The sequence below is a fragment of the Panthera onca genome, chromosome A2 (genome assembly GCF_046562875.1).
Source record: "Panthera onca isolate mPanOnc1 chromosome A2, mPanOnc1 haplotype 2, whole genome shotgun sequence".
NCBI lineage: Eukaryota > Metazoa > Chordata > Mammalia > Carnivora > Felidae > Panthera > Panthera onca.
Window position 1 is genome coordinate 140,664,294 of NC_138340.1, and position 1,086,076 is coordinate 141,750,369.

Sequence of the window (1,086,076 nt, forward strand, 5' to 3'; positions counted from 1 at the left end):
TCTGGCTTCTTTCTGTGTTGTTTATCTGCTGACAACCCGTTAGTATGTCCTAAGCCCTGTTTCGGTCTTATGCTGTGTTTTCCGGGAGAAATGTCATCCACATCTAGAGTTTTAGTAACTAACTATATGCTATTAACTTAGAAAATTTATATTTGAAGTTCAACTCTTTCTCTCACGCTCTGTAAACAAGTATTCTAATGGACTTTTAAAGACAGAGGCACCTCAATTTCTCCACAAAAGGGCTCTTTTCCTACATCCTCTAGCTCAGTAAAGCCCAATTATCATCAGCTCAGTTTCCTTAGTAAAAACCTGGACATCAGCCTTGACCATCCCATTTTTCTTACCCAATATAACAAATCACCAATTCCTGGTAAGTTTGTCCTTTGAAGACATCTTCTTCTACTCAGTCTTACTGATTTGGCCCTAATTCTAGCTATTCTCTCCTTTTTCGTGGGATACTATAATGCTATCTAAATGGCCTTGCCTTCCTGCTGTCTTGTTCCGTCCAACATACATTCTACACACAACATCCCAGAACAATCTATTACAAATCTAAATAGAGTTTCACTCTCCTGCTTAAAATCATTCCCATTGCTTTTAGGATAAAGTCTAGAGTTCCAGGACTTCCTGACCCTTCCTGTTTGAAATCCCTGCCTTCCTCCTCAGTCTTATCTCTTGACTTCTCCCTTACGCCTCTCCTTTAACCATATTAAACACCTTTTAAAAGTTTATTGTTTGAACAGTGATTCCCAGATTTTTTGATTTTACATACCTGCAGTTTTAATTTTGCTAATTAAAAAAATAGGGTCGGGGCGCCTGGGTGGCTCAGTCGGTTAAGCGGCCGACTTCGGCTCAGGTCATGATCTCTCGCCGTCCGTGAGTTCGAGCCCCGCGTCAGGCTCTGTGCTGACAGCTCAGAGCCTGGAGCCTGCTTCAGATTCTGTGTCTCCCTGTCTCTGACCCTCCCCTGTTCATGCTCTCTCTGTCTCTGTCTCAAAAATAAATAAACGTTAAAAAAAAAAATTAAAAAAAAATAGGATCCTCTATTTTTAAAAAATTTATCATCGGGGCGCCTGGGTGGCGCAGTCGGTTAAGCGTCCGACTTCAGCCAGGTCACGATCTCGCGGTCCGTGAGTTCGAGCCCCGCGTCAGGCTCTGGGCTGATGGCTCAGAGCCTGGAGCCTGCTTCCGATTCTGTGTCTCCCTCTCTCTCTGCCCCTCCCCCGTTCATGCTCTGTCTCTCTCTGTCTCAAAAATAAATTAAAAAAAACGTTAAAAAAAAAATTAAAAAAAAAAAAAAATTTTATCATCTACTATCACTGTCATTTTATAAAAGAGGAGCCATTTTAACGCCAGGAAATCAATCGGCCTTAAACACAATTATTAAAATTGAATGACTTTAGCTTTTAAAAGATTTAACACACTGCCTTCGTTTCCTTGTTGATGGGTGAAAATTCACTGTGGCCCAACAAATACCTAAGGTCCTTTGTCTGGGAACCACTGTTGTAGAAACAGACAATGCTCTCTTATGCCTTGGCGTCTTTGCTTTTTTCTCTCTCTGTGCCTAGAATCTCTTTTCATTTCCTTCTTCCCCTCTCACCCCTTGTCCTAAGGTCTCAGCTTAGACGATCCTTCCTGTAGGATGGAGGGCCACAGCACAGCACTTTTCAGGCTGTATTAGAGGTGCCTCTGTTCACATCTGTCTGCCCCACTAGACTGGAAGCTCTATGAGAGGAGGGTCTATGTCTGTTTTGTTTTCCAACGTTTTCTTAGAGCCAAACACATTCCCTACAGCACAGAGAACGTTTGATAATTATTCGTTGAATATATTGAATGAGTAGGTTTTAGTATAAGACCCAGACAAAAATAATCCGTGACCTCATCACTATCATGGTAAAATGATAGTTTTGAGTCTCTGAATTGGTTATGTAACCTTAATCATGTAATTATCGAGATTTGTTTTTCTTAGATTTTAATAATATGTTTTTCTTATACTTATGTTTGTCTTTGGAGTTACTGTATTCTTTCAATAATAATACCTGATTGGTTTGTGAATTTTTCAAGTTGTATTTAGCTTTAGTTATCTTTCAAAGAGAAATAAGCCTGAAAAAAAACCCTGTGTGACTAGAGCTATAGTTTTCACCTCCTGTATTCCCCAGGGGATATATTTTATATAAATTAAAATGTAATTTATTTATTTATTTAATTCAAACTATAATCTTTTGTGTATAGTATTGCATGATTCCCTCCATTTTTCTCCTAGTTGTGGCTAAATGCATTGTTACTTGAAAGCATTGCTCTTAATCAATAAAAACTAATACTGGGGATGTAAGTCTGCTTTCTATTTCAGATATTCAGCAAACTAAAGCACTGACATTTCTTTAATGTATTCTTGTGTAAATACATTCAAAATACTTCGGATATTAAATAAACTCTAGTACAATAAAGCCGTGGCATTTTCTTTAGTGTATTTTATGTAACATATTCACAAAATATTTGAATGTAAAGATGGCATATGTTATAGGTTTTGCAAGTGGTTCTTTTGGTACTGGTACAGCAGGAGAAAGATGTATTCTATGAAACTGACACAATTGCTGTATCCAATTTTTTTTTTTTTCTTACGGTTTGAAGTTGTGCTAGCTGTGCTTTTGTTTTTGAGTGGCCTGGGTGGTAAGGGGAACTAATTTCTATCTAATTAGGACTCTGTTTCTCCTAGGATATGTCACTTTATCTGGAAGAGGGCAACAGCTGCTTCTCCCTGCTGAGGCTTAAGAGAAGCCAAACATTCTACAGTGGTGCCTGTTGAACCACTGTGGAATTGACATGATAGAGTTTTGGTGACATCGCCCCATGCTGCCAAGATGTACATGGTTGTTTTGGTCACTGTGGATTTTGTTTTGTATTCTACAGGGAGCCTGGAGGGAAAGGAGCAGCTCTGATCTCTCACTTGAGTGTGTTTTCTTTAGTTTCTCAGTAGGCAATCCTTAAAGAGTATTTCCATTTCTGACTTAAAATAATTGTATGAGCACATGGAAACCAAGTGCTTGCTGAAGAATGTGGTTCAATCATTTTCGCTGGTCACAGGACATGTTTCTAGGCAATAGGATGACCATGTAAAAGACGTGAGAAGGATTGCATTCATGTTGTACAGCAGATATTCATAGGTAACCCTCCCTTTGATGCAGGCTTTCAAAAAATCCGTATCTGTAGGTCAGACAGCATGGAGGCTACAAAACAAAAAAAATGGGGTCTTTTATGACACAGAGAACACACTTTAGCCTCGTCATTGACCTCTTGCCCCACATTCCGATCCACATTTTGGTTTCAAGTCACATTACTCTCATGCATATAGTCACCTTCTAAATCAGAAATTACTAAGGACATGTAAAAACTCTAAGCTGCTTCAAGTTTTTTGTGGGTCAAAATGAAACACTGCATGCATATATCTATACTTATATACAAACAGTACATATATAGGACATATACACATATGATATACACACATAGATACATACATACATATGTCGTAGTGTGGGATTTTAACAGTGCCATATGTGCAGGAGTTAAGAATATATACTTTGTAATCCCACAAACCTCATTTTGAACCAGGCTCCGCCAATTATTAGCTGCTTGATTTTGAACAAGCCATGAGATAAGTATATAAACACTACACCTAACCTAGAGTAAGAGCGTGTGCAACTCGAGCTGTCAGCATTATCACTACATAGTGGGAGAGCCAGAGCCAATGCTGCAAAAGCCAGGAATCTTGGTCTCATGATATGACTGCAGTTCGTCACGCTTACGCGTGAAAATATGAAAAATAAGGTTAGAGATGTGTATGGCATCTCACTACCATCTATAAATACTTTGAGAAAATTCACAGAATGAAAACAACAGAGGATTGGCCCAAGCACGCAGAACCCCTCCTCCACTTTTTCCTCGTAAATCCCTGATCATCAATTGTTGGGAAAGAAAGACTCCTCGGGGGAGAAGATGTGTAGAAAGAGTACTTATTTGACCTCAGTGGCCTGTGTTTTGCAACCTCAGGGAGTGCTAGAGATGTCTGGGGATTTGCTGTTTTTGGAAGGGGACAGTCTAGTAATTTGAATCTGGATACTGGGAGCGCCTGAGTTCTAATATCAGATTGGCCAGTGATTCCACCAGAGGCACTTGACGGGTACTCACATTCTGTGCTTGAGATTCCAGTAAACTGGGAACAGCCGTTTCTCCGGCCTTGGAGGTCTTCCATCCCAGATCTCCCAAAGGATTGGAGACAAAACTTCTTGGAAGCAGCCCATAGTGTTGAATAAGGTAGAAGGTGTGGAGGGTGCTAAATGTGGTACTTACCTTGGGACTGAGTGGGTGTGAGACACCAGTATCTGGTTCTTTCTGTTTGAGGCAAAGTCCATACTGCCTTCTCAAGGAAAGTAATTTTTTTTATGCCTTATAGAAGTCAAATACCTAGACATGACATTCAGCGGTCAACATTCCGTATATTCCTGAATGTCTGCATTCCCCTGATGGTCTAGTTACCCCAATTGGTTTAGTGTTGTTTCAATGAAGCGACAAGTTTAATCACCTTTGACTGGAGGATGGTAACATTTTCTTAGGTTTGGCTCATTGGAAGCCCCTCAACCTGGCTCAGCTCTGCACCCAGACCCTCCGTCAGGGTTCTGCCCTTCACAGTCATCCGAGGTGCCCAAGAGGCTAAATTGAATTTGTGGATTGGAGGATTCCCTGATTAAATCTGAACTTCAACTTTACTGAGTCTTACTTCCTACAGTGATTCTAGGATACCTGAAGACCCTCTCTTCAACAGGAAACAAAATCTTTTACTTGACAATCAAAAGTAAGGTTTAGAGTGCAAGTAAATTTAAAAGAAGTGGAATGACACTAAAACCTTACTAAATAACAGTCTTCAATAAGGAAACGGTGGTGAGAACCCCAAGTCTGTAGAAGGAAACCGGTAAATATTTCCTATTGATCGAAAGTTTAATCATTTGTTGTATGAAGGTAGAAAGAATCTTGAGAAACACCTAATTTATTTTAATACATTCTAGAAAGGCAACATCAATAACAATGCCTTTTATTTGTCCCGTGTTTTAGAGTTCACAAAGCATTCCACGTACATCATCTTACTTGATTTTTACAACTGTTTTGAGGAGCAGGTCAGGGAATGTGTTAATTATCGGCACTCTATAGATAGGGAAAGCAATCTTACAGTTAACTGAGGTAGTCAATACCAGAGCTAGGACTCAACGGGAAACTCCTGACTCCAAATCCCAAACTCTCACCACCCCATCATTTTTAGTTCAGATTAGGAGGGCATTGTTCATAATCGCCAAAAAGCGGAAACAATCTGAATGTCCCTAAACTGGGGAACGAATAAACACAGCATGGTTTACTATTTAGCAACATGCTACAACATGGATGAACCTGAAAAGCATCACATTAGGTGAAAGAAATCAGACACAAGAGAATACTATTGTATGAGTTCATGTATATAAAATGTCAAATATACAAAACAAATATATTGAGACAGAAAACAGATCAGTGGTTGCCTGGGGTTGGGTGTGGGAACAAAAGTTGACTGAGTGGGATCTCTGTGGGGCACCGGAAATGTTCTAACTTTACAATTTGGTGAATGTACTGAAAATAATCACTGAACTTCACACTGACAGTGAGTGAATTTTATGGTATATAAATTAATCTGAATAAATTGCTTAAAAAAAACAGGAGGTGCCTGCCTCTCACTGACAGGTGATGCCATGTTTACAGCTTCACTGAGGTAGCTCAGCTAAACAATGGAATCATCTGGCTCCGAGAAAAGCACTTGGTTCTTGTGTTCGGGGCACATGATTTATTAGTTTTGCTCTGCTGATAAGACCATTAAAAGCAGATGACACAGCATTCAAGGGCAGCACCATGTTCACTGCCTTCACCAGTCTTACTGGCTCTCAACCCAGGCAAACGCAGCCTTTCTGCCAACGTCTGACACTTTCATGCTGGTTGTGATATAGTTTTCCCACTTCTTCTTCTTATTGTTGTTGTTGTTGTTATTGCTATTTATAAAACATACAGAAACGTGCAGATTGGAGAGCTCAAAAAGTGAAGATTTCCTGTGCTATTAAGGGCATGAATTGGCAAAGAATCAGGTTACCAGTGGGTTGGGGCTTTTGTAACATCCTTGAAAACTAGCTCCGATTCTCTGGGGATGGGGGTGGGGGTGCAGTGAAAAGGAAAACAAGGAGGGGGGGGTGGCATTTGGAAATGAATGCCTGGGGAAAATGAGAGAAGGCAAACATTCAAAAGGCTCCGAATCTCACGAACACAGACTAATCATGGAAGTAAATTCAGTGAGGAACTGCGAGTCTGTGTGAAAAGACAGTGCCTTTGATTTTCATGAGAAAATTGCAAAAAAAAAAAAAAAGCTCAGTAACCAGATTATTGGGTACCATATTGGGTACACCGAGTTTCTATATTCCTCTACTTTCACACTGAATTTACCTTTCTAGCCCCTTTTCATAGCATGGGGTCAATTTTTTTCTGCCACTTCCCTGCAGGACTTGGAGTTTTCTAAAGTGACATCTGTCATGCACCTGAGTGGAGAGCCATCCCAAGGAAAAGATCCACGTATTGGGAGCTGACCTTTCACATTATTCTTCCCGATACTACAGTGAGCAAATCTGTCCAAAATGGTAATATCAACCCTCGAGGTTACAAATATCTAGCTGCTGAAATGAATGGAAGAGTCAGCCCTTCCAGATACCCCAAGCAAATTCCCTTTATTAGAACCTCACACAATACACATCAACTCTGTTCTTGTTGCCCAAGTAGAATTCCATACTCACGATCTGCCGTATAAAACGAAAGACCTGACTGATGAAGTTCAGCTACTCATTCCTCACTTGGGAGGTTTTTTCTGGAAATCTTTTTTTTTTTTTTTTTTGTCTTTATCATTTTAACATTATCAGTGTGTCTTTCTATTTGCTTGCATAGAACTCATTTTTACATGTTTGAATTAGTTCAACAAATGAAAATCGAACCTACTCTACATAAGGCGAAGCATCAGATGCTCTATTAAAAATTTCTTTCATCCATCTGTCTTTCGTTTCAGTACATTTTGAAATGACAAACGAGTAAATCTCAAAATGAGAAGCAGCTTGGACTTCTGATACATAACTACAATTATCACTTACTAACTGGGTATACTTGAGGAGATTTTTTTAAATCTCTCGGAACCTCAGAACCCATCATCCTTTGTAAAATGAAAGTAATAGTATCTATTTCACCAAGTGTTGCCTTCCACGCAGTAAATGGTAGCTGCTCACAATTAAACGGAGATCGTATTCGTACGCAAGACTGGCACATAGTATGCAAAAGCAGTTTGTAAACTACGAATGTTATACGATTACAAGATATTATTTTTATAAATAGCTCTAATAATTTTAAATTTGACTCATGCTCACTACCGTAAGCTGGCATAGCTTGGAGATTTGTTCGGCCACCGGGCTTCAGAGCGAAGACTTGATAAGGGTATTGCCAGCTCTCATCTGGACCCTGGGGCCTGTTTGGTTGTTGTCTGTGCAGAGCCTGACCTTTGCCTGACATTCCCCCCCGGGAGCCATCTGAGACGCTCCCAGCAGACACACAGAGAAGTCGGAAGCTTAACTTCCTAAGGGGTCATTACATTAGTTCTGCAGCCTGATGACAAGCCATCCGTAGGAAATGTTGAAAACCCAATTCCTTCTGTGTAAGTGGGAAATATGTTAGACCTAGCTCAGGAAGCAATCTTGCACCTGTACATTGAAAGAGATTAGATAAGCCTTCAAAAAAAAAAGAGGCAAGGATAGAGGGAGAGTAAAAGTGAGGAACAACTTGGTAACAATTGAAAGACGATTGACATTTGTGAGAATAAGAGAATTTCCAGTTTCCCAGTTCTGCAAATCACGTTATCGCATATGATTTCTGTTTCCTCATCAGCCAATTGAAGACACTTTCAATAAGCAAGGTCTCCACGAAATGAACAAGAATGCCATCATGAGACAGGAACACTTTAGTGGGCAGTTGGGCTTGTTCATTAGTTGGAGGCCATGCTCAGAAGCTTCTGGGCCCCTGTGAGTATTGGGGTTCACAAGAGTAGTGGGGTGTCGATGGTGTGGGGGGTGGGTAGAGAAGCTGGGTTACAAATACACAGCTCTTCTCTGTAAGCAGTTTCGGTAACCTGCTTAAGGTGAGCTCAGAAAAAAGAAGCTCAAATCACCTAACACCTCGTAGTTTGTCATGATTCTATTATTGCTGTGAATGCAGTCTCACCTTCATAACTAATTGTGTGTTTATAATGGCATATTGTTATTCTTAAAGAGGGCCTCAGCACTGTATAATCTTCAGGCTCTATAAAACTTGGATCCACTCCTGCCTACCATGCAATGTATCTGGTTTTGTTTTGTTTTTAGCCATACTTCTTGAACACCTAATAACTATGCTAAGTCTTGGTGACAGTCTGGGGCAGGCACGGGCCCTGCCCTTGGAGAAAACGCCTGTATGGCAAAGATGTCTTGAAACAAGACATCCCGGGTGGGATGCTGCATGGAATGCAGTTTGTGGGAGCTGGGAGAACTAAGCTGGCCTCGGGCATCGGGAGAAGCCCCTCCCTAAGTGTTACTTAAGATCTGAGCCTGTAGAAGAGAAAAAGGCATTCCAGGCACAGGGAGGAGGGAGGACAACGGCTTGATAATGACGGAGCAAGGGTGGTGAGTTCGGGAGCCCAGTGTGGCTTGGGTGTGAGAGTGGCAAGGAGTGACCCCAGTTGAAAGATGGAGGGGTCAACAAGTCTTGATCCTGGCGGGGGACTAGAAGGCATGTCAAAGATTCTGTCTCAAGGATAATGAGAGACATTCAAGGATTTTAAGCAGAGAATGACCCAATGAGATTTGTGTTTTTAAAAAGTTACTCTGTTAGGGCGCCTGGCTGGCTCAGTCGGTTGGGTTTGGGCATCTGACTTCAGCTCAGGTCATGATCTCACCGTTCATGAGTTAGAGCCCCGCACTGGGCTCTCCACTCTCAGTGAGGAGCCCGCTTCAGATCCTCTGTCTCCCTCTCCCTCTGCTCCCTTCCCCTGCTCGCTCTTTCTCTCAAAAATAAATAAACTTTAAAAAAAATTTCTTGAAGTTACTCTGTGAAGAGTACACTTATCTTGATGAGCACTGAGTAACGTATAGAAGTGTTGAATCACTACTGCACACCTGAAACTAATATCACACTCATGTTAAATATACCAGATTTAAAAAACAAAAAAAGTTACTCTGGCTATATTGTGAAAAGGGGGAAAATGTCAGTCTTCCAAGAAAACGAGGACAGCAGCTTAGATTCAAATGGAGATAAGGGGGAATAGTCAAAAATGAAGCAGGAATTCAAGAGCTGTTTGAAATCCAGAAGTCCAGGCCTTGTGATGGAATATGACCGTGTTGGTGAGAGGGAGCCAAAGGTAACACTCAGGCTCCAGCAACGAGATGGACAAGAAAGCCACTTTCAGAAATGTGGAAGGCTGGGTGTGGGGGAGGAGAGGCAGGAAAAGGGAAATCAGGATACTGGTTTGGGGCAGGTTGCGTTTTAGGTGCCAGTGAGACACCTGGATACAGATTTTCTAGGAAGTTCCATGAAACATTCTTGACCTTGAAGTTACAAATTTTAGCTCAGTAAAATAACATGTCATTGGGGTCCTTTCACAGCACTGAAACTACTCATATTAAATCTGTGACTGACAAAGGCCTGTTGTAGAATGAAGCAGAGGACTAGGGGAATCTATTTTATTAAATAGATTCATACAGGGGCGCCTGGATGGCTCAGTAGGTTAAGCGTTTGACTTCGGATCAGGTCATGATCTCACGGTTTCTGAGTTAGAGCCCCTCTTCAGGTTCTGTGCTAACAGCTCAGAGCCTAGAGCCTGCTTCAGATTCAGTGTCTTCCCCTCTCTCTGCCCCTCCCCTCTTGGGCTCTGTCTGTCTGTCTCTCTCAAAAATAAATAAACATTATAGAAAATAATAAAAGGGCAAACTATAGCTATGGGATACTGTTGAAGACTTCCATTTAACAGTAGACGATAATAAAGTCCAAATTCCTTGACACGGCCTTTCAAACAGAAAGTATTCAACATCTATATGCATCTACCATGATGGTGATGGCTGCTGAAAAAAAAAAAAAAGAATTGAGGCTGGGCGGCAAGATACCAAGGCATTGTATTGGAAATAGTAGATGAGCCAGGGTCTGTTTCTACCCATCTCTACCTCCTCTCCATCCCTTTATGGGATAATGCATGAGTTTTTGTTTTTATTTTTGCTTTCATACTCCCATGTATTTGCTCAGAGGCTGCTATCTCTGCCTGGAAAGCTCTTTATCAGCTTCTGTGCCTTCTCCAACTCCACCCACGTGGCCGCACTGTTTCTTCATCTGTACCCCACTTCTGTCCTTTTGCTGGCACCATGGATGAGCTGTCCCTGTGCTGTGTTACTGTCAGCTGTCTGCCTCTCTCCCAGGAGTGTGAGCTCCTGAGGGCAGGGACTAGCTCAATTTCTGTTTTTCTGTTCGTAATCCTAGCTTCCAACACAGTACCTGCCCACCCAGCAGGCACTTGGGTAAATGTGTGTTGAATAAACAAACAAATGATAGTATTTTCAGGGGGAAACCAAAAGAGAAAAAAGAATGAAAAAGGAAACTCTGTTTTCACTAAAAAGGAAATTGCCAATATAATGCAAAATCGTGTGTATGCAATTATGAATTGAGAACCATGGAAATAATTCTCCCCGTGATAGATATTTTTTTAACAAAAGATGCTAATTGTCAAAAGGCTTGTAGTATTATTGACTCTAAAAGCAATTCTATTCAAAAACACAATGTAATCAAGCAAAAACCCTGAAATAGAAAATGTTGATGCCTGGAACACATTTGATTTGATCTTTTTCCTCAAAGAGAAAGTTTTGTGGGTTTTTTTTCCCCTCAAGGTTGACAGGGCTGCAAAGCAATCTAAACTATTCATCATACTGTTAAGTCTGGCCAGGGTGAGGTGGCCATGTTTAATTGCTCAACAGAATTTCATCCAATGGATTTAAAGTTTGTGGAGATTACCCAGAGGGGGATCCAGTGAACTAAGATCATCTGTGAGCTGTGATTATTATGGCAATCAGAGTGATTAGTAGCATATACACAAAGATATCTAAGGACCATTGTTCTTAAGGTATTGTCCTTAAGACGCCCTAATTTTTTTTCCAGTGATGCTGTCATAGAGCAACACTCTTCCAGATTCATTTCCAAAGTCATTCATCAGCCATCCAAGATTTGGGAGAAGAAACTCACATGAGACTAAATTTATTCTGGATTGTTCCAGTGAGAAAACAAAAATATATGGGGTGATTTTTTTCAAGAGACCAGTTACAACACAATAGAAAACCATTGTTTTTAATGATTTGAGCTATCCAACAATGAAATGAATTTTTGCTAATGTATAATTTTCACTGAAAGTGTTCAAGCAAACTCTAGGTGACCACTTATGCAGTGATAGAGGACTTATGTATTTCAAAGTCCCTTTGAAAGCCTAGAATCTGATTCCAAGAATATCTCAGTAATTATTTTATAGTCACATCAAATATATATTACAATCTGCATGCATCAAGCCTTTACTTCTCCAGGTGTGTGCTCAAATGTCACCTTATTATAGAGATCTTACCTGCATGCAATATTATCCCCACAACCTTCTCTCTTCCCTGTTACCCTGTTCTATTTCTCTCCATAGAGCTGCCGGATATGGTTTGTATTTATTTGTTTATTTATATTATGTCTGTTTCCTCCAACTAAAGAATGTAAACTCCACAAAGGAAGGGATTTTGTTGGTTTTCTTCACTACTCTAACCCCAGCACCTAAATAGGAATCTGGCATAAAGTGTGTGTTTAATCAACTGTCAAATAAAAATAATATTAAAATGTTACAGAAAAATTAAACAAGGGAGGGGGGTGGACGGGAGAAAGAGGAAAAACACAATTCCACTATTTTTTTTGTACATAATTACATACCCCTTGTATTTTCTTCTCATCTCTTTGCTTTCAAAAAACACCTAGGTTTTTATACAGCTAAAGTCATTATTTTACCTAACATGTGTTATACAGCTGAATAACTCTCATCTCATTCACCAAATCTGGCTATTGTGATTTGATGTCATTTCCAAAAATCAAACCCATTTTCACATAAAAAAAAGTGTGTGACCAGTGAGGCTACACAAAAGGTATATGCTACAGCCCATAAAAAACCAACGAACTCACCATTTCTAATTTCATAATCATCACTCTCATCAGTATCATTGAAGAGTCATAGTTATTTTTGGAGGCAGAATACCATCATGAGTGAGTTAAGATCATATTAGCCAAAACATTCTTGCAAAAAAAAAAAAAAAAAGTTGGAGAACTTACAACGGGCACTACAAGTCCATAGCAATTAAGACAAGGCGGTATCTCATAAAAATAGACATATAGATCCATAGAACAGAACTGACTCTCCAAGAAACTAATCCTTACATTTATGGCCAATAAATTTTCCACAAAGGCACCAATGCAATTCAATAGGGGAAAGTATAGTCTTTTCCAAAAAAGTTGCTAAGCCAATCAGATATCTGTATGCAAAAAGATGAATTTAGACCCTCACCTTATACATATGCAAATATAAGTTGAAATGAGTAACAGCCCTAAATGTAAACACCTAAAACTATAGAACACTCAGAAAGAAAACATAAGAATGAGAATCTCTGATCTGGGATTAGGAACCATTTCTTAGATAACTCCAAGAATTCAAGCAGTAGACTCTTCAAAAGACACCAGTGTGGAAGAAAATATCTGCAAACCATACACTTGCTGAAGTCCTGAATATGTTATAGAACTCTTACAGACCAATAGTAACAAGGCGACCCAACTTAGAATGACTGTAAGATTTGTCCCAAAGAATACTTTATCGAGGTAAAAATAAACGCATGTAATGATGCTCAACATTACTAGTAATAAGAAGAACGAAAATTAAAACTTCAGTGAGACCTACTTAATACCCACTGAAATGGCTATAATCAGAAAGATGGGCAGGAACGAATTAGGAGGCAGAGAGACATCATGGCTGATGGGAACGTAACTGGAGGCAGCCATTTTGGAAAATAACTCTGCATTTTCTTGAAAAGTTAAATGTAAATATGCCATATAAGTCAGCAATTCTACTGCTACTATATACCCAAGAAAAATTAAAACATATGACTGCACAAAGACTTGCACATACATGTTCACAGCATTATTTACAACAGCCTAAACCTGGAAGTAACCCAAATACTCACCAATTGCAGAACGTAATAAACAAAGTATGGCATATTATGCATGTATTAATAAGTGTATATTTCTATGCATACACATTTTAACAGCTCTTTATATATCTGTCTGCTAAAATGATATATTGATGAACTCCTATAAAGTATGTATATATTTTTTCACACTCATAAGAATATGGACAAATATATAGATATAATTTCATGTTAGCATCCCTTCAGCTTTCAGCCCACACACCAATCTGGGTTCAAATTCTAGTTTCACCACTTTTTTAGCTCTGTGGCTGTGGGCTAGTTACTCAACCTCTCTGTGGCTGTACTGGTAAAATATGGATGACAAAATACACCTGACAGGACTGTGGGGTTAAATGAGATAAAAATATATAAAGTGCTTAGCACTAATAAACTATACCCAGCATTGTTATTTGTCTTTTTGGAGTTTTATTTGCAGATCTAGTTATGTACTAATACTTCTGAGTGAAGAGAAAGAAGCCATTTTGTGCAGTAGAGAAAGCCACTTCTGTACTTCCAGCTTCCAAGTTTTCACTTAATCTCTCAGAGCCTCAGTTGCCAAAATCTGTAAAGGAGGATAATCATCTCACGGGACTTGTTATGCTTTGTGGCTTGTAAACTGCAAAAACACAATGAAAGTTTAAGCCTCTATGTTATTATAGCCTTCTGTTACCATCAACGCCACCCACAATATGATTTTAGAAGAACCTGAACAACTGCTTATAGAGTGATGTGTAGTCATTTCTCAACCTCTGAGATTGTAATCAAAGAATCTTTTCATGGCCATGGTGGTGGGAGCAAGTCATTGTCAAAATAAATTTCATTCTCCTGTTGTTTGAATACAAAGTGAGGACTGTGTTACTCCCTATCTGCAACACTCCCTGCCTGTCCTCATGAGCTATCAGGCTCAGCTAAATATGTCCCTGGCCAGTATGTTAATAATCCCCGCTGGTTCTGAGACCTCCGTCCACCACCGATGTGACATTCTTTGTGTTCAAATGTCTAGCTGACGTCTGCTGCTTAAAACAGCCCATGCTTTCACCCCCTCTCTGCATTGTCACGGCCCTGTATCACCGCTCTTAAAAGGCCACTCTGAGCTCCAGTTGCTGACCAGCCTGCCTACTTGCCTCCCTGCCTGCTGCCGGCTGCCTTGAATGCCTGGTTCTCCAAGCTCCTTGTGGGTCTGACAAAGCAAGGACCATGTCTACCTTTGGCTACAGGAGAGGACTTAGCAAATATGAATCCATCGATGAGGATGAACTTCTCGCTTCCCTGTCAGCTGAGGAGCTGAAGGAGCTAGAGAGGGAGTTGGAAGACATTGAACCTGATCACAGCCTTCCCGTGGGGCTAAGGCAAAAGAGTCTGACCGAGAAAACCCCCACGGGGACATTCAGCAGAGAGGCACTGATGGCCTATTGGGAAAAGGAGTCCCAAAAACTCTTGGAGAAGGAGAGGCTGGGGGAGTGTGGAAAGGTAGGCTCTCGGGTTTTTTCCTTAGCTACTCCTACCCCCGACCCCCACCCCCAACCCGGGAACCTGTTTTCTCTAACTTTTTAGTCCTCTTCACTTTTCTTTCCTCATAACCCATTTGCACCTGCTACTGAACAATTCCTCAGGCCACCCGGGGAACATAATATGTAAAATTATTAGCTGGGATCCTTCGATTGACTTTTAGTCAATCAAGATGGCATTTTCAAGAGGAAAATAATTCACAAGCAAGGCATGGGTTTAGATATATTGCCAAACATAAGTCTAATTTCAGTTACAAATTAGATGTGGCATAGTGTGTGTGACATTACATATATATTGCAGTTAGGTAGATTTACTTCCTTCTATAAAGACAGAAGTGGGTACTCTGGTTGCTTTGACTGTAATGGTGACTACAGTAAAAATGATTCTTTTTTTTTTTTTTTTTCCAACACCGAAAAGTGAGCAGTGGTGGGAAATACGCAGGACTGAGAGCCAGGGGGCCTTATTTCGAGTCGCTGTGCTGTCCCTAAGTTGTTAGACCTTGAACAGATAGTCCATCTCTGCAGGCTTCTCTTTCCCACCTGTCCATTGAGGGAGTTGAATCTAGGGTTTCTTTTGTAAATCAAGAACCCCTTTGAGATTTTGATAAGTTCAAAACTTCTCCTGCAGATACTGTCCGTGTCTTGTGCATACACACACAACCTTTTACATGGCATTTCAAAATGACGACCTACATCCCGAAACCCACCTGGGGACCCAAGTTAAACATGCCTGAGTAGATAACCTCTAAGATTCCTTCCTGCTTTATAATGGTGATCCTGAGACCGGAAAATGTGCTTATATTAGAGCTCGGGTCTTTTAAGCTCTTGTGTTCTGCCCAGTAAACAGTTACTTCGGATTTGCCTTACAGATCGTTAAGAGAGGAAAGTTCAAAAGACTATGCTCTGGGAAAATAGCAATTTGAATACAGTATAATAAACTCCTGAACCTGTGCAATAACACAGGTCAGGAGCAACAGTTTAAAACCTGTGGGCTACACTAGAATCATCTAAAATCAAAATGGCCTGAATCCAATGGCAAAGACTTCCACAGTACTAATCTAGGCACTGTTAGATGATCTTGATGATAGGGTGTGTGGGCCACATTTGTAGCAAGATATGTGTGAGCCTTGTTCATGTCAATCATTGCGGGAAGGGCCACTGGGATCAAGCCAGGGTCTGCCAAGGCCACGGTGTCTGCCTGCACTGAGGGGTGGAAGGGGAAAGTGAAGCCAGGATTGGGCTGGTCAGTTTCTCCACAACTATGATTTTCAGAGGTCCTTTTCCCCTCCTCATGTGGGATTATGTGTCAAAAATCTGATAAAATATATAAAATATAACATTTTGATTATAGTTCTTAAAGAATTTCCTTGATAAAAAGATGAAAATTGCCACAGAATATCCAGGACAGATAGCTATCACAGCAGTAACCCAACAAAGGCATTTTCATGTCAGAATGTCTTTATATCTGTAGGAATCAAAGGGCAAAGCCTGTTGTCCGTTATGATGGAACCCGTCCTGATCCTGCCAAAGGTTTTGCTGATCCCTGCCAGGGGCTTATCAGCTCAATTAGAGAGGCTGTGTGTTGATGAACTTCGATTCCCTTCCGGGTAGTTAACTTTTCTGCCACTGCACTTTCCCAGCCGGCCAGCTGTCTCTGTAGTCACAAGGGGGGGCTGAGCAGAAGCCTCGGAGCCTATAAATCCATTCCCACACAGGACAAAGTTCAAGGCAGCTGGCAGGTGGGTAGGGGAGGGAGTGGCCATGTAAGTGAAGAACAGTGCAATATGGACCACAAGAAGGAGATGGGGGTCTTGGTTATCAGGCCATTGGCTTTGAAAGGCTTATGAAAACCATGTTCAACTCCTATTGAATGACAGCCTCTGTCCACTTGGGTTCACACAAACTTAGGCTGCATTAATCTCCAAGGGGCCTTGGAGGCCAGAGGGTCTAGCCCCCCCCCTAATTTGAGTATCTGCTGGGTCTCAGGCATAGGTGCCAATAAATTCACTCATATTATTTAGTTGAATTCTTACTCTTGCACATGAGAATTGAGACTAGGAGAGGTTAAGAAATTCAGTTGAAGTTAACAGTTTATTAGGAGAGGTGACATTCAGACTGAGGTCTGCTGATGCCAAGACCACGATTCTCAAATTGTGAGTACCCAACCCATCGGCATTACCCGGGAATTTCTTAGAACTGCTCATTCTAGGGCTCCCCCAGATCTCCTAGGAGTGGGGCCCAGCATTTTGTGGTCTCACAAGCCCCTTAGGTGATTATGGCACACACCACAGTTGAGGACCGCTCAACTATACTGAGACCTCTCAGAGGTTTACTGATTTGACTACAGTCAGCCAGCTCTTTAGGGGTAGACCCAGAACCAGAACCGAAAACCAAGCCTCTTGCCTCTTGTTCACGTAAAGATGCCAGGGAGGTGATCAGGAGACATGGTTGGCCACTACCTTCTTGTTGCCTTATTTATTCCCCGAGAGTGCCAACATTCATGTTCTCTCTACTAGCCCTCATGCCTTACCCCATCCCCACCTTCCCACCCCCCATTCTCACAAGGATCAAGGTTAACTCCAGAGCACTGGCAGATAGCAGACCTGGAACAGTGCAGTCAGTCCAAAAGCCAGATAACATAGGAAGTAGGCAAAGATTATTTTTTCATATCCTCTTAACTCCGTCTCCAGACACTTTTCTCCCTTCTGGTGTCTTTCTTTTAGGTGTCCCCCACCTAGGGTGGCTGGCTAACCATCTCAGATTGTCTGGGACTATCTAGATTTAAGAACTGAAAATCCTGCATCCTGGGAAACCTCTCAGTTCCAGATGACTGGGGACAGTCACCCACTGAGCACTGGACCTATCCTGTCAGCGGCTGGTAGCCAATGTCAATTTAGATCCGTTCAGCCAACAGATATTTATTGAACTCCTACTATATGCTAAACACTGCACTAGGTAAACAAAACAGACAGGATCCCTGTCCTTACCCAGTTAACAGTCTTTTGGGAAAAATGACAAACAAGTAATTAAAACAGGTACTTGGGGTGCCTCAGTGGCTCAGTCAGTTAAACTTCCGACTCTTGACTTTGGCTCAGGTCATGATCTCACGGTTCATAAGCTGACGGCAGGGAACCTACTTGGGATTCTCTCTCTCTCTCTCTCTCTCTCTCCTTCTCTCTCTGCCCCTTCCCCGCTCCGCTCTGTCTCTCTAAATAATAAATAAATTAATTAATTAATAAGTAAGTAAGTAAGTACTTCACTGGGGGAATTACAATGCCCTATATGGCAAGGATAATATGAGGGGATAATATGAGGAAGTGTCAAAGAAGGCTTTCTGGAAAAAGTGTCATTTAGATGTTACATTAAGACTCATTGCTGGATAACAGTTTCAGATATTGTCTCTCAGACACATTTTTGCTTGTTTGTTTTTATTTATTTATTTTTGAGACAGCACAAGCAGGGGAGGGGCAGAGAGAGGAGGACAGAGGATCTAAAGCTGGCTTTGCACCGACAGCACTGAGCCCGCCGCCAGGCTCGAACACAGGAACTGTGAGGTCATGCCTGAGTGGAAGTCGGACACTCCACCAACTGAGCCACCCAGGTGCCCCTCTCAGATACATCTTGAGGGGAAAACATCTCTTGCAGATAAGAGCCTGAAGGTCTTCCGGGGGATAGGGGATAACATGTAAGGCTGGCATGAAGGGCAGTTTACCTTAGATTTTGAGAAGGCCCCTTTCCTCCAAATACCGAAACAGCTAAAACTTCACACAAACACACACACACACACACACACACACACACACGCACGCACGTAGTATTTCCCATCTTCCTGCTCCTGAAGAAGTAAGTAAATAAAGACCGGATAACTATCCCAGGAGTGGCTGACCCCTTCCCCAGGCCATCGCTTGGTGCCTGCCACTCCAAACAAGTGGATAACTGGAGGCTATTTTGTGGTAGCAACTGGGCAAACAAACCTGGAGACGTGCACAGTGTTTTCCAAAGCTCATTCCACATGCCTCAGGCGGCAGGAGCCCTGGGGGGAAAGGGAGGGCTTGGGGCCTTAGAGGAGATAAAAGAAAGGGCTAAAAAGATAGCATTAGGGGAAATCAGACTCTGTTAGCAATTTCCAGAATTTTTTATTTTTTTTTAATCAGAAAAGATAGCAAGAAAAAGAGAAAGAAGGGGTCATTCAGGCTTCTTAGTACAAAGTCTTGTAAGCAGGAAAGCCAAAGATAGCATTGAGACTGTGTTTGCCTAAAAGTCTTTCATAATTGATACATGGTAAATAATTTAAGACCATGAGGCCGGGGCAATGGCTTGCTTCAAGATTTTCTACTGTTCTCTGCTGTTTCACGTGATGGTTGGAATCCAGTTAGGGCCAGGGGCCATTATCTTTCCCACCTGTTGTCTTCCGCAGTCCATCTCATTTAACCCTGCTTCAGCATGAGATTTCAAGTTGATTTGCTGCAAAGGGTGACCTGAATGTTTTTCTGCATCGAGCTAGGTTTTGACCTGCAGCTAAGAACAGCAGCCCTGCCCCCTCGGCTTCTCTTCCCCACAGCAGCAACAGGGACAGCGGCCACTCTCAGGTGGTGCGGGGCCTCTGAGACCCTGTGCCAGGCCCTACCCCAGAGGTAGGTTCTCGCTGGAGAAGCAAAGGATGCCGCTGCCTCTGGCTTCACTGAGACAAGCCGGGGCACAGAGCACTCCGTGGCTGTCGCAGCTGCTACTGGAGGCAAATCGGGGGAAGAATTTTTGAGCGTTCAGAAAGGGAATCCATTAACATGTGTATTTTCGTTGTCATTTGTTTCTTCGGGATGGAGAAATGAGGAAGGGCAGAGGAGTGATTCCAGAAGGGAGGGTTGAATTTGCTAAATTCTAAGTAAACAAGGAGTCACATAGTTCAGAGCAAGTTGTTAAAGAGAATGAGAAATGGATCAAGGGTTTTCCAAAGCTGAAGTTCTGACTCATTTATTCAAATTGACAAAATGATAGTAAATTTTAATACAGTGTGTTGAATTCTAGATATTTATGCTGCAGAAAACAAATGAAGTGTTTGTTTATAAAAGCTCTTGAAAGATATGCAATGAAAGGTTAACCCTGATCACCCCAACTAGAGAGGTCAGAAGCAAGAGAGTGGTCTTTTTTCCTTACATGCTTTTGTATTACTTGCCGTGTGTTATTTCCGTTTTTTATTTACTGAGATATAATTGACATATAACATTGTTTTGCTTTTAGATGTACAACATAGTGGTTTGATCTATTGCAAAACCATGTGTTACTTTTGTAAATTTTTTAAAAATGTGCTGACAAATGACCAATTTACTGATGCTACTGTGCTCTTCAGGTTGCAGAAGAAGACAAAGAAGAGAGTGAGGAAGAGCTTGTTTTCACTGGAACTAACAGTGAGATTTCTGAGGAGGTGTATACAGAAGAGGAGGAGGAGGAGGAAGAGGAGGAGGAGGAAGAGGAGGAAGAGGAAGGAACAGCTGAGAAGGAGAAAGGTATTAATGGAACTATAAATTATGATAGCACCGATTCTGATAACTCTAAGCCAAAGACATTTAAAAGTCAAATCGAAAACATAAATTTGACCAATGGCCACAGTGGAAGGAACACAGAGTCGCCAGCTGCCATTCACCCTTGCGGAAATCCTACCGTGATTGAGGATGCCTTGGAAAAGATAAGGAACGACGACCCTGACACCACAGAGGTCAACTTGAACAACATCGAGAACATCACGTCGCAGACCCTCGCCCGCTTCGCCGAGGCACTCAAGGGCAACACGGTGGTGAAGACCTTCAGTCTGGCCAACACACGCGCGGACGACAGCGCGGCCATGGCCATTGCAGAAATGCTCAAAGTCAACCGGTACATCACCAACGTCAACGTGGAGTCCAACTTTATCACAGGCAAGGGGATCCTGGCCATAATGCGGGCTCTGCAGCACAACACGGTGCTCACGGAGCTCCGCTTCCACAACCAGAGGCACATCATGGGCAGCCAGGTGGAGATGGAGATCGTCAAGCTGCTCAGGGAGAACACCACGCTGCTGAGACTGGGTTACCATTTTGAGCTCCCAGGACCAAGAATGAGCATGACGAGCCTCTTAACGAGAAATATGGATAAACAGAGGCAGAAGCGGATGCAGGAACAAAAACAGCAAGAGGGCTGTGATGGAGGAGCCAATCTTAGGACCAAAGTCTGGCAGAGAGGAACACCTGGCTCTTCCCCTCATGCATCTCCCAGGCACTCTCCCTGGTCATCCCCCAAACTCCCCAAGAAAGTCCAAACTGTGAGGAGGAGCCGCCCTCCATCTCCTGTGGTCCCACCCCCTCCTCCTCCCCCACCCCCCCCTCCTCCTCCTCCCCAAAAGCTGCCACCTCCTCCCCCACCCCCTCCTCCTCCACTCCCAGAGAAAAAACTCATCACTCGAAACATTGCAGAAGTCATCAAACAACAGGAGAGTGCCCAGCGGGCATTACAAAATGGACGGAAGAAGAAAAAAGGGAAAAAGGTTAAAAAACAGCCAAACAATATCCTAAAGGAAATTAAAAATTCCCTGAGGTCAGTGCAAGAGAAGAAAGTGGAAGACACTTCCCGACCTTCTACCCCACTGAGATCAGCTCATGAGAATCTCATGGAAGCTATTCGAGGAAGCAGCATAAAACAGCTAAGGCGGGTAAGTAACCCAAGAGCAGATTTGGGGCACGGATGTGGTAAGTGAGGGAGCCCCTATGACACGATGGTACCAAAGTCACCTCTCAACATATTTATTAATGTTTAAAATATTGCAGCATGCAAGAGCAAGCATCCACATTCGGAATTCCAGGAGCAGGTGACCAGTGGGCACATTTCCACTGGAGAATGAGCCTGGGCCACCTTCTTAGCATCTTGGTTCCAGAAGGGCCAGGCCTATTTTAAGGCACACCAATATATAAAAATCCTGATTTCCTTAATAAGAAAATCAGGGAATATAATCTATATTCCAAAAAAGATTATCACTTGTCAAAATTTTTACCACAAAGTTTCAGGTGATTTAAAACCTCATTTACAATATAGAGGCACCTGGGTGGCTCTGTAGGTTGAGCATCTGACTCTTGATTCCAGCTCAGGTCATGATCTCACGGTTTGTGGCATCAAGCTCCACGTCGGACTCTGTGCTGACAACTCGGAGCCTGCTTGGGATTCTCTCTCTGCCCCTCCCCAACTGGCGCATATGAGCCCTCTCTCTCAAAATAAATAAACTTTAAAAAATAATAAAAATACAAATAAACCTTAAAAATAAAACCTAATGTATCATATAAAAGTTGAATATCACACAGCAATAATCAATCTATATCTGAGGTAGTTTCAGAGAACACTGCTCGAGACGTGCCCTACAGATAGTTTTCGTTTTATCATTTGTGTTGTTTTATTGAAAGAGAATTCCCCATTCTTCTAGGTGGAAGTTCCAGAAGCTCTGCGATAAAAACATGATCTTGAGAAGAGGATGCAGAATCATTCAGCGGTATTAAATCGAATGCATTGTGACCTGTTTCTAAAGTACCTTCTTCAGTTTGAAATGTTTCCTGACTTTAAAAATAGCCTCACCCATTAATTCCAAGAAGAATTTTAAGAAACAATCAGCATGTTTCTTCTGTAAATATGAAAATAAACTACTTTTTTATGTTATGAGATTTGTATTGGCAAGAAGCAGTTTATTTAAAGATGCTCTTACATCCCTGGATGTGTTGGTAACTCCGAGCTGTTGTGAGTTAATGAAATGCGCTGTTATTTTTGTAATCCCAATAAATTTGGATTGAAGTTTTTGGGTTTTTTTAAAACAAACTAATTTTTGTGTGTTTGAGTTGATGCATATGTGAGGTGTGTATGTAACATTGCTAAATATTAAAAATATGACATTCTTACCCAAAAAGGGCTTGGGTCCTTAGCATTTTCCTTTCTTTGTTTTTTCACATCCAAGAAAATTCGATCAGAGCTCTTTCTAAAATGTCTGAAATCAAAAATTTTCTTCAAAGTCTTCTTGGTAGTGAGATAAAAGCTGTAGGAAACTTCCTGAAGTGGCCATCATCATCCTGGACGCACTGATGTTAGACCCATTCCCAAAAGGCTGATAGGTACCCAGGAGTCAATTCAATCATTTACAATTAAAGTCAACTATTTCCGGAGGAAAGAAAAAAAGTGAAGGAAAGCTTCTTGATAGAGGAAATCGTGTTAGGGGAATTCCTGGAAAATAAGCCCTGAATGCAGAGTTATCTTGTAGCCGACACTGAAGATTCACCTCTCAAAACTCCCTTTGAACTTTCCTTAGATGAGCCTTAGTCCAGTGGACCTCAGCCTTTGTGTGCCCTCCACAAACGGTGACATTGACGTCCTCGACACACATCTGGGGACAAAGGCACATGTATTTCTAATCCCCAAATATCACCTCCCTGTCACTCAAGGAAGACCTGAAATCAAATTAGAGAAAGACATATCCGAGATTTCCTTCATCTGGCTCCAGTGCTCCACTCCAACTTACGAAAGCTATAAATCTCTTCTAAAGTCCTTTGTCTTAACTATGATTAGCAGTGTTTCCTTTGTGTCCTACAGAGTCTAACAGTGGTCCTGGCAAAACTCTCCGGGCCACTCATTCAATAATTGTTTGCTCTACATACAAAGCTTTGGATTATCTTCAATCAAGCGGATTTTGTTTCACTAGAATATTTCTCCAATAGTTCTTGGGTCTGTTTCTTTTAGTCTGTTTCTATTGTTCTGCCGTTGTCTTACTCAGAGAGAACGGCCTATATAACCTCTGAAGGTGGGTGCCAGCGACCTCCGAGCTAGCTGGCTCCACGTGGGGAGCGGCTGACATCTTCTGAACTATCTACATTGTCTCATGAATATATTTCACGAAAACGTCAAAAGGGGCTGTCCCCATTTTAGAGATGAGGAAACCATTCCGGGAGGCAGCGGGCTCAAAGAAGTCAAGTTTGCACGTGACCATGCGTATCTCTGACTGTACAGCCTGGTCCCTTTGTACGTGACATCACCTCCCTGCTTCTCTCCAGACTCAAACCTCCTAAAGGGTCCCTGTTCTCACAACAGTGGTGGAGATTTCAGTTTCTACTTTCAGTGACTTCACTGTTTTTATTAGTGTTCACAATCATGCCCATTATTAATATGCAAACAAACAGAAAGCTAAAACGCAGGTTCTTAAAAGACGTGTGTCTGTGTGCGTGCGCACGTACATGTGTGTTTATTTAGAACAGAAAGCCAAGGCCAAACCTCTTTTCCCAACCCCTTTGTATGTGCATGAGAACAGGGCTCCTCTAAATTGGAAATACTTCCGACTTCATCATGATGAGGTCAAGGGGCAAACGGTTGCTGATAAATCAGGGTTGGTAAAACCACACATGAATCCCAGAAAGCCGGTGTGGAGAAATTCTCTGGAGTGAGGAGAAGAGGTTAGTGATCTCGGCGGCCGAGAGCCATATGGCTGGGGACACGGGCCAGGCCTTCTCACCAGAAGTGAGTGATTGGCAAACAGATATTCTGACCTTTGCATTTAAAAGTCTATGTTGCTAGGGATGCCTGGGTGGCTCAGTCAGCTGAGCATCCGACTTCGGCTCAGGTCACGATCTCACGGTTCCGTGCGTTCAAGCCCTGCATTGGACTTTGTGTTGATAGCATGGAGTCTGCTTGAGATTCTCTCTCTTTCTGCCCCTCTCCCACTTGTGTTCTCTCTCTCTCTCAAATAAATAAACATTTAAAAACAAATAAATAATAAACAAACAAACAATCAAACAAACAAATAAAATCTACCTTGCTGGAAATGTCTGGGCCCGAGGAGAGAGCGGCATGCACTTCCCGGGAACTTCACAAAATGTAAATAAAGACATGGACCCTCAGACTCAATCTACAAAACAAAATGTTATAAAGCCCATCACAACACAGGTGTGACAGGATCAGAAACTGAGTGGGTATATTTAGCATTCAGGAAAACCCTTTCTAGAATGTTGTTTCGGAATACAGTACTGTGAACGTTTGCGGTGTTAGGACTCTCTCCATTCAGCACAGGAGAGGGATTCTTAGTTTATCCTTCCTGCAAACTCATACGGTTTGAATGAACACTAATTAGTTCATCCTCTAACAAGAGCTTTCAGCTCACTGGGAGAAGAGCGTCCAAGGCCAGATGAAGTGTTTAGGCTGTGATTTATATTTGCACGTTAATCTCCTGAGGTACACATCATCCCGATTTGAAACAGAGCCAGGATGCTGCGTCTCACTCTGCTCCGAGAGCCGTGCTGCCACAGGTATTTAATAACTCAGTGTCAGCAGGATGTTGATTTAATACCTGCCCTGACGTAGTTGCTCTGAGTGAAAGGAGGAGGTACCAGGCTGCAAAAAGCCTATATTGAGACGCACCGAGGAATAGGGTAGATCCACTGGTTCTTGAGAAGGCCTCTTAGCCGCTTCCTTCCGGGACAAACTTAACACTCGCTTCTCTGTTTCTCTGAGGGTTGGGAAGTGGAGTTTTATTCTCATTAATGATCAAATAGCATGGTCTGAAAGGCTAAGAATTGATCTAAGAACTAGAAAACTCAGAAATATGGGGCCAACATTACTGTACTTAACGACTTCCACAAATATTTTCCACGTGCCTACCACGTTCCGGATACTTTTCTGGATGCTGAGGATAAAATCAGATAAAATCCTGGATGCTGAGGATGCTGAGGATAAAATCAGATAAAATCAGACAGAGATAAAATCCCTGTCCTCATGTACCTTACGTTTCTTTAAAAAAATTTTTTTTAAATGTTTTTAATTTAGTTTTGAGGAAGAGAGACAGAGTACAAGCAGAAGAGGAGCAGACAGAGGGAGACACAGAGCCTGAAGCAGGCTCCAGGTTCTGAGCTGTCAGCACAGAGACGGACGCGGGGCTCAAACTTGTGAACCGCGAGATCACGACCTGAGTGTAAGTCAGATGCTTAACCAACTGAGCCGCCCATCATGTACCTTACCTTCCAATCGAGGGAGTTTAATGCCGTTCCTGCAAGCATCATGTATTTCCTTACCAGATGCTTCCTGTGTTTAAGACCCTGTGCTCAATGCTGGGGAGACCAGGTTCAATTAGAAAGTGTCCTCCACCTCAAAGCAATGGGAATGCTGAGAAAACCATCCCTTCCCGAATCTGCGGCAAGAACAGAGTTAGAGGCAGGTGTAGGGTCCTGGGCGGGCACTGAGGAAGCCTAATCATCTAAAGTCAGTGTCAGCGAACTTTTTCTGTAAAGAACTAAGGAGTAAATATTTTAGACTTTCTGGGCCATTAGGTATCTGCCAAAGCTATTCAACCCTGCCCTGCGGGGCAAAAACAGCCACAGGCAATACAGAAGTGAGCAGAGCAGGTCTGTCTTCTAATAGGACTTTATTTATAGACACTCACATTTAAATTTCAGATAACATTCATGAGTTGTGAACTTTCCTCTTTTGATTTTTTCAACCATTGAAAAATGAAAACACTCTTCTTAGGTCACGGGCTGTACAAAAATAGACGTTAGGTGGATTTAACTTGTAAGCCACAGTTCACCATAGACCCTTGACCAAAAGCAGAGAAGGGGTCAAGAAGGACTTCTTAAGGAAGGTGACACATGAATTGGACTTTTAAAGAAGAGAGAAGGGGGCGCCTGAGTGGCTCAGTCGGTTGAGCGGCCGACTTCGGCTCAGGTCATGATCTCGAGGTCCGTGAGTTCGAGCCGTGCGTCGGGCTCTGTGCTGACAGCTCGGAGCCTGGAGCCTGCTTCTGTTTCTGTGTCTCCGTCTCTCTCTCTCTGCCCCTCCCCCATTCGTGCTCTGTTTCTCTCTGCCTTTCAAAAATGAATAAATGCGGGGCGCCTGGGTGGCGCAGTCGGTTAAGCGTCCGACTTCAGCCAGGTCACGATCTCGCGGTCCGTGAGTTCGAGCCCCACGTCAGGCTCTGGGCTGATGGCTCGGAGCCTGGAGCCTGTTTCCGATTCTGTGTCTCCCTCTCTCTCTGCCCCTTCCCCGTTCATGCTCTGTCTCTCTCTGTCCCAAAAATAAATAAAAAACGTTGAAAAAAAAATGAATAAATGCTAAATATATATACATACATATATATATTATACATACATATATACATATTATAGATATTAATACGTATTATGTAGATATATATATTATACATATTATATATATAAAAGAGAGAAGATGCCAGGCTAAAAAAAGGGTCACATGATGAAGTCAGGGAACAAGGAGGGATATTTAAGTTTGTGGAAACAGAGCAATCTAGAAAATAGTTGAAAATCATAGGGTTTAATGTAATTCTGTAAAAACAAGGATTTGGTCAAGAGTTAATATTTCAGTCTTTTTTTATAGTATTGATGATTTTGGTGAATTGAAAATATAACTATTGCATAGTTTCTGCATGGCCTACGTTTTTACAAAAATAGTCTGTGATCATTAAGAAAAATCAGAGTATACAGATAAGCAAAAGAACCTAAAGAATCCCCATAATCCTGCCCACACAGAACAACCCCTGATGACCCGTAGTGTATATGCTTTTAGATTCTCCTTGAAGCATATTTAAATATACACATTACTTTGTTTTCTACAAAAAGGGGAAGATAGCATACATACCTTTGTATAACCCACCATATTTTATGTGAGAAAGTTCAGTGACTGTTGGATAATTAGGTTATTTTGCTTAGTCCTCTGATGTTGGATATATAGTTTGTTTTAACCCATCCCTTTGAGTTATTCTGACTTGCAGCTCTTCCAAAAAGCCCTTACAAGAACTGATTGACTGAATGATTGGCAGCTAAAAAGCCATCTCCCAGATTGGGGTTGTGACCCATCATTGTGGTACACCCAAACTGGAAATTAGGTTTCAACCAAATTATCATGTTTACCAACTTTTTCGTGGCCAAATTATATGCCTATCTGAACCGCAGAGGCATGCATTAGTAAGATGTCTTTCAAAAACTTCATACTATTTTCTACTTATGAATAAAAAAAGCTGGGATGAACTGAGAGTTACAGAAGCCCAATCTGAGTGACTTAGTGCAAGCTAAGGAATGTGGACTTAATTATGAAAGTCTTGGGAGCATCAAAGAATTTCAAGAGGAGGAATGACATGATGTTTATAAAGGTTTTGAAAATATGACCTGTGTAACCAAGAGAAGGATGGATTCCGTGAGGTCCAGGCTTGTGGTAGGAAGACCAGTCGGGAGACCATTGCTATCATTTAAGAACAAAATGATACAGGGGTGCCTGGGTGGTTCAGTTGGTTAAGTGTCCGACTCTTGACTGACTCTTGACTTTGTCTCAGGTCATGATCTCACAGTCTGTGAGTTCGAGCCCCATGTCAGGCTCTGTGCTGACAGTGCAGAGCCTGCTTAGAATTCTCTCTCTCTCTCTCTCTCTCTCTCTCTCTCTCTCTCTCCACCTCTCTCTGCTCTTCTCTCTCTCTTTCAAAACAAATAAATAAACCAAAAAAAAAAAAAAGAAAGAATGAAACGACACAAATTTGAACTATGAACTCTGTGTAAGTGTAAAGGAATCAAAACAGAGCAGAGACTAAGGAAGCACATATTCCACAGAATTTAGTAACGGGCTAAACGTAGGGTGCAGGGGGCAACAAAAGAGAGGAGTCTGTGTCGACACTTGTGTTCCTGGCCGGGCCATTTGGGGGGATAGCAGTGCCACAGAGTGGGACAGGAATGCAGCCGAACAGGTGCTGGAGGAAGAAAATGACTTCGGTTTTAAATACATTGTGACGGAAGTGCCTGTCCGTTTGACTGTGTGGGCGGGTCTAGAATGATGGGGATGAGATTCCTACTGGAAATGGGGGCTTGGGGGGTCACATGGTATGAGTGGCATTTAGAGACGGCGGTTTGGGTGAGGACGGTCAGCGAGTGTGGAGACTGCAGAAGCATTCTGAGTGTAACCGGTCAGAAGGAGAGGAGAATTGTGTGGCAGAGCAGAGTTGCCCCAAGGAAGGTGCTGTCAGTGCCGTAAAATGTCTCAGCAAGTTTTGTCTCAGCCTGAAGGGGGTCACTTGAACTGGTGGTCTTGATGAGAGCAAATTCATGGGAGCAGTGGAGATGGAAATCGATTATAGGGCTAGGGTGGGACATTCTCCAAGATGAGTGTAGTTCAGTGTTTCACTAAAGGGTCTACTGCTGGTGGACGGCCAGAGGGTCCCCGGACCTCAGAAGAGAAAAGGCACATCCTCCTGGTATGTCATTTTCACTTGACATGAGAAATTAAAATTATATTTTAGACACACACACATACACACACGTAATCATTTTTACTTGATATGAAAAAAATATTTATATTATTTATATACTTATATATAAATTTATAGATATATGTCAAGTAAAAATGACGTGTATGTTTAGATATATATATATATATATATACACCCTGATTTTTGAAAGTTTGCATTATACCTCTTCACTTTTATGAAAGACCTATGTTAGTACCCATTTCCATCGACCAAAAGGAATCCAAAGAGGATTTTCATCTTTGAAAAAAACCCCAAAAACCCAAAACCGAGACTAGCATTCAGTGTTTTTTTTTTTTGCAGTGAGCTAGTTAAGGGGTAAAGCACACCTCAGGCTGCGAGAGGGCCCAGCCAAGACCCCTCACCAGGACCTGTGTTCAGCATCTCAGCACCAAGCCTCCATAGCTTTGAACCACGTCTGTGAGCATCTGTGCTTTATCTCAATTTATTTCGTGCATTTGTTAGGAAGTTGTGTGCCAGAAAAAACTAGGAGAGGTTATTTTTTGGATCTGGGAATACTCACAAATTTTTCCATACAAATTAAGTCATTGCTTCTTTGCTTTATGCCATTTCTGCTTATGGAATTTTTTATAGGAACACTCTAGGATAACTTTAGGGGGAAACTGCATGTATGTTCTAGATAAAGTCAGTTGGAAATCTCATTCCATCTCTGTGACAGGCCATGGTCTTCTGCAAGATTTCAGAGAATTCCTGGGATGGAGGAGAATTCCTCCTCATAGTTGTCTCTGGGTCCCTGCTCTGAGCCTGCATCTACCAAACCTATGATTTAATGGCCCTGGTGCAAATTATACTGACCTAATGTGGCGACTGACCCATGGCAATCAGCCCTCCTTCTTGATTTCCAAAGCCCCAACATTGCATGAAAATTGGGGAAACCAAGGAAGATTGATATTAGAGCAACACAAACGACTTCAAACCAAACATGAGACCTTACTGTTGTGAGAAGTCCTCTAACTTACCATCAGAGATTCCCTCCCCCCGCATGCCCCTGGCTATTTCATCCCACTTAATAGTCTGTGTTTTCTTGCTAGCGTATCACTTCCTTCCTCTTCTGTCATGCTTCTGCATCACTGCTGTCCCCCCTACATTACTTTCGGGAATTCAAGATTTGTTTCACTCTGTTATGCACAGCAAATTCAGCTCTCTCTGGTCCCATCCCAACGAGAAGTTCGGGTCTACCTTTGCACCTCCAAGCTAATTAGTGTGATGCAGATCCCATGAGCCCTTTATCTAACAGGAGCCACCCTAAAGTTATGGCTGTGAATAGAATTTCTCCCCCCTGGAAGATGCTATATGTTCTCCCAGAACAACACAAAAACCCTCATATAGTCACTCACAATCTATTATCTGGACTGTCGCTTCTGAACTGGTTTCTTCCTGACTGGTTGCTCTGCTTCCATTCCCACTCACCCCAACTTGCCTTTAACATGCTAGAGTGATTGATATTTGTCCAAAATGCAGTTCTGATCACAGCAGCCACCTGTTTGAAATTCTTCAGGGGTAGCTCATATTCTACAGAATAAAATTCAAATCCCTTTGCCTGGCAGACATGGCCCTGATGATCTCTCTGCCTCATTTCCACCGCTTGTCCACATGTGCTAACGCCGTCCTGAGCAACCTGCAGCTCCCTGAACAGGCGGTGGCCCCTCTTGACACACCCCTTTTCGCATACTTCTTACCTGCCTGGAATTCCCCTCCCACTCTTTAAATCTGGACAGCACCTAATTCATCCTGCAAGAGACCTTGAAAGACAAGTAGCTTATTGACCCAAGGAGATGGGAAAAAGGGCATCCTGCAGAAGAGCCTTGTTCTCCACAGTCTCCCCGGGTGACCTCATCCAAGCTGCTATCTTTAAATACTACTCATATCACATGACCTCCAAATCCTTACTGCCAGCACAAATAAACGCCCCCCGTGATTCTGTGCCCACACATTCACATTCAGACATGATGTATTTAAAACTGAACTCATCTTCCTCCTTCAATACCCACTCCTGTTATATTTCATTTTCCACAGTCTCACAATATATTTTGCTTTGTGCCGCGTACTATTTGTGTACATGTCTTAATCTTCCCACTGTCCTCCTGGACTATATATCCTGGAGACCAGAGACTATATCTTATCTTTATGCCTAATAAACAGCAAGCACTCAATACATGTATTTGAATAGATGGAGATATCAGCTACTCAGTGACAATGAGGAAGCAACGTGACAGTGTCTTCCCATCGTTCCTCCCGGAGTGGCCAACAGTGGGATGGGATCAAAAAGGAACATGGTTGGGAAATGAAGTTCTAGAGGAAGATTGGTCCCAGGTTTTAAGACAAGTCAGGACCTACACATGGAGGCTTAGGGGCTCCAAGGAGCACCCGATGATACCATTTCCTTTGTGAATATTGTAAGGCCAGAGTTCTAAGAATACTAGCATCCTCTCTTGATGCCTCTCCTCCCTCAAAGCCCCCATCCCTTTTCTCTGTGTGATCTGGGAGCAGAGGTCAGGCTATGGTCACGAGTGGCTGTGCAAGCTATTGTCAGGAGAGCATTGGGGCCAGCCAGGGACTGACACTGGAAAATGAAAAGTCCTGCTCTCTAAAAGAACCATCTTGAGGTAAAATTAGTATAATCTTTAAAACCCTAAAGACAAATTTGCAGTCTAAAGTGGAGGGTTTTACTCTGATACATTCTCTGTTTGCATATTAGCTATTCTGCAGTAATTTTCAGACGACTAACCACCTGTTCCGGATGGAAACATTGTGCAATTAGCTATATAACCTTTATTATAAACTAAACGGTTTCTTAGCAACACAGCTGTCATGGGGTTATATATTTTGGATTTTTAAAAATTAAACGTGTCATTGACAAACATACAAGCTGTGGTCCAAATACTGCTGTCACGAGCACAAACCGCTAAATTTCCTCTCCTCCTGAATGAAATCTCAGATGATCCATCTGAGTGATCACTGTTACATAAACACAAAAACAGATGATCAAAAGTCAGTGTCAGGTTGCACTCTGCAAACTGCCCTCCCTGAATTTATCTGGGATTAACTCCTCTTCGAGCCCGGGGCTGGGTGGTGGCGGCACGCAGATTAAAAACCCGTGAATCCATGTGAGCGAATAAACCGACGAGTGGCTGCTCAGAGGAACCCTTTGCAAACCCTTCAGCAAAATTGGGAACGTTAAACGACATTTTTTGGACATTTGGGGGGTTTTTTTTGAAGGAAGAGTCGGGGGGGGGGAACTGCATGTATTTATACATATTTATGATGGTCTTTTTAGAAGGTTTACCCTGGTTTTCTGCAGCTTTTGGTTCATCCACATGACAGCAGTGGGGGTTGTGGCTCCTACCCAGGACCAGCACAAAGCTGGAAACACCACATTCAGGAGGAGCAAGGTAATACATACCAACCCCCTCACTTATTTTTCTCTAAATGCTGCCAAGAATTTCTGGTGACTCTTTTCAGAGACACTCGTAGGACGTTTAACGGGAATCTTGATTTGTTAGGATGGAAAGCTATGCTTGTACTCAGAAGCTATCAGTGGTGAACGTTGTTTTTAATGGCATGCAAATTTTTTTAACATAAGCCAAAAAAAAAAAAAAAAGACAAAACAAAACCAGTTTTGCCTCCACATACGATATTCATAAGTGGGAAGTCACCATTGGGGTGGTAAAAACATGAAATACATGGAAAATGCGTAAGGAAAGGAGACGCACTGGCACAGGTCACTTCAAGTTCAGAGAGAGGACTCTGAGGTAATTCCAAATAAATCCTTGTGTCATCACTTATTAAGCATTTGGGATTACTCAAACGTGTTAGTTACCTAATCTAATATTTCAAATGGAAAAAAAAATATTTTAGTGCCGGTGGAAGGGGGGAAATGGGGGTTGGGGATGAGCAAACCAAAGATGAATGATAAAATACTATATTCTATCCATTGAATACTCCCAAAATATGAGACTGCACTGATCTCACAACGTGCCTTGGCTTGCTTTAGTGGCTGCTGGTTGAGCTGCATGATTATAACATATTTTCCTTTTGTTGAGTTTTGTGTGTGTGTGTGTGTGTGTGTGTGTGTGTTTTCCTGGAAAACAGAATGAAACAGTTCCCTTTGGACTTTTGCATGTGCATAAGGAGAACAATCCCAAGTCTTCTACTTTTGAAATAAAGCTATTGGAATAATATTTTTATTTTTTACCCAGACTATCACTGGTGACTTAATGCACGTGAGAGGCAGGGAACTCTAGTGGTTAAAGACACAGCCTCTGTATTAAAACAGACTTAAGTCTGTGGCTCAGCTCTGACAGATAACAGCTTTTTAACTTTGTGCAAACTGTTTAACGTGTCTCATTTCCCTTAGTTGAAAAATTGGGACAACTTCCTGAAGCAAAATATTTCATGCAGTGTCCAACACTTAGTAAGTGTCCTAATAAATACTGGTTAGTATTAAAATGGATGCTTTTAAACATGACTATTCTCAAAGGAAAAACATCTCAAAAGAAAAATATCTGGGGATGGAGTAAGCATGGCCATGAGGCTTTTGGAAGATCCCTTAGATGGCTTCGTTATCATCAAAAAGTAGCCCAGTCTGCAACTGGATGAGTGCCCACATTACAGTTCCCTTTGCAGAAGGGGACAGGGCTGGGCATGAATCCCTGAGGAAGTCAGAGAACTCTGGACACCGGGAAATGCAAACTAAGTGGTCAGGTGTTTGCTGTGCCCTCTGGGAAAAGTGCTTATGAGAAAAGCGTTCGTAACGATACTGGAATTGAAATTAAAACTTAATTTTAAAAAGTGAAAATAAAACAAAAACAAAAACAAAAACACTTGTATGGGCTGGTAAATGTATTGCCAATATTTGAAGATGTTCTTGCTATTACTTCCATGAAGTTCATTGGATCTTTGCTGGACTCCCTATTTCCCAATATCAACTCACAAGTTTCAAGAACACAAACATGCAAACCCAATCCTCTTCTGTGCATTGTATACTCCCAGATCTCTTAATTACCTGTCAATTACTGTTCATTTCAGTTTCCGGGGAGGAAAGTAGCAGGGAATGACAGAAACCATAGAACAAAAAATTGTATTGGGTAATTTCTAGGAGGGGTAAGCCCAAGGGAAATTGTTGCCACAATATTAAGAGAAAGAGTAAAGCTGGAGAGTGATTGAAGGGGACGATGCTTTCAAGAGAAACAGTACCTCAGATGGGGAAACAATCTCCATAATTTTCTGAAAATTGTTTCTTCTGCCGCCCTGTTCAACATGGTGCAGTGGTTTCTATCTTTGAGGTAGATGTTGTGAAAAATTGCCAATGGGAATTTAAGTCTGGAAACCAAATAACTTGAGAACAAATTTTCTATATTTTGAACTGGACATATTTTTGTTCCTCCAGAAGACTTGCCAGAACAGCTCTGGTAAGTCAATTAATACCACTGTCAAGGTCACATTAATTCAGGCCAGTTATTTTTGAAGAAACAGATAATAGTCTTTAGTATTGCTAGCACCTACACATCACTAAATAGTATGTTGGATATTGAGTCTACATGCCCAAAATTCCATGCCTAAGGGCTGGTTCTTTTTCCCAACTGTAAGGGGAAAAACAGCCATGGAGAGATCTTAACTTAGCACTGACAACTCTTGAAGGGTCAGTGATTTATTCAAACTCTTGCCATATTTACAAATTATACAGTAGCCCAAATTAACAACCCTGCTTTCATCAGCCTGCAGTCACCAAATCTTGAAACCAGCCTAAAACCAGCCCAGTCGAATCTTGAAACCATTCGACCCATTGCCAGTCTTGTGGATAATGATTATAAACATAAATCTTTTCCATATCTTTTTGTTTCTCCCAAATTTTCTCATTAGATGCTGAGTGCATTAATGTAAACTTTCTAAGAAACGTGATGGCTTCACGATGGCTAAAATGCTATTTCTCCACCTAAATGGAGCCAGCCAAGTACTTGTGCACTAATGTCTCCTCTTTGTACCTGGGCAGGTTGTTTCTAATTTCCACAGGTCAGGGTGGCTCCATAAATATTTGTATACATCAATATACGTAAATGTTCCTGCTCATGCACACCCATACAAAGACAATTTCTTTTTTTTTTTAATCTTTATTTTTGAGAGAGAGAGAGAGAGAAAGTAGGGGAGGAACAGAGAGAGAGGGAGACAGAATCCGAAGCAGGCTTCAGGCTCCCAACTGTCAGCACAGAGCCCAACGCAGGGCTTGAACTCAGGAACCATGAGTTCATGATCTGAGTCAAAGTCAGAAGCTTAACCAACTGAGCCACCCAGGCACCCCTAAAGACAATTTCTTAAATGACATTAATAATGTGGCTTCAAGGCTGCATCTCCAGTGACCTGCTAGAACAGACCTTGTATTTTTAGACAGGTCTGGAAGTGGCTCACATGGCCTCAACCATTGGTAGCCACACATGTGCGTCTCCAACATTTAGTGTCAAGGTTTTTCCAGTCTCCGTTCCTGTTTCACCAATGTGTGACTTTTGGCCACTCTTGTTATCAGTCATGAGCATACCTTCTATTCCTAAGCTGTTCCTAAGTGTCAAGGTAACTTAATAAACTACAAAAACCTGTTCAAAGCCGGCAGGGGAGGTGGAGAGCCTGATTTCTCAATGGGTCTTAGCATTATGTGGCCACATGAACTTTTATTATCTTAATCTAGAGATATATTAGTACAGAACAACAGATTTGTTTTATTCTGGGGTCTACTTCCAACTTACAGTAACAGTTTTTTTTTTAAATGTTTATTTTTGAGAGAGAGAGAGAGAGAGAGGGAGAGAGAGAGAGAAGAGTGCAAATGGGGGAAGGGCAGAGAGGGAGACACAGAATCCAAAGCAGGCTCCAAGCTCCAAGCTGTCAGCACAGAGCCCGACATGGGGCTGGAACTCACAAACCGTGAGATCATGACCTGAGCTGAAGTCGGACGCTTAACCGACTGAGCCACCCAGGCATCCTCAACTTACAGTAACAATAATCATTTTAAGTAGTTTGGCTAAGTTTTAGGATAATGATGCTTGCATTCAAGTGCACTCACCTAGTCATTCCAAAAATATGATGCCTGGGGATTTTTGAAGAGCCAGGAACTTGAGACAGGAGAACATTTCTTTCTGTTCCTGTTCCTACTTGCTTTATTCACCAATTAATATTTTAGATTAATGTTTTAATTTAATATTCATATTTTAAAAACTTGTGTATTTGAAAGCTTTCTGGGAAAAACTCTCAAAAAATTCCTTTAGTTTTTATACTGCCCATCCCTATCTTCAATTTTGTGGTGTATCTTATCAACGTGAAGATACAGCAATGGTTTCCAAGTGTGGAAAGATACTTGCTTTATTATGTCAACCGGTTTGTGTGTGGGGGGTCATTACTGCAATTCTAACTTAACACACATCACAAGCTAAGACCAAGATACAAAGGCACTGCTACATCTCAGTGTTAACCAGCCATGCAGTGGACAGAATACAACCACATTTCCCCCCTACAAGTTACCCTAGCTTCTCCAATGACCCACCAAATCCCATCTGTGTTAAAATGTCCATTAACGATTACAAGTAAGCTTTACAGAGTCAAAACTAAACTCAAACGCAAAATGTACTTGTGTCTCCCTACCCTTCTCAGCGGCATGATGTTTGGCTCTATTTAGATAGTTGGGAAATGAAGAAACATCTATGAAAAACATAGCGGCTCCCAACCAAACCAGGTTTTTTGTTATTCTGGAAAACCAAGTGATGGAAGTGGAAAGTGAGAGGAGGATGCTGGGAGGGCTCAGTGGTGCACAGAGCTCTGTGCATGGTCTCGTGGCACAAACCACATCAGGCTGACCCAGGGATAGTGGTTGTAAACTTTAGGGCTCTGGTGCTGGCCTGAAGCTATCATCCAGCTCAGAATCAACTCAAATTTCCTAAACGTTTTTAGGCAGCAGGTCCTAACACATTCTGTAGTGTCCAGCCATTCAACCAGGGGCAAACAAGGCCACCTAAATAGAAGCATAATGTGCTCCATTTACCGGTGGCTTGGTAAGAAGATGGTTGCAATCTAGGACTACGCTTATTAAATCAGACTCTCTCATAATCACTTACCTGTTAGTGTCAACTACATCACAACTTTTGTCAAATATCCACAGCAAAGTTCAGAAAAGTCTTTTAAAAAAGAAAAAAAAAAAGCAATTGAATTTTCCATTTGAAAAGGCTGGTATGGATTTGGAGCTGAATATACAACTCAGAAAAAGCTGGCCCTTCTACATTTATACCTTTGCTTAAACAAAACCAAATATCCTATTTTATCAACTTCTTTTTAACTGGGTATCACTCTTCAAAATGGAGATTTTAACACATTTAATTTTACTTGCTGAATGTTTACGCAATCCCAATCTTGAAACAAAAATCTGCTTGCAAATACATACTCTCCTATTTTCTGTCTCCTTAGACTCCCGCCCTAAAATGATAAAATAAAATAAATAAAAGTTGCCTCTTTTTAGGTTCAGAAGTGGAGTTAAGGAGCTAATTAGAGTTCTTCACAGATCACTACAGAACTGAGACATTGTGAACACCTTTGTTTCCCTATAGTTAACTGGACCTGGTGATGCCTTTTCCTTTCACTTGTCTCCTTCAACACCACAAACACCGGAATACAAGCTTTACTTCCCTGCCTCTTTTCCGGGAAGGGTGAAGTATATGCCACTAAATTCGAATCTCCCCTGTCTCACTAATAAGAAAACCAGGAAGGTGGATTTAAAGTGTCCAGTTTGTCCTTGTCCTCTTGGAAGAACTCCCGGTCTTTAAATTGACAGTGCAGCTGTTGACTGAAAATTATACAGAAAGATTAATACATTCTCAAGCTAATTTTTTGTCAGACAAGTTCAGTGTTAAGGGTTTACAAAATACGTCTAAAGTCAATACCTTTTACACCCATAAGAAACTAACAAAAATAAGTTGGATGTAGAATAAAAAGCTCTTTTTTTTTTTAACCCAGTACGAAACGACAGGAGTGTCCTGTGATGACCGAATGCTTGGACAATGTAGGGTGGCCACCATCATTGAGCCAAAATATGATCACATGCTTCAGAGTCAGAGGCCGGCTCCTCAAAGCAAGCCAGCTTTCCCAGGCAGAGACGGGAACAGGATGCTGGTAGCTTCTATCAACACCCAGATGACATGTGAGAAAGGGTAAAATCTGTAGCCATAAATCTTTCAGAAACAAAGTAAATCTGCAATTTGTTCATAATTTAAGAAAAATACAGAAGAATAAAACAGCATTAAGGCGCATGGAAAAGAGCAACTGAACCGGTAGCCTGATCTGAACTCTATTAGCTCCTTCTAACAGACCTCAGGCGAGCCCCCACCTTGATGAGACTTGGCTTCATGGAACCCGATGGTCTCCAGCTGTCTTTCAGTTGTGAAATAAGTGGTTTAGATTGAAGGAGGGAGGGGATCTGCTTCACCGCAATCATATTTTAATGTCCATCACCTGTTTAGTCTTAATAAACAATTGCTTAAATATGGTGATATTGATGCTTACGAATTCTTAGACTTAGGCTTTGATGAAAGTCTTCACACATGTGGCCATAACCAAGATACAACTGAATTTAGGTCGAGACATGCCATCCAGGCCAAGATAGAAAGTCATGTCAATATGACGCCTGGAACTTCCAGTTCCATAATGCAATCTGATACTGTTAAGATTAACTTCCTCTTGAGTAGAAAAATTTTTTGAAATCCTTACTAAAGTGTAAGAAATTTTTGTGGTTGTTACAAAATTAAGGGACTTCAAATTTACCGGAAATACCCCAATACACGAAATGATTGTGTGTTATCCATATCTTGATTTGTCAATCTTGATGGTGGTACATACGACCAGTTAAGACTTACACTGGATGTGTGTGAAATTAAATACTGCCTCAGTAGTTAGGATGACCACTGATGTATGTTAAAAAAAAAAAAAAAAAAAGCAGGAACAGCTGATTTATGTAGACATGTTTTGTAATAAAGCCAACATTTTTAGTGGTCTCCTTCACGCAATGGAGGATACCATGTTATCATATGTAGAAGCAAAGGCAGTCTTAGCATTAACAGCAAAGTATGTCCCCAAATTTTCATAAGAGCCACTTTATTACACCTTTTCCCAGTGGTTTCACTACAAAGGTTAAAAAATATCCACCAATGAGGAGCACCTGGGTGGCTCAGTCATGATCTCACGGTTCGTGGGTTCAAGCCCCACATCGGGGCTATCTGTTGTCAGCACAGCACCAGCTTTGGATTCTCCCTCTCTCCCCCTCTCTCTCTGCCTCTCCCCTGCTTGTGAGCTCTCTTTCAAAAATAAATATTTAAAAAAAAAAAATCATCAATGAAAGCCCAAGAGATTATGAGAATGCTGTGTTTAGTAGGAGGTAATATTTAACAATGTCAATAAAATAAGTGTGCCAAGTAAAAATTTTCTTTTCCATAGAGTTTTCTATTGTACTATAAATAGACTTTATCTCTATACTTGTCCTTTAAGAACTCCATTTCTAAAGGGCAGTAAGTTATTTCAGGAATTTCTCCTTTGATTAGATAAATATAATGTGACAAGCCCAATTCTGAGGCATTTGTCTCTTAAAAATCTGTTTTAAAGTTTGGTTAATACTTTCCTAAGTTTCACATTGTACGACAGAAAGGAATTTTTAATAGAACATATAAATTTGGCTAAAGCTCTTAGAAGGCGTTTTGTAGCATCCTACACACTAGATTCCACAGCTCAGTTTAATCTTCAGACACCCACTTGTGCCAGAGTCAGCAGAACAGCAAATTCTATTTCTCACAACTGAGGTTCCTGTTTAAAGTACCATCTTGATACCATTTATGAAGAACCATTGAAGTCCCACGTGAACTGCTACATCTGGCTTCCACCGAAATTACCGGTAAGCTTCAGCATCATTCTGATTTTAGGGAACCTCAACATTTTTGGTGTGCGAAAGAGCTGCGGTGTGACCTTGCGATGTGACTGCTCTGTGCCGCACGGCGGTGGCTTCCCGGGAGCTGCTGAGCAGCTGGCACGTTTCCCGGCAGAACAGGGAGGAACATTCTTTTGCTCACCGGTGTTTACTTCACGGCACACTCTCTCAGGGCGTGCGGTCTGCTGAACACTTCGACCGTCATCACTCACTGCGCCGTACCCTTACTCTAATCTACGGTTAAAATTTCTTTTTACCCATTTTATTAATCTCTTCACATAAATAAAGAAAAACGCTTTTTTCGCCTATTTGGGTCAAATTAATTTTATTATGCTCCATGATGAATTGCCACCAGTGCAATATCCTATCACTATACATTTCGAAAAAATTCACATACTAAACAAAATTTCAGTTGATAAATGGAAACGAATGATTGAAAAGTCTTTATGAATCTCACACATACAATATGTGGCTAGCTGAAATTGTCTATCACATAGCACTTAGATATAAAAAGCCTCATGCTAGTCTGTTAAATGCGAAGGCTGTCAGACAATCGTTTAGCTGCGGTGACCGTGGGAGGCTCTCAGACAAAGCACAGGTGTGGTGCCGCCCACAGAGAAGCTGGTGAACAAGCTGGTGGCTGGAACATGCGGCCTGCACACCCGCAGTGGGTTCAGTCTTCATGCCGGGACTGAACCCCACAGCTGCTGTGTTTCAGCCAATGGGAATTTAGACTTTGGGCAACAACAACAGAAAGGCTTTTTTTTTTCTTTAAGAAGAATGAACCTGATTACCTTTGGCAAATTTTATACCCATCTTACACGTTAAAAGTTGTGTTTCCAACTCAAGGAACTGATATCCTTTACTCAGAGCAGCTCCTGATAAATATAGATCACACCAAAGTTTGCCGGAAAACCCTGAATTCCTGGGCCAAAAGTTAAGAGAGATCTTAAATTGGCATTACCTTAAAGACATTTCCAGGATGTTTAAAATGTTTTTTTCAATAATGTCACAAAGAAAAAAAAATGAAAAATGTTGAATATTACTTAAAATAATTATAATGCTCTATTTACCATTTGCACAAATTCCTAATTCTATTGGTTAGTAGCTGTCCAGCCTCATCCACAGCAGACTCGGCGTCACTGAGCTCAAGCCACAGTAAAAATGAGAGTAAGCAGAAAAAGGTTTCCAGCAGCAGAGGGCACTGTTTTTGCAAGAAACAAAAAAGTCTAGAGTCTTTCCCGGGTTTAAATTACTCTTGCAAGAAAGGTAACATTCTTTGAATAACTTAACTATTTTACTGCACCACTTACTGCTTTCAGCAACAAAACCTTTTAAATTATTTCTTACGATAACTAGATGCATGATCACTAGAGATGATGTGATAACTGGTTAAAATTCAAGCCCTATCTTGCAGGTCCAGCCTGTCAAGATCATGCCAATACTAGATTTTGGTCGGTACAATTCTAGAGAGCTTAATTTTTAGTTGGATATTGTGATTATAGTAATGAAATACATTTGGAACTACATTCTGCATATGACTCAATGTGAGAAAAATACGTGTCTGTATTTAAATCAGATCATTTTTCTACCTAAAATTTAAAATAGGTAGGTATGATAATTAGCACTATAAATATGAAAAAAACAACACCTTCAGGCAGATTAGTGTATTGCAGAGAGGCAAGGAAACCCTAATTTTAAGACATCATTTAGTATACATAACAAATGTGCAGGTTGTAAAGTTTTATTTATTTATTTTAAATCTAGCATTCAGTTATGTCTCTCAAGAAATTTGACATTGGGACCACCAATCTTTTAAGAAAAATGCAACTGTTCACCTGACAGTTGACAAAAACCTTGAGAAATTATAAAAAAGAGAAAAATTTTAAATAGTGTACTAAGTTCAGCATTACAGTGTTTACCTTGGCCAGCTCAATTACATTTGTATGGTTGGTATTTCTGAATACCTCAACCCATACAGACTACCCGATAATTCCACATCATTTCCATAATGTTCTGATTTTATAGCGTACTTAACCAAAACTGAAGTAACCATTATGTATTGCCTCCTTCAGTTCATGGAGAATATTACCCCTAAAAATTCCCAAACTGCAAAAACTTAAATAACCATCGAAGATTGATACCAAAAATATTTTTAAATTTTTGCCAAAAAGAGCCTGCCACATTTGCTATAGCATAAAAATAATCTCAGTCAAGTACAGGTAAGCAAGGTCTCCTTAGGATCCCAGCCTCCACATACCGCTCTGTACAGGAACAGGCAATATTGCCGGAAGAGGAGTGTTACGGGTTTTCCCGACTAGGGCCTCTGTAGTGGTCTTCCGTAGAGCATCCTGCTACAATTTGAGAACCTGCATCGGTGTAGTGATGTCTAGAGAACCGTGCAATGTGTCTGCTTCAACATTCATGTAGCATGGTGTTCAAAATGGAGGGGCTAAATAAACTAAGGTCTGCATCACTTAAAAAAGAATGTAGTGCTATACTAGATTTTAATAAGAAAATTTAGGTACAGAAAAAGTAGGGTATGAAAATAGTGTTTTCCTTCTGGCATTATAACTAAATTACATTAAGGTTTTTGTCAGTCTCACATATAATATTTAAACTCCCTTGTTGATGGAATGACAAATATTCACAAATTTAAGTGAGCATCCTGGTGTAAACTTGCACACAATGACAGGGAGTAGCTTTGTAGAGGATTTTGACAAACCTTTACAGATTAAATGAGGTATTGCACAGATTAATAAAAAAAAAAAGCAAAAAAGGCAACAAAAATATACAGCAAATTGGTAGAACATTTACATGATAATTTTACAGAATCCATAGACAGAAAGTAGTGTTTAGTATTTCACCTTAAAAATATATATATAATATATAGATCAGTCTTCCCATTCATCATCGTCCTCAAAATCTTCTTCATCATCTTCATCCTCATCTTCATCTAAAAGAAAATCATCAAGTCAAACAATCAAAATATATGTATAAATAAAATAACATTACAGAATTCTTGGGTGATTTCTCCAATCATTTAACTTCTGACACACAAACCATTCCATTGACACACAAACCAATCGAGTGACCAGGGTAATTTAAGAGGAATCAAATAGAATACATATAAAGGGTATGATGGTCAGTTGAAGATTAGAACAGGAGTTAAGAAGTAAGTCCCTTAGTATCTATGTAAGGAATTTCAACTAGTGCTTCTTTATGTGTAAACCCTCATTTGGGTTGGTCTCTCTGAATTTTCACAGATCTCAAATCTAAGAAAGACCCATTTAATTGACTACCTTTAAAGAAAAGTTGTAAAACAAACAAACAAACAAACAAAAAAAAACCACCTGACTGAACAGATTGTTTGGCTAGCAATTCCACTTATAACTCCAGTGATAGGCAGGAAACTCACGGACACTGAGCCACTAAGGAAACAGAGCAGGCAGTCCAAATACTCAGTGTCCCTTTCTACCCTCCTATTCTCTCCTGAACTCAGTGACATTGCTTTTTCCAGATCACCAATGACCGACCATTGCTAAAACTAAAGCTTGACTTCCTGTTCTCATTTTCTTGACCGATCATACTTTTGACCCATATCCTGACTCCATCCTCCTTCAAACACTTCATGTGGCTTCTAAGATACTGCACTCTCCAGCCTTCAGAGCCTACTATAATCTCTTCTTCTCTATTTACATGCACTTCTTTAAGGATCCCAGCCAGTTCTGTAACTTTAAATACCATGCCTGTCTCAATGACATGCAAATTTCTATTACCAGTCCAGACCTCCTCCCTCAACTTCAGGCTCATAATCAAATGCCTGCACAACATCTACATTGAATTTTTAGTAAGTATCTCAAATTTAGTATTTACAAAAACCAAACTCCCGATCTTTCCTCTCAAACCTGCTCCTCCTAAATCTTATCCCACTCCATTAATGAAAATTTCACCCCTTTCATACTCAAGTCAAAAATCTTGGGAGTCATCCTTCACTTTCTTTTTTCTAAACTTCACTTCCAATCCATCAGCAAACCCAATTATTTCCTCATTCACAATATACCTAGTATCCAATCCCTGCTCACTGGGGCTACCAATCTCATTCAAACCTCTACTATCTCTTGCTTGGATCATTGCCATCCCTCTGCTAAGGACCTTCCAATGACTTCCCATTACATTCATGGCCTCCAAAGCCTTACTACTGGCCTCCTGTACCTCTTGTACTTCAATGCCTTACTATTCTTTCCCCCTCTTCCTTACTCAGCCATACTGACCTCATCATTATTCGTCAACCTCAGGAACTTTGCACTTGCTGTTCTTTCTACCGGAATGAACACACTTTCCCCAATTTTCTACATGGTTTACTCCTTGAACTCCTTTTGGTCTTTTCTCCAATGTCACTTCAGTTAGGCTCATCCTATTTCAAAATGAACTTCCCTCCTACAGCTACAAGTCCCTATATCTTCCTTTTCTGATTTATTTTTGCCCTTAGCACATATCACCGTTTAATATCTGTTTTTCTAATTTACTTTATTGTTGTCTCTCACTGAAATGCATGCTCCATGGAGGCAGGGATTTTTATTGTTTTTTAATTATTATCCTACAATAAATACCTACAGAATGAACTAGCCTATTCTATCTCTGTAACAGTGTTGGAATAAATAGGTCTATTTAAAGAAAATAAATATTAGCAATAGATCTTAGATATGACTCATGAATTCTCTCCATAAAACAAATAAAAAAATTGAGGTCCACAGTGAATAAATAATAATTCAATAAGAACAAAGATCAGATTCTAGTACAGCATGCTGGGGAAGCTCTTTAGTAAACCTCAAGCACTACATCAGCTAGACCAATTGCTTTCTCTTTTGAAAGTAACATCTATTTATATGGTGGTGTACATATGCTTAATAATGGCCTCAAAATAGGGAGAACTAGTTTATTCAAATAAACCTTTTAGAAAATGACAAAAAGGAGGACACAAAACACTTCAGGATTCTTTAGCAAACCCCAGAAAACCTAATTTCTCAGCCCAAATTCTTACAAATCAGGGAAACCTGAATTTCTCATGTCACAAGAATGTCACAGGAATGGGATCCAGAATGTCAAGCTTTGTTTAGAGGTTTGACAGGCATTCTATTAGTATTCCCAGCATAGGAAATGAAACTGCTACTTTTCTGAAGTTGTTCTTCCAATTTATGCTTATGGCTTTGGTGTACTAGAATCCATTCAGCATCAGATAGACTAATCATGGTGGCAAAAACTTTTAAAAATTTGCCCTAATATCCACATCAGTGTTATTCAATAGCAGGGGGAAAGCGAGCAAAGTCTACCATAAAATAAAAAGAAAACAGAACTTCAAATATTAAAATTAAATATAAATGTACTCATATAAATAAATATACCTGAAGAATGAATGGCTTTGCTCCTTTTCTGCATCACTTCCATTAATGCACCCACAATTCCTGAAGTGGGTGCAGGTGTTGGTGGTGTAGACTCTTGGCCATCAGATACCTTGGAAAGGAAAGTGAGCAAAATTTAGAACTAAATCCTTAGCAAACACTTTTTGTCTCCAGAAAGTCTTACTTTTTTAGAATCACTTCCTATTTAAAAAAAGAAAGGGGGGGGGGGGGAAAGAGCAAACAAGCCCAGGACAGGATTAACTAATTTAAGAAGAAATAAATTGTGCCTTAAAATAATTATTCAAAATATACATCCTCTCCTTAATGTATAAAGCCATCAACACATTTCCAAATTTAAAATAACAAACCTTTTCCTAAATAATACTTGCCTTTGCAGTTGGATTACTTCTGTTCATTCTAGAACATAAAACCTTAGCTGATGAAACTTTAAAACTATTATCAAGGATCAACATTTTATAAAAAATTAAGGTATATTCAGATTCTTAGAGTTGTTAGGTGAGAAGGACACTTAAGATATCTAAGAGCAACCGAAGAAACTTCTAATCTCCTAGAAAAACTCAGCTTCACCAATAAGCTTTATAACTTTGTATACTATATTTATAGTTCACATGGTACAAACTTACAAATATGTGTAATATATGTAGATATATTATTATAACTCAAAATGAACTTTCCTTCTCATAGCATATAACGTCTCTTCAAGGAGCTCGGCCAGGTAACTTTCAAAATGTACCTACCTCACAAGGCAACCACTATCCCTAACTAAAGTACTTCTATCTAGTATCAACTACTTTTGGGGTGGGGGAAACAATATCAAGGGGTCTCATTAAAGTCGAGTACCTATACAAAATACTCCAATTCCAACTCTCATTACAAAAGAGAAAATACAGGAAATCTGTAGAGATTCAGGAAAAAAAATACATAATTTGGAAATTACTGCTCTAAGTGTACTTTGACTAAAATGAGCAGTCATTTATCCAAAATAACTCATTTTGTTAATTTTGTCTCTGGACTTATGTGACCCATGTAAAGGTAGAATATTAGTATACTTAAAAATGAAATTGTACAGCTGTTTTACTTGGATTCTTATCATTTCCCAAAGAAAAACTACTTTTTTAGGACAAACTTTTTATTTTGGTCTTTACAGCTCTTCTAATACTACTTGTCTTTCTGGAGACTTAACAGGTCTTTTTCTTTTAAAAATATTCAAAGTAATTCCCCCATAAGATACTGATTCATTCATTACTATTTAGGTTTGGGGAGGCTGGGTATTAACTACTACTAGTATGGAAGTGCCACAAATGAAAAAGACAACAGAAACAGTTTCTGAGGTTTGAAGGTCAGCATGAGGCTCTCAAAGAAGTGTAGCAGCAGTAAGAAGAAACACTTAAGACACCCTTGAAGCAATGCGAGAATACACAGCAGAGACCACAGGAGCACAACACTGACACAAACACGTTTTTGAAGGTACTTACTTGGATGGTGCTATCCAAGGTACTATGAACATGGAACTCAAAATCTATGTAAGTGAATAGTTACACCCTTCCTGCCAACTGTGATCTTATGTTAGTCATATTCATCTGTGAATAAGTGATTTACATAGACTGTTTAAAGAAACATAGCTGGAGAAATTTCAACCACAGAACGGTTTTCTTAAAAAACGAGGTAAAGCTATGGACTCAGATCACATACAACATGCCAATAATTCACTGATTTATTCCTCTAGGATATTACTCTAAAATTAATTTTAAAAAGTGATTATTTAGGGGAAGAATGACCTACATTTAGAATAAAACATACTTTTCTCTCTAAAAGAAATGTAGAGAATGAAGAGAGTTGGGATGGGACGGGGAAGAAATGATGATGGGGAAAATAGGGAACTCAGTAATTTTTTTAATTAAGAAAAGAGGACAGACAAGGAGTGGGATTAAAAAAATGAGAACACAATTTAATTTATTAAAAATAACCCCTTATTAGTAACAGCAAATGAGAGAAAGCAATAAAAGTTGATTGTGCAAGAGAGAGGAAATAGACAAGAGAAACAAAAAGAGAAGTTATGAGTGGTAGATGCAGGAATGAGTGACCCTGAGTCTGAGGTAAAGTCCATTAAAGCCTGCTACTCACCTGGGCTGTGGTCATTTTTTTTTTTTTTTTTTTTTTACATAAATGTTTATTTATTTTTGAGAAAGAGAGAGAGAGAGAAAGTGCGTGAGAGAACGCGAGTGGGAAGTGGCAGAGAGAAAGGGAGACCGAGAATCCAAAGTGGGCGGCTCTGTGCTGACAGCAGAGAACTCCATGCAGGGCTTGAACTCCTGAACTGTGAGATCATGACCTGAGCCGAAGTTTGATGCTTAACTGACTGTGAGCTACCCAGGCACCCCTTTAATTTTGCCACTAATTCCTCCCACTAACAACTATTCGAAATTCTTCAACTGTTCCTGAGAACCCTTTAGTCTAAACTAAATGGGGAAAGGGAGCAGAGACAACTGCTCACAGGTTGATCACATGGCAAGAAAAGACCTAGATACATTTTAAAGATCAGAGTTTTTAAAATCTGTGCTATGCCAATGTTCAAGCGTTTCCATTCAGTCAGCTGTGTTCCCTACCCATCGTTCTCCTCCTAGCCAAGCGTCAGAGATTTAGTTACCATAATTCCCTACATCACAAAATCATTTTCAATTAGAATCTCCTTTCACCTTCATTTACTGCACAGAAAAATCCATCACCCTCACCAACCCGAAGCCCTGGAGAGCAAATGTTCCTCTTGGAACTGAGAGACCATAAGTAAAAGCTCAGGAGTATGTGATGTAGGCAATTTAGATTCTAGAAAAGGGGTCAGCAAACTATTGCCCATGGGTCAAATCTAGCTCATCCTGTTTTTGTAGAACTTTTAAAGTGAAAAACGATTTTTACATTTTTAAACGGTTGGAAGAAAATAAAAAGAATATTTGTGACATGTGAAAATTACATGAAATTCAAATTTCAGTGTCCATAAATAAAGCTTTATAGAACACAATCACGCCCAATTTTGCATCATGTATGCTGCTGCATTTGTAATATAAGGGCAAAGCTGAGTAGTTGTGACAGAGACCATACAGCCTGCAAGTCTAAAATATTTACCATTTGGTCGGTCCTTTAAAAAAAACCAGTTTGCCAACCTCTGCTCTAGAAGACTATATGATCACCTCTTCCAATACACAGGATCCAAAATTCTCTACCAACATTATCCAAAATTCTATTAGAACTCTTTCAAGTTTCTGCAGAGTCGGATTGTCTACGAATCTAAATTTCAGAACACAGAAACTTTACAATATTGTTTAGTTTTCATAAAGTTAATGGTATGAACTTACCAAGATGATTATAATTGGTTACAAGCAGGGCTTTTACTTCTCCACAGTTTAAAGATTTATCTTTAAATTCAAATAAATTTTATTCAGAAGTGAAGTCTAGAACACAGCAAACATACTATATATAATACTCCACTTACATGAAGTTCTAAGAACAGGCAACACTAATCTAACAGTGATTAAAAATCAGATTAGTGATTTTTTTTTTTTTTTTTTTTTTTGAGAGGGAGACAAATGGAAAGAGGCTGAGGGAACTTTTTCTGGGGTGATATTCTAATTATAGAAGTATGGGCTACGCAGGTATAGGGTATAAATGTGTGTGGTTCTAGTTTGTAAAAACATCAGAAATTCAATGGGTTAAACACCTGCATACCAAGGGAAAGAGCAAAAAATAAAGATTTTCCAAGTTGTCTCATAAATTACTTTAAAATTCGTTAGGACAGAGCGTCTAAACTGAAACGAACAGATTACTTACAGATTTCAGCTGAATACCCTGTCGTATCTGGTCTAAAAGTGCATCCCTTCCGGAGCAGGACACAGGTCGACTGTTCTGTTCCACCTTTTTTAGCTGAGCACCCTCTCTAATTTGATCCAAAAGAGCTGCTTTGCTTCCCGCAGGAGGTGGAACCTGATGGTCACCGTCAGAAGGGAGGCCAGGCGGAGGTGGCGGCCCCGGGGGAGGCGGGGGCGGAGGTGGCGGGGGCGGTGCCGCTGAGCCGGCCAACGACAGAGGTGGAGGCGGCGGCGGAGGCCCCGACGGTGCTGAGGAGGGAAGGGCTGGAGGCGGAGGAGGGTACATCCTATTTGGTGGCGGTGGAGGGGCTCCCACACCTGGCCTGGACGGAGGCGGTGGCGGAGGCGCGGCGGTGGGAGCTCTAGAAGGTGGTGGAGGAGGAGCGCCTCTCCCCCTGGCGGGAGGGGGCGGGGGGCCTGAGCTGTGCGGGGGTGGGGGGGGAGGAGGCGGCCCTCCCCTAGACGGCGGTGGCGGCGGTGGCGCTGAAATAAAAACAGAAAAAAGAAAGCGTGCTTTTCTCCGCCCCAAACATCACACTGAAGAAAAACTTACTTCAACACGTGTGAAAAGACACACGAGGGGGAAAAAAGGCCTCGTCTTTGTATTTTATTTTACAAGGACATGTGAGCACGGATGATAGAATTCTATTTGGGAATACTCCTCTAAAGACCACTTTTCCTGTTTTTCTTGAAAAATATTAGCTGAAACTGTAGAATCTAGTTTTGAGGAATCAGCACCACTTCTGAAGGTATGGGAATAAACACTTCCTTATATAATAAAAACATCACAAAATCAAATACTTTGGTCAATTAGCATTTAGCATTTCAATAAAAATTAATGGATACCTTCCCTCTTTAAAGAATTGAGTTTATTTAATTTATAAAATTAATTTACATGCGGAATAAAATAGCTGGTGTTGCATAACCTATCAGAATTTATTCAAGTTAATCTGAGTTAAACCCAAATTGAATTACTTTTTCTTTTAAAATTTAAAACTTTGTCACCTTACATTTATATTATATGGTCTATATTTTCTAAAAATATAGTATATGTTATAATGAAATATACTATAATATGTAATAATATATATAATATTCTATATTTCTAGAAGATGGTCATTAACTCTAGTGATGGCAGTAAAGGGAGGCTGGTTGCTCAAGTGAAATGTTCAACTACTTATTCGGGAGATGCAACCAACTATTAATAAATTAACTGAGAATTTCTACATTGAAAAACTGGACTAAGTTATTGATAAAATATTAATATTATTCTAGTATTAATGATTTTCCCATTCTTATTCTACTTTAATAAAAATAAGGAAAGAAATTCAAAGTACACATTTATTATTTTTGGAAGTATGATTTTACTAACAGTATGTACAAATTTACATAATAATGAACTTCATTATTTCTCCATTCAAAGACTGAAGAGGCAAATTAACTATTTTTAGGAGTAGAGAAATCCTAGAATTCATAAAAACTCTTTGTGTTTACTGATGTCTCCTTGTATACAAACTTTTACAAGTGAAATAATACATAGCTGCAAACAGGAGAGTTACCCTACTCAGATGTCGGCCACCACAGAGGGAAGTTCCTATGATTATATCAAGGCACCCTGGAGGTCTCAGTGTTGCAGGTTCATCCAATTTTCTCATTGGATCCAAAGTGAGGACACTTACACTAACCTTGCTAAAAGCAAAGTCTTTTTCTAACATATTTTGTAATAAAAGAACAAAACCAGGAGGATATGACATATATGTAATCTGTGTACTCTCTGAGTAAGACAGTACCTCAAATCCTTCAAGCAATTTTAATCAGGCTAAGGTTTCTATTTCAAATAGGTATGATTTACTTGTTTGTTAATCAAGAGGAAAATACCCACCCTATTCTACTTTAAAAAGTATTAGTAAATCATTTCTCATAGTCTCTTTGAGGACTCTGGATCCACAATCTTTTATATGTAAAATGATGTATTTCTTCAGTAGAGAGAATAAAAGTTCTTTCAAACTTGCAGTAAGTACATTTATTGGAATAATTTGGAGTCCAGCTATTACTCATTTAAACAGACATTAAATCACTGCCTAGGAAAAGGAAGCGTGAATTGATTGGGAGTAAATTACTACCTGGGTATAGCACAAGTTCAGCATCTCTACTGTCTTGAAAAGTGATGGAAAATGTCTCTATATTTTTGTGAGGAAAACATCTATTACCAACTTTGTTTTTTTATAGTCTGTATTATTTTTACATAAAAAGGTAAGTACGCAAAAGACATGTCATACCTGATGTAAGAATATGAAAGAATTAAAAGAGGGAAGTACGGATGGCACAATAGGAGTTAGGTTTAGATGCACAAAAATGTCTAAGTAGACATCACGCACCATCAAGAGAAAATCGGATGGCCTACAGACTTGCAAAACACTGAAAAGTCACCACAAACACCAGAATCAGAATGATAACAGTACTTAGATTTCTAAAAAATAAATGAAGTGAAACGTATGAAACAAAAGTTACAACAAATAAAACTGTTCTTACTATCAGAGTTTAGTTAAAAAGGAAGAAAGACACGGAAAAAAATCTTGTCTTGATGGTATACTACAAAAAAAAGCTCCTATACTTAAAAATAATTATTATTGCAGATCAATATTAAGAATAATAGGTTAACTAATTTTCTAGATATGTGATATTTATAGGATTGGGAAGCAGAAATTATAAAATATAAATATAACTAAGGTTTAAAAGAAATATAGTATTATATAAAATTCAGGAAACATTCAAGAACTTCTCTCATGCACCCTCCCCAAAGTAAAGCAAATAGAAAACTGCTATCTATTCAACACAAATTTAAACAACTCTGACTAGGCACGTATAGAACTAACTGTGTGTGTTTATGTTTAGCACCCCCTCCTTGACTCAAATTAATGTAAAAATCTAAGTACATTAGGTTCATAACATAGGTTACTGAAATGATGCTAAGTGTGAAAGGCAACCACTAGGAATGAGTATAATAAGCGACAATAAAAACAACAATGGTGCTGTGGTTAAGAGGTGTTTTTTAAAAATCCACAGAATTTCATTAGAATTGTCTAAACTATAGATGAAATATGAGCTCTGACTCATACAGAAATATATTTTTTTAATTTTACCATCTATGTGCCCAAAACATTAGTTTGAGTGAAGGGCAAAAAAACCTCATTGTATGTTTAGATTTGGAAGCAGGATAAATGAACTCTAGCTTCTCTGAAAATAAACATATCAAAGCATGCATAATTTAGAGCACTGGGTCAAATAACATCCCACATATATACCACTGCATTGTGGTGGACCTACACAGCAGATTATTATGAGTTAATGGCCTTCAAAGAACTGCACAGATACACACAAAATAGATTGGAAATCACAAGTCTACTACTTTTTATAAACCTGATTACATAATTTTATAAAATAAGTTTCAAGAGATTTGATTCAGTAGGTTTTACAAAATATATTTTTAAGACAACTTCATAAATTTCTCCTCTAATTTTTTATACTTCTGAACACATTATATGTTCTGCCTGAAAACATTTCCCTAACAAATCATTAATTTTTATTTTTTTATTATTTTTTATTTATTTTTTATTCTTTCTTTGAAAAATTTATCTTCCATAAAATCATTCTTTGGTGTCTAAAAGGTTCCCCATTGGGAGTTAGGTTCTTAAGTATGACAAGAATTTAACTTTGTTCCCAAAGCATGTTTTGTTTTTGTTTTTTTTGTTTATTTTTATTTTTGAGAGAGAGAGAGAGAGAGAGAGAGAGAGCTCGTGCAAGCATGAGCAGGGGAGGGGCAGAGAGCGAGGGAGACATAGAATCTGAAGCAGGCTCCAGGCTCCAAGCTGTCAGCTGTCAGCACAGAGCACGACATGGGGCTCAAACCCACAAACCGGAAGATCATGACCTGAGCTGAAGTTGGATGCTTATTGACTCAGCCACCCAGGCGGCCCACCCAAAGCATGTTTTTTAATGTCTGTGTATTTCTTTGGTTTTAAGTAATTCAATTAAGGAAAGATCTTGCCTAATTTGATGCTTTAAAAGCAGCTAGAATAATAAGCAGTCATAATAAAGTTTAAAAACCAAATCAGGGGTTGGGGGGTGGGAAAAATGGGAAATGGGCATTGAGGAAGGCACTTGGGATGAGCACTGGGTGTTGTATGTAAGTGATGAATCATGGGCATCTACTCCCGAAGCAAAGACTACACTGTATACACTGTATGTTAGCTAACTTGAAAATAAATTATTTAAAATAAACAAACATTGATATTTGTAACTTAAAAAAAAACAAAACAAATCCAATCAAGTTAATCTAGACAACCGTCAGTCACAGGTATTCAGGTGTGAGGGCACATATATGGGTAGCCCAGTAAAGGTCAAGAGTCATTTATAAATTTATAAATTCAGAGAGCTCAGAGAGATGCCAAGCAAAATCTGGTAATGTGAGGGTATGTGATAACCATGGAAAAAGAGAGTTGGGAAACACACTACCAATAAACGTGACTTACCCTGGGAGCATTTAAAAACAATAATGGTGCTATGCCCAAGATGTTTTTATTAAAAATCCATAGAGCCTGGAAATGTAATTTTTTCAAAAACTAAAACAAATTAGCATCATACTAATTTCAATGAAACTAACATTGTGTTTCTACAATAGCAATTTCTGACTATATACTTGTCTAAATATCTATTTCCACACTAGACTAAGTATCCTGAGTGGAAATGAGTGCTGGCATAATGTTTACTGAATATATGAATGAATGAAAGACTGAATGAACATCAGTACTGAAAAAGATACAAGTAAGTCAAATACCTAATTTAAAACGACAGTGAAATTCCTCAGAATACTTTGATAAAATGGAACTTTTGCTCTGTACACAAAAGCTAGATAGAAGAAAAGCAATCTCAAATGAATAAGGTGGCAAAGAGATGACTGTCATATTGGAAAATTCAGTTATTGAATTTACACTTTATTGTTCAATTAACATACAACTAAAACACAAGGTGCTTTAAATATCAGATCTTAAAAGGATGCAAATTAGTATACTCAAAGTACTAAATGATAAATTTTATTCTTTACCAAGAAAAAATGTTTGTATTTCAAAATAAATAATTTTCATTATTTATATCCTTGAAAATGCTTATATATTACTGATTAAACAATGATTATTTTTAAATTACTACTTCTGAGTTGTAATAAAAACAACTTTAATGGTGGTTTCTAAGATTTGTTAAATAAGATATTAGGCAACTATAAATTTTTATTCTAAAATAGAATAGCCAGAAGATTTTGTACGGATATTCATGAATTTAATATAAGACTTTTTAGTAAGAAAAACCTTGCCAAATGTTTTATTTTTTTTTCTAATTTTTTTTTTAATGTTTATTTACTTTTGAGAGAGGAGAGAGAGACAAAGCACAAGTGGCGGAGGGGCAGAGATAGAAGGAGACACAGAATCCGAAGCAGGCTCCAGGCTCTGAGCTGTCAGCACAGAGCCCGATGCGAAGCTCGAACTCTCAAACTGTGAGATCATGACCTGAGCCGAAGTCGGATGCTTAACCGACTGAGCCACCCAGGTGCCCCACCAAATCTTTTAGTTACATCAAAATAATGTAAAACAATACCAGGTCGAGTTAGTTATCTATAAATTCAAATATTCTGCTTACGGAAGGTTCATAGGAATGTGTATAGCTGTCTTCCATGAAACTGACCTCAAAACAGTCAAAAGAAAAAAAAAAGGATTACAATGCTTAAATGAAAAAATAAATTACCTTGCCTTCGTAGTTCATTTTTAACAGCTTCCACACCTCCTGTTTTTTCAATGAAGTCATATATAACTTTCGATGTTTCTCGGTCTTTAAGTTGTGCCTCTGAGATTCCACACATATCAAAAAGATTCTTCAATTCTGGATCCAAATTATTCAGCTACAACAAATAAAGTAACTAACTGTAAAATCGATCCCAATTTTTAAAAATAAGCATGATCAAATCTGATCCTCATCTTTGCCCTTTATGAAATTATTTTAAGTTGAAATATGGTTATTTATATTCCAACTAAACTTTCTTATTTAAATAAAACAGAAAAGGTAAGAACAAAGAATACATTTTTATTTTGTTTTGTTCCCTTCCTTCAAAAAGGGCATCTCATTTAGAGTTTTACTAACCCATTTATGATTCAAACATTTCCAATGTTCACCTATTCCTAAATAAGATTTAGATACATCACAAATAAACAAAAGAAGCAAATCAATTTGAAAATCTGAGGACAAGGACCTCCTTATAACCTCAGCACCCTGTACAGTGCCCAACACAAAGAAGCATTCAATAAATGTTGTAGAGTTAACACTGTAGTTATAACAAAAATAACCAGAAGGATTTTTGACCCCAATCACAAGTATTTCTCTTCAAAGTAATTTTTCCAAATCCTGATCATTTGGTCAACTGTGAAATACGTATTAATACTTAAGCAACCAAAAATACAGGTAAAATGTTAAAAAAACTTATTTTTGCCAGCAGTTTAACCTACCTTGCTCAGTGCTGTAAATTAAATAATGACGAAATTGCCAAGAAGAATAGAATGAAAAGACCTAGACAATTTAACAACTGGATAATTCAGAAATTGATTATTCTCCACTAATTTGGTATACATTCCCCAAAAACGATCAGCTAGCAGAAATAGTTTCTTTCTCTTGCTGGCAACACACAAGAATTTCACATTACAGTATATAAATCCAAGGAGTATAAAACCTTTGTCTTTAGAGACATAGCCATAAATGACTGAAGAATACGAAGGTTTCAAACCTCAGTAGTATATGTACATAAACACATTCAAATGAACGCCAGAATTCACAAAAATGAATAATAAAAATCTACACACAGGCCATAGCATTCCCACTTATTTAGAGCAATACTGTTTATGACTTGCAAAGATACTTACATCAAAGCCAGTATTTGGATCCCAACCAACATGTCCAATGTGCCTGAAGAAGTAGACAAAAATAAAATAAAAAATAGAAAATGCATAAAGAGCATTTAAAACATAACATACATCAAATCCAAACCACCCAATAAATTTTGGCCCTGAACTAATAGTTCTCACAGACATAACCACATTCAGGGGAAAACTGTATGATTCCAGCCCTGGCTACGCTACTGAGTCTTAACACCTTTGCACAATCTTTCTGAGCATCCATTTCCTCAACTGTCAAACTGTCATTAAGAATACGGGCATTTTATGGGGCGCCTGGGTGGGTCAGTCAGTTGAGCATCCAACTCTTCATTTTGGCTCAGGTCATGATCCCAGGGTTGTGGGACCGAGCCCCGCATCATTGGGCTCTGTAATGAGCGTGGAGCCTGCTTAGCATTCGCTCTCTCTTTTCTTCTGCCTCTCTCCCTAGCTGGAGCTCTCTCAAAAAAAGAAAAACAAACAAAAACAAAAACAAAACAACAAAAAAACCCCAAGAATTATATATATGAGAATATAAGAGTTTTGTCACGACCTAATGAAATGATGTATATGAAAATGCTTAAAATACATCAAAGAAATAGCAAAGGTTTGATGCCTACTATAGACTACATGTTTGTGTCCCCTAAAAATTCCTTTGTTGAAACCTAATTCCTAATGTGATGATATGTGGACGTGAGGATTTTAGGAGGTGATTATATTTTGAGGGTAGATCCCTCAAGAATGGGATTAGCACCCTTAGATAAAAGGCCCAAGAAGGCTTCCTTGCCCTCTTCCAAAATGTGAGGAAGACAGCTAGAAGACCACGCACGGTCTATGAACCAGGAAGAAGAATCTCACCAGACACTACATTTCGCCTGCCTCTTCCCAGTCTCCAGAGCTGTGAGAAATAAATTTCTGTTACTTATCAGCTACTCAGTCTATAGTATTCTTTTACAGCAGCCCAAATGGACTGAGACAGTGCCTTCAGGCAATTTCAAATACCATTTATAGAGAAAAAGTGAGAAATCACTATGTCCAACAATTATTTAAAGAAACAACTTCATCTAATTTTTCTTTACTGATGGGTAGAAAAGTAAATAAACAGTTAAGATACAGAGAAAGTCTACTGAGCCTTAAAAAACAAACAAACACCTCCCAACAAAATCTATAGCTAAAAAGGTACGCAAATGATAAATGTAAGGGTCCCCCCCCCACCACCAATAAGAAAACTAAATTTTCTAACAAGTTAAAAATCAAGAGCAGTAATGAGTAAATCAAAAGATAAGAAAAACAAAAGAACTCTCTTACTGGAAATTGCTTGGTGTTCCAATATCTGCCTTGGTTAATCTCTTCTTTTTTGTTTTTCCTTTTTTCTTTTCTTTGGTATGGGAGATGTTGTTGACTTGTGGACCATAAAATCTATTGGTTGTGATTTCTGGATTTTTTATGTCAACTGTTGCCATGGGTAGATTAGGACCTGCAAAACAATATGAAAGGAATATAACTTGAGATAACAATTATTACAATCCTAGTTTATAATTTGAATATCTTTCTCTGAAGTAGGACCGCTTCATTAATATAAATTATTTAAAATTTAAACTTGCATGTTAGTTTTTTGTAAATAAAGGATAAAGTACTTCCTAAATTTCAAAAGCCTATAATAAATTCTTAAACACATTAGCATAGATGTTATTTGAAAGCAAACTTGTATTTTTATAATATTAAATCCCTCGGGAAACACGTATTTTCAATAAGAATTTATATTTAATTGATCTAATCCCTTGAATTTGGACTACAATAGCCTGATACACATCACATCACTCCTTGGTAAAATGGTATATATCACATAACAAGGATAACAAAAGTAAAAAAAAAAAAAAAGTACATACTTCATTTTAAATCTGACAAAGAAATCTAGTCTTACTTCTTTGTTTCAACTTTATTAGCCCATGAGGGAACAAAGTAGTTTTACAATTATTAGTATTTTTTCCAAAACTACCATATTTAAATCCTGTAATATTTTCCCTATCATACATACACTTTGATTACCAGAAGTACAGGGCTCAAAAACAAAATGGGAACATTCGCAGAACACTCATCTTCCACAAGAATCAATAGTAAAAATACCTCGGGCACCTTCAGATACTATTAATAGCATCTTTAGGAGTGACACTAAATATACCATACAAAACCTGTCTGAAAATTCACGAAAATATTCGTGGCCTTAAAAGCACAATAGTCTAAATGAAAATGTATTCAATTTTAAAATTCCTTATAAATTTAACTAAAGAGCTTCACATGTTCCTTAGAGAGTCCATTTTAATATATGATTCTCTGACAAAACCACTTATCAGACTTAATTCCTTTGAGATGAGTAATGACAACTTTCAAAATGTTGTCTACAATGTAACCACTACTGTGCAGAGAAAGAGTTAACACAGTAGGCCTGAGCCTGCCATTCTTAGAGTGACCTGCTTGCAAGGTTGATGCTGAGCTGGCATCTGGAAACTGGGATTCCAAGAGGGTTCTCACCATTTCCTGATAGGATGGGCTCCTTGTGCCTCAACTATTTGTGCTGACAATGTGCTTAATGCTAAACACCTGCTTTCCTCCTGGGAGTCCAGAATCTCGGTATGTGCTAGACAGAGAATGACTACGTGAGTAGCGCCAGATAAACCCCAGGCACTGATCCCTAATCAGTTTCTCCTTTAGTCAACATTTCACATGTGCTGTAACAATTTTCACTGGAGGAATGATGTGCATCCCCTGTGACTCCAGTGGGAGAAGACGATCACAAAGTTGGGTGTGCTTTCCCTCAGACCTAACCCCATGTGTCTTTGTCTTTGCTGATTTTGTTTTATATCCTTTCACTGTGTGCTTGGTCCCGCTGAGTCCTTCTAGTAAATCAGCTAGGCTTTGATCTTGAGGATCCCCAACACAATCATAGAATAGCAACTGGAAATCCCAAGAAATTACAGGCTAATGTATATTAGGTAACAACTAATTGCCAATTTGACTCTAATTCTTCACTTGCAGTAAACAGCTCAAATGTATCCTATTCATTAAAGTTACCTGAAAGAACAATGTTTATCTAAGTGGGTAAATTATATATAACCCATTTTCTCTCTTTCAACTCTACTATTAAAGATAAAATACAGTTAAAATAAATTTATGAAAGCCATCTGCCACCTTATCAGACAAGCTGACAATCTGGAAAGATGCGTATTTTTAACGTCACCAAAATTCAGCTATTTTCCCTTCATATTCAAGGTCTACTTACATTTAGGTGTCTAAAAGTTCTACTTATATTTTCATATTAAATTCCATGGGAAGATGCCCATAAGTGGCAAGAAATAAAGAACTACTTATTTGAAAAAAATAAAAGCTAGTGAGTAAAATGGATAAAACCATTAAAATAAGCTGATTCAGTGTCAAGGAATAATCTAAAATAGCTGGATCAAAAATTAAAGGTTAGTTAAGCAATTAGGCTTATTAAATAGTAGATAAAGACTTAGGTTTTCAAATTTGTTCAGATAGCAGATTTCACAAAGTTTCACAAGTAGTTTCACAAAGGGACTAATCGAGAATAACCAGAATTTAAGTATTAGAGGTTAAATTGGTGTCATACACAAAGGCTTATCTAATGATGTTTTTATTTCTCATCCTTCTCTTTCTGCCTTCCCTCTTATAATTTGTCTTTACAAGTCAGTATCAGCAATACCATCCATGATAAGCTGTGGCAAAGCGCTATTTATTCTATCTTTATACTTAATACAATTCAAGACGTGACTTAAGACAGATTTAGGAGTATCAGAGTGAGGCACTCTCTTTAAAAATACCACCCCTCCCTGGGGCACCTGGGTAGCTCAGTCAGTTGAGCATCTGACTTCGGCTCAGGTCAGGATCTCATAGTTCGTGGGTTCGAGCCCCACGTCGGGCTCTGTGCCGACAGCTTGCTCAGAGCCTGGAGCCTGCTTCAGATTCTGCATCTCCTTCTCTCTGCCCCTCCCCTGCTCACACTCTGTCTCTCAAAAATAAAATAAATGTTTAAAAAAAATGTTTTTTAATACCACCCCTCCTGAAATAGGTGTTCAAATAGTAACTATAAAGGAACAGCCAGATTCACCATTAAAAAACAACAACAAAACTATTATTACTTTTTAGAAAAAAACAAAAATAAAAATATTTTTATGCTGCTTTGGGTTATATAAAAGTTATTATTATTTTGTGGATATTCTAAACAGTAAGTAGAGTTGGCTAAAGGGAAGTTTAATAGCTTAAATTATCCCAGCTAATAAATTCTTCTCTGGGAATTTTTAAAAAGTTAAGATTCTTGTAAGCCTGATTTGTAAGTCGCTAGAGAAAATAATTCAGCCATCTCTGAAGAAAGTTCAAGGATAAAGACAGGAAAAAAATATAAGTGGTATGTAGAATGAAAAAGTTTAACTCCTACTGTAGTCAGACTGTGTTTCCCCTCCTCTCTCTACCCCAAAATGAGATGTGGATATACTGTTATATGTCTGCCAAGCAGTTTATAAAGCCTTTGAATTAGCTATTTAGAATCATTACACGTGAATCTGATTAGTACCAGTTAAAATATTATTTAGTTAAGTCTACACAGGAAAATCTGAATTATAGCAATGTATAGGAAATTAGTATTAGCTAGGAAATTAGACTGTTTTCCTAAACTTTTCCTTTTATAGATGGAAAATTAAGGTGAAGAGTCAGGTGACCTATCAAAAGTCACACAACTGTGACAAAGGCAAAGGTGAACTCTGCAATCTTGGTTCCTGGTCCACTACCCTTTCTATTAACTACTATTGTACTTCCTACACTAATGTCAAACCATAAGGTGATTGATAATGCTAACTTTACAAATGTCACCGTATACAATTTCCTTACCAATTTATTAGTTCTCTTAGTTTATAAACAGTTTATTATTTAATAAATACTCACTAGTAACTTTCAAAATTTAGAAAAAAGTTTCCTACTATTCAAGGGAATGGGTACTTGGTTCTTTCTGTCGATAATAGTCATTTAGAGTTAGAAGGTGTTCAGAAATAAGTTTAAAATGGCATTCTAAAGCCCAATTAAATATTTGTTTCAAAAGTGACAGACTAAAAAAAGTAAAAACCTGTACAAGGCACAGAGTCATTTTTTAATAAAGGAAGGTTTATGGGAGATTTGGTAAGAGATTACAGAGATACTCTTAAATCACTTCTAGTAAAAAGTAATTTAATTCTTCCACTTACGAAATTATACTCATCCTAAGAACATATACTAAGTAAATATATAACGGAGGAGGCTGTTTCCGTTCTTTTTTTCAAAAAACAGTCAAATGATAAATTACCTTCTTCTGATTAAAGACAACTGTCACAGAAAAGGCTTCTTAATATTCTCACTGAACAGCATTTCTAGTTAATTTTAAAACTAAAAGAACAAACTAAAGTCCTCCCCTTAATTTCATAAAAAGCAGAGAACTCTCACCAAGGTAAAATAGTTGAGAAACACGTGGCCCAGAGGCCTCTGATGTCAAGCAGTCATGAAGCTGAGAACAAATCATTGGAAAGCGTCTAAGCTAAAAGGTGAGACTGACCAATAAAGAAAAAAGAAAGATGCACGGATTAAGAGTTAGTGAAGAAGACACTGAACTGCATTTCAGGAATATATGCTACTTGTACATAAAGTGTCTTTTTAATAGTTACAATTCGAGAAAAGCCTGCTAAACTGATAATCTAAACGAGGGTGGAAGTCAAAGCACCAGCATGGACATCGCAAGGTGGTTACGGTGTCCACTGCATCTGCTGGTCGGGCACCAAATGTAGAAAAGTAATATGCTGCCTCCAAAACAGCGGTCTCCACAGTGGGGAGAGCAAGACAAGGACTGCACATCAGGAAAAAACATTAAAACTTCTATTAATTTTTATTTCATCCTTTATTATGTAATATATTAATACCATATTATATGTACATTTTATAAAGAAATATACAAATATTGGTTAGTGCAATTTTGCCTTTTAATGGTACTATTTTTATAACTGTCATTTAATGAAAACAAGTTTGGGATCACTGCACCTAAGGGTAAAAACTACAGGTCTGAAGATTTCAAAGCAAGAGCAACTGCAGAGAAAGAAACTATATTTAATTATGAGTATCCTAACTAGAAGTAAGAAAATGGTGAGATACCACTGTCACATAAGGAATATCCAAATTCTTTGTATTCATGGATTAGGTGCCTTTTCGGAAGTATTTTTAAATGTACTGAAAAGATTAAAAATTTTAAAACCCCGTAAGGTATTTACACCCTTAACTTACATTATTTGTACAACGTCTACACTTTAAAACCTCAGGTTACTTTCCCCAAAGATGCCACTGTTAGGAAGCCTTCCCCCTGTATTCATACAAGCTGAATGCAGAATGCAGAATCACAGAATGCAGAATAATAAATGCAAAAAGATTAAAGTACTGAGGACACCAACAAGGGAGAGAATTCCAACACTGACGTAAAAGTTCACGGATGAAGGACTTCTGACGCGGCAGCTTCTGCCTCCCTTTGCCTCTGCCACATATTAGCCCCAGGACCTGGGGTACTGATTTATGTCTCAGTTTCTCTTTCAAAATCTTCTGGACATGGCACAGTGGTTCAGGGGGTGGGCTGTGGAGTTAGACTGCTTGAGACTGAATCCTGCCCTACCACTTAACTAGTTCTGTGCCCTTGAGAAAGTTACTCACCTGTGCCCCTGCTGCTCTCCTATAAAATGGAGATAACAGCAGCTACTTCGTAAGATTGCTGACAGCGCCTGGCTGGGAGTAAGTAGTCAGTAATAGGAGCTGGTATGATTATTGTTGTTATTGTCTTCATCGTGATAACTAATATTTACTAAGTACTATGCTAAGTACTTTGATTACTTCATTTAATCTCCAAAGAAGTCCTATAAATTAAGATTTCCATTTAAAGACAAAGTATATAAAATTTGGCACAAGATAAGCCCTAAGGCTACCTAAGGCAGCCATTTTTTTTTATTACAATAAGGTAAATAATCCAAACGGTCATACAGCAGTATTTGATTCATGTTTTTATATCAGGAAAACAAATTTAAGGATAAATTCAGAAAGCAATATATGTGTTTAAAAGAAACAAACCCTAACAATCACCAGTAGTTGTCATATATTAAGAACTCTGTATTATTTGTTTCCCTGAATAATCTATCTAAACTCTGATGAGAGGATGTGAGATGCTTTTAAAAGGAAAAAGTAGTATTCTCCATTATAGTGAAGGTTCCTAGAGCAATGGTTCTTTACCTTCACAGGATCGGGGACCCCATTTAAAGGTGATGAAAGCCCTGCATCCTCTCTCCCCAGAGAAAATATATACACTTAAAAATTTAACACACTATTTCAGAGATGCTTTATGGAGTCAAGGATGAGATCTCTGCCCTAAAGATCTGGGACTTTGTCCTTTTTATTTTAGTATTCTGCTTTTACTTTCTGGTATACATGTTTTGTTTGTTTTTTAAATGAAATCCACAACACTTCAAGTGTTCCTTATCAAATTAAGGAGGGTTAGATACAGCTACTATTAGCTCTAAACATACCATTAAAGTCAGTGTTCATTCTCCCAGGGGCTAATTTTGCATTACAAGCGTGAAATTATATTTTGAAATTAAAAAAAAGAAAAGACACATCTTAAAGTACGCAGACTGAATTTATCTTCCTTCTCTTCAAAGAAGATACTAAGTCAAGATTATAGTTTCTCAACTTAATCAGTTGTGAATACAGAATGAAGATATAATATTGACTGTCACCCTATGGAGACTTCCTTCATGCTACAAAAAAGTCAAAGAATAGTACATTTCTAAGACTCATCTTTGTTGTTTTAAAATAACACAATAAACTACAGTAGTTGATCACAGATACTAAACATTAAGTATTAATGTATGATATGTTTCTAAAAAGATTAAACTTTAACCTAAAATCTTCTTCATCAATAATTTGTATCAAAGAGCTTACCATTTGGGGGATCTCGTCTTTTCTCTGTTAGAAAATAAATTAAAATAACATTATTAGGCATATGTAATATAAAAATCAACATAAAATATTAATTCACCTAAACTCTGTCTTAATTCCTAAGTCAACGTACAGGTAGTTAAGAAAGATTTCTCTGAGGAACTGACATCTGAATAAACTAAGAGAGGGAACAACATATTTAAAGGCCCTAAGGAAAGAATAGCATGAAGGAACATCATGAAGCCTGGACTGGAATGAGCCAAGAGAAGAGTAAAAGGAGAGAAGTCAAAAGGAGACGGAGGGACTGGATCATGTAGGGTCCCACAGGTCAAGGAAGGAATATAGATTGTATTTTAGATATGATAGAAAGCTCTTATAGGGTTTCCAATAGGGCAAGTAACATAACCTAATCTATGTTTTTAAGTTAACTTTGGCTACTACGTGGAAAAGAGATCATAAGGGGCACCGGGTGGTAGTAGAAAGGCCAGTGAGGGAGTCAGGGTAGTCTAGATGACAGAAGATGGTGGCTTAGATTAGGGAGGCAGCAGCAGAGGTGGTGAGAAACAGATCCAGATTCTGTGTTTGAAGGAAGAGACAATGGACTCATGGATAGGATTTACAAGGGACCATGGTAAGCCAGAGTGGAACATTTTACCAAGTTGAGGAAGACTAGGAGAGGAGTCGGAATAGGTCTAATTGGGGTCAGGGAACATGGATCAAATGCTCTACTCAGATATGTTATGTTTGAAAGCTATTCTGATGTCAACTGAAGTAAATTAGTCTGAAGGTTGGGGGGAGGGGTCAGTAATACAGATAAAACTTTGGAAGGTTTCAGCATACGGACAGTTTTCAAGCTGCAGGACTGAGTGAAAGCATAAGGGTAATGAAAATACACAGAGATAACTGAGCACCGGGGTAGACCAAAATAATAACAAAGAACTACAGCAGATTAGGAAGGAATAAAACCAGGAGAACTACCAATCCTTTGTATTCATACTCTTACATACGAGGTCTGATATCATTTTAGATTTAAGAAATTCAAAGTGGCTGAAGAATTTTAAACAAATAGAATTTCCAGAGATTTTCTAATATAAAGTTGTCCAAAATTATAAGCGAAATACCCATAAATGATGATATAATAAAAATAATTAGCTTATAAATAGCCATAAACTAAAATTAATAGGATTTAACTGGAGGACAAGTGAGAAAATCCTGGCAATGGGAAACATAAATGTATTAACTCCATCTGGTGGTCTGATGAAGTAACTTTTTGAAACATTTGACGTAATCAAATTCTGTCTATATCAATGAATGTCAATCTCCCATTTCTCAGGTGATGTCACCTCTGCAACCAGAGGAAATACTTCTTAAAGTGATGACAACAGATATGGAAATATACTGAGATAAATATAAAGTTCAGAGTGTAAATTCTAAAAAGTAACTTAAAAATAAGACGGTATCCTGGCTTGAAAGCCATACATATGAAAAAAACGATGGCTTGGTTGAACAATGAATGGGAGGTACTAATGTGAGGTATTTGCTAAAACATTAGCAGGACAGTGTTTAATCAAATCAAGAGATGTGTTTTAGTATCATGGAACCAGTGAAACTACTTTTGGAGTACTGTGTTCAAATCTGAACCATCTGAAGAAGACATAAAAATCTACAGTGGATTCAGAGCTCAGTACTCAGGATGAGTCTATAAACTACATCATGTGATGAGTAAAAAACTGGAACTGGTTAAACTAAAGAAGTGAAGGAGTAAGAACACGATAGATGGCTTCCACTATTAAATGGCTACTGGGAGGAAAAGAAAACAGACTAATTTTTTGTTGCTCCAAAAGTCAGACTCCACGCATCTAAGTTAAAGAGAGGTGAAGCTGGAGTTTGACTTAGCATGAAGGACTACCCAAAGATGAATCAGCTGACTCCCTAATGTTGTGGTCTTTCTGCTTGTGAAACACCATGCTTAAATGCTTAGGAACTGCGTAAAAAGAAATTCCTATACCAGCTGAAGACACCTTTAAGTGACCTTCCTATTTCAAAGTCAATTAGTCTATATTTTAAGAAACATTTTTTACTCGCTTTGATTTGGAAACGCCACATATTTTGGCTAAAAGGAACCCCAGAAAGCCCCTGGCCGAGTACCACATGTCCCTGAAATAAGGTACTAAACCATAAATTATTCCATAGCTTTAAATTCTTCCCTAGCATGGAATCAAGTGGTAAATGTCCTTGATCCCAAAAAGAAGTAACAAAAAATAGGTCCCTAACAATTCTCCTATTTGCTCATTACAGTTAAGATATAAGAAGAAGGCAATAGTGAGCAACAGCTTACTTCATTTTATTCTCATTTTTACCTCACTTCCCTCTTGGAAATACATTAAAATACTAATGGAGAAGTATAAAATGGAATACATGATTTTACACTCCAGTTTTCCAGATCCAATGTCTTATTTTTTTCATGGCTTAGTCCCTCTTATTGGTAAAGCACATCCCTGAACACAGTGGTAACATGTACCCCCAGATATACAGAAAACTTTCAAGGAGCATATGGCATAGTTTTAAGGATATCTATTTGCTGATCTCGATACCCATATGTTATTTCTCCTAATACTGATTTGCTTAAAACGATGATTTTGGAGAGGTTCACCTTTCCTAATCACCCTTCTCCCACTTCCTAACAGGAACAGTAGACTGTTAACAAATATTTCTATACCAATAAATTTAAAGTTCTACACTATCTTGCATCATTCTCTAATTATCTTACATATATTAAAGTCTCATGAATTACACTGCGTTTCTCATGGTTTTATAATAGATAACATTAGGGACAAAATAGAGACAAAACAGTGTTTACAGATTATATTTGCAACGTGGCTTATTTGCTTCTAGGCTTGCCTAAAAAGTCTTTGTTCACAAAGTATTAAATATTCTAAGAATGTAAGAACAATGCCATAAAAACGCAAATTTAAGAGTCAGTATATATGGAATATTACCAACAAAAAAAGGTTATCAGAATGAGTTCTTCAGTAAACTGAAAAAAACTAGTTCTTAATATGCCTCTTAAGTAAGGATCATCACCTTTTTTATTTTTATTTTTTTGTAGAGGGGCAGAGAATAAACATTTTAGATTTTGTGTGTCATACAGTCTTTGTTGTAACTATCCAACTATTGTTGTGGCAAACAGGCAGCCACAGACATACTATACAGACAGTATGTAAGCCAATAAACATAGCTGTGTCTCACTAAAACTTCAGGTGGTGGGCCAGATCTGTCCCATGAGCCTTAGTTTGCCAGCTCCAGTTTCAAAGAATTAAAAAAAAAAAAAAAAAGGTTTACCAGATTTCCTTTGTCGCCGGCCCAACAAGTCTGTAACTGCTTTTCGGAATTTTTTTGCTTCTTCTTCATTGGCAAAATTAAGAGCAACTTGACAAGTCTGAAATATATATATATATTTTTTTTAGCAAAAAAGGTAAACAGCAAAAAACATGAATTTAGCTTTATTTAATGAAAATGTTGATAGCTAACAAAGTACATTTCTGAAGAAGGAAAGCTGACTTTACTAACAAAGATTCAGTTTACCTTAAAGTTTTAATTTTACCTGAAAAACCTAAGAATGCTAAAAGCACAGAAAAAGCAAAGTAAAAGACTACACTTAGAAAAGCTGCCTATCACAGTGGACACTCAAAATTAAATTGAATACTTTATCTTCAACAACAGCAAGAAAAGAAACAAAAAAATTTGATCCTTCAACAGAGCTCTATAAAATAATTTGGATTTTAGAAAAAGCAAATACCAGAAAAGTTGGTCAAATGCAGGCCAGCTCTATCTTTACTAGGCAATGTTTTTATTTTACAGCTTAACTGTAGGTATTATTTAAATTATAACTTTAATTCAGGTAAATTATTTAAAAACGTGGAAACACACTGACATTATTGATTATGGTACTTAATGCATACTTTTATATATTTACATATATTTATATTTTATTAAGAAAAATGTGGAAAACAATAGCTAGAGAAGAAAATATTTTTTGAAAAGATAGATCATCTAATCCAACCATCTTTTTTCTTATTATAGAAAATTTAGGAAATACAAATATGAAAATAAAGAAAATTAAAATCACCTATAATCTAGACACTCAGACAATCCCTGGGAGCATATGGTATGGAAATCCTTCTAACAATTTCCCCAAGTATATGCGATAAATTTTTGAAATTCTGTTCTCCCCCCTACACACATTTACTTTATTTTAGTACTCTCCTAAGTCACGAACTATTCTTTTACAAAATAACTTGAATGGCAATATAATATTCGATGTTTAAAAGATATCATGGATTAGTGGGCAATTCAGACTTCATTTTTACAGAAAACTAAATCCCAGAAAGATTAAGCTATCTGCCCAAAGACAAAAAGATGATGAAAACCAAATTTCTTTTCACGTAGCAAGTTATATTCACAGTACTCTTTGAAATCCTTTTTGTTTTTTTGGCCCTTTAAAATCGTAGCCATTTCCTCTTTACTATCTATGAAGATGCTTTTAAAAGTAAAATAATTCTTTTTATTTTATACAGTGTTTACATGGAAAGCTCATAGATGCTTTCCACAGACAAATGTAAAAACAATTACATTAAACAGGGCAATAAAAAAAAAAATATGACTTACATCTCCAGCGAAGGTATGAAAATATCCTCTAGGACTATTATATACAAAGTTATTGTATAGCTCTTGTTCCCACAATAGTTTCCCATCCTAGAAAACAACAGTTAAAATAAGAGTTAACAAAAAGATAATCTCTAGGAATAAACCAAAATAGATGACTCCTATTAAGCAAATTGTTTTTATTAATAATAGCTTTTACATGCACAGAAAACACAGATATGCATAAAATATATATAACATAATTTAATTGGTGTTTTCTTAATAAGAAAATAGTAAATTCTGGGTATTTCTTCCATAAAAACTATGTATCGAGTGAGCTTAATTCAGTATGCCAAGATACAATCTCCTTAGCCTGTATTCCCAAATACAGTTACCTGGTCAAATACGTAACTAGAACAGTTACTAGGTCATCAATGTCAGACAGAAGGAATAGAATACTGCTGTACATGCACTGATGATCAATGCCTAGTTCCACTGGCAATAGACCGTGTGCTATCAAACATTATAGGAACATTTCATGCTCTTTTCCTCAATTCTGTAAGATGCTGGGAGTGTCAAATATACCTTCTCTGTACTGTTCACTAACAGTCTTTGAACTCCTAAATTTTATACAGTGGCTCCCTAATACTACCAGTAAAAGTAGTGTCAATCATGTGCAGAAAAAGACTGATGATTAAGGTGCACCAAGGGTAAACTCTGGTTAGGAGAGCCATGGGTGACTGGATTGTCATATGTATGGCTGTAGTAGAGGACACAGAATTAACCTTAATACCAAAGGTGGCTAATTGCCAAGCATTCAGCAATGGTTATCTACAATTAGAAATCAGTAGTTAGAGGAAGATAAGTATTGCCCTATTCTGAAAGCAAAGTTCTACCTAGACCATGACTTAAAAATATTCAGAATTCACTATACACACAGGACCACCCATTCCTTTTCTCCTTGTGGAGTTATATGTGCACTTTACTTCTAAATAGTGCTTCTCATTGGTGATGAGAAGTATGTCAAAACAACTATGGGTTTCTTTCAAACTACTGAATGTTTGCCCATCCCCTAGAATCACTGCCATAGTTAAGCCACTGATAACAGGAGTACCCCACATCTCTCAGCTGTCTTGGAGTATGGAGAAGTGGATGCTAAGAAGCACTAAGTTATGAAGTACAGTAACTTAAATCTTACTTAATCTCAGGGAAACACTTTGCAATAGACGCAGATGGCTCTCGCATTTTATAAATAAATAAGCCAAGGCCCAGAGAAATTAAACATACAGAGGCTGACATACAATCTATCCGTAAGTATCATCCAGGAGAGTTCAAAGTCAATGTCTTTTGGGGTTTTTTGGTTATATTTATTGTCACATATAAATATTACAAAAGCCTACTTATAGAAAAGGTTTTAAAAGATAAATGGAGACTTCATCTCTGCAAAAAGGTAATTACTTCTATGGTAACTACAAGAAATGAATACCTGAGAATGGGCATCCAATCTAGAACAATGTGGATTTGTGTTTGAATGTGAGAGATACAAAGCTGTGAAAACGTAAACATACCTATGTTGAGAAACAACATAAGGAAAAATGGGTAGCAAATACATTATTATAGATACTGTATTATGCTTTAAGCCTAGGCTGAAGTAACTAACAGTACATACTAAACTAAAATACGCTTTTATAGTTCCTTGAAAGGACTTTATACTACTCTGTATGGGACAAGATGAAATAGAAGAGTATCATTAGAAAGAGAGCATGTAGGGAAAGCCCAAGATGTAAAAAGTATTAAACCATACATACAGGATAAACAAAAATTACATACGTAACATACATAAATATATGTAAAAATCGTAACTGAAATAAAAAACCTAAGCACCTACAGTTTAAAGTGGAAGCAAAACAAAACTCACCTTAATATCAAATATTCTTAAAAAATAAGATCTCTGTGGATTGTCCTTAACAAGACAAGCAACACCGCTGCACTTCTTTGACCACATACAGTTACGATCTGCTGCATATAACTGTACCACCGCTGAAGACATAGTCTGGAAAATGTAAAATTTATGGCCATTAGGTTCAAAATAACACTCAGATGACCTCAGCCCCTGCTGACATCCTGACTGCAACCTCATGAGAGACATGGAACCAGAACCACCCAGCTATGTTGCTTCTGAATTTGTGACTCATAGGAACAAGGGGATAATAAACATTTATTGTTACTTTTTGAAGAAATTACTTATTCAGTAATAAATAACACAATAACTATGCTAAAAATAACTATGGAAAGAAACATTTATTGCTGCTTAGAATGTATCAGAAACCGTGTTAAGCACTTTTAAATACACCTCCATTTAAATTTTATTACTAATTTCATTTTATGCTTGAGAACCTCAGAGTTAAAGGGATACATAATTTACTCCAAATCACACAGCTAACCGGCAGAGTTGAAATTCCAATCCAGGCAAGTTGTGACTTCGGATCCTGTACTTACTCCTTGCAAAATACAATAATCCCCAATCCCCCTTTATCCATGGGGAATACATTCCAAAACCCTCCAGTGGATAGCCTGAAACTGCCGATAGTAGCAAATCCCATATATACTATGTTTTTTTCCCCTGTGGATACATAGCTATGATAAAGTTTAATTTATAAATTAGGCACTGAGAGATTAACAACTAATAACACAACAGAACAATTACAACTATATACTGTAATGCACGTTATGTAAATGTGGTCTCTTACTCAAAATTATCTTATTGTACTATACTCATCCTTCTTGTGATGTGAGATGATAAAATGCCTATGTGAGGAAATGAAGTGGGGTAAAGGCATAGGTATTATGATGTAGCATTAGGCTACTACTGACCTTCTGACAATATGTCAGAAGGAGGATCATCCACTTCTAACCTGCAATTGACCTTGGGTAACTGAAACCATGGAAAGCAAAACCATGGGCAAAGGAGGACTACTACACTGTTTTCCAATAAAATGAACATTTAAGTAATGAAGTAGTAGTGTTAGTAAAGGTTGATGTCTGTATAGCAGTTAACTACTTTAGTATGGTACTAAATCAAACGAAAGCAAAATTTGTGGTTACTAAATTATAATGCTGGACACTTTGATCATACCATCCTGGAAGACAGATTCTAATATCACCTTTTTTAAAGATGGTAAAACTGAGGGAAAAAAGATATTAAGTGACTTGCACATGGCCACTTAGCTTGCAAGCTATACTGAAAACATGAAGAATTATTTGAGTGATCGTTGTACCAATTTTTCCAAGGATATAGCTAACTAGTACCCTTTCAGACATGTAAGAAAGAAGCTAATTGTTACATGCAAGGAACACAGCACATTAACTTCTACCACGTTGCCACCTCACTCATGACAGTAACATAAAATAATGGAAACTTTAGTTTAATTCTTTTTTTTTTTAAATTTTTTTAATGTTTATTTATTTTTGAGAGAGACAGAGACAGAATGCAAGTGGGTTAGGGGCAGAGAGAGAGCGAGACACAGAATCTGAAGCAGGCTCCAGGCTCTGGGCTGTCAGCAGAGCCAGATGCGGGGCTCGAACTCATGAGCTATGAGATCATGACCTGAGCCGAAGTCAGACACTCAACCGACTGAGCCACCCAGGCGCCCCAACTTTAGTTTAATTCTAAATTAAGTCTTTTTTTTAGGGGCACTTGGGTGGCTCAGTCAGTTAAGCATCCATCGACTTTGGCTCAGGCCATGATCTCACGGTTCGTGAGTTTGAGCCCTGCGTTGGGCTCTCTGCTGTCCGCACAGAGCCTGCTTAGTTTCCTCCGTCTCCCTCTCTCTCTGGCTCTCCCTCACTGGTTCAGTCTCTCTCTCTCTCTCTCTCTCTCTCTCTCCCTCTCTCTTCCTCTCTCTCTCCCTCCCTCCCTCAAAATAAATACACTTAAAAAAAATCTCCTTTAAGCTTTTAAATAAATAAATAAATAAATAAAGTTTCTTTTATAGTATAATCTAGGAAGTAACTATTCAATTTTAGTTTCTGTCAGAATGATACACCACACTTACAAATCCTCTGAAAGTAATAATCATGTTTTTGGGTCTAAATCTACTGATTTCAGGGGCACCTGGTGGCTCAGTCAGTTAAGCATCCAACTCCTGATTTCGGCTCAGGTCATGATCTCACGGCTTGTGAGATTGAGCCCCGCCACTGGGCTCTGTGCTAACAGAGCAGAACCTGCTTGCGACACTCTCTCTCTCCCTCTCTCTCTCTCTCTCTCTCTCTCTCCCCCTCTGCCCCTCACCTGCATGAGTGTCTCTCTCTCTCTCAAAATAAATAAACATTTAAATCTAGTGATTGCACTCCTAAATGGGAAATCAAGGAAATAATTTAAAATACCTCAAAAATTTGTTATTTTTATATAAATATGAAACAAAATGTTTATACGAATATACTAGTTACAGTTTTTTAAATAAAAGGAATTTAAAAACCAGAAGTAAGAGATGATTTAAGTAATTATAGTATACCAGTTCAATGAATACTGGTCATTATAAAAGGAAACAGACTATATTAGATTTAGAAATAAAGTTGTTTTGGGTTACCTAACTATGGCTGGGGAACTTTCAGACTCATATACACAGAGTTTATATATATTAGTTATAATAATAAAGTCAGAAATGTAAGATGAGTGTACTTTTGGGGAATCAAAATTGTATAAAGACTTTCCTAACTAACAGTGCTCCGTGTTATGTTTTTAACTTTTATAGACCACAAACTCATCTTTGAATTTCTGATAGTCACTGACAGCACACAAAGCAGCAAGAAAATTTCCACAAGAGCCATTAAAAAAATTATAAAGATAGTTTGAAACATATCAAATGTATATACTAGGATGCTGGGCTTAAAAAAGGACACTATGCCTTTGGCTTGCTCAAAGCATACTTTGTTCTTCTCCAAGTATAACACGTATCATTTTCTGCTTGGGCTCCCCGACCTCAAACTCCTAACACTGAAAACTTCAACCAAAAACAAATGGATTCTGCATATATGACCCAAAGGTATTAAAGAACAGACTGAAGGATTCAAAACTCAGATGAATAAATTTGTTTTCTAAGGCAAATTCATATAAATTACTGTCCTTTTAGTATGATGCTGTCAAAAGGCATTCATTTCTAAAAAGAAATTAGGAAACTAGATACCAAGAAAAAAATAAAAAAATCCTTTTACTTTTCTTTTTAACCAAAAAACAAGAAGTAACAGCTCAGAAAAGAAAAAAACGGATTATCAAATAGAGTCTGAAATTCCATTATGGAAATCCCCTTGCCAAATGACCAAACATTAACATGTAAAATGTATATGTGAACCTAAAAAAAAGTAACAAAAACTAAAAATCTACATTTAAACATTTATATAAATGTAAAACAAATTCTTAAAACATCTGCTTGAGAAATAAAGACCTGTGAAACAGTTTAATAGCATTCCACATAAACGTGGTTAGCAGAATAAACCTTATTCTAAAACAATTTATAGAATTTTAATACTGAAGAACCCACCTGTAATCAGAAGCTATTTTCAATAACTGGATTTTCAAATTTCTACTACAATCATACTGTCAGTATATGCCTCTTTCAGCCCTTTTTATCTTCAACTAGCAAAGTCTGAAAATTATATAAAGCCCTTTCTGATTAATTCAGGAAAATTATAGTAAATGCAAGAATAGCTTACACATATAAAATTTAATATATAAATGCTAGAAACATTAAAACAGTGACTATCCCTTAAGCCCTAGATTGACAGTGACTTAATTAAGCTTTTGAAAACATTCCTTCCATTCCTTTAAAGAAATTACAGCTATTCAACTCCGTTACATCTGGTCTCTCATAACTGAGAGGTATTATTGAAAAACAACCTGAGGACAAGTGCTTAGGAAAAGAAATCTATTTCTTATTAGCCCAATAATATTAGGGTTAAAATTTGTTAATTAAAAGGAAACAAGTAATATATCAGCTTTTGTAGAAACAGAACCTGTCCTATCATACACAGTCCTGATATTTCAGTACTAAGTTACTGAAATAACACATTCATCCTCAGAACTTTCATTGTCAAGAGCAGACAGAAGATAAAGGATGAACTCTGGGATGTGGATCTCTCCCACTGTCCTTCAATGGTGCACTTCTACCTCTCAGGCAGACTCTGCACCAGTCAAGAACTATTTCCCCAATTCCCTATGTTAAATGACTGGTTTTTTCCTTCACTTTTCTAGAGCACCTTCTTTCTGAATATCTTGTGTAAATCTTATTGTACCACAACTTATTCTAAAATAGACTAATTTGCTGTATTGATTATTCATTTTAGTGGACTGTAATTCCCTTAAGCACCTGAACGGTTTTGCAAGAATATATATATTTTCACTTCACCTACACTTTGCTCCAAGTAAGCAAACATTTGTTAAATTAAAAATTACATATTCTGATTTTGATACTAATACTATGATAATGTCCTTGATTTTAGGATACACATATGAAGCATTATAAAGGGGTATGATACCGGCAATTACTTTCAACTGGTTCTGAAAATAACTGTATATATATATATGTGTACATACATAAGACAGAAGAAACCCTAACGAAATGTCATAAATGCTTGACAAATCTGGATGAAGGATATGCAGGAATTCTTTGTACTATATTTGCAACTTTTCTGTAAGTATGAGATTAAAAAATTCTAAAGCCCAAATGATTCATAAAAGTGGAAGACTCTCAGCCTCCTTCCACAGCCATGAGTCTTGGGACGGTGGTTCTACCTGTACGTATACTAGCTACTACCACACTGACTCAAAACTAAGAAAATCACTACTTCTTCCAATTCCTTCTATACTCATACCAACGTTGTTACAGGGAGCTTCATCCTGAGTAAGAAAGACTTAAATCACAAAGATTCACCACTTCTATAGTTTACATTCTTTTCACATTATCAGAACGATCATGTTATATAACAGGTCAAAATAAGAATTTTAGACTAGGAAAACAGACGTTTCTTTTATTACAGGATCAGCTAATGACAGGGAAAAGACTGGAAGATACTAGGTCTTGTAGATCCTTGCCTGACCAACTGCCTACTTAGTACTAAGATGACTTAATAATGAACAACTGTCTACAAATATTATTTTAATAATCCAATAAATATACAATGTTGTTGAAGGAAATCATTTTTAAAGATATATTTTCAATTAATATCCAAGATAAACAGAGTATGGGGGGAAAAAAATCACAGGATTGAAAACATAAGTCTTTCCTATGGACATGATAGTCTAGATTAATAGCCAAAACACTCCAGCTTTTATGTGTGTGTGTGTGTGTGTGTGTGTGTGTGTGTGTATCCAAATTCCTAAAATCTAATCCAGGAAAATCCATCCTAAGTTTTCTTATTATATAAAACTGCTTTAAATGTTCCTAAATACTCTGACGATATATTCACATGAAATGACCCATTAGTATCATAAATATGAAATTTTGATATGAAACATAAAAGGAATTATAAAAGAAAAAGAAAAAATTTGGTTATACTTCAATTAAGAAATTAAAAATCATGTAAACGAGGAATTTGATTGAATTCTTATAATTGTTTAATTGTGCAGTGATTTCAAGGAGCAATTTTCTAAATAATTAAAGTATAACAATGCTTTAGTTACACAGCCACCTAAAAAACCCAACACAGAAACCAGCAATTTAAAAAAAATAGAAACAAGACTCCTGATTGCAAAGTATCAGTAAAAATTACCCAGGAAAAGAAAACACCAATAATTTACTCTGGAAAGGGCAGATTTTATCACCTGGTAATTTCCACAATGAGAAATAACCAGAAAGAGAAAGGAAAATAGAAAAAGGTAGAGATTAAAAAAGAATACATCAAAGACAGAAGACTCCACAAGAAACCGTAATTTTTAAAAAGCAAAGTTGGAGGATTAAAAGAGAAAGTGGACAAAAGCAGTAAGTAACAGAATCTCAAGTGTGTGTGTGTGTGTGTGTCTGTGTGTGTGTATAAAAGCCACAAGAAAACAGCTGCTGTCTTATGGATCAAGCAGAAATGGTGTTTTAGGCCTTAGTAGCTACTTAAGAAAACGACCATGCTAGGCATATTCATTTACCAAATGTTTACTGAGCACCTACTATGTACACGGAACTGTGATAAATGGGGGTGGGGGTGAATGAAAGTGAGGTCAAGCACAAAAATTTATTACAGACATGGTCCTCATGAAATGTGTTCTAATAGGCACAAAGACATTGTTAATGATTACAAATGCTATAAAGGAAAAATGCATCATACAGGAAAAATGTAAAACCTATCCAGCATGGGAAGGCTGCCCAAGAGTAACAATTTACCTGAAGGATGAAACTGAATGAGTCAGGCGAGCAAAGGGGTGGAGGGAAGAGGAGAGGAAATAGCATTCCACTGCAGACAGATCAACAAAGACCCTACCATGGGAAAGTGCTAATCTGAGTAGGTAAGAAAGAGAAGAGTGGCATGGAATGAAGTCACAGACTTCATATTAAAATATCATCAAACATGGCTCACCTCTGTGGTTTAGAGAGATAAACAGCCATGTGCAGTTTGGAGACTTTGTCTAGAGATGTAGTAGAGTGGTTTATCATTCCTATAATGGCTTTTGATGTCTCTTAGTATCTCAGTTCTGGTATACTCTTCTTCCCCACCCCCACACCCCGCCCAAGGACCCTGGGTTTGTCCATATGATTTGCTTTGAACAATAGAGCCTCAACAAATATAAGCAGAAGCTTGAAAACTACTTGTACGTAGTGGCTTGCCCTCCTGGAACTGCTGCCCTAAAATCTTGGGGTGAAAGACCATATGGAGAGCCGGCCCCATCATATTACCTGTCCTTGCCAAGCCTCGTTCCCACTGGACTGCCCACTGAATGCCACTGCATGAGTGAACATAGGTGACAAACTAGACACCCCACCAATCCACAGAATCATAAAATATAAATCAGTACTGCTTTTAAGTCACAAAGTTTTCAGGTGGTTTGTTTGCAGCAACATGTAGGAGATTATTTGAATATAATAATAACATAGTATAGATGGTTCTAGCTCCTTCCTCCATTTCATTTATACTGGACATGTGTTTAAAATTACCAGTAAAGTTTTCAGAAAAATTTTAATGTTTATTTATTTTTGAAGGAGAGACAGAGTGTGAGTGGGGAAGAGGCAGAGAGAGACACACACAGAATCTGAAGCAGGCTCCAGGCTCTGAGCTGTCAGCACAGAGCCCAACGCGGGGCTTGAACCCACAAGCTGCAAGATCATGACCTGAGCCGAAGTTGGACGCTCAACCAACTGAGCCACCCAGCACCCCAGAAATTTTGATCTATAAATCGTAAAAGTTTTAGAGCTCACTCTCACTATCAATGCACTTTCTTTTTTGGAATCATTGTTTAAATGCATTTTACATCCAAAAGCCTTACTAAAAGATATGTACTGGACAAGAGACTAAGCTCACTCACTAAACCAGTCATGGCCACACATCAATCTCATATGGTGTCTGTGATTTAAATTCATACATCAAAAAGCTGTAAATTATGTGGCAAAGATCTTTAGCATTACCTGCAATCAAAATTATAGATGCTAAAACCACAAATGGCAAAGTTTACATCCTCTTAGTTTTCTACTTGAAGGATAATCATATAAAGGTGAGAGGAATAGTGATCTCAATATAGACTGGGTTATGTTTGCAAATAGACAGGACACTGTAGTAGACGGGCAGCAAATAGGTGCAGCTTGCTCTCTTCTGCCTTTCCCTTCTCTGTAGCTTAAGTAGACATGCTTTAGGGAGTTTTTCTTCTTTCCTCTTCTGTGGGTTTCAATTTTTAGGGAATGAAGGTGCAGATGGGAAGGACGGTCCCAAGGATTACCACCTCAGCTGACCAAAGTTTAACAATTACCGGCTGCGCCCCAAGCTCTGGCAACAAGAAAATGCGGGCGCGCGCGTGTGTGTGTGTGTGTACAAAATACATTATAAAATATACAAAGTATATTATGCTATAATATAAAGTATGTTATATTTTAAGACCTAAGTATATTATACATTTTTATTATAAAATATATTTATTTATATATTATTAAATATATATTTTTTATTCTGCTACCACTTTCCTGCGCAAGTAACAGTTTGGGAAGAGAAGGTGGAAGGTTGTTACTTTGGTCACTGATAGGATTTCAGTGTTCCTGAACCCAGTATCATTTCACCATAAATTTATCCAGAGTATAATCCAATCCCTTCATTTTACAGAAGAGGTCAATTTATTTCTCAAAGTTCATATTGGTCAGCTCTGGATGAATTTCACAATCAGATGCTCATTTTATATTCACCACACACTACTCATTGATTTATCCCAGTTACTAATTTGTTAGATTTTTGACCTATCACATCTAAATGATTTTCAAAGAACTATATATCCTTAATATAATTTTATCCCTCTATTGATCTCATTTGGTTTACCTTATTTTGGAGGAGGGCAGGGGAAAGTCAGTGGCGGTAGCAAATAGAGGACTACTAGTGCATGAGAAAAAAGGATCTTTATGGAGAGAAAAACTTCAAACAGATGTAAGTTATACGACCTGGAGACATAAGCAGATTTACCAAGAAGCCAATTCATTTAAGTTTCAGAATCTTTTACTTGGAAGTGTCCCTTACAAAATTTGGTTTGTTCTCCTTTGGGGAGCACATGAAGGAGCAGCAACCCCAGCCACATGCTTAAGGGCTCCTCTGTAGCTATTCTTGGAGGTCATCCTGGTACTTCCATCAAGGATGCACTACCTCGACATCCGTCCAGCCCCAGCAAATAACCTGTCCCTCTTGGAACACAAAATGCTCCCAGACCCAATCTTTAACCCCAAGGAAAAGGTATGAATGACTGCTATTTAGCACCCTGCTGGGGTGGCACACTAAGACCAAACTTTGAACACTTCTGGGGAAAGGAGAGTGGTCCAGCCACCTAAGATCAAGAGCTGGAGTTTTTTCCCCAGGCAAGAAGCATCCTCTAAACAAAGTGAAGGAAATTAAAGATGTACCAGTAACTAGTTTAAGGAAACTTCTTTGAGCTTCACAACTATCAATATTTTGATCAAACATACTAGAGCAGGAGTCTTTTCTATAAAATACCAGATAGTTAATATTTTAGGCTTGTGGGCTCTTTGGCCTCTTTTATCTCTGCTGCCATAGCATGTGCAAAAGCAGCCATAGGTAATTTGGAGATGACTATGTTCCAATAAAACTTCATTTACCGACACAAGCAGGCTATAGTTTGCTAAGCCGTGTGCAAGAAGAAAGGATCTCTCTATAGAAAATACAAAATTGTTGTCATGTAAAGAGGTGCTCAATGAATAGATAGCCAAAATAAGTAGGAAAAAAAATATCAAGAAAGTGTATCAATTAATAGTAATAGAAATAAGTTATAATAATAAGCCATTTTTCTGGATTTTGTGATGTTTATGGTATTTTTTTTGTTGTTATCTTTTCTCATACTAAATCACCATTTTTATATTTAATTTTGGATTCTTTTTTTAAAGAGAACCCTTCCAAATTATGTAAGTTTCAGGCCACAAAACGTGGATCAGCCTTATTTGGAGTAACAATATAATGCACCAATTGCAGCAACAGGATTTTGTATCTAAAAAAAAAAAAAAAAAAAGAGCTAACTCAATATGTTCCTTTTGCCAAACCAAACTTAATGTAGTAACTTTTTAACATGCAGTGACTTTATCAACAGAAAAAAACTGCGGCTGAGCAACTTCAAAAAACCACTCAATAAAAAAAAGGTTTGAAAGGTCACTGGCAATGTGTGGGTCTAATGTGGATGGGTTGCAAGAGTCTTTATAGTTAACTTTCTACCCAAAGTAAGAATTCTTCACGTGATATTGTTAACAGACAATTAAATAACATTTGCTTGAATGCTTGCTCCAATGGAGAATTCACAACTTGAAGGGAAAAACTCTTATTCTTGAGCAACTCAGAAAATAGATACTGAACCTAAACCTGTTTTCCTGGCAATTCCCACCCACAGGTATTTAATCTTTAATCGTTCATTTAAATATCTGTTGAACATTTGCTATGTGACAGGCGCAGTGCTAGTTACTGTGGCTACAATGCTACAAAACTGGAGATGTAAACTATTCCCCCACTAATCACAGCATATCATATATGTGTAGTGGCAATAACATTTTCATTTTCATAAAGATGTGCCCCAACAACCCTACTTCTCAGGTCATCTCTTTTTCAGCAAGAATTTATTTTGGTCATTTCTCGTCTGACCTGATTTATGGATACCTTATCAGTCTGGTTGCCCTTATCAGTCTATAGGTACATGTGGTCTGACCAGTGCAGAATATTAGCGAAATGATGGAGGTGATAATTTGTTCCCAATCACAGAAAGAAATGCATGTGCCACCTCATTCTCACCTCTCACACTGTATACTGAAGACACAGGGCACCATCTTTCACTAATCAGTATCCTCTCTCATGTCCTGATTTTCCATTTCAGTTCTTTGCTCCCAAAGGCAAAACACCCTCTCTCACCCTCCCTTTACCTGGCTAATTCTGTTCACCTTTCAAACCTCAGTTCAGATGTCATCTATCATATCCCTTCCCTGACTCCCTCAAAAAGTGTTATAACTTAACCTACAGTTAATATCCTACTATTTATGAGAATAAGCAACATGAGCTTGCCTAACAAGGCACTTTAGTCCATTTCAGGAGGAAGCAGTTCCTCTTTTCACTAGGCCTTACCAAGAAGATTCTCTTCAAAAGTCAGTGGACTGGTTAGGTAATTAGACCCTCTCAAACTACACCAATGGTTAGGTTAAATATTTTTTAGTGGCCAGGAAATGCTAAAGAATAAAATGAAATCTAGAGTTAAAAAGTCTACAGGAGGGGGGCCTGGGTGGCTCAGTCGGTTAAGCACCTGACTTCGGCTCAGGTCATGATCTCGCAGTTCATGAGCTTGTGCCCCGCGTCGGGCTCTGTGCTGACAGCTCAGAGCCTGGAGCCTCTTAAGACTTCTTTGTCTGTCTGTCTGTCTGTCTGTCTGTCTCTCTCCCTCTCTCTCTGTGGCCCACCCCGGCTTGCACTCTGTCTCTATCTCTCTCAAAAATAAACAAACATTAAAAAAACATTTTTTTAAAGTCTATAGGAATCAAATATGCTGAGAAGTTCAAAGTTCATTAAAAAAAAAAAAAAAGCACAGAGAACACAGGGGCACCTGGGTGGCTCGGTCCCTTCAGTGTCCGACTTTGGCTCAAGTCATGATCTCACAGCTCGTGAGTTCAAACCCTGAGTTGGGCTCTGTGCTGACAGCTCGGAGCCTGGAGCCTGCTTCAAATTCTCTGTCTCCCTCTCTCTCTGCCCTCCCCTGGTTGTGTACGCTCTCTCGCTCTCTCTCTCGCTCTCTCTCTCTCGCAAACAAATAAACACTAAAAACAAAACAAAACACAGGGAACATAGTCAATACTATTATAACAACACTGTATGGTGACAGATGGTGACTACACTTTTGGTGGTGAGATATGTTGTACACTTGAAACTAACGTAATGCTATGTGTCAACTCTACTCAACATAAATGAATACTTGGAACAGGAAAAGTTACGATCTCTGACGTAACTAGTACCAGAGTTTCCCCACTAGTACACATCGCATTGGTACTAACAAAAATTCTCTGAAAGGAAGCCCACGTGAGCGTTTCCTGGACAGATCTGCCATAAGTCCGCTGCAGTAGAGCCCACATACTCAAAAAACTACAGGCAAAATATCTAAAAAATACTGAGATGAAAGGATCTAATAATTAGCAGGAATGAGAAATATTACATAAGCAAAGATAGCGTGACATACAGTATGAAAGAAGAGCTATAACTGATTCACAATAACCCCAAAAAAGTTAAGTCTTAACCATAATCAAAATGGATAAGTTCATCAGATGAAGCATGATAGGCAATTTGCATCCTGTAATAATGATGTATTTCTTTTGGAGCAAGAAAATATAGCAGAGTAAAATATATGGTACCTCAAATATTCACATAGGGACCTACTTTATCACATAGGAGTTAAAGTAAGTTCAGTAATGTGTTTGTTCTGTTGTACTAAACCACGGTAAAGAACTAACACATTTTAGAAAGACTTCCATCAAAATCAACAAAATATTTCAAATCTTACATTTATTAATTCAGATCTTCAGAACCTTAATATTATCCAAAATTACTCAGGCAACTCGAACTTTCTAGGTCATCAAGAAAAATACCCACACAACTCATTAAATAAACTACAATTTAGTTATACAATGAGATACAATACAGCTGCTAAAAAAATAAAAGAATGAAGAGGTTCTAAGTAATAAGGAAAAATCCTCAAGATACATTGTTATGTGAGAAAAAAGCAAGATGTAAAATGAAAGGTGTAGTATGTTAACATTTGTGCACAATAGCAAGAATCAATATTTGCCTAGTATGCATAAAACTCAAAATGGACACAGTTGCTACCTATTTTGTATATGCAAAGGTTTTTTGTGAGGGGAGGAAGGATGAGGCAAATGTAAGATAGCATGGAAGAGAAACTTTTCACTTTCATATATTTTGATTTTATACCATGTGAGTATTTGAGTTTTTCAAAAAATTAAATATTGATGTGAAAATACACACAAAAAAGAAAAAGACCCACTCAAGTCATATCATGGTAGAAGTCTGGGTGAAAAAAAGATCTTTGTGATCTAAAAACTGTAACCCAGGAAGAATTTCTCGCAGCTTTTAAGAAGCCTTCCTTTAAAAAAAAAAAAAAAAAAAAGTCATTTTTGAGAGAGCGAGAGAGCACATGGCAAAGAGAGAGGCAGACAGAGGATCCAAAGCAGGCTCTGTGCTGAAAGCGGAAAGTCCCACATGGGGCTTGAACTCACACACTGTGAGATCATGACCTAAGCCGGTCAGATACTTAACCGAATGAGCCACCCAGGCACCCCAAAAAGCCTTCCCTTAAAAATTAAGTGAACATTGCTGAAAATAACATACTATAATATCTAAAGGCATAAAGTAATAAAAAGGCAAACTTTGGCTATTATAAAAAGATAGCCTATGTCTGTAATGAAGGCCAAAGTCTATGGCTTCTTTCATAAACTTTCCCTTTGAGTCTTTTGAACTCTTAACATGATTAATCAAGACAGCAAGTTTAAATAAAATTCAGTCGGTTTTGTCTTCCATATTTGTTATTCTATATGCAGCAATTCATAATTATCCAAGCTTTTAAAGACAGTAATAAGGATGTGTATACATATTACATGTATTATATAATATAAATAGAAGTATATAAATTATGTGTAATATGTATACACATTTCTTTTGTACACATTATATATCATATATTATATATACACATATATATATACATACATTTAATTTGCTTGACTTCCATATGTACAATCAAGGTGGGGGAAGAACATGCAAAGAAATTAATCTGAGAGTAAATGGAATTTAAATTCAACATACAACCTAAAGACTTTAGATTCAAAATTTGAGACTCATACATGATGTGTAAGAATTATTAGAAAAGAAAAAAAAAAAGAGAGGCAAGAATCTTTCTTATTTTTTCAAAGATTTTATTTTTAAGTAATCTCTACACCCAGCCTGGGGCTTGAATTTACAACCCTGAGATCAAGAGACACATGTTCTACCGACTAAGCTGGCCAGGTGCCCCAAGGACCTTTCTAAGGTTGTTTTTAAGGTTTACACTTTACAGTAACCAGATCTATTATGGTGATCCTTTTGCCATGCATATAAATGTTGAATCATGATGCTGTATACCTAAAATATGATGCTGTATTTCAATTATGTTTCAATTAAAAATTTTATCCCTTGTTAACAACTTCAGACTTAAAATTATAGTGTTAAACATCAGTAATGATCTACTCAATAATTTGAAATCATTTAATAAACCAAATTTCATATACTTCCTCAGAAAGCTTAATGTTGCTAGTTTCAAAAGGCATTTTTTATTCAAAATGCATGAACCAATATTTCTAACTCCAGTTATCATTACTGAAACTGAATGAACATGCCTAACTAGATGTTCGATTGCAACCACTACAAAGGAGTAGGAAGCAGACTGTATTAAAATAAATGGTAGATCATGTTTTTTTTCTTTTAAAAGATTTTTATCATTAATAAACCATAAACTTGGGGGGCAGGGTTAAATGTTAGGATTTTATACAATTTAATTCTACTCTATAATGTTACACTAAGCACTATAAAGGCAAAAACAGCAAGCTAATAATTTTCTCTCTAAATGGAATGGGTGACTGGATCCCATGTACATATTTGGATACTTAAATGTTCTATGTTTTTAATGCATAAATTATTTGGGAAGAATTAATTTTGAGCCAAGGTGAGTGACTTAGGCAGGAGATGCCTAAGGCAGGAGGTGAAAAGATGCTACTAGACTCCTTTTCCTTCTGCTCTTTGGAGCTGCACTGTCTAATAAGGAGCTCACTAGCCACACACAGGTATTTAAAACTGAAAATTCAGTCCCTTTGTCTTACTAGCCACATTTCCAATGCTCAATAGCCATGGATGACTACTTATTAAATGGTACAAATGCAGAATACGTCCACCATCATGAAAAGTTCCATTGGATAGTACTGCTCTGGAAAATCCAAGGGAGAGATTTTATATAAATACTTTATTGGAATAAGACATAGAATTTATAAGGTCAGGAGTGGAACAGAGTTGGAATCATTAGACAAAGGAATATTCATAATAAAAAGAATAAAATCATATTTATTCCAAAATGTCTGGCTAACTAGAGACTCAATTTGAATACAGTATTAAATTCAATTTAACAGATATTTATTATATACTGAAAACAGAAAAATAATTAAGGGCTAGTCTCTGTCTCCAGTGACCTAATTAGGGAGATATGTTTTAAATGAATGCTACAAAATGAAAATGTACCAAATGAAATGTACCGAAATGAAAACAAAAATAAAGTGCTCTAGAAAGGCTGAGAAGCAAATGCTGAATTCTGACAGGGGACAAAGTAAGGGTAGAGAATCACAGATATCAGGGAAGAATAACGTGAGGACTAAAGCACAGATTCTGGGGTGGATTCCACCACTCACTTGCTAAGCGATTTTAGGTAATTATATACTCATCTTTCCAATCCATTTCCTGATCTGCAAAATGGGGATACTATTACTAACTTAATTTTGTGTTATAGAGTAAATTAGTTAATACATGTAAAGTGTTCTGAACAATTTCTTCATCATAGGGTGATTAAATTTAAATGAAATACAGAAAGTACTCAGAAAACTGCTTGTCATCGTATGTACTTCTTGAATGTTAACTATTATGATACTCACATTATCAGTTGCTATATTTCCAATCAGATCATTTTAAAGCTCTACTACTAGCTTACAGAAACTAGTAATTAGAGAACTAACATTTCCTGTTTTCAGCAAGTTGGTCAATTAAAAAATAAGGAGAACCAGAAAAAAAACCCAAGCCTGCGAAAACATGAAAGAAACCCTCACACCTCTACAGTCTGCAAATCTGGGATCAGAATTGTAACTAAAAACAACACCTTAGTACAGTAAATATTTTTTACAATGGCATCTAAAGCAGGTTTAGGTGAGTGACAGACCAAATAAATAATCATGTACTATATCTTAATAGAATTTTCACTAACTTTTATACACATGATAAACAGAACATAAGCAGGTACTGCCTGTCCCCCAACCCTAATACTTCTGGTATTAAAGACTCAGTTCCTTTCTCCAGGGACAAGCACCTGTGCTTATGCTCAATTAAGATTCTCTCCCTAAAATTTAGAATTCCAAACTGAGTCACAGGACTAACGGGTTGAGGGAAGAGATGACTGGAGTTGAGAGAAGTTCCACCAACTCCTGCTGTTGTTCTCAGAACTTCCCAGCCTCCTGCTGCTCCTGAAGTTTTATTGTTCAATTCTGTCCCGGATTCCATGGGATCCTCTGATAGCCAATAAATTCCTTTTTGCTTAAACCAGCCAGAACCAGTTTCTGTTATTTGTGCCAAAGAGCTTTAACTAACAATTGGTTTCTTAAAGTAAATATTAAGTAATTCTCATACCTCCAAGTTCTTAATGGAAATCAATGAGAAAAGACACTTTATTCACTATACATATATGCTATTATATGCAATCATATAAATGTGGAGCTGAATTCATACAGTACTTCCTTTGGCCTGATGTATTTTAATAGCCTGAGAGGACACTATTCTCCATAAATTCTTGACAATTATCTTTTAATATATAGATTCATGCTCAAAACGGAACAGGTTTCTCTTTGGTAAGAATAAAGGGCAACTTTTTGGCAAGGATTCAAACTCTTTCTTAACCTGCGGCAATTAACAACTTCACCTTTGCCTCCTGCTATTAACCCAAGATATAACAGATGGCAGCCAAATAATCTACAAATGCCCAAACATACTATATTTCTCATCTTAACTCATTATGTTCACTCTGCTGGAATATTATGTTTGAAACTTGTCAAACTCCATATACCTAGTTCAAATAGCACACTCTTAATCAAGTTTTTCCACTATGTCCTCAAACACTTCTCCCTCTGCATAATCCCATAACGTTTCATTTACACATCCAATGAAGGACATATCATTGACTGACTTGTGACAGGTCCCTACATAGGGTGTTTCGCCAATGCACCATTCATCCTCTGAAAACAAGGGCCATGTATTCTCCAATTATGTACACTTAGTCCCAGCACAGTATTTATATGCATTTTGCATTCATTCATTAGCTCAACTAAATTGAAAGGAGTGTCTTTCTTAGAATCATATTAATTATTGTTACAGTATTTTTAGAAGAATGACAACAGTTCTCTTCTTGGCACTTCAATCAATCATAAACATCTATATGACATGGTGAAAACCCCAAGTTAATGCATCCCCATTACTAATATTTTAAAGCCACCAATCACAGGAATTTGCTTCCACCTCAACCTCCATCCACAGAAGAGGGAGACAAGCCTTCCTTATCCTCCATCACTGAATTGACCTGGAACCTTTTTCATAATACCAATATAACACTGATCTGATTATTATAGCTTTATTATAAACCTTAAAAATCAGGTATGGTGGACCAACATTTTTCTTTTGTGGCTATTCTAGCTCCTCTCAATTTCCATCTAAATGTTATCTATTTATTTATTAAATTTTTAAATGTTTATTTATACTTTTTTTGTGGGGGGAGGGAGAGAGGGAGAGGGAGAGGGAGAGGGAGGGAGGGAGAGAGAGAGGGAGGGAGAGAGAGGGAGGGAGAGAGAGAGAGAGAGAGAGACAGACCAGACAGACAGAGAGAGAGGGAGACGAATTCCAAGCAGGCTCTGCACTGTCAGCACAGAGCCTGACGCAGGGCTTGAACTCCCACACTGTGAGATCATGACCTGAGCCAAGGTCAGAGGCTTACCAACTGAGCCACCCAGGTGCCCCTATACTTCAATTTTTTAATGTTTATTTATTTATTTAGAGAGAGAGCACGCATGAGAGAGCAAGAATGGGGGAGGGGCAGAGAGGGAGAGAGAGAATCCCAAACAGGTTCCATGCTGTGGCTATGAGCGCAGAGCCCAACGCAGAGCTCAGTCCCACAAACCATGAGATCATGACCTGAGCTGAAATCAAGAGTCAGATGCTTAACCAACTGAGTCAGGCACCTCTACCTCAACTGTTTTAAAAGTGAAAAAAATACCTTATTGTGATGAGTTTTTAAAACAAACCACCAAGCTAATTACTTCTATGTTTGATACAATCTTGTTTGCAAGGTGGCTAAATAAAGGGAAAGTTGCTACTAACAAATATTAATGCAACCTTCTTACTTGCTTTATTTGAAAAAACAAACCCGTAATATCCCACTTTATAAGGGAGATACATAAACTCTGATTGTAAAGTACCTTGTTGCATTTATCTTCTCATTCATTAACTTTCATTTTAAAATTGAGAAATCTCTAAACTTGGAAAAATAATACCCGAGATTCAGGAAAATCATACTTAAGAAATCACAACATTTTTTATGGAATTAAATTAATAATTATTGCTATTTGTATTTGTTTAATGTTACTTAGGACTACAAAGAATATACTAGATTGTCATAATAAAAGGCACAAATTATTGGTCAGTGCGATCTGACAAGATAAAATCCAATTTTAAATGCACTTATGCCAGGGCACCTGGGTGGCTCAGTCGGTTAAGCTTCTGACTTCAGTTCAGGTCATGATCTCACAGCTCACTGAGTTCAAGCCCTGCATCAGGCTCTGCGTTGAAGCTCAGAACCTGCAGCCTGCTTCGAATTCTGTGTCTCCCTCTCTCTCTGCCCCCCATACCCCCATTCGTGCTCTGTCTCTCTCAAAAATAAACATTAAAAAAAATTTTTTTTAAATGCACTTATCCCTTTAAGCAATTCTATTTCTTGGAAATTATCAAAGTAAAATAACAGATCAAGTGTGTGAAGATAGATGGAATATATGTATACACATACAAATGTTAGGGGGAATGTTAGAATAAAAAGAAAGAAAAGAAAAATAACTGTCTATTTCTAGGGAATTGGTCAAGCTTCTAGGATGTGCCCACTGAAAACAGTATACTTACTGACATGAAACAATGTCAATAAAAAAATAAACATCTGTGTTTGTCAGGGGGTGTTTGTTGAGAATAAGTACACATGTTCATTTACCATTCAATAATTCATGAAAACCAAAAGCTAGGAGGATATACACAAAAACATTAATAAGAATTAGTTCTGGATGATGGGGTTCATAGATGATTTCCATTTTTATCAATATTATTTTGAAAACTGCCTGAGTCTGCACTTAGAAATATAATGTGAATCACATAAGCAATTTCAAATTTTCTACTAGCCAATATATAAATTAAAAATGTGTAGAGGGGTACCTGGGTAGCTCAGTCAGTTAAGCATCTGACTTCAGCTCAGGTGATGATCTCATGGTTCATGAGTTCGAGCCCCACATCAGGATCTGTGCTGTCAGTTCGGAGCCTGGAGCCTGCTTCGGATTCTGTCTCCCTCTCCCTCTGCCCTTTCCCCACTAGTACTCTGTCTCTCTCTCTCTCTCTCTCTCTCTCTCTCTCTCAAAAGTAAATAAAACATTAAAAAAAATTTTTTAAATGTAATGAAATTAATTTTAACATATTTAACTGAATATATTTCTTAATTTGTAATTTCAGCATATAATCAATATTAAAATCTTTTTTTTTTTTTAAGTTTATTTATTTAAGCAAACTCTACACCCAACATGGGCTCGAACTCACAATCCTGAGACCAAGAGTCACATGTTCTTCTGACTGAGCCAGCCACGTGCCCCCACATCAAAATCTTTCTGTTTTTAAATATTTATTTTTGAGAAAGAGAAAGAGAGAGAGAGAGAAAGAGAGAGGGCGGGAGAAAGGGAGAGAGAGGAGACAGAGGATTGAAGGCAGCCTGCTTGCTAACAGCACAGAGCCCTATGCAAGGCGAAACCCATGAACCGCGAGATCATGACCATGACCTGAGCTAAAGTCAGACCCTTAACCGAATGAGCCACCCAGAAGCCCCTCAATATTAAAATCCTAATGAAATATTTTATTATTTTTTTGTACCAAGTCTTAGAAATAGAGTGTGCATCTCACATTTACTGCACATCTCAATTTGAACTAATGACACTTCAAGTGCTCAACAGACACATGTGGCTAATGGTCACCAGGCTCCATTATGGGACAATGCACTGTATTTTTAATGGGAAAGAAAAGTCATTTTTTAAATAATAAGTCACTTGACTGCTATCAGAGATCTTTTTCCAAAATCTAACACCTGAATATTACATAATATTTTGAGTTATTCAAACTGTTTCCTCGCATTCTGTGGAAAAATTGTTTTTAGAAATAAATAGGTTGGTCTGAGCTCAAGGAAGAGATACAACAATGTAAGAATTAAATAAAAATGTAGCACTAACAGAGCCTTCCAGGATATAGGTGGGTGTATGTATGCATAAAGCCAATTCCCTGATTTCCATATTTTCTAATAGTGAATTCCTGATGGTGAAATTGAATAAATATTAACTGATTAGCTATATACTGTCAGCATTATTTTCAGGTCTTTCAATGTGAAATTAAGATCATTCTGAGTATGTTTAATCAAATAAAGAATTAAAATAACTTATGCTTCTCAAACTTCTCTAAGTTCTCCTCAAAAATAATAAAAAGACCATAATCATTAGATGCATCAAACTTAGGCTTGAAAAATTAAGGATTCATTCAGGATGATTTCAAATAAACCTAAGAATTCTTATTGGAGGAATTTCCTCCCTCTACTGGAGGTAAGAATTGCATCAAATTTCTCTTCAAAAAACCACACAAACAAGAAGAGAAAGGTGTAAAACATTTAAAGTGCTAAAAGAGAAATGCACCAATCTACAATTCTGTATCCAGCATAATTATCCTCAAAAGTGGAAAAGTATTTTTTAAGACAAACAGAAATTGAGAGAATTTGTTCCTACTAGACAAGTAGTCTACTTGCAAGAGGTGCTAAAAGTTCCTTACGGTGAAGCAAATGATATAGGTCATTTGAATATACTTGAAAGAAAAAAGTTTTAGAGAAGGAATAAATGAAGGTTAAATAAAATCTTTTATTTTTCTTCTTTTTTTAATGTTTATTTATTTGTGTGTGTGTGTGAGAGAAGAGAGACAGACAGACAGACAGAGCATGAGTGGGAGAGGGGCAGAGAGAGCGGGAGACGCAGAATCTAAAACAGGCTCCAGGTTCTGAGCTGTCAGCATGGAGTCCGATGCAGGGCTCGAGCCCACAAATAGCAAGATCATGACCTGAGCCAAAGGCAGACGTTCAACCAACTGAGCCACCACAGTGCCCCTATTTTTCTTCTTTATAAATGCTTTAATAGGTAACAGCAACAATGTATTCAGTGATTATGGCTTATAGATCAGTGAAATGAATGACAGCAATATTATAAGGAATGACATAGAAGAACTGGGAGTTTTATGTTATAAAGTACTTCTACCACCCACAAGGCAATATAGTGTTACTGGAAACTGAACTTTGATTGATTATAAATATATATTGCACAATGGAGGAAAACCACTAAAAATTTTTTTAAAAAGTAAAAACGATTATGTTGAGAGGAAAGAAAATAGAATCATATAAAATGCTCAATTAAAACCAGGTGTGCCTGGATGGCTCAGTCGGTCAAGTGTCCAATTTCGGCTCTGGTCATGATCTCATGGTTCATGGGTCGAGCCCCACATCTGGCTCTGTGCTGACAGCTCAGAGCCTGAAGACTGCTTTGGATTTTGTATCTCCCTCTTTCACTGCTCTCCCCTCTCAAAGATACACATTAAAAAAAGAAAAAAGACAGATAAAGAAAGGAGAAAAAAAGGAACAAAGAACAAGGGCAACAAATAGAAAATTAACAATATAGTAGATATTAATCTAATTATATCAATAATTACTTTAAATGTAAATGGTCTAAATATGCCAATTAAAAGACAGAGACTATCAGAATGGATTTAAAAAAAAGAGCCAAGTACATGCTGTTTACAAAAAAATTTTTTTTTTTAATTATAAAGACACAGGCAATTAAAAGTAAAGGGATAGAGAAAAATATACTATGCTAACCCTAAATAAAAGAAAGCTATATTAATATTGGGCAAAGTGTGTTTCAGAGCAAGGAAAATTATCAGGTATAAGAGGGACATTATATAATGATAAGGAGACCATGTCTATAGGGAGATATAACAATACTTAATATGTTGCATTCAATAACAGAGCATGAAAATATGTGAGGCCAAAGCTGATAAAACTGCAAGGAGACATAGATGAATCCACTATTTAAGCTGGAGGCTTCAACTTTTAAACATAAAAGTACTAAGAAAACTGAGTAAATATTTTTGTAATTCTAAGCTAGCACATTATTAAATAAAAACTTGATATAACAGAAAAACTATTATATTTAACTTTACAAAACTTTAAAACCCCTGCAATGACCAGGAATACCAAATATGCTTTGTCAAAAGATAAATGACAAACTGCAAAAAAAAAAAATACTGTAATATACAATTACCATCTCTAAAGAATTCTTCAAATCACTAAGAAAAAACCCAATAGAAAAAGATTGTCTAAAAACAAAGAACAAACAATTCACAGAAGAAATATCTATCAACAGACATAAAAAGATGTTTAACTTCACCAAAAACTACAAACCAAACAGATATATATATTTTTTTTTTGGACCCGTGAATCTGTCAAAATGAAAATGAGTTTTAAATCCTAGTGTTGATGAGAATATATGGAGTTTAGAAACAACTGTTTTGGAAAACAATTCAGCAGTATATATTAACATTCTTAATGCTCATGCCCTCTGACATAATTTCTTAAGAATTTATTCAATAGAATTACTTCAAAAGGATACATAAAAATATGTATTTGAATGTTCATTGTATGTTTAGAAACACATATGTTTCTAAAGGCAAAAACTTGGAGAGAAAAAAAATACCTATTGCTCTGGGCTGAATTATGTCTACCTAAAAGATATGTTGAGGAGTTCCTGGGTGGCACAGTTGGTTAAGCGTCTGACTTCAGCTCAGGTCATGATCTCACAGTTAGCGGTTCCAGCCCCACGTTGGGCTCTGTACTGACAGCTCAGAGCCTGCAGCCTGCTTCAGATTCTGTGTCTCCCTCTTTGTCTGCCTCTCCCTCCACTTTCTCTCTCTCAAAAATAAACAAACATTAAAATATATATATATATATATTTTAACACCTGTATCTATGAATATGACCTTACTTGAAAAGAGGATCTTTACAAATGTAACCAAGTTAAGATGAGGTCATTAGGGTTGACATTAATCCAATGGCTGGCATTCTTATAAGAGAAGACACAGGTAAAGAACACCATGTGAATACATATGTAGAGATTAGAGTCGTGAGTAAAGCCAAGAAACATCAAGGATTGCCAGCAATGCCAGAAGCTAGGACAGAGGCATGGGATGAAGTCTCTCAGTGCCTCCAGGAGGAACCAACTCTGCTGACACCTTGATTTCAGAATGCTAACCTCCTAAGTGAGCAAGAATAAATTTTGCTTTTTATAAGCCATGCAGTTTGTGATACTTTGTTATGGCAGCCCCAGAAAACTAATACACCCACCAACAGAGATTAGTAAGTTACAAGAAACTCACAAAATAGAGGATGCAGTAATAAAAAGTATGCAACAGATACAAATGGACATGGAAACATATGAAATATATATTAATATACGTGAAAAAGTTAAGTTTCAGAACAGCATGTACAATACGAATTTTATGATAAAGAAAACATACCTCTCTGCCTCCAACTCCTCAATGAAACCCATCCTTCTCACATGCCGGCCAAGGCAAATATGGGTTAGACTACTTCCCTCTGCAATCTTGACCTGCGCTGACACCTTCACAGACTGAATTCACTCCCATGGCCTCAATAATCAACACTCTGCAAAGGATTCCAAAAGCTCTACTCCTACAATCTCTACTATCTTGCTATTACCATCAGGAGGTTCTGTTGTCATCTGGAATTCACACAGCCAACTGAATATTGCCATTCTTTCCTTCACAACATTGCCATTATATAACCTTGGGATGGCAACTAGATGTCATTCATCTATGTGAACCTGGACTGACTGGTAGTGGCTACCTGTACGATGCACTGAGTATTCATAGACCGCATCTGGACACAGCAGAAAAAGTGCTATCAGCAACAGGTAGTGTCCACCATGTGCACAAAGACCATGTTACTATCCCTCATAACCCTTTTTTTTGTTCTAGATGCTGCTACAATTCCGGTTCCTTAGCCAGGCCAGGTCAGCTGAGAGAATGAATAAGATGTTTAGTAAACTTTAAACTGTTACTTAATTATTCCCATTATGAATGTAATTTCTAATTTTCCCCATCTCTAGATCCTTCCTATCTTGATACTTTTTAATGAAAAATCTTTTTTTGCCTCTTTACTAGTAACTTAAGGACTAAAGTTTAACCTCTAAGTCTGAAGTTCAAGTTCTTCCAAAATCTGGCCTCAATTTACCCTTCAAACTTATCATTATGTTCTGAAACAAATACTATTCTCATTTCTAGCCAAGCCAGTCTATTCAATATTTCCTAACACTCCATGCCAATTTTCTACTCTAAACTTACACGTTTCCCTCTACTTGAACTCAGGTGGTTCCTTGCTTCTGACAAATTGTATACCATTTAAGGTCCTCATGTTCAAGGCCCACAATGATGCAGCAAATGCCACAGTAATATATCTATCTTTCCTATTATTTAATTTTTTATTATATGCTGGCTAGTGAAACATATCTTTTTATACAAGATTTTTGTCCTCCCCAGCTACTTAGGAAACAACATAGTTGTAAGAACTGAATCTTCCTACTCCCTCCATGTATTTGAAGATACTGGGGGAGTGTTAGCATCTCAATAAATCCTCAATACTTGACGATGATATTTCATTAATAAAAACCGTGGAAATTTGGATTTCTGATTAGCTTTATGTGTTGCATACAAATCAATTAGCTCCTTTACTATAATGAAAATTTCTCAAGTATTTAGGTATCCTCTGATATTTTATGGCAACATAAATTCACCATAGTGGAGGGAGAATTTCACTTAAATTTTTTTATTTTGGAACCAAAGACATGACAAATACACAATTTCACCTCTATTTTAAAACTTAAAAATACTACATAGTTTTAGCTTCTCCAAATCTAATATAAGGGTTTAACTGTAAAATGAAACTTGAAAAACATTTCATTGTCCAAAGATTACTGTGTGCTTGGCTTATGATAATTTCTGAACTCATATCATTTTTAACAGCAGTTTATATTCCTAGATGTCTTTCATATTTCCATTTTGTTTCAATTTATCTGGTATTTAATGAGTTCTCCTTTTACAAAGACATATTTCTATAGCAAATCTTCAGGTCAAGTTAAAAATAAGTTTAAAAAATCACTATAGCAGAGGAACCCCGGAGTCAAGGATACTGAGAAACTAAGTAAACTATCAGAAAGCCATAGTAATTGAACTATGAAGTTACTACACATCTTTCAATTGCTTCTATTTTCTAAAGGGTTTTTTTCTAAATATGCCTCTTCAACATTACTCTACACCCAATTATTTGGTCTCTTTAAAAAAGGGTCACAATTGGGGCGCCTGGGTGGCTCAGTCGGTTGAGCGTCCGACTTCAGCTCAGGTCACGATCTTGCGGTCCGTGAGTTCAAGCCCCGCGTCAGGCTCTGGGCTGGAGCCTGCTTCCGATTCTGTGTCTCCCCCTCTCTCTGCCCCTCCCCCGTTCATGCTCTGTCTCTCTCTGTCTCAAAAATAAATAAATGTTAAAAAAAAATAAATAAAAAAGGGTCACAATTCCGACATAACACATAAACTCCAAAGTGAAATTAATATTGTCTAAATAATCTCACTCTCCTATACTAATATTATAGTCACTAATCCTCCACTAATTTTATAATACTGACAGATACAATAGATAGAAACAGGATATATTTCTGTTATACTATATATACGAACAGAGTTAAGTATACTAAACGTTTCCTAATTACTAAACAATACTTAACCACTTAAAAATATTAGATTGTTCAGTCACACACCGATTAAGAGTTATATTTACAATTAACAATATATATTACTGTGGACAAGAATGTATGAACTTGTTTTGCTTCCCATCTTTACAGTGAAAGTGACCTCTATACTAATGCTGGGTTCTATAAAGTCCTAAAGAGACTAATTTATAATGAAGCCCAACTCTATCTACTCTTTTAAACCTCAACTTTGAATCAGTCTGTAAAATAACCAAGTTAGTTCACTATAACTGTTAAATCTAACACTTAAACTAAAAACGTTTTAAAAATCTTTATACCATTTTTTCACATGCTTCTCCAAACAGCCAGAACACTCTATATACATTATAGCATTATTCTCTGAAACCCTTAAGCAAGCCCATCTTACAAATCTAAACACTAAGGCTCTTACTGGTTGAGAAATTTCCCTATATTATAAGCTAAGAATAACAAGAAATAGGGGATTTATAGCCCAGATCTGCTGTATTCTTCTAAATCTCCTCCTATTTATAGTCTACCAGACAAGACACTTTTATACTCACCTTTTTCCTCTATACAAGGTTGCCCTTTCAGTTTTGCATATTCCAAATCCCAAATGTTAACCTTTTTTCTCTTTCCATACTCAAGGTGAAATACATTCTCGGCCCTAACTTCCCAGCAATGCTGTCTTAACTCAGGCCTTCATCAAAACAATGATCCATCTAGGCACCTCTCCCTGTAAACCTATTTAAGAATTTAGAACAGAAACAAAGTAACAGTTGGACAGCTACTCTTACCACCTATATTATTAGTTCAGCAGCTGACTTAAACCACATTGTTCTTATAAAGGAAGATTTAAGTCCAGATAAAACTTGCATCAGAAATTGAAGATTTTAACAACGTGATCAAGCAATGAGAAATGCTGAATGAGCTCGTAGGGAATAAATGAGTTAGCAACTATAATTAATAAGTATTCAGTGATCTGTATGCTAGATATTATAAAAATCATAGAAGACTACGTAGGTATAAGATCTAATCTTCCATAATTATATATAGGGTGAGAAAATAAAAAATCTAATGAAAGAATATAAGTAGGTTAAAACAAGTGCTCAGGAATCAAAAGAAATAAAGATTAAAGATGGTTAATAAAAATGGTTTTTTATGCACCACTAAATCTTGAAATAAACAAACTAGTTGAATGTGTCAGAGAAAAGCATCAGTCAACATTACCAACTTAATCCATTTGGACCACAGATGGTTGTAGAGAGGTAGTATGAGGTTTTATTTTTCCCAATCCTTAATTTCTTACTTATTCAGCACTATATATATTAAACTCCACTTGGCAAGATGGCATATACTCTAGAGAAAGTAAGCTAAATCACAGTACATGAAAAACAACAAAACTAACTACAAAACAAGACCCGATCTTGTTTTTAACTCTTCTTAACTGTTCTAAGAAAATACTACCAACTAATGAATTGCATCAGAACTATTTAGATAAAAGTATATAACATATATTGACATATCACATATAACTCAAATGAAACCTCAACTTTCACAAAATCTATTTTTTAAACTGTGGCAAAATAGATTTACTTAAGATTCACTTCTTCCATGAAACCAATCACCAATCTAGAGTTTAATATACAGACATATTTCCATTTAGTGAAGTATGTATGTTTCTGCATCCTTTTTCTGCTGGTGGTTACACCTGTCTTTAACCCAATTCTCATCCCTCACCTGCTATATGCAAGGGGAATGAAATCCTACTAGAGACTTTTTAAATGTCCTGGAATTCCCACCAGCAATGCCTTAATTCAGGCCCTCATCATATCTTATGGGGACTGCCGTAAATACCTACCCGATCTCCTTTGTCTCCACTGTTACTACCTTCAATCTGCCTTCTATAGTGCTTTCACCTTTCTCCCAAACTTTCTAAAAGTTGTATCTGATCTTGTGGTCCCCCACTAACTAGTGCAATACTTCCTCAACTGTATCTCTCTGACATCTATGAAATACACATTGATATCTTAACAGGTTAGAGAAAATCTGTAGTAAAACAACAACAAAAAAACCCAACTTCGTTTTAATTTAATCTTAACTCACAAAATATACATCCAAGATTGAAGGGAAACATATTAACATGTCAAATGTGTTTCAGGAATACCCTATCAGAAAACAGTAAACTTCAGCAGTGAGTCTCAAACTGTGATATATGTTAAAGTCTCCTGTTGACCTTACTAAAAATAGAAATGCCTGAGTTCCACCTCAGGCCTACTGAATATTATCTAGAGATTCGACCTAGCAGTATTTGCAATCTCCACAATATTTCTAATGCATACCTAAGTTTGAGAACCTAGGCAGAAACTCTCCTTGCTCCATAACAAACTATTAGTAGGTCCCAACTTTCCAAGCTGTTTCATTCCTCTCATCCACCTGGGAGTTACCTACCAATCTTAAATATTCAGGTATCACCCATTCTAAAAAACTCTCACTCATCCGCTCTCCCACTATTCTCTTTTAATCTCCTAAACTTTTACAAAAAATAACATCCATATACTTACGTATGGTCCTTCTAATCCACAAAACTACTCCATAAGACAGAATCCCTATTTTAGAAATAAGAAAACCAATTCTACCACAGGGAGTTAAAAACAAGACTTAAAAAAAAAAAACAAAAACTTGTTGTAAGTGACCATCTGAGTTTGAACTCTGGTGTGCTGACTACAAAGCGAAGACATTTTCCATTGAGACATGCAGCCTCCTACACATCACTCTGAAGTACTGACTTACTCATCAGCTTACACATTTGTTTCCCTTTTTAGACACAGTAAGCTCCTTGAGGGCAGGCATCAACCCTGATTTTGACCTCAACATTTAGTTACTCAATATATATGTGTTGAGTCACAGAAGGAATGCAGCTCCTCCAGAACTGGGCCTATAACTACTGTTTCATTTCTTGAATTCTTAGTTAGAGCTCTAAATACACTTCTTCCCTAACAAATTTGGTCTGACTTTTGACTTTTTCTTTTTATAAGACAATGTATTTCACTATTATTTTAAACTACAAAAAGCCACACAGTGGGCAAAGAGGAAAAAAAGGATTGTTCAAAAAACAATCGTTCGGGGGCACCTGGGTGGCTCAGTCGGTTAAGCGCCCGACTTCGGCTCAGGTCATGATCTCCTGTTTCATGAGTTCAAGCCCCACGTCAGGCTCTGTGCTGACAGCTCAGAGCCAGGAGCCTGTTTCGGATTCTGTGTCTCCCACTTGTGGTCCCCCACTTGTCCTCTCCCCCACAGGGAGAGTCTCTGCCCCTCCCTCCCATGCTTGTGCTCTCTGTCTCTCAAAAAATAAATAAATGTTAAAAAAAAATTTTTTTTTTAAAACAATCTTTCTTACTTTACTCTCAAAGAACTGGAGACTTCGAATATTAATCTTCACAAAAAATTTCATATCACAAGAGCAGGCCACTAAAGAGTGTGATTTTAAATGACAGAAATTCAAAAGGTAAAGGTGACTAGTAAGAGACAACATAAGGATATTGGGCACTGAATACGGACAGCGTATTCAGCAATCCACTTAAGCTAACCAGAAAGAAAGCTCTCTTTCTCAATCACAGTATTCTTTCAGATCTTTCATTCTGAAACGAGGAAACATTACAGGTAAGCATAAAGCAATCAGTCGGTGTACTCACGTTTAAATGTAATGTCCTTCCTGCCTAAAGTTAATGTGTCTGGTATGTCAAACAATACAACTACTTCCTTTCTGACACAGATTTCATAGCAAATGTAAATAAACTGGCAAAATTTAAAATTTTTCATTTGCAAATAATGTAACATTTGAAAACCTGGAGATTTTCATAAATCAAAAATATACAAAAATTGGTGCTGCTTTAAGAATCTTACACTCTAATTTTATCAGGTTTTGGTGGGGAAAAAAAGTGATAATTCCTTTAGCACCACTTTTTGAAACAAATCAGTAACAAGGGAAGAAACCATTCTGAAACAACATGATGTAGTGGAAAGCACAAGAGACTAGGCATCAGGAGTCCTGGTTTCTAGTTTTGGTTACATTCCTAAATTGATGTGTGACTTAGGGTTCACTGGCTCCGTTTTCTCATTTGTTTAAAAGGGGGGGGGGGGGAGGGGGCTTGGTTATCTTTAAAGTTATTTCTCAAAATACTGATATTAAGCCAGTCGTCTTATTTCATTCTTATCAGTAAAATGTAAAACACATTTGAATTAAATGTAATAATTCAATCTCCAACAGGATACAAGAGGTTGATTCCTATAAAGTTAACGATTAACTCATAGGGTAACTTTCCAGAAACTGTCCAATCCTAACCTCTTAAACAAGCAGGTGTAGCCCAGTTGGGCACTGCTAACAACAGTTGTGACTTTGCACTGCTCTGCTGACATTTCAGTCGGCGCTCCCCGGGTTCCTGTGGCACATGCTGTGCAGGTGCTAACACGCAAAGAGGGGAGAAAGGAACCCCAACAGCGTTTCAACAAAATCAGCCAGGGTCCAACCCAGCCACCGCAGTCAGATGCAGCCTGACAAGGCCTACACCACAGAGCAGAACCTCCCCACCCCCAGAAGTGCCAGCAGCCAATGTAATGAATGCTTCCGTCAACAACACACATTCCCCTTCCCACAGCAGAACTGCTTGCTCCCAACCAGCCATCTGGGGTTGGAACAGGCCGCACAGCACCAACCTAAGAATCACTCTCAGGCCCCAAAAGGCCAAGAACTACTAGAGATTGCGGTTCCCCTGCGCATGGTTGTGGGGAGAACAGCACCTCCTCCCACCAATGCAAAAAAAAAAAAAAAAAAAAAAAAAATCAGTGGGGAGGAGAGCAGAAACCAGGCCTGGTCGAGATTGCTGGAGAAATAAACGCTGTTTCTCTGCAATGGGGAGCAGAAGCATTTCCTGCTCTCATTCTGAACCGATGCACTAGACTTCACCCCCTCCTGAGATCCTAAACGGGGATTAAAAACAACATTCCGGTCCGCTTCATTCATATTTGGGCTTCATTCCTCGACCTACTCACTCCTGAAACCTCTGCCATTGTGAAAGGAGGTCCCCCCCCCTCCCCAGATCAAGCGGCAGGAGGTGAAGCGAGGGCCGGTACAGAGGCCCGGTTTTTAAGATCGAGGAGCTCGTGCAAGAATAAAATCCCCTTGTGGCCTGGGAGCAAAGTTTGAACCAGTAGCTAGGGCGCAGACCTGGGCCCGGCCAGGCAGGGTTCCAGGGCAGGCCTGCAGAGGTGACACTTCCCAGCTCACGGGCAACTTCGGGAGGCGGTGTCCGGCCGCCCCGGCCGGCACTGCCCAACACCCGGGGAGCCGGGCTGGCTGGAGGCCTGGCCGGGAGCCGGACCCTCCCCGCACCGCTCCCGCCTTCTTCCCCACTCCCACTTCCCGGCCCACAAGCCCGGGCCCGAGAGGTAACGTCAGGGGTGGCGACGCGGGTCTCGGCCACTGACCACACATTTCTTGCCGAGGAAAGTGAAGAGAGACTCGTTCTCCTGCGGGGTGAGCAGCAAGGACCCCACATTGGTGACCCTCCGCGGTGGAGGCGGCTGCTGCTGGCCGGAGCTCATGGTTTCGCCGGCTGGGTTGCGAGTCCAGGGCCGTCTCCGGAGAGTAGGCGAGTGCTCTTTCCCCTCTCGGTGACAGGGGCGGGAGGAGGGGAATCAGAGGCGCAGCATCTCGCAGCTCCTCGGGCGCGGGGAGGAGGAGGAGGCCACGGGGAGGAGGAGGCCACGGGAAGGAGGAGCCAACGGCAGGCCGCACAGAGAAAGGGAAGCTCCCAGCTCCCGCCCGGCGAGGCTCTGGCCGGATGGTCGTTGTCCTTGTACTCCGGCGACTGCGCTAAACTCCCAACTCCTCCTCCAACCCTTCTTCGGCGGCGGCGGCGGCAGCGGCGGCGGCGGTGGCGGCCGCACAATCCAACATGGCAGCGGGGGCGGACGAGACCACAGGACGCAGGACGCGGGGGAGCGCGCCGGAAACGCGCGGCTGCGGACCGGTCCCCGGAGGAGCTCCCCCCGCCAACCACGCCGCGGCCGGCCTCGCCGCGCCGGGCCAAGGCCCCGCCCCCTTCCGGCCGAGTCGCGGACCGCACGGTGAGACGCGGACTCCACGGTGAGACGCCGGGCGGGAGTTCCGCGTACCGGCCCACGGCTCTAGCCTCCTTCCTGCGGTGCTTGCGCCCGGTGGCAGCTGCCTGCACAAAAGAAGAGCCGCCCGCCCCTGTCCGCCCCTGTTCTGTGGACGCACACCTTTGCGAAGCGTCAGTGCAGACCCAGGTCCCCCTTCCCCGAATAGCTCTTATTTCTGGGGTGCGGAGGCCGGGCGTCTACACTGAGGGTTAAAAAGGTCTGGAATCTGGAGACAGAAGTGACGCTCTCCCCTGTGCTTCTCGGTGGTTTAGGTCAGAGCCGCAGGTGCCTGGGGTTTCTCAAACTTTGTCCAAACTTCAGCAGTGGAAGTGGAGGAACAAACAGGCCTCTCCCAGTATTGTGAAAGAGAGATCTTGCTGATGGATGCTACAAAAACCAAACGCACTTGGAAAAAAGATTTCTAGTCTTCGCCTAGAGTGTTGCGTGGGATACATGTATTTGTAACATTTAAATTCAAGCTCTTTTCTCTGAAGTACCCTGAACATATTTTTCCCCGTTTTGTGAATTGGAAAATATTCTTTTTCCCCTTCTCATGTTTTTTTCTCAGACCCCAAAGACCTTGTTTTCTTTTTATCCAAAACGAATATGCCCATTCAGGGATATTTCACAAATGGAAGTACGTTGTCTGATTTAATCCTTAGAAGTAAACCTCAAGAATTTTTGTTAAATGTGTATGCCTCAGAAAGTTAACTAAGATAACCCCCTTTGTTCAAGTAAATTAAGTACTAAACAAATGTAAAATGAAGTTTTGGACTAAGGAAATGATAAAGAATACCCCCTGCAGTACTAAGCATCTGACTTTGCCACTTTAAACTTTATTCATTTATTGTATAATCTCCATCACCAGGTTTACTAATGAATTTACATTCAATTTCAATAAACAAAAAAGTTACCATATGTTAAACTTAACATCCATGCTATGCCAAATGAAATTTGGTAAAACCATTTAATTTTAACATCTCTGATAGCTTCCAATACGAATCATCTATGTACTAATGAGACTTATAAGCAATTATCAACACACTTTGAAAATATAAAATTTTTAAATTATAGCTGCCCTTATGAAGCTAGCTAATAGGAATAAATCTAGAAAGGAAAATGAGATCTTGTAGTCCTGGGAGCCCTCATATAAAATATGGATATTTCAAAATTAAACTCTATTAATAATGTTAAGGGGAAAAGTGATTTAAGAAAATCAAACTGTAGGGATGCCTGGGTGGCTCAGTGGGTTGAGTGTCCGATTTTTGATTTGGGCTCAGTTCATAATCCCAGGGTCCTGGGATCAAGGCCTGCATTGGGCTCCACAATGAATATGGAGGCTGTTTAAGATTCTCTCTCTCTCTCTGCCTCTGCCCCTCTTCCCCCATGAGGCTCTCTCTCTCTCTCTCAACTTAAAAAAAAAAAAAGCTGACTTTTTATAAAATAATTAGGTTTAGGAAGCAGCAGAAATGTAAACCTGGAGTTGCCTCAGAATTACGAAGCCAACAAAATAAACCTAGACACTAAATCAGTTGTCTCTGGCATCAAAAGTGAGATTCCTATAAATTAAAACCACAGTGACAGCAGAAAGCACTACATATTCTTGACAAATAAGAGAAATTAGAATCTTAATATTGTCAAAACTGTGAACCAGGGTAGTAACAAATATAGGCTTCAGATCGGCCTAATTGTGAATTCTTGTTCTGCCATGCAGATATGTAATTTCATGGGCCTTAGACAAGTTGCTGCTCTGAGTCGGTTTCCTCATTTGTAAAATGAAAATAATTTCTATTTAATAAAGGTGTAGCATAGAGATAATTAAACCTACTTCAAAGTTGTAAAAGTTACCAACAAAGCGTATGTGAAAGACTTGACACGCAGTGGTTATTCAAATATTACTTGTTCATCATTGACCATCCTTGCCTGTGGTCTCCTTGCTTTCCCTTTGCCTAGGGTCTGCTTGCTTTCCCTTAACTAACAATCAAGAGTTGAGGTGAAATGTGTATTTTTATCTTTGTTCCGTCTAAGCCTAATAGGTCAAAAACTGTCCTTTGCATTTAGAACTCTATGCAGTTCTCCAAACATAGTGGTGAGTTGGGGGCATAATTTCTTTGTTCACAGAATTTCTAATTAGGCGATAGGTTATGCCACATGGACGATATATGTGCCAGTATGCCAAATTTACAAAACTTTTTAAAACTATCTAGAGACAGAATCATATTAGTTTCTGTAATTCTCTTTTCAATAGATAATATTTTATGCTATTATATTTTCTAATATTAATCTTATTAGTTAATAAAAGCTGAAAGCAATTTTTATGTGAGAATGCCAAATTTTAAAAGCTTATAGACCACCAAACTGTTTTGAAGATGGGGGAGAGAGATGTGGAAAAGAGCTATGGGAAAAAGCAGATGACTATGAGAGGCTAGTTGAAAGGACAGCAGCTATGACTTGAAGTATCTATCCCACGCTCAGACCTACTAGGTTCTAATCATTTCACAACCTCTTGGTAGCCTAGACTATTGTTTTCATTGTTTTTTTTTTCTTTCAGAAAATATTAAATGTCTTATCTAATTCTAGATGCAATTTTCCATTTGCCCTTGTTCTTTTTTGTTTAGAAATGATGATAGAAAATTATCACCACCGTAGACCTTTTTTTTTTCCCAAGTCCAAATCATTTCTTTAGCTTTGTCTCAGAACTTAAAATGTGGTTATTTTGTCCACAAAATTGCAACCTAAGTTCTTATTTTCTACTCCTTCATTGTTATTTTTTACTTTTCTTTGACCCTTTTCCAACTCCCTGTTCTTAAAATGTGGAAAATGCTAGTGTGAACATTACCTTGGAAATATGACTTCCTTACTCTTAGGAGCATGTGAACAAGCAATATTTGGGGTTTTCCCTTCTGACCATGCATACAAGGATTTTACTTTTCCATGTTCAGCCTGAGACCAAACAGCACCAGCTTGATTTGTTTCAAAGTCTTAGCAAGTTTCTTCTTTCATTCTTGATAGCATATCCTCTATTTGGCAGAACACAAGATATCTTTCTTTCTATTTTCTTTGGCAAGTTATTTTCTTATCTCAAATTCTTTTTACCCAGTTTGAGAGATTGGATTTGGTCCAGGAAATAAGGAGGATTCTATTTCCCTTCCACTAAGTGTCTTGAAGTTTATCAGCTAGGTTAAGAAGACCGTAAGGATTTTATTTTCATATATATACAAAATGCATATGCTGTATTAAAATGACTATGAATGTAAGTAAAAAGAAGACAATTCTTTAATTTCTTCCATTTGACTTTCCTTGACTCAGAATCTATTCTACTACTTTTATTTTCATCTTTCTTTGCTAGGATTCTTTAAGGTAAAGTCCTCACTTTAGCAGAAAACATTAGGGTAGCTTATGTATGGAAATGGAGGCGTATTTTCAGATAGATTCCCTGCCATTATCTTTATACTTTGCAAATTTCTCCTGTCCTGGTCCTTTGTTAATCCACTTTTCTTCTTTACAATTATCATTGTTTATGTACTGTTACAAGTCCTCTGAAACACCCTGTTCTCCTTGCTAATGTTAATAATTTAAAAATGTAGTGACACCCATCATTGTAGGGGTATGTGGAGGTAGCTGCATACTGGGATCAGTCGCATTCAGCAGCCAGCATAGCCATAATTACCAGTACTGACGTCCTGCTTGAGTTGGCAGACCTGGGTTATAGAGACAGAACAACAGCAAATCAGAATACCGCAGAGCTGATGAATGTCACTTCTACCATGCAACCTCCAAGTGCATTCGGTTTAAAATGTTCACGTTGAAAAATGTCTCTGTACATTTTCATGTAAATGTTGCATATAGCAATGTTTAAGAGAATTTGTCCTAGTACATCCTCTCGTTAGATGTTGAATGTTTTGTTTCTCATGAACTAAAATTATCTACTAAAAAATCTTAAAACAGTAAGCTAGCAAATGATTTTCCCTTCCCTCTTCCTTTTATATTCATTTTGAGTACAAGCCTCTCTGGGGCTTACTTTTTAAGAAATAGATAGCTTATTTACAATTTATTCTGATTTCTTATTGATGTTAGTAGAAAATTGCATTCTTATTCATGCTAGTAAATTACCAGTGATAGTCACTACCACTACATGGCATAGTCTCCACATACCTAATACATACCTTTATGGCAGAAATTATTTGAACAGCTAAGTATGTTATAGTTCCCAGGTTGCCACTTCCTGGCTTTTTCACCATGGTTCTCTGACGTTAATGAATATTCAGTGGCCCTCGGTTTAATTATTTCAGATGAGAAGGGAAAAACATTGGCTCCTTTATTATAATGTGCTCAATGTCAATCTACTTTGATTGAATTAGTAGGCAGCTTGGATACTTGTGATGATTTGACAATGTCATGTATCCCTATTACCTCACTAAAAGTATCAGGGTGAAGGATATGGTCTTTTCTATCATGTAACGCGTTGTTGTTGTTGTTGTTGTTGTTGTTGTTGTTATATTGGTCAGGTTTATTTGATTTTCTATTTCAATAATTTTTGTATTTTATTGCTCTCTTCTACTTCAGGCTTAGTAATTTGTAGTTCTTTTCCCATTTCAGAGTTGAAATCTAGGTTTGTTTATTTTTTTATGGAGATATAATTGACATTGATGTAATTTATGAATAGCTTCTTTGCCAATCCATTAAAATTGTAGTATGTCATTTTAATATATCATAATATGTTGTCAATGCCAGTGATATACAAATTTTCTATTTGGAAAATATAATTACTTTGTAAATGTCTGTCTCCTCCATTATTAGCCTGAAGGCTCTCTGAGAGCTGAGATCATGTCTTATTCATTTTGATATCTTCTTATTCTCAGCACTGAACCTATACAGTAATAAATGTATATTTCTAGATCAAATGATCACCTCTGATTCAAGGAACAATATATGAATACTTCTCATAAGTACAGAGATAGTTATACATGCTCTGAAATCAAGACAAGAAAACTCATTGCCTTATCCAAACTCTTCCACACAGTAATAATTATGTAGCATTCTAAGAGTGTCTGGAGAGAAAATACAATACCCAGAAATCTGCACACAACCTAGTGGGAGCAGGGAGAGGGCTTATAGCTCACAGCAATAGACAGAGGCGAACCCCATTGTAGGTGGCCCAGAAAACTAATTCAAGTCCAGAGCATGAAGTGATTTTTTTTCCCCCTGAGCAGTATCCAGGAACCTACCTAGTTCAGGAGAAATGTGGAGCCTGTTGTTAGGGATTTCTGAGAATAATAGGTTTTAGCATGAATCAATTGCTGGAAAAGTAAATCAAGGCCTGACCTGGTCTAGGAAGGCAACTCTGGAAGCAAGGAGAGTACCCAGGTGTCCTAAAAACTAGAATACGAACAAGGACCAGGACAAAAGGTCAGTAGACTGGCCATCCCTAGGGACTGGGTGAGATAGACCAGTAGTTCCCAAAACGTGGGTCCCTCAACCAGTGGCAATAAAATTACCTGGGAACTTGTTAGAAATACAAATTCTCAGGCTCGGTTCTTGAGTTAGAAACTGAGCCAGAAACAATGGGGGTAGAGCTCATCAGTCTACATTTTAAAAAGCCCACCTGGTGTTTATGATGGACTGACCTTCAAGAGGACATTCAGAGGGTTAAATTTACTTTTATCAACAACTACTTCCCTCCCCCTCCCCCAGCACATAAGAAATACAGCATTCTGTACACCATATCTGAATCCCATTCCTTTTGGGGGAGGGAACTATAAAAACCACTGGAGTTTATTCTCGTCAGTTTAAGGCATAGATAGTGTAGTATCTGTAGGCACAATGTCTTTATTGTTCACATCTGGCAAAACAGCTGCTAGGCCAAATGAATTAGTTATTCTAATCTGAGTTCTGATATTAACTAGCCATGTAATCTTAGTAAAGTCACTCGACTTCTGTATGCTTCCATTTCTGATTTATGAAATGAAAGGAATGAATTAATGATTGCTAAGGTCCTTTATAGCTTAAAACCATATAAAAAATTCATATTTTTGGTTTGAAAAGGCATCCAGCTTTTTTATTTATTTAATTTTTAAACATTTTATTTTATTTTATTTTTTTAATTTACATCCAAGTTAGTTAGCATGTAGTGCAACAATGATTTCAGAAGTAGATTCCTTAATGCCCCTTACCCATTTTGCCCATCCCCCCCCCCACAACCTCTTCATATTTAAGAGGCTCTTATGTTTTGTTCCCCTCCCTGTTTTTAAGTTAATTTTGCTTCCCTTCCCTTATGTTCATCTGTTTTGTATCTTAAAGTCTTCATATGAGTGAAGTCATATGATATTTGTCTTTCTCTGATGGACTAATTTTGCTTAGCATAATACCCTCCAGTTCCATCCACATAGTTGCAAATGGCAAGATTTCATTCTTTTTGATTGCCAAGTAATACTCCATTGTATATATATACCACATCTTCTTTATCCATTCATCCATCGATGGACATTTGGGCTCTTTCCATACTTTGGCTATTGTTGATAGTGCCGCTGTAAACATTGGGGTGCATGTGCCCCTTTGAAACAGCATACCTGTATCCCTTGGATAAATACCTAGTAGTGCAATTGCTGGGTCATAGGATAGTCCTATTTTTAATTTTTTCAGGACTTCCATACTGTTTTCCAGAGTGGCTGCACCAATTTGCATTCTCAGACTTTTTTAAAAGTAATGGATGGGGCACCTGGGTGGCTCAGTCAGTTGGGTGTCTGACTTCAGCTCAGGTCATGATCTCACTGTTTGTGAGTTTGAGCCCCGCATCAGGCTCTGAGCCTGGAGCCTGCTTTGGATTCTCCCTCTCTCTCTGCCTCTTCCCTCCCCTGCTCTTTCTCTCTTTCTATCTCCTTCAAACATAATAAATAAATAGTAAAAAAATTTTTAAAAACTCTCCCACCCTTAAAAAAAAAAGTAATGGGTAAAAAGGCAGTGTGTGAGAGAATATAAGCAATTTTTTGCATTATTATAAATGCCCTTTGGTGGTATAAAAATGAATATAGAAGCCCTATTATAAGTCCTCCTCTACTGCAAGAGGGGCTGGTAAGAATTTCAATGCCCTGAGCATAAAAATTCTACTTTTAATTATTTCAGCAAGAAAAGAGTAGCTAATTAGTGACTATGGTTTCATGGAAATAGCACTCTAATATGTATCATTTATATTCAAAACTGGATTGCATAAAACTTGATAATTACTAAATCAGTCATGCTTCTCAATTTCCCATGGCTGGGAGTTAATATTACTAGTTTTTTGTTTTTGTTTTTTTTTTTTAATAGATCAGGAAAAACATTGAATACTCACTAATTTAGCCAGAGCCAATGGTTATATTAGAATACATTCCTGATTCCCTGTTTGGAAATCATGAAGCCCAAATCATTGTGTTAGAGATGGAGGGGACCTTAGCAATTACGTAGTTCAAACTTCTCATTCATATATGCCCAAAAATGTAAAAAGCAAAAAAGTATAAGAGAATATGTGGATATACCAGCCAAAGGCAATACCAAATTTCTGGAGAAGGGAGCAAAAGTGAGTTATTAGCAGGCAACGCTTTCACCACTGGAAGCTATGTGCATGGACGGGCCGGGGGTTGGGGGGGAGGGGCGGGCAGGTACACCAACAGTATAGTTCCTTCCTGGAAAGTTTCTAAATCCATGACTTTTCCTTTGCACTCACAGCATGCCAGATAATAATTTCTAGATTTGTATGAGCTGAGATCCAGTTCACACTCTGTAGCCATGTCATGGGCCCTGACACCCAGAGGAGACGCTTTTTGCTAATTCCCACAAAAGCACCGAATGCACTAGTGACAGCCTAGAAGGTGCAAGTGAAAGGCCTCGGTAACTACTGCTCAGCAGGACAAGGAAGGCAATACTGACAAATGTTTAAGAAAAAATAACACTTGGGTACCAATTTTCCTTTCATCAAAGCCCAATCATTGTTTTTCTCTGTTTGGTAATCCATCCCCTAATCTTGATTTCACTTGTTACCAGGGATAAGTAAAAAACAATCATTTCTTAGTCTCTAAAGCATCTGGAGGCTTATATTTTGTTTGGGTTTTGACTCTTGCCCTAGGCTCTGACTCTATAGTACTGAAACCTCAGGGAAACTTCGGCAACCGAAAACCCACAGAGGGGCTCACATCTGTCATGGTTCAACTAAGGAATCATAAATTAAGTAATTAAGACAGAATGAATTTTACCCAGGATATTGTTTTCACAGGTGCTAGGCACACTGAAAAACCAAATAGGGGACAGCAGACACAGAGATTAGCAGTAACAAAAAGTCACTAGAATTTTGAGAGTGGAGGGACTAAGGGAGAGGGAAGAAGCAGAGATATCTAGAGGGAGCTGGCTCTTCAGCTGGCCTATTCAGTGGAAGCTCTCTACTGTCAGACAGGCCCTCTCAGGAAAGAGAAGGGAGAAATTTCCTGACTTCTCTCTTTCTCCAGTCCTCCAGTCCTGCAAGTGCCTTTCAGTAGCCAAACCAAGCTGAAAATCGGCTGGGTTGGAAGCCAGGAATTGTACCTTTGTAGGAGTCACCCCCTCACAGTACAGAACAGAACAGAACAGAACAGAGGAAGGCTGAGAAATTGTTTGACAGAAAATTCTCAAGAACAGGTATGATGTTATTTGCTAAAATAACCTTAGAAGGTTGCATGTAGACTTCTAAGTTCCCAGTCTCTGGGTCTCCTTCAGAGATAGCATGATATACATATTTCTAAATTCATTTTCTCCCGACTGGACTTTTCTCACTCAGAGTTTCTGCTCATAACTAGCTTTTACATAATTTACTGATAATCAGATTCCACATACTATCTTTATTCTTCTATATTTTCCCGTAATAGGTAACTGTTCTTCTTCAAAAGCTAATGTCCATACTGCTAAGTAGTGGTAGCTATTTTTTATATTTTGTGACCTTGCCCTTAAAAGGTCACGTCTAAGGTCTAAGACCCTTCTGAACATAGACAATTGGATCACAGCAGAACACCTAATCTCAGCTGGGCCGATCGAATTTGTTTCCTGAAATCTGGGAATCATATGTTCTAGATGTTAGTATGTGCGGATTGCATCAACTTAGGGCATATAAATGCAAGGAATGCGGGGAGGTCGTTTTCTACTGTGTACATGAAAGAAGAGAAAGCAATTTGCAGGGAGAAATCAGAATGAAGCCGACTTACAGAGAGAAGCACAGATGGGAGCTCGTAAGGCCCCCAGAGAGGGAGATCCAAGGAAGAGTAGCCTGCTTCTCTGTTAGTCATCCAGTTCCTAGTTGAGGCCCAGGATGGCTTCCTGCTCTTGGATACTGAGAGATAGGCCATTATCCTATATAAATAACTCTTTTTTGCCTTATTCGGGGGTGCGGGGTAGAGGGAGGGAGTGGGGGGTTCTATTTCTTGCGACTAAAAGATGGCCTAAATTAACATTTTAACTAGTTTAAACAAGGAGTTTAAAAATTGTTACATCTTTTCTTTTTCATGTTTCCTTTGCTTCTCCTTTAAGGTACTTAGGAAGATATGCACATGGAATACTGGTACTTTTTTTTCACCTGGTACGCTTCACACTGAAGCTATTGTATTTATATTCAGTTAAACTGGGGCTTTGAACCAGTGAAAGAGGAAAGCTCTAATAAGCATCAAAAGTGACTCGGTGTGTTGATTCAGTTCCTACATAATGACAGTATCTATATGCATGCACATTATAATGTTCTGACACACACGAGAGTGTGCCTCCCTGTCATAATTTCCTGTTTTAATGAAGGTCCACACAGCATCCCACATCTTCCCCAGGCTTTCCAAGCACCATTGGATGTACTGCGTTAGAAGAGACCATTGGCAGACCACCTCAGGCTAAACTTACTGGTGAGCCTTCTGTTACTCTTGGCTCCACTCCAAGATAGCAGTTTGCAACCACTGGATAAATAAATCGAAACGAGATGCTCAATTATATCTACTGGCATAACCATCCAAAGAGGTCCACCAAGCCTCGTTTTCTACTGGAAAGACGCGTTAGGAATGGCAACATGTTCTTTATTCTGAAGGAGATATTTTTACATGTCCTCTTGAGATGTCCCGGAGGCATCAGGCTTCTGTATTTGGTGGTATTCATTTCCCCATCACATTCATTAATCTGACCGAGGCACCTGGAATACTTGAAAACTCCCAATCTACAGGTCAGTTTCAGTGTCACGTTATTTTATGCAGTGAACTAGCACTCGCAGGATGAGACAAGAGGCAGAGAGACTGTCATTCATATTCTAAATTGGGAAACTAGCAGTGAAACAGCCCTACCTTATTGCCTATGGTTATTACAATCTAGAATCTATTGTGATTTTAGAAAGCTTTACAGCAGGGGTCAGAAAACTATGGCCAGGGCTCAATCTGGCCTGCTACCTGTTTTTGCAAATAAGGCTTTATTGGAACATAACCATGCTCATTCTTTTAAGTATTATCTATGACTGCTTTCATGGTATAAAAGCAGAGCTGAGTAGTTGCAAAAGAAACCTGTATAACCCACAAATCCTCAAATATTTACTATCTGGCCATGGACAAAAATAAGTTTGTCAACCCTTGTTCTGGGTAATTAAACATGTATATTTTTGCCATCAAATAATAGAGGTATGAAGAATTCAATAACTGTGAGATAGCATTGAATAAATTAACCAAAGAGAATGACAAACTCTAGTCTATAAATTCCTGCCTCAGAGCACAGCCTGATACTTGGGAACATTCTGTGATAATTCGGGGGGGGGGGGGAAATCTATCTTGGATCATTATAGGACTGAGTTAAGCAGAAGTGAAGTTCATAATTTCATCCAGGGTTGCTGAACTGACTTATGGATTAGACTATCTTAAATACTTTGTATTAAGATAGGGATGACCATTAAAATTACTTATGACAAAGAAACTCACTGGTTATTCTATTCTACATTTCTTATAAGAATCATTGAACTTAGGATGTTACCCCCCTTTTTTTTCTTTTTTACAACATAGCTCAAATTCTATCCTTCAAATGACGACAGAGGTAACTCAATACGCATTATGTCTGGCATCTGTATGCTCAGTGAAGCACAGCATTTTCTTCCTAAAACCTTCTGCTTTGTCACACTCTATACTTCTCTGTAAGCTTACTCCATCAGTGATTTACCCTCTTTCCTGTATTTTAAATATTTTCTTCTCCATTGGCTTTCTCCAGTGAATGTATAAATAGGCTCAAACATCTCTCAAATTAAAATTAAGATGACTTTGATTGTTTAGTTACTAACCTGTATCTCTCCTCTTCACAGTCAACCTTCTAAAAAGAGTGATACACATTCATTGCCTCCATTTCTTCCTTTCTCCTTCACTCATCAAGCAATGTGAGCTTGTTTCCACCCCTAACATGCCAGTGACTAAATTCACCAATATCTTAGTAACTACTAAATCCCCCCAAACATTCTTTAGTTATGTGACACGTTGGTAGAATTTGACATTTTCTCTGCTTTGCAGGCTCTCTACCATCAGCCAGTATGTTATCTCTCTCTCCTATTTGTGCAATCACTCTATATTCTCTATGGGCTCTGTGTCTTAAAAATATTGATCTACCCAGGGGATGCCTGGGTGGCCCAGTCGGTTAGGCGTCCGACTCTTGATTTCTGCTCAGGTCATGATCTCCCAGTTTGTGAGTTCAAGCCCTGCGTCGGGTTCTGTGCTGACGGTGCAGAGCCTGCTTGGGATTCTCTCTCTCCCCTCTCTCTCTGCCACTACCCTGCTTGCTCTCTCTCTCTCTCTCTCAAAAATAAATAAATAAACTTAAAAAATATATATTGATCCACCCAGAATTCTATCATTTTGCTTCTTTTCTTTGGCCTTGAATATTGTAGGAATCCAAACAAGACCTGGTGAATAGATTTTGTTAACCCTATTCACCTGAATCATATAAGCAGGCACGTATTGAGCATTTATTACATGCCAGGCACCTTATTGAGTGCTTTAGATACATTCCCATTTGATTTAATTTAATTCATTCCTGGCTTATGGGAAATATTTTTAACATCTCTTTTCACATTTAGACGACTTGCATGAGTCAGTGAGAGTAAAAGCTGACTCAAAGCTGGCTATTTTGACAGATGGCCTATGCCCTTAACAGTGACACTATGCATGTCCACGGCTTTTCACTACATCATCTTTGTGATTCTCATATATCTCTCCAGACTTCTCTCCTGAGGCCTAGATCAGTAGCTTCAACTGATAACCTCCTCCAAGTCATCATGTGCAAATCTGAACTCATGATCTTTGTTCCAAATCTTTCCTCTTCGGGTGTTCCCTATCTTAGTGAACAGCAACTGCCATCTACTCTTCCAGTCAGAAACTTCAAAACCACCCTGTTCTGTCCCTCACCCTGTCCCTGTCCCTGTCCTCTACACTCCAGTCACTGTAGCGCGTCAATTTTACCTTCTTTTAGCTCTCTATCCATTACCCCTTTTCGACTTCTTCTGCCTGTGTCCCCCATCAGGCCATTCTTGACAGCCTTACGAATATCCCTGTTTTTCAGTCTTCTGCCCTGCCCCCAATTCGTCCTGCAGGGTATTGCTAGCAAGCGAGGGAGAGAAGCTGACCATGTTCCCCTCCCTACTAAAATTCCTCAGGGGTTCCTCATCGCTCGCAGGGTAAGATGTAAGTTCCCTCACTCAGATGCAAAAGACCCTTTAGCGTCTCTCCCTTCCCACCTATCCAGCGTCATGCTCCGGTGGCTCCCCCTCCCCCACCCCTCACACCGCATGCTCAGTGCTCACAGCTGCCTAAACAGGCCGCGTTTCTTACACCCTATTCCCTCCGCTTGGAATGTCCTCTCTCCTGTTTCCTTGTTGGTCTGCGTGGCAAGCTTTCCTTCAACAACCAGGTCGAGTGTTTACCACTTTTGTGAAGCCTTTCCTGAATTTCCCAAGGGGAGGTGCCCCTTTCTCCTCTGTGCCCACATTGCAACTTGCATGCAATGCCAGTACAGCTTACAATGAATTAAATGTGTTTGTACTTGTTTCCTCAGTTGATTCGAACAACGTGGATCCTGTATTTTTACATGCATATGTAGATTTTTTTATATGCACGATCCCCTATTGCCTGGCACAGATCCTTAACAAATATTTGTTGATTAATGATTAAAGAAACATAAAAGGGAAGGGAGGAAAGAAAGGAAGGTAGAGAGAAACAAAAGGAGGACCCTTCAGAGTTGTAAGAAAAGACTCCAGATTCCTTGTAATTCTCTATCGCCTTTTCTTTTAAGTAATCTTGGCCCTGGAGTGTTTGGGTGGCTCAGTCGGTTAAGCTGCTGACTTTGGCTCAGGTCATGATCTCAGGGCTTCTGAGTTGGAACCCTGAGTCAGGCTCTTTGCTGACAGAGCCTGGAGCCTGTTTCAGATTCTGTGTCTCTCTCTCTCCTTCTCGCTCTCTCTCTCTCTCTGCCTTTCCTCCACCAGCATTCTCTCTCTCTCTCTGTCTCTCTCTCTCTCAAAAATAAATACACTTAAAAAAAAAGTTTAAATAATTTTGGCCCTCCCAGTGTTAAGTATCTGAATCATGACTAAGACTTCTGTTCTCACCCATTTGGATATAAATACTGAAGCCACCCTCTACAGCCAGGTAGGCTCCTTCTAAATTTTCCTCCTTATTGGAAGATCTTTTGCCAGCTACCAGCTTCTTCTCCAATCTTCTTTTTCTCAACACTCCTGATTACATAACAATTTCATAAACAAAGAAAGCAACATTTTCGTTTGAAAGTGGCAATGACTCAATAATAGCACCAGACTGACCAGGAATCATGTATTATATTTAAATAATTTGTCTGAATATATTTCTACTGCGTAAAAACACAACATCAAAGACTTAGAAACTAACCATTCTGAACAATTTATTCATCATTCAAAATATACATTAATCCAAAAACTTGTCAATTTCTCACGGAAATTTTGGCATTTTGTTTCCTTTCAATTTTTTTTAACGTTTATTTATTATTGAGAGACACAGAGACACAGAGCGTGAGCGGTGGAGGGGCAGAGAGAGAGGGAGACACAGAATCCGAAGCAGACTCCAGGCTCTGAGCTGTCAGCACAGAGCCCGACACGGGGCCTGAACCCACAAACCACGAGATCATGACCTGACCCGAAGTCGGTCGCTCAACCGACTGAGCCACCCAGACACCCCACATTTTGTTTCCTTTGAATTAACAAAGCTATATGTGATAAATAAAGTGAGTCGTCACTCTGAGGGTGAATGGAGACGATAACCAAGTGGTGATGTTGCCCATGTAAAACAATCTTTGGCACGTTGGGGTAGGGGTAGGGAAGACAGACCATGTCTGTATAGGTAAAGAGAGAAATTGACAGTATACAGTTGTCAAGGATGCAATGTGTTAGGCAGTTTTGCAAGTCAAGGGGTTAAAACGTAATCACTAGGTGGAGAAATCACTGCTCTTAACATACGACAGTACTGGGAATCCGTTAACTCGATGGGAAATACGGTCAGAAAGGAGATTACAGTTTCTTCCTCTAATATTTTGCACTTAATTCCCTTTTTAGTTTTCACACATTTCTCAAAAGTAGTATCTGCTAATGAAATAGTTTGTCTTTTCAAAATTAGCCCATGAGATAGCAAATATTTATGTAAGTAGACGAAAACATAACTTTTCAATATTTAAACGATCAAAAACTAAGACTTAAGGGAACAATTGCTTTTGCAGTCCCTCTTTCTGTGGTCAGCTTTCCTTCAGCTAATTCACTACCAAAATAGAGCAGGTCTTTATCTTAGTCTTCATATTTATTTAAACCAAGGCTATGACTGAAACAAACAATATTCTCTTCCTGTTTCCTTAGTGTAACAAAACATTGTCCCAAGGAGGTTTATTCTCTGGACATGCTCTCTCACTCTCTCCTGTAAGGTCAGGTTTCTTTTTTTCTTCTTTTCTTTCTTTTTCTTTTTTATCATTCTACTCTTCCTTTAGCTATTTTCATTTCCTTCCGGAGATACGCTTTCCAAGGCCAACTCCTGATATTTCTCTCATTTGCCTGTTGCTGTGGTTCCATGACATTACTTATTCTTCCTTCGACAGATTAAGTTTCCCACTCTCCAGCTTCTGTTCCTATAGTTCCCGAATGCAAGTATAGTTTGGATTACTAATAACTTTTATTCTGTCCTGAGGGAGGTTATGTTGATATCTTACCTATTATGAAAGGGTTCCTCATTGTAGTTGCTGCAGAACTCTTTGAATTACAAAAAGACTTTTCTCTTTCTTATCAACAATACTTGCCTTCCGTTCTTTTGATTTTCAAAGCATAGGAGTCTGTCCTCAATTAAAAATATAGAACATCAGTACTCCAAAACCACCTCAGGCAGCACAAACCATAATTTTTTGCTATATTCAGCTACTCTCAAAACCCAGTAAGACATGTGAGATTTAGAAAAGTTTTCACTGGAACTGCTCCCCATTGAAGTCCCTAGGGAACCTAACTTTTATTTTTTGCAGTAAATTCAATTCCCGGAGGCTACATAGTTGTACCATATTAACTTAAACCTCTTATGAGATCAGAATACACTAAGTTACAGTTTCAAATGCATTAAGTTACAGTTTAAAAACTCTTGACTTCAACAGAAGATTGTTATAAGAAAAAATATTATGAATCCACTTTTATATTGATTATAGAATTGTTGTTTGGGATATTTTTCTCAAGTAATAGGAGTTCGTAGCCTCTCTATAAAAGTGCTTACTGAGAAATTTCTTTTGGAATTTAGTTGCAGGGAATAGGCTCTTGGGAAATGTGGACACAATTTCTCTTTTCTGATAATAGCTGTAATGTATTTCTACCCCACCCTCAAAGTCCCCATCTGCCCCACCGCAGGCTAGTAGGATACTCAGGGGAAAATTTGGTACTCAGTCATATGCACTATCAATGTCTTTAAAATTTCTGACATGTGTATGATACCTTCATGATGTTTGCCGTTTGTTTCCTCGCCCTCCCAGAAAAATTTATATTCTCACCTTAATCAGATCATCTTTTTTTGCTTTAACAAATGTATTTTAAAAGAACGATTGAGTTTGATGTGGTAGGTACATTTTGAATTCATATTCAAATAAATAGTAAGCTATTAGGATAAAAAGTTATTATATGCCTCATGCTTACAAATCATCTCACATGCTATCAGTGGTATAATCATCATATATTGGAAAACATCAAACTGTGTTAAGTTCTAGGATTGACTTATTTTGGTTCTGATTTTCTATTTAACAACTTTATTGTAGATGTCTTTCGTTGCCTCAAAGTAACTTGCTAAAAGGGACTTGACCACAGATGGTAGAATTCTAAGTGCAATAAGTTTATGCAAAACAAAACAAAACAAAACAAAAAAAGACAAGTAGAAGAAGAAGGTGAAGTAGAAGGCGAAGAAGAAGGAGGAGGAGGATTGGGTTTTTGGTTCTCATAGTTGAAAAGTCTAAGATGGACTTCTTTTTTTTTTTTTCCTAAATGTTTATTTTTGAGAGAGAGAGAGAGAGAGAGCACGGAGAAGGGGCAGAGAGAGAGAGAGAGAGGATCCGAAGCAGGCTTTGCACTGACAGCAGACAGCATGATGCAGGGCTTGAACTCATGAACTGTGAGATCATGATCTGAGCTGAAGTCAGACACTTAACCTACTGAGCCACCCAGGTGCACCAAGATAGACTTCTTAAAGCTTAGCTGGATCTAGGGCTCATTGACGTCAGTGGGTCCCAGCCCTTTGTTATCCACGTTTCAACTTTATTCTATGTAGCTACAGTTCACAGGCAGGTTCTATCCATGCGCTGGCTCCCTGCAGCTCCAACACTTAGCACCTACCAGTTTAACGATTTCAAGAAAAACTCAACTGCTTTGTTCCTACAATCTGAACAGAAGTCTTCAGTCTGACTCTCATTGCCCCCAGGTTCATGTGCTCATTACTTAACCAATCACTGTGGCATGGAGGGTGCAGTGTTCTAACTGGTAAAGTTTGGACCAGGCACCCAGGGGAGATGGGTCAGTTCTACCCACACCATATATTCTTATAGAAAGGTAGATAGTTTCTGAGGTAAAAGAGAGGTGTGGTAAAAGAGCTGATATGAACTCAGTGTTTGTATTGGCTCATCCCAGGAAGACTTCTGGAGTTAAAATGGCTCTTTAGGGGCACCTGGGTGGCTCAGTTGGTTAAGCATCCAACACTCGATTTTGGCTCAGGTCATGATCTCACGGTTCATGAGTTTGAGTCCCGTGTCGGGCTCTGCACTGACAGTGTGGAGTCCGCTTGGAATTCTCTTTCTCTCCCTCTCTCTCTGCTCCTCCCCTGCTTGCTTGCACGTGCTCTCTCTCTCTCAAAATAAATAAATAAACCTTAAAATAAAATAAAATAAAATAGCCATTTAGAGTATTCCCACAATGACATCAATTAGTCACTGGATATAAACTACCACAGAAGGGACATGCCATTGGGTAGGATTGCTCTCTATAGTGGGAGCAATCCCTGGAGAGGCTGGCAGCTGAAAGCTGTCTGCCAATAGCCCTCCTAGGGGCTGGGGTCACAAGTCCTCCTGGGAGGAGGATCCGAGTGACTTGTCACAATGTCCCCACTGTCCCCACCGCACTTAACTGTCTCATGCAGAAGGTCATAAGATACAAATATACAAATACCTATCTACTTCATAGCTTATACAGTCCTTTTGCAAAGAATCTCATGGAGTATTATAGTTACCTCAAAACCTTAAGGGGAAGAGATCTGAAGGGAAAAAAAGTGACCATTTACTAAAATAAGGTAAAATGTGATAGGCAGATTTTTGGATTTCATAGACCAATGAAATTGTCCTTAAAAATTGAGATGACAAACATAAACTTACCACCTTCTATATTTACCAAGTAGGAATTTTTTTTTTCACACAGTCATTAAAGAGATAAGTTATTTGAAACTAAAAGTTAGGATGTAACCAACACCAGAATAAAGGACAATTTATGTTTAAATTAATATACCTTCATAAAAATGTACTACATTGTTATGTATCTTATTCATCATGGACAGGAGAGAAGTATGTCACCAGCTGTATGATTGTGGACTGGTATTTAGGAATCATTATCATATGTGAGATTAAAACCAACAAAAAACAAACAAACCCAAACAACCTACTATGGAGGTTCCTTGGTAGCACATCCGGGAAAACTTTGTAGGAAAGGTCACATTAAATCTGGACACTTCTGGAAAGCCAGGTAGCAGGGTGAGTCAGGGGAGAGGTTTCAGGTTAAGTGAAGAATGTGGGCAAAGACAAAGAGTAGGGCGCAATCACATAATGAAATGTAGTCATCCTGCTCAGGAGGGACATTAGTCATATAGAATAGGGTTGAGCAATGAAACTGAAGTATGTTGGGACTTGATTATTCAGTAAGCAGTCAGATATATTAGAGGTTTTGAACTAGGAATTTACGTGATTCGGTTTATGCTTTAGGAAAAATAACTTATTAGTAAATAGGCTTTACTTATGAAATATACTTAAAGTGGACCATATGGTAGAGAGTTTGTGTCTTGTTACAAGACTGTTGTTGTAGTCTGTGAAAAGTAAGAGGAAGAAGCAGATTAGGAATTTGGCCTTGAGAATATTAAGGAGGAAATGGATGTGGCAAATATGGTAGGAATAGAATCAACAAGATTTGGCAATGTATGGAATATGAGAGCTTAAGGAGAAGGAGGAGAATGAGAGTGGTAGTTTCATTAATAGAGAAAGAGAGTGAGCAAGAGAGAGACTTTGAAAAAAGATAAAAAGATCAGTTGCAGGCATCATAAATCTAAATATTCTGTGTTTAGAGACGGCTAAGAGACGGCTGGAGAGAAAGTCTATTTCTAAAAAAATGCTTCTTCTTTCATGCTATCATATTGTGAATTGTTCAGTGTCAACCAACGATAAATGAAAGCAGCCTTTGCTTTGCATGTTAACTGCATCTTGTGCAAATCAGAACTGCTTCCTCACTGCTCACTGAGATTGAATCTCCGTCAACACGGTATCATGCAAAGTGAGAGCTCCCTGCACATAGGTGAGCCTCCCTATTTTTTCTAACGTTTTATTTATTTTTTGAGAGCGTGCAAGCAGGGGAGGGGCAAAGAGAGAAGTGGACAGAGGATCCAAAGCGGGTGCTGCACTGACAGGCTGACAGCAGTGAGCCCGATGTGGAGCTGAAACTCACGAACCGCAAGATCATGACCGGAGCTGGAAACGAGACGCTCAACCGACTGAGCCACCCAGGTGCCCTGGGCCTCCTTATTTTTAACCCATGTTGTGATTATTGGCAAATTGCCCAGTTGATGTTTCATGACCACTGATGAAATGTATTGAATTTATTGCTTGTGCATCTGTGTCATTACCTCATAGATTCCTAGTTACTTTGCTCTGAAAAGGAGAGAAACCAAAGTGGCCGAATAGCAGGGGACTCTGTCACCTGCTGCCCTCACACATAATTCTATAGCCATTACTTATTTTGAAACTGTATTTGATTTCAGTCTACCTAAGTTTGCCTCATCATTCACAGATGTTTGTAATGCTGTATTTTTCCTCTATATGAATTCCAGAGGTAAAGTTATGCTATCATGTTTCACCTTTCCATTAGTATAGTAGTTGTAGTTTGGAAACTTTTGGTTGTTATAGTATTTTGGCGTTTTTGTTATGGGTACTTTGTACGTAATACCAACTACCTGGATTTAGAGAGAAGTCAGTGAGACCAGAAGCAGAGTGGGTTAGTGGGTAGGAGCCACGGTAACAGCAACATCCAGTCAGAGTGAAGGCAACAGTGGGCACCAACATGTAAAAGTGGGGCATCTCGGTGGGTGGCAAGAGCATAATGGGACATGTGATATCTGACATCTAGACGCAGTTGCCATCTGAGAGGCTGGTGCACAAATCATAGGCCTTCCAACAATGACAGTGATGTTTCTGGGACAAAATTTCAAACCCAGAGGCTTGAGTGTTAGGAATGGGCAACTAGGCAAAACATTGGGACTGAAGCTAAGGATTCAGGACAACACAGAGGTCCAATTATTTGAATTATGTGGTGTAAACATTGTGACTTACGGAATAGTAAATGAAACCAGTGGTGTGGTATCTTTGGAACAAAATCATAGAAAATTGGCCTAAAACCAGGCTTTGCCTAATGAAAGCTGCTTGGGTACTTACTGCCTGCAGTCAAAAGGAAGTGCCATGGGGTGGGCAGATCGAAGGGCCTAGAGGATGACCTGCCATGTGATGGCCTGATGGAAGCTGATAGCCGATGTCACAGTTTAAGAACTAGATTTGATGGCAGGCTATACAACATCTGTGAAAAAGAATTAACACCAACTACTGATGACACGCCATGACATCCCTCAGATTCATTGGTTGTCTTGATTTGGCTTTCTTCTTTTCTATGTCATTAGAGCCTATTTTCTCTCAGTAAAATATTTTTATGATGGTCTAAGTCTATTCTTGATTACGGATGCTACTGGAAGTCTTTAGTCTTTCTCGTGATTCTTGCTCAGACTTGTTCTTTGCTTTCTTGGATTGTACAATCAATTAAGAAGTTTTTGCTGTTAATAGAACAAATGGTCCATGTGCTCTCCTTGGATGAATTTCAGTTTGTTAACTTGCACAGGAAAGAAATTACACAAACTGTGCTTTATCAGATTTGAGTCTGGTTTTACATTTCATTTTTTATTTTAAAAATTTTTAACATTTATTTTTGAGAGACAGAGCATGAGCGGGGGCGGGGCAGAGAGAGAGGGAGATACAGAATCTGAAGCAGGATCCAGGCTCTGAGCTGTCAGCACAGAACCCGACACGGAGCTTGAACTCATGGGCCGTGAGATCATGACCTGAGCTGAGGTCAAACGCTTAACCGACCCAGCCACCCAGGCGCCCCTAGTTCTACATTTTAAAGACTAGGTATCTACTATTTCAGTTTCTTAGTAATTGTATTTAAGAATAATAAGTTTGCGGGGCACCTGGGTGGTTCCGTCGGTTGAGCGTCCGACTTTGGCTCAGGTCATGATCTCAGTTTGTGGGTTCAAGCCCCGCATCAGGCTCTGTGCTGACCGTTTGCTCTGACCTGGAGCCTGCTTCGGATTCTGTGCCTCCTCTCTCTTCCTCTCCCCCACTCACGCTTTGTCTCACTCTGTTTCTCAAAAATCAATAAATGTAAAAAAAAATTGTAAGAATAAGTTTGCTTTGTTATTCTTTTTAATTCTTTCCCTCTTTTAACGGAAAATTAAGATAAATATAACATGATTACTATGTGAAATTCCATTATTGGTTTGTAAATTTCATATTAAGTTGTACTAGTTCAATATTATACTAGTGCAAAAAAAAAAAAAAGACAACTACAGTGGGATTTGTATGCCCTGGGGGTAAATTTCATCACATAGAATGCTTTTACTTAGCATGTACTTTTCACATGCAATTAGCTTTCAGCAACTCAGTTTTACCTGTGTGTGTGTTCTTTTACATCAACCAACTCGTTGTTTGAGTCGGATCTTTACTGTTTGCTTTGCTTAAATCTCCCAAGCTTGTGATTCAGAGCTCACCAAAATCTCAGTCTAGATGAGAGTTTTTAATTGTTCAGATTGAGCTTTCTTCTTCTTTAGCAATGTTCGTTCTTTGTTTTAACCTCTCTCCTCAAGTTCTCTGCTCTTTATTAGTCAATTCATTTAGTCAGTCAATCAATAAATCTATATCCATCTGTTCATTCATCAGACACTTGTTTCAGACCATGCCATGTATGGCAGTTGGCTAAGCAGAGGAGAATCAAAGGTGAATGAGACTTGGCCTCATAAGCCGATTCTTGCCTCTATGCTTTGCTCACTCTGTGGCTTGCCCTTCAACCAGTGAGCGAACCCTACCAATTCTGACACTTTTCCTGCCAAATCTGTTCCTTGCTGCTCCTACCAGTCTCCATTAACATCACCTTAGATCAGATGTCTATTCTGTCTTTGGGATAACTGCAATTGCTAATTACTTGAACTCTCTTCCGATTCATATTCAACTCTGCAGTCAGAAGATCTTCCTGAAATGCAAGTCAGATCTTGTCACAAGCTACTCAAAATCCCTTCAGTAGCTTCCAGTCCCCTTACAGTGACGTCCAGATCATTACTGTTCTTTTCCGGATCTGGCTCAAGCATCTGCCTCATCCCTTGGCACTTCCTCCCTGAAACTCTGCAGTAACTTGAACATGTGCTCTTCTACCTTTGGGTCTTCTGATGAGCTTTCCCTTCTAACTCTTCACCTCGACATTCTTCATCTCCCCACTTCCTTCACCACCCTTTTCCTGGCTAATTCCAACACATACTTAATGTCTCAGCTTTGGTATCACCTACTTCTGGGTTAGGTATCTCTTCTATGTGTACCTTTGCCATGGCACTGAAACTGCTTCTCATCTTTTTCTGTTGCCATTTATATCCCTGTCATCTTGTTTTTTTTTTTTTTTTTTATGTTTATTTATTTTTGAAAGAGAGAGAGAGCAGGGGAGTGGCAGAGAAAGAGGGAGACGGGGGATCTGACGAAGGCTCTGCTCTGTCAGCACAGAGCCCAATGCGGGGCTCAAACTCACAAACCCTGAGATCATGACCTAAGCCAAAGTCTGATGTTTAACAGACTGAGCCACCCAGGTGCTCCCCTGTCTTCTTGTTTTTATGTCTCTTCTTGTCTTTATAAGAGACAGGGAAATGTCTATACCACTCCATATACCTGGAAACTAGCTTAAGTGCTTGCTACATCATATGCACTAAGTGCTTGTTGAATAAGTGGATGATTGAACAAGAGGACACCCCATCAAATATTTCAAGTGTTTTAAGAAAATACTTATAGGGGCACTTGGCTGGCTCAGTCAGTGGAGCGTGCCACTCAATCTCAGCTTTGTGAGTCTGAGCTCCAGGTTGGGTATAGATTACTTAAAATATTTTTTTAAATCTTTTACAAAAAGGAAATACTTATAAATATTTTTAAAAATGCCATTAGAGCCCATTTTTTATACTCCATACTAGGACAATAAATAGAAAATAACCAATGACTTGGTTGTTAGTTCTCACATCTGGAATAAGAGAAAAAGTAAATGTGGGAGCGGAGTCACTATGCTTTGTGTCATGTATAAAATGCCGAGTGCAGCCGATTTGTGACACGGACTTAGATTTAGACTTCTTAACTCGAATCTCTGGATTTCATTTTCTTTTTTCTCCCCATTAAATGACCCACAAAAGCAATCTCTCTCCCCTCTTTTAAAAATCATTCTCCACACCAGTCTTTAAAAATAGCATACTTCCCTAGGGAACTGAAATAAATGGAAAGCCACTAAACCAGGGGTGTAGAATCTGAAAATAGAGGGGACCACATTTACCTCAAGTTCAGGTGCATACTAGTCAAGCCACTTTATTGATCTAGAAAATTAGAGGTGTTGGATCACCTAGCACTTGGCGTTCTATAATACATTTTAAATAGGAGTTAATTTCCAAATTTTCAACTTCTATAAAAGTTGCACTAAAATACCGACTTCATAAAGTAAGGTATATTTCTATATGCCTCTGCATTTGAATTACCTTAGCTTGCATGTAAATCCTTCTATGACAGGAATCTCTGCTTTAAACTGGACTGGATCCACTGCAGGAATTTAGGCATAATTGGACATTTTTGAAAGCTAGTGGGATAAGTGTAAGAAGATCCTGATTTTTATGGATAGATTGTCATGAGGATTTTTGTTTTGCACTATCAGAAGTCGAGGAAGTTTTGTGCCTGGGTGCCTGGGAGCTAGAAATAAATGTTATGGTGGGCAACATGTCTCTTTCCTGACCTCTTATTAAATCAGAGCCTCTTGGGGGAGATGTGCTTTGGGTGGAAGCTGAAGAAGCATTTTCATAAGAGAAGACAAGGTTTGGGAGAATAACATTTTCTACAGTTCGTGGCGGGACACATTGCCACACAGGCACAATGAGTTGTTACCGGAATGTGGTACCATTTCTGATCCCTAAACTGAAGATTTAGGACACACTGAGAGACACAGCTGTTAACAGTGTGATCACATGGCCCTTCAAAGGGCTTCTCAAGGGAGATTGGAAAGGGGACTGGTGTGAACACGGGCAAGACACCCCTAGAGACTGAAAAAATACTGTGGTGAAGAATTTTGCAACAGACCATTGTTGCATGACGTACAAAGGAAAACAACAGGCTCATTAAATTTGATTAATTGTTATTAATAAAAACTCCTTTGTATCCCCAGGATGATGAGACCAAGGAAAACTTGGATTAAATTTACAAAAGGGTCACGTGGATGCAGTTTCTAAGCCATACGCTGCTATTGTGCTATTTTTATGGAAGAAACTTACCCATCATTCTCCCATCTCCTATGCATGCTCTGTGCAAAAGTGTAGCCACAGGCCATAATGGTCTGTTGAGTATTTGAAATGTGGCTGATCTAAATTGAAACATGCTATAAATGCAAAATACACACTGATTTCTGAGACTTAGTATGTTTCTTTTTACTTTTTAAAATGTAGCTACTAGAAAATTAAAAATCACATATATGGTTTGCATTATATTTCCATTGGATAAGGCTGCCCAATAATTCACATTTGGACACTAAATCATATGCCATTTATTTCACTTTTTAATTCATTCATGCAAAAATGTTTAGCTTGATAACATTATAAGGTCCTGGGAGGATAGGTTCTAAGTTTCTAATTTGTATTTTTCCAGATACTTAAAACAATGGTAGCATGTGATAGTTTTTACTTTATACTTGTTGATTTAAATTGATTTAAGAAGACTGTTTATTTCCATAAATCTGTGAACTACTTTCAGATTGTGCCCTAGATAAGTGCATTTTGATTATAAACAGAACTGTATTATAAAAAGTATTCAGTTCAGAAAATGTGCTAATGAATAACAGAATTATTTTAATTCCATCATGAGCTCATTTTTCCATTTCTTGTTTTATATTTTTTAAATGGAATTTCAAAAAAGAAATTAGGACAATCTTCTTCATTAATGTATTTATTTCCATAAGCTTTTGATAATTTAGTTTAAGTGAGAGGAATGTTAGTTGAATTTCTAAAATTCCAAATTATGATTTTTATTTTTAACTACTTATTTGAAAATAATTTTCCTGCAGAAGACTTGTAAGAACATACCCTTCTATCAGACTCATCATTTATATTTGCCACATTATATTATTGTATTTCTTTTTTTTTTTTTTTAATGTTTATTTATTTTTGACACAGAGAGAGAGAGAGAAACAGAGCATGAGCAGGGGAGGGGCAGAGAGAGAGAGTGAGACACAGAATCTGAAGCAGGCTCCAGGCTCTGAGCTGTCAGCACAGAGCCCGATGTAGCTCAAACTCACGAACTGCGAGATCATGACCTGAGCCGAAGTCAGGACGCTCAATCGACTGAGCCACCCAGGCGCCCCATATTATTGTATTTCTTTATCCCTCCCCCCCCCAAATACTTCAGTTAGTATTTCCTAAGAAAAAGAATATTCTCCTATAAAATCATAGCACAATGACCAAAGCCATGAAATTAACATAATTCAATGCAATTATCTATCATACAATGCATATTTAAATTTCACCAGTCATCTTTCTGTTATTCCTCCCTGCCCCACCCCAGTTTAGGGTCTGATTCAAGAACATGCATTGCATTCAACTGCCATGTGTTTTTTAGTTGCCTTTAATTGGGAACAGTTCCCATGTCTTTTTTTCTTCTTTCAAGGCAATGATATTTTTAAGGGTCTAAGCCAATTGTTTTATACTGTGTCCTTTGATGTGAGTTTCCAAGTGATTCGAAGCAGGTTATGAGTCTTCGGACAGTAGTACAGCATAAATGATGCTGTGATTTTCTCAGGCACCACATCAGGAGAACGTGGCAATGTCCCACTTTGGTGATATTAGCCTGGCAAATGTGGTGTCCTCTAGGTTTCTCCACTGTAAAATTGCAAATGCAATTGTAAAAAAAGTTACAGCTTTTAAAATTAATTTGCAATTCATAAATAATGAAGACAGAGATACTTCATCTATATATCTTGTTCTTCTTCAAATAGTCACCCAATTTTTAGTCTACATTGATGATTCTTACCTGAACTAACTATACTTCAAATTCAACCAAAACAGCATATCACAACAGATTTAATGCAGAAGAAGATAATGAGGATCCAGATGAATTCTTTCTAGCAGACACTAAGAGATTTGTAAAAGTGTACAATCATGCCACTCTTCTCACTAGTTTATTTGTGGTTAGAAAAATAAAGCTATTTCCATCCAAATATGTTATTCACATTAACAAGTTATGGGTTTATGATTCCACATTTCAACTAAACTTTATTGTTATTTAAAAATGGATGAAACAAAGGATACAGGAGTGCTGATACATAGGGGCACATGTACCCCACTGTTTACAGAAGCACTTTCAACAATAGCCAAATTATGGAAAGAGCCCAAATGTCCACCTACTGGTGAATGGATAAAGAAGATGTGGTTTATATATACAATGGAATACTACTTGGCAATGAGAAAAAATGGATTCATGCCATTTGCAGCAATGTGGATGGAACTGGAAGGTATTATGCTAAGTGAAATAAGTCAGTCAGAGAAAGACAGATATCATATGTTTTCACTCATATGTGGAACTGGAGAAACTTAACAGAAGAAGACCATGGGGGAAGGGAATGGGAAAAAAATAGTTACAAACAGAGAGGGAGGGAGGCAAACCAGAAGAGACTTGTAAGTACAGAGAACAAACTCAGGATAGACATAGGGGTGGGGAGGGGGAGAGGGGAAAATGGGTGATGGGCATTGAGGAGGGCCCTCACTTGCTGGGATGAGCACTGGGTGTTGCATGTAAGCAATGAATCACGGGAATCTACCTCCAAAACCAAGAGCACAGCGTACACACTGTATGTTAGCTAATTTGACAATAAATTATATTTTAAAAATAAAATAAAATAAAAAATAAAAATGAATTGGAAGGGGTACCTGGGTAGCTCAGTCAGTTAAGCATCCCACTTCAGCTCAGGTCATGATCTCATGTTAGTGAGTTGGAGCCCTGTGTTGGGTTCTGTGCTGAGAGCTGAGAGCTCGGAGCCTGCTTCAAATTCTGTGTCTCCCTCTCTCTCTGCCCCTCCCCTGCTCATACTCTGTCTCTGCCTCTCTCTCAAAAATAAATAAATAAATATTTTTTAAAAGATTTAAAAAAAAAGAAATAACATATTTCTAAATTTCTCGCTATTAATTTGTGACGTAGTAAACATAAATATACCTCATAAACCAAAGGTCTAGGAGATCCTCTACAAGTCTGAGAGTGTAAAGGGGCCTTGAGAACAAATCTAGTCTATCTTTTGGGGAAGGGTGTCTTCAGTATCAGCCGAAGTTTTTCCACGGAAAATCCTTATCTTTTAGAGGTGTGTAATGTAATATTGAGAGGTAAAATAATTCGATGTCTGAAATTTGCTTGAAAATAATACCATGACGATAATGGTAGGTGTCGTAGTGATGTGGACAGTTCCAGCAGCGGTGGTGACGAGGGTATAGATGAAATGAAACTGTGCTGTTAACTGTTGAAGCTGTGTGATTGCTACACGGAGGTTCATGATAAAGTCTTATTTTGACCAGGCTTGAAGATTTTCAAAACAAAAGTTGTTTTTAAAGGTTTCATCTCTGGATAAGCTTTTTAATGCTATGGATTTGGAGAGAATCAAGCTTAATTGCCTGAAATGTCATAATTATTTAAAACATGTTAATTATAGTTTCATAGATTTATGTAATACCTTTCTTCTGAAGGGTTCAAGCTGATTAACTTTGGCTGGTTTTTGAAACATGAATATTCATTATCTATTTCTTTGACATTTTGAACATCTTAGGGAAGTTTGCAAAGTAAGAACAAACACGTTGAGTACACATCGAACACTGTCGTTCCATAAGTAGTTTTGTATGTCTGGAATTAGCTGCAATAAGATAAATGCTGCTTGCATGAAGATTGTATTGTTCTCCTCCTAAAATGAGATAGATTTCAGTTTGGTTCTTGGTTCTGCCACTTTATACTACTTACCATGACATTAACAATAATAGACATAATATATAAACAAAGCCAAAATTTACTGATCTTAATATGTGACTGGTTTTGTGCTAAATCCTTACATTAGTTTATTCATTGAATCCTTACAACAATACTGTAAGTTACTTTAAATTTTTTTTTTTTTTTTTTTTTTTTTAACGATCTCTACACACAACATGGGGCTCGAACTCACCATCCCTGAGCCAAGAGTCTTGTGTTCTTCTGACTGAGCCAGCCAGGAACCCCACTTTAGGTTACTTTTGTTTAGTAAATAACCTGCCAGTACATATTTGCTAAGGAGAAGAGCAAAAATTGGAAGCTAGGGCACCAATCAGCATCTCTTCAATCCACTGCATTAAGTTGTCCTATCTTACCAGCTAACTGTCTTGGGTAAGTTATTTGACCTCATCCTTATTTTCCTCTTTTATAAAATAGGGATACAAATAGTAACTACCTCATAGGCACAAGGATTACATCAGATAAACAGATAACATACAATTGTACTCTAACCCCCTCTTAGAAATTTGTAATGTATACTAGCACTTGAGAAGTCATGTAAGAAAGAAAGTTGGTTAATTTTGTTTAACTCAATGTTTGCTAAGTTTACTTCATTATGGAGTTTCTTTGCTCCTGTAACACATACTAACATCCCACAGAACACACTTAAAATTAAACTATATGCAGAATTTTTCAAAGCTAGATTTTTGACTAATTGCTGCAGTTATTTTTATCATATTTAAATAAACACACAAAAGTTTTATGTAATAAACTTATTTGCCTTTTTCTAGAGTGTAAGTGACATGAGCAGATACCTGTTTAAAGAAATATTTTTCTTTTATTCATGATCAGAAAATCTGAGTTTCAGTTCTGAAATTCTGATTCAATTCAATAAATATTTATCATATGTCCTTTTTTTAAAACTTTTTTTAATTTATTTTTTATTTTTTTATTTTTTTTAAATTTTTTTTAACATTTATTTATTTTTGAGACAGGGAGAGACAGAGCATGAACGGAGGAGGGTCAGAGAGAGGGGGACACAGAATCCGAAACAGGCTCCAGGCTCCGAGATGTCAGCACAGAGCCCGACGCGGGGCTCGAACTCATGGACTGCAAGATCATGACCCGAGCCGAAGTCGGACGCTCAACTGACTGAGCCACCCAGGCGCCCCTAAAACTTTTTAAAAAATGTTTATTTATTTGCCTTGAGAGAGAGAGATAGAGAGAGAGAGATTGTGCACATGTGCGAGCAGGGGAGGGCCAGAGAGAGAGAGAAAGAGAATCCCAGGCAGGCTCTGAGCCAGACAAGGGGCTCAATCCCATGAACCTTGAGGTCATGATCTGAGCTGAAACCAAGAGTCGGATGCTTAACCAACTGAACCACCCAGGTATCCCTTTTGTATGTCTTTTATACATCAAGTGCTGGACTAATGCTGATAATCCAAAGATGAATTGGACGTGATAGTTATCTTCACATTGCACATAAATATATGGATTGATTTGCCTCCTCTATACAGGCACGTTCCTCTATTGTTGTTTGATTGGTTGTTTCTTTAAATAGTATTTCTGGGGGTGCCTGGGTGGGTTAGTCGGTTGAGCGACCAACTCTTGATTTCAGCTCAGGTCATCATCTCACGGTGGTAAGAGGTCGTGAGATCGAGCCCTGTATCGGGCTCTGTGCCAGGTGTGGAGCCTGCTTAAGATTCTCTCCCTCTGCCCCTCTCCTGCTTTCTCTCTCTCTCTCTCTCTCTCTCTCTCTCTCTATATATATATATAAAATATATAATACTATATATATATATATATATAGTATTTTTATAGTAATATATAATACTATATATATATATATATATATATATATATATATATATATATATAGTATTTTTGGTTAGTTCTTGCCACATTTCCAAAAGTGTATAAATGTTAGTGGAGTTAATCTAGTGGTAGAGCACAGATGATTGCATTAGGTGCTATAACACATAATGCATCGGTGCTCCCTCGAAAGGGAGGTATATGTAAAGTGATTTCCAAAGGTGGAAGGAGGTGTAAGACCAAAGACAAAGGCTGAGAAGTCCCGCTTGATAAGAAATAGTTTATTAAGAAGACTTACAAACAGAAGCGTGTCTTTCATGGCCACAAGATGAGATCTCCACAACCCCACCTCCCATAAGACATACTTTTATAGCCCTAGTGAGTACATACTGGGGGGACCACCTTAGAGGGGAATGTTTGAGAATAGGTCATAGTCATGTGTGTCATAGTCATATCTGCAGAGTAGATCAAGGACATTATGCTTTAAGTGTGTACTTAAGGGTGTGGTTAAACAGAAGAAAAGAATGGGGTGGGGGCGGTGCTGTGCTCAGAAGGCTTCAGGTCATAGAGCAGTCATTATCACAGTGGATTTGTCCAAGATGGTGTTAGTCTGGTTCACAAAACAGGTATAAATAAAGTGTCATTAAAAATCAGAGTAACTGCTCAACTTTACCCAATGTCACTGAAAAGGATTTTATTGAGGATGTGTTATGTGAGTGGAGAAAATTAAAATGCTGACAGACACAAGAGACAGAAGTATTTCTAGGCAAAGAGAATTGTACAAAGAAGTAATGCCAGAAAAGTCCACGTTTTACGCCAATAGGAGTAGGTAAGGGTGTCAGGCAAACAAATAGAAATATAAAAACATAATTGGGAACAAAATACGAAGGCTCTTTAAATATTATTTAAGGATTTTGAGGAAATTACCTGTGATTCTCATAAGTATGACTTTATGACATGGGTGAGGACACTTCAGTGTCAGAAGGCCAAATCTTTAAGATCCTGAAGAGGAACTTTCATGCGTGTGTTAAAGTTCTACCAAAGAGATAAAATATGCTAAATCACTACTGCGCACAATAGCATTCGGCCACTATCTTTCAATAAAATACTTGTCATAAACTATGTAATTATCCTGTTTTTTTTAAAGTATGTCCAGTTTTGATTTTTTTCAAATTGTTTAATTTCAGTCTATTTCTTAAAACAAGACAGCAAAGAAAAACTCAAAGAAAGCACACACACAATGAAAAAAATAAAATTAAAGTGTTGCCAGATGCATGAGTCCAACATATTAGTCAGAAACTTAGCAGAGTTGTGCACTACATAACGGCAATATCATAGGAGGTTTTAGAGACTCTTGGCGTGTTGGTAATTGAGAATCTTAACATTTTTCGCCAACAGAGAAACTGCTTAATTCAACTAGAAAGTGTGACATAAACCCAACACTGACCTCACTTAATGACTAGCCAAATAAAAACAGAAGTTTAGAGGTTTCACAGCTGCTGACAGAGTCCATGGAAAGAATTATTTTGGAATATTCTTACTGTTGCTAAAGAAGGAAACTAAAGAGGCCAGAAATAAGAAACCAGGAAGAAAACAAGCCTGTCAGCATTCAAAACTGATTACAAGGGAATTACTTTGTGGTTAAAAATCCACAGTGTTTCAGCAACTTTATTTAGGAATGTTTATCCCAGAGGACTTTCATTGCATGTATTTTGCTACAAATAAATTTGCTTACCTTAACTCCATAAAGAGCTTTATAAACCACAACTGGTTGGATTTGAATTTGCTAGCTTTCACAACTGCTACCAACTCCATTGAAAACCAAGAGGCTTTCAGGATGTGGGAGGGACCCTGGCAGTCACAGGGTCCAATTAGGTGGCTGTCCCTTTTGTTATGGTTCATATCTTAGAAGAAGTCAGATAATGAGCCCCAGCGCCCACCATTAGCAAGTAGGACCCTGTTAATTGTGTAGAGGGCCCTTATGATGAGTGTGACAAAAGGAAATATGGTGTTTTTCTAGCCTACACCAGTTAGACAGTTTATTTTCATTCTATCTTTTGCTTTAATACTTGTGGAATAAATAATTATTGAAAAATTTAATATAATGATTTCTTTGAACAAACAAAAGAATCTCTCACTTGGGTTGGATAACCAGATGCCTGTAATGTGGGGTAGTGGGCGGTACATCAGATGAGATTCAGGGGGCCTATGCTCCATTTTCTACTCATTTACTATTTGATTACCCTTGTCTAAGGCTAATGTCCTCAGTACCAGCTTCATCATATTTGTTTATTATTATTATTTTTAATGCTTATTTTTGGGAGACAGAGCAGGAAAGGGGCGGGGGTGGGGTGGGGTGACAGGGACAGAGGATCCAAGGCTGGCAATCTGCTGACAGCAGACAGCCCAATGTGAGGTTTGAACTCACAAATCGTGAGATCATGACTTGAGCCCAAGTCGGATGCTTAACTGACAGAGCTACCCTGGTGCCCCAGCCTCATCATCTTTAATATGGAGGTGATGATGACATATCATAATGATGTGGGGATCAAGAGAGATTATGTATCCCAAAGTAGCTCATTAAAGCAATAATTTGCTATGTTGCCTCAATTCTCCACCTTCCCATAAACACATCTTAACTTCTCATAGCTCCTTGAACTCAGAGTTAGATTAAGGCATGGCATGGACAAATTAAGCTGAGTGCCAACCTATAAAATTGCTGCACAGCCCTGGATTACATTGGAAGTATATTGCCAGATAATGCAGGCTTTGACCTGTCATCCTTGGCAAAGTGTACATTTCTGGTTTCCTTTCTGCCAAAAGAGGCATGCCTTCGAGCAGAAATAAAAATACAAAACTCCCCTTGCTAGAATTAGCTATCTATGCTGAGCTTTCTTTCAAACGAGCAGTTACAAACCAGCTACAATTCCAAGGACCAAAATGCAGGTCACAATGCTGCTTAATGGGGACATAATTCATCTTAAAAAAAAATTAATCTATGGATATGTATCCCACTAAGTTGTCACTTATTTTCAGAATATTGGCTATGCTTTGACCAGTAGAAGTCAATCGGTGAAGAAATTTGTTTCTATGTAAAATCTTTATAACTCTCCATACTCTCTAAATAGATGCTCAACAAGAAGTTTTTGTATATTAGTTAAAAGGGGTGCCAATTTGCCTGCCAACATTGCTTGGGTTTTCTCGCACTCGCTATACTTTTCCACATAGTTCCATCTACGTGCATGCTGTCTTTACACCACTTTGTTCACTACTCACCTTTTGAGTCAATTAAAAAATCAATTCCTATATGATACCTTCCTTTCCCCCTTAGTTCCCTAGAGGGAATTATGATATTTTCGTAATTCTAAGACATCAACTTTTTTTGGGTAAATCAAAACAAAACCAATAGAATATTAAAGATATGCATCAGTTAAAGACATGTTCCATCAGAAAAATGCTAAGGTGGTCAAACTAATTTTAACATCTAGAAAATACAGTAGTTGCTTATTCCTATGAGTATCTCTAGCACATAGAAGTATTTTAGTACTTCTCACACCATATATATTATAAGGGATGTAAATTTGCCACGTGAGACTTGGGTAAAACAAAAGTTGTATTACCTTATTTTAAAAAATCAAAATAAATCTTGCTCTGAAGTCTCTTCTCAACTCCTTTTATATAATGACCACAGAGCCCTTCTTCGAAATTGTTCATGATTCCTGGGGATATTATATAGATCATTCTACATCATCATAGAAGAAAGTATTTTTTTCCTTCCTTTCTTTTTTTTTTTTTTAAGTAGGCTTCATACCCAGCATGTAGCCCAACAGGGGGCTTGAACTCATGACCCTCAGATCAAGACCTGAGCTGACATCAAGAGTCGGGCACTTAACCAAATGAGCCACGCAGGTGCCCCATGGTGGAAAGGATTCTTGACTTGAGTTCATTCTAGTTACCGGGTTGTCTTGGCCACTGCTCAAGCCCATGGGACCTACCTGAAGGTAGGCTACTCTGTGGCTTGGGTAGTAACCTTTCTCCATGCTCAACTCAGACCCAAGGCCTGCAAGGACGCAGCTGTAGAGACTGAACCACCAGTCACTATGTGCATTCCTTATCAGTGATCCTGACACCTACTGGGATTCTGAATGGGAATAGGACCCTTGTCTCTACCCACCTCAGGAATTCAGTTCCAAACAATAATTCAATTCCTCTATCCGCTCCCCTTCTGAGATAACCCATTATAATCGTCTTCAATTGGCTTGAATCCCAAACAATTGAACTTCCTGAACAGTTCTCTTTGTGTTTATTGGGTGGGGGAGGGGCAAGTGCCATATAAAGAGAGAATGGACCTTACCTTTTGCGAGTTAGGAAAGGAGACCATTTATTTTACCATGGTGAACTGACAGGAGAGTACACTAAAAGTGATATTAAACAACAATCAAGATTTACCAGTAGGTTCGGTGTGTACCTCCATCACCTCCCAATAAACAGTGGTTATTTGGAGGGTAGGAGCTATGTTTTCTTCATGGATGGGTCTTTAGCATTCCACATAGTGCTACCATATGTTATCAGTCAATACTGGATCGATGAACTGCGTATAGTGTGAGAATCAATGAAATGAGAATAGTGTGTGAATTCTTGTCTTCTAGAGTAATTCTGGTTTTAGGAACTTTTAGCTGCATTAAAATGTAAAACTAGTTGAATAGAACTCAAGAACAAGGCTCTGTCCTCCAGTCATACCATTTTGATGAATTTTCCTCCAGAAGTACAAGGAATTTTGAATGTCAAACACACTAAATTGCAAATTTAAAATTCGTGGCTCTAAAATTGATTTCAGCTCAGGGCACCTGGCTGGCTCATTCAGTGGAGCGTGTGGCTTGGGGTTGGGGTTGTGAGTTCAAACCTCATGTTGGGTGTAGAGATTAATTAAAAATAAAAAAATATTTAAGATAAATAAATAAGTCAAAACAGATTTCAGCTCTGCTTTTCCCCCCTAAGAAGTCACTGTATCTCTGTGCCACTGTGTGTATTGACACAGTGTCAAGTTAGTAAAGTGTTCCAAATTTGGATGGAAAGTACACACTGTTCACTGAGGGCACAGAAGTATCTTTGAAAGTGAAATATTTGATGGGCACACAGACACTTGTACTTTGCTTTCATTACATATTTAGCAGGGAGTTCATATCAGTGACAGGAACATGCTATGGGAGAACAAGGAAGTACCTTGGTTACTGTACAGTCACTGGAGTACCCTTTAAAGCCCGAGTGACTTTACTACCTCTGCTCATAAAATTCCCTCATTTAAAATGTCATTTTAAGCCAACTTTCAAGCTTGTACCTAAATCTCCATGCAGCTACTGCTCATTCCTTTACTACCTAGTAAATTCTCAGCACCAGACCACTAACCATACATAAAAGATTATAGTCACTCTGATAGAAGTTTCTTATAGGACTTGTTATTGCACAAATTGGAGAGAATAACTTCAAGTTCAGAGACCAAAATGACCCACAAAGTTTTATTTATGCAGCATGTATTTATCAAGACACTTTAGGCAAGGATCTAGAGCAGGCTCTGATGAAAACCATGATTTATTAGTGACCCTCAAGAAGATTGTTATTTCTAGAGGTGGGAACAACAGAAACACAAATGACTATAATTCAGGACATAGTGTGATGAATACTAAAAGAGGAACGGAGTTCAAAGGAGGTAGTAACCACTTTCAGCTAGAGGAATTGGGCATTTCTGCATAGAAGGGTCATTAAACTGTGCCAAAAAGAATGGGTTACATCCCATTTGGACAAACAGTGATTGGGAAGGCAGGTCTAACGCAGGGAATGCCTTGAAGAAAGACACACACTCAGTCCCCGAGAGGCAAATCAGCTACTGGAACAATAGCAAACATTCTTGTTTCATCATATTTCCTACTTGGGTGTATTAAATGTTTATATTTCATATGAGTAATGGAAGATATTATTATGAAATATACTCTATATTTGCTCTATAGTAAAAAATTGACCAACCAACAATATGTAGAGAGTAAAATAGTACATTCTGAAGTTCCTTTGATTGCTTTCCACATTTTTCTTGTCAAAGTAAGTTCTTCATTCAGAGCAGCTATTTCATTAGTCAGCAATCTCCAGAGAAACAAAACCAGTAGGGTATGTGTGTGTGTGTGTGTGTGTGTGTGTGTGTATATGTGTTTATGTCAGATATACACATATGTATGTATACACACATTATGTATACCCCATATTGGTTGCAGAGAGAGATTTATTTCAAAGAATTGGCTCATAATAATGTAGGGGCAGGTAAGTATGCTATTTGAAGTGTTGATGGGCAGGCTGGCAATTCTTGCATGGGTTGACTATAACCCATATAGTCTTGACTCTGAAGTCAGTGTGGAGCCAACATTACCTTTTTTGGTGGGGTAGGGCTTCAGTTTTTTTCTTAAGGTCTTCAACTGATTGGATGGCCTACCCATGTTATGAAGGGTAATGTGCCTTACTCAAAGTCTACTGATTTAAATGATAATCACATCTAAAAACTACCTTCACAGCAACATCCAAACTGATGTTTGATGAAACAACAGATCACAATAGCCTAGTCAAGGTGATGCATAAATCATCATAGTTAACATGATCATGAAGATATTCCCACTAATGAAAAGAGGGAAAACAGTACCTTTCATTTGTTTACGGGCTTCATTATAGTTTTACAAAGATTTTTGCACATGTAATTTTAAAAACCCTGTAAGGAAAGAAGGGAGCATTATTACCAACAATTTCTAAATGACAAATCTGAGGCACAGAGAAATTAAGAATCTTGGAGGTTAAAGAGCTGGAAGTGGCTGGTGTCAGAAATAGAACTGATGTCTTCTGACTCATTATCCAATGGTCTTTCCATTGCACCATCTGCTAGTGTTCCAATCCAAATTCCTATAGCATTTACTATCTGTAATACCCTCTCCAAACTTAAAGATATCATTATTGATATATTCTATTTCTCCAACTAAATTTTAAGACATGCCTCTTTGTAAATAACCCTGTTATAGCCTACATATAATTAAATATCAGTAAGTATTTTTTAAAAATAAGAATGAATGGTGCTACACATCCTATTTATGCTGGGAGACAATCTGTTTACATAATGGATAAAAGACTCTTTGAATTAGTTTTCAAGTCATGCAGATGAAACTGTCACAGTGCTTTTTATAAGGTTGGCAAGTCTGAAAGGCCTAAATTCTTCATGTTAAGAAAGACTTTGAGTTGTATCAACACGGGCAAGTTGCTCAACTTCTAGGTCTAATTTCTTTATCTGTAAAAAGAGGATGATAATAGAACTTCAGGAATGTGTTGTGGGAATAGAGAGTTACTGCATATATAACAGGTATGAATAGTTCTGTGACACTCAAGGTGCAAGAGATGTCATGGTTCTTTATTTTCCAAATAAAACCATCTCCAAATTACAACTTAGCAACATCGATGAGTCCAATACCAGTTATTAACTGGGGTTTTCCTCATTGGAGCTTACGAAATGGCTTACATCTTCCTGGTTCTTGGTCATAGGATGGCTATTTCCCTCCTTGGCTCCATTTGGCTGCTACATACAGGGTTGTATCTACATACAGGCTGTTATCTCCAGAATGCAGAGTCCAGGCACTTGAGAAATCCACAATCCTCCCCATGTTTCAATTAAGGAATAAAATCCAGTGTAGGGCTACCTGCCCGAAGTCTCCATTTTCACCTCCCTTGGGACAGTCCAGTTTAATCTCTTTATTGGCTGAGAACTTTGCAATGAATCCTATTAAAACTCTCTCTCCGAAGATAAGGGGAATCTAGATTTCAAGGGCAAACAGCCATCTTGTCATCATTCTTTGGTGACAACAATAGAAAAAATTAAAATACTGATAAGTTTCTCAGTAAATCACACAGTTGCACAGGCAAATCACTTAGCATATATTAGCATATGTTAATTGCTCAATGTACGTTGCTTTTTATCATTATTGTTTGGAGTATTACAAATGCATAGTGACTGCTCCATTGAATCTTTTATATCTTGAGAAGCTTTAAGGTATAGGGGAAATTCCTGGCTTTTAGAGTCAAACAGCTCTGGTGTTGATTCCTGGCTCCGTCGTCTCTTATCTCTGTGAGCTTAGGTAAATTATTTTACCCAGCTTCAGTTTTTCTTTTGTAAAGTTAATTGTGTAGGCTAATTGCACATAACCCATATAGCCTTAGGCTTCACCTGCCAGGACATACAGTTGATATTCATAATAATATCCTGATTCTCAAGGCTTTGAGTCCACACCTGAGTGACCAGTAGAAAATTTGGTCTTTTGGTGGCAGCCCTTCCCATTAATTTATTCTGTCTGGGAAGCCCCGTGGGTGAAGGATTCTCATGTCCTTCATTCTCATGTCAGACCGCTAGGCTGCTGTTCTCATGCTTCTCTTTCCTTCTGAACAGTAGGGAAAATTCTTTAGAGTCCCATGATCAGAGATATTTCAATAGTTAGGTCCCCTGTGTCCCTGCGTTTTCCTTCCATAGCACTCTCAAGTTTAGGAGGAGAGGGGAAATGTCAGAGAAGATCGAGTACAGTCTTCTGCTGCCACTGCTCGCCTTGACATTCAGGCAAATGTTCTTCCATATGTTCTCATAGTTTCTAAGGTCCCTTTCTCTAGATCACCCTCCTTTGGGGAAGCTCAGTCCCCTAGATTGGTTTCTGGATGACTGAACACAACATGTGGACCAGGTTTGCGTTCTCTTCTACAGATATCCTGGGCCCGTGCAAAACAAGATGTGTGTCTAGACATCTGTTTCAGTCCTTAGGAGCATTCTGTGATGGTCACAAAGCCCCTGGAACATTTTGTCACACCAAGTTGTGCTATCAGGGGCAAAGAACCTTATGTCATGCTCCAACCTTGACCTACTGCAGAATATTCCTTTAAGCAACTAGTGTATGGTACACAGTAAGCTCTTAGTAAACATAATTCCCCTTTTGTCTTCTTTGCCTAAAAATGATTTGATGTATTTGCCAGATAGTTGACTATAAAACACATTTTATCTTTATGTCAAGCTAATTGTTTTTTTAAGTCTATTTATTTTGAGAGAAAGAGAGAGAGTGTGAGAGAAAGCAAGTGAGTGGGTTGGAGGGGGGGAGAGAGAGATAGAGGGAGAAAGAATCCTGAGCAGGCTCCATGTTGATAGCACAGAGCCTGATGCAGGGCTTGAATTCACAAACCATGAGATCATGACCTGAGCCACAAGCTAATTGTTTTTATAGTGAAAAAATCTGTGACCCAAAGTCCTCTGGGTCATGTTGTTAAGCAGAGCATCTCAGGACTTGGGAGCTTATTATCAATGCAGCCTACACATTGTAAGCATGACTGGCTTATTAGAATGTATAATGGCTACCGGGGAAGAGTCGCGGCCTTGTACCCTGGTGGAAGCCATTTCAGTTTGGACTCCTACAAGCAAATGGAATAAAACTAGTTCTTCAACTGCCTGTGACAGAGACACATAGGGTAGGATGCTCAGGTTAAGAATAAAATACCAAACAAATAAATAAAAACCTCCCCCACAGTTTATAAGTAAAGCAGGAAGTCAACTGTTTGCAAACTATATTGCAGGGAAATGAAGCCTCTATAAAGCCTTTATTTAGGTGAACTTTGAACCTGTGTCAATGCAAAGAATAAGTACTATTTAAAAATCCTTAGAAGGCACTGAAGAAAAGAAGTAACACACAGAATGGTGTGGGGGAGACATCATGGGAAAACAGAAAATGATTTGCAGAGCTGGGACAGTTGAGGAAGAGGTGTTCAGATCTGACCAAACCTGAGACTATTCCTTACATCATTCTGGTTTAAGGATTCTCACAAAGTCTTTAAGGAAGAAAATCTGGAAATTAATTTAAAAAATACACTTAGATGATGTTTATGGATATATTATGAGCCTTTCACATTATAATTTAATCTTTAAAACAACCACATGAAGTGCTATTGGTCCCATTTTTATAGATAAACAAATTGAGGCATAACTTGCCTCCAAACATAGGGCAAGAAACAGAGCCAGAATTAAAAGTCAGGGAGTCTTGATTAAAGATAGTGTTATCATATGATGTAGCAATTTCACTCCTAGGGCCTAGTAATTTTGTTCGGAGAGAAATGAAAACACATGTCCGCATAAAAATGGGTGCACTAACATTTATAGCAGCATTATTCATAATAGCCAAAAGGTGAAAATAATTCAAAAGTCCACTGATGAATGAATGAATAAACAAAATGTGGTATATCCGTACAAGGGAATGTTACTCAGCATACAAAGGAACCAAGTGCTGATCCATTCTATAACATGGATAAACTTTGAAAAAATACTGCTAAATGAAAGAAACCAGTTACAGAGACCACTTATTATATTATTCCATCTGTATGAAATACCCAAAATAGGCAACTCTGTAGAGACAGATAGTAAATTAGTAACTGCTTAGGGTGAGAGACATGGGACCTGGGAGCGATAGTTGAGGGATAACAGAGTCTCAGGGGGGGGAAAAAAAAAACCACCCAGGTAATCTGGTTCCAGAGTCTGGCATTTCAACCCCTGGGCTATGCCATCTTTCTTGACCCAGAAGCCGGCTGACCAGAGCTTTTTGCTGTGTATGCTCAGACATTTTAAAATAACTTATGGTTGGATACACATGGGGAGAAAGTCAACTAAAAAGAGACCTTAAAGAAGATTGGCTTGAGGAAGCTCAATGATAAATGGGTGGGTAGAGTTTTAACATCTGTCTGCTATGACTACTCCTGTACCCTTCCCTTCCTATTTTCTGTTGCTGCTTACCATCACAGAAAATGTGGGGTGAAAGTGTCAAGGTAGGATGCCAGAACAGATGTGCTACATTGCTGGTCTATTTCACTAAGTTAACCTTTTGAAAATGGCCAAATAGAACTCCAAGCTTGATCTCTCAAGGAAACAATTTGCAAGTTGTGAGACAATGTCAGCTAAGTAAACGGAACACAGATACCTCAAAACTGAAAAGCCGAAAATTTTTCTCCTGCCTTTGTCAAAAGATCTCACCTTTGATTTCTGGTACTGGCCAACAAACAGGTGTGAAGAAGGGCCCCCTGCTGGCCCTTGACTAATAAATTCTAAGTGAATTGGAGGCCTATACTCAGTGCCTTAGTCTGGCATGTGTAACTGTCTAAAATTACCAAAACAGGAGGCTCGTTGATGATGATAGTCTCAGGTTATAAATAATGCTCTCATCATTACCAAAGGCTGCTTTAATTAACCTGGGTTTCATGTGAACAACCACCAATCAGAAATGGTAATATGAAAAGTCACACACCTTGTATTTGTCCCTCTTTTCTCAGAAGAGGATTTCATTCCTCAAGTCTCAATTCTAAAGCTCCCAAAAAGCTTTCATTTGAAAACCTGATTATGTCTATGGTAATAATAATACTTTTCCAAAGTGCCCACACTTACACATTCAGTAATTCTCCATATTCTTTCCTTCTCACCCACCAGATGGTGCTACTTCCTTACATTTCCTAAAGATAACAACTTCCTTCTGAAGGAAGTTACTGCCCTAGGTTTTAGGTACCCTGGGTTCATATTCCAAAATTTGCAAATTTCTCTTATTCAACATCTCGTAATGTAATAAAGAATTTTGTAAATGGAAACCTGTTGGTTGTAATTGGAAAAAAAAAAAAAAACCACCTAGATGTTTGACTTTTAAATCACTGTTGTGTATTTAAACCAGAAGTAAGGTCAAGTGGCTACAGGAAAGTTGTGGTGACAGAAACCATGCGATCACCAGAGACACCCCCCACACCTTCTACTTGCATGGTATCTTATTCCTAATGGGAATAACAGGGGTAAGAGTAGATGTGTTCTTATCCCACAAACATTGCTTCATTAAAAACAAAATATATTACCCGCAATGATCTTAGAACTGTAACTTAGTCTTTAACAAAGGTTTACAGAGATCTTAGAATATTCTTCCCCAGTCACAAAACGTAAAGCAGTCTCTAAAATAAGGATAATATTTATCCTGAACCTACAAACAACCTTGGGAATGAAAGATCTGAGATTAGGAGGGGGTAAGCGTCTGGATGTGTGGATCAGTTCATAGGGCTGTGAAAGAGACAGATCAAACATTCCATTTGCTCTCCTCCATTTCCTGGCCTTCTTGCAATTAGAATGAGCACAAAGAACTAGTTCTGACCAGTGAAATAGTAGTGGATGTAAGTGTATTACTTGCAGGGTGAGGGAGTCAAAAGCCCATGCAAATTTCTCAAGTTTCTCTCTTCCCTTAACAAAGTACCTGAGGAAGCTGCATGTTCCGGATGGTGTAGCTAACAAGATGGTGACAGCTCCATTGGCCTGGATCCGTGTGTGGAGCAGAAAGTCTGCCAACTCATATGGGAGATGTGATGTGAACAAAAAATATATTTTTGTCGTATCAAGCTACTGAGATCTTGGGTTGACCGTAATCCTTGAGCATATGCCCAGAACAATGCTAGCATGTTTTTTGTTTTTTGTTTTTTGTTTTTTCTGCTCCACTGCTTTCTTCTATCATGTCTAAGCAATACATTACTTGATTCTGTTTCAGAGTATTTGCTTTTTGGGCTTTTGTTAGAATGTAGATTTTAAGTTGATCTGTGTTCATTTGCATTACCTACTGTGCTGAAATCCTTGACTGTTATTTTCCTCTCTCTATAAGGATTAGCTACAAAAATTTCAAGAGAAGGCATTTTAGCATGAGCTTTGTAGATAGAATGGTTAGAGTCCCAATAATGTAATTCGATAATTTGTGTTATAAGTTAAAAAGTAAAAAGGTCTTCATAAGTACCCATTTCTTCTTCCCTAAAATGGGAGGAACAAGATCACAGAACTTGTAAGTTTGATGCGATGATTGATTGAATCAGAAAATTATTATATTTTGAGTACTTTTTAAAAATTAATAATATAGTTTTCTTTTTGCTTTTCTGAGCCCATGACTTTCATCTTGGTTTTAAGGAGGCTTCCCTCTATGAATCTAAAATTTATCGTATGTGGAATACAAATAGAATAAATTAAAATTCTGCTTCTGATATCTAAAATGAATTGTGCAGCAAGATAACAGCCATGTTAGCTAAGTAGTTCTCTAGCGATGGAGAGATGTCACTCCTACCTAAGGCCGCCAGGCCTTCCCTGGGGTAAAACACACTCCCTTTTGAACTAAGGGGAACTGTGGCAAGAAGAAAAGAGTAAGAAAGCGGCAGTGAAGGCAGCAGATGTCTCTGTACTTTTCCCTCTCTGGGCTTTGGCTCTGGCCTAGAGCTGAGCACACAGAGAGTAGAGAGGTACTCTTTCTTCCTCTTCATCATTTGAGACTCTGGGAGGAAGCAACCATGCTGGCTGCCTTACACCAAGTTGAAGCACAGTCACCTAAAAATGAACTACGGTCAGGTAGCTTTCCTGGGCTGCCTTTGATCCTATGTAGTATATGCTGACCGCAAGTTATTGAGCATCTGACTGGAGAGCTTGCCAGGAGTCACCTTAGCAGAACAAGAGGCCTAGTGGCCAGGATTTTAGAGAATACTGGGACCAAATGAGAGGCACAGCCAGACCCAGAGCAGTGACCTGGACTAGTGGGAGATAATGAGACTTAGCCAGCAAGGGGTCACTACTGTGAGACCAGAGAAGCCAAATCACAGTTGCACCCAACTTAAACTTCAGCCTTAAATACCTCCAAAGGTAAGCAGTATCCTGGTAGATAAAGAATATTGCACTACAAACCAGAAGAAGCAAAGGACATTACCCTCAAGATCCTTGATCCTTCCTGGCTGCCGTGAGGTTGTTTAAGCTCCCCTCATGTAATCCCACATGAATGGACTCCATTCTTAGTGAGAGACGAAGAAGAATGAAGGAGGCCGTATGAGAGACTGAGCACTTTTATTCTATAGAAAGGAATATTACACTTTTAAAGATGTTGGGTTGGATTAAATTTAAATGCAATTAAACAATCAACTTGTTTATTAATTCAGAAGTAGGGGGTTCAAACTGAAGACCAAAATAGTTGTACACAAAGTAAAGTAATTACATCATACACGCACACACACACACACACACACACACACACACACACACACGTATATACACACACATATATTCATATATAATATATACATATACATACATTAATATATATAATATATACATATATACACATAAAACATATGTTTTATGTGTATATATTATATATATTTACATTATATGTAATTAATGTATACATGTAATTATGTATACACAATGTAATTACATACATGTAATATGTATACATATTTTAATAAATATGCATATATGTGTGTGTGTATATACACATATACATAAAATGTAATTGCTTTGTTTTGCCTACAACTGCTTTGGTCTTCAGTTTGAATCTCCTACATCTGGGTAGGAAAAAAAATACACAGCATAGTATGACTTAAGCCTATGACCCTGCTACACAGTGCTCATAATAAGTGTTTAATACATGTTGAATTAATGTTAAAGCTTCCAGAATACACAGCATCGCTTCGTGGATATTTAAGAAGCATATAAAATTTATTATGTAAAACAAGGAATTCCTGATTCCCACAATTCCGATTTACTCTTTCTCTGCCTTTTCCATGTCAGTAAATGGGCTCACCATTCAGCTAATTTCCTCAGTCTTCGGGTTTTTCCTTTTCTTTTATCTCCACATCCAACCCAGCAGGAACTCTTATTGGCTTTCTCATTAAATATGTGTTGACTCTATTCCTTTCTCTCCATCTCTGTTACATAAATTTAATCAAAACCAACCAGATTTCCATGTTTAATTTCTTAACAGTTCCCCTATCCATTCTATTTTCCCCCCAGAATATAGTCTTTTAAAATGTAATCTTTTAGAAACATAAAAGGAATCTTGTCAATCCCCTGCTTAAAATGCTTTCGTGACTTTTTATTACTTTTAAAATAAAATCTAAGCCTATTGCCTTTGTCAACAAAGCTCTGCATAGTTTGGTCTCTACTTGGCTCTCTAACTTCATCTCTTACCTCTTTCCTTCCTCAGAGGTTAAAACTGTACAGGACTCCTTGATATTTCTCAGTCATGCCAGAACTTCTGCACATGTCCTGTGTGTCTAGAATCCTCTTCCTCTGGATCTTTGCAAGACTAGCTCCTTTGCGGTCTATATACATCTCATCTCAAATATCACTTTAGAATTTTCTGACTATCCCAGTTATTCTTTATCAAATGTTTATCTTCGTTATAATGTTTTTCACAATCTATAATTCTTTTGATTTTTAAATTCTGCTGACCTGTTTATTGCCTGTGTTCCCCCAATAGACTATAAGCTCTGTGGGGGCAAGAATCTTGTCTATTCACTCTTGTATTCCCATCACCTAGAACTATTATCTGTACACAGAAGGCTCAATAAATATTTGCTGAAAGAAAAAGGAGGGATGGAAAAAAGGAAGGAAGGAAGGAAGAAAAAAAGATGTGCAAAAAAGAATGAAATGAAGTCCAAAATAAATATTTGCTGAAAGAAAAAGGGGGGATGGAAAAAGGAAGGAAGGAAGGAAAGAAAGAAAAAAAGATGTGCAAAAAAGAATGAAATGCTCCTAAGTCCAAGGGATTAATAAAGTTCATTTTGATAATGTAATATATCTTATTTTCTGCTATATAAATCAAGAATAAGCCATTTATTATTTATAATGAAACTTGAAGTTATTTGCTTTTTATAATCATTGTATATTCTGAAGTAATTTCATAAGAAATTTTATTAATCTTGGTTATTGAGTTGCTTCACCAAATTGAAACACAATCCATCATGTAATAGTGCTGTTTGTCAAATATTTTCAGCTTCCTGCCTTCAGGTACATGGTAGTAGGAATGTACTTGTGGTCCCTTTTTTGGTTGGGTGGGTCCATGTGACTGCTTCCAGCTAATGAGTAATGAGTGGTGATGGATGTGGTGTGTATCATTCCCAGACTGAAGCATAGAATTACTGATACAAGATGTTTCAAAGATTCGCTTTCTTCTGCCATGGGTTCACTGGATAACGTTGTAGTCTTTATGCTACTTTCATTATTATTTGTTCTTTAGATGTTTTTCTCTCAATAATTTATTAAATTTTGATGAATATAGGCATTTTTGCTTTACTTTGTAAAGCCATTACTTTGATATGCCTTGGAAATACATATATTTTAAATTTTTATTATTGAAGTATAGTTGACATATATTAGTTTCAAGTATACAGTATAGTGATTTGGTAATTCTGTCCATTAAGCAATGTTCGCCACAAAAAAGTGTATTGGAAATTCGATTCAATTCTTCATCACTCACTTATTCAGGAAACATCTACTATGTATCAGATACTCTCCCAGGCTCTTGGGATAGGTCAATGGACAAAACTGACTATGATGTTCACCCTTTTGAAGCTTGCATTATGAAGTCAGAGAGACAATAAATATGTTATTTAAGTAAATTAGATAGTATGTTGTAGGTAATAAATGCCATGAAAAGAGAAAATGTACAGGAAAATGGGAAGTCTAAGATTTGGACTAGGTGGTCAGGGTAGACCTCAACTGGCAGAGTAAAGTACACAGGCAATGTCTTGAAGAAGGTACAGGACTGAGCTGAACAGATAGATATCTGAGGCCAGGGTACTCCAAGCTAGAGTGGAATAGCTACAGCGACGATCCCCAATATTTTGGTCTCAGGACTCTTTTATGCTCTTAAAATAATGTTAAGGACCCTTTTGTTTTATTTTTGACCATTTAGTCCCATGAAAGGGTCCTGAGGACTTACAGAGATCCCTGGGTCATCCTTTGAGAACCACTGAGCTGGAGCAAAGGCTCTGAGAGAGTCTGATCTGTTGCCTGCTCTGTTGCAGGGACCTTGAGGATGCCAGTGTGACCAGAGAAAAGCCTAAGGGACAGAGACAGGAGAGGAGGTCAGAGAAGTGACTGTGATCAAATCACATAGGGTCTTCCAGGATACTGTAAAACCTAAATCTGTACCCAGAGGGACATGGGGATCATTTAAGAACTAGGAGCAGAAGAGCGGCATGATCTGACAAGTTTTTAAAAGGACATTGGGGCTGCTGTCTTGCAACTAGATGGGAAGAAGCAAGAGGACAAGATGAGAGACTTGTAAGAAGAAGCTACTATGGTGATCAGGTGAGGGCATCTACATTTGACAGTTAGCTCTAAATGCATCAATAAACCGATCACAGGCTCCTTCAGTACTATTAGATAATGCTGTTTCCCTCTAACTGGTTCACATTCAAGGTACTATTCTCTTCCTTTCCCTCATAGCCTTACATAAAGACATTGTTATTCCTTTTCCGTATTTTTGTTTGTTTGTTTTTCAAGTTTATTTATTTATTTTGAGAGAGAGAGGGAGAGGGAAAATCCCAACCAGGCTATGCGTTGTCGCTTGGAGCCCGACATGGCTCAAACTCACAAACCATGAGATCAAGACCTAAGCCAAAACTGAGTTGGACACAACCAGTGAGCCACCCAGGTGCCCTGACATTGTTATTCTTTAATCGCACATTTCCTTTCATTTTCTTGTTAAAAAGCAAAACAAAACAAAAATATTTATTTTTACAGCTCCTTGTTAGCCAATATTTTCAACTCCTACCGTTGTGTCAGCAGGCTCATTTTTCTGGATCTTTAAAAAAATATAATACTTTGCAAGGCAATTATGAACCCTTTTGTTAACATTTTTGTCAATCATTTCATTTATTCATTTGGCTCCATGCTTTTTGTTCTTTTTGTCAGACATATTTTTCTACAAATGAGTGTCTTGCATTTTAAACTAGGTCTGTCTTTGACTTCAATTCTAATATGAAATTTTTTTTCCTCAATTCATTTTTTGGTATGTGAATTCATTATAAAATAAAAATAAAAGTTTCCTTTCTTCTGGTATTTAAAAAATCAAATAATGGGGCACCTGGGTGGCTCAGATGGTTAAGCGTCCGACTTCAGCTCAGGTCATGATCTCACGGTCCGTGAGTTCGAGCCCCGCATCGGGCTCTGTGCTGACATCTCAGAGCCTGGAGCCCGTTTCAGATTCTGTGTCTCCCTCTCTCTCTCTCTGCCCCTCCCCTGTTCATGCTCTGTCTCTGTCTGTCTCAAATATAAATAAACGTTAAAAAAATTTAAAAAAAAAGCTTTTAAAAAATCAAATAAGTCTTATCTGTTATGATTTAATTAGAATGTAGTCACTCCAGTTCTCTGCATTTAAAAAATTATTTCTAGTGTAATATTCACCCACTTTAAATATCAATTTTTTTTTTTTTTTAATGTTTATTGGGGCTCCTGGGTGGCTTAGCTGGTTAAGGGTCCGACTTCAGTTCAGGTCATGATCTCATGATTCATGAGTTTAAGCCCCACATCAGGCTCTGTGCTGACAGCTCAGAGCCTGGAGCCTGGTTCAGATTCTGTGTCTCCCTCTCTCTCCCTCTCTCTCTCTCTCAAAAATAAACAAACATTAAAATAAATAAATAAGTAAATGTTTATTTTATTTAAGGGGGGAGGGCATAGAGAGAGGGGACAGAAGATCCGAAGCAGGCTCTGCACTGACAGTAGCGAGCCTGGTGCTGGACTTGAACTCATGAACCATGAGATCATGAGATCATGACCTGAGCTGAAGTCAGATGCTCAGCTGACTGAGCCACCCAATTGTCCCTCAATGTTATTTTGAAATGTAATTTATTATGCCACATTGTTCTCTATGCCTATTTCGTCCACTAGATTATAAACTCCTTGAAAAATGGGCTTCACTAATCTTCCTTTACACACCCTTATTTCCTTATCCCTTGTTGACTCATAAGAATATAATCAATTATGATATTTATTCCTATTATTTCTCATTCATTTCTGGCTTCCATACTGAGGCACTTGAAAAAAAAAAATTTAAGCAATCTCTATGCCCAATGTGGGGCTAGAACTTGCAACCCTGAGATCAAGAATCAGGGTTGACTGAGTCAGCTGGGTGCCCCTGCACTTGAAAAAAATTCATAAAACCAAGGAACATTTTTTAAAACTAAATTTTTAAAACCTTCTCAAAGTTAAGTGAAACCGAGGAGGGATGGAAATAGCATTGGGAATTATTAACCCAGAAAAGGGATTTTGGTCTATTTTCTATCTGTGGACCTTAACATTCTCTCAAAAATAGATGAAGTAGTCCAGTGCACTCATTAGCTTGAACTCATGATTGTGTGAGGCCTTTCTCTCATGGGAAGAATGAATAAAGAAGTACAAATCGGTTGAATGAAGATGGCTAACAATTCCACAATTAAAATTTAAAAATATACAAAAACTGCTTATTTCTAAGCAGTTTAAACTAACTCATATATAAAGTTAATCATACTATCAAATCTAATTGATGTCGTCAATTTTATTGCATGTCTGATTTTATATTTTTTTGTGATTTCATATTTCTCCATTTTGTAGGCTGAGCAGAAAGTATTATAAAGCTTCTTCCTTCCTTCCTCTCTGTCTCTTTCTTTCTTCAGACTGCATCCTCTCCCTCTTGCTCTCCCAAAGAAGAAAAGAACCAGTATCAATGGTGAATGGCAGTTGCAGAAACACCGAGAATCGGCTCTAGGCTCAGGAGAGATTGCTGTGTCTCCTGCTGGTGGTTTCCGGAGCTCTACACTTTCAGAGAAACTTCTCTAGTAACAAACTGTAGAAATGATCCTTGAAAGTATAGTCTTGGAAATTTATGGGTCTCTTGAATTTACACTGGGTAATTGCTACATATGTAGAGTGTCCATATAATTTATTGTCTAAATTGGGCCATTTTGAGAATTAAAAGGTGTCACTACTAATGATCGCCTGAGGACAGTGGGTATAAACTGTGACTGTCCCCAACAAACAGGTCACCCTATAGACGAGGTGTTAGGGGAGCACTTTTTTTCCCCCCAGCATTTTGTATCCTTGAGGGGAAGGAATTTCCAGAATAGTATGGGAGAAATACTTTTCTCTCTTTCTGCCTCTTCTCTTATCCCTCCCCAGGGGATGGGGAATGATTTTGCTGATTGATGAGTTTGGGAGAGGAAAACTGAGCATGTAATTTCCAAGTATGACTACTGCCAAAGCAACCAGTGTAATGCTCAAAACTTCTAAAAATAAAGATTTCTCCAGATGCTTGTTGCAGAAGTTTCTGACATTATATAAAATAATATATATATTTTGCTTGATAATTCTAATTTTAAATGTCCATATGGACTTTTGGAAAAACTAAATTTAAGCATATCCCTCTCTTCACCACAACTCCCTCTACTGTAAACCTTTTCATATGTTCAGGTAATATGTTCTTTTTAAAGGAAAGCTTTCCTATTTTTACACATCACCGAACACCTTCTCTGTTTCGGAGAATCCTCTGTTTAATTAAATTTAAATTGAACCCTTACTTTTTGCATCCACTACCTTTTTGATTTAGGCAACACATCAAGTTTCATCTACTTTATTTTGTGTATTCTTGAGCTACATTTATTATTAATCTACATTTTTAAAAAGATTTTATTTTTTTAAGCAATCTCTGTGCCCAACGTGGGGCTCAAACTTACAACTCCGAGATCAAGGGTTGCACGTTCCATGGACTGTGCTAGCTGGGCACCCCATCTTATTAATCTAAAATTTAAAATGTAACCCAGATTGTGGAGCCTAGGTTGGGAAGATTGTTTTGTTTTTTTCTTTTTTTAAAGACTTCCCTGTAAAAGAGTAGAGCTTAAGTGTGTTACTTTTGAGTACCCTATAGATCTTTCTCTGATACTGAACCTTTAATGCTAAAGACAGAATCAAAAGACACACTAAAGGCAACACTAAATATTAACAAATACCTGTTTTTCAACTGCTTGAAAAAGTGAGATGGCTTAATAAATAATCATGAAAGATTCAGTGCTCTTCCAAATATATATCTTTTGGATTAAGAAATGTCTACAATTGTTTATTGCTATATTACGCCTCTCTCTTAAATCTGTCAAAACCGACCTTGCTCTCATTTCAGGACTAGAAGACATCAAGTACTAGGACTCTGAATCGAGTGTCAGTCTCTTCCTTTAGCTCTTCAGGAGTAAATTCATTTGAGCAGCCCGAAGTTGAGAGGCTGGTACCATTTGAGCTTTCCTTCTTGAGAAGGAATCCTCCCTCCACTCCAGCTGAAGGAGCTTGAGCAAGAGGTACCAAGAGGGCACAGAGAGACTGACCTTGAGTCTAAGGAACAATATGCCTCCACTCAACTGATTTAGTCAGAAACCCCTGCATAGTTTGAAACTAGTCAGCATCTAACTCCCCCAGCAAGTTGCCTTTTCTTGGTTTTCATCTTCCACAGCTCATCACCTTCCTTAAATGCTTCTGGCCCCTCATCTTTAGGTCTGCAGTATCGTCCTTTTTGTTTTTTCTTTCTGTTGTTGGATATTTTCTCTCCTTCGATTTTGAGGTGATCCTCAAATTTCTATCTTCAGGTCTCCTCTCTTTCCTGTAGAGATTTCTCTCCTCACCACCACCTCAACAAAGAAGATTCCCAATTCTACACCAATAGAAAAATTCCCAACTGCCTGCTAGATGTCACCAACCTGAGATATCTACAGCTCAAAATGCAATGTCTGTTACCATTTATATATGCCTTTTGTCTCTCTTCCACTGTGTCTTTCTTTTTGCCATCCCCTCCATCCGGACTCCCATTACAATTTCAGCCTGCTAAACTCTTCTGGTAAGTTAAGCCTTAAATATCACCTCCAGCTCCAAGCTTATTCAGATTTTTTAAACCACATTTGATGTCTTCATGTTTTGAACTCACATGGCATTCCGGGTATGACTCAATTCAAAACTGATTTTCTTCCACATAATTTGTAGGTTATTTATATAATCATCTTATCCTCATACTATAGGTCATAATTTGCTCCTACTATACTATACACATGTTAAGACAATATAGCTTTTCCTTCTCTATAACTAGCTGATTATCCTCACAAGCCACCACCTACCTGGCATGAATAAAGCACAGAAATAAATGGCATATATGACATGACATTGTTTCTCTAAAGAAATGCATGAGTAGGGTTATATGCATATTTTTCCTGACTTCATCCACCACTGAGGATAAATGTTTCACATGTGAAATAATACAGAAAAATGCCAATGCTCCGAGATCCCTCATGGAGATGATCAACATTTCACACTGATTGCCCTCTCCAATTTTTACCTGTGGCTTCCTAGAGGAAGGGACAAGATTCTCGTATAATCAGCACTCTGCACTCCTTCTGTTCAAGGTCATGTGCTTTTACTTTATGACTTATTGTGTCAGTTTGCTCAAGGTTTTTTGCCCCTGCTCTTTTCTGTGTGGCCAGCAGTCTACTCCAGACCACTAAATACTGTTCCTTTTATCTCTCCCCAGGTAGCTGAGAAGCTTGCCTGAATTCCACAGGAGAATTGTAGGTCCTACAGCGGGAGGAAACAGTGCTTCCTCTTACCTCACAGCTCTTGTATCCAGAACATGCAGGCTCCTGAAGGCAGGAGTCAATGAGAGCCCAGGATCACACAATGACTTTGGATGCACCTATGGAAAGGGGCAAGAGTAGAGAAATCATAAGTCCATTTACATGGGTCTCCTATAATATATTTTAGTGAAGATAAATAACTTTCCTTCATAGCAGTCTTCCACAAGTTTTGAATCTTCTCTTTAATTATGTTTTCTAGCTGTTTCTTGCTGGTGAATAGAAATACATCTGACTTATATATTAATCTTATATCCAGCTACCTGATTGAAAGGAACAGCTTTGAATTCAAATGACAGCCCTGCCTTAGTTTAAAGCTAGGTTCTCTTTTCTGCTTATTATGGATCTTTGATAAGAAATACAATTGCTGAGAAGTCTGTTTTACAAGCATTGTGAGACCTTTCCTGTAACCCGCTGTGTAGTAGAATGGGCTGTAAAACTTCCTAAATGTAGTCTGATATGTAATGAAATAAGTGATTGTATACAAACTAACCGGCATTTCTCGCTTCTGTAAACCTGCTTGCTTAGCACATTCCTCACCTACCCCCTTCCCCCTTTCTTCCTCCCGCCACAAGTAAAAAAAACCTCCCCTGTGCTACTTGTCTCTGTCTATAAAAACGCTATACCAACCCTAATCGTGGCCTCTTGCGTCACCGGCGACGAGTGCGCAGAGGACCAGGTTCGAACCTGCAATAAACGACCCTTGCCGCTTGGCTTTGACTTACGACTCTGGTGGTCTTTTGTGGGAGGTTTTAGAACTTTGGGCATTACACTGATAAGCTCTATTTTTTCAATAATTTATATACCCTTTTGAGTTTTCTGCATAAGCAATAATGTCTGAGTGTGGCGGTTTCACTTTCTCCCTTCCAATTATTAGGTCTGTAAAAGCAGGGGAGTAAATGGAATTGCACTGTTGTAAGGTTATTACATTTGTGAAGCGGGGAATGTAGAATGTCAAGTGGAAAGTGATAATTGAAAAATGGGAAACAAACTGTTGGGTATAAAATGTAAAGTGTGAATAGCGACAATATCGATAGTAAATAGACACTGATGAGGTAAGTGATCCTAATGTTAGTCTTAGAACAAACATTAGCAATATAATAAAAAGAAATACAGTTAAGAAGCCAGTAGATGAAATGGAACGACAAAAAAATATTAAAGGAACCCAAAAGAAGGCAAGAAAGTCATAACAGATAAAAAAGATAAGATATAAAAGGAAAGCACGTAGCAATATCAGAGGCTTAAATCAACTATATTGATAATTACATTTTGTGCAAATGGGCTAAATGATGAGGTTTTGGGGTGATAGTGGGGTTTGTGGGGTCTGGAGCCGATGACCGAGAAAGAATTCTCGAAGACGTCTTTGGTGCAAAAGGGTGATTTTATTGAAGCACGGGGACAGGATCCGTGGGCAGAAAGAGCTGTCCTGGGACCATGAGGAGAGACTGGTTATACACTATGGGGTTGGGGGAGGAAAAGTTCAGAAGTTCAGAGATTTTAATATGCTAAGGAAGATTCCCAAGGTACTGGAGGCCTAGCTATTGTCAAGCTAAGGTTGTTTTTCCCTCTAGCAAAGCATTAACATTAAGACAGCAGGGAGTTCCTGGAGAAACGTTTTACTCTGCCAGCCTCAAGTATTTGTCAATGGGCCGCAGGTTCTAAGGAGATTTAATACTAACATTTCCTCCTGCCTTTGTTTCCCACATCATTATGGAGGGGTGGTGGAAACAGGTCCTGCAGACTGAGATCTCTATCAGTTAAAGGTTTGTTTTCCCCCTTTTCCTTTGTTCTTGGGCAGCCAGGAGTGCCTGAGGAATAGCAACACATCTCCCACCTGGGGGTGGGGGCGTTTGCGGCCTGTCAGCTTGCCTCAGGCTCCCTCCTCACTAAACACACCAGTTAAAAGGCAGATGTTGTCAGACTGGGTTAAAACAAGTCTCAACTGCATGCTGCCTGCAGGAGAAACATTTAATTAAATTAATTAATTAGAGAGAGAGGGAGAAACGGGCGGTGGGGGGTGGGGGGGGGGAGCGCAAGCAGGAGCGTGCACCAGAGCAGGAGAGGGCAGAGGGCGAGGAGAAAATCTAAGCAGACTCCACGCTCAGCATGAGCCAGATGCTCGGCTCCATCACGACCATGACATCATGACCTGAGCTGAAATCCAGACTTAGATGCTGAACTGACTGAGTCACCCAGACACCCCCGGGAGAAACCTTTTAAGTAAAAAGATGCAGAAAGGCTGGAAGTAAGAGGAAGGGAGAAGATATAGTACTTGGAGAACAGTAAGCAGAAGAAAGCTGGACTAGCCATATTAATATGAAACTAGGCTTCCTGACAAAGAGTATTAAAAAAGATAAAGAGGGTTGTTATATAAAAAGAACAAAAACCGGGAAGACTCAGCCCCAATCCAAAATATGCACCCACCTATGATGTTATGATTTATAATAAGAAATATATGTTTGATCTTCATCCTGTTTTTGTTACAGAGCTCCTAAAACCCTTGCAATTTCTTGGGGTGCCTGGGTGGCTCAGCCGGTTAAGGGTCCCACAACTGACAGAGAGGAGCCGGCTGGTATCCTTTCTCTTCCTCTCAGCCCCTCCCCCACTCCTGCTGGTGTACTCTCTCTCTCTCTCAAAAAATAAATAAGTAAAACCCTTGAAGTCCCCCCCCCCTCCACCCCCAGAGGGATAAAGGTGTCTCTTGTTATGTCGGTGAGGTGACCTCAGACGCACCTCTGGAAAGGGGCTGGTGACCTGGGAACCAGCCACTGCGCTCAGAGGGCTGGAGCTTTCCACCCAGTGTTTTTTAGAGACCAGTTCTCAAGGCTTCAGTTTGGTTTAAAAGCCTCAGCCAAGTGCTCCTTGTGTTTAAGAAATGGGAAGGGACAAAGTTGGTCCAGCTCTTCCATGGGCACTCCTTTAGTTGGTGGTCCTATGGATGTTCTATATGTACCTCTGCCCCTGGACATTTTGGTGGGAGAATAATATTAGTGTTGTTCTAAAGTGGCTCTAAAGCTGTGGTGGCCTACAGGCCAAGCAAACCAAAGTCTAACGCCTCAAGATAACAAAATTGAGACCTAAAGACAAACACATTACAGCCAGCTAGACCTTTAAGCTATAGCCAATCAATAATTGCCTTTCTCTGGGGCTCCTGGGTAGCTCAGTCCATTAAACATCCAACTTTGGCTCAGGTCATGATCTCAAGGTCTGTAAGTTCCAGCCCCACATCGGGCTCTGTGCTGACAGCTCAGAGCCTGGAGCCTGCTTCATGATTCCATGTCTCCCTCTCTCTTTGCATGCCCCACCCCCCCCACTCCCTCTCATGCTCTGGCTCTCTCTCTCTCTCTCTCAAAAATAAATAAACATTAAAAAAAAAAATTGTCTCGCTTTGCTTTCACCTTTTCCCTATAAAAGTCTCTACCAGAGCTCCTGTCAGTAGAGTTCTCCGTAAGCATTTCTGGCTTGGTGCTGCCCCATTCAAATTGGCTTTTGCTCAAATAAACTCAAACTATTTAATATGCCTCAGTTTATCTCTTAATAGTTCATGTAATATCTTTTCCCCAAATTTAAAGCCTATATGATAAAAAGCAATTTCCCTACTTATTTCTGGAAAAATTATTAAAACTCATAAGCTTTTTAGAGAATTTGTTACTTCCTTTTCTTTGGGCACAGACATTTAAATAATTTGAAATTGACCTACCTTGTTGTTTTATTCAAAATTGGAAATACAGGTGAATTTGAGCAAAAGACTCTAGTGAGTCTAATCTGATTTAATCATCCTCTTTCTTTTTTGGAAAACTATTACTATTTCTCTGAGAAAATAAAAACCATAAATAACCTGCAGGTAAAACAAAAGCAAAAACACAAAACCAATTTGAATGCCTTCAACAGGGCTCCAATTATCAGGCAAACAAGACCCTGGCTTGAGAGAAAATTTCATCTTTGCTTGGAATCCCCCACAACATATTTTAAGAGGCTCTATAGTATAGCTATAAAACCTTGTGGTTTTTAAGTTTTTAGTTCATTTATTTATTTACCTATTTATCTATCTATCTATTTATTTAAAGTAATCTCTACACTCAACGTGGGGCTCAAACTCACAACCTGGAGCTCAAGAGTCACATACTCTTCCAACTAAGCCAGCCAGGCGCCCCTAAACTTGTTGAAGTTGTAAACCCCAAAGAGATTTTTTTACTGGATCCTAATAATGCATTGTCATAATAAAGAGTGACTGGTGATTTTATCGTATGTTAAAAAAAAAAAACACAAGATTTTCTGTCATTGAGTGCAAAGAATGAAATGCCCAATCACACATGAATTTGGACTTTAAGTACACACACACACACACACACACACACACACACACACACACACCTATATTTAGAACCATCTTAATAAGTTTACATTTCAGTGGAAGAAAATGTATAACAAAAGCATGATAAAACCACATCTTTCTCACCTTTGACACAGTTCTTGGCAGAATTGAAAAAGAGGCTCACAGAACTTTGAATGCTATTGGCAAATGATGCCCTGTCCCCCTAATACTTTTCACTGCAAAAATCTAAGATACCAATGACAAGTAGGCTACCATTAAAACGGATTATTTACTTCTCTTTTAGAGTCTATCAGAACTCACTCCACCACCCCTTTGCTGCATAAAACCCCACTCCCAGGTTATTTTTATCACTTGTACTTTTCTCTCTGTACCTTCACATAGAGCCAAATTCACATCACTCCCTGAACCTGGCCAACTTGTCCGTCATGTCCTTTGTCACTTAAAATCTGTAATCAAGAAAATCCCCTAGATCATAAAATGATCCGAGCAGCCTCGGATCCGAGCTATCCTCCACCTAGTCCAGACCTTAACCCACGGCTTTTATAGAGTGAGGGGCATGGTAGTGAGATCAAAAGGTAGTTATCTAAAGCGGCACCACCTGTGCATGATAGGCTTTCTACTGATTCTCTAACGAGGAGCCTTCTGTGCACCATTTAAGGGGAGATCAGAGCAAGTCTTCCCACATTCCAGTCAGGGCTTACATTAGCATCCATGGGGCCTGGAACACGTAGCCCCAAGGGAGGTCATTGCATAGGCATGAACAAGATGGCGGGCCAAAGATGGAGTCTGTGTTGTCAGCGCACTACAAATTCAATGAACAAAAGCCAAAGTGTGTGTATGAATGTGTATGTATGTATGTATGTATGTATGTATAAATAAATAAATAAATAAATAAATAAATAAATTTAGGTCAGATTTATATTCTGAATGATAAAAATGGCTAGAAAATGGAATAAAATCTCAGTAAGCATTATGAAGAAACAATTAATTATATTCAAAAATTCACACTGTTTAATAATGCACAATTTTGTTACTGTAGTAGAAGTTCATTATAAAATGCATACTAGGGACCAAGATAATGCCAAAGTCTTTACAATCTTAGGGTGCGATTTTATGAGTTAACACATGATTTTGGTTGGTAACATTTCTTGTGTTTAATATATTAAAGAGAGCAAGAACTACACAAGAAGTAACATATGACTCTCAAAAAGATACTGAGTTTAATTACATCAGAGAAAAATTTGTGATTCCTTTATATAAAAAATATGTACATGATAAAATAATTTGGATATATAACTTCCAACTCTGCTGCTCGCAGAATGAGATCTCATTGGCTGGAATGCATCATTTATTAGGCAGTCCTTGTATTCTGGGAAGATTCTTTGGCAGTTTTTGGTCAACTGACTATTTAGAAGGGGTTTAGAGAGCCAGGTTTCATTTGAGATTTAACTGGTGAAAACACAGCCCAATTTCTTCAAGAGAAAACCATGAAGTTAAAGAACTAATAGGTTTTTAGGCTTCTTTATATACCTGAGAGAAGATAGCACCAAATCCATAATCAATAGCAGGTAAATGCCATGTATGTTTTCTATTTTAGCCTATGCTAATTCCAAAGGTGATTGCTATCTTTTACAAATAGACAAAATGAAGCAAAACCAATGGATAAACAAACGGACAAACACATCTTTGAGGCCAGTGCATTTCCAATAGCAAGCAAGGTATTGCTTACTGCTGGTATCATTTGTTATTTCTTTTATTCTAGTTAATATTTGTTAAAATATCAACATTTGTTAATTTTCAACAGGGCATGTCCTTGGTCACTTTGCCAGTAATCAATAAGGAGATAGGGCAATCCATTCCTGGCTCCCCTTACAACCAAAGTTACGTCTGTACAGGATGGTGTAGATCAATGTAGTCAGAATAATAGGAAATTAAAGCCAGAACATCTAGCATGTAGAGTTGGCATAGCTGAGAATATGTGTGAAAACTTTTACTTTAGTTTTTATTCACTGGATTTTGTTTTCATGTTTTCAGTGTTTTTTTTAAAAAAGCCTCATTTTTCTTCCCTTGGTTCAAATGAAACTATAAATTAATCCTAGAGAGCAATAGACATTATAAGTCTTAAAAAGAAATTGTTCTACCATTTAAAGAACAGCTTGAACACCATTGTGAGTTTACTTCATTTGCTACTCCCTGTGTAGTGTAAAACTAAAGAGACATTTGACTCCATTGTGTCTGATTTTTTTCCTCTTCTTGTTTTTAAGGAGACTGCTGTAATGGTGAAAGCTACAAGCCATGTATAACCTGTGGATGGCATGGTCGGGAGTGTTGTTGCCCTTGATCAAGTTCACTCATTCAGTCCTCAAACCAGTACTGCCCCCCGTGATCAAGAACCAACCTTTCAACATGTTCTGGGCTGCCCCAACGATGCAGTGTCAACATTTCTTCAACGTGGATTTGAATCTCCCATTATTTAATATTATAGCAAATCCTGTAGAGACTCAGAGGGGGTCAACAATTGCCATATTTTATCCAAATGAATTAGGGTATTATCCTTATTTCTCTCAAGATGGAAAACCCTTTAATGGAGGGATACCACAGAATATGAGTCTTTCTAAACACCTCAGGAAGACAGCTGATGACATTGCAAAAGTTGTCTCTTGGTGGAGATCGGAAGGTCTTGTTGTCATTGACTGGGAAAGCTGGAAACCCCAATGGGATAGAAATTGGGGCAAGAGAATAATATATAAAAACCACTCCTTAGCCTTCACTAGAAACCGCCATCCTGATTGGTCAGAAATGAAAGTGAAAACAATTGCTCAACAGGAATTTGAAAGTGCTGGAAGGAGTTTTATGAACACCACTCTCACATTGGCTTTAGAAATGAGACCAAAGTGTTTATGGGGCTTTTATCTCTACCCAGACTGCTACAATTATGATTATAGGACAAACCCACAGATCTACACAGGTAAATGCCCAAATGATGAAATTTCCCGCAATGACCAACTCCAGTGGCTATGGGAAAAAAGTACAGCACTTTATACGTCAATATATTTGGATAAAATATTGAAGTCAAGTTTAAATGCTTTGAAATTTGTTCATTATCGAGTTAGGGAAGCCATAAGGATCGCTGAGATGGCTAGACATGACTATATTTTGCCAGTTTTTATTTTTTCCAGACCATTTTATTTGCATAGTCTTGAAGCTTTGTCACAGGTAAGAAAAAGTATAGTCACTCACCTAAAAAATGGAAATTTGGTACAATGAGTATACAAAATCTGTGAAAAAAAATGTTTTAGGGTAATTATTTTCCCTTAATAACAGAACACTATTTTATTATTAAAGGTACATATTTCTTTAAATGTCAATCCAGTTCTGAAACAATATCACTGACAATTAGATGTTTACTTAGTTTTTATGTGTGTATGTATGTATGTATGTATGTATTTTCAAATGTTTATTTATTTTTGAGGGAGGCAGGGGGCAGGGAGAGGGAGGCAGGGGGCAGAGAGAGGATCCAAAGCAGGCTCTATGCTGATAGCAGAGAGCCGATGTGGGGCACAGGCTCACTAACTGTGAGATCATGATCTGAGCTGAAGTCTGACACTTAACCAACTGAGCTACCCAGGTGCCCCATGATGTTTACCTAGTTTTTTGGATGATGACTCTTATCAGCTTAGCATTTTCAGGGTTTTCCTGTAGAATAGTTGTCAAGCTTGAGTTAAATGATGTAACAGATTAATTTTAACCGTGGAGCAATTTCAGAATCAGCTTTTTAATATATAAGAGTAGCACCAATTTTGCAAATCTAAAAGGTATAGAATAAAGCGTGGGTAAAGTATTAATCAATTATAGTTTTTGTTATATTTCATTTTTATGTTTTAATTAAGTTCACTGAAAATAACATAGATTCTATTAATTTTATATTTAAGAGTCTACAATGTGATCTAGTGGCTAATATCAAGGCATTAAAAGTGGTTTATGCAAACAGACATTGCCTTAGAAATAACACAAAGTAGGAAGAACAAAGAGGTGGGAATGAGCTTGTTTGGAAGATAATGAGTTTGCAGACACTTGGAAGTGTTCAAGCTTTAGCTAGATTGTCATTTAGATAGGACATTATTGTAGGGATTCAATCACTGGGTAGATGACTAGATAAGAAAACCCTTAAATCTCCAGCCATACCTGTGGCTCACATTTCTGTGATTCCAGTGCCCAATACAGACACAGGGCCATTGGATAGACAATACACAGCTCATCTTATTAGACCACTTATGTTTGAGATGAGGGCATTTAAAAGCAGTATCAATTATTCCTCAAATATTTTAGAATAAAATCTATTGACCCAAACGCTATTGATTAGACTTGACATTTACATCGTTGAGGATTACTCAGTAATGGGTTGTTTATTCAATATGTTTAGGAGGAAAAGAGTATTAGCGTCTTGACAAAAAGTTGGAAGATTTCAGAGTTATCTAATCCACCTCTGACCCAAACATGGATTCTTTCTTATCTGGCCTCTGCTTCAACACTTTTTGATGGGCTCTCCCTATTCCAGAAGAAAAATTGCCGTTTGGGGACGATGTTAATTCCCAGAAAGTTCTTGAGTATGTTGAGTCTACTCTGCCCCTGGATAATTCACATCATTAAGTCTAATTCTACCTTCTGGTGTAACCTAGAATAAATCAAATCCTTCTTTGAAAAGTCAGTTCTTCAGGTATTTGAAGACATCAGTCATACCTAGCAGTCTTCTTGATAAGATATTCCTCAAGTAACAGATCTTTCGAATCATGTCACTTTCTCAAATCCTTTTGGGAAAAGACTAGGTTACATTTATTCATTCCAAAATTATTTATTGAGTGACTACAATGTGTCAGACATGATATGTTATTAATAATAATAATAGTAGAAACTGATAATAGTCCATACAGTGAGGTAGTTTCTCTTGATAGAAAATGAGAGAATGAGATGAACCACATTTTAATAAAAGTCTTTTTCATAACTGTCCCATTTTTGTACTATTAGACATCTGCCATAAATTATGGGCTACGTATCATCTCTGAGCTCTACTTTGGAAATCAATAGACCACATACTCGACTCATCAAAAGCTATAGAGTGGGGGCAGATGGGGAGAGAGAGAGAATCTTAAGCAGGGCTCTATCCCACCACCCTGGGATTGTGATCTGAGCCACAATCAAGAGTTGGACACTCAACCGACTGAGCCACACAGGTCCCCCTATACTGAAGCATTTTAATCCTATCCTGTTGCCTTCACATATCAAAAAATGAGATGGGTCTTTCTTACCTATTGTCTATATAACATAACTTTTCAATGAAATAATTTAAAATATCAGCTTTGCTTGATATATTCTTTCAGAGGTGTCTCAATTTAAGTGAGCGACTTGATTTATATTTAAGGAATGTGATATTAGTATAAGAGTGCATTATAATAGAAGGATGATTTCCTTTCTATTGGTATTACCTAGATAAATTGCAGACCACAAGCACTAGTGTTACTGGAGGTTTTCCGTAATGCAGGGAAGTTTTGCTGTGGCGTGGTCATCTTCTCAACCTTGTTTTTGAATACTGTGTCTTTGCACTGGATCTCTGGCTCTCCACACCTCGGAGGGAAGGGAAGAATGCAGGTTCCTTCATCTATCATTTCTCTGTTTCATCCTCCTTTATTCCCTGTTCCTTTGCTCTTGGTCTATAAACATGAACATAACCTCCTCCGTTTCTTGTCTTGGTGAATTATAATCTACTTAGTCACCCAGCTTGAGAGTCAAGCTCCTTTCTTTTTTCATTATCTAATAGGTATCCATCCAAATCCCTCTTCAGTCTGCCCCTCTGCTTTGCAAGGACCGACATGGCCTTTGTTGAGACCCTCATCATTTCTCATTGAGCAGTGTCCATCATCTCCTAATGGATGCCCCTTGCTATCTTCTTGGCTTCCCCTTCCAATACATGTGTTATGTGACAGCCAAAAGCATCTATCAAAGTTGCAAATTGGTGGCTTTCCAGTACTAAAACTTTTTTTGTAGTCAAGTCCTAATAATTTAAAATAGCCTAAAAGACTTTGTATTTAGATCCTATTTATATACAAAGATTCAGATGCCTTCCCTTCTTCCCCAGTCCCCTGTGCTTTACCATAGGAGTTATAGCAGTTCTCTGGGTGGACTATGTTTCTTTTCTACATGTGAACCTCTGCCCTTATTCTTCTACTGTACACCAAATTCTGCTCTCTCTAATCTATCTTATGAATTTGTACTCATTTCAAAAGACATATCTGAAATCTCACCTCCTGAAGAAAGCTTTTCCAGATTCTTCTATGTAGCATTAAGCAGTACCTCTAATCTATATGTCTAATAGGCCAATATAGAACTTAATTTGTTATACTATACTGACTTGATTTTTTTTATCACAGCAAACTTTGTTCTTTTTTTTAAAATTATTATTGTTCAGTGGTTAGAGGTAGTATAACATCAGAGTTGAGAGTTCCAGCAAATTATAATTAGTTGTCTTTATGTCTGTCTCAACCATCACACTAAAGTGCTTCCTTGAGGACAGGAACTAGAATCCATTCCATTTTTACATTCTCAGTGTCTAGTATATTGTCTGGAACATCATAAATATTTATCAAATAAAAGAAAGTCACCAAGGCAGAATTGCCTTTTCTAATAATTCTCTACAGTGCTTTGTTTCAGAAACAAGGATCACATTATCGATGTGTTTTTTACCACAATTGATGGGTTAAGTCTTATCACTGAAATGTCAATGACTCAGTTTGGCAGAAACTACTTGTGATACGTCTCTTTTTTAGGAAGATTTAGTACATACAATTGGCGAGAGTGCCGCATTGGGAGAGGCAGGAATAATACTGTGGGGAGGATACGAATACTCTGATTCAAAGGTAAGCAGTGATCTCTCCGTCAGCATCTTGAACATTTTCTAGATACTGTTTTTGCTTTCATTTTTCACATTAGAGCCGAATGGTTATTTGCTCAGATGACTCTAATGAAGTTCAAAGAGTATGGGGACGAACACTGTTTGAACACCTACTCTGTAGCAGCCACCGTGGTAAGTAGTAGTGTGGAAAGAGCACACGTTTTTGAATCAGACAGCCCTAAAGGAGAATTCCATTTTTACATTCTAGAAGTATACTCTTAGGCAAGTTAATTCACCTGAGTCTCAGTTTCTCCATCTTAAAAAAAAAAAAAAAAAAAAAGAGGGGCACCTGGGTGGCTCAGTCGGTTGGGCGTCCGACTTCAGCTCAGGTCATGATCTCACGGCTGGTGGATTCGAGCCCCACATGGGGCTCTGTGCTGACAGCTCAGAGCCTGGAGCCTGCTTTGGATTCTGTGTCTCCCTGTCTGTCTGCTCCTCCCCTGCTCACACTCTGTCTCTCTCTCTCTCTCAAAAATAAATAAACATTAAAAAAAAAAGATACTGAAATAAAGCCTACTCTGCAGGGATCAGTAGATGCAATGATACAATCTATATGTGAGAAAGATATAAATAATAAATTCAAAAAATAAGTATTTTTCATCCATACTAAAGAGGATAGATTTTTCTAAAAATGGTATTTTATTGCCATTTTCTCCATGATAGAAACTCTCATGGGAGGAAAAATATATGTATTATATTAACAATCTGCTCTTGTTAGTAATGCATACACAAAATAACTATGATTTTTCACAACCGACTTTTCGCATGGTCTATTGGTCGCCTGCTACATTGCCTAAGTGAAAACTCTGAACCACAGCTTTTCCTCACTTCCAGGTATTAACAGATAGTCTCATTTTTGGTTATTAAAACATCCAGTCTCCAACATACAAAAACAGCCAAACATCATTTGGCACGGAATGAGTTAGGACGATGGGGCTGTTAAGAGCAGGAGACGTGAAGTTGGGTCGTTTGGGGTCCAGGGCTCATGTTTTGTCACTTACTAGCCGTGTGACCTTGAGCAAGTCATCGACTTTACAATTTCTTTATCTGTAAAATGGGGGAAATAATAGTATATGTCTCACATGGTACGTGCCAAGTACATGTTTGCTATTATTATGTGGGTAAACATTTCCTACACCTCCTCCCCACACCGCAAGCTTAGGTCTTAGGTATGGGGAAGAGAAGTATGGGGCAAGTTCTTTGTTCATTTGCTTTAAAGATGGGTGTGGGAGACTGGGTCGGAAAGGATACAAAGTGGGCAATGTAATTTTTATTGATTTGGGGCATTTATGATGATTTTTGTCTTTTGAAGTTCTTCCCAAACAACTGCCACATAGGTACTGGCTCTTTCTTGCATGAGGGGTCGCTGGCGTTTGGTTAGAGACACCCTCCCGCCTTGCACGCAACTTGCACCCCCAGGGCTCTGCTCCTCAGGCATTGGAAAGCAGAGGCTGGCATATGCTCAGATGGGGAAGGCCGCCAGAGTTGCAGTCTGGGAAGAGGATCAGGAGATCAGATTGGAATGTGTTAAGTTTGAGATGCTTATGAGACATGCAGGTGGAGACGTCACATCAGTAGGTGGCTATGCAATTGGTTCAGGGATAAAGCCTGGGAGATACACATCTGGAGTTCTATTTAAAGCAAGGAGATGGGGTGAATGCTTCCAGCGAGGGTATAGCTATACGCAGTCTTAGCAAAGTCTGACCTACAATGTTTCTGCATATTAAGTATCAGTGTTGAAGATATTTCACAATTAAAGTTAAATTTAAAATAACCATACCATATTAATGCTGATGATCTTCCTCCTCAGCCTTACCAAATACAAAACTCCAAGTATTAATACCACCTGTATAAAAGAACCACATTTCAAGAGTGATCTAAATGCATCTCTGTTTTATTACAGAAGGCCTGCTTAACAGTGCAAAAGTCTATCCAAGGGCCATTGGGCCATTATGCAGTTAATGTGACATCTGCAGCCAAATTCTGCAGTCAAAGCCTATGTAACAATAATGGAAGGTGTGTCCGAAAAGCACCTGAGTCCTCCGCCTATCTGCATATGCCTGAAAGCAGCGCTAAGAAATACATCCTAAATAAGAGTTTCAGATTCGTCATTTCTCCAGCCGATAAACTGAAGACAGTAAAGGTCATGAAGAACGGGTTTGTGTGTCACTGTTATTACGGCTGGCATGGGGAATCCTGCCGGCAACACTCTTCAGATCTCTTGAGAGAGAAGAATAAGGCTCCTATGACTAACTTTAAATTTTCAGTGTTTCTCAGCATGACCTTATTTATCATTCTGTTGAATTTTGTTACCCCCTATTGCAATGCCAATTTTTCCTTGAAATACTGAAGAGTAGAAAATGCTGCTTTTTTCCCCTTTAATCTACTTCTAAATATTTATTGGCTTTAAAGTAAAAAAATATATATATATTTTTTAAGTGATCATTGGTTCCATTCCTGGATAGAGTGATTGTTTATTGGGTGCTTAGTTCATGCTGGGCACATGTGATAAGGAAGTGAACACACAAAAGTCCCTGACCTTGGGGAGCTTAGATTCTTGTAAGAAATTGAACAATAAATAAATACGTATATATCAAATGGTGATAAGTGCTATGGAAAAGAGTAAAGCAGGGTGAATGGATTAGGGGGTGTCAGGGAGCATGGAAAATTATATATAGAGTAGACAAATAAGCCCCTTGATGAGATGGCCTGAAGGCAGAAGAAGGAGTTGGCAAATACATCTGAGAAGAGCGACCTTGGAATGCGGAATAGGAAAGAGTAAAGACAAAAACCTTTCAAGGCACTTTGGTGGCTCAGTCAGTTAAGCATCTGACTTTCGTTCAGGTCAAGATCTCACGCCCCGTTGGGCTCTCTGTTGTCAACACAGAGCCCGCTTGGGATCCTTTGTCTCTCTCTCCCTGCCCCTTCCCTGCTCGAGTGCTCTCTCTTCTCTCAAAAATAAATAAACATTAAAACAACAACAACAACAACAACAACAAAACAACAACAACAACAACAACAACAACAAAACCTGTAAATGGGAGCAGATCTGGAGTGTTTCAGGACATCAGGAAGGCCAGTGTGACTGATGCAGGAAGAAAAGCAAACGCGGAATGGAGAGACAGGTCATTAACTTTATTTGAACTAAGAGTCTGAGCAAAGGTACTTCCTTTTTTTTAAATTAATAATTAATGAGAAACTTCTGGAGGAAAGCCAGTCAAATAAGATATAATATCTACATTAAAAAAAATAAATACACACTTAAATTGGATAGAAATAAGAGTATCTATTAGGATTAGATCGATATTGCTACAATGTTATTGAGAACTCCAATAATGTATAACAAATTGGAAAATTTGTAGTAAGGTCATATGGGATATGGAACAGACAATAACATGGGAGCTAAAGAAGCAACCATTATGTTCTAGCTTTTGTGTTCCATGGATTGGGAATTTCTAAAAAATTCAAGTGAACCCAGGATACTAAGTCATAGGGCAAAAGGGAATCTATACTGAATGCTGTAGGGTTCAATTTTATGAGAAATATCACTAGGGCTCTTAGTAATTGATTTGGCAATCATCCTTATCAGAAGGTAAGCCCTGTTAGATTCCCATAAAATGGAATTCATATAGGAAATTCTTTGATTTGATATTTGTTGGTTTAGTAAAGTATACTGTATCTAAGCAATTCATTTCCCTTCAGTTCTCAATGCATGGTAAGTCATTTGAAAAATTCATGGGGTCGGGGTGTCTGGGTGGTTCAGTTGGCTAAGTGTCCAGCTCTTGGTTTAGGCTCAGGTCATGATCTCACAGTTCTTGAGATCAAGTCCCACGTCGGGCTCTATGCTCACAGTGCAGATTCGTTCTCTCCCTCTCTCTCTGCCCCTCCCCTGCTTGTGCTCATTCTCTCTCTCTCAAAACAAATAAATGTTCAAAAATTTTTTTTGAAAAAAGAAAAATCTATGTGGTTACTTGGGCTGACCTCGTTACAATCCAGACCAATTTCTTTCATAAACAAAATGGGTTATAGTATCCCAAGTACTATTTCCCTTAGCTTAGAGAAAATATTTTTCTGTCTGACGCTCTCCAAATATTGCACTTTCACATGCACTTCATCTTGGTGTACATAAAGAGTGTGGATGGATAGATCACACTCAGATTCAGACTTCACTTGTTTGTGCATTTATTCATTCATTCACTTTCAGGAGAAGTAAAAGTTAAAGAGGCAGTGAAATAGAGTAAGTTAAATTTAGGGCTATTTGCTAAATTCCTCTATTTTGTTGGTATCCTGCTGCACCAAGGCTGACATTACAGTAATTGAATTCTTGTGCCTGAACAAGAAATGATTTTTACAACTATTCAAGGTGGCACTAAGCCCTGATAAGGAAAAGGGATGGCTCTTATCCTTTAGTGATAAGTTTTTCATCTTTATGATATCAGGGTTTTGATAGGCAATGAATTCCATTAAAGAAGGAAAAGGCATACATTAATAAATATCACCATTTGAAAATGAAGAAAATAAGATACGGAGAGAACGAGAGGTATAGCCAATTTTACCCACTAACCAGTGACTGCATCAAGTATAGGACACACATCACTGGTCTCTATTGTTTAAATTTGCAGTGCCTCCAAAATAATTAGGGCATAAGAAGAAGAATTAAGGTAGATGAGATAAAAAGGGAAAACATATAGAAAATACCTGGAAGAAAATAGGAAACATCCCAATCCTAGAACCCACAGATAATCATTTTATTCTTAATAAAAAACATTACACTTTATGTCACTTAAATTTAATAGCAAAAGAAACTAAAACTCAAGAAACTACCACATTTCTAATAGCCGATTCTTCAAAACTTTATTTTGTAAAAAAAAAAAATCTGCACAAGTTAAAACATATTAGGAAAAACATTTAATTTTGTTGTAATTTATTTTGGCTTGCATAATTTGGGTTTTCCAGACTATAACACTTTGTCAACTGTCTCATAAAAATGGGAAGTCATCAATCATGTCTGATCCAAAGACAAATAGGCACACCTCTATTTTTCTTCTTCTTCTTTTTTTTAAATTTAAATTCAAGTTAGTTGACATACAGTGTTGTCTTGGCTTCAGGAGTAGAACCCAATGATTCATCTATTACATAAGACACCCTGTGCTCTTCCTGAAAAGTGCCCTAGTAAATGCCCATCACCCATTTAACCCATCCCCCCACCCCACTTCCCCTCCAGAAGCCTTCAGTTTGTTCTCCATATTTAGGAAAGAGTCTCTTATGCTTAAATACAGAGAACAAACTGAGCGTCGCTGCCAGGGTGTTGGGTAGGGGGGATGGGCTAAATGGGTGAGGGGCATTAAGGAGGGCATTTGTTGGGATGAGCACTGGGTGTTATATGTAAGTGGTGAATCACTAGATTCTATTCTTGAAATCATGATTACACTATACGTTAACTAACTTGGATTTAAATTAAAAAAAATAATTTAAAAAGAGTTTCTTTTGGTTTGCTTCCCTCTCTGTTTTTATCTTATTTTTCCTTCCCTTCTCCTATGCTCATCTGTTGAGTTTCTCAAATTCCAAATATGAGTGAAATCAAATGTCTCCGACTGACTTATTTCACTTAGCATAATACCCTCTATTTCTATCCACGTTGTTGCAAATGACAGCATTTCATTTTTTTTTTATCACCGAGTGGTATTCCATTGTGTGTGTGTGTGTGTGTGTGTGTGTGTGTGTGTGTATATGTGTGTGTGTGTGTGTGTGTGTGTGTGTGTGTATACCTTATCTTCTTTATCCATTCATCGGTCGATGGACATTGGGCCCTTTCCATAATTTGGCTATTGTTGATAGTACCGCTATAAACATTGGGGTGCCTGTGCCCCTTGAATCAGCACTTTTGTATCCTTGGGATAAATTCCTAGTAATGCAATTGCTGGGTTGTAAGGTAGTTCTATTTTTAATTTTTTGATCACCTCCATACTGTTTTCCAGAGTATCTGCACAGAGTATCAGTGTTTGTATTCCCACAAACGCTGAGAAGAGGGTTCTCCCTTTTCTGCATCCTTGCCAACATCTGTTGTTTCCTGAGCTGTTAATTTTAGCCATTCTGATGGGTGTGAGGTGGTATCTCATTGTGGTTTTTGATTTGTATTTCCCTGATGATGAGTGATGTTGAGCATCTTTTCATGTGCCTGTTAGTCATCTGGATGTCTTCTTTGGAAAAGTGTCTGTTCATATCTTCTGCCCATTTCTTCACTGGATTATTTGTTTTTTGGGGTGTTGAGTTTGGTAAATTCTTCATCTGATATGTCATTTGAAAATATCTTTTTCCATTCCATCGGTTGCCTTTTAGTTTTGTTGTTTCCTTTGCTGTGCGGAGGCTCTTTATCATGATGAGATTCCAATAGCTCATTTTTCTTTTTATTTCCCTTGGCTCTAGAGACATGTCAAATAAGAAGTTGCTGCAGCCTAGGTTGAAGATATTGCTGCCCATTTTCTACTGTAGGATTTTGATGGGTTCTCGTCTCACATTTAGGTCTTAATTTTTTTTTATATTTATTTATTTCTGAGACAGAGACAGAGCATGAGCAGGGGAGGGACAGAGAGAGAGGGAGACACAGAATCAGAAGCAGGCTCTAGGCTCTGAGCTGTCAGCACAGAGCCCAACACGGGGCTTGAACTCACAAACCATGAGATCATGACCTGAGCCGAAGTCGGTCGCTCAACCGACTGAGCCACCCAGGTGCCCCATCTATTTTTCTTATAAAAGATCAAAACTTAAACTCTATTCCTGTGCTATAATGCTCTAAGAGACATTAATAAAGGATATATCTGTGAGCAAAACAGCGTATAAATTCTATAAATCACATTAGTAAATGAAATATGTTTTCCAAGATGGTTAGTAGTCACTGTTAGAAACCCTGAAAGTGACCATCCCTCTACTGAATTGCCTAAACAATGACCCTTTGTCTGATTAGAGCAGTGTTATGTGTTACCTCCCATTAATTGTTAAAAAATCACAGTATCTTTTATTTGGACACAATTTTTTGATCAGACACTTGTTTTTCCCCCACTTTCTTAATTGTTTCACCTCACAATCAGAAGCAGAATGTCATAATTATACTGGGTCTTAATAAATTTTTGTCATCATCTTTATTTAAAAAAATTTTTTTTAACGTTTATTGAGACAGAGAGAGACAGAGCATGAACGGGGGAGACTCAGAGAGAGGGAGACACAGAATCTGAAACAGGTTCCAGGCTCCGAGCTGTCAGCACAGAGCCTGACGCGGGGCTCAAACTCACGGACCGCGAGATCATGACCTGAGCCGAAGTCGGCCACTTAACCGATTGAGCCACCCAGGCGCCCCGTTATCTTTATTTTAAATTGGATATATTCTTTATTTTTAGCTTTCTCTTTTAGAGTCTCACCTTCAGCTCAGGATAATTTTCTTTCATTATTTTTCAGTGGCTTCCTTTTTTCCATACTCTTCTATCCACTTATGAAATTACTATTAGATGGATCTTAGTTCTAGATCTGTACTCAATGTTGTTTTCCTTTCGTGTATTCTAAGTCTTTGTCTTTTTTCTTTGTATTATAGATTCACTCACCTTTTCTTCTAGAATACTAGTTTAATTTTCATCATATTTTGACACTCAAATTTTTAATTCCAAAGAACTCTTTTTTTGTGTGTCTGTAATGAAATTGCTCCTTTTTCATAGCAGCCTTGTTTTGGTTTGTGTATTTGGTAGCTTCCTGGATCTCTCTGAGAATGTCAATTAGATTAAAAAAAAAATTTTTTTAAATGTTTATTTTTGAAGGAGAGAGAGAGACAAAGTGTGAGTGGGGGAGGGGCAGAGAGAGAGGGAGACACAGAATCCGAAGGAGGCTCCAGGCTCTGAGCTGTCAGCACAGAGCCCAATGCGGGGCTTGAACTCACAAACCGGAAGATCATGACCTGAGCCGAAGTCGGGCGCTCAACAAACTGAGCCACCCAGGCGCCCCAATTAGATTTTTTTAATTGTTGCTCTTCTTATACATTTTATTCTGTTCTACTTTCCCTAAGATCAATTGTTCCTTTTATTAATTTCATACTGTTCATGTGTATCAAATGTTTGGTGGTCTTTGATCATCTATTTATATTCATGAAGGACCAGAGCAACTGAAAGACTGTCATAGGGATTTCCCCTCTCCGTGTGTGTTTGGACATATTTACTCAACAGGGTTCTTAGGTTGAATGGGAGGGTGGACTGTATGCAGACAGTTAAAGGGGCTAAGGCATGTTGACAAGTCAGATGCCATCTGGAGCATGTGAAAAGAAAACAGGCAGGTTGGTAGACCCTCACAATGATCAAAGTAAGGAGAAACTTAACATGAAAGAGGAATGTAATTCTTCTTGGGTTGAGCAGCCTTTCCTTTTTTTATCCCCTCCATGCCCACTGCGGAGACCAGTTCGGCTCTGCTTTTGTATTTGGTCCAATTGCCAAACTCTGAAACCTTCCTAGGAAGATCTTTCTTTGATTTTAAATGTCCTGGGGTCAAGGGGTGCCTGGCTAGTTCCTTTGGAAGAGCATGCGACTCTTGATCTCAAGATTGTGAGTTCAAGCCCCACATTGGGTGTAGAGATCACTCAAACAAACAAACCTAAAAAAATAAAGTCTACATAGTCTGGGAAGTTGAGTGGCCTCACCAGTTCTGCTATACTGGAAGAAATATTTTATTGATTGCTCTGATAATTAGTCCTCAACATGCTTCTTTTTTTGGATCTGTTGTCACTGTACTTAGGGTTTCTCTCTCCAATGGAAGGAACAGCTCATACCTCTGCAATAACTTTCTACTATTTTTTTTCTTTTAATTTAAATTTCTGATTCAATTCAATCTGTTTTCAGCCTTTGGGTCATGTCACCATTTCTTGTTTTCAGCTTTATGCGATATTTTTTCTTTCTTTCTTCTTATTATTTTTTAAATGTTTATTTAATTTTGAGAGAGAGAGAGCAGGAGTAGGGGAGGGGCAGAGAGAGAGGGAGACACAGAATCCGAGGCACGCTCCAGGCTCCGAGGTGTCAGCACAGATTCCGATGTGGGGCTTGAACTCACAAACCGTGAGATCATGACGTGAGCTAAAGTCAGATGCTTAACTGAGCCACCCAGAGGCCCCATATACTATTTTTTTTCTAAGGACGTATGCTGAAAATGATGCAGTAAATATATGTGCTTAGTGCATCATCTTGAACTATTTGTTCTAGTAAATTCATGTTATATTTACTCAGGATGATAGTTAATGACTTACCAAGAGTTAATTATTCCATTATGATCAAAGACAGCCCATTAGAATCTATTTTTTAAATAATATACATTGTAGTACACAAAGCACTTGATCTCCTATTTTCTCTTTAATCTGGAAATCTTTTAAGTATAGTTTTCTTTACCTCTCTATTTTCCAACTAAAGTTTCAATCAAAGGTTCTTCTTAAGTCAGTGAATTTAAGTTGGGTATTTTCAGAAAGCAATGGTCATTTATACCAATATGCTTTTAAGACAGTCTGAGTTTGGTTATAAAGAGATTTAATGCAACCCTCCAGTTTAACTTGGAGGACTGAGTCACCCCTGTAATGACATGTTTCTCTGAGCCACCACAGGCATCCTTTGCCACTCAACCTCTGCTTGGCATCAGGTGACTAAAGGGCCAGCAGCAAACAAAAGCAAAGGTAAAATATACTTTTTGTTCTGTTGGAAAAAATTTAAGGACTGTTTTTAAAAATATGCTTTCTTAGGGGACTTAGAAGAAAACTAATTTTGTTTTATTTCTTGGAATACCCCAATTTCTTTTCTGGCCTAACTTTATTTACTTTTCAAATATTGTACCTTTCAAAATGTGAGCTTGCTTTTACGAAGCTAACACTGTACAAAATACATTTGTCACTGACAGTTATAAGTTAAATTTCAGTTAGTTTTTTATTATACACTTGTTTTTGAAAATGATTGCCATGTTAATGACTATTCAAGGCTTGCTTCATTTCTCCTCTACATGCATAATTTCTTTGAAAAGCACCTTTTTGCAATATGTTGGGTTATCATAACCTAATACTTAACTCACAATAGCATCAGAATGTGTTCCTCAGAGTAGATTAGAAAACTAACTGTAAATAAGGCACAGGAATGTATGGCTTTATGACTGAGCTACAATTTTAATATTTTTTTATAACTGATAGCTGTGAAGGATTCCTCAAGCTAACTTTATATACCTAAATGGTTTTATTTAGACTATAAGAGCATTTCTTTATTGGATAAAGATTTTATTTTATTTTATTTTTTAAAGATTTTATTTTTGCATAGTTTTTAGTGAAGGATATTTTTAAAGATCTGTTCCATTGTTATCGTATCTACACTGATGGGCAGTATTAGAGAACTTATTTGGAAAAAGAATTCAGTTTTAAGGAAATATATGACATTTAAAAGGGTTCAGAAAATGGATTTTTTCATATAAATAGGTTTTTTCTTTCCAAATACTGATAAAGAGAATGAATACTTAGAGATGATAATCAAAAGATATTTCCAATAAGGAAATCTCTTAGCAATTGGGCAAAGGATATACACATAGATAGACAGATTTAGATTTTCCAGAAAAGAAAGAACAAGTACCAAAACAATATAAGAAAGATAAATCATAAACCATTTAATGTAGAGAGAGAAAGCTTTAAAGTCAAGAAATTTCCTAATGATGAAGAAAAAATTTGTCTACTTCACTGGCTACATATATCAAAGGTAAGATAAAAGATTTGAAGAATTATGAGCTGAATAACATAGTGTAATAAAATTTGGTATCTCTAACCTCTTTGCCAGTTCCTGAATCTAGATACTGATGTTGATTTATTTCAGCCTAGTTTGTAAATCAGAATCCAGTTTGATGATGGAGGGAAGATATCATGTTGAAGTGTTCACAGATTTTTAACATTTAAGTGGAGTCATGAGAAAAGAGTTGAAAAGATGCTAAATGGAAAAAGTTAAAAAAAAAACTTTAGAAAATAACAAGTTATAAAAAATTCATGTGCAGAGATTCAGAGTTCATATTCTTTACGATTTTTTGAGAGTTATGATACCTACCATATTTTCTTAGCAATAAACTTTGTGAACCTGGTTCTTTCTCGGAAAAAGCTTCATCAAGTTCAGTAAAGTTATACTTACATCATCATCTATAATTACTTGTTTGTTGAACTGTTAGTCTCCTTAGGGTAGCACATTCCTTGAATTTTTCAACATGTAATAGAAGTGTAGATGCTGCGAATTTCTGACAGGAACAGTTTCCAGTTGTCTTTTTTTCACAGAATGAAGTCTTTTAAGTGAGCACAGGCCCAGTGCCCATAATTGGTCCAAATAAATGAGTTCCATGTTCCGTCTTATCAAGAATATTTGAAAACAACACATCTCACTCTTCAAGGAGCTCTATTTCTTAGACCTATTATACTGGGTGGCTCAAGAATTGGTTGGAATTGCTCTACCTCTGTCATAGGCATTCCAGAACAACCTCACTTGATCCTTAGTCCAACCCAGAACCTGCAATTGGAACATTTCTGAATTTCCTCATTGTAATAGGAGACCCTTTCAAGGTTACATTTGGAAATTAAAATCTATTTCCAAACATTTTCAAGTTATATGGTTTGCAAAATTAGATAGCAATTGATGGCTTTCATTAAATAAACTTATTTTTAAAAAATTAAAAAATCTTTGTATGAAAAAGTATCAGTTTATCATTAACTACCATTAATGCAGAAACTCAACTTTCTTTACCAATATGCAAATGTAACACAGTTCTCATATCATGTGAATGGATAACCAAAGTAGAGGACACATTCTCTAATGATCTGTTTAAAATGCATGCAAATTATTGATTAGTTAGATACTGTATTTGGTGTTTCAACAGTTTGTTATTATTTTTTTAGGAAACAAAGCATAATCCACTTGGTTGCACAATAATTACTACATACTATCTGTTACTTAAACCTGATGGAGATTAGCCTAACTGGCACAGCCCATTGCAACATCAAGAGTTTCATCATCATCCAGCAGGTGTATCTGTAGTGAAAGCCTAGTGCCTTGGAAGAAGATAAGAGATAGCTACATAGCTGATCATACAAGATCCAAACCTAAAGAGTAAAGAAAAATACATGCAAACATGATTTCACAAGCTCTTGCTTTCCTCATGTGCCACAATCTTTTTAGATAGCTTAATTTTAATGAGTTTGACAGTTTGTGTTCAGGTTTACCAAAGGTTGATGGAGATATTTCAGGTAGGAAACATTAGTTGCCATGTCAGTGGGCACTACAAACTCAGGTGTGATTCAGTTGAGTACCAGGAGATCAGACCACAGTGGTGAGAAGTCCAGAGAGCAATTCAATTCAGAGAGATCTTGGGCAGAAAATCTGTCCTGTGTGGCAATGTCAGCAAGAGGGTTATAGAGTTGCAGAGAGGCATGAGGGGAGGGGTGGTGGGCAAGATTCCATCCCATATTCATAAATTTTAAAGATTAGAATTTAAGTTCATAATTTTAATTTTCAACAGCCAACACTTTATGTAGCTCATAAGCAGAAAACAGACATCTATACTGTGTTTGGATTTATAATATACAATCATTATTCATCATCATCATCCCCCCAAAAGACAGTATTGTGACACATTGGAAAGACTAATTGAAACAACAATAGTAAAAACTGAATATGACAGACAATGAAACTTGTTCTAGTGTGTTGATAATGGTAACTAGCCCTGGAGTCTAAGATTTTGAGCTCTGCTTCATACTGGCTTCTGTTATACGACCTCTGAAATGTCCTTATTTTGTGTTGTAAAATAGCCCAAAAGGATAGTTGGACAAAATTTTGTAAAAGCAGTAAGATTTGAGAAAGTATTTATTAGAAAGAAGTGTGAGGAAGAATAAAAAGGAATAAAAATAATGCCAGGAACATTTGAAGAATTAGAAAAAAAAACTGTCAGAATTTAAGCTTTGTCAGAAAGGTATAACTGGATAAAATACAATGGAATTAAAGTGCTTAAGAAATCCAAGGAAAAATGATCTGAAGTTGAATAGGTAAAATCCACCCTCCTGAGTTATTTATAATTAGGTTGGATAATTTTCCAAAACTACAACATAGTCAAGGAAAGAAGAAGAACCAAAGCATCTTTTTCATATTCAGTCCCTCCAAGTACTTTTATGGTTGTGACTGGAGTTTTGCACCGTTTACAATCAGAGAAGTCCTATTTCTCTATAGCATCTTTTTCCACTTGTAAGAAATAATGTACTCATATTGTGCACAGCATTTTGTGGTGCGTAATACTACTAATCAATTTCTTCAAGCCAATCTTCTGTGTTTCTACTGAACATCTACTAAACCATTAACCACCATTAGTTTTTCTTTACCATAGATAATTAACCAAGCTATAATTAGCTCTTAATACCCACATGTCAGTATACAGTGGTAACTTAAAGTGTTGGCTGATGGTGTTTACCTCAACTACAAATAAAGGGGGGAGGGGACTTTCTTATTTCCTAAAAAGGGCTTTTCTTGCCAGATTTCAGAAAAGCATACCTTTTCTCAAATAACTTGATAAAAAAATGATCTATGTAATAAAATCCAACTCAGATGTTAACTTTTCAGGAAGCCATGCCTGATTCCCTATAATCAGAATCAGTTTATATCTTCTTCTTTTTTTTTGTTTCAAGAGAGCTCTATTATTTTTTGATTCAAATAATGGTTTTGAATAACTGCTTCATCAACATAGGACAAGAGTCTCAGAAGTTGCCACTCAAAGAAATATCATCCACTTTTTCCCCTCAGCCACCAGCTCTCCTTTCTGGAGACAAGCAACATAATTAATCCTTGAGTGTCCCTCCAGATATATTTCTTAGTACTCAAACTATATACATATACATGAACAAATAAATATAAATACAAATATAAGTATATCCCTTTCTCAGAAAAATAATGGCAGTATTCTATACACATCTTATTTCTTAAAAATGTTAAATATATGTATGAATATGTATATAAAACAAATATATACCTTAAAGAATAATTATGGTATCTGGTGAATATCCATGTCAATATGTAGAAACAACTTCATTCTTTGTATAGTTGCATAATATTCCATTGGGTAGAAGCCCACAGTTTCACAACTTCTGAATAATGGACATTCGATTCCAAACTTGATGATTATGGGCAATGCTGCAATGAATAACATGGAAGCAGAATTTCCAGGTAAAAAGTTTTGTGCATTTGTAATTCAGATAGAAATTTCCAGTTTTCCGTTTCCTTTGGGAATGCACCATGGTCATTTACTCTTTCCTCATTACAAACAATTTGGAGTCTGTGCCTGCACATTTTACCTTGCTCAGATTTTTACCTTGTTAAAATATGTATGCTATACAGAGAGATGGGTGTCATTTGTAAAAAAGCCAGTCCAACCTTAGTTTCCAAGACATTCCTGTCACAACTCAGGCAGGATATAAAATTAAGCCATTAAATTAAATTAAAATATTGTGATCTGACTACAACCTTTGGTGTCTCACATGCCTGCAGCTTCCACTCCAATCTTGTGCCCTGACATTCAGACCAAGTATGTGAAGAATCCAGGTCAAACTCTCCTGTGTAAGTATGACTCCTGTCCCCAGGCCTGGGGTTCTGCCTCAGCTCCCCTTCCCTAGTTTCTGTTTGTTTACCCTGCCTAATATCCCAGTTCTTCCAGTCAATGACTTGGGTCATATCTTGGAGGAAGGGGGTGTTGTAAGTTATCATCTTGACTATGGACATTGAAAGGACTTATGTAACATTTCACAGACCACTAGATTGATTTACTGTTCACAAACATTAATTAGAAAGCTGAAGATTCAAATTAACCTAATGTTATTTTAAGGAGCTTAGTTAAAAACAGGTTGACAGAGGGAACATTTTATACAAAACGTGGTCCTGAGACTTTGTGTGCTTTTCCAAGAAAGCTGTTGATCTTGGCTGCAAGAAATTTTAAGTCCTAAAGGAAAGTAATACTTTTTTGACAAAGACTAAGTATATACACTCTTGCATAAGGACAATTATACTCTCTTTCAGATAACATTTCATAAAATGCAAATTGTTCTTGCTTCATAAAAAAAAGTGGCCTTTCCCACTGAAGAGCGAATTTTCCATGAGCAAGAGCGACACTGAAATAGTCATTTTTATATACTCACAAAACTTAAGTTTATCTTTTAGGAAATGAGGGAAGAGAAGGGAAGTGGTTTTATACAATCAAGATAGTCCAGTAGTTTTAAATTTTGTTCAGACGGAGGGACATCAGTGCTCTTTGATGTAACACAAAATAGAGTTATAATAAAACTCAGTACCTAATGATGAATTGTGGGACTTACAGGATATCATCATAGAGTGGATTCTATTTAAATCAATGGCACTGAGTTTTTAAGAAAAATGTAGGGGAAAAACTTAATTGAGAAACTTCTATCCATCAAAGTGTATTTTTTCTCCTGCTGGAACAGCCAATTTTCACAATGTTGATATTTCATGAGAAGAATTTAAGAACCATCAGGATAAGACACCAGTTGACAATCAGACTAAGGCAGGAACATCCTTCAGAGGGAAAAACAGAAGCCTATTATTGGCGTTTGCTTTAATAAGCTTTTATTAAAAGCAGATTAACAATTAGTTTTGCAGAGCTGAGGGTACAGCTTTGAACTCAGTGGCCGTGCTGTAGCTTCCATTCGATAAATATTTATGCTTATAGTTCTATTATTAGCAAAATATCACTTTGGCCAACCCTTTCCTCAAAGGTTTGGAAATAAAACATTGCATTTTTAAATTTCCAAAAAAACGGGGTTCATTGGGATCCCCATTTAGGGATTAGGACTTTGAGGATACCTTTTTAAACCTTATGGATTTAGAGGCAGACACTTGGCACCTTAAAGGTTTTGATAAAAAAAATCTCAATATCATGAAAAAAAGAAGAGTTGTAGATTTGGAAAATTAATTCCTTTCACAAATACATTACTGGATGGGTGTGTATGTTTTTCAAAGCATTCCCAGAGTATTCCCCTCTATTTAGAATTTGGAGTTGCAATCACAATTAAACGCAAACTAGCAGGATTAATTTATAGATTTATAATATTATTAGTTTTCATTGTGGCGATCATTAAAAACACCGTGAACTTCTGAATATCTGGATTCCACGACATTCATCTGTGTTCCGGATTATTCCAAGAGTCTCCTTATCGGCTTCTGCTGCTTCTCTCTTGTGCCCTTTCCCTTTCAGGCTGGCCTCAACACAGCAGCCAGAGGAATCCAGTTAAGGCCAGTTCAGACCAGGTCGTTCTTCTCTCAAACCTTTCTAATTCTTTCCCATCACACGTAGAGTGAAAGCCAGAGTCCCAACAAGGCCCTACAAGACCCTGTCTCTTACCTCTCTCTTTTATCCAGTCACCGGGTTGTTTGAAGTTTTTCAAACAGGGCAGAGATCCTCCTGCTTCAGGGCCTTTGCATTTGTGTTCCTCCCATGCTTTCCCAAACTTCCAGGCTTACTCCTTTTCTCTTTCAGATCAGTGAAGCCTTCCCATCTAAAATGAATCCTGCTTTATTTTTTTCTCTGCCGTTACCACCTTCCAAGGTACTATCTACTTTATTTACTCATCTTGTTTATTGTCTGTCTCCCCTGCAAAGATTCAAGCCTTGTAGGGCAGGGGTTTTTGTTTGCTTTGATCAGTATTCCTAGGACTTAGGGTGGGAACCTGGTTTATAGAAGGTGCTCAATAAAAATTTCCCGAATGCTCAGTAGTGTCTTTACACAGGTGTCAATGCCCCGAAGACTGCTGGGAACGCACCTACAGTTAACTGGGTTGGGTTTATTACGGGTTCCAGCAAGGGAAAATGCCCAGCATGAGAAACTGTGAGGTTGCTCAGTAAGAGGGTTGTCAGCAAGAGCCTATGACAGAACTCAGGATTTAGCTGAGTGACCTGGCAGAAGGTCTAAGAAAATGGAGATTTTCTCCATATTGGATGTTGTCAGAAAGCAAGCACATATCCATACTTGGGTAAGGAATAGCAGTCATTCCGGCAACAGGAGAGAAGGATGTTTGATATTTTATGGGTTGCACAGTGACCTTGTTTTTATGTGTGCTTGGACAAAATGAAAAAGTGGCCTTGCTCTGTCTCATTTTATTACAGTCTGAGATTAAACTTGTGTGAGGTCGGTATTCTGTGAAATTGTTTGTCTAATAGGGGAATAACACGACATAGTTCTAAGTGCCTCCAGTTTCTGAAATCTGGATGTTGCTTTTTTTTTTTTTTTTTTTTTTAACGTGTCACAAGCAACTAAACTTTTGTGGGGAAGGAGTGAGAGGGGAAATAGTAAATGGAGGATAGAAACTTCTCTGCAGACTCTTGTATCTGCACATGGCACGCCTGTCTCTCTCAAGGGCCCCCCCCCCCTTCTTCACCATCCTTCACTGTCAGGATGGGGGAACCATAATGAGGTAAGGGTTGAGGCCTGCTTGATATAAGGCGGTCCCCACTTTTCTGTTATTTTTTCATATTCTCCTTTAGTGGGCTAAGAAGAGCAGAACTGCGAAGCTGAGTCAGAGTAGTTTCAGCTAAACCTTCCTCACTATGGCTCTTCTCTCCAGCAGGGCACGGGTCTGAGGAGAAAACCACCTCCCATTACCCTCAAGGTTTCAGGGATGTGCCACTCTGCTGGGAATCATTTGTTCAGGGGCCTTCAAAATGTCTTCGCAGAAGTTTCCCTGTGGAAGGAAGGGAACCAGTTCTTCATACATGTTCCCAGAACAAACCCTGTTCCTATGAAGAGAAAACTGGTGATAAAATTTAGGGGAGAAGTCCAAGTGACACTCCTCACTCATCCCCACCCCAAATATCTTGCCAACTCTTCCTAAAATTCCAGCAATTAGAGATGTGCTTAAAGAAGCAGACCTTTCTGGGTAGATTGCAAGAGGGGGGGAGGAAGAGAGAAAAGGAAGGTTGCTGTTGGTGACTCATGTTTAAGGGTGGGTAATTGCACAGACTGTTACGCTGTCATGACTGGTCGAGATACAGGTAGAGCTCAGTGGGGATTTGGGTGGCACGGGCAGGATGAACTAAAGGGGGTCCAGAGGAGTTCTGAAGCAAAGGGCATGTTAGGAGGGAAGGCATGCGTAGGTTCCCTGGTGAAAGGGTGGGTAAGCAGGCAGCCAATGGCTGCATAATGGGGGCAGGGGACCAAAAAACTTTCCAGAGGTGCCAAGTGAAGGGATCTCCTCCCAGAAAGCCATGTTTAATTAGGAGAGTGACAGGGGGTGTACCAGCACCGTGACCTGCCTGCGTGGGAAGCAGAAAGCTGACACATACAGCAAGCAGAAGACACAGGCACTGAACTTTCCTTACTTACCTTGCCCGTATTTGCTGTGTAATCCGTACATTTGATTAGGAGTTTGGCCTGCCACCTGCCATGGAGCGTGTACCTTCCAGTAACCAGAATAAGGGGAATAATAATGTTCCAGGATAAGGAGAAAAGAATAACTTGGTAACTTTGTAATGAATGGGTGAAAATTTGCAGGCAGTAATGAGGGGGCTGACCAAAGGGGAAACAATAATCAGTGGAAAGCTATGTTTTGAATAAAACCCAAAGCAGAAAGTGAGTGTCTGATAGGTTGTGTATATATATATATATATATATATGTGTGTGTGTGTGTGTGTGTGTGTGTGTATATATATATATATATATACATACACTTTTTTTTGGTATACATTTATAGCCTTCTCTAACATGAGCTGAATTTTACGTTTAAATAAAAGCTTTTTCTCCCCTATTAATGAACACATCTGCAAGTAAATCCATTTTTCTTATCCTAAGGCAGAATATAATAAAAAATCAAAGAAAAAGGACATTTTAAAGGACCACGATTCTTGTTGTATGCATAAAATTATATCCTCTTGAAAATACTGTTCTCTTCAAATAAGAATTTATACCTTCAGTGTGACATATTTCAAGTTACTAAGATAAGCAATCTTATCCATCTTCGTGTTGTGGAGGAACACATATTTATTCAATTCACAGATGAAGAAAATACCTCCATAATTCTTAAAAACTTATATATATATACATATATATACACACATATTTTAATGTTTATTTTTTATTTTTGAGAGAGACAGTGTGAGTGGGGGAGGTGCAGAGAAAGAGAGGGTCAGAGGATCTGAAGTGGGCTTTGCACTGACAACAGGGATCCTGATGAGAGGCTCGAACCCACCAACTGAGAGATCTTGCCCTGAGCCAAAAGTCAGGTAGCTCAACTGACTGAGATACCTAGGTGCCCCCAAACTGATATTTTGCTTATATCCATTTATTTAGCACTTCTTAAACGTCTTTGAATAAAGTTTTACACATTATTTTAGTAACTGGTCTGTTCAGGTTTTCTATTTTTCATAAATCATTTTAAATTTTGGCTTGCCTCAGTGTCCTAGGTCTCACAAATGCTATACGGTTTAGCTGGTGACATCTAGCGGCTAAAAATGATAATTACATACAATATGCAGCACACCGCTTTGCGGACGGAAATACTCAAAAGCCACAGATTCCATGGAAAAAAACCTCCGTCAGCCAGACTTCCTGGTTGTAACGAACCAAAACAAAACCTCACTGACGAGCAGAGAAGTGCTGTCCCATAAGGACAATCCTGCCACTTAACACCAACACCATGGATAGCAGGTTCCGAATGCCCCTGAGAGGCCATTTATGGACGCCGGAATTTCTGGCCCCACCACCTTTCAGGCTTTTTGATTCCCAAGATCTCAATTCAAAGTCCAGAGTAGGATGGATCCTGACTGCGATTGCATATCAGCACCCTAGCTGCAAGGAAGGCTGGGAAAGCATCTCAACATTTTTGGCTTAGTGAGATAATACAAAGTTATTATAAGATTAAATGAGATGAATTTTTTATAAAGTACTTAAGCTTAAGGCCTAGGATTTGATGACTTTTCAAAAATGATAATGGGTATAATTTTACATTTTTATTTGATCATAAGCTTTTTCAAGAGCAACCACAAGTGAATAACCACATCTTATTCACTTTGTATTCTGGGCATAGGGTCTGAAGTTCCATGAATTTTTATTGAATTGCATTGCTTGCCCCTGAATGGAAACTCAGTCACTACACTTGCTTCTGTATCTCAATTTATGTATAGTCGTCTTTAAAATCTAATAATCTACCAGTATTTGAGTCTTTTTCCTCAAAATTATCACTAATAGAAAATTACTTCTCCCTACAGGTCTTCCACAGTACCTTAAGGCGGAAGATAAGGTTTTATCTTATCATGAAAGTATTATCGGAAGGACAATTAAGGTTTTGTGTTGTTCAACCAATACATCTCACATCATGGCTGCTCATATTCTTTATTCTGAAGTCTATCTCTTCTCTAAAACCTGCCCGACTTCCAATTTATCAAAGGAAACCTTTTATAGCTGCTTGGAATGCTCCAACGGATCAGTGTTTGATAAAATACAATATAAGACTAAATTTGAAAATGTTTCAGGTGATTGGAAGCCCACTGGCCAAGGCCAGGGGACAAAATGTCACCATATTTTACGTCAACAGATTGGGATACTATCCATGGTATACATCACAGGGGGTTCCCATTAATGGGGGTCTCCCTCAGAACATAAGTTTGCAAGTACATCTAGAGAAAGCTGGCCAAGATATTAATTATTACATCCCTGCTGAAGATTTCAGTGGACTTGCTGTTATCGACTGGGAATATTGGCGACCCCAGTGGGCCCGTAACTGGAACACAAAAGACGTCTACAGACAGAAGTCAAGAAAGCTGATTTCTGATATGCAAGAGAATGTATCAACTACTGATATTGAATATTTAGCCAAAGCAACATTTGAAGAAAGTGCAAAAGCTTTCATGAAGGAAACCATCGAATTGGGAATGAAGAGTAGACCCAAGGGCCTATGGGGTTATTATTTATATCCTGATTGCCACAATTATAATGTTTATGCCCCGAATTATACTGGGTCATGCCCGGAAGAGGAAGTGTTGAGAAACAATGAGCTCTCTTGGCTCTGGAATAGCAGTGCTGCTTTGTATCCTTCTATTGGTGTCAAAAAATCTCTCGGAGACAACGAAAACATTTTGCGCTTCTCGCAATTTCGGGTGCACGAATCCATGAGGATCTCCACCATGACATCCCACGATTACGCTCTGCCTGTGTTCGTTTACACAAGGCTAGGCTACAGGGAGGAACCTTTATTTTTTCTTTCTAAGGTAAGACACCCCTTGCTGAGGGTGGGGGGGATTTCCTCCCTAACTCTAAAAGAAACATTTCTTTTGTTAATTATGTTCATTGAAGAATTCCCAATTAGTGGTCTTTTAGAAAGGAGCCTAATTCTTTGACTAGCCATCCTCTTAGACTCTTTACTTATGCAAACTGAATTTTAATGATCTTATTTAGAATTATTCTTTTAAGGAACATAGTATGGAGGGAAGGTTTAAAGGTGATAACAACTATTATTGCCTCCTCCCCAGCTTTGATGACCGTCCCTCGCTATTGGCCTTTATTGAAACGGTTGGTGGCAAACAGGCTGGGAAATCAGGGAGGATGTTTTAAAATGGAATAATTTGGGGCCCCTGGGTAGCTCAGTTGGTTAAGTGTCCGCCTTTGGCTCAGGTCATGATCTCCCGGTTTGTGAGTTTGAGCCCGGCTTCAGGCTCTGTGCTGACATCTTGGAGCCTGGAGCCTGCTTCAGATTCTCTATGTCCCCGACTCTCTCTGCCCCTACCCCCACTCACACTCTGTCTCTCTCTCTCTCTCAAAAATAAATAGGGGTGCCTGGGTGGCTCAGTTGGTTGAGTGTCCAACTTCGGCTCAGGTCATGATCTCGCAGTTCGTGAGTTCGAGCCCCGCGTGGGGCTCTGTGCTGACAACTCAGAGCCTGGAACCTGCTTCAGATTCTCTGTCTCTGGCTCTCTCTGCCCCTTCCCCCACTCACACTCTGTCTCTCAAAAAATGAATAAACGTTAAAAAATAAAATGGAATACTTTGCTCACACATGTGGAAGTGTAATTGGAAGCATTCTTGCTTCTGGCCTCACCATCTAAGGTCAAGAGAAAAAAAAAAGTTTTTCTTTTCATGTATAATACCAGTTTTCATAAAAGGTGTGAGGCACAACAATGCGAATATATGTAACACTACTGAATTTTACCTTTAGAAATGGTTTGGGTAATAAATTTTATATGTGTCTGTTTACCATAATTAATAATTTTTTTAAACTGAAAAAAGTTTTTTCAAGAGGCTTAAGGGTGAATCTGCAAAAATAGGTGGCTCTATGGATTTAGCCCTCCCCTTGCCCCCCCCCCCCCCCCCCCCCCCCCCCGCCCGGCCAATCAGGTGGGAGATGTGTGATAGTCCTCAGGCACTCCTGGCTGCCCAAGAACAAAGGAAAGGGGGAAAACAAAGGGTTAACTGATAGAGTTTATAGTCTGCAGGACCTAAGTCTCCATCACCCCTCCATAGTGATGTGGGAAACACAGGCAGGAGGAAATGGCAGATAGAACTAAATTTCCTTATAACCTGCAGCCCATTGACAAATACTTGAGGCTGGCAGAGTAAAACTTTCTCCAGGAACTCCCTGCTGTCTTAATGCTAATGCTTTCCTAAAGGGAAAAACAGCCTTAGCTTGACAATAGCTAGGCCTCCAGTATCCTGGGAATCTTCTTTAGCATATGAAAATCTCACTGGAAACTTCCCCAGGACTTCCCCCCACCCCCAATTCCATAGTATATAACCAGTCTCTCCTCATGGTCCTGGGGCAGCAACTCTTTCTGCCCATGGATCCTGTCCCTGTGCTTTAATAAAATCACCTTTCTGTACCAAAGACATCTTCAAGAATTCTTTCTTGGTCATTGGCTCCGGACCCCACGAACCCCACTGTCACCCCCAAAAAACCTCATCATTACCCACAAACCATAAGGGTAACTTTTAAAATAGATGAATTTTCAGCCCAATTTCTCTCCCTTTTTCTCCCTTTGCTACTGTAGTCACTCAAATGGAAACTTCTAGAGATAAAAATCTAAAAGTGGATGCCACTCTAATGGTTGGACTTGGGCAATTATGTGTAAACTTTCTATGATAAGAAAACTGGAGACTTGTTCAGGCTTTCACATGGGTATTTTAAGATATTACTGGGTACTATGAGTTTATCACACTTCTTCCTTTCCCACCATTACAAGTTTCAATTCACCAACGTGTATTAAGATATAAAGATGTTCTGAGTGTGAGATATCTAAAGGAGGAGGCTCAGGACATACCCAGGTGAGGGCTTTAGCATGACCACTAGGCATGTATGGTGCCTTTATTTTTATTTATTTATTTATTTTTTAACGTTTTATTTTATTTTTGGGACAGAGAGAGACAGAGCATGAACGGGGGAGGGGCAGAGAGAGAGGGAGACACAGAATCAGAAGCAGGCTCCAGGCTCTGAGCCATCAGCCCAGAGCCTGGCCCAGAGCCTGACGCGGGGCTCGAACTCACGGACCGCGAGATTGTGACCTGAGCCGAAGTCGGTCGCTTAACCAACTGAGCCACCCAGACGCCCCATGGTGCCTTTAGAGAGTACAGCTTAATCCTCAGAGGAGGAAAAGATGCGATGTATCAGGATTTGGTAGATGCTATGCCTTGGATGCCATTAATGAGACGAGTAAGGGAAAAAAAATCTCTATTGTGAACTGGTATTTGTACTTCCCAGAAAAGTCAGCAACAAATGATCAAGGATGATAGGAAATCAGTACTGCCTGGTAGGTTTACAAAGTTATCTAGATCTTTACAAAATAGTCTTGACCCTGGAGCTTAAATACTACTTTCTTCTATGAAACTTCATTTCATTTTCTATATTTGGCTCAAACAAGTTTCTATCTTTAGTGATAATAAATTCACTTTTGGAAGAAACAACAAACTTTAAGGGACAAAGTGTTCATTTCAAAAGATTAATTTAGACTATTGGTACATTCTGCACAGTCTGTAAACCTAGATAAGTTTCCTTGAGTAGGCACAGCCTCAGAAATACTTGTTCTAAGTAAAGAAGGAACAACAGTTAGGGTCTCATCTAGCAACAGTTCTCTTTGGCAGTCCCAGGACTCATTCTTTATCATTCTGAAAACTTTCGGAATGGCAAGGTATTTCCAAATGTTTTAAACCCTCAATTTACCCACCATTTTACTGTATTCTCCATAAAAATTCTGCCCACAAATTTTTAAAAACCTGACATTCATTTATACCAAATCATAAGTGACTAATAATGGCTTCCATGTCCAATCCTCTCAAAGATATCTGCACTGTATTCTTTTTAAGATTATTTATTTATTTTTGAGAGAGAGCGAGAGAGAGAATGAGTGGGGAAGGGGCAGAGAGAGAGAGGGCAGAGGACCCAAAGTGGGCTCCGTGCTGACAACAGAGAGCCTGATGTGGGGCTCGAAACCATGAACCATGAGATTATGACCTGAGCTGAAGTCAGACGCTTAACGGACCAAGCCACCCAGGCACCACAAAGATATTTTAGTTTTAAGTAATCTTTACACCCACTGTAGGACTCGAACTTAAAACCCTGAGATCAAGAGTTGTATGCTCCACTGACTGAACCAGCCAGGCACCTAGATATCCACACTTTAGAGTGTGTGTGTATGTGTGTGTTTGTACATGTGTACACACACATATACAGTAAAACCTTGGATTGTAGGTAACTTGTTCTGTGAGTGTTCCTCAAGACAAGCAAACTTTTCTAATAAATTTTAACTTGATAAACGAGTGATGTCTTGCCATACGAGTAGTACATGATGCCCAACTTCATATGATCACAACTGAGCCAATGGGTCTCTCTCTCTCTCTCTCTCAGTCTCTCTCTCTCTCTCTCTCTCTCTGCAGGGATGTGGGCAGTCATTTCCCATGCTCCGATGGTCGGTCTCAGGCTGCGTTGTTTGGCAGAAATCAGTGATTTTTCAGAACGTTGGAAGGTGCCCACAACTGGCACTGGTGTATTTTTCGTCAGTTCAATGTACCTATGGACAGTTCTTTGCTTTTCCCTTCAAGAGTAAGCTTAGGAATGCTTTGCTTCATTCTAGGTCAGGCTACCTGCAGATAGAGACCATTTCCTCTGCTGCCTTATTTCCAGTTACATTAAATAGAACATATGGCAAGAATTTATTAATACTAAACTATAGTCAACATCCATTAGTGATGGTGCAAGTCGTCCTACACAATAACCTTCGTCTCTCTGGAGGGTTTGATATACAAGTGCTTTGGATTACAAGCATGTTTCTGGAAAGAATTATGCTTGCAAACCAAGGTTTTACTATAGTTAGGATTAGAAAAACAATTTATCAATAAGTAGCAAATTTCTTAAGCTGTCAGACCTCAGTGCCTCATTGTTTTAATCTATAAAATGGGACAGTATTACCTGCCCTACCTACCTATCAGGAGTATTATGAAAATCAAATGAGAACATTGTATATGAAAATTTGAGGCGCTACAAAAATATATGTGGTAGAGCTGTCACTTTTGAACAGGTACTGAAGCCTTAAACTCGGAAAGGGAATATGTAGGAATGGAATCTCAGTCAGCAGCCATTGCTTGATGGGATGACATAGGGGCAGTTAGCACCTTATTTCACATGAAAGATTGCCTATGCTACTTACATCTACACAACCTAAATATAACTTGATGCTATGTTTTAAAAAATAATGAAAGGACTTTGCTTGACTAATAGATTTAAAGATGTTTTTCTCTAAAATTAATTAACCTTCCCTCTGCTGGTGCACCAAGGGAAGCTCATTAGTGATGTTCCAGTTCCCCACAGTGGGCACCTTCCTTACATGCACTGTGCTGAGCATCAGGCAATGAAACCCGAGTATGGAGAAAACACTAGGACCTGGCCTGGAAGATTTGTTGCTGTTACATCATGCACTATTGTCTTATTTCTTCTTTTGTATGACATCCCTCATGTGGCTCATGCTCTCATGTGGTCCCTGTGTATTCCCAGAGGCATCTTACCTGTGACTTCCCTCACTGAAAAGTACCCTTGCTCTTTTGGTCCTCAAACATAGCTGCTCTGTGATTCATTCAACACCCTGCTCTCAGCTAGGTGACAGTGGGCTAATTTGGTAGACAAATTTGCATTAATATCTGGCATTGACTCCTCATCTCCAGTCAACATGTGCATGAAGACTTGCCATTTTGAATCCCTTCCAATAAACTCTACTCTGATAATGATGCTAAAGGACACATTGGGAAGAAACTAACATTCCCAACTGATAATCAACTTGGGAAGGTGTGGGTTTCACCACAAACACCTGCAGCTTCCTTACTTGCTGAGTATGGATCAATAACTATCAATATGAAATGCAAATGCTGTGTCTCCCTCTTTCCTCTGATAACAATGCTTTAACCCAAAGGAATTCATGGGAGATTTGGGGTTTCCAGCTCAGCATGGTAAGAAGCTTGGACGTTGCCACTCCATCCTAAAAAGTAAAAAGCAAAACAAACTGAAAAATCAACCCCTCTTAGATTCAAAGAGAAGTGAGGACACAGAGCCAATTGCTGCCCTCAAAGTTAGGCAGATAGGTGAGTATAGAGAATCACAGCTTATTAGGTCAGAAACCTCTGTGGGGACCACTGCCAGAGTTGGGAAACCTGAACTATAATTGACGAATTGCTGGAGGCTCAGTGTGAAGTCCAGGGGACTCAGTCATGGGTAGGGGGGATATACTTTTGTGAGTTCTACCTCCAAAAGCTTATCAAGTACTCACAGTGAATATCACAGAAAAATCTCATGCATCTCGTAGGGAGGAGGAGGAAAAGAACCATTTTGAATACTTGAGAGCCTTTTGTTCTTTTTTGTTGTTGCTGTAAGTTTTTTAAAATTTATTTTGAGGAAGACAGAGAGAGCAGGGGACAGGCAGAGAGAGAATCCCAAGTAGGCTCCTTGCTGACATGAGGCTTGATCTCAGGAACTGTGAGATCATGACCTGAGCTGAAATCAAGAGTCGGATGCTTAACCAACTGAGCCACCCAGCTGCCCCAGAGCCTTTTATTCTTGTTAACAAGGTCTGCCATCAGGAGAAGCTATTTTAACCAGAGCCAAACCCCCTGGGGACTTACCAGAGACTAAGTGAACTAGGGGAAGGGAAATACTCAACTCTAGTTGGCTCTAGTCTTCCACTAGGGAGAAGGCAAATGCCCTGCTCTAACCCCATCCTACCTGAGAAGGGGGAAACATAACTGATCCGCTTGTGAATTTCACAGTCCAGAGGCAAAAGCTCACTAAAAGACTGAGACTTAATCATAGGACTATAGAACCCTTCCATTCCCCCTACATCTTACTAGCACATTACTAAGTGCCTATTTATAGCAGTTCCTTTTATGAGCTATTTGCCTATCAAGAAAAGATTAAATCATGTCTAGCCATCAAAAAAAAAAAAAAAAAAAAAAAGCTACAAGACATTCTAAAAGGCAAAAACAGAATTCGAAGAGACAGAGCAAGCATCAGAACCAGACTCAGCTATGGCAGGGATGTTGGAATTATCAGACTGGAAACTTAAATCAACTGTAATGAACATACAAAGGGCTCTAATGGATAAAGTAGAAAGCATGCAAAAACAGGTGGGCAATGTAAGCACAGAGATGGAAATTCTAAGGAAGAATCAAAAAGAAATGCTAGAGATCAAAAACACTGTAATAGAAATGAAGAATGTCTTTGACGAGTTTATTTAGTAGACTGCACATGGCTGGGGAAAGACTTTCTGAGCCAAAGGATATCTCAATAGAAACCTCCAAAACTTAAAAGCAAAGAGAACAAAGACTGAAAAAAACTGGAAGAGTCAAGAACTAAGACACCTGGAAAGGGTGTAACATACAGGTAACAGGAATTCATGGAAGGCCATTGGGAGATTTTGACCCCTCTGATTACATCGTGTGAATATGGCTTCATTGCATTCAAAGTGAGTGGAGGGAGGAGTCCTACTCCATTATATCTTTGCCAAAGGAGGCAATGGACACGGACCCAGTAGAGTACTCCTTCTGGGCACCACGTGGCTGGCTCCTCCTCTGTCCTATATTCATCATATCATAGATAATCTTCAAAACCATTTCACTTCCGCTAACTCATTAGAGCCTCATGAAACTCCTTCCTTTCTTGTTATGTCAGGTCTGACCTATTCAGCAGACACTGTGGTCACAGAAATGGAAACAGATGTGAGCCTGAAAGAGAAATTAGTTCAAACCAAAATCTCTTCCTTTTTTGAAGATTTCCAGGGAAAAAAAAAACTTAAAAAAATGAGATTGTAAAGACTTCAATTTGAGTGGACTATAAGAGTGTCAGATAAGATTTATCTCTCAAGTGTCGATATTAATATAAAATGCCCCAGGTAAAATTCAATTATAAAGTTCTGGTTTTATTTCCCACCAAATCATCCAGTTACATTTTCCAGCATATAATTGGTGGAAATTCATCCTTGGAGTAAAAGGTGAATGCTTAGTATCTTTTTTTGTTTTTTAAAGTTTATTTATTTATTTTGAGACAGAGACAGAGAATGACAACAGGGTCCGCACTCTCAGCACAGAGCTCGACCACACGGGGCTTGAACTCACGAACTGTGAGATCATGACCCACACCAAAATCACGAGTTGGATGCCTAACTGACGGAGCCACCCAGGCACCCCTGAATGCTTAGTATCTTAAACAGTGGGAGAGTATACTATAATTTAGTAACTTTATTTAGGAAGCCTACCATAGGAACTTAAATTAGAAAAACAACTGTTAGGGAAAAATCCTTTATATGATGGCCAACAGGACTGATAAGGAAATTTCAGTCCCTGCCTGAAGACTTCCCTTCCAGGTTCTTGTTCCCACCCTGTTTGCCTCAGGCACCAAATTACTACTAATGAGGAATGCAGAAGTAACAGACGGTAAATTGTCCCCTCTGTTGATGCTCTGGGCTCAAACGTCTGGAGAATGATCTCCTCTGAGCCCACCAGTGTAAAATAAACCTCCTCCTGCCTTCCAAGATCTCTGAATGCTGCTTGGTTCTTCTGCCGGGTGATCCAGACCAGTTCCCGTAACACAACTTCATACCTTTAAATCCTAATTTCCTTCTGAAATGGCCTTGCTTCATGTTAATCTTTAAACACTAAAACAATAATCTTTTAGGATTACAAAACCCAAATACCCCTGGTGAGATTCTATTCTTGTTTACCTTAACCATATTAAGAAAAAGGCCACGACTAGATGAATCACAAATAAGGCCCATTAAATCAGATACTTTGAAATGATACACAAATAATTTCAGAGACCAAATATAAGGGCTGGACCAAATCAGAGCCTGCAGGTCCTTAATACTATGTTACTTTGCCTGGCCTTGGGATCCAAGTGACACAAAACCCCTCTGAGTCACTGCGGGGGGGGGGGGGGGGGGGGGAAGTTCTCAGGAAGGGGAGGGGGGCGTTGCACACTGGAAAGAGAATTTAGCCAAAAGGAAGGTGAGGTATTCTTCACATTTAGAGAAGCAAACACTTTTGTAACACTCTGGGTCATGTACATAAGGCTGGTTTGTGTGCACGTGCCCCTAGTTGACTTCGATTAAACAGCTTCTGGTGGCTATTTACAGGCTGATTGTCATCGAAATAGTATCTTGTTTGGCAAAATGCAAGTTCTTCTTCAAAAATATTTAACATTTTTCCATATGATTATGGAGTGTAATTTTTGAGCCTTGGTTCATTCAATATGTGTGTTACTCTAAGAAAGTGGAGAATAAGGATGCTTGGCTGGCTCAGTTGGTGAAGTGTGCAACCCTTGATCTCAGGATTGTGAATTCGAGCCCCACGGGTGTAGAAATTACTTAAAAATAAAGTCTTAAAAAGAGTGGAAAATCATCCTATTATAATGAACTCAGCCTCCAACCCTAATCCCTGGCACGCTGTTTTATATCCAAATGAATAATAAACTCTACTCTCTTCAATCTAGCAAGATCTAATCAGTACTATCGGAGAAAGTGCTGCCTTGGGAGCTGCAGGCATTGTTATCTGGGGAGACATGAACTTAACTTCATCTGAGGTAAGGCAGTACCTCAAAGGCATAGTTAATATTATTTAAAGTATTTGTTCTTTTCTTCTAGAGCTAATTCCAGTTGGAACTCTCCTGGCTCCCACAATAAACCAGCTTTAGAATTAAAGTCCGAATCGGTGCCCAACACATAGAAGGTGCTCAATAATATTATTAACATTTGTTAAGATAGTAATCAGAATACTGACATTTTTTAACCATTCATTTATAGGCTACGATTGTGCTAAATGCTCTTTGTTTTGGACTTAGTTACTTACTGGTCATAATAACCCTTATGAGGTAGGGCCTACCATCCTCATTTATAGAGGAAGACACAAGAGAGGAAATCCAACTAGAGTAACATCTAGTTAGGCTAGTTAATGGTGAAGCTGGCATTAACCAGAGTTTGACTCCGAAGCCCTTCCATTTAACTACTATTAAATGTGCTATATCCTATTTTGAGAAGAAGGAACAGATGGTATCTTTTTAATCTCCACATTGAACGTATTTGTCCTCTATGGGGAAATTAGCTAAAAATTAAGAGCGTTTAAAATGAGATTTATATGTCTCTTCAAATTTCTCCCAGTTCACATCTTACTTACTCGAAGAAGTCTTCCTAGTTTTCCCCAATTCACATTAGTCACAATCTCTTCTGTATTTCCAGATGTTGTTTGTTTATATCTCTATAGTGTGATACATTTTCCTGGAATTGTAGTACTTGTACCCTCAAAACTTTGTTAAATTGAATTTTTTGCAAGTTCATGATGAGCTGATATTATTCTTAGAATTTCAAAGGCTCAGCTTGTTGCTGCCAAGATATCTTTCATGAAGCTGTGATAATATAAGGTTAGGTCTCCTCTGTCCAATAGGAGAATTAGGTAGAAATGGGGAGAAGGAATTCCTGACTCTCCAGGTGTGATAGTTCTCCTCCAGCCCATATGACTCACGAGAAGCACTTCATCAGGAAGTTTAATGCAGGAAGTGCATAAACCAGGTGGTCTCTGTTTAGAACACATAATGGAATCACAAAAAAATGATCTGGTCATCCTTCTAAGCTTTCTTGTGTTTGAATTGTATACACAAATTCTAGAAGTCTAGAACCCAGGGAAGTTGATATTTGAGCATAATTAACAGGAAAATCCAGGAAGCTACAGGTTGACAATAAATCGGTAGAATATGAGGATTCAGGTTCCTACACAACCATGAAAGGTACCACAACACCCAAAAGGTGGCCAGAGGACAGCAGCTGTGGCATGATTTCTAATTTAGGTTTGTTCTTTTTTTTCACATGCATTAACTTGGGAGCTAGAGGGAGAAAAAGATGTAAATTGGAAGCAGGCAAGGTCATTATATGCTGACCCTGGGGCCCATTTGCAAGTTCAGTTGCTTAGCCCCTAGTGTAACAAATGTTCCATCTCCTGCCCCTTGGACCTTTCATCTTTTCTGATCTAGATCCCCTGTGTTACAGCACCTGAGCCTAAGAGATCAACCACTGGCGCCAAGATGTTAGGTGTCACTCGAGTCCAAAGAACTGCCTCGTGGGCATAGATGTTCTAACCCTCCCGGTGCCAGAAAGAACACTAAACCCGTTTGTTTCTGCATTTCTAGGGTAACTGTACAAAGGTGAAGCAGTATGTGAGCTCTGACTTAGGGCGCTACATAGTCAACGTGACCAGAGCTGCTGAGGTATGCAGCCTTCACCTCTGCCAGAGTAACGGGAGATGCATAAGGAAGATATGGAACTCTCCGGATTACCTTCACTTGAACCCTGCAAATTACCACATAGAAGCCTCCGAGGATGGAGAATTTACTGTGAAAGGAAAAGCATCTGATACAGACCTGGAAGTGATGGAGGAGAAATTTTCCTGTCACTGTTATCAGGGATACGAAGGAGCTGACTGCAGAGAAACGAAGACGCTGGATGGCTGCTCTGGGGTTTTCTCTTTTTCCGGCTCACTGATAACACTATGCCTGCTGGTTTTAGCAGGTTATCAAAGCAGTTGGTTGTGAGATAATTGAGTTTAAAGGGAATTGTATGGCCTGTAATCACTCAGAGAAGAGAGGAAACTTAGGACAGTTTTTTTCTCTTATGAAATCCATTGAGAAGTATCATAAGTAGACATTATGTATGTCACTTAACATAAGCAGGAACATGCTGCTTTATTTGACTCCGATTTGGCTGAGAAACCAGATCCAGGAATAAAATCAATGCACTCTTCTTCATTACTGGAATGTTTAAGTTGTGTTTAAACCGGAGCTAGTATATTTTAGTCTTTATATGAACATGTGTGTGTGTGTGTGTGTGTGTACACACATATATTTAATTATTGGTTTCAAAGACTGTTTTTTCTGGCTAGCAATTTATTTAAAAAAAATTTTTTTAATCTTTATTTTTGAGAAAGAGAGAGACAGAGTGTGAGCAGGGGAGGGGCACAGAGAGAGGGAGACACAGAATTCGAAGCAGGCTCCAGGCTCCGAGCTGTCAGCACAGAGCCCAATGCGGGGCTCGAACTCATGAAACGTGAGTCCATGACCTGAGCCAAAGTCGGACGCTCAACCGACTGAGCCACCCAGGCGCCCCTCTGGCTAGCAATTCATTAAGGACAGATTACTAATTATCTGATTCAACAAAAGAGGACACTGCAGGGTATGAACTGGTCACTCAGTCTACTGAAGAGGACCAAATGCAGAGTGTCTGTTCCAGCCTTACGTTCACACTGGGCTTCTCTTCCCCACCTGAGCTCACTGAGCACAGAACCAGGTCCTGGTGTGACTTCTCATAAGGGTGCAGAGATTGAGGCAAGGGGAGCTGTTCCCAATTCATTACAAAGCCGTCTCTTCTAATATGGTGCTTCTCTCACCCACTATGAGTCCTTCTCTTACAGACCCTGGCAATGTAAATACTGTGAAAGGCTTCAGAATAGTATCCACACTTGCCTAGACTGACATTGCTCTAGATCCAGAAATTGATGTTTTGCTAATAAAAAGGTGGTTTGTGTCTTTGCGAGCAAAAGTCATCACTAAAAGAAATATTTAATAAACAGTTAAGAGACCTAGAAGTGCTATTGGGAAGGGGTCCTACCAATAAATATTTGATATTTTGACCCCATATATAAGTTTTGAGCAGTGTGGTTATAAGGTCAATTTGAACTTAATTTGAATCGTGGTTTCATTACCCATCTGGACGTGTGACTCTGGGCAAGTTATTTATATTTCCCATTTTCTTGCTGACATTTGATAATATAATTCTCACCTCAGTGAATTATTCTGCAGAGTAAATGGAATAGCATGTCCCATGCATACTTTGGCTCTTAATAGATGTTGCTAATCTTCAAGTATCTCCCTTGATCACCAAAGTAATGGAAACACTTATGATAACACAGGGTCTTGGGTAGTTTCCTCTTTCTGATGTTATGTTCTGTTTATAACCACTTATGCACTGTGTTCTCTTGAGAGGCATGTACAATTGATAGGATTTCCTTCCCCTGGAGAAAATCTCCTCCGAAGGTAAACCCAAGATAGGTATGATGCTATTTTGGAGGCATGAGAATTGATTTAGCCTCCTGCTCCACTTCTTCTCCCTTTCTAGAAACATTTGCAGCCCAGGTGTGCTGTTTGAATTCCAGGTCCAGCTTGTCAAAGTTACCGACATGGTTAGGGTCCAATTTCTAAATGTGAAATACAAACAAAATGACATAAAAACCTTTTATAATACTATGAATTAAAAATATCATTGCACAGATTAACTTCTTTTTTTAATTTTTTTTTAAATGTTTATTCATTTTTGAAGGAGAGAGAGACCAAACATGAGCGGGGGAGGGGCAGAGAAAGACGGAGACACAGAATTCAAAGCAGGCTCCAGGCTCTGAGTTGTCAGCACAGAGCCTGACACGGGGCTCGAACTCATGAACCATGAGATCATGACCTGAGCTGAAGTCGGTCGCTTAATCGACTAAGCCACCCAGGCGCCCCACACAGATTAACTTCTTAAAAATTAAGATTTTTTCCAAATCAAAGTTGATATAATCACATAATAGAAAATTTGGAAAATAGAAAAAATAAGGGAGGTCACCAATAATCACTGTAACATATATTGGCAACTTTTGGTATATTTCTTTTTAGCATTTCTTCTAAAGACTTTTTTTACATGATTGTAATAATGACATATGCATAATTTTACATCCTGTGCTTTTCACTTAACCATGTTGTAAGTAGTTTTCATGCTATTTCATAATCCTCACCGATATTATTTGAGTATCATCTTTAAAGCCACAGAATAGTCTGTCAACTGAATGTGGAAAAATTTAATCAACAATTTGCCTTAAGTTTTAAGTTTAAAAAATTTTTTTTTAACATTTATTTATTTTTGAGACAGAGAGAGACAGAGCATGAACGGGGGAGGGGCAGAGAGAGAGGGAGACACAGAATCGGAAGCAGGCTCCAGGCTCTGAGTCATCAGCCCAAAGCTGGACGCGGGGCTTGAACTCATGGACCGTGAGATCGTGACCTGAGCTGAAGTCAGACGCTCAAACGACTGAGCCACCCAGGTGCCCCAAGTTTTAAGGTTTAAATGTCAAGCTTTTACTACTTAGCCACCTAATCAGAGAATATTTCCCAGATTACCCTCCTAATTCATTCATTCACCTAATATTCAGTTTTTACATTAATCAATTTATTAAGCATTACTCATCAGGTACTATTGAAACATATCCTTGAACAAAACAAAGAACTTTGTCTTCTTAGAACTTACATCTAGATGGACATTAAACATACCAATTAGCAATTTAAAATATTTTTTAAGTTTAAAAAAAATTTTTTTTTGAGAGAGAGAAAGTGGGGGGAGGGGGAGAGAGAATCCCAAGCAGGCTCCATGCTGTCAGCACAGAGCCCGTTGTGGGGCTCGAACTCATGAACTGTGAGATCATGACTTGAGCTGAAATCAAGAGTTGGATCCTTGCTGACTCAGCCACCCAGGTGTGCCCCGTTAGGAAATTTATATTAGATATGAAATCTATGGGGAATAAAAGAGAGAGCAGAGTGGGGAAGGATGGGATTTTTCATGTATTGAGCCTCACTGAGCAGATCCTGTGTGAATGAGAGAGAATTAGCTATGAGGATGTTTGGGGGAACAGTATTTCAGGCAAATGAATCAGCTGGTACACATTTGATAGCTGGTGTGGTGTATTCAAGGAAGAGCAAAGAAGGCACTAGGGCTGGATCTTCTCTTCACCATTAACTTCCTTTTATTTTTTGGTTGGTAGCATTTATCACCATCTGACATAGTGTATATGACATATTTGTCTCTTTCTTTCTTCCCTTACTAGAATGTAAACTAGAAAAATGACAACTTCATTGTGTTCAGTATTTGCTAGAACACTACTTGCTACAGTGCCTACCGCATAGTATATGTCCAATAAGTATTCTGAGTTTTTTTCTTAAATTTATTGAAGTACTCCCTACACCTCATGTGGGGCTCGAACTCATGACCCTGAGTCTGAGTCACATGCTCTTCCAAGTGAGCCAGCCAGGTGCCCCCCAGAATTAATGAATCAATCAATGATTCAGAAATCTGAATCAGTGGAAGCAATATATTTGTCATAAGTTTTTTTTTTAATTCTGCACATTAATAGTAAGTTATTGCAAAGCCATACTTAAGCATTAGTGTTCTATTCTAATCCTAGCACATTAGCCTCTGAAATCTGTAGTTTAACTCCACTGTGAAGATCTCAGGCCTGAAGAGAATAAATCGCTTGGCAAAGTCAAAGAGTCAGTTTGTAAAAGAACCCAATCTGGGGGTTAGGGGATGAGTGAAATAGGTGATAAGCATCAAAGAGTACACTTATTACGATGGGCACTGAATAATGTATAAAATTGTTGGATCACTATATTGTATACCTGAAACTAATATAACACTGTATTTTAACTCTACTGGAATTAAAATTAAAAACTTAAAAAAAAAAAGAAAGAATACTTCCCACACCCCCAGCAAAAAACAATAACACACAAAAAAAATGCCCAATCCAGAATCCGAGTTGCCTAATTTTCTTTCACCATAACTGGTTGTAATGGAATCCAAATATATTCATTCAGCTTTGATTATGAATTCAACGCATTTCAAAAAATTAATTTGGGCTACTATTGCTAATTATGTTCAATCAAACTCCAGGTATTCCAGTTTTAGATACTCTGTTTAATTTGACTCACTTCTGGAAAGGAAATATACATCCTGAGCTGCTTTAATGACCACAGCTTCTTTAGATTGTCCTAACTTCCCTTTACGGAAACAACAAAGTACTTAGCCTCTCTAATCTGCCATATTCTTTTATAAAAGGAAGATAATAATGGTATCTTTTGTCTTTTTATACAGATGTAATGAAATCAAGTACATAAAATACTTAGCATAAAACCTGGCACATAAAAAATCCCTAGCAAATGTTAGCTATTATTATCAAGTACTTTCAATATTGCTTCCCATAAAAACTGTGATAGGCAATATTATCTCTATTTTGAAGTAGAGTTATGTATGATTTAGAGTATTGAAATGACTAACTTAATATCACAAAGAAGTATCGAAGCCTGAACCCTTTTTAAGGAAATTTAAAGTAGTTATCTTTTCATCAGATCTCAGCAGAATACAGAAGACTTATTTCTACCAAGTTTATTTTTACTAATTTACGGGGATACATAAATTACAAGCATACTGATTCTGTTTTCAGATAATCCATGCTTTTTTTGACCCCATGTAGGAAAACTGTTAAAGTAACCAATCTACTAGCAACGTACCCTTAGCTTGCATAGTCTAAATATCTAAATGCCATTTACCTATAAAAGAAACCAGCGTCTCTTAGGAGAATGTCTGATTCTAGGTCTAAGACAGGAAATGTACAAAATCTGAAACATCTTGTTATACCATTAAGCAAGGATGCTATCAAGGATCACTAGACTTGTATCATAAATACTCACTAGCCAACATAAAGTCTTCTGCTGCCAAAGGTGGGAAAATTCAAGAATCACTAAAGAAATAACTGCAATGGATTGAAATGCATGAAATGTATTTAAATCCATGAGGTCAAAGAGATATTAAAGAAAAACCTTCATTGACTGCTTTGAAGGATGTTAAGGAACCAACCTATTATTCTGAAAACTGGTAAATAACAGGAAAGAATCAACCATTTATTGAGCTATTTCCTATATGAACTCTATATACCTCAGGGTGACCAAATAATGGAAGAGGGAAATTTTCTTTTTGAAGCCAACGAATGAAGAAGGCATGATAAAATTAGAATATAACCATTTTGCGATTCCTAATGAATTACTGGCTCAGGCACAGATCATCAATGGCTGCTAATATCATGAAAAGAGATAAAGCCAGACATTACCTACCACCTAACTGAAGTATATAACACTAGCTAAGAACAAATCCTTCCAGAAATCAAACAGAAATCTAATCAGCCTTCTACCAATTCACAGGAAGCATAAGGAACAAAGGAAAATGCAGAACAACATGACAGGGATATAAAGATCAAAATTCATATCCTAGGGAGCTTTGTAGGACAAATAATCCGGTTTTATCAACAAATACATTGTGAAGGAAAAAAAAAGGAGAAAGAGCCAATATGTATATCAACATGGGCTTGTTAAATGAATTATAGTAGATTTATACAATGGGATAACATTCAGCTTTAAAAGGGAATGAGGAAGTTCTCTGTAGGCTGATGTCAAAAGACGTTTAAAATACAGTTGTCTTGTTTAGGCTTCTTTTTGACTTCTGTCTAATCACATTGGAGGAAACTCATGATCTTATACATTAGCAATGTATTTCCAACCACATTTTAGAAAGACTTCCTGGAGACAGCTAAACTAATCTAAAGTTTCTTAAGGTCTAGTAGGTATTGTACTCTGAGGTATACAAACACAAGGGCCATAAGTGATTGACCATCTAAACTCAAGGAAATGATAATATCATCAAGAAAAGGGAAACAGAATAAACCATTATTAAGCCATGTACCTCAAATAAAAGTAATATATATATATCTATCAATATTTTTTAGAAATTTGCTTATTCTAAATTTGGAGTGGCAGCTCTATTATGTTATATTTTAAAATGATAGAATAAAATTTAATAACAGGAAAAATAAATACTGTGTCAAAGTGAATGTTAATATTGTGCTTTTTGTTTCTACTAGAGAACTAAATGTAAACACTTGCTGCTTCCTTTGTCTTTAAGGTTAATTTTAAGAACTTGGAAAATTTTTAACGTTGCTGAATATCCGTTTACGAACTTGATACTTTGTTCTTCTCTGCAGAGCCAGGAACCATCAATTTTTCACTTCAAATATCCCTTTTATTATGCAAACTTAGAACTCTGTTCTTTGTGTCTGGAAAGTAAAAGTCTTAGGTCTTCATTGAGAACACTTACTCCATTTTGTTCTACTAAGATACTAAGAGAAGTAATTTTATGCATTCAAATTTATTGATACCCCCAAATAACTTATAATTCCTTTGTCAAGGAAAAATAGATAATAAATGTACTACATGTTGGAATGTGTTTGCACTCCTAAGTATAAGAGCATGCTATACTCTCACTTAGGAGCATTTACTCATTTTAATTTGTGTGTATTCTTATAATCTATATTTCCCCCGGGATATATGAAATCTGCCCTTCCCCCTTTTTAAAAATATTAATTTATTTTGTCCTTTGGAGGCAGATAGTGCAAGACTGCTCTACAAAGTGCACAGGGGCTAAGAATCTTAAGACTCGCTACTTGATCATCTTAAGACGGTAGGTGATATTCTAGCTATCACATCTGAATTCCAGGCAGCCCAACGGAAGAAAATCCAAAGAAGAAATAAAGCAAACACAATAAATCTCCTTTAGAATATTTCCCAGAAACTGTCTGGGGAATACCTGTTTATATCCTTTGGCAGAATTTGTTCAGTTGACCCCGTCCAACTGCAAGGAAGACAGAAATGTGGTCTTATTTCTGACAGCCATTTGGCTAGTTTAAAATCTATTACTATTAAAAAAGAGAACAGGAGATTGGAGAATAACGGACAGTCTATGCCACTCTTATATCCTGTACAATGGACACTTTTTTCATTCCATTTTCTTTTCCCCCTGTTCACCAAATCTTCCTGAACAGTGGGGACTATCTTGTTCACCATTGTATCTCTAGGCCAAACTCAGACCAGGCACATAGGAGGTACTTGAAAAATGTTTGTTAAAACAGAGAATAATAATTCAGTTTTTCCTAGCCAGAGATGCATGTTAAAATCACTTGGGGAGCCATCCCAAAACAAGTACTCCTGGGCCTACCACCTCCTGTGGAGTCAGAAGTCTTGAGCTGACATCATATTCTGAAAAAGCTTCCCAATCAACTATAATGTGTATTCCTAGTGAGAAAAACATTAAAATATATAATAAGAGAAGAAAAAGTAATGTAATCTTTAAAAAAGAAACAAAAACATTAATTGGTATTCTGCTTCACATCCTAAGTGGTAGAGACAGAAAATAGATTGTTCTTAGGGATTGTGAGAGCCGTGATGCTGGGATGCCTGTCTGTCCCTCCTTCCTTCTTCTTTCTCCCTCTTTCTTCTTTCTTTTCTCCTTTCCTTTCCTTTTACCTTCTCTTCTTCTAGTTAAATTGGCATTTCTGTCCAGTATTTTAGTTCTTTTCACTTTAATTTCCCTAATTAAACATCATTATTATTTTTATTAAATATGGACATAGTTTGATTAGATTTACTTACATATTGACCTTTTATTCCCTCATTTTACTATTTTATATATCAAACTTCTGTCTAGGATTACTTTCCTTTTTACCGAGGATCATTTTTTATAGCTCCATTAGTGAAAGTCGACTGGTGGAGAACTCTCTGGGTTTTTAATTTGTTAATTTCTTAATTTTACCCTTAATGTAGAAAGATAGTCTTAGTGGGTATAAAAGTATAAATGGATAGTTATTTTCCCTTAAGATTTTTGTAGATCTTTATCATAGTTTTCTATTGTTTTGGGGGATAAAAAACTTCTTTCTATCCAATTGCCTTCCTTTGTAAGTAATCTGGCCCATTTTACAATGTTATGTCTCGTTTTGGAGTTCTATAGTTTTGTTTAGTGTTTTTTTTTTCCTGCTTATCCTGTTTATCATTTGATAGTCTTTTGCTTAATCATTTTTATGATTCCATATTTTTACTTTTTAGTATTTAATTTTTACTTTATTTAGTACTTAATATTTGATAGTTATAATTCCTTGAACATTAAGAGATTCTATATCTGTTTTTTTTTTTAATTCTTGCTAACCTCAGTAATATTAGCTTGTTATTTGTGTGTTCGGTAAGTTTTGAGAATGAATCCATATTTTGTTGATTTTAGTCTGTGAGAATTTTAAGTGTCAAAATTTGGGTTGCTTTCCTCTAGAGAAGAGAAGATTTTTTTAAAAATTTTTTAATTTTTTTTTATTTTTGAGACAGAGAGAGACAGAGCATCAGCAGGGGAGGGGCAGAGAGAGAGGGAGACACAGAATCTGAAGCAGGCTCCAGGCTCCAAGCTGTCAGCACAGAGCCTGATGCGGGGCTCGAACTCACGGACCGTGAGATCATGACCTGAGCCAAAGTTGGACGCCCAACCGACTGAGCCACCCAGGCGCCCTGAGAAGATTTTTTTAAATTATACAACTTGAGATATAATTCACATCTTATACAATTCATCAATTTTTTTTTTTTTTTTTTTTTTTTTTTTTTTGAGACAGAGAGAGACAGAGCATGAACGGGGGAGGGGCAGAGAGAGAGGGAGACACAGAACCGGAAGCAGGCTCCAGGCTCCGAGCCATCAGCCCAGAGCCCCACGCGGGGCTCAAACTCAGGGACTGCGAGATCGTGACCTGAGCTGAAGTCGGACACTCAACCGACTGAGCCACCCAGGCGCCCCTACAATTCATCAATTTAATTTGTTATTTGTTATTTGTTATCATCAATTTAAAGCATCCATGTCAATGGTCTTTACTATAGTCACAGAGTTGTGCATTAATCACCCCATTAAATTTTAGAGCATTTTTATCACCCCACAAAACCCCCAAGCCCATTAGCAGTCAGTATTCATTTTTCCCCAATCCCTCCCCTCCAACCCCAGGGAACATGCACATGCCTGAGAGTGGCAGGTGGAAGAAAGCAGCCCTAAATTGGGTAATGCTCTGTCCTAGAGAAGTGTTTGTCACTAAAAGAGTCATGAGTCTTTCAAATGTTCTCAGCTTGATACTTACAAGATAAAATTTTACTTCACAAGAGGTAAAAGCAAGACCTTTCCTTAGTGGAGCCTATATCTTCCAAGAAGAAATAGTGTGAGATGCTAATGAGAGTCAATATCAGGGGCTATTTTCCAGTTGCTCCAGAAATGCAGCAAAGACGTTCTTTATTAACAATGCTAATAAAGCAAGGCTAAATTTAGCAAGGCTAAATTCTGTGTTCCTTAACCAAGATTAAGCATCCTCTTTTCAATCCATTGCCTCTTTTCATAGACTCCCAAGATCTAACCTATAGTTACTTATTTGGCCTTCAACTTATTGAAAACTGACTTTTCCCATAACTTTGGCACCATCAGGTTTGATTGTGAAAATCCAGGAAGAGGTGAGGGAAAGGAGAAAAAAAATTATCCATGAATAATCATTAGTGACTAGGTCACGTTGGACTAAATTGTCCTGATTAGGTGGATTTCTTGTGTTGCTTAGTTTTATAATTAATCACAAGTAAATAATAAGAGATTTCCACATTGAAATGTTGGGTTTAAACTTCTCTATTTTTTCCTTTTGTTGACCCTTGACCCACATATTATTAATAGACACTGGAAATGCCACACAGATCCCCAAGGTCCCTTACATAATTTGTTGTGCATCCCCCCTTCCATATTCAGTATGCTTTCCATCCTCACTCCTTCCCGTTCAGTGTGGTTTTGCTTCCCACAGCCCTTCATTGGATCCTCTGTGTGAGCAGGCTTATACTGCCCTCCTCAGGAGCTTATTGAAATTACACCATTTTTGTCTACATCTCCTTTCTTCTGTTTCTTTCATTCTCTTGAGTGCCTTTTCCTGTGAAAACTTCCTTAATAAATCACTGCACAAGAAACCTTATCTTGGGTTAGCTTCTAGGGAATCTAACCTGAAATCTTTTTGCTCTCCAAATATTTAGAGTCAAGCATAAAAAAAGGAAGTTTGCCTTTTACATGGAAGCAGTATCACAGACAAGTTTAAAATACAAATTGGAGAACACATTTAGAACATGTGGGACTCCTGGAGTGGCTCAGTTTGTTAAGTGTCTGACTCTTGATTTTGGCTGGGATCATGATCTTGTAGTTCCTGGAATGGAGCCCTGTGCTGAGCTCTGCACTGACAGCATGGAGCCTGCTTGGGATTCTCTTTCCCTTCTGCTCTCTGCCCCTCCCCTCTCACACACACACATGTGCTTGTGCATGCATGTGCACTCTCTCTCTCTCTCTCAAAATAAGTAAAGATTTGAAATAATAAAAAATAAATAAAATAAATAAAATTGAACTTTCCTAAAAAAAGTGCTCTCTTTAAAGGACACTTAAGCAAATGAATTCAAAACAACCCAAACCTAACATGGGAAAAGGACATAGACAGAAAATCACAGCAAAGAAACTATGAAATGTCTCAGTTTTTCAGAATAAAAGAAATAGCGATTCAAGTGACAATGAGATACCACTTTTGCATTACTTAGATTGGCAAAGCCTTTGCAAAGCGTAATAACATAGTGTTAGCTTGGATGTGGAGAAATCAGCCTTCTTAATTTTTGGAGGGAGTGTTAACTGTTAACTGATACAATATCTTTAAGAGTCCACATTATATATTAACTTGAAAATGGACAAACCTTGCCTTTTCAACCCTGATTATTTTTCTCATTCTTCTTTTTGAATTCTGTAATAACATTTGCTTTAGTCTCAATATTTGTGTCCCTTAAAAATTCATATGTTGAAATACTAATAGCCAGTGTGATTGTATTAGGAGGTGGGTCTTGTATTAGGAGGTACATGTATGAGGTCATGAGTTCTCATGAATGGGATTAATGCCCTTATTAATGCCCTAATGGGAAAAGACCCCACAGAGCCTGCTCACCTTCTTCCACCATGTAAGGATACAAAGAGAAGTCTGCAATCTGGAAGACAGCCCACACCCAACTATGCTGGCATCTAGATCTTAGACTTCCTGCCTTGAGAACTGTAAGAAATAAATTGTTGTTGTACATAAGGTACTGTGTGGTATTTTGTTAGAGCAACCCAAATGGATTAAAACAGTATTTATCGCTCTAAAATTGTCTCTTTATTTACTTGCTTATTGTCTCCTCGCACTAAATGCAAACTCCGAAGAGCTTGTCCCTTGTCCTCCCTAAGTCCTACATGGTGTCCTCCATGCCCGTGCTTCACATATAATAAATGCTCCATTTAAAAGAGTTGAATTTGGGCTTTTGAATGCTCAGTCTGCAGAGCATGTGACTCTTGATCTCGGGGTTCTAAGTTCGAGCCTCATGTTGGGTGTGGAGATTACTTAAAAATAAGATCTCTAAAATAGAAAATAAAATAAAATAAAATAAAATAAAATAAAATAAAATAAAATAAAATAAAATAGTTTAAGCAATAAATTAAGTAATCAGCACCTATGGTATAGCTTGAGATGCCCCAGTGACTCTAGGGCATCTCAATATTCTTCTGTGATGTCTGAAATTCTCACTGGGGCAAATAATGAAGACACTAAGGGAGCCTATTAAACTATTATATCATGAAAATCTAAGAAGTAAATTAGCTAAGGAGTTGGAGCAAGAGACTGAGGTTGTGGGCCAGGTAAGATCAGAATCATGAAGTAGATCTTAATTAATTGCAAGCAAGTGGATGGCAGACTTTGGCAGCAGTGTGGAAAGCCTTACTTAGGTTGTAGAGATGATAACCAAGAGAAGATTTAAGATAAAGTACAGAGGAGAAACCAGAATTGAAACCAAAGCAGATAGAGTATTACAGTGTTCACCAGAATGTTCTAAGCAGAGAAGTGAAAAACAGTGAAAACCAGAAGTGAAAACCAGGGCATAGGGGAATATCCTTTAGTCATCAGAACACATCAAGCAGTGAGAAGCAGTGGGTTATAGTCCAAGCCTAGAGAGACCAGGCAGCCTGTGAGTGCAGGTCCAGAGGAGTTATGGGGAACCCACGACATTATTTCCGGGTGAAGAAGGGGAGGCATTGGAAGTGCCAGCCAGTTTAGGCAAATTATGACAAAAATATTGGAGACTCCCTAGTTTTGTCACCAGTAAGAATATAGAAGGGGCCAGGGTTGAGGTATGCAACAATTCTATTCCTTCTGCTGGTACCCTATATTGACTACAGACAGCAATGCTACTAGAGACTGAGGGTTTCTGGACACAGTCTAGTTTTAGTCAAACCTCTGGTTTGGTACCTTGGTTCAAGCCACACCTCTTTGGGCTCTTTCTAGAGTTCTCTCCTTCAGATGTTAAAATTTGATTCTAAATCTTTGAAGATAGCCAGAAACATCTCACACATCACCCCAGGTAGCTTTTTGATGAAACAAATCTCTTGAACTGAAGAACCCACCTGGCCTCACAGCAACTGGTTTACCTTCCTCCTTTGAACTGCTGAGCTAAGGCCCTCCAAGACTTTGGCAACAGAGTAGATATGGCTCTGAAATCAGAACCTAAGGGATTCAACTGAGACTTGCTTGCCTGAGGAGGGGGAAGTGAGTAGTATCTATAAAACAGGGACAACACTTGTGCCTACTACCTCTTAGGGTTATTATTAGGAAGAGATGTGTTAATAAGTATAGCGTGTCTGAGAGAGAGAAGGGAAGAAGGGAGAGGGTGGGAAGGAAAGGATGAAAATGAAAATGTAGTGTTTATTTAACTGTCTTCTCAGATTTGAGACTGAGGCTAGACTCAAGCCACTGGCCCTTTGTCCTCTGTTTCCTCAACATACTTTAAATGACAAAAATGCGTAGGCTTGGTACTGATGAGCCCATAATTCGCCCATTCCACTCTCTGTTCCCGAGAAAGTTACATGACAAAGATATACTTAAATTTATCACTGTTGGCAAAATTAGAAGGTAACATACATTAACCAGGAAGTAAAAGACCACCATAAATAGTTCAAATTTACCTCTAATTTAGGGAAAGTGTCAGTCTTTTAGTCTAAAGGACTTCTAACTTCTTAGGTCCTGCGATATGCAAAGTTTGTAACTATGAACACAGCATTTCCATTTTCCTGTTCAAAACTGAGCAAATGAAGTAAAAATATAGAACCTAATTGCCACATTTATCTAATCATCTGGAGTAAGTGAACAAAAAACAATAGCTGTGCAAAAATATTAATCAAAGAGTACCCATTCTGTTAAACTTCCCTAAACCAAAGCAAGCTGGTGGTTTAGAAGTCAGAGGTCTGACTGCAACGAGGTCTAACTAACTGCATACCTTTAAGGATACTTAGATTGGACTTGAATTCCTTTTTCTCAAGTGAGGTTGATTCTAATAGCAAAGTATAATGATTAATTATGCCAGTGGAACGATATCCATATCTACATACTGTACTAGACAATTAAAATATTCAGTTTCCCTCCTCAGAAAATATCCTCTTTCATATTTTCATCTCCATAATAATAGTGACTTGTCCAGCAAAAAGCAAGAGCTTCAGAATTAGCTAGAACTGGGTTGGTGGGCAAGTTATTTAATTTTTGCTAATGCTTACTTCCTCATTTAGAAAATGAGGATGATAATTCTTACCCCAGAGTGTTATGGAGACATTTGAATGCCATAATTAATTGTTTATTAAAAATCCTTAAATGACTTCATAATTCATTATTGATTATCTGATTTTAGAGACTTGGTTGAAACTGCTTTCTTGTAAACAGTCTCTTCATGACATTTTAATTAGAGGCTTGCTCTACTTAGGTTAACATTTAAGATATAACAAATACTGCACATTTGTTTAAAGCAGTTTAGGCACCCAATAAATACTACTTGTATCTTGGATTTTTAAAGTTGTAGCTATTGCATATTAGGAATTAAAAACAAATGAGCCATACTCAATTGAATAAAAACAGTATTTTGGGGGGCACCTGGGTGGCTCAGTCAGTTAAGCATCCGACTTCAGCTCAGGTCATGATCTCGCGGTTCATGGGTTCGAGCCCCGCATCCGGCTCTGTGCTGACAGCTCAGAGCCTGGAGCCTGCTTTGGATTCTGTGTCTCCCTCTCTCTCTACCCCTCTCCCGCTCATGCTCTGCTTCTCTCTCAAAAATAAACATTAAAATAATTTAAAAATATTAACAAATAAATAAAAACAGTATTTTTTCCCTCAAAATTATAAATATTCATTGAGTAACTAAAGTACTAATTATATTCAACCTCAAGAGACTCACTGCCCTTTAATTATGTTGACAAGTGAACCTGTGCCTTGGAAGTTTCTTTTTGAATCTTTGAAGTTATCTCGTTATCTGTTTGTTTTGTGTGTGTTTGGTTTTTTTTCAGCAAAAGAGTAGGTTTCATAAAGATCTTGTCACCATCCCCCGACCTCACACTTGGCCCATCCCCCAACCTCATAGTTGGTCACAACTCTTCAAAAATTCTGAAGCAGAATTTCTGATGCCGAAATTCTGTTTTCCCCATTCTCTCAGAATTCCATTTTTTCTTGTGCCGTCTTCCAGGAGGTGAGTCTCAGGGACACTCCCATCCCGTCATAAAGTAGCCAGATCCTTCGTTGCCAGTCACTCTGATTTCCTGTTTCCCTTGTCTCAGGTGAGAATCCTAGGGCACTTCTGTGCTCTCCTCGGTTCTCGGTGAAGAAGTACAACTGCTGCCTGCTCTTCTCATTTTCAAGGGTAAATGTGCTCAGGTTTTTATGGACTAGTGTAGGGGGACAGAAAGAACTATAAATATTAATGAATCCTTATAATGGCATTACAAGGTTGACTTTGCAGCTAATTTTTCTTTTCGGATAGCACCTGTCACACATTTTGATATATGTGATGTACTAGATGTATTTGTTTATTTTCGTAACAACAGCAGTAATGGTTATTAATGATTACTCGTATTCTCCTAGATGTGGTAAACATGCTAACAGCCAAAAGAAATTTGATGCTGAGTAATAATTTGTTAATTAACTATTGCTTCTTTGAGTTTTGGGACCCGATCTGCCTCCTCTTCTGTGAAGTGGAAGCAGAGCTAGCTGGTTTGGCCAAACTGATGCATAACCAGCAAACGTTGTAGAGATGTCTGCATTCTACGCTAATAATTGGTTTTGCTATTCTTTGTTTTAAATGTCACTTATTCTTGTGTCACTTACTTATTCCACTCATCCAATTTAAACGGTCCGGATAAATGACATTTGACAAGGTAGAAAAATATTTCCATCGGGCTGAGGGAAGAGTTTGAAGGCTGAGCTTGAATAGGTTGCTTTCCGAGTGGACTCCTCCACAAGATGCCAAGAAGCAATCACAGGCGAATTCATGCAAGGCACAGTAACGGCCAGAGCCAGTTGATCTGCTGGTAGAGTCATGATCCGGGAGACTTTCTCATGCAGGTTCCCTCGCAGAATGTGCTGGGTGCTGATGAATGCCATTGGTAAGGCACGGCCACGTCATCGGATGTGGCTCCACTGTGGTATGAATTTGTTGAGTGTCTCACTTCCACCAACCTAAACAATTCCATAATGCTCACATATTTAGAGTAAAAAATAACTTTTTTTTCAGTTTCCTAGAGAAGCTTTCATGTTGAAAGGTCTATGAATCATTAAATAGACCTTGGACTTTGCCTCCTTTTGTCATGCTTTTCCCTGCCTTTCATATAGAGGAGGGTGGAGGCAAGGGATAATATTAATAATAACAGGAACAACTTACTTTTTTTTTTTTTTTTTTGGTATTTACTATGTGTCAGGTCTCAGGGAGGAACAAGAAATTGCCTTTACCCTGTTAGATTCTATGCCTGGAGCCTATAAATTGAACTGACAAAAGACAGATTAACGGGAGAAAAACATACAAACCTTAGTTAATATTTTTACATGTACATGGGAGACTTCATGGTAGTTTAGTCACTTATAAACGTTTCTTTGAGGAGTCTTCAGACAGATTGGATTCTTTTCTGGTTGCTGAAGAGATTAAATTAATGAGATCGGAGAACTTGACCAAGGCCACTTAATAAGAAAGGGCCTGTTCTTGGTATTCAAAACCCAAGTGTGTCAGACTCCAAAGCTTTTGCTATCAGAGTGGCTTGATCCATTCCACAGTAAAAAATACATTTTCTACTGAGACCCAGTGTACACATATGTAAGTATATAACAGATGGAAAACGGTTCATAAAATAATATCCTTCTACATGTGATGATGGTATTCTGGTGATTCCTATTCTGACCTGCCCTATTCTATCCTACCCCAGTCATTCCACTCTAGTCTGTTTCACTTATTTATTTATTTATTTTTAGAAAAGTGCTCATTACAACCAATTAAATCAGTTTTATGGCCCACTAATAGTCTGTGGCCTGCACTTTGGGAAAAACATGTGAGGAATAGGCTTACCCAACATCACTTTCTTGGATAATCATGTTCACAACTACTCTCCTAAAATGCACAGGACTGCTTAGGTGATGTTTTAGCCTTTGTTCTGCCGTGCGTTTTTGTAATTATGCTTTGGCCACAGGTGGCCTCAGTGTGGAGGCGTTATCTGAGCTTCCCTATTTCCTTGAACTAGAAGCATGTGATCTCCTCTGAGGCCAAGTGGCAGCAGCCTCCCAACCTATAGGTGAAGATAAGGGGCCGATATCATTTTAAGGACAACTTTCACGGAGTTTCTAAAATTTGAAGTAAATTTTGCTGCTATGACTCTTCCTCTTACCTTCTGTCATTTTTTACATTCTTTCGAGGAGAGGTAGAGTCCTGTTACACCCCCAAACTTCTCCGTATCGTCTAAAAATTTCAATATCCACAGTAAACATTTCTTTGGCATTCTAGGACTAGGAATTCACAATCCCTAAATTTTTCTAGCGATACTCCTAATCTAATTATATATACTGGCTTTTCTGGTTGCTGTAAGTCAAAAACAACTGTCTCCACACCAGACTACAGCTGTGTTTCTTATAGTTTGGGGTAAATGCAAATGAACCATAATAAGCAAAATTTCATAACATAGGTAGTCCAGCAGAAATAATATGCAAGTCTAGATTTTACAAGCTTCCTGTAAAAACTACTTCATAGGGAGTGAGATTGATCTAGGTATTACCAGTATATCTTTCAAGAGTTAATACCTAAAGATTGAATAATGTGAATCTTCCAGCTCTCGCATAGTAGAGCTAAAAGTGGAAACAACGTCTCAATCCTTTTTCTGGATCTGGGCTCCTTAACCCCTTGGCTGTGGGTGTCACTGGCCTTCTGGTCCCATTGGCAGATGAAAGACTGTTAAGATAGAAAGAAAAAAGTTAAAAGTGAATGTATGAATTAAAAAAAAATTTTTTAATGTTTTTATTAGGAGCCTGCTATCTCACTAGGTGCCAAATATCTTAAATTGATAAGAAGGAAAATAATTGTCATATTGTCTTCCGAAACTGAGCTCGTATCTTGTTCCTTTTTTAAAAAAAAATTTTAATGTTTATTTACTTTTGAGAGGGCGAGAGACAGAGTGTGAGCAGGAGAGGAACAGAGAGAGAGGGAGACACAGAACCAGAAGCAGGCAACAGGCTCTGAGCTGTCCGCACAGCTGTCAGCTGTTTGTGTTAGACTATAGCGCTCACTTCGGCAGCACGTATACTAAATCGTATTAGACCATAGTGGCCACTTGGTTCTTTGATATAATCCCATGTGTAGATTTAGTAACTATAACTTTGACAATTCAGAGAAATAAAACCCAAAAGTCATTTGACTGGTCCAGGAAGAGAAACATTGGTTACTGCTAACAGAAGACCAAATGTGAACTCATAGCTCACGTTGTAGCTAGGATACCTTTGTGAACTTCATTGCGCGAGTCACCAGTAATCACAGAGGTACTTGGTACTCCTAAACTTTGACTTGATTGGTACTAAGGCCTTTTGCCTATTTTGCTAGGCAGCCGAGACATTGCAATTACAGGGAACTAGGGCTGGTCCCAGGTTTATGATGGTGGGATATTGGGTTGATGGCATGTCAGGCATTACCAAGCTCAGTCTGGGGCTTGGCAAGTGGCATTGCAGAGAGGATCTCTAGCAAAGCTATTGTGTTTTAACCAGCCTCTAGAATTTAGAGACTCTTTAAGACTTTATTCAATTATTCCAGTACTTAATTTCAGTCATATCTGGGTGTGTCAGTGCCTCATGCTTGGCTATAGAAGACATAATTGTCTTCTGAGTAATGTTTGAACTCTGTGGCTTCTGGATGCTATGCTTCATTTTTTGTTTGAACATTTTCATTTTAAAGTGGTACCATAAGCCATAATTTTGAATTTACTGAGATTCCAAGTACATTGAGTTCATTTACTTAGTTAAATGATTAACTCATCAAGCATGCATAGTAGTGGGGACTGACAAAGATTCTCTCTTGACTATGATAATCATGCTCATTGAACTCTCTTTTTGACTAAGTCTCAAACGCTGCTGAGTTTCTGCATCCTTCCCTGTAGAAGCTAGTTCTAGTAAGAATCCTGTTAAGTCAGTTTAGCAAGAATTCCCATCCTTCACATCTGGTCACCTGGGATATCTGATTAGGTCTCCTAGTTTCTACTATCCTCCAGGTGATGCCTGATTACCCTGGTCTGCCTTTAGCAAGAATCCTGTTAGGTCAGTTTAGCCAAAATCTTCCCTTACCCCAGATGTTCCCTCAGTAATTTTCCATCCACCGCTCCCTCCCCCCCCCCCCCCCATTTTGCTCCATGGCCGTAAAGTCCCACTTTTTCTTGTTGTATTTGGAATTGAGTCCAGTTCGATACTGAGGTCTCTTTCTCTTACTGCTCTGGTATTTTCTTTGCTGGCTTTGTAAATTCTGGATGATACATTTTGATTTTTGTTTGAACATCTTCATTTTAAAGTGTCCCCATTGGCCGTAATTTTGAGTTTATTGAAATTCAGAGTATATCAAATTTATTTATTTAATTAACGAGCTCATGTATATATCTATTGAGTATCAATTAAGTGGCTTGGAAATTTGAACAACAACCTAATCTTACAATTAAGGGTACATTGTATACATTCTTTCATAAGGTCTCTGGGGTCTACAAAGATATTTTGGACACAGAATGTCATTATAGGTCCATTCATGTTCTTTCCAAAGGAATTTTCTTCTTAGAATAAGATGAATTACTTTCTTATTTTCAATTAAACACTTTTGGTATTAAGCTATCTTGCATCTTCAAAGCTGAAATATTAATATCTTTTATAACATATCAATATAACTTGCTTAAGGCTTCAACATTTAGAATTCATGCTTAATCATGCTGTGGTTTTCTGGCTTCTGAGATGTATTACTTTCTAATTATATCATGGCTCAACAGGACAGACTTTTATCGCATAAAATGAACATGTATAAATTATATCTCTATGCTTTACTATATCAATTAAATAAAATTTGATTTGGGGAACTGCTTTTGAGAGATTTTGTTATTTATTTGGCTCTCTTTTTTACTCTTCTCCCCTCTCCCTTCCCACCCTCGGGAAAGGAGCAGGCTTCAGGAAACTAGTGTTTTCCTATAAGTAACAAATGTCAAACATGGCTTTCTCTATCACTTTGAAAACATTAATGCTAATTCATTTTAATTTTGTAAGGAGAAATTACTTTTCCAGTAGATGCTGTACTTCCTTGAAACCAGTTCATTCTTCATCTATACTAGACTACGGGAAATCTTTCATTAATTCAAACAAATGCTTAACAGTCAAAACAACTGCAGTTAGGACTTGTTTTACCATTGGGTTCTTAAACTCATTTCAAATGTTAATAAAAAATTTATGGCATTTTTACATAAATTTTCCATCCTTACCAATCCTTTTTGTTGCTATAAGGCACTTGAATTTTCTGGGATTCAACACACACACACAGGTCCTCCTCCCTCCATCACACAACATCTTAAAACATTAAGTATTTCCTTTTTTAAAAAAAATTTTAATGTTTATTTATTTTTGAGAGAGAGAGAGAGAATGAGAGACAGAGCAAGAGCAGGGGAGGAGCAGAGAGAGAGGGAGACACAGAATGTGAAGCAGGCTCCAGGCTCTGAGCTGTCAGCCTGGAGCCTGATGTGGGGCTTGAACTCATGAACAGTGAGATCATGACCCGAGCTGAAATCAGATGCTTAACCAACGGAGCCACCCAGGAGCCCCAAGTCTTTCCTTTTTAAAGGTTTATTTATTTTTGAGAGAGAGACAGACAGACAGATTATGAGTAGGGGAGAGACAGAGGGAGAGTGAGAGCCAGAATCCAAAGCAGGCTCCAGGATCTGAGTTGTCTGCATAGAGCCTGATGTGGGGCTTGAACCCATGAACCATAAGATCATGACCTGAGCTGAAGTCGGATGCTTAACAGACTGATACCCAGGTGCACTGAGATTAAGTCGTTCCTTAATTGACTGGGTGAAGAGTTCCTTTTTCTTACCCAACATGCTGAATAGTGAAGAGTATTTAGGTTTTTCTGGAGCAATTTCTGACCTGCTGACATTTCAGAGGAAAATTTTAAAATTTTGCTTCAAAAATAAGTTGTCTGTTTTTCTTTCCACTGCATAGCCCTATAAAGTGTCTGTGAAAAAGAATTAGAAGTTCTGTAATGTGCCTGTTTTTAAAACTACCTCTTTAGTAGAGGTAGTTTGACACTTAGTGCTTAGTAGTGGATAAATGGACTAAGAATGAACAATTTCTGGGGCGCCTGGGTGGCCCAGTCGGTTAACCGTCCGACTTCTAGCTCAGATCATGATCTCACAGTTCGTGGTTTCGGGCCCCATGTCGGGCTCTGTGCTGACAGCTCAGAGCTTGAAGCCTGCTTCGGATCCTCTGTCTCCTTCTCTCTGCCCCTCCCCTGCTAACACTCTTTCTCTCTCTCAAAAAATAAATAAACATTAAAAAAATTTAAAAAACTAAAAAAAGAATGAGCAATTTCTTTTTCTTTGTTTTTTAGAAGATTTTATTGTCAAGTAATCTCTATACCCAATGTGATGCTCAAATTTACAACCCCAAGATCAAGAGTCATGTGTTCCACCAACTGAGCCAGGTAGGGGCCCCAAGAATGAGTAATTTCTTTAGCCTTGAGGAGCTCCAGCCTGTGCAAAAATTATCTGTGGGAGACACTGACAAAGTTAAGACAAAAGTAGCAGAAGGAACCAAAGGACAAGAATAATAATGATAATACTGAAAACACTAATACTAATACTAATAAAGGGAAAGGGGAAGAAGGAGTTGATTGAATGCCTCCAAAACTAGTATGAACTTCTCTTGTTTCATCAAGTGAATCATCATATCTACTTCTGGCCAAGTGATTTATTAGACATAGCTTAGTAAGAAATTTCCTAGAAAAAAAATCTTGCTTGAAGGCGCCTTTCTTTGCTGAAAGCATGAATAAATTTTTGCTGCAAGAGAAGAAAACTGCACATGGATTTTTCTGCTTGGGGGATATTATGTTGGTCTCTTAAGTTTGCTCAGAACTCAGCTTAGATTACTATAACTTGTAACTGGAGGTACAAGTCAGCCTTTGAGTTGAAATTAGAGACCAAGTAGAACTTCAGAAATGATACACAGCCTATGAAATGTAATTAGTATACAAAGGCTACAAAAAGAATAAATTTGGGGCTGGGAGCTAACTCGAAGTTTTGCTTTGTACTTTTCATGTTAAAGAATGATTTCCAAAGTATTTATGGAGGTAATTTAGATACATTAAAGTTACCTTTAGCATCCTGAGGCTAGGGGCTATTTGATGAGTATTGTCACAATGCATGTGTCATGTTCAGTTGTTCTGGGGACAGTAGGGTAATGGGGAGTGAGGAGGTGCCGTGGAAAGACATCTTAAGCCGTGGGGCTCTCCATCTTTTCCCCTCCCTTCAGTTCTCATTTGCTTTCACCGAAGTTATAATCTTGGCTTTATCAGTATTTGTCCACATTTCTGACTTTTCACCTTTATATTTATAATAATAATTTATATTCAAAATCTATAATAATTTTAATAGTAAGAGAATTGCATCCAAATTCAGTTCTTGGGCTGTCTGAGTGGCTCAGTCAGTTAAATGTCCGGCTCTTGATCTCAGCTCAGATCTTGGTCTCAGTGTCATGAGTTTAAGACCCAAGTTGGGCTTGTAGCCTACTAAAAAAAAGTAAATAAGAATATCAGACAAGAGGTGTCCAAAGACAGCCCTGTGACTGACTTCTACATCTATTAATTATGATTTTCTAGAAACAAAGCATTTGTTCTGGAAATAAAGCATTTGTTGTGGAAGAGCAGATCTTACAATTAAGCCAAGAAATGTAGCTGTTTTGTTTGATTTTTTCTGTCTGTGACTTTCTTCTCCTTACCTCAAAAATTCCAACTACTAAGTCCTTCAAAAAGTAAAACAAGAACCCCTTGAACAAGCATCCTAGCGAATAAACAGTAAGAAGGTGGGTGGTTCTTTTTCTCTTTCCACTAAAGAGAAGCTGAGCTTCAAATCTGTTCTGGCAAGATTCTGGCATTAAATTTTTTTCTCTCCCAGTTTTTACTTGAAAAACTATATGGTAGTTGAATGAAAGAAAGTTAGAAGATCAAAAATATGTAGGGGCGCCTTGGTGGCTCAGTCGGTTAAGCGTCCAACTTTGGCTCAGGTCATGATCTCATAGCTTGTGACTTGGAGCCTTGTATTGGACTCTGTGCTGACAGCTCAGAGCCTGGAGCCTACTTCGGATTCTGGGTCTCCCTCTCTCTCTGCCCTTCCCCTGCTTGAGCTCTCTCTCTCTCTCTCAAAAATAAACATTAAAAAATTTTTAAAAAATCCCATAATTATTTAAGCATCTCATCATTGGGGATTGAAGTTGCTTTTAATATTTTCTCATGTCACAAATGCCACAATACATAGTGGTTAATAATACACTGTAAGTGTCTGTACCTACCTACATAGTTTTCATTACAAAATAATTTTGGACTAATTATCAGATAAAACATTCCTGGCTCAAAGGTTTAGCTAGCATGTGTTCCAGTGATAAAATTTCTTTACAGCAAGAATAAGAATTAATTAAATAGGATTTGGGGTGTAGTCAAATCTTGAGCTTTTAAATTTATTCTAAGACAAAATGATTTTTTAAAGGAATGTTAAATACTTGCCAATGCTTTAGGAAGACATTAAAACCAACAGGCTTCTGGCCTGGACACTACTGAAGACAAGTTTGGTGGTTGGCCTATGAAAGGACTTCTGGGTAAATATTACTGTTAGGAATTAGGGGGATATCAAAGGCTTAGCAGGAGTGCTTTAAAAGGGCAATTATTCAGACAATGAGCAAGTAGGACACTTGAGAAGCAATCTCATAAGTATAAATTGAGAACAAGCCTTATACATACTAGTGGAGAGATGCTAATTATCTGGAGTTAAGTCAGGTAAGATTTTTCTAGGGAGATGAGATTCCTGTGTTACGTCCCTACTAGATGCTCTAAATAACAGATGTTTTCTAGATGCTAACCCAGGTCTTCTCCAGTTCTGTGCCCCTAGGCTTTGTCCAGAGATGTATGAAGAAGAGTTAAATTTGTTTCATAAAAAAATTTACATATTTTTGTACCTACACATAAATTGTGTGTGTGTGTACACAGACGTCTATGAATATGTATGTCTTTTATTTAACCTTTTACTCAATTTACTTTCTCTTGTACTAACACAATAATGCAATTCCATAGTTTCTGTCTTCCTCTCCCTTTTTCTCTCCACAGAAGGGGGTCCTGCACTCCATGCCTACACCTTTTTATCTCCCCTTGTTCACATACACCTCGATCCCACCAAGCTGTCTCCCAACACCTGTGGAGATCCTTCTGCCACTCCACAGATGGATTTTCTGGGTGTTCCAAGTGATCTGACCTCAATACAACTGTGTTTGAGAGGAAATCCCAGTCCCCCTATTTCCCCACCATCTTAACTCCTCCTCTATTCAATTTACTTTGAGATATGATGGAGCACTATTCCAAATAACACTTAAATTTGTTCCTCAGTAGGAGACTTTGGTTAATTCAATAGTTTCAAGCACACTTTTGATCTATTACTTCTGGCAGAAGTGACTCTACCTGCCCCCCTTCAGGAAAAAAAAAAAAAAAAAAAAGAAATCTCATGATTCAATGAAAGGTTGTTTTCAAATTTTGACCTGCCACTATAAAGTGGTCTTTCAAGAAATAACAAACCCAAATGAGAAGTTCAACTGAAATTAATTTTTATTTAACAGGCTTTTGCTAAGATATTGCTTGACACAGCATTCTGTACAAGTAGGAAGGCAAAATAAAAACAGCCACATTCACTTCTCTGTAGGCTCAGTAATGATCAGGGTAGATGAGACGAATGTCAGCTATTACAGGATTTGTATCCTACAGAAGAGAAAGTAACTTTATTGACTCAAACACAAGATCCCTCCATCTTCAAAAATTGAATTAAACTCCTGCACTTAATGTTAAGAGCTTGGTAAAGTTTACAGTCTCTGATACAGAAACATCAGGTAACAATATATTCTATATTTTCTTTTTTTTTTTCAGTTATAGATGAAACAACTTGCAAAACATTCTTGAAACACGAAGCAAGAAGAGTAATATTTAAAAGTAACATGATCATTATACGTCTTTATCCATCAATGTGGCTTCATTCCACTATCTCTTTTCTGTGCTTATATCTTGCATGAAATATTGGATAAGCCAAAGTGCGTAGGAAGAAATTTTCATAGTCATTCATCTCTGCAATGGGAATGCTCACGTTCAAGCGTATCTTCTTTAGGAGCTTTGTGGAGTCCAGTGGAGCAACACAGGCAGTGTTTACCTTCCTTCTGATTCCGTGTTGCTTGACTCAGGATTTCACAGCACCCCCTTTAATCCCAACTATTTCTTTCCTCTGGGGCTGGAATGTCCCAACTGAACGTTGTGCTACACAGTTTAATGTGCAGCTAGATCTGAGCCTTTTCTCTATAACAGGAAGCCCCCTAAAAAGTGCCACTGGACAAGCCATTACATTATTTTATGCTGATAGACTTGGTTACTATCCTCACGTAAGTGAAAAGACTGGCCAAAGTATACACGGAGGAATCCCTCAGTTGGGATCCCTACAAAAGCACTTGCACAAAGCCAAGAATGACATTTCCCATTACATAGAAACAGAAGGTGTGGGCTTGGCTGTCATTGACTGGGAAAACTGGAGGCCTATCTGGGCAAGAAACTGGAAACCTAAAGATATTTACAAGCGTCTGTCTATTGAATTGGTTCAGCATCAACATGTACAACTTAATGACACAGAAGCAGCCGAGAGAGCCAAAGTAGATTTTGAAAACGCAGGAAAGTGTTTCATGCTAAAGACTTTAAAATTGGGAAAATCCCTTCGGCCAAATTATTTATGGGGTTACTATCTTTTTCCTGATTGTTACAATCATAATATTAAGAACCCCAGTTACGATGGAAGTTGCCCTGATGTAGAATATAAAAGAAATGATGAGCTCAACTGGTTGTGGAATGAAAGCACGGCCCTTTTCCCATCCATTTATTTGAATAGCAAATTCAAATCTTCTCCAAATGCCTCTCTCTTTGTCCGTAATCGTGTTCAGGAAGCCATTCGGGTTTCTAAAGTATCCAGTGCTAAACAGCCACTTCCGGTTTTTGTCTATACCCGTCCAGTTTTTACTGACTTGGATTTAAAATATCTTTCTGAGGTGAGTAAATCAAGGTGTAAGGGCTATGAATCAGTGTTCACAAATGGTGTTTAGGGAATTCAACATTATTTTTGAAGGGAGTGAAATTTGGCTTTAAATATCCTTTAGGAATATGCACACAGGTGGTAGTTCTGCATTATTATGTGAATGCAAAATAAGAATATATTTCATTTTAGTGTAATCATATAATATCTTAGCAACAATGAAAAAACTAGATAGCACAGACGATGTAGTAATTCAGTTCCCTTTCTTTTTATTTCATGGGTCTGCCCTTTTGTCAATAAGCAATTAAAATAATAACAGAAAAATCTATTTTTGTTATAGTAGGGTAGTGGTGGCATGAAAGATAGAAATAAATAGTGGGAAAATATTTAAATTATTGCTTTGATGTTACTGTCCTATGCATAACATTTCTATTTTATTTCTGTTAACTCTTTCTGTCACTTTGCCAGGGTGACCTCGTGAATACAATCGGTGAAACTGTTTCTCTGGGTGTCTCTGGAATGATAATATGGGGAAGTCTCAATTTCAGCCAAAATGTGGTAAGTTTAATTGATAGGAAATCGATGAAAACATTTCTACTTCTAATGTTCTTGAGAATCGTGGTGGTACTGAATCATGAAATCAGTACTGTGCTTGGCACATAGTAATGGGTGCTCAATTAATACTGGTTGCATCAAACTATCCTTCATTTGCGTGGTTATGTTATATGGCAGAAAGCATTGTACCTGTTTTCCAGTGAGGAAACAGAAATTCAGTGAAATTTATTCAAGTTCTCTAGGCTATCTGCCTAGTAAGTAGCAAAAACAGGACTACAGTCTCAGTTTTCTGACATAGTGTGTTTTTCTGCATTGTACTGTGACATCCCTCTCCTCAAAAAAACCTGTGAGCTAGTCAATGAAAGAATAGTCAGTTCATTCATTCATTCATTCCAGTTTATTAGGCACTTACTTTACTTCCTCATTTAGTCATTCAATGGCAGTTTATTACAGGGGTCAGCAGATGATGACCATGGACCAACTCTGACCTAGTACTTGCTTTTGTACAGCTCAAGGGCCAAGAATGATTTTTACCTTTTTATTTTTATTATTTTTTTTCTGAAGACTATGCAAAATTTAATAGAAAGAAAATGTTTCTATGCCCTGCAAAAAGAAAAGTGTGAAGATACAGGAAGCAAAATGTTTAAAAGTATAGGTGACTTAAATATATATATATATATATATATATATATATATATGCATATATATATATTAATGTTTATTTATTTCTGAGACAGAGAGAGACAGAGCATGAGTGGGGGAGGCGCAGAGAGAGAGGAAGACACAGAATCAGAAGCAGGCTCCAGGCTCTGAGCTGTCAGCACAGAGCCCGACGCAGGGCTCAAACTCACAAACCGTGAGATCATGACCTGAGCTGAAGTCGGTAGCTCAACTGACTGAGCCACCCAGGCACCCTGAGGTGACTTAAATGTTTTTCTTTACACTCAACTATATTTTCCTTTTTTTATCATTTATTTTTTAAAATTTAAATCCAAGTTAGTTAATATATAGTGTAATAATGATTTTAGGAATAGAATTTAGTGATTCATGTAACACCTCGTACTCATCTCAACAATTGTCCTCCTTAATGCCTATTGCCCATTTAGCCCACCCCCCAACTCAACACCCCCTCCAGCAACCCTCAGTTTGTTCTTTGTATTGAAGAGTCTCTTATGGTTTGTTTCTCTGTTTTTATATTATTTTTGCTTCCCTTCCCTTATGTTAATCTGTTTTGTATCTTAAATTCCACATATGACTGAAATATGATACTTGTCTTTCTCTGACTTATTTTGCTTAGCATAATACACTCTCACTCCATCCACATTGTTGCAAATGGCAAGATTTCATTCTTTTTGATTGCCAAATAATATTCCATTGTATATATATACACCACTCCTCTTTATCCATTCATTAGTTGATGGACATTTGGGCTCTTTCCATACTTTGGGCATTGTTGATAGTGGTGCTATAAACATTGGGGTGCATGTACCCCTTTGAAAGAGCACTCCTGTATCCTTTGGATAAATACCTAATAGTGAAATTGCTAGGTAAGAGAATAGTTCTATTTTTAATATTTTGAGGAACCTCCATACTGTTTTCCAGAGTTTTGCACCAGTTTGTATTCCCACCAGCATTGCAAAATAGTTCCTCTCTCTCTGCATTCTCCCCAACATTCGTTGTTGCCTGAGTTGTTCATTTTAGCCATTCTGACAGGTGTAAGGTGGTATCTCATTGTGGTTTTGATTTGTATTTCCCTGATGATGGGTGACGTTGAGCATTTTTTCATGTGTCTGTTAGCCATCTGGATGTGTTCTTTGGAAAATTGTCTATTCATGTCTTTTGCCCATTTATTCATTGGATTATCTGGTTTTTGGATGTTGAGTTTGTAAGTTCCTTATAGATTTTGGATACTAACCCTTTGTCTGGTATGTCATTTGCAAATATCTTCTCCCATTCTGTCAGTTGCCTTTTAGTTTTGCTGATTGTTTCCTTCGCTGTGCAGAAGCTTTTTCTCTTGATGAGGTCCCAATAGTTCATTTTTTGCTTTTGTTTCCCTTGCCTCTGGAGACATGCCAAGTAAGAAGTTGCTGCGGCCAAGGTCAAAGAGGTTGTTGCCTGTTTTCTCCTCTAGGATTTTGATGGCTTCCTGTATTACATTTAGGTCTTTCATTCATTTTGAGTTTATTTTTGTGTATGGTATAAGAAGTGGTCCAGGTTCATTCTTCTGCATGTCACTGTCCAGTTTTCCCAACACCATTTGCTAAAGAGACCCTTTTTTCCAAAGGGTATTCTTTCTTGTTTTGTCAAAGATTAGTTGGCTATACAGTTGTTGGTCCATTTATGGGTTCTCTATTCTGTTCCATTGATATTTGTGTCTCTTCTTGTGCCATACCATACTGTCTGGATGATTACAGCTTTGTAATACATCTTTAAGTCCAGAATTGTGATGCCTCCAGCTTAGTTTCCTTTTTCAGGATTGCTTTGGCTAATTCAGGGTCTTTTCTGGTTCCATACAAATTTTAGGATTGTTTGTTCTAGCTCTGTGAAGAATGCTGGTGTTATTTTGATAGGGATGGCATTGAATATGTAGATTGTTTTGGGTAGTATCAGCATTTTAACAATATTTGTTCTTCCCATCCATGAACATGGAACGTTTTCCATTTTTGGTGTCTTCTTTGATTTCTTTCATAAGCTTTCTACAGTTTTCAGTGTATAGATTTTTCACCCCTTTGGTTAGCTTTGTTCCTAAGTATTTTTTGTTTTTTGGTGCAATTGTAAACGGTATTGATTCCTTGATTTCTTTCTGTTGCTTCATCATTGGTGCATAGAAATGCAACCTATTTCTGTACGTTGATTTTATATCCTGCAACTTTGCTGAATTCATGTATCAGTTCTAGCAGTTTTTTTGTGGAATCTTTTGGGTTTTCCACATGCAATATCATGTCATCTGCAAAGAGTGAAAGTTGGACTTCCTCCTGGCCTATTTGGATGACTTTTATTTCTTTGTGTTATCTGATTGCTGAAGCTAGGACTTCCAACATTGTGTTGAATAACAGTGGTGAGAGTGGACATCCTTGTCATGTTCCTGACCTTAGGAGGAAAGCTCTCAGTTTTTCCCCATTGAGGATGATATTAGCGATGGGTCTTTCATATATGGCCTTTATGATCTTGAGGTATGATCCTTCTAGCCATACTTTCTTGAGGCTTTTTATCAAGAAAGGTTGCTGTATTATGTCAAGTGCTTTTTCAGCATCTATTGAGAAGATCATGAGGTTCTTATCCTTTCTTTAATTAATGTGATGTATTGCATTGATTGATTTGTGGATATTGAACCAGCCCTGCATCCTAGGAATAAATCCCATTTGATTGTGGTGAGTAATTCTTTTAATGTATTGTTGGATCTGGTTTGCTAGTATATTGTTGAGAATTGTCAAATCCATGTTCATCCTGGAAATTGGTTTGTAGTTCCCCTTTTTAATGGGGACTTTGTCTGGTTTTGGAATCAAGATAATGCTGGTCTCATAGAATGGGTCTGGAAGTTTTTCTTCCATTTCTATTTTTTGGAAAATCTTCAAAAGAATAAGTGCTAACTCTTCTTTAAATGTTTGGTACAATTCCCCTGGAAAGCCATCCAGCTCTGGACTCTTGTTTGTTGGGAGATTTAAAAAAATTTTTTTATACATTTATTTATTTTTGATAGAGACAAAGCACAAGTGGGGGAGGGGCAGAGAGAGAAGGAGACACAGAATCCGAAGCAGGCTCCAGGCTCTGAGCTGTCAGCACACAGCCTGACACGGGGCTTGATCTCACAAACTGTGAGATCATCACCTGTGCTGAAGTCAGACGCTCAACCTACTGAGCCACCCAGGTGCCCCTGTTGGGAGATTTTTGATTATTGATTCAATTTCTTTACTGGCTATGGGTCAGCTCAAATTTTCTATTTAATCCTGTTTCAGTTTTGGTAGTTTATGTTTCTAGGAAATTGTCTGTTTCTCCCAGATTGCCTAATTTGTTGACATATAATTGCTCATAATATTCTTTTGTTATTGTTTGTATTTCTGCAGTGTTGGTTGTGATCTCTCCTCTTTCCTGTGTGATTTTATTTATTTGGGTCTTTTCCTTTTTCTTTTTGATCATACTGGCTAGTGGTTTATCAATTTTGTTAATTCTTTCAAAGAACCAGCTCCTGGTTTCATTGATCTATTCTATTGTTTTGTTTAATTTTGTTTTTTGATATCATTGATTTCTGCTCTAATCTTTATTATTTCCCTTCTTCTGCTGGTTTTGGGATTTATTTGCTGTTATTTTTCCAGCTCTTTTAGGTGTAAGATTAGTTTGTATATTTAAGACCTTTCTTCCTATTTTAGGAAGGCCTGGATTGCTATATACTTCCCTCTTATGACTGCCTTTGCTACATCCCAGAGGTTTTTGGCAGTCATGTTTTCATTTTCATTGGCTTCCATGTACTTTTAAATTTCCTCTTTAATTTCTTGGTTAACCCATTCATTCTTTAGTAGGATGTTCTTTAATCTCCAAGTATTCATGGTCTTTCCAAATTTTTTCCTGTGGTTGCTTTTGAGTTTCAAAGCATTGTGTTCTGAAAATATGCAAGGTATGATCTCAATCTTTTTGTACTTGTTGAGGACTGATTTGTGACCCACTATATGTCTATTCTGGAGAATGTTCCATGTGCACTCGAGATGAATGCGTATTTTGTTCTTTACTATGGAATGTCCTGAATATATCTGTTAAGTCCATCCAGTCCAGTGTGTCATTCAGAGTCATTCAGAGTTTTATTGTTGATTTTATGCTTAGATGATCTGTCTGTTGCTGTAAGTGGGATGTTGAAGGCCTCTACTATTATGGTATTATTATCAATGAGTTTCTTTATGTTTATGATTAATTGATTTACATATTTGGGTGTTCCCATTGGGGGCATAAATATTTACAATTATTAGATCTTTTTGGTGAATAGACCCCTTAATTATGATAAAATGCCCTTCTTCATCTCTTGTCAGTCTTTATTTTAAAACCTAGTTGGTCTCATAGAAGTATGGCTACTCCAGCTTTCTTTTGATGACCATTAGCATAATAGATGGTTCTCCATCCTCTTAGTTTCAATCTGCAGGTGTCTTTAGGTCTAAAATGAGTCTCTTGTAAGCAGCATATAGATGGGTCTTGTTTTCTTATCCATTCTAATACTCTGTGTCTTTTGATTGGACCGTTTAGTCCATTGACAGAGTGAGTACTGAAAGCCATTGTGTTGCCTGTTGAGTTGGTGTTTCTGGTGATGTTGTCTGGTCCTTTCTAGTCTTTGTTGATTTTGGTCTTTTTTGTTTTGTTTTGTCTTTTCTCCACGCAAAGCATCCCCCTTAAAATTTCTTGCAGGGCTGGTTGAGTGATCATGAACCCCTTTAGTTTTTGTTTGTCTGGGAAACTCTTTATCTTTCCTTCTGTTTTGAGTGACAGCCTTCCTGGATAAAGGATAAAGGAAATATTCTTGGCTGCATACTTTTCCAATTCAGCATGTTGAATATATCTTGACATTCCTTTCTGGATTGCAAGTTTCTGTGGATAGGTCTGATGCACACCTGATCTGTCTTCCCTTATAGGTTAAGGTGTTCCCCCCCCCCCCCCCCCCCACTGTTCATAATTCTTTCCTTGTCTGTGTATTTTGTGAATTTGACTGTGATATGCCTTGGTGATGCTCAGTTTTTGTTGAATCTAATGGGAGTTCTCTGTGCTTCTTGGATTTTGATGTCTGTGTTCTTCCCCAGATTAGGAAAGTTTTCTACTATAATTTGTTCACATAAACCTTCTGCCCTTTTTTCTCTCTCTTTATCTTTTGCGATTCCTATGATTCAGATATTATTCTTTTTTAATAAGTCACTGAGTTCTCTAAGTTTTGTATCGTGATCTTTTGCCCTTGTTTCCCTCTTTTTTCCTACTTCTTTATTCTCCATAATTCTATTTTGTAAATCTATGATTCACTGCTCTGCTTAGTCCATCTTTGTTGTTGTGGCATCCATTTGAGATTGCATCTCAGTTATAGCATTTTTAATTTTGTCCCGACTAGATTTTATTTATCTCCACAGAAGGGGAGTCTATGCTTTTTTTAAACCCTAGCTAGTATTCTTATTATCATGGTTCTAAATTCTAGTTCAGATATCTTGCTTATATCTGTGTTGATTAAGTCCCTGGCTCTCATTTCTTCCTTGTCTTTCTTGTGGGGTGAATTCCTTCATTTTGTCATTTTGGAGGAAGGAAAAAATAAAATAAAATTAAAATTAAATAATTAAAAACAAAACAAAAAAATCAAATAAAGGAAACTAGATTCTGGGTGAGTTTTGGTCTGCTTATTGAAAAAAATCTTGATAGAATAGAGAAAAAAGGGAAAGAAAAGGAAGAAAAGGTAAGAAAAAATTTAAAAATTAAAAAAAATTATATAATAAAATAAAATGAAATAAAGAGAATGAAATGGAATAAAAAATTTTAAAATAAAAAATAAAGTAAAAAAATATTTTTCTCTTTTTGTCAAGTTCTGTGGCTCAAGTTATGCAATTTTTTGTATTAATCCTCAGATCAATTTCCTAGGTGTTCAAAATGGTTTGGTGCTGATCTGGCTGCATTTCAGGGACAAGACAGTTTCAGGGTCTCCATGCTGCTCCACCATCTATCCCCATTATTAATTAAAAATTTTTTTTTAATGTTTATTTTTTGATAGAGACAGAGTGCAAGCGGGAGAGGGGCAGAGAGAGAGGGAGACACAGAATCTGAAGCAGGCTCCAGACTCTGAGCTGTCTGCACAGAGCTCGACATAGGGCTTGAGCTCACAAACCATGAGATCATGACCTGGGCTGAAGTTGGATGCTCAACCGACTGAGCCACCTGAGTGCTCCCCCCGTCATTATTAATTTTTTAAATGTTTATTTTTGAGAGAGAGAGAGAGAGAGAGAGCGAGCATGAATGGGGAGGAGCAGAGAGAGATGGAGACACAGAATTTGAAGCAGGCTCCAGGCTCTGTGCTGACAGCTCAGGACCCACAAACAGTGAGATCATGATCTAAGCTGAAGTTGGACACTTAACTGACTGAGCCACCCAGACACCCTTGATTTTAACCTTTTTAAATGGATGGGGGAAAAAAGCCCCAAAGGAACAGTATTTATAAGAGATGAAAATTATGCAAGATTTAAATTTTAGTGCATTATCAGTAAAGTTTTATTAGAACGTAGTCATGCTCCTTAGTTTATGTGTTATGGCTGCTTTTGCAGTGCCAATAAATAATTGAAGAGCTATGGCAGAGACTGTATCATTCAAAACGCTGAACTATTTACTGTCTGTCCCTTTACAGAATACTTTTGCTGACCCTTGGGTTATTGAACATCTCTTATGATTAATGCCAGATAATTGTTTAGGTGCTAAAAATATAGTAGAGAACGAAGCAAACTCCCTTCACCATGGAGCTGCATCCTCACAAGTGGATATACAACATAGAGAGGATACATCAGGTAGTGATAAACATAATAAAGAACAATGAAGCAGTGTAGGCAGGATACAGAGAGATAAAATGGTGTTATGGGGCAGTCTGATGAGGTGCTGTTGGAGCAGAGATCTGATGGAAATCAGGGACCAAGTCTCTGGATGCCTGGGGGTGGTAAGTGCAATAACCTTCAGGCTGGAATGTGCTTGCCAAGGAAGACCCAGGAGGTCAGTGTGACTGGAGTGCAGTGAGCAAGGAAGACAGAGGTAAGAGGTGTGGTCAAGTGAGAGGCAGAGCGTTGGATATAGGGCTTCCTAGGCCACCATGTGGCTTTTACTCTGAGATGGAAGGCCACTAGGAGGTTTGAGCAGAAGAGTTGCAATCTCTGGCAAACATTTCTTAGCTGAGTTGAAGATTGATGGTAGCGGGGCAGGAGAGGGAGAAGGGAGAGCAGGTTGTTGATGGCTTGCACCACAGGTGCTGGCATGTGTTTTAAATATAACCTAACAGTAGAACAGAGAGGATTGACTGAGGGATCAGGTGACAAGGATAGATAAGAGAAGTGGTTAAGATGACTCCCAGGCTTTTGGCTTGAAGGAGTTGCCTTTGAGATGGGAAAGACTTTAGTAAAATGGTTTGGTGGGGGTTGGGCAGAGAGGAAAGAGCCGGGAGTGGCAAGAGGGTGCATAGGCAATTGGGAATTACTTTTTAGAAATATTACCAAATTGTTCGAAACTCCTCTAAGGGAGAGGAAAAGGAAGTCTTATTTTCCACAGGTTATATTTAGTATTGTCTATTTTAGGTAAAGTTCTGAGTAAAACTTGTTCCATTAGGAAAAACATGTCTATTTTTGTTCAGTATAGATGAGTTGTATTCATTTTCTCCTAATGCATTTCTTTAGTTCAAAAAGCCTTTAACTGTCATCACCTAATCCTTTTCCCGCTTCCTTTATTTTCAACTTCGTTTAATTCTCTGTAGCAGGTCTTTCTCCCCCACCTCTTCAATCCTCTTGAGTCAAAACAGGAGTAAAGCTGTCGTCTGGACACTGCTGAATTGGAGCTGAACTTTTTCTTCTCTAACAGATGTGGAAATACTAGCCATGTAGGTGCCAGGGAGAACATCCCATGAAGTTCACGACCCAGGGTCTTCTCCTAGGATCTACAGAGAAGAGACTTTATACGGCACTCTAAGACCAGAAGAGACCTTTTGATCTTTTGTCCTTCAGATAGACTCGTTATATTGCTACTTCATTTATAAAAGTACTCAATAGTAGTCACCTTTATGAGAATCTTTCAAGGTAATCTGAACGCTTCTACCTATGTGGTAGAACTCTGTTATCTCTGACTTGATCACCCATAAAGAGAAATAACATAAAATATAAGTTTGGAGAAAGGTATATGTCCCTTTTGCAAATAGTTCATGTCAGAAAATTATTTAAAAATTATAATTTTCCCGAATATATTGTAATTTTCAGTCACTGTTTCTGAAACCTTTAAACTCTTTTCTCAAGGATCTTATTAATTCTATGATGGAATCACTTATAAATTCTCCATACTACTTACATTTTTTTTTTTTTTTTTGAGAACTGAGAACTCCACCCTTAATCCGATGAGGAATGAATCAGGCATTCCCCAATTATTAGTATGGTGTGACATACTATTTAATTGTCACCCCTGTTTTTTTTTTTATTGCACTTTAATATTAGATTTACATTGTTCTACATGACTGTCAGATCATCTTCAGTTTTAGTCATACAGGGACAGTTCTTCAACTTAAATATGGTTATTTTTACCTAATGACACTGCCTTGAAATTATCCCCTGTGGACTTTGTTTTATGTATTTCTGCTACTTTCCCCAATTTATGATTATTTTGAATGATTCTGAATGTTAGTTCTATCATTACTTCCACTTTTTTTCTATGCCATTTGTAGTCAATAGAATCATGGATTACTTGTCTTATTTCCTCTGATTCACTGGCAACTGGAGAAACTGGTAATTGCAGGTTTAATGACTAAAAGTGACTTAAAACGATTGTTATTCGATGTAAGCAAACTATTTCCTTCTATTCCATTTTGTTAGATCCAGTGGTGTGCCAGGCAGCTCCTACTGGTCCCAGCTCATGAGACCTGATTGTTAAATATTCAGAAATTTTGTGAACTGATTGTTAAACACAATCATTATTAAAAATTAAATTATAAAGACTTAGAATGAAATTAATTACATTAAAAACAAAAGTAACAAATACTCAAAATGTATCAGTTACGTACTTCACTTTATTATCATCCATCCTGTTGAGGTTATGTACGTCTGTTGCATCTGTATAAGCAGAAAAGGTATGTACCAGTGTGCTTCTCCTCACCATACTTCCATTCTGTATGCTTGATTCCCAATTCTTCACTCAGTGATTTCAGGTTGATAGCTTAAAATTGGCCATGGTATATGTGTTTGCACCATGGATATTGACAAACTCTAAAAACCAGGTCCTATCTTTTAGAAAGCTAGTTTTAGATCCTTCCAAAGACTACATCTTGTGTGCGCGAATGATTCTCAAACCGTTCTCATCCTTCACTCCTCTTTTTGCCCAGCTCTGGTCTCTTAGGTCACCCAGACCGTTTTCTGAACTCTGTAAATTCTCCTATATCTTGGCCCTGGGGATACAGTGTTGAAGAATTTTGACAAAGTGTCTGCAATCATGGAGCTTATATTAAAGTTGGAGGGATAGAAACCATACACAAACAAGAAAAATATTTGATGTGATAAGTACTATGGAGAGAATTAAAATAGATATAAGTAGATAGGAAAGGTGTCTGAGTTTCAATTAAAGCTGCAGTCTGATCGACAAGATTAAGTGACCGTGCTAAACATTAGAGGAAAGAGCGCTCCAAGCAGGGGGGACAAGTAAGTGCAGTTTGAAACGAATGTGCCATGCTTATGAAACAACTAGTATGCCTAAGGCAGAGTGGGTAAGGGAGGGGCGCTCAAGAGGAAGGAAGGGTTACCTCACACCAGGCTGTATATAAGTTGGAAGAAGTTGAATTTTATTCTAAACACCATGCAAAACTAGGATTAAGAAGAGGTTTTCTATTGCTGCCATAATAGTGACAACATGCTTGGTTTAAACAGGAGAGAATTATTATGCTACAGTTCTATAGGTCAAAAGTCCAGCATGGATCTGAAGGGGCTAAAATCCAAATGTTCGTAGGGTTGCATTCCTTTCTAGGGGAGGAGCCTCACTTGCTCATTGGGGCTGTTGGTAGAATTCATTTCCTCATGGTTGCAGCAAGGAGATGTCTATTTCTGGCTGGCTATGGCTAAGGGTCATTTCCAGTTTCTAGAGGCCACTACATTCTTTAGCTCTTGACCCTGTCCTCTATCTGCAAAGCCAGCAATGCTGGGTTGAGTCTCCTTTACCTTGGAATTTGTTCTCTTTCTTCCATCTCATTTTTTTAATCCCCACTGGAAAATTTTCTACATTTTTAAGGACTCATTGATTAGATTGAGCCCATCCAGATAACTCGGGATAATCTCTCCATCTCGAGGTCCATACTCTTTTTTTTCTTTTCTTTTCTTTTTTTTTTTTTTTTTAATTTTTTTTTAACGTTTATTTATTTTTGAGACAGAGCATGAACCAGGGAGGGTCAGAGAGAGGGAGACACAGAATCTGAAACAGGCTCCAGGCTCCGAGCCGTCAGCATAGAGCCCAACGCGGGACCGGACTCACGGACCGCGAGATCATGACCTGAGCCGAAGTTGGCCGCCCAACCGACTGAGCCACCCATGCGCCCCTCTTTTTTTTCTTAATGTTTATTTTTGAGAGGGAGAGAGAGAGAGAGAAGGAGAGAGAGAGTGAGCACATGAGCAGGGGAGGAGCAAAGAAAGAGGGAGACAGAGGATCCAAAGTGGGCTCTATGCTGACAACAGAGAGCTCACAAGGGGCTTGAACTCACAAACCGTGAGATCATGACCTAAGCCAAAGCCGGACACTTAACCTACTGAGCCACCCAGGTGCCCCTCAAGGTTCACACGCTTATCTGTGAGTCATGTCTGTAATGTTCCTTTTGTCATGTGCGGTAATAATCACAGTATCCAAGGCAATAGGGTATAGACATTCTTGGAAGACCCTATTCTTCCTACCATCTATGGCATCATCTCAAGGAAGATAACAAGAAATAGATTCAAATGGAAGCTGCCAAGATTCTTCGACTCGCCTTCTGACCTACCACCACCACTTCCTTTGGTCTGCTGGGGACTGGCATAGCCAGCTCACTCGACGAAACTGCGGATCATGAAAGAAAGTGACTATCTTCTGTGTTTTTAAAAAGACAGTGTCCCAGTTTTAGAACGCACCAGTCTCGAGATGAATCATTTTCATTACTCATCACGCGTGCTCTGACAAATACGTATATTTGTAAAAGAGCTGTCATAATTCACCCGTAACATTTAATATAAAGTATACTCAGTTGAACCCGTTTAGTTGTTTTGAGTTAGCAGTTGAGAAACCTCTCTTTCTCATTCTGTTTAAACTTGTCCCACAAATATGAATCTTATTATATCTATTTATAATTTATTCAGGGCTAACCAATGACATATACTGGGCCTCATGCTAAGCACTTTCATATACATTGTATGTTTCCATCTTCACAACAACCATATGAGGTACCTGCTATAATTATCCTTATTTTACAAATGATGAAGCTGAAGCATAGCCAGGTTAATTGACTTGTTGATTGATAGGAAACCAAGACTTAGAAAGCTTGAGAGAGTCCCGAGGTCATACAGCTAGTCATTAATAGAACTGTGACCAGTCAGGGAAGAGGGGCCTCAGAGACCATTTTCTGACCACTTGCTCTGCCATCCTGCCCCATTAGTTTCTGAATTATTGAAGAAGTCCAAGGCTAGGTTAAAGTTAAGGTTCGACTGGTCAGTTATTCAGCGACATGAAATGGCACGTGAAACTTACCTACAAAAGTACAAAACAGTTGGCACAATCTCGCTCGAGAGGGTAAAAAAGATAAACTATTTCCTACCTCTTGCTGGGTCTTGTTTTATCATGTTTCCTTAGAAACCGCTTACACAGTGAATTAATCCACGTCTGAGCTAACTTGTCCCTTGATATTCTAACCTTCTTATAATTTTACAGCAATCTTGCACAGAGCTTGACAGTTACATGAAGAATACGTTGAATCCTTACTTAATCAATGTCACCCTAGCAGCCAAAATGTGTAACCAAGTGCTTTGCCAGGAGCGAGGAGTGTGTGCAAGGAAAAATTGGAATTCAAGCGACTATCTTCACCTGAACCCAGTCAGTTTTACTATTCAACTTGAGAAAAGTGGAAACTACACAGTGCATGGGAAACCCACACTTGAAGACCTGCAGGAATTTTCCAACAAATTTTATTGCCTTTGTTATGCCAATGTCAACTGTAAGGAGAGAGCTGATATGGCTAAGATTCATACCGTTAAAGTATGTATGGCTGAAGATATCTGTATAGATGCATTTCTAAATGCAGAACCCAGCGATTACCATTCTAGGTGGAAGAAACATGACACTCTCGGCAATATCTTATCCTCCATCCTACCTTCCACAGCATCTCCATGTGTTCCTAGTCAAGATCTCAGTAGGTGCCGCAAAGCCAGATTTCTAGCTAGAGAAACTAGAGCCGACTCCACCCAAGTGGGCTATTAGATTGTATACATTCAAAACAGAACAAAACAAAAATAAACAACCTCTTCAAGTACAAGTTCAGTGCTTATTAAATTTTCTATCTACATACATTGTTTTAATATATTTCACATTTATATACATACATATTTTAATTTTTTAATATTATTCATTTTTGAGAGAGAGATGGTGAGAGGCAGAGAGAGAGGGAGACACAGAATCCAAAGCAGGCTCCAGGCTCTGAGCTGGCAGCACAGAGCCCGATGCAGGGCTTGAACCTACAAACTGTGAGATCATGACCTGAGCTAAAGTCAGATGCTTAACCAACTGAGCCACCCAGATGCCCCTCACATTTTTATATTTAGTAGTTTAGCTAGCTTAGATTATTTTTTTGGGCAAGTGATAATGCCTATATACTGGAAAATCTATATTTAAAATGTGAATCAAAACTCATGGCCAAGATAGTATTTTGATTTTATGAGCACAGATTGCTTTTTTCGTGATTAAATTGAACTTGTGATTATTATTAATTGCTAAACAAAGGATATGTTGGCTAGCACCTTTAATTTTCAAAATTGTAGTCAGGATAGTGTTACTTCTAAATCCATTGATATCACATTTTGATTTTGGAAATCAAAATAGAATATTCGTTATTAATGTTACAGAGAATTTGTTTTGTAAGATGATATCCAACTTTGTATTATTATTATTTTTTTTAGTGTTCATTTACTTTTGAGAGAGAGAGAGAGAGGGAGAGAGAGAGAGAGAGAGACAGAGCATGAGTAGGGGAGGGGCAGAGAGGGACGGAGACAGAGGATCCGAAGCAGGCTCTGGGCTCTGAGCCGCCAGCACAGAGGCCGATGCGGGACTCGAACTCACGGACTGCGAGAGCATTACCTGAGCCGAAGTCGGATGCTTAACCGATTGAGACACCCAGGTGCCCCCCAACTTTGTATCTTCTAATTGCCATGAATCTATAGCAAATATCTTACATACGGAGAATGTATATGTAGAAGTAACAGCTATCTGCTATATTCTTGGCTCAATCTATCAAAGACTGAATGTAAGGCCTATAACACTTAGAGGCCATTTTTCCACTGAGACAAGTGAAGATTTAAATAATGCCATTTCACTGCAAATGAATGTCTTTATAAGTAGTTTGTAATTTGTAATAAACATGTCAAGAAATTATTATGGTAATAAACTATCTTTTTAGAAAGTTTTTATTTATTTATTTTGAGAGACAGAGCACAAGAAGGCAGAGAGAGAGAGGGAGAGAGAGACGATCCCAAGCAGGCTTCACACTGTCAGGACAGAGCCCAATCTGGGGCTCGAACTCCCAAACAGGGAGATCATGACTTGAGCCTAAATCACAGTCGGGCGCTTAACCGACTGAGCTACCCAGGTGCCCTGGTAATAAACTTTATCTTTTAAAATGTAATATCTTAAGTGTATTTGTCTGTCTTAAGCACAGAACTACGGATTTTAGCCATTTCATCTTGACAGTTTGTTCAAGTTATGCTTTATAAAAAGGTAACCTTTAAACAGTGATTATCCTGTCAACTTGGTACATGGTTTAATAGGTATTCAGTACAAGTATAAACAATAGGCTTATTTTCTTTCATTCATGATGGTCTTTGATAATCTTGTGTGCTTAAATGGCCTTATTTCATCTGAGTGTGCATTCCCATCCTTCATGAAGTATTTACTGAGTGTTTACTCCCTGCCAGGCTTGGTATTAAGTGTCACAGATTTAAGGTGAAATAGCATGGCTCTTGCATCAGTGAGTTTGTCATCTATTTGAAGAAGACAGATATTGACAGTGGGAAATGACAACACAGTCTGTGATAAATGCTATTATGGAAGTTCAGCATGCTCTGGCGTACAAATAAGAATTTGGAGGTGCCAGAGGAAAAATTCAAGGATGTCATGAAAGAAATGATGTGTCCACTACTCAGAAGACTGAAGAACGGTTAGAGTGGGGGCACAAGACAAAAAGAACTTCGGAAAGACTGAGTGTAGTTTTTACCGTGGCATACAGTAGATGATGACCAAATGGTGAAATCTTTTGTCTGCCAAACGAAAATTTGGACTTTACAAGGAAGACACTCCCAGACTTCTTAACCTGCCCTGTTTTTCCATGCCTACCTATCACAGTATGCTACATTTATCTGTTTTTACTCTCCATCACCTCCCTATAATGTAAGCATCATGAGGGCAGCTGTTTGGCCTACTTTCCTCTGGTGAACAGTAGCTGGGACTTAGTAGGGACCCACTAATTATGTATTAAACAAATAAAAGCCAATGGGGAACCACGAAAGAATTTTTAAAAGTGTCCTTTTATTAAATTCTTATTTATTTTAAAAAATATTTTAAGTTTTATTTATTTTGAGAGACAGAGAGAAAGCGAGAGCATGCATGAGCAGGGGAAGGGCAGAGAGAGAGAGAAAGAGAGGGAGAGAGAGAATCCCAACAGGCTCTGGGCCGGCAGCACAGAAACTGATGAGGGGCTCGAACTCACGAACTGTGAGACAGTGACCTGAGCCAAAATCACAAGTCGGACACTTAACTGACTGAGCCACCCAGGCACCCCACCACTAAAGAATTTTAAGTGCGGGAGTTGTCATGGCCGCTTTTCACAACGTAGGCCCTCTTGGACCAATGTTGCCCTTTTTCTTAGCTCTGTCTTTTATTCTCGCCTCCAATCACAATTCTATTGTCAAAACCATGTTTTCATAAGTAAACCATGAAAAGAGACAATTTGATAATGATCTGGGAAGGATACTCTATATGGACTAGTTTACTTAGAATACATAAATGGCTTTCAGATGATCAGGACTTAGAAAGAATGGAGGCTGCAAGACAAATTGGAAAAGGCATGGATTCTGGAGTTGGACAGTTGTAAGGGCAAATCCCAGCCTCCAACATTTATTTACTCACTATACAAGCCTGAGGGAACTAACCTTCTATTCTATATAATGGCAATGCTATATACTTTTGAGGATTCTTGAAAGGATTGACTAATATAATACACAGAAAGTATTTGGCCTCAGAACTAATTGTGTAAGTGTCTGTAGGAGGAAGGAGGTGGATATGTTTTTATTGGATGTGGGAAGGTATCTGTATTGCTGTTGTCAAGTGGAATGTCAAAACTGTAGACTTCTTCCATAGCAGACTTGGCCATGAACCCAGTAAGAAAAGAGACCACTAAACAGAAAAAGAGAGTTAGCAGGAACAATTTATGTAATACACAACTTTATATACGATCGGGTTTACAGAAGCAAAGTTGGATTTCCTCTTAGATCCCGTATTTTCACTAAGGATCCTGTTTGTATCTGAGACACAAATGGTATCCCTGCTCTTCAGGAACTTGCACACTGATAGGGATGATAGATATGTCAACCGAAATTGTCCATAGAATGTGGACTATACAAACATTTTAAAGATGGGAGAGCTATAGAAACATAGTTTCATCCTGTTAGCACAATATGCTAAAGGAATTGAGCAAGGTAGCTTCAAAAGATGCAGAATTCATTTGTTAGATACAGATTGCATCCCTAAACTCTCAAGTGTCATACAAAACCAGTCTCACAGGTACAGCAGAGAGCTTAGTTTCGAAGTTATTAAAGAAGGTACCTGCTTTTATTTTTGAAAGTGAACTGGAAAGGAGTACGGATATAAAGTAGACCATTTGGTTTATTATATAGATACATTCTATATTGTTGGAAGAAAGCAGACGTTTGCTAAGAGATCATGAGTAGGAATTTAAGGGTACTTGCTGAGTAGTGATGAAGACAGGAAATGGTGTTTAAAAAAAGAAAAAAGCTCTTGGGGTGCCTGGGTGGCTCAGTCGGTTGAGCTTCTGACCTTTGATTTCAGCTCAGGTTATGATCTCACAACCATGGGATCTAGTCCCACATTGGGCTCTGCACTGGATATGAAGCCTACATGAGATTCTCTCTCTCCTTCTCCCTCTGCCCCTCCCCTGCTTACATGCGCATGCCCCCTCCCCTCTCAAAAAATAAAATAAAATTTAAAATTAAAAAAAAAACTCTTGGTAGTGAACTTTGGATAAATATATCCATCCAGGAGAATTCATTGTTGGATTCAATATAGCAAACATTTGCTGACATAAAAGTGGCTAACAGGAAAAATGACATCCCATAGGAGTGATTAGGACAAAACAAAGAGTAGAAGTCCACAAAATGAGAAATATTTCCTTAATGCTCATCTTTATTAATGAGGTAGTCATGAAAGAAATTACTTTCCCCAATTTTTCTATAAATTGGCTGCTGGTAAAGTAATAGTGATCTTTAGATGGCGTCTGACCTATTAAGGAAGAGGACAGTTGGGTACATATTATTTTGTGTAGATATTTGAGGACTATGAGACATTTATTTGCCATGTAACTTCGCACTGCAATGGAAGAGTGACTTCTGGCCTATATCCCTTCCACCCCACTCCCAGCTAAACTCAGTGAAGGCAAAGTATGTGCTTTGGATACTGTGACGTAGCATAATTCTTGGTACAGGGAAGGTGCTCGATAAAAAGCTGAAAAAATGCAGGGGCGCCTGGGTGGCCCAGTCAGTTGAGCATCTGACCGTGTCTCAAGTTACGATCTAGACTTCAGCTTAGGTCATGATCTCACAGCTTGTGAGCTTGAGCCAGCGTTGGGCTCTGTGCTGACAGCTCAGAGCCTGGAGGTTGTTTCAGATTCTTTGTCTCCCTCTTTCTCTCTGCTTCTCCCCCTTTTGTGCTTTTTCTCAAAAACAAACACAAACCAAACAAACAAAAAAACCAAAACAAATGCTTTTCTCTTTGTTCATAATGATATGTTTTCTCTTTGTTTTTTTCTCCTTTGTTTGCAACCAAAGAGAGAGGGAAGGGAGGAGGTGGAGAGAGAAGGTGGGAGAGAAGAAAAAAACTCATCTGCCCAGATGTCACAAATGTCACAAATGTCATTGCCTCTTCTTGCCTCAGACTTCCTTTAAGAAGTAAAAAGGATGAAGCCTCAAAATGGTGGTATTGTTTGGGATGTGTCAAATCCAATCTGCTGTGTACTCACAGGTTATAGTACAAAGTCACTAAGATCTTAGGGTAAACTCTTTGAGGCATTAAATTTCCTGTAAGGAAAAAGGAAAGTTTTTTGTGATAGATCTTACTTCTGTATGACTAAACTCTGTTTAACATTTGATTCAAGATGGAGCTGTAAAAGTACTCAAAATGATTCAAATTATTATTGCACATTTTTAAGCTTCAATAATTAAAAAAAAATTTTTTTTAAGTCACAGGCAGTTAATCTTTCTATGACTAGATTAGGAGGGGGAAAAAAATGAAGACCCACTGGTAGCAGGAAGAAGCAAGAGACTTCTAGGGTCTGGCATTTGATGAGATAGATCTTTAGGTGCCATGCATTTCCATTGTTTTTCCACGGCGGAACATTCAGCAGAGAGAGCACGCATGCCTGAAGCCAGGTTACTCTCATGTTCCGCAACGATGTTGTTTGCAGGGTTTTTATTGCCACATAGTTGGCCGTGCCCCCAGACAAATGGGTGCTGGTCTGTTTCTCCCAGATCTTTATCCCAGTCTCCATCCCAAGGAGGACACTGCTATTTGCTCTCAGCCAGAGAGCAAGGTTCCTGGTTTGGTTGACAACATCCTGCTCAATATGACTTTTATCGTCATAGCTCTAGATATGATGACTGATTTCGCCAGATGTACCTGGTGGCGAGCACTGAAGGGAGAAGTCAAAATGGTCGAAACCATTTTGCTTTCGACATCAGGATGATTCTTTCTGCACTTGATAAGAGGGTAAGGAATCCTTTAGGCCCTGATCTGGTGGTTTTTATCTCAGGGGGATTGTCATAGCTTTTCATGGTCCAGGGAATAGATGTAAATTTCTTCCAGGTTGGAAATGAAGGAGCTGAATCCAAGGGCTGGGCGGAGACACGCTCTGCCTACAGTCAGTCCCTTTCTCCTCACATCCGGGCCCCAGCAACGCTCACTTCCATCCTGGATGTTAGCAGGTGGGGACCTCACTTCCTGTAGCTCTAATAACTTTTTTTTTAAAGTTTATTTATTTGATAAAGGAGGTGGATGGACAGAGAGAGGGAGATGGAATCCCAAGCAGGCTCCACACTGTCAGCGTGGAGCCCAATGCAGGACTTGAACCCACAAACTGGGAGGTCATGACCTGAGCTGAAACCAAGAGCTGATGGCGTAACAAACTGAGCCACCCAGGTGCCCTTCATAATTTTGTTAAATAGAATCACTTGTACAGTCTTTTATATTATGTTGTTCTAAAATCCTTTTTGTTCTTACAAAGTCATTGCTGCTTATGGTGAAATAATACAAAATTACACAGTGGAAAACTAAAAGTCCTCTTCCCTCCTCTCTCTACCAGTGATAACTCCCGGTTACAGTTTCTTCTATGTAATTCCAGAAATTTCCTAGAAATGTAAAAGCGAATGTGCGTGTATACTGTTAAAAGATAAACTGAGGCATATTAAAAATTGTAAGAGTTTATTTGAGCAAAAACTGATTCAAATCGGGCAGCACCAAACCAGAGTGGTTAGGAGGGCTCTGCAGACAAGGACCAGGGGAAAGACTCATACAGAGAACAGAAGGGAAGCAACGAAAGGAAATTATTGATTGGCTAAAGCTTTATGCCTATTGGCTGTTTATGACTGGTTGTCCCTAGTGTTTTAATTTTGTGACTTTGAGGCATCTGTAGGTTTAGATTTTGGTTTGCCTCTATAGGCTGCCACCGCAATGGAGCCACATCAGTCTAAGGGCATTTTTGTTTAATTTGACAATATATTTAACATAAATAGGCCTATGGTGTCCACAATGGTCTACAACTTGCTTTTCCCACATGACAATGTATTTGGAGTATCTGTAGTAACCACAATGTGCTTCACTGTACCCTATCTGGCAATTCTTTTCAAATTCTTATTGTTGGATGTTTCATTTTCTCAAGATTTTGTCTCCTCTGTCAAAAATGTAGTTAGCATTTGTATGTATGTGTGTGTGTGTGTGTGTGTATGTATCGGCACACTTTTGCCAGGCTGACGTGGAATTGCTAATGCAAAGGGTATGTGCATTTCCACGTAGACAGACACTGCAGAATTCTCTTCTAACACGTCTGTTTCAACGAAGGAACTCAGCAATAGCGAATGAGACAAAGAAAGTTTTCCTTCCCAACACTGGGCATTGTCAAGTTCTGTCGTTACCAATCATTCATAAACTTGGTTCTTAAATACTAAAGTTCATGTTTTTTCATAGTTTGTTAAGGGCATTCTTTTTTCGTGCCAAGACATTTCTTTCTTTCTTTTTTTTTTTTTAAAGAGTAAAGCTCATTTTGTTTCTCATTTATGCCCAGACTCTATTTTAGGAGATTGTTGCCATTTCTGAAAATGAACACAGACTTTCTCAGACATCAACCAATTATAATATGAAACAGGAAACCAAAGACCAGGTTTTAAAAGAACACTTTATTTCTTTTGCCTATTATTTTTCATGGGGTATTTGGCTTTAATGATTGTTAGTATATTTTAAAAGTACATTAGTCACGAAGAGCTACAAATTCCTCTACCCACTGAATCTCATTGTTTTCATGAGCTATACAGCCGTATGAAGTTTTGGCAAATAACTCTTTTGTAAGAAGTATCTTTTAAATAAAATAAGACAGTTTTTCATGGGAAGCCTAACCCCTAGTAGGAAGATACAAGAATAAGCTAATCCCAGTTTAAACATTAGCAAGTTGTTGACTTTGGGTTAGTCCCTTGCCTTCTCTGACTTTGTTTCCTCAAATGTGAAAAGCCAGTTTTTGAGAAGACTAGAAAAAAATAAACACAAGTTAGCTAGTGCAGTGCTTGTCATCAGAATGGTAGCTACTTGGAAAGTGATCGTTATTTATCTGAAGGCTTTATATAAGATCCTGAGTTTTCCCTCTATTAGATGATTTAGAGTTTACACTTGGAATCTAAGACTGGCTTTAAAATTTTCATTTTGAGGAGTATTATATTCAATAAGACGTATTTATAATTGTTCTTTACTTAAAAAGGATAAGTAGGTTTGATTTGATTGAAAACAAATTGCCTACCTCTGGCACAGTGAGTTATTAGGCCAATATGCAACTATTATCAGAAAAAAATTAATACATCTAGGAGTTTCTGTCTTTTGACTGATGTGCTGTGTTTCCAACTAGACCCTATAAAATTTTAACACATTGTGTTAATCCAACTTTGTTCACTTACTTGGTTTCCAATTATTTCATCACTACAACACATTTTTAATAACAAACTTCAGAGTAGAAGGTAGCACATACAGTTTTTACTGAAATCTATTTCTTCCCCCACACCAACTTGCTAATCCTAAATAATAGATATAAGGACAAGGATGGGCTTGGGTTAATATATAGTTATGTAACTTTTGGAGAACATATCATTATGGATTACTTTATTTTTCTCTTAATTGAAGATCAGAGAAAAGATTTCTGGGTCAGCCATTTTATAAAAGTAGAAAAAATCATTAAGATTATAGTATGTAGTATATACATATTTTTGAAAGTTGAACAGCCAAAGGTATACTTTCTGCATCATATACAAAACTTAAATCCTTGAATGGTGAGAGATTTCAGTGACTAAAGATTTTAGTAATGTCTCATTCCCATTTGATGTTAAGAACTAGCTTTCCTGAAATTGTCAATCACTGCCCTATCACTCTTCATAAATAAGAAGAGCGTCCATTTGTTATTCAATATTTAATTATATGTTTTACACACAACTGCCCATTTATTTATTTATTTATTTATTTATTTATTTTTGCATGAGGAAACAGAGCCTTAGATTAAGTGCTTCTCCATCGTCACATAGGTACAGCTGCAAAGAAGACCCTGGTGACTTTGACTTCCAAGCCTGTGCATTCTGCCATTACACAATACTGCTCTCCCGTCAGGTTAGGAGATGAAATAACAGTACGTAGAACTTAGGGCTGCTTCCGATTTCTTCTTTTTACTCCGCAGCACCATCTACCAACTACTGAGAATTTTTCTGAGTGCTCGACCCAGAGCGCAGGTGATCAAGGGGCACTCAGTTTCATCTGTACTTTCAATATGTAACTTCTATGGATTAAATGGGAAACTGGCATTCAAGGAAAGAGGGAGACTGGATAGGCTACCACAAGTTTGCCTCATCCTGACGTTCGTGACACACAGTGATAAACTGTACATTTTCAGCAGCAGAGGCAGGCGCGTAACCGTGTCAATCCCAAGGCCTTTTTAACAATTCCATCTCTATGTCCTTGAAGCTTTTGGTTTCAGAGAAGAGAAATGATAACTGGTCACACGCTAGTCCATTATGTCACCAGGAGAAAACCAGTCATTTTATCTTTCAGATAGAACATGAGGTATGAAGATGCTAAAAACAGAATATAAATAATTGCTGGCATGTGGTTGCTTTAGAAGTTTTATGTCTTTGAGAGATGATTTTCTAAAAATTTGCTTACTTATAAAACTGATTTTCAAGCGATTTTATTTTTCTTCAAGTAACAAATTTAATTTGGTGAGTATTTTGGCAGGGAGAGAAATGGTGGGTGGGAAAGTTAGTGATCATATCTTCCTGTGATCGTTTTATGTATTCCCGGTGGATAAGCTGAGCAATATTTTAAAATGTAGACTCTAATATACTAGTCGTGAAACAACATGGTGTATGAGAGAGACCGAAAGAGAGACAGAGACAGAGAGACAAAGAGAGATGGTGGGAAAGTAAGTGGTCAGAGACTGAGACAGGGATGGAAGGATAGCAGGATGAAGAGAGCAACAGAAGATTAGTCAAGTTCAGGGAAGTATGGGACTTGGTAGGAGGGGGAGTTGAGGCTGGAGAGGTAGATAGCAGTCATATATGAGGGTCTTCTGGGCTATGCTAATGGACCCCAAGTTAATCTTTTAGGCAGCATTGAAACGGTCAGATTTGTATTTTACATCTGTAGAGAATGCCTGTGTGGTTCAGTCGGCTGAGCGTCCGAGTGTCCAACTGTTGGAGATCAGGTCACGATTTCAAAGTTCATGACCGGAGCTCCACATGGGGCCCCGTGCTGACAGTGCTGCGGAGCCTGCTTGGGATTCTCTCTCTCTTCCTCTCTCTCAAAATGAATAAATAAACTTAAAAACAAATCCGTGGAGAAGGTGAGGTAAGGAGATACGGGCTCTTTGAGCCTAGAGGCAGAAAACCAGTTGGAAGGCTGTTGCTATTATCTAGAGCAGAGACGATGACGTCTTGAACTTCAAGGGAAGTTTCAGGGATGGAGAGAAGAGGATAGAAATAGAAATCAATAGATTGCTGGGGTGTGGGAAGGTTAGGGAAAACAAGGAATCTGATGTGACACCAGGTTTCTCGCTGGGCTATATGCCACCCACTCCCAAGAAAGGAGCAGGGATGGTGAGCAGTGTGGGGACTCGTTTGAGCATGTTGCATCTGAGGTGACTGTGAGGTATCCAGAGAGTTTTGTTGTTGTTGTTGTTTTCATTTTGTTTTTATTAATTTTTTAATGTTTATTTATTTTTGAGAGAGAGAGAGAGAGAGAGCAGGGGAGGGGCAGAGAGAGAGGAAGACACAGAATCTAATGCAAGTTCCAGGCTCTGAGCTGTCAGCACAGAATCTGATGTGGGGCTCAAAGCCATGAACTATGAGATCCTGACCTGAGCCGAAGTCAAACGCTTAGCTGACTGAGTCACCCAGGCACCCCTTTATTTTTGTTTTTAAGCCATACGATTTGGAAGCTCAAGGGAGAAAAGAAGGGCTGTGTCATTAATAAATAATAATAATAGTCGGAGAGATACAGTATGCCTAATATTTTGAGAAGATAGTGTCTGGAGTCAGACTACCTGAGTAATGAAGAACCATCATTTACTGACTGTGTGAGTTTGAGCAAGTTGCATAATTTCTCTGTGCCTTAGTTTCCTCATCTGTTGTGAGAATTAAATGAGTCGATACATGTAAAGCTTTTAGATCAGTGTTGGGCACATAGTAAGTACCATATACCGGTTTGTTGTATTGTTGTTATTTTTAACTCAGCTCTCATTTATTGCACACTTGCTCTGGGCCACACCTATGCTGAGAACTTAGAGGCAGTTTCTCGCTCACGCTCCATAACACCCTGTGATGGTGATACTGTTGCGTTCTAAAGAAACTCAGACCTCAGGAAGGCTGATCAGATTGCCCAAAGCAACCTACAAGAAGTAAAGGGCACAGCCAGGATGCAAACTCAAGCCTGAAGCACAACAGGAGTCCAAGGCCATTAAGGTGATACCTGAAACCATGAGAGGGTATAAAGGGAGAGGAGCCAGGAAACACCCACATTCCTCCAGAGGTGGGAATAGGGGCAGAGAAAAGCAACTGACGACTTGCTGTGCAAAAAGCAGAAGCAGGTTAGCCAAGTCGATTGTAGCCGGAGCCCAATAAAGTAAGGATTTACTTTTCAGGCTGCTTTTATAATTCCTCCTTTTCCTCTACCCCTCACATTGAGATTTTACATTTTACACTTCTGTGCATGAAAAAAAATTACTAATTAGACACACAAATCTTGACTCCTATACCAGAGGCATCACGTTATCTGATAGACTTAAAGTATGATGGAAGAACTTAAAACTTTGAAGCTCTGAGCTGCTGATCTATGTTAGAGCTGAAGAGCTTTCTCCTTCCTTAGGCGGTGGTCATAGGGATTAATAATCCTATCTGCCTCTGTGTCCCAGTTCAGTGTTACTTCCAGGGTCCCCCTAGCCTATTTTCATGGTCTTTGTCTGGAGTTCCTGGGATTTATTCTGTATATATGTTCTAGCTTGCTAGGGCTGCCCTAACAAAGCACTGCAGAGTAGGTGGTTTAAACAACAGAAATTTATTTCACCACAGTTCTGAAGGATAGAAGTCCCGGGTCAAGGAGTCCACAGGATTCGTTTCCTCCAAGAGGCATAAGAGATAGGTCTGTTCCAGGTCTCTCTCCTTGACTTGTAAATGGCCATCCTCTCCCCGTGTCTTCCATCCATCCTGTATGTGTTCAAATTTCCTCTTTGTGAGGATGCTAGTCATATTGGATTAGAAGCCACCCTAGTGATCTCATTTTAACTCGATTACCTCTGCAAGGACCTTGTCTACAAATAAAGTCACATTCCGAGGTACTGGGGTGGGACTTCAATATATGAATTTCGAAGGGACATAATATGGCCCACGAAAATATCAGTATCCTAATGATGTTTACTTTAATTGTTAAAGACTTTGACTTTGAATCCAGTATGGAAATGCAGTACAAGTAAAAAAAAAAAAAAAACATATTCTCCCCCACCATTTTGTAGTATCAACGAAAGGAAACAAATTTTCATTTTACATCCTCCCAGTCAGATTTTCCTTTTCCAGGCCATAAGATATTTAATACAGAAGCTTTCTTCCTTGTCTTGATGAGGAATAGAGATTTGCCCTCAGTTTTAAAATTAATTTTCACGAGTGTACCTGCCCATTCAGCCAACTCTGTCTCTTGTGGTCAACATCCTTTAGGGAATGGGAAAACCATAACTACCATGACCAACATTCTGGGCATTAATTGCAGTCACTCTCCCAGGTGCTGTGGAAAGGGGGGCAGATTATAAAGATTCTCTGACCTCAAGATATGTTTAACTTCATGCTATTATTCTTAACCCTTTTTGTATCATAGAGGCTTTGGGAATCTGGTGAAAGCTAGCTTTTCTTCTCAGATATTTATATACAACGAGAAACAAAATTATGGATATAGCTGCTTTTGTTGCATTAGATCAAAACACTTTTATAAAGAATTGTGCCCTTTCCATCCTCCTTTACATGCAAAATTAATTTCAGGCAACTTTCTAAAAAAATAGGAAGAAGGAAAGAAAGAAATCCAATGTGTGCAAATAAAATTAAACCATAAAGTTTTTCTTTGCTAAAAAATAAACTTCAATGAGAAGGCATCTCTCCCATGGCTTGAATGAGAAGCTGAAATTACTGAATAGGGTCTGGCGTGATGTCTAGGTACCTTTCTGTAGACTTTCTGCTTTGACGGGAACACAGGCTGAAAAGCTGTGCTCACAATGGCATGTTGTGGCAAACAGAATCAGTTCATGTTCACAAAAGACACAGTGGGCTTATCGTAAGAGAACGCCAAGATATTCCAAGATTATCTGACGTGGATAGTGGATTTATGTTGTTTAATTTCCACCGGCTTCACGTCACTGAGTTTCGTCTTCAGCAACGGAATGCTGTTGATGTCAGCAAAGGGAAGATTAAGAGTTCATGTTTCAATTTTCAGGTTGTCTGATCAGAAGTACTTTAAAGAGTTGCGGGGTTTCAAGTTGTCAGCATATTTCTGTATCACAGATTTGTAAAAGAGAAGGAGTTCATATTCTGCTTTCATTTCATGAGAAAACATTTTGAAAAGGCAATGATTCAAGGCACCAGCATTAACAAAGTTGATACCTTACCATAGACAAGCAGGGCCAGAGAAAGCAATGGGTGTAGAACTTACTGCATAAAGATTCTTCCTCTAAGCTGTGTCACAAGCACCACAGATGTTCTGTCTATTCACAAAGTGCCCAACGAGTTATATTTGCAGAAGAAACTTCTCAGCATTTCAAAGATATTGATGGATTTGAAATTTCTGAATGGACTTGCTAAATAGGAGTTTATTTTTGAAGGCATCAGCTGGCTGCATAAAGCAGCTTCCAATTCCTCCATTGGATGCCTCGAAACATTATTTTTAAAAAGTCGACCATCATGGAATAATTTCATTTTTTTGGAGGTACTGCTTTAACCTGTCTCCTTTGCCCCAAACCATATACTAACTTGACCATTTTGGGGGTACACAGATTTTACCATTTACTTTGTTGTTATTTTAAGAGCAGGCTGATTCATTAGGGCCCACCCAATTTTGGTAAAGTCTTGACTTTTCAACCCTAGTCTTCTTTTCTTAGAAAAGATCTACACTTGCAAGTTTTTGGAAGAAAAATTATGAGATACTAGTCCTGCATTTTTGTTTTCGCATTCCTTCCACTGACAAGAAGTCATCCTGCCAAAACAACTCGGGCTGTGGTGTTCTGTCACACGTAGGAGGAAGCAGAGCCAAAAAATATTTGGTATTTCTTCCTTATTATTTTCTTTGACATTTTCTAACTTAAGCCAATCCTGATGTAAACAAAGGCAGATGCTCATCATCATAATGGCAGGGCACATATTTTAATTCCTACCAGTGGAAAGCTGTTCTGACATATGCCAACACTGATGAGGATACAGGGCATGTCTATAGGAGCAGCCATAATAGACACAGAAATAATGTATTCACTAAGGTGTTTGGGGGGAAAAATCACATAAAAATTACTGTTGTGTGTGCGTTTCTGTCCCAGTGTACGTTCAAATGCATATCCATGTGCCTGATTCACAGACCTCCCTCTGATGCCCCCGCCATAGACCCCAGGTTAAGAGTGCTGGCATAAATGAGTGGGCCGTATCTTCAACGAAACCCCAAATCCAGTGTGAGTCCAATGGTGGGAGAGACCCACTTTCCTGGTAGTCTTAGAAAAGACCTCATAAGTCCCCAAGAAGATAACATTGGAGCTACAACTTGAAGACTGAGCAGCAGTTTATTAGGGTGAGAAGAGGACCAAGATAGAAACTGAAAAGGGAAATGCCATAACCGGGGAAGTTCCGGTAGTGCTTGTGGATGACTCTAAGAAGCTAAGGGTTGTGTTGGAAATGTTTAGCTATCAAGACAGAGAAAACTACTCAGGCTTGAATTTGAACTCTGCTATTTTTCTACATGACCCTGCATAACTTTTGTAATCTCCTTTTACCTCCATCTCCTCGTTTTTGATAATGGGATGGCAGATGAAAGTCAGCATGTGCTGGTACCTTGTATTTGTCCAAATAGGATTTCTTTCAACCCTCCTTGCCACACCAAGTTTATGGACACCCGATGAAAGGGGATACAGCCACCCTTCCCTTCATTTAGGGTAAATAGCGATAGTAATAATAGTTTTGGTAATTCTAATAGCTGGAATAGAACGAGCCTATACTCTGTGCACGTGTTGTATTAAGTGTGTTGCATGCATCATCACGTTTCACTTCATAACATCTGAGGGTAGCAGCTGTCATCGTGTCCATGATGAGGAAACTGAGGTTTAGATAGGTTGAGACATAGCTGGAATTCCTCAGATAGCAGACATAGAGCCAGCCTTATGCCAGGCTCTTTCCTCAACCTACCCTGTTTTAAATTTCCTCCTAAGCTAGTCTTCTTCAATTATGTTCAGTGAGCTCCAATTATGTCCAATGTGCCTGGACACACCCTCTCTGGTCAGCCTCTCAGGCTGATGCTTCCCTTGGATGGTCTAGTCACATTTGATTGACTTCTTTCCATGAGGCTGCTTCTCAGACCATCCTGGCTGCACACACCTCTGTGTGCAAGTGACACATGTCACCACTTGACCTGGCTGCAGGTCCTTATGTGTCTGTGAGAGGGAATTCAACGCACTGCTGAGCTACTGTCAAGACCAAGTAAAATACTTTCTCCTGGAACATGCTAGAAACGAGTGCCGCTGTTACCGCCGAGTGACATAAAATTGTGTTAAGCAAAAGCTGTGACTGCCCCGGGTCTCACTTGTATGTTGAGAAAATTGAGCATGGGGGAGGACAGAGAACAAGAGCGGGGAAAAAGGAACAGCAAAAAATAAAACATTTTCTAAAATGGTGCTCATGGTATGGAGGCTAGGTGCTTCTCTGGGATCTATACACACACATGGTGGGTTTCTTTTAATTTCTTTTAAGGAATTTTGTCAGGTTATAATCAACTAGGGAGCTTGTCCTGCCTGAGGGAAATGACTCCAGTTGGAGCTAGTTTGACTTCACTGTTTACATTTCTGAATTTCCTCCCTTATATCTTCCTCTGTCAATGAACTTATCTACCCAGCTCAAGGTTATAGGAAGAAAGTATCTTACTTGATATCTTAGTCTCTTTGGGCTGTTATAATAGAATTCCATGGGCTGGGTAGCTTATAAACAACATAAATTTATTGCCCACAGCTCTGGAGGCTGGGAAACCCAAGATCAATGCACCTGCATGGTCATGTTTTGGTGAGGGCCTCTTCCTGGTTCACAACTGGCCCCTCCTCTCTGTGTCTTCACATGGTGGAAAGACTAGGGAATCTCTCTGGAACTTCTTTTATCAACACACTAATTTCATTCACGAGGGCTCCACTCTCATGAGCTAAGCAACTCCCAAAGGCCTCATCTACTAATCTCAATCTGTGGGGGAGTTAGGATTTCCCCATCTGAGATGCAGGGGGACACAAGCATTCAAACCATGGCAGCTAATTTCTGCCATTTTTGTTTATTTAGGTTGATTCTGTGAAGTAATATGGTAAAGAGTAATAAGGAACAGAAGCAGAAGATTGATCTTGGGGCCTGCCAGCCTCAACTTCCTGACCACCCCACCACTCTCAAGATTTGGGCTAAGGGTGCCGTCAGCCACAGCCCTGTAAACCTCTTGGACTCATTCCTGATTCCAATTTGAAAACTGTCTTATGCTCTCTGCCACGGTGGATGTAATCTTTCTTCCTGCTGAAGATAGTATATTGCAAGTCACCCAGATGGACCTTCTGGGTAGCATCATCTGCTTTTCTTAGTGTCCCTCAACCACGTTTTGACTATACAATATATTTGGGGCTAGACTGTATGTCACAGGAAAAGTTACAGATATAAATGAGCAAGTTACTTCTTTCAACCAAACAACCGAAGAGAAACTTCTGCCTGAAATCTCATAGATCACGTCTTTACCATAAAAAAAAAATACTCATGTGAGCTCTTGCCTATATTAACCATCGGATTTCCTACATGAAAGCCTCTAAATGAGAAATTCAGAACAAAGGAACTGCTACATTTATGTTCGCAGCGCTGTGGACACAAGACGGAACACAGTGCTACCAGCTCCTTGCATTATGGCCGCCTTTGAAGTGACAGCTGACGACAGCTTCATCTCAGTCCGTTCCTACCCCGAGGAAGTCGTTTCAAAAGCCCAGTCACAGGAGCTTGTTACGCGCTGCCATGTTTACGATGATAATGCGCAGCCACGCTGTCAAGGCTGCTTCCTCTGCCCGAGACCAGGCAGGTTCTCAAAAGCACCTCAGGAACTTGTCACGAGTCCTCGCAAATCCCCCGTGAAGTGGAACATTTTTCATCTTCCTCCCAGCAGGAGGTCAAACATTTGTGTGCCTTGTTTAAGGTCACAGAGAAAGAGAAAGGCAGAGAGAGCCAGAGCAGAAGGAAAGAACTGAGCGTGATGTTGGACCAATCTCGACTAGCCCCACAGAGTCAAGGAGGTGAGCACAGGTGGGATGCAGCAAGGCTGGAGGTGGTTTTCACAGTGACGATGTTGCAATTCAGGGGACAGGGATGCTGGAAGTATGTCCTGTGTCTTTCCTTGAGCTGAGAAGGCATCAGAGAACGGGGTGGGATGAGGAAGAAAGCGGGATCTGTCCTGGCGGGGTACAGGGCACAAAGAGACACCAGGGCTGAATGTTAAGTGATGGGGATCGCAGGGTGCCAAGTAGGAAAAGAGGCAGGGAAAGGTTTGTTTGGGGCCTGGGTCTTCATTTGTGTGGATGAGTGAATGACGACATGGACAGGTCAATACCATTGAAAGAAAAGTTTACTGTTACTCCCAGTTCTACTAGAAACAAGAGGCACGGCTCACACACATGGACACGTGAGGAACAGGAGGTTTGTGTTGGGAAGCAGAGGCAGGAGTGGGTGTGGGTGGGGGAACGCTTAGGTCGTGGCCTTTGTTGGGGTTTCTGTGGGAAAGGCAAGGCAGGACAGGGTCAAGAGTTTGTAATAGGCCATTTTTGTCAGGCTTGGGGATATATGGGTGGTCTCCAGCTCCTGGGTGACTCAATTGGTTAAGCATCTGACTTTGGCTCAGATCAGGATCTCACAGTTTGTGCGTTCGAGCCCCACATTGGGCTCTGTGCTGATAGCGTGGAGCCTGCTTGGGATTCTCTCTCTCTACGCGCCACCCCACCCCCCCTCCTCCCTCCCTCTATCTCAAAATAAGTAAAACTTAAATAAAAAAAAAGATTTATAGGGGTGGTCTCTAGTTGCCTGGTACCTGGCCCTGGTACGATTAAGACAGAGGAATATCGCCCGCTGGGGTGTGCAGACCAGATAGAGGAGAGAAAGCTTTGGATTGCTTCATTTGCTTATCAAATAGCATGCCCTTTGCTGTCTCTAGGAATTGGCTAGCCCTGGGAGGAGCAGTCTCTCCCCAGCCAGAGAGGTGTTTCAAGATGTCAATACGTGATAATACACAGAAAATTAAAAAAACATGATTAATATACCACTACCTTGGATTTATCAGGGAGGAATTACTTAGTATTTGTGGCAACCATTTCTTCTCTAATAAAAAGATGTTAATAAATGTCTTATGTGACACACACGATTATCATGAGAACAAAATAAGGTAATGGATAGTAGATGGAAAACACTTCAGAGAGTGAAAAGGTCATGATTTGACATAAGATGTCAGGGTCTTCCAGAGAGTCTCCCTCCTCCACCCCGTGCTGTCATCAGGAGGCTCTGCCCAAGATAAAACAGCCCTTTGCTAGCCATCACACATGGCACCTGGGAAAGTAACCACCCCCGCCCAAATTAATTCTATCCATCTGAAGATGTGTCACGGCAACTCACAAGTCCATCAAATGAAGATATATATCTAAATGGAGCAAAATGTGAAGAAAAGAGGAGACGTACGGCTAACTCTACTATTCTTGTTGCATAGCTAGCTAGCATGGCTATGAATCAGGCAAATGCAGGTTTAAGATCTGGATCACACTTCTGAACACTTCTGGACCCCAGGTAAATGTCAACTCCTGTCTACGCCTCTTTCACCAGTACAATCAAGAAATTCTGATGAGGATAACATGAGCGAAAGCATGACAGAATTTAGTGAGATGCTTGGCATACAGGAAGTGCTCCCTGATGATAATAATAATATTAATAATAATTACTAACTCATTAGCTGATTTATTATCATTAGGGTTATTCCTCACTTAGTTTGTATATAACTTCTACTTTATCACTGCTAATAATTTCCTCAAATTATATTTCCTGGGTGAAGTTTGTTATTCCCATTTAATAAACATTGAGTGCTTTAGGATTAAAGATATGTATTTTAAGATCAGTGAAGACCTGGAAATTCCCACCCTCAGTTCCTAGAGGGTGGGAAGAGTTGCCAGCCATCCCCTAAATGTGGAGGATGTCATCCATATTAGGAATCTGCTCAACTACATTCCAATCTCTAAGAAAATTATTCCATTAGAAGCACATTCTCTATAATACATTTGTTTCTTTTTCAGAGATCATTTCTAACTTGATAGCTCATTATTTTCCCCTCTCGTGATCTTACAACAATGACACTCCACAAAGTAGTTTCCTTACAGGTGTCCCACAGCCCATCTTTGTACCCCTGTGGGGACTCTGAAGACTAACACTTGACCAAGGAATGCCTTTGTTATTGGCCAATGTACGTGTGAAGTCTGTGTTTTATTTTTCCATCAAACTCAAAAGGGAATGCAGTAATACATATTCCCTAGAGAGATGAGATCAAAACAATAAGTTCTATAGTTTGTTGAACATGTGAACTATTACATTTTTCATATCATTATTATTATTGAGAGAGAAAGAGAGAGCATGCATGTGAGAGGCAGGAGGAGGAGAGGGAGAGAGAGAGAGAGAGAGAGAGAGAGAGGATCTTAAGGAGGCGCCACGCCCGATGCAGGGGCATGAACGGTGAGATCATGACCTGAGCCGAAATCAAGAATTGGACACCGAAACTACTGAGCCACCCAGGTGCCCCTAAAATGTTCATTTTAAGGTCAAAGCAGATTATAGAATATAATTCCTACTAAAAACTTTAATGTGAGAAAATTCAGCAGGAAAAAACAGCTCTGAAGAAAAGTTACAATTCATCAAATTGCATAGGGTTGGTTTAGGTTATAGAAGTAAGGTAAATAAAAAAATAAGGATAAATAAAAAAAACTTAAAAGACATCTGATAAACAAAGTAATGGGAATTACCTAAAAAATAAAACAAATTTTATCTGGAATAAGATTAGTATACTAATAAATGTCCTCCTTAATAGAAATATGTAGAGTTGCATCAGGTAATTTTTTTTAGCTGAAATTCAGTGATTCTTTTGGATCACCTGTAGCTTACAGCTCTATCAGTTCCTAATTACTTCCACAATTGATGATTATTACTATAATTTTCTTTTTTCCTTTTTATAATAATTGTCTTATTGAAGTATAGCATACATTCAGAAAAATCTACAATCTACAGTTCAAAGAATCTATAGTTCAAAGCATTCTCACACAGAAACACCTTTGTGTTTTTGTCCAGTCACTGTCCTCTTCATCAAAGGTCATCACTGTATGGCTGTTATCATCATAGATTTGTTTTTCTACTTTATAATTTTATAAAAGTATACCCTTTTGTGGCTGCCTTTCTCTGCTCTGAACATTATTTTTGTGAGATTCATTCAGTGTTATAGTGGTAGTTTGTTAATTTTCATTGTTGTATAATATTCTATGGTATGACTATCATATTCACGATACTATATTAACTACACTATACTATATAATCTCACTAATTTATGTAATTAACCACTCCTATGTTATATCTAGGAGAAATGTGTAGAATGTGCACCAAAGAATGGGTTCCAATATGCCCATTAGAAGCACTAATCCAGCCTAAATGCCTATCAGCATATTTTCTTCCCGTCTGGTGGCTTGCACTTTTCCTCTCTTAATGGGTATTTTTAAAAATCAGAAGTTTATAATTTTTCCCTTATTTTCAAATTTAAATTTTAGTTAGTTAACATACAGTGCAATATTGGTTTCAGAAGTAGAATTCAATGATTCATCACTTACATACAACACCCAGTGCTCATTATAACAAGTGCCCTCCTTAATACCCATTACCCATCTAGCCCATCTCTCACCCACTCCCTCCATCAACCCTCAGTTTGTTCTCTATGACTAAGAGTCTCTTGTGGTTTGTTTCCCCTCTTTTCTCTTTTCCACCTCCCCTTCCATATGTCCATCTGTTTTGTTTTTTTTAATTCCACACATGAGTGAAATCATATGGTATTTGTCTTTCTCTGATTGATTTATTTCACTTAGCATAATACATTCTAGCTCCATCCATGTCATGCAAAGTACAAGAGTTCATTCTTTTTTATGGGTTTATATATATATATATATATATATATATATATGCCACTTCTTCTTTATCCATTCATTATTCAATGGATATTTGGGCTCTCCCCATACTTTGGCTATTGTTGATAATGCTGCTATAAAAATTGGGGTGCATGTGCCCCTTTGAATTTGTATTTTTGTATCCTTTGGGCAAATACCTAATAGTGCAATACCTGGATCGTAGGGTAGTTTTATTTTTAGTTTTTTGAAGAACCTCCATACTATTCTCAGGAGTGGCTGCACCTGTTTGTATTTCCACCAACAGTGCAAGAGGGTTTCCCCTTTTTCTGCATCTTCACCAACACCTGTTGTTTCTTGTGCAAATTTTAGCCATTCTGACAGATGTGAGGTGGTACCTCATTGTGGTGTTGATTGGTATTTCCCTGATGATGAGTGATGTTGAGCATCTTTTCATGCATCTGTCAGCCAACTGGATGTCTTTGGAAAAGTGTATATTCATGTCTTCTGTCCATTTCTTAACTGGGTTATTTGTTTTTTGAGTGTTGAGTATGATAAGTTCTTTATAGATTTTGGATAGCAACCCTTTATCTGGTATATTGTTTGCAAATATCTTCTCCCATTCCGTAGGCTCCCCTTTAGTTTTGTTGAAGAAGTTCCTAATTTTAATGTAGCCTGATTTATCAATCGTTTTCTTTAAGGATAGTGCCTTTTCTGTCCTGCTTAAGAAATCTTTGCCTAGACCAGGGTCATCAATAAATTCTGTTAACTTCTAGAATTTTTATTGTTTTAATTCTCGTATTTAGACTTGCCATCTCCCTAGATTTTATTATTTTCTATGGTGAAAAGTAGGGTCAAGATTAATTGGATATCCTTTATAGATGTACAATTTAATGTTTATTTATTTTTGAGACACAGAGACGGTGTGATCAGGGAAGGGTCAGAGAGAGAGGAAGACATAGCATCCAAAGCAGGCTCCAGGCCCTGAGCTGTCAGCACAGAGCCCAACGTGGGGCTTGAACTCACGAACCGTGAGATCATGACCTGAGCTGAAGTCGGCCGCTCAACAGACAGCCACACAGGCGCCCCAATAGATATACAATTTAACTAGCACCATTTATTAAGGCCATTGTTCCTCAGTGTCACCTTATCCTACTGGTTGTGAATAGTGCTAACCAAGTGGAGTAAAACCTGAGAAGAATGTTTCCTTTTCCATCACATATACATCTTCATGTTAAGTGTCTGGAATCTATGATACAAAATTTCTCTAAATTTTTGTTGTTGTTAAGGCAGACTTTTTAAGATGCATTTAATGATCTTTAAACCAAGGCCACTACGAGATTCAACCAGCCTTGGATTTTTGCCATAGTCTCAAGAAAGCAACTTAAATTGGTTTTTGTTTTCCTTTTTTCTTTTTTTTTTTTTTTTAATTTTTTTTTCAACGTTTTTAATTTATTTTTGGGACAGAGAGAGACAGAGCATGAACGGGGGAGGGGCAGAGAGAGAGGGAGACACAGAATCGGAAACAGGCTCCAGGCTCCGAGCCATCAGCCCAGAGCCTGACGCGGGGCTCGAACTCACAGACCGCAAGATCGTGACCTGGCTGAAGTCGGACGCTTAACCGACTGCGCCACCCAGGCGCCCCTCCTTTTTTCTTTTTAAATAGTTGTCAGGAAATGAAAGGGATAATGCTTGAGGTCAAACTTCTTCCCCAAGATAAGATATTTTTGCTGAAAAAATCTGTACTTCCATAAAAAGAAAAAAAAAAAAGCAGACTTCTCACTGAAGTGTAATTAGCAACATGGAACTGGAAGGTGTTTGTTTCTTAGGTTATTAAAAAAGATTTAATTTCTTTTAAATTTATTTTTTAAAATGTTTGTTTATTTATTTATTTATTTATTTATTTATTTAGAGAGCAAGCAGGAGAAGGGCAGACAGTAAGAGAGAAAGAGAATTCCAAGTAGGCCTCGCACTGCCAGCACAGAGCCCGACCCGGGGCTCGATCTCACGAACCATGAGGTCATGACCTGAGCTGAAACCAAGAATCTGATGCTTAACCGACTGAGCCACCCAGGTGCCCCTGAAAAAATTTAATTTGTAAAAAAAGCCTTGATTTTCAAGTTTCAAAAAAATTGCACACTTTGCTCAGGTGTCAGGAGAGGCAGCCTCACAGGTTGACAGAGTTGAAGGATACTGGGTTCTGAGCCAAGCTCCAGATTTCCCATTCCTGCTTTGTCACTAGATATTTTTTGCTACTCGTTTTCATTTCTCCCTTCATACAATTAAGTGATCCTGGTCAGTACTTTTTTTTCCTGCTGTGACTGTGTTTCATTGTGCAACCTACACGGATGTACATGCCTGTCACCATGTCACAGTCTGGCCCCTGTTCATTACTTTCGTTACCCTTATTTAGGAAGCTTTCCTGAAGGCAAGACAATAAAAGGCTGCTACAAAGGAATAAACTTTCATCCTCTGTAACTTACCAAACATAATTTTCAAGTCACTACTATTAAAAACTCACTCATAACCACATTAAGCTGAGAAGTTAGAATAGCCTATAATTCCTCATGAACGCTTTTTTTTTTTTTTTCTCAATTTTTGCTACCCCAAACCCTAGACACTATTGGCTTTTCTTGCAGTACAAAGAGTGCTTTCTTCCAGTAATTCTCAGGAAATGTGAAGTTCCTCCTCCATGTCCTCAGTTACTTCCACCTTGTAACCAATGGCAGGTATTTATTTGTCAAGAACTTAAAGGCTAAATTTCTGATTCTGAGACAGTGAAATTAATTTACAACTCGTAACACCATATTTCATTGAATCGAATACTCTGTCTTTGTAAGATGCAACATCATTTTAAGTTCCAGTAAGAAAGAAAAAAAAGTTCTCCATTAAACCATAAATGATCAATTGTAAGACCTACCATATTAAAAAATATTAACATGCATAAAAATGTCTTGGAATCTATGAAATACAATAATCATATTAGTTCTCCAATTAAATGATTTGCTGAATCATATCCAAGAAAAAAATAGAGGTAAGAGCATGGTAGCTCCCAAACTCTGCTGTTTGTTAGAAATACAGGGTGGAGGGGCGCCTGGGTGGCGCAGTCGGTTAAGCGTCCGACTTCAGCCAGGTCACGATCTCGCGGTCCGTGAGTTCGAGCCCCGCGTCAGGCTCTGGGCTGATGGCTCGGAGCCTGGAGCCTGTTTCCGATTCTGTGTCTCCCTCTCTCTCTGCCCCTCCCCCGTTCATGCTCTGTCTCTCTCTGTCCCAAAAATAAAAAACGTTGAAAAAAAAATTAAAAAAAAAAAAAAAGAAATACAGGGTGGAGGGCACCTGGGTGGCTCAGTCAGACTCTTGATTTGGGCTCAGGTCATGATCCCAGGGTCGTGGGATTGAGCCCTGCACTGGGCTTCATGCTGAGCATGGAGCATGCTGAGCTGTCAGCACAGAGCCTGATGTGGGGCTTGAACTCATGGACCGTGAGATCATGACCTGAGCCGAAGTCAGACACTTAACCGACTGAGCCACCTAGGCGCCCCTGACCGATTATTCTTCTTTCTATTTTTCAAGAACTATTACTAAGTTAACAAGAATGATATAAACATAGTGTACTGTAAGTACAGCAAGTCATTTGATAAGCTTCCTATGATATCCTTGAGGACTTGATGATGAAATATGTACTGGATAATATGAAGTGAATTCATATCAAAGTGGATCAAAAAGTGGGGTTTTATCCTTGACCCTATCTTATTTATCTTTCTCACAAATGATTTGATTGAAAACATAATAACACGTTTGTCCAATTGGAATGTGACCAAGGCTAAGAGAGCTCACGAGCACTACAATCAAACTAAGATTGGCTGTATGATCTTGACATGCTGAACATCAGGGGAAAAAAAAAACTTTAATTGAAAAACTGTGAGCTTTAATCTGGGGGCACCTGGGTGGCTTAGTCAGTTAAGTGTCCAACTTCAGCTCAGGTCATGATCTCACAGTTTGTGAGTTCAAGCCCAGCATCTGGCTTTCTGCTGTCAGCACTGAGCCTGCTTTGGATCCTCTGTCTCCCTCTCTCTCTGCCCCTCCCCTGCTCACTCTCTCTCTCTCAAAAATAAATAAAAACATTTTAAAAATATATAAGCCAAACTGGTATAGTATATGTATAGCTGAGATGTCTGAAAAGCTCTTGAGCATTTTAACTGATTTGAACTTTATCATTATTATAAGGTATAATGTAACTGTTGAAAAGCTAAAAGTATTAGCATGCTGCCAGGAAGCTCACCAGCTCCCTTAATAGAATAACTAATTCCCCAGGCTTGGCAGTAGACAGAGAGTCTCCAGATAGAAATGAGCAGTGGGACGTCACAGCCTTTCTCTTACCCTTTAAGAGATTACACTGGTACTAGGGCACCTGGGTGGCTCAGTCGTTTGAGCATCAGACTCTTCACTTCGGCTCAGGTCATGATCTCGAGGTTCATGAACCTGAGCCCCGTGCTGGGCTCTGCGCTGACAGCCCAGGGCCTGCCTAGGATTCTCTCTCTCTCAAAAATAAGTAAATAAACATTAAAAAAAAGAAGAGATTACACTGGTACCAACAGCCGTACCCTATATATCCTTACTCTGGCACAAGCTATAATTTAATGAAAGGTGCTAGAAAACTGGAGAGAATTTGCACACAAAGACTACCTTACACAATCAGCCTCTGGGAATGGCTTTTTTTTAATAGCAGAACCTTGGCTCACCTCAGGATCCCAGGTGGGGGTGACCCCCTCCCTACCCAGCCATAACATTGGGTTTCCTCGCTAACCGTGCAGTTGCCTTCCTGTGCACTAATTTCCCCAACAACAAAGAGTCCTCCAAACACTTCTAAAGACCCCACGTGGAGTGAGGAAGATGGTCCATTTCTTTCTCATCATAGATCCCTTTCCCAGGGCTTAATTTTACTCCCTGGATGTGTCTTTTCCATTAACTATTGATATTGGGAACGACTACCTCATCACAGTGAGGCCCTGATTTCTACTCTTGTGATTGGCATGAGAGCACACTTTGGCTTTACAAGGACAACTGTGTCATAACACAATAGTCCAACGTTAGTACGAGATACACACATATGGGCAGGGCAGGGTTGTCTTTTCTAACAAACCATAATATTATCTGCAATATTTGATTTTGCAGTACACCAAATCTTGAGCGTTATATTCAGTTTCTGAGTATCAAAAAGAGAGACTTTGACAAACTGCGGTGTTTCCCAAAGAAGAAGCTCAGTTTGAAGAAATTGGAGGAGTGAAGCTTGCATGGTAACCAGGGAGATGATAGCTTTGTTTAAATTCCATTTAGTTGAAGAAACACCTGAAGGATGTCTGAACTTAAGGTTTCTTTCCTCTCAAAGATCTCTGACTCTCGACTTCTTCTATGTTGTTCTAGACAGAAGTGTGAAGACCACTGGTATAAGATACAGGGAAGCCGACTCTGGTTCAATATGATTAAAAACAAAAACTCAAATACCTAGAATTTCCCCCATAAAAAAGACTGCCTTATGATGTGTGCTGTCTATTGTTTCAACTATCTTAAGAATTCTCTTGGAAGAAGAACTGGTTACTGAGTGGTAAATAGGGCAGCGTCTGCAGCTGGATGGCTTAGATCGAATCCTAGATCCACCACTTACTACTTGTGACCTTGGGCATGTTGTTCAAACTCTATTTCTCAATATCTTTGGCTGTGTCATGTGAATAACAATAAGGTTGTTAGGGGGATAAAATGAGCTATAATTGACAAATTCTTGGAACAATGGACGGAAGATATTAAACACAGTAATTGCTGGGTGTTACCATTTTCAACGTTTCTGACATTCTTCACAGATAAGAAAAACTTCATTAATATAATACTCAGACAGGTCAAATGCTGGCTGATGCGTTTCTTTGGCTGTGTGCTATGATTTAAATACCAATTTAGTAGAAATAAGGAAAAGACATTAAATCATTTGATGCTTTTATAAAAAAATTTATAATTTGGTGCATTTTAGGTGACTTTGAGTTATGTTTGGTTTAGCATTCAAAAAAAAATTAAGTACAAGAGTAGTAAATACATGAGATCATGACCTGAGCCAAAATAAAAAGTCGGACGCTTAACCAACTGAGTCACCCAGGCACCCCTGAAATAACACTTTTAAAAAATACTGAGTGACACAAGTTTCTCTGCACCACATCTCTTTTATATCAACCCTACATCTACAGGTTAGCAGTGTTTACATTTCTGTTCTTTTTCACTTGTATATATGTTGCTTACATATGAAAATGAGCTTATTATCATAGAATTGTTTTCTGAATTATTTTTAAATTGTGTACTCAATGAAGGCAAAAGGAAATGTTGAGGAAATGATGCCATATTTTAAGTCAGGAAAGCTATGTCAGATAATCCTTTTCTTTCAATTAAAAAAATGTTCTTGATATGCATAACATTTTCCTTCATCTTCATTGAAGATAATGTAGCATGTAAATTATATAAGTAACACTAGCATCAATAATGAGTATTTATTTAGTGCTTATCATATATTGGTAAGATCTTGGGCTTAGTGTTTATTCTACGTTATTATTCTAACAAAATCCCTAGAATAGTCCTGGTTAAAAAGAAAACCAGAGGCCCAAAATGGAGTCACTTGTGCTAGGTCATGGCACCAAACCAAATTAGGTTAATACCTATCCTAACTGCAATTTCAATCACTGCTCAAAATGTACTCTTAAATAGGTCAGTCAGGAATTTTCTGGTCAGCATCGATAAGGTAGTCTGTCACATGGACCCTTCTTTGATCACCCAAAGCGAGATGAGGTAATCCACCCTGTAAGACCTTTTTGCCACCAAAGGAGGGTGACCACACCTGAAATAATCCTTCTTCCTTTTTGTGATTTCCTTGTTGTGGCTTTAAAAACCTCTCCCTTTCTATAGCCCTTTGGAGCTCCCCTCTACTTGTTCAATGCTGCCTGATCCATGAATTAATTAATAAAACCACGAGATCTTTAAAATTTTCAGTTGAATTTTTATTATTTGACTCCTGTGAGGTAACTCTTATTACCGCGTGTCATAGGTAAGGAAACAGAAACACGGATTACAGATGTCGGTAAACAGCAGAACTACAATTCTAACCCATGTCAGCCTCAAACCAAAATTTTGCTGTTTAACTTGTCACTGTTCCCAAGTATGCATGGCACAGTTGTAAAATGCAAGATCATTTTGGATAGTATGAACATAAACATTTTTTATTTTAAGAATTGTGTATTTATTTTAAAGCATTTATTTTACTTTTTTATTAAAAAAATTTTTTTAATGTTTATATTTTTGAGACAGAGAGACAGAGCATGAGCAGGGGAGGGGCGAGAGAGGGAGACACAGAATCTGAAGCAGGCTCCAGGCTCCAAGCTGTCAGCACAGAGACTGACACGGGGCTCGAACTCACAGAGTGTGAGATCATGACCTGAGCTGAAGTTGGACACTCAACCGACTGAGCCACCAGGTGCCCCTAAGGCATTTATTTTAAAGACCTACTTCTCAGTAGGTCTCATGAGATGTAAGGGTACTGATCAAGAAAGAAAAGGATCCTGACATTGGAATGGTGACATCTGGGAATATTTAAGGAAAGCTAAACCTCAAAGTGGCCTAGAATCACTCAACTTTTCTCTTCTCTGTTTTGAGGGAATAATTCTAATCCCTGGCTTTGCTGGAAATAGCTAACCATTTCCCCCTTATTAAGAAGGTGATGGCTCTTAACTAGTTTTAAGAATATGAATTTACAGAGCCTCACAGATAAAATGTAGATTTAGATTACAAAAAAAGAAAAGTTACAGCCAGAATTGACTGATTTATATTCTTAAAAATCTTAGTTGTTTCCTATATTCCTCCAGTGTAATAATTATTTCTCAGAAGCTGCTGTGGTAAGTTACAGTCTTAGCTCCTGATCCCTTGACTTCAAAAAGAAGACCGTATAGCAGGGGAGTCAGAAAATAACCCAATAATTTCCCAGCCAATATAAAATGGCATTTGTGACATATACGTCAACGGATGGCCTGCTGGTCTATGAACAGCTATAATAGGTTTGCCTTATTCAAGGGAAAATATTCCCCGATGGGTTAGAGGGAATAGAAGCAGGAACAAGCATTCTAAGTAGGCAAAATAACATGTGTAGAAACACTGCACACACAAAATAGCATGCACACACACTATGGTGGCAGGGATAATTCAAGAAAGGGCTTTATAGAGGTCTTAAGGTAGAGAGGGCAGTTGGAACAAGGAGGCACGATATGAGACTAGCTTTGTTAAAGAGACTTCCCTTCAGTGGTAAATCTTATTCTTCAAATTTCAACTAACATTTTAATTGCAATGTTTTGTTTTAATTGCACTTAGGTTTTTTAAATTTTATTTTATTATTTAAATTTATATCCAAGTTAGCATATAGTGCAACAATGATTTCAGGAGTAGATTCCTTAATGCCCCTTATCCATTTAGCCGAACCCCCCTCCCACACCCCCGCCAGTAACCCTATGTTTGTTCTCCATATTTAAGATTTTCTTATGTTTTGTCCCCCTCCCTGTTTTTATATTATTTTTGTTTCCCTTCCCTTATGTTCATCTGTTCTGTGTCTTAAAGTCCTCATATAAGTGAAGTCATATAATATTTGTCTTTCTCTGACTAATTTCGCTTAGCATAATAACCTCTAGTTCCATCCACGTAGTTGCACGTGGCAAGATTTCATTCTTTTTGATTGCCGAGTAATACTCCATTGAATATATATACCACATCTTCTTCATCCATTCATCCATCAATGGACATTTGGGCTCTTTCCATACTTTGGCTATTGTTGATAGTGCTGCTATAAACATGGGGGTGCATGTGTCCCTTCAAAACAGCATACCTATATCCCTTGGATAAATACCTAGTAGTGCACTTGCTGGGTCGTAGGGTAGTTCTATTTTTAATTTTTTGAGGAACCTCCATACTGTTTTCTAGAGTGGCTGCACCAGCTTGCATTCCCACCAACAATGCAAAAGAGATCCTCTTTCTCTGCATCCTCACCAACATCTGTTGTTGCCCAAGCTGTTAATGTTAGCCATTCTGACAGGTATCTCATGGTGGTTTTGATTTGTATTTCCCTGATGATGAGTGATGTTGAGCATTTTTTCATGTGTCGGTTGCTCATCTGGATGTCTTCTTTGGAGAAGTGTCTATTCATGTCTTTTGTCCATCTCTTCACTGGATTTTTTGTTTTTTGGGTGTTGAGTTTGATCAGTTCTTTATAGATTTTGGATACTAACCCTTTATCTGATATGCCATTTGAAAATGTCTTCTCCCATTCTGTCGGTTGCCTTTTAGTTTTGCTGATTGTTTCCTTTGCTGTGCAGAAGCTTTTTATTTTGATGAGGTCCCAATAGTTCATTTTTGCTTTTGTTTCCCTTGCCTCCAGAGATGTGTTGAGTAAGAAGTTGCTATGGCCAAGGTCAAAGAGGTTTTTGCCTGCTTTCTCCTCAAGGATTTTGATGGCTTCCTGTCTTACATATAGGTGTTTCACCCATTTTTAATTTATTGTTGTGTATGGTGTAAGAAAGTGGTCCAGGTTCATTCTTCTGCATGTCACTGCCCAGTTTTCCTAGCACCACTTGCTGAAGAGACTGTCTTTATTCCATTGGATATTCTTTCCTGATTAGTCAAAGATTAGTTGGCCACACATTTGTGGGTCCATTTCTGGGTTCTCTATTCTACTCCATTGATCTGTTTGTTCTTGTGCCAGGACCATACTGTCTTGATGATTACAGCTTTGTAGTATAGCTAAAAGTTTGGGATTCTGATGCTCCTGCTTTGGTTTTCTTTTTCAAGATTGCTTTGGCTATTTGGGGTCTTTTCTGGTTCCTTACAAATTTTAGGATTATTTGTTCTAACTCTGTGAAGAATGCTGGTGTTATTTTGATAGGGATTGCATTGAATATGTAGATTGCTTTGAGTAGTATTGACATTTTAACAATATTTGTTCTTCCTATCCAGGAGCATGGAATCTTTTTCCATTTTTTGTATCTTCAATTTTTTTCATAAGCTTTCTATACTTTTCAGTGTATAGATTTTTCACCTCTTTGGTTGGATTTATTCCTAGGTATTTTATGGTTTTTGGTGCAATTGTGAAGGGGATCGATTCCTTGATTTCTCTTTCTGTTGCTTCATTGTTGGTGTATAGGAATGCAACTGATTTCTTTGCATTGATTTTATATCCTGAAACTTTGTTGAATTCATGAATCGGTTCTAGCAGTTTTTTGGTGGAATCTTTTGGGTTTTCCATGTAGAGTATCATGTCATCTGCAAAGAGTGGAAGTTTGACCTCCTCCTGGCCAATTTGGATGCCTTTTATTTCTTTGTGTTGTCTGCAGAGACTAAGACTTCCAATACTATGTTGAATAACAGTGGTGAGAGTGGACATCCCTGTCATGTTCCTGATCTTAGGGGGAAAGTTCTCAGTTTTCCCCCATTGAGGATGATATTAGCATTGGGTCTTTTGTATATGGCTTTTATGATCATGAGGTATGATCCTTCTATCCCTACTTTATTGAAGGTTTTTATCAAGAAAGGATGTTGTATTTTATCAAATGCTTTCTCTGCATCTATTGAGAGGATCATATGGTTCTTGTCCTTTCTTTTACTGATGTGATGAATCACATTAATTGTTTTACGGATATTGAAGCAGCCCTGCATCCCAGGTATAAATCCCACTTGGTTGTGGTGAATACTTGTTTTAATGTATTGTTGGATCTGGTTGGCTAATATCTTGTTGAGGATTTTTGCATCCATGTTCATCAGGGAAATTGGTCTATAGTTCTCCTTTTTAGTGGGGTCTCTGTCTGGTCTTGGAATCAAGGTAATGCTGGCTTCATAGAAAGAGTTTGGAAGTTTTCCTTCCATTTCTATTTTTTGGAACAGCTTCAAGAGAATAGGTGTTAACTCTTCCTTAAATGTCTGGTAGAATTCCCCTGGAAATTCATCTGGCCCTGGACTCTTGTTTTTTGGGAGATTTTTGATTACTAATTTGATTTCTTTACTGGCTATAAATCTGTTCAAATTTTCTATTTCTTCTTGTTTCAGTTTTGGTAGTGTATATGTTTCTAGGAATTTGTCCATTTCTTCCAGATTGCCCATTTTATTGGCGTATAATTACTCATAATATTCTCTTATTATTGTTTTTATTTCTGCTGTGTTGGTTGTGATCTCTCCTTTTTCATTCTTGATTTTATTTATTTGGGTCCTTTCCTTTTTCTTTTTGATCAAACTGGCTAGTGGTTTATCAATTTTGTTAATTCTTTCAAAGAACCAGCTTCTGGTTTCATTGATTGCACTTAATTTTTTTTAAGGTTACCTTTTGGGTACTAAGAATACTTGTTTTCCTTTTACTGTAGTAATATTAATTTTTTTTTGATCAGTTTATTTAAAAACAGAGTAAGCTTTAATAATTTCATAATCAATATGATTATAGAGGTGCATAGGTTTTGAAAAAACCAGGAAGGTGGCATGGACAATGACTTCAGATTGACCAACTCTTTTTTTTCTTTAAAGTTTATTTATTTATTTTGAGAGAGAGAGAAAGTTCATGTCAGGGAAGAGTGAGAGAGAGGGAAAGAGAGAGAAAGAATCCCAAGCAGGCTCCTCACTGTCAGTGCACGGCCTGATGCGGGGCTTGAATCCATGAAATGTTGGGTCATGACCTAAGCTGAAGTCAGATGCTTAAATGACTGAGCCACCCAGGTGCCCCACCCTGAGAAAGTTTATACTAGGCCAGTGTTTGGCAAATTATGGCCCTTGCGCCAAATACACTCCTCCTTTTGTAAATAGCCTATCATTGGAACACAGTCAAACCCATTCAGTTATTATTGCCGATGGCTGCTTTCCCTCACACTGGCAGAGCTGAGTAGTTGAGACAGACAGTATAGCCTGAAAACCTAGAATACCTACTATCCAGACTTTGATAGAAAAAACTTGCTGACCTATCTACCAACCAAGCTATACTTGTAAAGCATTTTTGAAAACTTAGCAATCAGTATACTCATGACACAGATACATTTAACAGCTCAACTGCCCTTTCACTATGCTTGTCCCTTTTCTATATTCAAGACAGTTAAGTGCCTTTCTACAGGGCAGGAGCATTCCAGGACACCTAAGGCTGGAGGCCATGGGAGAACACTGGGCTATTATGAGAGTTTCTTTGTTTGCTGTCTGACAGGATGGATTCTGTCTTCTGCTCAAATTCTGTTTGATCAGAAACACTGAGGCATAATAAAAGGAACAGATGAATTACTGAGGCCCTGAGGCTCCACTAAAGATTAGAGTAAAACTTGAACTTCAAAGGATCCTGGCGAAGAGGGAAGGTCGACAGCTTTGAACTCTCAATGGGGATGAGGCAGGGGACTTGGGACGAGGGAAGGTGGAAACCATCATTCCTAAATGAGCTTTTGCAGAGCAGTGTGGGGATTACTTCATGTGCAGGTCAAGGCTCTGCCACACGCTGGGTTCATGTTCTTTTTCAGCCTAACAAAGATACTCTGACTAGGTCTTCCATGATGAGGGTTCTCACCAGAGAACATTTCTCCTGGTGACCTGTGCGTGTCCTGTGAACGGGCGCAGGCATATCTCTGCATTACAGCTAGTTAATGTTAGGAGCTCTTGCTGTGTCCGGAGCCCTGTTTCCAGAATTCCACATCTGTTATCTCACTTCCTCCTTACATGGACCCCGTGAAGCAAATACTACTATTATCGCCATTTTACAAAGGCAGGTGCGGAAGGACAGGGGGATTTAGTAACTTGCTCAACATCACATAGCTGGCAGTTGGCAGAGTGGGGATTGGAGCCCAGGATTTGCCACCACTGCTTCTATTCTGACCTGTGCGTCCTGGTGAAGGCACAGTGTAAAGCCACACTCCCGTGCTTTGGAGAAAGAGGTCTTTTTTGAAGAAGTGAATATCAGTATGTCCCTGAAGAAGAGACAGGGGTCTGGGCCAGAAGCTGGGATGAGGAAGGTTGGCCTTGGAAAGGCTAAAGAAGGAATTCCTGTCCCCACACTTGGTCCTTTTCCCTCTTCAGATAAGATTTTTAGGGAGGCAGAAGTTTATTTTTTATATGTTTTTTTGAAATGTTTATTTATTTTGAGAGAGAATGGGACAGTGTGAGCAGGGGAGGGGAAGAGAGAGAGAGAGGGATGGGAGAATACCAAGCAGGCTCTGTGTTATTAGTGCAGAGCCTGCCTCCAGTCTACTCCCAACTGCGAGATCATGACCCAAGCTGAAATCAAGAGTCAGACACTTAACTGACTGAGCCACTCAGGCACCCCAGGAAGCAGAGGTTTAAACATTAGCTCTTGGGTGCAGACTGCCAGTCAGCCCCCCATGTGGAAACAAGGCGTTGAACAAAGACATTTTAGGTGAACCAACGGGGAGCTATTGGAGATTTTCAAATAAAGGACTAATATATGTGCTTAAAAAAAAAAAAAAAGAGGGGAGCCTAGGTGTCTCAGTTAGTTGAGCCGCCAACTCTTGATTTCAGCTCAGGTCATGATCCCAGGATTGTGAGATCAAGCCCCATGTCAGGCTCTGTGCTGACAGTGTGGAGCCTGCTTGGGATTCTCTCTCTCTCTGCCCCTCTCCCCAGCTTGTGTGCTCTCTCTCTCTCTCTCAAAAAAAAAAAAAACCAAACAAACAAAACACACAACAAAACAAAACAAGCCCTGCGGCTTTGTTGAAGATATACTGGAGGGAGGAATGTAGGAGACCTGAGTGGAGTCAAGTACACACAGTTGCAAACGTGCACAAAAGAGGAACCGGGAGAGCACGGTGTTGGTGCCATGGCCGCCCTTGCCGTGGGGAGGTCAGGTAAGACGTGACTGCCTGGCTACCAATTTGGTCACTTGGAGGTCTTTGGTGACCTTACAAGAGTATTTCCATGAACAGTGGAGACAAAACCTCATTGGAGTGGATTCACCAGAGAATGAACTGTGAACATGTAGACTGCAGGGTGGAGACTTTGTTCTCAGAGGAGTCTTGTCGTGAAGGGAACAGGCAATGAGTAGACACAGTTGTGAAGTCCCGGGGCATTTTATTTTGTCTTCTTTATCTTATTTTTTTTTAAAAGAAGGGTGCTATTCAAGTATGTCAACTGGTAAGTATGATCTAGTGGAGACAGAAAATTTGATGACACGGGAGGTAAGGGGATTACTGTAGGAGCAAAATCCTTGAAGTTTATAAGAAGTGGTCAGGGACAATGCACCAGTGAGGGGTTGGCCGTATCCTGGAACCCAGATGTTTACTCTTAAAAATAGGAGGAAAGCCAGACTATGTGGATTTGTAAATGTAGGGAGGCTGATAGTTTGGTTGATAGCAGGGAGGAAGATAAGAACGCTTTCATCCGACTGCCTCTATTTTCTTAGTGCCTAAGAAGCAAGGTCACCATCTGATGAGAAAATAGGAGAACGGGTATCAGGAGAAGGGGTATCAGAGCTTTGAGGAAACAGGAGGAGCTATGTGTGATACTGTGATTCATAGTAAGATATATATGTTTGGTCTTTCCCCCATTTCTGGAACAAAGTTCCTAAAATCCTTGGAATTTCCTAAGTGATGAGAGCAACCAACGTGTCTCTTATTATGTTAATGAGGTGACTTTTGGAAATTGCCTCGGGATGTAGGGATGGGGGCTGGTTACCAGGAGAACCCACTCTGTGGTGAGAGGGTTGAGGGACAGCACTGGAGATTGAATCAACGACCAGTGGTTTAATCAATCCTGTCTATTTAATGAAGCCTTCATAAAACCCCCGAACTATAAGATTTGAGAGCTTCCAGGTCGGTGAACTCATGGAGATTAGGGGAGAGCGGCATGCTTTGAGAGGGCATGGCATTTCTGGCCTCCCTCCATACCTTGCCCGGTGCATTCTTCCATCTGGTGCTCCCGAGTTATATCCTATTATAATAAACCACTGATCTAGTAAGCAGAATGTTTCTCTAAGTTCTGAGAGCTGCTCTAGCAAATTAATCAAACCTGAGGAGGAGGTCATTGGAACGTCTGATCTTATAGCCAGTTAGAAGCACAGGTGACAATCTGGGCTTGTGACTGGCATCTGCAGGGGGGTGGGGTGAGGGCAAGCCCTCAATCTGTGGAATCTAATGCTATCTTTGGGTAGATAGTGTCAGAATTAAGTTAAATTATACTGAATTTTCAGACACCCTGCTGGTGTCCCAAGAATTGCTTGTGGTGTTGCAGAAGCCTCCCCACCCCCCCATCTTGGAATTGAGTCCAGAAACACAAAAGATTATAAAATAGTAAGAGAACTACATGTCTAGGGAAAGTATTTGTATTGCCTGCCAGCATTGGGGTGCACTTGAATTCTGAGTGCTAAACTAAATATCAGTCCTTTTAGCTCCTTTCTCCCTATCATCAGCTGCTGGATGATGGAATAGACACAGCAGAATTTTCCAGGTTTTTGGAGTTTTGGAAAGATGTACAAGAGAGAGACAAGCAAGGGAGAGAAGGTTATACGCATGTGAGGGAAACCAGAATATGTCACCTCAAAATATCCCTCTTTGACATAAAATTTTTTTTCAGGCTGACAGCAATTAAGAAGTAGTAAATGTAGAAAAAGTTCCCCCTTTTCTACCCAAAGGCAGGAAATAAATTTTCCTTTTGTTGGAGACAGACTTTTATCAATCCAAAGACTAGAGAAATCTACAAATAGATTTTGTTAAACAAACCCTTATCTTTCTAATTGCTTCTTTGCCATTTACTACCTGAAACCCCCACCCCTTTGTTTTGTCCGTTCCTTGCAAGCTTGTTTCTTTGTCTAAAAGGTATAAAAGCTTCCTGCTCTGGTCATTTCTGTAAGAAAATATATTTCTGCTGTTTTAAGCCAACAAGTTTCTAGTGATTTATTACAGTAGCCCTAGGAAACTGATGTAGTCATATTATTATTAATCTAAGGATCCTTTATTTTAGCCTGACTAAATGGTAAGCAAGTCTAAATGTGATTACACAGCACAGTTGAACGTGGGCATTTCTCGTGCTCCAGGATTCCGGAGAAGGGAAGGGGGAATGGACTTCTTGCATGCGGAACAGATGGTGCAAAATCAGTAACTGAAACACACTTTCCTATCTTTTTTAAAGAAGTTTTATTTATTTATTTTAGTAATCTCTACACCCAATGTGGGGCTTGAACTCGTGATCCTGAGACCAAGAGTCACATGCTCTTCCGACTGAGCTGGCCAGAGGCCCCCAAACACACTTTTATAGCTTAAGGACCTCAACAGTTTTAGACGTTACGTCTTGCTCTCTTAGTGCACACCAGTGGTTTTCAACATGGGGAGAGTGCTGCTGGCCTCTAGTAGATAGAGCAGCGATGAGGTTAACATCCTACAGTGCACAGAGTAGTCTCCCACGACAAAGACTTACGTGGCCCAAAATGTCTGAAGTGCTAATGTTGAGAAATTTGAGGGTAAATATAAATATATTCCAGTTGCTCCTTCCTTTCAACTTAGCACGATTTTTGTTTATATCAGTACTCAGCATTGAAATTATCTTGACTGTTTACTGTTGAGCCGAGTCATGTACTATGTGGTTCCTTTTTATATAACTTTTGCTTTTCATGAAGGTGATCATTGACTCCTTTCTTTTTCATTTATATATTTTTCTTCATAACTACCATTAAATCCTCCTACAGCCTCAATTAGTCTCTCAGTATAATTTCTACATTGTCAAACTTGCCAATTAGTGCAAAGTTCTTTTTCTCCCAGAGAAGCTGCTTTCCGGAGCCTCCCGTTTTTATGTTCCAAGTTAGAAAAGGCTGCAAAACGGGCTCAGAGAGATTAAACGGGCAGAGGTCACACAGCTAGTCTGTGGCAGAGGTGGGACTCAAACCCAGGCACGGCAATCTGTCCCTTGCATTTCTTATTGGTGTCTGTTTGGATTGTCTGTGGGGCTCTCTGAACGGGTGGAGGTTGGCAGCCCAGGTGGCGAAAGATTCACCCAACGCAGAACAAAAGAGACAGAAGTGTATTGAATATACAGCAAGGGAGCGGTTGGCAGAGCAGTAAAGGAGAGACCGTCCGCAATGAGGTGGTGGTGAGGGGCCACAATTATAGGGTGGGGTGAGGGAATAAGGGAAGGTATGGAATTAACCCTATTTTGGTAAGCTTGGGAACTGCGCCTGGTTTAATTGGTGAGCTGTGGCCTACGGCTATTTAGAGATGGGTTGCTTAATAAGCCCCTTTGCACTGTCTGTTTGCATGTAGCTCAGTGGTGGCTGTGGCCCCTTTTTCCTACTCAGGTTTCCATCGTGCAAGCTGGTTGCCTGCAAGTGGCCTCTACATTAGCTATTGCCGAAAGGATGGTGTGCAACCAACCGTCCCCAAACTCAGTGCCTCAAGAAGCAATTATGTATTATTTCTCATGTGTCTGCGGATGGCTGGGGTTAGCTAGGGTTATCTGGGGCAGCTCATCAGCGGCTGATGGGCTCCATTTACCTACAAGCTGGCCCAGGCATGTTCTCCTGTCGACAGCAAAAGTGCAGGAAAACAAACCGAATTGTACAAGTGCTTTCCAGCCTCTGACGATCACATCCTCCTAATCTCCCATTGATCAAAGCAAGCCGCATGGCCAAGCCCAAAGTCAAGGGTCAGAAAAGTTCAGGATACCCATGAGGGTAGGGTGGGGGGAGCAAATATTAATTAACAATAGTTGTAGCTACCACGTTGGCTAACTAGTAAGATACATAAATGACAAGAAACTCTTATCAAAATATCTAATGATGAATATACATCAGTTGAGATGTTGAAATCAGTTGAGATGTCTCAATTAGTTGCTTTTTGCTAAACACAAGCAATTTCTTTAGTCTTAACCATGAATTTTCACAGAAAATATGTAAGCATTCAAAGCATATTGATGAGAACAAAGGCAAGAAAAATGCAGTTTGAATTAAATCTCCTTACAGCTTGCAGCCCATGGACAGGCACCTAAAACATACAGAGCATGACCTTCTTCAGGGAGCTCTGGCTGCCTTAGTGCCTTCATGTTTTTCATTAAAGACTCAAAGTAACCTGATCTTAACAGCAGCTGCCCCTCAAGGTCCTAAAAGGGTCAAAATGGCCTAGAAAGTTACTTTATGTCTATCCCCTCCCTCCACAAACTTACAAGTATATCATCAGTCACTCCTTGCAATCCCAGGAAAGCTCTTCCTGCCCACACTTCCCATCCCTGTGCTATAACAAAATCACCTGTTTGCACCAAAAACGTCTCAAGAATTCTTTTACAGCCGTTCACTCTCGAACCCCAAACTTCCACTTTTTATCAATATTGCAATGCAGTATTGAATGTATCAAAACACTTCAATCTGATTTGCTTATTTGCTTTCTTGTTCTCTTTTGTAGTTTTTGAAATTTGCACACCTAAATGGGAATACCCATTTGAAAATACAATGTTATAGACAACGAAACTGAACTAACTTCTTTGAACTTTAAAGTAGAACACTGGGGTGCCTGGGTGGCTCAGTTGGTTAAGTAACCAACTCTTGATTTTGGCTCAGGTCATTGTCTCATGGTTTGTGAGTGTTGGGCTCTGTGCTGACCACTGGGAGCCTTCTTGGGTTCTCTCTCTCCCTCTCTCCGCCCCTCCCCCACTTGCATGCTCTTACATACTCTCTCTCAAAAGAAATAAACTTAAAAAATAATAAAGTACAGCATTAAAGTATATTGCTCTCAGACTACATTAATATTTGAATGATAAAAATTCACAAATAATTAATATTCCTAGAATTAAACCATATCCATACTCTATAAACTTATAACAGCATATTTTAAAAATATGCTACTATAATGTGCTAATGTAACCATTGCTTAGGGACCACTGAATGATAAACACATTGGAAAAGAAAACAGGGACGTTTTAAAAGATGAAAGACTTGCAAATTTCTGTTTGAAAATTTTAAGCAAATTACTTTCAGGTACATGCTTATCTATTAAAAAATGTTAAAGAGTTCAACTGTATAAACCCCTTAATATACCTTGCGAAGTAATCAAAAGAACCCCTAGACCAAAACAAGAAAGTTATTAATATATATTTTTATGTATTATGTTTATATTATCATTTATTAGGTAATATTATGTAATTTTTCTACGATGCTGTATTTGTTTTAATGCGGATGTCTTTTAACTCTGAGATAACAGATAAGAAAGACAAGTAGAAAAACAGTGTTTCTATACAACCATAAAACCAGTCAGAGATATATTCTATTACTAAATCCTTCCCTCTTTCTTGTTTGTACTGCTACAGCCCACGGCTGAATGGGTTTTTCACTCTTTGTTTCCCCCCATGTGGAAGTAGGTCAGGTACCAGGACTTTCCCCTGTTGGAACTCCCGTGGAGGTTGAGAAACTGGAGAACGGGGTCGGTCTGCAAGTAGGCTCAGAGTCAGATCACACACATACTTACGGGGGTAGAAAATTAGGGTCCACTGAAGGAGTCATAGCCATCTGTGCCCTCCTGAAAAGTGCCCTTAACACAGGCCTGCTCGTAGTGCTTTCTTGCAAGCGGCAATTAGGAGACCTGTCTTCCCTCTCCTGCTGAAAACACACGCTCTGAAACCTCGTGTGCAGCAGCCTGAGGGCGGGTAATACAACAGCGGGAGCAGACAGACCGCGCACCCGGCCCGGAAGTGCCGCTTCTGCTTATTTGCTGACCCCAGGTCCTGGAACTTGCCAGCCCCAGACTTTAAATCCTGCTATTTCTTCCTGGGAGCAGATCGAAATCGCCCCGATCTGCGTTGTGTAGAGATTCCTTATAAAGCCACTTAATTTACAATTGTTGCTTTGTGTCTCTCAGTCGCTGTGAAAATATTAGGGTATTTGTGCTAATGAAAGGATTTTCTCACAGCCGCCAATTTCTGGGGAGTGAGCCAAGGAATGACCCCGGAGCGCCCAGTGCCCCTCCAGGGATCAGGTTTGTGACCTCAGGTGGCCCAGGATGAGTCGGTTTCCATTCACAGATACTTTGAGGTGCTCTCCAACCTCACCCCATTCTGAACCACAAACTTACAAGGTTGTTAGGCACCTTTGGTCTTTAAACACACACAATATACACACAGCCCTTTAAAAGAGGAGGGAAGCCAGCATCTGGCAAAATGAATGTGTGGTAAAATTAAAAACAGGAAAAATAAATTATGCCAGCTATTTGTTTTAAACAGAATACAGTAAAGTCATGGCGAGTTTTTACACGTGGCAACTCTGTCAGTCTTGACACTACTACATTTTAAGACAAAAATATTAGACAAAAATATGAAGATAATCATGGGGATATAACATACAGCATGGTGACTGTATTGCATATTTGAAACTTGCTAAGAGACTAAATCTTACAAGTCCTCACCACAAGATGTAACTTGTAACTATATACATGTTAACTAGAGTTACCTAGTAACTCCTATGTATTTACAATATAAACAGATAGTGAATCATGTTGTACACCTGAAACTAATATAATGTTGTATGTCAGAAAGAAAGAGAAGGAAGGGAGGGAGGAAGAGAAAGAAAGAGAAGGGAAAGAATGAGGATGACACACTGTTTCATCTGGCACATGATTAAGACTAAAAATTTTGCCATCCCAGCCCCTCCAATCCTTCCTCTACCACACCCACTGAGTCTCCAGAACCTACCTTCCAAATAACTGTCCTGTCCACTCTGCCACAGCCTTACTCAGACCCTCAGTATTTCTTACCTGGATTATCACAGCGACCTCCTGGTTTCACTATTCTCCCCCACTGCTGATCAGACTAATCCTCTAAAATCCATATCTGCTTACAGACAGTTCACTCTCTCGTTTCGATTAAACATCCATAGGATGAATCAAATCTTGGCATAGAATACACATCTCTAAATAGCCTGACCCCTATTCCGGCCTTTAAAAAAAATTTTTTTTTAAATGTTTATTTTGAGAGAGAGAGAGAAAGAGAGAGAGCACGCGCAAGTGGGGGAGGGACAGAGAGAGAGGGAGACACAGAATCCGAAGCAGGCTCCAGCTGTCAGCACAGAGCCTGATGAGGGGCTCAAACTCAGGAGCTGTGAGCTCATGACCTACTGAGCCACCCAGGCACCCCCACCCCGATTCCAGTCTTACCCTGTAGCCACTCCTACCAGATTCCCTGCCTCTCTACCTCTGATGGGAGTGTCTCAGCTCTCCATTCCCATCCCAGTCAGGTGTCTATCCATATGCTTGATTAAGGACAGAATTTTGTGAAGGATGCAGCTACCTACTTCCTTGTGGTTATAGTGAAAGGGTACTTAATACCTACTGTCATCAATGAACTGGGAAGGACAGCATAATTCCAATCAGACTTTAAAGGAAGTCTTAACAAGCGTGGAATTTTGAGATAAATAAATGTATCATTTATGCAGGTTTCCTTTGTTTTAAGCCTAATCCCAATAGGTAAAAAATATACTTAAAAGTATCTATTTTTTATATGAAATTTATTGTCAAATTGGTTTCCATACAACACCCAGTGCTCATCCCAACAGGTGCCCTCTTCAATACCCCTCACCCACCCTTCCCTTCCTCCCACCCCCCCATCAACCCTCAGTTTATTCTCAGATTTTAAGAGTCACTTATGGTTTGGCTCTCTAACTTTTTTTTTCCTTCCCCTCCCCCATGGTCTTCGGTTAAGTTTCTCAGGATCCACATAAGAGTGAAAACATATGGTATCTGTCTTTCTCTGTAGGACTTATTTCACTTAGCATAACACTCTCCAGTTCCATCCATGTTCCTACAAAAGGCCATATTTCCTTCTTTCTCATTGCCATGTAGTATTCCATTGTGTATATAAACCACAATTTCTTTATCCATTCATCGGTTGATGGACCTTTAGGCTCTTTGCATAATTTGGCTATTGTTGAGAGTGCTGCTATAAACATTGGGGTACAAGTGCTCCTATGCATCAGCACTCCTCGATCCTTTGGGTAAATTCCTAGCAGTGCTACTGCTGGGTCATAGGGTAGGTCTATTTTTAACTTTTTGAGGAACCTCCACACCGTTTTCCAGAGCAGCTGCACCAGTTTGCATTCCCACCAACAATGCAAGAGGGTTCCCGTTTCTCCATATCCTCTCCAGCATCTATAGTCTCCTGATTTGTTCATTTTGGCCACTCTGACTGGCGTGAGGTGATATCTGAGTGTGGTTTTGATTTGTATTTCTCTGATGAGGAGCGACGTTGAGCATCTTTTCATGTGCCTGTTGGCCATCCGGATGTCTTCTTTAGAGAAGTGTCTATTCATGTTTTCTGACCATTTCTTCACTGGATTATTTGTTTTTCGGGTGTGGAGTTTGGTGAGTTCTTTATAGATTTTGGATACTAGCCCTTTGTCTGATATGTCATTTGCAAATATCTTTTCCCATTCCGTTCGGTTGCCTTTTAGTTTTGTTGATTGTTTCCTTTGCAGTGCAGAAGCTTTTTATCTTCATGAGGTCCCAATAGTTCATTTTTTATTTTAATTCCCTTGCCTTTGGGGATATGTCAAGTAAGAAATTGCTGCAGTTGAGGTCAGAGAGATTTTTTCCTGCTTTCTCCTCTAGGGTTTTGATGGTTTCCCGTCTCACATTCAGGTCCTTTATCCATTTTGAGTTTATTTTTGTGAATGGTGTGAGAAAGTGGTCTAGTTTCAACCTTCTGCATGTTGCTGTCCAGTTCTCCCAGCACCATTTGTTAAAGAGACTGTCTTTTTTCCATTGGATGTTCTTTCCTGCTTTGTCAAAGATGAGTTGGCCATACGTTTGTGGGTCTAGTTCTGGGGTTTCTATTCTATTCCATTGGTCTATGTGTCTGTTTTTGTGCCAATACCATGCTGTCTTGATATTACAGCTTTGTAGTAGAGGCTAAAGTCTGGGGTTGTGATGCCTCCCGCTTTGGTCTTCTTCAATATTAAAAAGTATCTATTAAGAAGGGCCTCTGGGCATTGGAATTAAGTTAGATGTGGCCCATGGGTGGTAGGGACAATGGGGAGGAAAGAGAAAAGTACTGTCTCCTACACAACAGAGAAGCCACAGCAAAGGCTAATGCTCTTGGTTAGTGTGGTTTATGGAATAATTTTTCATCCCTGATAAATCATAGCTAAATCTTCCTCTCTAGGGGTTCCTGGCTCAGTCGACTGAACAGCAGACTCTTGATTTCAGCTCAGGTCATGATCCCAGGCTCATGGGATCAAGCCCTGCTTTGGGCTCTGCCTTCAGCATGAAGCCAGCTTGGGATTCTCTCTCTCTCCCTCTGCCCCTCTCCCCTCTAGCTCACACCCTCTATCTCACTCTTTCTCTAATAAATAAAGTGAAAAAAAATTAAATCTCCCCCTCTAATTTGAAGCCAGTTTTTAAAGGGAAGTGAATTGAAGAGTTAGTTTACACATTTACATGCTCAATTTACAATTTACCTACACAATCTCCCTGCACAAATTTTGTATCACCATTTATTTGCTCAATAAAAGAAGAATTCAAGGAGGACTGAGCACAAAAAGACAAGATTAATCAAAACCTCCATTTATCTGGATGCCAATAGGGACTGACCCCACAGGAGAGGGTCATTCGTTAATCAAACAGTAACTGATCACGGTGGGGCCCAAGTGTTTGGTACCATATCTAGTTGAGTAAATTCTACAGACAACACCTAAGAGGGAGAAGGGGGCAGGGAGAATAGATGGCCAACAACAGAGGAAAGTCTTTAAAAAGAAAGAGATTAAGGGTATTGGGTAGCGGGATGGGCTAAATGGGTAAAGGGCATTAAGGGGGCCCTTGTTGGGATGAGTACTGGGTGTTACATGTGAGTGGTGAATCACTAGATTCTATTCCTGAAATCATTATTACACTATATGTTAACTAACTTGGATTTAAATTAAAAAAAAAATGTGATAAACTACTGATGTATACCAAAAAAAAAAAAAAAGAAGAAGAAGGAAGGAAGAAAGAAAGAAAAATGAAAATATCAACAACAACAACAACAAAAAGAGATTAGGAGATTATGGGACTCTAAAAAAGCACCATCAGATATAGGGAAGGACATCCTATTGTTTCCGAACACTGATGGGCTTTCTTTACACCTTCTTCTTTCACTCTAGTCCCATACACTCACTGATAAGTGAAACTTACACTTACACTCCTTTCCTTCTAATGCACAAAATCTTATATTTGAATTTCAACGTTTTGGTTTCCTAAGAGCTTTACGGTAAGTTGATACAGAGGATTTTGCTTTAATTTCAAGCTTATACAGTTTATTTTTTTCATTCTTTTATTCTCTCCTAGTGTCCTCCCAGGTTCATAAGGAGCATAAGAAATGCAGTGGTAAGAAGAGCTTCTATAATGCTAAGCTCAGGTCAGACATGCAGCTGTATCTCCACTGAAACCACTGCCTGTTTTGTGTGACAGTTTTGTTTAGATAAAGCCACAATTTAAAGCACCAAGCTCTTCCAAAAAACAATGTATGAAGACTGGAAATTGCAGAAGTGTATTGCTGACACTTACATGAAAGAAACTTACAGAAATTCCCACAAAAGAGAAGAAAAAATTATCACGGATATTAAATAATGAATAAACATAAAATAAGGATGATACCTTGTGTTTATAGCTCAACGCAACTATAAAACTGAAACACATCTATACACTAATATAAAGCAAACCATAAAACAATAACAAAAAATAATTCAATATGATGGATGATATAGCTTTGCTGAAAGTCAGCTGCAGGTATTGGGTCTATAATGGGAAGATGTAGCTCCTGATATTGTCCTCTAAGTTTAGCCCTTTTAGTGTAGATATTGAGCGGTATGGACACTGGGGTTAGGGAGATAATGTAGAAGATTCTTATAGTACATTCATTCCTGTTCCCTCTGGAGGCTGAGGGAATAGAAAGGAATTAATGCAAATGACAAGTTCAGAGGAGTTTCTTGACTTTCTTGACCCCCTCACTGCACATAAGGTATGCAAGAAGGAGGAATCCAAGCCACTCCTAAATTTTGAGAAGCTGTTTGAATACTATTGAAATCGCGGGCAAAAGCCATGCTTTTCTTGCAGAGTTACCAACAGTAAGATGATCAGAGTGAACCATGGCATAGGCTGACTGTTAGTTGATATATTTAGGGCAACCTTTTCCCAAGTGTATTTTGTGAGAGGCCAAAACACAAAACAAATGTTCTGTTGGCCCGCACTGTTACAGAGTAGAGTTGACTATCAAATTATTTATCAACATTAGTGCTTTAGTGAATGCGCCTATTCAAGAAAGTTTGGTATTGGAAAAGAAAGTGGTTTTGTAGAAAGGCCATTTTGAATAGCTCACTTCAAGCGCTGACCTTTTCCATTTTGAGAAGTTTCTATTGACCTCCTGAAATGATTTGGGGGCAGTAAGTTGACCCTTGACAGAATTTCTTACCATTAAATTAAACATATTAGCTCCAAAATATGATTTGTGTCATAAAGTTTAAAAATCTGGAATTTATTTATCCACGAAGATTCCACCTAGCTGCCTCAACAAGAAGTTTTCACTCAGACTATTTCTAGTGTTTTGGGAAGGCTGATACTTTTAACACCAAGGGTGACTCAGAGGATGTGTCCCCTTACTGTACTGTGCTTTAATTGAAGAAAGAACATACTGAACATTTAAGCTGCAAACAGTTCCTAGGAGATCACCTTTCCTTCTGATATTGTGTCTAAATTGCCTGATTTGCACGCAGCTTCCAAAGTAATATATGAGTTTCTGGATTAAAAAACATTCTTTCCTTTGGCTAAAAAAAACAAAATACCTTTGTTATTTATGTTTTCGATTTTATGCCATCAAAAGCAAAGCATCACGTTGGCAAGCATATCTGGAGTTATTTATAGATCATCTAGAAATAATATTAGGAATTCATGTTTCTGAAATGGAAATGAACACCCTATAGACTTAATGGAAATGTGATTACCCAGCAAAAGTTGTAATACATTGAAAACTGATTTTGTACTCTCGAATACCATTGGTCAACTATTTTAAACACCAATCTTAAAATATATTGTATGAAATTAAGTGAATTGGCTCTGAGTAGCATTGCCCTTTAAAGCCTCTGTGTCAACTTGCAGAAAGCCCTGGAGACACAGTGTCTACGATCCAATGTTTCCAGACAGCTAATTTTCTGGGTAACAAGTAGACTCTGGAGAAAAAAAATAAAAATGGGGAGGTGCTCACTTAGAAATCTGTGTATAAATACTAAGAAAGGTTAAGATTAGGCATGGACAAAATAGAACTTATCTCTAGAGAGAATAAAAACCAGTGATGATTGGTTTACATAACTATGGAGGGATTAAGCAAACAAGATCGTCCTTTTTTCAGAGTCTTCCCCCCGCCCCTCGAAAAGTCATACTGCCTTGGACTTTCTGAGAGACTGATGTGTTGCTTAAAAAAATGCTGAAATGAAGTTTCATTCCTGTTCCTGAGTAGCTGGGTGGCAGATAGATTTCAATGATTTCATCTATGAGCTGTAGATTAATAATAATAGTAATAACAACAACCACCATACAGGGTCATTGTGGGAATTAGGAGAGAATATATGCCATGGACTGGATTTATCGACCTCCCCCCCCCCCCCACCTTAAGTTAATATGTTGAAGCCCTAACCCCCCATGTAACTATATCTGGAAATAGGGCCTTCAGGGAGGTAATTAAACTTAAATGTGGTCATAAGGTTAGGACCCGATCTTGAAAGGATTAGTGTCCTTATAAAAAGAGACAACAGAGTCCTTGCTCTCTCTCTGGCACGTGAGGACACAGTGAGAAGGCACCGATTTGCAAGCCAGGAAGAGACCTCTCACTAGAAACCAATCCTGCTGGACTTCTAGTCTCCAGAACAGAGAAAGTGAATTTCTTCTGTTGTTTAAGCCAACCAGTCTATGGTGTTTTGTTATGGCAGCCAGAGCTGGCAAATACAATAAGGTAGGGTTATCAAGGGGAGGATCCATATCAGACTTGCTTGGTTTTTTAATACCAGAGCATTCTCAGTGCCCTTTCTATAGTAGATACTCAATAAATTTTTACTGAACAAACGAGTACACAATTGAATCAAAATTACAAAAGTTAATCAATAGACATGCATTTGAATTCTCTTTGAGTAGAACTGGTTTCAGATGCTTTCTCTGGGTTCTTTATTGTATTGCATAAATTGGGCAGCAGGTACATTTCGTGTAATGCCAATCTGGGTTCTTTTTCCTTCTCTACCTGTCCCTTTTCCTTCACCTCCTCTGTTTTCCTCCACTTACCTAGGTAGGTTTTTAGAGAATGCAGCTTGGGATCCAGACTGCCTGGGTCCAAATCCTGGCTCTACTGCCTGCGGCCTCAGGCAAGATGTTTAACTCCTGCATGTGCCAATAATAGCATATGTAAAAACGCAGATTATTACAGTACCTATGATTGGGTTGCTGTGGAAATTAAACAAACTGATACATGTCATGCTTGGAAAACAAATGGTGAGGGAAGCCTGGGTGGCTCAGTCGGTTAAGCGTCTGACTTCTGCTCAGGTCATGATCTCACGGTTCATGAGTTTAAGCCCCGCGTCGGGCTCTGTGCTGACAGCTCAAAGCCTGGAGCCTGCTTCAATTCTGTGTCTCCCTCTCTCTCTGCTCCTCCCTCACTCACACTCTGTCTGTCTGTCTCTCTCTCACAAATACATAAACATTAAAAAAAATTAAAAAAAAAAGAAAACAAATGGTGAGCTCTCATCAAGGTTGGTAGTTATCAATTATTCCTAATCATGCTGTAATAAGACCTTATATGCCTTTCCTCTTTTCTACCTTCAATCTCTGTCCTGGTTCCTTCCCACCAACATTTTATATATGCAAAAACATCCCAATTTAGAAGATAAACATTGTTCCTTGAGCCCTTACCCCTCTTTGGCTACAGGCCAGTCCTTTCCCTCTACTTTATAGCCACTTTTAAGACAAGTCACATATGCCATTGTCATCATTTTCCCAAGCGGCACTCAGTATATTTCAGTTGAACATCCTCCTATCCCTGCCTATACTCCCCCATCCTGAATATCTTGGAATACAATGGTCATTGATTCTGTTTTTCATTTGCTTTAATTTCAAGTGGAATTGGATACCAAACATATCCTCCTTCTCCTTCTCTCTTCTGTTGTTGGCCAGACCCCATTCTTTGGCTCTCCTGCCTCTGTGACCATTTGTCCCCCCATCTCTTGAAGGTTTCTTCTTTACACTGGCTTTCAGACGTCCTCAAGGCTCTGAGTCTACATCCACTTCACGGCCAACTGCATCCGTACCTCTTCCTCTACCTGCACAACCATCCTATCACCACACTCTGTCTGTTGAGCCTCTTCAATGTCTCTCTGATTTATGCATGTAAATCCATCTCCACCATCAGTCCTGGCGCAGCCCACCATATACCCCTCGCTGTTTTTATATTACAGCCTCATAACTGGGTTTTTCTAACTTTCATCTTGTCCTCTCTTGGTTTTCATTCAAAAATGCAGAGTGGATCAGTTCTTTGTCTGCTTAAATCCTCTAAGTAACTTGTCAACACCCTCAGGAAATGGTCCCCCTCCTCTAATGTACCCACAAGGTTTCCAGACCCGCCTTCTGCCCACCTTTCTGACGTCAGCCCTCACTCACCCCTCTACTATTCTCCTAATCCAGATTCCATGGGTTTTGAGTTACTCAGTGTTCTGATACTCACTTTTGCCAGGACTTTGAGCATCCTAGACCCTCTTCCTAGAGTCTCCCCACTACGCTTTCCAGTCCAGGTGGCTTCCCTGTTATTTCCTCCAACAGCATTTTTCTGTAACACAAACTTTTGTTTTCAAATCTGTATTCTTTGCTCCATGAGAAAGAGAATTATCTATGTCTTATTTACCTTTTAACACAATACACATTTAAGTATTTGTTGAATAGGTGAATGAATGAATTCTCCTCAATTTTCCTTATGCTCATTTTTAATCCTTTGGTCCAAATATTTTGATCTGTATGATAGTTAATTTTATGTGTCAGCTTGACTGGGCCAAGGATGCCTGGGTATCTGGTCCAGTATTCTGAGCATTTCAGTGAGGGTGTTTGGGGATGAATTTAATATTTAAATCAATAGACGGGGTAAAGCAGATTGTCCTTCCTAATGTGGTTGGGCCTCATCCAATCAGTTGAAGGCCTGAATAGAACAAAAAGACTGACCTTCTCTAAATAAGAGGAAATTCTTCTTGCCTCACTGCTTTCTAGCTGGGACATTGGTATTTTCTTGTCTTCAGACTCAAATTGAAGCATCAGCTCTTCCTGGATCTTAAGCGTGCCAGTCTTGAACTGAAACTATACTATTGATTCTCGTGGTTCTTAGGCCTTTGGGCTCAAACTAGAACCTGTAATATTGCCTGTGCTGGGTCTCCAGCCAGCAGACTCACCCTGCAGGTCTCAGGACTTGTCAGCTTCCATAACTGTGTGATCCAATTCTTATAATAAACCTCTTTGTCTATGTATCTATCTATCTATCTATCTATCTATCTATCTATCCATCATCTATCTATATCTATCTATCTAGATATAGATCTCCTATTGGCTCTGTTTCTCTGAAGAACCCTGACTGACAATCTGCCAATAATATTTGGAGTTGGAAATATAGCAAGAAGTGAATCAGATACAAAGATAATAAAACATAAATGTTTACCACCTGCCACTAGCAGCAATTTTCTAAATATTACCAATTTTGAATTTATTTATTTATTTATTTAATTTTGAGAGAGAGGGAGAAAGCGTAAGTGGGGGAGGGGCAGTGAAAGGGAGAGAGAGAATCTTAAGCAGGCTCCATGCTGCCAGTGGCGAACCCAACACGGGGCTTGATCCCATGAACTGAGATCATGATCTGAGCCTAAACCAAGAATCGGGTGCTTAACCGACTAAGCCACCCAGGCACTCCTGAATTTTATTTTTTATTTTCATTCAAAAGTTGCCAAAATCCAGAAGGTCATCGTCAAAAACAGTGAAAATCAAGAGACATCAATAAGTTGCAAATTGAGCACATCAGTCTTTAGGGAAGTGTCCTGCATTAATACATATACTGCCCGTGAGTTCATGTGCACATCAGTTGTTTTTAATTCGTATTTCCAAAAGAACATTTCAAACTTATGTTCTCTGAACAGCCTACAAGTTTTAAAAATCTATAATGTAGCTAAAGCCTCTTATAAAGAACCACCTGAGTTCTGCACTTGACAAAAGTAGTTGCTGAATAGAAGAGGGAAAAATTGAGAGATTAAGCAACTCCTATCTTTTTTCTAGGCACATGGTAAGTCTTGTGTATGTTCCATAAATTAATGTCCTGTTGAAATCCCAGTTGCCACCTGGCACATTCCTGATTCCTGTTGCCACTATTGAATTGTCTGGCATGAGAATTCAGATAAGTTCATCATGACACCGACAAAATCTGAGCACCCGCTCTGTGCTAGGTTCTTTGCTAGGTGGGGAGAAAACATGAAGAATAACATATGCCTGCTCTTGAAAGAAGAGTAGGAACATAGAAAGAATGAAGAAAATGAAGAGCGAATTCAATGGTAGATTTTCTGGTCTTTACTCTATTTGCCTTCATTTCTTTCTCACTCACCTTTAAGACAAATCATGGTGTTTGGGAATAGCACAGATCCATGCCAATTATTTTTATATGAATGTGCAGGTGCATAAAGGGATCACTGGCCAAATGGCAGTTTACAGGAAAGAGATTTAGGAAAGAGATTTAGTGGAAATAACTACTATGATGTAAACTTTTAGAGATTTAACTGTATTTGTTCCAATACAGTTGGAACAATAAAGTGGTCTGAGCTGCTAAAAAAGCTAACAGTGCTTAATGTTGTTCCCATTTGCAGAAATAAAATGTCCTGATCAAAATAGGTAATAATTTCCCAATTGTATACTTTATTATCTATTGCTGAAAGATTTTGGAAATTTTGCCTGGAGTAAAACAATTAAAACACATCTGGGAACTTTCTTCAAACCTTTGGTCCTCTTCTATGAATGACAAATTGGAAAAATGTGTGAAAATGACATGTGTGTCTTATTGTTAAGAACTTTCCAGCAACTAAAACTACAGAATGAAGAAATGGATTGGCCTGGGAGATCTGAGTAAGTACAATAATCTCTATCACTGGATGTGAGCAAGAATACAGTGGAAGGACACCTGTAAAAGATGATTTAGAAGGAATTATTCTATTGTTTGGGAGTTGAATTAGATGACTTTTAGTTCTGTCCTCGAGCTTTGAAGTTCCATGATTTCAGATTTTAGTAAGTTGTAGACTGTTTACCTATCCCATGGGTAGACCCTCCAAAGGCACATTATTAAAATTCTTATAGCATGTCCAATAATATCATTACACATGCACACAAAATCAATTCAGAAATTTTGTTGAATAATTATTAACGCAACAAAGGGTACACTTTGGTACTCGATCATACCTATGGTATGTGGTATTTCACAAGTTTAGCTTTTTCTTTGTAATTCAAATTGTACATGATATAAAGACTAAGAATACCGTTTATAATCTGAATTATTTTAGCCACAGAAAAATAATCCATGGGCTCTCTATCCCTTCCACTGTATCTTCTATTTCTGTCTTTTTTATTCTTTTGTTTCTGTCTTGTTTTGTTTGTTGAAAATATCATCATTACAAGTAAGTGCAATGATAGATTTTGTTAAATGCTTGCTTTTAAGTACTTGGGATCTGAGTACTTGCTCCAATGTACTCCAGGGAATGCTTTCATTTATTTTATCTTCCTGTCCATTCATTGTTTCTAATAAAAGGTTAAGACCAAAATAGTTCTCCTTCAGAAATGTACAAGAGCATATTTCATTTAACTTTAGTTCATAAAAGTTAGTGGAAATAACTACTATGATGTAAACTTTCTGCATATTCTTCTCAATGTTATTTTTCTCCAACAACAACTACTTTTCAAATATTTAAAGTTCTGAATCTGAGATCCCGTGAGACTAGCTCAGTTTTTATCATGGATATTAATAGTATGTTAATAAAATATCTCAGATGTAATAGAAATGCCTGTTGGAATCCCATCAAAAGTGGGGCTAGTTCTCTCTTTAATATATAATTCTCTTTTTTTGATTGGGACAGTTGATCTATGACATCTTTCATCCTTCCTGACTAGCTACTTGCTTCTGTGACTCCTTTGGCCTCTCAGTTTCTTTCTTTTTATTTATTTTTAATTTTTAAAATATTTATTTATTTTTGAGAGAGAGAGAGAGAGAGAGACAAAGCATGAGTCAGCAAGGGGCAGAGAGAGAGGAAGACACAGAATCTGAAGCAGGCTCCAGGCTCTGAGCTATCAGTACAGAGCCCGTCGCAGGGCTTGAACCCACAAAGCATGAGATCATGACCTGAGCCAAAGTCGGATGCTTAACCGCCTGAGCCACCCAGTACTCCCTCAATTCCTTTCTTAATGCAGCTGTTTAGGTCAGTCAGAGGAAGCTACCAGGAAACTCCCTGGATGTCCCTACCAGTTGACATCCTGAGCAACAACCAAAGACAAGACTTTTTCTGGGTCCAACCAGATTGAGACGCCAGTGAACCAAGCAGGGTCCCTTACTATTTCATCTTCTACTCCTCTACCTGAAGGCAATGTTTCTTTTTTTCTTCTTTTTATGAAGTAATGTCAATTACTGTCAAAGTTCTCAAAGCCCAGCTGCTTAGGCTCTGTGAAGGAAGCATCATTAGAAAAGATATAAGACCATATGTATCACGATGAAAGAAACATTGATTATTTTTTAATGATGAGAAAATAGTCTTATAAAATGTTTCATTGCAATACACCAGCAGGATGAGTGATCTATAGCTCCTGAAAGCTTTGAAAAGTCTTGTTCCTTCACTGATAGTGAGGTTTATCAGCTCAGCTGTTGACAGCTTACCCTGTATTCGGTCTTTGCATGAAAAACATAATTAATACTGCCTTGAATAGTCCAAGCTGAGTTGAGAAACCATCTGTCAGAGATGTTGTCAGAAATTCCTGCCTTGGATGGAAGGCTGGATGTTATTAACTCTTATGGTTTCTTTCAACCCTTGATTCTCCTTAATCATGATAAAGATACACTTTTTCCAAATGGGAAAGTTGGTCCATGTGATGTTTTGATTCTAATGGAATTGTTAAAAGATGAAAATAAAATCTTTCTGTAAGTCAAAGATCATTCCCTTACTCTCACCCTCTCTTTCTCTCTAACGATTGTCTAAGAATTGACCATTTCTGCAGAGAAATTTAAAAATTGAGGGAAAAAAGTCTTTGTGTGTATATTATCTTTGTATTAAGAGAAAAAATCTCTAGGGAAGAACTTCTCTATACTCATCCCAGGTTAATTTATAATTTGGGGTGCTAGTGTCTGGAAAGCGACTGCCTATGTGACAGCTTCATGCTTCAATGTTAAAAATCAGAATGGGGCCGATTCTAGTGAATAGAGGTCCACACAAACAGTTGCTGTTTTTGTTGGTTCCTCTGGTACCAAGTCTAAGAATAGGAAAAAAAAAAAAAAAACAAACTGGCAACACAACAGAAACCATCTTTTCCTTCAGCATAAACTGAGGCATGTGTTTCATGGAGGAGGGGAAGAGTGTTTCTTCTTACTTTCCTTCAGTAAAAGAGCTTAGTTCCATTAAGCAATGTTGGAAAATATATTGGAGATAGTATATTTAAAATTAATTTAAAAGGTAATGTCTTTTTAATGCCTTTTAATATAAACAAAAATTGATTTTATTAAAATGCTTTCAGATATTACGATACAATGATTTATCACTCCAAGTCTGGAGCATAACTTCCTTTCCAAGTATATTGATTTTTAAATGTATTTGGGAAGTGGGAAAAGAACCAGAACAGTCTACCAAAATTCTTCACTCTCGCACTTAAACAGAACCAGGCCCATTACGTTAATGGAGTCTATTTCAAAACAGTACAGAAAAATTATTTTTTCAAAAGGATAGAATTAACAACTAGAAGTGTTTCTTAAACAACAAAGGACAGGTCATACTTTTCTAAGCTGTGTTTTGCTAAGTTGAAACATGAAATGTCAAACATTGATAATGTTCAAAGTTAAGTACACTGAGTCATTGAAATGTCTGAAATGTTGAAATGGATTATCAATGTTATTGGAGTCTTTACAGAACCTAGAAACTTCTATGTTCATTGTTAACATGAAAAATGTAAAAGGTTCTATTTCTCTCTTTAGATTCAGTGCCTAGATAGAACTGACTTAAAATTTAAAGCACTTTTAGAAGAAAATTTCAGGGCTGTAGAAGTTAAATATGGGGCAAAACCATACTTGTCCCTTTCCCCCCATGTTTTCTGTTAAGGACTTAATAGATGCTAAGGTGTTTAACTGAACTCAGAATAAATGTCTCTGCAAAAAATTGAATTTTAATTGTTGGGCTGTTTAGCTCTTACAGTGATGCTCATTCAGAACGCTATGTTAAATATGTAGCAGTAATTGTATGTGTTTTTCCTAGCTTGTGGTATAAGATATTATGTCTTTTGGTGTAATATTCTTATATCAAGATTATCTGACTTCAAATAAAGAACTCATTTCAGAGTGCTGCTTGAATATAAAGACTATCATCTGAGGATTAGAACTAGGCTGATTTTCAGTTATGCATCTTGGTATTCGCTCCATTGTTATTTTCCAGGGAATAAAAGGGCAACATGAAACAGCGGATTTGTTACTGGTGCCTGGCTTTGATGCGTCTTCCCCTGCACCTGTTAGTGGAAGGGAAGAGTGATACAAATTGTAAGGTGAAATCCACAGAAGATCCAAAATCAGCGGGGTCCGTAGAAAGAGGCATGACAGTGTTGCTGTTACGAACAGATGCTGGAGTACCGTGTACTTGGATTCAAGTCTAAATATTCAATAGCTGTATGTATGACTTGGGCAGTTACTTAAACTCTGCAGTTTGGAGTTTCAGGGTCTTCACTTGTAAGAGGAGGTTTGCTAGAGGTTTAAGTACGTGTGTGCGTGTGCGTGTGTGTGTGTGTGTGTGTGTGTGTATACATATATATGTATATAAATCTACACTTAAGATGTACATAATATTTTATATGTATGTATTATTTTATATATGGGTACACATTTACTTAAGATTATATATATCTTACTTAAAACTATATATATTTACTTCAGATTATATATATCTACTTAAGATGTATATATGATATATATTCATTTAAGATATATACATGGATATATACATATATTTACTTCAGATTTTATATATATAATAGAGCAACAACATCTTGGCAGGTGGTGTTACTTAAATATTATTATATTGACCTGTCACTTCTATAGCTGAACTGCTAATAAGTTAACACAATTGATTGATGTGATGGTTCTTTCCCTGTTTTTTCTTTGAAGTTTCAGTTACAGCAAAATGTCAATTAAGAAATTGAGTAAACATGTAATGAGATGCCCTACAGCAAGGTGCTGAGTTAATAGTCAGAATAATCACTTCCTGAGTACATATGAATGAAGTCTTTGTAGAACTAGCCGAGGGGCTGTTAATGGGCTTTTGTTTTAGAGATGATGGATTGATATTCCAGGGATAGGCCTGATGGGAACCCTCCTAGCCACTGCCTCTCATTGCCTAGTACTAAAACAGTAGCCTTGCAAAGAAGTATAGCCTCAAATTTATCAAAGCACTAAGCTTGAGATTCATAAGGACAAAGATTTTGTCTGTGTTGGGTTATTGCTGTATCTGCAGAATATAGACAAATGCTTTGCAAATAGTGGGTGCACAATAACTATTTCTTGAATGAACTGAATGAATGGAAACCTTGACCTTTTCTTTAAAAGAGGATTAACATGGGGTGCCTGGGTGGCTCAGCCGGCTACGCATCCAACTTCAGCTTGGGTCATGACCTAGAGGTTCATGAGTTTGAGCCCCATGTCAGGCTCCGTGCTGACAGCATGGAGCCTGGAACCTACTTCAGATTCTGTCTCCATCTCTCTGCCCCTCCCCTGCCGATGCTCTGTCTCTTTCTTTCTCAAATATAAAATAAAACACAAAACAATTTTTAAAATAGGATTAACAGGCTTTCTTTCTCACCTCTTGACAGATTTCTTACCCCAAGAATGCTGGCAAGCAGGAAAGCAGGGATGAGGAGCAGTAGAGTGCAGGAGAGGATATGAGTGCAAACCTGTACATTTAACAAGTATTCTAGAAGCCAAGGATGTGGTTAAACATTCACAGGAATGTGTGGTGTGGAGTGGTGCCACACTTCACTCAGATTCCGGTGTGTGTGTCACATTTGTATTACAAATATTTTGCTCAGTTTCTGACTAACTTTAGTGTCCATACTTAACACTTTGTCCACGCCAAGGCTTTCAGAAATCCTTTGTGGCCACATGTCATAAGCTGACGCTTTTACTTTCTGCAAACACTTAGCTTCCTTTCAATAGCTGCTCTTCAACTTTGACCAGCTAAAATATTCAGTGTGACACGATCCATTTCACAGGTAGGGCTGATTATCTTGCATTACTTATAAGTTACCTTGCAACCTCAGAGAATGGATTAAAAAATAACATTCTCAAAATTATTCCTGAAAACCATCTAAATACATATTCGTTTTTACTACCATAGCAAACATTTTCTGAAAACAGAAATAAGCCCCTTTCATAGTACAGATGAGCTAATAGTTTGAAGCAGAAACTATTCATTTGTACACACTGTAAGTTTTTCTAATTACGTTTGTAATAAAAACTGAGAAGGTATTAGTCATCCTTCGCTGAGCCACGCCCAATTCTACTTGTCTTTTCTCACTATAATAAAAACAACAAACAATCTTAAAGTACATTATTAATCGATTAGACATGATTTCTTAAAATGGTTTTTACCATCTCATTTAACTTTGGAGCTTCCAGACATTAATAACGAGTCACCATAAAGCTATCACGGATTTATAATGCACATTACCACATCAAGGTTTGGCCCCAAACCTCTGTGGGCCCAGAAGCAAAAAGAAAGATGTTTACAAGTGAGCCATAGCAGAAGTACACTGAAAACACGTATCTGTGGTCACGGTAAACAATTAGGCCAAAGGCGAGTATAATGAACATTTAGGTTCATTTTATTCCAAGGAATCGTTTCTATTCTTGAAGCTCCATGTAGCAAAAGTCCTTAGGGTTAGAACACTATTGAGTGGTATAACTTTGCTTGGACTTTGGGCATACAAGGTAAACATTTTACAACAAAAATTTACAGCCATAGATAACATAAAATCTAATCAATGTTAACACACTTGGCATTTAAGGCTAATCCACATTGGAAAACAATCATTTCCAGGATGGAGATCAAATATCTTAACACAGTGTCACCTGTCTGAGTTTAAAACTGTATCCATAGGATGTGTTTTCACATTTGTCAGTTTCTTTTTCACTTGTGTAGTAGAGGGAGGCACTTTAAGAGCTATTAACTGTAGTTTTAGAAGTACAAGATACTGAGTTTCAGCAGTGATTGGTAAGTATGGCAAGGAATTAAAATGAAATTGGATTAAAAAGAAAGTAAACAAACCATTAAATCAGAAAATTTCGCCAAATCTTGTAAAGATCACTGATTTCTGATCTGAATAACCTCCTCACTTAAAAAAAAAAAATTAGTAGTTATCACCCACATACGCCCCCAAAAGTGAACATACTACAGGTTCTGAAGTTAAGGTATGATGGTTTTACTGCTTGGGCTTGTAAGGGGTTTTCAATATTGACAAGTACTTTATGTCTTGAGCAGTATTTTGAAATATTGTATTATTATGCATAGGTTCCAAAGTGTCATAAAAACTAAAGGGTCCAATAAAACCTATTGTAAGAATTTAGTAAAACGTATAAAAATTAAAAGGCTAAAAAAACCCACTCCGTTTTAAACGTGTAAAAGGAAATCGAATTGCTTCGTGGGAATCCAGTGACTTTTGTTTTGTTTTGTTTTGTCTTATTTGGTCGGTAGGTACTGCACCCGCCACAACACGTTGGAGAGTAGGTCCTGGTACACACTAAGAAATATCCAACCAGGTAAATACATCAGGGTGATGAGGCCCATGAAATTGAGCGGGTAGTGAGAATAGTCCCAGGAACAAGCACCGCACATGCGGAGTCCCAGACCCCAGGACAACTCCCACACATAGACGAAGACCACGTAGATGGGCACCCGCTTCCAAGCGCTCCAGCCACGACTGCAGTGCAGGTGGAAGTAGAGCTTTTCCACCACAAAACTGCAGCTGCCATAAATAAAGAAGGACCAGAGCGACGTGTGGCCGCTGGTGGCCCCGTCTCCCTGCCCCAGTAAGTTAAAGAAGAAAGTGAAGAAGATCTCATCCAAAAAGCCGTGCATTCCGAAGAAAAGAAAGCGGAGCAGGTCCGGCAGCCCCTGACCGGAGGCTCCTCCGACGCCCCGAGTGTCTCGGGGTAGTCGCCTCCGGCCACCTGCAACCACAGGGGCCCGGGCGCCCAGAGGGGCGGGGGGCGCGCCGGGCCGATGCTGCGGCTGCTGCCGCTGCTCTGGCTGCCGCCGGTACCGCAAGCGCAGGAAGCGCTTCAGGAACACATGGCAGTGGTAGAGAGCCAGCACATACTGCAGCGCTAGGTCCAGTGTCCCCGGCGCCGCCGCACCCCGCGGTCCGCTGCGCAGGCCGAGCAGCAGCGCCTGGCCCGCCAGGGTCTGCAGCGCCACGTGGGCCGAGGGGTAGAGGAGAAAATTGAAGAGGAAGGCGCTGGGGCAGCGCCGCTGCTGCAGGTAGACCTTCTCCAGGGCGAAGTGGGTGAGCGAGTGCAGCAGGCAGCGGTAGGGCGAGGAGAAGCCCAGCATCCGGAGGTCCGGGCTGCTAGCGAAGCGCCGAGCCGCGGACACGAGCACGTCCAGGGTGATCCCGTGCATCCCGTAGAAGTAGAGGCGCATCCAGGCGGGCAGCGCAGCGCCGTCCGCCGGCGCTTCAGCAGTGGACAGCGGCCCCGGGTTGCTGGCGGCAGCCTCGCCTCCCCGCCCGCCGGGGGCCCCCGGACGCCGCGCGGCGCCGCTTCTGTGCGCCCGACCCTCGCCGCCCGCATCGCTGCCCGCCATGGGCTCGGAGGGTGCCCGGGCGCCCGAGCCCGCGCCGTCGCCGCCGCCGCCGCTGCAGGGTGCGCGGAGCTGCGGGGCGGAGGAGCCGAGCCCCGCGCCGCCTCCCGGCCGCTGCCGGCCCCCGGGGGGCGCGCAGGGTGCTCCGTCCCGGCCGCGGCCCGGTGGCAGCCGCAGCTGGTGCGCCCCGGAGACGCGCGGGCCGCCCGGCTCGCGCAGTACCCCCGCCGCGGCCCCACCGCGCTCTGCCCTCCGGTCCCGGGTGAGGTGCAGCCGGCCGGCGCCCGCGCTCACTTTGCGCGGCCTAACGCGCGCCGCGGCCCGGCGAGGGGCGGTGGCGCTGGGGCTGCAAGGAGAAATGCGGAGGCTGCTACAAACCCCGTCTCCTCCGCGCCTCAGCCCCGCCGCCTCTGCTGCAGCCTCTTGAAGCGTGAAGCGAGCAGTGACACCCCTTCCACGGGCCCTCCCCATGCCCCTCTCCGCCTGTCTCAACCCTCTCCCGCCTCGCAGTGCCCCCTCCCCGCTCCACCCTCCGAGCAGATCCCGCGGGGTCCGCAGGAGGAGAAGGCCGGGCCCTGCTTCTCCGCCCCCTTCCCCCGCGCTCTGCACCCAGGTCCCCAGTGGTGCAGGAGGCGTTTGCTCGCGCGGAGGCAGGAGCGGAGAAACACCTAACAGGTGTGACCGCGAGCTGATGGGCACTCCCTGTATCGCGGAAACCGGGGCCAGGGCCTGGCTGGCAGAGGCCAATGGCCTAGTGCCACAAACCAGAGGCCGGGCCTGAGACCAAACTGTGGTGCTGTATATTTAATGTTCTAATTCAAAGCCAGCTGTGACCCAGCCACAAAGAATAAACACGAGTGGGTGGAAACTGTCATGCCAGGGACAGGCTCAACAAACCCGAGGGACAAGTCTCAGGTAGCAGGCTCAACAAACCAGCCGCAAAACCAGAGATAAGGTTAGTTGCCCAAGTGACTGAGCAAGTACCATGAGGAGAAATAATAATGTTGTTAAAAAGCAGAGTTCAAATCTAAACATCTTCATGAGCACTTACTATATACAAGATGCTAAACACACTGGGAAAATAGAAGGTTGTGAGATGTACTCTCCAAGAAGTGTATAATCTAGTTGATATGACAATAATCTATCATACATGTCACAGGGCTCCTGGATGGCTCAGTTGGTTAAGCGGCTGACTCTTGATTTCACCTCAGGTCATGATCTCACGGTTTGTGAGATCGAGCCCCTCATTGGGCTCTGCACTGACATCCGGGAGCCTGCTTGGGATTCTCTCTCTTTCTCTCTCTGGCTGCTCCTCCCTCGCTTGTGCTCTCTCTCTCTCTCTCTCTCTCTCAAAATAAATAGACTAAAAAATATATTATTAACAAATCTATCATATCTGTGTAAAGCCTACTTATGATTATTATTAATAATAACTACTTATGATCGGCTAGTTGTACCTAGTTTCCCCTTATCTGCAGTTTTGCTTTCCAGGGTCTAGAAGCAGAAGATGTCCCTTCTGACATATCACCAGAAGGTCAGTAGTAGCCTAACATTATGTCATTCTCCTCACTCCCTCCCATCACACAGGCATTTTATCATCTCACATCATCAGGAGAAGAGGGAGTATGGTACAATAAGATATTTTGAGGGAGAGAAACCACATTCACATAGCTTTTATTATAGTATAATGTTATAGTTGTTCAATTATATTATTGTTGCTAATCTCCTACTGTGCTTAATTTATAAATTAAACTTTATCATAGGTAAGTATGTACAGGAAAAAACATAGTATATATAGTATATATACTCAATACTATGGAGTATATATTCAGGCATCCACTGGGGGTCTTGGAATGTATCCCCTATGGCTAAGGAGGGGGGGCTATTATACATACCAATAAATACATTTCTTTGAGTTGTTATTTTACTATAAAAACTCAATCCTGGGCCTAGCTTATCAGATACTAAAAACAAATGCATAATTGCTACTCCAGCAAGGGATGATAGCATAAATATAGCCATTCAAACATGCATACACTGATTTACTATACTAGAATTGTTTTCTAATAGTCAATTAAACTTCAAGGGCTCAGGTCATCTATTTATTCTAATTTTTATGTTTTAAAAAACTATTTTTGAGAAAGAGAGAGAGTGAGCTGGGAGGGGCAGAGAGAGAGAGAGAGAGAGAGAGAGAGAGAGACAAGAGAATTGCAAGCAGGCTCTGCACTGTCAGCACAGAGCCCGATAAAGGGCTCGAACTCATGAACTGTGAGATGGTGACCTGAGCGAAAACCAAGTTGGTCACTTAATGGCTGAGCCACCCAAGCACCCCATATTTCTTCTAATTTTTTGATGCAAGGGAAACCTTCAAAGATCAAATTCTATATTTCAGTCTCATTCATCCCAGGGAATGTAGGAAAATCTTTTGGATTAAACAAAAAATTAGATCTTCAGTTTCTGTATTTTTAACCTAAGCACTTAACAAAATTTCTGTTTTGTGTACCATACATATCTTATAATTATTCTATGTTTTTTTAAAATATTTTTGTCATGGCCTCTCCTTCATTACAACACTTCAAAATATATGAAACACTAACTTTTAAAAAAAAGTAGAAAAAAAGGATAAAAGGAAAAGTTTTTTAAAAAGGCATGAGACAAAGGACTAGAAGAAAGCTCATTGTATAAATTGCCATTAATTCTTTTCACTTATTGCCTCGTTTTGAAAAATGAGTATATTTTACCATTCTGAAAAGTTAGCCCACCAATGATACCAATCTTTGTTTCTGCTTTATCATCACATTGTTCTTTTGTTTTAAATGCTTCATTGCTGGGTTTCCAAAAGGAAAACTGTAGTACGGCTTTAATGATCCGCGATAATTTTATAATTTACAATCCTCACATCAAAATGATCATAAAACGCTAAAGGCATTTCTGTGTTGGTCTTTGCTACTGCAAACATTAGATACATCTGTAAACCCAGAAACTTATTGGGAATTGGTGGGCATGAGGATGAGGGGAGTTTAAAAGTACGGAACAGGAATCTACAATAAAATAACATCGGTTTGAGATTCCTTAGGTTAGAAAGCAGCCATTCAAAGAATGCTTTGAAACACTGTTCTTCATGGAAAATGGTCTTCTTTGACCTCAGGGACTATGAAGCTGTCTGAGTAACCATGTCTGTAGAGATATAACAATTCATGTGGAGCCAACGCTAACCTTACTGGGCTGGCGAGGTTGGCTCCAAATAGGTGCAGACCCAGGAGCCCAGTAGTTCCTGTGACCAGGGGGAGATATGCGAATAAGGAGAAGGGCCCTTTGGAGGATTATGATAATCTTCAGTGAATTGTTGCCTAGTGGCCACAGGGTCCTGATTGTAGTCTTTTAGATATATGGAATGCCTGAGACATTTCACTGCATACCAGAAGAACTAAAGGAAAGTGCATGGAGAGCACAGCATTTAGAAGAAAGCTTAAGGGAAGTCCAATAGGGTAAGGTATGAGCGTAATGACAGAGGAAACAGTAAAAGACAGCAGCCACATTAACAGTAGATATAAAAACCTTTCTTTCTATGGAGCAAATTATACACACACACACACACACACACGCGCGCGCGCATGCACACACCCCTCTTATATACTATAATCATCAGACTAAGAAGGAGGACATCCATCCAAGAAGGTTTGCAATTGCTGAATGCTGGCTCCCTACAAATACCACCAAAATAACCTGTTGCTAAGGCAAAACTGAGTTTGTTGCTTACCATGGTAAGGGAGCTTTCTTCCTTGACAAAGATTTAAGAGCATCTTGGAGCAGGAAGGATAATGTTGGACTATTTATGAAATTTTTGGATTTGGATTAAGATGAGTCTTTCAATACAAGGGCTTGATTAGAATTGGGTAATGATTATGATATAATGGTTTGGGACTGGGGGACATAGCAAGATGGGTGTTTTGAGGTGAGAGTTTCAAAAAGTGTTGAGAATAAATAATAAACTTCTATCTCTCTGGTCTAGAGCTTCCTAGAATAATAAAGTTGTGTTGATGAAGACAGTGGAAGTCATGTTCATGAAGGCAATCAAACAATAATGGCATGACCATATAGATAATAAGCTTTGAGGGATATATGATTTTGGGTTTGCACAGTCTAATGGTAAGGACCAGTTGGCATTTGAGGAGAATAATTTGAGTAAGGACAAGTAAAAGTAATGAAGAAGCAGACTGACGTTGAGTTTAGCTAAAATGATGCTCATCCCCAGTGGGGGGCAGAGGAAGGGAAAGAGGTTGATTGACAGTTTGATAAAAACACAGCTGTGTAAACTCTTTGTATGCATATGGCTATAGTTTCATATATTCTTTTTAAACTCCTTTTGTTATATACTACAGTTTTAAATTAAAGAATTCTTTTTAAAAATTTTTTTAAATGTTTATTTATTTTTGAGAGAGACAGAGACAGAATGTGAGTGGGTTAGGGGAAGAGAGAGAGGGAGACACCGAATCCGAAGCAGGCTCCATGTTCCGAGCTATCAGCACAGAGCCCGATGCAGGGCTCAAACTCACGAGCTGTGAGATCATGACCTGAGCCGAAGTTGGACGCTCAACTGACTGAGCCACCCAGGTGCCCCAAATCAAAGAATTCTTTAAAAAAATGTTTGCTCATTCATTCATTCATTCATTTAGAGAGCATGAGGGAGCTGGGGAGGGGCAGAGAGAGAAGGGGAGAGAGAGAATCTCAAGCAGCCTCTACGCTCAGCATGGAGCCCGACATGGAGCTCAATCCTAGGACTGTGAGATCATGACCTGAGCCAAAATCAAGAGTCAGATGCTTAACTTACTGAGCCACCCAGGCATCCCTGGCGAATTCTTTTTATATGTTCCTTAAACATCTGGGAGAGCAAATGAGCCATCAGGAGGCAACTAACAGATTATCAGTGCTCGTTGACAAGGACAGAAAGGTCAAATAGGAGCATGTAAATTTTTGACCATGCCACTGCTGAGGATCATCTGGGAAATCTTTCCTGTTGTTCCCATCGAATGTCTTTACGAAACTCGTTCTTTTTAACTGTACTCTTTTTACTCCTCTTTCTGATAATCAGATTAATAGGGGGTCATATTGATATCAGGAAAGTTTTCTTTTACAACTCCTCCTGGCAGCCCTTTATGTATTTTTATATTGTCAATTTAAATTTCAGGCCTTTTTTCTGTCCCAGAAATTTCTTAGAGCTCCTAGTTTTCGCCAGGAAACTGCCTCAGCTGAGGATTATTTCTGAGATTTTCCTGAGTGGGGCTCTTAAGGAACAGACTTTGAATAGATTCTTTTAATTCATAAAGCTTATAGAAAAACCCAACCAGTAACAAGTTGTTTTGGGAAAGCTTGCTTAAAAAATAAAATTTCACTTTGAGCAATATTCAAATCAGAAATACTCCCTTTGTGTAATCTTTGCCTGCTTGCCAGTGCCTCCCTTTGAATGCCCAAGGAGACTATTTTCCCCTCCCCACTTAATTCCATTGTGTTTTCAAAGGAAGCAGCTTATTTTGAATAATACTACTTGAGTCCATTGGTTAGGGTTTGTTGGTAAGAGAGATCATCACTGTTAATGGGTACTACTTAACGGGTACCTACATGTTAGCTGTGTACTTCACATATATTATCAGTATTTCATATAACTGTTCTCTTATTTTTTAACAGATATTTTCTGAGGCTCAGAAAAATTACTTGCTCAAGGTCTCAGCTAATAAATCAAAAGCAAAGCTATGCAGTCATTTCCACTTGACATCAAAGCTCATTTGCGATACACTGTGTTATCTCTTATGTTCTCACATTAAAGTCATCTTGAATGACTTGAAGTAGCAGATTTAATAAAAAAAAGATCAATTCTCTTTATAGTTCTAGTGGGCATTAATTTAAGAATCCCTAACCCTTCCCCAGCCACTCCATCCATTTGGTTATCATGCATTTAATTTTAATCATTAGTCTAGACGATCATTTCATATCTTTTTGTTATTGTTGTTCAGTACATGTACTTGTTTATTTCCCCCGCCTTTCTTCTGGGTTTCCTTACAAAATAGTAAAGGGCTATTTATTTGTACAAATGTGGCTAGATGGTCTAATGTGGAATAGAAGACAGAGGTCAGGAGAGCCTGGGTGGTTCAGTTGGTTAAGCGCCCGATTCTTGATTTTGGCTCAGGTCATGATCACGTGGTTCATCAGATTGAGCCCCACATCAGGCTCTGTGCTGGCAGCGTGGAGCCTGCTTGAGAGTCTCTCTCTCTCTCTCTCTCTCTCTCTCTCTCTGCCCCTCCCCTGCTATTGCTCTCTCCCTCTCTCTCTCTCTCTCTCTCTCTCTCAAAATAAATAAATAAACATAAAAAAAAAGATAGAAGTCAAATAACAGGAAAATAAATATGGAATGCAAATGTATTCCTGTGGGCTGTTAGTACATATTTCTAGATATTGAAGTTCAGCAAAATGACTCCTCTCTCCTGATCAGGGCTCAGGAGAGAGGAGTCATTTTCACTTAAATTCCAGAAGACAGATGAATGAGGCCCGAGTCAGTGCCATGGCCCAATAGCCTAGATTTCTTAGACCTTCGGGGGAGGGTGCAGTTCCTAGAACTCAGTGTACTGATTGCCTTTCTTAGCAAGGATGCTGGTTCTGTTTCCCGTCACCTGGCGACTAGCTAGTGGTTTTCTTGGTTAACTGTAGTTATTCTGCCTGACCCGTGTTTCTTCTGTGAGTGGTCATGTTGGTGACATATTGCTTTCTTCTGTGGTTGTCACTGCCACAACTCTTGCTTTAGAGAATATACACTTATTATATTTATATCCTATATAAATTTTGTTTATAATAACCAAATATAAACATATACTTAATTATATTTTTCTTCATTCGGCAAACGGTTATGGAGCACTTAGTGTGCAATACCTTATGTGCTATGCCTTGGACATAAAAAAAATGAAAATAGAAAAGTCTCCCCGCCTTGAAGTTTCAAGTATAGCTTACCACAAAAGATATACTTGCCTACTGAATAAATTAGAAATAAATAAAAGTAGAAAGTAAAACAAATACACATCCCCCATGATACCATAACCCATAGATAACCACTGTTAATATTTTGGTATGTAGCTTTTCAACAATATGATAGTATCACCACAAGGAGATTATATTATGCATTCCTTTTGTAATTTGGAATTTGCCCTTGTCACCTATTGGTGATTAGGGAGCATCTTTCTGTTTGATAATCTGCTACATCATAGGTTATGATGACAACCGATTCCTTTGTATAGACGACCCATAATTTGTTTAGCTAATCCCCATTTTTTTGCTAGTTAAGTTGTTTCCAAAAAAATGTGCTGATATGAGCTTCTATGTGACAAGCATTCCCTTAATTATCTTTTTCATATAGCCATATTTATTTACCTAGACTACATACCTTAAAGTTCAAATGGAGAATCAAAATGATACACATTTTCAGACTTTGGCTATTACTAAATAGCCCACCAGAAGCCTTGCTGGAAACTCTGAATACTTTTGTAGAATAAACATTTCCTTCTGATGGGACTAGGAAGTCATGGCTGGTGGGAGGTTGGCCTTATGGTAGAATCTTGGTGTTGAGAATGTATGTTTGGGGTGTGGCATGTGAGGGGTTGTACTGATTGGACAGTGATAAAAATACCTCTGAAAAAATCTAATATGATTAAAGAAAACAAATGTATTATTTTGAACGATATACTGTTACTTCTGTCTCCCCATGTGCAAAATTCCATCGCTCATCTCTCCCTCTGAAACAGATACTCCCCTCCCTCGTGTCCTCCATCCCTTGATATCATTGTATGTATACATACACACACTTTTGTGCCACTTATGCCATAGCCAAAGGATGATCGTTATGCTCAAGCATTTCACCATCTAGTAAGGGAGGTAGATAAATAAATACAGACCACAAAACTGAATAATACAAATTATGACAGAAGAAAAGCCTGAATGTATTTGCACACACAGGAGGGAAACCTGACTCTAATTAGGAAAAGTTTGTCTTTTAGGATCTTCCTGTTCTTCCAATATACTACCCTTGACTCCTTAATATCTCTCAGCCCCCATACTCAGCAGTTATTGTATACTGCCTGTTCATATTCTCCAGTATCTCTTTTAAAATATTTTTATGGTTTATTATCTCCTTTGCATTTCCAGTGCTATCACCCTTGTTCAGACCACTATCACCTCAGCCGGGACTATTCCAATAACATGTTAACGGATGTACCCAGCATAAGTTTCTCTATCCTCTTCCAATCTATCTTGGATAGATTGCTATCAGTGTAACCATCCTAAACCACGACTTTGAAGATTTCATTACCCTAATCAAAAACCTTCAAAAGATTTCCTTGACTTACAGCAGAACACCCAAGTTCCTTTTCCTGACCATCAAGATCAAATAGTGATTTACTTTCCCACCCTCATTTCTTGTACTCATCTTCAGTAACCTTCATCAGACCCCCTCCTACTTCAGTAAACCCTATCCATTTTCCAAGGCCTGCTCATATTAATATCCTTTATCAAGCTGGGCTGGACTTCACCTGCTTGACGTATTCTGGCTGTTGATGTATCACCTTGAACAATTTCATCATGTACTGCTTTTGTTGTTACCCTGAATTTTCAAAACGTCTCATGTCTATGTTTTGTCATATTGAAAACTCATTTGAATTACAAATACTGTCAGCATCTCTGTAGCTCCTAGCACAGAAACTTACACAGAGAAGAGATCATTCAACTTCTGTGGATTCTGATATTGATTTAAATGAGCTACTGTGTGGACATTCTTGACCTTTATTGATTAGATCATATAAACAAAATCTAGTAATATTAATATGAACTAGGTCATGTGTATTTCACTGATCCCTCCGTATTTTAATTTAATGACCAGAGCTAAGAATATCTGACTGAGCTCCCGCAAGCTCTTGTTCCATCTCTTCATCCTTTCCCCTTGCTAAGGAATGCTAGGGAGGGGAACACTCCTTTCTTTCTTACTACCAGGCTGCATAAATCCTTCTGTCATGGAACCCTCTTTCCTGGTATCTTTTTGTAGAAAATTATGGTGAAGGAGGGCAGAAAGGAAGAAGGAAGGTAAAAACATATGGAAACTTAAGGAGCAAGAGTGACTGTGTAGAACGTGTTACTTTCTACACAGTGTTTTACTTTCTACAAATGGCCCTCCCACCATTTCTTACTCTCACATAAATGGCAGACATAATTATTGCAGCATGTTTTTCTAGTAAGTCCAGAGTTTTGCCTTTGAATCCCATTCCACAGAATGATACAGGAAGACATCATCAATCAACAGGAGCTGGCAAGAAAAATGAATTGTACTTGGGCATTCCCATTCTAGAATGTACATGGGGCATTCAGGTCTGTTTAGATACATTAGATATATGGTAGTTTGCATTTATATACATACACTCTCATGATTGGGGTAATTATTCATTCTATTAAAGTTCTCTCCCTGGTAAGCAAACCTCACAGTAGAATTTTTGGAGATCACAAGGTTTCATAGACATTAAATGTGTTATTGTCTGAGTTACACACAACTATTTTTTAATATGTTATGGCACGAGGTGAGTTCTTTTTTGTGTTTAAGGTTAAAAAAATCATTGTTAGGAGCCAGAATAAACAATTAGCAAATAAATGGGTTAGCATTTGTGTGACATTCTTAAATTTTCAATCTTCAGCACTGAGTTTCAACAAATGTATTAGAATATCAGGTATTTATATTATAGCAGGGATCTAGGCTCAGTCAATGCAGTTATATATAGACAGATATTTTTTTCATTTGCATCGTACTTTATAATCTACAAAGTGCTTCCATACTTGTTTTTCTCATCAGTTCCTTGAAATAATGTGTGATAGGCAGGAAGTACTACTATTTACTGCTAGAGAAATTCCAAAATATGTACATTATATTTCAAGGGTTAAAATAATTCTTGGGGAGGCTGGGGTAGATGATTTTTGAATTTAGCCTTTATTTAATTTAAAAAACAAATAACATTGTGTGTCACCTATACTTTGATTAAAAATCCAGTATTTTCATATCTACAACATTTATAAGGTACAAAAGGCTATGCTGAGAAAATTTCCCTCGGATATCTGTCTCCTACCCACCCATTTTCCTTTGGAGCAATATTATTAGCTTATTGGTTGTCTATCCAGAGATATTCTATGCATATACTAATGAATAGAAGCCTCCTGTACCATTTTTTATGCAGATGCAAATATACAGTACACTTTATTATGCACCTTATCTTTTTTTATCTATTAACTTTGCATAGAAATCATTCCCAATCTATACATAAAGAATTCATCTCCAATTTTTATTTTACACAGCTAAGTAGTATTGCCTTGTTTGAGTGAATCACTATTTATCTCACCAGGCCTTTTACCAATGGGCATTTAAATATTTAAAATCTTGTCATGGTAAGAATGCTATAATATATGGCACTAAGTGGGCACATAGCACATTAATTCATGCTACACGTCCTTGTGAGAAGAAGACTTTCAGAACTATTTTTCAAATGCTTCCCATTTCTTTTCCAATAAACACAAATTTTACTTCTTAAAAAAATGCTACAATATATACAAACATAAAGATGGCCAACACACACACGAAAAGATGCTCAACATCACTAATCGCCAGCGAAATGCAAGTCATAACCATATGAGATATCACCTTACACCTGTCAGAATGGCTAACATCAAAAAGACAAGAAATAACAAGTAGTGACGAGGATGTGGATAAAAAGGAACACTTGTACACTGTTGGTGGGAACGTAAACTGGTACAGCCACTCTGGAAAACAGGATGGAGTTTCCTCAAAAAATTAAAAGAGAAATACCATATGATTCAATAATTCCACTATTAGGTATTCTCCAAAGAAAATGGAGACACTAAGTTGAAAAGATATTATGCTAAGTGAAATAAGTCAGTCAGAGAAAGACAGATATCATATTCCACTCATATGTCGAATTTGAGAAACTTAACAGAAGAGCATGGGGGAAGGGAAGGGGAAAAATAGTTTCAAACGGAGAGGGGGGCAAACCATAAGAGACTCCTAAATACAGAGAACAAACAGAGGGTTGATGGGGGGGGGGGGCGGCAGAGAAGAGGGGAAAGTGGGTGATGTGCATTGAGGAGGGCACTTTCTGGGATGAGCACTGGGTGTTGTATGTAAGTGATGGATCACAGGAATCTACTCCCAAAGCCAAGAGCACACTGTATACACTGCATGTTAGCCAACCTGACAATAAATTATATTAAAAAAAAGGATATATGCATCCCTGTGTTTACTGCAGCATTATTTACAATAGACATATCATGGAAGCAACCTAAGTGTCCATGGATAGATGAATGGATAAGGAAGACGTCTCACACACACACACACACACACACACACACACACACACACTGGATGCAGCCATAAAAAGGATGAGATTGCGCCATCTGAGACAAGATGGATGGACCTAGAGGGTATTACACTGAGTGAAATAAGTCAGACTGAGAAAGACAAATACTATATGATTTCATTCATATGTGGAATCTAATAAAAAGCAACAACAAAAGAGTAAACAAGCAAAAAACAGAATTAATCCTATAAATACAGAGAACAAACTGATGTTTTCAGAGAGAAGGAGGTCGGGGGATGAGCAAAATGGGGTAAGAAGAGTGGGAGACACAGGCTTCCAATTACGGATGAATAAGCCATGGGAATAAAAGGCACACGTAAGGAATACAGTCAAGGGTATTGTAGTAGCATCATATGGTGACAGATGGTAGCTATGCTCGTGAACATAGCATAATGTATAAACTTTTTGAATCAGTGTGTTGTACACCTGAAACAAATGTCACATTGTGTGTCAGTTATACTCACATAAAAAGAATTCTGCATTATAAAAGCCTTGAAACACAAGATCATTCACAATGTGGGAGTATATGACTTAAGGATAGAGAAGTGAAGCTACTGGTCAAAGGGTATATACGTTGGTAATTTTGAAAGATATTGCCAAATTGTTAGCCTAGGATATTGGGTCAATTTTCATTCCCATGAACAATTGTGTAAGGGCCTATTTCCACACAATCTTGTTGGTAATATTTTATTACATTTTTTGATACTTGCCAACTTGAGAAATGTAAAGTATTTCAATGGTAGTTTTAATTTTTAATGATAATATTTTCAGTACAGTGAGGCATTATGTCAAATATAGAAGAACTATTTCTCTTTCTTCTTCTGTAAACTATCTTCTCATATCCCTTTCCATTGGGATGACTGGTATTTTTTTTTTTTTTTTTCTGAGAGAGGGAGTGCGTGTGTGAGTGGGGGAGAAGGGCAGAGGGAGAGAGAATCTTAAGCAGTCTCCATGCTCAGTGCGGAGCCCAATGCAGGGCTCCACTCCGGGTGGGGTCCATGACCCTGGGATCATGACCTGAGCCAAAATCAGGAGTGGGACGCTCAACTAATGGAGCCTTCCAGGCACCACAAGGCAATAGGCCTTTTTTAATTTACTGACAGCAGTTTTTATGTATTAGGGAAATTCATTCTTTGTGTGATGCACAAGACTTTTGGATCTAAACTTCATGTTCCTACCATTATATTAAACAAATAAACAAAAAATCATTTTTAATGAGTGTCTCCGGAACTTGCAAATCTTTCACATAATTTATCTATTTGCGTGTAATGATATTCCCTTTGTATTTTTCCTGTAAGATTATTTCCTGTAAGATTATCTCTGCAATTAATTTACAGTGTTGATGAATTTCAACTTCCTTCAATTTTCCTTATTTCTGAAACATCTTTAGAGTACCTTCCAAAATCCTAATCTTACCTCTGAGTATTCGTTCTTAGCAGAAGGCATTTCCTTTTTCTGATTTTTTTTTACCCCAATATCTGGAAATAAATTAACTTATAAACTTCTAAATTTAGAATTTCACAGTAGCATAGATATTTCTTTTGAATCTGTTTGGGCACCTGAGTTTTCTGGGGGTGTGTGATAGCAAGTTGCACTCCCTGAGCTAACGCCTCTTCATATGTAATCCATGGCAATTGTGACATGTTGAATTTACCTCTGGAACATGGTGTTCTGGTTCCTCCCCCTTACTCAGTCTGTCCCAGAAAGAAACTATTGCACTGCTTTTTCCCATGCCCTCCTGTCCACGGATGAATTTTAGGGGATTATGGTTAGCCAAATACAAATTCTGAAAACATAAAGAACAGATTGTCATTGACAAACTCTTTGTTTTCAAGTTATTTATGTGGCTTTTCAGCAATAACACAAAGCTCTCTTTGTCTCTGAAAAACAGAAAGAACTTCTTAACTCACCAAGTATTTAAATCTACTCAATATGATGGGTGGGCTAATGCGTGAATCTTGGCCTGGTACAAAGCAAGTGCTGTGAAAAACTCATTCTCAAGCCATATACGCTGCTCAGTTTGCCACCATGAATGGTACTTAGGTAGAAGATTGAGAGGAATTAAAGAATGTTTAAAGATTTAGAATGGGAATAATTCAAGTAGTTGGGAAATTAAATCTATAATGAAAGGCAAAAGGACTCACGGTTATTTAGCCTGCAAAAGAGAAGTTTCCAGAAAACTTCAATAATGTGTTTTTCTAGGTCATACTATAAACATAGAAAGAATGGTACTTATGTGGTTTTTATTTGGGGATAAGAGAAAATAGGCACATGAGTGAGGAGAAAGAATATCGGTAAGAAACAAGATAACACTTTGATTGAATATGCTCCTCATTTGAAAAATAAGGATGTGCTCATTTCTCTACACATATTATAGTTTAATAAAAAGTTAAAAAAAAAAAGGAACGACTGATTTTTGTCTGTGTGTGATGCCTTTGGAATGGTCAGAGAGCTAGACAATTTGTTTAAGCTTAGTGATAATGAGTATGACCCCTGCCATCAGATTTCTTGGGTTAAATCCTAGCTCCACTTTTTTTTTATGTTTATTTTTGAGAGAGAGACAGAGTGCGAGTGGGGAGGGGCAGAGGGAGAGGGAGACACAGGATCCCAACCAGGCTCCAGGCTCTGAGCTGTCAGCACAGAGTCTGACTCAGGGCTTGAACTCATGAACTGTGAGATCATGACCTGAGCTGAAGTCGGCTCTTGGTGCTTAACCGACTGAGCTACCCAGGTGCCCATTCCTAGCTCCACTTCTTCCTGTTTGGGTGACCCTGGGGAAACCTCTCTCCTCATTTCTCTCAGCCGCATTCCTCATGTCTAAATTAGGTATAATGATAGTGTTGTTATGAGGGTTATATGAGATAATGTATATGCCCTAGTTATGATTTGGTTTTGTTTTCAAAGGTGGAACGTCTAAATATTAGTGGTCTAAACAGGAGACACAATATTTTTGTCTCCTGAATAATTCTCACTAGGTGCCTGGGGCTGATGTGGTGGCACACACTTCCTGGCATGCAGGCAGTAGCTCGTGTGGTCGCTGTACTATGGATGACTTCCATTTCTAAGGATCTATCTGTCTTAGCCATCTAGTCACTGTCTGCATTCTGGCAACAAGAAGGATAAGGAAGAGGCTTTTTTGAGAACACTTCCTTTTCCAGGCCATTGGTCAGAATTTAGTAGCATGATGACATCTAGCCAAGGAAGGTTGGGAAGCATAGTCTTTTTCCAAGTGGCTTTGTACCCAGCCACAAGTCATGGGTTCTCTTAGTATAGATAAAGAGGAATACAGTTGTTGAGGGAGGACAAATATTTGGAAACGGCTAGCAACTTCTGCCGCAGAGTACCGACCGCGTAGTACAGACTTCAGGAATAAATAAAAACTCTTAAGATTGCTATCATTGCAAACTCAGATTCATATATCCAGTATCCAATGAGCTGTTTTCATCTGGATGTTCCACAGGCAATACCAACTCAACATTTCTAAAAATGAAGTCATTCTATCACTTGATATTCCCTTTCTTCCACTGTTCTCCCTCTCAGAGGACATGTGTTCTGCCTTTCCTAGTCTTGGCTAATGGCTTGACCACCAATCCATTTTGGAGCCTTCCTCTGCTATCCCTTTTGCTTCACTCACTACATCTAATCAGTTTTGAAGACCTACCAATTCTCCTTGGGAAACGTCCCTTGGATATAACTTCTTTTCTTTACCCTCACTATTCATTACTTTAACTTCACAACTCTTCAGAATGGACTCAGAATAGGCACAACCAATAGCTTGCAATTCTAATTGAAACTCACAGTCGAGGCCCTCCCTAGTCTGACTCCCAGTTTGGTATTCAACTCAACATACCTTGCACACTTTGTAATCTGGTAAAAAAAAAAAAAAGCAAATACTTGTATTTTTATTGTTTTAGGCAACTTTTGAACAAAATGTTTATTTAATACAGGATTTAATTTAAAAAAATTTTTTTAACGTTTATTTATTTTTGAGACAGAGAGAGACAGAGCATGAACAGGGAAGGGTCAGAGAGAGGGAGACACAGAATCTGAAGGAGGCTCCAGGCTCTGAGCTGTCAGCACAGAGCCCGACGCGGGGCTCGAATGCACGGACCGCAAGATCATGACCTGAGCCGAAGTCGGATGCTTAACCGACTGAGCCACCCAGGTGCCCCATAATACAGGATTTAATTTTGAACAAAGGTCGTGATTAAAAAATCTACATAAGCATCTAGTTTTATATGTTGCAATCAATGCAAAATCAGAAGCACTTTTCTGAATGGGGCACCTCTATATGTGTCTCAACAAGTGAAACAGCTTCCCAGAAAATAAAAACCACGTACATTCTTTTCACTTATATTCACTTCTTTTACAATCTTCCCTCTAAAGCCTATAGATCCTCAGGAAAGTGAGAACATTTCAGAGATACCTACTTCTGCTCCAACGTTCCCCCCATACTTTGCTAAAGATTTGCACATGATCCGTAAGTGAATTAATCTCTTGTAATCAAAATAAACTTGCTTTGTAGGCAGTTGATCCCTAGCTATTTGGTTGTTATAAGTTCCTAACCACTCTTCTTTCTGGGCTGTTAAAAAATGTTGGGACTCTTCCTTTGCCATGACTTTGAATCCAGAGTTTAGAATCCGAATTATTGTGTCTGTCTTATTTCCTTAACCCAACAGTGTTTCAAAAGGCATTTCCATCAATGTAAGGGACCTAGTGCAGACTCCAGCTATATATATCTATACCTATGTATCTATATCTATATCTATATATCTATATATATCTATATATATACTTAACTAGGTGAGCATAAGAGTTAGGAAACTTTAGTTATCAAGTTTGGACTCTGGGGTTGGCAGGCTGTAATTCTAGCCCCATCACCTCTTGGTGATGTGACCTTCTGCAAGTTCCTTGGCACCCTGGTGCCTTTCTAGAAGGCAGGTTAGATCAGTTTTGTAATGCTCTTGGAGTCTTGCTTTTGTTTTAAGGATTAAGTGAGTTAATGTATGTCAAGCTCCAATGCCTGTGTTTATAGCAGATACCAATAAATGATAGAATCTCAGGTGCTTAATCCTTGAGTTCTATTTTAGTTTGCCAGATAAAATACAGGAAATACTCCAAACACTATCAAATGATAATATTATTGCTCCTTATGTTGCAGATGAGGAAATAGGCTTAGAATAGTTAGAATTTTCCCACTGTCATGGAGCAAGTAAATGGAAAAGCTGGAATCAGAACCCAGATCTGTCTGTGTTTCAATGCTGAACCCTTTCTACATTATCAGACACTTGTAAATTAAGGCTTGAATTTAGTTCGAAATTCCAATGGCTGTGTTTTCAGGGGACTAAAAGAAAAAATGTCAGCTGGTATTGAAATCGGTGTCTGTCAAACTCATGAATGCTTTAACTTACTCAGGTTCCCTTTTTTCCTCCCTCAGAATAGGCACAACCAATAGCTTGCAATTCTAATCGAAACTCACGCTAAATTATTTCTTTTTTGAATTATAGCCAATATTTCCCCTGATAATAAAAAAAGTCATTCTCTAATTTCTCATTCTTTTTATACAGTACAATGTGGTTGTTGTTATTATAATGATTGAGAATCCAGGTCTACCAATAATCAAAATATTACATTTATTGTGTATATATTACATGTCAAATGTGCCAAATGACCCATATATAATTTCATTTAACCCATTCAACAGTCATGGAATTGTTGCCCCAGGGGGGCATTTGGCAATGTCTGGAGAGAATTTGTTCCAAAGGTGCGGGCAGGTATGAACGTGTGTACCTGCATCTAAAGAACAGAGACCGGGTGTGATGAGAAACAACTTGCAAAGTGCAGGACAGCTCCTTACAACACAGAACTATGTGTCCAGAATGTCAGTATTGCAGAGGTCAGACACCCAGCTCTAAAGTATTACGACCCCTGTATTATAGACGGAGAAAGCTCAGAGAGGTTAAATAACTTGCCCAAGGTTATGTAGCCTGTAAATGAGACAGCCAGGCCTAGAACCTGGATATATTTAGCTCGGAGCCCATGTTTCCCCCCGTAGAGAGGCAAAGAGAATCTCAATTTAGAGAAGGTGAAGATTAGTACATATATACCGACGACCCTAAAATTATTTCAAGGGATAATTAAATGAAAATACCTGATTGTTAAGCGGAGTGTTTAGCAAAAGCTTCTGACCTTGCAATGATACCTGAAGTTAGTGTCTAGAGTGCTTGATATAGAGAACTAAAACTGTAATCATGTCAGGAAAAACGGAATCATTTTTTCTTTCATTTAATCACTTTCTTTTTTGTTTCTGAAAATGTTGTGGTTGGATGTTGAAGCTTGAGAAAAGACATGGGCAATCAGATAAAGTTATTCAGGTTTCCAGGAAAGAATATCATCAAAAAATGTTCCATCATGGCTTCACTAAAAATAGACACATTATAATGGATACAAAATTGATACCAAGAAAGGCTTGATATTATGGTGGTAAACTGCCCAAAATGCTAAACTATCTTCTAAATGAGTTAATTGTATTTTAGAACATATAAATAGAGCATCTGGCTTATCAAAAAACAGGACTGCCTGCTTATAGCCTTATTTGAAAGCTCATGCAAGCAATTTACAGAGACTAAACCTAAGTATTTTAGATTTTTGTTCACAACGAGGAAATAAGACTTCTCTGAACCATATCCATAGTACTTCCACAGTAGCAAGTGGCAATGGCTATACGGAATTTGAAGGAGAAGTCAGATGTTACTGCTATACTGTGGAACTTCGGGGGACAGGTGGCATAGTGATGTTTCCAACTGTAAGGCCGGGTGTGACTTTGAAGGTGATGTATTTAGACCAAGAAGGCTGCAAATGTAAATCCCTGATCCACCTGGATAAGTTCATGGTGCCCAACCAAGCATTTCCAGAAGACCTGATAGCTCATCTTTCAGAGAATTTACCAACATTAACACTTTTGCTTATTCTGTTTCCTCTAGACTGTAAGCTTGGGGAGGACGGGATTTGTGTCTCACTTCTACAGTATTAGAGATTTCCTTATCGAATTCCTGAATGTACAGGAGTTTTCTTTTCCAATACAGGTGGTTTAGTTAAAAGGGTTTGCAGATAATACAAAAGAGCACCTCCATGGGGGGTAAGTAGATATATAAGTAATTCATGTACCCAGAGAGATGCAAACTGAGATGATCGGAGAAAAAGGGCATAGACTGACATAAGAAGTGGAATAAAAAGCTAAAGATAGATTCCCAAGGAACATTCCTAGTGATAAGGCCACAAGAAAACAGCCCTATTTGAAGGTATTTTTTTGAACCCACCATAGTTCATAGAATAGGACATGAGCAGGAATGCCAACACTTCCTCTTTCCTCTGCCTAGATTATGCAGTTCTCACCTCCTCCAGTTGAGATGTACTCAAGAAAAAGAAATGACTTTGTGGCTATTTTGATTGTGACTTTTACTGTGTGTTGAAGAAGGTCATGAGAGAAGATGACCACCAGCTAGCTCTCCAGCTGAACCTGGGCAATCAGAGGCTCCTCACCGCCCCCTCTCCCCTTGGACGTTCTGTTCACTGTTTCCATAGTGGGAGCCGTTTCCAAGGATGTAGCCTTCAGAGAGTATCGTGCTGTTGAGACCGTCTAGACTGGATATGTGACTATTTAAGATTTTGGAGGGCAGGTCCAGAGATCTACTGTCTTGTGGCCACCCAAGACAAGCTTCGTAGATAAGCTCCCTTGCTTATTCAACCTGCCACCTACCAGTCCGGAGTGGTCTGCCTCTTCCTTGGCCTCTCCTTGCCCACTGCACCTTTTCATTTTGAAGTGAATGCACCTAGAATGTAAATAATTACTCTTGGGCAAGTTTTGATAGCTTCTGGTATTTGTAATGGTACACATTTTTAAACCTTTTTTTTTTTTTTTTTTCAACGTTTTTTATTCATTTTTGGGACAGAGAGAGACAGAGCATGAACGGGGGAGGGGCAGAGAGAGAGGGAGACACAGAATCGGAAACAGGCTCCAGGCTCCGAGCCATCAGCCCAGAGCCTGACGCGGGGCTCGAACTCACGGACCGCGAGATCGTGACCTGGCTGAAGTCGGACGCTTAACCGACTGCGCCACCCAGGCGCCCCTAAACCTTTTGATTCCTTAAGAATATTTTGCTTAAATAAGTTATGGGTACATTTCTGCTTGTTGGAAAATATTTTTAAGTTTACTTCATAAAAACTTGATCATTTATTTATAATATATTATTAGAATAACCCAATGCTTTGAGAAAAAAAAACCCCAAAAAGCATGATGAACACATGGAACTGAATTAAGGTATTCTATACTACAGCTCACTTGCCAAATCAGGTCGGTGTGGAAAGAAGGTCTTGGAACTTCTGAAATACGTGAGCAGGAAGAAGTCACTGAAAGGTGAAGTGTAATGGAATAGTAACCAGAACATCTTTTCTTAGCCTGCTCAATGTGTTAGAGCTACCTGAGAAGCTGTTTTCGCGGACTGTCATCTAGGTTTAGAGAAAACATAATGAGCCCAAGTAAATATGTCAGCAGCTAAATCTTGCAAAAGAATAGAGTTCAAGGGGTACACACTGTGCTGAGTGATGCATTCTACAAGCCAAGGGTAATTCCTTGGCTGAGCTTTGGTGTGACAGAGAGCTTTTCTCTGCTCTATGTAACAGACTTGCCACTGGCCATTGTTAATATCAGAATCTTGTCAAAACTAATTTTGCTTAAGAAAAACCTGCGCTTTTTGGAGTCATGAAGTGACTTGTTCAGGATCACACAATTGATTGGTTGCTCAGATACATCTCCGGGTTAGATGTTTGGCCTCCCAGTTTAGTTCTCTTGCTCCTACACTGTGAATCCTCTATAATGTGTCAAAGAATGACTAACAGAAAGAGAGATGAATAAATAGATACATTCCCACTCTGTGGGTTACAAGAAAAAAGTATGTGCTGTTTGGTGGGCTACAAAAAACTTACCTTAAAAACAAACAAACAAAACAAAATCAACCTTTATGGAGTTTTTAAGTACAGATCCACCTAAAGGTTTAAAGTTCAAGGAACCATGATGGTTACATTTTTAAAAATATCCTCACATGATCTCACAGTTCGTTGAGTTTAAACCCAGCACAGGGCTCTGTGTTGATGGCTCAGATTCTACTTCAGATTCTGTCTCTCTCTGCCCCTCCCCTGCTTGCTCTCTCTCTCTCTCAAAAATAAAGGTTAAAAAATTAAAAAAATAAAAATAAAAAATATCCTGAAATAACAGACTAAATACACACTAATAGCATGATAATGTATAGCTCACATAATTTGAAGGCTGGCATAAAAAAGTTAGTGCTATAGTTAAGGAATTTAGTATCTGTTGTATATGCATGTTTTATGACTCTACACAGGGAAAACAGAACTAAAAACAAACCCTAACCTATAACTCCAAAAGGAATAGCCCTGAAATATTTTGAAATATTGAAGTACATGGTCTCCTATTATTGGCGGTAGCTCAGCATCTTCTCTGAAGATACCCGGGTGTAACTTAACTAAGATTTAGAAAAAGAAATGTATAGGGGCGTCTGGGTGGCTCAGTAAGTTAAGTGTCTGACTTTGGCTCAGGTCATGATCTCGCAGTTCTTGGGTTCGAGCGCCGCATCGGGCTCTGTGCTGACAGCTCGGAGCCTGGAGCCTGCTTCAGATTCTGTCTCCCTCTCTCTCTCTCTGCCCTTCCCCCGGCTCGCACTCTGTGCCTCTCGGAAAATAAACACTAAAAAAAATTCAAAAAAAAATGTATAAAACATTAGGAGTATACCCAAAGAAAAGCCAGTAACTCTGTTCTATTTCACCCTATAAAATAGGAAAAGCAAAGGTCTGTTTTGCTGCCCTTTTAAATAGGACACCTGATCATAAAAGCTGAAAGGAAAAGAATAGTCCTAAGATGGGAAAACACCCAAAGGAGTTGATTCCTGTTTGATGTAAGTCCGTGTATTAGTTTTCTATCACTGCTGTAACAAATCACCACAAACATGGTGGAACAAAACAAAAATCTATCTTACAGTCCAGTGGGTTGGAAGTATGACATGGGTCTCCCTGGGCTAAAATCAAGGTGTCAACAGGAGTGCATTCTGCTCTGGAGTTTCCAGGGGAGAATCAGTTTCTAGAGGCTGCCCACATTTTTGGCATCTTCCTCCATCTCCAAAGCCAGCAATGTCGCTTCTCTCTGACTATTCCTCCTAGTCACATCTCCTCCTCTGCCTTCTCCTACTTTTAAAGACCCCGTGATTACATTGAGCCCACCTGGATAAGCCAGGATACTCTCCCCAACTCAAGATCCTGAACCTTAATCATATCTGCAAAGTTCCTTTCTGCCATGTAAGACAACATATTCACAGGATGTAGTCCTCACTGTGGGGCCATCGTTCAGTTTACCACAGTCCATGTAGTTAATATATTATACAGAACATTAAACAAAAAAAATTTTCATTGGAGCTCTGGTTGTTCATTTAAATATTACTTCAAATTAATATATGGACATGGTTAAAACAATAAAATTGTCCTGAAGGGTTTACCCTGACTGACACCTAATAACCCTTGCTGGAAGTTGCTACTTTTACAACTTCAGTTTTTAGTTATTCTGGTGTTTAGCTCCATGTCTCTAAATAAATCATGTCTAATGCGATTTCTTGACTTATCAACTTCGACACTTTCTGGTGTCACCCTGCTGGGAGTCATGAGGGTTTACCTCACACAACTCACACCTGTCATTATTCCTCATGGAACTTCCTAAGGAAGGGGGTATGGAGGTAAATCTGTCAGTGCTTTCAGACGGAAACGTTCTTTTTCATTCCTCCCACTAGATAAATGGTTTGGCTGGGTAGAGAATGCTAAGTTGGAAAAATCTTCCCACAAAACCTTGAAAACATCGCTGTAGTATTTGGTGCTGCTAATAGAACAAGGAAGAATCAATCCTTCTGATTCTACTTTCTGTGTACACAATCTTCTTTTCCCAGCCCTCTGTGGAAACTTTTAATATCTTTTAACCATTGGAGTCCCGAAGGTGCCCACGTGTAGTTCTTTCTTCTTAAATTCATACTATTGGTTGCATGGGGACCCTACCAAATTGGAGACAGGAGCCTTCTTTCATATCTGGAGAATTTACTTGTTTTAGTTCTTTGATAAATTGCTCTCATTTCTTTAGAATTCCTAATAATTAGACTTCCTGTATTGAGTCTCCATTTTGATGATCTTTTCTCTCATATTGTCCTCTCTTTGTTTCCTGTTGTTTTTAACCTCTTAGAGAGTGCCTGTGACCTATCTTTCAAATTTTCAATTAATTTTTTGATTTGGGAAATTATTCAATTAATTTCTGAAAGCGCCTTCTTGTTTGTTGTTCTTTTTTGTAACTTTGTATTCTTGGTCTCTGGATATAGTATTTTCTACCTAAGCACACTAACGCGGCTTTCTTCCACTTACTGAACATTCTTGGCTTAGGGGACAATTTTTCTATTTATCTTGGTCTTTCTCTGTTACACTGCATCCTTCCTGTCAGTTTTCTGGTGACCAATTGTTGTCCATTTATTTTTAAAACTGAGGGAATTATAAGGTTAACATGTACTCTGTATGTGAAAAGGTTTGTGGGCTGGAAATTTTACCTTATAGGGAGAAAGAGGTGAGCCAGTTACCTTTTCTTTTGGCCAATACCAGAAGGATGAGGACTTTGCTTTCTGGGCCCAGTGAAATGCCTGACTTCAGGTCATCCTGTGTGAGAAGATAGGTGTCTAAGTCCTGTACAGGTCTTCAGTTAATGCCCTATTTTCACGTCCACTTTCTCCTGCCCTTTCTTCTACCTGTCGTCTCCAATCCGAAGCATCTCCATTTCTGCTGGGTGAGTTGTTTCCTCTATCTGCTGAAGTCTCCTTCTCTCTTCTTTTGGGCTCTGGCTTCAGTACAAGGCATTCTTTCTCAATTTCCATATTCCAGAAATGTGTTAAAGTACTGGGTTTTGGATAGTCCCACTATTCTTTTAGTTATTGTGTTTTTATAATTTTAGATAATCCTTATTTTAATCTTATGGGGTACGCACAGGGCAAAAAGTTGAAAATGGGCTGAATTTGCCATTTTGTCCTAAAATATAATATATAATGTTTGGATGAAGTTGGTGGGGGAAAGCATAAGACCAGCTAGTAAAAATTTGTTAATGATTCTTAGATTTTATGTGGAAAGTAGAGAAGGGATAAGGACACACAGAAATAGCATCTTATGTGATTTGGACCCGTAGAATTCATGGGTGATACCTTGTTTTTCAGTCCTGCTATTCCCCTAATTTCCAATCAAATCAGAACTTTGATTCAAACACATCTAAGAATATAAAATCTCCTTTGATTTGGATTCTTTTGGTTTTTTAAGGCCCTTTTTCTATAGAGACTTCTCAGAATTGTGTGCAATAACCTCCAATCTGGTGTCTCAATTACAGTTTGATCAGAGAAGGAGACCCCCTACGAATGATATAAAATAGATTCATGGTAGCAATTAGACTGTACAAAGTGTAAGAGAATCTGGAGACACAAAGATCCAAAAGGTGAGGGTTGGAGGATCAGATAAACGTTGTTAATTATCTTAAAGGGAAACTGGTGAAGTAATATCTGGAAGTCCCCTCTGCACCCGTCTGTGGTGGGCCTGCAGTCAGGATAGATCAGGAGGACAAGGAAGCGGGAAAGAAATCTGGACCTGAAGTGAGGAAGGAAAGTGCGAACTGAGATCCACGGGGACAAAGTGGAACCCGAGAAGACAAATTGGAACTCATGTGGGGCAAAGGGAGCCCTGTTTGATGCTCATGACGTCTAATTGTGGCAATTTGGGTGACCTGAAGATGAACCTGGTGCCGTCTCACATTGTCGCACATGCACCTGGACTTGAATTCAGAAATCTAAAGAAGGATATGTGGTAGGAGCTGAGTCCCTGAGGACAGGCAGCATCTCCTAGTCAGGTGGGTGAGCAGGTCAGGGACAAGGTGCATAAACTGTAGCAGTGCGTGGGGGACAGTCTTAGTTCAGGCTGTCACCATTTATCAGTTAGACGTAATCAGGTCTGATATTTCTGTTGGATGTCCATGTGGACATGTTGGTGGAAAGTTGGGAGTTTGTGGCCAGAGAGCATAATAGTAGAATCTTAAGGTTTTTCAAATAGAAGATTTCCATGGTTGATAAGATTCAGAAAATAGAAGATTAAGATCACTAGGTTTTAGGAGATTAAGGAACCATGAATCTAGGACTTTAGCCTATTGGATAAGTCATCCAAATGGACATTGAAATCATACACTATGATGATGGGTATTTTGAAAGACTAGTGTCAAAAACATCTAAGGTAAGTATTGGCCAATGGCAACAGATGGCTGAGAATAAGGGCTGCATAGCATGCCTCAAAGGAGGAGAGGTTTGTTTCCTTTTATTAGAGAAAGGTAGAGAAGAAATACTTTAAAACTAACATGACGTGCTAGGGAATGCCATTTCTTCCCTAGTAAATAGCTTATTTTGTTTTCCTTTGGAGATATGAACTTCATGGAAGCCCTATTAAAATCAGACAGGGATAACTGGGCATAAACAAGGCATTGCCCTGGACAAATGGAATATACAGTCAATCTCTTTGTGCAGCAAGACGAGATTTAGTCTATCCCTGAGAGCATCTTTTCAGAGAAAACCTAATCATCTGGAAACACAGGAAACAAAATGTGATGATGTTCAGAATTCTCAGAGGTAGAATATTGAAATAATTGCCACTGGGTCTATGACCTGAGTTGTGAGTTTTTCAGAGCCACCATTGCTTCAAAAAGATCTAGATAAAATTAGCACGGAGAAGATTAGTTTAGGTTTTTGGATATTTGTTTCTGATGAGCATTCACTTGTTTGCTTATTAAACACTGTTACTGTATTTTTGTACAGCAAATGGGGAAATAAGTTAGAAATATGCTTAAGCATAAATAAGCTAGTAATACTTCTGATGAGGTATGGATTCATATCTGAAAAACCACAAAATATTACTGAAGCTGATGCTTATTATATTTACCTAAAAATTCAGATATTCAAATATATCGAAAAATCATATTATTCAAATATTACTCAAAATGAGATTACATCAGAATTACCCTTGGAAATGATAATTGAGAACTTATATTTTGCCTTTGGACCTACAGATAGAATAATATAGGTTCTGTTAATAATTCCTAAATTTAAATCTTGTTGAATAGGAGACCAAATATTTTCAAGTTCCCATAGTGTCACATATTTTTACTCTTCTAGGGAGCCGGAGATATTACAATTTAACCTTCAGTGCGTCATATGATATTTTCATTTAGAGATCTTTGCTTGGTATGTGGGGAAGGAAGCCTTACCAGGTTAAGAGAGAGTACCATTTACTTTTGGTTTTATTTTATTTTGTAGGTGTGCCCCAAATTTTGAAAAACAGAGTCTTTTATATTTAGTATAAAATTATAGTAACACCTTACCAATAACCTAAATCCTTTGGAACAGAGCCCTGAATTGGAATTATGCAGAAAAGGCTTCTAAGTTCTCTAAACAAATTTCACAAAGCCTCCACACTAAATCCATGCCCTTAACTACAACACCGAGTTTACTGACCTATCATTTTGTGTGAGTGTGTGTGTGTGTGTGTGTGTGTACCAGAGTATAAAAAACTTTATTTTCTCTATGAATAGAAAAATTAGGAACAAAAAACTAGAGGGAAGGCAAGGAGAGCTGATAAAAAAGGAGACAAATTTAATCTACATATATTTTAATGAGATCTATTCTTAATGAAGACTCTGAATCAGCAAGAAAAATTTAAATGATGTCCATGAGCTACTGCTTAATAAGGGTAAGATATAATTTCTTTTAGAAAGAATTCCATTAAAAAATCAGTATGGAGCACTTGGGTGGCTCAGTTGATTAATTGTCTGGCTCTTGCTTTTGGCTCAGGTCATGATCTCATGGTTTGGTTCGTGAGTTCGAGCCCCGTGTTGGGGTCTCCACTGAGCCTGCTTGGGATTCTCTCTCCCTTTCTCGCTGCCCCTCCCCCGCACACACTCTCTCAAAAGAAATAAATAAACATTTTTAAACAATCAGTATATATGTTTTAACAAGTTGTTGGTATTAAAGTTGTAGGCTTTACATTTGGGTAAAATTCACTGTCACTGACCACTTCATTCTCCTATAAAACTATATAAATGAAATGGTTTTATAGTATGAATTATGTGAAAGATAATACAAAATTATGCATATTATGTGATATGTAAGTATATAAAAATCTTTGTTGGTATAATTTCCCCCCAAAACAAATCTCTCTGGACATGAATACTTGAGACTGAGACTGATGAGGGAGAGTTTGGGAAAATACATAATTCTGGTTTTCTTGGCCTCAGGTTATAGGACTGTTTTTAGCTAGTGCTTATTTGAAGTGATAAGTGACGTCATTCTCTAGTATAGGAGTCTAGAAACGCTGATTCAGTATCACGTCCAAAGACATTTCCTTGGGAAGTTGATGAGGTTGAGCTGGGAAACAGCTGTAGTTATGCATAGAAAGTGGTGGATTAGCTGTTACAAGGCACTTTGGCGACTGAGGATTCATCAACATTTCAGTTATGAAGAAAAACAAAATAAGCAAATTGTTTCATGAGAAGTAACATATTACTGTACTCTCCTTCCTGCTTGCCCTTCTCATCTATGGATTATTAAAATTGAGTTGTTGGGGCGCCTGGGTGGCTCAGTCGGTTAAGCGGCTGACTTCGGCTCAGGTCATGATCTCGGGGTTCGTGAGTTCGAGCCCCGCGTCGGCTCTGTGCTGAGACCGCTCAGAGCGTGGAGCCTGTTTCAGATTCTGTGTCTCCCTCTCTCTGACCCTCCCCCGTTCATGCTCTGTCCCTCTCTCTGTCTCAAAAATAAATAAACGTTAAGAAAAAAAAAATGAGTTGTTAAAAACAACTTGGTCCCATCTTTGGGACCATGAAGAGAACAAGACAAGACTATAATAACTCCGGCCTGGGGCTAACATCGCCAGGATTCCATACTCCACACCAAACACATTCTTGTTGACAAATTTCTCTTCCCTCAAATTATGAATGAATCATTGAGTTGTTGGTATAACCTCTGAATCATTTTGCTGGTGTGAAAATATGCTGTTAGAGTTATTTACATTCCTTTCTTCCATTTCTTTTGGGTCGGGCTAGGGGAATCTGTGGACAGCAATTGGTTTCCCTCTGCTGAACCTTGTACTAGGATCGCTGCTTGGCTCTACTGCTGTTGAGATTTTATCAGCAGATCTACTTGGCCAGGTGCTTGTGGCTAATGAATACCATCTGCACAGTAGAGGGAATATCTTTCATTTTTGCAGATACACCAAGCCCTGGGGGCTGTGTGTAACATAAGCACTGGACTTCAGTCTCTAGTTATTCAATGACCTACCAAAGCTCTCAGAACTTCTTTCAGGTCTTAGGTGTTGTGGCCTCCCTGTTTTGCCTGGTGAGGTTCTTGCCATCATTTGTCTTGTGTCTTCAGGACACAAAGAAAGGAACAAGCAGGGGGTGAGAAGTGGGGGTGGGAAAGAGTTTGGAATGACACAAAACAACACATTCTTTTCTCGTCTGAATCTTAATATGGTGGAGGTGGAGTGATCTTAGTGATTGGTTGGAAGTGTTTTCAAATACCAGAGTGGCAACTCACATCTTTTTTTTTTTTTTTTTAAATTTAAATCCAAGTTAGTTAACATACAGTGTAATCATGATTTCAGGAATAGAATTTAGTGATTCATCACTTACATATAACACCCAGTGCTCATCCCAACAAGTGTTCTCCTTAATGCCCATCACCCATTTAGCCCATCTCCCCATCCAACACCCCTCCAGCAACCCTCAGTTTGTTCTCTATATTTAAGAGTCTCTTATTGTTTGTCTCCCTCTCTGTTTTTATATTATTTTTGCTTCCCTTCCCTTATGTTCATCTGTTTTGTATCTTAAATTCCACATACAAGTGAAATCATATATTTGTCTTTCTCTGACTGAATTATTTCACTTAGCATAATACACATTAGTTCCATCCACATTGTTGCAAATGGCAAGACTTCATTCTTTTTGATTGCCAACAACTACATCTTTCAAAAAATAAAGTACTGCTTTGCTGATTATTTGCTTATTATTTATTTGTTTGCTTTTGGTAAGGCAGAGGACATTATTGCTAATAATAACTTCTCACTTTCATTTCATCACCATTTTTTAAGTTTATTTATTTATTTTGAGAGAGAGAGAGAGAGAGAGAACATGTGAGTTCCAGCCCCCTTTCAGGCTCCACACCATCAGCATAGAGCCTGAGGTGGGCTTGAACTCACAAACCAGGAGATCATGACCTGAGCTGAAATCATGACCTGAGCCAAAATCAAGAGTCGGTCACTTAACTGACTGAGCCATCTGGGTGTCCCTCATTACTATTTCTTGAGTGGGAAAAGAAAGGAGCATAGTTACAGTTACTATGCTGGGAATTTCACATGCCTTGTCTTCTCCATACTGCAACCCGGAAGTGACTTACTGTTTCATAATTCTGCCTGAGCTGTTCTTCACTCCTTTCCTGTTTGGCAAAAGAAATCTGCTATTTCTTCAAAGCAGAGATCCAGTGTCACTTCCTTTCTACTAGCAGCTCTCCTCCCCCAACCCAGCAGAACTTTGCTCTTCTCAGTTCTTTATGATACCAGATGCTGCCAGTATGATGCTTATCACCGTATGTTTCAGTTGGGTATATGCAAATCTCTCCCTCCTACGAGAGGATGAGCTCTTCAAAGGCAGAAGCTCTCTTCACTGATATATAGACAGGGCCTCACAGAATGTCTATCTAGTTCTTGGTAATGCCTAACAGATATTAGTGTCAGAACCAGAACGGGTGCCAGTCTGATATTCTTAACACTATACCAAATTATTTCTGAAACAGAAATTAACCAACCAAACAACCAACCAACCCACGAAACAAAAAGAATAGTTGTTGACTTTATTACTGGTCTAATCTGCATCCTTTACTTAACTCAAGCATGGTTTTGAGCGTGGGTGTGTAGAACGTGGTTGGGGCAAGACAGGATAGAACATGTTTCTGAGCTTATATTTTCTGAGACTTCAGAATAAGTCACTTAAATCATAGAAATCTACATGATGAATACACTGTGAAACTTTTAAAAGTCAAAAAATACAGGCCTTTGAGATGAAAGGTGTGAGCTGTTGGGACATTAATAAGTGGAATGAATAATGAACATTGAAGGTACTGTACTTTTGTCAAAAGACTGGCTAAGAGAATCTGAAGGAATTTCTCTCTGTCCTTGTATAAAGCAATCTTTTTGTTTCTTCTTTTCCTCCCACCCTCCTCTCCTTCTGCTTTTCCTCCTCCTTCCCTTCCTCCTCCTCCTTCTTCTTGTCTCTATTTTATATGCTCTCTTTCCCTCCCTTTTTGTTCCTAGAAGTTTATTTTTAAGAAGTTGGCAATGACGATGGCAAGTCAGCAAATCGAATGAGGGGATGGTTATGGAGAAATTAGTGCACCTTAGACTATGACTATATGAGGAAAATATTTCTTACTTGTTTTTATTTTTCTGTGTTTCAAAATGCATTTATTTATTTTGTCCAGGCAATACGTTACATAGAGCAAAATTCAAAACTAGAGAAGGGAATATAGAGAAAAATCTTCCTCCCACATCTATCCCTTTAGTAGTCAGTCTCCTCTAGGCAGAAAGGCAAGATCAAGTTTCTTTTGTATCTTTTCAGAGATATTTTCTACATATACAAATAAACACTCACTCACACACAGATATTCCTTTCCTCCTCTTTTACATAAATGGAAGCACACATTTTGCACCTTAATTTTTCTGCAAATTATTTTTCTTTGATGGCTATAAGGCTTTCCACCATATGGATATATTATAATACATTTAGCTACTTATTCATTGATGGATATTTAGGTTGTTTCCAATATTATGTTGTTGCAAGTTATGCTAAGTAAATTACGTTGTACATATGCTGTTTCATACATGTTTAAGTATTTCTATATTCAAAGATGAAGAACTTCTAGGTCAAAGGGAATGATTTTGATAGGTGTTGCCAAAGTGCCCTCTGCTCTCCCTTCTCTCACAAGTGGTAGGTTTTAAAACTTTTTGATAATCCCCAGTATGATTCACAGGATTTCTATGAAGCATAATAATTTTTTATTAAATATTCCATTAGCTAATTATTAAGGCAAAAAGCATTTGCTTTTAGTGCTTTTATGATATTTAAATTTTAATAAAGTGCACAAATAAAAGAATCTATATTGGAGACCATGTCCAAAGAACTGGTTGAAAAGTAGAAAAAATAGAATTCAACTGGTTATTTTGTTGACATGATACTGAACCACTGATTTGAGGGTTTGTTTTACTGACTTGGCAAACATCATTTAGGCTTAGATTGAATTTCTTAATTTCATAGCAGTCCAGAAAAATATCATTTTATATCTGTTTATTTTCATAGTTACTTTCTATTTAATTCAATAAATATTACCTACCTAAAATGTGTTAGACAAGATTGGGAGATTCAAAGACAAATATGACAGTCTGCCAATTCAAGGGTTCGCAGTCTTATAAATGGCATTCAAACAGACTCCTTTTGGGGTGCCTGGGTGGCTCTGTCGGTTAAGTATCCGACTTCAGCTCAGGTCATGATCTCATGGCTCCTGAGTTCGAGCCCCACGTCGGGCTCTGTGCTGACAGCTTGGAACCTGGAGTCTTCTTTGTATTCTGTGCCTCCCTCTCCCTCTGCCCCTCTCTGCTTGTGCTCTGTCTCCCAAAAATGAAATAAACATTAAAAAATTTTTAAATAGACTTCTTTTTTTTTTAAGTTTATTTATTTTGAGAGACAGAGAAAGTGAGAAGAGAGAGAGAGAGGGAGAGAGCATCCCAAGCAGGCCCCACATGGTCAGTACAGAGCCCGACATGGGGCTGGAACCTACGAACCATGAGTTCATGACCTGAGCCAAAATCAAGAGTCCCACACTTAGCCTACTGAGCCACCCAGGCACTCCCATTTAAACAGCCTTCTAAAACATAGTTAGGAAATACGGAAAGCACTTGCTTGTCATTTTAAAGATGGCTATTAAGGAAATCACTGTCATAAAGAGGTGAAGAAAATCTCAACCAGGAAATTTATCTCCATTTCAACTGACCAATTGATAATTAGTCACAATTCTCTCCCTGGTGCTAAGGCAAACTGGATAACCTCTTTGAGTAGAGCAACATGAAGTGAGAGCTATAAAATGCTTCACTCCTTTTGGCCTGGTAATTGCTACAATTAGTCAATTTTCTTTTAATTTGGAAATGGTTGGTCAATTTAGCCTGATCAGTGAAATTATCTACTTTTAAGAGACCAAACAACTAGTTGAAAGATCAATGTTTTCAATTTTCATGTTGTAGCCTTGCACTGACCATGAAGCATACTATTCATGAATTAATATTTACTGTATGATCAGACTATAAACAGAATCATGGACACTTGAAACATATATTACACAATAGAAATTGTATGACATTGCTCTACTTAGTGAAGTTTTTGTGAAATCCCTTCTGTTGATTCAACATTAGATCTTAACTTCTTATGCAATGAATAATTTGTTCCATATTATGTGGTAAGAGTTTTGTCCCACAATTACATTGTAAATAGAAATTACAATTTATGATTTTTATAGTGTGCTATTGTTAATGTTGTGCAACTTTGATTTCAGTACTGTGCTTTCCTAGGGCCAGTTCAACCTTCTTATTTCAAAGCTCATGCACTGAACAAATACTAATTAGCACCTATTGTATGCCAAACTATATTTGGATATTAAGATAACAGCTGGGTATTGGGAGGTAGACCTTTTGTCATAGTGCAGAAGACAATAACAGATAAAAAAATAAGATAATTACAGATTTGGATAGCTATGATGAAGGAAACAACTAAGAGATGAGAGGAAATGTATCCAAAGCAACCACCAAATAGTCAGGGAAGGCCTCTGAGACGTTCGCAGTTGACCATGGATCAGGAGTTTGAGAATAAATGGGTTCTATGATTATTGGGAAGAGTCCTCTAGGCACAGATAATAAATGTTAAGCCAGGAAAAAGAGCTTGATCTTTTCTGGGAGAAAGATGAGAGCTCATGACTTATCTGGAGACACACTCCTACTTCATGCTAGAAGTCATAAGGCTCGCTTTGTGTAAAATCATCAAACACATCTGATTGAAGGTACAAGGGATTCATCATTCATCCAGGCCTTCACTTATTTAATATGTTTCCCTGGAAATACAAAAATCAAAACAGCAAAACCACTGCCTTGACATCTGGTATTTTCAGTGGTTAAATGACCTTTTAATAAGTTTGTGTTCTTATCATTTTCTTGATACTGAAATATGCACTTCATGAAGGATAAAACATGAAGATGAAGAAGGATAAAAGATGAAACATACAACGTTTGAATAATATTTTTCCTGGGTATAAAGAAGATTCTAATTGCCAATAGGTTATAAACTCTGACTTTTTAAAAGATTAATATGTAAATGGGACATCACACTATGTATTATGCTTTTCTTAGCCCCAGCTGAACCAGAGGTGGACATCTGATCCATGATGGACCAGGCAGATGATCCCTTACATGATGAATGGAGCTTAACCGGAGAGATTCAGTAGAGGGGGTGAAAGCCATTGCATGCCAAAGCAACAAACTACCTAAAATTTAGGGGGTATTAGAGAATCATATAATGCACAGAAAGTCAATTTGAAGAAAGTAGCAAGAAAATATGGCAAAAATGCAGAGAAGCAACATTAAGACCATGTGGCTCAATGAGAAACAGAGTGTGTGCTTCCAGATTTTCCAATCTCTATGTGTAGGATTGCTGTTAGATTCCCCCAATGGGATTCCTGCCATGGACACTTTAAAGCATGTGGGGCCCACATATCACAAACTCACACAAAAACAGTTACTTCACTAAAGAACTCAAGGATGCTTCTATCATTCAGTAGCTCCACACTGGCACAGCAAGACCCCAAATTCGGAACAGTCATTCCTGTGACTAGCACAATTCAGTCCTAATCAAAATGCTGCTCTCTATCTCCCGCCCTGTGTCCTTGCAATAAAGCAGCAGTGCCAGTTGTGACTTTGACATCAGAGGGAGCCACTGTTTCAGAATGTGGGCCAGATGGGGGAAGGTAGACGTTCTTGAGTAAGAGAAAAGACTGGCTTTCTTATCAAAGGTTTCTCTCAGCCAGTATGAATGCAATAGACTTCTGCACAAGAAAATGTCATTTACAATAGTGCAGGATGCATATTTTTTGTTTCTCTTCAAATATTCCAATTTGTGACTCCAGAGGAATTCACAAATTGCTATAGTATTTAGAACAGTTGTGCATGGTGGAAAAGGATCATTTTATAATATTAAACAATTCATATCCTATAGAAATGTATATAAATGTGAGTTATAATACACATATTGGTTTTTTTTTTTTTATATATATAACTGAGAGGTTCTAAATATTGTGAACAGAGCTGATGAAAACTGACATACAAGTTTGATGGATTGATGTTGTAGACTCTGGGTCTGGAGTTCTCTCTTGTCCAGCAAGAAAGCGGGACACAGGATTAAAAATGCAAGAAAGGCTAATGTCTGGGAGGAGACAAGAGCCCCGAGTAGGGACCTTGCTCCATTTTTATTAGTATCAGAAGGCTTACAAAAGTGGTGATGGACGTGCACAAAGAGACAATGAAATCGTGAACATTAACTTATGGGTGTGAGGGAAAGAGGGTTTTGAAGATATGCGGTGTGAGGGGCTTGGGTCAATATAAAACAAAATCCTGGCGCTGGGAGGAAGGTTGTTTACAGCAGACATGAGGCCCCCCTCCGTTTATCTAAACTGGCCTAGGGAACAAGAAAGAGCAAGCTACTTCAGGGTCAAAAAGGCACCTTTCTTTTGCTAATTACTCTGCTCTGGGAAGCTTCACCCTGCAACTGTTTATAGCCCTCTTTACCTGTTAACCTAATTTGGTCCTTCCTTCCTGTGAAAGCAGCTTTCTGCTATTGTACTAAATTGGTTGGGGGTGGGGGGACATTTCCGCCCTGAATACCTAATCTTGTTTACCTCATCTTGGATGTTTTCATCCCAAGATTCTCTATTCCTATACCTTTGTCCTATGGGGGGGGCTTTGCCCCATTTACCTAATCTTATTTACCTAATCTTGTTTACTCAAATTTGGGTGTGTACATCCTGTGGCTTTCTAATTCTTTATGCCTTGTAAACTCATCAGCGCAGGCTCAGGGAATTCCTAAGCTTATTCCCCATAGATTGATACTATACAATTAGTATATTTTGCAATATTTTTGTGGAATAATAATTTTCATATGCAATCCCATTACATTTTAAGTTATGGTATATAGAGTTCTTGGTTCATTTCTGAGTTACTGACACTTCGTGTTGTCACTGCCTCATAAGAACAAAGTTTGTCCAAGTAGAAACATACAAATGTATTATTTAAGAACTACAGTGACTCGAGAGTGGAGTGGTTGTCTAATTTAGCATTACCATTGATAAAACACAAATTAAGTGAACATTTGACTATGACGACATCATCAGCAATTTTGCTGGGACAAAAGAATTAATTTTGTAGAATATGTTATTTATTGCTTATATATGTCTTTATTAGTCATCCAAGCATCTGCCTACCAGCAATATACCCGGATATTTACAATTATAATTAAATTCATTTACATGTGATATGTTGCCAACTTTCAGTTACGCTAAACCATAGGTTTATGTTAAGAAAAAAATTGTTATCAGGTTTGTGAAGGAGAAGGATCAAACGTATCTTACTTAACAAACATATTAGTATTTTGACATCACCTTCAAATATTCACTCATATGGTATAGAAGTCTCCATTGTACTCTTGTGCCATGTGCTACAGATATCAGGGGCGGGCCTGCTGTGACCTACTTTTATTTTTTTCTCGTTGAGATTCCTGTTGTGTCATTTCTATGAGACTCCTATTGTATCCTTTTAACAATGCCCCAATTTTTTGACTTAGGCTGGTTTGAGTGGGTTTCAGTTTTTTGCACTACAGAGTCTTATCTAAGGCAGTCACAGAGGCACATTTCATTTCCCATGTAGAGGAAAAATAAATTGGTTCTCATTTGAATAAAAATCATGTGAACCACAGTTTACCAAATTCTGATCTTCTTTATCTGGAGCCTTTTTTAAGAAATCAAGACTTTTGAAAGAGACTAGTGATCCTGACAAATTTATTAGTACATACACTTCTGTTCTCTGACTATTTGGATTGATTTGAAGTGTGCTATAGGGATAGAACAGGCCAAAAAAAAAAAAAAAAGTTTTACAAAAAACAATAATTATACTTTGAATTCAGGTCCATCATTTTAATAGAGAAAACAGTCAGCTCAATGTATTACAGAGTATATTAAAAGCCAAAGTGACATTAACGGTACTTGACTCATACTTCAGACAGAAAACTAAATATAAACAACAGTAGAAAAGAACTTCGTGTAAAATATAAACACGGTTCAAAAAGAAATCTCAACTCTGTGTTTTGTTTTATTTGTTTTATTTAAGCACAAATTTCAAAGTGAAAACCCAAGAGAAACATTTCCTCTATTTATTTTCCTGGTTAAAACCAGATTGTTCACTGTTTGGAAAATGTCCTCTAATTTTGAGTCAGAGGATTCTTAGATCTGAAAAGATCTTTGTACAGTTCTCTAAATCCACCCTCTCACTTTAGAGAGGAGAAAATTGAGCTCAGAATGCTATACCAATTTGCTCAATGTTACCCAGACCATAAATGGAAGTTTAAAGTGTGCTTGTATTTTGGATTATTAAGTATACTCTTTGTACTTTCTTTAAATAAAAGAAAAAAAATTTTTAAAGTAATTACGAGAGAGAAGAAAGAGGGTTGATGACCAATTTTAGAATCCATTTCTGACCTTGTTATTCCTGAAGACATTACTGTGAGATCAAGAAGAGAAAGTTTAACCCAAGGGAAGTATCTTGGCATTAAATTCAGATTTGAACATATTTTGATTCCATCTAGCTCTGTGCATTCATTCAGATGTGAGGCAGATACTCAGATTCTGTCATTTGGTGCCTGAATGCCTGGAAAGGCAGTCTTGGTATGAAAAAGGGACGGAACTGTCGAAGTTTCGTGAAGCTTCATTTTTTTTGTGGAGTCACTATCTCAACCTCTTTCTTTTCCCTTCCTCCTCAGGGGAGTTAACCATTTTCATGAACTGTTTTATCACTTCCGTCTTTCCAAGGTGAATCCTTGCACATCTGCTTTGAAACCCCTCCATGGGTACCTTTTCGGGGACCTCATTTTTTCACACTTTTTGCTTGTCTCTCTCTAGGGGGTCTTTCCTGTCAACATTTGAATGTATTTCTATTTCTCCCATCATTAAATTCAAGCAAGCAAGCAATTTCCTCTGTCTCACCAAATGGATATTCCCTTCCGATTCCCTCTTTCTCCTCAGGACTAGGCTAACTTAAAGATAAATGTCTAATCCTGGTCTCCACTTGCTCACGCCCCACTCATTCCTTAATGTATTTCTTCTCGGGTTGGCCCTCCCTGACTCGCCTAACTCTAACTTCGAATCCTGAATTCCCTCACAGAAATTGCTCTCTACTGAAGTACCACTGGCTGCCTACGTGCTGAATCCCAAGGATCTTTTTCAGTCCTATCTGTCTCGGTCTATAGAAACACAGAATGTCACATCTAGGAAACAACTACATTGTCCCCTCCAGCCCCCTCAAATTGAGCATACAAAAACTGGAGCCATGAGACAAGGCATTCTCCTTGCCCACCACTCTCAGCAGCCCTTCCCTAGTGAAGGGAAAGAAATGAAATGTCATGTTGCCAGAAGACTCTTCTGAGTCTTCACTGTTCATCTGCCCGTCTCTCTACCAGAAGAAATAAATGAAAATTCATGATGCTGAAAGTGAAATGCTTTCAACGGGAGGCCAGAGGAGAACTGTTTTGTGGTTTGCATGCCTAATGAGTCTCATTCACGAGCTTTACGGTAGCTAGCTTTTAAAAACAGTGTGTGATTCTGGAATTTAAAAAATAATTTATTTTTACAAAGAAGAATAGATACCAAAGAACCAAGGAAGGTTTGACAGGAGTAAAATCCCTCTCTTAGTACCAGTGAGTTTCTGAAGCGGCCAATGCTCATACATCTGCATGAATGAATTGTAATTACGGACACAGTAAAGAACTGAAAGATGCCTCTTGTTGCAGATGTGATCTATCAGCCGGCTAGATGGCTTTCTGCTGGAAGAAGGAGCTGTCTGGTCAGCTTCCTTCCTCTCTCCTCACAAAGATGCTATTTTTAACCTTTTACTCGGGCCAGCCTGGATCTCCTCCTGTTCCAACTCAAGTACTTTTAATTTTCACACTCATCTGGTGTTTCTCAGCTTCAGGAATTAGGTCAGCATTTAAATTTAGAGCCACTCCTTATTTAAAAAGTTGAGAGGCACTGGAGCCACGTCAAGCCTTATCTCTGTGAAGCATTCTGACTCGCTCTTACCAGCACTATTTGAGAATATTCTCTGAAATGTCCTCAGCACTTGCGAATTCAGTTTGTGCCACCGATCAAACGTCTGCTCACATGTTGTCTTGGAGCTCTTTTGTAGTTTTTCTCCATTTAGGTACGTTTCTTGGCCCACTCGGCTCATAATTTCCGTGAAGAACTTGGAGTCTATCCAGAAAGATGAATGAATATGGGCAATTTACTTATCTTTCCTAAATCTTAATCTGCTCATCTCTCCAACGAGAGTACTATTACCTGCTTCACAGAATTGTTCTGAGGATTATATGTTCCCAGCGTACCTGGCACGTGGCGGGAATCTAACACATGTTGATTTCTTATCTCCCTCATTTCCTCTCTTCCCTCCCTTTCTCCCGAGCAGCACCTCTTTCTTACCGAGTCACCTTTGGTAGATGCTTCTTTGTACATTCTCATTAGGTGAATGGGTATTACCGTGGCAGATGAAAGTGGGCACTTATTTTGCACGGTTAACATCGAAAACTGTATGTATACCTTGGGATGAGTTGTTCTTTATGATTCAGCTAACTAGGTGTACTAAGCAAACTTTGAAATAATACAATAAATTATTAATCCAAATTAGAGAGTGGTAGACTAGAGCCCTGGATTCGTGCCCGGAGAATGGCACTGCCACGTTCTAGGCATATGGTCGCCTGGCTGGGACAATGACTTTTTGTACGTGTGCCAAAGAAAACTTAACAATATCTGTTGACATTCTATCCTTCCTTTGTTTTCCCATTATTGGATGACTTTACTGCTCTATCTTTTGTGTGTGTGTGTGTATGTATGTATTTTATCCTAACTTATGCCAAGTAAAACATTGCTGAGAAAATGAGCAAGATGAAGGAGAAGGTTTCTCTTGTTAGATGGTTTCATGAAGTGTTCGAGCTGAAGCCCTCTATGGGCTGCCCATGAGTAGAGGTTCACACCTTTATACTGAAGGCCCAGTTTTGTTTCTACTCATGTTTACACAATGTGAAACACTCAGCAAGGCAGAATCTCTGTGTATGTGGAGTGTGTTTATTCTCAGGGGTTCAGGAAGACACTGGCTGTCCTCCTACACAATAAATATCTGCCACTCAGCTGCCTTCCACATATATCTGGTTTGGCATTCCTGGTACTGAAATCCTCAGTAGATTGGTAGTGATAAGTAATTTGTATCTATAATAATTTATATCACCAGCCCTCTAAATAGATTGTATGGCTAGTGATCTAATTTCTAGGCGAAAGATTAGAAAGCTGAATGAATCTTCTCAAATATGCCCAGATAGTAACTAATGTTTTTTTGGGGAAAATCAATGATACTTTCTGAGAAATATTTTTCTACTTAACAAAGTAGGTAATGTGATCTAAATTATAAGACCATATATTATGATTATTGAATTTAATTCAGTTATTTTCAGACTGAGTGGAAAAGTAATCTCTAAACATTTTTTTTTGTTTTCACAACTAAACCCACATGCCAGTTGCTTACCATGGAGTTCATTGATAAGAGGCTGGGGATTACTCTACGAAGGCCACACTGAAACACAAACATGTGGGAAAATTTATTTAAGTCTCTTTCTGAGCACATTTACCTGGTTAATGGAACAGACTAGTGAGTTGCCACTTTGGATTCCTTAGTGGGATCAGATAAAGGATTGGTAAGCTTCAGTGGGGAAGGAATGAGCAGGGTCACATCAGGGAAAGGCTTTTTGAGGGCCTGGGAGGGGCACCTAAAACGAGGAGAGACAAACAAGACAGGCTTTGCTCATGTGCAGTTATACTAAAGGCCTAGTCCCTGCATCAGAGGAACCCAGCTGCTGGAAATTGGCATATGGTGGTGTAATAGTAAAGCAGAAAGGAAACTTCTCTGACAGGCAGGAATTATGGCTTGATCTGGGCTTTGCGTTAACCAGCTCTGATTCTGGACAAGCTATTATTTTGGATGAGCCTCTGTTTCCTCAGTTATAAAATAATTCGGTCAGGGGACTTAGGCCCCTCTTTCTACTGATAACATTCTATGATTCTAAGATTAGCTAATCCTTATACCACATTCTCTATATAATAAGAGCATTTCCCAAATTTCTAGGTAGAGCTGGGGAAATATCCACTGTTGTCTTCTGAAGATTGATGGTCTTAACTTTCAAGTAAATTTTGTATTTCCAAGTTGACTAGTGGCTCTGTGTCAGTTGACTTGTAGCTACCACTGCAGTAATGAGACATGATCTGAGAGTATTAAATATTATTCAGAAAATATATTTTCAGAAGCATTCTGCACAACTTTAAAATATCTCTATGTTTGGGGCACCTGGGTGGCTCAGTCAGTTAAGTGTCCAACTCTTGATTTTGGCTCAGCTTACGATCTCACAGTTGTGAGATTGAGCCCCATGTCGGGTTCCGGGCTGGGCACGGAGCCTCCCTGGGAGTCTCTCCTTCTCCCTCTCTCTCTGCCCCTCTTCCTCTACACCCTGCCCCCAAGATAAAAATAAAAATAAAGGAAATAAAATACCTCTACGTTTGGTAATTAGAAAATGCATTTCAGATCACTATTAACAATGATAAATTCTGACCTCAAAATTCTTAAAAAAAAAAAAAAGCTTGATAAGTTATTCTTACTGTGTTTTATAGTATACTTTCTTTTAACCTTGTAACTCTTGTTTTCACTAAAAGTGCTGATAGACTAATAAGTGGTTATACAATCGTATACCAAAAGTTCAAAACAAACTCTTTTTCTTATCTTATGGTTATGAAATCGCTTGTTCCTCCTGTTTGTTTGGTTTTATTAATAAATATTACTTATATTAAGAATTCATACACAATCCCCTGGGCTGATCATATGATACAATTCTACATTAAAAATTATCCCTGAATTGAACAAGAAAATTCAGAGTATATATATTAAATATTACCTTAGAGATGAAATGCATCATTTAAGTATGGAACTGAATCAAAAGAGATCTGAAATAGACATAGTAACCTACCTGAATGAAGTAACCTACCATACTTTCCATATGGAAAGTGCTAGAGGAAAAAGCTACAGTTTCCTAGATTGGAAGAAACATCAGCATCTGGTTATGCTACTGGCACAGGGAAAGAGGGGCCATATTTTTCTAATAGATTAAAATATTCAAAGGCATAGAAAATTCCCATAGATGAAGGAAATTTATATCCCACCAATTAAACCTGGATAGAAATTATTGCAGAGCCTGAGAGAGGAAATGCTAAAGGAATCAGTCATAAAGTATTACAGAACCACTTGGCCAAGTTTCTGGGCCCTATAGAAGACATTTCCTTTGACAACACTCCTGAAATGAAATAACATGTGGGGATTTCAACTGAAATGGAGCTCTACCAGGGGAGTGTGAACGAGAGTAGGGCAGTTTTTAGGAATTCAGTCCTTTTCTCTCTGTGGCATTAAGAAAAAAGAAATTGCAAGTGACCTGAAATTCAATGAGACAATGTGACTGTTTCAGTGAAAAAGTTCATCTGGTTCACAGCGGAAAAAAACTGAAATGAGAGTTTTGCTGAAACAAGCAACATTTATAATAACCACATGAGATATTTAAAAAGAGGAAAAAGAAAAGCATTCTAAATAATTCTAAGAAAATAAGATGTAGCCAGAAAAATCACGGCAATTCTTCACATGTTCCTCCTTGGGAGCAGGAAATCGTACCACAGCTAAGAGGGTTGGCAAGTGTGGACACGGCAGAGCCTCTGGGGCCTCTGCTCCTTTCCTGACCTAGCATTATACAGCCTGGAGGGCTGGTGGAGAAGGACAGAAAGCCGGTGGGCCCAGCTGACATCCATCTCTAATGCAACGACATTATTTTGTGTCTTCTAGTCTAGACTCCTCCCAGGTCAGAGACGAGAGTTTTAGGTACCAGGAATAGCAGTTCCAAAATGTTTAGGAATTGTTGATTAGAGAAAGACTTAAGAACAAACAACAATAACAAAGAATTCCATGTCTATTTAACATGATGAAGTTATAGCAAAACCTATTTTAAAATATGTGTTTTAAATGTAACTTAAATGTTATTCCTAGTCCGTAGAGGAATGTGGGATTAAGACCAGGTATGTTGGCTTCATCCCTTACCTGTCGATATTCCTCCGGGCTCTGTGCTGGATCCTATTATATTCCCCTCTCCACACTCTGGGCAATGCCAGGTAGCCCAGCACTTCAGTGAGCACATGCCTATCACCTTCAAATCTGTATTTCTCTCTCAGATCTCCCTGATGAGCTTTAATCACACAGTACACACCTGAAAGTTCATCATGGATGTCCTACAGGCAACTCAAACTTAATAAAATAAAGTCATCATCTATCCCTTCTAAACCAAACCCTTCACTAAATTTATAGCTCCTTTGCTGCTGTGTGGAAACCCTGATTATCAGTGTTTTGCTTCTCCTCCTGGTCCTCTACTTTCTTTTCCAATGCATAATTTAAATTACGTTTTTACTTTTCTCTTATTTGTATACTTTGTAAGCTACCTTACATCTCTATTATGGAACAGGAATAGGTAAAATAAAGAATAAAAGCGAAAACACTCTAAGGTGGCAGCGAGGGAGGGCACATTCACAAGGCAGAATGTTCTCTCCAGGAGATGGCGCTCACAGTGTATTTTTGCTTTTAGGTTTCTATGTTGAGAAAAATTTCACAAGTTTCTTATATAGAGAATTAATTCGAAACAGTATGATGCTTCATACTTTATCACTTGTAAGACGGTTCTCTGGGCTACCAAGACTTTACCTAATGACTTTGTGTCTTATTTGACAGATGTAGGTAGGGTTTGGGGGTGCAATTGCTAGAAGGAATGACATTTTTGATGAGGGAGATCTGAGATATAAGGTGAGAAGAAGTACACACCTAAAAGCTGTTCCAGTAAACAGAAGGTCATCATCTTATTACTACAGGGTGGGAAGCATACGAGCTGGAAAGCAGAAGAGAAGATAGAGACGTGGGGAGAGGACAGCTAACAACTGAACATATGCCGAGGGTTATCTGAAAAGCTCAAGTGGTAAAACCATATATTTCAAAGGCAATTACATAAAGTAGTCCTGGCACTTCACTTCTAAGATGTATGATCATAGGAAAGGTTTTTTTCCGCTCTGTTAGCCGACTTGTCTTTCAGAGTCACAAAGTTGAGCTAGATAATATCTATGGATACTACGGTTCTAAAATTCTATGACTGCCAAATAGAAGCACAGAGTAAGGGGGAAAAAGTAATTACAAGTTTAACTGAGGAAAGATACAGGCTGAGAGAGAGTCTTCATGCCTTATGAGAAGGTAACCTACTGGTTTTTCCACAGAAGTAGTTTGTGGATGGATCTTAACTCTTGGTCACTATTATTAACTCTGGCTTCATATTTGGTTCCCTGGGGAGAATTCTGAATTATTGCAATGGCTGGGCCTCACACAGATCAAGGAACCAGCATCCCTGGAGGTAGGCCTAGATTATCATTAGTTGTTAAAAAGTGCTCCAGGCAATTCTAAGAACCACTGATTAAGAACCACTGATCTAAAAAAACCTGGAAGATAGTAAAGCTAAAAACCTTTACTGGAGATAAACAACATTCCTCATACTTGAGAAAGATGTGGGCATAAGCCTAGAAGGGAAAAAGATACAAAAGAAAAAAAAATAAAAGAAGAAAGAGAGAGAAGATACAGACTATAAATCTGGGAAGAATAATAGGGTGTCAGCTGGTGGGGATCCTACCAACTCAATGTGTCACCACATTCGGAAAATTTAATCTAATGAAGACGATTGCTCCATTAAAGAAAGAAGAAGAAACATTTTCCTTCACCCTCCATTCCATACCTTCAGCTCTGTTATCACTGTTGGGAAATGAAAATCCTGAATGTGGGAAATGGTGGGAGTAAGAAATAACATAGCCATGTTTTTATAGCTCACATCATGTTATCTGGAATCTCTTCTCTTTCCAGATGGAAGGGCTAAGTTTAAGGCATCTCTGCAGACAGTCTTCTTTCTATGATCTCTTCCTTATTGAACCCTTTGTTGAATTTAAGGTTGCAAGTGACTCTTATGGTTCTCTACTTGATTTTAGTACTTTGTCCCAAATAAGTCTGCAGGGGTTTTTTTGTTTTGTTTTTTGTTTTTTGGTTTGTTTAGTATAAGGATCATTTTTATAGCCTTTTCTCTCAGATTGCTTGGCTCCATTTTGAATGAAGAGAAACTATTTGTTGCCTGGGTCATTGGACATGAGAGCACTAACAACAAAAATGTCATGTTGTGTATTTGTTTCTTTCTTTGTAAACACATAATATTGCTATTGTGGAAATCTCACTCTCTAGAAAGTTTATACTTGAGTAAGAATGCAGAGGAAAATGATAATGATCTGTCAGAGAAAACAGGATAAAAAAATTTCATTTAAAACACACACACACAAGTTTTATATACAATTTTAAGGGCTTCATTATGGTCTTGAAGCCATTCATGGATTTCTATTGGGCCCTGGAGGCGGGGGGTGGGGGGGGGGTGGATATACCCAAGAGGAATCTGGATTGGACATATGGACAAGTTAGTTGTTGTCTTTGACTTGTTAAATGAATATGCACTTACACGGTTTTGTATATATGAGTGAACTCTAAAAAAGGCACAGAAGAAGACTTGAGCAAATGAAGAAAAAAAAATCCCCTGTTCTTGGAAGGATGACTCACCATGATAAAGTTGTCAGTTTTTCCTTAAGTTATAATTTTAATTCAATTTAATAAAAATACCAGCAAATATTTAATGGAGTTAGACAAATTGATTTGAAAGTTTATATTAAAAAAATTCAGGAGTAGCCATAAAAACACTGTAAAGGTAAAACCATGAGATGGACTAGCTCTACCAGACATTAAAACACACCACAAAGTCACCATAATTAAATCAGCCCAGTGCTGGCTCTTGAATAGACAAAAAGACTAAAGGAATAGAACTGGAAAAATAAATCCCAAAACAGACACACTACATATGGGAATTAGTATAAGATAAAAGTGGCATCTCAAATTACTGTAGGAAAGATGGACTTTGTAGTAAATGGTACTGAGACAACTGGGTAACAATATGGAGAAAAACAAAATTAGATTTTAGACCTTATGCTTACATAAGAATAAATTCCTATATAATCTAACCATACTATACACAAGAATAAATGGAACAGGGATAAAGATAGATAGACAGATAGATAACCATACAAATAATAGAAGAGAACATAGGTAGATTATTCCCTAACCTCAGTATTAGAAAAGGCTTTCAAACTATTTTCAAAACCGAGAGGCCATAAATAAATTGATACATCTGACTACATAAAATAAAATTATTTGCATGCAAAAAAATACCTTTAACAAATTAAATGACAATTGAGGTTTTTGTGTGTAAAGAGATTGGAAATTGCCACTCTGTCTTAACAAGTAAAAAAACCGAACAGGCTGAAAAATCAACTCTTGAATTCTTAAGAGAAGTGAGGACACAGGGCAAATCCCCAAATTGGAGAGACAGTCACGTGAATACAAGGGGTCACAGCTCAGTCTTCTTAACTGAGACTCATTTTGCTTAACAAGGCCTGTCCTCAGGAAAACTAGTTAACCAGAGGCATCTTCCTGGGGTGTTATCAGAGACTAACCAATCTGGCGGAAGGGAAATACCCATTCCAGCCTACTCTAGTCATCGTCTCCTACCTAAAGGGGAAGAAAAAAAATGCTGAAAAATACTTTTGAAGTTTATAGTCCAGAAGTATAGGCTCGCTAAAAGATTGAGATCTAATCATCGGACTATAATATACCTCCCCTCCCCCCATAGTTTACCACCATAATACAAAAGGACTATTTATAGTAGTTCCTTTTATTTAGTGTATCACGTCCAGTTATCAAGAAAAAAATGACAAGGCATATCAAATGGCAAGAAATACAATTTGGAGAGAGAGAGCAAGCATCAGAACCAGTCATGACAGAGATGTTGGGATGGAAACAACTCTCTAGATGGGATGGGAATGTAAAGGGAGTATGGGAATTTAAAACAACTATGATTAATATGCCAAGGGCTTTAATGGATAGAGTAGACAGCATGCAAGAACAGATGGCACTATAAGTAAAGAGATGGAAATCTTGAGAAAGAACCAAAAAGAACTGCTAGAGATTTAAAAAAACAAAACAAAACAAAACACACTGTCAGAGAAATGAAGAATGACTTTGATGGGCTTATGAATAGACCGGATGTGGCTGAGAAGAGAATCTCTGAGCTCAAGGATATCGTTGTAGGAATCTTAAAAACTGAAAGTAAAAGAAATCAAAAACTGTAAAGACATAAAGGGCTGTGGGACAACTACAAAGTTATAATGTTCATGTGATGAGAACACAAGGAGAAGGAGGGAAAGAAACAGATGAAATATTTGAAACAATGATGGATTTACTCATATTAGTATCAGACATCAAACCACAGATCCAGTAATCTCAGAGAACATCAAACAATAAATGTAATAATAGTAATTATAATAATAATAATAATAAAATAATAATAGCAATAATCAAGTTAGGAATATTATATTCAAACTACAGAAAATCAAAGGTAAGGAAAAAAATCTTTAAAGAAGTTACAGGGAGAAAAAAATACCTTACTTACAGAGGAACCAAGATGAGAATTATATCAAACTTTCCTCTGAAACCATGCAAATAAGAAGAGAATGTATTGAAATATTAAAATATTGAGAGAAAAAAACCCCACCAACCTAGAATTCTGTACCCTGTGTAATTATCCTTTGAAAGTGAAGGAAAAATAAAGACTTTCTTAGACAAACAAAAATGGAGGGAGTTTGTTGCCAGCAAACTTGCCTTGCAAGAAATCTTAAAAGAAGATATTTAGAGAAAGGTAACATTATATAGGTCAAAAACTTGGTTCTGAAGAAAGGAAGAGCATTAAAGAAGGAGTAAGGGAAAAAAAGCTTTTCTTCTTCTTTTTTTAAAAAATTTTTAACATTTTTATTTATTATTGAGAGACAGACACAGAGCATGAGCAGGGGAGGGGCTGAGAGATGGAGAGACACAGAATCTGAAGCAGGCTCCAGGCTCTGAGCTGTCAGCACAGAGCCCGACATGGGGCCTGATCTCACAAACCATGAGATCATGACCTGAGCCAAAGTCAGACGCTTAACCAACTGAGCCACCCAGGTGCCCCATAAAGCTTTTATTATTCTTATTGCTAACAAATAAGAGTTTGTTCAAAATAATAATAGCAATGATGTATTCAATTATGTATGCTATGTGTATGTTATATATATGTATGCTTTATGTATGCTTATATATAAGAGGAATGAATGACAGCAATGATACAACTAATGAGAGGGAGAAATTAGGATTATTTTAATATTATAAAGTATTCACACTATCTGTGAAGTGGTATAGTGGTACTTGAAAATGGACTCTGATTAACTATAAATGTATACTGTGAACTCTAGGGCAACCACTAAAAAGTAAGAAAAAAAAGAAAGAAAGTATGACTGATATGTAAGAAAGGTGAAAAAAAACCCAAATGATATAAAACGCTCAGTTAAATCCACAAAAGGCAGAAAAAGAAATGGAAAACAAAAATAGGAACAACAAATAAATAGAGCAACAAATAAAAAAACCAACAAATACGGTAGATAAAAATTAGATAAAAATTAGAATGTATCTGCATGACATGAAAAATCTCTTTAACCTATTGCTTTTTAAAACTTACTAAATTGTGCTAACATTCACAGGGTTAAATTTTGAAAAATTCTCTTAATTCTAAATGATATAATATAGAAGATACAACATTGCAGTTTCAAGCACTTTTATCTGCAAATAACTTTTTAAGTGAATTTTTGAAATATGTATTTGGTTGACTATCAAATTGAGAACAAAGAATGTATATATATGTTAGAAAGAAACTTGAGGAATTTGGTAAGTTTCGGAAAAAGAGCTTTTATCTTCTAAAATCATCTAGGTAGGGGCGCCTGGATGGCTCAGGTGGTTAAGCATCGGACTCTTGATTTGGGCTCAGGTCATGATATCAAGGTTCGTGAGATCAAGCCCGGAATAGAGCTCCATGCTGACAGCCAGAGTCTGTTTGGGATTCTCTCTCTCCCTCTCTCTCTCTCCCTCTCTCCCTCACACATGTGTGCCCTCTCTCTCAAAATAAATAAACATTTAGAAAAAAATAAAATCTTTAAAATTATCCAGGTAAAAATGAATGAATTATGGGGTATAAACAAGTGTTTCAAAATCAGGGGCAGGGGTTTTCTTTCTTTCTTCCTTTTTTTGTGATAAAACTTGTAGCTGGCTATATTTTAAAAACTGTATTATTTTTTTTTAAATATAATTTATAGTCAAGTTGGCTAACATACAGTGTATATAGTGTGCTCTTGGTTTCAGGGATAGATTCCCACGATTCATCACTTACATACAACACCCAGTGCTCATCCCAACAAGTGCCCTCCTCAATGCCCATCATCCATTTTCCCCTCTGCCACTCTCCCCCTCTCCCCCCCATCAACCCTCAGTTTGTTCTCTGTATTTAAGAATCTCTTATGTTTTGCCTCCCTCTCTGTTCGAAACTATTTTTTCCCCTTCCCTTCCCTCAGGGTCTTCTGTTAAGTTTCTCAAGTTCCACATATGAGTGAAAACATATGATATCTGTCTTTCTCTGACTGACTTATTTCACTTAGCAAAATGCCCTCCAGCTCCATCCACGTTGCTACAAATGGCAGGATTTCATTCTTTCCCATTGCCAAGTAGTTTTCCACTGTATGTATATACCACATCTCCTTTACCCATTCATCAGTTGATGGACATTTAGGTTCTCTCCATAATTTGGCTACTGTTGAAAGCACTGCTAAAAACATTGGGGTACATGTGCCCCTATGAATCAGCGCTCCTGTATCCTTTGGATAAATTCCTAGTAGTGCTATTGCTGGGTTGTAGGGTAGTTTCAGGGGTTTTCTTTTGGACAGAAAATAACATTTTATGAAACAGTTAAGTGACAGTTTAAACAACACTACTTAGGCTATTTCAAAGGCTCTTTTCAATTGAACATAGTTGTTCAAATGGTCCCAATTCAAAAAGATGGTAGTTAAAATGAACCAATTTAGGTCTGACAAATATTGTTTTCAACTCTAGACATGTGTTAAAGTTGTTGATTTTAACACTAGATTGCCCCGTGGATGTAGTTACTTGGTTACCTTAACTACTTAAAACAAAACAAAACAAAACAAAAATCCATAGGTATATATGCTGAGAGAACATCTTTGAAAAACCTACCAAACAAAGGATTTTCCTTTTCATCTGGTATGATATTTGGATGCCGCAACAGGCAGTTATTTGGGTTTTTTTTTTAGATTATGAAGTATAAAGTTGGCCTATAATTAGAATGTATAAGCTCCATCTTGACCTCTATTCTGCAACACAAATTTATTTGCAGACACAGTGCAATATAATAACAACTACTAGTTGGCTTCCTCTTTCTTCTGTTTCTTTCATTAATTACAGAAATAGTTATAGGTGAACATTGGAAACTTAACACATAGTGGTTTTATTTATCATAGATGCATACTTAGCCCTCTGTAAACATGTAGTAGTCCTAAAGGTGAATATTCCTTGTTATTTTTCTTTCTCTTCTCCTTTGTGCTCAGCTACTACTGCTTTCACTATTTCATACTGGGTTTTAGACTTTAAACACGGTCTTTAACTTATGGCCTCACTTTCTCCCGCCCTTTGGACTAGGCATTTCCACCGGTATTCTGTCCTTGCTCCTTAGTTCTGTGTGAAGGACTCTGGCTTGGATTCATTTGACTACTATTTGAGAATTTTTTTCTGATTGCATACATACAGTCCTAAACTGGCTCCCTGCAATCCAAGTTGGTCTACCTGAGCTCATAGTGAAGGGAAGATTCTGCCCAGTGGGGTGAGTACAGAACCACTCAGTTAGTATTTTCTAGAGCATGAATATTAGTTTGGAAAAAAAAAAATGAATGTTCATTTCATTGTCAGCCTCTTCACTAGGACTAGCCTGATTATGTAACCAATTTAAAGGAACAGCCTCAGTACTGCTCTATCAGCCCTCACAAAGCTAGAGGCTCTATAAAAGTTAAGGTGTTGTAAGGCAGAGGTAGATGGCCCCAAATTCCAAATGTGAAAGTCCTCAGCTGGACCTTTTGAGGGAGAGAGTGCCAATGCTGCCACAATACGGTATCAGGACAAGCCACTCCAGACCTATTTCAGAACTAACACCTGGCACTGGAGAATCCATATCCCACCTAACATTACCTTTAAATCAGCAAATCTGTATTCCTGGGATTCCTAAGGGCTGATAAAAACCATAAGATTTGATAATAGAGATTCATTCATTCTGGCCTAAGAAACTCCAACTGAGATATTCCCAATATGAAAGAAAAATTTCACTGGATGCTTGTTAAAAATGGTAAGGAAGACTCTATTCAACCTATTGCAATGGGGGTCAATTCCATTGAAACAAAAGGCAGGAGAGTTTAGAAGCTCTGATGTAAGGTAGGGGAGGAGTACTGGAACACATTAAGGGGGAGGTCTGTTAGTGTGATTAGGCCATTTGTGTTTGCCAATCAGTGCTTATAAATTGGGCTTCCACTTTCTCACACAGACTTGGAGATACGGAAACTATCTTTCTAGATGTTTACATTTCTGGGAGAAGATTTACATCTCAAAGGCATAGAAAAAGAATTTACACTTGTCAATTTTCTAGAGTAAATCCTCTGAGTAAAGGGAAGTCAAGGGCCTATAGTCAGAAAGAAAGTGTCTAAAGTTAAAGTCAAGCTGAGAGGGTCATTAAGGGCATCTTGGTCAACAGGTGAGGGGAGTTCCAGTGAACCATGAAAGTACCCAGGAGAGAGGAAGTTTTAAGCCATTGGCAGACCCACAGAGGGAGAAGAGAATACCAAGTACCAGTCAGTTAAGAATTTCTTGCCCCCTTTCTTCTGTCTTGAGTTGGAATTGATGTTTTAACTGTTTTTATCCAATTCTGAAGAGTCTGGCCCAGAAGGCTTCTTGGTGGAAGAAGTGGAAAATCATGCCAAGTATTGAGCTTGTAGGTTAAGCCTAAAATAATACCCAACATTACTTTTTTCTCTCTGGTCCTCATCTGCCTTCCCCATTTATATATTTTCAGGTTGTATCTCACCCCTTCATTCTTCCAGACATCCTACTTATCCTGGAAGTCATCCAGCTTCTCTCCCTTCCCTTAGTCCACTCCACTGAAAACAGAATGAGATGTGATTTGAATTTATTATTTATTAAGTGTATGAATACAGTGAAGATATGATTAAGAAATATATAAGATATCATAATGTTAAATTTAAAGAAGTTTCTGGAAAGAAAGATTGAGGACTTGTTACTGCTGGAGTGGTTTGAGCCATTGGTGACTTTCAATTCAACATCACATGTTAGAGTAATAGCACAAAGCAGCTGATGTGTTTGGTCCTCTGGCTATAAACTCTACCAGTTTATGATGGGGTTTGGAGTGGTGGTGGGGTTTTGGAGCTGATGGCCAAGAAATAATTCTTGAAGACATCTTTGGTGAAAAAATGTGATTTTATTAAAGAATGGGGATGGGGCCATGGGTAGAAAGAGCTGCACTGGGGTTGTGAAGAGTGACTGGTTATATACTGTGGAGTTGGGGGAGGTAAAATCAAGAGGAAATTTCTTAAAGGAATTTCCATATGCTAAAGAAGACTCACAGGTTACTGGAGCTTTAGCTATTGTCAAGCTAAGGTTGCTTTTCCCTCTAGCAAAGCATTATCCTTAAGAGTAGTGAGATCCTGGAGATTAGGCTATTGATAAGATTGCCCATTTTTGTATTATTACTAAGATATTTGTAAACTGATGGAGACTCTATCAGTTTAACCATTTGTTTCTGTCCTTTCCTTTGTTCCTGGGCAGCTAGGAGTGCATGAGGAGTGTCACACATATCCTATCTGGGGGGATAGGTATGCTAGTTTGTGCTTTGCCCTCAGCTTGCCTTATGCTCCCTCATCAATTTATCCTTCTCTTCCCGGGGAAAAGCACTGGATATTAGGAAAGCCTAATGATGTCTAATACCATCTAAAGATAGTCTGGCCTGTCAAGTTGTATCAGGATATTAAAGGAGAAGGTTAATGATCCTTGATCTATTTCTTTTCTAAAGAAACAAAACCAACTCTGGAACAAACACAGGGACAAGGATCCTCTTGGTTGGCCCTGTCAACAACTATATGATGTAGATTTATTATTCCTATTTTATGGGTAAGAAAATTAGAACTTTGCAAGGTAAATATCATGTCCATTGCAAATGCTGCACTGGATCTGAACCTAATCAGATTATGGCAGAACCCCAACGTTAACCACATCACTATCCTGGGTCAGATACTCTTAAAGAAAAATATTGCACTGTACACTTGTTAAAAATGGCATGGAAGATTTTATTCAAGACTATTGCAATAGTGGGTTCAGACTATTGCAATACAGGAGAGAGATTCAACTTTGAATATAATTGGGACAAATGTGGCTGTACAGCCAATGGGTAAAGTGAGAGAGTGGATGGAAAATTACTAAGTGGAACTTTGTTAGGTGCCTAGGGTGAGAAGAAAGAGGAACTTGATTAGACATCAAGGGTAGAGGGAAAAGGATTTTGAATAGACATCAAGGGTGGGGATTCTTGATAAACTTGTTTAGCAGGATTCCTTGCTAAAACTGAGCTCAGCAGCCCAAAGTGAGAGGTGGGGGTGGAGGGAGGACCCAGGAGACTGACTAATTTTTGGTCAAAGTCCTTGTCAATGCAGTAGTGAATTAAACAGCTGAAGATATTAGAGTTTAGAAGGAAAAAATATGTACATAAAATTGCTTTTTAAGTCATGTTACATAGAAATTTAGTTAATTTGTATATTCTGTTTTATGATGATAGGCTTTGGAAAACTCTTGGGCCTCATTTCCCAGTCATCTTGTCCTAATTACATTACTTTTATTCACAAGAAATGATAATATCATTGTGATATGCAGGAGGGAGGTAAAGAGGAATAATGTAGAAATGTTTCATATTTTTTATTGCATTTCAATGTTTACTTCTTTCATATAGGTTATAGGGGAGCAAATATTACCACCCCAAGATGTGCCTTTTTGGTGTATTTTAAGTTGGTAATTTTTTTTAAGTTTGATTGATTTATTTATTTTTAAGTAATCTCTGCACCCAATGTGGGACTTGAACTCACAACCCTAAGATGAAGAGTCACATACTCTTCCAACTAAGCCAGATAGGCAACCTTTAGACTGGTTATTTTTTTTTTTTAATTTTTTTTTTAACGTTTATTTTTATTTTTGAGACAGAGAGAGACAGAGCATGAACGGGGGAGGGTCAGAGAGAGGGAGACACAGAATCTGAAACAGGCTCCAGGCTCTGAGCTGTCAGCACAGAGCCTGATGCGGGGCTTGAACTCACTGACCGTGAGATCATGACCTGAGCCGAAGTCGGCCGCTTAACCGACTGAGCCACCCAGGCGCCCTAGACTGGTTATTTTTAAGAAATTGCAGACACAAGAGAAGCTCTGAAAATTGAGTAGAAGTTACCGTTCTTTTAATGAGAGATTTACATGTATAGGAAATCTCCATTTGTAAGAGTGTCTCCCTCAGTACCAGAAAGATGGGGAAACTCTTAAATCTCTAGAAACTGTTATCAATGGAGAAGGCATGGGCTTAAATCTGGTAACAACCTTGCCCTTGTTTATTGTCCTTTTCCTGGTAACCTCCCGCAACTGACTCCCTATCCCCAACATTTTGCCCTTAGCTGGAGACTGTATTTAAGGTGATATCTTGGGCCATTTTGGGGAGTTATTCAGTTCTCCAGGGTCTCGTCCATGTATACAGGAGGTACACCTGTTATTAAACTTCATTTGATTTTCTCTTATTTTTCTGTTTCATGTTAATTTGATTCTTAGGCCAGCTAGAAGAACTTTGAAAGGCAGATAAAATTTTTTTCTTCCTCAATCAGGTACAACCCCATTGATGAGGGAGGATAAGACAAGCTAGGGGTAAAGTACAAGCTAACAAAACACCTCTCCACACCCCCCCCCCCCCCCCCACACCATACACACACACACACACACACACACACACACACACACACACACATAACCAGGTGGGATATGTGTGATATTTTCTGGACACTCCTGGCTGTACAAGAACAAAGGAAAGAAAAACAAATGGTTGACTGATAGAGATCACAGTCATGCAGGACAGGAGTCTCCTTCAGTTTATGGATAACTTAGTAAACTACAAGAAAAAGGCAATCTTATCCACAGCCTAATCTCCAGAAACCTATAGACTGTTTCCTGGAGCCCTAATATCACCCCCATCACGAAGTAAGAGGGTTTGTTTAAGTGCTTGTCATGGTGATGTGGGAAACAAAGGCAAATGAAAAATTAAATCCCCTACTTCCTACAGCCTCTTGATAAGTCCTTGAAACAGGCAGAGTGACCTCCCTCTAGGAGCTCTGCTGCCTCGATGATGACACTTTGCTAGGGGCAAAAGGGAATCTTGGATTAACATTATCCTGACCCCTCAGAATCCTGTGAGTCTCCTTAAACACATAAAAATTCCTTTGCAAATCTCCTTTATCTTTACCCCCCAAGTATATGTTGGCAATTATACTCCAAGTATATGGCCCCCTGATTTACATCTGAAGTTTCATGACTGAGGTTTTACTAAACATTAGTAGATGACATTTTCCTAACAACAGCTAGCCCCTCAAGGTCTTGGAAACCTTGCTTTCAAAACTCCTTAGACACTGATACTGTCCTTAACCCCCTCCCAACCTGAAGGTATATAACCAGTCACTCTTCACAACCCCAGTGTGGCTCTTCCTGCCCACAGGTCCTGTCCTGGTGCTTTAATAAAATCACCTTTTTACACCAAAGACGTCTTCAAGAATTCTTTCTTGGCTGTCAGCTCTGAACCCCACTATCACCCCAAACCCTCATCACCATTATCTGGATTCTGTGTCTATCTCGTATTTCCACCCTCCTTCCTTCCCATCCAACTTGATCTTTTTCTTTTTCTTCATTTCCAAATAGAGAAAAAAAGGAGACTTATTATTTCTTTTTATATCTAGAGTCCTAGTTTCAATTTTATTTTATTTTTTTCTCATAATTTTTAGGTTTTTAAAAATGTTAAGTTAGTTACTTTCCTTCTTTAAAATGTGTTATAGCAAGAGATAAACATACTCAACTATTTTAGGACATATGCAACTTTAAATTATCTGTGAAAGCCAGCTGAGATCTAGAAACATTGGTATGCAAGAGCATGTGCTATTCTGTGGATAGTCCAAAGAAGGACTATTTGGTTTCCAAAGGTCCTTCATAACATCCAGTCCTGAAACAACAAACATCCTTTTGCTCTTGAAACTGGTTCAGGACAGAATAGAAAGAACAAGGCCTGCTGGTTAGAGCATTGGAGGTAAGCCGACCATTTGCTCAACAAAGCAAGGCTTTACCTCTCCAAGGCGCTTTCATCTGAAAACTGGGTTTGGAACCAAGTAGAAACAGGCCCGCTCCAGTGGGATTCATCACTTCCTGGTTTCAGATGGGTACAAAGAATAGACTCTTTTGTGTTTTCCTGCTATTCACATTTTTAGTCAGATCCGAAACTCGAGGTGCGCTTCAATAATGATGGCTGGTACACATTTCCTTTTCTCCAACTGGGGATTCAGATTCTTATTTTCCCAGAGCAAGGTGAAACTGCTTTTCAACTCAGCACCCTAAAAGCTGATGCAAAATAATATGAAAGGAACAGTCCTTCATAATGAGAAAGATAATTGGAAACATACAGTCTCTGCTGCCCCCTCTGAATGCCCTGTAATTTTTTTTTTCTTGGCCTTTAAAAGCTCTGGGTTTCTTTCTGAGGACAGGGAATAGAAAGGGGAGCTCTTTAGCTATACAGATACCGCTAAAATCAGATAATTTGGCCTAACATGACGTTCAGAAAGCCATTTGTTCCCCCTATTCCCATTTTTGTGTAATTAGTGAGAACTGCATTGATTTACATATGTGTATTCTAGAAGTTTGAATACGGTGCTAATCATCAGAATAGACACGGTTTCATCTCTGCTGCCTTTTAAGAGTGGTCAGCCTCTTTTGAAACGGAAATAAAAAACACAAACTAAAACCAAAAACAAACCACAGACAGGCAAGTACTGTTTCTGCCTCCAAATGTGCATAACCGTCAAACTCCGTTTCCTGATCGGGCCTACCCTTTCAACAAACCCTGCATGTTATGACCACAAATGCACATTGTTTGTGTTCAGAAGTGAGTCTGGTCAACTTGAAGATGTGGATAAGAAGCTAAAAGCAGGGGACCACTAATGTTTGGGCCTAGCTCATGCCAGAACACTTTTAAAGACCATCAAATTCCATTTTCTTTGTAATGGAAGGCACAATATTCTATATCCGAAAGCCCTCTTAAAAGGCAATAGTTGAAGGAAAAGAGGTACTAATGTTGGAGGTGGGCATTCAGTTCTTTCTTATCACAATCTATTAAACACAAGAATCTAAAGATTGGGTCTTAATAAAAAAAACGAAAAACAGAAGAGTGAAAATAATGAAGGAATGATAGGTGGGTAGAAATCTAAATATTAAGTATATGCGCATCTGATTAAATGCTGTACAAGGTAGTAACTAAGAAAAAGATATATTGTCTGTCTTTGAGGACTTCTTGCATTCTAGGCACTAGTACAGAATAGAGGAAGTAAAAGGATAGCCTCGCTTGTTATTGTCGAAATGAATATTGGCAAAGTGAAACAATTTAAGTAAACAGTGTGATGTCTTTTATCCGAGGTAAAAAAAATCCATGGACTGGGGATTGCAGGGTCTAACAATCTGTGGCGCTCTTTTCCCAAGGGATTTTGGGCGAGGGCAAGTTTTATAGAGTTTTAGAAAAGGCAACTTTAAAAATGGCATGATTGACTAGGAGGACAGGGATTTCCTTATAGGGCGAGCAGACCCTATTTTCTAGGGCCAGATAAGCTAGCTAAAACCGAGTTGGAGGATTGTGCTTGGTGTATGTTAGGCTTCCTTGACAGTGAGGCATTTTCTCCACCTGCAGGCTGACTCAGGTGCAGGTTTGTGGCATGGGCTGGGCCGCTGGGGCAGCCTCCATTTTGTGGGTCCTGAGGTACACAAATTAGCTTTACGATCGTAAGTCCTGAAAAGCAGGTGAACAGTAAACTAGAATTGTTCATTCTCTCTTTCTCCCTCTGCTTCAATATCTGATTCCCTGCTCACCTCATCCCTGTCTTTAACAGCACGTCTAAGGCTTATCAGAACGTACACTGACCCAACAATACTTGAAGACATAGAAAAAGAGGTGGTTTTGTTTTTGTTTTTGTTTTTTATTTGTTTGATTTTGAAAGAGAGAGCGTGAGAGTGAGCAGGGGAGGGGCAGAGGGAGAGGGAGAGGGAGAGAATCTCAAACAGGCTTCACACCCAGCATGGAGCTGACCAGAGGCTCGATCTCATCATCCTGAGGTCACGCGTGACCTGAGCCAAAATAAAAAGTCAGGTGCTTAACGGACTGAGCCACCCAGGTGTCCAGAGGCTTTTTTTTTTTTTTTAACCAGCAAAACCAAGATACAACAATTGTATTGAAGAAAGAAGAACAAATGCATACATTCAACTTGTCAAGGCCTTTTATGACAAGACTGAAAATGGTGTTGACTTTTCTGAGGTTTTATTGTATTCTTTTGTTTGGAACCTATTCCCGTTTCTTTATTTTGCTCACTCTCTGGGCTGGTTTCCATGCATTAGGTAAAACCGCCACCTCTCCCAGTCTTGAAGGAGTGGCCTGCAGCGGGAGATAAACCTCACCGTTCAACATTGGCCTACCTCTTGGCTGTCCCTCCAACCTCAGTGACTGTCCCAGCGGCCAGTTTTGTCTTTAATGGCTCCCAGTGGTTGAGGGTGTGCTAACACCAGGGACCTGAAGGGGATGATCTCAGTCAGCACCTGGATTCAGGCTGATTGGAAGCCAGACCCTCAGGCAGTAAGTAGCTTTTAAAATATGCAAATACAGACAGTCAGTGGGGGCTGCAAGCTTAAGCCCCACTGGCCACCAGCGCTAGTGATCTACAGGGGTCCCTTGTGGTGCAGCTGCAAATATCCGGGCTCCAGACACGTGTATATAAGCTCCTGTCTGGGAGACAAGAGCCGGCTGTAGGGACGCGGAGAGCAAGAGTAGAGAACGCGCCCGCCAGGAAAGAAGAAAACAAAGGACGAAAAGATGGCACCTGCCAGTCTCCATCCTCAGAGAATACCCTAGCAGGCCCCCCAGTGTTGGTCCAATGCCTGCCCTTCAGGCAGACCCTCCAAGACAAGCGCAGGAGCCTCTCCCACCCGAACCCCAGGCCCAGTGGCAGGGCAGGAGAGTCCCCGCACACCAGCCACCTCTCAGGTCCTTAGAGCCCTGGGCTTCTGGTGGAGGCAAGTCGCCCTGGGTTTCAAAGCTGGGTGCTTTGAGGGCTCCTCTCTCAGGTGCGCGACTTAAAAGTCTGGGGGTGCCTGATGTGGGTTCACACTGTTGGGGTCCTGAGGGAGAAGCTCTGGGATCTGGGTGCCCTCCAGACTGTGGGTCCCGGCGCCACCGTGGGTGGGGTTTATGGCGAGGCTGTGTCCCAGCCTCTCCTACCTGCTTCTGCGTAAGCCTTCTCTGACTGTGGGATGCCCAGGAGCCGCTCAGCCCGCCGCTGCACCTGTAGCTTCAGATTCAGTACGTTCCATGGAGGAACTGAGTTCAGGATCCTCCTACCTCGCTGTCTTCAATCCCAACCGGGTGTTGATCTTTGAAGGCTGAAAATAGTAAATATGGAACAATTCAAAACAATTTAAAGTAACTATAGGCAAGGAAATTGGGTGAACATCTTCATGATTTCTACCAGATTTTCATGCCCAAGAGAGCCGTCTACCTGAAAGAGGTCTGGACTATATATTTATTTATTTATTTATTTATTTATTTATTTATTTATTTAACATGTATTTACTTTGAGAGCGTGTGTGCACCTGTGTACCTGCATGAACAGGAGAGGGGCAGAGAGAGAGGGAGAGAGAGAGACCTAAGCAGGCTCCGCACTGTCAGGTCAGAGCCAGTAGTGGGCTGGATCCCACAAACCATAATATCATGACCTGAGCTGAACTCAAGAGCCAGAGGCTTAACTGACTGAGCCACCCAGGCACCCCTGGACTAATCATTTAAAAATCCAAACCCAACTAAAGGAAACAATAGCTTTACAGTTAGTTCAAGCATTCACTGAATAAATTCTAGTGGTTAAAGAAACCACAACCCAAGAAGTATCATAGTTCTTGTACAAGGGCTTTTCTTTCAACGAGCATTTTTGTTGATGATAAATATCTAACAATACATAGTATTTGCTAAATGAATAAATCTTGAAGTTGTCTTATTTTTTATTTTTTTATTGCACAAATAATATATTTTGTTTGTGGATGTTACAGAGAAATACTATATATATATACATATATATGTATGTATATATGTACATATATATGTATGTATATATGTATATATATGTATGTATATATGTATATATACATATGTATGTATATATGTATATATATATGTATGTATATATGTATATATATACATACATATATATGTATGTATATATGTATATATATATACATACATACATATATATAATATATATATATATATATATTTGCATATTCTTTGGCATTTTCTGCTAACAGTGTGTGTGTGTGTGTGTGTGTATGTGTGTGTGCACATGCATGAAAGTAAGTTTTATTTTTTTCCTCTCCAATTTTTATATTTTTTTCCTCCAGTACAATTTGAATAGAAATGGGAAGGAAAGATATGCCTTTCTCATTTCTGATCTTAGAAAGTTTTCAACGTTTTGCCATTGAGCATGATATTTGCTATAGTTCTCTTCTTTTAATGCGGATCCTTTATCAAAATAAGGAAAATCTCTTCTATTTTTAGCTTCTGAGATTTTAAAATTTTATCATGAATTGATGTTGCATTAAATCAAATGCTTTATTTTCATTTACTGGAATGATCATATTATTTTTCTTCTTTAGTCTGTGTATTGGAAAGCCATTGTCACCATAAAATTGCAAATCACCCCAAAACTCAGTGATTTAAAACAACAATAACTTGTATCAGGTCTGTCAATATCTCACTGGCCAAAGTAACTGACTTGGCTTAGTTCTGGGTCAAAAGGAGGGAAATGCTTTCTGCCACCAGTGAGAGGAACTTCAAAATTTCATAACAAAGAACATGGATAGTGGGAGGGGTCAGTAAACAGATCTTCCACATTTCTCTTCTTGGCCACAATTATTTACAACCCTTTCCATGCAGAATACATTTATGCCCATCCAGGATCCCCAGAAGCTCACAATACATAGCAAGAGGCTTAAGATCAGATCAAGATGCTACTCCTCTTGATCTAGAGCCCTATAAACAAACAAACAAAAAGTCAAATTATCATCTCATTTGCAGGTAGCCTTGAACCATGGACTGGATAATCATAGTAAGTGCTCTCAGATAATGGGAGAAGGGAGGTATACAGCAATCTCTAGTCCAAGGCGATTCTGAAATTCCACTGGGAAAATGCTACCATCTTCTCTTACTTGGAGGTAGAAAATGTTACTTGACCAACCTACATTGCTATCTGAGAGTGGCTGTCCATCAAGTGTCTTTTTTGGCTCTTGCCTCTATGCTCTAGGAAGTCATTCCTTTGCCATTATCCTTCCTGGTTTCTGAGGAAAGGCATTAGAGAATATGCTTTGCGGGGGAGCAGGTGAGCAGTTTTATTGGCCTGTATACTGCCTCTGGAAAGTTGAGGACTAAGTTTTTAAAAATCTCCAACAGCATCAGTCCCTTTATCCCAGGCTAGTGACACTTTTGCTAATAGAGATCTATTTAGAAGGTTGTTGATTACCTTTGCATTTGATTTCACTCAACTCCTTTTGTCAAATGCTGCCCCTACAGTTCTTTTAAAGACATTTCTTGCTTTCTTTAGGCTTAATTATAGGTATTTTGGGTCTATCAGATTTCTATGGGCCCACATCCTTCAGCTTTCTAGAAGTCTTTTTATTCAGGTGGAAGGGTCTACTAGGTACCACCTTAAGTTTTTCATAGCTTTTAACAAAGGGCATGAATACTTCATCTTTGATTTGGTTTTTACTACCAAGCTTAATCAAATGGCCACGGTCTTGATTTAATCTCCCCCAGCCCCATCACAATTTGAAAATCTACTCTCTGAACAGGTATAGATGAAAGACAGTTTTATTTTTCAGCATAGTAAATTCTGGGCTCTTTATATACCTTTTAAAGTCTGCTTGTACACTGGCCAGTTCTTTTCTGAATTTATCTTTGCTTCGTAGTGTCTTTTTTGTACAAGGAAAAGGGATAAGCTGAAGCTTTGAACATCCTTCCTGAAAAACATCTTTCCCAAGACTACACGTTAATTTGGTACACTTAAAAAAAAAGTTTCTTTTGAGAGAGAGAGGGAGAAAGAGAGAGAGACAGCATGTGGACATGCACACACACAAGTGGGGGAGGGGCAGAGAGAGAATCCCAAGCAGGTTCCACACTGTCAGTGCAGAACCAGATGTGGGGTTCAAACTCATGAACCCTCAAACTCACGAACCATGAGATCATGACCAGAGCGGAAATCAGGAGTCAGACGCTTAACCAAACTGAGCTATACAGGCACCCCTCATTAGGTACAGTTTTCATCTTGCATGTTATACTAGGCAACAATTTTGCCATTATGTAACATAGGTCATCATTTTTTTTTTTAGTGTCCTGTATTAATAACTTTGTCATTTTTCAAGACTCATAACATTTTTCTCACTTTCCACTATCTGGTTCTAAAACAATGCTATATATACTGGCAGCATTCATTTCTATTTTGGCTAACTATTGCCATAACAATGCTGCCAATAAACCATCCTGAAACTCAACGCCTTAAACAGCAATCATTTATTGTTACAGGTCTCCAGGTCAGCTGGAACAGCTCTGCTCATATGTTTGTCAGACTCATCCTGGGACCAGGGGTCTAGTCTGAGCATGTTCTTCTAATGTTGATGGCAGATACTAGATATCAAGTCCACTCACTTGAACCATTTCAAGTCTCTGCCCCTCCCATCCCATCACTACTAACATTTCATTGGCCAGAAAAATCACTTTGAGCTCAAAGTTAAAAAGAAAGGAAATGCATTCCTAACTAATGTAGTGGAAGGAAATGCAAATTTAAATGACCAAGGGCATGGATACAAAGAGGTGAAGGAAGAGTTGAGGCAATAATACACTCTACTATGTTCTGTTAATGTGGTGAATTACATTAATTTTTCATGTCCATGTTAAATTGGCCATGTTAAAATATTACTTGCATTCCTAGAATAACCTCAATTTTGTCCTAATAGATTATACTCTTTTCATTTGCCTGGATTTGATGTGTTAATATTTTGTTTCAGAGTTTGAACTTATTTTCCTGAAACACTGAGTGGTTTGTTTTTTTCTTTTTAATGCCAGTTTTTAATATTAAGATACTTTTGGCCTCAAAAAATGAATTGGAAGGGTTTTCCTACTTGTCTATATTCTGAGTGTGTATAAGGTTGGTGTTGTTTCTTACATGTTTGGTAGAATTTATTAATAAAGTCATGCATACGTGGTGATTATTTTTGTGAAAAGCTTTCAACTATGGTTTGAATTTATTTAAATTTTTTTTTAATGTTTATTTATTTTTGAAAGAGAGAGCATGAACAGAGGAGGGGCAGAGAGAGAGGGGCACAGATGATCCAAAGCAGGCTCTGCACGCTGACTGCAGTAAGCCTGACACTGGACTTGACTCACAAACTGTGAGTTCATGACTTGAGCCAAATTCAGATGCTCAGGCACCCGATGTTTTGTTGTTTCTATTTATTTATTTTGAGAGAGAGAGAGAGAGAGAGAGAAGAGGAGAGAGAGAATCCTAAACAGGCTCTGGGCTGTCAGTGTGAAGCCCTATTCGGGTCTTGACCTCATGAACCGTGAGATCACACCCTGAGTCAAAATCAAGAGCCAGATGCTTAACTGACTGAGCCAGGCACCCCTGAATTTATTTAATTTTACCCAGATATTCACTTTCTCCTTGTGTAAGGTTTGTTTGACATTTGTGCTTTTCTAGAAATGTTTCATTTTATGTAATTTTTCAAATTTATGGGGAGAAGTTGACATCATTGTATCCTTTTAATGTTTGTAGGACCAAAAGTTATTCTTCATATTGATGTTTTCTGCCATCTCCCTTTCTCTCTTACTGTAATGCCTGAAGTTCCAAAACCTCCCACAAAAGACCACCAGAGTCGTAAGTCAAAGCCAAGCGGCAAGGGTCGTTTATTGCAGGTTCGAACCTGGTCCTCTGTGCACTCGTCGCCGGTGACACAAGAGGCCACGAATAGGGTTGGTATAGCGTTTTTATAGACAGAGACAAATAGCACAGGGGAGGTTTTTACTTGTGGCGAGAGGAAGAAAGGGGGAAGGGGGTAGGTGAGGAATGTGCTAAGCAAGCAGGTTTACAGAAGCGAGAAATGCCGGTTAGTTTGTATACAATCACTCATTCCATTACATATCAGACTACATTTAGGAAGTTTTACAGCCCATTCTACAGTGGGTTACAATCAGGAAAGGTCTCACAATGCTCATAGTAAACAGCAAGCAAAACAAACTTCTCAGCAATTGTATTTTTTATCAAACATCCATAATAAGCAGAAAAGAGAACCTAGCTTTAAACTAAGGCGGGGCTGTCATTTGGATTCAAAGCTGTTCCTTTCATTACACTTCACCACCTCCTATTGTTACTATCTCTTCTATCTTGTCTTGCATTTGCTTTACAGAAGCAGTTGTTTCAGCCAGAGTTTTGTATTCAAGGGGATATATTTTGTCAGATTTTTCATTCGCTTTATGCCAATATTTTTGTGGTGAGTGCTCTTTATCTACTTTTACTTTTCTTATTCTTTTCTTCCTTTGTTCTTGGGGTATCTTCTAAAAAAGATTTTCTTCTGGCTTCATTTTGATCACTTATCTTTAAATGAGTTGAGATTAATTTCCTATAGCAATGACTTGAGAAGGATGGGTGGTCCCAGAGCCATGTTTCAGTTTTGTAGGCATTTTCCCTATGCTCTTGCCTTTTCATAAGTGAATAGTCCTAGTCTTTACTTCTTCCCAGTCAATAGACATCAAGAGCTATATGTCTACTTACCATTCAAAATGTTTCTTCTCTTCTTGCAAATATGGCTTATGTGTATGATTCCATTTTAACTCTCTTCTGCTCATTAGAACCAAACTGGAATAACCGAAGCTCTCATCTCTAGTGTGCTTGTGGTCATGTTAATTCTAGTTTTGTACCTGAGATCTTGATGCACACATCAAGATGCACTCTGGAGATGTGTATGTACTTTGACTCTTTTCTGCTAACACAAGATTCTTGTCTTAATTCTTCCTCATAACCCTAATGCACTTTCCTGCTTTTGACCCCTCTTTCACCTTTTTCATCTTGTTAAATTTGGGGAAAATTAATTATTTTGCTAATTTTTTGCTAATGCATATTGTTTCTTTTTTCTTATTCTCCTTGTTGCATTTAGCTTTCTTTCTAAAAGGATAAAGGAAAATGCCAATTTTACAGAATTAATCAAAAGTATGGACTGTGTTGATACGTGCCAGAATTTGTTTGAAGCAATCTTTTGTTCGTGGTCTTGAGGTCAAATCCTGTGCTCTTTTCTCATTAATGCACAACAGTTGGCCTCAGGTGGATTAGAGACCGACTGTTTCGGTAGATCTAAACAAATCCAAATCCATTTTTGAAAAACATGATTTAGAATGAGTTTTCCAATAAAAAGAAAGAAGCATCATTTTTGCATTTGAAGAATTCTTTCCATATCTATCTATCCAGCCATTTATATGTATCACAACTCTTTTACAATAATATGATAATAAAGAACAAGAAATGAGTATTGGTAGTTAAAACATTAGATATATATTAGTTGAGATCCTAGAGTAGACAGAAAACTGTATGATGTAGCCCTGAGGAGGAGAAAATATATATAGATGGTATCAAACTAACATAGGGAAATGGTAGAGTAGATCTCAACAGTAGGACCAGGCTATCCGAGGTCTAATCCCATCTCTGTTCTGTCCCAGCTGTGTGCCTTGAGGAAGTGACTTAACCTCTCTGTGTTCTCATTTGTAAAGATGAAGAAACAGTAGCATCTCTCTGATAACGTTGTTGAATTGATATATGTGGGGAGCCTAGAATAGTATGTGGCATATACTAAGCATTCAATAGATGCTTACTATTATTGTGTGACAGTTGACCTTATGCAAAATTCTTCACAAGTCAAAATAGTTTTTTTTTGTGATACATATAAACTTATGCCTACATTTCCTCAGCTAGATGGTAGTTTTGTATGCACGAAATGGAGAACAGATTGGCAGACTTTTGTAGTTTTAATTATACTTTTGCTGTATATTATTATTTTACAGTTACTTGCTTTCAATTTCTCACAATTTAAGGTAATTCTGACTTCATAAAAAGGATTTTTTTATAAAAAAATTATTATTATTTTTTAATGTTTATTTATTATTGAGAGACAGAGAGACACTGAGCATGAGCAGGGAAGGGGCAGAGAGAGGGAGACACAGAATCTGAAGCAGGCTGTAGGCTCTGAGCTGTCAGCACAGAGCCCGATGCGGGGCTTGAACTCACGGACCGCGAGATCATGACCTGAGCTGAAGTCATATGCTCAACCAACTGAGCCACTCAGGTGCCCCAAAAGGATTTTTTTTAGAGAGCTTGTGCTAATCAATTGCTGTACATGAAGCATATAGTCTCTAGTTTTCAGAAGATCAGAGAATCTGGTCTTTGTTCAGGGCATACCCACCATGTACACTGTTCATTGACGAATACTTCCAAACCCAAGGGGCCCAGCTGTGTGCTATCTTCTTCAAGAAACTTTCCCAAACCCCTGCAGGATGGTAAGTCTCTCACAGTAGTGCTCTAGCTTACAGCTGCAAATAAGCTAATCCCCTAAGAAAGCGACCTAAACAATGGTGGTACTAAAGCATACAAAAGTTCTAGAGAGGGGTAGCTCCATGATGGGCTCAACAGCGTTCTGCTATTATTGAGGGTCCGCCTTTTCACCTTATTATCCTCATAGTACTGCGTGAGTCTAAGGACCCTGTGGAATATTGCTAGATAAAAACTCAAGGTCTTCCCTCTTCTAATTCTTTTTTTTTAACTAACAGAATGACAGTTTTATTTGCAAAGACTACTTGTCTAGCTTAAAAAAAAATGTCAAAGGAAGTCCCCTTGGACGTCACTGACATCCAAATGGATTCTGTAAAATACCACTGCTTTTTTTTTTAATGCCCACAGATATTCCCTGGAACATTTTGGGGGCTTGGATTTCATTATAAAAGTGATTCATGCTCAAAGATAAAAACTATTAGGGTGGAAAATCTTAAAAGTAAAAATTAAAAATTATCTCCCCTGATCCACTCCTACACTCCCAATTTCTACTCTCCGTTCAGTTAACTTCAGTTAACAGTTTCTTGTATATTCTTTAAATGACATTATTTTAAAATGTCTTTTATTTGCTGCATAAGTTCTTTCTTAGCCTTTTATTTTTCTATTACAACCACCCCAGTTCCTTTACTCGTCTATATATTCTGAGGTAGGTAGGCTAGAAATCACTTTTGGAATGCTACAGAGACATTGGCTGTCTTTATCAAAGACAATATGTTCATTTAGGAAAAGAATTTGAATGAACAAGATTCGCTTTTGAAACGCTAAAACCTGTGACGATTATAGTTGTAATGACGATGGTGCACGTATGTGCATTTTTGTGAATAGATTACTGTCATTTCACCACTATATTATCCATTATTAATAACTATGGCAGTGAGATGCGCTGGTCAGTCACAGATTTTGTAAATGGTCTGCCACCTTTAGTGGCAAGTAATATTTTATTTTTTGTCGTAGCACAAAAGGTATGAGTGATATCCTTTCACTGACACATATAAAGCAAGATGTGAGATTTTAAAAATGCAAAGCATGTCTTGGGTACATGTGCTGGAAGATTACGGCGGAGAAAAATGACCGAGGCTAATGCGTTTGAAGCTTGCTATAAAGTACAATATACTCTAAGGTAGGACTGTTTTGGATTTCTTCCAAGCCATTTATTTCTAAAGAACCATAAGAACCTTATTAAATAGGGGTTATCCTGGGCAGTGTTATAATGTCCTTTTAAGTCTCAGCTTACTTTTCCCACATAGTTCTCCCTTTCCTCCAGAGACTATTTTATCCAGTCCTTCCGGAGCTCCCACACTGTTTCTCCTTCCCACTAGTCTAAAGGCACTAGTATTCATTTACTTCTTAAGTCACCATGTTTGGATCCCATCTCTTACTCTGAGTAGACAAGGTGTCTTTCACCTTAAATCCTTAATTAAAGGAATATACACCATTCTTGAAGGAGCTGGAAGTTTCTGAGCCCTTTAAACCTCACTCTACCAGCCGAGAAGAAAGACGATCCTCCGTTTAATACATTGTCATTTCAAAGACAGTCACGCAGAGAGCATTTTAGTGAGGTTCCTCATTGATGGTCAGTCCCAAACTTTTTGCTTATACTCAAGTAACTTGGTAAAGAACACCAAGGAAAAACACGTTAATTTTTTTAGTGGCCTGACAGACTTTCGTTTTGAAGATTCCGTCACACCCAAGTCTTACTGTGGTTAACTGTTTAACTTCCTGCTTCCTGCTTTGAAAAGATGAAGTCCCCTCGGCCATGGTTTCGGCCTTCGGTTGGTAAAGGTGCTTTGGCAGTGAGCTGATGATAGAGCCACAGCAAAACATGGCAAAGCACAGCGCTGTAATGACTGCCAATCTTCGACACCCTAGTTGGGTCTGTTTGCCATTATTCTAGAGTGTGAAATAATTTCAAACTTCATTCACAAGTAAGGGGCAGTGGAAAAACACTGTTGTGAAATAAGAGACACCATGATAAGGTGTCTCAGATCCTCCAAAAGGGGGTTTCGCTACTATTATGCATCTTTTCTGGGCTTGAGATACAGTAGGTGTTTCTTTAGGATCTTAGATTCAATCAGCGACGTTTATGATGCTTTTCAGAGTTTTGTAATGTACTTGAACTACCTAATAACCTTATTTATGGGAAACGGTTTTCTTGTTATCTATCCAAAGTCTACCTAATGATTTTTCAGTAGGTATCTTTGTGTGACTATCTTTTTTGAGAATTTAAATGGTTATTTCATAACTCTTATTATTATATATAATCATTTGACTAAGTGTCAGAAAGGACTTAAAAGGAGAGCGGATGACATAAAAAGGAAGTTAGACACTGGAGTGACTCCACTAACTTTTAACATTTGACTAAGATAATATCCCAGTATTAAAGTATGGGTTAGTCAGTTTTCTGTATGAGAGAAGCTCACTCATTAGTCTCATCTCCTTACCTGGTAAAGTATACACTGAGATTCTAAACACAAGTGCTCTGGAATTCACTATTATTTTCAGTAATAAAAAATTCCATTTAGGGGCGCCTGGGTGGCGCAGTCGGTTAAGCGTCCAACTTCAGCCAGGTCACGATCTCGCGGTCCGTGAGTTCGAGCCCCGCGTCAGGCTCTGGGCTGATGGCTCGGAGCCTGGAGCCTGTTTCCGATTCTGTGTCTCCCTCTCTCTCTGCCCCTCCCCGGTTCATGCTCTGTCTCTCTCTGTCCCAAAAATAAATAAAAAAAAGTTGAAAAAAAAAATTAAAAAAAAAAAAAAATTCCATTTAGAAAATGTGCTTATGTGTTTTTATGTTCCTTTATTCAGCAATTTCCTTTCCTTTTAGGATAATAATCACTCATTTGTGAAACCAAATTCAGTGTAGTTGAAGACAGCTTTCTTCAGTATGTCTTCCCATTGTCAAAATCTTTTTGTGTGTGTATGAAGGTAATAAAAATGGCTAAAATAATGATTTGCTGAAGAGCACCTGGGTGGCTCAGTCGGTTAAGCGTCTGACTCTTGACTTTGGCTCGGGTCATAGCCTCATGGTTCATGGGTTCGAGCCTGCATCATGGTCTGCACTGACAGTGCAGAGCCTGCGTGGCATCCTCTCTCTCCCAAGCTCTCTGCCCCTCCCCGCTCACATGCTTGCTCTCTCTCTCTCTCTCTCTCAAAATTAATAAACTTAAAATACATAAATAAATAAGTAAATAAAAGAATGATATATGGAAAAGAAAAAGAAAGAAAGAAAAGAGAAAAAGCAAGCAAACAAGTTCTGATGTAAAATCTACATTAGACTTAACTTTTTTTCCAGTTTATAGTCATAGCAAATGTTACCCAGAAATATCAGCTTTGTATTGTAATCCAACCAACATCTTTGGGAAGAAATGTGACCTGGATGAAAGCGAAGAATGCTGATGGCAAACTGGAATGGCAGGTTTTCAGGATGTTTTTGATTAAACATTTGCCCCGAGAATAAGCGACTATATCTCTCTGTTCTCCAGGACACTCAGATCGGCAATGCTGTGTGTGTTAAGACTACTAAACCAGCCACTGGGCAGATGCTGGCCCTCCCAGGGAAAAATCTGCAATTGATTCAAACAAAAGATTATTTGGACTAATAAAATGTACTAATGCACTAATGTAGTGGCCAGAGTACAGTTTTCTTCTTCTTCTTCTTCTTCTTCTTCTTCTTCTTCTTCTTCTTCTTCTTCTTCTTCTTCTTCTTCTTCTTCTTCTTCTTCTTCCCTTCTTCCCCTAAAAGTATCTCACTTTTTAGCTGGTAGAAGGTCTATAGCTAAGTAACAAGAAGCAATCCACTATTAAATGAACTAAACAAGGAGGCCATTAGACTGATGTCGATCTTGCACCGTGATGGCTTACAGAAGCAAACCAAATGCTGAGCCTGTAAATGCCTCCAGATTACAAAATCAAAATGCTAAGGACAACCAATCACAAACAGCCAACTAGGCTCTAAGCTATAGCCCATCTACTAATTTCCTTTCTTTGCTTCCACATTTTCTCTGCAGTAAGTCCTTCCCCTGGTTCCTGTTGGCAGAGTGCTTCGAACCACGTTTGGAATCGACTTTTGCTCAAAATAAACCCTCAAAAATTTTAATGTGCCTCATATTACCTTTTGACATTACCTAAAGTCAAGAAGGGATGGGGATGATTAAAAATACAGGGACTTTTATAAGATCCAAATGCAGGAAGTACAGCTAGTCCTCCCTGGAACTGAAAAGGAGAAAATAATCAAGCCTCTTTCTGTCTCCCTGTCTCTTTCTGTCTTTATTGTTAGCTCTGTCTCTGTCTCTGTCCTACATATACACACGTGCACACAGACACACACACGTCCTTTGTCTTGGATGTATATTGGCTTCATTCTTTTCTTTTTACAGATTGGCTACTTAGGCTTAATTCCCAGGTCCATCTGGTCTTTTAGTTCAAGTTTTCATACAGCTAATGAAACCTCTGTGTCCCTATTTTTAGATTCTAGGAAGAGAGGATCATTATGGCCCTGGATGTGACATCCATACTGAGCCCAGAGTCCCTGAGTCTATATTCTGGCACAGATGACCAGCTGTGTGGTCTTAAATATGTCATTTTGTCAATCTGGGTTGCAGTTTGGGGATCCAGGCATGGGGAGAGGCAGCCAAATTAGAGGTAAAGGCCTGAGCCAGTCCGAGTAGGGTGGAGGAGAAAGCAGGGGTGGACAGGAAGTTCATTCTCTATCTCCATCTCTGCTTTGAACTTTGGAGCTTCATTTTTAGAATCACCCTAAGAGACTGTACCAGATACACAAAGAAACAATTTTCTTTTCTTTGTGGGTACTCTTTCCTCACCTCTGCCCTTTCCTATTTCCCTCGATTCATTTCCTCCTCCTCTTTCCTTCGTTTGCCTTTTAACAACAAACCACAGTCTGAGGATTGCCAAAGATAGACGCTGGTGCCTGTGTTAGAGACCAGGAGAGAAGGCTGAAGAGCAGGAGGAGGTTAGGAGGCCAACCCAAGCCTGGAAGTCTGGCTCACAGCGTGTGGGGAGGCAGCCTCACGGTCTATTTCTATGGTAGCTATTACTGGGCTTGTGGATATGAGCAAATGCCAGTTTTGACCAGCTCTGCTTGTATTATTCCTGTGAACAAGACAACTCTACTCCACAAATGGAGATGTCTAAAGCAACCAATTTAAATTAATAGTCAAAACAAATAATAAGATAAATACCCCCTGCTTATTTAAAAAAAATACAGTAGTCCAAGTTGATAGTATGGAGTTTTTAACTGATTTCTGTTAGTCAGTTATAAAAATTTCAGTCATTAGGAAGTAGAGGCAGCCTGTAGTCTGAAGGACCAAACTATCTATCTATCTACCTTTCTTTCTTTTCTTTCTTTCTTCCTTTTCTTTCCTTTCCTTTTCTTTCTTTTCTTTCTTTCTTTCTTTCTTTCTTTCTTTCTTTCTTTCTTTCTATATTTGATACCCTTGTTAAAAACAAATCCATCTCATTCTTTTATAATCATATTCCATGCTTATTGGCCTGGGCCAGAATCAACTTCAAATGCTACTTTTTTTTATTATACATTCTCATTATGGTTTGTTAATATGGATCTAATATACACTGCATTCCATGCTACGTTGACTTATATGTTAGTGAGACTGTCATAATTTATTTATTCTACAAAGTGTTTATAAGATATTCATGTTTACATATTAGTATTTACATCACAGGAGTCTATGTTTAGTGCTAGTATTCAAAATCTAGGAGAAAAATGATTCCTGCGGTATTTCACTTTTAAAGTGGTGTATACTAATTAATATATGGTACTACATGTGTTTTGTAAGCAGAAACCAGAGAAAAGCAGGTCACGCATCCTTTTTACTATTGTATTCATTCATGTACAATATGAAATCACTGTGTCTCATATTTATTAATTTATTTCAAAACAGAAACAAAACCAACCTTGCGATCTTGCCAAAGAAACTGAAACAAGTTTCTTCTTGGAAGGGACTGGATTTGAGTAAATAAAGTTTATTATGCTGTCCTTCAGCCCATGGCCAAATCATCCACAACCCTGCCTCTCCAATAGTTACAATGATTTGAACCTTTCTATGGCCAGAATCCAAACCGCTTCTTTGTTAACACTGTAGTGGGAGACATGTAAAGCCATTTAGGACTATGGTGGATACTGACTTGAATTGATTCTGTGAGATTATTTATTCAAATTATCTTTGAATGAAGGCAATGCAAAAAAATGTTTTGTTTTATTTTTTCAAAAAAATGTTTTAACTGCCTGTGACACTAAGACCTATAAACTGTTACGTAAGTGTAATTAATCTGACTTTAAAAAAAAAGGGAATCTACCTGTATAAACTAATAGTAGGTGGCAGGAATAAACAACTTTCTTTCTTTTTATTTTTTATTTGAGAGAGAGAGAGAGAGAGAGTGAAAGAGAATACAAGCAGGGGAGAGGGATAGAGGGAGAAAGAGAGAGGGAAAGAGAGAGAGTGAGAGAAAGACAGAGAGAGAGAGAGAGAGAGAATCTTGAGCAGGCTCCATACTCAACACTGAGCCAAAGGGGGGCTGGGGCTCGATCCCAAAACGCTGGGATCATGACCTGAGCCGAAATCAAGACTCGGATGCTCAACGGACTGAGCCCAGAACAACCCAGGGCACCCAAGTGCCCCAGAACAACTTCCTTTCAGTAATTTACAGTATGAATTAAGTTTCAGTGTTAAGAGTGAATGATATTACAAATTGGTAAAGGAAAGTAGTCCATGTGAATTCTTCAGTGTTTCATGGCACTATAGAAAAACAGAGAAGAGTCAGGAAAATAGCTATGTCTGAGCTTCATATTCCTCACATGTAAAATGAAGGAGACAGAGGATCCTGAACATCTTCCCAGATATTACTCCTATTCAGTGTTTTGCAAAGACCCCGGGATGATGCCTGTAGTGGGCTTCCATTAGTCAGTTCTAGAAGATCTGCAACAGAGCCTGAGCAAAAGAAGTCCGGCTTTGAGAATCTCTGAAAACAGAGATTGCTTTCCCTTTTCCTTTGCTTAGCAACTGGATGTGATGAACTTTGGCTGCTAGCAAGGCAGGCTTGTTCCTTGCTAGAGAACTTTGTGGACACATCTGCTTTGATCAGTGTTTCAATATAGCAGCATGAATATCATCCAAATTATTAAATAAATGAAGGCAGTTTCCTAAGGGGGCTGCCATCTGCTTTGTCTACTAGTCCTAAGGGGACTGAGCATGTAACATCATGTTTTGAAAAACATCAGAAAAAATGAGTCAAGAAACTGCTGATCATAGAATCCAGACCATTGACTTCATATTTACAATACTGAAGCATATTTAAAGCTCTTTGCTTTAAGCCATTACAAATAATTTTAAAAGTATTGACCTAACAAAATAGAGCTTTTTTGTTTTGTTTTGTTTTGTTTTTTTAATTGGACAAGATATGGATTTCAGATTTTGTGAGCACAGAAAAAAAAAATAATGCAAAAACATTCTTGGCTATAGTTCTCTCCCCTGGCTTTCATGAGCCTTCTTTAAAGCCAGAGAATTGGTTTCTTATCCAATATTGTAGGCAGCCTTAGAGCGCTGCCACTAAAAGGAAGTTCAAAATGACTACAAAGCACTTTGTGAATATGGATTCTATCCGGAGGCTAAATGAAAATCTATAGCAGAAAATAATAATAAAAGATTGTACTCCAAGTGGTAGGCACATAATTTTAGTAATTTAATAAAACTGTAACAAATAAGTAAACATATTACTTCTCTAATTTATTGATGGTCCAATACCAGCTGCGATAGGAATGGATGTTTTATGAATTCATGAATTATTCTTCTGCTTAGTCTTTCATTCCTGAAACTAAATGTTTAAGTCATGTTATTAGCTTTCATTCTTTGTATTACATAAAAAGAACTCTTCCTTCAGTCCTAAAAATGTAAGTGGAACATATTTGTATAATCCAAACATATTTTTTCATTATTAATGGCACAGCCAGCCAGTCATGAAGGTTACGATTCGCTATTTGAATACACAATTGAAGGTGTCCAGCTTGTCGTTTGGGTAGGAGAGCTGTATGTTATTAATGTGAGGGAATTACTACTGAACTCTAATCCTACCAACTGTGTTTTTCTTGGAAACATGTTTCTCTATATCTGCCTTTTGGGATTGTTTTATATAGTGATCATATCTGGCATACAGTGATTGTATAGTGATATAAAGTCATTTACTCACATGGCATGTGTAAGTCATGGGTCCTGTGGTTTCCATTTAATAAATATTTACTCAGGGGCGCCTGGGTGGTTCAGTCGGTTAAATGTCCAACTCTTCATTTTGGCTCATGTCATGATGTCACAGTTTGAGTTCAAGCCCCACATTGAGTTCCATGCTGGCAGCATGGAGCTTGCTTGGGATTCTTTCTCTCTCTCTCTCTCTCTCCTCTCTCTCTGCCCCTCCCCCACTTGTTCTCTCTCTCTCTCTCTCTCTCTCTCTGTCTGTCTCAAAATAAATAAACTTAAAAAAGATATATGTTTACTCAGCTGTCCTAATTGTTATTAAATGAAGTCTGAATTCCTTGTTTGAACCCTATACAACACAAGCCTATGAGTCAGAGAAAACTCTTTCATTTGCTTCTATTTTATTAATTTAATTTAATTTTATTAATTTTATTTTAGAAAGAGAGAGAGTGTGAGAGGGGGAGAGGGGCAGAAGGAGAGACAGAGAATCTTAAGCAGGCTCCACACTCAACATGGAGCCCGATGCAGTGCTCAATCCCACAACCCTGTGATCATGACATGAGCCGAAATCAAGAGTCAGATGCTCAACCAACTGAGCCACCCAGGTGCCCCATCATTTGCTTCAATTTTAGATGGAATAGAATTCCCTTGACAGTTAACTTTAAACTTGTCTTTTAAAAATCCACCAAGGGTTTATTACAACCTAGACTCAAATTTGCTTATTGGAGCATTGTGCCCCTTGATAAAATGGAATCAAGTTTTATGGGACTACTTCTAGACCCATGATGGGAAATTGCTAGAAAATTATTACTAAAATGTAGACAATAGGCAAGGGAGCTGTCCAGTAAATTAACACGAATCTTTCTGAATAAGAAAACTTTAATAGTAAATAGAAAATGACATGTATGGAAAACAATAAAGATATAAATGACACTGTCAGAGAAATGAAATAAAATCCTGGCTGACCACTTAATTTACTAGGTGATCCCGTGAAAATTACTTAACCTGATGTCTGTACTTCACTGTCCTAATCAGATAAATGGGTGCGATAGTGGTACATCTTTCCTAAAAGTTGTAAGGATTTGGGGTGTCTGGGTGGCTCAGTCGGTGAAGCATCTGGCTCTTGATTTTGACTCAGGTCATGATCCCAGGGTCATGGGAGCAAGCCCCGCAATGGTCTCCATGCTGGGCGGCATGAAGCCTGCTTAAGATTCTCCCTCTCCCTCTGTCCTTCTCCTGCGCGCGCTCTCTCTCTCTCTCTCTCTCTCTCTCTCTCTCTCTCTCTCAAAAAAAAAGTTGTTGTGAGGAGTAATTGAGATTTTTTTATGTAAAGAAGTTGGTAGAGTGCCATGCTCATAGACATCCCTCAATATTGGTTAATAGTAGTAATGTGGTACTTAGCACAGTGCCTGGCATGGAGTTTTTGATAATAGTGTCGAGGGTACATTGAAGAAACATCATGGTTGGCCTGTAACCATAATGAAAAGTTTGTCTCTGACTGCTCCTTTACAATTTACTCACCAAGAAGACATTTCTCTTGTCAATAGATGAAAACTGAGCAGATCCATTCTTAGTAAGGGTAATAAAAAGTAAGCACACAGTTATGGTTATTTTAAGGTACAAAATGCTCTGTCAAGTCATAAATCGGGTATTCAAAGATCTGTATTAACATTTCACTCTTCCATCAAAATTACACTTTCACCTTCTCTTCCTGTGCCTTCTGGCATCTGCAGTTGGTTGGCCGAATGCCTTGGGTGGGAAAGGGGGTGTGAGGCATCACTGTGATGTTTTCACTCTGTGCCCTCTGTGTCAGACCACATCAGGGATGGATTAGGGGAGAACAGGGGGCAGGACTGCCAAGTTCTTTCTTGACTGATCACTGAGCCTGGCAGGAACTAGCTTATTCTCTGGCTCTAGATGTTTAAGCATTGATCTTTGTCTAGTGGCCTTCTCTTTGGCAAGCCACTACTCCCTCAGCCAGAGTCTCTAGGAGCATATTTTGTACATACCTTCTCACTGTTGAAGTCCCCATCACCTTCCCAGGTTGCCATCTTAGTATTTGAAATGGCTCCAGGCACACATTTCCCTTTTAGCCTACATTTAGTCTGTAAGGAACAGTCTCTCACTCCTTGTCCATGCCACTGTGGGACTGTAGTTACTTCCCAAATGCTCTTCTCTACCTTTCCCTCTACAGGGCCTGTATCAGGTGAATGCCATCACATCATATCACATCACATCACCTCACATCACATCACATCACCTCACATCACAGCGTCTCTCAATTGCAGGCAACAAATTACAAACTCTCCGAGTGGTTCCCTGGAAGCCTGCTCTCTTTAAGCTAAAGAGAAGGAAGAAGCACCGGTCCTCCCTGTTCTTCCTGCTTCTCACGGGGCAACCTGTCACCCCTCTGAAGAAGAGGGGGGACCCCTCAGGGAGCCATTCCCTCCAGGAAATCTCCTCACAAATCTCCTTGAACACTTGTATGTTTCTAAAATGGATAAGGAGGGATTAAAAAACTGTGGGGTAGTTTATGATTTCTCCTTTGGAATTTCTGTTAGATGTAGAGTAAATCTATATTATTATAGAAATAATAACAAGCACAATAATAATAAATAACATTTATGGAGTGCTTACCAATGCCAGATATTGTGCATGTGCCATTTTATTTAATCTGTTAAAAAGAAAATCCTGCTACAAAATAGGTCCTAGTTTCTAATTCAAAAAAATAAGGATACTTACTGAAGCATAGAGAACTTTAGTTATATGTTCAAGGCCACATAGCCAATTAAAGCCCTAGCATTTTAATTTTGAGGGACACAAGCACATTGTAAGCTGCTTCTACATTACTATTAAATGAATCAGTGATTATATATTAGTCTTACTTTCCATTATCCCCTAGGATTTTACACAGTTCCTGACAGAAGATAGGCTTCAAATTTTTATTGAATGAGTGGGGAAAAAAAACAAGCGACAAAACTCGAAAGATTTTATAAAATAGATTATATTCTTTTTTTTTTTTAATTTTTTTTTTACGTTTATTTATTTTTGAGACAGAGAGAGACAGAGCATGAACGGGGGAGGGTCAGAGAGAGGGAGACACAGAATCTGAAACAGGCTCCAGGCTCTGAGCTGTCAGCACAGAGCCCGACGCGGGACTCGAACTCACGGACCGCGAGATCATGACCTGAGCCGAAGTCGGCCGCTTAACCGACTGAGCCACACAGGCGCCCCTAAAATAGATTATATTCTTAAGGACAAGAGTTTTTTTTTTTTTGTCTGCAATTGGGTCAATGTATGAATTTGTTGGGGGTGGGACACCATAACACATGGTAACAACTGTAACAATTCCACAACATGGGTTGACAGCCTCTTTTTGAAATATCTTCCTGGATTTGTGTGGTCAACTAATTCCAGAAACTGGCAGTGGTATTTTTCAATGAAAAATTTTTACTACCACTTAGCTTACCAGAGAGAAAGAAACACATGCTCAGAATCGAACAACCTTGTTTTACAAACAGATTTGGTTTGTGGAATCTGTACTCCTTCTAACTCTGGTGACTAACAAAATTCCTGTAAGAAGTGAGATCAGAGTCTTTACATGTTCTGATCTTCTGGGGCAAATTATTCCCCAGGAACTGAGTGAGGAGCGCATGTTCACAGGGTCAGCCGTGAACACAGCTCCCCACAGAACTGAGAAAGGAGACTTGGAATCTGGCTCATTAGCTTTTACTCTGCAGATTCCTTGTTCATTTAAAAAGAGGTCAGCGTCTTAGCCCCTTTTTTTGGTTTCATTACAGCTCGCTCTTCTCTGCAGAACTCTTCTTTGATTTCTAAGTTTTTAGAATTTTCTTGGCAGGATTTGCTAGAGCTGCTCTTAAAGTTCTCTCGTGACCAGTTTTGGAATTTTCCATAATAAATGCTTTTCACAATTGGTAATTGTAAACACCATATGCCTTCTGTTTATTTAATTCTTCTCAAGGTTTCATCAAATCCCTATTTATAATATAAAGAAAAAGCACCATGGAATTTAGACTTGTTAAAGAAAGATGATGTAGCCCGTTTCCCGGGTTTGAAATCTGCCTCTCCAATTTCTAATCAGTGTGTCTTGGGAAAGTTATTTAACTTCTCTGTGTCTTAGCTTCCTCATATGTAAGATGGGGATAAAATAAGATGTTGTTGAGATTAAAGGAAGTGATGTACTTAAAAGGACTTAGAATTAACAGAGAATGCTGCTTGGCACAAGGAAACACTCGGGAAATGTTAGCTGCCAATCATTTTTGTTGCTATTGTTTTTACTGAGTAGTGTGGATGTCCTTTGGCAGTTGGGGAAACTCCATGATGCTGCTTCTCACTATTCAGAACTGGCTACCGGGGGAGGTCACGGCCAGGTTCCAGGAAGACCAATCCTCTCTAGGATTGTATGGGACTCTGGGCTCTTGGCTTTGCCCTTGTCCATTTCTTCCAAGCTGGGACATGACTTAAGTGAAGTGAAATAAACTTTCAACCTCCCTTCCTCCCATTCCCCCGACCTACTCCCTTGACCGCTAGCTGGAAGTGGACACTAGACTTTTGGATTTAGCTTTCACTTCATGTTTATGAACATGGGCTTCTTCACACAGCACTGGGAAGCCATTTAGGTTTACTTTAGTGAATGTCTTATCTTCTTTGGTACTTTCTGCCACAGTTCCATCTACCACCAGAAGATATCTCAGTGCTCTACCACCTAAGGCTCTTCATGCCCTCCAGGTGCTCAGATCCATCCTGGGGGAATCCTCCTGGGCTGGTCTCCTCAGAAGGCACGAGAAATTACAGGTGGTTTAAAACTGGAGAGACTGGGATGAGGAAGACAGTTTGGGAAGGTAAATCAGTGTGCCAGCGAGATGTTGCATATTTGGGAAGCATCCTCCTCGCAGCACAGACTCTGGGATAAATCAGAGTGATCTGAGTCCTTGGGCAGGTCCTTCAACTTTGGTAAGCTTTGGTTTCCTGATGGGTAAAATGGAGTTAATTATATTTCCTACTTACAGATGAGTGTTGAAAGATTTATGAAGTTTACATCTATTTATCTATCTTTCCATCATCTCTCTTAGATATAACTTTATCTGGGGGCCTAACACATTGTACGTATTCAATAAATATACTGTAAAGAAAGAAAGAGGGAAGGAAAGAAAGAAAGGAAGGAAGGAAGAAAAAAAGAAAGAAAGAAAAGAAAGGAAGAAAGGAAAGGGAAAGTAAGGAGGGAGGGAGGAAGGAAAGAAGGAAGGAAGGAAGGAAGGAAGGAAGGAAGGAAGGAAGGAAGGAGAGAGAAAGAAAGGAAAAGGAAAGAAAAAGAAAGAGTGACATGTCTCTACTTGAGGCAGCTAGGCTGGCCAGTTTCTGCTCTCTCTTTCTTGCACTAAGTTGTAGCCACCAGAGACATTTGTGCCTAGACCAAAACACCAAATTTGGAGAGGCAGGTGGGAGGTCTCCTGGAATTGCCGTCTTCTAGTTGAGGGGCAGAGTATAGGCTGAGGGGAGGAAGCAAGTGGAGTGGGGCAGGTTGATGGTGAAAACAACGAAGTGATTTGTGTTCATGGGAGAGGGTTAGGTATGGTCTCCAGGATTCATTTTCAGCTTCCCGAGAAAATATGAATGTTAAGAAAAGCCTTTGGGAGATTATACTGCTGTTCAGATTCAGATTCAACCAAGAGAGTTATATTCTACAAAGTGTTTGATATGCTATCAAGGCCATTTGTTTTGGTGATATATCATTTGTAGCCTGACGAAAAACAATGACTTAGGGGCACTTGGGTGGTACAGTCGGTTAAGCATCTGAATCTCAGCTTTGGCTCAGGTCGTGATTTCATGGTTTTGTGAGTTTGAACCCCGAATCAGGGGATTCTTTCTCTCTCTCTCCCTACTTCCTTACTCACACCATCTCTGTCTCTTTCAAAATAAATAAATAAACTTAAAAAAAAAAGACTAAGATGAGGCCCATTTCAAGGCAGACATTTTCCTGGGTTGTCCCCTGCCACTGGGCTGACTAGATGCTCATCTGCTTTCTTTCATGCATAATCAGCCCTACTTTATAACTTTCCAGACACTGGAGCCAGTGAGCGTTTTTACTTTATTAGTTCCCCCCTACACCAGCTATATGTCCCTTGTTGTTTATCAATTAGTATATATTCAGTGTCACTGTCTTCAGTTAGCACTTGTTACTAGTATCAGTGCTAAAATCAGGGATTCCCCGATTTTTTTACTTGAGAGGAAGCAGGAAAAGCATCAATAGCAGCTCAAACTGATTACAGACACTGGTTAGTCATGAGGTATTTCAAGGAGCTCCAGTCTGACCTTTGAGCAAAGTAGTCTGATAAATTAGCAAAAACTGACAAGACAGGATAGAAATGGTTTTGGAAATTCAGGAAAAGAACTCATTTAGGTTGTGTGTTTTTCATCCTGCAGAGACTCCTTCCGTCTTCTTCATTTTATATCTTTGCCTTATTCCTATTATTTCCATAGCGCTCTTTTGCCCTGGTGACATCTCCTTTCAAAAAAGTTAACAAACTCACTCTTGGGTGTAAATTCATTTAGCTATCAAGTTGACTAATTTGTGTAGGGCCCACAGCCAGCAGGTTTGTGAAGTTTGCTTCCTGCCCCCCGAGAGTGGACTTCATAACTTGGTAGGAATTGCATGAATGGATTACATAAACTTAGACGGTTTCTCTCTCCAATGGATTGATACTGATTAAACATCCAAGTATCTTCAGGCTACATGAAGCGGATGAAATATATCATGGAGGTGAGTGAATCATCCTGAAGATCCTGAAATCAGTGGACCTGGTTGCTTGGAGATTCCAAATGGGCAGCAACAGCTCCTGGGAGTTACAGCTTCTCTGGAAAGTCTACTTGATGAGAACAGGTGCCATATCTGTGTTGTTCATCACCAAGCCTACACAGGACTTGAACACCATACATTTACATCGACTGTTGTTGCAGGGAGTCAAAGAATTTAAAGGCTGTTTTTACAGAGGAAAACAGGGGAGGAGAAAAACTAACTCCTGTAAAGGTAAGGCTAGAAGTCAAGGACACATTCAACTATCTAGTGACCACGGGAGTTTGTTATTACCAAACATTGAACATAAATGTATCACCAACTTTTCCTTTTTATTATATAATAAAAGCACTATGGCAGTTATATAGGGATCTCCCCTTTCCATCTTTTCCTCAAAAGGATTTGAAAGAGTCAGTCTTATAAAAGTGGGAAAGGGCTGCCTTTTCAAAACTTCAAAGCCTCACAGAAATCTTTAATGGTATTTCTTGCCATCTTTCACACTCTTCTCCAGAGCAATGGATAAAGTTAAGGGCATCAAATGTCAGACACCCTTACTCCAGAGTGGCATCTAATCTCCTTTTGTCTATTTTATTTTTCCTGTTTATACTGACTCTATTCCATGACCTCTGAGCAAAAGGAATCCATTTGCTAGAAGACACCCTTGATTTGACCCTCAAGTTCATACATAAATGGCCATATTTTATGGTCAAATAATTGCATACATAGTTTTACTTGTTGGGTTATTTATATGAATGTCACTATATCAAAATGCTTTTCCTGACCACACAGTCTAAAGCAGTTCCCCATTCCAGCCCACCTCAACACTTGTTAGCCTTTACCCTGCTTTATTTTTCTTCTTAGCATTTTTATCACCACCTGAAATATACTTATTTGTTCATGTTTATTTGTTTGCTATCTCTTAGCTTAGTGTTGTATCCTTAGTGCCTAGAATAGCACTGGGGGAATAGGTACTCAATAAATATTGATTGCATGAGTGAATGAATGAATCAGATATTCTATAAAGATAAAGTTTAAGCCATATTTTGGCATATATTCAAGGTACTTAGAATTGTAAATAATAAAAGTATACTAAGCTCTGATCTGGTTGTTGAAGTTGATGGACTTTGAAAACACAGGAACCTGGGTTTAATGATAACAATCATTTACTAGTGCAGTCTTATTAATCCTTTTGACAGAGAGAGAGAAGCAGAGCATGAGAGGTAGAGGGTCAGAGAGAGGGGGAGACACAGAATCTGAAGCAGGTTCCAGGCTCCGAGCTGACAGCCCAGAGCCCTACACAGGGCTTGGACTCACGAAACACAAGATTACGACCTGAGCCGAAGTCAGAAGCTTAACTGACTGAGCCACCCAGGAGCCCCTAATTCTGTTTTAAAGATTAGGAATGATGTATGCAAAATGTCAAAGATTGCTCAGTTCATGATAATTATTAAAGAGAAAGAGTCATGATTTCAACAACTAGAAAAACGACAGCAACAAAAACTAGAACACCCAGGATATTTATTATAGCTATGAGAAATTCTTAGAATTTTATGGAATTATTTTTCAAGTCATGTCAGGTGGTTGTTGGCAAGTTGTTGCTTGCCTATTATAAAAATGGATCTTTCACCTCAAAAGTTAATGCCACTACACACATCAAAAAATAAAAACTCTTTAGGCTAAGGCTGTGTGTGGATTATAGAAAATAACCAGTGAATCCGGTTTTTTTTTTCTCTTTTAAAAACTGTGTAAAACATCAGCAGGCACCTGGGTGGCTCAGTTGGTTAAGCATCTGATTTCAGCTCAGGTCATGGTCTCAAGGTTCATGGGTTTGAGCCTCGAGTCCAGCTCTGCGCTGACAGCTCAGAGCCTGGAGCCTGCTTCGGATTCTGTGTTTCCCTCTCTCTCTGCCCTTCCCTGCTCACACTCTTTCTCTCAATAATAAATAAACATTAAAAAAAAACAACCTGTTAACACATCAGGGTACCCCCGATTACTTTTGAATAGCTATGCCCCTTTGTGATTCTGAGTTTATATAGAGAAAATTAAAACAAAAACTCTGGCTTATAGAATTCCTAGTGGTTATGTAGTTTGAGAAATAGACCTTGCTATGGTAAGTTTTGGGGGTTAATGTCTTACCATAATGTAACGTAGCCTATTCTATTTTTTTCTTTCAATATATGAAATTTATTGTCAAATTGGTTTCCACACAACACCCAGTGCTGATCCCAAAAGATGCCCTCTTCAATACCCATCACCCACCCTCCCCTCCCTCCCACCCCCCATCAACCCTCAGTTTGTTCTCAGTTTTTAAGAGTCTCTTATGCTTTGGCTCTCTCCCACTCTAGCCTCTTTTTTTTTTTTCCTTTTCCTTCCCCTCCCCCATGGGTTCCTGTTAAGTTTCTCAGGATCCACATAAGAGTGAAACCATATGGTATCTGTCTTTCTCTGTATGGCTTATTTCACTTAGCATCACACTCTCCAGTTCCATCTACGTTGCTACAAAGGGCCATATTTCATTCTTTCTCATTGCCACGTAGTACTCCATTGTGTATATAAAACACAATTTCTTTATCCATTCATCAGTTGGTGGACATTTAGGCTCTTTCCATAATTTGGCTATTGTTGAGAGTGCTGCTATAAACATTGGGGTACAAGTGCCCCATGCATCAGCACTCCTCGATCCCTTGGGTAAATTCCTAGCAGTGCTACTGCTGGGTCATAGGGTAGGTCTATTTTTAATTTTCTGAGGAACCTCCACACTGTTTTCCAGAGCGGCTGCACCAATTTGCATTCCCACCAACAGTGCAAGAGGGTTCCCGTTTCTCCACATCCTCTCCAGCATCTATAGTCTCCTGATTTGTTCATTTTGGCCACTCTGACTGGCGTGAGGTGATATCTGAGTGTGGTTTTGATTTATAGTTCCCTGATGAGGAGTGACGTTGAGCATCTTTTCATGTGCCTGTTGGCCATCCGGATGTCTTCTTTAGAGAAGTGTCTATTCATGTTTTCTGACCATCTCTTCACTGGATTATTTGTTTTTTGGGTGTGGAGTTTGGTGAGTTCTTTATAGATTTTGGATACTAGCCCTTTGTCCGATAGGTCATTTGCAAATATCTTTTCCCATTCCGTTGGTTGCCTTTTAGTTTTGTTGGTTATTTCCTTTGCTGTGCAGAAGCTTTTTATCTTCATGGGGTCCCAGTAGTTCATTTTTGCTTTTAATTCCCTTGCCTTTGGGGATGTGTCAAGTAAGAAATTGCTACGACTAATGTCAGAGAGGTCTTTTCCTGCTTTCTCCTCTAGGGTTTTGATGGTTTCCTGTCTCACATTCAGGTCCTTTATCCATTTTGAGTTTATTTTTGTGAATGGTGTGAGAAAGTGGTCTAGTTTCAACCTTCTGCATGTTGCTGTCCAGTTCTCCCAGCACCATTTGTTAAAGAGACTGTCTTTTTTCCATTGGATGTTCTTTCCTGCTTTGTCAAAGATGAGTTGGCCATACGTTTGTGGGTCTAGTTCTGGGGTTTCTAACGTAGCCTATTCTAAATAACAAATCCACAAATTTATCATTTTCTTTATGCTCTTCATCCTATCTTGCATATCAAACCTTCCATTTAGGGTAACTTTCCTTTTCTTTAAAGTATATATCTATTAACTCCTTTGATGTATGCTTATTGGTGATAACTTCTTAGTTTTTATTTGTCTGAAAGTATCTTTAGTTTTTCTTTGTGCTTAAAGGATATTTTTGCCAAATATGTAAATCTAACATGGCAATTATTTTCTCTCAACACACTGAAAATATAGTCTATTTTCTGGCTGTCCTTGTTGATAAGAAATCAACTGCTCTCTGTTACTTCTTTGAGGTTAATTGGATTTTCTCTCTGGTTGTGTTCTTTGGTTTTCTTTTGGATGATCTTTGATTTTTTTTTTCTTTCTTTTTCTTTTTCTTTCTTTCTTTTTTTTTTTTTTTTTTTTTGGTTGTGCCTAACTTCACTTTACTATTTCCAAAAGTAGATTTCCTTTCATTTATTCTTGAATTTTTCAGTTGGAATAGTTTATTATTGCTGGAAAATTAACATCATTTCTTCAGTCATCTTCTCAGTCATCATCTCTTCAAATGCTTCCTCTACCTCATTTTTCTTTCTTCTCCTTCTGGAACTCCAATTAGATGTATCTGTAGCAATTTCTCACTTCATTGATTGATTGATCACTTTTAACCAGTGTATGTTAATTGAGCATCAAGCATTTGTGTTAACCCTACTCATGATTTTTTTCTCCCATATGTGAAATCTTTATTTAAACCATGTATTCCCTTTGGCAAGTCTTAAGTGAAACTTAAATAAAGAAATAAGACACTTGAGAAAAATATCTCTGCTTCCCCCACCCCTCCCCACTAGTGTTTTTAAATTTACTTACCACATATTGCATTTCTTGAATGAAACATGGTTTCATGTATTTGGTTTCTTTTCTTTTTTTAATTTTTTAAGTGTTTATTTATTTTTGAGAGAGAGAGAGTGTGTGTGTGTGTGAGCAGGGGAGGAGCAGAGAGAGAGGGAGATACAGAATCTGAAGCAGGCTCCAGGCTCTGAGTTGTCAGCACAGAGCCCGACGTGGGGCTCGAACTCACGAACAGTGAGATCATGAACAGAGGTGAAGTCAGACGCCTAACTGACTGAGCCACCCAGGAACTGCTCTTTGGTTTCTTTTCCAACATCTTTGGTCACTTATAATTTATGGTTCTTTGCACTTATTTTCAAGTTTGTTTTTAATTTCTTTAAGCAAAACAATAGCTATTTTAGTCTCCTTGCTACTACTGGTATTTGAAGTCATGCTTGTCTGCTTCGGCAGGCTCTCTCTCAAGGTAATTTATTTCCGTGCAGGTGAGTACATATTTGGTTGATCTTTTCATTCAGAAAACCTCTTTGACTAAATTGAAGATGCTTACCTCCTGGTAGCATGTGTGCTCGTGTTTGCTGGAGCTTTTCAGCTGCTCCGCCATCACTGGTTCCATCTCAGAAACTTCTGGTTTGGTGTTTCCAACTCATCAGCATTTGCCTTCAGGGCAGCCCTACTTTTTGCGTGTTCTCAAAATTTACCTTGTGAGTTTCAGGTCATGGACTGTGAACTGATTGGCCCTTAGGTGATTTCTCTTACTTCTCGTGAAAAAATAAAAAGTAGGTTTTATCTAGGATCTAGCTGTTTTATCTTATTATTTGATTTTATTTATCGAAAACATTTTTTTACATTTATTTGTTTTTGAGAGACAGAGAGAGACCGAGCACAACTGGGGGAGGGGCAGAGAGAGGAGACACAGAATCAGAATCAGGTTCCAAGCTCTGACTGTCAGCACAGGGCCTGACGTGGGGCTCCAACTCAGCAGCCATGATATCATGACCTGAGCTGAAGTTGGACGCTCAACCGACTGAGCCACCCAGGTGCCCCTAGGATCTAGCTATTTTGGAGTGAGAGGTTCTTCAAAAGCATCTACTCCTCCATGCTGTTTGAAGTACTTCTAGTAATGTGGTGATTAAAAACAATTATTTGACCACACATCTTTGATCCTGTGGAGTATATACAGGCGTGAATTTATGCTTCTACTTACATGAGCCAGCTCTCCATCCTTCTCCTCTGTCTCTGTAGGTCACTAACATTTCACACGTCTTCCTATTTGAGCAGGTGCCACTTGCAAATGTGTTGGATACGTGGATTCTAGAGGGTTACTATGCATATTTCTTTGTGCTTCCCTAAGCAATAGCTTGTGTTGTAGATGTATATTCATTTGTAACACACTCCTAGGTGACTGTCATAGCAGTAAGGAGATCTGAACTCGAAACTAACTAGAGCATTTTTAATGAAACTCTGTGGTTGCTGTCAGGGAGACTCTTCTCTAAACCACGTAAAGGCTTGTCATTATATGTGTGCATGCAGTTTTAAATTCTGAAAAGATTCCAGAATTCCAAGGAGAATCAATGATACGTGACTTATACCTGACAAATTGGGACATTTTGAAACCTAATGAATGCCAGAGTGGAGGTTCGACACACACTGTATCAGATCTGTGGTGATCTTTAAGGCTATCTTTGGAGTTCATTTTGGTGCCTAAATAGGAATGCATTATTTGGGCTCTATTTCTCTTAACCTGCCTCTCTGTCAGGAGCCCTCATTTGGGCTATATTTCATAACTGCTTCATATTATTCAGCATTATTAAGATTGCTGGGTGGTTATTTCCCCATTTCCCATCATCATGTTATTTGAGGGAAAATGTTTTTTAAGGAATACTTTTAAAGACTGCTTGAAGTTCAACGTGTCAGCTTCATCAAAATTTGCTGAATAGATGCACACCGCACCATCGCTAGATACAACCTGCCAAATGCTCTTGGTCCCTGCCCATCGTTTTCTCTCCCTTTCCCTGCTCCATCTCTCAGCTTGGCTCACTGACTTCTGTGAGCCAAGTCAGAAGTCCAGCTTCTAGCCAGTTCGTTTGGATATATTAAGTTCCTTGATTCTTTTCTTCTTGAAAAAATTATAATATGTTAAATGAAGAAGAATTCAGAGATCATTTTGTAAAGTACCTTCATAGGTAAGGAAATGTAGACTTGCTACTTTATATTCAAAAAATTTTTTTAAGTTTATTTATTTACTTTGAGAGAGAAAGAGAGAGCTCACCCATACAAGCAGGGGAGGGGCAGAGAGGGGGGGGGGGGAGAGAGAGAGAATCCCAAACAGGGTCGAGGCTGTCAGCGCAGAGTCAGATGTGGGGCTCAGTCTCATGAACTGTGAGATGAGGACCTGAGCTGAAATCAAGAGTCAGATGCTTAACTGACTGAGCCACTGAGTCACCCCCCAGACTTGCTATTTTAAAGTGTTTTGCCCAAGGTCACATAGAGAAAAGTTAAGTCCTGCTATGTATTACCTGAGTGAAGGTGAGAGAGACTAAGTTTTGTAGACTTTATTTACCAATGAACAGCAGCCTCTTTATTTCAATGCTCAACTGACTGATATCCGAACGATTCTAGTAGCCTTTAAATTTCAAGGAATAGACCACTAAGTTCAATCAAAACTGAAACAAGCTTCAGCGATATTTTCAATTTTATAGAATTAATTGTTTCAAAACTAAGAGAATCCATCAGCTTTTAGTTTCACATCCTAGTAGTGACTATAACACAATGTCAGTAGAGGGCAGCCAGCTACTAAAATTTAAAACATGCTTCTTGGCTTTTCTATTTGTCCTAAAGTTTCCAAATCTGATTTTATAAAACATTTATGTGTCAGATACAGTAGTGATTCTTTTTTTTTAAAATTTTTAATGTTTATTTACTTTTGAGAGAGAGAGAGAGAGAGAGAGACAGACAGACAGAATGCAAGCAGGAAGGGGCAGAGAGAGAGGGAGACACAGAATCCAAAGCAGGCTCCAGGCTCCAAGCTGTCAGCACAGAATCTGACATGGGGCTCAAACTTGGGAACTGCAAGATCATGACCTAGGCCAAAGTCGGATGCTTAACCGACTGAGCCACCCAGGCGCCCCAGTAGTGATAGTTTTTGATTAAAAATAATAAGAATGTATTCAACTTCCACTCCAACTATTCTAATGCCAAGTGCTGTGCTGAAAATCATTTCTGACACTAACCACCCAGAGCTAGTGTCACCTTCACAGATTTAAGGGCAGAGTCCTCACCAAGACCATCCTCCCTTCACATGCCAGCCCAACATCAGTAGAGTCTCTGAACTACTCACATTGCTGACACACTGGGTGTGATGTTGGTGGCTCCCATAATCCCCTCAGGTTTGATAATTTGCTGGAATGACTCACAGAACTCAAGAAAGTGCTACACTTATTTTGTTACCAAGGTTAAAATCAGGAGGGCCAGCCAAATGAAGAGATGCATAGGGCAAGGTTTGGGAGGGACTATAGGTCTTCTGAATCCCTCCTTTGGAATCAGAGCATTTTAGTCTCCTAGTAGTCAATGTATTCACCAACCAGAAAGCTCTACTGAGCTTTTGTTTCCAGAGTTTTTATTGGAGTTTCACTACATAGGCATGATTGATTGAATGATTTGCCACAACCTTGAACTCAATCTCGAGCCCCCTTCTTCTCCCCAAAGTTGGGAGATCAGGCTCATATCATAGGGCTCACACCCCAACCTTCTAACCATGTGATTTGTCTTTTCAACAAAACCAGCCTCCATCTTGATGCTATCAAAGGGTGAACCAGGAATTACCTCATTAGCATAACAAAGATACTCCTAAAACTCAGGAGATCCAAGGATTTAGGGTCTCCCTCCCAGGAACCAGGAACAGAGATTGGTCAAATTCTTTATAGCAACAGACTCATGTACACATATATACACCCAATTTTGCCAAAGAACATTAGTGTTTATTAATCTCCTAATTATCATTATCTTCATTATATGTTGCTGATTTTTACTAAAGGACTGAAGGAGAATATGTAAGTGATACAACATCGTAGGCTTTTCTTTTCTTGAATATATACAGAAAGAAATATTCGAGGAAAATATTTTGCTATTTATACAATGGAGGAACATTTCATTTCTGATTAAATATTTTTGATGGAGTATGTTCTAAAGTTTGGGTTTATATTTAGCTCATGTTAATGGTGGACACTGGGGAAAAGTGAACAAACTATAGGTAAATCAACAGAGAATACAGGAGGAAAGCTTCTGAGTGAGTGCATAGTGGGATGATATTAATCAGGGGCATACATCATTTTGGCTCTATTCCTAGCTAGCCATACTATCTTGAAGATCTGGATGCTCACAATGTTTCCTTCATTTTCACTATGTAGAAATTACATGTAATTGTTTTTAGTATAGTTAAAAATACATTTCCCCCATTTAAAAATAATAACTTTTATCAGAAATGGCCAAGCCCATGGTATGGAAGTGGACTAAGTCCATTACCACACAGGGTGCTGGCACCTAGAACTGGCAATTTGGTTCCAGATTTCAGTGCCTCAGGGAAAAGTAGACTGAATGTATCCCACAAGGGGCAGGGCACTGGAGACTATTTTCCCACATTCATAAATGAAAGCTGTAAAAACTTGATTTTCTTGTGTAAGGCTGCATCCAGTTAGAACAGGTTCATGAATGGTGAAGAGAAGCAAAGAATCCTAAATGATTAGAAATGAGACAAATAGTGGGTATTAGCTTCAGTTCTGAAGATGTGAACCTGTTGAAGAGATACAAAATATACTTCTGATTTGTGGACCCTTAGGACCTGAGGTGAAGCTACTTAAAGAATGCCCAAGAGGAAAGGAAAAATGGGGGAGAGAATGAAAAATAAATCCATGGAAAGTAAATATACCAACAAAAATGACAGAACACCTGAGGAAATCCAACCCCATGATGTGAATTATTCCCTACTGCAAACAAACAAACCTGTGAACACAAAAACAACAACAAAAGCAAAGCAAACAATAACAACAAAACCACCCAAAAAAACAAAAAAAAAAATAATTCATTCATAAAAATATAGAAGTAATTAAATAATCTAGGAAGTACTTTAAATGTATGTGTTTAAAATTCTTGAAGAAATATCCATAAGACAAAAGTAGGGAGCACTGAAACAAGAACAGGTACTTGTGAACCATGAACCAATTAGATTCCTTGTAATGAAAAAGAAATTAAAATGGGAACCATAATACACATTATTCTTGAGACAGTTGAAGAAAAAAATTCTAATAAAGAACTTTGAAAATTACCTAGAATATGGCTTAAAAAGATAAATAAATAAAGTGAAGTTCTGAGAAATAGAACATAGTTTTAGATGCTCTAGTAAAATATAAGAGAGAGAAAAGCCAACAATTTTCAAAACTAAAGGGCAATATACATCCTGATACTGAGAGAGTACCTTAAATGCCATGTATAACTAACAAACAAAACATCATTTACATTGAATAGATTGGATCTTGTGTAATTAAGATGACAAAAATCTGTACCCAGCTAAACTGTTAAACAAACCACTTGTGGGGAAAAAACAACAACAACATATTTTTGGACACTTAAAGACAAAAATATATTTGCCACAAAATATCATTGACATTTCTCTAAAGGATATAATTTAGCAAGAGACAATAATTAACACAGAAAGAAAAAATGTGATGCCAGCAAAGCACATTGATAAAACCATACTAGGGACATAAAAATAAGCAATGTCTTTAGATATAATTTTGTTGATATATTTAAAAATAATGAACTGGGGCACCTGGTTGGCTTAGTCGGTTAAGGTTAGCTTCTGACTTTAGCTCAGATCATGATCTCACAGTTCGTGAGTTTGAGCCCCACATTGGGCTCTCTGCTGTCAGCACAGAGTCCACTTCAGATCCTCTGCCTCCCTTTCTCTCTCTCTCTCTGCCTGCCCCCCCCCCCCCACTCACACTCTCTCTCAAAAATAAATAAACATTAAAAGAAAAATAAAGAACATTCTATACAACAATCTCTCTACTTATCAATCTATTTGATTAAAAATTTAATGAGATGAAATTTATGATTTACTACGGCCAACATTATATCATTTTTGTCGCCTACACAAAGGAAAATAGTTTCAAAACTTTGAAAGCAAACTGAAACAGAATGGGGGATCATTACCATTTAACTTTTTGTACAGTAGTCTGATTTTGCAAAATTGAATTTTTAGGCCCATGAGATTTTTATTGTTACATGCTTTATAATTATTGCTTTAAAAGATTTTTTAAGTACCAAATTATTAATCTAACTCTTAATTGCCAGAACCAATATTTAGTTGTCAAATCGCCTTTGGCAATTAAATGTTCAAATCAGTAATTTAAGTCTTAGATTATTATGTTGAACTTCTATTTGATAATTACACTATTATGTTGATCCTATTAAACCACTTAAAAAAAATTAACTGGTAGCTGAAATATTCTGTGACATGATATTCTACCTTACAAAAATCTAATTTATATTGACAAACTTTCATCTCTTCTAATTCATGGCTTTTCATATTTAGAATAAAATAGAACTAAGACTTAACGATTGAATATTTAGTTCCCAGAATTGTACACCTTTCAGTGCTACACAGTGAAGAAGAGAAATTGGTCATGTAAAGCATTTGTCTTTTTCCTCCTTGCCATAATTCCTCCCTTGTCACATTAATATTTTCGACATATTTACATAAAACCTTGCTTTATTAAGTTGAGAACAACAGAGATCATTGAGTCATTTATGTTAGTGTGTAACCTGAACATACCCAAATCTGAGGTGTAGATTAAACCTGTCACAGAAAATATTTACAGTAGGCAAAGCCACCATTTTTGTTGTTGTTGTTGTTGAGGTATTTAAAGGACATAAGTAGTATGTTGAGTCAGAATAATTTAGTCTGTATCTAGCAAATGCTACAGACACTATTTTTTCACTCTTAGCACTTAAATGCTACTTCAGTGAGAATGCAAACTCTAGACAAATTGCTAATGTTTTCATGCTCAGTAGTCAAATGAATCCCTTCTCCATTTATGTAAGTTGATTGCCAGGCTGTCATAAAGCTCTGAGCAGAAACCCTCTGATATTGCTATCCCATTCCACAGAAGAATATCGTAACATTGCTCGACTTAACATTGAGCGGTGGCGTGACCTCTAAGACGGGGTATTTGCGGTAGTTTACTGTAATGCTGCCAGGCGTGAGGCAGTGATGGCCTACTAGCTGTCGGCCGTGGGAGAGTAGAAGCCCACTGTTTCCTAGGTGTTCTTCCCGTTTTCATTTTCTTCTAAACAGCAATCCGATCACTGCTTCTAGTTAAGATGCCATCACTCATGGCAATTTAAGAAGAGCAAATCGTGTTCCTGCGAGTTGCCGGTGCAAAGTAAGTTTGCAGCGTAAAGAAAAGAGAAGAAACCTTTGTATTATCTGTTTCAAGTGTGGCAACCCAGTGGCATAAAACAGAGATAGGATTTGCCTTTGCCAAGACCACGGGACAGGTTTTGCTCTCGTAACACATGTGACATTGAGATATTTTCTTTGTTTTCAGATTCCAGGAAATCATATATAAAATAAGTCATATAAGCCCCAAACAATTAAAGCTCACTAGAAAACTCCTGAATTGCAGAATACCTTAATATTGTAGCATGAAAGACTTACATAATACTGCTGTGTTGTAGAACAGGGCGATTAAATACTGTTCCCAGGATATTAACGTGGAGGGGGCTGTAGAGGATGAATTAGGAAGTGAAGAGACTGGTATCAAGGAGGGAAAGTAGGAAACCGTAGAAATTTTCTTTGTGCAGTGATGCCTGTGGTTATAATAATAGAGGCTGAGAAAAGGACTTCAGTGATAATCTACTGAGACCCTCACTTTGTGAATAAGAAGTAAGGTCAGAGACATCGACTTGACGAAAGTTACTCAATCCAAATTTCCTAGCAGTATATTTTTATTGTCACATGAGCTGCTTCTAAGATTTATTTTTGAGAATTTAGAGGCTCTAACATTTCACCGACTGGGGACTGGCGGTAAGAGAGACTCATGTATTAAAGAAATTGTCTGCTTTCTCCTAGGCTAAAATGAGGGGGAGGGAGTAAGAAGGAAATTATAGATTAGGGATTAGGCCACTGGGGTTGAATTTCAGATTTTGCCAAAATCTTACTGATATTTGGCAGAAGTTTTACCATGATTTACTACGAAGTTAACAAGACTTAAGCTTCAAGACTGTCATGCCTGCATGCCATTTTACGGGAGGCCTTGGAAATGCATTCATATTTTTCGCAATATTTATAAAGTAAAATATTTAAACACAATCAATATCACTGTCTCTTAACAATTCTGACCTCCACTCACTTCCCCTTATGCAGGTGGCATTGGAGTGACCACTGACATTGCTAACAACTGCCTACGATAAAGAGACGTTGACCATACGTTTAAGTTTCAAGGGATTATATTCACGTGGTTTGCAGCCACAGTGTGTATAGATGTATTTTCACGTCCAGGGGAAGGAATGGGTTCCAAGAATTCTTCTACATCCTCAATGAAACAATGGACTCAATGACATCAACAACAAACTGGCTATGAGTGCTGTCAATACAGAATTCTTAAAAATAGTCACAGCAGCACAACAAATCTGGATATGCTCCAAAATATTACAGCTTATATATCATGACTTTAAGATTTCATGTCTTATGTGTAAAGGAAAACTGATGGAAGATTCCCCAAATTTGACAGCAATCTTAAAATTTCACATGACACCAATTGTGAAGCTAAACCATCAATAATAAATGATAAATACATTGCCACCAACGATGCTAGAGGGAAAATTCAATTAGCTTCCTATTCTCTCCGTTGACAAAGACTTTACAAAATTGATGTATATGAGGGGGTAATCAAGGAGCCTGTATCCCAAAATGTAACCTAGATGTGCACAAGGGAATTAATTAATAAAAATATTATATAACTTTTCTAGACTTTATGATATTTGTGTTGTCAGCTTTCTAATATTTGTGATTTTTAGATCTTCTCACCAAAACATGTATATTTGTTCTAAGACCCAGTTTTGTATTGTTTTCCTTTAAAAAGCATCCCCAAATTGTATATGATTAAGGTCACATAAAACCTGGATTTCTCCCCATTAGTTGAGTCCTTAGGGATCCAGATAAAGAGAGCTAAAGAAAGGGAGAAGAGAGATAGTGGACATTTCACCTCCTCATCCCTTCGAGTAGTGTTCTTAGATAAGGATATACATGGTTAAACGCGTGCAAGGTTATCCATGTCCTATGGGAAGAAAATAACTACTTTGGGTTTACACTTAATCCTAGGGTGCAGTCTTTTGGTCCTTCTCTCTGATTCCTAAAGCTTTTGAATCTAATTTTGATGCCTCTCTCCTAAGGTCTTCAAAAGATACAATTCAGTCTCTTGTCCTCTCTGACATTTCTTTTACAAAGGAGCAGGAGCTCCAAACTTCTGGGCTTATCTTCGTAAGCCTCAGGGTAAGGCATCACTTTTTTTTTTTTAATGCCTCAAGCCTTTCAAAGGGATTCAAAAAAATATGATAATGAGCTTTTTCACTCAGAGTCTGGGCCAAATTACTCAGTCGACCATTATCAGAACCTGATATCTGAATCTGAAATTTTAACGGCACTGATGCTGAGAATGCAAGCATTATCGGCAGAATTGGGGTTCCCGAGAGGATCTTCAACAAATGGTATCCCCCTCCTCCATTCGGGATCAGCAATGGATTGAGAAATAGGACAGAGTTAAAGTTGTGGCCAAATTAGCAGTCAAAGTTGCAGAGATAGCTCAGCACGACAGTCATTTTGGCCTGTTAACTGACACCAGAATCAGGCAGATGTACCCAGCCAGGGACAGGCCACGCTGTACGAGGATCCGGCTCACGTAGCAGTCCTGACCATACGGCTGAGCGGGAGATAGTTTCAGCTTTCTACATGCAGGCCTGCTTTGTAGTCAAAAGTCCGTCACCTGCTGGAGTGAGCAAAGGAATGGGATGGTGCTGAGGAAAAATCCTTCCTTGTAGACCCTTGAAACACAGAAAAGGCATTCCTTCTAAAAAGGTAATTGCAGAAATTTAATTTCATTAATATTTATATTTAAATAAATATAATACATGGGTTAGTATCAAGAGCTATGGGCTTTTGAAAGGTTGAATATTCTTAAATACTGAGTACACCAATACTCAGTACTTGAACTTTTAAAATTGTGTGACTTTGGACAAATCACTTACCTCCTTTAAGACAATGTTCTCTTTCTAGCTAATTTCTTTAAAAATTTTTTTCTTAATGTTTATTTATTTTTTGAGAGAGAGATAGAGTGTGAGCAGGGCAGGGGCTCGGAGCCTGACACAGGGTTCGAACCCACGAACCGTGAGATCATGACCTGAGCCGAAGTTGGACGCTTAACCGACTGACCCACCCAGGAGCCCTGCTAACTAATTTCTCTTAAAAGCTAAATGAGACTATGTGTTTAAAGTACTATACACATATAAGGAAATGCTCTGCGCAGTATTTTGTGTGTGTGTGTGTGTGTGTGTGTGTGTGTGTGTGTGTCTGTTTGGTGTTTTCAATGCTTTCTGAATGCAGCCTCCTGGGTGCTTCTCCTTATTAGGATGTTTGTTTGTCTGCCCTCTGCCCTCCTGTCAGTGCTTGAGGGGCCCCCTTCATCTTCCCTTAGCAGAGCACACATAGTCATTTCCATGCAGCATAGGCTCTCACACCTTTATTGCCTGGCTTTTTATTTTTTCCCCAAGCACAGATGAATGGCAGGTCTTATAGATCTTTTCTAACTTACCATTATGTTTCTGGTGAAAAACACTTTTCCATTTGAAAACTTCTCCCAAACCCTGAAGGTCACTTCCTTCTATCAAAATATATTCTTTAGTTCTCTGACATGCTAGCTTATTAAATCACAGCTCAGCTCTCGGTGCTCAGATGGAAAAAAATCTGCCAGCTTTTATTTTCTCTAGTATATATCTCAGGCTTTACCAAGATATAAGCAGAGAATATCTGAATACATAATATATTGATATGATATAATATTGATATGATAAAATATAACTATGATAAAATAGAATTACGATATATGATATGATATGATATAATATAATATAATATAATATAATATAATATAATACAGAAAATTTTATGCTATGCCCCTGCCCCAGCCAAACCCCAAATTTCCTCTTTATGCTTCTATAAATGACACAGACAATTTAAAAATATGATTGGGATTTCTACTGGGTTAAACATAGCAAAGGTGGGTTTTTTCCTAGGAAATTTTTTTGTCATTACAATCTAAGACTTTAATAGAAAGCTTTTGTATGTTAGCTCTCTTTGCCTATACATTTTGGAGGATAGAAATAGAAAATACAAATATATGTTCTTAAAAATCCTATTACTTAGAGTTAAAATGTTTTCTTTTAAAACCCTAATGTGGGGCACCTGAGTGGCTCAGTCAGTTGAGTGTCCAACTCTTGATTTTGGCTCAAGTCATGATCCCAAGGTCATGGGATTGAGCCCCACATAGGGCTCCACACTGTCAGTGTGGGGATTCTCTCCCTCCCTCTCTCTCTCTGTCCCTCCCCCATGCTCTCTCCCTCTCTCTCTCTTTCAAAAACAAATAAGCATTTGAGAAAAAAAAACCCTCATTTATTAAAAAAAATAAGTAAATAAAAACCCTACTGCTAAATTCAGTTCCACTATTTACCTTGGCTCATGAGATATTTTACACAGCTGCTTATGAAAAACATATGCAGAACATTCAATTTTTCCTTTACGTTTGTTAAGTAGCCTCTAAAGATCATGTTCGTTTTGGCAAGCTTCTATTCTTCCAACCCATCTCTGGCTGTTGCTAATTTTATGCCCTCTTTCTTCAATTGCTGCCCGAAGTCTAAGGCCTTTTTTACTGCAGCGATGTTTCCGGTCTCATTCCAGGATCATGGCCATCCTTCTACTGTGTCCTCTGCTAGCATCTATATCCACTCAGATCTGAGAATGCTTTCCCCATCTGACCAGGGTAGACTAGTTTCTCTTTGAGCACCTCCCAGAATTCTCTAATTCACCGTTAACAAAAGGAGCTCTGACCTTGGGTTGAGGAACGTTCTCCACTTCTAATTCTTCTTCCAAAATGAACAAGTCTGTCGGAAGTTGTTTAGATGAGGGTTGCCTAGGGTTTCCCCCTGCTGGTCAGCATGCATTTTCCTCTGCTGAATATATGAGCTTTCCTCTTGATTTTTATTCTCTGGATCATTCATTTCTCTTAGAGGCTGCACGATGCCAAAATATCATGGTTTTCTACAGAGTCAACGTTGTTTGGACAAATGGATGTAAACTGCAGCTTAAAACAAAACAAGCATAACACCTGTGCCTCCCAATAGGCCTGACATCAGGGAACATCAGTCTAACTTCTGTATTTGTTTCTTGGCAGCATGGGGATGAATTCTTCACTCTTATGTCTTTGTTGCATAGACAAGATCTGCACTCACATCTCTGGTATTTCACTTGATATATCATAGTTGATATGTCATTTGAGACTGTCCATATATCATAGAAAAATAAAAAAGTGGCAGAAAAGACCCCTGTGCCAGTACCCTGCTTGTTATTTAAAAATACACACACACACACACACACACACACACACACACACACACACACACACGTTTGAGGATTTGGTGGATGTTGTGTACTTTTAGAGTTACCTTTCCCTGGAATTGATGAATTCTATTCACAAATGATCTCAGTTTCCATATATAGCCTCTCATGGCTTTCAGGGCTTCCAGATTTAAAGCTGGATATCCTCTGATCCACTGTTCATTTTCTATATGTCTGCTCTTCACATGTCTCCAGCATTAATCCTCTTTGAAAGGATTAGAGCATATTCACTATTAATACTAGGCCTCCTATGAAAACTGTTGAGGCTTAAGGAAAATGATTTCATTAATCCATGAATTTGACATTGTGTTTAGCAGCAACAAATATGGGTGTCTCCAGAGCTCCAGAAAACAGTAAGCTTAAAATGGAAAACTATCATAAGTAATTCTTATCTCTTCATTGTAATATAAAGAAGAATGTAGATCTAGGAGTCTGCAAATTTTATTTTAGATAGCGATCCTTCTTTTTAAATATCTGCTAACAATTAGTAAGACACTAACTAGGAATATCCTGTACTCTCTATGTCAGAGGTGTTAATAAAATGCCCACAGTGTGTTGCAGAACAAGGAGAGGTTTAGATATTGATGTTCTTCAACCAGAAGCTCTTGTGTCTTGTATTTTTCTTTCTTCCTTACTGTCATTCATTTCATTCCATTTCATTTTAGAGCCAGAAGGACCCTTTTCATATATGTGCTGCCAAAGTGAGCAGTGGAAGGGGCTTTAAAGGGCATGTGCTCACTCTCTACGTTAAGTAAGCGGAGGGCCAGACGTGTGAGTTGCCAGAATGTCTAGGCTGTTAGGGGCAGAGCTGATACTCGGCTATTCGACCGACAAAACAGTGCGCTGTCCACTAAATCCCAATGTGTTTTTTTGACTTGTTCTCTCTCATGTTTAGACATATGGTCTGGCTCAGCTGTGAGGAAGGAGAATAAAAGAAAAACAAAATATCAAGATTGGGAAAAGACAGAATTTTCAAAACTAGAATTTTCTAGTTTTGAAAAAGTACAGACCAGAGGCATAGTCTATATAGATATAAGCAAATGCTATAGAATTTTATTTTATTTTATTATTTTATTAATTTTATTTTTTTATATTTATATATTTATATTTTATATTTTATAAAAATATTTTTATATTTTACATTATATATTTTTTATATTTTTATATTTTATATTTTATTTGCCTTTGAGAAACAGAGAGAGACAGAACGTGAGCAGGGGAAGGGCAGAGAGAGAGATACAGAATCTGAAGCAGGCTCCAGGCTCCAAGCAGTCACCAGAGCCCAGTGTGATGCTCGAACCCACGAACCCTGAGACCATGACCTGAGCCGAAGTCAGACGCTTAACCAACTGAGCCACCCAGGCACCCCAAATGCTGTAGAATTTTAAAATTCAGTCTTCTCATTTTTTATGCTAATTGACTCAAAATGAAAATTCTAGATTGGACTTTTAGTCTAGATCCAAATTTCTTTTTTTTTTTTAATTTTTTTTTAACGTTTATTTATTTTTGAGACAGAGAGAGACAGAGCATGAATAGGGGAGGGGCAGAGAGAGAGGGAGACACAGAATCTGAAACAGGCTGCAGGCTCTGAGCAGTCAGCACAGAGCCCGACGCGGGGCTCGAACTCACAGACGGTGAGATCATGACCTGAGCTGAAGTCGGACGCTTAACCAACCAAGCCACCCAGGCGCCCCTAGATCCAAATTTCAAACTGACTCAGAAGGAAAATCTTTAATGAATTTCCTCCCAGAAAAGTTCCTATGGCAAAAAAAAAAAAAAAAAAAAAAAAAAAAAAAAAAATATATATATATATATATATATATATATATATATATATATATATCTGCAGAGAGAGACAGAGAGACAGAATTCCAAGTGAAATAAAGCTAATAGGTTTTTTTTTATTGTAGGACTTTTCAAAAGTTTTGCATTGATAATGAACATGAACTCTTCTCCCAGTTTTTCTCAAAATTCATAAAACCAGGAACTCCTTTTTTTTAATCAAATATGGGATCTGTGGGATCTCTAGTGTGTTTCCAAATCAGTTTGGGAGACTCTTTCCATCCAGTTCCATGGCTGTGTAGTTCCATGGCTATATAAATACATATATATACATATATATATATATATATATATATATATATATATATATATATGTATTATACATATATATACATATATACATATATATATGTATACATATATGTATACATATATATATACATATGTATATATATATTTCTTTTTCTTTTCTTTTTTTTTAATTTTTGAGAGAGAGGAAGAAAGTGCATGAGAAAGCATGTGAGCTGGAGAGGAGTGGAGAGAGTAGGAGAGAGAAAACCCCAAGCAGGCTCCACAGAGCCCACACTGGGGCTTGATCCCACAGACTGTGAAATCTTGACTTGAGCCAAAATCAATAGATGCTTAACCAACTGAGCCACCCAGGTGCCCCAATATGCAGATTTTTTATCTCTGGCTCTGATTTCTCCCTTGAGGTCCAGAATCACATAGCTAAATGTCTTCACATCCTTATTTGGATATTAATAGGCCTCTCAAATATAACATAACATAATCAGACCCTTTATGTACACCCACACATTCATACACACAACCTATTTTTAATCAAAGTTAATTCTCATCTCAATAAATTGCACCACCATCCACACATTTTTTCAAACCAGCTTGAAGCTGGCTGCCATCTGGAATCATCTCCTGTCACAGGCTGGATTCTCTGGAAGCATAGCTGGGATGAAGTTTGATGTGCATATGCTTATTAGGGATCAATCCCTGTGAAAGGAAGGCGGTGGAGGCAGGTTTGGGCAGAGGGGAGGTAAACATTTGTTTGGTCCCAACAGTGTGCTTCAGCCAAGCTGACAGCGAGCTTTCCAGTGAATACTGCCCCTCAGAGTCCTACCATGTTAGGAGAAAGTGGCTGCTCCTTTGGACTCCTGCCTCGTTCCTGTCAATCACCATATCAGTTGTCCAGGGAAAGGTACAACTCAGCTTTGAGAAGTTTCCTCTGAGGCATGTGTTACTGAGGACTCTCCTGAATTCTTGAGGAGGACTCTGCAGATCTGTAGATTTCTCCCTCTGGGCAGCTTTCTGTCTTACAGATTCTGTTTGCCTTGGTCTTCTAGGATGCTCAGCTCTGTTTCTTCAACTCCGGTTGCTCTATGAGGCTCTGTCTGGCTTCGCTTTTCTTGATCTGAGACGTTGGATCTCTCTTAAGCTATAACCTGGGGCAACTATAAGGCTTACCCTGTCTGCTTTCCATCTTTCAGAGACCATTGACTTTTGTTTTCTGATGTCTAGTGTCTTGAAAATAGTGAGTTCGTATATTATGTCTTTTTTTGTTTGCTTCTTGGTTGTTTCAAGGAGGAAGGTGAATCAGTTCCTTGTTACTTCATCTTGGCCAGAAGCAAAAGTCCCTGGAGCTTCTCTTTTAAACTCTTCTTTGTACAGTTTGTTTACTTTTGCAACCACTTTCTTCCTTGCAAGCTCCACTTGGGTCCTGCATCATCCCTCCGTCCAAAACAGAGTCGGTGGTAATTGCCCTCACTATCGTTTGAAAGACTCTTCTTGGTCTCCCTTTCCCTTCCTCCCTTTGCGTTAAACCCTCTTCTCCTTTCAGGGAAGAAAACATCAGACAGATACACAGACACAAATGCACACAACTTATTTCCATTTAGGTATTGCTACAGATCTTTAAATTGGGAGGAAGAGCCTACATTACTCCATCTCACCCCATCTCATGTAGGTCAGAGGAGCTCTGTACAGATGAGCTTCTGTGAGGAAGGGACTGCTCTGTACCTGCACTGTTCGAGGCTGTAGCCAGCAGTGCCGTTTGTGATGAAAATTTAACCTATTTGAATTTCAATCTTCTGGACTAATGGGGCTGATGACACCTTCAAATAGTTTACTGTCAGTTCATGTGAGATATTGTGTAAGTACATAGTCATTGTTTAGTAAACATTCCTCTTCTTCTTCTTCTTCTTCTTCTTCTTCTTCTTCTTCTTCTCCTCCTCCTCCTCCTCCTCCTCCTCCTCCTTCTCCTCCTCCTCCTTCTCCTCCTTCTTCTCCAATACATCTCCTTTTAGAAATAAGAATATTTCTGAAGGCCATAAAATACTAAACCAATCACACTTTAGTGTGACTATGTTGAATAAATACTTTTCCTCTGTTTTTATTTGTGCATAGGGAAAGCGCTCTTAAAGAAGGAGGAGGGACATAACCAGACTGCCTTAGAGGAAGCAGGATGCACTGAAAACAAAGTTCATCAACTTGAAATGTCAGCAGAGCAGGACGGCAAAAGTGGGTCAGCCTTCAGGAGTGCTAGCACCCTTTTTACCCCCAGGTTACACCGGCACTCTTGTGCTTACTGAAAGTCAACACTTCTTTCAACCTGCTATTCCCTGAGAACACTCCATTCAGAGCCATCCATTACCTTCAAAGCTTCAGTTCAGTTCAGTTTAACGGGTTTGGACTAATGAACTGGTGTAGCAACTTGTAGCCAAGAGCCCCAGAGGTATCATTCAGATCAGCAACAATGACAAGAACAATAAAATGTATTTAGTTTGTCTTTTAAAAATAGTATCATAGTCCGGGTGCCTCGGGGGCTCAGTCGGTTAAACATCCGACTCTGGATTTTGTCTCAGGTCATGATCTCATGGTTTGTGGGTTTGAACCCTGCATCTGCACTGTGAGTGCAGAGCCTGCTTGGGACACACACACACACACACACACACACACACACACACTCTGTCTCTCTCTGCTCCTCCCCTGCTTGCATGCTCTCTCTCTCAAAATAAATAAATAAACTTAAAAAAAATAACACCACAGGCACACAAGAGACTTGATTTTATTGATCTCTTGTTTTCCCCCTAATCCACTCATCTGGAGTGAAGTGTGGTAGAGAGCTCTCAACTACCAAGGAGCTTCTCTTTTTACAAGGTGACTGCTATGCACTATTGTTTCTCTGTTAAGTGTCAAACCATGAGCCAAGTTTCCTACTGGAAGTTATAAATGTCTGTCACAGGCAGACGCAGGACTGCATGTTTGCTAAGTGCTAATTTGGGGGGGGGGGCGTGACACCAGGTGGAGGAGAAGCTGGTGTTTACGCTGTCTTTTGCTGTGTTCTCACCTGCACTGTGTGACAGTGGGAATGTTATATCACGTCTCTGAGGTTTAGATTGCCTAGTTGCTAAAAGAAAAAGAAAAAAGAAGGAAGGTAGAAAGAGGTAAAAATGAGGGTTATGGTGCCGTTCAGGGTTGTGTGGATAAATGAGATTTCAAAAAAAGAAAAAAGAAAAAAAACCTCGATGGGTTATGCAGTTCTTATTTTCTTAACCATGGCGTTCATTTATTTCGGCTGCATTCCAAATAATGCTTTCGAGCATCTAAGAAATATATATTTCGACATCTATAGATGTCTGATTCAATGATTAGAAAAATCTAATTAAATAATTTAAAAGCATCAATAAAAAATGACACTTCCTAAAATAGGTTATGTAACAATTTCCACACCTTGGAAACCGTGAGTGCATTCACTTGTACTGTTAGGCTAACAAATTTGGGGCCATCTCTAGCTAAAAAGAAGACTTTTTCTGCCTGCAATGAATTATAAAGACTGTAGTTGTATAGAACGCTTAAAAAGTCTAGCCTTCACATCGCTGGTGAGCTAAATTTGCACTTGAGCAAGTACCCAGTAGAGCACATATGCAATTGAATTTATTAAAATGTCAGACAAAGCTCATGGGCGCCTCCAGCCCGTGCCCACCTTCTGCTCTTGCAGCTACACTATGTACTGTCGGCGATGTGCAGAAACTCACACACCATGTCACTGGGAGATGTGAAAACGTAATGACATTTATTTGTACTTGAGTTCAACTTTTATAGCAAAAAAAAAAATACTGAAAACTTCAATGTATTTTATGCAGGGGAATTTCATAAAATATTTCTGTTATCCCTGCAATATCATCTTGAATATCGTCTTGAAACACTGCACTGTAAGCATATAAACAAGGCTCTCCATTGCTTTCAAAGATGAAATTCAGGGAAATAAGTTGAAACCTGACAATGAAAATGTACTTTTAGCACACAGTTACCATTTGATAGGTGAGGGAATGGAGCACACCATTGAAGTATGTGCTAGTGACATTGCAGTAGGTATTTATGTGAGCTTTCATTGAACAATTACTGTTGTCCCATAAATAGAATTTAGAGAAGCATCTAAGCATGCATGTATGGGAGTGATGCCAGATGGTCTTCTCCAGGATCTCTTTCCTCTTTTTCCTAAGAAAGAGAACCTGGCTCTTTGCTGGGCACAGACTTCCACAAAGACTACATTTTCTGGCCTTCTTTGTATTAGATAGGGTCAGTAAGCAGAAATTTTACATGGCAGATTCTAGGAGAGCTTCTGCTTTGTCTTGCCTTTTCCCTCTATCCAACTCCCTGGAACATGAACGTGGCTGCTGGAGCTCTGACGGCAATTCCGCTCGGCTGAGGAATGGTGGAGCAATGTTTTTGCTGGGTTTGTGGAACCACATTACTGGCTGCCTATTAACGCATTCTTTTCTACGTAAGGAGATAAATTTATGTCGTGTCTAAGCCACTAGTATTATGCTTTTTGGTCACAATCAGTTACACAAAATCTTAACTAATGTAGACATTTACTCACTCGAAGACAGAAATCATGTAACATTCTCTTGGTCCTAGGGACACCAAACCGAAAGTTGTAGATTGCTTCATTTGGCTTAATTTTTATGCCGTATTCTGGGGGCTCAATATGAGGAGGACTGCTACTTTTAAAATAAGCGATATGCACAACAATAAATATAATAATATAATATAATATAATATAATATAATATAATATAATATAATATAAATAATATACATGATAGGAGAAAAAATACTAAATACTCAAGATCAACTTTTAACATACTTTCAAATAAAGTGGCATCTGGAGGTCTCTGTGCTGATAGAATAATTACAATAGCAGAACACTCTGCAGGTTGGGTAGCTCCTGTAACGTAATAACCAAAATGTTTTTAGGAAGTCCTTATAGAGCTGTATCTTGTGCAAGAATCAAGTTCTCAAGTTAGCCTCTCTGGCCAAAATCCCGTGTGGTCAGTACTACCCTTAGAATTCTTGTAAAGTTAGAATATATATAGTTGTGGGATATGGCTCTGCTCTGATTTCTGGGCAGTCAAAATATTCTTCACCGACATCTATGGTAAAATCCCTAATTGTGAGTGGACTAGTTGGGAGAAAACTCTGAACTTCTTTGCTTATGTTCAGGGTTTACTTCAGATTTCTATCTTAAGCCTCTAAATCCCAATACACACGAAGATATTTGTGTGGGTGAAGATTAAATAAGATGGAAGAATTGCGTTTCAACAAAGAGCTAGGTTCAAAGTCGTCTGACAACGTGTTAGATGCTCAGGAAGTCAACTTCCTGTGCTGCGTTTATATCTTCCCGGTGGTAGGCAGATACCAACATCTTCCAAAATGTCACTGGTTAATTTTCATACACAATGTCAGTTTTATGAGGGTGTGTCTTTTGATTATAAGTTTTTCAAAATTATTTGTAATTTTATACACAACGAATTCCAGAAATTTACTTTTTTTTATGTCCAAGTTCATTTGCAAAATGTTGGTATGAATAATTCACCATATATATTATTGATAGAGTATATTAGTTAATTGCTTTTATTTTATTCTTTTCTTTTTTGTTGAAGGATAATTAACATATAGCTAGTTAATTTTAAAAAAAATCTTTTTTAACATTTATTCATTTTTGAGAGTGAGACAGAGCACGAGTGGGAGAGCGGCAGAGAGAGAGGGAGACATAGAATCCGAAGCAGGCTCCAGGCTCTGAGCTGTCAGCACAGGGCCTGACGCGGGGCTCAAACTCACAGACTGCAAGATGACCTGAGCTGAAGTCGGAGGCTTAACTGACTGAGCCACCCAGGCGCCCCCTAGTTAACTATTTTTTTTTTTTTTTTTAACAATATAATATGCTTGCACTGGTTTGTATCAAGGTGTTCTTTTCAACCTACTGAATGAACTCAATTTGCCGAGGCAGTAATGTAGCTGTACTCTGTGGATAAATCTTAGGAATTAAGTAAAATTTTAAGTTTGGACTGACATGGAAAATAAAGTAAATATGATTCATTTGTTGCTTTAGAGGTTTGATAGAAGCGAACACTGAAGAGTCTTTTAATTTTAATTTTTATTTGTAACAAAACATTATGGGGAAACAATTTAAAAGGCCATATAGTGCTGAGAGTCATAAAAAACCGTCAGTCTCCTGTCCCTGCAACAGATTCCCCACAGGCAAAGACTTTCAACTCTCTTGTTTCTTCTGATATCTATCTCTACGAAGGCAGATAACATTGGCTACTGCTATTTGTTGATTCAGGAATTTCAGACATATCCCTGGATTTTTTATTTTGAGAGACGGGGATTTGGGTTCCTTTAGTGCTTTCTTCCTTGCCATCATACATTTTGGTAAAACCCACACATATTTTTTTCTTGTTACAATATAAATATTATTTACTTTGAGCAAAATAACATTCTGTAATTAGATTTTGTTCCCTGAACAGCTTTCTATTTTTTTTCCTGGAGATAATTGGCTTATTTTTACATTTACTTAATTCTCTTGAGTATTTAAGCTTTCTGCACACTCAAGGAACTCTGAAATTGTTTTCTACGCAATCCAAACTTTTAGATCATTTATCAGTTACATTTTTGTCCTGGAGAACTGCTCCTTGAAGTCTCTGCCATGCTGTTAATCGGAACTCTTTGCTTCCTGGGCCTGACACAGACTTGATTTGGCTGTGCTGCCATTTAAGACTTCTCTTACTTCTCTTACTACTCTTACTTCTGTACTCTGACTCTTCCTTTTATTGGATTCTCAGTTTCTTGATTCTTGTATCTTCCCCTTTTCTGATTTAATCTTGTATTTTGGTGCAGCACATTTTCCAATAGCTTCCTGAGAAATGGTGCATGGGAAATAACTTTTGCAATTTTGCATATTTAAAAATAGCTTTATTGTAACCTCATTTTTGATTGGTAGTCTTGTGGGTCTAATAATTCTAGGTCTAATCATTCTAGTTAAAAATAATTTTCTCTCGGGGCGCCTGGGTGGCTCAGTCGGTTAAGCGTCCAACTCTCGGTTTTGGGTCAGGTCATGATCTTGTAGTTGTGGGTTCGAGCCCTGCATCAGGCTGTGCACTGACAGTGAGGAGCCTGTTTGGGATTCTCTCTCTCTACCTCTCTCTCTGCCGTTTCCCTACTCATGCTCTCACTGTTTCTCTCAAAACAAACTTAAAATAATTAAAAAATAATAATGATTTTCTCTCAACACTTTAAAGGGAAAGTATCGCTTTATTGTTTTCTGGCTGCCAGGGTTTGTGGTGAGTCCAATGCTACTCTTACTCCTAATCACTGTTACTTGCCCTGTTTTCTTTTCTGGAAACTTTTACTATCTTCTTCTTATTTTGGGGGAGGGATGTGTCAGTATTTTCTGTTCTATGCAACTTAAACAAAGATCGTACTGTCTAAACTTTGTTTCTATGAAAACCACCTTGCCAAAGAGAAAAGAGCTAAGACGGTTGTGTAGAATTAATTCACTTTCCAAACCCGAGTTCTCTTCTGGGTAGTTAGCATCATCTATCTTTGTTTTATTCGAATGAGTCCCCTCATCTGCGCTGTGCCATGAAAGAATCCTAGGAAGGTGAGTTATGACCCCGAATGCCTCCTAAGGTTGTTCACGGACCAGGCAGCGACTTCTCTTTTGCAATGTGGGCTTGCGTGCTTCTACAACAGCCGGATTTTCGTGACATTATCAAGATAAGCTGCACTCGTCCTAAGATTAACATAGATAGCTAATGTCTTACAATGGGAAAGTTTATGGGCTCTGTTGTACTGTATTTTATTTTCACTATGTTTTTCCATTATTAGAATAATACATTTCAAATGCAGAAAAACCCAGGAAAGAAATTTATTCATCGTTCCAGAGATTATAAATATTCACATTTTAACACTTGTTACAGAGAATTGCATGTGTTGCCCCTTGCTCTAACAGTGTATCAGGAGCACCTCCCCATGTCAGGTATCATTGCACATATTGTACAGCATGACTTTTGATGGTTGCTGTGTTTCTATTATACAAACTTGCATTATGTATATAACCTTTTTCCTAGGACGTGAGACCTCCATTTTTGTTTTTGTTTTTGCCTTTGCTGTCCTAAGCATTGAGGAGCCCAAATGGCTCAAGTTTCATCAGCCTATACATGAAAATGGGGTTGCACTAACATTAATTTTCCAATTATGATGTGTCATAGCCCCTTCCTGCACGATTCGACCCCATTTGTTAGTTCTAGAAGACCCTGGAGAAGTCTTACTTGTATACAGGAGTAAGTCAATATATGTCCTTCCCCTTGTGCATCTTTGAGGGATTACCAGCCACAGAAATTTAATGAGGGGTCTTGACTATGCTGCTAATGCTGGTCCCTTCTGGGGAGAGGCTGGCCCACACTGCACCTCTGTACATCCTCCACAGTATTTGCAGACTCTACTATGACAATCTTCTGCCAGAGAAAGGACAGAATGTGCCTTTCCCATTTTGAGCTGGAGTTCATTTTCTAGGTTCTAGGGAAGTAATGCTTATACGCAGAGTCTCAGGGACACTCTTTCACGGAAACAGTCCTTCAGCTTCTGACTAGAATGCCTCCCTATTGAAAGCAGTGGTTTTCCAGCCGGGCTGAACCACACACAGGTCTTGTAGAAGATAGAAATGTCCAGCGCATACTTCAGATCTGCTGAAATGCTCTCCTAGGCGGAACCACGGGAGGTGCATTTCAAAGTTCATCAAGGTGCATCAGTTCTGTTGTGTGTAGTGGATCCTGTTGGTTCTTCTTATAGATCTTTTGTCCCAGAATCACAGCCCTCTCTCAGCTTCTACACACACAGCGGTTAACGGCTTATGCCTGTGATCTTTCCCCAGGGATTGCATTTGCCTTCTTGCCCAGAGATGCCAGGGGGGATGCAACAACTCCAGAGAGGCTTTATTGGAGAGTACACCGAATCATTGTAAAGGCTCTAACCCTAGGAAATCTGGTCTAAGACAACGTGTGACTAGGCTACTCTTGTGAGGCGCATGAGCAGTCCACAGAATAGGTAAGAGACAGCCATCATGTTATTTCAGCCACTGGCCTCATTTCTCTCTCCAGAGTACTCCTGTCCATGAGCGTGCGTGCGCGCGCGCGCGCGCACACACGCGCACACACACGCACACACACACTCCTTCGTGCACCACGTACGCACACACGTAAAGAGAATTATTCCATTCTCCTTGTAACAGAAAAAACAAAAATCTTATGCATATCAACTCATCTATTACTTGCTGATGCTCCATTTATGAATCTATCTTTAGGCATATTATTTTTCATTTCCTAAGTATCGATAACTATAAATGAAATTGCTGATCTGATCGTAAGACTTTTGATTCATATTGCCAACAGTTTCTCTGAGAGTTCATATTAATTTACTCTGTAACAACCAGTGTACAAGGTCTCCATTGTCCTATAACCCTCCCAGGGCTGCCTACCTTTCTACTCTAGTCTTTCTGGGAAGGGGAGGAGTCAGACAGACATAAATGGTGGTGGCAGTCTATGGTTCATAAAAATAGAATTGAATATAGATAGGAATCAACCTAGAGGCATAGGCTGCAGAAGACAGGCAGGGGGGCAAGATGAAGATTTGGCATGAGATCACTTTAGGACAAGGATGATGGCATGGAAAATGGCAGATTCTCAGCTTCAGGAGGGACTTGGATGTTATCCAAGCCAAGATGAAGAATGTATGTTGAGGGATATTGCTTAGAGTTTTTCCCCCAGTCACCAACTGCACAAGGAGGAAAGGGCTGATGTAGTTGAGTTCAGTACAAGGCCACGAACTCAGTCACACTACTATGGAATACAATGGTAAAAAGAAGAGAAGAAATAGTCTCGCATGGAGCAAACACTCTTTTCTCCTACTTCCTTAGAATATTTTTCTCCATATTTTTCTTTGGCATTGAGTTGTAAGGATGGCTTAAATATACATTAGTGTTTTTGTGAGACTTAGGTGTAGATATAATGAGTAACTTTATATATAAATCTCTTTGCTCTATAGGGCTTCAAGCCTGCCCATTATAACATTCTACTTTCCATATTGAATAAAATAATTCCAAACACCTATTTTGCTAAATTATAGGCACCTTCAAGGGAGATCAGGAGGTAATGTGTGTTCTCTGATATTGAGGAATCTCCATTCTGTAAGATCCTCACTATCTGAGGATTTATAGGCTGAGGTTTCTGAGAAGAAATGAAGCACAATCTAAAAAAAACCTTAAATAATATGAATTCTAACCACCTTTGCCTTAATTCTCATGAGAGAAGAATCTAGAAAGACCTACTAATGAGTTACTACTCTTTTAGGTCCAGGCCTTGAAGACACATGAATCAATTTATTAAAATTTATCCTGGGGGTGCCTGGGGTGGCTCAGTTGGTTAAATGTCCAACTTTGGCTCAGGTCATGGTCTCACAGTTTGAGAGTTCGAGCCCCCACATCAGGCTCTCTGCTGTCAGTGCAGAGCCTGCTTTGGATCCTCTGTCCCCCTCACTCTCTGTCCCTCCTCTGCTCATGCATGCACACTCTCTCTCTCAAAAATAAAATAAACATTAAAAAAATATCCTGTAAGTAGGTTAAATAAAATGAACATTAAAAAAATTTCTCCTGGAAGTAGGTTAACATAAAAAGACTTTGGTTATTTGTATACTCTCCCTTTATGTGTCTTTTTTCTAAGACATCTTTTTAACATATTTAATATGACCTGGCTGAAAAATCATAGAGAGCTGTCTGCATGCACCCAGGTAACACTTCCTGCTCAGAAGTGGTCACCGTCAGGGCATTGTGTACACCAGGGACCCTGGATTCTGCTGCACAAATACCCTCACAGAGGCACTGAATCATCCTGGAAAGCCAGAGAGGAGCTTTGTGCCACCAACTTCCCAGAGCTGTCTTCGAAACTGGTCTTATTACATTTCTGCTGGGGTAGTTTGCTCTGGGGAGCTTCTGAGTCACTTGAATGGAAAAAAAAAAAAAAGCCTTCATTCTGTGACCTGACTTTAGTTATAGAACAAGGCTCGTGGAGGATTCTGCTTCTGCTCTGGGCCACAGGGAAAGCCCACTCCGGTTAGTGCGATGCTAAAGGCTCCTAGCTCCTCCTGACTGAGCAGACTCCTTCTCACACGCCTTCTCTAGTTCCACCTGTTCCCACTTGAGAATACAAAAATTATGTTAATATAAATAAGAAAGAAGGACTAATATATTACTTTTCCATCTTTCCCCAGGGAGACCTGACTGGGAATAGGTTCTTCTGAAACCTTAGGGCTTGTGGCTGGTTTTCTTCCTTTGGTTTGATCCAAACATCCCCCTATTTTCACAGAATATTCTGGAACCTCAGTCACTGAGGTTCTAGCTCTTTACCCTGTGTATGTCAGTGGCTGCAATGCACTTGGCTGGAGGCAGGTTCTCTCTGGATTCACACACAGCATCTGCAAATTAGACTAAACCAGAAGAGTGATCAAAAGAAGTGATCATTACTGACAAAAAATGTGCCTAACCAGATGTGGAATAAAAATAAAACAATGTGCAAATACAAACCCCTGGAGCTGACATTCTCATCGGGGTTAGATGACAGCCACTAGGTGGAGACTATGTCCTCTAAAGGCCAGGCTTCCCTACAAGGCTCCCTGTAGGCACACCTAGAAGACAGTCCAGGTGAGGACACCTGGAATCTGTGAGTAGTGAAGACATCTGGAAGGGAGAACCAGGTGGAGAGTCCCAGATCAATCCCATCTTTGAGAACATACGCAAATTAGGCAAGGACTCTTGGGAACTGTCCCTGGGCCACACTAGGTGTAGGCCCCAAGAACCTGTGCCGGAAAGCAAAACTGCGGGCCTGAAGCAGGACCAGCGTCTTCCCTGTCCTGCCCTGCCTGCTGATGGGGAAGGGACAGGCTGACGATTACATAATTACTGGAAGGGGGGCTTAAATGGGAAGAAAAGAAAGCAGGGTGGCTACTGTTCTACCACTAATCCTAATGAACATGTCTTGTGTTCTAGGAGAAAAGGGTAAGATGAGAGGAAGAGAGGAGAGGCAAAGCAATAAAGAGCAAAGAGTAAATCGAATGGCACAAGCAAGGGCCCCAAAAGATGGTTCTGGAGAGTCTTCTCCCCATTAGAGGATGCAGAGTAAGGAGAAAGCCACTTACCTCTGCCATCCACCTTTTTGGATTTGGGAAAGAGGTGGCATAAAATTCAACGCAATCAACAGGATAAAAGGATATTTAATATATGCCAGACACCATGTTTCATGCTGTGAGGGATGAGAGAGGAAAGAACAGTCCCTGTTTTTAGGGGTATTGCAATATGGCAAAGGAGATGACACATTCAGAAGGAATAATAATTCCCAACCCACCGAAGTAAGATCCATGATAAAGATGCAAGCAGGTAGCAGCATGGGAACAGAGGGAGCACAGTAATGAATGAATGCTACCTTGGGAAAAGCCTCATGGAGCAGCTTTTGAGTATGAAGAACAACCTTCAGACTGAAGAGAGAGCTTGAGCAGAAAGAGGCGTGGAGCTGGGGAAGGCGGCATGTTTCTGGAGAAAGGTGAGCTCTCATGACACTGGAGCTAAGACTCAACAGTGGGTGGTTAAGGCTGCAGGGGAAGGCAAGGCCAGCTGGCGATGACAGGCTAAGAAGGTTGATCTGATAATATACAGGATGGGGATGCAGTGAGAGCTATTCAAGAAGAGACTGACAAAAATCAAAACCGTGCCAAAAGAATGTGAATCTGGAGGCATTATGCATGATGTGCTAGAGAAAGCAGAGACGGGAGATAGGGGACATTGTTTACCAATCTCCCATGCGTTGCTTGCATTTAGGCGTATCTTGTAGGCACGGGCACTGCCTTTGTACTGAACTATTTTTTCAAGGATGCTTTTCTAGTGATTAGTGTCGGAAGAAAGAGATAGCGTCTCTCTCCAGAGCAACACCAGGCAAGCCCACTGTCTGTTAACAAAAGATTCAGTTTCCCTAAGATCAGGCTTTCCTCTCCGATAATACAACCCACTTCCTATGCAAGAATCCATCTGCTTCTATCTCACGGCTCCTGTGGAACTTAGAAGTAAGGGGAATGGACAGAGATGTGTTGCTTATATTGTTTTATGTCCTGAGAGAAATTACTTTGTTTCTGACCCAACAGTCTATGTCTTTTGCCATAATTCATGAAACCATGGCAGGCTAACTGTCACCCGCATGTAGTGTAAAAATCTCAAATTGTTCATCTTTTTCAATGAAGGGGAAACTGTTAAGAAGCTTTTTCAGTCATCTTAATAGTAAATACTTGTTTTACGGCAAAAATAGAATTTTATTTATTTTTGCACCAAGTACCTGACATTTAAATATGATCCATTTTACAGTGTCCAGAAAACACGGTTTCTTTACCACAAACAGCCTGACCCAACGCCATTCACACTGTCAGTTCATCCCACACCTTTCTCCTGAGTCTCACCCACTAGAGTCTCAGAGGGGAAGTATGGCTCCAGGACAGGATGGGTGTCAGGGATTCCTATCATGCATAGAATACTTTTACACTCTCACTTTGCTCTTTTAATGTGCCTAAATGAAGCCAAAATAGCTGTCCTAAAATTTCTTCCTTATTGCAACTATCCTAGTATTTAGCCAGTCGCCTAGCATATACTAGCTAGTCAGTAAATATTTAGAGCCTGAAAGTGAAATAAAGCAATTAAAGTTAAAAAATAGAACGAGTCGGGAAATTCTTGTCTTTAATCACTTACCCCAATTCTAAAGATAGAGTTGTTTTTAAACCTATTTACGTTATTGTCTTTATACTATGTGGCTGATACTAGGTATTTTTAAGACTGGCTCTGCCACTTACTGTTTTTCGTGACCCTGAACCTCAGTGTTTTCACCATGAAGTGGGACTTGATTATTTTCAAGGTCTTTTCCAGCATCAGATTCCATGAAGCCCAGTTCATGGAACTGAGTACTAATGTTACTTCCAGCTTCTTTATTTTCTTTGAAAAACACAGCCAGAAGAGTTATTTTAATTGGAAAGAAGGAAAGATGAGCGATTTAAGTATGTGAGTATGATGAACAAGCTTCTCAGTGTCTTTTGCTATCAATAGCTTTCTGGCCCCTTTATTCACTTTGAAGCAAAGCCTAAATGTAGGGTAGCAATTCTTTCTTTTGATTAGGTTCATGGTATCTGTAATCTCTTTCAAAGATGAAAAACAATGGGTTTTGCTAAGATCCTTTCACATGGGCATAAAAATGGTGGTATTCTCACCAAAACATAGAAACACAGTTTGAGTGCTGAGACTTTAGTTGTCATCCTTATTATGGCAACTAGTAATTAGCTTTTATTGTTTGCAAGAAGTGTGAAAAATCAGATAGGAAAATTCCTCACTGTTGGAAGGAATGGCCTATTAATTGTGATTGCACAAAAACAAAGACACCTCATGGTGGTGTTTCTCCTGCCAAGTGTAAAGATGGGCATATGGCTATGTGAGCTCAATTGGTTGGAACACTGTGTAATAGAGGCCAAGATCACAGATTAAAGTCCAATATGGGGCAGTCAACTCTTCTCTCTTCTGGCCTGCCAACCATCCTACAAACAGGAACCTAACTGGACGTCAAACACTATTGATGGCGTGTCAGTTATCACTTCATAGATGATAGCAAAAAGAAGGTCACCAAGTCCACTGTGTTCTGTCCTCTTTGAGTTCATGATGTCTTTATATGCCAATGCAATTTATTTCAACAATTACTAATTGCTTTCATGTGCTTGCAAGAAAGTTTGGCCTGATACCTATTCTGGAGAAGCTTATCATCTTGAATGGAAAGAGGAACTCACATTTTCTTAAAATAATTTTATTCAAACTATTCATATGCATGTTCAGCATCAGTGACTTCATAATTTTTATAACTGCTTTTTGAGCCAAGTAATGTTTACCTAGAGCAAATCATCTTCACTTCCAACTAAGCTGTTTGAGATATCAGGCTAAAATTAGAATCTGTATATGATTCTGTTCCTGGAAATGTTGTGCTGAGCACGGATATCCACTTATGTAACATTTGGACATTAGGACAGTCTCTTCCCTCTGCTTTTCATCCTATGTGTGTGCATTTTTTTAAAAAAATTTCACAATGCAATCACTTACCATATTGCTTTTTAAAATTATCTTTAGAAAGTTGGTTTTCAATGATATTCATTGCTTGCAACTCTGAAATCATGCCCTCCAGAAAAATAATCAAATTTTCCCATCTCTCTCTCTCTCTCTCTCTCTTTTTTTAACATTTTTATTTTACTTTTTGAGAGACAGAGAGAGACAGAGCACGAGCAGGGGAGGGGCAGAGAGACAGGGAGACACAGAATCCAAAGCAGGCTCCAGCTCTGAGCTGTTAGTACAAAGCCCAATGCAGGGCTTGAATGCATGAACCCTGAGATCATGACCTGAGCCAAACTCAGATACTCAACCGACTGAGCCACCCAGGCTTCCTTCTCCTTTCTCTTTTTTAAAAAATAATCATTCTTTATATTTGCACCTGAACTGACTTGACTTCCTTAAGTTTTCTCCCACTTCTTTACTCCTCTATACCCGTCTGAATTCTCTATTTTCCTGGCTTACTTGAAAGAATGTTTTAAGATCTAACTTAGACTTCTACACTCATCCTTTACTGAGAAACTTCAATTTTTTCCTGAAAACCAAGCTACTAAGTGAAAGGTTGTTAAATTAAAAAAAAAACCTTCAATTTGAATGAGAAATATCATGATGTCTTCCATTTTAACATAAGATATCCAATTTTCACAGATAGAAACATTTAGCAATAACAGCACAAAAGCAAGCTTATATAAGCAAAACATAAGTTTGCGAGTAAAGAAATGTAGATTGTATATAAAACGAAATGTACTGAAAATTTATTGTATGGACTAGATGAGGAAGAGAAGACAGGATGTTGAGTTTTGGGGATAAAAGGGTATGGATCATTCTTTGTAGATTCTTTCTTCTGCACTGTTTTCCTCATCAAATTTTCAAACTTAATGAGGCTCATTGTTATCTTACAATCAAATTGCAGTTAAAACCAAAGTTGTAGTGCAGAAAAATGCCTTTAAGGGCAAAATAAAGGCTAACAACAAGAGTGTTTTGAAATCTATGAAGGGGTGCCTGGATGGCTCAGTCAGTTGAGTGTCTGACTCTTGATCTCAGCTCGGTTCTTGATCTCAGGCTCATGATTTCAAGTCCTTCATTTGGCCCCACCCTGGGCAGGGAACCTACTTAAAAAATAAAAAATATGAAGACTTTGGGAAGACTGCATGTGCACCTTTTTCTATGAAACGTCACAGAAAATCTCACCTTTTCATTCCACTCACTTTACTTACATACCCATAGAAAAAGGTTTTGAGTTTATCTAAATATGGCACACAATTTAAATTTGTTCCACATGATTGTTTCTGACTACAAACTTGAATGTTAAGTAAACATATGTGTCTTTTCCTGGAATTATAATTTTAAACTACTACGTCTCAAAGCATATTTATTTAGTGTGGTTTTAGATGTAAGAGAGTATTAAGAAACAGATAAAAAATCATCTGGAAAGTGGCATAACTTTTTATGGGTTGTTGTGAACATTTACTAACTGATAAGTAACCGCGTGGAGTGAACACATAGAGTCCTGGTCCCAGAGGCCATCTTTGGATACCCAGCCAGGTGAGGTGTTCCTTCCCTTTATTCTCCTCTGTGTAGACCTTTCTATCTCTTTCAACATTGTTTTTTTTTTTAATGTTTATTTATGTTGAGAGAGAGAGAAAGATAGAATGCAAGCAGGGGAGGAGCAGAGAGAGGGAGAAAGAGAGAGGGAGAGAATCCCAAGGAGGCTCTGTGCCATTAGCACACAGTCCAGTGTGGGGCTTGATCTCATGAGTCATGATATCATGACCTAAGCCAAAAGCGAGTTAGACACTTAACCGACTGAGCCACCCTGGTGCCCCTCAACCTTGTATTTATTTATTTATTTGTTTGTTTGTTTGTTTGTTTGTTTGTTTTAAGTTTGTTTATTAATTTAGAGAGAGAGAGAGACAGAGACAGAGAACATGCACAAGGGGCAGAGGAAAGGAAGGAGAAAGAATCCCAAGCAGGCTCCACACCATCAGCATGGAGTCGGAGGTGGGACTTGAACTCACAAACCATGAGATCATGACCTGAGCAGAAGTCAGGCGCTTAACCTATTGAGCCACTCAGGCACCCCTCTACATTGTTTTTAATGATTTCTTTGTGTATTTCTCTTGCTGTTTTGTAAGATCTCTGAGGGAAGGACCGTGATCTTTTTTGTTGCTAAGGCTTAACCCTGAATCAATGAATGTATAAATCTCCACATCCACTTTACCAGCCTCCAGATGGAGGCAGGTTTCTGTGTTACCTACGTAACAGACTACTGAAAATAGTTCTCTGTTTTAAGTTACCCCAGATCAATAGAGCATCTCATGTCTTAGAGAACATTTCTATCAAAATTCTGATAACTTGGGTGGAAAATTACTCTAGTGGTTAAAGATTGACCTTTTTTCTTGGAATTTGCCTAAGTATCAGCTGGAATAGAATACTGGGTTTCTCTTTTAGTGACCTGAGACTCTTTACTCTGGGTACCAGATGGTTTTCTCTTTCACTTGAAAATGAAAACATGTGACAGACTTTGTCAGGGCATGTGTCAGTAATGTTATTCATGGGGAAAGTCTTCCAAATGACATGCTTGTCTCGGAGGGCGTTTATCTGGAGCATGTGTTGTGTCTTCAGATGCCTCAAGTTCACACATTAAAGATGTGAGTTCAGTTGTAAATTGTTGCAGGTCTGCAGCCTCGACGCTTGAAAGAAATCAAACTCTGGGAAAATGAACATTTTCACTCTTCTTTTTCTTTTTAGGGTTCTGAAATACACTTATAAACTGTAAGGGAGAAAAATTCGTATTTTCTTTCTCAGAAACCGTTCACCTGCACTGATTCTTCACACACTGACAGTCAATCAAATTTTCTTAGAGACTTGAGAATACACCCAGAAATTGTGCCTGGGGGGACATCCAGACTGTCTTCTTCCAAGCCTTGCCCAACACTCAGTAACCAATAACTGCTCAAAACTTCAGGCTGTGCTGTGATAATGTGCTAATATCTAGCCCAGAGACATCGCTGCTGACAGCTCCATATAATACTGTTAATAATGAAAGTAGGCTTTAGTTAAGTCACTCCTCTCTTCACCTCATGTGTCAGCTGACAGCCATTAGAAAGACAAGTGTCTGGATGTAGAGATTGTAATCCTGGAAGACTTTGTCTCTTTACAATTCTGATAACACAACCTTGGATTCATTAGCCCTGTGCCCAGCCCTCAGGGAAGTGATCATTTGACAGATCATCATTCCGTGTCTAATTCCTGGAGGAAGAGGAAGAGGAAGAGGAAGAAGGACTTCTCATGATAGATACAAAGATTTATTGTAACACTGTGGTAATTAAGATAGTATAAAACTAGTGAAGGCATCAAGAAACTGACCATTCCTTTTAATAGAACCACATACATACAAAACTTTGATATACAGTAGGAGTAGCCTGGCAAATCTGTGAGGGAAGGAAGGATATTTCAGTAAACGTAGCTGGAAAACTTAGTATCCATGTGGAGAAAATGAATTTGGATTCTTATTTCAGAGCATTCAAAGTCTAAACACAAAATATGTTAAAAACTGGAGTATCGAAAGCAAGGCTTGAAGTTTTGGAGAGGGCGGCGGGGGTGTGGGGGTTACATGGGTATTAAGGAGGGCACTCGTGATGAGCACTGGGCGTTATATGTAAGTGATGAATCACTAAATTCTACTCCTGAAACTTAAACAAACAAACAAACAAACAAATAAATAAAAGTTTTGGGGAAAAAGAAGTTGACTATCTTTATAAAGCAGGTGTAGGTGGGATACCTTCTTAAATAAGACAAAAACCTCTCTAACTGTAAAAGAAAAAAAGATGAGAAATAACAAGCACTGGGAAGGATATGGAGAGAAGTTTATTTACGCACTGTTGGTGGAAATGTAAAATGGGACAGTTGCTGTGGAAAACCGTCTAGCAGTTCCTCAAAAAATTAAAAATAGAATGACCATCTTACCCAGAAATTTCACTTCTGAGTGCATACCCAAAGAACTGAAAAGGTTTTGAAGGGATATTTGCACAGCCATGTTCATGGCAACACTATTCGTGATAGCTAAAACATGGAAAAAACTCAAGTGTCTATCAATGGATGAATGGACAAACAAAATGTAGTAGATTCATACACTGGAATATTTTTCAGTCCAAAAAACAAAGGAAATTCTGACATTTGGTACAACACGGATGAACGTTGAGTAAGTTATGCGAAGTGAAATAAGCCAGCCACAAAAGCACAAATGTTGTAAGATCCACTTATCTCGGGTACTTAGAATAGTCAAAATCATAGGCACAGAAAATAGAATAGTGGTTGCCAGGGGCTGAGGAGAGGAATGAGGAGTTAGTGTTTAATGGGTACAGAGTTACAGTTTACAAGATGCAGAGAGTTCTGGAAGTGGGTGGTGATGATGTTTGCACAACATTATACATGCATTTAATGTTATGGAAATATATATGCAAAAATAGTTTCGGATGGTAAAATTTGTTATGTATATTTTACCACAGTTATAAATATTAGGAAAAAAATATATTTGGACCAAGAAGCCTAAAAAGACCAACCATAGAATAGGGTCTTAGTTTCAGTTTGAGAGATGAGAGCTTCTCTAACTGGATAGTAGTGTTGAAAGCCCTCTCTGCACATTTCCAACCTACTCCAGGGGAATGAAGCAGGATTGTGAAAGATGGCTGCCTGCTTTTGTATTGCCCGTTGCACATCCCAATTGCACATCCCAAAGTTCTAAAACGGCTGTAAGAATTGCTTGTTTAGGGGTTCCTGGGTGGCTGAGGAGCATCCGACTCAGTTGATCCGACTCAGTTGATCCAACTCAGTCAGCTGATCAGCTCAGGTCATGATCTCACAGTTGGTGAGTTCAAGCCTTGCATTGGGCTCACTGCTGTCAGCTCAGAGCCCACTTCGGATCCTCTATCCTCTGTCCTCCTCCCAGCTTGCTCACTCTCTCTCAAAAATAAATAAACATTAAAAAAAAGAATTGTTTACTTATTCAGGAGTAACTTAGTCAGGCAACAGTTTAGACCTAAAGAGTATTTCCTAAGAAATCTAGGTGTGTAGGTCCCTGAGTCTTCTTTGGAGAGTACTGTTGTCCCCAAAGGTTCTGGGAGGTCATGGCTTCTAAATTTCCTGTCATCCATCATTGGAGTAGACATTGCTAATGAAAAACATGCTGGAATACTCTTTCCAGCCTACTTGCATCTAGCATTTGCCTCAGTCTTATTAAGTGTGTTTAATGAAACCTACCCTCATTATAGCTAAAAATGAAGTAAGAAAGAAAAATTATAACCAAACTACCTCTTTTGTTTTTTTTACATTTATTTATTTTTTGAGAGACATAGAGAGACAGAGCACAAGTTGGGGAGGGGCAGAGAGAGAAGGAGACACAGAATCTGAAGTAGGCTCCAGGCTCTGAGCTGTCAGCACAGAGCCTGATGCGGGGCTCGAACTCACAAACCGTGAGATCGTGACCTGAACCGAAGTCGGACGCCCAATCGACTGAGCCACCCACACGCCCCACCAAACTACATCTTTAACATTCTAGTCAAAACAATTGTATGATTTAGTATAGCTATTCACATTTTAAGTTGTTGCTTTAACAAAACTGAGGCAAAGAGAAAGAAGAGGATACACTGTATTGTATCTACACTCGTATAATATGGAAGGTCATTTGTCACTAGCATAGAATATACTCTCATTAACTTTTTGTTATTTTATTTTTTAATTTTTTTAATGTTTATTTACTTTTGAGAGAGAGAGGCAGAGCACGAGCTGGGGAGGGGCAGAGAGAGAGACAACACACACACAGAAACTGAAGTGGGCTCCAGGCTCTGAGCTGTCAGCACAGAGCCAGATGTGGGGCTTGAACCCACAAACCGTGAGATGACGCCCTGAGCCTAAGTTGGGGGCATAACTGACTGAGCCACCCAGGCACACCTCTCGTTAACTTTTTAGAATAAAATTTATGCCAAAGCATTTTTGAAATGATAGGCTGCAACCTTAGCTTGACAAGGCTTATTTCACATCTGAATTGCTTCTCTCTTAGAATTCAGTCCTCAAGGCAGAGAAGAGTCTGCCTCTGACTCTGTGCCTTCTCCATCAATGAGACCTCTGTCAGCACCGTATAAATAATTAATTATTATTAATAACCACCATCACCATCATCTCTGTCTCTCACTCCTGAACGTAGCCAGCACTTTTTTGATGAACTGCAGGGAACAGGTTTATTATTTAGTTGCTGTGATGAATAGGAAGTGGCAAGCATGCCCAGGGCCACAGAAAAATTCCAATAATAATAAGTGGGTAGAATAGCTTCTGTGCCGTGTGAATACAAGGCTATTTGCAACGTAAATATTTTTCAGTGACTTGAAAATTATAATTAGGATATTTCGAGTTTCAGCCTCTGTAGAGTGTCAGGAATTTAGTTTTGGGTTTTAATCAATAAGCAGATTTTTGGTGAGTTTTTCCTACTTGTGAAGTGCCTCAAGCAACACATTCTGAAAGAGTGCCCTTTTTTCCTCTCTATGCCTAAAACTAAGCTCATGTCAAGAAACCATTTCCTTCCTTTTCTGATTATATTGATATATTTATTTTCCTTCTATCTTCTCCAAATTATTCTCAAAATGTACAATTATTTGAAAAAACGAGGAAAATATATATGTATTTATTACATATACATATATACATAATATATATGTATATATTACATATACATATATACATAATATATATGTATATATTAACATTCTGACAGATCCTTCAGGTGGGATAGGAAATAGACAATGGATTTCCTTTTATTAACCGTTACGGAAATCTTGGTGTTTAACGCTCTTCACACACACACACACACACACACACACACACAGTATCTAATGAAATAAAAAAACACCTGGAAATAGTGAAAATGAATAGAAAATTCACCAGCAATGACAAAACACAGGAAGTCATACTACATATCCTAAACCTCAAGGGGTAGTAGGGAGGACAGGATCAAAGGATTCAGTGGAGATTCCTAGCCCCACTTCCACTACCACATGCTAGAAGCAGCACAGGTGAGTTGACAGCATCCTAAAAACACTCTCAAATCGTCTGATAATTGCAGAAAAGTCCCTACGGTGGTTTCTTCACTGTTTCCCCATTTCAGATGAGGGAGAGCAGAAATGTTGGCGAGGAGATACAAATAAACAATGAGAGCGAAAGCCCTTTCATGAAATACTCCACAGTTCTTTGGGGAAAGATTGGAATGCCAAGAGTATCCTGGACATTCCACCCGTCCCAGAGAGGACAGATCCAAGTTCCATCAGCAAAAGTTTCATATAGCTTAACTTCAGAAGAGCTTTTTTGTCTCCACGTCCCCCAAGCTCCACTTCCCAGAACTACGAGGTACAGTACTCCATGAGTACAGCCTAAGGAGCTATACTAGAGATTTTACCTATATCATATTAGAACAAACAGAAATTTTGACAAGAATCCCATATTAAACATGACCAAAATAAATGTGAAAATATATGAAGCCATCTGATCCTGGACTTTCCTCTGTTGGGAGGTTTTTGATTACTGATTCAATTTCCTTACTCATTACTGGTGTGTTCACATTTTCTATTTCTTCATGATTCAAGCTTGAGTCATGAAGAATATTTGTTTCCAGAAAATTATCCACTTTCCAGGTTATCTAATTAAGCATTGTCATTATGAGTTTAAAATTCATAATATACCGCATGTAACACTTTAAAGTCTTGACCTAACTTTACTCTGATTCCAGAGAATTCTTTACATGTAATGAAAAACAAAAAAAAAAATCTTTGTTTTCTCTTTCTATATATAGATATTTTGTTTCTTTTTTGGCTAACTTCTGAAAAAGGAAAAAAAACTAGGATATTAAATGTCATTATTTTTCGGTAATGCATTTATTTTCTGACCCTGTTAGAAAATTATACAATAAATAAGTGATTTCTGTCAATCTATTAAACACAGAGGAGGACAATTGAAAAAAATATGATATTTCAATGGCTGAGCATCAAAGCTGATCTTCTCAATGGAAAAGTATAGAATTAAAGTTATTTTAATACGCTTAACTTTATGTGTATTCATTTATAAGTTGCATATATACATGATGACGAAAATGCTAAGTTAAAATACTGAATAATATTTAATGAACGAAAGTAGAATAATTAAAGTCAATTCTGTATTTTTGCTTTTTCATAAGATTCTAGGGCAGACGAGGGGTGGGCATTGATGAATAAGAGGATGGTTCTGTTGCATGGAGCTTACTTTCCACCAGGAGAGAAAGCAAACCAATTAATTGTGCAGTTTGAGGTAACACAAATGGAACTGAAATTATTGATGTTGCTTAAATGTAACCACAGATTACATGGCAGGGGAGAGCCAAGGAAAAGCAGATGTAAAACCAAACTCAAATTACATTACAACACAGGATATGTAAAAAATAGAACACAAATCAAACAACAGCAGCAAAATCTTGATTTTAAATGATGTCCTATGATTGACTGAGATTGATTTTATGAGCTATTTCTTTGAAAGGTCCAGTTACAGATATCTTAAAGATGGTGTCATTATAGAGACTTACACAATAATTGGTTCCTCCAGCATTTTCTAGTTCTAAAAATTTGAGGGGAAGGGTGTGTATCCTGAAGCAACTAAAGATTCTAACTTGGTAATCGCTTAGATTTCAGCGTGTGAGCATTTAAGAACAAAAATATGTTAAGGAGGAAAGGGCTCCTACCAGCCACACCTCTCTGTATTTTATTTCCATAGTTATTTTCAGGAAAAGTCGTCAGACTTGGAAGTGGGCAAAATGCTCCTGGGTATCCTTACAGGAGATTGCTAGGTGTTATGGCACGCTCTCTGGGGAGTTATCTGATTTCCCCATGCATATGTAGAGATGTGCATCTCTGACTGTCTCTCCAGCCACTAGAGTGATTTATGACTTTGCAGAGGTAAAATGCTAAGTTGTAGGAAACTGAGAGTAATGCAAACTATTTTCATCTGCGGTGATTTATACTCTGTAGAAAAGACTACAAGCTTTACATTTTATTACGTTATAGGATTTTAAATTGCTTGGTATTTATTAGCAATGTTTCAGTATTTGTAATGGACCTTATACATATATGTCTGCTTTCCAAATTCACTTTAAACTGGTTCTAATATCTTATTAATTTCCTCACAAATTAATGAGTTAAATGAAATCTTTATGTTTGTGTGAGAGTCATGGCTTACTATTTTAAAAACAGCCACTCTGGAAAACAATGTGGAGGTTCCTCAAAAAATTAAAAATAGACCTACCCTATGACCCAGCAATAGCACTGCTAGGCATTTACCCAAGGGGTACAGGAGTACTGATGCATAGGGGCACTTGTACCCCAATGTTTATAGCAGCACTCTCAACAATAGCCAAATTATGGAAAGAGCCGAAATGTCCATCAATTGATGAATGGATAAAGAAATTGTGGTTTATATACACAATGGAGTACTACATGGCAACGAGAAAGAATGAAATATGGCCCTTTGTAGCAACGTGGATGGAACTGGAGAGTGTGATGCTAAGTGAAATAAGCTATACAGAGAAAGACAGATACCATATGTTTTCACTCTTATGTGGATCCTGAGAAACTTAACAGGAACCCATGGGGGAGGGGAAGGAAAAGGGAAAAAAAAAAAAAAAAAGAGGTTAGAGTGGGAGAGAGCCAAAGCATAAGAGACTCTTAAAAACTGAGAACAAACTGAGGGTTGATGGGGGGTGGGAGGGAGGAAAGGGTGGGTGATGGGTATTGAGGAGGGCACCTGTTGGGATGAGCACTGGGTGTTGTATGGAAACCAATTTGACAATAAATTTCATATATTTTAAATAAATAAATAAATAAATAAATAAATAAATAAATAAATAAATAAAAATAAAGTATTATGAATTGACCATAAAAAATAAAAATAAAAATAAAAATTGTATTTAAGCAAAATATAAATTGACCTAAGTGATGCCTGCATTTTGGCAAGATGGCGATGATTCGTTTTGTTTTGTTTTGTTTTGTTTTTGTTAATAACCAAAAAAAGAGGGTATTTTAGAAAAGGTCATATATTGAATGTAAAATTCACCTTAAAATTTTATTTTGTGAGTACTTACATTTAAATTTGTTTAAATCACTAAAATGATTAACAGACCCTTAATAATAGGAAATGTGGTACATTCTTTATGACTCTACCTAAATAAACTAATACTTGAATAAAGTTACCATCACTAAAATGTACACCTCCTTATTGTTCTTAAACAATTTTAAAAGCACTTCCAACTTAGTATTTAATTTACAATCTTAACACAGAGGCGAATAGGATAATGTGTCACATTCTATTTAAAACAAAACAAAACAAAACAAAACAAAACAAAACAAAACAAAACATCAAGAGGTTAAATGGCTTGTGTTCACATAATTAAGCAGGGAAGAGTTTGTAATACTAGAACCAGAACTCTGGTCTTGTTACATGATCGGATTGTGCAGGTCTCTATCCTATAGTATATACTGAAATTATGGATGAAATGTTACTCCCACCTTTGTCAATTTTGCTCAGTGGGTGCAAGTTACTTGGCTCAAGTTGGTGAGAAGATTCTTTTTCACTAAATAATGCAAGAGTTGCAAGTGACACAGAGGAAAAGAACAAGGGGCTTTTGTTTTATCAGCATAGCTTGTGCAGAATTTGGCTATTTTATAATTTAAACAAATTTCAAAATAGCAGCTTTGGTTTTAATGTGTTTTTCTTTTTCTTTCTTTCTTTTTGCAGTTAGTATTTTTATGGATCAAATTCATCCTTTTAATCTTTCTGAATTAAGGAGTGAGGTAAAGAGCAGGGCGTTCCCAACATTTGAATGAAAAGATTTTTCTTTTTCATTACACAAAACCTTGACATCTTGGGGTGGGGGGACAGATGAAGGTTAATAAATAATGAAATCTGATAGTTTCTACCATTTGAGAATCTGGGCAAACTTCAGAGAAAAGAACATTTATTATTGTATCAATTGAATAAATACCTTTCTGAATGCCTTCTGTGTCAGCCATTGTGACAGGTGCTAGCATAGAGAATACAGTATGGGATAGATTTGTTGTTTGAATGTAAGGAAATTTTAGCAAAGGAAACGAAAACAGCAAATAGAAAAAAAAGAGACAGTAGCTTGAGAAGTGCCACAACTGGGCACAGTTCACGTAGAGCATATGCAGATCACGTGGAGCATCAGAACAGAGACTCAACCCAGGTCCTGGTGGGCCTGGAAGATGATGGCTCAGAGGCAAGAAATTTGTAATAAACAATTTATTTTACCTTATTTAACCTCAGTATCCTCATCTTAAAATTTCAACTAATATACTCCCTTACGGATCTGCTGTGCAAACAAACAAAAATTATGTATAGTGCCAGGCACATAAAGTGCACAATAAATGGTAACCATCATTATTACTCTTATTATGACTAATAATAAAACGGAGTTTGAAGGGTGAATAACAATATCCTTTAGAAAAGGAACAAGAGGAGATTTCATAAAAACTCTTTATCATGACTGGATCTAGAGAGGATGAAAGAGATGCCAGAGATGAGCTAGAAGATGAGGAAGAAACCAGATTACATAGAACCTTGCAAACCACCTTAGGGATTTGGAATTTATCCCAGAGGGCATGAGCAGCCATTAAATATTTCAAGCAGGGGTGTGATGTGTCCTGGTTTCCGTCTTAAGAAACCAATTTGACTACTGCTTGCAGTTGAAATGGGGCAAGTTCAAAGGATACGGGGACACAACTACAGAAATATATATGGCGGATGACCCTATCTTGAAGTGGCCTGGAGATGTTAGAAATGGAAAGAAATGGATAGAGTTGAAAGTTATTTTGCAGATAAAATCCACTATTTGGGGGCTAGGAGTGAAAGACAAGAGGGTAGGATACAGAGAACTGTGTCTTCCTTAGGAAAAGGGGTGGCTAGCGGTATAGTTCACGGCCATTGGGATGCAGGAAAGGAAGAGGAAAAAGAATTGGAGGTGGAGGAAGAAGTTTCAGGGAGATTTAATGAGCTCAGGTTTGGAAGCGTTGGGTTCTAAGACAATCAGTGAAGGATCCTCATAGGGCCTGGATCTATGGTATCGACTGCAGCAGGGAGAGAATTTGCCAGAAATTTCTTTTTTTCCGAAAATTTGTCCGTAACCCTTCTTTTAAAAGTTTTTAAAAATTGTTTTATTACAGAAATCGTTTATGGTCTTGGTCGATAAAAAAGAGAGTAAAAAATAAAAGACATATATTCCTATCAATGAAAGAAAAACACTTATATTTTTATCTTTTACTTGTAGGCCTTACATATATATAATTTATACTTCACAGAAAACAAAATGTGTCAACTTAGCTTTTTGTGTTTGTTCCAGATTTTCTATGAGTTGTTAAGAATATAACATATTTTAATAGAAGAAGTACTATACCTGTAATGTGTCAGCTCTCAGTGCAGTCCATTGACTGGGGAAGTCTTATTTTTTAATTTATCAAAGAGGAAATAGCATATATTTTACATTAAATGTCTAGTTAGCTAATGGGTCTATAATTATAATTATGAGAGGGAAGGAATCCATTTAAAAAACTTTGATAAACTTTGTCTAAGAAGATGGAAACTTATCTGCAGAAATCAAGATAAACAAGTTAGCAGCATTGGGGACAATCATTCAGAGTGGTCCTTGGATCATTTTGGGGTAGAAAATATTCCCCCTATATAGAAAAACTATGATTTCTTCTACTTTTTCCTGAATAGAGATTGCATTTTACCATTCCAGGGATTTAAAATTCTAGGGTCACCTGGGTGGCTGAGTCGGTTAAGCATCTGACTCTTGATTTTCGCTCAGGTCATGATCTCACAGTTCATGAGATTGAGCCCCACGCTGGGCTCTGCACTGACAGTGTGGAGCTTGCTTGGGATTCTCTCTCCCTCTCTCTCTCTCTGCCTCTCTCTCTCTCAAAATAAATAAACAAAACATTTAAAATAAAATAAAATTCTAGGTAAAATAAGGCATTCATAGGTAAAATTATATATATAAAATATATGTAAAAAAAAGTAGTTTAAACATGGCCACAGATTCTTTGCTACTCCTCCCATTGAAAAATTGAATCTGGGCAGAATCTATTGCTTGACTAATAGAAAACAAGAGAAAATGCATGAAAAGCAGTATTCCTGGATTTCTGAGATTAGAGAAAGCATTGTAGCTTTTGCCTTGATCTTGTGGATCATTCATTCTGGTGGAAGAGGACTTCCATGCAAGAAGTGCAACCCTAAGACTCCATATTGTGAGGAAGCCCAAGCTTGGTACATGGAGAGAAGCAGATGCCGGACCTGCCTACGTATGGCCTAGGTACCAGGTGTGAGTGAAGAAATCTCCAGACTGGACTCCAGCCTCGGGTGCTATAATGGCAAACTTTAAGAGGGACCCCAAGCTGAGCATATGAACCTATGGGACCATGAGTGATAAAGAATGGAGCTACTAAGTTTTGGAGTAGTTTCTTACACAGTAGTAAGTAGGTAATTGGAACACATGGGTTATGAGTTAAAAAGAACCAGCCCATAGTCACCTTATTAGTTTCATACCAGGAACATAAAATATCCCTTAAATATATAGTTTTGGTGAACTGAGAATTTCTGGAGAGGGGTCGACCCACATCAAGTCCTAGATCTACAACTCTAAGATGGAGACACTTGGACAAGTCAGTTAACCTGTCTGAGTCTCGGTTTTATCATCTATAAAATGAATGAGTGGGACAAAATGATTTCTAAAGTATTGTGGGGACCTAAAATTCTGAGTTAACAAATTGGTATCAATAACAGCAGTCCCTGGGGGCACTTGGGTGGCTCAGTCAGTTAAGCGTCCGACTTTGGCTCAGGTCGCGATCTCATGGTTTGTGAGTTCAAGACCCACATTGGGCTCGGTGCTGACGGCTCAGAGCCTGAAGCCTGCTTCAGATTCTGTCCCCATCTCTCTCTGCCCCTCCCCCACTCAGGCATTCTCTTTCTCTCTCTCAAATATAAATAAACATTAAAAAAAATAATTAGCAGTCTCTGGTTACATCTATTTTCTAATTCCCTGAGGCTCCTAAGTGCCATCATCAGCAAGAGGGAGGAAACAAGAAAATCATCAGCCCCATTGAAAGTGACTTGACTGTTTCATATATTCCCTCTCAGAAACTTTGGCTATGTCAGCATAACAGCCATGTGGTCAGAAGATATTTTGCTCAATCATAATATCTCAGTATTAGGAAAATCAGATTCATGCATGACAGGCAAACCTATGCTTCGGAATTTTTTCCAGAAGGAGGCTGTGACGAGGATCTTTGCTATAAAGGAATCAGGTGCCAAGTTAGTTTTTGTCTAAGAAGTCCAAATGCTACAAAGACAATTTTTTAAAGGTTAAAGCACAAACCCTACAACTGACTCAAATCTTAGTTCACTAGAGTGGGCATGAAATTTCTTTCTAGGCCTAATGCCTCGTCATCAAGATCCATCTAAACCTCCACCTCAGAGGACTCTGGATTTGTTGCCTGAACAGATTTTTAATGAGGACTTACTAACTGTATCTTAAGCTGAATGCAGATGGCTGAAAGTGTAAGACCCATGTTTTTCTTTCAAATATCCCTCAGGGGAGAAGTACACAAAAAAAGTATGGTAACGAAGGAAAGGAAGGTGGGAGATGCTGATAATCGTTGGTTATATAAATAATCACCTTCAGGATTCAGCATGAGACTCTGGTGCAATCTAGTGTGGACCACTGTTAACTCCTATTCCAGCAGGACGTTTGATTCTAACCCGGGTCTAGCAGCAGAAGATAGGTAAGCTGGAGGAAAGAGAAAATGGGAGACAATCTGGGAGACACATTCCTGAGACACACACATGCAACCTGAATCTTGTTCCTCTATTAGAGATGCTGAATTGGTTATTGTTGCAGAATTCTGTCCCTGCTATTACTCCCATTACTAAGTTTCTGACAAGAACGGCGTGGGAGCTGGGTAGTATTTCTACTCTGGCCATATGATTCAAGAGGCATTCCCTCTTTACAACAGCAGATGAAATCAGACCGGGCACATATACAGCGCAACAGCGTTTTCCGTTTTCTCGGTTTCTGTCTAATTTCAAGCCAGTTCTACTTGAATGCATCTGGAAACCTAGGAAATTAGGCCTATAGGAAGGCTAATTTGCATGAGAATCAAAATATCAGGTGACAACTAAATCAGGGTGTTCCTAGAGTACCTTTTTATTTGGTGATTCACTCTCTTTTTTAATGTTTATTTTAAATGTTTTTATTTTAATGTTTTATTTTTGAGAGAGACAGAGACAGAATGAGAGTGGGTTAGGGGCAGAGAGAGAGGGAGACACAGAATCTGAAGCAGGCTCCAGGCTCTGAGCTGTCAGCACAGAGCTCGACGCGGGGCTCGAACCCATGAGCTGTGAGATCGTGACCTGAGCCGAAGCTGGATGCTCAACTGACTGAGCCACCCAGGCTACCTGGTGATTCACTCTTTAAGTAAAATGCGTGTGCTGTCTACCCGTGAGCAATTTAAGTAAAATTGCTAAATGATTGCATCGTTGAATGGATGTGCAGCTTGAATGTCTCATATTTCAACATTGCTTAATTTGCACCTGAGCTCCAATGATACATACTATGTAGTCACACCCCTTCCCTAGACTACACAGCCTTACATACTAATTACTTTAACCCTTTGCCCACACATAATTAATTCTTTACTTATACCTTCTACTTAATATTTCTTACCTATAACAGTCCAGCTTTCCCACCTCATTCACCTTCCCCTAATGTTTCCACTGCTCATGCTTTAAGAAACAGATCAGGTATCATCTCCCCAAGCAAACTTTTACAACTTCACTAGCCTGAATGAGACACTCCATACAACAGCACTCTGCAAACCTCTTTGATGTCCCGCACGAAATTGTTTTGTGGTGGTTTCTATACCCACACTCAACCGTGAACTCCTTGAGAGCAAGGACCTTGTTTTTATATGTGTATGTTCAAGGCTTGATTCAGTTTTCTGAATAAATAAATGAATGAGAGCTAGACCTAGAGAGACCTAGAAGGGATCTTCAGGGTGGGCAATGTTAGAAGTAATTCACAATGTCTATATTAGGTTCCCATTACTGTTATAATAAATTACCACAAACTTAGTGACCTAAAAACAACACAAGCTGGTTTCCTTATAGTTTTAGAGGTTAGAAGTTCTAAAATCAAGTGTTGGCAGTGCTGCATTTCTTACAGAAGTTCAAGGAAAGAATCTGTTTCCTTGCCCCTGCCAGATTCTGGAGGCTGGCTGCCTGCATTCTTTGGTTTGTGGCCCCTTTTTCAAACTCCAAAGCCAGCTGCGTAGTATCTTCGTAGCTCTCTGATTCTGGCCACCTTCGACCACGTATAGGGAAGGACCTCTGTGATTGTACTGGGGTTGCCTGGATAATCCAGGGGAATCTTTTCATTTCAAGATCCTTAATCACATCTTCAAATTCCCTTTGCCATGTTAGCTAAGTATCCACAGGTTTGGGGGATTATGACATGGACATGCTCATGGCATTGCAGGCATTTTAGGCATTGCAGGCATTGTAGGCATTGTAGGCGTTGTTCTGCCTACCACACAGTATTGAGTTAGGATGTCCATTAGCAAAGGTGGTCTAGTGAAAGGTGCCTTGTTCAAGGCTGGAAGGAGGAGGCTCATGACATGACAAGATAAAACTTCCTCTTGCACTTCTACCTTTAGAATTTTGCCTTCTACATAAAGGATACTTATAAATAGAGGATAAACAGGATCCTTCATAGATACATTGGAAGAAATCATGACACAATGATCCTTGCCCTCATACTGAGGAAGCTTTCTTCCAATACACTACGATTTTCTAGCCAAATGATAATAACAAATAGCAATATGCATCGTTATTTCTTTTCTTGATGGTAAGAATCATTGCTGAACCGAACATCCTTATATATCCTAGAAGAGTGACACTCAACTGCACATTTATATCATCTGGGAAGCTTTCCTTATTGAAAAAAATTTTTTAATGCTTATTTTATTTTCCAGAGAGAGAGTGTGTACGTGCACGAGTAGGGGAGGGGCAAAGAGAGAGGGGGGACAGAGGACCAAAGCGGGCTTTGTGTTGATAGCAGAGAGCCTGATGCGGGACTGGGAGAACCATGAGATCGTGACCTGAGCTGAAGTCAGACGCTCAACTGACTGAACCACCCAGGCACCCCTCATCTGGGAAGCTTTCTAAAAGTACTAATGCCTCAAATCTTACCTCCCCTTCCCCACCAAAGATGCTGATTTAATTGATCTGGGGTGGGTCCTGGCATTACTTTTTAAAAATCCTTCCAGGTGATTTTAATATTCCAGAGATTTCCACAGGCATGCCCATATCATAGGTGAGGCACTATAAGCTATTGACTTGGTAGTTACCCGGTGTTAAAATGAAAGGACTAAAAACTGCAAATTGTGCAAGTTCAGCATGACTAAACCATATTAAATTCTTCCAGACAATTTTCTCATATTTCAAAAAGTAGCCATAGTTCGAAATCTGAGATGATATGCATTTGTCTGTAAGTTCATCAATCTCACTTTACTTGTGATATAGACACAAGAGATATATTTCAGGAGGAATGATTTAAATATACTCAGGGTGTGGTGGGGCCTGAAGACATATAAAGTAAGAAGAAATTGAGCAGTGATCTTAGTTTGCTCAGAAGGTGGATAACAGAGAGGGGAAAACCTCATTAATTGCTTCAGAATGGTTTTGTTCAGAAAGCAACGGAAGGCCGTTTGGCTTTGGATGCGTCTGAGCAAACCAAGGGGCTTATAAATAAGAAGAAAGGCTCAGACTATTTCTATGTATGGAAAATGACAAGGTTTCCCAACGCATCACTGCTTTGGCAATGTCTATGTAATTATATTGTTCTTTAAAACTGCACTGCAAGATTCATTACCTGTCAGAATGGCAGCCACTTTACTTCTTAAATCAAAATCATTAGCAATTTTATTATGTAGGGAGATACTATCTTCTAAACTAGTAGCTATAAAGTTAATATCTAAGTTGTAAGATGTACTTTATCCTTATCCTATGCACCCAAATCCCTAGATTCTAAATATAATACCCACACATTTGGTTACGTATCAATTGACTTTTAAAAAATTTTTTGGTGATGATGTTTTAAAGCATTAATCCCCGGTTGGGTAGTTGGACAAAATAAAGGGAATTCAAGAAATAGTCTAGCTTCCAGTACTGACATTCCTGCTGAATGTGACTATGTTAAGAGCTTGGATTTCTTTTTGTCTATGTGTTCACACTTCAGGTTGTAACTCTTGGCAATCTTAAAAAATGGCAGAGAACTCCCCAGAAACTGATGGTTCTGTGACAATGTCATCTTTTGTAGGTCATAATTTTTAATATACTTCAACATATCCTTCTGAACTTTTCATTTGAGTGCCTGCCATACTGCCTATGGCTCAAGAACAGAAGAGTCACAGTAGTAATTGGAGATAACAGAATCTTCACAAATATAGGAGTCATTAGGGATAGAATGTTCTGCGTGCTGGAGGAACCATCTTTTTGAGGTATAGTACCTGTAAAAATTTTTGATTAAGTTCTTATCTATTTGGGTAAGTCACTCAGTGAAGGGGCTACAAAAAGCATCTTTGCCAACCTGGATTTTGAGATTTAATATAAACGAGTACCTGTGTGGGTTTTCCTACAAATGAGTGAACAGATATGAGACAAGTCCTATTTTCCATATGCAGCCCCATATGTAATTTTAAGAATCCCACATATTTTAAAAGATGCTCCACTTTTTACTCTCTTTCTATTCAAAAACATCGCTGGGCATTTTTTTTTCTCTCATTGCTCCTCAGGCAGGAAAGCAGCATTGGACCATAATTAATACCCTAAATATAGTTAAGTGGAAAATATAACATGTGCCAGACACAAATGGTCCACCTGACACGTAAGCTCTTTCATATGTGCTCTTCCTCTATTTCCAGTTCATCAGACTTTGGCCTATATTAAAATGGAAGACATGTTTTTATTTTCCCACAATACGATACACAATAAAGGACTGAAGAGGAAACTGGAATTCGTCTTGCAGCTGCTTTTATTTCTGTGCCTCACTGCAAGCTATAGTAAAGGTGAAAGCTCGTGTCAGGGAGCAAGGGACACCTTCCATTTCTCTAATGCACCACAACCGTGAGACAATCATGTTGGCAGCTCCAGTCTCAGTGGTTTTATTGGGAAGAAGGGAAAAGTGCTCTAATGGTGTCCTCTGGGCTCAAAAGTAAAGCTTGTCAGAAAGACAATGCCTTGTCTTCCACATGAGGAATGGGCCTTTTCAGTCTGTTTGTGAAGGGTATTTATGCTTCTTTATAATACGCGGTGTTTGTTATGTGTGCCTTTTACTGGAGAAGGTTTAAAGCTTTGCTACCAGTAGCAAACACGGCCAGAGGCAAGAGGCCACCTCCATGAACAATGGTGGGCAAACAGAAAAAGGGGACTTCCTTAAGCAGAAGGAAATACGAAAAGGGGGGGGGAACAATTTCTGGAGCACTGCCCACCCACAATACCACTGTAGGATTTGCGTGGCCTTCAATCTTTGCAGTTTCTTATGGTTTTAAATTTTCTGCCTGAGTTTGTCTTCCCTGGGACCCTTGTCACGTATTCTGGTGTTGGAAAATTAATTAATGAAGGTATTCTTTTTAAACTTGGCTGCGGTACTGCTGTGCTTCCAGAGATGCGTCCAACCAGGATCATAAATATCAAGCTCGGATGCCTGTGTGTTCATAGAACCACATTATTTTAGAATTGCCACAGTTCTTGGACATAGTCCAGTTCTAGTTCATCATTTTACACCTGAAAAATAAAAAAGAAAAAAAAAAAATGGAGGCCCTCTAGTGAGGCCCTCTAGTCATGCTTAAAAATTCTGAGTGTGGTTTTGGAAACACAAACTGAGCTAGGTGATGGCTGGCCTTAAGTGGCTCCCAGGGGCTTTTTTGGGCAGGATTTGCCTTCTCTAAAAGCAAAAACGCACATGTATATTAAAAAGGCCCTTGGTCTAAAGTACAATGACTGGAATGTGCATTTGTTGATTGAATTAATAAGACAAAATGTGATCCCTTGAAGGACTGCCTAAAATGCCTACCAATTGTGAGTTAAGACATTTCCAACGACTCCTCTGTAAGAGGTAACACATAAAATGAACAGGTAACATGGGGGAGCATCATTCTGGTCGTACCGCCATCTGAATCCACATTGCTTAGAGCAGTGCTTCCCTAGAACTGCCTAAAGAGTGATGTTAATCGCAACAGATTTTTTTTTCAGTCCAAGGCTAAATGAAAATTTAATAAAATAGGAGAGGTGAAATAATTCCTAAATATTTTAAATTCTCTCAGTTTAACATATAATCTCCTTTTTCCTAAAATGAGCTCCTTTCCATTTTTTTGATATTAAAATATATTATGTTATGAAATAATTATGCTAATGTATGGTAAGTTTTTTCTTCTATCATCTTTATTGGAAAAAAAAAATTGATAATAGTATATTTAACTGGTCCATGAAGCCAAAAGTTTGGTAATTCTTGATTTCCACACACCAGGTAGCTTTTGACATGTTAAGGACAGAGGCTAGTGGGTGAGTAGGGAGGCCCTGTGCCTGGCTGCTGGGGGTGACAATGAGGGCAATTTCACTGTCGAGAAAACTAGTGGGCTACCATAAGCTGCTACCCTTTGCCAGAAAACCGTGGCCCTTTGATTTTCTATAGCACACACAGTTCTCAGATTGTTCCTCTTTGCTATCCATTATGAAACATTTTTTATTTTCCATACTTTTTGTTCTAGTCTGGGTAGCGTATGCTTCTGCCTGACCGAGACATACTATGCCTGGATTTCTTTTTTTTTTTTTTTTTAATTTATTTATTTATTTGAGGGAGACTGCATGTATGCATTTGCATGTGTATGTGAGTGGAGGAGGGGCAGAGAGAGAGAGAGAGAGAGGGAGAATCCCAAGCAGGCTCTGCGTTGACAGCGTAGAGCCCAATGCAGGGTGCTGTCTCCTAAACCATGAGATCATGACCTGAGCCGAAACCAAGAGCTGGATACTTAACTGACTGACCACCCCGGTGCCCTTTTTATGCCTGAATATCTAATACCAATGACAATAGTCAGTACTAGCTGTGAAATTGCATGAAACTTGCTTAGCTTCTTTAAATTTCAGTGACCTCTAATGTAAGTGGAAATAATATCAATAACCAATTTATAGGGTTATGGAGAGGACTGAATAACATTACATGTGTATTAGTGCCTGGCACTTACTAAATGGTAACTTATTCTTTATATAAGCTTATATATATAGAAGACAATATATAAGTGACATATATTTGTGTATACATCATACATATAAAAGTCATATATACACACTGTATCTATACTATATATACTACACACTTTATATTTACATGTAGTATGTGTATATATATGAATATGTATATATGTATATATCCAAACATATAACTGTACAAATGAATACGTGTAATGTATACAAAACACATATGAGATACTAAATGAGAATACAATAAAATTAAATGGTAAATTGTATAAATTTAAACAAGGGAGAGATAATGGGACATACTCTATACAGGTGTTTAGGAAAGCTTCATGGACTAGTTGGAGTTCTTGCTATGCCTTGAAGGCTGGAAACCAGGACAGAGGGATGAAGCAGATATTCAGAGACATTTTATAGAACGATCATGGGATCTGAAGTTGTAGGTCTTCTATTTAACAAAATAAACGGTTGGCATTTATTCTGACTGTAAAAAGTTGGTACAACGTGAATAGCAAACAACCTTTTCAAAACTAAGCTCTTCTCAATTATATCAGTGAAAAGTTTAAAACAGTAAATTGCCTTTATGTCGTGGAGATTTCTTTCTGTCCCAAACATTAAAGTCCATAGATACTAAAATGAATCCAAAAGGCACGCTTTAAGCCTGTTTTATTAAAAGAACAAATGCCATATTCATTGAGGACTTGTGGTAGTTGTATACAAATGCATCTGTTTTGCATTTCATTAACAGCATCAAAGGCATTTTTGCAGGATTTTCTGATTTGCCTTCAACTTTTGCAATACTAAAAAGCATTTAGAAATGAGCCTTTATTTTTAGAATGTTTTAGGCTAAAGTGGTAGGATATATTTAAGGTATTTCTTTGGAGATTGATTAGACTTTTGTGTGGGTATTGCTAATTCAAGTCCTTTTCTAGAATCAAGATAGTATTAAACTTCATTTTGACTCCATCGTGCAGTGGGAAGCACTTTCAACAATAGCCAAATTATGGAAAGAGCCTAAATGTCCATCAACTGATGAATGGATAAAGAAATTGTGGTTTATATACACAATGGAGTACTACGTGGCAATGAGAAAAAATGAAATATGGCCTTTTGTAGCAACGTGGATGGAACTGGAGAGTGTGATGCTAAGTGAAATAAGCCATGCAGAGAAAGACAGATACCATATGGTTTCACTCTTATGTGGATCCTGAGAAACTTGACAGAAACCCAAGGGGGAGGGGAAGGGAAAAAAAAAAAAAAAGAGGTTAGAGTGGGAGAGAGCCAAAGCATAAGAGACTCTTGAAAACTGAGAACAAACTGAGGGTTGATGGGGGGTGGGAGGGAGGGGAGGGTGGGGGATGGGTATTGAGGAGGGCACCTTTTGGGATGAGCACTGGGTGTTGTATGGAAACCAATTTGACAATAAATTTCATATGTTGAAAAAAAAACATTGTGCAGTGGGATCTTCTTGAATGTTTCCTTACCAATCGCACTGCTGCGGGTTGTAAGGGCCCACCTCTTCCATAATATTTTCAAAGAGAAAAAAATCAGGAAATGGATTCCCACCCAACTCCGGACACTCACACGTCTGCTTGAAATACTTGTCACTTTTCGAGGATGCTTGTGTGCACTGGACTACCTACGAATGGTCATTTGAGGACAGGAACCAAACACAGGATCAGTTTACAGAACTTGCTGTTTCAACTGTTCCACTTCAAAATGAACAGCAGGTCTCTTATCACTCATTCACTTTTACGGAGTTAGCTATCGCTTCTCACCCATCCTTTCAAACTTCCCAAACATGAATCTCCAGACATAACATCACTTCTGTTCTTAATTGTATTTCTTACTACTCTCTTCCGGGTTTTTCTACTCATTACTCTTTTTATTTTAATGTTTATTTATATTCTGAGAGAGAGAGAGAAAGAGAGAGAGAGACAGCAAGGGAGGGACAGAGAGACAGATGGAGACAGAACCCAAAGCAGGCTACGGGCTCTGAGCTGTCAGCACAGAGTCTGTTGCGGGGCTTGAACTCACGAGCAGTGACATCGTGACCGGAGCCAGTCAGATGCTTAACCGACTGAGCCACCGAGGTGCCCCTTCTACTCATTATTCTATCATCATTCCAAAGTTAATTTGTCTAAAACTGAGTTTGTTTGTTCCCTTTTCCAAAACAATAACAAAACCCAAACCACCAAACAAACAAAAAAACAAAGAAACAGTCCTAACTCTCCATCTTCATTATTCACTGTATCAATTGAAACATCCTTTCCACAGGCTGGAGAACTCAAATTCCTCTTTTTTTGTTTCCCTCTCCTATATAGTCCTTTGAAGTGTCTTTCAGATTTAGCCTATTCTTCCGAAAGCATTAAGCTTCCTGTCTTTAATCCATTAGACAGTGAGGTGGATCTTTTGAAGGTGCACTTTTCATCTTGCTTTACTTAGGAGTTTAGTAACTTTGTTACTTAATCCATAGACTCACATTCCTCTGTCTGATTTTCCAGGTTATCTGTTTCCTGTTTCCACCCTATCTATCGACTCAACTTTGCTGCCAGACACGGGCCACCACGCTGACACACATAAATGCACAGCCATCTAAGTCAAACCATCCTGCTTCTTCTCCTCTACACGCCACCCTCAGCTTTCTCTCCATTCATTGATTCACACTGATGACAGTGAGCAAATATCCTCCTTTCGCCTTCTGCTATATAAACATTATGACTTAGTTTGGGGACCGTTCAAAGGGGTCCGTTTGATCTCTTTGATGCAGCTTTTCCGATTACTCAAGTCCATCTTATTTTCTTCCCTCTTTGAAATGGGTAAAGACAGAAATTCACAAACTATTACTTAATTGTTCTGATTGTTTCATGTATATTTATGTTTCGTGAATAGTTCTGGAGCCTATTCCCTAAGAAGGAATACTAAGCACTTCTTTTTGCACATAGTAAGTAGTGATTTTTTTTGGCAGTTGGTTGATTATGGCTCCCTGTCAGGACTTAAATATCATATTCAGGTTCTTGGTAACCATAGTCTTGCTCACTCTAAAATAATTGGTATAAAAACTGGTTCTTCAAAAAAAATTTTTTTAAGACTAAGTCAATCCTTTGAGAAGCTGAAGTGGCTTTCAGCCTGGGTCTAAAAATCATCACGTCCTTCAAAAAGTCATACATGAGAAATTCTGAAGAGGGTGCTTCACAATCTATAAGATAAAAATTCACATTTACGTTTTCATCTTTATCCAAATACATCAGTACTGAAGAGACAAGACCATAAATAGAAAAAGGCCCTGAAGGCAGCAGCTACAGACACCGAACAAAAAGCAACGTAAAAACAATGCAAGAAAGGGACTGCGGTACCGCATGTCGATCGTTGGAAACACACTTGCAGTTACAGGAGAGCAATTCATGCCACAAATACTTATCGAACATTTACACAAGAGAACTCACTTTCCAGTTATTATACATTGCAAAAAATAAAAGATCAGGATGGAATGCAACAATAGAGGCAAGGATGTATATACTTATATACATAATCATATATACATATGATTATACACACACACACACACACACACACACACACATATATATATTAATACAAAGGCTACTATTTCTTAGGGACCCACCATGTGCCATGTACTGTGCTTCATATATATCATCTCATGTAAAAAATCACAGAAATCCTAAGAAGTAGATATTTTTTTCTTCTTTAGGAAAGAGACTTAGAAATTTTAATTTTCTTACCCAAAGTTACACAATAACTGGTGGATATCCAGTGCATGTCCAGTTCTGACTTCAAACATCTTTACCATATTTAGAAGGAACAGTAGCACTTTGGTCGATGGAGACAAGCATAGAGGAAGTTTGGGAACAGTGCTAGGCAGGGGCATCAGCATTAGAGCTAAAGCAAAAAAGGCAGGAATTGATAGTTTATCAGTGTAACTAGATTGTTCACTACTGTTGAGGTTAGGGGGTAGATGAGAGAAGTAAGGGCGTGAGTTGAGGAAAGTCACACCATAGAACGACATTATCCAGAGTTTGGACTTTATCATAAAAGTAACAGTGACTCACTGTGGATGCTAAGCATGGAAACATAGTCAGACTTATATTTCAGGAAGGTCGCTGTATTGGCAGTCTGGAGGATGGTTATGACATGGAAATTGGAAGGGCATGGAAATATTTATAATGAGAGAAGTTGGGATCCTGAACTAAAGCTGTATAAGGGCATATGGAGAGGATGCAAGAAACTCGAGAAATATCTTTTGAGGTGGAATTTATAAGGCCTAAGAGATAAGGTGAGAAATAGAAAAAGTTGAACCCAACATGACCTAAGATGGTACAGACTATCCTTAGCCCACTTAATTGTTTTATGGGAAGAGAGAAGAGTGAGCCTCAGGCTGGGAGCCTCCATTTATAATTTCATCCTGGGCCCCTCAGTTATTAAGGGTGAGACTTCTCTCAGGTTACTCGTTTTGGGTAATCAAGTGGATCATGAAATAACATGGTGAATATAGGAGAATCTGGTTTGAAGGAAAAGGACCAAACAACTTGGCTTGAGATATTTGTGACTTATCCAGTGAATGGTGACTCATAGGCAGATGGATAAAGGTTATCATGTTGCTGTTTTTGTCTATTTTTTTGTTTGTGTTTGCTAATAGCTTTCAGACCCCAACAGTTCCTATTCCCCTTCTGCCCCCACACCTAGGCAGGCTGATAAGAAAGCCTGACATTCCCTCTTTTGGTACCAGCACAGACTTAAACCTCCCCAACCCTAACCCACACAAAGGAAGCCTCACTCCAGTCTTCCCTCCAACCACGAGAAAACTCCAAGCTGGTTCCCCTACTCTGCCCGCTCTCAAGCCAATTTAGGACTGCTTTGGATCCTATTCTGTCTCCCAGCACAGCTTCCTTATGTGAATAATAAACTCTTTCATGCCTTCCTGATGTGTCTATGATGTCATCAAACCAAATTTTGCCAGGAAAATCCATACTGGCTCTGTGTGGGGCAAAAACAGTGTGATTTCTTCAAATGTATTCTACCAGTTCTCTCTCTCTCTTTTTTAATGTTTATTTTTGAGAGACAGAGAGAGAGAAAGAGCATGAGTTGGGGAGGGGCAGAAGGAGGGGAGAGAGGGGATCCGAAGCTGACTCTGTGCTGACAGCAGCGAGCCTCCTGTGGGGCTCAAACTCAGGAACCATGAGATCATGACCTGAGCTGAAGTCGGGAGCTCAACTGACTGAGCCACCCAGGCGCCCCCATATTCTACCATTTCTTAATGGAGTTTTCACTGATCTTCTAGAGAACTTCCTTTCTTCTTTTTTAACGTTTATTTATTTTTGAAAGAGAGAGAGCACACAAGTGGAGGAGGGACAAAGAGAGGGGGGGAGGGAGGGAGGGAGAGAGAGAGAATCCCAAGCAGGCCCTGCACTGTCAGTGCAAAGCCTGACATGGGGCTGAATCCCATGAACCATGTGATCATGACCTGAGTCTAAACCAGGAATCAGACGCTTAACTGACTGAGCCACCTAAGGCCCCTGAATTTTATTTTTATTTTTTATTCAAAAGTTGCCAAAATCCAGAAGGTCATCATCAAAAACAATGATTTTTATGACCTTTATAGTTTTTAAAAGTACCAGTCAGGACTTTTGTAGAAAAGTTCATTTCCTTTTATTTCTGAGTTGTGCTCCATTATACTGACACATCACAGTTTGTTTATCCATTCACCTGTTGATGGAACTTTGTGCTGTTTCCAGCTTTGGGCTATTACAAATAAAGCTGCCGTGAGCATTTACATACGAGGACTTATGTTTTCATTTCTCTTGGGTAAATATGTAGGAGTTGAATAGATTGATCATATGGCAGGTATACACTTAACTTTTAAAAAAATTATAACACTGTTTTCCAAAATGGTTATAGTATTTAGCATTTCTACCAGCAGTCTATGTACCTCTAATTTCTTCCTATTCTTACTAACACTTGGTATGGTCAGACTTTAACTGTAGCCATTCCTGTAGAGGTATATAGCGTTATCTCATTGTGATTTTATTTGCATTTCGCTAATGACTAACAATGGTTGTGCCTCTTTTGATGTGCTTATTTGCCATCTCTCTAGCTTCTTTGGCAAACTGTCTGTTCAAATCTTTTGCCCATTTTGGGGACAGGCTGTTTCTTATTGCTGCTTCCTGAGATTTCTTTATATATTCTATATACTACTCCTTTATTAGGGATATGCTTTGCAAATATTTCCTCCCAGCCTGTGGTTTGTTTTTCATTGTCATAGCTATCTTTTCAACCTCATTTCTGTCTGTATATTTATATGCCAGTACCACACTGTTTGGGGTAGCTTTATCATGTTTTGACACTTGATGAGACTGGTTCTCCACCACGTTCTGAGGTCTCAAGGGTTTTCCTGGGTTCTCTTTCTAGTTTTCTTGCTCACATTAACATTAGAATTAACATACATAGTTTAAAAATCTTACTCCTATTGTTAATGGGATTATATTACACTTTGATTTACTTTAGGGAAACTGACATGTTTGTGATATTGAGCATTGTTTTTCATTAACATGATGTGTCCCTCAATTTGTTCAAGTCTTCTTTTTATGTTCTTATATAGCATTTTAGAGTTTTATTCATATTGATTTTATATATATCTTGTTATGTTTATTCCCAGGTAATTCATCTTTTCGGTTGTAATGGCATCTTTCTAATTTCTTATTGTTTGCACACATGAATGACATTGGTTTCTGCATGTTAATTTTCAAACTACTCACCCCATTGAATTGTCATCATTTTTTTTTTTTATTTATTTTTATTTTTTTTATTTTTGAGACAGAGAGAGACAGAGCATGAATGGGGGAGGGTCAGAGAGAGAGGGAGACACAGAATCTGAAGAAGGCTCCAGGCTCTGAGCTGTCAGCACAGAGCCCGATGCGGGGCTCGAACCCACGGACCATGAGATCATGACCTGAGCGGAAGTCAGATGCTTAACCGACTGAGCCACCCAGGCGCCCCAATGTCATCATTTCTAATAGTTTTTCAGTTGATTCTTTTGAGTGTTCCAGGAATATGATTTTATTTTCTACTTTTCAATTTCTACATTTCTAAATCCTTTATCTTTTCTAGTTGTGCTATTATTTCCAAGAAAATGTTAAGTAATAGTGGAGATAATGCTCATGGTTTCTGGTTTCTGGGTTTTTTTTTTATTTGTTTGTTTGTTTTTTTTCTGTTTTCAATAGGTTTGTTTCAAGTGTTTGACCATTAAGCATGATACCAGCTTAGAAATAGAATTAGACTCATTTTTATTATAATAAAAATATTCTCATTTTTAGTACCTATTGGCTGCTAAAGTGCATAGTTTAGAGTTGAGAGAGATAAAAGTTATTTGGATTATTGCAAAGCTTCTTCTCAGAACACACATAGGAATTCTGCTATTTCTTTGTTTGGGTGGATAGAATTTTCTTCAGTTTTTGACATTCAAGAGTGTAGATTCCTTACACCAAAACCCTTTAAGCCACAACATCTCCTGACACTTCTTCACTGTCCTTCTTGTCAACAGTCCCTATACCAAGGGCCTGGGTTACGGACAATAGGATGACATGTGGTCATGACCTTTGCTCAATCTCACCTTCCATGATTCTCGGTGCTATCACCCTGGAACCTTCAGTGGCACTTAGGCCAGTTCATGACTCTACACTCCAGCATTGTACTTAATGGATAGGTAGGGGCTCTAATATTGGGATTTCTTACAGTATAAGTTGCCCATGTTGGTTTTCAGGTTCCAGCTTCACTTTCTTAGCTAAATATGCTTTTCAGCAAGGAGTTTTTATTGTAGCAAATTATATATAAATCTTATAGTATTTTTTCTTCAATTTTTATACCCTATGAGTTTTCCTTGGGTGTAGGATCAGGAGAGTACACTTGTCTACATTTACTCACTTATTTCAACTCAGAAATCTCCTACATTAGTTTTCAAATGAGCATAATATACTCTTTGCCCTTCAAAATAACTACTTTAAGAGATAATATGCTAATGCTAATGATATTTTGCAAAGACTTAAAAAAAATCCCTCCTTTGGAAATAAGTTGAGGATTAACTTTTGTTGTGACATATAAAATCCACCTAATTACTTCATAGTCATATTGCATTTTCTAATGTAAAATGATTCCATTCAAGCACTCACCTCACCCTACAGTCACTGAATACTTCTGGACCATATTTGAAAACTAAATTAATCACCAAACACTGAAAACTTAATACAGTACTACTAACGATTTTCAAAATAAATGTCCCAAGTATATTCCTTTTTCCTTTTCTCAGAGACAGCTCAAAAGGTATATTACTCTGCTATTTTCCCCAGGGATACAACTATATCCCTTAGAATTCATATTAGGCATAATTATCCATGTCATTTTTACGAGTTATTTCGTTTTATGAATATTTTATGAGTTAGATACTTGTCACTCACCTTTAAAAATCTTTTAATATTATTAATTTTCCAAACTGTATTTCATCACAGACTTGTACTGAGAACAGTTTATAGCTGATACATGAAAAAGGGCCCTAGTGATAAATAAGTTTGAGAATTATGCATAAACGAAGTTAAGCAAATTTCTTGGTTTCAGTACTTCTGATAAACCTTCATACGCTAACGTGTGCTGTGACTATCTAAGACAGATGCACTACACAGCATTTTCCAGATTGGGCTAGTTAACTGAGTCCCCTCTTTCCTTTTTTATCATTTATTTTCTATCCCTCCCAAAGTGTGCAATATTCAAATAAGAGCATTAATTTATAATGCAGCAAAGATATCTCTTGTCTTTCTTCTCTATTCTTTTCCTTCTCTCTTTTGAATCATGATCTAATACATCAGCAGAATTAAGTGTAGAGAGAGAGACACAGAGGCTAAAGTACACTGAAAATTCTCATCAGCTTCTTTAATTTTTTTTTAAAACATTGCTCTATAATGCAAATTTGTTCTTATCTCTTTTGCTTACCCTCAGTAGCTATTTATTACTAAAAGAATAAATTCCATGTGTGTCTCTTACATTTCTGGACTCATCTACACATGCTCTGAATGTTCCAGCAGCATCAGACAGCTTGTAGATCACCTAACAGGCCAAATATGTCAGGATGATCTGGCATGATAGTGTCAGGAGCCCTGCAGACCTGTTCCCTAGGGAAACTGGTATAAACTTTTCAAAAATCAATCATTTTAAGGACTCTGAAAATGGCTCTAAGGGAAAATAGCAAATGAAGAAACTTATTCGGGAAAATTTGGTAAGAAGAGCATGAATCTGTAATATTTGAGCCAAGATTCCTCCCTTCTGCCTTCTCTTAGCTCAGTGAGGCAGACACTCTGTTTTAGATGTGTCTAAAGAACAAAGGGCTCTCTCTCACTCCAGTCCCCAGTCAAGGGGCTTTCTTCCTGGGAGGGACAGGACATCGTCATTTCTCCACCTTGCCCCCAGGTACCTATTGTCGATATTAAATTTCAGATGGGGCTTCCTTCTGCCAAATCACTGCTCATGGAATGAAGGCTCTACTTAGGGCAAGGAACTGCTGACAGTATTAGGGACTTTATCACTCTTGCCCTGGCTCTTGAGGAAAAGCAAACGGAGGAGACCTCAGGCTACTTACTGCCCATCCCCTACTCTCCCACCAACTGCTTGGCTCCTAAGGTGATGATGTCATTCAGAGAGAAAGAAAGGGGTAGAAAAAATTTTTCTAAGAAATAATGGTCAAAAACTCCCTCTTTTTTTTTTTTTTTTTGGAAAAACACTAACCTATACATTCAAGAAGCTCAACAGATCCCAAGTAGAATAAACAAACTTCAAATAGGATCTATAAACTGATACATCACAGAAAAAATGCTAAAAAGTCAAAGACAAAATCCTGAAAGCAGCAAAAGAAAAATGACTTATTACTTATATACGGGAATCCCAAGAAGGTTAACAGCGGATTCTCCCAGCAGAAACAATGGAGGCCTGAAGGCAATAGGATAACATATTCAAAGTACCCCTCCAAAAAGTCCCACCAAATCTGTTCACCAAGAATTCTATATCCAGCAAGGCTGTCTTTAAAAATGAAGGTGAAACGTAGACATTCCTGGATAAACAAAACAGAATTTCTTGTTGATAGACCCACCTTATTAGGAATACTAGAAATTTCTTTGGCTAAATGCAAATGACTACAGATGGCATCTTGTATCCACACATACAAAAAATAAAATAAAATAAAATAAAAAGCACCCGTAAAGGTAACTGTAATTATGAAAGACAGCATAAGTAGATAATTTTCTCCTTCCTTCTCTAAACTGATCTATAAAGCAATTATATAAAAATATGTCTATTATTGGACTTGTATAGAAATATAATATATTTGCCAATAACAGCACAAAGGAGGTGGGTAGAAGCAAAGCTATAATGGGCTAAGAAAATGACTAAGACGATAAAGTAATAATTAGAACACTGTATTACTGGGTTTGTAAAATTAATTGATATAATATATATAACAATAATACCACAAAAAGAGGGAAAAGGGAACAGAGCTATATAGGAGAGATGTTTCTGTGTGTTCTTACAATTAAGCTAATATGAATCTGAAACTAATTCTGATAAATTAAGATGTGTATGGTAAATCCAGAGCTAACACTAAAAAAACTTCAAACCCCAAACCAAAACCTCAAAAATAGTGAAAAAATTCATTTAAGAAATATTATGATACATTAGAAAATATTAACCTCATGTGAAGAAAGCAGTTAAAGAAAAACAGAGCCACAAAAAAGATATGAGACACTTAGAAAATAAAAAAATAAAATGGCACTTATAAACATAACTATGTTGATAACAACATTAGTGTGAATGGATTAAACAATCAATCAAAAGGCAGAGGTTGTAAAACTAGACAAATATGCTAGTCTGTTTCACATCTCCATGTATATAAAATTCTACCTCAAATGTTTTTCTCATCTTGTTCATCCCCCTCACACCATTCAAAATATAATAATAACATAAAAGCCTACATATAGCATCTGCAGGACCCAGAGGAAAGGTTGAAATGAAGGCCCAAATGTCATATTGAAATTATTAATGCTTTAAAATATTTTAAAGATAAATATTAAATATTTAAAAGTTAGAAAACAAGTTGACAAACTATCAAGTAAAATATAGACTATCTTCCAAACTTTGTAACAACCTAGGTTTGAATTTGAAATTCTTGGTTTCCTTAGTCCATTCTAGAATGGTATTATGAGGTATTCCACTCCCTGGCCCCAATTCCTGGCTTTTCAGCCGATGGCCCAACATCCCTTCTCTTTTTATCCCTGTTTCCATTCCATATTACAAAGGGCCTTGCATGCATGCACATAACTAGAGCCTCACATTCAAAACCCATTGATTTCTCTTCAGCAAACAATTGTCTCTTGCCACTCCTTGAGTCACACGAGGTGTTACAACCACTCTCTGGAAGGTGGGACCACAAAAAATAACCATCTGGGCTGTGGAACTAGATGTGATGACATTTGGAGAGAGTGTTACAGGGTTCAGTGTACTTGGAACTTGGGAGTTATGGCTCTGTGTGGTCCATTATATTGGCCCTACAGACTTCTTGTCCTGTAAGATTGGATGTGGCCAGAGAGGTAAGGTAGGGAAATATCAAATCACAGGACCAAGGAAAGGGGCACCTTTACCCTAGTATAAGGATACTAATTATATGTTATCTGAATCAGTCTTGGGATCCTACAAGTTTCAGCCCAGGTGACATAAAAAGAATATATAGTGTACCCGATGAAAACAATTTTTAATTCTCATCTTTTGATCTTCTTTGGTGCTCTTTTAGAACACAAAGAAGGTCCAATTGATAATGCACACTTTGTTTTTTAAGTTTCTTTATTTTGAGAGAGAGTGCATGGGGAAGGGGCAGAGAGAGAGACAGACAGAGAATTCCAAGCAGGCTCCATGCTGTCAGTGCAGATGGGGCTCAAACCCACGAACCATGAGATCGTGACCTGAGCCAAAGTTGGGTAGGATGCTTAACAGACTGAACCACCCAGGCGCCCCAACAACATACACCTCTTAACATTCTTTTCATTTTTCTAACTGCTAATCAAGTCCCTTGCCTACCGTAGCCATGCCCAGATCTTTCTCCTGTCACTTCTCACTTTCAACCCCCAATCAAACTCCTCCTTTTATTTCTGCTCTCTCTTTCCTTAAGCTTCTGTTAATTTTTCTCTCTCGTCAGCAAACATCTCTCCCTCTCTCTCTCTCTCTCTCTCTTTTGTTTTTGGTTCTTTCTCTACAGAGTCCTGAAATCATCACAATGGGGTCTAAGAGATATTAAGGAGAGGGGAAAATCTAAGCAAGCCTCCTAGAAATTTCCTTGGGATAAAGATAGAAAAAAGAGGTGGTAACCAGGTTATTAAAACAGAGCATTTAGGAATTATGTTTGGCTCTCATTTCCTTTTACCTTCAGTATCTGGTAAAGTACATCTTGCTGATTTGGCTTTCTAAGTGTTGAAACATGTATAAGGGAGTTTCAGGAAGAAATACTGTCATATAAAATCATTGTTAATCTTAGCAAGAACAATTTCAGTGGAGTGGTGTAAGTGATGAATATAGTGTAGAGTGTTGAGTAATGCATGGAAGGTTGAGAAAGGGGAGAGGAGTAGGTGAATGTAGACAACCTTTTTGAAAATTTGTATGAGCCGTGGAGAATAATAAATAAAAGTACAAATGAATGAATTAATGTACTAACTGTGTGGTACCCTGTTATAGGATGTTTTACTTCCACAGGCAGTGGCTTTACCTGTTACATTAAGCTTACTGAATTCTTATTGAGGATGTATGAGCCAAAATTCTGGATTTTCAGGGATAATATCTTCAGTCCAACTCATTAACTTGTTTTTAAAATCTCTAGTTTGGTATTACAGGAGTTTTTCAAGAAGAGACTAGCAATTTCATAAAAGGCTTACAGGGAGGTCAGTATACCAGGTGGGATTTTCAACGATCATAACCTTTATGATCTCTTTCAACTCTGAGATTCTTTTATTTTATAGTTTAAATGGTCATTCAAGCATAGAATCAATTTTATTCCCTAAATTTGTCATGCTAATCACAATTTTAAGTTGTAAAGTGGTAATGCTATTGCCTGATTTACAGACTCTCTAGCTTTATTTTACTGGGGTATATTGTACAAAGTGGGATTTAAGAGATGTAGGTTGGAAGCTTTAGATTTGGATATCTGAAGGAAAATTCCAGATTGTCTAAAGTATCTCATAGTTCCTGGTTTTTAAAAAGCATACACTGAATTTGGGGCGCCTGGGTGGCTTGGTCGGTTAAGCGTCCGACTTCAGCTTAGGTCATGATCTCACGGTCCGTGGGTTCGAGCCCCGCATCCGGCTCTGTGCTGACAGCTCAGAGCCTGGAGCCTGTTTCAGATTCTGTGTCTCCCTCTCTCTGTGACCTCCCCCGTTCATGCTCTGTCTCTGTCTCAAAAATAAATAAACGTTAAAAAAAAAATTAAAAAAAAAATCTTAAAAAAAATAAATAAAAAAAGCATACACTGAATTAAATTCAATGGTGTACAAGACAGAATACATGAAATATTTAAGTACATAATTAAAAAAAAAATTTAAACAGCACCTTTCTTCTCCAATTAAACATTATGTTATATCCTAATACACTTAGAAGGTAAAGGAGGAATTGTTCTAGTTGAGGCAGGGGAAATGGACCCAGAGCCCTGCTCATTTAGCTTCATCATTTAAACTTTTCTCCTAAATAGACACACACCGCATACACTCAAGCATACACATACGCATACACATACACACAACTCCCTTAGGATTCTGCAGAACACCGTTTAACAAATGACCAGTTAACACTAAGAAAACAATGCAAGATAATTCATGATTAACTCCCCAAATGAGTGGTATCATTTAGGGGTGAGGAAGATTAATATCCACTCGGAACATTTTATCAAATATGTATAAGCTATCTACTGCTGTGTATCCAATTAATCCCTAAATTTAGAGGCTTAAAACAACATTTATTATCGTACAGTTTCTGTGGGTCACAAATCTGAGCACAACTCAGTTGAGTCCTCTAGCTCAAGGTCAAGGTCTCTTAAGGTATAGGCTAGGACCAGAATCATCTCAAGATTCTGCTGGTGCAGGATCTGCTTGCAAATTTTCTCCGTGGGTTTTGATAGAATTAAGTCCATTGCAGGCTCTTGGACTGAGGACTTCAACTCTTTCTTGGCTGTGGGCTAGAGGCTGCCCTCGGTTTTTTGCCACATGGGTCCGTGCGGCAGCTCAGAACGTGGCAACTGGCTTCGTTAGGGTGAATGATGGGGCAAAAGGAGTATGAACAAGATGGAAGTCACAGTGTTAAGCAATATAAAAAGATCTATACTTTTATAATCAATATTATTTATGCTCTTAAACCTGAGAAATGCTTTGCTAATGATAATGAATCAGATGTTTTACGTTTAAAAATTTCTCAGACTTTTTCTTAATTTTTTTTCTCTAGAAACTCGAATACTGGCATTGTTTTAATGCTGAGTTTTACATATCTAAGGGTTATAGAATAGTTCATAACCTCCAGTATATTTTGGAGAGGAAACAGGATGTTAATGAAGATGTGGTAATGTCTCCAGACAAAATTTAACATCTTGATGTGTTTAAGATTAATCGCGTTTCTGTTTGAAGTATAGCCTGTGCCTTTCCTCCTGGCATGACATCGAGCCCCACGATCATTAATGTATAAAGAGCCTGAGCCTCTGTCAGAGATAGGCATCCCTTCAGAACTGAAAAGCAGCAAAACCAGCAATCAAATGCTATGAAATGCATGTTAGGATGGCATTTAGAGAGTGTGCAGTGAGCAGCTGTGGTTAATAGGATAACTGATACTAAGTGATCTATATGAGCATCATGCAAACAAGGCACACTTTGAAAAGTGAGGTTTCTCCTGCATATTTCTTCCTGAATTCCACCCAAAGGGATTCTAAATGCAAGACAGTGGAATTCTCCCAGAAGCACTTCACTAATCGGGCCTCATTTTCTCAAGGAGACACAGAAAGAAGTAAAGACAGAAAGCTGTCTTTTTCTAAAATGAAGCCCTGGGCTAATGAAAGTTTTGCTGCTTGTTATCTAATACTACCCTAGAAACATCTGGAATCACAGAGCTGGAAGGTAGTGCTGGGCTTTAAAAGACTTTTGCAAAAATAAATAAATAAATAAATAAATAAAGAAGGAGTGTTTTTAAGAACAGAACAGACTAAGGCTGGGAAGATCCACAGTACAGAACTCCTTGGAGAGCCTCACTTCCCCAAGAGCTCTTTTGCACGTCACATGGGGCCAGGTCATGAATTTTACCAACACTCTTCACTTCTGCTTTTGTTTGAGTTTACATCATATTTTCCCCCATAGGGGCCCTCAAATTCCATAATTCACCCCAAATCCCTATTGGCTACTACTGATTCTACAATAATGGTGCTGCTACCTTAATGGATGTAGCTCCATGCTGCCTCTAGCGGGGAGACCACACCACGGCTTCCTCTTTCCAAGTCTCCCGCCTATGACTCCCACTTCACCACTATCCACACCCTGTCATGGCTGTCCACTGGCCTTTAGCGGGACTCTCAAGAGAGACCACTGCAGCTCCCTACATCTGCACCGTACTGAAAATTGTCTGCCCAGCTATGAAAAGTATTGCTCTGTCAGCCTGCTATACCAAACACTTAATGAAGCCCCTTAAAAGTGTTCTCCATTTCCATTTTTATTCTCCTTTGGGAAGCCAAACTGTCATACTCACTCTACTAAATTTGACAGTGATGTCTGCTCCCACTTTTCTAAAATCTTCCTGCTTCAAAAAGCAAGGGCCTTTGATGTTCCAGTTTTTTATTTTTGTCCTTCCCACTGTGTATGAGATTCAAGACCCTGTTCAGGAGTAGGCCTGGGAAATGACTGTAACTCTGTGCACCATTATATACTAAGACATGGTGCTCCAACTGTTGGGATAAGGGAGATGTCAGTATATGTTGGTACCCCTACCAAGCTCTGGGTTCCTCATATCTTATACTCTACTTACCTAAATTCTCGAGAAGCGGAGTCCAGGTTCACATTTCTGTAATCATGCTTCCTGCTGAAATCTGAGTCCCATAATGACACGACTTGTATGATCAATTCCTACAGGATGAAGTCACTTAGGCACACTCTCTATGCATTAATGTCTCTCTTTCATCTTAAAGAATAAGACAATAGGAGGGGCGCCTGGGTGGCTCAGCCGGTTAAGCCTCTGACTTCAGCTCAGGTCATGATCTCACAGTTTGTGAGTTCAAGCCCCGTGTCAGGCTCTGTGCGGACAGCTCAGAGCCTGGATCCTACTTCAGATTCTGCATCTTCCTCTCTCTCTGTTCCTCCCCTGCTTGCACTCAGTCTCTTTCTCTCTCTCTCAAAAATAAATAAACACTAAAAAAAATAAAAAAGAATAAGACAATAGGATTAAACACTATATTGAGTGACTCAGACAGAAAATGATGGGACATAAGAGCTAAAGTGAAAAAGGAGTTTGAGAAGGGAGAGTTCCATCTGAGCTGTAGCCAAAAACAAAGTGTCACGGTCAAGGTGAAGCTAGAGATACACTTCAAAGAAAGACAAGCTCAGTGAGACTAGCATAGGACAGGCAAGAGGGATGAATAACCACATATACCTATGTGATTTGGGTACCCGGCTACAGGCTAAAAACACTGATCCTTCCCCTCTGCAATACGAAGATAATTTTTGCTAAGTTCTTAGAAAATGAACAGCCTTACACTTATGTGGTTTGTTGAGACTACTGAGTTGAACATTCATAATAGAAGAAGATAAGAAAGCTAGTTCATGACCAAAATGCCATCTCTTTGTAGTACATGAAGATGTTTATTGCTCTGGTTTTTGCAGGACCAATCCAAAGAGTTAAAAAGAAAAAAAAAAGAGTTTGGAAGGGAAGACCCTTGATGTTTTTACCTATTCTCTTCACTCGTAAGCACATGTAATTTACATTACTCTATTAGTTCAGAGAAGCAGAACCAATAAGATGTGTGAGTGAGAGATTTATCTCAAGATATTGGCTCACGGGATTATGGAAGCTGCTAAATTGGCAGGGTGGGCTGGCAGGCTATAGATCAGGGATGAGCCAGTTCAAGTCCAAAGGCTGTCTTCTGCAGAATTCCTTCCTCCTTTGGGGAGGTCAGTCTTTTTGTTCTATTCAAGCCTTCAACTAACTGAAGAAGGCGTACTCACATTAGAGAAGGTAATCTGCTTTAAAGTCCACTGATTTAAATGTTCATCTCATCTAAAAACACCATCACAGAAACATCCAGCAGAATGTCTGACCACCTATCTGGGTATGGTTGGTTAGTCAAAGTGACATAAAATTAAGAGTCAGCACTGACTCTTAGTTTTTTTTTTTTTTTTTTCCTATAATCCTTCCTCGTGACCATGGATAAGTCACTCACTCATTCTTTCCAGCCCTCAGTCTTCTCTTTTGTAAAATGAAGACTGATGTTGTCTAAGTTCCCTTCTATCCCAATCTCACAATATTGCTTTCTCTGATGTATCTTTTTTCCTTTTTCTACCTTTCTTCTCCACAAATATACTTTTATAGATATGTAACTATATAAGTAAAAGCAACTGATGATTGATCTAATTACAAGAGGCTATGACATCAATAATTGTGGTTTTTTTTCTATGTGAAGATAGTATTCCCATATATTGTTAGAAGAATGTACGAACCGAGCTGCTTTTTCACTAATGCTGATAGGTTTGAGCTCTGTCATCCTCATTTTCTCAACTGAGTTTACCTTGGGGCTAAAGATACACATAATAAAAAGACTTGCTATTATTTCCGTGTAGACTGTGCCCTTAGAACAAAGGCAATTGGCTTCTAGGAGATTTAATGACTTTATTCACATTAGAAATGTATTCTTCAATTAACTGAACTAACTAGACTAATGACCTAAGGTTTTTGTCTGTGTAGCTACCACACTAAGATTCATGAGCAAATGCTAGTTAAAATACCAAAGTCAAATGGCAAAATGATGTCAAACAGACCAACAGGCCCTATCAAGATTTCTAATTTAAGGACTGATTACTACATGAAATGTTACTTTTTCATGCTTGGCTTTTCTGAATTAAGAATTGAAAAGTAGGATGTTTAAAAGTATAGGATTATTGGGGTGCCTGGGTGGCTCAGTCGGTTAAGCGTCCGGCTTTGGCTCAGGTCATGATCACATGCCTCGTGGTTTCTGCCCCACATCAGGCTCTGTGTTGACAGCTCAGAGCCTGGAGCCTCCTTTGGATTCTGTCTCCGTCTGTCTGCCCTTCCCCCGCTTGTACTCTGTTTTTCTCTCTCTCAAATAGAAACATTAAAAAATAATAATATAATAAATAAAAGTATAGTCTTATTAAAAGTTCACCATTTTTGATACATAGTTCTGCCTTTCTAGTATATGCAAATATGTTTCTGCCGTTAATCAGAGATGCTCATAATCAGAATTTTAAAAAATAAAGCTTTCTTCCTAGAGTACCATGGCACTCCAGAATCCTTAGCCAGTGCTACACAAATATTTGACTCTGTAGATTTCCCTAAGACTCAGCCATTTGTGAACATCCTTGGAGTCACTGTCTTCAAAAATAGCTTCCATGCCCTAGAGGGAATGCATGCGAAGTAACTGGAATGAGACCATTTCCAAAAACAGATTATCAGTTGACACAGATAGACCAGATATTATAGAGAAGATTGATTTGGCCACACCCATAGTATTTCCTTAAGAAAACTGTTATTATATTGGTAATGTCCAAGAGAAAATAGATATGTTTTAATTTCACAAATAAGGAAATCCAGGCTTCAGTCATTATAGAATTAATTTAGCTAACTGTCACAAATAGTCTATGTGATAGGTTTTGAAAGATCTGTGAAAAGATTCTTATGTTGAGACCATTGATCACAGAGCATGAGAACATTCCAAAAGTGTACCTAAAATTGACTTATCAAGACTCAGGAGGCTTAACTGGAATTGATTCCTAAAAAACAAATAGAAGTGTTAAGAACATCACATGTGTTTTATGCCCTTAGAGAATAAATCTTCACAATGCAACTGTGGTCTTTGAGACAGACTCATTTCTGTTTTAAAAAAAGGTATATATATAATGTTCTGCAAACACACTCTTTATTAAAAGCAGCAATACCAAATATACTCAAAGCAAGAACAGTGTCTGAGCTATAAAAATTCCCCCATGTTTAGCCTAACATTGCATTTGAGTCTGAGAATTTTCTTAATATGTCACACTGATAATAGACATTTTACCATCTACAGGCAAAGTGAATATTCTGTTGGCCAGTGTGTAATATGTGTCAGTTATAGAACTGAGATAGTTAAGCAAACACCCAAATATACATGTGTCTAAATTTTGATTTTTTTTTAGAAAGTTATATCTATAAAATCACCAAAAGTTGTCTTTAAATCCAATCCAATGACCATTTGTCAGTTTTTCTCTCCTTCACAAACAGACGAATAAGTGTATACATTGACTGTGGCACTATTGACTGCTGATGTCTGGAAGTTCAATTACACAGACACTTCTGGTGATACTCTTATTTCTGTGATTGCATTTCTCTCCTTCCTGGTTTCTTTGTTCTGTACTAAACAGCAAGGGGTTTCCTTTCCCCAAGCTTAGATGGCCTCTACATGCCCTCCCTTGGGAATCTCATCTTTTACATGGATTCAGAATATACAAAGAAATATACAGAAGTGATTAATCTATCCAGTTCTGTCATCTGGATGAGTTACACTCCTAAGTGCCATCTATTTTTCTCACTAAATGACTTTGTGCTTATATGCTCTGCTCTGAGAAAGGTATATTGATAAAATGTGATTAAGATTCCAGTAAATGAAAATCCAAATGTACAATTGGTTAGTATTTCTTATATTTCAAAATTCTGCTAGAGTATCCTTTAACTATGGAATTTCCACAGCAATTTAAGTTTTCATTAGTGTCATTTCATTTCTTCATAAATAAATTGCCCGACACCTTAATTAAGAACATACTTATTACCAAGTCTATATAGAATCATAGATATAAGGTTCTAGGAACTTATAAAAATTAAAGATAAATACTAAGGATAATAATTTAGTAATTTGCTAATTAAGAAATACTCTCCTACATCAATAACAATCTCAATTTTCTCTGTGCCGTGCACAAAGTGAGGACAATAAACAAGGTGAAGTTGGCTTTTCTTCGTAAGAAGGTAACTCATCTTATAGTTAATGCAGGGAATCGATAGAAAGGGCTTATGAGAGAGGCTGACTTATCATAACAAAGGCTGACAAATCATGGGCTGATTTCTGCAAATATAGTAAAAGCTCATTTAATGGAAAGAGAAGAGATGTATTTTATCTCCCCTGCTTCATCTCGTGCCACTCTTGTGCTGACTTTCTCTGCTCTTGCAAACCCTTCTTATTTCCTCAAGATGGTCCAAACTCTTTCTTTCCTCAGGGTGTTTGCACATTCTATTCTCTCTGATTGAAACACCTCCCTCCTGCTCTTCACCTGGATAATGCTCTCTCATACCTCAGAAAGTCCTTTCCTTGCCCTTCCAATCTAAGTGAAATCCTTCTTGTTAGTCTCTTTCCTTACATCTGGGTTTTTTTCCACTTTAGCTTTTTCCAAATCTAATCGTGTGTTTCCTTGTGTGCTTATCTTCCCATAAACTGCAAGATCCATGATGCCAGGGAAAATACTTCATCCTTGTAACTGTAATGCACTCTGCAAATTGCTCAGTATTTACTGAATGAAGGAAAAAGTTCATAATCACAGAAATTTCAACTCCCTAAATAGTTCTTGTGAAATGGTTAAAGCGGAGCGTAGGATAAAATCTTGACTCACTTCTCTGACAAATTCATTCCTCAAAGATAAAACAACATAAATATCTGCCTTTCTAAGTTTAGATATGAGTAAGTACTTTTTAGTGATAAGAACTTTGGAGGATGTAGCGGTAGGAAAGGAAGAAATTACTAAGTACTGTTATAAAAGTATATTCACAGACCCATCTGCAGAATGGGAACAAACCTGTTCTGCGTGTATTCTATAGTCTCTGTGAAGGCCAAATAAACTAAAATATATAAAGCTTGTAAAATCTTGTACAATTTAAGATGGTAGTTACAGTATGGCAGTTTGGGAAGAAGATACTTCACATATTTAAATAAATAGGAAAGACAGGAATGCCTCGGTGGCTCAGTGGTTAAATGTCTGACCTGCTTTTGGCTCAGGTCATGATCTATCTCATGGTTGTGAGATCGAGCCCCACGTCTGGCTCCGCACTGACAGCGTGGAGAGATTCTCTCTCTCTGCCCCTCCCCGGCTTGTGCTTGTGCGTGTGCTCATTCTCTCTCTCTCTCCAAATAAATAAATAAACTTAAAAAAATAAATAATAGAGAGAAGCCAAATAAGGAAAAGGACTTCTAAAAAGTGAAGTAGGTCAAAGTCCTTAGTTTAGTCCTGAGATAATACGTGTTAATTATAGAAAATGTATACAATTAAGACTTAAAAAAGGAGAAAATAAAATTTCCCTTAATTTTATCACTTGGAAATAATACTTTTTAACATTTTGTAGATATTTTGACATTTAATTTTTGTTTTTATCTTATTGTTTTTTAAGTTCATTTATTTTGAGAGAGACAGAGAGCGCCAGCAGGAGAGGGGCAGAAAGAGAGGAAGACAGAGAATCCCAAGCAGGCTCTGCACTGTCAGAGCAGAGCCCAATGCAGGGCTCGAATTCACGAACCGTGAGATCAAGACCTGAGCCGAAGTCAAGAGTTGAACATTTAACCAACTGAGCCATCCAGGCACCCCTAATTTTTATTTTTATTAACAAAAGTGGTGTAATTTTCTGAAACTGCTTTGTAATCTCTTCACTTAGTGATAGAATCCTTAATGGATGAATAGTATTTCCCTATGCTGAACTACTCATTCATTCTTGCATTTCTTCAGTAATTGAGTAATTATTGATTGAACACCTACTCTATGTAAAGTACCAAGTATGATGCTGGCAGTGGTGGTCAAGACAGAAGACAATAAAAAATTATTCCATTAAACATTTAGTTCTAGCACTGACAAATGCTAGGAGCAGAGTTACATGCTGCGAGTGCATTTAACGGGGTGTGTGGGAACCAGGGAACTAGGAGGGAACTAGGAGGTCAGGGGAGGGAGGCATATTTTAAGCCAGGATTTCAAAGATAAGGAGAAATAAAGCAAACTATCAAAAAGGGCATAGTAGGCAAAGACCTTACAGAAGAAGGCACGTGCAAGTGTGATTTTTGGATTGGAACAGAAATCGAAACTTCACTAGAGAGTGAAATTCTGAACATACTCTTGAAATATTTCCAGTTAAGAAAAAAAAAGGAACAACAGAGAAGAGGCGTTAAAGAAACCAAGGAACAGGAAGTTTTTCCATACTCAGAATTTAGAAGAATACCTAAAAATTATGAAAGAAGGGGCATAGAAAAAAAATGTCGTATTCAAGAATCATTCACATGTGCCACAATTTGGGGGACCTTCTCTGATCTTCTTCAATAATTCATTTGGGATATCAAATTGAACTTGATACAGTACAGTCATTCCCTACGTGTTGGGAACAGAGGCTGGTGGGAATAGAGGCTGGTGGAGACCCTGTTAACCCCAAAGCATGTGCCACATATTGTCTTCATAGATGTGTCTCTGAATTATTTTTCACATAGCTGCTATGCTTAATAAAATACAAGTACTTTAAAAAACACTACTTTTCCTTAACAGTTGTTACTGTACCACCCACTTCTCTGAGTTATGTCACCGATCCCTAGGCCACCCCTTTTTTGTACTTATTTCCAGGTTCATTGGCATGCTTTCCAATTTTATCTGTCATAATCCTTAATGAAATTCAGTGTTGACATACAGAATCTATCTAACATCCTGACTTCTTGGCTGCTTGACCTACTTTTCTCAGTGATCATGTCCTTCATCCTAAAACTGCTATTCATTCCTTATCTCAGTAACCAAATCTCAATAATTTCAGATCCTTCCATGTTGGGAAGCTCACCACAGACAGACAATTCTCTTTCAGAATATTTCTAAGAATTAAGAAACAGATATGTTTAAATTTACATAATAATCTGACTTATGAAACATCCTCTCCTGCCTTATCCCTTAGATCGTGCACCAGACATCTCTCATTTTGCAGTCCCGACAACTGATGAGGTTGAGATTTGAGTTCATATCTATTTTGTGCTGGTCTCAGCTATCGAATGTAATGCTATCAGCTAGAAATACCTGTGGGCACTCGCCTGGGCCCCGGTGAGCTTCCCACAGACATCTCTCCTTCCAAACCAGTGTTACAACTGAACTGATCCTGTGGTTCTTACTATCACTGCAAGATATCCTTCAGCAACAACAATCAGGAAACATTGAAAAAAATATATAAGTTTATTACTTACAACATCTAGAAATTACATAGCACACACAGTGCCCTTAGGGATGAGGGTTGTACACAGGGGCTGGGGTGTTCTGCTTTCATTGAGGTTGAGGGTAGGGGCCTAGGGTTTCAAGGGCTCAATCTTTATTGGTGAATTTAAAACATAAGAGCAGAATTTGAAGCATGGGAAGAAAAAAAACCCAAGTGGCCCAAATGGTCAATTATTGAAATAAATATCTCAAACAGAGGAGCCTCAGTATGGGGAGGTGTGATGGCTCTGTGTCTAGTCATGTGTCTGGCAATGTGTTTATATAAGGTTTCTTTGCAGTAGATGCCTCTTTGAAATAGATCCCTCAGAAATCAAAATGTAAATCAGGAACTTACGTTACAAAAAAGGAAAAAAAAACAACTGCCAGAGCTTGTACTACAATATCTCTGGGTTATAATGATATTAGATCATCTATAAGATCACTAGAACTTTATCCATACATCAAAATTTAGGAAAATTATTTTTCATAATAAACCACAAAACCAAACAACTTCTTGCAAGAAAATCATATGAGCATTAATTAGACTTCCGTCTACTTAAGCATTGAGGTGAACCAAAGGAAGTTCAGGAGAGAAGGGTCTTGAAAGGGAAGAGGATTGTAATTGTAACAGGGGACACATATACTGCTAGAATTTGGGGGAAACTGATTTTGTGATAAGCATTTAGCATTTTGCTACTAAACTTGTCACACTGTTGTGGAAACCTTAAGACATCACTGAAAGTACTCAACTTCTATTCTGCATCCTCACTGGCTTAGAGCCAGAAAACTTTAATTCACAGTTAAACATTTAACAGAGTCCCCATAAATGTTGACTAGTCGATGGAGTTTTTTCAGGATTCAACTGTTTCAATAATAAATGTCAGAACAGGGTACTACATAAATTAATTCCTGCATAAGAAGGTGTCCTGAAACTTAAGAAAATATTGGGTGAGTGTGTGTGTGTGTGTGTGTGTGTGTGTGTGTGTGTGTTCTAAGACACAGATTGATTTTTTTAAGGGCCATTCTGTTAGCAACTCATTCATCATTCATTCATTCATGTAACACATATTTATTGGAACCCTACTTTTTACCAGGCATTGGGCTAAGTTCTTGGCATATAAAGATGAAACGAAACATTCTCTGCTTCCAGTTGAGGATGGGTAGGAGGCAGACAATCCAAACAAGAATGCAGCAGAGAGCTATTACTATTATATTAAAAGGGTTATAAGAGACGAGCAGAAACAACAGCCTATCTAGTATAAAGGAATTCAAGGAGAAGCTTCATGGACAAAAAGACCTAGAACCTGAGACATAGTGGTCAGATAGCAAATCTTAAATGGGCCTGAGGAATGTGGTGAGGAGAGTGAGTAAAGCATATCTTGAGCTAGAGCCGGCCAATGAGAGCAAAGTGCATTTGATCACAAAGCTAATCTGACTATAGCACATTGTCTGCAGAATGGCAAGGGGTGAGAGAGGAGGGGCAGGAGGGTATTGGAGGGTCTTATAACCCATCTCAAGGAAGGCTCATGGGAAGCAGTCATTGGAGTTTTAAGCAGGCACTTGGCAAGATCATTATTAGATGCATTTAAAAAGTCCTACTGGCTTGGCTGTTTTTCTTGTATGTTTGTCTGCCACTATATAGATCATCAGGCCTGGTTCAGCTAATCTTGCTCGCTTCAGATACCTCCCTTCTCCCTCAGTGCTGTACAGTGCATTTATCATAGGTTTTTAAATTTTTTTTTTTTCAACGTTTTTTATTTATTTTTGGGACAGAGAGAGACAGAGCATGAACGGGGGAGGGGCAGAGAGAGAGGGAGACACAGAATCTGAAACAGGCTCCAGGCTCCGAGCCATCAGCCCAGAGCCTGACGCGGGGCTCGAACTCACAGACCGCGAGATCGTGACCTGGCTGAAGTCGGACGCTTAACCGACTGCGCCACCCAGGCGCCCCTATCATAGGTTTTTAAAAGTACTTTGCAGATATTTCTTAATGAATTCTCCTAGGAATTTTGAATTTATTATTTAAATACTAGTGCTGGAACAAGACAATAAACTTCAAAGTAAAATGACTCCAGGGGAGGAGGCCAAGGAATAAAGGTACCAACTAATTTTGCATAATTATATTGGCCCAAGGAGGCTGATTAGTGTAATATGTGAAACCATCTAGGCAGGAAAACATGACTGTTCTCTAAGGCCTCAGAAATTGCAAATCAAGCATGTTGTAGAACTGAGATAATATAGACTCTGTGTAAAAGTCTGTTAACTGATTTAAAAAATGAGAACACAAACTCAGGAGATTTGCTTTCCCGTTCTTCTGAGGAGCTTGGGGTTTATGGTCCCAAGGGACTGCCGGTTTTGTAATTCACAAGTTACATCAGAGCATCAGAATGATGCAGAACACTTGAGGAGGATCTTGCAAGAAACAGTGGTTCAGTCATCGTACACACACACATGCAAGTGAGCCCTGAAACCTGAAGTTTCCTGTTTCCAACGTCAAGTGCTTCTCAATCATGTTAAGAATGAGTTTCATGGGATCTCCTGTCCCTTCCTCGGAGACAAAGAATTTCCCATTGTGCCAACTTGCTCCTGACTTTCTACCTCTATGAATGGTATATCCTTTTCTCTTGCTCCAAATCAAAACTCCTTATGTTTGGGGTATCTTGAACCTCCTTTACCCTCACATAGGAAGAGAACAGAAAGCATCCTTCACGATGCTCATTTCCTTTCTTCCAAGACTGACTCTAATTAGCCTTGTTAACTCACCCCTGAACTAATGCAGCAGCTTCCAGACACAGGAAAAAATATAGTAGCTCTCTTTAAATATCGAAGAACCGTGGAGTAGGAGCTGGGGAGTAGAAGCTGCAGACGATGTTCCTTCAGATGGCATTCAGAAGACGGAACATCGAAGCTACTCAGTAGAGCACTGGGTTCAAAATCAGGCGGGCTCACGGAAGAGTGAATATTTCTTCCAAGGACAGCCCAGATGATTTTGTCAGGGAAGTGGCTGAAGAGATTTCTGCACTGGACACGTATAGTTGCATTTGAAGATGATGTTCCATGATTACTTGATTAAGACATTAAAGACCTATCTGTTGTTACTATTTATCAAGTTTCACAACAGATTGGAAGGAAATTCAGAGTGATATATGTAAAAGGAAAATATGTAAATACGCTCAATGATATTTTTAAATAACATTTGGCTCAAAGCATCTTATTAGGTACTATCTTTAGAACAATTAAAACTAAGCACATATGCTCATCCATCTGCTTTATAAGAGTCTCGTAATAATATTCAGTGTTTATATCAATTTTAATTTAGTTAATCCCCATATTCCCATTTTACAGAGGAATGCAGAACAACGGCATGTGAATGATGATATTCCATGATATTTTGCTGATGTAATTTTACTGAGACCTCATGAAAATCAGCAGAAGCCTTAAATATCAAGATTGTCTAAGAATTCTTGCAGCATACTGAATTGATACATAACTGCAAATGTCAGGTGAGATGTTATGGTCAGGGAAGCCAAAGGTGATGAATAAGAGGGTTGTAGTCAGTAATTTAATACTCATCTGCTTAGGAGTTGTATAAAAAGAACAAAAATACAAAACTTTCTGGCTTCTTTATCAAAGAATAACCCTTGTCACCTTTTAGGACTTTAAAATGATAATGTAGATGTAGTGCACGAATCTTTGTTGTGGGGGAACTTCATGTTCTAGTTTATTTATTGGATTAAAAATATTTATTGAGTGCCTATAATATACCAGGATATACAAAGTAGATACGGAATTTAATATCTTTTATATGAATTCCTGCAAAAATCTTTTGGATTCTTTCCCTGCCTCCAGCAGGTTCCTTCTAGTCCACCCTCCACATACTGCCAGAGTTATTCTTTCAAACACAAGTCAAATTGCATCACTGCCTTAGGTAAACATTTTAACAGCTCCCATTGGCAATCGAATGAAACCCAAATGCCCTATCATCTGCTTGCGTTTCCAGGTTTGTGTCCTAACATTACCTTTTGTGCTCTCTTCCAGCCATCATGAATTTCCTCCTCGACGGTTAGGTGTAATTATTCTTCCATGATTTCACACATGCTACTTCCTTGATCTTGAATGCATTTTCTTCCCTTTTCTGCTTTTGCTCTAGGCAGTGCAATATATACTAAAGACACTTCCCATTGCCTTAACTTTTATTTCTCTTAAAAGTATCTCTTTTTTGAGAATACTGAGTTGCTCTGTAGTGTCCTAGTCCTGATAACCCTGTCTATGTTCATTCTACTAATACCGTTCACTATTTATGGATGCTCTGGTGAGGATAATGCGGTGAGAAGAGATGAGCAATGGGTATGAGAAGAGGAAGGATGTAGAAGGAAGTCTTTGTGAATTCAATCAAGGAAGCTGACAGAACATCAGGGAAGCCCTGAAAGGGGCTTTCAACTCACTTCTGATACTGATTTAATTCCGCCACTCAAAAGGCCAGATAGATCATTCCTTTTTAGGCTGAGACCGCATACATATTTCTACCACTTTAAATTTGCATCACCATCTCTCTACCATAAGTAGTCGTTAATTGACATCTCGTTTACAAATAATACACAAATGCTATATATACAATCAACTGTGCCTTAAGGAAGAAGTAGGTAGATAAAAAGAGATATAGGCAATATAATCTATAGGAAAACATATATAAAGGCACGGAGATATAAATGCATGTGTGTCTTCAGACCCTGACCCAAATTCACTGTGACTGCAGTGAGGTCAGCACCGAGGAAATGGCATATATTTAATGATGTTTCTGATCCAGCATCACGGTGTTAGGTACCACTATCTACAGATACAGTAGACTTTGCAAACTTAATGAAGCAATGCAAGACTGTAGACTCCACAAGAGCAGGGACTGTGTCATTGACTTTGGTACTCTGCTACTATCGTTTCATTTCTGGTTCTCTTACCTGGTCTGTGAGAGTCCTTCTGTGATGACAGAAGTAGTGACACTCCACAGCACCGTTTGTAATCAACTGTGTTCTGTACATCTGAAAACATTCTTAATGTTTATTTATAGTCTGGGGATTATGAGGGAGGATGGGAATTTTGCCTTTTTCCTTTATCTGGCATTGATTACTCCAGATATTCTGAATAAGTCAGGGGTCTGTTCCTAAATATTAAAAATTCTTACTTTCCAAGAAGTTGGAAGTTGGTTGGTACCAAGAGTTCAAAGCTAGGAAGATCACCTTTCCTAAAAATTAAATACATTTCAAATAACAGGCTTTTTTTTTTTCCTGTGGTAGTAAAATTTGCTTTGTTTAAGTAAAGCAACGTGATCTGTTCAAGGAATTAAAAAATGTTTCTTTTTTATTATCTTTGATTTAACAATAAAATTTGCTTGAAAGGTACTTCTCAATATAAATATAGTTTACACTCAAGTATATTAAGTTCTAATACTGGTATAAACATAGAATCACAAATGTACTTTATAGATTTTCTGGCATTTTGCACAGTAGGACTGTCATTTTCTTCTCTCAGATGGTCACACTAAAATATTTCTTTTAAAGTATAATAGAATATCAAGCATTCATACAAATAAGTTACATGAAAACCAATGAAAAATTAATCATAAAACTTAAAATCCCCAGGGGATATTATTACCCTTGTAGGGCAAACATCCTATTTTCATTTATCCCTTAGTCATCCCTTTTGCCAGAATGTGCACTTAGGTCCTCAAGACCTAAGTCAGCTTTGTTTTTCTCATAAAAGACGCAAATAATCTGTATTTCAAGTTGACATTATTTTCCAAAGAAAAACATTTTTTCCATTCAATCCATATGTTTTGAGTCCGGATTGCCATCCTCACCATATTTAGAACCAAGACAAATGCAAAATATCCCTAGGCAAGCTTTACAAAGCCTCTTAGACATTGAGACAAACAGTACTCCAAAGACAAGGCTATCTTCCTGGGGTTAAAACAACTTTCAATGTAAATGGACATGATGGGGCAAAATGCACAGTGTGTTAACACTAAAAGGACATGGCATTGCCCTTCCAGGATGAGGCCCATTAATATCATTTTTTAAAAGCATGGTGTACTTATAATGAAATGGAAAGAAGTTAGCAAGTTGTTATGTGGGTTTTGCTGCACATGTGATTTGGACATAATCAGAAATTCTAATCATAAGAGGCTGTGAGAGCATTATAATTGCAAAAGAGGGAGGGCCCCTGGGTGTCAAACTCTCAGCAGGGAAATGGAGATTTATCACCTTAGCTCACTGAGGCAGGTGAACGATGGATGGGGTGGCTTACTGTCACTCCAGTGAATTTAGTGAGGAAGTGAAAGGCAGCCTTGTAGGGGGAGGGGGATGTATAATGGAGAAAGAGCTGGGATTTACGAACTGAAATATGTGTTGTAATGGAGTGGATTTCAGGAATCTCAGTCTTAACTTCTGTCACAGCTATAGGATTATGGATGAGTCTCAGACAGGATTGTAATGAGACCTTTCAAACCAACTGAACGTACATTATCATCATAAACCACACAGAATGTATCTGCAGGCATTCCAAATCCATGAAGGTGAAGATCTAATTACACATTAAGTTTTTCTTTCTGCCAATAAGGATATTTGCTAAAGAGCAGGTTAACAAAATTACATTTGTTGTCTTTTGCTTCCTGAGCCCACATGCCTCTATCTATACTTAATTACGCGCCATTGATGTTTACGGACAGTCATGGTGAAGAGTACAAAACCCCAAGGGAAAGACTAAGGAGCCTCCTGGTTTTGCTGCTACCTCTCCTAGTCCTGGGTATTTCAAAACCACAGGCTAGCAAGGTGAGCAAGCTGGATTAGCAACAGGTGAACTACAAGGTCCTTCTTGTTCTAGGATTCCATGAAATAAGAAAGGGACTATGACTCTATTTCATACAAAAACTATACACTGACATCAGATCCTTCAATGAAAAATAAAACCAAATATATAAAATAATAACTGCAACTGAATACCAAATCATAATACTATCAAAACATTAGCATGTAGTATATGCAAAATACCAAAAAGATTTATTGATTTTTGTTATATTTGTTTATGTGGGTTGTTTTTAAATGTTTTATTTATTTTTATTTATTTTGAGAGAGAGAACGCAAGTGGGAGAGGGACAGAGAGAGAGGGGGACAGAAGATCTGAAGCGGACTCTGCTCTGAGGTGAGCAAGCCCGATGCAGGGCTCGAACTCATGAACTGCAAGATCATGACCCGAGCCGAAGTCGGTGGCTCAACCAACTGAGCCACCCAGGTGCCCTTGTTTATGTGTTTTTATGCAAGTATATTCTATATGCACGTGTCTGAGGTAAAAATCACATTGTGTCTCTGTCTATATTAAAAATATTTTATTATTCACCAATGATGCCTATTATAAAAAAAAATCCAGGGGCGCCTGGGTGGCTCAGTTGGTTAAGCGTCCGGCTTCGGCTCAGGTCATGATCTCACAGTCCGTGAGTTCGAGCCCCGCGTCGGGCTCTGTGCTGACAGCACAGAGCTTGGAGCCTGCTTCAGATTCTGTGTCTCCCTCTCTCTCTGCCCCTCCCCTGCTCATGCTCTGCCTCTCTCTGTCTCAAAAATAAATAAAAACATTAAAAAAAATTTAAAAAAAAATCTAGGGGTTCCTGGGTGGCTCAGTTGGTTAAGCATCTGACTCTTGATTTCGGCTCAGGTCATGATCTCACAGTCATGAGATTGCACCCCATGAGCTCTGAACTGGGCATGGAGCCTGCTTAAGGTTCTCTCTCTCCCTCTCCCTCTCCCTCTGTGCCCTCTCCCTCTCTCCCTCTGTGTCTCCCTCTGTGCTCCATCTGTATGTGTGTGTACTCTCTCTCTCAAAAAAAGAAAAAAAATCCAGAAAATAACAAATGTTGGTGAAGGAGATGTTGTGCACTGTTGATGGGAATGTAAAATGGTGTCCTTACTGTGGAAAATGGTAAGACTATTCCTCAAAAATTAAATACAGAATTACCATATGATCTAGCAAAAATTTCACTCTTGTATATACACCCAAAAGAAATGCAAACAGGGACTTAAATCAATATTTGTACAACCATATTCATAGCAGCATTATTCACAATAGCCAAAAGGTAGACAATACCCAAGTGTCCAGTGATGGATGAACAGATAAACAAAATGTGCTGTATGCACACAGTGGAATAAAAAAGAAGGAAATGTAACACACTCTACAACAGGGATGAACCTTGAAGACATTATACTAAATGAAATAAGCCATTCACAAAAGGACAAATATTGTATGATTCCACTTATATGAGGTATCTGGAGTAATCAAATTTTTAGAGACAGAAAGCAGAATGGTGGTTGAGGTAAGGAGAGGGAATGAGAAATCAGTGTTTAATGGGTACGGAGTTTCAGTTTGGAAGGTGAAAAATTTCTGGAGCTGGATGGTGGTGACGGTTGCACAACATGAATAAACTTAATGCCACTGGATGCTTAAAAATAGTTAAGACAGCACAGCTTAAGTTATACGTATTTACCACAATTAGAAATATTCTAACTACATAAAAAAATAATGAATATAGAAGTTCCAATTCTTCTTTAGTAACTGAAACATTTCAGTTAGCTTTCTGTTCTAACCAGATCTGGGGGCAATTAATGGTTTAATGCTTTTATTATAAGGGAAGCTGTTACCAGAAAGTGGGGGAAATAGGTGCTGGGTAAGCAAAAGTAGCAAATGCTGTCTATGCCATGACTCCAAAGCAGGATGCAGGTTTGAAGTAGTTGGAAAGCCACAAAGACAGGGAGTAAGGGCTCAGTCAACAGAGGCAGAGGGGCCATACAGTTCAGAGGAAGATTAGGAGGGCTTTGGGAAATCATGAGTTTTAGTTTGGGAATCTCCTTCTCCAACTGTAAAATGGTTGATTCATCAGATATTATTATTTTTTAATTGACTTTATCATATTTATTTTCTTTCTACTACTACTAAATTAGTTTCACACATTTTTGCTTCTCCCACTGGACTGTAAGATCTTGTAGAATACAATCGATGCCATATTTATTCCCAACTTCCTTATAATTCATAATAGACACATTCTTGATAATGACTGAATCAATGAAGGGACGGAAAGTAACACAGTACTCGTCCTGTTAGAATTCACAGTGCAGAAAAGTATTGGTGTGTCAATCAAACAATTAGAACATATCTTGATTATTTGAGCCACCTACTAAATTCAGGAGAAGGTGGTCCAAAGTTTTTCTTAATCCACCAGTACAGAATCTAATATAATTCTGGTGAATTGGACCTACCACAGAATAACAGAATGTACTGAGACTGATACAATAAGATAATAAAAATAATAATAGTTAACAATTCTTTAGAATTTAAATGTCAGACTCTGTATGAAGCACTTTCCGTGGCATCTCTTTTTTAATCTTAATTTTGGAGGTATTTATTTTTATTTTACAGACAGAAGAATCCAAAGAATCCAAAGAGATAAGGTTAAATAATTTTTCAAAGCCACATTCAAATTATTAGGTTGATTATTTAAACCCAGAGAATTTAATCCTAATCCCACAGAATTTGAAGATAAATGCACCTTTCTTATCTGGTGATGTCATGAAAAGCAGACCAGGAGCACTTACTCTGCACACTGTCAGGCCACCCAAGCGCATATGATTGCTTAATTCAAGAATATGAAAATATTTTCATTAGTATTTACAGATTATTATGGAGATTTTTTTTAAAGGAGTAAACATTTGGGGCACCTGGGTGGCTCAGTCGATTGGGCGTCCAACTTCGGCTCAGGTCAAGATCTCATGGTTTGTGAGTTCGAGCCCTGCGTCAGGCTCTGTGCTGACAGCTTGGAGCTTGCTTTGGGTTCTGTGTCTCCCTCTCTCTCCATCCCTCCCCACTCATGCTCTGTCTCTGTCTCCTTCAGATATAGATAAACATTTAAAAAATTAAAAAAAAAATAAAGGAGTGAACATTTTAGTTGTTTTCAATAGTGAAATTAGTCATTCAATTTTTGTTAGGGAGCATTTGCAAGCCTGGGGCTTTTTGTGGAGTGCAATGTGAACAGATACATATTTAAATAAAAGTGACAGGCCTATTCTTGCAAAAAAAATGGAGCTAAAATATTTCCTTAAGGAAAAGATCAGGTTTTAAAAGATATAGTTAAAAGTAACTATTTTTTTAATAAAAGTGATTTAAACATTTAAAAGTTATTATTTAGTTATTAATGCCAAAGAATTGAGTATATGTGAGTTCCCAGTTGAAGTACTCATTTGAAAATATCTCTTGCAAAGCATGGCTCTATGGGGTGTTCCTGTAACATAAGTTGAGCCTTCTATTTGGCTTTTCGATGTGCTAGACATACATAACGTGTATCATGCTCCTGATGGAATGGACGTTCATTGGTAATTGGTATCTAGCCCATTTTACTCCTTTGCGTTAGGGCATGAGAACGAAGACCTACCTATAGCTTCATTCCTCTAAAGGTCACTTAGTTCTACACAAAGAAAATCTAGTTTCATAGAGCCATTCTCTGCACCTTTACCGTTCACCTTTCTAACTCTTATCTGAATGTGCCATATTGTGTTGGGCCAGACAGTTTCTATTGGGAAAACCAAACATCAAATAGCGCAAACATGGATCACCACCCCACTCTCATTAGTCTACTCAAAATACATGCCCTGATTTATCAGTAATATTTTTACTTAATTTCTGTATTTAAAAAAAATGTTTATTTATTTATTTTGAAGGAGAGAGAGAGAGTGCGAGTGGGGTAGAGGTAGAGAGAGAGGGAGAGAGAGAGAATCCCAGCAGGCTCTGTGCTGTCAGTGCAGAACCCCGCAGGGGCTCGATCCTATGGACCATGAGATCATGAATTGAGCCCAGATCAAGAGTCTGATGTTCGACCGACTGAACCACCAGGTAACCTTCTGTATTTTTTAACTAAAACCAATTTAATCATTATTTTATTTTAAAAGTTGTCTTAATAAAGAATAGCAGACATGCAAAAAAAAAGTATACAATGATTATACATCTCAATAATTTATTATGAAGGGAATATTTTCATTTAATCACTCCCAAGGTAAGCATGATCCTAATTTCTAAGATTGTAGTCTATTTTTCCCCTAGCATCCGGCTGTTATGAAAAACTGTATACTCACATTTTGTTGGTATATACCAAGGGATGGAAACGGCTGCATCAAAAGGTAGGTTTACATTTGATTTTAAAACAACACGAAACCATTTGTAAATTGGTTATTTTGTTTGCCATTCTTACCAGCAGTACCTGAGAGTTCCCATTACCCACATCTTTGCCAACCTTCTGATAAGCAACATGGAGCAGAGTTTTATTAATGTGTTAGTGAGAGAAATGTTTTCTTTATATTGGAGCATTTCATATATTTATATTTCATATGTTAATCTTTTGTAATGTAAGTCTAAATATCACTATTTGCTTAAAATATGACCCACCTACCTCCTCCTGTAGTTCACGAGTCTGTCCAAGGCTTATGCTCTGCTTCTGTGCCTTTTCAGTCTCTTCTAATTTCACCAGAGGCCCTGGAGAGAAAAGCATCCCCGATTATAGTTTTTATAAGCATTTCCACTGTATGTGTACATGTATTAGTGCCTTTTTTGTGCTAGGCATTTTATGTACCTTATCCCATTTTCTCTTCAAAAACATATTTGAGAGAGGAGGGAAGGAAAGGGGAGGAATGCAGGGGAGGGGAGAGAAATTAAGTAATGTGGCCAAGGTCAGACTCAGATTTAGGAAGCTGGGGAAAGCATGGAATCAAGTTTATTTAATCCCAAAGTCCATACCATTTTCAGAGCATCACAGTGCCTTTTATGGCAGCAGACTGCTGATACTTGTTATTTAAATATAAAAGATCTAAAACAGATAGATTTTATATATTTTTAAATTTTAATATTTATTTAGTTTTGAGAGAGAGAGAGACAGAGCATGAGTGGGAGAAGAGAGAGAAAGAGGGAGACAGAATCTGAAGCAGGCTCCAGGCTCTGAGCTGTCAGCACAGAGCCCCATGTGGGGCTCGAACCCACGAACTGCGAGATCGGACACTTAACCGACTAAGCCACCCAGGGTCCCGTTACTTCCACTTTTAAATGTTAGCATTATCCATGGGGCTCTTGGGTGGCTCAGTCGGTTAAGCGTCCGACTTCAGCTTAGGTCATGATCTCACAGTCTGTGAGTTGGAGCCCCATATCAGGCTCTGCACCGACAGCTCAGAGCCTGGAGCCTGCTTCGGATTCTTTGACTCTCTCTCTCTCTCTCTCTCCTTCACCCGTTCGCACTCTCTCTCTCAATAAATCAATAAATAAATACTTAAAACATGTTAGCATTATCCCTTTACATATACATTTTCTTAGTGTTTAAAATAATCTGTAAAAACAATTAATCATATTCCGATATTACTGTTTCTTTCCTATGTTGAAAACCTTACCAGTGCCAGGGAAGCAGTTGACTGCCATTATGAATTTAATGTGAAATATTGCAGATTTTGTTTTTATCTGTCAAGTGCAAGTACCCGTAGGGAATTAGAAGTCAGCAAGACATTCTCAGAGAATCATACCTGTTCGAGGTCCAGGAAAGTAACACATAAATACAGGACAAAGAGATTCATCAACATCAATGTCAGAAAGGCATGGAGGAAGTGTGTGCCCTCTTTCCCTGGTCTGATTCTGAACAGGAATTCTCTGAGGACTGTACTGAGACTCCTTCTTCTTCTTTCCTCCTCCCTGTGTACTGCCTGGCACAACCAGTGTGCCCTTGGGTTCTTGTACTCAGGTTCTTCCCCCCAGGGTTCCCTTTGCCAGAATTGTTCCTGTTGTTTGTAATAAACGTCCAGAAGAGTTGGGCTGTGTTTTAATATTTCAAAGGATTTTCAGGTCAGTGCTTTTCCTGTGATTTTAAAAAATGCAAACTTAATTTTACTATGGTGTTTAATGAACCTGTGATAAATGTTAAAAACTCTGTTTGCATTTAATGTAGGACCTGGATTCTTCATATTGAGGAATGATTAAGACATTAGTCCACCCTTTCTATGGAAAACAAGTTATGCACAGTTGAAGAAATAGAGACAATAGGAAAAATAATTATTTTGTGCCTAACGTGTGCTAGCTACTGTACATACATTATCTTATTGAACAAAAAAAAACTCTCAAGGTAGTTACTATCACCCCTATTTTGCAGATGAGTAAGTGGGTATTAAAGAGAGCAAGGATTACTATTTACAGCCAGTGGCTACAGATGAGGAATTCAGGATTGAATTCAGGTAAGCCTGCTACCCAAGTCCCTGATTCTTTCACCAAAACATTTGCCTTGCCAGACTTGTAACTAATATCGATGTCTATTAATAAACAGACAAATAATACAATAAATCTATGCAGGCCATTTTTTCTAACCAGTTTGTCTTCACGCATGGGAAACAGGATGGCATAATGGCAGATATGAGCACAGTTTTGGATGTCAGCAAGCATAGATTCCAATCCTGACTATAACACTGATTAATTACTTTATCTCTAATACCTATTAGAGTATCAAACTAAACTAGCCTCTGTGAGGTTCTGCTTTCTCATGTGTAAAATGGGAATAATAATAACATCTAGATCATAAGGTGATATTATAAATAAGATAATGAAAATTAAGTGTTTAACACTGCGTTACGTAGAGTGCAAACCATTAGCTATAATTATAGTATCTCTTATAGACTTTAACACATGTAAAAACTATTTAAAACAATCTGCTTATTAATAACAAATAAAAGAAAGTTATGATTTACCACTGTGCTAAGTCTAAAAAGCATAACCGTGATGGGCTGGTACTTAACAATAAAGGCATTTATCTTCACTTAAAAACATAAGTAATTCTTAAATTAGGAATAAAAGTGTCAGTGCAAGAACAGTTGCATTTGCTTGTCATTAATAGACTTTACTTTAAAAAATTTTTTTTAATGTTAATTGTTTTTGAGAGACAGAGAGACAGAGCATGACAGGGGAGGGGCAGAGAGAGAGGGAGGCACAGAACTCGAAGCAGGCTCCAGGCTCTGCGCTGTCAGCACAAAGCCTGACGTGGGGCTTGAACTTATGAACTGTGAGATCATGACCTGGGCCAAAGTGGGATGCTCAGCCGATTGAGCCACTTAGGCACCCCGTCATTAATGCACTTTAAACCGACCAAGTAACTAAAGACTTAAAATGTCCATTTCCTCAATTCTTTGCTTGGACATTTCTCTACATCTAATAAGGGTTACAAACCATGGATATCAATTGTGAAATCATCCTTAGTGAAATCCAGGAGCTTACATAAGACTTTGAACCACTTGCGATTGTTTGGTCTAGAGCTTTCTGCACACCAGTGATGTAGGAGGAACCCCTACAACAAACAGCTACAATGAACTATAAATAAATAACTTGTAGCTGAAAGGAACAAACGGACTCATCAAGTTTCGCATTTTATTCAGCTCAACAGAGATACAATTTCAAACTTAGTCATGGACTAAGGCTGAATTGATAGGTTGTCATGACCACAGTTCCAAGCACTGAGAGTTTTTTCAGTTCCTCATGGTATCACAGCAGGGGTCATTTTCTTATCATTAATTTTAATTTCTTTCTCTCTCTCTTTCTCTTTGGCCTACTTTGCATAGTGACCTACAGAATATGTCACCCTCTTAATCTTATCTAGGTCACAAACTGGAACAGGGAGAGACATCATGCTGCATTTCATCTGTAGAAAAGAAAGATTTCCAAATCTTTGAGAGGGATAGGAGGCCTAGTGTTTCCAATTTGGTTCCACAATGAAAAATCTATCATTTTGCCTCTAAGATTAACCATTTAAGTAAAATAGATTATACATTAATGTTTACTTCCCCCCGCCATGTGAATACAAGTCGAGTGGGAATATTTATTTTACAGTCTAACAAAGTATTTTTGAATTTTGTCAGAAACATCTCACATAGTAATTTTGTGTCGAGTTTACATTTGTCATCATCCACAGAAGAACCTTGTGGGTCAGAGAAGCCACTACAGTGTCTTATTTTGTTCCCATTAGGGACAACACTTAACAATGAGCCAGACTGTGTTCCAATAAAACTTTATTTATGGGCTCTGAAATCTGAATCTCATATACTTTTCACGTATCACAAAATACTCTTTTATTTTTTTCTAAGCATTTAAAAATGAAAAAGAGATTCCTCGGTGGCTCAGTCGGTTAGGCTGACTCTTGATTTTGGATCAGGTCATGACCTTATGGTTCATGAGTTTGAGCCCCATATTGGGTTCTATGCTGGCAGCATGGAGCCTGCTTGAGATTCTCTCTCTTTCTCTCCATCCCCCCACCCCCTCAAAATGAATAAATAAACAAAAAATGAAAAAATTTCTTAGTTCATCTACCATACAAAACAGGTGGATTTGGCCCATGGGCTAGCTATAATGTGCTCACTTCTGCACCAGATGATTGAATTGAAAGAATGGACATTATTTGATTTGCAGAAACAAAGTGCACATCTATGAATATTTATCTTATTTGTGCAAATATAACCTGGTCATTCACTGGATCTTCCCACTAAACTCCTCCACTAAAACAGTGCATATGTGAATGCCCTCTAGAACAAGTAATTATTTGACAAATATAGCTAAATCATTTTTTTGTAAGCTACATAGATCTTATCTTATAGGAAAGACTCTATATTTATGGTCTATATTCTCTAGGGATACCAATGTATAATTTATTTTGATTTACAAATTCATATTCCTGTGTCATTAATAGTATGAAATTCATTCATTAGTCTAAATCATACTATTATGCTATGTTTTTTAATATCTATAATATTAAAAAACAATAACTCCTATGTTTTTTAATATCAATAAATAACTATAAGAATAGATTTACATAATAGCAGAAAACGAATTTATTGCAGGATATGTGAATGTTTGTTCCTTCTTTAATTTTTGAGGTATCAAGGAAGCTCACTTTTGTAAATAACCAAATGATGATTTTTTTTTTTATAAAGTCAATAATGGTGGCAATGAAGTATGAGTAGAACCCTAACCTCATTTCTTAATCTCTTTGGGCCTTAGTATCTTTAACAATTAAAAAACAACAATGTCTTTTCACAGCTTTATGTAAATTCTTTGTAAATGGTGGCTTGCTATAAACATAAAAAAAGATTATTACTCAAGTAAAGTATCTATTTCAAAGTGCAAAAATTGTGAGTGTGTATATACGTATATATGTATGATTTTTAAGTGAAACATACATAGATGGTTATTGAATTTATTCAAAATTTGGAATTAGGTATTGGGAATAGGAATTTATTTGAATGCATATGTGTTTGTGGATATAGGACATAAGATATATATATGTAAGAAGCTTAAATTTACATTTTAAATGTATAGTTTCAATGAATTTGCCTACAAGTCTTTTAAACCTAACTTCTTCCATAGGAAAAGATATATAAAGTTGTGCTGGGAAATATGACCCAGTTTTTTCAAATTAGCATTCATGAAGTTTGGTGGTTGCGTCTTAGCAGAACATATTGAAAATGTAGCTCTAATTGTTAACAACCCCCTCCATTCCTATGTTTTTTAATATCAGCATTAAGAAAGCCCCTGAGGATGCATTTAGGTGAATAAAGAGGACTTACAATCACATGGTTAGGTGACTGCCTTTTTTTTTTTTTTTTTGCTCTAAAGATTTACTGTCACAAAAACAAGTTTTGCTGCCGATTTAAATTACAAAATTAATGAATGTTCATTTTTTAAAAGTGGAAACACTGGAAGATACAAAGAAGACAAAAATTCACACGTTGTCCCACTTTTCCAAATAAAATCACACTTAATATTTTGGTGAATTTTGGATCCATTTACATTTAAACTACTGAATTTACAATTTACATAAAATTTGCATATGGATGCTTTTAATTTGATATAATGCCATAATCCCTTTTCCAATGTCATACAGAACGTGAAAGCATCAGTGTGGCAGTCAGGGCTTGATCAGAAGACAAAATAAGAAGATATTTTATTATAAGGATTTGATTTTATGCAAGTGAGAACACAGGTTAAACAGTCTACGTGAAGCTGTCCTTCTCTGTCCGGTGCAAGAGGCTGAAGGCAGCAAGGCAGGCAATCTGGAAGGAAGGAGAGCCATAAAGAAGAGGAGGAGCCGAATACGCTAGGAACCTACCAGGGTGAGTGGGGACTGATGAGGCTGGACTGGTTTCCCACAGCCTCCAGACCTCCAGTTTTGATGCATGGAAATAACCTGCAAAGAGAAGCAGGCATCCACCCTCAACAGCAAAACGCACACCTGGCCCCGGAGCTGGAGGAGCTGCTGAAGGAGCACCAGCGGGAGCTGGAGAAGCTCCTTCCTGGCTGCTGACCCATCCAAGGTGGACAGGCAGGAGCTGCGACAGGGTGGGGTCCTCCGCACTGCTCTTCCCCTGAGAAAAGCACAGGGATGCCTTGGCTCGACTTCACTTCCAAATCTCACACAAAGTTCTGGCACTCCCGACTCCCAACTGTGCAGAAAAGGGATATACATATCTTGCTCAAATGAGCACGGTACCATTCTACCACAATCACTTTTATTTTAATGCCGATACAATAGTTCCTGAAGTGGGCACACTATGGTTGGTACCACAACGTGCAGTTATTGAATATTTGGGAACGTGGAGATGCCTAACAGTATTTTATAGATATCATACCTTGTTACTTTGCACATGGTCTCTAAGGATCACGGTGGTCAGCATTTGTTAGTTGGCAACATTTACTGATTCTTCTCTGTTTAACTGACCTAATACTTGCCTTCAGGTTTGAGCTTGAGTATGAAGGTCAAGAAGTCTCTCCCGATTTTGTAAAACTTGTTTGTGGTCCCCCACCGCGCTCCTGTAATGCTCTGTGTTAGCTCTACTGCAGAGTCCTTACTTTTCAGTGCGATTGCACATGCACCTGTGTCTTGCAGCAGATTCTAAATCACTTGAGGCCAAGTATCTCAACCGTTGGACCTCCAGTTTTTGGAAGTAGGTAAGCAATCAGTGCTCTTGAATTCATGAAATCAAACTGCTACTTAAACCAGCAAGATATATTCTTTTGTTCTATTGGTTTTCCTTATTTCAAAATATTCTCCGATTTAGTCACACGAGTTTTCTTCAGAAAAATGCACTGATGACCAGCTTTCCTCTGGCCTCATGGGGCACTTTGCCAGTCCCCGTGGATGAAAGTAATTGGAAATGTTTGCCGTTAGCGTCACATGGTTGGCAAATCTATGCAAAAATAAAAGCCGTTTCACCAACCGAATAACAATGTTTTGAGATTTTCTGTTTGGGATCAACTATTAACTTTTTGAGCTGTAATTTAATTTAACTAAAAACTTAAAAACTGGATTATGGTCGATACAAAATGTTACACTAATTTCAGGCATACAGCGTAGTGATTTGACAACTCTATATGTTATGCTATGCTCACCACAAGCATACCTACCACCTGTCACCGTACAACGCTATTACTATACCACTGAATATATCCCCTATGCTGTACCTCTCATTCCCACGACATGGATCAACTATTATCAAAGTTAATAAGTAATAGCTAAAAACAAAAGCAATCGCTATGTACCATACTTCTGCTAAGTATAAAATGAAGAAACTCCAGTTAACTCATTGCAATTCTTTTCCAAATATTCACGTGAAATACATATTAATACTGAATTCATGCGATGTCTCTCACTCATCTGTTATTCAGAGTGCTTTTACAAAGGGTAGTTTCAACTTAAAGACGAGAGGAGAGACTTTGAATAAAGGACAAACACAGGAAAATGTAATCTCTGAATATTTTGTCTTCTGTTACTTCTGTCAGGGTATGTAGAAGGTTCACTTTTGCACTATTCTAAACATAATCAATTACTGGAGCCCTATTTATGTTAGTGAGCTGGTAGTGCTGGAAAGATAGTAGGCTCTTCTCCAAAATTTATGAGATGGCTGTATCTATTACCTTACTCTCTGTAATACTTTCCTTTTGCACATTTTGGCTTTATTTTCCATCCAAACTGGTAAGTTCTGTAGTAATTAATTATTAAATAGATATCACATTTCTAAAAGCCTTTTGTTATCAATGCTCATTCTTTTCATCATTGGGTTTGATATCTTTGGGTTTGATGAAGTCAGCTTTTAAGAGTGTCATCAGAACTTATTCAATATCTCATTTCCTTCACCTCTCTGCCCCTGGTACTGCTTTTATGACTTCGATTTTTTTTAGTTTCCACATAAAAGTGAGATCATGCAGTATTTCTTTTTCAGTGTATGCCTTATTTTACTTAGTATAATGTTCTGGAGGTTCATACATGTTGCCACAAATGGCAAGATTTCCTTCTTTTTTTAAGGCTGAATAATATTCCACTGTATCCATATGCCATATTCTCTTTGTCCATTTACCTATCAATATTTAGGTTGTTTGCATATCCTGGCTATTGAGAATAATGCTGTGATGAACATAGGAGTGCAGGTATCCCTTCAAAATGCTGATATTATTTCCTTTGGGGATATACCTATATCTAGAAATGAGATTGCTGCAGATTAATATTTAGCGTGATAGCTATTGTTAGTAATACTCTATTACATACTTGAAATTTGCTAAGAGAGTTGATCTTAAGTGTTCTCAGCACACACACATGAAAATCATAACTATGTGAGGTGATAGATATGATAATTAGCTTGATTGTGGCAATTATTTCACCATGTATATGTATATCAGAACATCACATTGTATGCCTTAATTATACATAATATTTGTCAAGTATACCTCAATAAAGCCAAAAAATTAATAAGTGTTAGCATTAGGCTTTAATTTGAATTTTTCTTTCTCTTATTTGCAAGCAAACAGAGTCTAATGTCATGGCAAGTTAGAATACCCAAATATCACCTGTAAAATATTGATGCATGTTTAAAGCAGATGTATTCTAAATAATAAATAGATGAATTACTTCCCTTTATTGCCGCACAGTTTTATATTTTATGGGCTCTAAAGTGTGACATAAATGGCTATGGTTCCAAGTGTTCTGTTCTTTAGACATGCTCCTACTGTTGATCTTTGCTGCGTTCTCCATCTCTGACAGATCTCAGTATCACTTATCTCTGTCAAACCAGCCTCCAAAAGATGGCACCCAGGAGGTGATTACTCACTGAAGGTGATGAAATGAGCCACAGTGGGAAGCACAGGTTGGGCCTGAAGATACCTATGGCATTTTAGCTCATTCTTCCTCAAATCTTGGATCATCTTTGTTTCTTAAGGAACAATTTTCACTGACTTCCTTGGCCATTACCCTATTAACCTTGAGCTATTAACAACTGAGTTCACTCAATTATTGAATAATACCCTGAACTATATATATATATATATATATATATATATATATATATATATATATATATATATTATATTACAGTTATATTACTTTCAGGTGTACAATATAGTGATTCAACAATTCCATACATCACCTGGTGCTCATCACAAGTACTCTCCTTAATCCCCATCACCTATTTCACCCATTCCCCGCCCCACCCCCCCACTCACCTCCCCTCTGATAACCATCAGTTTGTTCTCTATAGTTAAGAGTCTGTTTCTTGGTTTGTCTCTCTCTTTTTTTTCCTTTTGATTGTTTCTTTTGTGTCTTAAATTTCACATATGAGTGAAATTATATGGTATTTTTCTTTATTTTGCTGAGCAGTATATTCTCTAGCTCCATCCATGTTGTTGCAAATGGCAAGATTCCATTCTTTTTATGGCTGAATGATATTCAATGTTCTCTAACCATCTTCTCTATGTATTCATCTATGGATGGACACTTGGGTTGCTTCCATAACTTGGCTATTGTAAATAATGCTGCTATAAACATAGGAGTGCATGTATCCCTTTGAATTAGTGTTTTTGTACTATTTGGGTAAATGCCTGGTGGTGTGATTACGAGACCATAGGGAAGTTCTATTTTTATCTTTTTGAGAAAACTCCATATAGTTTTCTACAGTGGCTGTACCAGTTTGCATTCCCATCAACAGTGAAGGAAGGTTCCCCTTTCTCTACATCCTCGCCAACACTTGTTTCTTGTGTTGTTGATTTTAGCCATGTTGACAGGTGTGAGGTGATACCTCATTTCATGATGACTGATGTTGAATATCTTTTCATGTGTCTGTTGCCCATCTATATGTCTGTCTTCTTTGGAGAAATGTATGTTCATGTCTTCTGCTCATTTTTTAATTGGATTATTTGTTTTTTAGGTGTTGGGTTGTATAAGTTCTTTATATATTTTGGATACTAACCTTTATTGGATAAATCATTTACAAATATCTTCTCCCATTCAGTAGATTGCTTATTAGTTTTTTTGGTTGTTTCTTTTGCTGTGCAGAAGCTTTTTATTTGATGTAGTCCCAGTAGTTTATTTTTGCTTTTATTTCCCTTGCTTCAGGAAACATATCTAGAAGAATGTTGCTATGGCTGATGTCAGAGAAAGTCCTGCCTGTGCTCTCTTCCAGATTTTTGTGGTTTCAGCTTTCACACTGAGGTTTTCAATCCATTTTGAATTCATTTTTGTGTATGGTATAAGAGTGGTCCAGTTTCATTCTTTTGCATGTAGCTAACCAGTCTTCCCAAAACCATTTGTTGAAGAAACGTTTTTCCATTGGGTATTCTTTCCTGTTTGCTGCAGATTAACTGACCACATAATTTTGGGTTTATTTCTGGGTTTTCTATTCTGTTCCATTGATCTATGTGTCTATTTTGGGTCAGTACCATACTATTTTGATGACTGTATCTTTTTAATATAACTTGAAGTCTAGAATTGTGATGCCTCCAGCTTTGCTCTTGTTTTTCAAAATTGCTTTGGCTATTCAGGGTCTTTTGTGGTTCCATATAAATTTTAGGATGATTTGTTCTAGTCTGTGAAAAATGCTGTTGGTATTTTGTTAAGGATTGCATTAAATGCGTAGATTGCTTTGGGTAGTATACACGTTTTAACAATGTTCTTCCAATCCATGAGCATTGAATGTCTCTCCATTTCTTTTGTGTCATCTTCAATTTCTTTCACGAATGTTCTACAGTTTTCAGAGTATAGGTCTTTCATCTCATTGGTTAGGTTTATTCCTGGATATCTTACCATTTTGGGTACAATTTTAAATGGTATCATCTTCTTAATTTTTGTTTCTGCTGCTTCATTATTGGTATATAGAAGTGCAAACAGATTCCTGCACATTGATTTTATATCCTGCGACTTTATTGAATTAACTTATCAGTTCTAGTAGTTTTTTATTTGTTTTTTTTTTTTTAACGTTTATTTATTTTTGAGACAGAGAGAGACAGAGCATGAACGGGGGAGGGTCAGAGAGAGGGAGACGCAGAATCTGAAACAGGCTTCAGGCTCTGAGCTGTCAGCACAGAGCCCGACGCGGGGCTCGAACTCACGGACCGCGAGATCATGACCTGAGCCGAAGTCGGCCGCTTAACCGACTGAGCCACCCAGGCGCCCCTTCTAGTAGTTTTTTAAATACCCTGAGATTTTTAATAGTATCCATACATACTATATTGTTTTGCTGATTGGAATTAAGTGAAAAGTTATATATGAGAAATATTGCTATTTGGATTATACAACTTCAAAATATTATCTTTGTCACTTTTGTATTCCTGGATGTATTTGTGCTTAAGCTTATCCAAAAATTCTTTTCCCTTGGGATAAGAGAGGTTTTTTTTTTTTTTTTAACTCAATGGATTAATTTTATTCTTCCTGCATGGTTTCACAGTTTCTTCTTCGTAGACTGAGGGGGAACTGTTAGATTAATTTCATTTCATTGTGTAGAACACCTTTCACCTGTCTGGTACCTCAGAGGAGTAATATTCAGTTCTCAAAAGCTAAATGACATATCTGCAATGTGGAAAAGGACAGGGAAGAAAGAGTCATGCCAGGTGAAGATTGTTGCCATTTCAGAGTCAAGCACTTTCATCTCCAGATTCATATCTTATTTCTTTTCTTAATCCCAACACATAGAGCAATGCCAAGAATACAGAGGATAATCAATAACTTTTCAAATGAAAGAAAGGTCAATAGTGTCTGATAGAAAAATAGGCACTACATTAGAAAAAGCCCTACAGCTGATATTTCTGGGAATATACTTCAGATATCTTATTCCTGAAGTTGGTACTCTATATGGGCTGAGAAACAGGAAACAGAGAAAGATGTCATTTACTACTGTCCGCATCACCTTGCCTGCCAGGAAAAAGTTAGGAACAGTGGGACACTACAAATTCGTCGGTACTTCCTGATGTATGTAAATGGAACCCTAGCTCTGTGCTCTTTTTCTCCTCCTCTTACAAATAGCATAAACTAAATTCCCTTTCAGTCTCATCAAGCATCCTTTAATTTCAGTCATCCTGCTTTGAGTTAATGGTATAAAAGCAGAGGCCCATACCACTTTTCCTTTAAAATGCTGCTTGTCTGTACACTAAGTAAATGCAAGGAGAGACCATGGCCCAGCTGGGGATACAAGGAGAAAAGGAGGAAATCAACATGAACTTACACATGTAATAGAACTACTAAGCCTTTGTTCTACACTCCCATTAGTTTATATGATAGCAGGCAAAAAGATGGAGGCTCCCATTTAGATATTGACAAATTTAAACTAAATGCAATGCTATTATTCTCAATTGTAAAACCTATTTCCAAAGACACAATGAATGTAGTGCTTTATTTAGATTCTGAGTCATTCCAAAAAGGGATTTGATTTGGATTGCATATATACACAAATGAGTGGTAAACTAAGAGGAAAGTGATAATAGAGTTTGAAAAATAAGGTGTAACCTAATGTAAGGATAGTTCACAAGCAAAGGATAGGACCATACAACAGGGTTTTCTATGGAATTTTAGAAATGATCAATAAAGCAGTTTCTTTTTTAAAAAAAATTGTTTTGGGGCGCCTGGGTGGCTCAGTCGGTTGGGCGGCCAACTTCAGCTCAGGTCATGATCTTGCGGTCCGTGAGTTCTAGCCCCGCGTCTGGCTCTGTGCTGACAGCTCAGAGCCTGGAGCCTGCTTCATATTCTGTGTCTCCCTCTCTCTGACCCTCCCCTGTTCATGCTCTGTCTCTCCCTGTCTCAAAAATAAATAAACGTTAAAAAAAAATTAAAAAAATTAAAAAAATTGTTTTAATGTTTACTTGTTTTTGAGAGAGAGCAGGGGAGGGGCAGAGAGAGAAGGAGACACAGAATCTGAAGCAGGCTCTGGGCTCTGAGCTGTCAGCCCAGAGACTGATGTGGGGCTCGAACCCATCCATGTACATGAGATCATGACCTGAGCTGAAGTCAGACACTTAACTGACTGAGCCCATCCAGCACCCCAAGTAGTTTCTTATTTTCCTAGTTGTCCATATGCACAGCTCCATAAAGTGAATGTCTATGGATTACAGAGGGGACTGACATATCATTTTTCCTGGTATTGAAACTTGTAAGACATTTCTAATATGGCTTACAAAGGAGACATAGTACATTTTCATGCTAAATATAATAGTGAGTTTCAAATAACTGTTCCTTGATGAAGGCCAATGTCATAATGCCAAAGCATAGTTCATTTAAAGCAACTCTGTGAGATGCCAAAGAAAATTGGCCCCCAAACACCATTTTAAATATCTAGATAGATCCAAGAATATATTCAGTCAATATACAATGGTTCTTACCACTTACTATGGTATTCCATAAGGGTAGACAAATATTAATGGATTATTAGAGTCCCAAAATAGATCTACATTTATAAAGACCATTCATTTTTAACATTAGCCAAAAAGGAGTGAAAGCTTTTCAACAAATGGATACCCATATGGAAAATTTGAACTTCAACTACTACAATATGCCATTTACAAAAATTAATTTGTTATGGGTCATAGACCTAAATTTAAAAGCTAAAATAATAAAGCTTCTAGAAAATATCTTCACAACCTAGGCATAGAACTGGATTTCTTTTTATGTCACTAAAGTAATTACTGACAGAGAGGGCCTTACCATTGCTACTTTGGTAATTGTTTTCTATCTTACAGCCTCTTTGTTCCTCCTTTCCTCTCCTACTATCTTCCTTTGTGATTCATTGGTTTTTTATCGACATACTTTGATTCTATTCTCAGTCTTTTTTTGAACCTTCTATAGGTATTTTCTTTGTGTTTACCTTGGGGCTACATAAAACACCTTATAGTTATAATAATCTATTTTAAGTTGATCACTTCAATTGCATACAAAAACTCTATACTATTACGCTCCCCCTGCACACTTTAAGTTACTGATATCACAAGTTATATCTTTTTAGATTGTGTACCCATTATTCTAATAGATACGGTTTTTGAAAGACTTAATTTTTCTAGAGAAGTTTTGGCATCACAGCAACATTGAGGAAAAGATACAGAGAGCTCTCATATCCTCCCCTGTCCCACACATGCGATGCCTCTTTCATTGTCCACATCCACCACAACAGTGGTATATTTCTTACCACAACCAGTGAACTGACATTGACTCATCATAATCACCCAAAGTCCATAGTTTACACTAGTATCCACACCAAGTATTGTGCATTCTGTGGGTTTGGATAAATGTATAATGACACATACCCATCATTTTAGTATCATACAGATATTTTCATGGCCTTAAAAATTTTCTGTGCTCTCCCTATTCATGCCTTAATCTCCTTCCCACTGCCCAATCCCTGGAAACCACTGATCTTTTCACTGTCTCCATAGTTTTTCCTTTTCCAGAAGGTCATAGATTTGGACTCATATAAGATGCAGCCTTTCTGAATGGCTTCATTCACTTAGTGATATGCCTTTAGGCTTCCTCTATGTCTTTTCATGGCTTGATAGATCATTTCTTTTTAAAGCTCAGTAATATCCCACTGTCTGGATGTGCCTACCATTTATCCCTTTGCCTACCAAGGAAATCTTCGTTGCTTCCAAGTGTTGACAAGTATGATTAAAGCTGCTGTAAGCATCCTTGTGCAGATTTTTATGTGCACATGTTTTCAACGTCTTTAGGTAAATACCAAAGAGCATGATTGCTGGACTGTATGGTAAGAGTCAGTTTAGCTTTATAAGAAACAACCGAACTGTCTTCCAAAGTGGCTGCACTGTCCTGCAGTCCATCAATAATGAAGGGGAGGTCCTGTTGCTCCACACCCTCATCAGCATTTGGTGTTGTCCGTGCTCTAGATTTTGGCCATCCAAAGACTTGTATAGTAATAACTCATTGTTGTTTTAATTCGCATCTCCTTGAGATTCTAGGGGTCCCTTAAACCTCTTCTGTGCATATGTCTTCTCTATACTTAATGCATGCAAATTCCAGATTAGGGTGATTTGCTGGTATCTTTTTTTCAGGAGCTTTTAATCTCTTGTTCCCTCTGGTGTCTGTTTGCAATACTGCAGGTTCTCTAGAGTTGCTGCAGGCCACCGAGCTCTCTTTAGTTTTCAGAAGCCCCTAGGCTTTGAGAGCATGCTGAGGTTTTTTTTTAGTGGTTTGAGTTGAGTGAGACAGAAACCAGTCCATTGGACACCTCCCCCTTCCCCCCTCCCCCGCCCAAAAAAAGTCTGACCATTGGTTGTGTGGTCTTTTCTTTCCCTCCCCAGGGAGAAGTTGGGATCTGGGAGTTTTCTACTGAAGTATGGTGTTGTGCTGGGGTTAGAGACTAAGGAGGGTGAAAATCACACATTTCCCTACTGACTTTGATGAGACTAGCGCCTTGCTCACCTTACGGGGAAAGGGCCTCTAAACTGGTTTCTGTCTTTCTCCCAAACGGACTTGTCCACATATCATTGTTAAGTCAGTGTCTCTGTGAGAGGAAGGATGTCTTTCTACAGTCAGAAGTACTGAGTGTTCTCTGGGCATCCAACACTGTAGCCACCTGGAAAAGCGTGGCCTGGTTTTTTTGGCTGTCATTATCACCATGAAAAATTAGTAGATCCAACTTCATCACTGAATACTTATGCTATCCAGATCCTTAGTTACATCTCTGAATGAGATTAGAGAAGCTGGAAAAGTTAAAAGTATTGATTAACCATTAGGGATTCATCTTAGAGCAAAAGGACAGGCTTTAGATATGAGAGTAAGTACATTTCTCTTGGGAAATCAACCCATTTTTATACCCACTAGATATAATTATGCCCTGATGAGGCCAAAGCTTTCCATTATATTTCTTTTATTTTCTTTTTAAAATCATCTTAGTAGGTTCTGTTCTTGCTTCTTGCAAGAAAATAATGGGTCTATATAGGATAATTTTAAAGGGATACTATGTACTCTAAACTGTAATCTTTAAAAAGTAAGAAGTCTTGTTAATAATTGCCTGCTTTTCTCTCTTCAGTCCCTAGACCTATTAACAATTCAATCAGTAAATGACTTTGTGACAATCACAAATCAAGGAAATAATATTTCCACTGAGACCTTGAAGGACACTGCAGATTGGCAAATGAAATATATAGGTCAGATTAATATTTATTTGTTTTCCAGATAATTTTTTTATTTAACACATTTGCATTAGTAACATGCAAGTTTTTTAGCAAGATTCACAACACATCAGGAAAAATTTAGAAGACCAGAAATAATTTTAATGTCTTTAGTTATTTAGGAAAAACATTTCCTCACACCTAAAAGTTAAGTTCAGAAAAATGTCTTTTAAAATTGCTAAAAAAAATGGAATTTATATTTAAAATTTTTTTATGTTTATTTGTTTTTGAGAGAGAGACAGAGTGCAAGCTGGAGAGAGACAGACAGAACCTGAAGCAGGCTCCAGGCTTTGAGCTGTCACACAGGGCCCCAGGCAGGACTCGAATCCACGAACCGCGAGATCATGACCTGAGCTGAAGTCGAACGCTTAACCAACTGAGCACCCAGGAGACGCTTTTTTTTGTTTTTTGTTTTTTCAATTTTTGTTTTAGGTTTCTAAAAAATGAATGGAATTTAAACATTACTTATCTGGAATTTATCTATTATTTAACAAATATTTCTTGAATACTGTGTAAAAATAGTTGTGAAAGCAATTTGATGAATAATTCTATGATTCATACACAAATAAGTATAATAAACTGCATTATGGAATTAGTACTATGGGAAAGATACAATATATTACAGAAATTCAGAGGACAGAGTAACCACTGCAGTGGAGTGAAAGGCTGTTAGCTCCTGAGGGAAAGAATCATGCTTATGTTATATTGTATTTCTGGTGCATATCACAGGGTCTAGGAATAGTTGAATGAATGAATTCAAATGTACTTCTTTAATAAGGTGATTCAATTTAAGCTGTATTATGATTTACAGAGAAAAGAATAGGAGGTACTTCAGACAGAGTACGTAGTACACTTTGAGCCATATTAAAAAAAAAAAAAAACAAACAACTATAGGACATATCCAAAAACCAAGTAATTCAGTTTCAGTAAAAATTATATGTGATGAGGCTAGCAAGGTAGATAAGACTCACTTCGTAGAGGTGTTTTACCTATTACTCACCAGATAATTGGAAGCAGGGAGGTTTCTGAGCAGGAGAGTTAACAGGACTAAAGATCCTTTGCAAAAATTAATTTGACAGAAATATGTAGGAGAGACTGGAGGTACGAGAAACTCGTTGGACCGCCACGCTATTTGTGGCAAGACTAAAGGGCCTAAAGTAGGGGCAATGAGAAGAGGGATGAGGATATGTATGAAAATATATAATGGGGGTAGGATTGTTAAGACTTACCAACCAACAGGATATGGATAATGAGATAAAAGAGGAGAGAAAAATTAAGATAACTTTATTTTCAAAACCCGATTAAGGTAAAGCATTTTGCCATTACCAGAAATACTGAAGTTGGAAAAGGAGGCCAGTCTGAACGCAAAAGGAAAGATCACACTTACATCAATGGGACATTAAAGTGGAGAAGTCCACAAGGTAGTTGGCAAAACAGAATGTAGGAAGGTGTTAGGGATTCAGACTGGGAAATTATTTGTCAAGAAGTAATAGTCAAATCTTTAGAAGTTAATGAAATACTAAAGGAAGAGAGGAGATTGGAAGGAAAGGGAAGAAATAAATGTTTGAAAGCATGTTTTTGTTTACGGCAGAGAAAGGAGAAAATGGAGCCATCTCTGTGTGGAGATATATTGATTTGGGCTATGGCACTTGAGGGCTGACATATAATTACAAACCTAAGAGCATTTTTTTCCTTCAAGTGTATTTGTATTTGAGGTTCATGAAGAGAATGAATGTTTAATATAGATAACACTGCATAAAGTCATGTAACTGACTTTTTGTTAGATGTTAATTTTCTATTTTATTTTATTGTGTTAAGAACATTTAACATGAGATCTACCCTCAACAAATGTTTGAGTGTATAATACATTATTGTTGACTAAAGGTACAATATTGTACAGTAGATTTCTAGAGCCTATTCTTGCTTGACTGAAACCTTATGCCTTTTAATAAGTGATTTCCATTTCTCCCTCCTCCCAGAACCTGAGAAATTCCATCCAAGCCCTTTGATTATATGAATTTGACTATTTTAGATAGATCATATATGTGGAATCATACAGTATGTGCCTTTCTGTGACTGGTGTATTTCATTTAGCCTAACGTCCTTAAGGTTCATCTATGTTATTACATGTTGCACTATTTCTATTTATTTTATAAGGCTGAATAACATTCCATTGCATGTATATACCACATTTTCTTTATCCATGCATCTATCAATGGACATTTAGGTTTTACAGAAATAGAAAAAAAATTCTAAAATTCATATGGAACCACAAAAGACCAAACATAGTCAAATAGTCTAGAGCAAGAAGAACAAAGCTAAAGGTATCACACTTCCTGGTTTCAAAATATATTACAAAGCTATAGTAATCAAAACAGTGAGGTACTGGCACAAAGACAGACATATATCCAATGGAACAGAACAGGGCATACAAAAAATCCACTTTTATAGTCAGTTGAACTTCTGCAAGCATCCCAAGAAATACTCAATGTGGAAAAGATAGTCTCTTCAAGAAATGATTTGGAAAAACTGGATATCAATATTCAAAAGAATGATATTGGACACTTACCTTATACCATACATGCAAGTCAAGTCAAAATGGATTAAAGACTTAAATGTAAAATCTGAAACTGTAAAACTCCTAGAAGAAAACATAGGGGGAAGTTTCATGACATTGGTCTTGGCAATGATTTCATGGATATGACACCAAAACCATAGGCAACAAAAACAAAAATAGAAAAGTGGGGCTACAAACTAAAAAGCTTCTATACAGCAAAGGAAACAATCAACAGACTGGAAAAGAAACCTATGGAAGTGGAGAAAATATTTGCAAACCATATATCTGATAGGAGTTAATATTTAAAAAAATATAAAAAACCCTTACAACTCAATAGTAAAAAACACACAAACAAAATAATAAGCCACTTAAAAATGGGTTAAAAACTTGAATAGACATTTCTCCAAAGAAGACATACAAATGACTAAAGTCACTAATCATCAGGAAAATGGAAACCAGAATTACAATGACATCACCTGAAATCTATTGTCAAAAACTCACTTCTGTTCTTTGGAGCTAAACTATAATTCAAAGACAGAGTTTGAGATAAAGAGGAACAGTTGCTGGGGCACCTGGGGCACCTAGTTCAGTCAGTTAAGCATCAGACTTCGGTTCAGGTCATGATCTCACAGTTCATGGGTTCTAGCCCCGTGTCAGGTTCTGTGCTGGAGCCTGCTTTGGATTCTGTGTCTTCCTCTCTTTTTGCCCCTCCCTCACTCATGCTCTGTCTCTCTCTCTCTCAAAAGTAAACATTAAAAAAAAAAAACAAGAAACAATAGCTTTATTGCTTTGCCATGCAAAGGAGGCTGCAACAGGCTACGGCCTTCAAAAAACTGCAAGCCCATCAGGAGGAAGGGGCGGGGGTGGGATTATAGGGAAAAATCAGGATCTAGACGGTTTCGACAGGAATTGAGTGCTTGATGCCAGCCTCCTTAGACATGGCTTTAGAGTGGTATGGGCTTCCTGAAACAAAAGGCTAAGAAGAAGTGGGGGAAGGGTTTGCAGAAGAGAGGAAAAAGGTTACTTTAAAATTGAGCTTCCTTGAAGCATTAGTGCAGCCATTTTGATTTTTGTTCAACTTTATGTTTTTAAGTGGTTTCACTATCAAGATAGCTTTTATTTAAAAAAAAAAACGGAAGACAAGTTTTGGAGAGAATGTGGAAAATTGTAACCTTTGCACATGTATAGGTGGGAATGCAAAATGGTGCAGCTGCTATGGAAAACAGAATGGAAGAGTGCCTGGGTGGCTCAGTCGGTTAAGCATTCGACTCTTGATTTAGGCTCAGGTCATGATCTCATGGTTCATGGGTTCAAACCCCGCATTGGGCTCCGTGCTTGGGATTCTCTCTTTCTCTTCCTCTCTCTCCTGCCCCTCACCCACTCTCACGTGCATGCTCGCTCTCTCTCAAAATAAATAAACTTAAAAAAAAAAAAAAAAAGAAACCAGTTTGGAGATTACGCAAAAAAAAAAAAAAAAAAAAAAGGCCTACCATATGATCCAGCAATCCCATTTCTGGGTATTTATCCTAAAGAACCGAAATCAGGATTTTGAAAAATTGGCAATTCTGTGTTCATTGCAGCACTGTTCACATGACTATTTTTTAAAGGATGTTTTCATTATTCCATATTTGCCTACCTCAGAATTTATTTTTCACTGTTGTGGAATTGACTTTTCTGTCACATATATCTCCCAAGTTTATTATTGAACAATAATCAACCCTTCTTTCAGCTGGTACTTCTTAAGAAATCTCAGACAAAAGTTAAAGTGAGGTAAATGTCTTCACCCATTAGGGTTTCTATCAAAACTACCAGATACTGGGTAGCTTATAAACAAGAAACATTTATTTCCCACAGTTCTGAAGGTTAGAAGTCCAAGATCAAGGTGCCCATATGATCTAGTTCTGATAAGGGTTCTCTTCCAGTTACAGACAGCTGTGTCCTCCTCGAGTGGCAGAAAGGGCCTCTGAGGAAGAGCTCTCTGAGGTCTCTCTTACAAGGGCACTAATCCCATTCATGAAGGTTCTGCCCTCATGTCCGAATCACCTACTACAGTCCTTCCCTCCTGATACCATCATTTTGAGGGTTGAGACTTCAAGATCATAATTTGGGGGGAATGCCAACAGTCTAAAGCAGTTAAGCTTTAGTCTTTATAAATGTGGCTGCATGGTAGGAACTTAAGGTTTCTCCCTGGGTAAAAACCCAAAGAAAAAGCTACAGGGTGCTGAAAGAATGGGCTGAGTTCTAGCCCATTCCATAAAGCCCTGATCTAGCCCATTCCATAAAGCAGGTGAATGTTTTTATCCTAATCAAGACCAGAGGTTCCCAAACTTTCCTGCTTCATGTGTTAAAATCCCAATGCCCAGGTCTGATTGCATGCTAATTAAATGAGAAAATCTGGGGATAGGAACCAGATATCAACATCTTTTTAAAGTATACTATGTCATCCCAAGGTGCAGAAAAATTGGGGAACCACTGTCCTAAAATAAGAGTTAAAGTGTAATGCCTGAAGTTCCAAAACCTCCCACAAAAGACCACCAGAGTCGTAAGTCAAAGCCAAGCGGCAAGGGTCGTTTATTGCAGGTTCGAACCTGGTCCTCTGCGCACTCGTCGCCGGTGACACAAGAGGCCACGAATAGGGTTGGTATAGCGTTTTTATAGACAGAGACAAATAGCACAGGGGAGGTTTTTTACTTGTGGCGGGAGGAAGAAAGGGGGAAGGGGGTAGGTGAGGAATGTGCTAAGCAGGCAGGTTTACAGAAGCGAGAAATGCCGGTTAGTTTGTATACAATCACTCATTCCATTACATATCAGACTACATTTAGGAAGTTTTACAGCCCATTCTACAGCGGGTTACAATCAGGAAAGGTCTCACAATGCTCATAGCAAACAGCAAGCAAAACAGACTTCTCAGCAATTGTATTTCTTATCAAAGATCCATAATAAGCAGAAAAGAGAACCTAGCTTTAAACTAAGGCAGGGCTGTCATTTGGATTCAAAGCTGTTCCTTTCATTCCCCCCTTTTCCTTGTGCCTAAAGAGCCAATCTTGGATCTTCAGTTTTCTATTTGTAATGTCTCGAGCGGTTGGTACTGAGTTCGTAAGACCATTAATTGTACAGCATTGAACCTGTCTTGGACAAAATTAATAATTTTGTTTATGATGCAGAGGCCTAATGTGAGAGTGAAAAGTAGAATGGCCAGAGGCCCAAGTAAAGTGGAGAGCAGGATAGTATTATAGACTTCTTGGGTTTCTAAATTAGAAACCTCCCAAGTTAAAGTATAGGGTATGTGGGGGTTGCCTGCAATACTTATGAGTCTGTAGGAGGTGAACAGGAGCACGCTAATGAGTGTTCCTCCGATCATTGTGGGTCCAGAGCTGCAGCAACAGTCTTGGTATGGGACACCCAGGCCTTTGGTCTCAGCCGGTTTTCGGGGTCAGGTTTTCGACGCAGAGTCAATTTTAAAGGATGGGTCTTACTCTGGTCAACCGTCCAGGCAGTGTTGGCTTCCGGCACGAAGTCTTCTCGAACCGCAAAGGGATCAGCTGGTTGGGCGTGGGTGTAATGGATCCAGGTAGCAATCCCGTCGACTTTGAGAGCAGTGGGTGTGGTTAGGATCACAATGTAGGGTCCCTTCCACCGTGGTTGGAGGGTCTCTTGCTTGTGTCTCCGCACGTATACCCAATCTCCGGGTCGGTAGTGATGCGGCTCAGGAGGGGGCCCGTTCTCATAAATGGCTTTCAATCTAGGCCAAACTTCCTGGTGGGTGTGCTGGAGTTCCCTCAGGGAAATAAGTTTATGATCATCAGATTCAGTTAACACATTAGACTGTAGGTTGGGAATTATGGGGGGGGGCACTCCATACATGATTTTAAAGGGGGTTAATCCCAGTTTGTAAGGGGAGTTCCACACCCTGAACAGAGCGTAGGAGAGTAAGACTACCCAATTAGCGCCAGTCTCTATGGTCAATTTAGTTAAGGTCTCTTTTAGAGTTTTATTCATTTTTTCTACCTGTCCTGAGCTTTGGGGTTTATATGCACAATGTAGTTTCCAATCAGCCCCAATAAACTGCGCTATCCCTTGTATTACCTTTGAAATGAATGCTGGTCCATTGTCTGATCCTATTAGGGTAGGGAATCCGTACCTGGGTATGATGTCTTCTAACATTTTCTTTGCTACTATCTGCGCAGTCTCATGCTTGGTGGGGAAGGCCTCTGTCCATCCTGAAAAGGTATCTATAAACACTAACAAATATTTATATCCATATTCTTTAGGCTTTACCTCTGTGAAGTCTACTTCCCAATAGGGTCCCGGCCTGGTTCCGCGGGTTCTGGAGCCAGGGTTTTTCCCGTGGTTGGTGGCGTTAGTTAATTGACAAGCTTTACAGCTAGTAACTATCTGCTCAATTTTTGTCCTGGAGTCTTTAATGGTGATCCTAGCATGTCTTATTAAGTCTTGCATTTTTCTTGTGCCCATATGAGTGGCTCGGTGCATCTTGGATAAGACTTTATTTCCCATTTCTTCTGGGAGGATTATGCTACAGTCTGCTGCTCTCCACCATCCGTTAAGGCACTGAGTTAAAGGTAATTTTTGGATCCAGTTTAGGTCTTCTTTAGTGTAGGCGGGATTTTCTGGTAAACTAGCTGAACCGGGGTCTGGTAGGGTGGTCATTAAAGCACAGTCCACCTGTAAGGCTGCCTCTTGGGCCACCTGGTCAGCCAAATTATTTCCTCTGGCCACCGGTGTGACCAGTTTTTGGTGGCCTGGGCAATGTATGATGGCTAGTCGTTTAGGCAGCCAGAGTGCCTTCAAAAGAGCCAATATTTCTTCTTTGTTTTTGATAGTTTTCCCCTCTACAGTTAACAGTCCCCTCTCTCTGTATATAGCTCCATGTGTGTGGGCCATAGCAAAAGCATATCTGCTATCGGTATACACATTTAGTTTCTTGTCTTTTCCCAAAGTCATTGCCTTGGTTAAGGCCACAAGTTCAGCTCGTTGGGCAGAGGTGCCAGCTGGCAAAGGCTCTGCCCAAACAGTCTCAGTTTCAGTTGTGACTGCTGCCCCCACGTACCTTTGACCTTGATGTACAAAGCTGCTGCCGTCAGTGAACCAGGTAACCTCGGCGTCTGGCAGCGGGTGATCCTGTAAATCTTCCCGAACTCCATGAACCTGTGCCAATATCTCAGCGCAGTCATGGAGGGGGGTATCCAAGTCCGGGTCTGCCTTCGCGTTGTGGGTCGGGGGATGCGGAGGACGGTTTCCTTCCGTGCATCAGTGAGCCATCGTTGGCCTTCTCTTAACAGATACCCCAAGTAGGTTACCTCGGATCTGCAAATTTGGGCTTTCTTTGCTGAAGCCCGGTACCCCAGGGCACCAAGTGTCCGGAGGAGATTTTTGGTGCCTTGCAAGCAAGCTTCAGCAGTCTCAGCGGCAATTAAAAGATCGTCAACGTACTGCAAGAGAGTCACTTTGGGGTTTTGATTCTGGTACTCACCCAGATCCTCGTGAAGTGCCTCATCGAACAAGGTGGGTGAGTTTTTAAATCCTTGGGGGAGCCGGGTCCAGGTGAGTTGCCCATTTATGCCTCTCTCAGGATTGGACCACTCGAAGGCGAAGAGCTCTTGACTTTTGGGGGCCAGAGGCAGGCTGAAAAAAGCATCTTCTAAATCAAGAACAGTATACCATTGTCTTTCTGGGCTGAGGGCACTTAGGAGGGTATAGGGGTTGGGTACTGTTGGGTGTATGTCCATGACTCGGCGGTTAACTTCTCTCAGATCTTGTACCGGACGATAGTCCGCACTGTTAGGTTTTCGTACAGGCAGCAGGGGGGTGTTCCAGGCTGAATGGCAGGGATGCAAGATGCCTAAGTCTAGGGGGCAACGGATATGTGGCGTGATGCCATTTCTGGCCTCCATTGACATTGGGTATTGTTGGACCCGAACTGGATCTGCCCCCGGTTTCAGTTCTATGAATAGAGCTGGGCGATGTTTAGCCAACCCCCGGTTTCAGCCCATGCTCCTGGAAACTGTTGGAGCCAGGGCTCTATGTTTTGACTTTGTGAGGGTGGCCCCTGTTGGAGTCGATATTCATCTTTTAATCTTAGAGTAAGTGTGGTAATGGGTTGGTTGTGAGGGCCAGTCACTTGGGGGCCCCCTGGCGTAAAATGAATTTGGGCCCCCATTTTAGTGAGTAAGTCTCTTTTTAATAAGGGGCATGGGCTGTTGGGGATGACTAGGAAGGAATGGGTGACCTTTCCATTTCCTAGGTCCACAGTCCTCTGGGTGGTCCAGGGATATTTTTTATTCCGGTAGCCCCTTGGACCCAGGAAGATTTTTGAGAAATTTTTCCATGGGGCCTGATCAAGACCGAATGTTGTGCTCCTGTGTCAACTAGAAATTGAACTGGGTTCCCCTCCACTTGTAGCGTTACCCTAGGTTCGGGGAGGGGATCCGAACCCCGTCCCCCCTATTCTGCATCTTGAGTGAAGAGGGCGGGTGTGGTTTGTGGCTGCCATGGTTTTTGATCATGACGTGGCTTTTTCTTTCTAGGGCATTCTCGGGCCCAATGGCCTTTTTCTTTGCAATAGGCACATTGGTCTTTATCTAGGGGCTTTTGTTTATCCAGGGGCTTTTGGACAACAGCGGCCAGGACTTTGGTCATTTTCTCGGTGGCTTTAAGTTGCCTGTACTCTGGAGTCTCTCTATTATTAAGGACGCGCTGGGCAATGCAGAGTAAGTCCTGAATCTGTTTTCCCTCCAGGTCCTCTAGTTTCTGGAGTTTCTTTTTAATATCAGTGGCTGCCTGATTTACAAAGGCCATTACAACAGCAGCTTGATTTTCGGGGGCCTCGGGGTTCATGGGGGTATACTGTCTGAAGGTTTCCATTAATCTTTCTAAAGAAGCGGCAGGGCTCTCTGTCTTACCTTGTATCACTGAATACACTTTTGCCAAATTAGTGGGCTTGCGTGCAGCAGCCCGGAGACCCGCCACTAGAGTCTGGCGATAAATGCGTAGCCGTCCCCTACCTTCTGCCGTGTTGTAGTCCCAGCCATCCTGTGGGGGTCGGGTCAAGGGAAAAGCTGCATTAATGAGATCAAGGTTAGCAGTGGGTTGGCCGTCATCTCCAGGAACCAGCTTTCTTGCTTCCAATTGAATTCTTTCTCGCTCCTCAGTGGTGAACAGGATTCGGAGGAGCTGCTGACAATCATCCCAGGTGGGTTGGTGGGTAAACATAACGCTGTCTAAGAGACTTATTAAATCTTTAGGTTGTCAGAAAATCGGGCATTCTGGGTTTTCCAGTTATATAGGTCACTGGTAGAGAAGGGCCAGTATTGAAGTCGGGGGTTCCCCGTCTCATCGGGAGGCCCTATTTCCCGTAAGGGTAAAGCTACGGTGGAGTCAGGAAGGCGGAGTCCTGGCTCATGTGGGGCCCGCCTACGGGTATGTCCGGCAGCCCTTGGACTTTGCCCCCACTAGGCTTGGGCGCGGGTTGAGCCTCCCTATTCTCTAGTTCTCCTATGGGCTGGGTTACGGGAGGCTCTGCCGGCGCAGCAGGGATAGGGGCAGCTTTCGGAATAAGAGGAGGAATCTGGTAAGGGGGAGGGTCAAGGGAAAGTAAATCTTGGTTGTCGGGGAGAACAGGGGGTGCAGTTGGAGTTGGCGGCTTGGGAGGGTTGATAGGTTTAGCCGCTAGGATTTGGCATGACTCTGCTATTAAGGAAGAGGCCATCCAAGGAGGTGGGTTTTCTACTAAATCTTGCCACACCAGAATATAGGGAATCTGATCCGAGTGACCTTCTTTCCCTGGTAGGAAAATTTTTTATTTTACTTTAAGGACCACAGGGAGGCAGAAGGTTCCCTCTGTAGGCCAATTGACCCCAAAGGTGGGCCATGCAGAGCGGCAATAGGTGATCAACTTCCTTTTGCGAATGTCTAGGCTTAAGTTGTGTCCTCTAGCTTTTACATCCCTGAAGTTGGCGAGAAGGAGGGAGAGAGGGGTGCTCTGCGTTTGGCCCATGTTATGATTCTGAGGAAGAGGAGAAGAGAAGGGGGCGGCACGGAGGGGGCCCTGAAGCGGCTGAAATCAGCGATGGAGTTCGCACAGGCGACCTCCGAGGGTGAGACCCCTGGCGGCCTGGCTGGGCCCCGGGCGGAGGGGCGGGAGGGAAAGCCGCAGGCAGCTGAGGAAGGAGGAAAGAGGAACAAAGGATGGAATAATTAATTCTGATCAGCCGAAAAAACACTTAATTCCAATAAAACATCCGACGCACGAAAGAAAAACAAGAGCCAACAAGAATCTCTGACAGTGGTTTCAACTTTCTGGGGCCGTCTCGGCCAGCCCAACAGAAAGGGTTATGGCTAGGACGGCGGTTATTATAAGGGCCCAGGGGTGACAATACATTTAGACTGACATAGAAGCACTCGCGTACTCGCCCGTCCGCGTCCCTCGCGGGAACTTAGGTGCCTCTTAGCATGGGCGGGCAGGTATAAACCCCCTGCTTGGATCAAAATAAATTTTGACCGCCTTAAGCCGTATGAGGATCACCGCGGAAATCGGGTTAGAGCCCACTCGAATCCCGTAGCTTATGCCGTGGGACTACACATAGGGTAAGTCAGGCGCGTGCCCCTGACTCCCAACAATCATTCCAGTCGATTTAACAGACAGACACACAGACACACATCACATCAAAATACGGGTAACAATTGGCATGCCTAGATGGTTTTTTCTTTTAGACGCCTAGAGATATTTCTTAGCACTCTGGAAGTTCATAGAGAAAATGAAAGTATTTAGTTCGCAGGCGCGTTGGGCGTAAGCAGCCCACAGAAAAGAATCCTGATGGGCCAAAAAGGCCCCCCGATGGACCAGGAAGGTCCCCTGATGGACTAAGAAGGTCCCCAGATGGGCCAAGAAGGCCCCCAGATGGGCCAAGAAGGCCCCCAGATGTCAGTGGACGTCTCCAACTGACCCCGGCTGGGTGCCCTATAGCGCGTCCGCCAGGGTCACACCAGCTTCCAGACAGAACCGGTTCTCCAGAGAAGAAACACAGATCAGAGAGAAAAGGAAGAACGTTAGAGCCGGCTTACTTACCGATCGGAATCAAATACGACCCGTTGACCAGAAGTCTGGTGGGCTCGGGGGGAGATCTCGGTGGGACCTCCAAATGTAATGCCTGAAGTTCCAAAACCTCCCACAAAAGACCACCAGAGTCGTAAGTCAAAGCCAAGCGGCAAGGGTCGTTTATTGCAGGTTCGAACCTGGTCCTCTGCGCACTCGTCGCCGGTGACACAAGAGGCCACGAATAGGGTTGGTATAGCGTTTTTACAGACAGAGACAAATAGCACAGGGGAGGTTTTTTACTTGTGGCGGGAGGAAGAAAGGGGGAAGGGGGTAGGTGAGGAATGTGCTAAGCAGGCAGGTTTACAGAAGCGAGAAATGCCGGTTAGTTTGTATACAATCACTCATTCCATTACATATCAGACTACATTTAGGAAGTTTTACAGCCCATTCTACAGCGGGTTACAATCAGGAAAGGTCTCACAATGCTCATAGCAAACAGCAAGCAAAACAGACTTCTCAGCAATTGTATTTCTTATCAAAGATCCATAATAAGCAGAAAAGAGAACCTAGCTTTAAACTAAGGCAGGGCTGTCATTTGGATTCAAAGCTGTTCCTTTCAAAAGAAATACTGATATCTCAGTAACTTCTATGACCAAATTGCAAATGTTCATTGTTTCTCCTTAAGCTAACTCTTTTGTTTTCTTTACCTGGGCTGAGAAGTAAACAGTTTTCACACTATTGAATTCCTTCCTGGGCCTGAGGGTCAGGACTAGACTCATAGCAGTGAGGTTGCTTCAGGGTCTCAGAGTGGAAAACCCCACACCCTGAGCTCTGCTTTTACTTCCCCTTTCCCCACTCACAGAGCCTTTAATTACTTACTTGAACTGCTTGTCCTAAATGAGAATTTTTTTTTTACATGATTTTTTTCCCTATTGTAATTGTCTCACTTGGTTCTATTTCTTGTGATCCTTGCAAAAGTGACTGGGGTCCAGGATCATGTTTGCTGAGTCACTTCTCCCATTTGGTTTCATTCAATTAGGAAAAGGTCACCAACAGCAATTGCTTCTAGCCCCTGCAATTTACTCACAGTTTCTACCTCATCAGTGCTTCATTTACATGGAGTTATTTTGTGTACTAACCTCTGGCACAGGTCATTAAGTCTTTGTGCACAACTTAAGTGCCTAAATAGACAAAACTACTGTTACAGGCTCGTTTCCTCAGGGCAGCCCTGTAGTGAGGAATCTCCTCAAGGGGTTTGTTGTGAAAAAAGTTCTTGCCCATTAGTGGTTAGTCACTGCACTATTTTCATTAGGTTGCAAAGCATCTTGTATTTCTTTGTTTACATACATGTGTATATTAATATGCGCACACATATTATATATGTATAGGCGTATATTTATAGATACGTATATGTATATTTCTAAATATGATAAAGCACTTTATTAAACTGAATTTCTGTGACAGTTTCTTGTCTCAGAAAGAGTGTTAGAATTAATTTTTCACTTAAAATTCATATACCTGTTTGTTTAAGTTTTTGGGTTTTTTTGTTTTTTTGTTTTTGTTTTTGGTTTTTAGTGTAGTTGACCCATGATGTTACATTAGTTTTGGGTATACAACATAGTGATTCAACTTTTCCATACTTTATACTGTGCTCCCCACAGGTGTAGCTGCCATCTGTCACAACAAAACACTGTTTCAATACCATTGACTATATTCCCTATGCTGTACCTTCTATTTCCATGAATTATTCATCCATAACTGGAAGCCTGTACCTTGTTTTCCCCTTCACCCATTTTGCTTGTCCCCACCCCACTCCATGTGGCAACCATCAGTTTTTCTCTGTATTTATAGGTCTGATTCTACTTTTTGGGTTTTTTTCTTTTCTTTTTTTTTTTTAGATAGCACATATGCATGAAATCATATGGTATTCGTCTTTCTCAGTCTGACTTATTTTACTTAGCATAATACCCTCTAGGTCCATCCATGGTGTCACATACCTGTTGATTATTTACAGGAAGGATTTTAATGACAGATAAAATACCCGGGGACAAACAATCAATAGGGTTCAGAATAGGCAGAGGAAGGCAGGGAGTAATGTTCAAAAACACTGACTTGGAAAAGCCTCTGTATTTGAAACCAAAACTTTCCTCTGCATTTTATGGTAGTCAAATTAAAAGGGAAGCAACACTGAGTTACAATAATCTCATTAGATAACAAAAGAAAGCATGATAACTTACTAACAGGACTAATATTTTTGCAGATTCTGATGTCTGAGAGAGATGTCATATAAGGAAAGTACCTTTAATCATAATTTTGCCGAAGATGTGGAGGACATTCAAATGGCCATGTTCATATAGCCAATCCTTACATCAACCCTTAATGAAAGTCAAGAAAAAAAAGGTTAAGGCACAGTTGTGCCAAGGCGGTTGCAAGCTCAGTAAAGCAACCCATCCCAGGTGCATAGCTGTCTAGCACTACAAAGAAACCAGATTTAGAGCATTCACGCACATAAATGAACATTGCATATAGTACAGTGGCCATATTTATCCACTAAGATAAGGGGATGGGTATAAAATGTGATAATAGAAATTCCAGATGGGTTAAGATGCACTTCTTTGTAGTAGGAATTAGGAGATAATGCAAACAGCAACTAAACGGGGAGGGGAACTATTCAGTTTTCAGAAAAAGAAAAGCACTCAGGTAAATGTGTTTGGGTATGGATTTATGTGTCAATGGCACAACCAAGTCTTTTCCCTGGGAAGACTTAATATGATTTGTTTATTTCTTAGAGTCTATGGCCAAGGGAAATCATAATACTTATCACCCAAACTGGGACTTTGGGGAATGCAAAGGGGCTCCGATTAATTATGATGCCAAGAAAATAGACATAAATTAGGATTGTCTTAGGCATATTGGACTCAAACTGTGATTGCAGAAAAATTGGTTTGCTTTCAATTAATTAGCTATTTAAATAAAACTTTTGATGTCTATTGCTCCTCTCTGAGGTGTTTAATTTACAGATGATTTAATTAGAGCTCTGTTGCAAAACTTTGGGCAGAAAAGAGTATTCACACTTTCAGCTCTCCATGCCCAGGATACTCTTTCCTGGATTATTTTCATTCTTCAGTTCACAAAGAGATCATCACCTTCTTACATAAATCTCTTCTGATCCCTCATTCCAAAGTAGCCCCACAACTGGAGCTCCAAAGCAAATACAGAGAAGAATGCTCTTTTCAGTGGTGTGTGAACCCATAAATGTAGAAGAAATGGAATAGTTAGAAAAAACATCATTCTGAAATCTTCATAGCAATAACCGATTCAGGCAATAATAATGTTTATTGTCACGGGCCTTGTTTGGTTATAATTTTTTGGATATGATTAGGACTTTTTTTGTATTCCTTTTTTTTGTAGTAGTTAAATGTAAAACCAGGGGGGGAAATGTGTTTAGAAGTAGCATCTGCCAATCAGACAGGAAAGATTTGGAGTCATAATCCAAGAATAGGATTGACAAGAGGAGTCTAATGACTTCCCAACAAATTGAGAAAAACAAATTCAACTTTTCCAAGCAAGAAACTCTCCATTAATTTATTTTTCTATGTTGAGGTGGGAACTACAGTTAAGCTAACCACTGTCTATCTATGCTGTTTTGGCAATTTCCTATGTTAACAGTGTATCTTAGTAATATGTTTCCTTCTTTAACTCTTTGATAAATTCTCTAGTAAAATACGAAGTGAGGCTATCAGAGTTGGAAAGATCACAGAGTTTACGGATTCACAAATTGTGAACTGGTGATACTATCTTGTCATACTCTTCTTCCAAAGGATTTATATCCATTAAATTGCCTCATAATGTCCTAGGCAGCTTTAAAATTTTAAATTGATATTAAAGATCATATATACATACATGTGTTATGTGTATGTATAGTTGTGTGTGTGTGTGTGTGTGTGTGTGTGTGTGTGTGTCTATGTTCTGCTGTTTATCTTCTGGATCATTTACTTCAGTGGTTTCTAACACAGGTACCACTGTACCCTAATGGACTATGGAATTAATGTAGGCTTTCCAAAATAAATCTGTGTTTGGCTCATTGCCTAAACACCAAATTAATACCTTTTTTTATACACAGTTTTTCAGCGGTATAGAGATGCTATTAGGATAGCTAAAATCCATTTTTGAAAGTGTTACATAATTCATGGCACCAATTTGCTATGTACTTTTATTGGTTTTTTTGTTTATTTATTTATATATTAAATTTTTTTCTTAATTTTATTTTTTATTTTTTAAAATTTACATCCAAATTAGTTAGCATATAGTGAAACAATGATTTCAGGAGTAGATTCCTTAATCCACTTACCCATTTAGCCCATCCCCCCTCCCACAACCCCTCCAGTAACCCTCAGTTTGTTCTCCATATTTATGAGTCTCTTCTGTTTTGTCCCCCTCCCTGTTTTTATATTATTTTTGTTTCCCTTCCCTTATGTTCATCTGTTTTGTCTCTTAAAGTCCTCATATGAGTGAAGTCATATGATTTTTGTTTTTCTCTAATTTCACTTAGCATAATACCCTTCAGTTCCACCCACGTTGTTGCAAATGTCAAGATTTCATTCTTTTTGATTGCCGAGTAATACTCCCTTGTATATAGATACCACATTTTCTTTATCCATTCATCCATCGATGGACATTTGGGATCTTTCCATACTTTGGCTATTGTTGATAGTGCTGCTATAAACACGGGGGTGCATGTGTCCCTTCGAAACAGCATACCTGTATCCAGTGGATAAATGCCTAGTAGTGCAATTGCTGGGTCGTAGGGTAGTCCTATTTTTAGTTTTTTGAGGAATCTCCATACTGTTTTCCAGAGTGGATGCACCAGCTTGCATTCCCATTTGCTATGTACTTTTAGATAAATATTTAATTTCCACTATGACTGTTGAAGAATCTATGAATCTAAGAAAATTTGAAATTTGAAAAGAAGTCCTCAACAATTTTGCCTCTGAGGAGGGAGAAAATGGAGTGATTTTGGAGAGGGGGACTATTATTTTTTAATATGGAGGCAATATGGTAAACTGTTGATATTTGTTACAATGTTTATTGTATAGCATTCTGAATGATTAAACATGTTTAAAATGCTTTAATAATTTTTAAAAATACACCCTTAACTTGAAAATATAGGCACATTTATCTGATTTAGCCTTTTATCCCAGAAGTTCTCAAAGTGTGGTTCAGGGATCCCTGAGAAACTTTAATGGGGACTAAGAAGTCAAAGCTATTTTCATAGTAATACTAAGACATTATTTGCCTTTCAATCTCTTCTCTCAGAAGTTTCCAGAGACTGTATGGCATGTGATATTTCAGCAGATGGAATGCAAAGGCAGGAATAAGGATCTAGTTATTTTCTATAAAACCAGTAATTAGATTTGTAAAAATATAAAACAATGCCACTATTTTTCACTATTTTTTGTTTTAGAAGACATAGTTATTTTTGTACATATATTGTTTCATTAACTTATAGTAAGTTTATCATTATTTTAAATGAATAAGTATTTTCTCAGTTTTAATTTCTTTAAAGAAAATTTTTTTTCAATGTTTATTTATTTTTGAGAGAGAGAGAGAAAGAGAGAGAGAACATGAGCAGGGAAGGGCAGAAAGAGAGAGGGAAACACAGAATCTGAAACAGGCCCCATGCTCTGAGCTGTCAGTACAGAGCCTGATGTGGGGCTTGAACTTGCCAACTGCGATATCATGACCTGAGCCAAAGTCGGATGCTTAACCAACTGAGCCACCCAGGCACCCCTAATTTCTAATATAGTAAATATAGGTCTATATAACACTGGTAAGCAAAACTCTTGCAGATTCTTGTGCTTTTTAAAAGTGTGAAGAAGCCTTGAGACCAAAAAGTTCTAGCACCACTGTCTTAGTTTATACAAATATACTTTCTACCACACTTTCAGAAGGAGGCCAACTCTAGTACTTATTTAGGGGTGCCTGGGTGGCTCAGTCGGTTAAGCATCCGACTCTTGATTTCAGCTCAGGTCATGATCTCCTGGTTTGTGAGTTCAAGCCCCACGTCAGGCTCTTGGCTGCGAGTGCAGATCCTGCTGGGGGCTCTCCCTCTCCCTTTCTGTCTGCCCCTCCCCCACTCATGTGTGCTCTCTCTCTCTCAAAATGAATGAACTTTTAAGAAATTAAAAAACAATAAAGTTTATTTATCTTGAGAGAGAGAAAGAGAGCGTGCAAACCAGGGAGGGGAAGGGAGGGAGAGAGAGAATCCCAAGCAGGCTCTGCACTGAGAGCAGAGCCTCACACAGGTCTGGAATCCCATGAACTGTGAGATCATGACCTGAGCCAAGAGCAAGAGATGCTTCACCAACATTCATGTCTCGCTTATTTGGTAATTTCAACTCCAAGAACTTAATTTTCAATGTTTCAAAAATAAAGAACTCTACAGTGTTCTTAGTTTTTTGTATCTCAGAGTCCTGTATAACAATGTACATGGTAACATGAGAAAGCAAAAACTTAACAAGCATGTTCTCCCTCTTTTTGTTTCCAAAGAAGTAAATCAGTAAGTGATTAAAATTGTATTCTTTGCTAACAATTTCATCATTCCTTTCATTCCACCAAATATACCTTATCTATAACGAGACAGTATTATATGGCTAGTGATCTTCTTCATCCCAACTTTATAGAGCTAATAACTTAATACTAGATTTCATAGTCTAACAACCTATTACTGACTGGATGCCCTCTTGACATCAATCTCCATTTACTCTCATGTTTATTAATGTCACGTATAACTCCAGTTCAACCTAATGGCTAAGAATAGACTGGATCAAATGGGTCAGGTTTGATATTTGTATGTGTGAGATGATACTCAATAGTCAAAATCACTGCTCCGTTCAGCGAGAGAATAAACGTGCAGCTTCCCCGGAAGAGGCAAGGGGAATGAGTTCCACTTTTTAGAATGCTCCATTGTTAGTTTGCTGAATAAGGAAATGAGGCATCTTTGCTTAATAGTCCTTTCTCCTGTGTTATATCTTAGTACCACTCATTCCAGAACATTAACAGGAAACACAAGAAGATGTGCAGATCCAATATGTTTTAGTTCTGAGTAAGAATGGTGGTGAAGATACCTGATACCCAGGTGGTGGTTACACATATGGGAATGGAATTTTTTTAAAAAGCACGCTCAGGAAAGGAAAATACAGTACGGAAAAGTTTTAAAACCACCTCATTAGAAACTGCATACACTGGAGAAAGTAGAGGGATTCACAGGTTTTATTTTGTTTTTTTTTTTTAATAAACACAATATGTAAATATTAGGCATCTAGATAATTGCTTTAAAATTAGACATCCCACTGTAAATATGATAGGCTTCCACTCTCTTCCAATTTTATGAAGAGGGTTTGGAAAAATATTAGAGCACCATGATTGACATTCACCAGTTTTCTTAGAGGAAAAATCTAAAGAATAATAAAATGAATAATCCATTTGGAGAAGTCTGGAAATTCTTTACAGGCTGAGAGATGGTCCCCGATTTCAGATGTCAGTCTGTAAGATCAATTATTTCCCATGTAACCTGATCACTCGCTCTTTTCTGAGTCACTGATATACAATAAGTAAAACAACATTAAAGTGTTTTATTTTTCAGACTGTATATTACTGATCACAAGACTCTAAATGACTTTTTTGGAGTATTGAGAGTTGTTTTGCTTTTACTCCAATACAACTGCATCGTGCACTGGCATTTGGAATAATTAAGTTTAGGTTCTTGCTACTGTCCTGCAAATCTTGGGCTTCTCAGACTAAAATATGCCAAACCATGAAACCATGGTGACCCAAGAGCTTCAATCAGAATTTTATGCTTTGACATATTTATTTTGACAGTTTTCAGATTTACAATTTGATGTCCTAATCATTGTAAATACCTACGTGTTTAATAGTTCTTCATCTCTGATGGAGGCAAAGACCCTGAACTGAGCCCAAGGGTCTTTCCCCCGACCATGACAGATGGTTCTACTGCTGTGCATAGGAAAGAGGTACAGTGAATTATTGTGGCCAAAGAAAGGTGTTGAGGGGCGCCTGGGTGGCTCAGTCAGTTAGGGCATCTGGTTTTGGCTCAGGTCATGATCCCATAATTTTGTGAGTTTGAGCCCCACATGGGACTCTGTTCTGACAGCATGGAGCCTGCTTGGGATGCTCTCTCTCCCTCTCTCTCTGCCCCTCCCCCACTCACATTGTCCCTGTCTCTCTCAAAATAAATGAATAAACTTAAAAAATTTTTTAAAAAGGAAGGTGTTGAAATCTTAAGTCTAATGTGATCTGACCAATTTCCATGTTTTGCAAGGCCATTTTTAGCTGTTATTGCTGTTTTGCTACTCCTTCTTGTTCATAATATAAGTGAGTATATGTAACTGTTCATGAATTAATAGTGCATCCAAATACTAGGAGTATTTCAGACTCCCTTTGTGTTTATAATTCAAATAAGAAAATCATGCTGTCTTACAGGCAGAAGTAAGTTTAGAAATTATCTAAATGCTCATTTTATAGATAAGTAAACTGAGGCCTAAGTAAATGAATAAAAATAGAACTTAAATTCTTGTTCCTGAACTTTTTACTGATGGTCTTTCCCACAATACACACTGACATCCCCCCCCATTTTTAAATGGAGTTATTTATCAGCCTCAAGTTTCCCATTATTATTAAGTTAGGAATTAAAGTGTAATTTAATCATTAAAACCTGTACAATTTTAGCAAAACATTTTAATAGTATTTCAGTCGCACTACTTAAAAATAGAATCCATTAAAAAAATAGATTCCATAACGGGGTGCCTGGGTGGCTCAGTCGGTTTGCCATCTGACTTCAGCTCAGGTCATGATCTCACGGTTCGTGGGTTCAAGTCCCATGTAAGGCTCTGTGCTGACAGCTCAGAGCCTGGAGCCTGCTTCAGATTCTGTGTCTCCCTCTCTCTCTTCCCCTCCCCTGCCCCCCATCAGGCTCTATGCTGACAGCTCGGAGCCTGGAGCCTGCTCCAGATTCCGTGTCTCCCTGTCTCTCTGCTCCTCCCCCACTCATACTGTCTCTCTCTGTCTCTCAAAAATAAAATAAAGCATTAAAAAAAAAATTAAAGAAAATAGAGCGCATTAAAAAACCAGAATCCATTATTTTGAAGACAGTAAAGCACAGCCACTATAATGATCCCTTCTACACACCCATGACTATACCAGCAATTCCTTACAAAAAATAAATTTATGTACGTATGTATGCATGTATTGATCTTTCAGGAATGTCATCCTTGCATAAAGATGGAATCCTGAAATTTAATGTCCTTTGAAGTATCAGGAGTGATGCTCATTAACATAAATTCTATACTTAGAAAGTTAAATATTCAAGTTATGTGATGAAACAGCTGGAAAACCTGGAAAGGAGGTTTGATGTCTTCTTCCAAGGGCAGGATGGAAAGGGAGGTGTGGCGTTCAGAGCCATGTTCCTCGTTTCTGTATTGGAAGATCTTGAAGCCACAAGTTGATGTTATTTTAATAGTGTATATCATTGCCATCCTTTAGCATACTTCAGTTGGTGTTTCCTCCCGTCTGGATTTGTTAACATGTTCACACAGCCTACCATCTGAGAAGGAATTTTCCCTGGCGGCCATGACCTAATTTCAAGGTTCTGGCAGACAAATGCAGGCAACTGACAGCCTAGGTTTTCCTATTTAGCATATTAATCACCTACATTGTTAGCATGCAGCCATGATAAGAGGCAGCCTGTGAAGGAATTGCCAGCCTTTCTCAAATCAGGCTGATTGCACCCCTGTAGACCTCAGATTTTCTGTGCGTAGTTTGTTTTTTGCAGGTATCTCTGAGCTTCTGAAGTTTCTGACCGGCGTTTGACTTGAACACATGCTATGTATGACAGAAAATGATTGGATTCTAGAAGATGCCAGAGTTCACTAGCATATTGCCCAAGCAGGACTCAATAGATGACTTTTTTTCTCCCCCTTTAATTACCTTTCACACTTGTTCCTGTAATCCAAGGAAGGGCATCTCTTCTAAGAGCAGAAATAAATGCCTAGCCAGAGCCAAATGAGCCACTGCACTATTCTATTTTCTGATCATGTGCATTCTTAGTGACAGAATATTTTTTTAATTTTTTAAACATCTTTTATTTTTGAGAGAGAGACAGACAGAACATGAGCTGGGAAAGGTCAGAGAGAGAGGGAGAAACAGAATCCGAAGCAAGCTCCAGGCTCCGAGCTGTCAGCACAGAGCCTGATGTGGGGCTCGAACCCACGGTCCGTGAGATCATGACCTGAGATGAAGTCGGACATTTAACCAACTGAGCCACCCAAGCGCCCCAGAATAAGAGAAATCTTATTAAATTCTTAAGCTTATTGTATTCTTAAGCTTATTACTGATGTTGGGAAAGAAATGTCAGTGTTTGAAAATGTTACAGAATCTATTGTATGGGAAAATCTTTGGGCTTGCTTGGAATATTTTCCTATTTTTATTTCTTGGTAAACATTGTTACATGTTTACTTTTTGCATTTATAGGCAGGAAATGAAATAGACTGTTTTTTCCAAAAGGAAAAAAAAACGTTCTTAGGCTCATTTGATTGACTTTTAACTTGTTTGTTTGTTTTGATGGCATGATTTTGGGCCCCAATATTCTTTTTTCTTTCAAGTAGCCCGTAGGCTACTAGTGCTATCCAAAAGAAAGTTTAATAATAAACACATTGGTATTTTTAATGATCAGGTTGAAGATTTCATGTCTCTTTGAGAACTTAGCTAAAGGTCAGTGATAAAACTGATGGAAAAGCCAAGGACAGTTCTGAGAAATCATGTCCTTTTTTTCCTTTGCATGTTTTGGGTACATTTTTAGCTGTGCCTATTTTCCCTAGAGGCATTTACAGAGGGAAATAAGAAGTCACTGAACAGAGCTGTTTTGCAGACAGAGGCAGCTGACTTGGGAAGAAGGCACAAGAGTGGTCAGCTAGTAGTCAAAACGCTAAAAATTGTCTGAAGGTAAGAATAAGGTACAAGATTGCATACATGCAAGAGTAGATTTCTTAAAAACCACCAGCTAGTTTGTGATGTTTCATGCTCTTATCCCCTAAGATAGCCATATTTTACCATTTTATACATAAATAAAAATGACTTCTGGGCTTATTTGATTACAGACTGAATTACTCTGTCACAGGATGACAAGGAATGACAAATAGGTTCCCCATAATGAAAAGTCTAGCAGACCCCGTGTTCGCAGGGAAGATGGTAAGAGAAAACCAGGCAGACTTTCCTTCCATTCATACTCTTTCACATGTGAGCTACAGTACTGTCAATGTCCATCAGGTCAATAGGTCACTTGGAAGGTCTTACATTTGGCAGGGCAATAGAAGTTTCAGGGTAATTTTTGTGGCTAGCAACCCAAGGCCAATATAGCAAAACTTGAAAGATCAATTAAATTCTAGGAAAGGTGTGCCTAACATAAATGTTGCCCACTTGTTGACATAGGTAGGAGCGTTCATTTTCTAATTAGAGCAATGACAGAATTCCATTTTCAGACTCTAGTCTTTTGAATGAAGTGGTAAACATCATCACCATGATGGGTTTTGCTTCTTTATTAGTTTTTATAATATTTGACAGTGTCTCTGTACTTTGCAAATACTCTAAAACCACTTTGGCTTTGTGTGTTAGCTAAATTGCCTGGGCACTCTTTCTGAGTACAGCTCATTCCTGGAGGTAGAGAAGACAGTGTGAGGGTTGCAAAGCCATGGGATGTAGATCCTTAAGGTAAATGACAGATTCCTATTTGTGGTCTCCTGTCCGTCTCATAAAAGAGGGTCAATCGCTATTTGAATTAATAAATGTATAGATGTGAGTTAATAAATACATTTGTCTAGAGAGGAAGATGAGACACGTGAATTCTTGGTGACAGTCACCGTTAAGTAGTGAAACCTGAGCAGCTTCGAAGTGGGGGCATCAAGGATGAAGAAAAGCATTTTTACTCTACTTAAATAAGAGATGCCATTATGTAATATTTTCAGTTTAGACTCAAAAAAGAAAACGGCTTTTTCTGCAGAAAAGAAAAATGTAAATCTGTCTCCTTCTTCACCATATGCCACAAGAAAAAAAAAAATCACAGATGTTAAAAAGAACACAGGCTGAAGGAAGCCGATGAGCTCTAAAGACCAGAGTCCTCATTTACAGCTCAACAATAAATCAAAATTCAATATTTAACAAGCATAGTAGAGAAGAGGAAATCTGTTGTAAGGTATGCATTTAAAATTTTTTTTAACATTTATTTTTTTTTGAGAGAGAGCACAAGCAGGGGAAGGGCAGACACACACACACACACACACACACACACACACACACACACACACAGAATCCGAAGCAGGCTCCAGGCTCTGAGCCCAACTCAGGGCTCAAACTCACGAACTGCAAGATCACGACCTGAGCCAAAGTTGGACGCTCAACCGACTGAGCCACCCAAGCGCTCCATGTTGCAGGGTATGCATTTAAGGTAAAGTTTACCTGCAAATACATGTGTCTCCAGACTCAGATTTGCTTTCACCTGTGGGCCTTTGAACACATTATTTCATTTCCCCAGATGTTCTGTCCTTTACTTACTCTTTCTATTGTTCTAATTTGTCCTTTAGAACTCATGTCAGGCATCATCTCCTAAATCCTTGCCTGATTTCCTGGAGCTCCCTTCCCTTCCCACACCCCCCAGGCAATGTATTTTATATATATATATATATATATATATATATATATATATATATATATATATATATAGCTTCTAGCACGCCACTTGATACATATAAACAAATACTTATTAGTGTTTCTTTTTTAAAAAAAATGTTTATTTATTTATTTTGAGAGAGAGAGAGAGAGACAGCATGCAAGCAAGGGAGGGGCAGAGAAAGGGGGAGAGAGAAAATCCCAAGCAGGCTCCGTGCTGTCAGTGCAGAGCCTGATACAGGGCTGGAATCCATGAACTGTGAAATCATGACCTGAGCCAAATTCAAGAGTTGGACGTTTAACCAACGGAGCCACCCAGGGGCCCCGGTTTATTTCTTATTCAAGCAAAATCTGAAATGCAATGACAAGGACACACAAAGAAATGAAGATTGTAATGCAGGCAAAGAGGATACAGCAATCATTGGATGTGTAACAAATCTAGGAAAATAAACCAGAACAGGACAGAAACTAAAACTAAAATCTATATGCACATATTCTTTTTTTTTTTTTTACCTTTTACAATTGGTAAAGTCTAAAGCCAATGCCGTCACTAATGCATTAAAACCATCTCTTTTGGCTACCTAAGGGCTTTATTCATTTTATTTAATATTTAAAATTTATTAAAGTGAAGTTGTCTATAATATCTTGTGACTTTTAAATATTGAAGCAACTGCATTTGGTTATCTGATTCTCTTTTCTTGATTAGTTTTACCAGGAGTGTATCAGTTTTACGAGTCTTCAAAGAATCAACTTTTTTCATCCTTTCTCTAGTGTTTGTTAATAATTCATTTATTCTAGTTCTTATTTTCTTCCATTTTCCCTGACTTTAATTTGCTGTTATATTTTCAATTTCTTGTAATACTCAGAACAGCCTTTCTCCTTTACTAACAAATATACCTTAAGGCTATAATTTTCCTCTGCACAAATTTAGCTGCATTTACAGGTTTTGATTTAATTTTTTAAATTTCCCAACTTCCATTTGTGACGTTTTTTCATTTATGGGTATTCAGATGTACTTTTACAATTCTAAATTGCTGACTGCTTTCTAGCTATGTTGTATTAATTCTGACCTTAATTCCACTGTAGCCAGAGAACATACCTTAATTTTATTATTGGAAATTTATTGATACTTTCTATTTCCTTAGCAGGTGGCCATTATTCTTCTATGGTTTACTGAAAAGATTTTGGAGTGTGCAATTGTGGGGTATAAGATAATATCCCAATTAGGTAAAGATAAGATAATAGCAAAGTAGGTAAATGTTTTAATTATGGTATAGCCTATATTCTTACTGACTTTTCTTGTCAGCTTGTTCTATCAATCACTGAGAAAAGTGTATTGTTTTCCTTTCTATTTTTACTCTTCATGCTTTCAAATTTTAATACAATTGGACTTATGTTATAATTTTCTAGTGGACAGATGTCTTTATCATTATGAAATACCTTTGTTTATAATAATGCCTCTTGCTTTGAAATCTACTTTGTCTGATGTCCGTATAGTTAAGCCAGCGGTTTTTATTTGTTTTATTTTTATTTTTTGTGGTTAGCACTTACATGATATATCACTTTTGATCTTTCTATATATTTATAATAAAGGTGTATTTCTTGTCAACAGTATTTAGTTGTTTTATCATTGTCTTGATTATGGGCTGAAATGTGTCTAATCCCCACTCCCAAACTTATCTGTTGAAGTTGTAACCCCCAGGATCACAGAATGTGACAATTTAAAGATAGTCTTTAAAGAGGTAATTAAGTTGAAGTGAGGCCAATGGCAGGGAGGAGCTAATCCACACGACTGGCATCCTTATGATAAAAGAAAATTTGAGCACAGATGAGTACAGAGGGCAGACCATGTGAATACGCAGGAGTAGACAACCAAGCCTGCTGATACCTTGATCTTGGACACCCAGCCTCCTCTAGAATTGTGAGAAATTTTTTTAAACCACTCAGTCCATGTTACTATGTTACGGTAGCTCTAGCAGCCACAGAACTTTTTAATGTCTCCATAGTTTTGCATTTCCTAGAATGCCATTTAGTTGGAATCATACAGTGTGTAGCCTTTTCGGGTTGCTTTTATTCACTTACTGATATGCCCTCAAGCTTCCCGCATGTCTTCTTATGGCTTGATAGCTCATTTCTTTTCAGTGTTGAGTAATATTCCATTGTCTGGCTGTACCACCATTTATTTATTCACCTACTAAAGAACTTTTTGGTTGCTTCCAAGTTTGGGCAATTATGAATAAAACTGTCTTAAACATTTGTGTGTAGGTTTTTGTGTGGGCATAAATTGTTAACCCCTTTGGGTAAAGCGTTTAATTGCTGGAATATATCGTAAGAGTATGTTTAGTTTTGTAAGAAACTGCCACACTGTCTTCCAAAGTGACCGTACCCATTTTGCATTACCAACAGCAGTGAATGGGAGTCCTTCTTATTCCACATCCTCATCAGAATTCGGTGTTGTCAATGTTCCAAATTTTGGCCATTATAATAGATGTACAGTGATATCTCATTGTCTGAACTTGCGTTTTCCTTACAACATATGATGTGGAGTATCTTTCCATATGTTGATTTGCGGTCTATGTATCTTCCTTGGTGAGATGTCTGTTAAGATCTTTGGCCCATTTTTCAATCAAATTGTTTTCTTGTTATTGAGTTTTAAGAATTCTTTATATATTTGGGATAACAGTGCCTTTATCAGAGACATCTATTGCAAATAGTTTCTCCCAGTCTTTGGCTTGTCTTCCCTTTGTCTTGACACTGTCTTTTGCAGAGAAGTTTTTAATGTTAATGAAGACTTAGTTTAGCAATTATTTCTTTCATGAATCATTCCTTCAGTGTCATATCTTGAAAGTCATCACCACACCTAATGTTCTTCCTATATTGTTTGTCTTTTTAAAAATATTTGTATATTGCTGTTTTGCATATAAATGTCATAATAAGTGGAGGTTCGGGATGAAGTTTTCTTATTTAAGTGAAGTTTTGCCTCTGCTTCTAGATGAAGTTAAGATAGAGATAGATTACCTCAATTTAATTACAGATTGAGACTATTATACTTAGACTTCAATCCTTGTACAGAATACTTTGGATGCACTACCAGAGACGTTCTGGTTTTAGGTGTCTCTGGGGCGCTAAACCATTGCTCTGCTCTGTTAACCAACTCCATGAAGGATTCTTCATAGATTCTTGCTGTATTTCTGTGTTTCTCCTTCTCTGGCTTTTTTTGGATTGAATTGTCTTGTTTATTATTTATATTTCTCTGCTGCCTGTTACTTTGTTAGTTATATATTCTTTAACTTTTCTTTCATTAGTTGTTCTAGAGATTAAAGTGCAAATCCTTACTTTATCAAATTTGAATATTACTTGGTATTTTCACCTTCTTTACAGAAAACACAAGGATCTTAGAACACTTTAAGATTTACCATCCTCCTTACTTTCTGTTATTGTTGTGTATTTTTATACATATAAGCAGTATTTAAAAAAAATTTACATTTATTTATTTTTGAGAGACAGACAGAGCATGAGTGGGGAAGGAGCAGAGAGAGAAGGAGACACAGAATCTAAAGCAGGCTTCAGGCTCTGAGCAAGCTGTCGGCGCAGAGCCTGATGCAGAGCATGAACCCAGGAACCATGAGAGCATGACCTGAGCCAGCCAGACACTTAACCAACTGAGCCACCCAAGCGCCTCTATACATATAAACATTATTAACGTTATTTGTCATAACCACTGTTCACTTTAACATTTTTCACTGCTCTTTATTTCTTCTTCTAAATCTAAACCTAGATTTGGGATCATTTTCTTTCTACTTGAAAAACAGTCTTCAATATTCCACTTAGTGTTAAGTTCTTGTGATCAATTCTTTTAGTATTTGAAAACATTTTGCCTTCATTCCTGAAGGAGATTTTTCTTTGGTTACAGAATTCTAGGTTGGTGGTTATTTTCTCTCAACATTCTGGCTTCTTTTTTTTTTTTTTCTTGTCAGTCTGGTTATATATTTAAATAAGTTTTGCATATTGTATGTGGAAAATAATAAACATAATTTAAAATCGTATGATTTTACCTTTCTTCAGTGTGAAAATTTATGTTTCTGTGGTACATGGTCATGAGTGTCAATAACCAGGGAACATCTTAAACCAATTTCAGGTACTGAATTAAATCAATGTTTCCCATGAGGGATAATACTTTCCATTTTTAACATACAGGGGAAGGATCATATTAGACCTCTTTTTTCCCTTGGTGGGGTTTCAGTTTTTGTTCATCTAACACATAAGGCAGTCATAAGCACCACTCAGCTTTGTAGCTAGTCAGTTCCTCTTCTGAAACCAGTGGTTACTTCTTGGGGGAAAAGTGACATTAAATGTCAAACTCACATTTCATGGTGTCTTAGACCTTGGCCCATAATTCTTTACCACCACGTGAGTTCTCCCATGCTCTCACACAGACGTTTTTTCTCTTCTTCCTCTTTTGTAATTTGCCTCATTGGGTGCAGTCATACGAATGGCCTCTTCTCCATCTCTCTTAAATTAACTCTAATCAGAATTTGAGCCACATGTGTCCTTGTGTGTTCATGCTTCTATAATAAAATATCATAGACAGGGTGGCTTTCTAGCAACAGAAATTTATTTCTCAGTTTCTTGGAGAACAGAAGTCCAAGATTAGAGTGCCAGTACGATCGGATTCTGGCAAAGACTCTGTTCCAGGTTGCAGACTGCCAACTTCTTGCTGTGTCCTCACATGGTAGAAGTGGCTAGGAAACTCGGAGGGCGAATTCTTACAAATTCTTTCCTCAGGGCACTAATCCCATTCATAAGGGCTCTGCCCCACCTATCACATCCCAAAGGCCCCACCCCCACCCCTTAATACCGTCACCTAGGAGGTTAGGATTTCAACATATGAATTAGGAGAAGACACAAACATTCAGACCATAGCTCCATATTCTACTGAAGGTGGCATGTTCAAGAATAGCCTATGTCTAAATCAACTGTCATCCCTCTTGTTATTCGATCTATGTGACATATGCCACAGCTGACTATTACACTTGCTCATCTAAAATGAGGTACCTTTGAGTAACATGTTGACGCTACTAATAATTAAATTGGGATAAGAGTCACAAACTGGCAGTGTTGCAGGCAAACTGTGGCAAATGGTCATTCTCTTTATACAATACACAAGCCATTGCATTTTCTTCTACCTCGCTCGTTGTTTCTTTTAGTTACCTATGCTGGTTCCTCCTTTTCTTCCTGTGTTGAAGGGTTTCAGAGTTATGTCTGTGGTTCCCTTCACTCAACCTACACTCCTTCTGTCTATTATTTCATTCAGTCTCATTCTTTGAAATGCCATTGTGATGACCATGACTCTAAAGTGTAACTTCTGTGCCCAGACTTTTGTCTCCAATCAACCTTAACACACAACTGTCTGATCATCAGCTCTACTTGAATTTCTAATAAATATCTAAACCTCTACGTGTCTAAACCTCAATTCCCCCAGGCCTACTTGATCCTTCTTCCAACCCTACCCCAACTTCAGCCCTATTCATCTCAGTCGATGGCAAATTCATGCTTCTAATTTCTCAGGCCAACATCACTGTGGTCCTCCTTGACTTCTCTTTTTCTCTCATGCTTCATATTCAATCTGTGCAAGAGTTGCTGGTGCTTCCTTCAGAATATACCCAGAAAATTCAACTAATTTTCTCTAGAACTACTACTCTCCTGATCCAAGACATATCATCTATTCCCCAAACTACTGTAATCATTTTCTTTTTTGAAAGAAAAAATTTATTTATTTTGAGGAGAGAGAGAGAGAGAGAGAGAGAACAAGCAGGGGAAGGGCACAGAGAGAGACAGCGGGAGAATCCCAAGCAGGCTCCACCCTGTCAGCAGAGTCTGATGCGGGGCTTGAACTCACAAACCCTGAGATCAGGACCTGAGCCAAAATCAAGTCAGACGCTTAACCGACTGAGCCACTCAGGCACCCCTATAGTTGTTTTTTTGTTTTTTCCAACTGGCCTCTCTCTTTCGGCTTTTGGCTGAACCTAGTTTCAACACAGCAATCAGGATGATTCTCATAAATCCTTGTAGAAAATGAATTTAAAATTTTGTATGTCTTGCCTATTGTTCGATGTGAGCACCATTAAATTTTTCTAGACTTAGTTTGCTATACCCTAAGATTATGAAAATACTTACTAACCAGCATTTTCTCGCTTCTGTAATCTTGCTTGCTTAACACATTCTTCCCCTTCCCCCTTCCCCCTTTTTCTCCTGCCACAAGTAACAGACAAAGCCTTCCCGCCAAAGGACAGACAAAGGACGCCCAATCAGAGAACAACAAATGTCTTTACTTTAAAATTAACCAATCAAGCCCCTCATAACCTGAAACCTCCCCTATGCTATTTGTCTCTGTCTATAAAAACGCTGTACCAACCCTGATTGGGGCCTCTTAGTGTCACTGGCAACGAGTGCGCGGAGGTCCAGGTTCGAACCTGCAATAAATGACCCTTGCCGCTTGGCTTTGACTTACGACTCTGGTGGTCTCTTGTGGGGAGTTTCACGACCTCGGGCGTTACATCCTAAAATTGTGTCACTTCTCTGCCCACTTCACAAAGTAAAAGTTAAAGTTCTTATTTGGCCTACAAAGCCCTCTGTGCTCTAGACTCTTTTTACTTCCATGACCTTATTTCTGCCTCTCTCTCTCTCTCTCTCTTTTTTATGCATTGGTCATATATGCTTTATGTATAATAGTCACCGTCTTGCTTAAGGGCTTTTGCACTGCCTGGCAGGCTTCCTCATAGTTAATCTGCAAAACTATCTTCCTCTTCTGAGTCTTCATTCACTTTATGATCAATCATTCTAGCTAAAATTATAATCTATACCCCATTTCTAGCTCTCCTATTCCTTCTAACTTGCTCTCTATCTTCTTTCCCCACAATACTTCTCATTTTCTATTACACTGCTCTCATGTGGAGTACCCCAGCTCCTCAAGGACAGTGGTCTTTATCTGTTTATCTACTGACGGATCCCCACTTCCCTGAAGAATATCTGGCACAAAGTAGTTTTCAATAGATATTTATGCAATGGATTAGTGAAATACACTGACTAAAAATATCACCTGCTTCTTGGTGACAAGCACTTAAAAGTCAATACCAATGTGGTTGGAGCAGTATATCTTGGTTTTGTTTGGGTTTATTAAGCATTTATTTAAAAATAAAACTTCAGACTTTAAAAAACTTTAGACTTCATTCCTTTTCATCAAATTCTGAGATAAGAAATACAGAATGTGATAAGGATGCCACACTTGGAGAGACTTTTCTGAATGTTTTTGAAGGCTTTGGTGCCCAGTGGGCAAAAAACAAGAAAGTGATATTCCTTATTGTTTATTTCTAGGGAAAGCTTACTTTGGACAGGATGAATTAGACACTATATTTGTAGCATGGGCTCCAGTTACCTATGTAATTAAGCAGAGGAATATTGATTGAGCAACTTCTATAAACCAGGTACTCCACCAAGCCCCTTTTTTTTTTTTAATATATGAAATTTATTGTCAAAATGGTTTCCATACAACACCCAGTGCTCATCCCAAAAGGTGCCTTCCTCAATACCCATCACCCACCCTCCCCTCCCTCCCACCCCTCATCAACCCTCAGTTTGTTCTCAGTTTTTAACAGTCTCTTGTGCTTTGGCTCTCTCCCACTCTAACCTCTTTTTTTTTTTTCCTTCCCCTCCCCCATGGGTTCCTGTTAAGTTTCTCAGGATCCACATAAGAGTGAAACCATATGGTATCTGTCTTTCTCTGTATGGCTTATTTCACTTAGCATCACACTCTCCAGTTCCGTCCACGTTGCTACAAAAGGCCATATTTCATTCTTTCTCATTGCCACGTAGTATATCATTGTGTATATAAACCACAATTTCTTTATCCATTCATCAGTTGATGGACATTTAGGCTCTTTCCATAATTTTGCTATTGTTGAGAGTGCTACTATAAACATTGGGGTACAAGTGCCCCTATGCATCAGCACTCCTCGATCCCTTGGGTAAATTCCTAGCAGTGCTACTGCTGGGTCATAGGGTAGGTCTATTTTTAATTTTCTGAGGAACCTCCACACTGCTTTCCAGAGCGGCTGCACCAATTTGCATTCCCACCAACAGTGCAAGAGGGTTCCCGTTTCTCCACATCCTCTCCAGCATCTATAGTCTCCTGATTTGTTCATTTTGGCCACTCTGAATGGCGTGAGGTGATATCTGAGTGTGGTTTTGATTTGTATTTCCCTGATAAGGAGTGACGTTGAACATCTTTTCATGTGCCTGTTGGCCATCCGGATGTCTTCTTTAGAGAAGTGTCTATTCATGTTTTCTGCCCATTTCTTCACTGGGTTATTTGTTTTTCGGGTGTGGAGTTTGGTGAGCTCTTTATAGATTTTGGATACTAGCCCTTTGTCCGATATGTCATTTGCAAATATCTTTTCCCATTCCGTTGGTTGCCTTTTAGTTTTGTTGGTTGTTTCCTTTGCTGTGCAGAAGCTTTTTATCTTCATAAGGTCCCAGTAATTCACTTTTGCTTTTAATTCCCTTGCTTTGGGGATGTGTCGAGTAAGAGATTGCTACGGCTGAGGTCAGAGAGGTCTTTTCCTGCTTTCTCCTCTAAGGTTTTGATGGTTTCCTGTCTCACATTCAGGTCCTTTATCCATTTTGAGTTTATTTTTGTGAATGGTGTGAGAAAGTGGTCTAGTTTCAACCTTCTGCATGTTGCTGTCCAGTCAAGCCCTTTTACTTAAATACTTTCATTTAATTATGTCAACAACCTTTTGAGATATTTATTACTATCCCCACTTTATAGATAAGATAATTCATAGCTAGTGAAGTAGCTGTGTCATCTGACATTTCTACTTACTCTTTTTTTTTTTTTTTTTTTTTAATTCTGTAAGTAAGGGTTATTCTTTGGCCTTTCAAATTCTTCGTTTAGGGAACAGAAAATCAACCACCTGCCAGGAATGTTAACTTTGGCCTGGTCACATTATATAGTTTTCTTATCTGTAAACAGTGAGGATTGTGAGAACTGCAATTTTTATACACAGATCTTCCTGGTACCCTCCGATCAGAGCAGATGCAAAAGAGTTCAGAGTCCGCCCTGTAATGTTACATCTAACTTTATTTCCTCTTTGCTAACTTTCTCTGGCTGCCATAAACTTTCCCATTTTTACTAAAGGCCAGAGAAAAGGCTGATGGAGTGTGAGCCACACATAATTATATTAAGAGTTCTCAAAACACACATAATTCATTTTTTGATTCAGAAGTAATTATTTTATTGAATCCCAGACTGTCAGGACTTGAATAATTATAGCAAACAATTTCCAGCATTTTTAATCATTTAAAAATTGCCTTTTTTCTCCTACAATATTTTATCTTAGGCTTTAAGCAATCCTATGAGGTAGTAATCATTATAGTCCTATTAGGGACGAGGAAACAGGCTGAGTAAAATGCCTGCCCAAGACTTCACAGCTGCAAAACACCGCTAAATATATCATTTTTAACTTACACACCACTGCAAATAAAAAATGAGAGGCTGCCATTGATTTGCCTGATTTTGTTTGACACAGAGGGGAGAAAACAAATAAGGTAATGGAAGAATTTTCTTTAGAGAATATACAGAGAATTGATTGAGCTTTTCCAATCTTAACACCAAAATAGCCTTCCTTCTGTTTGATATGAATTTTAGAGCAGGGAGAGAAGTAATTCATTTTTTGCTCCTGAAGCAGCATGGATGGAAAACTGGAAATGTTGTGGTTTTTTTTTGATAACTTTTGATAACTCTTCTTTTTTATCCAATCTGATGTTTAAAGTAAAAATCAGAATGCTTTTTCTTTGCCATATTGATGAATGATAATTTGTTGATTTTATTTCTAACCTGGTCTCAGCAGGGTGTCTACTTCACATAATACAGATCTTCACAGATGTTCACAGATCATATGTAAGATAATTTGGGGGGATAATCTTAAAAATTAAAATCACATGTTTTTCAGCATATATACTCTTCCATCCATTTTTTTTTAATTTGAGAGAGAGAGAGAGAGAGAGAGAGAGCGAGCGGGCACGAGTTGGGGAGATGGGCAGAGGAAGAGAGAGAGAGAATCTTAAGCAGACTACATGCTCAGTACAGAGTCTGATGTGGGATTTGATCCCATGACCCTCTGGGATCATGACCTGAGCCGAAATCAAGAGTCTGATGCTCAACCAAATGAACCACCCAGGCTCTCCTTACATCAGTTTTAATGATATTTACGATCATAACATTTTGTGGGATTAAAAAAAAAAAAACTTGCTTCCCTTATCAAGTAATATTTCTTATAAATTTTTCAAAAAACATAATTATAAAAATGGAATCCATCTGTGCATACTGCTTTTTAATTTTCTTTTTCTACCAAAAATATATATTTTAACTTCTTCCTAAGTAATTACATATTTCTCTACAATGCTCTTTTTCTGCTGTATTTGCATTTACCAGCATTTTTCTCCTATGATATTACTCTGTTTTTCCACCTGAGGTAATTACTGTGCTGAATTTTCTATTTTATTCTCTTTCCCACTTTTAAAAACATATTTTCATGGTAACACACTCAGAAAAGTGCAAAATATACATAAATAAACTCCTGCAGTTATTATTTTAAAGTAATCTTATGTGTAAACACCACATTGAAACACCATCCCTGATGTTTCTCTGTTTAACCTCCAGTGCTTGGCTGAACATAGATTAAAGCCACTCACTTAAGGTAACTGGACACAGCAGCATAAAAGGGGTTTTAGAGAAAGAGACCCTAATTAAGGAATCTGAAAACTAATAGAAAGGTAGGAAGAGAAGTTACAGGAGAGGATGGCAGCATGATAGATAATGCAACAGAGAGCTGAAAAAAATGAGAGACAATAGCACAAAGTCTCGAGAGTTTCAAATAAATCGAATAAGGTGAAGACTGAGACATGTCCACTGGCCTTGGATATTAGCAAGACGTTGATGGCATTTCCAGGGTAGTTTTGTGGAGTAAACAAAGGAAGGCTGTCAGGCCAAAAAGGAGTGAATAGCAGAGAAGCTTAGCAGAGAAAGAGAAGAAACAGAAGGCAGTGTTTAGACAGTAATTTAATCACAGAAGCTTATAGTAGTTTTGTTCCTTTATTTGTTTGCTTATCAGAGAACAGAGATTTAAGTATCTCTATAGCCCGAGGCAAAGAGCCAACAAATAGTAAAGTGTTACAGCTTGGGACCAGAGCAGAGTACTGGAGGAAACAGGAATTTTGCAATCAGGGCATAGAAAGGGGGATGATTTGTGAATGAAGGGAGCCCCAACTGAGTGGAGGAAAGAAGGAGCAGTAACACATGTATGATGAAGGTCCATTTGAACCTGACACCATTTTTTACCTGGTCCTTTTTTCTCAATGAAATACTTTCCTAGTGTTACAAAGGCAGCCTCGATATTTTGGAGTATTTTAGAAAAATGGGAGATGTTGTAACGGAAATAATGTAAAGGAATGAAAGACAGGTGTTGAAAGATCAAATGAAGTTGGAAAACATTATGCTGGTATTTCCTCCAGACTGAGGTGGTTTGCCTTTTTCTCCTGCAGCACTTGAGCTTTAGGAAATGTGGATTTTTTTCCTCATGTTGGGAGTATGGAGGCCAAATGGGCAAGTGAGACAGGGAGTCTTACTTTACGTGATCAATCATGGAGTCAAGACTGGGTAGGGAAAAAACGAAGGCCAGAGGTATACTGAGGAAGGGGAAGAATCAAGAGATTTGAGGTCTGTAGTCAAACATCAAAGCAGCCTAAATGAAGTGGAAAAGCATCTCGAAAAAGATAAGCAAGCTGGTGGTCACAGTTTAGAATATATGCACTTAAGCTTTTGTGTCTCATAAGGTAAGAATATTTCTGTGACTACACAAGGAAAAATATATTGACAATCTTCCTCAAATGTTGTTTTAAAACATGATTTATAGAGGAAATAGGCTAAAATTGTATTTAAAACTGATGAGACTCTGATTGATAGCTAAAGGTTTATAACACATTTCTTTCAACAGTATTAAGTTCCTGAGCTATCAGAAACTTGCTAATAATAAGGTTGACAAATGATAATGCTATAAACAAGGAATTCTTGGCTGTAGAATACTAAAGAACACAAAGTTTCAGGAAACTGACAAAAATTAGTCAAGATCAGTCTTACTAACCTCAGGGAGCACTTCCTAGGCTTTCTAAAAATCTCTGGAGTTGTCTCATGGGACGCTGTGTGTAGTTACTGGATGTTTGTAGCACACATAGCACAGAAGGAAAGAGAGAAGGAAGTGTTTTTGAAATTGCTAATTCAAGTTGAGCATAAAAATATCCACTGACCTGGCACCATTCTGTCAATTTTCCTCTCACTTCCTGTGTTACTAGAGACATATGCACCCTAAAAGGAAGGGTGGAAGCTATTAGTAATCTGTCACGAAAAGAAATTGATTTTTTTTTTGAAATTTTAAAAATGCATCGTGCCCAAGAGCTCTTTAGTACTTTACAGAGATGGAAAGACTCCATAATTTATTTATAGTGAGTTCAGAGCTAGGTAAGGTCAATCAAGGGAATTTCTTTCATGGTCCTGGGATGATGTAAGGAAACTAAGAGAATTCTAGAAACAGTTATCTCATGCAAATCCTTTTGTTTGCTTAATATATCTGTTAACTAATGTCACAGTATCTGATTATCCAGGTATTTGATTCAGTCACTTTAGTGAAAATGTCAAATATAACAAGTGTAAAGTGTTATTATAGATTCCTATCATTATGAATTAAAAAGGCCATAAATGGAGTCCTTATCTAAGATCAAATGCATATTGTTAAGTAGCGCCCTTTTGAGATTTTGTATGCCCTGGCATTTTTATTATTTCATTTATAAGAGTATTTTTTGTCTTAGTAATGGAATTTCTTAAAGGTAGATACAGTCTTGACATTTAAATTTTACAACTTGAAACCCACATTGAAAGTATATTGATTATACTTCCTGCTTGTCTGTCTGCTCTTTCTTTCATTCTTCCTCCTTCCTTTTTCCTTTCTGAATAATTTACTCTAAAAGCCAGAGGATGAGGTCAGGATTTCCACATGAAACAGTGGGTGGCCCTACTGACAGAATTTAGAATCTAAGCAAGGAAAGTGGCTAGATATTGAAGCCCAAGTGAGAAAAGTGATCATCTAGGGTGGTGATCTGGTGGAGATATGTTACATAGGAGATATTGACGAAATAGGTAAATATATTCAGAACAATGGGAGCTAGGTTTCTCATTGCCAGAGAAGTTATAAAGATGAAAAGATGGAAAGCAGAATAAACCTGTTGTGGTGCACTGGAATTGGAATTGTTGGGGGAACATGATTTTCAATATGTATGGGTAAATACATAAAACAATAGATGGGTGTGTGTGTGTGTGTGTGTGTGTTTTCTAGCTTGGTCCACTGAAAGGGCTGGGTAACACTGACATCCCAGTCACAGTAAGCATACATAGTGACAGATCTTGGCTTCTAAATATGTTCTTCATTAAAAGAAACTAGAGTTTCCTGGAGAAATGGCTGATACAAAATGAACCCAGAATCTACTGTGTTGGAAAGTAAGATACTGATCCAAGGATGACAGAGGTATGTTAAAAGGACACAAAGCCAGCTTGAAGGAGCTACAAAATTTAGGTATGAAATAACAGTAGTAATTGTTGATAACCCCATAGAATAGTATAGGAATCTATAAGTCCATACTGATGTAAATGAGAAGAAACAGTCTTTCCTTACAGTGAGCAGAATCCCACCTGATAGATGTAGAAGGAATGGCAGAAGTAGATAGAGATGTACTATTTCATTGTCAATCTTCCCATTTTGATGGATGTTTTTGTAGGAGAATGTTCTTGTTTACAGGAACCACACTGAAGTATCCAAGGTTAATTGGATGTGACATTGGCAGATTACTCTCAAAGGTTCAGGAAAAAAAATTCTGTGTACTCTTTGCAAGCGACATTTTTGTAGGTTTGAAATTATTTAAAAATGAAACTTTAAAACTCTATGCTGACCGCAAGAAAAGTGCCTTTGCTTTCCAAAAATCTTTCAAGAGTTTTGGGTTTGGCAAATATAATTAATGATTTAAATATCAATGGCTATGTTATAGACCATGCAAATTAATAACCATCTCTGAGAAAATCTTAAATTTGATAAAAATTATTAAAGTCAACTAACTTATTAAACCAACCTAAAAGGTCAAGTAATAGGTGTGGCTGATATTTGATTTTTATTTATTTAATAAGCATATATGTAACTTTTACTTTCTTCCACGGCTCTAGTATTAACTCATTTAATCTACCCAACACACGGATGAGTTGGGTGTAATTACTTTCTTCATTTCACAGATGAGGAATTGCAACACAGAGAGGTTAAGATAAATTTAGATAACTTCCCCAAGGGCACACAGCTAGTATGTGCCAGAGCCAGGATTCAAATACAGGTAGTTTAGCACCTGAATCCATGCTATTAACCACTTCCCTCTGTTGCCAAGTACACCTTTCCATAGTTATACGTCTCTTAACTTACACTGCTGAATAACAGAAACATTGCAGAGACCCAATACAACAAATCAATTCTGCCTGAGGCTTTGTTTCTTCTCATAGGAACAAGAGACTTTAAGAACAATACATTTAGTCCTTTCTCTTTTCAATCTTTTGAGTGCATTTAATTGTGGACTGAGCCTTTCTGTGCTGTGAGGGTTTTTTTTTTTTTTTTAATGTTTCTAAAAAGGCTTCTTGACCATCCCCTCTCTGTAAACGTTTATCTTTCTCCCCCTCCTCTAAAGACAAACTTCTTACAAGTATATTGAACAATCACAACTTCACTTTTCATTTGCCTTCAGTTCACAGCATCACGCATTTAGCATCCATAACCCTGTTCACACTCATCTTTAAAAATCACCGTGTTTTCCAAAAGGTCAAACCTTTTGGGTTCATCCTGTTTAACCTCTCTTTTGCTCTTGACTTTGTTGCAAATATAGTCTTTCTGAACTTCTCTTAGATTTTATCACACGACTTACTCTTGGTTCTCTTTCCAACAGCTTCTTGATGAATTAAAGACAGGCTTTTGCCCTTAGCCCTATGCTTCAACTGTCACATATATAGGAAGACTCGTAAGTCCATGACTCCAGGGTTAGCATTTCTTCTGGTGCGGTCCCAGAGATCAAACTGCGTGATAAACTCTTTTACCCGGTTCTCGGAAGACCTCTGTGTTTGTGTGTGAGAATCTAATCATTATCTCCCCTCTCCAATGACAGGATGTGTTCATCTGTGGCCCACACCCAGACCCTCATGATCTTTGGCACATTGTACAATATTCTCTTATCAATTATCAATATTATAATTATTGTCAAAATTTGGTATGATTTTTTTTTTTTTTTTTACTAATTACAACTTGATTGAATAGGAATGAAGTATCCACTCAGTTGTCCGCTCATATGTTATATCCAGAACACAGAAAACCTGGCCAAATACATGTACTTTGCATCATCTTTTCGCCACCGTCTGGCTCTTGAATGAGAAAAAAGACTGTTCGAAACAGGAAACTTGGCAGCCTTTCTTCTACTGCAAGATAGAGGTTTTTGTGGGCAGTTAGAGCGTTGTCCATCATTCATAGATCTCCCTTCTCTTTCCAGAAAACAACTGTGCAGAAAGCATGTGATAATTGAAGTGGCACACTGCCACCCAAGAGTGGTGCATCTGGAGATCAGATTTCTATGCATTGTGCCTTTCATGGCGTCATAGCACTGGGACACCTGGATAGGGAATGATCTTACGTATTAAATGAAAATCTTACACTAGGAATGGAAACAGAAAGTGTTACATCTATGTATTTAGGTATCTAAGACAGGAATCCTATCAGCACTACATGGAACTCAGTGGAGGCCAGAAAAATCTAAAGACACAATGCAAAGAGAAAAAGGGCAAAGGATAATGCCCCCCCCCCAAAAGGAAGTGAAAACATCAGCAAGTATTAGAGAAAAAGCAATTCCCATGAAATAATTCTCCCAAAATCCAAAATAAAAATTAGAAAATTTGTTCATCCTTATTAGTAAAGAACAAAGGGAAGTTTGGTGTCTTTGTTTTGTTTTTTTCTCCCAAGGTAAGTTTTTCTTAAATAGGAACAGAAATCCCCAAGGTAAGACTGAGATAAATGGATAAGAGAATGAGTTATAAAGGTATGTATAAAACATGAGGAAGAATTACAAGGTAAATAAAACCGTAATAGCAGAATTTTAAAGCCTACGTGAGGCAGATGGGCCAAAACTGACATGGTAAAGTAAAAGAATAAGATCTGAAGAGTCCTCCTAACATGCAGAGGGAAAAGTTCAAAAGGTAAAATTAATGAAAAAAAAAAACTAGAATAGATGAGAAAATGGAAATGCAACTTAAGCATTATTGATAGGTGTGAAGAAGACTTTTGGAGCAATAGTTAAGGAACAATAAGGAATATAGCTCAGGGGCACCTGGGTGGCTCAGTCGGTTGAGCACCTGACTTTGGCTCAGATCATGATCTCATGGTTTGTGGGTTCGGGCCCCACGTGGGGCTCTGTGCTGACAGCTCTGAGTCTGGAGCCTGCTTCGGATTCTCTGTCTCCCTCTCTCTCTCTCTGCCCCTCCCCGACTTGTGCTCTGTCTCTCTCTCTCTCTCTCTCTCTCTCTCTCTCAAAAATAAATAAATGTTAAAAAAGAAAGAATATAGCTCAAGTACATTTTTCCCAAGTTAAAAAAAAAAAAACAACGAATGTCAAAAAGGTCAAACACATTCTAGACAATTTCATCAAAAGCATCTTATCAAATATATTTAATTCTAAGGAAAAAATTGAAACCATCCACCAAATGAGAAAACACACACTCTTCTCTTTTCCCCAAATACATGTCTTAAGTTAATTTGAGATGTTTTTATATACACCTACCAATTTTGCATCTTAAGAATTTTACATGTATCCAGCCTGTTTTTCGTAAGTAAAAGAAACGGATAATCTTTAATGTGAAGAGGATGTGAAAATATATCACCCACATGCTCTTTTTAAAAGATTTTGAAGGCTTGTTCCAGTCACGTAACACCAAAATACAGAGCTTAAAATGTGGATAACGTAACTAGAAAAAGATGCTGCGTTGAGACTATTGCTGGAAAGGATAATAGCAAAACTGTCTATCTAGCCAGCTAGATGGATAATACACAAAGAGCAATAAAAAGACAGTCACAGGAAATCATAGAAAATGTAAAACATCAACAAAATGACAGGCGAGAAATCACATATCATTTTTATGGCCCTTTCACTCTGCTCCTTGCTTCTCCCAACAGGTCTGCATGGGAAACCCAGAGGGCTTCCCTCTACCAATACACCCCGTCTTCCCCCAATACTAACAGGCTCACCATTGCAAACTCACTGAGAGACCAACCCTGGAGTCTCTTACTTTTACTTCCATCCACACCCCCTATAGAAACCATCAGAACTAACTACATCATGCCCTATTTTTCTATTCACTTTAGCCACCGCATGAATTCCAAACTTCCCAGATTATCCCTTTATTAGAAAGGGAACACCTGAGCAGCAAAACGTTGACCTTCTAAGCTCCAAGGGAGGTTCAACCCTGCCATTCCCATTGTGTCTAGTGGTTCTTGACCTTATTAGATCCAATGTCCTGCTACTAAAACAAATATTTCTAGTGCTTGCTTTACTCTCCTGAAATGAAATTTATAAGCTATATAATCTACATGCACAGACAATCGAAAACAATTATACTGGCATAATATAAAGGAGGAAAATAAAATTATTTACTACAAAAATATTTTTATTTGCAATAAAATAATCTGTGTGTGCTGTTAATGTTCAGGCATGACAACATTAGAAGACATAATGAAGGGCTAGGTGTTTACAAGGGTATGTGGAATCACCAGAATATGATAGCTGCAAAGGCAGACTGATACAGGTGTGTTTTATTACAGCTCAGCTAGAGGGCTAGTGTGGTTGGTGATGTGATTTTCTAAAATGTTGAATAACTCCTAGTCAGTTTCTAAACAGAAGGCAGTAAAATTTTCCATAAAGGCAAATGGTAGTTCCCATTCCTGGAAGATTCGGTGTAAATTAGAATTGTGTAGAAAATCTTTATATTTATATGTAAAATGGAGTTAAGGTTCTAGGAGGACACAATTACAAACAAGTTTTTTACTTACGTTAATGTCCAGTAGGATATTCCAGGTTTATGCGTTGATGTGTGATAAATAACTTTTGGGGGACTGTATCATTCATCCCAGAGTATCTAGCAACTTTTCCACGTTTCCATTAATCTTAAGTATTGCCCACACAATTATTGTGACAAAGAAAAAAACTCCCATAAATTTCCAAAATACCCCCTAGGGGGCGGTACTAGCTTTGTTGAGAAATCTTTATCTAGACTTAGGCTAAGTTTATTACAACTACGAAGGACTACTGTAAGCTGTAACTTTGGCTTTATCTGAAAGTGTATATAGACACATCAGTATTAATAGAAAACAGTTGGAGATGTTTCCAGCAAAAAAAAATTAACCATCTGAAATACTTGTAGTGCCACTTTTAGTACGTTTAAACTCAATGTTTAGAATTGGTTCTTTCTTGCTTTGGAGTTGAAGGACTTCCACATTAAAAATGATTATTCTTAAATTTCCTAAAAGCTGACCAACATCAAAATTTTTCTTATGATAGAATTTATTCTAACATTTCTAAGGGAGAAGATTTTGCTTATAAATGCAGTGACTTTATTTTATAATACTAAATCAATATAAATGAGTATGTGTGTTTTAAACTATATAAAATAAGAGAACAATTCTTCACTGATCTAAAAGATTCCATAATTATGTTAAGAGCAAGTAAAAACATTACTGCTATATGTAAATAATGTGAATGTAGACGCTAAATGAAGTGGGTGATCAGAATGGGGTAAGATTAATAATGGAAGAGGAATTTTTGTGTAGGAGGTTCTAAAACTCAGCTGAAGTATAAAACATCAGAAAAGATAGGGTTGTATTTGAGGAGTGCTCATGGAACACGGAAAGATATAAGGCAGAAAACAGTTTGAAGTGACACATGTTGTAGAATGAAACAATGCTTTGATTACCAAAATCTAAAGGGTAGGTAAAATTCAACTATGTCTCCTCCTTTTGTTTTTATAAAAACTTTTTAATGTTATTTATTTTTGAGAGAGAGAGAGAAAAAGGACAGAGAGAGAGTCAGAGTATGATTGGGGGAGAGACAGAGAGAGAGGGAGACACAGAATCTGAAGCAGGCTCCAGGCTCTGAGCTGTCGGCACAGAGATGACCTGAGCCAAAGGTAGATACTTAACTGACTGAGCCACCCAGGCTCTCAACTATATCTCCTCTTAAAAAGGTTGACTTTTCCTTTCTTTTGATGTTTTTCATTTATTGTAGGAGGGCATCAAAAAGCAGTCTTGATCAAAGTAACTGGATTTTTTGAGCAACTTGACTTAACTGAGGTCATGGATCCCATTCCTCACTTTTACACAGCAGCATTTGAAACTTATCTATTCCTCTAGGAATTTTTTTGAGCAACAATAGGTATTCTCTTGTTATTGATGTACAATTCAGGACACTGTTCCAGACCACAGCAACGCTGCTAGGAACACCAATGATTCCATTTTGGAGTATTGGACGAGTAACAAACAGTAACAAAGAGCTAACTGCTGCAATTCTTATTATGGGCTTTGCATAGCCAAAACTTGTACTTCTGCTATTTCCATTTTTTATGTTCAATTATTCACTCTCTATATTTTATTCAAGTTCCCAAGTAAAGCAAATGTTTGGCTATATTAATGCATATATGTGTGTATGTATGTGCATGTACATGTGTGTGATATATATACACACACTGTATAGGTATGTGCATGCATACATAGCAAATGTGTTCAATTTAGGAAGAAAAATAAATACATCTATATATTAGGTTAATAAAGCATTTGTTACCGAAAGTGTAAACTTTCTTTTTAAATATTCCAACCGACGCCAGTTTGGAATAATGTAAACTGAAGGACTCTAAAAGAAGGGGCCACGTTGGCAAAACACCATTAATGCTCCAATTTCAAACCAGTTATATCAACTCATGGAAAAGCTTTCTAAAATTATAAGTAAAATAAAAAAGGGTGACAAAATATGTTAAATTTAAAACAACCATGTCAATTCAAGGACAAAATTAATTATCAAAATAATCCCAGCAGGGTCGGTGGTCTTGTTTTTGTCTGGGCCACCTGCTTTTCCCATACTCACCACCCTGGCTTCTAGCACTTGTACCCATAACCCTGTCATTGGCCACGTTATTGTTTGAGAGCATTGTGATTTCTAAAAGGATGTGTGCGGGGGTCATGTTTAAACCATTGTCAGTTGCTATTATAATTACAGTGATTGTTATCTAGTGAAAGCTTTTTTGGCAGATTTCCACCAGAAAGCTAAAACTTGCATCCAAGTGTATTTTCATTAAGCTAGGGGGGTTTGTCATTCCATTTAAAATGAGATTTAAATCCACTTTTTTTGTTTTAAATAATGTTAGCTTTATTGAATTCCATAACTGTCAAAAGGGCTTCTGAATCAATTTAAGAATCAATGAGCTGATTGTCTTAAAGACTGTCACAAACCAGGACATTTAACTATATATATGCATGCTTGTGATATCTGTTAATAAAATAGGTATATACATCAAATATAGTATTTTTATGATCTTTTTTTATGAAAAAGGGATTTATAAAATCATGCACTATTAGTGTCTTAAAAAATCATGTTACACCTGTGATTAGTGTTACATATATAGCTATCAGTCTTGCATAAGTAATTCTGAATTAATAGGAAAATAATTCCTCTAAGAAATTTTACTTTCGTAAACTACTGATTACATATAAGAAGAAGTTAGGAGACTTATAACAGCTGTTTAGTAATCAGAATCCTAAAAGGGTATGCTATATTTAACGAGAAAATATAAAAATGGTCTATTATCTGAAAAGTTTGGCTAGTCCATTTTATTCTGTATGTACCTATGTACACTAAAAGGAGAGAGGAAATAAAATAACACTACCATCCTGAAAATAAAAGTCCTGCTTACTCTTTTTTCACCGGAATTATCTTCCAAGTAAAAGCTCAGCAAATAACTTCCAGATAAAAATGGACAAAAGTAAAACACAAATGAAAACCAGACGTAAGGCTTTTTATTTATTATCGGTATGATAATCAAGATAACACTTGGAAAATTAACACTGCAAAGTTCTTTCTGCATATCTAGAGCTCATATATACTTCCAAAATATAAGTGATTTCCACCTAATTGAAGCATATTTCTGTGGACACAGACATTCACACTTTCAAATATTTATTTAAGATGTATGCAATCGTTTAAAAAAAGAGGCAAGTTGCTTGACCTCTTAGTTTAAGTCGTGGTCTCCTTATCTGTCAAATGATACTGATATAAATTAAACGTAGGAGACTGTTGTAAGGCTTTCACAAACACAGGGTTCCAAGAATTAAGAAAAACTAATAGTTATTAATTCTCTAATATGTACCCAAACTTTTAAAGCATACATGTGATGGCATTTAATTCATATAACAGCACTCTATGAAGCATTTGTAATAGAAGCTCTCTCATCCACCACTTTTTAATTCATAAACCAAGTTAGTGATGCTCTATGTTTCCTCGGTGAAACATAATGTTACTGCCCACTGTACCGATTGCCCAGGCACCTCTCCTACCCCAATTGGAGTCACACAAATATCAATGGTCAGTTGATGTTTACCCCTAAGTCTAGAAAGCTAAGTTAAAATGATCTGTAAATATTCTATAAAGATGAGTCATTAATAAAACAATTGCTGATACATTAGAAGAGTACAGAGTTTCAGAAGTAATGGATGTTTAGGTTTTATAAAATTTATTTCATATTTTATCTTCTACTTGTAAAACGAACAAATAGAACCTTTAATTATTAAGTAATTGCAAGGGCCAAGTGAAATGCTTTCCATTTAGCATTTGCACCAACTGGCAGACATTTGGGTTATACTGGCAATCCCTGAACGTGGGCTCATGTGTGTATTTAATAAACTGCAAGTATTTTACAGTGTAGTGGCATAGTGTTACTGTATTTGGTTAGTTTGTGATGTAAACTACATATATGTATTTTTTATTAAAAAAATTTTTTTTAATGTTTATTTATGTTTGAGAGAGAGAATGACAGAGTGCAAGCGAGGGAGGGGCAGAAAGAGGGAGACACAGAATCCGAAGTAGCCTCCAGGCTCTGAGCGGTCAGCACAGAGCCTGACATGGGGTTCGAACTCAATGGACAATGAGATCATAACCTGAGGTGAAGTCAGACGCTTAACCAACTGAGCCACCCAGGCGCCCCTACATATATGAATTTTAAATAAATTTCCTAAATAAAAATACACAAACATATAAGCTATGTACAGCATTAGGATATTGCCCATAAGATAATCTCCATTTACATGTAATTTTCTTGCCTACATTCCAGAAAAGGAAACTACCATTTAAACATAGCTATGTCGGGGTGCTTGGGTGGCTCAGTGGGTGAAGCTCCCAATTCTTGATTTTGACTCAGGTCATGATCGCAAGGTCATGATCTCCTGTTTGTGAGATCTTGCCTGTAACTGTTTAAGATTTTCTCTTTTTCTCTCTCCCTCTGCCCCTCCCTCCCTGTCAAAAAATAAAGAAAAAGAAAAAAAAACAAAACACAATACTAGGGACAATGAATCACAAACAGCCAACTAGCCTATAAGCTGTAGCCAATCAAACAATTTCTCTTTTTTGCTTCCACACTCTATATAAGCCTCTCCCCTGGCTCTCATGGGCAGAGTGCTCCTAACTACTTCCTGTTTCGTGTTGCCCAAGTGAAATAGATTTTTCTCAAATAAACTCTTAAGATTTCTAATATGTCTCAGTTTTTCTTTTAACAAATCTATAAACTGTTATTAACAGACCCATTTATCGATTGTTAACACCTCCATGTTCAGGCTTTTCTACTTCAGTGAATCTTACATATTTGCTGGGTGGTAAAGAATTGATATACAGTGGTTCTTTTCAATAATGAAAAGATGAGAAAGAAAAACATTGTTTCTCTTTCAGTTGACATCATGAGGTTGAATTTAAATCAAGTAACATTTTGAGAACTCTTACACTCAAACTTTTTAGAACTGCATCATGTAAAGATTATCTTCTATTTGAATGGAAATGTTTGTGAATATGCTTAATTTGCCAAGTGCTCTTGAATATAAAATATTATTACTGTGTATTTTTTCATTAAGTCATGGTCATAAGTAAGAAAAAAAATTTGTAAAGAATTTTAATTATCCTTTACATTTTCTTTTCTAAAAGTATTTACTGGCAACTTCACCATAATATTTTTTAAATTCTAAGTGTGATTTTTTTCATGGAGAAACACTTTATAATATTCTAAAACATTCATTTCTTATTGCTTTACCCACTTTCAAAATATATTTTTTTTCCTACTTCTTTTTCCCAATGTCAGACAGTTTGGTCTAATCTATATGTTATTTTGCAGTTAAAAAAGTATTTGACATGTATTCAATAGGTTAGTTCAATGCCAAATGGTTTTCACATGGTTCTCATCTCATCCTAGAATCTGCATGCTTTCAATGCACACTGAGAGGCACAGTGACAAGTAGAAGGAAAACACTGGAAGAATCACAAGTTAATTCTCTGCTTGTGATAATGTACGTTGAAGAAAAGAAAAAAAATGCTACTGCTGTAGGTCAAAGAGAGAGAAAGAAAATCTGCTTATTTTTCAATAAGTCATTGTTTCTTAAACAAGAATAATGAAACACTGACCACAAATGGCTTAATTAATCTCCAGGCACAGCCTCTAGTATTGCCCCAGATTCGGGCTGACATTTGATGACAATGTAAGACATTTGTCTCTTGGGAATCTATTGTTTAGTTGGCCTTACATTTGCTGTTACAGTTACAGATTACAAGGAATGCAGGTTTTCAGAGAATCACAAATTGGAGTAAGAATGGAACGGTATGTTCTAGATCACAGACCATTTCTATGCGTATGTATTCCTAATATAATGCTAAAAATGCTCATTTAATTTCTTTATATGTAAGAGAGACACTTCTAATTTCAAATAGAGATGATCATACCAACCACTGGTAAATATCAATAGGAAAACACCAACCATTTTTAAAGTACATTTTATGTAATGGATAGATGATTCTAACTTCATGTTAATGGATTTTTTTTTTCCAAAAATGAACTAACACCTATTTTATTTTTAAAAGAATTTTTAATATCTATTTATTTTTGAAAGAGAGGGAGAGAGAGACAGAGCATGAATGGGGGAGGGGCAAACAGAGAAGGAGACAGAATCTGAAGCAGGCTCCAGGTTCTGAGCTGTCAGCACAAAGCCCGATGCGGGGTTCAAACTCACGACCTGCGAGATCATGACCTGAGCCGAAGTGATATGCTTAACCCACTGAGCCACCCAGGCGCCCCAAACTAATGCCTATTTTAGATTTCTATTTGATTCTTTGTTAAAACTTTAGATACAATATCTAAACGTTTACTCTTGCTGAATGTATGAGTATGATTCAGTAAAATCAACTTGTTGTTGGCAGTAAAGAAGGAAAAGAAACTTTAGTGTTGCCAATTAAAGGAAAGAGCTCTAAACTAAAATAAGATTTCTGTAAATATTAAATTTTGTGTTTCTGCTTTGTGTTTCTACAACATGGAATGACCGTCAAGTTAAATGCTTTAAAAAGGCTGAATTGAAAACAATGGTCTTTACATTTCTTCACAGGAAAAGCATGAAAAATTTGCCATATTGTCTGTGTGTGTGTAAAAAACATCTTCCTCTGATATTAAAATGGATGAAGAAATGTCAAAATAATTTTTCAGTTAGAAATTTCCTTAACTGCTTAACAATTTTCCTTACTAAATATAAATGAGCACAAGGATACTTTCCTTACTGAGTATAAATTGAGCACAAGCTATGCCAGCTACATTGTGGACAAAAGATCTTAAAAGATGTTTTTATTCATGTAATCAGCAACTGATGATACCCAGAAAATGACAGATAGGTGGTAAACGTTCAAAAATGTTTGCTGATGGATGGACATGAATCTGTAAAAAAAACCTGCATAATAAACAGTCTGATATTTCAAGAAATATCTTTTCACCAGAGATACTTCTATAAATATACAATTTGAGATGTTGAGAGATAATAACAAAATTACAAATGCAGATTTGTAAGGGACTTGGAATAAACATTTGCCTTTTCCCTTTACCCAATCTTCCTTTTATTTATTTATTTTTAAATTTTATTTATTTATTTTTGAGAGAGACACAGAGAAAGTGAGCAGTGGAGGGGCAGAGAGAGAGAGAGGGAGAGAGAATCCCAAGCAGGCTCCACACTGTTAGTGCAGAGCCCGACGTGGGGCTTGAACTCACAAACCAGGAGATCATGACCTGAGCTGAAACCAAGAGTCGGACACTTAACTGACTGGGTCACCCAGGTGCCCCCAATCTTCCTTTTAAATGTTCATACAGAATATATACATGCATACATACACACATACATAAATGCAATTCCTAGAGAGCAAATGGGTTGAAATGGTGGGGTTAGGGTTAGGGGGTGCCTAATGGTGCCCATGTTATTCTAGGAGGAACAATTCCAACAAAAAATGCTAAACAAGGAAGAATGATGGGTTCCCCTGAGAAAGTTGGAGAGCTGTACTAGGAACTGTGTACATTCTCCTCAGGGAACTGGACCAAGACTCAACTAACAGAGATGCCCACTAAAGGCCAGCCCACACATTCTGTTTCTTGAAAACCACTGGGGGAATCAACTCTTCCTCTTTCCGTGGGAGATGGAAGAAAAAGCACTGTGGAACGAGCAGAAGGAAACAACCTACAAAAGCTCAGAGGAAGAGCAAATGTGCAAAAAGGATTCTCACTGAAAGAAGCGACAGTTAGAAGGCCGACAGTGGGCATCAGACAGCTGGGCTGTGGGCTTCCTCTGCAGCGCAGTGAGATTCCCTAGGCAGCCATGACTTTCCGGGTGAGTGGTAGCTTCTCTGCTAAGTTGGTAGATGGCTCCAGAGAAGGGAAATCCCCCCTAATTCTGGTCAGATCTTCACCTGTGCTCTTTGGTTATTTGTTTTTACTGAATATAAAAGTAGCACAAATATGAACTTTTTCTTAAGGAGGCAATTTTAGGATTTTCTTATAAGCAACAGACAAGCAGAAAAAGAAAGAAAGAAAGAAAGAAAGAAAGAAAGAAAGAAAGAAAGAAAGAAAGAGGAAAGGAAAGAAAAGAGAAAAGAAAAGAAGAAGCTCCCTCTATAATTTCATTAGTGTTATGGCCTGAACTGTGTCCTACCCAAAATTCCTATGTTGGAACTCTAAACTCCAGTATCTCAGAATGTGACTGTATTGGAGAGAGGGCCTTTAAGAGGTGGTTAAGTTAAAATAAGCCCCTAGAGTCAGCCCTAATCCAACCTGATGGCATCTTTTATCAGAAGAAGAGATCTGGACTCCCAGAGAGACATTAGCGGTGTGTATACACAGGGGAAAGACTATGTGAGGACACAGTGAGAAGGTGATCTCTGCAAACCAGGACCACAGAAGAAATGAAACCTGCCAACACCTTGGTTTTGCACTTCCAGCCTCTAGAACTGTGAGAAAATAAGTTTCTGTTGTTTACACCAACAGTATGTGGTACTTTGTTATGGCGGCCCTAGCAAACAGATGTGGTTAATACCCAAACTGCATACACAATCTCAGTAAAGGTTTCTTTTCTAACTGTTTATTTTGAGCCCTCATCTGTTCTCCATCTCTACAACTGTATTATTTCAAGAATATTGTAGAGATAGAATCAATTGTTATGCAAACTTTCAGGATTTGGCTCTCTTCTCTCAGGATAATTCTCTTGAAATGCATCCAAGTCATTGTGTGGTCCATTCTTTTTTACTGTTGAGTAATATGCCGTGATATGGATACACCATGGTTTGCTCAGCTAGTCACAACTGAGGGATATTTGAGCTGCTTCCAGTTTGGGGCCATTACAGATAAAGCTGCTACTAACATTCATGTACAGGTTTCCATGCAGATCCATGTTTTCATTTTTCTGGGAAAAATGCGCAAGAGTGTGAATGTTGACTCATAGGGTAAATACTTTTACTTTTATATGTGCTATACTGTTTCCCAGAGCACCATTCCTCTTTACTTTCCCACCAGCGACATAGGAGAAGTCCAGTTTCTCCACAGGAAGAAACAGATAATACATATGCTGTATAAATGTTTCCAGAACATCAAAGCATGGGAATTTTTCTTATCGGGTCTGCATACCCTACATACCCAAACCCAGTAGTGTGCTGGTAAGCTAGCTCTCTGGAATTTAAGAGAAAAAGAAAAAAGCTCCAGCTTACTCCAATTGCCTATTTGCAGTGTGTAGATATTTCTGCCATGGCTGATTTCAAACCACTGAGGCTTCATTGAGAGCAAAGTTGGAGAGATAAGCATATAAGCAGTTCTCACAAACTGGCACAAGCCAGTTCCAGCACACTGCCGCACAGAAATACACATGCACACACACACACACACACGCCCCGTATTTATCTCCTTCATAGATATAGATGGAAAGTTAAATAAAATGGTGACACGAACTTAACAACATGATGACATAATCAAATGAAGAGACAGATGTAAAATTAAAAGACTATGATACAATTTTGGGGAAAAAAGCATATATTAACGTATAAATATACTTGTAGACTAAAAAGGAATTGAAAACAAAATGTTAATAGTGTTTATTTCTGGGTAGTTAGTTGATGAATGATTTTGGTTTCTCTGACTATGTTTTCTTGGTATTCCAATATGTTTTCAATGAACATTTTCTTTTAATCATAAACACATTATATTTTAAAGTTTAAAATCTAAGGGGACAGAGTTATTAAAGAACATAGAACAAAGCAAAATATGGGTGACCATATTATATAATAAAGTGCCAAGTGAGCTCAGAAATAGTGAAGTTTATTTTAAATGTAAACTAAACAGGATCATATGGAGTGAATCAAAAATGTTTCCAGGAGAAAATATTTTTGAGCATGACTTTCCCTTCATCTCTATCTGAGGAAAATTCTTGAAGAGTCTCTATATGTCCCTATGTTTGTATCTATGTCAGAGAAGCAGGGAGACAAGTCCTGGCAGGCAGCTTGTTGTGAAAGGAAAATGAAGTCAGTGAGATGATCCCGACTTTGGATGCTCTTCCTCACCATCTAAGATTTTGGGGCAAGTCTCTCTCTTGAGGCCTCAGTTTCTTACTCTCTAGCATGGGGTTACTATTCCAGCTTCATTACATGTCTAAATCAAGCAATATCTAGTTTACAAAGAAGACTTTCCTTCTGTTCTATCTCACATTATTTGAAATTATAAGTCACCATAATCCCAAAGCCAGTTTTCATACTGACCTTAACAATTATTGGGACAGGAAATGTTTCATTTTAAAGAGCTAGATGGGATTTTTAAAAACATCAGTTTTATGGTTTACAGCATGAAAAGAGATTATATGGTGTTTAAAAATGAGTATTATATTTCAAAAATCTATTACAAAAAGCAAATTTTTACCTTTTCTGTGATCTACTCATTTGTCCATTCATTCAACAGATATTTCGAGAGTAGCAACTCAGTGAAACTCAGCATTATTTTAGGAGAGAGTTACCAGAAAATGCAAGGTAAATGACCTTGGGGCCAAGAAATTTCCCATAACTTTAATAGATGGCATTTGGCACGTCCCAATGAAGATGACAACAGCTGGTACTGTGACCTCTGTCCCTTCCTCCCGTCCTAATAGGTACCTACAGGCCCGTGTCAACTAATGCTTGAGGTTAGGCAAGTACTTATTTAGCATCACAAAACAGAATGTATAAAGTGTACAATGGATAGTCACATGTATAATCATGTATTCTTGGATTACCCAATCTTTGAATTATTAGGAAATCATAACAGCAATACTCAAATCATGTCCTCCTGCCTGACTCGGTTTCCTCTAAAAGAGCTAAACTGTGCTGTTGTTTCATGGCAACCCTTTCCCCCACTATTTAGCCATGACTATTGTATCAGTCTGCTCCAGCTGTTAGAACAAAATACCATATACCAAGTGGCATAAACTACAGGTATTTATTTCTCAGAGTTCTGGAACCTGACATGTCCAACAGCTAAAGTCTCCAAGGGATGAAGGGGAATTTCTCACTGGTATCTACACAGGTACAGTGAGGAGGGTAAGGATAATAGAAATGAAACATGAGCTTTGAATGTGCTGGGAATTTCTAAGAAGAGGGCCTGTGGGAGAGAGACAGCCTCCACTTGAAAAGGCTACAGAGGAATGCGTATCATTTGAAAGAGGGGCAGTTTCAATTAAAGAAAGGAAATGAAGGAACTTTCAAAAAATCGGTAGAGGTTGTAGAGGAATCTGTTGATGACTGCTTTTGAGCTCCAGAGTTTTCCCTCCAGAACAGATATCAAGAATTGGGACAGATGGAAGAGGGTTCAGAATAAGGGATATACAGCATGACATGGGCATGGGTTTCTGGTTACGGGAGACAGGCCATGGAGCCTCAGCCTTCTGTCTTAAACTTGAAAAGGTCAACAAAGGTAAATAAGAATACATGGCGTGACGCAGTAATTCAGGAAGAAGAAAATGGAGTGGGAGAGGGGCTAAGGATCTTGCCACGAGTGTGTGGAGCTATCAAAGACGACGAGTATGTCAGAAGTGGGCAAAGTTACCAGGAACATGTAGAATTTAGAGGAAATGCATTCCAGCTGGAAATTATTGGCATTGATTTACAAACGTGATCAGTAAAGGGGCAGTTCTACTGGAACTACCGAAGGATGGGCATATAATACCAACACTAAATACTGTCATAAATACACATGATTATGAATGTATGTGTAATAAAATAATAATTCCTAAATCAATGTCTGATGACAATATTTAATTATCATTTCCTTGGTGAATGAAGTATTTAATTGTAAAAAAGTTAATCTAATAGGAAAATATGTAGAGAAACTTACATATACTACCATCTGAAATGAATAACTACTAATGTAAACATAAGCAGCACTTGTTTCAGATCATTTTTAGTATAATTTTTTAAAGTAAGAAAATTCAGCAATACTCCTGTGTACATTTTGCCAGACCCATTCTTCTTCCTTCTTGTCCATAGGCAACCACTATCATGAAATTTCTTTTTCTTCATATTTATGCTTTGTGTACATTTTAACACAGGTATAAATCTTTGAAAGCATGTAATATTATTTTGTGAATATTAGTATTGTACATAAATTTTATCATAGTATTATCAAGATCATGTTATCTTACCTAACATAGAATTACCTTTTCATTCAGCATCGTACTTCAGAGGTCTATTCCATCACATGAATACACCATGATGTAATTAGCCATTTATCTGTTAATAACATGTTGGTTGCTTTTGGTTTTTAATATATCAGCAATGTCACAAAGCATATCTGTGAATACATCTCCTTGAACACACGTGCAAAGGTTTCTCAAGGGTATTTACTTCGAAGAGGAATTGCTAAGTTGTTAGAGACAGGTTTTTCCAGGTAAATATCCATTTACCTATACCCTTGCCTACACTTGGGACTGTAAATATCCATTTACCTATACCCTTGCCTACACTAATAAATTTGCCAATTTGATAGATGAGATATTATATCTCACTCTTTTAATTTGCTTTCACTTGATTATCAGTGAAGTTGAATTTATTATCATTTTTTATTTACCATTCTTGTACCATCTTTTGTAAATTTCCAGCTCATATCCTTGTCCCATGGATATATTGTATGTTCTGGATTTGGGGTTTTTGTCTGCTATATGTATTTGAAATATTTTTAGTGCTTAGTTTTAGCTTTGTTTTGGTATCATTTGGAAGATTTTCAGTGTGATATAATTGAATTGATGAAACTTTTCTGCTTAAAACCTTAGATATTGTATTTGGTTTCATGTCATTAGAAAAATATTTTAATCTTTGGTAGAATCCATAGAAATAGCTCACACTATCATTTCATGCATAGAGCTAGCTCAGCAATGAAGAGAGAATGGTCAAAATTATATGACCAGACTCAGAATGGTCATTTTCCAGATAGAGTACTATCAGTCGTATGAGAAATATGTTACTGATTACAAGATACTGCTAAGCAGGTAGGACTGTAAATGTTGAAAAGACTAAGTATTTCCTATCCACTTTGCCTTGTCCATGTTTTATGTATAGGATAAGTTTGATTGATGAGCTTTGTAAAGTTGTTACAGGAAATGTTTGGCGCAGACACAGACAACAAAATCAATACTGTCTAGATAGACTGGGTTCATGTGAGCAGATTTATTATCTTGACCTTTCACTCCAAATGCCCTGCCTTATTTTGTTATTATAAAAGTTAAACATACTTATTTATAAAGCGACAGGGAACAGATAACTGGTAAGGCAACTTTATTAACATCTCAGGGTTTGGATATAATTTGTGAGCCCAGCACTATTTTTGGCTTCTTTTAAAAATGATTCTGTCCCCAGATTAAGGTCATTCCATTGTTTCCTCTACCCCACTGCCTGGAAGACTTAGTATAACCCAATTCTGCTATATATGTGAGTGTCTATATAGACCCTACATATGTCCAATGGTAGATGAAGAAATGGACATATTAAATTACATCCTTTCTCTCTTCAGAATATGCACTAAAAATAGAACATACGAATAAGCAAACAAAAGAGACAGCATAGTGTTGTGCACATAGCAGATGGGCAATAAATCTCTGCAGAATTAATAGATTAAAAATTGCAATATGTCACAACACTCAAAGGATCATGGAGGTATCCTTTTCTCCATCATCTATGAAGGATTTAGTTGTTTGAGCTTACACAATTCTTTATTTAGAGATTATAAATTCTGCCCACATACTTTTGGAGCTAAATTATTTCAATTTTTGCCACATGCTTCATGCAAACAATGGCCTGGTAAGTCCCAAAGCTCTAGCATTGTATCACCATGTAGCTATATGTTTTATAAAAGAGACATCAGTATACTTACACACAATATACTAGAATGCTGATGCCTTTATGCTTAAGAAAATACCCAATGGAATTTCCTACTTGGTTTTTGCATTTTGTAGGGAAAGGAATTTCTCATAACAGCTGGTGAAATCCAATAAGCTAGATACATCAGGGATTTTTGTTGGAAAATACATTTAATGTAAATAAGCGTGTTTTTCTATACTTCTGTCTATATAGTATCTTAAAGTTTTAAAATAATAAAAACTGAACCTTATTTTACAAAGTGTTTAGTAGTAGCTAAAAAATCCCTTAAGACTAAATATTACCTTGATATTATGCTTGTATCAGTGCAATTGCTCTTGAAATTTACTAAGTAATCAAACCTGATTCCTTTTTTTGTGTCAGCATTTATAAGTAAGTTGAATGACTATTTGGAATACAAAAATTGGTTCAAACTATTTGCTATAAACTATCTCTATGACCTCATAACTGAATGTTTCATGTGTCCCAAACCCTGATTAAGTTAATGCCATAGGGAGTCTCTGACAATTCATTTTATCCAAAGTACTACTGATGTATTTCTGTGAGTCTCTCTTGTAGTGGAAAAGTGATATTATTTTTCCAATTGTAGCTATTTTTATTTGATTTGAACTTTTTATCACCCATTCTCCAGCTTTACCTCTTTTACATCTAGTCTCCATAACCTTAAGAATACCAGCTAGTCTTTCCATTAAAACAAATTAATATCATTCTTATTTGGAAAATTTGACAATCGTTTAAAGACTCACGGCATCATGGGGTGTTGTAAATGGGGTTAATAATGAGCAGTGATTTTTATCTGCTGGTAATCTTGTGGGATGGTTACACAGTACTCTCAGTTAAGTCCATCCTTCTATCAGTTCAACTCAACAAGCCCCTTGCACAAATTTGTTACTGAGTTTCTCCCAAGAGAATATATGATTGAAAGTATTAGGAATTTCATTGGACATTAGAAGATTGCAAAGGATCATTTTCCCTTCTAGACTTTGACAATCTTAATAAAGTCTAAAGAAACACATTGAGGAAGCACAATGTTTTAGGGCTAGCTCATCTCCCCTGTAATTTTTATTGATAAAGAAATTAAGGACAGTCCTAAATCACTGCAGTTATCATTAATCTTTTTCAGAGAAGCATCCTACTCAGTAACCAAGCTCTCAAGAATTAAAAAAATATCTTCTAGCTACCTTTTCCTCTGCTATCCTGTACTGTTTTTCAAGGAATTTTTTTTTAATCCAAAAATTGGTGAAGCGGAACAGACACACAGTAATGCCATGTCAACATTTATTTATGGCCTGCCAGTTAAGATGGACAAAATAAAAAAGGAGAGGATTTAAAAACAGTGCTTGCAAAGAATTCCATGGTGAGGTGGTACATCTCACTTGTCAAACTGGAAATGGAGACAGTACAATCTATATCTGTGATTATTTGCTTGGGTACACCGTCCATTTTCCCAGATCCTACATTAATCATTTTATTTCTACTTGTTTGACATGACATTCCACCTTCAGACTAGAAGGTGCTCTGTTTCTATTTATCTCTTGCATGTCATGATTTTCACAAACCTTATGAGATTTAATAGGTGCTGTTTATTTTAAATATAACAACCACATGTTATGAATGGCATGTGTTGTAAAGGTCTATAGGATTATTCAGTTATTTAGAATTTGGAATGATTTTGCCCATAAAGGCGATGCTGTGAATGTACATTAAATTTTTTTAATTTTTTTTTTTTTAACGTTTATTTATTTTTGAGACAGAGAGAGACAGTGCATGAACGGGGGAGGGTCAGAGAGAGGGAGACACAGAATCTGAAACAGGCTCCAGGCTCCGAGCTGTCAGCACAGAGCCTGACGCGGGGCTCGAACTCACGGACCGCGAGATCGTGACCTGAGCCGAAGTCGGCCGCTTAACCGACTGAGACACCCAAGCGCCCCGCACATTAAATTTTTATAGCTAATGGTGAAATTGCATCTAGTTCACGAGACACCAAAACTGTCATGCCGAAGGTAACATTTTTTTTTCCTGCTAATCATCATTTATAATTTTCTCCCATAGGTGTAGGACTTTCTCGAGCAGCTATTCAACCATCTATTTAGTAAAAGTATTCAAACAGTGCATAATAAATGCCAGATACTGGGAATTTAATAGTTCCAGAAACACTATTTCTGTTCCTCAATAGACACAAGGTACTAGGCAAAAACAATACAGTGTTATAGCTGCTCAGCCCCCTTCCCTGCAGCATGAGGCACACATTGGTCAAGGGCAAGGCAGGAGGCAGAGAGATCAGGGCAGGAGTCGTTATAATAATTCAGGAGAGATATAGTGTTGACAGAGGAAATGAAAATCAATGAAAATGGTTACAAGAGATATTATGGTAGGAAAGGAGTCCAAGATAACACCCAAGATATTGGCCTGGGCAACTGCAGGACAGTGGATTGGAGACAATTTATAGTCCAGTTTAATTTCCATAATGGAAATCATCTTTTTATGAGTAAGTAACTGGGCCCAAGACAACCAGTTCTCCCATTAGGGTGACCATTTAAAGTGAACTTTTCCTCAGTGTTACCAAGATTTTCCCAAAGATTTACTAATCCCTTGATTACTACTCGCATTAATTTATGTAGCCAAATATGAAATGATAATGAGATTTCTTCTCCTTTTTTTTTTTTGAGACTTATTCTTAATAGAACTCAGAGTTACCAGCTTGTGATCACTACATTAATTTTAAAGTATTATCTTCTCTCGAAAAACCAAGCATGTATCACATTCTTCACCTGCCCAGGGTGTTTTAAAATTGTTCTTATTTATTAACTACTCACACAATGGGGTGGCTCAGCTCAGCCAATGAAGCAATAAGAAGCTTTTTTCTCCTTGGAATACCAAATATATCAGTAATTTGTGCAATGAGAGAACTTTAAACTTAAGAAAGGTTTTACTGTCAAGTGTTTTTATGCATTGCTTTCTCCTTATAATTTATTACAAGTAGCTAAACTGGACATGGCGGCATTTAATACTACATTACGATAACCTATTTACTTAATAAGTTTTCAAATAAATGGTTCACAACTCTCTTTGGGTACAAACACCTTCTTTTCAGAATTGTTGGCAGGCTAGGGTCTTGGGAAATAAATATCTATCCATGTTTTATGCTCATATTTACATGGGTTCAACTGTAAACTTTCATGTAAGATTGGGCTTTACTCTTTTTTTATTTTTTACTTTTATTTATTATTTTTTAATACAATGTATTGTCAAGTTGGCTAACATACAGTGTATACAGTGTGATCTTGGTTTTGGGGGTAGATTCCCCTGATTCATCGCCTACATACAACACCCAGTGCTCATCCCAACAAGTGCCCTCCTCGATGCCCATCACCCATTTTCTCCTCTCTTCCACCCCTACCACCATCAGCCCTCAGTTTTTTCTCTGTATTTGAGAGTCTCTTATGGTTACTATTTTTTTTAACTTTTACTTTATTTTCATATAAGATTGGGTGCATGGTTTTTGGTGGACATTTTCCAACATTCTCTTCTGTAAAGTAGTCTTTCAGTGCAAATGTCATAGCTTCACTTTGTTTAATATTCCAGCTGCCTCAATCTGTTTCATTTTGGGTGTTATTCTTTTGGCAATATATTCCTGTCCTCATCCTTCAGAGTCTGAATGACATTCATTCCCTTGCAGATTTGACACATGACTTGCTCAAACATCCAATTCTTTCACTTCCTAGTACATTTCTCCTTTCCAACTGTCACTCTAATCCTTATAGCCCTTTGGAATACATTCCTTTTGTTCACTTGCACATTTTTCCTTTGGCTAAGTACTTTGTCCGTCAGAAAATGACTCACAGAATTTGTTTACCCAGTGCAGGGTAATTTGACACAGTATTGTGTGTTTCTAACACATATGCTTTTATTAATGTTGTTCCCTTGTTACCTTATTTATCATTCATATTTCCTTGACAGTTCTTTAAAAGAAGACCACTTTCCCTGCATTTATTATCACTTTTTTCAACCATCGTCCATTTAAACTAGTGCATACAACTCTGAAAGAGAAACTTACCTTTTGTTAATAATAATAAAAAACTAATAAACTGATTTTCTTGAAGTCTTCCAGGAAAAAAAGAATAGTTTAGAAGAAATAACTGTTCATTCTCTCTCTTTTAAAGAAAAAATTCAATTTGAATAATGAAACTTTTTGTGTAGGGAATACATTAAGAGCACGTTTAGTCATTGCTTTTCAACAGCAATGGCAACAATAACAATATATTTTTAACGGAGATTGTGGAGTTTAGAAGGAGGGATGCTTTAAACATGGTTAGAAACTGATGACAGTTGGGAAATGAGCCATCAATGTTAGCGGAAGCTTTTCCCCTGATCCTCAGTGTTTGTTACTGCCCACGTTTAAATAGGCGAGCCTGTCTGTTTTGATCTCGTATAATACAGGGAAGAAAAACAAGTCTAATTAAGCATTTAATTTATGTATGGTTACGTTTGTCAGTCCCTGTTTACTATATGTCAGATCACAGATATTGTCTTGCTATTACTAAAGTTAACTTGATTAGTGGGTCCATCAGGGTCATTAGGTCACAATTTTTTATAATCCACATAGCTGACATGCGTGGTCTCCATTACCACTATCTAAAACCAGTGAGAAGCCCATTTTATACTAAAGATTGCTCATCTTCATAAAGGAAAGCATGTAACAATATATTATAGAGATCAATTAGTAATGCATTTCTCTGTATCCAGAATGATAGTGAAACTATAATAATAACACGAAGATAGCACCAAATCCAGGATGAGAGTTTCTGCTTCACCCTGCACTAACTCTCTGACTTGAGACAGTATAACTAACTTTCTGGAATCACTGTTTTTCAGAAAGAGTAATTTCCGTTTCTACCACAAAGTGGGTTTTTTAAGATATCCTATGAGATAATGTATATGAAAAGCCTATAAACTTCTACATTAATATTATATTTATCCTAACACCCCCTCTCCCAGATAATCCCTCACTCAAGTATGGCAGGCATTGATTTTCTTAAACAATTCATTACTTAGTTCAATGCAAGCACTGGTTTTGTTTTTCCTTGTTTCGTTGAAACTGGGGAATAACTGTTCACCCATATTAGTAGGAAAGAATCAGAGAATTGCTCTGACATCTTCTATATATTTATAAGCTTTACGTGCTTACTCAGTATTCATATTTTCTGTTTTGAAATAGGCAATTTCCTCTTCCAACCACCCAATCTCCACTTTGTTCCCCACGTAGACTAAATACTTCAGACTGGACTATATAGTGGAATTTTGAAATTAGGCATGAAGATGAGCATTTCTTTTTAATTACCTAAACATGATTTCCTCAATATATTTTTAAAAGCAACTATTTCTAATGCATTCAAAACTAGGATGAATCAAAATCTCTGCTAGTTGGAGAAAGTGGTCTGTCCCAAAGTGAATTTGGCTTTCCCTAGATAAGTTTTTCCTCCAGGCAACTGGGGAGCTCTAAACTGTGGTCTACTTTTTAACTTCTCTCTCACTTTGTACCCTTCTAGCTTTTTCTTATTGCCCATCTTTAGTGTTTTTTTTTAAAGCTTGGGGTGCCAAGCTTGGAGCTCTGTTGGTTAAGCGTCTGATTCTTGATTTCTGCTCAGATCATGATCTCATGGTTTGTGAGTTTGAGCCCCACATCAGGCTCTGTACTGACAGTGCAGAGCCTGCTTGGGATTCTCTGTCTCCCTCTCTCTTTGTCCATCCCCTGCTCGCTCTCTCTCTTTCTCTCTCTCTCAAAATAGATAAACATTAAAAAAAAAAAAGCTCTGGGGCGCCTGGGTGGCTTAGTCGGTTAAGCGTTGGACTTCGGCTTAGGTCATGATCTCATGATTTGTGAGTTTGAGCCCAGTGTCAGGCTCTGTGCTGACAGCTCAGAGCCTGGAGCCTGCTTTGGATTCTGTGTCTCCCTCTCTCTCTGCCCCTCCCCTGCTCATGGTCTGTCTGTCTGTCTCTCTCTCTCTCTAAAATAAATTTTAAAAAAACATTAAAAAAATTTATAGAAAAAAACCTCATTGGCACATCTACAAGTAAGGAGGAATTTATGAAATGTAATTAAAATCATATCATACACAGCAGCAGTGGTTAGTTATATTAAACTAACAATCGCTTTAGCATGAGCACCAACCAATCAGATATGACACTAGCAATAAGTTCAGGTACATGGGATCATTACAACTAAATGTCAGATGCTTACCAGTAACTTCAATAAAGGCTTGGTCAGTGGAAGAAGTTGTGAGAAATATATATTATTATAAAAACAATTGTAGCACTCCTTTATTCATTATAGGCAGAATCCACTTAAAATTATTTTTGGCCTTACCTCAAATTGTGGGAATAGGAATTCTCAGAAATGTGTATTTCAGACTAGGTTTTTGCATGTTTTCAAATAAGATTTTACAATATGTAAAACAGATAAAAGTGCAGCTGCTCTAGTTGAAGTAAAAGTAGGAACCTCTGATACTTTCTACATCAGCTGGTGATTACCCACCAGGGCCCAGTAAGGTTGTGTAACAGTTTGAAAGTCCCAAAGAGCAAGGAACACTTCCAACTCCTGAAAGCCCAAATCTGCATTAATTTCAGTAGGAAAAAAGAAACAACCTCATTAAATAAGCTTTTTAAATATATATACTTTAAGCAGAAGTTTTAGTATATAAATGAGTTGAATGAAGTGGCCTTTCTGGTACAACTCTTCAAAATCCAAAAACCATGAAATTTTAATATACCACAATTTGCTAAATATATATTGGACATTTACCCAAATAAAGCATTTCGGTTGGTCCCCAGATGATCCCAAAATAAAGAAACCTAAGCCCTGTACTCAAGAAATTTAATTAATCTAGTAGATTATTCTAGACTGAAACCAGTAACAGTAATCAAGGGATAACATCTTTCTTGATTTCATAATTAGAATTTCCCAATTATTGTTGTCCTCTATCAATACCAATATACATTTTGTTTTTTCTTTGAGATAGTGCCAAAGAAAATGCTATAAAACCTTCCGTAACTCTAAGAAAAAAAAAAGCAGTCTTTCTGAAGGTGCCCGTTCATTTATGAGACTCCATTACAGTTGGTACCATTTGAGCTGTCTACACCTGTGTTTTTTCAAGACATAGAAGAAGCCCATTCACATGCACAAGAGAGAGAACAGAAGATCCTGGTATATCATCCACAGATGTTAGCTCTTAAGAAACTTCCTAAATTTTTTATGCTTTATGTTAAATTTATATTGTACTAAAAAATAAAGTTTCTATAAGTTTTTAACAAGATAGAATAGTTCTTAAAAAGCAGCTATTTATGATTTTTTTTTTGCTAAAATCCAGCTTATAGATAGATGCTTGCCTTTAGAGAGACTGTTGCAACATCAGTTTATGAAATATATTTTTTCTTTCATTTTATCTCAGTCTATATCAATTTAGCAATGGCACATAGGCATTCAACCGGTCACATTTTCCACACAATTTAACCATAGGCTTTTATTGTCTGTTTTCTTAGTATATTAATATGGGCTTGCTGTCAGATCATTTAAGAAATAGATTTTTTGCATATGTCCATAGGTAATGGAGTGAAGTGGGCCTATACTTGGCACATACAGAAATAGGACAGGATGATAAATCTCTTCACGGCTAGCCCATCTTTTATAGCAAGGTGTTACAGTTCAGTATAGCCTCTAATTCCCTGTGCTATGGGCAATTTGCATGTATTAAATGATCCTTATCATTTCCTGTAATTAGGATGTTGCCATACAGTTGAAGTTTTTGAAGTAACATATGGCTAATTAATGTCTTATTGGTAAGTTCCACCTAGATAATAAAGAATTGAAAGATAGAAGTTGTGTGCCATAGACTGAATTCACTCCATTTTTACTCGTTTGTAAGTATAAGCTCTTGCATGTTTTTTTTTCAGCATATATGTCCATATTGCATACAAGGATGAACGAATTGGCTAAGTGTCTACACACACACACACACACACACACACACACACACACAGAGAGAGAGAGAGAGAGAGAGAGAGAGAGAGAGAGAGAAATTCCAGGGATTGCAATCCCACAACATTATTCAAAGGAATAGAATAACTCCCATCAAACAAGAGCTATAAAATATTAAGGATCAATACACATTCTTGGCCTATTAAAATTATCACAAATCTCAGAAAGGCAATTTTATAAATTTTAGGTGAAAAAATAATTGGTAATAGGTCAAAGTGAATGCTGAAGAAAATAAATCATACCTTGACTCATATGATGAATGTGCACAATATCCCATTTTTTCCAAACAGATGCCATACATTCCCCTACAAGTCTTCCTGAGTACCAGTAAAGTGGACCGTGGACATTAGTGAATCACATTGGCCCATGAATGGAGTATGATCTCTGGGTCATCACATACAATCCATGACAGTCACATACAGCAGAAATCTAACCCACAGTATCATTTTGGAAAGAGGAAAACAAATAATTTCTGAGTGTGCTTTGCAGGAGACTTTGGAGAATGCTTCTGCATGACCCCTTCTACCTGCAGACACAGCAGCATTCACCAAGAAGAAAAGGAGCAAATGCTCTATGTTGACTACACTATAGTCAACTCCTATGTCTATAGATATAAAAATATATATTCAAATATGTTATTTTATATGTATGTAGATATCTAATTATTCAAATATATACCTGTATCAAATGTATGCCTGTATCTATAAAATGAAATAAAGATGAAAGATGTAAGAATTGTTTACTCTCTATAAGAGACTCTTAAAAACTGAGGACAAACTGAGGGTTGATGGGGGGTGGGAGGGACGGGAGGGTGGGTGATGGGTATTGAAGAGGGCATCTTCTGGGATGAGCACTGGGTGTTGTATGGAAACCAATTTGACAATAAATTCCACATATTAAAAAAAAAGAATTGTTTACTCTCTGAGAACCAATTCAATCAGCAAAGCTACACCTCTTTAAAAGAATAATTTATTTTATCACAGCACATAGATTTCATCTTAAAGATTTACAGTTTTTTTCTACAAGTTTTATTTGAATGGTCTAAGTTTCATTTCCTTGGAAAGGACAGTTTATTCCATTCAAGGACATTACTCATTGTGAAGAGAGTATTTTAGGCACACAATGTAGTAACATAGTAGCCTTTATTAAGAACACAGAGAGCAAGGCTTTATAAATGCTACCCTTCCAGTTTTGATGAATATGCTTTTAATAACAAACAACCTAGCGGTAATGTAAAAGAAAAAAAAATTTACAGGTAAAACTTTTTTTTTTAAAGAGAGATGTGGCTTAAAGTCTTGTTTGCTTTCATTTCTGCATAAAAAGTCACTAGAAAGGAATGAAGCATAGAGCTCGGGGACCATGCTGGCTTGTCCATGAAAGTTCCAGGGCTGCAGCTCTGACCTCCGCCCTGCTAGAGGCTTCCTTCCTCCTTCCCTCCCTCCCAGGTTCAGTGATCTCACCAGCTGGCTCCGATCTCTGAAACCAGCCCTCTGTCACTTTTCAGCAGCTGATAGTCTGCACATATCCACCAGATGTGCTACACAAAGGAAATTAAGGTCACCAGCAATAAGGATTCCAAAATTAAACCTTTCCAACCTCTGGACAAACAATGCTCAGACATTCCTGGGTTGTTTCCTGGATTTAACTTCTCCATCATTGACCTTCAAGTCTCACTTTTTCACTTTTTCAACAGGCAGTTTTAATACTATTTTTTCCGGTCAACTTAGCATTCTCCACAAGTCTTCCAAGATGAGACTTCGAATATTTGTATACACAATCCCAATACTCAATTCAGTGTGATCACTTCAGTACACTCCTTGCTTCCATTTTATGACTGTGGCTAAGAATTCATTAAACATCCCCATGGGACATTGCTAATGCTGATGCACGTTCCTCTGTATTCGTCTTATCCTACTTTCTGGCAATCTACGTGGCCAAACTGTTTTAGATAGTGTAATGGCGAAATTCTAATGCTCTCGTTCCAGGCACCTGAATTACTTACAAACCACTCTGTCACAACAGGGCTCTCTCGCCTGTACTTTGACTTTTCAGGGTTACACCTTTCTCCTCTGAGCAATCTCAGGTATCCTGGGTCCGAGGAAACTCTAACTCAAAGCTCCTTGTTCTTCCCACTAGTTAGACTCTCTTATGCACGAGCTTCCACCTGCTTGTGAGTCTGTGAGGGAGCCCATAGCTCTCAAAACCCACCAGCAGCTTCTACCTCACCGAAACCCTCTAGGCTGTCGGTCATCACTCATCAAATTTAGAATATACATTGTGTATTTTCACTTATTTTGATTTTATTTATTCCTCTTCCTGCTTCAAATCAGGAAATATGCCTGGCCTACCTTCATCCTTCCTCATTGTCCAAATCAGGGATAATCCTTGGAAGCTTTTCACTTACCGGGTAAGTATAGTTCACTCCCGAGTCACTGACTAACTGGACTTTTAACTGCTTCCTAATGACGCATTGTGTGAATTAAGACATTGTGCTTAAGCTTTAGTCAAGACTGGAGTACGCTTACATTTAATGTGATCTTTGACAGAATGTATTAGTGCAAGTTAAAAGCTATAGCAAACAAAATCAGAATCCAGTGGCATAAAACAATGAGGTGTTTATTGCTCATATAATAGTCTCCTGCAGGCATTTGGCAGGCAGCTTTCTTTTTGGCAGTTCAAGGACTTGGTCTCCTTTCATTCTGTTGCTTCCTCATTGCCTAAGGCTCTGAGGTCTGCTGCTGATTGCAGATCCAGCAGATAGATAGGGGAGACACTGTGCAAGAGGTTGTTATGGGCCAGGGTACGTCCCCCTCCACGGAATTGGCTGAACCCAGTCACAAGGCAATGCTTTGTTACACTAGACTCTTTCAAATATAGTCTTGTAATGCACCCAGGGGAAAAAAGGGAATTTTTTTTTGTTTTGTTTTTTAATTTTTTTAATGTTTATTTTTGAGAGAGTGAGAGAGAGAGAGAGAGAGAGAGAGAGACAGAGAGACAGAGAGACAGAGAGACATGGAATCTGAAGCAGGTTCCAGGCTCTGAGCTGTCAGCACAGAGCCCGATTCGAGGCTCAAACTCATGAATTGCAAGATCGTGACCTGAGCTGAAGTCAGACGCTTAACTGACTGAGCCACCCAGGCGTCCCAGGAATACATTTTGATGATACATCACTGTCCCTATCACATAAAGTGGCCACCATGGTCAGAACTATGAGATCCCTCCTGTGTCACCGGCAGTCCCTGGAACTCAGGAAGGCAGACAGAAGCTCACCTTTCACACATCAGTGCTGTAAACATTAAGATTTAAAGGTAAGGAACAGAAAAGTTAAAGACAGAAGGTTGGTGATTATTAGCATCACAGGTGGTAAGAAAAATTAAATGCATTCCTTGTGATGAATATTCTCAGGGTGGAGAAAGGGCATTGGGCATTTCATCTTCATCATTCCATATAAAAAAAAATGGAAAGAAATGGATCACTCTGCCTTTCCATTAATTTTTCAGTAGTAAGATTAGGAATAAGGTCATCAAATTTCCTTGTATGTTTGAGAACATCCCACTTCAACACTACAAACATACTACAGTTTCCCCCAGCATCACAAGCTACCTCTAGAATAAAGATCTCAAGTTCCTAGAAAACACTGCCTCCCTTATTGACTAATAATTTTAAAGTCTCTTCATTCAAAGTATCAATTTTCCATCAACAGGAATTACAAATTTGTCCTTTTGCATTGTTATCTATATTGACTCAATTTTATTTTATTATTTTGCTGTCTTGCATATCAATATTTGATAGTAAAAAAGAAAATTTAATCTGGTACACTAACTTTATCTTTCTTTAAAAAGTATTTTCACCTACATTGTTTTTTCTTAGTGAGTGCTTATCACGTTAGTAGTTTATTTTATTATTATTATTTTTAAATATATGAAGTTTATTGTCAAATTGGTTTCCATACAACACCAGTGCTCATCCCAAAAGGTGCCCTCCTCGATACCCATCACCCACCCTCTCCTTCCTCCCACCCCCCATCAGCCATCAGTTTGTTCTCAGGTTTTAAGAGTCTCTTATGCTTTGCTCTCTCCCACTCTAACCTCTTTATTTTTTCCTTCCCCTCCCCCATGGGTTCCTGGATCCACATGATCCCCCAGGATCCACATGAGAGTGAACACATATGGTATCTGTCTTTCTCTGTATGGCTTATTTCACTTAGCATCACACTCTCCAGTCCATCCTTGTTGCTACAAAGAGCCATATTTCATTCTTTCTCATTGCCACGTAGTACTCCATTGTGTGTATAAACCACATCTTCTTTATCCATTCGACAGTTGATGGACATTTAGGCTCTTTCCATAATTTGGCTATTGTTGAGAGTGCTGCTAGAAACATTGGGGTACAAGTGCCCCTATCCATCAGTACTCCTGTATCCCTTGGGTAAATGCCTAGCAGTGCTACTGCTGGGTCATAGGGTAGGTCTATTTTTAATTTTCTGAGGAACCTCCACACTGTTTTCCAGAGCGGCCGCACCAATTTGCATTCCCACCAACAGTGCAAGAGGGTTCCCGTTTCTCCACATCCTCTCCAGCATCTATAGTCTCCTGATTTGTTCATTTTGGCCACTCTTGACTGGCGTGAGATCTGAGTGTGGTTTTGATTTGTATTTCCCTGATGAGGAGCAACGTTGAGCATCTTTTCATGTGCCTGTTGGCCATCCGGATGTCTTCTTTAGAGACGTGTCTATTCACGTTTTCTGCCCATTTCTTCCCTGGATTATTTGTGTTTCGGGTGTGGAGTTCGGTGAGCTCTTTATAGATTTTGGATACTAGCCCTTTGTCCGATATGTCATTTGCAAATATCTTTTCCCATTCCGTTGGTTGCCTTTTAGTTTTGTTGGTTGTTTCCTTTGCTGTGCAGAAGCTTTTTATCTTCATGAGGTCCCAATAGTTCATTTTTGCTTTTAATTCCCTTGCCTTTGGGGATGTGTCAAGTAAGAAATTGCTACGGCTGAGGTCAGAGAGGTCTTTTCCTGCTTTCTCCTCTAGGGTTTTGATGGTTTCCTGTCTCACATTCAGGTCCTTTATCCATTTTGAGTTTATTTTTGTGAATGGTGTGAGAAAGTGGTCTAGTTTCAACCTTCTGCATGTTGCTGTCCAGTTCTCCCAGCACCATTTGTTAAAGAGACTGTCTTTTTTCCATTGGATATTCTTTCCTGCTTTGTCAAAGATGAGTTGGGCATACGTTTGTGGGTCTAGTTCTGGGGTTTCTATTCTATTCCATTGGTCTATGTGTCTGTTTTTGTGCCAATACCATGCTGTCTTGATGATGACAGTTTTGTAGTAGAGGCTAAAGTCTGGGATTGTGATGCCTCCTGCTTTGGTCTTCTTCTTCAAAATTATTTTGGCTATTCGGGGCCTTTTGTGGTTCCATATGAATTTTAGGATTGCTCGTTCTAGTTTCGAGAAGAATGCTGGTGCAATTTTGATTGGGATTGCATTGAATGTGTAGATAGCTTTGGGTAGTATTGACATTTTGACAACATTTATTCTTCCAACCCATGAGCAGGGAATGTCTTTCCATTTCTTTATATCTTCTTCAATTTCCTTCATAAGCTTTCTATAGTTTTCAGCATACAGATCTCTCACATCTTTGGTTAGATTCATTCCTAGGTATTTTATGCTTCGTGGTGCAATTGCGAAGGGGATCAGTTTCTTCATTTGTCTTTCTGTTGCTTCATTATTAGTGTATAAGAATGCAACTGATTTCTGTACATTGATTTTGTATCCTGCAACTTTGCTGAATTCATGTATCAGTTCTGGCAGACTTTTGGTGGAGTCTATAGTATTTTCCATGTATAATATCATGTCAACTGCAAAAAGTGAAAGCTTGACTTCATCTTTGCCAATTTTGATGCCTTTGATTTCCTTTTATTGTCTGATTGCTGATGCTAGAACTTCCAACACTATGTTAAACAACAGCGGTGAGAGTGGACATCCCTGTTGTGTTCCTGATCTCAGGGAAAAAACTCTCAGTTCTTCCCCATTGAGGATGGTGTTAGCTGTGGGCTTTTCATAAATGGCTTTTATGATGTTTAAGTATGTTCCTTCTATCCCGACTTTCTTGAGGGTTTTTATTAAGAAAGGATGTTGAATTTTGTCAAATGCTTTTTCTGCATCGATTGACAGGATCATATGGTTCTTATTTTTTCTTTTATTAATGTGATGTATCACGTTGATTGATTTGCAAATGTTGAACCAACCCTGCATCCCAGGAATGAATCCCACTTGATCATGGTGAATAATTCTTTTTATATGCTGTTGAATTCGATTTGCTAGTATCTTATTGAGAATTTTTGCATCCATATTCATCAGGGATATTGGCCTGTAGTTCTCTTTTTTTACTGGGTCTCTGTCTGGTTTAGGAATCAAAGTAATACTGGCTTCATAGAATGAGACTTGAAGTTTTCCTTCCCTTTCTATTTTTTTGGAATAGCTTAATAAGGATAGGTATTATCTCTGCTTTAATTATCTGGTAGAACTCCCCTGGGAAGCCATCTGGTCCTGGACTCTTATTTGTTGGGAGATTTTTGACAACTGATTCAATTTCTTTGCTGGTTATGGGTCTGTTCAAGCTTTCTATTTCCTCCTGATTGAGTTTTGGAAGAGTGTGGGTGTTTAGGAATTTGTCCATTTCTTCCAGGTTGTCCAGTTTGTTGGCATATAGTTTTTCATAGTATTCCCTGATAATTGCTTGTATTTCTGAGGGATTGGTTGTAACAATTCAATTTTCATTCATGATTTTATCTATTTGGGTCATCTCCCTTTTCTTTTTGAGAAGCCTGGCTAGAGGCTTATCAACTTTGTTTATTTTTTCAAAAAACCAACTCTTGGTTTCATTCATCTGCTCTACAGTTTTTTAGATTCTATATTGTTTATTTCTGCTCTGATCTTTATTCTTATTCTCTTCTTCTGCTGGGTTTGGGGTGACTTTGCTGTTCTGCTTCTATTTCCTTTAGGTGTGCTGTTAGATTTTGTATTTGGGATTTTTCTTGTTTCTTGAGATAGGCCTGGATTGCAATGTATTTTCCTCTCAGGACTGCCTTCACTGCGTCCCAAAGCATTGGGATTGTTGTATTTTCATTTTCATTTATTTCCATATATTTTTTAATTTCTTCTCTAATTTCCTGGTTGACCCATTCATTCTTTCGTAGGGTGTTCTTTAACCTCCATGCTTTTGAAAGTTTTCCAGTCTTTTTCCTGTAGTTGATTTCAAGCTTCATAGCATTGTGGTCTGAAAGTATGCATGGTATGATCTCAATTCTTGTATACTTATGAAGGGCTATTTTGTGACCCAGTATGTGATCTATCTTGGAGAATGTTCCATGTGCACTCAAGAAGAAAGTATATTCTGTTGTTTTGGGATGCAGAGTTCTAAATACATCTGTCAAGTCCATCTGATCCAATGTATCATTCAGGGCCCTTGTTTCTTTATTGACCGTGTGTCTAGATGATCTATCCATTGTTGTAAGTGGAGTGTTAAAGTCCCCTGCAATTACCACATTCTTATCAATAAGGTTGCTTATGTTTGTAATTGTTTCATATATTTGGGGGCTCCCGTATTCGGCGCATAGACATTTATAATTGTTAGCTCTTCCTGATGGGTAGACCCTGTGATTATTATATAATGCCCTTCTTCATCTCTTGTTATAGCCTTAATTTAAAGTCTAGTTTGTCTGATATAAGTATGGCTACTCCAGCTCTCTTTTGACTTCCAGTAGCATGATAAATAGTTCTCCATCCCCTCACTTTCAATCTGAAGGTGTCCTCAGGTCTAAAGTGAGTCTCTTGTAGACAGAAAATAGATGGGTCTTGTTTTTTAATCCATTCTGATACCCTATGTCTTTTGGTTGGCGCATTTAATCCATTTACATTCAGTGTTATTACAGAATGATATGAATTTAGAGTCATTGTGATGTCTGTAGGTTTCATGCCTGTAGCGATGTCTCTGGTACTTTGTCTCACAGGATCCCCCTTAGGATCTCTTGTAGGGCTGGTTTAGTGGTGATGAATTCCTTCAGGTTTTGTTTGTTTGGGAAGACCTTTATCTCTCCTTCTATTCTAAATGACAGATTTGCTGGATAAAGGATTCTTGGCTGCCTATTTTTTCTGTTCATCACATCGAAGATTTCCTGCCATTCCTTTCTGGCCTGCCAAGTTTCAGTAGAGAGGTCCGTCATGAGCCTTATGGGTTTCCCTTTATATGTTAGAGCACGTTTATCCCTAGCTGCTTTCAGAATTTTCTCTTTATCCTTGTATTTTGCCAGTTTCACTATGATATGTCATGCAGAAGATTGATTCAAGTTATTTCTGAAGGGAGTTCTCTGTGCCTCTTGGATTTCAATGCCTTTTTCCTTCCCCAGATCCGGGAAGTTCTCAGCTATTATTTCTTCAAGTACCACTTCAGCACCTTTCCCTCTCTCTTCCTCCTCTGGAATACCATTTATGCATAGATTATTTCTGTTTAGTGCATCACTTAGTTCTCTAATTTTCCCCTCATACTCCTGGATTTTTTTTTATCTCTCTTTTTCTCAGCTTCCTCTTTTTCCATAATTTTATCTTCTAGTTCACCTATTCTCTCCTCTGCTTCTTCAATCTGAGCTGTGGTCGTCTCCATTTTATTTTGCAGCTCATTAATAGCATTTTTTAGCTCCTCCTGGCTGTTCCCTAGTCCCTTGATCTCTGTAGCAATAGATTCTCTGCTGTCCTTTATACTGTTTTCAAGCCCAGCGATTAATTTTATGACTATTATTCTAAATTCGCTTTCTGTTATATTGTTTAAATACTTTTTGATCAGTTCGTTAGCTGTTGCTATTTCCTGGAGATTTTTTGAGGGGAATTCTTCCATTTCATCATTTTGGATAGTCCCTGGAGTGGTGCGGAACTGCGGGGCATTTCTCCTGTGCTGTCTTGAATAACTTGCGTTGGTGGGCAGGGCCGCAGTCAGACCTGATGTCTGCCCCCAGCCCACCACTGGGGCCACAGTCACACTGGTGTGTGCCTTCTCTTCCCCTCTCCTAGGGGCAGGATTCACTGTGGGGTGGCGTGGCCCGTCTGGGCTACTTGCACACTGCCAGGCTTGTGGTGCTGTGGATCTGGTGTATTAGCTGGGGTGGATCTGCAAGGTGCACGGGAGGCGGGAAGGGCAGGCTCAGCTAGCTTTTCCTTTGGTGATCCGCTTCGGGAGGGGCCCTGCGGCCTCACCTACATTGTATTATAGACCCTTTCCTAAAAATGTTCTAAGGTCATTGTTATTGTTTCTAGCTTTTATTTATTTCTTTATTTTTAGATGTTTATTTATTTATTTTGAGCGAGAGAGAGTGTTAGTGGGGTAGGGGCAGAGAGAGAGAGAGAGAGAGAGAGAGAGAGAGAGAATCCCAAGCAGACTCCATGCTGTCAGTGCAGAGCCTGACATAGGACTTGAACTCATATACCATGAGATCATGACCCGAGCCACAATCAAAAGTCGGACTCTTAACTGACTGAGCCACCCAGATGCCCCTGTTTCTAGCTTTTAGATGATCAAATTGAGGCTTCAAGAATTACCTGGACTTCTCTAAAGTCCCACGGTCACTCAGAACACACCTAGGGGTCATAATTAGCCTTTCTGGCTCTAAATCCTATGTTTAAAGGATATTTTATTAACAGGGTTATTAGAAGCCATTAAATGTATCCAAAAAAGTATTATTAATATAGAGAGAGCATTATGAATTCACAGACAAAAATAGATGTCTCTGGGGCACCTGGCTGGCTCAGTCGGTTAAGCATCTGACTCTTGATTTCAGCTGAGGACATGATCTCACAGTTCCTGGGATGGAGCCCCATGTTGGGCTCTGCACTGACAGTGTGGAGGCTGCTTGGGATTCTCTGTCTTTCTCTCTCTCTCTCTCTCTCTCTGTTCCTCCCTCATTGCGCTCGCTCTCTCTTTCTCTCAAAATAAATAAGTAAACTAAAAAAAAAATTTCAATCACTTTGTTTAGATGATATTAAAGAGATCCACTCTTTCACTCTCTTAAAAGATAGAAAGACAAAGTATATAATTGTGGGAGCACTCATGTATTGAGATTAGTAAAATATCCTAATTGAAAGAGGATATGTTGAAAGTGGTAGATAAATATAAATAATTCAATTGATAAAATGATTTTTCTGGTATATCAAAATTTTAGTGAAACATATACATACACGTTAGTAGGTTTTCCAAAATAGTAATCATTATAAATAGCTACAAATAAAAATTGTTGCTGTCATTCAACAGGTACTGTATATGCACCAAGTGTTCATGGTCCGTATTATTTTCTTTAATTTAAAGAAAAGTAAACTGAGAATTAAAGAGGTTCTTGAACTTGACCTAATATTCAACTGAGATAAAAACCCCAGATCTGTCTGATTCTAAAGTCAAAACTCCAATATTTTATGTGATATCAATGTAGCAATAATATCAAATTCTACACATAATCTACAAATAAAGGCAGGAAAATCACTTCAATTTCTGTCAATATTTGATCTTTTAAAACTATAAGACACTAAATATAAAATAGTAGATAGAATAGTTTTTACATGATACAATGAACAAGAATAGAAACCTGCAGGGATATAGCATAGCGGAGGTACCAAAGCTGACCCACTCCACTGGACAGGAGAGACCTAGCATCAGATTCTTAACAGAGGGACACAGCTGTCATCACAAAGGTCTTCCCATATTTATTTATAAGAGGAAGAAAGGGCAAAGCATAGAGACGGGAGTTAGGATCATGCCATATTCCGGCGTCTTTGACAGTGGTCAGCCATAGAGAAGTCTATCTGCTATTTCTGAGACCCCAGTCTCAGGTCTGAGGTGCAGGGGTGAGACTCCAGACTCTAGCACATGTGGCAGAACCAACTGGCAAAACTCAGGGGGGACTCTCAGTCCTGGAGGAACAGGGAAGATTACCAAAACAGGAATTAGATGCTGACACCAAGAAAGTAGTCCACTTTTCAGAACTGAGGAAGGACTCAGGACCAAAGTAGCTGCCAGAATTGGGTGGATGGTTGGGGAGTGGCTAGGGCAAAGGACGATTTCCTTCTGCATACTACAGATGTTGAATTGGAGAGACTGAAGTATCTTCTGATAAGATTAGGTTCACCTCCAGATCTGGGAACAGGCCACATGTGCTCACAGGATTTGAATGGATTAAAAAAAGGGAAAGGGTCAGGAAATGGAGGAGATCTCGACCTGTGTAATACTAAGTATGTCAAGGCTATTTTTTTCAAGTTTTTATCTAAATTCCAATTAGTTAACATACGGTGTAATGTTAGTTTCAGGTATAGGATTTAGTGATTCAACATTTCCATGCAACATCTGGTGCTCATCACAAGTGCACTCCTTAATCCTTACCACCTTTTTCACACACATCCCCATCCACTTTCCCTCTATAGCCCTCAGTTTGTTCTTTATAGTTAAGAGTCTGTTTCTTGGTTTGCCTCTCCTTCTACCCACTACATTCATTTGTCTTGTTTCTTAAATTCAACATATGAGTGAAATGTCAAGGGTTATTTCTGAAATCAGGTTGATCAGAAATTTGTAATGGGTAAACATGACTTATTATATTTATTACTGAGTGTGAATACACAAGAAAATCTTGATTGCACAAATAAAACCTAAATATTTTTAAGCAAAAATGGTCATAAGAACTGTTTTAAAATAAGTCGCATAATTCTTCCTGTTTCCAAATGGAAAAAGAGAAAACAGAGGATGCCACATCCAGAAAAATGTGCGAAAGTCTATCCTCTGTAACTATGGAGAACACAGGAACAACTTGTTTAAAACCAGTGTTCTAAAATTTTATTATTATTTAGGTATGATGAGACCAATAGATGAAGATATAAATGTCATGGAAGGTGTTATAGTCACAGATCCCAAGAAGAGGGGCATGTCGTCCATGGAAGGGGGCATTCAGGGAAGGATCAGGTGTGGTCAGGAAGCAGAAGTGAGGGGAAAATATGGGCAAGAAGCTTTACTGTGGTTTTGTAAGAAGGAATGGTAAAGGCAGGGTAATTAGGTTTAGAATTGGCTAGTTTGAATAATGTCATTAGATTGTCCCTCTTGTCTGCCAACTGGCCCTAAAGAAGGTAGGGAAGTGGGATAGTAGTTCAAGCATAAAAGATTGATAAAGGAGTTGGTTCCAGGTATGGGCTCTGGGTTGGCTGCTTTGCAAATGAAAAGCACACTTGTAGGCAAGTCTTACTATATCTAGGAAATGGTTAGTACAGGAAGGGGCAGCCCCACAGAGGGCAGCAAAGCCCCAAGATGTCAAAGCATCAAAACTACAGAATGAAAAGACATGATGAAGACAATCACTCAGGGATCCTGTTGGCCTACATTTTTCTAAAATCACTTCTGGGCCAATAAATCTATCTACATCACCATCTTGTGTACAGATTTAGGATCTGTTCCCATTTCTTCCTCCCTGGGTGGACAATTTTTCACCTTGAAGCTCTCTCCTGTGGCATTGAGTAGGACCCAGTTCTACCATTTCTTGCATTCCACTCTTGAAACAAGTAAACAAACAGATTTTCTAAAATACTGTCCTTTTTCTGATTACTGAGAATAGAAGCAAACAAATAAGGGCAAGTTACAAGTTCACTAGAAATCTTAAAAACATTTTTCTAATCATTTTTGCTAGACTTCATCAGGTTGAGGCTAGAGATAAACCTCATTTTTCTCAGCATGTTTTCCCAATCCCTCTCTTCATATTTCTTCTGTATATTAGCCTTGTTGAGATCCCCTAGCTTCCATTTTATATGAGGGTGACTGCTCCAGATTTTTCTTTCCTTGTATTTCCACCTCGTTGGGTTTCAGGAACCCTCTTTAGGAAGTGAGATTAAGGTAAGCTGTCACTACTGGGGAATAGTTTGCCTTCACATATGACTCAAAGATGTTTCTTTATGGTCCAGAAGTATTAGCAAATTCATCTTCTACCTCAGTATCTTGCATGTTATAGGAAGATTCTTAGAACTTGGGGATCCATGCCTTGTCTTTCAATGTAGATGCATATCACTTATTTCCATGGTTAACTTCAAGAGACTTTGGATATGAACTATTTCTCGCAAGAGCTATGGTTCCACTGAAAGCTTCAAAAGGACCATCCTGGAATGATTATACAAGCTGTAGGTTGGGGCTAGAGATGCTTCTGAGGGACACTGAAACAACACTTCCCTCCTGGTAGGGAAGCAAAAAAAGCATTCTGGGAGCTGTGAACACATGAATTTGATTTCTGGGGTGTTTCTGGTATGTAATGGAAGTCAGCCAGGTGCCCAATAGACTGGGAGTTCTAAGCCTTAAGGAACGATCAAAAAGACATTGTCTGAAAGCCTAAGTTCAAGGAACCATTAATTAAGCAGACATTAATTGAATATCTCTTCTTCATCTTTATATCCCCAGTACTTAGATGATGGCTCATGCATCCTGACATAGCCTGGTTGAATTAAAATGCATTGTATTAGCAGAGCCAAATGTTAAGCAAATTGAAGTATTTCAAAAACATTGAATCTGACTCCTAGGCAGGTTCATATTTATAGGCCCTGCTCTAAAATATCAGCGACATGAGGAAAAAGAAAAAAAAAAAAAGAACCTGGGATTGAAGATAGGTATGGAATGACCTGGAGAAATGATCCAACAGAATATTTCCCCTAAAGAAGGTAAGGCCATTGTTAGGGACAGGACTGCTGTCCCCACAGAATACCTCTTCTTGAGTTTTCTTGATAAAACATTCCAAAATATAGCACTTGCATAATTAATAGATGCCCAAGAACCAATATTTGAGCCATCAAAAGGTTGCCTCTTTCAGGTAAACTATATCATTCTTCTATATTGGGGGCCCATGAGTATTTTCCATTTTACTGTGTCATTTGCTATTTCGATGTTTGAAAGGGGAGAAGGGAGAGTAGTACCGAGATGGGGGTTAGAAACAAATAATACAGTAAATAATGATTTTTTGACCCTAGCTCAGATCTTATAGTTTTTAAGAAACTTCTTATTACTCTAATTCTTAGAGAACTTTCTATGCTCTGAAATACAAGAGAATATTTTCTTCTTAGCACTTAATTTTGTTCATAAAAATCATTCATTTCTTGGTTATCTGGATCAAGGACAGCATCCTATTCTGCTTGGCACAGGGCTCTCTCCCATCTCCCATAAACACACATGCAATCTCACCACCACAAAACATATGGGTGCATTTCTATCATCTCCTTCTCTCCCCGCTGCCCCCCAACAACACACACACCTCACGCTCCAAATACAGCTCCCTCAACCACACTCAATCAACCTAGTGGAGAAGCCAATGCTGACTGACTGGTAGTTGCCTATATATGGAATATACTATTTTACTGTCATATTTTGTTGCAGAATTAATAATTCAGCTAATTCAAAATATTATTTTCTTATAAAGAACAATTAAGGAATCACATCCTATATTGTCTTGGTGCAATCATCTCTATCTTTTTCCTATTTTGTAATTCTCTTGGAGGAAAGAAAAAATATTTGCTACTCCTATGTAGAAATAGCATCTTTTGATTATATCATTAAGTCTGCCTCGATTTTTAAGACTGGAGCTCAAACTGCTATCACTAATTATAATGCCCTCACTTTTACTGAAGAATAAAAAAAACCCTAAAATGGGGTAATCTGTTCAAGTCTGCAAAGCTAGAAGTTTCAGGGGTAGCAAGGTAACCCCGCATGCAGACAAAAACCAGGGTGGGATTCTGGTGTGAGGTGATGCTAGGCAGTCAGGGGCCAGTACATGTGAGCATGTATATGGGGGACACAGTAGAGCCAGAGTGTGTGGATGTGTGTGTTGAGGGAGTGGAGACTAGGTAAGAGAATAGCCTGCTGGTTAGGCACATGGACTCTGGAACCAGTCTGACTAGGTTTAAATCACAGCTTTGTCATTTACTATGTGATTTTGGACTAAACAAAGACAACATAGAAACTGCCTCCTAAGGCTGGTGTCAGGATTACAGGAGTTCGTAGACGAAAAGCACTTAAAACAGCGCCTGGCAAATGGTGAGCAGTCAATAAATGTCAACCACTGTTACAAGTACACCAATCAGAAGAATGCCATACGTCAAATGCAAGTTTCACCTTTTCCAAAGGTAACCCACATTCACCCACAGTTTGGAGTATGAATTGGAAAGGATGAAGAAACTGAGATTAAAATTAAGAGTTACTAAAATAAGCATTCCTCTAAACTACTGGAAAGGGCTGGCAATGTGTAGGCAGGTATTTTAGATGGGCTAGAACACTGTCCGGCTTCTCGAAACCTCCACATATTTGAGTGTGCGCATCACTAGATGGCGGTGTAAAATTTCTAATAACCTCCCAATAAACTAATCCTATCAAGCTTTCAAATACTTCAAGAAGAAAAAATATCCAAAGAATCACGTGAAAATGCTTAAGAATTTGTATCATTAATTTTTATCACTCAGTGACTAATGAAAAATCCATTTAGAGGGGAAGAAGTAGTGGCTATTTAAAGCTATGCAATGCGTCCATCAAAATATATTAACAAATTTTAAATGCACATATATGCGCATTAGAAAATGTGAATGTGATTATGAAAAATAATTTTAGTTTACTATTTTAATTTAGTCTGTGGCTAACTATATTTACGTAGTAAAATTTCACCAGCATTTTACATGACTTATGAATTCAAGATATCTTTTTAGTGGCAGTGCTTGAAATGTGTGGGTGGGGCAGTGCTGATAATTGGGCTCTATAAGAAGAATAATGGCAAGCCTCACACTCTTTTCATAAGGAATATTTCAAATCTATCATATAAAGTAGGCCCCCTGCCCACATGACAACAATCCAGGAGGAAGAGTAAAGGATTTACTCTTGACACAAAGGGAATTAAAATAGAATTAGAAAACATCTCGCTTTGGAGAGTATGTAATATATAATCAAATTCATAGTGACAAAATATTGAGAAAAAATAATTACAAAGGTTTTACCAGGATATTTCCATATGAAAATATAGCCACATCACTCGGGTCATTATTGCATCATATGCTCAGCTGTAGGGTTCTAGACTCAGATAGAAAACAACCACTTCTACCACGATAAATGTCCTTTGGGAGTATGGATCTCATTTGCCTGCTGCTGGTCAGTTCTCCTGTCACTTTACCCCAACCTGGACGGCATGGTTACAGCAGGGCTGGGAACTGCCACTTCCCATCTGTACCACCACCAGACATGGGCACAGCAGCGGGAGAAATGCAGCATCGTATCAGATGGCATGGCACACACATTTCATCCTTTAACTGCCAAAGCCAGGTGAAAAGAGAGAAAAGGATTGCTGGCTTGGGCTTTATGGTTACTTTCTTTTCTGAGTGTCCAGTTGCTCATGGGAAAAAAATAGAGCTGTGGGAGATCTAAGTGATCATTACTACTAGTCCTTTTATCCTGATGGATATCCCAGCACGGTTTTCTCCTTTTGTTCTCAACCGAAAAAGGATCGATAGTGGGATGTCCCTCAGTTAGGATTTTTCTGATGTTTTTCTCTTGATTAGACTGGGCCATGAGTTTTGGGAAGAAGACCACAGAGGCAAAGAGCCATAGTCATCACATCATATCAGAAGCACAAACCATCAACATACTTTATTCTGTTGAAGTTAACTTTAACCACCTGGCTCAGGGTGTTTGTCAGGTTTCTCCACTGTTAAGTTACCCTCCCCACCCCTTTCCACACAGTACTCTTTGAAAGGAAGTCATAATGCACAACTCACATTTAAAAAGTAGAGTTATATACCATCTCCTTGGAGGTGGATAATCTACATAAATTAATTGAAATTCCTCTGCATGGGAGATTTGTCTATTCTTCTCCCATTTTATGTGTGTATGGACGTATGTATGTATGTGTGTATTCATTCATTCATTCAACCAAACATTCATTTATATTAACATGGCCTCATGGATATCTATTTTATATTTGGGATTATAAACCAAGATTATTTAATTGCTCAAATTTTTCCAGCTCGAGTCATTGGGAGCTCTTTCAGTTGGCTGACCTTACTCCTCAAAAAGCCAAAGTTACCAAAAAACAGGAAAGTCTGAGAAACTATCACAACCTACAGAAGTCTAAGGAAACATGATGGCTAAATGTAATGTGGTATCCTGGATAGAATCTTGAACCAGAAAAAAAGACATTATGTAAAAACTAAGATAATTTAAAAAAACCACAGCTAATGGAATCTGAACAAAGTGTAGACTTTGGTTAATAATAATAAATCAATAATTGTTCATTAATTGTGACAAATGTAACATACTAATATAAGATATTAATAATAAGTGAATAAACTATGCTGGGACACTGGATTGCCACATGCAAAAGAATGAAACTGGACACCTATCTCACATCATACACAAAAAATCAACTCAAAATGGGTTAAAGACTTGCACAACTCTTAGAAGAAAACATAGCCAGTAAGTTCCTCTACACTGGTCTTGACAATGGTTTTGTGGATCTGACATCAAAAACAAAGGCAACAAAGCAATAAAAAACAAACTAAAAGGCTTCTGCACAGCAAAGAAACCATCAACAAAATGAAAGGCAACCTATGAAACAGGAGAAAATATTTGCAAACCACATATCCTATAAAGAATTTATATCCAAAATACACAAGGAACTCACACAACTCAATAGCCCAATTTTAAAAACAAGCGAAGGACCTAAGTAGAGATTTTTCCAAAGAAGGTGAGCAATTAGCCAATGGGTGCATGAAAAGGTGTTTTGCACTGCTAACCATCAGGGAAATACAAATCAAAACCACAGTGAGATATCACCTCACCATCGTTACAGTGTCCGTTATTGAAAAGACATCACAAACCCTGGCGAGGATGTGGAGGAAAGGGAGCGTTGGTGCACTTTTTCTGTTGATAGAGGTAGCCTGGGATAGCTGCTACATAAAACAGTATGCAGGCTCTGCAAGAAACTAAAAATAGAACTGCCATGTGATGCAGCAATGCCACTTCTGGGTATATGTCCAAAGGAAACGAAATCAGCAGTATCTCAAAGAAAAATCTGCACTTCCATGTTCGTTGCAACATTATTCACATTAGTCGAGGTATGGAAACAATCTGTTGATGGATGGATGGATAAAGAAAATGTGGTATGCACATACAATGAAATATTATTCAGCCTTAAAAATGAAAGAAATCCTGTCATTTGGGACATTTGGAACTGGAAGGCATTATGCTAAGGGAAATAAGCAAGACTTAGAAAGACAAATCCCACATAGTATCACTTATAGGGGGAAACCAAAACAAACAAACAGTTGAACTCAGACACTGAGAATAGAAAAGTGGTTGCCAGGGGCTGGGGGTGGGGGGCAATGGGGAGATGCTGATAAAAGGGTATAAACTCTCAACTATAAGTTGAATGAGGCCTGAGGATCTAATGTTTAACATGGCAACTGTAACTGATAACACTGTATTGGATAATTGAAGTCTTCTAACAGAGTAGAACTTAAATATTCTCACCAAAGGAAATAAAAAGATAAACATGTGAGGTGATGATGGACGTGTTACTTAATTCGACGGGGTGAGTTCGTTCACAATGTATATGTGTACCAAATCATCATGCCATATGCTTTAAATTTCCCACAGTTTTATTAGTCAATTATACCTCAATAAAGCTGGGAAAGCGAAAGCAACAACAAACATTTCTACTTAGAACATGTTGAGCTTTGGAGAAAATGGTACTTACAAATGGACTTTCTGCCCTTTCACTTAATTTTTCTTCCTGTTTCCGATGTTTAATATACTGTTTTCCTTTTTGTCTCTGTCTCTTTCATCCTCTTCCCACACTTTTTTTTCCTTTCTTTCATTTTTTTATACCCTCCACTGTCTGTCTGTGCTTTCATGTAGAAGTTAGGGAATTTCCCTCTTTCGGCATCTGCATTGATTATCTCAGAAAACAATCACTTCACTCCAGGACTACTATTCTATACCTAGGAAACCTTGAAGGTTTATAAATGTAAATTCATAACTGGACAGATAATTGGAATAACTGGAATGAGTCAGTAACTTCCTACTTCTTCTTCCTCATTCTCTATTTCTGTCTTCTATTATACATTTCATAAACAGAATAGTATCAAAGATCATTAAAAACTTCCTTAAAAATAGAAGACAAACAGCAGCCAGGACCTTCTGTTTCATAACAGCAGTTGTTAGTTCCACTTCCAAGCACAGAGACTAATGTTCATTCTGACATTCCAGTTGGAATGTTCCATTCCAACTTCCAGGAAGTTGTCAAATAATTCCATTTTCAATGGATTTTTTTTATTTTTAAATTTCTTTTCATTTATTAATTTCTATTTTTTATATTTATTTATTTTAATTTTCATTTTTAAATTATTTTAATTCCTTGACTCAAAATGTGACTAACCTACATGCACGCATGCCCTTTGACAATAAACCTCCAGTTTTTGTCGAGATTATTACAAATGGCAAAATGCAGGATCTTCCTTTCTCTCTCTACTCAGAATGAAAAAGAAAAACTTTTTTATTTTTATTTTTAAGTTTTTAAAATGTTTTTTGTTTTTGACAGAGAGAGAGAGAGAGAGAGAGCAGGAGAGAGGCAGAGAGAGAGGGAGACACAGAATCCGAAACAGGCTCCAGGCTCTGAGCTGTCAGCACAGAGCCCAGCGTGGGGCTCAAACCCAAGAACCTTGAGATCATGACCCAGGCTGAAGTCGGATACTTAACCAACTGAGCCACCTGGAGCCCTAAAGAAACACTTTTTTAAAAAAGTAATATTGTTTTAAAACCATAAATGGCAAGAATAAAATAACTGCCTAAATAAAAGGCATAACGGAAACATTTTAGAAACCAAATTTCAAATTCAGATTTTGCCACAGTTTTCTCAGATTGTATAGCAATCAGCACAGTGGTCATGAAGGATCAGGCTATGGGATGGTCTATATAGTGGTTGTGATTCCCACTGGTTGTTTAATAAAATTACAATATTTATTTTATGTATGCTGAAAAAGTTATATACTAAATAAAACAAGTGTTGGGGTGCCCAGGTGGCTCAGTTGGTTAAGCATCCAATTCTTGGTTTCAGCTCAGGTCACGATCTCACTCCTTCATTAATTCAAGCCCTGCATTGGGCTCTGTGCTGACAGTGCAGAGTCTCCTTGGGATTCTTTCTCTCTCCCCATCTCTCTGCCCCTCCCCTACTCATGCTGTCTCTGTATCTCTCAAAAATAAATAAAGCTTAAAAAAAAACTAAATGAAACAAGTGTCTTGTAATACCATGGGTATGGGACCAAGATGTCTTGGTACTGTCTTTGCAACTTTCTTGGTAAATCTAAATCTATACTAAAATAAGAAGTCAAAAAGAAACGGCAATGCTTTTAGCTTCCATCCAGCAGAACTTTAAAGGAGTCGAAGGTCTGATTTGAGCAGCATTCCTACCTCGGCCACAAAGATATCAAGAGCAGCTCAGTTCTCACCATAAACTGAAATAGTCAAGATCTTCTCTTCTAAATGGATTTTCAAGGCTCTGCAAGGAACTCTTCATGCTTATTACAAAGTTAATTCAGTAACAGTGATCTGAAACTTCTCATCTATAGACCGGCAACTGACAAGTTAAATTAGGGCCATTGCGTATGAATGAACTCTCTCAGAAAACCTAGTGCCTACTTATTGGGTAGGGCTGCTCCCTGGGCGGGAAAGTCGAGGGTGGTGTCGCCTTGCAGATCTCTCGTCACCTGTGCTCAAGTCTGAAGGTGGCTTAGTGTCTATTCACAAATTCACCTTGGTAGCCACTTAAATATTTTCTGGGTGAAGCCTAGTCTGTAGACAGGGAGCGTTATCTCTCCACTTTAGGAAGTGATGACTCTGCATCACCAGCCCCAAATTACACTGACCTTTTTGATAGCTATGTCACATCCTGTACTGATAGTCAATTAGAGTGCCCAGCTGACCCATAGGTTTTTTCCAAGCACTGGAGATTAACAAGATTTTTTTCCCCATCTCACTAAATGTCTGTATTTCTGATTTATGTCTCTATGCATTGATCTCTATTTCTTGGCCTGTTTATTTCTGGATTTGCAGCTTTTCCCTTTTTACATTCATTTTTCTCTTTCATGTAATTCTTAATTTGTGTTAGGAAGAAAGGAATAATTTCCTGCATTTAAGATTCTGAAGACCCCAAATAGCTCTGACATTTGCTGTTTTATGAATGATTGGCAATCAAAGTCATGCTTAAGATGTGATGAAAGTGTCCCTGTGATTCGAGATTTAGGGCCAACTCTGGTATAATTATGATAATGATGAAGTCATTGCTCCTTTGTTTTTGTTTTTGTTTTTGTTTTTTGTATTTTCAGGAGAAGGCAGGATTCTGTACTTCATTCAGAAAGTCAGGGTAGATTTGCCAACAGAAAAACCTCTGAAAAAGGAAGGACTTTTTTCTCCAGGGGAGAGCCTTCCTGGACGGAGACTTCATGTCAAGGATACTGAAGCAGTGAGACTTGAATCATCCACCTCCACACTCCCATGACCTACTGGGAAAATGCTGAGAGAAATTTCTTCAGAAAAAGCTGTGCTCACACTCTAAAGCTGACACACACATTTGCTTTCCTGTTTAATTTGTCTTCATTGTTACAATCATCACCACCATGGAAAAAAAAGCAGGCATTTGTTACCAATGGCTGAGGATCTCTTCTTAGCAGCTTCCAAAGATAATTGCATATACCTCAGCAGATACGCTTACAGTCAATACTGCTCAAGGTATAAAATAAGACAGATACATCCACATAAAATTCCCGGACGGGAAGAATTGTCTTACTCATCTATTTTCCAATGTACTCAGCAAAGTGCCCTGTTGTAGGTGCTTAAGAAATATTTGCTGCATTGAGTCAAATTATAGTGAGAAGAGACATAAGCAGGCAAAGTGAGTATCATGCCAAATCCCTTGATTCCCTAAATCCACACACTGCCAACAACAAACTGTAAATTAGAACTGCCACAGATAGGTTTGAACTTCTGTTTAAATTCCTCACTAAGTTCGTGCTTCTAAATTTAACACTCCAGTCACATTCCTGGCAGGAGGATAAGCACCGGGATGGAAAATGAGAGAAGTCTAGTCTAGTGCTCATCTTGGCATTACCTTTTGGCTGCAGAAGCCCCAGGGCAAGATGCATTATGCTTCTCAGCCTCATTTCCCTTACTTGGCTGTTAAGGGGGAAAAGAGGAGCAAAAGCCAACATTTTAAAAACACTCTAATTACTTAAAAGAAAATAGAAATTTTACGGATACCCATTAACTCTTTGATGACTTTCTGTCATTAGCACCATGCTACTAAATGACCAAAGGGCAGTTTTCAAAAGCAACATAGCAGGTATGTATCTTAAAGAGTTGCAGTCTGATCCTTGCAGAGGAGATGATGTATGCTAATCGCCTATAGTTTAAATAGTGTACCTGCACCAGGATCATATGAAAACAACACTAGGGGCTCACTCTGGGTGGCCTGGACCACACACTAGCTGGTTACGAGGTTACTCCCCTTTTCCTAGACAGAAGGGTAGCACCCAATGGAATGGAGAGTGTCCTCCCAAGCAGAGTCCTGCAACCCAAGCATGAGCACCAAAGTTTCCCACTGCCCAAGGTATCAGGCAGTTGATAATCCCAGAACACACTTTTAAGTATCTGACACTCAAAGTTTAGACTGCCCGGGGTCAAACAGCCTATGTATCCCATCATTAATGAAGTCATTTACTTATATGTAGAAAAAAGAGATACCTACAGGTTCCTCTCCTGGAAAAAAAGTCCACACTAGGTGATGCAGACTGTGACCTCGCAAGCCACTTTGTAGAGAGAAGGGGAGATAGACTGGAGGACTCCCGTATTACTGTCTTTTTGATGCTTGCCTTGTGAATGTGTCCTTTCCCCTATAATTCTTATTCTTTAGTACATATCCTGTGGTATTTTAAAAATCACCCAACCCCTTACTCGACCAGTAGAAATCCTTCAGGGACAACCTGAACTAACAATATTATAGACAGAAAAGTATACACTTTGGGCTTAAAATCTGTAATTTACCAGTAGAAGTCCATTGATGACTTACTTAAGTTCTGTGAATCTCAGTTTCCTCCACTCTAAAGTGAGATTGATAACTGCCTCAATTTGTAGTGGATATTAAGTAAAATGATATGACAGGCTCTAGCACGAAGCACGAACCCAATATTGGAGTTCTTTTCCAATGTCTCCCATCGGCTCCTACCACACTTACCTTCTGTTCTAAAATTGCAAAAGAAATCATGGAAACAAGGGAGAAAGCACTGAGAAAGTTCCATCAGATCAAGGACTAACAGTGGGGAGGAGCAAGGCAAGGAAGCAAAGTAGGAAGAAGGATGGCTTTGGAACAGGGTGAGAGATTTCTGGGAAACATTTTCTCTTCTGACTCAAGTTTGCTTGGATATCACCATCTCCTCTAGGCCTCAGCAAAAGGCAGTTACAGACAATTTTTCGACTATTCTTTATTTATCCTTAAGTAAAGATAGATGTTGATGATTTCTTTACTTCCTTTGGTGCCTGTGAGGTCTGCCTGGTAATCAAGGTAACACTAACAGGTGCCAAAGGACAGAGTAGCATTTCACAACAGCACCGTCTCTGCTTTTGGAAAGTATAACTACTACGACTTATAAACCTCCCTGCAAACTATCTCAAGTGATAACAGTTCCCAAGACAAAGGCTATGCTGTCCAGAGGCTGCCATGATGTGTTTTCATTTATGACTGCATGATTTATATCAGGCAATGGCAGCAGTGGCATCGTAATCACTCTGGAATTCAGCTTAGATAGACTCATAACTCTTTAAATGGGTACAGTAGCTTTCAGGCTGTCAGCACGAAGGAGGAATCATTTACAATATCAGCATCTTAACAGGATAAGGAAACAAATGGAGTTCTACGTATACCAGAATGAGACAATTAACTCATCATTAATATGAACTGCAATGTTTTTGAGGCACGAAAAAAAGACATGTCGAATATTTCTGTGCTTTTTTTAGTCAGTCTGAGCTCTTGACTCAAAATACTTATTTGTAAATGACATGCTCAGATCAGACCAAATATGAGTTCAAAGGCAAGAAGCTGTTATTATTAGATATTTATCCTCAAAGCTGAACTGATTTTGCCATTTTTAAATTATATCAACTCTGCACCTGTATACCACAGCCGATAAAGAATCAGCTCGTTTTAAGTTTTTCTCTCCTACAGGAATTTTTTTTTAATTTTTTAAATGTTTATTTTCGAGGAAGAGAGAGAGTGTGCAAGCAGGGGAGGGACAGAGAGAGGGGGAGACACAGAATCTGAAGCGGGCTCCAGGTTCTGAGCTGTCAGCAGAGCCTGACGTGGGGCTCGAACTCACGAAATGCAAGATGATGACCTGAGCTGTAGTTGGATGCTTAATTGACGGAGCCACCCAGGCACCCCTAAAGGGATTTGAATTTTTTTTATTATTATTTGAGAGAGAGAGAGAGAGAGAGAGAGAGAAAGAGAGAGAGAGAGAGAGAGAGAGAGAGAGAGAGAGAGAGATCAGGGGAAAGGGACAGAAGGAGAGAGAAAATTTTAAGCAGGCTCCACAATCAGTGCTGAGCCTAACGTGGGGCTTGATCCCACGACCTTGGGATCATGACCTGAGCTGAAACCAAGAGTCAGATGCTCAGTCGACTGAGCCCCCCAGGAACACCTTCCACGGGATTTTTATTATGACTCCATGATGAGTCTAAAAAACCATCTTCCAAAAGAGGAAAGACCAAGTCATTGCTTATCAAAGTTGGAGAAAAATAAACGATCTTTTTTCCTTCTCGGCCCAGTCTCAGATGAAGGAAGGTGACGTAAGAAAACTTTATCTTGAATTTATATGGATTTTATAGTTTAGAAACCGTCTTCACATATTGCAACTGGAGTTGCAGGTACAAGAGGTGAATGTGCATATAAGGGAGACTCTTGTCATTCACTGACTATATCGAGGTACATGAAATGCCCATCTAATTCACAACAGCAATGTGGGAAAGGCCCTGGATTTAGAATCGGAAGTCAGGTGTATAAGCCTCATCTCTGCAACTTACCAGCTGTAGTTTACCATGAGGACAATCACTCAATCTCTCTGGAGCTATTTTCTCTTTTCCAAAATGGAATTATTTGACTTTGGTACTTGCTAGGATCCTATTCAGTTCTAACATTCCATAATTATGTATTCTCTCTTTTTTACTCACTTCTAATTTTTTTTTTAATTTTAAACCAGGAATTGAGGCAAACAGCAGAAATAATAGGATGTGGGCTGAAGAGCAGAGTGAGATGCTACCGGAGAGATTGCAACCAAGAGAGAAAAGCACGCCGAGGATTCAGAGTTGAAAAAGCCCAGGCAGGGCTCACAGATACTGGAGACTCCGAGGGAGCAGATCCGGCTACGAACAGAAGTGCTGCTTGCACTACTATGTAAAAGTGCTGGTTGGCAGGGCACATCGGGAAAGTCTAGACAAGCCCTGTTACGAGAAGCCCAGGGAATCCACCGTGAGAATACTTAACACTGGCCGCACCATCCAAAAGAAGGGCTTCTCTAAGGGGGCTGGAAGCATCTATGAAAACTGTATTTGCCCCTTTCTCAAACGTCGCCATCTCAGAAGACTGCTTCATAGCTGGAAATCAGGATATTCATGGGAGCTGAATGGGAAAGATAATTTATATATTCTTTTTTTAAATGTTGTATTGCTTCATAGGGGCACGTCTGCTGAAGATCCACAAGCCATCAGATAAAGTAGAGGATTTAGTAGAAAATTGGAAGAACAAGGTAGGAAGAAAGGAATCTGTGTTTTCATTTGAGAATGCTCATCTGAGTGGTGAATAAAAGGTTCACAAAAATGATAGAGAAAATTACTTGCAAGAAAAGGCTTTTGTAGAATCAATGATTTGTGACAGTAGTGGTTAAAAACTGTAATTAAGGTGTCCTGTCTTAAGCATAAGCCTAGTTCTAGAAAAAGTAGTCAGCAGTTAATAGAATTTGAGGTCTTGGTCTTTTAGGGAAAAAAAATCAGCATTCTTTTTGTTACTCCACATGAAGTTCCCTACAGTTCCTCATTCCAGTGAACATCAGAAACATCAAATCTGGTATCTGAGTTCAAAGAAAACTAGATTAAAAGAAAAAATGTCCTAATTCCAGTGGTCACAGAATATCAGCAAAAAGGAGGACAGAAAATGTCTCTAGTGTATTAGATGGATTTGCCTTTGATATAATAATGTTTTAAATGACATGATTGTATAGAAGACAAAAATGGGTATTTGTGACGTTACTTGCTACTTTATTAAACAGGCAATTCTTAAAAGGTGCAATGTGTTTTGATGTCTAGCCATTTACTTTTTACACAAAAATGTTAGAATTGGAAGAGAACTTAAACTTTTTTTTTTCTTCAGCAGACTAATTTTGCATCAGAAGAGAGGATGCTGAGCACTGGAATTGGTGCCCCTGGATTTGAGCAGGTAAGGCTGCAGGAGAGGCATCTGGAACCAGAACCTTTCCCTCTGCATCCTGAGAGCCTTCATTTTGCTCTTTTAAGCGTTTCCCAGAGTTACTTTTTGTGTTTTTCCCTTTCATTTCTCCTCCCTATTTTCTCTTTCTTCCTTTTCCCCCATTTATCCATCATCTAGTTATTATTATTGTTTATAATTTTGAAATTCTTAGTTAACAGAATTCCAATTCCAACAATTCACATTGTCTCACTAAAGACTGCACTTTCCAACTTAAAAAAAAAAAAACAAACAAGGAGAGGGACACCTGGGTGGCTCAGTAGGCTAAGCAGCTGACTCTTGATTTTGGCCTAGGTCATGATCTCATGTCTGTGAGTTCGAGCCCTGTGGGGGCGGGGGGGCGGGGCTCAGCACTGACAGCACAGAGCCTGCTTGGGACTCTCTCTCTCTCCCTCTCTCTCTCTGCCCCTTCCCCTCTCACTCGCAAGCATGTACTCTCTCTCTCAAAATAAAAAAAAAAAAAACTTAAAAAAAAAAAAGACTGCACTTTCCTTTTGAGTTAATTCTATTCTATTTTCTTTCTATTTTCAATGATGCTGACATATCAATCAATGACATTTTTAAAAATTTTTATGAGAAGTTGGCAGGATTAAGAAAAAGATGGTATGGTATGTAAGTATCTAACATTCCAGTTAGAAAGTCAATGAAGTGATTATCAAAAATAGATCTGAAGAGATTACAGCAGCAGCAGCTCTTGGAATCGTGTGAAATTAATCATCTGGGAAATAAAATAAATCAAGAAGTATCCAGGGAGAGAGTCTCTGCATTGGGGCCTCTAAACTTTTAGATGTTGATTCTTGGGTGTTGCAGCCCTCATGTGCTGCTAGAAATAATTCCTGGAAATAGAATTAACCCAAATCCCACCAATACATGAGGAATCCTGGGTGTAGGCTCTGGATACTGAACAACGGTTTGTGTGATTAACATAAAATATTATATTATTGAAGATGAATGTCACCTACAAATTTTAGTTGTCTCAATTATAGTCTGCAGCTGTTATGCAAAGCTAAAAATAATGTAACTGTCACCATCAAAATGTATTTTTTTAAAGGCATGTCTATACAAATGGCACCATGGTGAATGCCTTACAGATTGAGTAAATTTAAAGGCTCCCAATTTAAAGTGGATGACTAGGTTCTCTCTTGCAGCTGGTGAAATTTGCTAGGATCTTAATTCTTTCAAGACAAGGAGACATGTCCTCAAGGAGAACCAAGTTTTCTGTTTGAGCACTCTTGAACTTCTATGTTAGGTGTACCTTCTCATATAATTTATAGCATATTTGCTATGAATTCTGGTCTTACTTGAAGCCTCCCCTCCTCTGGGGGCTTTGACATGTAATAAATTTCTTCATTTTTTTCTTTCTTTCAAAATGATAGGATTATTTGGAAATAAATAAGAGGTAAAGAAAAAGAGAGAAAAGTATAAACTACCATCATAATAGTTTTTATTTTAATTGTTAGGTACTTAAATATAGCCTTAGATAATTGTCACAGCAAGATATAGAAATGTCCTTTGATGAGAAAAACACCATAAATAATTTTTATTGTATATAGACAACTTTATCACACTCTTTTGGTGAAAACTGCCATATTAATTTGTACTTTCAAAATTAAAATAATTGGAATTCATTTTTCAGTATTTAGATTACCATATGCCATTTCTTCCTCCCCCCTCCGAAAGCATATGAATAGATCTATATCTACAGTGTCAAAATAATTACTAGACAGTGAAAAGTTCCACCAAAGAGGAAGTTGGTTTTTTTCAATGATTGCTCACAGATAATTTGACTTTTTCATGCCGAAATCTTTGCACCCACCAGGTCACCAGGTTTTTGTTGTGCTGTGGACAATGCAAAAATATCAATATATGGTTGGTCCTTAGCGGCCTCCTATCAGAACCGCCAGAGGTCAGGATAGTTGGACTATTTGGGGACAACATCTGAAGAAATAAATTCCACCTTTTGTTGTCTGGAAACGTAACAAATTAGGAGCTGAAAACAATAGAGAAGTTTAAAAATATGGGACTGTTCTTTATGATAAACTGAATTGTGAATGAAACTAGCAGTTTATCTTAAATATCTTCAAGATGCTATTTTTTTCTCTTCATCGTAGTTATACATGTTTTTTGAGAACAACCGAAGATGCTCTTTTTTCTCTTTATCATATTTGTACATGTTTTTGAGAACAAAATAAAAGTATAATCCTAGCCTATTGGTTTAACATCACAGGCATTAGGTCTGTCGTGCTGAGAAACGTCTTCCTCTCTATCTTGCAGCATTGGTGGGTAAAGAACTGACATGAGAGAGCAGAAGAGGACAGGCCAATTTTGAGATAATAAAAATAAATGTCTCTAAAAGACTCGTCATGATGAAGAAAGACTCACATTTCTCTTCAGCCAGCATTGGAGAAGAGGGTTATTTTTAGTCACAGATACACTTCAGAGTCCGTTAACTAACTAAAACCAGAGGCTACTTAGGAATAATCCTGAACATAGTCCATTGTAAAATTGTAAAATACAAATGAGGATGGGGTCACAGGAAAAGTAGTTTAAGGATTGGGGCTCTAAAAACAGGAATACCAGGGTGGACGTTAAGGATGGAAAAGGAATTGTTTGGGGATTTTTCAGAAATCGGTGACCTTTAAAGGGCAGTTTCAGTCACCCCGGGAAGGTCAAGCAGTCAAGCGTCCAGGATTAGAAGCTTTCAGATTTGCTGACGAGTAACGGATGCAGTCTGCTATAACAAGGCTTCCCAAATTCCTGCGTCCAGAGCCTTATTCCTCTGTGTCAGGTACACCCAACCCAATCATCAGCAAAGCCTCCTGCTGACAGTCTGCAAGAGGGTTTTCTGGAAGCAGCTGGAAATCTCATTTGTGTTGTAACTGCTCTTCCTGACAAGAGACTCAAGCCTCCATGGGCAGAGAGGACCTGGGAGCCTTTGCTTTAAAAGAAAGCATCCCTCACCACCCCCATAATCAGCCAAGTTCAAACACAATTACACAAGCTTCAATTCTGCAAATTTCACAGCTTATACAATTTAAAATCACACTGGGTCCTAATAAATAAGGGTCATCTAATCATCCTGTCACCTAATCATTTAAATGGGGGACATCTAATCATTTCCTGTATCTAATTCTTAAGTTGAATTTATGAGAAATGAAAAAACAAACAAACAAAAAAGGTAATAATAAAAACCTTAACAGACTGCTATTTATTGAGTGTCTACTGTGCTCCAAGCACTAGGCATTTTACATTCAGTACATTGAATTCTTACATAAACCTTCTATGGCAGGATTTAATAATAATAGAAGAAACTGACAGTCAATATTGGAAAGAAGGGGACGCCTGGGTGGCTCAGTTGGTTAAGCGTCCGACTTCAGCTCAGGTCATGATCTCATGGTCTGTGGGTTCGAGCCCCATGTTAGGCTCTGTGCTGACAGCTCAGAGCCTGGAGCCTGCTTTGGATTCTGTGTCTCCCTCTCTCTCTCTCTGCTCCTCCCCTGCTCTCCCTCTCTCAAAAATAAATAAACATTAAAAATTTTTTTTTTTAAGATTGGAAAGAAAGACTTTGATGATACTTTCGTATCACTTTTCCTCTATATTGTTGCAGTCTTTCAGTAATACAAGCAATGCAGCAGTCAGTACCCTGTGTCTCCTTGTAAACATATGCCATGGTTTGTAGTATGTAGTCATAGAAGCACTGGTCATCGATTATAAACCACTTTGATTCATTCAGTTACGGTTACACTTTTAACCAATTGTAATTAGATGTTATTCTCTGTACCAATATGTGGATCTAGGAGCCGGCGATGGGCATAGGAGTGACTCTGCTCACCCAGGAAACTTTTGCTTCCTATCGCCTCCTGGTAAGTTCAGACACTACTGGGAGCCCTTGTTCTCAGATTGACTGTTTCTACCAAAAGATGTAGTAAATGCTTCAGTAAACCTAAAGTTATAGCTCCTGCCTGTCACTTTGTGCCCTCATCACATCAGACAAACAGGAAAAGGGAGGAGCTGCTGTTCTGGCAGAGGTAAGCAGCCCAGGTTATCATGAGGAGGCAGGGTTGCTGCTCACAATTGAGACAGAAAGACATATGTGGCCCTGAAACTCATTCTCTTTCCAGTAACTGGGTCCCCAGCACCTCAAGAATAAAGGCCTGAGTTTCTCCATCAGGCTGGCCAGTTAAGGGAATCTTGAATAAATGGAAGAAAAGGCAAATAGTGTATATCGTTTATGGCCTTATGACCAACTATAACTTTTCTACTGAATCTGTTGTAAGCGCGTCTTGAGAAATTAGACTTTTGAGAAACGACAGGACATGGGAGTGAATCAGGGCAGTGCGAGGAGACTGCATCAGTGCTCTGTGCATCCCTGTTCTCGGGCTCTAGCTGACCTCCATGTCTGCATCTGCATCTGTGCCTATTACACAGCAGGCCCAGAGGACAAAGGAATTAACACTATTAGGAGCAGCTCTCAATCATTGATTTTCTTGAGTTTGTGTGTACATCTCCTGGTTCCCCTGCCCTTTGGGTGGGATCATTCTTTTTTTTTTTTTTTTTGTAATTTTTTTTAATGTTTATGTATTTTTGAGACAGAGGGAGACAGAGTGTGAGTGCGGGAGGGGCAGAGAGAGAGGGAGACACAGAATCTGAAACAGGCTCCAGGCTCTGAGCTGTCAGCACAGAGCCCGATGCGGGGTTCGAACCCATGAACCGTGAGATCAGGACCTGAGCCAAAGTCAGATGATCAACTGACTGAGCCACCCAGGTGCCCCATGGATGGGATCATTCTAATGTAGATGTTTCCCTAAAGATTAATCTCCAGTCGTTTATAACAACTGGCTAAGTAATGCATCCTATAATGCCTAACTTCCACTTCTGCATCACATGTCCCTTCTCTTGCTGGTATTATATAGACTACTGGGCCTTAAATCTTTGTCTCACATCCTCCCCTGGAAGAACTCAAACTAAGACACAGGGTCTCAGCTGTATGCAGGAGTTTCCATTCCAGCCCATAAAGCTCAAGGTCATATCTCTAAACAGGCGCGGGTCTATGTATGCATCCAATTTGTGACGGGCCAACAGAATACCAACCTTTACTCTGGGTTCCCTTTTTGGTTTTTGTACCACCATATTTCCTGTCTGTGCTTTTTAACTTTGCATATGTTTAAGGTGATTTTCAGAATAAAACTAAAATGATGAAGTATCATGTCCCTTCTATTAGACTGACGAAGATGAGGACAGTGGGTAATGCCAGGTGTGGGCAGGGATATGAGGCCATAGGAATATTCACGTGCTTCTGCTAAAGGAGAATATTGGCACAGCCATTCTGCAGATCAGCTTAGCAGTGCTTAGCTACAATAAGTTCCACTTACCCTCTGAGACCTAGCAATTCTGCTCCTGTGTATATCTTCCAAAGCAATGTTCAGTAGATCCACAAGAAGATGTGTATGAGAAAGCTCAGTACAGTGGGGTTTCTCGCCTGTTTGTTTTTTGCTGTTGTTGGTAGGAAATAGCCACCGATGCAGGCATCTACCATGAGAAAAGTTAATGGTGAGATGTGTTGCTGCCCATTCCGTAGTATATGTGTCAGGAGAAGCAACAGACTAATTACATACATACCAACTTGGATAGAGTTTAAAAATATTTTGCAAGATGAATAAAACTGAAATCACAACATCTTCTGTATCTATCCGTTCAGTCGATGGACATTTGGGAAAGAGCCCAAACGTCCATCGACTGAACGGATGGATAAAGAAGATGTGGTATATATGTATGTATGTATGTATATACATACATACCATGGAATATTACTCAGCAATCAAAAAGAAATGAAATCTTGCCATTTGCAACAACGTGGATGGAACTAGAGTGCATTATGCTAAGTGAAGTAAGTCGGTAAGAAAAAGACAAATATATGATTTCACTCATATGTAGAATTTAAAAAAACAAAACAGATGAACATAGGGGAAAGAAGAATAAGATAAAACAGAGAGGGAGGTAAACCATAAGAGACTCTTAAATACAGAGAACAAACTGAGGGTTGTTGAAAGGGAAGTGGGTAGGGGGATGGGCTAAATGGGCAATGGGCATTAAGGAGTGCACTTCTGTGATGAGCACCGGTGTTATATGTAAGTGATGAATCACTAAATTCTATGCCTCAAACCATTATTATACTATATTTTAAGTAACTTGGATTTAAATATTTTACAAAATTAAAAAAAAAAAAAAGAAACAAAATTAGGACAAAATGTGCCTGCAGATAGGCAATGGTGTCACTACTCTGGTACCTTCAGGCCCTGTGATTATATGAACCACAAAGTTTAATGCTACTTCTCTTGGGGCAGAATTCGTAACGTGCAAATGAGAAGTCTCTTGACATCCCTGTTATACTTCAGGATTTAATGACATAAAAATTTAATGTTAAGGGGCACCTGGGTGGCTCAGTCGGTTAAGCGGCCAACTTCGGCTCAGGTCGTGATCTCACAGCTCGTGAGTTGGAGCCCTGCGTTGGGCTCTGTGCTGACAGCTCAGAGCCTGAAGCCTGTTTCAGATTCTGTGTCTCCCTCTCTCTCTCTCTCTCTGCCCCTCCCCCACTCACACTCTGTCTCTCTCAAAAATAAATAAACATTTAAAAACATTTTTAAAAATTTAATGTAAAAAAAAAGAAATCATAACAAGCTATAAAACATAATTCTTATGTGTACATTAAGGTAGGCATATAAACAGCAATTCATCTTCTATAGCAGACACTATATTCTGTACAACAAACAGTGGGAGGGGCAGGAAACAGAGGAAATAGGAATGGGAAAAAAGAAAACAAAGGAACAAAACAAGAACTGTGCCTTGTGAAGACCAGTGATAATGCACCAAGTACTGACAAATTAAGATAAACCTGACCCTTGGCACCTAAAGTAAAAAAAAAAAAAAAATGTTCTGTATTTTGCGTATTTCAAGCATTTGTACAGGTTTGCTGCAGATGGAAGTTCGGGTACAAGCAGAGTTTAAGGGTTGGAAGTACTTACAATTCATTTAATGATTTCCTGGTGGTGGCTATTAGTTTGGTTCCAATTTTCTCCTATTACAAATAGTGCTGCATGAGTGGCCTTCTGTGCCCATGTGCTCGTATATGTAGCGCTGCTGAGACAAGCGGTGGGATGTAACGGGTAAGAACGCGGGGTCGTGTTGGAATCGTGGCTCGGTTACTGTGTGCCCCTGAGGAACTCAGTTAACTGCTCTAGGCCTCAGTTTCTCCACAATAAGAGTACAAACTTCCGAGAGTCAGGGGTGATAATCAAAGGAGTTAATGTTTGTAAAGCACTTAGAACAATGCTGGCACATACTGAGCACTTAACAGTATTAGTGATTATTAATCCTATTGTTTCGGCATGTGTTTCAATAGGATCAAATTACAGATATGGAATTTCTTGCTTATGGAGAACACATTTTATATGTTTATTCATTTTTTTAATCCTCAATGGGCTGTATCAATTTAGTCTCCCACAAAAGGTGCTGAGAATATCATTTTTCTATACTCTTGCCAAAATCAGATATCTTCCTTCTTTTTCATTCTTTTTTTTATTTCACTGCGAAATAAAGCATTCCATTTTACCTTGTATTTCCTTGGTTATGAGCGAGTAGGTGAGCCTTTTAAACTTTTATGGAATATTCATTCAAAAACTGGCATATTAACAAACTTAATCCTAACCGGTTTTAGACAAAAGCAGCTTCAATCAGCTTTTGCATCTATTTGGCTTATGACCTATAATAGATTCAACCAGTGCTAAGCTTAGCATGAAGCAGCCCTGCACCCTGCCTTACAGGTTCTGCCATTATTTTCTTTCTGGCCAGATGGGCTATTGGGAGATATAAATGATTGTGATTATATCAGAGCGTTGCTGTATTTCTTTTCCTAACATTCATAAACATCATCTTGATTAAAATCAAATCTCCAAAGCTGCTAGAAGTGAAAATGAATTGACTCAGAGTTATTGGACATTGGATTACTTTATAACATTGCTTTTGCTTTAAAAAATTTTCCATGACATGTAAGATTTCAGCAGCATAATTTTAATCCAAATGCCTAAATTCTATTCTGTGACCTTAAAGAAATGTAAATGTTTATTATATCTTTGTTAGAATAAAATGCTAGTTCATGAGGATTTAGAAAATGTCAGGCAATGTAGCCAAAGGGGATCTTTATTAAGACGTTCGTTTCAAAAAAAGGCAAAGCTTATAATCCTAGGGTAGTGTATATGGGAAAAAAATTAACTGCCAAAAGACAAGTAACTTCATCACAGAATTATCTTTTGATGATTCATTCTACTGAGTTCCTAGAAAAGTTTCCCAAGAAAAACATTTTTTATTCAGTGTGGTATATATTGAGACAATTCTCACTCTTCTATCTAAGATATATCCTTGATGCACGGAACTACTGCTGATACCGTAGCAACTTTATCAATATAGAAAGCCCAATATGAGGAGAGGAGAGAAGAGTCAGAACGTGTGATTTTATCGATCTATTGTCGTAAGAAGGAACAGCAATGGTAGGGGAACCGTCAGTTATTAGAACACTATTTTGCTGCCCTGTATTCTCAGCTTACTTCTCTGGGAATTTGGAAAAACTAGAAGATTTCAGATTTTTATATTTTTCAGTATTAAACAAGGTTATTAATTATTGCTTCTATAAACCCCTTATTAAATGTTTCTATAACTCCAAGGTTTAGGTTATATTTTAGGAAGCTGATCTGTCTATTAACTTAAAGCCTCATCTAGGAAATAGGGTAGAACATATTAACAGTACAGAACTTCATATTTGAAAACATATTATTAGCCACAAAAGTCCTTCCAAGTAAAGTTTTAGTCTAATGCCCTTCTAATGTATGTCAGGTTATGCTTTGTGAAGAATGACCACTTTAACAAAGAAACTCATTTCTTGTACAACCGGTGCAGTTTTTTACAATCTCTACAAGACTCTGATGTAAAACTGCTTCAGGGATAACTCTGTGAAGACTGATTTTCATCAATACATCCTTTGCATAATTTCTCGCTGACATCATCAGTGAAATAAAGCACAGAACTCTTCTTCAATGACTCTTGGTATTAATAAGTCTTTCCTCTTATCTTTTATGCATTTCTTTTTTTTTAAGTAGGTTTCGTGCCCAGTGCAGAGCCCAACATGGGGCTTGAACTCATCACCCTGAGATCAAGACCTGAGCTAAGATCAAGAGTCAGATACTTAACCCACTGAACCACCCAGGCACTTTTTTATTTTACCTACTGTAACAGAGCAGAGGAGGTCATCAATGAAATGCCTCTTCTCGTTTTTAATTACAATGTATATTGAGATTAAGACATTCTGATTATAAAGATCAAAGACAGACATAGTCCAATTACTAAGTCCACATTGAGTTAAGTCAGGGATCATTCATTCACTCAGCGAGTGTTTAATAAATCCCGACCATGAACCAGTTACTATACATTGTAGAGGATTCACATGTAAACAAACTTCGCTTTATCCAGTGTGCCCAGGTAGATAAGTTATGTACTTAATTTTTTGTGATGCAACATAGAAACGGACAGGACCTATATAGATAGCAAGAACACATCATGGAAAGACAAAGAAAGAAGGTAGTTCTTTCTACATGAGAGCATCATGGAATCCTTCATAGAGATGTCACGTAGTCTGAACTATGACAGGTGAATAGTATTTCCACATGTGGATTTGGGATAAACTAGTATTTGAATGGGAATAAAAAGGAGAAGAGACCCTGGAGTGGGACTATGTGGAGAGCATGTAGGGAACATCTAGGAGTCTGGTCTGGCTGGGGAATAAAGTATGTGAAGGGAACTGATGGAAAGCAGGGAGGCAGAGTCAGCTGAGACCAGATGGCAAGGACTTGGTACGCCCATGCCAAAGAACTAGGGGTTTTCTTGTTCATTGCAGGTTTTAGGTAGAGATTAAGTGATCAGAATTGTGTTTTACAGGGTGAATCTGGCTGAGGGGCTCAGGCTGGATTGCAATGGGGAGATTTGGCAAAGAGTAAAAAAGAGAATCTTCTTACAAAGGTCAGGGGATTTGGCAACAGGGCTTCAACTGAGACAATGGCACTGAAATGGAGGAGAGAGCAGTGAGTGGGAGTGATGTAGAGAACTTGGTGACAAGATGGAGGCTACAGGAAAGAAAAGAAAAAACAATAAGGTGATGCTGTTAACAGAATCAAAGGAAACAGTGGGCAAAAGATTTTGGAACAAAAGCTGAATATTTCATTTTAATTTTTTTTTAACGTTTATTTATTTTTGAGACAGAGAGAGACAGAGCATGAACGGGGGAGGGGCAGAGAGAGAGGGAGACACAGAATCGGAAGCAGGCTCCAGGCTCTGAGCCATCAGCCCAGAGCCCGACGCGGGGCTCGAACCCCCGGACCGCGAGATCGTGACCCGAGCCGAAGTCGGACGCCCAACCGACTGAGCCACCCAGGCGCCCCTATTTCATTTTAATACATATTGAATTTTAGGTTTGGGGAACCAGACAAGTTTACTATGAGGTGTTAAATCCAAGGAAGAATATGCATCAAGACTGAGGGGAGGGTTAATGTACAATGTTTTAGAGAAACAGGAGAAACAAGAAGGGGTCCTTGAATTTAGTGACTGAGAAGTCACTGGTGAATCTCTATTTTTAAAATGTATCAATGAGAGAGAGAATGATTATATCCCCAAATACTAATTTTACATCAGGTAGAGAGATTAAGGGATTGTTTTCTGTATTTTTTTCTTTCTTACAATGACCCTGCATTACTTGTGTAACAAAGAAAAAAACAAGGAAATGTCCACAGTCTTTGGTGGCATTTGGTAGTGAGAACAGAAGTCATATGCAGAGATATTGCAAAATCCGATTGCAAAAATTCTAATTATTTTTTTTAGAAGAACACTTTGAGCTCTATTTCTGCATTCACAGTGAATTGTCCTGCCAGGAATTTTCTTCCATTACAGGTCCCCAGATCTGAGATTTTATTACCTGTGGATCTTTTGATCACAGCTAGTGCACACAGCATCAGTGTCTGAGCCCTTAATGCTGTCACAAAGAAGAGCATCCTGTTTCCTACAGCTTCAGTTCCTGCCCATCATTCTACAGAGGTCACCATAATGACTCCCTCCCAGCCAATTATAGTGAAAACAACTAACTTTAATCAAGCAGTTACCACGCAACGTACATTTTAATAGTTGATTTACGTACCTTATCTGTCTGAATTCCCACAATGCCCCTATGACATCTCTGCTATTATTTTCCCTATTTACTTAGGAGGAAGCAGATATTTAGGGAATGTAGGTGACTTGTCCAAGGCAACCCAGCCAGTAAGTAGTGAGGAATACATCACTCCCTACTGTCATATTTTGTCATTTCTCTAGCATGGGATTGGGCAGTCTCTCCCCAAGAAAGAATATGATCAATGGTTCAAAGGTACATGAACTGCGTGTTTCCCCTAAATTACTAATATAATTCCTTTCCTGTGATTGCTAGCAAAATGGAATTACGGAAGGTCAAGAGATCAGAGTTCCAGTTTTAGGTCTTCTGGCATGAGCACAGAAATATCATTTAACCTCCTTGGGTCTTTGAATTCTTTTACACAAAAAATGGGTTAATTCATGGCTAGCTACGTCATAATGCTGTTTGTGACCATTGATTAAGATAACGCTGTGAAAGCTCTCCACAAACCATATAGTGCTTTGAAAATTATTCAGGTGCTGATGCAAACTTTTTGATCCTCTCCCCTTCACCCCAAACAGAACATTCCAAGTCTGTTTCTAGGGGTATTACTATCTAAGATAGGGATATTGTGGGAGTCAGGGCTCTGACTCTTGTTCTCACTAAACAGGATTACTATGGTAAAATGTTCCTAAACCTTGGATGAAAAGAGAGATTATAGTATTAATGGTTTTACTTTTCAGAATACTATATTTCTGGTTGAACCCAAAGGTTGAAATGCTAAAATTCATTCCAGGGGATTATAATGTTTTCAGTGAGTTTTCTGAGAAAAAACAAAGCCTCTATCTAGGTTTTCATTTATTCAACATTATTGAGAACCTACTGTGGGTCAGATACTCGAGTGCCTCATAGTTTAGTGCTCATACAGGGAGGAAAATAATATTCAACATTGGCCTAACAGGTGGGAAGGAGCTCTGGGTGTTTGGATCAGCATCCACAAGGGCTTGAACATGAACCAGTATGTTTGCAGAAACTGAAAGTCGATATGGAGAATAAGGGCGAGATCGGCAGATTTCAAAAAATTCTTGAGCACTAAAGAGGAAGGCCAGATAGCAACAGCCTTGTATTCTATGTTAAAATGTCTGTATATTATCCTGAGGACTATGAGGAGTCATTGATAGTTTTTAAACATAAAATAATTCCTATATTTAAAAAATAAATCTCAGGTTCATGTAGAGAATAGATTAGATTGATGGATCAAGTTTTTCCTTCTTTCTCTCTCCTATGACAGCCTTATTTTCCTTAAATCAACTTTACAGTGATGTAATTTACATGAAATAAAATGTAAGCATTTCAAATGTACAGATAAATGCATTTAGAATAATTTATACACCTGTGTAACTCCTGCTACAATCAAGATACAGACTATTCATTACTCAAAACCTTCTCTTCTGCCCTCCTACAGGGTATCTTTTCTGCTAACCAACCCCCCACACTCACCTCTAGCCCTAGAAATCACTGATGTGTCTTTTGTCACAGTGATTAGCTCTGGCTTTTCTGGAATATCATAAGAATGATATTTTAGTGGTTGTATTCTTTTCAGTCAGGTTTCTCCTCAGCATAATATGTTTTTTTCTCAGCATAATATTTTTGAGATTCATCCACATTGTTTTATATTACATATAAACTATTACATGCCCTTTTATGATATATAATATTCCATTATATAGTTATGTCATAATTTGTTTTTCCCAGGTCTCTGTCTATGGAAATTTGAGCTATTTCTAGTTTTCAGCTATTATAAATAATGCTGCTATGAACATTCATGTACCAGTATTTGTGTTGGCCCAAGATTTCATTTTTCTTACCTAAAAACCTAAGAATGAAATAGTTGGGCCATTTGGAAAGTAAATATATATTTAATCATATAAATAACTACAAAACTATTTTCCAAAATGGTTGTCATATTTTACATTCCCATCAGCAATATGAGAGCTCTAACTGTTCACGTCTTTACCAACACTGGGTATTGTCAATCTTTCTAATTTTAGACATTCTAGTGGGTGTATCTCACTGTGGTTTTAATTTGCATTTACCTAATGACTAATGATGAACAACTTTGTGTGTAGTTCCTTGTCATCCATATATCTTTTTTGTTAAAATCTTGTCTGTTAAAAACTGTCTCCTTACCGATTGGATCATGTGTCTTATTACTGAGTTGTAAGAGCTCTGTACATATTCTCAAAAGAATTCATTAGTGAAATATATATACAGTTGATCACCGAATGACACAGATGTTGGGGCACCGACCCAACAAAAATCCATGTATAACTTTTGACTTCCCCAAAACATAACTACTAATAGCCTACTGTTGACCTTATCACTAACCTTATCACTAACATAAATAGTCTATTAAGACATAGTTTGTATGTCATATATATTTCGTACTATATTATTATAATAAAGTAAACTAGAGAAAGAAACAGTTATTAAGAAAGTCATAAGGAGGGGCACCTGGGTGGTTCAGTCGGTTAAGCATCCAACTTCAGCTCAGGCCATGATCTCACAGCTCATGAGTTTGAGCCCTGCATCAGGCTCTGTGCTGACAGCTCAGAGCCTGGAGCCTGTTTCAGATTCTGTGTCTCCTTCTCTCTCTCTCTCAAAAATAAACATTTTAAAAAGAAATTCATATGAAAATACATTTACAGTTCTGTACTGTATTTGTTGAAAAAAAATTCCACATGTAAGTGGACTACTCAGTTCAAACTCATGTTGTTCAAGATTAACTATACATTGCAAATATTTTCTCTCAGTCTGTGGCTTGGCTTTTTCTTTTCTTTTCTTTTTCTTTTACTTATTTTTAGAGAGAGAGAGAGAGAGAGAGCGCACGCAGGGGGCGGGGAGGGACACAGAGAGAGAATCCCAAGCAGGCTCCACACTGTCAGTGCAGAGCCCGACACGGCTTGATCTCATGAACTGAACCGTAAGATCATGACCTGAGCCAAATGAAAAGTTGGACACTTAACCAACTGAGCCACCCAGGAGCCCCGTCTTTTTATTTTGTTAATGGCGTCTTTCAAAGAGTAGAAAGTTATAAATTTTGACAAAATTGGAGAGCAATGTTCTAAACACTAGTTAAAAGGAAGAGACTGAAAAATCAATAAAAAAGCAAGACCATATATGCTGTCTGGAAAGATACATTTTAAAGACTTAGGTAAAGATATACTTTAAATATAAAGAAATAGGCAGGGAAGTGAAAGTAAATAGATAGAAAAATATATACTATGCAAACACAGACATAAGAAGACTGTGGATTGGCTATTTTAATATGTCATAATTTGTTTTTCCTTGAATGGTTTTCAAGACAAATGGTATTACTGGAGATAAAGACAGATATTTCATAATGATGAAAGGAACAATGTATCAGCAAGACTTAAAAATTTTAAGTGTATGTGTGTCTATTTGCAGTTTTAAAATACATGAATCAAAAATTTGTAGAATTAAAGCTTATAGTAAGATATTTTAACTGTTGTCTTTTGGCAATCGATAGGACACCTACATGTAAATCAGTACATGGCTTAAATGTAATTACTTTAGAACACTCGACCCAGCCACTGAAGAATACACATTCTCTTTGGGTTCACATGGTGCATCAAGCTAGATCATAACACATTTCATGAATCCAAAATTATCACAATCATATGAAATGTATTCTCTGATCATAACAGAGTCAGATTAGGAATTAACAAAAGTAAGACAGCTAGGAAAACCTCCCTTATATGTGGAAATTAAACAACACACTTCTAAATAATTAATGGGTCAATTAGCATTTAATAATCTTTTGTCTCACTTTTCTCTTTATTTTAGAGATCGTGTGAGTCGGGGAGAGGGACAGAGGGGAAAGGGAGGGAGAATCTTAAGCAGGCTCCGTGCTCAGCATGGAACCTGACACAGGATTTGATCCCATGACTCTAGGATCATGACCTGAGCTGAAAGCAAGAGTTGGACGCTCAACTGACTACCCAGGCACTTTGGCTTTTTTTTTCTTTCTTTCTTTTTAAATAAAGGACAAACTATAAAACCTCTGCAACAATTTCACACAGTTATTTGAGGAAGAAATGAGGGAACAGAGGTTAGATTGCTTTGACTATCTGGAGGTCCATATGGTATTCTCAGAAAACAAAGACTGAAAAATCTTCCCTGAATAATAGCAAAACGAATTCTAATGTTACCTTTTGTAGCCAAAGAGGACAATCATGTGCCAAAGGGGAAAAATCATGGCCATTTTCGCCACCAGCTCTTCTGGTTTCATGACACAGAACAGTTTATCCCATCATTTACGGCCGTTTCCCAAATTCTGCCATTGCCACCTTGGCTTTTCTTGTATCATGTTTGTGATGTGGGAAGAAAATATTCTTCTTGAGAGAATTGTGTAAGGTTATGTCTTTAAGGAAAGGCTGGTAAACTAAGGCAATTGATGGTGGCCCTGGTGCACTTCGGCTAGTACAATTCTCTCTCCTTTATCTTTCTGTTATTTTCTATTCCTTCCCTTCCTTTTCTCCTATATTCTCTATCCTCTCCCTTTCTTTTTCATCACCTGCTCCCTCCACATCCATTCTGACTCACTTGTCCAAACTAGTCCCTGGTGGAATTTAGAACTAATGATGACACTCATAGTTCGTTGGGGAAAAAATCCAGTATTTTTTGTATTTACTTTAGAGAGAACGTTCATCTTGATGCTGTGGCCCAAAGTAGTTATGTGACTTTAATTTGACACAAATCCACTCCTTTGATCACTTGTTACACTTTTGAATTTTAAGTCCCAAGGAAGTCCCATGAAAATGGCTTTGCTGAAAGCCCTTTCCCCACCTCTGCGAACAGCCAGGTTGACTGACTTGATCTTCTCTATCATTTCCCCACCTTTTTCTAGTGACTTGGGTTTGGCTCTAAACCCTTACAGTGTTGTCCAGGATCAGTTGGTATCACAGCTTGTGTCTCCTTCCTGGATCTCTTTCCCTGAATAGTCTATCCCTCAGCTTCCTCCTCTGTGATTTTTCTCACAGTGCTTCTCATTGTCATTTGGTCAGCTGCTTTTTCTTATTCATTTATTTTTTAACTTTTTTCTTCTTCCATCTTCTAAATATGAATATTAGATAAAAACATATTTGGGGGAGCCTGAGTGGTTCAGTCAGCTGAGTGTCCAGCGCTTGATTTCGGCTCAGGTCGTGATCCCAGGGTGGTGGGATTGAGCCCCACACTGGGCTCTGCCCTGACAGCATGGAGTCTGCTTGGGATTCTCTCTGTCTCTCTCTCTTTCTCCCTCTGTCCCTCCCTTGCTCTCGCTCTCTCCCTCTATCTCTCTCAAAAACAAACAAACAAAACCATCTTTGGCACCATCCTGCCCTTTTGTCTGGTTTCCTACCCAGATTGCTGTCAGTCTGGTTAGGAACAGGACACTACTCTTCATCCTTCTCGGGCTACTTCTGATGAAAAAGCCACTCATAATACAGCATTATGGCCTACCCCATAGGTCAGCAACCCCAAATACAAATACAATTTACTTTTGGGCAGAATAACATAAAGGAGTAGTGATAACCCTTTTGCTTTTAACTGAATTTATTGTGGACACCTCAGTTACTTGAGGCACTCTAAGTGTATAGACAAATCAACGTCAGTGCCAGTTAAAATCAGAGGGAGAAAAAAAGTAATGAAAATGATAAAAATATTTGGTGAATAAGAACTGGCATTGTATTTTCCAGAAGAACTCTTTGCCTACATACTAGAGTTAACAATCCTGACTAGTATGAAATGTCCCTTTTTTCACCTCTAGGTTGCTGTCCTATTTCAGGTTCCATCACTGCACATGACCTATAGAGTTATGTATAGCTCAAATCTATTTTATTTAGCTTGCACTCTCTAAGACATTGTGCTCAGAGCTTGACCCATGTGAATGTAATCCTCATGGCCATGCTCAGAATCAAGTGCCATTATTACCTTCATTGTATAAATAATGAGCCAGTGCAAAGTCAATGGAATAAGATGAGCCAAAATTTGATTATAGCTAACCAACCTCCTAGATGTCTAATGTTGGGAAAGTTAGTTAACTTGTCTCAGTGTCAATGCTACCATCAGGAAAATTGCTACTAGATTGGCCAGAGAGGTCATTTGACAAAGTAAATGAAGGTCTCAAAAGGTTATCTGGGTAAATCTTAGTCATTAGAAGCATTTATCTAGGCTGGAAGTGGTTTGGAGGACAGGAAGAAAATTGTTCTCGTCCTACACATACACTTTCAGAGATGTAGGAGAGAATGCAGTGATGACATGGACTTGACTCTTCCAAAGAAAACTGAGTGAGTTTAAGTGTGATTAGTTTGCAAAGGCAAGAAGGAAAATGTAACAATGGCTATATGATACATACCCCCATATAGATACGGTAGAGACTTAACGGTCATCAAATAACAGATGTCAATGCACCACAAATGAAGAAAAAGACCCACTCTGCTAGAATTCCAAGGAAAATTACATCAAATCCATGTTCTTTCATTATTTCATGTTGGTTTATATTTGTTGACAGTGTGAAACTTGCTACCTGATTAGCTGGTTCTGTTAAGCAAATGCACAAAGGGCAAGAGGCCCAAGATTAGCAGAAGATGTGATTTACTCATTTTAAATACATTTTATATATACAAAAATCTGCTATGTGCTGGATTTATTATGATCTCAGATAGATAATAGCTGACCTTGTTTTGTTTCCAGTAGAGAAGACAAACATTGATTAGATATACAAATAACGAACTAAAGGCATCAAGAAATAACAAAGCATGTTTGGGGACATCTAGACACGATATGAAGACCACCATATGAAGACCGTATGAAGATCACTAAATATTCTGTGGCTCTGGACAGGATACATAAAACTCTGTTTCTTCCCTCTCGAAATAATTAAGAAATAATACCATCCTTCCAAACTATTTACAGGTACAAAATATGGTTGAATTAAATAGTATCCAAATTCTTTGAGCATTTAAAGATTATATAATAATGGTAACATGTAATTATTATGCTGGTAGACAGCAATATTAAAGTTTAAAAAAAGATGAAAAAATTTTACACTGCTCTCATAGCAAAATCCTTGGTGTAGCTAGTCAATAATGTTATTTCCCTTCCACTGCCCATTCTCTTTCTTGAGGAGTAAAATATGCATTCAGACAGAAAATATCCATTTCAGAAAATGTGGAGAGTAGTCAAAAGTAAATTAGCAGCATTCTTCATGAATATTTAAAATAGCCAGTATGAAAACACACTCCTATTTGTGTTAATTTCTGTTATTTTAAAAGTCATCTGTGGTTTTGGCTCATGGAGGATGAATCTTAAAGAATTTATTTTCCTGCACAGCATAATCAGGTTGCAAAGAAATAACCAGTGAGTGACTATAAAGCATTTTGCTACTATCGGCGCTAATAAGAGAAAAATCTGATTTTCAATTCATAGTAGCTTGGTCTGATTTTTTTAAGGTAGGGTTTCCTAATTTCAGAAAATAAGCAAGATAGCCTTTCTCTGTATCTCTAGGAGATATATAGATACGGGGTGGGGAGGGAGACAACGGGGTGGGTGGAGAGAGAGAATTTTCCTTCTTTTCCTTCCCGTCATAATGGCCAATGGTGATCTAAGGCCAAGTTTCCAATGACTAACCAGTAAGAGAGGAGATTATGGATGCTTGAAAGAATCTTGTTATGTTGTTTCTCTTGGGCCCTAATATATCTCTACTGCATAAGAATGAAATATTAGATCTGAGTGTAGTATTTCCATTTGGGAGTAGAGCACCAGCTGTCTTCTTAAATTTCCATGCCACTTAATCTAGCTCTAAGCTTGGTTAGCTTTCAATTCACAAAGAAGGCAACAACAGTTACACAGGGTCACATTTTCAGCAAGGTCTCTGAGGTAATGAAGTGTACAAAGTATGCTAATAAGGGGAGCAGCTAAGTTAATTCCTTGAGGCATGTGGAAATACATGGCTCTAAGAGCCGCTTTTTGGTGCATACAAGGAGTGAATAGAAGGAGTTAACACTGAAAGGTAAGAATTTGAGAGTTTCTCAGCATTGTTGGGGGATTACCACTCACTTAGCCTTGCTGATGACAATGTTGAATTTATTACATTGCATGTTCATTTCTCTCCACATAAGCATCAAAAACGCGTAGGGTCAAAACCCCCAAGATGATCATCTAGAGAACCACTCACATTAAAATCACCTGCTGCATCAGCCATCCTAATGCACAAAATGGGGAACTATCACAAAATCAACTAGATATAAGGTTGATATATACCCATTCTAATCACTACTAAGATTTTTCATAGCCTACTGGTACATTTGTCAAAATTTCCAAGTCCTTCATGCCTATGCTAGGTCAGAGGGGAAAAATAGATATTTAAATAAGCTTGGTACTACTTTAGAGAAGTCAAGTAATTTTGCCAGAACATGATGTTAAAAGTTTTAGAGTTGAGGGCACTCCTTTGAAAATAACTTCTCATCTAACTCCCTAGTATGTGCTTGTTAGAGAAGATGGTTTATTAATATTAAATCACTCAATTAAGCCTGTACTACAGTAGCAGACACAGAAAAATATATGAAAAACAAAAATGGAAGTTACCAAGATACCATACTATTATTCAGATGCATACCTTATGTCTCTTTAAGATTAATAAGTGGTTGATAGGCATAATATGGAATAAATCATAGAATCACAGAATATTAATGCTACAAACTATGCTGATATATTTCTAAACACCCTAAAACTTAGTAGGATAAAATGACAATCATTTATTCTCATGTTAATAGGTCACCTGGCGTGGCTTTGTCTCAGTTTATGGGCTGTGGGACTGCTCATCTGCATCAGATTATGGATCAAGCCAAATTTGCTTTATGAGCCTCATCTAGGTCCTCAGTTATCTTAGGATATTCTCCTAATGACAAAGATCCCAGATATGTGAATAAAAACATGCAATGTTTCTCCAAGCTTAGGCACAAGAACTCTAGCTATTGGATCTCACAGATGGTGACTTCTCCCACATTCCATTGGCTGAAGCAAGTCACAAAGAGGAGAAGAAACATGTTCCTCCCAAAGAAGTAGGTGAGGGAGTCATACTTGTTGAACAATAAGTGATTCTACTCAAGCTGTTCACAATAGCCTAACCTCCTTATTCTACAGACAGGAACATTGGAGGCAATGGAAGCACTTGCTCTTGTGTGTGTGTTTGTGTGTGTGTGTGTGTGTGTGTGTGTGTGTTTTCAGGGCACACTACAGGTTAATTTCAAAACTAGAAAAATAGCAATGTGCTCCATATTTTAAAATAGGAAACTCCACTATATTTTGATATAATGCTCTATATTATATACCCTCTTGGAAACTGACATATTTTCCAAGTGATAAAATGAACTATTGCTGCGCAAAAGCTCATTGTAGGCATTAGGAAGGGTATGTTTTGATGTTTTTTAAATTAATAGTTCCTTCTCCCTACACAATAGATATACACACAAACACATACACGCACACACATATGTCCACATGTAATGTGGAGGGAGAGAGGAATGAAGGGAGAGACAGAAAATACTAATGTAGAAATGCAGTTTTTTACCAGATTTAAAGCTAAACCAGACCTAAGTGAATTTGGAGCTGCAGTTTCTTTTTTTTCTAGGAGTTTAGGAATCTCCAGGACAAAACAGAAGCTGCTAGGCAATCTCCTTACCAAGTCTGTCATTTTGTTAGCAGGAATGGGAAGTGTGGATTGATAATCAAGGCAACAAACCTAGCAGAGCCAAGAATTTCTATTCTTTCTCTTTCAGTGGGGATGGAAAACAAAAATTATTATTTTTTAAAATTTATAAGACTTTTTTTATATCTCAGGAACGCAGGATGTGCTGACAAAATAGGTCAATCAGAAGCTATTGGAAGGAAGAACATTTTCTTTCTTGACATAAACCCTATGAATATATGAAAAAGAAATCGCTGTAACAGAAAAAAAATACTATTACAGCTGTGACTGGTGATATATACTGAGCAGCCTGCAAATCTAACCCAGAATCACTCCAGAATTCACTCACCACACATTTACTGAGCTGCAGATGGTCTTCTTGCTTATCTGATGGCAGATGATCTCCAAACTGTTGGAATTACCCGGCAACTTAACTTTCTGAACAAGACTTCCTACAGATTTCTTCGCTACTACAATGAATGTAGAAGGAACAGATAACTAACCACTTTGGTGGACACATGTTGTGTTGGTTTGTTAATGGAGACAGAGTTTGGAATTAATTCTATAAGGTAAAGGCAAAATTCATACTTGCTTGACAATAACGATTTTACTTTTTTTGAGGATTTTCTGTTGTCTTGTATCCAATTTATGCTTTAGATTTTCACAGGTTTTTGATGGACTACCATATAGTTTTATCTCCCAGATGTTTACCTTACTTTGAGTTTCCATGAAATCAATGGAGATTGACATATTCTGGTAGAAATCCTACATTATCCCCCCTAGCCATAATGATTAAATCTTCCTCTACAGGAATTCAAATTAATATTTTCGGCACGTGAAGGGAGTGGTTCTGTGGTTTAAATGTCTTTATAACAAAATTGGTCTTTCTGTGGTTAATCAAACCAAAAAAATTTTTCATTTTTTCTCTTCTATCACTGGTTTGCCTTCATCTCCTGACATAAGTAGAAGAATTAATCTTAGAAAACAAGAGAGTTTTTTGAAATGACCATAAGAGACGCAAAGGAAAGACCAGTGTTTTTCTTTTTAATGAATTTTATGTTATTTATGAAACTGTTTTTCATGAAACATTTTTTGCAAAGCAAGCAATTCAAACACCCACCACTGTTTTCCAGCACACCTAGGTTGTGCAGAAGAAAAGACAAGTCAGATAGACCTGTATTAAAATTCTCTCTCTGCAAATTAGAAACTAAATGACCTTGAACAAGTTATTTAATTTCTGAGTTTAAGTTTACTCCTCTGGAAAAACAGAAATAATACCTATTTAATAGGTTGTGATAAGAACAAAATGATATATGCAAAGTGCTTGGCCCTTGGTGAGTATTCAGTAAATAATGATGCCTCTTATATCATTATATTTGGAAAACGCTAACGCATGGTAAGTAAGAGTTCAGCCTTTGGAGTCAAGATGGATCTGGGTGATTCAAATTCAGACTCCTCCACTAGCTATATGAAGAACCACTGATGAGTTTACCCTTACCATAGACTTAATTTCCTAGTTTTTATAGGGTCATAGTATTTGGGGGGAAATTCTTGGCTCCAAGCCCCTTGCTTAGTAGATAGTTGTCACTTAGTAAGTGGTAGCCAGTGTTAGTGGTGGTGGAATCAGTAGTGAGCCACTGAAAATCGTTATTTGATAAAATTAGTGTAATGTAGTTTTTCTTGTGTAATATTTTAGTCCCCATTCCAGATGAAAATACAGCAAGATCTTCCTGAGAAGCCCTACTAAAATCTTATATCTCTTCTGACACTTCATTGGATTCTAAACGTATTTATGCCTCCAAGAGAAAACTCATAATTGTCATTGTGACTTTCTCCAAGGAACTCTTCCATCCCAGTCCTAAGGGATCTTAGGATCTTCCTCAAGTAGGGAGGCCTCATGTGCACCAGAAGCCCCAGAATGACAAAGAAGGAGAGATCCACTCTTACCCTTGGCCTCCTTGATTTTACCTCCATGTTTCCTTGACTTTCTAAGTAATATGGTTGAATGAAATATCTTCCTGGAGAAAACCTTGACATTGTAAACATGAGAGGTAAGTTTGAAATACAGAGATGCTCCTGACTCATAGGCAGTTGGCTGTCTCAGTTACCTGCTCAACTCCTGACAACTTGAGCCACCTCCTGGAGGGCCAGGCAGCTTGCTGTAAATATTAATGTCACTGGCCACTAATCTTACAATCTTCTGCTCTCCAGGAAAGTTATCATTATGTTCCAGCAAGGCAGACATAAAGTAAATCTTATTTTTAATTAGAGGTAATGAGTGGAAAGAAGAATTTTTTTTTTTTTTGGCTGACACAATTCTTAGTGTTTCTCAAATGTTGACACTTGTAATTCAACTGACCAAATTTGCCTTTTTCTCACTTTTATTTAGGGAAAAAAAATTGCTTCTTTTTATTTATATGGTACAAACAAAACTGATGATTTTAAAAAAGGAAATTCATTTAATCGATGTATCTCTTTATGTACAAACTTGAATTAAACAACTGGTTTGATTGATTTCCCTTCTGCCAGTCTAAAATAACTATATTAATTTCAGATAGTTTCATTCCTAAACTTCAGTCAAAGGACATTTGTAGGTCTGGCTGCATAAGAATCACCTTGGGAGCTTTATAATAAATATAGACTCTTGGCCCTCCTTCCTGATACTTCAGATTCAGATGCTCTGGGCCCAAGAATCTATATTTCAACAAATATCTCAGCTATCAGTAGCAGTCTTATATTTGTCATATATAATACCAAAAAGGTCATTCAGATGACAAATAGAGATATTGTAGTTTCCTTAGGATCTCTTGCTCTGTCTGATTCTCTTTGTGATTTATCAGCTAGATTATTTGATCAATCCTTATAAGTTAGCATATGTAAACATGGTGTCATTTTAGAGCACTGGCTTCTAAGCTCATGGGGCAGGTAGAGACTTTGGGGAGAACATACACTGGGAGCTATTCTCTCTCTGTCCTTACTCTCTGTTATGACCATTGATATCTTTCTATATATTTTCCCCAACATGGTAAATAAGTAAGTAAATGGCTGAACAATGACACTGCATTCTACATAAGAGCAGTGATCCTGAGAAGAGGCAGATTTGAGTGTCCCTGGGAGCTGTTCTGAGCCTGGAAACTGTCCTCAGATGAGATTTCTGTAGTACTGACTAAGCTATCTGCAAAGTCTGAAGATACCCTTGTCATAACCACTGGATATTACTGACCAAGGGAGTTGCCTCTCTAATTCCTGCTGATGTCAGTCACTTTACTGGTTCCATAGCTGATGGCCTCAGCCCCTAAATCCAGCCAGCTTTTCAGCCAGTCCTTGTCATTAATGAGAAAGTGAGGATGAGAGATGTGGGAACCCTTTTTCCAACCCTAGGAGAACAGGGCTATGGGTACCTAAAAAAAACAGGCATGCCTTAATTTCCAAGGTATTTAGAAAAATCATTTTTATGTAAGAATGTCAGCAATCTGGCAAAAGACTTTTTTAAATCAAGTCTAGTCTGTTAAAATGTCCCAATATGGGACAAATGTGGTATTTTTTCCAATATAGTCACTTGGAAAAGAAACAGCTACAAGCATTTAAAAGGATCTGATACAGCCCTCAGTCATCAGAGCAGCATACTTTCGGAAATCTTTGCAGCTAGGATTCTTGAGTAGCGGAAATGTTCACATAGCAACTAGTGAGCTGCAGAAGGATATGAGGTGGCCAAAAGGTGTAATGATTACTTAGGGGGGGAGAAAAGAGCTTCCATGATTGCTCTGCTACAAGTACTCACAAAACAGAAATGCCTTCAAAGAAATCATAGTAAGGATATAAATGCAAATCTAGTTTTGACATGTTCCATCATGCTTGTTACAGGGTTCACAACATGAATTCGTTTGGTATGGTTGAGGAAGACTAATCCATTTAGGGTAGATGGTATAAAGGACCCATGGAATATCTTTGCAGTCCCACCTCTTTGGAAGTTCCCATCCTGCCCACAGAGGTGCACCCCTCTCATCTCTCTTCATGCTGTATAACCCCTACCCTCAGACCATAACTGATTAGATCATAACCAGGCACCTGACCCATGTTGGATTTATCTCATTCTCTCTCTTCAGACTTTGGTATTAAACTAGCTTGGAATTTTCACACAGTAAAGTTTACACAATCCACTTGAATAGTGGCGTTGCAGGACGGAAGTATTGGATTGCTTCATTTTCTTAAATGGCAAAGGAATTGAGAATTAAAAAATAATGAAATAAAAAGAAAGAGAACATGATTATGTGATAAACTCTCATCTCTTCCCACCCGCTAATACCATGAGGAGAGCAATAAAACACTGGTCTGTTTTATTAATAATAAGAGCAATAATTTTTGCCATAAAATACAGGCAAATGATTTATTGTTAAATATATTCTTGATATAACTTAATGAGAAAAAAGAATGATTCTGCCTCTCATGGTTGGAACTGTGAGTCACTAAATTATCGGCTGACACCTCACTGGGGCTCCCAGAGATGTTTGTGCAGAGGACAAGGCCAATGGTCCAACTGTACATTACCAACTGTCCTACCCCAGGAATTAAAAACAAGTTTCAAGAGGTTCTTTGCCTTTCCTAACCTTACCTGACTTCAATTTCTTTCTTCTATATTTAGTTTTGATGCCAAATCAATCAAACATACAAACAAATCTTAGAAAATAAACTCAATGAAAAGAGTAACAAGAACAGAATTTCTCTCTAAATAACATGTATTCCATAATCTTCTGCTGAGTTCTCCTTGGAATTATATCACAGTGCTTCTCAAACTTTAATGTGTATACAAAACAACTGAGGCTCTTGTTAAAATTCAGATTCTGATTTCATATGTCTTGGGTGTGTTCAAGATTTGTGTCCAATAAGCACCCAGGTGGTGCCAATGGCCCTCACTTTATGTATCAAGTTTCTAAGGTCCAGTGAGAAGATACCTCCTCCCAAGTTAGGAAAATGCTCCAGATTATACTAACCAAATGAGAAAAAAAAAGAGTGAGAGGGGGTTCTTAAAAGGGGGAATACCAAGTGCTATTGAAAGAGAACTCATTGGGCACCTGGGTGGCTCAGTCAGTTAAGCGTCCAACTCTTGATTTTGACTCAGGTCATGATCTCACCATGTGAGACTGAGCCCTGCATCAGACTCTGTGCTGACAGTGGGGAGACTGCTTGGGGTTCTCTCTCCCCCCCTCTCTTTCTGCCCATCCCCAACTTGCACACACATGCATGCATTCTTTCTCTTTCTCTTAACATAAACAAACTAAAAAGAGAGAGAGAGAGAGAGAGAGAGAGAGAGAGAGAGAACCAATGATGCAAATATAAGAGTAGTCAACTTTTTCTCAATCCTTTGGCTGCTTGGCATTCTGGGTTTTGACAAATATCTCAAACTCCAGTTCTAGAATGAAGAAAAGGAAAAAAGAGGTTTGATTTCCTCCTGATCATTCCAACATAGAATTTCTCTTCAAAATAGTTGGCAGAAATTTTTTAAGGAGATAAATTCATATGATCTAGCAAAACTTATTGAACAGAACCTTGGTGTGGGGACCCAGGTTTGTGTAAGTTTACATAGTTCAATATCAGAGCTCATGTTAACACTTATTTATTGCTGGGACTGAAGGTAATCTCATTGCATAAGAAAATCCCTTATAATAGTTATGTCCTTGTCAATATATTTTTATAAATTATTGAAACATAATCTACAATTATATTTATAATATTAAGCATACAAAATAGGGGCTCTTGATTTTGGCTCAGGTTGTGATCTCACAGTCTGTGATATAGAGCCCCTGCATTGGGCTTTGCCCTGACAGCATGGAGCCTGCTTGGGATGTTCTCTCTCCCTCTCTCTGCCCCTACCCCACCCCTCAAAATAAATAAGCGTTTAAAAAATCTTTCAAAAATATTAGGAATACAAAATATAATTTAGCATGTTTCTAAAAAATGATATATGAGTGATTATAACTCTAGAGAACAGGATTTCTTCCTAGATAACTTATAGTTGAATAGTTCTCAATAGTTTATAATTTATTTCTATTCATATTAGCAAATTTAATCCTGTAGTAACCTGATAAAATGGGTGCTATTATTTTCTCCTTTATAGATGAAGAACTTCAGACAGATAAGTATTTGCCCAAAGTCACAAAATTAATGAATACGAATGCCAGGATTTAAACAAGGTTTTTCAGATATTTATTCTCAACCTCTGTGATATGCAACAAGATTTTAAATCTGTGTAACAATTTTAAACAAATAAAGCTATTATTCAAGTCTTATTGAAAACTGTCTTTCACTTTTAAAAACTTGGATGTTTGATTTACAATTTGCTGTCTTAATCAGAAGACGAATTTGATTAATACCCTTTGTCCTTCTGGCATTATATTTTGTATCCTCTGTTCTCCACGCAAAGGCCAGATTGAAAATGGAGTAACAGAAGGAGATGAAACCAGAATAAAATAAATAGAAACCATTTCACTGGTAACAGTGTTCTTGTATCCCCTTTTAGAAGAAGAGATTTTGAAAGGGTTATTTTATCACCATCTGTGAGAAATTCAGTTTCAATTACCGGAAAAAAAATTGAAAATAATTTATGGAGCAAATTTTGCTCTGAACTGTGAAAAAATATATTTTTTTAACAGAAGGATGCGGAAACTGGTAGAAGAAATCATCTCTTTTCTATGAAGTAAACTTGATGTCACTGAAGAAAACTGAGGCTTCCTGTGGGAGCCTCATGATAGACTGGGAGAGGAGAAAAATATACTCAAGTGTAACTTTCAGCCCCAGAGATTTTACCTCTTTTTAAAAAAAAAATTTTAATGTTTTTTTATTTTGAGAGAGAGAGAAAGAGAGACAGAGCCCGAGAGGGGAAGGGCCAGAGAGAGATGGAGACACAAAATCTCAAGCAGGCTCCAGGCTCCAAGCTGTCAGCACAGAGTCCGATGTGGGGCTCGAACTCACAAACTGCAAGTTCACGACCTGACCTGAAGTCAGATGCTTAACCAACTGAGCCACCCAGGCACCCCAAGATTTTACCTTTTAAAATTTACTTGCATAGTTACAAAATTCTATAGCAGTTGAATGCCATTCCTCTTAGCCAGACAGCTGTCTCTCACATTTCCTTCTCCATGGAGCCAATATTTATTTCTATCAGAAGACTCTGGATCACAAGTTGTTTGACACTTCTAGTTTATCTTTGTTAGCTGAAAAGGTTAATTTAATGCTTTCTCCACTGTATATTGCAAATAGTTCTGAAAGCAGCAGCTTCATTTAAGGAAAAATATTCAGAACATGGCATTCTATTCACTTGGATTCCCGGGCCATCACAAAGTTTGCCCTCATAAGCAAACATGAAGCTTCTGCATCATGTTGAAACGCATTGTCTCATCACTTGATGTAGCGCATCCATCCATGGCCCAGAACCCCTTCCAAATTCAAGAACTCTCATCCCTAGATCCTGGGCATGTTGGAGGCTGAGGGCTTACACCTGAGCCTTCCCTGGAACTTGTCCTTCAGAAGTGAGCTGCCTCACTCAAGATTTCACCTCATCCACAAAATAGTAGGTATGGGGATATGGAAGCCCAGCTCCTTTGCCTCTATTTGAGGCGCCTGGAATGCCCATCCTACATCCAGAGTACCACATGGGACCAGATGCAAATGTATCACAGTTCAGTCTGTCTCTGCCCATTCCAGATTCTCTGTTTCCTCACAAGTGTGGTTCCCAAGAACACTCACAATGAAGCTCCTGTGTAGAGATTTCAGAGATTCAGAGTCTTGGATCCCGACCTACACTACCACCAGTGCCCTAGAACACCTGACCCCCTTACAAAGACATCATTCCCTTCATTCATAAGTCCCTTAATTCATTCATTCATCAAGTATTTTTCAAGTTTCCATTATGTCAGGTGTAGTATTAATTCCTGAGGATTTGATGGTAAATAAGACAGATGTGATACCTAACTGTATGGAAATTCTGATGGGGTTTACAAAAAAGAAGCAGGTATTTATAATATATTGAAAATGTGCTACAATGGGAGAAATCCAAGGAGGGAGAAATTCAAACATTACATTATTATGCCACCCTACAAGCACTGTGCGAGAATTCTAGCTCTTTGAAATCCTTACCAACACTTCCTATGATCAGTTTTGTTTTTGTTTGTTTTTGTTTTTTGTTTGTCTTTAATTTTAGCTCTTCTGACAGGTATGCAGTGGTATCTTACTGTGGTATCTTACAGTGGTATCTTACTGTGCCTTCAATTGCAGTTCTTTAAATATTTCATGTGCTTTTAAGATTTTGTATTTTTCACTGGTTATAAGAAATTTAGTTACGATATGTCTAGGTGTAGTTTTCTTACTGTGTCATATGCTTGGCATTTATTGAAGTTTTGGATCTACGTAGGCTTATGGTTTTGATAAAATTTGGAAAAATGTTTAGTGATTATTTCTTCAGATATGTTTCTGTCCCATTCTCCTCTCTCTCCTCTCATTCGGAGTTCAATTGCACGTATATTTGGTCACTGGAAGTTGCCCCCCAGCTCTGTGATAGTCTGTTCATTCTTTTTTATTGTCCTTTTTCTCTGTGTTTCATTTTCAATGGTTTCTATTGTTGTGTCTTCAGGTTCATTACTTTTCTTCTGCAACACATGTTTTGTCATTAATTCCATCCAGTGTATTTTTCATCTCTGACATTGTCATTTTTGTCTCTAGAAAGAAGTTCTATTTGGGTCTTTTAAATTTTTTTTAACGTTTATTTATTTTTGAGACAGGGAGAGACAGAGCATGAACGGGGGAGGGTCAGAGAGAGGGAGGCACAGAATCTGAAGCAGGCTCCAGGCTCTGAGCTGTCAGCACAGAGCCCAACGCGGGGCTAGAACTCACGGACCACGAGATCATGACCTGAGCCGAAGTTGGCTGCTTAACCGACTGAGCTACCCAGGCGCCCCTATTTAGGTCTTTTAAAAATATGTTTCATGTCCCTACTTAACATGTTTAACCTTCCCTCTAGCTTCTTCAACATATAGAATGCAGTTATAATTACCTTTCTAAGGTCCTTTGTTAATTTTAATGGTGTCATTTCAGGTTCCATTTCAGTTGATTGATTTTTCTCCTCGTTATGAATCACATTTTCCTGCTTCTTTGCATGCTTGGTAATTCTTTATTATATGCTGGAAGTTGTGAATTTGGTCTTGCTGGATGCTGCATATTTTTATATCCCTATAAATATTCTTGAGCTTTGTTCTGGGATGTGGTTAAATTACAGTTTTGTTCTTGCTTTCATCATTTGTTAGGGCAGTTCAGAGCAGTGTTTGGTCTAGGTCTAATTATTCACTGCTACTGAGGAAGAAACTTCTGATTATTCTACACAGTGCTCCATGAATTATGAGGTTTTCCAGTCTGGCTGGTAGAAAAAGGCACTATTCCTGGCCCCATATGAGCTCCAAGTACTATTCCCTCTAATTCTCCTGACTAGTTCTTTACTTGGCCTCAAGTGCACGTGCTAGTCAGTATTCAGATTAATGCTTGAGAAGGATACTCTACATATCTCTGTGACTGTTCTTCTGTATTCTCTACTCTCTGGTACTCTGTCCTATGTAATCTAACCACTGTGATCTTCCTAAACCCTCAGCTCTGTCTCCTTAACACAGGAAGTCTGCTGAGCTACACTTAGGTTCTCCCTTCCCACGCTAAGACCTAGAAACACTTTCTAGGCAGTAAGCTTGTACTTGCAATTGTAGGGCTTACCTCATTTATTTCTTAGCTCTTAGGCATCATGCCTCCTTTTCCCTGGTGTCCAATGTCTTAAAAAGTATTGTTCTATTTTTTTCTCTTTTTTATATTATTATTTCAGGCAAGAGGGTAAATTTGTTCCCTCGTCTTCCAACTCGCCTGGGAATGTTGCAAGATTTTAAACATAGAATAACTTGATGGATGTTGAGAAACACCCAGTCTACAGTATGGAGAATATTGAACTAAAGCAAACCTGGAGACAGGCAGTCAAATGAAGAGGCTTTACCACAGGTTAGGTGAAACAGCCTAGTGTGCAGCAGATTGTATCATCTTGCTTTATCAATTACTGTCAAAGAGGAATCATGATAGTCACCATTGTGTAGAGAGCAGAAAGAATGGTGTGTGTGTGTGTGTGTGTGTGTGTGTGTGTGTGTGTAAGGATTGATAGGTAGCATACAAAAATACAAAGAAAGGAGTCAACTTTCCAGTCTGTTTCCAGTACAACATGGTGGGGGAATCTTGTGGATTAACTTTATGTTGCAAAAATATATCAAAGAATTATTCTGCATGTTAGTATATCTCCTTTCTCCTCAGCTTGCTTACATATTTCTCAGTCACCTTTCCCCATAACAAGCAATTAAAAACAACACTCAAAGAATATTTCAAATATATACAGACAATGAGTTTTTCATTCTCCAAAGATTAGATAAGATGAGGCTAAGAAAGGTGGTCTATAAAAGGTAGATATAGAGGGAGGGGGTGTTACTGTGTGTGACTCAACCTGAGGAGGAAACAGAGAAACAACCTTGTTTCTGGACAGGGGCTCATGAATCAGAATCTTCTCTTACAAGAATCAGGGAGAAAGTGTAAGGGACTTAAGCTGTCCTAGAGTGTGGAGTTCTACTGAACCAATGTCTATGAACAATAATGCCAATCAACTGCCATCCCAGAACAATGGGTAGGGAAATGTGGGCAACTTACGTGGAAATGGAGTTGTAAAGAAAACACTTTGTCCCATATCAGAGTTGGAGGAATAAATAAGAACCAGCTGGGCCTTCCTCCATAAGCCACACTACCCCTGCGTGTCACTTGTGTTACTATCTGTTTCTCCTCTCTTGGTGATAATCTCTTTCTTCTCTTCAAGACATTTCCTAGCTTTCCTGACTTTTCCCATTGCCTTTACCTTCAAAAATGGTTTGCAGGATGAGAAATAAAATGACTAATAATGCAGGTATATGAACTAGACCACCACAGCAATATAGAAGAACTAATGAAAAATGAAGACCATCACTATTGAACTAGGTAACAACCAGGTAATTTTACCTGAAACTAATGTAACATTGTGTGTCAACTACACTTTAATAAAATAATAATAATAATAATAATAATAATAATAATAATAAATGATTAAAAAACCTGGTAGATTTCTTTCTATAGTTATCATATTTACATGTGATGTCCCCTGGAAACAGATTCTAGGTTCTACATCCCTTGATCTATAGCATCGTTTCATGGTAGTAAAAAGGTCTTATACATGAAAGTTCTTAGTGAATGTTGATTGACAGACACTTATGGAGTGATTAAAGAGAGGTGATTAAAATCTGTAAGCTCCATTTTACCTGTATAAAATTATTCTCCTAACTACTTCAACCCACTATGTTTTCAGAAACCAAATATATGCATAGTACCTTAAAGTATGAAACCTTGGTCCCAGGATCTGAAAAAAGACACATATAACATATGCTTCCACCCCGATTCCCTTCCCTGGAAGGCAGAGCTTTTAATATTATTAAAGCTAACCTGGTTAGAATAGGGAGAGGCTACTTAAGACTCTGGCATCTGAATGGTAAGAGTTTGTAAGGTCAATCAGTAGATTCTTTATCCAAGAAGAATATTCATATATACATATGCATCCTGTTAGGTAAAAGGATAAAACTAAAGGTAGACAAAGTATTTTCCCCACTTAACATTTATGCCATTTGTAGTACCTCTGAACAAGTCTCTTAGACCTGGTAATGCCCACTGTGGCCCAGCACCCTCAAAGTCCCAGTTGAGTGGAGACTCATGATATTCCCTCCAATGGGTCTGACCAGTGATACATCACTCCACTGAGCCTATGAACAATAGTGCCAAAGAAGGACACTTTGCATGACCTTAGGTTAAATTTTGCAGCTGGGATGCCCAGTAGATTGGTATCTAAAGTTAACTTCTGAATCCTTACAAACAATAAAACATAACACTATTACTCTATTTTAGGCATTGCATTAAGCATTTCACAAACATTACTTTATTTCCACAAAAACTCCCGGAGTTAGGTAGCACAGAGAAACTGAAACTTAAAGTTTAGTGACATGTAAGGCATCACAGACCTAATAAGAGCAGAGTACATGTGGAGATTGAGCTTTTGATCTCTATGCCTCTTCACAGCTAGCAAGATTTTTTTTGGGTGGGGGGAGGGGGGAATCACCTTTGGTTGTAATTCTACATTCCAGCCCATTTACATGCAAAGCACATCACCTCCAGGTCAAGCTTAAATTTAATCAAATAGTAACTCTCCTCACTGAATATTAGACATTCCCCATTTTTTAAAAGTTAATGCTCTTTCTTCTACTAAGTTAAAATTTCAAGAAAAAATATAGGGTCAAGAATAGGAGGAGATAGGATGGTAAATCAATAACTTCTCTAACAAACAATTTGTAAAATTAAAGAGGGCTAGTTGATTTAGATTAAGAAAACACTGTTGGGTGCCTATTTGTCAGGCACACTGCTTGGACTAGAACTGCAAAACTGCCTGTGCCTTTGGAAAGTAAATAACTTGCTTAGAAGTTCTTTTACATTATAAAATATAAGACTGGGTATCATCATTTTTCTACTTGTTTTTTGTAGCTTAATAACTAATAATCTCAATTATCTGACTTCACCAAGTTAGGCCATTTTCAACAATTCCTTTACAGAAAGTGATTGTGAGACTGAGAAGTTTTCCACAATATCAGAGAGAGATTTAGCTGGGAAGCATCTATTACTTTTAATATAATTTATATAATTCAGTTTCACTGCCTCTAAAAGGTTAAATCTGAAAGATTTTCCTAAATGTTATTTCCTCTCCAAAAACTTGTTTCTGTCAAAAATAACAAGATATAGAACTCAAAAGTGATCATTATCTTTAATCTGTATTATTTTTAGTCTCTTTAGACCTTTGTCCCACTAATGATACATATATACATACTTTTATATATATGTAAATATATATGCCTTTTCTTATGCACATATGTATGCCTTTAATTATCTTATTTGGTAGGCAGTCTCTAAAATTAAGATATATATATAGATAGATATAGAGACAGATATAGAGATAGATGTAGATAGATCTCTATATCTATGTCTATATCTATATATAAATATCGCCCAACTTGGAACAACTGTAGGTGAGGTTTTGTTATTGTTGATTGATTGACTGATTGTTTTAGATAGGTAGATAGATCAATTGATCTATATTTTAACTATAAAGACTACCTACCAAGTGAGGTAATTAAAGGCACAGACTCCTTTTTAAGAAGGGATATTTTCCACTTAAATGTCTGTGATAAAGCGTTTTCTCTTTGAATAACAGAAGGCAACCTCACAGAAGATTTACCATGGACTCTCAGTGATAGACAATCTCCAATGGTGGTTTGTCAAGCAAACTGGGACATAACATGAGTAATAGAGTAAAAACTTAAGTCTGGACATAGCCCAATCTGCCAGGTCTCTGTTAGGAAAGCATCTGTTATCAACCCTTTGTCATTCCCACTCTCTGTATCAGTCAAGTTGACTCCTGCTGTCTAAAGTTGTAGGTGGCTTCTTTGGTTAATTCAGATTCATCATGGGTATCTCTGCTCTTTTTTTGAAACTACTTGTATAAATAGGCCAGGATAATGAGCAAAGGAGAAAACAAACAAACAACCTTCTGTTACAGTTTGATTCTCATTCACAAACACACAAGTCACGGCCTTATTCTTACAAAAGACAGGCAGATCTTGGACTGCACCCCATTGAGGAAAATGACCACCTGACAGGAGTTGGAGATGTGACAAATCTCGTAAGTTGTACAGATAACAAATCAAGATATATATTTTTTAAGCCTGGATTTTACTCCTATTGGAGGCACACTGAAAAACGGTACCATGGTGTGCAGGGTTATTAACCAAGTGCATCTAACTGCCAGAAAGTTGAAATCTCACCTCACCGTTTGCAGCCAGCAGGACTTCTCCTGGCATCCCGTGGTTGTGTTAAGTGCAGACAGAATGGAGTTGCACAGCCAGCTTCTCCCCATGGGGTAAGGAAAAGGCTGTGCAAAGGTAGAGTGCAGAGTGTAAGTGCTTTAGGAAATGAGCTCTAACTCAAGCTTTTCTTTGTTGAATCGACATCTAATTTACATGTAAAATCAAACACCTATGAATGAATTAGATGCCCACAGAACAAAAAACATTGGAGATCAATGAGCAATGTCAGTCAATGAAGAAGAGCTTTGAAGTATTATGAGGGACAGTTTATAAGTTTGTTATTTTTGGAGGGGAATAAATTTATATGATTCGTAATTCAAGAAGAGAGTTTAAATGCAGTAGGCATGTATTATATTCCTCAATTTTGCTCTGCAAAACTCAACTCCCAAATACAACTAGCATGTCTTTCTTTCTCATATATTTACAGGTGGACTGGGGTATATCTCTGCTTCTGGCTACAGTCTGGGGGTGGACATCTTCTTATCTGAGGCATCTTCTCTCGCCAGAGGACAGAAGCTCCTAGATGAATAGGCACAAATGAGAGATGCCACTGGAAGCCTTGGCTTGGGACTCTGGCGTATAATCACTTTTTTTGTTTACTTAAACTTTTGTTTATTAAAATACAGTTGGTATTTAATGTTATACTAGTTTCAGGTGTACAACATAGTGATTCAACAATTCTATACATTACTCAATGCCTAACACAATAAATGTCACCAACTGTTGCCATACATCATTATCACAGTATTACTGATTATATTCCCTACTTTGCATCACTGACTATATTCCCTACTCTTCAACACTGTGATTTACTTATTTTATAACCAAAAGTTTATACTCCTTAATCCCCTAATTCCCCTCTTAATCTCCTTGTTGCTCATCCCCTCACCATCCCTCTGGCAACCACCAGTTTGTGCTCTGTATTTATGAATCTTTGGTTTTTGTTTATTTATTTGTTTGCTTGTTTGTTCATTTGTTGTTTACATTGTACATATAAGTGAAATCATATGGTGTTTGTCTTTCTCTGTCTGACTTATTTCAGTTAGTATAATACTTGCTAGGTCCATCCATGTTGTTGCAAATAGCAAGATCTCTTTTCCTTTGACTAAGTAACATTCCATTTCATATGTATACTACATCTTCTTTATCCATTCATCTAGAGACGGGCATTAAGGTTGCTTCCATATCTTGGCTATTGTAAATAATGCTGCAATAAACATAGGGGTGCATATATCTTTTGAAATTAGTTTTTTCATTTTCTTTGGGTAAATACCCAGTAGTAGAATTACTGGATCATACGGTATTTCTATTTTTATTTTTCTGAGGATGCTCCATACTGTTTTCCATAGTGGTTGCATAAATTTACATTCCCACTAACAGTGCATGAGGGAGTGTCTTCTCAGGCAAGGTAAACAAAAGCAAAAATAAACTATTAGGATTATATCCAACTGAGAAGCTTTTGCACAGTGAAGGAAACCATTAACAAAATGAAAAAGGCAATCTATGGACTAGCAGAAGATATTTGCAAATACTACATCTGAAAAGGGGTTAATCCAGAATATATAAAGGGCTCATACAACTCAACACCAAAAAAATCAAAAAGCAAACAAACAAACAAACAAAAAACAAAAAATGCTGATTTAAAAACTGGGCAGAGGACCTGAATGAAAAGATGCTCGGCATCACTCACCATCTGCAAAATGTAAATCAACACCACAGTGAGCTATCCCCTCACACCAGTCAGAAGGGGGCTGGTATGGAAACCACAATCCTGTCTTTCCACATTCCTCTGGCAAGCCCAGCTCCAACTCAACAGAAATGTTTGTTTCTTCACCGAGATGGAGGAAAGAGAATGACTATTTGTAGAACAATGAGCTAATCTGGCACATCTCTTTCCACCCCATAATTTACAACATGTCAGAAATTAAGACAGACAAAAATAAAAAATTACCAGTTAAACTATCATCCAGAGATCATCAGTGTTAATCTTCGGTGTACATTCTTCCTGTCTTTTCTTTATGGGCATGGAGTGAAGTGAGTGGTGGGAAGGCATTAGCGAAGGGGTCATGGGGAGGGAGTGAGGGGGAAGCCTGAGGCAGTTCCTACAGGGATATTACTTGAGATCGCCTGTGTATTTGTGACTATCTTATTCAAAGTAGCTATATACTGGTGCGTGTGTTAGTTAGCCTCTCTGAGCCCCAGTTTTAATCTGTAAAATGGGGCTAACAATTGTGTCTACTTCATGTAGTAGGCATGAAGATTAAAGGAGTTATTAAATGTGGATAGAACTTGCAATATGATAAATTCTCAGGAAAAATTAGCCACTATCCATAAGTGTAATGTAGCACGTGATGAGGGAGCGTGGAGCACGCTGAGGGCAAAATACCGGCTCGCACACTACCTCCCACAGGTGGAATATGTATGGTGTTCCTTGGACACTTCTGGCTGCCCAAGAACAAAGGAAAGGGGTTTAAGTGTTTGCCATGGTAATGTGGGAAACTAAGGCAAATGAAAAATTAAATTCCTTTACCAGCTACAGCCCATTGACAAGTCCTTGAAACCAGCAGAGTAATCTCCTTCTAGAAGCTCAGGTGCCTCGATGATGACACTTTGCTATGGGCAAAAGGGGAACCTTAGCTTAACATTATCCCAACCTCCAGGATCCTGTAAATTTACTTCCTTGATCTCAACTGCCCCAAGATATATCCTGCAATCATACTCCAAGCTTATGCTCCCCTCCCATACATATCTGAAGGGTCTCATGACTGAGGTTTTATTAAATGATAATAAGTGGCATTTGCCTAGCAACAGCTAGCCCCTCAATGTTCAAAATACCTTAGAGACTTACTCTATCCCTGATCCCCTTCCAACCTCATGGTATATAATGAGTTATTCGTCACAACCCCAGTGCAGCTCTTCCTGCCCATGGGTCCTGTCCCCATGCTTTAATAAAATCACCTTTTTGCACCAAAGACATCTTCAAGAATTCTTTCTTGGCCATCAGCTCTGGACCCCTCAAGCCCCATATCACCCCAAAACTTCATCAGCAGGGTTTTATCTTTAAGTAGTGGCCTATTTATTTTCTATTTATTATCCATACTTTGTTTTCTCACTGGCAACCCAAGGGTCTCTTTTCTTGCCTAAAGCATAAATAAACTATTCAAACAGAATCCTGGCAATAATGAGAGAGAGAAAGATTTGGATGCTTGCTTGCAGAGTGGCAAGAGTCTCCCAGAGGCTCTCAAAGCCTGAATCAATGGTTACTAGTATTTCCTAAAATAATATTTGGAAATCTATATATCCTCTTGCACATTTTTAACTTCACATCTAAGATTTCTCATAATGAGTTTAAATGGAAATAATTCCTGGAATTTGATAAGAAACAGGGGTCTAGTACTCTTAAATATCCAGTGAAATTTAAATAATCAAAATGATGCCAAACAATACATCAACAATTTTTTTTCCCAGACATTCAGGAATTTTACATCTTTTGTTTTTATTCTCCTTTGAATTCATATTTCAATTCCATTTTAACCATACAATTTTATCCTAATATAATCTACTTTTTATTCTTGAAAGACTTTTATTGATAATCCCACCTTTACTCTTTGTAAAGAAAACATACACATAGTAAGTGCAAAATTTCTTTGAAGGGTTATAAGCATTCAAAAATGTTTTCAGGCTGACGCCATCAGTATTATCACTGTGCATAATAAATATAGTATCAATATATAATTATCAAACATTAAAAGTAAAATTTTAATGTTTCTTATTGAGATTAGTGATTTTTCTTTCAATTAGCTCTTGTCTGTGAATGAATAGGAAGCTGCTAGAGTGGACAGAGTTCTGCATAAATTGTATTCCGATTTGTCTTGTTTTTATAGATGTGAACAGGAGAAATTATTTTCACAGAAATCAGTAGACAAGAATGGAAGGAAGTTTGATTTCTTTTTCATCGAAGTGTCACTCAATTCCTTAAATGCCAAAAGTCAGTGATCTATTATGAAAAATTATTTTTAATTATAGACTGTTTGACACATCTTTGAAGGCTCAAATCTCAATGATATATAACCGAAAATTATTTTAGTCATTTTTAATTCTCATTTCAAATTGGCAAAAGCAAAGAATTGGAAACCTCCTGACCATAAATTATACCAGTTGCTCTTTTATTTATAGGCATCTTATTCAATCCAACACGCCCAAAAGGGATAGAAAAAAAAAAAAAATCAAAATGTTACTACACTCTTTTTAACACAGTATGTTTGGATTAAATTCTTTTTATACTATTATATTCTTTAAGTATGTTTTATCGGTACTTTAGCATTATAGAATTAACCTAATAAATTTATGGAGAATGTCTGTCCTATAAACTAATCTGCATAGTATCCCCAAGCTAATCAGACTTACATTCTGTCAGAAAAATTTTGCCTTCATGTTTCAATTCAAACAAATGTATCAATTCATTATTCAGGTGTTATTGAAAGCTTTGAGGAAATAGATTATATATAAAGAGATTGCCATAAGCAGTCATGAGGATTAAAATGATGTCAATCGTGAATAATTAATGTTATGACAATAATGTAATAAATCATTAAGCCATTGCTTATTACTTAATTTGTAATAATTTAGTGGAATATTCAGCTAAAACTGTAAATTCTTTATAAAGTGGGAGGAACAGGATAAGATTAGGAGATCCTTCACTATGTATGAGGATTTAGAAGTTAGCTGTTGATACAATATGGTTGCAAAATAACCAGCCACATAGCATTAGTGTCCTATAACAATAAATATTTATTTCTCACATGTATTTCTATTGTCAGCTAATCTAGGCCAGCCTGGACTGGGTGGCTCTTCTATTCTTAGCAAGGGTCCCCAATCTGTTTCTGAGTAGGCTGATATAGGCTGGGTTCATAGGAGTGGCCCAGCTTTTTAGCATATGTCTCTCAACTGTTTTATCTAAAATGAACAGTTTAGCCTGGGCATGTCCTTCACAAGGTGATGGCAAAATCAAAAAAGAACAAGTGTTTTTAAATACCTAAGCCTCTTGTAGCTTATGCTAGAAATTGGCCTACTGTTTGTCATTTTATTGGTCAAAGCATGTCACAAAACCACACCGAGGAGTAGGGAATCATGCCAGGTCATAGAGAGAGCACTCCACACAGCTGCATGGCTAGGAACATGAATACAGGAAGGAAGGCATAATGGGAGTAATAATCCAGTCCATCACTGTGTGCACAATAAGCTTTGGACTTCAGCTTTGGGAAATAATTAAATGTGAATCCAATATAACTATTAGACATAATTCAATTGAGTTCATTAGTTACCATGATCAAACATTTCCTGTATGCCAAAAAAAAAAAAAAAAAAAAAAGAAAAAAGGAGAAAGAGAAAAAAACATATTGCCAAAATGCAAACAGTCTGGGAACTGGCATGTAGTTTTATCTTTCGTTAATAGGAGATAGATAATAGTAAACATTTCAACGTTTTTTTTTTTTTTTTTTTTTTATTTATTTTTGGGACAGAGAGAGACAGAGCATGAACAGGGGAGGGGCAGAGAGAGAGGGAGACACAGAATCGGAAACAGGCTCCAGGCTCCGAGCCATCAGCCCAGAGCCTGACGCGGGGCTCGAACTCACAGACCGCGAGATCGTGACCTGGCTGAAGTCGGCGCTTAACCGACTGCGCCACCCAGGCGCCCCAATAGTAAACATTTTATAACATGAAATAAACTCAGGATCACCAGTAATTGGTATAAATATTTCCTTTTTACAAGATAGTTTGAAATAGCTTATTGAATAAGGAGTGCCAAATGTGAAATAAATTATGTTACAGTTTTACTTTTGAGTTTTAACCAATATACATTGAAAAATGTGGCTGATCTGAACATTTTTCCAGTTAACCAACATCCTTCACCTATACTACCTAGGCTATTTGAAAGAAGGCTTTTCCTTCAAACTAAATAATATGTCTTAGGGATGAGTGTTTGAAAAGAGTAGAAAAAACCTGCTTACATGTATAAGTGGTGTTTTGTATTTTTCTCATGGATGGTCACTTTGTTTTGCTCACAGTGCTTTCTCTCTCAGTGGTGATTTATCCTTTGGTACTGGTAGGGGAATAAGAAGCAAGTTCTAAGTAATTGTCTTTACTGCACACATCCAGTCTATTATATATTTGAATTCTAAACATCCCAACATGGGTCAAATACCTATTTCTTATAGAAACACATGTAAGAGAACTGGATGTAGTGTGACTTTAAAATGCAGTTTAAGGGGTGCCTATGTGGCTCAGTCTGTTAAGCATCTGACTCTTGGTTTTGGCTCAGGTCATGATCTCATATTCTTGAGATCTAGCCTTGCGTTGGGCTCTGGGCTGATGGAGTCAGTTTGGGATTTTCTCTCCCTTTGTCACTCTCCTCCTCTTTCTCAGCTCCAGCGCTCCCCACCCCCCCTCCACACCGCCCCATCGGCACCATGAGCTTGTACCCTTTCTCTCTCAATATAAATCAACATTTAAAACAAAAAAATAAATAAAATGCAGTTTAAAAATTATCAGGCATGTCTCCACCCCTTGTATTTTATATTTCCCTCCTACATGAATTTTGTAGTTTTTTCCCTCCTACATGAATTTTGTGATCATTTTGTCAAGTTCAAGCTATATCTTTTAAGATTTGGCTTTAAATGTGTTTAAATATGTAGATTCACTTGAGGTAGCTATCATGACTTTGCCATATTGTTATCCTATTGTCACAAGGATTATGACATCCATGTATTTATTTATTAAAGAGTCATTAATAGTCACAAGCTAAACCTTGTATCTTTCCCAGAAGCTCTTCACATTTCTTTCTTAGGTTATTATTTGCTATTCCTATTTCCACTCTTGGGAATGAAAATTGTTTTTAATTATAATTACTGATTCTTTTTTTTTAATAGGAAAGAATCTCAAAGCATATATTTTCTGGGTTGTTAGTATTTAAATGGATGGCCTCAGGATTTTTACATTTAGGGAATTTTAATTAATGTTTAATAAAGTAAATATTAATTATACTTTTGAAATGCATATATTTTATCTTTATTTAATAATATAGGCACTTTTAAATGGCATTCTTACTTTTAAAATTATCCACTTCTAAAATCTTTAGTAACTGTTGTTTGAAAGATCTCTGCTTCCTAATTATTGTTGGTTGTAATGAACCATTTAGCATCTCAAAGATCTAAGCCTATTCTCTAAATTCTTTAGATACAATTGTATATGTTTAACTGGTTGCTGTCTCACTGAAGTATAATTCCCTTTGCCCATCCTTATAAAGATATTTTTAGCAATTCACAATAAGAAAAAATATTCTGAATACGCTTTCATTAGAAATTTCCAAGGAATACAGAGTTTATCTTTCTGTTACTTTCCTTTCAAGATTTCTCTTCTCCAACACAATAAAATATATGTCATGGGCATATATTTTGATACACCTGAAAAAGTCAGATTTACAACTCTGGCTAGAATAGGGAAAGTTTATATATTTGATGTGGATCTAACTATAAAAATATATGGGTGATTTAAGCAACTGTCATACCGAGATACAAAGGACAAAATTTTGCTTTAATTTTCTTACAGAAATATATGTGTTATTTTAAATTGTTTTTAGTTCAAAGATTGATGGAATCAGGAGTTGTTCAAAAAGTACTGTCAATCCTTCTCTGAAGTCAACTACAATAATACAACAAAAAGAAGTATAACCCATTACCAGTATCATTAACAGTCACCTTACTCAGTGCCTACTGAAAATTGATGGCCAAAACAGAGAATGACTCCTTTAATTTACTCACATTCATCTTGAAAGCCAAAAGAATGAGTGTACTCTTTTCAAAAGATGGGAATAGGCAATTTATCTTTGTTCATACAGGACAAAATATCTCTGCCCATCAGCCCCTATACATAAAGTAAATAGAAATAAAGGGGGTGCAGGGTGAGGGTAATGGGGAAAAATGACAATGTTGGGGGGCAATAAGTTTTTAATGAAGGATGACAATATTTTAGATAAAATTTTAAAAAGGAGGAATAAGACTGAGAAGGAAAATCAAAGGAAACAGTAAAAGAAGAACGAAATAAACAGACATGTTGTAATGAACCAGAGACAATTATAGTCACAGTAGAAGAGGAAACATGTGGAGCTCAAAGAAAGAGAGTATTACAGTTTAAATTTCAGAATCCCTGATGTTATTGGATTATAACTCATAAATAAAATAAATATCTGTAAGTCCATACTGATATAAATGGAATAAACAAATCAATAAGAAGAAACAGATTTCCTTATTGAAAAATTCCAATTAATAAATGCAGAAAGAATAAAGGAAAAAAATTAGCATTGGACAAATACCATAATAACAATAATTGTTGCAGACATGATCCACACCAATGGATGCTAAAATTTGAGAGTGAAACTTTGAGGGGGAATTGAATATTTGCATATTCTCAAATATTTTCCTCAAGATATTTATTAACTACAAATGGGCAAAGAGTAACTTAGTTACTTGAGAAACTCAAGACCCAGGGACAGAACCTTAGCCAAGTGCTCACTAGTAGTATTACTAATAATAAGACTTATTGACATTACGTACCCTCTGCGATGCCCTTAAAAAATCACTTCTGTGTCTTAACATGTATAACCTCATGCAAATAACATCAGATAAACCAAATGAGGGATATTCTATAAATTAAGTGACCGACACTCTTCAAAAGTGGCAATGTCCTGAAAGACAAAGACTGAAGAATAGTGACAGATTGGACAAACGAGACAGAAAAACTAAATACAATGTGGAAAACCTGCTGAAGGTTGAATAAGGTCTGTATTTTAATTAACAGTAGTGTACCAATATTAATCTCCTGGTTTTGATCATTTTGCTGTGTTATAAAGGATATTAACATTAGGGGATGCTGGGTAAACGGCAAATGGAAACTATTCACTTGCAGCGTTTCTGTAAATTTAAAAATTATCTTAAATAAAAATTAAAAAAAATTCTGGGCCTCAAGCAAAAATTTTAGACAAGACTTCAGTTGTAGGAATAATGTACTGATACATCTATTTGTGTTTGGTTTTTGCTGTTTTTTTTTTGATATACCAGGTGGTGTTTTTTCTCTTCAGTGTGTGCATCCTTTATATGGAGTGATGATGTTCCCTTTCCTCAAGGGTGACTGCAAGGCGCTGAAATTCTCAGCTCCAACCAAGATTCTTAATTCCAAGCTTGGCAACATTACAAGAACATAGAAGCGCAACAACCTCTGGGTGACTGTGTACAGCCGTGGGTAATTATTAAACCAGTAGCCATCATAATAGGCTCATGTGAAGAACACATGCCTATTCCCCTGGTACCAGGTAATTCTGGATCCATATGTTATGATGGGGGTAAAGAGAGGGCAATAACTCTCAAATTTACTTACATTTCCATCAGATATCTGAATTGAGGTTCCAATCAGAGCACGTTGATTTAAAGAAAATAATGATACATTTCTTGCATCTTCAAGATTGTTGATTAAGATTTGTACTTTTTACCTCTCCTAAACCTTCTGTTGATTATTAAATAAAATCATGATGAATAAATGAGCTTTTCTTTTCTTTTTCTTTTTTTTTTTTTTTGGAATAACATATAAACCAGAAGTTCTCTGACTGGAAATGATAACATTTCCAAATTCTTCTGCTCCAGACTTTGGAAAAATCCTACTATTGATTAGTAGGCTCAAGTACCTACAAAACATGGTATCTCAGGGCGCCTGGGTGGCTCAGTTGGTCAGGAGACTGACTTCGGCTCAGGTCACGATCTTACAGTTCGTGAGTTCGAGCCCTGCGTCAGGCTCTGTGCTGACAGCTCAGATCCTGGAACCTGTTTCAGATTCTGAGTCTTCCCCTCTCTCTACCCCTCCCTTGCTCACGCTCTGTGTCTCTCTGTCTCTCAATAATAAATAAACGTGAAAAAAAAATTTAAAAAATATGGTATCTCCATGCAGTTTTTTTCTTGTTTTGAGATTGGAAAGAACTGGCAATTTTCATGATGAGTTGCCATTTCTGTGACTCTGAGGTTTAAGCTGGTGTGCTTTATGGCAGTGGATTCAGGGAAGGCACCTGACAGGCTCATCAAACAGATCATGAAACATTTCAGGAACCACTTTCTCTGCTTAGCAACCAAATGAATCTCTCCCTCTCATTTGGTTTATACAAGCAAGCAACTGTGAATTTACAGAAGACTTTGATATTCATTGGATTCTACTAAAGTTCAGAGAAGTTTCCAGGGTTACACTCCATCACTACCAATTTCTTTTTCTCCATGGTACACAGGTGCATTTCATTGGGAAAGAAGAGTTTGATAGATAGCTTATAGAGAAAATAAATAATACAGTGTTTGCCAATTGTCGCTGTCTTTTATGCCTGGGTAGCCTAGATTTGCATTAGAATCCAGCCATAATTTAACAACATAATTTATGGTGTTTCTAAAAGACCTGCTTTTCTTTCTTTCTTTCTTTCTTTCTTTCTTTCTTTCTTTCTTTCTTTCTTTCTTTCTTCCTCTTATTCTTCTTCTTTTTTTTTTTTTTTTTTTGATTCCCCAGTCTGATCATCCAAGTTCATTCTTATTGTTACATTAGTGACTTAGAGGTTTCTATTTTCCCCTTGAAATCGTCAGTTTAAGAATTTATGGTTGCACCCAAAGTAAATATTCTTTAATTCTGCACAAATAGTTTATAATGACATTATCCCTGACTCACATGGCTTTCACTGGGCTTTGGAACCAGATAAACTTTGATTCTCTGATCAGTACTTAGAAGCTGTACTAACTAGAAAATTGGGATTATATATTTGTCTTCTGAGATTTACAATGTAATATAAACACTATTGGTTAGAACATGGGTTGTCAATGACTTAAATGAAAAAACTGAAGACCACAATACTTTTTGGTAAGTAAATTAAGTATGTTAACATCTATATAAGAGAGTTTGTCAATCAGAATAAAAGCATGGGTATCTTAAAGTAATACCATTAAAACCTTGAGTTATCTAACCCTTCTTCCTCATCTAAGCATGTCCATGATTTCCATCTTGATATATCTTCAGTTCTTTTTTATTCATCATTCATCATAGAGAACTAACAATGTAGCATGAGAGAATGTATTGATTGTCCCATATTTCCACACTTCATGACTGTGATTTCTCTTGGTAAATAGATAAAATGGCAAACAGTTTTTTTTTTCCTGCCTAAGAGCAGGGACTATTATTGTGAATATTCCCAGAATGTATGTACAGTTATTTATTTATCCATAATCTGGCTTTCTGGAGTCTGCCTCAGTGAAATGTGAATCTGATCTGGCCAACTGTGTACTGGAAGAGGAAGTCTTTGGGGTCTTCAAAGTAATGATTAAGCCCCAGGCACCCTTACTTGAAGTCATAATTCTATATCACTTCCAAGTTTATCTTTTATTGATTTGTATGGAATAACATCTCTGTGTTATTTACTAGCTGTGTGACTTTAAGCAATTTATATAAACTTCTTTAAGCCAATTTTCTTTAATCCTAAATGAAACTAATAATTTGTACCTTGTAGATATGTTGTTTGGATATCTTATAATACTTAGAAAATGTACAGCACATTTCTTTGGGTACATAATAAATAATAATAAGTGATAGTAAAAATAAAATATAACAAGTTCAATATAATTAATGTTCTTATAACAAATCTATCACCTTTTACTGTCTTAGAGGTGAGGACAAATCTAAGGGCATAGCCTCAAAAAACCTGCATTAGAATATCAGGAATACATCTTATTTGCTTTATGGGAGTGCTATTTTCCAAACCTGAACACTTAAGGCAGTATTATTGGTCATTTGGTCCAATCTCATCACAAATAAATCCCTACCAGAACTTCATTTAGATTATTAAAAACCTTTAAGTGACTGAGAACAGAACTCTTTATAAAACCCATTCCTTATTCTAATTTTGGATAAACCTCCCCATGAAGATGAAATTTGTCTTTGTCACGTCTTTTTTTTTTTTTCTATTAGCCTCTAAGTAACAAATGGTACAAATAATTCCTCTTAAAAAACTCGTATCATGTTTCTGTTAATTTTTTTCTAGGTTGAGCATCCAGAATTTCCTCATCTTTCATATTTCATAATTTCTAAGTTCTTTACCATCTTTTAAACGTTAGGTGAACTATCTCCACTTGAATAGTCCACAAGTGGTCTGATAATGGCAGTGAACAATGGGAAAATGGGTCTATTGATTTCATTGATTCAAATACTGCCCTCCTCCTCTTGCGGCTTAATAATAAATTAATATGTATTACCTTGTTTTAGCATCTAATCATAATTTTTTTTGTTCACACTGAGCTTACAGACAACTAAGATCTTTTTTTTTTTTTACAATTACAATAACTACTATCAGAGTTGACTTTTCTTAAACACAGTATCAGTATGATATTTTTAACCCTGATTACATTCCTCCATATTTTTCTTAATATAATCTTTTTTATTTCTTTTCATCCAATATGATATTTATTCCCTTTAGGCTTATTCAGACATAGGTATGAACTCATTAGAGTATCAAGCAATTCACGACATATTGAACAGAATTAGGGAAGCTGACCTGACAACCACCAAGCTGTATAACGGATTTGACTTTAAAGAACTGGTACTACCTACCAGTAATCCTCTAGGTAGAAATTTGAAGAGAGGTAGAACATAAAATTCTTATACTGAAATATATTTGATAACTTTCTTATATAATTTATTATAAAAAATTCAACAGGACATAGAGAATAGTGAATAAAAACTTATACATGATTCATTAATGGTTCAAATGAAAATAGTCCAATGCATCCATTGTCTAGACTCAGCAATTTATCGCGCAGTAATGTCATTTACCAAATTTGAGTGTGTAAGTCAGATAATAACTAATACTTTTATGTTAAGGTTACCTGGCTCCATTCCAGTAGCCATAATATTTGATTAGTAGATTCAATTAAGCAATATGGTAATCACAGCATAGTAACAGAAATCTGTTTACTACAAATGTATTACTAAATGCTCCCTAAGGCTTCATTCCATGCAATAATTCTTAGTATGTTAAGCTATAAAATGAATACAAGTCCTGTCCCAAACTGTAAGGAGGGATCATTTGAGAAAAAAAATATATTTCAAGCTAACGGTACACCCTAGCAGACTCCTTCTCTATCTTAAATCTTGTAATCATCCTAAGTGAGCAGACTTCAAACATCCTTACACCAAAATTCCAATGCAGCTTCTATGTACATTAGCTCCTTACTCCAGAACACATCTTGGGTCTGTCATCATTCAGAACTACTTCTGTTTCCTCTAAGTGTTCCCTACTATGTGAAATACTTCTAATCACGTTTTCCAACTCTATACTCACTTTTATTAATGTTTATTTATTTTTGAGAGTGAGAGAGATAGAGCATGAGTGGGGGAGGGGCAGAGAGAGAGGGAGACACAGAATCAGAAGCAGGCTCCAGGCTCTGAGTGGTCTGCACAGAGCCCGACGCTGGGCTTGAACTCACAAACTGCAAGATCATGACCTAAGCCAAAGTCGGACGCTCACCCGACTGAGCCACCCAGGCGCCCCTATACTCACTTTTTAAGGCTTGGTTTAGATGTCAGCTTATTGGATAGACTTTTCTGGGGCCCAGAAGATTCCCCCCTCTGGCCTCCTGTACTATCGTGGCTAGTTCATTATTGAACCCACCACATAATGTTTTGTCTCCCCCACCAGTGGCAACATCTTTGAGGGTAAAGACCCTGAGTCATTCATCTTTGTGTCTCTAATGGTATGTACAGTGCCCAACAAGTGAAAGGTGCTCAGTGAATTTTAATGAATGAAAAGCAAAATGCAATGTTCAACAGTACAGGTGAAGTCAGAGCACTGAAGAAGTGCAAGAGAGAGAGAGAGAGAAATGAATTGTGAGTGGTGTCATGAAGTACATAACATTTGACATGGATCTTGAAAGGCACACACGGTTTGGAATGGCACCGTGATATATAAGATAAGAGGATGGTGCATTTCAGAAGAGAGACTTAATAAACCATGACTAAAGATCAGAGTTTCACTTCAAGAATGCATCCAAAATTAAACTATGAATGAAGGAGAACCTGGTAGAACAAATGAGAACAAAACATTCTTTAACTTCTGACATGGATGATTGATAGGCCTCAAAGGAAAACCAACAGGACCTAATTAGCTGATCAAAAGGATGTCTTTGCAGTTGAAAAAGAAACATTATCTTTTGCATTCATGGAGGACCGTGAGAAAGAATGCCAAATTCAAAAATCCTTCTGGGGGGCCCTGGGTGGCTCAGTCAGTTGTGTCCAACTTCGGCTCAGGTCATTATCTCACTGTTTGTGAGTTCGAGCCCCGCTTCGGGCTCTGTGCTGACTGGCTTGGAGCCTGGAGACTGCTTCAGATTCTGTGTCTCCCTCTCTCTCTGTTCCTCCCCTGTTCATGCTCTGTCTCTTTCTGTCTCTCAAAAATAATAAATGTTAAAAAAAATCAAAAATCCTTCTAGAAGAAAAGGTGTTTTTTAAAATGCAAATAATATATTGGATATATGAGTAGTATTAGTTATATTTTTGTGTTGGTAAACTGATGAATAGACACAATCATGTGTAAATGACTTAAAAATACGGCATATGAAGACATTAAAAACAGGAAATGCTGGTCAATCAACAATTATTGAGCTACTTCTTTTTTTCACTACTGTGGAAGATACAACTAAAGCAAAAAGTAAAACCCTTTACCTTAAAATCCAATTAAAGAAGGTAGATAAACATAAAAAAATAGAAAACAAAAATACTAGATTCTAACAAGTAAAACTTACAAATATGATTGCCTTTTTAAAAGGATGTCCAGAGAAGCCAGAAGTCAACCTAGATAAGAGTCTTCAGTGGAAGGAAGACATGCAAGGTTAAAACGCTACCTTTAACAAAGGCATAGATGTTGTATCAAGTACAATAGATGCACAGAACGGCGAGGAGGCAGAGGGTCAGTGACAGCGAGTTAGTCACTGTGGTGATGAGAACATCAGGAAGAAGCCTGCAAGACTTCTCGTTGGTAAGACAGATCATTTTAGATATACACTAATAATGTGAAGGGTCCTTAAGCTTTTGAAAGGGGAAATCACGTGAAAAAAGTGTGTAAGATTATCTGGGCTGTACATTTAAGTGGGAAAAAAAGGTCCACAAAAAAAAGTATTGTTTTTTTTAAATTTTTTTAACATTTATTTATTATTGAGAGACAGAGAGAGAGCATGAGCATGGGGAGGGGCAGAGAGAGGGGGAGACACAGAATCCAAAGCAGGCTCCAGGCTCTGAGCTGTCGGCACAGAGCCCGATGCAGGGCTCGAACTCACAAACCGTGAGATCACGACCTGAGCAGAAGTTGGATGCTTAACCAACTGAGCCACCCAGGCGCCCCTAAAAGTGCACAGAGTATTGTTACACAGACATTACTTCATTTCTTTATTCCTTTTCTCTCTTTCCCATTAATATGCACGTGTGCACACTTTTATACAAGCTTATGTTTTTCAATCTTTTATACTTTTAATTTGCTTTCCTTGTAAAAGTTCTTATAAACTATTTGTGGATTTTACTCCCAGGTCTGTTTATGCATCTATTCTTGTGACAGTTAATGTCTTCTAACCCCCCCCCCCCCCCCCCCAGAGTTAGTGTCTTTACTTCTTTCCTCTGTTTTCATCGATGGTGTGTAAATATCACCAAAAGAACCACCAAATTCTAAATCTTCCAGTAGCCTCGTAGTTCATTTATCCCTAGCATCTCCACTCTAACACATGGAACACAAAAACTGTCTTCGTTTTTTTGTTGTTGTTGGTAACTAAAGAAAAGGAAAACACAAAGGAAAAAAGAAAGAGAAAAAGAATCGACAGGTAATACAATGTAACTACGAACAATAACTACAATTTATCGATGCATTGCTACATGCTATATACTCCCTGCAAAAAAATTTACCCACATTATTTAACTACATTAATGATCTTATCAAGTAGGCATATTGTTATTATTATTATTATTACTATTATTATTTTTTCTTTTTTCTTTAATTTTTTCAATATATGAAGTTTATTGTCAAATTGGTTTCCATACAACACCCAGTGCTATTATTACTATTATTTTTAGAGGCAGAGAGAGAGAGAGAGAGTACATGTGTGAGTGTGGGGAGAAGGGCAGTGTGTGTGTGGGAGAGAGAGGGAGAAAGAGAGAGAGAGAATCTTAAGCAGGCTCCACACTCAGCATGGAGACTGAGGCAGGGCTCAATCCCATGACTCTGGGATCATGACCTGAGCTGAAATCAAGAGTCAGACCCTATTCCAACTGAGCACCCAGGGTCCCTAAAGTAGTCACATTATTATCCTCACTTGACACTTGAGGAATCAGGGAATTAGAGGTGTGAAATAATCCACCAAAGGTCACACGGGCCATCTGTGTTCTGAAGCAGGGATCTACACTTTGGGCTTTTGGACTTCAAAACCCCTGATTTGCATCATTACACTACATTGTCTCAGCCTAGATTTGTGTCTTCCCAAACTTCATCAACCAGTATTTTTAAAGAGTACAAAAAAAATAAATAAAATTAATCAAAAGAAGATCTTTTCAAGAATGTTAAAGCTATGAAATTATGATTTCCACCAATTATGTATTCTACAAAAGAGTATAAAGAAGCAACCTCCTAAAAATACTTTTTTTTGTGTGTTTTAACTTGTGTGATTAATATGATAGAAAATGTCAGAAAACCAGACAGATAAGGATATTTCATTTAGTCCACTCATTCAAAAGGGCATTTGGCTCAGAGAAGGAAGAAGATGAGGGAGAAGAAAAAAGAGGAAGTGAATGAGAAGGAGGAAGAAGACAGAAGGAAGGAAGGAAGGAAGGAAGGAAGGAAGGAAGGAAAGAAGGAAGGAAAGAAGGAAGGAAAGAAAGACAAGGACGAGAAGAAGAAAAAAGGGGAGGAGGTGGAGAAGGGGAAAAGGAACAGGCTTACTGAAAAAGAAAGACTAATGAATTGGTTAAATGACCACATCTAAACAACAAAATAGTATAAGATGAAGATAATTTTAACAGAAAGCTTTAGGAGAAATAATTAAACTCAGAACCATAGCAGATTAAAAAATATAAACCTCTGTCAGGGAGCAAGAATCTCCTGTCCCCTTCAAAGTCTTTCTAGAACTTGACTAAGAATCGAATTGACATGAGGCAGATTAACAGGAGAAAATCAAATTCAATTATCCAGGTCCCGGGAATCCACACAGACATGGAAGTTCCAAAGACAGACAAAATGAGGTCTATATGTCATCCTAAACTAAGGCAAAAGGGGTAGGGGTCTGAGACCTCAGAGAGAAGGAATGTAATTCACAGGAAGATGAAAGAGAGTAAATGTTTGGTAAACACATGTTTGGTGGGCCACTCAGGAACAATGAGACACAGATGACTGATCAAACAGGCTTGCTAAGTGCTTCCCTCTCTATGGGGCCAATTCATAGCATAATGTAGTTATCTATGGCAATAGCTCTCTTCCTAGAGCAAGTCATTTTCTAAATTGGCTTTAGGCAGTTGTGGTGGAGGTAAAGAGCTTTTCCTGAACCTGGTAGGTTTTGACTGCTTTTTTAACTTAAAAGAATCTTCATGCCAATGTGGCCTATCTTGGGATGGCCTGCCCTTGGCCCCTACACCTGCATGGAGCTTTGCAGTATATGATGCATTGGTGTATTGGGGTGGGTTCAGTAAAATATACTGCGGTTAAACAGAAAGATTTTGGAAGAAGAATACAGAATACAAAATAACTAAAATCACTGGAAGCCTGGACTTTTACTATCTTTCTTTCTTTCTTTCTTTCAAATGTTTATTTATTTTTGAGAAAGAGAGTGTGAGCAGGGGAGGGGCAGTGAGGGAAGGCGACAGAGGACCTGAAGTGGGCTCAGGGTTGACAGCACAGAACCCAATGCAGGCCTTGAACTCAAGAAACGTGAGATCATGACCTGAGCCAAAGCGGGACACTCAACCAACTGAGCCACCCAGGTATCCCTTGCTGTCTTCTAACTTTATTGAAGTCTGAATGATCTGAATAAATCTATTGCTCCCATACTTCTCAACATTCCACAGTCACTCAATAGTTTCCATCCTAGAATAATCTGAGTTTCCCCTCTCTTTACTCAAAAAGATGTATCCTGATTGTACTGACAGGACTTGCTTGAAGCCCATGGTCACTGTCTAGCAAGGAAGTTTGTCTTCCTCACTAGCCTTGCATTTGCCACCATTTATCACCTGAAAGGGTGAGAGCTGTGTGTAAATGTTTTTCTTTCATTGAGGCCTGGCACACAATATGTAGTGGGAGAGTTTTACCACGAGTTTTACTCTTGACAATAGGAGGAAAGACGGAAAGTTACATTATGGCTTTCCAGTTTTAGTATATGTGCTGCCAAAGTGAGCACAACATTCTGGCTTTCCTAAAAGTCCTCAGCAGGAATAGGAATAAGCATAGGAATAAGCAAGAGATGAGAAATAGATGGTACATTTTGTAGGAAATGACTTGTGTTCCCGTTGAAAAACTCTGCTGCGTAAACAGGGTAGAAACGCCCTGGAGAAAAAGAGAAAGACCCCCAAAAGATAACCAGGAATAACAGCCCCCAAAGGTTAATTCATGCAGAAGGGCTGGAAAACATATTTTATAATGTCAGTTTCTATTATGTCAGAAACTGAGTAATGTCAAAATATAGCGTAATCAAATAAAAACTCAAAGCTTAAAAATATTTAAATCAGTCTAAATCATTCTAAAATCTCTCAGTAATCATGTTACTGTCATGGGTTTTCTACCATCTTTCTTTTAAAAGTCTTAAAATATATCCATTTCAAAACATTTTGCAAGAAAGTATAAAAGATCCTTTGACCCCATTTAACATATGGAGAATCTGAACCACAAGGAAACATTGTGATTCCATGAATCACAAGGAAACATCACCTGACAAAATAAAGACAGTTTCAGGGTCTGACTTCCTTCTGCTGGATATAAAGTTCATGTTGTAGTGAAGACAGCAGGGAATTTCCACAAACTGGAAGACAAACCCTGAGTGAAGCCTCCATTACTGTCAAAATCTATTTCTTTGTCCCCAAACCGTTTCCTCATCCACTGTGAGATGTACTAACTTTTAAAGAAATATCAAGATCAAGAAAATAAATACATATTTCCCCAAAGTAAATGATTCCTAAACTTTTGGAGCTATAATGCCCTTTCACTGAGTTGTATGACACTCTATACATTCTCAAAGTTCCGCAGAGACATTTGTTTTGTTATTTATTTAAATTATTTTTTAATGTTTATTTATTTTTTGAGAAAGACAGAGTGCAAGCAGGGGAAGGGCAGAAAGAGAGAGGGAGACACAGAATCCAAAGCACACCCCAGGTTTTGAGCTGTCAGCACAGAGTCCTACGCTGAGCTCGAACCCATGAACCAAACTGTGAGATCATGACCTGAGCCAAAGTCAGATGCTTACCCAGCTGAGCCACCCAGGCATGGACGACATTTGTTTTAAAGTTATGTGTCATCCTTTTGTGAGGGTTCTAGGATTAAGTAACTTATTCTATAGTTTATATTTCCCTTGGGGCATAATGTATTTATTAATTCATTCACTCTCTTTTCTCTCCCTCTTTACCTCCTCCTACTTATGTTTGAGTATTATTCTTGTCCACAATTCCCTGAAACTATAATGTAAACAGTTTATTTTTAGGTTTGAAGTAGGTTGATGTTAGCTGTATTTTGTATGACAGACAGCATTTCAGGGTGGTTAATCGCATACACTCTGGAGTCAGACTCACTAAGTTTGATTCCCTGTTTCCCCATTTATTAGATGGACAACATAAACAAGTCTTGGATAAGCAAGACCTTTCTTTGCCTCAGTCTCCTCAACTATAAAATGAATATAATAATAGTACCAAACTCACAGGATTGTGTTTAAGATGCAATCAGCTAAAACATAAAAGCACTTAGAGTAGTGTTTGGCATATATTCTTCATTGTGTAAGTTATTAGCTATTCCTGTTTTTCTTCACCTGTTCCATCACTTTGCTAACTGGTTAGGAGTTGATCAAAAGTTCCAAGCTGCTTATAGTCATCATATATTTTCATGTCATTCACAGAAGGAAGTGTCTAACCCAGAAAATTTGACTCCTTGAGACACAGATTCTCTGGCAACCCCCGGCATGTGCGTGGTCTTGGCTCATCCAAAGACCCCTTGTTGATTTTGCATCTGGACATAGTGGGCCAACATTGTATGATGTACAAGGTGTCAGTAAAGCCTGCAGGGGATCCTTCGATCCTAGGAAAATGACAAGTCTCATTGTTCCTGTGAGGGAGCAGACAAAGAGACCAGGGGATTTAACTCTTTCAAGTGAATACTATCCTACTTTGAATTCTGCCTTGAGAGGTGAGCTTCCCTGAGCTACATACAATTGAATAAAACTGTATTATTAGTAAAAGCCCCTTCAGATCTTCATCTCTTCTCTGTGATAACAAGCATCACCTTCTCCATTAACCTACATCAGGGTTGAGATTAAGGTTAAGTCTTTGTTATCCTCACAGAGTGTGTCTATATTAGCTGCTTAGAAGTTTCTTCTGAATCACTGCTTTTAAACATTTATGTTATCAGACCACCTTAGAAAGTAATATTCCATGTTTTTGGTTTGTTGTTTGTTTTAAACTATGCCTGTTGATGTGCTATATAGAAAAACAAAGTGTTCTTGTATTGGAACAATATTGTTGCCATTGATGAAGTTCCAGAGAGATTATTATATGTGGATTCTGCCATCCAGAGCCATGCAAAAGTATAGGGTTTCTTTTAATGTTTTTAACATTTCTTTAATGTTTATTCATTTTTGAGGGAAGACACAGAAAGTGAGTGGGGGGGGGGGGGATCCAAAGCAGGCTCCAGTCTCCGAGCTATTAGCACAGAGTCCAATGCAGGGGTCGAACTCACAGACCTTGAGATCATGACCTGAGCCGAAGTCAGTTGCTTAACCAATGGAGCCACCCAGGCACCCCTAATGCTTTTTGTTTTTTTTAAAGGCACTATCTTTATCGTAATAAAACAAACTGGTAATAGTTTCTTATACATATAAGACATGATTTATGAAACTTATACTCCATTTTCAAGCATTTTTATATGCACAAAAACAAAATAAAAATTATTGTGTATAATCTTATGGAAGAACCCTGTCACCCACATGAACATGAGTCTAGTGAGGCCTCACCAGGACAAAGTTTATTGTGCTGTTCTGTAGATTTAGGAAAGAGACTCTAATATTCAAACTTGTATCTTCAAGAGGAAGTGCCTGGAATAATGTAGATGCTTAGCAAATGCTTATGAAATACACAAGTGAAAAAATATCTAGGTGTTAATACAGCCATATTTAGAATCGTTGATCTAAAAACACTTAATGCTCGCTTACAAATTATAAGCAGTGCCCTTTAAAAAGAATTTCCTTAAGGATATTTATCCTGAAATCAAAACCAAAAACTATTCTTAATTACATTTTTGGGTGACTACATACTAGATGACACAGAACCTACTTCCTCAACCATATCATAGCGAAGCAAAATGGTCTATAATCAATTCTCATTTCAGAGAGATATAAAAATATCCAAGATAAATTGGGGGGAGAAAGTTAGCAGAAAATGTACTACAAGTTAGCTTGTGGTTTAAAAAAGAAAACTGCTTTGTCATGAGTCAGGAGCATTTTAGCTTCTTTTAAAAAATGATTTGAAACATTTTGATTAGTGTCAAGGTTTCCAGTGAAGAAGGATCTCATAAATGCACTGGTTTTGATGAAAGATGAAAACAGTATAAGAATCACCGGATGAATAATTTGTATCTGTAATGTCTACTGATTTCTTATCTTGAACATGATAATAGGGAACTCATCTGACCTAGAGGAGATAGTACTATTTCTGGCAAGTTCCTTCATCCTGTTTGAAAGAACTATTTTGCATTATATTGTTAAAACCAAATAAATATTTAAATGCTGTTATCAAGCCCAAAATAATGATAACTGAAAGATAATTTATGAAAAACCATTGTAAATTGATATCTCTCACTTCAAGTAAATGTGTGAACAGAAGGGGTAAGGAGGGGAGACGGAAGGAAAAGGAAGCTCTAAATTATAACATCCATATGCTGATAAAGGTTTAATTAATTTGCAACACAATCTGCTGGAATTTTTTAAAGTTTTGCTTAAAGTTATAGTACCAAGCATTCTCCAGTTTTGGACAACTGCCACCAGTGGTCTGGACCACATTTTTACTTTTGGAAATACAGTGGTTTCTGTTCAGTGTCATGTCAAAACAGATACTTTCTTAACCATCTCAAGCTATGAGAGGGTTGGTGGTTGTTTCAGGACACAAGGAAGAAAGATGGGGGAAGAATGATTGTCAAGTTACTCTTCGTCTCCATCTGAAGCAATGTTCTTGATACTGACTGAATACTGGAATCACCTAGAGTTCTAAATATTACTGATGATTGAGTATCATCCCCCAAATTCTCGTTTAATTGATCTCGTTGTGGGCTGGGCATAAAAACCTTTCAAAATTCCCCCGAACAATTCTAATGTGCAACGCATTTTGAGAACCAGTGATCCAAAAGGAAGTAGGAAGAAAAATGTAAGGAATGGCTAACAGTTCACAAGCTTTCTTTTAGAGGTGCCTGGCTGGCTTAGTTGGTAGAGCATGTGACTCCTGATCTCAGGGTCGTGAGTTCAAGCCCCACACTGAGGGTAGAGCTTGCTTTAAAAAAAAAAAAAAGAGTCTTCTTTTAAAAATAAGCAATTCAGGGGCACTTGGGTCGCTCAGTTAGTTGAGCGTCTGACTCGTGATTTTGGCTCAGGTCATGATCCCAAGGTAGTGGGATCAAACCCCATGTCAGGCTCCATGCTGAGTGTGGAGCCTTCTAAAGATTCTCTCTCGTTCTCCCTCTGCCCCTCTCCCTGTTCTCTCTCTAAAATAAAAAAAAGAATTCAATTAAATTCTTTGGCTTCTCTTACATTGTCAGAGACTAGAATCTTTGCTTATTATGCTCATTTTGGGCTTAAGGCAACAGATAGAATTGCATTAAAAGAAGGTTTCCATGACTTATTAAATGATCTACTCAATTTTATTTAATTCAACTTAATAAATAGTGATTAAATAACCAATTATCTGCAAAGAACTGACTTAATGTTGTAGGACATTCAAAGATGAATAAGATTTGATGCCCCTTCTCAAATAACATACAGACAAGTGGAATGTTAGCTAAGTCAACTGGAGTCAGATGTTTGCAAACAAATCAGACCTGGTAACAAAGCTTAATGGCTTCTTGAATAGCAAATGAATATCCTATAAGTTCTGACACCAAAATTACAAAATCAATTTCACAAACAGCATTAGCCCATAGACATACAGCACTATGTCTGATTAGGCCTAAGAAAGTGGAGAAATGAGCCATTAGCTGATGAATTAAAGCTATTTGTTGTTTGCCAAATTGGGAGGCTGAGGGCATGTGTTGTTCCCAAGCGCAGGATTTGAGATATAAAATACTCAGTTAAAAGTCTTAACAATCCACTGGGCTTACCTATGAAAGTGCTTCTTAGGTGCCAGTTGGATTTTTTTTTTCAATTCAAATTAAGAATGTAATTATGCATAATCAATTGAATGCATTTTTTAAATTTTTTTAAATGTTTTATTTATTTTTGAGACAGAGAGAGACAGAGCATGAACAGGGGAGGGGCAGAGAGAGAGAGCGAGACACAGAATCCAAAGCAGGCTTCAGGCTCTGAGCTGTCAGCACAGAGTTTGACGCGGGGCTCAAACTCGCGAACCGTGAGATCATGACTTAAGCTGAAGTCGGATGATCAACCGACTGAACCACCCAGGCATCCTGTGTTGTTTTTATTCTTAAAAAATTTTTTTAAGTTTATTTATTTATTTTGCGAAAGAGACGGGGGGGGGGGGGGCGAGGAGAGGGGCAGAGAGAAAGGGAAAGAGAATCCCAAGCAGGCTCCACAGTCAGCATGGAGCCCGACATGGGGCTGGAACTCATAAACTGTGAGATCATGACCTCACCTGAGACCAAGAGTCGGACGCTTAGATTGAACCACCCAGGAGCCCTGAGTACGTTGTTTTTAGATTGGCCTTGAGCCTGTTAGATGAGTGCTACCCAGTAAAATCTGGCTCAGTATCTCAGTACCCATTGTTTTCTGTATGTGTATGTTTACACATAGTTTTATCTGCCACATGTTTCTGTGGCACAAGCTTGCTTGTTCAGTGACACTATATGTAGTGACAGAAAGCTAATGCGTGGTCATATGGGTGCCGAAATATATATTTCTATATATAGAAATATATATATATTTCTATTGTACACTTTATTATATGCAGTTTATTATATGCTATTACACTTCAATAGAACTTTTAAAACTCATTAAAAATAAACAGTTTTGGGGGCACCTGGGTGGCTCAGTCTGTAAAGCATCTGACTTTGGCTCAGGTCATGATCTCGCGGTTTGTGAGTTTGAGCCCCGCATCCGGCTCTGTGCTGACGGCTCAGAGCCTGGAGCCTACTTCAGATTCTGTGTCTCGCTCTCTCTCTCTGCCCCTCCCCTGCTCATGCTCTGTCTCTCTCTGTCTCAAAAATAAATAAAAACATTAAAAAAAATTTAATAAAAATAAACAGTTGTACTTTCTTATTATCATGAAACACTTCTCTCATTTGACATAGAGATATTCTCTTACGTCAACTTTTATATTTAAGATTTTAATCCACTTGGGGGATATGTTTGGTGTGTGAATAGTGAGCTTAAAGATATACATTTATTTTTTCATATAAAAACAATTTTATTATTCTCACTTAAAAAAATAACCCAGTTTCCCTCACTGATTTGTCATGCCCCCTCAATCATAAATCTAGTTTCCATTTTTGCTTGACTGTGTTTGGGATTCTTAATTCCATCCGGCTGCTCTGTTTCCCTCTCTCTGCACCAGTACCATACTGTCACGATTATTACTGATTTAGAGTGAGCCTGTATCTGTTAGGACAAGTCCCTCTTCCTGTTCTATTTGAATATGGTCTTTGTTATTCTTAGAGTGTTGCCCTTTGACATGAATTTATAATTTGTGCAAATTCACTTTTTGCACTGGGTTTAAGAGAATTTGTGTTGCCTATACTGCTGCAAGTTATCACCATAGCATAACACCCTCCTTTCAATACTTGTAATGATTGCATTGTTTTAATTTTTTTTTTTTTTCAACGTTTTTTATTTATTTTTGGGACAGAGAGAGACAGAGCATGAACGGGGGAGGGGCAGAGAGAGGGAGACACAGAATCGGAAACAGGCTCCAGGCTCCGAGCCATCAGCCAAGAGCCTGACGCGGGGCTCAAACTCACGGACCGCGAGATCGTGACCTGGCTGAAGTCGGACGCTCAACCGACTGCGCCACCCAGGCGCCCCGATTGCATTGTTTTGAAATACTAAAAATCTTGCCAATTCTGTGCAATACATAATACATCTCTGCATGTGAACTAAATGCAAAAGCAGCTCATTGATTTTCCTATGAATTGCAGACCAGGGTGGCAGGAGCACCAAAAAAGAACAATTAAAATCACCTTTGAGCTTTATCAAGGGTGAGAAAACAAAAGAACAGTTTATTCTATGTGTTCCTCCCCAAAAGTATGCTTTTGAAACTGTCAGAGATGAAATGAAATTATTTTTACTAATTAAGATTGTCCTTTGCCTATGAAAAAAAATTTTTTTCCAGTCTTGCAACCTCTGGCCCCTGACATCCATCACTCTTCCAAATTTTATGGAAAAAATATAAAATATAAAGATAGAAAATAGAAAAGAGATCAGATATGGCTCTAAACCATTTATCTTTGTCTCACAAGAGAACTGTCAAGGGGTTCAGAAGGGTAGGAAAAAATGATAATCTGTGTTTGAAAAATCACTCCACCTGCTGATCCAGGGCCTTGGGAAGCAGCTCTGAGAACCCATTGCCTTGTTTCTCCCTCAACTGTTCACTCCATGAAAGGATTTAAATATTTCTGGCTCTAAAAATACTACACACAAATCTGCATTCCTTTCCCCTCAGCTAGGAAGTGCTGAGAGACATAATCAGGGCCCTTACAAGTAATTTTAAAATTGTCATGTCTAAATGAGTAAGTTTTCAACAAACAGCAGCTTTTTACAAACTTGTTTTATACGGCAGAAATAAAAAAGCACAGGAAGCTTCAACCGGGTGTTTGCAAGTCTTGATGGGAATACAGGAATATTCTCAATTCTAAGGTCAGATGGGCTCTGACGGTGCCCTGAGAAAGCAGGCTGATGCCAGGGAAAGTACGTTTGAGTGGAGAAAAGTCTATGGAATCTTCTGCACTCATTCTGCCCCCCCCACCCACACACCCAATCAGTATGTGCAAGAAACCAATGCACTGTTACCATCACCATTGCTTTCATCATTAAAGAGGTAACATGTAATCAAGGTATCCAAGAGCACAGAAACAAGAGTCAGACTGCGTGGATTCAAATTCTAGATCTACTTCTTACTCTCAGAATGATTCAGTCTCTTTGTGCCTCCGTTTCCTCATCTGTAATATACGGGATCTACATTAAAGGGTTATGATCAGAGTTATTGTAAAGACTAAGTTAATACATACAAAGTGCTTAAATAACATGCAGTATATGTGTAGTTTTTATCATTATTAGTGGTAGTACTATTATAATTATCAGCACTCTAAGCTGTGAAAGGAACTGAAGTTTACAATTAGAACAATTTTGGACATTAAATTCTTTCAATCTTAACTTACTGGTGATGCTGCAAGCCATACAAGCCATACTTGTAATGACTGCTTTACAGACAGAATGAAATTCCTTATGTTATGAGATAGAAAAAGAAAACCAGCACTACACCTATTTCAATAGTTTCATAAAGCAACCTTCATTTTTACTCTGTGATTAATCTTGGCCCTGATCTATATCTATTTATTCACTAATTTATTCAACAAATAATTCATTCAATATTGTTTATTAAGCAAATATTTGCCAGTAGCTTAAAATCCAATATGTGCCAGTTATTGTGTTTGCTGATGCGAAGACATCAAACACTTCTCCACTACAGAAGACTTATAAAAACTTTTATTAATTATGATAGCATAATGGAATGATTATAACAAGGGAGACATGGGAAGTCTTCATAAGAGAAGTGACATTTGAGCTGGAATTTGAACTACGGGTAGGTGGGGAGGGCATTCCATGCAGAAAGCAAAGTGTGTAGTAAGGTTCAGGAATAAGAGTGTGTCTTACTTGGGGCACAGCGAGACATTCAATATACTTGAAGGGAAAGCTTTGTGTTGAAGGAAAAGCAGAAAACAAGGAGGCTACGAAAGCAAGTTGTGACCTCCTCGTAAAAAATCTGCACCAAGGACTACTGACTAGGTTCTGGAGACAGAGAAGAGGTAAGACTCCTTGGAGTATGAAACATATCAGCTTCATAGACTATGTGTTCTTTGCTGTGTAACAGATTACCAGAAACTCAGCGACTTAAACAAACACAAATATTATTTTGCAGTTTCCATAGGTCAGGAATCCAGCATATTTTTGTTGGATCCTCTGTGCCAGGCTGAAATCAATGAGTCAGCTAGGTTCATTTTTATCTGAAGCTCAACTAGGGAAACATCACTTCCACACTCCCTAAGGTTGTTGGCAGAATTCATTTCCTGCATGTATAACTGTGTGATGTTTTCTTGCTGGCTTTTGGCTGGAATCACTCTCAGCTCCCAAGGCTGCTCTCAGGTTCTTGCCATGCAGCCCCCTCCGTAGGCTCTCTCACACCATAGAAACTTACTTCCTCAAGGACAACAGCAGAATTTCTCTCATGCTTTGAGTCACTTTCGTCAGGAAGAACTCAATTCCTTTTAAAATCTCACCTAATTAGATCAGGCCCACTCAGGATAATCATTTTCCTCAGCTTTACTGAGGTGTAACTGACAAATAAAATTGTTATGTATTTAAAGTATACAACATAAAAAAAAAAGAAACAACGTGATGATTTGGTATACTTACATGTTGTGACAGGATCCCCCCACCATAAAGTTAATTAACAGCCATCACCTCACATAGTTATCTTTTTTTGTTTTTTGGGGTGTAAACATTTCAGTTGTATTCTCATAGTAAATTTCAATTATGCAACACGGTATTATCAACTGTGGTCACCAGTCTAATGTTATACATTAGGTCCTTAAATTATTCATCTTATAACTGAAAGCTTATACTCTTTTACCAACTTGTCCCCACTTTCCCTACTTCCCAGTCATTGGCAACCACCATTTTACCCTCTATTCTATGACTTTGACTTTGGGGTTTTTTGTTTTGTTTTGTTTTTGCTTTTAGATTCCACATGTAAGTGATACCATCTTTCCCTGTCTGTCTTATTTCACTTGGCATAATGCCCTTCTAGTTCATCCATGTTGTTGCAAATGGCAAGATTTACTTCCTTTTTTAAGGCTGAAAAATATTCCTTTCTATTCTATATATATATATGACATATTTTATATATTATCATATAATACAGATTTAATAATATAAATACTAAAATTAAATAGATATTAAATTTTTAAAAAATATATAAAAGGTTATATATATATATGCATATATATATGTATATATATGCATATATATATATATATCCATTTACTTTGTCCATTCATTTATTGACAGTTTGTTTCCAAATCTTAGCTATTGTGAATAAATGCTTCAGTGAACAAGAAAGTACAGATATCTCTTTGAGACATTAGTGATAATGATTTCCTCTCCTTTGGATGTATACCCAGATATGGGATTGCTAGATCACATGATAATTCTGTTTTTAATTTCTTAAGGAGCCTCCATACTGTTTTACATAGTGGCTGTACCAGTTTACAGTCCTACCAACAGTATATAAGTGTTTCCTTTTCTCCACAGCCTCGCCAACATTTATTATCTCTTGTCTTTTTGATAACAGACATTCTAATAAACGTGAGGTGACATTTTATTTGATTTGCATTTCTCTGATTAATGATGTCATGCACCTTTTCACATATTTTTGGCCATATGGATATCTTCTTTGGAAAAATATCCAGATCCTCTGACCATTTTTAAAATTACCCCTTTGTTGTTGTCTAGGAGATTTATGGTTTCAGGTCTTCCATTTAAGTCTGTAATCCATTTTGAGTTGACTTTTGTGTATGGTGTGTGGTGTAAGATAGGGGTCAGTTTCACTCTTTCACCTGTGGTATCCAGTTTTCTCAACACCATTTATTAAGGAGGTGATCTTTTCTCCATTGTATAGACGTGGGTCATTTATATTACATTGACTCTCTTGTCAAAATTTGATTGACCATACATGTCTGGATTCAGTTATGGACTCTCTTTTCTATTCCATTTATCTGTATGTCTGTTTTTATGCCAATACCATACTGTTTTGATTACTCTAGTTTTGTAATATAGTTTGAAATGGAAGCACGATATTTCCAGCTGTGTTCTTTCTCAAGATTACCTCGGCTATATGGCATCTTTTGTGGTCCACGTGAATTTTAGGATTGTTTTCTTCTATACCTATGAAAAATGCCATTAGAATTTTGATAGGGATTGTATCAGAACTGTAGATTGCTTTAGGAAATACAAACATTTTAACAATATTAATTTGTGCAATCTATGAACATAAAATATATATTTATTGGTGTCTTGTTCAATTTCTTTCATCAACATCTTACAGTTTTTTAGTATACAGCCCTTTTGCTGAAGTGTATTCCTAAGTATTTTATTGTTTTCGATGTTATTGTAAATGGTGTGCTTTTCGTCATTTCTCTTTCCATAGTTCATTGTTAGTGTATAGAAATGTAGCAAACTTTTCTTTCCTGATTTTGTATCCTGCAACTTTACTGAATTTATTAGTTCTAACAGTATTTTGATGGAATCATTAGGGTTTTCTATATATAATATCATGTCATCTGCAAACAGAGATAATTTTACCCTTTCCTTTCAGATATGGGTGCCCTTTAATTCTTTTTCTTGCCTAACTGCTCTGCTAAGACTTCTAGTACTGTGTTAAAAGTGGTGAGAATGGGCACCCTTCCATTGTTTCTGATCTTAGAGGAAAAGCTTTCAGCTTTTCAACATTGAGGATATTAGCTGTTGTATGTGACCTTTATTATGTTGAGGTACATTCTTTCTACACTCAGTATGCTGAATATCATGAAAATTTTTTGAATTTTGTCAAATATTTTTTTCTTCACCAACTGAGATGATATAAAGTCATATGGCTTTTATCCTTCATTTTGTTAATGAGGTGTATCACATTGATTGACTTGTGAATATTGAACCATTCTTGCACTCCTGGAATAAATCCCATTTGGTTACAGTGTAGGATCCTTTTGATGTAGTGTAGTGTAGAATTTGGTTTGCTAATATTTTGATGAGAATTTTTGCATCTCCATTTGTCAGGTATATTGCCTGCATTTTTCTTTTTTTATAGTGTCCTTCTCTGGTTTTGGTATCAGGATAATGCTGGCCTTATAAAATGAGTTTGGAAGTGCTCCCTGCTCCTCAATTTTTTGGGAGAGGTTGAGAAGGTTTGGCATTAATTCTTCTTTAAATTTTAAAAAAATGTTTATTTTTGAGAGAGAAAGAGAGACAGAGTGTGAGTGGGGGAGGCGCAGAGAGAGAGGAAGACACAGAATCCGAAGCAGGCTCCAGGCTCTGAGCTGTCAGACGGAGCCTGACATGGGACTTGAACCCATGAACTGCAAGATCATTACCTGAGCCAAAGTCAACACTTAACCAACTGAGCCATACCAGTGCCCCTACATTAATTCTTCTTTAAATGTTTGGGAGAATTCACCAGTGAAGTCATCTGGTCCTGCACATGTCTTTCTTGGGAGACTTTTGATTATTGATTCAATTACTGACTCAATTACTAGTGATTGGCCCATTCAGATTTTCTATTTCTTCATGATTCAATCTTAGTATGCTGTATGTTTCTAGGAATGTATCTATTTTTTTCCACATTACCTAATTTGCTGGAATATAATTGTTCATAGTAGTTTCTTATGACTCTTAATATTTCTATCAGTTGTAGTGTTTCCCCTTTTATTTATGATTTTATTTATGTGAGTCACCTCTCTTTTTTTCTTCTAAGTCTAAAGATTTGTCAATTTTGGTCGCTAAAAAAAATCACTCTTACTTTCATTGATGCTTTCTACTGTCTTTTTAACTTCTATTTCATTTATTTCTGCTCTTACCATTGTTATTTCCTTCCTTCTAGAATAATCTCTGTTTTGATTATCTCAAAGCCAGCTGATTTAGGACCTTAACTATATCTTCAAAATTCTTTCACATTTATGATATAATCTAACCAAGTGAGTGATTATTCCATCATATTCATAGATCTGCCCACATATAAGGGAAGGGAAGAACATAGAGTATATACATCATAAGCTGGGAAACTTGGGGACCATCTTAGAATTTTACCTATAACAATAGACTTTCTCCTTTTATGGGTTAATGGAATGATTTTTTACCTCCCTAATGTCTTCTTAAAACACTTATTTAAGGGGCCTAAAAAATTGTTTTTCTTTTCCTCAGTTATTTTCCACACATTTCAGTCATGTTAAACAGAATATGTGCTAGACTGACTGTACCCTGCAGTAAATTTTACTTTGTTTTTTCTAGTAGTGATTAGCTATGACCATATTACCAAAGTCTTTCTAGTCATGTCAGGCATGCACTAATACATGTATTTGAAATGATTTATAGAGTTCAAGCAAATATAAATCAAAATTCAAGAACCAAAAACTTAAATTAAAAACCTCCTAATATGTTCAATGGATCAAATAGCTTTTAATTCCACTTATGAGGTACATTTGTCATTTGCGCATCAAACGCAAACATATACATACATTTTCCTAAGGATTGGGTTGGGGAGATAGTCAATAAAATGTGTTTAAAGATTTAGAAGCTGACGCTGTTTGAAAAGTTGTTTGAATCGAAGAAGCCCGGCCACATAATATCGGCCAGGGTTAAAGCTCTACTGTTCTGACATCAATGAGAATCTTGTGGAGACAGTTTCACCCAAAGGCAATGGAGCAAAATGAAAATAATGCACTTCCTTGAGTGTTTCTTTGTGTCTTTCTTGTTGCTGTGGAAGGGATCTATGTTGTAGGGGTAATTAAGTGTTCCAAAAGAACACAAAGGAGTAGAACAGGCCTGAGTGATGTGAGAGAGCTTTGGTGTACAAGGCAGACAATTAAATATATTGGTGGGGCATTACATAGTTTCTAATAGCTAACCCTCAGAATACTAAAGCGAAAGGAGAAAGAAGAGAAGAGATTGGCGCTTGCGGATTACTCGCATGAAGAGGTAGAACAAGACTGGAGTCACAAGTGTGTTCTATGTTTCATCCACTGGAGGTGGGGCTCTTCTTTTGGTGCAACCATTCCTCATGGTTATTACATCTGTGCATATTTCCTTAAGTGAATGGGTTTTATAGACACTTTTTTTTTCCTGGCTGTGCTTACTTGAATTTTATATCAGGGAATCAGGCTTGAAAGAATAGAAGGTGGTATATATCTTTTGTAGTCATCTCTTATTTTTGGATATTTTGTTTTTCATTTTCAGTCTTTTTTTCTCTTTTCTTCTCAGTTTTAGAGATTTTTATTGAGATATCCTCAAGCTTAGAAATTCAGTCCTCTGCCATGTCTAGCCTAGTAATGAGTTCATGAAAGGCATTCTTCATTTCCGATGCAATGTTTTTAATCTCTAATAATTAAAAAAACCCTTTTTCTTTGGATCTCCACCTGTATCATGACATTATCCATCTGTTCTTGCATGTTGTCTGCTTTTTCCATTGATATGCTTTTACCCTTAGCATATCAATCATAATTTTTTTTAATTCCTTGTCTAATAATTCCAACATTCCTGCCATATCAGACTCTGGTTATGCTTGTTCTATGATGCTTGTTCTATCCCTTCAAACTGGAATTTTTGCCTTTTAGTATGTCTTATAATTTTCTTGTGAAAAGGTGGGCATTATGTACTGAGAAAAGGGATTTGTGTTGAGTAGGCCTGTTGTAATGTAAGGTTTGCAGGGAAAGGATGTGTTCTATAGTCCGGTGGTTAGGTCTCAGTCTTTTAGTAAGCCTGTGAGGCTGAAAGGTAAATTTCGTTGGTGCGTCTCAGAATTTTTCCTTCTTTACATGGGACCAGTTGGCTAGCGAGTGCTGGAGTTGTAGATTTCCCCTCCCCTATGTAGGTTAGGCTCTGATAAGTCATAGTATATTAGCCCCTGGTAAAATAGCTTCTCCTGAAAGCTGGAGAAACTTATCCTACCTAAGAAAACTAGAATGGTCAGGCAAACATCAAAATCGTTCTTTTTCCTCTCCTCTGACACACGTACAAGAAAATTTTCCTCTGATACTCACTGTGAGGTTCCTGTGAGTAAAACTCACAGAAGTCTCGAGGCTCACACGTACAAGAAAATTTTCCTCTGATACTCACTGTGAGGTTCCTGTGAGTAAAACTCACAGAAGTCTCGAGGCTCTCCAATGACTAGTTTTTAACGTTTAGATTTGTCCTGGAGTTTTTAATTTTTAGATTCGTCCGCACTAAACCTCTAGCAATTCATCAACTACAGTTCAGATTTTTCTACTCCAGTACTGATTCCTACAGAGGTGCCTGCTTGTGGGTTTCTACTGCAGTAAGTCTGATTCTCTATATTTACCTGACTGTCTCTCTAGTTCTGAGGATAGCAGTTTTTTCCCTGTGACTCACCTTTTTGGATCTAAGAAGAGTTACTGATTTTGGGGGGTTTTGGATATTTTTTTGCCTGTCTGTTTGTTTGTTTGTTTGTTGTATTCAGCTTTTTATTTGTTAAGATTCAGTGGTGGCTTTTAAACTCCTAATATGCTGGACCTAAAACTGAAGTTTCCAAATATACTTTTTAATCAAACATAGTAACTCTTGATCCAGTGTTGCCTTGATGGCCAAAGTTTATTATTAATTTTATACAGTGTCTACAAAAAATTTAAACATACTCTGATTCAAAATTTGTTTGATGTTCACAAACTGATTTATAAAAACTTTTATTTTATATTTATTATACTCTGGCTAAAATACTATATGGTATGTTTTTTTTTTTAAGGGGAACAAATGCCAGATGCCCATTTTTATTAGCGAGGCTGTTGATGTATGTGCACATCAAAATACTTCTTAGTTTTTAATCTACATTTCCAGAGAACAATTCATATTCTGCCACCTTCTCTCTTAGAAGGAGACAGACTTGGCCAACTGATATATTATATTGCTCTTCGATTAGAGCCAGTTTTCTGTCTTAAATACATTTCTGTAACGTGTCATTTATGGTTAAAATATTCAAGAGCTATCATTTTCTTATAGAAAGTATTTACCAAGTCCTTCCAGCCTTTATTATTGATTCATGCAAAATTCATAGAGTAAAGAATGTTTTTTTCAACTACAGTTTTCCAATAAAGAGAAACTATAAATAAGGCCCAGGAATGAAATTCCATTTCCCTGCATAAATGCTACAATGCGGTATGTAAATAGATAACTTTTAAAGATGATCAAATCTAGAAACTTAAAATAGAACTTGGAGGACGTCTACCCAACTTCTCACACAAATTAAGAATCTTTTCAATAATACCCCTGGCAAATAATCATATTATAGTTTCCTGGTAAAACACTGAGAAGCTTTTTTTACATACGCAATGGATTTTATTCCACATTTAAATGTGTTATTAACAGACTGTTATGGTCGAACACTGTATATGGGTGGTAGGTGAAAGAAGGGAGGGATAAACAGACTTGAAACTACAACTACTGTCTCCAGACTCCTTGCCAGGTCTTCTTACCACAAATCCAGAATGATACCAACCAGACAGCCTAGGGAAGGCAGAATCCTGGCTCAGGGAACATAGCAGGGAAATATTTTTGGCATTAGTTCACACTCCTCTTACAGAAAAAAAATGCATTTCTTCTAAAAATAGATAAACTAAAATGTATATCTCAACTTAGAGGTAAGTCTGGTATTCTGCCTAGAAAATGGCCTCAATCAAGGCAGCATGACACTACAAAGAAAATCATTCTCAGTATGTCATTTCGGTACCACTTAGAGTTCTCAAGAAGTCTCTAAACAAAGCTCTACAACAATTCTATTTTATTGTCTAAGAAAGAGGATCTTACAAATTTTGTATTCACTATCTCACGTATTAATTTGACTCAGCTATCTCAGTGTTAGTTATATAATACATTTTAAAATCCTAGCCTGATTATTCTTACTTTGTTCATGTCTCCTAGCCTATCTCTTCACTTATATGCATGCAAAAATTTTATTAACGCAATATTTTAACGGGTCTATTTTGTGTAGGGTAATGGACATTCCATGTAATAAACCTGAATTTGATATTAGCATATGCAAAATATTTTTGAAGATTAAATCTGTTGTGCAAAATAATATAATTCACTCCAAAGTTAAAAGCATGCTACCTTAGTCACCGTTTTGTTATGTTCATTAATGTACTCTACAAATATTTATTGTGTACCCAATATATTTCAGCCTCTGTTTTAAGTTTTGTTGATGCAGTTCTGAACAGAAGAATTAAAACTCAATCTTACATTCTTGTTTTGGGAGACACTGGCAACAAACAAGTTAAATTAAGAAAATATGTAGTATGTAAGTTGGTATTGACTGAAATAGGGCGGAGCACATGTGGAGGTGCAATTTTAAATGAAAATGTGACCTTTAAGTAAAAACCTGAAGGAGGTGGGAAAGTGAGCTTTGTGGACACTCGTGAAGAAAACATTCCAAACAAAGGGAAACGCAAGTGTGAAGGCCCTGGGGCAAGAACACACCTGGAGTATTCACAGAAAATCCATGAGGCCAGTGTGGCTGGAGGAGAGCGAGAAATACTATATGGACAGAAGTCAGAGCAGCCATACCCTAGAGACTGAGGTCAAAATAAGAGGTTATTAGAGAGTTTTGAGTGGAGGGGTAAAATGATTTCACTTATATTTTAACAAGTTCACCAGAGGCATTGTGCAAAATAAGGGGCAAGGGAAAAAGAAAGACTACTTGGAAGGCTATCATATAATGATCTAGCTGAAAGATGATGGCAGATTGGATCAGGTCAATAGCACTGCATGTATCTTAAAAAAGATAGATCCTACAGGATGTGCTGTTGAAGTGAATGGGAAATATGAGAGTTAAAGTTTGATTCCACGCTTTCTTGGCTTCATCAACTGGAAGGATGGAGTGGCCATTAACTGAGATGGGAAAGATTGATTATAGGAGGGGCAGGTTTAGACATTAAGTTTGAGATGTCAATTAGATGTCCAAGGAAGATATACACTAGGAAATGGGTAATATAAATAAGTTTGGTGTTCAAACGAGTTTCAGACAAGAGTGTACATTTGGGCATCGTTGGTTATAGGAGGGATTTTGGTCAATGAGACTAGATGAAGTTGTAAAAGGAAAACAGAGAGAGAGAGAGAAGTTCAAAGACTGAGTGTCAATCACTCCACTATTTAGTGGTTGGAAAAATGAGAAGGAGCTAGCAAAAGGGATTGAGGAGAGAAAGTTCTGGAAGCCAAAAACAGTTTCTTAAGAAAGGAAGGATCAGTTATGTCAAAAGCTGCTAATATGTCAACCGTGTTGAAGATTGAGACATGGCACTGGATTTAACTACATAGAGATCACTGGTGACAACAAAAGTAGCTCTAGTGGAGTGGTGGAGATAAAAGCTAGTTGGAACGGTCTAGAAAGAATAAAAGGAGAAAAGTCAGAGACTGCGGGCAGAAAAACTTTTTGAAGAGTCTTGATATAAAGGAAAACAAAAAAGAAAGGACTACCAAATTTTCTTTTTTTTTTCTTTTTAAATGGGTGAAATAAGATGGATTTTCCTCTATTTGTGGGCATTAGAGAATTCATTTTTTTAAAGGCAATTTATTGGAGAATCTATGCGCCAAATAGAAACACAAGATAATATAATCTTTGAAAGCCTATTTTTAGGCCAGGGAAGCATTATTTTTTAGGACTAATGGTTGGTGTAATTGCAAGAACAGTATTTTATTGTCCATAAACACAAAATGATCTTCTTTCTACGTTTACAAAATACTAGAAACAAAACCCAAATCCTTCTTCTTTCTACGTTTACAAAATACTAGAAACAAAACCCAAATCCTTAAATGAATCTTAAGAGACAAAAATATTGACACTAGTGTTTTAAGTACAAGATAAAGTCCAAGGATATTGAAATTCCCTCACATTTATGTATGTTTTGTATAAATCACTCTGGGGGGAAAAATGCAAGCCAAATCTCAGTTAAATAAATGTTTTTGGAAGTTTTCACAAAACTTAAAAGGATAACCTATTTTGGGTATATATTTTAATGAAATAAAATCTTCTCTGGGAAAAGAATCTGAAGAATCTCATGGTATTATTATGGAAATTAAATAATACTTTTGATAACAAGCAAAGGAGAGAAAAGTAACAACTAAGTAATACCACCTATAGCTGTTACTAAATCCTAGCCAAAAAATGTTAACTAAAAGAATTCTTCTCACTGTGTGTGTCTGCAAGTTCAAAGACACTGACAATGTTAGGGAATATAGAACAACTTAATATTATAGATTAAAGAAGAAATCTTTTTAAATTGTTGACTTATACTATTGAAAATATTAAAATAATTAGATATAGCCACATACATTTTGGTTAGAATTTTTCCATCCTTTTTTTTCTAACACACACACACACACGCGCGGAGTTAAAACAAAATCTCCCGAAAGCAATAATTTTAGCTACGAATGTAGACTAGACAAGAAATGGAATAAAGCACATTTATCCCAACACTAAAGAGGGAATTTTTATTGTGAAAAAAAGATTAAGACGGAAAAAAAAAGAAATTACCAAGTGTTCAATGAACTGGAGGCTGTACTAAAATAGCAGGCATTTTGTTGAGGAGGGAAAGTCACTCATAACTCAACATGAGCAATTACAATCCATTTCTTGTTTTTATCTCCTTTGAAATAAAATACACTCTATATGTTCTCAACATGTGGGGAATGATACTCTGTCAATAGAGAATAATATGACAATGGAAGCAGCATAATCATGCATGGAGGAAAATGGCAAAATTCTAATCATGGTATATCTTGCACTACCAGATTTTCCACACGATTTTTTCAGAATATAAAAGACATTGAAGTAGAGTACAATTGTAAAATTAAATAGTGTAGAAAGGTTCAATTCCTTTAGAATTGGTATGCTACAGAATAAGTCTGGTTTAGGAAACAGGAAGTCTCTATCATTGAAATTTCTGTCAACTTTACTTATTTCACAAGTTATAGAAAATTTCTAGGTACAAATGATCATTTTGAATACCTGTACATATGACTTTGACACTTCAGATGTTCACCTTTATGATAAAAATATCAATAAATTTGGCAAAATGGAGAACCATCTCTGGATAATTTTAGAAGAAAAAACACAATTTCTGTAGAAGGTAAGGTCTTAGTGTCCTTTAGTAAGCTTAACAAGGTGTGGATGGAAGTAGGATTTAAGTCACTATATTGGATTAGCAAAATAATACCGTTATATCTCTATATAAAATATATGTTGATATTATGGCAGTAAGCTGAAAGATAAAAGTTAACTTAAAATAGTATACGTTTCTGTTAATAAAAGTAACACTCATTGTAGAGTGCATGAAAACTGTTGACACAAGACAAAATAAAAATCATGTATAATCAACACTCATGAGTAACATTTAACATTTGATATATGTACTTGAAGACATTTTCTATTCATGTCATATCAACTAAACTAAGATCGTATTGTAATATATAATATTGTTTTGCATCCCACTATTTGAATAATGCTTTGCAGTGAACACTTGCCTTTATTTAATATTATTTGGAAGAGATCATGTACATAAACAATAATGTATTTAACAACTCCTTCATTGTTGTATATTTGGATGTTTCCTTTTTTGGTATCCTAAATGGGGCTGAGATTAATATACACAGATTAAAGTTTTAGTTTGAATTTAGTGACTTTATAATTATATTTATTCAGTTACTGCATATCTAAATACAACTCACCAGTGATGGAATGAATGATTAAATATTTAATTAAATTTATTATGCCTAACACAACTCCAAATATTTTATGAGTATTTATTAGAGTATTATGAGTATTAGAGCTTTTAGATGAAAAAGTAATTAAAAATGAGAAATGAAAAAGGAAACAGAGGCAGAGGAAGACAAATGGCTGAATACATGGCATAAGATCCCATACAGTAGTTAAGAGACGTAAGTCCCAGTGTTTGGAGTTTCCGAATAGCCAAGCCAGAAAGGGAAATAAACTGTAATTCCCAATACCTGTGAGTACCAATTCTTAGGATTAAAATAATAATGCTATAGTTCACTTTTTGTAGCTACTATGACTTGAGGAAACGTTCTTCCCTGGATTTTCAGGAAGACAAGTCAGGTTGCTCAAGTGGATTTCGTCTCCAACGACATCCCTGTAATTTATTCCGACACAGCTATTTATTATAGTCTCTCCATGTAGACCAAGTGCCTAATGGCAAGGTTAAATAACCTTCAAAAACACATTAATGGGTCCTTATTTGTAAGATAAATTTCCATTTGAAAAATTCTATAAAATAGTGACCACTTGGCTGAGTGAAAACTAACATGTGTATATATTTTCATTTTGAATTTAACCACGTTTAGCTTCAAAAAGCCATAGAATTAAAATATTTTGATCCCCTTTTTGATGGGAGGGGAGGGAATATTCTGACAGTTGGCACAGAAGCAGTTGTTATAGCAGAGATTTACAGTATATCATCCTATTTCCAAAGGAGTGACTTTGTTTCTAAATTACATACTTTACCTAATTCCAAATAGAATGTGAGTTGGCTTACAGTCAAAAGCAAAAGTGCATAGAACCACTGACACTGAAATAAAATCAGAGTTGTTAAATTATGTTATGCGAACTGGGAGTACATACTTATACCAAAAAACTAGGCTGAGGAGAGCTACTACATTAAAATCCTTGGCAATAAATGTGACATAAATCTAATTAAATAATAATGGAAAATAGTTCAGCTCATCTGGAAAAATAGACACTTTGTTACCATAGAATTTAAACTTAACCTTTAATTAAATATCGGCACCAGGCTTCCAGGTAAAAATGATAGATTTCTCCCTCCTTCAATATGTAATGAAATGAGTAAGAAATAAAAAGCAAAAGAAAAAGATTCATTTATCAATCTACGAACAAGGAAAGGGCACAAATGTAGTGTGGACTTTAACCACAACCCTACTTTATATTAATGGTACCAGGAATTGATTAAATATTGACAATTCTCACAAATACTACCAATTTTATTTTATTTTATCTTTTAATTTGAATGATGGAGAACAGTAAGTGGAGTAGAGTGAATAAGTGAAAACAGGTCTTAGTGAACAACACATTGATTCCAGGTATCCTCCATAAACTGAAAAAAATGATCTAAAATTCTGAGGTGAGTACACCCCTCTTCTCCAAATTCCTACCAGCTCCACTGTGAAAGTAGGACTCCTGGTCTTTACCAGGTAAAGGAAACATTTGTACAGGAGTACTGAAATTCTCAAAAGAGCCCTTTCTCCCTAACAAAGACTGCATGCAGCTCTAGTTGATGTCTCCTAAACAGGCAACAGAACAAACCTGAAGCCCCAAAATGTAATTTGGCCAGAAACACAGACATGCCAGAGTCAATGTGGGAAGGAGAGTTAAGAAGTCATCCACAATATTTTAGGAGAAATGAACTCTCTAGATTCAGTGAGATTAAATGAAATGGTCTCACAGGCATCCCAAAACACTACACCACCCTTCTCAGAAAGAAATATAACATATGAAAGACAGAGCAGTTTGGAAAAATACGTTAGCTCCAAAACAGAGAAAATATTCCTACTAGTGTTTTACATCATAGGAGAAATTAATGAGAATAAGGATTTAATATATAAACAAACTCAAACACAAGATGATACAACAACAGAGTGAGATAGAAAAAAAGAGTCAACAAAATGAATTGAGGGTCGAAATAATACTATTACAGAAGTAAAAGAAAATCAGAAATAAAGTAGAGAATAAATATGCTTTATAATTGAGATAATAACATAATAACACAGAAGAATGACGAGATAATTACAGTGACTGCAGACAAAAAGACTACGCAATCACAGCAATTTGAAGGAAAAAAATAGACACTGAGGCAAGGCAAAAAAGAACTAACATGAAGATAACTGGTGCTCTTAAGAGAGAATCCAACCAATTGAACAGGAAAATGATTTATTAACAAAAATCCTTGAGTTGAAAGGATGTCTAAATTAACAGATTAACAAAACCCACCTACATCTCAGAAAAGAAGGTTCAGAATGATTCCAAAGAACTGGTATAGTTTGATGACCTGAGATTGAAAACTAACAAGGGACAAGAAAGCAAAATTCTAAATTGCAGCTGTCTGGAGGTAGTTAACAGGCAGATAAAGAATAACTGCCCCAAGTCATCCTATGTATAAGATCTGGACTAGGATTCTATGAGCCCAGAATGCTTTGAGAGTGTCCCAAAGGCTGTGGGATGTTTAGACAATGGTGATACAACAGATAGTTTTCAGAATCACAGTGAAAATGCATGACAGAGATACTGTGGGTTGGCTCTTTCAAATTCCTTTACATCTTCCTTCTATTTGGAAAAGTTGGACAGCTATAAAACAATATTCCAGAGGAATTCTGCTCCTATCATATCCAAATAACTGGTGCTCGACTTATTTTCTTGTGATACACCAACTGAAAACTGAAAACAATACATAAAACAGCAGTTTTCAGACATTGGACAAGAGGTAGTGCAAGACAGTGATACCCGAGGGAAAGGGTAACAAAGGAAGTGAGTCCTACAATCCTCCTGGTTTTCTATCTGGAGGCAACTTCCAGACTACAGTGCAGGAAGGGGTTCCCTAAATAAGTACAATCACAAAATAAGCACAATCTTTTCCTTCAGCTACAAGAAGTGATCTCCAAGAAATCTGGTTCCTCCAGATTCAATTTCCTGACAAATATAATACCCTTGTTTAGAACTGTTGCAAAAATTACACTGTATTAGACAGATGTATATTGATATACTCCCAAGTCCTGATAAGTGCCCAATAAATCTTAACTATTATTATTACTAATTAGATATCTCACAGTATTTTTATTTATAGTGAGATTACCATATTGAATTGAAGAAAATTTAGAATTTCGTGAAACACAGAGTACTTATCACAAGACTATAAAATTTCAAAATCCACCTAATGGCAAACCATAAACGGAACTTTTAACAATTAGACTTTTCACGGGATAGAAGAAAATGGAAATATTAAAAAATGTTTGCAATTGTGTTGCACAATTTATGAGCTGAATAATGAGGGTGTTTACTTGCAAATGGAGCCTAACAAAAAAAAAAAATTCATACTACATCTTGAAAATAAACTGCATGATTTGGAACAAAACCCAGCAGCTGTGAGTCACAACTTGTAACTGAAAACACCAGAGTTGAGGCGCTGGAGGAAGATCTGTACATGAAGACTCTTTAGAGACACCATTCCTCTTAATTAGCCCAAGAAGTGAAGGAAGGTCTTTTACATATTACTCTCAGGTGTTTGATAACGCTTCCTAGACTGAAGAACCTAATCATAGGAAAACTTTTATCTTCTAGGTAAGATCATTATCCTTTACAAATGGGTTGCCTGAGAGCAATAATTCAACATTTAATTGTGTTTTCCTTATTTCTCCTAAGAGATAAATCCAGAAAAATATGAATTGCATTGTTGTTGAAGTTTCAGCAGACCTTAGTATCAGAATAACGTTCCCAAATGGCATCTTTCCTATTATTAGTCAACAATATGAGCTTTGAGTATTTGAGTACAGTGTTTATAGGACAAGGTGCCATAAGGTAGTACAGCTTTAACTCTGGACTCCCCTGTGAGGTTTTCCCAGTTTTGAAGTAGTTCTGCTCTCTGGAAGCAGCAGAGTATCTGCATACACATATTCTGCTATAGCGAACATGACCCCCAAACGACCACAGTTGTAAACTGCAAAATGGCTCTAATCTTCCACCCCTTCCTGTGTCTGCGTTCATGCTGTTTGCCAAATAGCCTTGTAGGGTCCTTCCACTCTGACTCTGGGGTCAGACAAGGCACTTGCTCAGACAACCAGGCTAGAAGTCACTTGTCCAGTTGGGCTTGCTCTCTTGCTCTCTACCATCCACGAAAAGGCCATGCTGGAAGATGAGGTACACGTAAAAGAGATGACGTATCCCAGTCAAGGCCATTCGAGATCACCCCAAATCCAGTCCACCCCTCACATGTGGGAAAGCGTAGGCACTAGCCAAGACCAGAAAATCCTCCCAGCTAACCTAGAGATGTGTGGCCGAAATAAATGCTTTTGTCTTAAGCCACTGATTTTTGGAAAAGTGGTATATCCAACATTTAGAGTGGCTTGCTTTCATCAAACTGAATCTCTGTCAACTGAATAAGAAATACATGCAATTTCCTTGGGGTCTTTTCCATCTTCAGAAACCACATTCCTGCACGCTAGCTTATTTACTTAGGTACTGGTTGTAACTCAGAAACTCTGCAATAAAGGATTTAGCAGAAAAAATACATACTTCCTCTTCTATGTATCTCCAGCTTGATTTAAAAATGTTTCTATTGGCCTAAGGAAATCTTTTCAAATGGGGCTAAAAAAATAAGTTGGATTATATTTGAAGAGAGAAGGGTAAAGTAAAGCTGAGTGATCTCAACAAATAATCATCAAAAACCGTAAAGAGTAAATTGGATGTCAAAAACAATTATGTGGGTTTTGGCATTAATTGAAAGACTTTTGTATCTAAGAGAGAGTACTTTCTCATTTATAATATGAAATTGAGTCTCCATTTCCAAAAATCTTGGGTAATTAATAAATATGCCTAAGCAACCCATAGAAATTTTGTGAATTTAAAAAATAATGTCTCAAAATTAAATGCTTAGTGGAAGCATGGTGAGTGTGCACTGGCCTATAATTTATATAATTTTAATACTTGATCTCAGAGTACTTAAGAGTTTATTTTAAAAATATTTTTGGGTAGTTGTGTTTCAAAGATAAGTCTAGATGTTATGCTCAGCATTAAAGTTAGAATATGTTTTTTTAGCAAGTAAGAGACACAAAATGTTTCTTAGAATTTGCATTCATGTCCTACACATAAAGGTTAATTTTATTCACTTTGATAGGCAATTATGTTTCTCAGGTTTTTAGAAGTCTTATTAATTTTCATTTCCTTATAATTGCTTTCTTTTATCTCTAGTATGGAAGTACTAAAATTTTATCATCTTGATTTATAAATCACATAGCAATATAGTTAATGCATGTCCAGTGTCATTGAAGATTCATACAAGAGAAAAAATGTTTTTCTCTGGAGGTCTGATCATAAGTTAATTAATATAAGTAAGTAGTGAAACCCATAATCTTATATCACAGCTCTTCAAGCTTACTTATTTGTTCATAATCATACTTATCCTTGCCTTTTCTCTCTTTTATTGTTAAAAAAAATACTCCTAATACCTCCTTTGCCCCTCCATCATGGTGTGTGTGGTTGAATGTTCCTCACCATGTCTTCTCATAAGACTTTCAGGATCAAGTGATTACTGGCCAAGAAACAAAGGCAGAATCATCCCATTCCCCAGTGGATTCAGATGAAAACTGGTAATAAAATCAGGTACAATCCAAGAGGAGGCATCGGAGAAGAACCAGGATGGGTCTATAAGGGATGGCGCATGAGATGGCACACATATTTATGTAGCATTAAGGCCACATGTTTGTATCCTATCACTCTGTAAACATCACTACTACCTAAGCAATAGACATGTTTTATCAGGGAAATGTTTTTTCTCTGATACTATACTTCTGTACCACAGGTTGGTTCAGTAATAGATATATGAGAACTTAAAAAAAATACTCCTAATATATGTTTCAACACTACAAATGCACAAATTCTCAATTATTATCCATTAGTTTTCATAATCCCACATTTTTAACTACAACTCTTTAAATACAATAGAACTACATATCAAATAAAAGCATGTAACTAATATTTTAGAAAATCTACTCATTTTCTTGAGCACGTATATTGAAATAATCTGAGTCATGGAAAGATATATGTAAGAACGTTGATCTAGAAGTCAAATTTTAATGCCATTATTTGCTAAATGATAATAAAATGTAAATGTACATCCCCAAGAAAAGGTACGTGTTAAGGAAAGCAATGCTCATTAAACTTAGTTCACCTGTAAACATTACTTATAACTAGCTTAACCGATAATACAATCAAAATCATTAGAATATGTTTGTTAGGTATAGGAGCCTTAAAGTTCATCAGAAATCTCACTTTTTAAAAAAAGGATATGAAGGTAGCCATCTTTCTTTCATGCTTTAGAGAAGAATTTTCCTGAGAGAACTGTAAATTACAAAGTTTAAATCCCTGAATAGGGACCTACAAATACCCCAAAATTTAGGTTTCTCATAGATATATGACACTAACCACCACCTATCCGGAACAACATCACATATCGGGCAACTTATCTTTACAGCTCAAAATGCAAGTTAGAGCAGATATATATGGTGGAGCATGTTCCATCCAAGAGAATGTATGCATTGATATACCTGGTTAACTTGTCTCATGATGTAACATACTTGGCAACTTTCTCTACCATTTTGGCCAGTATAAACATAAAAAGCCAGAGCTAATTATAGGTAAGTCTGCAACATTTCTGAACCATGTATCTACATTCTCTGGGGGCTGCCATAAAAGAAGATTATCAAAGATTATTAAAGAGAAAATTAAAGTTGAACAGGAGGGAAGGTGGTCCACAAACACTCTGCTAACGATAGGAGGTAATCTCAGTTGTTAGAACTTGTAGGAAAAAATCCCTTAAAAGAAAATTTAGTTTATATACAAATATGTACAGAAATGAGGTGTAATCATAAATTTGGCGCTTCAAACTGGTGTGTGGGGTGGCAAGGAGAAAGGAATGGGCTATTCAGTAAGAGGTGTTAGGCCTACTGGGTTCCAGTGGAACCTAATTTGGAGAAATTAAATCTGGATCCAAACCTCCTGTTATGCAGGTCTCAGTTTATCAATAACCAGTGTTGTGGCTGGACCATCACTTGTTGGTTCTTATTATGAGTGTGGGATGCACACAGCAATAGCCGTCAGAAAACTTTGAAAGAGACAAGGTTTATTTATTACTTATAGAAACTGGAAACTACACAGCATACCTGGGACCACACAGTGAGGTCGCAGGGGCTGAGGGGAAGAGCATGGGCCTGGGGTTCTGCTTTTACAGGGGTCCAGGGTACGGGCCTAGGGTTTCACAGGCTTACTCTGTATTGGTTAATTTAAAACATAAAAAAAGTCAAATAGTAATAATATTTACAGAAATACCATAGGTGCTGCCCCAATATAAAAAGTTACCACAAATTAATAAAAAATGACCATAAAAGTAGGAAATGAATAAACAAAGGCTTCATATAAATTAAAATAAAAGGTCTCAAATTTATTTAAAGATACTCAACTTCATTAATAACTAGAGAAATGTAAATAAAAACTATACCTCATCAAATTAGAGAGGATGAAAAAAATTGACAAAGCACTGTAGTGGAAAGACTATAGTAAATCATGGGTTCTCATACATTGTTAGTAAATTTGTAAACTGGTAACAGCATATACAACATAATTTGGCAATATTTTCAAAATTATAGATGTTCATACCCATTGGCACACCAATGCATTTGTAATCTGTTATGGAAATATGCATGCAGAGATGTGAAATAACCTACATAGAGGCTATTCACTACCTCTCACTGGTAATAGCAAAATGTTTATAACAAGATAGATGCATAGCAATAGGAGATTCATTAAGTACTTATAGATCTATACAATAGAACACTACTGATATAAAAGAATGAATAAACTTTTATGTATTGATATGAAAGAACACTCAGACATGCATTTTCATGTAAAAAATGTAAGCTGAGAGTAACATCGGTGAAAATGGCAGAGTGGAGAACTCCAGGGGCCCATCCTCCCCTAGAAACACAGAAGAATCTGACAAAATGGTCAGAATCAACCTTATTGGAAATCTAGGACATTGTCAGAGATTTACAGTAACCAGGTTAATGCTTCATCAGGAAATCAATGTCTGAAGCACAGTAGACTTTTCTGGTGTTTTGACCTATCCCACCTCCTTCCCCAGCTTGGCAACCCACATTCCTGGTATTGGTTCTGGTTCTGGAGGGAGCAGAGAAGACCTGGTTCTCAAAAAATTGTGTTGGTCTATTTTGACCACCCTGGGAGCTCCCGGAAGGACTAGTGCAAAGGGCTTACTTTCCTGTTACTTAACTCATAAGTCTCAGGACAGAGAGTCCACTATGCAAGGGAATTCCTCAAAAATACTGAAAGGAAAATACACTAGCTACTGCCACTTGAGGCAGAGGATATCATTTGGGGCAAATAATAAGATGTTGCAAAGTCTATCAAGAAAAGCTGTGGAATGAGATATTTGGGGGAATAAAGGCTTTGAATGCCTCCCCACATATACTAGGGAATCTAGAAGGCCACATGCATACAACAAAAGAGCACCAAAGATAGGTCTGGAACTTTTGTGTGGCAGGCAAAAATTTAAAGTCATTAGGCTGTTTCATTACGGATTAGTAAAATGTCAGTGTCAGAGGTCCTTTTTTTTCCTGCTTATCCATTTCTTCAAAGAACCCTCCAACCTTACCTGAATGTCTTTGATATCTGTCTTTGCCATTAGACTGCAAACTCTAGCCATACCTCAGCAATAGAGCCACTGTCTAGAATAGTCATTAAATCATGGTTCACGTACACATTCATGCAAAATAGACAAAATCAGAAGCATTAAACATTGAATAAAATTATGGGTGTTGTTTCCCTGGTAAACCACCTCATTCAGTAGTCATGGGTGAAGAATCAAAGGGAGAAAGATTCATTTGTTACCTAACCCAACCCTTTAGTAGAGACCCAAGGGATATTCAGCTACCTTTGAAAGCAGTGTAGGATGTATAAGAGCCACAAATACAGAGAAATTAAACTGGACCACATAAAGCCACCTAAGCCTTGGAGTGTAAATAGAAGGCACTTTGTGATAATAAAAGGAGAGAAAAAATGTGTAGGTATTTTTTTTATTATCAAAATAAAACTAAAGGTACATCTGAACATTAAACAGAAGTTAGATTTTTTAAAAGGCAGATAGAAATTTAAATATTTTTCCCAAAGACATATATTTTAGAAGACTTTAAAAGCTGAAATTATGGCTTTTAAGTGAAATCATGAGCAAAACCTTCAAGAAAGGGGAAGAATTAAGAAGAGCTTTGAGGAAATGTACGTTAAGAATTATAAATTGTTAATATAACTCATTGGTTCAGAGTCTCAAAGAACCAGGCTACAGAGTAGGAGAAAGTTTAAAATCAGTAGATTAGTGTTTTTCAGACATGGCAAATGGGCCTGCCATGCATCTCTTCCCAGGCTCTAGTCATGGATCTGAGGAAGAGATTCAAGCATTCGCCCCAGGAAGAAAGAAGACAGAGCTGAGGGACAGTGGAAAAAATCTGCAAAGGATTGAGAAAAGAGAAAAGTAAAATATCAAGTGTCTAAGAAAAAACAGGGGAACCAAACATCATTCCTGTAGATTCAGAGGGAATAAAAAATTGACATTTAAGAAATTTAAAACAATCTAGGTTGTCTTTAATGAATGAAATAAAGAGGGCCATTTCACAGGCATAAAATATTTCAGAAAATAATACTGCTTGCATGTTCCGTTTGGAAAGAAAGATATTAAAACTGCATTACAAATAACTGAAGACTCAAAGAAATGGAAAAACACTCCATGCTCATGGATTAGAAGAACAAATATTGTTAAAATGTCGGTACTACCCAAAGCAATCTACATATCCAATGCAATCCCTATCAAAATAACACCAGCATTCTTCACAGAGCTAGAAAAAACAATTCTAAAATTTGTATGGAATGAGAAAAGACCCCAAACAGCCAAAGCAATGTTGAAAAAGAAAACCATATCTGGAGGCATCACAATTCTGGACGTCATGCTATATTACAAAGCTGTAACCAAGACAGTATGGTACTGGCACAAAAGCAGACACATAGATTTAAGGAACAGAGCCCAGAACCCAGAACCCAGAAATGGGCCCACAAATGTACGGCCAACTAATCTTTGACAAAGCAGGATAGAATATCCAATGGAAGAAAGAGAGTCTCTTCAGCAAATGTTGCTGGGAAAACTGGACAGCAACATGCAGAAACACGAACCTGGACCACTTTCTTACACCATACAGAAAAATAAATTCAAAATGGATGAAAGACCTAAAGATAAGACAGGAAGCCATCAAAATCCTAGAGGAGAAAACAGGCAACGACCTCTTTGACCTCAGCCACAGCAACTTCTTACTTGACATGTCTCTAGAGGCAAGGGAAACAAAAGCAAAAATGAACTATTGGGCCCCCATCAAGATGAAAAGCTTCTGCACGGCGAAGGAAACAATCAGCAAAACTAAATGGCAGCTGACAGAATGGGAGAAAATATTTGCAAAGGGCCTATCAGATAAAGGGTTAGTATCCAGAATCTATAAAAAACTTATCAAACTCAACACCCAAAAAACAAATAATCCAGTGAAGAAATGGGCAAAAGACATGAATAGACACTTTTCCAAAGAAGACATCCAGATGGCAAACAGACACATGAAAAGATGTTCAACATCCCCATCATCAGGGAAACACAAATCAAAATCACAATGAGGTGCCACCTCACACCTGTCAGAATGGCTAAAATTAACAAGTCAGGCAACAACACATGTTGGCAAGGATGTGGAGAAACTTCTGGTGGGAATGCAAACTGGTACAGCCACTCTGGAAAACAGTATGGAGGTTTTTCAAAAAATTGAAAATAGAACTACCCTACGACCCAGCAATTGCACTACTAGGTATTTATCCAAAGGATACAAAAACGCTGATCCGAAGGGGCACCTGCACCCCAATGTTTATAGCAGTACTACCGACAATAGCCAAAGTATGGAAAGAGCACAAATTTCCATCAACTGATGAATGGATACAGAAGTGGTATGTACATACAATGGACTATTACTTGGCAATCAAAAAGAAAGAAATTTTGCCATTTGCAGCAATGTGGATGGAACTAGAGTATTATGCTAAGCAAAATAAGTCAGTCAGAGAAAGACTAATATCATATGATTTCACTAATATGTGGAATTTAAGAAACAAAACAGATGAACATAGGGGAAGAGAAAGAAAAATAAAAACAGAGACGGAGACAAACCATAGGAGACTCTTAAATACAGAGAACAAACTGAGGGTTGCTAGAGGGATGTTGGGTGGGGGGATGGGCTGAATAGGTGATGGGCATTGAGAAGGGCACCTGTTGGGATGAGCACTAGGTGTTGTTATATGTAAGTGATGAATCACTAAATTCTAATCCTGAAATCATTATTACACTATATGTTAACTAACTTGGATTAAAAAAACAAAACAAAAACCCTATATTCCAAATAACCGAGATGGGAAGATACCAAAACTACAACAAGCTTTGAATCTAGCATAGGAATCAGTGTAAAAAAATTATGAAAGTAAGTTCAAAATTGAATTCAAAAATTTTACTTAAAAGAAAGCATATGTGATAAAAATATGATTTAATCTCAAAACATCCAAATGCCAAATCATATTAAGACTCACTGAAAATCATATACATTTACATGTGCTATATAAATATAAACAAAATTTTCAACTAAAAATAGAATAGGGAAATTGGCAAATAGAGTAAAAACAGCTCTTACATATATGTATCTGAATTAATTATATTTTGCTTTTATTACTTCAAATCAGTAGGAAGATTAATAACTGTTCTTTAAATAGTGCTAGAAGGACTGATTAATAATTTTGAAAGAAAAAGTAAGCCAGATTCTTACTTCATAACTTACACAGAAATATTTTACAGGTGAAAATACTGAAATGTTAAGAAAACATTCCAGTACTAACAGTAATGTATTGGATATTTTACAATATTGGAGAATAGGAAACAACATTTCTAAAGTTGAAAATATGTTTGTTAGTTATTCAAAGATAAATGTTTAATTTCATTAATAGCAAATATATTTTTAAATTAAATCAATACAAAACACATCCATAGGAAACAAAAAAGACTGAAGAGGAAATTCACACAAACTGACATTCTCTCTTTTTCACACACACACGCACACACACACACATGCACACACACACACACACACACACACTCACGCACACACCATGCAAACTACACACAGTCAAACATAAAATTTTACTGACAAAGAAAGAAATGCCAATTATGAACCATGACACAACATAACCTTTACTCAAAACAAGGTCAAAATGTCTAAGTGCTGTTGGTAAGAATCTGGTAAAATGTGATTTTATGCCACTGGGAGGGAAAATTTGTGTACATTTTTCAAGGAACAAATGAACAACCTCCATAAAAATCTTTAGAACTGTGTATACTCTTTGACAAGCAATTCTACCTTTAAGACTTTGTCCTAAGAAGGTCACTGTGAACATATGTAAAGATTATCATCAAGTATACTCATCACAGTCTACATACCTAAGAATATAGAAATGACATAATTAACGAATAATAAGAAATTTCTTTTTTAAAATTAAATCCATGCAAAGGAATGCTGTATGGATATTAAAATTATATTGTAGAGAAAACCACCAGAAGACTAGCAGAACGGAGTCTCCGGAGCCAAGCGCAGACGAGAGGCCCACGGAAAAGGGTAGGAAGGGCGGCGAGGCGGTGCAAGCTCCACGGACTGGCGGGAGGGAGCTGGGGCGGAGGGGTGGCCCGCCAGCCAAGCAGAGCCCCTGAGTCTGGCTTGCAAAAGCGGAGTGGCCGGATGGAGTGTATTCCGACAGGAAGCGGGACTTGACATCTGGAAGGTTATAAGCTAACAGCTCTGCTCAGAGAACGGGAGGGCTGGAGGACAACAAGAGGGAGAGTTGCTGAGCCCCGACGACAGAGCACAGCTTGGCGGGGAACAAAGGCGCTCACCAGCGCCATCTCCCTCGCCCATCCCCTAGCCAAAATCCCAAAGGGAACCAGTTCCTGCCAGGGAACTTGCTCGCTCCACGAAAAAACCCAACGCTGTGCTTCTGCGGAGCCACCCCTCCGGCAGCGGGTCTGACTCCCTCCCGCTTCCACAGGGCCCCTCCTGAAGTGGATCACCTAAGGAAAAGCGAGCTAAGTCTGCCCCTCCTGCCCCTGTGCACCTTGCCTACCCATCCCAGCTAATACGCCAGATCCCTAGCACCACAAGCCTGGCAGTGTGCAAGTAGCCCAGACGGGCCACACCACCCCACAGTGAATCCCGCCCCTAGGAGAGGGGAAGAGAAGGCACACACCAGTCTGACTGTGGCCCCAGCGGTGGGCTGGGGGCAGACATCAGGTCGGACTGCGGCCCCGCCCACTAACTCCAGTTATACACCACAGCACAGGGGAAGTGCCCTGCAGGTCCTCACCACTCCAGGGACTATCCAAAATGACCAAACGGAAGAATTCCCCTCAGAAGAATCTCCGGGAAATAACAACAGCTAATGAACTGACCAAAAAGGATTTAAATAATATAACAGAAAGTGAATTTAGAATAATAGTCATAAAATTAATTGCTGGGCTTGAAAACAGTATAGAGGACAGCAGAGAATCTCTTGCTACAGAGATCAAGGGACTAAGGAACAGTCACGAGGGGCTGAAAAGCGCTTTAAACGAAATGCAAAACAAAATGGAAACGACAACGGCTCAGATTGAAGAGGCAGAGGAGAGAATAGGTGAACTAGAAGATAAAGTTATAGAAAAAGAGGAAGCTGAGAGAAAGAGAGATAAAAAAATCCAGGAGTATGAGGGGAAAATTAGAGAACTAAGTGATACACTAAAAAGAAATAATATACGCATAATTGGTATCCCAGAGGAGGAAGAGAGAGGGAAAGGTGCTGAAGGGGTACTTGAAGAAATTATAGCTGAGAACTTCCCTGAACTGGGGAAGGAAAAAGGCATTGAAATCCAAGAGGCACAGAGAACTCCCTTCAGACGTAACTTGAATCGATCTTCTGCACAACATATCATAGTGAAACTGGCAAAATACAAGGATAAAGAGAAAATTCTGAAAGCAGCAAGGGATAAACGTGCCCTCACATATAAAGGGAGATCTATAAGACTCGTGACTGATCTCTCTTTTGAAACTTGGCAGGCCAGAAAGGATTGGCACGATATCTTCACTGTGCTAAACAGAAAAAATATGCAGCCGAGAATCCTTTATCCAGCAAGTCTGTCATTTAGAATAGAAGGAGAGATAAAGGTCTTCCCAAACAAACAAAAACTGAAGGAATCCGTCACCACTAAACCAGCCCTACAAGAGATCCTAAGGGGGATCCTGTGAGACAAAGTACCAGAGACATCACTACAAGCATAAAACATACAGACATCACAATGACTCTAAACCCGTATCTTTCTATAATAACACTGAATGTAAATGGATTAAATGCGCCAACCAAAAGACATAGGGTATCAGAATGGATAAAAAAACAAGACCCATCTATTTGTTGTCTACAAGAGACTCATTTTAGACCTGAGGACACCTTTAGATTGGGAGTGAGGGGATGGAGAACTATTTCTCATGCCAGTGGAAGTCAAAAGAAAGCTGGAGTAGCCATACTTATATCAGACAAACTAGACTTTAAATTAAAGGCTGTAACAAGAGATGAAGAAGGGCATTATATAATAATTACAGGGTCTATCCATCAGGAAGAGCTAACAATTATAAATGTCTATGCGCCGAATACGGGAGCCCCCAAATATATAAAACAATTACTCATAAACATAAGCAACCTTATTGATAAGAATGTGGTAATTGCAGGGGACTTTAATACCCCACTTACAACAATGGATAGATCATCTAGACACACGGTCAATAAAGAAACAAGGGCCCTGAATGATACATTGGATCAGATGGACTTGACAGATATTTTTAGAACTCTGCATCCCAAAGCAACAGAATATACTTTCTTCTCGAGTGCACATGGACATTCTCCAAGATAGATCATATACTGGGTCACAAAACAGCCCTTCATAAATATACAAGAATTGAAATTATACCATGCATACTTTCAGACCACAATGCTATGGAGCTTGAAATCAACCACAGGAAAAAGTCTGGAAAACCTCCAAAAGCATGGAGGTTAAAGAACACCCTACTAAAGAATGAGTGGGTCAACCAGGCATTTAGAGAAGAAATTTAAAAATATATGGAAACAAACGAAAATGAAAATACAACAATCCAAACGCTTTGGGACGCAGGAAAGGCAGTCCTGAGAGGAAAATACATTGCAATCCAGGCCTATCTCAAGAAACAAGAAAAATCCCAAATACAAAATCTAACAGCACACCTAAAGGAAATAGAAGCAGAACAGCAAAGGCAGCCTAAACCCAGCAGAAGAAGAGAAATAATAAAGATCAGAGCAGAAATAAACAATATAGAATCTAAAAAAACTGTAGAGCAAATCAACGAAACCAAGAGTTGGTTTTTTGAAAAAAATAAACAAAATTGACAAACCTCTAGCCAGGCTTCTCAAAAAGAAAAGGGAGATGACCCAAATAGATAAAATCATGAATGAAAATGGAATTATTACAACCAATCCCTCAGAAATACAAGCAATTATCAGGGAATACTATGAAAAATTATATGCCAGCAAACTGGACAACCTGGAAGAAATGGACAAATTCCTAAACACCCACACGCTTCCAAAACTCAATCAGGAGGAAATAGAAAGCTTGAACAGACCCATAACCAGCGAAGAAATTGAATCGGTTATCAAAAATCTCCCAACAAATAAGAGTCCAGGACCAGATGGCTTCCCAGGGGAGTTCTACCAGACGTTTAAAGCAGAGATAATACCTATCCTTCTCAAGCTATTCCAAGAAATAGAAAGGGAAGGAAAACTTCCAGACTCATTCTATGAAGCCAGTATTACTTTGATTCCAAAACCAGACAGAGACCCAGTAAAAAAAGAGAACTACAGGCCAATATCCCTGATGAATATGGATGCAAAAATTATCAATAAGATACTAGCAAATCGAATTCAACAGCATATAAAAAGAATTATTCACCATGATCAAGTGGGATTCATTCCTGGGATGCAGGGCTGGTTCAACATTCGCCAATCAATCAACGTGATACATCACATTAATAAAAGAAAAGATAAGAACCATATGATCCTGTCAATCGATGCAGGAAAGTCCTTTGACAAAATTCAGCACCATTTCTTAATAAAAACCCTTGAGAAAGTCGGGATAGAAGGAACATACTTAAACATCATAAAAGCCATTTATGAAAAGCCCACAGCTAACGTCATCCTCAATGGGGAAAAACTGAGAGCTTTTTCCCTGAGATCAGGAACATGACAGGGATGCCCACTCTCACCGCTGTTGTTTAACATAGTGTTGGAAGTTCTAGCATCAGCAATCAGACAACAAAAAGAAATCAAAGGCATCAATATTGGCAAAGATGAAGTCAAACTTTTACTTTTTGCAGATGACATGATACTATACATGGAAAATCCGATAGACTCCACCAAAAGTCTGCTAGAAGTGATACATGAATTCAGCAAAGTTGCAGGATACAAAATCAATGTACAGAAATCAGTTGCATTCTTATACACTAACAATGAAGCAACAGAAAGACAAATAAAGAAACTGATCCCATTCACAATTACACCAAGAAGCATAAAATACCTAGGAATAAATCTAACCAAAGATGTGAGAGATCTGTATGCTGAAAACTATAGAAAGCTTATGCAGGTAATTGAAGAAGATATAAAGAAATGGAAAGACATTCCCTGCTCATGGATTGGAAGAATAAATATTGTCAAAATGTCAATACTACCCAAAGCTATCTACACATTCAATGCAATCCCAATCAAAATTGCACCAGCATTCTTCTCGAAACTGGAACAAGCAATCCTAAAATTCATATGGAACCACAAAAGGCCCCGAATAGCCAAAGTAATTTTGAAGAAGAAGACCAAAGCAGGAGGCATCACAATCCCAGACTTTAGCCTCTACTACAAAGCTGTCATCATCAAGACAGCATGGTATTGGCACAAAAAGACACATAGACCAATGGAATAGAATAGAAACCCCAGAACTAGACCCACAAACATATGGCCAACTCATCTTTGACAAAGCAGGAAAGAACATCCAATGGAAAAAAGACAGTCTCTTTAATAAATGGTGCTGGGAGAACTGGACAGCAACATGCAGAAGGTTGAAACTAGACCACTTTCTCACACCATTCACAAAAATAAACTCAAAATGGATAAAGGACCTGAATGTGAGACAGGAAACCATCAAAACCTTAGAGGAGAAAGCAGGAAAAGACCTCTCTGACCTCAGCCATAGCAATTTCTTACTTGACACATCCCCAAAGGCAAGGGAATTAAAAGCAAAAATGAACTATTGGGACCTCATGAAGATAAAAAGCTTCTGCACAGCAAAGGAAATAACCAACAAAACTAAAAGGCAACCAACGGAATGGGAAAAGATACTTGCAAATGACATATCGGACAAAGGGCTAGTTTCCAAAATCTATAAAGAGCTCACCAAACTCCACTCCCGAAAAACAAATAACCCAGTGAAGAAATGGGCAGAAAACATGAATAGACACTTCTCTAAAGAAGACATCCGGATGGCCAACAGGCACATGAAAAGATGCTCAACGTCACTCCTCATCAGGGAAATACAAATCAAAACCACACTCAGATATTACCTCACGCCAGTCAGAGTGGCCAAAATGAACAAATCAGGAGACTATAGATGCTGGAGAGGATGTGGAGAAACGGGAACCCTCTTGCACTGTTGGTGGGAATGCAAATTGGTACAGCCGCTCTGGAAAACAGTGTGAAGGTTCCTCAAAAAATTAAAAATAGACCTACCCTATGACCCAGCAATAGCACTGCTAGGCATTTACCCAAGGGATACAGGAGTACTGATGCATAGGGGCACTTGTACCCCAATGTTTATAGCAGCACTCTCGACAATAGCCAAATTATGGAAAGAGCCTAAATGTCCATCAAGTGATGAATGGATAAAGAAATTGTGGTTTATATACACAATGGAGTACTACATGGCAACGAGAAAGAACAAAATATGGCCCTTTGTAGCAACGTGGATGGAACTGGAGAGTGTGATGCTAAGTGAAATAAGCAATACAGAGAAAGACAGATTCCGTATGTTTTCACTCTTATGTGGATCCTGAGAAACTTAACAGGAACCCATGGGGGAGGGGAAGGGAAAAAAAAAAGAGGTTAGAGTGGGAAAGAGCCAAAGCAAAAGAGACTCTTAAAAACTGAGAACAAACTGAGGGTTGATGGGAGGTGGGAGGGAGGGGAGGGTGGGTGATGGGTATTGAGGAGGGCACCTTTTGGGATGAGCACTGGGTGTTGTATGGAAACCAATTTGACAATAAATTTCATATGTTGAAAAAAAATAAAATTATATTGTACAAAACTAATAAGTGATATGGAATAATGACTATCACCTATTTTTAATTCTAAAAAATTCTAAAAGATAGCATATACAATTTAACTCCCTTTTTGTATTTTAGTGAGTATATAAAAATACATGAAATATATGCACACATACTAAACTAATAACTTTTCCTGAGTCATGCGCAATATTTTTTTTAAGTTTTCAATCTTTCTTTGTATTTTATATATTTTCGAAAATAAAAATACACCTTTTGAAAAAGAACAATAAATATGGATATATCTGTATGTATATGTAAATTTATGACTGTTTAATTAATATCTTCTAGGCATTCATCCAGAAGAAATTATCAGAGGTGTTGAGAATTACTTGGCTATAATTATTTTTGTCATGAGATTATTCACAATAGCCAAAATTTGGATATATACTTAATCTAGGAATTTGTTACATCAATTATGCTGAGTCTATTTTATGGAAAATCATGCAGCTATTAAAGTTCATTTTCTCTTACATTATTTCTTGACTTTGGGAAGTGCTAAAAAAAACTAGAGTAAGATAGATTATTTCACATTATCTCAATCTTATATAAGATTTGCATGTGCATGCGTGTACACACAGAACAAAACTTTGATGTTGAGGACAGATGTGGAAATAGAGAATACATACATGCTTTAACTGAGTTTGGCATTCCAGTCCTAATGATTTATGGTAGACCCCCTTATTGGTAGGGGATACATTCCAAGATCCCCCAAAGGATGCCTGAAATCACAGATAGTACCAAACTCTATATATACTATTTTTTGCCTATATGCACATACCTATGATAAAGTTTAATTTATAAAGTTTAATTTATAAAGCAAGGAATGTAAGAAATTAACAACATGATAATAAAATAGAACAATTATAAAAATAGATTATAATAAAATTTATGAGCCCTGGGTGTCATATGTAAGAGATGAATCACTGGGTTCTACTCCTAAAGCCAAGACTATACCGTATGTTAACTAACTTGAATTAAAAAAAAGTTATCTGAATATTATCTCTCTCTTTGGAAATACCTTATTCTGTTGTACTCATCCTTAGTCTTCTTGTGATGATGTGAGATGATAAAATGCCTACATGATGAGATGAATCGACCATATGTTAGAAGGAGGATCATATGCAGGATCATCTGCTTCCTGACCACAGTTGACCATGGGTAACTGAAACCCTGGAAAGTGAAACTGGAGATAAATGCGGACTACCGTACCTCTAGCATGATGAAGGAATCTGCAGACTCATTCAATAAATCACCTAATGAGAGTAATTATCAATGATAAGAGAGATAAAAAAATGCTAGTGACTAAGGTATATTGATTACTAGATCACTTACAACCTGAATAGAGGTGTGCAGCATGTTAACCCCTTGCGTGTTAGGCTTTGTCTCAATCTACCTCTTTATCAATAAGGTTTTCATTATTATATGTTGTATCCTAAAGTGTACTTATCAAATTTTCAGATGCCACAATGCCAAGATCAAATACTGATATATAATACTGATTTATAGTTTTCAATATACTGGAGCAATGAGATGAAACTAATAAAATTTGACAGATAAAAATATGAAGTCCTGGAATTAGATTTAACATACATCAGCACAACTGTATGACGAGGAAACCTACAACTTGCTGTAACAGCAAATTGTTCCAATAAAAAAACTCATATATTGTCATGGTGTCCAACACCAGTAGCCAACAGGATAGCAAGGCTTTCCCAAAATAAATATGGTCTTATGCTGCATTAATAGAAACAGTGTCCACAAAAAGGCAAATCCCATAATTCTTTTCAATATCTCGAACAGCATGTTCTGTGCTAAAAATGCCTTCAGATGCTATGAACAAAGGATAGTCACCAGGATGCTAAATGTTTAGAAAAACAGTTATCAGGAAAGATTGTAGGAATTGAAAATGTTGAAATGAAAAAGAGAAGCTTTATGTGCAATACAATGGCTATTTTAAATTAAAAGATATGTCCAACCATGCGAATGACTATACATTCTATGCAGCCCAAGACCAGCAGCAGAAAAATTGAAAGAAAGATCTAGAAAAGCTGACTTCCCTTCACTCTTAAAAGCAAACTTTCAGATTGAGAGGCTAGTATCCTACTGAATTCTACCTCTATCTCCACAATATTTCATCATGCCCTCAGCTGCCAGAGGCCACAGGCACAATGACATTGGTGATAAGCACAGATTAAAGGGATTAGGCCTCTTCCATCTGGAAAAACAACTATTAGAAGATGATATGGTCCGTTTCAAGTTAACAAAGATGTGTTCACTAAAGCTTAAAATAATAGGACCTCACCTATGAACTACTAATTTTAAAGATACAAAGTGATAGTTGTTAATAGAAAACATTTGCTGAGCACAGAGTATGTGTCAGGAACAGTTCTCACAAGAACTTAATGTGCTAAAAATTAACTCTGTTTTACAGATTAGGAAACTAAAACCAAGATATGTTTTAAAGAACTGTTTTTAAGTTACCCTTGGTCACAAAGCTGGTAAGAGGACTTCATTCCTAGGTTTGTGACTTCAATGCCTCCCTTTACTTAAATGTTGTATCTTGTTGGCATGTAGGCGGTGGAACTAGAAAATATTACTGGCATAGGCAAAAATATGAATATGATTTTGAAAGAAGATAATGAAATTTATAAAGTAGATTAGTGATATATTCTTTGCAAGAAGTTTCTGGAGTTCAAGAAAATGACCTTGAGACTTTTACTTCTATCATTTTCTCAGGAACTTCACATATAATTCTATTTATAGAGCCCTTCACATTAACATTTTTTTTTTACATTTAAACTTAAAGCATATTTCTCAGAGGATCTGAAAACTCTGTTAACTAACACTTCTTCATGTTTATCACAATAAGCCATGTTGTCCCTGAGGTTTCTGTGCGATCTGGAATTGCCTTCCAAGTTATCCCCAAAAAGTATAAATTAGGCTTAGAAAACAGGACTCTTATTAGATATATTTTATCATGACTTTATTTCTTGAATGTGTTTTAATTTGACTTTTTTTGTAACCATTACTCAATTTTACAAAATAACACAAAATTTCTTGTAGCACTTACCCATCAGAAAGCAAACATTCCAAACTCTACTTCAAGCGATAAAAGTGAAAAATAGATTATAAAAAAATAATTAAATTTAAAAATATAGAAAAGTTCATACATAAAAGAAAAAATACATTGTGCTAGGAGACAAGGCTATTTGAAACATATATATTTTAACTGAGGTGATTTTAAGGCAGGATGGACACATCCTTGGTCCGAGAAACAAAACTTGATTGCATAAAACAGCTTGGACCTAAGTGGTTTATTCTTATGCTCTTATTTTCTCAGGTACTTGAAGATCCAGCCAAGTTTCAGGTCCTTACTACTGATAGACTTCAAGATCCTGGGAACACATCTGGGGAGCTCTCACTTCATGGCTTCTAAAAGCAACAGCAAAGCAAACAACTATTTTTGAGAATTCTTGTAGGTAAGCCATAAATCCATACAAACTCCTGCAAATGCCTCCTTCCTGATAGATTTTCCCACTTAAATGGGAGAAGGGTTTTCATAAGGAAAGTCTCAGTTTCAATTAAGGCCATCAGTTGGAAGAAGCATAGGAAAACTTTTTAACTATGATCAGAGAGTTTCAGAGTAAAATATAGTGATCAGGTCTGGGAGACAGTGCTAAGAGGAGTAACTTAAGGACAAATCTGGGGCAGGAAGCCAAAAATGTTCCAAAAGTGAGAATGTAAGAAACAGGAGATGACCGGAGGGGTCTATATACTGGGTGGTGACCAGAGATAAGAATAATATGAATCCTAGTGGGTTAAATTAACCACAGGTTTTCCAAGCGAAATGATTACTGCAGTCTATTGGTAGGTGGAGTGTAGGCATAGGGAGTACGAAGGCTTTTGCATCATCAGCTGTGGCCTTGCTTACCAGAGGAAATCCCTGTTTCTAGTGGATGGAGAGGCTCAAGTTTCCTTAGAAGGAGTCAGCAATGATCTGGATTGACATAACTATTAATATATTTACCTCCCTATTTTAGAAACAACATTGATATTTCTCTCAACCACAGGTGAGGTCAGAGAACATTATGCATTCACCTTTTTGCCTTTAGTGCTTTGTAGATGCTCCCAAAAATATTTATTGAATAAATCACTGAAAGTGAAAAAGAAGTAAGATGTGAAGAATTCAGAGAACCACAACTACTCATGCCAAGACTTCAGAAAATAATGACACTCAAACATAGGAGAGACTTTGAGAGTGTCCCAATAAAGATTTAAAAATAATGGTTAGACGCCATAGTTTAAAAATCTAGGAATAATGGTAAGTATTTTAAGGTATTAGTAATTAAGTCTATGACATGAGTTTTAAGTGAAGGTTGTTTGCTCTGGGAGATCCTTCTCCTTTGGATGGGAACTAATGTCAGAGCACGTAAAATAGATCCCAGGGCAAGTTCAAACGTCTCACTAACAAATCAGTTAACACTGTGGCTGTGGCTGGTAAGTTACAATGGTGGATGAAGCAAAAATAGGAGAAAGTTTTCATTATGGTTACTTTTTCCACCTAATTTTCTTGCCTTCCACCTTCTCCAAGTAGCAACTGTTTAGATGAACCACATCACCCCACAGTACACACTTCCTTAAATTTCTTAAATTTGCCTATAGTGAAGTAAATCTGCCATATTTCTGTTCTCCCAGTGGTCACAAATATTTCTTACCACTTCAATTTATGGATTTATATAAAAACAGCCTCCAAAATGATTTGGAGGTAAGTGGGGAAGGATGTGTGGTTCATTATAAATGACCCTAATAATACTGCTTACTAACAAGTGAATTTGAACAACTAACAGTCAATTACCCTAAGTTTTTCTCAACTGTAAAGGAGAGCTAATAAAAATACTTCCCCTCCCCATATGAGAGCATATATGAGAAAAAAACCCAAGTGAGATCACATATGGGAGTCACAGGGTAAATTTTAAAGAGTTCGAATATGTTAGCTACGATAATCTTGCTGTTTACACTTTACCACCTACAGAAATGCCTGTTAATCCCTGTCATTCCATCTGTTAAGGACCCCAGATACTGACCCATAGACAGACATTGACTCTTGACAAAGGGTTTGAAGTGGAAAGCCATTCATAAAAGAAGAATAACACATAAAACACCAGTTTTTACAGAACTGTGGGGGACAATACAAATTTTGTTCGCAATCAATTACTTGAAGTTTGCCCTCTTTGCCACTGGCAAGCATGCAAACATTTAAGAAGTATCTAATGAGAGCGAGTGATTGCACAGATTCTGCACACTGCTCAATTGTTCTCTGATGTGCCCTAAATGTGCTGACACCAGCTTTCCTTCATCCGTGCCCCTCTAGGCCAGGAACCTCAGATGGCTCTATCAATAGAAAGTGCATTGTGCTGATTCTGATTCATTAAAGATTCACAAAGACTACAATTTTGGAAGTAGTAACAAAGTACCTCTCAAGTGACAAGAAGAACATGGCAGTGGAAATATAAAATGAAAGCCTGAGCAACAAGCCTTTGATTGTTGTTGGTGGTTTTTTATTTTTTTTGTATTAACATAATATCAACCATGAAACAAATTTTAAGGCAGAAAACTGACAAATCTGAAATGCCTATTTATTTGACCTCATCCTGAACCTCTCCATCATTGAACCAGAGCATTTATCTCTCCTCCATAGATTTAATTCTATATACTGTGTTCATTTATTCATTCATTTTCTTTCATTTAAAAATTTCATTATTATTTCATTCTTTTGATTTTATGCAACGTATTAGTTGTAGTATCAACATCCATTAAGCAATTACTATATTCCAGGCATCATAATAAGGGCTTTAACTAGTTATCTATTTAATCCTAATAATTCTGTGGGATTGGCCTTTTATTATGCCCATTTTACAGATAAAGAAACTAAGACTCAAGGAGGTCACATTACTTATCCAACTTCACCCAAATAAGCTAGTAGTGGTGGGTCAACAATTCAAACCAGGTCTGTATAGCTTAAAAGTCTGAGTTTTTAAGTATTATATTAAACTGTCTACCTGGGTGGGGCTCTGAGCACAAGGGGACGTGATCCCACTTATTAATTCTAATGGAGGAATACAAAGCAGGGGCTGGAGATATAGGGAGAGTGGCTGAACCTCTCTCATCTGAGGTGAAGATTATCAGAAGATATAAGAGAGGTAGAGAGGCAGGTCAAGTAAAGCCTTAGTAATTAGGATAAATAGTTTTGATTTTTTGCTTAAAGTGATAGGGAAAAACTGAAGGATTAACCTTTTTCAAGGTCACTGTGCCAGATTTATGCTGGATGAACTGGAATAGGACATGGCAAGAGATATAGGAAGCAGATAAGGATGCTATTGTGATAAACCAGATAAGAAGTGATGATGATTTAGGGCGATGGCTATGAGAATGGAGACGAAGAATGGGAGTTGAGAGACATGAAGGAAGCAAAAATAGTAGGTTGCAAAGACTGGGTGCAGATGATGAGGGAGAGGAAATAATCTAGAATTCCTCCTGCTTGGAGACACTTGGTGATAAATTTAACTATAAGCTAATAGAGAGGCACTGCAAATTTGGGGGAAATAAGATGTTAGCTGAGGAGTCTATGGCACAGTACAGGTGCTCAGAAGAACAGTCAAGGCTTAAAGTTTTGGGAGCCATTACATATACATATGATGATGCACAGATTCTTCTCAGATGTCAACTCTGATCCACTGACACAATGGCTGCCTGAAACTCTGTCAATCAAGATGGTGGACAAGATGAAAAGAGGCGGTCAGGGACAAGCACATAGGCTTCTGTTTAGAAAATTGATCTGTCTAGAAAAAGTACTTGAAAAATGTAGAGTAGTACAAAGCCAGCAATGCCAGAAACTGATAGATACAGTGGAGTGGCCCCAGAGTTGGACAGTTTGGGCTTAGATCTCAGTTGCCCATTTACTGTCAATGTGACCCTAGGTTAGCAACTGAATCTCACTGTTTCCAAGTCTTTACCTGGAAAGTGAGCATAATTATATTAATATCTGTGCTTTACCATGTGAAAAAAAATCAATGTTCATTTTATAAACAAAGATACATGCATATATATGTATTGGGGATATACAGAAATATATATGAGGATCTTAAGCACCAGACAGAAATTCAAAAGATATGATAGAAAACGAGACATTAAAGACATTAACAGAGAACACTGAAAACACCAGTCACTAAAAAGAACATTTTTCTTCATATAAACTAATACAGAGTAGTATGAATTAGATTGTTCAATCAATTTTGTTTTCTTTGGACAGTAAATTTGAGGCTCAGAGATGTTCAATAACATAACCAAGGTCATACCCAAACAAGCCAGAGCCCAAATCAGCACAATTTCCTAATCCTCACTATGATGAATTTTTCACTACACGATGCTAGATAATAATCCTTTTAAAGAAGAATCTATCAGTTGAGTAGAAACCTTTATAACATTCGTACCTCATTTTTTTTTATCACTTATCTATCAGAAATAGCTTGTGTCAAGTTGTTTTTAGGATGTAAACTCTCTGAAGCAAAGAATTTTACCTTTCCAGAATTAATTTTTCTTAATAATGAACATTGAGCTCTGGATGCATTAGGCAGCTTCAAATATAATAACAAGCATTTTGTTTATGTGACTGAAAGAGAGTGAATGGGTATTTGTCCTTTGGTGAAAATCACAAACTGATCAATGTTAATCTCTTTGTTGCCTGTCTCACAAAGTTTGTATTTCCTATACGGCACTCTTTTTAAAGTATGTTTATGAGTGGGTTGGCAAGATAGAAACAAAGAAGATGATGGATTCAGGATGAAGAGGACAAGTGAAAGAGTTGGGGAACCGGTTCTCTCACATAATTGCCAGCCCTCCCCTCCCCTCCCTTCCCCTTCCCTCTCCTCCTCTTTTCTTCTCTCCCCTTCCCTTCCCCTGCTGAGATATTTCTACGATTTGTGATTAAATCAGGTAGGAGTGCTTACTAAACACAGAATATGAAATTTCACCTTAGTAAAGCTAAAAATTCAGATGATCATATTCCTTATGCAAAGATTTAACTATGTCTAATCAATTGCCATGAGCTTTGAAGTCAGCCTCACTTTCCCCAGGATACAAAGCAGGATTTTTTTTATGAATTCATAGACTGGGAAAATGCCTTTTTGCAAAACGTTGTTTCAAAACTCAGTATTTAAACTATTTATTTTTACTGTACTTTTCCATATTTCAGATGTCATCAGTAGGGCTTGCTCTTTTATTTTTTTACACATTAGATTTATATAGTTCTTTATAGGTAAAAAAAATTCAAGGATATGGGTACAAAATATTGATTGGGCAGTTTAAAGACATAATATTATATATCCTTCCCTGTTCAACAGAGAATTTGAGACATACTAATGGAGAAAGAAAAATGTAACCTGGAAACCCAGGACAATCATTCCAAGACATTCCAACAGCCACTTTAAAGGAATGACCTCTTAACACTTAGTGCTTTTCAGATGCTGCTTCAAGCAGTTATTAAAAGAAAACGAGAAATAATCCAATTACGATGTAATTCAGAATAAATGGTAATGAATAAACAGAACTCATGATAATGGTCCTTGAATGCATGCTTAAATAATGAAACATTTACATTTACAGGAAAGGGTAGATGACTTCAATAAAATTGTTATCAGATAATACTTATTTGATACTTTTCATTTTAAATTTTTTTTTCAACGTTTTTTATTTATTTTTGGGACAGAGAGAGACAGAGCATGAACAGGGGAGGGGCAGAGAGAGAGGGAGACACAGAATCGGAAACAGGCTCCAGGCTCCGAGCCATCAGCCCAGAGCCGGACGCGGGGCTCGAACTCACGGACCGCGAGATCGTGACCTGGCTGAAGTCGGACGCTTAACCGACTGCGCCACCCAGGAGCATACTTTTCATTTTAAAAGTGTGCTGTTGTTATTGAATTGAGAAAAGAGTTTCCAACATTTTATATGAATAACTCTCACCCACAGATTATGCGTGACTAGAAAGTACATGAAAAAGTTGAAAAAATGCTATTGGTAAGTTTCATTTCTTTGCTAAGAAAAAGAAAGATTGTGAATTTAAGGAACTGAATGTTGATTTCAGAGAACTATGGAATGAGGGCCAGGAGAAGCAAAAACAGATCTTTTCAGTCGGATTACAAATAATGACACAGGAATCCATCTGCCTATGTTTTATGGGGAAGAATGCTGTGATTATTTGATGAGTAGGAGGGAAAGTTTGGTGGGATGAAAAGATGGAGTAAAGCCAGGGAAGCTGGCTGCCTCAAGTTCAACAAGAAAATGTCAAATTAAATGTGTGTTCTCTTCCTGAAAAATACCCACCCTCATTATGCATCCATGTGTTGATGACGGATGCAAATGAATTTTTCAAGTGCTCCACAAATGAGATGCCTACTGATGTTAGCCTAGTGAGAGCAAATCCCTAGTAATATACAGAATTATATTTTTAGCCTTAGATAAAATCATATAGACATTAAATGTTAGCAGGCTCAACCTTCCTTTTCTCTACTATGTTCCAATTTAACATAGTGTTTAACGAAATACGAGAATTGGGACAGTTGTGGCTCTGGATTGGAAATTATCTGAATTCTGGCTATCATCTTTATGGGCAAAACTAGGCTACTGGTACTTCCCGAAGGCAAACACATCTGTGATTTAAGCTAATCAGTCCCTGCATGTCACTGTTGCTTCATACAAATAGGGTGAAAATAACATGTCTTTGCAATGAGAAGCCATCATTTTAAAGAGAAATCATATCATTTTTAGTGAAGTTCACCTTAACGGATGAAATATTTCCAACTGAATAACTGTTTTAGTCAATGAGCATATGCGGACATTTTCATACATTGTCCGTCAGATATAAACTCTGATTACTATATTAATCCTACATTTTTTATTTTATAAAACTAGAGATGATTTTTCTAGACAAACCTGAGAAAAGCTGGAATTGTTTTGCTTTAGTGGCTCAAGTCAGAAATTAACCTTCGTCAAAAAGTAACTGTTATTTTAGTAAATACTAAAGTAAACACTGAAATACTAGCACCATAAAACACTTAACCTTTAACACAAAAAGGCATGCATGGCATAGGCATGCCTTGGACATATTGCAGGTTTGGTTCCAGACTACCAAAACCCAGCATGTCAAATGAATTTTCAGTTTCCCAGAGCATATACGAGTTATGTTTACACCGTACCATAGCCTATTAAGTGTGCAATGACATTAGGTCTAAAAAATATACATACCTGAATTTAAAAATACTTCATTGCTAAAAAAACGCTAACCATCATATGAGCTCTCAGGGAGTCAAAATCTTGCTGGTGAAGGATGCTAATGGTAGCTGACTGATCAGGGTGGTGGTTGCTGAAGTTGGGGTGACCACGACAATATCTTAAAAATAAGACAACAAGGAAGTTTGCCACATCAGTTGACTCTTCCTTTCACTAACAATTTCTCTGTAGCATCCAACGCTGTTTGATAGCATCTTACCCACAGGAGAACTTCTTTCAAATTGGAGTCAATCCTTTCAAACCCTGCCCCTGCTTTATCAACTAGTTCGTATATTATAAACACTTTATCATTTCAACGGTCTTCGCAGCATCTTTACCAAGAGTAGATTCCATCTGAAGACACCTTTGCTCATCCACAAGAAGTACCTCCTCACCCCTTCAGGTGTTATTGTGAAATTACAGCTATTTATTATCCAGAGGGTAGTTGTTTTGTCTCATCTTCAGGCTTCCACTTCTAACTCTAGTCCTCTTGCTGTTTCCATCATATTTGCAGTTACTTCCTCCACTGAAGTCTTGAACCTCTCCAAGTCATCTGTGACTATCTTAGCTAGATTGTCAGGATAACTCATTGTAGCTTGTACATCAGCCCTTGGATATTATCAACACAGCTTCTTTCCTTGAACCTCATGAGCCAACCTCTGCTAGCTTCAAACTTTTCGTCCGCAGCTTCCTTAAGTCTCTCAGCCTTCATAGAATTGATGAGAATTAAGGCCTTGCTCTGGATTAGGCTTTGACTTAAGGGAATGTTGTGGCTGGTTTGATCTTCTATCCAGACCACTAACATTTTTTCCACATCGGCAACAAGGCTGTTTTGCTTTCTTATCATTTGTGTGTTCACTGGAGTAGCACTTTTAATTTCCTTCAAGAATTGTCCTTTGCATTCACACCTTGGCTAACTGTTTAGCTCAACAGACTAGCTTTCAGTTTATCTTTCAGCTTTGGACATGCCTTCCATACTAAGCTTAATCACTCACAGCTTTTGATTTAAAGTGAGAGACACGCGACTCTTTCTTTCATTTAAACACTTAGAGGCCATTGTAGGGTAATTAATTACGCTAGTTTCAATATTGTTGTGTCTCAGGGAATAGGGAGGCCCGAGGAGAGGGAGAGAGACAGGGAATGGCTGGTCAGTGGAGCAGTCAGAACACAACATTCATCGATTCAGTTCACTGCCTTCTGTGGGCACAGCTTGTGGCACCCCCAAACAATGACAACGGTAACATCAAAGATCACTGATCACAGATCACCATAAGGAATACAGTAATAATAACGAAAAAGTTTGAAATATTGCAAGAATTACCAAAATCTGAGGCAGAGACTCAGAGTGAGCAGATGTTGGAAAAAAATGGCAGTGATAGACTTGCTTGACACAGGGTTGCCACAAGCTGTCAATTTGTAAAAAACAAAATATCTATGAAGTGCAAGAAAGTAAAGTGCATTAAAAGGAGGTATGTCTGAGGGGCGCCTGGGTGGCTCAGTCGGTTGGGCGTCCGACTTCAGCTCAGGTCACGATCTCGCGGTCCATGAGTTTGAGCCCTGCGTCGGGCTCTGGGCTGATGGCTCAGAGCCTGGAGCCTGCTTCCGATTCTGTGTCTCCCTCTCTCTCTGCCCCTCCCCCGTTCATGCTCTGTCTCTCTCTGTCTCAAAAATAAATAAACGTTAAAAAAAATTAAAAAAGGAGGTATGTCTGTAGATAGTTCAGTAAGTTAATTGACTTGTTTTCAAATTACTAAATGCTTCATAACTGGAGATAGTAATGAAAACAAATACAAACGCAAAACTTCAAAGAAAAAAATTTTGGAACATTTAATCCAAATACTTTCTTTAAAATTGGAGTTTGAAATATTTTAAGTATTTTAATTCCAAGTTTACCCATAATTATAACCGTATATTTATTTTAATAATATAACTATTGTTCTTCTTAGCCATATATTTATTCTAATTATTGACAAAACTACACAATAATAAAAATACTCAGTAGCAACTCTGACATCAAACACTAATACAGCAGGTTGTTTAATCATAAGGAAAAAAAATGAGATTAATTTGTCTTGGGTTCTTTTGTCCTTTTCTTCACAAACATACTACTAGTAAAGTCCTGTAAATGTAAATGCCAATAAAATAGTATCTCATTGTTCTTCATGGAAATTAGTGATGCATGATAATGCATGTCATTACTGGTCATGAAAACCATTGGAGAAATCATATTGCATTTTAATGAATGAGTTAAATGCCTGGGATTGTCAACTGTGCTAGAGGAATAATCATCTGAGGAAAATTAATTCTGACATTTGGTAATTAGTAGTAGAAAAATTGTAAATTTCACTGAAAGAACATTTTGTCTAAAATATTTTGTGCTATCTGAAATGCAAAAGCCACAAATTACATTGCTTATAGAAAATATTTTATTACACAATCAGACTGCTCTGGATTAGGGAATTATTTTAAAAGACTTTAAAACACCCTTATCCAAGTAATAATAGCATTTATAATAACAACCACATTTTCTACCAGAGGCAAATATTCCTAACAATGACAAGATTACTTCAACAATTATTTTTATTGTACATAGTTTTAAAATATATGTGGTAAAACATGTTGTTTTTTTTTTCTGAAGTTATGAGGCCAGTAAAATAGCATTTGAAAGTTTACTCATCACAGGGTTTTTTTATAGCAGACTTGAGATTACCAGATATATGCAGAAAAATTTTTTTACTTTTTTACTGTTTTGATGTTTGTACCAATTGTGCAAAATCAGTGGTGGGCAAAACTGCTGGTGTCTTCGGAATCAAGATCTAAGTAGCTTAGGCCAATGTACCAGTAGCTGTGTTCTTCACTAACACATACACTTAACACCAACAACCCAAAAAGGCCAGAGTCTCTAAAGAATGTCCTAATACGGCAGTATTAATTGTATTAATACTTGACCCTTGAGTATACATCCTTTAATATTCTGCATGATGAAATGAGAAGTAAGTCTAAAGCATTTCTGCTTATATGCTATAAAATACAATGGCTGTCTTGAGAAAAGTATTTGTGTGATTGAGTTGAGACCAAAACAAGACACTTTTATCACAGGACACAATTTTTACCTGAAAAACCACCAACCAACAAACTACAATTATTCCGAAGTGGATATTTGAAGAACGAAAACAATTTGGAAAAATGACAAAGTTGGAGGATTCACACTACTTGATTTCAAAACTTACCACAAATTTACAGTCATCAAAGCAGTATGGTTCTGGCAGAAGGGCAAACATATAGGGCAATGACACAGAACTGAGAAACCATGGTCATTTGATTTCGACAAGGGTGTCACAGAGGAAGAAGGATCTTTTCAACAAATGGTACTGGGAGAACTGGGTATCCAGATACAAAAGATTGGATCTGGAACTGGGTCTCATATCACATACAAAAGTTAGCTTGAAATGGTTCATATGCTTAAATGTAAAAGCTAAAGCTGAAATATACTTGAAATAAACTATAGCAGTATATTTTTGTGACCATAGGTTAGGAAAGGTTTCTTAGATACGACACCAAAACACAACTAACAAAAGACAAAGTAGATAAATAAGCTTCATTAAAATTAGAAAAAAAAAAGTTGTACTTTAGAGGATATCATATAAAAAAGTGAAAAGACAGCTCACAGAATGGAGTAAATATTTGTAAATCATGTATCTAAAAAGGGTGTAGTACCCAGAATATATAAAGAATTCTTAAAACTAAACAACAAAAAGACAACCACCCCATTTTTAAAAAGGGCAAAGCTTCTGATTAGACATATCTCAAAAGAAGATATGTAGATACCAATAGTGTCCATTAGGGAAATTCAGACCAAAACTACAATGGGATCTCACTTCACACATACTATAATAGCTACAATAAAAGATAGGCAATAACAACTGTTGGCAAGGAAACTGAACCTTCTCACTTTGGGAATAGAATGTTAAATGGCACAGACACTGCGGAAAACACCTGGGCAGTCCCTCATATTTCATATATTCAATTGGTATAACATTCAGCCTTCCATTCTTAGTTGTGTGCCCAAGAAAATTGAAAATGTCTGTCCGCGCACACAAAAATGTACAAGAATGTTCAAAGCAGCATTATTTATAGTAGCCCAAAGTGGAAACAACCAATTGTCCTTCAATTGATGGATAAACAAAATATGAAATAGCCATATAATGAAGTATTATTCAGCCATAAAAAATGACATACTGGAGGGGTGCCTGGGTGGCTCAGTCGGCTGAATGTCCAAGTTGGGTTCAGGTCATGATCTCGCAGTCCGTGGGTTTCAGCCCCACATCCGGCTCTGTGCTGACAGGTCAGAGCCTGGATCCTGCTTCAGATTCTGTGTGTCCCTCTCACTCACTCTGCCCCTCCCCTGCTCAGGCTGTCTCAAAAATAAACATTAAAAATTTTTTTAAATGTCACACTGGATATATTACATTGATGAATCTTGAAAACATCATACTCCATGAAAGAAACCAGTCACAAAAGACAACATATTATATGATTCCATTTATATGAAATGTTCAGAATAGATAAATTCATAGAGACAGAAATTAGATTAGTGATTATCTAGGATTTGTGCTGAAATGGGGAGGGACTGATGAAATGGTCTAAAATTTACGGTAGTGGTAGTCGCTCACTTCTATGAATGTATTGCAAACCACTGAATTTTAAATTTTAAATTGATTGGGGTGCCTGGGTGGCTCAGTCAGTTAGGCGTTTGACTGGTTTTGGCTCAGGTTTCAGCTCAGGTCATGATCTCATGGTTTCGAGCCATCGGGGTCTTGCCAGCACAGAGCCTGCTTGGGATTCTCTGTCTCTCTCTGCCCCATCCCCACTTGCGCTGTCTCTGTCTCTCTCAAAATAAATAAATAAACTTCAAAAATTTTTGTAAAAAAACACTAATGGTGGCAAAAAAGTCCTTTAAAAATTTTAAATTGGTAACTTTTATCGTATGTGAATTGTATCTCAATAATACTGGTTGGAAAAGAGGTGAGTATTTGGCAGACATTTTCTCAAAAATGAATGAAGTGAGCCTGTCACTTTAAAGAAAACAACCAACAGTATTTGTTGCCAGTGATATAATTAAAACTTCCAAGCAAAAACTAAAATTTAAAAAACATTTATGTGCTGCTTAACGGCTTCTCAGTGTTGGATTTTTTCTATGGAGATTAGTGGGGATATTAAGAAATGTGTTTTTTGATGTTTATGAAATGTTTTAATGCTTAGAAGGTCTGCAAAACCCAGTGAGCCAATTTTTTCAAATGACCAATGAGTGATGTTATAAAATCATGCATGCATGGGTAAAAGATCCATTTACAGTGCAAAAGAAGCCAATAGATTTAAAAGTAATAGAGTAAGAAAACTTTATTGATAGAGTATAAAAAGTAGATTAAAAAGTAGGGCTTCAAATCCACATTGCAATTAACCTTTAAGAAACTGTCACCTACTGAGTTTTGGTATAGTTTTAAAGAGGAATTATCTGAAAGGACAGTTAATGTACTTCTCTTTCCAATATCATGTCTGCATATGGCTGGATTTCTTTTTTTATACTTCAAGCAAAACAGCATAAAACTCTAACCAGCATCTAATAAGCCATGTATTAATGAAATTAAAAGTAAAATAACACAATTCTTCCCACCAATAATTTTGTTCTTGGAAAACATAGTTACTATTCTTCATTAAAAGTATGTTACTTATGTTAATATGTAATGAGCTTCATATTATTTCAAAATTTTCTCAGTGTAATTTCTAATACAGTAAATATTGATATCTATAACAAATCTAAACAAAAGCTCTATGAGATACTCAGTAATTTGTAAGATGGTAACAGGGCCATGAAACTAAAAAGTTTACAAGCTGCTGCTCTAAGCCCTCCCATCACTTTCTGAGGGGAAAACTTGACTTTGGGTGTTCTGAGGTGTTCTGTTTTTAGTATACAGGTAGTATGTTGGATAAAGAGATTATGGAATATCTGAAAGCATGGGGTTTTTACAAAGTTTTAAAGTTCTGTGTTTATAAAAGATAGTCACGTATTTTCACCAATAATAAATAACAAGAATAGAAAAAAACTTCCTCTGCTATTGCAGGCAGCTGAACATGTGGTTGTAAAAGCCAAGCCTAAGAGCCCAGCAAAAATATAGAGAAAAGGATCATTATGGAGACATTTCAAAAAGAGTTTCGGAAAAAAAAAAGAATTTTGATAGCATATTAACAGGAATTGAGAATCGACTAGATATAGGGAGAAAGATGTATTCCAGCTTCTCAAAAAAACTTTTATACCATTGACAGATACCTTGTAAAGGGGAAGAACTGTTTTATAATCATGAGTTTCAGTTTGGTAGTTATATATATATATATATATATATACATATATATACATATATATATGTGTATATATATATACACACATATGTATATATATGTATTTATATATATATATACACACATATGTATATATATATTAAAAATGTACTATTTAATAGTCAAGAGCTGAGATGAGAATGGGCCACATACAATGGTAAAGCAGAAAAGACCTAACATGATTCTAAAACTAAGATGAGTTGATATGAAGGTTTTGGAAATTTTCAGAGAATGTTTTACTGCTATTTGGGCCTTGGATATTTTAGGAGGACAAAACTAAATCTCAAATGTCTTTATACTGAGAATTGGCATATTTATGAAGCCAGTTGGATGTTTGCAAAGGTGTGAGGTGAGTAGCTTAATCTTTTTGTAACCTAACCTTGGGAGTGACAGCTCATCACTTTAGTCATATTCTGTTTGTCAAAAGCAAGTCACAAAGTCCATGTTTGTGCCACAACAGGGCACAGATACTAGGAATCATTGAGAACCATCTAAGTACCTGCCTCCTGCCTCCCACAGAGTTAAATTCTAGGTTCAAATCACTGTAAGAAGGTTTTCACCTACATTACGTTACAAGAAATGACAAAAGGCTGAGGAAGGTTTTCAGCTTAAAGGAGACTAATGAGACATGACAACTAAATGCAGTACATGAGCTTAGATGAGATCCTGTACCAAATGGAAAAAAGTACTATAGAGATATAATTAGATCAGTTGACAAAACGGGAGTATGGATTGTAGATTAGGTAAATGTACCAGTGTCAAATTTTCTGAGGTTAATAACTGCTCTGTAGTTATCTTAAGGAATGTCCTTGTTCTTTGAAAATATACACTGAAATATCTACTCTAATTATTCAATATAATACTATATGCACATACATACATACACATAATATACATATGGGTATGTATTACAGGGAGAGAGCACATATAATAAAGCAAATGGAGCAAACTATTTTAAAAAAATACTTTAAAAATAGTGATTCTGGGCAAAAGGCATATGGGAATTCTTTGTACTAATACTGCAACTTTTCAGTAAGCTAGAAATTATTTCCAAATAAAAATTAACTAATACTATAGTCAAGGTTATATGGAGGGGTTATAAATAGTCCAGTAAGAGAAGGACGTGTTCCTTAATAATTTAGAGTATTTATTTTAGTACAAACCACACAGGGAAGGTAGTTAAATACATTGTCTTTTACATGCCAGGTACAATGCAAAATGCTTTATTATATCATTCAATTCAAATTTAACCATGTTCTTATGAGGTGAGAATTATCATCATTTTATAGCATATTTCGTAATGAGGAAACGTAGGCTCAGAGAAGTTAAGTAACTTGTGAGAGACTGGAAAGTTTTTAAGTGGACCAGCTCACATTCAAACCTAGGAGGAGTTAACTGTAACCGGTAAGAAAATCATCCATATAGTGAGTAAGAGCAAACTAGAATTCAAGCCCAGATGATTTATATATGAGTTCATTAAAGATCAGCCACTGTCACCAGCTTAAAGTGGGTTAGAAGTTAGTTCACATGAGTTTTGCAAATAAAAATAATGCCATTTTCTTATAAATATTTTAAAGTCAGGAATTTGGTAATTTAAACATAATCACCAATATTTTAGCAGAATTTTATATCTTTGAGCAAAATCTTTAAAATTCTCTACATATAGTTTGGAAAGCATTTGATTTCAATCACTGGGGGCAAAAAATCAGCCTAAATAATCAACCTGAAGATTAGTATTCAAAAACAGAGGACAAAGAATTCCCTCAAATATGAAAAGGGAGGCTTTCCTTTCAATCTGTGCTCTTCCATTTTCACCTACGTATCTTTATAATTCCTTTCAAGCCCAGGACCAAAGAAAATAAGCCATTCAAGCCTGGTGCTGCAAACAGTGGGTTCTGGCATGGGAACACAGTAGATGGCAGGAGGGCAGGAAACCACCTGCTTTGCGGATGTGGGGCTGTCTTTACCAAGCAATAGCTTTCAGGAAGACCTGCTGTTGGTCCTGCCTGGGACTAACTTTCAAGGCTTCTTTTTTGACATTCTGCCCCAAACTCCATTTTTCATCAATGGAGAGAGAGGTGAATATAGATCAAGAATTCCTGCAGTGAGAGAGAACAAGTTTCTTTCTGCAACGGTCTTGGAGAATATTGGCTCATCTTCTTTCAGTAAAACAATATGGCCTTTTGATTGTGTTTCAAAAGTATTTACGACAGTCCACCTATGAAAATCCTGAACTTGTATCATTAGCACTTACAAATTAGCTAGCATTTGCTGAGCACTTGCTATGTGCTTGGCATTGTGCTAATCAATTACACAGGTAGTAATTCAAGTGACTAGGGTTTCAATACAATGCTGTTGGTGTCTGCTTAATGCTTAGTTTGTATTTCCTTGTGAGAAGAGCCAGGACATACAGAAAGTTAAATTAGACATGGACAACAGTCTCAGAAAGATTACAATCAAGTAGTGGACTTAACGTATATACATAAACAGTGAAGATGTACAGTACAATGTACTAAATGTCACAAGAAAGGGTTATGGGATTTCATGAGCACAAGTCATCGATTGCTGTAAATGAGATAAGACCTTATAGAGGTGGGAAAATTTAAGTGAGGATATTTCAATATCAGATATAATTAAATAAATGAAAAAATGCCATTCTCATTCAAAAAACTACAGGAAAAAATGAGGTTGCTAGAAAACAGGAGACAAGTTTGAGAACAGTAAATATTTCCCTTTGAATGAAATACTGATTTTGTATGAAAAGTGAAGTTTGAGAATAGTTCACGGAACTTCTTGAATACTAGTTTAAGGTATTTTAACGGTACATTTTAGGCAGAGCAAAGCTATTTAAATGTTTTGAGCAGAGAAGGGACATGGTCAAGGATGTGCTTGAGAACTGTAATATTCGGTGCTGAAGCCAGCAGCACAAGTAGTTACCTAAGTTCAAATTTAACTTAATGAAAATTAAATAAAATGAAAACTTCAGCTCTCAATTGCATTAGCCATATTTCAACTTCTCAACAAGGTTCGATACCTAGTAACTTCTGTATTGAACAGGAAAGATAGACATATAACATTTCCATTATTATGGTTTATTCTATTGGACAGAGCTACTTTGAAAGATTAATCTGGTAGTGCATGGATGGGATGGGACAGGGGAGGAGACTAGAAATGGGAAGTTGATTTTAACAGTCAGGATTAGAAGTCCTGAGTAGCTATAGTTGAGAATAGAATTTAGTTTATAACATGCACAATATTATGTTCTACCCTTCTGAGTTTTCTACAGATATTCATGTTAAGGACCATTTACTATATGCTCCATAGACACCAGTCAGAATTTAGATTCCTTATATTCCTCAGCAGAAATTTTCTTTGGCACACATGAGAAAAGAAAAAAGATGAAATGACTCACCAGATTATGAATAGCTGGAGATCCTAACTTCCATGTGGAAATGGGGAATTCAAGCAGATGGGCTTCCTGGGATTCATCTCATGTGGGGATTATGGGTAACAACCGTCTGGCTTCTAATTTGGTTTGAATTTCAGCAGAGGTCCAAAATTATTCAGTTGCTCTTTAAAGTCTGTTTATACATGGAAAAATACTATTAAGAATCTACACTCTTGATTTTTTCTATTTTTAGTCTTTGAGTTTTTCTGTAATCATTACAATCTAGAATAGAAGAATTTCTCATTTTATATGTAAGGAAACTGAGGCCAAAATTAAGTGATTTGGCAAGATCACACAACTAGTTAGTTGCAAAGCTAAGGCAATAACTGGTGTTCTGGGATTTTTTTCCTCTTCTTCTTGGTATTTTCAGAGTAACTCAGAACTTTGATTATAATTAATTTCCTTTTCATATATTCACGGACTAGCAGTAACTGTAGCTCTGTAATTTAACTTATGGTATAAATACTGTCACATTCAACATATATTGTGTTGAGCATTTGCTTGAAATTGGAAGCATGAGGAATTAAATCTCACTCATGGCCAAATGTGTTCATAGAACAAAAATGTTTAATGACCCATGTTCTAGGTAAACTTGACTACTCTCTCCACCACTGTCTTCTTCAGAGTCCCCATAACACTTTATGGCCCTTACTTGCCTTCCTGCCTGTCATCCTCCACTAGAACAGGATCTACATCATTCTTGCCTTTGCTCTCCCATGCTTATCCCAGCTCTCAGCACACAGAAGAGTTGATAAATAATGTATGAATGATGTATGAGTAAAGAGGCAATTTGGAAACTCTACTTAGGTCTCCCCGTATTAATCTCACTTCCAACCTTTTCAAGTTCCAACCTTTTAAGGTTTGCTTGGGGCAGGGAGGAAAATCAGACCTGCCTCTCTGTTGGCATACCTCAGCAGCCAATTCAAAGCTGCATAGTGCAGCATGAGGAGACTCTGTAGAACCCTATTCTTTCATCCCCATGGAGATTTACCAAAGCATTCTACGGCATTTCTGGATCCCTTTAATACAGGGCTCATTTTTTTCAAAGCCTGTTTAATTGACTCTTTTCCCCTGGAAACAAAAGCCAGCCTACCAAAGGTTCCCAAAGGTGGTTCTGAGAACCTCTACTGGATTCTTAGGAGAACTAGAACCTGGCCACATTGCGGGGAGTGAAACCACCTGTGCTTGCCACAGTTGTATGACTCTGTTCTTGTGTTGGCCAGATGAGTGAGAAGACAAAACTTGGTCCCACCATTCCTATTCGTATCCAGAAAGAACAGGTAGAAATTTCAGCAAGCTGAATCAAGTGGTTTGAAATTTAAAATATGTTTTAATGAACACTAAAACCTGAACCAAAACAAAACAAGATAAAAATAATTTGTCTCATTCACCTCAAGCATCAAGTGATGATGCCTAACATAGCAGCCTCACTTTGCCTCTTGGACCAACCTGGCAAAGGGTTAATGTGCACTGCAGATTCCCTCATGACTCAGAGGATGGTGATCCAGACACAAAGAGACAATCTTATTCTTTGTTCTGGGTACTGCCATCTCATCAGTGCTCCCCACCTCCCTCTTTCCCACACTATCAGATCTCTGGTGACATCGCAGTAATTAGATGCATAAGACACCAGGGCTCCTCAAGCTCTTTTTTCAACTCTGTATCCAATTATTACTGTCGTTTGTGTAATGCTAAGGAAGTTTGGGTGCAGACACTATGTTTTTTTGCAAGACAAGCCTTTTGTGGCAATCAATGTTATATAATGCCTGTTCTAAAAAATGCTGTTCTTCATCATCATATTCTCATCAGATGACATGTAAGAGTTTGTCTCTTAGAGAACTCATTCTTCCGAATGAGTATTTTTCAAATACCTAATTAAAAACATATATCTACCCATCCCAAAGCAGTCAAGTTTTGCACCACTGCCTTAAAACTATCATTTTGCTCCTATGAGAGCATATTCTTTATTTGTATTATTGCATTTCAGGCAGCTCGAAATCCCTCTTACTAACATCCGTGTTAACACACTTCAGTACAGGCTGTGACACTGTCATCAGCAAAGGGAAGGGGAAAGTCTTGTTAGAAGTGACATGACTTGACTAATTTAAGTTCAATGCATTTAACACAATTCTGTATTTACAATTACTATGTCCACTGGAAAGACACGTAGAAAGCCAATAATTGTTTTAAGCTTTATAATGTTTTATGCAAAGTGCAGTGCTACACATCGCAAAAGCATATTCAGAGAGTAAAAGAATCTCTGAATACATGTGAATGTGAGCTCAGAGCCATATACCTAGCAACTTCTAGCTTCTAATTTTATTTCTAATATGAAGCGAAGCCACACTTTATTTCAACTTCTTGAGATAAATTTTTCACACAAAAGCCTTGATTAATTTTTAGTGAGTTTTATGTGCAGTTTTGCTATAATACAATATATACATTCCCAAAAATCCTTACATTATGCAAAAATCTCACAATAAAAACCACAGGGCTTATGGGGGGGTGGTGATTTAAGAGCACAACATTCACCAACTTTACCAGTGACACATATATGAAAAAACAGGAGTCTTATAAAAGGTGTAACAGTTTTTATGTATATTAAATGATTAGGAAATTCATAAGTAGCATAATAGATACGATACTTTACTTTGAAAGTTATCTGAAGTTTACTTGTGGAAACTGGAGGGTTCCCAGCCTGCAAATTTTTATGAAGTGACATAAAGAGTATTATCTGAACTTGGAAAGGAAATGTAATAGCAGATGTGGATGGCTGTGTCTCATAGCACAAAGACAACTGAGAAATGATATGTGTGCATATGTGAGTTTTCTGTATTTGGACATAGCTTACTTCAGCTACTTGTAGTTTTCTGCTCTTACCTAGTGTGTAACCAGATGAAATTGCACAAAAGCCAACATAAAATTTGAAATTTGCATTATGCTCAAATTGGTCCCTAATATATCAATAACACTGGAATAAATTTGTGTTTTCAAAGCAAGTGTTATAGCAAAATGACTGTACCAAAGTTTCCGGAGCCATTAGCATTCCCTGGGGGCCCTTTGATAGCATCACTCTCCAAGTCCCTGTGGACAAACAATGAAGAATGTCTTAGAGCAGGAGAGAACATCACATCCTGGGCCAATGGTTTAGAGACTCTTAACTTATAGAACCGGACTTGGAATGTTCACTTCTCCCCATCTGTCTTCTAGACAAGTTCACTCAGTAGTTGAACTAATCAGATACTAAAGTCCATTTTGTTTCTCTTGGGCACAACATTTCACAGATTTCAAAAATAGACCTTGGAAGATGTCTTAATGGAAATGGAAACATTAAAAATCTTTTGAAAAAGTTTTGAAAAGGCCTCAACCCCACTGGGTGTTTATGGTAGACAGGATCGATACCTGTCAGTGGTTGATTTTTTTTAACTGGGGAGACTGAGAGAGATAAGACCCCACATTATTTAACACAGGCCTGAAGCCAATTCTATGCCTGTACATTCAATTTCCCAAGTTCATAAACACCCCCTTATGCAGGTTTAAGCTGGATTTTCTGTCACCTGCCACCGATGGACTGACACACTACTCCAGTCTGCTGAGATATGCAGAGAGAAGCTTCAAATGAAGACAAAAGCCTCCCAGTGGTTCAGCCTGGTGTTTCTGATGGATTCACTCACGATTCTTACACACTGAGCACCTGCTCCCCTGATGGCTAGAACAGGCAAATCTCAATGCAGGCAATTTCTACTAGTGTTTGGGATCCAATGGCCACACTTTCTGGGCAACCTGAGCAGGACTTTATGAGTGTGGACTCCTCTCCCCCTCAAACTCACCCTTCATGGTAGCACTCAAGGCTCACTCTAATTCCACACTCCCCAGCTCTCTAGCCAGAATACCCCACCAACTTGACTTCAGCCATACTCTCTGCTCTCCAGGAAAGAGATTCTGCTTCCCAGACTCCATACTTTTCCTCTTCCTATTCTTTCTGTCGATATATCTTTCTGCTCTGTTCAACCCTCATCTTTCACTTGTTGAGTATCTTACAGGAGCAGAGTACATTGCCCCCACCGGGAGATGTGTTGGCTGATTCCTGTCCTGCCCATTGGCACTTTCCCCACTCCGACAGCCTCCAGGAGTCTGTGGTCTGAACTAGAAGTAGATATCATTCTGTAAAGCCATGGGTATCAGGGTCCCAGCTTGAATTATGCTGAATTTGCGTGGGGATCAGAGTAGTCCTGGCACATCTAATGAGTCAACAGGGCTGGGAGGGATCATGTGACCATTTTCAAGACCTGAGGCTTCCTATGCGCCTTCTCTGACCTTCAATTTCCACATCTATAAAAGTGGATAGGAAATAATAATACCTACCTCATACAGTTATTGTGAGGTTAAATGACATAATACATTCATGACATAACTTTCTAATGCCATTATATACAGAATACTACATTAATAGTAATTTTCATATTTTCTTGCATCTGCTTCTTGATTTAATTTGAAAAATTTTTATTGAAGTAAAATAAATAATCATAATTGTATCACTCAATAAATTTTTACAAACTGATCATATCTGCGCAAACAGAATGCGTATCAAGTACCAACACAGTACCAAACCCTACAACCCAAAAAGCCTCACTCATATCTCCTTCCATTACTCTCTCTCAGCAAGAATAACATAGTTACTATCTTTACTTCTAATGGTATACTTTAGTTTTAAATTAAAAACAATTTTATTTAAATGGGATTATTCAATATGTACTTTCATGTCTGGCTTTTTTTTTTTTGTTGTTCCATGTGGTTATGAATCTTTATTCTCATTGCTATATAGTATTCACTGTGTTGATTTATCACAATAGATAGATTGAAAAAAATATACTGCTACCAATATTTGAACTATCTGACATATACAATCAACAATTTGCACATGGTTCATACTAATATCAATACACTATTGATGAGTATTGTAGTTTTCAAACCTTAATTAATATAAATAGTGCGATTCCGAACATTTTAGCACACATCTTTAAGTGAACCACACAGAATTGCTGGGTCAAAGGGTTCCCCTATGTTCAGCTTTAGGAAGCACTGCAAACAGATTTCCAGAGTGTACCAATTTATTCTCCCAGCCACATCATATGAGGATACCAGCTGATCCACACTGTCACCAACACTAAGCATTTTCTCTCATTTAGATTTTAGCCTCCTGGTATATATGTACAATTACTGTGTTATAGTTTCAATTTGGATTTCTCAGCTGAATAATAAACTTGAGCCTGTCTCTATATGTTTATTTGGATTTCTCTTTTTGTTACAGATATGTTCAAAATTTTGCTCATTTGTTTTCAGTGTATGATCTTTTTCTTATTGATATTTACGATCTCTTTACATGTTCTGGATATGGGTTTTTGTCAGATATATTTTATTTCTTTTTTGTATCTTATTGCATTGAATAGAACTCCCGGTTCTATTTTACCATTGAGCATAATGTTTGCTGTAGTGGTTTGGTAAATATTCTTTACCAGATTAAGGATGTTCCCTTCTAAATATCCATTCTTGATAAGACTCTTAGCAAACTAGTTAGAGAAAGGAGCATCTGAAAGAAAGAAAGAAAGAAAGAAAGAAAGAAAGAAAGAAAGAAAGAAAAAAGAAAAGAAAGCTGGTAAATGTTTCCTCTGTTTTTATTATCTGGGAGAAATTGCATAAACTAGATGTTAATTTCTTCATTAAATATTTGGAACAATTCTCTGGTAAAGCACTTTCTTTGTGAGAAGGTTTTTAATAATGGATTTCAAGTTTCTGGTAAGGTAATTTACTTTTTCCCTATTTTTGTTAAACATTCTGCCAGAATGTTATTAATTTTTTCTAAAAGATTTTATCTTAGTTGCTATTCTCATTCTATTCCACTGGTTTCTGCTCTTATCTTTCTTTTTCTTTCCTTTTCTTTTCTTTTTCATAAAATTGATATGTTGCTCTTTTTTAGCTTTTTTGATTTTAACCCTTTTCTAATATATATACATGTCCCTATAAACATGTATTTCACTATGCTTTACTTGCATCATGCAAGTTTAAATATGTTTTATCTTCATTATGATTCAGTTCAAACTAATTCTCATCTTGATTTCTTTCTTATTTCTTTATTTTTTCTTTTGTTTTTTAAGTAGGCTCTATGCCCAATGTGGGGCTTGAACTCATGACCCTGAGATGTCTCATGCTCTACCAACTGAACCAGCCAGGTGCCTCTCATTTTGATTTCTTAATTATTCATGTATGACTTAGAGATGTGTTATTTAATATCCAGACAGTGGGGCTTTTCTTGTTATCTTATTACTCACTTCTTAGTTATTGCATTGTGATCAGAGAATGAATTCAAAACTATTCCAGTCTTTTCAAATTTCTGAAGATTCTTTATGGCCCACCAGATGGTTGATGTTAGTAAATATTCCATGAGAACTTAAATTGTTTTTACTCATTGTTTATGTTTGAGGTTCTCAAGATTCTAATTTGTTGCTCCAGACCTATACAATGACAAAAGGTCTTCCCTCTCCCCAGCAAAGGTTCTGTACATAGGCCAACCCTGACCCTTAGCTCAAACCAGAATTGGCAATTCCTCTGCAAGAAAAAAGAACTGGTGATTCAAAGCTCATTTGTATAGCGTTTCCCTCTGTGATTTTATTTCATCTAGTCCTTATTGATTCCATAGATTTCTCAAAACTTAAAAAGTATGATTTTTGTAATTTATCCACTTTTTTCACATGGCTACAGGGGAATACTAGCCTGCTGTTACCTAGTATATCCTGCTTAGAACATGAAATCAAGACTCTTAAAACATTTGTAAAAATAAATAAGGAATTTTTTTGAAAAAGGAATCAATCCAAGCCATTTTTGCAATGCAAAGAATAGAGCTTCTAGAGCCTTGATTTACTTTGGCAAACATTTATTGATTATCTGCTGGTCTTAACAAGCACTATACCATGTGCTGTGGAATTAACAATAAGTTAAACAGCCCTGGTACCAGATGAACTTCTAGTCCACAGAGAAGTCAGAAATGGAATGACGTTGCAATGCAATGTAGCACATGGTATAATAGAGTTAAGATGATCTCCTGGAACTCAGAGGAAGCAAGGTTGCCTACCCATGGGATACAAGAGAGAGTTTACACATAAAGTTACACTTGATTCTTAATCCTAGAAGAATTTGGAAGCATAAGAGGAGGAATAATGTTCTAAACAGAGACAGCATTTGCAACAACTTAGTCTCATGAAATGGTATGGAAGATTTATTGAAGAGTGAGACATGAATAACTAGAATAGAATCCCATGTGTGAGTATCTGGAGTTAAGGTGCATGTGCAAAAATAAGGTCAAAGGGGTAATTTCTGGCCACATCAGAAGCCACTTCTGGCTTGAATGTCAAGCCAGAGGCTTTAGTGTTTATTATACTGAAGGCTCTCTGGAGTTCAGAGAGATGTTTAAACAAAAGCAAATAACATGATTAGATAAATTATTTAAGAAACAGAGTTCTAGCAGCAGTGGAGAGAGTAGAATGAAAAGTGAAAGACCTAAGGAGAAGGGATGTTTGTAGGGATCCCAACAATGACTTTTTCTACAATGTTATTTATAGAGTAATTATGGATTTTGACACACTAAATCATAAAAATGACTGCTGAAATTGCCCTCTAAAATCTATCAATAGAGGCCATAATTGGCCAAAGCACAAACCTTACCTCATTCTCTTGTCATTAATGTGTGTTTTGATGCCACTAAGTAAATAGGTCTCTCCCAAACGGAGTTAGGTCTTTTTACAGTGACTCTAATTTTCTTGAAGATTCTGACAGAAATCCAAAAAGCATCTTTTTAGTCTCTGTTTTATATGCAGTGTTTCTTAGTATCATTTTCTCTTACTTAGCCAAAACTCTTTCACTTAACTTTTCTATATATAAATTAAAAATGAGAGAGGAGAGAAAGAGACTGGTGCTAGGGGGGAAAATGCAAGGATTGTGATGTGTTGTGATGCAGTGAAGCCTAATTTCTACTAGAAACTGGCTCTGTCTCTACCTTGGCCTTTCATCTTGTGCATTAGAAATATCTTGCCAGCAAGTTTCTGGAAGACAGTTCAGCTCCTTCTTTGTATAATTGGGGTAACATCTAAGCTGCCTAACTTTAAAGTACTATTCAATGTAAAATATTAGAACACAAAGTAAATAGAGATCCTTTAGCCTGTTTTTTTGTTTTTGTTTTTTTGTTTTTTTGTTTGTTTTTACCTTACTTCATGCAGAACAAAGATTTAGGCTGATGAAGTGATTTCCCACAGACAGATACCTCCTGTGACTGAGTATGGCTGAAGTGAGAACAAATACAAATGCAAAATGGGAACTTCAGAGATCCCAGATTGCATCTGGTAAATACTCTTTTTTTTTTTTGCTGCAACCTATTACCACATCCCATACTGTGATTTGACTGTTGGAGCCAATTTCAACTGCCTCTTCCCTATGAAGTAAATACTTGGATGGTAGCTAGCTTGGAATGATTGGAAAATAATAACACAAGTTATTAGGGTCATTTATAACTTGCAACTCCCTTAAACATTCAGCATTCATCTTCTGAGGCTGTCCCCATCTTACTGAAGAGAAACCAGAAGTCCTATATATTAAATAATTCATCCAATGACACACAAGCCACATAGAGAGGATTGGAAGAAAGAACTTTTTCCAAATCCAGAACCTTCGGTTCTTTCCACATATTGCTTCTCGTAGCCTCCATACTCAACCAACCTGGAAACCAGGTTGAACACCAAAAATTTTCCTAATTTTGATACATTAAACTCTTATTGTCTGATTCTAATCCTCTCACAAAGAGAAGGAATTTTATGCTGAATTTGTGTAAATTCATATTCAGCAGGTGTTGAATGTTGTAAATAACATTAATATTTCACATCCTCTAATCTATGAGTCAATCTCATATACACAAGTGTCATTTCTTTTGTACTTAAGCCCTGAGGTGATTTTATCATGAAAAGTGCAATTTTAAAAAATCTAATCAACCGTTATCTGTCTGACCAGCAGCACTCTGCTGCTGTAAGTAATATCTAGAATTGTGCTAGCAGGTTGTAAAGACTATATAACATCAACCACTTGCAAACACGGTGAAAACATTCCTAAGTTCTTTCCAGAGATTTAAGTATTTATTTATTTTGTAACCCTGAAGTTTACTTAATTGCCCTCTTTTCAGAATGAACCATATTCTCCTGGCCTACGTTGACATAAGTTTGACTATATATTTTAGGATTATTTATTTTTTTAATGTTTATTTATTTTTGAAAGAGGTGGGGAGAGAGAGAGAGAGAGAGAGAGAGAGAGAGAGAGAGAGAGAGAGAGACAGAGAGCAGGAGGGGCAGAGAGAGAGGGAGACACAGAATCCGAAGCAGGCTCCAGGCTCTGAGCTGTCAGCACGGAGCCCGAGACAGGGCTCAAACTCACAAACCACAAGATCATGACCTGAGCTGAAGCCAGACGCTTAACCGACTAAGCCACCCAGGCATCCCTATATATTCTAAGATAATTTCTTCTTATTATTCCCCTCTTAGACAGAAACATATGGAACCCATAAGTTAACTTTTTAAAAGTTCCCAAGACTTCCAGTTCGCTGCTATCAACTTGTTCTCTAATATCAAAGAGAGGTGGGCTCAAATCCTGCTCCCATCAATGGTAGAAAACCCAGAGTACTAATGATACATCTAAGGCATCATAATTTTCTATAACTTCAAGTTTATATTTTCACTCACTTCTCAGTCTCTATCTGTAACCTACATGCAGCAAACTTTTCTGAGATTCTGATGCTCTGTGGGAGGTTATATTCCAAAACATTATGGCGAGTAATTTTTTTCTTATTGAAGTATAATTGACATATAACATTAGTTTCAGGTGTACAACAAAATGACTCACTATTTGTACATATTTTGCCAGATGATTGCCACAGTAAGTGTAGTTGACACCTGTCACCACACATCAGTATACACGATTTTTTTCCTTCTGATGAAAACTTTTAAGATCTGCTTCCTTAGCAACTTTCAAACATGCAATGCAGTATTATTAACTACAGTCACCACGCTGCACATTATATCCATGACTTACTTATTTTATACATGGAAGTTTGTGCCTTTTGAACCCTTCATCCATTTGTCTACCCCCAAGCCCCTGCCTCTGGCAACCACCAATCTGTTCTGTGTATCTATGAGCTTGTTTTGCCTCATTTTTCGATTCCACATATAAATGAGCAGATCATTCCACACAAGTGAGCAAATAATTTTACATTAAATTTTAGATGGTACTTATCATAAAATTTATTAAACACTCTGGACTCTGAATTTTCACTTATAATCTTTTTTTTATTGAAACCATAAATGTCAAGATTCCCTTTTCTTTCTTTTTTGACCTCGTTTTCTCTTTGCTCACTAGTTCTCCAATTATGTATTTATATCTCATAGAGAGAAGTTTAATTCTCTTTTTATCTCACTTCTTTCCCAAGTTGCTGACATCTGAATGCTAATTTTATAAGCAAAATAGTTGGTAGATTTCTAAGAACCCTCAATGATCCAAGCCCTTGTATAAGCCTCTCTAGTTTGTGTGGTGGAGACACTTGCTTCCAACCATTAGGTTGTGGTGATGGGATGTCACTCTTGTGGTAACGTTACATTAGGTGGTAAAGGGATCCTGCAGATGTAATTCAGGTCCCCAATTAGTGAACTTCAAGTTAATCAAAAGGGAAATTATCCTGGGTGAGCCTCACTTAATCTGACGAGCCCTTTAAAAGAGGGTCTAGAAGTCAGAAACTCTGTTTTCTAGAATTAGAGAAGCAAGCCACCTTGATTTTACACAAAATTTTCAACAAAACGAATTCTCCTGAGGCTCCTTAGACAGAGAGGATACTCCTTTTTAATTTTAACCATGTCTTAGGGTTGCCAAATTTAAATGTGAATTTCATAAATGACATTTTGTTAGTATAAGTTAGTATAAGTATATTCCATAGAATGGAGCTCAAGATTATATATTTAAGTATCCCAGGTGATTCATGAGACCTTTAGTATCTAGGGGCTCCTGGGTGGCTCAGTCGATTAAGTGTTGGACTTCAGCCCTGGTCATGATCTCACAGCTGGTGAGTTAGAGCCCACGCATCTGGCTCTGTGCTGACAGTTCAGAGCCTGGAGCCTGTTTCAGATTCTGTGTCTCCCTCTCTTGTCTGTACCTCCCTCACTCGCACTCTGTGTCTCTCTCTCAAAAAGAAGTAAACATTAAAAAAATGAACCTTAGTATCTGATAACAAATGAACTTTATGTTAGGTCCCGTGCTCACCTTTGGAAATGCAGAAATAATGTAAGATAGTCTTTCCCCTAGAGCTTCTCATTGACAAGTGTGGGGGATGGGGAAACACAAAAATAATTATCCGATCTTCTTTCCCCCTTTTACTGCCTTATAAAATATCACTAGTTTCCAATTTCATTAGTTTTATCATCAGAGTTTTACAGAATGGTATTGTTAGCTTGTGACCTTATTCAAATTTTAGAACTACAACTGATGCTTTTTAGACACTTAGACTTACAGAGTGCCAAGCGATTATCAATGAAGCATCTATTTCTTTGTTGTCTTCAAAATATCCTAGTTGCTCTGTCCTACTTTCTCTAAGTTGGTTATTATTAAAGGTGAAAATGTCCCCAAGAAAGGAACATGCTCAAAATGTTCTTAACAAGAGATTTTGAAATATTTGACCTGTCAGAAACCAGGATTTCAAAGGGTGACAGTTAAGTTCATCCAATTCCCACATAACTGCTGTGCCATCAAAATTCAGTACTACTGTCTATAGACTAAAAGCAGAAACTATTATACCTAACACATGAGAAAATCTTTCTGCTGATCTGGAGTCATTCTCTGCTTTGAGAATATTCATGTCCTTATTAAAAGTGTTAGCATCAAAGAGAAGATTTATAACTAATATAATTTCCCCTATCTTCAATTCCCCTTAGCCTGATGTATTTTATTCCATAGCACTCATTCGCTTGTAACACACTATATCATTTACTTGTTAGTTATCTTTATTGCTCATTGTGTGTTTGTCTCTACTAGATGATATAACCTTCACAAAAGCAGAGGATTAAAAAAAACCATAAAAATAGTTTTGTGCACTGATACCTCTCCAGTGGAGAACTAAGTAGCACATAAAAGGTTCTCAGTAAATTTATTTAAAAAGTTAACTAATTAAATAATATTCAATCACTCTTGGTACTAATCCATCTCTAAGAAATAAGACCATTCAAGTTCTGCTATGCTGAGTTTTCTCCAATATGCTAGAAAACATTTTAGAATGATAAAATGTTTATCTTTCTATATGGAAAGGAGTTACCACACAGCCAACAATGGGCCCCACTCTGTGCCCTCTTTGACTGTCATAGAGCTGAGTTTATGCTGAGTCATTCCTATCCTCTCACCCGGAGATCATCTGACCAATGACCAAACTCTGAAAATATAGCAGTCATGGGTTCAGAAGGATCACAACAAAGCTCAGTGGCTCACATGGGAAGTAAGGTCCTAATGCTGTCTTCATTAAAATCTATCTGCGAGAATATCATTACTTTTAATCCTTTTTTAAATTATTTTAGAGAGAGAGAGAGAGAGGTGTGCACACAAGCAGGGGAGAGGGGCAGAGGGAGGGGGAGAGAGGGAGAGGGAGAGAATCTTAAGCAGGCTCCATGCTCGGTATGGAACCTGATGTGGGGCTCGATTCCATGACCCTGAGATCATGACCTGAGCTGAAATCAAGAGTGAGATGCTCAACCAACTGAGCTACCAGGCACCCCATTATTACTTTTAATTTTACAGGACTTATGAACCTGACTTATAGTTAAAATAGAATCCATTTTCAAATATCTCTTTTCTATTAGAGAAGATGTTAGATCTGTTGATAAAGTCTAAAAAATGCCCATTTAAGAGAAAAAACTGTAATTTGGATCTCTTCCCACAGTAAATCTTTGTTTTTTAAAGTACATTTTATATCATGCTTCTGTCCAATCACACCCACCCCTTTATGTGGAGGCAGATGTGCTTTGGAGGTCAAGAGGTAGAGAGTATAAATAAGAAAAATATGGAGAACACAGTGTATAAATTGAACCCTAGATAATTAGTAAGCAATACATTTACCTAACATAGCACTTTTGTTTTTTCACTTTTTCTCCAGTTATATGCACAAAGTTAAATATCTCATTAAAGTCACCATTTTAATGGCTCTCCAGCTGTGAGAAAGTAGAAAGAGCACTGGATTTGGAGTAGAATACAACTCGAATTTCAGCTCTGCTACTGACTGGTAATGTTACATTTGCAAATTACTTAAATTCTATAAGTCTCAGTATTCTCTTTTGTAAAACTATTAGAGCAACATTTACTAGGCAAAGATCCTGGGAAAGCCCCCAGCATGGTAAGTGGAACAGACTGGATCCCTCCACCAGTAAACTGGATTCCAACCCTAATTGTCTCTCTAGGACTTTGCTCTAGTAAGTCTTTCTCTAGACAAGGATTCTTTGTACCATTCCATCAACATACAAGCATACTTCCATTTCACTTCCTTAACACACACACATACACACACACTCCCACATTCATACACTTTGGATTCCACAAACATTGACTCTCCAGTCTTTCCCAACTACACGCATTCCCTGGGTGCACTTTTCCATTTCAGGACCATAAACACCATCCACACACTAATGACTCTCACATTCATGTCTCTAATCAAGACTGTCCTGGAGAGCCTGGGTGGCTCAGTCAGTTAAGTGTTCGACTCTTGAACTCAGCTCAGGTCTTGATCTCAGAGCCCACACTGGGCCCTGTGCTGGATGTGAAGCCTATTAAAAAAAAAAGATTGTCCTGCTAACCTCATGATCAAAGACCCAATTCCCTACCTGATTTCTCCTCTTAGATGTTTACCAGGCTTCTCTGACAACCTTTCTACAAAGAGCTTCTACTCTACACATCAACCTTTGCCTCTCAGTGGCAACTCAATCCTTCCATTTGTACAGTTTAGAAAACCTTGTTATCACCCTTGATTCCTGTCTTTGGCCCACTTTCCATAAGTAAACCAAATACTGGCTTTAACTCAAAGTATATCCAAATACTGACCACATCTCATGACAACAACTCCTACCCGCTTAATCCAGGTCACCACCATCTCTTGCCTAACTGGTCTCCCTGCTTCCACCTCACCCCACCACAATCTGTACTGACATTATAAGCAAAGTGATCCTGTTTACAACGTAGCTCAGATTATGTCGTTTCTTGGTTCAAACCCTCCAATGCTTCCCATCTCACTCATAGTAAAAGTCAAAATTCTTACAATAGCCAACCAGACCTTACATGATCACGTTTCTCATCATCTCTCTGACTCACTCCAAGTACAACTGCTCCCTTGTTGTTCCTGGAAGACTCCTAGCACACTCGTGCCTCAGGGCCTTTGCAATTCTTGTTCTCTCAGCCTAAAATGCTCACTCTCACTCTCTTGTAGTCTTTGTTCAAGTGTCCCCTTCCCTGTGTGCCATTCCCTGGCTCAACTATTTGAAATGGCAAACCACAGTGCCTGACACCCCCTCTTCCATTTCCCCACCTACATTCTTCATAACACTTACTAATTCCTAACATACTATTCAATTTACTTATCTATTTTTAGTTGTCTTTCTCTGTCCATAAGAGTGGAGGCTCCATGGGGGCTGGTGTTTTGGGATGTTTTATTTTCTGGTGAATCTACAGTGTCCACAATAGTGCCAGCACATAGTAGGTACTTAATAAATGTTGGTTAAAAGAGCATTAGACAATACGAAAATTATTTTAGGAAACTGACAAAAATCATATATTCACCTACACAATTCAGTTGTGTTTGTAATTTTTTTTAAATTTTTTTTAACGTTTATTTATTTTTGAGACAGAGAGAGACAGAGCATGAACAGGGGAAGGTCAGAGAGAGGGAGACACAGAATCTGAAACAGGCTCCAGGCTCTGAGCTGTTAGCACAGAGCCCAACGTGGGGCTCAAACTCACGGACCGCGAGATCACGACCTGAGCCTAAGTCGGATGCTTAACAGACTGAGCCACCCAGGCGCCCCTGTGTTTGTAATTTAAACAAGAAAAATGTATAAATTCTTATATACTCTTACTCACACATTTATTCGGTAAACATTAAAAGCCAAACTCTGGGGAATATAAATAGTAAAGAATGTGCCAGCTGAAGGAGTTTATAATTTAAAAGAGTAAAGATACATGCATTAATAATAATAAATTATTACATATTACATATTTAAATATAGAAGAAATAACATTAAAACAGATTACGTACTTCTATGGTTGCCAACCATAGAGTACTTTAAATTTTAATAATGTTACTACAAAGAACAGAATACCCAAGATATGTTTAGCAATACTTTTATGAGCAAAATCAGAGACTAAATAAATTAGGGAAACTCTGGATTCAATTAAATTAAGAACGTTCTTTTCTGTAGAATTAATTGGGATTATGTTAAGGTGCACTGTGACCCTATAAGAGGAGAAACAGCCAGATTTAATTTGGTCAAGGAGGTAATTTGCTGTGTTTTTGGTTTTCTGGGTTTTTTTTTTTTTTAATCAAAACTAGCGTTCTGAAGAACACTGGAGCACCTGGACATAGACTTGTTCACTTTATTCTCAAAAATAACTCTGAATGTACAACTGAAAATAATATAACACTGTATGTTAATTATACTGGAATTGAAATAAAATTTAAAAAAGAATGTCTTTAAAAAGTGACTCTGACTTATTGTACATGTATACTTATTTAGCAGAAGAGGAAATGAAGGTTCAGAATGAGTAAATAAATTGTCCAAGTCACTTAAGAAACCCACAGGTTTTCTCAGTGGAAAATTTAAGAATAGAATATAGATTTTTGATTCCTAACTGAGGAATCTTCCCCAATCTAAATTCGGTACACCTTTCTTAAAGGTATGAAAATGCACATCCCTCTTACTGCACTTGCTACAATGTTTACTGATTCCCTATTTGCCAGACGTTCTTATCTATTGCTCTGTTAGACCCTTATTGACTGTAGCTGTGAGTAGTTCATTTTACATTCTTGATGCTTTCTTTGTGTTGTGTCTGGCATGGAGGGAGTGTTCAATCAGTATAGGTTGGATGAATGAACACATATATGCATGTATGAAGGAATGAATGTATAAATGTATGATTGAATAAATCTTTTGGTTACAAAACTCTGCTTCTTTGTAAATTCATAGAACATTTTAAAAAGATAACTTTTGAAAAAATAAGACCCAAAACTGGTAAGCAACTACCTTATCTTTTTCACTTCAAGTAGAACATTTTGTGTTTAGAGCCATTATGTGTCATTAGATATAAAGAAAATGAGCAACAATGAAGGAAAATACTCTTAGTTCTCTAGAAGATTAGATCACTAAGCTCTCAACCATTAAGACCTGGGTACGTTTTCCTCACTGATATCCATACTTTGCCTACCTCAATATGTGCATTGCTTTTTTGGAATAGGTTAAAATCCAATTTAACATTAAGCAACTAATAAGTACTAAGGTAACTAAAAACATATGACAACTTGCATTGTAAGGTATTTCATATGAATGTTTAATTTTTTTCGTTGGTAAGATTATAAAATATTTGTATATTTTATGTGCACTTAGGTTCAGAAAGCTAAAAACTGTCAGGTGCGCATATTAAATATAACAATTTGGAAAGATTTCAATATCTTCCTCTTTTAAAAAAGCTTGTACTCACCTCATAAATTAATTTGAAAGTAGTATGAAATATATATGCCCATATAAAACATGTTCTAAAAAAACTTTTATATTAATGTCACTTATAATTAGAAAATGTGGATCTTTTTAAATAGACTTTATATTTTAGCGCAGTTTTAGGATCATAGCACAACTGAGTGAAAGGTACAGAGATTTCCCACACCTCCTTGCCTCCACACACACATAGCTATTATCAACATCCCTCACCAGACTGGACATTTGTTACAATTAATAAGCCAACACTGACACATCATTATCATTCCCCCCAAAAAAGTGACTTTGACTTCTATACAGATATATTTATTTAACAGAGGAGGAAACTAAGGCTCAGAGATAATAATTTGTACAAGTAATAAGTTGTCCAAGGTCACTTAGGAAATCCACAGGTTTTGTAATCCGTAGTTTACAGTAGGGTTCATTCTTAGTGTTGTACATTCTATGGTATATGCACTATCTTATTAAATTTCCCATGTATCCACCATTATAGTATCATACACACAAGTTTCACTGCCTTAAATATCCTCTGTGCTCCACCTATTCATTCTTTCTTCCCACTAACCCTTAGTAACCACTGATCCTTTTATATCCCCCAGTTTTGCCTTTTCCAGAAGGTCATATATTGGAATTAAACAATATGAAGCCTTTTCAGATTGGCTTCTTTCACTTAGGAATATGCATTGGGTTTCCTCCATGTCTTTTCATAGCTTAATAGCTCTTTTTTTTTTTTTTTTTTTGAGTAAAATTGAGTAATATTCTGTAGTCTGGATATATCACAGTTTACTTACCCATTCACATACTGAAGGACATCTTGGTTGCTTTTAAGTTTGGGCAATTATGAAAAAGACTGCTATAAATACATGTGTGCAAGTTTTTGTGTGGATGTGAGTTTTCAGTTTATTTGGATAAATACTAAGGAGTGTGATTGCTGGATCATATGGCCAAACTATGCTTAGTTTTATAAGAAACTGCCAATCTGAGGAAGTATTCCCTCAGCTTCTATCTTCTGAAAGAGATTATAGAGAATTGGTGTAATTCCCCCCTTAAGTGTCTGTTAGAATTCACCAGTGAATCCATTTGGGCCTGATGTTTTCTGTTTTGAAAGATTATTAATTACTGATCCAATTTCTTTATTAGATATACGCCTATTCAGATTATCTATTTCTTTTTGCATGAGTTTTGGCAGATTATGTCTTTCAAGGAATTGGTTCATTTCATCTAGGTTATCAAATTTATGGGCATAGACTTGTTCTTGGTATTCTTTTGTTATTCTCTTAATATCCATGGGATCTATAGTGATGTCTCTACATTTATTTCTTTTACTTGTCTCATGTGTTTTATGGAAGTGTGTTGCTTCATCTCCAAGTATCTTGGGATTTTCCAGCTGTCTTTCTGTTATTGATTTATAGTTTAATTTAACTGTGGTCTGAAATCAGACTTTGTATGATTTCTATTCTTTTAAATTTCTTAAGGTCTTTTTTTATGGCCCAGAATGTGGTTTATCCTGGTAAATATTCCATGTGAGCTGGAGATGAAAGTATATTCTGCTGTTGTTAGACAAATAGTCTATAGACATTCATTATATCCAGTTGCTTGATGGTGTTGCTGAGTTCAACTACGTGTTTTCTGACTTTCTACCTGCTGGATCTGTCCATATCTGATAGAAGGGTGTTGACGTGTCCAATTAAAATAGTGGATTCACAGGAGACTGACTATAGATGCTGGAGAGGATGTGGAGAAACGGGAACCCTCTTGCACTGTTGGTGGGAATGCAAATTGGTGCAGCCGCTCTGGAAAACAGTGTGAAGGTTCCTCAAAAAATTAAAAATAGAACTACCCTATGACCCAGCAATAGCACTGCTAGGAATTTATCCAAGGGATACAGGAGTACTGATGCATAGGGGCACCTGTACCCCAATGTTTATAGCAGCACTCTCAACAATAGCCAAATTATGGAAAGAACCTAAAGGTCCATCAATTGATGAATGGATAAAGAAATTGTGGTTTATATACACAATGGAGTACTACGTGGCAATGAGAAAGAATGAAATCTGGCCCTTTGTAGCAACGTGGATGGAACTGGAGAGTGTGATGCTAAGTGAAATAAGCCATACAGAGAAAGACAGATACCATATGTTTTCACTCTTATGTGGATCCTGAGAAACTTAACAGGAACCCATGGGGGAGGGGAAGGAAAAAAAAAGAGGTTAGAGTGGGAGAGAGCCAAAGCATAAGAGACTCTTAAAAACTGAGAACTGAGGGTTGATGGGGGGTGGGAGGGAGGGGAGGATGGGTGATGGGTACTGAAGAGGGCATCTTTTGGGATGAGCACTGGGTGTTGTATGGAAACCAATTTGACAATAAATTTCATATATTAAAAAAATAAAAAAAATAAAAAATAAAAAATAAATTAAAAAAATAAAAATAAAAAATAATAAAATAGTGGATTCATCTATTTCTCTTTGCAGTTCTATCAGGTTTGGCCTCATGTACTTTGACTCTGTTGTTAGGCACATACATGTCAAAGATTATTATGTCTTCTTATAATACTGGCCCCTTTCTTGTTATGATATGTAGCTCTTTATCTCTGATGACTTCCTTTTCTCTGAAGTCTACTCTACCAAAATTAATATAGCTAGTCCTGCCTTCTTTCGATTAGTGTTAGCATGGTATATCTTTCTCCATTCACTTACTTTTAATCTATATGCATCTTTATATTTATGTGGGTTTCTTGTAGACATGTGGTTAGGTCTCATTTTTTGATCCATTCTATCAATTTTTATCTTTTAATTGGTGCATTTAGACCCCTGATGTTTAAAGTGATTATTGATATAGTTGGATTAATATCTACCATATCAGTTGCTGTTTATTATTTGTTGCTCTTGTTCTTTGTTCCTGTTCTTGTCTTCTACTCTTTTCTCTTCCTTTTGTGCCTTTAATTGTGCATTTTATGTAATTCCATTTTCTCTCCACTCTTAGTGTATCTGGTTTACTTCACTTTTTTTTTTACTTTTTTTAGTGGTTGCTTTAAAGTTTTCAATATATATGTATAAGTACTCCAAGTCCACTTCCAATAATACTCTATCACTTTATCAGTATAATACCTTATAATAACAAAATGATCTTAATTCCTCTCTCCTATCCATTATATCACCGATGTCATTCATTTCACTTATATATAAGCACATATAGGCATATATAAGCTTGGATAAACATACACATATATACATAATATATATGGACATAGTCAAATACATTGCTATTATTATTTTGAATAAACTATTATTTTTTAGATCAATAAAGAATACAAAAAAGAGGGGCACCTGGGTGGCTCAGTCAGTTAAGCATCCTACTTCAGCTCAGGTCATGATTTTACAGTTTGTGGGTTTGAGCCCCATGTCAGGCTCTCTGCTGTCAGCACAGAGCCTGCTACCAAAGAGCCTGCTTAGGATCCCCTCTCTCCTTCTCTCTCTGCCCCTCCCCTACTTGCATACACTCTCCCAAAAATAAATAAATATTTTTAAAAAGCATTAAAAAAGAACAGTTGTTTTAAATTCCTGGTCTAATAATTCCAACACCCTTGCCATATCTGAGTCTGGGTCTGATGCTTGCTCTGTCTCTTCATCCTGTTTTTGGCCTTTTAGTTTGTCTCATGCTAGGTAACAGGAACTGCTACAAACAGACCTTTAGTAATGCAGTGACAATGTTGGGGGAGGGGAAGCATTCTATAGTTCTATAATTAGGCCTCAGTCTTTTAGTGACATTAGGACTCTGGACTGTGAACCACACAAACGTTTCTCAGTTTTCACCTCCCCTGTTAGGGGTACAGAATGGCTAAATAGACTGGAGTTGGGTATTTTCTTTCTCCCAGTTCAGTAAGGCTCTGGTAAAACCACAGCACACTAGATTCTGGCTAATTCGCTTCTCCTGAGGACAAACATTTTTAAGAACAGAATGCTCTGGTATATTTCAAAATGGTTTCTTTACCCTCCCTCTGCAGGAATCAGAAAGGAGTTTTTTTCTCTAGTTATCACTATGAGAACTATGTGGAATTCCTGGTGATGAACTCAGTAGTGTAGGCCCATACAACTGGGTGCCCCTGGTGTTTCTAAGTCTCAGAGTTGTCCACAATGACCCTTTACCAATTTGCCAATTACAATTCAGAGTTTCCTTCCCTGGCACTGATTCCTACAGAGATTTTGGCCTATGAGTTCTGCTCTAGTAAGTTCTCTGTTCACCTGTTTGTCCAGTGTTGGGGGCAGCAGTTTCCCCTATGACCTCTCTTTGTTATGAATCTAAAAATGGTTTCTTTTTTAGTTTCTTCAACTTTTTACTTGTTATTTAGACAGTGGTGACCTCCAAACATCTTATATGCCATACCAAATCAAGGGGGAGGTACTTTATTAAAATGACATCAGAAAACCGGTGTACTATTGACCTCTGAAAGTTTTACTTAAAAAACAAAAAAAGCAGAAATGAATGGAAAGGTAACTTACAGATATAATTTAAAATTGGCTAAATAAACTCATGCTGAGATTAACATAAAAGAAAATATAAAATTTCATTGTGTTATTAACCAAATATAGCTGCACATTAAAAGGATTCTGAGTTTTCACATATTTGTTCTACTTGTAAAGAAATCTACTTGAGTAAATTCAACACACCCAGAAAGTTCTATACTCCTCTTTCTCTAAAATACAAAAACTTTGTATCCATGAGTTAGTAGACAATTTAAAAATAAAAGGTATACCCCAGATTTCTTTAGAAAATGTAGACATTGCTCCTTTATATTTTGGGAAATACAGATTGCATTCAGGAAAAAATCCAAACACTGACAGATGAGTAGAATAAATCTTATCTAGGCACTCTAAAAGAGTGACTGGCTTGTTTATTAGTTATTTATCAGTTCTTTCTTCTGGTAAAATTCAACAAAAATACAAAGGGAATAATAATTCTAGTATGCACTTATAAAGTACTTACTTGTTGGCTGATGTTACTGAGAGGGGAACTCAAACTGAATCCAATAAAAATATTTATACTCTCCAAATATCATCCTGTTGAAGAAGGATCCTGAATCCTTCCAAGCATGTCCAGGGCTGACTGCATGGAATTTTAATGCTTTCTAGTCGATATGGTCCCTGAACTCAAGGCACAATTGGTTTTAAATACTTCTAATGCCAAGAGCAATAAGCAATTTCCCTTGAGTCTTTCATGCTGCTCTTGAACAAATTAGTTTGTTTTTCTTTAACTACTATTCAAACTTAAATAGCACCCAATGTCCAGCTGGTTATCCTCATCCAAATGGGAAGCGTTGTTCCCAGAGATGACTTGGCATACTTTTGATTAAAGACTATTTTCACACATCCAGGAAAACAGCACAGTTAGCTGTGGAGACATAGAGTGTGGCCCAGAGGATTAATAAAGACCAATGAACACTGACAAATGAAGCTTATTTGTTCTGTTCCTATTATTTACTCTTATTCTTTTGGTGGAAAGGCTGCCTACCATCAGCAGAAATTGAAGTCTAGAGGGATTTAAGCGTTAACCAGACATTGCAGGAAAGAAGAAGAAAAAAGAGAATAATAAAATCATTGCATAGCACAAATACAACTTTTACAAAGAATTAAAAATTATTACCTATGGAGATTTCACATATATATACTTAAGAATTCAGCATGATAAAATTTCTAATGCAAATGTGCTGTATTTCCTTACTGAAAAAAAAATTTATATCTGTCCTAAGCAGCATAATATTTACATTGAATCTTGTCATCATTTATCAATACTTAAAGTCTCTTGCAATGTGTGCTTCTATCAGTAGTAATTGTCAACAATTCATGCTACTTTTAAAACTCTGTTTTCTGAGAAATTAACCCATGATTTCTTTTAAACAAATGCGTGTGATATTATTTAGATCTCCCTTTTACCACAGTCTTCTCTTTTCAGAGATTTTAAAATTTGGGTATAAGGAAAGGGTCTAGGGGATATAGAAACACATTTTGGGCAAATGAGTATTTTTCTCAGGAGTGTCCCTACCATTTTCTAGTTCCTCAAAGTGGTCTAAAGCAAAAACAAAATGCAAAAACAGACAAAAACATCAAGAACGTGTTTAAAACATTTAAGTTGATGTACGTTTATTTAAAGCACTTTGTTTGATGCTCAAGCCAGTGTACTAGAATGACCTACTTGTTTGAGAAAAGAAAAAGTTCTTATTTGCAAAAATAAGTTCTTGTCAGTTTAAAATCATTATTGTAAATTTAAAGTTAAATATGGTATTCTACTCACTTTTAATTTTTATTCAATATTTGAAAATATCTCAGAAGAACAGAGGTAGAGTAGGGGTGTGAGCAAAGTAAAAGAAGTTTGCTAGGGCTAGCCTTAAACTATGCAAAACACCATGGTCCATCCTTGGACCAATAATTTAATCAGACAAATTTTCAGCTTCCTAATCTAAATAGCATCTATCATAAGATAGATGTGGTATCTCACACACGCTAGCTATCCAATATATATTAGTTTCAGTCTCTTGTTTTCTTTCAGTTGCCATAAAAGTACATATTCTTATTTCTATTTATTTTCTCAGAAGTGACATTTTAGTTACTAGTAACAGAGTATAGTGACTTTCTCTATCTTTCTCATAGTCTTTAGAAAGGCACAAGTGAAGGGCCAAAATGGTAGAGCAGCATGGAACTTTTTTTTTTGTGTCTCATCCCTGAAATGTAGCTAGATCAACATCAAACCATCTTGCACACATAGCAAATTGATCTGAGGATTAACACAACAATCTGCACAACTTGAACCACAGAACCACAGGTATGTGGCATGGAGAGGTGAACTGGGGGAGAGAGAAGCTGTGGAGGGTAGGGAGCTGTGTTTTTTTTAAACTTTTTTAAATGTTTATTTATTTTTGAGAGACAGAGACAGACAGAGTGTGAGCAGGGGAGAGGCAAAGAGAGAGAGAAAGACAGAATCTGAAGAGGCTCCAGGCTCTGAGCTGTCCACACAGAGCCCGATGCAGGGCTCGAACTCATAAGTCATGAGATCATGACCTGGGCCAAAGTCAGATGCTTAACCAACTGAGCCACCCAGGCGCTCCTAGGGAGCTGTTTTTGCTTGCAAAGAGAGGACGGAGATGGGGGGGGGTAGGGGGGCAGGGAGAATACAGGAAAAGCACTACACCTTGAGAGCAGCTAGAGAGAAAGAGAAAGAGTGGATTGAACAGAAAAGGGAGAAAGGAGAAAAAGACTGCAAAGGACTGAACAAAAAAAAGGAGAAAGGAGAGAAGGAGAGGGTTTAAATTCCATTAAGACTGTAAACAAGGGGAGCGGAGTCTGAAACCCCACAGCTCAATACCTGGTGGTGCTCTGGTGGGAAAGGCAAATCCCCAGGAGTAGACAGCAAGATTGAGGGGTCCTCAGGCCACACGGGGAGAGGTGGTTTCCCTACTGGGAGGACATTTGGTACAGGCTGTGTGCCTCCCCACAGGCAAAGGTCCCAGTAGACCCCAGAGAACAGACACATCCTCAAATGTTGGAACAAGGACGTTAAGGGTTCACTGAAGCCTGGAGCCAGATGGGTGTTGTGATTTACCATAATCCATGAAACACGGCTGCTACACAATCTCAAAATCTTTTTCTGGGACAGATTGGCATGCAACCGCAGTCTCTGGGCATCTGCAGCAGCACAGTTGTGGAATGTTCCAGGGGGCGGGCTGGTACCCAGCCATTGCTCAGAGAGACCCTCCCCCAGAGGTTATGAGCAGGTCAAAGCCGTAGGGCCCTCAGAAGTGAAGAGTTGGAAAACGCGGCTCCATCTGAGATAAATCTCGGGAGGGAGGTGCCACCTGGCAGGCTGATGGCTTGGTTATAGACAGTGTAGAAACAGGAAGTGAATGGAAGACAGAGACAAAGGAGGGGTGCTTGGTTGCTGCCAGTTGGTGAGAGCACAGAGTTCTGATACTAGAGACTGGGTAGCTGGGTGACACCATTTTCACCCCTCCCATGCATGCACATACACACATACACATGCCACAACTATCCACCCCAGTGCTAGTGCTTTCTCCACTAGCAGCGCCATCTAGTGGAGAACAGAGCCACTACACAAGATATGCCCAACTAGGTCACCATGTTCTAGTGGAACACCACAAATTTCTCTGCCTGATTAGCTTATGGATTATAAAGTGCTTCATAGTTTGACTTCTAAGGGAAACTGGATGTAATTATAATTATATTTCATTCTGTTCCTGGTCCATCTTTATTTTATTTTTTCTTTTTCTTTTCTTATTCTTGAATACAGAAAGAGAAAAAATTTATTTTTATTTTCCATTTTTATTAAAAGATTTTTGTTTAATTTTTTTATACATTTTTTATTTTCTCATAAATTTTTTAATTCTATTTTACTTTCATCATTTCATTGTATTCATCTTTTTAAACTTCTAAACATTTTCCCTTTTTTTTTCCTTTCTTTTATTTTCTTTCACTTTTTTCTCTATTCTATCAAGCTTCTTTGAACAACCAGACCAAAATACACCTAGGAGCTAGCATCCTTTATTTGATTTTTTTGTGTTGTTTTAACTTTTTAACTTTTATTTTTTAATTTTTTTTATTTTATTAACTCTTTCTTCCTTCAAAATGACAAAATGAAGAAATTCACCCCAAAAGAAAGAACAGGAAGAAATGACAGCGAGGGGCTTAATCAACACAGATACAAGCAAGATGTCTGAACCAGAATTTAGCATCATGATAATAAGAATACTAGCTGGGGTTGAAAAAAGCACAGAAACCCTTTCTGCGGAGATAAAGGAAGTAAAATCTAGCCAGGACACAATTAAAAATGCTATAACTGAGCTGCAATCTCGATTGGATGCCACAGCAGCAAGGATAGATGAAGCAGAGCATCAAATCAGCAATACAGAGGACAAACTTACAGAGAATAATAAAGCAGAAGAAAAGAGGGAAACTAAAGCAAAAGAGCACGATATAAGAATTAGAGAACTCAGTGACTCATAAAAAAGGAATAACATCCGAATCATAAGAGTCCCAGAAGATGAAGAGAGAGAAAAAAGGGTAGCTGTTTTATGTGAGCAAATCATAGAGGAAAACTTTCCTAACCTGAGAAGAGACACAGACATCAAAATCCAGGAAACACAGAGAACTCCCACTAGATTCAACAAAAACCTACCATCAACAAGGCATATCACTGTCAAATTCACAAAATACTCAGGCAAGGAAAGAATGAAAGCAGCAAGGGGGAAAAAAGTCCTTAACCTACAAGGGTAGACACATAATGTTGTAGCAGATCTGTCCACAGAAACTTGGCAGGCCAGAAAGAAGTGGCAGGATATATTCAATGTGCTGAATTGGAAAAATATGCAGCCAAGAATTCTTTATACAGCAAGACTGTCATTCAAAATAGAACGACAGATACAAATTTTCCCAAACAAAAACTAAAGGAGTTCATGACCACTAAACCAGCTCTGCAAGAAATTTTAAGGGGGACTCTCTGAGGGGAGAAAAGATGAAAACAAACAAACAAACACCAAAAGCAACAATGACTAGAAAGAACCAGAGAACAGCACCAGAAACTCCAACTCTATAGGGAATATAATGGCAATAAATTCATATCTTTCAGTACTCACTCTAAATGTCAATGGACTCAATGCTCCAATCAAAAGACATAGGGTAACAGAATGGATAAGAAAACAAGATCCATCTATATGCTGTTTACAAGAGACCCATTTTAGACCTAAACTCACCTTCAGATTGAAAGTGAGAGGATGGAGAACCATCTATCATGCTAATGATTACCAAAAGAAAGCCGGAGTAGCCATACTTATATCAGACAATCTAGATTTTAAAATAAAGACTGTAACAAGAGATGAAGAAGGGCATTATATCATAATTAAGTAGTTTATCCACCAAAGAGATCTAACAATTGTAAATATTTATTCTCCAAATGTGGAATAACCCAAATATATAAATCAATTATTCACAAACATACAGAAACTCATTGATAACAATACCATAATAGTAGGGGACTTCAACACCTCACTTACAGCAATGGACAGATAATCTAAACAGAAAATCAGCAAGGAAACAATGGCTTTGAATGACACACTGGACCAGATGGACTTAATAGATATATTTAGAACATTTCATCCCAAAGCAGCAGAATATACATTCTTCTAAAGTGCACATGGAATTTCTCCAGAATAGCACATACTGGGACACAAATCATCCCTCAACAAGTACAAAAAAATAGGGATCATACCATGCATATTTTCAGACCACAACACTATGAAACTTGAGATCAACCACAAGAAAACATTTGGAATGATAACAAATACTTGGAAACTAAAGAACATCCTACTAAAGAATGAATGGGCTAAACAAGAAGTTAAAAAAAATTTAAAAATATATGGAAGTCAGTGAAAACGATAACACCACAACCCAAAACCTCTGGGACTCAGCAAAGGCAGTCACAAGAGGAAACTATATAGCAATCCAGGCCTTCCTAAAGAAGGAAGAAAGGTCTCAGATACACAACCTAACCTTACACCTCAAAGAGCTAGAAAAAGAACAGCAAATAAAACCCAAAACCAGCAGAAGACAGGAAATAATAAAGATTAGAGCAGAAATCAATGCTATCGAAACAAACAAACAAACAAAAAACAGTAGAACAGATCCATGAAACCGGAAGCTGGTTCTTTGAAAGAATTAACAAAATTGATAAACCCCTAGTGAGTTTGATCAAAAGGGAAAAGGAAAGGACCCAAATAAATAAAATCAAGAATGAAAGAGGAGAGGTCACAACCAACACAGAAGAAATACAAACAATAATAAGAGAATATTATGAGGAATTATACACCAATAAAATGGGCAATCTGTGAGAAATGGACAAATTCCTAGCAACATATAAACTACCAAAACTGAAACAGGAAATCGAAAAGTTGAATACATCCATAATCAGTAAAGAAATCAAATTAGTAATCAAAAATCTCCCAAAAACAAGAGTCCAGGGCCAGATAGCTTTCCAGGGGAATTCTACAAAACATTAAAGAAGAGTTAAGACCAATTCTTTTGAAGCTGTTCCAGGAAATAGAAATGGAAGGAAAACTTCCAAACTCATTCTATAAAGCCAGCATTACCTTGATTCCAAAACCAGACAAAGACCCGACTAAAAAGGAGAACTACAGACCAATTTCCCTGATGAACACGGATGCAAAAATGCTCAAGAAGACATTACCTAACCAGATCCAACAATACATTAAAAGAATTATTCACCAGACCAAGTGGGATTTATATCTGGGATGCAGGGCTGGTTCAATACCGGCAAAACAATCAATGTGATACATCACATCAATAAAAGAAAGGACAAGAACCACATGATCCTCTCAGTATTTACAGAGAAAGCATTTGACAAAATACAGCATCCTTTCTTGATAAAAACCCTCAAGAATGTAGAGATAGAAGGATTATACCTCAAGATCATAAAAGCCATATATGAAAGACTCACTACTAATATCAACCTCAACGGGGAAAAACTGAGGGCTTTCCCTCTAAGGTCAGGACATGAAGGGATGTCCACTCTCGCCAAGGTTATTCAACATAGTATTAGAAGTCATAGCCTCAGCAATCAGATAACACAAAGGAATAAAAGGCATCCAAATCAGCAAAGAGGAAGTCAAACTTTCACTCTTCATAGACGACATGATACTCTATATGGAAAACCCAAAAGATTCCACCAAAAAACTGCTAGAACTGAATTCGGCAAAGTCGCAGGGTATAAAATCAATGCACAGAAATTGGTTGCATTCCTATACACCAATAATGAAGCAACAGAAAGAGAAATCAAGGAATCAATCCCATTTACTATTGCACCAAAACCCATAAAATACCTAGGAATAAATCCAACCAAAGAGTTGAAAAATCTATACACTGAAAACTATAGAAAGCTTATGAAAGAAATTGAAGACAACACCAAAAAAAAAAAAAGGAAAAATATTCCATGCTTATAGATTCAAAGAACAAATATTGTAAAAATGTCAATGTTACCCAAAGCAATGTACATATTCAATGCAATACCTATCAAAATAACACCAGAATTCTTCTCAGAGCTAGAAGAAATAATCCTAAAATTTGTATGTAACCAAAAAAAGACCCAAAATAGCTAACGCAATCCTGAAAAAGAAAACCAAAGTGGAAGGCATCACAATCACAGACTTCAAGACGTATTACAAAGCTGTAATCATCAAGACAGTATGGTACTCACACAAAAACAGACACGCAGATCAATGGAACAGAATAGGGAATCCAGAAATGGACCCACAAATGTATGGCCAACTAATCTTTGACAAAGCAGGAAAGAATATTCAATTGAATAAAGAGAGTCTCTTCAGCAAATGGTGCAGGGAAAACTGGACAGCAACATGCAGAAGAATGAACCTGGACCACTTTCTTACACCATACACAAAAATAAACCCAAAAGGATGAAAGACCTAAACATAAGATGGGAAGCCATCAAAATCATAGAAGAGAAAACAGGCAAAAACCTCTTTGACCTTGGCCACAGCAACTTCTTACTCAACACATCTCTAGAGGCAAGGGAAACAAAAGATGAACTACTGGGACCTCATCAAGATAAAAAGCTTCTGCTCAGTGAATGAAACCATCGGCAAAACTAAAAGGCAATCAACAGAATGGGAGAAGATATTTGCAAGTGACCCTTCAGATACAGCGTTAGTATCCAAAATCTATAAAGAACTTATCAAACCCCACACTCAAAAAACAAATTATCCAGTGAAGAAATGGGCAAAAGACATAAATAGACTTTTCTTCAAAGAAGACATCCAGATGGCCAACTGACACACGAGAAAAGGTCAACATCACTCATCATCAGGGAAATACAAGTTAAAACCACAATGACATACCACCTCACACCAGTCAGAATGGCTTAAATAAATAACTCAGGCAATAACAGATGTTGGTGACCATGTAGAGAAAGAGGACCTGTTTTGCACTGCTGGTGGGAATGCAAGCTGGTGCAGCCACTCTGGAAAACAGTATGGAGGTTCCTCAAAATATTAAAAATAGAATTACCCTATGACCCAGCAATTGCACTACTAGGTATTTATCTAAGGGATACAGGTGTGCTGTTTCGAAGGGGCATATGTACTCCAATGTTTATAGCAGCACTATTGACAATATCTAAAGTATGGAATGAACCCAAATGTCATCGATGGATGAATGGATAAAGAAGCCATGGTGTGTCTTCCCAATACACACACGCATGCACACACACACACACACACACACACACACACACACACAATGGAGTATTACTCAGTAATCAAAAAGAATGAAATCCTGCCATTTGCATCTAGATGGAACTATAGGGTATTATGCTAAGCGAATTAGTTAATCAGGGAAAGACAAATATCATATGACATCACCCATATGAGGACTTTAATATACAAAACAGATGAACATAAGGGAAGGGAAGCAAAAAAAGAAATCTAAAAACAAGGAGGGGGACAAAACATAAGAGACTTAAATACAGAAAATAAACTGAGGGTTTCTGGGGGTGGGGGAGAGGCTAAATGGGTAAGTGGCATTAAGGAAGACACTTGTTGGGATGAGCACTGGGTATTATACACAGGGGATGAATCACTGGAATCTATTCCTGAAATCATTATAGCACTATATGCTAACTACCTTGGATGTAAATTAAAAAATAAATTAATAAAAAAGTGGCTTATGTCAATAGTGAGAGATGATATCAGCCTGTGGCATGGTGTTCAGTGAAGCATCTCCTATGATTGATATTAGCTCGGGTCTTGGAAAGCATCTATATTTTTCAGGAGTTAGGTAAACAGCATGTTAATTGTGTGACTGGCTGTTTCCATCATCCTTAATGTTGCCTGGCATTTATTTATGTGAGAAGTGTATAGTTTGGAAAGGTGCTTTGGGATCTTTCAAGGTGAACGATGGTGTATAAATGCAAGTCACCATAATTATTAAAAATGTATAGGTCGTATATTAAACTACAGTTAAAAACAAACATCAGTAAAAACTACAAGTAATTATATATAGCCACTGTGGGAGAATTAGCCGTCTGAATAGGGAATGGTGAGAGGCGATTTCACTAGGAAAATTGAGAGCAACAATTTAAAAAAAAATTTTTAATGTTTATTTATTTTTGAGAGAGAGAGAGAGAGAGAGAGAGAGAGAGAAAGAGGTGGGGGAGGGGCAGAGAGAGGGAGACACAGCATCTGAAGTGGGCTCCAGGTTCTGAGCTGTTAGTACAGAGCCGATGCGGGGCTCAAACCCATGAGTGGTGAGGTCATGGCCTGATCTGAAGTCGGATGCTTGACTAACTGAGCTACCCAGGTGCCCCAAGAGCGATAGTTTAAATCTCTTGGGAAGAATTACTCTAAAACACCAGTATTAAATATTAGATGACTAAGCAAGACACCGTGATCTTAAAAGAAATGTAAGATACAGTGGGGTGAATATTATTTACACTCTAGTAGGACACATTGTGTTTTCATAAATGGCATGTATGTGCAACACGATTTTGAGTAACTTTGGAAGTAAACTTCAGGGGATTCACTACAATTCCCAACTGCTCCTCCTATTGCCAATATTTCATTACAACTTGTGGCATCAGAATAGAAAGGGGATGGGGGATGGTTTATCTTCTGTCTCAATAAAACTGTTTCCAAAAGAAAAAAAAAAAAAAAGAAGAAAGGCACAAGTGGCAGAAAAAATGGTCAATGCTGCAGAAACTCACCAAACCTATTTGTATCTTGGCCAAATTAGTTTTTACAGACTACTGAAAGCAAATCAATTGGGTGTGCCTAAATCTTAATTACATTCTAGACACAAATACACATGGAAAAAGTAGAAGTTTTATATTGAGGTGGCTCTGCAGGTATGGCTCAAGAATCTATGGTAAATTGTGGTAGTTCTGCAATGTGGGATGCTTTCTGGGGCCACAGGCTCAAATAAACCAGGTCTGTAGGGGTCCTGGGAAGAAGAAAAAGTTGGATGGCAAAGACAAACTTGCAGTGTCTCACTGTTGCCCAGGACAGTTTCATTCAGGTCTAGTCCTGTGAATGGCTATTGGGAAGCCTGATTCTAATCTTCATGAAGTTCTGGGAATATTGTTTATGCTTAAAATTTAATGCTATATAGTTCTCTTACTAATAACGACATCTCAAAGTTCTTATAAAGATCTAAACAACGTGACAGGATTCCCTAGAAATACCATACAACATAAATGTATCAAAGATAGTTTCTTAAAAATTGAAAGGAGTATCAGTGTTGAGTTATTGAAAAGGACTGTATGCCCTACTGAGGTAATTATCTAAGATTGTGATCATTTATACTTCTCCCTACTAACCCACTGCAGTTCATAATATATGCATCTTATTTATACTTAGAATCCAATTTAAAGATGAATTTTAATCCTAAATATTTTAGTTTTGCATATAAATTTACTCTGACATTTTGAATAATAATTAATTTGCATTTTTTTCCACTTGACTTTCATTAACTAAGTTTCTTGACATGAAGTTATAATGTTCAAACCATATAAATATTTCATTATGGGGAAAGTTTTACAAAGATAAAACTGTTTCCTCAAAACACTGCCTTCTATACCTAACGTATTTAATGTCATTTTTTAAATTACATTTTTATTTTTGTAATATGAAATGCTTTATGAAGATGCAATTTTTGTTGTATTACTAAAGAACACAGAAGGTACAATAAGTCTATTATACATAAAGCTAAAATAGTGTCTAGCACACTGCACAGTAATAAAATAAAATGAAATTATCCTTTTTCTTAAATATTTCCAGAAGATCTTCTATAATTATTATACTGAAATTGATCAACAACAGTTCACCTTATGAAGGTTACTAGCCTAGCAGCAAGTTAACTGAGAACTGGAGACTTCTAGAACTGCAAAAATTTATTCTTATTCAAATGGGATAGATAGATTTCAAACTTGACCATAATCCCTAAGAATCACTTCAACAATATTTTCTAATTTGGGTATAAGACAACTAGCCTCAGAATGAAATGCATAAAGAAAAGCAGAGAAAAAATAGTCCTTCTCTCTTCTCTTTTTGTTTCTTCATGATAATGAAATAGGTGGGAGGAACAAGAGGGAAGGGAAAGCCCTAGTAGATTGCCAGAAGCCAAGAAACCTTATACCATGACACTGCCAATAGAAAACAGCTCTGGGAAGATTGGCCAGCTACCAATACAGGGACCAAACCCTGCCCACAACAAAGAGAGCAATTGCAGATGACTGAACTAAAGGTAAATACAGCTCGTCCACAACAATAGGGTGCATGCAACACACACAGGAGACATCCCTGAAGCACAAGGTTCCGGTGAACAGGGAACACTGCACTGCAGGGCACTACAGGACTTCTTCATAAAGCCACTACTTTCAAGAGTAGGAGACACTGCTAACTTTCTTAACACACAGAAAGAGACACAGATAGCTAGACAAAATGAGGAGGCAAGGAACACATCCCAAATGAAAGAATAGGACAAAATCACACCAATAGAGCTAAACAAAATGTAAGTAAGTAATATGTCTGATAGAGAATTTAAGGTAATGGTCATAAAGATTCTCACTGGACTTGAGAAAACAGTGGAAGACCTCAGTGAGACCCTCAAGAAAGAGATAGAAAACATAAAAAAAAAAAAAAAAAGAACCAAAGAACCAATCAGAGATGTAAAACTTAAGAAGTGAAGTTAAAAATACATTAGATGGAATAAAAAGTAGACTGGGAGAAGCAGAAGAATGGATCAGCAACCTGAGGAGGAGAGACTATTGGAAATCAAGCTGAACAAGAAAGAGAACAAAAAATAACAATAAGTAAGTAAATATAGACTTGGGGAACTCAGCAACACCAGCAAGTGTAACAAAATTCACATTAAAGTGATTCCAGACAGAGAAGAGAGAGAAAAGGGAGCAGAAAATTTACTTAAAGAAATAATAGCTGAAAAGTTCCCAAATCTGGGCAAGAGAACAGAAATCCACATCTAGGAAGCCTCCAGTAAAATCAACCCATGGAGGTCTACACCAAGTCACACAGTAATTAAAATGGTAAAAAGCAGTGATAAGGGTAGAATTTTAAAAGCAGCAAGAGAAAAGAAAACAGTTATATACAAGGGAATCCCCATAAGGCTATCAGCAGATTTTTTAGCAGAAACTTTGCAGCCCAGACAGGAGTGGCATGATATATTCAAAGTGATGATAGAAAAAACCTGCAGCCAAGAATACTTGATTCAGCAAGGATATCATTCAGAAGAGGAGAGAGAAGATGTTTCCCAGAAAAACAAAAGTTAAAGGAATTCATAACCACTAAACTAGTGTTACCAGAACTCTCAGCGATCATGATCTCACAGTTCATGGCTTCAAGCCCTGCATCGGGCTCTGGGCTGACAGCTCAGAACTTGGAGTCTGCTTCAGATTCTGTGTCTCCCTCTCTCTCTGCCCCTCCCCTGCTCACAGTGTTTCTCTCTGTCTCTCAAAAATGAATAAACGTTAAAAAAATGTTTTAAAAATAAGAGGACTCTGAGTGAAAAGGAAAGACCATAAGCAGAAGTAAGAAAAGTAGGAAACACGAAAGTACTAAAATTAAGTAAACCTATAGAAATCAGTCAAGGAATTTACAAAAGGATGTAAAGTATGGCACCATATACCTAAAATGGGGAGGGGGGAGAGTAAAGAATGGGTTCAAACTTAAGTGACCATCAACAATATAGATAGCTATATGCATAAAATGTTATATATAAACCTAGTGGTAACTACAAATCAAAAACCAGTAACAGATATGCAAAAAATAAAGAGGAAGGAATCCAAGTATATCACCAAAGACAGCCAGCAAACCCTAAGAATAGGGAGGAAGAGAAGAAAGGAAGGAAGAACTACAAAAACAACCACACAAGTAACAAAATGGCAGTAAGCACACACGTATTGATAATCACTTTAAGCACACACCTGTCAATAATTACTTTGAATTTAAATAAACCAAACACTTTTCCTATAGGAGCCTCGGGATTGAGAGGAGTGTGGCCCTCTCCTCTTCCCAGAATGACAACTGCTTGCCCATTGACATCAGTGTATTCTGAAAAGGGAATGTCATCGGGCAAAAATGTTACTTTGCCTGCTGTATTCAAGGCTTCCATTAAACCTGATATTGCGAACTTTGTTCACACCAACTTGCACAAAAACAACAGACAGTCATATGCTGTCAATGAATTAGCAGGTCATCAAACCAGTACTGGCAGAACCATGGCTTGAATTCCCAGAGTTTGAGGCATGGGACTCACTGTTGCAGCCAGGGTGCTTCTGGAAATATGTGTCATGGGGGCCACATGTTTGTACCAACCAAATTAGGCCACCATTGGCACCTCAGAGTAAACATAACACAGAAGCAATATGCCATCTGCTCTGCCCTGGCTGCCTCAACCTTACCAGCACTGGTCATTCTAAAAGTCATTGTATGAAGGAAGTTCCCGAACTTTCTTTGGTGGTTAAAGATAAAGGTGAAGGCTACAAGAAGATCAAAGAGGTTGTTTTGCTTCTTAAGAAACTTAAAGCCTGGAATGATATGAAAAAGGTCTATGCCTCTCAGCAAATGAGAGCTGGCAAAGGTAAGATGAAGAACTGTCGTCATATCCAGTGCAGGGGACCTTGTATCATGTATAATGAGGACAACAGTATCAAGACCTTCAGAAACATCCCTGGAATTACTTAATGCAAGCAAACTGAACATTTTGAAACTTGCTCCTGGTGGGCACGTAGGACATTTCTGCACTTGGACTGAAAGTACTTTCTGCAAGTTAGATGATCTGTATGGCACTTGGTGTAAGGCTGCCTACTTCCATGCATAAGACACTTAACACAGACCTTAGCAGAATCTTGAAAAGCTCAGAGATCCAAAGAGCCCTCTGAGTACCATGCAAGAAGATTCATCACAGAGTCCTGAAGTCCACAGAAAACCTGAGAATCATACTGAAGCTAAACCCATATGCAAAGACCATGCACTATATATAACACCATTCTTCGCCTGGCCAAGAATCACAAACTCCGGATGGATAAGGCAGCAGTAGCCTTAGGAGCCAAATCAGATGAGAAGGGGGTTCCAGGCGAAAGGTCTATGGTAGAGAAGAAAGGAAAGAAGGCTGTTGGTGTTAAGAAGCAGAAGAAACCTTTAGTAGGAAAAAAGGCTGCAGCTACTGAGAAACCAGCAGCTAAGAAGAAGTCTGCTGAAAAGAAACCCACCATAGAAGAAAGGAAGCCTGCTGCATAAAAACTTAAATTTGTTTTTTCTGTAGAAGTCAAATCATTATGAACAGCTAATTTTGAATAAAGATCTGGTCAAAAGAAAAACAAACAACAATAACAGCAACAACAACAACAACAACAACAACAAAAACCCCAAACCAAAACCAAATCAAAACACCAACAAAAATAAATAAATAAATAGACTAAACATTCCAATCAAAAGACATAGGGTGATGGAATGGATTAAAAAGCAAGACCCATCTATATACTGCCTACAAGAGACTCATTTCAGACCTAAAGAGATATGCAGATTGAAAGTAAGAGATGGACGCGGTCCATGAGTTCGAGCCCCGCGTCAGGCTCTGGGCTGATGGCTCGGAGCCTGGAGCCTGTTTCCGATTCTGTGTCTCCCTCTCTCTCTGCCCCTCCCCCGTTCATGCTCTGTCTCTCTCTGTCCCAAAAATAAATTAAAAACGTTGAAAAAAAAAAAAAAAAAAAAAAAGAAAGTAAGAGATGGAAAAGCACTTACCATGCAAATGAAAGTGAAAAGAAAGCTAGGGTAGCAATACTTATATTGGACAAACTAGATTTTAAACCAAAGACTGTAACAAGAGTTGAAGAAGGGGACTACATAAAAATAAAGGGAACAGTCCAACAAGAAGCTATACCAATTATAAATATTTATGCATCCAACATGGGAGCACCCAAATATATAAAGCAAATAATAACAAACATAAAGGAAGTAATTGATAGTAATACAATAATAGTAGGGAATTTTAACACCCCACTTTCTTCAATGGATCAATCATCCAAACAGAAAATCAAAAAGGAAACAGTAGCTCTGAATAACACTTTGGATCAGATGGATCTAACAGATATATTCAGAACATTCCATCCTAAAACAGCAGAATACAGATTCTTTGCAAGTGCCAAAAAGATTGATGTCATACCATGCATCTTCTCTGAACATGATGTTATGAAACTAGAAATTATCACAAGAAAAGATCTGGAAAGAGTAAAAATACATGGAGGTTAAATATCATGCTACCAAACAATGAATGGGTCAACCAAAAAATCAAAGAGGAAATCAAAAGATATACGGAAATAAGTGAAAATGAAAACACAATGGTCCAAAGTCCTCAGGATGCAGCAAAAGCTGTCCTAAGTGGGGAGTTTATAGCACTAGAGGTCTACCTCAAGAAGCAAGAAAAATCGCAAATAAACAACCTAACCTCACACATAAAGGAGGTAGAAAAAGAACAAACAAACCCCAAAGCCAACAGAATAAAGAAAATAATGAATATTAGAGAAGAAACAAATAAAATAGAAACTAAAAGAGCAATAGAACAGATCAATGAAACCAGAATCTGGTTCCTTGAAAAGATAAAAAAGTAAATAAAAAAATTGTAGCCAGACTCATAAAAAAAAAGAAACAAAAAAAAACAACAAAAAAAGTGCTCAAATAAGCAAAATTAGAAATGAAAGAGGAGAAATAACAACTGACACCACAGAAATAAAAAGGGTTATAAGAGAATGTTACAAAAATTATATGTTAACAAATTGGGCCAACTAGAATAAAATGGATAAATTCCTAAAAACATATAACCTCCCAAAACTGAATCAGGAAGAAATGCAAAATCTGAACAGACCAATTACCAGCAATAAAATCAAATCCATAGTAAAAAAAAACATTCCAAACAAAAGTCCAGAATCAGATGTCTTCACAGTTGAATTCTACAAAAATTTATTTATTTACTCATTTATTTTAATTTTTTTTACATTTATTTATTTTCAAGAGACAGAGAGAGACACAGTGCGAGTGGGGGAGGGGCAGAAAGAGAAGGAGACAACAGAATCCAATGCAGGCTCCAGGCTCTAAGCTGTAGCACAGAGCCTGATGCAGGGCTCAACCTGGGGCTTGAACCCACAAATTGTGAGATCATGACCTGAGCTGAAGTTAGACTGAGCCACCCAGGTGCCCCTCTACCAAAATTTAAAGAAGAGTTAATATGTATTCTTCTCAAACTATTTCAAAAAATAGAAGAGGAAGGAAAACATTCAAATTCATTCTATCAGGCCAGCATTACCTTGATACCAAAACCAGATTTAAAAAAACACTACAAAAAAAGAGAACTACAGGCCAATATCTCTGATGAACATAGATGCAAAAATCCTCAACAAAATATTAGCAAACTGAATTCAACAATACATTTAAAAAGATCATTCACAATGATCAAGTAGGATTTACTGCCTGGCTGCAAAGGTGGTTCAATATTCACAAATCAATCAACATGATACATTACATAAATAACAGAAAGGATAAAAACCATATGATCATTTCAATAGATACAGAAAAAGCATTTGACAAAGTACAACATCAATTTATGATAAAAACCCTCAACAAAGTGGATTTAAAGGGAACATACCTCAACAAAATAAAGATCATATATGAAAAACCCACAGCTAATATCATACTCCATTGGTAAAAAACAAAGATTTTCCCTAAAGATCAGGAACAAGACAGGATGTCCATTGTCACCACTTTTATTCAACATAGTATTGGAAATCCTAGCCACAGAAATCAGACAATAAAAGGAATAAAAGACATCCAAATTAGTAAGGAAGAAGAAAACTTTCATTATTTGTTGATGACATGACACTATATAGAAAACCCTAAAGACTCCACCAAAACAAACAAACAAACCTACTAGAAATGATAAATGAATTCACTAGGTCACAGGATACAAAATCAATATACAGAAACCCATTGCATTTCTACACTAAAAATGAAGTAGCAGAAAGAAAAATTAAGGAACCAATCCCATTTACAATTGCACTAAAAATAATAAAATAGGAATAAACTTAACCAAAGAGCTGAAAGACCTATATTCTGAAAAATATGAAACACTGGTGAAAAAATGTGACGATGACACAAAGATATTCCATGTTCATGAATTGGAAGAAAAAATTATTACAATGACCATACTACCCAAAGTAATCTATAGATTTAATACAATCCCTATCAAAATACCAATAGCATTTTTTCACAGAACTAGAACAAATAATCCTACAATTTGTATGGCACCACAAAAGACCTATAATAGCCAAAGCAATCTTGAAAAAGAACAAAACTAGAGGTATCACAATCCCAGATTTCAAGATATACTATACATTTATAGTAATCAAAACAGTATAGTACTGGCACAAAAATAGACACATAGATCAATGGAACAAAATAGCCTGGAAACAAACCCGTGACTATATAGTCAATTAACCTTTGACAAAGAAGGCAAAAATATGCAGTGGAAAAAGACAGTCTCTTCAACAAATAGTGTTGGGAAAACTGGACAGCTACATGCAAAAGACTGAAACTAAGCCAATTTTTATACCATACACAAAAATAAACTCAAAATGGATTAAAGACCTAAATGTGAGACCTGAAAACATAAAAATCCTAGAAGAGAGCACAGGCAATAATTTCTCTGACATTGGCTGTAGCAACATTTTTCTAGATATGTCTCCTGAAGTAAGGGAAACAAAACAAACAAACAAAACACTATTAGGACTACATGAAAATAAAAAGTTTCTGCACAGCAAAGGAATCAGTCAACGAAACTAAAATACAACCTATTTAATGGGAAGAGACATTTGCAAATGACATATCTGATAAAGGTTTAGTATCCTAAATATATAAAGAACTGATAAAACTCAACACACAAACAAATAATCCAATTAAAAAATGGGCAGAAGACACAACAGACATTTCTCCAAAGACGACATCCAGATTGCCAACAGACACATGAAAAAATGCTCCACATCAGAGAAATGCAAATCAAAACCACAATGAGAGATCACCTTACAGCTGTCAAATAACTAAAATCAAAAACACAAGAAACAATAAGTGTTGTCAAAGATGTGAAGAAAAAGAAACCCCCATGCACTGTTGGCAAAATGCAAACTGGTATAACTACTGTGGAACACAGTATGGATGTTCTTCAAAAAATTAAAAATAGAATTACCATATGATCCAGTAATTCCACTACTGGATATTTACCCAAAGAAATTTCAAAAGATATATGCACCAATATTTTTATTGCAGCATCATTTACAGTAGCCAAGATATGAAAGCAACTTAAATGTTCATCAGTAGATGAATGCATAAAGAAGATTTGGGGTGTGTGTGTGTGTGTGTGTGTGTGTGTGTGTGCGCGCACGCTCGCACATGCAAGTGTGTGTGATGGAATATTACATAGCCAGAAAAAAGAATGAAATCTTGCCATTCACAACATAGATGGACCTAGAGAGTATAATGCTAAGTGAAATAAGTCAGTTAGAGAAAGACAAATACCATACTTCACTCATGTGGAATTTAAGAAATAAAATAAACAACAACAAAAAAGAGACAAATCAAAAAACAGGCTCTTAAGTACAGAGAACAAACTGAGGGTTGGTGGGGGGCTGGGGGAGAGGGGAAAATGGGCGATGGGCATTGAGGAGTGCACTTGTTGGGATGAGCACTTGGTGTTGTTTTTAAGTGATGAATCTCAGGAATCTACCCCCAAGACCAAGATCACACTGTATATACACATGTATATATACATATACACTGTATGTTAGCCAACTTGACAATAAATCATATTTTTAAAAAGTAAAAAATAAAATATAAATTCAAAAACAAAAACAAGCAAACAAACAAACAAAAAAAAACAGGCTCTTGATGGTTACCACAGAGGAGGTGGGTGGGAGGATGGGTGAAATAGGTGAAGGGGATTAAGAGTACACTTATCATGATGAGCACTGAGTAACGTATAGAATTCTTGAATTACTATATTGTACACCTGAAATTAACATAACATTGTATGTTAACTATACTGGAGTTAAAATTCTTAAAAATTAACAAGTGAACAAAGAAAGAGAAAAGTAAAAATCCCTGGGGATAGGGTGAATGAAATAACTTTTGAGACTAAAGATGTTCAATTTTAAAATATTTGATGTTGGCTATATAATTGCCACCATTATGTCCTCTTCCCCTCAGTTTTACCGAATCTTTAGTAAAGTCTTCTATACCCATAAGCTTTGTGAGACTGACTTTTTTGTTTAATTTTACCTACCATCTCTCTCCTTCACTCCCACCCTCAATCCCAAAATTCGCATTTCCCATTTTGTCTGGCATAATGCAAAATAGAAACACAAAGGGTTGAACTCAGAAGCATTTTAGTAGAAATAGAACTCAGCACTAGAGAAACCATTAAAATATAAGTTGTACAAAAATCTGCAGGAATCTTAAAGAAAGAGTACATTAGAATATTCACACGTTGTGGAATAGTATTTTTATTAAATCTTATATGAGATCTTAAATATTGAGGTATACTAGTAGTCATGTTATGATGTTGTGGTGAACAAAATAAGGGTCCCCAAAGATGTCCATGCCCTAATCACTGGAACTTGTGAATATGTTACTTCATATAATAAAACAGAATTAAGCCTGAATTTGTAATTACATTTGCTTATCAGTTGACTTGGAGATGTGGAAATTATTCTGAATTACCTAGCCCATGGATCAGTTCCCTCTGGACCAGATATCTTCCTCTGAACAACTGGCTGAGGACAGGAATGGATGAAGCTATATCCTAGAAGAATGACTACAGAAATATGACTACTAGCTCAGAAATGGGTGTTAACTTCTGGTGAGATGCTCATAACTTCGTTGCATCACGAAATGTAAGTTAGTAATAGGTAACACGTTAACTCTCATGTCCTGTTCCACATGCCCATATGTGTCAATTATCCTTAAAATCCATATCCACAAGAACCCTCTCTCCCTGCCATCAGGTTTTCCATTCTTATTCCTAGCCTGTGAATCCTGCTAAAAATGGTTACATAGACAGAAAGACCGGTATCACTAGAAATTTATAGTATCTGATTTTTACTCAGCTTGCTCCTTCTACTGTTTCCCAAAGAAATAATACCAAGCGCTTATCCACCTCTCACTGCCCAGGACGTCTTTGTCCAATCATCTCTGGTCTGTGATAAACAGAGTAGAAACTATAAGTCAAGAACTACGTTAAGACTCTTTCTTCTCTCCCCAGTAGACATATGTGTGTATCTACTTCTAAAGTCTGCAATCTCAGAAGAAAGTGGCTTCCTTTCCTCTATTCAAATACTATCCATCCATCCATCTGAGCTCTCAAAACAAGCTTTTGAAAGAATTTCTTCTCTCTACTCCATTATCCATTCACTTGTCCCCTGAACTTTGTTTCTTTCAACAGATTCAGGCTTCTGAATACAATATATGTAAGAAACTCCCATGTTAAAAAATATATAATCTAACCCTCATTATGTCTATCTTTAGTTTCTATAGTTAATGACTCAGAAATATTTATCTTTTGCTAAGATTAGGCTAACTGAATTGCAATTTACTCGATGATTAATTTACTACATAGTTTTAGGAGACTTCTCTCACTTTGCCCTCCAAAATAAGGGCTAAGTCCTGGACATACTGTTGTTTACATATCTTCTGAATCTGTGCACTTCTACCTCCATGCACTAACTTGATGTAGGCCACCATTTCTCACCTGGACTATTGCAATTGTTTAACTATACCAACATAGGTGCATCGGTACCCATGAACATTTTCCCTCTTGTTATAATGGATAAATTTGTCTATGCTTCTAACATCAGATTCCATTTTACAATGGATCCTATACTCTCCAATTACTCAAAGGTTTTGATCATCTTTATGTCTTGCATTATCAACTTTGCCCTCTTGAAAGGATCACTTCCATCAACATACAAGCAAGCTCTATTACTTTCATTGTAAAAACTAGAATCTCCTCCAGTCACCGTCCCTATTCTCTCTTAAGAGCAAAGCTCTCCTTCCACTGCTTTTGACATTCTCTCTTCTTCCTCTTTTTTTAAATTTTCTCCTGAACCTACTTCAAACAGGCTGTTGTCCCCACCACATTATCAAAGTGCCATGGTCAAGGTCACAAACAGTCTACAACTATAAGATCAAATTTTTTTTTCTCATTTCTTCTCTTCCTCATATATCAATAGCATTTAACATAGTAGTTTTTCTCTTTCCTTTCTGAAACATGTTCTTTGATTTGTGAAGTATGTGTTTCTCCTCCTGCCAGTAACATTAGCAATTCCTTGTCATGCTCCCTTTGCTTGTCATGCTCCCTTGCCAGATCCTCTTATTTCCAACCACCAAATGTTGGAATGCTACAGTACTTAGTCCTTGAGTCAGTCGTCTGCTCAATATACACTCATTCCCAAGGAAAATGGTCCATCTCCTCGGTTTAAAAATGCTGAGCGGCACCTGGGTGGCTCAGTTGGTTGAGGACTGACTTCGACTCAGGTCATGATCTCGTGGTTCATGAGTTTGAGTCCCGCATCGGGCTCTGTGCTGACAGCTCAGAGCCTGGAGCCTGCTTTAGATTCTGTGTGTCCCTCTCTCTCTGCCCCTCCCCTGCTCATGTTCTGTCACTCTCTGTCTCTCAAAAAAATAAATAAACATTGAAAAAAAATGTTTAATGCTGACAATTCTCAAGTCTATATTTCCCCAACCCAGATTTCTCCTCCAAATATGGTCTCATAAAAACCATTTTCTGCTCATAATTTCTACTCATAACACCTAGATGCTTATAGACATCTTGAAAGTCACAGTGGAACACCTGATATCACCATCCCACTTCCTAAAAGGGTCTCTTCAGCATCTCAGAGACTAAGGACTCCATTCTTCCAATTGCTCAGGGCAAAAACCTTAGACCTGTTCTTTCAGTCATGTTAAAGTCAGCAGCTCTGCATTCGAAGTATATCCTGAAACAAGTATTCCTCTCGCCTCCACCATCACTACCGCCCTTGTCCAAGTCACCAATACCTCTGTCCTGGATAAGTGCATTAGTCCTCTAACTGGTATTTCTGCTGTCCTTACCTACATGGTTTATTCTCTACAAGGAGGTAGGATTATCCTTTGAAAATGATATAGATCATGTCATTCCTTTGCTCAAACTTTCCATCTCAGCCAGAATAAATGCCGAAGCACTTACAGTGACTGAGTGGACACCGTGTGATCCAGCTCTCAACCACTTCTCTTGTCTCTGCATATCAACTTGAGCAATCTTCCTTAATGAAAATCTGTGGGTGTCACTACTGCTTTGAATCCTCCAGTGACGGCTTCCTATCCTTGCCTTCAAAAGAAAACCAGATTTCCTAGAAAAGCATTTACTACTCTTCAGTTCTCACTAGTCTCAGTTCCTGCCATTTCCTTTTCCAAGGGCACCCTAGATCCTAACCTAACCACACTGAACTTCTTGTTTCTTCCTCATTAAATAGTGTCCTCATGCCTCCATTTTGTTGCTGTTCCTTCAGCTTCAGATAATCTCGGTGTAGAATTCTCTTTACCACCTGCCTGTGATGCCCCTCCTTTGACTGAATAACCACTTTGTTGGACTCCCATTAAATTTATAAAGAATAACTTTTTATTCCCCTGGACTGTGCTCCGGTAGAATTTTGATTATAGAGTTTACATTTGTTACATCAGTTTTTATCACGTTGTATTAAAGTTTTAATCTATTTGCCTACCTCTCTCTCTGAGAGAGCATTCTATATGCTCATTGGAAGTGATGGGAAACATAGTCTTTCTTATCCTTAAGTGCTTAGCATTTAGCACAGTGCTTAGCATACGGCAAGTTTTCAAAACCATTGGATGATACTATCAACCATACTAAGTGTGACTATGTAAGATGAATGGCATTCATTGAAATTTTAACCATTTAACTGTTTAATCATTTAACTATGTGACCATGTAAATTTTTTAACCATTTAACCAAATTCAAATGAAAAGATGGCAGTCTAAGAAAAAGTAAAGGGTAAGAGAGGAACGTGTAATTTTTTTGTTTTCATTTTTAATTCAGAATAACCACAATATATTTACATACTGGGTTATTCTTATCTTCAAAAAGTATTCCATTTAGTAATTAAGAAACTAGACTGTCCGAATGAAATCCTTTAGGAAACTATAATGCTCTCTTCTCTCTGAGAGTTTGTAATCACCAAACTACTACATAATCTCCAATTTTATCTTCCTTTAATCCAATTCTAAAGCTATACTAGATAACACACAAGAAATCAAATGAAAAGACTCCAGCACCAAATGATAGGCTACCAGGCCTGTTTTACAATCCTTTTTCACTAGAAAAGACTTGTCTGACTTCACATGCGACAAAACCATCTGAGTTTCTCTTGCCACAGTGCTTCCCTCTTCACTGTGATAGACATTAGGTTAATCGCGAAAGAGAAAAGGGGGCAAACTTAAAAAAAAGGTCATCGGCTGATAACGTGGCACGTACTACCTTCACATTGATGTTATAATGCTTGAAACCACTACTCCTGCCACTTTGGACATTACTGGAGTTATATCATTTCCTAAGATCATGAAACTGTGTAGATTACGTAAACGGTTACTACAGCAGCAGATGTCAAGACTTTCTTTTGTCGCCTCCCCATTCACACTAAGTACTGGTGCCATCCCCGTCATGTTTTCTTCATTTTATTCTTCTTTAGCCCCCATCTGATACACTCCTTCCATAACAGTGTTTTATCTCATTTGCATGACACTTTCCTGTATATAAAATACTTCCACACAAATTCTCTCACACAGCCTCATGATAACCCTAGGAGATAGGCCGCACTGGCATTGCTGCATAAATTCAGCAAGGTACTGTTAGCAGCTATCATTACTGAAAACCTTCTTGATAGGAGGCACTTTAATAGACACTTTATACCTTAGTCTCATAAACACATTATTTTATAGTTGAAGACATAAAGGCTAAGCAACATGTCCAAGGTCACACAGTAAAATAGTGGCAAAACAGGGCTTTTATGGTAATGTATAATAGAGATTAATACATATATGTACACATATGTATACGTGTATATTATATATGTACATGCAGGTGTGTATCTGTTTGTGTGAATATATATTTACTCTGGGTCCTGTATAAAGCTCTCCAGGGCTTTTAAAAAGTTCCTAGCTTAGCACAATTTTTACTCTGTCAGAACTAGAAGGCAATTAGCTTTGACCCCTAATAAAATACATTACATGAAGTGAGATTCAGGACAAGGCAAAGCAAAGCATTTCCTCTCAGGGGGTCACAAGTCTGGAAAAGGTTTTATGGTGGAGGATATTTAAAAAAGAGTATGCTGTGCCCTTTTCATCTGGCATAGTGTCATTTCTGTTAATTCATGGACGTGACTCAACTCTCAGGTGGGGAAGTCTTGTCTTCCTCAGACAAAGTTACAGACAGCAGAGCTCAGGAATAGAACTGCTAAATTTACTAAATTGGCTAGAAAGCTTCCAGAGTTTTCTAAGACATACCTGTCTGCTTTGCCCAGGTCTCTTTCTTTGTAATGCTAATAGGCAGGACAGCTGAAAAGAATGAAGCATAGGGGCACATCTCTTGTAAGCCATCAAAAATTAGTGGGTGGCACAAAACAGTCTTCCATGCCTTTGCAACTCAGAAAATCTCCACAATGTCCACTGATCCTAAGAGTGTTTAGTGCTGAGGGACTTTTGACATTTGTGGAAAGAGGTAGAGATGATTCTGACATCATATTTAATGGTAATCATGGAGAAACCTGCATGTCTCCTGAAGTGTAGCTTCTGGAGACATGCAGGAAGGATTGTCCCTGTTAAAGAATCTGCATCTTGCAGAGCTCTTCATCTGACAGGACAAGATGAGAAATCCACTAGGAACCCAGGATCAATTAACCTCTAACCCACCCAGCTCATACATTTTCAACAACCGTATCTGTACAAAAGTATTTTGAAAGGTAGAAAAATTAGCTTATATTTTTTACTGTATTAAACATTCATTTGTATATTCATTAGTATTAATATTGCTTTGCCATTTGGTTATGATAGTCCATCCTCCATCACTTAGGTTGTGTAGCATTAGACAGTCTATGAGAATAAATCAGAACTCTTTTGGTACTAGAGACTAGTATTTAAAATGGTTTAGGGAGCATATTAAAGTCATGTCATCCCATTGTCACCATCCCCGCCCCCCAAGGTTTTTGATATCCAGGAAACTAGATTTCCACTAGGGATAGATGAATTTCAAATTAGATAAGAGTGATATTGACAATTTTCTAAACTTTTGATAAATTAGCATTTCTTGTAATTGAATAATTCAACATCAAACTTGTATGGCCTAAGAGAAAAAAGTATAATTTCAATGCATTCCATTGTTTGTATAAGGAATTTTAATTCTCTATTCTTGCAAACACATTCAATATTCTTCTCAGTTCTGCATAAACCCTGGATTGGAGGGTTCTGTATGAAACCAACTTAAAGACAATCTCCCTTTTAAGTAATCCAAACAAAGATGGCTAACTTATTCCACAAGTGGCTTTATATGTTCTGAAAAGACATTGATTGCACTGAACAATAATCTTTGTCTTTAAGTGGAGTGATTAAGATAAAATAAATATATAGCAACTCAATCACCAATAAAAATAGTTACCCACGCTCTGAGTCACTGTTCTCAAGTGGTTTTCAAAATTCCATGCCATGGACAATGTTTTAGCTAATGGCTGGGTCTACAGACACCAGGTAAGTAGTAAAGCTTCTGTGGCTTCTCCACTCAAGAGATTGGCCCTACTGATAAATGGTTATCCCCATTATCTCTTTCAATACAATGGGTTTTCCCCCATCAAACACCATTTAAAATGTATTACCTCAGTGAGGAACAAAATCAAGTGTAGTTTTAAAGGTATGTATTAAGGTCATATGTTAGACCATGCCCTGAAAAACCTTACCACCTAGAGGAAAACAGTACCAGAGGCTGACTGGTGAAGGAGAAGCAGAGAAATGAGGACAAATCTAGATTTAATAACACGGCTCTGGAAAGCTAAGAGCTCTCTCTGTATAAACTAATAATTGATTCTGGAACATGGAGAGAATTGAGCACGCAAGTAGTGGTGAAGGTAAAGGAGATGAAGAGCAATCAGCAATTCCATTAGTCAATGAGACATTTACTAGAGGTCTATAAATACAGCACACTTGGTCTTGAATATGTATAAAATTTGAACCAATAGGAGACTATACCCACAAAGAGTTTGTTTACAACATAGCCTTAGGCTGACTATATACAGGTGAAACACAATTGTAATTAATGAGTTTCTAGTGGTACATTCAATAACAAAATCCTTTGGATGGAATCCAAGGAAGATTTGCCTTTGCTGAATCATAGCTTCTCATTTATTAGAGAGAAGATCCAGTATTTTGAAAATGCATTTTAGTCACTCAAAAATTAAACAGAAGAGCACTGACAAATTCATGAGCTACCAAACTTGAACATGAATATTAATATGAGAGCTTTTCTTATATTAACCTCAAAAATTGTGTATATTATAGAATTGTTTTACCAAAAGCAATTTTATATTTTGCCATCAGTTCTCATGATACAACAAGAAACTAAGCATGAAATTTTTGTCGATGTATTTACTTTAGAGCTCTTAAAAAATTCTTCACTATAGTATATTTCATTTAGGAGGATTCATAAGAGAAATGTTTTTCAGTTTAATCCAAAACAAATGGTTTGCTTCCATTTTATTAACATTATGAAACATGTTAATGATTTTGTTTCCTTCATTGAGCTCATAAGTAGGAGGTAGTTAGGAAACAAATTTTCTTCACACCTATTGTTGCACAGGATGTATATGGCATGCATTTTTGTGCATTCACCTTACATGTAATTTTGTTTCTTATCCCTATTGTTTTCCTTTTTTCTGCAATAATTTTCTCCTTTATTTTTTATCCTGATATATATTATTTATTCTGATATACCCATTTTATCCTGATATATAATTATCACATACAAATAAATGTATGCATACTATGTGCACATAATATATATAATTGTTGACATTAATAGAAGCAAGATATACACACTAAGATTCCCATTCAAGATGAGAGGCTGGCGAGTTTGCTAATAACTATCAGTTTAGGTTTTGAGTAACTAAACTGTGTATGTGGGTATATGGACATACATGTACACATACACACATATATACATATGCACACACATATATAAACACACGATAGAAAGAAAATACATATATGTTATTTTTATATGTGTGTGTGTATAAATCACCTCAATAACCTCATATCTTTTTGAAAGCAAAACAAGTAGTTCTTAATTTCTTTTTCCATTTCCTTACAACTGATACCACAGTCAATTATCAAATCATTCAGGTAAAATGCAGGCGTATAAAGGTGCTTCTTATTAGTTTAGTCATATGGATTTTTGTTAAATAAATTATACACATACCAAACAAGAACACTAAAGGAGACTTTCCTTTTCACACTGGAGAGTGAAGATGGTGTTTTCTTATCATTGTTTCTTATGGAAGACAAAAGGACTTTTAACTCACAGATTTTGTTTAATCTCTTAGCTCATTTCCTATTTTGAAATGAAATTTCAAATTGAAATTTCAAAATGAAAACAAATTTCAAATTGTTACTATTTTATTAAATATAATAATAACTGCCATCATCTAGCAAGATTCATGTGAGTGAATTTCCAAACACAAAAGTTATTTTATTTATTCTAATTTTTCTCCTTCTTATCCTAACCTGAAAATAATATCTGATAAAATATAAATCTCCTGAAAAACAAGATTTTGTATTTAAAGCTTTTGTTGACTGTTCCTTCACCTACTGATGTAATTATCATAGAAAATTTGAAAAATACAGGAATATATAAAATATTTCATTGTTATTAAAGTAATTCTTATAAATACATATTGTATCAGGACAAGCAACATTATACCATGCTAACAAAGAACTCCTAAATTTCAATGGTCTCAACCCACTGAAGTTTATTTTTCATAAATTCTATGTCCAATTCAGGTCATCTGGGATCTCTGTTCATTATAATTGTTAAGGACTCAGGTTGGCTAATATTTGGTCTAAGTCTATATTTTGCCACAGGGAAGCCACAAGCCACACAGTGTTACTGAACGCTTGAAGTGTGGCTAGTTCAAATTGAAATATGCTATAAATATGAAATACATATCAGACACTGATGACATAATGCTAAAAATAAATGAAAATATCCATGTATAATTATTATATTGATTACATGTTGAAATATTTGAGATATATAAGTTAAATAAAATATATTATTAAAATTAATATCTCCTTTTTCTTTTTCCTTTTAGAATTTCACTACTAAAAATTTTAAATTACAAATATGACTCACATTATATGTCATTTGGCTAGTGCTTATTTAGACAATGTTTCCATAATTGTCACAGCAGGACAAAGAGAATGTAGTAAATCATGCACCACTTGTTAAAAGTTTTCACCTGGAAACAACACTCATCATTTGCACTAACACTGCATTGGCTAGAGAAATTCATAAGGTCATGAATAGTTTCAAGAAGGTGGAGGAATAGAGAAGTACAGACCTACCATGTACTTAATAGGGGAATAATTTTGAACATGACTATAATATATATCATCATAACTATAATATATATTCTTAATCTGTTCATACAACTTTGTAAGCATATTAACAAAAGTACTTTTTTTAAAAAATTCCATTTTAATTACTTCAGTGATCACCATTATCTTCCTATCCTTGATTGCCTGGCTTTGATTGATATTTTATTGGTAAATTAGAGTATTCTCTCAATTAATTTTATAAAGAGCAGCACACTCCTTATAGGGGTATCAGACACTAACAAAGGAATTTTGTTAATGTTCCTGAAAAGTGAGAGGGATAGGAAGAGAGGAAAAGTGAGAGAGAGAGAAAGAGAAGAGAAAATTCAGGACAGAAGAAAGGATCTTTGGGGGAGAGGTCATTCATTAAATCATTCTTCGAAAGAAAGGGAGAAAACACCTTAAGAATTCTGATGAACAAAAGTTTTCTACTACGTTACATTAGTAACCTAATTTTCTCCTTCGATGACAGTAGGAATTTTAAACTTTTCATTTATTTTTTTAAAAATTTTTATTGATTTATTTGAAACAGAGAGAGAGAGAGAGAATGAGAGCACGCACACACGAGCAGGGGAGGGCCAGAGAGAGAGGGAGAGAGAGAATCCCAAGCAAGCTCCTCACTGTCAGCACAGAATCCAGTGTGGGGCTTGATTTCACAGTGAGATCACGACCTGAGCTAAAATCAAGAGTCCAATGCTTAACTGACTGAGCCACCCAGGAGCCCCACACTTTAAATTTTTTTAAGCTAACTTCCCTTTTATTTTAACCTCTCATCCCCAAATCACTTTCTGTTTTTTTTGTATAGTGCAGCAGTGTCTACCAGGACTATCTGCAATGATGGAAATGTTCTACATCTTTTCTGCCCAATGCAGTAGCCACCAGCCACATGGGACAGGAAGGTGACTAGTGAGACTGAGGAAAGAAATTTTTAATTTCCTTTAAATTTAATTTAAATTTAAAAACCACATATAGACCACACGAAAATAGAATACATGCTTTCTCAAATATTAATAATGTCAGAAAATATTTTTCTTTGAGCTCCTTTAGTATACCATTTTCAGAGTTATGCTCTTACATTGTTCTGGGTGATATTACCATCATCTGCTGTATTTTGTTGTAGCCTCCATATTGGATATTTCCATTTAATCATCTTGGAATGAAGAAGAAGCTTCCAGATCTTGTATTTGCTAAGAGACAATTATATAAATTATTATTCTTTTTTACTTTGTTTACTGTCTTATAAGAGTGTGGAATCCTCTCAGACTTAAAGCGATATGTACAACTGGGTATAACAGGACAGTACCTAACCCAGTTTCCAAGGTCTAGAACATGCATTCATTGGGTATGCTCTAATGAAATATGTCAGTGTCTTTTTTTTACTCCACTATCTGATCACTGATGCTCAAACTCAATGAAATGCTTGCAAATTCAGAATTTCTAACAGACTCTTTAGGTTTCTACTCCTCTCTAGAGTAATTAACATATTGGGATTAAACTTCCCAGAGTACAGTGTATCATATTGGTTTACCTCTCCATCTCCACCTCCCTGCCACCTGCTTTGCTATTTTCTGGGAGTTGGCATCCTAATGGCTTCTGAGTTTTTTTGGACATGTTACTGTTGCCTTCTGATATGACAAGTTGTTCAAATTCATATTGGATATTTCTTGCCTCGGACTTGGAATCACTAATTCTCCAAGGATCCCTGATTTCTTTTAGCGGGAACTGGTACTAGGAATGCTCATTGCTATTGCGCTGGCATTGTTTCCTCCACCTTTTCAGTGGACAGAACTGGAAATAACTACTTATTTGTTTTACACCATATTGCATACACAATCGCCATCACAACAGCCAATACTGCCATCAACAACATAACTACCAAAATATTTGCTTTAGGGATGGTGTTCTTTTTGGCCTTAGGATATCCTACCAGGACTGAAGAGCCATATTACTTCATTTTAAATTCACTTAGAACAATCTTATCTCTGAGGCTATTTTACCGCTGGGTAAAAATCTAGGTCCATGTATTTTATTTTACTTTCCATTTTTAGTTATTTTAAATTTTGATTTTATTTTATAATTAAGGAAAACATAGCACCTTAAGGAAAGATAGAAATCTATAAGTCTACACTGACATAAATCAATAAATGAATAAATAAATGGAAAGAAAACCTTCAAACCTTCCTTACAGTAGAATGCCAACTAATAATGTAGAAATACTGCAAACCAGAAAGTTAGTATTTAGCATCATCACAGTAATAATTAATTGATGCATAAAATATCAATGGATGCTAAAACTCACGGTGAAAGCAGGATGAGAAATAGAACTTTTGCATAGTCTGAAAATATCTATCCCTCAAAAAAGCTTCAATTAAAGAGGGAAAAAGAAGTACCTTTACCGTGAAAAAAACCTGACAGATACACCTCCTTAATCAAGTGATCAAAACCATAACCACCAGTACTGACCATCAACATCATATGCTACCGGTAAAGACGCAATGGAAAGAACACAGCAACACTTCTGTGACATTCCAGCCCAAACTACATAATCTACATCTAATTGTAAGGAAACATTAGACAAACTCAAACTGAGGGATAACAAAGACAGCAACTGACCTATAAGCTTAAAAAATATGTCAAGGTCATGAAAATAAAGAAAAGACTGGTCTTCCAAAAGAGATACTAAAAAGACATAACCAGGTGGAACATTTAATCCTAGATTGGATTTTTTTGCTATAGTGGATATGACTGAAACAACACGAGAAGGTTGAAGTGAGTCTCTGGAAAAAAGATATGTGAGTGTTCTTTGTAATACCTTTACAATATTCTTGTAAGTTTGAAACTGTTGGTTGGTTGGTTGGTTGGTTTTTTAATTACATGGTTACAAAAGTCCAATATACAGAGCTCAGGCCTTTTAGCTTTTTCTTTGATTTCATAAGTAACTTGGTGTAAATCTGAAAGAATACTAAGACCCCATTTTAAGTCAGAAACTGAGTTTGTAAACATTCTTTCAGAAATTTGTCTTTTGCACGAACAAAGGCATATGTCTAGATCTGCAAACCACATTTTTGATGCTTCTTTAATATATGTATCTCACATAAGAAATAGGAATCTAGGGGCACCTGGGTGGCTCAGTCCATTGAGCGACCGACTTCAGCTCAGGTCATGATCTCACGGTTTGTGAGTTCGAGCCCCACATCAGGCTCAGTGCTGACAGCTAGGAGCCTGGAGCCTGCTTTGGATTCTGTGTCTCCCTCTCTCTCTGCCCCTTCCCCACTCATGCTCTGTCTCTCTCTGTCTCAGAAATAAATAAACATTAAAAAAATTAACAAAAAAAAAGAAATAGGAATCTATGGTCAAAAAAATAGCAAATATGAAAAACATCCTTTAGTATTACTGATAAAACACTGACAAAGAAAACTCAGGACAATATTTCAGAAGTCTCTACAACTTAAATCAAGGTGGGAATCCAATTTTAGTAAATATAGTTTGAGAATTTAAGAGAATCAGAACCAAATTTTTTCCATCTATTGACTGATTGACTTGATGAGTTTCTGGCAACATCTTTTTATTTGGATGATTTGAAAAAGCAAGAATTAATATACTTCTAGAACCTAGACTCCCCCAAAGTATTACTTCCAAGAAGATGAATGTAATTTAAATCAGTAACATTCCCCAGCAAGTCAGTCAAGCAACCCTCCTGCATTATAGGATTGATGTCATAAATATTAATCCATCTATTAACCTGACTTCAAAGATTTCGCATTATAGGATTCCCTTCTCTTCTCTAAGAGCTTATTCTATTGCTCAACCCTTCCTAAAATGATCAGGTTTTTATACCAAAACTTGAAGAAATTATTTTTCTGTCTAGAATTTTAAGTTGATTAATCCCTTATTTTAAGATGAATAATCATAAAATTGATCCATGGTCTCCCTAGGATCTACCCTTATTTATTCATAGATATTTGGTATCACTCTTTTCTACTGTCTTCAAGTTTTGCTCATTTTCTAATTTATTCATCATAAAAGCTTCTATTAATTTATACATTCTTCTAATTGCTTCCCCAGATTTAACTGTAATTTATTTATGGTTTAATGTAATACTCAAAAAAATCAAAGACATTGAAAAAATAATATAATAATTTAGCCATTCATGTTGAACTAAATTCTTAAACTCCTGGAGAGATTTATTATATGGGCTTATGCTTCCTTAGCTAGAGCCCATAAGGTAAATTAATTGGGCTGGTTTTATTTCATTTTTCATCATAATAGATTTGAAATAGAGTTTCCAGCTTACAGATTTGCTTATATTGAACTAACTCCAATTACAGAATATTAAATTAAAAGCCCAGAAATGTTTAAATTTGGAAGCAACTCTTTTAAGACTTAGGTGCTAACTCTAAAAATTCATTATTACAATAAAATTATGCAATTTGGGAGAAATGTGGATAGGACATGGATTCAGATCTCCTGAGGTGGATCTGTGATCTGTAAGTATCACCTAACTAACTTTAGGAGAATCATTTAATCTCTTTGAGAAGTTCCTTGTTTATAAATATATTAAAAACGTCATACACAGATTTTTTTCAGGAGCCAACATGGAAGAAGTATTTGACTGTGTCTAATCTCTGCCTCCGAATTTTGACTTGCAAAGAAGCTTCCTGGAATAACAGGATACTCCCATAGGGTCAGGGATAAACCAATGGGCAAATACCTCATCCCGGATGAATACTAAAAAGTGATATAGAATTATCTTCCTCAGGGGTGCCTGAGTGGCTCGTTGGTTAAGCCTCCTACTCTTGATCTCAGCTCAGATCATGATCTCACGGTTTGAGTTTGAGCCCCACATCGAGGTCTGCGTGACAGCATAGAACCTGCTTGGGATTCTCTCTCCCTCTCTCTCTCTCTCTCTGCCCCTCCCCCACTCTCTCTCTCTCCTCAAAATAAATAAATAAACGTAAACAAATAATTATCTCCTTCATATTTATCTTCAATAAGGAATAATCCCCAGAGTATTTGAAAAGAGTGTAAAAGTTTACTGAACACCCACTATGGGCAGGTCCCATCTGAGACATTGTAATCATGAAAGAGAAGGTTATAATTTGGGGTTAAATAAGTATACTCAGAGAGACCAATCCTCTAGTGTTAACGGAATTTGGGTGTCACATTTTCACGAGAAATATTTCCCTTTGGGTGGGAAAAATGACTTTTTAATGTTTATTTTTGAGAGAGAGGGTGACAGAGAGAGCAAGCAGAGGAGGGGCAGAGAGAGAGGGAGTTAGGGAATCTCAAGAAGGCTCTGGCTGCCAACACAGAGCCTGATGTGGGGCTCAAACTCAAGAGTCCTGAGATCATGTCCTGAGATGTTTAACCAACTGAGCCACTCAGGTTCCCCAGGAAGAATGACTCTTTAAGCAGAGCTTTCATAGGAAAGGCAACAGTATGAAACCAGAACCACTAGGAGAAGAGGAGAGAGCCATGGATTGGCTCCAACACCCATATAGGATGAAAGTCAAAATGTAGCAAAAAGATGAGGCAGGAGTTAGAACTCAAGTAAAGATTGGGAGCCAATAGAAGTTGCTGCAAGTTTGGTACCAGTAATTTTTACCAAGTGATATATATTATGTATTTAAACTGGATTATATAATATAAACTAAATTAAAAAATGAGGTTCTCAAAACATTTACATATTCACTGTTAAGAAATGCTTTCTTGTTTGTGACACTGAGGTGTCTTGGCCCAAAGACTAAAATTAGCAGATGAGAAGGAAAGAGAGAGAGCCAGAATCATTTGTTACTTGCTCATACTTTCATTGTAAGACACAGCACATATTTATACCAGCACCATCTCTCATTACCCTGAGTTGAAAATTTGGGATGAATAATGTGTTAAGCCTCAAAGGAATATAGCTTTGCAATGCATCAATAGTACCATCTGTCAATATGTTAAATGTTATTGGAATATACATGGAATATTATCAGCCTCATCCAATTCTTTTATCTCCTTTCATTAGACTCTGGGCCTTTAATGATATCTGGAAACTTATTTTACAAATCATGATTTCTAAGTCTCTGTTCAAGCATATACTATATTCCACGTGTTCTTCTTGTTCTTTTGTAAACTATTATTTTTAATCCTCAAGCCAATAAAATATATTTATGTATATATTTGTTTTATATATAATACTTGTTTTATTTTATTTAATAAATACAACTGTTACTTTGTGGTTATATAAGAACTCTACAAATACTAATGCATTTGATCCTGTTAACAATTATATAGAGTCTGTTATTATCTCTATTTTTCCAATGAGCAGAGAAAGATTAAGTGACTTCCATAGTGTCACCTGCAAGCAAGTGGCAAAGCCTTCTGGTATTAGAGTCCATGTTTTTAATCACATATCTATGCTGTAACAATTATTATCCTGATATTATTTATAAAGAAAATGAGGTCCCAAATAGTTAAATCATCCAAAATGCTCACTAAGCATTACTGTAGAACCAGGATGCAATGGTTCTTTGAAAAAATAGGACTTCCTGGTTTTCATGCAGATTTCAAAGGGTAGTCCTGGAACTCTGGGAATCCCACAGGTACTTTCAGGGAGCTAAAGAGATCAAAGCTATCTTCCTTTTAATATTAAAACATTAGTTGTCTATTTTTTTTCTCTCCTCTCATGTGTACAATTGAACTTTGCAGAGGATACATGACATATGATAGTGCAACATTTTGAATGCAGAAGGAGCTATGAGAATCCAGTTGTCTTGTATTAAATCAGACATTAAGATATCTGCACAATGTCACTCTTCCCGCTAATTTTTTTCAAGAATAGATTTTTCCATAACAACATGTTGTGTTAACCTATATAATAGGTTTGTTAATTTTAAATAAATTAAATATAAGTCTTTGTAATGTCTTAGTTTTAATTTTTTATATAGGAAACATCAAGAAATGTAGGAAACCCACATGGGCAGAAGTTCATTGAGGTCTTCAATAATTTTCAAGAGTGTAAAGGGGTCTCAAGGCCCCAAATCTGAAAGACACTATTCTTTAGAAACAGTTTATTATATATCAGCTGGCCCAATAATGCAGTGAGAAATTAAATGAATGTGAATTTGGAATATCCAAGTTATTGTCTATGTTATCAGGATAAGTCATTTGGCTTTTGTGTCCTTATATTCCTTACATGTTCAAGAGATTCGAGGACCTAATATTTATGACTTTCCTAGTTAATTTTCAAACCATATAACCTAAAGCAATAAAAACAGCTAGCTTTAATGATTTTCATTTTTATCATGGCATTTGATTATGTATTTCATAGCAAAGTACTTTTGCCTCTTTAAAAAATGTAACATTAAGTAGAGACCAATAACCTGACTTAGAGTCTTTTAAGTTTCCAATGTTTCTAATTTTGCGTTTGTTTTCTCTTTTGAACGGAGTTAGAGGACATGGGAAGAGCAAAGTTTGAGAAATAACATGATGAATTTAGTGTGAGGTATGCAGATTGCCAGGTGCCTGTGGACATTTACACAGAGATATCCTGAAGGAAGCTGAGGAAATTAAGCTGAACCTCAGAGACATCAATTCGATAGCTATAGATTCTTAACATACAGGTGGAAATTTGAGCCATGAGAATACATGAGTTTAAGAAGAGAGCAAAAGCATGCAAAGACTGAAAGGAGGGGTGCCGGGGTGGCTCAGTTGGTTAAGCATCTGACTTCAGCTCAGGTCATGATCTCACCGTTTGTGGATTCGAGCCCCAGGTTGAGCCCTGCATCAGGCTCTGTGCTGACAGCTCAGAGCCTGGAGCCTGCTTCAGATTCTGTGTCTCCCTCTCTCTCTGCTCCTCCTCCGTCCATGGTCTGTCTCTCTCTCTCTCTCTCTCAAAAATGAAATAAACATTAAAAAAAATTTTTTTTAAAGACTGAAAGGAGAAGCATGACAGGAACCAAGTTGTAGGGAATGCCAGAAAGGAGGAATCCTTGAAGCAAACAAGAGCTAATCATAGAGAACTAGGAGAAGGTGGTATCAGGACACATAGGAAGAAGTATAAAATATCAAGGAGAAAACGATCTTAGAGTTAAATGCAAAAGAGAAGTCCAATATACCATTGAAAATATGACTTGCAAGAAGTTTCAGAGTGTCTGTAGAGTATCCGGTGCAAGGTCAGATTGCAATGGGTTAAGTAGAAAATGGGAAGTAAGTGAAGAGTATGTATAAACCACTCTGTCTAGATATTGAGGAGAGATTAAAGTAGGGAAGACCAGGGAGAAGAAATCTCACGTATTTTTCACAAAAACATAAATTTAGAACTCAAATGTTCTATTTAACACTTCACTGTGCACAAACTTTTAATTCCTCCCAAATTAGTTCCACTTACTAATCAGCTGTCATCTAATTACAGAAATGATCACAGTAAACCACTTTAACTTCATTACTAAATACCCAAGGGATCAAGTGATTCCCTCATGCCTCTGTGGTCACACTGCCCACCCAAAAGTCCCATACTAGCTGAACAGTTAAGTGACTTTCTGAGAAAGGTCTTAGAATCACCTAGAATATGGACTTCACACTGAATAGCGAAATGAGAAGTGATAAATTAATTTCAACTTTCAAATTCAAATCCCCATGAATGATTTACTTTCCTATCTACTTTTAAGCCTAAAGAATTCTCCTTTTCAAGATCTAAGTGATAACTGTGTTTTGGCATTAATAGTCCTTGAATAAAAAACATCCTGTGCATAATAAAGGACCACATTGCAAAATTAACGTAACCATTTCACATTCCCTCACTTAAGGATTCATTTATGGCCTGTGCTACATTTCATCTGACGCTGAGTTCCACTAAACCTTTTAAAATTACCAGGCATGTCAGTATTTCTTTATATCAATGAGTTCTGGTTCAAAATGGTGACATAAGAGGAGCCTGGGCTCATCTCCTCCCACACACAGTCTCTAGCTATATAGGGAACAACTTCCTCTGGAAAAAAATACACACACAACAACAACAACCACCACCTAAAAACTGTTATCTGAGCAACTGGGAGGCCTCCCAACAACAGAAGGCCCACACAGAATCAGGTAGGAGAGGCTGGGACACTGTCTCACCATAAACCCCATCCACGGCACCGCGGGGACTCACAGTCAGGAGGGCATTCAAATCCCGGGGCTCGTCCCTGAGGACTGAAGGGCTTGAACCCACGTCAGGCACCTCCAAACTTTTAAGACCTGCACTTGAGAGAGGAGGCCCCCAAACATCCAGCTTTGAAGCCCACAGGGTTTCCGCCTCGTCAGACGCACAGGGCTCTAAGGACCCAAGAAATAGCTCAGGACTGGAACTCACCTGCTCCAGGGATTGGCCTAGACGTGGCCCCGCTGAGAGGCTTAATAAGCTTAAAGTGTAGGCCTGAAATGCAGGCATCTAATTTAGCGTACAGCTAGAGGCCTGCTAGCTGGTGGGCATCTTTACCTCTCTCTTTGCCTCTCTCTTGCCAGCGGGTGACCTCTTCCTTCTTTTTCTTTTTTTCCTGGTGGGCGCCATCTGTGCGTTCTCCCTCTGCCGCACTCCAGCTTCCTTCTGCCAGCAGACCGCCCAGCCTTTGGACCGCCCAGTCTTTGGAGGGAAGCTTTTACATGCCTCCTGTGCCTGGTTTTTACGTCTGGCGCCAGGGCTTTTGCAGCTGCAGCCCAGGGGACCCCTGTAGATCACCTAGCACTGGTGGCCAGCAGGACTTACTTGTAGCCCCACTGACGGTCTATATATGCATACTTTATTTTTTTACTATTTAAAAATGTTTTAATATTTATTTCTGAGAGAGAGAGAGAGAGAGAGACAGAGACAGAGTGTGGGCGGGGGCGGGGCAGAGAGGGAAACACAGAATCTGAAGCAGGTTGGGGTGGGAGGCTAAAACCCACAAACCTGGAGATCATTACCTGAGTCGAGGTTTAAGGACTGAGCCACCCAGGCGCCCCTATATTTGCATACTTTAAAAGCTGCTGCCTGAGCTCTGGCTTCCAATCAGCCTGAATCCAGGTGCTGGCTGAGATCATCCGCTTCAGGTCACTGACAGGTGTTAGCACATCCTCAACCACTGGGAGCCATTAAAGACAAAACTGGCTGCTGGGACAATCACAAAGGTTTGAGGGACAACCAGGAGGGAGACCAGAGTTGAACCGTATTCAACCTCCTCCCCCCACCCCCAGAAGGCCACTCCTTCAAGACTGACAGAGGTGGCTGTTTTACCTAATGCACGGAAACCAGCACAGGGTTGAGCAAAATTAAAATAAAATAAAATAAAATAAAATAACATAACATAACACAACACAACATAACATAACATAACATAACATAACATAAAATAAAATAAAGAAATATGTTCCAACTAAAAAAATAAAACCCCAGAAGGAGAAGAAAACTTTAATGAAATGGAGATAAGTAATTTATCTTTATATCCATTTTCTTAATACTCTGTGGATCTTTGATATCCTGAATACATAAGAAGCAAATTTCTCTAACAAAGTTTTTTTTTTTAATTCTCCAAGAATACATCTCATTCCTTTCCCATTCTCCACAAAAGGAATAATCAAACAAATCTTACTTTTCTATATGGATTTCAACAGGCTTTTTAGGTTGAAAAAAATGGGTAATAATCTAATAATCCAGTGAGTACTGAAGTGCTCCTATATTCTCATGCTGAGTCCTAACTGAAGTGACCATAAACTTTATCACTCAGACTGGGACATTCAGCAGAGTGAAAATAGGTTGTTATTCATAACTATACACAAAGTAGGCACTGACTAGGACAGTCATAGAAACCTGGGTGTATGGTCACTCAACTTTCAGCTCTCCTGTACCAAAATAAATAAATACTGAAAGAATTTCAACAATGATGGGTAAGGAGTGGATACAGTGAAGGTTTGTATCTTGCTTTTACAATCCCTATGACTGTAAAGATGTGTGATTTTACAACCCCAATCTCATTTTGATGTGCTGCTATCACTTCAAAAATAATACTGGTGTGGCACTCTCTGAAGAAATCATTGACCTCACTTGTAAACCACTGTAATGGCCCAGCTGCTTAAGTCACATTCCAACTTTCTCTTTTTCTTCTTTTCCTCTTTTTCTCCAGCTTTCTGACTTCATTGTTTCATTTTTCCCCATTCTTTGCCTTGCCTCATTCTTTGGTCTTGCTTTATGTAGTACTGTTTTTTTGTTGTTGTTGTTTTTTTTACTCCGAACGTGGTTTCCTTTCAACCACGATTTGCCCAGACTAAACTGAGTTCAACTCCAACATAAGACAACAGAAAATGCTGAAATTGCCCAACTTTTCCAGTATTCTCTCATCAGAGAAAGATCTATGGGAGCCATGAATTATTTCATTCTCAATGAATTTGAATGCCATAATTCTGGGTTAAAACATACTCTTCTCTCAGAATATGACCAAAAGCAGGTGTAATGTTAAATATTAATATATTCTTACCACTTCCAATTTTAATTATTTCAACAGAAAACAGATGCAGACAGATCATTTTATAAGCAGTCGTCAAACCCATGGAGATGACATTGGTTGCTAGTTTAGAAAACAAGTCATTAAACCTTCCTCCATTATTATTTAAATAGCTCTATAAATAAATGTGTCATTTGCAATCTGAAAGAGTTGGCTGGCAAAGCTGAGTGTCATCCAAGTTTATTTTAAATCAGGGCTTTCAGGTTTAGAGTTTTCATGTAAAGCATCCATTTATGACTACTCTTATTTTTTTTTTTGTTTGTGCCAATGGGAATGGAAATAAGTTTACTGTATGTCTTTGTTGTAATGCACCTAGGAGACACTACAAATTTAGATGACAGATGGGAAGAACCACTATTGACTTTGGGCAGTTCAGAGAGGGTTTCCAAGAGCCCATTAATTTTGTGTTCCAGAAATTTAGGCACCAGCTTGAAAATAATAAATTAACTGTGCTAAAGTAATGAAAAAAAAATTCCTTTGCTTTTGTATAATGAGAAAATGCACAAATAATATATGTCTATTTATTAACACACAACCAAATGAGTATTTGGCCCTTTTTTATTCCCTAGAAGTTTATAAATTATGGTGCTTCCACTCTGAAGTGGGAATGTATTATAATTAAGGACATTTGGGATTTATTCCAGTTCTCATCATGATATAAAGTGTCTCAAATCTGAGAGAAGAAAAATAACATACATTTTCTGCATGCAATGCTTATTCTGTAGCTAGATCCAGCCTTGCAGGACCAGTATTCATTTGGGGTGGATTAAATGTAGGAGATGATAAAGAAGTGGTCAATAGGGTGAGATACCCTAGCTAGGATATGCTGGGAAAATACTGCTTAAACTGCATTTAACATAACCGATGTCTTCTGTAAATAATCAGCAACTTCTCAAACAGCATTTATTTTATTCCCCAAGAATGTATTTATTTTTAAAATCCATGGTTTACATGAATTTATTATTGAGGAAGTTGATCTGTGGGCCTTTCTGATGTCTTACTTGAAATTTGAGTCACGCTCTGTAGAACAAATGTTTCATACCATTTATATTGAATAGATGTTAAACTTAATTTCTGAAACTAAAAAAGACAATTACACTTATCAAAAGGGAGTTATGTTTTATTGTTGCTTATTGAAATTTTACCATATAATTTCTTCTAAGATAGAAAAGACTCAGAATTACCAGATGAGCTTTTACTTTTTTTTTCCAAAATAAAACTTATGAAAAAATTACATATACAAAGAGGTCTCCTGGAATGTGTTCAACTGTAGGCCCCTGAGTGAGATAGATGTAAGGAGTGAAAGACTCCAATTTACCTTTGGGAAGAAGATGGGAGGGAGGTTAATGCTGATGAGGCAGAAATAGGAGATTTCAAAATAAAAGTCCCAATGTTCTGCTCCTTGGGGATCTCAATCAAATCCAAACTTACATGATCTCTGCATGTTATTTACAAATGTTGTAGTAACACAATGAAGTTAAATATAAATTGTGCCATAATTCAGCTGTATGTGTATGTGTACACATGTATCCCTATCCTATCCATCTTAGGAAAAGAACAATTGTAAAATGTTAAGAGAGTTCTCTCATATCTCCCAAAAAATCTAATCAAAAGGATAATGAAAGGAGAACAAAACCTAACTTCAGTCAAGTTTGCATAGGGTAAAAGCAAATGAAAATTGTAAATCAATCTAAAGAAAAGTTTGGCTCTTAATTCTTAATCCCCTCCAGAACTGTGAAAAATAAATTTTGTTATTTATAAGATACTATTACTAGCTCATGGTAGTATGCTATAGCAGCTGAAATGGACCAAGACAACAAATTACCCCCACAATGTATCATCTTAAAAAAGTGAATGTTTAGTGTCCCTTTTCTGTGAGTCAGGAATCCGAGTGCAGCTTAGCTAGGTGCCTCTGGCTCAGAGTTTCTCACAAAGTGTAGGCCAGGACGTAGTCATTTCAAGCCTCCAGTGAATACACTTTTAAACACCTACTTGGCTGCTGACAGCCTCGGGTCCTCATTGACTACTGACTGGGGATATTAGTTCCTTGTCACATGGATCTTTCCAGAGGGAAGCTCACAACATGGTAGCTGACTTCCTGCAGAGCAAGCCATTTAGAGGCGAAGGAAGTCCATGGAGAATGGCAGCCACAATCTCTTTTTAAGCTTATCTTGAAAGTGACATATTAATCACTTTGCCATATTCTGTTCTTTAGGAAATGAACCACGAGGTCCTGCCCACACTCGGGTACATCAAGAGGGAAGTATGGATCATTGGAGTCCACCTTTTTTTTTTTTTTTACATTTATTTATTATTGAGAGACAGAGAGAGACAGAGCATGAGCATGGGAGGGGCAGAGAAAGAGGGAGACAGAATCCAAAGCAGGCTCCAGGCTCTGAGCTGTCAGCACAGAGCCCGATGCGGGACTCAAACTCACAAACCGTGAGATCATAACCTGAGCCGAAGTCAGATGCTCAATCGACTAAGCAACCCAGGCACCCCCATCTTTTTTTTTTAATTTTATTTATTTTTGAGACGGAGAGAGAAAGCACGAGCAGGGGAAGGGCAGAGAGAGAGGGAGATAGAAGATCTGAAACAGGCTCTGCGTTGACAGCAGAGAGCCTGTTGTAGGGCTCAAACTCACAGCCTCAAGATGGTGACCTGAGCCAAAGTCACATAATCGACTAAGCCACCCAGATGCCTCGTTGGAGTCCATCTTAACAGCTGCCTACCATACTTATGTATAAAGTGGAAATAACATTTCCTGCCACACAAGATGGTTGGTTATAAAAGCATAACATAAATATATTCTCACTGACTTATTTGCATATAACTTATTTCAAGTCTTTGTTATAAACCATGGAACTATATATATAAGATCAACGAAATAGCTCTCTTGCAGATGAAAAAGATTTAAAGGGAACTTCTCAGAGCACAGAAATTACTGTTAGAGTTATGAGCAGAATTCCAAAGATAAAATGTCATTCTGTGCCATACCCACTTATTTATGCTTTGATTTCTTCATCCATAAGTGGTGCCAACTAGTATTTTCTAATGCATCCTCCAACAAAATTCTAGTTGCCAAGTATAATTACTCTAAATATTTAGAATCCTTTTGGGAAAATAAATATACTTCCAGCATTAAAAATTTAATGAGCTTAACGTCACTCCTCATCAGGGAAATACAAATCAAAACCACACTGAGATACCACTTCACGCTGGTCAGAGTGGCTAAAATGAACAAATCAGGAGACTAGAGATGCTGGAGAGGATGTGGAGAAACGGGAACCTTCTTGCACTGTTGGTGGGCATGCAAACTGGTGCAGCCACTGTGGAAAACAGTGTGGAGGTTCCCCCCAAAATTAAAAATAGGTCTACCCTATGACCCAGCAATAGTCCTGCTAGGAATTTACCCAAGGGATACAGGAATGCTGATGCATAGGGGTACTTGTACACCAATGTTTGTAGCAGCACTTTCAACAATAGCCAAATTATGGAAAGAGCCTAAATGTCCATCAACTGATGAATGGATGAAGAAGATGTGGTTTATGTACACAATGGAATACTACTCGGCAATGAGGAAGAATGAAATCTGGCCATTTGTAGCAATGTGGATGGAACTGGAGAGTGTTATGTTAAGTGAAATAAATCAGGCAGAGAAAGATACCATATGTTTTCACTCATATGTGGATCCTAAGAAACTTAACAGAAGACCAAGGGGGAGGGGAAGAGCAAAAAAAAATTACAGAGAGGCAAGGAAGCAAACCATAAAAGACTCTTAAATACTGAGAACAAACTGAGGGTTGATGGGGGGTGGGGGAGAGGGGAAAGTGGGTGATGGGCATTGAGGAGGGCACCTATTGGGATGAACACTGGGTGTTGTATGGACCAATTTGACAATAAAATAAATAAATAAATAAATAAATAAAATGCAACTTTAAAGAGAAAAAAAATAATAATCCAAAAAACCTTTAATGAGTTTAGCCACAGATCAACTCACAAAGTTAAAATAATCATAAGCTTTAGAATACATAAAAGGTCTGAAATACTTGCTGAGAAATTAAACTAACTTTAAGAAGTTAAACTATCATATATTTTCACATAGAAAACTAGTTTATAGACATTATTTTAAAAGAATGACCATTGTATTCCATAGAAATATTAAACAGCCCAGATTTGCTAGAAAAAGTCAGGGGAAAAGTTATTTTCTAAGAATTCCTGCAAGAGTTAAGAGCCTGGAACCTTAAAAGTCCATAAGAGTTGGGAAAAAAGGGGGCATCTGGGTGGCTTACTCAGTAGACCATCTGACTCTTGATTTTGGCTCAGGTCATGATCCCAGTGTCATGGAATTGAGCCCCTTGTGGGACTCCTCACTGAGCGCAGAGCCTGTTTAAGATTCTCTTTCTCTCCCTCAGCCCCTTTCCCCTGCTTGCTCTCTCTCTCTCTCTCAATCTCGTTCTCTCAAAAAAAAAAAAAAAAAGAGTTCACAATAGAAAAACCTAAAGATCATAAATCTAGGACACTTTCATTCACAATCAATCCACCACACTTTCACTTTAGTGTACACACAACACACAAATTCAATAAATATATAACAGCCTACATTGTGCAAAATACACTATGCAGAAAAATGATTAATGATAAAAAAGACAACCAGAAATTTAAAATATAGTGAAAAAAAAAAAGGATAAGATAATCACATCAAATGGTAACCAAATATAAGACCTAATTCCCACTTGGGTCACCCTACCTTTCAAGGTCTGTATAAGATTAGTTGACCCCACGTTCTTCATTCATTGGGAAGATCGTCTGGGAACCATTTCTCCCAGATCTCTCTGGCTCTAATTTCTCCCTTCTTAATCCTCCATCCAGCTTCTGATGGCTAGTTGTTCCTTCCTCCTCTCTGCTTTACTTTAACCTTGACACAGACCTCCATTGATTTGATTTCCATGAAAACCACTTACATCAGGCCTTTGTATGTATAGCAGGACTCACTTAATATTTGGGAAGACAAAAGTTTATATCATGGCCACAAAGATGACTAAAAATTCAGTCTCAGGCATCTGCTAGGCCATTTCCATTAGCAGCAGCTTCTTCCAATGTTGTGGGTCTCTTTGCTCCTCTCTTCAGGCTCCCCTCGCCAACACCTCCAATTTTGCTTCATTTTTGTGTTTACTTTGTCCCTCACATATTTATTCTTATATAGTCTTGCGTTTTCTCTCCCAAGCATTAAAGGATTTCCTTAACAAGAAAGTGTTCGCAGAAGAAATAGTGGTGCCAGATGTTCAGAAAATAGCTTTTTCGCCCTTTCACACTATTTTATGTATTGAGAATACTTTTACGGTTCAAGAGGAGAGAGGACCAAGAGGTTAGCCAGAGTAGGATAATAAGGAAAATCTTTAATTTGGTGGTAGCATGGTAGTATTAAACGACCTATTAGATAGGCTATGCAAATGGTGGGAGGATGCTTTGGAACATTCCAAATAAAAACAGGGTGAGCATAATCCATACCGGCATTTGTCAATAAAGAATATGATAATTATAGGGTCTTGTGCAATCTAGATGCTCTAAAGGGGTTTTCTTTAATTTTAACTTTGTCTTCTCTGGCATGATGCCTAAGGACGTTATAGGAAGGCCTTAGTATGTGATATTATTTGCTTTTAATCTTTATGACTAGCTTAATAGATATTGGACAACATATATAAAGAGGTCATCTCACAGAATTTAACTTGATTGTTGGATTGTTTTACACGTGGGTCTTATAAGCAATTTGTATGCAGGAGTAAGTTAAGATGGAGTAGACAGCTACTTTAGCTTAATTAGAGCTTTAGACTATTAAGCCTTGTCTAAAACCATTTCTAATACAGCCCTGAATTGTATAAGTGAATACTCACCTCAGGTCTGTATTTATTCAGATCTCCTATTCTCCAGTTAATTTGGATCAGTGAAGCATTATGTCATAAACACGTTGCATCTTAAATTGGGCTGAATCTCAATCTTGCTATACAATTCCTCCATAGAGCAGTATGTGGGGTCTGAAATGATTCTTCACTCTCTTTCGTGACAGTAGTGGGTAAGAGCATATAATATAGAGTTAGATTTTCAGGGCTTGTAACCCTGATTCTGTTTTACTACCTGTATTTCCTCGGGAAAGTTACCCTTTGTGTGCTTCAGTTGTTTTGTTTGTTTGCATTTGTTGTTGTTGTTTTTGTTCATCTCTCTATGTTGCACTGCAGACAGAGCTTTAAATAACACCTTCATGTATATGTATGTGTAATCCCATGATCAACTTTTTCTCTTGGTATTTTTTCATCAATATTTACAAATATCCTTTTTCATTTTGTCCTAAAATAATAATGTTATTTATGTTTATTGTTTTCTATTCATTCTAAACTCCACATTTGTGCTTTTACACAAATTGCTTATGATCATTTTCTAACTTAAATTCACTTAAATTCATTTTGTCTAAGTTAGTCAGTAATTTTTAGACTTCAGCATGTGTAAGGCGGTCCGTAAGATGCACTTTAAGAAAATCTAATCATATTCAGTGACAAAAACATTAAACAGAATTGATTTAGTTCTCTCCTCTAACAAATACCATGAACACTGGCTACTTGGTTTAAAAATAATTCATAGCAATTACTTCAAAAAGGTAAATAAACTTTAAAATGATAAGATTAAAATATATAAAAATTTTAAAAATGATATAAGATTTTTTAAAACAAATGAAATAAAATGATGATTGGCAAAAAATAATTTGTAAGTTCTTCTGGAGGTTGGGGAAGGAAAAGACAATGTTAGATATAGATGTATATACCAGAATGAAAGGCCGACTATACAGACAGATTTTTATCTGCATAATTCATTGCTGAATTCTTAGCACCTAGACTTGTGTCTGGAATATGGTTAGGTCTTAATACAAGTAAGAATGTGAAGTACTATAGCAATCAGTTATGGACACAAAAAGGTAAGAACAAAGGTAGTTTGTTCTCTCAGTGTATTCTTTGTCAAAATCTGATGTCATCGTTTAGTGGCAACTTTCTAGGGGCCAAAATCACTCTGTTCCCTCTTCACCTCATGAAATTTTTAAAGTGTGTGTTAGAGCAGAGGCCTTGGGAAGAATGCCTGTCTCTTAAGAAAGTTTCAATCTATGGAGATAGAGATTTCATTTTATGGCAAAAATATATGACTCTAACATCACCCTCTGTTCAAAAATTAGTTTATGGAACCAACAGTTGACAGTCTAAAATATTTCTCCACTAGTAACAACACTGTAGACATTTGGTAGAATACATGATGCCATTTAAACACATCAGCTACCCATAAAAAGGGGACTTGGAAAAAAAATGGCGGGGGGGACTTGGCATCGTATAAATATCCTGGTAGAAACACATGATATATGTGGCTGATTTCTATGTTTTGATTGTGCTGTTTGTATTGTAAATGAATCTATTTTGCTCCAGTCCTTGTTCCTCTGACCTTTTAGAGTCTCAATGAGACTCCAAAAGCAGCAATCAAAAGCTCAGTGTTTCATTTTGGAAGCATTCAGAAAGCAATGCACTTTGGCTAAATTTAGTTGTAGCATTCAGAATTTAAAACCATGTTTGATCATCTTCTAAGAGACACATAGTGATTGAGTGACGACTCACTTTTGATTTTAAATAAATTAGTCAAATAATAGCTGCTTCTTCTTGGTTCACTCATGTAAAACAAAAAAGAAGGGTCTAGATGGGGGACAGTAACAAAAACTGACCTGGGTAAGGCTTTTCAATGGTTGCAGCTAGGCGTGCTCATTTTGTAGGACACCAAACAATAGAAACTTTTGTGTTCATTTGAAACAATTCTGGCTCAGAAAACACAAATCACAATTAAAATTGAGGCAACAAAATTGGAAGCCAAAAACAGTGAGAAGAGCTCGTGTAAAAGAAATATTGTCTTCTTTATCAAGAATTGTATTTGGTAAAAACTTTAGAGAATAATTGAAAGTTATTTTTTAGAAAAAGGGGGACTCAAACTTCAAAGTAATATTTCATGTCCTAAATGATAACATGGGAAATATCATGTATCTTTAAGAATTCAAATGTTGATTTATTTAAGCAATAATTCTGATTTTCAGGCATATGTTGTTTATAGTACATGGTCAGCAATCTTTTTTCTGAGTAACATAATCTAAGAAAGCACATCGAGCAACAAGATTTCAGTTCTTGGGCTTCACAAAGTTAAGTTCTGACTATGAAAAATTGCCAGAGACCAGAGACCAGATGCAATTTGGAAGTCTGAGCATAACCCAAGTGTAATCTAGCTTTCATCACGGGAAAATAAATTTCTTTTTAATTTTATTGTGGAAAGAACACTTAACATGAGATCTATCCTCTTAGTGAAGTTTTAAGTGTACGATACAGTATTGTTGACTGTAGGTGCAATGTTGTGCAACAAAGCTCTAGAACGTATACAATGTAACTAAAACTGTATACCCATTGATTAGTAACTCCCCATTTCCTCCTCCCTCCAGCCCCTGGCAGCCACCATTTCACTCTTTGATTCCATGAATTTGACTTTTGGTCACCTCACATAAGTGGAATCATGCAGTATTTATCTTTCTGTGATTGGTGTATGTCACTCAGCACAATGTCCTCAAGGTCCATCCATGTGGTAGCATATTTCAGGATTTCCATTCTGTGTATATGCCACATTTTCTAAAGTAAATAAAAAGCAGTTCTCTCAGAATTTACAAAATTGTAAAAGAAGAGAAAAGCCAGTCTGCTGTCTGTGATACAATAAGGTTGTGTGCAAACCTCTCTCGAGACGCACTAGCCAGCAGTGTCGGAACCCAGTGTGGAAGGAGGAGAGTAAAAGGAACAGGATTGGGAAAGTCGTCCCCTCTTCTCCCTTCTTGGCCACCTTTTCCTTGTGGATCTAACCTCATCTGTAAGGTAGTGTCAATGGTTGGCTGAACCTGCTGGGGAAGAAGCTCTGGGAAGGAAAGGGAAGGAGTGTGGGAAAGAAGGGAACATTAGAGGAACATGGAATTCAGCAGACCCGTGTATGTTGGTTGAGGTAAGATTAAAGCCATTTCCCAACCCCTCTGCCATACAAACAGGACAAACATTTCCACTCAGCTGTACAGATCTCTACTGGATGGTGTGTAAGTCTAAAATTCCAACTGTCCTTAATCTTAGCAATTAATAAGTCGACCATTATATTGCATTATGTGCAAGACATGAAGAAGCCAAAATGAAACCAGGTTCAGCTGTCTTTCAGACCCTTGTCCTTTCCACCTAACTGTAGCCAAAAGTTCCTAATAAAGAACAGAAGAGGTGCAGTGAGGAAAGCCCACAACGTGAAGTCTAAATAAAACAAGCAAAAACCTCACCAAGCTCATACAAATATGTAAGGGCTTCCTGAATTAGATAGCTTATGATAATAAAGCTCTCTTAGGGCAAATTCTGGAAAAAAAACTAAGATATCAATGCGTAACAGGTGTGCGAATCAGAATGTAGATGCAGGCATATTATAGATAAGAGCTGAAATTAGTTCTAAATGGAGTCTTCTGGCACAGCAGTTTTAATTCAAGAAATGTTCTAATTTCAAAACCATCATTTTAGAAGTCAGCAAATTATGAGCATAAATACAGAGAAATTGCAGCTAAGGAATCTTCCCCCATCCCCCCAAACCACTGGAGTGCAGCTATAGAGAAAACATTTACTTGTAAAACACTTAGAAATAATTGTGAGTGCAACTCAAAACCTTGATAAGATTAAGTATTATTATTTGGCATCTAAGTGTTTGCACAAGCAAAAACAATGTGTTAATGAAAGCAGGCCGAGTTCAAAGAGATTGTCTAAGTTTTCAAACTTGAGGGAGGTGTGGTCTTCCATCACTTCAAAACAGACTAGACCACAGAGGTTAAGAGTAAACAGTCTGGGAGTTCCTCAGAAGATTAAATAGAATTACAATGTGACCCAGCAGTTCCATACCTGGGAGGTACAGATCCGAGAGAAGTGAAAACATATGTCTACCCCAAAACTTACACGATTGTTCACAGATGCATTATTTACAGCAGCCAAGAGAGTAGAAACAACCCAAATGCCCATCAACTGATGAATGGATAAATAAAATGTGGTCTACCCACACACAGAAATATTACTCAGCAAGAAAAAGGAATGAAGTACTGATACATGCTATGACGTGGATAAACCCTAAAAACATATGCTAAGTGCAAGAAGTAAGTCACAAAAATCACATGTTGTATGATTTCATTTATATGAAATGTCCATAGTGGGTAAACCTGAACATCCAGACAGCAGACTCTTTTATAGCAGTGGTGAGAAATGGGTGTGGGGTTCTCTCTGGGATGATGAAAATGTTCTGAAGTTGATGGTGGTGATGATTGCAAAACTCTGAAGATACTAAAAAACTATTGAATTGTGTGCCTCAAATGGGTGAATTGTATGGCAAGTGAATCATACCTCAATAAAGCTGTTAAAAAAAAGAGTAAGGTCTTACTCTTACAATTTCAAGAAACTAGAGCAACCTGGTTTTTGTTTGTTTATTGATGCTTATTGCAGAACAGTTCAGAAGAATAACTATTTGTAGAATCACCTGTTATCACTAAAATATCACTATTTTACTTACATTTATAGAGAGACGTGCAGGATGATGGATAGTAATCAAAGCAAAATCATGCTTCAGGTTGATGCCCAAACAGCAATTTAAAACATTTTAAATGTTCTTATGTTATTTTTTTTCCTGCACAGAATTGTCTAGAAAGCTTTCCTAAGGATTATAATTACTGGTTTAAACAACTTGTATATGAACATGAAGCATGAAAATAAATTAACACCGAGTGAGTAGTCACAATCCCCACTACAGCCCATTCTTCCATCATCTAACATTTCATCAAGCAACAAATATGATAATGGATGATTTTGAAAAAGGCACTATTGTTTCCCTGTGAAGATAATCGCTTCTTGCTTTCAATATCAAATTGATCTCTACCTGCATCTATACCCTTAAATTCCACCTTCCCTCCTGCTGTGGTGAATGAATTTGTCCCCTTTGTACCCACAGCCTCTTCTTCCCTTTATGGCTAAAACTAGTGGAAATAGTTATTTCAACTTCCTCGCCTCCTACTATCTGCTCAACCCACTCAACCAGCTTCCCAGCACCTCCATCTTGCTCTGCCCTGTGGCCAGTTCTCCAACTTCATCTCTCTCAACCTGCCAGCAGTGTTTGACACAGTTGTCACGTCCTTACTGACGTGTTTTTGTTTTTGACACTCTACCATGCTAATTTGCCTGCTTCTTCAGCTGCCTCCCCTTCTCAGTCTCTTTTGCTTGTTTCTTTTCCCCTTCCTGACATCTAAATGATAGAGTGTCCAGGACTCAGGCCACGGCTCCATTTTTTCCTCTATCAATAGTCTTCCATATGGCTTTATCTAGTTCCTGCATGTAAATACCATCTCTCTGCTAATGACTACCCACTGCGTATATCCAGCCCTGACTCCTCCTGAACCCCAGGCTCATATATCCAACAGCCTACTCATCGTCTCCATTGGGTGTCTGTTAAGCATGTGCCCAGAGCAGCAGCCTTAATCACCCCCTCCAGAGCTTCTCCTTCCAGTCTGCTCCATCTGACTCAGTTGCTAAGTCAAAAACACCCAGAAGTTATCTTTGAATACCTTTCCCTCTCCCCTACAATAAATCTATCTGCAAGTCTTGTCAATTTGTGTGTATCAAAACGCTTCCTAAAGCCAGTCACTTTTGCTGCCTCTCCTGCTATGTTATCATTGACACTTACCTCAACTAGTGCAACAGCCTGCCCACCAGTTAACTTGCTTCCATTCCCACCCTCCTCCACCTCGTTCTCCACAGAGCAACAGGACAGAGCTTTTAAACACTAAATCAGATTATGTCACTTCTCCACTCAAAACCTCCTGGGGTGTAGGCATCACACTTAGCATAAAATCCATACTGCTTATCGCCCGCCCCCCCCCCCCACACCCCGCATCTGGCTCTGGCCACCCTTCAGATCTATCTCGTACCACCCTCTTGTCCCATGCCCTACTATTCTCAGACAAATAGCCCTCATTATTCCCCAAACACACCAATGTGTTTCCCTCCAGCAGGCTATTTATTGATGTACACTAGGTTCTTGATCATTATTTACTAGCCAAATTATTTTAAGCTGGGTGTTTTCCCTTCTCCATTCTCATTATGATTTCCCATTAATTTATATCATTTCCTGTACCCACTTTTGTATCCACTCTGCATTATGACCAGAGCAAAAGAAAACTATCAGTATTATTTCAGGGTGACTCACTGTGGATTATTCAGAGTGTTTCTTTTTCAAGTGAGAAACCTAACCAAAGGAGTGGCTGTCTTGATTTAAGGTAGCTTGGGAGCATGTCTTTTAAAAAAGTTACCCAAGATGATTCAATTTTACAGATCTACTATGTAACATTGTGACTATAGTTAACAACACTGTATTGTACACTTACCCATTTATTGAGAGGCTAGATCCTATGTTAAGTATTCTCACCGCAATAAAAAAGTTACACCATCAGATTTGTTAGATAAGTTTGTGGAGACCTCAGGCTTCTGTCAGAGGCCTGCTACTTCTGTAGGTGACCAGATTAGAGTCAGTGTCTTATAATTTGCATGTGTACTAACATCACATCTATCTTTTTACCAGGGAGATTCAAGATCTGATCAGCTCTCACCACTGTTTTCCAGCACCCCCCCCCCCCCAATATATCTTCCTGAAATTGAGTAAGGCTAAAACCTAGAAACCAGACTTGGTTTTCTCTACTATCCTTCCAAAATACCAAGAACTTCACATTCTCATTCCATAAATATTAACTGAATTCTTCCTTGATTCCAGGCATTTTCTTGTCTCTGGTGATATGAAATGTATGGCAATGGATTGACCTATGCCTGTATTACTGCAATTCCCTTGAGTTCCTTGAAAGAAAATTGCTATGTAAATATAAATATTTTACAATCTTTAACTTACTGTGTTTCCCAAGGTTCATCCTAACTCCCTCCCTTACCCTCCACTTTCCTATCTTTTAACTTCCCACCACATTTTCACTGCATATCATAAGATCTCAGTAAATGAGAGGGACTGGCATCTTCTGTTATGTCCCCTTTCCTACATTCTTCAATTTTGCATCTGCCAAACTACTCTCTCCCTCAAATTCAGAAGCCAAACCAAATTCTGATTAATCTAGGAAGACTATGTGGCTGAGCCCAAGTATTAAAGGGCTTTAGGAAAAAAAAATCCAAAGCACTGAGAGAGATGCAAAATGAATAAGGCCAAGCACTGTCCTCAGCACCTTATTATCTGGGGAGTGGACATAACATAAATACACTGTGAGTATAATGTTATGACCTAAGGAAAATCATAAAATATGGATATCCCATACAGTTGACTCACAAAGGGCTTCTTGAAGGTGGTGGCATGTGCAGTAAGCAGGATTTCAATAGATACAAATAATTGAGAGTTCCAGACAGAGAGGCCAGTATGAAAGAAGAGCAGTACAAGAGGAAGGATCCTAAATGATGATCCCTCTATCCTGTGGCAGCAAACGTCAGGAGCATATGTGCTTTCTGAACTCTCATTCGGCTGGCAGAAAAGATTATCTGCCACTATATGTTATGTTTGTTTGATGATACTAATGACAGCTGGACAATACAGACTCACTCTTATGGGTTGATATATGAGTGTCACTGGCACTATCAAGACAAGGTATCTCTTCCTTAAAGGGAATGGCAGAGAAAAATCATACAAACACAGGTAGAAAGTGTTTTTCAAAGATACCATGAAGCTATAACAAGGCAGTTTCTATCTGTGGCTAGAAAATGCAACAGAAGACAGAGTCTCCCTGAGTTTTAACCACAATAACAGAAACATGGCTTATTTGAGCAGGAGGAGAGAGCCAACTAACTCCTAGATGGTGAGACAGAGCTACTTAACACACACACACACACACAGAGGGATGAAGGCAGGTTCTGTTTATTTTCATAATGCCTTTCAGCTTCGTGCATGTAGAACATACTCTGCGGGACTCAGAGTATGTGTAGACACTCGATCCTAAGCAGGGCATGAAGGAAAAAAGGGAGTTTTTGTCTTCCTCCCATATGCTCTACAAGACCCCTTCTATCTTCTGGGAAGCCACTTCCTTAGCCTCTTTGCTTTCCTTTTTTCCCATACCCTTAAATATAAATAGTCACTTTGAGTTCAAGCTCTTTCCTTGAAGCACGCCAAAACAACAGCTTGCTCTACCTGTTTCCATACTTGGCCCTAAAAATTACATGTCATAATTATAAGAGAAAGAGTGTATTAATTTAAAAAAAAAGAAGGTAAAAATATAGAACAGCAGCTGTATGTTTTAACAGGGGGCTGTAGTAGGGCCCAAGGTATTTCTAAGGCAGTTGAATACTGTGATGTGAGTCACAGCTCCAAGGGACCAGCTCTTCAGAGCATAACTCCTTCTGTTGCCATAAAACCCTGCCGCACATTAAAGAGTGTTTTTTTTTCCCATGGGAAATGTTCAGTGTAAGGCAATCTGTTCAGGAGGCATCATCTGAAAGAGGGATTGGGAGAAGTCACATTGACTCCAGAACAAAGGTTCCCAGTCTCGCCTGGCAGCGGTTGGGGGTGGGGGTGGGGGCGGGGGTCTGTGGATGGGCTGCAGAACATCTGTAAACTCCTGAAACAGTATGTAAAATTGCAGCTATTTGCATCTCTTGAGAGGGCCTCCATTGTTCTATTTATATTTTAAAAAGGATGTGTAACCTCCGCAATTATAAAGGTCTGGGTTCCAGGGAAAGTGTATTAGCTGGCCCAGGGCTACCAAACAAAAGTGTCACAAACAGGGTGGATTATGAGTTCAAGAAATACCTTCATGGTTTTCATGGTTCTGGAGGCTGGAAGTCTGAAATCAATATGTTGACAGGCTTGGTTCCTTCTGAGGGTTGTTAAAAATCTGTTCTGGGCCTTTCTCCTGGGCTTGTAGATGACTATCTTCATGTTCATGCGGAATGCTCCCTGTACATGTGTATGTCCATTCTCTCCTTTGGATAAGGACACCAGTCATATCGGATTAGGATCCACCTTACTCCAGTGTGACCTCATCTTTAGTTATATCTACAACAACTCTTTTTCCAAATAAGATCGCCTTCTCAGGTATTGGGGGTCAGGACTTCAACACAGGAATGTTGAGAGGACACAATTCTACCCATAACAGAAAGCATAGCAGTAGGGTGTAAGGTATCTTTTGTCCCATTTCAAACATACATCCCCGTCTCCAATACGGGGAGACAGATAGTATCAATAAGACTACAAGAATGTTGTAACTTCTCTATCGCAACATGACTCTCATAACAGGATCTTTAAAACTCATAGATCAGTGCCCAGCACATAGTATTTGTTGGAAAAACATTGACATCATTTATACACATTCACTCATGGTTTCCTGTCTCACTACTTTCCCCTTGTCACTCACATCTGAACTGGAGATGTTCTGGATTTCCCTGATTTTCTCCTCCTTTCTCACAATCACAAGTTACAGCTTTCTCAGGAGATGGAAGCATCTGGTATCCTGTGTATATCATGCTGCCCTAAATTCAACAGGAACCTTTAACCATTCAATAGGAACATTTATCCCCTTTATAGTCACCCAACAGGGACTACAAGACCCATAACACAGATCTGATCTGCTGAAGAAGAGGTCAGCAGAAGGCTATACATCCCTTTCCCTACGGTTCTTTCCCTCCCATGACCAATGTCAAGTGCATATTTTGAAGCCTACTTTTTTCTCTTTTCCTGACTCAAAAAGAGATAAAATTGATTCCATTTGAAAAAAAAAATTATTTTATCTACTTTTTCAGAGGATTTTAACAGTTCACATTCTTTTTATGTTTCCAAATGTACTTGTTCTTGTAACTTTCTATAGCCTTTATTACAGCATGAACATTTGTACTCCTTCCCTGAAATATATTTACTATTTTCAACCTGCTGTTCTAGTTCAAGGGTGAACCATTGATAAGTCAGTTTTTTTGCTTTCTAAACAAAAATATTTCTCTTCTCTATACTTCAATCCTTTTATGTACATTTTCCTAGATATGTAATGTTACATCAGAAACCTCATATAAGTCCCATTAAGTAATAATAAACATATTAATTTAACTCCATTAATTAATTCCATTTAATTCCATATTAAATTAATTCCATTAATTTAATATCCACCATGTCCTGGGTGCTGTGCTTTTCACCAGAGATGGAAAAAAATAAAACAAAGCAAGACTGCATTTTTCTAGGACAGAGGGATAGTAGGAGAAGGGAAATAGTAGCTATTAGAAATTAGAAGTCATCATGTCATGCATTGTGTGGAGAAATTCATGTGTTATATTACTTAATATCATCATATAAGAAAACAGGGGTGCCTGGGTGGCTCAGCTGGGTAAGTGTCCAATTCTTGATTTCTGCTCAGGTCATGGTCTCATGAGTTTGTGAGTTCAAGCCCACATCAGGGCTGTCAGCATCGCAGCTGCTTGGGATTCTCTCTCTCTCTCTCTCTCTCTCTCTCTCTCTCTCTCTCTCTCTCCCCCTCTCCCTCTGCATCCCACCCCCTCCCCCACTCATGCTCTCTCTCTCTCTCTCAAAATAAATAAACATTAAAAAATTAATTTAAAAAATATCATATGAGAAAACAGAGTAAAAGACTAACAAGACTTATGAAAATTGTATTTCTAGTAAAGTGGCAAAATCTAACTGCAAAACTAGACTCCTTTTTACTTTACTGCACTGCCTATTCATTCTACAAATATGATCAAAAATCTACTATTAATGCCAAGCAGATTGTTGGGTACTGTGAGCAAAATAATTAAAACACAGCCATAATCATCACCTACATGAATCTTGGAGTCTAATAAAGGAAGGACGTTAATCAAATAATCAGTCAAATTCATTTAATATTGCTATTTTAAAAGACATGCTAGGAAGAAGAGAAATGCATGCTTTTATGAGAGCTTCTGATAGTCAATTGATTTAAGTCCTAAGGGAAGTGAGAGAATGGTTCCCAGTGGAAGGGAATCTGAGCTAAGATCTAAAGCATAATGGACATTTTAAAAAGCCAAGGGTCATTACCACTTCTGCGAAGATGAAACAGGCATATATTTTCCTATTATTCATGCTAAGTACAACTAAAATTCCTTGATATTATATATTAAGCAAACATCAGAAGACTGAAAGGTGGAGAGAGAAGGCAATTTATCTAGGAACCTCAGGACCCAAGGAATGACAGAGTGGTTAAGTTTCCTGGGTTTTTCTTTTTGCCTTATGTATCCTAGACTTCTAACCAAAGTAGCTGGTAATCCAGAAACATCGATGAGTACAGACAAAAGAAATCCCAACAAAAGCCTGATCTCTCTAGCCAAAGGATGAGGACAAGGAAAAAGCAGCAAGACAGAAAACTTTTAGACGGTAATCATTCCACTCTACTCAAACACCACAGAAAAACCGTAGCCCTGCTCTCATCCATGCTGATGAATGCTGCATGGGGAACCTACACATATACCTTCAGGAGGTTTGTACCAAGTGTCCCCAAATACCTGCCAAGGTAGCATCAGAATAGGTCAAATAGGGAGATAGGATTTTCATCCCCAGCATTCAGTTTAATAAGTACCCACCACCTCCAATTGTACTACTAGAAACCACAAAGGAAGCTAAGTGGATGGTCAGAACTTTCACAATCACCCAGAGATAATGAAGTCACTGTGATGTCCGTGGAGACTGCTTGTATTAGCCTAACTCAGCCCTGCCAAGCAGTAACAAGGAGCCCCTGCCCCACGTCTTGGGTGTCAGGAGGTGGTGTGAGGAACCTGAATTTTCACCTCAACTTGGCAATAATGAGGTGGTGCTCCTCCCCCCCCCCCACCCCCCCCCCCCCCGCAAACTTCTGGAGTGGTGTCAGAAGGAAACAAGTTTAAATAAGGTCCAGAGTCTCAGAGCATAATACGAAAAATGTGCAAGTTTTAATAAAAATCACTAGTCATGCCAAGAACCAGGAAGATCTCAAATTGAAAAAGACAACAGATGCCAAGCAACAACAGTATGACAGAGATGTTAGAATTATCTGACAACAATGTTTAAACTCCCATGATAAAATTGCTTCAATGTGCAATTATTGGCATGCCTGAAACAAAAGAAAAAATAAAAAGATTTATTAAAGAAAAAGGAATATCCAACAAAGAGAATATACAAAAAATTACCAAATGGAAATTTTAGATCTGAAAAATATAATAACCAATAAAAATGTCAGCAATTGGCTCAACAGCAGAATAGGGAGAACAGAGGAAAGATTAGTGAACTGGAAGTCAGAAAAATAGATACTATGTAATCTAAAAAAAGAAAAATCTAAACTGGGCCTTGGAAACCTGTGGAAGTATACCATGTGTTTAGAGTCCAAGAAGAAAAAGGATACAAGGTCAGGGCTGGAAAAACATGAGGAGAAATAACAGATTGAAATTTTACAAATTTTGGCAAGGGGTGTAAACTTACAGATTCAAGAAGTTTAGTGAAACCAAACAGGAAAAACCCAAAGAAACCCATACCAAGCAACATCATAATTGAATTTCTGAAAACTAAGACAAAGAAAAAAATCTTGAATGTATCCATAGAAAAATGACACCTAACCTATAGAACAAAATTCAAGTAACAGCAGATTTCTCATCAGTTACTACAGAAGCCAGAGGAAGTGGCACAGTATTTCTCACATATTGAAAGAAAAGATATGTCAAACCAGAATTCTGTACCCAGTGAAAATATCCTTTAGGAATGAAGAAGAAATCAACACATTCTCATATGATAGAAATCTGAGAGAATCTGTCACTAGAAGACCTTCTGCAAAAGAATATAGGAGGGCAACTGTATTTCTATATCCTAGCAAACAAAGATTTAGACAACAAAACATACAATACTATTTACAATCGTTCAAAAAAATAAAATTACTTAAATGTAACTTTAACAACATGTATAGGACTTATATGATTAAATTCATCACTGATGAAAGAGATAAAAAAAGCTTAATAAGTCAAGAGACATATTATGTTCATGGATTGGAAGGCTCAGCGCAGTAAAGATATGAATTTTTCCCAAATTGATATACAGGTATAATGCATTTCCTATCAAAACCCAAGCAAGAAAGTGAAATAAGTCAGTCAGAGAAAGACAGACATTATATGATTTCACTCATGTGGAATTGAAGAAACAAAACAGGTGAACAAGGAGAAGGAAGGAAAAATAAGATGAAAACAGAGAGGGAAGCAAACCATAAGAGACTCTTAAATAGAACAAATTGAGGGTTGATGGAGGGAAGTTGGGCGGGGGAGGTGAGCTAAATGAGTGATGGGCACTAAGGAGGGTACTTGTTGGGATGAGCACTGGGTTTTATATTTAAGTGATGAATCATTAAATTCTTCTAAAACCATTAAAACATAAAATAGAATAAAATAAACCCAAGCAAGTTTTTCTCATAGATCCAGATAAGATTATTCTACAATGTATATGAAAAGGCAAAGGAGCTAAAATAGCTAAAACAATTCTGAAAAGAAAAATAAAGTAGGAGGAATTCACCTACCCAATTTCAAGGCTTACCATATGGCTATAGTAATCAAGGCTGTGTGGTATTGCTAGATAAATAAACATATAATCTGTGGAAAAGAATAGAGAACACAGAAGTAGATGCCTATAAACATGCCCAACTGATTTTTTGACAACATTCAAAAGCAGTTTAATGGAGGTAAGTGGTCTTTGAACTTACTACTAGAGCAATGAGATCTGAATAGGCAATAAAATAAACGACCTCAGTCTCACAGCTAACACAAAATTAACTCAGAATGGATCAAAGACTTAAAAGTAAAATGTGAAACTACAGAACTTTTAGAAAAACCATGAGAAGATCTTCAGGATCTAGGACTAGGCAGAGTTGTTAGACTTGATACCAAAAGCATGATCCATAAAAGGAAAAGTTAGTAAATCAGACTTCATTACAGTTAAAAACTTCTGTGCACAAGACCCTGTTAAGAAGATGAAAGGACAATGCTACAGAATGGGATAATCAAACCACACTTCCAACAGCATATCTCGAATATGTAAAGAACTCTCAAAACTTCTTCAGTACAAAACCAAATAATCCAAACTAAACATGGGCAAACGACATGAAACATTTCACAGGAGATATACAGATGGCAAATAAACAAATGAAAGATTATTCATTTATCATTAGCTATTAAGAAAATGCAAATTAAAACCACAGTAAGAGCTTACTACACACCCATCAGAATGACCAAAATAAAAATTAGTGACAAGACCAAATGCTGGTGAAGATGCAGGGAAACTGAATCACTGATACATTACTGGTGCTAATGAAGAATATAGCCACTCTGGAAACAGTTTGGCAGGTTTTTGTTTTTTGTTTAACTTAACATACAACATACCAGCAGCAATTGTACTTATGGGCAATTATCCCAGAGAGACGATGATTGGTGTTCACACAAAACCATGTACCTGGATGTTTATAGCAGCCCTATTCATAATAGGACAAAACTAAAAAAACATGCAGATACCAGTGGTACATCACAATAAAAAATATCAAATTACTGATACATATAGCAACCTGGGTGAATCTCCAAAAAATTAAACTGAATGAAAAAAGTCAACCCCAAAGGTTACATATTTGACAATTACATTTACACAACATTCGTGAAATGACAAATTACAGAAATGGAGAACAGATTAGTGGTTTCCAGAGATTAGTAGGGGGTGGGGCACTGGAGGGAAGAGAATGATTATAAAGGAAAACATTAGGGATCCTTGTGGTGATATAAACATTGTATATTTTGACTGTATGAATATCAATACCCTGGTTGTGATCTTCAACTACAGTTTTGCAAAATGTTACCATTAGGGAACGGGATGGATGATAAACAGAATATGTCTGTATAGTTTCTTAAAACTGCATGTGAAACTAAAATTATCTCAAAACGAAAAGTTTAATTTAATAAAGACAAAGAATGATGGGTAGAAACAGATTATTTCAAACAGAGGAAACAGTTTATGAAAAGGCCCGGGCAGGAGGAACTTATTGTATAACTGATGAAACATGGAAGGCCAGTGTGGCTGACATGCTGACATTAAGGAGTGTGTATGTGGGATTAAGGGCGGGAAGTGAGGGGCATACGTGTAAGGGACAAGGTGTAAGATGCATATGGAGAGGTAGGTGTACTGTGCAGAGAATATGGGTCACCTTAAACAGTATGGTCTCGAGCTAAGAGTGTAGGAGTCATTGCAGTGTGTTAAGCAGAGAACTGGCTTAATTGGAGTAGTGTTTGAAAAAAAATCACTGCCCACAATGTGGAAAACAGAGGGGCAGAAGTGGTTATCTCCCCCATATGCTGCTTACACTTCAATTATGCTGCTCCAGCTACAGAGGTTCAGTCTGTGATAGAGAAGCTGCCTAGAAAATCATGTCATTGATTAATCAGTTGCCTTGAGCTAAATTCTCCTCTGATGTGTTCATGGGAAAATTCCCATAGAGTTGAAAAGGCGAAAACATTTGAAAATTGGTTTGATGTGTTGACTATTTTAATTCATCAGTCAGGTAGGCATGATCAAAAGCAACCTGAGCATCCTTTGTGACCTCTACCAAAAGAAAGAAAAGCCTTACTTCAGCTTCTAAAATAAATCATTTCACAGAGACACTACAAATATCAGTGGTAACAGGATTCTCTTTAGTATGTGCTAGAGATTTAATGCATTCAGACACATTAAAAGACTTGTTCATGAAAACTTACAGAAGATGAAAAATGATGCTATGTCACAATTTATTGTGCCTCAACAGGTCACCTTTTTCTGAAACAAAATATTAGTGCCTTTAAATATAGTTTTGGGATTCATCACCCTACTTGTTTATTGACTACCTTTTACCTAAGGATACAATCCATGCCAGTGGCTCTAAATTACGATTTATCTACAGTAAGCAGCCAACTGGTTTTGTTTTCCATCTTTATAAAAAAAATAATATAATTTGTTTTCCTTACTGCATTGAATAAATTGCCTCTTACTTTAGTGTCATGAAGACAATGGCTAAATGGACACTACCAGTTTTTCATAAACCGTCTTTTATTGGGCATCATTCATTTTCACGTACATTACTTTATTTAATCATTATATTGATGTTCAGAGTAGGCTTCCAGTTCATGCAGAATTACAAAAAGCTCAGACAAGCATCAGAGTCAAGACTTGAACTCCCAATTCCTCCAAATACTTAGCCACTAGCCATATATGGTTGTAAAGCTCTTGAAATATGCTGGTCCAAATTGAAATGTATCATAAGTGTAAATTACACTCTGGATTTTGAAGATTATAAAATATCTCATTAATATTTTAAAATATGGACTGCATGTTGAAATGATAATTTAGATATACATGGTTAAATTAAATATATTATTAAAATTAATTTCACTTGTTTTTTTTTTTTCCCTTTAAACTTAAAATTATACATGGGGCTCACATTACATTGCTATTGACAGCAGTGCCCCAAATCTTGTCATGTGTCTGAAATCCAGGCTCCTCTCTCCATTTCCACTGAGAACACCCCGATCCAGGCCACCTGTCTTATTCCTAGAGAATGACCATACTCTTCTTATATTAGCTTTGTCTGCCCATCCACACTCTGCCCTTCACTGCAGCCAGAATGATGTTTTTAAAATTATAATCTTATCATACTATTCCCCAATTTCAACCCTTCCAGGGAACACCCATTGTTTTTTTCAGTTAAATGCAGCATTCTCGCCTTGGTGTATGAGACTTCGTGAATAATTTTTGCCCTTATCCAGCCTCACTTCTCCCACTTCCAATATGCTGAAATTTTCTCGGTGAGACAATTCAGGTTTGCTTCTGCCGTAGGCCATTTGTGTATTTGTTCACTTATACTCTCTTCTGCCATCTTCTAGTCATTCCTTAGACCCCAAGCTTAAATAGCATTTTCTCATGATTCCCCACAACAGGATACACTTCCCATCACAGAACCCCATAGTCCTCATAACACTTACACTTATTTAATATTCATCTTCTCAATAGACTGTGAACTCCATTAAGGCAAAGACCTTTGGCCTCATCCACCACTGCATTTCCAGCACATGGCTGGAACTATGCTTGTCAGATAGGGAACTATATACTTATTAGTATCTGGTGGCCGACCGACATTCCAAGGTATTGGAACCACATTAAGAGTGAGAAAGCCAATTCTCACAAGATAGTTTTATCAGTCAAGTTACAAAATATACATGTTGGTTACAGGCAAGAATTGGGTGACTAAAAGCCATTAGTATACATGAAAAACTTTCAAGTTTCACTTATTTATTTTTTTCATTCCCAGTTGTGTCACAGAAAACAGAAAAGAGATCCAGAAGATCTAAAGATAAAATAGTCAATGCCTGAAATTTTGGAGCAGAAAGTCAAACTTGTACAGATTTTTTTCCAAAAAGGAAATGTGCCTAATTCATACTCCATGCAACTTTTTTTTTTCACTCTACTGAATAATGGACTGCGTTCAGTAAATACACTTACTATAAATAATAGCTGAGCACACACACCAGGCCTTTACAGTTATCACCTGTTGCTTCAATGTGTTCTCTTCAGGGACTTTGCTCCAGAATCTTTTGACATATATTCTTAGTTGTCCTTCATTAAAAACAAAACAAAACAAAACAAAACAATCTTTGTTGAACCTTGCTTTCTCATCTAGGTCCCATTCTACACACAACTGTTCCTTTGCCATCAACCTTAATACTTAATGTGTATAGAACTTGTGGTGTGTGCAGAGCCCCTCCAGTCTGTACTAACTCCTTGCAATAATTCTTTGAATTTGTTCTCAGTGCATTGCTCTCCTTTCACATCTAGGACTGTTGACATTCACCAGAAAGTCATGAGTGACTTTGCCAATCTACTTTGCTCTCTGCAAGATTTGATATCCTTGGAAAATATCTTTCTGTAATTTCTACAATTTTCACTGACTTTCACTGTTTTTCTGACTTAAAAACAGTACATAATTTTTCAAGAAAGTACTGTAGTCACCCATAATCTCATCACGTTATAACCATCTGAACATTTGACATCATTCTTCTTAGTCTTTTCCTGTGCTAATTTCAAAACTTTTTTTATTTGAAAAGTCCTTACTAAGTATAGACATAAATTTTCCCTTTTGTAATTAAGAGCATTTCAAAAACATAATTTTAATGCTTTATGTGATTTATGTCATATGTGATTTAATATTGAATGTTTAAACCTTTTCTATTCCTTATTACTGGAGATTTACATTATTTAAAAATTTTAATATTATAAGCTGAACTCTATTAAATATTTTATACGTTAATATTTTTCATTATTTCAAAGTAACATGGGATCATTTCCCAGAAATAGCATTAATAGATCAAACACCTGATATTTTTGTTTTTTATATAAGATATTAATTTCAACAATACATCCCCATTACCAATGTATGAATGGGCCCATTTCTCTACACATTTATCAGCATTAAACAGTATATATATTTTAATTACTGATTTTGAAGGCAAAATATTCCTTTTAGCTAGCATCATACTAATATGGTTAAAATATCAATATTAGACATTGTTTTCCTCTTTTTAAATTGACAGTTCAAATCCTCTGTATAATTATTTATGAGGCCTTTGATTTTTCTTATTAATTTTTAGGAGCTTTTTATAGTTTAATTTTTTTATAGCAGTTTTAGGTTTACAACAAAATCTAAAGGGACATACAGAGATTTCCCATAACCTCCTGCCCCCACAAACATACAGTCTTCCTCATTATCAACACTGCTCACAAGAATGGTATATTTTTACTGAGAATGGACCTATATTGACACATCATAATCACCTAAATTTCATAGTTTACCTCAGGGTTTAATCTTGGTGTTGTACATTCTATAGTTTTGGGCAAATAAATAGTAACATAAATACATCATTATAGTATCATACAGAGTATTTCCACTGCCCTGAAACTCCTCTGTCCTCCACCTATTCATCCTGCTTCCCCACCCCCAGCAATCACTGATGTTTTCATTGCCTTCGTAGTTTTGCCTTTTCCAGAATATCATATATTTGAGATCATATAGTGTGTAGCCTTTTCAGATAAGACTTCTCTTACTTAGTAATATGCATTTAAGTTCCTCCATGTCTAGTCACGGCTTAATAGCTCATTCTTTTTAGCACTGAATAATATTCCAGTGTCTGATGTACCAGTTTATTTATCTATTCATTCACTGAAGAACACGTTGGTTGCTTCCAAGTTTTAGCAACTTGGAAGTTATGCCGTAGATGTTATCAATTTTTTTAAGTTTGTTTATTTATTTTGAGAGAGAGAGAACACGAGCAGGGGAGGGGCAGAGAGAGAGCGAGAGAGAGAGAATCCTAGGCAGGCTCCACACTGTCAGCACAGAGCTCCATACAGGGCTCAAACTCACAAACTTTGAGATCATGACCTGAGCTGAAACCAAGAGTTGGACGCTTAACAGACTGAGCCACCCAGGTGCCCTTGAATAAAGATGTTATAAACATCCATGTGCAGGTTTTTGTGTGAACATAAATCTTCTACTTCTTTGGATAAATACCAAGAACACCTGCTGGATTTTATACTACGAGTTTGTTTAGTTCTGTAAGAAACAGTCAACGTATCTTCCAAAGCGGTCGTACCATTTTGCCTTCCACCAGCAACGTGTGAGAGTTCCTTTGCTCCACGTCCTCAAAACATTTGGTGTTGTCAATGTTCTGAATTTTGGTACCTCATTATTTCAATTTACGTCTCCCTGATGACTTAAGATGTGGATAATCTTTTCATATGCTTATTTGCCATGTGTGTATCTTCTTTGGTGAGGTGTCTGTTGAGGTATTTGGCCCATTTTTTAATTGGGTTGTTTGTTTTTTAATTGTTGGATTTTAAGTGTCCTTTGTATATTTTTGATGACAGTCCTTTATCAGATGCGTCTTTTGAAAATATTTTCTCCCAGTTTGTGGCTTGTCTTCTACTTCTTCTGATATCGCCTTTGCAAAGCAAACATTCCTAATTTTAATGAAGTCCAGGTTATCAATTATTTCTTCCATGTGTCGTTATCTTCGGTGTTGTATCTAAAATGTCATCATCATACCCAAGGTCATCTAGGTTTTCTCCTGTATCTTTGAGGAGTTTTATACTTTTGCACTTTTACATTTAGGACTATGACCAATTCTGGACTAATTTTTGTGACAGAGGTAAGGTCTGTGTCTAGATTCATTTTTTTTGCCTTCAAAGATTCCCCACCTGTATAATTCCATAGTACTTTGTATAATCTTCATAATACTTGGTATAATTTTCCTTATTTAAGAGAAATTTTAATATGTATATGAATAACTATACATATATATGTATAATTTATGTATACATACACATATATATTGCTCTCTGTTCTCAGGATAATATACTCTGTGCTTATAGAAAAGGGATTTTTTTATTTGTCTCAGTACTAGTTATCACTAGTGAAATGAACTAGCAAAGCAACTGGGGTTACTAATTCTGAAGGAGAAATTCTGATGGATTATTCAATAGTTCTCATATAAGTGAAAGAATTTTAAGCAGATGGCAATGAACAGCTGTTCTCCATTTTTGCTAAGGACCAAACAAGAAATTACAACAGAATTAGAGGGATGAGAAAGTTAAGTTAAACGCACTAAAAGTTTTGTAATCCAAAACTTTGCCAAGTAGGATACTTTAGAAGCCATTTTTCTGTCATCTCACAATAGAGGTATTCAGCTTAAATGAAGGCAAACTCAAATAATGTTGCAGAAATAAAATGGAAGTAGCATAGAACTGCTTGCTTTGACACCAATTTGGAATAACAAATCCGCTTGATCTTTGGCTCACAAAACTTTCTCGACTCACATGTGATCATTGGTGCCTGTTTCATAAGCAAAATTATAAGAAAGCAAAGGAAAACTGGAAGCCAAATCAACAAATCAGAGTTGTTTATGAATACTTTAATCTACAAGTGAGTCATAAATAAAGTTCTTACTGTTCAAAACTATGTATTTGTAAACAGAAGCGCATTTAGGTGTAAGGTAAGTGGTTAGTTAGTATGCATTAATTAAGGTCTTTAAAAAAAAGTATCTTTCATTTGATGTTTTTATTTAACAAATATTAATTAAGAACTAACTACATGTTCTGTGCTAGCTAATAGAAAGGAGCATTACCCCTTGCCTCGTGGCATAACATTGTAGTTTAATTGTACCCTCTTACATAAAGACCAAAATATAATTGGAAAGTATGTTGACTGATTTTAAAAAAAGCACTAAGTAAAGCATTGTATCAGTTAAAAAAAAATAGGGGGATTTCTGTAGAAAATTATTTCTGTGGAGTGTGAAAAGATACTATTTGGGGGGGGGGGAAAGAGTTCCATGGCTAGACATAACTTGGGAATTCGAAGATAAAGTTTAAGATTACTTTATAACAGGTTTTCTCCGAGTGTTTGTTTTTATTTTATAAACCTTTGCACAACGGTATATAGTAATTTTTCACTCAAAAGACTTTACAAATGCTAACTCATCAGTCGTCATAATAATCCCAGTATAAAGGCATTTTATTTTCTCCCTCTGTTTTATAAGTGAGGAAACTAAGACTCAGAGAGATTAGGTTACTTGCCCAAATTCACACAGCTCTGGAATCTGTCCTCTTAACAACTATTCTATACTGCCTTCCTACCTCCTAATGTTCATCATGAATCTCTAAGATATAGCACGCAGGATCACTGGAACTTATTTGATTATGAAACACATCTCTTACACACACAGGACATTTTTATTTGGCAAAATATTTGTAGTAATAGTGGCATAAAGAAATGCCCTGTTTGTGAGGTAATTGCTCCAGCTCCTCCTCAAACTGGCTCTCATTTCTATGATTTTGTAGTTTCTTCTCAATGATTTTGTTTCTTCTAGATAGTGGAGGTGTCAAGATCAAAGATAATCCATGTGTTCAATGGGTTAACATTAGAATTTTAGTGTGATCAACACTGGTGAGAAGTGCCCTCAGGGATTTATGTCTGAACCACAACAAGAAAAGGATGGAAAACAAAAACTAAACCAACAAGAATAATGAGGAAAGCGATACCTTCTATTTCAACAAAGCAGCTTCAGCGCAGTATGGCCTGGTTCATTGTAATTTTAAGGGACCATAAACAAGAAGAAATAAGAGAGGTGGGGATTGAGACTCTAAGATGTGCAGTGGTAAAACATCAGATGGCATTGTGGGTAACATCCCCGGGGGGAAAGAAAAATAATGGACCTCCTATAGAGGTCTATGTTTTCCTCTCTGGAACCTGTGAATATGTTGTCTTACATGAAAAGGGACTTTGCAGATAGGATTAAGTTAAGAATATTTAAGATGAGGAGACTGTCCTGGATCATCCGAGTGACCCAACTAATCACAAGTGTCCTTGAATTTACTAGAGGGAAGCAGAAGAAGAAGGGAGACATGACCCTTGTCAATGAGATGCAACACTGCTGGCTTTGAAGATGGAGGAAAGGGACCATGAAACAAGGAATGCAGGAGCTCCTGTGGAATTTGGAAAAGCCAAAGACATAGATTCTCTTTTGAAGCCTCCAGAAAGGAACAGAGCCCGCCAACACATGATTTTATCCCAGTGAAACTTGTGCCAGACTTTTCACCTAAAAAACTATAAAATAATAGTTTTGTAAGAACTATAAATCTTATAAAATAAAAGTTTATCAGATAATAGTTGTGTTGTTTTAAGACACTAAGTTTGTGGTAATTTGTTATAGCAGCAATAGAAAACTCACACATTCCCCTAAAGGAGCTCAGGCATGGTGGGAAACTAGTTGATGCTGTTTGGTGACTTTTCTTCAGGGAAACACATTACACAGTAGAAAGGGTCAAGAGCAGGAATCCTACTTGATATCAGGTACGATGAATCACAATAAAAGATGAGCTACCATCTCCTAAAGTACATTTCTCCAGGACTAAAATATTTCAAAGTTTCATTTGGTGGCCAAATTATTTTTAGTAAAATCTGATTAAAAGAAAATATGATTAAGACCAAGGACTTTGCGGTAAATAATAAGAGAAGTTAAAGTAGAAAACATGGATTTTAGACCGCCAGGTAACTTCCCTGTATCCTCACCTGAAATTCTGTTGCAAGATTTGATAAATACCACACTCTTGCACACGGTGCTTAAAGGTAAACCATCAACACAGCAATACCCACCACTATATTTCCCCATAATAATTCCAAATTCTTCCTAAAATACTTACAGAATTTCCTTTAAAGTTTTCCCAGGGATGTCTCTGGAAATCACTTACCTCAACAAGCATGATTTCAGAGTTTTATGATGTGTAAAAAAATGTTTGGGGCACACAAAGTTAGCCTCATTGTGTAGTGGGCTCACTTTAAATGTGTCTTTTAAATTCTCAACCAAATACTATTTGTTCATTATGAAACACTGCATGATCCCAGGCTCCTGACCCAGATGTACCTTTCTTTTCCATCTCATTAGGAAGCAGAACAGTTCTACAGCACTGGTTAGGAAGCCAGACGACTATTTCCAGAACTGTCACCGATAGTGTAACTCCTTTTATCTGTTTAAGATCTTTATTTCCATTTTAGTATAATTCTTTTCATTTTCTGCTAAGAGGTAGAACAAAGGTTTTTACACCTTTAGCAGTAGACACTGTGGTAAACTAGGAAATGCATGATTTCAGTACAGTTTCTTCAATTATTGCTTCTTAACAAACTAACCCCGCAGCCTACATATTAAAGCACAGTTTCACACAGGTTTGTCCTTATGAAACAGGAACTCAGAACTAAGATTCAGCATAGGTTTTCAAGTGGGTGGTAAAGCTTTATTTATCTCACGAATAAGTATGCGCCAGTTTCTGAAAATTCTTATGACCATGATTTTGAGCAAAGAAGAAATTAAAGACTGAGTCCCTTTTACCACTAGAATGTATTAACCACAATAATAAACACTGAGTAACATAATACTATATTAAGTTATAAATTGCAGTAGTATTGAGGGGAAGCAAGATTAACAACAGGTTGCTTCAGCATTACTTTCCCCTGGGTAAAATGTACATAAAACGTTTCTTCCTTTTTAGTCGCACAAGGGATCTTCCTATCTCTAATAACATTATTCATCCTTTCCAAGTAGGCTCCCAATTTCAGAATGAATGTGGAAATACATTGTTTGTTTTTATCTTTTACCTCAAGGAAAACTACATTTTGTTTTCTATGATCAATATCTTTTTTCTATGATAAGATTCTCTGTAATATAGTTATCTTCCATAAGATTTCCCCCAAAATTTATGCTAGGTACTTCTCAAGTGAGTAAAAAAAGTGCCTAGAATCATTGAGACTATGCTAATTTCCTGAGAAATGAAAGAACTTATAAGGGAAATTAAGGCTGGAAAAAGTCAATTTACCTATTTTTTTCAATCACTAATGTTTATGGGCATAGACCATCTGAACATTTATATTCTTAAGATACATTTTTTTGTGATGCAGTATCTTATCTTACTAAAGCTGTTGTATCTTAAGCCCTTACTAGATTTTAAGCTTCACAAAGTCAGTCCTACATCTTTTTTTTTTTTTTTTTTTAATTCTTCCAGCACCTAGACTGGGACTTTATACATTGCTGGTGTTCAGTGCTCAGATCCTGAGATATTGGAATACTTGCTTCAGCCTAAAAGATATCTAATCCAAAAACATGGACTATGGCAAATGTAGTGGTTGTCAACTCAATATCCACTTTCCTCTTCACTGTAGTTTACAGAACCTCCTGTTTTTCAGGTTGGCTTTGTTTCCAGGTAAATTTCTGCATTTCCTGGTGTTTTTCCACTAAAGGAGCCATATCATTACCACGAGAGGCCACTAGGGGCCAGTGATATAGGAACAAAATTTTGCTTGGGATTTCTAGTATTTCTTTTCATTATATATATATAAAAAAAATCCGTACTTCTTACTAACCACGTTATTATTTTTCTTCCCATTGGAAACACTGATGTGAGGCTCAAAGTTGAGAAACCATATTATACCAATGCGGCAAACATGGATTCTAAGAGCCATATGGTAAGGATCACCAAGCACTAAGACAAGAGACCAGGACACCAATGACAGGGAGTTGCTGCCTCTGCCTTGGACCACTACTGTACTTCCTATTATGTTAGAATATTAATTGCCATTTTATTAGACTACCATGTAGAATATTCATTGCATATGGCCAAGATTAGTCTTTGATTGTCACAAGTTTTGCCACAGCCTTTGGGTTCAGGTTTCCTGGTGGATTGTGCTGTGGAAGCATGCAACATTTTCTTAGCTGAAAGCAGAAGTTTGTGTTCTTTGATTCAGCCTGACTCAGTGAATTTAGTCCAACAGTCAACTGAGTCTACAATATCCATGGTATCCTGCTCCTTCCCCATTCCCAAACAAACAAACAAACAAACAAACAAAAAAAACCCAAAACTGGCTGCTTGAGCAATATTCTCACATTCAGCTAGTAGAATGCTCATCATATCTACACTTCCCAAGTACAGAAATCTAAGACACCGAAGGTCTACCTACGCTTTGTGGCCTGGGCCAAAACTGCAGCAGCCTTCCTCAGTCTGTGGACAGATCCTATTTTTAAGCATCTATCAACATCCACCAGGTGAGTAAAACTCCCACAGGCTAAACACGATAGCAAAAATAATAAATTAAAAAGCTGATATGATACCAATGGAATGGTTGTATCCATGTACTAGCTATGATATCCACGTAGGAGTCTCTGGGAAAGTACATCATTTCTGTACTTCACATCTTCTTCACAGGGTTGTTGTGAGACTTCAGTTAGTTGATACATGCAAAACATATCACAGTTCCGGAATGAAAACTTGAAATAATACAGAATTATTTTTATAATAAAAATTTAGTTACTTTGATTTATTACTCAGAATTTGTGTTTCAGTTTTAAAAACCACTGAAATTTGATCATTTTTAGGAAAAGACAAGCTAAAAGATAAAGAATATATTACCATAATGTGATAATAATATAGTCATAAGTTTATGTTCCCATTCACTTGTTGCCTATGGTCATTCAAAAGGCATCCCTTGAATGTCTACCCTTCTCCAGGAGTAGCGATAGAAGTCATCCTCATAATAGGCTGTGTTATTCTGCCTGGACATTTTTGAAGCTTGCCAATTTTTTGAAATTTAACTTATATCAAAGATATAAAGAGCTTTGACAAAATTCTCTGTAAAGAATTAGAAACCATTAAAACAAATAACTATATACCTTTGGTTGATCTAGTGTGTTCCTTAAGATGAGGAAAAAAATCAGAGATTGAATTGTCTTTTGATCATACATAACACAATCAACTGCTAGGTTCATGCCAGTTATAATCTCGCAATTCTTTTGAAAATCTGTAAAAAGAAACAATTTCCTATGTCACTTAATTGAAAAATACTTCAAACTGACTATTAAAATAAGCCTTTCGCAAACCATTGGGTTCACTTGGAGTAAATCGTATCAGTTAATGAGATATGGAAAAAGTTAAAGCCAAGTAAATAAAAATAAGGTGGTAAGAGGATGAGATAGGTCATCTATTTTTTTTAATGTTGTATTTTATATTTGAGAGAGAGAGAGCATGAACAGGGGAGGGGCATAGAGAGGGAGACACAGAATGTGAAGCAGGCTCCAGGCTCTGAGCTGTCAGCACAGAGCCTGAACTCACGAGCAGTGAGATCACGATCTGAGCCGAATTTGGACGCTTAACCGACTGAGCCACCCAGGCGCCCCACAGGTCATCTATTTTACAGGAAAGTGAAAACGTTAGTCATTTGTCATTTAGTCAATAATATTCGTTTGTATTTTTATTATTTAGTGCAATATGTTTGCTTTTAGAGTTCAGAGATTTTATTGGTTTAGATTGCACGGTTTGGTTCTAGAATTCCTTGGCAGAATATAAGCATATTTCAACACGACAGCCATTCTAATATCCTCAAAAACTGATATCAAAACACTTCTCTATTGAGACTCATCACCATCAAGGTAATTAGAAAGTAGTTAACTGTGCTGAGACTCCACATGCCAAACTTGTTTGCTGCAATGAGACATTTGATTTTTTCATGAAAATAAAATATTGTTTTAAAGGCAACAATCACTCATCACTCAAAAGAAAAATTTTTTAGGTGGTAATTGGAAAACAACAAGTTACCTCAAATGGTTTTAAGTTATTTAAGAGAATTCTAAAGTTCAGAGTGCTGGAATTAAAAGAGTTCTTATATTTAAGAAATCTTCAATTCCAATGGCTCTTAAATTGTTAATTAAAAACCCCTCAGATTATTTTCTTCCAATAAAAGTTGGAAGAACTCAGAACTTTTAGATGTAGGAGAAACATAGAACTGTTATAAGGAAGGCAGACAAGGACTCACAGAGTGTCTTTTAAGAATACCGCTCACTCGACCTTCTCTCAACTCCAATTAAGTATCCTTGGAGCATTTGAAAATTTGAAAATTACTGCGAAGTCAGAATATTTCTACAGCTTATTCTCATAATTTGTGGGAGTTATGTTTTATAAAGATACTGCAAATGCTGAATTAGCAAATACCGACCCTAGATCCTAGCAGATACAGAGTTAGGTTCCTATGAACCCCTGGCCACAATATTTTCACCAACCAATTGAATATAACTTTGTTTTATGTGTGTTTCTGCTTAAAGACACCTTATTTAATATATCTCTCATAAAAATCATTAATTTAGTGTGTTTTTATTTAAAAAACACTAGTCAAGAGGGGTTTAACATTTTCCTGATCCTGGGTAATGTGACCATAAATTTCTTTGGGTTTCAGACTCACAAAATTTCACTTTAAAAAAAATGAGTTGTCATCTCATGAATCCATATTTGACCACTTTCCATCTTTGCCATAGATACATTACACACTATAGATATTACTTTAACCCTTTCTGGGGTGGCCTCACATACAGATCAACACATTTTATCTTCCTTTCTCTGAATATATCCCATTATTGATTCATTAACATAGAGCTCATGGCCAATAACATTATAACTCACACCTGAACGAAGTTTATCTAACACATGTATTTTCTGCCTAAGACACATCACAGCCTTCCTGTGCTCAGGAATAATAAATAGACAGCATTTCATCACTATGCTTAGGGGCCATTTTAAACAGTGAAATCAACAACAAAAAGCACAAAATTAAAAAAAAAAAAAACATGGACAAAATAAGCTACAAAAAAAAGGACACTAGTTTACATTAGGAAAGCTGAAATAAGGTTATCAGATCAATCCCAAGCAAACTGGGACAGTTAGTCACTCTGAGAAGTTTTCTCAGAAAGGAAAAGGATTATCACCATAATTTTCCTAGAGTTATCTCTTGTTATATTTATTTACCATGTTCATTCATTCATTTCTTCAAACATCAGTGGGTATTTATAGAGTGCCTATCATGTACCAGGTAACGTAGCTACAAAGGAATAAGACACGTGTCAGCTCTGACTGAATTTATAATCCACCTGGGATATAGTAGGCAAATTACAATACAATGTGATATAAGTGTTGTGAAAAGTAAATTAAAGTACTATGGGAACATGTGGAGGACTTCACCTAACCCCATTTTAAAGAGAAGATACAAGTTTTCCCACTTTTTTTTATTTCAATGACCATTCTTTAAACTGAAGCTCAAGAGTCACCTTCAGAAAGCTTTTCTGGGCTTCGCCAAACCCCTCCCTAGTTTAGGCTCAGTTTTCCCTGCTGTATGTCCTCATTAATGGAAACAATAATGAAGGCAAAGACTATTTTAAAAGCTTCTTGAGGTACTGAAAAATCAGTTCTGAAGGCCAGAACTAAGAAACTGGCAGCACTTTTGGAGAAAAGAAAAGAGATCCGGCTGCAAATAAGCAAAGGGAATTCTCAGAGTTGCCTTAAACAGGATACAAAATCCTCTGACTCTTAGAGTCCCCATTGATAAAATGAAGAGTTGGTTGAAATAATATTCCTTAAGACATTTTGTAGTTTGAAAATTCTATGAGAAGTACAAGGTAAATAAAAAAATATACATATTACCAGTGATTTTGCCATGGCATGTAATACTTAGCCTTGATAGTTCATTTTTAATCTGCTGGGAAAATCCAAATTTAATTTAGAAATTAATACTTTCAGCAAAATTCCAACTGACTAGAAAGTATGCTTTTTGAACAATTTTTAAGGACTTAATTTTTGGAGGAGACAATAATTAAACAGAAAAAATATTGGATTTATTCTAGAATCAACCATAACCACATTAACTGTCGGTATTCATAATAGCCATCAGTCTAAAAATACTTCTTTAGGTAATATGAGAACAAGACAATCAAGTGACTTTCAAGAACTTGAAAAAAAGAAAAATCAGGTTGCCCTTTGAACTTTACACTAGCAAAATTCAAAAAATATATGTAACGATCCTGAAATTAACTAAAGAACTTTCTTTAAATGTGTGACTTAAAAGTCTGGAAACAACAATGAATTTTAAATGGATGTAATCACAGGAAGACTGGTCTGAAATGGGTTTGCAGCTAGTAAGCAGAAGAGAAAGGAACCACATTTTACCCTGTCTGAAGAAAGACTGAACAAAAACAGGGATGGCTAGCCGGGAACATCTAAAGGGGAGCTGAAAGAGATGACAGCTGGCAACGTCTAGCCAATGCTGTGCAGGGGAGTCATCAAAAAGTTGCCTACTGTTGGGGAGGTGAAGAGGATTCATTGGGTGTATCATGGCTTGGATAAAGTACCTCTTACAAGAACCACCACACTCTTTAAGCAACCACTTAAGATTTGCCATCACTGCAACCTGAAAACGGTCCAGACAAGAACCCTCAGTGTATGATAAATGGGGAGAATGTTTAAGGAGGAGCAAAATTTGGTCTTAAAGTGTCTCCCCACAGATTGCTTATGAGTTCCAAAGGGAAAATAGTATCTATCCAGGAGAGAAGCAAAGTCACACCTTGATCAGGAGATCAAAATTAATTATCACCAATGAAGGGTACCTCCACATAGGACATCCTAAGAAGGACACTATTATCAGTAGTGGAACGTAGATTCATGCCAGACACACATAACCTGAATCCAATCATGAGGAAACATCAGACAACCTAAAACAAGAAGCGTTCCCTGAAGAAAAAGAGAGAAGGAGAAATTTAGAAAGAAGAAAAACCTGGCCTATGTTCATTAAAAATTTCAGTGTCAAAAAGGACAAAGAAAGACTGAAGAACTGCTGCAGATTAAAGGGAACTAGAACCATGACAACTAAATGCAACACATGAGCCTTGACTGATGGGGAGAAAAATCATTAAAAAGTTAATTATTGGGGCCAATGACAAACTTGGATCATGAATAGTAAAGTATTATATCAATGTTAAATTTCTTGAATTTGATAACTGTACTAAAGATTATGTAAGAGAATATCCTTGTTCTTAGGAAATATACACTGAAGTATTAAGGGATAAAGGTCATGATGTGTGTAACCTACTCTCAATGGTTCAGAAACAATTTTATGTACATATGTATGTGTGTGTAGAGAGAGAAAGAGAATAATAATTTAAACAGATTAAAAAAAAAAAAAAAGAACCACTGCACTCTAATGTATTTTGTAAATGAAGAAAGTCATTTCCCCTTTACAAGATTCCCTTGCCTTCTTCCCTTTACAAGATTCTTGCCTGACACCACAAAGGCGATGTGCTAGAGGGGGAATATGAACACTTTGATTACGAAAACTTAGGAATTTTTTTCCTGGTTTAGATCAGTGGTTTTTGAAATTAGCTTTTAAGTTTAGTTAGTATGGGTTTCTGCCTATGCAAAGGTGGAGAGCTAAACCCTGTATCATGGTGAATTTATTCAGGTGGCTCTGGAAAACTGGCCAAATAGCCATCCCTGGATACATCCCCATTTATAATTTTATAATACTTTATAATTTAAAGAAAGTCTTCATGGAGCACCTGGGTGGCTCAGTTGGTTAAGCGTCCAACTCTTGGTTTTAGCTTAGGTCATGATCTCATGGTTCGTGGGATCGAGCCCCACATTGGGCTGTGTGTGGACAGCATGCAGCCTGCTTGGAATTCTCTCTCTTCTCTCTCTCTTTCTCAATAAATAAACTTTAAAAAAAATAAAGAACATCTTCACATAGATCAACTCCTTTACACTGAGAAATCCCACAAAGAAATCAAAACAGGTATGATCTCCATTTTACACACCTGTAAACTGAGAGGCAGAAACCCTAAGTTGGCTAACTCAGTTGCATGGAACTCGAATACAAGTTAAATACAAACATTTATTTGGTTACCTTATATAATAATACTTTCCTGTTATATGTCATAATTTATGTTTAAGATGATGAATCAGAAGCAGTTAAGATCCTATGACAAAGAAGGGTTAAATTGCACCTATTATTATTATTATAGTAGAAAAGCAAACTAATGTATTTTAAATGATGCTTTAAGATCTAAAGGTAAATCTATGCTTAATTATGAGTTAATTAGAAAAAGTTCAAAAGCATATTTCTAGAACACTGGCTTAATAGAATATTTGCTTAACTAGGAAAATCTATTTTATATTTCCTACATTTCTAGAGCTCACACTGTTTGGATGGGAGGCAGCATGGAAGGGAGCTCATGGTCCTGGGTATTACAGCACTCTCTGTCTCTAACCAGCTGGGTTACTTGTAGAAAAGACAATCAATCTTCCACATCCTCAGTCTATAAATTACTAACATTAAAAATTGAACTAGATGATTGTATGTTTTTTTCAGGTACAACATTCTCCAACCAAACAGTCATACTTAAAAAAAAAAAATGTTTATTCATTTTGGAGACAGACAGATTGAGTGGGGAAGGGGCAGAGAGATAGGGGGACAGAGGATCTGAAGTGGACCCCATGCGGACAGCAGTGAGTCCAACATAGGGCTCAAACTTATAAACCGCGAGAACATGACCCAAGTGGAAGGCAAACGCCCAACTGACTGAGCCACCCAGGCGCCCAGACGTAGTTTTTTGAACTCTGATTCTGGTCCTCTTGATGATCTGAGGTTTCAATGAAGTGAAACAAAAAATGTTTTATTAAATCACGCAGAGGTGGATTGTGTCAGTATTCTAGACACATAAAAAGATTATTTACTTATTTTAGAAAAAGAAACCAAACGGAGAAAGAAAATCGTGGGATAGAATAAAAACACAATTTGGCCTACATTTAGAAAAGTGGGCAAAAAAGAAGTTTTCAAATAATACCACTTAAAAGGTTACAGTTTTTTATAAAAGCACATTTGGTTCATTACCACATATTGAAAATAAATTATTTAAAATAACTGGGAGAGAAAAAATTGCCAGGCAATTGTCTCCATACTGAACTTACTTTATACTTCATTAAAATTATGTCGCCCCAGAGAGATGCCCCTAATAGAAATTTTACAGTTTCCTCTTGAAATGCTAAAACTAGTATATGAATTCGCAGGCCAGGAAACCTTGAGAGAAAAGAGAAGCAAATCTAGAGGAAAAACAGCATTAAGAAATCAGAAATCTTTTTATAATTCTTTGGCATCCTATTAGCTCACAAAACACCCACCTAGCCTTATTGTCTGCAACAGACATTGTATATGATAGTATTTTTTTTTGCAGTGAAAGAATATTAAACTGTTTCTCAAGTCACTAAGCACACTGCTGCTTTAAAACCACAGCTATTCCCAAAACGTGCATAGACATTTTGTTGTACTTTAATTTTTTGTCTACCGTTAATGGCTTTGCCAATATTTTATCCTAGAGAAAAAGAAGTGATATAGAGATCGTAGTTTTCAACAGAGGAAGGAGAGTAGGGTCATCTTCCTCGTTCATCTTCTTCAGCCTTCAGCCAATGTTAACTATGGGTCAGACGCTGTTTTTATATACCCTAATCTGATCCTCACAATGACTTTAAGAGTTGAGCATAACTGTTATCCCCCTATCACATTTAACACATGAGAGGGAAAGGATTCTGATGGGGTTATGGTTCTAGGAGGTGAAAAAGTGCAAGAGAAGATTAGATGCCATAGGAGAATGGGAGCCTTTTCTACTTTAACAAGAGGGAAGAAAAGAGAATGTGTACTGATGTGGTAAGTCATGGAGGGTCAATAGGAATCAAAGGAGTTTATCTGTGATTACTTCAGTTTCTTTGGTTTCCTCATTTGTAAAATTGGGAAAAATAAATCCTCCCATAGTGTAAGATTATTTTGGGGATAAAGGGACATTATATTTTTAAAATACACTTAAGATTTCTAGCATGGACTAAGGATCACAATTTATAATAGCTATTATTATTGTTATACGTTGATTAATGTATATTATATATTGTTGCATAACTATAGTTATGTATATAGTATTACATATAATACTATTATTGTGATTGTTGTAACTATTATTATATCTAAACTGGAGGCTAAACTCTGTCTGATATGTATCTAGTAGGTATCTATTGAAAGTCACTTGGAATTATACCTGAAACTAAAGTAACACTGTGGCAAGTATATTCAAATTGAAAAAAAATAACTCACTTGGAATACATTTTTAAAAAAGAAACAAAGAAAAAAGAAAGTCACTTGGAATGAACAGGCCACAATTTATTATGACAGAAACATCTCTAGAGAATAATCAGAAGAATCATACCTATGAATCCTGAAAATGAAGTTTTAACAAAGAAGCCAATTCCTATCAGTGTCAATCTCAAGAAACCAAGAAATTATATGCACCCAAATCCTAGTGAAAATAGAGCTACCTTATTTTTTCTTCTCTCTGAATTCCAAAACAGCTATTGGAATGGACTTGAGTATGTGAACATATGTTTCTTCAAAGAGGTAGCTTCAAAGAAAAAAGCAAATCTGACAATATTTCATGCTGGTGTATTTGATTTCATATGTTTATAATTAATTAATGTTGTTATCACTTCCTTTTTGCTGTCGAACATTCAAGATGTGTTTGGCAGGCACAAACATGACAGTCTTTGCCCCAGAGGCATGTGATGTAAGCTGACCCCCTATGATCCTGAGTCCCATCTACTGCACAGGCTTCTTTCAGTGCTTTCCTTTGTTTCTGTGTCCAAGTACTATACCTTGTGACACTTTCCACAAGCAACCAAATATGTCTCCCTTTCTCTCTATAATATGGAGTACGGAATGTCAATGAGAGAGCCTTTATCATTCAATTAGTTGTTCCATTGTCCCAACTATTACTATAAAAAACATTTCAGAGTTAGACAATTAATTGCCACCTGGAAAAGGAAAGAACAACTAGTAAATCCCTATGTTGTCTTCAGTTTAAATGTCACATAAATATATTAGCTGTTTACTTGGGTAGCAAATTACACCTTAAAACAGGTAAAAAGAAAAAAAACCATAAAACCATGAGCACATTTGCATTGTGTGGTCTTGCACTTTACTTCCTCAGAGCCATGCTCGGCCAACTTGAAAATAGCCAAGGACATAAATATTAGGAAATATTATTTTTTTAAATTAGCCTTTATCATTTGGAATTGAAGTGTGTCCATGTTCCTATACTCCTCTTTGCCTTTGGCAAAACTGTAACCTTCATAATTGCAGAAAAAGGCCTCTGTGTTTTTCACTGAGGGCAATTTTCTCACTCTCCATTCTGTTCCATAGACCGCAACACAAATTCTACAAGAGAAGAAAAATCTAGTCTGCAAATCTTAACTAAGACACATCTCTTTGTTGGTTTGTTGCTCGAAAACACAGCTTACTCCCCATTCATGTACAGAATCTCTAAAATGTAGCCAATAACTACAACATTAAGGAAAAATTCCTCAAGATAGTCCTAAGAAAAATTTCTCAAGAAAGTCTTCCCATTCCAGGGGTGGGATTCATCATGGACTAAAGATTTTGAAAGTCGTGTATCCTGTCTCCTGTGTCTTTCTATGTACCTTTCTCTTCCAGGGCATCTCTTAGGTAGACCTCTCTCACTGAAATGCTTGGAGTCATCCCACAACCTGCTTGCAAACCCTGCCTGAAGCAAGAGATATCCATTAGTTTACATTTCTACCCTTTCCCTAAAAACATACATCACAAGAGTGTCATTCTGTCAGTCCCAATCACGATTATAATTAACACAATTATAATTAATCAGACCCATTTAACCTGTTGTGAGATTTATGGGCCTTATTCAGTTTTAGTTCCTAGCTATAATCCTGTCTCTTCCCTAACTCCTGTACCAACTTCATCCTGGTAGTTGGGGTCTTTGGAGACCTGCCTTCTTTTGACACGTCTGGAACTGGAACCAAAAACCTAAAAAGAGATCTTGTGATGGGGGGGGGGGGGGAAGGGTGTGCTAGCTGACTCTTCAGTACCAGCCATTATGTTGCCCCAGTTTTCTGACTGGAAGCATGAACTGGACATACATGGAGACCTGATCCCCAAGGCTGTACTTCTACCGTTAGATTCTGCTGCTGGGTTCGCTCCATCAAACTTGGCAGTCATGCTGCACTCTAGGCATCACATGGTACCCTCTGTTCTCTACTCCACAAACCCAGTCTTAACTGTAGTGCAGGTGAAGCAGCTACGGGAAGTGTTCCATGGAGCTTGGAAGAAAACCTTCATTTCTTCTCCCATAATAAACTACCACAGATTTCCCTCAAAATGGACCAAACAAGGAGACCATTACATATGCATGTGAGTTGTATAAATTTGAGACATAGAAACATTTTGTTAGTCGGGATTATAAGTTTTAGAATTGAATTGGAAAAGACTATTTCTCTCATGATTTCCAAAAAATGAATAAACACAGGAAAATCAGGGGAAATATTCAACTACCAAACTGAAAATTTTAAACCTCAATTTCTAGGAAAAATGTTTTCTTCAACCATAATTTGATGTGCAAATTACAGTTTTAACTATATGGATGCCATCTGAGGGAAATTGTGCTTTTATATCTTTTTTTAAGTAGAAGGTCATCACTACAAGAGGCTCCTGGCAGAAGCAGAAAATTATGACTCTTATTTTGGTTTTGGGTAATTATATAAAGATGAGGCAGTAAACTACCCTGCAGTTTTCAAACGGAGGTTTTAAAAGCTTACTCAAAACATGGAGTGTTTTTCTCCCATTTTCCCAGTGCATAGTGATCTCCTCCTCAATGCCATTTTATGAACTTTGTCCTAGCAAAAGCCTTTTGAACAACTTCCCTACAGTCAAAGGCAAGAAGGATTAATTATCCACTCCAACTTTTCAGTTTGCATCCAAGAAGGAATCTGCCAATGGGATGTCAAAAATATTTACAGGAAAATCCTGACATTTCTGACAGTTGGTGAAGGAAGATAATCTGGACTAATATAATCTTATTGGAGTCTAGTATAGTTTGGATACATTAATGTAATGAAGGGTTGTGAGAGCAGAAGTTGTGTTCCCACAGCCAGCCTTTTTGTAGAAAACTTTTTCCATCTGTGCAAAATAAGTTATTCACTCCAGTTCCAGATTTAGTGGACAAATATCAAGACTTTAGGAACTGCCATTTAATTTGTTAAATCACAGTTAATTCATAGTTAAATCATAGCCTGCAGGATCAAGTTAGTAGACATGTTAAAAGTTTATGAGTCTATAGGTCTGACCTCCTTCCTGAGACCAGGAAAAGGTTTTATAGGATAGGAGCTATGAAAGTCCAACTAGTTTTTATAATTAAGAAAAATGGCTTTACTCTTATTCTTTAAAGTGATAAGTGAGTAGAAAATGAAATTAATTAAATAAAGTACACTTGGTGTTTAGTAAAGTATCTAATATAAATGGATGCTTCAAAGTGCTAATTATCTTCCCTCAACCAATGCCATTTTAAGTAATGGAGAATCAGTCTCTACTGTTTCCCTTTTATGGACTCCAATCTATGATCAGCTAAGGGAATGGTATTAAAATCAGACCTTCATTAACAGATTTCATACAAATGGACTCAAGAATTCCAGAAATACAAAACAAATGAACAAAGAAAAAAAGACACAAACAAAAAAAGAGACTCTTCAATACAGAGAACAAACTGGTCGTTGCCAAAGAAGAGGTCGGTGGGGGGATGGGTGAAATAGGTGATGGGGTTAAGAGTACACTTATTGTAATTAGCACTGGGAATGTATAGAATTGGTTCATCATTACATTGTATACCTGATGCTAATATAACCCTGTATGTTAACAATATTGGAATAAAAATTAATAAATACATAAGTACATAGGTAGGTAAATAAATAAATAAATCCAATGATTGTCCAGGTTTCAGGGCAAGAAAAAAAGAGAAAGAATTCCAGACATCAAAGAAGCTAAACCTTTTCTTAAAGTAAAGATGGAAACCTATCCCTTTGAGCAGAATTAGAGAAAACTAGATATGCTTATATAAATAAACAAGGCCTTAAACAAGGAGTCTGATGAAATTACACTTAATAAAAGAACACTTTCTTATGCCTCGGTGAATATAATTTTTTACCACATAAGTCTATCGCTTTTCTAACTGATCTCCTAAGGGGTTAACAATGTGAGGAATGACTTTCTAGTGGCCTTAGAAGCAAGAAATCATGGGAAGTAATGAATGACCTCAGTGGGAGAAACCAATTTTTCCCCCCGTCATTCATTGTGACTACAGCTGTCCTGGGAGATGACAGGGTGCCTTCGTTATTGCTCACATATGCAGTACTAAATAGAAGATATTAAGTATCTTCTTAATATCCATATTAAGAAGTATAATATGGAGTGTATGGCTCAAGTATCCATAATGCCTTAGGTACTTTATCTCCTAATAGGAAACTCAAGATCTTTTCAGCTAAGAGATAAATCCTAGGGAAGGATTATTTAAATTATTGAATTTTTTTTCTCCTGGTGTTTTTTAAGGAAGCTTTATTCAGTGAATTACATGAACTGGGAGTTATAGTTACCCTAGTAATTCTATTATTTCAATTATGAAAACTAGTGGCTTTCTCTGTACTGTTGAAAGGGTCTAAGTGTCACTGCACTCTTTATTTAAACTAAGAATTTTGGAAGTCAGTGTAAAAAACTTTGTGAGGCCAAAGTTTTCAATGGTCTCAATTAAACTTTATAAATTGGTTTTGTACACTGACAGCTGAAATTACAACAGTTAATTGTGGGCAGATCTAGCTAACTAAGCAACACGATAAAATGGCAAGTGATCATTTAACACCTTTATTTGTATAATAAAAAAAAACTGCTTGTGTAACAAGAAGGTACACCATGGTAGTTGGCCCATAGATTATCTTGCTACCCAAGAGAAACAGTATATATGAAACAGAACATGGATGTTGACTTACAGTCAACTTGATGTCTTCATGTCACAGGGAGAATAATGTCATATCTAAGAATTACTGAAGCATTACTACGTTCCTAGAACTCTTCTATGCTCTTTAGAATAACTTGATTTATCCTCGCAGCACTCTATTATTATCAACTCAGTTTAAGGAAAAAAGTCACAGAGAAGTAAAGTATCTTGTTCAAGGTCACACAGCCAGGAAGTTGTAAAGCAATGATTTAAATCTAAAATTTTTGAATCCAGAGACTATAATTTTAATTCATTCATTCATTCATTCATTCATTCATCCATCCATACACTCATTTATATACTTATGCATGTATATAGGTCTTTATATTGCATTATTAAATTATATACAGTGAAACACACAGACATTAAGTATGCAGTTGAGTATTTAAAAATGTATACACCTGGGCAAACCACCTACTTAATCAAGACATGGAATATTTCCATCACCCCAGAAAGTTGCTTCGTATCCATTTTTAATCGTTTCCATACCACAGCCTCACCACCAAAGGCAATTACTAATTTCTAATACCATCGTTTAGTCTTGCAAGTTTGTAGTCTTCCTATAATGGAATGTGATAGTGTGTACTATTTGTGTCTGGCTTCTGTCACAATATGTCTGTCAGATCCACCATCGTTGTACAGTTCTTTTTTCTTTGCATTGCTGAGAAGTATTCCATCGTATGATTATACCTCAATTCGTTTATCCATTTGCTTGTTTCTTTTTATTGCTAAGGAGCAGTCTATTGTATGCTTCAGTTTGCGTGTTGGTGGACGTTTGGGTTGTTTACAGGTTTTTATTGTTATAAATAAAGACACTATTAACATTCTTCCACTCTTCTTTTTGTGGACCTATTTTCTTGTATGTTGAGTAAATTCTTGCATGTGGAGTGGAATTGCGAGAGAGTATATGTTTACCTTTATAAAAAACTATCAAGCTGTTGTCCAAAGTGGCAGTATCGTTTTACACTCCCTGCAGCAGCACATATGAGTTCCAGTTCCTTCATATCGTCAATAACCTTTGATCCAGCAGACACTGCGCTCTTGCGAAACGATTCTGCTGAAAGCATGGGGTGAGATTATACATGAACATAAAAAATTAAGTCGAGGAATAAATAGATGGCAAAAACAGCTGTGGCCATCTAAGCCTTACTAAATAGCCTCATTCCAAATCTTTGTTTGACATCTATTGCTTAGTCATCCACAAATTAATTTCTAATTTCCACCTATCTTAAAAATTTCTAGACAGAGAATAGAAAAAGATGAAAATTTATGAACCAGTTATGGAGCACAACTTAGGAGTTATTTCAAAGCTACTGACTTGAAGCAGCATTTCAAAGGCAGCATTGCTACCTCAACACTTTTTGCATAAAGATAAAATAAAGCTCAAATCAACTGAGGATTGGAAAACTCATTCTATTAAGTACCAGCATAGATAATCAACCAATGCAGCATAAAGATATGGGGGGGGGGGGCGGTGGTAAAACACACATTTGAAAACTTTTGCCTCAGAGGGAGACACAGTATGAATACTGATTATACAAGCAGTTTGGCTAATACATTTGACATAAGACAAAACTGCATGTTCAGATTCCTATAAGACTTTTGGTCATAGGTAAGAAATACAACTGTCTCAAACAAGTGTTTGCTTTGAATACATCTAAATAAGTTTGGCTAAAACATATACTTTGGTAATTATGTCACAAAGGAAATGACTAATAAGTGAAATTTTTTCCTAAAGTCAACCAATGCTACCCTGTAAGAATGATACACAGATTGATAGAAATGGTTTTCTAATTATGTCAAAAAACCTTCAGAAAACCACTATGATTTTTCTTTCCAAGGCTCAAAAGAACATAATTCAACCTGGCAGCTAAAATTTTGAAATCAATTTGCAAAAGGCATTTAACTAGCAGTTAATAATCAGTGGCAGGCTCTTTGAATCTTCCTAATATCAGTAATAAAAGGATTTTTTTCTCTTAATTGACCATATCATAGCACTCTTCCTTTTTATAGAAAATAGTAACATTTTAGTGATCTTGTTAAAAATGTTTTTATGTTACACACACCAAAACTTCCTAAGAGATTAATAAGTTTGAATGTATTATACGTACTCTTCTTGTCATTTGCTGCAAATTCTCAACAATCCCAAGGGAATAAAAATAAGAGTTTCCTATAACTTCTGATTTTCTAGCATATGCAATTCACATGGGTTATGCAAATGACTTTTAGTATTTACTAGTGGTGTTTTAACAATCAACTGTGTAATTAGCAAAATGGTGTTTCTGACCAACCAAAGAAGTAAGCCTATTTTAAATACCTGACTTGCCTTTTAAATTAGAAAACCTTACTATATTTTCAGTATCCTGGGGCATTCCCTGAATCCGCCTCACCCTATGGACTTTGCTAATTAGCCCCCAAAGGTTACAACGATTGAATCTACAACTGCTTACTCAGATGGAACTCTCATTCATCATCTTTCTCATTCTTTCAACTGCTTATGTTCTCCGTGGCCTCATTGACATTTATGGTTTCTACGCAGCCCGTATTTAGTATGTATCATGGCATATGAATAAAGAATCACCATCTCTATCCCTTATATGTCTGTGTGAATGAAACTCTATGAAAAGATGATGGCACAAACATTAACCTACCTTTGTATTACCTTTCAGTTAGGCCAGCCATCCTTACAGTATGTAGCTGTTAAGTGGTTGTATCATATTTTTGTTTAATTGATGAAGGTTCCTTCAGGATATCCCATGTTGAGCAATAATGGAGAGTGTAAACCAATACAAGGCCCACACTATTTTCATCCATCTTTCCCATACTAAAAATTCTATTTTTTTTTTAAATACACTGAAATAGGTGGGAATTTTATTATGTGCTTGCTCGTTTTCCTAGAGACAGGGCAATAGGACTTGCAGGGAATTGCTTTAGACATCTTTGACAACAGACTGAATGAGCCTAGTGTCCTCCTTATACCAGGATGTAACTAGTGGTTCACTGTTCATATTAACTGCCTGAGGGTCTTCTGTAAAAATATGTTTCTAAAGGTCATCCTTAATGATTCTGATTATGAATAACTGAAGTGAGAGCCAAAAATCTGCATCTTTAATAGTCCCCCATGTGATTTTCACCAGGGTGGTTCACAACCATATATGTACATTTGGTTTACAACCATATTTGAAAACACTGTTTTTATCTGTGGTATTATCTTCTTTAATGAGACAGAAAATCTACATGAACTAACTGGATATAGATAGATATACAGGGTTGGCTTTGAGAAGTTACTGTGATGCCAAGGACATCATTCTGGATTCTTCCAATCCTCTACTTCTGATTCACTTTCCTTTTGCCATGCCAGAAACTTACCCTCCCTTGTATCTTACGTAGGGGAGGTTCAATGGTAAATATCTCAGGATGTGTGCTAAGTGGTGAGTTTAGGAAGCAGACAAAAAGCACCCACTTTGTGATAAAGGAGTGGTTATGACAATTGGCGGATACACAGATATACAGTAGGTTGGGGGACAGGGAATGAAGATGCAAACACCCCCACCTGGACTGGTCAGACAGAATAGGCAGGGGGTATGGCCAAGGGGAGTCTAGTAGCTGGGACCCCTCAACTGGGTTGCTATACTGCACAAGTAAACAAAAAAATAGCCTACAAAAGGAGTAAGCTATATATCTACTTATTACCACAGCTAGCATTTGACCATAATTTGATTTCTCCCAGACCTCATTTGATTTTCAGACCCCATGACTGCAAAACTATATAAATGTAATACCTTTAAAAATAGAGTGGTCAATCCTTAAAATGACCTTAGGTCTCCTGGCTGAGTCTGTCACCATCATCCCCTTGGTTTTCTTACTTCCAAGTTAACACACCTGCCATCCAATTAACACTTCATTTAACTATACACCTGAGGTCTTTGCTTCAGAACTCTATTTTTGAAACAATTAGCCTTCTACTGAATACTATAGTGTGATTATAATTAGGTGGGAGACAAAGAACAGTGTGATTAAGCCTTTGTGAAAACCCTTAACAGAAGTGGGGGACACAATAAAGAGAAAATAATGAAGTTAGGATAAAGGCAACTTTCTTTTAAATTGTAACATGTTTTGGCACACAGTATTGCTTACATTACTTATCTTACTTTTATCAACTCATAGCAGTGAATTCCTTTTATATTACATTCTCCCAAGAATGAGGACCTGTAATATGTTCCTTGAAACTATATCATATATTTTGGTCTAATAAAAACCTGTAAATAGCTATACCTCTGAATTTCAGTTTTACCTGGAGACGACTGGGATTATTTATAATTAAAACACTGTGGTTTCAGGGCACCTGGGTGGCTCAGCCCATTAAGCGTAGGACTTCGACTCAGGTGGTGATCTCATGGTTCGTGAGTTCAAGCCCTGCATCGGGCTCTGTGCTGACAGCTCAGAGCCTGGACCCTGCTTCAGATTCTGTCTCCCTCTCTCTCTGCGCCTCCCCCATTTGCACTCTGTCTCGTCAAAAATAAACATTTTAAAAAATTAAAAAATAAAATAAAATACTGTTTTTTATAAATCAGTGATTTTTTACATATAAATATGAATTTAATTTTCCCTGTAAATTTGTAAAATCTACTAATTAAAAACCCCACATTGGGAAGCCTGGGTGGCTCAGTCGGTTAAGCGGCCGACTTCGGCTCAGGTCACGATCTCGCGGTCCATGAGTTCGAGCCCCGCGTCAGGCTCTGGGCTGATGGCTCAGAGCCTGGAGCCTGCTTCCAATTCTGTGTCTCCTGCTCTCTCTGACCCTCCCCCGTTCAGGCTCTGTCTCTCTCTGTCTCAGAAATAAATAAACGTTAAAAAAAAAAAAAAAAACCACATATTTGCATTTTCACTCCTACATGGATTTTTTTATTCTAGATTTTTATCATATTAAGCCTTTCTAGAGCAGTGTTTCTCAAACTTTAATGTGCATGAAAATTGCCTGGGGCATGTCTATAAAAAGCAGAATCTGATTTACTAGCCTTGGAATGAAGACTTTAATTTTGAACTCTGGCAAGCTTCTGAGCGATGCTCATGTTGCTGGTTCAAGGTCTCACTCTGGAATATATCTCCTAAGTAGCCACAATAGGTGTTCATTGAAGAGAAAAATTCTTTTCTATTTCAAATTTTATGTTTATGAATTATGAATTATCACTGGAACAGAATTGAGACTAAGTTTTCATAGCAGAAACAGATACATTCTAGTCCTTTGAAAGTTCCTAAACTTTATGACGTATGGTATCTTCAACTGACTTCAATTTTTTCTGGTATTCTATATGAAAAGGCTTATTACTCTTGCTATTTTAGATAAGATGTTTAATTTGTATTCACTAAGGAAATACAAATAACTTGACCACTCATCCCCTCACTCCCAATCTGGAATCATCTCAACAGGAAAAACCCGTAAAGTATTTATTTGATCATTGAGATGTAGAAATGAGTGAGTATAGGCCCTTTTTATGCCCTTAAATTTGCTAGTAGTCAGGACAATATGTCATTTCCAGACAAGAAGCACCTCAAATGAGCGAATTTGTAAAGGGTAAGACACTTGGCTTTGTTAACTGGTTGACATAGAAAATAAACAGCAAGAGAGAGAGAAGAGAAAAATAGCCCACATATGGTCAGAATAAAGCAGGGAGGGAAAAAAGAGGAAGAGTAAACAAGAGGAGCCAAAGTAAAAGCCAGTGAAACACAGAGGGTTTCTGACCCCAAGGGCACACATAGATGCACACGTAGGAGGCACAGGAATGAAAACCCTTACTCTACTTTCTCCATCCTGAAGAAATAAAAAAACAAAGGGGAAAAAACTCTTTTCTTCAGTGACCAAGAGAGTTTAGGAGGAGAACTTAAATTTGGTTCAGAAGTGAAACAGACAGCATCTAGGAAGTCAGTTCAAAGGAAACCAAGAAAACATGGGCTTCAGTTGGGGAGAGGCAGGACTTCGGTGAATGACAGAGGGCTCCCCACTAGAGATACGAATTAAGTAGGAAAGACCTTGTGCTGGTCTTCCCTGGGCCACATCCACTCTGTATCAGTGTGTCATCACTTAACTAATTCCTGGAAAATCACACCACTGAGAAGATGTAGATGCTTGGTCCAGGAAAATACATTCAATATGGCCCAATCCAGTTCTTCCAGTTTGTAATGTAGTGGGACTAGTTCCCCTCCCAAAAGCTAGGTGACTGGTCCAAGGTCAGATTTTAGGCAGAGCTGATTCTGAAACCTGGTTCCCCAGACTCTACTTGGGCATAAGATGAAGGCAGAGGAAGGATTAAGAGGAGAGAAACACATTTGCAGGAAACCCCTCAAACTGCTCCCCGCCCACACGCTGTCTTAGAAAGGGACCAGACAGGATGGCCTGACATGGCAGGTCATCTAGATGTGGCCCTCAGTGCCTAAAAAGAAACTGTAAAGAAATGGAAATACAAGAATTAAGATGAGCTTCCATCATCTTCTGCCATCCTCTTTTTCTTCCAGATTCCAGTCATATTTTAAGCCATTTTACATACTTGCAAGAGTTAGATGTGAATTTATGTACGTATATCAGCTTTGCTATTATTTTGTAATATATTCCTTTATAGACAAAGACTTCTTTGACAGTATGATCAACATTTTTGACAATAAAGGTATGTATTTCATTTCACCAAACATTCTTACTTTCAAAATGTTATAAGTGCAGGGCGCCTGGGTGGCTCAGTCGGTTAAGTGTCCGACTTCAGCCCAGGTCATGATCCCGCACTTCATGGGTTCGAGCCCCATGTCGGGCTCTGTGCTGGCAGCTCGGAGCCTGGAGCCTGCTTTAAATTCTGTATTTCTTTCTCTCTCTCTGCTCCTCCCCTGCTTGCACTACACCTGTCTGTCTCCCCAAAATAAATATTTTAAAAAATTCAAAATGTTATAAGTGCAACATAATATATATACAACTTATGAGAGTTTTAATCAATTCAAAAAGCAAAGCCTTGTTTCAATATGCTATAAGACACTGTGCATTAATAAGGAGCATATTTGCTTCCTCAAAACAATAAAAAGCTGTATTTATTTTTAACACAATTGCAACAGAAAGGCTAAATTACTGATGAGGGAAATTTGAGGCACAATTTTTATCCAAAAGACAAAAGTAATTATTCTACTGCAATTTATTAAAGGCATATAAATTCAGATATTAAACTTTAAAGTACATTGTAGGCTGCATTGTTTTATTCAGTTTATGAGTTTACTGACTAAGTTTAAGGAAACTGCAAAGTCTAGAACCATTGTTCAACCTATTCAGGGTTTAACAGTCAAGTTGTAGTTAGAATATCTCTCCATATAGGTAATTAAGTATGAGTAGCTCCTACTTTTATATAATGATTTCCTGTAGTTTCCTCTCTTAAATCCTCTGAAAAACCAAACCCTCTGAAGCAAAAATTTTTCATCAAAATTTAGCCTCAGAGAGTTCAAGTGGCCTTAAGTGACAGAAGTATCCTGGACATTTCCTCACTATACTCATTCGTGAATACTGATACATACACTGGGACATTCAGTTTATATACCAAGAACAACCAAACCTTGCAAATGTCAAATTTTCTTTCCTGTACTAACAGGCAGAAATTGACCATTTGGATTTTTCCATGAAATAGCTAGCCTTGGGGAAAGGTAAAAGAAAGACACTAATGTTAACAGCTAGAAGAGAATTTATACAAACTAAGAAAGAATAAACCACAAGTTTAAAAGAAATCAGACATATAGAGCTTTACCTACAAGCACACAGGAGGTTCACAGGTCAATTACATTAACCATATTCTGATGCAAAGTTCAATAGGCCGGTGCCATTGAAAAAGAAATTATACATTTGTAAAAATCCAGTGGCTATGAGATGCAGGATAGTCTAGAGGTTAAAGATGTGCTCCTCAGAATCAGATCTCCGTATTAAATCCCAGTGCTGTCACCATCCATGTGACCATGAACAAATTACTATGCAGAAAATCATAGTACATACTTTATACTATTAACCACCAGAATAATGTTCCCCCAGAAGATGCCCCATCCTAAACACTGATACCTGTGACCATGTTACCTTGGCAAGAGGACTTTACAGGTGTGATTAAACCAATGATATTGAGATGAGAAGATCATCCTGGGTTATGTAATCACAAGAACCCTTATGAAAGGGAGGCGAGATGGTCAGAGAAGGAGATGGAAAGGCCAAAGCAGCAGTCAGAGTGATGCAGGTTCATAAGCCAAGGAATGTGGCAACCTCTAGAAACAGAATAGACAAGGAAATGGATTCTCCCCTAGATCCACTTGAAGGAACCCAGCTCTGGTAACACCTTGAATTTAGCTCAGAGGAACTGAGGACTTCTGACCTCCAGAACGGTAAGACAATAAATTGTGTTGTTTTAATACACTAAGTTAATGGTAATTTGTTGCAACAGTAATTGGAAAATAATACACTACCTTGTAGGGTAATAGATGTAGTCAACACATGTAAAGCACTTAGAATGGTGCCCAGAACATGATAAGTGCTATGCAGCATCAGCTATTAGTAACATAAATCAGATTATTTCACATTTCTGCTTAAACACCTGCCCTCTTTCCCTAAATGCTGTGAATGAAACTAATTTGCTGAATTATATCCTCTAAAGTTTCTGTGTGCTTTAGTTCCTGCTGACTTCTCGAAACCTTTCCTGCCACCTTCCACCTCACTCACCCGTGCCCAGCCACACAGAACCTTTCAGTCCCTCTAAAAGTCAAAGACTTTGAACCTCAGGATCTTTGTAACAGCTGTTCTCTCCACATGGGGATTTTTCCTGTCATGCTTATCCCAGCTAAATCCTACCTACATTTCAAATTTATTAAAATATCTTGTTCTTAAAAAGGCCTTCCCTGAAAGCAGAAACTCTTTCAGAATATCTTCTTCTTAATGGCCAGTAAGCACATAAAAGATGCTCAATATTATTAGTCATCAGGGAAATGCAAACCAAAACCGCAATGAAACCCCACCAGGTAACAACAGGGAGGGTTAAAATAGAAAAGACAGACAATAACAAGTGTCAAGCAAGGACTGAGAAGAATTGGAACCTTCATATATTGTCTGTGGGATGGTAAAGTGGCACAGCCACTTTGGCAAACGGTTTGGCAGTCTTTCAAAGTGTTAACCAGAGTTACCTTCCATAATGTATATAATTGTTGAATTACTATGTTGTACACCTGAAAATAATATACTATTGTATGTCAACTCTCCTTCAATAAAAAAAAAAAAAAAAAATAGTGTGAACAATGACCCAGCAATTCTACTCCTAGGTGTACGCAAGAGAAATAAAGACATATGGACACACAAAAACCTGTACATGTATGTTCACAGCAGCATTATTTGTAACAGCCAAAAAGTGTTCACAATCCAATGTCCATCAACTGATAAATAAATAAAATACGGTCTGCTCATACAACAGAATACTATTCAGCAATAAAAATGAACAAAGCACTGATACATACTACAACATAAATGAACCTGAAAACATTATACCAAGTGAGAAAAGCCAGTGACAGAGGCAACATATAGTATAATTTCATTTACATTAGATATCCAGAATAGACAACAGACAGATCCAGAGTGGCACAAACTTGATTCGTAGTTGCCAGGGCATGGAGGGAGTAGGGACTGCGGAGTGACCGATAACAGATACTGGAGTTTCTTTGGTGGATGACAAAAATGTCCTCAAATTCCAGTGATGGTTGCAAAACTCTATACTATACTATACTAAAAATATTGAATTGTATATTTTAAAAGGGTAAAATTCATAGTATGGGAATTATATCTCCATAATTTTTTTTATATTTAAAAAATACTGCCTTCTGTATCATGGCAGCAATTATCATATTTGATATCAATGTAAGTTCTAAAAAGCCAAAACCATATCTGGGTTTTCTTCTTTGCTTGTTGTACTGCCTCTGCCTCTTATCATGCCAAGTATATGGTAAATGTTCAATATTTGCTGAACTAGCAAATACTGGATTCTGACTGGCATGTGTAAATGACAATGGCAATGATGATGACATATGGAGAGCAGCCATCAGTTTGTGCCTAAATGAGGAAACTAAAGGTAACCTTGAAAACCAGCTCTGTTTCTACCTCTTTTAAAATCAAGTTCATTTGCTGTTACCTGACTTCTATAGCAACCAAGTTTATCCACAATGTTCATTTCTGAACTAGCTTCAGAGAAGCAAAGAATGTCTTTTATGGTCAGAGAATAATTTGGGGCATTATTACTTTCATAACATCATTGATGAGTACATTAGAGCCTCAATCTTCTGGCACAGTTCCTTGCTTGCTGCAGAACACAGACATGCCTGGGTCTTTGCTGTTCATCAAGGTATACTTTGTTCTTTCTCATATTTGCCCACTCAGCATTTGTTTCATTGCTCTTTTTCTAGGTGATAAAAATATAAAAATTAAAACCATCAGATACGCCCTCAAGAAACAAAAAAAATGTCATAGGGAGAGAGAGGACAGAGATCAGTTTTGTAACAGAGTGTCCTATTGGAATGTGGAGGGAAACACTACAAGGGAGAAATGCCTTGGTAGTTTTGCCACATCTACCACGTAATTCCAACTAAGCACAATATACAATACCATTTGTTTATGATTGAAGATATTTTATTAAAGTTCTACTATTTGCCAGGCACTGTTCTGCTGGATATACAAATAAAAATGACAAAAATCCCCCGATTGAGTTTACACTGCAGTGGTGGAAAGAGAGTCAAAAAAGTTAAGTAAAATATATGTATTCCAGATCATGAATGCAGCAGGAGTGGAAGGTAGGGAGAATGGGCACACAAACTAAATGGATGATCAGGAAAGACTTCCATGAGAAGGAGATACTCAATGATCAAAGACCTGAAGAAAGTGAGCTGGTGGGCTGGTGAACTAGATGGGGGAGCACTCCAGGCAAAGAAAAAAAAAAAAAAAAACAATGAGGGCAAAGTCCTGAGGTGGAAGTTCTCTTGTGTTAAAGAAACAAGGAGGCCCAAATGACTGGTGTGAAGTGAGTGAATGAGCTAAGTAGGATAATAGGGTGCAAAAGTTAAGGAGGGGATTCAATCCCAAGGACACTCACTTTTACTTTGAAGAAGACAGGAAACACTGGAACATTTCAAAGAGTGAGTAGATCTGTTACTTGTGTGTTACCTTGTCACAGATCATATTGTTGTGCTGAAAATAGGTGGATGGGGGAGGGAACGTTATGAGGGTTGAAATGGGGAGACAATGTCGGGAAGCTATTGCAATGATCCAGGTGGGTTATGATCCAGGTGACTTGGACCAGGGTGATAGCAATAGAAATGATATAAAGTGATGAGATTTGGGATATAATGTGAAGCTAGATCCAAGGGGATGTGCTGATTGAGCGGATGGGAGGTTATTGGTCATCTTAACAAGACAAGTTTTGGGGGAATGGAAGGAACAAATGCCTGTTTACAGCAGGTTTAAGAGTCATGGGGAGGAAAGGAGTTGGACACAGATTATAGAAAACACTTCTGAACAGTTTTGCTTTAAAGTGACAGTAGATGGAGAGGAAGTAGGGTCAAGAGAAGGTTATTTATTTTTTGTTTGTTTTTTAACAAGGAGAAATCATAGCATTTTTTAAATATTGATGGGAGTGATATAGCAGAGAGGAAAAAATGATATGAGAGAGAGGTCATAAACAGCCAAAGTAACCGAGTAGATGAGAGAGGATGAGAGCTAGTACACAACAAAAACAGTTGTTCAATTAGGAGTGTGGACAGTGGATCCATAGTGATGAAGACAGAGGGTATAGGCTGTGAGAATGTAGTTGATAGAAAGGGCCATGTAGTGTAGTGTTTTTGTTCCTGTTAACTCATGAAATGGGAAGCGAGGTTTTCAGTAGAGAGTGAGGGTGGTGGAAGCAGAGTTGGCCATGTGAAGAAAGAGGTGACGGTAAAAAGTAATCATCTAGGGGTGCCTGGGTGGCTCAGTTGGTTAAGCATCTGACTCTTGGTACCGGCTCAGGCCATTATCTCACTATTGGTGGGATCAAGCCCAGCTGTGGGCTCTGCTCTGACAGTGCAGAGCATGCTTGGGATTCTCTCTCTCTCTCTCTCTCGCTCTCTCTCTCTCCATCTGTCTCTACCCTTTCCCTGCTCATGCTGTCTCTGCCTCACCCAAAATAAATAAATAAACTTAAAAAATAGTAGTCATCTAGGAAAGAAAGAAAAGGAGAGAGAGATAACTCAAATATCCAGGTGTAAGTGTGGGAGTAAGTGACTAAGACTGTGTGAAGGACGTTATTGATGGACAGGAAGTCAAGGAAATGAGAGGTCAAAATATCATGTATGGATATACTGAAATCAGTCAACAAAAAACATAATAAGAAAAGTACTGCAAAAGACAATAAGCTAAAGCTGAAATCTTCAAGTTTTACTAAACTGACTTAGGTTTAAGCCTCTGTTTTCATTTATATTGAACACTCAGACAGTTTTTAAAATGTTCATCTTTTATAAATTATTTCTTTGCTTTTTTTAATGCAATTAAACAATTAAGAATGGGAATTTATAGGGGTGGCTGGGTGACTCAGTCAGTTAAGCATCTGTCTTCAGCCTAGGTCATGATCTTGCCATTCTTGAGTTTGAGCCCCACATAGGGCTCTGTGCTGACAGCTCAGAGCCTGGAGCCTGTTTCGGATTCTGTGTCTCCTTTTCTCTCTCTCTGACCTTCCCCCACTCACACTCTGTCTCTGTCTCTCTCACAAATAAATATACCTAAAAAAAAAAAAAAAGAATGTGAATTTATAGGGGAGTTCTCAGTGCCTCTTGGACTTGAATGCCTGTTTCCTTCTCAAGATTAGCAAAGTTCTCAGCTATAATTTGTTCAATTAAATGTTCTGCCCCTTTTTCCCTCTCTTCTTCTAGGACTCCTGTGATACAGATATTGCTTTATGGAATCACTAAGTTCTCTAAGTCTCCCATCACCTAATTGTTTTCTGTCCCTCTTTTTAGCTTCATTATTTTCCATAATTTTACTTCTATATCACCTATTTTCTCTTCTGTTTCTTTAATCTTCATTGTGACTGTATCCAGTCATTTTTGCATCTCAGTTATGGCATTTTTTAAAAATTTCAGCCTATTAGTTTTTAGATCTTTGATCTCTGCAGCAGGGGTTTCCCTGGTGTTTTCTATGGTTTTCTTCAAGCTCAGCTAGTAGTCTTATGATTGTTGTTCTGAATTCTTGTTCAGATATATTGTTTATATCTCTTATGAGCAAGTAAACATGATACACCACATCAATAAAAGAAAGGATAAGAACCATATGATCCTTCCAATAGATACAGAAAAAGCATTTGACAAAATACAGCATCCTTTCTTGATTAAAAAAAAACCCTTAAGAAAGTAGGGATAGAAGGAACATATCTCAACATCCTAAAGGCCATATCTGAAAGGCCCACAGCTAATATCATCCTCAAAGGGGAAAAACTGAGAGAGCTTTCCCCCTACAGTCAGAAACATGACAGGAATGTCCACTCTCACAACAGTTGTTCAACACAGTACTAGAAGTCCTAGCCTCAGCAATTAGACAACACAAAGAAATACAAGGCATACAAATTGGCAAGGAATAAGTGAAACTTTCATTCTTCACAGATGACATGGTACTCGATGTGGAAAACTCATAAGACTCCACCAAGAAACTACTAGAACTAATACATGAATTCAGCAAAGTTGCAGAATATAAAATCAACACACAGAAATCAGTTGCATTTCTATACACCAATAATGAAGCAGCATAAAGAGAAATCAAGGAATCTATACCAATTTACAATTGCACCAAAAACGATAAGATACCTAGAAATAAACCTAACCAAAGAGATAAAAGATCTGTATGTTGAAAACTATAGAGAGCTTATGAAAGAAATTGGAAGACACAAATAAATGGAAAAATACTCCAGGCATATGGGTTGGAAGAACAAATATTGTTAAGATGTCTGTATTATTCAAAGAATTCTACACATTCAATGCAATCCCTATCAAAATAACACCAGCATTCTTCACAGAGCTAGAACAAATAATTCCAAAATTTGCATGGAACCAGAAAAGACCCCAACTGCCACAGTAATGTTGAAAAATAAAATCAAAGCTAGAAGCATCACAATTCCAGATTTCAAGTTGTATTACAAAGTTTTAATCATCAAGACAGTATGGTACTGGCACAAGAACAGACACATAGATCATGGAACAGAACAGAGAACCCAGAAATGGACTCACAAATGTATGTCTGGCTAATCTTCAACAAAGCAGGAAAGAATATCAAATGAAAGAAAGACAGTCTCTTCAGCAAATGATGTTGGGAAAACTGGATGGCTACATGCAGAAGAATGAAACTGGACCATTTTCTTACACCATGCACAAAAATGAATTCAAAATGGATGAAAGACCTAAATACGAAATGGGAAACTATCAAAAATCCTAGAGGAGAAAACAGGCAGAGACCTCTTTGACCTCAGCTGTAGAAATTTCTTATTAGACATGTTTTCAGAGGCAAGGGAAACAAAAAAAAAAAAAATGAACTATTGGGACCTCATCAAGATAAAAAGATTCTGCACATAAAATGAATCAACAAAACTAAAAGGCAACCGATGGAATGGGAGAAGATATTTGCAAATGACATTTCAGATTAAGAAGGTTAGTATCCAAAATCTATAAAGAACTTATCAAACTCCACACCCAAAAAAACAAATAATCCAATGAAGAAATAGGCAGAAGACATGAATAGACACTTTTCCAAAGAAGACGTCCAGATGGCTAACAGACACATGAAAAGATGCTCAACATCACTCATCATCAGGGAAATACAAATCAAAACCACAATGAGATACCACCTCACACCTGTCAGAATGGCTAAAATGAATGTTCAGGAAATAACAGATTTTGGAGAGTATGCGGAGGAAGGGGAATCCTTTTGCACTCCTGGTGGGAATGTAAACTGGTGCAGCCACTCTGGAAAACAGTATGGAGGTTCCTCAAAGAATTGAAAATAGAATTACCCTATGATCCAGCAATTGCACTATTAGGCATGTATCCAAAGGATTCAAAAATGTTGATTTGAAGGGGCACATGTACCCATGTTTATAGCAACACTATCAACAATAGACAAATTATGAAAAGAGCCCAGTTGTCCTTCAACTGACAAAATGATAAAGAAGACGAGGTATAAACACACACGCACACACACACACACACACACACACACACACAAACTGGAATATTACTTATCAATCAAAAAGAATGAAATCTTGCCATTTGCAGCAATGTGGATAGAACTTTTGCTTATGCAAAGCAAAATAAGTCAGTCAAAGACAAATATATGATTTCACTCATGTGTGGAATTTAAGAAATGAAACAGATGAACATAGGGGAAGGGAAAGAAAAATAAGACAAGAACAGAGAGGGAGGCAAACCATAAGAGACTCTTAAATATAGAGAGCAAACTGAGAATTGCTGGAGGGGAGGTGGTGAGTAGGGGGATGGCCTAAATGGGTGATGGGCATTAAGGAGGGCATTTGTTGGGATGAGCACTGGCTGTTATATGTAAGTGATAACTCACTAAATTCTACTCCTGAAACCAGTACTACACTATATGTTAACTTGACTTCAAATACAAAAAATAAATGAAATAAAATAAAATAAAAAATAAAAAGAATGGGAATTTATAGCTAGCCTGTGACTAGTATGTATGTGAATTTTTAAAATTACAAAGCACATAATGAATATAAGCATATACCTACAACAAATCCAAATTTGAAACAGTCACTCAAAGATTTATACCTAGAAAAGAAAATTTTCCATTGGGTAGAAGAGAAAAGAAAAACACCAATTTTCTTTCTTTGATATGCAATTTTAGAGAAAAGAAAGTTTTAAAAAGATGTGGCTAGTAAATGTGTGCAAATTTTAAATGTTGCAATGATCGAGTTCAATGACTCTAACTGGTGAATGACTATAGCCAGAAAAGAATATTAAGTGAAATAGCCCAAAAACAATCATAAGTGAAATCCATCACAGACCCATCATTTCACATTGGGCGATTAATCTTCAACAAGATGCCAACTGTGAATCACATGAATATCTGGATGTGAGAGGGCATCATCTATAATACCCAGTGTTAATAGAAAACTGTCAGACCCAAGCTCAGTTGCCTACTGGTGATGATCATTGATCTGCTCTTATGGAAAGACAGAGGCTTATGAATTTTGGACACCATTTTGAAGCAGGCTTTCACATGCTGCCCCATCAGTCAACTGCAGAATATTAATCAAACTCTAGCTTTTTTTAGTTTCAGATGGCTCAGTCCTTTCCAGATTCGTTACTGGGAAAGGGATATATAAGATTAATGAGGGATCTAAGTTGATATTAAAGTGCTGAAAGCTAAACAGCAGAACAGAGATCCAATTAGTTTGGGCTAAATCTCAAGTTGTAAGCCTATTACCTCACATGAGAAATAAGAAGAAAATACAGTAATATTTATTAACATTTGAAGACACCAGTGACCAACAGAATTTAAATATCTTTGTAAGTGATCTCAAAGCATGGACAATTGTACATACTGTGAAATTTCCAGCACTAATTTTTTTTTTCACATTTATTTTTGAGAGAGAGAGACACAGCAGGGAGGGGCAGACAGAGAGGGAGACACAGAATCCAAAGCAGGCTCCAGGCTCCAAGCTGTCAGCACAGAGCATGACTCAGGGCTTGAACTTATAAACCTTGAGATCATGACCTGAGCCAAAGTCAGACACTTAACTGACTGAGCCACCCAGGCGCCCCTGCAGCACTAATTTTTAGTTCATACATAGAAATCACTCTAAATCTGTTTAAAGTAAGTGTTTTCATTTTCACTTGCTATTTTTAGAAAAAGAAATTTAATGTGAAAGAACTTGAGACCATTTTAAGATGTGAATGTTTAAAGAACCAAATAGAAATTCATCAACTTAAGGAAAAATAAGAGATTTGAGAAAAAGGAAGTTTGGTGAACAAAATAAGTATGTGTGAATTAGGTGAGGACAAGCGTAAAGTGTTTTACAAAATTTGAAACAGCATGACCCACCACCAATCATTTCCATCTGCACTACAGAAAAAAGAGAAAATCACCTGATGTTCTAACAAAATCTCAATAAAACTGATGCAGTTAATAAAAAAAAAAAAAAAAAAAAAACACGAATAACACATTTCCCCAGCTGTGTGTGAGGAGTGTGTGAGGAGGCTGAAGTTATGTCATGAGTGCTATGTGATGTTACACATTTGTGGTAAAGCAACCTGCCTTAGTCAGTTTGGGTGGCTATAACAGTTTACCATAGACTGGGGTGCTTAAACCACATTCATTTCTCACAGTTTGGGAGGATACAAGTCTGAGATCATGGTGCCAGTACAGTCAGGTTCTGGTGAGGGCTCTCATCTGGGTTGCAGATGGCTGACTTCTCATTGCATCCTAACATGGTGGGCAGATGGGTGAGCAAGCTTTCTGTCTTCAACTTATCAGTGCATAATTCCATTTGTGAGGTCTCCACCTTTATCACTTAATTATTGCTCAAAGGCCCCACCTCCAAATACCACTGCAGCAGTGGGGATTAGATCTCAACATATGGACTCAAACAGTCAGTCCATAACACAGCTGTTGACTCATGAGAAAAATAGGGGCAAAGATATATTAGAACCAAGGAGAAACCAGAGTAAAAATGTCAACTAGAACAAAGCCACTGGCGCAAGAATGTTGATGTTTATCTTCCATATAGCGAATGAAGAGGAACTGAGTGAACCAAGAAAGAACCACTAGAAGAATGGCTTTTGGAATTTGACCTTGGGTTGAAGGATAAGGAGAGAACTGATTATATTGCTCTTGAATTCAGTGAGGAGTAAATAGTTCAGTTTTATTTTGCTTTGCTTTTTACTGAAGTTGAGCCTATAGGCATACAGATAGTAGTATTATTTTCAATTAGTTGTTATACTGAGAACTCAGTCAGAAAAGGGCCTTACTTTTCCACCAAACACTGGCAGTTAAGAGAAGGAGACAAGTGTAGCAGAGAAAGAAACATATAATAACCATTAATTCAGAAATCTAGTTGATCTTTGCAATAGTACTATCAGTCTATACGCTTGCCTACCTGTATGCACTTTGAATACTAACATTTTTCCTACTGATTCTCTCCAATTCATGAAAGGCTAAATTTATGATCTTATGAAGACACTCCTGGGTGATCAGTAAGAGGAGGTTGAGGGGGGTATGCAAAACTACTACTGAGCCAGCCTATTGTCCAACTGTCTGGAACTACCTCTCAAAATTTTCTAGTATCATTCTGGATACATGGGGTAATTATATTTCCTTACCTCCCTGAGGTTAGGAATGGCCATATGACTCAAAAAAAAAAAAAAAAATAGAATGCAGGTGGAGGTGGTATATGTCACCTCTGGGCAGAAGTATTTAATTGCCATTGGAGACTTTTCAGGACTCTCTTCCTTGGCTACTACAACCATGGAAGCATATACCAATATTGAGATGCAAAGCTGAGCTATCATGTGGAGGACAGGTGCCTGGAAGGTTACCGGAGGTGCAGTGAACTCTGTTTGAACAAGATTTAAACCTTTGTTTTTAGGCCACTGACATTTGGGGGTCGTCTATCACTGCACAATAACCTAGCCTATCCAGACTAATACAAGCTCCAACTTCCCCAAAGACTCAGAATAAACAAAAGAAACACCTTAGTTCTTTGGTATCAAAGCTGGCATACAATTATGTTGGCATATACTTTATGTTAGAAGACTCATTTGCAACTTTATCACTGAAGTTTACAAGACTGCGCCTTTTAGTAGTACATATTTATTAAAACACAGCCCTCAGTGCAACTATATACTGAAAATCGGGTGCCCAATAAAGTTAGTTACAAAACAACTGCCCTATTGAATGCATTCCATATACCCACTCACCTCTACTTACTAGGCTTTCTTTGAATTGCAAGTCCTCTAAAGGAATGCCAACTTAGCCTAAGACCCTAGGATTTCTTCAATGTCCTTTAATTTAGATGTAAAATAGGACTTTATTTTATTTTCCGCCTTTTATTCATTTCATAGGACTTCTTTCTAACCTATCAGAAAGACAGATGAGCAAGGTAGTAAATGTTTTCAGTTTTGTGGACTATATGGTCTCTGTTGAAACTTCTCAATTCTGTCATTGTGGCAGGAAAGCTTCCACAGACACCAAATGGGTGTGCCTATTCACAAAAATTAACAACAGGCTGCATTTGGCCCACGGATAATAGTTTGCCATATCTTGCTTTAGATGTTACTTCTGGTATAAGTCACACCCATATAATTCCATATTATCAGCTATCATTATAGCTTATTTGGGGACTACATTAATTAAATCGCCATGCCCTCTGACAACTTAGCTGATACTCTTCACAATCATGAAACAAAATACATACTCTATTTATGCCTTGGGCTTAATATCTTTTTTTGAAAAATAATTTCATACAATACTCGTTCTGCAGGGATAGATGCAAAAAAAAATAAATATCGTATCTTTGTAGGATATTCATAAACCCATTTTTGCCCAATATTATATTTTAAATGGACGTCTTTTATGGAAACATTTATTTTTTGCCTCACACAAATACCAAGAGATAAAAATCTTAGTGAGATAAAGGAGAGAAAGAGATGACAGTAGCCAGCACAGAACAGAATGGATCTGTACAACTGTTTTCAGAAAATGAAATCATGACTGACATGATCTAACATCTCTCCCTCAGGAAAATACTAGCCCATATCAAATTAGGTCTGTGTTTATTAGTTCAAAATAAAACATCTCTAAAATAGCCACATATACAGGAGACTGTTGGAAAGAAGAGGAAAGAAAGAGAAAGAAAAAAGAAATGCGTATATACCTGAATCTCCTTGAAGGAAAACAAAACAGTTTTACTCTTTTTAATTTCAATCTCAAATTAATTTATTTTAACACAATACATGTTTTTAGGTTTCCATTTGAATTCCAGTTAGTTAACATGCAGTGTAATATTAGTTTCAGGTGTAGAATATAGTGATTCAACACTTCCATACATCACCTGATGCTCATCACAGCAAGTGCACTCCTTAGCCCCATCACAATTTCACCCTTCCCCCTACCCACTTTCCCTCTGGTAACCATCAGTTTGTCCTCTAGAGTTAAGAGTCTGTTTCTTGGTTTGCCTCATTTCTCTTTTTTTTTTCCCTTTTAATGCAACATATTTTGAATTACTGGGCAAACAGGAAGCCAGCTATGGCAAGTGAATTCAAGCACAAAGTTATGTAAATAGATGAATTATGATAAGACCCAAGGCGATTTGTGTTTTCTGCCTCAAACAGCATGCGTATGGGTGGGGGGGAGAGGGGAGAGATATATATGTATCACACAATAGTGCAGTGTCTCAATGAGCACATCTAGAACACTAATTAAAATCAATTTTATTGGCTTACAAAAGACACATGAATGAACTTTGTCTTTTAATGTACTTGGTTCATCTGTTCCTGTATAAACCCCTGAATATACTCATCAGTTGGTTTCTAAAGAAACTGGGATAAGTTCTCCACCTGACCGCTTCATTGCTCACTCAGGATATAACCAAGGACAAGACCTTCAAAGGGAGGAAAATAGATTGATGCAGACTGGAATGGTTCAAGCATGAAATAGATTGTAATGTGCCCCTGTGTCCCAACAAAAAGTAGAAGTGCTTCTATGTTCAGGTTACTTTGACTGCAGTGTAAGCGCCACATAGCTGGAGATGTCACTGAGCCTGAACAGGACTGAACACTGAAAGCAGACTGGCCAAGAGATGTGTACATAGACTTTGGATCAAAGCTAGCTCATCTACCACAAACTATATGAACTTGTGCAAATTAATCATTAAGTTTTGGCTTTTCAACTATTACATTGAGCTATATGAAACTGCCAATATTTGACTACTTTTCATCTACAAAATCTGCAATTTCATGATTCATCATCTGCATCTACATCATTCTATGGTTGTGATTAAGTAACATGTTTCTATAAATGTATAGGTACAGCATAAATGCATTTGTAATTTTTCTACTTCCTCTAAAAAATTAATGATTAGGAGGTATTATTTAATAATAGTTGCAACGCATTTTACTTAATTGATTTATACACACAAACTAATAATTGACAAGTATATATTTGTCATCAAAGAAATATCAACTGTATTGTAGAACAATTAATTTAATGGTGTGTATACTCGTGGTCCTGGGACCCTAAAGTTTACTTCCTCATTGGTAGAGCCTTTGCCAATAGTCATGTCATCAGGCTAGACATGTTTTATGCAAAACATGCTCCTCTGATATAGTTTTGATACACCTGTTTGATACCTGTCTTATTTCAGGTTGGCATGCATTTGTAAAGTTAATTTAATGATACTGGCAAGCTCTGTCAAGATGTTGCAACAGCGACTTCACTTGTGACCTCCATCTACATGAACAAGCCTCCAGATATATAGCAGAGCTCCATTATTAATTGAAATTGGATCTGTACCTTACACATACACTCAGCTCCGGTAAAGCCCAGTTATACAACACTGAACACTGAAATGCTCAGAAGATGTTTGGTTTTAAAAAAGTACACATTCATAAAGTTATTTAACTTTTTAGCCAAGGGTATATTTATACAGTATTATAAAACCTGGGAATTTTGATCAAATATCCGTTTGATAGATCTTAAGATTGAATAAATCCAAGGTGAAGGGTTGGGCGTTCATATAGGGAGAAGATTGAAGCAGGACAGCAGAAAATGGTCACTGAGTCTCTAGGGTAATTAAGGAATCCCTAATGAGTAGTTTTAGAACTGAAGAAACAAAGAATAATCCATAATTAATAATGAGATGTGACAGATTTGCTGGTAATGTTTATAATTACAATTAAACCATGAAAGGCACCTGACTCCCATTGGAATGTGGCAAGTGCCTTGTGGTTGCAATGCATCTCCTACTCAAATTTCTCAAAATGCTTTTTAGACAGATACTCGATTAGGTTAAAAACACTCAAGAAAAACATTTACAGTCAGAAAGACACATCACCCTTCTCCTTTATATCTGGAGTTTACGGGAGGTGACTTCAGTGAGAGAGGCTATGCACCTCCAAGTTTCAATCATACTCTACAAACTAGAGGATGTTGAATATTTTATTACTCTTTCATCCTCACCTATTTCACAGGTCTCAGACTGTCCTGGAAATAACTGGAGTTGTAGCCTGAACACTAATGAATTTTCTGAACCTTCAAGATCCATTGGAAACTAGGCTGAGACCAAAACTCTTGGCCGAATTTTAAAACATACGTCCATTGGCTTAATTTCCCATCAAAGAGCCTCTTCTTGTGTCCTTGTGAACTTTGCCCACATCCTACAGTCCCAAGGTCCTTCTCACACCTTAAGCAGCCATTGTCCAGAATAGGTTACTTTAGTATCCATTTTTAATTTTACAGATTATTTTTTAAACGTTTCTTTATTTATTTTGAGAGGGAGAGCACGTGCACACGAAGGGCAGAGAGAGAAGGAGAGAATCACAAGCAGGCTCCGTGCTGTCTGTGCAGAGCCTGACACACAGCTCAAACTCAAGAACTGTGAGATCATAACCTGAGCTCAAATCAAGAGCCGGATGCCCAACTGAGTCACCCAGGCAACCCTAGTTTTACAGATTATTTTACAATGATTTTATAGTTTGTAATAATGGTAGTTAATAGAATAACACTCACTTTTGGTAATAATTACATTTTATTTTTAAGAGAAAGTCGAAAACAGTCACTAATGATATAAGTTTGAAGTGCTCTGATACTGATGTTGGATATTTACTGGTAGATATTTTGAGAAATGTTTGAAGCATCTTAGTGACATGGTCCTATATTTCTGACCTACATAACGTCACTCCTGTTACTAATCAATCAAGAAGCATTTATTCTGTGCCTAGTACTAATGTAGATGTTGTGGAGCATTACAACATAAGATAAAGTTCTTCTGAAAAACACCGGATTTTTTTTTTTTTTTGAGCCTTCTAGGCATCACTGTGTCATGTGAGAATGCCCAGCTGCTGGAGGAAAATTGCCCAGAGGCCAAAAATTGCAGCTTGCAAAAATCTAACCAAAGTACAAAGGGAGCCTTTGGTGTTAACCACTGAATAAGAATCCAGCAGAGATCTTACTCAGAAAGCAGAAGTTCCCCGTGAACAGCTTTACCTTGAGAAGCACAACAAAAAAGGAAGGAAGCAAGTGTCACAAAAGAAAACCCTGGATTTTACAATGTGTCTCTTGCCGAATATTTTGTAGAATAAGCATTTGAGGAGATGTGGGGGGTGGGGAGACAATTCCGTTTTCTTCCTCCTTCCAAGAACCCTGTTCAGCCTGCATTTCTGAAGATAGTTTACCTTGATAGATAGTCTAAGGTCTAAGGAATCGATATGGCAGTGAGTCATTCCCTGAGAAAAACCCTCCCAATTCCACCTTCTCCCTCACACCTCCCTCTGTAACAAAATTCATGCTAAAATGGACAGCAATGAATGGCAGCATGAGTGGGAAAATAATGTAGAAATTGCTGCAACCCGTGGAATGTACAACTGTGATTAAAGTGAACTTATTTACTGGCAGTGAGGTTATGGGCTGATGACCTTTGGAACAGGGATGACAAACAGACCACCCATGGGACAAATTTAACTGACAAATGGGATTTAAATGGGTTTATTTTCTCAAACATGTAATTAAAAGCACACATATTCTTCTAAGAGAATATAAAAATTGTACCTTTCCAGACAGCAGATTTAAGGCTTAAATGTTTACCTTTGCAATAATTATTTTCATAATATTCATTTTTAAGCCATCATATCTTTAACTTATTTCTAAGAGGGAAAAACATGAATTTTATTTTATTTTATTTTATTTTATTTTATTTTATTTTAATATAATTTATTGTCAAGTTAGCTAACACACAGTGTATACAATGTACTCTTGGGTTAGGGAGTAGATTCCCACAATCCATCGCTTACATACAACACCCAGTGTTCATCCCAACAAATGCCCTCCTCAATGCCCATTTCCCCCTCTCCCTCACACCCCCCCTCAAGCCTTAGTTTGTTCTCTGTATTTAAGAGTCTCTTATGGTTTGCCTCCCTCTCTGTTTGAAACTATTTTTCCCCTTCCATTCCCCCATGCTCTTCTGTTAAGTTTCTCAAATTCCACATATGAGTGAAAACATATGATTTCTGTCTTTCTCTGACTGACTTTTCACTTAGCATAATCCATTCCAGTCCCATCCACATTGTTGCAAGTGGCAATATTTCATTCGTTCTCATTGTCAAGTAGTATTCCATTGTATATATAAGTCACATCTTCCTTACCCAGTCATCATTTGATGGGCATTTGGGCTTTTTCCATAACTTAGCTATTGTTGATAGTGCTGCTACAAACATTGGGGTACATGTGCCCCCTATAATCAGCACTCCTGTATCCTTTGGATAAATTCCTAGTAGTGCTAGTGCTGAGTCATAGGGTTATTCTACTTTTTTTTTTTTTTTTTAACGTTTATTTTTTTGAGACAGAGAGAGACAGAGTATGAACAGGGGAGGAGCAGAGAGAGAGGGAGACACAGAATCCGAAACAGGCTCCAGGCTCTGAGCTGTCAGCACAGAGCCCGACGCGGGGCTCGAACTCACGGACCATGAGATCATGACCTGAGCCGAAGTCAGACGCTTAACCGACCAAGCCACCCAGGCGCCCCAGGGTTATTCTACTTTTAATTGTTTAAGGAACCTTCACAGTTTTCCAGAGCAGCTGCACCAGTTTGCATTCCCACCAACAGTGCGAGAGGGTTCCTTTTTCTCTGTATCCTCTCCAAAATCTGTTGTTTCCTGACCTGTTCATTTTAGCCATTCTGACAGGTATGAGGTGGTATCTCATTGTGGTTTTGATTTGTATTTCCCTGATGATGAGTGATGCTGGGCATCTTTTCACGTGTCTATTCGACATCTAGATGTCTTCTTTGGAAAAGTGTCTATTCATGTCTTTTGTCTATTTCTTCATTGGATTATTTGTTTTTTGGGTGTGGAGTTTAAGTTCTTTATAGATTTTGGATACTAACTTTCTTTATCTGATATGTCATTTGCAAATATCTTCTCCCATTCCATCATTTGCCTTTTAGTTTTGTTGGTTGTTTCCTTTGCTGTACAGAAGATTTTTATCTTGATAAGATCCCAATAGTTCATTTTTGCTTTTGTTTCCCTTGCCCCCAGAGACATGTCTAGTAAGTTGCTGCAGCTGAGGTCAAAGAGGTTACTGCCTGTTTTCTCCTCTAGGATTTTTGATAGTTTCCTGTCCCACATTTATGTCTTTCAACCCTTTTATTTTTGTGTATGGTGTAAGAAAGTGGTCCAGTTTCATTCTTCTGCATGTTGCTGTCCAGTTCTCCCAGCACCATTTGCTAAAGAGACTGTCTTTTTTCCATTGGGTACTCTCTCCTACTTTGTCAAAGATTAGCTGGCCAACCCATTTCTGGATTCTCTATTCTATTCCATCAGTTTACATATCTATTTTTGTGCCAATACCATACTGTCTTGATGATTACAGCTTTGTAGTAGAGGCTAAAGTCTGGGCTTGTGATGCCTCCCGCTTTGGTTTACTTTTTCAACATTACTTTGGCTATTCAGGGTGTTTTGTGGTTCCAAACAAATTTTAAGACTGTTTGTTCTAGCTCTGAGAAGAATGCCAGTGCAATTGTTCCTGGGTATCTCATGGTTCTTGGTACAATTGTAAACAGGATCAATTTCTTGATTTCTCATTCTGTTGCTTCATTATTGTTGTATAGAAATGCAACCAATTTCTGTACATTGATCTTGTATCCTGTGACTTTGCTGAATTCATGTATCAGTTCTAGCAGCTTTTTGGTGGTCTTGTGGGTTTCCCACGTAGAGTATCATATCATCTGTGAAAAGTAGAAGTTTAATTTCTTCTTTGCCAATTTGGATGCCTTTTGTATCATTTTGTTGTCTGCTGAGGCTAGGACTTCCAACACTATGTTAAACAACAGTAGTGAGAGTGGACATCCCTGTCATGTTCCTGATCTCAGGGGGAAAGCTCTCAGTTTTTCCCCATTGAAGATGATATTAGCTGCAGGCTTTTCATATGGCTTTTATGATGTCAAAGTAATGTTTCTTCTATCCCAACTTTCTTGAGGGTTTTTATCAAGAAAGGATGCTGTATTTTGTCAAACGCTTTTTCTGCATCTATTGACAGGACATATGGTTCTTATCCATTCTTCTATTAATGTGATGTATCACATTGACTGATTTGCGAATATGGAACCAGCCCTGCATCCTGGGAATGAATCCCACTTGATCATGGTGAATAATCCTTTTAATACACTGTTGAATTTGATTTGCTAGTATCTTGTTGAGAATTTTTGCATTCCTGTTCGTGAGGAATATTGGCCTATAATTCTCCTTTTTAGTAGGGTCTCTGTCTGGTTTGGGAATCAAGGTAATGCTGGCTTCACTGAACAAGTCCAGAAGCTTTCCTTCCACTTCTATTTTTTGGAACAGCTTGAGAAGAATAGGTATTAACTCTGCTTTAAATGTCTGGTAGAGTTCCCCTGGGAAGCCATCTGGCCCAGGACTCTCATATGTTGGGAGATTTTTGATAACTGATTCAATTTCTTTGTGGTTAATGGTCTGTTCAAATTTTCTATTTCTTCCCATTTGAGTTTTGGTAGTGTCTGGGTGTCTAGGAATTTGTCCATTTCTTCCAGGTTGTCCAGTTTATTGGCATATAATTTTTCATAGTATTCTCTAATAATTGTTTGTATTTCTGTGGTGTTGGTTGTGATCTCTCCTCTTTCATTCATGATTTTATCTATTTGAGTTCTCTCTCTTTTCTTTTTAAGAAGCCTAGCTAGGGGTCTATCAAGTTTGTTTACTCATTCAAAAAATCAGCTGTTAGATTCACTGATCTGTTCTACGGCTTTTTTGAATTCTATATTGTTTATTTCTGCTCTAATTTTTATCATTTATCTTCTTCTGATGACTGTGGGGTTTCTTTGCTGTTCTACTTCTAGTTCCTTTAAGTGTGTGGTTAGGTTTTGTATTTGGGATTTTTCTTGTTTTTTGAGATAGGCCTGGATTGCAATGTATTTTCCTCTGAGGACTGCCTTTGCTGCATCCCAAAGGGTTTGGACTGCTGTGTTAATTTTCATTTGCTTCCATATATTTTTTAAATTTCTTCTTTAATTTCCTGGTTGACCCATTCATTCTTTAGTAAGATGTTATTTAACCTCCATGCATTTGGAGGCTTTCCAAATTTTTTCTTATGGTTGATTTCACGTTTTATAGCATTGTGATCAGAAAACACACATGGTATGATCTCAATTCTTTTATATTTATTAAGGGCTGTTTTGTGATCCACTATGTGATCTATCTTGGAGAATGTTCCATTTGCACTCAAGAAGAATGTGTATTCTGCTGCTTTTGGATGAAAAGTTCTTAATATATCTGTCAAGTCCATCTGGTCCAGTGTAACATTCAAGGCCATTGTTTCTTCATTGATTTTCTATTTGGATGATCTGTCCATTGTTGTAAGTGGATTATTAACAAGTCCCCTGTAATTACCATATTCTTATCAATAAGATTGCTTATGTTTGTGATTAATTGATTTATATATTTGGGTGCTATCAAGTTAGGGCATAAATATTTAAAATTGTTAGCTCTTCTTGATGGCTAGAGCCCATAATTATGATATAATGCCCTTCTTCATCTCTTGTTACAACCTTTAGTTTAGAATCTAGTTTGTCTGATAGAAGTATGGCTACTCCAGCTTTCTTTCGACTTCTAGGAACATGATAGATGGTTCTCTATCCCTCACTTTCAATCTGAAGATGTCCTCAGTTCTCTTGAAGACAGCATATAGATGGATCTTAGTGTGTTTTTTGTTTTGTTTTGTTTTTTGTTTTTGTTTTTGTTTTTTTTAACCATTCTGATACCCTATGTCTTTTGATTGGGGCATTTAGTCTATTGACATTCAGAGTTATTATTGAAAGATGGATTTAGTGTCATTGTGTTATCTGTAGGTTTCATGCTTGTGGTGATGTTTCTGGTCCTTTGTAGTCTTTGTAGCATTTCACTCACAGAGTCCCCCTTAGGATCTCTTGCAGGGCTGGTTTAGTGGTCATTAATTCCTTCAGTTTTTGTTTGTCTGGGAAAGGCTTTATCTCTCCAATTCTGAATGACAGCCTTGCTGGATAAAGGATTCTTGGCTGCATATTTTTCCTATTCAGCACATTGACTATTTCCTACCACTCCCTTCTGGCCTGCCAACATTCAGAGGACAGATCTGCTACTACCCTTATGTGTCTACCCTTGTAAGTTAAGGCCCATTTGTCCCTGGCTGCTTCCAGAAACCTCTCTTTATTTTTGTATTTTTCCAGTTTTACTATGATATGCTGTGGAGAAGACCTATTCCTGTTGAAACTGAAGAGAGTTGTCTGTGCCTTCTGGATTAGGATGTCTGCTTCCCTCCCTAGATTAGGGAAATTCTCAGCTGTAATTTGTTCAAGTAAACCTTCTGCCCCTTTCTCTCTCTCTCTTCTTCTTCTGGAACTCCTATGATATGGATATTATTACATTTCATTGAATCACTTAGTTCTCTAATTCTCCCCTCGTGGTCTATATTTTCTTATCTTTTTCTCAGCTTCATCATTTTCCATAATTTTATCTTCTATTTCACTTATTCTCCCCTCTGCTTCCTCCGTCTATGCTGTCACTGCATCTGATTTATTTTGCACCTTATTTACAGCATTTCTTTTTTTTAATTTAAAAAAAAAATTTTAATGTTTATTTACTTTTGAGAGGCCTGAGCAGGAAGGGGCAGAGACAGAGGGAGACACAGAATCTGAAGCAAGCTTCAGGCTCTGAGCTATCAGCACAGAGCCTGACACAGGGTTCAAACTTATAGACTGCGAGATCATGACCTGAGCCAAAGTCAGACACAATTGACTGAGCCACCCAGACACCCCATAGCATTTCTTAATTTGTCATGACTATTTCTTAGTTCCTTGATCTCTGCAACAATAGATTCTCTGCTGTCTTCTATGCTTTTTTCAAGCCCAGCTATTAATCTTATGACTATTATTCTAAATTCTTGATCAGATATATTGTTTATATCTGTTTTGAGCAATTCTCTAGCTGTCATTTCTTTCTGGAATTTCTCTTGAGGAGAATTCTTCCATTTCATCATTTTGTCTAGTTTTCTTTTATGTGTTTTAATAGCTTGTTACGTGTCCCACACCTGCAAGTACTACTATGTTAAAAAGGGGTCATACACTGTCCAGGGCCTGGCCCTTCAGAAGATGTTTTTGGAGTGTGTTGCATGCTCCCTGTCATTGTGACTCTGGTTCCTTTATCGCCCTACTCATAGTGGTGGTTTGGACCTTCTACCAGGTGTGCTTTGATTTATTTGTTGAAGTAACCCCAGAAAAAATTTTAAATAAAGAGGGCGGTGGTGGAAGAAGCCTTATCTCCTACAAAGAGAGAAATGACAGGGGCAAGGAAAAAGAAAAGAAGAAAAAAAATTTTACCAGGCAGAAAATCAGAGAAACTATACAGTTTAATCCAGAGAGAGAGAGAGAGGAAAATAAAGAAGGATACAGAAGGGGATTAAAAACGTCTGCTTAAACAAACCAACAACCAGGCTAGAGAAGGTAAGAAATAGGAGGAAGAAAAGGAAAAAGAATAATAATAAGAAAAAAAAAAAAAAATATATATATATATATATATAAGAATTGAACAAGAATCAAATCAGATAATGCAAAACCACTGGACTCATATCAGATGGTGCCTTGGAACTGGTGGCTGTGCTGGTCTGGAGGAGGGGCCATCTGGTTTGGTCAGTGTCAATCTTGTTCTGGTAGATACACAGTTACCAGGCACGGAGGGGCATGGTTTGGTGTGGGTGGGTCCTGCCTCCACTGTGGGCCCCTTTTCCGTTCCCTGAAGCCCCACCTTGTTGGTGATGGGGAGAAATATGGCGACACCCCAGTCTCTCCTCCCTGGACTGGGTGACCCAAATCACTCTGTTCAGGCTGTCCTCACAGTGCCTCAGGGGCATGAGCGCTCTGGTTTGTCTCACTCACAGTCTCCCATGCCTCCCAGGCACTCAGCTGTGATTCAAACCCTGATGTCTTAAAGGACCCCACTCCCTGTGCCCCAGTTCCAGGGTAGTGCCATTCCACCCAGCCCACTGACAAAGGGCCTCTGGCTGGGGGGCACCTGTAGGGTCTTTTGTCCTCGGAGCAGCTATATGCCTTCTTCCCACAGCACTCAAGGGAGAAGACTGCTCTCTCCAACTGGGCCTCTGAGCTTGCTCAGGACCCTGGGGCTGGCTCCCCCTCCTCCCCAGGTGGCATACAGGATGGCAGGCCCAGTCCAGAGAAAGCCCTGCAACCCTGGATCAAGTTAGAAATTGGTTCTTTCTCTGCTTTTTCCGTTCCCTAGTTCATGGTTTTTCTCTTGTCCAAATACAATCCTACACTTCCACAGCCTCTCTTTCTCTTCCTTTTCTCTCTCCACAGAAGGGGATCCCTCTCCTCTGTGCCTACACTGCCTGTTTTATCTCTCCCAGTTTGCGATTACACACCTATGGCCCTCCAAGTTGTCCCCGTGGGCCCCTGGAGATGTTTCTGTCACTCTGTAGTCCAGATTCCTGGAATTCCAAGTCTTCTGGCCTCAATACTACTGTGTTTGAGGGACAAGGGAACAAAGGGTCCCCCTACTTTTCTGCCATGTTCAAAAACATGAATTTTAAAATACTAAGTGTTAACACCCAGTTTCATGTATAAGCATTATGTGACCTGAATATTTGAAAATGTTGTTTGAATTATATGATAGGAATCCTGCCTGTAGAATTGTGGATAACTGTTTTTAAATCCTCCTCAGCTAGTTTGGAGAGAAAAAAACAATATTGTACTATAAGTAGCAAAAATAGTTTAAAATTAAGCTTAAAATCATGGTCCACACAAAATCATTGGGAGGGATCTTATTAGATAAAGAAACAATTTTTATGGGGAAACAAAAACTGCAGAAATTAACGAGGGTTGTTTTGTTTTGTTTTGCAATATTTTACATAGGTTTTCTGAAATATATTGGAGGTAATTATATACTTTTATTATTGAAGATTTAAAAATACCTGTACTTCTGCTCTTTTCAATATATGATTACAGTTCTATTCTCAAGTGTGATTAAAACCAGTTGAAAGCCAGTAATCTCTGATGTTAATAATAATCCCTTTTACTCCTAAGTAATGTTTTCCTCTCATTATTTCCTTACACTGCCTTGTTAATTATCACTTTTTACAGTTTAAAAGTTTTTCCTTAGGGAAAATAAAACAAAGGGAGAAAGAATTAGCTTGAAAGTATAATTCTTTATTTTTCTTTTTCCAAACAACGATGACCTATTTTATGGCACCCACTTTGCAAATTATAACAAAATCTAGTTCCTTAGTCACTGGAAATATCAGAAGGAAGTATACTAATGTGGCTCAGTCTATGGCATTATGTTCTTCATATATCTACATACTTAACTTATTTGATTGCTTTAATTAAATTGGATTGATGTAAAATGGCGGCATGAAAAGAAATGTAATTACCATTCTTAGAAAACACCTAAGTAAGTTTCTTTTATTGGGTGTCTATTCCTTTCTCCTTTGAATTCAGTGGTGTGTCCTCTCTGAGGTTTTCTGGTTTCCTCATGCTATACATGAAAAAAATCTCCTTCAACCTCTGAGGTTGTATAACATGACAAACATGTTCTGTTCTGCAATAGGACAGAATAGCCTAATTGGTCTAGAATTTTTCTGGTCCTGGTGTTAGCAAAACTTTTAAGAGTAAGATGGACAGCAAGCTTGTGGAATAATCTAAGCTCAAGTGACCTAACTTTTATTTGATTACCCAGCAAGTATGTAGCCCAAAGGGAAGATTTGATTTGGCCCAGGTTGCCTTACTCAATTCTGGGATGTCCTTCCTGGAAAAGTTTCTGCTAGGTCAATTCATTGGCAATATACTTCTGTTGTGATATACCTTACTGTTTAGGTTTGCCTTTGTGACAATTGTTAGTTTGTTGCTAGATAGCTGAACTGTTTTTTCCCTACACGTTTCAAAAATCATGATATAATATACCAAAAGGAACCATTTGGAGTATGTATATGTTGGGATTCTTCAGGTGAAAACAACAAAAAAATCCACCACCTTGATATGAACCCAGTGAGACACATATCAGATTTCAGGCCTACAGAACTGTAAGAGAATAAATTCATATTGTATAAGTCGTTAAATTTATGGTAATCTGCTACAACAGCCACAAAATACTAATACACTGAATACGGACACATGGGTTGGGAAAATTTAGACTCACTGCTGAACATATCAGAGTGGCAAGGGAACTGCTATGAGCTGGTCAGCTGAGGCAGTAAGTAACCAAACAAATTATTCTGGAGAGAAAGATGGGGTAAGAATCAATGAGCCTCCCTTTGGAGCTGGCAGAAGCAATCCACACCATTCGCGGCTGTTTCACAATAAAGAATAAATGTGGATGAGAAGTCTAGAATATGTTCTTTAGTACACTTACCTCAGAAGGGATGTGAAACTGGAAGGTACTTTTAAAACTTGATGGTCTGTTCAGCTCAAAGGTCATTCAGCAAAGTGGTTCCTTCTTTTCTTTCTAAGAGAGGTATGGATTAATTTTTCTTCCATGTCTTACAACTTCTCTTGATCAATGTATTTTTAATGTCTGAGGAGGCTGTAATTTGTCACAGGGTCTGTCTGAAATGAGGTGAATGATGTTTCATGCTTGGAGACTGCTTGCCTGATGCCTAATGGAGGAAAGAATGATTCAGTGGAAGAAAAATAAGGGTGAGACACAACTATGACTAAGTGTTTACAGGAGTACAATGTTTTTCCTACTTAGAACAATATAAGATGATAAACTCATGAAAAATATTATAGCAACCTATTTAAATTTATTACATAATTCTTAGTTCACTGAGGTATTTCAATAGTTCTTTAAATGTGTATTAACAAAGACCTATTTTCTAACTTTTTATGCTTATTTCCATTTCTGGCATATAGTAAATGCTCTATAAATATTTGCTGTCATTAATGCTATTTTATCTATATGAGTATCTGCAGTATATGAGATGACTCATTTCTTCATGAGTCATCAGGAAGAACTCTGAGATGAGGAAGACTATTTCCCTCTGAAGTAAAATTAATGTCAACCCCAAATAGGAAGCAATAGATCATTTCCTAGACATGTGGGAACAGTGAACTTGGCTAGAAACAGCATTCAATTTAATCTGTGAAGTTAACACAGAGGTATATAGAAGTAAATTCTTGCAGCTTATCTACCACTGTCCTAAGGATAGAGAATCAGAATCTGAGGGACATGGGCATTTCAGTTATGAAAGGACATTTGCCCAGATATCTTCATGGACTAGAAGAGCTGGGCTTCAGGACCTGTCATTTTCTTTCACTACGGTTACTAATGCAAATCCTCAGGATCTTTGATCTTAGGACATAATACCATAGAGGGTTTGAGAATATGCTTCTATGGCCCCCAATATGCAAATTAGTTGATATTCTTGTCATATCTGAGCCAGCAAGCTTCTCAACCCAGTCACATTGTCCTGGGTAATACTGAAAGAGTTCAAGGCCAAAAACCAGAATCTGGACTTTGTCAAATTCAACTCTTGCTTGATGCCACACCTCTATGAGTCTCTGACCTTTCTAGTCAAAAAACTCTACAACTTTTTGAATAAATCTTGGTGATGCAACCTAATTGTTTCTATAGAAAAGTGTGTATAAAGTTATAAATAACTGCTTTTTAAAAATGTAAACCCTTTTGGAATATTTTCAAAGGCAGGAGTTGTCTACACGTACTCTATAGTTTTACGGCTGAATGTTACTTTTCATATTCTAATTTTTATAAAACATGGTAAACTATGCATGTGGCTATGCCTCTGTATTTTTCAAAATAGTTCAGTACTCATACTACCTTACCATGGTTCTCAGTTGGGCACCACTCTACAGTTTCTCAGAGGCATTTGTAAATGTGGGAGGTGGTGATACAAAGGAAGGAGTTTTCTCTTGTCACGTCTATTAGAAGAGGATGGTATCTAGGTCCTGAAGGGTCAGATATAGTCAACTTACTGCAACATTGGGAGAATCACACACAAGAAAGAACAACAAAAACTGTTTTGCCCCAAACGCCAATTGTATTTCCATTGGAAACATTTCTCCTAGTTTTTTATGATGTAAGGATTGATTGTGACTTTATGAGGTTATGATTTAAAACAGAAAGACTTTGGAGGTCTGAGTGAATTTCCCAATGCGAAATCAGGAAATAGTATTACCAGCTTGACTTTTTACTCCCATATTACTGTATACAGCAGTAGGGGGTGGGGAGGTGGATGGGTGTGGGTATAGCTGGCTTTCTATGAATTTCTTTACTTTTCAAAAGGCTCTAACAATAAAAAATATTTCTTCTCCTTTTTCAATGGCCAAAGCCTGATGACATAGTCCTTGGGTCTGTAGGAAATGAAAATCTTCTAAACTTTCTAGTTAATGTGATCAATCAAAACAGCCAAGTCAGATACCTCACCTTGGTTACAGGGAATTGCAGACTTGGAAACAAAGTCCCAGTCCTCACTCGCTTGGTATGGATCAGTCATTCACTTAACACTTATAATTATTCACATAACACTTCTTTCCACTAGACGTAATCATCTAAAGGTGACAGTATAGGGGGAACCTCTGATCACCCAAGCATATTCTCAACCAGATTACAAAGACCAGCATTATATGCACACTTTGCTGATGTAGAAATAGGTTGAGATACAAATAGGGGCTGATCAAATATCAGAGCAGGGCTGACCATTTACACAAAGGCATTCATTCCAGAGACAGATGCAGCTGGGTCTCACAGGCCTGCCCGAGACAAAGACTCTTCAGCTACAATCCTTTATGAGTGAGGCTTAAACAATCATACAATCAGTTGGCATTACAGCATCCAGTCTTTTTAAACTCAGTGACCAAAGATCAGTCCCAACCAGTGAACTTTCTAATTGTTGTAAATGTCATGTAAATGCCTGGCTTATCCCCAGCCCCAACATTTTCAGGAGATAAAAGTTAATTCGGAGACAAAGTTGTACGGAAGTCAGAGAAGCCTTTTAAAGAAACATTATTGAGATTTTTTAATCTCTTGCCAAAATGAAGAAAAGAAAAAGTTACATTTCTGTCCAACAATCTCAAAATCAGCAAGACAAAGAAAAATAATCCAACCCCCAAAGCCAACAAAAGGCCCATTTACTATCTGACACCCTGGGTGGACTTTGAAGCCACACTTCTCCAACAATCACTGTATTATGTCCATAGAATAATGCCAACCTATTAATGTGGGGTTTGTTCAATCAATTTGGAATTCAAATCAGAGTAAATCAGGATAGAAGGCTGCCCTAACACCAAGTCACTGAAGCTAATCAAATGTAGAGATACAAAAAACAAACAAACAAATAAAAAATAAAGTCTTCATTCCAGGAGCAGGGAAGGCAAGATTAAAACTTAATAGAACTAAAAACTCTGTCCACATTAACCTAACTATATGGTACAAAAGCGTATTTCCAAAATAAAAGAAAACATGACCCTCATGACTTTCAGGACTCAAATGTGATTCATGCTGTCTGTCCCTCCTGTCCTCACACTAATTCACAAAAGAACATATTCATCTTTACAAACTGTTCTTAAAATGTTTAGACTTTAAACTTGAAATGTCAATGTGATAGAAACAAGCTGTAGGGAGACTTTAAATATGTCTATATGTTTAAAACTTGTTTTTAAACAAAAACATGGATGTGTTTTTAGAATGAATAAAGCACATCCCAACATAACTTCCCATTGCCAAAATGCTTCATGACTTAGGTCACTGCACTTAGGTCATCTTGGAAGCACTGGTAATTAGAGGCCACTTAATTGGTAAACAGAATTAGAACAATAAGATATTCAGAAATAAAAGTCATTAGTGGAGGAAGAAGACAGAAGAAAAATATGATTATATCATTTTTATAAACTTTGAAATCACACATTCTTCTAGATATTTCAAATGTTCTGTCTCTCTCTCAGAGGCACTGTTCCTGTAAACTTCCAAATTCTGTCTAAGGTAAACTTTCAAATTGTATCAAGTTCAAAATACTTTAATTAGGGAAAAGAAATCTTAGTGGACTTAAATTTCTAAATACATTATGAACACAAATTCAAATAAGAATAAAATTACTAAAGACCATTTTTCTTAAAACTCAGGAAAATAAATGATGATTAAATAGAAAAATTTTAAATGTGTATGTTTATACTTAAATTCAGTATATATATGCAAAGTATGAAACAAACCAATCACATCCCTGTCCATATAGCAAGGCATTCAGTGTGAAAAGTTTCTATGGATTTCACAGAATGTATTGAATATGAGTTATTTATATCTCTTAAACATTCAAGAAAAAACACTGAATTCAGTTTCCAGAATTGATAATAATTGGACTAGTAGGAAGTCAAAATGTCATTTAATAGCTATCTGATTGATTATAAAGTATTATTAGTTCAAGAGAACACTCACTTTGAGACTGATTAAGGAAAACTGTTTTTTTTTAAGTTGGTCTTCAAGTTTTGAGCCCTTGAGCCAAGACTTCTATCCTCTACAAATTTATGGGACGCAATGGAAAACTGATTTAGCACCAAAGTTCTAGGAATCAAAGATATCATAACTATGATAGTAAATAATAATTATCTTCTGCTTATACCAATACAATCTCTTCAATCAATGAATTATTACCCTATTTGAGATTGCCATGTTTGGGGTACAAGTGGGGAAACATAATTCAGCAAAACGTAATGAAAGATCAAGACTGAGAATTGTGAGGCTGTTACATTCAAATATGTAGGAAGTCAGTTTTCTAATAACGATGATAGGTGGTCTCCTATGAACCACAGAAGGGCAGTCTAACATTGATCAAGCGAAGTTATTCTAACTACATATAACAGGAACCCACTGTGGATGAACTGCAATTTGCTTCATACAAATCCTGATCTCACGGTACTCTCACTTGGCTTGTTGCATGCCAGCCTTCTTTGGCCTTTCTCAGTTCTTGAACTTGCTCTGTTCTGTCTCCACAAAGAATCTTAATACTGTACAGCAGTCCCCCCTTATCCATGGGAGATACGTTCCAAGGCTCCCGGCAGAAGCTTGAAATCATAGCATATATATATATTTTTTAATATAAAATATATTTATATGTATTTTATATATATGATATTTCATATATATTATCACAGCATATATACACATTTTATATATTTTATAAACATATCAATATCATGGCATATATATATTCATAGTATATATATGCTGTGATATATATATATGCTGTGATATATATATATATATATTTGCTGTGAAATCCATATATATATATATATATATATATTTGCTGTGAAATCCATATATATATATATATATATATATATATATATATATATATATACTGTGATTTCAAGCATCCACTGGGAACCTTGGAATATATATACACACCTATAATAAAGTTTAATTTGTAAATTAGGCACCGTAGAGATTAATAGCAATAATAACACAGAAGAGTTATATAACAATATACTGTAATAAAAGTTATGTGAAGGTGGCCTCACAAGCGCATACTTGCAAAATACCTTACTGTCCTGTACTCACCCTCCTTCCCCGATAATGTGAGACGGTAAAATGCCTACGTGATGAGAAGCGCGGTGAACGACGTGAGCACGCCTGACGTAGGGTCAGGCTGCTGTTGACCTTCTGCTGATTCGTCAGGCGGATCCTCTGCTTCAGGAGTGCAGTGGGCGGGGAGGAACCGAAACTCGGAAAGAAAGCGAAACTGCTGTTCTCCCTCTACCTTGGCCCATCCCTGTTCAATCCTTTCCTAGCGCTTCTTCAAGGAACCGGTCTCCGACACTACCACTGGGTCTGTTTCCCTATTAATACTCTCGGAGCACTTTTCTTTCTGAACTTTCTGTCTCGGCATTACTCATACTTTCAGTAAATACTTGATTGAGGAAATAATGTTCAAAACCTGTAGGTGCTGCCGTGGTGTAAACTCCAAAAGGGTCCGAATCGTATCTAATTCATATATTGTTCGGTCTCTAGGATTTAGCATAATGTCTGGCAGCAAAGTGTTTAATGCAGTGAATGAGGGAGGGCACGAAGTGGGCAAAATATTAATATGGGCTTTTTATGGGGTGCTTGGGTGGCTCAGTGGGTTAAGCCTTGTACTTCAGCTCAGGTCATGATCTCACCATTGGTGAGTTCACACCCCGCATCGGGCTCTGGGCTGACAGCTCGGACCCTGGAGCCTGCTCCTGGTTCTTTGTCTCCCTCGCTCTCTGCCCCTCCCCCACTCATGCGCTGTCTCTCTCCGTCTCTCAAAAATGAATAAATGTTAAAAAAAATTTAAGTGGCTTTTTAGATACTTGGACTCAGTAACTTTGGGATGAAGAAGTTTGAAGATTTCGTTGTAGCACTCAGATGTTACCATTTGCCTAAAATATATACCATGAATGTGGCCATAACTATGTTCGTGATATCACTTAATGCCGGACTGAAAATTGTACAGTTTGAGCACTCTTAAAAAAAAACAAAAACCTGTACTTTCTTCCTTTTTCTTTTATTGCTGCTTATCTCACAGTCCTGGTTTCCAGCTGATTTTGCCTGTTTTCTGCATGTTATTTCAGTTTCAAGATTTATTTATTCTTTCATTGATCCGATATTTATTGAACACCTACTATGTTATCCAAATTAACATAGTATTTCATAGATTGTTGTTAAGTGTATCAGTTAAGTAGGAAAGAATTATTATTATCTATAATTCCTGGAAGATCTCCTACTTCTTAGAATTCCTATGCTAAATCTATATTTAATAAGGGTCAAATTACATGACTTTGTGTAAGTCAGTTAACTTCTCAAAGAATTCATTCTATATACATAAAGAAAGAGCTGGGTAATACTGGATGAGTTTGAGATCATTTTGCGCTCTCCAGTAATGTAATTCCAGTCTATTATGTAAGCCCTGTTTTGGGTGATTTCAAATGAAAAAATAGACAGTATGAGTAGCAAAGCAAAACTGGGGTTCGGTGCATACTCTTCAATTGCATTTACTACAAGACCAGGCCAAGGAAAATATAGCAAATATTCTTCTCTCAGAAAGAGAGAGGGGATACTCATAAAACATGATTGGGACATTGCAGAAACTTCAACATGTTTTTTCTTCCTCTTTATGAAAACGGTTAGCCATAAGTAGATATGCTGGGAACATGCTTTCTAGAAAGAGAACATAGAAACCCAAACCAACAGAAAATAACTGAAGAGTACTTGAAAATACAAGATGAATTCAAATCATCAGGAAGAGGCTTTAGCTTGTTATTTTGAAGAATTCTTGGAAGACTCGAAAAAGCTCATCTCTTTTTTTAATTAATTTATTTTTATTTTGAGAGGGAGAGAGAGTGCATGTATGCACGTGAGAGGAGGAGGGGCAGAGAGAGAGAAGGGAGAGAGAATCCCAAGCAGGCTCCACACTGTCAGTACAGAGCCCAGTGCGGGGCTCTGAATTCACAAACCATGAGATCATGACTGGAGCTGAAATTAAGAATCAGATGCATAACCGACTGAACCACCTAGGCACTCCAAAAGGCCATCTGTTTTTATTTATATATTTTTTATTATTTTATTTTGTTTTGTTTTTGAGAGAAAGAGAGACAGAGTGCAAGTGGGAGAGGGGCAGAGAGAGGGAGACACAGAATCTGCAGCAGGCTCCAGGCTCTGAGCTATGGGCACAGAGCCTGAGGTGGGACTCAAACTCACAGACCGTGAGAGCTTGACCTGAGCTGAAGTCAGATGTTTAACCCACTGAGCCACTCAGGCACCCAAGGCCATCTGTTTTTAAACTGAGAGGCAAGGTTTGGAGAAGAACATTTCTTGAATAGAAGTATCTTAAATGTTTCTCAGAGGAACCGAGCTCCCTGGCAAACATTTTCCAATTCAGGACCAGGAGTGATTATAGGGGAAAAGTTGCTACACCTGCTGCTAATTAAGACATACTATTCAAGTACAGGATAAAGGGAGGGCAGGACATTTGGAATGCCAAAGACATAAGTTTAAATAACTGCTTGTTCACTGATACAAGCTTTAGGAATATGGACCAGTCTGCAGGAGTATAAGTTTGTGTTTTGAATATCTGATGGTAAAGTCATCTTCTGTAGGATCAGACCAGTTCTTAACCTGGGTAGTCCTGAAATGGAACATTCTGGTTGACACAAATAATGTAAGTATTGCTAAGTAACTATGAAGTTGAGGAAATTTGAAGCGTGACCTTTTTGAAGTTCATAGTGTTGCTAATACATAAGAATAATATTAATAAGATATAATAATAGTGGCTAATATTTAGTGAGCATTTATTCTACAAAAGACTCTGTTCTCTATATATATGTTAATTCATCTACTCAAAATTGTAGGTCCCTGAAAATATCAACCATGAAAGAATATTCGTATAAATTAGTTACATGTTCTTGGAAATTCTGAGGAATTGTAAAAGGCTAGAATGAACAAAGGAAGAATCATCACAGTTATTTGGAACATCTATGGCAATGTTTCTCCAAGAGAGGTCCCCAACGGAACCACTTGGGTGCTTAGCCCCCCATAGACTTAGATTCAGATCCAGTGGCTGAGAATTAGCTTGGAAAAGAGATAGTGTCTCATGTGATAAATAATGGATCCAAGACTTTTCACAGAATCAGGGAACTTTCTGAATGTGAAATATTCAGAGTCTGAAACAGAAATTCCTACATGAAAAGTCTGTAAGACTCAGAGAGGTGAAGAATTCAAATGTAATCATTGCCATACACATCGTGAAAATGAAGTAGTAATTTAAAATCTTTCCACAATTAAAAGCCCCATCCAAGATGGTTTGCTCAGGAGTTCTGTTGAATACTTAAGAAGAAATAATAGGAATTCCTCAGAAGTTCTTTCAGAAAATTAAGAGTGGAGCATTTCTCACCTCATTCTCTGGAGCCAGTATTACTCAGAGAATAAAACCAGAAAAGGGGGGTGCCTGGGTGGCTCAGTTGGTTAAATGTCTGACTTCAGCTCAGGTCATGATCTCACTGTTCGTGGCTTCAAGCCCCACATCAGGCTCTGTGCTGACAGCTTGGAGCCTGGAGTTTGCTTCAGATTCTGTGTCTCCCTGTCTCTCTTCCCTCCCCTGCTCATGCTCTGTCTCTCTCTGTCTCAAAAATAAACATGAAAAAAAATTTTAATTAAAAAAAAAAAAACCCAGAGAAGGATATCACAAGGAAAAACATACAAACTATCGACCAATATTCCTCAAAAATAGGAAAAAAGGAACAAATAAGTCACTGGCACTTAAATCCTTCTCTGGTTTTGCTTTCAGGAACCCCACCTAAGATAATAGCAACATTCCAAATCTAAAAAGAACCAAGAAAGAAGAGTGGAGGGATAGGGAAAGAAGTTTTATAAGGGAAACTCCTATAAAGGACATTATTGGGCATAATTTGGGAAATTTGAAAATGTACTGGATATTAGGAAATATGGCTGTTTCAATGTTTAATTTCTTGGCTCTGATAATGATGCTGAGTTCAGCAGGAGAATGTTCCTGTTCTTAGGAGATACATGATGAAGTGTTTACAAGTGAAGCATCACTAATATCTGTAACTTACTTTCAAACGGTAAGAAAAAAAAAGAGAGCAGGTGTGGAAACTGTTAATAACTTGTGATTCCAAGTGAATAATGTACACATATTCATTATCCTTTTGATTTTTCTGTTGATCTTTTTTTAAAAAATAATATTGATTAGAGAAGTGCAAAAACCACAGCTACCACTACATACCTATCAGAATGGCTAAAATTTTTAAAAATTAAAAACAGGCAATACCAATTACTGTTGGCAATATGGAGGAAGTGATGTGGGCTCTCATACACCGCTGGTGAGAGGGCAAAATGGTACAGCAGCTTTGGCAAACAGGTGGTCGTTTCTCATAGTTAAAAAGTAGACTTACCTAAATTTCCTCTCCTAGCTGTTTACCAGAGATATGAAAACTTATGTCCACATAAAAAACTATACATCAATGTTTATAGTGACTTTATTCATAACAACTGGAAACTGGAGACAGTGCAAATGTCCCTTAACTGGGAAAGGCATACACTGTGATACATCCATACAATAAAATATTACTTCACAATAAAAAGAAATAAACTACTGATACACACAGCAACATGGATGAATATCCAATATATTACGCAAAGACTCAAAAGCTATATATTGTATAATCCATTTATATGACAGTCTGAAAAAGGTAAATTATAAGGACAGAAAACAGATCAGTACAAGGGCTGAGGGTGAAATAAGGAGTTGGCTACAAAGACACATGCCTCCATGTGTCTTTGGAGACTTTCTAGAAAGATAGAACTGTTCTATAGAACTATAGAACTTTCTAGAATGATAGAACTGTTCTATACTTTTTGGTGGTGGTTACATTATGATATGTGCTCAGGACTATATGCTAAAAGGGGTGAATTTATATCTTAATAAAAAATGCATCTTAATTTTAAAACTAAATAACTAAATGTTATTTAAAAAGTCAAGTCAGTCCTCTCTCTAAACCATCCAACGGAGTCTTACCCAGAATAAACAGCAAAGTCATTGCAATAGCTTATCATCTGGCATCCTTTCAGCTCTCTGATCTCATATGTTACTTCTCTTCCCCTCCCTCAATCTGTTCGAGCCACATTGGCCACTTTCTATTCCCGAAACCTATCAAGGCATGTGTCCACCTCAGAGCCTTTGCACCTCACCTATTCCCTCTGCTCTTCCCCCAGATGGCTATATAACTTGTTTACTCTAATATCACTTTTACACTAACGTCTTCTTCCTAATCCCTCCTTACACTGGTACTCCTTTTGTCCATGTTACTTTTCATTATCAAACATACCATGTGTATATAATACTTTAACATTTATTTAGTATAATTTCTGTCTCTCTCAACAAGAGATGGGAGGGCTTCTTCAGAATTTTTTAACAGCTATGGCACATGCACACACAACAGTGCTTAACATATAGTAGTAAGTTGAATAAATGGTATTCATTGGTTGAATAAATGAATTGAGATATAATGGAAGAGTCATTATTTCACCCATCCATGCTCTGCACTCAATTTCACTTGCATACTTTTTATAACACACTAAAAATCAATCTTATCATAATTATTAAGGAAGTGGATCTTTATTCTAATTCCACTTTTATGAGAAAAAAGTAAATGATGAAAAAAAAGAATTATTAAGCATATATTTGTAAAAACAGTATCAACATGTCCATAGAATAAACACAAATTCATCTGGATTCAGATGTAAATCACTTAGATCTAAAATACGGAACCAAGTGCTCGTTTGTTCTTCCTCCTCTGTGAAGTCTTCATTCCTATCTCTTTCCTCCCAACCACTGAGCTCTCAAAGGGAGTTGGTTCACTTTCAGCTTCCCACCATCCACTCTGTGCTTCATGCATGCTGCACTTGTCACACGAAATTTTATTTGCAAGGATCTTAAGGTTAAGAATGTTAGGGGCGCCTGGGTGGCTCAGTTGGTCAAGCATCTGACTTTGGCTCAGGTCATAATTTCATGGTTCGTGAATTCAAGCCCCACATCAAGCTCCACGCTGTAGTGCAGAGCCTGCTTGGGATTCCCTCTCTCTCTCTCTCTCTCCCTCTCTCTCTCTCTCTGCCCCTGCCCCACTCATGCATGCTCGTGCTCTCTAGCTATCTCAAAATAAATGAAAAAAAGTTAAATTATGTGTTCCAACTGCCTAGCCTAGCACCAGGCATAAAGAGGTTTAATAAAGGATCATTGAGTTGAATGTAAATGAGTTGATTTTTGAAGTCATAGATTTGAAGTCTTCAGAATTGTGAATTATCAAGGAAATGCTGAGTTGATTATACAATCCAGTTATAGATATATAATAGATATAATGAATAATCTATATCTATATAGACATACATCTAGATATATAGATACAGACATAGATATTTTGAAGAGAGTTTTATTGACTATCCCGAAACCACAGAGTTGATTTGGTTCAGTAGCTCAGACACCATTTGTAGAGTTTTCTGATCAATCAAAATTTTAGTAGACTTGGGGCACCTGGGTGGCTCAGTCGGTTAAGTGTCCGACTTCAGCTCAGGTCACTATCTTACCGTCCGTGAGTTCGAGCCGCGCATCGGGCTCTGGGCTGATGGCCCAGAGCCTGGAGCCTGCTTCCGGTTCTGTGTCTCCCTCTCTCTCTGCCCCTCCCCCGTTCATGCTCTGTCTCTCTCTGTCTCAAAAATAAATAAACGTTTAAAAAAAAATTAAAAAAAAATTTTAGTAGACTTAATCTTATGCATGAATTTCTCTTCTTAAGGAAACTTTGAGGAGGGGGAAGACACGGGACGGGATCTGGATTAGAAAGAAGTAGAGCAAAAAAGGTTAATTTTTTTTTTTTAAAGCATGCTGTAGGAATTCTTATGAGAAAGCTGTGATCAAGGCCATGAGAAAACTTCCAAGCTACTTCACCCTTGGGATGACTTCATTGTGGTTATCAAAGTTTCTACTTTGACAGAGATAGCATTCAATAAGAAGGCATATGTTTCAACTGAAAGTCAAGGATACCAGGAAAAAAGAAATTTGAGTCCCAACTGCCTCCATTGGAGTCCAACCTGTGTAATATTTTCCTAATTGTTTTTTCACTTTCAGACTCTTCCCAATAGCCCATTTAAATTGTCTTCAAATTGATCTTCCTACCACAGAGTTGCGACAATGTTTTCCAATGCTCAAAAAACAAGCCACATTTCCTGAAGGACTCCGTCTGAACATCTTTCAAAGCATGACCCTTTTATAATATGGTTTCAGTGCATATTTTCATCAGCATATTCCATGAGGCTTCTATGCACACATAGCATGGGAACCAGACCGGACCAAACCAAACATTTATTCTTCAGTCATACCCCACGAGTTTTCTCTCTCTTCCTTTAACCAGCTCCCTCCTCCTGGAGTGTTCACTCCTCATAGTACTTTTATCAAACTTCTGACAGACTATCCATCCAGTTATCTTACACAGCCTTTCATGATCTCTCCCAGTCTGGTGGGCTCTCTCTCTCTTTTCTGATCTATCGTGGACCTTTACACCTCCCTAGCAGGTCCCAGCTTTAACCATCGTTGTACACGCATTTGTCTTATTCCTGCTTTCTCATGCCACCCCTGCCTGATTTTGAAAATCTGACACTAAGCTCTGGTTACTTTTATTTACTATAGGTGATAACATAGAACATTTTCTACATCATGTTCTCAATCAGTTTTTCTCTCTTTTTAAAAATTTATTTATTTTGAGAGAAAGAGGGAGTGAGAAAGAGAGTGAGGACATGAGCAGGGGAGGGGCAGAGGGAGAGAGAGAGAATCCCAAGCAGGATCCTTACTGTCAGCACAGAGCCCACCGCACGGCTCGATCCCGCGAACTGCCAGATCTGAGCTGAAACCAAGAGTCGGATGCTTAACTGACTGAGCCACCTCAGTCAGTATTTCTTGATTTATAAAGTTGACTAAGTCTCAGGAGAGACACTGTGAAATCACAATTGTCGATCTCAGTAGCCAAAACCTAGTTTAGGTGTCCTCAAGAAGATTTCCAAAGATTTATTACAGGGATCTATAAGAAGACAATGGTATCTTTTTTTTTTTTTTCTTCTCATTCTCAAATCCCTCAAATTCCATACAATACAGATAGTGGGGCAGTGGGGTGGGTGGAAATCCCTTCACAGAGTACTGGACCAGGGAAAAGGAGGTATTCTGGACATTGTCATTTAGTTAATCTGAGTGTCATCTGGAAGATGAATGGTCTAGATTAAGTAATTTTTCTAACGCTAAAGCTTAACAATGAAAAAACATCATGCTATAATCTGGAAGAAAGAAGTCACCACTCGGTTATGCTCAATGTACAGAAATTGACCAGCTGAAAACAGAGGATGGTTTCTGGCCAGCAAATTGGTTTCCCTTCTGTGCTTTGTCTGAAGACAGAGACGTTACATCTATCGCTAGGCCGCTGTCTCTGCCACCTGATTGACACGTGTCCTGCACGGTAGGCAGTCATCCTACACAACTGCCGGAGCTTAAACTCCTGAGGGGAATCTAATATTCAAATGGAGAGGATTAGTTTTTTGTTGGAAGCTTATGGAATATCAATTCAAAATAAATTTGAATATTCAAGTGTTCAAATCAAGATATATAAATATTGTATTATCCTACTACTGTACTTTCATTCTACTTCGAGAAATTAAATCACACAGATGTAACCAAGTTCATTTTTTAAGTGGAGAAAAGTTAGAATTCAGAGTGCTTCAAAGGTCAGTGTTCAGAGGAAATCAGATGACAGGTGCCTCATGTTTTAATCCTAGATTCTGCTCATAATTCATAACGGGAAAATCTATAGCTCTATATGCTAGTTCAGAGGTGAATAATAATGATAAAAAAGATACTTTCTTCCTGCTCTGCTGTCTATTCACATTTTATAAATACTTGGAAGTAATTTTACATCTGTATCTGAATATTAAAAATACAATTTTGTTTGAACATACAATATAGTTGTATATGAATCATGCATATAAAATAGTACTATTAGGAAAACTGCTTTAGAACATAGTGATTACCTGCCTTAAAGGAAAATAGAACTTTAAAGCAATAAGGCTGACTTTAAATTGTGCGTAGAACCAGTAATTGTGTATTTAAGGCAATTAAAAGATTTATTGAATCTCGGTTAAAAGTAGATTGACAATGACATTAAACAATAAAGTATAATTTATTTGGTGCTACTTTGTGAATGCTCCTTAACTACAAATCATCTCACGATACCATATACAATATACTGTCAATCACAACTCAAACATAAAATAACCTACAAAATCGCATGGCTATCATCAATATACACTGATTATATTTTTAAAAGAAAGTTAGTAATTAATTAAGTTAAGGTGCAGTAACTTTTTTCAAATAAAATATTAGCACCATACCAGATGTAATGATCTAAAACTATTGGCCTTCTCATACGTCTTAAATAACTAAATATAAACATTTTTTTTTCAAAGCACAAATATTAATTTGCAAAATCAGTTCTACAGTCGTTAATATTTCTCTCTTTCGTTGCATTTTTCCCCGGTAGGGAAAAATATGAAGTAAAAACGTTGACAGGATATGAAAATCAAACACATAGATCTAACCAAAGAAAAGGCTGTTCTTCAGCAATGCGTTCCAACAGAAGCGAAAGTGGACATTTCGCGGCGGATGGTACTGAAAGGCGAGAGTTCGAGTTCTGTGGTGTATTCGTTGTCATTGTCGTCGCTGGTCACTGTCGAAGACTTCTGAATGCACTCATCACAGCAACAGCAGCAACACTCCATGAAGGCCCGACTGAAGGGTTTGCAAAGACAGAAAAGGAGGACAGGGGTGACACAGGACTTAAAGAACAAAAGGAACTGGCTGATGATATAAAGCAGGTCCATGGTCTGCTGGGAAACCCCCGTAGCCATGTAGGCAGTAACAATGTTGCAGATATTTTCAGGAATGATGCAAAACCCATACAAAATGGTCAGAGCCACCACTGTACAGTTCATCTGGCTTTCCAGCTGAATCTGTCGCTTATTCCCTCGGGTACAGGCTTTCTCCGCTTTGCGGATTTTCCTCGCAGTCACTAAAGAGCAGGTGATGGTGAAAAGTGTGGGCAAACAAAAGTAACAGCCGAAGTACCACCAGAGTCTTGCGCTGTCATAGGTAAGGGCTAGAACGTAGATGGTGTCCGGTAAGTCAGGGGAGACCTTGATGACGCAGCGTTCCGCGGGAGCTCGGCCACTAAACCCCAAATCCTCCTTGCTCAGCTGGCGGAGAACGACTTCTGGAAGTGCTAACAGTAGGGCACCCACCCATATAACAGCAAGCTTGGCAGTTGTGGAAGAACAGTTCTCGATCATTTCATAGTACATCTGCACGTTGGTGGCTGCTCGGAAGCGGTCTATACACAGAGCACATAAGGTGAAGGTAGTGACTCCGAGGGAAGCCACCTGCGGGAGGAGCACAGAATGCATTTATTCCGGGTGATCTCTGAAAGGTCGGAATACTAGGCAATAAATACAGATTGGCAAAACAGGGGGGGGGGGGGGGGGGGGAAACAAAACAAACAAACGAAAAAACACAAACAGAACAATTTCCTGGAATGAGGCACGGTTAACTGGTTAACTGGGTTGGTGACATTTGCCAAATCATTGTAAAGATGAAAATAGGCAGGGAAAAAAAAAAGGAAAGAAATGTAGTGGTTCAGGGTCATGGAGTCAGAAAAATTTACAGCTGGAAGGATCCATAAGGACCCACTAGTCCAATACCATTTTGTTATTGAAAAGAACACAGACACCCCAAGAATTTCAGTCACCACAAAAATGCCTGCCACCAGAAGATCTAGATAAGGAAGGATAGTTGAGTGTATCCCATTTTCATTACTAAAAGGGTAATCATGTTTTCCAGTGTGGGGGCCGATAGCACACCTCACACACAGCAAACATTTAAGAGCTTATTGGGGCGCCTGGGTGGCTCAGTCAGTTACATGTCTGACTCTTGTTTCAGCTCAGGTCATGATCTCACGGTTTGTGAGTTTGCTCTGCACTGACAGCACAAAGCCTGCTTGAGATTCTTTCTCTCTCTCTCTCTCTCTCTCTCTGCCCCTCCTCCATTGTCTCTCTGTCTGTCTCTGTCTCTCTGTCTCTCTCTCTTCCTCAAATAAATAAACTTAAAACATACAAGAGTTTATTTCCAACAAATGAGACGAGTAGAGATCTCCAATTTCTCCTAATGCAAAATAAAGTATTTTAATATTATTTTCAAATGATATACTTCTGGAAAACAAGAAAGGCAAAGTCTCCAGAATTTGAAATCAATGAAAAAACAAATGCCCAACAGGTCAGTGACTCCTCCCCCTGCACATTGCATGGTGGCCCTAGGGACATCTGCATTTCCCAGTGAGAGTTTCAGGTTGGTTTTAGCCAGAGGGATGGGGCCAGGTACCCAGGTAGAGAGGTAAGAAACAAGGCTAGAGTCAGTGTTTGTGGGGATTAGGTCAAAGATCCCCTTATGAATTTCAAATTCCCCAAATAGTGACATCTTCATGGGTATATAGAGAAAAAACATAAAGGGAAATAGTAGAGAAACTTGTCTGCATTACATGATTTGGATCTAGGTGAACTGGAGATTAAAAAAAGGGCAAATTCTAACCAGGAGCCCGAATTTACCCTGGCCTAAGGCCAGAATTAACACCATCTATGTGGCTCAGAAAAACCCAAATTACAATTTTAAATTGTCCCAGGCACCTGGTGGAAGAAAGCACAAACCTCTCTGGAAAAACGCACTTTAAAAGCGGGCCTCAGAGAAATCCACCGATAAAACTCAAGGGAACATGAATTCACAATTAAAAATCACGATATGCAAGAGACAACCCACCACTTATGAACTTATGTGCCAAAAGAAGCAAGGTACAGAATCAGGCATATATCAGCCGTATACATTTACCATGAAATAAGTACATTATCAAATTTAAAATTATATGATACTAAAAGAATGTCAAAGAAATAGGAGACATAAAAAGTAACCATGAAAATATGCAAAAAGGAGCCAGATATAATGTCTAAATATACCAGTCATAGGAAAATTTCAGATCAAAGAACCCTTTGACGCTGCCCACATAGAGCCCTGTATCCAAACTCATATATGTGCATGGCCCAGGCATCTAACTCAATCAACAATTAAAGGTTAACAACCAAAACTATGTACATATCTTTTTCACACAGATACTTTGCCAGGAATATAAATGCATGTTCCTAATGTAAACATACTATCATTCTGTAGTCTGTAAAATATTTACAAACATCATACACTCTAATAGGGTACACAGACATGTACTCCACGCAAGCATACATTCATTGATATCAATTATGTGCCAAACACTCTGCTAGATATTGGGGATATAGAAAGAAACAAGAAACCGTTCTTTCCCTCAGAGAGGTCATAGTCAGCCAAGAGGGGGAAGGTGGTTCTCACGGTCACAAGATAAACACGGTCGTCATCTGGGAGCACCAGATTTACTCAACTATTCAGAGGAAATTGAAGTAATTTAATGTTTAATACATGTAGCCATTATTTATATACTTAAGTAAAGACAATGAAGGTAGATGGTAAACTGTCCATGAGGTTTAAGATGAAACAGGAGACAAAAACTCTCTAGGTGGGAAAGATGTTTTGGGGTGTACCCTGGACACTCGGTATGTGCATGCACTCTCCTCTGGCAGCTACTGGTCATGCCTTGGCAAAGGGGCAAGGGGGGAAATATATATATGTGTGTATACATATATATATGCATATGTGTATATATATACACATATATATGTGTGTATACATATATATATGTATACACACATATATACATATATATATTAGACATATATATTACATATATATATTGGACATATATATAATAGACATTAACATTATATATATATATAATTAGACATTAACATTTTATAAATGTTAATGTCTAATTTTTTGGAACTCAAAGGGATCATGTTGAAAAAAGGAAAACCATTTGTCATAACTATTTGGACACTCAACACATTGGTTGTTTATCTGCCACATTCAAGCTGTCACTCTCCCCAGTAACGATGGCAACTTGCCTTGCAGATTCTACGAGAGTTCCAATGTCCAATGTTCTCCCCTTTTTACACGCAACACATTAGTCAACATCTACCAGTCCCGCTACAGAAAGTAAGGACGTGGCATCCATGCCCTGACTATTCTCACAACTCTTAGTGGAGACAGTCTGAAAAACGAGATGTAATGAGGGCTTAAGTGTATGAAAAGCAAAACTGAAGAAAAAGTATGACTCACAATCCACATCAGGGCAGATCAAGACTACATGACTGAGCTTATAAGCACAATTCCTGTTGTACAAAATCTTCAGAAAGTTTTGCATACATACCAGTACAAGGAATATCAATCCGATATGACTGCCGTAAAAAGTCATCTCTACATACACGTTTTTAAAATTAACCTTCAAATTAATGAATTGTTCATCTTGATGGTAATTTATTTTGCATCTCTGCCAGAGATTCAAAATAATTCTAAAATTGAGGCCCCTGCTGTGCGACTGTCTTAAGATCAGATCTGTCAGTAACTGCCACACTTTGAATGGAAACCCGAGGACTTGCTCTCTTCTCAAGGTCTGTATCAAACAGTATTACTTAGAAATTGCAGTATTTTATTTCATGGATTTCTGAAACATTACATTTACATACTAGTTTCTCAAGCAGTTTGATTCATTTCTCTAGAAGAACAGAAAACAACAAAAGGTTCTCCAACTATCAAATGCACACACATCCTCAGCAAGGCTTTCTGTGTCATCTTCACTAATGCAAATCTTTGTGCATGTCACCTATGTATCCTGAGTCAGTCCATAAAGAAAGCTACAAAGGTTAATGCTGTGCATTCTTTTACAATTATGAATAGCATTTCTATTAAAAGGAAAGCTTGGCAAGACAAAAACACTAGGGAATCTGACGACAGGCAATCTCTCAGAGACTTGGAACATCTATTTGCTTGGTAGTTTTCTATCATTCTTTACAAAGAACACATAACACTCAAGAGATAGCATCTTCTCCCCTGATTAATCTCCTTAATTTTAAACACAGAGATTTAAGATCTGGACCAATGATCACAAGAGCTAGCATTTGCATACCTAACTCTCAGTCTGTTGCAAAGCATTTCATGAAAGGTAATAACCGATGAACGTAGGTGGACATGTACTAAGAAGGGTGTGTTAGATTGCCTCTCCTTAGATATTTATGAACTGTGATACATATCCACGTTTAATTAGAAGAAGTTCACTTGCTAGAAAACCAAAAAATGCTTTCTAGGTTCTGTATATTTCATTGCACATGATAACAAAAGCCAGAGCAAGTTTTAAGCAAAATTTACATGTGCTCCTACTTTCACTCAGGAATTCTATGCTATTCTTTTTTTTTAGTTTATTTGCATGTGAAAGCAGGGGAGGGGCAGAGAGAGCGAGGGAGAGAGAGAATCCCAAGCAGGCTCCATGCTATGAGCCTGAGCCCATCACGGGACTCGATCCCACCGATCGTGAGATCATGACCTGAGCAGAAACCAAGAGTCTGGTGCTTAACCGACCGAGCCACACAGGCACCCTTCTACATTGTATTTTATTTGCAGATGCTTAGTTCTTCAGCCATATTCTCAAAAGCTTTAGGACTGAGCACCAAATATGTTTAAAAGAACATATTTGATCTGTAATCCAAATCGCGGTTTGAGGGAAGCTTCCCAAGTTTCATACACAAGTTTCAGGAGGCTCCTGCGCCTAGTTTCTTGTTGTCAAATCGTACTTCTCTCTGATAGTGTTCTCCTCCATTAGGATCAAGCTGAAGCAGGAAAGTCACAAGAGCTGGGGCCTTGGAGTAAAATGCTGCCCCAAATGCAGATGGCACTTACCGTGTAGTTGCCAACAGCAACCGCAGCCCCAAGGCCGGTCCTAGATGTCTCCTCCCTCTTACTGCCACTGCCTGCAGTGCTATCACTCAGATACTTTTCTGCAAATCCACTTATGCACTTGATTTTATGAAGCGAAAGAGCAAGAAAGGTACAAAGCCCCTGCTCAGTACTTCCCCAAATTATTTATAGAAGGCCTTAAACATCTGTAAAGAATCAACTTCAGAAATTAATTGCTAAAAAACATCTGGATCATGGGTGGTGGGCTAATTTCTGCTATCTCAGATATGAAATCTATCCATGCAATTAAAAATGCAAAAAATGTTGGTGTAACATGAAAAGATCTCTATCACAGTTTTCAAACATATTTGTTTACTTACAGCTCATTAGAAATTCTACCGAGATGAATAGTGCAATTATATGCAATTATAAAACTGTATCATAAATGCTGGATCTTCTGCATTTAATGACCATATCAGATTGCTAAAATTCAATGTCACTAAGAAATATGCTCTTGGGAGTAAAGCTGGTAAGGGGTGGTTTTTTGAAGCAACATCCTGAGAGATGGGATGAGTAAGATGCAATCTCCTATTAATTAAACTGCAATGGGAGAAATAATTAACATCAACAAAAGCAGAACTGTAAACACTTCTAATAGACAAGACTATTAATTTTGAGAATGAAGATCAGAGGGAAGCTGGAAGCATAAATTTTTAACTATTTGGGAAAAAGATATTAAGCATTTGAGGGTGTTGGCATCAAAATACACAAACAAGAGAATCAAAAGGAACAATTCAAAAATCTTTCTTTCAAACAGCAATGCTCTGCCCTTCTCCATATCCCAGAGGAACAACCATAAAACTCCTTCAGCGCCCGCTCAGTCCACATCCAGAGTGGTGAGGCTTCTCCAAGCTGCAGCCACCTGTGGCATTGCTTCGAGGCACTGGGCAGGCACAAAGTTGATACATGAGTACTCACCGTGGGAAAGCAGCAGCTCTGGGGTCAAAATGTTCTTCCCACTGTTCAGGTTCAAATTCAATACAAAAATATCAGCCCATGAGAAAGCCTAGGTCATCATAGTCACTTTTCCCGTTCCCTCAAAATGATAGGAAGAAAGTATGCACGGATGCTTTATGAAAAATGGTAAGGATCTTTGTAGGAAGATCCTTGGCTGTTGTCTTATCTGTTGCTCCATTTCTCAGAAGCGTACTGCAGACAGACAAATAAGAAATCATTTTGAATGAGAGTAAGCTATGAAAGTACAACTCTTACCAAATAAATAGTATCTCTTGCTAAACTTTCTGATATAAATCAGTGATAACAATGGGGGGGGGGGAAGACCAATGTACTTCCAAAGCAAAATGTCTTTCATATGAAATTAAGTCTATATGCTTCAGTACAGTGAATAGGCTGATTTTTAGAAAATAGGGAAATTTCTAGCTAAAGTCATGACAACTGTACTCTATCCTAACTTATATTTTACCTCAAAAAGATGTTTAAGTAGATCTATTTCTGTGTACTCCTTTGTATACAAGTAACTCACAAAACAAGGGCATTACTGTTAAGAAAACCCATTCATTTGGACCATGAATGATAATCTATTATAAGTCTGTGGTTACAGGCCTAACAATCAGTCAGGAAAAAAGCAGGAGGAGCACAGGGTAGAGTTTCCTTTGAAACTCTAAATGTCTTCAGCTTGTATGTCTTTGGCGTCCTCTTGCATTTTCCATAATCCTTACGCTTACAGCACTTGAGGGCAACTTTTCCAGGAAAGAGACGCTTCTTTGAACACCAGTGGGACTAACATGTTATCAGAGACTCTGCTGTGAATAAGATGGCCTTTTTCAAGAGGTCTTCATTTCAGAAAGCATGCAAGTCATGACACTGTGGTAGTAACACACATCCATTAGTGTTTCCATGTCAAAATAGAGCAAGGAGGAGAGATTTGCCGCACCCCTTCCAGGCATGCGTGCATCTCTAAAACAAAATAAAGCTATTTACAGACACTCTTCCACAGTCAAAGAGAAGGCTTCTTACCTTTATCAAAATCACTAGGATTTAATCTGATACACCCACATATTATAAATATCCATTTATTTCAATTATACCCGATATATTTCATCTATACTTGATTCCCAATGTTATGGAAAAGCAAAATATTTTGAAGACATTGACTATTACTATTGTCTCATTCTCTACCTCCCTCCCTTTTGCTTAAGTTTAGTAACACGCTCTTACTTATTTTAAAAACAATTGAGACTATTTTTTTTAATATGAAATTTATTGTCAAATTGGTTTCCATACAACACCCAGTGCTCATCCCAACAGGTGCCCTCCTCAATGCTCATCACCCACTTTCCCCTCCCTCCCACCCCCCATCAACGCTCAGTTTATTCTCAGTTTTTAAGAGTCTCTTATGGTTTGGCTCCCTCCCTCTCTCTCTCTCTCTCTCTCTCTCTCTTTTTTTTCAATTGAGACTATTTAAAAGCTAACATATCACCCCCAAACTTGTATTGATGTTATAAATCTTTCTTTACCTTATTGTCCCACCTTGACATAAGGTTTCCTACCAATTGTGACTTCTGGCTTCTGCAGCACAGTACATTTCTGTGTACTATATATACACAGTATAACAGTACATATATATACGTATACACACACACACACACACACACACACACACACACACATATACACACACACATTTTACTACAACTTGCGTAAAATATTATAATTTGGTTATAAATGTGTCAATGCTCATTAGTATAAAAAATAACAGCAAAGCAAGATTAACATCATTTGTCCTAGGAGGGAAACAATCTATTGAAATCAACAGATGTTAATATATATAATTTATATATTCCATGTTGATTCTCAATAATTAAAATCCATTTAAAAATGTAATATTTATCCCAAGCCCAAGCTTGGCCATCCCAAGCTCTGATGAGCTTCCAAAGAACAGTAATCAATTTTCACCAATTTTCCTTTGTCCTTAATAATATTAGTTTGCATGACAGAAAACCTAAACTAAAAACATATTCCTCATCCATTTGTGGCTGGGTAATTATGATTTGAATGACACTAAGAAACCCGAAATTTTGAAGACAAAATTTCTCTTCTCTTAGCCAAAACTCCACTCTTGGTAGTCTGTTAAGGAAGTACTCTTTCTCCACTCAATCCTCCTATAAAATGTATGTACCTCTAAATCTTTCATCTTGCTGTGAATGAGTTAACAGATCTTTTCCTATACATGAGAAAGTTGAGCCAAGGAGAAGACAGTGAAGGTAGGAGAAAAGGCACTTAGGGTGAGGAGTGACGAGCAGGAAGTAAAAAATGGCAGCCTTGAGCACAGTCATAGACTAATGAAAATGACTCATTCCGGTCCTGGATCAAATCAGTGACCTTGGCCTTGTTAATGCTATGAACCATTCAAGTGTGCTGACAAATAACAGTGAAAACCATCATAAATTCACAAACTGAAAGTATTCTATCTCGGGAATAAGCCTGGCACTGTGATTCCATCCTGTGTTTTATGGAAGTTTTATGGAAAGTATGTATACCTACTTTTCAAATAGAGAGGCCCCATATCTGAAGTTGCAGCAACCCCATTTTCCACTCTACCTTGAAAGTTTAGATGAGATCATCTCCTCTGGCAAAAAGAATGCCATTCTGATTAGGATACTTGAGAGTTAGTCTTGACAAGAAGGTCGGGTTAATTAGTAGACTTTGGCAGGTCAATTCTTGGGAAGTTAAAGGACAGGAGGATCCCAAGAGGATGAAATCAGAAGCGCAATGCCAGACACAAATCTCACTGCATAGTAGCTTGCCCATCCCTCTCCCCACACAGTCCACACCCCAGACACAGATCCCTGCGCTTCCAATGTGACACTGTTAAATCTAGTCGCAGCACATGGAAAGAGCTTTTAAAGGTGGAAACATTCTATCAAGGTCCATGGTGTGGAAGGGTGAAAAGCATGGTACATACGCCTTCACCTACTCAGCCTGGGAATCATAAACTCAGACCTATTTTGCTTTTGCAGGTATATTTACTTCCTTTTTGCTGTTGAAGGACGCTTTGTTAGTATAACTAGGTATCTTGGCAATCCATGGGAACTCAGGATAAGTCCTCACTCAGAATCTTTCTTGCTTGAAAGATTAATCCAATTCTTGAGAAAGTCCATTCTTTCTGATACTCTTTCTATAATAGGGTCTGAAGTATCTATAATAGGGTCTAAAGTATCTCCATTGTCAGCCCTTCTTCCTAGGTTCTCTAAGGTCAAATTAAATAAGAGGTACATTTTTGAGATTTTTTTCAGAAGAAAAGGACTCAAATCAGTGTACTATTTATTACACTGTTAAATAAATCATTCATTTAAGTAAAATTTTAAAATTTGATTTACTTAATTCCTTATGGCTAATAGACTCATAATTCCAAGGCAGAGATGGTTATCTCAGGCAATGTATTCCAAATAATAATTTAACTTTTAGAATAATTCTGTGTTCTAAGTGAAATTTCTAGGGCTGTCCTATCTGCCCAATTATCTTGCCAATCATTCTAATGGGCTTCCTATCCCATGAAATATTGAGAAAATAAGAAAGCGAGAATTAAGAGACTTTCATATTTGTATCTTTTCATCATGGACCTAGGCTGTATAGATTTATGCAGATTAATAAGAATACGATTGAAAAATAATTAGAGCACAGTTTTCACTTGTATTTCTCCATTTTTGGTTCTGAGTACAACTGTGAGTGGACTCATTCCAGGACCCATTCCTGACTTCCATAATACCCTGTTTAAACCTCTGTTATAGGGCACCTGGGTGACTTAGTTGAGCGTCAGACTCTTGATTTTGGCTCAGGTTATGATCTCAAGGTTCATGAGTTAGAGCCCCACATCAGACTCTGTACTGACAGTGCAGAGCCTGCTTGGAATTCTCTCTCTCTCTCTCTCTCTCTCTCTCTCTCTCTCTCTCTCTCTCTCTCCCTTTCTCTCTCTCTCTGCCCTTTTTCTGCTTGTGTGCAAATGTACATGTGTGTGCACACACACACTCTCTCTCTCTCTAAAATAAGCAAATAAACATGAAAAAAATTAAATAAACCTGTTATAGCACTCATTACACTGCAGAACATTACTTCTCTATAACTTAATTTTTTTAAGTTTATTTTTATTTATTTTGAGAGAGAGTGTGTGTATGTGCATGTGCACACATGCGCATGTGAGTGGGGGAGAGGGAGGGAGGGAGGGAGGGAGGGAGAGAGAGAGAGAGAGAGAGAGAGAGAGGGAGAGAGAGAGAATCCCAAGCAGGCTCCAGGCTGTCAGCACAGAGCCTGACTTGGGGCTTGATCTTAAGAGCCATGAGATCAGGACCTGAAGGGAGGTGAAGAGCTGGATGCTTAACCAACTGAGCCACCCAAGTGCTTCACTTATTCTATAACTTTAAAAGCAGTAATGAATCTATGTTATTAATCTCTGGAAACTCTCCCCCATTTTCTCCCATGCTTTCTACTCCCATCCCCACCTAACATGGTACCTGACATAGTAGAAAAGTCCGATAAATTTTTGATGAGTAAATGAATAGTAAATAAATGAATGAATGATGACATACATGGAAAAGGATTATAGAAGATAATGAATTACTCAAATTGTTCTTTAATCAGTTATTAGGTGCTGCTGTTTTATATATAATCCTTCCAAGCTGAATGCCAATGAATATCTCAAGAAGGGGAGTAGAGAAAATCCATATTTCTGTGTGTCTTCACTGACAAACTTTAGAAAAGGATGGCTTCTCAGTATAAAAAATAGTTAAGGAAATTATTTGAATTTCACATTTGATTATCATAAAACTTTTATTTATGTAGAATCTAAATTCAGTAAACCTTGCCATACACTATTCATAAATGGCATTGTAAATAAGAACTCATTCTATAACTTTTTAAAACTTGTCTGTGAGAATCATCAACTATTTTTATTCCATGGAAATGTAGAAAACGATTATTAAAGGATTAATGGGAAGTCATAAAATATTTGTTAAGCACCATTCTCACACAGTAAGTTTATTTTTCCAGAGAATATTATTAGTAACTTTCAAATTGTTCAAAAAACTGTTTGTTTCCACTTACAAGTCCATCAGAATATCTAATGGCTAATCCACAACTCAAGCAAATTTGCCATCCGCCATGTTAAGTGCGCTGTTACTTGAATGTGGGGGCTCTAGGGCAATCTGTGTGGAATCGCATACCTGTATGGTAAGTCATCTTCAGCTTCCAGGATCCTTCCTTTCTTACCTGCCAGTGCTAACTACAGCCTCAGGCAATTAAGGAGCCATCTATTCCACTCAGTTTAAAAACAGCATTTTTAAAGCCATTGGAGAATTTGGCTCTTTTCACCACAAAAGATTCTAGATCTTTCACAAATCATCCCTGGTCCAGGGGTCCTGGGGAGATGCATTCCCTCTATCCATCCTCTACCCTCACGTAGGAATCTTGTGTCCCAGTAAAATAAAAATAAAGTTCGATCTGGGATTATCTTACAACTATTTGAAGGCTTCTTCCCTATCACACATCATGAAGGTGTGAGTTCTTTAAACTAAGGGGGAGCCTGTATCATTCAAAACTTCCAATTAATGTCCCAACAGAAATAAATATTTGGCAGCGGACTGGAATCAGACGATACACTGACCGGTTGGCTTCCATCAAGTAATGAGCAATGATCTGTTCCAGTTGCCATATTCAGGGCCTGAATTATTTGGCTTTAATAATTTTTTACATCCTTAAAGGAATAGTATGGTAGGAAACTCCTATACCATTCTCTTATTGCAGTCCATACCCAGACCTTCATTTCCATCTTTCTCTCTCTCCCTCCTTTTTTCCCTCCCTCTCCCTTGTGCCTCTCTTTCCACATACAACTATCATTTTGAGCATAGTTTTGTTTATTTTGTCTATTTCTAGATTTGTTTATTTTGTCTATTTTGTCTACTATCTGATAAACGAGTTTAAAATGATGTGTGTCTGTTAGGATGACCACCATCCACTCAGATTCTCTTCTCTCCTATCCCCTTCTCCTACCATTCCATTTGCCCTTGGTCCGTACAGGATTTATCACTAGGCCCCAAAGATACCAGAATCCTGGAGTAGAAAGAGAGAAGTTATCAAGTACAACAGTTCCCAGTATATTCCCACTCATAGCAACATTAAATATGATAAAACAACTCTCTACCAACAGACCCAGGAAGCTGGCTACTCTCGTCAAGCCTTATGCCAACAAAGTGAAATAAAAACAAGAGTTGAATGTAAATTGCAAAGGTGTGTAATTTCTGCTGAAGAAACAACTCCTATTTTTCTACACAAGCCCAACTTTCCCCAAAAGTCCACTGTCTCCTTAAGGTTATGCTAATACTGAAGTTGTAGGGGGGGTGGGGGTGGGGAAAGAACTATAGTAGAAGAGGAAAAGAAGGCAAAGAGAAGAGAGGAGAGAAAATTTGTGAATACAAATTAACTGTGGTCTAGCTACTATGGAAAACAGTATGGAGATTTCTCAAAAATTTGATAATAGAATTACCATATGATTTAGCAATTCCACTTTTGGGTATTTATCTGAAGAACATGAAAACACTAACTTGAAAAGATATACGCACCCCTATGGTCATTGTAGCATGATTTACATTAGCCAAGATATGGAAACAACCTAAGTGTCCACTGATGAATGAATGGTAAAGAAAATGTGGTGTGCGTATGCATGTGTATATATTTACAATGGAATATTATTCTGCCACAAAAAAGAATGAAATCTTGCCATTTGCAACAACATGGAGGACCTCAAGGGCATTATGCTAAATGAAATAAACCAGACCGGGAAAGACAAAGACCATATGATCTCAGTTATATATGGAATCTAAAGAATGAAAAATCTCAAAACACAAAAAACCAAGCTCATAGAAACAGAGAAGAGACTGGTGTCTGCTAGAGGCTGGAATTTCTGGGGATGGTTGAAGGGTGTCAAAAGATACAAGCTTCCAGTTATAAAATAAGTCATGGGGATGTAATGTACAACATGGTGACTATAGGTAATAACACTGCATTACATATTTGAAAGTTGCTAAGAAAGTAAAAAAGTAGATCTTAAGATTTTCATAAGGTAAAAGAATGTCATAACTATGTAAGGTGATGGATACTAACTAGAGTTATTGTGGTGATCATTTCACGATTACACAGCTATTAAATCATTATGTTGTACACCTGAAACTAATATCATATGTCAATTATACATCAATAAAAAATAAAAATTAATTGTGGATAAAATTTTATACTAAGAAATATTAAAAATAAAAACACTGGATAAGGCAAAACAGATTACTATCTAAAAGGTAAATCATACACTATAAATCAATAATAACGTGCATGGGGGGATGTCAACAAATATAGTAAATATAAGAAAGTAAAAAGTGAAGAGAAGGCAAAATCTAAATAAAAGGAAATAAAATTCAAATAATTTTAGAAGCCTTGTGGTCAAGAAGACAACAATTTGGTGGGGGAAAGGTTTTTGAGAAAGTTTAAAGAAATGTAATTATTTATAGTGTCTTTTACCAATCTAAAACACTTCGTGATTTTGAGAACATGAAATGTAACCTATATAACTTGATTTGGTAACTAAAGTAATCATGCTTGACATATTAAAAACTGCAATTGTATCAGATTATTGAAATTAAAAATTTTTTTTTTTTTTTTTAAAGAGCTACCAACTCTGGAACTTAATGTTCTGGGTTTTTTCAAAGGTTTTATTTTAAGTAATCCCTATACACAATGTGGGGCTCGAACTCACAACCCCAAGATCAAGAGTTGCATGCTCTACCGAATGAGCCAGCCAGGCACCCCTGGAACTTACTGTTAATTTAAGACAAACAAGATGAAACCTAAGAATATAAAAAGCCATAAACTTCATCATATAGCAAATGATGTTAACTGGGCTTATTTTTTCCCTACCTACAGGATATAAAAATCTTCTTTAAAAGACACCAAGGAGCAGACATAGAAAGAAAACACTCCCTGGACATTCTTGCCTCCTAGATGTTTGTCTAATAAACAAGCTTGAGGCAAAATGTCTGGCTACTACGGAATAGGTATATATGCTTGAGATGATCATTTCTCCTCTCTGGGTCTCATGTTTCATCTTTAAAATCAGAGGGTTGGATCAGACTGCCCGCTGGTTCTAATTTAACATGATAATTCAAAAGCCACTGTAGTGAGGGCTGTGGTTCCAGACTGCCTCCCCACAGAATTCCTTCAGGTATAAAGTGCTGATTCCAACTTCTGGGACTAGTGGTGATTGACGGCTCTTAGCTGCATCCCTCTCTAGGAACTGCCCTTTAGAGAGATCCACCCAGCTCAAGGTTATGCCCCCTTCCTGGAAGCAACTTGCATCCAGTGACTGGTCCCTTTAGGGGACATAAAGTCTGGGCCATCTTGCCTCAATTCAGGATATTGTACAAGGCCCTCGGGGCCCTGCAACTCCCTGTGGTATCAGCTGAGGTCTCAGTGGGATCTGTATCACGGTTCAACTTTCCCCCCTGCCCAATTCTGCTTCCTTCATTCCCTAGGAGGCACTGAACCTAAGCACACACCCCAATAAACTTCCTGTGAAGCAAATATCCACATTTGGGTCGGATTTCTCAGGGACGTGACACGGAACAGGCACTAAATCTCTTACTTCTTGGAGGCAGAACTGTTTTATTTTGAGTTTTGGACTGTATTTCTTGTTCTCAAAATCAGGAACTATGGAGCTGATACTACTATCCAATAATTATTTTCACAAAACATACTAACACATTATAAAATTATTTCAGAAGAATAGGATTAGGTAGTAATGTAGAAACACTACATCTGAAGATATTCATTACTTTAACAATAAAAAATGTATATTATAGTCTAATTTTTAAAGAAAAAAATGAGTAAATTTTTTTCCAACCTTTGCTTCTCTAGGGAAAATAAAACCTAGTACTAATAACTAAAAAAATAGGGCTATAAAGAATAGGAAAAACTACAGAGCAAAAAACAAAACAAAACAAAACAAAAAAAGCAGTAATTGTTTTAATAATAAAAGAGGTAAAAAATAAACTTAAGAAGCAGAGAATTAAAAAATGAAATACAAATGAAAATACACATTTTTTAAGAATCCTCAGAGTTAGAAAAACAATGAAAAGACATACATAATACCATCATCACTCAAAACTCATAGGTTGCATTAAACTTGAGTTTTTATATCCTTTTCTGAATTTGGATGGGATTCCTTTCTTTTAAAGTTTTTTTTTTCAAGAACTTGGAAAATAGGTTTTTTCTTTCCCCATTTTTTTTTCTGTCTTCTTTATATGGTTTTTTCCCCTCTAATGTATAAAGGTTTTATCATGCCCAGTACATTTTAGACAAGCCAATACATTTCTCTTGTATGGCAGCAATGGGGGGGGGGGGGGGGGGAGGAGGAGCAGGTAACTCTCCTGGTCACTGTATAGTTTACTTTTGTCTCATTCTTGTATGTCAATTTCTTCTGCATTATTCGAGCAAACAATCAGAGAAATCTTAAATCTTGACCTTGAAGCTGCAATTGATAGGCACATTTCTCTTACATGAATTCAATTACCTCCTCTGCAATTCAAAAATGAACTACCAAATAAATTAGACATTTCAGAGCTACTTGGAGCCTGGCAACAAGAGAAACCCTAGGTCTTGGTGAAGCAGCAACAGCTGATTTAGCCAGCATGGAATGATTCTGCATCTGATCCCTGCCAGGATAACAGAGGGTCTCATTTACTGTCTCTTCCCTTACTTCTTCTAAGTAGGTACTGTTTTCTGTTTACTTATCCCCTAGCTTTAGGCCCTGGAACAATGTTGAACATAGTGTCACTGGCCCTGGTGCCAGACAGGATCAGGGGCTCTGGAATATTTACAGTTTCCCTTCTTCTGCTTCCATAAATGAAATGGGCAGTCTGAATGGAGGAAATCAAGGGCCAGCTGGCTAAAAACACAACTGGCAACAAAGCACTTGGGCTCCTTCCAAGAGCTGGTGTTTAAAGAGAGGCCATTTAAAGAGCAAATTCCAACCACCGTAATAATGGTTCAGGACACTAGTTGTAAGAAGAAACAGAAAGATTTTCCTCAGAAATATTTTTGTTTCCAAAGTTTGGAACCTGTTATATTCCCTCTTCTTCTTAAGAAATTTTCTAGAGTTAGTCAATCCCTTAAAATAGCCAATCAATACCCTAACAAATGACAAGTGTATGTTGTATGCTTCTGGGAATTTATATATCTATATATAAATTCTATGCCATGATGGCCAACGTGTTATTCTTGCTTAAGTGCATTCACACGAAAGAAATAAAACTGTTAAGAAATGGAGAAGGAAAAGGAAAGAAATCAAAAATGACATAAGAATTTGGATGGGATAGCATGGCAGATAGCCAAAGACACGTAAACTAATTTTGGAAGGTTATTAACATATCATGAAGCCAACCGACAAAAGCAGATTTCCTTTATTAAATAAAATAGTATTCCAGCTTATATATTTAAGAAAAAAATGCAATAATCTTCTTGGGGAGAAATCATACTGGAGCCCTACTGGATAAACAAAACATGTTTTTTTGTGGTTGCTGAGTTCTGGTAAGACAACCTTGACTGGTCACTTATTAACCCTAGAATCTCTGATAGGTGCCAAATAAAAAATATATATAAATGCCATATTCAGAGAGATAAATTTAAAATCTAAACAATTCTATACATTATGAGATCATAATTAATTATATCATAATCCAGGAGAAAATGAATTTGAAGGTGGGGGAACAAAGCTGTCTCTCTCTCTCTCTCTCTCTCTCCCCCCTCCCTCCTTCCTCCCTCCTTCTCTCTCAATGATTGGCAAGAGAAATGGAGGAAGGTACCCAGAAAAAAAGTGAAGGGGTTCAGCAGCCAGGTAGGTGCGTGGAACAGCAGTTCTGATGCTATAAATCCCAGAAATGGGTAAAACCAGTAGCTTGAGACCCCCTGGAAGGCATTACCTCGATATAGGGCACAATCTTACAAGAGAAGTCCTCCAGCAGCCACTTTTTCGTCAGCTCGTGAAAGATGACAAGCGGAAGGCAGAAGAAGATGATGAGAAAGTCCCAGAAGGCCAGGTTGGCCAAGAGGGAGTTGGAGATGCTCCGCATGTAGTAGTTGTGACACACGATGCACATCACCGCCAGGTTGCCAATGATGCCAGTCCCGAAGATCACCACAGACAAACACATGACCGCATAGGCGCCGTAGGACTCCTGGGTCAGTGGGTAGAAGGGGTTCTTTATTCTCAAGCGTCGGTTTGTGCTGTTTCCCCGGCGGGGACCCCCGCGCTCGTGGATCCCTTCGCCCGAGGACCCATTCTGGGCCAGCGCCCTGCCAGGGGGTGCAATTGTCCTCCTTTCGTGCCCAGACAGTCCACTGACCGTCTTGGGTGGGGTGTCGTGGTGGGAGCCCTGGAGTTTCCCGCCTCTCCTTGGCCAGTAATAAAGGTCGCTGGCGCCAGGTTCCACCCTCACACTCTGCTCCTGGCTGTGCCCAGAAATGCCAGAGCCTCTAGGACCCTTCTCTTCCTCCTCTGAGATCTGAAGGAGGAGTTGGAGAGCCGGGGGGTTCCCTCTCGCCAAAGTTCCAGGGGGCTCCTGACCTCGGACACCTTTCCACCTCCAGGCTCCAGGCGGCCTGGCTGGAGGTCCCGAGGGTTCTGCGGTCAACGCCTCCGCCCCTCTGCCCGCACCTGGGTCACCGCCCGGAGCTGCCCTTATGTCCCTAAAGGGCGGTGCGCGCACCGCTGCCCCCTGCTCCTCCTCCCTGAGCGCACGGGCTAGCAGGTCTTCTGCAGAATTTCCCAGTCCCCAAGAGTCCCTGCTGCGACGGTGGCTCAGTGCAGGTGAACAGTTTTCCCCCAGGCAAGTTTCGTTTCTTGGCGAAGAAGCGGACCCGAGGGCAGGAGAGGCAGAAACCTTGAGCAGTAGCAGAAGCAGCAGCCGCAAGGTGCGGGCGAGAGGCGAGCCCGGGGCCCGCATGGCTCGGTGAGGGCGCACCCGGCGGCCGCGGCTCCCGGTTAGGACCGACACCTGCTGCCTAAGTTGCTGCTGAGAGTTAGACACATGTCACATACTCACCCCCGCCCCGGCAGTGGGGGACGGGAGATTACGGGGAGGTTGGGGGATGGGTCTTGGGTCACAAACCCTCCCCCTCTACAATCCTTCCTCGTTTGGCTTCCCGTGCATCTCTCGGCCGAACCCACCCCGAGCGCTGCGTATCCCCCCCGCAAGGTTCAGAGAAGGAGTCACTGCTTCCGACGGCTGACCTTGAAAAGTTGTAACCAACACCTGACTGTTGATGAATGTTGCTACCGGGAGAAGCCCGGACCAAGCCCCACGTTCCTCCCTGCCTTTGGGTGGTTGCCTTCTTGGTAACAGTTGCTCTGCCTATTTACATCCTTTCGATACAGCTTTATCCAGTTGGTAACAGTTGTGCTGCCTTTTTACATCCTTTCAACCGCTTTCTCCAGTTGTAAGCCGAGGTCGCTACGGGGGGAGAAAAACAAGTTCCCCTTCTTCAGATGACTGGCAGCCACAATCCCGCTCCCGGCTCGCTGGAAACAGGTTGCAAACAGCCAGACGCCGCGCAGACGCGCCCGGGAAACTCTTGCCCCACCTAACCCCAGCGACTCGCCAGGCCGCGGCTGCCGTGGAGAAGCGGGATGCGAAACCCGTGGTCACTGTCAAAGTTGCTTCTCCTCCAGCTCAAAGTTGACCAGGGGGCGGCGCCGGCTGCTGGGCGGTGCGTCCTGGCGGAGAAGGGAGTCGATGGCGAGAGTGAGGAGGGCGGGCGCCGCTCCTCGGTGGACGGTGCCGTGCCGGCGGCCGAAAGAGCTGGTGGCGGCGACAGCGGGCGCTACCCGGGCGGAGAGTGTGGTGCCTGGAGCCGCCGCGGGCGAGGCGGTGCATGGCCGGAAAGGGGGAGGTGGCCCGGCCTCTCCCCGCGGCTCCTGTCGCTGCGCGCGAGGGCGACACCCAGCGCTCCGCTCCTTGCCTCCTCCCCCTCCTCTGCCTCTTCCGAGAGATGCCGGTTTGTGGGGAGACTGGATTCCCTGGTGGTTTACGACTCATTAAACCCACACACGTTTCATTCAAGCCCTTTGTAGCTGCTTTCACTCGTAGGAGCTGGAAGCGGAGAGGGAACAAGGGCGGGGCGCGGAGCTGGAGATGGGCGGGACACGTTAATTCCCCAGATGTCGGAACCAGCTTGACAGGTCCCAGAGCCGGGTGGGGAGGAGCAGGGGCGAGACCCGTGCTTTCTCTTCCCATCCGCCGTGCGCATGCCCAGGCCTCCGCCCCGAAGGAGTAGTAAGGTGAGCAGCCCGCTCACCTCGTTCGGTATTCCCAGGGGCCGAGACTCGAGAGAAAGGAAGCTCAGAGGTTTCGTTCGCAGAGAAGGAGCAGTTGCGGGAATGGGACGCACAGTGAAAATGTCCAGGATGCATCGTTACCTTTAACACCGAGTTAGGAAGCATGCTAACAGGGGTTACTTAGCATGCCCAGAGTACAAAGAAAGTAGTTTCGTTTGATGAACTAGTGGGAAATGACAGGTGGGCGAAAATTAACTTGGCATGGCTGACCATGCCTTTCCAACCTTTAGCAGGAACCCTGCTAAAGCTGTTCAGGGTATAGTTGGTAAGACAGACAAATATAACATAAAATGGGCAAACTAATTAAGAGAGAAAGTGACAGACGAAGAAAAAAAAAACACATTTTGAAATGAAAAAAAAAAGGCAACATCTAGAAAGAAGAGAAAATACAATGAAAAATATGATGCCAATTGTGACAGGTATAGAACAATGGCCCTCCAAAAGATGTCCACATCCTAATTCCCAATACCTGTGAAAATCTGGCAAAAGGGACTTTGCAGATGTGATAGAGTTAAAGATCTTGAGATAGGAAGAATTATCATCCAGGTGGGTCCACTGAAATCACAAAGGTCTTTACAAGAGGGAACTGGAAGGCTCAGAGTGGTGCAATGAGTCAAGCAATCTCTAGAAGCTGGAAAAGTCCCCGCTTGCTCATTTTACATTTCTGACTTCCAGAACTATAAGATAATGAATTTGTGTTGTTTTAGGCCACTAAATTTGTAGTAATTTGTTGCAGCAGTAATAATAAACTAATATACCAATTAACCTGAAAATGTAGACAGCAACAATTTTATTGGAAAATATTAACTACCAAAAATAGCTCAAGAAGAATTATTTTAGAAACCTAAGTAGAACCTTAACATTAAAGAAATGAAATCATTCATCACGTTCTACTTATCAGAAAGCAGTAGACATTATCAAATCCTAAGGAGTAATTATGCTTTATATGAAATGTTTGATAGCTACCCATTTTGTGAAGCCAGAATAACTTTAATATCAAATTGGAAAATGCCAGAAAAAGGAAAAAAAAGGGTTAATAGCACTCATTTATACATTAATTCATTTACCTATAATAATTCTCTCAAGTGCATGAATCCAATAAACAAATATTCTGCTCACATTATTTAGGGAAGAACAGTGAACAAAATAAAGGTCTGCTCCCTCTGAATTTATATTCTCTTGGGGGAGACAGATAATAAACAAATAAATATACAATACATCAGATGATGATAAGTGCTAGAGAGAAAAGAATGGAGAGTAAGGAAGTAGAGTAATGGGTCAGGGAAATATGTTAAAAAGATGGGCAGTGAAAGCCTTTTTAATATAAAAGGTGATTTTTATATTATCAAACATATATCCAATTATCTCAAATAAAACCTTGAGGAACCTTCAACACTACCTGTTTTATTTTTAAATACAGCATATAATAGGGTTTATCCCAGAAATATCAGGATAGCCTAACAGAATATTTTTTTATAATTTATGAAATTAAGCAATTTATGAAAATAAGGACAAAGATATATTTATCTCAACAGATGCAGAAAAAGCATTTGGTTAAATGCCATCATCATTCATTATTAAAACTGTTAGCAAACTCCTTTAGAAAAAAAACACTTTAATATAACAAATGTTAATTTAAAAATACAGCAAACATTAATGTCAAAATAACAGACACATTCCCTTTAAAATGAAACAAGACAGGATCATCTCTTCTATAATCAGCACTATACTGAAAATACTTACCAATGCAATAAGACAAGAAAAAGAAATAGTTGCAGTAAAGAAGTACAGTTGGTGTTATTTGTAGATTAGATAAGCCTACATACAAAATTTAAAGCGAATTAAGGTATCAAGGCTTATATAGCTACAGTAACAAAAAGAGCATGATACTGGTGCAGGGTGTGCCAAATAGATCAATGAAACAGAACAGAAAAGAGGTAAGCATGCATAAACTTACGTTAGAATTTGACATAGCAAGAGAACTGCCATTACAAATAGTTGGAATGGGCCTGGGTGGCTCAGTCGGTTGAGCGTCTGACTTCAGCTCAGGTCATGATCTCAAGGTTCATGAGTTCGAGCCCTGCCTGCATCAGGCTCCGTGCTGACAGCTCAGAGCCTGGAGCCTGCTTCAGATTCTGTGTCTCCCTCTCTCTGACCCTCCCCCACTCATGCTCTGTCTCTCTCTGTCTCTGTCAAAAATAAATGAACTTAAAAAAACAACAACAAATAGTTGGAATGGTTGGACTGGACAATAAATGGTACTGAAAAAAATTGACAATCCATAGAGGGAAAAAATAGAGTTATATTTCTTTTTTTAATGCTATATATAAAATATATTTCAGATTAAAGATTTTAATATGAAAACCAAGTATTTAAAACTTTGAGAAGAAAATATAGGAAAATATTATGATGTAAGAGTAGGAAAGATTTCATATGATTGAAGAAGAAAAAGTGTAAAAAATAATAACGATAAATATGATTATCTTCAAGTTTTACATTTCTGAACCAACAAGGAAACCAACAGCAAAGTTAAAATCAAGCTACAGGTTTGAAGCCAACTGTGGTACAAAAAGAACAGTAAGATCTAGTGCTGCCTATCAATGAGAGAAAAGTCTAGCTCCAGTGGGTCTTTTAAAGACACAAAACATGCTACTGTACAGGTTTACAACTGCCCACCTGAAATACAAAGTAATCACCCAGCAAACTCACTCAAAGCTGAATTATTATTACACAAATCATCATAACAAAGTGATACAATTTCTATTAATTTGCATGCACTTTGGTAAAACTGAGAGGGCTTCCCAAGGTGGTCCCCCTAGCAGTATCCCTGTTTGGGACAACTTATTAAAATTTTGCTCTACGATGAAGAGGAGCAAATATGGGAACACTCATGCATGCTGTAGTCTTGAGGTTATTTACTACCATTTTATCATTTTCTCTCAAATAATCCACGTTCCACAGAGATCTTCGGAACTTACTTTTTGTCCTGCAACAGGGCAAACGGACTGGCCTCCAACATCTACAAAAAACACCTATAAAGAGAAGCAAAAAATATTAATTTTAAAAAGATGGACAAAGGATGAGATCAGGAATTTCACAAAGTTAGAAACTCAAATGACCATTAACAATGTGGAACTATAGGGGTGCCTGGGTGGCTCAGTTGGTTAAGTGTCGGACTTTGGCTCAGGTCATGGTCTTGCAGTTTGTGAGTTCGAGCCCTGTGTCAGGCTCTGTGATGACAGCTGGGAGCCTGCTTCAGATGCTGTGTCTCCCTCTCTCTCTGCCCCTCCCCTGCTTATGCTCTGTCTCTCAATAATAATAAATAATCATCAAAAAACTTTTTAAAAACAATGTGGAACTATGGTCAATCTAATAATTAGAGAACTGCAAATTATAATAACAATGGGATGCCATTTTACCTCTATTAGACTATTATAGAGAATGTCAATATCCAACTGTTTGACACGGTAGGAAGAAATGGGAGCTGTCATAACCTGCTCTTGGAAGACAGTATTTTGTCAATACCTTAAAAAAGTTGATGACGGGGCGCCTGGGGGGCTCAGTTGATAGAGCATCTAACTTTGGTTCAGGTCATGATCTCAGGGTCCGTGAGTTCAAGCCCCGCGTCAGGCTCTGTACATCCAGCTCAAAGCCTGGAGCCTGCTTCAGATTCTGTCTCTCTTTCTCTCTCTCTCAAAAATAAATAAACATTTAAAAAAATTAAAAAGGGGGCACCTGGATGGCTCAGTTGGTTAGGCATCTGACTTTGGCTCACGTCATGGTCTCATGGCTTGTGGGTTCAAGCCCCACATGAGGCTCTGTGCTAACAACTCAGAGCCTAGAGCCCGCTTCAGATTCTGTGTCTCCCTCTTTCTCTGCCCCTCCTCTGCTCATGCTCTATCTCTCTCCTTCAAAAATAAACATTAAAAAATTTTTTTAATTAAAAAAAAAAAAAGTTGACGATGTTTATACCTTCTGAACATGAAACACTACCCTTAAGAATAAACCCTAGAGGAGCTCTTGAATGTGGGCATAAGGAAACCTTTATACTTGTTTTTAATAAAAAGAATGGAAACATTGCAAATGTCAATCAATATAGGAATGGAAAAATTAATTGTAGTATATTCATGAAAAGGACAAACCAGACTTACACATATCAACAAGGCTGAATCTGAGAAATATAAATGTCAGGGGAAAAAAGCAAGATTCAATGTCAACTATACTATGCTGTCATTTGTGTAACTCTTAAAAAAACAGAAAACACTATGGTAAGCCACACATGATATATCACAAAAGTATAAAATATATGGAGGAAAAATACATATCAGCTTCAGAATATTAGTTACCTCTGGGGGTAGAGGGACGGGAATGGGATGAGAGAGAGCTTCTACTCTGTCGCATTTCGTATTTTGTTAAAAAAAAAAAAAAATTCAAGAGGGGGTAATCTGGGTTAATTCCAGAACAAGAAAAAATAGTTACCAAAATAAAACCAGAGGTATTGCCTCCCCTCTTATCTCATTAGTTTGAAGCTTGGGTTAATAAGGGTAAGATATTTTTATATCCTTTTTACTCTAGATCACAATAATGTGTCACTAATTTTCACCTCTACCCAGAAAGGAAGCCAAACTCAATAGGAAAAAATCTCTTTGCACCCTTCCCAGAAACCCACTGTAACTGACACATGCTTGCCCTCAGGTGGGCAGCATTCTCAGAGTGGTAAGCTGCAGAACTAAGGTATTCAGCTTGGGGAGTTGCTTAGGGAAGTCCTGGCTGCCTTTGCTGGTCTGAGATGATACCTCCTTAACCTGCCTGAACAACAGTGCCTTTCTATTAGGATGGCTACCATGCTCTGGCTCCTTAAGTAAAGGCTTATTGTGGCTACGAATAAAACTACGGAGAGCTCCAGCCACGCTGTTGGAGCCTGGGACAATGTAAATCATTTATCTTCTTGGCAACAATTTTCTTATCTGTACAACAATGATATTCACACCTGTTCTCAGCTGTGCCCACTCAAGTCATTATGATGATTAGGCAAATATGAAAACACTTCATAAAATGTACAATATCTGTCTTTGTTCCTTTTAGTATTCAACTATTTGTTGCTATTAGCAAAATTTAAATGACAACAGGAATACACAAGCTGTGAAGGAGATCATGGTTGATAAAGGAAAGTCTGAAGTAATAGGTTAAATTTAGAAAGCATTCACTGCAAAAAAGAAGAAATAAATGTCTTTGAATCTTTTTCCAAAGCTTATCTCATATGTAACCATACTTTTTAAAATAGGAATAGTCACAACTCATCTATTTCTGTAGTTTCTACTATAGATATATAGATCAGAAAATATGTTGCCTAATCATTGTCTGATTTACATCAGGGGTCATTTATCTGCACAAGAACTGATTTGAACATGGATTTCTCTGTGTCAGCATCCCACAGGGTTTATAATATATAATATTGATTTTTTTTATATACAAAACAGAACATGTAAATTATTACATGCCTTGGCATTTCTGTACAATCTATTACACTTTGTTTAGTGTTTGGTGTGAAGTTAGGACACATTACAAAATCAGAGAAATGACTATTTCAACTTTTAAGATACATGACTGAACAGAGGAAGTTTTACTCAGCACCCAATTTACTTCTCAAATAATATTTCTTTCCTTTCGGCTTCAGAGAGTTCAAATGGACCACTTCTCTAAAAGAAATTATAACATGCAAACAATAGTTTATTATCTTCTGAGATTCAAAATATGTCTTTTTTTTTTTTTTTTTTTTTTTACAGTTTGTGATTGTGAACTCTATCCCTAAATTACTAAATGTTAGTTTGGTAGCTTCCTTGACTACCTACTCTACCCCCTCCCTTTGCCACATATTAGAATTAATTAGAATTAATTAGAATTAATGGAAAAAATGTTCTGTTTGGGATAAAACACTAATATGATTATGTCTATCTTAAAAATAAAATGTCAATATTAAAGTATGTAAAGTATTTTAAATGAAACAATCATTAAAATGGTCCTTTACTTATGCCAGAAAAAAATTATGTAGCTGTTGGGCTGCATAAATTATGTTTAGACCACTACACTATATTGCATAACTAAATCTTTTTTGTTGTTGTTAATTGGAAAGAAACTTGAATGCAGAAAAGGATAAAATTGAAGATTATATAACCAAACATTCTAACCTTTCACGTGTCTTCGCCAAGGTAATTCTTTATCAAATGCAGCCCCACAATTTTATGAAAATTCGTTGAGAAGCAATGATATTTAGTTGGCACTGAGCCAATAATGATATCCCAGGAAACCAGAGTACCTCAGGCTTTAGTCCCTCATAACTTCTCAAATAACATGTCTTCCCTAGCAATTTTATTACTTTAGTTCTATTCCTGTAAATAATCACAGTAAGCAGAACTTTTCAACAGTTATCCAAAGAAAATGTAATATTATAAAAGACACATTATACTTCTTCTTCTAATGTTTGGATCCATGTTGTTGTATATTGTATCAATAAGATTCCTTCTAAGACTCTCCAAAACAAATCATCCTGTTCTACTGTTGCCCCATCTCTGACCAAACATCACTCTTTAAATCAGTTTTTGTGTAACATTGGTACTGAATAGTACTCAAGCATAAAAGCAAGTCAAGCCAAGCTTTTAATGCTAGAGAAGCATTATCTTTGTTTAAAACTTAAAAATAATAGTAAATTTGACCAGAATGCAATTTTTCTGTACCAAGCCAATAAGGAAGATCATGCATTTCTATATGAAAAGTGAAGAGCTGAGATAGTTAGAAGGATTTTAAAAGAGAATATATCACTGAGTTGGCTGTCTCTCAGCAACCTTTTATTAATTTTAGCTCCAGCAAGGACATCAATTCAATGAACACATCTAAGCCTTGAGTCTTGGCACTTTTCGCAATTATTTTCTTGATTAGCAGCTGAAATATAAACGGTTCTAAAACAAGGTTTGCTTTGCGAGTGAGAGTCATAAAACTCTACCCTAAAGATTGGTCAACAAAAGGGAAACAATAAACCTTTTGAGTATAATTTTTTCTGGTTTGTGTTCCCCTTTTTAGAAAATCTCCTTTAAAGATGTGATTTTTAAGTAATCTCTATACCCAACATGGTCTTGAACTCACAACCCCACCCCAAAGATTTAGAGTTGCATGCTCTACCTACTGAGGCAGCCAGACAACCCCTAGAAGACCTCCTTTATGTGATTTTTAACTTGATATATTGAGAGGGTGTGACTGAGTATTATCACTACAACAAACTGATCTGATAACAGAAAATTTTTGAGTGGTTAAATTAACAAAATGTTAAGATTTGGCTAAGGCAATTAAATTTGTACTTGAGATTAGTTCTTTAGTGTTTGCATTTTCAGGCTACCATATGCAGCCATTTCCAAGGCCCCAGCTGGTCCACAGAGTGCTTTTTTAGGACTGGTTTTATGCTCATCCCTTCATGAACTCAATATCCTTTCCTGAGCATCTACCTTTTGGAGAAGGGAAGGCTTTCATTTCAACTATCAGAAAACAAAGAAGCTGATTATCTCCTCTCGTATGACAGAGAGGACATAATGTAATATGATTGAAGTCCCTTGTAGTGCTCTACCTTCTAAGCGAGGTGCCCCTGGGATTACAAGGTGTCCACAAGGGTGGCCTCTTTTAGGCAGTGTAGAGTGGAGTAGTTTCCATGATTTCAAGATGCTTTTCAGATCATTAGAGAAAACACGATACTTGCACCCTCTGACATGACTTCCATTAATGTGTATATTGAATTCCATGAAAGAATTTTACTTATAAAATAAGAGGATTTGGCTGCTAAAAAGAAACTAAACCCCATTCATCTAGTACAACCTCCTTTGTTTTAGAAATAACTGAAACCAAAATGGGTGAGGTAATTTCCCCTATATCATGCAGTGCAGAACAGAACTTGGACTAAAACCCAAGTTCTTTGAGAGTGAAGAGAAAGAACCACCAGCCAGTGGTTCAGAGAGGCTTCCTGAAGGAGGTGGATGGCACAAGGGCAGAAGGGTAGGGGTTAGTTATTGAAGTGGGAGGAGGAAGAGTCCATGGCGCAAGCAGAGGGATTGAGTCCAGCAAAAATAGGGAGAACAGAAAAAAGGCTGAAGTATAGAGAACACCAAGCAGTTCAAGGTTTCTAGGAATAATGGATGAGAATTTGTGTTCTTAAGGAAAAAAGTTTACTGTCAATTTTACTTTTTGAGGGATGCTCAATTAGGGCAATACTTAGATGACATTTGACTTAGAGATCTACTTATTCTGATTCTAGCAATGTTTAAATCCATATTAATCTTTTATTTATTCGATAACACTTATTGCTTACCTCCTCTATGCCAGGAACTATGTGTGTGCTATATGTAGAATGGCTAAGTGAATTCACGGAAAAATCGTGGGGGCATTTCCCAATAGAGAAGGGGTTCTGAATGGGAAAAGTCATGGGTCTTCACTGCATTGACTAGAAAAGCTGCTGTAATGATGGAAAAGGTAATGCATGTAAAATCAGAGTGTACTTTCACATATATCCAGAGCTGGTAACTGTTATTTAACTGATTTATTTTAGTTGCTGAATATCAATGAAGGTACCGAAATTTTTGCAAGGACCCCTTGTTTTGTCTTACCACCAACCACACACACACTCTTCTGGGAAGTATGCCCACCCAGTTTATTGTCCTAGTACTGGCTCTGTCAAATTACCCAAAGTTTAGCCAATTAATCCCACGTCTGGAACTTTTCCAACTATGAAAGAAACAGGGAGAAGGTATGGGGAGTTGCTCCCGTTTAGGTAGATCTTCAGACAGGTGTTGTTGGCAGCCATATTTCCAATGAGGATAAAGGCACACAGAAAAGCAATCTATAGTTAGAAAGACAAATGAAGGATATTCAGAAATAGATTTAAATAAACAACAGATTTATGTTTTATAAAGATTAAAATATTTAAGGCAGGCATGAATCACTTTCTGATGATTCCTCACACTGACTCTTCTTCAGTGATGTAACCAACTATAGGATCTACTTGAATCAGATAAGAAAATTCCTATTACAACTATTTCTCTAGATATAGTAGGATAAATAATATTTCTGTGACTCCTTTCCTACTAGACTTACAAATGAATCTCAAACCCATCCTCCCTTTTCAAATCCTTCTTTAATTAGCAGCAAAGCATAGATGCCTCCTGAACTATAACAACCAGAAAGAAAACAGCTGTAAGACAATTATCTCAAAGTACCCATTAATAATCTGCTTTTAATCCTGACTATTATTCTAATTAGTACTATTTTTTAAGTTTATTTCTTTATTTTGAGAGAGAGAGAGAGAGAGAGAGCGAGCATGTGAGCAGGGGAGGGGCAAAGAGAGAGGGAGAGAAAGAGAATCTGAAGCAGTCTCCACATAGAGCCCAATGAGGGGCTTGAAACCACAAACTGTGAGATCATAACCTAAGCTGAAACAAAGAGTCAGACGTTTAACTGACTGAGACACCCAGGCACCCAAAATTACTGCTATTTTTTAAGAGACTTCATTCTTGGTCAAATCAGGAATTCATTCATCCAACTTTTTTGTCCCATGCAGAGCCGGGTATTATCCCACTAGTGCACAGTTTCGAAAATTAAAAAATAAACATTATACCTTCACCAAATTAAATGAAAAAAATTACTATTTCCCAGAATGGTTTGTGAGGGCAGAATATTAACTCAACAAACACTCATTGGTTATCTGTTATGCACAAGACAGTGCGATATGGTTGTAGGTACATTTTAAAAAAAGAAAAAAGAGATCTTATCAAAAAGTATGAAACAGACTATGTAAAAAGTGAAGGGAAATCCAATCATATAGCTAAAACATTCTCTGATGAAAGTACTTTCTCCTGAAAAATACAAGGACAAATGCATGAATTCTCAAAAGATGGGGAAGAAAAATCAAAAAATAAAAACGAAAAGGGAAACTCTCAAGATTCGGGTTAAAGGTTGTTATTGCTTTAATCTGTATTCAATATCCTGAAAATCTTTATACTTTTCTACTTAAACCTATGCATCGAAACAATGCCTGACATATTTTCTCACTGTGTGTCTTCAGCAATGCACGGTTGCTAATGACAGCATTTGCTCATGAGGCTTCCCTGCAGGAGAGCCTTTGGGGTGGAGAATTTTCTATAACAGCAGACCTGCCATAGCTGATCTGTCAGGGTGAGTCAGACAGACATTCTGCTCCCTGAGGATGACAAGAAAACAAATAAAAATTAAACCAAATGCAAACAGTTTCATCAAAGGCATTTGACAAATTAGCAGGTGCCCTAAGGAATCAAAAGCAAGGGCAGAAATAAATAACACTTCCTTCATTGAAATCTTTTGATTTTAAATTCCAAACACATAAATTAAACCATCTATTATGTCTTCTGATATTCAATCGCACAAATATGTGGGCTTGAAACTTGGCCAACATTATATGCTTTCATGCTCTACTCATACTCATTTTTCACTCTTTCTACAAAGAGTCTTATCAAGCTTCAGCTACTCCAAGGCACAGTGCTGGGCACTGGGGGATTGTTACGGTGAGCAGACACTGACAAATACTCCCTCACAGAGCCCATAGCTCAACAGAGATGGAGAGGCAGGCATAGCAATTAAGAGTTCACACAAGTAAATGTGAAATTTAGTAGAGACAAATTTGACAAAGGACAGCTATGTGATGCTTAGGATCTATAACTGGAGTCTTTTAAGCAATTCAGAGGGTCTAAGATGGCTTCTATAAAGAAGTTCTGAAGGACTCCTAGAAGGTAACTACTCAACAAGGGCAGGGAAAGATACTCCAGGCAGAAGAAACATCGATGTCCTAAGGCACGTGATCAGTTGAGAGACTAAAAGGAGGTCACTGTGGCTAAAGCACAGCGTGCCAAGGTGCTGTGGCTGGAGACGGGGCTCAAGACAAAGGAGCCAAGCCATGAAGCATCAAGGCATGGCATGATAAAGGGCTTACTTGCATCGTGAAAGATCTATAAAGTCAATGGAGTGCTCAGTGGTGTGAGTGTGAACGTTCGTGTGTGTGTCTGCTGGGGTGCGGGGGGCGGTGTCAGGCTATTTGGGTGGCAAAGTCACGTTTACTTTTGTACTCTATTTGATCACTTGTGAATTTTACCAACAGACAACTGTCCTTGCTAACAGTTTCTCCTATGGTAAGAGCAATTGGAGTTGAATAGAAAGTGGTTTATATCTAGATTGTGGAAAAACACAAATATAGCATCATATATAAAGAGAATATTAAGTCAGTAGACATAAAACACAATCACAAGTTTTGCATGTTGTTCACTTGTAACATAACACAACCAAATGCCTCTTTTAAATGTATAATTTGTGTTCAAAAGTAGTACAATTTGCTACTCTTAAGATGAAGAGAATCAAGAAAAAAACTCATCCTAAAACCAATTAAATGTTTGAATAATCACCTTTAAGCATATACACTGCTGTTCCCGAGCAAAATAATGAATAAAATATCTGGTGACATTCAAAGGTGAACGGTGTTCCTCTTTTAGAGAATTTAAAATATAGCAAATGCACAAGAGGTTAGGAATATGAAAAATCTGAATACAGTGTGAGCACAGTACACTCAATGATAATATACAGAATAATATGTTCGTAGTAATATAATAACTTGCAGTGATGGCTGACGTTAGCAACAAAGAGAACCCAGATCCCAGAATATTGTCTTTTCAACTCAATTTAATAATGCAGTAATACACCTACAGAATTATGCGCATCGTATATGTCACGGAATTCCAGTTTTTAAATGTTTGAGCGCCTGCTATATGCCAGGTGCTTTAAACATTTCCACGTTGGATCTTTGTGAGCTAGTTGTTTGCAGGAAAGGCCCTCACAGAGCTTGAAGCCCAGGCCTGCTGAAGCCTGATCGTGGGTAATAGAACCTCACTTCATTCCACCTCCATATAAACGCTCAGGAAGGTGCTAATTTTATTTTGCACTAGTTATTTGCACCTAGTGAGGAGGCAGGCACGCAGCCAGAGTCTCTACAACAGCCTGGTTGATACCAACAGCAGCGTATAAAGAACGCTTGAAAATGGCAAGGGAAGCTTCTCCTGCTTGGTAGGTCCTTATTCCACGCGGGCAGCGTCATCCAAAGCTGCAGGATACCACAGGCCTCCGGGGGGAATACGAGAAGCCATACCTGCACCTCTAAAACCCGTGTCAACCCCTATTGTATGTAACTGCTCTCTGTTCTTGCTATCTCTGTAAAGTTCCTAACCAACTGCCACTAAAACCTTCTAGCTTTCTGTCGATCACATTACCATCCCATTGTGACATTGTGGAAATTATTTCACTTACTTTAGAAATGAAGACGGGGAGGCTCTGAGCATTAAGGTAACTCATCCGAATTAACAAGCAATAGTGCCGAGGTCCCGATCAACACAAGTGTGGCCTTTGTGGATGCAACTGTTAGAAAAGGCAGGAGAGCTGAGGCCACAGTGATAGGGTGAGCATTGCACAAAGAACAAGAAGTCGGTGTCGTAAGTGTGTAATTGTGACACTAAGGAGAGAAAATTTAGGTTGCATTTTTTTTTTCACGTTGCACATGAAAATCATAATGTGATATTACAAATATGTTTATCTTACCATCAAACGGTAAGTTCTGTGAATATGGGAAGTCTATTTCATTCACCTACGTAAGGCCAGTATGAAGCAAAGGGCCACACGTGTAGTAGACATGTAAGTAATAAAATTGTAAACTTTCAAAATGCCTTTTGAGCTGACTGATTTCATTACTTAACTAAGGTGAAAAGATTAGTTTGGTGATTTGGGGGATATATTCTAAGTACTGTTTCTGTGAGGGTGTTTTTAGATGAGATTTACATTTAAATTGGTGGACCTTCAGCAAAGCACCTCCATACTGTGGGTGGGCCTCATCCAATCAGTTAAAGGTCTGAATAGAACAAAAGACTGACCTTCCCCACACAAGAAGGAATTCCGCATCGCTTCTCCGCCTTTTGGCTCAGATCAAGTGAAGAAGGAATTCCGCTAGCAGACTGCTTCCAGACTTCAACTGTAACATTGGCTCTTCTCTGGGTCTCCAGTTTGGCAGCCCACCCTGCAAAATTTGAACTTCCCGACCTTTATAATCGTGTGAACCAATTCATCAATAAATCTCTCTCTTTCTCTGCTTCTCTAGAGAACCTTAACTAATACAGGCAGCATTAACATAACAGTTTAAGGATATAAATGTCTCAACATATACAGCCTTTAATGGTGTACAGACCATTAAGGTGGGGTCATATCCTATATTTTTTTCCATTTACTTATACATTCATCAAATACTTCTTCAGCATCTCTGATAACCCCGGGCACTTGTTCCAGGAGCTGAGGGTACAGTGAAGAATGAGATTGCTTAGCAAAATTTATGTATTAATTTCTGAAAACCTTTTTGACTTAAGTAATTAAGTCAAAGTAGTCCATTCAACTTGGAAGTGAAACAAAACTTATTTCTACAGGATAGAAATATTTTACATTTTGTTTCCTTTTAACTCAAGAAACTTGGAAGCAACTGTGCCATGAAAAAAACAGAAGATAATTATTATCCACAAACTATTTGTCTCCAGCTTTTGTACATTTTACTTATTTCCATATTCTTATTTTCTTATTTCATATTCTTATTTCCATATTGCCTTATCAGGCCATGTTTCTGTGTATTAGTATCTACCTGTATCTAACATATAGGTCTTATTTCTTTATAGCTGTATGTATAGATATATACACATATATAATATATACTTTCGTTTTTTTCTAATACTGTATAAGGGTGAATAATTTTAACTCCTTAACTGACTATGCCCCATTCTGCACAGTTGACATCTCTGTCGCCTGAGACTCAGAGCAGAAAATACACATCGCATTGATACAGCTAATTAGTTGTAGACCCAGGAGCAGGTGTCTTCACTCTCCTGCTGCTTCTGCTATGGCCCAAACTGCCTCCCTGGCCAAAGATTTTCATTGAAGAACAGCTAGATGTCAATTTGCCCATAAAATGCCATTTGGGTGCCATTTTCCTAACTTTTCCTTGAAAACATACATAAGCCCCTTGACTATTTTCTGAATGTTAGAAACCTATTGAAGGATCTCATCATTTCAACATGATAACTTAAGCTTACAGATGATGTTTCCATTTATTTCTGAGAACAAATTTAATGTGAGCTTTTTAATTCACCCCATCACAATTTAATATCAACCCTCCTTTAAAAGTAGGCCTAGATGTTATCAGCAGATACTCAGTCTTAAGGATGGGGACTATGCAATACTCCCTCTCATTGTTAACAAAAATAAGCATTTCCATGCTATCGTGATGCTTTAAGTAAAGCAATGAGGCTCGTGACAAGCACAGTGCAAATTAAAGCAGAATAAAAAGAATGCAGGAGGAGTTTGTTGAGCTCCCAAAATATATAGCTAAAACCATTCTTTAAAGAGTGCACAGGCAGTTCAAAATTTCAGCCCTCCAAAGATCACAAACTTCTTTGTATTTCAGAACGCTTAAAGAATATGTGAAAAAAGCGATCCAGAATCCAAAGTCAAAATCCACGGTCTGTATCACAAAGCCCCCACCCACATAGTATAGCTTGACTCCAGCACACTTCAGATTGTAGGCTGGGAATGAACTTGAATGAACCTCCTGAGTTCAAAGCCCTCCATTTTTAGCTCTGAGTAGACACGTAACTTCCCTATTCCTCCTAAACCATTTGGAATCCAAATATGAATAGAATCCAAAAATGGCCTCCCGTTTTTGTGATGGACATAATTATGTTTCTCAAGGTCTCCAAACACAGTACTGCCATGATGCTGCTCAAACTTGTGGGGTGTTTCCTCTGACTGGGCTGGCTTCTCACGCCCGGTTCTCTCCGGGACCACTAGACCAGGATACTGTGGGGAAGAGCTCCCTCGCCTGCCTCTAGAAGGTAATGCCGCTGCGGGCAATCGCCAGAGTGGCTTCATCAACTGCCTCCTGCAGCCAAACTAGTTAATTTGATCACACAAAGTTTGCACTTTAGCTTGGCTAAATCTTTTTTATATTTATAGTCTTTCATTTGGAAATCCAAGTTTCATGTATAAACAAATGTCTAATTACAACATCAACTATAGATCACATGTATAAACAAAATGTATAATTTGCACATTGACTACAGATTTTCTCCAGAAAAACAACAATTATTTCATATGAAGTTTTGGAATTAATAGGAATCTGCTCCGTTGTGATTTATGTGCACTTCCAATGTGAGATTGTTACGGAGGAAATTGTGGCAGTTAATCAACATGCAAATGACATGTTTATGCATGAGTTAAAATGAATTTTGACAGATGTATGAATACCAGATATTAAAGTTTAATGCTTTAGCCCTGTAATGAAAATGACACAAACCACAGAAAGAACTGTCTTACCTGTAGACATACTGAAGGTCAAGAGAGTTTTAATTAATACCAGGTAGTTTTTCACTTGTTAGTAACAGATGAAATATAAAATATAAATACTCAAAATGCCAGAGGAAAACGCTCTTGTACTCAGAACCTTACCTGGCACCTCCATCACAATGTGTTATTATAATATTCATTCCAGTAAATAGAGTTTTCAGACATGTCTTCAGAATTAAAATGAGTGTATTTAAGTAACCATTCTGAGATCAAATTCTTTTTCTCTGTTCATAAATATTTGAAAATGTATTACAGTTTCTGAATATTAACCATGAAAGTTCAACTTCTGTTAGGAAGGAGTTGTTATGAAAAGTATGAGATTAGAAGATAAACACAAAAGTAATTAAAGTAATTTTCTATAATGTCACTCATCTGTGCTTTACTTAATTCTCATCACTCATTTGGAAGATCCTCAAATTAGTATGAATTAACACTTACGGAGTGTTCCACAAATGTTACCGGCCATTTATTATGTACTCTTATGTGCTACTATTATGTACCGGCCATTGTGCTAATTACATTACATTTATTACCACCTTTAAACCTCAGGAATTCCAGGAAATCTAAGCAAACTGAGGCCGAGGGAGTCAAATATCTTGACCAAGCTCACACTGCCAGGAAGTAGTGGAACTGTGTTTTCAATCAAGGTCTGGTTTCAGACTTCCTGTACTTAACCACTACACTGTAGACTTCAGACTAAACCATTGACTAATAACTGCTTTCTCCCACAATCCTTTGCCATTTCCTGGGTACGGTACTGGTCAATGAATTCAGTGTGGAACTGGAGTTGAGGATCCACAATAGCACCTACGATGCCTAGGAAAGACTGCAAGAAGGAGAAATACTCGCTTTTGGTATGAGAGACAACAAGAAGTCAAAAGAGGATAACTGGACAGAAGAGAAATGGATCTGGGTAGAGATTAACTTAACAAATGTTAGGGCTTCCATGAGATAATAAGACAGAAAGGAAGAGAGTGGGATGGGCGTAAAAAAGTAAAAGCTGACAAACGTAAAATGTCTGTTATAGAAATCTCATTATGAAGTGGAGGAGAAACATGAACCACTAATTGGAAAGGGGTGATGGAAACAAGGAAAGGAGAATGGAAAAGGTGAGACAAAGAAAGAGAAGCTAAGATGTGTTTAGAATCCTCCACAGGACAGGCATTTTTTATATGTTTCACTCCATTTAATTTTCGTATTAACTGCACCAAGCGTAAAATACCATAGAATATTTTTTCCTTATTTTTACAGGTGAAGGTACCAAACAACATTTCGGAGAACATTCAGCTGATAGAATTTAAAAAGTCAAGACTTGAACCCACATCCTTTGATCCCAAATGCTGCCACATGTTTAAGTCTAAGGAGGGAGGGAGTTGATAAATGGAGATGTCTGAGACGATTCTGAATCATCTATTCAAACGGCTATTGCTTCCTTGCTACATTGGAAACATTCTGCATATGACTTCTAGTTTTAGCAATTACACATACTTATTGAAAGAAATGGGAAAATTTTTCTAAAATTTCCTGCTGCATTCTTTTTACAAAGAAAATGTTTGTACTTTTCTTGTGAACTGGAATGTGTTTTTGTGAGTCTAATAATGACCTATTTTGTTTCCATTTACTCTACCTTTTAAAGGAAAGTCTGTAGTTGAAATGAGGTCCATCGGACCTTGGTACAGATCCCTGCCTGAACCTTCTGGGTGCAGAGGAAGAGAAAAGGGATTAATTTAGGCTGTACATTTACTTGACCAGCTAGCTAAGAGATACAACAGACTGAAGGCAATAAAGAGGGGCACTCTTCTCCTTTGAAGATACTAGCTTTTTAAATTTTGTTTTGATCGGCAACCAGAAATCAACTATGGTAGGCCACCATTTTTGTGTGCGCAATAAACCAGGACACATTAAATATGGAGGATGCAGCACACTCTTTGTGACTCTGTCACAGGCTCCCCAGTTGGTGAACATCCAGACTTTCTTTGACATGTTCTCCACGTATTCCCAGGGACACTTGGCTATGAGGTGGCAGTTTCCATTTGCCCTTCATTTTCCTCCTTGCTCTACATGGAGAAAAATCTGTTTCTGGAGTGTGGCCATCACTATTCTATATTTAACTGCTCTAGTGAAGGGTTTCTTTAATTTTTTAATTATTATTATTGTTTTGGTTTTTTTTTGGTTAAATAATACACTGTTCAATTCAATGGCAATCTACATAGAGAGATTTAGATACATGGTAATGTTGCCATCTTAAATCTAAGACACTCTTGAGACTGTCTTCATACATTTTTAATAAAACTTAAGTCTTTCAGGGGCGCTTGGGTGGCTCATTCAGTTAAGCATCTGACTCTTGGTTTTGGCTCAGATCATGATCTCACAGTTCATGGGATCGAGCCCCACATCGGGCTTCATGCTGACAATGCGGAGCCTGCTTGGGATTCTCTCTCTCTCCTTCTCTCTGCCCCTCCCCTACTTGCTCTGTCTCTCAAAATAAATAAATAAAACTTAAAAAAAATTAAGTCTTTCAAAACTAACAAATGTATGTGGGAAATCCTCCAAGCAATTGTGAGGTGTTTTCTCCCTTCCCTTTTCTTTCTTTTTCTTTTTCTTTCTTTCTTTCACTTTCTTTCTTTCTTTCTCTCTTTCTTTCTCTTTCCTTCCTTCCTTTTCTTTCCTCTTTTCTTTTCTTTCCATATTTGCAAATCTAGTGTATATCTCAAAGTACTTTTAAGTACACTGTAGCAAAGCAAGAATCAGATTGTAAATGTTTTATCTGCCTACAAACAAATAGGTCTAATGTTTTTGTCTGCTTTGTAATTGTGTGTCACAAATTCCACTGAACTCTCACAGAGCCTGTCTGTATAGCAATCTAAACGCAGTGGGTCCTACAACACCTGTTGGCAGAGTTTACAGAAGAACAGGAAAAGTACTTTTTCCTTTAGATATTTACTCAAATTACATGTTATTTAAATAATTTTTAAAAACCCATTTTAAAGAGTTATAAAGGAAGTCAAATCCTATAAAAACTAAAGAATTCTGAGCAAGTATTATTTATGGTTTGTTTCACTGCCCATGGGCTGTTTACACCTCTTTTCCTATTCGTTTTGTTCCGTATTACTAAGGAAGAAACATTTAAGCTCCCTGTAAATGGACAATCTGTAAGTTCCTCCAAAGACTGGAGACCATGTTTTTTGGAGCCATGCCTAAACATTCCCACAACTAATCCAAGAGGCACGGACAAACACTGACTGATTGCACTTCCTTTCCTTTCTCAGGATTTTCATCTCTTCTCTCCTTTGAACTCTTTTCCTTTTTAAATTTTCTATTCCTCATCGTTATCTATTTCTTGGGTCTGTTTCTTTGTTTTTTAATTCTTTCAGTCTCTCAGTTTTTCAAGCACATTCATTGCATTTTGCTCCTAGTCTTCCTTCCCTTTTACATTATCTGCATTTATCCTCTTGCTTTCTTCCTGCTCATGATGTTTCCTTCCACTTCTGTCCTCAAGCCTCATCGTCCACATTCCCAATTTTCTCCTTCCTGACCTCCACCACCCACTTCATCCTCTTCCTTCTCCCCAAAGATGAAGTAATGCTATCATTTTACCTTTACCTCCTGTGACAAGTTTAATGTCCACTCTAGTTTCTTTTGCTTTTATAGTCCTATTTTCTTTCCAAGGAATAAAAAGGAATAAACATTGAATTCAGAGGCAAGATTTATCATTTGCTTTCATATTCATTACGCTTGGCATTTCCCCCCTGATTTTCAATAAAAGAGGGATACTTTATTTGACCATATAATGTGCATTCAATTTATATGTTCTAGAGCAGACCCCCTGCTAAACTGCTGATGGGAAGCAATGTTTTTTTCCATTTTGATATAAATGCGCTCTTCCTGGATGGCACATAGCATGTTTCCTTAACACAAGCCAGCCTTCTCTTTACCATCCCTGTTTCAGCTCTTGAACCTACCTCTGTGCTCATCAGACTAGATTCCCACTTTATCCTGCATGACTCTAGCTGCCATTACTCCCAGGAACTTTTACTATCCACTCTGAGGAAGTTCTCACATCCTGTCTCTTTCAGTATTTGGCTTCCTCCTGCTTGACAGTGAACTCAAAGGCTTTCGAGTTCTATACCTTGAATGGTCCTCCTACTGAGACAACAAAAATGCTAGATATAACATCAAAAAATCTTTTTCAGTGCCTACCCAATCTGGCACAAAATTGAGGACTAGAGTCAAAATCTGAAGTGAAAGTGAGAACACGGGAGGTAAGTGACAAAATTAGCTTTATTATCAGTGGTTTCTAACAACCCCATCGCAGGACTGGGTGGAAGGAGACAGGGGGTGAAAGCTACAGCCTAAACACAGCATGGACCCCAGTATACCAAACTCTCAAAGTAAAGATGAATAAGGACTAAATCCTCTCTTTAGAAGAGTACAACAAAGAAGGTAATGTCTCCTCTGACAATTTATAACCATTAGCAAGCTTTCACCTGAGCTTCTAGTCCAAATTATCACCACTTTTGTGGTCTGAAGAAAGTCTGAGTGGAAATTTTCATTTAAAGCACTCCTGATTTTAATTAAAGAAAGAAAACTTTAAGAAATTGAGAAAGCAAATATTAAAGAAACTAAATAATATAATTATAAAGCAAATGAATTGTTCAATGAATCCCCAGCAGAAAATTGTAAATTCATACTTCAAATCTTATAATAAAGTTGCAGGGACCCCTAAAGGCAAAGTAAAGATAATAAGCCACAATTTTTGCTTTCAATGATCTCATTGTTTGGAGACATGTAAAAGGCCTCCCCTGTTTTATAGCATTTACTTTGGGCATGAAAGGCCTTCATAATTGTTTCTATAAATACGATTTGCCCCTCCATCTCACTTTTGTTTCTCCCATGCCCCTGTTAACAGGAAGATGAACTCCTGCAAACCTATGATTTCGTTCTGGCTCCAGTGAAGTCCTCAGAATCCAGAACCTCAAGCACAGTGGTCTATCTAAAACAGGGTAGAGACTAAACATCTCTCCTCTCAGTGCTGCTCTTCGTGATTCTCTGACTTCTCATGTTTTCAATCTTTAGTGCTTGTCTATGCCCATCCTGACTACATTGTGCTTATGCAATCGTCTATATACTCCTGACTACATCTGTATACTCAGCTGACCTCTTGTCATGGATTCATTTTCTTATCTTCCCAAAGAATCATCATTTCTACGAGCTAAAATTGGAGCACAAAAACTGCACAGGCAGAATGACCATTATCCTTGCCCCCAAGCCCCCCCCAACACACACACACACACACACACACACTTCCAAGGATCTATACATGTTAGAATAAGGGAAACCACTAAAGTAGGACTCCTGGAGGACTAGGATTCAAGGGGATCCTATAACGGTGAATCAGCAGAGGCTAAATGAGGTAGTGATGTCAAAGATGTAACTAGGCTATAAAAGCAACACTGCACTCATCAGCTTCCATCTGGGAGACTTGGCAAGCTAGAGAAGAATGTCACTGAAGGAAATTTTTTTCTGTTTCTTCTGAGTTATATAGACAGGCTTGCTTACTATAATGTCATTCAGTCTATACTAACCTCGACTCCTTACTTCTGTCATCTACTGACTTCTGGGTAACTCCCTCGCATTCACCGAAGCCTTTAGTGTCTGACTCATGGTTTTTATGTCAACCTCAATTTTCGTTTTAAAATTCAAAAGAAATATGGGGTGCCTGGATGGCTCAGTCAGTTGAGCATCCAACTTTGGCTCAGGTCATGATCTCACAGTCTGTGGGTTCGAGCCCCACGTCAGGCTCTGTGCTGACAGCTCAGAGCCTGGAGCCTGCTTCGGATTCTGTGTCTCCCTCTCTCTCTGCCCCTCCCCTGCTCATGCTCTGTCTCTCTCTGTGTCAAAAATAAATAAACATTAAAAAATTTTTAAAAATAAAATAAAATTCAAAAGAAATGTGAAGATCTCTTCCACTGCTACAGCTACTGCCTCCTTGGCTCTCTGTCCCCCATGACCTTCACCTCCACTTAACTTCAGTCACAAGCTCCCCCCTATTGCACATCCTGGGCTTTATCATCACGTGACATTCCTCCACCTCTGGGATCTTGACTGGAAAGTCCCACTCTGTGCACAAAGTTTCTTCCAGCTTTCTCAATCTGTGACTTTCATTAAACATGAAGTTTTACTTCACAGTGACCTCAGTGCTCTTGAAACCACTTCTATGAACTCCTTTTTGATATTCACATTTTTTGTAACAGTTTAGATTCCAATGACCCTTTTTTTTTAAATATAGCAAGTCTTGCAATTCTAACACTTCAATATTTCAGAAATCTACACTCCTCTCTCTATCCCACAGTCAACATCCCATTTCAAGTCACCATTACCTTGCCCACAGATTAACTAACAATATCCACATAAGTCTTCCTGACCCTAGTCCTTCCAAACGTACCCCCCCTTCCAGCCCATTCTCTACACTGCAGCCAGAGTGATCTTTCTACAACACAAATCTGACCATGTCATTCCCCTTTTTAAAACACTGCAACAACTTGTAGTTGCTTCTGCCTCACTCCATATTTCAGGTAGACTGAGTTATTTTGGGTTTACTGAATTTGCCATGCCTTCTCCCACCTATAGGCTTTTGCATATGCTAGAATCTCTTCTTGCAACATTCTTCTGTACATTATGTTCTTCTTCCATCATTTCCCAAATGCTAATCATTCTTTAAGTCTCACCTTAGAGATCTCTTAGAAATCTCCCATCTCTCAGGAAGTGTTCCCTGATCTCCCGAGTCTGAATTACATGCCCTTTCCTATGTGCTTGTACTTCCTTATCATAGCGCTTAACACAATATCTCATAACTCTAATTGTGGCGCCTCTCATTAGATTAGAGAGATAAGGATTGGGATAGTATCCCCATGGCCTGGCACAGTCTGGAATATATTAGCTACTGAATAAATATTAAGTGAGTGAAAAAAAAAGACAACTCAGAGAGTCAGAAATAGAGACATTAAGTAGACATAACAATAAATCAGGGTATTAAATTAAGAAACTAGAAGATTCCTATGAGATTATGTACCAGGAAATATGGAACCTTATCTGCCATCCTTGAAGGCTACTGGAAAAAAAAAATCAGTATAGCCAAAATGATTAAAATTGCCTTTACTTTATATTACATTAAATAAGCATTTATATTCCAAGAATTCTACACTTAAAAAAAAATCCACATTGAGGTTTGCACATGTAATCTCCATGCTCAGCTCATACATATTACCACTATAAATCATTCTCATGAGTTCAAATCAGCATATTTCCTGAAGAGACTTCTTTTACATTTTTGCATCAGCATGATAGAAGGTGACATCTAGGGCATGAGAAAGAGGCTTATATCAAATCTCTCATGACCTGCTTGATAATGTACTGCACACGTCTCGTCGGACTCTCCAGCATTTCTGACAGATTCTCCATCTTTCACACAGCTTTGGTTTTATAGAAGTCTAGTAAGTGCCACAGACTTGTCTCCTTAAAACCTCAATGCCAAACCTGCTCGGGCCGTAAATGTGTGAGTTGACAGAGAGCACTGATATTCCCTTACAAGTCTCCTTTTCCTGTAAAAATGGAAGTGTCAGATTATGATAATTCTCTCCCCATCAAATGCCTATAAAAGGCAGACAAATTGAGGGAAGATAAAAGTTAGCAAGCGGTACGGAAGAATAAAAGAGAAAATAGCAAGCTGTTAAGCTCTCCAAGGCTGTGGTAACTGCTGTCATTTTGATAACATAGTTCTCGCAGACCATCAGGCCACATCCAGCTTCTTCCAGCTGACAAAGTCTGAGGTTCCTCATGCTTCATCTTCCAACGGAGTGATGTGTCTGCGTGGAGAGAATGGCCCGAGAGAGGCCTTGTCCTTTCATAAGCACAGGAAGGTTGGTGAAGTCAACCTACATCAGTAGTTTCAAACCAAGTGACCATCATATTCGGGGGGAGTGGGTGTTATACAAATTCCTGAACCCCACTCCCTAATTCTGATCCACAAGATCTATTTTTGTTCATTTTGTTTTGTATTTTTCTTACGCCTTATTAAAGTTAAATTTTACATCCAGTGAAATGCACAGATCTCTTTCTTGCCCTCCTTTGGGTTAACTATTATTTATCATTCTATTTTAAATCTTCTGGGCTTTTAGCCCCACCTCTGTGTTGATTTAAGTAGTTTATGTATAATTACCACGCACATCTTTATCACTCTAGAGTTAATGTTTTTCCACTTGACTTAAAATATGAGAGCCTAAATAGAGCATGATCCCATTTACCCCCATTTTCTGTCATTGTTGACATATATTTCAAACCCACATACATTGTAAACCACAAGCTTATAGTATTTCCATTAAATAATTAAATAACATACAAGCTTATCATATTTGCATTAAAAAGCAGTGGTCTTTTAATAAGAAGAAGTTAAGGGGGGAAGAAAAAGATAACTGTTTCACATGTATGTACATAATCATCTTTCTTCCTGCATTCCTTCCTGGAGATCTGAGTTTGCCAGTCATGATTTTTCTTCAACCTGAAGAAAAGCCCGTAGCATTTCTTGTAGTGTATGTCTTCTGGTAGGAAATTATCAGCTTTTATCTATTTGAAAAATCTTTGCCTTTATTTTTTAGAGAGATTTCTTCTGAAGAAAGAATTCTGAGTTGAGAGGATCCCCTTTTGGCACTTTAAACATTTTGTTCCATTGTCTTCTGTTGAGGTTTCAATCATCTCAATTCATCTTTGAATCACTGTTTCCCTGTATATACTAATATTCTAACACACACACATACTTCTGACAACTTTCAAGATTTTCTCTTTATTTTTTATCATTAGTTTATGATGTGTACACTTAGGGTTTTCTATGTATTAATTCTACTAAGATTTTGAAATCTGAGCTATGTTTTCATACCTCAGGCATTATGTTTTGAATTCATTCTCTCCCATTTTCTCTCTTGTCAGCTGGGACTTCACATATGCATACATTAGACAACTTGATATTATCCCACATATCTCTTAATGTCTGTTCCTTGTCTTTAATCTTGTTTTCTCTTCGTTCTTTAAACTGGATAATTTTTAATTGATCTTCCACCATCTTTAATGTACTGTTAAATCCATCATGTGATATTTTTATTTCAGATATTTTCATTTTCAGCTCTCAAGTTTACATTACATTCTGTTTTATGGTCAGCATTTCTCTGGGGAGATTCTCCACATGTTCACGCAATATGACCATCTTTTCTTTCAGCCCTTGAACATATTTATAAAAGCAACTTCAAAGGTGCTTCTAAATTAATTTAAATAAATTAAAATTATTAAAATGATTCCAGCATCTTATCCATCTCTGGGTCAGTTGGTCTATTTCTATTGCTTTCCTCTTGATCTAGTGTCATAATTTTATTTCGCATATTTAGTGATGCTCGTAATACTCTGAACATGATGGATGGTACACTGGTGAGAAACTGGATTCTGTGTTGTTCTCTGAGTGCTACTTTTTTCCTCTAGCAGTTACATTATTGGTTGCTCACCTTGAACTTGTGAATGTTTGCTTTTATATATTGTTAAAGCAGGCATAATTTGAGATTTGTTATATCTCAGGGAAAATCCCATAGGGCTAATCCCGCAATACAGTTTTTAGTCTGAAAGTACGATGTGTCAATAAAAACCCTAAGGTGGGGCACCTGGGTGGCTCAGTTGATTAAGCGTCCGACTTCAGCTCAGGTCATGATCTCGCGGTCCGTGGGTTCGAGCCCCGCGTCGGGCTCTGTGCTGACAGCTCAGAGCCTGGAGCCTGCTTTGGATTCTGTTTCTCCCTCTCTCTCTCTCTGCCCCTCCCCTACTTGCACTCTGTCTCTCTCTCTCTCTCTCTCTCTCTCTCAAAAATAAACATTAAAAAAATTTAAAAATTAAATAAAAAAAAAACACAAGGTATTTTTAAGCCCTTTAATTTGCCACATGACTCGTTCCAAATGTTTGTCTTCCCTGTGGTGGGCAGCAGCTAACATCTCTACCTCTACTGAGCCTTTTAAACTTCTGCTTTCCACTGATCTTGGATTCTCCCCTCACACTTACACAGTTCCAAGCAAAGTTTATCTTTATAATGTGGTGTTCCCTCCTTTGTAACCCTTTCCTTCCTGTGGAGAAATTCTCAGACACTTAGGCAGCCCTAAATCCTATCCCTGGACACTCAGCTGTCTGCTGAGTTCCTGCTGCCCTGTAGTATGCCAAGTAGTGGGAAAGAAGGACAAGTACAGTACCCTTACATCAAAGGTCAAATTCTGCTTTTGCTCATTCTCTAGTGGCTTCATTATTTTTCTCTAAGATTTTGTAATTTGTAACTATGTGAGGTGATGGATGTTAATATAATTTCACTACATCTATATCTACCTATATCTATCTATCTATATATATATATATGTCAAATCATTGTGTTGTACACCTTAAACTCTTACAATATTGTATGTCAATTATATCTCAAAAAGCTGGAAAAAAAGATTTTATAATTGTTACATTAGGTGGGGTGTGGGGAATACAACCTACTCCACCATTATCAGAACCGGAATATCTGTTTGGTCAGTTGGCTGGTTGGTTTTTAAATAAAACTTCTCTTTGCTTCATTCATTAAATAAACATTTATTTGCTGAGCACATCTTAAATGCTGATGACTCTTCCTGACTCTTCCTGACAATGCAACAGCGAACAAAATAGATAAATTCCCCCATTTCTGAGAGCTGAAATTCTAGTGAAGTAGGGAGGCAGAAAAATATATATAGAAATAGAAAGTAATGTCGTCTAGTGATAAGTTCCATAAAAAAATTAAAACAGAATAAAGAGGTATACCTATTCCTCTTCTCCCTTCAAATGTTTATGCACATTACTGAAAGAAGAAATCATCAAAACCTTTACAATAAAATAAAAAATGCATATAATAAGAAAGGCACAGGGTAGCATTTAAATCAAAATGGTTAAAAGCCATTTTGTAATCTAATGTTACAACTTAAAAACACCTTATTACAAGTATTTATAACAAGTACAAACTGTATCATGCTGATTATTTGAAATACTATAAAACTAACCATAACATTATCTTGTTACTCTACATTTGCAAGGAGACAACGTAAAGATCCCCAGTTCAATTCACCTCTTAATTATCTAATATTCTAAAGTCCTTACTCCCCATGATTCTCACTGGCTCACATGTGCTCCATGTCTGCCCTCGCTCCATCACTCTGGGGACTCAGTTCTTTCCCTTCCTCTAGGATTATCACTCTGAGGATTCCCCTCTTACTCCCCTGTCCACAGTGTTCTCCCTCACAATTCCATTCAGCTAGGCAAATATGAAATAAGCATTTATTATGCACTACCACTGTGATAATGACCAGGGATTAAAACATAGGGAGGGACCATCCAGGTAGGTTCCATCCTTAAAAGAATCTAGTGGGAGATACAGACTCATCATCAATCACCACAATTCAGTATACTAAGTAGCACGAACTAAGTATTACAGGAGACAGGCCTACTAAAGCTATCTCCTTCATGGAGATTTGGTCATGGAAAATGACAGAAAGGAGATGACATTTGAAATAACCTTTGAAAGATGAGCGATCATATGCCAAAAGACAACAGGAGAAGGGGTGCCTGGGTGGCTCAGTCGGTTAAGCATCCGACTTTGGCTCAGGACGTGATCATGTGGTTCACGGGTCTGAGACCAGCTTAGGGCTGAGAGCCTGGAGCCTGCTCCAGATTCTGTCTCCCTCTCTCTGTTCCCGCCCCCCCACCCCATCCCTGCTCATGCTTTGTCTCTCTCTCTCTCTCTCTCAAAAATAAATAAACATTAAAAAAATTTTTTTGGTTTAAAAAAAAAAAAAAGATGACAGGAGTGGACACGACCTGCAGAGGGCAGGCACATCATGCTAACGCCCACAGAAAGTGTGCTCCGCTTGCTGCATTTAGATACAATGAGAAACCTAGTGCAGAGAAGGGTAAATGTGAGGCGGTAAAGGTAACTGGCAAAGATGGAGAAAATATTTGTAACCACTGATGAAGTCCCTTGTATGTCTTTTTAAGGAGGCTGAACTCAAATCCTATTGACTAACAGTTTCTAAGCCTAAGAAGTATGATCAGATCTGGTTTTATCTAACACAGGAATTTCTACAGTACTTTCTTTGCACTACTTGTCAGTCCCATACCTTGTTCCACAAATAGGCTGTAAGCTTCCCCAATAAACATCTATAGTCTTACACCTACTTATATTGTCCAGTGCCTTTCACAAAGGCGTTGGATATGTTGGCTCCCTATAAATATTTCTTGATCAGTTGGTTAACATATTCTAATACACACTTATACACCATGTCATCTTGTATTGAAAAATGTTCCTTTTCCCTTCTAAAATACTTGAACATTCTTTAGAAACTTAAAGGCATTACCTCTATATTAAAGAATGCTGCTTGATTCAAAACCTATGGTACTGCAAAATGATGTAGGGGATATATATGAGAAAGGAGCAGGAAAACAGGCAGAAAATATTTGCTGTCAAGTCATGAAGCATCTTGCATGTAATTGATGTCTATACTGAATCTTTTCCTGAACAGCAGACTGTCCTATGCCATTGCTATTAATGTAGTTTTTGTACATGTCATAGCATGGTTTCCTTGAGGTTGATTTAATTATTTTTGCATAGCAGTGCAACTGATGTAGTTTACTGGCTTTTTTTCCCTTTGATTGATATCCAACTTTCAAGTTCCAAACTCAGCATCATTTAACTGTTTTCTGTATTTTCATTTTAGTTCAATTGTTCCATGTGTCACACATAAATAAAACTATAAATTAAAAAACTAAGAGAATAAATAAACACTTTTTTTTGAATAAATACATTTCTTAATTAGGGAATTCTTTTGTACTACCATAGTCCGAAAGTATTCTCTGTGGCTGTTGCTAAGGTACATGGTGAAGAGGCAATGTACGTTTTTTTCCAAAAAGAAGCTATGGAAAATAAGTCACTTTCTACGTGGCTTGGTTTGTTTGACAGGACGCAGTATTATCAGTGAGACAAGTGTCATTGATTTAAGCTCCAAGGGGCTCTGACATCATTGCTGCACGCCTCCCTTTTGCTGTCCCACAGGATGAGAACAGTGAGGGTAAGGGACTCACAGGAGAAACAGCGTGCGCTGCCCAGTGCGAATCCACCCCCACTTTTGGAAACCACTTGAATTGCATGCCCTCTGTGCCTGCTCCGGTCATGTCTGTTCTTGTACCCCCTTCTGCTTTGTGTCCAGGGAGGCTGACCTCTGCGATCTGCTTTTCCCAGGCTCCAGGACCATCTGCAGATTCGAGGGCAGGAGGAAGGGAAAAGTCAAGGAACTGCTTTTTCTGCCTTTGCAGTAGCTACCCTCACTTTCAAGATTCCAGCTCCTGTCAGAGAAGCCCTCTAGCTTCACGCTTCATACAGTAACCCATGGCCACGGGCTACCATCATACCTCTTGCTCCTTTGTCCTTCAGTCTGCAAATGGAGGGAGCTTTGATTTTGCCAATGTTTGGATAGCCTCTTTGGCTCTGGATAGCTTCTCAGCAATTTCCATCACCCATTCCATCCATTTCCTACACTAAATTCTTTATTTTAAATACTGAGAATGGTTTCTTTTTCTCACTTGGTCCCTAAACAATAGCACTCTGCTAGTGGAGTACAATAACACTGTCTTTTTATTTTTCTTAAAAATTTTTCTTTTTAAAATAGATCAGTAAAAACCCATGTAGACACACACACTAAAAAGCGGTGATAACATTTTTAAGACGTTCTGACTAAAATGTTGCTTAAAGTCATCATGCTCTGCTAACACTAAATTCTTTAACCAGATATATATAAGAAAGAAACTATAAGACCACCAGTATTGTATGTAGTAGATGAAATACATCTAAATCAAAAACAGGAAGATGATCTATGGAATCAAAGAGCTCAAACATACATTTTAGATTCATGGTCAAGTGAATTATCCTAATCATTAAGAGATTAAAATTGCAATAAACAGGACGCGTTTCTTGAGGTTTGTCTGATTCTTAAGTTTGAATATAGTTCTTACATGTTTACATGGTTTACAGATTGGTTTACAGATAATTAAATGCAAAGAATCTTCCGGGGTAACCATATGAATCAGTGAAAGGATAGCTACACCTTAAACAACTGCATGAGCCCCAGTTTGGAGGAGCCTAGAACCATTATTATGGCCATCTTTTCCTAAAAAGCTATGTTGTTTGCCTAAGTGGATTATGAGATTGTAAATTCTTAACATTTCCTTTGTAAAGTCAATCACACAATGCCTGCTACATAGTAGATGCTAAAAGATGTATTACGACACATGATTCAATAAATGAATTCACATGGCCTGGTAGATACATATTCTGTTTGCCTAAACTTGCTACAAGAAACATTGTAGGCAGTCCAGAATTGCAGTAAAACTATGTAAGAGCTTTTAATATCTTTCAAGTTAACCAAAATCCCAAACTTGAGGTTATAAATGGGAAGGGAAAAAATGGATAGTCTCATAGACCCACTCAGGCTTACTGATGAGAGATGAAGACAAGAAGACCTAATTCTTTCTTATCCATATTTTTAGCAAACGTGCCATTAACTGAACTTTAACTATAGGAAGCACAAGTTTTTATTTTTAAATTTGTAATAATAAAAATAAATTTGTAGATAGTCTAACACATTAAAAAAAATCTATTCCCATTTATTTGGGGATTTTTTGGTGGTCCCACAAGACTTAAATGTTTAAGTAGTCACATTAAGAACTGTTTTAGAAACAGGGGTGCCTGGGTGGCTCAGTCGGTTGAGCTCCGACTTCGGCTCAGGTCATGAACTCACAGTCTGTGAGTTTAAGCCCCGTGTCGGGCTCCGTGCTGACAACTCAGAGCCTGGAGCCTGCTTCGGATTCTGTGTCTCCCTCTCTCTCTGCCCCTCCCCCTGCTCACGCTCTGTCTCTGTCTCTCTCTCAAAAATAAATAAACATTAAAAAAAAAATTTAAAAAAAAAGAACTGTTTTAGAAACAGATCAGAATGTATTGCATAGAAAAATCACACAGCCTTATTTTAAGAGCCTCTCTTAGGTCTTTAAAACCAGTGCATGAAAAGGGCAGAAATTTAAAAGGAGGCAAAGAACTCAGAACACCCTGGCCCTCATGGCACACATCAGCCTCAAGACAGCATCATGAAGTCCTGCTTCCCTCCACCCTCAGGAGTAGGTGTCGTATGTATGTATGTATGTATGTATGTATGTATGTATGTATGTGTATGTATGCTTTTAATTTTAGCAAGAGAGTGGGGGGGGGGGTGGGAGAGGAGCAGAGGGAGAGAGAGAGAATCTTATGCAGGCTCCAGACTCTGCACAGAGCCTCACACAGGGCTGGATCCCACAACCCTGAGATCATGACCTGAGCCAAAATCAAAAGTTGGAGGCTCAACTGACTGAGCTACCCAGGTGCCCTGGAGGCGCCCGGATGGCTCAGTCGGTTAAGAGTTCAACTCTTGATTTTGGCTCAGGTCCTGATCCCAGAGTCGTGGTTTCGGGGCCCTTGTCAGGCTCCATGCTGAACATAGAGCTTGCTTAAGATTCTCTCATTCTCTCTCTCTCTCTCTCTCTCTCTCTCTCTCTCTCTCTCTCTCTCCCTCCCTCCCTCCCTCCCTCTCTCTCTCCCCCTCTGCCCCATCCCTCCCCTTGCATATCCGTGCTCTCTCTCTAAAATAATAATAATAAAAAGACCACAATCCTAACCTGCAATGCAGAATGCATACAAAAGGAGAAAGGAGATAGATTATAACTTTCTATGGATAGACCTCCAATATCTTGATAACATACACCTCAAGGCACTCTGGCTTTACATCCCCTTTACCCTCCCCATAAACCCTCCAAGTTCTCCTAAGTATTATGCAAAAGTCTTGGGACAAAAAAGTCTTTGCTTCCTATTCAGTCAATGCTCCCCTGAGGAAATGAAATGCAGAACTCAGATTTACTTAAATTGTGGATGGTCAGGGGGTAGATAAAGAAGAAACATAAATCATAATCTTGAAACATTATCTAGCCTCAACGATACTTAAGAAAACTTATGATTTGAGGGTAATTAAATTTTGTTCTGCCAATTTACTCAGTTGTTTTGATTTGTTCTAATAAATTTCCAGTTAATGCTTGGATTTTCTAATATCATAGAATGTTTTGCATATATTTATATTTTGTTTTCCTTCTCTGTGTTTATACTACTGGGTCTGCTTCATAAATTCATACATTGGCCATAACTTCCAGAATCTTAAGAAGGTATAGAATTGTTTCACATTCTTGTATTTTTTTTAAATAAAACAAAAAGGTTTCACATAATTCTCTATTAGTTATGATATTTATGATGTTGACCTCAGTTATGAAGGAGATATCCTTTATCATAAGAGATTGATAGAAAGGAACAGAAACTTCAGTTATAGACAAAATATGCAGGATTTTTTTCTTTGTTTTTGTTCAGTTTTTACACATGATAGATGTGGCATTCTAGAAAACTGGGAAAATTGCAATTTTACCCCATGTCTTACACCAAAATAATATCTTGGTAGATCAAAGATATAAAATCAAACAATTAGACTATAAAAGTATTTGAATAAAATTACAAATATGGTTTTCTTAGAGGTCTAAGAAATTTCTACATATAATAACCAGAAAGTATAAAAGAGATTAATGAATTTAACTTCACAATAAAATTATTTTGCATGACAAATAAAACCCCTGAGCAAACCGAAAATGACAAATGACAAATAGGAAAGAATGGAAGAGGTTCAGACCCATTTCTAATAATAGGAATGCCCTGATAGAAAAGTGGGCAACATTCATGATAAAGACAAATGCATTTGAAAAGAACCTCAGCATTGCCATAAATCAAATTTAAGCAAAAATGAGTTTAAGTCAAGAAAATTATAAAGTCATGAAATTTGGTAATATGACTGACATTGTTTGAATTCTAGTACTGCCACTTACTAGCTACGCAAAGTCACTTAACACTTTGGTGCTCTGGTTCCTTCATTTGATAAATCCATTCCAGTCACACAGGGATCCATCCGCCCATATGCCGGCATGTTATCTGTAGCGAAGTGTCACTTTCTTCATGGCTGTCATGTGGCTGAAATTAATTGATATATATAAAACACTTAGCACAGTGCCTGGCACACAGGTACTCAATGGCAGATAAATGATTTAAAATTGTAAATTGATTAGGAATGAACACAGCTGCAAATAGCAAAAACAAAAACAAAAATAAAAGTTCAAGCAAATGGGAATCCATTTTTCATACGGAACAGTAAGTCCAGAGGTGGGATATTAGTTCAGCTTCCCAAAGATGCTATCGGGGACACAGGCTCTTTTTTGATGTTGTACTCGACAATCTTCAGTGTGAAGGTCTCTGTACTCATAGTTATTGCCTCATGATTCTAGAGTGATGCTGTATCTTTGGGTATCACCTCTCCATTAGAAAACAGGAAAAAGCAGGAAGGAGCAAAAGGCATAAAATTAGAGTGGGGTGCCAGCTCAGCTTCTCTCTTATCAGGAAAGCAAACCCCTAAAATAGTAAACTCTTACTTATATCTATGACTCAGAAATGTATCACATGGTCATCACTAGCTCCAATGTAGTGGAGAGAAGGGGCTAGTAGATGGGTATTGGGTCCACCAACCAATTCTCCCCATAAAGGCAACAGTGAAAAAAACCCAAAACACTTAGCAGTGGCTTTCACCTTCACTGCTCCTCCACCCCCATACCTCCTCCCCACCCCAGCCTCTGACAAACACCAACCTCTTTTTTGTATCTATGAAGTTTGTTTCTGGGAACCCTATAATGGGAATATTATGCTTGATGATGTCACCGGGTTCCCTAAGTCTATTTTCATTTATTACTATTATTTGTCTCTCTCCTGTTCAGCCGGATTGCTCTCCATTGCTCTGTCCTCCAGGTCGCTCATTGATTCTTCTGCTTCCTCCAGTCTATTTCCTCCATGTAGTCTATTTTTAATTTCACTTATTTTTTCATCTCTGGTTCTTTTTTGTTTCCTGTTTTGTTGAGGGTCTCACTGAAGTCCTCTACTCTTCTGTCGAGCCCAGTGCATATCTTCATGACCATTGCTTTAAATTCTTTATCAGGCATATTGGTCATCTGTTTCATTTAGATGTTTGCTGTGATTTTGTCCTGTTCTTTCATTTGAGACATATTCCGTTGTCTCATTTTGTCTAACTCTCTGTGTTTCTGTTAGCAAAGTCGGCTAGGTTTCCTGATCTTGAAACTAGCAGCCTTGGGGCGCCTGGGTGGCTCAGTCAGTTAAGCCGCCGACTTCAGCTCAGGTCATGATCTCTCGGTCCGTGAGTTCAAGCCCCGCGTCGGGCTCTGTGCTGACAGCTCAGAGCCCGGAGCCTGTTTCAGATTCTGTGTCTCCCTCTCTCTGACCCTCCCCCGTTCATGCTCTGTCTCTCTCTGTCTCAAAAATAAATAAACGTTAAAAAAAAAATTTTTTTTTAAAAAGAAACTAGCAGCTTATGAAGAAGAGGCCTGTAGTGTCCTGAAGAGCAATGTCTCCTATTAATTAGAACTTAGCACTTCAAGGGTGTCTCCTATGTGTGTTGTGTGTACCCTGCTATTGTGGCTGAGACGCATTTGCCTTCGGTACTGTCATTTGCAATGGCTTTCTTTGCCTGTTGGGGGCATTTCTGTCCCTGTGTTAATGGGCCAGTCTGGGGCCACCTTGGGCTTGAGTTTAGTCACACCAGGCATTTGCCAGAGATGCAGTTGCACTGGACTTCAGGGTCCTTCAGGGCACTTTTCCTGTGTTGTCCCCTTGAGAAATCTTCTTTGGTGTGAGGGGCCTGCAGTCAGACCAGATGTCTGGCTCCAGCCCGCCACTGAGGCCTCAGTCAGACTGGTATGTGTGGTTATCTTCCCCTTTCCACAGGGCAGGAGTCACTTTGAAGCTGTGCTGGCCACCGTCAGGGCTGCTTGCATGCTGCCAGACTTGTGACACCACTTTGGATGGGCTCCACCCAATGGTGTATTGGAGGGAGCAGGACTACTGGAGAACATGAGGGTACACGGTGTTAAAGTCTGCAAGGGTCTGTTGTGGAGGGGACTTGGAGCCACTTTAGAAAACTCCAGGGTTGGAGAGGTGAGTGACCAGGAGACCATGGGGGTGGGGCTCATGGTGCCACAAGGTCCTTGCTGGTTTGCTGTGTGAGGGGAGAGCTCCCACCAGGTGCTGGTTTGGAGAGAGCATGTCCACAGCACAGAATGGGGACGGGCACACTGTTAGCAAGCTAGGTGGTGTGGTGGCACTGAGCTGCTTCCTGCAGGCGTCTGTGTGTTCAGGCTGGGAGGTAGGCGGGGGGGGGGGGGGGGGGGGGAATAGCGCCCACCAACTTCTTTGTTCCCGAAGTCTTCCAAAGTTCCCTGCTCCTCCAGCACATGCTCCGAGATTAGGAAACAAATGTCCCTCCAGTATAGCCCGGGCGTTTTTCAAACTACTGCTTCTATGCTGTATCTCTGAGGGGCTGTTGTGCTCTCTCTTTATGGGCAGGGACTCAGTTTCCTCACTGCTCCCCCAGGGAAGAGCCTATTCATTTTTAAAGTTCACATGTTAAGCTCCATGGATTGTTAGGCCCTTCTGCTTTTCAAAGCCAAATCTCATGGAGGTTCGTCTTCCCTGTGCAGGTGGTGCCTGGTTTGAGGATCTTATCCTCCCCGCTGTATGCACATGCAGCATCCCTCTCTCCCATTGACAGGTCCGTTTGGCTCCCGACCGCATGTCTGCCCTTCCCACCCACTTTGACGTGGCCTCTTCTCTACACTTAGCTGTGGGGGGTTTGTTCTGCCAGGCTTCTGGTCATCTTCTGAGTTATTTACACGAATATGGTGTTTTTAGTTGCATCCACGGGATGAGCTTGGGATCTTCCTACTCCACCATCTTCCCTGGAAATCCTAATCTGATTCATTTTAATCAAATAATCTCTCATTTCTAAGAAAAGGTCATGAAAGAAGAGAATGACATACTAGAGAGAACCCGAGTTTCAAGTAAATACATTAAGAGCATGGAGAGAGGTCTCATCAATTGTGATGTGTGGTGAGAAACATATGAGGAGGACTTATTTGATGTGATGAAGGTGTTAACTAATGCTATGGAAGTAATTATTTTGTAATATGTAGGTGTATCAATATACATCGTACACCTTACATTTACACAAAGTTATGTCTGGACTTTAAAAAAGGATGACAACCATCAATCTAAATTAGACTATCTCTGCCTCTGCCTATTTGAAATAAAATCAACCACAACACATTTTTTCTTACATGAAGGTACACATCCATAAAGTATTTATTTTGCTATTTTGTCCTACTACTACAGAAGCCCAAAATCTGGCATTTAGGACAAAGTTGCAAATAATCTTTGTTATTTTAATTTGTGGAGGAAATTTAAAGGCCAAATATATTTGCATGTGAGATCTGAAAGTGAAGGTTTCTAAAACCTTGAGAAGAGTTTTCTGCTGACCTTAATGAAAGTGGTTTGCACTGATTTTACGACAAATAAATACCCTGAGAAGCTTCACAGGGGCATCTTCTTTAATTCTTACAAAAGTTCACTACAGAAGACAGGTAGTTAATAGTGCTTCAAAAGATGACAAATATCTGAACCTGGAAAAAAAAAATGCAGCCCAAGGAAGCAGAGTCATTTATGGTAGATCGCACACTAAGTTAATGCCAGAACCAATAAGACATTTCAGGCCAGCTGACTTTTCTCAGTTATAAGAACATTCTGGGCCTAGTAGAGATTTCCATTCTTCTTTGGAATCTCAAAGAGAGTTGCTCAATTTGTTCTTGATAATCATAGTGGATGATGAGTTATTATTCTGACACAGCAGATATTCATGCATATGTGTTAAATGAAAGGACAAAAGAGACCACATAAACTACTCAGTAAAATTCACTTTCGAGACTAAAACTATGGAATCAAACGTTCCTAAACTTATCTGAATTCATGCCTGGTTTTCACATTTTAGATGAATAATGACTTTCCAATTGCTAATTTTCTTTCTTTTTGTTGCTCTTGTTTTAGACTATTTGCTTTATCAGGGCAAGGCAGGGCAAGAGCAAGGACAATTTGGTTTGGGTTTAATGCCAGACTAATCTCATTGAACTTAGGATACTTTTACTCAGATTTATTTGGGATCAAAAGGAGTTGCTCTCTAAAGAGATATATGGATAGTGGCTATACAGCAAAACTGATTAGTATTCTGACATTCTCCATCATACTCACGACTCAAATGTTATGCATCTGATGTATACTGATATGTATACTGATACAAAGTCAGTATTTTAAAGCTTGAAGTTGAAAGCACATCTCTGTTACATGTGTAATAAGTTTCTGTTTAGCATTCACAAGCCCCAAATCCATCCTCTTTTCCTTTTGGAAAGCAATTTCAAATAGATTTCATATGGAGGAATAAACAAATCCAAAGTATACAAACCACATACATCTGATCAGAATCAGTGAAACAAAAATTTGAGTATTGCAGAAAAGATCTATCAAATGGATTGTTTTCTGCCTATCAAATCCAAAACTGCTAACGTGAAGGCAATGACATATATCAATTATCATAATTTTGTGAGGAAGGCTTAAATGGCCTACTGCCATTTAAGCAGTAAGTGAAGACTTCTAAGATCTAAAGTCACAAATGTAAGTGTTGATTTTGATTATCTCTGTAGCGTGATTTTGATGATTTTTTTAAGGTGGGAGCAAAATTTAATCATTGAGTTCACAACTAAAAAGGCAGCAAAAATTCCTGTCAAATCTTTTAATATTAACTTGAACTTCTATTCATCCATAAAGTCCTAACAAAATTAACCTTCTCATCACTAAGGACATAAGAAATAATAAATTCTGCTTAATGTTAAGCTTATGAAAAATATGTGACTTATTTTACATAATGTTAACTTAAAACCGGCAATTGTTTCCTTGAATTATGCAATGCATTGAGAAGCCCAGTGGAATCAAGAGTTTTTCTAAGGAAAATTATGAATTGATAATTAAACTATTTGGGATTTTTAGCATAATTAAAAGTGACAGACCATGCACAGTATTTGACTTATTGAATAGATACTAAATTAGCGATTTTACACAAATTCTGGATAGCCAAAGCAGTAGTAATATTCTAGAGTTCTTCTATTTTTCTATCAATTCTCCCTAGAAACATTTGACTAGGTTTTAAAATAATGCCTCTCTTAGTCGAAAAATGCAAATACCAGACACCAGAGTGCTCTCTGCATTAGTTTCGCTCTTTATCTTAGAGAGTAGCAACATGTGGTGGAGACTATCATAAATGCTATGCTACACTGAGATTGCTTTTCTTCAGCTGCTTAAGAAAATAACTTTTATTCTGCTAGGGTCTTCCTTGAATATGCATGAAGTGAATAAAGTTACAAAAACATGTTTATGCTGTAGTCTGAATATGAGTTGATACATGATCCTGCTAGGATTCGGAGAAGTCAAGTCAGGTTTAAAAAAGGAAATAGACACCAAAATCCCAAACCGTTAGCACTCTGACTGGTTCTGCCTGTACTATTTGGCATGCGTATGATTTTGAGGGAAGGGACGGTCTTATTTACTGCTGCTATCCCAGTTCTCATCACAGAGCTCTGAACAAGGTAAATGCTCAGTGAAATTTGATCATTGAATAAATACATAGACACACAGACTGAACTGGGGTCAAACTGTTGATATACTTTTTTCATGCAACAATAAATAGAAGAATTTTCTAAGTATTCCAAAACATGATCTTTGAAGTTTGCATTATACTCTTTTTTTTTTTTTTTTTTAAGGTGATCGGTAATTTATCTAATCAGCATTCTGGGGACATTATAGTTGTTTCCATTTTTTTTTAAACATCATTTTTTGGGCATTACAGTCATTCTCAATTTTTTGCAGATCATAAAAGAGGAAAAACTGGCATATAGAGGACAATTTTTTTAAAGTTTTAACTTTGTGCCACTAAATAACCTTACAGAAAAAGTTCAACTCCTAACACTATAAGAGGCTATTTTTTTTCTTTTTTAATATATCTTCAGAAAAAATTTCTAATACAAAGATGGGAACACATGAGCACAATAGTTTTTATTATTTTCATCGGAGGAAGGACCGTTTGAAGGTTTCCTCATAATCCTCTAAACTAGAAGAGGTAGACTCTAAATAAACATTGTAATATCATATTCATCGCTTTATCCACTTAACTCAAACCACATTCCACACACCTAGAATTGTATTTGCAAATTCTTTCTACAAACGGAGAAAATCAAATTAATCATTGCTCCAAGGTTGGAGGAGGTACACAGGAGAATCTGGAGCAGATCAATACCACCAATCTGGCCTCTGTGTAAGTGCACTGTAAATTGTAAAGGGTCATTCGAATGTACACTATTATTTCTTTAAGTCTGTAATTTTCCATTTAAAATATCACCTACTTCCTAAATGAACTGCCAGGGAACCTAAACAATATTAATGATTACATTTTGGTTTGCCAGAACACTAGTGTTTGACCCACCCACTACAGATTAAAATCAAGAGTAAAAACAAAACAAAAACAATAGAAACAACTCCATTCAGATGAAGGAGGAGCTAAGTAATTGATTTGCCTCTTCCTTAAAATACTGAAATGACTGTGGATGACTTAAAGTTTTCCAAGAAAGATCTTTCAGATGCCAAAGAGAAATTCTCACTTTGGAAGAGGAAAGAAATGATTTTAAGCATCATCTGGTTGACTGGTTTGCAGTCTGAATTTGTGAACTATTGGAGGGCATTAGAAAAGTAATAGGTAGAACGTAAGGTTCTTAAACTATTTTCAACATTACAAAAAGCTTTAAAAATTGTACAATCACCCATGAGAAATCTGGGCTGATTCCTTACTTTTGCTTAGGATTAGATGAATTCAGTGATTAGCACTAGTTGTATTAAATCAGACCCAGAGGTACATATCAGGTCCTGAATGTTTGCAGAGTTGGCTTCCTTTATAATTAAAGGGAAGAAACTGGATAACGCCATGTGGTTTGACCTCCTCTGCCGTGATCCTGCGGGTGTAGTCTTGTCTGAAAGATTTGTCTTACTACCTTAGGATAACCAAATGTTGTATCATCAAGCCTAAGGAATACATGCAAGCCAGGTTTCAGTAAATTTTAAGTACGTAACATGTGTCCTCTTTATAAGAACCAAATCTTACTTTCTGAGGCAGATAAATTATGGTATGCGTCACATGCCCTTTTTGTGATCTTAGAGTAGAAAGCAATTTTGCACATTCAATACTGGAAATTGAGTGCTTTCAAATAGGTGTCAGTTATGGTCTGTGGAACCATAAAATAAGCATTAAAGTAGCTCACCAAATATCCTGGCATAAAAAATGCATTTTGATTTGCATTTAGATTTAACTAAAACCATAGGGACTCAACACTTGTAGTGTATTACATCATTATTCTTTAACTTTCTGTTACAAGAAGAGACAGGTACATAGAGTCATAGAAGCTCATTCCAAAATTAGATCTTACCAAATATTAGCTAAAAACTTTCCTGATGACTTTCCAAAAAACAACTAATAGCTAGTCAATGGCACTAAATATAACCACTTCTGAGTGACAAAAACACTGGGAAATCCATAGCTTTACTTGTATTTTAGTTTTAACTGACTCAAAGAAACCAAAGAGACTTTTATAAACAGACTATACTGCCCAATAATTTCCCCATGAAATTTCCCCATGACATTTTCTTCCATCTCTACCATTGTTTCAGAGCTGTGTTTTCTCAACGGAACAAGAATATTTTCATTCTTTTCTAGCGCTTGCACACTGTGCTATTTTCAGATTCCTCCCCTTGTTACTCAGTCAAGCTAGCCCCTATTTTAAAATAAGTATCAGCCTTACTGGTACATAATGATGGATATTTCTCTTGAATTTATTTTATTTCTCTTATTTCTCCCAGTAAGAATGAGATATTTGAGAAAATGGGATTTGAAAAAATAAAACTATCCAAAATGACCACCTCAGGAGAGGATCCTTTGGTCAGTTGGTCCACTGCCATTCACTCCATTCCGTTCCCATATAGGTAGCAGCTTCACTAGATTGGGCCTGAAATGACCCGAGGATGTAGCTGTTTCCCTTTGTCACCACTGCAGCTGGGTTTGCTTGGAAGTTAAGGAATCAGCAAAGTAGAATAGAATAAATCTCAAGTCTTCTTTGTAAGAGAAGAGCAATAAAGATGATCGGTTTTTGTCACCAAAACTTAGTAATACTATCTAATCCTTTATGAGGGTTTCCTAAGTGCCAGATTCTAAGTGTTTTACATATATAATTTGAATTCATTTACGGGGGGCCCCTCCATGATCTTCTGAAGGGAGCACTATTACTACTCACAGTTTCCAAGAGAAGGTAACCAACCTGCCTAAGGTCAAAAAGCCAGTGAGAAGTGCAGCCGGAGATTGAATCCATGCAGTCTTAAACAACAGCTGAGGGTGACATCCAAGGATCTGATGCTTTGAGAGCTCTTTCCCCAGATGATTACAATATGAAGCCAAGGTTAAGAAGCACTGACTGGTCCAGATTCCATATCAAGGTACTTCAGCTCAAATGCTTTCAGGATCAGGCAGGTAATACAATGTCTGAAGCAAGCAGATATAGATCCCATACTCTAATTTCTATAATAATGGTACTAAATCTTACACCTGCAAAGGAATCACCTGTGGAGACTGTTAAAAATGCAAATTATTAAGCCTCAGCCTCATAAAATCTTCGTTCGATCTATATCAAAATTATCTTGGTTTTATTTTTAAGCACAAATTTCTGAGTCCCTGGTAACCACTGCTCTAAAATCACCTTACGTGCTAATACATTCTAGTAGTCTCAGATTTTGAGTTGGGCTCTCAAATATGAGATGATCACTTTATTCATTCTAGAAATATTTCTTGAGCATCTGTTATAAAAAAGGAACTTCTAGGCACTGGGTAAACATCAGGGAACAAATCTAACACCTTCCCCAAGGAGCTCATATGCTGCTAGGGAAGGGAAACAGAGTACAAGTGAATAAATGTATGTTATGTAAGTACAATGGAGAAAAGTCAGTTGGAGGGGGGCATGATGGAATCGAATGGTCTTTTACATGGTCAGGGGTAGACTTTCTGAATTAGGTCACATTGGTACAAAGGATGTGAGAGAGTGAATCATGGAACCTGGAATAGCTCAACAATGTCCAGACTAAAGTGACAACAGAAAGTACAAAGCCTGTGAAGGGGAAGTTTACTGGTATGTTGAAAAAACAAGGAGACCAGTGTTTGGACAGGAGAGGAGAAAGGTCATGTCAGGGAGGTAGAAAGGAAATGGATCACATGGTGGTGAAGGCCACGGTAATCTCAACTCTGCGTGACATTAGAAAACACTGGAAAATGACATTATCTGCCTTACATTTTAATGGGTCAGCCTAGCTATGTATAGAGGATAGATATCGTTTGTGGGGAAGCTGTAGGAGCAGGAAGACCAATTGGGAAACTAAGGCTGTAGTCCAGGCAAGGGAAGATGGTAGCATGGCCAGCATGGTAGTAGAGGAAGTGGTAAGTAGTCAAAATCTGGAGATACTTTAAAGAGTGCATCCTGATGATTTTTCAAATGGACTGGATGTGGGCCATGAATGAAAGAGAGGGATCAAGGATGACTAGATCTAACGTTTGGGAATTTAGAGCTTAGGAAATTTGGTATAGGTAAAATACCCTCTCAGCAAATTCCCAGTTAGTTGGACACCGGTGTGAAGCTTGTTTTACTTAGGACTTAAGCAACACTTCCCATGAAGCACTGAGGGTGAAATATGGGAGTACACATCTTCCAAACGACTGTGATTCATTAAAACCCGTATTCTTCCGGACATTAAACACTAAAAACAAGACAATTCTTTCATTACCTGTAACAACAATAGGAAAAGGTAAGAAAAGCTAATATTCTCAATGATATTTATATCAGAAGAGAACTGATTTAATACCAGAAAAATACAAGTCTGTCCTGTAGTAATTAATGCTTCTAATAATTCTTGAGCATGTGGAGATACTGCAAACATTTTACATTCATCATTAGTAACAAAAACAAAACAAGAAAGTGCCTCAAGGAAGAGCCAAAAAGTGGACAGCCAGTGGAAAGTTCCCTTGCTCTATTTCTTCCACCTGCAGAGTTTACATCCTACCATTTTGGAACAAATTTCTGCATTTTAAAATAACCGTCACTACAAAAAGACGTTGTTTAGTGTGCCTAGTATAAAAATCCACCTTGTTACTCTTAATATTGAGATAAATAAAAGGCTTGTATCTCCTAATAAGATAATAACTTTGTGAGTAAGAGCCATGAAATCTGTTGCATTTTCATGTATGAGTTTTGTTCAAAACCCATAGCTTAGGTTTTATAACTATTCCATATGTTAGGGATAATGAGTTAATAGCTACTCCTCTATTTAGCTCTTGTCCTCTTGCCCTATTTCTAAAGATTGTGTCTCATGTCTGTCTTTTATTGTAAACCACGTGAAATCCTTTATGGAGACAGACACCATATGAATAATAAATGAATATAAATGTATCAGCTGACTTTTAAATACATACCTATTTTGTACTCTGTATTCTTTTGCTTAACCTCCATTCAGGCTTTGATCATTGTGCAGAAATACTTGCCAATGATTCCAAAATTTAAGTATTAAGTTTATTGCTCCTGAACCTCATCTAATGGGAATGAACACATAGGATTCTTAACCAACCAAATAAAAGCCACCACCATGCCTATCCACTGCAAGCTATGTTTTCATGTGACTCACAAATGAATACTTTTGATTTTCAAATGTGTTGTCTTTTCTAATTACTGTTATGGAAGTCTGCGACAGAAAGTCATTTAAGAGGTAGCTAAACTTGATACAAGTTTTACATTCTAAAAGGACTTTGCCCTCTAATAGAGGACAAAAAATCTGCTGAGGAAGAGAGTCATATGTAAAAACAAATTGGCTTTTATCTGGGAGTTCCTATGTCTTTTTTTTTTTTTTTAAGTAGGCCTCCTTTCCAGCCCAGAGCCCAATGTGGGACCCGAACCCATGACCCTGAAATCAAGACCTGAGCTGAGATCAAGAGTTGGAAGCCTAACTGAGTGAGCACCCCCAGGCGCCCCTGGGAGTTCATATTTCAAAGAAGGGAACAATCATTCTGAAGGTATAGAAAAAAAAAAAAAAAAGGATATACCATAGATTTAAGGTTGTATATAAAAGGGTACTTGTTTAGAAACTGTTAACAATATTTGATGGAATATATTAACAGATAATAAGGTATTTAACAAATACACGCTCCAAATCTTCAGAATGTTGTGAACAGATGAAATAAAAGAAACTTTTCACTCAAGCTGAAAATGTCTTTCTTTGGTAGTTGTGGACTAGGTTGTTAGGAAAATTCTAACGTAGTACCCTGCAAAGTGAATTCAAAGTAGAGAATAAAAGCAGCACGTGTGCTCACACACACATATGCACACACTGTACCAATGTGCCTTTATGGCCTAGATTTCAAGGGGAAAAAATAGACATTAAGATGTTGCTACAGTCCAAAAATAGCAGAGGAGTCTCTGAACTATCCACGTTTCATCGGTTGGAGCATCTGAGGGAGAGCTCCCATATACATTAATGCATTATCCTTATCACTGTAATTGATACCTAACACTTCTCAACCCATCAAAAGCAGTCCTAAATGGAAGGACATTTATCTCCATGTAAGATGACCATCACTTCGAAACCTTACATGATCTCAAATTTCGTAACAGCTTAAATCACTTTCTGCAGAGAAAAATAATACATGGTGCTACTAATTCACTTCCTGGCTGCCAAGGCAAGATACGATCTCACATACCTGAACACACTGGTGACTTCCTGTTTAGTGAGTTCTGATACTATTTCCAAGTATCAGAGGGAAGAGAAGGAATATCACTAGGCCCAGATTTTACTAGCTGACTAATTCTTTTTCCGGAAGTGGGTAGAAGGCTTTGACACCATCCAGAGATCCTGAAGGGCAAGCACAGGAAGAGAGATCTTTATTTCCTCTAAAATGATGCTTTACAACTTTAGGGTGACTCATCATAGCCATCATAGCACCTTTCTCATAATGAAAAGCATTACAGGAGGCATACTCCTTTCTTACATTAACATACATGTGTATATATACACATACATAAACAAACATATATATTATGTATACATAAACATATATACATGTATATATATGTGTGTGTGTATATATACATATATATACATGTATATATACATATATACATATATGTGTATATATACACATATATACATATATACACATACATATATACACATATATGTACATATATACACACATATATACATATGTGTATATATACACATATATGTGTATATGTGTATATATGTATATATATACACACATATATATATATATATATATATATACACACACATATATATATATATTACAATGAGTCTTTTAAAGCATATTTCAAGACAATTCTGTCATGGCAGAGTCCTAATCTGTACTAGAAGTTGGGTAGGACTTCAAAATTCTGATCACCTAAGAACCAACCGCCAGTGGATACAGTGAAACCAGGTCCCAGGGGCTTCAGATTTATTTAAAAGGAAAATAACACCAAAAAACCCCAAAAAACAAAAATACAGACTAAAATAATAACAAAATATTATTATTAATAAGTATAAGGCAACAAAGTCAACAAAATAGGTAACAATAAAAATATAAAATTCCAAAACTGTCACAATAATAGAAATACATAAACAGACCCAAAACCACGACAAAAATAGGTCAAATAATCAGAGAATTCCCACTAAAAAGTTACTTATGCTGAGTAATTAAAAACAAGTTTCTCCTATGTGTATTGACATAAAAAAACAAACTCTATAAAAGTGACAAAAGCAAGTTGCAGAAATATATTTATAACATGATGTTATTTTTAAAACGTATGTATACACATATTTACACATTCTTAGGGAAAACAGTCTGGAAAAGCATACACCACATAGTTAAAAGTAGTTTGCTTTGGGGTACTAGTTAAGAGTCAGAATTAGTCCAACTTCATATACTTTGTTGCTTCAATATTTACAAATGCATACTGGTTTCATTTTACAAAATTCTGGATAAAAACAAAACTTGATGAAACACATGGTCAAAATTTAAACCAGTGAAAACAATAAGAATCTAGCTATTTCACCAGATCCCAAGGAAAGCTTCCAGAAAGTGTAGAAGAGAATTGGCTGGAATGAGAGTCACAAGTCGTGACAAACTCATGCTTTAACTTTGGAAACCAAACAGCACAGCCGGTGAAGGATTCTGGTCCATCCCTGTGACCTGCAAAAGTGGCAGCACGGGACATAGATGGACTCAAAACCTGGGCAGCCGGTGCCCTAGTGCGTGGAGACGGCTTTCTCAGGGAGACAGAGGGGTCTTCAGCTCCTATTTCAACACTAGTCTTTCTATATTCATTCAGAAACAACTCCCGAAGTGCAACATGACCAGGGGTTTAAAAAAAAAAAAAAAAAAAAGAGGGGGAATGATGCATTGCATCTCGGCCTGTAGAGTTCCCCCAAAGAAAGCAGTAAAATGGAGGGTAGGGACAGAGGAAAGAGCGTGTGAGCAGTACACTTCTCATTACTGTATAATCAACTGCCTCCGACTGTCTAGGCTACGCCTTCTCTTCCTCCCACGAAACAGTGCAGGGGCTATAAGAGACAGTCTGGTAGTATCTAATGGATGCTGCAGGGACTGGAAATTGAGCAAAGAGGCTGTACACAAACTATTTTCTTAAATTTATGTAATTTTGAGTCTGACCGGAAAGGTACCAGGATTCACATGGACAATAAAGAGGACATGGCTCAAATCAGGGCACAATGAACTACTGTCTACTTGTTGCTCCAGAAATAGAACTCTCCTAGCATTCTGGATTCCTGATTCAGGTATGGCGCATGCATCACAGCTGGACAAACACTAGGTGTTGACAGAACTCTTCTTGTTTGTTCAAAGCTAAAAAGTTAAAAAAGAAAACAAATGATGACAACGTGGGGGGCTATTTAAAAACAGAAAAGAGAGAAGTGACCTATCACTGTAAAGACTCATATGAGGCATCTGACTTTGATAACTTGGAGCGAGCACTGTGACCTGCCCTACCTTCTGACCTCTCCTCTTCTGGGCATTTCCTGTAGAGAAACTGGCTCTCTCACCTTTGTATCCTCAGTATACCATTGGTACTGAAATCTACTCATCTATACGGTTCTTAAAACATTTCCCTGAAGATGTTTTGAACCAAGTGATTATATCCCCCCAAAAAGCAGCATCAGCTTCTTTCACCATCTCCAAAAAGCTGGTAATTCAGTGATGGGAGATGGGTCGTTAGGTTGGGGGATGGGCTAATTTACTCAGGAACTAGAACTTGGAGTTATTGGGGCACTTGGGTGGCTCAGTCGATTAAGCATCCAACTCTTGATTTCAGCTCAGGTCATGACCTCACAGCCTGTAAGTTCAAGCTCCACGTTGGGCTTTGGGCTGGGCATGAGGCACTGTCAGTGTGGAGCCTGTTTGGGATTCTCTGACTCCCTCTCTCTCTGCCCCTCCCCTGCTTGCTCTCTCTCTCTCTCTCATAATAAATAAACATTAAAAAAATAATTTAGAGTTATTATAAACACAGGAAATCCGGTATTTGACCCTTTTTGCCAATAAAATGTTAAAAGCTTTTTGATAGGGTAAGAAAATGTAACACTGACTCCTCTCATAATCTGCTTCCAACGTCATTTCAAATATTTAAGAGAGGACGCAGTTGTAGAAAACCCATGCTAGCTTTTGCCCCAGAATCCTAGAGTGGTTAGCAGAACAGCCTCTGAACACAGATTACCTGAATGAGAGTACTGACTAGCATATTGTGTGAACTTAGTGAAGTCAGCTTCTCAATCAAGTTTTATCAGGAAATCAGTTTTATTAGGCAAATGGGTTTTTATGAAACTCAAATATATGTTGAATGCTTTGTACAGTACCTAGTGTATAGACGGTCCTAAATATCTATTATAGTGACATTCCTGCTTTCTTTGCCTCCAATCATGTCTCAACTCAACACAGGGCAAACAAAGAAAACAGCTGAAATATGTGCGTTAATTTATTCTTCACTGATACTGAACTAGGCAGATCTGTATGTCTTAGTCTTTACCAAATAATATACATAAATCTATACATACATACAAATATATGGAAGTATTTGTATAAAACTGAATATTCATGATTTTGAACTTCACAAACACTGTCAGGTAAAAAGTGGACTATGATACTGAGTTAATATCTCATTTTGTGTTCAACCTGAAATATAAGTACACATTACATAAGACTATTAAAAAATGGTAATATAAGTCACTAACATTATAAATCTGACTGCTTTATTAGATCGAGGTGGAATGCAATAACTTCATGTAGAGAAACGAGCAATCAAAAGAACATCATTCAGGTCTTAAGAAATGGATTTATCCTAAATTGGTCAATAGTACCGAAGAAAGCAATTATGCCATGTACACTTAAAGTAAATCATTCCTTTAAGTATGCTGTAGCTCACTCAGAAGAGCACTTCTCAACAAGAGTGCTTGTTTAAGCAGATCCCTTTGTACAAAACAAAACAAAACGACTCAGCTGCTACACCCCTCGCACTCAGTAAAAGCTGAGTAATTTAATGTAAGGACATTTTCTAACCCCATACCTGTGCTAAAATCATTAACACTGCTGATACAAAAATCAGGGCAGGAAAGAAGGAAGGCCTAGGATGATGGCTGGCAGAGAAATCAGTGGCTGACATATGGAAAAAACAAACTTAGAGCAGGATAACAAAACAGCTTCTCTGAAAGGGCTGCAAGGGGTAAATGAAAACACAGTCCTTATTTCTTCCACTTCTTCCTTTATATCCCTAGCAGCCATCATACTGGAAATTTTGAGCAACGGGACCATTTTTAACTTACCCACAAGTAGGCATTTGATAACACAATGTCTATTTGCCAAAAGAATTTTAAATTGTGGTTAAAGTAGAAAATAAACTATACAGCTAAATCTTTATAATAATCTCACAGAAAATGATGTTTTCTAAAATTATAGTATTTTACATGTGCGAAGCTAAATGACAATATTAGATTAGATCTTCCGCAACTGTGGTGTCAAAAATCTGATAGCAAATCTGCTGCTCTGTTCCGCTTGTGACATTATACGACTTGATGAGGCACTCCAACCATGGGTATGCATCTACAGATGAGAAAAAATGTTATGTATGCGTTAAAACTAAACAAATATCTCTAAAATAGGTAGCTGAGCATAATGATTAGCTAGAAAAATTAACATATTTAATTTAGCTGGAGAAGTAAATAAAATACACTTACCAAATATATTATTATCTACGCTTGCAAATACACACTGGGTTCATGTTATTATTGTGTAACAATCCTAACTAATCTTTTTCCCCACAGGACACAATAATTAAATGTGGAGTTTCCCAAATGTCTGATCGCAAAGGTAGCAGCCATCTCATTCCCATTCTTTATTTCTTTATTCTTTATTTCTGCTGATTGCTTCCTGACCTCCCCAGGTGTTTTTTTTTTTCTTTTTTTCTTGGTTGACTGCAAAGAAAGTGAACCCCAAGTTCACATCAGCTCAGGCCCTTAACACCTGTCTAGCTGAAACTCCCCATCAATTTCCAAGCACTTAGTCCAGACAATGCAGATGCTATTCCCAAGCTCTGATTATGACCACAGTAAATCTATTTAAAACTTCTAGAAAAGTTTCTTAGGCTTCTTCAAGTTCAACTTTGAAAGATACTTAATATAGTCAATCTTGGCAAGAGTCGAGCAAGATAGGCACTCTACTGCTGGAAGAACTATAAATAGGTAAAAATATTCTTGAAAAGCAATCTGGCAGCATGTATCAAAAGCCTACCAAACCCATCCTTTTTGATATGGCAGTTTTATTTCCAGAAATCTATCCAAAAGAATTGAAACTAAAAATTAAAACTGACACCAAATAAAAAGTGTGTAAATTAAACCTTGTTAAGATGTATAAAAAGCTATCTTTCTGGAACTGTTATAAAATGCAAAGACTGACCAGGGGAAAATAAAGTCTGATTAAAAATAACCTATAAGGGGCACCTGGGTGGCTCACTGGGTTAAGTGTTCGACTTTTGGTTTTTGGCTCAGGTCATGAGGTCATGATCTTGCGGTTTGTGAGTTGGAGCCCCGCATCGGGCTCTGTGCCAACGGTGCAGACCCTGCTTGGGATTCTCTCTCCCTCTCTCTCTGCCTCTTCCCTGCTTATGCTCTTTCTTTCTCTCAAAATAAACTTAAAAAAAATAATAATAATAACCTCTAAAAGGTAAACTGACAGCAGCTAAATCTGCAGCTGGTAAAATTTGTTACCGATGAAAAATTGTTAATAGTGTCAAACTAACTAACTATGAGAGGGATTTGCAAACTTCAATGTAAACAGAAATAATGACCACAAAAGGAAAACTCAGTGGCAGTAGATGGAATCAATACAATTTGACCTGAAGATCTGGTTGATTAATCAAATGTTATCCAGAGAACAACTAAAGTAAATAAAAATAATTAGTAAAATAAAAACGCATACAATCTGAAACTAGTTAATATTAATAGAACATTTATGAATGAGGGGCACCTGGGTGACTCAGTAAGTTGAGGTCTGACTCTTGATTTCGGCTCAGGTCATGATCTCACAGTTTGTGGGATCGAGCCCCACGTCAGCCTCTGCACTGACAGCTTGGAGCCCACTTGGGATTCTTTCTCTCCTCTCTCTGCCTCTCCTCCACTCATGTTCTCTCTCTCTCCCTCAGTAAATAAACATTTGAAAAAGAGAGAGAGAGAAAGAAAATTCATGAATGAATTACACTGGCTGTATGTAGTCTGTTACACAAAAATGTTTCTTCTCAAAATTTCATATTTGTTGGTATAATTTCAATGAAAATGCTTGTATATGTAAACATCGTATCAAATGTGCTTGTGATCAAGCAAAACTGCCTCCTTTTGTTATATTTCAAAAATATTTTCTAAATCTTTTCATTTCAGGAATTATGATTCTTACCTATCTTCTCCCTGCCAAAGTCTTCTTGAAAAGACAAATCAGACAATAATTTACTTAGTACTTTGTAGCAGTATTCAGATTTTAAAGTTTTTCCAACCCCTATGTCTACAGATTCGATATGTGCTAGGTAGGTATTATTTCAAGAAAAAGAATGAATGAGATTGTTAAAATATTAGTGCCTACCAATTTTTGTTCCTGAAGGACAAAACATGCCCATGATCATTTCCATACTTTGCTGCAGGTCATCATTGATGAGGATTTCTGACGCTGGGATCTGGAAGAATTTGTCCTTAAAAAAAAATTACAGGAGAAAATAGGAAACTATATTAATCTTTTTTAAAAGCCATAATTAATATAAAAGCATTTCAATATCATCTAATTAAAATAATCTAGACTATTTCACTCTGTGAAGATTGTAGACTTCATAAACTAGAGTTCTAGTCTAAACTCTAAAATCTGGTTTACTACTTTAATCTAAAAACAGCATTGATATATACATATATATATATATATATGTACATACATATATACACACATATATACATACACATATATAAATATATATTTATACATATATAAATATATTTATACATATAGATGTGTATGTATATATGTATATATATATAAATGAAAGTAAGAATAGTAATTAGAAAAGAGTGAGGCTTATCATTCTTTGTGTACAGGAAAAAAATCTAGTGTTAAATTTAAAAGAGTATAACGTATAGTGTATATTTAATTTTTCTCTCCTCGATCAGATTATAAGTTATACTTTCTTAAAAGAAGAAAGGGATCTTGTTTGCTTTTGTTCGCTGCTAAATCCCCATCACATACAACAGTATCTGGCACATAGCAGGTGCTCATTAAATATTTATTCAATAAATGGACCAATGAACTGTTTTGGCAAGAGAAAACATTCTCTCAAACCTACCCCAGATTGTTTCCCAACGTGTGTAGTAAACCAATTTGACCTTACTGCGAAAAGAAATCTGGTCTTTGCCCTTGGCTCCTGGAAATCACCTCTAAGCCCTTGGAATATCAGGCCTGTTAGGAATGTCTTTGTCCTACTAGCTAAGTCTATCAGCGTGATTTAGGGCACAAAGTTTGGGGCATGTGGTATTAGCTCGATCTCTGGAAGGACTGAAACCAGATGAGCCTATGGGCTGTCTACATGTCTCTACCATGACTACATGATGGAGCCCCAATAAAAACTCTAGCCACCAAGACTTGGCTTGTGGAATCACAAGGCTTCCCTGGCTGGCAGTACCGCTTGTGTCCTGTTTCACTTCACTGCTAGGCTGGTAACGCTGGCTGCTACTCCACAGCAAAGGGCAACTGGAAGCCCCATGTCTGGAACTTCTTGGACTCTGCCCTACGTACCTCTTCCCTTGGATGATTTTAATTTGTATTCTTTAGGTGTAACAAACAATAATAGCAGAATAACTTCCAGTAAGTTCCATGAGTCTTTCTAGGGGAGTATCAAAACTAAGGTGGTCCTGAGAACCCCCAAACTTAGAACTGTTGTTAGAAATGAGAGAGGTTTGTGGATAGCTCTCCAGCTTCGTATGCTATAACCATCTCTCCTCCAAAGTAACTTCATTCCCTCTACTACGGAAATGTGGAGACTCCAAAAACCTGGTAAAATGCTGCTTAGACAATGTCCAGAAGGTGCAGCCATACCTCTGCCTTTGGCTCCTGGAGTAAAACTTCTGAAGACTCTCTCCTCAAATTCCTATTCTTTGATTTTTCATTATTTGGATATTAAATTTACAGAGTCAGATCGGAACAGGATAAATATACAGACAATTCAAGATATATGTGCTTGCATTTTATTTGTTCTTCTAAGTTGCCTTAAATCCTCTCAGTAATAAAGTTGGTATGAATAAACATATTAAAATCAAAAACATATTGTTAGTGAAAAATATCTACACTCCCTCTGTTACTTACAGAATCCATGAGATAAGCTTCCAGTACCCCTGTTCCATCATCAAGAATAAATGTCATCACAAACACATGTTGAAGGGGTACAATACCCAGCACTAGTGAAGGAAGAAAAGATCAAACCATATGAATCTTCTATTCTTATGATCAAAGTAAGATAAAAATTGTTTTATGATGTTAATTTTGTTTACTAAAATAATTTGAGATTAAAAAAATACGCCTTTTGTTCTCTAGTAACAATATATTAAGCTCATTTAGCAGGTTCACTTTGGAATATTAAACCATACCTATGTAGTGACAATGACTCATGAGCAATTCTACCTTTTTGATTAAATATTAATATAAGGTATCTTTACAATGAGTTGATAACTTGATAGAAAACACAAAAACGAATTCATGAACTACAGTTCACCACGTTAGCCACATGAAAGACAAAATTAAAATACCAGAATGTTCTAAAAAGAATAGCATGTGGCTCACTATTTATGATTTTGTAAAATGTTTCTCCCTTTTATATTATAAACACAAGGATCACGTATGTCTTAAGAGATCTCATCTGGTTGAATGGCCAAAAATGTCAGAATACGGGATTTAATAATTTGGTAAGATGAGGAAAAAGAAATTGAAGAGATACTAAATTATACAAAAATCCATGGGTTAAAATGTTACTTTGTGTTTGGAAATGGGAGACATTTATATGTTTAAAAAATGAAATACTGTCTTTCGTTTGTGGAATCCATATTTAAAAGGATTAACTACGGGGCAAATAGAAGAATAAAGCAGCATACAGAGAAATGAATTAGAACACACAGACATGACAAAAAGTGGTTAATACAGAGGAACTGATTTTTAGGATTCTAAAGGTCTTGATAGGTTAAAACTGAGCTAAAACCAAGAAGGGCGAATGTAGAACCTACTCTGAGGGACCACACAAACGAAGAATTGCATTTTAGAATGGGATGAGGAGACCAAACGGGATCGCAAGGGGCTCACGTGACTGGACCACAAACAAAACAGGAAATAGAAGTACTAACAGAGCTGGATTACAAAAGAAAGAAAACAAAACCAAGTATACAAATAAATATATATACAATAAAATTTTCAGGCTAGTAGAAGCAAAGTGTCCAATTTTAGAGAAATAAAGGTTTTCTTTATATTCTGAACTGGCCAATATTTGTAGCCCTATTTGCAGCTTTTAAGGGCAAACTTTGAGAAGAGCATTGGTAAAGTGAAATGTTTACTAAGGAAGAGAAAGAGAATAGTAAGGAATGTGGTGAATACCAAATGAAGTAAGGGTGCCTACTTGGAGAAATAAAGACTCAATGAAGGCATGACAGATATCTTCAAATGCATGAAGCTGTTGATCTTCTACAAGACCTATACTCTAACTCTAGTAGATAGAACGTGGGCCATGTTAAAATTTAAGTAGGTAGATTTTGCTTCACTGCTAAGAACTACTTAAAAATTAAGGGGATATGTTTGCTTTGCAATGTAATGAGTCCCCTATCACTGAAAGAGTTTTAAGCCAAGGCTGGATGATCACAGTTAAGAACAGGATATAAAAAGCTTCTTGTTGTTCCAACTAAAGATGTATATTGGGGGGAGAGTGTAACAGCTGTCTCTAAAATTGTTTTGAATCCTAAGATGCTATAAACTGGAGGAATTTTTCAGAATCTGTATTTGTGATTAATGATTAAAACTAAAACAAATTACTGAACATTAAAATGTGAGCAATGATTAAAGATACTGGCAGATGCCTGAAAGCAAGTTTTCAAATACGTTTAAACTATGTTATGCTCTTATTATAATCACCGTGAACAGTTTTGCTTAAGTAAAGTTAAACGTTTGCTCAGTCTTTGTCTGGTTTTACTATATCCACAAACACTGAAATATAATCAGTGAGATCACCTTACACAAAGACAGTTGCAGTTGTAGAACACAGAAATTTAGCTAACCTTCTGCCACAGAAGAAGGAATCCAAGGTGTTTTATCAACCAGAGAATTTAGATTTTGTATTGGTCTCAAAGTAGAACACTGTTTACATCTGAAATTAATGACAGAAGAAAAACCATACAGATTTAAAAATAATTTATTATTATAACTCATTTAATTATAACTTACCTTTGCTCTTCAAAATGTACAGTTTAAAAAGTTAATTATTAAATAGTATTGCACCTTCCACATTATAACACACATAATACAAACAGAATTATAAACAAACAAGATTTTTACATTTGAAACAATCACAAAGATAGTATGGTTCAGAATAAACAACACTAAGTTGAGAATAAGAGAAAGGGTCCAGATCTAGACTGTTAATTAATTTGGCTGATTTCTTAATTTGGTAAAATGAAAAAATTAAAGAGATTATCTCTAAGGACTCTTTCATTTTATGGCTCTTTGATAACAGCTAAGGTATTAAATAAATATAACCAATACCAGAAAATTATTCTCATTAAAGAAGTCAGTAGTAGCAAGACTTTGGATAATATATTCAGTAAGCATGTATTTAGAGGTTCATAGTTTATAATGCCAATACTATACTTATCCTTCATAATGTAAGTCAATCGGAAACTACACAACATACTAAGAATGCACATGATTTAGTATAGGTTATTTTGCTTTATTTACATACAAACAATACTTTAAATATAAGTAATTATTTTTTATTATATATTATCATAAGATTAGGAGATGCTACTAAGAAAATATACTTGAGTAAAAATATAAAAAGAAATCAATGTTCAAAAGATTTACGTAGACTCCTTTTCATTTGTAATCTGCAGAAAAGTAGAGGGTACCTATATTAAATATTTTCCCCTTCTAGCCTTCAAATACATAGAAATTTATTCTTTAAGAGAAAAAAGCATGGAGAAAAGACAGTCTCTTTAAAAACAGTGTTGGGAAAACTGGATAGCAACATGCAGAAGAATGAAACTGGACCACTTTCTTACACTATACCCAAAAATAAATTAAAAAATGGATGAAAGACCTAAATGTGAGACAGGAAACCATCAAAATCCTAGAGAAGAACACAGGCAGCAACCTCTTTGGCCTTGGCCGTAGCAACTTCTTACTAGACACATCATCAGAGGCAAGGGAAACAAAAGCAAAAATGAACTACTGGGACTTCATCAAGATAAAAAGCTTCTACACAGTACAGGAAACAATCAACAAAACTAAAAGGTAGCCTATGGAATAGGGGAAGATATTTGAGTCTTCTGATATTGAATATCAGAAGACATATCTGATAAAGGGTTAGTGTTCAAAATCTATAAAGAACTTAACAAATTCAACACCCTAAAAAACAAATAATCCAGTGAAGAAATGGGCAGAAGACATGAATAGACACTTTTGCAAAGAAGGCATCCAGTTGGCTAACAGGATCCATGGAAAGATGCTCAAAATCACTCATCAGCAGGGAAATACAAATCAAAACCATGATGAGATACCATTTCACACCTGTCAGAATGGCTAAAATTAACAACACAGGAAACATCAGGTGTTGGCGAGGATGCAGAGAAGGGAAACCCTCTTGTACTGTTGGAGGGAAAGGAAACTGGTGGAGCCACTCTGGAAAATAGTATGGAGGTTCCTCAAAAAGTTAAAAATACAAGTACCCAAGACCAGCAATTAAACTAGTAGGTATTTACCCAAAGGATACAAAAATACCAATTTGAAGGGGCACACGTACCCCAATGTTTATAGCAGCATTATCAACAGTGAAACCACGAAAAGAGCCCAAACATCCATTAACTGATGAATGGATACAGAAGATGTGGTATATATTACACAGTGAAATATTACACTCAGCCATAAAAAAGAATGAAATCTTTCCATCTGCAATGACATGGATGGAGCTACAGAAGTAATGCTAGGTGAGTAAGTCAGAGAAAGACAAATACCGTATGATCTCACTGACGTGTGGAATTTAGGAAACAAAACAGATGAACATATGGGATGGGAAAAAAAAGAGACGGAAGCAAACCATAAAAGACTCTTAATGACAGAGAACAATCTGAGGGTTGATGAGGGGACGTGGATAGGCAATGGGCTAAATGGGTGAAGGGTATTAAGCAAGGTACTTACTATGATGAGCGCTGGATGCTATACGCAAATGATGAACCACTAAATTCTACTCCTGAAACCCATATTATACTACATGTTAATTAACTAGAATTTAAATAAAATTATGGGGAAAAAAAAGGCAATAGAATGAAGAAATATTACTTCCTTAAAGACTAGGATATTAACTTAAGACATCGATAAAACAAGTATGTAAACTAAAAATTAAGAATATAAATTAGAATTTAAGGGTAACAAGTAAAAATTAAGTAGAGATTTATTATTTCCAAAGCAATAAAAGACAAAAGAGGGGAAAATTAAGAACATTTTTATAAATGAATCCAATAGAAGATTAGAGGAAAAAAATAAGCTAAATAATAACCAAAAAAGGGGAGGGAGACGGAAGAAGTAATAATGTAAGTGGAAAACAAAATAAGATGTAGAAATAAAACCTTAATATATCAGTAATGAACATATTTTAAACTTATCTACTAAAAAACAACTAAAATCTAGTCCTATTTATTTATGAGACTTCCTAAAATAGAACACAAAGAAACATGAAAGCAAACCAGCAAAAGAACCTCAAAATGTAGAAAGCAAACACTGACCAAATTAAAAATCACAAACCTACAACCACATAGGACATTAAGCACAGTCTCTAAGAAGTGATTAAACAAAGTTACAAAGGAAAAAGAAGTTTTGAATATGATTAACAAGCTTGTCTAATGGACACAAGTAAACACTTTTAAAGACTAAACACAACTATTAAAGAATACACGTTCTTTTTAAAATATAGGCAATATATACAAAATCTGAACAAACATATTCTAGGATACAGCAAAGGTAAATGAATCTCAAAGATCATTATGAAGTGTATCAAGCAATTTGGTTAAAAAGTAACCTAACTAAAATACAAACAAATGTAGCACCTAAATTGTGTGCGTGAAATTTTTAAAACACACAGCTAAGTAATTCATGGGCCTAAGAAGATATCACAATGAGAAATTAGAAAACATTTAGAAGTGACAAAAGAAAACCAAAAACCAAAAACCTACTACATATCAAATCCTGGGTTAAAGCTATGGCTATTTTCTCAGGGGAAAAATTATGGACTTAAATATAAATATTAAAAAATATACTAAAATTAATGAATTAAGTGAGGTATGCATTCAATTAAAAACATTTGAAAAAGAAAAACCAAGGGAACCTAGGGGCACCTGGGTGGCTCAGTCCATTGAGCATCCGACTCTTGATTTTAGTTCAGGTAATGATCTCATGGTTTGTGGGTTTGAGCCCTCTGTCAGGCTCTGTGCTGACAATGGGGAGACTGCTTGAGATTCTTTCTCTCCCTCTAACTCTGCCCCTCCCCTGCTCATGCATATTTGCTCTCTCTCTCTCTCAAAATAAATAAATAAACTTAAAAAAACAACAACAAAAAAAACCCGAAGAAAGAAATCTAGAAAAAGTAAATGCAGAAACTAAAGATAAGAACAATAAAACAACAGAGAGTATCAACAAAACAAAAGCTAGTTATTTTGGCAAAAAAAAGTCAAGGAAAAAAGGTGCAAATAATATTAAGTGGATTCAGGAACAAAGTAGAAATTTAAAAATCATCAAAAGTACTATGAACAATTTTATGTCAATAAATGTAAATTTACATAAGAAATGAAACTATAAAAAATTCATTAATAAAATAGATTCAAGAAATAAAAAAAAGATAAAAGATGTATAACTGTTAAATAAACTAAAGCATTAGTTTAAAATTCTGTTTACAAAGAATCAGGTCCAGAAATCTGAGCAAAATAACTAAAACCTAAAGTAAGAAAAACCTTTAAGGTTTCATAAGCATTTTAATAATTTGATTGTATTAATATTTTACAAATTCGTAAAACAAAAGAAACCATAAAGTTAAAAAGGTACAATATCTCGAGAGACTGTAAGTTTCTTGAAATGCATGTCTACTTCTAGCTCCCAATATATCCTGATATCTTCCAGTTCCTCAGTGGCAACTAATCTGTAACTTCGTGGCACAGAAATTTTGGAATTCAATCACTTAACTTTTACTAGGATACAGCTCTAAACCTTTCTCTGTATTAGCATCTAAATCTTTGTGAAAGAAAGCAAATGAATATTAACCTCTGGGCTAGCCTTATATAATTAGCACATTGTTGGTATTTGATATATATGCTATCAGAAGAATAAAATACATACCAGAAAAATCTAGAATCTTGTACATATAAATTGGTATTCAATAAGTATCCACTGAATATATAGCAACTAGTAGGATAAAATAATAACAATTACTCCTAAGCAGTTATTAATTCTCAAAATTCCCAGATCTGAAAGCATACCCATAGTGATGTACTTTTCCTTGTATAAGGAATGGTACTGAAAGATCAAGGACTTCCAGGTCTTCATAGCCAGATCTCACAGGAATTACACTATGAAACTTATTTGCGAGTTTGTAGATTTCACCGAGTGTTCCTCCTATGAACACAGAATAAATAAATCCTTCAAGTAGTACAAATATAATGAAGGCAAAATTGAGTGTGTATTTAAAGGAACACATGAGGTATAGTAAAAGACTAAAAGGACTGAAAGAAAAATACAATGAAGAATTTAGATGATTAATACATTTATTATAAAAAAATAATAATTTGTAAACTTAGTATCCTGCACTGATTAAAGAAACCACTACACAGAAATGCTGAGACTTGAGCAAAATAGACTTGTGAAACTTTAACCATCTTCCTAAATTTATACAAACCGCTCTTTTATGCTATAACACTTTGGTTTAAGTATTCAAAAGAAAATAAAATTGAGAGCCAAAATATAACAGGATTCTCATTATTAAATTTGCTATATACTAATAATGTCTAGGTAAATTAAGTCTAGAGTTTGAAATAAGTCTTTTAAACTTCCAGGTCAACATTAAATTTATATATAGCTGCGAAAAGTTTGTGTAATTACAATTCATGTAGAGTGTTTGTTCATTTTTCCTAAAAAATCATTACATTTCTAATTGTATGACACAGTGGCCATGAAAGCCATCACTAGCTGAGAAGAAAGAGTAAGCCCAGGGGTGCAATACTACTAGAAGGCAGGATTATCTAGAATAACTCAAACCTACTGGTTCCTTTCCTGGTGTATTTTTCACCTAGACTGAGCATTCCTCCTTCCTAGGGAAAGAGAATATGATTTATAAGAATACTTTTGTGTATTTCCTAATATTTGTAACGTTAAATTCAGTTGTGAGGGGAAAGCACTCCCAGCACAGCAGAATAAGGACGTCCAAAAATACACTGCTCCATACAAGGAGCTGTCAAAATGGCAAAAACTGTCAAATTTGACTTTTTTTGGAACTCTAGAAATTAACCAAAGACTTGCAACAATCCAGGGAGTGTTTATTCAGAATAAGCAGATAAATCTTGGTAAGAACAAGTTTTGTGGTGTTCTAAGTTGCCCAGCTCCCATTCCTCTTTCCACAGCATTGAGAAGCTGGAAGCCACAGTTCTGCCGTGTCGCACTGCAGTTAGGTCCTTGCCCCTGGGTAGGGTTATAATACTGAGAAATATGATAAAATAAAAATAGCTTGCATTTTCATGAAACCCTTTTATATTTTAAAGTGCTTTCAGATATATTTTCACATTTGAGTTTCATTAAAAAGTTCTGTAAGTCAGTGTTATTACTCTGGATATATTTATTTGTTCAATAAATATTTACTGAGAGCCAGCTGCATGCCTAGTGTCCTACCCTAGGAGCTAAAGATACAAAGATTAAAATGAACATGGATCCTAGTTACAGTCTAGTAAGCAAACAAGTCTATAAACAGATATAATACAAATACAATACAGGAAGAAAAGTGATCTACTGAAAGTTCATACACTATGCAATAAAAACCACTCAAATCTGCCTTGAGAATCAAGAGTGCTTGGTAGGTGTAGGTGTTCATTAAATATTTCACATGAATTGTTGAGTAAAGGGAATTATTAAGTTACTTATGAACATTAGAGCAGAAATTCTCAGGAGAATAGCAACAGAATGGCAAAGAGGTACAGAGAAATACCCTGGGTTTAGGAATTGCCTCCGGTTCAATATGGCTGGAGGGTGTAATGGAAATTGAGGAATGGCAGGAGGTGAGACTGAAAGTTTGTGGGATGAGTGACAGGATCAGGAGCTAAAGGTACTTCTTCATTCAAGCTTCTTTTGGACCCTCAAGGTCAACTTGGCTTTAACACAGAATTCTCTGGGAGGCAGTTCACAGGAGAACACTAAGGTGTACTGGATATCCTCCTAGATGGCCCTACAAGGACAATACTTATAGAAACTGATAGTTTCAAAGCTTTATTTTATTTTTAGGGCATACGAATAGTCTTACTCCATTTTTGTGTGTGTGCATGTGTCTGTGTGCTTTGTTTTTATATCTACTTACTGGTAGAGATTCCAGTATTGCTAATGGACTAAGATGATACCACATTTCACTCATCAAAGTGGACACATTTTTTAAAGGGCTAGTATATGATGATGAAGATGGGGGAACAGATAATCTCATATGCTACTAAAGCATATGAATACTACGACAGCTTTACTGGAAAGTAACTGGGCAACATTTACTTAATTCTTTGTGCACCACCACCCCCCCCCACCTCCCAATTACATTTCATTCAGGGAGAAGAAACTTCATCACAGAGTTAAAATGTCAAAAAACCAGAAACAATTCAGTTCCACTTACTACCTGTAGTGGGGAAGATCCACAACTTCTCTATGATTCAGTTTTCTCATGTATAAAAAAGAGCTTACAATAAGACCAAATGAATAAGAATATCGTCATGGTTAATTAATACATAGAAATTAAAATCATTTCTGGTATGTTGTAAGTGTATTAAAATAAGAGATGTTCATGAAAGGATACCAATGGTCATATTCATATGTATTTACATATATGTATTTTCTAAAACAGGTACATATTACTTTTATAAATAGAAAAATGTCACTAACAAAAATGATCATAATCCACTATAATAAAGATTAATTCATTTATAAAATAAAACTAAAGATTTCTCTGCAAATTAAAGATGATGTTTTCCTTCTATCATAGAATATTACTGAGGAAGAAAAGTCTCAAGGAAAATTATGAAACTTTAAATTTGGCATGGGGAAAAATAAGTTTATATGTGTGTGTGTATATATATATATATATATATATATTAGATAGATATTAAAATTAGTGAAAAGTGGAAAGGAAATGCAAAAATATATATGACTCAGTTTCTTCCTTTTAAAACCTGTCAAGTTATCTTTACTTGTTTCCAGGGTCCCTTCCTTGACCTAAATATCAATAGATGACTTTCAGGTTTTTTTTTTTTTTTTTATGGAACAACAGTGACATCCAGAGGCCAAGGTAACAACAACTGTACATAACAAGCAGCCTCCTGATGAAACACTGCTCGACAATGAGCTTGAATCTGATTAAGATTCTATCCAAATTCAACAAGATAGACAAATGCAAACACTTGAGTTCAATATATGATTTCTAAATGTAATTCAGATTAGTTTATATGTGTGTATATATATATATATATATATATTTAAATTTATTTGTTATATATAATATACTCTATTTTATGTAATTTAATAATATTTTGACTTTGTATGTCCTAGGTTGCCCCTAAAATATATTTAACAATCATTAATCAGAGAAAGACACAAGCAAAAGCTATATTCTAATAAAACAGTAACTTAAGTACCTTACCTTCTATCAAAATCAGACAGTCACTTGAAAGTGGGAGAATACCATTATTTTTCACAAAATGAACAGCTACTTTTCGTTCTCCTTGATCTTTAGTGGTCCACATTTTAGAATCATATAATGATGTATTTTGTAGTTTAGTATCTGGGATTTTAGTTGCACCCTCTTGTAAAATTATATCCAAATCACCCTCATGTGGAACTTCTTGCCTAAAATCATTGACAATGAAATAATACAAAACAATTGGTATAAGCTTGGAAATTCAAATTTAACAAATTATCCAATTAAGACAAATTTGTTTACATGCTGATGCATCAGCTACTTATTTTAAAATGTGGAGGTAATTCACTTTGCAGGTTAAATGACTCTAATTCACAGAAAAAGATTTGATGATACTTCACAACTAAGTAGATCCATATCATAACTATATTAACTGCTAGCAATTTCCTTATCTGGTTTTGTGATACCAAGGATCCTATAACTATTTCTAACACCAATTCATTCTCCTCTGTAAGGAATGTTAAACTTCTCCATGGGAGAAAAAGATACAGCTTCTTGTTAAATATCCACTTACCACCTAAGTAATCTCTTTCACAGGGCACCCACTTTACAAACCAATACTCCTTCCAATTCCTTTTAACCTAGACTGATAATTTTAAAAAGTCACGTGGTAAAGTATGTATACAATGGAAATGGCATGATCTGGAACCAAAATGTCTATGTCCTTGCCTTGGTTCTGTCCCCAACCAGCTGTGTAACTTCAGGTAACACCACTTTACCTTTTTGACGTGATTCTCTTATTTGTCTAAAAAAATGCTCATAGACGGTAGTTTTGTTTGGCAAAGCTATATGACTTTACAGAATTTAACAAACTGTAATTTAATAATTCTTCAACAATTATATAAAATCTGTATTTATATTTTAATTCCGACCATCATTTTAAGCTCAAATGGGTAGAAGATGGTCCCCATTTTATTTCAAGTTTGATGATCAAAACTGTCTACAAATAGTATTATACTTAGATTGTGGAGGAGAAAATATACATATATTAATGTACATACACAAATTATATTTATATACACAAATATAATGGACTACGTAATTATATAATTTTATAATATATATACACACATGCACACACACAAATATAAAGGAAATGTACTGTATTTACACATTATATATTTAAAGGGAAGACAGTCAAATTGCATAAAAAAGAAAAAAGAGATTAAAACTAAATTCAGAATGTCTTGAGTAAGTACATAATCATTCTAATATAAATTTATTTTATATAACTATATGTATTCATGCATGTATTAAAGCTACTAAACTGAATTTAGATCTGAAAACAGCACCCACTTTTATTTATTACTACTAAGAAATGTCAGAAGGATTTACTAAGAATTTAGTATTTTCTCTTAAAAATGTTACCACTGTTTCAAAATATAATATACAAAGTCACAATTTACACACGGCCAGGACTTAAACTGATTGGTATATATGAAAATGTATATTCACAAAATTATGAAATAAAAACTTCTGTTTTATTACAGAAAATACTTACAGTGCATGACATTTAGGACAGTGAAGTTTAACAGACTGAAGGAGACTTCTGGGCTTATATGACCTTAATTTTGCTCGAATACGATACTGTTGAGGAGCTTTTTGTTTCAAAATAGCACATAGTGGGGTTTTCTCCAAATAGTGATGATCTGTAAGTACTAAAAATAATTTTTAGATTAAGTCAGAATAACCTACAAGAATAATAAGAATATTCATAATACGAATTCCCCTGAACCAGATACAATAAAACTGAATTATTTAAGTTCTATTGCCAACCTTGTTAATATTTTGCCACATTTGTCATCATCTCCATCTGGTAGCTCCCTCTCCATATATATCTCCTTACATATTCATATATATACATGAATCATTTATGAATAATTTCCAGATATCATGCTCTTTTATCCCTAAATACTTCACTGTGTATTTCAGAAGATTCTGAAGATTGGCATATTACAGTGCAATTTTCAACTTCAGAATATGTAACATTATCACTGAATCAACAGACATTATTCAAATTTTTCCAACTGTCCCTGTAATGTTCTTCCTTAGATCTTTATTTCTGGGTCCAGAATCCAGTCTTGAACCATGCATTGCATTTATTTTTCCTGTCTCTTTGGACTCCTTTAATGTAGAATGGTCCCTCAGCTTTTCTTGGTCTTTTATGACACTGATATATTCGAGCAGAGGCCATTGACTTGGGTGTGTCTGGTTCTGCTCATGGTCAGATACAGATTATGCCCTTTTGGCAGTCTAGTATACTGCAAGTGATACAGGCGTCCCTCTCTGCATCGGAACAAGAGGCATACAAGTCACCAGCGTTTTCATTCCTGGGGATGTTAACTTTGCTCACTTGGTTATAGTGGTGTTCAGCAGGTTTCTTCTCCACTGTAAATTTATTATTTCCCCCTTTATAATTAATAAGAAAGTACTTGGGGAAATAGAAGTATCTCACTCCTCAGTAAACATTTAGGATCCTGCTAGTTTAGGACCCACTGGTGATTTACAACTAAGTCAGTTATTACTATCATGGTTGCAAAATGATTTTTTTCCTAACTTCATCATTCCTTTTACATTTGTTAGCTGTCATTCTATTGTAACTAGGAGCTCTCCACTCAATCGCACATATTTATTCATTCATTCATTTGTTCTTTTATTTACTATCCACACGGACTAATGGATCCCTACTACTGTTCGGTTTTACTCCATCACTAGTATTTTTTATTTTGATGCTCAAATTGTATCAGATTTGACATGCTCCATAATTAACTGAGAACTTCTTTACCTTCTGGCACAACAAGATGTTCTGGATTCATCTTGTAATTCTCCTGTCCCAATCCTGGAGTCTGCTATCTCTCCAAGCAGCCCTGATTCTTTTTAAGGGGGAATATCATTTATAAACCAAGATCTGTGCATGAGGTGCATCCATTGCTATTGGGTTGCCATTATTTTGAAGCCCTTTAACTGGACAGAGATAGGATATACATGCAAATGTGTTCATACTTATACTTCCACACATGCACCTGCACATGTATAAATGTATACATATATACATACATGTATATATATGCACACACACACAGACATCTACATCTATTTCTACATTTATTTATAAAATCATGAGTCCATACTGACCCTTCCTATTCCAATACAACACCACAAGTTTCTTTCTTCTGGCTTTCCCTCATTTCACAGTTATATGTTCTTTCTCCAATGAGAAACTCATATTATTATAATAGTATATTATAGAGCTTTATTTAATAGACTCGTGCTTAAAAATTTTTTTTTCTTAATTTTTTTCATCTTAGCTGAACTAACAGAAAGAGGGCATCTGACAGATTTACTATCATTGCTAACATTAAAGTTTTGGGGTATACTGCCTTTATGGGCACATCGCTAAATTCATAGTGTGAATAGATAAAAATTATGTCATATATTTTATCACATTCTCAAAATGAAATAAGCCCCACTGCACTGTTAAATAGAATATGTTTTACAAACCTCATACCTGTAGGACTTAAAATATATGTTCAATGTAAAAACATGTATCTTTCTGAGTTCCATTTTATGCCAGTTAGGATGAGGTACAGAAATGAAAGATAAATATGTGCATATTTTCGCCCTCATGGATATCTGCTCTCAATAATAGACAGGAACAAATTAGTTGATAAATGTAAGGACAGACTTTATTATGCACACTATTACACCCTTATTTCAAAAATGAAACATAGTCTTACTTGTAGCTGATAGTTGCTGACATCTTTCTACCTCATACAGTGATACTGATCCAGAGCCTAGAAAGAAAAAGGAAAGAAAAAGGAAGAATTATACAGTTTTAAGATCCATGAAAAATTCCATATGGAACTGAAAACTATATAACATTGTTGATAAGAATTGAAGAAAATCTAAACAATAGTAAAACATGCCATGTTCATGGACTAGAAGGCTCAAAACTGTTTGTTAAGACATCAATTCTACCCAAATTGATCTGCAGAGTCAATATAATCCTAATCAAAATTGCAGAGGCTTTATTACAGTAAAAGATAAGAGACTCTATCACTTAAGTGGAAATGCAAAGAAACCAGAATATAAAATATAATTCTGAAAAAGAATAAAACTGGCAGACTTATGCTACCTGACTTAAAGACTTATTATAAAGCTACAGTAATCAAGGCAATATGATATTGGCATAAAAACTGACAAGCATATCAAGAGAATACATAGAAAGCCTAGAAATAAACCTGCACTTACATGGTCACTTTGATTTCTGATAAAGCAGGAAACAACCCAAAGGGAAAGCACAACCCTGGTGCTACAAAAACTGGAAATTAGTTTTAGGAGAAAAAAGTTTACTTCATACCATACTATGAAGTATTTCTGACTGGAAAACCCAGAAATAAATCCACATTTACACTCACTTGATTTTTGACAAAGACACCCAAGCCATCTCATAGAAAAAAACAAAAAACAAAACAAAACAAAAAAAACAAAAAAACTAATGGTGCAAAGACTGGAAATTCATATTAAAAACAATGTCTACCTCATAGGGTACTACTGGGTATTACAAAGGAATTAGCGATACAGGCAATACAGATGAATTTCAAAAACAGTACATAAGAGAGAATATATTATTCCATTTATTTGAAGTTATAGACAATCTATGGTGGAAAAAAATCAGAACTTCTGGGGATGGACTGAATGGGAAGGAACATGAGGGAACTTCCTGCAACAAGGGTGATATTTTACATTTTTAAAGGGGTTTAAGTTACACAGGTTTATGTATTAGCCAGAACTTGTGGAATGGTACACTTCAGTTGGCCACTGAGTTTAACTTTACATCAAAAATCAAAAAGGTTCATCAACAAATACTGAATTCTAGTTAATGATGTTATTCTGAAGTTTTGAGGAGGCATATTTATTTCTGCAACTTACTTTGACATGGATCAAATTATCAGATGGGTTGATTAGGAGAGAGTGAGAGAGAAATATATGACAGAACAAAGAGAATCCAGAGAGCAGGTATATGAGTGTTCACTGTACAACTGTTCCAATTTTTCTGCATGTTTGAAAATTTTTATTATTTTAGAAAAACACATTGTGAAAGAAATAAATGGAGAAGTAGATAAGACAATAAAGTTATTAAATTTAATAAGATGATGGCTTGATGAACACCATAAAATAGGATTTTACTTTAACAAGAAAGCAAAGGAGGGGCGCCTGGGTGGCTCAGTCGGTTAAGTGTCTGACTTTAGCTCAGGTCATGATCTCACAGTTCAAGGGTTCAAGCCCCACATCAGGCTCTGTGCTGACAGCTCAGAGCCTGGAGCCTGCTTTCAATTCTGTGTCTCCATCTCTCTGTCCCTCCCCTGATTGACTCTGTCTCTCTCTTAAAAATAAATAAACATGAAAAAAAAATTAAAAAAACAAGAAAGCAAAGGAAGTGAACATAGCAGTAAGTTTTAATAGTGCTTTCTAAAATGAATTTGAGACTAAAAAAGTATCCATATTTTGGAATTACTTTGGCTTACATTCTATTGCATATCATAGTATGTTTGGGCAGCACCTGGGTGGCTCAGTGGTTAAGCATCTGACTCTTGGTCATGATCTCACAGTTCATGAGATCGAGCCTGATATTGAATTCTGTACTGACAGTGTGGAGCCTACTTAGGATACTCTCTCTCTCCCTCTCCCTCCGTCCCTCCCCCCACACTCTCTCTCAAAATAAATAAACTTAAAAACAATTTTATAGTATGTTTTTATAATTTTTTTTATGTGGCATCACACACAAACATGCATTAATAGTCCTTCTTCCTCAACATCACTAATAAATGGCATAAGAATTCATGACAAGAGAACCTGACTGGACATCATAAGCTGGCTAAGTAGAATTTCAATGAATCTGATCACCTAGTATTAGCCATTCTGCATGAAGAGAAAACAATTGTAAAAACCTTAAAAACAGTCGAATAAGAAGAAAATCAGAGAAACTGTGTAAAATATATATATGGTCTCCCTCAAACTGCTTAAAATAATGTTAAAAACCCAATGGAAAATCAGGTAAAAGGTAAGAGCAGACAATTCAAAGAAGAGGAAGTAAAAAGGGCTGATAAAATATATAATATTTTCTATTTCCCAAGTACTCAAGGAAACTAAGTAAGATATCACTTTATATTTGCTACACTGTTATTTGCATATGAGTTCTATGGCATTTTGTCATATAATCTGACAGCATCTATTAAAATAAAAGATGTGCTTATCCTTTGATCTGTCAACTCCTCTTTTAGGAGTTTATTTTAGAGAAAGAAAAGCAGGAATTTATAATTGTTCAAGGATAGCTATTAAAGCATTATTTGTAAGAGCAAAAAACTGGAAACCTGAAGGTGTATCAAATGGAAAATAGCTACATTTATAATGTTAGGCTCACATTACAAAACATTATGCAACTATTAAAATGAGTTTAAGATTTGGGGTGCCTGGGTGGCTCAGTTGGTTGAGCGGCCGACTTCGGCTCAGGTCACGATCTCGCAGTCCGTGAGTTCAAGCCCCGCGTCGGGCTCTGTGCTGACAGCTCGGAGCCTGGAGCCTGTTTCGGACTCTTTGTCTCCCTATCTCTGACCGTCCCCCGTTCATGCTCAATCTCTCTCTGTCTCAAAAATAAATAAATGTTAAAAAAATTTTTTTTTAAATAAAATAAAATAAAATGAGTTTAAGATGGATTAGCCCAGGAAGAGATCTATGATACACTGACAAAGCAACTATGTAGTATGTCCCATTTTTTAAAATATTTTAAACAGAGGGGAAAGTCATATCTGTTAATGTAGAGGCATATATATTTCTATAAACATGAAAGTGTTGAAGAAACCACACTAAACTGTTAACATTACCTCAGTAGTGGGCATAAAGGCATGAGGAAGCTGTGTCACTTGGTATCATGACATGTATTATTAACTTTATAGTTTAAAAATAATTTTAAAATCTCTGAAAAATGAGAAAAGAAATTTCAAAAAGTGTAATTACAAATTATGCTGTTTCCAAATGACTGTCAGTTGAAGTAAATTGCCCTCCTAATTGTAGTTTAACTAATCACGGATCTGGCCAGGTGCTAGGAAATGTGGAGAGTTTTAAGGCAGAGAGAATAAATAAATAAATAAATTTAAAATATGTCCAAAAAATCAGGGGCACGTGGGTGGCTCAGTCAGTTGAATGTCAATTCTTGATTTCAGGTCAGGTCATGATCCCAGAGTTGTGGGATCGAGCCCTGGATCAAGCTCTGTGCTGAGCATGGAGCCTGATGAAGATTCTCTCCCTCCCTGTCTCTCTCTCTCTCTCTCTCCCTACCCTCCCCTGCTCGCACTCTCTCTCTCTCTCTCAACTTAAAAAAAAAAGTACAAAAAAATCAAATAATCTGCAGTTGAATCTGACTGACTTTGCCTTTAGTTAATACCTAAGTAACCCTGGGTGACTTACACGACCCCTGTCACTCAAAGCCTGTTTCCTTTGTGTAAAAGGGACAAAACAATTTCAACCTCAAAGGAATACTGTTAGGATTAATGCATGTCGGCACTTAGTAAGTTCCTACACCAAGCAATACATGTTAATTTTAATGCTTGTTATTACTAGTATAGAAAAAAAAAATACTCATAAAATAGATTGTAAATATATGTGTGTGTGTGTATATACACATATATCATATAATTATATTTATATATAACTTATGTGTGTGTATATATATGTGTGTGTGTGTGTGTGTGTGTGTATGCATATATAAATGGCGTAGATTCTAGGTCCCAGAATGTACCCTTGTACATTAAGACAGTAAGGCAAAATAGTAAAGGACAAAAATCTTGCAGATTTTTAAAATTTAGATTTGAACAGTATACAATAATATAATATATAATACAGAACTATGTGTGTGTTTAAGAGCTTGTAACTAGGTACCTGATTAACTTGATAAAGACTGGGATCTATATGCATCTCTGAAATATGTATGATCAAAAAATAACTGAGCTCTTTGAAAGAAAGCAGCAAAAACAATCACTGTTCATATTAGAAACTGACAAGCAAAATGGTTGCCTAGGAAATACAAAATCTTAATGAATATATATACATACACATATAAATATATACATATAAATACTACATATATCACAAATCAAGTAATCCTTACCATCCCAATTTGAAAATGCAATTACACAATAAGGGAAGAATAATGTTTACTTTGCATAGGACACAGATAAAGATTTAGCCTATTCCTTTACAATGAATATGGATTTAACAAAAAAGAGAAAGAGGCAGAGATGGGAAGATATTCAAAAAAAGAGAATATTGATTGATAAAGCCATTTTACTTAGCACAGACTAAACTGTTAACATTAAAAACTGTCCTTACTTGAAAGAGACCGAAAGCTGTCCTCATGTTCTGACTGACATATACCATCAAAACACTGACCGGCTGTCAAATCTGCAGATTCTAAAACCCTATAATTGAAAGAATATAATTTCAAATCAAATTGCATAAAACAAAGTCAATATGATCAGTTCCGTTCTATCCTTAGAATATAAGAAATCACTGAAATTGTATAAAAATTACGTATGTGTGTAGTACACCTTCTTCAGTAGAAAGTCTACAGCTTTCTTCAGAGTATCTGGGAGTTCTAAGATCCCCCAAATTTAAAAAACCTGATTCAACAAAGATATGAGTGAAACAGTAGGATGATGAAATACAGCAAACAAAAGTAAACCAGGAATTTATTGGATGGCATTCTGTCAGAACAATCTTACTCCGGATTCAAAAAGTAAAATACTATGCTCTATATATGGAAATATGAGAAATAAAGAGGTACAACTGATAGAAGATTATTAAAATAGCTAATTTAATTGGCTTTACAAGTCATACTATTTCAATATATTAAAGCATAAAAATATTATTTCATTTGAACTTACTGAACAGGTCATTTTCTAGAGCTCTTTGAAGACATGCAGAAGATTTATTTTTTATTCCTCTAGAATCCTGGTCAAAAAGTTTCTGTACACAGTGAGCACCAGAAACACTTGACAAAGAAGGGAACTGCATATGTAGCAGGACCTAAGGCATTATTCACTTTCTGGGCACATTTCAAAGTTTTTAAAATATACTCTAAAACATTTCTGTTACCTATTTGATCGGTCCTAGGCACTTTAGAAAGATAATTATTTTTTCATGGCAGGATTAAGTACGTTTGGAATTCTAGATATGTATCAAGTTTTCCAAACTTGAGCTCAGCTCCAGTTTCAACTGTTTGTTGGTGTTACGTGGGGAATGTGACCCATGGTGGAAGAAGAGAATAAGCACACAGAGTAGACATAAGTGCACAAGAACTGTTGGAAACCTGACATTACACCCCTAGCTCTGCTACTGTTTAGCTATTTGAACCTGCAATCACTTGAGTTTGGTTTCATTTGGTTCACCTATTTAGACAAATGGATAATGGCACAGTAGCCTATGAGGATTGATTACAAAGAACTTATCAAATCCACCCACCCCAGCACAGAACAACAGTATCTTGGAAATCAGCTTAATTAATACCTTATTTACAACTTCTAAATAGGTGTATCATTTGCTTACTTTTTCAGTTGATCCACATCAGAGTTACTTTCTGGCAAGACTCTGATTCCCCGGCCATAACTGGTACCCCCATGGAGATGAAACTCTAGAGCTAACAATGTTGCTTGGTTCTCCAAATTCACTGATTGAAGTTTGGTATGGAGGCTATAAATTCTAAGAAAGCTTCCAACCTAAAAATAGATTACTTAGGATTTAAAAAATGAGAAAAATCAAACAATTCCTGATACATAAAATACTTAACAACAAATATGGGGCACAGACCAACAGTCAAAAGTGCTGACCTATCAGAAAGGATACTGGTATGCGATACTGATGTGTACTGAATATCAGTCTCAAGGACACTGTATCAAAACCAAAATGTGTTTTTATGTGTGCACGCACATGTGTATATACATATATGTGTTTGTGTATATTTAGGCACGTATATATGTATATACATACACATACGTAGACCCATGTATTTATGTAGATGTGTATATGTAGTATATAAGTGTATGTACATATGCATATTACGTATCTATCTATCCGTATGTTTTTTCTAATGAAAGACATTTCAGAGATACTGAAGTGTGAAATAAAACTGAATCTTAGCAGTGATAAAATACACTAGTTAAGAAACCTATAACCTAAATCAAACCCAAGCCCTCTATTTGATTTGGAAGCCTGTTTAAGGTTTCTTAACTTGCTTTAGCTACTTGAAGGTAAGATTTCATTAAATACGGTTGCTAAAATACTCTCATTATGAGAATACTAGAAAATATTTTTTAATGCACTATAATAGTAAAAATATCCCCCTATTCCACAAGTTCTATGGAAATAGCAAAAATATCCCCCTATTCCACAAGTTTTATAGAAAGAAAACTTTTGTAATAAGAACTCTTGTCACCATGTGAAATACATTCTGTGAGTTCAAATACAAAACTAAACCAATTATAATTTTTAACTAAATGTTCTACAATTTTAGATGTTTTATTTAGTCTTAAAAATGTCTTTAACTATAGAGTATTTGTTTAAGGGAGAAGACTTAAAATGACAGATGCAGAATGTTTATAAAAGAAATTGACACCTACTCAAAGGAAGAAGCTACATAACCTTTTTCCAACCCAGTCATGTTTTTGTGAGAAGGAGATAGGACATTTAGGTCTTTTTTTCTCTGACTTCTTCCACTGACATACATCTACAACATGGCAGAGGAGCAGGGTAAAAAGAGTCAGAGAAAGAAAACTCCAAAAGAAAAGAAGACAAAACTAGTTTTCCTTATGGTCTCTAAAGTGAGATACTAGAAGAAAAAAAAAAAACAAAAACAGTCCATTTCTATTTACTTTTATCTCACTTTTTCTGGATGTTTATTATTCTGTGATTCCTTTTCAAAGTAGGTAATACACTAGTACACATATAAAAAAAGCACTTAGGGAAGGCCTAAAACATGCAGGGACCTGGCTGGCCCAGTCAGTAGAGCACGTAACTCTTAATCTTGGAGTCCTGAGTTCTAGCCCCATGTTGGGGGAAGAGGTCACGTAAGGAAAAAACAAAACAAACAAACAAACAAAAAAACCAAATTAAAAACCACCTCCCTCTAAATAAAATGCTCCATGTAAATTAAAAAAAATGCTTTTAAAGGCCTAAGCATGGAGAAAGATATCATATTCATAAATAACAAGCTTTAACACTATAAAGATAGTAATTTCCCCCCAAATTAATTTTTAAAATCAGTATAATTTCAATCAAAATCTCCAGTGTCTTACATGAAATTTGAAAAGCTAATCTGAAAATGCATACAGACGTGAACAGCAAGTCAAGTTTGAAGACTAAACTGCAGGAGTGGGGGGTGGGGGAGGGGAAGGTTTGCTTGATCTGTAGAATCATTTAAAAATAAAGCTGTAATAATTAAGACTCTCTGGTATTAACGCAGACACTTGTATGAACATGGATATATCTTAAAAATATAAAAGAAAAAAGTAAATTACAGAATAATATATATACCTTATGCATTTTTCAGAGAAAAGTACATTAAAATAAAAGCATAATAAACCTGGGTGTATATACCTACATGTTAGGATAAATAGAAAGATACTAAGGAGCAAAACATGAGAATGAGCAGAGGTACAAAGAAGACTCAACATGTAGAGATTTATGTCCTAAAAATTAAAAGCACCTGAAATTAGTGTGGCAAAACATTTAAAAATATTAAGTTTGAATGGTAGGCACATGGGTATTTATTACACTATCTTTTCCACTACTATATTTCATAATAAAACAATATTTAAAGACCACGAAAGAATTTATTTATATAAATAGGCTATCAAGATGACAAATTGTTATTTCCACAAATTCCTTCTGGAGGCAGCATTGTATTTTTTTTAAGCTGGCTAAATATACCATGAAATGTGCCAGATGCTGTACTATAATAGACACACATTGCTTAGTCTTGTCAGTAATGTGATAAGATTCTAAAATTACAAGTGAGGGAATCATAACCAAAAATTATAAAAATATACTTTCACAAATTGTGATAAATATCCCTTTCAATGAATATCAAAAAGGAAGTAAAGCAGGGGTGCCTGGGTGGCTCAGTCAGTTAAGCCTACAACTCCTGATTTCAGCTCAGGTCATGATCTCATTCATGGTTGGTCGTGAGATCAAACCCTGTGTTGGGCTCCATGCTGAGCAAGGGGTCTGCTGAAGACTTTCTCCTATCCCTCTGTCCCTCCCCACTAGCAAAATAAAAAAGCAAAGCAAATGTAGCTATTAAGAAATCACTATCCCTTTAGAAATAATTTAAATCTTCCCTATAAACTATCGAGAAGTTCCCTTTAATAGTTTTAATTACCTGTATATGTCTGAAAATAACCTAACTATATAGCTCTTGGGTCACTGAAGGCCAAAACATAATTATGACTATATATTTTTTATAATTATGTTTAAATTGTGTCAGGATAAGACTGGGGATTAGAAATACACTGCTTTAATTTCTAGACAAAAAGTTTGTGATGTGTGTGTGCTTGTGCACATGTGTGTGTGCCCGCATATAGGTGGGTTTGTGCATGTGTGAATGTGTAACACTCAAAAAGCAAAATTTAGGAAGAATGTTAAGGGCGATTTCAACTGTAAAATGTACTGCATATAAAAGCCAATTATATTATACTTAGATTGCCTTCACTGTCTTCTCTTTATTAAAAACATTTTTTTCCCTGTTCCTATGCAACAAAAATACATGTGTCCCATGTATTTCAGTATAAAAATGCAATTTCAAACAGTTGTCTTCAAGCGTTGATAAGAATTCATTTGTATTAATGTCATCTGACTGGGAATTTCTTAAGTTAATATGAAATGGTATAGAGGTTTCCTTAGTATAAATAAAATGTGATGTCAATATACATTAACTAAAAGCTTACAGTTGCCTTACTTATACAGAGAAAACCCCTTCCATTTTTCTATTACAGTGTAGATAAATAATGTAATATTATGATATCTTTAGAAAAAGATTAAGTGCCCTATATTTTCTTAGCAATGTGCGCTCAGAGCACCCTCTAGTGGGTAAGATAAGGTAAACAAAAAGGGACCTGAAAAAAATTCACAGCTCTCATTGATTTGTTCATTCACTAGCAGATACTATTTACTTCATCTTTACTGTAAGAAAAGCACTGTGCTAGGTGTTATTCAAGTCTTGGACAGGTGAGAGGGAATAGGAAAACTTATAAATTCAGCATAGGGAAAGAGAGGAAATTAAATTGTGAAAGCGGAATCTAAAAAAAAAATGCAAATCTTTTTTCATTCAAAAAAGAACTCTATCTGTATTTTAAAAAGACTTTGAGGGGCGCCTGGGTGGCTCAGTCGGTTGGGCGTCCGACTTCGGCTCAGGTCATGATCCCAAGGTTCGTGGGTTCGAGCCCCACATCGGGCTCTGTGCTGACAGCTCAGAGCCTGGAGCCTGTTTCAGATTCTGTGTCTCCCTCTCTCTCTCTGACCCTCCCCTGTTCATGCTCTGTCTCTCTCTGTCTCAAAAACCAATAAACGCTAAAAAAAAAAAAAAAAAAAAAATTAAAAAAAAATAAGACTTTGAATTGACTCTATCATTATGTGTATTTTTGAAATAATCAGTGTAGACAAAATCAGGGAGAAGCATCAAAAATGTATTTTCAACAGTCAATTTTCTCTGATCTGTTAGGTATGAAAACGTGTATACACACATACATACATACATACATACATACATACATACATACATACATATAAAGGACAAGCAAGTTCAGTTATCACCCCTCCTGGACCCAGACTTTAGCCTCATTTATCGATGAGTTGGGGGGGCTTATTTGTAACGCAGTGTTAGAGGAACTATTTCCTTCTCCAAGAACATTTATTTACAAAGGGAGACTGGGCATAAAATTCAGATCGAAAACAGCTGCAATTCACTTTTACTGTTTTCTTCCTATAAGTAGGCCATATAACTTTCTATAAGCAGGCTGTATAACTCCCTAAAGGTAGGATCGAAGCTATTTGCAATAAAGAAAATCATTTCTTTATACTGCTTAAAAGGACTGGCTCTGGAAACCAAACACTACAGATTCACATACAAGTAGCCATGAAATCTTGGGCTTAACAGCTGACTCCTCAGTTTTCTCATATGTAAAACGGGAATGGTGACAATACTGACTACACAGGATAGTGCTAAATACATCTGAAGTGTTTAACAAATGTTGCTATTATCACTGTTGTTATAATGATGCCATATGTTGCTAGAAAAGATACTTCCAAATAAAAGACACAATACAATGAAGAAAAATATTCCCTAAAATATTAATAATCAAGAAGTGCCACATCTCAACAGTGAGCTTTTACCTAAAAAAACCAGTAACTCAAAAGCAGTGAGCAAATTCTAATAAACTGTACAGTATAAACACACACAATTTATGACAGATATTAGAGGTGGATCAACAATTTCTTAAACTAATGAGTAGAAAGTTGTAGGCTAAATTTTCAAAACCCAATTTATAAAGCTTAAATGTTTAAGTTTACAAACATTTTATACAACCATATACCAGAACATTTTTCCTTACTACTTTTATGGTAAAGTTGTGTACAGTCTTAAAATATCCAGGAAATGTTCTTTAATTTTTAAAAGTTATTCAAGCCATTATAATTTAATGAAATCTTCTAATATTTTCCTTTTTCTAATAACTTATTTTAAATACATTTTACAAATAAAAATTAAAGAAAAATAAATTTGGAGTTAATTTCTAGACCTCAAATATCATCTACAAATGTGATTTACCCCCACATTGATAAAAACACAAAATAGAAAACATTTGCTACTCAACATCACCTTCAGAAATTTTGCCACTTGAACATGATTATCATAGACTAAAATGTCTATTGTTAGATTCTGTAGCTGATGGATGTGACTTAAATCTCCTTCAAGTGCAAGGTCTTCTATCAAGACTCTCCAAGATGGGAATGGGGTCCTGGTGCCATCCCATACCTGCCATAACAGGGTAAAGCAAACTTTAATGATCTTTCTGAGAGCAACGGTGGAGACTTTAAAAAGAACATTCTTTTCCGGTAATATAACTTACACGTATTAAATGTATTCCCCCAAATATCTGCTAAACTTTAAAAATGGTGTATATTCTGGTTGTAAAAGGACTACATAGATATAGGTCATGTAGAAACTATAAAGAAAAAAATTGACACTACCTGGAAAAAAAGTGCTAACACATTGTTGAATTTCTTTATCTTTTTTTCTTCTGTGTATTTATGTGTCTTTTTCTGTTTTTAACTGGCATTATATTCTGCTTTGCATTTCTTAGCTTACTGTCGAGCAATTTATCAGCTAATATAAATATTTTTCTAAAATATGATCGTCAATTGCTTCTTTCATTTTATGCTGTGGATATACAAAAATTTATTAAACTGATCCCTGTACTGGTGATTTGCTATTTTAAATAATTTAAAATACACCTTTATGACTACATCTGCTCATTTTCTTAAGTATAAATCCCTTTTAGGAATGTATTCTAACCTTTGCTTATTTTTTCACTTTGTTTTCATTTGGAAGAGGCTTTTAAAAGTACAGATAGGAACGTTCTGTTTAAGTTAGAGGTTATGAACACAAATGAATGAAAATCGTGCTGGAAAAGGAAAGGACATCTTGGATTGCTACGTATGCTACATTAAGATGAGGATGGGAACATGGGCACAGGAGGAGTATGTGCTACCCTATCCTTAGGGTGTGAGCTAGCCTGCATTGTGCTAGGCTTTGAAGAGATGGCTGTGCTTTGTTATAAAAGGGTGTGACAAAAGACATCTGGCACGAGATAAGAATGCCTCTGCATGTGAGAAATTTGGCTGGACAAGAGAAACAGGCTCTCTGAACAGAATACACTCATTTCAGCTGTCTGCCAGCGTAAGCTTACAGAGGAAGTACTGAATAACGTTGGTGACTATTCCAAGTTTCAAATAAACAATCACTGAGTTTGGGTCACTCACCGTTCCCTAAATTATTCAAAGAACCAGGATACACACTCTGGAAGCAGGTACAGTGTATGTCACGAACTTTTTTCTCTACCTGGAATGTGTTCTTTCATACTGTTTTTGTGACTTTTAAATAGCTTTACAGACGAATCTCCCAGCCTTTTGGGGGAGGGGCTGAGAGAGTAGAGTGTAGCTACATTGTTTTTATGCTTCAGTTCTAATCACCTAGAAGTCTTTTTTTTTTTTTTTTTAATGTTTTCTGGAACTTTTGTAATTTTGCATCAAAACTTAATCTGTTAGGAATTTGTATCTTATGTACAGATCTGATTCTTTTCTAAATAGATAACAATCACCATTTAGCAATCTGTCTTCATCAATTTGAAATGTTATGTTATTATCATGTATGTCTTGTATGTACAGTGTAAGAGGTTCCTAATCTTTTGATTAACTAATTGCACTATAATTTCAATTACTATAATTTCATAATATGCTTTAATATCAGATATCTGAGTTTTTTTTAATCAAGCTTTTCTTGTTTTATTCTTGACCATTTAATGTTTCTAATAAATTTTAGAATTACAGTCAATTTAGAAAATTTGGTTTTAATTAAAATGGCATTGTATTCTTTAAGAAAGAATAAAAAAATATTTGAATATGCTCAATGAAGTTTTGTAGTTTTCTTCACAGAATATCAGGGATTTCTTTCATGAATTGGCTTGTTTCACAGTTGATGTGACTTTGAAAGAACTTTCGTTCACGTATATGTTCTATTTATTACTGATAGGTACCAAAGCTACATTTTACTAATATTTAAACCAGTTATCTCATTGAATAATTTTATTAATCCAAATAGCCTTTCAGTTCATTGTTTGGGTTTTACATCTTGTGACTAATGACCTTCTCTTTTTCTTTCTTTTAAAAGAGTTCCAGCTCTGGGGCGCCTGGGTGGCTCAGTCGGTTGAGTGTCCGACTTCGGCTCAGGTCATGATCTCACGGTCTGTGAGTTCGAGCCCCACGTCGGGCTCTGTGCTGACAGCTCAGAGCCTGGAGCCTGTTTCAGATTCTGTGTCTCCCTCTCTCTCTCTGCCCCTCCCCCACTCATGCTCTGTCTCTCTCTCTCTCTCTCTCTGTCAAAAATAAACATTAAAAAAAATTTTAAAGAGTTATAGCTCTCATTTTTTTTCTTAGTGAATTTCTTAAGATTTCCTGAAAAATATTAGGTAACAGAAAATAGTGGGTATTTTTGTCTTGTTCCTGGCATTACTGACTCCAAAATTTGAACACTAAATATTTTGTTTGATTACAAGAGAAATTTTTTATCAAGTTAGGGAGGCATACTTCTAATTCTAAACATTTGACATAATTTGCTAAACATTTTCACAAATCTATTGAACATTCACCAAGAGGAATGTAATTTTCCTAAAGTTATCCTAAAATTAATTCCTTAAATTTCTGATTTCTAAAATAAACCATGGATTGCAGTGTATTACTGTTTTAATACATTATTGGTGTAACATGTCTACTGGTATGATTAAAATGAACTAGTATCATAGTTACTAATAAAGGAATCAATATTGGTATCATATCCATGTTCAGACTGGATATGAGACCAGATGCCCAAACACTGGAAATAATTATGTTGTTGCATTCCATGCTTTCCACAACTCACTTGGAATAATGTCTGGCTCCTTTTGTGCTTAAAACATAATTTAAAAAGTTATTTCTGCTGTGTGATAGGAAAATCAATCTCAGAAAAACAAATCACTCAAAATTCAATTTTCCAGAGGTAATGAGTAAAATATTGCTATATATTCTTCCTAATATATTTTTACTATGCATATAATACATTTTAGTATATAAAACTGCATTAATCTCTAAATAGAATATTATAAATATCTATCTTAGTAACTATACATCTACAATGTCATTTTATTGTAACAGAGTATTCCATAATACGGAAACACTTCACACAATTAATTCTCCATTGTTAGTATGAGTTTTCTAATTTTTGTTACTGCAATATAAGAACATTCTCTTAAATTCATTTTTCCACATTTACGAAGTAAATTTAGAAAATTTACAAAAATAAATTTACAAAAATAAAATTGTTGAGTCAAAGAATATACACAGACTTCTGAGATTTAAATTGTCTTCAAGAAAGTCTTACATTCACTTCCGAATGCTGTATTTTAAAATAACATCTACATAAAAGCTGTTTTCACTTATCTGAAAGGGCTATCTATAAAAATAGAATGCAGGCATATGTTTTGTTGCTTTAGAATGAACGTACATTCTGCCATGTCAGCTAAAAGGTGGCAGATTTTATCCCAGAATTTAAGAATTTTCTAAACAGCAGTGAAAAGATGGAGTATATTCTGCACAGCATATTATATGCCATTGGAAGTATTCAGTGCCTATCAAATGTTCAACTGTTAAGGATGTCACTTTGGGCATCCAAAGTGTGATCAGTATGACTGGCTGACCTATGATTTCTTCTAACTTTGGATGATTTTACTTTGCTTTAACTTCATATGTCATACCTGACTTACCTACCTTTTTTACAGTATGTAATTACTTTTCTCAAAGTATTTCACATGTATATATGTATGCTATTTTCAACTTTAAAAACTTCATATTTCATTCAATAACTTTTATCTTCACCAACTCCTTAATAATGGCAAGGTATAAATGATAATAATGCTAAACCCAATACTTGTCCAAGTGCCACGGTACAGTTTCTTGTCCTGTTGTTTCATAGAGTCAGAAGCTAAAGAAATAACCATAGGCACGGAGCTGAAGCAGTGTTTGTTTAAACGCATTCTGACTAGGGTGGATAGGTGAGGTTAATATTGGACAACTGTCTTTTTCAGAAGCTATTCATGAGTAAATTGGGGTAGGTGTAAAGAAAGATTAGATAGGTCTTACTTTATGTTTTAAAATCCTTCTGATTTAAAAACAAAACATAACAAGAACAAAAATAAACACTTCAAAACCATCTGTGATCTACCCATGAGGCAGGCAGTGAAATGACATGGGAAGAGAAGCCAACATCAATGAACCAAGAAAATAAATGAGAAGCAAGGCTACCTTGACAGGGAAGCAGAAATATGCATACATAAAATTGTAACTGAAATATAACAGCAGAAAACAACTCCATATTTTATTAATATTAAAATAAGAAATATATAAATAAACCATAACCTATATTTAAACTATTGACAATACTATTTTTCTCTGGATGCATAAAAAAAGAGAAGTTCAAGAGTAGAGCTGCATGAATATCTATGCTCATCAAAAATGGTAAGTTAGATTTAAAGTTCTTAATATAATACAATAGTGGGCATACTTATTCCTTCAGAATGCTGAGCTATAAGCTCTTTATAGATATGTAGGTGGTGCTAACTTATAATTTCAAGTATTTAAAATACCTACCTTTAGAAGAAATGATGCTCCATCCACTTCGGCTTTGCCCAAGAGCTGACAAGTCAGGTCAAAATACTGCAGGGGCTGAACATCACACAATTTTACTAATGTTGAAGAAGGTGAAATATGAGTAGATGCCCAAACACGTAAAGCTTCTACCATTCTGTGGTCCTCCGCGGTGAAGTTAAAATACTTGCTTGAAGTACGAGGTATGATAGGAGCTCCCAAAGTTCCCTCAAATGTCAAAGAGGCAAAGCCAGAGCTGGTGATACCTTGAGTCTCCTTTTTATATACTTGGATCTAAGAAAGTCGGGCAAAGTAGAAAACAGAATAGCTTACTGATGCAGAACCCGAAAAGTAAGATACTTGAGGGATTATAAAATCTTGCCAGCACAGTTAATAAAGAATATAAGCAATTAATATATTTCATTTAATTAGCATATGAAATTATAAAATCAACCAGGCTATATCAAGGTCCACTGTGTAACATTTATTTCTATTTTTTAAAGGTCTAGGTGGTCAACCCCTTGATCCTATCAAGCTTGCACTTTCACAATTGTTACTTTTCTTATTAAGGTATAATTTACAAAAGGAAAAAGGATAGTGACAATTACTTATGAATGTTACGAGGAAAACTAGAACACTTAAAATACAGGACTTCAAAGTGAACAAAACGCAAGAGGCTAAGGTTTCATCAGTCTGACTGAGAGGCAAGACAGTGACAAAGACTTTGGCTTTCAGGTTCTGAGGCTCTGCTATTACATGCATATGCATTTATGGTGCTTACATCTTCTTCATAAAGCAATCATTTTGTCTTTATGAAATGCCCCCCCCCCTTTTAATCTGTAATATTCTGTCTGATATTAATATAGTGATTTCATTTTCCTTATGCTTATTGTTTGCTTGGTATATCTTTTCTACAGTTTTGCAACTTGCCTGTGTCTTCATTTTGCATAGGGAGTGGTGTTTGTTCTTGCTTTTTTATTTGGTCTATTTTTTTTTTTTCTTGCAAAAGGAATGTTTAGTCCATTTACATAAAATTACTGATACGGTTATATTTAAGTCTACTGTCTTGTTTTCCTTTTGTATCCCCCCCCTTTTTTGCTCTTTAAAAATTTTGTTCTTCTACTGTTCTTTTCCCATCTTATTTTGACCTTATTAGTGTTCTGTTTACTTCCTCTGAGTTATGAATGAATCTTTACCGCAAAGTCTATTTGGAATCAGTATTGTTCTACTACATAATGACTAGTTTCCAGGTCACATTTCCACTTGCCCATATCCTGTTTTACACTTTCTACTGAAAGTATTATTGAAAGTATTATCTGAAGATAATAACTTTTCAGTGGTATAATTCCTTTTAACTATCCTTTGTGCTATCATTCATATTTTTCTACTATTTTATAAACTCCATCTTCCAATGTTATTATTATTTTTTTAATAGCCATTTATCTTTTAGTGAAATTTTGGGAAGAAATACAAAACATTATCTTTCACCATTTTCTTTTTTTAGTTTTGGTCATTTCCTAACCATCAAAAGTTTCTGGCTGGTAGCATGCTTTTCTGTCCTGAATAACCATCCTTTAGCATTTACTTGTACTGAAGATACACTGGCTGGGGATTCTCACATTTTTGAAAAATATTTTCTTTGGATACAAAATTCCAGGTGAATACATTTTCTATCACCACTTTTATCATTGCTTTGTTCTTCGGGCACCATCATTTCAGATAAGAAATCAAAGATGGCTGGTATTGTTTCTTATGTGGAATGGGTTATTTCTCTGCCAGCTCATTTCAAGATTTTTTAAATCTTTTTCAATGATTTCACAGTGACTTGTTTAGATGTGCTTTTTCTCTGAGGTGCCAGCATGGAGTGCACCAAGTTTCTAACAGCTGTAAGTCAATGTTTTCCATCAAATTTGGAAAAATTCTAGTCCTTTCTATTTATTTCTATAAATATATTTTTTCCCATTCACACTGTTTTCTTGTGCATCTCAAATGACAGGTTTCACCATTTGATATTGTTCCACAATCTTTAAGTAAACATGATATATCTAATCTATTTAGCTTATCTAGTAAATTTTCATTAATAAAAATATTAATATATATACTCACTAAAAGATATTAGACTGTTTACGGCAGCATAATATCCTCAAACTGAAAACTAGTTAAACGTTCCACAAAATATATACATTCTGATGCATTCACACGACGGAATACCACTTACCGATGAAAGTGAACAAAGTAAAATTATACGCAGTAACATGGTTGAATCACACGGGCATAAGCCAGACATTGAAAACAAAACAAAACCTGAAGTCTATTCTCTTTATATAAAGAGCAAACAGAGATGAAACTAATGTATGTTGTTTGAAGTTATGAGAGTATTCCTGGATGGGGTATGAAGGAAGTTTCCGAGTGCTAGTTACAGACTATACTTAGATTGTGAACTGACAGACGTACGTCTACTTCAGTTAAACAACAGCAAGAATAACAACCAAAAACATTAGGAGGGAAGAGTGCACTCTCGGAATACAAATACTATAGGAAACAACAGTATGTGAGAAATGATAACACTACGATGATAATATTTCTATTTCTCTTTTAATATTACAAAAATATTCTCTACTACTCTTCTATTCTCAGGAGAAGGGCCTTAAGAGATCAAGATAGCTAATTCTTACCAAACTAAGAATAGAACACACCCAGAATATTGTGCTCACTTCATGAGCATCTCACTGACCATGAGGGACACAGAATAACTGAAGCATGAGAAGAAAAAAGACAATCAAGATAATGAAAGAGTTGCATGGAAATCTTCATGTAACAAGAGGAAAAGATGAAAGGACAAAACTACTTAAAACCTACGGACTGAAAATATTACAGTACTGAATTTTTTAAAAAATCAGATAGTATTTAATAGCTATACTTTCATAATAAAGGTGGGTTTTTTTTACCTTTACTTGTTTAACTGCTTAGCATAATTTTGTAAGAACTGAAATATGTTCATGTTTTAATACATTTTTCATAAAGATCAACTTACTTTGATTTTATACTCACATCTCAATGCTTTCACTGTACTTGAATTAACACAATCTCCCAATCTTTGTGTAAGTTTTTAATAAAAAAGTAAAACAAAACAAAACCCCAGCGGCCTAGGGCTTTTTTTTTCTTTAAACCCAACTCTACCTGGAAAACCTTTAAACCATCAATCTATCTTTAGAAGTGAGAAGAGGAAATGCAACTAGTCTTAATCATGGCAACTAACACATTTTTGTGGAAGGAAGGCACACAGTTTGTCCAAATGAGGAGATTTCTTAATATTCATTATTTGAAGTCTAGTATTATTTACATTTCTTCTTACCTCTTGAAATGGCTGATGCCATGTTCCACCACAGCAACCACGTAATTAGTGCTAACTAGTACTAATGAAAAATACAGAGCCCTCTTCAAATACATATGAGTTTGGACAGTATGAATTTTACCTTCAGCCTGTGAAAGCGAACAATATCTCCATTTTTATAAATTATTGGTAGGGCTTCGTAACTTCCACTGAAGAGCAGGCAAGTTAACTTTACATTTGTCTGGTCCACAATTGTTACAACTGAGCAATAATCTGGAAAACATAAAAATATTTTACCTTTTGGTATTTCAAAGAATTTGACAAAATAAGAATATGGGTGAATTCAAAACACCAAACAAATTTTTATCCCTCCTTTTAATTAAGCCTTCTGAGAACAGGATCAAAACATAGGGACATTTTCTTGGCTCTCAAAATGCACTGCCAAATTATTTTGCAACAGTATTCCACAAAAATTTTAGAAAATTTAGTAAAACAAAAATAAAAATCCTAATTAATATAAATTATCTGGAGAGGCAGGACTTTTATATTATTTCAAAGTTTAGAAATCATGAAACATTCAAATAACATAATTTATAAAATAATAAAAGTTAGGGTGAAAACAAAAGACTAGAAGGTATTTGAAGTAAATGTGATGGAAAATCAATATTCTGCATGAAAATCCTATGAAAACTGAGTATAAAACCAAGAATTTCACAGTGACTATGTAATTCAAGTGAACAAACAACTCCTAGAAAATTATAGTAACAAAAACAAACTCAAAAGAAAAAAAATGAGGATTTGTCAGTTCCTTACAGAAGATTACACGTTAGAACAAGAAACTGGCAAAAAAAAAAACAAAAAAACAAAAAAACCAAAGAAACCACTAATAATACTTGGGTTGCTATGAAAATGAAAACTTCAAATACTGGTGGTAGTAAAAACTGTAATAGATGCTACTCTGAGATATGCATGTTTCAGAAAGTTGCACACTGAGGAAATGTGTTGACTTTAGCCCTTCCCAGTACCCTAGTAATTACAGTACTGGGATAGAAAAGAATAAACCCAGACCGTGAAGGAAGAGAAGAGAGAAGGAATGACAGAGCAGGGGAGAAGGTAGCAACATGTTACAGGAAGATGGGAAAACAAATGGTTAGGGATAAAATAAACAGGGAGGCTGAAATCCAGAAGATAGTATAAAGTGGCTGGAATAAAGATAGAAGCCACCGGGATTAAGGGTGGGAGTGAAAAGTAGAGTCAAATCAAGGTTAATTAAAAGTTTACATACAGAACGGTTTCAGTAACCACTTGTCCTGACCTCTATTACCCAGGAGAATGATTTCAGGTAGGGAGGCACTGTATTTAAACCTAGTACTTCCAGGAACACAGGCTGCTTTCCAAGGACATTTTTCACTGATTAACCAGAGGGTGCTAAGTCTTCCAATCTGGGTGTTATCACCCAGAATAAATCCTTCCATGTTATCACTTTAGGGGGCCTACAGCCTGATGGGCAGCCCTCTTTTCACCCACCCTAGAATGACACTGTCAACCAACATGCCCTATGCAAGTACTATTTGTCTCTATCAGATTTCCCATTCAAGGAGGAGATCAATTAGAAAAGCAATCTTGAAAAAGAACAATCTAAGACTGCATCACAATCTCAGATTTCAAGATAGACTACAAAGCTGTAGTAATCAAAATTGTATGGAAAAACAAAGTACTTATACACAAAGCAAACAAGATGAATGTTTATAACCTAAAACAAGCCATACCTACATTTTAAAATGTAAAGCCAGGAAACAATTATGGTAAAATAAATATCTGGCAAAAATAAAAAGGAAGGAAGGAAGGAAGGAAGGAAAGAAGGAAGGTAGGAAGGCAGACAGGAAGAAGGGAAGGACAGACTAATGGGCCAAGGGAGGCAGAGGGAGAGAAAGAAGGGAGGGGCAGAGAATAGAAATGGGAGGGGAAAGGGAGGAGAGGGGGAAGAGAGAGTTAAGGAAGGAGGGAGAAAAAGAAACCTGATTCTGTGAAGAGGGGGAAATAATTCAGAAAACATTAAAAAAAAAAGAAAACTTAAAATCAGGAGTGCTGGCTGGTTGTTAAGTGTCCCACTCTCGATTTTGGCTCAGATTATGGCCTCACAGTTCCTGAGATGCAGCCTGGCCTTGGGCTCTGGGCTCTGGGCCTCACAGCTCAGAGCCTGCTTGGGACTCTCTCTCCGCCCTCTCTCTCTCTGCCCCTCCACTGTTCATACTCTCTCTCTCTCTCTCAAAATAAACATTTTAAAAATAAATAAAATCAAAACCTTGATAAGCATCTTCAAAGAGCAAAAATTATTACATCTTCATTTCTTGATACACCAGCAGGATCCACTGGGCCCAAATTTATATTCAGAATTTCCTTTCTTAGTACCTCTACTCATGAGGAGTGTTGTTTCACGGTTTGTTTTTTTTTCTTAGCAGTCTTACAAAAAAATCAAAGACCAATTTTACTTATTTTTAATAGAATATAAACATTCTTGTTTGCAATTATCATATGGCCTTATTGTACCCTTTTATAAATCTAAGATGTATTAGGAGACCTTAGCTATATTTCTATATGTTGAAATATTTTGCTATTTCATTACTCTAGTAATTAGTTCATTATTCCTACCTATGCTATAAAATACTAAATTGATTTTTTAAATGGAAAATGAGGGCCCTGCTTAGAAGACAGACACAAGAGTGAAATGAAGCATCCCCAATGCATTGCACTGCTCAAGTACTGTAACACCTTTCAAGGAGACAAAGCTCAGAGACACTATCTGGAGTTTCTTCTTCTTTATATAAATGCTGTTAAGAATTAAGAACTGAACAGTTAAGTGTCCGACCTCTTTTCAGGTCTGATCTCACTGTTTGTGAGTTTGAGCCCCACATGGGGCTCTGTGCTGACAGCTCAGAGCCTGGAGCCTATTTCAGACTCAGTGTCTCCCTCTCTCTCTGACCCTCCCCCACTTACTGAGAAATTTTTGCCAATAGTCACCGGGAAGGAAATTGACAGAGCCAGTCCCTTCACCATGATTAGATGAATCAAAAGCTAAACGCAAAGACAGGAGCACTTTAGATCTCACTGCTAACAATGAATGTACTTAGAATAAAACACAAATGCTCCGAAGGTTTTAAATTTCATAAAATTCCATGACAGACAAAACATGGGGCAAAGAAATTACAAGTCCATCAAAATCCGATTCAGGTATGCACCATCAAACTTGACTTTTTTTTTTTTTTTTTACATTTTTCTTGACAGCTCCTGCAAAATCACACATTGCAGATTCATATGTAATAGAATGAGCAATCTCACACATCATATTTGTATTGGAGAACTATTTACTACTTATATTCATAATGTGATTTTAAGTTGTAGTAATCCTACAACATTCTTCTTGCTTTAAATGCTTCAAAATGAGCCACATGTAAACTGGGGCTACAAAGCAAAAACAAAACTGCACATTTAGCGGGCGTAAGTAATAATAGCTGAATTTAAACGTTAGCTAAGATGAACTGACATAGTACCAGCCTTGCAGCACATACACAATATTGAGGAATAAATGAAAAAACCAAAATATTAATTTAAAAAAGGCTTAATATAAACCTCAAAATATTGGAACCTGTCTCATTGTTTTACTTTTCCTAAGAAAATGTCAGCTTTCTAAAAAATGACTTGGTGGGCTACAAAGGACTCCAGGGTCTAGCTTTTGCAGTGCCTTCCTGCAAATTAGAAAAAAGCCTCCCCTTTTCTCAAAAAGAAATACTACACAACCTGAAGAGCTTTCCAGAGGAATTTTACTGAGCCCAAGAGAGAAGCAGTCTTCACTGCACCTACACGTGCATCTGCATTCCAGTCTTTTCACATAAACCCGAAGAGGAACAGATATGCCACTTGCAATGTACACATTCCTTCTCCAGGCCTTTCCTCCCAGGCTCCCTAGGAATCAGGTTCAGAGTGAGGGTGGTGAGGGTGTCAGGTTTAGAGCTGGGGTGGGAATGGAGGCCGAGAGAGAAAACCTCAGGGGATGCCCAAAGAGCATCGCAACAGGTGTGTGTCTGCCAGGTGTGTCGGTGTATGCTCAGAGTTCGGAGTCCATAAATGAAATGGGGCCACGTGCTGGTACAGATTTATGCAGAAGAGTGCTCCCCAGCTGCATCAGGACTTGACTGGGGGGCCTGAAATCTCCACACCTGCATGTTTTCATGTAAGTGGTTCCATGTGGATGAAAGTGGCATCTCCTTAAACGGAGCACACTGTGCACCACATAGCTGAGCTATCATATGCTAAGTGCCTGTTCCTTACTCTTCTCTTTTTCAAGTTTGTTTATTTTGAGAGAGAGAGAGAGAGAAAGAGAGAGAGAGAGAGCAAACAGGGGAGAGACAGAGAGAGAGAGAGACAGAAAAAGAGAGAGAGACATGGAGAGAATCCCAAGCAGGCTCCGTGTTGCCAGTGCTGAGCCGGATGAGGGGCTCAATCTCAAAGAAGCTCACGAATGGTGAGATCAAAAGTCGGACACTTAACCGACTGAGCCACCCAGGTGTCCCCCTTACTCTTTCTCTTGGCTTATATATTTTCTTTTTAAAGTATCATCTGTGACTTTTAGCAAGTTTAAGCCAAACAGACCCACCATGTGTTCATATTTTATTTTTTCTTATTTTTTGAGAGAGAGCATACACACCCATGCACGTGCAGGGGAGGGGCAATGGGAGAGAGAGAGAAAATCTTAAACAGGCTCCACACCCAACACGGAGCCCAATGCGGGGCTCAATCCAGGACCTTGAGACAATGACCTGAGCTGAAATCCAGAGCTGGACACTTAACCAACCGAGCCACCCAAGCACACCCCTTTAATAAAATGTTATTAACAAAGAAAGAAAACAAAAATTCACATTCAAGAAAACAAAAGACATTAAAAAAAAAATCTGTCCAATAATTTTCTCTCAATTGCAATAAAAACAACAATCTAAATGAAATATTAAATAGCTTTCAAAAGGTTCTTTCAAATAGCACTTGATTTATGACATGACTGGAAACCAAGCTACCCATTTTAACAAACACTAACGAGGCAAACTGCTAAATGTTTTATTTTCCTGCTTCAAAGTGTCTTACCAAATAATCCATCAAAAATGATTGTATATTTAAAGTACTTATTTTCCCCATGCCTCATTTTTGGCTCATTCTCAAATGAAGGAAAAATAACTTGTGAAATTACAACTTACAACTTCATATTTTAATAATAAAGCTACAAAGCCAAAAGATAATTGTTTTCTTGATAGCTAACACCAGCAGGAAAGATAGGAAGAGTAGAAAGAACTTTAATAAATCAGTATTCTTACCTTACCTACATAGTACATTTAGGTGCTAATATAAAAATAAATATAAATTCCTTAAAATGCTTTAAAATAATAAAATATATATTTAAACCTTTGAGAAAGTCTTGACTTTAATGCTTTAGCAAGACTTCATATGTAAACCGTTGACTAAGTATTTACTTTAACTCTAACTTCACGTAACCTGATATAAATCTGGAGAAGATAACAAATGATAAACTAGGTCCTATATTCTGCAATCTTGAGTAACTCACCTAATTTCATCAATATGATTAAGTGTAAACTGCCTTGAAGTTTTATAATAAGAGGAAGCTGGTAGTTTAATCAAAGAAGCATACATGCATAAATTATACAATCCACAAAAAAAATTCCTCCATGAAAGTTATTTCATCTCCTTTTACCAATTACAGTACTATTTATAAACCAATCAGTATTTCAGTAAGTTTCTATTTCTATAAAAGTTTATTACCGAAAACCCAACTAAAAATTATAAAAGGCAAATCGCTAAATCAACACAATATTATATGCTACAATCTTACTTGTTTTACAAGTTTATCTGTTTTACTATACAAAATATAATAGCACTCCCTTAATTATGCTGGTGTGAAGTTACATTAATTTTTCCCTCATGTTTTAATCATATTGGTAAAGATAAGGAAAGACAGGAAAGAAAGCATAAACATTATGTTAGAGATATACATGCTTGTATGAGTACACATACAGATTAAATACGAATTAGGTAGGTAGGTATGTAAGCTGATATTCTGTGAGTTCCTAAGTGTCATTCTGGAATTACATCTGGAGGAGTTTTACATTTTACCCCACATATTGAGAAACCACAGTAGATGGTATACCTAGGTGTAAGGATTTATACTAAGACTAGCAATGGCCTCTATCTTCACAGCATTTGTATTTAAAATAAGAAAGGCAAAACAATAATAATTTTTAAAATAACTATCAAAGTGTATTAATATTCAGCAATAAAAATACATGCTACGACTGACTATACATTTTGATACATGCTACAGCATGAATGAACCTTAAAATCATTATGTTAAGTGAAAGAAGCCAGAAGCAAAGACCAGATGTTATATGAGTCTATCTATATGAAGTGTCCAGAAAGGTAGTACAGAGAAAGAAAGCATATTAGTATGAATATTGTAGAGGTAAGCAACATACTCCTGCAAGTCTTAAAAAATACGAAAATGATAAATGAAGAAACCAAAAACTAAGATCAACAAGAAGACTGTATTATTATATGAAAAATTAGAATGGAGATAAAGAATCTTACCAACCCAAACATCTCCAAAAAGTTCACGTGGAGATTGTAGCAAATACTCTGCCTAATGATTAAAAATTGGACAGCTGAACAGGCCTCCTCTTAATTAAGAAGAACCATCACAGAGTCACATATTGGGAGAAGAAAATTTACCTGGAGTTCTGTTAGGCGTTGCTCCTCAGACCTCTATATACAAGTACACATATTATATGTGACTCACACATCACATTATTTAATACATGATTTTGAAACAACATGAAAGTTACCAGGAAAAAGTCAGACCATTACACACAACATACAAAACAAAATTCCGGGTAATATATGCAATATCTGTTTTTAAAAATATTAAAGAATTTTAAGGGGGTGGGTGGCTCAGTTGGTTGAGCGTCCATGAATCTTGATTTTAGCTCAGGTCACTGTTCGGGGAATCAAGCCCCATGTTGGGCTCCATGTTCTCAGCACAGAGCCTGCTTGGGACTGACACTCTCTCTCTCTCTCTCTGCCCCTCTCCTGCTTGTGCACATGCTCTCTCTCTCTCTCAAAATAAACTTTAATAAAAAAAAACTAAAGAATTTTAAGAAAATACAGACTAATATTTTTCGAATCTTACAATGAATAAGCCTTTCCAAACAAAATCATGACTCCAAAAGTATGTTAAACATTTGTGTTTTGAAAACTATCAGCACCAGAACTAAAAAGCTGGAAAAAGCATCTAACACTTAGGACAAAAAAGAGATTAATACCACTAATATAAGAGAAGCTTCCAGAAATTGCTGACAAAAGACAACCAAACTGAAAACGAAAATATATTTTGATTATCTTAATCAATGAGGGTAAAGTGGAAGAAAAGTAGTACACTGAAAAAGATCTTAAAAATGCAGATAGAAATCAAAGAAATTTATAACTTGAAAGTAATATTTGTGACTTAAATATTACTAGAATCCACTTGACCTGATAAGTAATGTAGCAAAGCATTCCACTGATGGCCACTTAAAACATTTTATTTGTAATAATTCTGAATACATAATCTTTCAAAAACCTACCGCCAACTGTATTATAGTTTTATCATAAAAATAAAGTTGCTTATTACATACATAATAAAACAATCAGTTTTACCACATACAGAAAGTTAAATACAAAAAATACTTTTTAAATTTTGACCTAGAATATAAACAAAGTGTATAAAACAGAAGTATTGTAAGTCTTTAATAATGATCCCTGAAAAAGACTGCTACAAGAGCATAAAATTATGCACCAACATACTGCAGATGTTCCATCACTTAAAATTATTATTTAACTTCTTCAGCAGTTAGATTTTGAAATTGAAAGTTCACATTTTCATTATAAAGTCTGACAACTTTTATTGCTATTCCAACACCTGCAATGCTGGCCTCTTCTTCCTCATCTATCAAAATCCAATTTATCCTCAAAAGTTCAGCTTAAATGCCGTATCTCTTAGTAGCCTTTCCCCTGTTGGCATTAATCTCTCCATTCTTGCTCCCAAAGCATTTTGTTTGTTTCTTCAGTTACAGCATACAACTGTGCCTTAGCGAATTGATTCAATTCAGGTCTTCCTCATCTCCCTCAGGAAAAACTCTCTGAGACTCTCTCATTTTACCACTATGGACAACAACCAAGTCCAGTACAAGGCTACACAGGGCTGGCAAAGAAATTTTTTAATTGAATGAATAAAAGAATGTAACTTAAGTTTTAAGAAAGAATGAAGAAACAGTACTGATTTTTATGATCAATTAAAGCAATTCAAATCATAAACTAATGAAACATAAGGATAATTCTCTAAATAAGCAGGCTAATAATTTGTTTGAGGAAAAGGTCATAAAAGACAGAGTCAGTTCTAGGATATATATAGAAAGCCAGATAGAAGCCTCAAGCTTCATCATAATCATTCCTGAATATAAGCAAGCAGGCAATACAAAGGTTCAGTGACCTCTTTCTCCACCTTCATTGTCCGAGTGGAAACCTACTTCTTACTGGCATGGACAAAACAGCTGGAAATAGTTTTGAAGAGAGGTGTAGCTCACCTTTCCAAATCGTTAAAGAGGTTAAGTGATGACTAACCATGCCCTAGATGCCTTCCTGATCCCGAAAGTCGGATAGCCAAACACTTGAGAAGAGTCTTACCTCACTCAACTTGATGTTATTTTTTAGTTCTTAGGAAATGGAAAACCCCACGCCTGCCCAATCCACAACCTCCATTCTTTATAATAGGTAAATCCATTATTCAACTTTAACATATAAACTCAAAAGCATGGTGTGTTTTACAATGAAGATTCTATCTTACACCTCCAACAATAAAGTGGATGAATAAAAGTGGAATTTCATAAATTAAGGAAAGACTAAAAACAAAGTGAAATCATAAATAATTATAATCATTGTACTGTAATTATTATCTGTCTTAAACATTCCTTAAGGGTAGAAACAATGACTTACATATGTTTGAATTTTCCATGTCTAATATGATACACAGCATATAGAAAGTACTTAACGTTTACTGAGTAAGGGAACAGATGAGTGAACCAAAAAGCTATTTATTTTAAAAGCCATACATTAAACCAAAAACGTATGCTGTGGTCTTGATACCAGCTGAATATTCAAATAACATATGAACGTAACACAGATAAGGAGTTTGCAATCTGGGGTTCAAAGAATGGGGGCGTGAACTTCCACATGGCATGTTTAAGTCTTTAGGCATGCATGTGCATTTTTGTAGGACAAGCTCTATAGCTGTCTTCGTTTGCATAAGGGTGCAGGACAGCAAAAGGGTTAAAACTTCCAAAGATGCATTATAAATTTAAAAACAAAAGGGGAGGGGTACCTGGGTGGCTCAATCAGTTGAGCATCCAACTCTTGATTTCAGCTCAGATCATGATCTCACAGTTCATGCGTTTGAGCCCCGCGCAGAGCCTGCTTGAGATTCTCTTTCTCCCTCACTCTCTCCCCCTCCCCTGCTTGCACGTGCCCTCTCTCTCTCTCTCTCTCAAAATAAACAAACATTAAAAAAAGTAAAAAAATAAAATAAAAAATATAATTCAACATACATGTAATTTTAAATTGTACTACATGCTTTAATCTCTCTTTGATGAATCAGCAGTGTTCTGGATATTATGTTAACACCAATGAGTTATTAATTATTCAATAATTAAATTATTTTTTAACCATTTTAATGTAAAATATGAAGGAGTTTAACGCTTTAAAAAAATTAAAAGACACTACGTAATCATTTAACCTGCAACAATTAACACTCCCACGAAACAAAAACATTCAAACGATAATGCTACTTGATATAAATGTATACATGGCGAGTCATTCATTCCTATAAGTGAAAATATTTTTACCCAGCCACGACTAGCATTCTAGCATTAGCTGGGATGTTTTACAGGAAAAGAGAAACTCCCAGGGCCCTATGTCCTAGCACTCTATCGCAAGAAGTAAAAGAAGCAAAATAGTTAGGGGCTCTCAGAAGTGCAATGTTTTGGATACTCCTCTAAGAAATCGGATTCTATACTCAGTTATTGGCTAAAACAGGTATCCTTTCATAAGATAATGAACAGCAAACGAAAGGTCTGCTTCTGGAAACACTGTAACATCTAAAGCTGTTTGAGGTTAATCAAACTGCTTTCCAAAAATGGAGGATTTTAATGGGAGGCACGGTATGAAAAACAAATAAGTTAGGGACATAAAGCATTCTTGAAGTAATAGGCTAGGGAGCAACAGGCAATGTGCCACATTATGTGGCACAAAAAGGCGGAGAGCTGCAGGGTCCCAAAATTTGAAAAAAAAAAACACAAAAAAGGAGAGGTGGACAGCAAAAACATGATGTAAGTATTTTGGTTATCCTCTCCCTTCCTCTGGACTCAAATACTAGAAAAGTAAGCACAAACAGGGTTGCCTTTACTTCTCCCATTTGCTCACAGAGCAAGCAGACATTATGTTATCAATAACAAACAAGCATGAGTCCCATACTATTAAGCCTGGAAGTGTTTTATGGCCTGCATACATTTATAATATTTAGCAAGAACAGACAATGAGAACAGAGTAAATGTGCCTCACGCTTAAAAATAGCTGTATGCTATTTCTTAAAATCTGAGACAAAGCTAAAATTAAACTTCTTCATTGGTGTTAACCTAAAAAAATATAATCAATGTTATCTGTTTAAGGCAAAAAAACGTACATACCTGTCTAGCCAGCTCTCTAAAGCAAAAGGAAATGTGAGGCTTTCAAAGATAACTGCTATAAAATTTCAAATTCCTAAGAAGGCAGCAATGACCTTGTCTGCCTACACAAATGAGGACATATTACATACCTCTGATGAGTCATTATTAAAATCAATTCCGATGATACAAAGATCTTTTAATATACATTGTTTCCATAATCTTTCAGAAATTCTCAGTTTTCATGATGAATGTTATCATAATTGAAGAAGAATGTAAGTATCTATTGTCCTTTTAGCAACAGGACTGACAGACTTCAGCAAGAATAAAAAGCTACAACTTGTTCAAGACTGAATATAAAGCTTGGGAAATGAAGTGTTTGCTACCAAAAAGAAGACAGCTGCATGCTACAGGTCGTATGTAATCATTATTACTATGGAGGGGAAGTTTTAAGTCAAGAAGTACAAACGCTAGAGTGCATCAAATGGCCTGTATGGCACTAAATTTAACATTTTTAAAAGAAATTTTAACGAAAACTCTAGCAAACGATATATAACAGAATAAACTTCTTTCCATTTACCTAAATTTGAGTTACATATAGGTAATTTTCCTCCACAGAACTAGTTATGTACATCTGGATGTAGTATTTAAGATTGCAGCCCCATATTTGCAAAATAAAGTTGCTCTACATAATATAAAAAAGGCGCAGCTGTGGATTGTTCAGGGACATCTCAGTGGTAATACTAATGAAGTTGATCTTTTCCTCAACACAAAAAGTGCTATTTCGTCTGACTCCCTTTCTTGCAGTATGTTGAAGGATGAGTTCTATCAACAGAAATAAAAAGTGTAACTAAAGTTATATAAGATCATTTAAAACTTTACCATCTTGCTAGTAGTAAAGACATTATCAATATACTTTAAAATATACTTTAGTTTCAATATGTTGTGATAAAATTGATGAGATTCATTTTAATTTAGTATCTCAGAAGAAACAGAGAAACATATTATCATTGTAATAACAGATGGCTTATTACTACTCATGACTTTTTTATTTAGGGACTGGATCCAACTAAACATATCTGATAGAGATATAAAATACATATGAATATATAATAAATATTATAGCTCCCCAAGGCTTTCATTATATACATATGATTTAACAACACTGTCAGAAGAAAACATGATTATGCTGTCTAATAACAACTTAAAATTAATAGTCATCAATGTTATAAAAACAGCTATCATTTTGTTCTACATTATCATTTGCTATTTTAGAATATATTTGCTGATTAGCAAAAACTTTCAATGACAAGAATTAGCAACATATCAAGTGCAAAAAGTTTTAAAATTATACCTTCTACCAAGTCAGGTGGACCTTTATTTGCAGTAATATAGCTTATTCCTGAATTCAGCAGGCTAATTAGAGGCCACCAGAAAACACCCGCAATTGGAAGAGGATCATAGTCATCACACCTTTGTAAGTGAATTCCCAGAATGGGCATATATTAAGATTCAGGGGGGAACAAAACCTGAAGATGAGAAGAAATCACCAAGGTGGAAGTATGCAAGTCTATGTTGATCAGTATGATGGCGCGGGGAACACAGACTTTGGGAGAAAGTAAAGTCAAATGAAAATATTTAAGAAATAAATACTTAATAACTTCTTGCTCCAACCTTAATGTTTAATATTTCCCTTTCTGCTAAAACAGAAATCATCAGTTTTCTTTTTTTTTTTTTAATGTTTATTTATTTTTGAGAGAGAGAGAGAAAGAACGAACGCGAGCAGGGGAGGGGCAGAGAGACACAGAATCCAAAGCAGGCTCCAGGCTCTGAGCTGTCAGCACAGAGCCTGATGCGGGGCTCGAACCCATGAACCATGAGATCACGGCCTGAGGTGAAGTCGGACGCTTAACCGACAGAGCCACCCAGGTGCCCCATCATCAGTTTCCAATAAAACATCCCTCTTCAGACTTACGTACCACTGATTTCAAACTTCTCTAGATTTAACAGTCTTCACACAGTCGTTTCCACACAAAGTCTTCACAGTCTACATTAACAAAATACTCTGACCACATGAGAATAAGATGTTTCTCCCATCTCCCCACGAAAGAGTACACTTCAAGTTCACTCCACGATAATAAAATGTACATATGTGTAATTTAATAAAATAGTTTGTAAATATGAACTCAACGAGAACATCTTTGTGTCTCTAAGCATGAGCCACAGGGGCAGGCATGAATCAGATAAAGACAGGATTTCATCAACAACACCATTTTGCATTTTTAACATCTTTAAAATACGGCTACATCTTACAATGGACAGTGAAGCATAACTCAACTGGCAGAGCTTTCTGAATGATACATAAATAATGATGCCTTTTACAAATGTTGTTTCAGATTAAATGCATTAATGACTGTTAAATTTAGTCAAATTGAATTAAACCAAGGTAAAGGTGTAATGGTGTGTTTGCCATATTAACTCTCAGAAAACTGAAATCCATGTTTTTTTATTCTTTTCTATGCAATTCTGTTTAAAAGCTTGTATTACTATACAGAATTAATTAGCTTATTCCTCAATTATCTTCAAAAACCACCAAAGTACTATGTCTTTGGGGTGTTTAATTTTTTTTTTTTTACATTTAAAGTAATTATTGATCGGAAAGGTCTTATTACTGCCATTTTGGTAACTGTTCTCTGTCTTGTAGCACTTTTGTCCTCCTTTGTATTTCATTGATTTTTTTGTGTGTAGTGACATACTCTGATTCCTCTCTCATTTCCTTTTGCAGGTATTTTCTTTGTGGTGACCATGGAGTTTACATAAAACATCTTACAGTTACAACAACCTATCTTAAGCTGATAATACCACATACAAAAACTATACTTCTACTCCTCCTCACATACACTTTATGCTGTAATTTGTATCTTTTTATATTGTGTATTCATTAAAGTGTTTACAGGTAGTTATTTTTTTATACTTTTGTCTTTTTTAAATTCTATAACCAGAATTAGAAGTGATTTATATACCAGGGGTACAGTATTAAAATATTCTATATTTGTTTATATAGTTACCTTTCCTAGCTTATTTTATACTTTCATATGTTGCAGATTAGCATCTTTTTTTTTTTTAAGTTTTATTTATTTAAGTAATCTCCATACCACACATGGGGCTCAAACTCACAACCCCAAGATCAAGAGCCACATGCTCTTCTAACTGAGCCAGTCAGGCGCCCCTTAGCATCCTTTTCTTAACTTAGTCTTCAGAATCTTAAGACCATACTTATTTTATAAAACAGCCAAGCCAAAACATATGCATCCATGTTGTGTGGCAATTATAAATTAGAACTGAGTTTCTAAGACTTAGGGTACTGAAGGAGCTATGTTTCTGAAACCAATAAAGTAGTTCCAGTCCATTAAAATCTTCGCTAATTTTAATACCTACCAGTTCCTTTGCTTAGATATGGAGGCTTAAAGAACTTGACAACACCATAGACATTGACGATTGTACCACCCTTAAGTTGATTCAGGGGTGTATATATATAATGTGTTGTTGGAACCTAAGAAAGAGAAGACAGTAAATATATATAGTGTTTAGAATGATGTTTTGATTAAAATTTTAAATTAACAAATCCATCTAATTGCATTTTTTTTTCCTTTTAAGTGTCTAAAAAGAGTCTATAGTCTGAAAAAAAAGGAAATACACAGCTTATAAAGGTTACTATATAAACCACCCAGTTTTTCTTAGAAAGAACTTTGATTATAAATAATGCAATTTGTATACAATTCTAAGAAATGCAGTTTAAGAGATTTGGGTTCTGGATTTTAATCTTAAGTAATAACAAAACTTATGATATGTATTTTTTTCTTTTCCTATACACTATGAAGATTTTACTTAGGCCTAAAAAAAGCCAGGTTTTCATTATAAATGGTATAAAGACATTAAAAATGGTAATTTTTAATAGGGTGGCTCAGTCAGTTAAGCATACGACTCTTGGTTTGGGCTTAGGTCATGATCTCACGGTTTTGTGAGTTCAAGCCCATCCGGCTCTGTGCTGGCAGCATGGAGCCTGCCAGGGATTCTTTCTCTCCCTATCTCTCTGCCCCTCCTCCACTCACACTGTCTCTGTCTCTCTCAAAATAAATAAACTTAAAAAAAATTTTTTAATGGTAATAATAGAAACAAAAGTTTTCTTTAATAATTGCACAGAAGTTTAGAAAGAAAAGGGAAACTGATTTATAAGGACATGTCTGCGTATTAGTAAAATAATCCTTAAAAGCAGTCGGACATCTAGTCCCATCAGCCATCCATCCTATCCACAACTGGAAATAAGGTTATCTACCACACTACTGAGTTAAACTTTTAAAAATCAAATCAAAACATGTTAATTGACTTTTTCAAGGAAACTGATATCTCAGTTCAAACACAAGAAAAGGCAGCGCTTAGAAATCTCATCAAACCTTGATATAGAAAAAGGTGTAGCCCATCAATGATGAAAGAAAAATAATGATCAGCATACGGGACAGAAAAGAGAAGATATGTGCTTAGCTGACAAAATAACTAGACCCAAGATATTATCTCCAAAAGTTATCTCCCTAACGTATAGATGAATGGGGTAGGCCAGCACAGCTCAATGACATCAACCATTCCGGCCATCCCTGTAATGTGCTTGTTAATTCATGGACAACAAACAACTTCTTGATTATAATTTGACTTTCCATGTAAAGAAGCCAGTATATTGTATACAGCATCTAAGTTATATTCGAAGAGTTCAGAATACCTGGGCTCTCTGAAAAAGCATTTTTGCCAATTTCAGAGGCTCTTTTGTTTACTTCTTCCTTATATACAGGCTCATGGATGTATCAAATATTTGAAGCTAAGCAATCTAAAACAATTTTCACAAATACTAATACCTGGGGCTAATTCATGCTTTTAAAAAACTATATCGACCCTTTAATTGGTTACCGTTTCCCTAAATAACAAATTTAAATTATTCTACCATATAGTATTATTCAGAATATAAAATCTATACCCCATAATCATTGTTAACTAAAACAAAGTCCCTGGACTCTGTCCATTAGAAACAAAAGGTTTAAGAACACAGGTAGAAGGTAAACTTTACATTAAACTTCATCAATATATTACCTTTTATCCAGTCTCACTCAGCTACATGTACCTCACATATAAAAATGGGAACTTTCCTACAGCTATAACATTTTATAAAATACTAAAAAAATAAAAATAAAAAATGTATCACAAGTATAATAAAATCCTTAAAATTAGGGGCCCCTGGGTGGCTCAGTCAGTTAAGTGTCTGACTTCGGCTTAGGTCAGGATCTCATGGTTTGTGGGTCTGAGCCCCGTGTCAGGCTCTGTGCTGAAAGCTCAGAGCCTGGAGCCTGCTTTGGATTCTGTGTCTCCTCCTCTCTCTGCCCCTCCCCTGCTTGTGCTCTACCTCTCTCTCTCAAAAATAAATAAACGTTAAAGAAAAAACTTTTTAAATAAAAAAAATTTAAATTATTTGTCAAATCGCAACTTGGCACCTGATAATCTGCTTATAAATATAGCTGATGATGAAACAAAAGAATTTGCCTGAGGTTTGAAAGTAGTACTAATCGAATAAAAAATATACAATAAATAAATAAATAAATGGATGGATAGATGGATGGATGGGGGCACCTGGGTGGCCCAATCAGTTGAGCATCCAACTCGGTTTCTGCTCAGGTCATGGGATCAAGCCCTACGTTGGGCTCTGTGCTAAGATAAATTCTCTCTCTCTCTCTCAATCTCTCTCGGGGTGCGGGGGGGTGGGGAGTATTTATCCCATTATCTTCACACAATAAAACTTCTTTTCCATTTTAATTTTCTTGTATATGTAGCTTATACAAAATATCAGTAGATATTCCAGACAATAGAACAACCAGGTATTAATTACCAGGTAAACACATAACTCAAATTTAACATTATTAGATATCAAAAATGTAGAGATTATGTTTTCCCACTGTATTGGTAGTATTTTAAAATCAGACTGTAAAGTGGATCAAAAAAATACATATATGTATGCATATACATGTGTGCATTTTTATGTGTGTGTGAGTGGGAGGTGTGTGCATACTCTATATTAAACTGCATGTCATCTTACCAAAGACATTGATTCTGTAGAAAAATCTCTTACGGATTTAACATAAACCTGAAAACAGAAAGAGGATTTACTTGTATACAAATAACCTCCAATGTGATTGCAGACCTTTAATTGCAATAAAGCTACACACTTAACTGTATAATATTCAAATTCATTAGAATAGCATAAAATTATGTCTTACAAATTAAGACTGACACATGTAAAGTTGTCTAAGCTTAGCTTAAGAGTAATTTATCAATTTGAAATATCACAGGACCCCCCCCCCCCCTTGCCTATATAAGGCCCTTCTGGACACTAGAGAAAACATGCAGACAGTAGCCTGCAGGCACATGGCTTGGCCCAACTCTACTTCTCTGACACCCTTGACCAAATAGGTAGTCTCTGTGTGTGTGCACACACAATAGAGGCTGTGGGGGGAGGGGTGAAGCAGGAGGTAGAGAATGGGCATCTTCATAAAGAGTAAGATAAATGGAAATCAGTTTTACCTAAAAAGGAGCACTTGATAAATTTAAAGCAAAATCAAGTACACCATCAAGAGTCTGATGGTATAATTGCAAAGAATAATATCAGGTCTAGAGTACCTATGAAGTTTTAAAAATTCCATTAATAAATAATTAACTTTAAAGGATCTTTCTTTTCTACCTGGAGTGATTCTAAACATAAAGCCAATAAAAGAATTTCTATTTTTTAAACTTAAAATATTTAATTAACAAAACTCAGACTAAATTGTTTATCTACAGATTTATAGAAATACTACTCCTATTCCATCACCTGAACTCATGATATGATTAGACTAAAAATTACACACTTACATAAACAGTTGATCTGAAGTCCTCAAATGCTTTCAAAAATAAGCAATGTTTACCGTCTCTGCCTGTAGATGAAGATGCTGACAAGACAGAAAATCCAGCCACTGCAATGGTGTCCTACATAGAAAAAAAATGGTTTTAAATCATCAAAGTATCTGTAATTCTGAATGTCATATACATTTTTATTTTTATTATTATTTAAAAACAGGAATGATTTCTATAAAATGGAAAACTTTTTATAGGTTAGCCTACATATGTTTAATGTTTTCTGAATATAAGATTGAGACTATCATTTCCTCTGAAAGGGCATCAACAATGTAGCCATAGACGAGTGCAATGTCCTAATTCATGGACCAGGAAAACACCAACTAAATCACTTGAAAATTGCTATTTAGTGAGAGTTCAAAAATCAATGCTTACCTCAATTTGTATAAGTTTGCACAAATAATGAAGAGACAAGAGATGATCCAAGAGTAATAAGAATGAAATTTAAATGAAACTAAATATCAGAGTTGAGAGACTACATTGAGAAAGACATTTCATTAGTGTAAAAACTCCACACTGTCAAAAAGCTAACGTATGTACGTACAAATCCAGAATATGAAAATAAATAAGAAATTTTCATTTATATACTAATATGAAAAAAATATTTTCTTTCTACTTAGGTTTATAATAGTAATAAGAAGCCAATTCCCATTTATTCCTGCCTCTCTCATTCTTTAAACCGCCTTATTTTCTAAATACTGGAACATATACACTCAACATGTTTTATATTTATGCACTATATATATTATTCTACTCTTCTAATTTTAACACCAAAATCTGAAGATACATAAAAACTCGTGGGCTTCAGGCAGCTTCCTTCAATAATCTTAATTTCCACCAAATGGAAGCCTTCTGCATTATTGACTTTTGCTTTGTACATACAAGAAAGGGTCCCGTGTCAATCCCAGGATTCTCTACTTAGACCTATTAAACAAGGCTGTGAACACCTTGAAGACAGGGGTCATGTGTTACTCTGCTCTGTATTTATAGAGCTTGGCCCAAAGTAGGCCCTCCATGAACAAACTGAATCAAAGTATGGACCTTATATTGCCTTTCTAAGATCTCTAGCTCTATTCAGATATTTTAAGTCTGAAAATTTCTGCATTTTTTCCATTCTTTACATGAGACTGCAAACATAATTGTCTGTGTTGGTAATGCTAAATAAACACAACTCTTCATAGTTAAATGGGAGAAAATTATCCTCACTGAATATTCTTTATGTTTTTAGGCAGTTTTAATGGGAAATAAAATAAGCAGTAAGAATGCTTCTGGAATAAATTACTTTTATAAACTGAAAAATATGCAATGCTTTCAACTTACATCAGACCAATATATTCTGATTTAAATGAAAACTTACGACTTTGGTGTAAGATTTAAAGTTGTTTAATCAAACTAACACAGGAAGATACACAGAAGTAGGGAATCATTGATTTATCAGTTCTAAATTCTCTTAAAAGCACAAAAACTAACCTATCTCATGTCCTTTGCTATTTTACTTGAAAATACCTTAAATATTATATGAAAAGAAATCTACTAAATACAAGTGTTAGTGCTACGGATGAATATTTTTCTATTTTTATGTATAAACTTGTTAAGAATAATGAATATTTAATAACGAAAACATTTTAAATAGAATATATCATTAAAAGCAGGACATTAGCATTCATAAGAAAAAATTTTTCAAAAGTAATTCTACTTTAACATTAGCAATACAATTCAGTAAAAGGTTACAAGAAAACTTTTCTTCTAGTACAAAATCAACATAGAATAACAACCAAAATTCTTTAAGGAAAGAAAAACAATGTGTTTATTTACTATATTTATAAAGATGAACTTATATTTGAATATATGTATATACACACACACAAACTGCTAAAGGCCCTCAGAGATCTCATCCCCACCAACGTGGCCTGTTTTATTTCCAGATACGTCTATACAATACTACACAAATCAGATTCTCTTATATGCCTACTGCTTTTTCACATACATTCTTTGCTTATCCTGAGCCCCCACTAATAATAAATAGCATTGTTCTCTTTTGCATATGGCTGATCCTATCTATCTTTTAAAGCCTGGACTGTAAATGCTTCTTTTCTTATGTGGTCTATCCTAGATTGTCTGAGAAAAAAAAATTCTCCCTTCTTCTGAACTCAACTTAGGCAGTATTTTAATTTTTTTTTTCACTTGTGTGTTATTTACAAAGATTTCTTAATGTTTGTAATGCTCTTAGAAGTCTGTAAGATCCCTGGGACTAAGAATGTCTTATCTACCTACATATCCCATACAAGCGACTGAAGGAGCTTCTGTTCATAGCGAGTGTTCAAAAGAGTATATGTTAAATAAATTAATTAATACTGGTAAAATTAAAGTACAAATCTAAACAAAAGAGGGGAAAAAAATGAACAGTTCTTAGAATCCAGTTCCCATGAATTACAAATCATAATAGCTTTTAAATTAATTCAAATGCACAAAGGATAAAAAAGATAAACATATAATAGGCAGTATTAGTTTGTATAAACATTCATTAGATTGAGCTGAAAATGAGATTTAATATGCATTGTTCTAATTTCTAAGCTTCTGAAAAGAGCATACTGAAGCCATTCAAACAAGAATAGGAATTACACAGTTCAGTGCTAAGAGTGTATACTGATATACAAAGCAGGTATTTATCTCCATCTGCTGAAAAAAGTATTAGGAGGCAGCCAGCCTGAGAAGAATACCATATGACTTAAAGTGGTAAGGCTTTATCAGTATCTGTGCATGAACACGCTAAAAATAAAAACACATTTGGTATACCTGAAATCTTTTAACCTACTCAGTATACTCAGATATCAACAAGTGGGTCATTTCCCTTTTGTGTGTGACCTACTCTCTCACAGTGCCTTAAAAGGAGTGAGCCTTTGTTATTAAACAACTTCCTTTTGCATTTAGCCAATAAGAATACATCTACTGCAAACCAGTTTCACAGAAAAATCAAATGAAATCAGCACAGGTGTTTTTTAACATCAAGAAGTATCATATCTGGATAAAACAATCACATAACAGTTGTTTAAGTCCCTCTACTCCACTGAGCACTGTCCCACGATGCAAGGTCCATAACCCTCTTATTCAGTTAAGATGTTTCTGACATCCGGTACAGAAGACCAAAAATACTCAAATGTTTGGACAACTAAATGAATAATCAAATACGTGGTGGGGGAGGGAGATATATATATAAAACCCTCATTAAATAAACTGTGCAAGTACTACAAAACTCACTGCATAGAATCTTAGCATCTCACAACTGAAAACAGGACTTTAGAGATCATATACTCAAACATGTTCATTTTTCAGATAAGAAAATAAGGACCAGATAGGATAAGTCTAAGGTCACATCCAGCTAACTAGTTGTAGATTAAGACAAGAATCCCGATCTCCTCACTATTCTACATCTTTCAGAACTAAATCTCACAGGGATGGATAAACAATGTACTGATAAACATCTATAATTCTGATGGTTTTGTGACAAAATTTTTTTTAACTTTAAAAATACTTTGAAAGTCTTTCCTCATATTTTATATGCATATATTAAATGTTAAATCTCACTTTAAAGGAAAGCTAAAACTCAAAAAAAATGCCTCAAATGGAGAGATGTTCAGTTACTGTATGTGATTCCTACAAAATGTATCATTAGTTTAGCAAAGCAAGGATTATAGTTTTGTTAAAATTCATTTTAATGTTTTAGGATTTTTGTTGTAATCAAATATGGAGCTAACCTTAAGGGAATAAGCAAGTGACAAATGAGAAAGGCTTAAGAATTGAATTAGAAAATCCATTCTTTTATGCAAAAAGTTTTACTTTTGATTTTCAACAATTTTTAACCTTAATACTACAAACTCTAAAATAAATAGCCTAATTAGACCTCCCAAATGATCAGCATTCATGAATTTAAACCCAGAAAGATTTTAAAGTAAACTGTGACCTCAGGCTTCTCACCATTGTACTTTAAAAAGGAGAAACTCTGACTTATCATTAACATCCTCTGTTATCTGACAAGTACTAATTAGCTAGTGTAGTTCTATTCTATTTTAATGAATACCTGTTTAAAATATATTTCAACTGCAGAAAACACCTTTCATATGCCAGTTAGGTAAAATACTAATATCTCATACATTGTGCATGTTTTGTAGATGCACTGCCCATGTTCTGCTAATCCATTATATTAGAATTCTTTTGTTTCCAAATAGGAATTTAATTTAAAAAACTTAAAGAAGAAAGATGAAAATGTCTTTAAAATATAAACAGATCCAGGCATCTGGGTGGTTCAGTCGGTTGAGCGACCAACTCTTGATTTCAGCTTAGGTCATGCATGATCTTACGGTTGGTGGGATTGAGCACTGTGTCGGGCTCCATGGTGACAACATAGAGCCTGCTTGGGATTCTCTTCTCCCTCTCTCTCTCTCTCTGCCACTCTCCTGCTCGTGCTCTCACTCTCTCTCAAAGTTAAATGAAAATAAAATAAAATAATAAAATAGAATAGAATAGAATAGAATAAAATATAAAATATAGACCTCTAATATTTAATACCATGTATTTATTTTTAAAACCCTTCTTCTCTAAAGATATCTAAGATATGTTGTAAAATAAAGCAACTCACGAAACATGAATAATATTGTCATTTGATGAAAAATGTGCATATATGAGCTCATCTGTGTGCACACACAGATACACACATACAGAAGTATACACATAACTATACACATACAGGACAGCTGGAAAGATGAAAGGAGAAGCAGCACAGTGGTGGTTTTATCTAACAAAGGGACTAGGCACTGGGAAAGGGGCAGCTTTGGCTTTCCCGGTTATACCCTTCCATAGCATTTGAATGTTTTTTAAACCCATGACCATGGGGCGCCTGGGTGGCAGTCGGTTAAGCATCCGACTTCAGCTCAGGTCATGATCTCACGGTCCGTGAGTTCGAGCCCCGCGTCAGGCTCTGTGCTGACAGCTCAGAGCCTGGAGCCCGTTTCAGATTCTGTGTCTCCCTCTCTCTCTGCCCCTCCCCTGTTCATGCTCTGTCTCTCTCTGTCTCAAAAATAAATAAATGTTAAAAAAAAATAATAAAAATAAATAAAACCATGACCAGACAAGAAAAACACAATCTTCTAAACCAAATATTTACAAGATTTAACCCAAGTCCACATGATCTTCCTGAGGCAAGAAAAGAATACAGTCGTGGAGATAGAGTCATGTCTCCACTTACTACTACAAGTCCTGTAACAAATCTTAGCTTCACAGTGGTTATCTTCTTAAAACTATGATGACCCTTACCACAGAGGGTTATTAAAAGTTCAAATGATAAACATATATAGAAGCACCATAAATTCCATACAAATTTAATCCATACAATCCATAAAATTCCATACAAATTTAATATCCTAAATAAAAGGATTAGGAAAAAAAACACACTAGTTAAACAGTAGAAGCTGGCTATCACAAATGTCTGAAAAAGAAACAATGTTTTCTATTACGTACTTCTTAAGCAAAATCTAGCTAACAGTCTCCTAAGTATAGCCATTATCATTGGCTATTGAACTATGTAAAATAAAAAACAGATGACACCGAAGTTCATTTTTCTTAAATCACTAGAAATCAATATTTACAATTTCTTTATATCATTGTACTTCAAAGCAACCAACTATGCTAGCCAGAAAACCTCTTTAAAAGTTCTAAACCACCCCTTTAAAAAAAACACATACATGCATGTGCACACACATGCAGTCACAGAAACACCCTTGGAGTAAAGAGGAAGTATAAGATAGAGATCCATACACTTAAGTGAAATAATTTTTTAAATGTATACATAAAAAATATAACACACACTTTTCTCATACAAACTCTACCTAGAACATTTCCCTCAAAGATACACTTTTGTATTGTTTTTTAAAAATGTTTCTAAGAATTTTTTTTAAATGTTTATTTATTTTTGAGACAGAGAGAGACAGAGCATGAATGGGGGAGGGTCAGAGAGAGGGAGACACAGAATCTGAAACAGGCTCCAGGCTCTGAGCTGTCAGCACAGAGCCCGACGCGGGGCTCGAACTCACGGACCGCGAGATCATGACCTGAGCCGAAGTCGGACGTTCAACCGACTGAGCCACCCAGGCACCCCAAGAATTTAAGAATGTAAAACAATGTACTCATATTAGCACTTAACTTTCACAAATTCTTCTAAAAATAATACAGGATTTTTACAAGATACTCATTTCTAATATCAAATCATTATCATTTCTGTATAATGTGGTCACTTCACTACTATTAGAATTCAATATTAACACAACTATATACCATAATAGAATGATATGAAATTCTGCCCTTAAAAAGCAGTTCTTAATGGCTGTGGGTTCATGGATCTCTCAGAATGAGTTATAAATGGCCTTCTGGGGGGTGGGGGGGCACATGTACATTTACATACACATTTAGTTGATTCAAAAACATCTTCTGATGATCTATACACTGCTGGGGGCTCACTGGAAATCTCTGCATCCTAGAATACTCATCTTCATCTACAAATTAATGGTCCTTTCACAAAAATTAAGTAGGCTTTAATTTTATAGCTAGTTGACTCTTTAAAAAAGATAATAGAGCCTCCCTCCTGATCATGCATTAAAATTGTCTTTTCTCTGCAGCAGGAATTTAAAACAGATAATTTAATGTCTTACTTATTAAAAAATATCAGGAAAGAAAGGAAAGGCAACTTTAATGATCTGAGCAAGTTGAAAGGAAGCTGACTATCATTTCCTGGCCCTGGTGTGTGAAATCTCCAAAATCTCTCTGTTAAAAGTATACCTCTTTGCAGATGGAAAGAGTTCATCTGAATTAAGAGCATAAAACTACATTTCATATGTATTTCATATCCCCTATAATCCACAAACACTAAATATTACTAATTCAATGTATTAGAGCAAAACTTGCCTATGCATACCTAGTAGCATAAAAAATGAGGAAGCTGTTAACAGCATTTGTTTGTTTTTGTTTTGTTTTTGCAAGGATGAAGAGCCAGAGAAATTATCTGTTAAAGCTTAGTTTCACATGCAAATTAGTCACCAAACTGATATTGTTTCATTTTTCCCTATCTAACAAAGTACTGTAACATACCATTTTCTAGCTCAGAGGAAAAAGGATATGTAAGGTTTTTTTCCCCCAAATAAGTGAAACTTCCCTTGTTAAACACCTACTTAATATTCTCGCTTTCATCCATATTCTTTCTCCTTCACCTCATCATTTCTGAAGAATATCTCCCTTAAAAAATGGCATGATTTCAGATCTTAAGCACTGAATTTTTTTTAGAACTGCCATCCTGAATATTAATTATTTTACCTAAGCTGAAATAAAGTCATGTCTTCAAGGGCAAGAAGAAGAAGAACATGCCTTTACTGGAGGCACCCACAAAAGTGCTCTATCAAAACAGCCGTATAGAGCAACTGCTTACTACCTGAAGCAGACGGTCAGGTAACACTTCACTTTTAAGTACATTTGCTTCTGGAACTCTGTTGTACCACATCAACTAAATTAGAACTATACATCTCAAATTTTTAAAACTGTACCCCAAATTACTCTAGCTATCATTCTGAGAGAAAGTCTGATGAAACATACTAGGAGTTTCAGTACATAAATTACACAGCAAATACCTTATTTCCTTAAATTCTAAAAGTAAGATTTTAAAATATACCAGTGATGTAATAACAATTTTTCACAGGAGGGAAAAACCACTATGCTGATTCTCCTTCCCTTCTTTCACATTATAAATTAGGAAGAAATTAACTGATTTACCACCTCTTCACAGAAGCTTTAGCAAAAAAGACAAAACTTGAGTTTGGCAATCTATTCCCAAAATGCTTGTAGAAAAAAAAAAAAAAAGGCAGATTTTCTTACAGTTTCCTTGACATAGATCTTTATTCTAGACTCCAAAGACAGATTTTACAAAATAGCACCATTTCTCAAGTCCACAGAACTATTTATACATCACCAGTTTCTGAAACTACTGTATGTCGGACTGATTCAGAATTCACAGCTAATCCAACATTCTCATTTCATATTTGATTAAATGTATATCTGGAGATTATCAATGGTTACTCAAAATCCAGTAATTAACTGGAAGCCACACTCTGGGGCTCAGACTCAGTTGCCCTTTCTCCACCCTGCTCTTCCTCATTGGGGCTGCACCTAATTTCAGTAAGAGAAGATAAAAAGAGTCGTAACAACAGCTGCCAGTACCGAGTTCCCACCTATTCCCAGCAGTAGGCACATTTATGTCTAACCCGAACAACAATCCAGAAAGGTAGGTATTATTATCCCTATCTTACGATTTGTTTAAAGATTTTTTTAAATTAATTTTTGTTTAACTTGAGATTTTTTTTAATAAAAAAATTTTTAAGAGTTTTTTTAATCTTTAAAGATTAAAATAAAAAAGGCTGAATGGAATTAAGTGTTTTGCCCCAGTCACACCTGCTAGGATTTAGACACTCTGACCCCCTACTGCATCTGGAACACGCACTCATACTTCAGAGTGTTTGTACTTGCAATTTCCTGGTCTAAAACACTCTTTTTTTAAAAAATATTTGTTCAGTTTTGACAGAGAGACAGAGAGCGGGAGAGGGGCAGGAAGAGGGAGACACAAAGGAGGCACAAAAGAGCCTCCAGGCTCTGAGCTGTCAGCACAGAGCCCGATGTGGGGCTTGAACCTACAAGCCATGAAATCATGACACGAGTCAAAGTCGGACGCTTAACCGACTGAGCCACTCAGGCGCTCTGCCATTTTAACTATTTTTAAGTGTGTAACCCAGTGGCATTAATTACAATCACGATGCATGCAACCATCATCACTATTTCCAAAACGTTTTCATCATCCCAAACAGAAATTCTTTAACCATTAAGCAATAACTCCCCATCCCCTCCTCCCATCCCCAGACCCTGATAACCGCTAATCTACTTTCTGACTCTGAATTTGCCTATTCCACATATTCATATGAATGGAAACACACAATAGTTGTCCTTTTGTTCTGGGGCTAGAACTTTCAGTAGAACATGGAAGAGCAGTGGTAAAATGAGCAACCTTGTTTTGTTCCTAATCTTAGGGGGAAGCTTTGATTCCTTTACCACGCAGTTTGATGTTAGCTGTGGGTTTGTCATAATTGCCCTGTATTGTGTTGAGGATTTCCCTTCTACCCCGTGGTGTTTCCTGAGTGTTTTGATTATAAAAGGGTTTAGGATTTTACCAAATGGCCTTTTGTGTATCAATTAAGACAACTATTTGTTTTTTCCCTTTGTTCTATTAATGTGATGTATTATAAGGATTGATTGATGTATGATGAATCAAATTGCACTCTTAGGATAAATCCCACTTGGTCATATTGTCAATTCCTTTTAATATGCCACTGGGTTCAGTTTGGTAGTATCTTGTTGGATTTAGGAGGCATGTATTTTGAAACAATTATTAGAAAATAACTCAAAAATACAGAGTGTTATAGCTTATATTATTTTTTAGTTATTAAGAATTATTTTTAATTATGTACATATACATTGAATACTGACTATATTCAATATTGAATATTAAACATTAAAATGAAGTGAGAGGAAAATTTGTCGCTTTTTATGTCAATGATAAATTTTACAATCTCTTAAGAATGTTGCAATTTTAAAGATGTTGCTTAATATCATTTTTTTACATAACTACAAATATATAATGAATCTATTAAAAAAAAGATATATAAGATGAATATAGTATCAATAATTTTCAATCTACTTCTAGAACAATAAAGTAATATGAAAATGGTTTACCCCTTCATAGAAAACTTTTGCACAGTCCTTTGCTAATTTTCCAAAAAATAATACATTGATGGTGTTGATGTCTGAATCTGAATTTTCTTGTTCTACAAAGAGAAACACACACACAAAAAAAAAAAACAAAACACTTAATTAGATACAGCAGTTTTACACACACAGGAAAATTGATGACAGCTATATTCTAAAAACAATAGTTAATTCAAAATGCAATTATGAAGAATTAAAAATTTTATCATTCGCTTTTAGGTTAACCTTAAGTATTGCAAAAATAATGTACAGAATGCTATTAGGTACCAAAATCAAAATTATAACAAGTTTCAACTAGAATATATTTTATAAATTTCTATAAATATCACATTAACAGCACACAATAACCACTTTCTATTTATTTTCCATGTTTGTAATAAAAGGAAATGAAATACAACAATTACTCAATTTTTATACTGTATAACATATCATCCCCAAAGCAGTTCACTTTTACTGAACTTCTAGTAATCCACAGTATCAGTACATTAAGTTTTATTCTAGAAAAGTGATTTTCTCCTCCCACACTCACAAATGGAAGAGTAAAAGAATAGAGTATGCGTAAAGACCAAAGTATCTGTGACTCTGAAAATGAAATTTACTCGGGAAATAAGGAATGAATATTCTACAAGTAACCTCATTTGGATCTTCTAGGCTTTGGAAAAGAATCTGCACAATCCGCATTCTCCAGAGGTCACCTCCTGTAACCAGTGCGGTAGGGCCAAATGCTAAGACTCAGTTATACCATCTGAGGAAAAGTCTCATTCATATCAGCTTTCAAGTACTCAACTACTCCAAGAAACTGCCATGATTTCAGATTTTTTTGAATCTATGCAGTGCATGAAAGACCTCTGCCAAACTGACAGTCCTCTGTGTGAGTCAGAACTGTTGAGTCTGCTACTCTGTCAGATCTGGTGCCACCGAGCGGTCAAATAACTAACACGTGGCTGCACATTACCTCCCTTCACTTACCTCTTCAACTCCTCAAAGCAAGTATATACATAAATTGAAACACTAATGTTTCTCAAACACATAGTGGCTTCTAATCAAAATATAACACGCTTTGTTAATATTTGAAATGGCCTATCAGAGGTCTGTTTCTGGCCATCATGGACTAATAAGGACTGGATTTATTCTCATCTTAAAACAACTAGGAAACTAAGAAAAAAAATATGAAACAACAGTTTTCAGGTATCAGACAACAGTAAGTGTAGGAAAGCGATCTTTCTTTTTTTAATATTTCTAAAAGAGAGAGAGAGAGACAGACAGACAGAGCATGAGCAGGGGAGGGGTAAAGAGAGAGGGAGACACAGAATCTGAAGCAGCTGTCAGCGCAGAGGCTGACTTGGGGTTTGAACCCACAAACTGCGAGATTGTGACCTGAGCCCAAGTGGGACTGAACATGTGCCCCAAGTGCCCCAACTACCCCAGAGAGCAATCTCTTTGAGGAGGAAAATAAGGCAATACCCCTAGCTTAATTCCTGGAGAGTTTCCAGGCAGCAGAAAATGGGGCTCAAACTCAAACAAAGCTCAGCAGCCTCAGTGAATTCAGAAGAGCTCAGATACAAGGATACTAAGGTGGCTAGAATTTGCAGAGAAGAGTGTCAAATGGAAGAGAGCAGCACAGACAGAGAGTGCCCTGGTGATATGAAGATGGGTGCCTACAGATCTTTGGTGGAATGTTGATCTCCAATGGCATGAAGGCAAGAAGGTCAAGAAGCGGAAGAACCACTTGAAAGGAGTAGGCAGAACAGTTCTGACACTCACATAGAGCTAGGAGCTGTTCTGGTTCCAACCAGACAGAATGGTATCCTCATACGCAGAGCCTAGAATAGAGTTGTCGGAAGAGTATTTTCTCAATGATAAGGCCAAATTAGCCTGAAGATAAAGGCTGTTCTATACACACCCCAACAAAGCTAATCAAACTGATTCTAAGAAAATTAAATATATCCTAAAATCAAGACAAATAGTATTTAAAGGATAGCAAATAAACCCAACATTAAACAATATAAAATTCTAAGCATCCAGCATCCAATAAAAAAAATTATCAGCCAAGAACATGAAGAGAAAATGGAAGATGCAAAAAAAATCTCAAAATGAACTTTCAGGGTAGAAAAATATAACATTAGAAGTTAATATGGGGCATCTGTGTGGCTCAGTCGGTTAATGACCAACTTTGGCTCAGGTCATGATCTTGCGGATCATGGGTTTGAGTCCCACGTTGGGCTCTGTGCTGACAGCTCAGAGCCTGGAGCCTGCTTCGGATTCTGTGTCTCCCTCTTTCTCTGCCCCTCTTCCACTCACGCTCTTTCTCTCTCTCTCAAAAATAAACAAACATTAAAAAAAAAAAAAAAAAGAATTGGGGCGCCTGAGTGGCTCAGTTGGTTGGGCATCAGACTTCAGCTCAGGTCATGATCTCACAGTTTGTGAGTTCGAGCCCTGCGTCGGGCTCTGTGCTGACAGCTCGAAGCCTGGAGTCCTCTTCAGATTCTGTGTCTCCCTCTGTCTGCCCCTCCCTGGCTTGCACTCTATCTCTCGCTCTGCCTCAAAAATAAACGAACATTAAAAAATGATTTTTAAAATTAAAAAATTTTAAAACATTAAAAAAAAAAGAGGTTAACAGTATACCGAGTGGAGTTAACAGATTAAAACGAATAAACTGTTACAGAAAACTGAAAAACAGAGAAGAATCAATGAAAAGTTGATTTTAAAGATCAACAAAACAAATCTCTAGCCAGAATGATCAGGGGAAAAAAAATGATAGAAAGAGAGAATCAATGAAACAGAACATCACTACATTAAAAGTAGATCATATCAACATTAAAAGTATATCAAAAATATATTAGGAATAACTTTATGCCAATATACTTGACAACTAAGATGAAACAGAAAAATTCCTTTAGAAACAAACTATCAACATTACTTAAGGAAAAAAGATAACCCAAAAAGCCCCATAAAAAATGAAGACATTGAACATAGGGTTTAAAAGTTTCCCATAGAGATTTCCAGGCACAGCTGGCTTCACTGATGAATTCTACAAATACTTAAGGAAGAAATAAAAGCAGATAAACTCATCCAGAAAATAAGAGGAGGCACTTAACACTCCTTTCAGGAGGACAGCATTACTCTGATACCACAGTCAAAATCACCACAGAAAAGACAGAGTTGGAACAACATCCTTCATAAACTGTTTAACCAAATATTAGTAAATCAAACTAACAATATATCAAAAGGATGATACATCAGGCCTACCACTTGATCATGCTTTATTTTTCTTCAGACATTTCTACTTAATACTAACTACTTTTGTAATTATTTATTCCCCTACAATGTAAACATCATGAAAGCGAGGGCTTTGTTTTGGTCACTCACTGCTGTATCTCCCGTATCTAAAACAGTATCTCATATGTAACTGGTTTTCAGTAGTTACAGAATGTTGTAGTTCAAAGTCTGTTTCCCATTCACTGCTGCAGACCCTTCTTCAAACCAATTTCAGGCTTTAGATGAGATCTATTTTGGTCCTCAAATACTCCATGGTAGCTCTTCCTAGCTTACTAGGATTATTTGAAGGTTACTAGGGAGAAGGAATAATCTCCTAACTATATCTAGGTAACAAATAACATGCTGAAAGTAGTATTTTAAGAAAGTTAAGTTTGCTAGGCTGTTTAGGTCACACTAGTGAAACTAGAAGGTAGAGGCATCAGTTAGCTATTTAACAGTCTAGATATGAGATTAAAGAAATCTGAAATGAAACAGAAGCAATGGGAGAGGGGAGAGAGGATAGACAGTGGGGGAAAATTTAATGGAAAAAAATTACTTCATCCTATAGTTTCTTACACTACTGTGCCTATGTGAGTATGCACATATATGAAGTTATCCATTTGCAGATTACAAGCAAAAGGTTAAGCAGAAATGGTCGTATTATATTGTATACCTTGTAATGCAATCTTCAAAACAGCTGTTCTATTTCCACCAGAAGTTAAAGAAGAGATAATTGAGAGTTTTCCCTAAAATGAGAAAAAAATAGTTATACAGAAGAGCCAAAAGAGCTTTTTATAACAGCAAGAAATAAGGGAAAAGGGGGAAAAAAACCAAAAAAACAAGGTACTGTGTTCATGTCACCATATTTAAGACATGAAAGTGATTTTACTAGAGCAATGTCCAAAGACCGAATTATTTAGGTTCACAATTTAACTGTTAAACAATCTTGTTAGTCAAATATTATCCAATACCTCATGTTACAGATAAAGTGAAGAGGCTCACCTTCAGTTCCATTTTAACCTAAAAAGTTATCCTCTACTAAAGAAAAACAAAAATTTTGCTCCTGGAAAGAAAGAAACACTAATTTGAAGAAGGGGCACCTGGGTGGCTCAGTTAAGTGTCCAACTTTTGATCTCGGCTCAGGTCATCATCTCACAGTTCAGGAGATCAACAGTCTCTCTCTCTCTGTCTCTGCCCCTCCCCTGTTGGTGCTCTTTCTCTCTCTCTCTCAAAATAAATAAACAAAAATTAAAAAAATTTTTTTAAATAAAGAAAGAAGGGTTAAAAAGTGCAGAATGGTCATCTCGTAAGTAAGGTCTGTGGGACGACGCAAAGGACGAAGGCACACATCAAGTTTAGTCCTCGGTTTTCTGTAATGAACCAGCTATCTGCTTAAAAAAGTTACTTCATCAGAGTTCCTCAGACAAAATGAAGTATTTAACCTGGTAGTTTCTGTAATTTCTTCTGGCTCTAAAATTTAATGATTCTATCAATAAATACATTATAGGTTTCTTTGAAAACTTCCATATAGAAATAAAAGTTTAAAAGACTTTTAAAATGGATCACGTAAAACATATCTCAATATTCTAGACTTTGATGTAACCACCACCAACAAAAAACTATGTGTGTAGACCAATTTTACTTATAAGATAGGAATTCGAAAAAAATTAAAATAAGGCTATCAGTTGTGCGGGATTTGGTCAAAAGTAAAAGTAAATAGTTCCACTTAGGAGGCAGAAAGCTGGAAAAAAACAACAAAAAGGTGGACAATGTACAAATTTCAACATCTTTCTTGACCCACCAGAGAACTGAAGTCAAAAGACAACCAACTAATCAGAAATCTAGGAAAAGAGAAAAACTTCCAATAAGACAGGGGCAACAGGGAGTTGAGGTCACAAGGCAACCAACTTATCAGAAATGTAAAGGGAAAATCTTCAGGGAGAGATGGGCGGTAACCACTTGCTCACCTGAGGTAAAGCTGCCTGACATGTGTCAGAAAATTCATCTAATATATTTTTTTTAACGTTTATTAATTTTTGAACTAGGGAGAGCACGAAGGAGGAAGGGACAGACAGAGAGAGAGGGAGAGAGAGAGAGAGAGAGAGAGAGAGACAGAAGATCCAGAGTGGGCTCTGCGCTGACAGCAGAGAGCCCAATATGGGGGCTCAAACTCACAAACGACGAGATTATGACTGGGCCCAAGTCAGACACGTAACTCACTGAGCCACCCAGGTGCCCCCGTCTAACATTTTTAATACGTTGCTAAAGGCCAAGTGTGGGTAGTGACGGGACATGAAGCTTTTGGGAGCTGCAGACACAAGGGGAACTCACCCGCTTATAAGCTGTTCTGCACAAACCTGACAAAGTTGAGGCCAAGAGGGGGTGGGGATACAAGGATGGTAGGAGTTACAGTAGGAACCCCTGCCTGGATGTCCCCCATCTTTCTCAGAACAAAGTCCTTGAACTGCTGGGAGGAGAGCAACAAACTTATGTATCTTACTAGAGCTTCAGTGAAAACCTCCTGTAGGAAAAAAAACCACTCTCTACCCCTTCAAGCGATAAGCAGGAAAAGGTATACAGGTGTTGAGGGCCAGACCTACAACTAAGGACAGGCCAGAATCACTAAGGAGACCTCACCCACAAGACTGAGGTGGCACTGCCCGACAAGACTGAGGCTAAACCGGAACAGAGAACATCCACTCATCGCAAGACTAACAAGTGTCTAGTAAAAATCAACATGACCCACTATTGAGACAGAAGCAAAGAACTGGGAGAGAAACTTTAGCTGAGGCTAAGCACAAAGAATGTACGCTCTAAGTGAGAGTCCAGAATGACTGAAAAAAATGTGATGTTATGCTTTCTGGAATGGGATACACAGGTCTGTAATAATGGAGAGCAAAAAATTCAAGCAACTAGGGAGAGATGTCCAGCACCTGGGGAGAAGCCCCCCCAAACCTGGAAAAGGAACTCCTTAAACATCAGGAGGTAAAGGGGAAAGAAGGAATTTTAATCTTTGTCTTTCATAACTATTCCAGAAGCCGTCCCCTCACCACAAAGGAAAGGTCCTGGAGCTGCTCCCACAAACTATAGGAAACTCTGAAAAGTAACTGCATCCCCACCTGAGGGGCATGGCCCAGCTCCTGTACCTTCAATAGAAGATACTTTCAAATGATTCCACAACTTACAGGGCAAATGAACTGGACAAGTAGGCCAGATTTAAGTGACTGCCCTCAAGCAGTCTCTCTGAACACAAGGACTAAACTGAAGTACTAGGAATAAACTGGGGGCCTTAGGGCTTCCCAGCTGGCAGACCACACAGAGGACCTGTTAACTTATGTTGCCTGATTGATCCACATCCTTTCTTGAGGACCCCTAACAACTGTAAACTCTTTGTTTCCAAGGGTAGCATGTATGCCCTTAATATTGTGCTTCCTGTGTGAAAAGCAGAAATTAACTAAAAACAAACAGTATGATTTGCTCCTAGGGATAGTTATAAAAAATATTCAAAAGTTTAAGAAAACACCCTCAGTTGATTATGTGGCCCTCAGTTATATACAAAGTAGGCAGTTTTATTCACAGTAAGAGTTATTCCATTAGAACGATAATACAAAATTTGTTCCTGTCTTCAGCTGAAGTGAGCAGAGAAAAATGGAGGCTGAACTAAAGATTAAGCTTTGAAGTTTAAGGATGACTGTATAATGAGAGACCTGCAGGGGGGATTTATGTCCCCAGTTGTTTACATTTCATTTCAATAAGGGGTGGTTGAAACCTAGAGACATTTCTCTACGTTGCAAACGATGTATGTACATTAGGGAGATTAGGTTTCTCTCTGTCTCTCAGGAGGGGAAGGTAACCCAGATTCATAATTTCAAGGTTCCTTTTCTACAGCACAAGAAATCCCCTTTATACACACAGGAAGACTTTTGATCCTCACTGTACTGTCTTGAGTGAGGAAGGTGAGGATAGAAAACTGATGCAGTCACTGCTGAGAGTAAAAATAATAGCTGGCTTATACTCCAGAAATCTGCTAGCTTCCAGGATAAAAGTCAATTAGTATTAGATATTAAAAATGTATCATCCCATCATTGTAAGAGTGGGGTTTTCCTAAGGTCAGTGCCTCTCAAAAGGGATACAAATGCTTTTGTGCACAGTAGGAACCTGATCTATTTGGCTCCCTGTCTCCTGACCAACCAAATCTGCACACCAACTCAAAAGGTGGATTATACACTGTTGCTTAAGAACTATTTGACCACTTGACATTTACCCCAAATGAAATGAATACCTACGTTTATGTAAAAATTTGTATGAGCATTTATAGCTGCTTCATTCATCATTATAAAAAACTGGAAAGAATCCAAATACTGCTACACTGAGGAATGAAGAAATGGACTGTGATGGAATTCTAGTCACCAATAAAAAGGAAAAGTACTAATAAACAGCAACCTGGAAGAATCTTGAATGCATCATGCTAAGTGAAAGAAGCCAGCCTCAAAAGGCTACTTAGTGCAGGATTCCATCTACATGGCACTCTTGAAAGGTAAAAGTATACTGTCAGAAAATTGGTAAAAAGTGGTTGCCAGGGGTTGGAATTGGGAGTAGCACCTGACTATAAAATTTGGGGGGTGATGGACTGTTATGCAGCTTAATTATGTTTGTGGTTATATGTTTTTATACATCTGCCAAAACTTGCAGAACTGTATACTGAAAAGTGAATTTAGCGGTAAAATGCATTTAATAAAATTCAAGAAACATAAGTAAGAGATATTTGCAGGCTAAAAAAGGTTATGTGGGACGCCTGGGTGGCTCAGTAGGTTTAACATCGGACTCTTGATTTTGGCTCAGCTCATAGTCTCAGTCATGGGATGGAGTCCTGTGTCGGGCTCTGTGCTGACATAGAGCCTGCTTGGTAGTCTCTCTTTCCCTCTCTCTCTGTCCCTCCCCCATGCTCGCAGGAGTGCTCTCTCTCTCTCAAAAATAAACTTTTTTATAAAGTATTTTTAAATTTAAAAAAGGGTTAAGGATTCAAACTGAGATATGAAAAATAAGAGATTCATTCTGACAGATGAAAGAAGAGATTATATACTTTGACTTAACTTTTAAAAATGAGCATTGTTCATGAAAATGTGATAATCATGAGAAATGAGTAAAAGGTGTTTCCTTGGTTTAACCCTACTGAATACTAACATGTTCACTTATGTCTAAAAGGAATTATTGTAATAAAGGGCTAACATTGAAAAATAGGGGGCCTCTGGGTGGCTCAGTCAGTTGAGCATCTGACTTTTGATTTCAGTTCAGGTCATGATCTCACAGTTCGTGGGATTAAGTCCTGTATGGTTTCTACATAAAATATAAAGAAATTCCGTTTTTCCTATAGCATAGTTGATTAAAATTTTATTTTTGTTATTGACAGTTTACAACAATTGTATTTAATTTCACCACTCATTATTAGTAACCTCGTGTAAATTTTTAGGACTGTTGTCAAGTTTGAAAAAAAATTTCTATTGAGTTTCTTTCCTATATAAGCTGTAAGATTTGTAACAATTGTCCTCAAAGTAGCTTCAGATTCCATAGTTTCAGTACTTATTTTTGTCCACCAACTACACACACCCGATGCTAGGTGTGACAGTATATATTCATACCCTGGTACAACTTCGGTCCCCATACTTTTCTCCTACACTACCCAGTGAGTTGGAATGTTCCTGGAAAACATTCCTACACCAGAAGAGCTGGCATATGCTACCTATAAGCAGAAGTAACTGCAAACCACACAAATATATCTCACTAAAATTATTCCATAAGTCAACTTCCCCTTAACTACCTTCCAAAAATGTTCTCAGCCACTCCAAAGACCACTCGATAAGACAGAAAATGTGATGGAGGGGAAGTCAAAATGGAAAGAGACACCAATCTTAACCACTCTAGGTTAAAACATCCCATTTCTGTAAATTTTACAAATATGTGAAAATGTAAATTCATTTCTAAGACACCTAACATGGGCTTAGAAGGGCTTGTTCAAGTAGAGTCTTTGAAGCTTCAACTTCACTAACTGCAAAATAATTTTGTCACTGGTCAATGGGATTATGGTACATTATTTTCACTGAAAACCGATACCAGGTAAATTCCTTGCCGGAAGGCATGTTGTTGATATCATTATCTTTACCAGCATTTACCAAATGCTTTGAATTTACTAAGTAAGCAAGTTACATTTAATCTTCAATGCATTTCTATGAAGTAGGTTCTATTATAATTCCTAGTTTACAAATGAAAAAAATAAGGTATCAACAGGTAAAATCACTTCCAATTACATAGCTAGTAAATGGTGGATCTGTGCTTAAATCCAGTCAGCATATCTTCAGGACCTCCACTCCTTTTTAGAATACTAAACTATTATAGGAGTAAGTTTGTGACCAGGGCCTGTGAGTTTGAGTTTGGAAGTGTGTTGGTGGAAGAGGGATGGGACGAGGGGAGAACAGAAGAGAAAAGGAAATGCGGATAAATTTTTAAAAATTGAATTTATTTCACTTTAGTGCAGTAGTTAGTTATGAAGTTGATTTTAGGTGGCGCAAAAGCCAGTCACTGTTAACCAACTGCAAAATTGACTTGGCTAAAATTAAAGTCTTCCACTCCCATTTCAGGACTATGATTTACCATAATTAAAATATCAAAATACCAGTACATATTCCTCAAAAGACATTTCCTGCTGTCACTTTCTCACCCCACATTCAATTCTCAAACCACTAAAAAGCCAACCCAGCAACACTAGTCTTTCCAAATGATCTATACTTTCTTGGTTATTAAATCAAACATTCTTTTCAGACTAGACTGAGTATCTAGCAGCAACATAATGCTTTGGTTACTAGCAAAGACAATGAAAATTCAAATCACACTCAGCCACTTACTAGCTAACCTTGGATCTAACCTTGAATGAATTACTTAAACTGTATCCATTTTCCCAACTATAAAATGGGAATAATAACATCTATTTATAGGATTCTTTCAAGGATTAAAAGTGGGAATACATGTAAAGCACTTAGAAGAGTGCTTACAATATGGCAATTTATGTAAAAGTTACTAATATTACTCATTCCTTGAAACTTACTAAATATCCAAGACACCATTCTTTCCTAGTTTTTCTCCTACACCTCTGGATCAACTCAGACTCTTATTCATGCTACCTTCTTTCACTGAAATCCTTCAACACTCTCCTCATTCTATTCTTTGGACCAAATCTCCCAGAGAAGGAAACCCTTTAAGCTCCAGAATCCCAAATCCATTTGCCTATAGGACATCACCACTTGGATACCTCCAAAAACCTATGAAGACATCCAAAACTGAACTAACTCCTCTTTCTTCCTAAACGTGTGACTCCTATTATCTTCCCAAGGCTGACAGGACTTAAATACATGGAAATTTCCTGAACTCTTGACCTCTCTCATCTAATTGCTCTCCAAGATCTGTTGATTCTACCTCTTTATTCTGTCAGTTCCAAAGCAGAAGGTCTAGATTGTAACTCCAACTCCACTACTTACGAGCTGTATCTCAGGCCAATCATTAACCTTAACCTTTTGGAAATGCAGTATCCTCACTTACAGATGAAGAATAATAGGACCTAACTCACAGGGTTTTGTGATGATTAAATGAATTGATATATGCAAAACACTTAAAATACCACCTAACTCCTAGAAAGAGCTCAATGATAATTTTTGTTATTATAATTTTATTATGATATTGTCTGTCTCCTTCCTATCATCTCCTCTGTTCCTGCTTCAGACCAGCATCAACTCTAAACTAGATTATGGCAACTACCTCTTAACTAATTATCCTTCCTCTAATCTTGCCCTCTCTGATATACTCTTCACCCAGAAGGCAGAGTAATTTAAACTCAACATGAATCATGTCCCTGTCCTGCTTAAAATCTATTAAGGGTCTCCCATAGTTTTTAGGGTAACATCTAAATTCTTCAAAATGCACATTAGGACCATTACACCCAAAATAAAAGGTATAGTCTCAGTCACTCTTTAAGTTCCAGCTCTAGTTTCCAGACCTAACTTGTCAGAACCAAAAGTTCCCTCCTAAATGTTCACATCCCATAGTTCTAAGACCAACTTAATATAATTAGAGATTAGGTTACCTGTCCAAACCCACAAAAATTCAGTCCCCTTTAGTTCAAGGACCATATTCACTCACCTCTGTACCCTCAAAATGTATTCCAGTGTATCACAAAACAATAAATGTTTGCTAAGTAAGAATAACAGCATCAAAATAGTCACGTTATGACACACACAAAACCATTTCTAAAACAACTATTATAAGCTCAACATAAAAATTAGCATTCCCTTTTTGAAGACAAAAAGCATTCTGAGTTATGAAAATTCTTACCTGGATGTATTTCTTGCTATAATCACAACCTGGCTGTAGAGATCTGAAATCTACTTTGTTTAATTCACTTAGCAGCTCAACTTCGGGCACTCCATTCACTTCTTTTATTAATTCAAGGGGCATATCAGATCTGCTTCAAAATGCTGTCCAGAGCAAATTCAACTAGGGAATTTGACAGCTTGCGGCTGAAAACAAAGACCAACGTTTTACCCAAAAAGCAGTCAAAAATTGCTTTAAGCTTCTTTGACTTAGTTTTGCTTTTCCTTTCCTCTAAGTTAGTAATCACTGTTGGTGGTGGGGTGGATTAGTCTATAATTTTATTACAAAGATCAATACACCCATTCCCCTAGGACACTGAAACTCCAGCCTTTTCTACTTGGTTTTCTATTTAAAGACTTACCTCTAAAAGCCAGTTTTAGGATCTGCGAAAACCACACTAACAATGTCTCTTACCAAAATTGTGCTTTAAAATGTACAAACTATTGGGAAAGGGAGGGGAATTGAATTTTTGTTTTTTAATCCCCTTGGCCATGGTAATATTGTGTAGGCAAACTGGGCACCAAAAGCTTATTACTCCAAAACATACCGGTTGCCTCCTCTCTCCAGCCCCTATACATAATCGAAAGAACTACTGAACTGATATTAAATCGTGCTTCCTAGGTTCAATCTTATTTGTCATACCTCTTGACTGGGACATCCACCAGTGTCAATATTAATTTTAATGTGTGCGCACCAACCTTCCCCAAGCCAGTTGAGTTCCGTGAGGGCGGGGACTTGACCAGTCAGCTGCTCACAAAATGCCAAGCAAGTTACTAACCACAGCAGGCTCACGCTATAGATAAGTATGAAGGGTCTTTCTGCAATAACTACACCACCTTTTGATCTAAACTAAATCAGCCTCTTTGGGAATACCCGTTCACAACCCGAACCACCCTGCACTCAGACAACGAGCTGCAAACCGACTTAGAATTTCACTCACCCACTCTAGAGAAAAACAAGGAAGTTTAGAAGGGCGCGCGCGTGACGCCACACGCACGCCGACGGCCCAGGTCTCACGCATGCGTACATGGTCTGCAGGGCTACGCTTACTGCTCCTACGCCTGCGGAGGACACACTGCATGATGGTTCCCAGGCATAAAGTGTCCTGGAAGTTTCACGGAATAAGTAGACGGCGCCGCGCCCGGGGTAGCGTGGGGGGCTGGCACAGTATCCTTTCGGAATTGTCCGGTTCCCTTTTAGCTCCGCCTGGGGTCGGGCTGTAGGCGCCGGCCAGGGAAGAGGGGGCGGTCCGCAGCGCGATTCATAAATCCCGCAACCAATAAAAAGTCTTCCCAAAACCCGGGCGGGATTTGAAATTAGAAGCTCCTGTGGGCAGGGCACTTCCTTTAACTGCAGGTTTTCTACCTCAGAAGCAATTAACCAAAGGCAGGTTTTGCAAAGAAATAATTCCATCAGTGAGTAATGCTATTTTTAGATAGATTGGATTAACTTCTTCATTGATCTATAGGGCTTGGTTTGGGTGTATAATTAGTAAGACGTATTATTAAATGTGATTTCTTTGCTAATTTCTGATTTGTATTTCCCGATCATTTGATGAAAGTGAAACCACCTCAGTGCAAAGACCTGATGTAATAATGACATAAATATTTCCAAGGCTAATTTGGACTAAAATATCTGCTGCAGATACTTATTTGCAGGAGGAAATAGCTGCTTAAAGTAACTATTTTCTTAGGAGGAAGCATTCCGTTAGCGCACCTTCCCCTCACCCCCCTGTATTCACATATCATGCATAAACCCGCGGTGACAGGAGTCTGAACTCGTAAGCTGAGCTGTCCATTTGTAGAAAACTAGACTAAGTGAGGCTTAGATCCTCTCCTTGTTCGTACCCTAGCCTCACCCAGCTTAGAAATACTGTTTTTTCTCCCTAAGTGAAGGCCTTCACCTTGGCTCTGGATTCTGGCCGCTTTTGTTTCACCTCCTACCATCAGTTATGTATCTTCTCTCAACATATTTTCAACGTCTTATTCTTTCCCATTGGCATTTAAACATATTCTTCCACGGCCTAAGCTTATTACCGGCAGGGAGAATTGTTTACTATTATATGCTTAGAGCCTATTCAGTATTTTGCACACTGTAGGGGCTGAATATTTGTTGAATGAACAAATGCTCAGAAAAAAGTGTTCTCTTTCCTCACCTCTGGCTTCCTCCTCTCCATCTTGGCCCTACCTCCACACCCATTACACTGAATCTGCCTTTGCCAAGTTCGCTGAAGACCTCCTTGTTGCTAAGCCAAAGGGCACTCTTTACATGCTTTAGTCTTTATCTTTCTAAACATTTTCATTTTGTTGACATGTTTAGTTTACCTCATCCTATATCAACTGAATCTTTTAAAGTTTTTCTCTCTTCCTCCAGTTAGCCTATAAATGTCCATATTCTTCCCTGATGACAATATCTATAACTGGTTTTTTGGTTGTGATTGCTCTCTCTTTCTCTAGGACCTAAACACTTCATACACATCCAAGTAACTTCCAGTCTTGTTTCTTCTTTACTATCTCCCAGTTAGTGGTAGAGCCGGGGTATACATATGACTCCAGAGCCTATATGGCTTTCCCTCACATTAGCAATTAGTTTGTTCTACAAGTGAAGAAAATTGAACATTAAATATGGGTATACAATACAACTTAAGATAATGAGAGAAACACAAGAGTGGACCAACTAGATAAGGCACTGAGATCAAATGTTAAAGCAATCCATTATGCTAAGCAAAATAAGTCAGAGAGACAAATATCGTGATTTTACTCATATGTAGAATTTTATTCCGAGTAATATTCCCTTGTGTATATATACATATGGTATATATATATATATATATACACATATACCACATCTTTTTTATCCATTCATCAGTCGATGGACATTTAGGTTCTTTCCATACTTTGGCTATTGTCAATAGTGCTGCTATAAACATTGGGGTGCATGTGCCCCTTCAAATCAGCACTCCTGTATTCTTTGGATAAATACCTAGACGTGTAATTGCTGAGTCATAGGGTAGTTCTATTTTTAATTTTTTGAAAACCTCCATACTGTTTTCCAGAGTGGCTGCACCAGTTTGTATTCCCACCAACAGTGCAGAATGGTTCCCCTCTCTCCGTATCCTCACCAACATCTGTTGTTGCCTGAGTTGTTCATTTTAGACATCCTGCCAGGTGTGAGGTGGTATATCACTGTGGTTTTTATTTGTATTTCCCTGATGATGAGTGATGTTGAGCAGCTTTTCATGTGCCTATTAATCATTTGGATGTCTTCTTTGGCAAAGTATCTGTTCTTGTCTTTTGCCTATTTTCTCACTGCATTATTTGTTTTTTGGATGTTGAGTTTGATAAGTTCTTTATAGATTTTTTATACTAACCCTTTATCCCATATGTCATTTGCAAATATCTTCTCCCATTCTGTCAGTTGACTTTTAGTTTTGTGGATTATAAGAATTTTTATGAGGGAAAGAAAGGGAGCCAATTACATGAGTTGAAGAGGGAAAAAAAGTTATCAGTGGGTGTTAACAAGTAATTCTAGGTTTTACATTGGCTACTAATTGTATCTTCAGAAAGTTCAAACAATCAGTTGGTAATCAGGATGTCTGTTCTCAAGCAATTGCTTAGAACAATTTCTGTTTTGCTCAGTGCAAAAGTTATGGCCCAGTTCAAACAAAGACAGCATAAACACTTTCTCTGCTGTGGCCACTCGAGCTCTATTTCAAAATGGCTGCGGTCATGTCAAGTTTTCAAACTACAATGTGAAATGTTTAATTTTTAAAAAGTTAAAATGAGATTCTCACGAATAAATAATAAGCATTAAAAGTGGATGGGAATTTTTATTAATAAAAGCATAAATATAAAGATACGGTGCTGTTTATAAGTAATTGAGCAGAGATTAAAGGAATTAATCTGCAAATATCTGGTACTTCTGTAACTGAGTCCAAGCTCCTTCTTTCACCACACAATAAGCCAGTAAGTCAAGAGGCAAGATGTTGGGGTAAGGAAAGCAACTTTATTTGGAAAGCCAGCAAACTGAGGAGATGGTGGAGTATTGTCCCAAACTATAATCTCCCCTGGCATGAAATTCCAGCATCTTTGATGTTAGCAAAAGAGGAAAGTAGGAGGAAGTTCAAGTCAAAAGGTGACTGACATCTGTAGACATCCAAGTAAAGGTTTGTGTAACTTCTTTGTCCTTGGTCAGTTGATCTTTGCATACAGAAATCTGCTCATGCCATTTCTGTAAATCTTAAACATAGCATAATCACTTCTGTATGTATTTCCTTATCTCCTTGGATGAGGTAGATTTTGGGTAAAAAGCAGTTTTTACAAATCTTAGCTGTAACATGCCTATGTGCAGAGTTAAGCAGAAGTTTCTAAGCCATAGGTCACAGCAGCAAAAGAAATAGAAGCGATTTGGAGTCAGACATGCTAAGTGTCTCCCTGATATACTTCTTCCCTCTTTAGCATTTTCAAAATGCTCTTTACTATTTACTTTGTAACCTGAGACTTGGAATTACATGTTCTAATCACCCAACACTTTATATTTATTTTCTTTGCAATAATTGCTGCATCATTACCCATTCCCATTGTGATTTACTATCTCTCTGCAAGCCATTGTTGTCATGTTGCATCCCTACAACATGACAATATCACTTGCTACTGTTTTCTGAGATTTCCTAGCAGATTTCCCAGCTAGTCTACATCAGTTGGAGTTCATTTCCTGGTCACCTAATGGTGTTTTTGTCCAATCCTATTGAACATTTAGATCAATGTATAAAATCCTATTTGAAGTATCAGCTTTGTATATTGTTCTATGTTTGAAACAAGATAATTCAAACAAATTTATAGCAAATTTATGTGTAAGTTATAAGTTTAATTTATAATTAAATGAAGTCTGTAATCAGGGTGTATTAAGAAGATAAAGATTTTTTAAAATCATAATATTGAGTACCATAAACTGAGAAAAACATCAGTGTCTATTGAAGAGATCACCCCAAAACTTATGTATTTTAGCGCCAAAGTTTTGAAATTTTACATGCATAACTTCCATTTTCCTCCCAATCAAATTTGGCAAAAAGCCTTGTCTGAGAGGAATGCTAAGGGGCAAGCCATATACTAAGGGAAAAGTGAATCAGTGAAAACAGAAAATAAATGACTAAACACCAAGGTAGCATAATATGGAATCCGAGTGTGTAAATCAAGGCCCGGACCGAGCAAGAAGGGCCAAAATTTTCACATGAAGAGGAAGGGGTCATTCTCCTGTTTTGGACCATGCCATGTGGCACTTAGTGGCTCCTAGTATATAAGAAGTTTGAGGCAGGCTGATTCAACAAAGAGAGCCTTCTGTTGAGTTACACCAATGATACGTGTTGAGATGAGAAAAAAAAAAAAAAACCTGCATTCACAAACATTAACATGAGTATTAATTCAGAAAAAGATTCTCTGACAAGCTGGCTTATAGAAAAAAAAATGAGACTCACAGGCGTCTATGTGTGAGAAGAACCATGTTGCCTAAGAATATGGTTGATTCTTCAGGTTTCTCTGTGGAGGTAAGGAAGAGAGAAATTGAGGAGGAACCATAAGAAAACTAGAAGGTGTATACCCTCTGATGCTTGTCTTGTCCTCCATTCACCCATTCTGAAAAGAAAAAATAATCTACTAAAGTTATCCAGCTCATAGTAAGGAAGTGAAGAACTTGGTTTATGTTCCGATTGATCCAGTTATAATTGAGGCAGCATACACAAAAGGCAGATGAAGAAAAATAAGAGGAAAAGACCTGCTGGAAATTAACAGACATGTAGGATAGATTAGAGGATCTTTCAACTCCTTAACACTGTAAAAGTAAAGGTTTATGTCTAGCGTTTGGAGTACCTCTTTTCTACATGCCCTATATTTTATACCATGAGGGTGTGTCCTGAAAAATCATACAATAACAGTCACATTTAGAACCTTATTTCTAGGCAATCTTAGGATAAATAATTGCATTGATGTTTGTTTTGGAAAGTCAACGGTCTAGAAGTTGAGGAGCACCATAGCAGGTAGCTATTTGTTAGCCTGATATTTTTTCTCTTTTTTCCCTTCTTTTTTGGGTGACCCAAAATAGGCACTTTGAAAACCCTTTATAACGAAAGGTTGTAAGTAATGGAAAATTGATTAGGAAGTTGCATATTTTTTAAACTCATCACAGTTATTTGGAATAATTGAGAACCATTTGCTTTAGGTTCAAAATGCATTTTTAACACAGAAAGACATTTTGTAACTCTGTCAGATCTTCTATTAGTTTAAATAGAATCTGCATTTATTCATTATATTCACACCTTTTTTCAGGAAATGGAAAAGTTAACATCACAGAGTTCCCTTGATGAGCATTGAGGGTATTTTATTCATTTTTCACTTGTGTACAATAACAGTGAGACTTTTTTATGGCTAAGTGACAGGGTATCTTTTCTTCCCACAACTTTCCCATCAAAGATTATATGTTGTTAGGATGATAAAGTTGTAGCTACTGTATTAATTAGAGGATAAAATATCATTTGTGTTGGCCCTACTTTTATCTAGTTCTCAATAGTAAAAAATTAGTCCAAGACATCTTTCCTATAATTAGAGCAGAATAGAAATGATTACTATATAATCACATTTGAAAAACTTCTGTTTAATTAGGGTACATTCAACCCAGAGTGCAGTGTCAGAGTCTGGCACAGCCAAAGAAATAGAACAGATGGATAAAAACAAATACTCTGCCATTCCTACTTATTTTCATATTAAGATGGTGTAAACAGGTCCAAGGTCTAGAGGCATGTTTGTTTAACAGTCTCGTAAGTGTATTAGAGTTTTAAAAAAAAGATAAAAACGAAATATATTCTTTTTTGTTTTGTCATTTATATCTGACCATTAAGAGTTTTTTATGTACTCCAAGTAATCTGCTAATTCTATTCTTTTTATACTTCCAAGTGCTAATGATACTAAGCTTGATCAACCTCCTCCTTAATTTTCCCTTATATTAGAAGTGCCTCTTCCCCACCTCCCATTTCTGCATGATTTTCTTTATATTAAATTACCTATTCCTCCATTTAAAAAAATCCTATCTCTTTTGCTACAGTTACAGATTCAGGAAGGAGCATGTGACCCAATGCAATCCAAAAAGAGATGAAGAGATACTACTGGCTGAGGCTTTTTTTTTTTTTTTTTTTTTTTTTTTGGTCTCTCTGTAGAGATAACATGACATATCAACCTCCCTTCTTCCTGGTACTAAGTGAGGAAACCCATAGACCAGTGACCCCTGACACCCATTCCATGACTAAAAAGGAACCAAATTCAAGATGAAGCCAGTCTATGGTGACTCTGCAGAATGTCGGATTTTGTTTTTTAATTATGCGAACTTGATGATAGTATTAAGCCCTTGAATCAACTAACTCTGAAACCTGACATTTCTCTGAATTCCTAGGTCTATGAGCTAGGAAATTTCCTTACTGTTTAAATCATTTTGAGTTTTCAGGTTTTTGTTGTTGGCTGTCAAATCAGGTGAGCACCTGAATTCATAGATACAAGACATCTAACATCACTAGAAATCTTCCCTTAGCAAAATCCAATACTAAATGAGAGAATAAAAAAAAAAAATAGCCTCTGAGAATTCTGATTTTAACTTCTCATCCATCCACCATCCTACAACACCTTGACATTCTATTTTTGAATCCCTCCCTTCCCACTCAAAGCAGGTACATGCTCATGACTTCCCAATATATGTCCTCTATGCTAGACATATTTCCAAAATTCATATTTGCTATGAATTCCAGACTTATATTTTCAACTGCATACTAGAGATCTCCACTCAGATGTCTAGAAGATATTTCCAACTTTCAAACCATACCAAGCCTAAAAAAGAACACTCGATTCTATTTTATAAATAAATAAATTGCTCCTCTTTAATACTGTGCTTCCCTAACTCAACAAACTACACCACCTTCATGCAACTAATCACTTTAGTCCAAGCCGCCTTGAAGATGCACTTAATTCTTATAAAAGCCCATAAGCAATCTGTAAGCAAGTCCAGTTGTCTCTGTCTTCAGAACATATCCATCCTGGATCCAGGATGCTTTCCAAACTTCTATTCTTATTCTCTTACATTTGATGCTCCACATAGGACCCAGAGTGAGTCTTTTAAAAAGTAATTAGGGGTACCTGGGTGGCTCAGTCAGTTTAGCATCAGACTCTTGATTTTGGCTCAGGTCATGATCTCATAGTTGGTGGGATCCAGCCCTTATTGCAGTCTGTGCTGACAGTGAAGGGCCTCTCTCTCCCTGCCCCTACCCCACTTGTGCGTGCGCGCTCTCTCTCTCTCTCTCTCTCTCTCAAGATAAATAAACATTAAATAAATGAATTATAATATAATTAGAAAATGACACTCCTCTATGCAATATTTTTAAAAAAAATTTATCAACCCAGAAAGAATGAATCTAGCCTCCCACCACCTCTTCACCTTTGTATTCAAATAACCCCCTCAATCTCTCTGCTAAATGGAGGCTTCCTAGAGCACAGATAGGACTTGAATGTAGTAAGGCGGCTGACTTCAGGCCACCCCACAGATCCATAGTCCTTAAGATCTACTACCAGGGCTACCATTGGCTGAAGCCATCCAGAAGCCAGAGGATATGGGATAGCCGTAATGTGGTCTGTACCTGTCAGCCTTCTCAGGAACCTGACAGCAGGTCAAAACAGAATGGCAAGAAGGTGTGGAAAGACACATGGAGAATATATGGCATGTCTTTCGAGGAATCTTTCTTCCACTTTTTGAAGACTACTTTAAAACTATTTTTAGGATATGAATTAGGAGGTAAAGTATTTACCCTTTAGGGATTACTGAATAAAAAAGAACAAGTCCAGACAGTGAGTACCTCAAGGCAAAGCAAACCTAACTCAAACTGGTTGTTTTTGAGGGTAAATAAGCAATCTGGGAGAAAACAGGAACAAAGACACTTTTCAGGACATAACTGGGATTTGTGATGAGTTGTTAATCTAATTCCAGTTTCATAGGACCCTTTAGTAAATACAATTATTTATCATAGTATTTTAGTACAATTATAAATCCTGGAAAGCCTGTTTAAAAATTAATGTAAGGATGAAATATTAAAATTCTAAGACTTCCCAGAAATTTTACATGGGATAATTTCTATAAGCCTATATAAACTTTACAATTTTCTAGCTTTCTTCAGAACCAAATAGTAAAATACACAGTACAGCTAGAGTCACATTTGTAGATTGATGGTTTAAGTATATTCTAATTATAATTGCATAGTTTGATTATATTCAGATAGCTCCAAGATTTAATATGATTTTCCAAGTTATCTTTGGCATATCCCCCATTTTTTAATGCAAGAAAATGTGTGGGAGCAAAATTTGCCACCCCAAAATATGTCTCTTTGGCGTGTGGATTATTTTAGGCCGATTATTTTTAAGAAACAGAAGGCTCAGGATGAACTTTTCACCTTCTCCCCAACTGCCTAAAAGAATTCAGATAGAGGACATATTCCAGAAAGTGAGCTATTACCATAAATAACTACAGTATAATATGAGCTGAGTATGATAGATAGAAAGGCATTCAGCAAAATCTATTAAAATTTCTCTGTATGTCATTTGTTTCAGAATGGCCCAGCAACAATTTGATTACCAAATCCGCAAACATTTGATCATTCTTGTTTATTTTCCTGTGAATTGCTTTCCTTCCCTTTGAAGTCCCGGACCCCTTACCCCCTTGTCCTTAGTTTAGAAAAAAAATATATATATATATACTTCACTTTGCCTTGCTGTCTTTAGAGTCTCTCATGTTTATGTGGATTCCCTGTATATGTACAATTAAATTTTATTTTCTCCTGTTAATCTGTCTCTTGTCAATTTGATTCTTAGATTAGACAAAAGACTCTTCAATGGTAGAAGAAAGTTTTTCCTTCTCAACACAAACAAAAACAACAGCCATTTAAGTTGGAGTGCAAACAGCCACATTTTTCATAGCATCTTCTGTACTATGTCGGAACCCTAATATTTGCATTCTGTGGTGATGACTACCACAGAGATGAAAAACATGGGCACCACTAAATGTGCAAAAGCCCCCAAGTAACCTAAATCAAAAGTTTAAAAAGGCTCCTTTCAGGGCCCCTGGGTGGCTCAGTCGGTTAAGCATATGACTTCAGCTCAGATCATGATCTTGCTGTTTGTGGGTTCAAACCCCGTGTCGGGTTCTGTGCTGATAGCTCAGATCCTGGAGCCTACTTTCGATTCTGTGTCTCCCTCTCACTCTCTGTCCCTCCCCTGCTTGAGCTCCCCCCCCACCTCAAAAATAAATAAACTTAAAAAAATTTTTTTTAAATTAAGTTTTAAAAAACAAATAATTTTTAAAAAATTTACAAAAGGCCCTTTCAATTAGGACTGTTAGATAATAAAATATCTAACAACATTTGTCAGATCTTTTCACCATGAATTATACATAAGGTAAAATCAGGTCAGTCTTCTACCATTATGGCCTTTATAAGCTGCCTTGTCTTTAAACAGACATGGAAAAACATTCTGCCAGTGACAAATTCCCTTCCAAAAAAATGCCACTAAAACAAACCTCCAGATTCCTAGAAAAGATAAATCTATACAGACACTACATTACCTTCTTAGAAACGTTTAATCCAGGCCACAGAAAAATAAAACAGGTTCAAATCAGTAGTCACAGAAGTGCTGAACAAGGACATTGGATGAAGATGGCTGACAAAACCTAAGAACTCTCTCCAAACCAAATCACCTTAATTTTTTTTAGGTTTATTTATTTATTTATTTTGAGAGAAACAGAGATTGTATGAGTGGGGTAGAGGCAGAGAGAGGAGAGACAGACAACCCCAAGCAGCCTCTGTGATGCCAGTGCAGAGCTCGATGTGGGCCTTGAACTCACAAAACTGTGAGATCATGACCTGAATCAAAACCAAGAGTAGGATACTTAACCTACTGAGCCACCCAGATGCCCCCAGATCACCTTTAAGTGCCCAAAGATATTACAAAATAATAAATCTAAAATGGTGATGGAAAACTAGAATATCTTTTATCAATTAGTCTTGTCATTTGAGGAATCCATTAAATAGAGAAAGCAGAGAAAAGAGGCTCATGTAAGCCACAACCCAAAAGGCTTACAGAAGGGGATTGAGCAGCAGATGTGAAATGGTACCAAAGGTTGCTTCAAGCCCAGAGCAACACATTCAAACAGTTGGGGAAGCCCCCAGAGAAGGGATTATTTGGGTGACTGAATGTGGAATAGCTGGACAGAGTCTTCTCCTTCCCTGGGCATCAGCTACATTTGCCCTTGGAGCAAAGTGTCAAGGGTGAGCGCCTGCATCATTGAAGCCAGACATAATCAGACAGAAGTTTCTGGCATAGTCTACCAGCACTTTGCTCCCACGATCTCCTGAGGCCAGCTCTTATGTCAGAATGTACATCCACAGCCAGGCAAAAACAAATCATCAAACAAAAATATGAGGAGCCAGTGAAAAAAAACACCAACATTTTGAGGAAAACATGTTTTAACATAAGTCACCAAACCCAATTTGACAAGAAATTAATCTCAAGATTTTAGAGAACAAACAGTAGACTTTAAAAGGAATGTAATTAACATCTTCAAAGTAAGTCTAGATGTTATAAAAATATCAGAAAAAAAGGGACCTATTATAGATGTAGAATATTAAATGAGTATAAAACACTTGGTGTAAAAATTACTTATAAATATGAAGTATTTAATATGTAAATATTAAACAACACGTTGCTACACAAGCAATGGACCAAATAAGAAATCAAATGGCAAATCAAAATATGTCTCAAAAAAAAAAAAAAAGGTATGTCTCAAAGCAAAAGAAAAAGTCACAATATTCCAAAACCTATGGAATGCAGCCAAAGCAGGTGTTAGAGTGAAATTTATGCTATAATGCTTGTATTAAGAAAAAAGTTTAGGGGCACCTGAGTGGATGAGTCGGTTAAGTGTCCAGCTTTGGCTCAGGTAATGATCTTGCGGTTTGTGAGTTTGAGCCCTGCATAGGGCTCTGTGGTGACAGCTCAGAGCCTGGACTCCCCCACTCGTGCTGTCTCTGTCTCTCTCAAAAATAAATAAACATTTAAAAAAAATAATAAAAATTACAAATTAAAGAAAAGCTCAAACAACATTAATTGGTGTTAATATTTACACCAATAAAATTTAAAGGCTAACTTAAATGGATAATTTTGGGGGGAAATATAAATTGCTCAAATGGGCTCTAGAGTGAAAGAAACTGAATTAATGAGCCATTATAAACAAAATGGAAAAGAGAATAAAAGAACTACTCTTAAAAAATACACAATGAATGGGGCGCCTGGGTGGCTCAGTCGGTTGAGCGTCCGACTTCGGCTCAGGTCATGATCTCACAGTCTGTGGGTTCGAGCCCCGTGTCAGGCTCTGTGCTGACAGCCCAGAGCCTGAGCCTGTTTCCAATCCTGTGTCTCCCTCTCTCTCTGCCCCTCCCCCAGTCTCACTTTGTCTCACTCTGTCTCTCAAAAATAAATAAATATTAAAAAAAAAATACACAATGAAGACATTTCACTTTTAAGCTGGAGGAGAAACAAAATCTCTGCCAACTTCTAACAAAGAAAATGACAAATAGCAAGTTAGATGACATTTAGCACAGATAATCCCAAACTTTAAAATATTTTAATAAAGGTTACGATGTGCATTGAACAAGGGACCATTTTGAGATAGAAGGCTGAGAGATCACAGACCACTTCAGATCACGAGCAAACCTGTTAGAGCAGCAGGTTTCCAAAGTGGTTGGTGCCAGCCAGTGGGAAATTAACTCTCATGTTAGAAATCAGGCTCAAATGTGTGGGCTGAAGAAGCTTTCCCAATCCTTTGTTCTCATGGAGCGGCAAGGGAGTTAGAGCCGAAGGGAAAAAAACCTACGTATGTTCCATTTTTGCAACAAAGCTGTTTACCACACTCTTCTTCATGTTAGCCCAAAGTACTCATATGGTCTCTTCCCACTTCAAATTCTGTAAATAACTGGGGCCAGAAAGAATGTCTCACGTTCACAGGTGTGCAGCATTATAAAAGGAACATACAAAAAAATAAATAAATAAATAAATAAATAAATAAATAAATAAATAAATGGAACATACAAGGCAAAAAGTCATTAAGAAAAAAACCATGAAAAGCTATAAACAAAGATGGCCAACAAAATATTTTAACACAGAGTAAATAAAAACCTTGGTGAAGTATTTTCCTATGGAATCAAATAGCTTTGTTAAAAAAAAAAAAAAAAAGAGTTCCCCATGCATGAAGATGTCAAGACAGAAAATACAGGAACTCAGAGAAGAAATAATAATACAACAAAAAAAGTGGGAACAAAGATAAAATGATATAAGTGATGCAACAGTTGAAGCATCCACACCATTGAAAATAAAAATCTACCCAAATGAAGGACAAATTTTAGTACCTTAAATTATGTAATAGAAAAAAAAAGCATTTAAATAATTAGGAAGAAAAAGATGTGAAAACTTGCCCACAATAGATCCATTATACACACACCCAGGGTCCACATAAAAAAGAAAACAACAATTAGGACAGAAAGTAGACTTGAAAATATAAATCAAGAAAAAATTCCTGAAATTAAAAAGACACTTGACTCAATAAATTGAAGGTGGACTAATTAAAATTGACTCAGACTTATTAACACTGTGACATTTTCACATAAATTTCCTGGACTTAAAAGTAAAGAAAGATTTCTATGGCACACAAGAAACCAAAACTAAGTAAAATAAAAGATCAACTCACCTCGAGGCACTCATAAGATTGGTTTTAACCTTCTCTACAGCATTTTTCAGCGTGAGAGCAAAGTAAAACAATTCTCGAAAATCCTCAAGTAGAGGAAGTGTGACTAAATATTTTGTATTATTCTAAATTTTTGTTTATCTGTAAAGGCAGCAGACAAATGATAGTGGCTGACTCCCTTAGTATAGCTAGCTCTGAAAAAAATAAGCCTATCTTATTTCTACAACATTTAAAAGGACTTCTTAAAAGCTTCATAGAAGCTTTTAATATGGAAATATGGCTTGTGAACCTTCAACACAGGGAGGTAAAAGTGTTTCTCCTACTTACTCTCTTCTATTTCTATGCATTCTTCTTTTCCCAGAGCACATTTCTGAAAAGGTGTTTCAGATGTGGGTTTGTGGTAATACGTACAAATCTTCCCAATGCAATTCTTTTTAGCCTGTCAGTTACCTTCCTGGGAAAATAAATAATGGAGCCTGGACACAAATAAAGAAAGTTTTCTCCCCGTCCCCACCCCCCCCCCCCACCACATTTATAAGCATAATTTTATTGGGCTGAACTTACCTTAGATATAAATGGTATATATTTCAAATAATGTTAAATTACATTATGGTACACATTTCCTTTCTTAATGAAAGCCATCTGCCTTGATATCACTCATTTATAAGCAGTTAAAAATAAATATTCTTGATTTCTCTCTTTAGCCAATTGTATTTTCTGCATCTTAAGTCTGATGATATATGGCAGGGACTCTGTCTTTGCTTTTCCTTTTCATTTCCGATTTCTCTCTTCTACTGCAAGGGCAAATATAAATTAAAAATAACAGAATTAATTCTCCATGTTGAAAATAAGAGACTTCCTCACCATTTTCTTAGAGAACTTACTGAGAAAACTTGTAAGTCCTTTCTCTGTCTCTTTGAAATGTATATACATCTTTTAGATGAAAAATAGACCCCCCTATCAGCTTTATGGCACAACTTGTCTCTCTCAAGGACCTGAGAGCCATGTCTGAAATATAATTATCAAGGGATATAGCACCCTTATTTCTCCCCATTTCTGTAGCTTCACTTAGGTGGCTGCCTCCCTCCAAGTTGCAAGACTACCTCCTATCATAAATATATAAGAAGTATGTTTTTCCTTTGGATACAGCCAGTTAACTAACACAGATGGTCACATCAATTACCAGGTAAATTTAGAATGAACTATGTATGGTGACAAATAGTGCTGTCAAGTTCTCTTTCTTGGTAAACAAAATTCCTCCATTCTAGACTTGGCATTTTGTTTTAAAAACCTGAACATAGAACCACATTTTTTTTTTTGATTCAATTTTAGCTAGTTATAATCAGCTCGTTTTTTTCCTAGCAGTTCTTTCTGAATGTCAGTGTGTTCTCCAAAGTGTGAGCTGTGATTTCAGTTCTGGGTTAGTAACAGATTTGATAAGTTTATCTTTTATTTTGTTTCTAAATAAGAGATTGACTGGGACTAGTTATTCTCTAGAATAATCCAATATCCAGAAAGATGATAGAAAACACAGACTTGGAAATGTACGTTATTCAACGCATGATATAATAATAAATTATTAGATCAAGTACATCTTGAACTCGTATATAATATTTATATATGCCAGGCACTGTTCCAAATAGAAATATGAGACCAGTTAACCTTTATCACAGCTCAATGAGGTAGTACCGTTATCATTCCATTTACAGATGACTAAATTGAGGTACAAAGTGGTTATATAATTTACCCAAAAAAAGCCTTAGATAGTAAATATTAGAGCCAAGATCTCAAACCAGAAAATCTCACTCCAGACTCATCACTTTAAAATCAAGCTAAATTCCTGTTCTATGCCAATGCATTATTCTATAGTAACATTGCAGTTTTATTACATGATAGATGAATTATTATTCATTTTTATTACTCATAAAACCTTTGGCAGTATTGCAAAATGCTTTTTTGTGTGTTTATGCTCAGAAATCTATTTTACCAATTACTTTAATTTTAAGAACCCTTTCAAAAATAGTAGTGGTTAATTTTTTTTTTTTTTAAGTTTATTTACTCTTGAGAGATAGAAAGAGACAGAGCATGAGCAAGGGAGGGGCAGAGAGAGAGGAGACACAGAATCTGAAGCAGGCTCCAGGCTTTGTCAGCACAGAGCCTGACCCGGGGCTCAAACTCACGAACCACAAGACCATGACCTCAGCCGAAGCCAGATGCTTAACCAACTGAGCCACCCAGGAGCCCCCAAAAGAGTAGTAGTTAAATAGCAGAACCTAAGGAAGAACTAAGAAATGAGAAGTTATTTCATTAAGTTTCCACAACTGAATCTGAGCATTTTTATTTTGGAATATAACTGCAAGCACTTAACTATTCTGAAGTTAACACTTTATTAAGATAAGTAGAAGAAATTCACACCTCTCTCTCAGTATTAAATTGTTCCAGGCTGTCTGGCTTCATAGCAGTTTACAAGAAGCGAGTGCATTGATTGATACACAAAGCCCATCTCTGCGGCCAGAGAGGCTCGCCATTTTACTATTTGGTAACTGGAATGTTAGACTGTGAAAATACAGCAAAATCTATACAGAGAAGAGCATGCCTGCACAATCTGTTGTTCATACTCAGAGCTCATGTGAAACTTAAAGTAAATCATCTGAAAAATGAAGCTATTTTAAGACGAAAACAGAGTCATACTCTCACTTCTAATGGTTAGCCATTATCTCTTACCAACCTTCAAAATCTTTCTGTCAACACATGTATCAGGAAAACTGCTAGGTAAGCTATAACACCAATGAGAATCGCTATAAAAAATGTAAATATAACAAGTGACAAAAACTCATATGTTGTATTTGTACTTGACATTATTCTTGCAGTTCTGCTAATTCAACATATTTAAGAATTATTTTAGGACTAATTTTTAATGTCTAGAAAATGAAGTCATCATTTTCAAAATCTCTGTTGGGATGGGCCAGATATTTAACTTTTCACTGTGAATTTTCACCTATTAAATATGGGTAATGCAGGCAGTCATAACTTTTCCCTTTATCTTAACAGAAAAAAGTTCCAGGATATATATATAGTGAGGGTTTTCTTCCTGGCATTTTGGGGAGAATGTAGTTTTTATTTATCAATAACTGATAGACTATTAGATCTTATATATATTTAACAAAAAGCCCTTTATATTTATTTTATGGCACCATTGTTATTTGACATCAAACAACTCAAAGGAAACTTTCAAATGATGAATGATAAAAAAGCAAATATGCTACAAAAACAGATTTCCTAAAAATAAAAATCTTACACTTTCACCTAAATGTGAAAATGAGCAGATAATATTTCCACGGGGGGGGGGGGGGGGGGTGGGGTGGGGTGGGGTGGGTGGGAATGTTCTTTAGAAATTAATTAACATAATAAAAATGGCACTTCTAAAGATTTTAAAAGATTAAATTATGAGAAAATGAGAATGACATCTATTGGGAAATGCAACAGAGCAAAACAATTCTTCATGAAATAAGTTCACACAGCTAAGGCAGACTATGTCAGCTGTTAATCATGTTGAGAAAGCGTGTTTAAAGCTTCATTCTACATCAAACATATAGAATTCTGGAAAGCCAAGTATCTATTTTAATAAACTGGAAGTGTGCTTAAATGAGATCAATTTTCGTCCAAACTGCAAGTTCAAAAATGCATGAAATAATTTCAGCATTTTATATAAAATAAGACAGGTTTACATTTCATAGACGTAGCCATCTGCTCCTGTAAAATCTTTGTGTTGAAGCTAAGAAAAATTCTGGTTATGCAATATAGTACATACACTTATGAGATGTATAGCTTAGCAATTGTTCTAATTGATGGAGTAAGCCATGTTGATAAATCGATACATAGTAAGTGCATTTTGTATCTTTGGTTTTGCTTGTCTTTCCTGAATAAACCCATAGAACTCTAATACAGATACCAAACTTGCTAGCTCTCTAACCAAGTAAGATGGTAGTAGTCAAAGTTGTTGCATGGCTAGAAAATATTCTTGGGCGCTTGTGCTTTGTAAGAAAACCTCTGATTTGTAATTAATGTGTTATTAGAATATTTATTAGGAAAAAATAAATGTTGGTGTTAAAATTATGATTTATTTATTTTCAAAATGTATTTGACAGCATACAACAAAGGAATGGCTTTCCAGAAATGAAGACATTTTGACAAGAAAAAATTTAAATGTTTAAAATTTTATTTTAAAAATATATTTAGTATGGGGCACCTGGGTGGCTCAGTCGGTTGAGCGTCCAACTTTGGCTTAGGTCATGATCTCGCAGTTTGTGGGTTCCAGCCCCGCGTATCAGGCTCTGTGCTGACAGTTGGGAGCCTGAAGCCTGCTTCAGATTCTGTGTCTCTCTGTCTCTCTGCCCCTTCCCCCCCCCCCCCCATGCTCTGTCCTCTGTCTCTCAAAAATAAATAAATGTTAAAGAATTTTTTTAACGTTTAAAAATATATTTCATAGATGAACTTTTAGAATAGTGTCATCAATATAAGTAAAATTAGAGCTTTAAAAATATTAGAAATATTAGAAATAAGTATTTATTTTTTGTCCCTTCATTAGAAATGAAAGATGGATAGTCCATCTCAAAAATTAAAGATAAATGTTCTCAAGATTAGTGTGGTTTGTTGCATCACTTCAGTGCACTAATAATTGAAGTTGGAAAGTTTTCCATAACTAATTATTTTTTTCAGTAAAATAGTTAAAATTCTCTCTGGAACCTTTGTTCTGAGACCTTAAAAATCAATTATTCAAATCATGCATCTCTATGAATGTTTCATTGCAATGAGGGAGAAACAGCATTTAGAAATTGTACGCTTCACTACACTATAACCTGCCTTTATATTTCACTAAATGGCCTCAACTTCAAGTAAATAGAACCTTATATATAATATAGAATGACAGACAGCAATTTTTTTTATTTCAAAATCCATTTGTAAATTAGTTATTTTATTCAGAAGCATTTTTTCCTATCAAGAAAGAAATATAATATTAAGTAACTCCTAAAGTAAATCAGACACACAGGTAATTCAATGTATAACTAAATACTAATAACAAAATTAATATAATAATTCCATTTACTGAGTGGCAACTAACTTATGCTAATTACTAATACACTGGCTCAGACTATGTCATTTAATCCTGATAATAGCTTTGCATATTCAATATATAAATAATTCAGAGTATTCATGTTAATAGAATTTAGAGTACTTATTTTTTGTCTTCATAGGAGAATATAATCCATATTTGAACATTTTCATCTGTGTTTGAATTTTCAATGTGGACCTTTGAAGTTGTCAAAGAAAAATAATCAGTATATTTGAATTCTGCTTCCAGCAAAGATTTTGACCAAAATGTCTCTACTCCCTTAAATACTTAGAAGACATAATAAATTGCAACTCAAAGTGATAGATACAGATATAAATATAAAAACATATCTATAAGTGTGTTTGCAATGAATAAATACAGATCTTGAAGTGTTAAAAATAAAGATCAATTAAGAACACAAGTTGCTGTACATCTAGGAGGTGATTATCAAATTCAGAGATGAGTTACAATGCCCAAAGTCTTGAGTTTAACAGCCACGCAGAGACAGAGGTGAGACTTTGGGAGCAATTAAGACATGAAATTGGAATGAAGGCACCTGCACGTATCTGGGGTCCTTTGATTTTTTACCTTTGGTGATAAAGGGATTACAAAATGTTTCCAGTGACCTAATGAATCGAGTTATCATGTGTATGTTTAGTTCTCTGAATAGAAAACAGAAATATCTCACAAGAATTCAAAGCCAAGTGTGTGCCATGCATGAGTTTGAAGACTGATCCTAAATTAATGTTTATATGCATGAATCCTATACGCGTGCATCGTGAAATAGAAGCATAAATATTAAAACTGGTAGTTTGGGTTATAAGGACAGACATATAGATATATGGGATAGAAGGAAGAGAATTGAAATTCCAGAAATAAACCATTACAATTAAGGCCAGTTAATTTTTGACAATGGTACTCTATTAGTCAGGGTTCTCAGGGTTCTCCAGAGAAAGAGGACCAGTAATATAGATGTGTGTGTGTGTGTGTGTGTGTGTGTGTGTGTGTGTGAGTGTGTGAGTGTGTGTGTGTGTGTGTGTACGGATGGATAGATAGATAGATACATAGATACATAGATACACAGATATATAGATAGATTTTAAAGAATTCACTTACACAATTGTAGAGGCTTGACAAGTCCAAAATCTTTCAGGTAGGCCTGCAGACTGGAGACCCAGGGAAAAGTTGCAGCCTGAGTCCAAAGGCAATCTGCTAGAGTAATTCCTTCTTGCTGAGGGGGTGGATGGGGTGGGTGGGTGGGAATTAGTCTTTGTTCTATCAAGGCCTTCAACTGATTGGCTGTAGTTAATGGGCATTGTGAAGAGTAATTTGCTTTACTCAAAAACTACCTGTTTAAATAATAATCTCACATAAAAACTCCTCCAAAGAAAAATCCAAAACAATGTTTGACAAAATATCTGGTTACCATGGTCTAGCTGAGTGGACACATAAAATTCATCATAGATACTAAGTCAAGTCAAAAGCAAAGATTGCCTTTTCACCAAATGGTGCTGAAAAAAACAAATATCCACAGGCAAAAAAGTGAAATTGAGCCCCTTCCTTCAACCATATACAAAAATAAAATCAAAGTGGATCATAGACCTAAAAGTAAGAGAACTGTAAAATTCCTAGAAGAAAACATAAGAGTAAAGACATAAATTTTCATGAACTTGGATAAGACAATGGTTTATTAGATTTGACACCAAAAGCAACATAGACGAAAGGAAAAAATAGGTAAATTGGACTATATCAAAATTAAATTGCTTTTTCTGAAAGTAATACCATCAAGAAGGTGAAAGGACAACCCAATGAATGGGAGAAAACATTTGTAAATCATTTATTTGATAAGGGACTAGTATCCAGAATATATAAACACTTATAGCTCAATAATAAAAAGACAACACAATCAAAAAATGGGATGATCATCTGAATAGACATTTCTCCAGAAAAGATATACAAAATTCCACTAGGCCAATAAAAAGATGCTCAACATCATTAGCCACTAGGGAAATGCAAATCAAAATTGTAATTAGATACCACTTCACACTCACTAGATGGCTCATAATAAAAACAATATATCATAACAAATGATGAGGAGGTGGAGAAATCAGAACCCTCAAACACTGCTGATGGGCACATAAAATGCTGTGAACATTGTACAAAACAGTTTGGTAATTCCTTAACATGCTAAACATGGAGTTACCATATGGTATAGTAATTTCATTCCTGGGTATATACTCAAAGAGAAATGAAAACATACATCTGCGCTAAAACTTACACATGAATAATCATAAGTGCATTATTCATAATAGTCAAAAGGTAAAAACCACCCAAATGTCCATCACCTAAAAAAGAATAACAACATTCAGTATATCTATGCTGCAGGATATTGTTTGGTGATAAAAAGGAATGAAGTGTTGATACATGGATGGATTTTGAAAACATGATCAACCAAAGAAGTCAAAAGACCACATACTGCATGATTCCATTTATATATAAAAAAAATCCAGAATAGGCAAATCCTTAGAGACAGAGAGTGTATTCGTGGTTGCTTGGGGAAGGGGAAAGGATGGGAAGTAACTTCTAATGTGTACAGTCTTTCTTTTTGTGATGATACGCTTTAAACTCATGAATTTTATAGTACGTGAACTGTACCTCAGTAAAGATGCTTAAAAAATTATTTGTGGGTCAGCTTTCTCCTGACACACTTGGAAAAAATAAATGTAAAACTACTTCCAAGAGATATTTCTATAATCTACGCTGCACAAAATGCCTATGGAGTAGTTGGTTTGCAACTTAAGATCACAATCAAATATTTAAAAAAATCACAAGGAAATGATCTACCTGAGACCGAGCAGATATATTCGAAATGTATAAAAGAATAATAAAACAGTTTGAGACAGAAAATAAAATGAGTTTATTTAATACAGTTAAACCCATCTATGAACAGAAACCATAAGAAAAGAATTAGACACGAGGAAAAAAAATGCAGACTGATTTGAAAAATCACCACTTAAAACTCCTAAAAATTAAAAAAGTTTACGGATCCTTGAAATGAAAATGAGCAATGAGCAGGCCAAATAGTAGATGAAATAAAGCCAAAGAGAAAATGTTGAATTGGATGGCTGGTGAAATTTCTCAGGATGTAGCCCATAGAGATGCAAAGATTAAACAAATGGAAGAGAGATTAAGACACATAGAGGACAGAAGAGAAGATCCAACATATATATTCATATAAGTTAAAGAAGTAGGAGAGGGGCAATATTTGAAATGATAATGGCTAAAAGTTTTTCCCAGTTGAAGAAAAATAAGAATTCTTACAGTCCAGAAGCAAAATGATTTCTCACCAGGCTAAATAAAAATAAAGTTTTACCAATAATGTCTAGTAGAAATGGCTGGACCCTAGAGGCAATGAGAAAATAAAGACAATCAGGAGAAAGAAGGTTACCAGGAAAGAAAAGGTGAGAGAGGAAGAGATTAACTACACAGTAATAACATTTGGACCACAGCAGGTATGTCAAAAATAATAAAAAAGCTCAAAAAATAAAGCATAAATTATAGTCTCACAGTGCTTCAAGAAAATAACTACCAGTTTAGAGTTCTATACCTCACTAAATAATTCTTCAAGAGTTGTGGGTGGAGATATTTCCAGATAGAGAGGACTTTTTGTTTGCTGGATTTTTTTTTTTTATTCACCAGAGACCTTCCATCACTTAAATTACCACTCAGCAATTTACTGTAGGAAGAAGAAAATTATACCCAGAAGGTAGTAGCAGGATTTAAAATGGATAGTAAGAATGGATATTGAAAAATATGAGGCAATCTAAATTAAAATTACTATAAAAATAACTAATTGCATATGGTTTAAAAATAAGACAACTAAAACATTAGACATGAATTACAGGGGAGGGATTAGAAGTTACTTATATTATGGGTGAGGAGTATAAGAATATTAATATCAGACTTTGTCAACATAGGTTACAAATATTAGAAACTTAAGGGGAATTGCTAAATAACAGAAAAATAATGTGTAACTTCCAATAGTTTAGAGGAAAAAAATGGAATAAAGACAGTTCGTTGGTCAGTGCAACTGGAGACAGTAAAGGAACAAAGAACATAAAAATACGAAGTAAGTTGGCAGAAATAAAATACTAAGAAACACAGTAAAGGAAAATGCAATAAACTTGACAATTAAGAGGTGAAAATTTGATGACTGGATTCCAAATTTCTAGCTGTACGCTATTTTAAAAGGCACATCTAAAACATAGTAACACGGTAAATTTGAAAGTAAGAGGAATAAAAATTATATATCTGAAAAGTATTAACCATAAGAAGCTGGTGTCGCTATACAACTCCCAGGGAAAATAGTTTAAGGCAGAAAACATTAGTAAGGTTAAAGAGAGTCATTGTAAAATTATAAATTAAAAAAAAATACTTCACTAAGACAATATAATAAGAAAAAAGATGTAGAAATCCATTTTCTTATTACTTATGCATGTATAATTCTCAAAAGGTTTAAAACTAGATTAGTCCTACTTGAATAAACTTCCTTTTATTCCTTGACATCTCTCCTTGAAAGCTTAGAACACATTTCTTTCACTAAGCTTTCCAGTATTGATTTTTTTCCAACCTTTTTCTGTCTCCCCTTTTGCTCTTACATGGCATATTGTATATCGAGTTAGATGGGAAATCTCACAGGAGCTTTGTCTTTTATGTGTTTGTAAGTGCCATGTACCCTTACAACTATTATAAATAAATAATCATCATCATCTTGGGATAAAAATGAAACATAAAAGTGTCAACCTTTCAAACAAAAATGAGTTACCTTTCTCTTTTTAACTATACCTTAGAGATGTATTCTTGTAAAATTCTAAAAACTCTTTCAAGTATATTATTCAAGTTAAAAAAGAAAAAAATTGTTCTATCAGTCTAGGGTGAACAACCATCTTGGTTTGCCTGATTTTAGCACTCAAAGTCCTGTATCCCAAGAAACTCTTCAGGCACCGGGGATTCGTGGTTGCTCAATAATATCATGTTTCTTATAAGAAAGCCAAAGCATATACATTTTACACTTTTGATTGAAAATTCACTTAAGTAAATGTTTAGGCAAAAAGACAAGAAGTTAATATCCATAATGGAGAAAAATATAAAGTTTTCCTTACTCTGAGCTCTCTATTTCTATTGTTTAAAAAATGTTCATATTTTGTACCCTCTTTCTAATTTGTTTAAATGTAGGGTATCTATTCTATTAAGTGAAAATTTTGCAAAGCAGTGGAAAATGACTTTTGCTTTAAACTAACATCTGTTGTCAGGAAGTCTCTGGTATTCCTGGAACTTTTATTAAGTATGTTAGAGAAACAATTATTTTCAAACATCACAGCATCTGATAAGTTGAAGAAGGTAAAGAAATTCTAAGACTAGTACCCAATTCTTAGAAAGAATACATCAGAAATGCTTCTTAACCTTGCATTTGCCTATATTGAACAGCTATTTTTTTTTTGGTCAAAGAAGTGGATAAAATTGACTATAGAATTTAGGTAAGGAGAAAACGTGTAGTTAAATTATGATACATTTCCATAAGCAAATAATATAAACCTCTCTGCTATCTGGATTGTAAAAAATTGTATTTTCCACATCTGAATACTTACGAAATTTAAGTTTTTTCATGTGGTCAATATGGCTCTGGAAACCTAATAATATTTTCTCAAAAGTATTCATTCACTCACGAAACTATATACTAAATGGTTGGGAGTTCTAACAAGAATTATACAGGACCTAATCTTTAAGGGACTCATTTTATTAGAGATAAGAAGTAAACAAATGAGTTTGTTAAAGCAGAATACCATTGTATATAGAAGGTGCCATCATTGTAACAAGAAAGAAATTACTAAGCTATATAGCAAAAAATTCACAAAGGATATAATGCTTGAACTAGATCTTGAATTCATTCATTCATCCATTTGTGCATGCATGCATGCATTTATCAAAATTATTAAACATCAGTTTTGTGCCAGGCACTGTTCATTACTGCTGGCTATAGCTGTAAACAAGAAAGAGGCTCCTAACATCACGTAGCATACACTCTGTTAGGAAAGAGAGATAATAAACACATATCACAAATAAATAAAATACATTAATTTCAAATGGTGGCAAAGCCTATCAAAGAAATAAGAAGATAATTGAAAGAGACCGACCACTGGAGGAAGCTGAGGAATGTATAGTTGTTCAGGCAGATGAGGTGGGGGTAAACAAATACATTCCAAGGGACACACTGTCTGGCTCCTTTCTGTGACATGCCAAGTTGGCATTTCACATAAGTGGTCAGCAGCATCCTTGCATTTTTCTTGGTAACTTTCATAAAGACTAAATCCTAATATTACATCCACCACATTCTAATTTGTCTCTAATCTTTCACTATTTTGACCTCACATCTTTTTTCTGTCTTTATTGCCTTGCCCGACTGTTATTTAACACCATTTTCTCGCTTGCAAACTTTCCTTGATTCTGATTCTCATTCTTTCTCTGGCACGGCCAGAGGTAAAGGGAGTCCAAGAACAAGGGGTGAATATCAAAGCCATTGTCTTCAGTAACTTCCAGGGCAACACACGTAGGAGCAGGAAGAGCCAAATAAAATCAAGAATAGATCTCAAGGGGAAAAAAGAAAAGAGAAAAGAGCAAGAAAAGAAGGTCCAGACATTTTGCCATTAACAAGGATGAAATAACTAAAATTCTACCTCATTAGATACAAATATAGGAGTGAGTCAGCCTCAGATGAAGGTCCAGGGCTTTACGAAACTGCCAAACTTTTGGCACCAACCAATACCATTACGAACTTGACCAATTCCCGGTTCTATAATGAATTGTGGGAACAATGAGCCAAAGCAACATTTATCACTAGAAATGCTCTATCAACATAAGTCTGTCCTTCCTTGCCAACCAGTCCTCTATGAGGTCCCTCAAGACATTTATAACCTGTTCCAACAACTAGAAATGGGGAATTAGAGTGCTTGTATACGAGGGCTTATATTCCTCCTACCATAAATATCTCCTTTAGAACCAGGATCTGAAGAGAATGATCATCTTTCACCTGTATACTGCTCGGGTCTACCATGGCCATATATTGAATAAATTCCATTGATAACAGTTGCTTTGATGGAAAACTTTAGCAGGTTATAACAATAATTACACAATTATTATGTTTCAAGGTATTACTGTCTTACCGGTTATTAAAAAATGGCTTTACAATGAGAAAAAAAAACATAGCAACTTAAATAGAAGTGCTAAGTGATCCACAATCTCACCGATGCTTGTGATCCTTTTTTTTTTTTTTTTTTTCCCATTTTCACCGTTAGTGTCTTAACTTATAAGGTAGGTGAGAGATTCATTTGGAGATTGTCATTTCCTTTACATACTTTAAAAGAATGCAGAAGCACTTGTTTAAAATGAGATATCTTTTTTTGGCACCCGATTATGCCTTCTTTTCATTTAGTGTTACACTAATTAGTTCAAAACTATCATCCTACTGTCAGATCGTATTTACTGCAATTAGTTTCATTTCCACCCAATGCTTTTCCATAAAAGTAAGCAATAGTTTATTGTTTGTTTTCATCAATAATCTGTCATAGCGACTGCTCTATATTCAGGTGTAATATTCCTTACTTTGGAATATAAAAAATTGTGTACACAGACACAGACATGTAAATTCTAGCAAAAAATAATTGCACTTACTTTGCTAATGAATTATCTCATACATAAGAATATTTTTATAGAACTTTTTATGTGTCTTCAGAAATATTTCACTTTAATTTTCTAAGTGAAGGACAGTATAGGCACATGACATTTTTAAAATACAAACTTAAAACTATTTTTAATACATGTTCACTAAGCATTTAACATTATAAATATTTGCCCTGAATATTTCTTTATAGTATTCTTAAAAATTACATGTGGCCATATAATCTGTGACATGACAGTTTAGTAGCCAATTAAATTTTGAAAGTTAGTGTTCTTTTAAAAGTGAAAGAAACAGGCACAAAATAAACATTCTGTACTGAGCAATTATGAGTAGGATGTTTTTAAGGATGTAAAAAGTTATTTTTATGAATGCAATTTTACTTCCAAATGCTGGCAGAATTATTTCTGTAACTGTCTATGTAGAAGGAGATTCGTATTTGAAAACATTATCAAATTTCTCCCTGTTTGGTACAAATTCGTTCCCAAATGTGTTCTAATTTTCTCAGTGCATCTGGATCAAGACATTAGCCAGGAAGATAAGCAGACATAATTCCTAAAATGACTAACTTTTGGTCCAGAGAGAGATGAGGTTTGTTAATCTCCCAACCACTTTTTTCTCTGTGTTTGGAGCATTCTTGCTCTCCTCGGTTAATATAAACATGCACTCGGGATAGGCTTAACGTAAAGGGAATGTATAAATATCCCTAGTCTGCATGATTTTAAGGTATTATCTCAGGTCTAGGCTTAACGTCCAAGAACTGGGAGAACAGTGTTTTGTGTCTCCCTGGGAATGAAGACAAACTCCGTGATAATGGGATTGACAAGACAGAGTCAATGGGCAGTGAGGGCACCTGGAATACCTAAACTAGAGAGGCAGGTTGACTATAAATAAGGAAGGTCAGATTTGCTACAGATTTTTATTTTTAGAATTGATGTTTAGCTTTTACAAGTTTTGACAAGATTTCCCGTCTTAGTATTCTTTAGGGTAAAAGTATATTCATAAGGAACACTCCAGATCTTAATGCCGCCAAAAATACACCATCCTGTCCTAAAATACAACTTTTGAAAGATAAATTGCCAAGGTTAGGCTTTGAATGATTTGCCACGTCTCATTCCAATGTCTCATTGTTATGAGAGATGGAAAAAAGGTGTGATTAGTATTTTAGGCAGGTAGGAAAGAGCAAGTATAAGGTGAATATTATTAAATATTTCTAACGTTCATAGTTCATGGCAGAATTATTCATAAGAGTGAAAAAAAAGAAAATAACACAAATGTTCAACTATGAGATACCTGTTATAGATACCATGAGTATTAGACGTTAAGAATTATGCAGTCCTTTGGGAAATGTTTAAAATATATTAAATGAAAAAAAAAGTAATTTATGAAAGAGTAATCCATAGATAATGTCTTGAATACATTATGTAGATGACATGGGGACATGCCATGCAGTTCCCTTCTTCAAGGATAGATTTCCTGCTCAGTCACAGGAAATGTGGTTGGTAGACAGCCTCCAGCTGTCCATTCCTTTGGGGTCAAGCTCAGCTTTGGAGAGCCTCACCTCACTCCCTTCCTGGGGCAGCCCACACCCAGTGATTGATGCAGGTTGGGGTATAGGGACTTGACAATTTGGACCTCACATAAACCACCCTGAAAGGTAAGATTTGCTCTAGAAGTCCTCCTTGGGTTGGCTGAGGTTTTTCAGACCTGACAAAGCTTAATTTCTTCCTCCATCCAAGCCTGTTTTTCCCTTCCCTTTCACAGGTGAAATTCTGAAAAACATCTTCCATCCAAAACTCCATCTCAGCATCTGCTTCTGGAGAACTCATCTGTGGTACAACTCCCCCCCCCCCCCCCCCCAGAGATATCCATGTTGTAATCCCAGCATCTTATGAATATGTTTACTTACATGGCAAAGGGGACTTTGTAGGTATGAGAAAGTTTAAGATTTTACAATGGGTAGAGATTATTTGGTGGGCCCAGTTTAAACACAAGAGTCTTTACCAATGGGAAGAAAGGAATATCAGATTCAGAAGAGGAGATATGATTTAAAAAAATGGGTCAGACTCAGAGAGAGGTTCTAAGATGCTAGTTTGCTGGCTTTGAAAATAAAGAAAGGAGCCATGAGCCAAGGAAACCAGGCAGCCTCTAGAAGCGGAAAAAGGTGAGGAAGTAGATTCTTCTTAAGGATCCTTAGAAGGAACGTGGCTCTGCAGACAACTTGATTTCAGCTCAGCAAAACCCATTTAAGATTTCTGGCTTCCAGGAATGTGATATCGTCCATTTGTCTTGTTTTAAGCCTCTAAATTTGTGATAATTTGTTACAACAGCAATAGGAAACTAATTTATCACCCAACATCTCATTTTGTATGATCTTATTTTAGTGAAAAAATATTTTTCAGAGGAAAAAAATTCCTGGGACATTATACACTGAAAGGGTTATAATCTTTATCAATAAGTAAAGTTTTTCCTAATTTTGCTTATATCATTTTCTATTTTCTATAATACATGTTTCTTCTATAAAGGGTATTTAAAGCAGAAAAAGAATTGTCTTCATGATTTTAATCAAGATAAGAACACTATTAATAATAGTAATAGAGTAATCCCTTCCAAACAGAATGGTGAAATCAGATCAACTTGAATAGATCAAATAACAGCCTAATACCTGCAAAATTAAGTCATTAATAAATTTTGTTCCATTCAATCATTCCTCTGTTCATGGTTATTTTTTCACATTGTTTTTTTTTTTTTATCTTTTCTTCACTATTAACAATGCTACCATGTATCCTTCTATTAGATTTTTATCTACTAGCTGTTTAATGCTAAAGGGATAGAGGAATTTGTATATTTTCATTTCTAACATGTTGTAAGATTGCTCTGCAAACATCTAACAATTTAACTTTTCACTAGTAATACATAGGGACTATGCGTTCCCCAGAGTGCTCTTTTAGGTTTTTGCAAACTGAGACACAAATAACATGACTGGGCTTAGGAAGCAGGCAGAACATGCAGCAAAGGTGATTTGAGACTTAAGATTTTTAGCTGGCAAATGTTTGTAACTCTCTTATTTCTGATTGAGATTGGTCCTGAAAGCAGAAGTTTCAGCTGTTGCTGTTAGCAACTAGCTTGGGTCATAATACACAGCCCACCTTTCCAGTCTCATCTCCAATTAGTTCCCTTAGCTCTAATCCAACCACACTGAGATGTACTCTCCTTGCCGTCCTTCAGTGATTCACAATTTGATTTTCTTCTGCCTGGAATGTTGCCCGTTATCAATGTTCATATTTGTAAGATGGTGGAATCAAAGAAGTTCAGAATTTCGGGGCAAGATATACACACTTGCACTTACTCCAGTAATCATTGCTCTTCTCCTAACGTATTCTTTAACACCTAAACTTACAACTGTAGTCATGGGAAGCTTTTTTCGTTTCTTCAACTGATGTCATTTTCACCTCTATTGGAATCTATAATGCTTTGTTTGTACAATTTTTAGAAGTTTAGTAAATACCTTTGAATTTAGATAGTCTTCTGAATTAAAATTTAGGTGGTCTTCTAAAATAAAACATCCCTGAAGGAATGAGTTACCCTTGTATATTTTTGTAAACCCCTGTTCTCCTAAAACAGTATTTTATGATAAATAGAGATGTAAATATTTGTTGAATAAAGTATATGCCTGCTTATAGTACAAATGTGAAAGTATTTGCAGTTACAGCCCACAAAATAAACAACAACAAAACACCCTGAATCCCGCTAATATACCTAAGACAAAGACTTTGAGAAGTTCTCTTCTCAAAAAGAAAAAAACAAAAAACAAAAAACAGAACTGTATTCGAGGCAGAGAACCCGTACCTATAGAAGCAGGGGTATATTTATCTGAGGTCAGAAATTCTAATACTTTTGAACAGTCCTAAATTTCTGCTAACAAATGTGACCAGTCAGCCTATAACCATTTGTTATGAATTTAATTGTTTTCCAAAAAGATATGTTGAAATTTTAACCTCAACTATTTCAGAATGCAACTTGATTTGAATGTAGAGTTGTTGCAGATGTAATTAATTAAGATGGAGTCATACTGGAGTCAGGTGGGCTCTTAATCCAATATAAATAGTGTCATTATACGAAGAAAATAGGAGAGGGGCGCCTGGGTGGCTCAGTCGGTTAAGCGTCCGACTTCCGCTCAGGTCATGATCTCGTGGTCCATGGGTTTAAGCCCTGCGTCGGGCTCTGTGCTGACGGCTCGGAGCCTGGAGCCTGTTTCAGATTCTGTGTCTCCCTCTTTCTCTGACCCTCCCCTGTTCATGCTCTCTCTCTCTCTGTCTCAAAAATAAATAAATGTTTAAAAAAAAATTAAAAAAAAAAAGAAGAAAAGAGGAGACATAGAGACAAAGACACACAGAGAGAACACCATGAAATGTTAAAAGCAGAGAATGGAGTGAGTGCATCTACAAACCAGGCTCACTGAGGATTGCCAGGGACCACCAGAACCTGAGAGAGAAGCACAGAAAAGATTATCTCCATCAGGGTTTGTCGATACCTTGGTTTTGGACTTCTGGCGTCCAGAACTTGGGGAGAAAAAATTGGTTTTTTGAGGTCCTTCAGTTTGGGGTAATTTTTTAATGCCATCCTGGAAAACTAATATGTCATTCTTCTCCCTTATCCTCTCCTTACAGTGAACATTTTTATCAATGCTTTTAATAAGCTGATGGCCAATTGGTATTTGAGAAAAGATGAGAAAGTGAAAACTACTATTTGTGATTGCCTCTTCAAGCAGTGGATAGAGAAGCTCCTTGAAGAAGTGTAATGAGGGAAGCCAAACACAGACAAACGTGCCATGTCCAGGCAAGGGAAGTATCCTGTGCCCAGGTAAGTAGAATAAGAGACAAAGCAGAGCAGGAGGTGTAAGTTTCATGTATTAATCAGGATCAGGGAGATCTGAAGAAACTGAAGCAACAGTAGGAGATGGGTTGGTTACGACTCTGATGGATCAGACATCTTCATCAATTGAAGGAACAAGGGCGATGTAACTCACGAACGGAGACACAGCCAGAGAAATGAGAAAGAAAAGGAATACTTCTGAAGCCGAGGTTGTTTGTTTCCCCAAATCTCAACTTTCTTTATTCTTGTCTCACGAAAGATGTTTCAGGCCTAAGTAACTCTTGTCTGGATGCCTATAGAGGTATTAGAATCTAAAAACAAATAACTGAGTACTGCGAGATTGCCAGAGCAATCCGCCAATTTTCTGGCGGACATAATTCTTATATTGATCATTTAAGCCAGTCTTTTCATAAAATATTAACATTACAAGGCTTAGTTAGAAGATGTTAACTGCTGAGAGCTCTGGTGAGGTCTGAGTTTATGTTGGACTATAACTCCAACATAGTCTTTTTTTTTTTTTTTTTTTTTAAATCAGTAAACCCAAAGATACATTTCCCCTTCACTACAGAGGAAACTTCAGAATGTTATTGCAAAACACCCTGCAGTTATGGCAGGGTAAAGAAATACTCCTCATTTTAGTCTAGTGTCTGAAACCATACATAGATATAAAAGTATATAAAAATTATTGTCAATATCTCATGCCTCCAACTTTAATTTTCAGCCTTCAAAGTATAGTCTGTGTGTTTTGCCTGGAGACCATTGTTACCCCAAATGAGAAGGAATATGTGGTGCTAAATGAGAAATGAATATGTGATGCTATAGTCAAGATCCAGGAGATAAATAAGGCAAGTCTGAGAATTTTTCAAAGATACATTATTTCTCTAGAATAATACTTGGGTGTTCAAGTGGCAAAGAAGACGTGGGGCCAAAGACCCCAGGGGATGTTTCCCCCTTTATGTAAAATGGGAAATCAAGGTCTGCAAAGCCCTTTTGAGGTTTTTGTTTTTGTTTTATACCGGATATTTTAATGAAACATCATCTGTGGTTTGCTAATCTGCTAATTAATTCATTTACAGCTGACCCTTGAACAACATGGGGATTAGTGGCAGTGACCCCTTCACGCATTCAAAAATCCCATATAACTTGATTCTCCCAAAACTTTTAATAGCCTACTGTTGACTGGAAGCCTTACTAATAACATAAATGGTTAACACATTTTTAAATATTATATGTATTATATACTGTATTCTTACAAGAAAAAAAGCTAGAGAAAAGAAATGTTATTGAGAAAATTATAAGGGAGAGAAAATACACTTACAGTATTGTATTGTATTGTATTTATTAAAAAGAAACCCTAAATCACCTATAAGTGGACGCATGCAGTATAAACCCATGTTGTTCAAGGGTCAGTGCTAGTCAAATTCCACAAACCTTTCAAATATAAATGAGATACAAAGTGATTAATACAGTTCCTATGCTCTAGGACTAGATATAGGAAAGGGACAGATATATAAAATTAACCATAATTTATGGCAAAATGTGATGAGTCAAGTACAGATTCAACATCTGTGTGTACAATGAGAGCATAATTCTCACTAAGAAATCAGAAGTGTTGAAGATATGAGATTTGAGTATGTGAACTCAGCTTTAAAAGTTAGGTAAGGTCTCAGCAATCAGAGAGAAAGAGGAATTCAGGCAAAGAGACTAGCGGTGAAGACTTTAGACAGTAAATGTAGACATCAGGTAAGAGGTCTAGTGTGTCTGCTGGAATGTTGGGAATGAGGACAGACACATGGCATTGAGATCACAGAGGGCCTAGAATGCCAAAGTTAAAGTAGTTGCATGATATTCCTTGAGAAATGGCAAGTCTTAAAAATATTTTAGTGAGGGGCGCCTGGGTGGCTCAGTTGGTTGAGCATCTGACTTTGGCTCAGGTCATGATCTCACAGCTCTGAGTTCGAGCCCCGCATCGGTCTCTGTGCTGATGGCTTAGAGCCTGCTTCAGATTCTGTGTCTCCCTCTCTCTCTGCCCCTAACCTACTTGCATTCTGTCTCTGTCTCTCTCAAAAGTAAAATAAAACATTAAAAAAAATTTTAGTGAGTGATAGAGTTGTTTTTTTAATCATATTCCACTTAAGATGTCAACTATACAACTCTTTCTTGTTCTCATTACCCAGATGACAGATTGCAGGTTTTTGTCTGTTTCAGAGAATTACCCTTCATCCCTATTCCCTGACAGTTTTTCTCTTCAGATTCTAACTTTTGACATTTGATACATAAAACTCTGAACAACAGGGTTTGTGTTGAATTACTTGATCAAGCCATAAGATTGTATTTGTATATTATCAATATTTGTTTTGAATCTTAGTAAAACCAAGCTTACCCTGTGATAAAATTTTGGCATGAATATTCTGATAACATTAGCTAAATGCTTCAAAATCAATCTGACTCACTTTAACCTGATTTTTAGCATGAGATCCACAGAGATTACTCATCTAGCATCAAAATATGATGTAGAAATAAGATAACTGATTTGACATGTATTCCTTAGAGCAATTCTATCCACTATTTTTTTCTCCAAAAGAGTTTTGACAGCTTGTCAAACATTTTCTTACAAAGAGTCATCATATGACTACCTTCATCAAACTACCTGTCGGTTCACACCCATTCAGGCTTAAAACAGAATCAGTGTTTCCCCATTTGTTTCTAGCATTGTGAATAAGAATTGCTCAATTTGATACACCGTAGAGATAACATAGTCGAATGGATTGAGCAACAAAGAGAAAATTTAAAGTTTGGGCATCTATTTCTAGTCGGTTCTTACTTTTATTTATTTATTTATTTATTTTTAAATAAATATTTGCCATATACTTCAGAGGATTTTACTTCACTTCTTTCTATATTCTCTTGTCCAGCTCCTAAACTTCCTCTGTGATATTTGCCACCTGTCATTAGGAAGATGATGCTAATGTACAACATATAATCTATAGAGGAGAGCATTATTTCTAAAAGCTCTTGGGAAGATATTTATTGAGAAAACACTCTTCTGTTCTCTCCTCCAGTTGTAAGTTCTTGCATCCTGATTCATTATGCGGCTCCAAATTAAAAAGAGTTCTCAATCACTCTTGTTAACATTTTTTGTCACATTTTGCCTTTGGTTTTAAGATGTTAGTTCTGTCAAAGTGAAACTTTCCATATGACACTTCTGTTCCTTTGGGACAAAAATGAAATGTAAGCAATTTCTAAAGGAAAAAAAATTAGCTCCCCTGGATGCTTGTGCACTCTGTCTCTCTCTGTCTCTTCCTCTCCTTCTCTCTCTCTTTCTTTCTCTGATTCTCTGTCTCTTTCATTCTTGAGAATGATCTTAAAAATGTATATTTTCATGAATTGCCCCTACCCAATTTGGGGGCTTATGTATTTTTTAATATTAAATTTTGTGTTGATAAACTTATTTTGGAGTTCAATTTTACTTTGAATATGTGTGAAAAGTAGAGGAGACACCAATGAATTTGAATACAACTTAACCCTTACTATAATGAAAACAACTTCATTAAGTTCTACACGCATCTCAACCCATCTTTAAGAAACAAAATCGTGTATGATGTATCAATAAGGACTTTAAAAGGATATCTGAAAAGTAAAATGTTCAGTGTAAAATTATTTTTCAAGTACATGATGCCAGGCATGCTTTTATTATTAACTATTATTTTAAATGATTCTGTTTGCAAGTTTTCCAATGAGAGAAAGAAGTTTTAAAACTAGCTGTCAGGATTTAATTAATTAACTAATTAGTCAATTTGTCAGGATTCATTTTAAAACCAGGAAGAAAAATAAATAAGAAAACATGAAATGGCAACCATTGGAAAGATGGCCAAAAGTAGCCTCCTAGTCCTCTTAACTGAATGGTGGGTGACCGCTGGAAATTGCTTCGCAACTTTTGATGTAATTATGCATCAATTCTATCCTGGCCTTTTAAGAAAACTAATGGCAAACACTTTATATTTATGTGATAATCAAATTCTTTCTTTCATTGCACTTAGTCATAAGCATATTGAGTCCATTTATACCTAAGGTAATCCAACTGATTTTGTTTTGTTTCAATTTTTTATTTAAATTCTAGTTACTTAACAGATAGTGTAATATTGGTTTCATATAATCTTGGTTTACATCTAACACCCAATGCTCATCCCAACAAGTGCCCCTCTTAATGTCCATCACTCATTTAGCCCATCCCCCCCCCCCCACCCCCCCGGCAACCCTCAGTTTGTTCTCTGTAGTTAATAGTCTCTTATGGTTTGCCTCCCTCTCTGTTTTTATCTTAGGTTTCCTTCCCTTCCACTATGTTCATCTGTTGTTTCTTAAATTCCACATATGAGTGAAATCATATGGTAATTATCTTTCTCTGCCTGATTTATTTCACTTAACAATACACTCTAGCTCCATCCACCTCATTGTAAATGACAAGATTTCATCCTTTTTTAAATGTTTATTTACTTATTGGGGGGGGGGGGGCGGAGAAGGCAAAGGGAGAAAGAGAGAATCCCAAGCAGACTCTGTGCTGTTAGCGCTGAGCCTGACCTGGGGCTCAAACTCACAAACTGTGAGATCATGACCTGAGCTAAAATCAAGAGTCAAACACTTAATCAACAGAGCCACCCAGATGCTCCAAGTTTCATTCTTTTTTATGGCTGAGTAATATTCCAGTGTGCATATATGTGTGTGTGTGTGTGTGTGTGTGTGTGTGTGTGTGTGTGTGTGTATTCTTTATACATTCGTCAGTTTATGGACGTTTGGGCTCTTTCCATACTTTGGCTATGGTTGATAGTGCTGCTATAAACATCGGGGTACATGTGACCCTTTGAATCAGTATTTTTGTGTCCTTTGGATAAATACATAGTAATGCAATTGCTGGGTCATAGGGTAGTTAGTTATATTTTTATAACTTTTTGAGGAACCTCCACACTATTTTTCAGAGTGGCTGCACCAGTTTGCATTCCCACCAACAGTACAAGAGGTTTTCCCTTTCTCCTTGCCAACATCTCTTGTTTCCTGTGTTGTTGATTTCAGCTATTCTGACAGGTATGAGGTGGTATCTCATTGTGGTTTTGATTTATATTTCCCTGATTATGAGTGATGTTGAGCATCTTTTCATGTCTGTTAGCCATTTGTATGTCTTCCTTGGAAAAATGTCTGTTCGTGTCTTCTGCCCATTTCTTAACTGCATTCTTTGTTTTTTGGCTGTTGAGTTTGATAAGTTCTTTATAGATTTTGGATGCTAACCCTTTATCAGATATGTCATTTGCAAATATCTTCTCCCATTCTGTTGGTTGCCTTTTAGTTTTGTTGACTGTTTCCTTCACTTGTACAGAGGCTTTTATCTTGATTAGTCCCAAGTCATTTTTTATTTTGTTTCCCTTGCTTCTGACAATGTGTCTAGTAAGAAGTTGCTATGGCCGAGGTAGAGGTTGTTGCCTGTGTTCTCCTCTAGGATTTTGAGGTTTCCTATCTCACATTTAGGTCTTTCATTCATTTTAAAATAATTTTTGTGAATGGTGTAAGAAAGTGGTCCAGTTTCATTCTTCTGCATGTTGCTCTCCAGTTTTCCCAATACCATTTGTGGAAGAAACTGTATTTTTTTCCATTGGATATTCTTTCCTGCTTTGTTGAAGATTAGTTGACCGTACAGTTGTGGATCCATTTTGGGTTCTATTCTGTTCCATTGATCTATGTCTCCGTTTTTGTTCCAGTACCATACTGTCTTGATGATTACAACTTTGTAATATAACTTGAAGTCTGGAATTATGATGCCTCTAGCTTTGCTTTCTTTTTCAAGATTGCTTTGACTATTCAGAGTCTTTTGTGGTTTCATACAAATTTAGGATTGTTTGTTCTAGCTCTGTAAAAAATTGTAACAATTCTAGAATACAATTGACTTTTATATCACTATTGAAAAATACTATCACTTCAATTGATTTGGCCTCTCTCAATGTCCATTTTATTTTATTTTTTAAGTTTATTTATTATTTATTTTGAGATAGAGAGAGCAAGCACGTGAGTAGGAGAAGGGCAGAGAGAGAGGAAGAGAAAATCCCAGGCTCCACGCAGTCAGCACAGATCCCAACGCGGGGCTCTATCTCTTAAACTGTGAGATCATGACCTGAGCTGAAATCGAGTCAGATGTTTAACTGAGCCACCCAGGTGCCCCTCAATGTCTGTTTTAAAATCTAAATACAATTGGTATCTGGAGAGTAGATTTCTGAAAAGTTTAGACAGTGAGTTCTTCAGAAAATATTTAAGTCTCAGTAACAGGGAATCTCTTGATTTTTTTTTTATTTGAAGCAACTATTGTAAAATAAATGGATTGTTCACAAGATTTTGAGCATTGCTTTTTCTGTATTTTATTATATTGTATTATACTTACTTGAAAACTTGATAAGTTGTTCAGATTTCAGGATCTTATCATTATTTTCTTTCAGGGATGGAAATGCATTTCTCTCAGCAAGTAAAAAATTCTATGGCAATAAGGTTTGTTACCTTTGAGTATGATTCACTGTCATTTTCTCACCAAAATCTATGAAAATTCAACATGGGAGATACTATTCTTTTAGGTGATGACATAATTCATACTCAAAATGATTCACCTCTATTTTATTTGAAACCTGCTTATTTTTCTGCATCCTAGGATGAAAATAATTTTATTGTTGGGATTCTCTGTGATCTCTAATGCTATTCATTTCAGCTGGTCTTTACATATAAAATTTCTCTATGCTTACATTTGTCTAAAGTTCCAAATAACTGAGAGTTCTCAGGGAAAAGAAGATGCTAGTACAAGTAGAAAGATTATCATTTCATAAAGACCAAAGAACAATAGAGAGAAACTGAGATTATGATGATTTTCCTCTCAAATATTTACCTATTATTATTTGAAGACTTTAATGCTTACACCAATGCTGCATACACATTACACATTTGATTAAATCTTCTTCAATAAATGAAATGAACTTCAAATAAAACTTGCATTTGATTTTTTTTTACTTTATTTAATGCAATAGTAACATATTTTACTACATCATTTTACTATGTCCAGATGATTTTATTACTTTGTCAAGGACATTTTTTTCATAATTAATTTGATTTTATGACACACAGATTATGAATATTAGGATATTAAATAAATAGCAATGAATAAAAAAACTTTCCACAAAATATGTTTTAAACTTGTCTAAATAATTTCCCTAAAATTTTAATATTTATTTAGTCTACTATTTCAAAACTTTTATTGGTACTCTAAAGACTAAATTAGGCAATATTTCTGCTATCTGGAAGGATCATAATGACAAAAGTTTATGATCCTAATAATACAGAAAAATATTATGTAAGAAGGAACCCTTATATTGAGCTAGTATTAAAAGAAAAAAAGTAACATACATCTAGGGGATATATCAATTGGTATCTATTCATAGATAAAATGTATTGGGAAAATATTATTCAATATTATGTCTACTTATATATCATTTTGTTTCAATGATGTTCTGTTATACATACCCTTTATTTCAATATCATATTATGTATACCCATTAATGTATAAGTCATTTAAAATTTCAGGATAAATTTACTTTTCTCAAGGGAAAAATTACCAGATTAATCACTTCATAGAAAAAAATTATCTTATACTTTAATAAAATCTTAAAGACAATATAGCTTAACCCCTATCATCTCTTTTCCATTTCTTTTATCCTTATTTCATGCATGGATATTGAAAATGAATGATATTACATATATATATTGAAGGCCATGCTATAATTAGTGACAGTGAAAGAACCAAAATATCTGACCTCCAATTTGTGTGATTTTTGCCCACTACAACATTCTGCTTCTGCCCAAATTTTGAGCTTTTAACATAGCCATGACTTATGAAGACTCTAAGCCTTTCCAAGCACAATTTTCCATTAGTTCCTTTTAATCTCTGCATGAAAAATACAACCAAGAAATCTGGTTGAGATAAGGGGCATTCACAAAGTTTAAGAGACATGTTTAAGACTGTGCCATGCACTTAGCATAAGAGCCAGGATCATAAATCAAACCTAAGACTCTGTATTCAGTACATTTTTTCACTAGATCACACAGCTTTTGGTTTAAATGTGTATTCAAGCCAGAGCATAGTGCCATGCTGGGGGAAAAGCAAGAGGGGTTATGGCCATAATATGTAAATGAGCACCTGCTGAAGACCACCAGAGCCATCTGCTACTTGGATTCTCATACCCATTTGCCGACCTCTTTATGCTAGCTTTTTCCCTCCGTTTTTCAGGATGTCAAGGGAGGGCCACATTTTCTAAATGATGTTAAGGCGTTAGCATTCATTGAGATCACCTCATAATGAACTTGTTAAGGAAGTGCCTACTTGATTTAGTGTACTGGTGTCCTAAACTACTTGAACGCTCTGTGGGTCATTCTTTGATTGTGGCTTACGAAAATACTTAAAGTTGACCCTATAGATTCTCAGTCATTCATTCCAGTATTCATTCCAGCATTGGCCATAACTCTTGATTTATGATTCTAGTATCCTTTAGAATCTAAATTTTCAAATCAAATCAATGTACTCATTAAATAATTTTTCCTAGTTTTATCAGTGTCTATAAAAAAGTCCTTTAGAAGATCATTCAATTGTTATTAACATTAGAAAAATAACACATAGTTAAATGGAAAATTGGAACTACACAGAAAAAAAAAACAGAAAAACGAATAAAAGACACAAGAAACTACCACACAGATATAGTTGCTCATTTTAGGTACATGTTTTTCATTGTGAGTGTGTGTATAATTTGTATGTAAATTTTAAAATATGAATATCATTATTTATGCATAACCAAAACATAGTTACATCATCCCAGGTATACAAATTTTACCATTTAACAATATACCATTAAAAATGTACCCTGTTGTCCAATATTATTTTTCAACATCATTTAAAATGGTTTCATAGTGTTTCATGATTCATAATGAATCATGATTAATTTAACCATTCCCCTTTTAGTACTTAGGTTGCTAACAATATTTTTGTTCAAATTGCCTTCTATAAAAATCATTGCATATATATATCCAATTATTTCCTTAGGAAAAACTTCTCAAGGTGGATATTGCTGGGTCAAAGTATGAAACTTACTCCCAACATACTTTTTTTTTTTTTTTTTTGAGAGAGAGCATGTGAGTGGGGGAGAGGGGCAGAGGGAGACAATCTTTCTTAATCTTTCTTAAGCTCAACGTTAAACATGGAGCCTACTGAAGATTGATCAAGGCTCCTCACCACCTATGTGGGTGGGGATTGATCCCATGACCCTGGAATCGTGACCTGAGGCAACATCAAGAGTTGGATACTCAACTGACTAAGCCACCCAGGGGTCTCTACTCCTCACATACCTAAAGACTTTTATATGCATTTCTCTCCTTTGTCACTATAATTTCCATTCTTGGACATTTACTATGGTTGAACACAGTTCACTTTACATGGATTTTCTCATTTATTTAGTTCAACAAAATCCTTGCTGCTGTTATGTACAACTTACAGATTTGGTGGAATATAACTAAAATTTTAATAATTTATCATATTTTTAATATACTTTATCATGTCAGCAGTATATATCCTTATGTTGTATGTAATCTGGTTTAGAAGCCCGTACTGTTAATTATCCTTCGAAGATCTTTTATTTTCTGACATAGAGGCACAAATTAAAAAATTACCCTGCTCACTCCTTCATGCACTTGTGACAAAGACCTTCCTTCAACCAAATTGTGGATACAACTACTTCCTACCATTCTGCTCATCATTTCCTTCCTCTCTGGCTCTTATCTCCAAATCCAGGTGGGTAACTCATAGGTGTGTGCTCATTAAGAACCAGTGCATGGAGTCGTTCTCTTTCTGAATTAGACATTGCCAAACAGAACTGACTTCTAAAAAAAAATTGATCAGAATTAATTTTACTACCAAATAGAGATACTATAGAGGAGAATCTGGTGAATGGTTAAGAAGTGCCTGTAGTGAAACTAGTCATACTACATATTACATTATATGTGGGTGATGTAATGTGGTACATCACGTATTTAAGACTATGTGACCACAAACTTTTTTGTAATAAATTACATACTGTTCCTTAGCTGGCAATTCTTTTCTGACTAATGATACAGAATTAGGCAGAAAAGGAGTTCTTGGAATATGGTATTTCAGTATTAAATCATTTCATTCTATTTTTACTTTTTATGCTTCTAGTTTGGTATTTAATTCTACTCTGCTGGTATGTTAGGCTACATATCCATGCATGTCAATGGATAATAATGAACATTTACTAGTGACTTCTTTACCAATAATAATGCTTTAACAAGAATAACTTAATATGCTGTCCTTTCTATACATGAATCAATAAAAATGTAAAGTAGAGGCAATAAATAAGATTCTATATATACCTAAATTATGAAAAATAGGTAAGTCAATTTAACTAACATTTTCAAGAGTATTATTTACTCACAGTTGCAAAAAATTATCACTTCTTTTACAATATTTGAAAGACAGCTAAGTAAAATTTTAGTCAATTCTCTTGAGATTTCATCTTTAATCATCATGCTTCTCTCTAATTAAAAAAAAAATCTTTGTAGCTCTTAGACCCATAGGTATATTTTGTGGTTAACAACGTTATTTCACTACAAAGAACACTACTCAAGTTAGTTTCAACACTTTCAATAAACTCTAAGCTTTTAATAAGAGTAGTTTTTAGTTTCATTATCTAGATTTGTTAACCACTGTCCCTGAAAGTGTAGTGAAAAGCTTCCACGAGCTTGGAGAGGAAGAACATGCTGGCCGAGCAATTTATCACTTAGGCACACAGGCCAAAAAACACTTTGGCTCCCATGAAAGCACTTTTGAGAGCTGCAGTAGTTCCCCCTTGTCCACAGGGCATCCATTCCAAGCCCCCAATGGATGCCTGAAACTGCAGATAATACCAAACCGTATTTATGCTATGTTTTTTTCCTATACATATATGCCCATGATAAAGTCTAAGTTATAAGATAGGTACAGTAAGAGATCAACAATAGCTAATAATAAAATAGAACAATTATAAAAATATACTGTAATAAGAGTTAGCTGAATGTGGTCTCTCTCTCTTCCTCGAAATATCTTAGTGCACGGTACTGTACTCATCTTTCTCCTTCTTGTGATGTTGTGAGAGGATAAAGGGCCTACATGATGAGGAGAAGTGAGGTCGATGACATAACGTTAGGCTACTACTCACCTTCTGGCTGTTTGTCACAAGGAGGATCATCTGCTTCTGTACTGCAGTTGACTGCCGGTAGCTGAAAGCATAGAAAGTGAAAATGTGGAGAAGGGGGGACGAGTATACATTGAAAACAACCAGTCTGTTAGTGTCACAGGTGTAGAAATCTCATCTTTTAATTCTAACATTTATTTTTGGTTTTCTCAAGAATTAAGCAAAATTTCAGGTTTGATCATGCTACCTTTTTATTGTGGCATGATTTTATCGCTCCCTCTGTCTCTTAAATTTTTCTGCTAGGAATTGGCAAGTACCAACAAATATGATGGCTTCATTTCTTTCCTGAAACCAGTTTTCATTAGTTTTGCAGCAATCAAAATGAATTCCATCTTCACCTTTTATTATGTGTCCCATTCATACAATTTTTAGTTTAGTACCGAAAACCCAGGGGTGCCATTTTATTACTGACTTTTTAATTGTACCTAATTCATCAGAAGATTTTGGACCTTGCAAAATAGCTTACCAGAGTTGAAAGCAGCATGCATTCTACTGAAACCTACTGGGCTTGAAGTATCATTTATCCAAGATCTCTCTCATGGAGCATCAGCTGTGGGCCCTATATTTTCATATTCCCAACAGTTGGTGTAGTCATGGGGATCACAGAATAACTAAGTTGGAAGAGATTTTTAGCAATCATTTTGTTCCAACCATTTGTGGCATATTTCACTGTAACTCTTCCCAATCGCCATTAAGCCATGTTTCTAAACTCTCCTGTTTTGTTGATCTTTCCAGTGAAATAGCTCTTGCATGTCGCCAACCTATTGGTTAACTTCTCTATCTTTATCCTACTCCCTTTTTCAGCAGCATTAGATGCAATTAACCATTATAGCCTTCTTGGACCACTCTATTTTCTTGACTTCTCTGCCATGACACTCTTTGAGTGGTGTCTTACTCATCTTACTTTTCTGCTTCTCATCTTACTTTTCTGGTTCCTTCTTTTATGTCCAATTTCTAAACATTGGTGTGCCCCCCAGGATCAGACTTAAGTCTCTTTTCTCCACACCCTTTCTCCATAGATAAATTCATCTGGTCCCATGGCTCTAAATAATATCTGTATTACTTTAACTCTCAAATTTGTATCTTTTTTTTTTTAACGTTTATTTATTTTTGAGACAGAGAGAGACAGAGCATGAACAGGGGAGGGGCAGAGAGAGAGGAAGACACAGAATGGGAAGCAGGCTCCAGGCTCTGAGCCATCAGCCCAGAGCCCGACGTGGGGCTCAAAGTCACAGACCGCGAGATCGTGACCTGAGCTGAAGTCGGACGCTTAACCGACTGCGCCACCCAGGCGCCCCTCAAATTTGTATCTTTAGCCCTGAAAGTCCAGGAACTCCAAATCATGTTATATGACCACTTCCACCTACCAATCTAGACATCTAATAGGCACCTGAAATTTTACATGTGCAAAAAAAATAATTGGTTCCCACAATCCTTTCCCTTGCATTAACAACTTACACAAGCTATACACACAGTAGCAACCTTTGAATTCTTCATTTTCCCTTAAATCCCATATGAAAGTGTATCAACACACATGTTAACATTACTAGCAAAACTAATCCAAAATTTATTATGTGTGAGTTACCCCTAAGTATTTCTCTAGAGAATACCCCATGACACTCTTTCTAGACCATGAGAAATAAATGGTGAGTGGAGTGCCAACATCTTTTGGAAATGAATTGTGGAGAATTGCTTTCTCTAAAGCAGGGATACTCATGGTCTTACATGGATGGAAATGAAAATATCAACCAAAAATATCAATGCTACTATAGGTTAGCTATAGACACCAAAATTCAGCAAAAATCAGCAAAATGGATTTTTGTCTCCATGAGAGATAATGCAGATGAAAAGAGCTCTCTCATTTCTATGAGAATCTCTACAACCGAAGAGAGAACAAAGAAGGATACTTACCTATCAGAAACACAGTAAGTATTGGTGGCTCAATAGAAAGCAGCATTCGTGTGGCAATTAGGATTATCTAATTTATGAACTTTTGGTGTTAGCTAACTAATGGTGAGATTATGGCTGAATAAATGGGAAGCTCCTTGAATAAAGCAAATACTCCAATAATAGCAAGTATGTCCTCTGAATATCTCTCCTACCTTTCTACACAGGGACCTGGGCCATTTCCAGGGAAACTCTATGGTGAGAAAGAAAAATACTAAAATTCTTGGTGACTTTGGATACTGAATTTCATCTTGAATGAGAGGAATGCCATAAAGGTGATCAGTTAGGAGATTGTAGAGATAAGGAATAAAGTGAGTGCTCACCTTAGTCCAAATATATGTTAAACCTAATAGAACCTGGTAGTCAGTTCTGTGCTTTTTTTCTTTTTGAGTGGGTGAAGGGGAAATGAATATACTGAATGTTTCAATTTGAGTCTCAAGGGCAAACAGAACACTCAGAGTAAGATAATTCTAGATGTTTTATTTATTTGCTTTTACACAAAGGGGCTTATTCCAAAGGCATATGAGGGATGTAGAGGAGCACAAAGTAAGGGAAACAGGGGCTAGCAACAGTGTAGTTTTTACCATCCCTAGGCCCAAACAGATAAGAGGAGGAAGGTGTTACCAGAAACTGAAGGTTAGATGAGAGTTTAGACAAGAATGCCTTGAGAACAGCAACTTCTCAACAAAGAATCTAGCTAGCATGACTTGAATTTACACAGGGAACCAGGAAAAGAAGTACTGACTTCACTCCTTTGCAGAGAATCACTAGTTAAAACCAACCAGACATCAGAGGACTCAAAAGTTCATGATGTAATCCATACAGGTCAGCCTCCGGAGGCAGAGATCAGGATAGAAAAGGATGGCAAGTGAATCTGGAAGGGCAACATCAGGCACATTCAGCAAATGACAAACTCTTCACATTGGTTCCCTGACTTAAGAAGAAATGGACAGTGTGGAGCAAGAGAAGATTCTAGAAGTTTTTTGTTTTTTTGTTTGTTTTTGTTTTTTGTTGTTTTTACAAAACCAATATATCAAAGATAATATCAATATTTTGAAGTCGTACTTTGGTGATTCTTATCACATCCTTAATTAACCATCTGGCTTGGTGGGGGCAGGAGAGGGAGGCATTTTGGAGAATGTAAATTATCATAAATGCAGTCAACTGTTGGTCAAATGGTGATTTTTCCCACTGAAGATTTTATTTCTACCTCTGATGAATAGTAGGCAGATATTAACCTTAAAACTTATGTTTTGTTTTGCCCAGTGTAGCTGAAAACTCCAGGAGAAGTTTGATTGCACTGAACTGGGTTAGTAATACAAATTCAGTCTTGTCTCAAAGATTTATGGCAAATAGAGCCAGAGCCTTCAAGAATCTTATCTCATGCCATAGGTTAGTACTTTGGCCCACTGATGACATCAAGTTGACAGACCTAGAAAGCCAGAATTTGTTTGTGTCTTCAAAGTCCACGTAGGACAAGTGTGTACTGAAGGGTAGGAAAGCCATGGAAAGTTCCTGCAACATCAGTGGAGCTTTTAGGGGACCAATGAGCAGGGTGGCTGTCCTGTCCAAGGAACAAGTTGCTTCATCATGTATTACTTACTTTAAGAAAGAGGCACAATACTTGTTAGACCACTTGTTATTTTGATGACAGAGTATAGCTCTGTGTAATTCAAAAAGGCAAAAATTCAATAAACAAACATAAAGTGTGCATTTATCAATATTTTGAGATAGAACAAAGGCTTTCTTTGTGCAAAAAAATAAGCTTTGTTTTTCTTTGCTTGGATTACTAACAGTATTTTTTTAATATAACCACATTTGAGTTAAGTGTTTCTAAACTGGGTGAGAACTTAGAAGCACTTGCAAAACAATTTACATGCATAGATCTTTACAGAATAGGTTTCCCCCATTTTTATTATTGTCTCATACCTAACTGATCATAATTTTAAAGAATTTAATTTTATTGAATATTTCCATACATTTAACTTGGTTTTTAAAGAATTAACTTTCTTTTCACATTCATATTTCACTACTTTATGTAATGGTTACTTAATTTAAGCAATTTTAGATAGTAGCACAACATACACAAATAGGTATTAGAATAAATACAATGGGATTTTGGGAAGCATATAACAACTCGATTAGTAGATATAAAAGTGTTTGTGTATATAAGAGCATTTGTCAATTATGCAGATAGGTAAAAGTGAAGTAGAGATAGGTTAAGAGGGCTTCTAGTTTACCATATTTGTGTGTGTACTTACCCAAATCATCTGACAGGTGATTTGAAAGGTACTCACTCTTAGTGGGACCAAGACCAAGAAAAAGGTACTGTGTCCACAGCTTTACTTCTTAGCCCTATGACCCAACAGAGCCAATGGTGCTCAAATTGTTTATGGCAGATCAGGATACTGTATGGACTGTTAAAGAACCTCGTATGTTAGTGGTCCAACCAGCTACCTAGTGGCTGGTTAGTTACATTGGGCAGTTTCTATCATTCTCATGAGAATAGGTATTTATTTTGGATAAAAACAAAACAAAACAAATAGACTTACTAGTACCAAGGTGCATAGAGGAGAAACACGAAGTGCTGACCTAGGCTATTAATAGAATATAGGGTATTGATACACAGTGGGAACAGAAGGGAATATGAACAAAACTCAGCTGGTTCCCTGGGGAGACTCATGGTACTTGAAATGACCAATGATAGAAGTTAAGAAAAGAATACTGTAACCCTCTAGAGTAAAATCACTAGATCTTTTTTTTTTTTTTTTTGGCTTATTGATTTTAAATCAGCCTAATATTTATTGAGCTACTACAGGATTCTCTTTGATTTCACTTGCATTATATGTTTTTAATATTTTTTAATGTTTATTTATTTTTGAGAGAGAGAGACAGAGAGCGAAAGGGGGAGGGGCAGAGAAAGAGAGGGAGAGACAAATTCTGAAGCAAGCCCAGGACTCATGGCTTGAACTCACAAACCTGAGTCGAAGTCAGATGCTTAACCCACTGAGCTACCCAGGCGCCCCTAATTTGCATTATTTTATTTCAAGTACGTGAAGTGGAACATTGAAAAATGTTTGTTTACATTTAATCTCTTCTTTGGCAAATTATCTTCCAAGTTATATATGGAAGATTTTGTATATGTGGCACATATTCTCCCCCATTTTAGTAGCCTCTTCAATTTATTTTTATAATTTTTGCCATATGAAAGTCTTAAATTATTATTTTAGTGAACACAGCAATCTTCTTCATATTTTTCTCCTTTATTTTTGACCCTGGGCCTTGGTTACACTGACACTACTCTTTGTCGCTTAATCAAAAGGGAGTAAGAACAGCTTCCTGTGGTTGCTACATTTTACATTATCTTTTTGGTTTTTCAGCAATTCCATCATAGGAAAAATCAATATTCTGTATTAAGTTTCCTCTATTGAAAGTGTCTAAATTTGGGGTTGGGGGTTACTTTTAATTAAGTAGAAAATCTCTGGAATTTGTTTCTCATACGAAAGGAATTTAATTGATCAATTTCTTAAAAATTTGACCAGTTACAAAAAGAGTTGTCTCATCATCCAATGTTATGCTGAAATTTAGAAATGCCATTTAAAAAAAAACAAAAACATTGAATAAGTCTGTTTCTGTATTTTCCACCTGTTCCATTAGTGTTTCTCAGTATGTATGCTCTTCACAGTTTGTTTATAATCTTATAATATCTGGAAGTTTAGGATTGTCATTATTTGATGTGGTTTTCAAAATTATCTTTGTTATTTTCTTCCATTTATATTACTTTATTATCTGTTTGCATTGTATTATTCTCTCAGAAACATTACTCTCATTTTTATTAAGCTTGATAAAGAATCCTTTGGGATATTTGTAAGAGTGGCATTATTATAGAAAAGAACAAATATCTTTATAATATCCTATTTTTGTAGCTAGGAACATGGGATGCTTTTCATTTGTTCAAGTTTTGTTTTAGATATTTAGTAAAATTTTGTAATTTTAATTATATAGGTTTGGCAGTTATTCCCAGATATTTACTGTTTTTAGCTACAAACCAAAAATATTTTATTATATTGCTTACATTTACTGATATTTTAGAAAACTTATACTAAGAGATATTTTACTTAAAGTTTAAAATACAAAAATGTGGAACTTACATGTAAAATCTAAAAAACAAAACAAACTAACAAAGACACAAAGAAATAAACAAACAGAAAGCCAGATTCTTAAATGCTGAGAAGAAACTGGTGGTTACCAGAGAGGAGGTAGGTGGGGGAATGGGTGAACTAGACAAAGGGGATTAAGATGTACAAACTTCCAGTTATGGAATAAATAGGTCACAGAGATGAAAGGTACAGCATAGAGAATGTAGTCAGTATTGTAGTGATGTTGTATAGTGACAAATGGTGATGACACTTACAATGAGCACTGAGTAATGAATTGTTGATTCAGTATGTTTTACACCTGAACTGAATATAACATTGTATGTAAATTGTATGTCAATTAAAAATTGTTTGCACTATACAAAAACCATATTATATATAAATTTGAAAAAATTAAGTAAATTCATTAGCAAATTAAAAATAATACAAAACTGGTTTCAAAATAGCAAACTAACTTCTCTGTATCCACCACTCAGATTAAACGATTAGCAAAATTTTATTGCATTTGCCTTATCAATCCCTTTTGTTATTGTTGCTATTACTCAAATATTTTATAAAATTTTCTTAACATTTATTTATTTATTATTGAGAGGCTGAGAGAGACAGAGCGTGAGCAGGGGAGGGGCAGAGAGAGAAGAAGACACAGAACTCCAAGCAGGCTCCAGGCTCTGAGCTGTCAGCACAGAGCCGGACGCGGGACGTGGGGCTCGAACTCAGAAACCGCAGATCATGACCTGAGCCGAAGTCAGACGCCTAACCGACCGAGCCACCCAGGTGCCCCTACTCAAGTATTTTAAAGCAAATCTCTGACCTATTTTGTCCCTCAGTATGCATGGTAAAAAATATGAGTATTTTCTATATATATATTAACGCCATTTTCACACATAAAAATTGGGTTACATAGTATGCATATTAAATACATATTCAAATTTCCCTAACTTTTTAAAATGTCCTTTTACTGTTGATTTGTTTCAGTTAACATCAATGTGCCAAATTAGTGTTGTTTTTAAGACTTTCGAAAATCTGGATTAGTCCTACTTCCCACTGCCTTCCTCCCCCCAACTTCCTTTTTAAAAACTTTTCTTTATGCCTTTGGCTTATAAAAACTGAATCAGTTGCTCTTAGCAAATGGATTCTGGATTTTTGTTTTCTTCTTTGTGGCTCATTTAACTTGTTCTTCTTTGTCTCGTTTTCTACAACTGACTGTTGGCTTTCAAAGCTTGATTAGATTCAGGTTCAATTACTTAGGCAAGGATATTTCCTGGATATTGATGTAAAATGGATTTAACCCATACAGTTATGGCATGAATATAACCTGAAATATAAGAAAAATGGAAGGGTTACAACCTACTTAGTCATCCAGTAATGTGTGTTTAAAATATGGGACTATACATTTACTTGATGTGTATTTAAAATAAGGGACTCGTACCTTATAATTTGGATATTGTTCTTCTCACACAATATATTTCTGGGGCAAGTCCATGCTATAATTTCGTCTAACTCATTTTTTAATGGTTTTATATACATCACATTTTATTTACCATTTCTTTACCAGTGAAAATCTTAGTGAAGTTGCTAGTTTTTTTGTACCATGCTGCAATAAACATCTCATTATGCATATGCAAAGTGTTTTGTTAATATAGATACCTAAAAGTTTCATTGATCCATCATGAGATATGTACATTTTACTTATAACAGACATCATTAAAACACAATGCTGAGTTGCTTTTTTACAACTGTGCACTGCTAGCATCAACACTAGAGTGCCATTTCTTCACAACTTTTCTAGTGCTTGGAAATATCATTTTAATTTTAGAAAAACTATTTCACGTGGGTTTAATTTGCATTTCTGTGATTTGTAAGTTACTACAGAGACCAACTATCTTTTCACATTCATTAGCCATTTGGGTTGTTTCATGTGGCGACTTTTAAGACCAAATACACGGTCAATGTTTGTAAATTTTCTGTATGCATATGTTACTTGCAGGTTTATGCATATCTATGACAATATTTCCTTATTTGTGTTATTCAAGATATCTATATCCTCATTTAGTTTTGTTTACTTGGTTCATTAATGTCTGAGCATTGTGATTGTAGGGTATTCAATTTCTGCCTGTAGTGTCACCATTTTTCCCATGTATTTTTTGAAGCTAGGTTGTTAAATGTATCCACATTTATGACTATTATATTATTTTGGAGTAACAGTCTCTATATCAACATGAAATGTATTTTATTATATCTACTTTCTTATTAAAAATGTGTCTGGCATTTAATTCTTTTTTTTCCCTGATGTAAATATTGTGATAAAGCAATATAGATATTGCCTTTTATTTGTTTTTAACTTGGAATATATTTTATTTTAAAATATTATATATATTTATTGAGAGTACATTTATCTTGATGAGCGCTGAGTAATATACAGAATTGTCGAAACACTACACCCAAAACTCACATAACACAGCTAACTATACTGGAATTAAGAGAATAAAGGAAAATTAAAAAAAAAAGAAACTTCCGGGAGTTGAAACAGTTAGTTAGTGTATTAGTAATCACTGCTGCTCCTTATGCCCTTTCCTCACGACCTGAAGAAAAAAGAAAATCAAACGAATAATAACAAAATGCTTTGTAATTATAATAGAATCTCAAATCTCTTCACTTATCCTTCATAGAAAACTGTGTGTAATAATAGCAGGAAAAACTTGTTGAGCACTTCCAAAAAACTTTAAAATTAAATATTATATATTTACATATTTAAAGACTTTCTTTTCTTTTTTTCAAGTTTTTATTTATTTATTTTGAGAGAGAGCGGGGGCAAGCATGCGAGCACAAGTAGGGGAGGGGCAGAGAGAGAATCTGTGCTGTGAGCACAGAGCCTGATGCAGGGCTCGATCTTACAAACAGTGAGATCATGACTTGAGCTGAAATCAAATGTCAGACGCTCAACCACCTGACCCACCCAGGCACCCCAAGATTTTATTTTCTTAAGAGCAGTGTTAGGTACGTGGCAAAACTGACAGGAAGGTATGAAGGTTTCTCATTTACTCTTGCCCCCACACGTGCATGGCCTCCTCCCTCATTCACATCCCCTTTCAGAGTGGCACATTGTTGCAACTGATGGGCCTACACATCATCACCGAGAGTCCATGATTTATTTACATTATGGTTCACTCTTGGTGTTGTACCTTCTGTAGGTTTGGGCAAATGTATAATGACATGTATCCACCACAATAGCATCTTAAATATTTTAAATATACAGAACACACAGTTTATTCCCATGTATGCATGAGCCAGCTCTATCAATTCTAACATTCCTCTGTTCTTGACTTACAATCTGGAAGATGAAATAATACTCTACATACTACTGAAACCTCCTACAGACCATTTGTCAATCACATTTTCCTTCCTCCTCTGCTCCCAGAAATAGAAACTCACTTGAATTTGTTGTTTATCAATGCTATGCATAATTCATACCATTATTTTACATGTACTTATTCACAACAAATATATTGTGTGTTTTCATGACTTCTATGTGTCATCATACTTTATGTGTCATTTGTAACCTCTGTGTCATTTCTACTTGTTTTCATTGCAAAAGTTGTTTCTGCATTTAACGGGTATTATGTCTTCATTTATGTCTGTGAAAAGCTAAACATTGTTATTTTTAAAGTTCTTATCTGATTTTTCTGATAACTTATGCAGTAAATTCATAATCTGAATTTTATTTTGATGGCTGGCTTTGCCTCATGAGCATTCTAATTTTGTATGCTAACTTATTTGATTGCATTTTTTTTACTTTTTCATCTCCCTCTCCTTTCCCCTACCTGTCTGCCTATCCCCTTTCTCTCCTTTTATCTCTCTCTTCCCTTTAGAGGATTCAGAAATTGCCATTGCTTTTACCTGGATCTTTGCTTCACACTGGATCCTATTGTGTCTCATAACAACGTTTCAACCCACCCCACCACTCCACAATGATGTATCAGTTATTATTACTTTTGGATTTTGTAACAGAATCAGTGGAAAGAGCAAAGGCCAGCTATAATGGTTTCATCAAACAGAGATTAGTTTTTCTCACATAAGAGAAATCTGGACGCAGGCTGTCCGTGAAATCATAGGTGTCCAAGCTTTTCCCAACTTTCTGCTTCCCTATTGTTAGCATGTGATTTTCATCCTCAGAGACTCCAGAGAGTTCTTATACTTCCATGCATCCTGAGGGAGAAAGGGAAGTGAAAAGAGCAAAGGTCGATAGAGCATGCCAGCTCTATTTAAACTTGCACAAAAGTTGGGGAAATTCCATGAAGTATTTTCCATACATCTTCTTGGCCTCCTTGTATATATGTGACAACTTTACATCCAAGGGAGTCTGAGAAGGCGAGCATTTTTTATGTTTATTTATTTATTTTGAGAGAGAGACAGAGAGAGCATGAGAGGGGGAGGAGGAGGGAGAGAGGGAGAGAGAGAGGCACAGAGCCTGACGTGGGGCTCCATCCCAGGAACTGTGAGATCTTGACCTGAGCCTAAATCAAGAGTTGGATGCTTAAATGACTGAGCCACCCAGGTGCTCCAAAGGCAATTATTTTTAATTAGAAGCTAAGAAAAAACTGGGAACATCTTAGAAAGAAGGGGAGAGGGAACACTGGGAAGAGGCAGAGGGAAACTAGCAGTGATTTGACAAAGATGTTGGGGTTAGTGCAGATTCATCCACCAGGACAGGGGCAGCTTGGCTTGGTGTCTGCTCACTGGCTATATCCTAATCCTCTCACCTCTTCCAGGCCTACTTCCTATAAAGCATTGCTGGTAACTCCTGTTGGCAGGATTTTTACATTTTTTAAAAAGGTTGTTCAAAAATAGAAGAAGAATATGTGTGGGCACCTGGGGGGCTCAGCCGGTTGAGCATCCGACTTCGGCTCATTATCTCACGGTTTGTGGGTTCGAGCCCTGTGTCAGGCTCTGTGCTGACAGCTCAGAGCCTGGAGCCTGCTTCGGATTCTGCGTCTCCCTCTCTCTCTCTGCCCCTCCCCTGCTCACACTCTGTCTCTCTCTCAAAAATAAATAAACATTTAAAAGAAGAAGAAGAATATGTGATAGAGACCCTCAAAGCCTAAGATATTTACTACTTTGTTCTTTGTAAAAAAAAAAAAAAAAGTGTGCGACCCTGTTTTAAAGATCCAGACTCAGGCTCCAGTAGGCTTTCCCCTCATCTTCCTATTTAGCCGACCGTAGCTACCAGATATTGGCGAACATTTTTATTTTGCCATTACTCCATGGTAATTATGTTTCCTACTTTCACTTTCTGCTTTAGCTTGGAAGCCTAACATGCCTGCGACTTCATCCCACTCATTACATTACACACACACACACACACACACACACACACATCTGCCCATATATACGTTTATAACAATATATGTGTAATGGTAGTGAATGACTCACGTATCCCAGCTCTGAATCAATCAGTAGATGAGATGGCATTTTTCTGGCTGCGGGAACTGCTTCAATAGGTCCAGGGAACATGAGATCAAGCTTTTGGTTAATTTAGGGTAAGTGTTCTCTCTAGCTAGACATAAAAGAGCTCAAATGTTTCTTGTAGACATCCCATGATCAAGGTGAAATCAGTCTTAGAACAAAACTGACATGGTAGGTGGGGGGTGGAGAAAACAGTACACCAATCACAAATTCTTTCTGCCTCTGGATTTCTGTTTCTGTGAGTCAATTATGTGCTTACTGTTCTAGGTTTCGCTCCTCAGAGCTAATGCTCATGCTAATGCCCCCATGGACCAGCAGCATTACTAGGATCTGGGAGCTTGTTGGAAGTAAAGACTCTAAGGACCCGTCCTAGACCAACAAAATGACCATCTATATTTTATCGAGAATCTCCAAGTCATTAGCAGACATCACAATTTCAGAAGTATTTCTCTAGGAATGGCTCTCTGCATGTGGTGTGTGGATCCCTGGGGATTTCCAAGGTCTTTCTGTAGCATCTGTGAGGTCAAACATGATTTCATTAATAAGACATGATTTGCCCTACCTACAGTACCTACTATTATATAGTCTTCATGGTCCTAGTGAGAAATAATGCAGAGGGGACTTTTTCTCCCTCTTTACTCTATAGTGGGCTTCTGGTTTTTTAGCATATTTTTCTCGTTCTTCTTATGCCAATGATGTGATGAGACTTAGAAGAGCTCACTCTTAGTCCATGGAGTTTAGGTGTGGATGACCGCCTGCCCTTACTGCTCTCTCAGCAGGTATGGAGAGATAACCTAAGTTTGGCCAATTAAGTCATTTAATTCTCTTGGCCACAGTGATGGATTCAGAAATCGGCCTATGACCCTATGACCCACATTGGTGCACTCAGAAGAAACGCCAACATTGTTTTTGTTGTTGTTGTTTTTTTTTTTTGTTGTTGTTTTTTTGTTTTGGCAATATTGGGAACAAGACTCTCTCCTTATCTTATTTTCTTTATAAGAGGATGGTATAGGCTAACATTGCCAGGAGCTCCCTTTGGAGATGGCTTCTCTGTTATAGCCAAGTATTGAATTTAGGTCTAAAATAATTTTGCTTAGAATCTTGAAGCATCTGCTGTGTTACTGAAGGCTGAGTCTATTTTGTGAAACAAAGACAAGGTATAATATTAACTAGAATCTTGGCAGTTTACCAGTTCACATTAATTTCCTTCCAGATACTGGTATTGATTTTTATTCATCTTTGGAATTGATGATATTGAAACCATTATTTCCCCCTTTATTTTCATGAGTTTTTGAGTGAAGTTTGGGTAGGTTTTATGAATATCAAAAACCAGATAAAAGTTTTTAAAATTTTTTTAAATGTTTATTTATTTTTTAAGGAGAGAGAGAGAGAGACAGAGTGTGAGCAGGGGAGGGGCAGAGAGAGAGGGAGACACAGAATCCAAAGCAGGCTCCAGGCTGTCAACACAGAGCCTGACGTGGGGTTCAAACCCATGAACCATGAGATTATGACCTGAACCAAAGTCAGATGCTTAACTGACCAAGCCACTCAGGCACCCCTCAAAAACCAGATACATTTTTTTAAATGTTTATTTTTTGAGAGAGAGAGAGAGAGAGACGGGGGGGGGGGGGGGGGAGTGTGAGTGGGGGAGGGGCAGAGAGAGAGGAAGACACAGAATCTGAAGCAGGCTCCAGGCTCCAAGCTTTCAGCCCAGAGTCCAATGCGGGGCTTGAACTCATGAACCGTGAGATCATGACCTGAGCCAAAGTCAGACACTTAACCGACTGAGCCACCAAGTTGCCCCTATTTATCTTTTTAATTCTCAATACCTAGCACACTGTTTGTTTCACACTCATTGCTGAAATGAAAAAGGAATATAGTCATTGTAACTTCAAATCCTTCTTTCACTACACTGAGTGAATATGTTAATTCTGCAAGGAGTTGAAAACATTTTTTCTTTTTTTTAATTTTTTTTAACGTTTTATTTATTTTTGAGACAGGGAGAGACAGAGCATGAACAGGGGAGGATCAGAGAGAGGGAGACACAGAATCTGAAACAGGCTCCAGGCTCCGAGCTGTCAGCACAGAGCCGGACGCGGGGCTCGAACTCACGGACCGTGAGATCATGACCTGAGCCGAAGTCGGCCGTTTAACCGACTGAGCCATCCAGGCGCCCCGAAAACATTTTTTCAAGGTTGACATCCTATTATCTTACAAGGATCCTCAATTATACTTTCATTTCTAAAGCTTCAAAGAATATTATGAAAAACCTTACAGAAAAGTGTTCCTTTAATTTAATGTTTATTGAGTACCTAATATATGCCGGGCCTTACCTTGGTTGAACAAGACACGATCCATCATCTCCACACTCAGAAAGATCCTATTTAGTGGTAAGATGGACATAAACATACTTTTAACTTGTGTTATAAGGGCAGCAGATGCAAAACCCAGAGCGATAGGCTTTATCTGTGAAGATCAGAGAGGTGCCATTGAAGTGCCTGACAAGCAGAGATGGGGGGATACTTTTTTAAAGATTTTTTATTTATTTTTGAGAGAGAGAGAGAGAGAGTGAGAGGGAGAGGGGCAGAGAGAGACAGAGAGAGAATCCCAAGCAGGCTCTAAGCTGTCAGCACGGAGCCCGATGTGGGGCTTGATCTCACGAAACATGAGATCATGATCTGAGCTGAAATCAAGAGTCAGACGCTTAACTGACTGAGCCACCCAGGTGCCCTGAGATGTGGGATGTTAATAGGCAAAAGAAAGGCATTTTCAGATGCATTAGTATTTGATGCATCAATATTTGGGGGGGGACTGTAAACAGTTTAGAATTGTTTGAAAGAGGGATGGTAAGAGATGAGACTAAAGAGAAAGGCTGAATTCAGATCAAAGGCTGTGTTTGGGGCGCCTGGGTGGCTCAGTCGGTTGAGCGTCCGACTTTGGTTCAGGTCATGATCTTGCAGTTTGTGAGTTCGAGCCGCGCTTCGGGCTCTGTGCTGACAGCTCAGAGCCTAGAGCCTGCTTCGGGTTCTGTGTCTCCTCCTCTCTCTGCCCCTCCCCTGCTCATGCTCTGTCTCTCTCTCTGTCAAAAATAAATAAACATTTAAAAAAAATTTTAAAAAGAAAGACTGTTTGCCATATCATTCAGCTGATCACTGCTACTCACTTTTAAAGAAAATCCACTTGAAAAACATACAAATCCCTCCTGAAATAATTAGAGATTATAGTGTCCTGTGCATTCTGCCTTCTGTGGGAATCATTTATACAGACAAAGGGGAGCCTTTAAAATGTCTTGCAGAAAACAGGGAAACACCCTGGAGACAATGGACAGGTGGATCAGCTGATAGACTTGAAAGGTGGATTTAAGGCAGTGGCTGTGTGAGAGGAAGGGCACTTTAAAAATAATTATTTCTTGGGGTTTCATGGACATAACCAGTGGAATTTAGAACTGATACTATATGTTATTTCACTTTACAAGTATGGAGGCTATTTTATAGCCCCTTTAGAGAATGATATTTATAAATATATGAAATAGAGAGGAAGGGGTTACAGCCTCATAAACTGAAATCATGAATTTGTAGCTTTCTTTGAGACTCTTGACAAAAGATGCCCACTCACTCCTTCACTTTAGATTCAATGTCATATTCATGCATAGTTTTAAAGTCTTGGAAATAGCCTGAGATTTGTTGGTTCCAATTTTATACAGATAATATTAAATTAGTTTTGGTGACCCTGGCTGTGACCTTTTCCTAAATATCTTCTGCCTTTGATGTCTTTACCTTCATTGTAATTTGCATTTTTGGTTTTATAACTCGGTTAGAGTAATACTTCTCAAAATCTTTTACATCATGACACATCTAAAAATGATACATGAATACAGTACATGAAAGGCAACAGATAAGGCTGCTTGCCTTCGGAGATCACAAGCACCAGCCTACCATACTTTGTTAGATCACTTGACACCGAAGAGAATTGCTCTCTGCTCAGACCCCGTAGCCCGTTTGCGCTGGTTGGAAGGCTCTGGGTTATGGAACGGAACATAAAATCTCGTGACTATGGGATGCATACCTGCATTGTTTAGCAAGTATTGTGATGGCATTGGACATATCATATGTCCAATACCAACTGGCAAAAATACCAACTGGCTCAAGGGACAGTTGCTAGTGGCCCCATAGGGATCTTGCAACCTGGTGTGCATAACTCAGGACGACCTGCAATCATTACAGAAAACATGACTGAAAGCACATATTTGATTGATGGAGGTTCAGGAGCATTTGATAGGATATTATAAGTATCCAATTCTTTTAGTTCACAAACAAGGACACTTGAGACTAAAGGAATTATGTGTCTTGACTTGAATAGAGGTTAAATGACTGGAATGTAAGCTTTATGAAGTCAGGGCAGTTGTGTTAACCGCTACATCCTATTGCTTAGTAGAGTTCATAGCACATGCAAGAAGTTTTCTGAAATGTTGAGTGCACGAGTGAATGAATTGGCCAGGGTCACACAGGTAATGAGAGCTAAGATGAGAATTACAATCTTCCATATCCCAGCTCAATGATTTGGTCCACTGTGTGTTAGACTATGTCACACTTGTTATCAATGCTCTATGAATAAATCATTATGTGGCACAAGGCACAAAAGGTCATGAACACATTCTAGAAATGAATATTTTAAGGACTCACCTTTTCTTCTGTTTTGTAACAGTTCCTACCCATCATATTCACAGATCAAACATGAAATATTTGGATTGCCAAAAAGCTTATACTTAACATATTTCTATAAACATAGTTAGAAGCAACAAAGTTGCTGTTATATGGACTTCCACAACATTTTTCCCCCCTTTGGTGGTTATAATATTTTATCATTTTCTTCAGCAACAGAACATATTGAGATCTGTCTTTATTTCCCATTAATCAAATGATGAAAGGTAAAATTTTAAATAAGTAATTACCGATGTGTCCTCTTTGCACTAAAATCAAAATGAACACTGTCGCTGAAAGCTTATGTCACTCATGAATTCATTAAACATTCATTAACCTCACCTCAGGTATAGGTGTCCTTGTTTACATATTTCAGATTTGCATACACATGCCCTGAACAAGATTTCAAAAATGTTTATGACCCAATGACTGCCTTAATTATGAATCCCCAGGTAGATATTTGTGAAATCCTCACCCAATGTGGCTTTTTCCCCCTCTACCAGGTCCTTCATGCAGTTAATAACACTAAGATAAAACAAGTTTTCTCTTTTTTTAAAGTTTATTTATTTATTTTGAGAGAGAGAGAGCACAAGGGGGAGATGGGCAGAGAGAGAGGGATAGAGAATCTCAAGCAGGCTCCAGGCTGTCAGCATGGAGCCCGATGCAAGGCTCGATCTCACGAACGTGAGATCATGACCTGAGCAGAAAACAAGAACCAGATACTTAACTGACTGAGCCACCCAGGTGCCCCCAAAACAAGTGAAGTTTCTTGTGGGTGCCCCCATCTTCCTTGTGGCTGCCAAAGCCAGAAGAGACCTGGAATAGAATGCTTAGTCATGGGGAAAGCTGCTGTGCTTGGCCTGGCAGATGGGGAAAGGAGAAGGGTTCAATTCTTCACAACCTGAATGGCATCCTCATTCTCCAATGTATGGTATTATCCCACTTTTTGAGAATTGTGTTTCACAGAGAGACCCCCCCCCTCAGACCAAAAGATATTTAAATTATTTGATAAGGCTTTTGTGATTATTCATGTAGAAATCTCCCATGTGATCCTGGGGGAAGGCAGCACCACTGGAGATATGTAATCGGGCAACTGGGCTATGGGTTTGGTGTAAATCCTCACTAGTTTTTCTTAGTACCAGATATTTTCCAACAGGTTGCCAAAATTGCATCAGCGATGGGCAGAGATGGAGGCACAGTGAGGCACCTTATAGATGATACCCGATTCTTCAATGGAGACCTGATCAATCTTATTTGACGTGTAGATACAGCAGATATAAACTCTGTTTCCTTCTACCGCACCAACGAGGTCCTCTACTGTGGCATCGCTATGCAGAGCCACACCAGCCTTATTAATTTTGTATTCGACCAGAATGCTCTTCACAATTTCAGCATCCAGCTCACTCTGAGAGCAAGTGGCTGTGAGATTAATGCCTCCCTTATCCTTCTTTTTAAAGCCAATGTAAGCAGGGTTGTTGTTCAAGTGAATACTAAAGCCTTCCAACTTGTTTTCAATTATCTTCTTATGTTCCAACGGTTTCAGAACACCAGGAACCAATCAGGATCAAGTTATTTGCTCAGGCCACTGCAATGACTTCCTCTACTTTTCCCCATTCTTGGTACCCTCACTGATAACTGGGAGATTCAGGAGCTGGATCTTGGCACCTTGGTATCTGATGACACCAGGAACTATAGGTGGTGAGAGTAGTGAATTCAGGCTGTCATTTGTAATATAAGTAGTGTTGACTTCTCCTAGGATAGAAAATCTACAAACCCAATTTGAGCATCACTTAATCTTGACCACATCAACATCTTCTCCCAGCCCGCTATCTCGAGCTTTTGAAGTAATGTGTTCTCTGAAGCTTAGAAAGACAAGACTTCATCAGGCATAGGCGGTGTATTGTGGCCTTGTTTTTCTTGAATGTAAGCCATCTTGGCTTCAAGATCCGTGATCTTGATTCAGGTGCTGCTCCTGGTGGCAAATCCCAGGGGATGCGGTGGTCTCTATACTGCCTCCCGTCAAACACCTGGTGCAGAGCAGCCACACCCATCAGGTGTTAATGGAGTACCTGCGCATAAGCGAGTACTTCCTACTTCTAGAGAGAGTTCTACCTGTGAGGCTTACGGAGCCACACAGCGTGAAGCATTCTCCTCTCCCCCCAGCCAACTCCCCATTTTTTAAAGTCTTTGTTGTTGTGTGGGTGCCATTTCTTTATTGGGGAAGGGGATGAGTCATCCACTACGTACCTCTGTGCTGGCCCCTAGGTGCACACAGGTCGCCAAACTCTGCATACTGAATAAAACAAAGCAGAAAGACAAGTTTATTGCAACAGTTTTGACCTGCAAACTGGGAGACTGAAGGCTACCCAGAGGTATGAGTTCCGAGTTGCTCACAGACTAAAGGGTTTTAATAAGGCAAAATGCAGAATATATTTGTTTTTTTCAGAATGATTGCCTGATGGTTTTCTTCCTTATTTGCATCAGGGTAGTGGAGTCAATGCAACAAGGAAGTCCAAAGATGATGTTAACAGATGTGGTGTTGGGGGATTGGCTGGCATCCTTTGCTGATTTCTAAGAAGAGCTGTAAATTTCTGTAACTTAGGTAAGTCTGTTTTGTTTTTCTTTAATGAGACTATACAGCCCAGTTCCATTTTGTCTTCAATATACGTGACTCCATTTTTGTTTTGGTTCTCTAGTATACATATGTGTACATACACATCTGCAGTACGCCAGAGCTCTGGTGGGTTGGGGACGTCAAGCTCTTTTACAAGAGGGTATTATTAGAAAGAGCTGATTCTAATAGATGGGAAGCTGCAGCTCCACCCTGGTGGGAAGCCATCTCTGTCTTCATGCCCAGGTGGAGCTAATAACACGGGGGTGGGGGGTCGTGGGGGTGGGGGTAGCTGAACAGTGAAAGGACCTTGGGTGGACAGAACAGCCTCCAACCCTCCCACTCTGCCGGGACTGGTGGCCAGGACACACCCTACCTCAAGGTAGGTCACTGGACTCTGCGGGGACAGGGCTTGGAAGACCTTGAATGCTCCATGGGACCACTCCTTGGTATGGTATGGCCATTCTCCATGCCGTACTTGTCAGAGTTCATGACTCTTCATCTCTCATGATAATTTATATCGATCAAATGTTTGCAGGTGAGGAATGATGAATTGAATTGTTGATTATAATAATTAATAGCAACTTGGCAGAGTGCTGTGAATTATGCTGTTGTCCCTTTCACCCCTTCTCCACCTAGGCTCTAGTGTATGAGAAAGTGGACGCCAAAGTGGTGATTTAGCAATTGCCACATTAGTTGTGATTTTTGAGACATTATAGAAAAAAGGAGAGGTTACAGAATTTAGAGTAGGAAAAAACTAACAATTTGGGGTTTTTTTTAAAGGTTTTATCTGAAAATTGTGGGTCATTCGATTTGTAGTTGATACTAGAGAAGAGTCTGAATTTTGTTATGAAAGGGATGATTTATTCACAGAGAGAAAAGGGTGTATTGATTAGTAGGAGTTACTATGTGGTGATTTAGAATAAACTTTGTTGAAAAAACCTTAATTTCAGGATTTGGCAGGGTTTGGCTGGTATACCGGAAACAACATGTTCTTAGCTAATCACTTACAGTTTTTTAGGACATGCTTGGAGGCAAAATAGAGACCTGCAGACAAATGATTCTGGAGATGAGTAAGCTTTTAGCTTGTTATAACAATGTAACCGAAGATTCCTACATGGAAGTTGCAAAAATAATTGGCACATTTCTGTTTGAAATGTATTAATGACTTAGAACACAGAGAAATACATAAAACTAATCAACATTCATCTAGCAGTTCACAATTAATAGCTCATGTAACCTGGAATAGAATCAGAATTCAGAAGTATCTCTATGACTTGGAAATAATGGGCTCAATTCAATAAGAAAGTATTTATGTGAAATGTCCAAAATAGATGAATTCATAGAGACAGAAAGTAGATTGATGGTTGCTAGGGCCTGGGGGAAGTGGGGAAAGGGAGTGATTACTAATGAATTGTTTCTTTCTGGAGTGATAAAATGTTTTGGAATTAATTAAGGGTAATGGTTGCATATTTTGTGAATATACTAAGGCCTACTAAGTGTACACTTTGAAAGGGTGAATTTTATAACTAGTTATATCTCAAAAAAAGTTTGAAAAGACATGTGTGGCTAATAAACTGGGAATAGAACAAAAACTTACGAAAAACATAAAGAAACTAAATATAGTAAGGAGGTTTTATCTTGCACATGTAGCCAGGTAAAGCTAGCTGCATTCCCATTAACTTATGCATTAAAAATGAACAATAAGAGTATATTATCTCCATTATTGTTTAGCATTGTTTTAGATATTCTAACCAGGACGTATGTTTTAAATACTCTAACATGATATATATCATATTTAAATACCAGAAAACAGAAGGCAATGTTATACTCAGTGCAGATGATTTGATTGTCTACATAGAACACAGAAAAGAATTAAAACATTCATTTTCATTGTATTTAAGTTTAGCTGACAATGTTCCATTAGTTTCAGGTGTATAACATAGTGATTTGAGAACCCTATACATTGTGTTGTGCTCACCGCAAGGATAGCTACCATACGACACTATCACAATACCATTGGCTGTATCCCTTAGTTTAGCTTTCATCCCCATGACTTCTTCATTCAAAATGAAAACATTTAAACTTGAAATTGAAAGAATTCAAAAAGGTAGATGGATAAAAAAAGAATTGTTTAAAAAAATCAACGGTTTTCCTATATGTTATAAACAAACTAACATAACAGAAAATTAAATGGAAAAGAGAGCTCATTCACAATAACAGTCTAAATAATAAAATACTCAGGATTTAAATTAATAAGAGATGTGCAAAGAAGAATTCTTTCATGGGTCTCAGAGATGGGCAATTGTAGGAAATTGATGAAAACGATGTCATGGTAGAGAACTTTACTAGGGAGAGAAAATCTTTTTTTGGGTAGAGAGTCCAAAACTTCCATCAGATTTTCAAATGGCTTTAAGAAACAAGAAGGTTTATATATCATTATCCATAAAGCATCAGTGTCTGTAATAGTGTAATAAGAATACATTGAGGAATAAGTAGAAGAATAACTTGCTAGACAAACGAGTTGGAATTGACAGATAAATGTAACCATATAGAAAATTTAAAAATTATGAAGTGGTATAAGTATTTGGTTTGTGATAAAGGTGACCTCTAAAATAATAGAAAAAAATGAATTCTTAAACACATGCTTTTAAAGAAAAAAGACAATTATTTAGAAAAAAATAAATGTATTTTCTATTTCTTTCCATATACCAAAATTTCAGATTTATTAAAGAGTTTGCATAAAAGTTAAATCTTAAAAAAAAGTATTAGAAGAAAATTTAGGTTAATTTTTATGTAATGTATGTCTTGAAGAAGGCCTCAAACCATTATTAAGAAATGAATATTCTTCTGAGTACAGGAAAATATAGGAACTTTATGTAGAGTATAAAAGGCGAATAACAAACTGGTAAAAGCATGGCAATATATATGACAAGGTTTAATGTACTTAATACGCAAAACTCTAAAAACTTCTAAGAGAGATCAAAAGAAAAGTGATCAAAGGCCAAGAAAAAAGCAATGTCTAAGAAGAAATACAAATAATCAGTAGACATATAAAATGTTCAAATGTACTATTGGTCAAAGAAGTTCAAGTTTAAATAGCAATAATATAGCACTGGCTAGTATTAAGAAGTCTGATAATACCCAGTCTTTAAGGCTGGAGTTAGGAAATAGGCTTTTCTATTCATAGACTGGTGATCAGGGTCAAAAATTGCCATCACGTTTCTAAATGGCAGTTTGCCAATATCTACCAAAAGCCTTAAAAATGGGGCTAAACTTGGGGCACCTGGGTGGCTCGGTTGAGCATCGGACTCTTAATTTCGGCACAGGTTGTGATCTCCTTGTTTGTGAGACTGAACCCCACGTGCTATCAGCACAGAGCCTGGTTGGGATTCTCTCTCTCTCTCTGCCCCTACCCTGCTTGTGCACGTGCTCTCTCTCTCTCTCTCTCTGTCTCTTAAAATAAACAAATAAACTTTAAAAAATAAAAATTAAAAAAAAAATTATGGGTAAACTTTGACCCAGTAATCACTGTTCTCAAAATGTATCCTAGGGAAATGATTATGTAAATACTCACAAATGTATATTTGAGAAATGTCTCTGCAGCATTTTTTATAACAGTGGCAATTTTAAACAGTATTAAGTAGGTTACATGAATTATGGCTGTGGCAACAGTAATTTCCCAAAATATTTTCAAAAAATATTCCCAGTCCAGGGGCGCCTGGGTGGCTCGCTCAGTTAAGTGACCAACTCTTGATCTCACCTCAGGTCTTGATCTCAGGGTCATGAATTCAAGCCCTGTGTTGATCTTCATGCTGGGTGTGAAGTCTATTTAAACAACAACAACAAAATTCCAGTCCCGTTCGCTCTTCCTTAACCTTGTCTCTCCCCCATTTACAGTTTGAATCTGTTTTGACTTGCCCTGAACCTAGGTAGGGCTTTGTGGCTCTCTCACTGAATAGAATATGATGAAAGTGATGTTTAAAGGCAGTATCTGGCTCTCTTTTGGAATTTTCTTCCTCAAAACCCAGTCCATTTGTTTCCATATTGTGAGGAAGCCCCGCCTCCAGGGCAAGGTCACCTGTGGGCATTCTAGTGGCATCTAGTGTTCATGTAAGCGAATGAGATTTCAGATGAAACCAGCCTCCAGCCTTTGAGCCACTACAGCTGATTCAGAGCAGAGAGAGAGAGAAGTCTGCTGAGCTCTTTCAAACTGCAGATATGTGAGCAAAAGAACAATTGTTTACAGTCACTTCATTTTGAACCGGTTTGTTACATGGCTATCGTACCTTGGACAGTATTGTTACATCTAAAACCTGCATATTGTGAAGCCATTTCACATGAAAGTATACAGGAATAACTATCTTAAAAATTTAAAGATATTTACAAAGTTGCAACTTGGAAAAAGTTCATAAGATCATAAGAATATATATATATATAATTACATTTTGTATGCATGTGCAAAAAATGCACATAAATATTCAACCAGCATATGTATGCATAGAAGAGGTTGGTAAGATATTTACCAAAATGGAAATGCTGGTTTTCTTCAAATGTTTGGAATGAAGGGATGATTTATACTTAATTTTTATTCTTACTCATCTTGCTTACTTGCTATATTTTCTAATTTTTCTTAAAGTGGATATTGATCATTTGTTAAATAAAGATGGAACAAGTTTGGACTTAAATTAGTTAACTGATGAAGTACAAAATATAGAGGAACCTGGCTCAATAGCTGTTCATTAAAAAAAAAAAAAAAAGACAGGAGTTTTAGTTGATTACAAGTTCAAAATCAGTCAACAGTGTGCTGTAACTGCCAAAATGTTTGTTAATGGAAAATCAGGTAGCAATTACCAAGTTTGAGAGTCCAAAGGATCAGAGACAATAGTCCTATTATATGACTTTGAGGTACCCCAGTTTAAGGACAGAAACTGCATTTCTTCCAGAAGAGACTGACCTGGATGATGGTAAGTTCTGCAACAAGGTTATATGAGGGACAGTAGAAACAATAGGGAATCCTGTTATGCTAGAAAAGAAACAAAAAGGGGTGCCTGGGTGGCTCAGTGGGTTGAGTGTCCAACTCTTGGTTTTGGCTCAGGCTTGGTTCATGAGTTCAAGCCTCACATCAGGGTCTGTGCTGATGGCTTGGAGCCTGCTTGGGATTCCTTTGCCTCTCTCTGACCCACCCCCACTTCTCTCTCTCAAAAATAAATAAACATTAAAAAATATATTGGAAAAGAAACAAACACAATTGGTACAGGTCTGGAAAAGTGGGGCTGACTTCATCTGGATAATTTGAGAGAGCAAGAATTAAAGACATCGAGACAGATTCGGCTCAGTTGAAGAACATACTTTCAGTTAAATTGAGATATTCCAAAACTGACCAAAGAATGTAGTGAATCCTTGTCTCTGGTGTTGAGGTCCCTGGATGTCAGGATATTTAGCTAACTCTCTATTTCATGGTTTGGGTAGGGGAGGGTCTAGATGGATATCATCTAAAGTCCTGTCCCTGCCAAAATCTATAAAAGTCTCAGTCATAGCATCAGAGCCCCAACAATACACTCTTGGGGCAATATTCTGTAAAGTCACTCCTTAGCTTACCTTTTCCTAACAGGCTAGTTTTCTGAATTCCCAGTGTCTGCTAATTAGCACAGCTGAGCCAAGTTTGGCAGTGATTTTTCTCAGAATTAAGGACTCCTACTTCTGAAGATGATGTGTGTTTTAATTAAGTCTCCTCATTAAAACTTTCTAGCTTTGATTGTCAGTGTCTGTCTCCATGCAGCACATAATAGATATTTGCCCATTTCTTATGTAATCTGATTAATGTAGACAGCTCATCTCAGTCACTCAGCCCCACAAAATGAATTTTAAGCCTTTTTTTTTCCAGATAGGCTGAGTATAGATCTGTTTCTTATATACTTCCTTTAAGTGGGGTTCCTGACACACCTTAAAACTCTAGTTAGCTACAAATACAAGATTTTATCAAGTTCGTTGAAGGAAAAAAGATGTATTTTCTTCTTTCTCTACCAGCAATTATGAGAAACCAATTAAATGGAACATTTGAAAGAAAAATACATTTTTTTTTATTAAGAAAGAAAGAAGAAAATACAGAAACTCTATGGGTTTTGTTAAGACCCATGCAATTTTCCTGTCATGAGAATCCCTGCCCTCTCACTCATGTTTAGCTAGCACTGGTGGATTTCAGGAGGTCTGTATTTATAATAAAGTGTCAACCTGCCTTACTGTGCTAAAGCACAGACACAGGTCTTTACATACTTGATATTTGGACCAAATGGTCTTGCTTCCATTACCTCCTTCCATAGCTCTCCTTTGATCTCTAAAATAGGAGGTCATGAGTGGATTGTGATATTAAGAGCATGTTCCCAGAAAATACATGGTTCTAGTCTCTTGACTTTCATCTAGATACATTAAAATAACTGGACCCAGCATATGGAACTGAAAGGGGATTTTATCGTATCTACAAAATAATTAAATTTTATTTGTTAAACTATATCTAAAATAAATTTAGGCAGCTCAGAATAATATAATTCAAACAAAATCTTAAATAATAGCAGAGAAACTCTGTGTATAAAATTCAGGAGAAAATAAAGATACAGTATATAAAATAAAGATACATTCTAGATCTTTATTATATACATTAGAGATATTTAAATATTCCATTTACTAGAAATGGTGTCTCTGTAGAATATATCTAATAAAACAAAGAATTTCTGTGGAAATATAAAAAGACAAATTCCTACTTAGAAGATAAATAATAAGAAAAAAGAAGAGATATATAAATGTATGGTATATCTGTCTTTACTAATCATTTGGAAAGCCTTTTCAGCAAAAAGTCACAGTGTAGACTATGTTCAGGTGATCTGTACTGTTTACTATCAGTCAAGATATAAATCACTTTCAGTTAAAATTGTTCCCAGAAATAATCCATATATGGCTACCTTTTGCTTTACTAGCTGTAAAAATTCCTGAACTACTTGCCAAACTGGTGAAATGTCCTTTTCCTTGCAGGAAATTCCATATACTGATATATGGCATATATAATATATATATATACGTGGTACATATAATGGTATATGGGTGAGGAGGACTAATCTTATGGGTCTCTTGAAAGGGACCCATTCAATAGGACTTATCATTCAATTGCCACCAGTGAATTCTGTTCATTTGGTGGGCAGTCCTTGAATGCTATTACTTTTCATTGATCAATCACCAAAGAAATTTTCATCTCACCATAAGACATATAGAAACAAAAACAAAAAATCCTCCCCCAAAATAAAGGAAAAAACCCTACATTTTAGCTTAATAATGTTCTCTAAGGGTGAAGGATTAGTAGATGAACACAGTAATAGAACCCGAAGTTCTATTCATTTAACTGAAGTATGCCTTGATTGCTGAGTTTGGGAGAATCTCAAGTTTGGAAGTCAAATTTGTAATCATCACTAAGCATATGATGAGAAATCATGACCCTGTTTTCAGATCTTGTCACCTGCCTCTGACTTCTCTTCACCCTTACTCTTCTTCTAGCACAGGTTGTAGGAATGGTTGAATGTGTGGGTTTTGGGTTATGATGACCTGGGTCCCATTCTAGCTCTATCACTTACCAGCATGTGAGTTGGACAAGTTGCTGAACATTCTTATGTTCTGGATTCTTGATCTTTAAAGTAGGGATAGTAATCCTGCCTCATGATTTTGTGAAGATTAATGGACGAATGCTAGTAACAAGCTTAGTGAAAGGTCTTGTGGAGGCTACGGTTTGGGACTCAATGATAGCCACCATTGCCATTATTACTTTAACAGTGTTTGGTGTAAACAAAGGAAAGAAATAGCAAACCTCGCTCTTTGTACTGATTCTGTTTTCCACTAGTTTATTGAGCAGAAAATCTCTTTTCTGTGTGTTCTGTGGTTGCCGTTGTTCATTTGTATGCATTTCAGCATTTTGGGGGGGGGGGGAGAAAAATGTACCAGTCTTGAAGATTCAACACATGGAAGTGTCATCTTCCAGCCATAGCCTGAAGAAACTATTCGAATTCACAGGAGCCAGGTGTCTGAAGTCTGGGAAGTATACCTCTACCATAAGACTTTCCTTATAGGCAAACCTTAGAGATATTGCAGATTTGGTTCCAGACTACCACGATAAAGTGAATATTGCAATAAAGTGAATCAAATGAGTGTTTTGGTTTCACAGTGCATATAAAAGTTATGTTTACACTGTACTGTAGCCTATTAAGTGGGCAATAGCATTATGTTTAAAAAAACAATGTGCATGCCTTAATTAAAAAATACTTTATGGCTAAAATTGCTAACCATCATCTGAGCGCTCAGCAAGTCATAATCACTGATCACAGATCATCATAAAGACATAGTAACGGTGAAACAGTTTGAAATATTGTGAGAATTATCAACAGAGAGACACAAAGTGAGGAAATGCTGTTGGGAAAAAATGGTGCTTGCTCGACACAGGGTTATCACAAACCTTCCATTTGTGAAAAATGGAATATCTCTGCAAGGCACAGTGAAGACAAATTCAAGAAAATGAAGTATGCTTGTATTTAGTGACACAAAATTTTCTCTGCCTAGTAAGAGCATTTCAAAGAAAACAAAAGAATAATTTGTCTCTTCTGAGGAAATAATTTATACATTATGATTTCTTTAGTTCCAAGAAAACACAAATGCCATTTGCAGCAAGATTAAGTGAAGAATCTAGGTTCAGCTATAAACTTGTTGATAACATCAATGATTCCCAAACTTGGTAGTTCATCAAGATACTCTGGGAAGATTTTTTAAATAAGGACTTCTGTAAAATCATGATTCTTTGGGAGCTGGTGAGGGGCAGGAGGAGGTGGGAATGTGGTTACAGTGTGGCCTAGTGTGGATCTTGCACCCGAGGCAGGAGGGTATGGGAATACCAGACAAAGACTAAAGCTAAGGATATCTCAGATTCTGAGACCCATCGCACATCCTTCCTATTGCTCTGATGCTCTGAGTTTATCCCAATTTCTTTGAATTTCCTCAGAAAGAAAATTTGACAAAGCTATAGACGGTTACTCAGTGGCCCAGTTGTGGTCATTAGTTTTGCAGCTGCCACCAACACATCTCTCCAAGGGTAAGAATCCTTAGGCTGTGAAGTATTTTGTCCAGAGGCAGCATGAGAGACCAGGAGGCACAGGACCAGGAGTAGGCAAATGTCCTCTATGTCTGACCAGTGGACTCAGGTGAGTAAAGTAGATGTAAGCATCTACTTTCAAGATGTCTACTTCACTCTGAGAAGATGGATGGGTTAGGGAGGGCTTAAAGGATTATTCTAACACAGAAGGCCCATCTACACAACCTCCCATACTGTTAACCCTCTTTGGTGTTTTGAAGTCCTAATATGGCTTCCAAAGGAGATGGTTTCATAATTCTAAGACTGTTTGAAGTCAGAGGGCAGTTGAATGGCCTTTGTTCTGTGGTACTTGGAAAGAAGCTGTACTTCGTTTAGTTGTCCTTATTTCAGTAAATGCAGGGGGATCATACGTTCTACTCTGCCTGGTGTTGGAGTGTGCAAAATGGTGACAATACTTTGCAGTAGCTCTCATGAAAAGGTGGAGTCTGGTTCCCCATTCCTTAAATCTAGGATTGGCTTTGTGGCCTTCTTTGGCACATTGAATGTAGCAGAAATGATGAGTTACAGGCCATGTGATTTATGAACCTAGGCATCAAGAGGTCTTGTAGCTTCAACTTTTGTTGCTTGTAGACACCTGTTACCACCATGTGAGTGAGCCAGCCTGATGGATAATGAGAGCTCAGTGACACATTTTGTGCAGTATCCCTGGGTGACAACAGCCAGACATAGAAATCTATAGTGATTCAAAGGCCATCTTAGATTATTCAGCCGACTGGAATGTGTTGCTACATGTGAGCTATTATTGTTAGCCTTTATCTCTCCAAATGATGTGATTTTTTTTTTTTTTACACCAGATACTATGTATTTAAAATGTATTTTTTGATAGGGATTAAGTGCTTTCCTTGCGGTTCAGGGCCCTTGCTTGCCTGTATTTATCTCAAAAATGAAAAAAGCATTGCCAATCCCACCCCATCCCTTTTTGCGTCTTGTGAGTTATTATTTCTTTGGTGAGTCTGATTGAGCTGAAGGCAAAATGGCAGTGGTGGCTCATCTTACTATAAGTCTTCTGTCATGTATTTCTTGTGTGTCAGAGTATAGTTTTGTTCTGTTTTGTTTTTCAGAAAAAAACCCACTCAGTTTGAAACAAATAGACTAGTTTTTGCTTGTTTGTTTTACAGATGCTTTTCCTCTTTCAACTGAAACAATAGCTTGGACTGATATCTCATCTTACCACCTGACTCTAGTTTGAAAATGATGAGACTTGCTCCTGATTTGATGTTGAATGATTACAAAACTATGATAATTTCAAAACTATTGGATTATGGGGATCGAAAGCTAATGCTCTTTTCAAAGAAATACTTCTGAATATCAGTACTTGTAGATAGAGCACAATGTAGTTATTCTATTAATAAATAAAGTGACTAATGAAGCGTCGTACAGCACAGTGAGAATACATTTCACAAGGGCCTTTTAAAATGATTGTATAAAACAATTCAAAGAAAAGGAACCAAACTATGCTTTGTAATATATTTTTCCCAAAGGCATATTCATAACATTTATAAAATACGTATTTTTTGTGTTGATAAATTGCCCTAAACACCCTCTGTTGAACAGGCTGACCATGGGCAAGACTATGATGTTGACAGTTTGGGCCTTGGCAGTTGGCATCCCTTGCCAAGTGGAGGATAAATAACACACATTCAGGATAGGTCGTTTTCTCTCTCTCTCTCTTTTTTTTTTAACTGAAAATGTAGCATGCATGTAGCAAAGCTTTCAAAAAGTATAATGTGTTTATAGTAAAATAATCTTCTTCCTACTGTGGATTCTTGGTTCCCCCCTGGAAGTAATGTCTGCAGAGCTTCCTTTATTTATTTATTTAAAAAAATTTTTTTTTAACATTTATTTATTTTTGGGACAGAGAGAGACAGAGCATGAACGGGGGAGGGGCAGAGAGAGAGGGAGACAGAGAATCTGAAGCAGGCTCCGGGCTCTGAGCCATCAGCCCAGAGCCCGACGCGGGGCTTGAACTCACGAACCCCGAGATCGTGACCTGAGCTGAAGTCAGATGCTTAAAGGACTGAGCCACCCAGGCGCCCCATGCAGAGCTTTCTTTATAGGTCCTTCTTCTGCATATGCATACATATGTATATACATATAAATGATGCTTATCTTAAGCATTAAGAATCTCTTGTCCTTCAAATGGTTCTCTCCTTTGGACAGCTGTCTTCACCTTTGTTTATCTCAGATGCCTCATCTAAAATGTAATTAACCCAACTTCATAGAGTTAGTTTGGGATTAACTGGTTATTATTCATAAAGGCCCTGGAAGAGTATCTGGCACAAGGGAACCACTCTGTGTTAGCTGTTATCGTATTCACAGTTTTGCCCACCATCTTGCATCATTGATTGACATAATTATATTTTTATAGGGGTATTTAAATTTTGAATCCAAATGGTTTCATCTCAAAACAAAAGATCTATGGTAAAGACTGTAAGAAGCTTCACACGTAGAAAATTCTTACCAAGTTCAAGAGGCTTCAAAATCCTTTAGGCATGAACTTAGAATATACAGTTTATTTACTACAGAGCAAAATTTACCTTTTGTTAGATGCCTTTGTTCTAATACTAAATGCCAGAGGAAAATGAAGTCATATAGATAGGGACTTTCTTTGTCTTTACTCATTTGTTCATTTATTCATTTAAAAATATATGTACTGTATACTTTATATCTGACACAAACCCAGGTGAATAAGAGGCAAATAAAATAATCACAGTTCCTATCATTGTGGAGTTTACAGGATGGTGGGGACAAAGTTTACCAGTGAAAATGTTATGCCCAGAATTCGTGATCCCCAAACACCACCAGGGAGCCGAGTCCGATGCAAAAGCAGAAGAGCCTTTATTCGAGCTAGCTCGAGCTCAATCCCCTACCTGCACCGACACAGCGGTGAGATACCAGGGAGAGTGAGTTTCAAAAGGACAAAGGTTTTATTGGGGCCTAGGGGCAGTTGGTGAGGTAATGGCTGTGGCCTCAGCTGATTGGCTGGGGAAGGGTCGGAGTCCTGTTAGGCAGGTCGCTGGGCGTGTCTTGACCAGGAAGTTTGAACGGGTGAGCGGGAGGTTACTCAAGGGGTGGAGGCGTGGTCTAGGTGAAGGACACAGAACATGATGGAGTGGGCCGGCGTAGGCCCGCCCTTTCAAAACATTTACATATATATTATAACAAAAGGTGAAATACAAGATGTATTTGTGTGTATATGTATCATCTAGTCCAGCATAGGGTGTGATGGAGGCCCTTTCAGTAGAATTTTGAAGGAAAAATATTTTGATCCAAGAATTTTATTTCAAGCCAATTTGTCATTCAATTCTGAAGGCAACTGAGAGTTATTTCCTATTATTGAAAGGTTTATGAGATATACCTCTCCTATACTTTCCTAAAACATACTGTTGGATGACATATTCCAGCAGAATCTTTCTCATTCTCTCCTTTTCTTGACAAAGCCCTACTTCTTGTCCATACAGAGATATGCAAAATCAGTGTGGAATATGCACGCAAATTTTTATTTACTTCATCTGATTTCTTACAAACTTGGGCTTGTGTTACTTTCTGCAACTGTACTTTTAGTTGCAGTGTGTATTGTTAATACTAATTTTAATTTTGTTAGGCTTGTAGTATTTCTATGAAAATAAAAACAATAATTTCAGTCCTCATAATTTATTTCTTCTTTCTCCTATTGTTATATATTTTGATGTAAACCCTTCCTATTAGACAACATTCTGCAATGAATAAGTGTATGCATCTATTTAATTTTTCACCTGTGCAAGTATATCTGAAAAATGTCAGATCTTGGATCGCTATGTCAGAGGTTTTGGTAATTTTGATAGTTATTGCCAAATTACTGATAATAGTAATTGCCCCAATATATATCCTAATCAACAGTATATGTAGATGCCTGTTTTCTCATCATCTTATGAATAGAATGTTTTCTTAACCTTTCAGTTTTTGCATATATGATAAGATAAAGTGGCATCTCAAAGTAGTTTAATTATACTTTTCTTACAGGTGAATTTGAACATCCGTTTATGTGTTTAAAAGTTACTTGTAGGGGCGCCTGGGTGGCTCAGTCGGTTGAGCGTCCGACTTCAGCTCAGGTCATGATCTCACGGTTTGTGGGTTTGAGCCCCACGTGGGGCTCTGTGCTGACGGCTCGGGGCCTGGAGCCTGCTTTGGATTCTGTGTCTCCCTCTCTCTCTGCTCCTCCCCTGCTCACATTCTGTCTCTCTCTCTCAAAAATGAATACATATTTTTTTTAAATGTTACTTGTATTTCCTTTCCATAACTTTTGCCTAATTTTCATTTTTAAAATTCATTTTTTATCAACTAATATATTCTAACAAGAGTAGTGCTTTGTGATAGAGCTACAAATATTTTTCCTGGGTTGCCTTTTGGGTTTATTTATGGTATTTGTTGACATGTGGAATGTGTGTGTGTGTGTGTGTGTGTGTGTGTGTGTGTGTGTGTGTGTTTCAAAGTAGTGTAAGTTATCAATCTTTTCTTTGAGGACTCTGGCTTTTGAGTGATGGTTAGAACATCCTTTTCTATTCCATATTTATATGTGAAGTTTATATGTGAAACTCCATAGCTTTCTCCACTACTTTTATAGTTTTTCTTTTTTTTTTTTCTTTACAATTACATTTTTGCTTAGAATTATTTCCTGTGAAATATGTCAGAAAAGAATCTACCCTAATTTTACTTCAGACTTCTGGGGGGAACAGAAATCAGAGTCCAAGTCCCATGAAGTCAGTTGGGCTCTGGTATGTGCCTAGCTTTGAAGTCTCAGAGGATAAGCTAAAAGTGAGGGTGAAGTGTGTATAAAGAGGCCTAATGGACACTGAAGTTAGCTCTGAAGCATTTCCAGTTCTGGGAGTGGATGAAGATAATCCCATGTTTATAGTGCCCCTGGCAGAAACATAAGATAAATCACTTCCGGAAGAAGCTGATGTCATCTTAGGCCCCAACTAAAATTAGTTACACAATCAATTTTGCAAATGCAATGTCTGGAACAAAATAAAAAATATCTGAGATATCAAGGCACGTAAGAAAAGACTGATTGAAAGAAAACCAAAAAACAAACAAACAAACAAAAAACAAAAACAAAAACAAAAACAAACAAAAAAACCCCCCAGGCAACAGAAAACGCTCATCAAAGACCCTGAAATAACAAGTTTATTGGGCTAAAGCATAATTATTTTAGGACTAACTAATATGATAACCAAATTTAGACAAAAGTGGTAAAGATTTGACAGCATATTAGATCCAGATGAGGACAACATTTGTGAACTAATAGGTCAGAAGAAAATATCAGAATAAGCATGGACAAGTCAAGACTGAAAATAAGTAAGAGAGTGTATGGTACATGAGTGGGGCATCCTAATGTAAATAAGCTTGTTGAGAGAAAGAGAAGAGATGGTATGAGATATTAAGAAAAATATAAGAAAGGATGCTGTATTTTGTCAAATGCTTTTTCTGAATCTATTGAAAGGATCCTATGGTTCTTATCCTTTCTTTTGTTAATGTGGTGTATCATGTTGATTGATTTGCAAATATTGAACCAGCCCGGCAACCCAGGAATGAATCCCACTTGATCATGGTGAATAATTCTTTTAATATACTGTTGAATTTGATTTGCTAGTATCTTGTTGAGAATTTTTGCGTCCAGATTCATCAGGGATATTGGCCTGTAATTCTCCTTTTTAGTGGGGTCTTTCTTTGTCTGATTTGGAATCAAGGTAATGCTGGCCTCATGGAATGAGTTTGAAAGATTTCCTTCCATTTCTATTATTTGGAACAGTTTGAAAAGAATAGGTTTTAACCTTGCTTTAAATGTCTGGTAGAATTCCCCTGGGAAGCCATCAGGAATGGAAAATAAGATAAAAACAGAGAGGGAGGCAAACTATAAGAGACTTTTAAATACAGAGAACAAACGGAGGGTTGCTGGAGGGGAGGTTAAATGGGTGACAAGCTTTAAGGAGGACACTGTTTGGGATGAGCACTGGGTGTCATATGTAAGAGATAAATCATTGGGTTCTACTCCTGAAGCCAAGACTGCACTGGATGTTAACTAACTGGAATTTAAATTTTAAAAAAAAATGAAAAATATAAGAAAATGTTATATGTAGCTGAATAAAAAAAAAAGATGAATTTGAAAGTGGCGATGATCACAGGCAGGTGACTTCTTGCTAGAAAAATATGTGATCTCATAGATAATGAAATAGTAACTTCAAAATGCCAACTGAAAATCTCTTATTGAGAGAAAAATTTCTTTGAGGATGAAAGTTAAGTAAATGAATTTTTGAATGCACAATAACTGTGCATTTGCCATCAGTAACCCGGGCCCCAAAGAAAATGCTAAAAGGGTTTTATTCAGGCAAAGGAAATTTTTTTTCTGATAGAGATCAAAGATGCACGAGGAAATAAAAAACAATGGAAATAGAAACTATATGGTCAAACCACTTTAACCTCCATTATTATTTTAGCCTAAGTTTTATAGTAGATCATTTCAGTCTGACTGACATTTTTTTTTTTCATGAATTCTCCAGCAATTTCCCAAGAAGATCCTCAAGAAAGTTCACGGGAACAATAATTGACCAGGATATTGCTCAGTGTTGATCATTCTGGGTCACTTTTATCTAGCTTTTCTAGTATGTATATTCAGCCAAAAATTTATAGAATTGAATATTTAAATATTATTGATATTTTTCTTTCCACGTTTTCCTATGGAGACTTCAGCTGTGCACCTATTGGCTCATTTTGCCTGTCTTTTGTATTTATTACATCTAATTCCCCTCAACTTTGTTTACTCCATTGCTTTATGTTGGATACTTAAATTTGTATTCTTTATGTCACCATATTTTCACCAGTTTCTCTTCTCCTTTGTGTTTCTTCAAAATTTGTCATTTCTGTGATTGTTTTTATTCCTTCTACTTCTTTCCCAAATTCTAACAGCTCACACGTTATTTTCTCTGTTATCTCACCTTCCTTGCCCTGAGTTCTTGTATTTCCCCTTGGTGACTTGTTTCACAAAACAGATGGCTTCATTAAGTTGTTTTTTAATTGTGACAAAAGAACTGTGACAAAAGAATTTTCATCTTATTTATGGTGAATGGAATGAGGTTTTTGGAGGGGTGGGGGGTTCAGAGTCTATAGACAAGAAAGAATTCTTTAGATGTCTTTGGTGCAAAAAAAAGGTGATTTTATTAAAGCATGGGGACAACACCCATGGGCAGGAGGAGCTTCCCTGGGACCATGAGGAGAGACTGATTATATACTTGGGAAATGGGGGAGGTACGGTCCAGAGGAAGTTTCCAGTGAGATTTTCATATGCTAAAGAAGACTCCCAGGATACTGGAGGCCTAGATATTGTCAAGCTAGGGTTGTTTTTCCCTCTAGCAAAGCATTAGCATTAAGACAGCAGGGAGTTCCTGGAGAAAGTTTTACTCTGCCAGCCTCAAGTATTTGTCAATGGGCTGCAGGTTATAAGAAAATTTATTCTATATGCCATTTCCTTCTGCCTTTGTTTCCCACCTCAAATGTTGTCTATTGGTAGTGCTATGCCCAGAATTCGTGATCCCCAAATACCGCCAGGGAGCCGAGTCCGATGTAAAAGCAAAAGAGCCTTTATTCGAGCTAGCTCGAGCTCAATCCCCTACCTGCACCGACGCAGCGGTGAGATACTGGGGAGAGAGCGAGTTTCAAAAGGACAAAGGTTTTATTGGGGCCTAGGGGCAGTTGGTGAGGTAATGGCTACGGCCTCAGCCGATTGGCTAGGGAAGGGTCCAAGTCCTGTTAGGCAGGTGAGGGGGGGTTACTCAAGGGGAGGAGGTGTGGTCAAGGTGAAGGACACAGAACAAGATGGAGTCAGCCTGCGTAGGCCCGCCCTTTCATTCCCCCCTTGTCACGTAGCTGAGGGACCCAATCATGGGACCGGCTGCATTTATGGTGACAAGGGGAACAGAGTTTGGAGGTTTACGCAAAGTTCTGGGAACCAAGTGTCCCTGGGGTGGCTCTGGGAGGTCTGATTAAGTATTGTCCCCAAGCTGGTGTCTATGATCTGCCAGGTGATGTTTTGGGGGGCATGGGGACTCCCGGCAGCATGAGCAATGACAAGCAGAGTTAACAGAGTTACCAATATTAGGTGGGTCGAATGCGCTGTAGCTTGAGATTGAGCGGGTTGTGTTGGTCCCGACTGATGGCCCATCGCGTGACGAAGTCCTTCCGGATTGAGGAGGGGTCCACTGGCCGAACGTGGGTGTGATGGACCCAGGTCGCGATGCCGTCTACCTTGAGAGCGGTGAGGGTTGTCAACACCACGATGTAGGGTCCCTTCCAGCGCGGCTCGAGGGTCTCTCGGTGGTGCCTCTTGACATAGACTGTCTCCCGGCCTGTACTGATGAGGTGTCGGGGTCGGGCCAGCCTCATAGATGGCACAGAGGCGCGGCCAAATGTCCTCGTGCACCCTCTGGAGCCCTCTCAAGGAAAGAAAAAGTTCTTGATCTTTAAACTCAGCAATAAGTTCAGCTCGAAGGCTGGGAATAACAGGGGGTGGCCTGCCAAACATGATCTCATAGGGAGTAAAACCCAGAGTGTAAGGAGTGTTTCTAACCCGGTAAAGGGCGTACGGTAGGAGAGTCACCCAGTCCCCGCTAGTCTCCATGGTTAATTTGGTAAGGGTCTCTTTTAGGGTTCTATTCATTCTTTCTACCTGTCCTGAGCTCTGGGGCCTATAAGCACAATGTAATTTCCAGTTTGCTCCCACCACCTTGGCTACTGCCTGTGTTACCTGTGAGATAAAAGCTGGTCCATTGTCTGATCCTACCATGGCAGGAAAACCATACCTGGGTAAGATGTCTTCTAGTAGCTTCTTAGCCACCGTCTGAGCCGTTTCATGCTTGGTTGGGTATGCCTCCACCCAGCCAGAGAAGGTGTCTGTAAATACTAAAAGATATTTAAAACCATACTTTCCTGGTTTGACTTCAGTGAAGTCGACTTCCCATTGGGCTCCCGGTCTGGTGCCTCTGAGCCTGGTTCCTTTTTTATTTGATGTGGCTCTCGCGTTGGTGAGTTGGCAGGTCTTGCAGGCAGATACAACTTGCTCTATTTTGGTGCCCTGTTGGTGAATCTTGATTTCGGCATGTCGGATTAAGTCTTTTAATTTTCGGGCCCCCATGTGAGTAGACTGATGCATGTGCTCTAATATTGAGACTCCGAGCTGGTCTGGCAGCACGAGCTCCTTGTTAGGTGTATACCACCATCCCTTTATCTCCTGGGCCATGGGGAGTTTCTTGATCCGCTGTAACTCCTCCTGGGTGTATTTGGGCTGGTCTGGTAAAACTGGGTCTCCTGGGTCCGGTAGTTGTTAAACCATTTTCTAGCTCCCAATGTTAGCGCCTTGGTAAGGGCGACGAGCTCTGCTTGCTGGGCTGATGTTCCGGAGGGTAGAGCCTCTGCCCATACGGTGTCCGTTTCGGTGACCACCGCTGCACCCGCATACCTGTGTCCAACTCGCACAAAGCTGCTGCCATCAGTGAACCAAGTAGCCTCGGCATCAGGGAGGGGCCGGTCGGTCAGGTCCATCCGGAATCCATGTACTTGTTCCAGGATTCCGGCACAGTCATGTAGTGGAGCACCTAGGTCAGGGTCGGGCAGCAGGGTTGCAGGATTGAGGGCTGCACTGGGGTGGAACCGCACTCGTGGAGGGTTGAGTAGGAGGCTCTGGTAATGAGTCACACGTGTGTTGCTCATCCATCTATCAGGAGGCTGTTTCAGGACCCCTTCAATGGCGTGTGGGGTCGTGATCCAGATCTCCTGTCCTAGGGTCAGTTTGTCTGCATCCTTGACTAGGAGTGCTGTCGCCGCAATAATTCTTAGGCATGGCAGCCAGCCAGCAGCCACTGGATCTAGTTTCTTAGACAGGTAAGACACTGGGCGGTTTCAGGGGCCTAAGGCTTGAGTTAGAACCCCTTTTTCTATTCCCTTATGTTCGTCTACAAAGAGGTGGAAGGGCTTCGTAATGTCTGGTAGGCCCAGGGCTGGGGCACTTAGGAGGGCCTTTTTTAACTGATTAAAGGCAGTTTCTTCTTTTTCAGCCCATTTAAATGTTTTCCCTCTTTGGTAGCTTCATATAGGGGCCTGGCGATCTCAGCAAAACCTGGAACCCAGAGGCGGCAGTAGCCGGCTGATCCTAGGAATTCCCTCACTTCTCTTCGGGAGGTGGGAGTAGGGATCTTTAGGACAGTTTCTTTTCTGGCATCTGATAACCGCCGCTGTCCGCCCTCCAGGATATATCCCAGGTAACTTACCCTCTCCCTGCATATCTGAGCCTTCTTCAGGGATGCGCGGTACCCTAAGGCCCCCAGGGTAGCCAGCAGGTCCTGGGTCCCTCGCTCACAGTCTTTGGCCATGTCGGCAGCAATCAGGATGTCATCTGCGTACTGTAGAAGGGTGAGGCCAGGGTGCTCCCTTCTGTACTCACCCAGGTCCTCGTGTAGTGCCTCGTCGAAGATGGTGGGTGAATTTTTGAATCCCTGAGGTAGCCGTGTCCAGGTGAGTTGCCCACTGTAGCCCTCCTCTGGATCATGCCACTCGAAGGCGAACAAGGGTTGGCTCTGGGGTGCCAGCGGCAGACTGAAGAAGGCGTCCTTTAAATCTAGTACAGTATACCAGACCCTGGAGGGCGCCAAGGAGCTCAAGAGAGTATATGGGTTGGGAACAGTTGGGTGTATCTCCGCGACCCTCTTATTTACTTCCCGGAGGTCTTGTACCGGTCGGTAGTCATTTGTGTGAGGTTTTTCGACCGGCAGTAAGGGGGTGTTCCAGGCAGACTGGCAAGGAACTAGTACCCCTAGGCTTCGTAGTCTCTGGATGTGTGGCTGGATCCCCTTCCAGGCCTCCTGAGACATGGGGTATTGTTTGATCCTTACCGGACTCTCTCCTGGCTTGAGCTCTACCAGGACTGGGGTCCTGTGAGCGGCTAGTCCCATCCCCCCTGTCTCTGCCCAAACTGAGGGGAATTCTTGTAGCCATCTGTCTATATTATTCTCTCTCGGGAGCGCCTCCTGGTGGAGGAGGTATTCATCCTCCAGTTTCATGGTCAGGACCTGGATGGGGTGGCCCTTGCCATTGGTGACCTGAGGCCCCCCCTTGTCTGAAAGTTATCTGAGCTCCAATCTTGGTCAGTAAGTCCCATCCTAACAGCGGGTAGGGGCATTCTGGTATTACCTTAAAGGAGTGGGATACCTGGCCCGTTCCGAAATCTACTGTTCTTCGGGCAGTCCATGAATACTGGCTCATACCAGTTGCCCCTTGTACCCAGGACTTCTTGCTAGCTAGTTTTCCTTGTGGGGTGTGGAGGACCGAATGTTGTGCTCCGGTGTCGACAAGGAAGTCAACAGGGGTCCCCTCCACTTTAACAGTTACCCTGGGTTCGGGGAGAGGGTCCGAACCCTGACTCCCCTAATCACTTAGTTCATCTAGCTCTAGGACTTTTACTCAATCAGTCTTGCTTCCCTTCCCGCTGGCCCTTTTTGGACAATCTCGGGCCCAATGCCCTATCTCCTTGCAGTATGTGCACTGATCCTTTTGCAGCCTCTGCTTCCCCCCTTGGTGGTTCCTTTACCTTTTCTTGCGTCGTCTGCCAGCTGCCGGAGACGGCGGTCTCGTTCCTCGGGGAAGTCAGCAGTGGTAGCTAGTAGTATTCTGGCCAGGTCTCGAGTCTGCTTACTGCTGGCAGCCGCCATGGCGCGAGCCTGCTTGTCCTCAGGAGGCTCCCAGTTATTATATACCTTTTTAGCTACCACCAGTAAGTCCTGCAGACATTTTTCTCCTAGTCTATCTATTTTCTGTAATTTTCTCCTAATGTCTATGGCCGATTGGTTTACAAAGGCCATGATAACAGCTGCCTTGCTTTCTGGAGCCTCTGGATCCATGGGGGTATAGGTACGGAATGCCTCCATGATCCGTTCTAAAAAGGCAGCCGGAGATTCATCTTTTCCCTGTTGTACATTTCCTACCTTGGCCAAATTGGTTGGCTTTCTAGCAGCCATTCGGAGACCCCCCATTAGAGTCTGGTGGTAGACCCGGAGCCTCTCCTTACCTTCTGCCGTGTTGAAATCCCACTGGGGCCGAGTTAAGGGGAAGGAGGCATCTATCTGAGCCTGGTTGGTGGTGGGATTCCCGTCTGCGCCCGAAACTAGTTTTCGGGCCTGATTGAGGATTCTTTCTCTTTCTTCAGTCGTGAACAGGACCTGCAAAAGCTGCTGGTAATCGTCCCACGTGGGCTGATGGGTAAAAAGAACAGAGTCTAATAGATCAATAAGCCCTGCCGGTTTCTCAGAAAACTTAGGATTCTGAGCTTTCCAATTGTAGAGGTCACTAGTGGCGAAAGGCCAATAGTGATGGGGCTGATTCCCCTCCGCGTCTGGGGGTCCGGTGGCTCGCAGGGGCAGAATAGTGGAGTCGGCGGCGGAGGCGGATTGCTCCCTCTGAGCCCTTTGTCTGGTAAAGGGCGGGCTTCCCACTGGAGCGTTTCTGCCTCCCGCTCTCGGAACAGCGTCCGCCTCCCCCGGAGGGGGAGGATGGTGTTCTTCTGGCATCCTAGAGGGGTTATACGGGGGAGGAAAAAATTAATTTTTCTTCAGTACCCCCCTGTAGGACAGGGTAGAGGGGTGCTGAAGGCTGGGTAAGACTTTTCTTCTTCTTTGTCCCCTGCAAAGCAAGAATGGGTTTGGCTCCGGAGGGAGCGGGGCTAGGAAGGGCTTAAGCCAAGAGGGTGGGTAGAGGGGTAGTCTGAGTTTGTCCCATAACGTCCGTCCAGTAAGTCCACAGAACAAAACAGAGAAACACAAAAACAGACAAACAGAGGGCCCCTAGAAAGTCTTCCAACTCCATGGAAGCAAAACTGAAAGCTAGCTTAGACATTTGATGGGATTCCACGTCCCTCCAAAACCGATGAGGGGATTCCACGTCCCTCCAAAGACGACGGCCTCACGCCGACCAGCGGGAGCGACCCGCCTCGTCTCAGACCTTTGAGGGGATTCCACGTCCCTCCAGAAGGGAGGATTGGAACGTCTTCCGAAACTCCCGGCCCGTGGTCCTCCAGTGCGTCCACTTAGACCGCGTCGGGCACTACCAGAATTCCAGAAATGAGCTCACACAGAAAAGGCAGAACAAACAGACACTAACCGTGGCCAGTCAGGCTCTCCGGGTCGGGGGTCCCTCGGGGGTCTTGGGGATCCCGGGCCGAGCCCCCAAATGTTATGCCCAGAATTCGTGATCCCCAAATACTGCCAGGGAGCCGAGTCCAATGCAAAAGCAAAAGAGCCTTTATTCGAGCTAGCTCGAGCTCAATCCCCTACCTGCACCAACGCAGCGGTGAGATACTGGGGAGAGAGCGCGAGTTTCAAAAGGACAAAGGTTTTATTGGGGCCTAGTCCTGTTAGGCAGGTGAGGGGGGGGGGTTACTCAAGGGGAGGGGGTGTGGTCAAGGTGAAGGACACAGAACAAGATGGAGTCGACCTGCATAGGCCCGCCCTTTCATTAGGTTTTGCCGCTGTGGCTCACATTTTTTATAGTGTCCTCTAAATACTTGATTCAGACCTACCATCCCTCCCTGATTTCTGGCCATTTTGTTGCCTTCTTATTTTTACCTGCCATCCAAAGTTCAAATATTTGTCCTGAGTTAGAAATTCACAATGCGAATTTTTGTGTAGGCTTTATTTGAGTTTTATCATCTCTTTTCCCATATTTATGGGGTTCGCATTGTGTGTCAGGCTTTGCACTAAGCTCTGCAGATATAAAAATGAACAGTAAAAGCAGGACTTCTGTTTTCATAGGGCTTATAAGATTAGTCGAGGAAAAAAAATTAAATAAGCAACTTCAATACGGTGCATGCTAAGTATTATAAGAGAAGAAATATAGGATACTGTGGAAACACATTTTGATGATATTAAACATTTAGATTCTTCTAATGTTGATATGCCCCGATTCGAGAGACCCCCCCCGAAAACAAACCACCAGAGTCCAGAATCAAAGCCAAGCGGCAAGGGTCGTTTATTGCAGGTTCGAACCCGGTCCTCCGCGCCCTTGTTGCCGGTGACGCTAAGAGGCCCTGAGTAAGGATCTTACAGCTTCTTTTATAGACAGGCACAAACAAGTTAGGGATTTTTTTTAGAGGTTACAGAGCTGTTGTTGGTTGACATTTAAATTTGAACGCTCAGCAGAACTTGATTGGTTCCCGCCTTTATTTCAAACCATTCAGCAGAACTTGATTGGTTCCCGCCTTTATGTCAGACTGCAACCGGGCCGCCCTGGCTGGTTTCGGGAAGGGGGGGCGGGGGGGTCTTTTCTTTGCAGTTGTAAGTACGCCTGGTAATTTTTCTCTTAGTCTCTCAATGTGTTTTGCACAAGTCCTGTATTTTGAGGAGAGTCAAGGATTCTCCCAGTAGTGTTGAACATTTGAAAGAGGAAGTGGTTCCTAGAGAAAGGAAGGTCTAAACTAAGATTCAGATCGAACTAAGAGGGATCTAAGTGGAAGTAACTGTTTCATAACAATATATAGAGATCAGAGAAAGAGCAAAAGAATATAACATGACAGATGTATGAGGTTCATTGATTTGTTTCATTTTATGAATCTATTTGATGAAGTTTTGGGGTGTTGGTGGAGTTTTGGGGTCCAGAGCCGACAGCCAAGAAAAAATTCTTGAAGATGTCTTTGGTGCAAAAAGGTGATTTTATTAAAGCAAGGGGACAGGACCCCTGGACAGAAAGAGCTGCACTGCAAGTGTTGGGGGGGGGGTAACCGTTTTATGGAGCTGGGGGAGATAAAGTCAAGAGGGAGTTTCCAAAGAGACTTTCACATGCTTAAGACTTACTGGAGGGCTAGCTATCATCAAAGTAAGGTTTTTTTTTCCCTCTAGCAAAATATTAACATTAAGACAGTAGGGAGTTCCTGGACTTTAGGCCATTTATGGGATTGCCTTTTTCGGCTAAACTGGTGGAGACTCATCAGTTTAACCTTTTTTTTTTTTTTTTTTTTTTGGTCCTTTCTTGTTTTTGGCGGAGTGTCCAAGGAATATGTACATGTCCAACCAGGAGAGGGGGGGAGGTTGCTAACTTGTACTTTGACCTCTGCTTGCCTCAAGTTCCCTCATCCTATCAGTAAAGGAAATCTCTGCAATTCCTCATTTTAGAAGCACAATTTGAATTTTAAACAGGATTTATTAGCTCCCTTTAGGGCTGTCTTCAGAAGCAGGAAAAACTGCGAAGTGCACTTAAAAAAATTATTCTCTGTGAGAAAACTTCGATGAAAAAGTTAATAGAGTTAGCAGATTTTAGGTAAAATATAATTTCTTAGTTGGTGTTCCGATGAGGATTTGGAAAATTCTTCCTTTGGAAAATCCTTGTTCTCAATATCCGTAGTGATATTCTTTATTTTTTTTTGTTATTATTTTTTTTAATGTTTATTAGTGGGGGAGGAGCAGAGAGAGAGGGAGACACAGAATCTGAAGCCAGCTCCAGGCTCTGAGCTGTCAGCTCAGAGTCCCATTTGGGGCTGGAACTCAAGAACCGGGAGATTGTGACCTGAGCCGAAGTTGGAGGCTTAACCGACTGAGCCACCCAGGCACCCTCCCCCCCACCCCGCTGATATTCTTGAATCATTTACCAAAGAGATCTTTCTGGTCTTTGTCTTCCTAGCACCTCCCCCCAGTTGAACTTTGAAGTTAAAATGCAGGTATTCCCTGCTTTTCAAAAGTTCCATGTTATACCACTTTGCTTTCATGAAAGACCTACATGAGTACCTGTTTTTGCTAACCAATGGAAATCCGAAGAGAATTTTTGCTTTTACAGAAAAAAGTGACAAGTGAAAATAACTTTCAAGTGGGCAGTTATATAGAGGCGGTGTGTACCCCAGCAACAACAGTAGCTACACCTCGCTCCTTCCCTAGGAAGTACACTCAGCATCTCAGCATCAAGCCACCATCATTTTGAACCACGTCTGTGAACATCCGTGTTTATTCCAATTTATGTACTGTATCCCTGAGCAAGACGTATCTGAAGGTATCAGCAACACTTTTTCTGGGCCTGGGAATGCTCAAAATTTTTTCCATATACAGTTGATCCTTGAACAACACCAGGCTTAGGGGTACTGACCCCCATGCAGTTGAAAATCTTCATGTAACTTTTGACTTTCCAAAACTCAATAGACTTCTGTTAACTGGTAGCTGAGCTGATCACATAAGCAATTAACACATTTTTGTATGTTGTATGTAATATATACTGTCTTCTCACAATAAAGTAAGCTAGAGAAAAAAATGTTAAAATCATAAGGGAAAATGCAGTTACAGAACTGCACTGTATTTATAAAAAGAAAACATCTGCCTATAAATGGCCGTGCACAATTCAAAGCCATGTTGTTCAACGGTCAACTGTAAATTAAAGGTAGTTTCTTCTTCACGTTAGGCCACTGTGGTTTACAAAAGGTTTCATGGGAACTGTACTTCCAGATAGTGGGGGGGACCTTACATGTAATGTGATCTAGACTACTGTGAAAATAGCTTTTGGGAGTCTTCAGGATTATCCTTTTGAGAGTGATATTTTAGGCCGTCATTCATGGATTCTTGTTTTGCAACACAGGTTGCTATTAACATTTTTTTTCCTTTAACAGTTATCACCTCCATAAGACTATATTAATTTTTCCAATATTTCTGCTCTGCCCTGAGAAGTTCTATAAGGAATAACAGCATTTTTTTTTTTTTTTGTCCAAGAGTTGCCAGCTAATTGCAACTATAATAGTATCCATATGGCAAATCTCCAGCTTGTCAGCTGTAGTACAGCATTCAGGCTGGCTTGCTAGATACTTCTGTTTGTTCCTGTGTTTAGAGAAAGCACACAAACATTAACTAACCTATCATATTGATGTCACAAATGTCAACGTCTTGTTATAATTAAATCCTCTGAGTATTTTCTTTTATGTATGAAAAGGAAAACACATTTGGGCAAGCGTAAATGCATGTTTGTTTTTTTTTTTATTTTTCGAATGGAAACTACAGCTTGTTTACTTAACTGATTTGGCAAGGAAAAAACTGTTAAGAGAACAACAGAACAACTAACCTGTGGTCTCTTCTCATTTATCCTATGTTTCTAAATATAAGCAGCTGATCCTTCTTGTAACTGAGGACACACACCCAGTGAGGCTAGAAATTTGGAAATTATAATGAGCTGCACGTAATAGTGTGAATCCTTAGAGTGAAATCAGCATAAGAGAATAATCTGACAAATACACGTTAAGCTGTTTTTCAAAATGTGAGTCCATTAAAAAAAAAAAAAAACTGTTGTGGGTGAATAATGGAAACCTAAAGCAGGTAATATTTTATTGCCAGAAACACTAAGTTCCAAATCTCTCTAGGGTCAAACTGGGGAAACACAGAATAGATAAAAGCTGAGAGGGAGGTCAATTAAATTTACTCTTTTGATGCTACCAAGCTGGCTTTCTGGTTTTGAGCTTGGTAGGTGTTTAAAGTTTTTTTCTCTCTTAGGTTCCTATGATATGGGGATATACTTTCTCGGATTGGTTCCTACCCTTCCTCCTACCTATCTCTTAGTTTTCTGGAGGTCGGCTTTACCTAGCCTTTTCTGTTTATGTTACATAGTGTGGGGCTAAAGGAATTCTGGAACTTGGCTGCCTGAGTTCAAATCCTACCTAGTTTTACCACTTACTAGTTGTGTAACTTTAGACAGGCTACTTAACATCTTTTGCTTGTCTCCTCATCTGAACATGGGATGATAATAAATAGAACTGACTTCACAGAGCTGCTGAGAGTAAATTATATCTACCCACCATCCATCCATCTATCCACACCATGGAAGGATGTAATATTCATTATCATTATCATTTTCCCTCTAAGAGAATGTTCCTTTCCTGATCCACAGGAAAGGCTCATCTGCCTCCTTTACCATGAGCAACCTCTGGAGGTGTAAGTGATAAGTGATGCCTTATATGCAGCAACCTCTTCACTGCCTATTTTGCACCTTTGGCACAGTTATCTGGTGTCTCTGCCTTTTAGGCTTTCTAGCCAATTGTGCCCCCGCCCAACCTCAGGAGGCACATATCCTCAGGATTGTTATGTATTTCAGGTGAGTTATCTTTTCATTTCTGTGATGATGAGTCTTACCTGTCAACTTGGCTGGGCCATAGAATCCCAGTTCTTTGGTCAAATAATATTGGAAGTATGTCTGTGAGGGTGTCTTGGATGAGGCTCACATTTCAGGTGACAGACTGAGTAAAGCACATTGCTTTTCCCCAATGTGGGTGGCTCTCTTCCAGTCACTTGAAGGTCTGAGTAGGGCAGAAAGGCAGACCTTCCCCAGAGCAACAGAAACTACTTCTGCCTGATTGTCCTGGACCTGAGAGATGAGTATTTCTGCCCACCCCCTCTCCCCCACTACTGTGGCCTTCAGAATGGAACTGCACCATTGTCAGTGGTAGATCTTGAGACTTATTATCCTTCATAATTGAATGAGTTTATTTCTTATAAGTCTCTTAATGGATCGACTGATCCATAGGTCCTATTGTTTCTGTTTCTCTGGAGAACCCTGAATCATTATGGGATATGTTTCCTTTTCCTCCTTACCTTGATGTGTATTTGTCTGATATTAGTATTAGCTGCTTCTATTTTTGTTTTCTGGTAGCCTTTGTGTGTGTGGCATGTATTTTCATCCTTTCTTACAAACTTCCTGTTTCTTTTCATATTTAATGTGTGTCCATTTTAAGCAGTATACAGTTTTTTTTTAATGTTCATTTATTCTTGAGAGGGCGAGAGAAAGACAGAGCATGAGCAGGGGAGGGGCAGAGAGAGAGGGAGACACAGAATCTGACGCAGGCTCCAGGCTCTGACCCGTCAGCACAGAGCCCCATGCGGGGCTCGAACTCACAAGCCGTGAGATCATGACCTGAGCTGAAGTCAGATGCTCAACTGACTGAGCCACTCAGGCGCCCCTGGTTTTGTTTTTCTATCCAGCCTGACATTTATTTGTTTGTTTGTTTGTTTATTTATTTGAGAGAGAGAGAGAGAGGCATAGAGAGGGAGAGAAAGAGAATCCAAAGCAGGCTCCGCACTGCCAGTGCAGAGCCTAACACAGGGCCCGAACTCACGAAACATGAGATCACGACCTGAGCCAAAACCAAGAGTTGGATACCTAGGAACCCCAGCCTGATAATCTTGTAAAGAAATTTGGAGTATTTATTCAATTTAAATTTCATATAATTAATGGGAGTACTGATGCACGTGGAATTTAAAGCTGTTAGTTTACCTGTTTTTCCTACTTTTCTATTTGGCTTTGTTTTTTTCCTCCATTCTTAATTTTTTTTGGAGTAATCATATTATTTTAAAATATTTTCTAATCTTTCTATTAGCTTTTTAATTATGTACCTATATTTATTATTCTTTAAGTGAAATCTTTAGAGGATTCAACAGCCTACAGCTTATTAATATTTTTGCCATTTCCTGGAGAATACAATAAACTTACACATTTTAGGCTTATTTTTCTACTTCCTGAGCTTTGTGCCATTGTTGTCATATTGCATGTAGAAACATATACACGCATACTTTATGTGTATATTGGTCTATACATACAAATACATGTACATATGTATGATATGAATATGTGTGTATGTATACACACACACACACACACTTCAAACCCCACAAGATATTATCAGGAGGAGTCAGTATTCATTTAGATTTACCCTCATTTCTACACTTTCGAAATTTATTTCTCCTGTTGCATTATTATGCTTCTCCTTTCTTCTGAAGAACTACTTTATTATATCTTTTAGTACAGTTGTCCTTGAAATGACTTTTCTCAGATGTTATTTATTTGAAAATTTCTTCATCTCACCTTTGTTTTATTAAGGATACTTTCATTGGAGGAAGGAGTCTAGGTTGGCATTTATTTTTTTCCATACTTTAAATCCATCATTTCGTTGTCTTCTAACTTGCATCATGTCTGCTCAGTGAGCTGTCAGTCTTATTGTCTGTCACTCCTTTGAAGCAAACCTGTCCTTTTTACCCTTTTATCTTCTTTTACATTTTTCTCTTTTTCTTGTCCAGCAGGTGGACAGCTCATGGACCTAGGCCGTTTTTTCTTTATCCTCCTTCATCTCAGGGTTTTTGATATCTTTTAGGTTTGTTTGAGATTGCTGGCTAGTTTTTATCCATCTTGGAAAATTCCCTGTCCAGTATATCTTTAAATATTCTTTCTTTCTATTCCTTCTTCGACTCTAATTTCATGCATGTGAGGTATTTTCAGTGTTTCCATATGACTCATTCTCTGTTATGTATTTAAATGTTTTTCCAACTTTGTACTTCAATAGATTAATTTTTCTACTGACCTGTCTCCTAGTTATTAATCTTCTTTAGTGCAGTGTCTAATTATTTCTTAAGATATCTTTAAATTTATAATTTAACTTATTGCATACTTTACAGAATTTTCAATAGATTGTTTTTAATGAATTCAGTTTGCTGGTAAAATTCCTCATCTCATCTATTTTCCTGGATACATTAGTTATAGTTATTATAAAGTCCTTGTCTGATTCTTATAATATATAAATGGACTACCTATGGATCTTTTTCTATCATCTGGCTTTTGGTGTGTGTGTGTGTGTGTGTGTGTGTGTGTGTGTGTGTGTGTGTTAGAGTGAGAGATTTGGTGAATGCCACTATTTTCTAGGAAAAACTCATAGAGGTACCAGGTGATGGTTTCTTCCTCTAGAGATGATTTAATTTCCGTTCAATAGGCAAAGAAATCACCCTTATCCAGAAATGGATTGAAACAATTTCAGAATTTCTGAGTGCTATTCTAATTCCAGTTTGTCTTACACTAGGATGTTGCTTTTGGGGAATCTCAACTGAAAACCTTACATATTTACCATAGACTGTCCTCCTTGGAAAACCCTGAACTCCAAATTTTTATAACTTTAGTTAGAACTGTGAGACTGCCAAAATCTCTGCATAGCTATTGAGTCTTTTAACTAAAGCTTTTTCTCATTTTCTTGATTTTTCTTTTATGCCAGCTCAGATTAGTTCTGAGCAAATTTGGGGGAAAATGTATGGAAAAAGTATGTTATACTTACTTCTTAGTGGTTCCCAATTTTCTAGATCTGATATTTATCATCATCATCTTTTTTTTATGTTTATTTTTGAGAGAGAGAGAGAGAGAGAGTGAGAGAGACAGAACTCAAGAGGAGAAGGGCCAGGGAGAGAGGGAGACACAGAATCTGAAGCAGGCTCCCAGCTGTCAGCACAGAGTCCGATGCGGGGCTCGAACTTACAAACCGTGAGATCATGACCTGAGCCAAAGTCGGATGCTCAACCCACTGAATCACCCAGGTGCCCCTCATCATCATCATTTTTAATTTGAGAAAGAGAATGTAAGTGGTGGAGAAGGGCAGTGGGGGAGAGAGAAAGAGAATCTTAAGCAAGTTCCATGCTCAGCATGGAGCCCAAATTCCATCCCACAACCCTGGGTTCATGACCTGAGTGGAAGTGAAGAGTTGGTTGCTAAACCAACTGAGCCACCCAGACGTCCCTAGATGTTGGTCTTTCAAATAATGGCTACCTTGCCTGTTGACAGATAACTTCCCAAGTGACTATAAATTTGAGAAGATTCATGTAAATTTTTAATTACAGCTACCTCCCAGAAAACATTATAGACAAGTCTCTAGGTAATCTCTTTAAGAAATTATTGTCATTTAGAAGGAAAAGACTCAAGGTGCCTGGGTGGCTCAGCTGGTTGAGTGTCCAACTTTGACTCAGGTCATGATCTCGCAGTCTGTGAGTTCAAGCCCTGCATGGGGCTCTGTGCTGACAGCCTGGAGCCTGGATCCTGCTTTGGATTCTTTGTCTCCCTCTCTCTCTCTGCCCCTCCCCCATTCACTCCCTCCCTCTCTCTCTCTCAAAAATACATAAAACATTTTAAAAAATAAGGAAAAGACTGATAAATTAGCTATTCATGGACAAAATAAATGCATAATGTCCTAAAATTGAACTTTGGGGTTGCTTTACTCTATCAAAAATAATAGTAACAACTTTAATATCAATTCCTAGGATAGTTTTTCTTAAAATGTACTATGTGCAATGTATTTTTATGTATATTTTACATAAGAACAGAAGTTCAGAGAATTTAAGTCATTTGCTCAAGGTCACACAGGAAGTGACAGAACTAAGTCGATTCTAACCCTACAGTCTGTTTCCTTTCTTCGTGTGACTTTGCTAATTAACTATACCAATCTTTAATCATGCCTAATTTATTTTATAACTATTTTAGCATAATGAAGCTTATAGTCATAATTGTGTGTTATATACTTAAGTATAAATGGAGATGTCTAGAAAAAAAAATTTTTTTAAATGTTTATTTATTTTTGATGAGAGAGAGAGAGAGAGGATGAGCAGGGGAAGGGCAGAGAGAGAGGGGGGCACAGAATCAGAAACAGGCTCCAGGCTCTGAGCTGTCAGCACAGAGCCTGATGTGGGGCTCAAACTCACAGACCGTGAGATCGTAACCTGAGCCGAAGTCGGACGCTCAACCGACTGAGCCCCCCAGGCGCCCCTAGAAAAAATTTTTAAATACTATAACTTAGATTAGGAAATATGCCATTATGAAATTTCAGAGAAGTAGATTTTGAAGTCCTGTTTAGGCTGTCTACTTATAGTGTGCTCTTATGCTTTTGGAATATCAGTCTCCACATATTCAATGTGGGGATATTAACTACTTCATAGAAATTTTCTGAGGACTAATTGACTTATATGTTTGTGAAATTTTATGGAAAACTCAATGTATTAATTAGTTTCTTAATTGGTTTTATATTTCTTGTCATAATTTTCATTATTATATAGAGAGAGACAGGTCCTAAAGGTGCGGTGATGAGATAATTGAAAAGCAGCGGCCAAGACTCTCCAGGAGCCGAAGCATCGGTCCCCTGGCTCAAGCCTCTTTTATTTTTGCAATTTGTCTGATAACAGCAAGCACATACAACATAGTATTTGGGATCCTGACAGGTCATCCACCCGCAGTGTATTCCATACTGGGTCACGAGTATATCTGGCACCAGACAAAGCATTCTTATCTCCAGACCTGGCACCCTTGTGATGTCCTTCTGGAGAGAACAGCAGTCCCGTGGACTTCCTCCTGGGAATGAAACTGCTTTCAGTTTCTTCTCTGTCCCTTTCCTTCAGGACATTCCTATGGTGCCTCCCGATTCTTGTTCTCCAACAATTATACATTTAAAATCAAAAGGCCAGTGAGTTCCTGGGGGATCTACTAAGATAAGAGCTCAGATAAGAACTTCCCTAAGAGTTGTGTTATCACACTTTTAATAGAAACAACTATTCAACTTCTTTTTTAGGTTCTAGTCCCTGCATAATTTAGAGTGAAGCTTTTCCCACTCTGGAATGAATATGGTTCAAAAGTCTAGAAGTTTTCACAAAGTTTAGTTACATGATTTACAGACTGATTTAAATTTATGACCCAAGAAATACTTTTGCTATAAGACGCTAAAAAGTGGCCAGTATCACAAATTTATTAAAGAAAGCTTATAAAAAAACTACTGTTATCTTTTTCTTTAATGTAATGATGGATTTTTTAGATAAGGGAGTACTAGGAATCAATGTGCTATATATTATAGATTCAATAAACTGTTTGATGAAATGTCATATAGCACAGTAACAAAAACATCAATTTTAAAATACCAGGACTTAAATAGTGTTTATTTACAAGGCAAGCAGCATCAGAAGGAAGAATGATCAGATATAAAGTTACTCTAAGTTTGTTTGGCAAATGGTCTGTCCACCTTCTGTGCTTTCTGGCATGTTATATGCACCTTTATTGTGACATCAGTATAGTGAGTTACAGTTATTTATTATTTTTCTTTCCCCACTATACTGCAAGATCTTTCAGATAAAGGGAACCATATTTACTTATCTCTGGATCCTCAATGTCTAATAAAATAAAATGTCTTGCAGAGATTGGAAATCCCTTTATTATTACCTAAAAATGATCAATTTCATAATTAATAAAATATATTAATTTTAATCTTAAGCTAGGTCAAAATCCTCAGACTCTCCCAAGGTATGCAAATACCCATGTGGGAAAGGTTGAAAAATATTTCTCTGAGAAAAGAAATACTGTACATGAAAATATCTGGTTTCAAACGTATTTCCGTAAATGAAGAGAAGCCAATAGGAAAGAGGTCACTTGTAGACCGTAGGGAAGGATCTTCAGTCTCTCATCTGTAGAATAGGTGATTGAATGAGTCAATGCTTCTAAACTACTTTGTTTTGCTTTGAAAATACTTCTGTGAGATCAACTTTTCCCATTATAGTGTCATGATGCAGTGCTCAGGGACAGGAGTGTAGAACGGATTCACAGTCAGCCTACCCTGCCAGTGTGGGGAATCTGTTAAGAATTTAGGTAAGGTAAGAGCTTACCTCAGAGTGTGGCCTTATAAATCTGACCATAGGAAATGTGCTACTATTTTTTTTAAAAGAAAAAGATAGGCGTTTGAAATACGATATTGTTGTCTTTTTGGTATGGGACTTCCTTAAAGTTAGAAGTTCTATTTCACAACAATTAATTGATCCAGGAGGGTTTATGATGAGTAAATATATTTAATAAAATCTGTCAGTGTAATTTAGTATTAATTGCAAAGTTGCTTCAAGTACAGTGGCTTCAGGTATATAACTAACTCGACTGCCAGCTGACAACAGTTTATTGTATATTTTAGGAAACATTAGCAGCTCCCTGCTGAGAATATAAATAAGGAGAAAGAGCAAGAACCATGGGGCTAGGTGAATATACAATATAACCTCTTTATGGGAGAATTTTGAAGAATCCTGAAAAAAACTAATAGGAAGAAAACATTCACTAAGTTTTCTGAAAGTAGATGTTTTGTGCTGAGAAATTACACCAAAATAATTGTAGGAACTCTAGTAACCATGAACATCAGAAAAATGCATTTGAGATGTTCCATTTTCTTGTCTCCTAATTGAAACTTCTTTCCTGAAACTAATTATTGTACAAAGTTCTGCCTGCTTTGAAATACTGAAAGTAAAACAAAAAATGCAGATGTTGCTTTTTTTAAAATTGTCTAGAACTATAAATTTTCACTGAATTGATCTTTTCTACATTCTCAATATAGAGTTAAAATATGGAAACTGTGGAAGTTAAAATATGGGTAAAGAATATGCAGTTATTTATTTACCAAAGTATAAGGAGTAGTCCAAAACCCAAGTAAGAAGTCATAACAAAATTTCTATGTAGAGATGAAATATTTATAGATATATTTCACATATGATGTGTGTATGGGGGAATCCTTACGTAATGAATGTGTTGCTTCAAATTGTTACTAAACATTGACTAACTGGTTACCTAGGATCCTGATCCTGTAGAAGACTTCAAACGGTAGTTCTTTGAAAAATTAACTCAGGGACTATAAATAACAAGAATATTTGCTCATCTAACCTGATTCTAAATGGGCACTGAAACTTGTCTAGAATTTTGTAATTCATTGAACGAAAGCTCGCTGCATTATATTTTAGTAGAAAACCTTAGATTAGTGACAATTTAGGAGAAACACCTTCTAGCTTTTTCCACAATAGGGGTAAGAACTAAAAGGCTCTATTGGGGTTCATGGTCTGCACTTTGGATTTTTTGCAAAGCTTGAGGTGAGGAGACAAAATACATGGAAATGCTTCTAGGCACTGGTTAACAAAACCACAGCTGTTCCAGTAATATGGACTTTGGAGCACAGTTAGCAAGAAAAAGTAAAGGTAGGAGAAATGGCAGGGGATACAGCCCAAAGAAGATAGTCAATGGTGTTGTAATAGTGTTGTGTGGTGACACATGGTGGTTAAACTTGTGAGCATGATATGCCCCGATTCGAGAGACCCCCCGAAAACAAACTA

The 1,086,076-nt window shown here is 37.7% G+C and overlaps 9 protein-coding genes, 3 long non-coding RNA genes, 1 other non-coding gene and 3 pseudogenes across 21 annotated transcripts; 5 read left to right on the plus strand and 11 right to left on the minus strand.

Moving 5' to 3' along the window:
• The first annotated feature begins 14,406 nt into the window (after positions 1-14,406).
• On the plus strand, positions 14,407-22,678 carry LMOD2 (leiomodin 2). The gene is made up of 3 exons (XM_060633011.3): positions 14,407-14,834; positions 20,220-21,554; positions 22,317-22,678. The coding sequence occupies exons 1-3, from the start codon at positions 14,562-14,564 to the stop codon at positions 22,341-22,343; spliced, it is 1,635 nt and encodes a 544-aa protein (XP_060488994.2). The 5' UTR covers positions 14,407-14,561; the 3' UTR covers positions 22,344-22,678.
• Positions 22,679-40,436: 17,758 nt separating this feature from the next.
• Positions 40,437-102,416, minus strand: WASL (WASP like actin nucleation promoting factor). Its single transcript, XM_060633012.3, has 11 exons — positions 102,180-102,416; positions 70,952-71,086; positions 69,058-69,144; positions 67,732-67,828; positions 64,393-64,416; positions 57,691-57,859; positions 56,374-56,416; positions 55,208-55,361; positions 49,374-49,894; positions 45,534-45,642; positions 40,437-43,084 (listed from the first exon to the last, which is right to left on the minus strand). Exons 1-11 carry the CDS (start codon positions 102,294-102,296, stop codon positions 43,023-43,025), a joined length of 1,518 nt encoding a protein of 505 aa, XP_060488995.1. The 5' UTR covers positions 102,297-102,416; the 3' UTR covers positions 40,437-43,022.
• Positions 102,417-128,011: 25,595 nt separating this feature from the next.
• LOC132679459 (uncharacterized) lies at positions 128,012-183,156 on the minus strand. The gene is made up of 5 exons (XR_009610164.3): positions 182,981-183,156; positions 180,602-180,762; positions 155,256-155,341; positions 149,579-149,698; positions 128,012-128,833 (listed from the first exon to the last, which is right to left on the minus strand). It is a non-coding gene; the product is annotated as an uncharacterized LOC132679459 (long non-coding RNA).
• On the minus strand, positions 152,291-152,495 carry LOC132680017 (small nucleolar RNA U3). Its single transcript, XR_009610481.3, has one exon. It is a non-coding gene; the product is annotated as a small nucleolar RNA U3 (small nucleolar RNA).
• On the plus strand, positions 161,023-169,737 carry LOC132679458 (hyaluronidase-4-like). Its single transcript, XM_060633013.3, has 4 exons — positions 161,023-161,183; positions 161,880-162,831; positions 166,437-166,526; positions 168,465-169,737. Exons 2-4 carry the CDS (start codon positions 161,911-161,913, stop codon positions 168,909-168,911), a joined length of 1,458 nt encoding a protein of 485 aa, XP_060488996.2. The 5' UTR covers positions 161,023-161,183; positions 161,880-161,910; the 3' UTR covers positions 168,912-169,737.
• A 3,726-nt stretch (positions 183,157-186,882) lies between the features above and the next one.
• LOC132677041 (hyaluronidase-4) lies at positions 186,883-198,693 on the plus strand. The gene is made up of 3 exons (XM_078436025.2): positions 186,883-187,836; positions 196,581-196,670; positions 198,267-198,693. The coding sequence occupies exons 1-3, from the start codon at positions 186,883-186,885 to the stop codon at positions 198,666-198,668; spliced, it is 1,446 nt and encodes a 481-aa protein (XP_078292151.1). The 3' UTR covers positions 198,669-198,693.
• Positions 198,694-213,362: 14,669 nt separating this feature from the next.
• On the plus strand, positions 213,363-238,261 carry SPAM1 (sperm adhesion molecule 1). Of its 2 annotated transcripts, none has more exons than XM_081795068.1 (4): positions 213,363-213,456; positions 223,344-224,500; positions 224,953-225,042; positions 237,661-238,261. In XM_081795068.1, the coding sequence occupies exons 2-4, from the start codon at positions 223,544-223,546 to the stop codon at positions 238,204-238,206; spliced, it is 1,593 nt and encodes a 530-aa protein (XP_081651194.1). In that variant the 5' UTR covers positions 213,363-213,456; positions 223,344-223,543; the 3' UTR covers positions 238,207-238,261. The 2 variants fall into 2 exon arrangements, with proteins under 2 accessions (XP_081651194.1, XP_081651193.1); XM_081795067.1 differs by having other exon boundaries at positions 213,441-213,539.
• A 2,976-nt stretch (positions 238,262-241,237) lies between these two features.
• LOC132677053 (gametocyte-specific factor 1 pseudogene) lies at positions 241,238-253,039 on the minus strand (annotated as a pseudogene).
• A 43,526-nt stretch (positions 253,040-296,565) lies between these two features.
• Positions 296,566-299,125, minus strand: TMEM229A (transmembrane protein 229A). The gene has a single exon (XM_060633017.3). The coding sequence runs from the start codon at positions 299,031-299,033 to the stop codon at positions 297,441-297,443; it is 1,593 nt and encodes a 530-aa protein (XP_060489000.1). The 5' UTR covers positions 299,034-299,125; the 3' UTR covers positions 296,566-297,440.
• A 58,178-nt stretch (positions 299,126-357,303) lies between these two features.
• On the minus strand, positions 357,304-835,195 carry LOC132679463 (uncharacterized). 3 transcript variants are annotated; one of them, XR_009610166.3, is made up of 6 exons: positions 835,152-835,195; positions 829,992-830,235; positions 690,677-690,845; positions 612,668-612,774; positions 470,548-470,630; positions 357,304-357,459 (listed from the first exon to the last, which is right to left on the minus strand). It is a non-coding gene; the product is annotated as an uncharacterized LOC132679463 (long non-coding RNA). The 3 variants fall into 3 exon arrangements; XR_009610165.3 differs by lacking the exon at positions 357,304-357,459 and adding an exon at positions 428,895-429,037; XR_009610167.3 differs by lacking the exons at positions 357,304-357,459; positions 829,992-830,235; positions 835,152-835,195 and adding exons at positions 428,895-429,037; positions 691,548-691,634.
• Positions 492,511-496,417, minus strand: LOC145712759 (uncharacterized). The gene is made up of 3 exons (XM_081790575.1): positions 496,176-496,417; positions 493,295-494,369; positions 492,511-493,063 (listed from the first exon to the last, which is right to left on the minus strand). Exons 1-3 carry the CDS (start codon positions 496,381-496,383, stop codon positions 492,511-492,513), a joined length of 1,836 nt encoding a protein of 611 aa, XP_081646701.1. The 5' UTR covers positions 496,384-496,417.
• On the plus strand, positions 725,614-726,871 carry LOC132679462 (large ribosomal subunit protein uL4 pseudogene; annotated as a pseudogene).
• A 9,062-nt stretch (positions 835,196-844,257) lies between the features above and the next one.
• Positions 844,258-864,051, minus strand: GPR37 (G protein-coupled receptor 37). Its single transcript, XM_060633018.3, has 2 exons — positions 862,110-864,051; positions 844,258-845,594 (listed from the first exon to the last, which is right to left on the minus strand). The coding sequence occupies exons 1-2, from the start codon at positions 863,130-863,132 to the stop codon at positions 844,776-844,778; spliced, it is 1,842 nt and encodes a 613-aa protein (XP_060489001.1). The 5' UTR covers positions 863,133-864,051; the 3' UTR covers positions 844,258-844,775.
• Positions 864,052-891,845: 27,794 nt separating this feature from the next.
• On the minus strand, positions 891,846-909,388 carry LOC132679465 (uncharacterized). 3 transcript variants are annotated; one of them, XR_013552872.1, is made up of 4 exons: positions 908,983-909,388; positions 905,510-905,730; positions 897,041-897,182; positions 891,846-893,349 (listed from the first exon to the last, which is right to left on the minus strand). It is a non-coding gene; the product is annotated as an uncharacterized LOC132679465 (long non-coding RNA). The 3 variants fall into 3 exon arrangements; XR_013552873.1 differs by having other exon boundaries at positions 905,510-905,817; XR_009610168.3 differs by having other exon boundaries at positions 905,510-909,388.
• A 402-nt stretch (positions 909,389-909,790) lies between these two features.
• On the minus strand, positions 909,791-990,354 carry POT1 (protection of telomeres 1). 4 transcript variants are annotated; one of them, XM_078439941.2, is made up of 20 exons: positions 990,150-990,354; positions 989,171-989,355; positions 981,465-981,537; positions 977,501-977,592; positions 967,640-967,753; positions 966,828-966,875; positions 964,130-964,244; positions 950,026-950,156; positions 946,553-946,843; positions 941,973-942,128; positions 936,650-936,819; positions 935,435-935,523; positions 930,784-930,840; positions 928,548-928,704; positions 926,990-927,195; positions 923,589-923,724; positions 919,128-919,216; positions 917,179-917,270; positions 915,418-915,523; positions 909,791-913,389 (listed from the first exon to the last, which is right to left on the minus strand). In XM_078439941.2, exons 2-20 carry the CDS (start codon positions 989,291-989,293, stop codon positions 913,277-913,279), a joined length of 2,358 nt encoding a protein of 785 aa, XP_078296067.1. In that variant the 5' UTR covers positions 989,294-989,355; positions 990,150-990,354; the 3' UTR covers positions 909,791-913,276. The 4 variants fall into 4 exon arrangements, with proteins under 4 accessions (XP_078296067.1, XP_078296064.1, XP_078296059.1 ...); XM_078439938.2 differs by lacking the exon at positions 990,150-990,354 and adding an exon at positions 989,908-990,139; XM_078439933.2 differs by lacking the exon at positions 990,150-990,354 and adding an exon at positions 989,852-990,139.
• Positions 990,355-1,049,212: 58,858 nt separating this feature from the next.
• Positions 1,049,213-1,054,155, minus strand: LOC132677072 (developmentally-regulated GTP-binding protein 1 pseudogene; annotated as a pseudogene).
• Positions 1,054,156-1,086,076: the final 31,921 nt, after the last annotated feature.

What these genes read in the sequence shown, in the direction of transcription:
- LOC132677041 (XM_078436025.2), top strand. Translation starts at nt 186,883, where the DNA reads ATGAAAGTATTATCGGAAGGACAATTAAGGTTTTGTGTTGTTCAACCA. An exon ending in CTTTATTTTTTCTTTCTAAG is followed by an intron (nt 187,837 to 196,580) that starts GTAAGACACCCC and finishes TCTTCAATCTAG; the next exon opens with CAAGATCTAATCAGTACTAT. An exon ending in TGAACTTAACTTCATCTGAG is followed by an intron (nt 196,671 to 198,266) that starts GTAAGGCAGTAC and finishes CTGCATTTCTAG; the next exon opens with GGTAACTGTACAAAGGTGAA.
- TMEM229A (XM_060633017.3), bottom strand. Translation starts at nt 299,033, where the DNA reads ATGGGGAGGGCCCGTGGAAGGGGTGTCACTGCTCGCTTCACGCTTCAA.
- WASL (XM_060633012.3), bottom strand. Translation starts at nt 102,296, where the DNA reads ATGAGCTCCGGCCAGCAGCAGCCGCCTCCACCGCGGAGGGTCACCAAT. An exon ending in TTCATACCTTCGCTGGAGAT is followed by an intron (nt 67,829 to 69,057) that starts GTAAGTCATATT and finishes TATATATTTCAG; the next exon opens with ACTTGTCAAGTTGCTCTTAA. An exon ending in AAGACGAGATCCCCCAAATG is followed by an intron (nt 57,860 to 64,392) that starts GTAAGCTCTTTG and finishes ATTGTTTTGCAG; the next exon opens with GTCCTAATCTACCCATGGCA.
- LOC145712759 (XM_081790575.1), bottom strand. Translation starts at nt 496,383, where the DNA reads ATGTTTACCCACCAACCCACCTGGGATGATTGTCAGCAGCTCCTCCGA. An exon ending in GGACTACAACACGGCAGAAG is followed by an intron (nt 494,370 to 496,175) that starts GTAGGGGACGGC and finishes ACGCGAAGGCAG; the next exon opens with ACCCGGACTTGGATACCCCC. An exon ending in TTAGAAGACATCATACCCAG is followed by an intron (nt 493,064 to 493,294) that starts GTACGGATTCCC and finishes CGCTCTGTTCAG; the next exon opens with GGTGTGGAACTCCCCTTACA.
- POT1 (XM_078439941.2), bottom strand. Translation starts at nt 989,293, where the DNA reads ATGCCCCTTGAATTAATAAAAGAAGTGAATGGAGTGCCCGAAGTTGAG. An exon ending in TTTGAAGATTGCATTACAAG is followed by an intron (nt 977,593 to 981,464) that starts GTATACAATATA and finishes TTCTCTTTGTAG; the next exon opens with AACAAGAAAATTCAGATTCA. An exon ending in ATATCTAAGCAAAGGAACTG is followed by an intron (nt 950,157 to 964,129) that starts GTAGGTATTAAA and finishes TATGTTTTCCAG; the next exon opens with ATTATTGCTCAGTTGTAACA.
- SPAM1 (XM_081795068.1), top strand. Translation starts at nt 223,544, where the DNA reads ATGGGAATGCTCACGTTCAAGCGTATCTTCTTTAGGAGCTTTGTGGAG. An exon ending in ATTTAAAATATCTTTCTGAG is followed by an intron (nt 224,501 to 224,952) that starts GTGAGTAAATCA and finishes TCACTTTGCCAG; the next exon opens with GGTGACCTCGTGAATACAAT. An exon ending in TCAATTTCAGCCAAAATGTG is followed by an intron (nt 225,043 to 237,660) that starts GTAAGTTTAATT and finishes ATAATTTTACAG; the next exon opens with CAATCTTGCACAGAGCTTGA.
- LOC132679458 (XM_060633013.3), top strand. Translation starts at nt 161,911, where the DNA reads ATGTATAACCTGTGGATGGCATGGTCGGGAGTGTTGTTGCCCTTGATC. An exon ending in GTCTTGAAGCTTTGTCACAG is followed by an intron (nt 162,832 to 166,436) that starts GTAAGAAAAAGT and finishes TCTCTTTTTTAG; the next exon opens with GAAGATTTAGTACATACAAT. An exon ending in ACGAATACTCTGATTCAAAG is followed by an intron (nt 166,527 to 168,464) that starts GTAAGCAGTGAT and finishes GTTTTATTACAG; the next exon opens with AAGGCCTGCTTAACAGTGCA.
- GPR37 (XM_060633018.3), bottom strand. Translation starts at nt 863,132, where the DNA reads ATGCGGGCCCCGGGCTCGCCTCTCGCCCGCACCTTGCGGCTGCTGCTT. An exon ending in AGATTGTGCCCTATATCGAG is followed by an intron (nt 845,595 to 862,109) that starts GTAATGCCTTCC and finishes CTCCTCCCGCAG; the next exon opens with GTGGCTTCCCTCGGAGTCAC.
- LMOD2 (XM_060633011.3), top strand. Translation starts at nt 14,562, where the DNA reads ATGTCTACCTTTGGCTACAGGAGAGGACTTAGCAAATATGAATCCATC. An exon ending in GGCTGGGGGAGTGTGGAAAG is followed by an intron (nt 14,835 to 20,219) that starts GTAGGCTCTCGG and finishes TGTGCTCTTCAG; the next exon opens with GTTGCAGAAGAAGACAAAGA. An exon ending in GCATAAAACAGCTAAGGCGG is followed by an intron (nt 21,555 to 22,316) that starts GTAAGTAACCCA and finishes CCATTCTTCTAG; the next exon opens with GTGGAAGTTCCAGAAGCTCT.